The 1,054,183-nt window shown below is 35.9% G+C and overlaps 3 protein-coding genes and 1 long non-coding RNA gene across 20 annotated transcripts; 3 read left to right on the top strand and 1 right to left on the bottom strand.

Annotated features, from left to right (window-relative positions):
• Positions 1 to 1,602: 1,602 nt before the first annotated feature.
• Positions 1,603 to 187,032, top strand: AGMO (alkylglycerol monooxygenase). 2 transcript variants are annotated; one of them, XM_005518842.3, is made up of 13 exons: positions 1,603 to 1,763; positions 8,354 to 8,484; positions 21,673 to 21,824; positions 77,554 to 77,657; positions 82,812 to 82,907; positions 96,958 to 97,024; positions 98,508 to 98,573; positions 98,679 to 98,758; positions 99,660 to 99,794; positions 100,285 to 100,401; positions 107,365 to 107,447; positions 108,591 to 108,696; positions 186,321 to 187,032. In XM_005518842.3, exons 1-13 carry the CDS (start codon positions 1,635 to 1,637, stop codon positions 186,399 to 186,401), a joined length of 1,347 nt encoding a protein of 448 aa, XP_005518899.1. In that variant the 5' UTR covers positions 1,603 to 1,634; the 3' UTR covers positions 186,402 to 187,032. The 2 variants fall into 2 exon arrangements, with proteins under 2 accessions (XP_005518899.1, XP_014103912.1); XM_014248437.2 differs by lacking the exon at positions 82,812 to 82,907.
• A 58,827-nt stretch (positions 187,033 to 245,859) lies between these two features.
• Positions 245,860 to 653,220, top strand: DGKB (diacylglycerol kinase beta). 10 transcript variants are annotated; one of them, XM_088052622.1, is made up of 30 exons: positions 245,860 to 245,910; positions 245,988 to 246,074; positions 246,202 to 246,348; positions 293,572 to 293,634; positions 352,813 to 353,073; positions 383,126 to 383,202; positions 387,438 to 387,458; positions 399,257 to 399,410; positions 401,085 to 401,120; positions 402,506 to 402,646; positions 406,862 to 406,911; positions 408,218 to 408,292; positions 408,782 to 408,901; positions 418,546 to 418,663; positions 421,358 to 421,446; positions 421,527 to 421,643; positions 425,755 to 425,853; positions 433,413 to 433,445; positions 437,085 to 437,201; positions 441,723 to 441,796; positions 448,793 to 448,867; positions 456,427 to 456,512; positions 458,794 to 458,883; positions 461,319 to 461,479; positions 516,249 to 516,313; positions 572,031 to 572,121; positions 577,634 to 577,829; positions 638,879 to 638,999; positions 640,664 to 640,724; positions 650,768 to 653,220. In XM_088052622.1, exons 5-30 carry the CDS (start codon positions 353,004 to 353,006, stop codon positions 650,873 to 650,875), a joined length of 2,445 nt encoding a protein of 814 aa, XP_087908748.1. In that variant the 5' UTR covers positions 245,860 to 245,910; positions 245,988 to 246,074; positions 246,202 to 246,348; positions 293,572 to 293,634; positions 352,813 to 353,003; the 3' UTR covers positions 650,876 to 653,220. The 10 variants fall into 10 exon arrangements, with proteins under 10 accessions (XP_087908748.1, XP_087908750.1, XP_087908743.1 ...); XM_088052624.1 differs by having other exon boundaries at positions 246,234 to 246,348; XM_088052617.1 differs by lacking the exon at positions 245,860 to 245,910 and having other exon boundaries at positions 245,958 to 246,074.
• Positions 653,221 to 654,856: 1,636 nt separating this feature from the next.
• On the top strand, positions 654,857 to 770,075 carry ETV1 (ETS variant transcription factor 1). Of its 7 annotated transcripts, XM_088054446.1 has the most exons (14): positions 654,857 to 654,989; positions 655,230 to 655,292; positions 704,507 to 704,641; positions 705,444 to 705,531; positions 707,299 to 707,346; positions 717,184 to 717,237; positions 737,468 to 737,597; positions 739,163 to 739,351; positions 743,208 to 743,455; positions 755,435 to 755,501; positions 757,838 to 757,908; positions 760,888 to 761,057; positions 764,563 to 764,664; positions 767,223 to 770,075. In XM_088054446.1, exons 3-14 carry the CDS (start codon positions 704,597 to 704,599, stop codon positions 767,442 to 767,444), a joined length of 1,434 nt encoding a protein of 477 aa, XP_087910572.1. In that variant the 5' UTR covers positions 654,857 to 654,989; positions 655,230 to 655,292; positions 704,507 to 704,596; the 3' UTR covers positions 767,445 to 770,075. The 7 variants fall into 7 exon arrangements, with proteins under 7 accessions (XP_087910572.1, XP_087910580.1, XP_087910568.1 ...); XM_088054454.1 differs by lacking the exons at positions 654,857 to 654,989; positions 655,230 to 655,292 and adding an exon at positions 703,303 to 703,365; XM_088054442.1 differs by lacking the exons at positions 654,857 to 654,989; positions 655,230 to 655,292 and adding an exon at positions 703,857 to 703,987.
• A 231,380-nt stretch (positions 770,076 to 1,001,455) lies between these two features.
• Positions 1,001,456 to 1,005,850, bottom strand: LOC148185219 (uncharacterized). Its single transcript, XR_015773722.1, has 3 exons — positions 1,005,736 to 1,005,850; positions 1,005,558 to 1,005,651; positions 1,001,456 to 1,002,230 (listed from the first exon to the last, which is right to left on the bottom strand). It is a non-coding gene; the product is annotated as an uncharacterized LOC148185219 (long non-coding RNA).
• Positions 1,005,851 to 1,054,183: the final 48,333 nt, after the last annotated feature.

Consider the following 1,054,183-nt stretch of genomic DNA (forward strand, 5'->3'; position numbering starts at 1 on the left):
GACGAATACCAGCACTAGACTAAGGAAGGGCTCCTGGTGACATGGTATGGCTTAGGTGAGGGTGTTAAAGGAACTTGAATGTGAGAGTGACATCACAGAAATACTGAGGCTAATCTAAATGAACAAGCAAATATTTTCTGTCATTGCCTGCCATGAGGATCTCGTCAGAATGCTGTTGATTGGTATGATTTTGAGTAAAGTTGAAATTTTTATTCAGATTAACTCAGATTTTAGAAGCTAACACTAGAGTTTTATAAGAATTTCAGATTATCATAAATCACCAATGAAGCTGAGAAGACTAGGATGCAATTTTAAAGCATTTAAATAAATTAAATAATTTTTTTACTTACAGAATTAGTATAAACTATACATATTAGGAGGGTGTCCAAGTCTATTTCATCATCAGTGCTGTTTTACAGTACTTCTGCTTTGTTCAGGTAAAAGTAGAATATTTTATTGGTATTTCCAGTAATTTCCTGATAGCCATTCTCTACAGCATTGTAACATTATTCAAACTGAAAAATATTGTTTAAGTTGACCTACCATGCTGTTGCTTAGATGGTAACTTATTTAACACAAACATTACGAATGTGTAATATTTCAGTTTTTTTAATGTCAATTTCTTTGCATGGCACTTTTCCTAAACAAAAACTTCAGCTGAAATTGCCTGGCATGGTTCCTTTCCAAAACAAAAGGCTGATGCAAAGTAAAAGGAGTTTTTTTAAATGACTGTCAGAATTTAAATTGTGGTAAAATCTTTTACATTAGGATTTGCAGTCTATTCCTTCTGCAAAGACTGTTAGTGGAACTGCACATTTGAAATGAAGGGATTGTTGAGACATTGTGTTATTTTATTTGTGGCTAATCTATTTCATCAGAAATCTTACTATTTATACTAACACCAAATATCAAGCATGATTGACAAAGATTTGACATGCTCCTGAGCTTCAGACTGAAGGTCTTAAATGCACAAAGCCTGCCCTTACTCACATTTCTAGAAGTAATCTACAAGGACCTAGCATGTATCTCTTTTCACCATTTCTATTTTCCCAGTTTTCATTCCTTCAAAATTGAAAGCATAATAGATGGCTTCCAGAGGCTTCCTTCAATGTAGTGATGTTAACTGAAGTGATGGAGCCATGGTAAGACCTATAAAAAAATAAAAAATGAATGGTAAGAATGCTGGACTGACCCATACAGCTGAACAGGAGTCAGCGAGCACACCTTGGCTTGTTTCTCAAAACCCTTAACATTTTATTTTTATGGAACTCCAAATCTGAGCAAAAATTTCTATTTTTGTGTGGAAACCTGTCTAAAGTTGAGAAAGGGTGACTTGAGCTCTGTGGATTTTTGAGGTTCTGAGATTTTTTGAGGGCGAGAAGGGAGCTGGGGTGCGCGAGAGCTTTCTCCCAGCTTCCAGAAGTGGTCCAGGCGGTGACGACACATACAAAAAAACAGCGCCTAAACCCAAGCAAACCTGCAAAACACCACGGTGCAGGGGAACCAGAAACGGGAAGCTTTTCCCAGGGCAGCCCTTACGGCCTCGGGCCCACGGTGTGTTGAGGCGAGGCCGCGGCGGGGCGGTGCGGGGGGCGGGCGGTGCGCGCCATCCCGGCGAGCGGAGCGGCTGGGCCATGGGCGCTGAGGCGGGAGGCCCGCAGGGCACCGCGCCGGGCCAGCAGCTCCGCGCTCTCTTCTACGCGCTGCCGCCCGGAGAGAGCTCCTTCCGCACGGTGGAGGAGGTGCCCGACTACGTAGAGAAGGTGAGAGTCCCCTCCTTTCCCACCCTGGCTGCATCCCTCGCCCTCCCCTTCGCCCACCTGCGCCCGTTTTCAAAAGCCACAGGCGCCTCGCAGAAACCATGTTCGCGAAAGGGCACCTAAATTAAGATAAAACCGCCTTGCTCTCATGGGTTTTCTGCCTGTAAGCTGCCAGTGTAACTGCTGCCAGTGTAACTGTGCCCTCTCTTTTCATGTATTTAAAGGATGATTTCTCCTGGTACCAAGAGCTGGAGTTTTTAGAGAAGCACTCCAAATATCTGAGGGTTGGTGCTAATGTTACATCCAGCAGCACGGATAAGATGAACAGTGACAGCAAACTGAACTGAGGAAACAAGAAAATATGACACTGTTTCACTGTTATGGTTCTTAAGCAAAAAGGTCGCTCTATGCCCTTAAGTCAAGCTCAGTCAAAGACAGAAAAATAAAAGTTTTCTAATTAAAATAAAAAATAAAGATTGTTGAAGAGAATTTAGAACAAATATTTGTGTTGGGACACTGCTGTGTCCTAAATATCCAAGGCAAGAGTACAGAGGTCAAGGGTGAGAACTCCCTTGTCAGCAGGCAGCAGATATCCTTCCCTCCCCTCCTGCCCTGCCAGTTTATGCACTTCCAAGAAGATACCTTTGCTCCCTTCTGTCCTACCTATTGCAGGTGTCTTGATTGTCAGCTCCTTCTGAACCCAGATCGATGTCAGCTGTTCACAGAGACAGCACATAAACACTGTTTTGCCCTTGTCAAAGTAAACTCAGCCCAGCTTCAGTAAAGAGCTGCACTTTTTATGTGTGTTTTGATAATTCTGACGAGCTCCTCTGCCAGGTATACCTTGGACTGCTGCAGCTGCTGGCAGACTGCAGTGGTGGTGTCATAGGCTGTGCAGAGTGGTGCAGCTCTGTCAGCAGCTTTCTGGGAATTGTATGCAGCAGTCCCTCACTGAGGGATGTTATCAGCAAAGGTTGTCCTTTTGCATAAGGTAAGCAGAAGGCTGCTGCAAGCCCAGGCTGTGTGTGCAGTGTCTGGTCAATGGACTGCTGTCCTCAGATGTGTTTTGCAACTCAGCTATAGAGTCATGATCAAGGAAGATTGATAGTTTTGCCTAGTCAGCTGATCTTTCCCTCCAGCTCTCTCTGCTATCTCAGTTCCTTTTACTATTCCCACATTTCCAACAGTGTATCATTCATTCACTTTCTTGTCTGCAGCATACCTTAACATCCTTGGGTTTTCTTCTCCTGTATGCAGTATTTAGGTCAGAATTAGCCAAACCTGGAATTTATTTTACTAGGCACATAGTTGTAAGTCTGTGAAAGGATTCTTAATACTTTGAATAATGAAAGTGCCTACAGGCTTCTGCTGTTGTAGGGCAGTGTTATGATAAGCTTGTAAAGGAATATTTCTCACAAAAAGACCCCAAAACTAAAAGAAGGGTTTCCCATTACAGTTATGCTTTGCTTAAGTTCCTATCTTAGGTGAACTGTGCTAGATTACTCATCTGAAAGTGCATTTGTTGCTAGAATAGATCTTTTGATGTTTGTCTAGGTGGGCATATAAAAGTATTATAGTAGCATAACTGTTTTAACTCTGGCTTTGTTCTGACCTTAGGTAGAGTTCATCTGTCTTCTTCTGGGTGTGTTTATGGACAGATGGCAGCTATCTACAGTCTCTCTCCAGTTGCACTTCTTGACTGTTTAGGGAACAATTACACAGGCAGTATATCCATTGGATTCATCAGCAATAGATTTAATAGTGATCTAATGAGCCTTTCAAGGAGGTCTTGTGAGTGCTAAGTCCTTTAGCTGGTACATATACAGAAGTGGATATCTGAACCCAATTCAACACAGAACAAGAAAAAATTCTGGAGTAGAGCTGGTAACAAATGAAGGCCTAAGCTCAAATAATTCACTCTAAAAGGCAATAATGATGTGCGTGTGGAGCAAACTACTCATTACATTAGTGTCTCCTAAATAGTGTGGGATTTTTTCTTTTTTTTTCTGAGACACTGTAGTAGAATTTGCATCTCAGATACATGATCTCTTGGGTATCAGATGGATGAAAGAATTTCTAGGACGTTAGATGACATGGCTACAGCTGTGGGGATAGGCACCGTCCAACATTAGACAGGTGGCAGAACCTCTAAATCCACCGAAATATTCATGGGCTTAGCAGTCTTGCAAAATTGAGCTGGTTGGCTTACAAAATATAGGCACTTCACAGGAGTGGCACCTTTGAGCTAGAGTCATCTGTGTTGTTATATCTGGGTAGGAAGTGACTGCAGTGGGTGAAGCAGCTCTAGTTCTGGGAACAGAATAGTTAGCTTAACTTGTGCAGTGTGGTTTCTGTCTCTGGTTATATTGCTTACAATTTCAGAAGCAATGGTCCCTGCACTGTTGCTCTGTATGTTGGCAGAGCTGTTTGTAAAGACCTCAAGTCCTGCTCAAAAAAAATGAGCTGATCATCTGCTACCAGTTCCAAGTAGCAAAGCTCTGAGCAGTATCCAGGGGAAAGTCACCCTATCAACAAATACTGAAAATTGGGGAAAAAGGGGTGTGAATCTTGGATAATCATTGTAGAATTTATTTTTATAAGATTTTTTTTGTCATGTAGAATTAAAATCCCTTGATTTTTCCTTAATTCTGGGAATTATGTCAATTTTCTTTCTCCAGGACAGGACATCCTGATTTTTAAAATCTATGCTGATGCTTGAACGTTCCTTTGAAGAGCATCCTCTTTTCCTGTTTGCTATGGGTGTAAGACTAGGCTCTGCATGATCTGTTTTGTGCTTTTTTAGGGGGGGGATTTTTAAGGGGGTTTTTGTTTGGTGGGTTTTTTTTTTTTGGTGGGTTTTTTGTTTTTTTTTTATTCTCTCACAATCTATAGATGGGCAGGTGGAATGATTCTTTTTGTTCGCTGAACACAGTTTTCATGAGCCATAAATTCACTTTGTACCTTGTTATGGTCTGAAATTATCACTTGTGCTCAGTAGAGACTTCCATGAGTCATACTTCAGAAGAGAGAGTCCTGCTGAGAACCCCAAAATGAAAGCTTTAATAATCACTGTTTTCATTTTTGATTTACTCTCTTGAGAGCCTAAAGAGTAAGTTCACATTTAAACTCAATTCACATTTTAGGGTTTGCTTCTAAATAATGAGGCACAGCACCTTCATATTTAGTTTTACTTGAAAGTTATTCTTACGTTATAAGGATCTGGGACTTTAAGAAAACAAAAGCTGTTTCAAGAATTGCAATAAAACTCTGAATATATGCTGAATTTCAACGTAGAATATTATTCTTTGCAACAGTATAAAGTGGAAACTGATTTTAAATGGTCCTTTGCATTCTGTAGAGTTGGTTATGTAAAATGGAACCCTCTTACACAGTACTCAGAGTAAGGCTTGGATCAGTTTTTCAGGTAAACCACAAACTAATGCAAGTGTCCATTGAGTATTTCTGTTATTGGGTGAAGAGAAAAAACCTGGAAACAGAGAGAGAGTAAAACATTTATGGACCAGAAGATAACAAAAGAATATATCTTATGTCTCTGACCTGTGATGCCAACAGTGGCTATTAACTTCATGCCATTTTGTTTGCAGGGACAACCCTTGAAAACAGTTGTAGAGATAACCATCTTCAATGGGTTCCTTAAAGGTCTTCATTGTCCTTTTAACTAAAACAAAAACAAAACAAACAAACAAATACCCAGGAAAAAAAAAAGTACTGGTTATGCTAGTGAGACTATTTTCTCTCTTACTGTCTTCTTTTTTCCTGAATTATTTGCATTCTTCTTCTTTTTTTTTGCATTACGTCTTATTCTTACACTGTGGGCTGTTTGGGTCAGGGAATGCCTTTTCATTCTCCATGACAATAGCTGTCATAGTCACATAAATAATACATGCTAGCCTTGGTGTAGTTGATCCCATTGATCTGCTTTGGATCAAACTTAATGTTGGTGTATGAGAGATGTAGTGATTTCTTAGATAGCAAGGGGTATGCCATAAATCTTTCCTTTTACAATCTCCTTGACCGGCAGGAGGTTAAGGATGGCTGAATGTTTCGTTATCCTCTTTGCTATGATACTCTCCATTTGTGAGTCAAAAAGTGGTGCCAAATGCTTGGCTGTTTCACAGCTTCACAGTGGGAGGAAAATATTTAATGAAGTCAATAAGACAGAAGTTATAATAGTGTATAGTAAAATAAAGTCAAGTATTTCAACTGTTTCAGAGGTTGCTAGGTAAAATGAATCATCACATGGAATACAGACATTGTACATTTCCTATTAACTGTTTTCATTTCATGAATAAAGCACCTAACGATCTCTGTTCTGAGCCCATTCAATTTACTCTGCAGCTTCTGCTGTTCCATACCTTAAAACTTCTTGTAGTGTGTGCTAGAACTGCCTCTTAATATTGTCATTAAGTGTTTTGTAGTTTTTCTTATTAAACCTCTCTTTCCTCTGCTGGAGTGTACAGCTGTGATTATCAAGCTTTGTTTTGCTAAGTTAGGAATTTATTATTTGATTATATCACTTAGGAAAAGTACATTAAAGTCTTGTCTAGTTAGAAATGAAGCAGCTACAGAGAGCAAAACAAGGAGTGTTTATATTTTACTAGAATGTTTCATTGATTTCAAATGGAAGGTTTTAGGTTTTTCTTATTTTTTTATTATTCTCTTTTATAATATATTTTATTATTATATTATTTCTTATTTATTCCAAATATTGAAAGATTTACCACATTGGTTTTCTTGGGTGCTGTTTAGGCTTTATGCACAGGTCTTCCCTTGCTTTCTAGTTCTTTATATCATCAGTTGCTGCCTATCACAAACAGGCTTTTAGATGCCTAAAATGCTGTTACATAGTAAGCTAGGCACTTAAATTAAAAAGTGTCATGTTGATATTAATCTCTGTTCATCTGTTATTGTAACCTAACCCTGTGCTGCTGAAGTTTATGAACTTTCACATTTTCTAGACACTATAAATCTCTTGCTGTTTGCATGGTTTGAATCATCCAATTCTTCTTCAACTGAGCAATCTGGTCTATATCCATCTTAGTCTCTTTAGTGTCCCAGCCTAGCAGGAATTCTCAAATCGTGTCTCACTCGGCAACAAAAATGAGCACCCTCCAAAGTGCAATGGCATTTGCAGAGACAGCGTGCTTCTGTTAAAATGTTGTATGGGCAGGACCAGCCTCTCTTCTTCAGCAGTGCAGTTTGAAGGGTGCCAGGCAGTGACGCTGTAGGTGTTTGCAGGTCGTTTGAAGCAGAAGCAGCAGGAAACTTACAGGGTAAGTATGGGAGTGTGGTGCCTCCCAGAGTGGTGCAGAACTGCTCTTGCATTTCTCTTGCCCTGCAAAACATGGAATTTTATGCCTTACTATAATCAAAGAGCAGTTGTCTAAATGTCTCAAAGGTCACCTAAAAGTTTTCTACAGAGCAAGGGTGGCTGTTGAAGAAATGTTTGCATGCAGGGAGATCTGATGACTCCTTCCCATTTTCTTTGCCACTTCTAGATTTTGGTGGTGATGGCTAAAACGCTGCCACTGCCTAATTCCTTCCACACGTGAAGTGCAAGGACTGATAGGACTCCAGTGTCAGTAAAATAAATATGCTCTACCACTTACTAAAGCCTTTTTTTAGTTGCCTGAGATGATAAAAAATTGAGAACAGGTGTGACAGTCTTTGATGATGAAAAATGATGTTGTCACTAAAATGTTACCTGTCCTACCACCAGTTATAGCCACACCTTTCACTAATGGGTGCTGTTGGTGTGCATTTTCAGCTTGCCAATTGATCTGGGATAGAAGATGGACAGTGAGAATTGAATCCTAAACTGAAGCAGTGTTGTGAGAGAGAAATGTTTCAGTTTTGCTCATCATTATACTTTTCTGCAGAAAGGCAGAAAACTATTTTGCAGTCAGTACAATCCCAGAGAAAAAGGAGAACATTGTATCATTGTCACTTGGTCTGGGAGGAGAACATGGTGTATGGCCCAAACTGGAAGTGGCTGCATAATTACTGAGTTAACTGATGAAAGCACATACAGAAGAGCTGTTGTTGTCTGCAGTGAAAAGTATGGCAATAGAAATGCCAAGTAGAAAGAAACTCACTTTACTGTATCTTTCAGATAATAATGTTGGATGCCAAATTCAGTGGCTGAAAACACTCAAAAAACTTCACAGAATATCAAATCCAAACCAGATTCTGTTCTACTTTGTGGTTGGAGGAGTCCACAAATACTGGTGCTCTCACTGATTTACTTAAATATGAGGAATATATGTTTGGAAAGACTTTTTTTCTGATGTTCTTGTGTTTTGTTCTGATGTTTGAGTTAGTTGCAGAATATACAAAAGAAAACACTGTGGGAGGAGGTTACTGCAATAGATTTATGCTGGTGTTGTGGATTAAATAGTAGCCTTGGTTTTTCTGATTTTTAAGGTCCATGTGGAGCTTTATTACAGGAGTCATGGAGTAGCTACTAAAGTGCCAGCCAATCTGAAAAGCATCTCACTGCATAAAATGCTGTTGGGAAAAGTGTGTCTAATTTTATTTTGTTGTGACTTTTTTTTTTTTTTAACTGTTTTTAGAGTATTCCGTTCTTCATTACTTTTATTGGGCTGGAGTTTGCTGTCAGCTGGATTCAGAAGCGTAAGCTGCCAGGTCGGATCAATGATGGCATAAGTTCTCTTTCCTTAGGTATCCTGTCCCGACTACCAGAGTGAGTATATGAATACAATCTTGAGATGGTTTGGGTTTTAATAACTAAGAAGGAAGAAAATAGAATTATGTACTGAAGTCGTTATTGCTAATCCAAAGTGATTAAACAAGGCATCTGGACCTTTCTTTTTGCAATTAAATTTTAGTGACGTGTATAAAATCTTTCTAATCTTCAAGGCTAAATATGATTCTTACAGGGTGTTGTCCAGCTCCACACTACCAATTTATCATCAGTTATATTAATCTGCATTGGACCTTTCTGTCATCTTTTTCTGTTTCTGGGACTTCACCTAACTCAACTTTAGCTTATGTTAGACTAGTTTTAGATTCTGGGTTTTCTTTCATTATAATACAGAAAGAAGATAACAAAACCAAGAAATCAAATCTATTACTTTTGTTAGCCTTTAAAAATGAAACTGTGTGCATGTAACCAGATCAATAGAATATGCATGTGATCCAAAGTTCTTTGAACACAGTTGTAATCTTACATTTGACTTCAAAGGATTTTAATTCCTGAGAGAATTGTTGCAAACATGATCATATAATTAATTTATGCTTCAATGTAAGGGCCATAAGATTTACCTGAATTAGTTTGGTGAGCAGTTATTTTAAATAAATAGCCACTGCGGATTAACTGTGAATCCCAGTGAAAAAAAATCCAGCAAATTTTTAATATAAATTCCTCTAAGCGTTTTCCAGAAACTTTAGTTACTTGTAAGTAATACCATGTTTTAGATATGCCTTTGCATGATATGAGCTTTTAGATGATAGATTTTATTGCACCTTTTCTTCTCAAATGGGATTACGTTTCTATTCCCCATGTATGAATTTTCGGATGACCATTAAATTGCATATAATCTCTTCATTATAAGAAGAAAAGTTTTTTTTTGAGTTTGACAATATGGTGTATTTGCAAGTTTTTCAATTATTCCCCCAGTTCTTTTTCAGAATCTTCTGCAGTTTTTCAGCCTTCTTAGTGTTGATGTCTCAAGTGCACTCCATATTTCAAAAATTACTGCATCGGTGCCAAATAATGAAGTCATTTGTTCTCTATTTCTACTTGTTGTTCCTCCCTTTATATATCCCAGATCCTTTGAGCCATCTTTCATCCCTGAATACTTTTTTGGATTCTGTGGCTTACATTCCTCATTCATAGGCAATATGTTCGTATATTTGGTCACATAGAAATACATGGATTATACATTTGGTCCTCCTGAAGTAGCCTGAATCCATGAAAAGTTGTCTTTGTTACCTAGAGGTCCCTGGTTTATGTCACTGCAAATTTTACTAGAAATCTTCTCTTTCAGTCCAGGTTCTTGATCAAGTACGTTAAAAGAGTATAGCAACAGCAACAAAAAATTATCCCTTCTGGCTAGTAGAACTCATTTTGTGAAATGTGTAAATTACCTTCTTTGTTATCTATTGATTATTTGCCATTTGGTTGATTTTTTTAAGCTTTCTAATCAATACAATCTTTGACAAGCTCCATTAGGTACAAAGACAATTTGTGATTGATTATGTTAATTATCTGTAGTAAATATCCCTGATGAAATCTTTTAAAGACATGCTCCAAAACTCTTCAAATATCTGAAAATGAGAGGCATGAGCTTTCAATATGAGAAATACTCAGCTATAAAGTTATGTCTTCAAACAAAGTTACGTCTGTTATTTGAGAATTTTGTGAACTTATTTTTACAGGTAGCGTACTACCTATGTTCAAACCATTTTTAATGACTTGTGAGAATGATCTTGAAGGAGCAACATTCATCTTTTCAATATGTTTTATTAATTATTAAATATTTATCAACAGATTAGATCTGTGTGCAGCAACACACAACCCTGATAATGGATTACTGTAGTCTGCACAAAGCTAATATTGAAATAGACCAAATATCACTTCTTCAGCTTAACCCAGATTTTTTAAACTTAACAGGCTTACCTTGCTGAATATTTACCTTTATTCATCTGAAATACTCAGAACTGATTAAGTTAAACAAGGGGCCTGAGATACATGTAAAGTAAGTTTTAATGGTTTTGCAAGTCCTGTTTGCTTTATTTTGAGAATACTGAAACACTTGAGATATACTCATTCCTGGAAGAAATACTTGCTAAGAAAACTAGTGTTGTGTGTGTGGAATGCAGCTTTGCAAGTTGCTGAGTACTTTTATTATTTTGGCACTCTGTCCTTTGCTGCAGAATTTGGCTTGCCGGCTATGCAGTTTTCTTTTGCAAGATTGTTTCAGCTGAGCGAACCAAATGATCCTTAAGGACTCAAAAGTTTGCAGGGTCAGGCAGATCTCCAAGATCGATACACCTATTTATTGTTACACCAGCACAAGAAGTCTTTTCCAAGTTGCTTTTGCAGCTCTCATGACTGGAAATACCAGACCCTCCTCAGCAGTTCTTTCCAAAGAAGAGTCCCGTAACACTTTCAGCTTTTTGGCTGAATTTGAAAGAAGCAGGCAAAATACAGACTTCCTAAATTATTTAATCTCCTGTTAATATTGCAATTCTAATGGTGACTGCTTAGTGTAACACCTCTTTTATAAGTAAGAGGAGTTGTGAATAACAGACTGGCTAAAAAGGCTCTAACTGAGAAAACCAGAACACTTTACCCTTCTGTCTTGTGCTTTCATGGTGTGAAAGAACTGGGTCAGACAAAAAAAGGGGGAAAAATAGCACAGGCAAAAATCTGTTGCTAAGAGTTTCACTTCAGTCTTTCCCTTTCAGGAAGAAAAAAGGTAGGGGAAGTTGACAGAAACTGCTAAAACAATATTTCATCAGAACCCACAGCATCAGGGGAAATAGTAGTGCAAATCATTAACAGCTGAAGGTTAGATTAACACACCATTGATTGTATCCTCTCCCAGGGACTAATTTTCATTTTCTCAACTAGCAGCAATGGTTTGCCACTTCCTTAAAAAAATCTGTGGTTGGGTCTAAAATGGTGGCTTCAGTCTATTAGTTAAAATGAAGCTTCAAATGTGTCATTGCAAGAGGTCTTTACATTTAATGAAAAAATTAGGAGTCACTAACCATATTCAGCCTCTAAGTATTTTTTCCATTTCACAGTCTGTATAACAGAACTATTGCGTATCTTGAGGGCAGACTATTTATTTAGTGTTTCATACTTCAGCTTTCTGTTGAGAAAGTGCAAATCATCAATTGTTGATACTTATATGCCAAATGTTGAAAACGTAGGTGCAAGAGGAAAAGTCTAATCAGGAAAGGCAACGTTTTTGTTTTCAAGCTTATTAGACTCAACAGCTTGCAGTAAGTTGAATGGTTTGTGCATACATATCATCTGTTGTAAAATAGACCGTACATTTCTTAAATATCATTTTCTCTGCATTAATGTCTATTATGCATTCCTCTGCATGTATAAATACTAAATGTTGTATGGAATGAAAATTAATTTGGGAGAAAGCGAGAAACTTGTGTTGTTTACTCCCAGCATCTTAAATGTTGGTAAAAAAAATCTGAGAACTTTCATTATAAATAAATAAATTTTCTAGCTAACCATTGCCAAGAGACTTTAAATGCTGCTTTAAAAATATTCTCCCAAGAGAAAGTTTATTTTGGGTTTGAATATCCATTTTACAAGTATGTGCATTATTTCATATTGACCCATTTCTTCTTTTAAAGCAGCAGAACATAAATCAAATCAAAAAGTGTTTGGGGGATAACTGAGGTAGGTATGTTTTCAAACTAGTTGGGAAAGTATTTGTTTTTTTATGGTCATGCTCAATTGCCATTTTTTAGTGTTCTGTTCTGCAACACAGTCGTACAGTGTATATATATATAATGTCTGACAGTTTGGTCAGTCAAGTCTGTAATGAACTTCTCCATTTCTAAAGAGAATATTACAGTCTGTTTACATTATTTACTTTGATTTTTGAATAAGGGAAGTTGGAGTTCTCTGAATCGTTGAACATGAGAATGTAACTAGTAAATGCTTTTTGAATAGTTCATGCTATTAAGTATATTAAGATATTTACACATCAGCAATAATTAAATCGAAGGAGTACAAATCCTGTTTCTGATTTATACCAGTGTATTCAGTTTTTTACATCATCTGGATGATTAGTCTTTTTTCAGAAGCTGGATTGGAGAGACAGTTTCATGTACATTTTAGATAAGCAATTCTCCCAACTGGAGCACCTTTTGATTGACTGATACTTCTGGTTGCTCATTCCTCTCTCTGTACCTTCACCCCTCTATGACCAGCATCAGCATTAGTGTGGCCCTGTGGTTAAATAGCTTGGGAAGCAGGTCCAGCACCTTCCCATCACCTTAACCTGCATCATTTCTTATCGCGTCTGTGCACAATCTTGTGCTAGAACAAGAAATAGGGTTGGAAAAGAGCAGGCAGGGTTACCGGACAAGAAACATTCAGTGCTTTTGTAGCATTACTGTTATCTGCTTATATTAGAGTTATCTAATATATATAGATATATATATAACTCTGTATAGAGTTATATTAGAGTTATCTGCTCTAAAACATATAAAAAATTGCAATCTGAAACCAGAGGTTTTCAGTTTTTAAAAGTAACAAAATGCAGAGCTGCTTTAGAATACACTTACTTCAAGCTGGTGCAAGTAATTCACAACCTTGTGGAGCTAGGAATATCTTGACAGAAGAGAAAAATTTGCCAGCTAAGTTAACCATGTGAAGTATGTGCTGGTTTCCTGAAGTATCTCTTCATTTTATGTGACTATAGAAAATTATAATCTCAGGAATTACTGATTGCATTTCTTAAAAGAAAATTTGATACATGCAATTTCTCATAAATTATATTTTCACTTCAAGACTTATTAGGTACATTTTTTATCCACATCTGTTTGACTAAGGCTTTGGACAGATGTTTGTTTAGAGCATGGTCAGATGTGTTGCTTCTGGTCCAGCTGCCCCCTCAGATCTGCCAACATAACTGCACATTTAATTGCTCCCTAACCTGGTCCTGACAAAGTGATCTTGCTAAAAGCAGAAACAAAAGCCCCCCCAAGAACTATAAAAGAGGTGTTTAAGCTCAGCTGCATTCGTTTTGACAGAGCCAGGTCAGGGAGCAGCTATGCATGCAATTATGGTGGCAGGTCTCTGGGCTGGCAACCACCACACTTAGGGCAGTGATGAGCAGATGGGGCCAAAGTGGAAAGGTAGTCACTTAACCTGGTTTAATGGGAAGTGGAGCTGATGTTCCATGCCATACCCTTAAACCAACTGAACTGGCTACTGCACTTCTGTCTTTCTTGTACTCACTTACGTAGTCCCCTCTTTCTCTTGTGTTGGTTCAGGTGCTCATCTGATCCCAAGTGGAGTTACTTTAATTCACTGTGTGAGCAAAAAGGTATTTGCTTCAGGCAGAGAGACAAACAAATTGTCTGGGAATGGAAAAGGGGCAGCCAAGAGCTGTCAGACTTTAGGTTCCGTCTTTACAGAACCTGCAGTCATGCCTGCAGCAGCTAGTTATGGCAGTTTAAGGCACTATCAATAGATATGTCCAAAAAATAGAATTTTTAATAAGTAACAGGCCTGAAGAGACAGAATCTACTCACCCACCTAGTCTTCCTGCTCTTCAAGTAGCACTAGGTAGTTAGATACTTCACAAAAGCACCCTCCTGGCTTCACTCTCCCATATACACTGTTGATTGTTCCCACATTTTGCCAAAGGTCACAGCCCTCACAGCTCTGTCAAAGAAACAGGTTTTGAATTAACTCACTAATCTTCTGTAGGTACAGCAGTCAGAGTAAGATAAACAATTTCAGTAAGGGGGTAGTGCTGTGCAGCAGGATCTGATAGGATTTTCAGCAGGCAAGCCTGACTCTGGAAGGGAATTTTCAAAATCAGTTCAATGAAACTCATGGCTGTAACTGTCTTACCTGAATGTTTTTAGTTGAATCTAATTAGTTCATTTGTTTTGTTTCTCTGGTTTGCATTCGTGAACCAATTGGGACTAAGTAAATTAGTTACTCCTGTGTGGATTAATTTTCCTATGTCCTTACTGTATCACTTCAGTGCAGTTTTATAATTTTGGTGTAAATTGTGCTGTGTCCTCCAGTAAACCCAAATCCAGCTGTGCCCAGTAAAGATGCTCTATCCTGCCTGCTCTCTCATTCTCCTTCCCCTAATCCCTTTTTATCTGAACCCTTCCCAGTCATATCAGCAGCCTTATCTTCAGAGGTTTCAGCTGTAGAATTTTGGTACTCTGATTCCATTTGTTGGAAGCAGGCTGGAGAGCACATGTGGGCATAGCTGTTGGCAGAACACAGGAATACCAGTGAGACGGTGCTACTTTTCAGTGATGACTAAGGAAAGACCTGAGACAGAATTTGAATCTCTGGATTTTCTAGTGAAATTACACACAGGCTACCTTGCATTACAAGGAAGGATTTGGGAGAGCTTGGATATTCTCAAACTAATTGAGTGAAACAACTGGTAGTCCCTATCTAACATAATGTTTTACAGATTGCTGTATTTCACACAAACCTGTTAGGGATCCAATTACGCTTTTAGGTTGTAACCTCTTACACAGAGTGCATATTTTTCTACATCCTTAGTATTGTATCATGATCTTTTTCTGTACTGTGGGGCAGTAAGTGTCTTGGTGATTGCCCATTCTTAATGTCAATTAATGTCTTAATTTATACCTGCCATATCTTTAGAAGCAAAGAGAAGCTGTCAGGGTACATTTTCAAATATAGTTGTGTTTTTCTGTGAAGATACATACTGTGAACTGAATTTACCCTTAATGAAAATACAGTATTAAATTCAGTAGTCTCTGTAGCTCACAAAATATAGTGATTTCTCAAATCCATTAAAAGTTGTGAAGATTTTTTATTTAATGTTTTTGTATTTTGTTTAATCTAAATTGTGTCATTTTTCACACACTTTTAAAAAAAACTCTAAGAAATTGCTTCTGTATAGAGTACCCTTCTGACTGAAGGACATCTCTGCTAAACAATGAATTAATCTTAAATCAGGACTCCACTAGATGGAGCACAGGGGTAGCATTTTTAGAGCTGGTCAATCTAGTTTCTTGGGTCAACACTTAAGAAGTAAGGAAAACTGGGGAAAAATATCTCTCAATGATTTTGTAAAACAGTTTTACAGATCTGAAAAGAATAGACTTTCACCACTGTGTATCATGAACAAAAACAAACTATCTTTTAAAACAGGAGTATGACCAAAGGAGTTCAATATAAATTATCATGTGAATGTTTTTCCTTATTTCATCATTTAATGTGCCATGATGTTCCACTGAAGCTATTTCACTGTATTTTTATAGACCATAGGATCTCTTGTTATTTCCTTTGGTTTTTCTGAATCTATCTAGAACAATTTGAATTGAATGGAATATCCTTTTCTCATTACTTGTTTGTATGTGACCTTTGAGAATATTATAGGCTTGTTCCCAACTTATCTTAAACTATAATGCAAATTTGCTCATTTCATTGGAACAACCAAGTAGGACAGATCAAAATCAGACCCTCAATTGGAAAAAGGTCCTAGTCAAGCATTTGTATTAAACTCATTTGGTGATATTTGTACAAATACTGAAAAATCAGGCTCATTGCCTTGCAGGAGATGACATTGTACAATATTCCAGTCTGGTGTATCTGGAAGATACTGGAATAGAATTTACTGCTGGGCAGGTATAAATAGGTATAAAAAGAAATACAACTTCCCTTCTCATAAAAGAAGAGGAGTAAGCTACAATGCCAGAAGCTTAGTGGTACTGAAGGTTTTAGACTAGGCTTTTTAGTCTTTAAAGATACCATGTAATTAAAAGTATCTGAAGACCTTGCATAACTTCGGGGCATGATGAGTTACTATCGATTACACCAATGAAGGTAAAGGAACTTCTCATGAAAATATCTCTGTTGTATTTTTAACTGATACAATTAAAAATTTATTTGTTTATGAGCAAAGATAAACAAGTGACTTGAATAATCTAGCGAGACTGGAACCTTATAATAAGAAAGAGTGACACTGTTGCTATTTTTCTTCCAACACCTGTTGTTTCACGTTTTATTCCACCCACTACTGTAAATTAATATTAGTGTCATAAATTAGAGGATAAAAGGTGAACAGAAATAGGTTTAGTGAATAAAAGAGCAGCTCTGTCAGGCAAAATACTGTGCAATGCTGTGTATAATACAACTAGTAGGGATACCTGAGTCACCTCCCTTTTACTTAATTTTGAATTTGATATATTCTTTTGTCTTTGAGGAAAACTGGAGGTTTGTATTGTTTAGGCTGAAATGCTGGAGAAGAAAGCCATACTGAGGAAGAGGAGAGGCTTTGATTCAGCTTTTGTGTCTGGTGGGAACATTTTCTCAAAATGTAGGTGCTATTTCCTGTAATCAAGGGTTTTCCAAAGCCTGATAATAATTTCCCAGCTGTATCATTTTGGTGAATTATTTTTTAGCCTTGGGTTATTTCATGACTGGTTTTGCATATTAAGAATGGAAAAGGAGATCATATTCATCTTGATGATAGAAAACAGGGAATAGAACTCCCACAGCTCCCTCTCCCTTTTCCCTCCACCTTGTGGAAAGTTTGGCTTTGTGCTAAAGCGTGAAAAAAGCCTTGACTGCAGTGTGTCAGGCATATTTCAGCTCGATTTGTGTCAACCCTAATAAGTCAGCTGACAAGGTAATAAATTGGGTGTCTGTTCAAGACCTGGCACCTGTACAGGAAATAAAAGGGGATTTCAGTTGCAGCAGATTTGCTTTGTTTTACAAATGGATCTTTTCTCAAGGCTTCTCTACCTCCTTCCCCCTTCTTCTCTTTACTGAAATCATGTTATCAAAATGTTTATTTCAATTGTGGCTGGAGCCAGTTTTTCATCTGGAAAAGAAAGCTCTATGAGTATCCTTGGAAATGGAAATCCTTATGATTTCCATTCTGAAATAAAACCTTACTGAGCATTTAATTATTCATGTATCCTGCTGTTACATAAATGGTCTGAATAATTTAAAATTATTGAGAAACTGCCTTTGTTCAGCATTTTGAAACTTTACATTTTATAGTTTGAATCAGGCTAGGAAAACGTAATTTATTTAACCCAGGGAAACTGTATTAGTAATATCTCACTATTTTTAATGATAATATAACCTTGTGACCAGGGTGTCTTAACATGCTTCCCTCTGTGCCTGACCTCCAAAGATGCAAGTCTGTTACAGCCCTTGAGAGCAGAGCTTTTGTACGTCCAGCTGTAGGGTTGTGTTTTTAGCTCAGGGGCACTAGGTCAGTTCCCAGTGTGATGTGAGGTGGTGACTGCAGTAGTGGTGAGAGCTGAGGCAGTTTCCTTGGGCTTTTCACTTCTGGTACACAGTTATTCCTCCATGCTTGGAAAAGAGACAACAGCTCCAGTCTCTGACCCTTTTCAGTTTTGGTGACTGTCCTGGGCACCATGGAAGAAGTTTCCTAAAGAAGTGATTACAGGCTCTGTGGCTGGAGGAAGCAAAACAGGACCTTGTATTCTTTGAAATGGCAGCTGCCTTTTCTTCCAGTTGAATTTCTTCCACTGTTTTCCTCCTTCATTATCCCATAGGGATCTAGGATAAGTAGATCTTCATTTCCACATGAAGAGTTCATCTCCCAGAATTTCCTTCTTGGACTTTTTTAATTAGAGGAAGTGATAATCTGACCCAGTGGAAGGTGAAGGGGGAAATGGTTTATTAAAAACAAATATTATTGCCATTAATTAAAGTATGTACGATCTTTGGAAACAAGGAGACTAGAACTCTGAAGATCATAACAGTTGCCTAAGTGTGCTTTGCACATCATAAGAAAATTTTCAGCAGCAATGTTCAAAATCCAAGAAGATAAATCTATGTAATGTATATAATAAAGTTTTCTATACAGTCTGTCTCTTTTAGGATTTATTACTCTTTATGCAGAGGGTTGGACTAGATGACAAAGGCCTTACCTGTCCACTTCTGTCACATTTACTGTTACAACATTTAAATGAGGAAAAAGTTTTCTTACGTTCCCTTAGTATTTTCAAGAAGTGAAAAAGGAACTTGAGGAGTAGAAAAAGGGGGAATACAAACCTTTAAAACTCCAAGTGAACTTTTGAATTGCAGTTGAATGTAAGCTCTGGTCTTTCCTATCGCACTGTAAATTTAGGAAAAATACTTAGTTAAGCAACTCTTCTTTCTCCAGTAATGTCTAGTAATTTGATGGATTACTCTAAATTAATTACAGTAATCAGTAAATGTTATGTGCTGTAGAGCTGTGATTCAAGCATGAAGGAAAGAATGTACAGCAAATTGAATATATAAAAAATGTGTTTCAGGGTTAGCTCAAGGTTTACACCTTGGCCTCTGCCTGTGGAAAAGAAAAAAGGACTCGAGGGTGAAATACTGAAAGCTGATCAAAAATGGAGGAAATGTTCCAGGTCACACATCTTTGGATGTACTGCAAAGGCATTATATGTTAATAAAAGCAGAAGAATAAAGTAAGAAAACAGTACCTAATAATAACTGATGCTCTGTGTTGCAAGAGGTGTTTTAAATTTCCTGGTCATTGAAAAGATGTTAAGAAATGCCCATTTCTTTGTGTTTGAATAGTATCAGCTCCCTTCTGACCTGTTGCAAAATGGATTGAGAATTTATGCTGAACTTTACAGATTCCTCATGAGGTGAATTGCAAAAATCTGCTTGGACACATACAATCTTCTTTAAAAATATTTATAGAACACAGCTCTTATGAAAATTAAACATGTTCCAGCTGTGTATGGTCCACCTTCTGGCATAGCCAAGTTGTTTTTGAAGTGGTAGAGGCACCTGTCCTTGCTAGTCAAGAGAAATTCTTCATGGTAAAGTTGCTAAAATGAAATGAAGTTTGATGGGGTTTGTTTTGTCTTGGTTGTATTTGAGAGAAAAGCTGGCATGATTATAGTAAAGGTGGGACTGAGTTGTAGGTAGGATGTGTACCTAGCTGTGGAAAAAATATTAGTTCTTTTCTTCCTGAGAAACAACTACTTGCAGTGCTTCAGCTCTCAGGATAAAATGGTGGATGTGATACTATTATGCTTGCAGGCTCTTATTGGGAGGTTGGTTTTTTCAGATTACTTTTTCTTCATTAATAGTGAAACTAGCACCACAGAAACTCAAGGTGTTTTCTTCTTGGTTTACTCAAAACATATATGGGAAGAGATGCTAATGCCAGGAGTATAAAGGAGTATAAAAGCTCTTTGCAAAAAGATGGAGTTCAGCTATAGCATGGGGGATGGCTTGCAAGCTGAAACAACCGTGTTTGCTGAGCTTCCCTTCTTTTTCAGTGCAGCTGCCCAAAAGGACAGGGCATGGCCAGACTGTTTTCAGGGATGTTTTCCAGATGTGTGAAAAAAGTCTTTAAAGGGGAAGGAGTATATATCCTTTTTTAGTTTTCCAGATTCTAGTATTTTTCTGGCCATGCTGTCAACTATATCAAATCTAGCTGAAAAAAAAAATAGGCAAAAAAGGGAGCGTATTGAAAGAAATATCTCTTACTACTGAGAAGTGGTAGTGAGGCAAGAATGAGCAGATGTGGACAGAGATGCAGAGAATCTTTCAGCTGATATCAATGTAAAGTGAAGTTCTAGATGAAACTAAAGTGAAGCAGAGATGTTGGTATGTCCTTTGGCTGAGATTTTGCATGGTTGTAACACTTCTGTGCATTTTGTTAACCACTTCTGTTTAGGCAGTCTCTACAGTTGTGCTATCTGCAGTGTTCTTTGGAAGCTCCCTGAATTTATATCCCAGAAGTCTTTCTTCAGCTATGAATATAGTTGAAGATGAAATAAGTTTTTAAAGTCTTGCAGGACTTTGTACAAAGGTGTTGCTGATAATTCTTCCACCTCCCTCCAAAAAATAGCAGCAGCATAACATCTGAGAACTACATTTTGTGTGTGATTATCTTATTTCTTACTCTTAGGCCCTAAATTGAGGTGAATTTCACCCACTGATATATAAAAAAAGGATATTTGTGACTTTTCTGTTAATCTTTCCCCTACTTGTCTTTTTTTCTGTTTGCTGCTTTTCAGAGGCTGATGCAATTCAGTTCACCACCGTTTCAGTACATATTCAGCAACACAACAAAGAGAGTAGTAGTAGAAATAGTAGAAATAGTAGAAGGTGTGAGGAATCAGCTATAAATCCTGCTGTGGACTCGTTTCTTCTACTAGTTTCTTCTACTAGATTTCCAGTTTACATATATATTCATCTGCATCTGTGGCACCATTTTGCATCTACTTAAGCCAGTTGTCACCTGGGCCGTCCCAGTACCTACAACCTCTCACCATTCATATCTGGGTTTAATGCTTCCTGATTTGTACAAAAACTCACCCTGCAAAATCAAATTTGTTTGGAGGTAGCGCAGGGCTTCAATTGGTGAAATGAGGTGGTAGGGTGCTAAAAGGAGGGTGTGACTGGCAACCCAAATTTGTATTAATCTGAGTAGCTGTGGAGAGTTACTACAAGGTTTGGTCTGCCCATTCCAAAGCTACTTTCTTCTTCTCCTGGTCTCAGTGCTGAGCCTGTGTAAGGCCAGGGGCAGCTACTCTGTCCCTGTAGTCCAGGAACTCAGCAGTGTCTGGTGGGTTTCCTTGCCTTTGCAAGTTCATGATTTTTTCTTTCACTTTCTCGGAATCTTGCCATTTCTCTCTGCCTTCTTTTCAAAGGCACTGGTTGTTGTCTCCTCCTGCTGCATTTATCCTCTTTTAAAGTGAAGCGAGATGCTGAGCAGAGGAAACATTTCACTGCTCCAAGAAGTCCTGTCCCCTTCCACATTTTTTCTTGTAATGGAAGCAGTCAAGGTATTTTAATGTAATACATTAGTGTTTTGGCATAATTGCTGCTACACTTCAGTCACTTCGGACTTGCTAGTTAGAAAGTATGCGTTTCTTCCAGATTTGGGAAAACAGGGACACCATAATACCTGCAGAGCACAGGAGTGCTTCAGCCTTTGAGCGTACTTAATGCCAAAAGGAGGTGGAGAGTGAGTTTTAGAAACCTTAGACACTAAGCAAGGGTTCCACTGAAGTGAATAGTAGTATTACTTGACAGAGGTTGAAGAACCTGGAGAGTGGTTTTATGTGTTGTAGAAAGACTTCCAGCTGGTAAATTATAACTATATAAAAGGTTCTGAAATTAAAACTGACAGAATTACTGATAAAAATTTCTGGATCTCTATTTCAGTGTTTTATTCAGAAGTATTGAGTTAATTAGCTACATATATGTATGGAATAACTACAGACTCTTTGAACTGCCCTGGGACTCACCATGGACATGGTATTTGACGCTTCTGGGAGTGGACTTTGCATACTACTGCTTTCATCGCATGAGCCATGGTAAGACTTAACAAGATTTTTATGTCTGAACATACAAAATTAGTTATCTATTAATAAAACAAGGTATTAATTTTTGTTTCTGTACCTAATCTACTTAATCTATACTTAATCTACTCTAAGCATATAAAGCTGCTCTTCTTTCCAAGGGTTAGGAAAGACAAATTTTAAGCATGGAAAACAGTCAGTGCACCATAGAGTAAAACATGATTTTGTGAAAGGAAGGAGTATAATTTTGAAGCAGTTCAACAGAGACTGTGAAATATAAAAAAAAAAGTAAGGAAAAAAATAGTAAGTACATAAAATTTTGGGTTCAATATCCCTATATACCTGTATGAAAATACAGCAAAGTACAGATAACTATTTCAAAAGAATCTGGTGGATGTAAAAACTAGAGAGCAGTAAAAAGCAAGGTGGCCAAAATAATGGAGCCTGTGTAAATCATGTCAGCCATTTCTGTACATACATGTCTGTCTCATTATGTATTTCTGTTCTCTAGTGAAAACAAATATTAGCTCAAGCCTTTTATACCCTATCTGAAAATGCAATAACACTTTCTATCAATCTTAGCTCTGAGCCTGACCTAAAGTCTGTAGCAATGAAATAAAAATCTTTTTGCTCTCTAAGAGGCTTTGGACTGGGCTTTTCAAAGCTGAGTGCCCACAGCTCACAGAAGCTGTGGGATGTAGTAATGATACTTTATGTAATGTGCTTTCAGAAAGGGAGAATGCTTTGCTTCCAGTAGGTCAGTGCAATATATGGAAGTAGGTAAGAAAGGAGCCTGAACTGGTGCAAGGAGTGGGAGAGAGGAAAGGTCCCTCCCAGGTGGGGATGGCAGGCGGGTGTGAGAACAATGCAGGGTGGGTGTAAAGGGATAACAATGGTGGGGGGACAGGGCGGGAGGTGAGGAAGCAGGGGGAGCTGGAACAATGTGTCGAGGGGGACATCACGGCCGGGAGCCGGGAGCCCTGCGTGGGTGTGCAGAGACTGGGAATACGCTTCACAAACAATGACATTAACAGTGCTGGCAGAGCTACAGCCTCAGGCTGAGAACTGCACCAGAGCAGGAGGCTATTCCTGTGTTTTAAAATAAAAATAATTGCCTTCAAGTGTTAGAAAATCACTAGCTTGGCTGTGCTTTCTCTGGAGTCATTGGTAAAATTCTCACTGGCAGAGAAGGGAACAGGGCCATCTCTGCATTCTCTAAAGCAATGGGTATATTTCTGTTCCTGCAGCAACTTTGCATTTACTCTTTTCTGTTTTTGTTTATGATGGAATACTTTGGAGCTAATCTCAATTGGTGTTTTAAAAATAAAATACAAACCAATTCTATATGTAATGGAGTTGAAGAAACTGTAGGAAAATGCTGCTCTTCTCTTAAGAAGGTCAGTGATGAGCTATTCAATAAATATTAATTTACTCTTCTTCAGGTTACAGAAATATTGCTTGCTGTTAGATCTGTGCTACTTAACAGGGAACTGATGAAACATTGTAGAAAATCACTCTAACTGGAGATTTTAGTTTAACCAACACTCTTCTCTGGTCAAACAATGACAAAATCCCTAGCAAGGCAACACAGCTGCAAAAGTCAGCTGCATTGGAAGTTGCTGAGGAAATTCAAGGAGATAGTTTTAAAACGTCGTGAAAAATGTCTTTGCAAATTCAGAAGAAAGGGCACTGGAAAAGTTGCTTGTACAAGCAGACAAAACACACCTCTGCACTAGAAAGTGACAGGGCCTGGTGATTCAGGCTTGGATCCTACAGCAAAATTAAAAATTAATAGCACATGTATATCCCAGGAAGTTCAAGCTGTGTGGGCTAGCCCTAATTGTTTCAAACTGAAAAACTAAAATTCATATACATTTTTCAGTTGTTTCTTAGAACTTGGTATAATTCTGATACTAAGAATTATCATCATGATGTAGCTTTTCTCGGCTGCAAGCAATAATTTGGTAACTCAATCCCCTGGCATTTTTACTACCTTATTTCATGTTGTTCATGAATAACTAGATTTTTCATTCTGCTATTTCAGAAATTGTCTTGAATCACTACAGATTTTAAAGTTTCTTCTGTAGGAGAAGCCCTACTTTGCAATATAAAATTTTTACCCAGCATCTGAGGAGATATTTTTTCCTCTTCACTATATGCATGTAATAGCTATTATCCTAAACTGAAGTTATACAGCAACAAAAGGAAGTATTTTTAGGTGTGATCTCATTTTGCAAAGGATAGAGTTATTCTAAGTATGTACTTGTATTTTCCATTGTTTGCAATAGCCACTGAAAGGTTAGAAAATAAAATGTTTCACCACTTACTCCAGCATTCTTCTGGGTCTGACCCAAAGGCCATGGCAATCAACGGGTCTACTTAGACACTGCTCTTTTTCGTGGCATTTTAATGAATTTATAAATCAATGTAACTTTTCCCTTTGTTTCAGTAAAAACACCCGTTACGACTGTACTACTAAAAAAAGTATGCTGTAAAATCACAGGTTCTATTTTAAATTTTTTTTTTTAGGGAAGGATATGTGTGGGTTTGGAGGATTTTTACCAGGTATTTTAATCTAGCATATATGGATTACTCCTCAAGTTTCCTCTCCAGGTGCAGAGACCTTGTAGAGTTGGTCCTGCTAGTAAGGGAATTTGGTGGTCCCAGAGCAGCACTGAGCCCCAGCACACCTTCCCCACACCCTGGCCTCCCGGATACTCTTGTTGCAGACAAATAATAATGGCAGTAAGGAATTTGGAGGCTCTGTAAACTGATTTCTTCAGCAGCCACACCTTTTAATCACAGGGTAAATCTAGATAAATCCAGATCCATGCAAAAACACCGGGTGCGGGTGCAGAGCCCAAGTCCCTGCTGTGAGTGTCTGGTGAGCTCTGGTGTGGGGGGCTCTGCCAGACCCAGGGCCACCCCTGGCCTGAGCAGGACCCCGGCAACAGCTGTGTGCTCAACCCTGTGCTCCAGTGGGGAACAGTGGGGAGTTGTAAGGCTCTGGTGCTCTGTAAGGCAGTAGTTTTTAATTTACACTTCCTGGGAGATCACATCCTGCAGAACAGAGTGTGTTTCTGTCAGCTGGGGGAATCTCCTCTCCTCTGTCAGGCTCTGGAAGAAGCTGTCTCTTCTTAACAGCAGCTTCCAACACCTCTTCTTTTGTTCTCCTTTAACTGCTGGGGAATTTCCATTGCTTCAGCGTCCCTCCCCTCTGACAACCTGGGAGAAGCGAGTTTCCTTCAGCAGGGCCAACCTCTGCAGCAGCTGCATTGTTCTGCCTGGGCCCTGGTGGCCGGTGTCAGCCGCTCGCCCCATTGTCCGCTGGTGGCTTCCAGCCGCCCTGCGGGATACGTGACACGGTCCCTGTCAGCGAAAGGCCGAGCCAATATGAGCTGATGGTTTGAGTTACATCTGAGGTCATAAAATAGACCTTAACTGATGAGTATATCCTCAGCAGATTCCCCAGCTGCTGCATAAAATTTTGAGTTAATGGTGTGTCTCTTAATAATTCTGAATTTATTTGTAGTGGATGAGAAGTGAGCCTTCTACACCAGGTGTATTGTAGAGCAATAGATTCCAATCTTCTAGGATTCTCCCACCCCACAAGACTGACCATTTGGCTAACGCCAGCTTCTGAAAGATCAGAGGACAAAGAAAGGAACCCTAACCTAGAAAACTCATGTCAGCATTGTCCTTCAAAAGACCGTGCCTCGGACTGTGGCAAAATGTCTCAGCTGAGGATGTTGAGAAATTTTTCTTTATAAGACTTGAAATAATTGGAAGTTTTGTGAACTTTTCAACTCTTGTTTTATAGAACTTCTTTGAAAAGGGTGTTTCTCTCAGCCATGACATTGCTTCTGCCTCTTCTCCCAGTGAGCATCTTTTGTTACAGTTCCTTCAGCAGCAGAACTGAGTTCAGAAGTTTCTGGCTGCTCTTTCCTACACCCACAGCCCACTCAGTCCTGAAAAAAATATCATGCATGGAGACTGTGTGCATAAGATCACTGAAAAAAAAAACATGTTAAAAAAAACAAGGTTCTGTTGCATTTCTTTCTTAACAATTCAACTCAGTAGTCATAAGGGTCAACTTAGCCATGCAGCAGGACATAAGCCAGATGTGCTAGCTGAGGATCTATGGCATTAAGTGGAGACTTGAGAGAGAGCAGACAATTTTCTGAGTCAGTAGTGCACAGGCAGGTAACTCTTTGTTTTATAAAGAGCCAGAGTGGATAAATAGGCACAGGTAGTGCCTCAAGATTGATGCCATTAAAATTACTGGAATGTGCAACAGTAAAGCCCAGTCCTATTCTTTCTGATAATTATATATGTATTGTTTAGTAATAATAATCCTAATGTGTTACTGGATACCAGGGCAATACTGTGTTGTTGCATGAGGAGGTGTGTTTAACAGAGGAAAACACAACTCAAAGACTCAAAGTCTCTTCACCATCTATATTTGCTGATAATTTTTGGAGGGTGTATTGAAACCATATGATTGTACTGTCTTTATCTATCTGACCCAGTCCTGCCTTTGAAGTCTGCATTTTATAATTTACTTGTCTGAACTCAGTATATTAGCACGGACTTGCTATGTAGATTTTATATTAACAATTGATTATTATAGTGAGGTAATTTTTAAAGGGTTTTGGATTTATGGGAAATTTATTATAATAATATGATGTCTGACTTCTGTTAAAAGGTTTGCTTTTCAGGAAAATCTGTATTCCCCTAGAAATACAGCAAATTGCAATGCTCTTTTACATGCCAGGGTGGGGGGAGAGGGTTGGGTGGTGGTGGTATTTTTTAGGCTTATTTTTTCGTGTGGGAAAATGTCATTGTTTACCTGACCAGAAATTCAGTACCACATTGATCATTCAAAATGAAACAAATTTAATTTCATCATTAAAAGATAGACAATGTTGGGAACTGTCAAGTGACTGGATGAGGTTCTGCTCTTTTTCTTGTCACAGCTTTTGTTGATTGCAGAGGGAATTGATACACAATCATTAGGAGAAAAATATTCTCTTGTGAATTGTACAAAAAACTTTTTTTTTGCTGTTCTGTCAGTTGTTTTTTTTATTTTTTAAACAGGCTTGCAGGATATTAAAATGCTGTCCTTACTAGCCTCACAAAAATAGGAAAAGCAATAGCTGGTTGTCATATTTTCTATTCCATCTTCTGATTGATTCTAGTCTAATACCTGCAGGCAAGACAGCATTCATTGAAAATAAATACATAGTTCAGGTGATTATGGCTCATTCATTGCCATTCAAGTTGACTGTAAATAAACTACATCATTTGTTATTTCTGTATGCTTGTTTTTGTAACTTATCTTTTACCATTCTCTTACGTTTTTGCAAGAAGAGGTGCTATTTTACTACGTGTCTTTTAATTTTTTTAAGTGGACACTGAATTTGTAGAAGACCAAAGTCAATCTTAGCAAATCAAGATGTTGACATTCCTTTTCATATTAAAACGTACATCTTGTTGAGAAAGTTCACCTGAAAACTACATCAGCAGCAATGAGGCTTCCTGATATGGAATGTCTTTTATATCCCATAAAATTATAGGAGCTTGCTTGTATTGTTTCAGGTTATTATTGTTCATAACAAGTTCCTGTTGTTTGAAAGGCTGATTTCTTGTATACTGGCAAGAATAATGTCCTGATACAAGGTGAGGTTGACTTATTTAGTCTGTTAATTTTATTGTGGCATATGCAGATAGCTAAAGCCTCTTCCTATTTTACTTTACACATGGTGAGGTAATAATTGACTTTCTGAAAATTCTCTGTAACCTGAAGTGCTCAGAAGATGGAAATAAGAGGGAGTCCACTAGAGAGTTTTTGCTTAATTTTACTTTCTGACTATCCTAAAGACATTCATGGGTGAATGGATTTTCTAAGTATTTTAAACGTCAGAGATAATTGAGGATAATGGTAGTAACAAATCTGCCTATAGGTTGGATGTCAGACAAAGTGATTGGCTGTGGATTTTTGGCTCTTTCTGTCTGCTGTAGGATGTGGTCTGGAGTGAGAATACAGTGTAGTGAAGGGGAGGACATGGCTTGTTGCTGTAGGTGAGGAGTTCAACTCCATGGTCTGGGTACTACACTACACTTGCCATGATTCTTGTAGATTTCTGTAAATATCTGGTGAGAGGTTGTTTTTTTCCCTCAGGATGCTGGGGGAGACAGGCTTGACTGTTATGAATTAGACCTTGGTATTTATACAAAAGCAATATTTTTTACTTTCTATTTTTCTGATTCCAGAGACAGTGTATCTTTTAAATATAATGAAATACATGGTAATGAAAGCATGAGCTGACAATATTATGACACCATTTTTATGCCAAAATTCAGGTGGTTATTCCATTTCCTCTCAGCACTATTCATCTTCTCTCAAGCTCCCACCATGAAAAGACCTGGCAAGCTCCCCAGTACAAAATGAAAAATAAAGTATTCCTCCATTTTCCTTGTTTGTTATTATATGGTTGGGAAAGTGGCCAGCACAAGGTTAATAATATTTTTAAATATTACATATTTTTCTGCTTTGAGGATTTACATAATACATTTGCATTCTAGAGACTATATAGATATGCATTACTTAGAGGTATGGGTGTCCAGAGTGTAGAATTTCATCTTTTTTCCTACCTGCAGTGCCTGGGTTTTTCCTGAGTTCACAGATTAGGGAAAAAGCTCTAGATCTGCTTGCACAAAAGCAAGTTTGCAACATGCTTTTTTCAGTAAAACAATAGAAACTGTGGTGAAGTGGGAGAAGAAAGTTTGTTATAAATTAGCATGGGTTGGCCATTCAAAAAATTAGCTGTCTTCACACATTTGTATCCCTGGCTATTGCTGCCCTCTAGGCTGTGTTCAAATTTTAAACACAGAAAAAAAGAATCCCTTTTATTTGAGTGGAGATTGGAGTATGAAAGCATCCAATTCACTGTGCAGGGAAACAGTTCATTTGACATACTTTTTCAAGTGTGTTGCTGAAAACCAATGAAATGGTGCATAACACTTGTATTTTTTAAGGTGTTATAGAACATAAACTAAAATGTGAATTATCCAAGTTTTAAAGTTAATCTCTTTGTAGTTTGTTAGTGAGTGTGGAAGAGAAGAAGCTAGTTCTTCTGGTAACTTCTAGTACTTCTGCAATAGTTTCAATATCTTACTGAAGTTTTACCTGAAAAAAGCTTGAAGTAGTTCTCGTGCATACTGTTTGGCTTCCTAAATGTTATAGAACCATGTTCAATCAGGTGACTTCATAACTGGACGAGAGAGAAATGTATGTTTGGTAGTTCAACTACTCATTCAGGAAAAGAAGTCTTTCTTCTATGTCTATGTTCTCTACCTTTTTTTTTTTTTTGTCTTAAACTTTGAATATGAATCTTATGCTAGAAACTTGTATTTCCTATGTAAGTGAAAACCTACCTGTGAATATATATATCTGTTTCCCTTGACTTAATTTCAAGTCATTTTACTTACTTCAACTAAAGGTTAATATCTATTTCCTGAAGAAGTTGCAAAAAACCCATTTAATCTAGGTTCATTTTAAACCAAAACCAACTGTGATGATTTTAGAAATGCCATCTCAGTTTATGATAATGCAGCTCCGCACACTGTCTTTCTAGAGGACTGTGTCACCTCTGTGTTTTACCAATGTGCTGAAATCAGTAGATCGGCAGATCAGCAGTAAAAGGTACCAAATACAACTGTTTTTAATCTGTGGTGTGAAACTGTGATTGTAAGGAATTAGATTTTGAGTAAAAGCACACTCCATATAATTCATCAAACAACCAGCAGTGGTAACTATTTTTTGTCACAGTTTTAAAGTAGAAGCAGAGGCCTAGAGGAAAGAAAGGCATTGTTAAAACAACCCATTGAGGTACTTGTGCTTTCTCTGTTACAAAAAGAAGTGTTTTTCTTCTCTTGTGCTAGTAAAAATTGCCTGGTCATTATTGCCCCATTAGTCTGTATAGTTTTAGCACTATATCTGCATAGTATTGCACTATTAGTCTGTGTAGTATTAGCATGGTGAAAGAAATGAACAGAACGCTATCTCTGCACTTCAACTCTGAAGCAGCACTTTAGCTAATATGCACCGTGAAGATTCAAACAGCTCTTCTGAATTTTCTTTTCAAACTCTGCAGAATTTAGCTTTGGAGCCTCTTGACAGTCTACCTGCAGGGAAAAGTAAGGTGCTTCCTGAGGCTGGGACATGGGAGGTGGGGACAGACCTGGCTCTCCTCCTGGGGAGATGGGCCACTGTGCAAGGCTTGGAATCACACTTCTGTTCCCCAGAGAGACATGGCTAAAATATCGCATTTCTACAGTATTAGGACCAAGGACAATGAGAAATTTAGAGTGCCTTTTTAATGCAGAATGAAAGTCCATTCCATCCCCAAAAGGCAAGCTGTTCCTTTCAGGATATTACTCAGGTTTCCAGAAGTTCAATGTCTGTAATAATTTTCCTTGCTTGCTAAAAATTTAGTGAGGCCATTACCATTTAAAATACTTCATTTCACATTGCAAGATTGGCAATTAGCATTTAAAGTGTGTCTGGAGCAGACAAAACATTATTATGTCTGGGCAATGCTCTTTGCAAGCATGTTTCCTTCAATGCATCTTTATTGCCTTAATAAAGTATTTAAACTGCCAAAACTTTCTTTTTTTGAGTAGGAAGGGCAATCTTTTCTGGCTCACACTCTATCTAAATTGATAGCATGCTGGTGGAAGTTGTAACTTAATAAAAATTACCATCCAGATTTTTTTCCCTTTTTCTCTTTTTTAGTAGCTAAAATTATCAGTAAATCCTTTTCTGGTATATCTTTTTTTTTATAACCTACACTATTTCTCAATTAATTTTTCTCAAGGATCAGTAAATGTCAAACTTGATAAATTCATCAGTGCTAACTATTTTAAAAGTAAAATTAATTTTTTATTCTAAATGAAGAGATGCTAAATGGATTGTAAACATCCTGTTGCAAGAAGATACCTACAATGTTCACATGTATAAAGCTGTATGAAGGACAGGTATCCTAAATAGGAGTCACTCAGCTGTTTTATGGTCTTTATAGTTGGATTTTGTAAAGTACTTGCATTTAAGAATTAGATGATGGCTTCTGGACTACACTTTGTTTGCTGCATGGGAACAGCACATTTCTTTTTGCTACTGGGAAACAAAAATTGTGACTAATCAAATCATACTGGTTTGTATGTGTGAGTAAGTGCAAGATTTTGTGAGATCTCGGAGGAGAATTCTTGTTTCTATCTAGTTATTAATTTTCCAGAAACACTTAAGAACTTTCCTTCTGAAAAAACTGTGACCATTTTCAGCCTTTCTGATGAGGACATAACACACACTGCCTGTAAAATGGTGTGGCTCTTGCTTCAGACAGTGCAGTGCAACCTGGACATTTGATGTTGTAAAACACGGGAGAGATTTTCCTGTGCTACTTTTAAGTTCTATAAAATTAGAATAATTCCTCTCAATTTAATGAGCAAATATCGTAAACACCACTGTCATTCTAAGCATACCCTACCATTTTATTTTTGTAAGTTCAGGAGGGACAAAGCTATTGCTAAGTATGGAAAGGGAAGTGCAGACTCTCAGCCTGTACTAACACTATGGCATGTGACATGATTTTGCAAGGAGTCATTTCAGGCATCAATGATGTCATGCTCATGGCTTCCATTATCTGGAAACTGGCCTGTTAAATTGAGACAAAAAGGTAGGATTTTATTGATTTTACAGCCCAGTGGTGTAATGAAAATATATGCTTTATATGAGTGTCATATATTTTACATGCTTTTATGGTTTATTTTATTTTAAATTTTAGTCACTATTAACACATACAGATGTTGAGATCCTAAAATTTAGTAGTTATAAAAATTAAATCTTGTATTTTTTAAAATGAGGTAACCTATACTGTGTTACACAACTAAAAATAAGTTTTTCACCCCAAATTGTCTTTCAACTTAATGTACTTCTGACTGGAGAGTAAGATATTAAAAAAAATCCCCAAACAATATAACAAAGGAACTCTTCCTGTGTTGTTTGTTGGCTAGAAAGGGTGTGAAGCAGGAATGAGTGAACTTGTCAAAGCCAACACTCAAGTCTTTCCTACTATTTCCAGCTTTGCTCTTCTTCTGATGTCTTACCTGCTCATGCTAATATGACTTTTTTTATTATAAATGTTGTTTTGCTACTTAAACATGCAATTTTTTTGTGGTTGATTTAAAATTGAAAAATATATACAAAAATATTATGGAGAAATGCAGGATATTAAGTATGTAAGCTTGTTATATCATTAGCAGATTCCTTTGGACCATATGGCTAAAATGAATCTGAGTTATGAACACTTTGCAGCATTCCTGTGGGATAAATGACAATGTGTAAAGTTCATACTAAATGATAGAATTTTAAGAAGCTGTAATAGTAATTTTTGCTCTTTTGTCTTTAAATATGGGTATAATTATTACATTTGCCCCTCGTGTAAAAGCACTTCAACTTCACCAAGCAGAGTTAAGTTGGAAAGCATGAAGCTGGTTCAGAGAAATTTTTGGGAAGAAGTGCATGCACCCTCAGCTAAGCAGAAAACTTAAAAAAAACTCTTTACATAGTTTGAATTTTTCATTTCTTGTCTGCAAATTTTTGCGCAGCAGTTTCAGATTGGATCTCAGGACAGATATATGGAAACTTTAAATACAACAGTGTCTTTAAATTACTGAACAGTAAGAATAAACAAACTTTGATTCAGAAATTATTCACATTTTCCTTTGCTCAATATCTGTCTTTGGTGATAATAATTTAGTCCCTTATGGTGCTTGTTTTTCATAATTAAACTGCATATATTTTGCAATGGAGATGAGTTTCATTGTTCCCTTCTGTAAAACAGGGGAAAGGTAGCACAAGCAGATGATAAGACTTTCCTAGCACAGTGGCAGAGCAAAGGACAAACTCAGGGACTAGTTCTTAAGGCTGTTATCTTCAGTCCAAAGGCAGTGCTTCCTTTACAGTAATTGTGCAAGTTAAGTATTTTTTTAGTAAATAATACATTTCCTGGTTTTTGTCTATCTGAAGTTTAATTGGCATATATATACACACACACACATATATATAAGCCTGTTTAAAGGTGTAGGATGTTTTGCATGCATTGCAAATATGACTGTATTCTTACTTCAATTGCATATGTATGCACCCTGTGACTACAGAAGTACATAGTCACAGAATAAAAACCACAGTCAGAGGAATCCGGACTGCTTATTTTTTTACTCACTGATATCCCAGGGAAAAAGGTAAAAAGCAGTTTATAAAACCTGGACAAAAGAAGGATGTAACTTTTTTTTGTACTCCCTTGGGCTGAATCTCAGCTGAAACAACTGACAGTTTTTGGACTTACTGAAGGAAATGATGAGCGAAGATAAATATCCAGATGTTTGCTGGCCAGATGTGTAAGGTTACATTTTGGAAAGCATTAATTCTCTACCTGTGTCTCCTGAGAAGGAAGTTGTAAATAATAAACGTACTATATTTTTATTTCTACAGTTTGGAGGGAAAAACAGGGTTTCAAAGTAAAATTTTGTTTAGTCTTCAGTGTAGTGTCTTAGGAACAGTGTAGGTTGAACATGTAGATTTGCACAACATGTAATTGGGATTTTTTTAATAGCCATTATGTCTGCATGGCTAACTTAGCACCCTTTGTGCGTTGTTTTTAGTTCAGGAGAGATGCAGCTTATGGGATTGTCTTAATTTTTCAGCAGGATAGAGGTGTGTCAAGTCGGTGGAAGTTTCCTACTTTCTATTCTCACGATTCAGACATTATTTATGACAATAAAAAATTGAAAGCTTGACTTTTTCCCCTCTTTCCCCTGCCTTTACTAAGTCTCTCCCTTCCCACCTAGCATACAGATCTTTTCAAATAAATAGTTGGAAGTGGCTGCCTGCTCATACAGCAGCACAGCCCATTTCAGCCTGTGCTTGCTTGCAAACTTGGGAAGAGGAAAGAAATGTCTTGTTAAAGTCAAGTAAATAACTTAGCTGCTAGGCAGTAGGAAAAATATTGGATTTGATTTTGTATTATTCCCATATGGGTGAGATATATTTAAAATTGAAAAGGAAACCACCTCCCTTAAAACTTAAAGTGACAGATTTTCAAAAATTGGCCGCCAATTTTCACCTATAATTGTACTTAATGTGGAAGGGATTTTCCTCTGCTGATGAGGGATAAGAGGGTCTTGCCACCCTACTAGCATAAGGCGGAGGAGGCCCCTTCCAGAATGTCAAATTCGCTCTCCAGATATTTCTCCACTTCCTTGGGCTAAAGATCTCCTGAGGACTGGAAACTGCTACAGTGCATAGGAGGTGATTAACTCATTTATATGAGCTCCCCACTCCTTAGGAGCTTCAAAACAAGCACGTCAAGAGTGAAAACTTTAAAAAACAAAACAAAAAACAAGAATAAAAACCCAAACCAAGACAAAACAAACCAACAAGCCAAACAAAAAAGCCTCAAAAACTCCCACCAAAGCAAACAAGCAAACAAACAAAAACCCCAAAAATTCCCCCCCAACTTTTAACAGGGTTATTCTTTTCCTGGGCAGGCAGTGTTGCCACATGTTGCAGCTTATTCTAGCACTGCAAATTCCCTTAACATTGCCCACAATTTTAAATGCAAGCACATGAAAAGGTTTATATTTCTGTGCTTATGTAGACTTTTTTTTTTGTTCCCATTCTGCCACTATATAAACATTAGAAAATATAATAGCCATATAATTACAGTAGCCCAGTCTTTTCCTCATAACATAAAGAGCTTTCACAAATACTTGTTTTGAAGACACAGGATTTACACCTGTGTGAATACCAAATTTCTTTAGTGACTTAATAATTTCTTCTCAGTCATGTATGAGAAAAAATGGGCTCTGGAGCATGACCTGACGATTGGCAATTGCAAGAATGTCAAATAACTTGTCTCAAATTCTGTGTAATGCTCAAAACATTGCTGGAAAGTGTTACATGCTCAGGATGAGGAAAGATACTAAGAAGTGCAGAGAGATTGTGGAAGTACCACCAGATGCAATTCTTGTTGAATCTTTGCATACAAAGAGAGGAGTTCTTCAGAAGAGATAACAGGAAAGAGTGATAGAGAGTGACCATGAAGAAAAAGTGACAATAGAAGTGGCTTAATTCTGTTCCTGGGAGTTCAACCCTGGTCCTAGGATACTGCTGCTCCCCATGAAGAGAGACCAAGTTGCTAATCTCTGGGAAAAAACAAAACCAAAGATTGAGTGTGGGTGGCACTTGTGTGCTACCCCAGCCCATCACTGCAACTATGGCACCACAACTCCCGGGGGAGGCAGGGGCTCTGGACTCTTCCACCACTTTCAGCTGTGGTTTCCTCTAGAAGGTGGGGGAATAGGAGAACAGACGGACAATCTGTCATTCAGATTTGCTACTCAAACTAGTAGTTTTTCAAGTGTGTCATCATGGTTTATCTTCATGAGTGGCCAAGTCTTGCAATATCATCCCCTCTCAGAAACATTTTTTTGTGGTGTTGGCTTTGAAATAATTCTGAGAATATTTTTCCTTGGGTTTGATTTTTTGTGCCTATAGGATAGACTTTCGTTGGGGGTATTTTTGGAATGAAATAATTTTTGTAGTAGTTGTAAGTTGGTTTTTTTTTATAACTTAAAACAGTGTAAGTTGTAACAACACTGGAAGCATTAAGAAATTTTGGATTTCACAACAATTAGAAGGAGAAGCCTGGGACAGGCAAAGTGGGCTACTTTCAGATACAGTACTTAGGAAAGTACTGTATGTGCATGTGGAATATGAAAGCATTGCTGGATGGAACAGAAGGATGTGACAGAAAACAGTGGGCGTTGAGGCAGTACAGAGGAGTATACGCAGAGTAAAGATGAGTTTAGGAGAAGTGAAGAAATTTATAATGAACTGATTTATGGCTACTGTATGGCAAGGTTCAGGGATAAAGCCCTGTGTTATAGAAGCTGTTAGAAGGCTTGCTTTTAATTACAAAATTGGAGTTTGCACCAAAGATGAGTGAAAGTCCTGTTTTTATATTAGACAATAAGAAATCCCGTAGTAGCTAAGATATACTTTTGCCGTAAAGTTGGGCAGCCCTGTTTGGTCTGCTGAAAATACTCTAGTTGCTTCCCAAATAGTTACGCTTCTAAAATCTATGATTGCCAAGAAAATATAATGATTTTCCAGTGTTCAGAGCTAGCAATAGTAGTTTTTAGTGGATGAGTTGGGTAAAATTGCTCTCTACACTGTTACCTCTACGCTGTCATAAAGGAATGGCAACTAATAAAAGACCATGCTCTTATGTATATTATTATTGTGTACTTTTTACCTCTTTGGAGGGAGCTAAGGTTTTTTCATTTGCTTATGTTCAATAAAAGGCTGAATTAATATTTTTTAGTTGCGTACAGATTTATATCTATTAGTCAAGTAACACAAGCATCCCTTGAGATGTGTGCTACTGAGCATTAATGTAATTGCTGAAAAGTTTCACGCTTTTTTTTTGTTGGGAATAATATCCAGTATGTAGTGGGGTTTTGTGTGAGGTGATAGCACAATATTTTACGTATTAATCAAAATAATTCATAGAGCTTACTTCATCTTCCACTCTAGTAGGATATGGTTACTACACAAATAATTTTAGGACAGGAAGTAAGAATAATACTGTAATTAACTGAAATTGCAGGGGAACTTAGGTAGTCAGAATGTAATTATGCAATACAGAACTCAGTCAGGAAACAGGATCAACTTTCCTGTTCTTTTGAAAAATGCCAGATGATTGCTAATATTTATAAATTATTTTTACACATCAACTGAGTGATGATGCCTGTGACAGAGGAGCTGCCTTTAAAATTATGCTAAGCAGTTGGTTCCTTTCTGACTCAGTGATAAAGATGCTTCCTCCAGAAGCAGCTGTTAAATTTCCTTCTTGCAGCACAGATTTCCTTAACGATGTTACATCCAAACATCAGCCCAACCTCTATTACTTTGTCAGAATTAATTTGATTGCAGTATATCCAAAGTAAAGTCAAATTGAAAATGACTGAATAAAACTGTTTCATTTTAGAAAAAAACCCCAGAAGTGCATGTTGTGTCTATGATATGTCACACACTGACATAGGAAAGTTTAGTGTGGCAGGTACTGGTTTAATAGTGAAATGCACAGTTATCTCTAACTTTCAAAGGGTTACTAGACCCCTGCTGGCTTTGGTAGAAATTGTTTATATAACCTGTATCACTGCTGAGAGTGTTTGCCATGTGGTTCAGGAGTAGTGTAACAGAGGTAAGGTCAGGAATAAAATGTGCCAGAAGAAATAGAAAACAGGATTAGCTACTGAGTAATGACAACTAAAATACAAATGCAGGGAATGATACCTGGTTCAGGAAGAAATTCACTGTACGTGTGATTTGTTCCAAAGAGAGCTTTGGAATGCTAATTGAAACCAAAGTGTTACGGGCCCTAAGTTTGACTCAGGTAAATGCTGTATTGGCAGTGGCTTTGAATGCTAAATATTAGCACAGTCAAATGAGTGAGAGTGTAGTCCAGGGTGTAGCTATTCATTCCTGTACTTGAACCACAGCAACTTTAATTGTAGGCCTGATGTTATTCTCAAGACAATTCACCTCTGATTGTTTTGTTAACTTATTATTTATACAATTTTGTTTGCAATACGTCTAAGGATTTGAAATTTAAATCATAGACAACTATGTTAAACTTTGAGAGTTTACAGTTGTAAGCTATTTTGAGACTGCTATTTATTTTAAAGTAACAATTTTTTTCTTCTAAATTACTGTTCTATCTATAATTGAGATTAACTCCATGAATTCTTTATAATCCACAAGGGTGATGCACATTAAATGTTACTTTGTTAAAAAGGGCATGATATAATGCTGATTACAGTCTAGTATAAAATACTTATAATACTGCAATCTGATACTTGATATATTCATATATATTCATATAAACATAAAAAGAATATTATTTGCAATGCAAATTAAAATTTTTAATTCTTCACCTAATTTTACCATATTGAATAATTATTCTACAGGGTAAAATCCCAATAAGTCCTCTGCTGTCTTAATGATCTTGAGGGATTTGTTCTGCTTTTGGCATGTATATTTGGATGGAAATAAGATTTCAGCAAACAGTATTATTTACATTACAGGCCTAAGGACCAGTCTTTCTGATCAATCAGCATCCTGAGCGCAGGGTCTGAATTATGACAGTTCTGTGCCTTGCTTTAAGGAAAGGTTAAAGTGTAATTCTGCCTTTTTGGGTTCCCATACTGGTGAGCAGATCAGCAGTGAGATACAAAACGTTAATCCTTCATACTCACTAAAGTATTTCTGACATCATGAGCTTAATTTTTCAGAATTTCTTAGGGAAATAGTTGCCCAGACTGTAAAGAAAATGTTTTTACATGGAGCCTTACTTTGTTCTGACATTTATGCAAGGACACAATTCGCCATGAACCTTTTAGTCTTCCTCTTCCTTCAGAGCATAATGAAAGGAGCCTATTCATCCCAGTCTCTTGGCATTTTTGTGGAAAAATAATAGTTCAACTGCACAGGCCCACTCCTCGTCTGAAATACGAGTAAGCCCCAGTGCTGAAGCAATCTGTGCCCACTGCATATTTCTACCAGGTCATTGGACCATTGCCATTGTTAATAAGGTTGAACCCAAACCCACAAATGAAAGAAATAGATAAAAATACTTAAAAAGTACCTATTCTTATAGTATAAATATACAAAAGATCACATTAGAAAATGTATGTTGTATAACTGTTTATTGTTACATTTGGTTTTAAAACATTTACATAGACAGAAATGGCCCTCACTCATTTTGTAGTTGGGGAATTTTCCTTTGGGACCAATGGCAGGATGTTTTCTGTTAACCTCATTTATTTTATTTTAACTAGAAAAGGAAAAACTTTTTTAGCCAATTTTTTTTTTTTCCTCCTTGTAACTAGGTAATAAACTTGTATCTAAAAAAACACTTGCTAGAAAGTGCTGTTATCTGTTTAAAATTTACGGAAACGCTGCATTTTAATGGTACAATAACTAATGCTCAATTATAGAGGAATTCCTCCGGAAGAACAAGTCATGACTGCAAGTGCCAAATAAATCTAGTGGTGTGACATGGATAGTAAAATTTCATAACAATAGTAATGTGAAGGCTATGTTTTCAAAGCAGATTGTGTTGATAGTGCTACAGCTGACCTAGCCATGTTTGATTTTGTGTGTATGTGAGGCATAATATTACTAAATCATTGAGAATTGAACAGGATGACTTACTGTATATTAAGAGAAGACTCATGAAATTATATCTGGATTAAGAACTTAGAAGAAAAAATTATGTAATGGCTGTAGGATTGTATAAAAAATAAGGAAAGTCTCATGTTTCTTTCAAAAACCTGTCTTTCCTCAGATTGGTACCCTTACCTGCAGTGTTGTAACCCAAATGCATGACTATCAAAATAAAGCAAAACGCTTCTTTAATGCCTTGTAAGAAGGAAGAATATTTAAAAATTGAAGGTGAGAGATCAGTGAAGAGAACTCTTTTCAAAACAGGAATCTTACAATGTATAATTAATTTAAAAACTGAATTGCTACAGGAAGTGTCCAGGTGTAACATGTAGGAGAAGAGTTACAACTTCACTGCTACTATAAGTTGCAAGACTGCTACTATGATTAGAATTGTAGTTAGGAGGGAAATGGGGAAAATAATTGGATTCAAAATGCCCTCCATGTTCTTGCATTTTTTTCCCCTAAAAATTCTTACATCTTAAAAAGTGAAATCTGTTCTTTCCAGAGAAGATGTCTATATTTAAATGGATATATTTTTACTAGATATTAAAGAGAACAAATATTAGTTTATGCTTTTAGATAATATAAAAAGAATTTATGTTGCTGAGAAGTTTTGAATACAAACCTGCAACAAAATTTAATGCTATTATTTTATTACATGTTAAAATATTTGCTTTAAAGTTCTGAGAAAAGATATTCCATACCTCTTTTACTGTTGTGATTTAATTTTTTTCCAGAGCATCTGGTAAAAATGCAAAGCTGACTTCTGAAGGAAGTCTGTTCCTCATTTACATTATGGAAATATGATGGATTAAAGAACCAAAGTTTTCTTCCAATTTCAGATTTCCAATTAGATGAGACAGTCCTGGCAATAGAAAACATATTTTTATTAAATAAGATTAATTGTTTTTAGGAGTATAGGGGTTTTAGATGAGAGGTTTTTCATTGTTTTCATTTAAAAAGTGAATCTTTAATTTTCTAGTTGACTGAAGCAATAGTTTTTCTAGGAGCATGATTTCCAATGGTATAAATTCCATACAGGGTCCACAAAATCAGATTACTTTTTATCTTTAAGAAGCTGAAGAAATGGAGGACTGGGTAATTCACTTTACAATTCCTTATTGAATATAGGTAACATAAGGAGCATAAATAAAAATATTATCTCTGAAGTAACTAATCATTTGGTTACTGGAAGTGTAATTCCTTAGCACAGCACAGGGAATAATAACTGCAGTAATGGTTGTTTTTCGGTGTCTTGGATGTGATGATGGCATTGACATTTTAAAAGAACATGGGTAGAATTCAAAATTAGTTTATCAGAATGTATTTAATATTCAATCATAATATTAATTTAAAAATAGTAAGTAATCATTCACAAGTACCAAATCCTAGATTTTAAAATTTAAGATATCAATATTAATTATCAAGTTATGTAAGTCTGTGGAAATAGCAACATTTTGAGAGGAAGTATATACACAAAGCTGGTATTTAAGTGTATCTGTTTTAGCTGAATATGTATGTGGGTGAGTGTGTTCGCAGATTGCAGATAATGTCTGAGAGGTGGTTACATTTGTGCCACAGTGCAGTGACTCTCCACTAGTTCTGTGGGTCAAGTGAAAAACTTTTCCATTGTTCAGAGTTCCAAGCACTTTGGAAATTTGAAAATTAGGTGACCTGAAGAAATAGTACAAACACAGCTGACCTTGAGGTGGAGAAAATAAAAGGATGGCAAAGAAGGGTTGAATTTCTTAGGAAGGTGATTCTAGTTTGCTTGTCATCTTTGGACAAGGGACTGTGAACTATTGCAAAGTAAGAACTGAGGAGGGTTGTGGCTGTTGCTTGGGAGATTAGGGTGTCACTTGAGTTGGAGCCTCGTTTACATGTGTAAAAGGTCAACGGAAATGTTATCGGGGATGTGCTGAGACTCTAGCACTTCCCTGCTGGCTTGGGAGGGAGGGCCTTTACCTCACTGCCCTGTGACTTGGAATGTACTTTACATCCAGCCATAGTGGAGGAAGTATGGAAAAGTCATCTTTGCAGGAAAAAATGTTTTTGAGCCTGTGCACATTTAATAGGTGGCTATTTTTATATACTTATAACATTATAAATATATGGAATGATTTCTGTTATAAAATTTATATTATTCTATGTTTACTTGAGGCAAATGAAAACCTTAGGACACTTTGAAGGGTGAGGCCACTAGGGTAACAAAATCTACTGTTTCTTAAAAATACATCTTTAAAGTTGAGTCATACAACTGTTGAATGGCAAGCAACTTCTGATAGTCAATGTCCTGAAACTTTGAGAGCATCCCTGTGATTTTTTGTGTATATATTAGCTTCAAACGCTACTAAATGTTACAAGTATAGAGTTGCACACATGAAAATATAGCCACAGAAAATGCCTGAAGATTTTTGTAAGTAATATTCATGCTATAGTTTTGTAATGCCACTTTCAATATATTTTTGATTTCCTTAATGTTGAAACAATAATTTTATTATTTTTTTTCAATTTTGTTGGTGATATCCTCAGTATGAAGACCTCTTAAACCAGAACCTGAACTTTGCATTTGCAACTCAAAGTGAGTTGTCAGTCACACATTCAGGTCCTATCTTGGAAGTCATGGTCTTGTGAATCACTTGGCTCTACTTTTTGGTAGCATGACTTGTAAGGTGAGATAAATCAGTACACTGAGATAAGCCAGACTATGATGAAATTTTCTAATTCACTGGAATGACCCCAAGCCATGATCCTGAGTCAGTGTGAGGATTAAAAGAATATTTGTAGATCCATATTTGACCTGAGCATCAATATCTGCTGTTTTTTAAAAAAATTAAATTTAAGGGAGAGCAGTAGTACGTTCTCATGTCCTCAGGGAAGAACCTAAAGAGTACTTCTTTCCATGAGGATCTGAAGAACATTTGCTCTTAGAGAATGACTATGTTCTGTTGTAATTGCTCATGTGGAACTACCTGCTGCTCATGAAGACATCCTTTGCCTAGGTTTCTTTCTGATAGCCATGGAAAAACACCTTATTGCAAGCTCTAAACCCATGACAAAACAGGATGAGTTTGGGTTAAATTTTGCTGTCTTGGTTTGCAGTATGCAAAAGAGCTAATTGTGAATTAGCTTGGGTAATTTTACGCAACCCATGGTCACCTAGGAAGGTCTTCACACTTGGTGACATATTGCATTAAGCAGGAATGTATGCCCTCTCTGAAAGCATTCTGTGCTGGCTGCTCTTTCTCTGCCTATGGAAAAGTTTGACTGTGGATTAGGAGAGCATACCTTAAAGCAACCTCCAAAATTTATGTTGCACAGAATCATGATTAAGTATTTGGGAATGGCTTTAATTAATTAAAGCAGTTACATAATTGCTAATACTCTCTTTGTAAAGGTAAGCCGATTCAGAAATTTGTGGTTTTATAAAAGCATTTTTGTATGTGCAAAATGGGTCGAAAGAGAGAAAAATACAGTTTTGTACAGCAACTGACAGGTTCTTGCTTGATAGCAACGTGTGCATGTATTTCTGAATGAGTTTTCCAACTGCTCAGTGTTCAGGATGAGTTTATTATGAAATATTAAAGTACCATTAGTATCCTCTAAGCAAAATAACAGCTTTTGTGTGGGGTCAATGTTAATTTTACTTCTTTCCTTACTGTTAAAATTGTCCATCATGTGAAGGATTTGCTTCACTGATCTACTCTCCCACTAGCCAAAAAAAGAAAAAGCAGCACATTCTAATTTAAGACAGGTTAACCCCCATTTCTGTACACAGTAAATGGACATGGCAGGGACAGAATCTTCATTTTTCTGTCTTATTTAACTTAGGAAGCAGTAGTCTTTAGTTTAATAAAGGCCCTGTCCTCCAGCTGGATTTGTGAAAGGAAATGCTCCCACACAGAGCTGATTTGAAACTAATGCTTCTTTTATGTGAACATGTTATACTTAGATCTTACGGCACTTGATACAGTGAATACAATCTACTAGTCATCAGTATTTTATAAAAGTGAACAGTTTAGTCTGTGATGTCTCAATACTCTGTCATATTACAGACTTCTATTTATCATTTAAATAATTTGCACTGTATAGTGCTCATGGTTTCTGTACGTTTTTGCTTTCTTTGAAACTTAATTTAAATTCCTTATGCCTTTTGCAGTAAATGACCAATAAATGCTTCTTGCACATTGTTCAGTTTATAGTAAAGAATATTCCTTTCTTATTGGTAATTGCACAGCAGATTATTATGTGGTGAAAAAAAAATCCATTCTTTTCCTAAGGCAGAAACCCAAGTTCCTGTCTGTTTTGCGGATGTTAAAAATCCCTCGACACTCAAAGAAGAAGAGTGGGAGTATTAACTCTCAGGAACCCTTGGCTGAGTATTCATGAAAAGAGTCTTTTTCCTCCGAGCACAGGGGACTAAACTTGTTAGGAATGCTTACTGTGAAAGAAACACTTTATGTAATCTTAATAAATGAAATAAATTTAAGAGCATTTTCTTAAGGAGGAGGGGAGAATTGGGAAAAAGTTCAACTTTTTATTTTATTAAGAAATATACAGAGAAGGACAGATTATCTGAGGATTTGTCCAAGCTTCTAAGCATGAACTCCTTTGGAGAAAATGACTGTAAAAATATTTTTTCCCTACCTATTTTTAATATTTGATAGCTGCAGTGGAAAAAAGATGTTGTTTTTCTCTCTTTCAAATGATATATGCAATGAATAGCCAAACCACTTGCACCGTAAAGTGCATAAGAGCCTTGGAAGTAGCTTTTAACGTGGTAGCAAAAAACTAATAATTATTAGAAATGGCAGGGGTTTTTCAGTCAGGGTGACTACTCTACATGATGAAATATTAGGGACTGTCACATAAGAATAAATGGTCTTGTACTGTATTTGAGTAGAATCAGAGCCTCTAAAATCCTTTTATTAGTCCACCTTGCAGACTTTTTACGGATTTTGCAGATTTGCGATCTTTTCCTAATATGTAAGGTATAACCCCACCAGCTACAGGAGTCAAGACTTCATAAACCTGAAGCGGGTTTTGGAGGTGTGGGCTATCTCAGCTGACAGAGGCCTGGCAGGCAGCAGGAAATGGGGCTACCGTGCCTAAGGGAATTGCTGGCCATCCTTGCTAGAGCCAAGGGCTTTGTGTGCGCCGGTTGTTAAGACAAACAGGGAAAGCAAGTGCCAAGAGAGACCGCCCTGCCGAGCTGTGGATAGATGTTATTATTTTTAAGAAGAAGCCCTCTGGTGATATAACAGGGCTGACCCTGTTAGCGGAGGCTTCATAAATCTTTCTCAAGTGAAAGTTCCTGGCTGCGCAGGTTGGAGGGCAGACAAAAGAATCAAAAGAGCCAGGATGTGAAGGCTCTGTACTGTACATGTGAGCGGTGCCTATGGGACTCTGCAATAATACAACAATAGCCAAGATTGCAAGGCACAGCTTCAGTTCACTGCCTGCTTTCAACTGCTTCTAATAACAGTTTTAATTTTAGATTCCTCATGCCTTCTGCATAAAATCTTAAAACTGTAATGATTCTGTAGCATGAAGAAAAAGAATGAAGTATCATTGAAGTATCAGCTTAGAAAATTCTCTCCTTTCTCTCTTAGTACTATAGTAATAATTAAATATGGTGATTGGAATAGAAAATGCAAAAAGATAGAGTGGCTACAATGTAAATATATTTGATTCACTTTGGCTTTCCACACATTTGCTGTACTGTGATAAAAAGATATTTATATAATGTATTACCTGTCAACCTACTGGAGACCTTTTTAATCTTGTTATCATCTGTTAATAATTTGAGTTAGGTGCTTTGCAGTACAGGACCTTCTCAAAGCCGACTGAAGAAGCCTCCTTGGAGCATACTGATGACATGCCAATCTCACAGTCTTGAATGAAATCGAGAAACTTTCTCTGTGGTTTATACTTGCACCTGTTCAAACAATATATATGTCTATGGAATACACATATCCTCTCTTATTCAGTCACTACTGAAGCCATAGACCTTGGTGTTTGCCAGCTGTGTACTGGTGACCCAGAAAATGGAACAGACACTTGTAGGTCCAAAAATCACAAGACTTCAGCTGTTTGAGCTAACTGAATTTACAGTACCATTTAGGTGGGTTTGCATTGAAGCAGGTATTAGAGATAACATAATCCTTAATTCTGGGCTGTACCTGAAGCTTTTCTTCTATCCCTCTGTGTCGTTGTACATCAACAGAAATTTGCTGTGTTACCCTGAAATTCATATTTCTGGTGCAAGAAGAAAGGGAGGACAGAGGAGTGAAAGTATAATAATTAGATAAGTATGCAGGGACAGCTTGAAAGCCATTTGAATTGAAGAGTGAGACTTAAATTTTTGTATTTGGAGCTGGGACAGGAGCAAAATTTTTGCTGGTAGAGTTTATGTGCTGTAGTATTTCTAGGGCAAGTTCTCTTTATTTGCTATTTTAACATTTCAGCATTCCCCCAAGTGGAAACTTTACATGAGGTGAAACATAATGAAAGCAAATGAGGAAGTCTTGATTGGCTTTGCAATTTACTTAAAATGTTGGCAAGAGCTTTGATTAAGAGTTTAAATTCACACAGGCTTAATCACAAAGAAATTAAAATCCTGTAAAGTGGCTGCTCAGGATTCCCTCACAGAAATCAGAATTGTCAGCAAGAGCTAATTCTCTGTGTTTATATCAAGACCAAGAGAAAGGAGTGAAAAATAGAGCATAATGGGCAGTTGAAGTGTAATTAATACATGTCCATAATGTACTCACAGGAAACAGAAAAGCTACTATATGTAAGCTTTGTGAGATTAAGGCAACACTAGCCAGTGGAAGACCCAACCTGATCTGCTTGAGAGAAAGATGTATCACACTGGCAGGTGATGGCAGTTGGACTTAATGTTCCTCCACTGTAAAGCTGCCCAGACTTTATCTCCTTATGTTACTGCCTATGCTCTTTCGTTCATTAGTTCAGAGAATTCTTACTGTACATGTTGAAAAATTTTTAGTAATGTATTAGACCTAGCCAAAATCAGACTATATTTTTCTCCTTAGGACTGTGTTGTCATTATCAGTAATGGAAGTTCTACATTGCTGTGCACTGCGATTATGTAACCAAGAAAAAATTGAAAAGTAGTTAAATACATTCAGATTGGAAGGAAAAAAATGGGGAAAACAGGAAAAATTTGGTGGGAAGATTCTTTGCATTAAAGACAAGCCAGTCACATTCTTTTATGCTATCTTTTACAGCCTAGCGCACAGGAGAAATGTGATTTTTAAAGTGCAAGAGAGTATTTCAGGAAAATAACTTCATTGTTTCACAAGGATGGACTTTTTTTATGCTACTCATTGCTGGCATTTTATTATTGGGGCCTGATAGCAAAATTCACAGAGCTCTGCAGATAATATAACCCTATAAGTGTCAGTGTAGATTCCCTGACACCCCTGTCCTTTCAAGTCAGTATCAAATGGAAAAAAAAAATAAAAAAATTGTGTTTCAACTTACGGAAAATTTAGATGGGAAATAACTCCAATAAATTCACTAGGATAATGTTAATGCTGGGTTACCTAATAATTTACCTTATAAGAGTTTCATCTTTTACTGTATTTGAAGCAATTTTGTATATTTGGTAGGTATTTCAGAATCATAATTAATTTGAAATATGCCAAATATTATGATCTTAATGAGCTCTGCGCAGAAAATAGCTTATAGTAATTAGGAGAAAATCAAGGTCCTACACATTGGCATGAACGTTGCTGCCATACTGGGAGATCTTTATTTTATCCAGCTACAGGCTTCTTTTGTTATGTGGAGAGTAATCGATAAATTGTGTGCTAGTAACAACTGTTCATGTATCACATCATATTTCTGTATTTCAGGTCCCAACAAGGGTAGAAGGTCCTCATGTTTTATTATACTGAGCTGTACCTGTTCAGTTCCCAAAGCAAGGTTAGGAGGAGTTGTGTTCCAATTCACAGTAATTGCGATGGAAAAATAAAAATAAAAAATCACTTCCTTCTGCCAAAGGGGAACAAAGCAAGGCATTGAACAGAAAAATCCATTTACCCAGTGTTCTTACTTCCTCAGTGTCTGTGACCCTACTATGGAATTGCAAATTGTGCAAAATAAACTACAATCTTTTTAAGAATTCTTCAGGACTAAACAACTCAAATGATTTTCACCATCCCTTAGAAAAGTCAAAGGTGTATTTGACTATAACAGCCTAGATGCATTGACATTTGGGTCTGAAATACATAGACTAATTTAGGAGGACACCATTTTTATAGACATTAGCTCCCAGTTTATGTTGTAGGCTGTAGATACCCCATATGAGAGCATATACTGTGTGTAATTCTGCAAAATACATTGACTTTTTAAATCCTGTGAAAAACGGGCATGGCCCATTTCAAGTATATGTTCATTTAGTAAGTATTCAGAAAATACAAGGTATGTCAGGTCTTGCTTTAGCATCAAGTTTCTTGGAGTTGTCATTGTTTGTGACTAAAGTGGTGAGGTTAGAAGCAGGAACCAAAACAAATGCAGAATAAAATGGCTTTTGATATGCCTTCTATCCAACTTTTAGGTAGCCAGTCTTAGGAGTTGAAGAGACCATCTTGAGTTAATCAATGTAATTGCTAGAGATTTAAATACTGTTGCACACAAGTAATTTTTTATTAAAACTGATCTGTGAGAGTCTGCATTTAATATAAAAAGCAGGCTTTTCTGCTGGCATGGGAGTGAGAACAGCAGTGTGATCTATGATGACAGCATGTGACATGTCCAGTGTTCTAGGATCCAGTGGTTGTTTTGCTTGGCCAGTGTCACATAGCAAATTCCATAGGATTTTGTACCCCATTGACTGTGCTGGTGACAAGATCTGAAGTCACTCAGCAGACAGAAAATCAACAGCTATTCAGCATATTGCTTGCATGTGCTTGACTCTACTGTTTTCTGTAAGGTTTATTAGCTGCTTTCATTATTTTTTGTAGTAAGCATTGCATTTTCTGATCCAGAACAAGTATAGACAGCTATAAAAGGTGATTTTGTGCTTCTTTGTGTGGTTTTAACTGTGTTTAAAAGTAGAAGCGTATGACTCTTTATTGACCTGCATTGATTTTAATGAGTTTTCAACAGCTCATCTTGGGTATTTTTTTTAAAAAATTGCAATTCCAGTGTGAAATCTCCTCCCTATTGCATCTCAGTGAGTTCTTCATATTACACTGTAAAATGAGAGATTTCCTTCTTCTTCTTTATTTGCAAAAGTTGGCTTGTTCTTTGTTTCTCAGAATTTGAAAAAATTGCCCGAATACCCGTGTTTGTTTAAAATAATTTCCAGTTGTGTGTACTGGATCTTCTATGTCTGTACCTGTGAAAATGAGACAGAGAATTGGAATTGAACTCTCAGCCATTATGACCAAAATGCCATTTTGATCTGTACAGTGATTAATATGTAATGTTTTTGTATGGCCCTTGCAACTAGAATATCTCATTACTTCACAAATTATATAAAATATTTCCTCCCAAGGGATATTTTCTTTTCACAGTACCTTTTGAAAACATCAGTGTAAAAATAAAATTATGTGTATTTAAATACATCTTTCATTTCAGTATTTGTTGAAAGATAACACACTTCTAACAGACAAAACCAATTTCATTATATATCCTGCCTTTATTAGCAAATAATGTGCTCCTAGGAAACTGAGAAGCATTTTGAAATATCATTTAATGGATGATATTTTTGCTGTTACATTGATTCTTATTTTAATTTACGTGTAAAAAGCTGCTGTCAAGAGAGGCCGCATATATACTGGTTAGATCAAAGTGGCTTTTCCAGTAAGCAGTAATTAATGAGTGCCAGTTAAAATGAGGGATTTAAGTCTGCAATGACAGAGAATGTCAATTGGTTTCTAACTGTGAAAGGCCCAGGCATTGTTTTTGTGTTGCATGTTTTGGTGCCACATGTGTATTGGTAGTGAAAGGAAGATGCCTTTTCTCTTAACATCTTTACTGTCCATGGTGGGAAGCAGCAAATGAGTGCTGGGAGTTATTCTGCTCCTCCCACTCGTCCCCAGCAACAAAAGACCCACATTCATATAAAGCCATCCGTTGGCCAGCAGGTTGAGGGAGGTGTTTCTCTTCCCTCTGATGAGAACCCACCTGCATCCAGCACTGGGGCCTTCAGTACAAGAAAGTCATGGACCTGTTGGAGTAAGTCCGGAGGAGGGATACAAAGTTCATCAGAGGGCTATTGTACCTCTCCTACAAGGAAACGCTGAAAGAATTGTGCTTGTCCAGCCTGAAGAAGAGAAGGCTCTGGGGTTACTTGTTGCAGCCTTTCAGTACCTAAAAGAAGCCTACAAGAAAACTGGAGAGGAACTGTTTCCAACAACACGTAGTGATAGGACAAAATGGGGAATAGCTTCAAACTGGGAGTTTAGATTAGATATTAATAAGAAATTCTTTACTGTGAGGGATATGAGGGACTGGAACAGGTTGTGCAGAGAAGCTATGGATGCCCGATCCCTGGAAATGTCCAAGGCCAGGTTGGGTGGGGCTGTGAGTAATCTTGTCTTGTGGAAGATGTCCTTGCCCTGGTCTAGTAGAAGGAGTCCAGTGGGGTTGGAACTTTGGTGATCTTTAAGGTCCTTTCTGAGGAAAACGATTTTATAATTATATGGTTTTTTTTAACCCCACTTCCACTGACTCAGCATATGAATATTTTGTAGGAAAACCTGTATTACTCATATTTGATTTCTGTGTAAGGACCACTTGGCTATGAGTAAGCCCATACCAATATTCAAAGGAAGAAATATAGGTGCTTAGGTTGATTTGATTTTTAAGTCTGAAACTTTGTACAGATAATAAATGAGCTGGGAATGGTCACACACAAAGAAGACCATAAACAGATATGTGTTCAAGAAATTAAAAAAAACCAACAAAGCATGCCAGAGAGCAGGATACCTTGATTTTCAAGTAATCTCTCTTCCTTTGTACAAGATCTTTAGCTTCAGTTCTGTGATGAGTTTCAAGAGATGGTTCTATTATTTTTTGGTTGGTCTTTAAGCTTGCAAAATGCTAGAAATTATTAGCTCTTCTTCAATGGCAATTGAAATCTTGAGTTGGATTTTGGAGGCAGTCTGAATTCACAGTCTTATCTGGGACTGGGTAAGCTTTACAATCCAGAGATCTCTGCACCTACTCAACTGTTACTATTTGCACTGTGACCAACACCTCTTGCCAGCAAACCAGGGAAGACCAGGTCAGTCATCTGTATCCAACAGGATGGCTAAGTCCATTAAGTAGCAGCCGTTCATGTGAAGGATCCTGCTTTCCCATCCTTGTAAGGTAAATATCTGGGGACTGCAGGGAAATGATAAAACATAAAAAAAGGGTTTCAAAACTGCTTGTTTGATGTTTGCTTTCTGTTGTCTTAAGTTCAGAACACTGCCTGCCTTCTGAGTACCCACACCTTTCCCTATGGTTGTGCTGAGGGATAAAAGCACTCTCTGAACTTCATGCCTGACTTCTAGGTGTTTCTGTGCTCACTGCTTTTTGGACTGTATTTTTATAACTGGGTCCAAATGCTATCCATGCTGGGAAAAGCAGGGGTTAAAAGGAAAATGAAATAGATCGCAGAGCCAAGGATGACAGTCCACTTCTCTTGTTTTACAATCCCAGCCAGAAACTAACCCAGTGAGCTGAATTACCCTGCTGAGAGTTGTTGCGAGTGCCAGAGTGAGCAAGCGCGTGTGTGGGTGTACAGGAGGACAGAAGGGAAGAGCAGCCGAGGAGGGACTTGTGATCATCGCTTTGGTTAGAGCAAACAACCAGATGGGCTTTACCATGTTGTCTGACTTTTCCCTGGTGCTCTCTCCCCATCCCACAGAAAAAATTTCCTTTCTGTGCCTCCAGATGAAAACTGAAGCAGGACTTCCCACTTGGGAAGAATCCAGTGCAGCAGGGGTGGCACAGAGGGAATCCCTATGGAGCTGGGATTGGTAGATTTGCATTGTCCCTCTGTAGATCCTCATATTTCCATTTTTTTGGAAATATCCATATTTTTGATGGATACACACTATTGAGCACTGCCAGGGGAATTACCAGCTTCTAGCTTTCCATTGCTGCAACAGGCAAGTACTAACCCCAGGTACCACTGGCAAAGATGAAACATCCACACCTCCTTGCAGGGCTTTGGAAGGGGCAAACTGCAGAGGAAATCTGTCTTAGGCTTTTGAGAGGGACAAGTTTGTATCTGAACCAAAGCTGCTGATTAAAGAGAAGCAGCTGCCAATAGGGCTGGTAGGAAGAGGGAATGAAAATAGGGACCAGCAGGAGCTGTGGGAGAGGTGAGAGTTTTCCAGATACCCGAATGTCTTTCTGTTTTTCTACTGTTTCCCATTTTTTCTGAGATACAGTTTCAGTGGTTGCTAAACATTTTCAGGATTTTAATCTGTTTTTCAGCCTTACTTGGCCTTTTTGCATGAGAAAGTAAGGGGTAAGTTGGGTGGTTTCTTTGTTTTTTCTCTGTTGTTTTCTGTAAAAAAAAAATGTTTCAGTGGCTGTTCTGTTCCTCCATTAAAAATGTACCACTGGTGCTTTAATTCTGTGGTATTCTACCAGAGGGGAAGAGAGAGGACTTCAGAATAAAACATCCACTGATAATCGACAACTCTGACAGTATGTTTCCATTTTCTCCTGTACTTGGTATGCTGCTGCAGAGTCAGCAGTCAGTGATGTTTGACTTTTTACATTCATTAAAACTTTTGGACAAGCTGTTTTCTACTATATCAGCTACATAAAATGAGCTAAAGCTAGTTTTCTGTGCTGGTTTAAAGTCACTTGTAGCTTAAATCCACTCTGTACTAGACTGGTTGAACACCTTTTAGGAGTCTGTGTGAATCTGAAATAAAGTAACCGAGCATGATACAACAGGAAGACAGCTTGAGCTGGATAACAGGGGAGGCATGTGGGGTGTGACTACAGGGGTGTTGTCTGTGGGAAGCTGCCAGAAGCTTCTTCCATGTCTGACAGAGCCAATGCCAGCTGGCTCCAAGATGAACCCACTGCTGGCCAAGGCCAAGCCAGTCAGTGACAGTAGTCTCTGGGATAATAAATTTAAGTAGGGGAAAAAACAGGTGTGGGAGAAGCTGTTTTAAGATTTAGGTTTTTTTCACATTATCTTACTCTCATTTTGATTAATGATAAAATTAAACTAATTATTTGCCCAAGCTGAGTCTGGTTTGCCTATGACACTAACCAGTGAGTGATCTCTCCCTGTCCTTGTCTCAACCCACAAGCCTTTTGTTTTATTTTCTGTCTCCAGCTAAGGATGGGAGTGACTGTGGCTTTGGGGGGTACCTGGAATTCAGCCAGGGTCAACACAACCCACAAACAAATAACTTTAATTCTGTAGGAGGCAGAATGTTGACTTCTTGTTCTGAAATTTTAAAGAGCATAAGAAACGGCCTCTGGCCTGCTCCAGAAAACATCAGCAGATGCTGGTACCCTCATGCACTGTTACCATTGCATTTTCTAAAACTATTTCCTTCTTTACCTCGCAATGGAGCAGAAGTACTTAGTTTGTTTTCTGGATTTTTTTATTTAAAATTCTTGATGCAAGGTCAAACTTAGTGGGATGCAGAAAATAAACTCAAATAAGGCTCAGAAGATGTATAAGTAGCCATAATTATCTCACATTTCAAGTGTATCAGTGAAGTGTTAAAGAACTCTCAAATAATGGTAGGAGTTGAAAAAACTCAATCATTTAAGCACAATAAGCATTTAACTTTAGATTTCTAGAATATGCTGTTACTATGTTCATTTCCACAACATATGAGAAAAGCCTAGTCATAAACGTATAAAATGTACTTCTTGTGGCCCAGCAGGATAGAAAAAAATATATCTGTTTTTTGTTAGCAGTGTATCTACTAGCTGTTTGAAAAAATTCATAATATAAAGACACTCAGAAGGGAAATAAATATTTTATTTTATCTCTTTGTTTCTAATTTAAAGTTGAAAAGGAAAGTGAAGCTTTTTTTGTCTGTAATAAATACAGATTTCCTAGAAAGACACACGGATTCTTTTGCACTTATCTTTCAATTTTGTACTCAATAACTCTTCCAAACCACAATACATCATAAAATATTATTTACATGAAACATAATAAAAACCTTTCCTTTACAACCAGGTATTTGTTATTTCTGAGTAGTCCAAAAGCAGAGACATTAGGAAGACAGGATCTCTGGTATAGCCATTTGTAAGAATGGAAAGGTCTTCTGTTTCAAGCCTCTGCTTGCTTTAATATCTCCTGTGATACAGTCTAAAAATAATGAAGGTAGTTTGGTGCTGACTGGTGGATTTTGGAGACAGACAGAATGTTGTGATGCCCTAGAAGACATTATGAGGGTCAGTCTAGAGAAAACCTTGCAAAAATCTGTTTGAGCCATTCAAATTTGAGAAGAAAGCTGATGCTGTTTCCTTACATCAGTCAGCAGAGCTGGCCTGTGCTGTTTCATGCTACAGGTGCCCATTCAGATGATATACAGTGTCCTCTCTTCAAAGCAACATGATGTTTCAGTTTGTTCTGTTTGTACTTCCAACAAAATGATCAAGTGTTTAATTTTTAATCCAGACTGGTTTTAATCTTCCACAATTGAGATCCTGGTTATTTTTGCTAGTCCTCTAAACACCTTTAGTGTTTTGGCAAAGGAAGTTTGTACTGCACAATCTGCTGAGTAAGGAAGCTAAAGAGTACAGCTCCCTTCATTTTCCGGGGGAGCTCTGGGGTTGCATGTGTCCTCACAGCAGGGCTGGACAACTTGGCCAAAAATCCCACCACTGTGGAAAGATTCTAGGAGAACAGTCTATGAGGACAATGAAGGTTTCCTGGGAATGGCAGCACTGGGCTCAGAGTGCTTTTCTCACTGCCTAAGGTAGTAGATTGGAAAAGCCTGTCTTTCAAAGTGTCTTCCAACTGAGCTGGGGTATGAACTATTTATCTGTTTCCTGATTAGGGGAAAGGCTGCAGCAGGAGATGGAAAAAAGAGCGATTCAGGCTTTGTTCCATATGCAGAGGATTATCTGTGACTTTGGGGAGGACAGTGCCTGCCCAGCCCTTGTTTCCAGGGTGTTTCCAGCCACACCAAGTACTTTCTAGAGAAGCCCCAGGAGCACAGTATTTTGCATGAACAGGATGTATTTGTTTGCCAATATGTGGATTTGGAGACTGATCACATTGGAAAATCTTGGTCTTGACCTTGGGTTACATAGATGTAATTTGTGTATGTATCCACAGTGTCTATCTATATATTTATACACACACATTCATGTTACCTGTGTACATATAACGTGTACAGTTGTGGTGAGCTGCTGATTCAGGATAAGAAAGACAGCAACAGCATAATATCATTATTTTTTTCCTACACAAAACTTAAAATGTTGATAAAACTGCTTGATAGATTCTAGCTATAGCCAACTTAGCAAATTAAAAGTAATTTTTTCCAGTTTTTTAGGCAAGCCCATTGAATGCTGAGAAAGGAAATTGTAGCTGGCAAGTTAAAGTAGCCTGGATTGCTATTCTTTACTTCCCAACAACATACACCCACACAAACTCTGAACTCCATTGCATCCTGAATTCCTACTGGCTGCATTTCTAAAGATTGAAATTATTTCTAATAAAAGAAGTCATCAGCCAGTGTTTCCCTCTGAATTTTGAAATAAATGGTGTGACCTGCAGTTACCAGTTTCCAAAATTAATGGATGAATCATAAGAAAGCACACTTTATTCTTGTTTATAATTTGAAAATGTTGGCTCTTGTGTTTAGGAACTTACTTTTTTTTAAACTTACTTTTCATTATTCACAATTTCATTATTATAAATGTGGGAAAAGTTCCTAGTGGGAAAAGAATGCTTCAGACACACAGATCCCAAAGCCAACCCCCGCACTGCAATTTTTCTATTGCCTAACATCTGGAATGTGTAACTAGCAAACTCACCCATAAAAAAAAATTATGGTTGAGCAAGTTAAAAAGTTAGTATTTGATGAAGAGAGGCGTTAAGTTGACCCTGATAAGGACTTTTTTTTCTTTACATGAAGCCAAATCTTTTTTCTTTACATTAAGCCACATCTTTTTTCTTAAAGGAGAGAAAAAAAAAAAAAAAAGACATGCTAAGTTTTAGCCTAACACAGGAAGTTAAACGCTGTTAAAGAGAGCTCAAGCTGGCACAGGACTAACTGCACTCCACATTGTCTTGCACATATATCCAGTTTTTCTTCCTTTAAAAAATAATCTGTATGTTGCATCTGGGATAGGATTATTTTTTCAGTTTATAATTCATAGCTCATATGTAGTGAACACTGTAGTGAAGGAGTATTAGATTGGAGATTTTGATTTTATCTTCCACTAAACATAATTATGAATTTCTGTCCCAATACTTGGGGGGAGTAAAATAAGACCAAAATCAAAACACTATAACTCACCTAAAATTATTATATGTTTCAAAGTATTCTAAAATCAGCAGCATAAAAAGTAACAAGTTTAATCTATATCTATCGTTGACATAACTAAATTCATATATTTCATAGATGATTTTTTCCTTTCAGAATTTCTAGCTGGACAGTGGGGAGTTATACTTATGGAAACATCTGCAAACCTGATATATCTGAAATCCTGTTTATAGATTTTATGTGAATTGACAAAACATAGTTCATTACAAGTGTCTAAATGTGAGTTCGCATTCACGTCAGCTATGCAAGAGTGTATCAAAAGGTGACTCTAGAGTCGAATATTCACTTTTTGTGCTCTCTAACTTATTTTACTAGATAACCGAGTTTATAAACACCTAATACAGGATGACCTGAGCCTGATTCAACAATCTTACAGTCTTTGAAAAAAAAACCCAAAAAAAAACCCCACATCAAATAGATTCAATTGCCATTTACCATGGTCAAAGTTATGGATGGAAAAATGACACAAAAATACCATGAGTTAATAACCACCAAGTTTCATTTTTTCAAAGCTGATACTGCAAGTAGATATTTGATTCTTGCCAAAGGTAAACTCCGTCCTGAAGGGGCAAAGAATTGGAAGAACTGCAGGCTGACAGATCAAGTAAAATTCTTGCTGAAGAACTGTAAAACACTAGGAAATTTTCTCAGGAAGCGGTGAGTCAATAAACCCACAAAGACCTACTGCATTTTGAAACAACAGGAACTGAGGAGGCATTAATTGAAAGGTTTGCTTATATAAATATAACAATGTTGATTATAAGAAAGAGATAAATTAATGAAAAAGAAGACATGGATCAATATCAAGCCACCTTGAACACTAAGGGATACAGAGGCAAAGCTTTATAAAACTTTTTATAAAGCTTTTTAAAACTTTACTCATTCTGAAGATGAATAAATTTTTACTGATAAGTAAATTTTTACAGGTGACGTGTCCACCTGTAAAAGCTACTAAATAATCTTTCTACTAGCTACTGATGAATTTACATTAGTTATTTTGTTAAACAGTGGAAAATTCCTGACTACTACAGCTTGATGCCTAACATGTTCAGCACAAGTCTTTCAGATGTGTACAATGAAAGCATCACTCATGGAATAACCCTCAAGCAGGAGTATGCTATTCTGAGAACTTAAGTCCTCCCTCTCCCCAAGTGATCAGATCAATATGAAGACTGATTGGACCATTCTGCCTATGTGTTCACATTGCTAATCTGTAAGAGAAAACTGTAAAATATGGGTGCACATATGATTAATATATCAAAGGCACACTGAAATATGCTCATCGTCTAAAGTTCAAACCATTGGTAATTCAGTATAAAGATGTTCACAGCAAATGACTCCATTTGGGGAGGTCACAATATCTTTTTCAAAATAAGTTGAATTGCCTAGAGCCTACTAAAGAAATGAAATGTATTCTATTAACCTGTCCGCCACTTCCTTTCAATAGCTCAGTTTTCAGATTTTATTCATTTCATATAAATTCATTGATTGTCATACTTGATGTGGTTTTGGTGGTGGGGTTTTTTTTCCAGTTAGACTGCACAGAGGCAAGTAAACAATTTAACAAGGACAATATTGGCTATACAAGAAACTTGGCTAAAAAAGATGCCATTGCACCTATGGGTGTCTAAAATGATTGGATGTGAACAGAAATCTGTGAGTGGTACAAATTTCAAGTAATTTGAGTTCCAGGTACTGAGTCTGACACTAAATGTATCTGTGGTAGCTATGAGCAAGATGGTAAAATAAAGGTATTTCCCTTTTCATCAGTTTTCCTCTTTACTACTTTCAGTCAGGTTGTTGTCTTTTAGAAATCTGAAACTGGTTTGTGCTGACAAAGAGTTTGAAAGCCATTAATATTATGGGCTATGCTTACCTTCCCACTGTACTGTACAGAAGGGGTCAAACTTCTGAATCCTACAGAGGCTTGACTTTCTCAGGTCAGTATGAGCATGTGGTGTGGGGGCTGAAACATCAGCTTCACCACTTCATTATGCTTTTGCAGTATGCCCCAATAAACAGGAAGTTAAAAACCCAAAGGAATGTAAATCCTAATATATTTTGTACTGTCTATATATTTGACAGCCCTTTCCTGGCTGGTAGAAATCAGCTGGGAAATTAGGGACTGGCCTCCAAGGATGGATTAAAATGTCTAAAGAACTACCTTGTGATGTTGGATAAAAAAATCAAAGCTTGAAAATTTTGATCTATTTATTTTTAATTATGTTTTTTAAATTTAATTTTGGTGGGATTTTTAGTCTTTTATTACCTGCTATACTGCAAGTTTCCAAGTTTCTGCTGATAAGGTGATGCCAACTAATTTTCACGACGTAAAGATGTGTAAAATTTTGAAAGGAAAATTTTGCCTCACTTAGGAATAATCCCTTTGAAGAAGTTTTTGGAAAAAGCCCTCTACATAGAAAAAAATTGCTTGTCTTTTTTGCAGCAGCAACAGCTTTGCTGTAATTTAAAATTACAAAAAGACCCATAAAGCACAGTCCAACACCTGCTACTGGATTTTATTTGGAAATATAGCCATATGTTCACCATCCTTTGCTATTATTAAAAAAATATTATTATAGCAACAACCATGTTTCCTCACTTTTGGTTGATCTTGATTTTGAGTTTCAGATACACAGTGGCATTTTAGTCTTTTGGGAGTGATTTCTGTGGTGATGAAGACACTGGAAATGTTTAACATAAGTTTGTTTTTTTACAGCAAATTTTGCTTCTACAAACCTCTAATAAATACTGAACTTAATTAAGCCAGTAGAACTTTGATGCTATGAGTTGTTTTAATTTTTGGATTATTAAAAATTTATTAAAAAATAAAGATACCTATGCTTTATTTTCTAATGTGTGAGAGTAATGTAAATGTAAATTTACAGATGTAAAATTGTGCTTTTTTTGCATGCAAATCTGTTACTTACTCATAATAATTGTTTCTGTGGTTAAGAATCGGATTTCTTGGATGTAGGCACAATTTTAAACAGGGAAATATATACTTGCCATTTCCTTTGTCTATGAATTTAGTTAATTCCTGTACCTTGCAGAAAACTGTATTCAGAATTTTAACTTTAAACAATAAGAGTATTTTGATGTTTATTTTAGAATAATATGTTTCCTTCCAATTTTTCTTATAATAAAAATATAAATGCTAGTCCTAGCAGCAAAATAGTTTAATAGTGACTAATTTAAGACCTTTAAACCTTAGAGTTTTTCCACATACGCATTCCAGTCTATAGAATTTTTACACAAAAACCCCAATGTTTTAAGTGGAGGTTGGAATTTTTTTTTCATATTTAAATGTCAGAATTGATTGTGAAAATGGAACTGATGAAATCAGCAAGTTTTTGGAAAACTGTGAATGTTGGCTGTCAGTCACTCAGAGAAAGATAGTGCCTGTTTAAGGATTAACTTGTTGTCATAGTCTCTGAGAAAGAAATTTAAGGAGAAGGCAGAAAACAAAGTCCTATTTCTTTTTTCCGTCCATCTTTAAATACAACAGTAGAATCTGGACATCAGTTTGATCTCTAGATTCTAAACTGGGTTCAGTAGAGTTCTGTGAAGTTGCACTTTCAAAGCATCAATAAAAGTAGCTGTTGAATCTCCTGTGTAAGTGTAGCAAAGTGATGTCTCTAATCATATTAAGGCTGATTGAAGAACAGACCAGAATGTTACTTAACAGAATGTTGTATTCAGGTTAGAGGAGATTCAATTATTTAAGGGCAAATCCTGAAATGTCTCTTGATCTATGTGAGGAACACCTGCAAAGGGAATCAGATTTCCTTTAGAATGCTCTGTGTGCTGTGGTCTTTGTCATTAGCCAAATTAAAAGATCCTCCTGAACCCACTATGGTCTTTTTTTGCCTTGTCTTACGCAAACTTTGGTGCTGCCTTAGCTTAAATACACATTTACCTTCCAGTCTGAAGGGTCTTTTAAAACCTAAATGTTTTTATGAGTCTATGTGTGAAGTCAGGTGATTACATTCAGTTTCTGGAACAGAGGGACTGTCTCTTGTTCTTGCCTCACTTTTCTAACCACTTCAAGCCCCAGTCCCAGCTCTCTGCCATACCATTTTCCTCCTCCATTCACATCCTCTCCCCAGCATTTCCTTCCCTTTCAAGTCCAGCTGCCATCTCAGCCTGGCTGCTTTGTTTCAGGTGTGCATCAGCCCTTTCCTTGAGCTGATCATATTTACTAATCCACTGTCCTGTCAAGGAAAGAAATATTTTTATTTTTTCCTAGGGGTAAGATCCAAAAATACGGGAAATCTACAGGTAATGTTACAGCTACCTTTATGAACATCTCTGAATCATCTCATCTAGCTAATCTTCAAGAGTTTTGTAGGAAATAAATGAAAGATTTTTTACTTTCATTTTGATATACATTGCATTATATTACCTTTAATATAACAGAAAGCAAGATTAACAGAAAGCAAGATTTCAACTAAAAGTTACTAACCATAGCAAAGTCACATGTTTATGATGAAATTTCATTTTTACTGAAGAAGCATTGATACTTTTTGAAAGTGATGAATGACCATTTATTCTGTACATATAAATATATGTATAATATTAAAAATTTGAAGCCCTTATGTATGCTTTAGTATTTACAGTCAATCTGGATAATCCTGAAGAACACTGTTTATTGGAGTGATTCATGTTAGCAAGATAATACATATCTTTTACTTAATCCTGCTGTCCATGGGCAGACATGGTTGATCAGCTTGTCACCAGTATAGCTTGTTAATATGTATGTATGGACAATCAGTTTATAAGTGCTCTTTAATATTAATAATTTTAATTAATAATTTATTTAATAAATAAATAAATTTAAATTTAATTTAATAATTTTTGTTCTTGTTACATCTCCTAACAGCTTTCCTTCATGGCTCCTTCAGCAGTACTGAGGACAGACATAGCAAATATGTAGCTAATGCTTATTTATAAAGAATTTGCCCTATCCCTCTGCTTGCCCCTTGAAACTTCTCTCTTACGACTTCAACATTTCACTCAGTCAAGTCCTATAAAATTCTCTTTGTGAGAAGTATTTTTTATGAAAGAATATAGTATCATTTCCCTTGGTTTTTAGCCATTGTCTTCACAATTGCTGTGGTAGATTTGGTTGCACAGATGTTGCATTTTGAGCTGAAAATTTTTCATGGCAGTTATGAAAGGCTGCCTTAATCACAACAGGCTTCCTCAGCTGTCCCTTGGCAGTGACCTATGACATCTTTACTCCCTTACTTCTAAACCCATTTCCTAATAGAACCCAGCAGATCTTGTCTATGATAAATTGTTATTCTGGGTTGCAGCTGGAGATCTCATCATATGTGCAGAGTATTCTGGGGCTTATTCATTAATTCAAAATAGTGGCCACAGGCAAATCCCTACATGCACCCTTCAAGTTTTAGAGTTCAGTTGTGATGAAAACTGGCCTAGTAAAATTGGGTATGAGTAAATCCATTTTCACACCTCTGCCTGTAAACAGTGTGTGACTGTACTGCAGGGGGATTAGGTAATACATAGCTACATACTTAGACAGAAGTACACAGAGTATGGGATGATTATGAATGCAAAATCCTAAGTGCATGTTGCTCAGATGTCAGTTTTAATGTTTGTATAATTTTACGTTCAAATAAGCCATTGTGTTAAGAGCTCAAAATTGCAATCTCCTTTTCTGTTGTATATAGCCAACTGTCTCTTCTGTATTTTATGTGATTGTGTACTGATCTTCTGAGCTGCAGAAGTATCAAATCCATCTTGACATGCAAAGTTGATAGAGTGAATACATACGGCACAAAGGAAGATTCTTGTTCTGTGTCAGGGGCTTTATTAGTCAGTAAAAGATGGTCATAAATACTAGGTGGTGCTTTTTGACTGTGCTTTGACTACCATAAGCATTACTTGGGGTCAATTCTAAACCAGTTTCCCATGAGGATGTTGAGGTAGGGCAAAGCCACATCTAGGAAAATCAGCAGCAATGTATAAGCTGGAGCTGGTGATTTGCTCCCACAGGCCCTGGAGGTGTAATTGGGCCAAGAACATGGTTGACCCCCGGAGATCAAAACATTAGACATCATACTGAAAGGATTGGCTTATGCAGATTTTGGATAAATGTTTTAGAGGAAGTAAAAGCCATAAATTTCAGGACAGAGCAGATATATTTCTTTATAATATTCTTACTAATCTTTTCAAATACAAACAAAGATTAGTCAGTAGGTTAATTTTTCTTGTTAATACTTCCTCCAACATTTTGACATATTACAAAAAGTTCTAAGGAAAACCACTTCTCTAGTACTCTGCCATCAGCAAATTTTTTTCTATCCAGAAATACAAATTTAATGTAGTATGTTTCTGAAAGTGACAAGGAACAATCTTCTGGTATTTATAGTTGGTGATAATATTGATTTATCAGAGAATGTAGTGTAAATGTTTGTCATTTGTGGTTCACTCTTCAAGATGCAAGAAAACCCTGTTTCCACACCTGTGGATTTAGTGGTGCATGAGGTCATAAACTGCATGCTCCTTGGGTCATGAGGTTGGCAATTTATACATAAGTTCCTAATATCCATAGGACATAAGTGGTGTGAAATTTTTCTAGAGCTTTAGTCCAAGCAAGTTTTCTATGTTTCACAGGTTTTATTATATCTTGTTGCTCAAGTGTAGGACTGCAGCTCAAGAGAAGACAGCCTGTATGCAGTACGTACACACTGCTGAGGCCTCAGAACCTTGCAAGATTGGGCCCTGTCTGAGAAGCTGTTTGTCTGCTCTAGTTTGATAGAACAAATTATGGTAACAGTACTTACTGCTGAAGTAATATAAGGCAAAATACAAAAATGTTAAATATAATAGTAAATCAGATCACTTTCTGATTTTGTATTTTTAATAAAAAAATTACAGAAAAAATAATTACTTTTTATTATTAAGCTGGATTAAAATAAAAGTTTTTAAGTAATTTTAATGAAAAGAGACTGCTCAAAAATATTTAAACTTTAAAAAAATGCCAATGCTCACAGCAAAATCAGTCGCAGAATTTTTTTAAACTTACCTTTGTTTTTGGTTAGGCTCTTGAAAATGTGAGGTCTGATTTTATCTTTTCACTTGATTTCGTTACTGGAAGTGAAGAGAGTTGAATTAAATGTGAACAGGAGGTTGTAACCATGCTATTTGTTTGGTGTTTTTGACAATTCTTGAGAAATGTGCTTTCTATGCTTCCAATTTTGTTCATGTTCATCTCTTGATCTAAGAGTCAATTAAGATACTAATACACTTGAAAACATGATAGAAGAGTCATAGAAGAGACTGTGTTGGCTGGACTCTAGTATGATGGTTTTATCGTTGCTTTCATGATTCAATTTTTAAGTGTCCTGCTGAATTCAGACTGATGATGTACAAACATTCTGCTCTTCTCCACTGCATTGAAACAGGGGAGAGTAAGTAGTCTACAATAAACATCTTCATTAAATTATGCAAAGGCAGAATAGAATCTGTATAACTAAATATCTGTATATATTGTACAATAACACAATATTTAGCCAGATGATCACGCAGGGATTATTGCTGTAGCTCTCAGGAGAAACCCTCAACTATCTATCTCTACTTTGCTGCATAGTAAGTTCTTTCAGCTCAATTTTATTGCAGTAATGCTTACTTTATTGTTCTGAATGACTGAGGCTGGCATAAAGTACTGGAATATATAGCATAAATACTGAGTTGTTTCAGTTGTTCAGATACTTATACGAAGTACTATATACATGGTGCAAAACAACAACAGAAATTTTAAATCCCTGTGATTCTGAATGAACAAAAGAATAGAACACACAAATAATCACATTTCCATGTGAGGAAGTCCCAAGGTGATGACAACCTTATGATACAACTGCTCATCTGAGTGCCCTTGAAGGGAAAAAATGCTGGAATATGGTGAAGGTTTCCGATGTCTGAAGCTCTGCCTTGACACAACAGTGGGTACATGTATAAAGTAGAACAAAAACATTCTTTGTATTCAGATACCCAAAAACTTTGAAATGTGTCAAAACCCATGTATTGCCTGCCTGTTGTGTCACTTCAGGGAGAGGTGCAACTCTGAGAAACTTAGTCACGTCCTGATATGAATAATACCACTCAAGGGTTTTTTTCCTGTGCTACTGGCAAAGTCTCCTTCCTTCTACTGATTTTAGCTGTGCTCACTTCACCTGTCATTCCACTGACAGGCCAGCCTAGTATATCTAGAAGAAAATGTGCTGTGTGCTGTCACTATAAATGGTAAACAAACCAGCCAAAACCACATACCATGTGCAAATGAAAGTGTTTGCATGTCTGCAGAATCAGGATCAAGAAAATCTGTGAAGTATGTTGTTAAAGCTATTCCTGAAATATGGTCTATGATGGGACCTACAGTATATTTTGAGTTCCAAATTCTTCCTCCAGCATTCCTCTGAAATAATTACAAGGAAATGAAGCAGCAACCAATAACTAAATATCAATAGCTGTGAGATGTACCATGTTCTATGCATGCTTTAATAAAAACATATGGAGAAAAGGTATAGGTCGTTTATACATTTTTGTGGTTTCTTCTAAGACTCCTGATTGATGTGAACTGGAATTTAGCAGTTCTTCATTTGGCCTCAATGTGCCTGCACCTAGAGTGCTTGAAGAGTTTAGACTTTAATTGACCAAGATGATATTTAAAATACAAATAGATATAAATGCAGAAGGATTTCTAAAGTGTATGATGGGCACATTTTGCTTTGTCTCAATATTATTATGTATGATACCAAATTACAGTGTAGAGTGCTATTTTGGAAAAAAAAATATAGATAGGTGTGTAGTGGATTGCTCTGAAGTCTTGTCATAATACTATACGTCTTTTCACTCATTTAACTTTTTCACTAGATTATTAAGATCTTTACAGCATCAGATACATATACCCCACAACTGGTACAGTTTTGCTTTGCTAACGGTAATCTAGGTCTGCTGTCGCAGAAAGCCACACTCCATATTAGTCCAAAATAAGCTGTAGCCCACATGTAAAGATTGCTTGCATAGTTTTGAAATAAATTAATGCAAATTGGGATCTTAGAGATGTTAGGGTTTTTTTCTTGCACCTGTGAAATACCATTCTGCTTTTAAATTTATTGCCTCTGAACTGTGTCACATATTAGCTGAAGGAGAGATTTAGACATGGTTGGTGCAGTTGTAAATTAATGTGTCATGCAATCTGTGTGACTAAAGGTTAGTCACACCCATTGATTTTCCTTCAAAATTTCATCTTTTAATGCAGGAAATATGGTTTGACTTTAGATTTTGTTTGTATCTAGTAGCACTTAATCCTCTAGATTAAGTTTTTGGGGATTTGCTTGGGTTTTTTTCTTTCCTTTTTTATATGGTTTGCGATATAATTGGTGTTGTTAAAGGGAAAACTTCTTCTATTACACCTAACAGTTCTCATCTGGGTTGGCAGCATTGTAAATTATTAAATAGAATTACAGACAGTGTCACGATAAGTTTTAATGTGACAATGAAGTGAGAGCATTGATCTTATGTAATTTGAGTCAGAAAAATGTGAACAGGTAAACTATTTGTAACTTCTTACAGCTGAATAGGAACATAAGTAATATTAGTAACAGAAAAAAGGCCATCTGGTCCAGCTTGCCTGAGTTTGTTTGCCTGGTTGATCATAATCTCAAACACCTGCTTTTCTACTGAGCTCTACTTCACCAGCCCTATCTAATTCCAGAAACAAATGTATCTGTCTCTAGTACACCTTTATAAATCTTTCCTTATAACTTTGAATATTCAGACCTTATGTGGTCTTACGGCATAGAAGATCCACAAAGTCTCAGAAGATATCAGAGCTGGTAGGTTCTGTATGCTCAATAAATGCACAGAAAGAAGTGCTCCTGATCTAAGGGTTTGTAATCTAGTTTCAGAGGAAATATGTGGATGATTACAAGCCTATTGTAACAGAATTGGGTGAACATCATCTGTGTGGTGATATGATTGCCCTTGCCTGTTGCAAAATGCAGATGTTTGTTTTGCTTTTGGATTTGGAAACAGACACCTGTACCGTTTATAATCTGTACTGACATTCTGCCAAAACATTTATTATATCCAAATTTCATCAAGACAATACTGTCTTTCTTGCAATGTTGGTGGGGGAATGAGAAGAGTATTTACTGCTCTTAAACTACTGTTCTTTTTTGGCTAGTAGCAGAGGAAGTAAACAACAGGCCTGTGAAGTAAAATTTTCTTTCTATAAACTGAAACCAAAGAAATTTAGTATTCTGACCATGTCCTTTCAATTGCTTTATCAAACATCCTTCTTCTCTATGGCAGTCGTTAAATAATTGGGAATGTTATTGAAGTAGGATTAAAATTTGAACAATCGCTTAAAGTTTTGATCTGTTTCTGAAAGATCATGCCTATCTTTATATCATTCCAGTTCTTTATAAACATATGTGAATTCACTATTCTGATGTATTTCAGCAACTATCTCTAAGTTAGGTTTGCTTGTGTTTCTTCAATGTTGTCCCATCCTGTTCCCCTGCCCCCCCCTTTTTTTTTTCATTCTTCTTTTCCCCTGCTTTTCTCTTCCTGGAGGTGAAATAAAGAAAGTTCCTGTGCTATAGCCACTGTCTTAGATGTTGTGATATTGGAACCTGCCAGTCATACTGACTTGATTATCTAGGTCCCGATTCCCTGGTGTAAGATCCTAGCTGTTCCTCTGGAGTTTTGTCTAAAGAATATTCTTAGCGTGGACTGGCACAGCTGTGATCTGCTTCCCTCTGGCCACTGGTTTGCTGCCACTGAGTGTGTCTTGGCTGAGAAGTTGAAAAAAAAAAGAATTTAATCTGTTGCTGGGGTCTTCTATCAAAGACTAATTTAGTGGTGAGATGAATACGGGGTAGTCCTTTAACTTACACACTTTGAAAGCTCCCATGCTGGGTATAGAGATAATGGGCACTGGAGTGCATATAAAATATCCTATGAAATTATACATAAATACTTACTGTTCAATATGTGTTAACACACTGTAAAATTTTGTACTTACAAGTATGTTTTCCATAAAAAAATCAACACTTTTCAGATAAAGATTCTCTGTTTCCCTCTCCTCCCCTGCTAATAGTAGGTGGAGATTGGCTGTGGAGTAATAGGACTTTTTTGGTAGACTGGGGTTGAGTTTGGCTCAATCTGCCTAAAAAAGCCAACAGCATACTCATTTTGGGTCAGTTCTTTTGTCTAGCAATGGATTTTAACCAGAGATCTCAAAGCTTCTATTTTTATATTGAAAATGAAATACACTACCTTTGCCAGATAATAATCACACTATATAGAGTAGAGGAGCCTATTTTTCTTAGATAGATCTGTTTCCTATATACAATTTTAGTGGTTGAGGTAAGCCTGCAGTCTAGTATCGTGCACTTCATAGCTTTAATGCTGACTTTTGTGTGATTGGAAAGTACAGAGTACGACAGTTGTATCCTGCTTTGAGCTTTCAGTCTTAGTTTGCTCTGTAGCTTAGAACAAACAGATAAAGGATAAAAAAATAATTAATTTACAGTGGGATGTGTAAAAATGTCATAATTGATTAGCTAAAAATATTTTTTTCCATACTTGCTATTTTCTGTCTCTGAAATTCTTTAATTTCTGTTAGCTCTGGTACTAATTATCCAGCCACTAGCTATTGGCCTTTAAAGTCAGAAAATGCAACATCATTCAGGAGACATGTGGCTGCCAAACCCAGTGAGCATGTAGGAGGAGTGCCTTTACAGGTCAAGTGCTATAGCTGCTCTTTGACAAATCAGTCTGAATTAGCATCATAGGAGTCTGTTGGTATTCGTGCTCCCCCGCACCTCCAGCTTCATCTCTTAGCTGCTGGTGTTGCCAGCCATTGTTTTGCACTCCCAGACCTGCAATCTGTTTCAGTGCCTGCTGGTAGTGCAGGAGCACCTTCAGCTCTCCAAACTTATTACCAGAACTTACGGCACACATTGACATGAACTCTGTACCTGAAACTCTGCTGCATGTGGCTTCACCCGTCTTCAGTTAGTAATCATTTATCAATATTTTGGGGAAAGAGGAAATGTAATATAGAGTTACTCCTCTGACTGCTATTTGGATACTGATACGCTTCCTCTGATATTTGGAGTACAGGAGTTAGCGCTAGTTTGGGGCATGGAGCACCGACGTAAGAAACTTCCTTAAAGGCTGTTTCATGCCTATTGACTAAATGCGAGCATGCTGCCAGAACCTGTATCCCTGTGGATAACTTCAATGTTAAGACCAATATATTTGTGTAGTCCTAATTTAGGCTCATGTCAGTTCCCTGCTGAAGAGACAGGACAGGGAGTGGTGGGACACAAAACCTTGAACATTCCGGTGCTAGAGGCATCCTCTAGATAATCCCAGCTGACACACTTAGGGGTGCTCTCTACCAGATCCCAGCTTGGTGGAGTATGGAGGTAAATTTGTACCTTTCTTCTTCACATTTAAATTGAGGCTGCCTGCTTTGACAATTGACTGTGTTCTGGTCTCTCTATCTAATCTGTCTAAATGGCTTCCATGTCCTTCTTGTTAGAATAATAAATGAAAAAGGCTATTAAACTTTTAGCATGCTTAATAGTGTCCAGAGCATCCATAACAGATGCAACCATAGCTAATTTCCTGATGGACACAGAGGGTCTGTGGTCAAATATATGCTCTTAGGAATGGAAGCATAAAATAAGTACTTGACAACACTGGTCCAAATGTAGTTTGTGGAAGTCCAGGTCTCTTTTAGCATACATCATATATGCTATAAATTATGTGGATGGAACTACCACTGTTTCATAAGCACAAGATTTTCCCAATATCTCCGCAAATTTCTATAAATTTTTTGCAAATCTAGTCTGCATTTCCACATGTCTATCTTATGTTGGCTTAATAAGTGATTTAAAACACTTAGGAAGAGATGATTGGAGAGACAATTCCTAATCTTTTGTATCAGAAATTGAATGAATTGACTTATCAGTGTTAATTTTTACTGTATCTAGTTTGAAAAAAAATGACCAACCAAATAAATGAATGCAGGAATTCAGCCGAAAAGGTAAAGTATACCTGAAGGGTCCATGGATATTTCCTTTGAAAAAGTATGTTTACGCTTTTAGGTTGGAAGACTTGAAATTTATTTTTTTTCAGCCCTGTGTGTGTATTCCTTTAGTATTTTTGAATGTATTGTTCTGAGGGGCAAAAAAAAGTTAGATTAATGTGTCTGAGTTACTGTCAGTTATTGTTTTCTTCCTAATATCCTCCAGCTTTATGTTGCTTTAATGTATGCATTTTCAGAGTTTCGAACATTGTGGGAAAAGGTTTCACTGGTATCCATTCTTGCCATTAAAGTGCTTCCCTTCTGAATATCGCCTGCCAAAGTATGTGGTATCCTGCAGAGCAAGAGGATGAGGACATAGATTGCAATGAAGCCGAACAGTTTGCACTTCCTAACAGTGACACCAGACATCAATCTTTTGTAAAGACAGCCCAGAATACAGGAGAACTCTCACCCCCACTCCCCCACACAAAAAAACAAAAGGAGAATTATCTTCTCTTTTTTTTTTTTTTTCCCATTTCATTTCAGCAATTTCCTTCTAAGATCCTCCAAGATGAATATGTTCTCAAATTGCATAAGCTGACATTTCAGTGGCTGAGACTCTTTTGGGAAAAAAAAAAAAAAGAATTGAAGTAAAAATTGATTTTTAGTTTTTTGAACTAACTTTTTTTCCTTTTAAGATTTTATTTAATTTAGTCTCAGTTCTCTTTTTATCATCAGGCTAGTGAATACACTACTAATTTTGTCACTAATTTTGTCAGTTAATGTGTTTCACACATACCATAGTTTGACCTCAGTATTCAGTAACACTAAGTTATAATATACAGGTTGGCAAGTGGTCAGAACTAAAGACTGCCAATCTTGTAATTGGCCATACTGGAAGAAGCTTGAGTCAAGCCTGAAGCTTGTATATAGTGACACAGACCTATAGAAGTAATTTTGAACCAGCTTCTGGGGATCTTCTTTACACAGAAATTCGTTATAGGTTTTATTTTAATATATAAATGTAGCTTCACCAATATGGTGATTTAGAGTTGTGAAATTAATAAGCCATATTCTCATCATTATAGTGAAAGAGGTGCAGAAAGAGCAAAATGCTGCAAATACTTTCTACTTCAGTGAATTTCAGAAGTTAAAATACGGTGTGTCAGTCAGGAGGCTGTGAGGCATAAGGTGGATAAACCTTGCTATAACCAGGAGAAACCCTCACTAAAGAAAGAGTATTTGGAAAAACTTTAGGCCAGTAATGTGGGAAATGCTTGACAGGGCTTGGGACTGGGTTCACAGAGAGGATTTTATGCTATGGTCTGGTTATCCTCGAAACTGCCATGGCACTTTTTTTTTGTTTTAACACTTTTACACATAAAGAATCTGTTATGAAATCCTTAACAACTGGAAAACAGAATACCTGAATCAAGCCTTATACAAATGTGAAGGAGACGTGAAAGTGCAACAGCTGCTGCTGTCATGGTTCCCAATGGTCTGGAGACTCCTATCTTTATTATAGAGATTGTCCAGAGCTCAGGGAAACAAAGCTTTGACCAGTTGCAGAGCTGCTCCAGACAACTAGAGCACTTGAAAATTGGCTACAGGAAGGTATGAGAAGCAGGCTGGTCAAGCAACTTGTTGTAGCAGAATTTTTGTGAGAGACCTACTGTGGATGGGGAAAGACTTGGCAAATATTGCACTATTTTCAGAACTAACTTATATACACAGTACTAAAATTTCATCCCTTCTGTATTTTCCTTCATTTTTTGAATTTTTCCTATGTGTCTCTGTGGAAGTGTCCAAATCCAACAATTGCATGCTAAAATTGCTTTGGATCATTTATTTTCTGAGTACCTTTTCACACAAGGAATGCATGTTCATTTTCTGTTAGTACTATGAGTGAAGTCAGAGATTGAGTCACTGTTACTTATTTCTGAGTCTTACCTGATAAAACTTTTTCCTTTGTGGCTTTCCATGGTGTTTGTGGAAACAGACTGCTCAATTCCTGGAAACCGTATGGAAAGCTCACAGGCCATGGGTTAACTCTGTCCTAATGTAATAACTGAGATTCTTACTCTGATACATGGATATAACAATGCTGCGTGAAGTTTGACTCATGCAGCTTCATTTACAAGAGAACTGCTCCTAGTAGAAGAGACTGAATCTTTAGGTATGCTGTGGCTTTTTCTGGCCTTTCCATTGATGTACCATGCTTATGAAGATGGCAGGAAATAACACGAGGCACATATGGGTTGAGATGACCATTATTTTTGACCTGGCCAGCCTCTGCTTTCCTAACCACATGATCTCTTAAATATTTTATGGATTCAGAAGTGTATTTGAATATAATTCATAGTCCCCTGGATTCTTGCTAGATGGGGATAGGATCTGGCCTGTTGTTTATTCTGGGTAGCATGTGTAATACTTTGGCTTCTCTTGATTCTTCCCACATTTCCCCAGACCATTCTGCATCTTAAGTTTTTCAGATCTTATTGTGGATTTTTTGTGTGGGAGCAGATTTGTGTTTTCAACTGGTATGGCAGCAGATCAAGCAGGAGGTTTTGGCTTGTGCACACATTCTGGAGGCAGGTTTTGTAGAAGGTTGCTCCAATTTTTGGCTTACAAACCATGGGAGTGTATACCATGTATTACTTGATTACACGTTAGCCCACTCACTAAATATTTTGCTGACCACATAGAGTAACATAAGATGAAGGCTGAAAAACAGAGATAATCCTGAACAAAGCTCAGAAAGAGCACATCTCAAGTCACAGAAGGATGAGATTCTGAGCACCAACTGAAATTTACTAATTAAACTGCAGTACTGGGATTATATAGACCACAGGGTGTCTCTTGGTAGCATCATTTTCTTTTGATACTGGCTTTGTTACGTGCTGTATGATGCCTATCCTGGCACTACCTGGGTAGCACAGTATATATTTAGTTGCAAAAATTACCAAGGAAGACTAGATAATACTGAGGCTGAAAAGATGCTTCTGAGTTGTTCCCCTTCTCCTGACACAGCAACTTGATGAGCAATGGCTAATGTTTTAAACAGTGGTGGAACTCCTACTTCCTCAGGGCTGAGAACTGATCTGGGTCAGGTACATGCACAGATAGGTGCTTCTCAAGAAAAATGAGAAGAGAAAGGTTAAGAAAATGGTTTGAAGGTCTACAGTAAATCAAGTCTAATTTACCACTTGAACTCAGATCTCCTTACAGCCAGTCTTTTGATTTACAGATGTGATTATCTTGAGAATACAAACTGCTGAAACTCACTGTAGCCAAGGCCACAATTTAAGAAAAATGTATCTTACTAAAAAAAAAAACCCAACAAACAGAAAAAGAAAGTATACATGTTTCTTAGTGTGTGGTATATAACAGAGCCTTCTGGATAAATTCCTTGGATCTAGTCCTGTTCTCATTAAACCCACACAGCTCTGTGCTAACACTAACGTAACCGAGAAAAGAATTTTTCCTATAAGAATTATATTTCTAATAAGCAGGAATCTGCGCCTTTTGGCAAATCATCTATCCTGCAACTTTGCCTGAGCAACACTTAAACAAAAAACATAAAGCAAAATTGGATCAGAAGATTCACAAAATAAAGGCTACACCATAACAGACTGAACAGGAGAATTGCACACAGTTCATATCTAATTCTGTTGCGGAGATGATAGTTAATCTGTTAGATGTCTGGTTTTATGCAAGATGGATCCCAAATAGGATTTTTATACAGTTTTTTTAGCCAACTTTAATTTAAAAAAAAAAATAAAAAATCTGGTAATTGTCCTTTCCAGTAACAAAATTTAAGTCATACTGTGTTTCAGGGGTTGCTCATCCAATGCAAGTGTAGAATCATACAGGGAGAGATTCTATGAAAAAGCTCAGCATGAGAAAGGATTTATTCAAATACTTAAAAACCATCAATAGTACATTAAAATGGGTAGAGCTGTTGACTCCCTTGAAGAAGGAGGCTCTGCAGAGAGACCTTGTCAAATTAAACGTCTGGGCGATCACCAGCTACAAGAAGTTTAACAAAGACATGTGCCAGATTCTATACCATGACCAGAACAACCCTGGATGTACAGACAGACTGGGGAATGAGAGGCAGGAGAGAAGTGCCAAAGAAAGGGACCTGTGTGTCCTGGTCATTGTCAGGTTGAGCATGAGTCAGTGGTGCCCTGGCAGCCAGGAAGGCCAACCCTGTCCTGGGGGGACATCAGTGTGGTCAGCCGGCCAAGGGAGGGGATTGTCCCGCTCTGCTCTGAGCTGGGGCAGCCTCACCTCGAGTGCTGGGGGCAGTTTTGGGTGCCACAATATAAAAAATATATTAAACCGCTAGAGAGTGTCCAAAGGAGGGTGACAAAGATGGTGAAGTCTTGAGGGGAAACTGTATTAGGAGCAGCTAAATTGACTTGGTCTGTTCAGCCTGGAGGAGACTGAGGGGAAACCTTACTGCAGTTACAAATGCTTCATGAGGGGAAGTGGAGAAGCAAGCACTGATCTCTTCTTTTTGGTAACCAGTCATGAAGCTTCATCAGGGAAGATTTAGGTTGGATATCAGGAAAAGGTTCATTGCCCAGGGGGTGGCCAGGTACTGGAACAGACTCACCAGGAAAGTGGTCACAGCACCAGCCTGACAGAGTTCAAGAAGTGTTTCAGCATGGAGTGTTCACATGGAGTGATCCTTAGTGCTGTCCTGTGCTGGGCCACGATTAATTAATTGGACTTGGACTTGATAGTCCTTGTGGGTCCCTTCCAACTCAGCATATTCTATGTTCTATGATTCTATTAACAGATAGAAGAACAGTTAGAAGAAGGCAGAAAGTAATCAAACAGGGGTTTTTTTTTAATCAGAAAAGATAATAGTTTAGCAGTTTAGAAGGAGGAAGGAAGGAAGCAGGAAGAAGTAGGAAGGAAGAAGTACAAAAGAAGGATAACATAAATTATCTTACTTCACTTTGGAAATTCCATAAAAGAAGATAAGTGGGACTGCTGAAAAAAAGCCTGGATCCAGCTCCTTGTTAGATAGTGCTTCATTGCTGTTACAAGGCTACTAGTAACTTCCCTCAAAGCCTGGCTTCTCCAGGCCAGTTCCCTCAGCTTCTCATTTTCTTTCTTCTAATTACAGAATTTATACATTGAACTAATGCCAAAATGACAAATCTTCATTTTCTTCTGAAATAAGTTGTAGGATACACATCTCTCTGCTGCCTGGAGCTCACTGATTTTAGCAAGTACAGGTCTGAATATGAGATGATGTCACAGAGACTTAAAGAGCTAGAATGAAAACTGAGAGCCAAATCATAACCTGTCCTTCATTCAGCAATTTCTGTGTAGCACCAATTTTCCTCTGTCACTTAGCTACATGGCCTCATTTATTCTCTGTTGGGATTACGTGCTGATTCTTTAAATTGGGTGACGGATGAAAATATTGATTCCGTAGATGATAGTAGTAATATTAATAATAATAACAGTAATAAATTCATTAACTCCAGTACCAAGATGTAGTTGCCCTGTTGTTTTCCAGATGAGAATAGCTCATCAGGTCTCCATCCATTAAGAGGAAGTTGGGAAAAGCCACAACAGGAAAGGAGGCCCTTGCTGTGCTGCGTTATAACTTGTGTAACTTTCCTCACAACTACATGAAGAGGAAATGCTACCTTTATCTTCACTTAGAGGTAGTTCTTCATAATAGCAGCAGATGGAGAGGTTTTCCGAGACCCAACTGAGTCTCAGGAACTTAAAGTTGGTCCTGATGTGAGCAGGAGGTTGGACTAGAGACCTTTGGTGGTCCTCTCCTGCCTGAATTACCCTATGATTGGATGAGATTCACTCTCCTCAATCAAAAATAGGTGGTTTGTGTATAAGCATACTGAAGTTATCTATTTTTTAAATTGTATTTAATAATCACATTTGAATTTTGAAACATCAAAAATTCCATTAGAGCATTGTCTCGGTGGCTTCTCCAATTCCATCGCCTACATTTTTCCTGTGGCTTCACAGTAGGATTTAGTAATTTCACCAAATGCAGTAATACTTCCTGTTTTCTGCCTTTTATTTTTTAAAATCTGTGTTGGAATAAAAGTACATATGAGAAAGTCCATGCAAGAGAGTATTTTATAATATTATCCTTATTCAAATATTTTTTTTCATTTTCTTTCAAATTATCATCATTAGAAATGAAAAAGTGAAACCACAAGTTTTCTGTAGACACATACAATTTCATTTGTCTTGCAGGCAGTTGGTGAGCAGTCAGCTTTACTCCATGAAGATGCTTGGTCTGTTTCTTAGATTTGAGAGATGTCTTTTTGGCATTATGGTTGTAATATTTTTAATGTACTAATGCTTACAGACTGAGTTTTGGGGTGATTTATTTCACCCACTCATGTTATTCTTCTGCTTAAAATAAAAAGTTCTTGATTATCAGTTTCTTCAGATTAATTTTTAGTACAATTTTTTTCCCGATTTAGTCTGCGTATTTCTCAAAGGAATTTAACGTAGTCTGTGCCATTTGTATCATCAACTATAGGATTAAGGAGCAGGATTTCACTTACTTACCTACAACAGAAGCCAGAAATACCTGTAGCAGTTAAATTACTTGTGGAAGAATTGTTTGTTTATCTCCTTAATATTCCTGTGGTGCATTTTTGAATGATAGATCATTTAAGAGGGCTTGTAATAACTAACTAATAATAACTAAAATAACTAATAATAACTAAGAGGGCTCTGAATAACTAACGTTTTACCAATATTTGGTTACCTTATTCCATGTACTTGTTAAAGAGGCAGTTTAACTGAAAAATGAATCCTGATAAAATGCCTTTTTAGTAATTCGTTTTGAAAACCATTTGACCTTAACTACAATCAAAGTAGACTGTAAAAATCATCATAGATTCCCTTCCTTGAACTTTTCATAATGCTGAAAAATGACTGAGGGAAAGAAGAAAGATCCAGTTACTGTACCCTGTTTGCACAGCTGTACTTCATTGAGTGGAGGCTTGTGTTACACACAGTTTGTGATAGGAAGTAAATGCTTTTAAAACAACTAAGAGGACAGGTCTTTAACCTCCACCTTTTCAGATGCTTTTTTCACTCATTTAGCTTCTGTCGAGGTCTTGAGAAACATTTCAAACACAAATTATTATAGAGCACTGAAGCTCACCTGAATAATTCATTTCCCAATGTGTTTATTAGACAGAGATGCATTGAGATGAAGTTGGTTGGATGTTTTTTGGGTTTGGTTTTTTTTTTGAGAAATATCACTAATTATTCATATAGTGAGTAATACATCTTCCTTCAGGAACAAATGCATTTAAAGAGGAAAAAATTCTTAGACTCATTGTTAAGTGTTTTTTGATAGTTGCAATTAGAGATTTATATCAGCAATTTTAAGTATTTTTAAGGGCTTAGATGTAATTGAAAAATGATTTTGTGTTGTTAATTACCAAATTGTCAAAATTAATTAGATTAAAAAGTCACAGTTGCCAGTGTACAAGACTGTTACCTCCTGTTACAAGACTGTCTAGTCCCTTAAATGGTAAAGGTACCTTCAGATTCATTAAGAGGATTTTTTTGCCTTACTTTACATTGGAAGTACAAGTTAATCACCAGATCTCAACAGCTTGATGTAAACTTTGGTGAAAATACCTACAGGACTTCAGACAGCCATTATAAAATTGTTTTTTTAATGTGATTCTCAAATCTGCCAAGGGCACTTCTCTAATGTCTCTGGTGAAACAAGGTCAGTGGTAATGGGAGTGTGCCGCTAGTGGACAGCCAGTCAACTTTTAATTTCTCTAATCAGCTGAGGCTTTGTGTATACATCATCCCTCAAGATGAGACCTCAGACCTTAAATTAAGGATTATGATAAATAAACATTATTTGGGCAGCATTGACCACATACTTTTTCCTTTTTTCCTGTAATTAAGGTAATCCTTACAGCTATATATCTGATGGCCATGAGTATTTCTGTTTTAACATCACACTGGCCAGATACAGTCCAGACAGGCTACTCAGATCTGCCCTTGAGTGAGAAAATGGCTTGAAATATAATCAGGATTTTGAAGTAATCTTCATTTCAGTGAATTAGAGGTATCATGCTTTTGGAGGACCTATGCTGGTTTTGCTCTAATTCCAGCAATTTTTTTTTTTAACATTGAGCCACAGCTTTCCTTTGGCTGGGTCAAGGCTTCCCAGCAAGCATTGGTTTGTTTTTCCATTTGTCACTAGTGGGTGGGCAGTGGCTGTGTTTTGTGGTCTGTGGCACGAGTGGGTTGAAGATTCACACATTCCAGAAAAATGTAAGCATAAAAGCTGACACCTGTTGTTTGTTTAAATTTGATGCATAAGATTTTTTTGGAACATTTTGTGTCCCCTTCTAATCTTTAAATATATCAAGTGCAAGCATGAGAGCATCTTCAGTCTTTGTCCTTCTGAATCCCGCACAGAGCTCCTCCTGACTCATATTACGAGAACTCAGATGAGGCTTTCTGGCTGTTTAATTCTCATCTCACACATCCTTTTTCTCTTCCAACAATGATTTCAGTTCCTGCTACAGCCTTGCCTTACTTCAGCATGAAATTTACACTGATTTGTGTGCACTGTCAAACATGTGACACTGACAGACTGCCTACACAAACTCAGCTTTGAGCATTGGGTTTTATTATTTTATGTTAATATAAAATAGCAAAGTGTAAATTGGAGGATTAGCTGGTTCTAGTGTAAGAAAAAAAGGCCTTGGGAAACAAATATTACTTCTCTAGCACAAACCTCATTAGAAATTTTGTGTTTTGCAGAGGTTAATATACTGTGGGCTGCACACCAAGTACACCACAGTTCAGAAGACTACAACTTATTCACAGCCTTGAGACAATCTGTATTGCAGAAATACACCTCCTGGGTAAGTTGCACAAGATTTGACAAGCAAGTTAATATCAACAAAATTAAATAACGGTGAAAATAGCGTTTATTTCCCTTCAGAGAAAAAGATAATTTTTTTCAAGATGTTTGACACTGAAGGTGTAAAGATGAAAATTAAGAATCTGATAATCATAAGTTTTAAAGTATATTCACTAATGTAGTACAGCAAACATTAAAATAGCTACAAAAGTTAAAGAAGACTAAGTATATAACCCTGCATTTTTATTTTCATGACTTTTTGAGTAGATTGGAGATTTTTCATTCAGTTGTTCATGTATGAGAAAAAGAGCAGAGTATAATCCAACTATTTCAGAATATGTCTGTCTAGCTAAAAGGAGCAGGGAGAGAAATCGTAATTTAAATTTACTTTGGACATGCAAATGGATTTAATTGTCTCTGCTCATTCATGTCATATTAGTACCCTTGTAGGTAAGAGAAGTATGTTACATAGTGTTATTTCCATTAAAATTTAATTTGAATTGGTGAGCTGTGTACATATTCAGTATTTATATACAGATTTTAGAAAGTATATTTCCAAATGCATTCATACATGTAACATAATATTTAGGGTTTAATTCTGCACCGAGGGTAACTGCTGATTTCTTAAGTTGAGCCCTCATGTTCTCTTTTGACTTGTTTGGGGTTTTTTTCAATCAGATTGTAGTTTCTATGGTTATGTGTTATTCAAAATTAATAACTTTAAAATTTAATTTTGAGAATTAGAGTTCAAAAGGGATATTAAATGTATTTACATATCTAAATACATACATGTAATAATATATATTCACTAATGAGATATAATACGGGTAGTGAAGGAAACCCACAGTCCTTTGGCAACCACTCTATCCAGTCTGTGAGCATATGATTCAAAACCAAGAGAGTATGCTCACCCATGCAAGTCCAGTATAACTCCATTATCTTTGGTGAAGTGGATTTATGCTTATGTAACTGAACATGGACTTAGTTTCTAGTTCATAAGTGTGTTAAGTGCATGACCATAAATTAATTAAAGTGCTATGTTCCAGGGAAATTTTCTTTTGAAAATCATGAAGCAGTACTATTTCTTAGATCTTTTTCTGGACGTCTTCTATATAGATTCTTGTTGTTTATTTATTAAGAAAATAACCATCTGATGTTAGCAACATTATCTAGAATTTAAATTATTGTAATGAACAATAGTGGAAGGGATGTCTGTCTGTGACAGCTCTGCTTCCTCTTTAAATACTGCTGTGTTAAAGATTTAACCTTTGCCCATTTACCCATTGGGACCATATGTGCAAATGCTTAACAAAAACAATAATTCAAAAAAGACAAAAAGCCTGTGTATACATATGGATGTGCATATAACTTTGTCTGCTGGCATGATTTTGAGGATGATACCTCAGAGAGCATAAAATACTCGGAAGAGCAAGACGTCTGGCCACCTTGGATTCCGAAGACCATCCTCAGGACCACACTGGTATCACTTGGAAAATAATACATATGTGTTTAAAATTCATAGGCTTTGTGCAAAGAAAAAATAATCTAGGAATACATGGTGCTTTTGTGTGCCAGGGCTTGTTTGCCAAATATTTGATATTAGCCAAACTGTATGGTTAATGTAAATACTGTTTTGCCTCCTCCCTGAACTTTTCAGACATAGGCCAATTTTCTTTCTGCAATGCCTTACTCTGCATGCTCACAATTCTTGCTAATTCTTACAGAACTGCTATTTTTTGTACTGACAGTCTTGTCTAGAACCATGGATGGATCTGCCTTGAAGCTGAAACTCAGTGAAATCCTTAGTTAATCTCTGAGAGTGATCTGATCTTGTTCAATGTGTACTGTACTGTTCAATGAGTTTGACATCCAATTCTGTGGAGATTGTGAGAAGCTTATGGTGGATGGTGTGGGATTATGTGACTGTTCTGCTGCCAGCTCTGTTGTGCTTTAAGTTAAACATTGTAAGATAAATAAATCAACATGTTAATCTATGATTGAAAAGATATGAAATGAAAGAGAATAGAAAAACATGCTTGACAATCTGTGGTGTGAGATGTACTCCTGACTTCGGAACCAAATATGTAGTGCTTCAGTTGTTTGCATACACAGTGTTTCTGTTTCTCCATTGGCCATAGAGAAGCAAATCTACTGTGTAGATTGAGAGATACTCTTGATGTCCATTTAGTGGGAAAAAGATGTCAAAAAAAATTACATTAATTTTAAGAAGAAAACAACAAGCTAAAGCAAGATAATGCTATATAAATGAATATATAAGTGATGAAACAGTCAAGGTGCAGTTGTGAGAGAATTGCACGTACACTTTGAAAAGCTACGATTTAATGCTTTGAGTACCATTCTCAACTTTCCTCTCCGGGTAAGATTTAATTGCCAATATTAAATCCATAATAATTTGATATCTTAAGACTGTACATTTAGATAATGTGTTGAACTATGCCTTGGTATAAAAGCAGTGGAAATATCTGCATACAAGTCTGGAAAGGGAATAGGTAACAGTTTTCAGCCACTTCTTGTCTACTGAGGGGTCTGCCAGGTCTGGGATCTGTAAAAAATGGGTTTGCTTCTTTGATTTTTTTTGTTTTTATCCTTGCCTTTAACTCCTGCAGAGTCCTCACACAAGTTCCTGCCCACATGAACTTGCTGTCAGCAGCTGTCCTGCAGCCCCCAGGCCCTGCAGACCCTCTGCAGCCGCATCAGCAGGTGGCCCTAGAGACCCAGCACGGAAACTCAGCGCTCCTGCTAAACCTCAGGAGTTTCAGTGCACGCCCTTTGTGAAAGTGGTTATAAGCTTTTACATACAAATGGGAGGGAGAAAGGTAGAGATGCCCACATGGGAGAGGGGGCTATGGACCTTCCAAAGCGGCAGTGCCTTTGGCGTGAGGGCCAACAGCTGCGGTGTCGCAGCTCCAGATGCAAATGTCTCTGCAGCCCCTCTCTGGGTGCTTTTCCCATCAGCTACTGCAGCACTTTCCCAATATCTCCTGCTGAATCCACAAGTGAGAAAAAATCTGTCAGTGTGATAAAAGTTTTCCTGCAGTTTTGACCAGAAATTCCATTCTGGATCCAGGAAAGCTTTTCCTCTACAAATCTGTTAAAGTTGGTACATTGCCATGAAATCTATTGATTTGGTGAATTGGTATTTCCAGTAAAAAACTACGTTATGATTTTATTTTTTTTTTCCCCTGAGATTGCTCTTCTTATTTCAGTGGAACCACAAATAGGAAAAGTCAAATCTTGGTATGGGAGAACTTTTCATTTCTCCCTATGAATTCCACTTCTGTGAATGGTCTTAAAAATCCTTCCTGTGCAAAATAAAGCTTACATTGCAAGAAAACCCTAGGCAGTTAGTAAAGCATTCTCTTTGACAGTTTCAAATTTACCTATAGATTTATATAAAATTTCCTTCATCCCACCACTTAGCAGGGAAATCCTAGTAGTCTTGTGAAAAGTAAGTTAGGAAATAAATATGAAGATGATCCTTCTTTCCCCTTTGAGTCATCTGTAAATACCACCAAATTGCTTCTGATACTTTTAGGGAAAAAGCATATAATTTTTTAACCCTGCTTTCAATCCTGTAACCACATGAATAATCTGAAAACCATCTGGTTCGGTTTTTTGGGTTTTTTTTAATCAATTTCCTCTCCATTCCTTTTAAAAAAAATCCTGCTGTTATCATGCCATTAGACAGAAACTTAGTCCCCCTCTACTACCTTTTAATTCCTTTACTTCATGGAAAGTGGCTTCCGAGACAGAAACAGAAACACCTTATAGGTAATTTGTGGGGCAGCTGTGATCCATGAAGCCTTTAAATGTAGATTTTGAAATTCCAGCTGTCTGAGCCCTGCCAAGTGATACTGCAATGGCTTCAGGGTTTTGTCCTAGTGTTTCAGACATTGTCTGGTGTTGAAGCCAGCTGACTAAGCTGATATTGCAAGGTCCTAGTCCTCCATTGGTTTGTCACAGTGAGATATGTCTGTGGTGACTTTCTTGAGAGCATCAGTCACATCACTGGGGTGGAAGTGCAGTTGGTTCACAGCCTTAGTGTGACTTCTCATCTATTGGACAACCCTTCTGACTAAAACTGTGAGAATAGTGGTTTTACATGCTGTGTCCAGACCTACACTAAAGGAACTCCTAGTCCAGGATGCTTGTCATGGCTATTGGACTGCCTTCTTGGATGTTAAAAGATTTGGGTTTTATGAAAAGGACATTACTAATTTGGAAATGGATTTTTCTATTTTTCCTCTTCTTCACAGGGACCTCTTGTCAGCCAGACAGATATTCCCTGAGTGCTAAAGAGATTTAAAGTTTTGAAGAAAGCTCTGCTACTGTTTGGTTTAGGAAAAATCTCTGTATTTTAGAGAAGTATTAACTTTTCAATGCAGGTGATATAACACAATGTCAGGTAAAAGGGAAAAGAAAAATATAAGCCTTTTTCTGAAGAAATCAGACTGACTTTTAACATATAAAGGTCTTAGAAGTTTTATTCTAGTGCTCAGCCAGTTAAGCAATTAATTGTGAAATTCCTAGGACTTCATCTGTATCTAAGATACCAGGGTTTCCCAAGTAAGCAGTTTTCTGATACTTTTTTCATGCTAGCATTATTTTTAGGACTTAGCAATATATTGTGACTTTATGGGAGATGCCAGGAGGAAGTTAAGGTGAGAATTACAATTAACTTGGAAAGCCAAGTAAACTTCCCTACTCTCATGGTGCTTATGTTGGGAGTTTGGATGGAAAAACTATAGTGTTATAAATTCACACCTTGAATAATCTGTGATAATTCTTTCCCTTTATGGGAACCCTTAATGTCAAGGCGATGTTGCTGCCTGCTCCATATGGTACACAGTATAAGCATCTAACACCAGAATTCATGAGTTCTTAAGCTGAATTTTCTACTTGCCCAGTTTGGCTTGTGGGAAATCACTTTTGGATCAATTTATGTCTCATTTGCTATAGCACATCTAGTAGTAACATAATAATCACTATTTATGCTGTGTAATGTCTGCATTATGGATGTATTACAACAAGCAAGTATATTGTGCAGTGCTTTGAGCTCCTGATAAGTACTTCATTATATCATCATGAGTTTAGAATTATATGTCTAATGTATGTTTTCTCTCTCATTTTTCAGATGTTCAACTTGCCCATGGCTCTTTTCATTCCCCCTTCTGTGTTTGCTGTTCATTTACAGTTTAATCTGCTTTATCAGTTTTGGATACATACAGAGGTAAACCAGGTTTTTAAGCCATACCTAAACAGTTAGCCTGGAGCAGTGTCTTGGAAATCCACTAGCAGCTGATTTATTGTGTAAGAAAAATCTTCGTCTGACTTCTTTAAGGAGAAACATCTGTTCATTTTTATTCCTTTTTCTGAATATATATTGCTAAGTTTATAAGAAGCAATGAGGCCAGTTGGTCCCAATTAGATTTAGAAAAAAAAAAGTAACTGTAAGGAATCAAAACTTTTTGCCATTTTAATGTTGTATTTTCCTATCTTGCAGCTTATTAAACATTTTTGGCAGATACTGAAACTGATTTCATTTCTAAGATAAATATTTTAGGAAAAAATACCCAAAAGCCAGTACTTCTTAAAGATCATGTAGAGTTGCAACTGAAGTCAGATATTGTTTCTTTCTTAATTCAAGTAATTCTCAGATGAAAAATGCTCCGTTGTTGTCTGATGGCTGTTTGTTTATGACTACACAATTTCTGTTTTGTTAGTGCATAGACCATATTTAGTTTACATACATACATGGTTAATTGCACACTGTAATTAGCAAGAAGTTTCCCGCTCTTCTCAGGTAGTTCAAAAGCCTTTTCCCTCTTCCTTGCATTACAATAGAGGTATTTAAAGGTTCTTTATGTTATATGTCAGTAGTATATTTCTCAGTAGCCCCAGGTGGGATGTGGGGTAATTATTTCTATTACACTTACTCCTCTGTTTATTCTGCCCAGAGAGATGCCTTTTCCTCTCTAATTTCATGATGCAATATATAGAACAGTTCTTTGGGAAAGGAATTTTATTTTCTTGATATGCTATTTTAGGTGATTATGTTGTTTAAATTGCAGATTTTTCTTTTATCTTTTCTGTGTATTTCGTTAAAAAAGAATTAAAAAAATCGCTAGAAGTGGCATAAACTGAAGCAATAAACATTTAAGCTTTTTAAAATATTTTTTAAAAATTCAAGCACTTTTTGTAACTATACCAAATGGACACTAGGCCTCATATGGTAGTAGAGTTTCTTTGACCATGCTTTAGGTTCTACAAATTAGTTTTAGTGTGCTTTGCCACTAAAAGAAATTCTGATGTACCTTATCTATGTCTTCTCTGGTGTTTGAAGCCAACTCTTCCTTGGCTGAAAGGTTTCTAGCATTCTGCTGTGTAGCAGTAACATAGTGAATCGCAGCACTGGTGCCACAGTGCACGTCTAAAGTTTCTAAAGTGAACTTTAGAGGCTTATGAATTGCCTACATCCCTCTAAAGTGCTAAATCCTTCATAGGGCTTAAAAGGAATTTCCATAGCATATGTGCAATGTGCCAAGTTTAGACACTAGTCTAAACAAGAATGAATTTCAGTCTCAATGAAAAGATAAGCACTCCTTGCTATTAAATTATTGTGCTGGTAGAAAAACAATGGATCTTTTGTATTAATCCAGTTGATCCACTCATAGAACTTTGCTTACAAGGGAAGTTATTCTTAATGTTGATATTGTTGATTTTATAGCACAGCTGAAATCGGTTGAAATATGTTGAAGTCATGCTCTAAGGTCAAAAATTACGTCGAAATAGAAATAGGGTTACACCATGTATTAGCAGATTTCCTGCTCTCAAGGGCAAGGCATTGACAGAAAAAAAGTAAGGAAAGGAAGGGTAATGGTATCAGCCATTCAGGTTTACGTTACCCTATATTTTGGTGAAATTAATATGATGCTTTACCATTTTGTTGGGTTTTCTTTGCAAGAGCTATTACAATTTAACTCTTTAAAGCTATTGCTACTCTTTTTTTTCCTAACGGTCCTTTTCTGAATTTTAATGATCCTAATTATCTTATGCAAATTATATTAATATGAAAATGCTTTCTTCAGGAATCTGTTTCTGTCACTTTACTAGCATACAAAGTTTGTTCAGGGCTGTAGCCTGGGCTTCTATAACAAACAGCATCCTGTCTCAGTAAGTGCTGCTAGCCCTTGCTCTGAGAGCAGGTATTTATCATCCCCCAGCAGCACTGGCATCCTCTGGGAGCCCATGGAGGCTGCTGTTACATGTCATTAGGGGTTGAGGGGAGATACACTTCATTATTTCCATTCTACCAGTGTAATGTTAGAGTAATAGCATAGTTTGCTTCTAAAATGAAGGAGCAATTAATATTTCCACCCCCCATTTCTATTGCTTTTCATCAGTATCAATTTCCTGAGATATAGTTTAGCCCCACATTTACTAGTCAAAGATGTCTGAAAATTGTCACTTCATGATTTTTGATTGCACATCTTTCTCTTTAAGAGAAATAAAATCTAGTAAGATACAAAGGAAAAAAAAAAATCCCTTTAATAGATGGTTTTGGTGTTTTTTACATAGGACTGAAAAGGAAAGAACATGCAGAATTTATTGTTTTTATAGAAGAAAGAAAATTACTTACTATTTAAGTAATAAGAAGGAATTTAACTACATGAAAATTTGTGAGGGAAGATGTTTTGTTTTGAGAGTAATTTAAATTGAATTCAGTAATTACAAAAGAATAACCATGCTGTGCTGAAACTTTCTTTGCCATGTTTCAGCCTAGACCAAAAGTTTATAGCCAAATACAATCCCTGATATTTTCCTATACTTAAATTTTATACGTGTCCAGTGTTGTTTCAAACAATATTAAGAGATGGTTTCTGTGTTATAATTTTGACTGGTCTCATTATTTATGCCAGTTTTTGTCTGGCTTTACTACCAGCAGATCAGACATGGTCTATTTTATTTTAACTCAAGTGACTCATATATTCTTGTGACTACAGTATAATAAAGATCAAAAGCACACATTCATTCTACCTCATTTAGACTTCTGTATTTCCTACATGCTTGGTGTGCATTAGTTTTTGTCATTTTATATAGAATAGTGCAGCATTTTAAGCACTAAAAATCTTATATAAAAATTATACTATTATTGTGGTGCTGGATTCTTTTACTGTTGTTATTATTAGAATGGACTATTGATACAGGAAAGGCGTGGCTGAAATTAATCAAGTTGTGTATGCTACAATGAAAATACAACTTTGTGACTTATGTAATGCATTTGTGTTTGACTAATTTTTTTTTTTCACTGTATCCTGGATCAGTGGGCCAAGAGAAGAGATATGAGATTCAAGCCAAGTGCCAGGTCTTGCATTTTGATCACAACAATCCCATGGAGGGCTGCAGGCTGGAGGAAGAGTGGCTGGAAAGCAGCCAAGCAGAGAAGAATATGGGGGTGCTGGTTGACAGCAGCTGGACATGAGCCAGTGTGTGTGCCCAGGTGGCCATGAGGGCCAAAGGCCTGTATCAGCGATAGTGTGGCCAGCAGGATTAGTGCAATGATTGTGCCCCTGTGCTTGGCACTGATGAGGTCACACCTTGAATCTTGAGTTTAGTTCTGCACCCCTCACTACAAGACACTGAGGTGCTGAATGAAGTGTATCCAGAGAAGGATAATGGAGCTGGTGAAGAGTCTGGAGCACAAGTCTTACGAGAGTGAGCGATTGAGGGAACTGGGAGTGTTTAACCTAGAGAAGAGGAGGCTCAGGGGGGCCTTATCACTCTTCAGAACTGCCTGAAAGGAAGCTGCAGCCACGTGAGGGCCATTTTCTTCTCCAGGGCAACCAGTGGCAGAACCAGAGGAAATGGCCTCAAGCTGTGCTAGAGGAGATTCAGGTTGAACACCATGAAAAATGTATTAATTGAAAGTGTCGTTAAGCATTGGAATGGGCTTCCCAGGGAAATGGTGGCCACCATAACTGGAAATGTTCAAGACATGACTGGACATGACAGTACTATTGTTTAGTGATATGATGGTGTTTAGTCAAAGGTAGGAGTTGATGGCCTTGTAGGTCTCTTCCAACCTTAATGATTCTATGAATATTGCACCATGTACACGACAATTTAAAGTTATATCAGGATTTTTTCAAGAATTTAAAGTAAATCTCTAAGTAGCACCAAAGCACTGAAATAAACTCCTAATAATTTATTTCAATGAAGAATGAAAAAAAGAAAGATCAACCCTAAAAAAACCACCGAGGAAAACATTTGATGGTGATAGGTTAACTATTGGACTTGATGATCTTTAAGTTCTTTTCCAATCTAAATGATTCTATAGTTCTGTGATCTCAATAAATCAAGAAAAAAAAAAGAATTTTTTGTTCTGCAGTATGCTCAGGTCAATTGAATGAGTCAGATCTTCTCCTGAATAGTCTGGGAGAAATGTTTCTATGACCACATAGACCATTCTCATCTAGATCATAAGGGAAGTAAAAAAAAAAATGCTTCAGTCAAAGGGCACTAAAAAACTAATTTTTCAAAAGCCACAAAATGTTTCAGGACTGTTACTGACAGACAGAAATACTCAATTTCAGTTTATTTTCACAGGTGATTCAGAAGGTCTATGGCTTATATTAAACTATATCCTTCCATTATGCATTTATTACAACCAATAAGTTAGGTGTGTTTATAACCTGATAGACACCTGTGAAAAACAGAAATTAGTTTCTGTTGGTTTAGCTGTAATTTTTATGAGATGTCAAACTGTATTTAGAAAGTATCAACTGATCCAATCCCTGATGGTAGTAATTGCAGCAGCAGATTATTCCTTCCGTATTTGATCTTTGACATGTATTGGTTTCTGTTTAGTTTTCTAATTTAAGGAAAGAATATGACCTGCCCTTTAGCATACTCACAGAAGTCAGGTTTTTTAAGGCATCTCTTTTCACCTTATATAAGTCTTTCTACCTCATCCAGTTCTGGGAGCAGAAAAAGGTGAGCCACAACTATTAACCAGGAGTAACATGGGTGAAAACAGGTGAGGAATGGGAATAATTTTAGCAACACCTCATGCAGCCTGGAAAGAGAGGCATAAAATTGCTACAGATATATGGAAAAATCCAATTGTTTTTATCAGAAAACACCCATTAGTAAAACTGAAACTTGCTTAGGAAGTGTATGGTATTTGTCAAAAGGATATTTTTCACTTATGCACAGTATGTACTGGTATAATTTTTTGTCTTTCTTTTGCCTTTAGCTTCTGCTCAGTTTTCTTTAATTAAAAGCTTTGAAAGAGAGAAATTGGGAATTCTTCATGCATTCATGCCCTGCACAGCCCATCTGGGCATCCTGAGTTCAGGTGAGCTCTTGTGGCCCAGCCCTTAAATTCTTGCATCAATCAGATCATACCTAGAAAGATGGCTAGATTCAGGAAAAAAAAAATTGTTTTGACTTTATTTTCCTATAAGGAAATTAAACAAGTAGATTGAGGATCCAGGTAAAGTTAAGAAAAGTACATAAAAGCATACATCTTCTAAGTAGCAGTACACCTGTGATTACCATTGTATCAATAGTGAAAGCTGTTCTTGAAACTCTAGAGGACATATTTGTCTTCTTAAGCAGAAGCTATTTGAGACAAAAATCTATTGGATGGTGAAAGAATTGGATGAAAGAATCATAATTAGGACAATGTGATAAATGACAGCATGAAACAATAGATAAAGTACTCAGTTTTTAATTTCCAGGTCCCAAGAATTGAGATTGGTCTATTTCTTAGCAAATTTTATTTTTCAATTTTCCTGGACCTATTTTCTCTGCATTGTGTGCTTTAGTCTCATTTAAATAAATAAGAAAGGATTTCAGGATTAAAAAAAAATGCTACTAAGTCTTTTCATCTATTTCATGTACTTGCAGTAGTTTTTTAATCCATTTCTCAAAACTGAAAAGTAAATTTGTTCAAGAAATAAGACTTTCAATTTAAAAAGCATTTTAACAAAACTTATTTGACTATTACAAAACTTACTTGAGTGTTTTAGTGTTTGTATTGGAAAGAAGATAGTTTTATTCTTGTGGTTGATTTGTGGAGTTGAAGGAAGGTTTTGGTAAAGAGGGAAAGGATTGAGTAGTTTGTAGATAAAAAAGGAGATGCTTTGTTGGGAAGTAAAATATCTCTGCACCTGGTTTACATAGTCATATATTTATTTTTACTGGACTGTGAATATTTCCTACAGAGTCAATAAGATATGAGTAAAATTTAACGCATGAAAGTGTTTGCAAAATCACGACATACAGGTGGTATTTAATGGATCACAGTGGAAACAGTATGGTGGACTGAGCTGATTTTCTGGTCAGATAAGAGATGTCGTTTGGCTTTTGGTTTGCTGCTGGTGTTTTGGTTTGTGTTTGTTGCGGAGTTTTTTGTTGTTTTTTTTCTTAATCTAAAATATCATCAGTAAAAGGTGAAATCAGTAATAATCCAGTTTATTGAGTAGCATTGTGAAACTGCAGTATCTCTTGAATTTGATTCTAGAAGGTCACTTGGAATTCAAATACCATATGCCAAGAAAACTTTTGTTTTTCTTCATTCTAGTACATTGCTTCATTTACTGAAATAATGAATTTGTCTCCTTTAATATGGCCATGTAAGCCAAAAATAGAAACAGCTGTCTGATGTTCCCTTTCAAATTAGAAATACACACATCTGTCCCTGTCAGGTTACAAGGAATCTTAAACCTTAACCATTCAGAAGACTTTTCTAAAAGTTCAAAGTTATGAAGGTAATTAGAGGTGATTACAGGCATTCTCTTAGTCTGATGTTAGAGATTGTGTCAGTGAACATTCAACGACATGATGATTTAACTGGAATTCCTAGAAGCAGGCGACATCATCTGACAGCCTGTTGCGTACTTTCTCACTGTAACAAAGATCCAAGAAATTACTTTAAAAACAATAAGGAAAGAATTATTTTCTGATTTGCATAAAGAACCAAACTTCTATTTACAAAAGAAAATTCTTGCACCATTCCTGATAGCTGATGCTTTTATCATTCTTAAATTCATTATTTGTCTGCTGCAAACTCTCAGATCACATGCTTACTCTGGAGAGAAAGAGAACAAATTCAAAAAACACTGGGAAGATAAACATTCTTCCTTTCATGCAGACAGTGACTCTGTATGTCAAGATAGGCTATATATGCAATAGAGACATTAAAACTTAAGCATGATTCCAAGAAACAAAGAGATCTCACTGCTTCGATCCAGCCTGTCTGCCAAAATGGCTTATTAGATTTTCTGACCAACCTGTAGGATCAAAGTCTTGTCATCAGTGCACTTGCCAGAATGCAGAAAAGAGCAAAGCTGACAACACTATCATTAAACACAAATACTTGCAATAACTGTAAAGTATGTTCCAGTTTTCCATGTTTCACTTGCCCCATGAGGGGAGAAAAGTATTGTCTTTCTATATATATAAGGCATATAACTCTGCTTTTTGTTTTAAATAAAAAGAATAACAAAAGAGAGAGAAAATAAAACATACATAAGAGAGCACACTGTTCCTGTCCTGCTAAGTGTAGGCTGCTCTTGAACACAGTATAATCAGGAAAAACATAGGCTGAAGTTTGGAGTTCCTTTCTTGGCACCTAAAAGTTTAGTGTTCATTCAGAATGCCAGTGCTACACTTCAGTAGCGTCAAGATTAGCCTCCTATTTTAATTGTGTATGAACTCCTATTTTAACTGTGCATGAACTCCTATTTTAACTATGCTGTGCACCCAGTAGCTCTGAATTCAGCATGCAGTACAGGAGCCATTATCTTTTTCATTCACAAGTGGCTGTTCCATGATAATAGGGTTATGTTGGTGGTTTGTATTTGATGGGCAGCCATCCAGACAGAAGACTCCTCCCCTATCCCTGTTGAAGCTGAATCACTAGTGAGGCCAAAAATAAAAAGTTTATGGGACGAGAACATAATCAGTAAATTCAATTTGGATCCTAATAATTAAGTCCTTGAGTTTGAGTGTTGGCTTCTGTTCCTTGCACCAAAGACTTTTTGCAAAGTGACAGCTGTGACATTTTTACTTCAGCTGTGAAATGTTTACTTCAGCAACAGTGGGCCTGACTATGGCTAATCTGCCTGCAGAAACCTTGAAACTAAACATTGTACTTAAAGAATTTTATTTTGGTTGCTTCTGTCTATTATGTCCCTGGAGAATTATCAAGATAAAAGTGAAGTCAGCTGCTTAAAAATGTAACACAGTTCAGTACATTCTGCATCCTGGAAAAGTAATCTAAACAACTGATTTACCAAATACATTTAATGTTATAATGAAAGGCCACATTAATAATGTTAGAGATACTGTTCTTTGTAAAAAAACCTCTCTTTTTCCAACTTAACATATTACACGTAATGATCTTGAGTTTTTCTTATAGCTTGTACTCATTAAGAATATTTAAATTAGTTATAGCTTCAGGGCCAACAGAAAATTTGAAGGATCCTTTGTTCAAATCACAAAATATTGGCTGCTGACTATTTTTTGATCTGTTTAGAAAGGAAGATGAAGAGCCTCACTTGGCTATATTTTAGTTTATTTCAGGACTGGCATACTGATTTATGACTTTTGGGTTTTTTTTTCTGTAATTGCCAGAATGTATTTGTCAGGCTGCTGAAAAATACTGAAATTGTATAGCAATTTTTCTCCTGGAGTTTGTTTAAAATGCTTAACTTGATATATGACTGAATGTGTGACTTGCTTCATGCTCTGCTATTTGTAATGCTGTAATTAAACCAATCAATTACTGTAATTTTTTTCATTTTTAGTGGAAAATTTGATTGAAATTTCCTATATGTGCTCACCTTTCCCACAAGGCTTAATTGGACCTATAAAGAAAACAAATAGGTTGCATCCACTTGTTGAAACAGTTAAATATTCATGTAAGATGCCAATTTGATTCAAACCTTACCTCCTGGATGAGGTGTAAAACAATGAAAATTGACAACAGCCTGCCTTCAAGATAATTTATTATAGATACATTTCTTAAGTCTGCTTGTTTATTATATAAGTATACCCGAAACCAGACTGTCCATTAAAACTAGGCTTTCACCTCCCATTCCTACGATCCAGATTTATCAGAAGTTTACCCTCTATGAAACTCTTTAAGATCGCAACAGGCCTGATTCCTTTCACTTGTTTTATTTCTAAACTATAAATATTGTTTTTTCACTCCTCAGTGTGGAAATTCAGCTATATCCATTTTACATGCTTACTGGAGTAGAAAACTGCCTCATCAGATAGGAAAACAGTTGGCGGTATATAGATCAGCGTTTGCCAAGGATTTCAAAGTGTGAAACTGGCAGACGAGCACATATCCTAGGAGTTCTGCCTTTCCTCAGCTTCCCTGTAGAGATTTTACATGGCAAATCTGATCACCAGAGCCATCTGTATAAATACATGGGTGTGTTGTCCTGAATTAACACAGCAGCTCTACTGGGGAATGTAATTAAGGTCATATTTTAAAATTTCCCCAGCAGACTGTCTGAAATACAGATTTATATACCAGGAATAAGAATCTTATCTTGATTTTGATGAGGAAATGACTTGTAATATGTGTTTTACTACCAACTAGTCTAACAGAAAGCCCAAAGTTAAGTTCAGAGTGCTCCTTAGTGATGCTCCAGGGATGAATTTACCCTCTCCTGTCCTGCAGATCAGTAACACTATAATATTGAAAGTAGTGCTGTGCTACAGACAGCTTTCCTTATGCTCAAAGGAAAAAAAAATCAACCCAGAAGTTTTTATATGCGAATGGTTTTACTGTAAGGTTGCCTGCTTTGCTTGGTTGACATTCCTTCCTAACACTGACATTGAAACAGAGCTAAGTAAAGATTCATGTGGTAGTGGTGACAGGAGGAGTTGTTACACAAGATGTAAAGTTTCCCTTGGATTTCATGTCACGATTTTTTCTCATTACTTAAACAAGAACTACATTGAAGTGGTGCAGGTACCAGGCAATAAAGATTTCCCTTGGTGCTGACAAACTCTGAGACCGCAGATGGAGGTGCTTACATGCCACAAGAGATACTGCATAATGTTCTTTCCCTTTAGGCGAGGGATTGCTGTCACAAAGGAAACATCTTAATATATAGGAATGACTATTGTAGAAAAAAAAACATTTAGTTCTCATTATATTTGAAGATTTCAGCTCCAAGATGTTTTATTCAGTAATGTATGAAAAATATTTCTAATCATACCTTATTTATTATACTGGTTTTGGAGTTGCTTCAATTATTGTCAGTAATTCTGCTTTATTGTTTAGTGATACCCAAGTATAACAGAGGAAATACATTGGTTTTTAAAGAAAAGAAAGAAAGAATACATATTTTGTGGACAAAACTTTTATAACCTATAATGTATATAACCTGTATGAGATGCCTACATATTTGGTTTGCAGGTAGATTATTGAGTCTATTTGTAAGGCAAAGTCCATTGTTAGACAAGTGAAAAATTATTTTTATGGCAATGGGATGTTAAAAAATAAAGAAAACAGGAAAAGAGTTTTGTTGGAAAGTTGCAGTTCATCCATGGGTCACTGGCATGGGAGTTTAGGTGCACATGATGTGTTAATTGAGAAAGGAAAAAATGGCTGATTTAGAACAGTAGGTGTCTGTATCAGGGAAACAAACACAAATGTAAACCCCCAGTCATATTGGTCAAAATACAGATAAGGTTATTGTTGAGCAACAGTTGGGGTATTTCAACTTTTAGGAGATCAGTAGCTACTTTTCTGTATTCCCCAAATCACTTTAGGGTGGTGATTTATAGAATATTTTATGTTCATAAGCACACTTGTTTCTTTTGAGTAATATGAAGTAAGGTTTCAAGTACTGATGGTATGGTTATTGAACAATGACATTTCAACTATTTTTTTTTTATTTTTTAGAATACTTTCCAATAAAAAGGTCAGATACAAAAATTAAAGTAGCAGATTTTCTAAAATAAAAATCCCAATTACAAGCAACAAAAACTAATCTAATCTTCTTATCACATTTATTTGGTGTTCTTTAAAAAGTTTATTTTTTTTCCTGATATGTGAACATTGTGAAAGCTCTTACTCTAAGAAACCAAATTGAATACAATGATATTGTAAACTGAAAATAGTTTTCTGTCTGAATGGCTGAAACCTAGCGGTCTGTGTGCTTTAGTGACTGGTTGTAACTGCAGTGTAAGTCAGGTTACTGCTACAAGGAATGCTTATGAGCTCCTTTGAAATTGCCATTCTCCAAGGAAAATGTCTGGACATTATAAAGACACAGAAATGAGGATAGACTGACAGATGAAAAGTAGGTGGGTAGATGGAATACCCGCCACTGCCTTTCTTCTCTCTGGATATTCTTTTGAATCAGGGCTGTTGCTACACCACTTTAAATTTTGTTATGAGTCAGTTCTTACAAAATTCATTTATTTCAGTATGACTGCAGTAAGTTCCTGTCAGCTTGACATGACCATGTCAGAATCTTGTCTGGAAAAAATTGTCTTACCATCCTATCCAATTTACTTTGGTGAAAAATCTGCTTGTAGGAGTTTTGCCCCAGTTAAGATGGCAGAATATAGAAAAATTAAATAAATTTAAACAAGAGCAATGTGTTTTGCCAGGTAATTGCTGCAAAACCCTTCAAAATTCAGCTTTTTAGTGATGATATATTTCTGTTATTTGCAAACAGATATATGGTTGTATTTATAGCATTTATGCGTTTATAAATTTTTCGGCACCAAAATTTTTCCTCTGACAACAGTTGTTTATTTTTTTTTTGTTTGTTTTATTTTTGTTTTTTAGGAATGAGCTTAATATCTACAAGTAAACTTACTGATGGCAAAGGAAGTTTCTAGAAATAGCACCCTGTACTATTTTGTCTAGCTGGTGGAAAAATATTTTTATGTGTTTTAGACAAAACATTGATTTATGGGTTGCTAATGTCAACATAATAGATTTTTGCTTCATCAGGTACAGAATTCGTAGCTTCACAGTCATGTGGTTATAATTGTTATCTCAGATGACATATTCGTCAGAATGGGGCTAAAATGTCTTTGCAATGGGGGTCACCTTGAGTGAGTAATGAATCAAAGTAGGCTTGGGTATCAATCTCTAATTATGTCATGAGGAAGATATTTCAGTAGATTTTTAAATGTCATCACTCAAGAAAGACTGTTTTAAAGGATGAGAGCAGTTTTGATATCCAAAGAAAATACTTTCATTACTATTAGTCAGAAAAAAATATTTAAAGTTTTATATATAAATTTATATAAATTTTACGCTGAAGTCCTTAGAGAATCCCAAGACAAAAATTCTGTTTTTACCTTAAGGATGTACAATCTAGACTTTCAAAAGGATGAATTTTAGTTTTAAAATTTTTATTCAACCAGCTGGATATTAAGATCTGAAGGCATTCATTATGAGGACATTTTTATAATCCACCTGTAGGATAAAGGTGAAGACTGCTAATCCTTACTGATTCCCTGCTCTCCTAGTGCATACTTGGTTTATTTTTACAAAAGCTGTTTAAATACTGAGCTAAAAATATATTAAAACCAACTGGATCAAAGTTAGTTGTGGTCTATTAGATACATCAGTGCTCTCTCTGGTGCTGGGCTGCAGTTCAATTCAAAACATTTGTCTCAGATTAAATTAATTTAATGGTCACATCTCACATATCTTAAAACAGTGGGATGTTCTGCTTGAGAAAGGCAGAAAATGAAACTAGCACAAATGATGGATCGTTTCTTACCTTTAGGTGGTCTTTTCAGACTTGAACTTATTTTGAGGGAGAACTGATCCTGCTTATGTTGTCCTTGGCTTCTGAGTTAAATGAAACAAAACAAACTTGTCTTAGGATTCTATTTTTCCTGTCAAGTGTGAGCAGGATTTTGAGAAAGATGATCCAAATATTACAGTTCTCTGTACATGAATAATTTTCGTATATCTATACTCCTTTAATTACAGAAATTCTCTACTTAACCAATTAAGAAGATGTTTCTTTTGCTGTTGTTGAAGAGAAAAAATGAAAAAAAAACCCTTATTTTTTCCTTTTATTATATTTTCCTGACTCATAATAATTGAAATACATCTGAGGAATATCCCAAGTCTGCTTTTTAGATCTAAATCTACTTGCACTTGCAGAACTGTAAATTAAAGAGACATGGAACTGCCATATTTCAGGACTTTATTCTATAAACCTTAAAGGAATGAAAATCCTTTTTAGAGGAATGAACCTGCTCTCATGAGTAATGACTGCTCCTCTAAATATTTGAGGTTTTATTGACATTATTATCTTATCTCTATTATCATACTACAGATCACTCCTTTTGGCAGTATGAGTATTAAATTTACTAATTAAATTCTCTAAAAGGAAAAGAATTACAGATTCTTGGATTTGTTTCTTAAGATAAAAGCATTTTTATTTAGCGCCTTTAATGTACCCTGCTCCCTTTTAATTGCAAGACATTATGGCCATAATCTGACATGGTGAGTGGATATAATTTCAGAATATATTGTGAATAGATGTCCTTTTTGGTCATCTAGTGACTGCATCAATTTGTGACAGATGGATTTGTGTTTGGGATTAAAGAATGATTGCTGTGTTCAGGTGTCCACACACTTCTGTTGAGCTAACCAAAGCAGCAAATTTGAAGTCACTTCTGGCTTTCCTCTAATTTTGTAGTAGTTGAGAGTAGTACCTAATTTAGCAGAAGCCCTGCTGATGCGAACCTAATTTGTCAGCCTTTTCTGACAAAAAAATTGTTCTTCAACATCTCCATTGGCCTTCTCTGGACATGCTTCACCTCCTCAATGTTTTTTCTTGAAGGTGAGAGGCCCAAAACTGAACACAGTACTTAAGGTGCGGCTTCAGCAGTGCTTAGTACACTGGGACAAAAATTTCTGTCAGATTCCATCTTATTATCAGTTTATGACTGCCAATTCTCTCAAAGATTCTCAAGGAATACTGATAAAAACCATAAGAAAAATAAATTGCTTCTAGATCAAAAGAAATTAGCTTCCAGATAAAACAGAAATTTAGTTTATAATTTGTTTTTTAATATTTTTTATGAAAATTTTTTGTAAATGTAATACAGTGAAATGATTCAGAAAAAAAATATTGCACTTCTTTCTTTTTATGTAGTTCTCCAGAAGATAAACTTCCTCTCTTTAACTTTTCTTCCTTTTCATTTCCCTACTTCTTCTTGGTCTTATGCAGTATTTTCAAGTTCATTGAAACATTCGATTTTTTAAGGTTATCACCAAACTTGGGCCTCTGGAATGGGTACTTAATACTCCCAGTCATCACAGAGTTCATCATGGTAAGATAAAAGTGGAACCTTTATTCCTATTTTATTTCTCAGGGTCACTATTTGTATAGTAATAGCAATATAGTAAAATTGTACTGTAAAATCAGTTTTACAGAAAGATTTTAATTTTGACCTTTACTTCAGAAGTGGACCTTGTTCAGTTAGAAATTTCAGTTTTTTAAAAAATATATTCAGAACATATTCTTAATTTAATTTTTTTATGTTTATTATTATTAATTATTGAGAAGAAATTAAGTCTGGATAACATGAAATAATTTGAAGACTCTGGGCAAAAAAATTCAATGTTTTTAAGTATGAAGAGAGATAGAAAAATATCTCTTCCTTCCCTGACTACTCAATCGCCAACAAGCACACTTTTGCACTCAAATTCAAGCACTGTATATGTGAAAAACATGGCTAGGTTTTAGAAGAAGTTTTAAATATTTTAGTGGAATTTGATTTCACTTGTTTGAATTATTGGTAAATCTCACTTCACAGAAGTGCATGATGATTGATTTTTTATCAGTTTTCAGAGACCTTCAAGACTGTACTGCATATGTAAATGGTATTAATTACTGCACTGCGTTCTAAAAAATGTCATGAACATATCTGAGAAACAGAAGTGGATTTCACATATGTCCTTAGCTCATTCAGTCTGCAGAGATAGTAAGTTAAAAAAAAAAAAATAGGGGAATGGAAGAAAACTTTGAAACAGGCTAAAATGGAGTTACATGTACAGAAGATGTTACTAATCCTTATTGTATTCTCAGAATCACTGCATCCACAGTGGTGGTGCTGTAAGTGTGTAGTCCTTAAAATTTGCCCTACTTCTGGTAATCCTTAGGGATCCTTATTCTGCTCTTACTTGCTCAGCTGTAAGTCTGAACTAATGCTCTCATCCTGACTGGAATTTAGCGGTATCATTATGGAGCTGATCAGGAACTGTACAGTTGCTCTAGACTATCTCCACGAACTTAGGGATGTGTTTAGAAAGTTTCTTCTCTCATAACTTCGAGAGGATTACTCATATAGAAACACATTCCCTAGAAAATGAAGAAGGATCAGTTTTCCTCACACTGAAATTAATAGTGCAGGATCAGACATACAACATAGAGGACAGAGACACCTGACAGATATTAATGAGATGACTACACATATATGTAGTTAGCATACATTTTCTTAGGAATAAACTGGTGGAATAATTTTTGTTTGCTTTTTAGTTTGTCTTTAATAAATATATTTTGACCTGATTTTACGCTCCCAATTTCACAGAAATTTTGGGCATGACATATTTATATGTTTGAATCTGAATAGGAAGAGAGCAATAAGGCTATTAAGGAAAAAACAAATATATATAGAAGTATGAGGAGTGATGGGTTAGCTATCTTTTATTTTTAAATTATAAAGTAATACAAATTATGATTTTCCTTTATAATTCAGTTCCTAGTATTCTTCTTTATCCTATTACTTGTCTCATAATTTATTTTGATTATAGGTAGAAATCCTTACTGCATTGACAAAAATTATGGTGGCACACTCATTATCTGGGACAGGATATTTGGTAAGTACCAGAAAGTGTTCTCTGTCTTGTTTAGTCAGTGTGGCAAAAATACATATACTTTAGAATTTGATTGTTTATCATTCTTTTGTTTTCTTCTTCCATCAGGAACATTTGAGGCTGAAGATGCAAAAGTTATATACGGCTTAACACATCCAGTAAATTCATTTGATCCCATCATGCTGCAGGTGCCACAGTTTATATCACTGATTCTGATATCTTCAACATTCAGTCATCTTCAAAAGAAACTCCTTTCTTAGGCACGATTGAGGCCATTCTTTCATTGCTGGATGTCAAATACATTATCTACAATTTCTTTGGTATTTCATTTTGAGACAGCCATTTCTGCTCACTGCATTGAGTATATGCAGAGCTTGTAGTAATCATGAAAATATGTAACAGTAAAATTAGCAACTAATTGGAACAGTGATATATAAGGTGTTGGACTGAATGAGATGTGTTTTGCAGTGTAATACATAGTGAAGCACAGACAAAAGTATATAATAAAAAAACCCCAAACGAATTAGTGTGGTGCTTCTTAAATTTATTAGTCCAGGTTTCACTTAAGCTATGTAAAAATTCTCTGTAAAAACATGAGAAGCAGTGGAGTCCATATTTGATTTTCATGACTGTTCATCCAAGGAGGAATCTCAAAGAGAAATTTTACTGTCTGGGCTGGAAAGTGGGAGGATGTGCAATTATATCCATTTTAGTCAGATACTGAGTAATTTAGTTATTGAGAGTATGTAATTTCAAGGTCCCAGTAACCAAATCATACAGCATAAATACAGCTATACAATATACCATGAAATACTCAGGAGTGATTACAGGAGACACAGATGGAAAAACAGATTTTCCTTTGAGCAGAAGTCATTGTAATCCTCACCAAATTAACCAAGGGCTTCATATTGCTTTTGCCTATTTCAGTCAGGTTTTCTGAACTGTCTTCATCTATTTCTAATTTATTCTCTTTACAGAGTTTGAAAAATCATTTATTTGAAAACTAAAAATTAATAAAATACAATGTTTTATTAGTCTTTATTTTGCAAACAATGAAAAATTACTTACTCTTTTTTTTTTTTTTTCCAGTTACGTCCCTTGGCTCATATTTGGAACACATTTTGGGCCACACCTGGATTCTGCAATAAGCTTTCTGTCATATTCAAAGGCCCAGGCTGGGGACCAGGCAAACCTAGACTTGGCCTTCCTGAGGAAATCCCAGTGGTAAATAGAACATGCACAGGCTTTCAGTTGTGTGTAATTTACTTGGACCTCTTAATGCTACTGGATCAATGTTAAAAACTCTACACATGCTATTTTAAATTAGCAAATTAGCAGTCATAAAGCATGAGGGAAGATGAATTGGGAAAAGAAACTGAAGGAAATGAATGTTTTCGATGTGCTTTTTTTTTTCTTCTTATTTGAAGGAAAAAGTGTATTTTTTAAGTTATTTTTTCATTATTCATTTCCTGAAGAGATTTTCAAATTTTTTTTAGCGAGTACAGTAATTTCTCTTTTTTTTTTTCAGCTGTGGACATGCACAAACACACAAAGTTAAACTGTCTCAAACTAGGCAGTACATAAGTTTGACAGCAGATTATCTTTCTTCAATTATCTATCTCCCCTTTTGTGTTTGTAAGTGTAAAAACTATTAAGGAGCAACAGGCTGAAGCAAGCCACTCTTGAAGGCAAATAACCGTTTTGCTTTATACAGATCACTGGAAATGAAGTTCCCTTCAATCCACGTGTACCAGCCTATCTTAATTGCTATGCACTTGTACATTTTGCTGTAATACTGGACTTGTACACAGAACTTCTTGCTTCTGTGACTGTAAGTAATTCCTTCCTTTATGAAATAATATCTCCTGCTAACAGCAATGACCCACAACATGATTAAATATTAAAGGATTGGGCAGCGGCTCTACAGCCAACTCATATCTTTTTTGAACTATTAAAATAATAACTAGCTTCTGTAAAAATAATTAGCATAAATGGCTAAATATATAATTCCATGCTATAAAATACACATTTGATATTATTTAGTAAACAGTTTTTAATAACCATCTCAATTACTTATTTAATATAAATAATTTTCCTAGAAGATGTATGTGTCCGCTTGAGTTTTAGAACCTCATAAGGCTTGAAAATACAGAGTTTTGGTTGGTCATACTATTAGATGCCCAGGCTTTAGAAGGAAGATTGCAATGGTCTTGGAGTGCTTGCAGATGGGTAGGATAGTATCAGCATGAGTTCAGAGCTGGAGGAACACAAAGTCAGGGCAAATCTTTCTTCCAGTCTCCAACATACAACAGCATTGATAGAATCACAGCAAAGAGTGGCACATATTTATCACCACAGGTTTGCCTGATGGGATCTCCATGACTGATTCCTCTGTGGATACCTGGCAGCCTGACTGTTAGGTAGACTACAAGGCCATGTCCACCTGAAAGAAATGACACATTAGCTGCTTCTGAGGTTTCACATCCTTCCAAGCTCCCTTGTATTCTTGCTGTCTTTATAACTGTCCCTCATGTACTTAAGCTAAAATTTCATAGTTATGAAGCAGGATTTAATGCATATAATATTCCCACAAATGAGTTAAAGACCTCTCAAGACCTAGGAAAACACCACAAAACTCTATCAGTTTGATAAAATGCCCTTTGGTCTTCTTCTTAAACCCCTCCTAAGACCTCGCCCTAGTTAAACAGCAGTGTTCTTACTGTGTTTGTGTCACCCACGTTGCTGTAGGCAGGCTGTAAACATGCAAAGGGTCCCTTGGGTTCTTCAGCCTTGTCCTGGCATGCTCACCTGGCAATCTCCAACCCTTGACCAACAGTGGTCACTGTCTCCTGCCCACCTCATTGGACACTGCAGTACGTAGCATTCCTGGTATAATACAAAAACTACCTCAGGCATATTCTTTGGATTAGTATGGAGTTACTCTACATACCGTGTTTACCTCTGCAAAGGGTCACACTGCAATTCCAGGGAATTAGGAGATTACTAAATCATCTGAGGCTTAGTCTACTATAAGGACAGGAAATTAAGCCAAAGGTATGAATAAATACCTCCAAAATATACAAGTTGAACTGTATACATGATTGCCAATGTTCCTATATTGAGAAAAACCTCTGCAAGATTTTCCAGATATACTTCTGGATTCTTACATTTGCATAAGAATCAAACTCTATGTTTGAGTTTTTTTCATTTGTTTCATTCTCCTGTTGGGTATTTTTTTTTTACTCTTGCTGTTGCTTTTAGCAGCCAGAATAAAGGAATCTGATTTTTTTCAATTTTTTTTTTCTTTTGGCCTTTTTCTGGTCCTGAAAGGAAAAATGGATGATCCACATTATTTTATCTGCAGCTGTTTAAGAATAAGTAATAAAGAAAGTTTAAAAATGCACTCAAGCCCCAGTTAATCACTAAACTCTTTCAATCATGGAGGAAAGAAACATCCTGAAGATCCACCATTTATGAACTTATTGTAGAAGAGTAACTAGAAAATTCTCTGCATGAAACTGCATGGTAAAAAGGTAGTAAGGATAAGAAGGAGAGCACAGGGGCCTGGAAGCACCTCATCTCAGGACATAAACCTTCAGCGTGGGTGTAGAAAGTGCTGGTCCCAAGGCAGAGTTCCAGCATTGCTCTGCAGTACAGTGGGGAAGCTGTCATGAGAAGGAAGCGTGTGTATGAATAACTTTACTTGGCAAAAATCTTTCTTCAATATCAGTTTTCCACTACACTGAGTTATGAAATGTCTATGGATACAACTGGAACCTTCTGTCTGGCTATGAATTATGTCATAACTGTGGCATAGCTCCATAAATGGAGAAAACTAACTGTTTTCCTCATCTTTAGGTATAAGTTCCATTTCATAACAGCCATAAGACACAGCACACAGCTATTACATTTCTCAAGTGATTACAGTTGCTCGGTGTTTGGTCTCACGCCCTGTAGAAGTGTTAAATTTCTCTATCCATAAAGAGCAACCATATACCTTCTGTCTGAATGACCTACATTTAACTTACGAAAAGAGCAAAACAGGAAAGAACAAATATATATTTTCCACAGGAGAGAGCATACAGAGTTTGTTTTCTATATAGTGATCTGCACTACATCCAGCGAATAAAAATTGCTTTCTGAGCTCTGCACATCTAGATCTGATCCAAAGCTCCTTGAAGAAATGGGATTTGGATCAATCCCAGAGAGAGTGCTAGGAGTGTAAAATGTACTGCAGTACATTCAAAGCAAGTCTCATAGCTCCAGAACTTCACGTATAATATAAATCAAAGTGAAGTGCACCTTAAACACATCTTGCAGTGTCTTCTTTTATTGTTAATAGATACTATAACATTTACGGTGCTTATAATTATATGAATATGTTAGCAGTTTCAATTAGATGAAAATTAGTAAGATAGATCTCTTGAAAGTTAAGAACACAATGCATCCATTCAGTAGGGCATCACCAAGTACAGTGTATATAATATTGCTCAGAATTAACAATTTTTTTTCTAGGAATTCTAAGTTTAAATAAATTCATACAGCCAAAGATACCTAATAATAGAAAATTCATAGCATCCTATTTTCATTCCTAATTTGAATGCATCTAATCATCTGATATATGAGAGCAGGGCAACTGTTAACTTATGAAAAGTGCTGACATAATTCCTAGAAGTTCTTTTAAGCCACTGGACAAATCAGAATGAGAAAAATGCATCCATGTTATTCTTCCAAAGGAATAAAAAATCTGGTTCTTTGGAATATAAAAGTCAGTTTTGAATATTACAATGCTCTTCTAATTAAAGATTTGGAATAACATTTCCTTTGTTTAAATGATTTTTTTTTTATTACTAAAAAAACAAAATAATAATGCTGTGGCATGTTGATTACAAAGCCATGTAAACTTCTTACTAAATTCTATAATTCCTTTCCCTCCCCTTTTTTTAAGGCTCAAAGATATTTTTAAAGCTTTAAATGAAATGAAAATCCTGCAGATTTTTTTTTTCTTTTTATTGCAGCCAATAACCACATTGCAAAATTGTGGTTGACTTGTAATTGGGGGACCTGCTGTGGTCCCACATGCTTCTCTGTTTAAACAAATACTCCAGTATATAAATACTCATTTATTGTATATATACATACATGCATACTATTTTTAAGAGGAACAAGGATGCTAACACTAATGAAGGTGTAAAAGGCACATTCTTTTTGCGCTGCTGTTTGCAGTGCATGGATTTAATATATAATGTTAGTTTAGTGATATAACCTGCTGACTATTTTGTTGATTTTGGTAGAGTAATGCCTAGAAAATTGATGCCTCAGCTGCCAGCATCCACTTCATAGGGTGATACATGTTTGAAAGCAAATAAAAGAATCAAGGCAGCATATTACTATACCACTGGAACTGTAAGAGAAAGGGAAGCAAACTAAAAGTGATAAAAATTATGCTATATGGCTGGTTTTATAAAAGATATTATTCCCAGTGGCATAATGGTATATTTCACTGAAAATTTCTTGGTAATCCTTGACTCGCAGTACAAATGAGGGAGTGTTTTTGTTGTATGTGAATGTAGTGCATGTATCTGCAGTGAAGGGTAACTTACACCTTCTACCTTCATGAATCCTAGTAAGGCTTTCTGCCTCACCCTTCACCACTCCCTGATGTTTTGGGAAGTGGAAAGCTGCCACACTGTGCTCAGACATTACAGTGTCATGCTTTTGTGTGAATCTGATGATACTGCCTATTTGAAATTAACCAGGATCTGCAGGTTGTGCTTTAGACTCCTACAGTCCTTCACATTCTGGGCCACAGTGCGTATTGACCATAAGGAGCTTTACAAATAGCTAGTGTTCAAAATAGTATAGTTCAAGTAGGAGTGTGTCTGAAGAGAAATGTAAATTGGCCTGAAAAATCAAGTCTGTAAAATGTGATCATACCTGGCTCAAGTAGTTATTATTTCATATAGCATTTTAACCATTTAAAAATAAGGGCTTGTTTATGTTTGATTTTTTAAAAAAATCATAAGGTTGCTTCAGTTCTTGTGATTTACAAACAGACATTAAAATCTATTTCTATTCCTATTTTTTTCCTGGTACTCCATGTTTAAAACTGATCTGAAATGTATTAATTTCCTTTTGAGTCCTTAGTCTGTGCATTATTCTTCTGTGTTAGATAAATGCAGGAGGTAATTTTAATTCTTCTTCCTATTCTAGTAATGTAAACTACTAAGGAAATTGAATTTGTATAAAAATTTGTATAAAATAATAAATTGCTAAGAAAAAAGTTCTTGATAGAAGTTATGGGTAAAACCACCACTAAAATATGACCTGAAACTCTCTGCTTTTGGGAAGTGTTTTCATCATCCACTCAAATCTAACTCTTTATGCAGTGCCAAATGTAAATATGTAATTTAGGCTTGTAGTCTACCTAATGGCAAAAAATGGAATTCCCAAAGTGCTTAGGTTACTCCCACATTCCCTGTGTTCTCTCTCCATGACTTTCAGCAAAAACTGAGGTTAATAACAGGTTTTAAGGCACTTCAGTGAACTTAAAGGCAGGTATGAATGAATCAGCATTATTTAATCTGTTTGTGTTAGCTTTCTGCATCTGGAGTCACAAGGAAACCCAGATCCCAGGCAGCTTGGGAACACTGGAAGGGAAGAAAAGTTGGAAGTCACACAGCTCTTTAAAACTGGAAACTAGGGATAACCTTGCTCATTCATAGCATGTACTGTTGAATCTTTCCTGAAGACAGATATTAGCACTTGTGTGAAAACCATTGAAGTTTCATTCATTTTCCACAAAGTGTGATTTTAACCATATATTGTAATGTAGCACTTCCATGACTTGATGGAAATCTGCATTTGATATTTAGTTCTCTTTCCTGCCTAAGGAGATACTAAACCTTGCTTCTCAGAATAGTGCTCTACCACTGTGGGAGCATTTTTAAGGCAGTCTGCAGAATCTAGTGCATTACAGTGGGAACAAAGAAAAGTCAGACCCACCTGGCAAGAAGAAGTAGATTTTTAAAAAGGTGTAATTTTTCAGCTTAAAAGTAAGGACAGTCTTTAAGGAGAAAAGTCTTGAATTTCAATCTATGTTCCCTGGAAAACTCTTTTATTAGACAAGTAGCAATCATTGAAAAGCCTATCATAGCATTTCTAAGAAATGTATGGGTGAGTTCCTGTATGCCTGTGCCAAATCAAATTTTTCTTTGCTCACTTCTTGAATTTTTGTACAATCCAGTTTGTACAGGAAGCTGAAGTGGAAGTTGAATTCAGTATGGCTAGATGAGCAAAGTACTCCTCATTTAATTAAATTAAAATAGAGTCTGTGCCTGATTTTTACAAAAAAACTCTGTCCAAACATTTTGTCACTTCAAATTTCTCCTATTGCTAACGACGAAAAGTTTATCATAAGATCATAAGGGGGAATGTGGAAATGCAGTAGTAAGTTTGATTCTCAGCTGGTACAAATCTGTGCAACAGAGTGGCTTGACAGGTGTCACTTGTGAGAATTGTGTTCTGGCTTGTAAACTGGTGAGGCTGCTGTTTAGCCTTCTCATTGCTGGGATTGTTTTCTTTGTTCAATAACTGTTGAGGATATCTAAGTAGGTGTTTGTGATGCTTCAGTAAAACAACAGAAACCCGCCCAGACTGAGTGTATGGTTTGATGTGTTTTGCAAACATGGGCACTCTTAAGTTCACACAGCTGTAAAATTTGAGAATATCCTCCTGTGGCCTCCCATGCTCACAGATACTTACCGTAGATCTCTTTGAGGGGTTGGGGCCACAACCAAAGGAAGCTGGGCATGTCACTGAATGGGATTTATTGAAATTAGGGCAGACATTTGTGGAATTTTATTTTTCCAATGCCTGCAAATGAAGCACGAGATGCTGTTCATAAGCTATTTGGCTGCTGAAGCAAGAAAGGATTTCTATAACTCAGTCAGATCCAGTACTTTTGTGCTGTTTTGTTTTAATAAAAAAACCAAAAGCTTTTCAAAACTAATATTTGAAACAAAATCAGGGAGGGAAAAAGAAAACTGATTAAATATTTGATTTTCAAAGGCAGCTGTGTAGAATACAAAATAAATATTTAATAAATTTTAAAAATTCAGACTTTACAATCAAAATAATTTCTGTTTTTCTGAATTTTGTTTATGTCATTTTGATGTAAATTGTAAGTACAGAAGTCCTCATGCTGCGATTCATCCAAGTACTCATGCACATGTTAATGTTTAAAAGTGTTTTAAGTGTGATGGAAGTTAATGATATGAGTTAAAAAGTTTTGCTAACTTGGTTACCAAGTGTTGAGTTGTCATGAAGGGAAAACATTAATTTTGTTTCTTCTTAAATATGATCATGTCATGTGAATTGATACTATCCCAAGTACATTGGCTTTTGTGTCCAGTGGGATTCAAAGGTGGCTATCGTAAAGACCTGGTAACTTAATACAAAATTTAAAGAACAGGGCCCTTGGGATTTTTATCTAGAAATAAGTTTCTTCCCTCTTGAGTAGAGTCAAAAGGAAATCAAATAACTTTGGGAAAAAAACACATAGGACAGAAAGGGATAACATTGAACATTATTTTTGAAATAGAGCATTTGGGAAACAACTATGAAGGCTGTTACTCCAGGTATAAGTGCTATCCATAGCAGATATTTTTCTTTCTAAAATTTGAAGCAGAAAATTACTTTAAAAGGGGACACTAGCTGAGGCTACAGTTCTGTAAAAACTCCATTTCTCTCCAGAAAATTACTCTAAATGAATTTTTTGTCTGCCTTTTAACAGATGCTATCACAGGGAACAGTCCTCCTGAGAATTGGCTTTATCATTCTGTCCCTGGCATCTTTTGGACTGCTTATGGAGAACAAGTAAGAAACAAAATATGTGGGGTTTTTTATTCTTTCATTATGGATTATTTATAGCTATATGTAAATCTCAGAAATTATCTTGATAAAGAAATATAATTGCTTGGACCCACACATGGCAGTCTGTTGACTAGAAAATAACACATGACTAGCCAGCACCTAAATCCAGGATTGTTCCCATAGCAAGTAGTGAATACATCTGTATTGTCACTTGCAAAAAAGTTTTTTGATGGGTTCGTCATGTCTTCCTCTGTGCTTGCATTTATTGGGTCCACTCCTCTGGGTTTGGGACAATGGCGGGTGAGTGGGACCTGCCAGCTGTCCAAGTCTGTTCAAGGTCAGATTGTGCGAGATTATAGCATGCCATAGGTGCTACATGCAGCATGGTATATGAAGAGAACACAGTGAAGCTCAGAGTAGGCTCAAAATCATGTGAAAGATGGTGTAGACTTGAGACTAAACTTAATCAGTATGGCTTCTAGTGAAATTGGATCTTGAATACACCAGGTCAGTGAGATACATTATGAAGTAGTCCATATGGGTACTGTGGCCCTAAAGAAGAGTAATTAGCGCCCACAGTTTCTTAAAAGGAAATTGTTTGCCCTGACAGAGAAGAAATGTGGAATAGCAATTTCCTTTGAGACTGAGGTGCCAGTACTGCTTTGCACCTGCTGTTCCTAGTGTTTTCAGAAGACAATACCTTTCACTTTTAAGGAGTGAACTGTTTAATTCAGGATAGGTAAAAATCTGTCAATGTGCTAGACATTTTAATAACCTGGGGAGTTAATAAAGAGGAATTAATAAAAATTTATGGAAGCAGAACACTGAAAAGATTTTGAACTACTTATGTAGCAGTTTTCAGAATTTCGTTGGGGTAATTTTTGAGATCAAAGGGCAGTAACAAAATATACAACTCTATTTGTGTGAGTTCAAATGTATTTTGCAAGTATGGGTATTCTCACCACCAGCAAATTCATAGTTGTAAGTCCATGTAAGGTATATACCATAAAAACTTAACTATAAATTTAAGAAAGATGACTTGATGTAAGTGCAGGACATCACAAACTATTTCTATTTTCTCTTTTTCACTGAACTTAGTGAAGAGCAAAAGATTGGATATAAATCAGAATTGATTCCCTTTTCTAGGTCCAAAGCAGGAATTTTGGAAATCATCCGCTGTTTAGTCTTCATAGGTGTTTACAAACTTGGCTACTTTAGGAGTCAGTTTTCCTTCTTGGGCTATGCGTATGAGGTAAGACATTTATTTTAAAATGTCTATGTTCATTATTCTAATTTTTTTAAATCTTTTTACAAAAAAGGAATACTAAACATTTACATCTTGCTTTCTTATTTTTCATTATGCTCTTTGAATAGTGTTTTATTTTTTTCTTATCTCATAATTTTTCACTTTTTCTAATTCTTTTGTAAGAAAATTATTCAGGGTTGCTACTGGGATACCAGTTTTCCTTGAAAAGAAGTTTATGAAAGAGATCATTTACCACTTCTTGCAAAAATAATTTACTTCTGGCCACATGCTTTGAAGTGAATAATAATAATGTATTGCTGAATTTGAATTTTTTAATTCTCCTTTTATGGGAGAAGTCTGAAAATTCTTGGTGGCTGGAAGACTTAAATATGAAATGTTTTGTTCTGTATTAATACTGTGCCTCAGAAACAGACTTTTAGTCATTTGCAAGGAGTGGATACAGAACTAAATAGACCTATGATCTGATTACATGTGGTACTTGTGTCTTCTTAGCATTTGCTCTCATCCTGTTCAAGCCTTTTGCTTTTTATTATTTTGCTTTTCAGTACAGTTGGTATTTTATATCTCTTTTAATATTATCACAATAAAATAACAATAATCACTGTTAGTGTTCATATCTGAACAACATTACCAACAACACTACTACCGTTAGTTACCAGAAAGTAATGGTTATTCATAACCAACAAGGTTATGAATGGGTGTCTGGATTAATAGAACCTCATCAGAAAAGTACTCTTTGGCTTAAAATCAGAAAAAAAATTAAATAAAACAGTAGGAACTGAGACTCAAGTTCAAAATGGTTCTTTTGACTTCAAACATATGCAAAATTTATAGTGGCTTTCCCAGCTGGAAGTTTCAGGTAGTGGTCTCACTTCAGCTTTTCTAAGGGAAAAATAACTAGAAAAATGAAAAAAAAAAATCTGCTTCTGCTGTGGGTCTGAGAGGTTTTTTTGGTTTTTTTGTTTTTTTTTTTTTTTCTGCCTGGGTTGGAAAACAATAATTATTAGACAATATTTAAAGCTAGATGAATACCACTAATTGAATATTGTTTAATTTCCCCCTTACACTCTTGTTACATTGTCAAAGCTTTGGTGTGTAAACCAAATGGTTCTTGAATTCCTTTGATAAGAGTCTGCAGGAATTCAGCAGGTATTTTAAGAAGTTTACTTAAATACAATTTGAAAAATGTTTGTAAAATTTCCTGAGTAGCCTAATACAGTAGAAGGGCTTGAAGTAAGAAATTCTAAAATTTTGGAACTATTTATCTTTCCCTTGAGACATAGCTTTCAGACTTGAATTATTTGGGTATTCCAACTGAACTCTTGGAGAATTATGTCATAATATACACCCTCAATACCTGCCCTGCTGAGTTCTTTATTCATATATGAAAGTGTCTCTTACTAAGGGATGAGTAGAAGAAAAAGATTAGATTCTTATTCCTATTGTTTATAGGGAATTTTATAGCTCCCTTTTCTTTCATGAAGAAGAAAATAAAATGAAATGGTTCTTCCTCTGTTCTTTACAAGTTTCTGTCATTAAAAGAAATACTTCGTTGTCATCTTGAGTTCTTCTCTAGTCTACTTTCCTATACTTTCTTCCTTTTGCTTATTCTTTTTTCCATCATATTACAGTTTTTTCTTGTTTTTTTAAGTCCTCTGTTTGACACTGACTATTTAGTCCATTTTAATGAGACAAGACTACCTTGCTCACAATTTTTCTTTGAAAATACTGAAAAAATAGGTGTCTTTCAGATAATTTGTTCTTGGGTAGATCAGAATAAATCAGAACAAATAATGTCTCTGAGTGATGCTGATATTTCCACACTTGACATTTTATCACAAATCAACAATTTAATTTTGTGATCATAGAATCATAGAATAGTTTGGGTATGTAGTATAAAGATCCTCTAGTCCAATCCTCTGCAATTAGCAGAGACATCTTCAACTATATCAGGTTGCTCTGAGCCTCTATCAAGCTGATCTTGAAAATTTCTGGGGATGAGGCAGCTACCACCTCACTGGACAATTTGTTCTGGTGCTTCACCATCTTCACAATGAAAAATGTTTTCCTTTTTTTGTCTGGATATTTGTAATGAATTTCAAAGTGTTCCCCATTCTGAAATAAATCTAGTGGAATTTATGTTAAAAAAAATAAATCTGAGAGATTGGTGTAGATTTGTCAATTCATGTTGAAAAATCTGCAAACAATGTTTTACCTCAATATTGATGTGATCATTTTGAAACAGTAGTACCAGAAAGCATAAGAATTACATAAACAGATAGTTTCCCCAGAAGTTAGGTCTAAAAATTAACCTAAAAGCTGTTTCTCTTCATCATTCCAAGCTGTTTATCCTTCATGATATAATAACATAGGTAATCTGCCTATGTTGATTTTAAACTTTCTTTCTTCTGTTTTATTTTCACATTCTCTTGCAATTTTTAAGAGGTGTAAATTAAAACATTTATTTAATTATTTTGTTTTCCTCATCCAAAAATACTCTCTTTAACATACACCTAGATTTAGCTTTGATCTTTTTTAATCTAGTATTTCTAGTAATCGTAACTTGTAATATACTCAAAAATTTTCTCTTTGCATCTTCATCCTTATGTGTTACCTAATTAACAATTCTTTAGTAATCCAGTGTTCAAGAATGAAATCACAACATCATGTAAAAGAGTTTGTGTTTATTTTTTCCTTAAATTATGCCTTCAAGGGCATAATTACTTAAGGATGAAGTGTTTCAAGAATTTAACAAACAATTCCTTCTCAGAATGGTTGATGGTGCACATTGCAGCAGATAAGTGAAAGACTGATTTTACCAACAGTATATTCAATTTTTAGTGAAAAAGTATGTTGCTATATTCAATATGTGTGGGGGATTTTCTGCTACTTTTTCTGCTACTATGTTTCATATGTTCCTATTTCTCAAGACTGATTTAGAACCAGATAAGATTTCTAATGAACATATCCTTGCCATACCATTTGAAGGGTATTCTAACTACCAAAAATAGGTGCTTTAAACTGAAAATTACTGTGTTTAGCTCATAAGAAGACTTGACAATTATCAGAATTACTGCACTGAAAAAATATCTTCTGAAGGGAAACTAAATGGAATTGAAGAAATGTGAGAAAACTAGGGTGTCAGTGAGAGAAGGGAGAAGAAGGAGCAAGCCTTTCCCATTTTGCAATTAGATTAGGTCAGGTGGGCATGAAAAAAGCAGCTGAAGATGGCAATCTGAGCAGAAGGAGCAGTCTTGCTCCTACCTCCATCCTCTTATCCTCCTTCCTTGCTACTCTGCTACCTGACTTTGCTAGCTGGGCTGACTTACCCAGACAAATATTTTTTTTCAGGTAAGCGATGTAATTTCCTGTGGAGCAAGAAAGTTTCTTAGTGTTAAGGCTCAGGGAAAGAGGAAGTAATATGATGTTGTAGGTGTGTAAGAAAGGAAAGACTTCTGCTTTTGGTAAAGCTGCAATCTTAATAATGTTGTTTACTGTGTTCGCAGTGAAGTAGAAACCACACTGGCTCTATCGATATTTTGAAGTTGTGTATTACCAGATTTGGTTTCTTATGAAAATTATGGTTGTTTTTCTCATTTAAACATATTGTCCTCTCTGCCATTGTATTTGAATTCATTCCATGATATACTCACGGGGATCTCTCCCAGTCTCCTTTTCTTCTCCAAGAAAATAATTGGAAGCTATCATCACTACAAAAGTGACCACAGGAGGTGGAACAGTGTACATTCCTCAGCATGCATTTTCTGTTCCTTTTCCTGTATGTGTTTCATGTGGATGATTAGGTGAATGTGGAGGGGGGAGAGGGAGTGAATTTTTTTGTTGTTTCTTAGTTGGAGATTTTATGTTTTATTTGTTTGTTTAAGAAAAAAGTGGTGCTACCTAAGGAATTTTTTTTATCTTAATAAAATTATTTCTTGGGTAGAGGTCAGTGAAAACCTCAGTGACAAGGAACATATTTGACTGGTTTGAAGAGCTGGTGTGTTTCTTTTGAGAATCTGTGCTGCAACATCCTATACTAGTTAGCTTTCTTTAGGCTGATTACTTCATGCCTGCGTAATGTGATGATTGTGTGTATTACTAAAGCCAAATCATTTTCTGTCAGACTGGGCCTGGAGCCTCCTAACCACCTGGAGGTAGCAGAAAACATTGCTTGTGTGTTCAGTTATGTGACGGTTCAGCAGGCACGATATGTAAAAATAAATCTGTGATGATGGTCCACCTCTTTAAAGTGTTTCCATCCAACTGCTCTAGTTTGGCATCAGCCAGCATATTCCATGAGCTGAATTTGGTCAAACACTGGCTGTTATTTGACAGTAGTACTAATGAGGAGCAAGTAGAAATGAGAGCCATTGACATGTTGTTGGAACTCTTGTTTTAAATATTTTCACCAGCTCTCATAGTAGCTGCAACTCAGATTCTTAAACTCAGAGGCTAGGAGTGAGGAAAAGGGAAGAGGAAACAGATGTCTGTCTTGATGTGTTTATCTTTTACCTTTGTTGTAGTTAAGGCATTGGATCTGGGAGTAAATCTTTTCAATCCTGACTTCTGTATTGAAGCTTAATGAGCTGCCTGGGTATGCCACGTTGGCTGGCATGTATTAATTTACAGGTAGGAAGGACAGAAATCTAGGGCAACTTTCATGGTGGAAAAGAGAGAAAAAGGGAGGTTTTATATGTGTGTGATGTTTTAAATTAATAACTTGTTTTCTTTTCTGTTTTATGTGGGCATGTGGTACGTTAGAAATATAACCAGCTTTGGAAGATATACAGAATCTTTTGCTGCAGGGTATAATTCAGCCCTTACCTAATGAAGGTAGAAATGAGCTTTATTGTGGTCAAATTGCTTATTTACTCCTCCAGAGTATCTAAACTTGGTAGATGCAGCTGTTCCAAAAACTTTTGGAGACAGTATTCTGTACCAAATGCACTGCTTCTCTGATCCTTGATGCAATTCTGGTATTTCTTATGGCATAGGATCTAGTTGGTCTGGATAAAATATCTCTTTATTAAAGAACTTATTTACACTGTATCCTGTGTTCCACAGAAGTCCCTCTTAATGTGATGTATTATCACACTACTTATTTCTCCTTTCATCATACAAAGAGTTGCTGTTACTTCACTTGTTTCTTAGTATAATTTACCAGTGTTGGAATACTGACTTATGAGTACAGACATAAAACAAACATATACTCATAACAACTTATTTCCACATCAACGATAGTTTTCTGCTCTGTAGCATTTTTTCATGATCCCTCATTAAGATCATCTGTGCCACATTTCAAAGAGCCGCGTATCCCATATTTGGTTTCCATTAAGGTGAAAGCTCCATGCCCTGTGCTATGATTTATGACCTCAGCATTTATGCAGTCTCTGTGCCCTAACTAGATTGGCTGGTGTATTTCAAATGTACTTCAGAAATGAAGCTGGGGATGGAAGGAAACTCTGCTGCCTATGATAAAAAGCCTTGTCAACACACATGGAATTAAACAAACACACGTTGTAATCATTTTTTCTATGTTAGCTTAATTCATAAAAGTTTGCTATGCCATGCAGTGTGTCCCTGGGACTGACTGGACTGTAATATTCTTGACAACTGCCCTAAGGGGAATAATGTCCCTTGGAAAAAGTCACAGTAAAATCTGGCAGTAGATTAAGTTAGTTTCCACTTAGGTGTGACAGCAGAGTCATTACTGATTTTAGACTTAGCCAGTTTGAGAGTCGGCTTCACCACCATCAACTAAGGACTGTGATGTATAGTTCCAGATGCTCTGGCCAATTGACCGTAAAATTGCTCTGCATTTCTGGCAGAGCAGTTGAGCTGGAGCTTTTAAAATCTCCACTCCCTGAGCTCAACACCCTTCCCCCTCTGCTTAAAAGCTGCTCATTATTCTTCTTCTGCCCACTGATCTTAGCAAAAGAAAAACTTCTGGAATCAATTAGAAGTGTCTGCACTTGATGAGATTTGCACGTGAGTTCGGAATTGCGAGGCTTTGATAGCGTCAGCCAACAGCTGCAGTTTCAGGTGGTAAAATCGGGGAAGGAATTTTCCAGGGTTTATTTACAATCATAAAATAAAACAAAAATCAAGACAAGTTGGAAACCATCTAATGTGTTGTTAAAATGAAACCTGAATTGGGTTATATATTTATTTTTTCGGAAAAAAAAAAAAGGTAAACTGGCAGTTTATTATCAGGATCTTTTCAATTACCTTGCAATTACTAGGCTGTATGGAGCAGCTGTAATAAAATGCAGTCTATGGTCTGCTTGTTGGTGTTTTACCTGTGAAAGAAGCATCTGCTATTACTTTTGTCACTTTAATTGTTTGACAAGACAAGGAGGTAGTCATACATAATAGAAATCAGAAGCATGCAGTCAAAGATGAAGCAAAGGTAGTACTCAGAACATAGAAAATACATGTTCACATATACTGAATGAAATTTTGTGTTTTCTTCTGTCAACACTTGCACTCATAGATATATAGTTTATTTTTTAACCCTTCTTATCTCAAAGCAGTTAGTGATTGGCATGTAGCTGTATGCAGTGTTTGCATTTTAAAGGTAACAACCATACCAATGAGATTAATAATGTTCAGTTGTATATCTGAAGGTGTCTGCAAAAATGAAGCTCTGCTATTTCACACATCTTGTAACTGATCTGATTTGTTTTGTAAGTCAAAGCACAATTTTTCTGTAAGCCAGTAATGCTACAAACCCTGTCAAACTGCATTCTTTTCTACATCATAATAACACACAGATAATGATAGAGATCTCCATACTAGCAAATCACTTAACTGATATTAGTCCCTAGTGACAACTGACATATTCCACATGGGTAGATGTCTGTCTGTGTAACTGTAGTTGCAGTACTAGGGTGTTTGGTTGGTTGGTTGGTTTTTTTGATTGGGTTTTTTTTTTGTGGAGTTTTGTTTTTGAGTTTGGTTCTGTTGGGTTTTTTTTTTGTGGGTTTTTTTTGTTGTTTTGGTTTGTTTTTTGGTTAATGCACAGACTCATAAATTTGTTTCATATCCACTTTTTCCACAGATGTGGAAGACTCCTATTTCCTACTTTTGACAGAGCTTATTGATCACTTTAAACTCTCATAAATTTTATGTTGAAAATTGATTTAAAGATGTCATGTAAAGTATATTGCAATGTGTAAGAGTCAAAGGCAGGATAAGATGGGCCATTCATGTGTCCTGAATGAAAGACATTGGCTTAGTTGCAGAGATTCCCCTTCCTCATAGGTTGTGTGGGGAGAAACAGAAGATGCAGTCTGAGAAATGTAGCAGGTATCTCCCAGCCATGAAGAACACCCTTGATTGGAGACCCTTCCAGCATCACTTTGCATGGCCAGTATGTGTGCATTCTCTGGGCTGTCTTTAGCCCATCAATCTCACCCTGATGTGGTCAGCACAGCCTGATATGTGAAATTAGTGGACTACTTTCCAAAACTAGATAGCTTACCTCCAAAACTATTGCAACAGGCAGGTGGGAATTATCCTAAGGAGAGAAGAGTGGTATCTGTGTTCCCAAGACCACAAATACAAATGACTTAGTTTGAATTTTATCTTCAAACATGATAGGCAGAGTGATTGAATTAACTTCTAAGAGATAAAAGCTTTAATCAAACAAGCTGTTTCTGATGTGGAAAAGATCTGGGTTTGGCACATATAAGGTGACCACAAAGAACCAACCTAATATTTCAAATGTTTTGGATATATCTATCTCGTACAGTTTAAATAGAGAAGCTCCAAATATTAAAAATACATGCAGTCCACTGTTACTCAATGTTTCCATCTTGCAAGGGAAGACTCTTCCTCCCATAAATGTCCCTGCCCGCTTCTCTAACAATGAGCAGAACATGGCAGCTATGAAAACTTAACATTTCTGCAACAGAACGTTGGACACGGAGATTTGGACTGTAATTTAGCCCACTGGAGATCTAAATCACTACATTTGTGTAGGAAAGCAGAAATTAATTCAAAATGTTCTATAATGTGTTTTATTACTTTTTAAAATCATAAATGTTATATTTTGCTCAGTCTCTTTTTTTCAGAAGCTTTTTGTGAACAAAGAAAGAAAAGCACAGTAGAAGTTGAGTCTCTGTTTTCCTATTAGCAGCACCTGAAATAACCACAGAGACTGAAAACTAGTTAATGACATCTGGGCAATTGCATGCTAAATTCTAACCAGCCAGTGCCTTTGTCTAAAATGGCCAATAGATCAGTAAGATAAAATCAAGCCATTATCTGTGCTGTAATTTATTTCCTTTATTACTACCTTGTTACATCATTCCCCTGTGCAAGTTCCATTTTCTATGATGGGTAGAGTCAGAGAATAAGGGAATATAGAGAAAGTAACTGCTATATTTGATTTTATATTTGGGTATTACACAGCACAAAGAGAATGTTCTAAAATTTCCTTCTCCTGCCAATGCCAAATAAAAATTGCCTGATGAAAGAAGATTAGCAAATGCTGTGTTTAACAACTGATTACCAAATGCAGAACACACAAAACACTTTGTATGTTTAAAAGTTGGAAATAGGTGTTATGAGAAAAAAGTAAATGTAAAGCACTAGTTATCACTTGAAACCAAGGCAAAAAAATACAGCAACCCCCTATAGAGTCTGGGAGTGATCACATCTGTCCTGACAGAATTTGTTTGGTTTATCTTCATGTGGAAACCATGAAATGTTTAAATAGGTTGTTTATTTTGCTGATTGGAAGCTAATACAGTTGAAGATGCCTGGTTTCAGTTTGAACATTCTAGATTTTGCTTTATGGAGGAAGAAATGCTATATTTTGTCCTCAGCTGTTACCTGAAATCATTGCACATCTGCATATGACTATAACTCCCTAGATCTATTAATTTCTCCCCTTTTTTTCTTTGTGTAGTTTGTCTACAAAGAGTGGTCAGATACTAGGAAACAGCTAAAAGTGGTAGTGAAGCAGGATGCTAAGAAGCAGAGTCTGGCCATTAACTGCATTGTTTCGTACCTACCTCAGAGCTCTTTCCACATCCTTTTGAGACCAACCAAGTGAGTTTATAACATTCTAGGGAAGATACCTGTCATTGCACATATGTAAAAGGGCCTATCCCACTTCTGCTTGCTATGTAAGCAGTGAATAGAGTTGCCATCATCATGGCTGAATTCCTAGTCAGTTTTTTTTTTCCAGGCTTAGAAGTGAAACCTATTAGTGAAACAGTTGCTTCATTTGGAAAAGTCAGGGGGGGTTTATGTACACATATTTTTTTAAAGTTCTATGTCATTTTCAGCTGAGAACGTTCTATCACAGGATGAGAACTGTTCAGGAATATATTTCAAATGTCTTTCTGGGCTATCTCTGCTTCTAATGAAAGTGTTGCCCTAAAGTGAATCCATTCCATATATATCTTTCCGTACTATGTGCATGCATGGTAATTAGCTCCCGGGGTTATCTGAGGATTATTAAACTGCATCCTGAGACCATAAAACATGTAAAAGGCAGGAATTCATCTGTCATACTTGTGAATTGGACCTAAAAATGTGTTACCAAGATACCAACAACTGAGAAGAGCTTCTTGCTAGGAGCAACTTGCTAGAATTTGCCTTGCCTTCTGCCTAGCAGTCTAAAATGTACGGTTCAATAAAAAACCCATGGCATATGCTTTGATACATTTTAACAAGCACTGAAAAAAAGTTGTGACTTTTCTAAATAAAAGGATCCAGAGCTCCTTACTCCTTTTCTTCCCTTTTATTTTTTTATTTTTTTTGTGTGTGTGATAAATCAAAAGATGGTAAAGGAAAATTGAAGGGATTAGGGAAACCTTTTTTCTAGTTCTCTAACCAAATCAAAATAAAATAAAACTTATAAAATATTTTGAGGCCTGCAAAAATTGGAAATCACTTTTTTTACAAAATGTTAAGGGATACACAAACAGGTTAGGGGTTGGAGGTGGGTAGCTAGAATGTTTCATCCTACATGGATTGATACACTTCTATTTCACTTTATTTTGAATTTTTTTTCACCCCAGTAGTATAAAATAACGACAGTCAAATAGCAGAACAAATTATTGGCTGAAACAAAAACATCTCACTCAAACTTCTTGGTTTAAAATAAAGTAAAAAATCCTCAAATTGCTGTGAGTCCATTCATCTTGAAATAACACATTTCAAGGAAAAAAATTCTTTGTTATAGTTATCCCATCTCTACTTATAAGAGCAGAGACAGATAAGTGAGTGTTTCGTCTAAATGGCTATCTGAGGATCTTGCTGTTGAAAGTAAGAAGCTTTTCATTAACAGAGGGGAACTGGATATTTTAAAAAGCAAACACTGTCTAGTTTTAACACAGTCCTGGGTATTGGTAGAGCATTAGCACCTTGGATTCAGGTCAGCTTTTTCACACTCTGATTTTTTTTGGTCATTTTACTTTACTCAAGGGTAGCTCACTTGAAACAGATAAAGAATTCTAGAGTACTTTGATTAAGAATAGTGATAGAACCAATATTGTTATATAGCCTTAATTTTTATATAAATTGGTTCAATCACAATTTGATATTTTCAGGTCTCTTATTGGACTATTTATCAATTTAAATAATCACTAGTTTCTGCCAAGTTCTTATAAAAAGTCTCAATCCACTAAATGAATCAAATCTGCTCTTTCCAGTGAGCTCCTGACTAGTGGAGAGTTAAGAAAGAGGAAACAAGTTCTTTAGGAGTCCAGGTTTAATCTTTGGCTTTGCAAGCTCTCTCTGGCTTTCACAACTAATTAGCACCAAATGAAAATCAAAAGCATCAGATTGCAAAAGTAACAAAACATTAGCTGTGGAAGCAGTGTGCAGGCAAACCGGTCAATTTTTCCTAGACAAGCCAAACAAAATCTGCCCAGCTGATGACTGTGAATCCTCTACTGTTTTATTTTGATCTTTTTGGAGACTAAATTGCATGGTCTTCATGATTTTATTTTGCTTTGTGCAGTAATGCATCCTAATAAACTCTACACAGAAGCATATTTGAGCATACATGACAGTAATTTCAAAGAAACCGTAATAGATTCGGCAGCAGAGATTCTGCTTTTCAGATCTGTACATCTGGACAAATGTTTGCCTCTTGGCTTAGACAGTCTCTGGATTCTAAATCATCTTTGGAAAACTCTTGTTGTAAGGGAACTGTGTTGTTAGCTTAATTGCAAAGAAACAAACTAGGGTTGATACCCTTCAAAATTCTGCTGAATGTCTACCTGTTTGAAGGAAAACTCAGAAATACAGGAATTGGGCCTTTTTTCCAAAGTGTAGTCCTTCGGGAGAAGGAAGTGAAAATTTATGCCCATCAAATACATTATCAATTGGACAGATTAAAAGTATAATGGAAAGGAAGTGGCATGAGAGATGGCAGGCACAGACCCTCCCCAGTCCATGCAGGGCACATGTGGTCTAAAGGGAACCTGTAATGGTTTGGGAGAGAGGGTAAAAATGGAAAGCAGGGAGGATCTGTTCATTCTTCCAAACTCTGTTATTACTTCATTCATTAAGGATCTGAATTATTAGAAGTTTCTTCTGTGAACTCACCCCTACAATACTATAGAACTCATATTTTGCAAGGAGAGTGGGAAATGAGAGAACAACCTTGGGTTTGTATGGCATTATCTGCAATTATTAACTATCTTATTTTACATCTTTCCAGCCCAAATGCCCTGATTTCTAAAGTCTTTAGGCAAGTTCTTGCAGGCAGATTACCTCTTTTTAGTTTGCTGACAAGGTCGTGGAATCATGGTCAGATAGGCAGGCACATGCTAACCTTATTTCCTCAGTGGTCATGAGTTGTTGAGTCAGTGATTTAAGCCTAAATGTGGTGTTGGATTTTCTGTCCTGTATTACAGAGGAGACATTGCTATTGTTAATATTCATTAGCGTAAGTTTTCTTTGAAATTTTTATGAAGTTGTCAAAATTGAAAGTTCAGCTAATGTTGTATTAATGCCAGGCAAGAATGCTGTATGACTGTTCTCCAGCATCATTTCCCTATTACAGCTAATGCAGTCCATCTCACTGAAACCAAAAAGCTATTGCCAGTACACCTCTTAAATTATTCTCAAGCTGCCAGCTGTGCCATTTGTCTTTGATCCTTTCTTTCATGGTAATTGTCATACTGAAAGGTAAAACTACAATATATTCTGTACCAAGAGCCACCTTTTCATACTTCTGGAGGATATTTGTCTTCACCAGATTGCTGCAGATTTTACATACTATTAATAGTCTTCTCTATGTGCTATTGCTGCCATCAAGTGCAATTATATAATTATGCATGTGTAACTATTCATGTACAGTAATTTTTAAGTAATGCCAGCTCTCTCGCGCTCCAGCATTTTCTTACTGCTTAATTTAAAAACAACACTTAGCATTACATGAAACACATGAAACACCTCATTGTTTTATTTTAATGGGAGCTGAAAATTGAAAAATTGTGGTTGAATATGCACTTTGAAGTATGTTGCTGACCAGAAGAATAGATTGCCTTGTTAAAAGGTGAAATTTGGTAATTTAGTGGCTTGGCTTTCATGGTTTTATTTACTGTCTCTGATAAGATAATTTAAAAAACCCTGTGGATTCATCAGTGTAAACAAAGCTTTCCAGCAGGGAAAACAATTATGTGTTATTACATGCAAAGAGAATTATCTCCAAGATGTTCTTCTGACCAATGTGGTTTAAAAAAATGCTTTCTAAATATTATTTTTTTATTACTTCTGTTTCATTATGTTTAGTGAGGAAAATACTTTTCAATTGTTTATTTAGTGCTTTAGGAATCTCATTTGTGTGGTTTTGGTCTTTGGTGTATTAAGGAGATCCTGAAGCATCATGCTGTCCATTGACTCTACAGTAGTAAATCAGGATTTTAATTGACTAATGAGAGGCTGGTCTTCAAGTAGCAAAGCACTTCATCACTACTACTACTACTACTTCATCACGTTCTCTGCTTGCAATGTGCTGCTTATGAATAAATATTTCCTTTTTAAACTCTGAATTCAAGCTAGTCGGCATCCAGGCATTCTGACAGTTACACAAGTTACTGTCAAGTCCCACAACAAAGCAATGGTCCTGTTTCCAGGTATGTACAATGTAAACATGATATGAAAGGCAGCAGATGAAAATAGACAAATTTTAGACCAATAGACAAATATTACGACCAATCAGAAAGCATTTGGCTGAAAATTGAGAGTGTTCATAATGAAAGAAATCAGAAGTAGCTCAGGGAAGAGAGAGATGTGCTGAAAAGATCCTTCAAATTTTGAAAACGATCTTACTTTTGAAAAGGGAGCTAATGGAAGTATACATAGAGAGCAATCACTTATCCAAAGGGACAGTCTAAGACCTATTTATTTCAGTATCACTGTGGGTGGACATCAGACAGTAGCATCAGTTGGCAGAGAGGATTGCTACATTGGAGATATGAGAAGATAAGGGCCTGGATGAGAATTCTGGATCTGTGAATGGATAAGACTGATTATCTCTGGTATGTTAGAAAAGAATCTGTGGATGTGGATATAGGGAGTCTCAAGACAGGTGGGATTTGAAGATGACATATAAACAGTGATGATATCTAGAATTATGTGAAAAGGAGAAAAGACTTATTTGAAAATAGATGAGATAAATAATTTTAAATATATTTAACCTGAGCTAATGGTCATACCCACAACAATATTGGGACAGATGGAATTTCTGTGGGGGGTTGAGGGGGATGAGACTTGAAGAAGAGAGTGGGATCTGCACAGGGATGATAGAAATTGTGGTGGGATTAACAATATCTAGAGATGCATAGAACAAGGAAGAAGCTTGCACAACAATGATGTATTTGAGCTATAAAAGATGGCATAAAAACTTGATGTTACTAAGCCCTTCATAATGGCTTAAAATAAACTTTATTTATAAAAGATCTACAAATAGATCTTTCTGAATAAAAGGAAAAATTATAGAAATCTTTTTTATTAAATAAAACTGTTTAGATACACAACACAAAAATAGCACCTTTTATTCATGGTGGTGAAACTTCTGTTTGTGTTTTTGAATACATGAAAGTTAAATTTTTTGGAAACTGGGACCAAACATGTTCCCTGGTATGTGTCAGTAGAGTGCTTTAGCACCACAGGCTTTACTATTATCAGAAAGGATTAATCGGTGACATAGTGACTGTTCAGCCACTATGCTTCTTCTGCAGAAGCAGAAATGGATTGTAGTACTGAGAAATCAGTAAACAGTGTTTGTGACATATCAATAGCCACAAAAATTAAAGATGAGGGTACTAAATAGGATTGAAATATTTTCCATTAACTGTCCTCTCTGGTGCATGCAAAAGCATATAGATTCCTCCCTTTAATCTGTGCAAATCTTTATTAGCTCTCTTCATATGGAAAAGGGCCCTCTGAAATAAACTTTAGTATTTGAAAATATTTCCAGACGGAAGTAATTAATTCCATAGAAAATCTGAAGTAATATATGAACAACAATAAAGAAAGATTTCAGGAGAGAACTTAAAATAAGTGAGGTGCTAGTGAGACGTAAGGACACTGGAAAACTCTAAGATGGGAAGAAGTGAAGGAAAATAGAATTATGAAGTTGTGTAAAAGGATGTAATACAATGAAAGGAAGGAAAAGAGAAAGCAACATGGTTTATCAGGTAAATAAAAATTGTTACAGAAAAAAGATGATTATTATTATAATAAATGGTATAGCTATGACTTGTTTCTAGGAATCAAAAGTTAATAGCTATTCACTGAAATGTTCTCATATAGTTCTAATAGGTGAAAACGGGAGTAAAATGAAAGTTAAAATGAAATCAACACAAGTGCTTGAGAAGTCTTATAACAGCAAGTTTGATGACATTTTGAAAAAGTAGATAGCATCCTGAAGTGAGATAATCTGAGTTGTTAGGCTTTTTCTAAAAGAGAGAGAATGAAGATATATAGTCAAGTATTTGTGGTGAAAATGGTACACACTCCCTTTGAAAATATTTTCATTTTTTAACGACTTTAACACTCTGCATGATTTGGGACTATTCTGGATGATCTACCGCACCTGAGAGAATGGCTTTAAAGTTTCACTATGATTTTTTTCACTAGGATTGCTACTATTTTTTTCTGCTTTAGTTTTTTTTTTTTTATTTAATATATGCACATATTTTCAGGAGTAGAAGACATTACACACTGATGTACATTTAAATGGATTATAGAATCCAGAAGAAATTACCAGTTTCTTGAAAAGCAGTGCAGTGGGGAAAGTCTTAGATAAGTATAACATCCAGTGTGAAGCTTTTCATTGGATATTGCTATTTAAAATAGCTATAGTACATGCTTTGTGTGTGAGTGAAAAACATAACTTGGAAATGATTACAACTGACTGATCTATTTTAAGTAAAAGACATATATTGTTTAGGTGCTAGTGAGAAGTGTGAATGTTGTGATTGGCTACTGCACAGAAACTTTCAGACAGGTAGTATGTGGAGAGCAAATGAATTGCTACTGTGTAAGTTTAAAACTGTAGATGCAAAAGCTAAAATAATATTTAACTATATGTGGTATAATGAATCTTTATTGGCAACTGGCATTCACAGACTATTTGAAAGGCGGTATTGGCCAGACACAAGTTATTTGGCAGAGAGCTTGCCTAGTATATATTTGCAGAGCCTGTCTGCATAAGGATGCTGGCAGCTTTATCCTGATTTCTATTCCAGGTGACAAATTTCTGTCCAAGCATATGAGTGATCAAATATTTTCCACTGGAATCTGGGCACTGTAAAATTTCTGAAGCTGAGTAGAAAAGTTGAAGGATTTGCTTAAACTATAATAGTCTTTGCATACCAAGGTGATGGCAAAATATTTCCACTTGGACAACATCAGGGCGAACAGTGCAGAATTGAACTAAACATTTTTCTGGAATATTGATTGCATTTTGTTGCCACTTCTCCGTGGCATCTTCTCCTAACCTAGAAGCTGTGATCACTTACTCTTCAATTAATTTCTGCATGAAAATTAAACATTGGGAAGTACTAGTGCACCAAATGTCTACCAAAGCAAAGAATGCTATTCAAGCCAGATGAAAACTATACCATAATCCCATTAGCTTTTTTTTTTTTCCTGATGCAAAGCCAATTAAAAAAATAGAATAGTTTCCATTAGTTTATTTGTCTTTCCTGGAGCAATTACAATTGCTAAACTTGCCTAAACTGTATAAATGTGGAGTCTCCCCTTGTGACAGGTTGTTTAAATTTATAACTAAAGCTAGCATTTCCATCTCCAATAAAAACCAAACAGACATTTAATTATGGTGCGTGACATTTTTGACTAAAATAGAGCCAACAGATCCTGTCAGACAGCCCTCATTGTTCATGGATTTTGAACAAATTTGGGATCTGTGAATTTATAGCCAGGTTTTTCTCTACTATTGTTTAAAATAGCACACATGGAAAACACGCCATGGGTGTGTTGTAATTCAGCTTTAATGATGTAACACTTGGTTTCAGTCAATCGTTGGAGGATTGCAGTAACACTGGTTTAGTGCTTCAGACGTTGCATGTTCCGTAGCAATTATAGTCCAGCTTTCAATAATGGCTGTTGGCGGGGTATCCACTAGTGAAGTCATAGCAATTTTGAGAAAGAGCTAATAAAAATGCACCTGCCTTGTAGTGGAAAACGAGCCTTTAATATCTTTGCTTTGAAGTTGAATGAAGCCCACAGCATTAACTAAAAGATACCAGTGTTATGATGCAGTAATCCACTCCCCCAGGGGAAGTGAGGGGATTGAAATATGAAAGGCTACTATTTTCTAGTCACATATTTTTTGGTCACTATAACATCATGAAGGAAAAATGGAAATAACAAGGTGATAATAAAAACTGGAAGGGTTGATAGCTCTAAAATTAGGAATATGTAAAGCAATCCCAAGCCATAATTCAGGGATGCTATGTCTTAATTGATGCATAATGATTCAGTTGATAGTTTTAATGCAATTCCTTACTTAAATATATCCAAATCTACTTTTTGTTAATACATGGAATATTAAAACAACATTTTTGGAAAAGTTTTATTTTTTTTTTCCAGACAAATTCTCAGCTTTATATTTTGGGTCAGTTTAGCTTTTGACAAGATTTTTACTCAGCCACTGACTGTTTACAGCCATTAATAATTCTTGTTTTTTTCTGACCAAAAGATCTAGGCTGAATTCGTTTTGTCTTTTTGTTATGTTTTCTTTTATTTTCTATCCTGATATACTTCCTATGTTTTGAATTCTTCATCATTTTAGGAAGCACTAGTGGTTACCTCTTTGTGGCATATACAGTCAAGCTATGTGTCTTTCTAGGGCAGTCCATAATGCAGTAGTTATATGCAGATATAAACTTCTGTGTGGAAGATGTGTAACAAAGTATATTTTCAATAAATGGTGGGAAAAAATCCAACCTCCTTAACTGTTAATAAAATGAGAATTGGAACTTGGAGGATCCATTCCTTCTTACTGCTAAATTAGTGACTGCTTGGGCAAATGACAAAATCTTTCTTTGTGTTGGTTTAACTGAGTGGAAAATTAATCCAAGAATGCCCACATTCTAACGCATTTATTAGTTATGATTGTTCTGGTAGCAAAGAGGCTGTAGAATTACCCTGTCAAAGGGCCTTAAGCAACTAAAAGTTACAGTGTCAAAAGAAACTGGTTCCTTGCATCCTTGGTTTGATTTTTTTCTGTGCAAACCTGTCACCTATTGTGACACACTCCTCATGCAGATGGCTGTACTGTTCTTACTGTGGTGAACGCACCTAAAGAAATTTCAAGTCAGATATGTATAATTAGACCTCAGCTTAGGTTCAGAGTTGTTCAGTGTGATACATTGTGCAGCTACTTTGCAATCACTGTTGTTGAAATTAAAATCCAAACTGCAAAAAAATTGTGTGAGTATATAAAAAAATGAGCCTCCTATTGTAGTAAGAGTGGCTAAGAAATGAAAATGATTGGTGTATTCTTAGCACAATAAGATTAATCAGGAGATCATCAGAACTACTTCCATATTAATCACTAGATGTAATTTATGAAAAAACAATCTAGAACATTTTGTCAGGAATTTTTCTGCAACTTGCAGCAGCTCAGGGACTCACAGGATACAAATCCTACAGTTGGACCTCCAGTTTCAACTGTGTTAGAGGTTTCTCTTCACCAGAATTTGTACACCTTCAGGGCTGGATGTTGCCTCTCATCCTCACACTCACCAACAGTGTAGAGTCCTCAAAGGGGAGAACAGAAAGATAAAGGGCGCTTAACCCCATGCTGGTCTGATCAAACACCATTCCCTGCTAACACAGGAAGAAACATTCATCAAAGGGATATCACTTGAGAATGATCCTACAAAAACATGCACACATGCTTAACTTCACATTAATGGGACTATTTAGGTGCATGAAGTTAAGCATGTGTTTTAAATCTTTGCTGGATTGTAGTCTGTATTTCCCTTTCCACTAACCGGAGCCTTTATGCAGGGTAGTTACCTTACTGGTCTGAAATGCCAAAAATTCTCTTAACTTTGAAGAAGATTTTATGTCTGAATTCAGTTTTAGATCATCTCTAGTTGCCATAGGATTTTAATCTTGCTATGTCTGTGATTTCTATTTTTTGTTTAGGGTTAGTAGTACATTTTTAGAAATTTTGAATGACTTGTATAGACTTGCTACTTCTTCATAGCAAGCATATATATAACTGCATTTCAAATAAAAACCCCAAATAATTGCTCTTTTTTATTAAAAAAACTGGCTTCTAACTTTTCTACTAGTTTTTGCTCTTAAATGAGGCTTTAACTTTCTTGCAACACTGATATAAAAATAACTAAGGGAGTTATCTGTTTCAATGATTTTTGTTTTATCATTTTGGGAGTGAGTGAACCTGTGCTGTGATTTGAAGATTTCCTATTAAGCGTTCAATTTAGTGAAAAGAATGTAGAGACTGCTGAACCAGAGCAAAATATTTAGGCTCTGAAACACAGTGAGCTTTTAAGCAAATACAATGTTGAATCCTGGAGCTAAATTTAAATACACTTTGCAGTCAGTGCTAGTGACAAAAGTTTTGTTTTGCTGACCACATATATCAGGAAGCTGTTACACTTCCTACAAACTTTGTACTACTGTCACTACATATTTTGCTGCTGTTCTTTGCTTTGTAAAATTCAAGTGTATAATTTGCATCGCTACTCTGAAAGTAAATTGCTGTTGAGGTGCTTGACACCTGTCAGCACTGGTATTCATTTCAAGCTGTAAAACACTACTTTGAAATAAATATTGGGAAACTCATTAAATGTTGTCAGCTGTGTCATCTGTGTTAGCATAAAATAATAAAAATATTTCTGGTTTCTATTTTCTACTAAAAAAATGAGCAAAACTCATGTGAATGCTTTTCTGTACTTCAAAATTATTTTCTAGAGTTAAGTCCCCTGCTTTTTATCAATTCTACACACACACAAAGTTTTTTCCATGTGCTTCTTTAAGAAGCATGTACAGTTTCTGGTTTTATACTTAGAAAATTCAATATCCAATTAAGGGATTAAGTGGGCCAAGTCAGACAAGTACTCTGAAAGTAAAGTTCCCGTAGCCTCCCTTATTTCCAAGCTGAGACAAAAACTAAATTTAAATGAACTTAAAGGCTGCACAATGCTTAAACACCGTAGAACCTAGGTTCTGACCCTGACTAGTTTTGGATAACTCCCAGTTGTTTCAGATGAATGGAGTGCAATATCCAAGGAAATAATCTTTTATATTAGGAATTTCGCTAATTTGTTTGGTCATTTCTCCTTTATTGTTTACTATCAGGAAACCTCCCTGCCTCATGAAGCATATTTATCAATCCTATGCTTATGTGTACTATGTATAACTTCAGTGGATCTGGAATGAGAAGTGTCATAATCAAATAACCCCTACAAAAATAGTGTATTAAGACAAAGATGGCTGTAATCATACATATTAAGCAGATATTTAAGTGTATACAATTTAGTATTCATTTTTTGCAGTGTTTATAGGCTTATTTTTCAGAAGATGAAAGAGAAAATGTGAGAGAGAAAAAAAATGCTTTTGTCATTAGCTTGATGAGTCCTTCATACTTGTGGTCCTACAAACACAATTTCCCAGTCCAGATCAAAGACTCCAAAATTTTTTAATTTTCCTGAAAGGGAAGAAAATGCTACATAATAATGCCTGACAGGTAACTTGTGATCATCCCACATTTTTCTTGAACTTTCACCAACTCCAATCCTAGTGAGTTCAAACTTCTCATCTTAATTTTTGTATCTCCCATACAAATTCCCACTATTTTCCAGGCTCCTGACTGCATAGGGTTGTCTCCCATCACCTCCCATTTCATTGGGAAGGTCAATCTTGAGCCTATGCCTTATGGTTTAAATGTCTATCTTGTTGCTCTTCTCATTTGTTGATCTGATTTCTTAAGTTATTATTTACTAATGTCTCCTCCCTCAAATCCTCTCTCGGGATCTGCATATTTGAGGGCTTCGGAAAGACAGGAACCAATATGTTAGTGTTGGCCAAAAAAACCCTTTAGATGGCTGCTGGCTCAAGGTGGCACATGGTACAAGCATTCCTCACAATTGTCTGTCTTATCTGTGAGCTCTTGTTTGCCATGACAAACAAGCTCATAGGAAAAAAGGCAGATTAAGGCTTGCTTGTAACCCTTTCACCTTCTGAAACTGTGATCCTGATTTCAGCTGCAGAAGTTGACTTTGTTGAAATAGTAAAATTGCATGGCTACCCTAAATGAATTGCTGAATTACAGGTTAATAGGCACTGTTAGTGCTGTTAGTAGGTGATTTTCTGCCGAAGATACATTATTAATGTGACCTCTCTGAGGGCCCAGTCCTGGACCATGCAGCAGATGTGTTGTGGTGGCTGACAGATTGAAACCCTGAAAGCAATTACAGAGTACAGTTTGTCCTGGAAATCATGGGGGAATCCTTCAAATAGTATTAGAAAGCATTATTGTAATGGAGCCTGTGAATCTCTGTACAAGGCTAGAAATGGAAACTAGCAGCTCAGAGAGAAGTATATGGCTGAATTTATGTTGGGAGGACAGAAAAGAGTTGTAGGTAACAGCCCAGAGGCACAGACCTTTCATGCTCAGAATCATAGCCTCAAGCAGAGGTGTTAAATCAGTGTTTCCAGACTAAAAAAATTTACATCACCACTGAGACAAATTCAAGCTTCCTGATGGAGCCATCTGATGGAAGATTTGAGCAGGGAGTCAGATTATGATCATATAAATTAGACCAGATTTTCTGAAGAGGAAATAATGCAGCCTTATACACCAAGTTGTTTTTTTTAAGTGAAATGTCATGATTAAGTATATAGACACTCTGTAAGCTCCTCTGAGTTATAATTTGTAGCTACTGACACACTAAGGAAAGCAGCTTGTGTATTGAAAGTTGTGTAACTTATAGCCAATAATAAGCATTAGCAGTTTGCCAAATAAGAATTTTGCTACTTTTGGTAAAGAAGCGTGCTTGCAGTTTTGTGTACAGCTAACTTCTAGCACAGAATCATAGCCACTGAACTTGAGCCTCTTGAATCATTGCGTTTTCTTGGATCTGCTTAATAAAACCACTGCTATTTATGTGTCCAAATCAGTTTAATCTAGGCATAAGTCCATGGGAACAAAAACACCCTCTATTTTTGTATTTTCAGTCATAAATCAAATAGATTTTCAGTTATTTACTTTAGTGTTTTACATGTAAAGTGACACAAATCTCAATGTTGTAGCTTTTCTGTGTATTTTGCAGATTACACCTGGCAGTTTGACAGAAAGCTGTCCAAGTAAATGACCAGAATTAATTACTATTCAGTAGAGTAAAAATTAGGGATGTAATATACTACTTTATATTTTCTACGTTATGGTTCATTAGGTGTATAAATAAATCTTTTCAATACACTTTGGCAGTATGGAAGTAAATTGTCATTTTAAATTAAAGTCTCATTAGTAAGATAGTATACACCTTGATATCAGAAGTGCACTTATTCTTGTATTGATGCCATATTATAGAATTAACTGTCAGTGTTCTCCAGTCACCTGAATTTGGTAAAAATCAAAAAATATGAGAAGTGATTCTATTAATTTTGTATTTGAACTTTCTTGTGTCTCTTCCCATTGCTGCATACCCAAGGGAAAGAATTCCTAGGCCTAAAATTCCACTGCCTCAGGTCTTGAGAGAATTGTAGAAGATTAAGAACCCTGCCTACAAGGGAGGCTAAAGAAGGGAAAAATAGCCAGTTTACAGGCCTAGGGGGATTAGTAAGTCTTCCCATATTCTTTGGCATCCCACTGAACTGAAGTTATAGTGAGGCTATGGAGATGAAGGTCTGGTGTCTTTTTGCCTTCTGATCAAAGTGGAAAAGAGATTTTTCCCCACTTATTTTATCTCTCAAACTTGTTGCCACCATTTTCTTTTTAAGACTGGAAATTCAAAACTTTAGGTTGGTAAATTAATTTACCAACTAAAAACTAATTAGAAAGGTTTTTACACTGCTATGGTTAGGAAGGACATCCTACATATTGAAAGTAAAAATCTCTCTGTTGATGTGTGAGAATTTGCAAAATATTTCTGTAATCTGGAAGTACACTGTTTGTATCCATATTGGAAAAATAATTTAAAAAATGGTCAATTTAAAAAGGCAGAATAAGATAATTAAAGAAAAATGTTCTCATCTGAGAATTGCCATGACAGTACTGCAGTGTGCTTATTTGAAAATAAGTCATCCACTGAATGAACATAAGGGTTGGCTAAACTTCTTTAAATCTAGCTGTAAGGACAGAAAATAGGGAAGGTCAGTGGAGAGTGTATATTCAGAGGAAAAAAAACCCCACACACTTTTGGATAAAAGGAGCTACTTCCAGAAATATTTTTAAGGCTAGCCAAAATTAGGAAAGAAATATGAAAGGGTGGGGATCTGTGGAACAGGCCAGGAAAGGAAACAAGAAAAGAAAAAAGTGTCAAAAAGTTCCAAAATATAATATTTATAGTTCAACAGGAAATTAGCAATAAAGTCATGGTGCTTGTGAGTAGAGTTGAAAGAAAGTGGACACTGCAGGGCAAGCCAAGGTAATCCTTTCGGTTTCCACAAAGAGCAGAATGCAAAGGGTGATAAAGAAGTTGTGTTTCTGAATGTAAACCTGTGCTGTGTGTAGCTATAGCTATGACCCTATCTTACTTTGGCAATATAGCAGGAAAAATGGGTAAGTTGGGATATTTTACCTCTAAAAATGGGGCCTTCTTTGAAAATACCAGTCTCCATATTAATGGCATTTGGAATGTGTTGCAGCCTTGTATTAGGTCCTACGAACTGAGAACAGAAAGCAATTGTGAAAAAACATCATAGGAGTTCCTTTCATAGAACTCACGTGTAATAGTACCTCATACTCTTGTTGTCAACTGCGTGTCACTAATGGTCACCATGGTGGTTTGCTAGCGTTCTAATCTGCTGTGCTTGACTTGCACAGATAGAACTGACTAAACAAGGGACAAAATAGGAGAATGAATTTGTGTGAGGACTTTTTTGGTAAGAGAAGTAGGGAAGGGAGCAGAGAATTTAACACTTTTTCTGTAGCAAAGAAATATGGATCAACTTTCACTTGTGAATTCACTCATTCTGTCAGGCCTCTGTGTTCTTTGCCTACTAATACTGGTGTGACAGAACTGGAAGGCATAATCTTTTATTCTAGTAAAATATCACTTTCAGAAAAATCCTGTATTTATTTTATTGGTGGAAATGAATTAGCTACCTTATGAGAAATTTCAAATGCATCAGTGCCAAAAGACATAATGGCGGATGTGGTTTCAGGTCAAAAAGGAAAAAAATTACGTAGACATCTCTGAGGGATTGTTGAGTATGGTTTGTTGTAGTGGCATCTAATTTAAGGCATCAGAGTTTATTTTGGAGCTGTCCCCAAGTGATTTGTGTAAGTCTGTCTGTCATCTCCCATTAGCATGTGCTAGTTGCAAAAGGATGTGGGAAAAAACAATGGATCAAATATTAAATGAAGCTTTGATCTAAAATAAAGGAAATGCTTCCAACTACCATAGGGTCCTTCCACAAAAAAATCAAACCCTCTCTTTCCCAAAATATGTCTTTTAACCATTAGCTTATTGTCATTATTATAAACTTAGTTTTTAAAAGTATGATTTAGTACATACAAGCTTAAAGACACTTCTTTATAGATAGCCCTTTCTGTCATTTACTGTTTCATGTTGTCAGCAATATGAAGTTATTTGAATGTTGCAGCATAACATGTATTCCCTAACATTACCAGGAAACTGACACATTTTTGTATCCAAGCCTAAGACCGAATTCCAGTACATATTTAGGAACAAAATCTTGTCAGATTTTCCTCATTAAAAACTTTTCAGGGAAAATGCTGTATTTCTTTTCAGAACCTTGTTAACCTTACTGTTAACTATTTCTGTTTGAAATCTGTATTCTTAGCAATATATTCTACCTATTCAATATTCAGGAGTAGTATTAAAAAAATAAGGAGACTACATGGTGCTAAATGTATTATTTCTACTCACAATTATAGTAAAAAGCATCCATCAAGTCACTGACATCTTCCCTTTCAGTTGAAGTGTGGTGAATCATTTGTTAAAGTGCCAAGAAAAATTTAAAAAATCAAAGGTAAAGACAAGAAGGTCATTCATGGCTGTTTACTCCCCACTGAAATGAATATGAAGGAATGTTATTTGTCATGAAATTCTACTTCTGCCCATTTTTTAAAAGCAATAAATGGAGAAAACAAGAGGACTCAGACATTCATTTAGAAATGGGATTAATATCTATGTGTTCATGTATATATAAACAAAAATAAAATGCACATATATTTATTGAACACATAAAGTAATACATATGCACAAGCATTCTGTATATTAATATAATATGCAATACAATGTACAATATATGGTAGGAAACATATTAAAAAATTAATTAGTATTCACCTTCATAATGATAATCATTCATCCTTTGTCTTGCCTCTGGACTTCCTTCTGGAATACTTTGAGTTTGGTTTTTTGGTTTTTGAGTTTATTAAAAATACAGTAACAGAGGTGGGGTCACAACTTGCTACCACTTAGAGGTGCATTGATGTTTTTTGATACATTGTTTGGCACTAAAGTTGGGTTTTTTTTCACCAATATTATGATTGGGGGACCAAAATCCTTGAAAAATAGTCACTTAGCTTTAAATATTTGTTCAGGATTTTGCAAAAGAAACATCCTGATCCCTTTTGTTAAAAAATGCAAAAAGAAAAAGAAAGAAAATTGCTCAAAGTGAGCCGGAAATCATCAGCTGTTCTGCCCTATTTTTGTTCTCCAGGTAAACTAATACTGAATAATTTATGTTCAAATTTGGCCACTCTGTTTTGTCTCATGTTCAGGGTTTTTCTTGTTACTGTTCCTGTCTAATCCGTAGTTTTCTAGATGTCACTCCTTTCTTAATGAATGCCCACCAAGTGCTTATTCCACCATCCAACACTGTTATTTTTATTGTTAAGGATATATTGTTCTTGTAATGAGCTGTTCAAGAGGGAATTTTCTTAAACAGCAAAATTTCATTGCATTTTTTGATTTGGCCTTTTTGATTCACACTTCTAGGTTCCAGATTCAACTGTTAGTCCTACAGCACTGTTGTGTGCTGTAGCAATCAGCTGTAGTATGTTCAGCAAACTGGATAATTAATAAATTAAACCAGGAATTAAGTTCAACCTTTATATATTAAATTGGCTTCTTAATAGCACCCTAGTAAACAGAGTATTGAAATACTGAGAGTCTCTGAATACACTCTTAGTCATCTTTAACCAATCTGGTGACAGGTGCATAGAAGTACAGACTGAACCATGTGATTGGGTTTAGTGATGGGACATAAAAACAAACAGAACTGAGAATGGTTCAGCCAGAAATGGTAACACATAATAGCATGCTTTTGTACTGGGGAATGCACTTTACACTTCACAGATGCAAAATCTGAATAGTATTCCAATTAAAAAAAATAAATTTAAAAAAAGGTAAAAGTAATAGGAAGCCCTGAAGTGATACTTGGTGCATTGTAATTGATAGCATTTTAAAAATAATTGATTACTCCCCCCTGCTCCCCAGTCAAATTGACAAACTGTTCATTTTATGAAGTCCCTTTACAGACACATTGAGTTACAGGGAATCCACAGCTGAGGAACATGTGTTAGCTCAATGTAGCAAAGAGAAATATCTAGTTATGCAGTCTGTGCATGTTTTCATTACCAGGTTCCACAATGGATGCCTGCTTTATTGATGCAGCTTGTAGTGCACTGTTTTCATGGGAACATAAAGGAAAAAGTACTAGACTGCTTACCATCAACTGAAGCTAATATGGCATGCAAAACAAAACAATAAAAAAATCTAGTTGATGACAAAATTTGGTTTTGGCCTTGAACTTCTCACAAGAATCATGTTATAAAAACAAAAAGTTCATAGGTGTTTAAGCAGGTTTTTGTATAGAAATCGTGACTTAAACAGTTTAAGATGTGATGTTAAATTGCATTTGCATTCTTCTGCATAATGTCTGATAATTATTTTTATATCAGCTCACATCTAAGCTCTGTCAGCCTGGATTTAGAGAACTGCAGTGTTCTTTTTATTTGAACTCTAAATATCAACTTTCCATGAAACTCAGCTGTTTTGATTTTATAGGTTTGTGGTCAAGAACAGCATGGTTAATTCCTAGTAGTAGTAACTCCTGGTAGTACACTGATTTGTATTCTATGAAAAGTGCTGGTTTTCAATCTGTGATCAGGGATCACCCTTAAAAAGAAACTGGAAATTACGATTCAGAAAAAAAAATTTAAAAGCTTGATTTCTTTAAGAAATTGTTGTCTAATTGTCAGTTTAATAGAGCCCAACTTGCAAGCATAGACAGATTTAGCTATTGTACATTAGCACAAAATGCATCACTGATTTTGGTAAGGACTGTATGAGATTTATAGCTGAAAGACTTTTCAAAGAATAGTGATAAATAATAAATAACTGAGAGAAACATGAAAACTTACTACTGTCATTTCCTTTTGTATCCAAACAGCCTCCTTTTCAGACAGAAATGTGAATTTTCACATACTACCATGTTTATAGTAAATTTTATGGTAGGTACACAGATGAATATAGATATATAAAGTACTTCAGCTTTCAAATGCATATGTAACATGTAAGAAGCTTTCATTACGGAATAAGAAGCTGAGACATTGTTATTGGATGGGTCTTTTAGATTTTGAAGGTCTTTTCCTGAAGTCAACAATGACAGCCATGTAAAAGAAGCTTTTATGAGTTTGCACATATACTTAAGTGTAGTTACAGATACTGTAAGAGTGTTGTCAAGCTGCAAATGGTTTAGGAAATAGTGACAGTAATAATTCCGTGACTGCGTTCCAAAACCTTTATGTGGCTGATTGTCTTGAGATATTTTCCATAAGCCTCAGAGAGCTCAGAGTAAGGGAAGGTGAGGAGCAAGTCAAGAAATTATGCTGGTTTCCAGGGCCCTGCTGCTCCAGGGCTAGACAGTTTAGGCTGTTAAGTAGCTTTATCACAGGGGGAGTTGGCAGTTTCAGCTTTGGCTTTCTTCCTTGGCTAAAATGCACTAGGGCCACCACTGTGCACAGCAGATGAAAGGTAAGATAAGCGAAATGCAAGGAGCTTTGGGATTACCTCTAGCCTTGCACTGTTATCTGCATTAATCAAGAAATGGGTTGCTATTTTATCCAGCTGCACTCTTAATCCTTCAAGGACATCCGAACTTTATTTCAAACAGTAAGCAAAATAAGAAACATTATAAAAATAAAAAAATAAATGAGATATTTTGTCTCTTCATTACTTACTTGCCTTTAGTAAGAGCACCCACAGACCAAAAACCATCAGCTAAATGTTGCTGCTGTTTAAAATTCTTTCTGGTAATCAACTTTTTTATTTTTATTTTTTTTTTCTTCTCTGAAAAGTATTAGAAACTAAGAAAAGCCTTCAGGTACATGAAGCACAACAAGTTGCAAGGCTTGTTACTTTGGTGGAATGTTATGATATGATATGATAATAAGGCATAGTCAGTGCTATGTTGATTTGGTGCCTAAGCAAATATGCTTGAGTTTTCTCAGGGTGCTCATGGCCTTTACCCTTGTCGGCAAGCTCTCTATTTAGTGACAACTTTTTAAAAACTGCAAGAAGCATTTACTTCAGAAAAGAGTAATTTTAAAACTCTTCACATATTTCAGTTATTCCAGCAGAAATCCAACTTTTAATAAAGCCTTTGATCAGGTATTTCAAAAGGAGGTCACTGCTCAGCGAACAAGGTGCACAGCCCTTTTGTGAGCAGTGATTTTACACCAATGAATGTGTTTCTCAAGCATTTGAGTCTTCTTTACCCTTACACAAAACACAGAAACTCAACTTCTTTCTTGTTTTCCCTCCCACTTGAAATTCTCTCCAGACCCTGACTGTAGTAAACCGTGTCTTTCTCTTGTCCTCTTGGTTCTTTCCCTAACATTTCAACAGTGCCAGCAGATACTGAGGAGCTGGTCCAGTTTCACCCTTGATACAAATAATACTGATATTATAATAATAATGCTTGATACAAATAATACTAATATGATGGAGAGCCACAGGTTCATAGAAACAGGATAGGTGAGATGATGGGTTATGCTTTGAAGGGCAGAGAATACCACACAGAAGTGAGAGAGTTAGTGACAATGGACACAGAACTGTACTGCTGAAAGAATGACACGTAGAAAGCCTCTAATCCTTCTCCCTTCCCCAGTCAGGGTCAATAACACTTCCTAACAGCCCTTCTGGCAGATGGATTTGTAATCTATTACAGACACTTTGAATGGTGTTCATTCCCCAGGCAATGTATTTCAGTATTTAATTGTTCTTAAAAAATTCTAAGTCTGAATCATGCTTGCTATCTCTTGCCCCTTCTAATGTGGATATATTTTTATTCAGTTTGTTTTTCATACAATTATGTTAGTTTTTATGCTTTACACATGTATTTGTGATGGTATTTTTATACATATCTCTCTTTATAAAGAATGTGTTTGACCTTTTGTTACAGAATGTTTCCAGTGTTTACTGTACATTCTGTCTTTTCTTTGGAATCAAGAAAAATTCAAAATTTTGGGCAGTTTATTACTCTTTCTTCATAGTGATGATTTTGTTTTGCTGTGTTGGTGTGATGGGATTCTTTTTAGGACTTTTTTATATTTGGGTTTTTTAAGGTATTATGAACACTCCTTAATTCCTTTTCACCTTAGATGATTTTTCCTTAAAAACATACAACCAATTATGTAAGATCATTGAAAATTTCATTGCTGAAGTGAAATTCATTGGTTTCATTTCTTTCCTTCTTATACTAAACCTTCCAATAACTAAAAGTATTATTTCATGATCACTGGACCTTAGTTGTCAAATGATGTTTTGATGTTCTCATTGCATTACTCCGGAAAGTAGGAATAAAATACAGGGGATCATTCCTTCTTACTGTTTTTATACTTTGTCTCATGAAATCATGTTGTAGTTAAAATGTTGAAAGTTAGCTAGGTAGTGCTTAATTTTTTTCTTCCCCCTCAACAAAATGTCCTCATAGCTCATAGACATTTTTGCATTATTATCACGATTCATATTATGGATTTTGCCAGTTGCTCACAAAAAACCTCATACTCAATAAAATAAATTATTAAGCAGCTGAGATGTTGGATATGATCTTCAATAATATTAGCTTGGACTTGTCACATCTTGTCAAGTAAAACTGACTCAAAATGAAAATGCAGACTTTCATGAAGATTTGGTATCACAGTGAATATTTTTCTAGTCTCCTTGAGAAGAGGCAGTAGATTTTCATATGTTCCAAACATTGGCAGGTATTTTTTTATTATTATTTTTAGCATTATCTATAAGTTAAATATATAGAGTAGACTAAATCAAATATTATTCAAAGCAGCTTTATTAACATGTGATTTTGAACTTAATTATGAATGACATGCTATAAGCAGTAAGAACTATTTCAAATGAGAATCAATTAATTGGCATTATCAAGAAGTCTGTAAAAATAATTACTAAAGCAAAAGTCTTCAAGAGTCTGAAGCATTGCACTACCTGGAAGACAAGCAGCGGACAGTAGAAATTCTATAAACCAGGAATTTTGCCAAACCTTCTCAGGCTGAAGTCCAAATGAAATTTTTTTAACCCAGACAGATTTTCCATACTGAACCAAGGAAATTGCAGCCCAGCAGAGTCCTAGGAGCCTTTGCCTACACTTCATTGCAAGTGAATGTCTGTCTTTTTTCTTTTAATAGTGCCTGTATTAGATACCAAAAAAAATGTGTGTTAACAGGCTGACAGAAAATAAGATGTGAAAATACTGGAAATTGTGCTTGCGTAACACGATTTATGATGTGATGTGCATAATGTACAAACTGAGATTCTGGTGCTGAAAAAGTTTACATACGTTATTAACATTATGTACACGAGTAATTGCTGGAGGATAAGATTCTGTAAGTCTCACTCAAATTACTATTATTTGAACATGTTTATGACTGTGAGTCTCATCTTGCTTATCAGAAGGAATGAAAGCACAATCAGTTTCAAAGATCTGTAAAAACCACATTGCTGTTTGTTTATTATGTTCTTGTAGCCATTTGTTTTCATAATGCCAAAGCGTTTTCCTTCATTTGACAGTCTCTTCTTAGCACATGTACACATTTGAGTCCATGATTTAGACTTGCTTGTCACTGGTGTGCTTTAATTATTACACTGAAAATTCAGCATGGCTCCTAACCCAAAATTTAATCATGCTTTCAGTTTGCAGACCTAAAGTTGTCTCATAAAGCCTTCAAAATAAGGTAATTACAGTTCCTAGGTCTAGGTGACAACTAGGACATAATGCAGGAGCAGAAAGAGAAAAGAAAATGTAAAGTCTATATGCAGCATCACCTTAGTAAGTAGATCACGATGGCTGAAAGGTGTTGAGATGATAAATGGGCAAAGACTAACCTGTTCTACCATGACTGCTGGGGCAGAGGTCATTCACACCCTAATGACTTAGAGAGTGCTATCCAAATATAAAATGGGGGGAAACAAAACAATGAAAACCATTGCTAATGTGGTTGTCACCATACTGTAAGGAAAGGGAACCTAAATAACCACAGCTCTGATCACTTACTGCAATTGTTCTGGCTTTTTTTAAGTTTTTAATGTTTTTTTTATATAACATTATGGACAAAAAATGAAATTCTTTAGATGAAAACCAAATCTGATTCAGCAAACATGAGCCAGAATGGTCAGATACATAGCTGCTCCCTGTTGCAGTTATTTCTGAAATAATTATCCTGAGAAAGGACAGAGATAGAATTTTACTATGGCGCATAACTGATGAGTGATGATTGACTTAAAAAGATGATCTGCAGTTTTGATTATGAAAGGGGTACTCTGGAAGCATTCATATGCCCAAGATAACCACCAGTAAACATGAATTAAATGAAAGTTTCCTTATGTCTGGGAGGAGGTGGATGTATGAGTCTGTATATGTGTTCTTTTGAGGGCACCAAATGATGAATAGCACAGAAAAATATTTTTGTCAGAATAGTGTAATATGCTGTCCACATGCTCTTGGTAAAAAAGTGATTTCAAATACCTAAACTATGGAGACTTCTTATCCAGAATTACATTCCAATGGGTGTTGTGGATAAGGTAAAATAATTTAATTGCTACTCTTTCAAGTAGGGGCATTCATAGAGTGCAACAGAGCATCAGGAAGCAGGAGGTCGGCAAGATTCCTGCTGGGGATGCCTGTGATGGGAGGAAGTCCTTCAGAGGGTGGAACCTGATCTTGTGTCTTCTACCTATAACGACTGAAACAAAACTCAAGAGAAATTTTAAAGCTTTCTTCTTAAGTCTTTCAAGGTGAGGGAGTACTGCTGTCTGATAACAGCTGCCAGATTGTGAGTATAAAGCCAGTAGTCCTCTCCTGGTTTGATGCTGATGTGCATGGCCAAAGGTTAAACCTCATTTGGGTCCTAGTGGAAACTGATTATTAGATCAAGGTTTTTCTGCATGAAGAAGTTGCAGCCATTGATCTATGCCTGGTTCAAATCATGGTATGATTTTTATACTGTTTGAAATATGTATCTTTACAGCATGATATCAAGGCAATGTAGCTTTTGCAAATACAGTCTATTCATGGATAAGACAATAGTCTCTTACACTCTCTGACTTTTTTTTTTGTTCTGTTTTCAGAGTGGGTTTGTTGGTTTGTGGTTTTTATTTCCATTTTCTCAATTACTGTATCGCATTGTAGTGACTTGTCAGTGAATAAATTCATGGGAACACTGACACAATCTGTCTAACCCTCTTCAACTTGTGAACATCTGAGTGCTAAGTCACAGGCACTCCTTTAGTAGAAAGGAGTCACTGAGTCAATACACTCATTATTTAACTACAATCACTCATTGACTAAGCAAGTATACGGGTTTAACTGCTTTCACCAAAAAAGGCAGTTTGTCTATTTTCTCTTTCCTGAAGATCTTTTGGTGGTGCTCTGTTAATTGCTGGAGGGTCAGAAGCACTGCCCAGCTGCACAGGCTGTAGTCTTCCCTTGCACCAGCTGTGACAGGTCAATGTGAGCAGTGCCTTTCCAGCAGCTCTGCTATGTCTCATTCAGGGCAAAAACTGTTAGTTTGTGGAATTGTGTTTCTAACTTAATTCCTTGGAAGCATTTAAAACACATCTTTTCATGCCTTTGGGAAATAGAGTCTGGAGAGCTTGTTAATCTCATTACCAACAGTTTCATAATGTTTAGGATAACTCCACAGATTGGAGGAAATAAAGGCTCAAAAGTATCTGTGGCTGTGAAGAGCAAGGGGAACAGATGCTCTGTTAGACCTTCCAATTCTGCTGCTGGCTTGGTAGCTGGCAGGCTGCAGGAAACCTGTGTGTGTGTACAGTCTCACTCCTAGCACTTAGATATGGAAGTTTTTGTGAGGCTTGAGTGCATTTAAACAGGCCCTTTGTCCGTATTACAGGCAAGTCCTATGAAAAGCAGCTTCAGAGTCACTCTTGATTGTCACTGTGAGCCCTGGCAGGAACTGCATCTGCTCTCTGTGAGCAGCTCTGAGGCTCCTTGTCAGACCCACCCAGCCTGCAGGCAGTGAGCCTTTCAGGAGGCTGGAAGTGAAGATACAAAACCTGCCCTGCACCACAGACATTTTAGGCTTCAAGCACTGCAACTACTGAAATAACAGTTTTGTTAACATATTAGTTTTTACTGGATTAATGTAATTTAGCTGATGTATTGAGTAAGAGCTGTTGCCTTACCAATAGACATTGTGCATTATCTTCTTTGAGATAAATCTTTCCCTTGATTTTGTGAATTGGAAATCCCTGGAGACTGGGAGGGGGTATTCTGGAAAGATATCACTGCATGCTTGCCCTCTACTAGCATTTTTTCTTAGGTATTTGCTTTTGGCCACTGTTGTGAAGTGGATACTGAGATAAATAGCGTTTTTGATTTTACTAAGTATTTCCTTCATAATAATCTTAAGAAATGAACAAAACAAAAAGAAACCTGGCTGATTTTTTTTCCAGGTAAATTCATTCCAAAAATACAAATATTTTTATATCATTATACAGACATTGCATGTTCAGTGTGGTCTTTCATTCAGTCTACAAAAGTGCATCAGGCAATGCTACTTCATAAGAATAATCCCCCCAAAAAATCACTTTCAAGTGTTTTTTCTTCTTTTTTTTTCTAAGCTCTATATTATACTTGTCAAAGACTCTCAAATTTATTCTGGACTTGTCTCCCTTCTGAAAAGAAATTCAAAATTCCTTCATTCCTAGTGTCTAAAGGCATGCTTGAAGAAAATAAAAATTAATAAATAGAGTCATCCACTTAAAACTTCATTAGAAAACCACACATTACTGTTTTGAGATTTTTTGTTTTATTGCCAATTAATTATTATGACAGTCTGCTTTGAGTTATTCATGGCAACTTATCTAAGCTGTAGATGCACATCCTAGATAAATACGTAGATGCTGAGCTTGCTGACTGCAACCTGTATTATTAGCCCAATCTTGGCATTTGACAAACATGATTATAGTTTTTCTACAGAGATTTTGTTCAAAGGCAGGCTACCAGTTCTTGCTCAAAAGAGTATAAACTACTGAACCCAGAGAGACATGGATTGCACAGTTGATCACAGTGACCATCTGAGATCTCCCTGCCCGTGTCCCCAGCCAGTGGAGTTGGGGGTCCCATAGCTGCCTGTAAAATTCTGTAATGCTACTAATTCCAGGAACACTCGTTATTTGTACTGTTACCCTACCGTTTCACAAAGAGACAGCTCACATCTCAATTTGTGCCTATGTCAACAAGCCTGACTATTCCTTAAATGCTGTTTTTGGTGAATCATAGTCTCAAAGTACCTTGCTCTCTCTAGAGAGCTGATCAAACAAAGAGAATTTTTTTTTCTGGCCATGGACAGACCAAGTTTCACCTGGACTGAGCTTGCCTCTGTCTTCTACTCCCCTGAATTTCTCTGTTCCAGATGGTACTCCAAATGGCCAGTATTATCATGTGTACCAGAAAGCTGACAGTGTTTGTGTTACTCTTCATTGGACAGTTGTAATGCTCTCTCAGAGATGTGAAGAATTTGTAATGTAAGGAAGAGACATAAATACGTTATAAACAGAGGGATCAGAACAGAATGAAGCATTAAGATGTGCTTAGATATATTATTTAAAGTCACGGTACAGAATTGAAGCTATAACTGCCCTTCACAACTTTTTAAAAAATATCATTATTGTAGCATAGAACGCAGGATGTACAAGATGTTCTGGGACAGGACTAGAGGAGACCACAGAAACACCAAAGGACACTTGATCTATAGTATTTTTTCTCAAATAAAGGAGATTTGTGGGTTCCAGACTTCAAATGGAGCTCATAAACATGAAAGAGTTTTTCCCTTCACTTCAGTGGAGGACGGGTTTTTCTCATGGCATGCTTTTCTGATGTTTTGATATGGTAGGGAATTTTGGTGGTTGCTGTGTGTGATTTCTGTGCATGTGTCATTTCCTCAGGTTTAATGGCTTTCTTTAATGGCATACATAATTCCTTCACTTTTATATCATGTTAAGAAGACAATTTCAGTTTGACCTATGTAAGAAGCCATCATACTGGAGTACAAACTGAGCTTTATGCTGAAGGTCTTTTCTGGAACCTAAGGTTTTCTGTACACTTTTGTATACATTTGAAGTGTATACATTACAAAATACATTTTTCAATTTACTGGTGAAAGTTTCTAGTTTTCAAGTTCCTATTGCAGTATTCAAGCTACTATTTTTCATACTGATGGCTGTAGAAAATTTTATTATATATATAATTGTGAATGAAAATCATATTTTATTCATATCGTAACTGTATAGGACAGCTCTTTTCTACCATTGCTAAAATTACTATTAATGGGCTTAACAGTAGCCCATTACATGCATTTTGTTGATAAATATGCCTTGAAAGTGGTACATTTTGTTTAAATGGTGTAGGCTCATGTCAGACACACAGACATTTTAACAGATTTATTATTTATTTATGCCTACATTAACTAGAGACAACTAATAAACGAGACGACATCATCATATAAGTAGTTTTCCAGAAAACCAGTTCTAAAGTAAAAAGAGACATGATATTTATTATTCTAAATGATAACAAATGGAACATTCACTTTATTTTAATGAGTTAATACTGTCATGTGCAAACCTCCTTAGATACCTTGGATAATAAAATAGCTGTCACTTTTGCTTGTGGAATTAGATATGTGTTGATTATATAAAAATGAGTATTCTTCTGCTTCTAAATGTGAAAAGCTGACTTTTTAAAAACACTTTAACAACTTTTAGTGTTATCATAAATCTTACCAGTTCTTTAATGTTGCAGTTTTTTGGTTGCACATATTACACTAGTTCTGTGAGTCAACTTTTGTTACAGGGAAATTTGGGCCTGGGGCCAGGTAAAGCTTTGGAGGGCTTTTAAGTTTGAGAGCCTGTTTCACAGCTGGAAAGCTCCCCAAAGTGAAGTGATCCCAGAAGAATATGTTTCCCATTACCCAAATCTCTACCAAATCATGCCTTGTAGCTCTAAAATAATTAAGACTTTGGAAGCCCCAAGAGGTCTTTTTTGATCCATGAATGAAGCTACCCTAGGTTCAAATAACTAAAACCTGACTCCTTCTTAACCAATGAAACACAAAACCCCTCCATTTGTCAATGTAACATAAAGAGAATGCTCAAGAATGTCAGAGCCTTTACACTTAAATGGATTCAACCTCAGGACATTTCAAGAGTTTTGATTGCAGTTGTTGGAGATGAGACTGAGGTGTCTGTGCAAGTCCCCAGGGCAGAAAAATTAATGTTCTATAAAATATGGTGTAAAAAGACACACTGCTTTATAATGAAGTTTGAATGATGATGAAATTCATAAAATTAGGAGAAATCCTTCAAGTCTCTGGCACTGCTATTAGTAATACACTTCTTAGCAGAGTAAGAACACTGATTAATTGTAATAAGTGGGCCACTGTTATTACTGTAAGAATGAGATAGAAAATATCTTTTTGTTGGAAAAGATAGCATACCGAGGTCTTAGGAAGCTTTTCTTTATTTTAGATTCAATGATACAATGCTTTATTAGGACCTGCTTTGGGATTATGTAAAACAATGTAGTCTGTAGTCTACCTCTGATGTCTGTGACTTCAAAAAGTGGAAAATATTGCCGCATTTTGCTTGCTTAGTGATTTGTGGATAGAAAAAGAAAATGGGATATGTGTTTTGAGAGAACTGATGTCACATGATGTCTGAGAGTTCAAATGTGCTCACAAATCAGCCATCCATTTAAATTTAATAATACTCATTTGTAACTGCTGATGAAATATTAATCCCCTCAATTATGGGTACCTGCAAAATCTAAGGATATAGAGTATATTCCTTAAATTGAATGTTTTTTTTCTGAAACCAGCCTACTGACTAGAATTTCTGATGTCTAACAGGTGGTATTAATATATTACAATTCTGTGTTTTAATACAGCATAAACCCATAGTAGTTAAAGAATTCATTTAATCAGCAAAGCTGTAAGGAAATTCATCAAATACAATGGAAGTATTTGCATACCTTCCCTTTAGCATGTGCATATTTATGGTGGGACTACCTACTTCATAATGATACTGAAATAAATGAGTTTTAATAAACACGGTTAAGTTGGCCAGTGTGCCTCATTTTTGGCCAGATGAAAGTATTTCTTTATTCCACTGTTCACTGCTTAGACTCTGTTTTGCAAGAAGAGGTGGCAGCTGAGGAAGACCTTTTGTAAATACAAGTATGTTCATGTCATGCATTGCCAATGGTTCATCAACTGGCAGCAGCTCCAGACGTGCTGAATTATAGTTAGACTAATCTGGTAGCTGAAGGATTTACAACCTCAGAGACTATTTGAAGCACTTAAACTTAAGATTGTCATTAAAAATTCTTCCTCACAGTAAGAGTACTCAGACTTGAGTTTCTTTGCTCTCACAGCTATAACTAAGCAGCTTCTGCATCTTGAAGGAAGCTCAAACCTGCAAGTGCCATGACATTTTATGCCTTCCTGAGCAGGACCTAAATCAGATTTTCCCATCCCTTGGAAGTGTTCAAGGTCACTTTGAGCATCCTGATCTAGTGGAAGATGTTCCTGTCCCCTGGCATTGGGGTTGGAACTAGATGATCTCTAAGGTCCCTTCCAAACCAAACCATTCCAGATTCTACTATTTTATCTGCTGTCTGTTCTTTTTATGCAAAGTTTCATGCTGAAGTTGCATAAACAGCAATAAAAACAAGGATTAGAATTTAGAGTTCTCAAGTCAGTGGTCTGTAAAATCATGCTTGCCTTTTTTTGTTGACATTTCTCTCAGTTCTTTAGTCTTTTATTGTATTCTTGGGTATAATTTCAACAGACCTGGAACAGTGTTTTCCCTTTTTCACTAGATTTTTAGCATGGCAGTTTAAGCATGCAAAACAATGGATGTGGGTGTAAACTCCTAGGATTAAGGATAAAGTTGATGTAATCATCCTGAACAACCTCTCAAATTACTTTATAATAAATTAATTTTGGAAAGGGGTGCAATGTTGTAAAAGGCTGGTGCAAATATCAGCATCTGCCTCTCTGCCTACATTTTTAAAAGAGAGAATCTTTTCTAGGTCTTTGAGGCACCTATTATATTGGATGTCTCAATTTAGGCTTGAAAACCTCACCCTGAAGATAAACTTGTACTGTAAATGATCAGTTATGTCCAGTAGTCTTCAATTGCACTATAAATTGAAGTGCTTATTCTCTGTGGAGAAAAGGTATTTTTCTGTGAGTGCTGACTGGGGTTCTTTGGTGTCCTAATCCTCTTGGACATAATTTTAAAAATTTTTATTTCCCACGTACATTTTTAATGGATCTAACCATCAGTGTAGAGTGAGTGGAATCTGGATTACAATTTTGTAGCAGGTGTCTAAACTTTAGACATTGTACTATGGGTCCTGCCCTTGAACTTGAGACCTAGGGATGTAAAATATCATCTTGTATTTCCTGTCTTTTGAGTCATCTATCTCCATCAAACATATTCTTATAGTTGCTAGAAATGTACTGCACATTGGCTGCTGACAGGTTAGCTCTCTTTGTCCAATTGCTTCACATAGTACCAGGATTTGTACATCAGACCTGGCAGTACTGTTCTTTTGTGCTTATATTTCAATATTAAATTAGAGTGTTCCAGAAGAAATAGCTGCAATAGAATTAGACTAATTGCATTTTCTAATTTTTCTATTATTCACTTTTATAATTGCAGGCCAAATTTTCAACTGGAGTGAATTCCTTTAATAAATTCCTTTCCTTCCAGAGTTTCCGTAATAAATGATCCTTTTTCTTGAATGTGAAAAGGAATGCATTGATTTGTGCTTTGAGATTGCATGGATTAACTTTGACTTCAGCTTTTCATCGGTTGCATTGATCATGTGTAACAAAAGACCTACAGAGACAATATGTTTATAAGGACTGGATGTTAAGTGGGCTGTTTCCTGAGCTGTAGATAGCAGACATTGTCGGTAAACAGCCAGTTGTATTTTATTTTACTTTAGTGATGCCACGTGGGAAGTCTGACAGTTAAAATATCTCATGTGCTCATTTTTCTGGAACAGTATGTTATATTTATACTGATATTAGAAATATTTACACATCCAGCTGTTGGAAAATAAGAGTGTTTGATTTTTTTAAAGAAAAAAGATGAGGGGGTAGGTGGTTTCTGAATGAGAATGATTAATCATGCTCTCCATGTGATGAGTTAAGAGTACTAAATTTCTAATTTGAAAATTTATATAAATGATATAGAGTGCTAATGAATAACATTCCCAAACAGAGCTGGATTAACATTTTTGGTACTTTTTTAATCATATGGGACAATAGTATAATTATTTATTGCTTTAAAGTTTATTATTAGAAATTCTAATATGATTTTAAGCACAATATTGGTCTGTGGAGAGTCAAGGAAATGGCATATTCTTTGATTTGTTTCTAAAATAGAAATGGCTTGGTTATGAGTAAGTTTATTTAATTTTCCTCTTGCATTTCTTTCACTTCCTCCTTCATTTAGCCTTTCATACCTACCTGAACAAACATACTTTTACTTCCACAATCAATAATTCATTCTGACTTTCAACATCATTCATGCTCCTTGCATTCCTCTTTAGCAATGCACACTTGCTCACTCTTATAACAAAAAACATGCATTGTGGTTAGGCACAGAGGTCAGCACTAGTGTTGTGTCACAGGTCAAACAAGATCACTTACATTCTTTATCAGGATCATTTCTTCTCCCTGGGTGGGATATGAACTTTTCTTTTTCTCAGAGAGGAAACACCACAGATGTTCACCACTCCTCATTCAGGATTTCTGCTGCATGGTTTGCCATCATTTTTCATGTAAACTTCCAAAACAACAAGACATGAATCACCCATAACTTATCCTACTTGTTATATTCATTATTCAAACAGCAAAGTAACTGCACACTGTATTTAAATACACTTGTGATGTATGTAGAAGTTAATTCCATATTTTTTAAGTTGCATTTTAAGATGTTTACAGTAGTTACAGGAAATATTTATAAAACGCTCAAAGTTATATCTGGATTTTCATAGAGACATGAACATTTTTTTGTTGCATATGATTTCATATTCCTTAATGTAACTTGATTTAATATTATAAATACTCTTTTTAATTATTTTTCAAATCTTGTGAAAAATCATAACATTTAAATTAAATTATTCTGATTAAAAATGTTTGCAGCTTTTTGTGATGATTTTTCTCTAGGTAAACAAAGCTGTTTTGCCATTTTTTCAGCTGTAGAAATGCAGTGTTATCAGTATTTCTTATTGTTGTTGTGTTTTATTGACCCTAAAAGAAAATAGAGTATTAATTATGCTATCATCACCAAGTATTTATCTTTCGTGGAAGAATGAGGTAACATGGAAGAAATTCTCTTGGTAATCTTCCCATTCATGACTGAATTTTTTGCTAGTACGTGTCAGCAACATCCCAATTCTAGGTAATTTTACGTCATAAACATTTCCTAGAACATAATGTCATTCTTTATTCTTTTTACTCCATGCTCGCAGTTTTCTTTTTTTCAAACAAAGTTGGAATAAGAAATTTAAAAAAACCCTACCAACCAAATCCACAGGAAATCTTTTCTGAGAAATTTCATCATTTCAGATGCTTTCTTCCACTTTTTAAAAAGTGTTTGGTTTTGTTGCATTTCAAAAACAATAGGTGTTCCTAGCTCTTGTGTGCACTTGCTTCAGAAAGCAATATTTCTTACTTGTTTTGGGGCATCCATACAACTACTGAGCCTTTCTGGTTCTTTCTTGAGTGCCTGTGTGATGTAGCTCTGGCTCCACCAAAAAGTTGCACAGCACAACAGAAGCTGATCTCTAGAGAGAAATGGTGCCAAGGACCTCAGCCTACACTAAGCATATTTTACTTGGGCCTCGTCTTCAGACTGAATGCCCAGCAGGAGCTGGAGAGCATCAGGGGAGCTGCCAGAAGGCAACTCCCATTTGTGTTTCATCCCAAAGGAATCCATTTCTGACACTTCAGAGCTGCAATGTGAACCAAAGCTCAGGAAGAAGGGAGTTTTCATTTAGAATTATGATCTCAAATAAAACACTGCAATAAACATCCTTGCACCTTAGAATCTTCCTAGTCAAAATTTGGAATATATATACTGAGAACAGAGTTAATTTATTTTTTCCCTTGTTAACATCCACCTCATAGTCTCATATGCTCTATATCCAGGCTGGTTTCTCCCTTCTTGCAATCAGACAATGAGGAACTCAGTTTCCTATGCTCTTTTAAAGGCTATGTCAAGTTGAGAGGTTTGGTTTGCATTTTGAGTGAGGAGTTTATCCTTTAACTGGGTATTCCCAGAAAAAGCAAGTTAAAAAGGAGAAAGATAAGGAGCATGTGAGGCTGATTTTCCTTATGGAAAAAAATCCCATAACAATGGTACAGCTGAGCCCATGTCGAAAAATTACTGACTTATATAATAAGAATAATTAGGTAAAGTCAGTTCACTGACTTAACAGCACCACCTTATGTTATTATTGTTTGTCTTGCAGTAATATCTAGGTTTCTGTTAAGTTTCACCATTCCATCATGTTAGAACGAGTCTGTTTTCCACAGTCCTGGGTCAGGACAGAACCTCATGAGTAGGTAAGATGGAAGGGAAAAAAATTAACAAAAAAAAAAAAATCCCAATTCATTTTGGAAAACTACACAGCAGTTGTGTTCCAGTACATTGGCAAGGTGTTGGAACAGGTTAGGTGTTAGGGCAGGTGAAATGAATAGTAGCAGTCAAACAATATTTGCATGGATACATTCTGAAAGTTGCTCTTTTTGATCAATCAAAGTAATTTAGTGTATTTCTGGGGTATTCTATAGCAGAACAGCTGTCTTGCTGGAATTGTGGTTATCAACTTAGACAGAGTTAATAGATATTACCATTTAAGTGAAGTATCAACTGTTTTAATGTAACCTGTCACTTCATAAGACAGTGCAGATGAATTATCAGTGCTGTATGAATTAACTATGATGTTCACACCACCACTATATAGCATAGTTACTTCACATATATGCTTCCTGAACAAATACCTGTGTATGACTTCCTTTATTGCTTAGCATTTCTCTAACTTGACCCAAAAAGTTATAAAAGGGTCAAACTTGCCCAATAATGCCATTTTGCTTCAGCCCAAGTGTTGCACCTGAATGCCACACCTAAGTAAAAGCCATCAATTTGCATTTCAACTCCAAATCTTCCAATAATTTTTTTAATCACAAGGTTTAGGGTATATATGGATATAATTTTTCTCTAGTTTTGAAGATACAGTGGTTCATAGTATTTGTAATACTGTTTTCCTCATATAAATCAAAATTTACTGTGGAGATTTGTTAAATGATTGATGCTGGGGTAGATTGACAAATCATTTTTTGTTTGGTGAAAAATCTAAGAATTTGTTGATTTCTTTAAATAGATTAAATTAATGCAATCATTGAGTACAAATTATGAAATACACATATCTATAGGAGCAGAAGACTTGTCATCACTCTGCCCAACACTTGCATCACATTATAATACTGAAAAAGCTTGCTGCCTTATTTCCATTAATTTTGGCAACTTATTTTGGCTGTTGTATAGTCCAGTCCTTTCAGAGTTCCGGTATTTAATTTTAAAATTTATGTGCTTTGAAAAATTGTATAAGGCAAGAAATATTCTTTCAATTTTTATGCTCTAGCTCAGATTTACATTTTTAGAGCTTCCATCAGCTTTGGCAAAATGAAGATTAGCTTGATCCAACTTCTGAAGCTGGGAGCTAAGCCAAAACTCTGGTACTCAGAGATCTGCAAAAGCATGTTGCTGCTCCATTACCTGTCATTTCTGGCTCTATTTTCAAGATTTTTATACACACTTCTTATTTTCTTGTTTATATAGGGCTCATGTTTTCTTTTTCTCTGAGGCTAGATTCAGATCCTATTTTCACTTAGCATCTTTTGCACATCACTAAAGGCATTATGAAGCAGTTCCCTCAGCCTATCTCTACTACTCTGGGTATGTCAGCAAACAAGTGGTTAAGTTGGCATAACCCTGGCCATCTCCATCTCTTATTACTATTTCATCCTAATTAATAAAACAAGCCTAAGTTTTTCCGAAATGCTGATGCTTACCAGAAGTAGCCTTTGTTCCACCCCATAAGTTTTCTCAGCACCTGAGGGTTTATTCTGAATGGAAAAAAGTTTCATAAAATATGCAGATTTACAGTTGAGAATTAATAATCCAGTTATAACCAATTAAGGAAGGAATGGTCCAGTTATTCAACAGATATTATTTACTGAATCAGTATGTGTAGATTAAGTTTGTCACAGTACAGCTAACTGCTGAATATATAAATGCATTGTGAAAATAGTTTTATTCTTAAGGGAAGCCTCTTACCTGCTTGTTCCTATACTTGCTCTGCAAGCAATATTTAATTTATGAAGATACACCTTTCAAATCCAAAATTTACAGAGCTCTTATTTACAGATATGTTTTTGAGAATATCTTCTTCATGTTATATGTTACAAAGCATTTCACAAATGGCTTTGAAGAGACTGCTAGAAAGGCATTTTAACCACAGAAGAATCTGTATTATCATTTCAGGTAGAGCTTTCCACAAAGATACGGTGATACAGAGGAGGAAGTAGATTAATTTTTAAATTTTTAGCTGTCTGGGGTTTAGTTTTTGTTTACAATTGTGTGCCAAAAAAATTGTCACCTGGTGAAATTTCATCTCCAAGATAATATGTAACCTTTGGAAACTGAAGGTTATCAAGGTGTTTTAGGGGTCCTTTTGTCACACATAAAAAAAAAAGCAATATAGGGGAAGAGAATAGAAAAGTTGGCAAATGGTCTTGTGGTAATAATTGAAAAAATATCCAGAAAAAAATGAAAGTTCATTAAAAACCGCGCTGAATTAAATAGCATAAATGCATGATACTGTAATTCTCCTCTTTCAAATTAAATGGCATAAAAAGCAATGTTGCTAAGTATAAGGTATCATATTGTTCATTAAGTCAAAAAAACATGATAGAATTACTGGAAAAGTAGAATGCTATCACTTTACTTCCTGATATAAGTTAATTTTACATCAGATACTTTAGAAGTAAATTTTTTACCTCTGGAATTTTGGAAAAAATTAATATTTTCTGAGGCTTAGCATTCTGTTAATAGGATGTTCTTTGTTTGGAATGGGGGGGGGTGTTTCCCTTAGTGTCTAAATACACTTTTCTACCTTTGGAAAAAACCATAGTCCCTTTCACTTTGTTCCTCTTCCTCACATTGCTATCAATGCTCATTTTCAGGGGAAGAAAAAGGAAATTAAAGATGTGGGGTGTAGGAAACTTTTGTCGCACTTTGCAGAACAACAAGACATAAATTGAACTCAAATGACTTTGGCAATTTGTTGCAAATGTTTTCAACTAATCCTCCAAGGCTTTTCCCTTGACACCAGAAGAATTTTCCACCTCTTTTAGGTTCATTCTGTTGTCAGTGGCCTACACATGCGTGTGCTTCAGCTTGACAGGTCACAGAAAGTATAGACCAGCCATTCACCTCCAGCTGCCCCTCCACTCAACTTCCTCTGAGCAATATTGGCTTCTGCAACTAAAAACTGCTTTTTACATATAATGAAATTCACAAGTGCATTGGAGGAAATGTGATTTTTTTTTTCTGCCCCCACAATTTCAATAGCAGTTTATTCCTTTAAAAGGCAAATTGAAGAAGGGAATAACTTTGAAAGCAAACTGGAAATATAAAGACAGGAAATGAGTCTGTGACTGTATAACTGAGTTCATAAATGGGTCCTTTTTTTGGTATGAAACTGGGCTTTTAAAGTAGAAAAATCACCTACTTAACAAAACCATTCGCTGTTTCAGCACTGCAGGAGCATGAAATAAATCCATGTTTCTTTCTAATATATCATTCAGTCTATCAAACTACTTCCAAATGACCTCAGTTCTAGCACTGCAGCAGAAGGTTCCATACCTCTGCTGGGACAGTGAGCTTTTTAATATAATCCTCTGAATTTCCGTGTTCATTCAGGTTTACAAAGATGCCTATAAATCGTCCCTTAATCTGAAGATGAGGCTAGCATACTTTTTCTCAAATTACAAGCTACAGACACTCTAACTTCCCTCAGAAACCCCTTTCATTTCTTCTGTAGGGAGAATTGCTGCATTTTAATGCATTCAAACCTAGTCTTCGGTATAAGTCTCAATAGCATCTGTACATGCTCATTCTACATCAACAGTTACTCAGGATCAACAAGATTGTCCCTAGTCACTGAATTACAGTGCTGTCAAGTCAAAAAGCATTGATAGAACACCTAAATCACTTTATTAGCATGGTATTAAAAAAAAAACAACCCTTGGCAACACTGTTTAGAGCATGCATCATAGCCTTCAAATTTCCCTCTGACTCAACTCCATTTCCCAGGTAAAAAAATAAAAGTAATCAGCTGGTTTGTGTCCTCCCCTCTGCCCCCCAAGTCTGTAAGTTAAAGGCATGTACACACAAGGCTTGCATATTGTCAAACAGTTTTGTAAGGTTCAGATTTAACTGACTAAAAAGAGAATTTCTTTAAAAATTTCATAGTTTTTCTGCTTCTTGAGAAATACTTTTGTTTTCCTTTTCTGAACTTTAAGAGAAGATGTGCCAAAGTATCTTTTCCTGTGGGAACAACTTCCAATTCAGAGGTTTGAGGAGAAAGAAATATTACAAATTCTCTTTATGCTAAATGTAAAATAATCTTAAGAACTTTGGCAGATTTGGGTTATCTCAGATTGTGTTGTGCATCAGAAGATGAAAGTGCTCCATAGCTAATGTACTTTGCAAGCAAATGGAGAACAAAGGACAAAATCATTGTACACATTAGATGATTGGGGAGGATTTGTGGATATACAAAGTGTTTAAAAAAATAGATGGTGGTGAATGAGGTGGAGATGATGTCAGTGTCTTGTTGAGTCCATGCGGCTGGGGTTAGCAGCTATGATGGATGACTGGGTTCTCTGCAAGCTCTAATATTCTGCTTTCAGTGGAACCAGACATAACCAGGGAATTTTAGAAATTTTCTCCTTTTCTTTCTTTTTTTCTCTCTCCTTAGAAGCACCCCTGTGCTCTAAAAGATTACTTGATTGCTGTAGTCTAAATGTATCATGATATTACCTTAAGGTATGTGGACAGTAGTGATCAGACTTAAGATGATTGACAAAACAGAAAGAATATCCTGTATGTCAGAAATTTCCATCTTAGTCTTATTTAGCCTAATCAATTTTGTGTTTGTTTGAGGTTTTGGTTTGGTTTGGTGTTTGTGTGTGTGTGTGCTTTTTTGTTTTTTTATTTTGCAAGGAGATATGAAACAGGGAATGATAATTACATTTTCACTCTAGGCAGAGTAACAAAATACACTGCTATCTCAAATCATGATTATATACTAAAAAAGAAGCCGTAGAAAAATATTGTGTGGGTGAGAGAGTGGAGGAGGGTGCTAATGGCAGGTGTTCTTTGTATTTTTTGAAATAGTAAAGGTGTTATTCTGCTGAGTCATTCTGCTTTATAGCTCAAAATGGCTGATTTTAAAACTATTTCCTTTGACATTTATTGATGGTCAGCAAAACCTGTGAAGCTATCATATTGCTTCCTCCTTTCAATTTTATTTTTAAAGGTAATTTTGTCTGTCTGTCATGTTACAATGTGGAGGGGTTTTTTCCTTTTTTTTGGATAGGTTATATAGGAATGGTATTTTCATTATACTATGGAAGGGAACTTTGAGAAACAATTTAATTGTCTTCATTGACAGATGAATTATATTTTTTTAAGAAAAAAAGAATGGACTGGATAACATCTTAAACTTATTTAAATACAGTTCTTTTTATGCTGTTTTAGAGAAGAAAATGTCGTCTTGAGTAAAACAGAATAGACTGAAAACATCTTAAACTTATTTAAATATGATATTCTTTACTATGTCTTATGGAAAGAGTTTCTCTTTTAAATTCTGAGCCAAATTCCACCATGCTGCAGTCATACAGTTTATATTATTTTTAATATTAGTATATTGAATGCAAACTATACCATTCTACATTTTGCATTGAAAAATAATACTCTACTTACCTCGTAATTACCTAAGGGCAATTAATAGCATTTAAAATGCAAAAGTTACTGTTCATCCAGTCAGACTTGTTAAAACATACAGCTTTTGATTCATATGCAAAATCAAAGTTGATTTAAATATTTTCTTTCCACTACATGTTTGTTCATTATTTTCTTGAAATTTATTTTCAGTATGTTCTTATGCTTAATCATGCATTTTGCTGAGTTTGTTTCCTGGACAATTTTCACTTAAGTGTGTTTGAAATAAATCAGTGTAGCTTCTATCCAGAGGAGCATACATATATGGTAAGTTTTGGATGGTGGAGTAATCCTTGTAAGTAGTACTACTTTCTAAATGACTGTTTTTCACTTAAAGGAAGATCACTTAATATACTATCTTTCCACAAGATACTTCTGTCAGATATCTAAGGGTATTCAAATTCATTTATGTGCAAACTATCACTAGTAGTAATTTCAAAGTTCAATAGGGATAGATACCTACTTGACTACCTTTCATGCAACTACATCCAATTTCTTCATCATAGCAAAATTCTCCCTTTTTCCCTCTGCCATTTAACACACTCAGTTCTGCAGAAAAATTTGTCTCTGAAGCTCTGAGACACCAGAATTTCAGCATCAAAGTACAGACCAGACAAGTTCAGATACAGCTCTGTTGGTCAGGCTGCACAGAGTCTCAGACATTATTTCTCACTTATTCTGCTGGGCTATACTAACTTGTCAAGGTTCAGAACACAGTTACCTAAATACTGCATCAAGGATCATCATAAGTGAGTGCATTTTCAGCTCTCCTAATCTGGTCAGCATCAACTATGCCCATTTCTTAGGTGTATCAGTGAAGTGAGCCTAGCTACTTTTGGTGTCACTGGTTTAACCCATGAAACGTACCAAGGGTAGCAGCTGCAATGCCCTTCTCAAATCTGGCTCAGACTTAAAAGGAAGATTCAAGTTCACCATTCTTTTCTGCTGTTTGATTTTGCTCATGCTTTTATAATTAGGGCCTCCACTGCTAAGGAGAGAGCCAAGGTATCTTTTGTGGATGCTTGCATTCTAGCACTTTTGGTTGATGCTCTCAATTTTGTACCAAGATTTTCAACATTCTGTGAAGAAATTGAACTCATTTGTGTGGGCTAAATTGAGTGATCAAGCCACAAAGCTGTACTCCTTGTCTCTCTGATTCAATGGTCTTACTGAACGTACAGAAGGTGCAAAACTCTCCTCCAGTTTTAACTTTAAAATTAATAACATTTCCAAGCACTCAACATCCAAAGAAGAGGTGAAAATATGGAAGGGTAGGAAAGAATTTGTTTCACTTCTCCGTCTTTGAAAGACAGGCCTAAGCGTTCTGTTAAGTATCTTAAGTGGATCTCTCCTCCATTTGCCTGCATTTACAAACTGGGGTTTTTGATAATTTTAAAACTCTGCATTTTCTCTACAAAGCCTGCACATCTCGGGGAGAGTATCTGAAGGCATACTTGTCTTCTGGTGTTTGCCTGCAAAGGTTAGACCTTGACACGTGAAAAGTCAAAATAAGCTTTACAAGTTTCTTTGCTTGTTTTCTTATGCCCAGACCTTACAAAAATTTTTAAAGTTCTCTCAGAGACATCAGAGAAGTGTTTAGTCCCATGAATTTATGTATTTTTATCACTGAAGTATATTCTTGGCAGTACTATGCTTCTAACATCTAACTTGATTAGCAAAATTCCCCAAGCTAGCCTTAGTTCAAACCCAGATCTCTGACATAAGTCTTCTTCAGGAATGCTATTCCACACCTATTTGCCAACTTTTTCTTTCTGACCTTCCTGTTGAAGCCTTTATCCACCCTTGAGAAAGCTTGCAGGTCCCTGGGCATGCATTATCTCCCACATTCCAGGCTTTGTTGCCTCCTGTAACCAACCTGGTTCCCCACCCAGAAGTATTACGAACTCCTGGGCTTCAAGTCACATTCTCTTTCCATGTATCATTAACTTAAATTCTGTGTACATAGTTTACTCTTAGTATTCAATGTTATTCTATGATAATTTTTGTTATTATTTTCTTTAAAGTAAGAATCGTGATTATTGTGAAGCCTGATAAGGAAAAAAAAAAAATCATTCATATATTCTGGGTCTTGCTTATGATATGATGTGCTGAATGAGTCCTGGAAGAAAATACCTATGTAGAGAGAAAAGGAAAAAGATGAAATTCAATATCCTATTCTATAATTAGGCTTTCATGGTGGAATTAATGGAACAGAGGACTTTCAAACCTGTTGTGTTTCACCAACAAAAGCAAACATAAGTGAACATTTCCTTGAATCATAGGCTAATGATAAACGACTCAAGGCCATTTTCAAAACCTCCACACTGTTAATGAAGTTTGTCCCTTAGAGAAGGGAATATGACCAGCATGTCTTGAACTAGAGTGTTTTTTAACTGACTGCACATATAACTGTGAGAGCAGTGTATAGCAGAATGATATTGCTGTGGTCCTGGACATTGCAGGAATCACTTTTCAGGCCTGGGTGGGAAGTCCAAAGGTTAATAGCAAGTTGTGGTTCTTTCTGAAATTCTTAAGTGGTGAAAAATACCTACATTAAGTGTGATAACTTCGTTAGGGACAAGAAAAATCACCCTAAGTAGGTCTTTGTCCTAAAAAAAAAAAGTAATAAAAATTGATTTTTTTTCTCAAGAAATAGAAATGAGGGAGTATGACCTGGGAATATCCTGATAATCAATTCAGGCAGGAATTGGATGTTTTAGATTAGGTAACTCTTCCTGCTGAAATCTCTTGCTCCAGAGTGTCTGTTAAGCAGATGAAGAAAAATTGCTGGAACTCATTTTACTAGAAGACTTTCTTTACATTTTTTCACTTTAATTGGTTACCTCAGTACACAATAACAAGATATTGAGAATATTGTTCAGAAGCTGCAGCTTCCTGTGTTACCTCATTGAGCTGTCTCATTAAGGAGAGGATAGCGGTATGGACACGAGTCAGCTTGGGATTTCACCCATCGGAACATACTATATTTCTCAAGAGAAATGGAATTTTCTATAGTTTCCTGGTCCTTCTGGATACTCTCCTACACTCTAAATCTGTCATCTGCTTACAGTTTTGTGCGTGCTTATGTGCATCTAGCCGAATCTTAAAGAATTGCAGATGTATGTTTATTTTTGAGAAAGGCATGCCTATCATTCCTTTTTGAGTTAAATGTGCTTTCAAATATCCTTCAAATACATATTTTTCTTCATGGAAAGGCTTTTTGCTGCATGAGAGTATTTCTTCACTCAAGCTAGGTCATAGTTATAGTATTAATAATTCTTAGTTAAATAGTCTTAGAAATTTTAAGGAAAGTTCTGTATATATGAGGTGTTGAATACCCCACTATGTGGGAAGAAAATAGATCACCTTGATATACTTTTTGTTTCATACACATTCTGCTCCCTGAATGCATGCTGTTGTGGTCTACACACAGTTCTACTGTGGATGCTGTGAATGCTTTCTAGTGGAAAGCATTCTTTGATAAATTCATGATTCTGCTTTTATTGTTTATGTTTATATCATGTTGTATGTTTGTGTCATTCTGCATTTTGTTTTGTTTTCTGAGCTTCTGTCATGGCTGATTCTTAAGAATAGCACCATCAAAAAGATGCATGGGGGAGGATGAAATGAGGGAATGAAGCAGTCATGAGAAAGGAAAACTAAAACCTAAGTATATCACCTGCTTAGAATTAACCCCATTTTATCATGTTATAGAGACTTACGTGAAATTTGATGATAACATCATCATTTGGAGTTGAATGCAGTCTCTAATCCTTTTATGGTTTTAGCTTTGGCAGCAAGAATGCTCTGTAGGTATCAAGCTCTGAATTCAGAACTTACTGAAACATTAGGACTATTTTACTCAGATTCATGAAGTACAAGTGAGATGAAATTGAAAGAGGCTAATCATTAAGCCCTTCAGTCATTGAGGCAGGTTGAAGGAAGCTGAGAATTTGGCAACAAATATATTGTGGATTAGTGTAGCTTCTCCAGTATTCAACAGGTAGCTGGTATTTTGCATACATTGTCTTTGTCCTCTACACCTTTTCAAAGTCTCTCAAATCTAATTATGAATAAGAAAGAAACAAAAATAACCCAAACAAAACAAGGAAGATGTACTGTTTCTGAGATATTGTTTTCTTCTCAACCAAAACCTCTTTGCCTCAGTTCAGACACCTTCTTTCTATGGAATTTTATAGCATTTGCAGTTCTAAGCACCAGCAGCAAAGGAATGAGCATGTGTGCCTTATCCAAGGGTATTCTTACATGCACTGGTAGCTGATTGCTTTCATTCTGGTGTTTCCACTAGTAGTGGTATGATCACTCTGCTCTCTATTTCCACCACACTCAGTCTCCAGATAAAGTGGACAGAAGTTTAGTCATTTAGTGCAGAGAAGGAAACATTCACTGAGCAGAATTCCTCTGTCATTATGGCGTTCCATATGAATCACTTCTGGTATAGTTGATGCGTATTTTGATGTTATATCAGTGCTAAAATTTGATGATGAAAACTCAAATTAAGCTTTGTATTATTTTTTTTACATTTTCTACTGCATTGCATTTAATTAAGAGAAGAAATACATCCAAAATGAGTAAAAATATCACATAGAGGAAAAAATGATTTAAATTACATTTTGTCTCCAGCAGTGAATGACCTGTTAGAGAAAACGTGAAATAATTCTCTCCAAAACTGAAAAATTAAAGATTTCCATGAGTTCTGCTATTTACAGCAGTCTATATAATGTGGAAAATTGTATTGTACTTCAACTTGATTCTGAAAAGCATTCCTATCATTCCTGTTGGAGTTAAATGGTCTAATATGTATCAGGAAATCATAGAAATGTTTGGGTTGGAGTAGACTCTACAGATCCTCTAGTTCTAAACCCCCTGCCATGGGCAGGGATACCTTCCACTAGATTGGGTTACTCAGAGCCCCATCCAACCTGGTCTTGAACACTGCCAGGGATGGGGCATCCACCATTTCTTGGTGAAACTCTTTACTGAAAACCTGTTGCAGTGCCTTAGAACTTTCATAGTAAAGAATTTCTTCCCTTTATCTAATCTAAACCTACTCTCTTTCCGTTTAAAGCTATTATCCCAATCTCTATGTGGCCTTGTAAAAGCTTTGTGGTCTCTCCAGCTTTCTTGTAGGCCCCCTTTTAGGGACTGGAAGTCTTCCCAGAGCCTTCTCTTCTCCAGGCAGAACAATCCCCAGCTCAGCCTGCCAATGACTTTCGATATCCATTTGTTGAGGTGCTGAGTATAAGCTGTTAAATTTGAGTTTGTTTCCCAGCAAGTCAACAGAACGCTGTTTCAATTGACAGAAAAAGCATGACTCAATGGGAGAAAAATTCCTTTAGTAATTTAGTAGTAAACCAAATGTATTTCTAGTTAGCCTTGTGTCTGTCCTTTTATGTGTTTTTTCAGTCATTCCAGAACATGCTGTTGTGTCAGACAGATTTTATAGCAGAGCTAATCACAGTTTTAGCTTTCCATCAATTTCTAAGTGTCAGTAAAACAAAAGCACCAGGAGATTTTTGCACAAAAATATAGACAGAATTTCTGAAACAAACGTGACCCTTGATTTTTTTTCTTTCAGTAAATCCTGGTAACACACTGGGTGAGAATGTGTGCAGTATGTGATGTGAGCACATCACAGAACTGGCAGCTGGAAGCAGGGCAGCTGTAAGTCTTTGATAACACTGACTCTGGTCTGCTCTGGGACCCGCACTGACAAGCCTGGCATGATTTAGAAAGTCTTGAAAGCCAGATTCATTCAGCCCTAGAGCAGTGTATCTCTGTCTTCTTATGGGCAGGATCATGACCCCGTGTATCTGTGGTGTGAGCAGGTTGTCTTGATGTACATGCTGGTGGCCCAGCTCTACCCTGCATGATTCTTGGAAAAATAGTTTAGGAGTGCATTTGTATGCATCTGTCACTGGGAGACTATTGCTGGTTTATGCTTTATCTTATTTTATAGTCAGGATGTAGCATGGACAAGAATCTGATCAGTTTTTTAGCATTTAAAATTTTATGTTTGCACATAGCAAAGTGTACATGTGCTAAATAGAAAAGCACAGTCATTCTGATGGGTTCTTAATATGGTATTCATTTGGTGTTCTTATATTGTTTTGATTTTCCTGAATTAATGGAGTTAAGCTTTAATATCAAATTATACTAGAGATGCATTTGCAAACTACTGCCTTATTATTTAATAATGGTTAACTGATTAAATTCAGTCCCTAATCCACTTTCCGTCATTCACTAAAATTGTGAGGGAGGAAAAAATAAAATTTTGAAAAACTGAGTAGATAGAAAGTGCTATAGACCAGTTGCTGTTTTTGTACTAATGGGGTAGTGTATCACACCAAAGCAACTCATGGTGATTTTAAAGTCTGTTGGAAAAGATGATTGAAAGACATTCACACAAAACCACCAATTGCTATGGGCAACCAATTGTGCCAATCAGTGAATTATTGCATAAATTCTGGCATTGTTAGTCCTTCTTGATGAAAACCATGACCACAAAATCTGAAGTATTGGAACAGCAAAGGCCTATTGAATTAATATTTGGGGACCTATGGTAAAGAAATCACTGGCTGATATTTGCTAACTTCATGCTTTCTTAGCAGACCCCCAAGCAGCCAGCCTGTGTCATTCACCACATGAGCTCCAGGGCAGATTGTCCATTTCCTCTTTATTCCACTAAATTTTTTAAACATGAAAAAGTTTACTTAAAGCAGATCCTAATCTCTTATCAATAGAAGAAATAATTTGCTTTGATTTCAGCTTCTAGAAATAAGTATAATGTTATGATTTTCCTGTCAGCAAACACATTTCTAAAGTGGGAAATACTCTAAAACTAGGCGAGAGAGAAGATGAAATCAAGCGGAAATGCATTCCTCCCAAGAGATTGGCTAGTTTTTTCTTCTTTTCTTTTTTTCTTAAGCAGTCATTAAAATCTGTTTCTGAAATCTTAACTTTATCAGCTGCAGATAGGAGGGTGAAAATATGCGTGGAGAAATTCTTGTTTGAATTAGTTCCATTTTCCCATAACTCCAGTTAGGATGCATGATAAAATTATCAATGAAATGTCCTAATTTGATCCTTAACCAGAGGGATGTTGTCCTATGAATCATCTGTGTTTGTGGGAGGCAACACTGAAGCTAACAGAGCACGAATGGGACCCAGATGTTTTCTGAGAAGCTGGTTGCACTGCAGGCTGTGTGTATTACCTAACGTAGGCAACCATATGGAAGAAAAGGTTGGAAACATCCCATTACAAGTCATATATCATTGAGCTGACAGCAAGGATTTCAGCTTATTTTTATTTAAATCATGAAAGCAGCTGCTCAGCTGTCCAGCTCTATTAAATTTAACCCTTTTTCTGTCAAATGAATTTTGCTTTATGAAATGGCAGCCAAACAGTTTGGTGCTCTTGCAGAAATACCCAGGTTAGAGGGTGTTGTGATAACCCTTATTCTTTCCAGCAGAACAACAGTAATGATGGCAGAGTCTGCCACTGGGTGACAGTGTAGCCACTCCATACACCTGGATTTCATGAAATACCAGCAAGCCTTTTCACCTGCAAAGGAAAGGCAAATGCACTATATAAAGGGAGTACCTGGAGATTTTTTTTCCCTTCTGTTGCACACCTTTTGAATGAGTAATGCAAATTTTAGTTTTTCATACTTGTTCCCTTCCTTTTTGATTTTTTTTCTATTATAGTTGATTTTTTCTTCCCCTAATTTTCCTCCTTTTTTTTTCTTTTTTTGTTTGTATATGGTGTTCATCAAACTTCATCTCCTGTAGCCTCTCTTCTTAACTCTCGGCTTTTCCTTTTCCTGCCTCTACTCTTTATCTTTTCTACTCTCCCCTATATCGTTTTCTTTTTGTCACTAGTAAATAAGTTGCTCTGAGGGGATGTCCCTTCACTACTTCTCTGTCCCATTATATACATTGCACATTCTTTACTGTGGTTTTTTTAAAAGAATTTCCTTTTTCCGTAGTTTTGGCATTTATTTCAAAGAAACACTTAATTTATAGAAAGGCTGTTCCCATCAGTAGGAAGCAATCTTTGCCTTCCAAATCAATCCCTCACGACATGTTTCAAGCGGCTTATTGATTTGTTATTTTTTAGCACGCTTTTGCTAAAGAAAGAGGATTTAACTGAAGCCTAACAGTTGCAGTTAAGCAACAGCCATACAGTAAGTACAGACTTTAATTTCCTGTGTAGAAATCTGTAGAAGAAATAAATATAAGCAGTATCCAGCATAATACTAAACCAGATTAGTAGTTTTGGCATGCTAAAGCATGCTAAATAAAGTAAGCTCTTACTGTTTGGAGACTATATGCTTTATTGTGAGCTATGTCTACCCTGCCCACCTCCATGCCAGAGTCCTCTGTTTATCTGTCAGAGCATGGAGGTTTTTTTATTTTTCATCCTTCGTGTTTTATATTCTAGTCATAGGCCTCTAAGTCTACAGAATATTTTAAAAGGATTTCATTCACATTCGTCAATGTAAGGCTTTGGAATAATGAAATGGTGTGCTTACATTAGCATTTCTATTTGATACAAATATTTACATTGAGATTAATTCTCTTTTCCTTAAACAGAATGGCAACACAAGGAGCTTAGCAGCAATTGCTTCCAACCAGTGTTTTCACTCAGTTACTGCAAGAGATCTCCAATCCAGGCATTAAGATGCAACTTAACTCAGTAGTAGCATCCATCCCTAGTTAGCTTTGAAAAGAGGTAAGATCAGGAACTGAGGCGTTCCACTCTGAATAAGAGCAGCAAAAGGTTTTGTACCTGGCCACAGAAAGGTTCTTCATGCCCAGGTGCTGTGAAAGACAGCCAAAACACTGCCCTCTTGAAGAGGGAACTTTTGTAATAACACTCTGTCAGTAATGCCATGTGATTTCTCTAGTTCCTGAAAGTTCAGCTTTATTTTTATTAAAATGACTTTTTTTTTTCCTCTCTTTTTCTGTTTCCACTTCCATTTCTATCTCCTTAGGCTAATCTTGTGAGACACACAGCTGTACCTAGGATATTATTTTCATACTCATAACAGATGGTGTTTTCTGCCAAAACCTACCGTTCTGACTTTTCAAGATTTTCCTACTTGTTTTATCTAGTTTGCACTCACCCACTGTATATAGGGTAAGATTTGAATCTTTCTGTTTTATTTCATTACAATTATTTGCATTTGAAGCCATAATCCAACCACTAGGTGTAGTTATCCTCTGGACTCATGCTGATCCCACTTTTACAGGAGCAGTCTTTCTTTCCTGGTGCAGGAGTGTCATCTCTGTGTCAGGTACCATTTGCTCCTTTTATGAATATACCATGACTGGGATCTGTGGGAAGACTCTGATCTGCTCTGACTAGCATGTGTCTGCTTGATCAGCTAGACTTAAATTATCCTGGAATATTATATTTCTTCAGGGGATATATGGAAAAGGTTTAATTTTTTTTCTGAAAAGTTTTGCTTCTTGCAAATATATCAATTTGGAGAAAAGTTTTTTTCTTGCTATCACATATTAGTCTCACTTCGTACAAAGTTCCTGTGTTTGCATTATTTTAAAACCAGTTTTCTATCTCCTGTTGTTATAAAGTACTTCTCTTTACAGTCATTCAAAGTAGTATAATCTTATTTCCCTTCCCAAATATGATATCTTGTGGGTACCATTTGCTCTATATTTAATCAGTAGGGATTTTTTTGATTTGTCTTTTTTTTCAAAACGGTCCAAGTTCTTGACTGACTTTTTTCTAATTATTTGCCACAATTTTAGGTAGTGCAACTGAACTGGAGAATTTAATTTCTTAATTTTGCTTTTGGCTTTCAAGGAGCTGTAGTCTCATTTCCTCAGCTTCTCATATGTGGTTTCTGACTGAGCCAGTATCAGACCTTCACGATTAAGACAACTAATTTAATTGTTAGTATGTACGCTAATGTAAAACACAGTGTGGAGGGAAGTTAGGGAAGTCTGTCTCCTCTTTGCATTAATTACCAAACACCTGATTTGATTCTAGACTTTTTCCAGGCTATCTGGCACTTTCCAGGGCTGCCTCTTGTGGGGGCAGTGGGAAACCACGGCGGGAGTGGTTCTCCTCCTGCAGCACGAGAGGCTGCTTTAGGTCTTGGAATCTTAACACCGAATCTCACCCGAGGAATTCAATCTGACTTTGCTGAGAGGCCCTCCAGGTGGCAATGCAGACAAACTAACAGGTCAGAGGGACAGCTTGGAAATGCTGAACTGAGAAGATCTAAAATTTAGATTACAAAGTGATCATTTTATTTGTGTTTAATGTAAATTATTCCTCATTTGGACTGATAAGTTCACTTAAATAACAACTAGGCACAAAGCAAAAGGGATAAATTTGGTCTATGTCATTCCATTAACATTGTTAGTTATAAGATTAGAAGATTCAGATATAAATGGTAAAAAAAAATTAACACACCACATTTAAAGACATTAAATTAGTCACTTTGATTTTTATTACTGGTGCTTCATTCGCTGGAGTCATGCATATTGGTAGGCACTTATTCCTTGAGGAATGAATACAAAATATTAGTTTTTATGATTTCATATTATCTATACCAATTTTACAAAGTTAAAAATGTTTATAGTTATAACAGATGGCGATAAAACTTTTAGGTGATTTAAAAATATTAACCATCAGGAAATAAAAGACAGCTAACGTGTTTAAAACTTGAGATTTTTAGACAATGAATTTCAGTGTGTATATATATTGCAAATTATTTTTTTACCAAAAAGGTCTAACTGGTGATGTTTCATGTCCAAATTCATAACCTTTAATTTGCAAGAAAGCCAAAACCAAAGTCTTAGAAAGAAAACAAAAACTCAGCCCTATGTTACATGAAAGCTTTGAATAAGATTTTTCCCTATACTTGTTACAGAGATGTCGCAACAGCAAACAAAAATGAGAACAAGCTCCCAATGCCAACCAAAGGAATCGATTACTTAAATTACTGGTATTTTTGTGATTATGTGAAAAAGTGATTAATTTGTGCAATTAATGTCTCTATTCCTCCATTCCTTAGCATTCCAACCTGGTAAGATTGCTTCGTCAGGGGAAGGAACTTTAAAGGGGTTAATCATCTCAATGAGACCTATTGATTTGCCAGGTGGACTGAATTGTAGCTACTTGTAAATTTTTCAGAAAGAAAGGATCTTCAGGAGTTTTACGAACAATCAATATCTGATTTCTTAAAGAATATTTTTTCAACCTGATCAACTATCTCTTTGAACTGCACTACTGAGTTCTTGCATGAAAGGACCAAATACCTCAGTGGCCAGTTTGAGTTGGCCACTGAGATGGTTAATATTCATAAACGTCCACACCACTTTTCTGATTTGGAGAGACATTGCTTTGGTTTTTTTTTTTTTTTGCTAAGTTCCAAAATTTAGGATTTATAGCTGAAGTTTACTATATGCATTTCATTTGTCTTGATATATTGTACTTGTTTATGTCAATTAATTTGTTTGTATTTCACTTTCATTTGTAGTTCCATGCTCCACTGTTATTCTATCTGTGCAGAAAACCTTTAAAGGAAATGTTATTGACATACATATTTTCTTTTCTTTTCTTTTCTTTTTTTCATTCATTAATAAAAGTGCTGCTTCAGCTAAGCATTCCATAAACAAATACACACAATAAATCTTTTGAGACAGATTACCAGGCCACACAGCTATTTACAGAAACCACACAAATGCTCCAGGGGGTAATTAATTCATGCAAATAAAAATATACAAAAGTCAACTATAACGCTGTGTGATTTACAATATATTCATTCTAGAAAATTCCAAGGCACACTCTAAGCTATATTAGTCACTTCAAGAACTCTGATATGGAAAATATATTTCTATTTAGCAGTATGTTATTAGATTAGAGCAAGAACATAAAGAGAAAAGCTGGTTTATATACCCATGAATTTTAGGAACTGTAATCCCATTGTATGTGTACTTCTTTGAGTGTCACCATGGCTGCCCAGATCTTTCTGCTGGTGCTGTAGATTTTATAGATTTTGTGATTTTATTACTGACTAAAGCTTAGCACAGCACCTGAGGAGATATTTTAGCTTCTGTTGTGTTCTGTTCTGTAGGCTTTTCTTCAAAAATATTTGTGTGTCTTCTTATCACTGTAGGAACAGAACTTGTTTCAAAGTTATTCCAGTCATGTTTCTAATACCCTTATCTCATGAAACTCCTATACATTTGTGTTTCTTATTGTGGAATTGATATAGCTAATGGATTTCTGGAGTATGTGTGTGTATATAAGGCTCTCATCACTGCAGTAACTGAGAAGGATAACAATCCAAGTTCCAAACTGCTCCATCATGTTCCCTTGCATACAGGGGACTTTTAATACTTGTATTTGTCCTTTAATGCTCTAGTTAGAGAAAATTACACCCTACCTGTAAGCTCCTCATTTGCAATTCCTTCTCTGTCTGTTCAGGATTTATTTTAGTTTTGTTTTCAGTCTTTTGACGCAACCTGAGTTTTTAGTCAGTTTTCTGCTAGGCTTTCAATGGTATACCAATATAAAATAAAGGTATTGGGTTTTTTCCCCTATTTAAAGACAACGTATCACTTATGAATCAGTTTAATGATATGAATATATAAATACTTACCACAGTTTTCATTGGCTAAAATTCTTTCTGCCCTTTTTGCCCCATAATTCATTCTGATGTGTTATCACTATCTACATCTTCATAGGTTTGGTCCAATGTGAGCTGTCCAAGACAGGAACTGGTTATTTGAGGGGTAAGAGTCTCATACAGAATATGTACATTCATGTAGTTCCTACAACAAGTGTAATTCCAGGCCAGGCATTAATACACAAGCGCCAGCTTATCTTCACAAGATAAAATGATTGAAGAAGGAAGAACTAAAACCAGCAGGGGGTTATTGTTTATTTTAAGGCTGTTGATGCTGCAGTTTTTGGTGCAAGAGCAAGATGTCAAGTGTAACAATGAGAAGAAAAAATAGAAGTATCAGGGGAGTCATAACCATCTGTGTTTGAGAAGCATATTCCTTAGAAGAGAAGCAAAAATAAAGTTATGAGATTTCTACTGCTGTTCTGGGGAAGAGGCAAGAGGGCTTTATATGTTTATTTGTCATGTGTCCCAAGAGCCTAACTTTTTAACTTCTGTAAACTTAACAGGGTTTTTATATCAAGACGCAGATGTTGCTGACCTGTTAGCTTTTTGTCATCTCTTTAACATTAAGAAGATATTACTGGCTCAATATGAGTAAATAAGCTTTCCTTGTGCTGATCTTCATCTATTGGACAAGAGTTGATTCTTTCTGAATGCTGCTTCTTCCACCACATGTTGGCCCTGGCGATGGCAGATTGCACATCTTCTCTGTCCTCTGTATGGCAACCTAACATTCCTGGAATTCAGACCTATATTTGACTGAGCACTGGTAGAGTGGTTTGCCTGCTTGCTATTTCTTGAGAAATAGGAACTTAGTCCATAAAATCATAGAATCAGTTAGGTTGGAAAAAATGTCTAGGGTCATGGAGGCCAAGTGTTAATGCAGCACTGCTAAGTCCAGCACTAAACCCCATCTGTAAGCATCCACAAATCTTTTAAATACCTCCATGGATGATGGCTCCACTGCTTTCTTGGGCAGGCTGTTCCAGTGCTTAACAACGCTTTTGGTCAAGTCATTTTTCCAAATATCCAATCTAAACCTCCTCTGGCACAACTTGAGGCCATTCCTTCTTGTCTTGCTGCTTTTGGGGAGAAGAGACTGATCCCATGCCTTACTACATCCTTGTTTCAGCTGTAGAGAGCAATAAGGTCCCCCCTGAGCCTCATCTTCCTCCAGACAAAAGTAATGCCAGCTGCCTCAGCTGCTTCTCTTAGGACTTGTGCTCTAGACCCTTCACTAGCTCTCTTGCCCTTCTCTGGACTTGCTCCAGTGCCTCAATGTCTTTCGTGTAGAGAGGAACCCAAAACTGAACACAGGGTTCAAAGTGTCCTTACCAGTGCCAAGTACAGAGGGACAATCACTGCCTTGGTCCTGGTGGCCACATTGTTTCTGATGCATACCTGGATGCTATTGGCCTTCTTGGCTGCCTGGACACACTGACAGCTCATGTTCAGCCAGCTGTTGAGCAACACTCCCAGGTCCTTTTCCACTGGGTAGCTTTCCAGGCACTCTGCCCTCAGCCTGCAGTGCTTCCTGGAGTTGTTGAGACTCAGGTGCAGGATCTAGCACTTTGCTTTCTTGAAGATTCACCTCATACAGTTGGTCTCATCCCGTCAATCAAGCATGTCCAGATCCTTCTGCAGAGCCTTCATGCCTCCAAACAGATCAAACATTGCCTTTGATCTAGGTGTCATCTACAAAGTGACAGAGGGGTACACATGGTCCCCTCCCCAAATAAAGATAAAGATATGGATGAAATTGGCTGTAAGACTGAGCCCTGAGGAACACCACTTGTGACTGTCTACTAGCTGGATATAACTCCATACTCCACCATTTTCTTTTGTGACCAGTCATTCAGACAGGTGTTTTTACCAAGAAAAAAGCATGTATCTATCTAAGCCATGAGCAGACAGTTTTTCCAAGAGAATTCAGTATTTATGCCAAAGAATGTTCCCAGTCAACAAAGCTGTTAATTTCTTTCTGATTGTGTCAGCTGGAGAATCAGCATGGTTGGGTAGTGTTAAACCTATGTGTGGTTTTGCCTAGTTGCCGGTTCATAAAAAGTATTGTATTAGAATTGATGGACCAGATGAGCTCAACTGGGCTCAAGAGAGGAGAGGCTGTTCTTGGAGGCTTCTCAGGTACTGCCTTCCCAAAAGTTGTCCAGTCGTCAGATTTTTACAGGGTAGAAATCTGGAATACAATAGGATGTCTTCATACAAGGTTAGATGTGTGTTTAACAAAGATAAAATTGAGTTAATAGTATGATGCAGGCACATCAAGGATTTATAATAGGACATGATCTGCAGGAGAAGCAGAATCCAGACAGAAATAGACAAGTAATTTTGATTAATATATTGCCTAAGATTTTTGTGTAGCAGAAGACGTGAAATGTATTGAATGGAATTATTTTTGTAAATCTGAACATACCTTACGTAAACATAGCAAAGCTGTTTATGAAGATAAATCCTTTTCAACTGCTTTTTTTTTTTAATGCTAAAACACCGTAGAAAGCATGCTCAAATCCAGAGCTAGATCTTTTAGGTTCACAAGTTCTTCCTCTCCTCATCTCAGTAATAGGCTTCAGTTGTATCAATCCCACATGAGTCTTAGTGCATTTTGACAGAATAATGATAGATATATGTCTTTACCATTATTTCCTAATTCCAGATATATACGTCATATTACAAATTTTATCTCTTTTTTAATGAACCACACATTCTGCACAATTCCCTGGTTAAGGTTTTACACCATCAGAATGGAACTCTTACTTGATTTGGTTTTTAAATTATGTTTCAGTACAGTGCTTCATAAAGAGAATATGGGGTTATGGAGATAAAATCATTAATATAGGTCTAATTGGTTTTGCATATGTCTTTTTACTCTAAAATTGGTCAGCTATATTAAAGATATATAAATAAATGCTATCTCACATTTTCCAGACAATTATATTTCAGTACTGAGTATAAATTCACGTAGGAATCAACATAAAACTAACTACTTGGCAATTTTACAAAACTACAAAGAATAAATTTTTCACTTTTCAATTATTAAGTGTTCTTATGAATGTGTGTGGCAGAACAACTTAAGAAGCCCATTCAAAGCTTTTTTTGGAAATAAAATACTATCAGAAAGTGGCCTTTACCACTGTTACAGCCTTTTGGAAGATACTAGGTCCAGCTCACACTGTGTGGATGAAGAGAACATCTAGGAGTCACTCCCCATACTCCAGTTGCTCAGTATTTTAGCATGGCTCATAGCCCAATGAGCACAGTAAAGCAAATTGATCCAGTTTATTGTCTGTGGATTAGATTCAGCCCTGTAAGAGAGTCCCACAGAAAGCTGCTAGTTACAGATAGAACAATTAGATAATTGTGTGGGTTTACTTAATGAAAAACTCGTGGTTGTCTATTCAAAATACGTCTTTGTTCAGACTTGTTCGGTTCGTCTTCACTTTTGTCTCTGTCCCTAAATGCATTTACATAAAACTGTAGACTGCAATAAGCTTTTTTGAATCTATAGGTAGCTCTTTCATTTCATTTCTCTGGTTAGCAGCAGGTGGAGGTGCTTTTAAGCAACTTTTTTAACCATTTAGCTTCTCCTTTATTCAAAAATAAAGGAGCTGTTCCATGATGGTGTCATTATGATATCAGTAGTAAATTCCTTAGATAGACTAATCTTGTGGTATCTTACAGTATTTTCTTTAACAATCATATGACTCAGTGCCATATTCCAAGTTGTCTGTAGTAGCCTCTCCTCAGATTCTATTATCTGTCATCATACAGATGTGCCTATGATTATTCTATAAGATTATCTTATTGCTGAGCTATTTTACTCATTTGGACTTAATTTTTTATGATGTAATATTTGTTCTCATTGTTGAAAAAATCAGTGGATTTCTTTCAGGTTTTCATGCTTAATGCTGTATTTTTAATGTCTGTCTTCCTACAGACTTCTGTAACATTATTTTATGAGTAAGGGTTGTAAGATTAATTCTTATATCACATATATATATATATATATTTTTTTTTTTTGTCAGAGCTATGTCTACACTTCTGTAATCCTGTTTCCTTTCATTCTCTTGTTCTAATGATTATAATGATAACATGCTTTTTTCCCCATATTTCTGTATTATTCAGTATTTAATTATGCAGGCTTACACAAAATAGAAAAAAGCAGTTTGTTTTTGTAATACTGCTGAAAGAATGATATGGCTGATATGTGACTGCAAAAAGCTTCTGTTCTGAGAGAGCTTGAAGGATGTAAAAAAGGGATAATTTCAGTAAATATGAAAGGTTTCATTATGAATTAATTTAAGAGTAGAAAAAAATTAAAACAGCTAGCACAGCAAAATATTTCAAATAATTAAACTAAAACTAGATATAAACTTAACTATTACCTAGATTAATTAGTCATTGGAAAAACCTCTTTGATTCTTAATGAACAATTGAAAATGGTTTCATTCTTACATTTAAATAGGTAGTTAGGGATTGATTCTTATTGTCACAAAGGGATGCTTTATCTTGGGCAGACACCTGACACTTTTAAAGACCTCTGTCAATTAGTTTGGAGAAAAAAGGGAGTATTGCTCACTTTTTAGCTGCTAGAGTATGAGTTTCTGTTTTAAAAGTAATGGGACAAGAAATCAGAAAGGTCTTGCACTGATGCTTTTGGAAGTGCAATACATGAGTTGCGAAGCTGGAGTGAGACATGGTAGAATCAAATTCAAGTGTATTATACAGACAGCAAGATTCCCATAACACCTTTCCTTGTTTGGAGAGTTTTAGGCAAGGTGTGGCTTAGATACGATAATTCTTTTTCTGAATTCATGACTTTCTTGCTGACTTCTCATGGCTTGGTCAAGTGAAACCACTTTCTTCCTCTTGTTCTTTCCTAGAAGGATTCATACATGGTCCATCTTGCTGATGGTTTCTGTCTCTTAAGAGGGGAGCAGAAGCCTACATGGTTAAGCTATGAGATCACCACCTAGAGAAGATCTAACTTCTTATCATTATGCTTTAGAAATATTTTATCTTCCATGTTTGACTTGGCTTCACCAGCTTTAAAGCTTCTCTGGTTTGAAGTTCTCAGAGACTCAACAACAGTACCTTTGTGGAAACTATCAAGCCAAAGCTATTGCTCTGTACGGGCTAGGACAGCAGCTGGAACATTGCAATATATTTTGATCCCTGAGCAGATGTGTGTCTGGTATCTGGGTAGCAATCAAGACATAAAACCCAAAAAATTTGGGGGATTGAATGTAAGTGAAAGGTCTTGATGAGCAATTGGGTGGAGAGGGATTGCTCTGAGGAAGAGTGCTCAGTGGCTGTTCAAGCAGCCTGATGTGTCTTGAAGTGAACATCATTCAGATGTCTTGTGGAGAAAATGCCCTTTTGATTGTCTGTTGGGAAAATTAGCACTTTTATAAAGCTACTCTTTCCCAAAGCACTTTCCCAAAGATTTTGCAGACATCAGTGTTCATCTGCTCACTTCCTGTGTTGATAGACAAATGTTTTACCATTTTGTAATAAAAAAGGTGTAATAGGAGGGACAGGCACTGAATGCAGGTAGCAAACAGGTGCAGCTATGAATGAGATGGACAGAGCTGTCCCTAAAATAAGCAAATAAACTGGTGAGCTGGTAAACTGGTAAATTTAACTTCTGCTGGTTAATTGAGCAATGGCTAACCATTAAATCCAGGGGGCTTGCAGTCTTACATATGTGCTGTTCTGCTGTTTACTTACCAGATATAGCAATCTGCTATTCAGTTTCCACTTACAATTTTTTACTGTGTTCTAACTGGACTAATTAATCCCTTTTAGGAAATACTTACATAATACTTTAAAAGGTAGAACTGGAGAAAAGTGTTGAACAATGGCAGTATAAAGGTTTCAAACCAGCTATGTAGCCTGTCCAGAACAGAAACAGAGACTTCTGGAGGATCTTTGAAGGTCAATATGTGTAGGCAAAAACATTGCAGGTATGAATAATTACTAAACAATATCATAATCCTCATCCAGATGTAATTAACTTGATGAAATTTCTGAGGTAGCTGATGTAAATACAATTCTGGGTCAAATAAATTTATAATATTTGCATAAGTGTTTTCTTTGATTTCAGAGTTACACTGGGGATAACTGTGGCCCCACAATGCAAAATCAAATCCATATTGTGACAATCAGCCTATTCACTGTCTGATGGAAGAAACAAATCTTTCTATAAAATGCATAGGATATATGCACTTTATAGAGTCTCTTGAATGTCTATGTATGTATATATTTATATTCATACAGACATCCACTTTTTGAGTGATATCTTTTCAATAGTTAAAAATTCTCTGCTTTCATATCTAGGTTAATTATCCTGATCACTAAATTTCTGCTCAAAATAGGAAGATGAGGAGGACTTCCTCTTTCATAGTTTGAAATCCAGAAAAAAAATTTGGTTTTGAACACTTTTAGTGTTTAGGCATTCACTACCTGTGCTGCCAAGGTTTATTGAAAGCAGCTGGATGCCTGCCTCTGTCCTCCTTCTTTCTTGGAATTGCTGCCAGAACAGGTAGTCAGAAATGGAAAGTAAAAAAATATTTGAGCATCTGTGCTTTCTCTCTCTCTCTCTCTCTCAGGAAAACATCTGTGGCTTCCATAGGAAGCACTCATTTTTTCCCATCAGCAAAGACTTTGGATACCCTTGGGTCCAGTTTTGGCACAGCAAGCCAAGTAGGATGCAGTTTATGGCTTAAAACTTATGAGAGAAATCATTCAGACAGTCCCATCCCTGGCAAAACACTGAGAGAAATTCCCCAGGCTGCAAGCCACATATGGGTCTCTGACCTTTTATTAGCTCACCATGGGAGAGGTTAACAATTGTTCAGACTTCAGTCCTCCCTTTGACATACAAATACAGCAATACCAAATAGCCTTTCCAAGACGAGCATATTCAGGGCACAACATGCTTTTTAATTCAGGGTTCAATGTAGGGGAGGAGAAACCCCAAAACAAAAACCCAACCCAAAAACTTGGAATTAGAAAAGGATATGTTGCTATAAAACTGAAGCCTGGATTGGTATTTTTTCCAGCATTCTGCCGTTGTTCACATTACTGTGATTTGTGACTTTTTAAAACCAATATAATCATGAGACGGAAACAAATTCTCACACCATTTTTAGCTCTTCATGTGGTCAGTGCCATGACTTATGGAACTAAGATTGCTCAATAGCTGGAGCAACATAAAAAATGCTTGCAATTATCTGATTTTTAAGGATGTCTGTTGTATTTATCCAAGTACATTGTTGTTGAGATTAAAAATAAACAAAAACAGATTAATTATTATTGATATGAGGGTTGTCAGAAAAGAAAACACAGAAGGCCAAATCCATGTCTTTTTGAAATGTCTTTGTCTTCTCAGAAATTACTGTAGTAAATGAAACTATTTTGGATTTTAGTAAAAGAGAGGTTGGAAAGTAACTCTTTTTGGGGAAACAGAGTCACCTTTTTTTTTTTAACACCTAAGGAGCTACAAAGACTAGATGTCTTGCCCTGTGCTGTGTAATCTATGGCAAAGTATGCAGATTGAATAGCCCAGAATTCCAGGCTTTTACCATAACTACTTGATTACTCTTTCAGTCTTAAAGGCAAATGATTTTTACTATCCAGTCCCGTGGCTTTAGTGTAGAGTATGCTGAGTGTAAAATAGGATTGAATTAGCTCATGCTTCTGCCATCAGCCTTTGCAGCTATTGTCTGAAGAGGCAATGCAAACTGATCTCTGAGTGTAATAGTCCTGTGACTTCTCTGATGGGAAGCAGCTTCAGCCACATTCAATGCCAGAAGCTGCAGAGGGGGAGAAAGAAGCATCAGGTTCTGCTTTTCATACTTTTTCTAAGGTGACAACCACATCTGAGACTGCAATTGGTGAAGTCTTGCACAAGGTTGGTTATTGCAAAAGAAGAGTTGTTAAATCATGGTTGTCCCCTGTACTAAGCTGACATAACTTTATTGACCACTGCTGGCAATGTAGATCTGAAAAAAAGTTATTTAGAGGTGGAGAGTGCTTTTGTATTCATTGTGAATAAACAGAAATACCAGACTGGCAGAGATCCTTCACTGGAGAAAGATCAAGTACAGCCACACGATAGACATATGCCTGTCTAACCATTTACAGACCAACTTCCATACATAGATGATTCAAGTGCTTTATCATCCTTAAACCATCCATTATCTAATGAAAATTTTGGTTAGAAAAAGCTTGGCTTTTGTTTCCATTACCCTAAGCACTAGTTTACCATCTTTCCTATTTGTATTAGTCTTTTACATGTCAAAAGATTGATCTTACTCCCCCAATGTGTATTTTTGTTTTCTCAAGAATACACAGCAGAATTGCTTCAAGCTTTCCTACAGGTCCCTTTTCCTAAACCTTTCTATAATTCTTATAGTCTACTTCATGACTATATCCAGCTTATCTATGTTTTCCTTAGAGATTTCACCACCTTTCAGTAGGCTGGCTCAGTATATTAAATGCTTATTTTATATAATTAATATATAAAACATAATATAAAATAATATAATATATATTATATTATCTTCTATTAATATCTTTCACATTGATACTGACATCTTTTTGTATCAGCACTTTTAGTTTGAGACATGTTTTGTTTGTGAATGACTCTAAAACTCCATTTTTTTTCTGATGTACTCCTTAATGATTATTCCTCATAGGATATCTGTGTATTTGGTTTCTCTCTAGTGTCTCCCATCTCTACCCAATTATATGTTTTATTCAGCATCTCCAGATTTTTAAATAGCTATTATGAATCTCAGATTTTCCAGGAAAAGAGAGGCATTTGAATTTTTCTTTTGTTTTTATATTTTAGAAATGTTCTAAGTGCCTGATTTTTTCATCAAAATTCTGGTTTCTCTTTCATTTTGTGATATAATTTTTGATTCTTCCTTTCTGGGTGTTTCTTCTCCAGCTGAGTTGGACCTTCCATACAGAAGTCTCATTTGGACCATAGTCCCCTAGTTTTACTAGTAAAAAGTCACATAGATTACTTCCATGAAGTTTGGGCTTTTTTCTAACCTAATTAAACAATACAACTATATTGGCTTGACATAATAAGTAGGAATATGAATGATTTATCTCATTTGAATACATCCGTTGTTAATGTCAATAACAACTTATTTTATATAATGGAAAGATGATGAGCTTTTGGAATAAATGGGAGTTTACCCAGGTAAGAACAGAAACAACAAACCATACCACAGGAAGAATCTTGAGAGCAGGGAAGAGAGAAACCAACAGCCAGGATATCTGCTTTTCCATGTAAGGGAATGGACAGAGGGCTGGATCAACCTCAGCATATTTTTCTTCTCCTTGAACTTAAAAACTGAAAAACAGTCACAGTTTACTGCCTTTGGCCTTAAAAGAGGGCTGGCCAGCAGGATGGCTGTGTTCCATCTTTAACATGGACGTGCATCTTCAATGGCAAGTTTTTTTCCTTTGTGGTATCACTGAATATTGACTCATTCATTCAGAAATTGGTGTACTTGATTTTTTTTTTAATGCTGAGAACAGACTTCTGTGCTCTCCATTTTTCAATTAAAGGATTAATTTCTCCTTATTACATGTTTGCTTGAAGAGCAATCTTCATCTAGAATGACTTTTAGCCTTGATCTTCCCCTGCTTGTCTTGAATACTTTCCTGGTGTTTACTCACTGTACTGGAAATCCCTTCTTGTCACTCAATTGTTTTATCCCTCTCTGCACATTCTTAATCCTTTCTTTCACGTTTGCTGTTGGTCACAGTAGCCAGCTTTTCCCCAGCACGTCTTTTCAACATCTGCAGCAAAGTTTTTCCCATCAGTGATCTAATGTCTGTGGGTTATACTGAAAAGGCTGGGATTACTTTTTTAATATTTTTCCCCACATACAATGGAAAAATTTCCATTTTGGAGCTCATAGCTGACCAGTCTTCTCTCAAGAGGATATTTAGTATACCAGTGAGTAGAGATCATTTTGCAGCACCTTTGTCAGAGCTCTTTAGGCTGACAGAGTGCTCTTGGTTTTCTTCACCACCTGCCAGGGTGGTTATGCACTGCAGCTACACTGTGAAATGAAGGCATCCATATAGAAACAAAGAATATTTTATGTCTGCTAATAATGGAGAGATTGGACACTGAATTGCTTCAGTATAGTATTGTATTAAACTGAAATAAAAATGAAAGTATTGAAGAGATTGAACTGTGTCTGTAGATGCCTCTTTGGAAAATATTACACAGCCAGGTACTATCTTGTCCAAATTTTGAAATATTATGTTTTGCAAGTTTTCTTCCATGTTCAAACTTTTTTTTTTCCTGTAGCTGTAATTTTCCTGTATTTTCAAGCAAGGATTAAGGCATAAAGGAGAGCTTCCTTTTGCATTGCTCCTTTAAATGAATTTCTCCCATCTTTTAAGCAAAACTTTCTTCAAAGCAGGATTAAACAGTATGGTACTAAACATTTCTTACAGCCATGACCATAGAAAAAACATACCCTTACTCTTACATATAGGTACAGCCTTTCTCATTTAGAATACTGAATTTAAAAGAATTCAATTATTTAAGCCTAAGAGAACAATATAAATTTGATAAAATATAAGATCTGTGGAGTAATCTATCAATTAAAGTAAAATGAGCTTCATTTTTTTTTTTAATAAGGAAGATTAAACTGTTCTTTATATATAAATTAAATTATATCTTCTGAAGTGAAATGCTTCTTTGCAGATGTCTGTTTAACCCTCCAAGTTGTGTTTGAGTTAGAAATGATGCAGTGGGGTATATGCAATTATGCTACAGCTGCTGACAGGTGTAAAAGTAAATGAGATGTTTCATCTCAATGGATAGAACTCCAGTTTAAATGTTTAAAATAAACTCAACAACTTCAGCCAAACTGAGACAGGACTATCTCAAATATTTCATTTCTGCAATGAGCAACTCTTAATAAGTCTCTCAATCTCATTTGGCCTGTTAGCCTGCAACAGATTAAACTGGTACGTTTACTCGTTGATTAAGTTTTTAATTTTGTTTTACTATCAGTTTTGTTAACTTTTCTGAAAGCCTTATTTTTAATTGTGGATTTATCATATAATAATTGAGATAATTTCCATGGCTCTTGTTTCTCAAATTTGGGGTTAAATTGAGGCTGAAAAATTCATAACATCTAAAATACCAAAGGTGACATTCAGAATTAAGATCTTCTGAAACCGTTGATCTTTGAACTTGTTTTTTAGAACTGTTTTGTTAGAAACAGAACTAAAGCAGTATGAAAGAAGCTTTAAAATATTCTTGTGCTCTAGAATTGTAAATTTTGTTCACAGGTTTTATGAAACTTTTAAGCTCGGATTATGATAGATATATTCTAAACACCAATTTCTTTTTTTGCAAAAGTTGCAAAAGTATGAAACAGGCTTTGTTCAGAAGTTATTCTTAAATGTTTTTAAATGACAAAAAGGATTTTTCTCTTTAACATGGTTTTACTTTGAGGTCAACTTGAAATAGATAAACATTTTATGATGATCTAGAAATTTATAGATGGAATTAGGTAACACTGGGGAAAGTATTCTCAGATGTTTCAATAAAATATTATAAGATACATTTTGTACTGAAATGATACAGAGTTTATATACGTGTTAATCAGTATGATGTTGATAGTGTCTTCAGTTTGCATTAGCTCATCACAAGGTGAAGATTTAATAATTATTAACATATTTTGGAATTCCTATTCATATGACTGACTGGAAAGCTTCCCACTTCAGTAACTATTTTTGCCTTTTGGGGAATGAGGTAAAATCTTCCTAATCCTGGTGCTTAGGTTGTGAATTATTCCGTGACTCAAGAGAGAAGGTATTTCATAGGTAACAGTTCAATAGGATACATTTATCTACACAAGTGATTTGAGAGGTAGTGGACTGGCTTCTCCTGAGTGAAGGACATGATGCTAGATAACATGCTGCTTGCACATAAGCCATTTGAGGTCTAAATATAACTGCAATTGCACTGCCTGTGTAAAAACCCCCATGTATTTAACTGAGGAATGTGACTTGCTAGCTTGTGTGCAATGCCAGGAAAGACAGAGTCAAGCTGGTGCTGTGCTGAGATTTAGCAGCTTATGTGCTTGCTAGCTCAGGCATCTCTGCAGTGCACTTGATTTCATACTGGGGATGTGTCCAGCTGTGAAAGCAACTGAGAAATAGATATTCTTTCTCCAGATCTTTCTTTGTCTTTTCTGGGTAGGTAATATAAGCCTTTTAAAGTATTTGGGCTTTTGCAGCCTATGTTTTCATGCATTATCTAGATTTAGAGTCTCAGACCATATTTTAATAAAAGAAGGAATGTTTAAAACATTTAACAGAATAAAAAGGAGGTGTATATATCTTCCCTATTTTCTCATTATTTGTTAATAGTGAAGTATTAAACCAATGAGATATGTCATAAGAGAAGAAACCACTGTGAGTGAACTATCAATATGCTTTGAGAGTGTTGAAGATACTTGGATAAATCCTGTGTGTGCCAAAGGAGTCTTAGTCATGAGTCATAAAATAGTTTGGCTTGGAAGGGACGTCCAGAGAAAGTCTGGTTCCACCTTCCCTGCAGTGAGGAGGGACATCAGATACGCACCTTGTTCTAGGTCAGGGGCATGCTGGATCTGTGAGACCTGCTGCACCAGTAGTCTGAAGGTGTGTCATGAACCCTTGTGGAGAATTTCAAAATATCTGCTACTTTTACAGAAATCTTGAGCAAAATCTATCAAGCCACTATTAATGTAGCTGTGCCTGTTGCCTTGAATCCATAGTTCCTTCACCAAAAAAAAAGAGAAATTGGCTTCCCACTTTCATCTGCATATATTTCCAAGTATAAAGGTCATCACACAGAGGAGGAACCTTCCTGTTTCCTAGCTTCTCTTTCCATCTATTATTATTGCAACTTTTTTTGAAGTGCAGTCTTCTTGGTCTGTGCACTGTACAGGATTAGTGATTTCTGTATTTGCTTGTAATGTTATGGCATTTCTCTACCAGCCTCAGACTGCTTGTCTCCAAACATTGTACTGAGAAAGAAAATCCATGCATTTGTTATCCAAATCCTGACTTCCAGAAATAGTGAACCTTTTCCCCCACTTATGAGACATAAACTTTCTATCTCCTCTGTGTATTTCAGCAACTGCAACAGTCATCTGTAGAGAAATGAGGGGTAAAATAATGGTATTGGTGAAAAATGCGTCATTTGGGTACTTGTGAAATCTGGACTAGTTTGTTCAATCATTTTGTTGTTAATATTAGCAATTTTTCAGCATTTGTATCAGCTTATGATCTCTATCTCCAGTTGAAAAGGACAGTGACATTACCCAGACAGCCTTCTCAGACAAAGTCTAAAAATTACACTATCATTACTGTTGATGGTATGAAGTTATGTCTCGTACCCATGAAGAAGCTATGTCCAAATTTGTATATAAAGAACATAAAAAGAGTCTTAATCATGCTTGTTTTGTAACAGTTAAACTACTCTAACATCACGTTGACAATGCTCAACATCACATTGAGAGGACTAATTATTTATCATATTTGCCAGTACCAGGTCCACTTTATGATGTGAACAGCAAACCTAATGAAGTATATGGATGTGCTGATTTTCCTAGCCCTTTCCAGAGCTAAGAATACATTATCCAGCACAGAGGTGTTCAGAGAATTCAGTATAATAAGCATGCACATTCATATGATCTTGTACTCCAAAGAGTTGCAGATTGTCTCTGCAGCAAAATTTGGAGTGAATATGTATGGGCAGAATCTGAGAAATGTCAGAGAATCATTGAATGATTTAGGCTGGAAAGGATCTGAGGTGGTGTGGGTTGAGACTCTTCCCCCTCATTAAAGCAGAACTATCTTTGGACATTTGTCTACATTTTTAGACCAGTGTCTAAAGCCTTCTAATTCTATCCAGATGAAATCTGCAGGAGGAAAGGAAGACATCATGTCTAGGCATCTCAGATATACAAAGACATTACAGAAGAAAAAATGGCAGAAAACAACATTAGTGTTCAGCAACAAAGCTAATCATGCAGAAGTGGGTGCCTGAATTTAGCTAATGATTTTAAAGTACTTTACAGCCTAATAAACTTCGATTGCTCCAGTGGGAATTTCCTGTGAAGAGCAGACTCAGTCCTGCAGTCAATCCATTAGTTAAGCCATCTTTGTTCTTGTGAATAATGTTATTTGCACTTCTGCGATTCAGGGAGAGAATATGGGCTGTATAGAAATAGACTGTATGAAAGGAGGTAATGTAAATATTTGTACTCTTCAAGCAGTCTAAAGGACACTCTATAATTAATCTGTAGTTACTTGAACAGGTAAATGTAACAAGTGTTTATATTAAGGTGGCAAAAAGTTTGCATTTAACTTGGCTAAATATAGGGTTTTGAGAAATCCTGCTTTTAGATTTCTTCCATATATGTCTACTGTCCACAGCAATTTTAAGACAGAAGTGAAACTATTGTTCTTATGTCATATTGTTGGTGGGGGAAACTGTGCAGTTTAAAAAAGAAAAAGGTATAAATTCTCTCTTTTTATTTCAAAACCAGCTGAATCATGAAACCAATATGTGAATATTTTTATTGAAGGACAAATATTAATAGAAGAAGGAATGAGAATTTCTGTGAAAATAATTTAGAAAGTGAAATAAACCAAAAAGCACAAAGAAACCCTAATTTGTTAGCATGTGAGAGTGTTGAGTAGAAAATAACAAAATATCTGCACATAGGATTCAGGAAGTATGTTTTCTCAAGGGCATTAGAAAAATACTGGTCAACTATAGTTCAACTTGCCTGGTGGAATGCTCTTTTGCTGCTTCCTGCTGCCCACACTATTGTCTGCTCAGAGTTCTGGCACATACCGTCTCAGCTTTCCATTCCTGACATCACCTGATTGCACGATTCATTCAAGGGGTCAAGCCTTGTAACTCTAAAATATGTAGCAGCAATCAAAAGAAACTGAACTCCAACCTACACAGCAAGTTTCTGCTTGGTAGCCCCATACAGCTGGCTCTGTTCAGGGCAGGTCAGCATTACAACAGTACAGACAGCCAGAATTGCTGTCATGCAAGCAAGGATGTGGCCCCTTAATTTTTTATCCTGATGTTTGGGTTTTTCTTAGCCCCTCCACCTCCCTGAACCTTGCAGCATTATTGTTTCCTGAAGGAGTTATTTCTATCAAGTAGTGGCAGTCCTGACATTGATAGGCAGTGAACCAATACTTTTATAGAATTGTGATGCCAAACTAGTTTTGCAGATCGAGTGTGCAGTATATGATTTTCCATTCTGGATATAATAACTGCAATTTGAAATACTCCCCCACAAGGATTGATTGTGTGCTTTAGGAAATTCACAGTAAAGAATTTAATTAAGAAAGAAGAAATTGCATCACTTCATTTAAAAAAGGAGAAATTCACCTGAGATATTTTGTTCATTTTCAGGCTATAATAGCAATAACCATCTTTAGCTGAGGACATTTCCTGGGGCTTAATGGCCCATGGCTGTGCTTCTTCAGGTGATCATCATCATCTCCCAACAGTCATTAATCCCCTACAAATGCCCTGCACCTCAGTCATTAAATGTGCTTAAATGTGCTGCTTCTGAAAATGAAATAGTTCTATATTTAATGCATCTTCCAGGAATAGGAGTGATCTTTCTGAGGTGAGGAATGAAAGAAGTTTATTAATGTGTAAAAGAAGTAGTAATTATGACAAGTGGATAAGTTCTGTTTCTGGAGATTGCACAACAAAGTTGTTTTCCACAGTTAAGAGCATGCTATATATAAGTCATCATTTTATGTACATCACGATTTACACTCATCTCAATTGCATAACAGCCAGATCAGAAATACAGATAGTTATTTGTAGTTGGATTTCTTCTGCAGAGCATCTCAACATAGAAAAATCTAACAAAACATTGAGTGTGTGATTGCAGTACTGCTTAAAAAGACTTTCCTTTGCATAGCTGTAAAAATAAAGCTATACAGCTTTACAAGGTGTTTGTGATAATGCAAGAAAATAAAAAGAAATTAAATCTTTCCTGCCTAGAAACTCTTACAAAAAAATCCTTTGGTGAGCACTTTATGGGTCTTTTCTACAAATAGGACCATAAGTACAGTGCCAACAGCATCATCAGAGGTTTTAAACACAGTAGGAAGCCTACCCCTGCTCAAGTAGCATTAAAGCCTTCAATGAAAATAATTTGAATTCTGATGAGTTCGGCCATTCCTCCACAGAATTCATAAAAATTGAATGATAATTGGGGGATTTAAATTTTATCTTGTTTGAATTTTAATTATTCCCACATTGTGCTGTTTATCTTGTGCTACTAAGCATTCATAGCATACTCCTAACATACACGTCACATGAGGCCTGTATCTGTCCCAAAAAGATTCTGAGAGGGATCAGAGCAGACACTGCCTTCACTGAATGAAAAGTTAGTACCATTTGGGTATTATGGTAATTTATTATTTATGTTGGACATTCTGATCCCATGTACTTCAGTGAGTGACTGTGTAGATAAAGACAGAAGTAGATCTTTGGCCATGCATTATTAAATATTGAAAGTTAAATTATGTTAATGTTAAAATTAGAGCTCTCCTAGTCAGCACCTTTAGATTGCAGATTGACCTGAAAAAAGAAATATTGCAACCTGACTCAAAAATTTCTTGTCAAAATTCTGTTTCTTTTAACAAGAAAAAAAATTACATTATTAAAATATCTTTCAGGATAAACAAATTATTTTGTTTTACTCACAGAAAAAAAAAATCACTTCGGTAATCAATAACTGCCTTAATTTTGCAGTTTTCCAAGTTAGAGAAATTTTTCTATGTGAAAGACAAAGGTTTAGTTCATAAAATTTGAAATACAAAATATCACATGCACACGTGTGCATACACATTTTATCTTGCTTCATTTTGGGTTCTCAAAAGAACTATTACCCAATTTAGACTTTACTCTGAAATCTTTCCTACTTATCCTAATGCGATTCTCAGCAAATAAACTTTTGAAAACAATTTATTAGATCTCTCAATAAATTCACCAAATAAAAAAGTTACAAAGCTAGGGACAAGATAAAGAATATTGTGCTTTTAAATTGTTTCCAATCTACCTTATATCTCATTCTGTAGGTTCTATCTCATTCTGTAGCAGGTTGAGGAATAAGTACTTAAGTATTGTATTGCAGTTAGAATACTTCTTTTGCTATATATCCTGTTTAAGTTTATTCTTACCCTATCATGCAACTTACAGTGTCAGCATTCTTCAGATCATTTATCAGAATTCAACAGGAATGTCCACAGCAAAGTGTAGCAGAAAAAAGCATGTTTTGCTAAAATGAATATATCAATATACCTAGAATTCTTGCGGGTTTTTTTTTCTCAAGTTCTCTGTCTTAACTCATTCATTATGTTTACAGATCAATAAAATTAAAAAAAAAAAATTAAAAAAAAAATAACAGAAACAGGCCAACCTCATATAATGTTTCTCATTCTCATTGTAAATTCTATGTTGTAGGTCTTGTTTTCCCTCTGTGCTGCATTCTGGGGAATCCAAATTATGAAGAGGATTACTTCATTCAAAGATAAACACCACTGAAGACCAGATCTAACATCACCTTAAATATGGAAACAGCACTTTAGAATAACCTTCTAAATTCCTTGGAATTAATCAACCATGAATCACGCTGAATTGCAATCAGTTCACTTATTAAATGAGAGATCTGTGATTTTTGTATGAAGGTTTGAAAGATTCCTAAAGGGGTATATGCATTTCTATTTGATTTTTTAATGAAATATTTCATTTCTTCCCAATTTAAATCAAATATCTATTCACAGCATAGATTTTTACATTCATAGGATTGCAAATTCTTAAAAACCATGTAAAACTAATTTAATTTTGCAGTGATTTTGTTATTAATAATATGTGAAAAGTATTTTTCACAAGAGGAATAATTAAAATCATATCTGATGTAACCTGGTATAAAGTGATTGACTGTCTTCTTATTGAAGCTAAACATAAACATATGTGAATGACATTTTTTCTGTAATGATTGAATTACACCAGAATCTCCATGTCGTGGCAAATTCAGTGTTCATAACATGCAGCTACATGAGGATGTGTAGTTGATGCAAGAAAATGATTAAAAACAGCATGATAAAATAACTCGACCTACTATGAGTTGAAACATCTTCAATAAAATTGGCTGATATATGTGTTGAATAATGCAGTCATGCAGTTTAGGCTGAATTATTTACAGAATCCACCTGTGTTGCCAACTTTAGATAGTGATCAAACCAGGATTTACACGTGTGTATCCCACTGACACTCACGTGACAAAATATTTGCAAGGCTGAGCCCTTAATTTCTGGTAATTTCCTGCTGGGTGATGTCAGGGGAGATGCATGTCTTGTCTTTCAGAAGCTGTTGGAAAGATGGTGTGTACTAAGATAGGAAAATTAAATACAAATGGTAGAGGGAGTCTCCAAACAGCAGGACTGGCAAAAATACTGGATCTAGGTTGTTTTTCTTTCCTCACACTCATCCAACTTTTTTTTTTTACTCCAAGCCTTTTAGAAGTGCTGAAAGTCAAGTAGCTAAAAAATGGAGTCCATCTTGGATGCTTCAAACTAGTAATAATACTTGGATTTAAAAATGAGTTTTAAGTTTGTGTTCAGGTTTTTTACCCAATTAATTTTCCTTTAAGATGTTAATGGCAGTCTAACAGACATCTCAGATTTATACAACCTACTTTTAATTAACATGTATTTTCAGTCTCTAGCTGTAACAGGTGCCTCTGTCTATGGAATTGGATTTAAGAATAAATTTTCAGAAACATAGTAATGTTATTTATATAAAATTGTTGCAATGTCTAGTGATTTTTATCATCTTAAGTGTAAAATAGAATCATCAAAATGCTCGGATTGCAAGGTACCTTAATGATAGGTTATTTAATATATAATTTAAAAAACAACAGAATCTGATTCCAGAAGTATGAGAAAATCTACAAACTTTTTATGTGGCTCTGCAAGTTAGTACACCTATATTTTCCAAATTTGTAATGGTCATATGGTCAGTTTAATATGATATAAAAAATAATCATATTGAAAGTCAGTTTCCTTATGAAATCCTTCAAAGAAACAGGAACAGTTTGAAAATTTAACATTTTCTGCATTTGAAAACTGGCATTTTTGGAAGTGCAACAATGAAAAATTAAGTAAAATTAATTTTAAAGCTGCCCTAATGAATGTCATGTATTTATAAGAGGAAAAGAATGTGTTTTCAAGGGCAAGTATAAGATAAGTCCAATGAGGACAACCTAGTCATTAAAGCAGAGGCCAAACAAATTTCCACTTTTCCAAGGGTTTTTAGATCCCAATTTCCTGCTTCCAGGGACTTCCCATTGTGTATACGTTGTTTGAAGGCAAGGTGCAGGAGAGGAACAACATTCTTCCATTGCATACTGATCAGCAGGAGAACAGCTCCTCCAGCTGAAGGCTTGAACTGGCTCAGGATGGGTGACCAAGACTCATGTGCTTTACAGTAATATCACCCAGGTATGTATAAGCAATTCTTTGGCTACAGATGAGAGCTAGGATTTGCCATTCTTGGAGAAGAGAGTTTCGGGGACAAGCTCTTAGAAACACCTTGGCACCATTCTTTCAGTAGCTATGTGGTAGATAACTATATCCCCGTCAACTTGCTTGTGACAAATTTTTTAAAATATAAATTATTTCCTATTTTAGGCACCTAACTGGATCTAGTTTATGCTGTCTTTATATCCACTGCGAAGAGTGAAATAATCATCCCAAAGGTGTCTGGGTGGGAGTAATCAGGAGACTTTGGAGACTATTTGGCCACTGAATTGATTTATGTGCAGTTAATATATGTCATGCACTTAATTGAACTAATTTAATACAAACTGCAAACAGTGCTCATTGCTAGCACGATATTTTGATAAACCAGCCTTCTCCCCTCAGTTTTTTAATACTTCATTACTTACTTCTTTAGAATTTGACTATGTTATGTGGTTTGAACAATTGTATGCGATCAAATGAAGTAAGGTGAATTATGTGAGGACAAAAGTGACCAAAATATTGATACAGAACTTATGGATATTGTGGGAGTAACTATATTTCTTTTGGTAAACCACTCTTTCAAGTCTGTAGAAAGAAAAGCATTCTAGAGACTAACAGCCTAGCCTCACATGTCCAAGCATGGAACTTTGTAAATAACATTTGTAATTTGCACTATTGCATAAGACTTCCTTTTGGTCTTGTTGTTATTAAACTCCCTAGTGATACACCTTAGGAGAAAAATGTGGATAAACAGAACTTTTTTTTCATCCAGACTATTAAAAAGCAGTTCCCCTGCTCCTACCAGCTGTTGTAATGTCATATCCCTACACATGGCCTTTCCTGGACTATGTACACGGCAATATCAAGTTACAGAAAAACCCAGAAGTAAGCAGCTGAATCCTGTGTCACTTGAGACCTGACCCTGCACCATTCAAGTCACTGAAAAGTTGCTGCTGACCTCAGGATCAGGGCAGAGCATTCCCTGTATGAAAACAAGAATGATGCACTATTTACTGCTCAAGCTTTTGGGAGGTGCATTGATTAAAGGAACAGAGTTGTGCAATTGCTTATTCCTGAGAGTGACTAACATCATATCCTTTCTGGTAGAATCAAATCAGAGCACTCTGTTGGATAAATACTAACAGTTAAAGGTGTAACCTCTACTTATCTGATATAAAGGACTCAGGGCACCTTGTCTTGTTTTCTACAGTTTTAGATCTGTGTGATTAAGGACACCATTACTTATACCATTACCTAAAGGAGGTAGTTGATCAGATATTTTAAAGCTTTTTACAGCCAAATGTCTGTGAGCTTTCAGGAATTTATGCAGTTATAAGAAAGTAGCAAACTGCATGGCACTAAAGGTAAGAGTTGTTTGGATTTTTCTTATTTTCTCTTTAATTTGTGACACAAAAAGCTAAGTCCTATCAGTGTAGTTCATCAAGAACAATAGTAAATCTCAGCTAACACTCAAAGCCTGTTATGTAAACTATGTTGCCTTTAGCTAAAGTTTTTCTTAAAACTCTGGCTCCTGAAATTGTGTGAATAAAGAAATATTTTTGCCTGCTGAAAACAAGACCTGTGGAAAGTTCAATATCTAAAAGACGAACAAGATTTTAATCGGTAATATTTTAAAACATTTTCCCTTTTAAAACACCCTAGTGATTACATGAGGCTTGACTCATGTTTTTTAAGCACTTGGGATTGCTAATGCTGAACGGGAAAAAACTATTCTTGGTCTACCCTTTTTCCATAAAACCTCTGTTTCCAGCACAGGCAGATACAGTGCCTATGAGGGAGAGTTTTGCTGGGTTTCCTGGTTCCCTGCTGGTGTGTGACCAGCAATTCAGTTTGGAATTCAAACAAAGCAGGCCACAAGCCGGCTCTCGGAGGGGCGCTGACCCTCGGTTACTCTCAGCACACGCAGACCTCACCACCGTGTGCCCTTCCACCCCCAGCAGATAGGGCCAAGCAAACAAAGAGATGTACTGTGGACTTCCGGATTTTCTTTTCCATTGAGAAAACAAATATTAAAATGCCACATTTGAAACTCAGGTACAAAGCACAACATAAAGCAAAAATAAGATGTCTCACATGCTTGGGGAAGCACTTCCATATTAATATCAAGGCCAATGGAAAGCTTGGCTCCGTTCTTTGTCTTTTTTGCCCCACCTATGGAAAACAGCAGAAAAATGTGGAAACATTGAGTAAGAATGATCTGCTCAGTGTCCTTGTGTTTATGGTTTGGCACAGAAAAGCGATAAAAAATGAATTCTCTCCACCCCACCCCTTGCTATATTTTTACTGCTTCCTCCTTTATTCTTTCTCCCCATTTTTCTCTTTCTCGCTCTAGTGTTTATTTGTCTTTGTAAAATATTCTCTCCTTTCTTGCCTAAGATTTGTTATGTGTGGGGGTACACAGTGGTATATTCCATATCCATCAATATTTTAATTTATTGTTTTATTTTACTTTGCTTTATTTTATATTTTATTTTTTATTTTATAAATACTTACTTAAAAGTGCCTACTTTCTTTACTGTTCCTTTCAGTCAACAGACTGATATCTTCTAATATTCAAAAAAACCAGTACACTGCTCCTACATTGTTACTGTTGTATTTATTTCACTTATATTTGCCTAGTTTCTTCAAAGGATTAATATGAGATTTACATTCCAGTAACATGGCACTGTCCTTTTCCCAATTTCTGCTCCCTCGCCTGCTTCCTTGTTATTAATTCCTTGTAGTTGTTACCTTTTGTCCCTTCAGCACCATGCTTCAGCTGTCGCTGTCTCTTTGCTCCAGGAAGTACCACTACAGATCTTGTGGGTCATGTTCTAACCTGCTGATTTTAATGTGTCAGAGGCAGACAGGCCAGTAATAGCAATGTTTGATTAAAAAGAGATTAAATTGATAAAGAAGATCATGGAACATTTTAAATACTATGGAATTTACGGTGTTTTCTGCTTCTTATATTTTTTCCACAAACCTCAAATGTAAGTACTTATCAGCACATAAATTACAATTATAGATGTTTGCCAGGAAAGAAAAATATGGTAAGACAATTGAACTACAATTTTTAGATCAAAGAATAGCTTATTAACTTACTGAGTGTGATCATGTCTTTTGCTGCTGTCTGTCTGCATTGAGGTCATGAGCCTGTTATTTGAAGATAATGGCATTACTCTTTTGCCTCACGTAGCAGCATTTGTGATTTCAGATCTAACAGCCCTTTACCTTCTCTCCGCTCATGACTCATGGCTGACTCACTACCTTTAATCATTCTGAAAGCAAAGATTTTATTTTTGCTCTTCTTTTAATAACAGAGAAAAAAAAATACTTTCAGGGAAGGTAAAGTGTTATATACAGCAGCAGTGTAGGTATGTTCCAATGTACTTACTTTGTAGAACCTTAAGTACTCCCAATTTTCTATCCATGACCATAAACTAGATTTCACCATGGTGTCTAACAGAGGAAAGCCTGATGATCAGGGATTGGTGGAAGAAATGAAAGGTGAGTTTCTGAGATTCTGAGAACAAAGTCTGTCATTGAAGGTCAGATCACCTTTGGTTTTATTTTATATATTAATTATTTTATCTGAAATATAGCTGTAAGAGAATAGTAATGTCATCATGACTTCACAGCCAGTAATAAGATATATACTTGAATACATTTTTTTTCTTTGCTAACAATATTCCTATTATTCATGAGAAAATAATGTTTCAAGCCTATAGTTTATTATGGTTAATTATGCCTGGTAGTTGGACTGTAGTATGAATAAATATGTATATATGCATGTAATTATGTGTAAATAGCCTTGTTAATGAAGAACAATTATCAATGATTTGTGCTACAGGAGAATTATTCTTCAGTATTATTTTTCCCAGGTTTTCTCCTTGCAAGAAAGCCCAGTGCTAGAGTTGTGATTTAGCTAACATACTCCTGGGTATTATAGGATCATGAAAACTTGCTGTATTCTCCTAGTGGCTTCCTCCTTGCACCTCTTTATGGAAACCTCTGGTATTTTTCCAGAGGAATTAAGATGCTATGTGCAAAATAGCACATAGCTAATTTGTTCTTAAGATGCCATGTGTAAATTAACTCATCGCTGAGTATGGCTGAGAGACATCTGAGCATTGACAGAGATGGGCATTGTACCACGTCAAGCAGCCTAATCAAGGTGAGGTGACCAGTCTCCTTTCTGGAGGAAGAGCATTGGAAAATGCTTCTCCTCAGCATTTCCAGGCAGGGAAGCATAGGTGGACTTGAACAGCAAAACTTTTAGAGCAAGAAAGGAGCACAGGTTATAGCAGTCGCTGCTGGGGTGGCCAAGGGGTGTGCCCTGGCACAGGGACAGTTACAAGCTTGTCACAATTACAAGCCTATCAGGTACAGAAGTGACAAGCTCAGAGTCACTGTCATTCAAAAAGAACAGGTATGACAGAGGAGATAGTCTACAAAGAGTTCCTGTGGCCTGTTTGTGGTGATGCTTGTTGTTATTTTGCTTTCTTTGGGCTTTTCCTGTTCAGGAATTTCTCTGTTACACTGCCTTGGATAAGTGCAAAGCAAATGGGTCTTCTCTTGCATATCAGGGATTTTTTCTAACAATATTTGAATGAAGAGGATGAAGTGGTTGGCTGGTGCATTTGAGGACTTGGCATATATGCACAATACAAGTCTTTATGGTCCTGTCAGATTCTATTGCACTTCTATTGCAAGATAATGAAATTAAGCAAGATAGTCCTCTAGACTTTGTAGCTGTGATAAATGCATTCACTAAAGAGGGTAATTTAGTGTATTTCCTACTGTAATTTTCTCTTCTAGAAGGATGAATATACAGGGTTGTATACGATGATTGTGAATCACCATCAGAAGCCACTTTTTCTTAGTGGATGCTGAAGTCCAGTATTTTTAAAAAATTCTTTCTTTTGAATTTTCAGAATGAACAAAAGTTCAGGTAATATTACCTCTAGATAGTATTTCACAGACAATAAATTTATAGGCAATGTAACACACAGTAGTAGCTATGAAGTTAATTTTTGTAAGTATGTTGAAGAAATTATCAGAGGTCTTCTAGTCAGATTTTTGAGAGAAATAGTAGTGGTGACTGGTAAGTGTTAAAAAGGGTTATGAAATATTAATAAATTATATTTATATATTACATATTAATATATGTAAAATGAATTCAGCTCTTTAGGTTCAGTTGCACAGTCTGAGCTCGGTCAAATTTGCCAAAAAATGTGCACTGGGATGTTTTTGTTTTTTCTGGAAGATTTTCTGGAACTTACGGAAAATGTAGTTATGTAGTCTAAATATAATCTGTGGAAAATATTCAACTATAAGGTCCATTTTCCTGTTGAGGAGATCTCAGGGAAACAGAATTAATAGTGCCTGAGTCCTTGAGCTTGTCTGGTTAGCAGATATGCATTTAGTTTATAAAATGTAGAGATTTATGTCTGAATTGTGACAGAATAGGATATGTAGATGAAGATTTGTGTTTTCCAGAAGGTAACTGATCTCTAGTAGCTGTAGTAATTTCTGGGTACCTGCAGTCATAACCTCCATGCTTTTACTGACTACATATTTAGCAGACAGTAAGGTTAAAGAGGAGCAAAATAATAACACTACATGGCTTTGTTTTTACATTTGGTTCACCTAGGAAACAGCTTCTTAGGAGAAGTGAGCTAAAATTACATTGAAAATTATTTTTTTTTCATGGTTTCCGTTTCTTATTTGCTTGTCTGGAGAAGATATGTTAATTTTTTTAACTATGCATTAAAAGTCCTGCTAAAATTTTCAGCCTTTCAGGCTGTGATCATTGTGAACTTGACATTTTAGTTTCTTTATCTCTGTAGCAAGTATGGAACCAAAGACTCAGAGAATATGCTCAGTTGGAAGGGCTCCACAAGAATCATCAGAGCCAGCTCCTGGCCCTGCCAAGTCACACCATTTGCCCAAGGGGATTTGTCCAAATGCTTCTGGAGTTCTGTCAGGCCAGTGCTGTGACCACTTCCCTGGGGAGCCTGTTCCAGTGCCCAGCCCTGCTCTAGGCAAGGAAACTTTTTCTTATACTCAAACTAAACCTTGCCTGACAAAGCTTCAGGCCATTCCCTTGGGTCCTGTCACTGGTCACCACAGAGAAGAGATCAGTGTCTGCCTCTCGAATTTCCCTCACAAGGAAGCTGTAACTGCAATGAGGCCTCCCCTCAGTCTCCTCCAGGCTGAACAGACCAAGTGGCCTCAGCTGCTCCTCATATGGCTTCCCCTCAAGGCCCTTCACCATTGTAGGCTAGGTAAAATCCTGTACCTCCAGATGTTTGAGAAAATCTGATTATTAAAATGTTAGTAGCGTTTTTGTGTGCTATGGCAATTACTATTGGAGAATGCTGCTTTTGGCTGTGTTACACCTGGATTCTTTGAAAGGTCTCAGTGCCTTTCTTACAGCTCGTACAGGGAAGGCATACAAATGGGGAAAGCCAGCTAGGCTGAGGACCCTAGCACCACCTCCTATGAATGTGTTACCTATGGAAGATTGTTTTAAGAGTCAAGAGAGATTCTGTACAGTTTAAGCCTGCTTTCTGTCTTCCCATTTTACAGAATCTCTGGAAATGGTCATTCAAGTAAACTGCTTAGACACCATGTGTGAGTACTGGAGTCTACTTTTCCCTAATGAACTGAGTCAAACATGAAGAGAGTCTCACAGATAAATTTCCTGCTGTCAGTAGCACATCAGGGAAGATTAATAAGAGATGAAAGAATAACTCCTCCTCACAAGAAACAGCAGGTAAAAAGCAAATGGAAAAGGCACTTGCTGTGTTCCCTAAGAGCTAATTTTAGATTATATGTACTCAGGTCATGTCATTTATGGTGGGAAGAAACCTTGCAACCAGTAAAGTATGTGCTCATACTTGGTGGTCTCCAGCGTGCCCCAATGCTTATACCTTTGGACATTCCCATCATCCCAAATCAAAGCTGATCTTGGAGTAAAAAAATATTAAAATAGATAGATGAGAGAGAAGCAGTAGCTTGGTCTTATTCCTACAGTGTTTCCCTAAAAAGAGTCTGATCTTTGACTGACATAAATTGGGTAGCTGTGCTGACCTTTGTGTTTGGTTGGTTTTTCTTTTCGTCTCATTGAATTCCCTCACATCCTAAGCTCGTTAAACTGTGGCTCAGCCAAATTGTTTTAAAATATGGTTTAAAGTGCAGTAAGTGCAGTAGCATATTGTGAATTCTGGAGCTTTAGGCATAACTTTTTTGCAAAGACATTTGTATTCTAACACAAAGGTTCTCTAGACTGTAGCCGCAGAGTTCTCTCCAGCAGAACTGTTCAGGTGTCTGTGTCTTCCTATTAATGCACAGGTCTGTGTTTCTAGACAAAGCAAGAAAGCTTCCTACATAAACAGCAGGGATCTAGGCTGGACAGGTCATCCTGCAACAAATTATTCAATTCTTCTCTTTTGTCCTTCAGCTATTTCCTTGTAGAGAGACTATAAATTTTTTGGGCATATTTGTTACTCAAAATAACTTCAAACCAGAGCAAGGTTCACAAGCAAATCATGTGGAGCCACCAATATGGAAATTGTTTGCACTGACATCTTGTGGTACATTTTAGTTCAGGGATGGGTCCTGATGCAAGGACAAATTTAACAAACTTGAACCAGTGAAAATGCTTTACTTCTTGTTAAAAATGACATTCACCGTACAAGCTTGCAGAGATTTATAGAGAAAGCCGCAAGATTTTTCAAAGATGGAAAGCCTCCCATTCCCAGGTGTGCTCCCAAGAATTAGGAACTACACTATTTATTTAAAAATAAATAAATAATCTGCTTTAATTTTTGAAGTAGCTAGTTTTCCAAGGCAAGAGTGCTAGTAGACCTATCGCAACATCATATAGTAGAGGTATAGAGTTTACCTCCTCTTTCAAGCAGTATAAAAAAGAAAATGTTCAGAACAGTGAAAGATTCCAATGTTCATACAGAAGGCATGTGGGTTTTTTTTACCCAAAGACTTAAGGTTTAGGTAAAAGAACAAAGTATCTTCTTGGTCAGTACAAAAGCTTAGATTTCTGTAGTATGGGAAAATAGCTCTGAAATCATTTCACTTATAAGCTTTACTTATCCATTTCAAGCAGTGCTGTCATGTTTTGACATGTCATTCCAAAAGCAGTAGTAAAGCTTCACAGCAGACTTACTCCAGATGTGATCCAAACCAACAGGAAAAATGAGCATTGTAAAACACAGCACAGTAATGTGCAAAGTGGGCTAAAGAAAAGATAGGTCATTTTTTTGAAGTTGAATGGACAGAGAGCAAAAAATCTAACAGGAAACTGCTTATTAGCCCAAACACCCAGTAGGTTCAGTGTTACTTTCATGTTCAGTGAAACCATTAGATATTTTTGATCTAACAGTGAAGGTTTAAAGAATGAAAAGACATGCACTCTATGGCTGGCAGCTGCTCACTTCGATGTCTAGCTTAATGAGTTGTGCTCTCATGCTGGGATTTGAAGCAGTCCAGCAAGTGAGGCTTCCCTGCTGTTTCTCTTTCACTGCATTACACAACCAGCTCTCTTTTATATTTTGATAGTGACATCTATTGGAGCTTTGAAGAATAATATTTGGGGAAAAAATCCAAATATGTATTAGTAAAAGCAAAATTGTTGGACAATAAAATTTTCAGCTCAAACAAAAGCAGATATACATCTGTCATCAGAACATACAAAAGAATGAAAATACTGATTAAAAAAAAAAAAAAAAGTAGCAGCAGTTCAAATTAGATTCAGGAAGAGAAATGTGCCTTTCTCTTTTTTGATGATGGGTGAACTTAGAAACTTCCCCAACTGTCTGAAGTTTGTTTAGAACAAACCCATCAACTAAAGCTGTAACCTCAAATTGAAACAAATGCAATATTTGATTGAATTCTCTGTAGGTACACGCAAGACTTTGACATGTATTAACAGAACCAAATCTAACAGAGTGGGTATAGTAGTAGTCTGAGAGTCAGCAGAGACCTGGCAAGCCTTCCTCATGTGATATGACGTCTGATGTCTCTGCTGTCAAAGGGGCACAGTCATCCAGAGCATTTGGAATGAAATTGGCTCTGCTTTGAGTAAGCAAGCCATCTTCATGGATTCTACTGAGAATATGGCTTGCGTCTGTTTAGAGCCTACAGCAAGGGTCCTAGACTTTTCCAGAAGTGTAGGGCTGATGTCATGACTATGATGACATGACTATGACAGTTAGTAAGTGTGGGCAGTGCATTTACATTGCACTAAATTACCCAATGTGTTTACATTTTTTCAAATATGTATGCACTGTGAAACAGCTCTAGCAATCAGTCCCTGGGGTCAAGAGTAGGCAGTATTGAGTAATGCTATCTCACAAAATCTCTAGGCGAAATTAGGAGATATGAAATGTGCAAAGAGAATGTGCTGTGGCAAGTCCTCAGGACTTTTTCAGGACCTTTCCTTTCTGTTGTTCCTTATTCGCCTAAGAACTCTAAGAGTCCCTTAATGCACACTGGAGAAATGCAAATTTTCCTCAAGCCACCTCTCTTCATCCACATGGGTCATGATGATTATCTTCATATGGAAGTTTCATTTTCATTTGCTAGAATTGTGACTTTGGGGCTTCTTGTTTTCTACAAAAATATGTTAAAGAATTCCCTGTAAAAGATTCAGGAGGTTTTCTCCTTGTCTCAGATTATAGACTTTGTTAAGGTTTTATTTTGGTTTGGGATTTTTGCATATGATTTGATTTCAATTAATTCTGATTTTTAAAGAAAATTTATATTCTTAAGAAACCAAAGTTTTAAATGAGATTGTAGTTGATGTTGTTTCACATATCTTAAAATTTGGTTTTGCTTTTATTTACTCTTGTATGTCTTCCCCAGTATCAACATAGCTATATCCTATTCACTCCATTATGATGAAAAACCCACACAGCAGTCAGGGAACTAGTCAGACAGGGGACTTACTATCAAATGAAAAGGTGAAGTATGATCATAGAGTAGCAAATGTAATTGACTCAAACAAGCAAAAGTACTTGACAAACTCTCAAATTACCTTACTGTTTTCTGAACTGCTTGTTTTGAAGATTTCTATGCATAAACCCCAGAATATACCACATAAAATAATTTATAATGCAGTTACTGTTTTCGTATCAATCACAGATCCATTTCTCCTGCTGCTGAGTGAGAAATGTTCAATTTTTACAGCCACTGATATGTTCTCCATTCTTACTCAGCCTTTACAGAGCCTGAGGGAGAAATGAAATGTTAATGATGTTGTAAAGACACTTTTTATAATGAAAATATATCCAAATTAATCACACCTTTCATTTATTCAAGAGTAATTCTGTCATACTCTTTGGTAGTTTCAGATTGTCTGTAAAACAATAAAACAGGATGTAATTAAGTCGTTTAGTTAGCATATTGTGACTTTTCTGTGCAAATATCACTGCATAAAAATAATCCTGGTTTGGTAATCTGTCCATTTCACTTTTATGGACAATTTTCATGACACAGTTCAGGTGAGCAAACCTGAAGTGACCAGAGTCACTTCCCTCTGCTGAACAGTGATTGGTTGCACAAATAAATATAAGGAGTGAATACTAGAAGCATAAACTTTAATTTTCAAAACTTAAAGATAGATATTCAGGGAGAAATTTATTTAGTTTAAAGGAGTAAAACTCACTAATATCTCTGCTGGGTACTTAGCAGGTAAGATCACAAGAAACAGAGGGATAGGGATATCACAAGGGAATTTGATATATGTATCTGTATCTGTTTTCTGGTATGGCCAGGAGCTTCTAATATACCTGAGTATTCTCAACCAGACTCTGGAAAGGTATTTAGACCTCTGCTCTTCTATCATGCAATTAGGTCTGTTAAGCTCAGAAAGGCTCCAGCCCGATTTGCACAGTGCTGTGCTGATAAGCTCCTTGGAACATTGTGTACTGAGGGCACAGAACAGAGACATCCTGGCTGAGCCTGTCCTGTCTTATTAAAATCCACCTTCATCTCAGCAGTGACAGAGCACAGCTCTGTGCAGAGCCACCTGGATGCCTGCTGCATCACTTTCCCCACTGCTCAGCCTATAGGGGTGACATGCTAGTTCAGCTACATCACTAGATCCATGGTGATGCAAGCTATTAGAAAGGCACTGCTTTAAAGAAACGATCCCTCCCAATGGCACCTAAACAGCTTGCACAAAAATTAAAAAAATTATTATTAATATAAACAGAATAAAGAACATAAATATGCAGGGAAAGGTCTAAGTTTAACTAAATGAATAGTTTTGTTAAAAATATACTAGGAGTAAATTTGAAAGAATTGAAAAAAAGAACTCATCAGCAAAGAAAACTTTACCGAGGAAGCTTTACACTAGTAAAGATCGATTGAGAGCTCCAAAACACTGAGCTCAGAAGCTGTAAAAGGAATGGAAAAATAAATTCAAAAAGTATGTTTACATACCCAAATGAATGCCCTGTTTCAGTTTGAAATTAGGAAGAAGACATAAAACATGAAAGCAAAATGAGGACGATTCATGAGTTTGAATATCTAAAAAGGAAATAACTCTTGGAAACAAAATTAGGTAAGCTTAATGAGTTCAGCTTTAGGCACCCATTATTAAGTGTTCCAAAATAATGAAATAATAAGGATGCTTTCATCCCTGGAGAACAACAGATACTGCACTTTTAGATAAAAAGAGAAAAGAATTGAAGTAATTTGATGGTTATTAATCTGACCTTAGTAGAATTCAAAAGTGTTTAAGAAGTGAAGAAAAATTTAAAGCACACAGGTAAATATGAAAAATAGTAAAATGCGGCTTGGTTAACAAAAGCAAGGTCATTTCAGATTCAGTCTCTGCCATTTCTCCATGGGGTGATTGTTTTTTTTTTTTTTAGACAAGAACAGTATATTATATTATTTATCATTAATTTAACAATTATTGCCAGGTTTGAGGGAGATTGTGATAAATGCTGCAATATTAAAATACGTAAGGAAACAGACAAAATGGATGACTAAATACAAGAGGTCTTTTCACCCCCAAGAAAAGGAATATGATTGTGTTTTATAAAATCAAAAGTAGAAGGGATGCTCATTAGCTTCCTTTAATATTGAAAAATTTACTATCAAATGAAGTTATAGGATGTAAGGTTCAAAAGAAAATGGAGTGCACCTACCACATAATTAAACTGTGAACTTTACAGCAGCTTTAGAATACTGTTAATGCAAAAAATGGCTTTGGAGTTTGAAAAGGCTTGAATGTATGGAATAATTTTAAAAAAAATCATTCATGGGCAATTCAACACAAAAATCATATGCTTTCCCTAAGCAATTAGGTAAAAGGAAATTTTTGGTCTCATGCAGTTCACCTGTTCTAATTTTCGTGGATGAAGCTGATAAAAAACCCCATAGGAGTTAATATTAGACTCTTAGAGAGACTCAGTCTTGGGGTTATTATTATTTAACTTTTCTCTAATTACCTTGGCACAGAATGTTTGCGTGCAGAAATTAAAAATAGCTGATAAAGCTGAAAGATATTGGGACAGACAGGTTTAGATATAGTATAATCTTAAATAAATAGAATAACAGAAATTTAATGAACTCTAGTAATGTGAACAGCAATGTCATTCACTGAAAGGCTAATGACAAAAACCTGCTGCTAACTCAAAGCACAAGTGACTAAGTGTAATTGAGAAGGAATAACTGGGTTTGCTAGTCAATTCCAGGGGTCTCTGAAGGATTGAGAAAGGAGGTGGTGTGCAATGAGAAATTCCTTTTTAAGAGGGGAAAGGCTTAGTGTTATTTTTGCAAGATGCCAGTGACAGTCTCTCCATATTACCACAAAATTAGATACTCACCTGTGTGTGGAAGCAGATGAAAAAGGCTATTTGAAGACTGTAAAAGGAGTCATCTTCATAAGAAATAAACCAAAATCTAAGAAGCATTATTATTGCTTTTCCCAGGCTCTCTGTAAATTGCATGGTATTATGTAGATAGCTGGTATTAACAGGGAATTCCTCTTGCTCAAATTGAGGACACACTCCTGCTTTCAGACTGGCATAATCACCTGTCATGGTGAGGGAAGGAGTGGAAAGTTCTTGCCATATGCCAGCAGGTAGTCAAAACACAACTGGGGAGCACACCAGAACCTGAGAGAATGAAATGTCCATTTTCATACAACCTTTGTATCGTCAGGGATTAAACATTAAAAAACAGAAGCTGGTAAGCTAACTGTCAAGGAAGCCTTAAGATACAATGGGAAAAGTAATCATCAGTACATTTAGAATAAAGATTTGAAAGTAGATGTTTTGGAATTGCTTCCTAAAGTGGCTGGTAGGAGTAGACTGTAGTATCAGTAGTAGACTGTAGTATCCTGTCCTAAACCGAGTAATACATGCATTCTTATGGTATAAAGTGAGAGAAAGAAGTGAAGCAGACACTTCCTTTCTTGTCATCACTTGCAAACAGAAAAGCAGAACTATTCAACTAAGTAAAAACTCACTGAGACTGGGTGTTATTAAGTGCCGACACCTTGAAGGCCCAACCGTGTGGGTGAGTGACTTGATGGGGTGAGGGAAACTTCTAGAGGAGACAAACAAACCAAAAGTACTGGGGAATAAAGATTTCAGCTTTTGGGTGTCTTCCACCTCTATAGTAACTGAATCACAGATGAATCGCAGAATATTCTGAGTTAGAAGCGACCCACAAGGATTATGGAGTCCAGCTCTTGAATATGACTGGCCCACAGAGGGATTGAACCCACAATTTTGGTGTTTGCTATTAAGAAGTATTTCCATATATTTGTTATTGTATTTGAGGCATTACAGAGATTTGTATAGGAAACATTATTGCTCAATTAGACTTTCTAATGTCATCACTTGTATACATCCATATACAAACTTAAGCCTTGATATTTAACAGCAGATGTGATCAAGATAAAATATTTTTGCAGATGTTATTCGGTGCTTGCAAAGCAAAGGAGATGGGACTGACAGATGATGCACTCATCTTTACCGAGTGTGATTCCATCATCCTGACACCTAGCATGGTCTTCATTCACAAAGGTAAGTTCACATTTAAATGAGGTTTTATCTTTACTAATCAGAATTTGTGGTATTTTAACAGGTTTTATTCCACTTACATCACAGATTGTGCCCTTTATTTGTGTGGAGCAATGTTTCCTGATACAGTGTGTTTTTTATATATCCTCTGACTTGATTGATATTGATACACTTACTGTAATTCTTTCACAAACTTATCAAACTATGTTTTCTAAACTTAAATCAGAGAAACAAAGTGCTTGCTTACCAGTATGAGTCAGTGCTTTTTGGATTTTTTTTACACTGCAATTTATCCTAAATGAATTCTTTTGTTTTCTGGGAATCTTAAGTAGTACTTCATTATGTTCTCTAACTGTTCTATTTTTTGTTTAAATATTTTAGGATAACATTTTTTATTAAAATTAGAGTTCTTTTCCTTTATTTAACAAATATTTAATTAAAGAAGGAAAAGAAATTTATTTCAGTTCTTTTTAACTGAGGTAAAGCTAGCATCTTTTCCCCTTCTCTTGTTTATATTGCTGTAAGATGTGGGTCCTTTGCATTTCATTCAGTCTTTCATACTGCTAAAAACTGAACACCCTTATTTTATTCTTGTCACTGCATTTCATTTTGTTTACTACTTTGATCTCCTTCAAGATGTTGCTTGATGCTGTGTTAATCCATTGCCTTATTGCTATTACAGTATTTCACAGCTCTCCTTTGTTGCTAAGCTCCTACATAAATGAATCATATGACCTTGGCAGTTTCCCTCTGTTAACACTGCTGTTATTTTTCCTTGAAATTTTGCTCTTCAAGTTGTAACAAACAATAGGTATAACTAAGTCTCTACATGTTTGTAGATAGTTGTAGTTAATTTGGGATATTAATGGACTAGGTGGGGAAATTTGGCTATACCAAGTACATCAGGGGACCCTGCTGCCCTTAATATAGATGGTTCAGTGGGGAAGTTGTGAGGAGGAGTTTTTTTCAGTCTTCATCAGACTTTTCACAGTATAATGAAAAGGGGTGTTCCACTCTGGGGGTATGTGTTATGACAAGCTGTTATAGTTGTAATAATAAAGAAAAATTCTGTCTTTTGCAGTCTTTTTACTATATACTTAAAAAGTATTTTGGTGCTTCTTGTAATGTTTTTGGGGTTGCTTTCTTTCTGGTGTGAAGCAGGGAAAAGGATCTTTAGCTTCCTGCAGGTTTATTATGTTCCTGATTTCGTTTTTTCCATGTTTTGACCCTTTCTCTGCATCTTGCATGCTTTCTTTTCTTGATTTATTCTCAGACCTTTTTCCTTCAGCAGCCTTGAGAGAGGGCTAAAGGCCCTCTCTTTTCATTTAGTTGTTGGGATTTTGGGATTTATTTTTTTTTATTTGCCAGATGGGGTGGTTTTGCCTCCTTTTAGAAATAGGCATTTAATTTTCTTCACTATTATTCATATAACTGTTAATACAAAATTCCTATTTTCATACCTGAGGACTCTTTTCTTAAAATGTTTTTTGTAGCTTTGAAGTAGCCTCAAATCAGACATAAATTTGTAGGGAAGAAAATAGCAAAAGTCAAATGGGGCGATGGCCATCACAGTCCCTCTTCTCAGCTATCTTAGTGACTAGCAGGTCCAGAGGGCTCTCCTTCTCTTTTCCGTGTCTGTGCTGGCAGACACTCTCTCTTACTGTATTAAATGACAGTGTGTTATTTTGTCTGTGCCAATCTGTTATCTCTTTAGGACAGGTGTCATGTCTTAAAATTTAAAACCATGAATGGCAATCCAAGAGTCGCTCATAACTTTCTCTCTCTTTATATATTAATTACCTTAGTATAATTTAAGTTCCAAGTGTCTCAGTATGTGTCCTGAACATTATTTTACTGAAGTGTGTCAATTTTTATTACATTAAATGAATACTTATTTAATTTCCTATCTCACCTCTGAGCCCATTTTGTTAATGTCAGGATTATTCTTGCATAACTCTGAGTCTTGAATAGTCTGCTTATTTTAGTATCATCTGCAAATTTAATGATCTGACTTATTACAGCTTTATGTAGACCATTGAATAAAATATGAAAATCTGCTGGTATTAATCTACAAGCCTGTAAGGCTTGACTTCTCAGCAGCTGCCATTCCATTTTCTATCCAATCCCCTGTTTTTCTGGGTAGTAAATGATACCTTGATACCGCTCAAACCTGAAAGCAAACAACTGCATCAGATCGGGAGTCAACAGAACCTATCACAGTCTTACAGGAAAAGCAGATGCCCTAAAACCCCAAACCCGTCAAGGATATATACAGACTTTCAGATGTGAATGCTGGGTCACAAGTGCTTGATATTGGGAGAAAATTTTTAATAAAGATTTACTCCATCCACAACAAAGCTTTCTTAATGATAACAATGATCCATCATTTTGACTTTTCTCTGAACCCTTTTAAGACCCCAGCTTAGTCAGGACTTTTGGTTTATCTAGGCTAATAACATCTTTCATTTTTAAAAGTAACCAGATTTCTTTAACATGATTTACTCTTTCCATATCCACAATGACTCATAATTATTAAATTGTGCTTATATATTTATATCCTCTAAAATGATCAATAAACGTAACATCTCTTTCTTAAAGATCAGACTCCAAGGAATAAAACTTCCTTGATTTATCTCCAGAGATAAAATGCTAAAGGTGTTCATGGCAGGATTAGGCAAGAGACTGACAGCTCTGGAGAAAAGGTTTGAAATTTGGTGCTTCTACTAATGGAAGGGACTTCCATTATTATTGGTGTAGTAGGGAATACAGAACTTGTAGATTTGAGAGCAGAAGAGCTGGGAGTCAGCTTGGTTTGTGAGTGTACAAGCAAACTGTGAGAAGGAACTGTGTGAAGTATTTTTATGTGAAGATTAAAGATGTGTAATCGTGGGAAAATAAAATAAGACAACAGGCCTTGGAGCTGGAGGCTGGGGGGACTGTACTGGCTACCAATTTGGTGAGCAAGAGATTGAGAATCCTGAGTGTTCATGTAAATAAACTGTATTATCATGTCAAGAAAGAGGGAAGTGAAAGGTTGAACATAAGTAAATGAATATAAAGGTGTGAGATTTTTCATTCTTTCCTGAAATGTTCCCTGAAATGTATAAGCCCTAAAGTCTTAGGGCTTAAAAGCTTACCTTCATTTTTGGAGTCAATAATGAAATATTGTAAAATATGACCACTGTAGACTCGATTGTAAATCTGACTAGGTGGTGTACTAAATCATATTGTTCCTAATAGCTAGAACAGTAGTGCACAAAATCATGCATAATTTCTAAAAAATGTCATGCATTCTGGTCTGGATGTGGTGGGGCTTTTGAGGATGCTTTATTGTCTGTTTGGGGAATTTTTTAGTACTGTACTTCCACCTTTGAATTCCAAGTGTCTGTGTTATTTTCTGTTACAAATAGTACAAATCTAGAGAGCTGAAGTGTTCAGTCAAGTGACTGAGGGAAAGAAGACAACTTGGAGAGGATACTTAACAGTGATGTATTTGTAGCACACAGGCTGTGAGCAGAAAATTGCTGCCACATTATTTCTTTGTGGGAAGAGGAGGAGTAAAAAACCAACAGCAAAAATTAGCAAGTATCCATTATGTAGTCAGAGCCAGGTTCAAAACAAAAGGTTCAAAACAAAACAACAGGGATGGTCCTTCACATATGTAGCTGATCTGTAGAACTTCTAGTCAAAGGCTATGCTATGTGCTAAAAACTTGTATTAGGCACTAACAGTTAATGTCCCCTCCATGATCTTGTTGGTGTCTAAAAGAAAGGAAGAAAGTGTGTCTTGAGAGGGGATTAAAATGAAGAGGTTGGAGGCTGGTGGAAATCTGAGTTCCCTGTTCTTACATCTCCTCCTTTATCACTGACCTTTTTTCCCTCCTTAGCCAGAATAGTTTGCGTTCAGCTGCAAAAAGCCACAGCACACCTGTTTTGGCTGTGGGGAGGACAGAGATGTATTGACTTCATATATTGATCTGTTCCACTTCCTTGTTTGACATGACCTGTAAGATGTGCATTAAGGCCATGCAAGTGAGTATTTTATAGCGCTGGTGTTGGAAATTGCCAGTATTAGATGACGTTCATTAATTGTAATCTTCTAAATTCTTCTGTAGTGAGGTTGGTAAGTAAAAACCCTTTAGAGAGGGCAAAGGAACTAGAACTGCATATATTTCAAATAGTTGCAGCTGCTGTCCTTGGTTTCCCTGTAGGCCTTTCCTAGTCTTCCCCTGTACTAGTCTTTTACCTTGAGTACTGGTGTGCAGTTCTAGGCACCACAATATCAGAAGCTTATAAAGGTACTGGAGAGCATCCAAAGCAGGGCAACACAGATGGCCAAGGGTCTGGAGGGGAAGTTGTATAAGGAGGGCCTGAGGTCACTTGTTCTGATCATCCTAGAGGAGAGTCATTGCAGTTACATCTTCCTCGTGAGGGGAAGAGGAGGGACAGGCACTGATCTCTCTGGTGACAAGTGATGGGATCTGAGGGAATGGCATGAAGTTGTATCAGCGGAGGTTTAGGATGGATATTATGAAAAGGTTCTTCACCCAGGGGTTGGTTGGGCACTGGAGCAGGCTCCCCAGGGAAGCATTCACAGCACAAGCCTGACAGAGTTAAAAAAGCATTCAGACAACACACATGATGTAATTCTTGGGATTGCCCTGTACTAGACCAGAAGTTGGACTTTATGATCCTTTTGGGTCCCTTCCAGCTCAGGATTATTCTTTCACAAATGCAACTCAATAGAGTTGACATAGAAAAGGTAAAGCACAGGTAATGTTGAGGGTGATGCTAACAGTGTGATCCAGGCATTTCCCAGCCTTTTTAGGGAGTCAGTAGCTGCAGTATTTTCTTTTCAGGAACCACCACTACACCACCCACCCCTTCTTTTGTATCCTCTACCTCAGAGGAGGATGATGGCATGGGGAGAAAGTGGGAATTAAATCCCTGGTTTTTTATCTTGCACCTTGCATCTTGGGAACTTACAGTTCTGTCCAGATTTATGCCTGGTTCATGGGTGAACTTTAAGGAGAAGGTGTGGGAGAGCAATTTTACAAGGCTGGAAAACTACTGTTCAATAGCCTTTAGTCATCTGCAAGACCTCTTGCTGGCTGATATACCTTATTAACAGCAAAGGCTAGGTATTTATAGAGCCACTGTATCCAGAGATTCTTTCATGGACAAGCTGTTCATACTCTGCAGGACCACATCACTTGGCGTAGGAGGTTGAGCAATCTTTATTGAGGCAGCAGTGTGACCTCATACCCTGCTGCTAATGGAAGCAGAACAGCAATAGAAGATTAATTTTCCATTTCTTTTCCCCAAGGGTGTGAAAGTGTATCTCTTTTTAGGTGCAGTCTCAAATCAAAGAATGAGGTGGGAAAATTCAACTCTGCCTTCACGGTTCCACAATTATTAGGTAGAGAATCAATTCTATTAAGTTAGATGATACACAGATGCTTAATCTTACATTTTTATCCATACAACATTTTTAAGTCACTATGGAGGCAAAAAAAAAGTGTAAATCCTAAAGAAGAGGAGAAAAATAAGTTCTAAGATTTCATTTCTTGTACATTCACTCTTGATATTAACACCTTCTGGTTAGAAAATGCTCTATATATTTTTCATAATACTCTTTTCCAGTCTTGGGATGGACCATTGATAAAAATCATGAGCTCTGGAAAAAAGTACTGTGTAATACACTTCTTGCACTTAATTTATTCTAGACTTACTTAGTAAACTGGTTGACTATCTGTAGCTAATGAAAACAGCAGGAACAGCATAGCACATCCAAATGCAGTATTTTAAAAATGCATTGGTACAATCAAGATCTGGGTTCATAATAGCAGAAAATAGGAACTGATATTTGAGAATTATAATAGTAACACAGACCAATGAGCCATCTACTGTAGCACTCAAAAATCAGTCTATATCTGATGCTGTGGAAGCTGATAGCTTAAATTTTTACTTTGAAAAACAATAATGCAATACTAGTAATTTGTCTCATTTCACTCACGTTAGTTAATGTGCAATTGGTTTTGTGCTGGAAAAAGGATAGAAATACAGAAATTTCTAGAAAGAGTTTCTTAATGAAGAGGAGAAAAACTGTTAACTTGATACTGTTTGTTTTTCATTGAGGAGATCCAGAGATTCATTGCATTGTTTGTACACCTCTGGGGCACTACACTCATCAGCCACAGCATTGTAAGACCATAAGAGCAGCCATGCACCAAAGCCTTCAAGCTATTCAGAAAAATTCTGAAAAACTTTCTTCCAAATATCCACAGATATTTCCAAACCTCCTGAACTAACTAGAAAACAAACAGTGTTTAGTCAGAATACTGAGTATTTTCGGCTTTTGATTTACTTAGCTCTTGGGAGCTCTGAGGTAGATGTTGATTGTAATGCTCTGGAATCCCAATTCAGTATTTTTGGTGAAAGAAGTTACACAAATTTGGAGACTGTTTTGCTTATTTGATTCACTTCTTGCAAAACTGGTACAGATTTGCAAAATAAGCAATCCCAGCTATGAAGTGCCTTGTTTATATTTTTCGGGTGTTAATATAAATGGAGGGTTAGTTCCCTTGTGATGGACCTGTGAGGAATAGGTCATCATTCAAAATGACATTCTTGAAGGTTTTCATTAAAACCACTTTTCACCATTGAAGAATAATTCTCCAGTTCTTTCTCTACTTTCTCTGATAAAATTGCAAAGCAATCTTTTTGCTGATTGCTTTTAGAAATGCAGTGATTGAGGTATTTTTGGTATTTTTTTTCTTATTTTTAATCTTATTATTCTTATTAATTATACTTACTATTCTTATTTTTATACAAATTCTTTAGGTATTTTTAATAAATATTCAAAAAGGGGAATTTTTTTATCTAATTGTATGTAGAAACTGAAAATGCCAACCATCCTGGGCTCCCAATTTTCTCCATGCCTCTCACAATAAGAATTTTGTCAGGAAAAAATATTCTGCTATGAACTAGTTTGGAAGTAGTTATTGTTCTATAATGAGTGGTCATTAAATGGGGATATCTTTAACTCTCATTCCTAACATCCTCCTTATTTAATGGGAATTGCACCCCTTGGTGTAATTCCATCAGCAAAATACATGTCATTAAGGTGATGCAAAGTGTTCTAATGAAGATGAGATACTTTAGTTGGTGGGAGCAGCATATTTATAAATGTTCCTTTCCCAAGTGGAGATACTTTTCAGTGAGCATTTGACATCAACCAATTGATATAATTAGCTTAGTTTATCCCTTTAATATTGAATGTAAGTCCAGAGCTAGATATGCTATATCTGCTTTCTCCTGTCATGCAGCTTAGAGAGCACAATGACTGCAAAAAGACCATTTGCTTCAACCCAAGAAAACATTTCTTTTCAGGAAAAAAATTTAAATTATAACCTGTCTTTTGGTTGAAAGAGCGCATTTACAAAGAGGTTTTTTTTCTAGTCTAAGGTTATTGATCTGATCCCTCTTGAAACCCTGCAGACAAGTTGAAAATAAATTCCAGTGCTTCAGAAATGTCCAAAAGGATAACCAAATTTTTTGGAGGTTTTTGCTTGAAGTGTGATGATTTGTACAGGCATTGGACTTATGCAAGAGATATTTCTGTTTCAAATGATAAAAACAATAATATTGTTAGATTATATTTTATTATTTTATTTATTGTTATATTTTATTATATGTATCTATTTGCCTTTTCTTGTGTGATTGTCTTAAAATGTGCTTTATTTCCTTTAGTTAGAAAAAGTTTTTCAAGTACTTGGAATAAGTTTTTTTAGAAAGGGTAGATTAAAACACTGTCATTTGAGAAAGTTGCACAACTACAACAGATACTCTGAAATAATGGTTTAAAGTGGAACTGATAAGTTGGATATTAGGCCAACAAACAGGATGTCTGTAGTCCATCAAGGACTAAATGAGATCTATATAAAGCAACAGTGTAATTGTAAAATCAAGACAGTTAGACTGGAAAAGATCCAAAAATAACATTTGAAGATATGTCATAAACAGACCATGTGGTTCTGATAAAAGCCTAGAATAACACTGTATTTAGCACATAGGTAAAGCAGAGAAGTCAATTCTAAAGTCTTAATAGTTGCCTGATTACATCCAGTAAAAGACCAGTCAGCATGTTTCCCTGTTTATGAAATAGAGCTGTGGCTTAGATAGTTTTTATTCAAGCTGCAAGAGAGGTAGTTGCTTGTGGTGTTTGGAGCCAGTGCATAGGGCTATTCTTATCTTTGTCATGTTGTCTGTAGAAGGAACCCACCGGCTAAAGGCACAACCTTAAGTACAGCTGAACAAATATGGTCTTGGTTGGTTCACAAATAATTTTACCTCTAATTCAATCACTCTAGTGAATTGGTAGTGGTTGAATTGTTGATGTGTTTGCTGCAGACATTGGAAAAAGCAGACCCAAGAGGCAAGAAGTAACCAAAATGGAGTAATGGATCATCCTTTCCAAGAACTGCATATTCCAGGACACTGTGGCTTCATCAACAGCGTTGATAATTACTCCATTTTTAGGTATCAAACTCTGCCTCGGGAAGCATTTGGAAGCTACCAGACAAAATTTCAGATGATGTCCATGAATTACTACTTTTTTGGGCTCTGGTGTCTGATCCAGAGACTTACCTGTCTCACTGTGGTGAGGGGTGTATCTCCAGACACAATAGTTCCTCAACATGTAGTTGTCTTCAAGTGTCTTGGATCTGTCATCTTAGGCTTGCAATTACCAAAGGGCAGCTAGAAGACTGCTATATATGTTAGAAATCCAGAAAATATGGGTTTAAGATAAGAACAAACCACAAATCCTCAAAAACAAACAAAACAAAACCAAACAAAAATATCTAATCATCTGAGCTCCTGTCTGAAGTTGCAGGGAGAGAAATGGATTCTGTATTGTGTAAACAGCAGATACAGACAGAATGGAATAGTTTAGATCTATTTGAGTATTGTTTGTTCCTCAGACTTCTGAATGAAGGAGTCTGTCCTTTTAAGGAACCTTAGTAATAACTACTGTTCTGAGTGATTTGTTCTTTTATGAAAAAAACAAATCTGTAAAATGATGCATGAAATTTCTAATTTTAGAGGGTTTTTTTGCAATTTTAGGGACCATATTTGGTCCATATTACAGCTCATACAGCATTCAGGCCCTTACTGAAGAAGTGGCAAGATATCTTAACAGATGGAATTGAGGGTTTACACAAGTTGTAACTTAAGCCTCAGTTCTGACTTAAAGCATGACAAAAGCTATATCCAGTTAATTAAGTACAACAAATAATTTCTGGATTAGAATTCTGTCCAGCTACAAGCTTTGTTAGGGGTAGCTTCACATCACTCCAAGGAGAGAAGAGGCTGCTAACTGCCTTGAGAAGGAATCAAAACGGGATTCAAATGCGCAAGTATCCTTTGAATTACTATTTTTAGGGTGTGTAATCTGTATTGTAACTTCTTTAGCAAAGAGCACTCGGAAGGTCAAGATCTGTTCAGGAAGCATCAGAGCTGCAGTTCTCATGGGACAAAACACAGCAATTCTTCCAAAAATAAACCCAGTTACAAGAAGCAACATTACTACTACTACTATTATCTATTATTATAATTATTATTATTATTATTATTATTATTATTATTATTATTATCTTTCTGAGAAGTATGTTCTCTGTCTTCCAAAAGCTCAAAAAATTGTCATGGAATCCATATTCTCTCTAACTGGTTATTTAAATTTTGTTTTGTTTTTGAGGTCTGTGAAGTACAATGACTTCCCATTAACTTCATAATGTTGATATATAGCTTAAATCAAGAGCCAAGTATTTTGTGATCCCATCTACCCAAATCCCAGCACTAAGAATAATTGCAAGTATAGAACATAAATACCAGGCAAAAATCCAGATAGTTAATTTTTGTATATTAACAAAGTCTTTAGGCACTAGTGAATATGCAAATTCCCCAGGTATTCAACTTTAGCTCTTATGGGATATTTTTTTTTGGGGGGGGAGGTTAAAGTGGGTTTTTTAATGTCTGTTTAGAGAGAGAGATTTGTACAGCATGTTCTGATCCAAAGTTGAGCAGAAAGGTATCATTAATACATTTAAATTTCTTAGAAAACATTTCAGGGCTTCAGTTGGTCATTGGAAAGAAGATGGTGATCGTCCTCCTGCTAACCTAATTTCTTTTATTCTGATGGGATTGCAAAAACTAGATTAGGGGGCACTGTTGGAAACTGGAAACACTTGTCTTTCATCTAACTAATATCAGTGTTTGAAACAAGCAATTTCATCTGTTTTACCCTCATTTTAGACCAACCATGATGTTGCTGCCTGTTGGAGGAGCCTGAGGGAATAGTTATGTTACATTCAGTGAGCCACACAGATGTACCTGAGCCCCACAGTGATTTACAGCAGACTGCCTGGCAAGGTTCAATTCTGTGCCTGTCAGTGGAAGAAGGACACACCTAATTTACTCATACAGGACTTTGATTCAAAGGTTTTCAATGACATTTAACTCTCAGTGACTGCATATAAAACATTAGGTGTACCAGACAGGCCTGTTATCTTGAACCCAGAAGGCACTTTCGCATTTCTCCTCCCTGAATATTCAGCTTCCGGGATTTCCAGTGTTGCTGAGCACAGAGAAAGTGTAATCCATTTGCTTTTGATAATGCAGCATATGTGGAATATTTTTGTGTATAATAGTTTAAAAGCCAAGGGCGAACCGTTGATTTTTTTTTTTGTGGCAAAAGTTGCTTGATAAGGGAGTACTATACAACAAGAAGCTTATGTAATAGTGTCTAAAATATATACAATTATTATTTTATAAGTGGGGTATAAAAAATACTTGGCATGTCACCAGTTAGGATCTGTAGTCATTCTTGCTAAATTGAATTGAATTGGCCTAAGATTTGTCAAAGAATATGAAACAAATAATTTAGTACCAATGCAGAATTCAAAATTCAGCTGAATCTAGTGTGAAGGAAGAAAAAAAACTTCAAGTAATCTTATTCAAAAATGGCAGTCAATATTTTGTCAAGTCTAACTTTTCATTTGATTTAAAAGTTACTAATAACTACACAGTTACTAATAGCTACACACAGAGAGTAGTTCTAAAACCCATTTTATTTATTCCTAACATCTGTCTTTCTATCAAAAAAATTACACTAAAATAATTCATAGAAAGCATGTTTTTATCCCCCTTAAAGTTCATAGATTGATTACTGATCAGCCAGTTCTCAAAATAAGCAGTAATATTTCTTACTTTTAATTATAATGTATCTGTATCTCTCACAGTAGCTCTCATTAAGAACCAGCTTAAAACTTGAAAAGGTGAAAAAGAAAAAAACTCCCTTTTCTCTGCCCTTTTCCCCATATAGTGGCAATGAAAATGTTCTGAAGGAACTTCTAGAAACTCTTCCAAGAGAAGCAATTGCCAAAAGAATATTAAATGTTTGGAGGACTTTATAAAAGAGGGGTGTGTGAACACTAAACTTCGTGTTAGGGACAAATCTGACTGTATCAGAGTCTCTTTATGTAACTTAATAGCATGAGCTTGTCATAAAAACCAGTTACTCCTCAATCAAAAAAAAAGGGAAAGGAAGGTAGAGACTTCTGGCTTAGAAATCTGTGCCATCTACATTTCATCTAGTATTTTCCAGGCAAAATTGTAGCAGTGGATCACTATTCAGTGATTTAAAGCAAAAACATTTCACAATCCCAGTGGGTCATAATGTTGAAATATTAATGTCTTCTTCCTTTCTGCCTTCTCAGTTTTTTGGTTTTTTTAGTTGTATGATAAGTTAGATACAAAAGTCTTTCACATTTAGGAAAACCAAAGGATCCTGTAAGACACCTGACTAAACACAGACAATATGAATTTATTTTTTGTGGTTCACTCACAGCCATGTGAGTTAATTCATCTCTGTTTCGTCTTTGTTGCTCTGTCCCCATTTAACTCTTGACCCAGTACCAACAACCAACTTTGTATTCAAAGATGTGCCTATATCAAGAGAAACTGTGATGGAGTCTTGTAACAACTCAAGCACAAAAGCAACTAGGTGAGAAACTGTCCAGTACTTTTCTGTAGATTTTAAGAAGGAAGAGGAAGGAAGAAAAGAGCAGAGCCATGTGAAACTGATGCAGCAACCAGGGCCTGCAGCTGTGTCAACATGAAGTTGTGACTGCCAAATGTCTCTGTGCCTGCAGAGAGCAGCTCTTATTCCATCTGGGAATAAGGAGCTATTTTTCACAAACATTGCCTCCCTTTTAATAAATGAGATATACTAGGATCTCTTTTAATGGTCTAATGGACTTATAATTTGGCTGCAAAGGGTAATTTTGATCCTATTTTGAAGTCTGCTGGGGCCAATGCAGACACATTGCACATGTGAAGAAAATGTCATTTCAGAGCAATGAAGCATCTGGAGAAGACACTACTGTCATTGTACTTGTTTTATGCCTTCTCCACATATCTCATGGGTATAGAAAGTTAGCTAAAGTTAAATAACATGCAGCAAAGAAACTTCTATCAAATTTTGTACCAGGTGCCTTGCTAATACAAACATAGAATCGTTGAATAGCGTTGGAAGGGACCTTGAAAGATCACTTGGTCCAACCTGTCATAGGAAGGAGACTCTAAATGAGATGATGTAGCACCCTGTCCAATTGGACCTTGAAAACCTCCAGTGACAGGAACTCAATCACAGCCCTGAGTAGCTTCTTCTAGATATGGATTGTTCTCACTGTAAAAAAAATCTTACTTACGTCAAGATGAATTATGTGGACTTTATCTGCTGTAACAGATGAATCAAAAAGAAACTAGGCTGAATGGTCACTATTATTCTTGAGTCAGTAGAATAAAGAATGACCTAGTCATCTAGACATCCCTCCTCCTCACTCCCACAATATTTAGCAATGGATATCAGATAATTAGGGATACAAGGCACATGATGCATTCAAGTATAATTTTAGACAAATCTTTATTGAAACCACTTTACTTTCTAAGTAAAATGCTTCCCTTAAATCATCTTTCCTATCAGAAAGAGCCCTAGTAATGTGTATTTATTTCTTGAGCTGTCAGTGAAACTTTTGTTTATGGGGTTCAAGTTCCCTGAGCAAAAGATCAACCCATTGTGATATTAAGCCAATATTTAGTTAACTGTCTTGAGACAATTACTAATAGAAAGCTTCAACATACTTATTTTTATCAAACGCTTCATTAGAAGAATACCTGCCATTTTTAGTAGTTTATTGTTTGCTAACAATCTTTTCTGGTAGCAGAGCATGTGATAGCAAGTCTTGAATTCAGTTTTTGAATTCAATTTTTTGAATTATGAGTCTTCTGACTATGAATATAAAAGAACGTAAATGAGGCTCCTACTTATGGTTAAGGTGGTTGGAGTTTTATGTCTTAAATTTAGGGGAGATCTATAATGTAGTCTATGCTTCTCTACAGTCTTGTGTGGCATTTTGTGGACACTGTCTAGCCTTAATAACTTGTCAAAATAAGCTAGCATTTATGTGCTAGTGTTTTCCCCAAAAAATAAACAGACAACATTTGAAATAACTTCTGTGTGTCTTAGTGAGAACCTGGGTTTGTTTTTTTCTTTGTTTGGTTTCATTTTCTGTCATAGAAAGCTATTTGTACAATAGTATAATTGGATCAATACTAGAAATTTCTATCTTTTCATCTACCACATTCAAGCAAGGAAGGAGGCACATTCCAGGAGGCACAAATGCTCTTCTTTAATTTGGGGTGTCAATTCTTTGACTGCTTAGCAAGCAGTCCACTCATTTTCTCCTTCTCTTAGAGAGAAGATGGCAGCCCAAATACAACCACTTTGGCATAGTTTTCATCCCACTGCTGTTGTCCAGTGTTGGAGAGCCCTGATATGGCAAATATTTCCAGGATTTTTAGTGTGCTACCCAGGGAGAAATGAAAGGAGTTACACTACAGGCTGCATGTGGAGCACAAGCCCTCAGAGTAAAAGGGCAAGGTTTGAACAGTGGTTTGTAATACAAAGGCAGCTCACTTCTTATTGTTTTAGAAGTCTTCTAGTTCAGAGAATTTTACTTTGAGAATCACTGATATACTGTGTGACTGGTTTTATATCTTTCTGTGGAACTGTTTGTATGTATTTCTATGTAAAAGCTTTCTAAAATAATCTTTTAAGAAAATATACTCTTTTTTTTTATGGGCATTTTACATCAATTTAGAATGGATTGAGTATCTAGGTATAGAGAATAGAGGTTTTCTTTTTGCTGAAAACTTGGTCTTTGAATTGCAAGGGAAGGGTTTTGGAGGAAATGCTAAAATGGTTCCATCCTGAAGACCACAATGGAAATATATTTTTTAAATTATATAGATGTTTTCAAGGGTCAAAACTAGATACATTCAACTAAAGTTCAGGTTTTTCTGTCTTTAAAACAAAACAAACAAAAAGTCATCAAAAAGCAATCTTGGAAATCTTCAGCCAACAACCTCTTTCATGAGGTTCTTATTGCTTGTAAACAGATATTGATACAACTTTTTTGAAGAAGCACATACTTTAATTTTAAATAAAATGCTCTCTTCAATTTAGAAAGCATGCAACTATATTGATTCAGAATACCTAATAGCAATGAATTGGCTTTGCACAATAGTAACTCTGGAAAACTCTCAGAATTAGTGTTCTTGATTTTATCTTTCACTTGTAATATTCTGAAGTCTATTTATACATTACTGAATATTAAAACACCTAAATCAGCAAGTCAGAAATTTGGCTTTAACAATGGGCTCAATTTCCTGTGTTATATCCAGCAAAGAATTGGTAATGAAGCACAGAATGTTTCACAAATACATACATACTTCATAGGATTGTCTGTTAGTGCATGTGGAAAAGATAAAAGTATTCTGGAAGAAGTTCAAAGCAAATACCCTAGTAACTATGGAAACAAAAGCCCTTCTGCCCTGTGCTGAGAAGAAAAGAAGATTAAGTTACACTAGATGAACATCTTCTTTTTAATGCCAGTTTGGCTGAGGCAGATTTGTCCTGCAGAGCTGATGAGGCTTTGAAAGAGATAATGATGAGATATCTTCATAAAAGTCCAAATGCTTTTCTTATGACCTGGGGACAGCCTTGAAACAAGCACCTTACCACATCATTCACTCACATATGATTGAAATCAAGCTTCATTTCAGAAAAGCTCTTCCTTACATTTGGCTGGAATTCCAGATTTTGTGCCAAATACGGGAATTGGTCATTTCAGTTTTAGTACGGCTCAGGCCCTGGGCTTTTTATTAATAAATAAAGAAATAAATTTCATAGGTTCAGCATTGCAGAAATTACAACTCTGAATCAACAAATGAGAAACATGACCATCTATATTCCAGTCCTTACATAAACCTTTGGATAACATTTTATTATATTAAACATAACCTAATAATAGTTACATAAAGAGGATAATATAAGAAAGTCTTACAAAAGAGCTGGACTCATTCAGTGTGGGAATTATACGAGAATTCTGGTCCATCTTATGTTCTTCAACCATTTCACCACTCTATTACCAATGGGTAGCAAGAGTTGTACAATATTAGTAGTACAACATTATATATCCCATGTTACTCTGAGACATCTTTTTTATAAGTATTTGTTCGATATAAAAATTCAAGTTTTCCTTATAATTTTAAGTTTAATGCCTCTTCTAGGTTCAGTGATTTATCTGCTTCTCTAATACTCAGAAAAATTGTGTGTGTGGGAAACCTTGTTCACTTTTGTTTGAGTTACACAATGTCAGACTTGGGCAACTGGTAAATATTACTTGTCAAAGATCTCCTGCAAAATTTTAGGTATATTTTTAAAATTTTGCTGCTAATTCCCTGAAGACAGCTCTTGGAATGCAACTGTCCTTTCCTCTGGCTTCTCTCATTTCCTGGAAGTCTCATTCGCCCATTTGTGAATTTTTGTCATTTAGCTTAATCTTTCTTAACTTTGTGTTTTCATTAGGTTACCAACTGAAGTTTTATGTCATGAAATGGATTAATTGCTTTTGCAACTACTGCATGGAAATAATTTGAAGTAGTGAATAGGAATTTCACACTGTATTAATAGTTGTGTAAAAAGTATACCTAATGTGAACTGCAAGATATTTCTGTAGACTCATCTATACTTTATTTGAAAACTACACTAGCTTTTTTTTTAAACTTGAAATTCATTCCAAACTATGAGCATTTTCTTCCTATGCTTATGAGCTAAGTATTATTAAAAAGTTCTTTATAGGTCACATTTTATCTGCAAGTTTTATAGAGACTTTTCTGCTCTCTCTAGGATTCTTAAAAAGCCCATGAGGTTTTAAAGCTCCATGGGGATGAAAATGTCTGCAGAGAAGTGATATTACTCATTCCAAAAACCTCATCTGAAGCAGCTCAGGACACAGTTTTGCAAGAGATACCTATGCAAGTCCCATTTGCATTTTTTAAATCTGCATTATGAGTTTACAACATGCCAGCTGTAATCTTACTCATAATGAAAGGAGTTTACTGTAGGAAATATGTAACAGTAGGATTTACTTAAATTTATCAGAAAGGCTTTTAATTTACCTGGCAACAATGCCTTGCCAGGGAAAGTTCCTCAAAGCACTTCACTAAGATTTCAGTAAATAACTAATGAGACTAATTGGTTGCCATCTTTTCTGCGTGTCAAGAATAGAACTTAAGATAGCAATGAAATTGTTAGACTGCTGTATTCAAAAGTACGGTCAAAGGAATTATTGCATTCTGTTTTATTCACATGTAGTTAATTATAACTACGTGCCCCAATTATAACCAATTATAAATCAGTTATAACCCATTCCTACAAAAAACAAAGCAACGCAAAAAACCCTCCACAACCTACCTTTCTGGTCTTATTCTCTGTTCTTATGTCTCCCTACATAAAATGAGAATTGTTGCAATTACCAACCTTCTGCAGAAGCCTTGGCAATTGATAACTCAGTAGACATAATGAATTGCTTTTTCCAGTTTGGGTGCATGGCCCTAGGCAGAGATAAAGCTCTAAGATCACCCCTTCTCCTTTTCTTCTACATAATTATTTCTGCTACAGCAGCAACTTGGAGCCATAATCAAGCCTGAGATTCCTTGATGCTGCAGAGCATACAATTACAGAATAAAAAGGGTCTCTGCCTGACTGCACTGATGCACAGAGTAGTAAAAAGAGATGGGTAGACACTGATGCAGGAATGGAATGAAAAGACAAATGATATTAGACATGACAGTCAGAGGTCTCTCTGTGCACATGTTCAGGTTTTTTCACATCAGAGGTTAAGTTTTGCAGGCTGGCTTGCAGGAGAAGAGAGAAAAACCTTTTCAAACCTTTGTGGGGAGTTCTTCTCCAGCGCCTATATGTGCCAAGGCTGTGATTACACTTGCAGCTCTCCAGCAGAGCAAAGCACTTCTAGCTGTTCCAGAATCCTCAGCCATGCTGCTTTGATGGTTGGGTTCCTTAGCAAAGGGTGCTTAAAAAGCAGAGTTATTTTTAATATATTTCCTGCATTGCAGGACTTGAACAAAGAAATCTCTCAATTTACAATTTACTTTATGTTTAAAAAGCTAATGTATTACACTTTTGAACTATCCTTAAACAGTTTAGTATTATAGCACAAACAGGGTGTGTCAGCTCTGTTACACACAAGACGGTGTCAAAAGACACCAAATTTAGTCAAAACTAATTGCCAAGATGAAATTCTGCTTCCTTGTGGGTATGTCTCTGCAAGCTTTGAGATCTTCTGAATACTGTTTTGTACATAATTATTCTTCCATGCAATTTCTTAATTACAGGAGGTGAACCTCTTTAAAGATAATTAAATTTAAAAATTAGCAAAAGAGCCCCTTTTACAAAATTAAAATTATTTGAATATATAATAAGTTCACATTACTTCTTGTGAAGTTTTAAAGGCAAATGGATGGAGGAAGATGAGAAAGATTGTTTTGATTTTGCTACTGTGCTTTCAGAGAATCCACAGGGTGTCCCTGTCCATACTATGTCATGAATCTTTGCTTTAGTCTGAGTGATCTCAATTATCCAAAAATGGTGCACTAGGGAAGGCAGTGAACTGATCTTCAATATCAAAACAGAGGATAAAAATAATCTGTGCTTTTTCCAGAGCTATTTCTTGACCTTTATTTCAGCTGACTGCTTCTATCTTTGCTTAAAACCTTAGTGTCAGCTGTTCTATTTCTATGTGAAGAATCAGCCATTGAAAACCACACTTGATCTTTACACCTTTTAGAAATGTATCTAATAGTCTTCACTATTTCTTTCAAGTCATATTCTAAGCTGTAGTACAGGAAAATTCTATTCTGCAACCTGATGACATAGCTCTAACTTGGAATACATTTTCTGCACCATGTATTGTGTGTATTTTCCTTTTGCTTTTTGGGACTCTGTTATAATGATGATAATATCTGGGTGCTAGGTAGCATAGACTTCTATCCCTTTCAAATAAGTATCAATTTATGAAAGGTTTTATGTCTTTTTAACTTATTTGCCAACTAGTGAGATGTACTCTGCTGTTTTCAAATTAAACTTCATTTTATGTTCCAGTGAGGGAGTTAGCACTTAGAGTGAATGATGACAAAATCACATCAGTGAATACATTATTTCAGATGGTGTCTACCTTAATATCTCTTTTTGTTTAAGGAGATCCAAGTAAATTAGGGAAACATCCTTTAAGGTGGGTGCAAAGCTTATGGGGTAACTGTATCAAGAGTAGGGGTCAATTGTTATCTGTCCTAATGAAAAGATGTGTTCATTGAAGGTTTTTATTGATCTTTGATTCTGGTACTGTTCTGTATTTCAACAAGGACCATTAGAATAAATTATATGTTCACTGAACTGTTCAGCAGTTGCAAGTGAATAGTAGCTACAACTTTTTCAGAATATAGATTTGTAAATTCAAAGTATCTTAGTAAAATGGAGAAATAATAATAGTTGGTATTATTATTAGTAGTAATACCAGTATTATTAATACTATTGTTGAAATTCCTGAGGTTTTTTTATCTTTTAAATATATGCAAAGTTCTGTTCTTTGCAGAAATCATCAAATGTGGAAACATGGGTTGGGGAATTACTCCTAAATAGTACTAGTTCCTGAGAAAGGGATCCTGCTTACTATGAATTCTGACTGAATGTCAGAAAAAAATTGAGACTTCTGATAAAACAAACATTTTAGGAGCTGGATAAAGTAGCACATTCAGTGTAACATCTCTATTCTACCTAGTACTACAGCATTAGTAAAACCTGGAGTATTTTGTTCCTTTTTAGATATCACATTGAAGAAACTCCATTGGAAATTTTATTGAACAGAACAATGAAATTTGTTGGAAACTTTGAAAAAATTATTTTAGGTGAAAAGTTGAAAGAAATGCTTTATCAGTTTGGAGATTAAAAATCTACAGAGTGACAGAAGTCTTCCAACATCATAGTGTTATCTACAAATAGGAAAGGACCACAACATTTTCTCTCAATTCTAGTTCTGAGGAGGAATAAACAATAGGCAGCACAATGCTAAAATAAAGCAGATTGAAACAGTGTAAATAAGCATCAAATATAACTGTAAGGACAGTGAAGAATGGGAAGAACCCAGAAGTTTAACTGATAGTTTAAACCAATTGGTCAAACATACTGTGAAGGATTTACACAATAATTGGTTCTGTCATGGAACAGGAGGTTGGACTAGATAAACTTCTAGGGTGCTTTTCACTGTTTTTTTTTTTAAATTTATTTTTTTGCTTTCCTTTTTTTTTGCAAAAATAATGTGACCCTTTAGCATAAGAAAAGAGAAAAGGGTAAAGTTATGAGAAGGTAACATTTTTTTTTCATTTTAAACAGCAAATGTAGATTGAGGAAAATCTTCTTAATCAGAAGATAATTATGAAATGTGATGTAATTGAGAATTTTCAGTCTCTCCTTTTTTAATGGAAGAAAAAATGTATATACACAACTGTTGTAGTGCAGATAAAGTTTGCTCAGTGTATAAAGGCTAATTCTAATTTTTTTCCTTTGACAAAGACAAAAAGTGATTTTTTGCAGTTTGGTATTTCTACGAACATTATAATTGCAACTAAATCCAACATATAGCACCACCTGCCAAGTTCTTATATATGCTATAACAGTTTCTGACAGTTTGGTTCCAGTCTTTTTCAGCTCAAACATGTAAACCCTAAAGTAATATGAAGATATGCTAGATATACACCTTCAGTTTTTAAGAAATGGAGTAAAATGACATGGTTTCCCTACAAAAATGGAAGGATGGGTACTTACGGTAGCAATAAAGGAAGTCAGTACAGAATAATTGTTGCATGCTAAAAGCAGGTTAGCTAGCTTTCTCCAATTGCAAAATGCATTCAGAGTGTCATTGTACTATATAGGTATAATGTAAGGTTTGGTCCACATTGCTGCACAATTCTGTAAGGATCAAGTTAAGAAAAAAGTGCTTAAAATTGGAAGCTAACTAGCAGAAGAGAAAAACCCCATAGAATTATGTCAAATATGTCATTGAAAAATCACAGAAAATTCAGTGAAAAAAATTATATTGCAATGTCTTTGTCCTAAAAACATATGATACTAAGGCACTGAAAAAATAGCCTGTTCAACCAGAAGTAAAACCTGTTTTCTAACCCACAGCCTGCTCATGCAATGCTGTATTTCATCCTTTTTTCCCTAGCTGGTGATATATGGGTGTGTCAGTGAGCTAATGATGTTTTCTTAGAAGAGGCAGAAGGTTTTCTCTTTATAATGGGACATATAAATAAAACAAATTCCCCTGCAAATACTACACTAACCTTAAAATCATTACAGGATCAAAAATTATTTTCAGTTACTATTTTGACTGGACTTTAAAACATTTGTAAAAATGACCAGTTTTGTAAAAATTATCCTCTGAAGCCCAAACAGATGTAGGCAAGCCTGTACACACATGGGCAGAATCCATCCTTGTAAATCCCCAGCTGAGGTTTGTGAATGTTCAGGGGGAAACCATACATCACTTCAGCAATACTGAGGAAAAAGGGGGAAATAGACTAGCTTTAAACCAAATAGTACAAGTGATCCTTTGGTTTCTCTGGAGGGCCAAAGAAAGAGAGTGCCTTTTCCAGTTTATTTATTGACAGTAGAGCTCCCCAATGGCTTTCCCTCAACACATTCCCAGTTTGCATCTTCTACAGAAGTTTCTCACAAGCGTCTACCCCAGATGGTGGCTTTAAAAATGGGGTGGTAAGAAGTGGGGGGAAAAAATAAACTCTTGAGGAATAGTGGGCTGCTGTCCAATTTTTTTTTCTATATAGGGTCTTACTGAATTTTTTTATGCCCTTTCAGTTCCTTTGTGGCTGGAATAGTTAAATCACTTAACACTGATTTGCTGATGCTATAATATACCAAATTAGAAATCTTTGAGTTTTGTTTTTATATTGGGGATTTTAATAGCAGTTATTTCATGCTACTCTTTATTTTCTAGAGAGTTGCAGATAGAAGCTTGCAGTTCCAGTGGTTACCCTGAAGGGGGAAAAATCTCTGTGGTAAGATCACTGAGTCAGAAAACTTTCCTCAAATGGAAATAATTGCATTCAAAGAAGACATACCTGTGCTCTTAGAGAATGGGATGTGTTTTCTGTCTTGAAGCATCAAGTAGAATTTATGAAGGCAATATACAAGGGAGGGGAAACGTTAAAAGGGAAAGACTTATTTACTTTTATTTCCTTTAGAGCCTGCCTAGCTTCAGATTTCTTTGGATGGTCAATTTGCACTCAGGATAACATAGACAACCCTCAAAGGTGAAAGAGTCGAGACTCTCAAGTGTTTCTTCTCCATAATTTGACCTGATACCAACCCTATCTCTTATTCAGGAAATCAGGTCCATGTGGCTTTAGCTGAATCTGCTCCATTTCAGCAGTGAGGTCACCAAAGCAACATCTGTCCTGAACATTACATTTTCACATGCACCACCAAAGGAATTGCAAGAGATAATTTGCTAAGGTGATGCTACAGGAAAGGTAACAGTACTCTTTTAGTAATACCAGAATAGAATGAAAGAACAAGGGGATTCTAGTGTGCTAGACAGGAATTTCTTTTTTTGTTCTTGTTAATACAAAAGAAGAAACTGCCTATCATGTGGTTTAAACTGTAGAATTTGGTTGATTAGAATTTCACTTATTACAGTTATTGTTTAAAGCTGGTAAATCAAATGAAAGAAAATACAGAAATAATTTAAAGAGTCTGTTCTCATCTGATCCATAAGCTGTAAGGTAATATTTTAAAAGCGCAATCTATAATTAAAAAAAAAAATAATTATCATCTTAGTTAAACTGTTGAAGAGTTCAAGTTTCAGCCTTTGGGGTTTTTTTAAATTTTATGGTCTTTGAAGCCCCTTTTGTTGTCAATAATTCAGTTTCTTTCTCAGTCCAGGAGAAACTGAGCATTTCTCTTGAACCATTTTTATCTGCTTAATTTCAATGTATTGTGAATATAATAGTAATAGTTATTTTGGTGGGGTTCCCTTGCATGTTCTTGAGAACATATTTGCATGACTGTTCTCTGGCTTCTGGAGTATTATCAAATATCTACAGCTAATGCAAATGGCTTTTTGATAACTGGACTCTGGAACATGAGGATTTTCAGAGATCATGTTGGTAAAACTTGTACACGTAATCACAAATGATCTGACTGACACAGATATTTAATTACAAAAAATAAAAATTTTGCTGTGAAGTATTATTTTCAGTTATAAGATGGCTGAAAGTTGTCTAAAAAATTATAAAGAAAATGTTTCTAATTTTTTTATTTTCTCTGCTGATTTCTGCTTCAATTTTCAACTAATTACATGACCAGTGGTTATAAAACTGTATGGCATCAAGCCACTAAGAAAATGACTCAAAAAATTAAGGGACATTAAACAGTGAAAACCACTATGATAGTTTTCTGGTATTCTGCTCAGAGAGAAAGTATCAGAATATGTGAAATAAATATATAACAAGTAATGTCACCAAGGTAGTAATGTATGTGTTATAAGTCTCTTACTTCCTGGAAACAAGGGATTCTTTCTTTTCTCCTGTGCAGGCAATTATACTTACATCGAGCTAGAATGGTGGCACAAAAGTAGAGACAGAAATTCCAGAGCTGTCTAAAATGGTACCAAGAAATGCAATACCAAAGTTATGATGACTTTGTGTCAGAACTGTGCATGAAGGGATCAGGAGGGAACCCAGCTAAGGGCAGCAGGCTTAGGGCAGGGGTAAGGCTGCTGCTCAGGGCTCTGTGACAACAGGACAGAGTGGAGTTGGTGGCATAGTGTGGCACTTCCACCCTCTGTAACTGTATACTTTACACTGGGAATCCATCTGGACTCTTTGAGGAATGTGGAGCAAGGAAAGAAGGAGGGAGCAGAGGAGAGAATACCCATTGCTCTCCACTGGCTTGGGTACCATGTCTTGCCCAGCTCTCTGGACCACAGGTGATATTACCAGCATATACGCCTTCCTGATTATTGTCCTAACCCAGAAAGCCAGCAAACTACTCCCAAACTACGCTGTGATAATATGGATAAAATTATTAAGATGTAGTTGAATTGTAATTAAATGTGAGACAAAATTATATCAGAGACAAATTTAAAAAATCTTGATAATAATCTAATTTCCCTAGGTGTTGTTTCCTAATACATAGATGGGAAGGAGAAAAACAGTGCAGAGAAAGGATGCATGAAATGGTGGCATTGGATAGCCTATTGGATATACAAGCATCCACTATACTTGGTAGTGGAATTTCTTTCTTCCTGTTTAGTAAATATGCCCTGTAGGACAAAAAAGCTACTATTTTTCATTGAGAAATATAGGGCTGGGTTATAAATAATTAGGAGTAATAGAAAAAAGTATCTATATAAGAAATGTCTCAATAAACTTAGATGCAGCCAGAGATATATGAAGATGGCTGTGAAGTAGAGTTAAGAAGTGAATACAAAGCTGTACAAGTATTAAAGTCAGTTTTTATCTTTTTTTTCTGAGAGTTTCTTGTTTTAAAATATGTAATTGATAAATTACTATAGGGAATGGTAACTTTTAGAGAAAAATAATTACTTTGACCCGGTATTTATTGTAATAGACATCTGTACCTAGAACAGATAGTTTTATTAGCTGGGTAAGCAGTTTAACTGTTTCAAGTGCTGCATGCTCTAGAAATACAAATCAGTGATGGAGAACAGGGTGATTCAGTGCTCTATTCCATTTAAAGGTATGCAAGAACTATGAAGCCCTAAGGTACTAAGCAATAATTACTGTTTTAAGAGCAACTCAAAGACAAACAGTATCTACAGTTGTCAAATAATACAGTCCAAATTTAATGGGACTTTTGTAAGTAAAGGACTGAATGCCTAAGGGTGCCCTGTGTTTGCTTTCTTGAACAGCAGAAAACATCTGGACTTTACTTGTCTAGAATATTAGAAGAAAAAATGCTGGATGAAAGAGAAAATGAGAGACCAGAAGTTCCAGGCATGTAGCCAATTTTGTATTACAAAAATTGTGTAGCTGAGTCAAGGACTAGTATGCCTCCAGGATATTTTTCCCAACAGAGACACTGGGGAAATTAGGAAAAATTAGCCAAAGGTATGAAGTTAGACTGCAGTGTTTTTACACCTGAATGGACATTCCTTTTCAGAAGCATTATCTTGAGTGATTTTAGTCAAGTAAACCTTTGTGTAAAATAAACAGCAGTGCAAGAATTGGATGATGCAGCTCAATTCACACCTTCAATTAGTTCATTTTAACTTTACTAAATGTCCTTTTGCAGATGGGTCCAAATTTTTAATCAGTGATATCACAATGTCATGCAGGAGAGCAAAGGAGAAAAGGCAAAAAACCCAGTTCAAGTGTTCAAGGTTTAGTAGGGAACAAATAAAGACAAATAAAGTCTCTAAAGGTATTAAAAGTTTGACAATATAAGTGGGTTTCCCCACTTTATGCATTAAAAAAAAAAATATTAAAAAAATCTGAAAAATACCACATAATTATTAAGCGTATAAGGATTTATTGCCTCTCAGGACTTTAGTGCCCTTTTCTAAAGAAACTAAAGCACAATATTACAAAACAGGTCCTAAGTCATTGACTGAGGTGTGGTGTAGTCCTGTTGTTTCTTCTCCTGGAGTGTGGGACTCACATCCTTATGTCTCTTAATGACTACCCCCATTTCATATATTTCTAAGTGTCAGATTCTCTCGTCAGTAAAAATCAGTTTACAGAGCTCAATTAATTTAATTCTGAAGTGACTACAATCACTCTTTCACTGAGCATGAAAATATCAAATATGATATAATAACTCGTTTTTCAAGAAAATATATATATGTTTAGTGCTGCCTAATCTCCTTAAGCTCTGTCCTGTTTTTTTTATAGTTACTATTTATTTTAAATTATAATTTTTTACACCAGAAAAAAATAGAACATTTGTAATAGGAGACTTATAACAGTGTTTGAGTTTTGTATCTTCAAGAACATTCTATCACTTACTGTGGAAACATGAGCCAATTAGGCAAAATCCATATCTTCTTCATTTGTTTTTCATTGATTACCTCTGTTGTCAGCTGACCATAGCAGTAGGGTTCAGATCAGTTTAAACATCCAGGATTTATAATGATTTCACCTGTTAAGAATGATAATACAATGCAAGGACACTTTCCCATACATCTATCGGGATGTCTAGAAATGAGAGTGAATGGAATTAAAGTAGCTTTATGGAAATCTTTTCTGGAACCCTTTTTTTAAGGGAATTTAGAGCTGCTCAACAGCAGTTTCTCTCTGAAAACCAGTACAATCAGACAATAAATGCTGAAGTTAGTCTTGTCTCCAGCAAAAAATATACTGAAGACATCTAAAAGTAATCAGCAAAATGCCTATTCTATATGTTAAAATACCTATAAATAACCTGGTATTTTGATCTTGAGATGTTTAGGAGGACTGATTTTATTTTTTAGTTTTTAATGCTGGAAGGTAAAATTGTATTTGAAAAAAAGTAACGAAAGCAAGACAAAGATTCAAAATAAATTTACATTGACCCATGTTTGTAAAAGCTTGTTAATTATTCTTCTTTTACTGAATTTGCACTCTGGCTATGGAACATACATAATTTCTGAGACACTTAACCATTGCATTTAAATGAACAGGGGCTGAGTCATTGACTAGTAGTCCAAAACAAGATATTTGATTGAACATGTTTCTCTTCACCTGATTTTTTCTTCAGGTAGGAAACTAATGGGACCTTTACAAATCCTGTCCCAAATTTCTTAATACAAATTATTGCTGAGAAATACCATGCTTCAGTGTCTGCTTGGGGATATGTTTTTTTCAGCTTTCCTAACTCTTGCATGTGAGAGGAGATCCCTTATCTTTCCTGGCTGATGCAGTTGGAAGAGAGCTGTATTCACATTCTCCAGCTACAGAAGTTTTCTCTTTTGCCCTTTTTGTAAGGAGCTTAAGATCACATTGTTTATCTATTAATGCATTTTCTTTAATATAATCTTTATTGTATTTTCCCATGAAAGTGGTGAGCCACTCATTTTCTTTAGTGAGTAATTTAGTCATTTGTTATATACATAAATAATATTTCATAAGATGAATTCACATTACCAAAAAAAAACCCCAAAAACAAACAAACAAAAAACCACAAAAAACAAAAAAAGGAAAAAACAAAAAAAAACAAAGAAACTTTTTTCAAAATCATTAAATAGACAGTAATTTTCTAACTTGCTGTATGGTGTCAGTGCAGTCATCATCATGGAAAATGTATTGTTTGTGCTCCTTACAAACTGCTATTTAAAACTACTTTTCTCTTTTCTACATGGATTCCACTTTTATAAATTTCCCTAAATGTGTCCCTATATTCAAGCTTTTATAAATTCACATACAGAGGTCTTTTAGCAGCTTTTGGTTTTTCAGCTGGATATCAGACAGTAATAGAGCACACTTGGCTCTCAATAACCATACTTCTAGAAATTCTTTGTGTTTGTGGTTGGTTTTTTGTTTTGTTTTGTTTTGTTTGGTGTTGTTTTTTTTTAATTCTTCCATCATATTTGAAAGTTATTGTGCCTTTCACATTGCAAAAACTGATTCCAGCTCTGTAGGGAGACAAAACTGAGAGACAATGAGAAGGATGAATGCAACAAAGTGAACACACTGTCTTTATCTTCACTTGTGCTATTATAAACACTTCAGAGAAACATCCAGATATTTTTCTTAACAGATAGAGGATTCCTTGTTTTATATGTGGCTGTATCCCACCAGTCCCCACCTTGGTATTTTAGCCTAGTTCAGATAAGTGGGGGCACGATCATACCACTGCCAGATAGTAGTCCCTAGAGAAACTGAAGGGAAGATCTATTCAAATAATTGCTTTTTTGATTCAGTGGCTGGTCCAAAAATGTTGCATGGTGAAGAAGGATAAGGTTATAGTTGTAGTAGGGTATTTTTTTCAGATAGAGTGGGAATATTTGCTTTTATTGGGGTAATTTCTAATATACTTCAGAAGTTAAGAACAGTTGAGAAATAAAAGCATACTTAAGTTGAAATACTTCCTTTTGAAAATGTCAAATGAAAGAAAAATATTATTTTAAACTCACCTGCCTACTTGGCTTATTTTTTTTCCCTTTCCCTCACCATTTTTTTTCAACTTTGAATTTGTTGAAACTATACCGAAATTCAGGAAATGGATTTTCTTAGAAAAGTTATTAATTCCAACTGGTTTTGCTTATAGTGTTGGAAGCTAGTTGGCTGAATCATCCATGGATGAAATGATGAAAGTGACTTTACTTCCTTCATTATGTTGTCAAAGATATTGTAGATGGATTTAGTGACATACGTAATATCCTGTACTACAAAAATGGGTATACAGTGATGTACTCCTAAATACTCTAATTCTAACATTATCCCATTTTGCAACATGCACTTTTTTCCTACATTTGCACTCGTGTTTTATGTAGTCAAGAACAATAAGTCACTCTCTCTTATAACTATGAAATGCCTATGAGTAAGTGCTAAATGTTCAGCATTTCAGAAGGAAAATATTTTCATTGAAGCAGATGCTTCTCAGATTCTTCAGGAGCCTAAAACATTTCCTGAAAGTGTTGCTACTCCCCACAGGGTTAGTAAAAACTTCACAAAACAAATTACTTCTTTGAAATGGATATTACTACCAGTATTATTTTCTGTGCAACACAGTAAAATAAAATTACCTGCTATATGAAATGAGTAATTAGTGTACAGAAGACATTTATTTCTTCAAAGTAAATGTTCTGTTACAATCATAAAAATGGCTCTGATGTTCATTAGCTTGCTTGTGTGAACATCTGATTAATTACTTTCATCACATCAACCTTCCTACTATGGCTTTGATATTTACTAATGATTCAGGTTTTTTTAATTTCATAAGTGTCTGAGGAAGTACTAGAATATGAGACCCTATCAGTTATATTTGGAAAATTTCATTGAAATTAAACTTATTAAGTAATCATTCAGCATAATCTTACATCTTACATTCTTGTGACATGTAACTGATTGATCTCATAATGGGTACTGGATCCTTACGAGTTACAACCCATTGAAACAATTCCCACAAAGATATAATATTTAATTAACTGAAAAGTAAGTGCATTTTTTTACAGAATTAAACATGTGACATAAAGCATTTCAAAAATAAATAAATTAAAGTCAAATTATGAATTAGAGAGCCAAAACACATTATTATGTAAAAAGAAAAGGCTTAAAATATAAAAGCAATAAGGAAATAGTATAATAAGTTTTGTCACTATTCACTGTGATAGCTTTACTGAAGCTGTTGCCTGCAATATTAGCTAGTGATCCTCTATCAGACACACTGCATTAGTCACCTTTTTCAACCCCACAAAAATACTTGTAATAAACAGGTTGAAATATTAGAAACACCTCTCTTACAAACGGAAATGTTGATTTTACTGCCATCACTTGTCTTGGGTTGCAATGTAAGATGTAACCAAAACTATGTATTCTAATACCAGCTGTTAAAACTAGCTGGGGCAGTGTTTTTTATCTCTTCCACGACCCATCCTCCCTCCAGAGGGATATCTGCTGTTAGTGGGCCACTGAGTCTCACTGCATGACTGATAAAATTACATCATGCCATTGTGAGATGCTCCACCCAGGGGGAGGAGCCAAGCATTCCTACCTGGATATAATCTGAGGCTGTGGCATCACAGGCAGCCTTTCTCCAGTGGATTCCCAGAGGAAGACTGGACCCTTCCACACCACCAGACCTTCAGAGGAAAACTGCAGCCTTCTACAGAATCATTTCTTCAACAGAACCATGTCTGTCACTCCAGGAGAACTGCAGCCATCATTTAATTGACTGCTACCAGCACCCTGACCAAAAGGGTGTCAGGTTGTATTCTGACTCTCTCCATGGGTTGTTTTTTGTATTACTGCATTTTTTTTTTAATATCCTTAGTAAAGAACTGCTCTTCATATTCCCATATCTTTATCTGAAAGTCCCTTGATTTCAAGATTATAATAATTTGGAGAGAGCAGGGGGTGGTTTACATTTTTTCCATTTCAAGGGAGGTTTCTGCCTTCCTTAGCAGACGCTTGTCTTTTCAAACCGAGACATCACTGTAATTCAGTCACTAGATTCAGACTACTCCTTTCTTTTTAGACACCTTAGTTTAATGGAGAAAGGTTTCAGACCCATAAAGCCAACAGCCTTGAACTGTGAATTAAAACTGCTTTTGTATCTACTAGCATTGCATTTCTGAATATTATGATTCTGTTATATTAGAGTTCAACAATTAACAGCTTATACAGAGGCTTGAGTATAAGCTTCTGATATACCCTCAAAAACCTGTAGATATTTTCCTCCTTTCTCTTCTCTCTCCCTCCCCTCTTTCCTTTTCCTTTTCCATTTCCTTTTCCTTCTCTTTTTTCATTTTCTCTTTTCTCATTTTCTCAATGTTACTAGTAAAAGATGCTAAATTCTAACAGCAAAGGAGGAATTTTATGCCTGGACTTCTCTAGGGCCAGTGTTGATGCATTAATTACATTAATTGTAAATTGAAAATCCTAGTCCTTAACCGTCTGGGGCCTTATCCAAGGCTCACTGACGTCAATGGGAATGTTTCCACTGCCTCCATTTTGGCCCAGTTCCTAAATTTCTGTGGCAAAATATAATGCTCTGAAGTAAGCTGTCACAAAAGAAAACACGTACTGCAACTCTTCAAATCTCCAAATAGCAGAGTGTATACAGAATTCACAGTAAGAACTGTATTGTTGTTGTTCTGAGATGCTTAAGCTGAGAGAATTCTGCTGCTTTTACCTCCAGTCATGTATGTTCTGTATAGGAGAACAAATTCGCTTTAAAACTGTTCCATGATGCAGCTTCTTAGGCAATTCTAATGAGATTAACACTGAAAGGGTGATGAAATAATTCTTGTGCTTCTCAATAGTAAATTCAGTAGAAGAATTAACACAAATACTTCTCTGCTCAGTTGCCATAGAGCCATTTCACAAAAGTGAAGTGCAATTTTTCCCTCGCTGTTTCTGAGTAAAATGAGTCATGCAGTCAGAGAATTTAAGAATAACATGGATTATTAGTAGTGTAGCTTCCTGAGTACTATACTGTTCTATATAGAAATTGCTTATTGCCTTTTTTATTCACTGGAACTTTTTAACGATTCATCTGGATCTATGCTTTAAGTAACAAGGCTCCTTGCATTGATACTTGCAATCTAACACGGCTTGCCTGTTGCATCAGCAACCATTAATTAACAATAATTGTTCTGTGTTTAAAGATATAGCAGGAATACACTGAAAAGGTCATAAAAGATAATTACACCTCAGATAATATACATAATGATAGCTTGTTAATGTTTTAACATGAAGCTTACAAAAATGTAACCTGTTCAGCTCACTCTGTGACTACACTTGTATATTGTATGTATCTGGCTTTCAGGAAAGACAGAACAGATATTCATTTGGAAATGAAGCATATTGTGGTGAAAAAATTTGAGGTGAGACATTTTTGTCTGACATTATGACAGCTTTGAAAGACATGTACTAAAATTGGATCTGCCAATAAGTACAGGATTTGTCGCATTTCTTTCTACTTTGAAATTGCAGCCTTTTGGAGTCAGTGAGTAAAACATGATACCATAGTTAAGAAACTTGATATCCTCTGGGCTGGTAAAGAATAATTTAAAGAACTTCCAGCATTGTTTTATCCGCAGGAATGTTGTTTAACATAATTTAGCAGTTTGGGGAGGATAGCACCAAAAATGGGAAATGTTGCACAATGAGTTTGGGGGAAAAAAGCAAGGTTAGGCTCTAAAACTTCTGCATGATTTTGGAATCTGGCATAAGGCTCACTTTCTTTACAAATATAGACAGATGGAGTTCAAGAGCTAAACACTGCACATGATGACTTGGCATCATATTACACACAAGCTGTGACTCATGAGGTACTATGGGTAGTAATGTGAACCATTTTTATTAAAGTTAATTATTCTCCACTCACAGTATATGAAACTTTACAGTTTCAGAGCATGATTCACTCACTGCCTCGATTACGGTAAACCAAAAATGCAAGGTTTCATAAAAAGATCAATAATAGCAAATAAGGAGAGACAGTTCCCCCAAGAAAAGGTAAAATAACTCCTCAGATATTTTCTGTGAATATTTCCATTTTTTATTTTTTTTTCCATTTTAGGGAGTGGGTTTTTTGCAAGACTGTTCATTCACAGGCTGTGCAAGCTATATATAGCGATTTTACTGCTGCGATAACACCTCAGCAAACACATTTTTTTTGCACGTCTAAGCCCGTCTGGCCGATTTTAGACTACAAATAACTGCTGCAGCTGTTGGACGTGACCTGTTCATCTCCCACGCACTCTCATCTCAAAAGTGCAAACTCTTTTTCTGCAGAATTTCCCTGAGAAAAAGGCATCAGTTCATTTGAAATAGGGATCCAGTGCCCTAGAGAGGGATGTCACAGATATAGTAGAAAAGGGTTATGGTTATGGACCTTTGTTTCCATGAAATACCTCAAAATAGTATTTCATGTATCTAGTTGCTAATGGGAACAATATAAGTGCAGGTTTATAGCTTTCAGGCATGCTCCAGGAGCACTTAAGCATCTGTGGATTTAGAGTAGATCCTCACAACTGTGTTTTCAGAAATAATATGTGTCAGTGTGTTTTCATTCTGTGAGTAAGAATTTATAAGGGTCTGATAGTAGTGCAATAAAAAAAGGAAAAAACCAAATCTGAATATATAGGATACAGAAGTGCTTTTTTACATCGAGATGTTGATCCTTTTGTCAAATAAACAAACAAATACCCTTCAGAAAATAACTAAAAACAAGACTAGTTTACAGGGCAGGAATTTATTTGGGTCAATTAAATCAAAAGACGCTATGATTATCCATTTTGGTTTTTTTCACTTGTTCTTAAACTATGTGAGAAAACTAAGCTTTAAAACTAAGTCTTTTCAAATTTAAATGGAAAAGTACTTTTTAAATAATGGCTTAATGTTACTGAAAACTCATAGGCATTTAGGATGCCCTTTTGCCCTGGGAGAAGAAAAACCTGAATTCATACCAAATTCATTTTCTTTCTAACCAGCACAAGTGTATTGGCTTCTGTTTTTAAATCATGATGTAGGTGGTTACATCAAATATTATGGTCATATCCTTAAAAATAGAACTACAGGTAAATGTAAAACTTTCATTTGACAAGTAAACACTAAAATTCAAGCACAGATATAACAATTATAGATTCTGTAGATGTGAGTAATTATCTACAAATCTATAGACAATCAAATATGACAAGCCTCAAATTTTAGAGTAAAATATGCAGCATTGATGATACACTTATATTGATTTGCATTTGCAGGCTGTGTAAGTCAAACTACAGGAAAATCACTGCTGATTGTTTAAAGGCTTTTTGTTTTCAAGCTAGCTGCTAGCATACAAAATCAACTCTTGATTGCTCCTCTTGATGCTCCACTTGTATTTAATCTTTCGATGAACAGCAGTATACATGCTAAGTAATGTGGGGAAAGCACTTCAGTGTTCTGAAATGTGGGATTAAAAAAGAGTTACAGAAAACATTTGCCTGTTTTGTGGGATGACACAGTGATTTTGAAATCACAAGTCTTTTGGAGAGGATAGCAATATTTTATATGTCAATGTTGCTTTTATTCCCAAAGAGCTAAATATAAGAATATTATTTTCTCTGTAATGAGTTTTTGTCTTTCAATGAACTCAATTTATAAACAGTAATATAAGTCTTTGCTGAAAATTCTTCGTGGGTAAGATAGAAGAACCTTGAACATTTTTTTTATAATGTAGGTTGAACGAATGGAATAAAACTCAGGTGGCTTCATTTTATAATGTGAGACTCTGAAAAGGCAGTTTAAGAAGTGTCTAATTGTCTGAGTATCAGAGTCAATGCATTGGAGAGGATCTTTTGCATTTGCCTTCAAAAAAATAGCACAGATAGAATGGCAGTTTGGATATGTGATTGGAATGTCATTTGGATATAATTTTGAGTATTCCACATGAGATCCCTCTGTGGTTTTTAAACAAATCTAATTTTAAAGAAAATTTCTTCCCTCTCATAAGATTTCTTTTAAAATATAGTCTGAAGTCTTGTTTCACAATTGAATTACTGGTCAAGGTCTCAAAGGATAATGTTTTAAGAAACCTCTTTTACCTGATTGAAAACTGTTAGGTAAGCTCAGGTTTCTGTAAAACGAAGTAATTCTCATATAGGAACATTTTCCTAGTGAAATCTGAGGTTCACCTCAGGGGATAGGAGATTAATGTGAGATGAATGTAACTAGATAGATTTTAAAGAGGATTTCAAGGGTTAGTGTGAGAAGGAAAAAAAAATACTGCAATTTACAAGCAGAAGGTAAAACTGATCCAAGAATAAATTTAAAATACTCTTCTGGTGCAAATCAAGTGTTTCATGTCTTAAATGCTGGAGGATATACCATGATGGAAGTGAAAGGCTCAGTACGTCATGAGTCATCTGGGCTCCTGTCAAGAGCTTGAAGTGATGAAATGTGGCCACTGCTGAACTTTGGCACAGGAGCTTGTTTGTCACTGTCCATGGTGCTGTTGGACAGCGTCTGAACGTGTTGTCAACTGGGAGGATGGTAGTCATCACTGTTAAGAACAGCCATTCTTATTACCATTAATATGTTATGACAATAGTCTTCAAATAAATAATATATTCCCATCACAACATGTCATTCCCTTCCTTTTAAATCCTTTTGTGTCAAACATATTGCCAGACACATCTTTGATTTCTGTATATTCAAAACACTGTTTCTTTATGAAAATATCTTAAGATTTCAACTCAAATGCTTTTTAGGGTAACTATTTAACAAAAAGTTATGAATCTAATTAAATGTCTTTATTGACATTTAAAGTCTGTAATTTCCTTTAGAAAACATATTTTATCTCTCCCTGAGCAAAGAGAAGGTGAGAAGAGGTAGAACCATGGGTGTTTGGAACGGACTTAAGTACATGGAAACTGAAAAGAGGGAGTACACACAGGAGAAAGTGTAAAGATGAGAGGAAAAGGAGACAAAAGCTAAAATCAAGAGATGGCAACAGAGGAATGAAATGCTAGGAAAATAAAGAAAACAAGAAGAGTGCACTCCTCTGCCCAAGTACCAGGTTCTGCTAGTTCTAGTTTTTTCTAATGTATTTTTTCAGTAGCACCAATCTCAGTATCTCTTCACTCCCATCACCAGTCAGCACTACTCTCTGTGCCATGTTTTACTTGATACTTCTGGCCTTTTAAATTTTCTTCCTAGTCCATTCTACCATGTATTTCCTTAAGACAGGTTAACTCTTCATCAGAACTTCTTGCTATGTGACAAAGGTGGAGACATTTGCAAACAATAGACTTTCACTGAGTTTGGGCATGTTTGTTATATACACCAGTCACCATGCTCACATTGATGAAACAAATGAGAGATCATGTTCAGAAAATCCCAGAGTGAAATGGATATGTTGTCCAGAGAGCCTGGTATAGTGCTCTTGGGAATGATTTCTTGCTGCCCATCTGTTTTGTTTCCACATGGCAATTATAGCAAGTTTCTTTTGAGTGTCTGAATTCCTTCTAACTCTGCGAAAGAGACCAAACCTTTTAGCTCAGGGACTTTCTCAAATTCGATCAGATAATGAGATTTCAGTACAAGCTTGTGCTGGTTTTTCCAGCCTACAGACAAGTTCAGTTGTTCACGACTGTTGGAGATTGCTCATGTGTACATTTTTCTTTCTAAAATCTATCATTATTTCACTTTGAAATCTTGAGATATATCTTACTGATTTGATGGCTGAAAGCTAGTTTTATACCCTTTGTAATCCTCACTGTCTTATATCAATGAGCACTATCAAAACCAGCTTATTTCTTTTTCCCACAAGCCTAATTTTATGGTTTATGTCTTTTAGATGCAAATCTTGATGGCATTATGTTTTCTTTTAGGTTTTTAGAAGCAAGCAATTCAGAATGTGAAACATTTAGAGGCTTAAGGTTAGGTACATGACACATTTGTAAGATCTACTTTTCCTTTGAAACAGCTCAATTTTTATTAGATTTCAGGAAGCACTTGAAGCCATTTCAGCCCTACATAACAGCTGGATAGTACCTATAAAATCAGAAGATAAATGGAGCTGGTTCCAAATATTTCAAAATACATTTTGATATGAAATTGATCTTTCTAAAATTAAATTATTAAAATCTTGTAACCTTTCAAACATCTACAAGTACATGTAGAACAATAGCCTGTTTGAAAACCATGTATTGTTGAGAAATATATTTCCACCATTCCTTACTGGAAATCAGAGTTAAAGTCATCCCTGAAAATAACACCAGTAGTAAATTTAGGGGTTTTTTTGAATGTTCCTGTTTATTACTGATTTGAATATTTGTAAAAAATGCAAGGAAATTTATTGTTTGTAATTTGTGAGGGCAGAATATTTCAGAATTTGCAGACACTTTATGCTCCACTGAATAGTATTGCATTATATGCTGTGTAATTGTGACATGAATCAAGCCATGAAGTGTGGCAGTAATAAAAATTTGTTACTGTATTGTCCATTTTGTATTGCAGTGTTCAGTCTCAGAGGTTCTCATTATAGAAACAAAAGATCTGTTTTGCCTGCCATTTAGCCTTCCAAAATTCTGAATTTTAAAAAAAAGCTGCTAAACAATAGACAGGTTTTTTTGAGGTTAGGTAGCCCAGATGGTAGCCAGTACTGAGTTACGGCTGTTTTCTTAAGTATCAAAGTGAAGGCTGGAAGGACAAAAAGAATACTGTTTGTTAAACATTTTACAGTCTTGTGAGACATTCAAAAGACAGACACACCTAACACATTTGACATCATCAGGGGAAGTGGAAAATGTGATAAAAAAATTGTGTCTGAGAAAGTGGAGACATTGTGGTGTTTACCTTCATTCTTCACAAGAAAACATGATTTGGGAGCATTTTGTATAAATTCTAAAGAAATGCTGGATTTTGCTTTACTACTTTATTCTTAGAACAGTTACTTTTCTACAAGGACACAAAGTTAGCTGCAACTCAGCAGAATGCCTATATTATTAAGGACCAAGTTCTCACTCCTTTTTATTCCCCAGAGTTATTTGTTGATTTAGTGGAAATAATGACATTTTTTTCATTATCCAGAATTCAACCCACCCAGAGGTTATCTGTCACTCACCAAGTGATTCCAGAGGACATAACTGCAGTGTTATGTTTTGATTCTGTCTCTGACAATGAGAAGGATGGGAATGGGGTGACAAGAAAAACTGTGAAGAGCATCAAAAATGATAAAAGAATAAATATAAATGCTGTTTGAATCTGGACAAAGTAGCCTGCAGTGAGGTAGAAATCATGAGATTCCTAGTTATCATGCCTGATGAAGCTGTCCTTGCCAGCACATATAAAGGTGCTTCCAGATGAGCCAGGCATTTCAGTGTAGAGAGGAATATCACAGCAAAAGTGAATTTGATCAGCCCACACCTGGGTACCATCAGATAAGAAAAGAAGAAAAATATGGGAAGAAAAGGGAGAGGGGAAATTGCTGAAAGAAAAAAAATAGACTAGAAATCTGGCTGGGCTGTAATTTATGGCTATTCTAAAGGAACATTAGTTTTAATAATAACTGTCAGAAGCCTTTTGTGTACCTATGTAGTTCAAATCTGAAATTATAACTGAAGCTGAAGAAAAACTGAATGTGGCTTGAGTGCATGTTTCAAGAGGAAAATTTTCTCCAGTTTCTGCTGCAGTTAAGGTGCTACCTGATTTACCCCACCTTAGCTCTAGCTCCTTCACATGAAATACTTGGATTATTTTTATTCTCAGACGCTTGACAGCTCTTCTGAGAGGAAAAAAAAAAAATAAAGAAGAAAACAAATTTTCAAGTGAAACCTCTTCAACCTGAAGGCACCAGTAGTTTTACATTTAATTCAGTGTCAGATGTGAATTGATCTTTTTTATTAGTTGGTGAAAAGAGAATCAAAACTAGGGTTTTGTGCATGAAAAGAATAATTCACTGGTTCATGGAATTTACATGAAGAATTCCAGGTACTTTGGAGATTGAACATGAAAGGAGTTGAATGTAAAGTTTGATAGTGCATTATCCCATTCATATGTTCTTTTCTATGGGAATTGATAGCTGCTGACTATAAAAAACCCTTGGCTTTACATGATCTGATTGTATAACTGAAGACTTTTTGTCTTCTTTCCAGTGTATTATCCCATTTTATCCAGAGTGAAGTTGTGCTCTGCAGTGCTTTAACATTGCCTCCCATAACAGCTCATGGGCAGATACACAATTTCTGTCAGTCCTACCTTGAATTTCAGTCATAATTTTACATAATTAAGAAAGTTATGCTTTAAATGTGAATTGCTCCATGTTCAGAATTAAAGGATCAGAAAATTTTATTATTCCTCAAATATCAAGTGTTAGTGCAGGATTATGAAGATGCTTACTGCAAAGTGCCTCTTTAATTGAATGATCAATAACCTTTATTATTTATTGATTTATATTTGCATTTGTATGTTGTTTATGTATGTTAGCATTTCTGGGAAGCAATGAGAGTTTCATATATATTTTAAGGTGCAAGAGACATCTGAATTCTAGAGAGAAAGTATGCTTAACCACTTACTCGATTTACCATTTTCATACTACAAGCCCAGATGTCTGTGTTTGACAAGAAAAATGTATTCCTGCTTGGCAATAAAACACAATAGATTAATTTGGATACTTGATGGCATATTTGTTAACCTTAAAAAAAGTCTTTTTTCTAGCTGAGCAGATGTCCTGTGCATGTAGCATGAAATAAACAAGATAAATATATTTTGTCTGTTTAACTTAATCATTGTTTCTTCTGTGGAGATTAAGTTTGATTCATGCTCAGAACCAAAGGTGACCTAACCGTTCTTCAAGTATTTTCTTCTATATACCACAAAATCATTAAATCTTCAGTTTCTAGTAAAGCAAAATTGTCCAAACATAACTGGATGTAAGTGAACAACTGAAGACCTGTAAATTTGTTTCAGTCAGGAGCTAATTTCAGCCTTCTGCTACCAAAGTAACAATGTGGGGAGGAGAAAAGTACTTATGTAATAATAATAATAATAATATATTTATATAAATAATATGTTTTTATTGTCTCTCATTCCCCTGTTAGGAATCACAGTCATGAGAATGTTATCAAACTGATGATGCTTCATTAACAAAATGGAATTTTAAGAAAATCTTTAAACTCTATCTCTGCCTTATCTTCCCACTGTGAAAGGACTCAGAAGCTGGCTAATTTCCAAGAGACACTTAAGCAAAGTGTACATGAGTAAGCAACTACTGAGCAAGTAACTTCTGTACTGTGCTGCTTTGAGTGGCAGAAGTGCCCTTGTTAAAGCAGGAGACAGAAAAGGTCTGTAATGCAGAACTCTGAAATTCTTTCTGTGGTATCATATCATAGCAAACTTTACAATGCATGGGTAAATGATCAACCTAATTACATTTCTTGTATCCATCATAGAAGTCTCATTATTTCCATCTCTTCCCCCATCTGTCTCTGCCCATCTGTTTTCTCTTATGGTTGCCCTGTAAGGTCTTTGAGACTGGGGTTGTTTTTTATATCCATGTAAAATATCTAAGGGGATCCTGCTTTACAATAAGGAATTATAACCAAAGTGATACAATAAATATTTCATAACCAAACTTGCATATGTAAGAAGCTGGGCTATCAGTAAACTGTAAACGTTTGAAGACCTGAAAATGACAGATTTCAAGCAAATCAAGGGATCCTCTTTAGCATATAGAAAACTTGTGATTCTGTTTAACCTGTCTTAATCACCTCTGTATTTTTTCTTATGTCAGAAATGTACAATTCAGCACATAATTTTTCTATCTGCAAGCCTATCAGAGTCAGGATTGTCACAGAATTGTAGTATTATTGTCATCAAGCATTGCTTCAGGACACATGGAGTGCACAGAAAGCATGGAATGCCCCTTTGGGATTTCTACTGAGTCTCCTGGCTATGTCTTTTTGCAGCATTCTTGGTAGGGTGTATTTCCAAGGACATGCAGCCCTCTTTAGTTTTTTTTTTTTCATCAAGAGATGTAATTTCTACTCCTTGTCTCAGCAGATCAGGATTCTGCCTTAAGTCTAGAAGAGTTTCTCTCTCCTAATTTGTGATTATTTTGGTTTCACTGTGACACAAAGGAGTTAGATCAGTCCAAGCAACAGTCTATTTTCCCCTAGAATATTCTTATTTAAAGAAATAGTGATGTGGAATTCTTAGAGCAGCACAGATATTAGAAATAAAATACCTGTGGCATAGAATTGTTAAAAATGGTAGAAATACCAAGTTGCAACTGTGTTGATGGAGACAACAGCATGCAAGGCTATTTTTTACACATATATCTATTTTTCATAATTAAATTATTTATGTAATAAATGTAAACTGGGTATTTAGGATTAAACTATGCTCTCTTCTAGCTCATCCTTTGTTGATTTTTTTGTGTGCATATGATTTCATAAGGTTAAAAAATCTAGGTGACACATAGAATTTTTGATTTTAGGATTTGCAGCATCTGTGCCACCTGCCTCTGTATGTATGCTTATTTGTAAGTACTATAGCAACACTCCTCACTTGTCTGGTTAGAAATTCACATTTCCCCTTACATGAGTTTCACACACATTTTCTTTAAAATTTCAGTAATATAAAACGTGCCAGAGGAAAAATTTAGGGGTTCATAACAGAAGCAAGAACAATTGGAGTTGTGAATTTATAACAGAGGCAAACTTGTAGATAACTTTAAAGCCTGACTAACTGAAAACCAGATTGTGGAACAGTAAACAAGAAATTCACAGCAAAGTAATTTTTCTTAGTTTACCCTTTGGTGCAAGGTATTTATAACAAGCCAAATTACCTCACTTTTTGCTTTAAGTTGGGCATGTCCATAAGAACTCTTTTCATCCTTTCTTCAGTAATCAAAATATGTTGCATGCCCAAGCCCCTGCTCTCTAATGCTGTTGACATTTAGTGACTACTAATGGTAATTCTCTGGTTGTAGCAATTGGAAGTATTTTTTTAACTTTGTCTGAGAACAACATATCTATAATTTCTTTATTACATAGCAATTCCATGAAAACTCCATGTCAAAATGTGCTTTGTTGAACCTCTGGAAAGATCCAACATATATTTCTAATCTTCAATGTATGAGTTGTTTCTATAAGAAGCACAGGAGAGGTTTCTCTCAACTGCTTCCTCAAGTGGAGTGATGCCTTCCATGAGGTACATTAAAGCCCTGATCCCCGGGTATTACAGTATAGAACATGCCCTCTTGTATTTTCCTTTCCACTCTGGTTTTCCTCCCAGTGAAAAGCAGCATGCACTCAGCAGTGCTTCACACCCACCTTTGCTTCAATAAGCAGAGAGTACAAGGCAACAATTCAGACAGCAGGGATTCAACTCACAGGGATTCCTTGACACTTAGTACGTAGTGAGATGTTCTGCCTTTCCCACTTCTGTCTTGGAAGCCTTTAAGTGCCTTCAGTTATATAAAATTTAAAAACTACTCTAACCAAGAAAGGATTCTAGCCAGACATTGCTTCAAACATGCAACATAAAATATTTCCAGGCAGTGCCCAGAAAAAAAACAGTTGTAGCTCCTGAAGGAGACAAGAAATGATTTTGTTAGCATCTTTTAAAATTACAAGGAGCAATGTATGTATGGTATAGTCAGAAAAAAAAAAAAAAAAAATTCAATTATTTCTAGAAAATTTTAATCTGAGGGTATTTAGAGTCATAAAAGAGGATTTTATCCATTCCCAGTTTGGTATACATGAATACGGTAAATAAGTGAAAATGGGGATACAACAAAGGGACAATTTGCTGTATGTGTGGAAGTGACAGATCATTATATTGAAGAGAACTTTCTTAGTAATATAAAATAGGGGAAATAGATTAAAAATTTTTGATACACAGATTTCACCACTGTCCCCAAACTCTGATCAGAAAATATATTTATTATATATTTAAAACAAGAAAGTGACCTAATAACCTGAGATATTTCTTTGAACGGGTCACACTGTTTCAGATGGGTCTTTATAGTGCATATGGGATTCTATTTCCATGTATCATCCACCTGCTTTTCCATAAATATGTAGGAAGTAAATTATAATGGTCATATTTGATGGAGAAAAAAACAGAACAAAAACAAATGAAAAAAAATAAACCCAAATCCCCAAACCAAACAGTAGAATACCTGAGTTTTAATATAATTATAAAATATTTATGCTTTATTCCATTTATATTTTATTCCATTTTCTTCTTTATATTCCATGTAAATGCAAGATATCAAATGGTGAGCTGTACTTTTCAGAAAGAAAAATACAGCTATATTTAGGCATGTGTATTTTTTACTTAGATGCTTGTAAAGAAAACCCTCAAACATCATTTTAATTCTTCTTTAAGAAAGAGAGGCAGAACTAAAAACTATAATTTCCTACCTTTTATGTTTTTTTGCTTGCTTTAATTTTAGAATAGGAATTTTTTCCTGCCATTCTCATTCAGGCGAATTTTCTGCTTATAAATAATGGTATAGAAGTGATTAAGGATAAAATAAGCAACTTTAAATTATTCTTTCTTTATCTTGCTCTCTGGAACTCTGTGATCTGTGTAACTGCATGCTATCCTTGTTAATCATGAGGGAGGCTAACTGGAGTGACTCAAAAGGAACCAACCCTGTAATAATTAATGCAAGATTCTGAAGACATAAACTAATTGTGAATAGTTAATTTCACTTCAGTTCATGATTTGTTGATGAATAATCATGAATTATCTGGAATTAATTAGCTGATTAATGTTTATGAGTGACTATTGCCTTTGTATGTTTCATGATTTCATGTCTGCTTAGACTACTTCAGAGGAAGAAAAAAGACATGAAAATGTGAAGAGGAATGCTGAAGAAAGATGGATCACAAAGATTAGTGCTTGCTTGCAGAATGTTATTTCAGAAGTGACAAAAGGTTAGCAGTGTATCAGTTCATTTTTCTGAGGTGATTATGTGAAAAGAAATAAAAAAAGTAGGCCATAGTAGGCCATAGAATTCACAACCACAGAAAACCTCAGCTCAGTGCCCTGATTATTAATTTATTTGTACCTTTACAAATTTTAATTGAATAATCTATCATCAAAACTTTATTGAATGTATGGCAGCAATTGTAAAATTAAAAGAAAAGGTTTCAAGGATGTGAAATTGAATTTCTAGGAGACGAACTACTATTGATGTAAGGTACATCTATGTGTCATTCATATCAGGGAAATACTATTTGTTTGGAATTATACTAAACAATTCACATATTTTCATGTCATATACTTGTAAATACTTTTTAAACGTGTTTTTGAAAAATTCTGCAATTTTTTCCATCGCATAAATGTTTTCTTTAATTACATAGAAATATGTAAATCCTTTTAACAGCAGTTAAGGGCACAAAATCTTACATAGGTTTACATTTCATAGGTCATCTGGCTGCACATCCTCTAAGAAAATGGAAACAAAGTCTAATCCCCCAACAATTTAAATTATTATTTTGTGTTCTCACAAAATGTTGATTCATGAGATGAAATATTAAATCACTCTGATGAAAGCTTAAATTAACTTTAAAAGTGTTTTTCACACAAAGCCATGAGAAATTAAGTTTGATACCTCAGGATCTGCAAAAAACTGTATATTGTGTTCCTAAGCCAATGGACTCTTTCTTTCAGAAGGACAGGATAGCAGGATTAATGAAGAGCTTAATGATCTCCTGCTGCGATGATGAGTCCAGGAAGTAGCTGCTGTAAAAGGAGATTTTCTGGTACCAGCTGAGGAGCATTTGTGGAGGAGTCATGGAGGGTATTTTTGTGGGGTGGGCAGTTGACTTAGGAAGGTCATAGGGAAGAGGAAAGAGTGGTTGCTAATGTCTAATTTAGATTTTGATCTTTTCAGAGAGAGGAGGTGTATGGACTGATTCAGATTTCTTCTGAAGGCAAGCAGTGACAAGGAAGTCAGAAGTTAAGGTATCCTAGATTTCTGTATAACCAAGAGTTATCTGTAACTTCCTGCCTCACCCGAGGACACTGGGACAGAAGAGTTATTCAAAGCAGTATGCCAGAGGTGACCTAGGGCCCACTGTGTCTCCTTCAGATAGTGATATTCCCAGATATTCCTCAAACCAGGGTACAGAGTCTCCTACTGGTGGGATCATGGATTTATACCTATCTGATGGTTTTGGATGTGACCAGCAGCTGCAGATCTCAAGAAGATATGTGGTGCATCTTTTGCAAAGATCAGGTACTGTTGCTGCAGTTTAACTATGATAAATAAAAAGACCCACTGACATTAACTGAGCAGTGCAAAAGTCTTGTGGGTACTGACTCTTTTTCTGCCTGCATACCAGAGTTTGAAGAGCTTTCTCACAACTCGCAATTACTGTCTAAATTGGCAATTTTAAAATTTTATTTTTTTGGGGTGGGAGGTTAAGTTTTTTTTCCTTCTTCTAAAACATAGAGAAAAAGAAAAAAATATAATCCATTTAACTTAAATTTCAGTATATAAAGATCTGTAAAATAATTTTTAATTAATTTATAATGAAAATAATGTTGCACTAAAAATAGTTGAAACTAAATACCTAGTTGTATTTTTTTAATAAATACTTATATATATAGTATATCTTGAGCACTTATTAACTCATATTTTACTGATGTCCTAAGTTAGTTTCAAAGTTGTCTTTAAAGACAGCTGAAATTTAAAGACTTATACATATATATATATATATATATATATATATATATATATATATATATATATACTATAACCTGTAGAACATTGCTTTTGGGTTAGGTTTCTTATAGGTGAAATTAGTTCTCATTTTATAGCTAGAATTCATAGAGGTAATGAAAAATTGAGACAAATTTTGAGGTTAGAAAATGAGGACAGTAGAATCTGTGGGTAAAGGACCATCTAGTCATTTGGTAAGCTAAATATCACTTTAGGTAATTTAGTCCAGCTCAAGTTTAAGAGTCTCTGTTCCTGGCCCAGAATTTAAAGGACTTGAACACTTGAGGTTGTAGTTAGAGGCTTAGCAGTGCTTCAGAATCTTATTTGCAGTTATTTGTAAAAACTCCATCAGGTAGAATAAACTCACCAAAGTGTTTGCATTGTGTAGCTAACCCCTGGGGAAAACCCCTTTGAAGAGAGGATGGCTACAGGAGGACTAAAAGAAGGCTTAAGGAGGAGAGCTTCAAAGGAGCTTTTCTTTTCCACTGTAACAATACTTCTGAAGTAATTAAGTTATGTACTAGCAGAAAAATAGGCATAGGCTGTGAAAATTGCTTATTGCCCCGTTTGTATCTGCCTTTTTTTCTATCTTTGGCACCTTTCTTATACCTTTTCTTTATCGAATATATTTATTTCTTTTTTCCTGAGGTTGCAAACGCTGTGTCACAGACTGGTCTCTTTATAGTTGTATGCTGCAAATTTAATATGATTTGAATGATACTCTAGAGGTCAGTTCAAACACATTTGAGAAAAAAGCTGTCAAAAGTTGTTTTCTTGTCTTCCTAAAATTCAACCTTCTGGAATATTGATTTGAATACAATTATTCTTGAGTACATTTGTCACAGAAGAATTTGCTTTTCTTTTTCTTAACTAGTACCTCCTGGTAAATGGTGCATGTGTAACTGATCAGTCACCTGTCACGATTTTCCACTGTGGTTTGGGGTTTCTTCGTTAGCTTTTTTTGTTTGGTTGGTTTGGTTTTGTTGCTTTTTTGTTTTCTCTAGTCAGGGAATTGGTGTGAACTGAGTCCAAGTGGGTGGAGGTCTCAGGTGAAATGGGGGCAGTTGAAACCTTGTTGGTGCACTCAAGGCCTTGGCAAAAGGTTCAAATAAATATTTATGATAGCAATTGCAGTAACACTGAAATGCTACAAGTATCTCTCCACAGCCACTCCCTGGTCAAGGTTTCCATGTTATTTTTGGTCTGTAGTGTAGCTCCTCTACTGGTGAGAGGCTACAGAGGGAAAATGTACTGTCATGTGCTAAGCAATGTCTTTACTGAGGTAGTAGCTACAACAGCCTGAGGACACAAATATACATTTGGCTCAATATGTATAATAAGTATTTTAGCCCAGGTGTCTGTGATGTCCAGATGGCACAGGAAAAAAAAAAGGGGAAAAAAGAAATCAAACAGGGAAAAAATATAATGTAGCTTTGGATTGAAGGAACTTCCAGATATGGCTTCAACAGAACGAGATAAACATGAAAAAATGAAGGAATATACATACAGAGAGCATGTGTGAGGAGTATAGCTTGTGTAGCGCAAATATAGTTATCACAAGCAGAACAATGTTGTATCTGGGTATTTTGCTTATTTAAACTACTTAGGATTGTGAAAAGGCACAATTCTCTAGTGCAAAAATAGCATTCTAGTAATTTTCTCCTGACTTGACACTAGCATTCTCATGCCCCCAAGAATCAATAACACAATGTCCAGCAGAGAGGGAATGTTACTGAATATTATCTGTCTGAGGCTCAGACTTGTCTCTATCTCCTTTAGATAAATTAATAGCCTGTCTCATATTTCCTTCTGTAACTGCAGAGTGCAATTGGAATTCAACACAAACTTACTGTGAAGGTGCTGCTGATTGTTACAGGTTTCCAGCCTGAGGGAAAGACACTATCTTATTCAAATGAAGACCTTATCCTTGTCACCTCGTTTGCCAGCAGCTGAACTTTCTTGTGAAACAGGGAAGTGTATCCTTCTGTTAGTTTAAATTGGTACATATGTCTGCCCGCTTTTTAAAAGGAATTTCATGCTGAGAATACATGCTGAAAATGCTCATAAATTTCAGTGGCTTGCTGGGCAGGGTGAAGATGTTAAATTTAACTTATTTCAAATATTTTCAAGACTTTGGCCCTCCAAAATATTAGACAGCAGAGATAATGTAACATTAACTACTGTTAGGGCAGCTAATATTTTGTATTGTGTGGCTTCTTTATATATCTGTATAACTTCAACTTAGCAATACTTCTTGTGAAATTTAAGGATAGTTCCTCAGTGTGAGACCTACAGAATATTCCTAAGCTATCAGTGATCTTCAACGTTGTGTACATATGTAGCTAGGAATATATAATGTTGATTGTTGACTTTTTTCTGAAAGTCTCCTCCTCTGAGGAAGTGTCTTTAGTAGTGCTTAGTAGCCTGTGTTGTCACTCTTAGGGTGGAAGGCAGATATTGATGCAACACTAATGAAATTAGATGAATTCTTCTGAAACACACTAAAGTTAGTTAATTTTATAAACTGAGACTCTGTTAGGGGTCACCAAGATTTTTAATAATACATTAGAATTCTAAGTGTCTGAATTTAAATTCTACTGGAATTATATAAAATGCTTTAAAAGTACAGTCTTAAACATAGAGGTCATTATTTTCTGCAGGGATTTCTCAAAGGGGATTAAAGATTGAATCTGTTTTACTCCTTGTTTTACAAGATACTTGATCACCTGCTACTAACTGAAACTTCACTTACTTTGTAAAGGCCTGGAGAAATGCTTAATTTTAAGTGTGGTTTAGGTTTTGCTCTTGTTTGATAGGGATTTGTGACTGTTATTCCATTATTGGCATCTCCTTTTCTCTTAAGTATCCCAGGAAATTGGCTAAAAAGAAAACAAGCAGAGTATGATGACAAAGGAAGAGAAGGTGAGCTATAGGGAAAAGCAATGAGTATTTTTCCCTGTTTAAGGACTGTAAATTATTAGATGTTTGGGGGTTTTTTTATGCAGCAAATACTAGAAACACTGAATTTTCTTAAGTACATCAGTAGAAATGCTGATAACAGAAAAGAAAATGTTATCTTGTTTATTCTGGGTATATATGATAGAGAAATGCAAAAAAAAAAAGAGAAGTATATAAATAAAGTTTAGCAGGGAGCAGAAATTGTTAAAGAAACATAAAAGCGATAGTAAAGTCATATTTGAGTTGGAAATGGGGTCAACTTGTCACAAGCAAATCTGGTTTCTTAATTTTTGCTGCCAAAGTCTTTCACTAGAAAAGTTTTGGTTTGTTTTCTAAAATTATCTTCATGCCACCTCTTCAAACTCCTACTCCCTAACCCTCACTCCTGGAGTGAAATGAAATTAACCACTCTAAAGAGGAAAGTAGTGGAAAGCACAGCAAAATGACAACAGTCTTGATGAAGAAGAATCATATGGTGTGCCCAGACAGTGTTTAGCTTGATGGAAGATTACACAATAAAGCCTTTGCCCTCTAGTTTTAAACTTGCTGTTTTGATGTCAGTGTAGTGTCTGCTTTCTGGAAAGCATAAAGCACAGTTTTTTATTAGTTTGTCTTTACTGGGCTTGTTATTAGAGGCTATCATTCTGCAGCACATAAATTGCATGTGTGGCTGCAGAATAATAAAATTACTTTAATTCATTAGATTACAAATCTCTCAGAAGAAATAGCACTGGTATTTTCCAGCATCTGCAGTTCAGATAACATTTAGTTTTTACTGGTCCAACAGTACAACTTTAGCTTGAGGCTTGATTTCTGCCGGATGCACTCGGCTGATTGCACAATATAGGAAAAGTAAAAATTTTTTATCCTTCAGTATACATTACCAGTGACTCTTCTGAGAGGAAGCATAGTGCGAAGGGAGAGTTCTATTTAGCAGACATTACTGGTGCTAAGAAGAATGAAAAATAAATACTAATGTTAAATTTGGTTTACTTAAATACTTGGTTTTCAAAGCCGTGTGAAACATGCAAAGCACTTTGAGTGCCAGGGGGTCCATGAAGATGAATCTTAAAATAGACTGTAAGCAAGCAGTGTAACCACTTTATCAGTTTAAACTGGAAATAATCAAAGTTAATAAGAGATGAAGCAGGCTTTGCTTTTGTATTCCAGAGATTTGAAAGAGACTCTGTATGTCTAAATATGTACTGAATTACCTAAAAGGAGAAGAGGAGGCTATCCAAATATGCTTTATTTTTCTTCTCCCTCTACCTGAAGTACCAGCAGGAGTTAACCTGAATTTCTGTTAATGCCTTGACCTATGGACTGCGTGATACTTGTCTCTTGACTACTACGGACACTGGAAATTCTTTATAAAATTACATTAGAAAACAACAGAAAAAAAACCCATAAAAGAAGTTTTGTTTTCATTCTTTTAATAAGAAAATGTTGCTAAATACAAACATCTTTTCCTCTGGGTGTTTCTGAATGCCAAATAACTTCAGACAGACAGTTACTTAGAAAGTTTTGCTATATAAGCAGTATCCTCGTATAAGCTATTGATAATGCAGGGAAAATATCTTACTATGCTGAAGCAGAATGTTGAAATAATTAATGCTGAAAACAGTCTACTTCATCCTAGAAAGAACAGGGGATATGGAAGAATTATGATTCACCATGTGAAAACACTCAATTCTCCTTTATAAATACAATAGCTCATAGGTTCCAGGTAGTTCATTGTACAGTTGTTGCAGAATTCAAATCAATCACACAAACTGTAACTGGGTTAAATTCAATATATACAAATATATAAACAATAGATAAAATTTTCCTTCACTGTAAAACTTTGTGGCATCATGAGTTTTAATCTAATTATTTCCTTGATTATTTTCACAAAATACTGCCATTAGGCTCACCAGAAAAGAGCTTCACTCCTTGATGGTGGCCCTGGAGAATTAATTGGAAGTACCTTTTTGCAGACAAGTTAGTGTGTCATCTTTAATGTTAATTTGAAAACCCTGTGGGATGACAGAAGACCAGAATAAAATTCTGGTTGTGACGTGAGAAATTACCGTTTTTTTGTCTTCATATAATGGGCAATAAAGGCATGAGGAATCCTGGATTGCAGTACCTGGCAGCAGCTACCTTGGCCTTTGCTCAAACCAAGAGAAAGGCCTGTGACTTTCCCACATGTGTGTGTGCCATGGCTAATCACAGCTGCTTGTAACGTCAAAATACGGGGATAAGCCTTTATGAAAAATGCTCTTGCCTTCAGTGAGCGTTTATATGGCAGAATCTGAGGGGGGAGAAAAACCCCAACAATGGAATTGGCATGACAAAGCTACCTAGGTTCTCTTACTTGGCTGGTTTATCTGAGTCCTGCTGATCCTGCTTGCCAAGTGTGTGAAGGGACAATGCAAAAGGAAACATGGTTGAATTTCAGGGCTATGTGCCATCTGAGATGTGTTCCCAGCACTGTGAGCATGACCATTTTTCATCTTGTGTTGCTACTGATAGATACTCACTTCTTGTGTGCTGAAGTTTGGGACTTTGATACAGAAATACGCAAGTTTAAAATTCACAGTCATGTGTTGTATAAGCTAACTGTAGTTGCTATGGAATCCCAATGAAGAGAAAGACTGCTGACACTTCATGCTCTCCTCAGCTGCCTGTTCTTTTGTTTAATTCAGGTTTGATTGTATCCATATCCTTTGATGGAGGGAAATTACCATTAAAAAAATAATTCCCCTTGTGATGTTATCCAGCATGATTATAGAAAATTCTGATCTTAAAAAGGAAAAAGAACACATATAAAGATATTTGGGGTATTTTTTTTCAATGATAACACAGGCTAAATATGTCTTCTTTCATCAGTCGTGTAACTATTGTTAAAAAAAAATGAAAAGAACTGGCATCCTTTTTTTGTGAAGAAGGAGTACTATTTACTGGGGAAAAAATGCTACTCAAATGTAGTCATTTATTGCTTCATCTTTGGATTCACTAACATTTCCACTTATACAGTGTGGAGAATCCTATTATTTGGGCCATGTGGGATACAGGATTTGATAAACAGTTTCCACTGACTGTTGAAAGAACTCTGCTTTTTGACTGCTGTGATATTTGTCTTGGCCAACAATGATGGATACCATTACATATCTTAAATGTAATATTAGGACACAACTTCCTGTGAAGTATAAACTTCAAAGGCATCATTGATTCATATGTGCACATAGTCACGTGTTCTTTAAAATTCCCTATAATCTAAAAATTATGGTGGCTCATACACTAAAGCAATAAAGAATAAAATGGCAAGGATGTTTTCCTATGATATAGCTGTAAGGGAGTCTTGGCTCCCATAAAAATAAGAGCAGACTCTAAGATTATTTTTTTTTTCTTTCTACTGTTTCATGACCTGCCAAAGACTCAGGGTAACTCCTTACTAAAAATGATCCATCATAAAAATTAAATTTTTTCACTTGACTGGAAATCTATGTATCAAGCCCAAACCAAAGTACAGCCAGACAAATTCCTTCTCTTTTTTTTGCCTTTTGTTTCTGATGCAACCAAAATAGAATAATTTTAATGTATTAAAGTTGCTGAAATAACTGATAAATGGGTTTTTTTTTACTTACAAGAAAGGAGACAAGGGTTATATTTTTAGTCTTTAGTCATGGGAGATGAAATTTTGTGGGGTTCTTTTTTCATTTAAAATGCCTTGCTTTTTTGCCAATAAAGCTCACTTTTCTTTTAGAGTGGTTACAAAACTGTTCTTCCAAAGGCTTTCATCTCTTAAATCAGTTTCCAAATTTTCTCAATAGGCTCTATACCACCAACCAAAACAAATTGTTGTTCCTGCTGTAGCCAGTCCACCTTCACTGTTATTTGATTATAAATGTTTCAGTGGTAGTGCTGTCTAAATATTTCTCTAATTCTGTTCCTTCCCAAAGGGGAGACTCACTCTAATGCTGCAGAGGACCATTTATTAGTCTTGTTAGTATATAGGTAATGCTCTTTTCAGAGAAAGGGAACTTTCTCTGTCCTGAAAACTTAAATTCAAATTAGTCCGTATTTGGTGTTTTTTTAAGTGAAGAGTAGAAATCCATGTATTAAAAAATGCCAACACATTTTGATTTGTCTTTCCAGTTGATCAGCTGTTTTGCTTATCTGTTTCCTGATGTCAATTGGTTAATGTGTTAACAAGTAATTAACTGTGTTCTTAAACGTTTTTCATTGGTTTTGGCTATATATTTTATTCTTCATTGAAATTATCTACCTATTTCAGGACCTATCTACCTATTTGTCAGCATGGATGTATCCCCTGACTAAATAATAATTTCTTTGCAGTTCCCAAACATAAGGTTCTGTTTCCCTCTGGCTTCTTCACTTATGTTAATCCTGGAAGAAAATATATCTTTGCAGTTAATAGAGCATACATGATCCAAGAACGTTACAGGTATTTTTGTGCAATTTTCCTCAGTATTTCTTACTGGATATATTTAAATACCATTTGGAAGTCACTTATTTACAAGCTAGGTGCCCAAGCTGGAGGTTTAGGCTTCTGGTTTAGTAACCACTGTAAAAAAAAAAAAAAGAAGCTCTTTAATGCTAAAGTGCTGTAATAACATGTTCTTAATACATTCATTACTTCTCACATCCATTCCCATGAAAAAGTAGCTTTTCCCTCCATGAATACCACCATAAAGGGTGTGTGGCAGGCCTTTATCTAGGGTTTTAGGAAGGTGGCAACATGTCAGAAAATGTGAATTTATTTCTGAAACAGAAGTCTGTACATTTACAGTTTTTATGGTAATCTTCAATGATCTCTCAGCCTGCTTAAGTGACTTTCTGTGACCCTGGTTTCCTCCAGCTACTGGGACACCTATGAAGTGCAGTACTAGATATTTCTGGAACTTCCAGTACAAAGAAAGATACTAGTCAAGCTGACCAGCAGGTTCTCAACTTTCAAAAACTTTTTAGATGGCTGAATAAAGGTGTGCAGAATTACCTCTGCAAGTACTGAATATTAAGAAACTGTTCAGACAACTGCCTGCTGATTACTTTTTAAAATATATGCAAGTAATACTGCTTCATTCAAGATAGGACAGTGTAAATCTTTCTCATTGATTCTTTTTGTATGGTTGCTTTATGAGTTATTCTTTTTATTCATGGGCAGCTAATTGTATTATAGTCCCTTATGGGGCTATTTTCAAGGCACTAAAAAATATAAATAGTGTCAATTTTTGTATTGAATCTTTTATTTGCATCTCTGCACTGCAGTGTTAATAGTTTTGATTTGAGGCTAAATCCTATCCCAAAAATGACCTAACTAAAGCTGTTTTACTCTTTAAAAGAAACTTTAAACTTATTCAAGATTTATTCCATAGCAACCACAGAAATTTCATTTTTAAAAGCAAAAAAAAATATTATCTTAGCATTACCTTTAGGTTTAATATTATATTTACAGGCCCGAATACCACAATCTGGGAAGTGCTAGATGTTCTGTTTTCATTTATTTCAGAGAGAGATCAATGATGCAAGATAACATGGTGAGGATTAATCTGTCTGTTGAGAACTGTGACTATTCAGAGTAAGCCTAATGATAAGGAGAAAATAAAGCAGGTGGCTCAGTGCTTCTAATATATTCTGGCACTGAAGCCTCAAATTAAAATGCATGAAAGAAGAGACAACTATTCTTTGGCAAATTCTGTGGGGGTTTTTTTGTTACTCTATCTTCAATAATTGTTTTAGCTATTAAATTTTTAATCTTGAGTGACTACTGATGCAATTAGTATATTAAAATAGCCATGACTGACAAAATCCTCTGTTGTATTTTTAACCAAAGTGAGCAAATGTGCATATCAAACCACCTCAGTGTAGTCAATTGCCTTATTTCAATCAGAATTCAGTTAAGGAGGGTAATTTTGAGCCCAGAGGTGCAGGTGGGCAGGTGATTGTGCATGAGACTGGGGGCATAAAACCTAGAAGACCCTGGACTTTTTTTGTTCATCTGGCTCCCTTACTTGAAGATCTCTCTAGAATGTGGAAGAAAGTAGTATATGGAATAATTTGAGAACTAAAATATAAATAAACAGATTTTCCAGAGAGATTGTAGAATCTCCCTCACTGGAGATAATCAAGAACAGTTTGGATGCAGTCCTGTGCCATGTGCTCTAGGATGACCCCTTCCAGCCCTACCCATTCTGTGATGCATAATACATTAATTTCAGAAATCCAAAAATGCAATCCACCCAACTATGTTTAGCAATCTGACTTAAAGCTGAGAAAGTTCAAGGAAAAATCTTCAAAAGAAAGAAAGCCAGATCAAATAAATATAATTTAGAAACTGATGGATAGTGCCTTTTGGCCAAAGTGAGGTGTGTCCGATTCACCTAATGGGCTTCCCTGATCATTTTGGCAAAGGAAATGCTGCAGATGTAACAGCAGTCATTCTTACAGCTGAGCAAGGATTAAGCAGATTGAATAGCCTCGTAGACTGTGAACTGAAATTAAGAAAATAGATTAATTGCGGAGTAACGGAGAGAGCTGTTCTGATGACAAAAATAGGTTGCCATGTTCCTGTTACCTAAAAACAACAAAAAAATCCCCATTACCCCTCACCCTCCAAAAAAAGAAAAAAACCCACCAAACACCCCCCCCCAAAAAAAAACAACAAAAAAACAGAACAATCAAAAGGGAAAACAAAAAAGAACAACCAAAACAACAAAACAACTGCTGGAAAATTACTTTGGGTCTCCAGGAGGAGGAACATGCTTAACCATCTAGTAGAGAATAGTAGTTGCAAAAGGTCAGGTATCTCTGGAAGCTTCCCTTTTGAAACCTGTTTGCCTGAGTTCAAAGATGGAGCTATCATCTTAAAATGCAGCCAAGGAGGAAATACTTGTTGCTTTTTATGCAGTAACCCTGGATTCTGACATTCAAGAAACAAAGGCTACCCTTCTACATGTCCTTCACCTCAAGGGCCTTGAACCTAGAGATCCTGTTGCAGAAGACCTACCCAATCATGAGGTAAAGTTAGGTGAAGTTCTTTCCTTTGCTTCTGTTGAAGCTAAGAGGCAGTACAGCAATGTGTACAAATTTATTTGGCTTTATTTGGTAAAGCAGGCGATTTCCTGTCTAATCCAGTGCTCCTCACTGAACTATTATTTCAGCCAAATAGTCCTTGTGGTTTGTGATATTTGTGGGTGGTTTATTGATTATTTTTTCCTCCTCCCCTTTCCTGACTCTAAAGTAAATGGCAAAAACATTTTGCACTTCAGTGTGATCAGAAATCAAAAGTGCGTTAGAAACAAGCTTGCTTTGCCCTTTGTATTTTTAGAGAACAGAGGAATGAAAAAAATTGAAAGGTTGCTTTTATTCATAACATGTCAAAGCCTGGATAACAAAAAAACTCTAGATTGTGAAAAATATTGGTTGAAATCTCCAACTACAGGTTAGAATTCAAGACTACTGCTTGTGAAAGTCTCTATCCTCTAGCCATGTGCATTCAATATATGTATTGAGACTGTGTTTGGTGTTGTTTTGATGCAGGTTGGGATTTTTTTCTCTTACAGATACCAGAAGAAGAAAAAGGATGCGAGTTTTCATTATCATACCTTGCCATTATCAAATACTTGCCAGTAATGTAATGTCATAGACATATGATTGAGTCATGCTTGATTCATCTGAAAGGTTAGGCGAGTAAGGCTGGCTCTCCATTGGCCAGTGATGATGGAAAAGAAAATTCCATATCCAAACTTCCTTCATGGATATTCTTTTCCTAACGTGACGTCAGAATTATTTTCTTTTGCGTGAGTGTGTGTATTACACATATTTGGGTAAAAATAAGAACAATTGAAGGCACACACAACGTGAAAGACTAAAGTGGAGCTTCCCATGGCTAATTCTCATTAGCCTAACTCAGTTACAGCTCAGTATATATGTGATGTCTTTAAGCAGAATTCTCTGAGTCTTTAGGCAGAATTCTCTGTCCCCTCCTTTGATCTCTGTTGTGGATGAAAGCTAATGGTATCATTCTTACCTTTAACCCCTCGTCTGAATGCAAATAGAGGTTATCAGGTGTGTTACGCAGGTGTTGATTAAAGCTTATGAAAATATTTTGAATTTGATGTCCTGCATGGCAGTTGTTTGAGAATATGTCTCTGAGCTGCAGATGTAAGAAAATAATATTTTCTTTGGCACTCAGCCTTGGGTTGCGCTTATTCTGAGCTGAACTTTGCTTGAAATGAAAAAGGTGCCACCTCCCCAAATGACCACCAGAGACCCCCAAAGGTGCAGTGACAAGTATTACATAAGACTGCAGAAGCTTAACAATTATGCAATAGGTAAGTGGTAGCTGTATTAGATAGGCAGGTTTATGTGCGTTTCAGTGTATAAATTCACTTGCTGTTTATTCCTTGGCAAGATTGATTTATGGAAAATTTCCACCTTGCACCCTGTGCAGAAAAAAGTCTCCTTTCTATAACTGACTCTTTGTTTGTATATAGAGAGTTTCAAAATTTGTCAATTTATAATGTACCCATTGCAAACTTTTTGGACCAAAAGTGAACTTGTGAATTTCTAAGTTCTTATTTCAATGCTAGATGCTTGAGGGATTTGCTAATAAATTTTTGCATAAATTTTTGCGTGTTTGTGTAGACATATACATGAAATGTTCTGTGGGTTTTTTTTCATTTTTTGTCCCCTTTTCCTTTTTTTTATTTTTCCTTCATTGCTATAGCTTAACTTTCTTCTTTTTCTTCCTTCTTTGTATTGCTTTTCATCCTACTACCTGAACCAGTATGAATTTACAGATCTATTCAGTGTAAGTAATACTAATTTATACTGTTGGAGTCATAATATAGTCAGATATTTCTTTTGTATTTCAGTGCTGAGTATAAGTAATTTCTATCAGTTACATAATATCCTAAACAGAAACCTATTAATTTAAAAATTCTGAAGAATCCTGTACCATATTGATATTTGCACTTGTACAGCAATATGTTCAGACATCTGCACAGGCAAATGCTTCATAAACTCTAAAGTACTAAAAATATGTATATATGAAAGTGACTCACACCTAGTCAGATAAATAGGAGTCAACCACAAAAACATGAGAAAAACAAGACATACACAGAAATAGGATTTCAGGATGAAACTTACAGTATGCATTGAAATTACTTATGTGGTGAATTTAATGAGATTCAAATTTAATCCCTGTTTTGGAAATGGAACACTTTGATGACAAAGTCAGTTAAAAAAATGGTTTGAAGAGAGCACCAAACTGATAATGATTTTGGACAATCAAGAATTAACCTAAATAAAATAGCATTGAGATGTTTTCTGGTTCACTTTTAAATTCCTTTTGAAGCAACAAAGTTTTAAAGAGTTTAGAATCTGACCAAACTGTAGCAATATTTACTGAATAATTGAATAAGTGTTGGAATGCATCGGGTAGCAGCAACATTTTGTTTACCAATTCAGACATCTATTTTGGACTAAAAAAGTAATTTGAAGTACATGAAAACCTTCAAGTGCAAACTGTACAAAAGTAGAATCCTACTTTATTTATTAAATCCCCTCCACTCAACTGAATTTCTGAACTTTCCTGGAAGATGATTTGTTTTACGTATTTTAGACTATAAGGTCTAGACTATAAGTTAGACTATAAGGTCAGATCCAACAACTAGGCAAGAAAGAAAAATATGTCAGCAAGAAATTGTAACATTGAGGCTTTTATAACTAATTTAGTAAAACAGAGAAGGTTTTATTAATTATACTTTCATTTTTATAGCCTCAAAAGAGTACCAACTGTTTTTCTTCTCATTTAATTTTTCTAAAGTGAAGCAAATCATTTTGAATTGCAATTGGATAAGTTTTCTTTGCTTGTTTTCATCTTCCTATTTCCATTCACCAAAGTTCTTGCATTCAGCTTTCTCTTTCCTCTTGAGTGATTCTTGCCCTGAAATTTGATTTCAAAGAGCTGCATAAGAAAGGATGAAGTATTTGCTTTGTGAGAACAATGTTTGTCAGAAAGCCTGAGATACGCTAAAGTGCCCTTCCGTGTGACAGAAGCATTTTTCAGTGCTGGGTGACACAGCACAAAGACGTCAACAGGAGTTCTGTTGGCAGCAAAATGAATTAAGCATGGTTTCAAAAAACCCTGTCTCTTGGTTGAATTATCTCACGCATAATATAGTGAAAACTATCATTAAAGGGTGACTGTCTCTGTTCCTCCCCCTGCCCCATATCTGGAGTTTCATATTCGTTCTGTCTTTCTGTTTTCTAATGGGAGTTGAGCTCAGTGGGAGACATTAATGATTGTTAATGATAATTAACCATGAATTTCACAAACCTATTATGCATACAATCATATTAGAGTTTGTAATTTTTTGGTTTAAATCAACCCAATCAATCAATTTAGCTGCAATTAAAAGAAAAGCCTATATATATTTATGTCTTACTGTACAAACCTCAATTTCTTAGAAACCTGGCCTAAAAGTGTTTTTCTCAGGGTACTTTGATGCTAAAATTTGTGCACTATAGATGTCAGGCAACAACATGCTGCCAACAGCAAGCTGTGGACTGAGCTGTAGATAAAATGAATGAAATGAATAGAGGCCACAGTTTTAATAAAAGATCCTCAGCTACATTATTCTGCCTGCAGGCAGCTTTAGCCATTCTTCCCCTATTGACAAATTGTCTGACACTTTTCAGATATAAACTGGTTCTGCTTTGAGGTTACTGTCATACTCCTCAGGCCTGGTAAGGAGTCCAGCTGAGCGGTTTTTTTCCAATTCTGTAATACCACCCTATTTTATCAGTGCTTTTTTGGAATTAACTTACTGAAAGCAAAGATATTTCACTGCTATTGACAGCATTGCGGGGATGAGGAGGGAAAGAAAAGGGTTCAACATGCAGGTAAGGTTCTAGGACACAACCTTGGATAGAGCACAAAGGAAGGTTTCAATCCCCCCAGCTCTGTTTCTGTAACTGCTTATGAGATTTTAACACTTCAACTAGATTACCACCATGCAGCTGTGCTGAGTGTATATATACAAGCAGCTCCTAGGCTAAGCTTATTGAAAGTAGATGAAATAAATTCATTGCCCTAATTTCTCTTAAGGCTTTGAAGTCTGAGTAACTGCAGTTAAGGAATGGCTTGTCACCCTTTTCAAAAAATACATGATTTGCTTTCCACTTTTTATGGCCAGAAACAGGGTATTGAAGATTTTACCTAGGAAGCTGAGAGAGAGCCTGGAAAATCTTCAGTAGGTGATGTAGGCTTCGAACCAGCTCACTGCCAGTGCTTCAAAAGTGCAGGCAAACGAACATCATAAGTATTTTGGACACGTAGTTAATAAAATGTTGGAATTGGAGAAATCTAGTTACCACAGTCAGAAGGCAGAGAGACTGATGAAAACAGAGTGCATGATGACAGTGGAAAACAGGCATGAAGAAAAAAAGCTGACAGAAAACATTTGTAAGTTGTGCTGACATTGAGGAAAATAGGATGGGAAGGGAGCATAAACCAGGCCTTATTTTAATAAGCTCTAAGATCCTAGCTCTTTTGAATAACAGGGCTGAAAATTAGGTGTGTTGTATGACAGTTTTCAGAATTGCTATAACTGCCTTGAATAATGCTGTTACCTTTTTTGTCTATGTAGATTATCAGCATATTTTGATGTGAAGAGAATTATTTCCATAGTGTGAATTTGAATACCTCTGTGCTTCACTTGCTAATGAAAAAATGGGGAGATCTAGTGGTAATACCCAGTCTGGTCTTTGAAAAGCAAAGACTTTGTTATTCTCTGTGGGTAAGTCATTTACAAGTCCTCAAAGCAACTTAGGTGTTTCAAGCCTACACCCATAACAACTGGTTTGACTCCAAGGGTCTTTATGTAGGCTGAGATACCACTGAATTGAGTGTTTGCATTGCAATTTCTAACACACACGCGTTTCTATATATACATCACAAATAAAGCAAACAAAAATCACTAGTCATTAACAGCTGCAGATTTTCTTGTACTCAAAATAGAAGCCATTTAAGTTCATACTCTCTGACTTTGAAGCCTTATTCATGTGGGTAATTTTTGGTCTTCATGTGAATTTCTTTGAGGGTATTCAGATTTTATAATATAGAGTTTTAGCTACTTTGGTATGCAGCTAGACCCTAGTATTTCAGTTCTTAGCTGAGAAAAACTTTAATATGTCTAGGTTTTATACACTGTTTCTTGCTGTGATTTTTGAGTGATGTATAAAATATTATGACTTAGATCAAGTCTCGTGAGCCTTTGTTTTCCATTCATCTCCTCTATATTTCAGCTTTCTACACTTCTGATAGATGTCTTCTATTGTTAGCACAATTACACTGCTTTGAATGGAATATTTGTTTCAACAGAACATACAGAAGGTATTGTTTTTGAAAAAAAAAATCTGCTGTATATTTCTGAAGAATGTCAGAATTGTGCTAATTTCTGTTAACTTCATATTTATATTCCAGTATATGACCAAAAGTAACTAACTAATACCTTCTTTCAGCCTCTAGGTGATTCAATTCCCCTAATGAAAAGATTAATTTGCCATTGCTCAGTTGTTTTCTTACCACGAGATTCCAGCATAAAATAATGTAGAAGTTCAGCTGGACTAAGTGCCTCGTTTCATTAGCATATCTGGGCTAAAAATTTTACCTAAAGTGATAATTTTAAAATAAACAGATCTGAAAGCCTCACCCTAGCCTTACAGCCTGGGGGAAAAAAAAAAAGAAAAAAAGGCAGCAAGCTGTTGTAGTGGTCTAAGGTAGCAAGCACACGATTATATTAGGCAGATTAGATAGCAGTTATTTCTTTTCCCATGCTAGTATGCTCAGTTTACTGGTTCAGTAGCTGGGAGGTGTGGATAGGCTGGATGGAGCTAAGGGCTGCAAGGGCAAGGCAGGGGAAAATACTTCCTTTTGGGAGTTTACCAGTTTACATATATTTATTTTTCCAAAATAATGGGTTTTGGTAATTTCAATTATATTAATGACGGTAAGTAATTAATATGTAAGTACATTAATTTATCAGAAGAAATTATTTTGTTCAGATTCTCTTGGAGGCTGCAACAGAACACAGCTATTACTCAAACTCCTAAAGTGTGTTCTACTTTTATTTTAAGAAATCCCCTAATATTTATGAATTTGCAGTTTCCTTTAAATACATTTATGAGTTTATTGCTGTACCTTAAGCTTGTAAAACATGGATTCCTTTTAATGTATCTGGTAGCATTTATAATTCCTGCAGGGAAAATGGATTTTCCTGAAGGTTTTTATCAGGAAGAAGGGGGGAAAAAAGCTAACAGTAGCTGAACAAGCCTAGAAAGAGTTTCTGGAAGAGGGGATGAATAGGATTTAGCCTGTGCTGAACATCCTATAGAGATCTATGGCAGATAGGAAGAGAGACTCTATCAAAAGCATATTTGGCATTTCTAGGAAAGATGATAGAAATTTCTGTTAAATTGAAAATGAAAAATGTTGCAACACATTATTCTAGTTGGTCTTGAGACTAAAGATTTTGATAAATCCAGTTCCATTAGCTGTGCATTCCTGGGCAATTCTATTGCAATATCATAATACCATAGAGACACAAGTCTTTCATAGACAATGCCCATAGACATGCCATTTGTATTTTGAATAAGTCAAAAGTAGTTTTAGGTCATAGAGATCATGTTTTACATCTTTCCTTTACAGCTTCAAGATTAAACTTATAGAGCTACATGAGTGAAAATGAGAAATCTTGCAAGAAAGTAAAAAATTATATCTGTGCAATACTAATGTCTCCCATCTTTGCCATATACAAATTTTCCAGCCTAGACTTGCTTCCTCTCTGAGATTGGCTAAGACCACAACCCACTGTGGTGTGGCAACAGGCTGAGACTTTGCATCCAGAGATACACAAAGAAATGTGATAAGTAGCAAAAAATTCAAGTAGCACTGACATATAAGCACTCTTTCAGCAGGTAAGAAATATCATAGACACAATCTTCCCCACTACAGCTTTGTAAAGCACAAACAGTCAGAGCAACTGCTGTGGGATATAAATTAAGAAAGCCTCAGGGAAAAAAAAATTACCTTCACAATGTCTAAGGGATTTGATATTCTGTAGCCGACCAGCCAAATTGAAGTCTTATAAGCTACTTGATTAGGAAGAGTTTTGGTTTAAATGCTCTCTCATTTATAATTAGAGGTGTTAATTCAATGGCTAAAGGTCAGGAATTACTCACTGCTAGCACTGTATCTCAGAAGTATATCCGGGAAATGGTCATCAGCTCAAATCAGAGGTGTTAATATGTAATTAAAGGTCACTGTGGCTTTTGCTGAATAAAATTAGCTGTTCTCTAGATTAACTTTTTCTGAAGGGATGGCTGCTTAGTTGAGGCAAGTATGTCTTCACAGGAACATTCCAGTTAAGCTTCTGCTTTTTAGAGAAGCCAAAGTCTTTGATGAGACAGATTTTGTACTGCTAGGGATAGTTTCAATGTTTCTTCCATAGTTTGGGTAGAGATGAATTTAAAACAGAAAAAGTGAGTAAATTCATTGTAGTGAATGTTTCTGAGTGTGGTTGAAAGAAGATAAACTTTATATAAATCATAATTAAATGTAAACAAAGGTAAGCATGTTTATCTGAAGCTATAGCTTGTAGGTCTACTGCCAGAGTATTTCACATTGATGCTCTGTAAATTACCTTTTGTTTGTTCAATGCCCCTATTTTAACTTCTCAGTACCACAGCTGTTGAAAATACACAGAATTACCTTATCAATTGTTTCTTCTGCCTGGGCAGAAATATATGTTTGTGGAGTCTTAAGCCGATTATGTTCTTTAGACAGCTTGTTCAGGTTTCTTTGTGACTCTTTTTTGGTCTTAAAATCATTCTACAGCAAGACTTAGGCTTCTCCTAGCATGGTGCTGTCTGCAGAGAAAAGGAACTTTTCTATTTTGTTGACCAAAACATTGAGTGATGCCAAAATTCTTGTCACTATTGAATATTGTCTATAAAAATACTGAGCAGAATGAAAGTCAGAACATATCTGTAAGAAATTTGATTCAACACAGCTTTTCAGATTAAAAATGCATCTGATAATTACCAAGATTAGTTTCCCAACTAGTTATTATAATTTAAATTCATCCAGACTACATGATATATTCCTAAACACATAGATACATCTTCAAGATAGAGATCATAACCAATTTAAATACACAGTGAGCAATGGTGAGGAAAGTTCCCAGGAATCTCGATGATTAAGCACAGCTTATTAAATAGACCACTAATTGAGCTGTAGTAATTTGTTATGTGTATAGGCTACAAACCTGTCGTCTCCTGCTGTAAATGAGTTGTTTTATTATCAGTTTGATAAAGGCAGTGTAGCACATGTAGGCAGTCATAAATTGTGTTTCTGAACCTTAAGTTTACTAAGAATTTTTTGAATACTATTATGTTCTGCCCTATTTAATTTTGCTCTTATCTCCTAGTTAACAAGCATGGATGAAATCAACATTTGCAAGTTCACTCATTTTAAAGGGCACTTGCACGACAGAAATGTTTGTGTTGGTGTTGCAGCGGCACATAAACCATGTGTCTGACTTATGTGCATATAGTGAAAACTCTATTTTTCCTTCTCAAGTGTGATAGTGTCACAATCTCTGCATGAATATGCATGCTGTCATCAGAAATGTTACTTTGATATCACGAACGGTCTTCAGGGTTGACACTTGACTGCATTTTTTTCTCCTCAAAATGCTTGTCCTTCCATATACTAGTTTTGCATCTAAAAATACCCTAAATTATTAAGTTGTTCCATACATAAGAAAGCACAGAAAGATGCTTACAGTTGTTGGCTTTTATTAAACTTTCCAGGATCTTGGGGTAGCTACCTCCCGCAGGACAGAATTAGACTGTTCTGGCCATCTGCTCCATTCCGCCAGCATCCTACAGCACTCACTAGATGGCTGTGTATCCTTATGAATGCTTCCTTGTAAAGTTTCTAGAAGTAGTAGTAATCCACTCACCATTGGAGGGTTTTCAGGAGTAGTGTGCATTCCAGTATATGGCTTGCTTACTTTCCCATCTAGGTCATCTTTCTTTAACTTTGGCTAAAGTGACCCTTGAATTAAATTAGATTTTTCAGCCATAAAAAAAAACATTGATCTCTCTGTACTGAGTTTTACAATGCTTCCTCAACCAACCTCAAATATCCTCCATTAAACAAAATTGAGTATGCTGGCTTCTCAGCAGGAGTATTCTCTTTGCGTATTCATTGTTTGGAAAAGAAAAATAGCTAATTATAGCTCTTTATGCTCTAATAGTGTGGTGGTTTTATCAGTATGGGGAAGAACACAAAATGAGGCAGTCTTCAAACAAACATTTAACCTCTTGAAAGCAAACTGATAACATGAGTTTATAAGCTGCACTCTGAGACAATCCTTAGTTAAGTACCGATGTCTGGATTGTGCTCTCGCTGAGTTAGTGCAACATAATACAATTTTTAGCCCTGCTTGTTAGCTGAGCAGCTAAAGCAGTTGAAGCCTTGTCATACTCAAGAAGCCAAAAGACAAATGACTTTCATTATTGGCCATACTGGCTATTTAAAAAGCAGATACAAGATACTCCAAAATAGAAAATTGCTTCAAGTAACTAACAGTTGAAACATGACACTTCAGTTTCCTTCTAAATTTTTAAATAGTCTTTTCTTATTGTATATATCAACCTCTTTTCTTTCTTTTTTTCTGTCATAAGTTCTTCCCTGAAGTCATATATTGAAGCAATGCATTCCACTTCCAATTTTAGATAAGGGGGAATGAGCATTTCTCCTTTTAGTCCTTTTAAGCACGTATTTCTGCTCCATACAACAGTAAAATACAGCTTTCAATCTTTGTACATTTTTATGTATCTTCTGTTCTGCTTTGCCTTGTAAATATGGTAAAGTCCAAATATGCTTAGCACTCTCCTGATGTGAAAATCTTTTCCTACTTTTATTGAATAATTTTAGTCTAGATAAAATATGTTTTTTGGATATTAGTTGGAAGTTAGCCATATAAACATGTTAAACAGGGGGACTGAATATTATACCATTGACTAACACCATATTAATCTCGGTTTTATTTGCTATTCCTCATTTTACATGTTAAGATCTAGCTTGTTGTTCTTAGTAGATTACTGAGTTTTGAGTCTAAATAGCTACATTGCTTAGTGTTGTAGAGCTGTTAAAGACACTTAGCCCTGGTCCTGCATGCTTGACTTCAAAGAGGACTGGGCAATCACCAACCCTATCAAGTTCAACAGGGGAAAATGCTGGATTCTGCACTTAGCATGGGGCACCCTGGATATACAGACAGGCTGGGGAATGAGAGGGTGGAGAGCAGTGACACAGAAAGGGACCTGGGGGTCCTGGTCAATGTCAGGATGAACATGAACCAGCAGTGCCCTGGCAGCCAGGAGGGCCAGCCCTGTCCTGGGGGGCATCAGGCACAGCATCAGCAGCCAGGCAAGGAGAGGATTGTCCCCTCTGCTCGGAGCTGGGACAGCCTCACCTCGAGTGCTGGGGGAAGTTTTGGGTGCCACAATGCAAGCAAGAAATTAAACTCTTAGAGAATGTCCAAAGGAGAACAATTAAGATGGTGAAGGGCCTTGAGGGGAAGCTGTATGAGAAGCAGCTGAGGTCACTTGGTCTGTTCAGCCTGGGGGAGACTGAGGCTGTAACTGCAGTTACAACTTCCTCATGAGGGGAAGCAGAGGGACAGACACTGATATCTCATATGATGACCAGTGACAAAAACTAGGGAACAGCCTGACATTATGGCAGGAGAGTTTTAGGCTGGATATTAGGTAGAGGCTCCTCACCCAGCAGGGCGTTGGGCAATGGAACAGGCTCCCCAGGGAAGTGGTCACAGCAGCAACCTGACAGAACTCAAGAAGTATTGGACAACTCTCTCAGGCTCATGGTGTGACTCTTGGGGGTGGTCCTGTTGCCAGGCCAGGAGCTGGGTTCACTGATCCTTGAAGATCCCTTCCAACCCATCTGATTCTGTGAATATACAGTCCCAAGAGCTATTTACTATCATTCTGTCTGATTACCTAGTTAAGCTAAGGGTCTCTACAGCTCTTTGATTTTATTTGGGTTTTTTAATTGGCTGTTTGTTTTTCTGTTGGCTTATAGTGTAACTGTATAGTGATTAGATGAATTTCCTAGTGCTCATATATTTCTGCATTCTGAAACTTCTAATTAATTAGAAGGGCAAAAAAACCTGTGTCCTTGAAACAAATAGGACACCTTAGCTCTTCTAATTATATTAATATAGAGTATTAATATGTGATGACTCACTGTTATTTTATACAGCCAAAGCTTCTGTCTCTGATTTCAGCAGTGGATAGAATTACATTTCAGATGAGCCACTTTCACCACTTCATTTATATTCTACTTCCCCAACTTCCATATTGTCAGAAATATCACTTTTGTCCCTGCTAGCCACTAGCAGGCTAAAGAGCATAAAAGCTCTCTTGTGAAATGCATTGGAAGGGAGAAATCATAACATAAATTTCTTTTCATATGAACATGAATAAAACAAGCACTGGGAATGAAAGCCTTAAAAACATAAAAACAATTTAAATCCAAATGTCAGGTTTGAGTTTATTAAAATAAATAAACTTCTGCATAACATAGCAAACTAAACATCACCTGAGCTACGTGAAATCATAGGTCATCAGAAAATAAATAAGGGCCAGACTTGAAATTTGCTTCAATTTTTTTGTTAGTGTGTTCATCACAAGGAGTGTGGTTAAAGCTGGAGTTGGAAGTGAAGATGTTGTGCATGGTGCACTAGAGTATAATTGAAAGGGTTGGGTTAGAATCAGTGGTTAGAGCAGGAAAAGCAGTCAGTTGTCTGATGTGTGCATGTCCTCATACTTCAAGCTTTAATAAAACAGTAGGGAAACACCAAAGTTTCTCAAGTATGCTGCATAGAAATTTTCAGTAGGAATATAAGCTTGATTGTCACTCTGAATGCTAGCAGAGAAGACTGAACAAAAGGATCTGGCTTTCAGTCCTTCATTTAGAAGGTGGTTCTTTAGGTTACTATCCTGTCATACGCTGCTTGTCAGTTCTGCCTTTTTCCAGTTTCTCAAGCTTCCCCCACACAGCGCGTTTTGTGAGCATGAGCTGCTGTTAGGCTGATCTTTATAGTCTGAGATACCTGTCCTGAGTTCTCGTGCTGCCTTGCATGCAGACTTGGCAGTGTAGACATTGGTTCATGAGGAGAAGGAACCATCATCACAGTTAAAGAATTAGTCCCAGGCTCAAAAGCAGTTTGTCTTCATGTACTCAGTTAAGCAGGTCTTGCATTTGGTCCAGAAATGGTAAAGATAGTGAGCACTAAAGGCAGCATAGCACAAATAAAACCAGCCTAAACGTACTAAGACTGCAAGGAACCAGTGTCTGTCAGAGTTATTTTCTTGCATCCCAGCAACAAAAACCTCAGAAGCTTCATCACGTTATATCTGGATTATCATTTAAATTGAATCGCAACTGAAAATATGTTAGTTTAGAATAAATTTTTCTCTTCAGATATGGGTACTAAATTAAACATAAACAGTGGAAAAAGTCAAGTTATCCTGTTACTAAGCAGCAGCATTAGTAATGGAAACAATCTAGTGGATACACAAGAATATTTAGTCATTTTAAGAGACTTGAATAGTCAGTTTTAAACCTATAGTTACCAGCAGCAGCTGGATCTACCATACTGTAATATTCCCATAGATTGATCTTTGCCCTACAAGTTTATCTACTATCTATTTTCTCTGTAGTTATCTCTAGTCCAACATCTGTCTAGAGAACTCCCTCTTATCATGTACAAACTCAAATGTGTAGGAGAAGGTTGCATTCAAGTACAAGTAAGTTGGCTGGTGTCAGAGGCATCTGGAGCACAACACAAGGATTTGAAGACACCTGAGTATCTTCACTGAGCTTGAGGAAGAAATAATGTGTTTTAAAAACTGTGAGTCATTCATATATGTGATACAATGTTATAAAAAGAAATTTCCTGCAAGGAACAGTGTAAGTCAGGTTATATACCTAACATCTGAAAATAGTAGTGCATTAGCTGTGAATTTTAAAGAAGCTACATGGACCCCATAAGTATTTGCTATGGTGTGGTATCTTGAGCAATTTCAGGGAGATGCTGTTCAGCACCATTGTCAACTATGGTTGTGTACACTGTCATATGTGGACTATTTTGCCATGGACTAGAAAGGAATTTCTCTAAAACAAATTAATTCTGGCTGTCCTGTATATACCCTGATTGTTGAAATAAACCATGGTATGGTCAGCATTTTATTTCTTTATTGAGGTGTTTTGCAGTGAGCAAGACGACAAGAGCAACTCCACCTTTTAAAAACTGAGAATCTGCTATTATAAACACCAAGCAGCACACTGACCACAGTGTAGCACAGTGGGTTTAGAAATGTTGTGTAAGATAATAAAAACAGCTGTATTTAAGGTCTGTGGGTACATATTGATGTGCAGTATCAGTTTCCAATACTGGATGACTATAAATTCACTGGTTTCTTGGGGATCAGTGATACACAATGATATGAGATCAATGGGGAATTTTCTTTGAAACAGAACTGACTTTTACTATAATATTTTCATTTGTTTTCCTATGACATTTATTTTTGTCCAATAAGATTTCTTAACTGGACTTGTTTTGATTAATTTATTTAAGACTCATCACATTTAATAATATCAGCTTTTTTGTAAGAGGATCTTAAATGTTTTATTATGATTTCATAAAAAGTACAAGGTCGTGAAGAGGTTATGAATCAATAGAAGGTCATGAGGAAATAACTCCATGTTCTCTGTCAGCTCTTTAATTGTAGAGGTTATGAATTCTAAGAGAGCAGGTACCTTCTCTGCTCTGATTCATTATTCCATGTTGCAAAACCTATTACTTAAGTTCTTATGTATATATTTCTTAGGAAATATTCTAACTTTATTATTTGAAAATAGACAGTTTTATGTAACCAAAATATATACCCATTCACAAATGCCTGCTTGCAAAATTGGGTACAAAGCTCACTTGAGTTAAAAAAGGAAAAAGAAAACAGATCTTCACATTAAAAAGTGCATTCAAGTTCTTTTTGTGTTATAAAAAGATGTATACGATCATTCCACATTTGTTTTTTGCAAAACTGGAGTACATTAATAATCTTCAAGGGTTTTGCTGGGTCTTTGGTTTTTTTCAGATGTTGCTAATGGTTTATAATTACAGTTCTTGAATCTGTGATAAATACCTTTTTTCCAAAAGATAGTTAAGAGTATCTCAAAACAGGACTGTGATTAAATTGAGAGCAGAACGTCTGTTCTGGCACGCTTAGTTTTGTATTGAAACTTGATAATGAACTTCATTTACAATAGTGATACCTGGACTAAGTGTATGGACAGAAAGAGATGAAACAGGCCCTGTGAAGAAAACTTAGGCACTTCTGGTTTTAATGTAATAAAGATGCCACAACTATTTCTGAGCTGCTGCATTTTGTCGCTTTAGCACCTGACTTAAGTAACCAGAGTTCTAGGCTAAGTTGTAACAATTGGGTTAAAACAGTTGGGTTTTTTCCTTGCTCAGCTAGGAGGCTTGCTGTCTGATAGTTCTATGTACTCCTGAAGTAAAATTGGCTTGTATTTTCACTAATGTGATTTATTCTAAACAAGTCCATTTAGATGTTCTTGTTACAAAGAAAGTAAGTGGTTTCAGCAAGGAAGACATGCTGAAGATTTAAGTATTAAAGCATCAGTGAAAACTCAGGGAACTTATGGCTTCGGTTGTCCTGTATATTTAGGTATCTTATTATTTTCACAATTGTTCTTATTACTTTGAAGAAAAATTGTTTCTGATATCACCATGGTGTTTCAATGAGATCATTTGACTTTTAAAGCAGTCAATCAGAATAATTTCAGGTCAGTACTGAGCCTCTGTCTTGTATTGCTCTGTAAAGGAGTTGCATGTTGCATAATAATAACAATGAAGAGCTCCATGTCAGATGATAAGGAGGAGCAGCTGGTAGATGTTGTCTCTCTGTTGGCCTTCTGGATGAGTAATCAAAGAAAGGTATCAGTTTTGAAGAACAACTTGAAAAATAAGTACTAAAATATTCAAAATTTTATAATGCTATCAACAATGTTTTGCAATTTAGTAATGTTGAAAATTTTAAACAGTATTTTTTTCTCCTGTAAGTTTACTTTATAAGGAAATAAAACTTTTTTATTTTTTTGTTTTGAATCCTTAAGGTACTACTTAGACTATTTATTCATAATTTGCATGGTTAAATCAGCGTGGCTGGGATTCTACTTAAATATATGAATACTGTGGTATAAATGCACCTGACTTTTTGCCAAGTACCAACTCACAGGACAAGACTCTGATCTATTGCTCATCCATTATAATACAGTTTGGGTCAAATTTTTCAAAGCCTATGATATAATCATTTAGGGATAGTCATAAAATGCCTGAGGCAGTCAGGCCTCCCATTAACTGCTGCTGATAGCAAAAAGCCGAAGTCTTGTTTATCAGGTAGTGCAGTAATTGCATTTCAGAATAAAAGGTAGCCTTTCTGCTGAGTATAACCTTAAAATTAAATGTGGCAACCTAAGCACTGAAACTCAAATTGTTCCGTGTGTCTTTATTTAGGAACATCCTGAAAAAAAGGCTGTGGTTTGATCACTTGAGACTAGCTGTTGAAGAAGGTATTGAGAGTAGCTATTGTTCCTTCATGAACACCTATATTCTGAGTTTAAAAAGCATTTATTGCTGATGAAGTCTTTGATTACAAGTATTTGGCTAACTATAGATAGTAATAACTTTTCTCTTCTAAATCTACTACCTGAACGTTTGACTGGGTGTAGTATTCATGAATCTATACTTATTTACGACAGGATGAGCTATTTAAGAAATAATGGGTAGAGAGAGGCACCTTTGAAGGATGAGTGATCCCAGTCAACAAAGATGTTCATATGGCAGAGTGAATTTCCTTTTCAGGCTGTGTGAAGTACAGTTGAATAACCTGAACTATAGACCTAGTGTGGCTAACAATAAGTGGTAGAAAATGTATCTTGTTTCTAAAAGTTATCTCAGTTTTCTGTATTTCTCTTATTTCAATTGTGGCTTTTATTTCAAGTGTTTACAATTACAAATGCATCAAATGTTCAAGATATGGGAACATACTGGATTTACTTATTAGTAAAATGTTATTTACTTTTAGTTTAGAAACTGGAGAGATGTATTCGTTTAATTCCCACTTAAAGTGTTGAATAAAAAGGAAAAAAAAAACAGGTGGCATAGTTCAGGATTCACGCTATTGTTTGTGCGTGTTAACATCAGAAAATATTTTTTTTACAGTAATGCCACTTCAAGGAAAAAATTGAAATTGACAGCAAAGTTTATCGTTCGTTGTCTTAAAATTATTTATATTCTCAACAGAGAACACAGCAGTTAACACTAATTTGTTGCCTTAGCAGATTAGATCAGTAAGAGGTGAACCTGCAGCTTTTTCTTACTTTTAGTGAAACAAATATGGAATATACCATGTCTTGGGAACTCATATGATTGTATGTCATGTTGCTGACAGAAAATGTGAAAAGTTTCAGGGTGGTGACAAGTTGTGGGTAGAAAATGGATGCTATAATGATGTGAAGAATGATCATGCAACAGCAGGATTTTAGTGGACGTACAGTATTTTCCCAGAAAAATATACTTGAGGCTGAGAATATATCACCTTTTTCAAGGCAACCATTTTCTTCTCCTTTTGCTGTATGTATAGTACTTTATACTGTAAATAACCCTTATTTGAAAATAAATGAGTATCAAGTCAAAGAATCAGATCTAGGAGGTCTCTCTGTTATACTAACAAATAACAGAGACTTTAATTTGTAGAAAGAAATTTTGCAGTCAAACTTTTTTGTTTTGTATTCTTTTAGTATAATAATATTTCAGTTTCAGTATTTTTTTGTTTGCTTGCTTTTTTTAACCAGGCTGCTTACAACCAAAATAATTAGTGCAGTCACATTTGAATTAAAGAATAGTGCAAAAATAAACTATCTAATGAAATTTGAAGAGGAAGTAAATACAAAATACGCTCAGGAATCAATGCTGGTGTTGTCTCCAGAAAAATTGCTGTACTGATTGTCATGAAGTATATTGATGTCACTGTCACTATGACAACATTGTGACAAGAACTAGACACTCTAGGCTACCTTGTAAAAGGGATCTGTCATCTATATTTTTTTTGTATAAAAAGTAATAGAAATGAGAACCTCTCCCCCAGCACAGGGCTTCATTTAAGGTTAGATGAATTGTTACAGGCATCGGATCAAGGTATTCCTGAACAAGTGACAAGCTAGCTTTTCAAGACAGGTAAGAACAACATACTCAAATATCATATGCTTTTACTTTTCAACTAGTAAAAAGAAGGAAAAAAAAATCTCTCAAATAGAAACATTTGTATGCAGAAAACTAATGTTTTGATATATTTCTCAAAAGTATGGCATGATTTTATGTCCAAAGACATAAGAAACATTTGGAAGTAGTATGTGTGTAATCTAACTTATAAAGAGGATGGGGTGGGCATTTCCATATGTGATTCTTTCTGCTCTTTCAATTTAAAACAATCTCTCAAACTTTATGTAATTCTGGTTCTGTTATTTTAATGAAGCCACAGAATCTGTGATGTACTGCACTTTTTCTTTTATTTTTTAAATTATATTTTATCACACACTGTTGTTTATTACTATTATTATTATTATCACACACAATAGTTTATTTTCTCATTGTATATCTCTATGTGTGATCTCTAAATGTTTGTGTTTTCCCACATCAGAGGTACTACTTGGGGTCAGCATAAAAGCTTGAGAAAATTTCACTCTCTGGAAATTCTACAATATTTATTGTGTTAATCTACGTGTTACTTTTTTTGCAAGTATGTTCATCCACTTTAGTGGGTTTTTATATATTTATTTTATATTAGCTGTCTAAAACCAGCTGTTTAAAAACAAGAGATTACCAACATGATATTAACATGGAAAAACACCTTGATAAATTTTTCCCAGAGATATTTGAATTCTTGGTAATTCCTAAGTAGATCATAAATTTCTTTGGGAAGTTTTCACGTTTTCTTTGCTGATTTAACTATACAAGCCTAAGTGAGAAAATTTATGATGGACTGACTCTCTTGATCTGCAGTTAAAACAATAAGCTGGTGTTGATTTCTAAACAACATTGATACCATTTAAGACAAACATACTTATCTTAAAATGGTCATTACTTCAAAATAAAATTTTAGTCATTTATCAGATACAACATTTGGATATTAATAAGAAAAATGGTGACTTTATAAGTTTCCTTTTTACATTAATTACTACTCTGTCCTTCAATTGTTCACCAAGGGAGATTAATTTAATTGGAAAACTGGATAAACAAAAGAGTTATTATTTAGCTAATATATATTCCTGGGATATAACTAAAAATACGATGCTGAGGCAAGATTTTGTATATAGAGTTTGAAGACAGGCATATGTATTCAGGAGTTAAAAAGCAATACCATGTGAGGGGGAAAGCTATCAGATTAACAGCAGTAGTCATTACACCCTCAGTGCTTATTATACTGACATCAAAAATCAGAGTGAGTTTTATCTCCTCTAAATACAGGCTTGAAAAGTTTCTATAATGCTGTGGAGCCCAATGCACATTTTCTCAAAAAATGCCCCCCCCAAAAAAAAAACAAAACCAAAAAACCCCAAATCCATAAAAAAAACCCAAAAACCAAAACCAACCAACCAACCAACCAGAACCTTTCCTCCTCTACAGCCATCAAAATAGGGAATAGGTCATCTGCTTTTAAAATAATTGACCTGATGTCTTGAGCAAGTTAGCTTCTCTCTTCCAAGTTCATTTAGGTTTTCTCAATTGCAATATGTTAGATTACTTACTTTAAATGCATTTTAAGCGTGGGTGAAATTTCTCTTGAAAAACGCATGTTGAAGAGCTGTAAATTTTCACACCATAATTTCAGTGGAGTGCAATGGAGTCATATGAACATACACCCTTTGCATAAAGGGATCAAGTAGCAGCCAACAAAAGAGATGGTGTGTTCCTTTGGCTCTTTTTCACTCTCTACCATGTCAGATCAATTTAAAATGCCTTGTGCCTGTCTGGAAGAGAGTTATAAGAAAACTTCTCCTCTTCCCAAATGCACTTAAGGCTCAACTTTAGCTGAAAGATCTTACCCTAGTAGAATAGGAGCAGAAGATTGGTATTTGCTCTGTGGATGGATTCTAGGCACAAGTGAGGTAGACAGGGATCAGGGCATTAGACTGCAGGAGCTGGCTTTTCCCATAAAGAACCTGAGTTAAAAGCAGGCTGGATGGCAAGGCCCAGAGAGTGGTGATGAATGGTGCCACATCCGGATGGTCTCTAGTGGGCTTTCCTAGAGCTCAGTATTGGGCCCAGTCCTGTTTGATATCTTTATTGATAGTCTGGACGAGGGGATTGAGTGCAGCCTCAGTAAGTTTGTGAATGACACTGTTGGGTGGGAGTGTAAATCTGCTGAGGACAGCAAGGCTCTGCAGAGGGGTCTGGGCAGGCTGGATTGATGGGCTGAGGCTGATTGTGTGAGGTTCAAGAAGGCCAAGTGCCAGGTCCTGTGCTTGGGTCACAACAATCCCAGGCAGTCCTACAGGCTTGGGGAAGAGTGTCTGGAAAGCTTTCCAGACAGTAGTAGAAAATGGCATAGGGTTACTGGTGGACAGCCCGCTGAACATGAGCTCTGTGTTCCCAGGTGACCAAAAAGACCAATGGCAGCCTGGCTCCTATCAAAAATAGTGCAGCCAGCAGAACCAGGACACACTGTAAAGAGCATTGGTGAGGTCACATCTCAAATCCTGTGTCCAGTTCTGGGCTCTTCAAGAAAAATATTGAGGTGTTGGAGCATGTCCAGAGAAGGGCAGCAGAGCTGGTGAAGGCTCTGGAGCACAAGGCCTGTGAGGAGTGGCTGAGGAAGCTGGGGGTGTTTATCCCGGAGGAAAGGAGGATCAGGGGAGACCTTATTGCTCTCTACAGCTCCCTGAAAGGAGGCTGTAGCTAGGTGGGGGTTGTTTTCTTCTCCCAGGCAACAAGGGGCAACATATTAGTACACAGCCTCAAGCTGCACGGGGGAGGTTCAGGTTGAATATCAGGAAGAATTTCTTAATGCAAAGGATTGCTAAACATTGGAATGGGCTTCCCAGGGAAGTGGTAGAGTCACCATCCCTGGAAGTGTTAAAGAAATGACTGGATGTGGCACTTTGTGCCATGGTGTAGCTGACAAGATGGTGCTTGGTCACAGGTTGGACTCAATGATCTTAGAGGTCTTTTCCAACATAAATGATTCTATGTTTCTGTGAAGAACCATTCTGTAGCCAGCAGGGCTGGGGGTATTTTGGCAAGGGCAGAGAGAGTGTTCCCTCTGACAGGACAAGTTGCCATCTTCTATTGCTGGCTTCAGAAGTTTCCAAGTCCAATTTCCTTGGGCTGCATTCTAGGTGAAGCATGTTCCATTCCAGCTGTGTTCAAATCTTGTGTCCTTTGGACAAAAAAATTTAGTTTTGACCATGTTGTTGAAAAACCCAGAACTGGTTCTATCACCCCATGATTTTACTTCTGAGAGAGGTTAGTTTAACTCTGGTGATGCTTTGTGATATAAAGTTTGACAAATCATATATGGCTGCTACTGACAGGCAGTGGGATTGAGGCCTTACTAAAATTTAAATCCTTTTCAAAACTTGCCTCATTATCTGACCACTAAAAAGATAATTTATTAGCTTTGTCATGATCAGTATAAATGAGAAAATAATTTATTTCCTGTACAAGCATAAATTTTGATTTTTGAAAAGTAGTTATATTAGTGGAATGACTGCATTAAACAACTGTGTGGTCTCAGATTCTGTTCATGTTTTGAATTTTGTTAGAGCTTATAATATTTTCATGGCTTTGATATGGGAACCTCCAGTACTTTAGAAAAGGATAAATATTTGCAAAAAAAGTATAGAAAAGCCCAGCATTTTCAGACCCAGATTTAAGTAACTGTACCTCTCAATTTATAGTAGTGTAAGCAGTAACCTGTTTTGGAAAATATAAAGTACAAGGTGTAGTCAGCACTGACTACAGAACGCTGATATTTTATGATTTGGTTGTTTTGTATATTCTGAATGAAAAATATTTTGTAAACAAGGCAGAAAGGATTAATATTCAGATTAAGTAATATTAACTATGTGCTTTTAGAATATAACACAAATGTGAAGCTAATTCCTTCATTAGTGTTTCAAAATAAGCTGATTTTGCATTGTTTTGAATAAAATTACTCTCCATTTCCTCAATTGCATATTTTCAAGATCATATTAAGAGGTATAAATCTGTAAAACAGTATAATTCTGAACAGCACTACTGTAAGACTGGTGCCTTTTTAGTAAGCATTTTCACCTGCTGAATATACTCTAAATAGTAGTTTGTGTTTCTCTCAGAAAAGATGATTTACTGCTTTTAATCATGTAAGTGAACACACATGAGGGAATGAAGCTGATTCTGTTATTTCTTAAACTCTTCAGGGGAACATCCCTAAAAATATGCAAAACCACTAACTAGTGAGGTTTTAAGCAAGAACATCATACAGATTCTTTAGATACTGCAGCAAGCTGTGATATGCATTTTATGAAGAAATCAGTCTGAGCCTCAGTTACCTATAGGTAAAAATTGTGTATAATTAAAATAATTAAAAATACCCCAAACATAAAGTAAACAAGCAAGCAAAAACACCAATAAAAACATGCAAAGAGGAGGAACCCAAATACATGAACTGCACAAATAAAAACCTTAGTTTGTTAGTTATAAAGATGGAATAAGAACAGAAATTTTCTGTGTTTAGAATTGTGCTTCTATACAGCCAGCCACATTATTTACATGAATGGGAACTTATTCTGTGAGCCTTCTCTTTCTATGAATAGTTAATAAGTGGTGGGTTTTTTTGTATTGTGCTTTTTTTGGTGGGTTTTTTTTTTCCTTTTTAGATGTTGGTTGGTTTTGTTTGTTTCTTTGTTGTTTTTTGTTGAGGAGTTTAGAAGATTTAAACTTTCATGTCATATGTCTCGCTGATTATGAATTATGTATTTATGTATTTTGCTATTTTTATGCTTTTTGCTGCTGAGGGATTTTTTTGAATAACAGTTTTATTTGGAATTTTTTTACAGTGGCAACTTCAATTTTAAATTAATCGCATCTTGGCGTTAGCTCAGATCAATCCTCACATAACAATCATCCACAAAGGGGAAATTGCAAGTTCCCTTTCAGATTGCTTTTAATACTCTCCCATGATTGCCTCTTCAAAAATAAATGGGAAGATGATCCTCTATTTCAATTTCCCACTCAGCCCTGGAGTAGATTCTTTTAACATGGTGGATACTTCACACAAATCTGCACTTTTTCATAGAAGTAGTTGAGAAAGAAATGTCTCCACATTTCTTTTACAGATGGCAGATTTTCTTCTGGTGTTCTTATCTTCTGGAATAACTGAGTGGCTAAAAGAGAAAGTATTTTTCCTTGTGTTATTGTATTCTTTTTTGATCTGACATCTCCTCCATGATGAGACAGAGGGAAGTGAAACTGAGCATTTATAAAACATGTGCAATGTGTAATGGAAAATCTGAAAAATCAGAAATAATGGATAAATTATCTGTTGTTCTGGTTACCAACAGAGGCCTTTGTGGTACAAATGTCATATGCTTTGTGTGCTGCAGGAATACTGAGACTGTTGCTGCATGCTGGGAAGTGCACACAGGTGAGATCAGATGAAAGATCCCAGTGAACTTTGCACTTAATCAGAGTGTGAATACTCAGTATTGTTAGACAATTTTTCCTTAGAAGGGAAGAGCAGTTATTCTAGGTATTGATGGGTTAGTAATTATGGGAAAGACAGAGCAAACGGGCAATAGCTGCACTGATAAACTGCTGCTTCTCTGCTTTATACAATCCCTTCTTTTATTGCTTCTGTCTCAAAGCCTGTGGAGCTTGTGTTGTCTTGAAATGTCATTGCAAGGAATAGTTAAGGTTTGAGATAATGTTGAACACTTTTACTGTGCATCTGTTCCTCAGCCCTTTGGTGTGGTAGTGTGTGCCTGTATATAGCCCTCATCCAGAATGTGGGTCCCTTGATGGTGTATCTTGCCAGCACTGCTTGTGAAGAGTGTGAAAAAGTTTCTCGGTCAGATTTGAATAATTATTTCTGCAGCACAGTTATTTCATGGTATAAATCATATCACACACCCTCCCTAGAGAAAATATCCAGGTAACATCAGTAATACTGACAGTAGATATAAAGGCATTCATAAATAAAGTGAAGAAAACAAGTCCTTTTACTTTTTGAATAATTTCCTGATTCTTCTTGCCTCAGTGCATATAAGCAGCAGTTTTTCCCAGATATTTATGTCTCCTCCCAGTCTGAAAAATAATGATTGATGTAAGCTGTATTGCTACTGATGAATCAAAGTAAAATCTGCCACATGTACTCACTCATGACAGAGGTCATTAAGAGCCTTCCCTTAACTCAGTCCTGCCAAATGGCCTCTTGATATTATTACCTTTTTAGAGATACATACTTATTAACATTACTTAAATCCACTATTCATCCCACTTTAAAAAATGTTGAGATTAATATAATTTTTAAGTAATAACAATGAAGAATGTGTTTTTAAGTAGATTGTGTTTTGAAAATCTCTGATAACTTAAAATTTATATGGTGTCTTAGGAGTTTAAAGCACTGTGTAAGTACTAATTAGTTTTTCCCTTCTAGCTTGTAGCTAAACAATACACTAATTTTATGATATGGAAGAGTAGGAGAGCAAAAATTAATAATGTAGTGAAACATTCCAGATAAGATTTTAGGAAATGTGTTCCCAAAGCTGTCACCAGCCATACAGGATGCACTGATTTTTAGATTACAATATTGACTATAGTCTTGCTGTAAAAGAATTAAAGCAGAAATAGTATAAAATATTTAGCATTCCTACTAGAAATTTTTAGTTGTAGGGGTACACTTATAATGTATTCTGTGTTATGAGCTATGTGGATTGTTTATTTATGTTGTTTGGTTTTTTTAAGGATTTTTTTAAGGATTATTGAAATACTATCATTTCAATGGTTTAATCAATGACATAATTTGATAATAAATAAATAATAAGAATGACTGTATTTGGTGTACTGTCTTTCAGGGTTTCTTTCCAAGTAGATAAAAACCCCTTTGGATGGTCGAATTGTTCTAAATGTGAGTTAAATTCCTGATTGATGTAATGAATAAATTTTTAGGGATTCCTGTTTAAATATGAGCTTGCTAGCGAGGTAGGCTGCTAGATCTTTTTCCATGTTCAGTCAAATTTATCTTTATCAATTTCTGTGAATTGTTAAGGAGACTTTATAATTTTAGCTGCATACAATTTTTTCATCTGTGAAAATATTTTCACAGAGTTGTTGCAGAAATAAGCCATAATTAAACTGACTTTCTTTTCAAAGGAAAGCTTCTTTCCCCTTGGACCTCCTTTTTTTTTTTTCTTTTTCTTTTTTTTTTTTTTGGGTTTTGGTTTTGTTTGTTTGGGTTTTTTTCTGAAATTTTACTACATAGGGTACATTTCCACTGCACTGCATTTCAGCTTGGTTGTCTAAAACAAAGAATCTGGAAATTACTGACCAGTATATAAGTAAATTATTAATTTATGTCATTGCTAACAGCAGACTCATTGTGAACACATTTTATTTGCTTTCTGTATTAAAAATACTTTATCAGGAGCTAGGAGTATCCAAACTCTGAACAGCAATAGATGCCCCAGTTTGTGATCCATCAGGTTGCAATATGCCCTGCCCATGCTCCAGCCTTTCTCTCTCATAGGAAAACATTACTACAGTCTTTCCCACCCATATCACAGCTACATGGTGGGAGCTCTTGTAAGTCCCTTAACTATCTATATACATATTTTCTATAATTTTTACAGTTTATATATACATTTAAAAATAATGTTATAATACATTCAGTTATCTTACACATTTAAGTACATTAATTTAATGTTAGTATATTTTAAGTGTCATGTTAAATAAACACCTTAATTCTTAATGCAGGTGTCTAGGAATTACGTGCTCAATGTTTCCAGTTTTTCCTCTGTTTAGTTACAGTTGGTGAATGAAAGTACTGAGAAGAGTTAACCTTTGCCATTTTTCCTTAAGACTTGCATTATGTCATGTTAAAAGGAACAGACTGTTCCTTTTAACTAAATAATTGACAGAATGGCATTGTTTTAATCCTGTATATAATCTGTGGGCAAAAAAAGCTATATAATGTAGTGAAGACTTTACTTGAAACCGGTAAATACTGGTAACTTCTGATCTGGTTTGGCATCCCTCCTGCTTCCCATGGGCATCGCTGCTGGAAAGTTTCCCAATCCTCTGAGCTGGTATCACACAGAGTAGTCTCCTTGGAGAGCTGACCTTTGTTAAGGAAGCCTCCAGACATTGCAGATGTTGGCTGTGTTGCCCTCAAATGCTGCCTGGCTGAAGAAAGGGCTGTAGCAGCTCCAGTGACTGCTGCAGTGAAGTGGCTTTGCGGCTCTTAATGGGTGCACGTCCAGAACTTCTTCCAAGCAGACCTTTGCAAAAGTAAGGATCTTGGCAATTACAAGATTATGGGATTACAGCACTCTCTCTGTCTTGCTGTCTTTTGTCAACATTATTTCATGAAATTTCAGTGAAATCCAAAAATAAATTTGTAGGAAAACCTGTTTTGACATGGGAGTTTTGACTGGAGTATGACTTACCTGAATTGACAGGTGTCTTTCAGAGGGTTCTGAGCTTCCCTCTTCTGCTGCAAAAGCAGAGAGAATAAAAGTGGGTTGAATGTGTATTAATGTGGAATGTAATACATTCTTTGTGACAGGTGAATGTCAATGTTTAGAGATTAAATAAAATTCTAAAAATTGCATGAAGGGATGCAGCTGGATTAAGTAAATTAATTAGGGAAAAACCTCTAATAATAAATAAATAAATATAAATAAATAATAATAAAATAAATTAAATAATAAATTAAATAAATAATAAATAAATAATAAATTAATTTATTAATAAATTAATAAATAAAGTACTTTTCACCTTTGAAAAAGAAAAATACACTGCAAAAGCACCAGATAAATAATCTTGACATCAAATTGAAAGGCTTTAAAGTATCTCAAAAATATGATGTAAGTCAATAAAAACTTGATGGGAGTTTAAAACTAGAAATTATTCTCATATATGCATGACTAAATATCCTTTCAGTTAGAAAATGGAAAACTAAATCTTGTAAAGGTTTGCGCTACCATGACATAGTCAATATATCTTCTCTAAAACTTCTCTAAAACTGTATACAATTTTTAATTGTGCTGTTTCTTTTGGCAAGTTCTTGCTCACAAGAAATTGATAAGCCTCAAAATGTGTTGGTAAGAGGAAAATAAAAGGGTAAAAGTAGTATCAAATGGAAGAGCATAAAAGAAAAAAGGTAAAAATATCACTCAGAAATACACTTATACAGATATTTGAGAATTTTGAGGTTGCATTGACCCTGATATAAAAAAAGGAATTTTATGGTTTTATTACACTTAAAGAAATCTTTCTTTTTCTACAGAAATTATGGTGATAAAGGAATGTTGGAAGAATCTTTGAAATTTAATTAATTGGCAGAATATAGTTTAAATATGGACTATAAAATCTGTGAAATACATAGAGCCTTTAATTTGATGAATTCTGATTGTAAAGCATATGCACAAAATTACAATAGCTTGACATGATACATGGGCTTTTGTTTTTGAAACATAGGGTCTTAAAGACAATGATAAAACCACATTTTTAAAATGTCAGCCATCTACAAAGAAAAGTAAAATAAATCTGATTGATATTCATTAGATTGTATTTTAACAGTGGCCGAAGTTTTGAGGGGGGTTTTTGGTTCATAAAATTTACAAAGGGAAGAGCAGGTTTGCTTTATTTTATTTTGATTTAGGAGGTTATATTGATAAAATAGCCATTGAGATGAAAATTAGTAGTACAAATAAACCTAAAAACCCCCTTTCAATTCAGAGAAAGAAAAACATACAACATCCTCCTTCACAGTTGATTTTGGAATATCTTCAGGTGTTGCTGTCTGCCAGCATGAATAGTTAACATCTTGACAGCTTAAACCATGAAGCACAGAAAAATAAAAGTAAGCAAAACTTGAGTGAACTTGAGGAAACATTGTTTACCATAGGCACTGTTGTCAGATCCAGTCAGTTGTTTCCCCTCATGTTTTGCATTTATATTAATTTCATTATGACAGAATATGTGGATTGATGTTAACAGCTTAGATTTTGCAGTGTGTTCAGTTTGTAAACCTTGCTGATGCTCTAGATTTGATGGCTAGAAGCTCCACCAGTATGCAACCTGGATATAATAGTAAATGTGCAGCAGTTCAAAATGTAAGAAAATAAACACAAACCACTCCCTGCCCCCAAGTTTTAAGCACAGTTAAGTGTGAATATATGTGGTAATTATCAGTGCATCTAGTGGTTGCAATGGAATTAACAATATTTGAATACTTATTTTTGGTGGCACTGTGATCCAGTTCCAAGCAAGGAAAAAGTGGACTTTTGCACAGAGTAGGGTGGCACTGTGGGAAGACTGCCTTGAGCCTAAATGGTTTTTAGAGTTTTCTTTTAGGAAAGTTAGTTCTCTTAATGCTAAGCTGCTGTGAAAGATTGAAGTTAAACCCTCCTTTTGTATTTTCTTAGCTGAATGTTGTAAAGTAACTTCACCAAGGCCAGACCATACTGGGTATATTTCTAAGGGGCTTAACTGCATAGTGTTTAGATCCTAAACAGCTTTAGGCTGATTCTGATGGAGATAAAAAGCTTTAAAAAGGCAGTAATATGACTTGAAGTGCTTAGGGACATAACCGTCCTACATCAAGGTGCAATGGACACAACTGAAATAGCAGAAATTCTGTTTAAGATTCTTTCCTCTGAGGGTTGTCAAACACTGGTATGGCTTAACGAGGGAGTTTGTGGCATCTCCATCTTCAGAGATAGCCAAAATCCCACTGGACACAGCCTTCAGTAACCTATCATAGCTTCATCAATCCTGTTTCAACAAGATGTTGGGCTAGATGATCTCCAGGGGTGCCTCCTTGTCTCAGCTACCCTGCACTTCTGGATTTTGTGTTGTGTTATGCTCCTAGAGTAGATAAATTTAACCCCGTATAGAGGAAAGAGGAAGAAACACTTTCTGACAAGAATTTCAGATCTCACACAGTGCAATGAAAGTTGTCATTAAAGGTGAATCAATCACATACATACTTGAGACATTTTAATCAAGGTATTTCTTCAGAGAGAAATTGTGTAAATTAGAAAAGAGAAAAAAGGTACAAGAAGAAAGACCATAGAACCTTAGTAATATTTAGAGGTAAATTTAAATGTTCTATTGTTTTTCAAGGCATAGAGGTCATGAAACCTTTTTCTTTTTAACATTTAATCCAAAACATTATCTATAGAAGTTTTGTACAGGATTTCAATTAAAAAAAACTTCTAGAAAGATACTGAAAATTTATCCTCAAAAACTATACAGGATGCAGTAACATTATTTTGGGAGAGTGTTCATTTCCAGAATAGCTATTGTTGAAGAATTGGAACAAGTTCAATATTTTTATAGCACATTCATACATAGGCCAGGTAAATATACAGGATTCTTGAATAGTCCCTTAGGTTTTAGGGTTTTTTTTTTTACAAACAGAGCAAACAATAGAGAGAGATTTTCAATAGTGTTTGTGCATCTGTAGCTTTAACAAGTGAATTATTTCATTAAACACAAAGAGCTGTGAAAAACAATCTGAAATTAGATTCACTATTTGTCATTGCATAGAACTGCAATCCACTTTTCTCCAAATATTGATGAGAGAAAATTAAAGGGCTCTAAATCTAAATACTGTGTGTTAGCCACAGTAATATGCAGCTCTATAGTCCTGTACTCCATGAGCATCTGAGGGATAAAATGGTATAATAAATGAATAGGAATTTCTCTCCTCTACAAACATGTTTTATGCTATTCTCAGGCAGCAATTAATAGTTTTCCCTGAAGATGTATGTGACTTTTTAAAGTTATACACTTATGTGGATGCATGTGTACTGCAAATAAACAAAGATGACTTCAGTGTCTCTGACATACAGAGCAGTCTGGGTGTAGTCAGCACTAAATAGATACTGTAAAGTGAAAAATGTTTCTGTTCTTTTAGATTAAAATATGTTATTTAACAGGAAAAATTAAGATTTGGAGTCTAAGTCTATGTAATTTAAGGTGTCTGTTGCTGATTGCATTGTGGTAAAACCAGATATTTTTCTGGTTGTGCATTTTGGTATAGTGCATAATTCTCTGAATCAAAGGAAGAATTCCCTGAAAAAATGTTAAGCATTCCAAAGAAATATCCCTTAAAAGTGAAAAAAAAATCTAAATCAGTCTTGCAGCAGAGAAAATCTTTACATTAAATTTTTTTATTCTGGAAGCTAAATGAGTGCTCAAAATAATTTGGCTGTTTATAACAGCTATGTGTCCCTGTAAGTATAGGCAGAGTCCAGCGAAGATAAACTTGCCTTTTCCCACATCTTGTCACCAACTGGGCTGATGGACAGCCTCTGAGCACACTCTCTGCAGTGTTGACACTGCTGGCACTGGAAAATTAGACTCCTGGTCACTACAAGGAGAATCAGAGGGAAAAGTTTTAAATTTTACTGGTTTTATGGAGAGGAAGAAATGTTCAAAACAAGTGTAGCATTATGATTTTTGCAATCAGACTATTTTCTTCAGCTGGCTTTGGGCCTCAGAATACAGAAACAGTTGATCTCTGTAACATCTTACTTTATGCTTTAAGAGCTTTAATCTTCCTGCTGATACTGTATATTTTATCCTCATGTTAACTTCAGTGTGAGAAATACTAATGGTTGAAATATGTGAGGCAAAAGAGATTAGAAAACTGGAGAGACAGCAAAAAGAGGAATGAAGCACTGGCAAACAGCTCAAAGGCCCAAAAAAGAGCATCAGAGCACCTTGGTTTTAATGTCAGATTCTCTGTCTTAGACTATGCTCTCCCAGTGAGAAATCTTTATATTTTTATTCAAGATGTATACCTTGTAAAAGAAAAGGCTGATTTGTATGTTCTGAATAGCACAAACAGCAAGTTATATAGTGAATTCCTTTTAAAATTTTACAGGTATAAAACCACTTCATTCAAAGTGAAAAAATAAGGCCCTCGTATAATAGAAAAGTCAATTTTTGATGATGGCTGTCACTGCAGTTGCTTTTCGGGGTTGACAGGTCTGAGAGACATTGTATTCTGTCTGCAACCTTGTCAGACAAAACCACTGAAAGGGAGGAAAACACTATCAAAGGAATACTAATGTTTTCTTTGCCTACATGAAGTTCTCGTTTCCTTAATAGTTGTGAAATTGTGTGGCAGTTTGCTATTCAGTGTCCAGTAGCAATCATATCACCAACTACATATTTCTCTCTTCTTATCTAACTGAAGGATGTTAGACTTTTTTTAAAATTGATTGATTGTGATTGATAGCATCAAAAATATCTTCACAGATGCTTTTGATAGCTTCCAAAGCTGCTTCTGCTTTTGTGTCAAAATGTTATCTCAAAGAGCTAACAAAAATTCATTTGGTAGCGTCTCCTAGTTAAAAATGTTTTGACGTTCTTGTAGAAAAAATGGGTTGAATGTTAGCTGTTTATTAACTTCACCAAAGATTGGTAGACATGAGAAACAATATTTCAGTCCTGAAGAACCTTAATTGAGGTGTTCAATTGTGGTATTTAATTGCTTCACCTTTCAAAAGCTGATATTTTGAGAATTATACGTTCTTGATGCATTTCTTTATTTATCCTCGCTTTTGAGAAAGATTTTTCTTTTTAGTTATTACACAAGCTGTTCTTCCCAGTGTTTTTTACAGTATTATGTAGACTATTTTCTATCATCACTGTAACTAGAGTGTTTGTAGAGAAACACAAAATTAGAGGAAGAAGGAAAATAAATTATGTGTCAATACCACACTAACTTTGGCTCCCATTATTTTGGAAACTTCTGCACATCCATTTTATGAAGTATGTTTATACAGCTGTGTGTATTGTTTGTTAAGTACCAGTGAAGGCTAGAAACTTGACAAGGTGAAAAATGAATGCCAGTTTTGTCTTGTCTGACAAACAGTGGAGTCAGATTGGTTGTTGAGTGCAATTATAGAAGCATTCTTTCTACATGGCTTCTTTCTTTCTGTCAAAATTATAGAGGCTTTTAACAGGAGTTTGACTGAGAGTATTGTGTGAAATATGGATGAACTGTGTCATCCCATGGTATCGATCTAATATGTAAATGAGATTTCAAGAGAGAGCAGTGGAGAAGACTCCAATGAGTTGTCTCTCATTAGAAATTTTGGATTAATTGGTTCTCTGATTATTATTTTGACAGTTATTCTTAACTAAAATTACAGCAGTGACTGGAAAAAAGAATTACTGTGGCTTTGATAGCTGCTAAAATATATATTTATATATAAGCATTTACTCACACTGAGTATATTTTTAAATTAAACTAAAGGACATATTAGTATTCTAATTTATTTATATCTTTAATTAATGATAATGGGTTATGGAAAGCTATTTCAGTGTATTTACTATCATATCACTTATAATTACAGAAACAATTTTCTATAAATAATTGCATAGTATATGACTCATTAGATTAATCCTGCTGTATAGGTACTTTACACTACTGTAAGGAAATTTTTTGATTACAGGTAGTCAGCTGGAATTCAGAAAAAATAACTTGATATGCTTGTTTCTCATGTTATATTAACCATTGCTGAAGATTTCAGGGCACAGACAGACCTAAATACTACATAGAGTTCTATGATATGTCTTGTTTTTAAACCTGAACTGCTTACAAATGCAATAAAAAGTTTATTTATTGCTTAAAACCAGAGTAGAATCATTTAATATAACTTTTTTTTTTTAACTGAAACTATTTTCATATGTAGTTGCTAATACTTTCCTTATAATGTTAAGTTCAGTATCAGGCTTAAACTCTTAAGTTCCTGACTTCTGTAAGCATTTGTAGGATATAATGTTGTTATAGCTAAGGTCATATGTCTTGATGAATATTTGAAATGAATAGTTGCAGAGGCAGTTTTAATGACTGAGTTCCCTTCCCTTCCCTTCCCTTCCCTTCCCTTCCCTTCCCTTCCCTTCCCTTCCCTTCCCTTCCCTTCCCTTCCCTTCCCTTCCCTTCCCTTCCCTTCCCTTCCCTTCCCTTCCCTTCCCTTCCCTTCCCTTCCCTTCCCTTCCCTTCCCTTCCCTTCCCTTCCCTTCCCTTCCCTTCCCTTCCCTCCCCCTCCCCTCCCCTCCCCTCCCCCCCCCTCCCCCCCCCTCCCTCCCCCCCCCCCCCCTCCCCCCCCCCCCCCCCCCTCCCCTCCCCTCCCCCCCTCCCCTCCCCTCCCTCCCCTCCCCCCCCTCCCCTCCCCTCCCCTCCCCTCCCCTCCCCTCCCCTCCCCTCCCCTCCCCTCCCCTCCCCTCCCCTCCCCTCCCCTCCCCTCCCCTCCCCTCCCCTCCCCTCCCCTCCCCTCCCCTCCCCTCCCCTCCCCCTCTCCTCCCCTCCCCTCCCCTCCCCTCCCCTCCCCTCCCCTCCCCTCCCCTCCCCTCCTCATGGTTTATATCACCTTAAGAATTTAGGAGTTTATAACATGCTACCATAGCCTCCCCTGTACTCAGACAAAAATGCAGCCCATGAGGACAACCCAGGTGATTGAGCCTCTGCCATTGCTTATCTCTTGCAACTAACTGAGGAAGAAGGTTAGCAGACAGATTTTGAAGATGCTTATCAACAATATAAACTTACATGTGGTAATGTAGTTTATTTCAAATGCATTAAATGCTATTCCAGTGCATATGAATTTAAAAGACTGAACAAATAGGTTAAATAAGAAGTTTGGAATGTGAGGAAAATGACAAATGAGTGAGCTTCACATCATGTAGTCAAGTGATAAAAACAATTTCTAATAGTTAGAGTGGTTCTAATTCTAATAGATAGGTTTTCTTGTGCCAGTATGAAAGCCTTTTTCATAGGTTTGTAATAACAAATTAAAGGGTTACAAATTTTCCAAAGGATATTTTGTTCAAAATTTATGTACACAGGTGAGAACGTGAGCGGTTTCACTCATGTCACAGGAATTCCTCACACAAACATGTTCCACTTGGTGAAAAATGTTGTTTTTCAGTCTTTGAGTGAGAAACCAGGTTGATTTAGTGAATTGTATGCATCAATTCTTGGCAATTTGATGATGGTAATATAAATTCCTCTAGACTGTAATTAGCTTCTGATAGTGTAGAATAGTGTGGAGATCAAAATCCATATTTTTCCTTTTCCACAGAGTCTTGATTCATGTAAGTATTCCAACACAAGAAATTTCCAAGATGGTTTTGAAATCATACCATGATAGGACAGAATTCATATCCTAGCCGTTCCACTCTTAAAATTTGAAAATCACAAGTTTATTGAAAAATATTTTACATTTGTTATATTGTTGCATTTCTTAAGAGACCAGGGCTAGAATCCCAGTGTCATTAACACCTACAATACCTGCTTTTATATCTCCTGTGTGCTATCATTCCTGCCAAGCAGGCAGTGCTGGAAATCATAATGCTGTCCTGCTATCAGGTGGCAAGATCTTGGTTCAGCAAACCAATAAATGTATTCTTTATTTGGAAATGACACCACTGAATTATGAGAGATGAAGACTAAATTGCTAAAATAGAAAATAATATATACACATTTAACTCTGAACTGAGAACAGAAGCATGTTTTCCTTGTCACATCGCAGTTATAGCTTAGTGAGGCTCTTGTAAAGAAGCTTATGCCATGACTTAATAGTTTTATACAGCTAACCCTTTTCCACCTAAAATTTAGAGATAGCTGGCACTATCTAATCCTTAGAGTGATTTAATTCAATATATGGGGTGAGTCTTAGGCACTCTTTTAAAGACACCTATTTTTGCTATAAAAGGGCTATAGCTGTGAGCCCATTGAATATGGTGGTAATTTCAATAATATGGTGAAATGTAAGAGGGACTGAATTTCAAAACCAATTCTCTGTGTGTGAAATAGTGGTGATTTATTTGCAATCACAGACATGGAAACCTGCACTCAGTTTTGGGGTAGGAGAGAGATATCAAATCTTCCCACTTTTTTATTTTAAGACAGATATAATACTAATTTAAAGAACTATGTTGAAGATTAGGAATATAATGGAGAAGAACTATTAAAGGTAACTTTTTGTTTTGGAGGAGATTGTCATTCTGAGGTACAGAATACCTCATTCTATACTTTGGCTAGGCAATTAAAAACAGGTCCTGTAGTATAATTTATCTTTTGAAGCCTTGGAAAGAATCCAGAACCAAAATCAGCTCACTTCTGTTTCAGTGGATGCTAGATCCAAGGATGGAAAGGTTTTCAGAGTTTTTGCTGCCAGTTGGAATTAGGTTATGCAAAAGTTTATGCTTTCTGGATTTCTTTGTTCTACTGCATAACCTGGCTTCATTTTCATTCACATGGAATTCAGATTGACTGTATACCTGGACTTACAGCTTCATGTAGTCATGTACATCTTGCACTTCATTTCTTGTCTGTGATGCTTTTTTTTTTTTTTCCTAGATTAGTTGTAAATTAGGGCAGGAATTTGCTATTATAATTGGTTGATTCTGAAATTGCAGAATTTACTTTTTTCTCCCTCCCTCCCTTGGTCCCCCAGATATTATCCAAAGTCGAGCTTGTTATTTAAACAACTAGTTTGAAAAATTATGTTGTCTATGTACAAAGATAAAAAAGTACATACAGTGCAAAAAACTTTTTGGATTTTTTTTCCCACATTTTCTATTTTTTCAGAATATTTAAGTACGGTGGCTGTATTTACCAACTATGAGAGGTTGCTCATACTAATGGTGACTCACTTAGCATTTTGCTGAGTCTCTGTGATTAGCAAAATACAATAACAGTACAAAATTACTGTAATTTGGGACTTGGATCTATGACACGACTCCATTTTTCTGTTTGCTTTTCTTTGGGGCTGAAAAGGTTAGATTTCTATAAATAGGACATGATTCAATAATCTCTAGAATTGTCTTTCTCTTGCTTTTGAGAGTCTCTGACATTTTCTTTTGATGATACCTGGTTCAATGGCTTCAGAGAAGTACAATTGTGCTGGAAGGAAATGGTACCCAGACTTACTTCGGCTTCATTTTCCTTTTCCTGTTAATACTTGTAAATTTTTTTATATCATCATTTCCAAGAGGCAGTTCCAAACGTTATATTGTTGCTGGGGTTGGGGGGCAACATTACATATGATCATGCCATACTCTACAACGTGGAAAATGGCATGTTCCATTGTGAAGCCTGTGCTTATGACAAGGGACAGGCAGTAAAGATGCTGATAAATTCTCTGAAGTATGTTCCTAGTTCCCATGTGTACCACCATATTAAATACCAATCCATTTTGACCAATACAGACAGTTTGGCAGAAAGATGCTCACACTTGGTAAACTTTTAAATCCATGTTTAGGCATGAAAGTTCTAGTGAAAGAATTTTTAGTGATTTTGAACCTTGGCAGCTGCTTTTGGCTTGGAGATAATTTTTAGTTTTTCACTGTTGCTGGAATCATTAATGATGGTAAATGGCAGTGAGTGGGTTGTATGAATTGTAACTTCTTAGAAGTAAAAAAAAAAGAAATATGAGAATTTGATCGTGACTTGGAATCACTGCAATCTTATTTGCCTATTCTAAAAATAACTGTTGCCATGAATAAATGAAAGATTTTACCATGTTAACATCTGGGCAGAAAGTCAGGAGGTGCTGTTTCTTCAGTTCATTTACATACAGAAGAATAATTTTCATTGTAAACACTGTAATGATTAAGAGAAATTTAATGAATGGATAAGTAAAGGTCAGCTATTAGAGTATGCTAATCTCTCACATTAGAAATATCTCATATTCCAGGTAATTCTCCATCCTGGAATGGCTTGAGGGCAAAATGTCATGGAAGGCCAAAGTTAGGTTATTTCAAGAAGAGTGGATTTTTAGATAGAACCCCAAGAAAATGTTATCCCTCTTGATTTCACTATTTTTTGTGTAGGAAGACCTGTACAATCAGTGTCATTCAGAAAGTAACTGAAACAGGGATATCTCTTATCCTTCATCTGAGTTCTTTTACAGGACTTGTACCTGAGATTCTTTTTTATGAACCAGTGTCCTTTGCTGTGTGTACTTTGAATAAAATATTCCATGAGAATATCAAATGCTACTGGAAAATGGCACTTCCTTAAAATAATCATCAGTGTCAGTTCTTCTGCTTTAGAAAACAACTTCTTCCACTCCAGTGATACATTAAATGTCTGGTATGTGCTGGCTTATGATGCCTTCCCTATATTTATCTACTTCTGAGGCTATTTGGCAAAAATCTTATTTGTATCTAATTAATTAATAACAATTAAAAATTAAATGTGTCTAAAGTCTGGTATGAAAGCTGAAGAGGAATTTCCCATATCTTTGTAAATAACTGTCAAAAAGACCTGTTTGTCTCATATCTTCTTTTTTAATTTCAGTCTGGATCTCAAGAAAAGAGCAGAAAAAAACCTGTTTCTTCACCACGAGAAGAGCCAGAAAAGGTGACCTTTTTTGTCATTCTTAGAATGTATAAAATTAATTTTAACATCACCATGCCTCATCCTGACAACAAGTTTAGAAGATTAAAGCAGTACTTCACAGAATGTATCACTAATTTTCTTTTTTTCATTAAATAAGCATGAATAATAGAATTTGCAGCAATGCCTCACTGTAGCAGGTGATACGTGTTTATTTTTATAAAAATGCAAATATACTGAAATATAATATTTTAACCAGAGTGGTTATTTAAGGTAAATAATGAAATTATATTTCCCTAATTAAGAAATGACAGCAGTTAAGTGCTTTGGAAAGATTTCTGTCTCTCAGTGCATTTTCTACTAGACAAGAAGCTCTTGTTTCTGAATTATTTTTTCTCTTCCTTTTTTTAGGTAGAATCAGAAAGTAATGAAATTTCTGATTTACCACCACCATTAAAATCAACAGGAGCTTTTTAGAATCTAAGTCACTTCCTCAACTTCCTTTCCAATTAATATGATTATCATTAAAATTGAATTCAGACATTTCCATGCTGAGTTGGGCTTTACTACTAGACTCATTCCATTAAAAGCTCTACATTTGTCTAAAGGTAACTGACATTATTTTTACAGTATTATGTATGCTTTGGTGTTTTCTGGTTTTAAGAACAGTGTATTTGCTCCACAATTTTTTATCACCTTCTGACTGAATCCATAACTCCATAGGGAGCAAGAAGTAAGGAAAAGACTTCATAGTCATACAAACATGGATGGTGTAATCAATTTCAAATTATGACTATAATGGCTCCCAAATCAACTGGAGTGAAATAGCAGCTTTGTCCCATGTCAGTGCTTATAACTACTAACTGGAACATGTCTTCCCTTACTCACTACACATGATAATACACATAACTGATAGACTGAACTATAGGCTGCCTCACATTCCACAGCAGAGGCTCTACATCAAAAATCACCAATTTTTAAGTGTGTTATTTTTTCTGATTTCATTGCCCAAGCAGGATGAAGTGGAAATAAGTATATAACTTAGATAGTGAGGACTAAATGATATTTTAATAATAGTAATGATAGGGATGCAAGGAACTTTCATTTGTTCTAATTATTTCAACAGCTCTTTAGATGATGCATAAAAAATAACTGATCTTCTAGAAATTTTCTGAAAACTTACTGATTTTTTTGTTTCTTATTATTTTTGCCAGTGAATATAATTTCTGGTCAGTCAGGTCCCAAAGACTGCAAATATGAATATCTATCTTTCACAAATGTATTTGATAGACTTGTGAAAATAGGCACAGTGATAACTGCAAAAAATATTGGTGAGCATTGCATAGAATAATTACTGCATGTGTCCTACATTGATTCTGCTTACAAATGTTACAATAGTATGTCGTTTTTGATTCCTCTTCAAAGTTCATTACTCTCTCTGAATCTTCAAATGCAGCTATTTATTCCCCATCTTTTAGATGACCCAGATCTTCGTAAGCTATATTATACAAAGGTTAATAGAAAAGGAAAACTATTGTTTCTATGAATCCATAAATATTAACAATTTATGGGGTCTGTGTGAGTTAGCTATACAATACAAATAGCATTAGAAATGCATATTATGGATGCAGATCCTCATTTGGGAAAATACAGAAAAAAACCCCACCTTCCTAACAAAATTGGAAAGTAACTTCCATTATTCAAATGTGTTTTTCATTTATAGCTTTATTTGGTACAGAACTCCCTGGGGTGCTTCATACTTAATCAAAAACTGTAATCTTTGTGGTCAACTGTTTTATAGGTACTGTTCAACACCTTCAGTTTAGTTTGTATACTTCTCCTACGTGAAGAAACAGCAGTGCTTTAACTTTTAAAGCAATTGGCACAGAACATTGCAAAGACTACCTGCTTTCAAATTGTGAAAGCATGTATTTGCCTCACTGTGAGGCAAATACTACTTCTAATTTTTCAAGCAGTCCAAAAGGCAAGATGATGTCCTTTATTTTTTCCCATTAAAAAATTCTGACGTAGCTATTTCATGCAGCACTTTATCTAAACAGGCTGCTTTGACCGTGGCAATTGTTGAGATTGAATGCACTCATGTCAAATAAGATTAGTCAACATTTCCTATATCAAATGACTCTGCATATAAAGTACAATATTCTTGACTCTTAGTGTCCCTATGGTACATTACCCTCTTTAAATCTAATGCATAGTCAGTTGTTCCTCCTCTTGTATTTTCCCAACTGGAGATTATTCCTATGTGTTATACTTTGTACTTTATTGAACTGAATCTTTTTCTTGCTCTTTTTTTTAATTTACTTTTTTATTTTAGATTACTTTTTCAATTTGTCAAGGTTACTTTCAATTCAAATCCTATTCAGTAAAGTGCTTGCAGATGCTTTCAGCTTAGTATTGTCTGCAAATTTAATAAATGTACTCTCTATTCCATCATCCAGATCCTTAATGAAAATATTGAATAATACTGGATCCAGGACAGACCCTGTGAAATCCCACTCAGTATTTCCTTCCAGCTTGACAGGCAGTAACTGCTCTAATTATAGCTTCACACTCATGGTGCACTGCAGTTACAGTAGTATAATCCAGATTATTTAATTCTTAGTTTATTTATGAATATGGTACATAAAACTGGCAAATGCATTAAGCCAATTAATGTGTATTATATCTACCCCTTCCATCTATCAGTAAGGCCTGTTCACTGTGAGGAAGTAGATGACAGAAGTTTTCTCTTGCCAAGTGGATATCTGCTCTAGATTGTCTGTAGTCTTTACCCAAAGACAGCTATTCCATCATTTCTGTGAGAATTGGAATTAGGCTGATTGCTGTTCTCTGGATCCTTCTATTCTATTTTTTCAAATTTAAGCACAGCTGTTTACATCTTTTGATCCTGCTGTCCTCTGTTTTCTCAGAGGAAAGATGAAATGCTAACCTTATTTCAGTTCATTCCTGAATTGGTTCCAGTAGCCTGTAACTTGCTAATTACTCAGCTGAGCCGTCCCTTTTGAATGAAATCTGAAACAAAAAATTCCAGTAGTAAGTTGGTAGCTTCCCTTTCTTCCTAATCAGGCTTTGAAAAATTCTTATTATAATGTATACTTTCTACAAAGGAGTTCTCAGTATGCATCCTAATGTTTAACTGTAAAATCTCTCCCTTTTTTTTGTTTGTTTTGCTAATTCATTCATTATTTTTCAGCTACTTTTGCAATTCCTTGTTATAAGTTTTTCCCTTTACAATCATGACTGATTTATTGTCACCAACCACATTATCACCTTACTACTGAGACTTTTATGAAAATGCTCAACAGTATCTCTGTGGATTTCTGCTGGCAACCTCTCTATGACTTTTTAGAATAGTGTCTCCACACATTTGGGTTATTCCTCAGTTCTCAGTTTTACTTGTATGAATTATTTCTCATTCTTTACAAAACTTGAGTTTTTGACTATATTTTATTTACCCAACCCCACCCCACCTCTTAATATTAGGAGATTTTTAAATTGTTCATACTATTCATGTTGTTCTTTCATGTGATTATCTTTAATGACCGGAGGGCTGGAGCACCTCTCCTATGACTACAGCCTGGGGGAGTTTGGGTTTTTCAGCCTGGAGAAGGTTCCAGGAAGACCTTGGAACAGGCCTCACAGTAACTGAAAGAGTACTCTCCTGAGAGAGGGATTTCAAAAGGGCATGTAGCAACAGAACAAGGGGGAATGGCCTTGAGATGAGGGAAAGTAGGTTTAGATCAGATGTTGATTAGATATTAGAAAGAAATTCTTTTCTGTGAGGGTGGTGAGGCATGGGATCAGGAGGAATTTTGCCCAGAGTTGTGAATGTCTCATCCCTGGCAGTGTTCAAGGCCAGGTTGGGTGGGGCTTTAAGCAACCTGGTCTAGTGAAAGGTGTCCCTGCCCATGGTAGAGGACTTGGAACTAAATGATCTTTAAGGTCCTTTCCAACTAAAACCATTCTATGGTTGCATGATTCCCAAGATATCTTTAAGAAGCTTCTAAGATTTCTGTCCTCTTTTACTAAAATAAAAATTAGTATTCTATTTTAGTTATGTGCCCACAAGTTCTGAGTAGAGCAGTGGTTGTGTTACAAATAAAAGACTTCAGGTTCAGGGTTATCTGACTGTGAAGTACTTAAGGCATTCCTGGCACAGCCTCATTAGGACCATGGAGCATAGCTTTATGGTACCCCATAAAACACACAGGAAGAATATGCACTAAGAATTTACCTAAATCTGTTCTTGGTCTAGAAGATGACAAAACCTGCATGAAATTTAGTGGGAATAAAATAAAATAATTTTTGAGTGCCGAAGTATGTATTAACAAATTCATTTACAAATTATATTTTGTTTTCATCAGTCAGAGAACAGGAAATACAGTTTAATTTAAGAGCTCTTATCTTCAGCCACTAAGTGACAGATCTTGATTAAAACAACTTGCAGTAAATTTGAAAATGTTACTGTCTCTACAAAATATATCAAGGAGTGGGAAAAAACAAAAAAAACCCACCTCTTTGAGGCTAAGTTTAGAGCTTGTGAAAGTACAGTGGAATGGCATTTTCTTAAACATTAGACACTGTTCTTCAGATTTAAGAGCAAAATAGTCCAAGAAAATCTCAAGAGAGATTTCACTGGCATATGATACAGCAATTTCTGATGGAACAAAAAATTCATGTTGAAAGAGTATATGATGTAATTAATTATTGGAAGGCTAAGAAATATTTCAATTTTACAGTAGTTTACCTAATCAAGTTTAATCAGAAAGGGATCCTTCCCTTTTTTTTTCCCAGAAAAGGGAAGGATCTGAAATTGTATATGATACCTTACTCATCCAAAGGCAACCTTTCCTTTTGAAAGTTGGGATAAATGGAGCCTGAATTTTTTAGGCAAAATCTATGAAGCAAGACTTTTGGTTTAATAAAAAGATGGATTTTTGAACTTGCACGATTAGAAGCGTTAAATTGCTCTTCAGTTGGAAGCTGTTTTATCTTAACTTCAGCCTCAGGAGGAGTAAATTAGTGTACTTGGATGTTGCTGGAGGCAGTGGTTTCTTCACAGATGGTCAACTGCTACTTTCTTTTCCTTTATTTTTCTTTTGATTCGAAGAAATCTAGCTGCAACCATTTTTAAGGCACAAGATAACTATGAAATAAATGATTGTAGATAAAATTCTCTACTTTGATCTTAGCTTTTTTATTTATAAAAGTATTCAGAATTTTTTTTTTTTTCTAAAACAGTTATAAAAAAACATTAGAAGCCTCTTACATTTTCTAGCTCTGACACATAGTTTTATATGATGTTTGGCATCAGACAAAAACTGTCATCCTAAGCCTTTTAGGAAGTCTGAAGTAGTTCAGGAATTGTTAAAATGAGTAGACTTTTAACATCTGATTTAACAAGTTAAAATCAATCACAGAAGTAGTTGTCAGAATAAATAATTTCAAAGATGCATGAAAAAATCATCTCTGATGTTCTCAGATGAAATTTTGGAAAACATGTTTGCTACCCAAGCTGCTTTCAGCTAAGTAATGAGTCACCCGTGAAAATAAAACTACAATTACTTTGGCAGATTCCTCATTTACAAAAGCCTTATAGTAATGCCAAAATCTTTTCCATTGCTCTCAAGTTCAACTTTAGCTATAGAAATGATGTGAAATGATATCCATCAAAATTCTTTCAAGCAGAACATACACTCTGAGCAGTAATGCATGCAATCTAATTGTTTTTCAATAAATATGGTTACAAAAAATTTTACTTCTGTTGATAAAGCTGCCTTCACTGAAGATAGTATATTCTTATTCATTTCCACATATTCAAGTTTTTAAAATAACTTTAAGTTTCAAAATATGTCCAAAAAAGTGCTGTGCAGAACAATGTCATGTAGGCTACCATTAGGAAAATGCAAATATGTCAGTGTCACCCCTGTTCTTGTAGCAAAATTCATCATAAACCTACAGGGATTTCTTTTACATTACTTTTTTTTTTTTTTTTTTTAATCTATCTTTCTCTGGAGTTGAAGATTGATCTTAAGGGGCGGTTTATAAATTTCTTTGGCTATATATTTAATGTTTACATTTTAAAAGCTTTCTTGGGTATGGTAGCATCAGCTGCAAAAGCAAGGAAAAGCAAATCTTTAGTGGCAAGACCCTCATTTAAAATTTAATTACAGTTAGTGTTAGTGCAACCTAGCTTAACAAGTTCATGCAAACTAGTTTCCAATTCTCATTTTTAGAGGTTGTTTCCAGGCTACTATTTGATAATATTCATGGAAAATATGCAAGAACACAGACTCCATGTTTGTATAAAATTAAAATTAAGATTCTTAACATATCTCTGAATTTATTTATGATAATTTGTACATCCCAACTATTCACAAGATAGACTTGACTAGTGCAAAAAATGCTTCTATCCCTTCACTTGGGAATGCACCGAATCTCTTTCTCAGCCCTTGATACTGCTGTTTGCACCCCAAAAGTGAGCCATACAGAGACCATCTTCCAATGCCTCTGGAACCGCTTGCTCTGATTCCCAAGGGCTCTGGTTTTATACCTTGGCATATGCAGCTTTGGAGCATGAGGCTTTGCCTGTCTACAGTGGGAAACTGAAAACCTCTGGATTTTCCTTCTGGGGAAATTTTTTTTTTTCAGCCTTTTATCATTTTTCCATTTTCCAGCACTGCATAGTCATTTGAGATAAACAACATCAACAAATCTATTGCAATGCAACATTAATAAGTATGTTATTTTTATCAGACATGTGGTGATTTCATGTTTGCTAAATAGCAGCTGTTGTATTTAGTTCTGGGCCATAAAAAAAAAATGAAACCTAGCTTCTGAAGCCAATAGTTATGTATGGGGAACTAGTATTGTAGCCAGTATTGTGGTGTTTGTCCTCCAAATAGAAATCAAATAGCACCATCAAAAAATCTATTTACAGACAAGTGTATATTCTAAGTGTTCTTTTCTTATTTTATACTGTCAATTTTTGTATTCCTTTTTAAGCTGCAAACTACAGTCCCAGAAGGCTTTTAGCATCTAGAAGGTCTGTCCTTAAATGGGTTATGCTGAGCTTAAATGGGTTACACTAAAGAGAGATTTCTACAACTATGAATCAAAATTTAAAAGACTGAGGAGCTAAATATAGGCCAGCTTCTTTTAGCATGTATAATATTAGTAATTGGATTTTGAATGCATTATTTACACTTCATCCAGAAATTAGGTGGTTGGCAATTATGCATGTGCAGGTTTTTCCAGTTGCAGGTTTATTGCATTATGTGTATATAGGTACATTCAAACAGATTCTGCCCAGCCTCAGCTCAACTTTGCCTCAATTATTCTTCCAATTGAAACTCTGAGGAGTTTGAGGCAAGGTTGAGAGGGAATGTGGAAGGAAGATAAGGAATAAATTAAGGGTGGAAGGTAAATCTTGAACTGATACTACTTTCATTACCCTGAGGCTTATTTATTCTCCAGAGATCAGATCCTACAAATCTTGTTGAAAGTGTATTTTCATAGGAGCTTGTTTTATGGAACAAAAGTAGAATCCTAACTTTTTTGTTGTGTGTGTCCATGTCCCCTTACCCTTTTCAACACTTTTGGTATTTTAATTTCTAATCTGTCATCAATTTATTAAGCATATTAGTTTAATTTTAAGAATAAATTAAGAAGTAACTTCTTTGAACCTGTGTGTAATAGGAAAAAAAACATCTTCTGAAATAACAACATAGCAGAAAGTGTTTTACTCCATTATGCAACAATTCACTTAAGAATAACTTATCATACAGACTTCTGCTCAAGAAATTTATCCTGCCACCTACTTCACCATATGGTGCTTTAGGGGTGCTAAGTCACAGTAGATGTATCTGTAAGCATTTGTGATAGTGCTGAACACGTGCCTAAATGAGTGAAGAAGCAGAACCTGTACATGCATAGCACACATAATTTGAGCACTACTTTCTTTTGGAATGTATTTGCTGTAGTAGGGCTTTAAACATTTTATACATTCTCCAACACCATGTTCTAATATAATTATTGTTCTGAGATTCAGACTGCCCTTTTTGCAACCCAAGGTTGGATTTTCTTTGTTGTTGAAAAATATATTAACTTTCTATTTTAAGTACCCTGGAAGAAAATATTTCATGCCTTTTTTTGAGATGCTGTTATCTCTCATCTCATTGATCTTGCAAATTTACAGCTGGGGATAAACACAATTATAATGGTAGAATAGGATATTATTTCACTACTTCAAAGTTACACATGTATGGGTTTTTATTTTAACTAATTAAAAAAAACCCAACCTGTGAACAACAAAGAACAGTAATTTATAAAAGCTGTAACTAATGTCTGCAATTTCTAATGGTTGACAACCTTCTCTTCTGCCCTGTAAGCAAATATTCCTCTTTGTTCAAAGTACTAGGAAAACAAGACAAAGAGAAATAATACTATTCCGTGCCACACAGAACATCAGTTTACATTCTTTTTATTTAATATGGTTAGGTATTTTTCCTGCAAAAAGCAGTATTTATTATTTACCATTTCAATAGCCATTGTCAAGACTGTAACTGCAAAGCCACAGTTCTAGCCTGACACAAAGGGTATAATAAGCTACTTTTTTTTTTTGGCTGTGAGAATTATGAAAGGGTTTGCTAATAAGAGGGTTTTCCATGCACAAGCCTGAATTTTCTCAATTCCAAAGAATATTACTATGTTTAGTAAAAATGTAATCTTTTTTTTGCTCTTGACCTTTTATTTTTTTTATTGTCAAGATATAGTTCTTTAGTACTACCAATAATATAATCCTAAAATTGCTCTACATGGTAGTTTTTAAATGTCAGTGCAGATACCAAGAGTATGTATTTTTTTATGTCAATGTTATTCATGTTGTGCATTGAAGTCAGGTAATTTTTCATTCCACTGACATCCTGAAACATTTTGTAAAACAAATCTGTTAAATGCTTATTAGTAGCATTTAAAACGATGAAGAGTTACAGATTGTCCTTATAAGAGCAACCTTTATTAGCTTCCACTTTAACAAAACCTGGTCTTTAGGTCAGCTGTGTGCTTTTGACCGAGTCACTTGACCTAAGAAGTGTAAAGTGGAAGGAAATAAATTGTATGTGAATCATTAGGAAATAAGTTTTAGTAACATCAGTAAAACAGACTTACCACAACAGAAATATAACCTCTTTCTGATATTGACATTCTTTTTTCTGTTTCAGTTAGCTATTTAAACAAAGCTTTGCACTCTTGCAGCAAGTTCACTTTCAGAGAATAAACTTTCTCACTGGGCAGAAAAACTGTGTACATTTAGTTAAAATGAACTTTCCAGAAACATTTGAATGAATGGGGAGATTCTGAGCCAGCTTCTAGCAAAAGGCTGATCCACTGCCCCATGTGAAATCTCAGTATTGTTTTGATTAAAGCTTGAATGGAAAACTGCTGATCTGAGGTAGTACACGTTATTGAAGATGAAGACAAAGCCATTTTCAGCTCTGTGCACTGCAAAAGTGTTAGAATAAAAAAAAATTGTACCCCATTCCTTGGGGTACAATATGTGTTCAGGCATACATGAATAATGTTTCTACCAAATTTATTTGCAAGTATGCCTGATTTGCAAAGACTGAGTTTAGCAGGAATATTAAATGATATGTGAGATAGCATTAGTGAAACTGTAATTTCTGACTTTTCTACTGCCTGTTTTTGCTTCTACACTCTTCCACTGTATACCAACTGGTTTAGTTTACTGCAACTTCACAGAACTTCAGTTTGCTGTACTTTACACATTTCTGTCTTTTTTAGAATCAGCCAAGAGTACTAGTTAGATCAATCTTGGTTACAACAAAGCAAGGCTGATTTATTTTCTTTCTTATAACTATCCCCAAAAATGCAGACTTGAAAAGCAAAATTACTTGGTTGATAAAAAACACTGTAATTCAGTGATGCAGACACCTTGATTTCAATGGAACCACAGTATTACTAAAAGTAGGATTTTTTTTAAAAGGTTACAGTTGCTTTACTGTTATTCAGTGTTATACTTCATGTGTAAATGCATTTCAAATCTTTTCACTTTCCAATTAATGGAACTGAACCCAAAAACAAGGACAAGTTTTGGAACTTATTGCACACCTGTCAGGTAATCAAATTGTTCTGTTCTCCTCCTGATCCACATTTGTAAATGAATATAAGATATGCAGAGCCACAGGTGGTAAGCACTTTTGGAATAAACAGTAGCCCCTGATAGTATTCTTGCTGCTCAGTGCTCTTGTTCAAACAACCATTTTAAATCAGAACCCATGGTAAATCAAGTACTTCATAAAAGAACAAAATTGATACTTCTCTTCATAAGACTATTTATTTTTAGTTTACATTTTTATGGGAATATACTTTCTTTTTATTTTTTTTAATATAATAAATTTATACCAACTTATTCCCTCACTGATGCTGCTCCAGAAGGAGGAAAGCTGTTGTCTCTATACTGCTGTGTAGGAGCCAGCTTCTGACGAGGCTATAAAGGGTACATTTTCTGCCAACTCAAAATACTTTCTGGAAAATTCTTTATAGCATCTGTGAAACAATGAAGTATTTTTTAAGGCCTTATGAGAGTCTCATGGTTCAGCCCATACCATAGGCCCTTCAAGCTTGTCCCACCTGACTGTGATGGATCATGCCTGCTGCTCTTGGGGTTCACCTAAGGGCAGAGGAGATCAGAAATTATCCTACAAGGGCCCTGTTGCCTGTCCCAAAGGTATTGGCCTCAATAGCTGCTCTGAAGTCAGACCAGACTGATGAGTGTAAGAAAAATGTGAACATGAAATACCAACTCTGTGAGACACCAAAGCATCAGAACCCAGGTGAGATCTCTCAAGTCAGAGAATTGCAGAGGACTGTGTAGCCATGTCATCTAAAAAACACATTTGTTTGCCAGAGCTGGTCTGGCAAAAGTACCATTGTCCTGGTACAGATCTTTAAGCTGGAAGTTTAGCAGTGTTTCCACGGAGACAGAACAACCCCATTGATTTAAAAGGAACTGCTACTGATATGCAAAAAAGAAGAGCTAATTACAGGGAGGTCAAGGCTGCATACTCTATTTTAATTAAGTGAACTCTGAATATTATTTTAAAAATGTGAGTCAAATTGTCCTTTAAAATAAGCAAAAAATAAGAAATCTTATTTTCCTCTATCTTAAGCACTATTTTAAAAAGTGCTCAGTGACAGCAGCAAAATTCAGCTGGCAGATTGTGACACTGGAACGGAAATGTCCATACATGGGTGTCTGCACACCCCGTGTAGCTGATCATCCATTTGGTGCAGCCGAGACAGATCCAGCCCTGACAGCTCAGTTCCACCTGGACACTCCAACTGGGGCTGCTGAGCATCTCTAGGTTCTATAAAGTGCATTGATTGTATTTTCACTGCCAGTAATGGACAGCCAGTCATCTTAAACTGTGAGCTAATACTTGAAGAACCCTTAGGGTTTATGTTATAAGCTTGTTGTGGGTTTCTAAACCTGCTTTTTATGATACTGTGGGGCATGAGCAAACCTGCTTTCCAGCTTCAGTGCCAGATCCAGAAATTACTATAGATATTCAAGAATTTGAGATAAATTAGTATTAGAAAGAAGGAGATTTTTTTTTCACTAATTTCTGGTGTAGTGGGCTGATGATGCATTTAAACTTTTAAATGATCTTTAAAGACCATGTCTATCTGGAGAAGCATTTCTTTTTAAATTCATTAGGTTTTTTGTTCTGCTTTTGTTACTGGTTTAAAAAAAGGGGTCTTTTTGCAATAATTCTATATGTCTATAAATTATTATGACAGAATAACATTAATACTATTGTGTGTTCATGAGCTTTCCCTTAATTTGGTGTGCAGTGGTGATGTTCTGTATTTTATTTAATTTTTTTTGGGATGAACAATACACTTTAAAAAGAGAAAAACATCTGCTCAGACTTTTAGGAGTAAACAGGTATGTTTTGAACAGGAGGTACTTCTTGAACAGTGTACAATTATCTTAATGCCTCTAAGTAATGTAACTTCACAGACTACAGCAGTTTAATTGGATAAATTTGAATGTATCCATATATATTATGTATATTTTAATACATAAAAAGCACAATATTTATTCTCAATCTCCAATGAAAATATACAGAAATTGAATGAAATCCATAAAAGATATTAAAAGAATCCTTCAGTAAGTATCTCCCTGTTTTAAAACAGGTTAAAAATAATAAAAACCTATAATGACTGGTATTGAGAAGAATGTTAACTACTAGCAATGCAGGAAGTTTCTTTAAGATCAGGCTGTACGTACAATTAAGTAGGAGAACTTTGTATCTCACAGGTGTTTGCCTGTTTCTGCTCATACCATGTGTAGCACTTCTGATGTATGAATCATTTGGCATAACAGACAATTTATATATAGACAAGCACATTTAAAATCAATGTCTGAAATTACTTTTTGATTAAGGTGGACGTTGTTTCCCATAGCTACAAACTATTTTTTATTTTTAATTAATAAAAAATAAAGCTGGACTTGAATTTGTTTTTCAAGACTGAGGACTGATTTTTGCAAGATAAAAATTATTTTGACACAGCTATCATGGGATAGCAAGGTAGCAGTGAAGATGGTTATGGAATGTCCTGTGATGTAATCATCTAATATACAATATTATAGTACTTCATGTTCACTTCCCCAAAGCAATATTATTGCTTGAATTCTGAGCAGCCTTACAGTAAGTCCATTACAAATCTTTCATTAGAAATTTCTAGTTAAACCTCTGCATTGTGCTTAACATTCTTCTGTGTTGCTTACAACTAAAATCCTAGTTTTTAGGACAACACCTAGGACAACAAAAGAGAGCATCCTTAACAAGATTCAAGGAAGAAGGGGTCTGTTACTCTATTTAAGTATGCTTCACTTCATCCTTGGTTTTGAGCGATGATTGGCTTAATGCAAAAAATCTACTTATTACTTTTGAGCTATACTGAAACAGATATGGTTTCTAATTATAAAAATTAGGGCAAAATATAAATATTTAAGGCAGCTTGCTACAAAACAAAATTCAAAAAACCCAAACAAACTGTAAATAAACAAAAAATCTTACATTGTTTTTGACCAGTTTGTTCAATTAACTCTTCGCAATTATCCTGTGGAAGGAAATTTCACTATAATCTAATGGAGATTTAGTTAATAGGTATAGATGGAAAGCCAATTAAGTATTTTAAAAACTGATTAATAATTGAGTCTTTAATGCTCACCATTTTCAGTGTTTCTGCATTTATAAAGAGAAAGCCAGAAAAATCTTAGAGACCAGCCTCTCTGGCTTCTGTGGAGGTATACACATTCAAAAGACTGATTTTTAGTTTTTTAACTGCTATTTCCAAAATATCTCTCAGTTGTCTCACTAAAATATCATGGGGACAGCCTACAGGGAATTTTACTGCATCTATACCAGGTGCTATACAAAAAGAAGCAGTTCTACCTGATTCACATCTAGACAAGAGAAATGAGTGGAAAAGTAGACCTCAAGTAAAAAGAAAGGAATCTTGGAGGTATCCTGCTAGTCAGCATCAGACCTATCAAAGGAGAAAGTGTCTCTTGATTCTTACTGTAATATTGTGAGTTTTAGGTAAAAAAATCTTTGTGATTCTTAATAAAAACTAATAACTAGTTTAGTTAAAGAAGCACACTGAAAGATTCAATTTGTTTTGCAACATATCTATTTTTCATTTTCATGCAGCAGCTGATTTGTTCCATGGGATCTGAGTATCTACATTCCTTTGATCAACTTGGAGTATCTGGGAAAAGAAACAAATATTCCATGGCTGTGCAGTATGAATCAGTGTCCATTGTGCTTTTCCAAGGATATTTTTTTTCAACAGAAATCATTTGGTTATCTGCTGTGCAGACCAACTATTTCCACATACTAGCTCCGTAAAGTAAAAAAAATCAACAACCAACCAACCAAAAACGCCTCTTTTATTGCACAGCACCAAATTTGCAAGTGGAGAGAGATCTATAAAATATGCTATAAATTCAGGGTAGTCTTTGCCCAGATATAATCTCTTTTACAAAGTGCAAATTTCAGAAAGGGATGGCTATTACATGTACAAAAATCTCAACATTTAAGTAAGACTATTCTTTAAACTTCTTTTCTTATGCTTTTCTCTTAGCTGGGTTGGTAGAATACAATTTCCCTTAGCTATCTGATCTATCTATTGCAAGGGAAAGCTGCTGCTGTTTCTGTTACTATGTTTTCTTTGCTTTTGAAAATACATCAATTAAAGGAAGCCTCAATATAAAACTAAGCATTGAAATATTTTTTTCTGCATTAAAAGTATTAAGCACATCTACTTCTTTTCTGCAACATGTTCAGTCCCACTCTTGCTTATATAGTATATTGCCAAGGCCATAGCTTTGGTTTTGATGCTATGGTTCCAGTCCAAATATCAATTGAAGTGATTGAGACTCTACTTTTTATACAGTAGGTACTGGATTATGCTTCAGTAGCCCAGTGGGGAATTAGAAAAGCAATTACTTTTATTAAGAAGCTTAATTCAATGAACCTTTTCAACGAACTTAATCTCAATTGACAATTCATGCCATTAAAAAGTAATGCAGTACTACAGCATCAGCAAACCAAGGTGTTGCTTCTTTGCAAGGGATTTTACAATGATTGCTAATGATTTGGTTCTTTTTTGTGAATTATGTAATTTTCTTGAATTTTTGATCTATTTAATCAGTTCAGCTGGGAAAATTGGGAAGTTTCTAACTGTAGCATCACTTACTGTTTCCTAGGACTGACAATTATTCTGAATGCCTTTTAGTAAGAAGGTGTTTTTCAAATACATTTTTCATAGGAATTAATATTAAACACTTCTTTTTCAGGTGCATCATTTTTATGCAGATGTAGCGTCTATGATTTTGACAAGTTACTATAGTTTACTTTTCAGAACTGTTTATCTCAGGATCACTAAAATCTTGCTGTCTGCTTCCTGAAAACTGTGTATCATCACTTTTTTAGTTGTTTTGCTGCATTTAATGCCAAATATTACAAAAATAGCATAACTTCTTTATGGGCTTTACAGATATTTAAAGCAAATATCTAAGCCATTGTTATATTTTTTTCTAGTTGAGATGTGATTGGTAGGAAAAAGGATTACAGACTGAGAGCATGAGAGCATTATAATGTGGGGAATTTCTCTTTGTTCCTATCTTCCATATATATATATATATATATATGTGTGTGTGTGTGTGTATTTTACTTTATTTATAGCTCATTAAACAAACTTTCTATTTTTCTTTTGTTTCCAGAACATTTTTCTCTTTTCTCTTTCTTTGTCATTATTTAATTTCCTAAAATTATTGAAAGTAAGCATGAGTTAACATCTGGAAATGTCCAAGGTCAGGCTGGATGGGGCTTTGAGCAACTTGACCTGGTGGAAGATGTCCCTGCCCATGGCAAGGGGTTGGAAACAGTTGATCTTAAAGGTCCCTTCCAACCCAAGTCATTCTCTTATCTATATTTTTACCTGTATGCATCCATCAGTTTTCCTCTGACCTCTTTATTTAAGGTTGTCTTTCTACTCTTTGCATATAGTTCATTGGTTTAATTGTTTTTTTTCCTTAAAGCAAGAATAAAGTACACTTATATAATAGTAACTAACAAAGATCTCTTAATTTTCTCATCTCATCTCATCTGTACCCTCTAATGGTGGAAAAAGAAAATCCCACTACCATTTTTATGCATATTCACTAATATGGACTAATTCCTCCCAGTGTATCCTGAATGGTGTAATTTAATAACTTCTAATTGACTACAGTTATGATATCTAATTAAAAAATTAAAAATAATATGATGTGAAAGATTTAAACCTGTGATTGAGGTATTTTCATTTGCTGTGGTTTTCAGTCTAGTCAAAGCTCAACATTTTGTCCTAAATGCAGAGCACATTTTCCTTAGAAAGGAGAGAAGCAGCTCTTGTGTACTTTAGCTTCTGATAAAATTTGCAAATTTGGCCATTCTGGGAATAGACTGATCCCTCACACTGAGGAAGTAGCTCTGTTATTTAAGAAGTAGCTTTGAGCAATTAGTGGCTGTATCCGCATACTAAAATTGTTTTTCTGAAAAAATTTCTATTTAAAGTGGAAATGTGTCATTGCATGGCCAACTTTGCCACAAGTCCTTAGTGGTATCTTGAAAAACCTGCAAAGATCTGAGTCTCTGGAAGGGGCTGTACTGTAACTGTGCAGCATCATACTGGATCCTTACAGGGACGGTGTTTGTACAGCATAAGTCTCACAAATTCTTCTCTCCTGTCTCTTTTCAAGTGCTCCATGCCAAGTATTACCTCTCTTAGTGCTTTCAGCCTCAAAAACACCTTGCACTGGCTCTTTGTAAATTGCAATCCTTATTCTTTTGTGGAAGTGGCTGAAATTGTCCCTGCTTCCCACTGTGTGCGAGTCAGCTGACAGACCAAACAGAATAGGTAACTGCTTTACTTATGCTGAAAACTTTTTCCCAGACAAGTTGCTAAACTGTCTTACTAAACTGTCTTAACTGCTTAGCCACTGGCTTTCATAAAGTTTACAAGATTTATCATTCCAGAGATTTCTGCCTCTCCTAGGAAAATAGTACGAAGAAGCATGGATGCATTTGTAACAGCATCAGCTATTTTAAGCATTTCTACAAAATCAAATGGGCATTAGTTAAAATGCTGTTATGCCATAGAATTATAGAAAGGTAAGGGGTTAGAGGAGACCTTAAAGACTTTCTAATTCCAAGCCCCTCTGCTTTAAGCAGGGACACCTCTCACAAAGCCAGATTGCTCAAAGCACCATCCAACCTGGCCTTGAACACGGCCAGGATTGGGACATCCATAAGCTCTCTGGGAAACCTGTTCCAGTGCCTTATCACCCTCACATTAACAAATATCTTCCTAATATCTAATCTAAATTTCCCCTCTTTCAGTTTTTACCCCTTACTCCTTGTCCCATCACTGCAGTTCCTGACTAGAAGTTCTTCTGTGTCTTCCCTCTAGGCACCATTAGGATTCTGGAAAGTTTGATATGAAGTCTCTGTGCAATCTTCTCCATGCTGAACAGTCCTAACTTTCTCAGCCAGAAATATGTCTTAGTTTTCTAGCAGTAAAATCAGTTTTGCATTAAATATTCTGTCATCTTTGTTAAAAGCTGAAAGTTGTTTTTAAAAGCAGAGTACCATTTGGATAAGACCTGAATGTACAGTCATCTCTAAAAATAAATTGAGTTGTAGCTTTATAATGACCATCACAGAATTAAAAACCAAACCAAAACCAACAAAGCAAATACAATAAAACAGGAGACTGTTGAACTTTGACAGTTGCAAGCTGTGTGTCTATTTTGTGAAGGTGGTGAGGAACTGAAGAAGTCCCTATGCATGTCTTACTCCAGAACGCCATCCCTCATAGCAATTCTGATGGTTGCAGCACTATTTGGAATTGCTGAACAAGATTATATCTCTCTTTCCCCTCCACCAGTCCTACTTCCCTCGGTATCCATGTCAGGTGAAGCCTCCTAGAGAAGAATCAGGGATCAATCAATAAAGAGTAGAAGGGGTGCATAATGTCTGAAATTCCAACTCACAAGTGCTAAAACACTGCACCAAGAATAACTGTATGCAGGTGGATGACTATTCATGCCTATGCAAATGCACAATATCAAGGAGATAGTTTCCAGATAATAAGCCTGAATATATTATGATAGAAATTAGCAACATTTTCAGGATCAGGATTGGATTTTGTTCTGAAAGGGGCTGTGCATGTTTATTCATATTAGCAGACAGACAGAAGTAATTCCATTCAAGACAGTTTTGAAAATAAGAGCTAATCAAAGTGTTTGTTATACATTGAAACAGACTCAGCACAGTGAAGCGATTAAAACTAAAATATTATAAAAACTGTTAAAGCAATTAAAGAAAACAGAAGCAGCATTAAATTAGTTGGTATACCCAGAATCTGAGTGAAAAAAAAATTAGCCTAAAAAGTTAAACTAAGGAAGTAGCAAATGCATGCTTTGTATTTGTTGTTTGGTTTCCTGATTTTGGTTTTATTTAGCTTTTAGAAGCAAATATTTCCTATGTCACACAGCTATTAGGTTGTAGTTCATATAAGCCAGGTGAATATACATGGTTCCATGGATTCATTTTGTGTTAGATATCAAACCAAATTTGCTACTCTATTGTGCTGGCAGTGTATAAGAATGCACATCAGAGAAACTCCTTGCTACAGATAATTTCAGTCTAAAGAAGTAAAACACATATAAGTAGTTAAAAGGCTTCCTGTAAAATAGTATTAGGTTATCTAGGCAAACACTTAAAACTAAGTTCCAAGTATGTGGTTCTTGCATCTTGCACTTTAATGCTAAATTCAGTGTGTCTCTTGTTCTTTAAAACTTGGAAACTTGGTGTTGCACAAATTCAAATATCCAGAATGGCTCTAGTCTTCATGATTGAGACATCATGGTGGTTTATGGAAAAGTTGAGCTAGAGTCAAAAGCAAATTTAAAGATAGTAATTTAAACAATTTTTTGTAATAGGCATTTCAAGGCATCTCCAACAGGTATTCATATCATCTTAAAAGTGTCACCATTTCTGTTTTAAAATTTGTCAGGAGAATGAGAAAGTGACAACATCAAAATTAGAAGTTGTTTCAAACATTTTCTGAAGGAGTTCAAAGTCCTCTCCTCCACCGTGCCAGAATTTTAACATTCAATCTGGTCTTGGTGGAATTCGTTACTTCTTTTGATTTAAAGAAATTTTATTGTATCAAAATTCAGTTCAAAACATGGTTTTATAGACCCTCTAGGTGGGAAAACATCTTAGAATCCAGAAGAAGCAGAAGGTGGAATAAAGTTCTTGGCCCTCAGTAGGAGTATCTGTACAGTCCCATTCCTGTGTTTTGTCCAATTAATCTTTTCTGTATTAGTTGGCATTCACAGGTAGTGAGGATGATAAATTATCTTTCTGTGAAGGAATATTTGCAGATCTGTGAGCCTTCAGGAAGAGAAGTCTGAACTAGGCCACTCAGGTCATGTACTTAACCACTGGGCAACCTTGGGCAATCTGCTCTTGGTGATGCTGATTGAGCCAGGAGGGTTGGAATAGATGACCTCCAGAGCTCCCTTCCAACCCCAACCACTCTGAAGTTCTTCTACGTTTTTGGAACATTACCTCTTTGACTTTTGGCTTTGTTTCTGAGTGAAAAATCAATTTTCCTGTGGTTTGTACAGAACTTGACTGAGTATTTACAGTGGGAATGATTGAAATCTGTATTATATTTAGTCTCCTGAAGGGGATATGAAAGAAAATGGCCCACTGGTGGCCTAGGCATTGATCTGTTAAGTATCAACAAAAATAAGAAATTTTGGACATCTTTGAAAGTAGAACTTTAGTTACATGTTTGTTTTTTTTTTTCTTTCTGAACAAAATCTAAATACTTGAGGTTTGTTGTGTTATAGGAAGGTTTAAAAACTTGTAGTTTTGAATAACAGTGCTGATTTTACATGCATAGATCTTGGACATCAACTTCAAATAATGGACCAACAGCAGAACCAAATTATCTAAGCTCACCACTGATTGCTTTATTCATAGGATCCTGCTACTCTCAAAAACCAGTTCCCTTGTTTTTGTCCTATTTATGTGGTGTAAATCCAGAATAAACTATGTTTATATCTGTGACAGTACAATTAGAAGAGAACTTAGCTTTTAACTTCTTATAAAACAAAATACAAAGGCAAAATCGCATTGATACATTTCTAAAATATTCCCCGGAAGCTGTATGTGAATCTGTTCTTAGGAAAGTGAGTGGAATGAGTTTTTTGTTATATACATGTTCAAAACACTAAAAGGCACGAGCATCTTAAGAATAGTAGAAAGTATTAAGAATAGAAATTTTATTAACTTTTAACAAAAAAAATACATAAAACCGAGTTACTTGAAGTATCTGCAGTGTAACACTGATTTGTGTATCACCTTTAAACGCTTTATAATATAGCAGTGAGCAAAGACGGCAGCATCAATTACATATAAGTAAAATGTATGCTTCTTTAGGGATCTACTTTATTTTAGATATAACAAAATATCCTTTATTACATTGCTATAAAATGTTTTTGAACTGATTTAAATAGATCCCTGACATTTCAGCAAAACAAAACTCAGATGAAGAAAAAGGACAGTCCTAAATTCCACCAAAAACTATATAAGAATCTGAGATTTAAGGGCTATATATAGAGCAGGTGCTAACTAGCCCTACTTGCCACTGTTTTCTCTTCTGTTCCTGATTGCCTTGAATCCACTAGAAGTTTCTTTTTGAAGACTGCAGGTGGCTTCCTTGTTACTAACTTGAAGAAAAAGTATTCTTAATTTTTTTTCATTGTTCAGCCCACCTTTTCTGCTTTCCTTATTTAAATTTCACTGATACAAGCCATTTTTTTGGAGATGTTCTTCCAAATTCATTCCATCAGCCCTCTGGAAAACCTTTCTTTTAAAGTAATTAAATGTAATTAGTTCTCTCTTCTTACTATTTTTTCTCAATGTCCTTTAAGAGATAATTTTTTTAACTGTTTCAAATTTATTTCAGCTTTTAGGTTCTGTTCATTTTCAGCCATAATAATACACATACCTCTTGAATACGTAGAATAATAGTACCGAAACCCTAAGTCTTGGTGCTGATTGTGTTGTTAATTATTCTCACCAGTCAGGTACACTCCTGATAATATAGTTTGATATACAACTCTAGCTTACTAACCCAATATATCTCCTGTCTGTTGTTTTTCCAAAAAATTTTTCTTTTGAACACACTTAATGAAAATGCAAATGAAGTAGGGTTAATTAGCTAGGTCTAACTAGTTAGAAATGCAAGTTTTGACTTCTTTTAGTTCACTTGATGGTTTTATGACAAGTTATGCTCAAACATTATGAATGACAGGCATATGTGTACTTTTTAATTTCAACCCTACTTTAAAATAATTTCTTATAATTCTTTCTCTGATGCTGAATTTTTGTAGGGTGCTTTATCAAGCTAAGGAAAATTGTAATACCATTAGTTTGCTATATGTTCCTTTTCCTTTCTGCTCTTTCCTTATGCTGCATCAACCAGGGGAATGTAGCCATTTTCTTTTATGGTTTACACGAAATGCTTTCCATTTTCATGGAAATTTCTAGATTAAATTAAACCCATTTTTCTCTTCATTATTGTTTCATTAGTCCTTTAGTCAGCTATGTCTGTAATAATACTTGTTTAATTATAATCCACATAAGTTCTATGCTGCCTCTCTGGCAGACATACATTCTGTTCTACGATACTTCTGTCATTTCATGAATCTAGAAGAGTAGCTGTGCTAACTTCTGTTTTTCTTATCAGAAAGAATGCAGGGAAATTATTCTTATAAATTTCTTCTGCAAATTTATTTTTTTAAGACATGACATCCCACTGTAGGCCTTTCATAAATCTACCTGTACAAAGCACATATGCATGCATGATATTTGATTTAACCAACATGAGCAAAGCAAAATTTAGAAGAAATTTGGAAGGCAGAAGAAGAAAGACACTACATTCAGGAGTCCCTCAATATCTTTAATTTTGTATTTTAGTGACAGGAATGATCTCTGCACTAGATGATAACCATGAATGAACTAAAATAGTCTAAATTGAATAATTTTGTCCATCAGTTCTTTTAATACTTACAGAGAATATATTATGCTTCAATTGTTCTTGAACTAAGTTTAAACTATAACAGAAAGCCTTCCTGTAACAATTACATTGGTCATTGCATAGTAAATAGGGATTCTGCAATATGTGTTAAAATTCAACAAATGCTTAAGGACATGTTCTATCTTTTCACACAGTTAAGACAGTTCAGTAAACATACATATGGTAATTAATCTTAAAACCATAATTTAAAATTAAATGCATATTTGAGATATATAAATAAATATATATCTTCTTTTTTTTTTCATGTCTGCTAGCCATATGCTTCTTTTTTTATATCCTGCATATATATAGAATGAAATGTAGTGGAAAAAATACGCATATTACTCTTACAATGTTACATCCAGAAACAGACAGTAAGCACATTTTGCCCCTTACCTCTTGCCCCAGTTAGGTACTATAATATTTGTATAGAGCTTAGTAGTTTTTATATTTTAGAGTTTCAGAATGAGTGAGCTGTTAGACATCTACTTCTTAAGTAATCTTTAACTAAATAATATCTTTTCAGACTGAGCAAACACCTCTCATTTAGTATGGCTAAGGGCTCATTCCTGCATCCTGTTGAAATAAGTGGTATCTTTCATGCAGATTTTAGGAGCTTGTCAACCCATTTCCCTGCCATATCTCTGAAAATCCTCTCACTGACCTAAGGTTGCCCAATGTCCCTCTTGGAAACAGGAACAATGGGGTGGGGGGAACCCTGCGTATGTATAGAGAAGATAAAGACGAGAATAAGTTATAAGGAAGAAAAGCTTTAAATTCACTGAAAGATACTCTACTGCCTTTGTCTTTATGTCTTTTGTATTTGTCATTTCTTCCTTTAAAGCACTACAGGTAATATTATGAAACCAGAACAAAGACCATTAGTAATATGAGCATTGCTACACCTATATGACAATCTGTATAACCACTGGATCATCTAGGATTGTCCAGCCTGGAAAGGAAGGATCTGGGGACACCTAACCAGTAGCCCATGGAGTTAAATGCATGAGAAGTCTAACAGGAAGGAAGTGATTTGCTCTTCACAGTTATGCATGGTGGGAAAACAGGGTTATGGGCATAAGTGGAAATGAGACGGTCAGACTTGATATATGGAAAAATGACTTCACCATGAGGATGCTCCAGCACTAGTCAGGTTGTCCACTGAAGTTATGCTGTCTCCATCTTTTGAATAAAACCCCTTAGTCTGATCTCAGATTTGACCCAAACTAGAGATGTCCTGAGAGTCTTTTTGGCCAGAATTATCCTATGATCCTATGATGTGTGATCTATAAAATACTGGTTGGAGTGGGCTAACAACACCCCTTGTTATTGCCCAGGATGGCACTGACTTTCTTTTCTGCCAGGACTCAATGCTGTCACTGTCTGACAGAACTCCCAGGGCTTTTTCAACAGAGTTGGTCCCATCACCAAGGGTTTTTATTTCCCTAGTGCAGGGCTTTGCATTTCCTAAGGTTCCTGCCAGACCTTTCCTCCGGCATGTCCAGGTCCCTCTGGATGGCAGTCCTACACTTGGCAGGGGTTAATTAGTCCTCTCACCTGCAGACTTTAAGAACAAGTACTCCTGTGTGTCCTTCACACCACTGATAAAGATGTTAAGGACATATCCTCTATCCTTAAAGATGTAAAGATGTATTCCTGGGAAATGACCCTTACTGGCATTTAGATAGAATACAGCCCATTAATCACTACCCTCTTAGCCCAACCAGTTGCACAGGTATCTAGTTTCCACCAATCCAGTCTGATATGTCCAACTTGGACAGGAAAATGTTGTGGGAATAAGCATAGAAAATCTTGCAAAAGCCAAGATAAGTACCATCCACTGGTATTTCCATTTTTCACTCATCCATATATTGTTTGCTCATCACAGAGAACAGTCAAATAGATCAGGCTAGATTTATCCTTAGTAAATTCATGTAGGTTGTTCCCACACATCCTGCTGCCCTTCATATTACTCAGAATGTATTCCAAGAGGAGTCAGCCTATGATTCTCCAAAGACAGAAGCAAGACTGACTGATCTGTAGCACTTGGATCAAACAAATAATCTTGTGTGCTGGTGTTAATTCCACGGGTCTGAATTTAGATGCTTTCAGTCTTAAATCTTAATTGCATTAATGAAAGAATAGCTAAAGATTCTGTTAGAGAATCTGGTATACTGGATAGCAAGCCCAGAAAAATAGTACAGGAGATTTATGTAATTTCCTCTAGTTTGTCAACAGTCCTTGATTTTCTCCAGTACCAATGTATGCTCTGTGGCATATTTTCTTTTAGTAACCCTGAATTTTACACACACACACACACACACACACACACACACAAAAGCACGCACACATATATGTATTGAATATCAGTAATGTGAATGATAGTAGACCTACAAATGCCTCTGGGTATTTTGGGTATTTCACAAGAATAAATAAGTATATAGGTCAAGTGGACAATACATACTATTCTATGTATTGTACATTGTTACACTACAATAATTAATGTAAAGTGGTATCAGCTTGTGTCCCTATTACTGATTGCTTGTGAATTTGCTGTTTCTGGGAGGGAGCAGTGTAGTTTACTTCATATTGACTTTTTTTGATGAAAACACACAAAGTATAGAATTACTGTGAAAAAAGTTTGGGTTTTTTTTCACTTAATTCCATTTTCTCCACAAACCCCTTCATATAGTGTAAAAATGTTCTAAAGTAGATTAATCAAATTTTGAGGAGATTATTTTTTTCTTTTACAAATTTGGTGGGCTACATTTGTTTCTTAAAACCATTCTGAGAAATATTTTCTTTATATATAGCTTGCTGTTACCTCAGCTGATTTCATATGGAGTCGGGCTACTTTTCAATACTTTGTACATGTGAGATTGTACAGTAATACCACTACTGAAATCAGATTTGTAAGACTGAACCCTGTTTCTTCAAAACTACTAATATACTATAACTGCAGATGACTGGTGTTGTTGCAATATATTAAAAGCAAATAAAACACATTGGAAACTGAGAATTATTTTCTGTTAGGATTCTTGAGTTAGGTGCTTTATTCTTTCATAAATCATATAAAAATGTAAGGCTCCAAGTTCATTATAGTTTTATTAAATGAGCAACCTAAAGTCATGCTTAGCAACAAAATTCATTTAAATATCCAAACACAGATCTAAGTATATAGTATAATAAATTTAATATTTAAAATTCTGGCTGTGGCTTCTAGACATCTGTTATTTTCTTTGCTGTGAAGGAGCGAGCTGTTAACAGACAAACATATTTTATATATTTTTTCTTTGCATATTTTAATCTGCTTATGGTAGAAGATTGATTAAGGAGGGGAGGACAGGAGCACATACAGTTTGGGCAGCATCCTGACTCTGGAACAGGATGATGGAGCTTTGTATTGAAACCAGAACAAAGATGCTTATGTGAAAGTGCTATGCACAAATGCTGCCACTGAGCTCTGTGCTGAGGAAGCTCTTAGCCATAAGCCATAATCCATCTATCCCCATCCTCCACCTATTCTCAAAACAGCACATAATACAGCAATGTTTCTAAAACTAGGCATGTGGATAGCAATCTCCTAAGTATTTTCCAGTAAAAAAGAAGAATCTTAATGTTAGAATCCTTCAGTTTGACATCTTTTACATTGATCTTTCACAGCTCAGCTGTGCTGAGTTGGCCTTCACCTGTGTGAGGGTTGTTGCTTTCCTAAGCACATGAAATGCTTAATGAAGGGGTTAATTTTTCTTCCTGTGTCGTAAAACCTCCAAATTTTTCTCTGGAGTTTTAAAGCTGCAAGTGTCAATGGAGTTGTCATTCCAAACTATAAATGAACTTGTGGGACCTTTTCCATTTTAATAGCAACTGAAGCTGGACTGTTCTAATACACAGAAGAAGAGAACAGTAAAGGCCTAAGTTAAGTGCATGAATAGAAGTTCTGCACAACATAAAAAAATGTATTTTTAGTTGTGATCATATTTTTTGCAGCAATTTTTATATTATATATGACCACATATAACTGAGAGTGCTTCAAAGCAATTTTTAAGGCGATATGGTGATTCAAAACCAGCCCTCTGCCCCATACCACGAGATGTAACATTTTATTGCTAGGCCTATAAAAATTTTGTGTTGTACTGGAATGATTTATCACAATTGTGAGTAACTACTCAATGTATTTCAGTGTTTTGATCCATATTTAGTAACTTGAGGCTCAAATATACTGGGACTGAATTCCTACCCTGGGAGAAAAAGAATCTCATGAAATCAGTGTCTTAAAGGGAAAGCAATAGATTAGACACAGGGAACTAGACACAAGTACTTAGCACATACTACTGTGAAGCTGGCATTTGGAAGGATATTTATGAAGATGACTACTGGATGTGAATTTAAAGGTTAATATGTATGATGCTATGCCTCTGAAGAACATATTTTTCCAAAGTTACAGAAAAGTTGTTGTTTCTTTTGGTTTTGTGAGAATATGAAAAGAATGGAATGAATTATTTTGAATACAATGCGAGTTCATTTAAGACAATCAAAACTATATCAACATGAAATTTTAGTTATGAATGCCTCTGTATTACTGAGTATATGGCATAAATATGTACTTATTCCATTATATAGCATAAAATTGCATTTCAGTTGTACGCTGGAAGCTCATCTAAATTTTCAAACTCTTTTGTTAAACAAAAAGTTGGAGTGTCAATGAGTTTTGGAAATGTGCTAATTCAAAACACTTAAATATCTTTTATGGTGTTGTGGAGAAGCTAATTTATAGACAGCAGGTAGCATTTATGCTGAGGAAACCACGTTCAGTGCACTAGGTGAATTAAGGGATTCTCCTTTAAGAAACCTCTCTATAAACAAAATCAGGCTGGCATGGTTTTCATAGTTCCTAAAATAAAGAGGATTCCAAGAATTTCTAGCATTTGTGTCTTAGGAAAATGAAACCCTTTAAATGCACATTTTAGAAAGGAAGAATGGACACATGTACAAATGAAACAAAAAAATGCTGGCAAATGTTTTTTATTCTCAAACATCAATGGATTTATTATATAAAATTATTAGCAACATGCTAAATCTCATCTATATTGCTTAAAACACACTTCAAAGCTGAAGTCTTTTAGAGCCATATATCAACAAAGTGAATATAAATGGAAATTAATGTAACCTTAATTAGACATAAAATCAGGTTCCCAGATGAAGTTCTGAGGCTTATCTGACCACTCAAGACTTGGTGAAGATGGAAGTTGGTAGTGCATAGAAATCTCTCATTAAACACACTGAGAACCTGTCAGTGAAAGTTTGATCAGCTACCCAGTTCTGTGTCTTGCTAAATGGTAGGCACTGGCACAAAGACATTAATTTCCATGCCATTGCTACTCCGGTCCCTCGTTTTTTCTTTCTGAGTAGATCTGCAAATTCTTACAGGCCCTAGCTGGGTTGTTGCTGCCCTCGGAGAGGTTCCGGAACAGGTGCTGGAGGAAAGCGGGGGCCCAGAGCAGCGTTCCGCGGAGCGAGGTTCGCGGAGGTCCCTCGGCCGGATGGCTCCTGGGCAGCCGGGCACGGCGGGCTGCTGCTGAAGCGGCTGAGGGGCGCCGAGCCGGGCACTGGCCCGGCCTTTCCGGGGGACAGCGGCCGCCGAGGACCGGACAGTGCCGTGGCAGGGAGGGTGTAGCCTCTCCCAGCTTCTTGAGCCGCGGACTCCGGCGGCGCAGTGCCCGCGCACCTGCGTGGGAGCCGCTCCGCGGCCGCCGCCTTTTCCCGGCGCCCCGCGGCAGCGCCCGGCCGGGCAGGTAGGCGCGGGGCGGGCGGGGCTCGGCCCCTCCGTGCCCCGCGGCTGCGCGGGTGCGCCCGCTGCCACAGCCCCGCTACCTCGCAGCGGGCGGCAGGGAGGGCGGCCGGCAGCCCCGGGCGGTCGTCACCGGCGGGGAGACCCTGTAAACTTTGGGTAAGTGTTGCGCGGGCTTAGCGCCTCTCGGCGCGGGGCAGCGGCTGGAGAAGGGGTAGCGGAGCTTTGCGGAGCTCCGCGCGGCTCTTGCCGCACCGCCGCCCCAGCGCGGTGCGGGCGCGGAGTCGGGGGGAGGCACCCGGGGGATGCGGGCGCTGGACAACAGGTACCGCAGCTGCGCGGGGGCGGGAGGGGCTGCGGAGGGGGTGTCTCCGTGTGCGTGAGCGATAGCGTGTGTGTGTCTCTGTGTGTCTGTGTCGCTGCTCCCCTCCCCCCTGCCGCCCGGCCGGGAAGGGGGTGGGAGATGTGCTGGCGCACCGCCGCTTAAAACCGCGCCGCCCGGAGGCGCCTGCCCGTTCCCGAGAAGAGGGCGGCTGCGGGAGCCGCGCTGTGCCGCGGAGAGCGGCGAGAAGCGGGGCCGAGGGCGGCGGTGACCCCGCGGGGCCGGGCCGGGCGCGCTGGGCTGCGGCAGCCGGCGGCGGGGCGGGGCGGGGGGCTGGCGGCGGTGTCCCCGCCGCCGCTGGCGGTGGCCCGGCTGGATGGCCGGCCCCGCGGCTGCCCAGGGCGCCGGGCTCTCTCGCATCCCGGGGCCGAGCGTTCCCTCCGCCCGCATCGCACTGCAGTAAGTTGGCGAGTCGCTGGGCGGCCGGAGCGCTGGGAGCCGCGGAACCGGGGGGGCCGTGATGCGCGGCGGCGTGTCTGGGCGCAGCGGAGGGGCTAAGCAGAAAGTTGTAGCTAGCCGTGCTGTGTTGAATTGGTCACGACGCGTCGCTTTGATTTCTAGTTACGGCCAATTTGCCTCGTTGACCTGTATCACTTTGCTCAACCCCAGTCAGTGTCCTGATGCTGCCCCTGGTAGCCGGGTTCAAAACGCTGAAGTGCTGAGGCATCCAGTGTAGATGCGAACACAGCGAGGACGCAGGAAACAAAAGATGCAGCTGCAAACTTAGGTTTTACGGGCTGGTCTTCTTAAACTTTACGTGTTGATGTTACAAGCTCATTCTTGTGCTTTGGGTTTGTTTTGTTTTGGGGTTTTTTGTTTGTTTGTTTATGTTTGTTTGTTTTGTGGCCCAGTGTTGTTCTGATTCTTCTTTAAGAACACTTATTTGTCAGAAGTGAATGTAATTACATCTTTAATTCTGAGTGTCCTGTTTTGGAGATGGATTAAAGGTTTTCTCATCAGATTACCATACTGTAGGTATTGTTTTTCCATAGCTAAACAAGCAGACTGTAGGATCTTCAGTTCTTCATTGTTTGACTGTTTATTCTACAAATTTAGGTAGAACTTTATTAATTTTCAAAAGCAGTTTTATCTGGTTAATGTAAGTTTAGAAAAAAAGATGGAAAACTTATAAAACTCTATTGTAAAATAAAAGACGCAGTGCAACAGGATGGGGAAAACTAGTAATTGTGGCAGGAGACATAATCTTTTAAGTTTTTATAAAAGCTACTTGACATTTCCTACTTCCATTTAGTTTAAATGACCTAATGTAGCAAGGTAATAGTTTTCCTTTACACTTGAATGGTATGATGCACATATTTAGAAAGTCATTATGCATCCGGGAAAAAAAAAAAAATCCATACCAAGAACCTAATATGCATTCCCAAATGACTGGACTTGTGCTGTGCTTTATGGATAACATGACAGGAAATAAGTCCCTTGTTTCTCCCCAAAGTGGTAATCCGGTATTGCTCAGAGCCTGAAATGTCTATCTGGTACAGAAGGAAAACAAGCATCAAGAAACATGGGACATCACAAAGCAGCACTTTCCTCCAGGGGCTTCTCTTGTCTCTCGTTCATTTGTCAAGGTAGAAGGACTTTGTTGTTTATCATGGCAGGGAAGGCCTGGAACAATTATTCAACAGTCTGAAATGTTTGTGGAGTGATATGTTTTATGCTGTGGATTTGAAATATTTGGGTCCAATTGTGTTAATCTAATTTAGGGGCCTGCAAACATCAGAAGTTACTGTTCTTAGGCAGGTTTCTGAAAGCCCCCTTTCTTACATTTTTTGAGGAAGAAGTATATATGAATTGTTATGTACTAGCTGAAATCATCTTTTTTAAACACCTGTAGGTGTCTTGAACAGCATTCAGTAGCAATGCATGAATGAACAGATATTTTTTATGAGTTCATGCAGTATGAAAGCAATAAAGTTAATTGTTCAAAAGAGCACTAGATAATAGGTTTTTACTTACAAGGAGGATCTGCACTGTTTCTGGTCTGGTCATTCAGGTGTCTATAGGATGGGTCTAGGTACCTCTTGCCTATGGAAAGAGATCACTGGAACAGAAATAAAGAGAATAAGAGAGTTGTAGGAAAGCTGTTGAAGCAGCATTTTAGTAAAGCAGAGTGTAAATAGCACATTTGGGAGTAAAATAATAGGTTAATACTGGAAAACTTCAGTCAGCTGACTGGATAGCTGGACTGGGCTTCTTTTGTTTTGTGTGTGCATGTCAGCAGCACTGAGTTCTTGTGAATGGCACATATAGAATGAAAGATAATAGCTTGAAGTCATGCTTTAGATTTAATGTAATAAAAACTGACAGCATATAGCATAGATTCATGGAATATCTCAAGTTTTAAGTGATTCATAAAGATCATTGAGTCCAACTCCCTGCTCCTCACAGGACTACCTGAAACTAAACTGTGTGACTAAGAGTATCGTCCAGATTCTCCTTGAGTATAGATAATATATGATGTTTCATTCTCTTTGAATTGTTATGACCTTTATTAGATCATAGGTAAATTAAGCCTTCTGCATACAATTTTAACAAGTCTTTTTAAGGCCTCGATGGAAAGTGGATGATGAAACATTTTAATTTGTATCTGGAATTACGAACGAGTGGTGACAATTAGAGGGGAGTGGGTTACAGAAACAATTGGTCTTGTTTTGTGGTTTGGTGTGCTGGATCAAGAGAATTTCAGCCAGACTTCTACCTGTGGATGGAGAAGGTACTTGTGAAAGACATTTATGTTTATTTTAAAGTTACAATGAAGTTCTCCCAGTCAAATCTGGGAGACTTCAGTACTATGCAGTGCTGTGGAAGAAAAGGATTCTGGCCTCCTGAAAGCTCCCTACAGCTTCTTGCTATCATGTAAAGTTTGCAACCTGCTTCAGGAGTTCCCAGCTGAGCTTTGTTTTACTGTTTAAAGTGAAAAAGATACCAAGAATATGGACTACACCTTCTGGGTGTAATTCCCAATTTTTTTTACACTTGCGTAGATGAGGTTCCAAGTATTATTTGGAAGGAATTACATAGCATTTCACAGCCAGTTTAATCAGTAGAAGCTGGTATAAAGGTTAAAGCAAATCATTTTGTGACAAAAAATTCCACATAAAGGATCTCTTGACCTTCAGTTGTGAGTTCCTTCAGTCAGTTTATTGTTTCCTGTGGCACTTCCAAAATAATTAGTAACAGTAATAGAAGACTTATGGCAATTACTTGTCCATAATTTTAGTTTTTCATAACCATACTTTATTAATAATTTTCTCTTCAGGCACTACTTTTATAGCTAAACCAGCAAATTGACAGTACTGGAAAGCTGAAGAAGTGACATGCTGGGTCTCACCGAGAAGGATTTGATGTTCGTGCTTATTTTTAATGCCTTGCCTAAAAGAGTGAAAAAAAGTTAAAAATTTGGGCTTTGAAACTGATATCTTGATTTTGTCAACCTGACCTAGTTTTCAGTACACTAACAATGCTCTTGCTATGGATAGAAATGATCTGATGCAGGTGAAGTATTTAGGCTAATTTAGGAAATTGAGAAGTAAATATTTATTTATTTAGTTGGAATTGAGATGAGTAACTGTCCCCAAACACCCTGTAAAACAGCTTTATGCAATGTAGAACACATTTTCTTTTTTAATTGTTTCTGAAGAAAATAAAAGACTTCTCTGAATAATGTTTGCAGCAGTTTAGCCCTGAAGGGATATAGTTAGTTTGCCACAAATTTAAAAGCTTAGCAAATGTAAGTATTTGGAGATTGTTTAATTATTTCTTACCCCTGAATACAAGTTTGGAATCTAAGTGTACAATTCTGACACTATTGTTTTGCCCTAAACTATTTTTTAAAAAGTAAATAAAACAAAGACAAACAGAGTTGTAGACATGTTTGTTAGTTCAGTATTGCTATTTAGACTTCCAATTCTGGGGACTAGTTAGCTTTTTATTTTTAGATGTTTGTTTACTATAGAAAATCATGACTAAAATGACCTCTAGATACTTCTTTCTTCTCTGTTAGGGATTTTAGGAATGACTTTTTTTTATGGTGGCAGAAATATTCAGTTAATACAAATTCCATGAATTATTTAATTATCTTTAGGTTGATTTTTCAGCCCTGTTTTGATTACTTGGTTTGAAATCGTTAAGGTATCTCTTTCGTTAAACATTCAATGAGATGTTTAGTGCTCAGTAGTTGTAATAAGAAACTCACTCTCTAGTCCTTGCAGTAGTAACAATCTCAACAGAGGTGTGATGAAAGTTTTCATGGAAATTTATGTTGTGAGCCTTCTGTTGTGGCATGGTGCTTTGCCTTTTGGGTTGCCTTTTGGATATTGCTTATGAAGCATTCTGATGTATTGTTGGTTTAGTCAGGGAATGGGGAAAACTCATATGGTTAATAGAAATGTCTTTCTTTTCTCCTTTGTCTTTTAAAGTATACAGTGTAAAGTAAAAGCAATGAGTCAAATTTATTCTCTTTGGTCTAAATATTTCCCCAGATGGACACTTCTGATTTATACACTGGTTTGAGTTTGGAAATTACCTGAAATCAATGCTGAATGCTCTTGAAGTATGTGTGGCTTTTCCAAGACAAATTTGTATGTTTGTGGTCTTGGAGAGCTAATTTTAGGTGAAATAGAGGAATTGCAAATAGTAAGGCAGCTGTATCAGCCTAGGAGAAAACCTCAGGTGGTGTGAAATCAGCAAAATTTGCTGTCTTGTCTTCTGAAAGGCAAAGTAGTGTTTTCTTCTAAATCTAGATTATAGAGATTATGGCCTAGACATAGACTATGAACCACTGTGTCCCGAGACTCAAGGGTTTGCTGCTGGTTTTGCCTCTTTAATTGTGTGTGAATTTTCTCCTGTTTCCTGCATGAATTTGTGAATTAATCAAGTGAATGGGAAGCAATATTATGCCAGAAATATGTTTTAAGAACAGGAAGAAGGAAAAAAGAGAATGAAGAAAAAAAAAAAGAGATAACATTTATAGCCAAAAAATTGATACTGAAGTAGATGAAAAGTGAAAGATATGATTACAAGCAGGAATGAATTAAGCAAGCAAAAGGAAATATAATGGCTACCTTTTTTCTTCTTTTTCAATTATTTTTTTCTTTTTAATCTTCAATGAAAACCTTTTAATAAATTTAAAAGAATTCTGTGAAAAGGTTTTAGGTTTAGATATGTAAAACTCGATTTAATCTCCTTTCTGTAACCGTAGTGCTGCTTTTGTACACCCCTAGAATATTTTACTCAATGTCTTTACTTTGTCTGTTTCTTTAGATTTTGATAACTTGGTCATAATGTATAAATAAAGTTTTAAAAATGTTGAAAGTATACAATAATCTATTCTGCCTTCTATTCAATATCTAAGTACCATCTGGTTGCCTTCTGTCTCTGCTGTTATTACTAATGGAAAGTCAAAAGCACCTGCTGGGGGAAATTTTAATTTTAAGATGAGCATCCTTTATAGGTCAGTTGAAGCACATTCTGGATGTATCCAGGTCTCTCAAATCATTATAAAGGGTGCCTGGCTGGTGTGACTTGTTCACAGTTTAAAATCTAATTTTAAGACATCCGTCTTTGTGTGAGATAAATTATACCCTTGGATATTTTCTCAGATAGGAAGGTAAGGAAGACTTGAACTCTTAAGTATTGAGTCTTCTCCATGAATTACTGAATATAAACACTAAGTGAAATAGCCTTAAAACAGTAGTTCATTTGAATGGGCCATGTACCAGAAGTTAAATATCAAAGGATCTATTTTTAAACATATCTAAATAAACAAGTAGTCTGGAGCATTTCTATTTTTCTTCATGACCCAAAAACATGACTATGGTATGTTTTTACCAAAAAGTCTGTCTTAATTCGTTATTGATATAAAATATTCCAGCAATGCTTTTTAATGAAAAATAAAATTACAGGCTTTTCTAAAAATTCTGGATTTACTTTGAAACTCTTAATCCTTAGGCATTTAGGTTTACTTTGTTCTGCATGTCATACACATTGAAAAACTACTGCATCTGTGGTGAGGTTTATCTTTATATGCTGTTGTAAATTTAAAATTGTGTAGTACTGTAGGTGCTTCTGCTCAGGAAGTACAGTGGGTCATTTTGTTTGTTTTTTACTTTAAAAGCACTCATGCAGATGTTTGTGTTTAAACAGTCTGACAACTTCCATGTCAAAGAATTCAAACCTTCTAAACATCTCATACAACAGAAATATAAAAATTTACACTGCCCTTTGTTAGACTTAGTGATGTTGATGCAACTTACTTCACAAAAGTAGAATGGCTGGAGGAATCCTGGGAAACCTCCCAGCTTTGAATATTAGATGTTCTTAATAACAGTATAGTACTCTGATAAGAATTTTCTTTTACTTCCTCTTTAAAATTAAAATGCCAAGTAGTTATTTTGTTTTCCTCACATTGTAGAATACCATGTTCAGTTATGAAATGTTTTGCTTTTGTAAATTCAAAACAGTTACTCCTAGAAAAGCTTTATGTTCTGTCTCAGACTGTTTCCTATAAATATTCACCCAGAAATTACAAAACCAGCTTATTTGAGCATTCAATATATTTTTCCACCCTGTATTGCACACCATTGTACACCAGGGTGGTGATTTTTACATATCTCTGTTGGTGTTGAGAAAAAGAGTCATGATGAAGATCCAGTACTTATATCAAATTACCTGTTCTGTGAACAAGTTCTTCAAGACTCTTTGAAAGATTTTTGTGTGTTCTTATTTAGGTGTGATGAGCTGATGAAGTCAGGGTCGGTCTATCTGTCAATGACAGAAGAATTTGTATAATCTTTCAGGTACAGTTTTCTAGCTAACGAGAGCATATCCAGTCGTATTTCAGTGCAGTTTAACAACCAGGTAGCTATAAAGGAACCTAATAAGAATATATGGGCTACAGAAAAGATCTTGTACTTTTAAGAGTGCTCCTTCAGGGTTTAGGCCATATTCCCTCTGACCTCAGTTCAGGGCACATGCCTGATAATTGTGGTCACTCCATGAAGCTTTTTCATTTTGGATCTTACATTAGTGACTCAAAATGCTGTCCATCTAAACGAAGAGATGACCCTTTCAGTATCCTAGTACGATGATATATTGAGACAGTGAGTTCTGCATGATTAGTCCAGGACCCTAACTAAAATGATAAGAACTCCTATGGGGGTGGAGTAATGCTTTCATCATCTAGAAACCTTGAAAGCTTCTGTAATTCATCCATAATTCATCTGCCATCTTAAGGTAAAATTAAATAAAAGCATTATTTTCAAAATACAAAGTAAACTACTGTGGAATGTGGACTTTTAATGACAGCAGTTGTAGAACTGAGACATTCTTGCTTTGTTTATTTGTACTAAAATCAGGTCAAAATCTATGTATCCTGACAAGTTACAACTGCTTAGATTTGTTATTCCGTGAAGCTCCGGTTTGTCTTGCGTTATTTACATTCTTGGCCGGTTTTCACTGGAAAGCATCACCAGCAGAAAAGGTTTTCCAATTCTTGTACGTATTTCTTGTCATGTTCTGCAGTTTTCATTCAGATTCAAATGCTTCATCCCTTCCCCATGTCGAGTTCTTTAATTTATTCGGGAAAAGTTTCATTACTCCTCCCCTTGTCTCGTTTGCTGCTCTTATTCTTTGGAAATGCAAATATGTATTTGACAGAGCAGGTGCCATCTCTTTTAAGCTGAGAGCAAATTATTAACCCATGAAGGAATAAAATGCTATTCCTCTCCAGGGAACATGATCTACATATCCCAATATGAGATCTTGTTTCTGAGCCTTGTGTTTTCATATCAACATGTATGTTGTTAACTATGCTTCACAGTAGCAAATGATTATGAATCACATGTGTAGATCATTATTGCATGTCAATATCAAAATTTTTTTTCATCCAGTTCTATGTTTGAGGGACATGCAGACAGTGTACAGAGGTGCATTGAACCAGTCTGTCTGCTTTCTTTATATAACCTAAATGTCTCAAACACTTGAAACCACTGTCTTCTACAGCCATTTAAATGTTTTAGGGATATGCCAGAAACAGTGTGGTTGTTTAAAGGAAAGTTCATTGTGAAAAGCACAAAGTTCAGAGAGATTTTAAACTGTTAAAAAATACAGCACCTGAAGGCAGAACAGCTGTGGTAATGATTTTCAACCTGTGGGTGTTGAAGAAGAGAAGATAATACTGAGTCTTACCTTGTCTTCAACAATGTTGTCATTGATTCTTCAGATTTAACACTTGCTCCACTGAGTATTTCTTGATTTAAGATAGCCTAATAGAATGGAAGAAGAGGAGGGAAGGAAAGAAATTTCATGACAGCATAACCTTTCTGGCTTAATACTTTAAAAGCCTTATACTATTTAATATCTTAAAATGGTTGTAAATAGCATGATGAAGACCTTACATATGGTCATTAAGTTTATCATGGAGAAGAATCTTGTGTATTGTAGGCGAATTCTTTTGAAGAGTTGATAATGCAGATTACATTCCTCTATATAGTTGGAGTTGGAGTCTGTAAATGACAGGAAGCATAATTAAAAGTAAATGGAATGTATTAATTGGTTATTATCTAGATCTTTTTGAAAACTATATATTTCCAGTAAAATATTTTGTTTGTATGCCCCTTCTTGTGAAAGTATGTGTTGTATATGTAGCAAGTGAACATCCACACTACAGAGTGTGGTAAACATTGTAGCATTTATACTTTTTTCCAGAGACAAATAATTATTATTAATGAGTTTGTCTGGTTTTTGTGTGTTTTGTTTTTTGGTTTTTTTTTTTTTTTTTTGGTGGGGTTGTATTTTTTGGGTGGGTTTTTTTTTTGTTTTTCTGGGGAAGTCAAATCTGCACATTGTACTAAAAATTCAGTGTGGCTTTTTTATGTCCTTACCAAGTCACTATTAGTGGGGCAGGTGAATGGGGTAGTTCTTCATCCTTCTTAAAAGCATAAGGACAGCTTTACTGGATGAGTGTCTGTCTGGACTAGTATGATGTCTCCTAACAGTGATTATGAAGAAAAGAATAGAAGAATAAGCTGAGGATGTCCAGAGTGTTCCTTCAGGTTCTAACACTCTGTATACATTTATATTTTAAAGACGTCTGAGATAGGCCAGTTTAATTTTGAAGATGGAAGAATTCTAGTGTACTCTCACTTTTTATGTTCCATCTTTTTTGTCCTCTTTTTCCAGTTCTACTGTTATCAGATTTGCAAGTCTGAAAAAACCCTTCATTATTCAGAATCCAAATATACCAGGGATCTGTCTATACAAAGAAATAATTTTTTTTTTATTCTGAATTTTTTTTTCTGAATACTTTCTCTTTTGAATGCTGTCAAGCACTGAGCTGATCTTTTCTGATTATAATTCCAATTTTTTGCTACGTTTCTGAGTGGTAGCTCATCAGTGATGAGCTCACTGGTCATCACTTTAAGTGCATTGCTACTTTTTTTTTAATGTACATTACTTTAGATTTATCAATGCTGAGTTATATAAATCTGTTCCAGTGGGAAGTGGAGGACAGCATTAGCAAGCAAGAGAAAGGACAATCAGACTATTAAAGGATTTAGGACCTATATCATACCTAAATTAAGTTTCTACTCTCTAAATCCTTTCCTGTATCTATCCTTAAAAACATTTTGGTGTCTGTGTTAAATATTTCATTGGTATGGATGTAATAACAGCTAGAATAATGACTTACTAATCCATTGGAAAAGGGTTGTTTTTCTTTGTGAATAATATATAGTGAACTTAAAATTTTTTAAAAGATACCCTATGCAACAATATCATGTGTCACACCTATTACATAAATTTAGTAATTTAAAGAATTAAAACCAAAAATATTTTAAAAATATTTTTGAAATGTTTACTTTTTTTGCTTTTCTGTGTTTTCCAATCTTCTAATCTTAACCTAGTACAACATATTCTGCTGCCTAGCACATCAATACTTGGACTTTGTTAATTTAGAATATGGATGTGTTTATAAAAGTATTTGTGTATATATAAATATGTGTATATGTAAGTATATATATAACTTCTGTATAAATTTCTATTGACTACTTGCTGAATATGTTTAGCAAATATTTATTGCAGTTGTGAAAATGATTAAATTTATAGCAGTCAGAATCTGTCTGACAGTTTAGTTACTTACAGGAATTGCACTTTGAAGTGGTAGTTAGAGAAACAGTTCCTACCCAAGTGACTGACCCTGGCTGGGGTCACATTAGATCTGAAGTCCAGTACATGACGAATGTTTTCATTTCAATCATATTCCCAACAGAAGCCAGCTCTGTAACTAGGACTGTCTGTGTATGCATTACTACTAAATATTTGGCCTTATATTGCAATATTTCTGTTATTATTTTTAAAAAAATCAACGTCTCCATGGTCATCCTCTTTTCATATAGCAGTGGGAACATGGAATTGATCACATGGATCATGGTGCCTAGTCATTTATAACCTCAGGAAATATGTCATTAGGTGCCTCGTGCAGATTGGGGTTCACTGAGCCTCGATTTTACACACCTTTACCAGAAGCCACAGAATGTCCCTATGTTATGTTAAAACATAACCTGAGATTTATAATACCAGACTAAGTCATTAAAACAAAAATGTTACAAGAAGAGAGGACTAAATAGACAGATAATTTTAGTTTAGAATAAAATCTAATAGTGTATCTGTCTGCCTTCTGTGCTCATCTGTGAAGATATTTAAGCAAAGCTGTTACTGTCATAATTTTTTAAGGTCTCGTATTCCAAATATTGAAGAAGGTGTAAACAGCATTACATCTCAATTTTGAAGTGTGACTGTTCACACTGGGAGGCTGTTTCCAAGGATTGTACTTCTGTGAATTTGATGAGCACACTTAATTGAAAACAATATATTTCCCATAAATTATCCTGTATGGACTACTCATCATTATTTATAATGCTTGTAAATACAAAATGCTTATAAAGTATGTAGCTTGGAATTACATCATTTTTTTAATCCTTTTAGTAAAAGTTACAGTTCTGTGACATGTTACATGAATCTAAGATAAATATTGTCTGGTATTTTATGCTCTGAACTAATGAGATAGACCTGTGCCCCTTGCTAGGTGTACAGTAGAAGAATTTACATTACAAAGAAATCAAAGCAATTTTAGCTCAGGAAGATAGGTCTTTAGTAAAAACTATTGAAAAGTTTCTGGACTAGTAAAATTAATGAATACTGAATGCTGTCAAATGACTGTATTAGTCTGTGGATCTGAATGTAAGAGGGTGAATATGGTAAAGCAAGGCAGTGGTAAATGAGGAAGGCTGATGCTATCAGACTCCTGTTCCCACTCCTTTTAAAGTTTACTTATTCTAAGTGTATTGAGATATGAGCAATGTTTCTTAAACTTCAAAGTTTTGATGAAAAAATGTTGTATAGTTTAAAATCAATGCATCATAATTCTTACTCTTGAGGTGTGGCCTCTGGTGTTACGAGTTTATTTTCTGTGTATTTGTGTCATTGCTCTTGTAGCAGATGCATGGAAAGCATATGCAGATAACTTCTAACCCCCTCATACTTTGAGGGAGTTGTATTATACCATGATGAATTCCTGCCTCTGGAGCTTGAACTTTTAACTTATTTTTTCTATTTGTCTTGACCATGCTATATTGAAACTGTTTACAAATCTGTTTTCTAGAAGTAGGTAAAATATATACATTAATTCTTAGAGAATTAAAATTTCAGTCATCAGTCTCAGATACAGTCCTCTCTCCTAGAGCACTGTTGTTTCTGTGTATTGCTCTACATTGTTAATTAGCTGTGCATTATGTGATAGGTTTTTTTTTTTGGTTGTATAGATGCTATGGTAGTAAGAGTCTTAGAAATATGAAATCATACCAATATAATCTAGAGAATTCTTTAGTTACAGTATATATTTCTCACTCCCCATGAAAATACTTAGACATATATAGAACTAGGTCTGTAAAATAAAAATGTTAATCTCTGCATGTAAGCCTTTTCCTACACTGTAGAATCATAGTCAATGAAATGTGCATCAGATGAGCTCAGCTCACAGTTATTTCCCTTATTGTCCATTCTTTTTTGTAATATTTTATAAGAAATACTTGTTACATTTCCTCAAACAGATCACCAAAAGAGCAGCTGAAGAAAGTTGTAACTATGGTTGACTTATATTCCATTTTACATCCCCTGACTGCCCCTGGAGCCCTGGTTTTTACATCTCTGCTGCTGCTTCCTTCATTTCCATGTCCTTGAGCTGTTCCTGCTGTTCTTTTTCACTGGATGTTGATAATGCACTCGGGGGATTAGGAGCTGTGAAAGTGAGACCTGCTTGACCTCACCTCAAATGGTGATAAGGCACAGCTAGTGGTGACTATGGTGGAGGTAACTACAGAGAGAAACTGAATTTCTACTCTACAAGTCAGCTATTTTGGTTTTTTTGGTTTTTTTTGTGGTTTTGTTTTTTGTTTTTGTTTTATTTCTGTTTGGTTTTGATGAGGTTGGTTTATTTGGCTGTGAGTGTGTATGTCTCGAGATTGGGGGAAACTGGCATGTCTAGGAAATTAAGGGGGGAAAAGAGAAAGCATCACAGTATGCTTTATTTATTTATTTATTATATTTAATTATTTATGTAAAGAATGTTTGCCTTGCAGAGTAGGTGAGAGCTTTCCCCCCTGCCCCACTCTTCTGGAATAGAATTCCAGTAAAACTTGAGGATGCTTTCATGTGTTTGACTTAGTTGTGTGTTTTTTCAATTTCTATATCTACTTTGATTAGTATGGACCTGATAGAGGATAGGGAGTTTGCTGGTATCTCTCTACTAGTGGGTAGTCACTGCTCAGATTGTCTTATGCACAGTCACACTTGATTTACTTTTTCTTTCAGTGTGGATTGGCTGTATTTCCATTTCAAAATATTTACTTTTCTACTTGGGATGATTACAGCAGTTAGTGATATATGAAGAGTCATTCTTCTTTTCTGTTTACTGAGTGCTGTGGCTAAAATTTAGCAGTGTGCAGAAGTGAGCGGCTCCTAGGCAAAGATGCTTTGAGCTGAATGAGTCTTTGCTTTTCAAATGAGGGCATGGACTGTATTATTTGTACATATTGCACTCTGAGGATTGCTTCTTTAGACACCCAGAGTGCTACTGCTGAGGATGGTTGTGAGAAGATAACAGATACTGACTGCCAGAGCAAAGCAGAAGTAACAGTTGGTAGGAACAACCAGGCACAAGCAAATATAATCTGTCATTTCTCTCCACCTTTTTTTTCGTGTGTGTATGTGTGAGAGAGATGTTTACAACCGTTTTCTTGATAGGTTAAAACACAGTGATAAATGGTTGTGTGTTTGAGAGATACTCTGGAAATGCCATTGGGTTTTTCTGTTAACCTGAATGGAACCGTAGAGATCACACCTTGCTCAGGCAGAGAATAAAAACTACATCTGCTGATGGGTCCTCATGAATCTCAAGAATTCGAGAATGGGAGGTGGAAGATTGAAGAACATCACATTCCTTCCCTAGGGTGAAAGGGGCCAGGACTGCTCACAGTCTGTGTGCCAGGCAATGTGCTGTGGCTTTGGAATGAGTAGGGCAAGGAATCTTTGAGGGCATGGCCCCTAGTGAATTCCAGAGCCCAAGAGGAACAAACACATTCTTTTGGTGAGTGAGCAACATCCAGTTAGAGAGGTGTGAAGTGGTGCTCAGCAGAAAGGAGCACACTGGGATCAAGGATAAATTGGAGGCTCTCATGTCTGGAAGGTGTCAAGGGCATAAAAGGTTCTTTGGTAAGGGAAAGAAAGATGTGTCTTCATGTTGATGTTGCAATTACTATGATTTCATATCAAGTTGTTAGAAATTTTTTATAATGTTTTTCTTTTTCTTTTTTTTTTTTTTTTATTGCTAGGATTCCAGTTTGGGCCTATTTTGACAGGCATATCATCTGCATGACTAAAGCCATTCTAAATATGAAAAAGAAATGCTGCCTTACATCATTCATATTCAAACAGACCCAAACCAGACCAGTCCCAAAGCCAGATCACCCATGTGAAGTGATATTGCAAAGCCAGTGACATTCTTTTTGTGTGCTGTGTGGGGGGGTGGGAGTTAGATTCAACATACATCTTGTGTATTTTAAAATTACTATTTGTATCTGTAAAATTTGACTAACAAATACTAATAATCTAAGAATATTGGCTGTTGCTATTTATTATTAGGAATTATTAGGTAACAGCCATTTAATGAAGTTCATAGGAACTTTTGTTCTGTTTGTAAATCAGACATGAGATAACATGAAGCTGTACTGATGCAGAACATTATTGTTCTTTTGAAAGGGGTTTCAGACTTAACCAGGGAATTTCTGGGCATTTTCCTCTGTGTATCTGTTATAAAGTAACAGCTCTGGTGCGCTGTAAATAAGGATAGTATGCTTCTTTATAGTAAGTATTTGTTTATACAATCAGAAATCTGAACTTTTTGCATACTTCGGTGTTTTACAGTGATCTCATTTTCAAAAGTAACCAAAGATGGAAGGCCGTGGTGTTCAGCATTAAAATTTATAGTTGCTCTCTGTGTCAGAGAAATAGTCTTAAAAGAGAGTAGACAATAACAAGACATGACTATATTTTTTCTTTATGTTCTTATAGAGCAGGTGAAGTGCATTTAAGGTATTTGTCATGATGAAGTTTGTTCACAGTGTTGACACAGGCTGAAAGAACTGTCCCACTCTTTCTCCCAGTCCATGGGCCTTTGTGTGGCTGTGTCATCTGCACTGTTTGCAGTGCATCTTCTGTGGGGACTGAGATGGCACAGTCAAATGTGAGAGTAGTACTAGACTGACAGATCACCACTTCTGGCCACTCCAGGACTGTGGCTCCATGGCTGCTTACTTTTGTGACATGAGTGATGCTGTTGGCTGCTCTGCTGCTGCCACAGCAGCACAGGGTGCTACTGATGGGGGTGTGAGTGGGAGGGAAGGGAGCCAGCAGGACTCATCTCCTGGGAAGGCTGGGACTCCCCATGCAACCCCTGCATCTGCAGCCATGGAGCTCTTTCCCGTATGTTACAGTCAGGCCATGAACCTCACCCATTTAGGAATAGATGAATATTAAGAGCTTAACTTAGTGGAAGTGTTACAGCTCTCTAAATTTTTCAGAATGTTTTTCATGAAAAGTATTTAAGCTAGGTAAAGAAAGTACTTTGGGACATGTTGTTCCATTTATTTTTTAAGACTATCCTCTGTAGAAATCATTGGAGAGTTTTTAGAACAGATGGCATGATGTGGGCCATTGTAGTGCAATTTTCTTTGGAAAATTCTGTGTCCCAGGGCAAGTTTACCACAAATGGAGCAATCGTGATGTCCCACAAAAGAGAAGACATGTGTTTTTGCAACATTTGATAGATCTGAAAAGTATGCATAACTCTGCCAACTCTGCCAAGCAAGCAAGTCTATTTTCAGTAAAATATTTTGGGGCTTTTGGAGTATTTTGAAAATGATAGTATGGTAACTACTCTGGCTATTCAGGAATACTTATTACAACCAAAATTTTAAACATCAATAAGTAGAGTATTATTTGAATTTATGACTGTCAAGAAGACATGTTTGATCTTTCTCCCCTTGAATTTTTGGCAGAAAAAGAATGTTCATTTTTTTGTTAATGCTGTTTACTGATACATTTTATTTCATATGTATGGATTTTAAGGACATAAAGCAAAGGAATACTGCATAGATAACAAAATAGAAATAATGTAGAGTAATCTTTTTGGTTCACAAATAATCAGTGGATTTATCTAGTCTATTGTCTGTGCTAACTTGGACTTGGTAATTAAGCAACACTGTTGTAAGAGGTCTGCTTTTGTTTTTAATACTTGTTAAAAAGGCTAGATATATTTTGTGAATAATAAAAGTAGAGATGAAATATGCAAAAGAGCATGAAATATTACTTATTTTTGTCAAAATATTCTGAGGTATCTATGTAGAAATATTTGTGCTCATGATTTCACCTGTATTATAGGTAGGTTTCTAAAATACTAGCAATGACAGGATAACAGTTATTTTCAATAAACTTATCTTGAATAAAAATGAAAATAGGAAACATAAACATATGATGTACATATATTTACAACAAGGTATTTTACAATGGATTTTTTAGGTATGCTAAATCAATGTTTTTAATTCTTCTAAGATGCCAAAAGAAATAACTTTCTTATTTTAGTTGTGCCAATTTAAGAAATGTAAGCTAAATCTAGTGATGCAGTTTGTGCCTGGGAACCTTGAGAACTGGAAACTGCTAGCAAACATTAGACATCTTTAATAATCTCTTGAATAATCATTTGTTTTGTGTATCTAAGGAGGCAAAAATCTAAAAAAGACTAAATGCACTGAGTACTTCTAGGCTTCTAAAAGCAGAGGATTTGGCATTCTGCAGTTTTGTATTCCAACCAGCATCAGCTTTTTCATAATTTCTGTTTGCTCTTCTTCAGGTACATACCTGTTCTTCCCTCACAGGGAAAGACAGCAGAGCAGTTGAGATTCAAAACAAAGTGGTCTGTTTTTGGTTTTGGCACATTGTTCAGAATCTCCATCTTCCTTGTTTTTTAGGGTGCTTTTACTGGGACAAACGAGTGGATACATTAGGAGTGTTTCTGGTCCTTGGGGTGTAGGCTTAGCCCTGGGTACCTCCCCAGCACCATTTTGTATAGAGCTTGATTGTGCTGAGGAAAAGGGATGGAGCTGCTGGAACTGGATGGGAGCTGTGACATTTTCTAACCAGGTTCCCAGCATGAGTGACTGCAAAACCGGGACTCTGAAGTAAACCACAGTATAAACCTTAAGTAATCTAAAAAGAGCCCCAGATTCCTATGATGTTGTTATTGTTGTGTATATGTAGTTAAATCTGTAAATGACATGGTTTCATCAAAAATTCATGTGTTAATTAATGGTGTATTAACTAAAGCTAGCTGTACATGAGATACAGGGAATTCTAATTAAAATTCTGAAGCTTGCTTAGTGAGATAACCATGATAGTTTTTACAGTCTACAGCTCTATTTTAAGTTATTAAATAAATTTTTTTATGGATTTAGACTTAAATTTCCCAATTCCAACTTTATATGATAGACAAAGATAAAGCTGTTAAATACAACTGATTTATTGACCTGCATAAACTAGCATGGTTTGTGTTTAAATATATTCATTTAAAAATTTCAGTTCAGTTCCTGACTTTTCTACACATGCTTTCTGTGTGATAGCAAGGAAATTATTTAAAAACAAATGCTTCAGTGTGTGAAATGACTTTGAAATGCAATAAGTAATGCCAGCTGAGATCTAGTTACTTATTAAAATTCACCACTAGGTCTGTATTAATTTTTAGGAATTCCAGTTCTTCACTTCCTTTCTGTAAATTGGAATATTTCTCCTTTTTTTTATTTTCTAGTCCTTGTACTTAGAAGAATGCTGGTCTGTACCGTTGTCCGGTCTGTGGTATGGTCACCAAATCATACAATGGTTTGGGTTGGAAAGGACACTATAGGTCATGTAGTTTCAAACCCCCAGCCCCACAACCATTGTTAAGGACACCTTCCACCAGACCAAGTTGCTCAAAGCCCCATCCAACCTGACCCTGAATGTTTCTGGGAATGAGGCATCCATCACCACTCTGGGCAACATGTTCCAGTGCTTTACCATTGACATGTATAAAATTTCTTCCTAGTATCTAACCTAACCCCACCCTCTGTCAGTTTAAAGCTCCCCTTGTCCTATCGCTGCCTGCACTTGTAAAAAGTCATCTTTCTTGTAGGACCCCTTTAGTTACTGGAATGCTGCTGCATGTTTTCCCTGGAGCCTTCCTCAGCCAACAGCCCCAACTTTCTCTGTCTCCGTGGGAGAGGGACTCCAGCCCTCTGGTCATCTTTGTGTCCCTTCTCTGGACTCTGTCCAGTAGGTCCATGTCCATGTTTGGGGCTTCAGAATAGGATGCGACACTCCAGGTGGGCTCTCACCAGAGTGGAGCAGAGGGGCAGAATCCTGTCCTTTGCCCTGCTGGCCATGTTGCTTTGGATGCAGCTCAGGATACAGTTGGATTTCTGGGTTGCAGGTGCACATTCTTGGGTCATGTACTGCTTGTGCTCGAAAAATCCCAAGTCTTTCTCCCCACGGCTTCTCTCAACCCATTCTCCACCCAGCCTTTATTTGTGCTTGGAACAGCCCTGATCTAGGTTTGGGACCACTTAGTACTTGGTCTTGTTGAACTTGATGAGATTTGCATGGACTTGACTCATAAGCCTTTCAAAGTGCCCCTGGATATCATTCCTCCCCTTCAGTGAGTAAATCTTATCTCAGTTTCTGCTTTTATAGTACAAGCACATAACTACTAATTATGTTGTTGTTATTACTTGACATTTTTCATCTGTTCCATTGGTTTAGCCAGGTTATAAAGAATAAGCAGAAAAATTAAGTGTATTTAGGCACTAGATGTCAGAGTGCAGACACTCTAGTTTGGGTCAGAAAAGAAATAGATTCCCCAGGCTGCATAATTTCACTTGTCCAGTTCATTAGTTCATTTTAACTCTGGGGTTCCTGCCTGTGCAGTCTAAGCAGCTAAGTGTAAACAATAGCACCTCAAATTCTGAATCACATATTTGGATGGATGCACATCACCTGAGAGTGGATCACCTTTCTCAGTGGTGAATTTTATTTATTTGCTTTTTCTTCTTGTGGATAATAGTAATTTTTTCTTGGGGAAAACACCACATGTTACTGGCAGGCCTCAAATGAGAAAACAGAGGGGCTGTCTTGATTTACTGCAAACATAAGCAAAACCTCTTAATTATGAAAATTATTGGGGTACAACAAAATCAGTTCTGTGAATTTCCATTGGAACATACTAGTAAGTTTGTTAAGTTTTTCTTATATTTTTGAGAAAGAAGGTTTTATGAGGCTTTAGATGATCTTTGGAAAAGGTTCCCAGAAGATAAGACTTTTGTTTCATGAGGAAGTGTAACTTTATCATTTAAAATACAGCCTTTGGAAAAAGAACTTCTTATGGAATGGTTTTAAATAACAGATTTAAATAGAGTCATTTTTATCTCTTTTTAATGACATGAGCTATTCCAAAATGGGATATTAGTAAACTGAGTGATTTACAGATTACATAGGTGATATGTTGTGATATAAAGAAGGTACAAGTAGAGAAAACTCTTTTAGGCTTATTTCACATGTAGAAGGATTCAACTGTGCATATTTTAATACTGGGCATGTGAAAGGAATGACTCATAAATAACAAATCACTTAGTAAAGTTGAACAGATATTCTTTACTGTGAGGGTGGTGAGGCACTGGAACTGGTGAGGCTATGAGGGCTGCCCAGAAAAGTTGTACATACCCCATCCCTGGAAGTGTTCAAGAGCAGGTTGGATGGGGCTCTGTGAAAACTGGTCTAGTGAAAGGTGTCCTGCCCTTGGCAGGGGAATTGGAACTAGATGATCTTTAAGGCCCCTTCCAACCCAAACCATTATATGACTCTATGATTTCTATGAACATAACTGTCTTTAAAATTCACACATTCTCTGATTGATGAAAGTGAGTTTTACATGGGTGTCTCCTGGGAAGAGTGTTATATAAGTAAATCCTCTGCCTGTTGGTAAGAGTAGACAACACAAGGAAAATCTCTTTGTTTGAAAACTTCTATTAATCAAATCAGAAAAGTAGAAAAGAGAATAATTCTTAACCCCCAAAAATATGCTTTTTAAAAAGTTGTTTTCATATTCCTGTCTTGCAAGATTTCAATGGAATTCAAGCTCTGTAATATAAATATTTTATATGCAGCCTTCTCATAAAGCATCTAGACCTTTTGTACAAGTAGATGGAAATACTATTACAGTAGTTGCTAAGTATAAACTGAACTGTATAAAGCAAATATAGGGTAAAAAGCTTGAAAACGAATGAAAGATGAAATGTGATTTAACAAGCTTATGCCTATTCATAACTCACAAGTTTTTTCTTCATAGTTTCTCTTTAGTAATAGAAAGCTGAGAATAAATATTGTAGGTAATTTTGCCATATTCAGGGTCGTGTTGAAGTTCTGCAGGACCAACTTTTAGACTCTAGTATTTGTCAGTGTAAACCAAATTTTAAACAGTTCTGTTTGAGACAGCTTTGCTTCAGTGAGTAGACCTTCAGTTGGCTTAAGGTAATTATACAGGTGTGATCTAAAAGTTAAGTTTTAGGATCATAAAGTTTGAAGCAGAGGAAACAACTGAGAAGGACTTGAGCATCTGACTTGCAATGCATCAATTGTGCGGTGTGTTCATCCCAGTGTTTTGGTGGAGAAGCCAACAAAACCAACAGCAGGGATTGCAGATTGAAGGCAGAAAGGCTTCTCTATAGATATGACATAGTGCACTAGGTACAGGTTTGGAATTGTTCACAGTTAGTGCTGCTTCTATTCAAGTTAAGAATATGAATTCCTGGAGGTAGTACATCTCTAGTTAGTATTGCCAGGAATGGTAGTGCTCCTACCTGATACTTCTGTCTCCGTAGGAATAGAGTCCAGGAGATTTAATCATATAATTGTTCCTCATATAGAAGCACAAATGTAGTGTTATCCTGTTGCCATCTATTTTATTACACTTTTTTCTTTGTCATTGAAAAGGAATTCTTCAACAATTTAAGCATGGAAGCAACAATGAATCCTTGAGTTTCTTTTTGTGTTTGTATATTTATTCTACTTTCCTCACTTTATTACTGTCTTTGATTTCTGGCTCTTCATTAGTTATCATATTCTGCTATATAAGCCATTTTGATGTAAGGCATAAAAATATATTAAAAACAGATTAAATGTTTCATTTCTCAGTAGATGTGTTTATTTTGAAAGGAAATGAAAGGAAATGTATAAAACATGGTTTATGTTTTGCTTTGTAAAACTGTGGTATGCACAAAAAAAGATTAATATTTTAAGTGATAGTATTTATGATTCAGAAGTGAACATATAGATGATTTTAATTTTATGGCAAATATAGCAATAACAAAAAAAGGCTGACCTGCACTGTAAAAGTGTTCCAATATGAAGGTTATTTGGTAATCGTTTGGCTCTTGGACTACAATTTGTGGATAGGATTTAAACTCCCTTGGGCAGAATTGGGTGGGTCTCCAGAGGAATTGCAGAGGATGAGGAAACACAAGCATCAACATTCAGCAAAGTCAGGGAAAATGGTTTCAAATTTCAAGCTGAAGTCTTACTAAGCAGGTTGAGATTTTTTCATCCAACAACTGCACTTTTAAAAGTGAGTAGCTTGCTGGAGTGAAATGGTACTTCCCATATGTTTATCCTGTCTCTCTTCTCAGGTCTAGTTGGGCATGGCTTATTACTGTATCTAAGCAGGTTGTTCCCAAGTTTGTCAGTCCTATAGGCAAAAGGAAGTGGAATGTGGCAAAATCGGGTGTTTGTCCTCACAGGGCTGTGAAGAGAGGTTATGCTGTTGCCCTCAAGATGTCAGGAGGGACGAAGTCCCACCAGTGTCTCTTCAGCATATATTTAGAAGTCTATAGATAAAAGAAGCAAAACTCAAATCAAATCCTGAAGGGGTATGTGTGTGCATTCCAGACCTGCAACAGTATACCAGCTACCCATTTCTCTGAAACCTTATAATAATGTAGCATAAGTTGATCTTACTCTTTACTTAGTTTGAAGTTTCCTGCATGTTTTCTTAGACTTGAGCAACTGTTTTTTTCTGAAAGCTTCATGTGTTAGAAAATATTCCTTTCTGCCAGTCCCACTCTTCTCCTGTCTGTAGAGAATCATACCTGCGGTAGCAATAATTTCAGTGTCAAGGACTACTGTGTGAAAACATAAGCTAAATCTTTGGAGAATTAATTGCAACATTTAATGAGAGAAAATAATTAGATAGAATTCCAGAGGAAAACATGGTAGAATAAGATAACAGAAACGCGGAGATTCTCCCAAGAGAAAAAATATATTTAACATGCAAGCATAATATAAGCTAGCTCAGACAAAGGATTCCCCAGGGTTAAAGGAGACAGGATCAACTTTTTTTTTTTTCTTCTTCCTTTTGAGATGGGAAGAACACTGAGAAACTCAAATTAACAAAAGTAAACATACTGAGAACTGAACACCATGGTAAAAGGACACAAACTTGAATTGTATAAAACTGTAATTATGTACCTTTGTCAGTTAAAAGTGAAATCAAATACCAATTTTAATTTGTTAAAAATTCCATGGGAACGATGTCACTTCTTAGCTACAAAGGATTCTGAAGTAAGTCGTGTACTGGAGTCAGTAGGTGAAAGACATAAATTTCTCTGTTGTCTTCTGATATTGCTCTGAAAAAAACATCAGCGTAGTTAACCAAGAAGAGGTAGGGTTTTCCTATCTGAAAGATAGTGAAATGTCTTAAAAGTATTTAAGTTTTTAAGTCTGTCTGGGTGGGATGGACAGAGAGACAAACAAATGGAGGACCCTCAGTCAGAAAATGCACTTCTCTGCCGTCTCTGACCAGATCTCTAGAGCGTAGTTCTGCAAATGCCAATTCTCTGTCTCAGTTAACTCAATGGCAGTACATGAACAGCAGGAAAATCATTAAGGGTACAGAAAGAGATAAGAGACTGAAGGTGTGTTTATGCTGCAGAAGGATGTGATGCCAAGCTGCCTTTAAGTAATGGTTTTGGGTATTGAGAGCTGTGGACCTGTGACAGCCTGGACTTCTGAATCCCTTGGATATGTGCACAGGAGGTCAGGCAGAGGTGCAGAGCCTACTCTGATGCTTTTGGTGCTGAGCTTGGATTTTTCCTTCTGCTTTTGTTTCAATAAAACTGCCTCACTCATGCTCTACTTGTGCATCCGCATCTCTAGTGTCAGTATGGACATGTCACCAGAGCAAATTCTAGGAACATGCAAAAGGCAATGCTCACTGATCCTTCACAAAGCTAGAAGTTATTGTCTTGTTAGAGCTGAATTTGAACGGGTCAGGAATTTTCTGTGTGAATAGGGAGCTGTACTTTGAGATGCTGTTGCCACAACATAGTTACTTCAGATGCAGATAGGCATTCTTGTCGGCAAGGGGCCACCTTACTTTGATAACCCATTCGGTATCTCACGATCATTGAACTTTTTAATAGTAAAGCTAATGAAGAAATACAAAACCATTTGTAGTTGTCTAGAAGGCTCCATACTATCTCAGTGGAGAGTGACAGTGCCAGCTATTCATATCCCAGGACTGCAGTACTTTCATCAACTTCTCCCTACAGCCCTTTCCATAGGGGGAAAAATAAAAATTCCACATAATGGAATACAACCTAGCATGATCTTCTCCTATGAAATCTTTTAACCTGTCTGTCAACCTGATCTTTATTCTCTATACAGATTTCCTATTGATTAAACCAGGTTTGTATTTTCACAAGTTTTTTATGAGGAATTCCATTGCCCTGTTCCCAGTTTGTTTTAAAATTACGCAAAGCGTTTGAATGAGGACAGCAGTTAACAAATCTTTTCCTCTAGCACTGTGGAACATTTTTGTCACAAGACTAAAGAACATCTCTTCAAAGGCTTATTTCCAAGCATGAAGGAGGAATTTCTGCCCCAGGAAATTATGGATCATCAGAATTCTTCCTCAGTTGTAAATTACACTTTTCAGCTTTGCTCTCCTGTAATGTAATCACCCCTAGAGCACCTAAATATGGAGAGATTAATTAAATCCAACAATTAAACAAAAAATCCCTGTAGTTTACTGCCAACAAAAGTTAATTGTTAGGCAGAATTTAGAGGTTGCTCCATGAGAGAGAAATGAAAGTAAAGAGGAAGAGCATGTGGGAGATAATAGCCAAAGACCTTAACCTCTGTTGATACGGGCTGGAATACTTGTGCTGCTGGTTGTGGGGAGGTCTGTGTAGAGCTCATATCCAGGGAGGCACTTCTGGAGCTGCCTTTCCTGGGGAGGATGGCAGATGCATAATTTGGAAGGCAGAGGCTGTCCTCAGTGTGTTTAATCCATGATGCTCTAGATTTTGGAGGAGTTTTGGTGGATATATAGAAGTAGTGGTGGGTGATGTTTGGGAGTTGTTTGAGAGACTGATTCATCCTCTCATCAGAGTGATTTATCTAGTGGACAACCTAATGTGCTGTGTTCCACAGAATTTATTATAGATTACGTAGATATACCTATAAAATCCAGTTCTTTCTGTTCCAGATTGCTTTTCTTTATTTATTAAAGAATATAAATTTTAGCTTTAGTGATTCAGCTTTTTGTATTCAAATAGTATATTTTTTTAAATTTACCAATTTCAAAATACTACCAGCTGTCTAGAAATTTTTTTATCTGACCAGTTTATTTTCTACTTCTGTTGGGTCAATTTTTCTCTCTCTCTCTTTTTTTTTTCTCCTCCTAGTTTTAATATGTTTATAATTAGTCACTTATAAAATCAAAATATTATTCACTGTGATCATTTAGTCATAAGTAAAATTATTTCAAATTTTAGTTGCCCTATGGAATAATTTTCTTGCTTGGTCATTTATGTAAAACACTAAGAAGAATGAGTAATTCCTTGACTTTTCTTTTCCAATTTTCACTTTTCAAATATGTTTTTGTAAAATTGTTACTGAGATATTTTTAATATTGGGAACAATTCCATGACTCTCACTTGGAGGAAATTTTTGAATTATGTACTACTTCTCTCATAAGCATAAAATAAATTCCAGTCTTATTTTTTTTATTTTTTAAAATTTATTTAGTTTTATTTTAGCTGTATTATTTAAAGAAAGAAAAAAAGCCTTTATATACTTTTGATGAACCATCAAAGATAAGTTGTGATATTTCCTTGTCCCAGATTCTCCTCAGGTTTCATTTATTTCAATATTCCTTATAATGAAAATAACACCGAGAAATTTGAATATAGTTCCTTTATAGTTCTACTTACTTGGTAGGTAATTCATGTAATAACCTGGAAATAGCAAGCCTAGCAGTTATAAAATTTACGATCAATCAGAAGTTTCTTTTAACAAATTCATATGCTGAAGTTAATGTACATGGAGAATGTCCTGGTTTTGGATAGGAGAGGGTTATTTTTAAACTAAATAGCTGGTACAGAGCTGTGTTTTGGATTTACTATGAGAATTATGCTGATAACAGAGTGTTTAGTTGTTGCTAAGTAGTGCTTACCCTAAGTCAAGGACTTTTCAGTTTCCCATGCTCTGCCAGTGAGGAGCTGCACAAGGAGCAGGGAGGGGCATAACCAGGGCAGCTGGCCAGAGGGATATTCCATATCATGGAATGTCATGCTGAGGGTATAAATTGGGAGAATTGGCTGATTGCTGCTCAGGAGAGGCCAGTTGCTTCTCAGGTGAGCAATTGTATTGTGCATCACTTGTTTCTCTTGGGTTTTATTCCACAATCTTCTTTTGATATCTCCCTTTTTTTTTAAGCAGTATTATTCTTAACAACTTTGCTTCCATTATTCAACTGCTCTTAAATCAATCCTAACTGTACTCGGTGATGTTGTTGTCTTGCATTCTGATGGGATTTTATCAGCACTCAGTTTTTGTTGCTAATATTTTTCCCTGTCACAAACTATAGTATTGGTGAAATGTTTTCACAAAGATTCACGTTTTCTGCTTAGCATGCCACAATAGGGTTTGTGTTGTATGTCCTCTTGGTGTTTACTGATATATTCCACATAAATAATTCAAGAAAGTGAGTAATTGCTTCTCTGAGGAATACAGTCCATATCTTTTTTATTAAAATTAAAATGGATGTTTTTACATGTCCCAGACCAGTACACTTGGGAATAAAGTAGTCAGTAAAACAAGTGTGCTTCTGAGTGGTGCTGTTCACTTCTTTAAAGGGAGAGATTTTCAGCTTGATACAGAAACTGTCACTGATTTCAGTATGTCTGTGTTTATAGTTCATATTTCAGAATTGTATTCATTTAGATCAGTAAGCATCCTCTACTAAATTGAAGGAAAAAAGTGTACTACTAAAAATACTCTATACTAAATACAGTGCAAAATAAGGGATGTTATGTAAGATATGCAATTTATGTAGGAAAAAGCTGTTGTGTTTTGTTATGTGGCTTAATTTTTTTTCATTCATGCCATTAATCCAGCAGCAATTATAATTACATTACTTATGTATTAGAAAGTAAAGAAACCAGAATGGTGATTAGCAGATATTTTGATTGTGTTTGTTGCCTGTCAGACTCTTCATACTAAACTTTAAACCATGCAAATTTGGAGTATTTCTGACATTAGAAACATTGTTCTCTACAAAGTGTAAAATTAATTGCAGGAACACCTACATGTGTCTTGTATACCTGTATATTAATGCCTGCATTTCCAGACAAGAAATCAATGATTGTTAGAATGTTTTGGATTTTTTTGAAGAACAGAGAGAAGTTTCAGGCGCACACGTAAGCATGTGTTATCTGACATGTAAAAATTCTCCTTTGGAAATCCATGGTGTCACCCACACTGAAAATCACAGGATCTAGCTAAGGATGGTGAAAGCTTAGGGCCCCACTGAAGGAAATACCAAATCCATTCTGTACAGAAAAGTTCTTGATAGGCATAATTGCTGCAGCTTCCGTAGCAATTAAGGTATAAAATATTCTGTATTATTTATTCCTATTGTTCAGGCAAAAATCATTAATTAGTTCTGTTGTGGAAAACTGTAGTTTCTATGGAAGGAAACTTGCTACATCTTTATCCTCTGCCCCGTTTATGGAGTAACTGGCAGTTGGTGAAATGTTTGTGAAATGGACATTATGGAAGGAATATGGTGGAAAGCAAAAATTGCTGAACAAGTCCAATAGCCAGTTTCTAGGCTGTTCTAAATTCTCCTGTTATGGCAAACAGAAATGAGAAGTCCCTAAAGGCATGCTTAAGATGAGTGTTGTGCTTTCAGACATGGCAGTGAGGTTGGACCTCAAAAGAAGCTCCTCTGCCTTCCAGGTACTTGTGTTGGATTGGTTGAGAAATTGGATGTGTCTCCATGGGCCAAAGTTCAAAGGTGAAATTGGTGTTCTTGATCAGTTTTGTGGGAATGATGTAATTTATTTTGCCCTGAATATTCTCCAAAAACTCATCTTTCCTTGCAGTGAGGACTGTGTGAGGTGGAATGAGATGGAGTTGTGAGGTTGGCATATAGGGAATTTGTCTCTATGGTTTTTTTTCTCCATCATATATTAATTTTTCTTTTCTCGGCCAGGCTTCTGTAGAGCAGCTGAGGATTTTGGTGGCATGGAGTATTCCTGGAAATCTAAGTTTGTTAGCAATGTTGGCTGAATTTGATTTGTATAGTTTTTAACAAAGCTTTGCTTCCTAGTTTGGGTATGTGGCCTGGTAGGAATCCTGAGAGAACACTTAATAAACTTTCAAATCCAGAAAGAAAAACATGTTATAAAAAGGAGAGTGGAATTCTAAGACTTATTATAGTCAGTGGCTATAGGAGGAAGAATTTTTTTCTAATTCTTTTTGTGATTAAATGAATGGTTTATTAATGTAATGTTTCTAGTTTCTTTTATTTGTAAGGCCTGCTTTGTGTCTGGCTGAAAGGGCTGTGAATCTTGCCTAAGTGTATATTAACAAAATGTATGCACGGATCTGTGTTGCCCAGAATAGGTCAAACTCTCTTAGAGGATTTCTGGAAAGTTCCTTTCCTGAAATTGTATGTATTGTAACTGTATGCTGTCTTGTATTCTTCAGAGTAATTTATCTCTGCATGGACAGGTCAGATCACAGTGTGTGATCTGTTTAGAGCTGGTGATCTTTATTTTGCCTACCAGCAACATTTTATTATTGTTGTAGTTCAAGATTCTTCTTTTTTCCTATGTGATAGTATTATCTTTGGTACTACTTTCCTCTTCATATACTTATCCACAGGTTTCTCACTGCATACCCTTCCTGGAGTACTTTATGAGGACTAAAATAAAGTGTAAAGAAGTGAATTTATATTAAACACTTCTGCAAACGATAATACAAATGAGCTAATATTTTTCTTTTACAGAAATTAGGATATTTGCGTGGTATATAGGTGATCTTCCAGTGTATACCTTAACAAGTAACACAAATATGCATTGATGATTTTTGTCATCAGCATCTGTATACTGTGTTTGTTTTCTTATAACCACGATATTATCTACATAAAATGGGAAAATGTCACTGTAAAAGGTTTAACTGTGGAAAACGAAGCGATGCAGGGATCTTTTCTTGTTTAGTACTCTGATGCAGCAGAACCTAACAGGAAACTGAAAAAAGGAAGTACCTAGAAGGTTCCTTTAGGTGAAATCTTTCCCATTATGTGTCTATGTATTTCTGCATCACATAAACTGAGGTGGAGTCAGGACCTGGTAAATTAAATCCACTTTATCTCACACAGGCTTCCCTTTCAAAGGACAGAACTTGCATTTGGGAGTTGTCCAGAATAAAAACATAACCTCAGATTCAGTTGTATGTTCCATGATAGCTGCTATCATAAGCACAAACTGCATCTTCTTTCCTCCGAGGTGCCGTGCCCATATGACATTTTTTCCATTGCTGCCATCTCATTCAGGACATGTATGTTTTGTTACAACTCTGGTGCTAGGCTGTAGAGCCTGGGAGTCTGGTAAAAGGGAAAGGATATCAGAGTTGGTCATTTAGGTCTGTGTTCCCTGCTGATGAACTGTGTGTGCAGCAAACTTAGTAGACAGTGGTCAGCTAAAGGCATTGCATATGAACAGATTGATCAGAGTGGACAGCATCGTTACCTTGCTAGCTTTAGTAATTCTAATGGTAAGCTGTTTATCACAAATACACATATTAAATAATCTAGATAATCTATTTACAGTATTCAGCAGTGTTAACTTTTATAGGCAATGAAGCTAATGTAGTTAAAGATGATGCAAATAGCAAAACTGGGTGAAATAGTGGTAGAAAATTCTGGTTATGATAAATCAGTTAATGCAAATACAATTTAAAATATCAATAAAATCTAATCACTTGCCAAGATTATAAAAGAATATATACCTACTTGAAGGTATAAAACTGTCTTCAATGCAATCTAATCAACTGACAGAAATGAAACATCTCTAATTTGATTAAAATGACCCAATTGACTAGTTGTTTTTTCTTGAGATGAATAAAATATTGACGTTCACAAGACAGAATGATAACTTTTCTTACTAAATAGTAAATTAGCTCTTGTGGTTGCTGACCTTTTCTTTCCAAGGCACTGACATTGATTCACAGAGTTTTGAGGGCTGATGTGGCTTGTTCTTGGCCAATATCATTCACATTAATGCTACATTTTTCATCCCAATCTCCATGCTCCTGTTTTTGTTATTTTTTTCAATTTTATTATATAACCCTGAAACTAGAGCCTTCTGATTGTTTAGAATGTTGTTTATTTTCCTTTTTGCTTGTTAGAATATTGTTCATTTTTATTTTTTTTCTTTTTTTAAAGGAGAAAGGGTGAGATGTTGCCCTGAAAATTAAGCGTTCTGATAATGTTTTCACAATTTTAGTTAATTTCCTGTGAAAGTCCTGTAAACATAAATTGTTTATCACATTCCTTCTAAGAAATGTCTTTTGATGGATGTTTCACATGACCAGTTTGCTTGGGAAGGTGGTAACTTAGTTATCCAATCCCTGGTCATTGTTGAGAATCTATAAATACTGGAGTCAGAGAATAAAGGGGTAGGGTTTTGTTCTGACACTGAGAGTGGTTGTGTGAATCGTTTTGTGTCCTTTAGCAACAGTATTATACAATTATATTGTATGTTCAATCAGATTCTAGCTCTTCCAACTCATGATAGTTTTTTCCCTAAGAGAGGAAATGAAGAGCAGAGCAATCTCTTCTGTTATAAATTTTTAAAAGGCAGGACAGTTGATCCTGTACTTAGCCAAACTTACTTGTTCATAGTGTAGTCCATGTATTCAGATCATTTACAAGGAAGGGTCTGAGAGCAATGGAAGCTCTGGGACTAAGGTGTCTTACTTAGTGTCTGCATGAATTTCTTTGTTCAGTGATGATACTTGTATATGTAAAACAGGAAGAGGGGGGTGGAAGGTGTTGCCTGATTGGGTTAATGTGGGTTTTTTTAATATGCTTTTGTTCCTAGTAATTTTTTAGTTTTTCCTTTCTTTCTCCCCATTACTCCTTTTTCTATTCCTTCATGGTGCCAACATCTCCCTCCTTAGGACTCATTCCATTGCTGTGTTAGTCTCTTTTGGTCTGAATATTTTGTTTGCCTTTTTGTAATTTAACCCTTATAAATGATACATTGCTAGATAGGAAGAGATTGCACTTACAGTCTAAAATTAGCTTTCTAGTCTAAACTGGTCTTCTAGGCAACCTCTGTAATCAATAAAAGATAAATACCACAGGAGGCAATTCATCACATTTTAAGCTTATGTTGAAACTGGAAGGATTAATTGCTGCCTGGGCCACCTGTCTCTTTGTGATGATTAAAGGGAGCGCCTGAGATGACAATCTCAAATGAAGAACCTGACTCTCAGAAGGCTAAAATTAGATGAAAAGTAGCCTACCTGTTGTTCCAGGAGTGGTGTTGGTAATGCATTGCTTTTCTGCAGGACAGAGGGTCTGTCCTAGAGATAGAAACTGCATAAAATTGGAATGAGAAGGCACCCACAGTTTGAATTTCTTTTTTTGTTTTCCTGAACTGATTTGTGATGGTACCAACAGTTATATTTGATTTTCATTAGTGAGCAGCAATGTTATGATGAAATCAAACCCCTACTATTTTGTTATAATAGTTAATAATTGTATAGCTCTTATGTGAACTTCTCAGCAAACTGCAAAGCTTAATTTTTGGCATGGAGAGTTAGAAGCTTCATAGCATTTCTGACAAGGCCATGAAGTGCTGTGTAACAGCATAATTGGGTATAAATCCAGTTACAGAAATTAAATTTTAAAATCGTAAGGAACTAAATTTACTGATAAGATAGTATCTACTATTTCAGTGGTTGTTATTAAATTTGGAACATCTCCATAAAGTGTGTCCAGATACATTTGATCATAAACAGTTGATAACTTTCAGTGAAAGCTGCATATAAGCATTTAGAATTTTGAAAAAGAAACTTGGAATTACATATAAAATTATTTACAGACGAGTACAGTACGGAAGTGTTTTGAGCAAAACTGCATATGAAAAAATATTTATTAGTTACAAGTATTCCCATAGGAAAACTGGTATATTCTGGTATTTAATATTTTGTATTTTATTCCAGTATATTGGGTATTCATTCTGGTATTTAAAATTTGTTCTTTTAACAGTGCTGTAACTCACCACTGAACAAACGCATTTGGATCAGTTCATAGCATCAAAAACTTCATCCACACAGACTGATGCCATCTGGGCACTCTCCAGACACTGTGAACTGAAGTTAAAAATCTTTATGGAGCTCATAACACCTGGATCAAAAGGAATATTCTTCTGATATACAAAGAGGACCCTTACTGCCAGTATGACGAGCCAGGAAAAGTGGGTTAACCTTAGCCCTGGAGAGTTCTCTCAGCTTCAGAAATATGCAGAATGTAAGTAATTTTTAAAATAATTAACTTTATGGCTAAATAAAAATTGAGAGTATTTTGAATGTAGAAAATCATTGTGTTATTGACACTATCACAGCTTAGAAAGAACGCATACAGGTTTTATACTGATGATTCATTGCTTTGAGACCTTTGTGAAGAAAACTCTGTATTTCACATTTTTTGTATGGATAATCTTGTTTGTTTTAAATTACATCACCAAATAAATAGGAGACATAATAGAGAGGTTTAAAAAAAAAAATCACTTTTGAAAATATTTACTGCTTCCTGGGAAAATACTTTCAAGTTTTATTCCTTTATTTTTTCAATATCTGAATTTGAGGATTTCTAATAGATAGAAAGTTATGTGTTTGTTTTGGGTTTTTTTCCTGTGCATTCTTGTAACTTAAGCTTCTGTGCAGTGTTTGCCAGAACATTTGCCTTCCTTGTGGGGAAATAAAGGCATTTAAGATATTTCTTTACTTTCGGCTTCCCTTTGCTCCTCCAGTACTTATTGCACAATCCATAGTTCAGAGCCATTGTTTTAGTAGAGCTGCTGGTGTCAGGGAAATTGCTTGAATATCTTTGTGTTCAGGTCTGTCTGTGTACATTAAAGGATATGTTGTTTTTCAAGCTTCCTCTGCTCCTCTGTAATGAAAGGATGTTTTTTGGAAATGTGAAATACGACATGTTTTTGTGTAAATAGTTCTATTTCTGACACAATTAGAAAAAAAATGTTAATTGTATATAATGATTTGCATGTATAATGCCAAGGGAATAAACCCCTGGTATGGACCTTAATTTGAATTTCTGGACTGTCCAATTTAATTTATCTAAATGACTGAATAACAGTGTCTTTGTGTGATCTAAGACTTTAAAATGCAATTGAAAAAATAATTGGAACCAATATTTTTGATTTTGATATTTTTTTAATGCAACATGGCAAGATACAAAAAATTGTGACAACAGATATCTTTACTCATTGCTAAATAATAATTAGGTTATGTGGAAATTTGTAAAGTATGAATATATAATGGCTTTACTATTTCATTGTCTTTGTTGAATTTGGAAAGGTAATGAACTGAAAATCACCAAATTTCATGTAGTGACCTTATAGAGTTGATTTACTTAAAAGAATAAAAATGATATTAATAAAAAAACCTTAAACAACAAAAATCCTCTGTTAAAAAAATATGCATTTCTCATTTTTCTCCAGCATGGAGCTTGAAGTACCAGTAGTTCTCCTGCAGGATGGAAGGCTGATCCGGGTGTCACAGGGCGACACTGTGGGGAGGTTTGACTTTGTGGCAAGTGTCTGCCAACAAGTGATGGTGATGAGCACCCAGCTGTGCCTTGTGCTAAGGAGTGGGTTTCACTGCAGGACTTTGGAATTAGTAGGGAATTCATAGAGAGGCCATTTGTTTTACATTCACCCTCTGATATGCAGGCTTGTCATTTGCTCTGCCTTTCAGTTTGGTGTAGAGACTTTACTTCATCTTACCTAAATTGCAGCATTATTTTAACTATGGAAGTTTTTAACTTTCTGGATTTTAAAAAATACAGTATTTATAAATTCTGTTTTAGTTTGAATCAAGCTGTAGTACTAGAACAAAGAGTATAGTCTGCCAGAAACCCGTCTGCCTTGGATCATATTCTTAGCGGCTGATAGTCACTTCTGCCTAATAAGATCACTGGAAATCAATATTACTTTTTATACAGCTGTGGTGGGTTGATTGTGGCAGGATGCCAGTTGCTCACCAAACTATTCTGTCACTCCTCACTCTCTTCCCATGTTCTGGGGTGGGGTACCTTCCATGGGAGACAGTCCTCCACAAACTTCTCCAGTGTGGGCCTTTCCCCAGGGTGTTGATAACAGGTACCTTTATCTGGTGAATGGGAAGAAGGGATGTGCTGAGCTGCCTTGTGCCAGAACCAGCAGGAAGTTCTTAAGTACAGGGGGGCTTAGATTTCTGCTTTTCTTTGTAGCCTAAGTAAATTTTGTTAAGAAAGTTTGCTCATCCATTTTAGGCACTTCATGTGTCTATTCATGCAGAAAGTACTTTCTTTAAAATGCATTTTCTGGTGTTTTGCATATTGATTTTCTGATTGGGAGGAAACTTCCTTGTGCAGTTCCCTTCTGATGCTGAATCAGTTCTGCTGCATAGCAGACAGGGCACACTTGGAGGAGTGAGGGATTTGGGTTTGAGCCTTTTGGGGGTGAAGCTGAGTCTGAAACCATCTCCCTGATCTTTCCCCTATCTGGAAAGCAAGCCTGTCTCACTCACCTCTACCTGTTTTATGAAGAGGACTTGATGCTAAACTTCACTGAAATCAGTCACACCTGCAAGTGTGACTCTAACGAGTTTCCAAGAAGAACTGAGGAATGGATCCACACAAGTTGTAAGAGACAGATTAATTGCCTCTTCTTATCTTTACACTGAAATAGGACTCAGGTGGCACCTAGATGAGCTGCTTCTCTTGGCATCAATTGACTTCCGTCATGCAAAGAAAATCTCAACCTATATTTAGATACAGACTGCACAGATAATAAGTACATCCAGAGTTGAGTCATATGTGCATATATAACTCATACAAGCGTGGACATCATAGATCCAGCTGTCTTAGTCTTAGAGCATAAATTCCCTTTTTAGTTACCAAAGTAAGTGTGTTGATCTTTCACTGTATAAATCCCTTTAAACTACTCCTGTGGATTCTAGTGCTCTGAGAAGGAAATGTGCTTTTCACTTTCTGACTGAAATACACTTTGCTCTAGTTCAGTGTAGTTCTTCTTCTTATTAATCTTCTGTAAGCTTGATGATAGTCTGTCTACTCTGGCAACTGCTGTTAAGCAAGGTCTGCTCCTAGCTCTGTGTGCAGGTACTGTCCTTGTTATCACTTTGAGAAGTTCCTACCACATCTTTTCTGCCTATTTTCGTCTTCATACAGTTATAGTGCTTTATCCAACTGTATTGTTTGGTGAACCCAAACCCTGAATGCAGAATTGCTTTCTTGAATATGTAATAGCTTTTCTCAAATTTATGGAAATTGAACAGCAAAAGAGAACAAGTTCTCCGCCACTCATTCCTAATCACAAAATATTTCCCTCTAAGAAACACTCAGAACTTCATAGTAAGTGAGTATCTTCCTGTAAATTAAACCAAGGAGTATATGTAATTTTTTCTTACAGGATTATTTTTGAGCCCATGTCAAGGCAATTTTATGCTTTCAACGTAGGACCCTTCTTTGTCTGCCTCCCATATTAAATAATTTGGGGCTTCAATGAATTTTTTGGAACAGTTTAAATATTACTTAACAAAAAAAGTATTTCTAAAGTCCAGAGAGTATATTACCTAATACTTGGCACTTTGCAGTTAATATGCATATGTGTGGTTTTGGAAGAATAATTATTTCCAAAGGCAGTTAGTTCCTCTATGTCCTTCTTCCCAGTCAAATTAAAAACCTCCTCTCTCCTCTTGTTCTGAAGATAGAACAGTAGAACATATTTTGCATTGCATTTTTGCCTTAAGTTGCCTCAGAAGAATAGGTGAAAAGAAAACAAAACTGGGCTAACCGGTGTGGTTATTATATAATAGTGATAATAATGACAACAACAATAATGTAGCCCACACTAAATCCTGAAGATTCTAGGGAAATAAATGCACTTGAGAGAAAGATTATTTTTTTTTTTTCTCCTTTAGATTTCATAATCATTGCTGGCTATGGGAAAGAAAGATTAAAAGACGTAGGGATTTTTCTGCATAAAACTGTCATTGCATAGAGTAAGATACATACAGGACATTTCAGGCAGAAACAGCTGCTTCTAAACTATATAGTACCAGATATGTATTTATTTATAAGTTGTATGGGGAGCATCTGAGGGAGCTGGGGTTGTTCAGCCCGGAGGAAAGGAGGCCAAGGGGTGACCTTATCACTCTCTTCAGCTTCCTGAAAGCAGATTGTAGTTAGGTAGGTGTTGTCCTTTCTCCCAGGCAACCAGCAATAGGACAAAAGCTGTCAGTTGGCAGGACAAAAGCTTAAAATCTCAAGCTGCATCAGGGTAGGTTCAGGTTGGACATCAGATTTTCCTCCTGGGAAGGGTTGTTAAACATTGGAGCAGGCTGCCCAGGGCAGTAGTGGAATCACCACAGCTGGAAGTGTTCAGTGGTCTGGTTAACAAGGTGGGACTTGATGACCTAGACATCTTTTTCAACCTAAATGATTCTGTGATTCACTGCAATGTGCCATTCTGTACTACTCCAAACAGGAGCCTGAATTGTAAGGGCATTAGAAGCAATATAAATAGCTTCATTGTGATTATTATCTGTATGGGAAATTGGATTAGTTTGGACAGGGTTTTTTTTTTAATCCTTTTTATTAAATTAATTTTGTATCTCCTTTTTATTAAACAAAGTTTTATGGCTGTTGTAGTCAAAATTATATGTTAAAAGGAGCTTAGAGGATCCCGCTCCAAAAGCAAGTGGGGAAATATTGAAGGGGTTTGAAGCAGTTAAGACTATTTAATGAGTCAGCTAAGCATTAAAAAAGAAATAAAAAAAAGGAAGCTCTTCCCTCAGTAGGTGGAGAAAAAGACCTCTGAGCTCTGGCAGCATGTGCACTCTGGGGAAATAGCTTGGTTTTGTGTTGTCCTTTTGAGTTTGTCAACAAAACGTGCCCTGAGGAAAAAGCCTGGAAAAAAAAAAAAACTTTCTTGCAAAATTTTTGGCAGTGATTTTTTCCCAGGCTGGCTGAGGAAAACTTGGGCAGACTGTCACAGACTGAAGATAGAAATAGACGTTGGAGTGCTACTGAAATGACTGTGAGAACAGAAACAGCATCAGCAGCTGCATCATCTTTTGATGTAGCATCAATAGCTACTGCAAGAACTAGACAGTGAAACAACTTTTTAGGGGAGCAGGAAGAAGGAATTTGTGAAAAAGATCACTGAAGAAAAACGGGAAGGTCAGCAAAAGTTTTCGTTCAAAATTAACTTGTTGGATTAACTGAGTGGGTTTGGCTCTGTGGTCCTCACAGAGGGAAATATTATCTTTTACAATGCATATAAATGATCACCTGCAGGGAGCTTCATATATGTGGCAGCTGGTCACCAACAGCTCTGGGCCATTACACAGTCCCTCAGAGGATACCCCAGGCTTCTAGTGCCACATGGAATTGTGCTAACTCTAGTGAGGGAATGAACCTCATCAAATACAGTTTGACAAAAACAGCTATTTTTGATGGTGTAGAAAGTGAAAAGAGAATGTCACTGCTGATTACTGAAATTAGTTTTATTTCAAGTATTGGATTTTAGGATTATAGTGCTTCTGCTACTGTTACTAAAGATGGAGGCGACTAGGTTCTCAAAAAGTTTTGACGGAATCTGTTAGACTGGCTGAGACGTGGAGTCTGCCAGCTCTGCCTGTACAATGTCCCATGCACTTGGGAGAACTTCATGGAGAGGAGTAATGGGTCTAGTGAGGGATCCAGCCTTTACAAGGCCTGTTGGGGGTAAAGTGGCTAGAAAAAGAGACCAGTTGATAATTTGTAGATTCTTCTGTACTTGATGATAATCTGTAGAATCCTTATCCTAAATTGGTGATTGGGAACTAAAAATTTAAGTAGGAGAAAATGGGAGTGCAGGAAGCTACTCACTCAGTGGTTTGGTAGGGCACTTTAGTTCTCCTGAGAGGTGAACTGTGAACTATGCATATTGATATAACACTGTAATTTTTTTGTTCAGATCTGTGAATTTAAATCCTTTGTGCACATTTCTGTATTGCACCAATTTGGAGAAAATAGGTTAGTAGTGTTACATATTATTTACTTAGGCTCTAGTCAGATATACCCTTAAAAAGCCCTGGACTCTGTCCAAAAGAAGGCTGTTACATACAGTCTTCACTACCTAAGACTGAAATCCAGAATAGAAGATACAAAGTTGTGAATTTTTTTTATTTAACCAGTCATAGTTGAGACTTGACCTCTGAATATCATACCTTAGATAAAGTTGTTGTAGGAGATTGGAAGCTGGGCAGCAGTATCTTCTTCAGAAATATTGGTGGATTTCTTTCCTTTCTCTGATGAGAGTTTGTTCCTGTGATAGGTCTTAAAGAGAATGTAAAATAGAAATGATGAGTTGAGCATTTATGAAGGAAAAAAAGCTGATAAACATGCCATAATACAATATGATCTGGATCTTTGAGGTGGGCGTTCTAATGAGATAATGTTACTGCCATGATAAATGCCTAGTGGTCACTAGAAGTTTTGTTTTTAACCAAACATAAGCTCATCAATTCTCCAGTTAGCCTGTCAATGGTAAACAGTATCATATTGACTGTCCACAGTTGTGAGTAAGGAGGAACCTTTTTATATCTGTCAGGTGGAACACTCGTGTATGCAGAGCTTGTTTCCCACTTCCATGACCATACTAAAGAAGAGCATCCAGTTTCTTTCAGGTATATGCTGTTTAGGGAAAGGAAAAAATGTTTAGGGAAAGAAAAAACTATTTAGGGAAAGAAATTATGTAGAAGAGTTCTGAACTAATTGCTTTGGTTAAAGGGACTATGAAATTAATCAGGAGTTTCCTTATTTTGTGACAAAGGCAGATGCACTTTGAGTATGTTTTTGTCCCTCTCAGGCTGCTATATATTCTATTTTGAAACATTCTTTCAGGAAATACTGACTTTCATAGAACTTTAAATGGTACATAGTGACAGCACAAAGTAGTCACATTGAGTGACTTGGAGTATCTTATTACAGTATTATGTTCATGTCTTAGCTAATTACAGGGATCCTCTCCTGTCTTTTAACTGCAAGGAACTTCTTATGTCAGCAGCAGGGAGGCATGTTTTAAGAGCAGAAAATAGTGAATTTATAATTGTTACTATCAGCTGATAAAATTAGAACAAATCTCTTGTTTATAAATCCTCCAGAATCATAGGATTGTAAAGGCTGGGAAAGACTCTCTTCCTCTGCAGAACAGAAGATGCTTTTGGACTATCTTATGTGTTCAAGAGTTTCAGTTAAAGGGATTATAGTCAGCAGAATTCAAAATAAGTGTCACTTCTGCATGCTGTTGGCTGGAGACTGGTAACAAGAGATCATATATCATAACATGAAGAGACTTAGTTAATTTAGTAAAAGCAGAGAAGACTGTAGGCTGTTAGAGTAAACCTGTAATTCAAAGTTTTTGAAAATGATGACAGATTGGTCCAGAGTTGGATCAGCTCAATGAGCACCAGATGTTTTTAGCATCAGTTTCCTTCCTAAAGAGCTGCCTCTTGTTCCTGAATAATTGATTGGTAGAGTCAAAATTATGATGGCTTCAAAAATTGTAACTTTCTTTTAGGGATAATGAAGGTATTAGGAAGCAAATGGTCTCAGCTGTGCTAGTGCTAACACACTTGATTTGTCTATTTTAGGAGAGCTAGTGGAAGTGTCAAAGTTGTGCACCTATTTAGGTCTCATATGGAGAAAATGTTAAAGGAATTGAAGAAGGAAAAAAATTGATTCAGGCTGTTTGATAAGTACCAAGTTGCATTGATCCCAGAATCCAGAGAGAAAATACTGTTACAAAAGGCCATCATTATTACAAACACATCATTTGCCATGGAGGGGCACTGGAAAGGTTTTCTGTGTGATGAATAGAACAGTCCCATCATCAAAAGCATTTGGTGGTCTCACTACAAGATGGTAATTTATGTGTGACCTTCTTGGGCGTTGGCTTCTTCATCTGGGAGAGTGGGGAAGAGACAGCAATTGCAACACTTGCAGAAGACTGTAAGGCTTGCTCAGTCTTTCTGAGCAGTGAAACAAAGTAGTTCAATACATACTAGTTCAGTACAGATGTTGAATTTGTTGTGCTGAGACTGGAAACTGTTAGGCCCTTATTTTCAGGAAAATAATTTTCTAATTATGCTACTAAGTTTCCAGTGTTTCTGCTGAGGGCACAGTGGCTGTTTAGTACCTGGGGAAGATTCAGTTAGTCAGAATCTAGCGCTGCCAATAGGATCAGGACCTATGTTAACTCTTAGACATACCGATTATTATCTAATGGTTCTTAAACAATACAGTTGTAATAGAAAGGATTTATGAGAAAGTCTTCTGGGTAAAAGTTAATGACTTTGCATTTCCATTTTCAAGGATATTGTTGCAAGAAGCAAGTGTAAAGAGTTCTTGCAAAGTCCAGAACAGAAACACTTGTTAACAGAATCACAGAATGGGTGAATGAGGCTGAACAGGACCAGATCCCTTAGTCTTTTCTAGTAAGAGGTGTTTTCAGTTTTCTGTGGCTGAGGGTTTGGTGATGTGTGGTAGCTAGTACCTGGTCTTTGAGTTCTGAAAGGCAAATGGTGTCATGTCACCTTGCTCTTTATTTCCTTGGTGAAAAATAATGACATTTTCTAGAATCAAAGCTGCACATTTTCTAGAATCAAAGCTGCATAGGTACATGGTGCCAGTCAGTAATACCTGGTGTTGCAGCATCAGCTGTTACTGGCCTTGTACATATATTGTGTCTATTACAGATCTGACATCTGGTCATCAAATTACTACATTTACTATGCACTGTAAAATATGTAAACATTGATTATGCCTTTGTTATATTTCCTGTGTTTCAGTGTATCTTCCATATTTCTTTCCCTTTATTGTTTGATTGTTTCTATGGACATTTGCATGTAAACAGTGAGAAGCTTTTGTTTCTTATGGGTTCATCTGTTTCTGTTGCTTATTCTTATTATAAAGATCTGGGAGATAATTCAATTGGTTGCTGTGGAAATGAGCCTGATGTCACAAACAGAGAGTTACAGTTCACCAAGCCTTTAAGAAACAAAATGAAGGGAGAATGGGCTAATTGGAGAGCCATGTGACTGTAGCAGAATCTCAGCTCTTATTAAAAGCATGTATTTTTAGTCACTGTGTTTCTATAGAAGAGCTGGAAAGTGTAATTCAAATGGTGACAATCGATGACTCATCAGGCAAACTGAAAAAAACATAGCTCTGAGAGAAAGGATGGTCCCACTTTGCCTTTATCAGATTCACACTCAATAATCCAGTAGCCCATGGTAGGTCCCTTAAGCCCAAAAAAGCTTCATATGCTTGAAGAGAGAAGGGGAAAGCTGCTTGTCTAATTCATCCACTGAAAAAGTATGCTTTGCTAGTAGCTTTACCACTTACGCTCTTCTGCCTCTCCTGGGTTTCTGAAGGAAAGGAGTGCCAAAGCTGCCTGCCTTGCTCCTCTTGAGAACAGAAAATATGTTTGTCTTGACGGCTCAAATCGAGAGTCAGAGGTGTCTGTTTGAAAAAGGGGGGAATTAGGGCTGTCTGATAGTGTCAGGCAGGTTTCCTCCATCTGCCATTAATTGGGGTGAAGGGCCCTGGATTGCCTTCCTCTGCCTTCCTGTTGTTTTCTACCAGTTAAAAGAAGCAAAAATTTAAAATGTGCCCATAATTACATATGTTTTCATTGTGTTTTTAGGCACTAAAAATAAATTGCTTTTTGTGTGTCTCTGAAAGATTTTTAGTGGATGCTATGCAGTGTCACTGCATAGTTTTGTTGGCTGCACTGCAAAATTGAATGGCTTTTTGAGGACATTACAGATTGCTAAATTTGTCTTTAGAACTGTCCAGATTTTGTGTGGGTCATAATTTTATTAAAACTAGTACAGAATATGGACAAAAGAATTTGTGATCAAGTTGCAATATAATATGCTTTTGTATTAATTCTGAAAATAGAAATGCTTGATTTTACTTTAAACATAAAAATTACAAATTGTTTTTGTTATTGCGGATGACTCTGCCTTGGAACAGAAGTTGTACTTGAGAGACTAGAGAGATCCCTTCCAACCCTGACAATTCTGTGATTCTGATATTGAGACTCTCGAATTAATTGTAGCAGTAATAACAGAGATAAAGAGTTTGTTTTGAAGAATGTATTTCCTAGAATTAAGTGGCCTAGTAATAGATGTTTTCATTCATGAAGGCATACTGAAGAGCTTTAAAATGCTTTGTTAACTATTGTTTCTTTGTTGTTTGTTCTGGTTTTGTTTGTTGTTTGTGGTTTGCTTTTTTTTTGTTTTTAAGTAGAGTGCCGTTTCTGCTTTTAATATGTTCTTTATGTTTGAAATTCACTACAGAGATGGGACAAACTCTAATATCCTTACCTGTATCAACATAAACGCTTTGGCAATCCTTGTAACTGTATATTGTTTAAGCACCTAGAGACAGTAGTAGTTGAATGGAAAGAAACAGTGAAAATTTTATAGATGTCTATGAGATGAGGATGGGAAGACAGTTTATGTACTAAGTATATGCCTGAATTCTTTGTTGAAAAGTGGCACTTCAGTACTGGATAAGCTTTAAGAGTTTAATAAATTGCTGAAATTATATTAGAGATGTGAAGAAAATGAGTGAGTGGCAAGAGTTCCTGGGATAAAAATATTAAAGTTCTGAAAGGGAAAAATTATTTTAAAATGTAAAAAAGGAGACAAAAACAAAGCAAAACAAATGGCTTCAATAAAGTTGGAGTGTACCGAGTTTTGGTAGACCAAAATTCATGTATCTGTGCCATTCTAACTACCCATAGGTAGTGCTGTTAGTGATGTTAGAAAGAGAAGAACAGATGTTAGAAATAGCTTATTAGGACAAAATCAAAGTCCACTTTTAGAGAAACACAACAACAGACAGAAGCGAAAATAGAACTCGGTACCTAAAACTGAATGTTTGGAAATTTTGATTTACATTTTCTGTTTATGAAAGGTAATAACACTACTTGAAAAAACATAATCATGAAATTGAGAGAAATTACCTACAGCAGAAGGAAAAGAATTCACATCGAACCATGGTGGCTAGCCAAAGTTTATTTTGTAAAAATGATTTAAAGTACTTTGTGTTAGCTATTTTGTCTTCTACAGAAGACCCACTAGAAGTTTTTGAATATAAATTCTTTCTTATTAAAATCTGTGAAGATATATACAAGCACTATTATTTTTGATTTGAAAGCTTGAGTACTTACTTAGCTAATTTGGGTGAGAGTGAATCCAAGCAAGTACTCAAACTGGAATTTGAAAAAAGTCACTTACAGTCCCTTTAGAGGTGCTCTTATTCTGGAATAAATCAGAAATGCCTGTTCATTCAGTTGGTTTTTTTTAGTAGATAAGATGTTAGTTAATTAGGAACTATCTACTACTTAGAGGAGTAATGACCTGTTTCATTTACTTTTAAGTATAGAACCATATTTTTATATTTAGTTTCATACACAATGAACATTGTCATATTGCTTGTCAAGTCTAGGCTCACTGTTTTATCTATGGTCTAACATGTGATACCTTCAAAGAAGACCACGCTGTTAAAGATACATGACATTATGATATAAATTTAAATGATCTGTACTTTGAGCTCTGGGAGTTTAAGGGATTCACAGAAAGAATGTCAATTAAGTTGTCGCAAATGGTACAAAAGCACGTTCTGAAGTGTTTCCCAGTGTATGTGCTTAAATCACAGCATGCACTGCAGTTTTTCTGGATTAGTTTCAGGAAGCAAGAATCATAGTAGCTGTTCCTTCTAATAGCAATCTCTAGGTGTAATGGCTGTGTACAAGGACTACTAAACTGCTCTTCAAACCACTCTTCAAGGCAGACTAAGATAAATTCTTTGTAGCCCTGCGTAGATATTACAGCTTAGTTATTCGGTGTTATATTTTTAAAAATATGCTGAGTAAGTTTGTATTGAATCCTGGAGTTTTCCTACCAGTAACACATTTCAGAAAAACTTGATTTTCTTTTCCACCCCCACCCCCCCCCGCCTTTCTTTTTCATCCCTACTTTGTTATCTATCCATACAGCCCATGTAGCATGTTTGGCTAGCAACACCTTCTCAACCCCCTAAACAAAACAAAGGAAAAATATACAAACAAATCCAGTCATTTTTACAGCTTAGCATCCTGTCCCTGGGAGACATGCATCTCTAAAGTTTTGTGAGTGTTTCAGGCACAAATATGTAATTCTTTATTTAAGGTCTATCTGGACACAAAAAGAAAATCTAAATCTTACATAATTGTGCAGAGTGGGTTATAGTAACATCTCCATTTAGTTATTAAATGGAGATTGAGTTATTTGCCATAAATATGGTCTCTTCACTACAAAAAGCCTTTGGCTTGAAGCTGAGTCAGACCTCACTAAGTGTTGTGTTGTATCTAGTGAATAAAAAGTGTAAACTGCTCTGGATAACTCGGGTTAATGAATAAGGAATGCATCATGTCACTGCATTTTTGTTGTGTTAAATTTTCCTGTTGTACTTCAGGTTTTATCCTGGAAATTGTTATTTAAGGTAAAGAAATGTCATTGTTTTCTTAGATAGGAAATTCGCATCTTACATGTTCAGCAAGTTGCTCTGTCCCAAGCTGTAAGAGTTTGTCACGTCCTGTTTTTCACCCCAGGAGTTACCATACCCAGACATGTGCAAGACCTTTTTTCATATGGGTTTGTTCTTCACGCTGCCGTGGATAGAAAAGTTGTGCTCTCTTGCTGCTGTCTGCTACACAAACAGTGCCCAAGAGCAGTATGTGCAGTGTTCAGGGGTGGTGGTTGAGGCAGATTGTTAGGGTTTTGTACTTTGATTAATCCTGTATATAGCAGCAGGTGAATTTTTCTAAGTTCTTCTCTTATTCAGACCACTAATACATAACTATGAACTTGTCTCTGATAGCATTCTAGTATTTTTCTACCAAACCTCTTACAGACCTCATACTTATGCAACTAACTATTTAAAAAAAAAAAAGGATAATAATAAAAAATCCCCATATACCACAGTTGTCAAATAGATTTAGTTTGAAAGAATTGATCATCTGCTTTGTTTTAAAGATTGTGAAGCATCTCTGGGGGTTTGATTTCTGCATTGTTTTACTAAATGTCTATGTTTAACTGTGCGGTCTTTCTCAGAAGCACTCTCTGAATGCCCTTTTTTTTGTTTTATGAAGTGGATTCTACCTCATATGTTTTCTCCATTCATGAAAGGGGTGAAACTGTTTCCTATTCCATCCATCTGTTTCATTTTTTCACAATAATTACTGGTTTATATTGACTAAACAGGTGGAAGAAATAGGAAACAGTTTCATCCCTTTCACAAAAGGAGAATAAAGTCTATTATCATAGCAGATGTTTATTTCCACTGTGGGTTTATTTTTGTAATAATTTCTTAGTATTCATTACTACACTGGATAGCAGTCTTGTCCTAATCTTTTGTGAACACCTGACAGGAGAGATTCCCACATTTATTGATAGACTTTCAGTATAATGTAAATAGTAGTCTTCCATATAATTCAGAAAAAGCTGTTTTGCATACATAGTGTGGAGCTGTGTTTGGTTTTCCCCTCTATTTCACATATTTAGTCTTAGATAAAAGTCCAGTAGCTTATGTTGCGCAACTTTGGTGACTGATGAGCTTTGTAAAAGTTGCCAGAATTTGGCCAGCCTTTGGCAAATGACCATGAGTAGATAGCTTTGGAGCTTGCTATCAGAAATGAGATTTTTCAAACTGCTTTTTTGGTTGGCATTCAGTTGCATTTTGAAATTTTATGCATTAATGCTGTTGAACTAGTAACTCAGTCATTTCAGGGGAATGTAGAATGTTTTCCTCTTGCAGGTCTGGAAATTCAAATGGTGTCTTAAAACTTGTAAGCAATTTTTAGGAGCCTGCTTTTTGAGTTTTGAAAAAACTGAGAAAATCAATATTAAATCTGCCTGACCACAAAAATTACATTTTGTTTTAACAATGTTATTTGTGCGGTTTATGCATCACTGTTTTCTAAGAAATTAATCCATTATTAGCATTTCTTATGAAAAGACCTTTCCATTTAATTTCATCAGGCTTTGTCTGTTTTTATCCATAGTGAGAATATAGTAGATTTTAAAAATTACATTAAACCTTTGCCTTAAAAGGTGATGCAGATCAAGTATAAACATGGTGAGAATGAACAGGGAGGTAGATATGGTCTTTTTTTAAGTGATTTGAATAAATAATAAATATTATACATTATTTTTATTGTGAGTACACAGCTGGCAGAACTAAAGGATAATTAGTTAGGGGGAACTGGTGGAAAATGTGGCAATTAACATCAGAGAAATTTTGGATAAAATCAAAAATAAAAAGGAAAGAAATCTTAATGGTAAGCAAGGTAGTATGCATGAAATAATCAAGAGTTTATATGAGGGTTGAAATAAAGACAGAACCTTCAGAACCAGGAGGAAAGCAAGGTGAGAATAAAGAAGTATGCAGTATTTCTCCAGTGGAAGAATTCCATTGGTTTTTCAGAAAAGTTGGGATGTTAAAATTAAATACAGTTTTTGTTTTGTTTTGTTTTAAATTTTTTTTTTTTGTTTTGTTTTTCTGTATTCGGTTTATCTGCCAAATTGTATGCAGGCTTTTAAAAAGCTTGAATTCTGGCTGTTCCCTTTAAAATTGGACAGAAGTCAGTTCCTGATCTTTGTGAAGTGCTCAATGCCTTTACAGGACACACAGCAGGCTGAATGAGAAGCCTTCCTTCTAATTTTCCAGCTTTTAAATGGCTGCAATTAGCTCCGTATGATACATATTGTTGTCTTAGTGACTGAAAGTTTCCAAGGAATGACTTTAATTCTGATAGCAGGAACATGGTGTATTTTCTGAGTGCAGCACAGGCAGCCCCCTTGCTTTGCTGAGCTTTTGGGAAGCCTGCAGGCAGCAGTCAGCCTCTCAGCAGCAGTCAGCAGCTGGCCTCCTGCCCTTTTTGGATGGGTGTCCCCATTCCCACCCCCTTCCCTCACAGGGTTCATGTCCTTCCTTCTGGACCCTCTTGAAGCAGCGCCACGTCCAGTGCCACACAAGCAGCTCTCAGCTTCTGCTCAAGGCCGTCCTTAAAATGCTGTTTGGCAAGGGAATGAATGCTCTTGGGTGGAACTGAGGACCTGTGTAGAGCTGGAAGGGGCTCTGTGTGTGCTCCTGTGCTGGGGATACTGACTTGGACCATCTGACAAGAATAAAAGCCTGTTACGTTTGGGAGTTTCCCAGAGAAGCAACATGCTTTGTGTTGTACTTTGCAGTGTAGTGTAAAGATTCCTAAACTAGAAATGAGCAGTAAAGTGGTACAGCAGCACAGCTGGAGTCTATTTTCAGTTTATTTCAGGAGCTCTAGAATTCCTCCATTGCCTGATTCAAGCTAATCAGAGTCTCTTTATATAATAGTGCCATTTGTAGGCACACAGAAGAACACATTTTTTTGAAACAAAACACTGCGGTGTTCCTTTTGAATCATTTGGATGCTTACAGAATTGAATATTTCAGTATTTTATTTGGGGGGGAAAAAAAAATGAAGGAAAGTTAAATGTAGTTGTCAAAGAATATGTCCTGGGCCGCATCAAAAGCATGACCAGCAGGTTAAGGGAGGTGATGCTGCTCCTCTTGTGGGACCCCATCTACAGTGCTGCATCCAGCTCTGGGGTCCCCTGCAGAGGAGGAACATTGACCTGCTGGAAGGAGTCTAAAGGAGGAGCCACCAAGTTGTTTAGAGGGATGGATCACCTCTACTTTGAGGAAAGGCTGAAGGAATTTGGTTTGTTCCTGGGAAAGGTTTGGGGGTGACCTAATCACAGTGTTCCAGTACCTGAAGGGAGCCTACAGAAAGGTGAAGAGAGTCTTTTTGCAAGAGTGTGTAGTGACAGGACCAGGGGGAATGGCATCAAATTTGAAAGAGTTTAGAATTAGATATTAGAATGAAATTATTTGTTAGGGGGCTAGTGAGGCACTGGAACAAGTTACCTAGAGAAGTTGCGGATGCCCAATCCCAGAAAGTGATCGAGACCATGTTGGATGGAGCTCTGAGCAATCTGATCTAGTTAAAGGTGCCCCTTACCCACAGCAGTGTGGTAACTAGAGGATCTTTAAGGTCCCTTCCAAAACAGGCCGTTCTTGGATTCTGTGACTGTTAATATCAGGCTTATTGGAATATGTTATCTACTAAAGCATTTGTTGTTCTTTTCAACAAAGGAAATTTCAACTAAAAATTTATCATTTTGATGGGAAAAAAGCAGATAGTTTGCACAGCTTTATGTTAAATGTAACATTTAATACATATGGAGAGATTTCTGTGTTCTCTTGGAATTTTGGTTTGGGCAACCAGATTTCTGAAGACACCCTCAACAATATTTATTCTTTGTCTAAACCAAGTTATTCTTATGATAGCCATTTTATTTGTATTCATGTCTGTGTCTTGGGTGTTGGGATTTTTTTTCAGATTTGGAATTTGTTAAGAGACACAGAAAGGGGAGGATAAATCATAGATTATTTTAGATGACTTCTCTGAGTATAACCTCTTCTTTGCTATTTGTGAGTGACACTAAAATTGAAATATTCTGACAAGGGTCTGGCATGTTTCTTAATGGTGCAGAGGATTGTGTGTCACTACTTTCAGGAGACTGGGTCTTTATTTCATAACTTATCTTGAAGCCATGATCTCATACATATTGAAACTTAATAAGCCATTTCTTTTCTGAGATTTTTTTAGTGCACAGTCTGAGATAAGCTTTATTTCACTGATGGTACACGCTGTTTGGAAATCATTAGAACAAAACCAGGTCTCTACGCTGTGAGAAACTTGATCATAAATGTAGTGACAGTTTTCTTATATATCTAGTTACATATCACATCCAAGATTAAAAAATTACCTTGTAAGAAAATCTGCTTTGTAAGAGAACGAAGAAAATATGGGGCTGCAGAAGGAGTGGAAGAGGCCAGCTTGGATCATCCATAGACACCAAGTAAAAATTACATCTCCTATAATAACTGTTAATTGTGTTTGTTAGGGAATCCTGTTACCTGCTAAAGAGCATTCAGTGAATTCTGGTTTTACAGCTGTTTTGTTTGTCTATACAGTGGTGTTTAAAACATATAATAGGCTCTAATAAAGTGTGATACCATTGCTTAAGAAAAGCTGCCATACTCCCTATGGGCGTTAAGAGTTTATCTTTCCTTAGGGTGAAACGTCTTAAAACTTTTTGTAAGTTCTTATCTACTGTTTATTGCACCTGCTGCATGCTTGGCAAGCTCCAGTCTTCCAGTCTTCCAAAGTCTCTTTAACAAGAGGAGATTCCTTGGGTTAACATGTTCTAGAACAGTCTTTTTACAACATGATTTTTCAAATACTTTCCTTTGTTTAATTCTGGAACAGTATATAAAAGAGGAAAGGGAAAGCCTATCTTCAGAAGCAAAGGAAAAATCTAAATTGTTTCCTGTTCCATCCTTTGACAAAGTTCTGAAATCAAGTTTTGTTTTCCTTTGCATTCTCAGAGGTCTTTCACTGTATCAACCAACTTTCCTTTTTCTCATTTTCCTCACCCAAAACCATGTCTGTTAAGCCTGATCTCCGCAAGCAGGTGAGTCAGAAAGTTCACCGATGGTTTACTCTTCCATCTACCTGAAATGTAACTCCTATGGAATTTGAATGTAGCTCACTCACACCTAGTCTGTTCCCCAGGTTTTCAAGTGTGAATTATTTCACAAACTATTTCATTAATGTATTACTACTTTAAATACTTTTAATTATCAGGCATATGGAACATTCAGAGTGCTCAGCTGCGAGTTAATGATGAATACAGAAGTTTGGGAAAAGTTAGGGTCTGTTTGTGGCTGTAATTTCCTATTTCTGAATGTTCTAATATTAACTTTGGTGTTTTAGGGCTTTTCTCCTCATGTAAAGAGTATTGGATGGAATATATTTATTCTGAAATGGAAGTCCTTTTAGATCATGGGAAATTTAAGGTCTCTGGAAACTCAGAAAATTGTGAGATCTTACTTTTAGATTTTTCTGTTTAAGATACATTAGTTACAATTATTTTGAAAAAAGTGTGAAGGAACAGAAGAGAGATGTGAAGTAAGGGAAGATCAGAAGATTGAACTTTTCTTCCTTCTCTTTTGTTTTGCTATTTTTGAATGTTTTTCTGCCTTTTCCTGTCTTCTCCCTGTTTTTTATTGTTTTCGCTTGTTCCTTTTATCCTTTTTCATTATTGCCTCCTTATCCTTCTCATATCTTTTCTGCTTACTGTTGCTGTAATTATATCTGTATCTTACATGCTCTGGAGAGTATCGCTGTTAATCTGCCTAACTGAACTATATAAAATTAAATAAACAAACATGTCCAGTGTGATCATACTGAGGTAGAACTGGACGGATTAGGAAATAAATTTGAATTCTGGGTCCTGGGAATGTTGATAGCTCATTGCTATTATGCTGTCTTTTGTCCATGGCAACATTAAGTTGATGAATACCAGTGTCATGATACTGGTGTTTTGCTACTAGGTTAGATAATTTAATGTTGTTACAATATCTGTATTTTAGGGCTACACATTCATAAAACATTTAATACATATATGTTAAGGTCATGTTAAGCTTACAATAAATAGACATTTATCCTTTTCTTCTAAATATACATTGAGCTTAGTTTAGCAGTGTATCTCTGTAGTTTGAACCATAGGTGACAGAAAAGATACTTTACTGAATTGATTTATCTTATTTCTATTTTTTTCCCCCTAAAATGTGGAATAAAATTATGGATTGACAAGGCAGATGTTATTTGTTGTGAAAGTTACTCGTTGTCAGGATTTATGGCAGGAATGATTTAAGGAAGGACCCACTCAAAGATGGGGAACAACACATTTGTTATTTGGAAACAGAGTTTGTTGAGGAAATTTGTTGTAAACTTTCCAGAAATTGCTAAGAGATGTTGTGACTATAATGGTAGGTAAATGGCAAAATTACTCTATAAAATTTAGTGATTTGATCAGTATGGTACTCAAAACAAGCTGTCCATAGTGGGTGCTTGCCTCTAAGGAGGCCATGGAATAAATGGAATTAATTGATACAATCTATGCTCTTTGAAATGTTTCTCTATGTATCATGTAATTTTATAATAGACCTTTCATTGGGCTACAGGTTTCTATAGAGGAGGAGGAGGATACTAAGTTGGATGATACAAGTAAACATACGTAAAATTAACTCAGGGTATGCTGACATTGCAGTCAAATTGTAAATCTGTCTTACACCACTTTAAAAGAACTGGCTTAATTTAGCTACTTCTTATACCTCAGAAAATATACTGTATTTTTGATACAGGAACTGGTTCCTGCAAACTATTAGTTAAATATCCAAAGAAATCCATAGATCACTACTTGATGGATATAAAAAACCCTTGTGAGTGTTAGTGTTTTGGAAATATTAGGAATGAACCCCAAGCTAATGCAACTTAATTCTGAAAGATTTGTTGTTGTTTAAACAGTCCTTTATCTTATTTGTCACAGTTCTTGGCATTCTTGTGGCCAAGCAGCCCTGTTACCCCGTATGAGTTCAGATTTCATAGAACTCTATTTTACCCATCTTTCTGTTAAATTATATGCTTTTATAGTATAAGATACATTTTTCACAGTTTATTTGATGTAGATTTATTTAATGATGTCATCACGTGTATCTGTCATGTACACTTAGTGACTAAACTTTTGTAATAAGTAGGAGTCACTTGGCTTCCATCCTTTTCACACCATGCTTTCGTAATTACATCTTAGCTCATTCAAACAATCACAGAATAGTTAAGGTTGGAAGGAACATCTGAAGATTGCCCTAGTCCAATCCCCCTGCCAAGGCAGTTACCTACATATTCACACAGGATATTTATCCAACAGTTCATCATTATTGTTTGAAGGCAAAAATCAGTCTAGATCTGTAGTACTTCTCATTTCTTTCCCTTTCCCTGTCTTCAGATTCCCTATGACTTAGATTTACTGAAAACAATCCATTTTGTATTTCCCTGAAGTCAAGCGAAGTGAACCTTTCAAAGGCCAGGGGATAAGCTATGGAACGGGACATTAGTTTTAAAACATAGAAATCTGTGTATTACTGTATGTGTCACACAAAAACTCGTAATTGGTGTTAGCACACAAAAGAGCAGGCATAAGCTCGGAGAAAAATGAAGTAAATGTGAGAAAATAAAAATGAAGAGCAGATTGATGGGATAAAACCATAGAAAACAGATCACAGGATAATTTTAGGATTGAAGCTATTTCTGAATACTTGAACAGTGATGGCTAAGAATTTATGTGTTCTTGTTCGCTTGTTTTATTACGTGAATAGGGAATTGTAGGAAGTGATAAGAGAATAAGAAAGCAAGCTTAAGAGAGCAAATGGGCTTTGGCTTCTAAGCCTGTGGAGGACAAGTAACCCAAGTGTATTAAACTGCTTAAATTAAATAGTCAAGAAGATATTGTTTAGGATGATTAGCGATCTCTATAAGCTTTCTCATGGGAGCTATTTATCTGAATAATGTTATTACCTTGCCAAGTAAATTTCTGTGAAAATGCAGTCTTCCTTAGAGTGTCTCTCCCTGATACTCTGACAGAAAATGTCATTTGATAAAGTCACAGATATTCCTGGTAGTAGGGTTTAATGCTGCCTTTTTCAATGTACTATGTTACAAGGTTTATTCTTGCTTGCCATCTCCTTAAAATGCTGAAATGACAAAGAATTACCCTGTTCCAGCTTTCATATTAAATTGGAAAGGCAGAAGATGAAATCTCTTTGTACTAAAGCAGATACAAAATTCAGGTTTAATGTTTTTATAGAGAAAGGGAAAGGATTTGAGATGCATCAAGCAAGGATCAATAGAAAACAGATCTCCAGGAGTGTGAACTGATCTTAAGGGCTTTCCTTTCCTTGATGTTTTTGCATGATACCTCTTTTCTGTACACTCTATATCTCAAGTATTATCTGTTATGGTCCATATTATCCATAAAGACACATAATAAATTAGTGAGATAAAGCAGTAATCTCTCTATCTGAAGAATATATTTAATGATGAAAAAAAAATAAAATTATATAGCAATGCACTAAAAATGCTGTATAACTATATCAAATTTGAAAACAGCTGGTTTAGATGGAAACAGGATTTTTTAAAATCTGAAAGTCCATATCTAGAAGATTTATGGAGGTAGTACTTGAAACATTTATTTCTCGGAGCAATGACCATAAAGCAGATTTCCCAGGATAGATTTAAAATGATTGTTAAGATAAATGAGCATATATTAATATTTAATATATGAAAATATAATATAAATACTGAGTTGCTTTGCTGTAGTAATGAAAATAGGAAATCTCAAAAAACTTCCTAGCATACACTTAAGATACAATTGTAGTCTTTTACCAGTTTATTTCATTAAATTTCAAGTTACAGCAATTAGGAGAACAGTATTATCCCAGAAGTTAGGTCTTCAACTGGAAATGACTTTTTTTTTTACTCATCAGTCTGTAACATATTTTCTTTGACTTTTATATTTTAATTCTATCTATTTAGCAGTAAACTTTTTCAGTAGCCTTATAAGGTAGCTGAATGCGTAAATACCACAGTGGAAACAATCTCTGCATCATACCATGCCGTTGTAATTGAGCAATGGTTGGGAGGCTGTGACTTGTAGGCAGATGTCTGCTGGCAGCCCATTCCTGTGGACAACAAAGCTGTTACTTTTTCAGTGATTAACTTTAAACTTTCTATAATATTAATGTTTCCACAGGCTCAACATGTCTAATATTATAAGTACTCAAAGATTGATTCCAAAATATATATAGCAAGATTGCTAGCCAAAATGGTGATAAATGAGAACTGTTGTTGCAGTGTCAACACTTTCAACACACACAAACATAAAATTACTCTACAAAGGAAATAGAAATTGGACAAACTTTATATAAGCAATAATGATTTTTTTAAAAAATATATATTTTGGTCAGGATTATTGAGTCATGAACCTTCAGGCATTTCCTTATTATGTAAACTGGAGCACAATTTAAAAAAATACTAAATACTTGCCTCAGGAGGCTTATGCTATCCAAAGATGTGTGGAATGTAAAGGAGACATGTTCTGTGTCATTTCCCCAGATTGTATATGGTCACCTTATGGTGAATTTTTATAGAGATTTGATGGATTAGATCAGGTTGTATCTTGCTGGTTGCAAAAACTCATCTGAATTCACCAAACTGTGCACGGTATATTATGTCTATGTGTTTATTTATATATAAACTAAAATGCAAGGGCTTGGCAACATTGTATGTGTGTATACAGGGTCTATATATCTGGATTATATGAAGTCTCCACATGCAAAAGGCAATAGAGAATTTTGTACATGCCCACATACCAGTGGCAGTACTGCGCTGCTTGATAGATTTTCTGATAGTTTTGATTGCCACTAAATGTTGAAAAGCTTTTGATAGCATTGTCAAGGCTTGTTTTGCTGAGCCCTAGGGAGAGCAGGCTCTAGTGATCTCTTTAACTGCTCTTCCTCACTGCACCAAGCGTGAGATCACTACGAACAAAAGCTTAGGAATAGTATTTAGGACAGAAAAAGGGCAATCCAGTTTATACTGTTATATAGTCACAGCAAATTCAGGAGCCCTCATCATTTGTAGTACAAGATCCAGATTCATGTGTACTTGTGTTGCTGATTCTCTCAGTTTTATGGCCTAGGTATGTATTTGGTTTTAAAGGCTTTGCTCCCAAGAGAAATTATAATAGAGGATCATGATTTTGTGATGTCAAGAATCATCAGTGTATAATCATTTAAAACTTTGTAAGAGGAAGGGTAAAATGAACTTGGTACTTCGGAAACAAGAAACATGATAAAGCAAAATGGGGAAAAAATTTGTGCTCAAGAAGAAGGAAGAAAATAATTTCAAGAACTGATGTAAGGAAGAATGGAAGAACCAGATGTAGCTTTGAAATTTTGTCTTGCAATATATTGCATTCAATAATTTTTGAAACCATAATTGAAGTTAAGGTTAAAAAATAGGTTATGACTTCAAAGTATACCAATATAAAAATTCAGAGAATCACAGAATCAATAAGGTTGGAAAAGACCTCCAAGATCATCAAATCCAACCTTTGACTGAATGCCACCATGCCCATTAAAACATACCATGACAAAACAATGAAGTGACCATGTCACTTTTTTTGGACACTTGAAGGGATGGTCACTCCTCCACTTCCCTGAAGAGCCTGTTACAATGCTTCGCCACAGTTTTTCCTTCTAGAAAACTCAACCTCTCCTGGTGCAACTTGAGGCTGTTTCCCCTTGTTCTTTTGCTGGTTGCCTGGGAGAAGACCCCAGCCCTCATCTGGCGACAGCCTCTTATCAGGGGTTGGTGAGGAGTGGTAGGGTCTCCCCTGAGCCTTCTTTCCTCTGGGCTGAACAACCCTAGTACCCTGAGATGCTCCTTGAAGGTAGGACTTGTGGCAGACCCTTCCCCAGCTCCATTGCCTTTCTCTGGACACACTCTAGCATCTCTATATCCTTATTCTTGTGAACACAGGATTTGAGGTGTGGCATTTTGGGGAAAACAGAAATAAGTCAATTTTTTGACTTATTTTTTTGACTTATTTGACATATTTTTTAAAATGTATATTTCAAAACCTGTAGAAATGTCCTCAAATTTACAATGCTATTTCCCTGTTCCCACTTAAAATCAGAAATACCTGCTAAGTTTCTAACCAAGCTGATTTGACTCTTCACTACTAGTTAGTGCTTAGATTTAGTGTTTGGAGTGAAATACGTTGTCAACAGCCTTCCTTCCTTAATTTAATAGACAGCTGTTTCATCATCATTCTAACTGGAAAACTTTTGATCTGGGAGCTTCTATCAGGTGATATGACCATCAAAAATACAAAGGAAATGAGAACAGGGAAATGAGAAAAGGTTTGTGTGAGTTTTCAAACACAGTTATGATGATGGGATCTGAGGACTGGAGAAGCTCCCAAGACTTCTTCTCCTTCCTGGTCTCAGTGCAAGGTATTTTTTAACAGACTGACAGCCTCTTACTTGCCCTGACCCCAGGGAGATGCCCTGTGCCTTGCTCTGGGGCTGCCCAATGCCAGCTGTGGTGATGAGACAGACCTTGGTGATCACAACCTTGGGGTCCTGGTCCCGCAGAACCCAAATACTCATAGCAGCCTGATATCATGAGCCTTCCTCTCAGAGATGCACTCTGAGGAGCTTTCAGACTGTTGAAGACATAATTTTCAGAATATCAGGAAATAAAGGAGTCCAAAGGACACTGAGAAAGTTATCTGGCATAATTTTTAAATATAAAAATCCAATGCATTCTTTTTCTTATTTAAGAGTTTTTAAGTACACTCAGGACTTGGGTGCAGTTCTGCTCAAGTTCTGAAGTCTGTTTTTATCATATACTTATTTCTTCCTTTGAAAGCTCATCCCACTAGCAGACTAAAATTAAGCCTTCCCAACTCCCTGTTGTTTGCCGTATACTTTTCACTTGAACATCTGCTTAGGAAAGAGGGATTTGGTGGACAATTTTTTATTAATGTGGACTAAAGATGTGTTGGCACATGCAGTCAATATTGCTTTTTTTCACAAAGTCCTTGTCTAAGTATAATTTTGTTCATAGCAAATAGGGTAAAACGAATCTGTCTTGCTCTTTGTGTTGCAACCATAGTCATTGATGAAAGAAAACCTCAAAATAAACCAAGCAGGGAGGATGGGTGGAAGAGGCATCTCCTGCTTTGGGTGTCAGGAGGAGGTTTTCCTCTGCAGCAGGAGCTACCTACCTCTCTCTTATTCTACCTTCTCCATTCCTTTTTACAGAAGTCACTTGCCATTGTATTTATTTAGGCAGCATCATCCAATTCTGAGTGATTTTCTAAGAATAATTTTTCCTAATTGTCATAGAATTCAATGAAAATGTAGTTTGGAGAGTGGAGTTCAATTCTTCTCCTTATGAAATGTAACCCAAACCATAGGTAGCAGCAGGTTTGGAGAGTTCCAAGTGGAACTTGGAGAGACCAGTGGACAGTGATTGCCTTCTCTTCTTAGCCACTCTTTGCAAGGCTCCAATAGGTTTTAAATTCTCATTAAAAGAAAGTCAAAATCAAGTGTTTATCCTATTAAAGGTTTTAAATGTTTGTTTCCTTTGTGAAATTTGCATCAAAAGACCACTTATGAACCAAAACCGAGGTGTGACCTATATCGAAAGCTTCGGCAGTGAGCCGAATACATTTATGTCCATACATGTTGCCAGCAGGGGACATGTAAGCCACATCCTTCTGTGAGCTCTGTAACAACCATCGGGCATCTCTTACCGACGTGACATGCTGCAGGCCTGAATAATGCTTGATGAGCCATGTCCTTACTGAAACAACCTTTTTGTAAAAAGGTGAACAGTTCTTACTCGATAGTGCTGCATACAGATTTGTTCGCAGGCTTGGGTGTTTTAATATACTGGAATTTCTAGACCAGTAAAGCTTTAGCAGAGTTATAGCTCGAGTAAAAACATTGTCCAGTTCTCTGTATAAAATGAACTAGGCAAAAAGAAATAAAAGTTGTGCATATAAATTTAGGTACACACACATTACTGTGTTGCTGCATCCACAAAAGTCCATAGAATGAGAACCTTGTATAAAAATGGTAATGCTGACTGATTCCTGTATTTCTCTCAGTGCTGCTCTTCAGTTTATCTGTCAAGAAGAGTTTTGAGTTTGAGCTAGGCTTTGTTTACATGCAGAAAATTTTATATCTATGGTTGGACCTTTTGCTTTTCTAATTCATAATAAGAGGTATAGAAAACATCTGTGAAGCTTTTATATTTTGTATGCCTGTGATGTGTTTCATATTGTATAAAGTTTACAAAAGGCATTTATGAGATAGAAAGTGGCTATTACTCTACATGTTATTGTAGGTGTTAAAATTAGTTATGGCCCAATAAATATGCAAGTTGTTATGACTTTCTGTTGAGAATTATAATTCAGAATGATTTTTTTTTTCTAATGTTTATTTCCTTTTAAGTTGAAAAATGTTTCTGTGTACATAGCATGTGAGTTTACATATGTTGTCTTACAAGTTTTCTTAAGGAAAAAATATTTGAAGAATTTTTCTGTGAGAATGAGGAGAAAATATATAAAAAGTGTGTGATCTGGGCAAGTTTTCCTTCTGTTTTTTGTTTTCTGATTGTAGGAGAAAAGGAACACAAAATTCCAGTCTCAAATGAGTGCTCAATTTTCTTCATTTGAAGTTGAGTCACTTCAAAAAATGAATAATAATTTTTAATGTGGGCTAAACCTCAAACGGTTTTGAATTTAGTATGTAAATTTGTCTTCAGTTATAAAAAGTATCTTTGTCAGGGCTGAAAGATAGTTAAGAAAAAAATCAGACACTTTGATACTTTTGCTTTTATGTATGCAGGTTTCATATTTCTAATGTCATTATTTTAATTATTTTGCCTTTATTCTAAAACAATACAACATTATCCCTAGTCACATCTTTATAGTTTCGGAACCTTAATTGAAAACAGAATTTCTGCAACATGGTGTAGAATGCAGCCACTTTTCTCCCAAGTACTTGTAACAGCTTTTTAGTTAGCAGTCTACCACACCATGTCTTGCCTCTTTATTCTGCCCCAAACTCACTGGGGTGTGAGGTAGGAAATGACATCTCACCTAATCCAAGGCAGACTCTGAATCCTGGGCCACAGTTTCCTTTTTTCTCCTTCCACCCACTTGACTAAATGCAAATTGTGACAGAGGATGGGTTGAACAATAGGAGTTGAAATCAATTCAGGCAGGGGAGAGAATTGAAGGTCTTCTGTGTTATGACTGAATAACCAAAGCACTGCCCTAGTGGGTAATAAAAATAACAAAATTGTAAAAGCAAAGAAAAAGATCTCATGAAACAAACATATTTCAAGCTACATTAAATTTGTACTGTGCCAGCTATAACTTCGCAGATAACATGGGATTTAAGCACTATCATGACAGGCTACATACTATATATACACACATATTTTAAAACTATCTCTCTTGAGGAGAGCTTGGAATTCAGAGAGTTAGACAAAGAAGGAATTTGTCCTTGATTTTAAAAACAGCTAAGAGTATTCCAAGAGAGTTTAAAACCATATTTGTGTTTTAACATGAGTTGTACTTAGGAATTTTCTGCAATTGCTCTGAAGTGCTAAGATGCGAAGGCCTGCAGAACATCTCGGAACATTTAGGAAACAGAGAATATACAGGTTCTGTTGATGTTTGTGTTTACACCAGCATTTTGCAGTGACTATTCAGATAATTTAGATCAGACAAAACCATAAAGAAATCCATTCCACTGTTTTTACCTCCTATTTATTTGCTATTTTTAGAAAAAAAACAGTGTAAAAAATTCTAGTTACTTTTCTGTATATTTTCTGGATTTTTTTTTTGTTTATTTTTTGACAAAAAACATGTATGTGACTCTTTTTTAAGTAGAGTTGATAACATTCTATTAAAGTTTCTATTCCATACAGCTTTCTAGGACAGTTTTTTTGGTGGTTTTCTGGTTTTTTTAATGTGATTCCTGAAAAAGAGTAGAAAACGTTCCTGTTATTCATATCCCTTTAGGACAACTTATTGAAGCTGGAACATGTTCCCAATATTAGTTTGCCTACTTGAGGCTGAGGAAGAAGAATTAATTTTTTTCTGAGGGTTGTCAGTACTGTTAAGGAGTATGCAGGCAGAAGATGGTGTGTTGGAATTCTTCTTAAAATATCAATATAATTTTGAACATTTTGAAAGATCTCTATTCTAGCTTGGATACTGTCACATGAACTGAAAAAAATGATTGAATGGCTGTGAACAAAAGATTGTAAAAAATGATTCTACCTTGGCTGTAGTACTCAAAATAATTACAGCTCCTGACCTGAATGTGGAAATATTTTGAAAAGTTTTGCTGGACAGCTAAAGCAGAATTTATATCTGCAGACTTTTATTTTCTTGACCGTAACTTCAAACATGAAGGTGATGCTTTTTTGATGTGACTGTTTTAAACTCATGTATGAAAAAGGTGAATGTTTATATTGTTGTTGCAACAGAGCATATTTTCTGTCTTGATACTTGACTAAGAAAAGTGTGAAAAAAATGGAAAGCAAGGATTTAATTTAATTTCAATAACTAACATAACAAGTTTTGCTTTTAATAACAGTTGCATAGGCATAATACTGATTTAAAGATGAATAGACTATCTAGCAAAATGTGAGATGCAACCATAGTCATTGCTGAAAGAAAACCTCAAGACATTGTTTTAAAACCTCTAGAAAGCAGTCCATTTCTATTACATTTATTTATTTTTAAATTGGATAATAAAAGATATGTGAGGAGACCTTGCTGTCTTTCTATTTGATGTACGTTTAAACTCTCCTCCAAAGTTCAGAAAAATCCTTTTTTAGGATGAGGCTCAATCACCTCTGTCATATATCTGCTCATCTCATACTGCTGCTTTTGTAGTTATTGACATCATTATCATAAGATGCAATGATTTTTATATACAACCATGTATATGAAAACTGACAAACATATTAGAATAATAGAAACCAAATAAAAATAATTTTTTTGTCAGTCATCAATTTGCGCGCTTGCCCTGGTCAGTTAGTATCTAACTGACCAGATTCTAATTACAGCTGATAGTAAAATTTGTTGTTAAAATTTATATTTATTTATTTATTTATTCTTTTTAGTGTTTTTGTGAATTTTTGGTGTAATTCAAATGATACAGCAATAAGATTATAGATTATTTTATCTATATGATTTATTAATAAATTTTGCATTGACTGCCCATGAGACCTGCTAAACTCCATTGCTTATAGTTGACATTAACATTGAAATACTTCCAATTGGTGAAAATAAGCAATTTTATTGAGGCCACACATAGTCTCAGGTATTTTTATTTAAGAAATTTTGTTAAATGAAAAATATTGGGGAAAGCCATTCTTATTACTATGTAAACTGTGTCTGAAAGTGGGAGGGAAACACCTCCTCCAATACCTCTTAAAACTGAATTTTAGTGTTGTAGCCTGTTTATAGCTGCTATGAACTAGTTACAGAGCTGTTACATAACTATTGTTCAAATCCTTGGCTGCTGTGTATTCTCCTTTCAGGTCATGCATAGTTTGCTAACTTCACGTTTTAGAGTCAGGTTTAAGATGCTGGATTACTCTAAAGTCTTAAGAACTATAATAATGCTGTATTTTGTTGATTAATTAGTAAAAGTCATATTAGGTCCTAATGTTTATAATATTAAGTGCCAAAATAATTGCTCTAGAGAGAGGCCTGTTCTTCCTTCACTCTGCTTCTCTACTTTCCTTCCAGGTTTTGTTGTAGAAATAAAATTACAGATGCAAAGTTCACCTATTCTCTTATTCACTGCAGTGGTCCTCATTATTAGTTTGTGGTGGTGTGGCCATTATACACATTTGACCATTGTGCACTCAACTACTGCATTTTAAAGAAACAAATGAATTACAGTTATTTTTCTTGTATTGCTGAGATATTTAATGTAGAGAAGGTGGTTATGTGCATGGTGAGTTCTAAGTGAATCTGAGTTCAAGTTAATGGCAACCGACTGGAATAATTGCTTTGTTATTCTGCACATTGTTAAATTGGCAAAATTATATCTGTGATTCTGAACTGCAGGTATTTGCACAATTCTGTTAGACAAAAGTTACTGGGGAGGATAGTTTCTAGAATACGTGAGAGTACCTGCAAAAATTGAGGTTTTGAGAGCAGCATTTGTTTTCTGTGATGTGACCACTGAAGAGTTTTTTTCTGGAAGGTTCTCAGTTATCTTGATACTGTCCAGCTCCTCTATCCTCTGGCAGCTCTGCCAAAGGAGATTTTGTAGTGCTGGTGGAAATGATCATGTTTTGTGGTTGACTCAAGGACAAGAAAAGTGATTTGAAATAATCTTAAAAAAAACTCCTTCAGAAATATGCTATTTAATAGTTAACGATTCGATCAAAGAGTGTTTCTGAGCATTTTGTGTTTACTTGCTGGTTTTTACAGTACTTGTTAAGAAGGTAAAGTATGTTCTCATTTTCTTTGTGCCCACAGCCCTCATACAGCTACAGAAAATTACTAATGTGCATTTTGAAAGGCTATTAGCAATTTTGATCGTTGCTTTTTTTAATTACAGTTCATATTATGTAAATCAGTGTTCTGTATTTTCAATTTCTCTCTCTTCATTTTTTATCCAGATTCCACCAAGAAAATTAAGGATGTCTTAGAAGAATTCCATGGCAGTGGTGTGTTAGCAAAGTATAATCCCGAAGGGGTAATTTTTCTTGTTTCTTAATGATCAGAAATGTTGTGGACAATTTGAAAATTCTGTAGCCATTCTAAATATTTGAAATAGAAGATTATTTTTAAATCAGTTGTTTGGGGTATTTGAAAGCATTTGGGAAGAAAAAAAACAGGATGCCGTATGATTTGGAATAGCCCTATAGTCAGTTATCCCAACTGTGCCCCTTCCCAAATCTTCAGCTGCCTCGCTTCTGGGCTGGTGAGAAAAGGCCTTCTCTGTTTCAGTAACTAAAATATGCCTCTGTTATCAACATTGTTTTCAGCACAAATCCAAACCATAGCTCTATGCAAGCTACTGCGAAGGAGATTAACTCTATCCAGCCAAAACCGGCTCACTGGTCCCCTTCTCCTTTCCCTCCCACCCCCAAAATAAAAACAAAATACCCAAAACACCTCCACGACCCTTATGATAAGATTAATATGGTTTTCAAGTCTCTAAAGATTGGAAATGTTAAGCATAATTTCAAAAGTTGTAAAAGTGGATTGAGATTTCTTCTTAAATTCTGTTTAATTTCAGTTGTGTTGTTTCTGGTAGTGGGATTTTCTGATGTTATGAAACAAATAATTCAGCTGAAAAAAAGCCATGTATGCACATTGTCACTACAGATTCACCACTAGACAAAGTATTCTGATTTGGCTGGAAGAAAAAGCCAGATTGTTTTCTTTTCTTATCCGCAATTGAAATTTGCATTTGCTTAGCACATCCTAATGGTGTGATTCAGAATGTAGCTAAATAAAACCCTTCTTTCAGTAATGTTTCTAATAGTAATATTTCTGACTGTGCTCACATTATGTGAAACTCAGGAGAGAAACGTGCACTAATCATTATGAAAATTACTTGATCTTACATTTCAGGATGTAAAATGCAAAAAATTACTGAGAACATATAGCAATAATATAATTCTTGTCAACTAATGAGTAATAGTGTATTTAGTATTGAAAAATCACTTGATGCTTTGAATTTGGACAGGCATAATGCTAGTCATTTTAGTCAGTTTCTGAGGAAAAAATTAATAATTCAATGAAATAGTGTGAGTTGATCCTGTAAAAGATCATCTTATGTACTTAACTAGAAGTCTAGTTATTCATAGAATATAAACGGATGGGAGTGCTGTGATCATCCACAGGTTGTAGGACCTCCCTTACCAGCTTTTTGTTAGAATATAGACATACTTTTTGCTTTGTTTTATTTTTTAGAAAAAATGTGAACTGGTAAATTGTCTTAATCTATTATATGTTTTCTCTTCTAATTCTTCACATATTTTCAGTCATCATACAACATGTTCAGTTTTGTGAAGTGTACCCTATTAAAGTAAAAAATAACTGTGCATTTTATGCGTATTTAAGTAATATGTTGCTTTGTAAGTAAAATATTTTCAAATTGTCTGTTGTATATAAACGTGATTGCCTAAAGTGGTGTGATTAGTCTTTTTTAACAAAGTCATTCTTCCGGTTTGGGGCTACATGGAAGTTGAGTCATGGCAAGATGGGTACCCAGGAAAACTGCTCTGACTGAAGCCAGGTGAATTGGCAAATTCTGTGCAAAGCTGGAATTAATAAGCACAGTTGGTCTTGACACGAGTCTGGGACTCTGCATGGTGTCTCCCTGTTCTTCATTTCACAGCTGTTCATTTGCAGAATTCTACCATTGTGTTGAAACATCCAGAGCAGCAGAGTACCCAGGGCAGGGAGCAGGACAGGAGGAGGGTAGGGGGAGGAGGAATTCAAGACAGAATGATGTGATATCTGTGATGACTTCAATGTCTTCAGCAGGAATCAAGCTATTCACTGCTCCTGGGTCAGTACTGGACCAAGGCTAACCCTGACAGCTTTTGTACTTTGCTACTTAGCACTTAGACTTCAGGAAGTGCAACATAAAGAAAACATAGGTAGCAACAAAGCTACTTTGGATCTAGTAAAATTTATTAGCTCAAGGTTCATGCTGTAAGCTGCTGAACTGGAAGCAAAGTGGCTGAAATTTCCTCTGGCACTGAGTGAATATTCTATTCTGACAAGCAAACTGCCTTTGCACAGGTGTGTCTGTATTTTTGGCATGCATTCAGCCTGCTGTATGGATAAACTCTTTACAGAATGATTTGCAAGTTGATTCTATGTGGTTGGATGAGGAGTCTCTGGATTGGGTGTAAGTAATTATTGTCTGTAAATGAGATGACAAAAATTAACTGATCCAGCTGGCATCAATCTTAGTGCAGCTATTTGTTTCCATATATTCTGGACAGCACTTCTGTTTTGTTGTTTTGTTTTGTAGAGAATACCACCATATTTTCATTTTACCTCTCTCTTTCCTAGATCATTATTTATGAACACTCCAAATGGTTTAAGTCTTACTCTACCAAAAGGTGATGCCAGCTTTTTACCAATAAACATGGGCACTGACATATGGCAAATTCAGTAGTGATATGTTTACTTACATATTTAAAGGGCTCAGGAGTTTATTCCACTCCATTGGTTCTACAATGCAGTTTTTTATCACAGGCTGATCTAATGGAATGCAAATAGCAAAACAAAAGCTATTGGTCTTCAAAACTTGCTACCTGAAATAATCTGGGGGTTTTTTTACACAATTTTATATCTTGTTGAATGAGTGGATTTTGGGATTAGGGGAAATGGTGTATATAGTTATCAGAAGGTTAGCTATTATAGGGAGGTTATTTAGGGATCTTTTGCTCTCTGCTTTCAATGTAAGGAAGATACATAAAATTTCTACAGATGCTACTGAACCTCTTTCATGTTCTTCTCTAAGTCAATATCAAAGAAGTAATTATGAATGAATTTTATACATGTATAAGACACACAGATAGTCTAAGACCAGCCTCTTGGAAAGCTGCAATTGATAAATACTCTGTTCATAATTTGAGATCTATTTATATTAATTAATTTCATCCATTTATCTTTGAGGGGAGCACTTAATAGGTTGGCAAGAATTAGGAAAGCAGATAGGGCTAAAGATAAAAGTATCTAAATGGGCAGTAAGTACACAGCATTGTGTGCTTGCAGTCCTAGTGTTGTCTTCCTTTTTCAGTGCCTCTTAATTTTTTGTTTACAGGGGAGTCCATTGGCTTTCTTGGCCACCTGGGCACTGCTGGCCCATGTTCAACTGGCTGTCAACCAGCATCCCCAGCTTCTTTTCTGCTGGGCAGCTTTCCACACAATTTTCTGCCAACCTGAGGAGCTGCCTGGGCTCACTGTGACCCAAGTGCAGGACCTGGCACTTGGCCTTGTTGAGCCCTCATGTCACTGACCTTAGCCCACTGATCCAGTCTGTCCAGTTCCCTATGCAGAGCCTTCCTACCCTCAAGTAGGAAGTCAAAGCTCTTGCCCAACAGGGCATCAATTCAGACTGACTAAGGCGCAAGTCATATCTTCATCCAGATCATTGATAAAGATACTATACAGGACTTGGTGAGTCCTGGGAAACACCACTTCTGATTTTCTACTAACTGGATATAACTCCACTGACCACCACCCCATAGGCCCAGCCACCTGACCACTTTATTACCCAGCAAAGGGGGCACCTGTCCAAGCCATGAGCACACAGTTTCTCCAGGAGAATGCAATGTTGAAGTCTGTACTAAAAGACCGTAGAGGTCTTTTCCAACCTTAATGATAATGATTCTACAGAAGTCCAGGTAGACAATACCCTTATCTACCAAGCAGGACCTTGCCATAGAAGGAGTTCAGGTGTCAAGGACCCAAGGAGTCACGCAGGATCTGAGTTTATGAAACTCTTGCAAGCATGTCCTGGTCCCCTGGTGCTCCTGTATGTGCCATGTAGTGGCACTGAGGATCATCTCCATGACCTTCCTGTTTGGATTTTAGAATATTCAGTTCTGATAACTGAATTCAGTTTCATTTTCAGCTCTTCTTGGTAACAATTTTTTATGCTTTTTTAAAGTACATACGGAAGAAAGACTAACATTATATTTATTTATCTTTCTTATCTGTCATTGCATGTTTAGAAATAAATTGCTTGCACTGTCTAATAAAGACTAGAAAGTTGACTTAGAACCATTTTCTTGATTTATGTGCTAGTGCAAGAAAATGGGATAGTCCATCTTGTCTTAAACCTTCTCATCTAAATCACTAACCTTTCACTAAAAATATTTCTGTTATAAAAACAGAGCTTGAGTGTTATGACACTGCACTAATGTATGTATGTTCTTTCTTTCCTTGCATGTGTTACAGAAACAAGATATACTTAATCAAGTAAGTAATGTTATTTTTTTTTTCTTTCTTTATGCATAGGTACAGTGTATTTTATTTTGTAGGCTTCCATTGAGATGTACTTATTAATAAATACTGCATGTGGCTATTCTTTCAGATAATAGAGTCATATTTAAATCTAAAACCAGAATGCATTCCTTTTCTGCTGGCAGAATTTTTCACTGAGTGAATTTCATTTTTGTCATTCACAGTACATTATTTTACTAACATTAATTGAGTTGAATATGAGAAATAAGTTAAGAGCAAGTAATTGACTTGTTCCATACTTGTCACAGAAATTTCTCTTTACTGTGAGATATTATAATTGTCTGTATTACTCTGAAATGATAAGAACGCATCTCAGGAAAAAAAATACTGATTTCTATAACCATATAATACCATTCATATGTAGCAGGCTTAAAATTGCAGATTTAATAATTTGAATAAGGCTTATGCTGTGCTTTAAGCGATTGTGACTTCACAGCAATTGCAAGAGAAATGGTTAAAACGCCGATTATCAACCCAGGAAGCTACACCTGAGAAGCTTCAGCAGCCTAACACCAGGTATAAAAGTAAAATGGGAAAAAAAAGGAAAGAAAGAAGGACTAATAAAATTGACTCATCTTTTAAGTGACCTAGTTATTCGTCCTTCGTAACACAAAGGTGTTAAAAAGCTCCAGCTCTGCTGTTCTGAGAAGAGGCAGCCAGAACATGAGAACAATGAGAAAGTCAAGAGAATGAAAAGATCAGTTTTGTAGAACCACTCACTTTCTGGGGTCAGAGGCCAGCTGAGCTTTTGGAGATGTGTTAGTAAGAGCAGAACTCCCCATTCACAGCAGGACTTTCTTCAGGTGACCAATGTTATTTCTTTATTCTTTTAATAAGCTAACAGAGTGACTTCAGAGGGTCCTGAAAGAGAAGGCTTCAACATTAAAGCAGTGTGTCTGTGACTGATCTTGAGCATAATCTCATCAGCATTTAGCTAATTACTTTGTTAAATGAATAGGCAAATAATAATAGAGTCAACAAACTAAATGAAATTTGGGAATTAATATCACACTGGAAAAGCCTGATGATGTGATGGACTGTGGTAAATGGAATGAGATGCATGTGTGCAGAGTAGAGTGTAGTATACCCTAGTCCAACTGGCATTGTCAGATAAATGGACATGTATGTGGTTGATCACCAGAAGAATGCAAAGTATCATTGTGGTTTAGTCATGAAGAAGAGAAGGATGTTATTGGGATGTTGTAATCGTGTTCCTGTGGTCATGGCAGCCTGGAAAGAAGACAAAACTTCTAAAAAGAGGTAGTGTCTTAGGCCCATTGGCCTAAGTGGAAAAGTAGTTAAAATTTCAAGCACACAGGAATATGGTTTGAAAGGATATTTTGTGTTCTTTGCCTCAGCTATGTTCTTTGATGTGACAGAAGATACTAAATTACTGTAAAGACCTTGCCTTATTATAATATATTAAGTGAAGTATTTTTACTACAGATAGGAAGATTTCATTTTCTATAAAAAAAGTACTGCAGAAGTCACATCTTTCTACTTTTGTCCAAATGATGGGATGAAATAAATGCAAATTGGAACTAATTTACAGAAGGTTAGTAGGATGTGCAGAATTATAGCATATATAATGTAGGAGAAGCCTGTCCCTCACATGTAAGAAGCTTAAGTTGTATCTTTCTAGCTAGAAAAGAAAATAATGTAACATCTTGTGTGTATCACCAGCAATAAACTCTAGGTTTCAGACACTGGGTACTCTGTTTTTCTGGCTCCATGGGCAAAATTTCTAGGAAAAGCTTTCTGCATACCTAGAGAGTTAGGAAGCCTGCCAGGCAGAGATGTTGGCAATCTGGCTCTGAGCCTGCTTTCTGTGGAGCATGTTGAGGGCATTGAGGTGTAAAATATTTCAGATAGTCAATTTATGCTGCAAAACTGTTCTGTTTAGAAAATTTTTTTAATTATCTTTACTGGTCTCTCTTATCTCCTTTTGTCAGTCTGTGCTACCAGTGCTAATTTCCCTCTTTGATATCCTCCTTTCCTTTTGATACACTTTCTCTGCCCTAAGAATTTATTTTTATCCCTTTTTTCCTTTACATTGTTCTATTGCACAATCCCTTATGTTTAAACTTTATAAGCCTATTACCACTTTCATTTACATGTCACATGTTAAAAAAGACTTAAAGAGCTTTAGACAGACTTAATTAATTATGATGGAGGGGTGTTTCATTATGAAGAACAGTATGTTACATTTTGTGATTTTTATTGTGATGGCTTCAGCTATGCTTGATTCACCTGCATGGTGGAATCTAGATAATGTTTATGAAACTGCATATCAAAACAAAATATAGCAAAAATACCTCCAGTCATAATTTATTGCAGGGATTAATCAGCAAATGGAAATGTTTTGAAGTCTTCTTGTGAAGAAGAGATATCGATATATACAAATGTATACCTGTATAATTAAGTAGATGCCACTGATCATATCCTTTTAATTCTTTCTAAGCTATACTTTTAAATACTGGTGAGGAGAAAGTCAAACTTACGTCAATTAGTATAGCTCCAGTTCTAGTAAAATCTGTACATTTACTTAGTATAAAGCGGATGTAACTTGTTGGTGAATGAAATGGGACACTTTAAACCTTTTTCTATTGCTGTATGTAATTATTCCAAGTGAAGGTTGCAGTTAAGCTGTGTTAAATCTCAGCAAACTATTCATTCATGAAGTGAAAGTCTGTTCACTGAAACTTCAAAGAGAGAGGGATGAACAGATAACTTTTTGTTACTAAAAGTATCATAGCAAGTATTTTTATAAAGTGTAGCTGAAATAACCTCCACAAAAATTTGCAATTCACAGACAGGGTCATTAAATACAGCAAAATATTATTGCCATAGACCATGCATAGAAAAATGATTTTTCTTAATTTTAAGCACATTATGGACATGTTTGTCCGTGAGTAGGTTTTTACACAATCTGCATGTGCAGATAAATTGTTTGTTTCAACCAGAACTTTTTGTCATAACTGACATTTTTCAGGGATTCATTAATTCTGCTATTTTATTTGGCTTTTGTTTGAACCATGCCACCTACCCCATTTTTCCTGGCCAATTCTTTTGGGACAGAATGCAAACTATTTACTTGTCGCTTTGTTTGATATGTAATAATTCCAAGTAGAGTTTGAATGATAATCTCCTAAAAGAGCCTTCTAAAAGTATGTGATTTACCACTCTCCTTAAAAAAAACCCTTAATTTTATATAGTAAATGTAGCATATTTAGTAGAAGTATTAAATGCAAGTACTTTTTTTTGTAGTACTTCAGGATATACAAACTTAGGCACATATAGAATTATGTATTGAGGAAAACCTGCTGATAAAAAAAAATGTTTGATTTTTTTTTTTACCTGCATGTAAGATTGGGATGAGACTGCAGTAGCTGCTGAATGCATTCCAGACTTATTTTGGTAATTAGTATCAATTTATTTTAATAACATGAGAATGTTATGCTTAAAAAATCTAATTATTGCATAAAAATGGAGTTTTCCCATTTCCATTTGAGATATTTTGTTGAGCTTACTTCTTTGAAGAACTGGGGGAAAATTTTGGCAATAACTTATGTCTATGTATTGGTAATATCCAAATATTATTTGTCCATATGGAGTTTTTGATAGAAGCAGCTTGTGAGAGCATGTGGATTTTTAATATTTTTTTTAAACAGTCGTATCTGTAGATATTAATTTGAATGCTGATATAGATAAGAAATAGTTTTAATTTGGTTACTAGCATTTTCAGAATTACTTACGTAAAAACTGTATTAAATGGAATAATTAGATCAAAAAATGCTAAGGACTGAATTTAAACCAAATTTTGCCTTGTGCCTAAAGCCAGTCTTCATGAGTAATTCCAAATTTGATTTGAGTTTCTGCCCTATGAACATTTAAAATACATTTTAAACACCAAGAATTTATTAATTCTCATGCGATTCATATTAGTTTGTTAATCCTCTCTGTATAGTCTCTCCACTTTTTTCCACATCTTTTGGCAGTGCCAGGTTTTGAAATGTAATAGTCAATGAATCTTCAAGACTAACTTTTGTGGGAATGCTTTAGCACTGGTATTCACAGGTAATCACTTAATTGTCACTAATGCACTCACATTAGTGTTTGCCATTGTTGTCATAGAACAACGTGTGAATCAAGGTCCCATAATATCTACTCTTATTCAAAAGTTCATTTTTCACATATTGGGTAGTTTAAAAAGAAATCAGTTAAAGGAACTTGCCCAACCCCAAAAACAACCCGGAGCAATTAGTGTGAGTAGATGAAAGCTGATTATATTTTTGACACCATTTGGAGATGAGACAACATAATTTAAAAAGTAATTAATTGAAAATTACATTTCAACATAATTTTCTTCCATTATCTGTGAAATATTCTTTCTAATAAATGAAAACCATATGCAATGGAAGTCTCTTGAAATGAATGATATTTCTGTCTTTTTTCTTTTCTCTATTGCATTTTGTTTTTCTCTATTGCATTTTGTTTTTCAGGATGCTGAAAATAGTGGCTTTTGTTGAAATATTTGGTACAAATCTAAAAGAAGAAAAGACCAAAGAGAATGTGGTGTTTTAAAAGAATTTATGGGTGGAGATTAATTTCAAACACTAGATCATTTCTTGTTCCTTTTTATGTGGCCGGTGTGGTGGGGAGGAATAAAAGGAGTATTATTTTACCCCTCCCTGCCTTGCTCGATCCACAATGACAACCCTTTTTCAAGAGACTATTATTTTTTGTTGTCTTGTGAGGAGAAAGAGAGTGATACAGCTTCTCTCCCTTCGTTTGGCATATCACCCAGAAGAACTAGTTGTATTTACACCAGCTAGGAAAATATAGGAGAGAGTTAGACCTCTTATATTGCAGTTGTTAGGATAGATCTTGAGTCAAAAGCTTGCATTTTCTTAATAAATTATTGGTTCTCTTCAAAAGTGTTAGTATGGTAGGAGTTAGAATATTATGCAGAGAAGTTAAAAAACTTCTATATAAAAAGATGGAAAAATTTTCTTGTATGTATCCTATTTTTCACTGAGAAACCATGTTTTCTGTATTCTCAGTATTGGAATATTTTTGACGTCTGTATCATGTAGAGTTCTGTGTGTTTGCACAACATATATATATAAATGCATAAATCTTCAAAATATGCATATTTGGATTTTTCTTGATCTTGCGTATCTGTGTTTACTATCAGTAAAGCAGAAGAGTAGAGTTATAAAATTGAACAGCTTAACTGCTCTAAGAAAGGACAAAGTCAAATCCATACAGTGTTTGTAGATGGAGTTCAGCCTTTTCCTCTCCATTATACAAGGTGTTATGAGCCATTTTGCTTCTTGGGACAGAATCAGGCATTTTAAGGCACCTCCATAGCCTGTTGTAGCAATAGTCAGGAGATAAAGATGTGGTTTTAGCTGAGTGTTGGCCTATATATGTCTGATACAAAACCAGAAGAAACTTGAAACTGTCTGTTATTTTGCCAAGCAAAATCATAACTGCTACTTGGAAACCAGTCCTTCAGTTCCTGTTCTTCCTGAGACTGAGTCTCACTCTGTGAAGTAGCACTAAATTAGTGTAATGTACTTATCAACGAGCGCCTGAGATGAAACAGAACTCTTACCATAGTAATTGGAGAATCTTTAAAGCATATTAAGCATAGACTGATGCACATTTCTTTTTCCTTGGTGTCCCTCATATTCTGCTTCTCTGGGATTCAAAAGAAACTGAAGTGTGGGAAGCAAGAGCTTTGCTTTATGCCATTGGTGTGGAGTAGAAAGAGAAGTAAGATACATGCATTCTTTAGTGATGTTAGTAATGTAAAAAGCATCTTATCACATATCTATGATACGCATTGGATACATTGCAAAGAAATCTACATATGATCATGATACTATGAAAGATAGTGGTTGCTTTAATGTCAGGTTTGTAGTATTTTTTGCAGTAATAGGAGCATACAACTCCAGACTACTTTTAAAATAGGAATAAAGTGACATTTTTAGTGCATCTAAAAACCCCAAACTATCTTTAATGGTTTTATTTCTTCATAGTTGTGAATTCTTTAGTCAAAGTAATCAGTGTCATCCTGGAAACCGTCTTGAAATAATGTGTCTTGAATAAACTGTCTTGAAATATCCTGAAAAATTTATTTGATCAGTTGCCAGGTCTTTAATTTCTTTGTGACTTCCACTTCTTTAAAGTTAAGATTCTTTATAATTTTTTTTCTAGTTCAGTGATTGCCATTTGCTCAAATGTGTCTTTTTATGTGCTATTGTTACTCTTTCATATGATTTTGTGTGGTATCTTACAAAGGACAAAGTAGTGTTCAGATTCAGGAAAAATATTACCAGCTATTAGTTTGGGCAGGAAGATGTCTGGTTCCAAGACCCCTGCCATGGGCATAGACACGTTCTACTAGACCAGGTTGCTCAGAGCCCTTGAAAACTGCCAGGGACAGGGCATCCACAACTTGGCCCAGATATTACCTCCTCACATATTCAGTCTGTACACAAATGGCATTGACTTTCTCTCTCCCTATCCAGACTTCTATTTTAAGAAAAATTAGTGCTATATGTTATAACTTTTGCAGTTGTCACTTTTTATCCATGTAGCTAGTGTTGCTTTAGTTTTCTATATTCATATTTTAAAAAAATGTATAAGGCATAACAGAGTTCTGTGATAAAATTTTATTGTATTATATTATTCTAAGAACAGTATATATATATATATGTATGTATGTATATACATATATATATATATACACACACACATAGAGTCATACTGAGCCCAGTTCCTTGTTTGCTTTCAGAAAAGATGAAAATTGTTTCATGGTTTACACATTTTATTTGCTAAAAATAATTTTAAAGTTAAATTTATGCAGTGTTGCCCATGTCTTATGTTCCTTCTCATTTTCTTTTTTCCAAGATAAATACATAATTTTTAGGGTTTTGTGTCTTAATTTCAGGTATTTGGAAATATTGATAAAATCTATAAGTGGGAACTAACTACTTCTAAAAATACAATAAAATCAATTTTAAATGAATTTTATGGTTTTAAATTAGCTGAAACTCTGTGGTGGTTTTGAATGTGTACTTCTCTGGAGTTACACCAAAATTTTTCATTACCAAATGAAATTTTATTACCCAGTAATACAGAAGTCTTACTTTGTGAAATTTCTTTTTGCAAAACATAAGAAAAGGAGCTCCAATAAACTTGGTGAATCAATTCGACGTATAAAAATAGAAATTCAGTTTTATATGATTAGTGTAAAACCCTTTATTTTTCTGTGACCTACAGGCAAGGATTTTGGTACCCTTTATATTAGAGTCAAAGCTAAAACTGCACTGATTTTTTTCTTTTATACTCAAAAGATTTAGGCCAAATTATTTGAATGTTCTTTCATGTTTTTCTGATTCAACTGTGTCCTATTTTATCTCTGCTATGTTGAAAATTTTCCTGAAATCCCTAAACTTGTGATCATAATCTCCCTATGCCCTGATATAGTCTCTTGTGAAATGGAGTGAATTAATTAATGTGCAAGGCTAATTGTTGTCAGTTTGGTACATCCTCTCACGCTCTCATCCTCTCACTTGTGAAACGTCATGGAAAATGCTTTCTGAAATGCTAAATCCTTCCTTCTCAGGTTCATTTAAATTCAGCTGGAGCTTCTGGAAGGCAAGCAGCTGTTGAAAATTAAGCAATTACCCTGCATGCTTAAGAAAACCAGATCCACCATTATGGTTTATATATTATTCTGATGTTATTGATCTGAACCGTTTAATTAATATTTGAGAATTCATTAGCATAAATAAATTATCTTCAAACCATACCAAAATGCTCTGAACTTTTCATCTGCGAAATTCTGATAATGATAGTGAGATTTAAAAGGAAGATCAAGTGTGATACATGTTAAGGTGGAAAATTATTGTTCCCTGCTTTCCTTCTTTTTTGTCTTTTTGCTTACCAAAACATTGTGCAATACATTTGAAGAAGCTGGGGTTGTGGGGGAAAATGCTGGTAATTAAAGGAAGGGTATTTACTAGCTGAATCATTTCCCTGTTTCAGAAGGGTAAAGTTCCATGAGGAAAGATTGTCTATAGTTGCAGAATAGAGAAATGACTATAAAATTATGTGTTGTTTTCTCTGTTGTGAAAGTAGTTTTAAATTAAGCTGAGCAAATGTTTTGCATCTTTATGTGCTCTGTTCTAAATGAACCATACTCAATATTTAAACCTCTGCTTGGTGAGAGTGCTCTTAACACCTACAGAGGTGTCTTCTACAGTGCTCCGCTCAGGGTTACTTTTAAGAAATTCTTCCATTTTTCTATAGTCATGTAGTGAGTAATGTATATTACAATGAGAGATGATAGCAAAGACACTGAAAGCAATTTAAAAGTGAGCCATGGTTTTGAAAGATCATTCTTTTTCATTGGGAAGCTTGATGGATGGTCCAAACTACTCCTAGGTCTGCTGTAGACTAGCTTAGTTCTCTTATTTACCATATATACATTTATTAAATAAATAAATATCCAGAAATGACAATACCATTTTATAGCTCAGTTCTAATAGGATAATCTACACCAATTATGTTAGGTCCTCTAGAATGTTTTCCAGCTATGCAATATTAGAATCCCATATTTTGATGTTTTAGGCAAGGCCTAATCACGGGCCTTTACACAGAGCTCTCCCTTAAGCAGGATTGGTTTTATACATTCTTTGCATACAACATGTGATTTTGCACCTGCATTTTTGACCATTCTAAACATTTCTGATGTGTGTTCAAGTAATTTGCCAGCTCCTGACTACCTTCCATTATAATTTGAAAGCTTTTGAATGTGCAACATCTGAACTCTGGTTGTATGAATATTGCTGCTTCCCTGGGGGAATACAGGTTGCAGAGCATGTTAGAACAGAGAATAAAGCACTTTCAGCTGAGGAAATCTGACTGTAAAACAGTCTTTACAACAACTACACACTTTCTTTTGTCCTTTGCTGAGCCACCCTCATTGCTGGAAGTCAGGATATCAAATACAGTAAATGGATATGGCAGCCAAGTCATGTTACTTTTGTTTCTCTTGTCTTTTCTAGCAGTTTGGAAGATGTGTTGAGGATATTGGCTTAACTGATAGTCTGACCATGTTTACAAAATACTGAAAGTTTTGAACATGTTTGAGAGAGTGTCTTCAGGAAGAAAGAAGTACACAATTTCAAACTTATTTATTTATCCATTTCTCTACACATGTATAATTCTGAACCCTTTAAGTGAAAAAAAAAGAGTAGCATTAGTAGCTGCTGGCAGCTTGGAGAATCAGTGTCTCTCAGGAAGCAGTTTAAAAATCTGAGATGGTTCTAAACTCAGGGAATATTTTTTCAATACATACATAAGATCCGTAGACAAGGTTAATAAAGAAAAGATTAATGTAATGGAAAGATATTTATGTAGCCATCCATAAACCTTAATTTAAATGGGATTATAATTTTAGTTTCCATTTTCAGTTAGCTGGGTTTTTTTGTGTATATGATTTAGTGAGATAGCTAAGACACATTTCATTAATGCACAATTTAACAAAACAATTTCACATTGTTAAAGTCAGTTGATTTAGTGATTAATGTATTTGTTATGCTTGCAGGTAAAAAAATATGTTTATATAGTGTATATTAGCATAAATAATTACTGATTTACTGGAATGCTGATACAAATCCTTTTGCTGTTGTGATTCATAGTTTATAAACAGTGAATTAAATGTCAGTGGCTTTATTAGAGAGAAAAAAATGTAAAGTTTATAGCATGAATGAAACAGTGTATGATTTGCCAAAGTAAAAGAGTGTGGCTGAGACTGGGTGATGAGATAGTGAGTCCATGTCCAAGATGTTTATTTCCATTTTACACCCATTTTGAGCATTGTGAGCAATTTTTTTTCAGTCTCTGCTATTTTTGTCTTCAAGAGGTGAGAGTTTTATTGGTTTCCCTGCATTTCATTCTCAAATGAGATGTTCTGTTTTAGAAGCTCAGCAGATATTCCTCTCACCAATCTTGCATTCCTAAAAATTATGACTTGAACAAGAGTAGTCAGATTTTGCAGTTTGTGTTGTTGGTCCCTCATAAAGATGATACACATTTAAAACATTATCCTTTGGTAGTTAGGTCTTGATCTTAATGAGAAACACCTTATTTAATGTGCTCATAAAATTTCAGAATCTCATAAATGCATTAAAAAAGTCAAAGAAGTCAGGGGAAGAGCAGTGTCTGCTCCTAAGTCTTAAAATTATATTAAAATAATAGCAAAAGTTATTTATACCGTGACTCAGATTCCAAATTCACTGATGTCTTTGAAAATTCAGTTTCTGTTTTTTTTTTTTTTTTCTGGCATGGTTTCAAGCTGATTCTTGATATTCTTGATAGTCTTTTCCCTCTTTCCATATTCACTATGATGAACTAAAGGAGTTGCATTAGACTTTTCTGTGGAGAAATGGAGTATTCCTGAAGCATAGAGGAATTCCTCAAAGTCAGTTTTGTGGTGTCATGTGGATTTATCCCATAATTATTTAATGATGATAAGTTGCTGTTGTGTTTGATCTGTAAAGAAAGTTATACTATGTTTTATCAGATTAATAATTGATAAGCTGCTTTAAAATCACAAATGCAATGATAAATATGCAGTTGTGTCAATATGTTTCAGGATACCTTTATCTTCATCCTCTATTAGCAGAATAAAATGGGATCATTATGCTTTGCATTGCTGTTATCCCATTGCAGCCTACACCTTCCTTGAGGGGGAGGTGATGGTATCTCCCTGGTGACCAGCAATAGGACAAGCAGAAGTAGAATGAGATTGCATCAGGGGGAGTTCAGATCAGACATCAGGAAAAGGCTTTTCAGTGGGAGACCGGTTGGTCAGTGGAAGAGGCACATCTTGGTTATGGCACCAAGCCTATCAGAGGTCAAGGAGCATCTGGATGTTGCTCTTAATCATATGGTTTAGTTTCAGGTAGTCCTGTGAGGAGCAGGAAGTTGAACTCAATGATCTTTATGTATACCTTCCAACTTGAGATAATCTGTGATTAATTTTATTATCTAAAAAGGACAATGCTGTTTGAACAGAAAAAATCATCGTAGGAGTTATATAAGTCAGATCTTCCCTTGCTCACAAAAGCAAAACCAAATTCAGCTAAATGACAAATGTTTTGGATCAACAACATTTTGTTTTTTTGTCTCTAAGTCATGCTGCATGTCTGAGCATTCTCATTTGACTCTTTGAACCTGTTTGAGACAGAGTGATTAGTAAGTCTTTGACAAACACCAGGAAAGCATGTTGCCAAGTAGGAAAAGACAGGAGGCCTTCAATTCCTTGAATTAGGCATCCAAAAATCCCCTGCTTTTTGTTTGCCTAATTATAGGAAAAGCTAAGACATGCTAAGTACATCCCTAGGAGCTCTGTAGGTGCCTTTGGATGCTAATCAAGAAATTTGAGAGCATGGAACTTGATTTCAGGGTCCTGATATAAGTGCTCTGAATTTACTCTGGGCTGTTTCACACAGTGCTCTGAAGTATTATAGCAATAGTGTGAATTTTAAAAAAAATATTGAATTCACTGATCACTTTCAAGAATATGTGTGCCATTCTATATCTTCAGAAATTAGTATATTCAAATAGAGTCCAAAGCTTTTGTCAACAGAATATTATTTGATGAATTAGTGTGAATTTTTTTACAAAACATTCAAAAATTTTTATTTTTTTTTTCTTCCCCTTCATTGCAGACAATAGATTTAGAGGGTTTCAAGTTGTTCATGAAGACTTTCCTGGAGGCAGAGTTACCAGATGATTTCATTGAACACCTTTTTACATCATTTAGGAACAAAATCTCTCACTGCAGCCCGTTAATAAAAAACAAACCACAGCACCTTTCTGGAGGTAAGTAATAAAATCAGTAATATAAGAGCTAAAGGTTCCCTCACCTTGCTGTTTTACTTCTAATAGCTGTAAATATATGGAATTCTTAACTGCATGTTGAGGGATTTTTGTTCTGGTGTTTGTGAAATTAGAGAAACTAATTCAACCATAATAGGAAATACTGCGAAAAGGAATGGAAGTTAAATGGTTTTGTCTTTTTAGTTTGATGTCTTGAGAAGGCTGACCTAGAACAGAGGCTAGACAAATGGGGAGTACAAGAGCCTGGCCAGGGCTATACCCAAGATGGATCTAAAAATGGTCACAAAATGGACAATAGGTCACGAAGTCTCACATTTTTATAAGTTTTGGTCCATCTGTATATCAGGGTTAATTGTCCAATTACAGTTCCAGGTTATGAAGTCCCAGCCTTTTTGTTTCCTCTCCTCAGTCCACTGTTTTTATGGTTTTGGGCCTGAATCTTGTAACTATTGTCCTTGGTATCAAGCTAGAAAAGGAATTGTTTTGTCTACCTACTCTGTGAAGAGAGCTCACTGACATTTAATATGAAGCTCAAAGCTATACACCTAGGGAAAAACATGAAAGCTAAAACTTAAGGCATCAAATTCACAATAATGATGCAGCTGAGACACCAAGTGGACATTCTTTGTCATGTTAATGCTGATCAGATTGCTATGGTTACATGATCTTGTTGCCTGCTCCTGTATAAACACTTAAAAACCTTCAAGCTTCATGCAGGAGGCTCCTCCTGGTGCTCAAACGTTTCTGTGCCAGTTGCTGCTGTTTCTTTTAATAGTCTAGGTATACTTCTAGTGTTGTTACTAATTCTACGTAATTAGCAGCTACTGATATTTTAAATGTTGGGTGAGTGTATATCACTAAAAGTGATTTTGATTTCAGAGGGCACAGCTAAATTTTGCCCTGTATAGGCTGTACTCAGCTTTTTTCACTTTCACTATAGTTCTCTTTGATATATTTTATTCCTATGTGTGGTAAAATTACAATAATGATAATTATTATAACATCATTATTAAGGATGGTGCTGTTATTACTGTTGTTGTTTAAACTATATGTTAAGTTTCTTACTTTAATGTTGCCTCCTAAATTTTTTTCTCCTACACTAACTTTTTCAAGTTTGTAATGAGTTTTTATCTTTTTCTGTTACTAAGGACTTTAGAAATAATATAATGTAATACCAGTTTAGGAAACTTCCATATGTTTTTAGCATAATACCAGAAGGACTGTTTGATAAATTGTTATATCCAAAACATGTTCAGAAAGGCAATTCAGTTCATATCATGCAAGAATTGTTTGGGCTTGAAAATATACTGGGTTTGTATTGTAATTCAATTTCATGGTTTAAACTAAATGTTGCATCTTTTGTAACTTTTAAAGGGAAAAACTGTGTATTGGTACATTTTGATATGCAAATGGAGACTATGGAAACACTTGTTTTTTGGTATCTTAAATTTTAATTTTTAAATATTACCAGTAGTGAAAGTGTACTGGAAAATTATTTTGTCAGAAATATTTGACATTTTTCTGGAAAATGGAAGTGTGAGAGCTAGAGAAAATGACAATGAAAGTAGCAGGGCTCATCAGTCTGTCAGGTATGTGCTTGTTTTACACTTAGTTTCTTTTGGTCCACTCATGTCTGTTTATAAACTGTATTTTCAGGTAAGGTGTCTGAAGAGAGATGGAAACAGATGCCAGGTAAGCATCAGGACTGGAAGTCATGTGTAAGTCAGAACATTCCAGCCAACCCTTCCCACCTCTGATTAAGAACTGATAATTTAACCTGTACCTTACAGCTGATGATAGGTTAAAAGATTGTAAAATTTGTATTTCTTTTCATTTGGATTTCAGCACTATTTATTTTTGAGAAGGGTTATCCCAGGTTTTATAATCCATTTTATTCTGTGAATATGATTTATATAAGACTGGAATATGAACTATTTGTGTAATTTGTGAGATTAAAGCTAGAATTTAACTAAATAAAATAATATAATGTCATCATTTTAATGACATTTAACTGACATGCAAGCTTATGAAATAGAACATTGACTTATTAAATATTTTTGTTCATTTAATAGTTACTTTTAGTCTTTATTATTTGCCTGAAACCATGAAAATTAAATTCATTCCAAGATACATTTTTGCATGCCAACTTGCTCTTTTTTACCTTATTTTATTGTTCTAACATGTGCATCTCATGACATGTAGGCATATCTTTTAAAATGTAGGCTTTTGAAGATGTATCCAGATTGCAATGATGTTTTTCAAGCAAAATTTAGGGGGAGAAGGACAACCCTCAGTCAGTGAGAAATGTAACAAACTTGTAAAGAAAGTTTTCTTAATCCTTTTTCTGTGTTCTGCTGTCCTTCCTATTTTTCCCCATTTTGGTCCTGCAGATTGCAGCAATACCATCAGGACTGGTCATAGTGGTGTTGTACTGAAACAAAAGTTTGTCTATTTTGAAACTTTAATTCCAAGTGGTACACTGGAGCTGCTATTAATCACAATGTCTGAACAGTTATTATGACTATTATTTAAATTCCACATTTATCTTCTCACTAGTCTGTCACTGAGACTTTTGTATTTTAAGTATGTGCTGCACTGACACACATCTGGCTGTGTTTTTGGGATAACGGTACACTTGAGTATTGGAAGACTTTTTGTCAATGCTAAAGCATCTTCAGTTAGTGTAGTTGCTGTCAATCTATAAATGACATGAAGCTTCTACGAGCATAAGGAAGTGGATTCAGAGTTGGGCAGGGAATTGTTTTTAATACTTAGCATCTAATATGGTAGAACAAAAATATTCACCAGATTGTTTTGTAGTCAGATGAAATCAGATGAGCACAAATTAATAAAAGGTTATGCCATTCCCATAATTGGATGGGGTTTTTCTTTGGATAGTTTATTTTAATTCTACCTTTGCTGGATAAATCATGAGCATGAATTGTTTAAAACTTTATATTTAAATTAAGAAGTAGTCTGAGAGTCACATAAAACAAAGATGAATGCATGCAAGGGTTGTTTTTATTCTCTGCTTATAGTGTGTGTTCAGACTAACAAAGGCTATGGGTTATTTCCAGGTCTGAGACTTAACAAGGGTACCTCTACATCCAGACCTCCTACTCCTGCAAACTCACATTTACCAGATATGATACAGCTAAAGGATATTGTTTGCTATTTGTCACTGCTAGAAAGAGGAAGACCTGAAGACAAGCTAGAATGTACGTTCTTCTTTAATTTTAAATATTTGTTTCCATAAGTCATCAAATATTCTGTTTGGGAATTTAAGAATCGGTTTTGAGCAGGTGGATTATAAAAATATGGCTCTAGGTGACCCTTATTGCAGAAATTATTTTTTATTCTTGCTAATGATGAGATTTTAAACTAAATTTGGTCTGTCTAGCATTTGCTAAAACGGAGAGTAAGGATTTTACATTCTGTAGTTACAGTAATCCTCTCTGCAGTGTTATCTCTTGATTAGTATCAGATCTGAGTATACTTAGAGATTTATATGTGGGGTGAATAACCTGCATTAAACATCCTAATTTAAACAAAGAATAGTTGCTAATATAGGCTGTGGGCTCTACACTATAACTGAATACTGAAAAGCCAAGAATGATTCAAGTCTGCATCACTATTGGGAAGAAGTTTTTGACACAGGAGGTTAGAAATTACTTGTTTGGTTGTTTTTTTGTTTTTAATTCAGGGCCTGGGTCATTAAAGTGCAACACCACTAACTATTAGAACAAAATAAAATAAAAAAAACCCTGTGAATTTGATTTATAAATTGGAGAAGAAAAGGAGAAGAAAACCTGTTTCCTTATTGTGGAACTTTAGAAGCCACTTTTTCTTGTGGCTAAACAGCACTTCTTTATGTGGCTAAACAGTTAGACCAGTCATAAAGTCCTTATTGAGATGCAGTGTACTTCATTATAAATAACTGGTCTGTTTATAAAAGATCGGTGAGATCAGGCTCTCATATGGAAAGTAAATATTCAGTATGATAAGATGTGCAAACAGTAGGCTGCTTCTTCCAGAATAAGAAATTCATTACAAAGTTACATGTTGCTGGAGTATCTTGATGTTTTGTCACCTGGAGTTGCTGCAGGGTCACAGCAAATCCCCCAAATTTGGTAATACTGTTCTGGTATCATATGATTAAAATGGGAATGCTCATTCAGAGCACAGGCACAGAAAAACTGAGGTCCAAGGACTGAATGTAACTTGGAGTGTAATAACTGCTGCATGGTAGCAAGTTATGTAAGCCTTACCAGAGCTCTGAGGAGCTCGATGCACAAACCGTGGCATGAAACGGAGATCAGTTGGCTCCCCTGGTGTCAGGAGTTGGTACAATGGAAAGGAGGGGAGACAGGAGCAGATGATAATTATGTTATGGGCATTTTCCATTAACTTCCTGCAATAGGAGCTGCATGGGCAAAATATTGTGTTCTATATGATTTAGGAGCGAGAGAGCGTTATCCTAATATGTGTATGGTACTTAAATATTTTGTATATTACAAGTCAGTTGCATTTATTGCGTATAATTCTTGGCATGATTGTTTTATAGGTTTATTTTAAATATACGACATATTTTTGCTTTTTAGTATCTAAATTTCAGCTTATACTGCACCATTATATGCAGACTTTTCTGTTGATTTCAGCTGAATTCTCATTATAAATTAATGGTATAATTTAACTCTTTTTTCTGTATTTTGAAAGCAGTAGGTCCTATGGCTGTAATGTAACTTACAAGTTTGTAGCAATGAAGGGGAAAAAATGGCTTGTTCTGGAGTTGCCAACTTTAATATTAATACCAATTTCAAGTAGTGATTTTAATTTTTTTCTAGATGAGAAAAATTGGGAAAAATTAATCATAGCTGACTGTTTGGAAAGTTAATTTAGGACAAGCAGAATGTGAAAGTGGTGCTTTCAATTAAAATTTGATGTAGGCTGAAGGATAAAGTACACTAAGAGAAAACAATGTTTCATCTTTGGATCTATATGATCTACAGATTTTCATAGATTTATAAATATTCCAGAACCTATTAAGAACGTAGATGTCTTGCATAGTGTGAACCTCTCCTGTTTGGCATGCTCGGCATATCTATTCATAATCTATGTATGACCTGAATATAAAGAAAATCCCAAGCATTCCTCACAGACATACATTGAGAAAACCTAAGCAATCTTTTTAAAGTTAAATTGCCATCTAGAAATAGAAATTGAATGCCCAGTCAGCGTAATTAGGTAAGGGGATTGGAGAAGAAAAAGAAAATTTGAATTGGGCGCTGTAGTTTGCATCAGAACTGCCTTGTGGTTGTTTTCATCATTTTGCTCTTTTGTTTGTTTTTTTCTCCTACACTGTGTAAATCAAGAGCATGAAAACTTAGCAGTGTATGAATAGAAAAGAGAATGCATTCCACGCCAGTAGCATAGTTTTCAGAATCTAGCCAAGAGCACAGATTGAGCCTTTTTGCTAGCCTATACATATGTAACTGGAAAGACTTTGTTTCTACAAAGGTAAAACAGTTATAATTATGCTAATTTCTGGTTTTAAATTACTTATTAGAACTACTGATTCATGTTGAAGGAAAAAAAAAGTTAACACTCCTGCTCTGGAGTATGTAAAGGTCATGGAGATGCTAAAACTTGCTGTAAAACATTCTCTCAGCTAGTGTCTAAGAATCACAGAGGAGGAGGAAGGAGAGCCAAATTATTTTAACTTTATCATTGAGTGATTCAGTGATTCATCCCTGTGGAAAATATGAATGCCTAATGGTACCTTTGCCAGACAATATTATCTATAAAGCTCTAAGAAGCTTTGGGGGAAGGCATACTAGCTGGGGCAGTACCAATCTCTGGCTTTTGGCATTAACTTGTTTTTTGCTGAAACATTTTTGCTGTTGTAACTCTAGGGGAAGAAGGATATTTGTATAGGTTTTCCTAACCTGTAACTAATGAATTGTGGGCCTTTGTGGCGTGAAATAGTGTACTATGGTAAATATCATCAATCTTGTATTACAGCTCTTAAGAGCAGTGCAAGGTAGTGGCAAATATTACTGAAGTGGTAGAGAGGTAGGTATAGTGCTTACCTTTTTTCCACACAGTTAGATTGTCAGCTCATTCCCAAGATGGAGGATGTAAGTTAAACAAGTTAATGCATATAAAAGTTAATATGTTTTACTGTAAATCCAAAAATGACTGAATTCTTTCTTAGCTTTACTCCCTAATTGCTAAGAATTTAATCTCACTTCTCATTAGATTGTTTCCTGAAAATTATGGTAAGCTTTGTGTGTGAAATTGATTGGACTGTAACAGCATCTGCTATGGATCCAGTGTGGTAGCATTCCTTAGTGTTAAATAGCTCATATGTTACGTTTCCAGAGACATCTGATTAGACTACAAGTTACTTTTGTTTTGCTGTTGTTAAAGGCATTACATTGTCCTGGAACCACCTCTACATGGACTGACTTGTTCATCCCTAAAAAACAGGCATGGGGTAAAAAAAAAATTGCGCTTTTGAAGACCACGGTGGGTATTTGGATTTCGGAGCTCTGACAAACTGTCTCTGAAAGTAGGGACAAAGAGTATTTTTAGTCTTCTGGATTTCCTTTTTGGTCTTCTGACAGTATTCCTATGAAAGCTTTATGCTTTGCTGCTTCCAAATATACTGGTAATGGTGCATGTACCCCTTCTTTTGGCTGGAATCAAGTCATGATACAATCTTGAAAATATATTTTTTTTCTGGATATTGTCCAAATGGACCTTTTTGTCTGGGTAGTTCCCCAGAATGCTGAGAATACATTTTGAAGTTGATGAAGCAAGTACGGTCCTGGAAGAAGTCATGCTGGCAGTTTGTGATGAATGTTTATTGTTGGATTTGGATGATTAGATATTTAAAATATTAATCCTGTGTTTCCTTTAGTTGGTCAGAAACTAGTTTCTAAAGCAGTATCACTATTGAAAAGTGATAGCTGCAGCCAAGGGAGTAGCATTGTCATTTAAGCAGGCTTATCAATGATTGTGACCAGTTGTGTGTTATCCTACATTTGGTGAGATCACAGAGAAGGGCCTTTTGGTAGTTCTCACCATGAAGACAGATCATCTCTAGAGGGAAGCAAAATCAAGTTCACAGAACAAATTAGCTGTTAGGGTGATGGTGTGGAAAAGGTGCAGTTGCACTCTCTGGCTAGTATGTCTCATTGGGGGCACTGTGGCAGGGTAGTTGCTGCGTGAACCTCTCACATAACGCAGCTTATTTGGTGGGTCTGCAGCTAGTCTGATCATTGAACAAAAATGTTAATATTTGTCCTTTCTTTGAAACTCAGGGTTAGTTGTTTTGTGTCTTGGTTTGGAGTTGGTTTTTTTTTATGAAAAAGAGATGTATTTATTGTGTTTTCTAACCGAGTTTCCATCTCTCTTTGTTTTCTCTTCAGTTATGTTTCGCTTGTATGATACAGATGGGAATGGATACCTGGATAGTTCGGTAATGTTCTTTATGTATTGCATTGTAAGAGTATGTCAACATGGCAAAACCATACAAAGCTACATTAATTCAAATCAAGTTTATTTTTATCTTGAATTATTAGAAGCAGTATAAAATATAGTCAATAAAAATGCATTCATTTGCTTGAGCTTTCCCATAAGAAATGCTGCTTCTACAACTGTTTAAATTTTCAGTTGCTGACATTGCTGTCATGGAGTCCTGTTCTATAGTCTTCTGATTTTAAATGATATTACTGTAGGGTACACATTAATATGACTACAATAATTCTAGTATGCTTCTGGGAGATGTGTATGAAAGCACCATTTGTAAAGATTTCATTAAAAAGGGTAAGTGTGAGAGTCACACAGTGGATTTATGTGGAGAGATGTCATAACTTCTATGCTATTATTAAGTATGGAGGAGCAATATTAAGGACAATGTTTTGAGGAGTAGTCCAACCAAAAGAAGAAGAAAAGAAGTTTGAAGAAAAGTTGGCAATATGGAAATAATTTTAAAAGATGTAACTATTTTTTTCTGATCGCTAACTGAAGTGTTTTATTTAGCAGAGTTTTTTTGGTTTTTTCCACCTTCTTTTTGTATTTTCTGGAAGCAAGACAGCATAGAATGGATTGGTAAGGAAGAGGAGGTGATTCCCATAAATTGCAGAAAAATAGGGAAGTGAAATTATATATAGGTATAAAGTAAATACGACACCATAATTTTAGTCAATACCAAGTTGGCTTAGATGCCTGGATACAAATGAGAATTTAGAATGGCTCTAGATAAGCATTTGAGCATGTTTATGAAGCAAAAGTGTATATATAAGTATACAAAAGCCCCAGTGATACGTGATCAAGGGAAATTGCAGTACTGTAGTCGTAAGAAAATAAATCTGTAGTAGTTTACAGAATCCACTTTATGCCTTATTTCTACTAGAAAGTTGTGATTTATACAATTATGTCCAAAATATAATTTGTTAGAATAATAGAATTTAAAGATGATTACATAATCTTATCCCAGGGTGGAAATCAGATCATGAAACATGGGTGCTTGAAAGATAACTAGGAAGGAAGAATCTGTGACTGCTTTCAATTACTTTGATTGTGTGGCTTTATAGTCCATGCAGGATGTTTTGCTAGTAAGCAGGTTCACTTGAGAATACAGCTTCCAGTGTAAAGTACATTTCATCAGGCATGTTGATGAAATAGTGTCACTGAATGCAATATGGTTGAATTATTAGTTACTTGCAGTAGAATTTTTCTTTATAACCTTGCATTAAATGTAATACTTTTTCATTCATCTCTAGGAGCTGGAAAATATCATTGCTCAAATGATGCATGTTGCAGAATACCTTGAATGGGATATTACTGAATTAAGTCCAGTAAGTATCCATTTATCACAATTTTTTAATGTTTCTAGAGACAGCTGTCGTAATTTTGTGATACTTCATATCCACGTGGCATTCCATAGGTAAGGTAGAAATAAGGATAGCCTGTATTCCATTATGGCACTGTGAATTAGCACTTTAACCAGTATTTTGCTGTTTAAATCTGATCTATGAAATATTCAATAATTTTAATAATTAACTTCTGTAACATAACTAGTTTGTCTCTGAAAATTTCTTAAGAGTGAATACACAAAGGACACAAGTTGGTTTGGGACCTTTAGGTGTTAATAAAATGTAAATAGGAGTATGACACTTCATTTTCTGAACTGTCCTTATTCATTTGACTACAGCTACCATGCAAGTAATATTTTTCTTATTTTTTTTTATGAGAGAATTGGAGAACTACACATGTCCTAACAACTTGCTGTGTTAGAATATAGTAATAATAAATTAGAACTGAAAAGATATTTCATTAACCTGTAGATTCTTCATGAAATGATGGAAGAAATTGACTATGATCATGATGGCACTGTTTCCCTAGAAGAGTGGATCCAAGGAGGAATGACAACAATCCCACTCTTGGTTCTTCTTGGGTTAGAAAATGTAAGTTTTAAATAGTAGCATCAAGTTTCTGCTTGCATGTTGACTGTGGCCTTCAGGTTAGTTTTTCTGTGGTCTGTATAAAGAATGGCTTTGCTTTACTCCACTTTACTGGGACTGAATGATGTGCAGAAAATTAAAGTCTGTCTAAAACATCACAGGTACACTGGCAAGTTTGACTTTTTGACTTGGCAGTTTGGCTCTGGAGCTGGAAGCTGTAAAAAGCAGAATTATTTTCCCTGCTAACATGTTAATTCCAACCTGCAGTATTACCTGTTAAGTGTGTCTTACTGCCCATGTGTATGTTGCAGCTGGCTTGGAGTAGTGTCTAAGCTTCTCAGCATGCTACTGGGTTGTGTGGTGTAACTGTACTGAGTCACAGAACAGTCTAGGTTGGAAAGAACTTCTGGGGGATCTTCTGTTTCAGTCCCTAATTAAAGGCAGCATCACAGATTGAATTATGCAGTCAAACCTGGGTAATTTGAGTGAGGTGCTTTCTACCAGTTCTGTGGGAAAACTTTCCCCATGTTAATTGTTTTCAAGGGAAAGAGTTTTGTTCATATGTGCAGATGGAATTTCTTCTGCAGCAATTGCTGCTGGCTCTTGTCCTGTCATGATACATCTCTGTGCAGATCTGTCCCTGTAACGACATTAGTAAAGTATAGTAAAAAGCAGTATCAAGGGGAGCACTTACATCAATGGATAAAGTACTGTGAAAGATGAGCTTATGTTCTCTACATTTATAACCTCACGTTAAAGGTAATACAGATGTAATATGATCAATTTTGTACCAGTTCAACACAGCTGTTTTAAGATTGGCATGTTGTCAGTGCCACCTGCTGTCCTGTATTTGAGCTAATTTTGAACTCATCTATTAAAGCATAGGTTTCAAATGCTTTTTTGCTATTTGAAAGAAAGCCTTTTAATCTCTTTTCAATTTCTTTTCTTAAGTAATTTTCACATATTGAACATAATAAGTAATATTTGTTTTCCCCATTTAGTGAAATCTAGACTGCTGTAGTTGCTGCATGCTATTTTATTTGTGCAAAGAAAGCTCAGATTGGTACTTTTTGCAGGGAAATAAGTAACAAACAAATTTATTGAACAGAAGATATATAAGTCTTGAAAAATCTAATTAATTAAATTACAAGTAAAATACCTGAATTGAAGGTAGCTTTCAATATGTCTGCATCACTGTAGTAGTAATTCCCTAATTCTGTATGTGAAATGGAAAAAGAAAAATGTTAAATTACTGTCATCAGACAAAAGATCTTTGTCAGGCTGAATTCCATTATTTTCACAGTATTACTCTAAACAAAGGCAATCAAATGCAAGTAAGCAGTATAGCAGATAACTGATAGTGGTTTTCAGTGCAGATTTTTCTTTTATGACAGGTAGTCTAGGTGTTTTGGGAGTATCTTTCAAGATCTACATTTAATTCTTTTTAAATTTGAAACTCTTAAATTATGACATAAATTAATGCAGATCATTCTATGGAGTTTATTTTCATATTAAAGCAAAAGCTGTTAGAAAGAAGCTATATTATCAAACATTTTATCCTTTTGAGTATTTTTACTAGTTATTAGATATTTATCTTGCTGCGCATTTTAGTATGAAAATACTAAAAAATACATAGTGATCAAAATTCTACAGTCTCTTATCAGCATGTGTCAGTGTTTCTGTCATCAAGAGTATTCCTAGTATCTGATGCATTTAACAGACATAAATGTACAGTCATGGAATAAATATTATAATAGCAGGCAAAATGCCTTCATTATCAATAAGCATAGTTTATGTCCAGTCCATTACCTACATATGAGGTGATTTGCTAGTAATTTACTAATGATTCAGTAGGACAAGATGCTGCCCTTTAAAAGGGCTCCTATTTTCATTTTTATGTTTGAAACTGCTTAATTTTTTAAACCATCACTTAAACCATCATTAAAAATATATAGGTAAAGAAAATTTTTAAAAAATTTTTCATTAAACCAGCAAAAATATACTACTTCCATTTGTACATAGTTCAAATAAAATCTTATTTTACGAGATTGAAAAGTTAAATCAATAAGGAAGCTCTAATGCCTGTCTGTTGTTTAGTGTAAACTCATAGCATGATTTTGATGGTTTTGCTGTATCTAATGTATTATCCAAACCCTTAATTTCTGTGCATCAATCCCATTAGTGGGATGCTTTTACTTCTTTTTGCATGCCATTGTGAGATTTTGCAAACCTAGCTCCCCAGGACTGTGCTTTCTGGGTGTCTCTCTCTCTCTCTCCTTTTAGTTATGGTAATGAAAAATAAGAATCTTTTGGACTTACTAATAAAATAATAAAGTGCTAATATTTTAAGGTTTTCCTCAAGCTGATTAGTCTGTGAAAATCAGGGGCATAATCTACTGGATTATGCTGCTTAGATACATTAGATATGTAAAATTATTTTTCAAGCATTCTTGATAGGTTTTAAATCAGAGGGAAAAAAAACCAACAAAACTGCCCCTCTGCCCCCCCTCCAAACCAAAAGCAAAACCACAAAAAACCCGAAACAAAACTCAAAAACAAGGAACCCACCAATCAAACTGTCCTGTCACCTTCTTCTAAGTGTCGGTTCTGTACTGAACTCAGCAATGACAAAATTTTAAATCCAAGAGATCAAATTCAGAGCTTGTCTAGTATGATAGTGACGAAGAATTGTCACTATAGTTTATTTAAATAAATTATGATACAAATGAAATATTTAATTTGTTTTGAGTTGGGGTTCATTAACACTGTAATGTATGTAACTGTTATATAGAGCTTGTATGAAGAATAGAAGATTTTCAGCTGGTCTAATTTGATACACTAATATCAGTGAAGCTATGATAATTTACTTCAGCTGCCAAGTTTTAATAATACTTTCAGAATTCAGCTACATTGTTTGTACTTAATCCTTAGTTTCCTGTAATATCTATATAGAAAGATCAGATATCATGTAAAAGTCCTGTATTATATTTAAAGCCTTTCAGTTTTTATTACATACTGTATTAGGTGATTTAGTCAGACTAATTTAAAAAGAAGGAGCATTCAAGTGAAGCATGGAACTATATTATTTAAAAATAAAAGAATAAACAGGTCAGTGTTCTATGAGCAGTGGGGTTGATATAGCCTAACCTGTCACAGGTTTGTGGCCTTTGCCCTCTGACTTCATCAGTAATCCCCTTCTGAGAGAGACAAGAGTTAGGCTGCAACTACAAGCATTTGCCAGCCACCTGTTACCAAGTCAGAGAAGTAACAAGGAAATCTGCCAGATTTCCTTTTTGCTCTATCTCTCCCTCTCTCTCTCCCTCCTCCCCATGCCCCACCCCCCGACTTTTTCCTAGACTTTTATGAAATTTCTAGTGCCCTTCAAATTTATTTGAGATTACTAAACTAATTTAAAAGTTGCTGGTACAGTTTAGAGTCATGAAGATAATAGGACAAAGAGCATAAAAAAGTCTAATTTCCCTCGGAAATCAACCTTAATATCCACTTCGTTTTATTTTGCTGGGCTTTATGTTTTGTTTCCTCCTAAGATTTGATTTTGGAGTCGTTGTGTAGGTAGACTTTAGAAATACAGAGTTCTATCTCTGAGAACATTCCAGGGTAGAAATTACATATTTGATTTTTTGGTGCTTTTGAAGGCAGTTGATACTCCAAACAAATAATTTGGATACAAGATAAGAAATTTAAATAAGAATTTAATTTTTTTCTTTTTTCTGGAGGGCTTCTGAGATAGACACAATGTAATGTACTGTTTGGCAATTTGTTTTAGAATAAATGATCTTGGAATTATAGGTACTATATATATGTATATACGTATATGTGTATATGTATACATGTATAACCCATTTGTAATTGGGTGACTACCCTGTTTCCAATTAGCAGTGTCTAAATGCATTCTATATGAAATCTACTGAAACCTTTGTTAAGACAAAGTAATTCTTGCTCTGATGTTCCAATTTCATGGATTTATTTTTTCTAGAAATTCTCTCATTTAAAGTGGGGATTTTGTGAAAAAAATGTTAACTATGTAGGAGATTGTTACTTATGTGGTTTAATTTTTGGTAATAAATGTAGGAGATAGTTTTTTGCACAGTGTCACACTTCAGTCTGGCGTTTTCACAGTCCTCAACAACTTTCCAAATTTATTTTTACATCTTAAGGCAATAGTTAGATCTCCCACCCAAACACAAATTGGACAAAGACATCCTTGCAGTACTCCTGGTTCTTTTGGGAACTGGTCTATTGCACATCAGTGACCTCTAGGCTATTTATTCTACTTCTCTACAGTAGAAACCTTTGAAGTTTCTGACCTTTTTATTTGCTTCTGCATTAGTTTAAATAGATTAACATTGTAAGAGAGGGTGGAGAGTTAACTCTTTGATTCTCCTAGCATCACTTAAAATTTATTTTGGTATCTGTGCACAAAAGGCTTCTCAGTGATGGGTTTTGTCAGCCATAAGCATTGTACTCTCCTCTTTGGTAGGTGTTGTACAATATTGTTCCACTATGAGTTGATAGAAACACTTGAATTCTCTTTTAAAGTAACTGCATGCCAGTTATTTGGTCTCACTTTTCCTGTAACAGATGATTGCTATCACCTCTGTTAGTGATTGCACAAAAAGGAAGTATAAACTGCAAGTTCATAAGTGAGTGTTTAAAGAAATCCTGTATTTTAGGGAAGTATTTTATTCTCTCTCCACTGGCCACTAGGTGTCACGATTGCACTGTACCTGGTACTGTACAGTTGCTGAATAGCTGCCTTAAGGTGAGAGAGTTTAAAACCAGTAAATGCTTCATAAAGTCATCAATAATTTGAAATAAAGCAAATATGCCTTTCTTTTAAATTGTAACTTTCAACCCAGTTCACCTTTTAAGTCAAGGTAAATTTTGGTGGAACAAACATTTGTGTTGAATTGAGACTGTGTTTCAATTAAATAGTAAGCATATACTCGTAAAATTTTATTTTGGATCAAAGTAAAGCAGTAAATATGCAATTGTACTCAAATAATAAAAGAAAACAAAACTTTTAAGCTCTTTAGATTAAACGTGGGATGGAATGTTTCAGTGGGAGTCCACACTTGGGAATAGTGTTTTTTATTGTCTATATTACATTATTGTTGCCTTATCTTTTGAGCTGTATGCTAAGATAAGAGACTTGCCAACGTGCACAAGTATGGAGTGGGATGTGTTATACCATGAGTAATCCCTTCAGGCCGAAGCTTGAAATGACTGCTCAACACCTGGGCAGCTTCATAGACTTCGATTCCTTTTGTTCAGCGAGGAAGAAGGGCAGTCAGGCCTTTCATTGTCCTGAGCGATGTTTCTGTAAGTCCTTTCTGAAGCGAGAGTTTTCTGGAAGGCCGAAGTCCCGACGCACTATGCGCTATTTCCACCCGTGCAGAGGGCAAACTGGAGCCCTGAGCTGTAGCTCGCTCCCTTTGTGCCGGCTGGGTCCCGGCTGGAAGCAGGCTCCCGGTAAGGGGTGAGGGGAGCTGTTGTGCCGGCTGGGTCCCGGCTGGAAGCAGGCTCCCGGTAAGGGGTGAGGGGAGCTGTTTTGCCGGCCTGGCTGGCGGCGGGGCCCGCAGAGGGCGCGGTGTCCTCGCTGAGGGAGGCTGCGCTGGCGGGAGCCGAGGCCCCGCCGCTCGTCCCTGCCGGGCCGCGCTGCGCTGGCTCCGCTGCCCTGCGGGAGCTTCTCCTCGCTACAGTCCCGCTTTCCCTTTCGTCTCCAGGCTGGAAAAAGCCCAGGAAAAAGTCAGGAGTAACTAACCTCTCCTGTGTGTAAGGTGTAAAATAAATGGTGTTTCAGGCAGGTATACAGATTTACCATTATTTACAGTTTAATTTCTGCAGCATCAAAGTCTCTGCAGATGACAGATGGTTACAGATTTTGGACAGGGAAGCTCCACACTGTGGCTCTTTATGAAGCTTTTTAAAACCATTTAATTTTACCTCTTCTGCTCCCTTTTCTGTTTCTGGATGAGTGTGTGGATGAAGGCTGTGGAAGATTTCTGTTTTGTGTTGATTTTTCAAACACATGCACACAGAATATCTCAGAAATTAGAAGCGAGGAGCCCTCCAGAAGAGTATGTCCACTGAGTCAGGTTACTCCCTCTCCACTTGACCAAGAATTATATATACCAAATATACAAACGTATACCCCTTTCTTCCCAAAGCAAATTGAATAAAACAAAACATCATATGAATTCTTTGCTGAGAGACAACCAAAGGAGTATAGAATCTAACTACATTTGTTTTAAACTATGTTTGCTGCACAGTTTAATGGAAACTCTTCTCATCTTCCCATTGACTGAACAATACCTAAAAATCAGTAATAAAATTGTCTTGAACAAGTCAAGTAAATATTTTTAAAATAAATGGAATCAAGATAATCAGTGAAAGAATAACAGCTGCTCCATAATGTCCTTCTCACTTGGATGCTTGTTACTGACTCTTCTCATAGAAAAAATGTGAATATTCTGGTATTTTAGACACTCTGTAGCTATTTTAAGAGAGCATGTTTGCTGGGATGAAAATTTATCAGTGATTTCATTACCTTTTTAAAGTCTCAAAATCTTGAAGATCTCTTTGTCTACCTTGTACACAAATATCTGAAAAGCTGCTGTAAGTTAATGTTAAACCAGGTTAGGGACGTGTAGCTAAAGTCTGTGATAGCATAAAATTTTCCACTAGTTTTAAGGCTGGCTCTTTTATGGTTGACTTGCTTTTAAAGGTCAGGTAGTTTTGGCAATCAAATCCATGGTAGCAGGGTCAGGACCATGAATTAAGAGAACCGTTGTTAACAAAATAAATGTTGCTATTGTCATTATGTTTTAAAGTCTGGGTATGACATATGGAGGCTTGATTTTTCAGTGATGTGTATAATGAAGTGAGGAAGAGATTTTTACTGTACCTGCCCTACTTTGAGATCTTCTTAATGTCTATTTGTTTTTAAACTCTTTCTCAGGATATGGAAGGAAAATGAGTTAATGTCAGTAAATGCACTGATGTGTCAGAATTGTGGATTTTATTCATACTTAAAGACTTGTATTGAGGTGGCTTTGTTTCATATTATGTCTTTTTTTTTCTCTTGGCAGTGTTTTAAAAAGTTATGTGCATGCATAATCATATGCAGCACTTTATTGCTTATTTTTGGCAGTGCACAGGAGCAAAAATTTAATTTGCTCTTTTCCAAAAGTGCATTGTGTTTATGTAATGGATTTGCATCAGTTGCAGTCTGTAACACAGCTAAGTGTTTTAATTGGCAGAACACCCACATCAAGACTTGTTTGTTTTTCTGATAAGGAAAATGCCAGCTAAGTTAGACCATATGTTCTGTTCAAATAAGAAGCGACATATTCACATATAATGGTCATTCTTTAAAAATAAAATAAAAATGAAAAAGTAATACAAAATTAATGTGGAAGAGAAGCAAGTTTATAAATAAGTTTCAATATCTGATAATTTTCATAGACAGCAAATATTTTGCTAAGAAAAGCTGGTCAGCTCACATTTTAAGTGCTTGTGGTTTATGACTGTCTATGTTGATGACCTGAGTGATGGTAAAATTTAAGTGTACGTTGTTTGCTGTTTTTTTTTTTTTCTCAGAAGGGTTTACATGGTCTTTGTTGTCTAGTGAATAATTGCCTACTTTGAGAAGGCTTGAAATTCACATACTATATTGTAGTTTAACAATACTTCAAAAATGTGTGGAATATGGTAGTAACATGGGAAGAAAAATAGAAGTTAGGAGAGCTCTGTTTAATGGAATACATCCTCTTCAGCTGCCAGTCATGAAGGAGCTTGACAGGCTTCTAGTGCTTCACAGCTGCAGAATCTATTTCTGCTTCTTCAGGGGAAATTGGAAAACTTCCACACTCTTTGCCAGCCTGAGAATCCCACATTAGGCATCTGCTGTGCTTTTGCTGCAGAAAGGGGACCCTGACATTGCCCAGCTGTCAGAGATGGCATTTGAACTCCTGCTGATAATATTGGGGGAGCTATTACTTATGCTCTGATCCTGATATCTTACTAGAGAACAAAAAAATAAATTAATGGACTTCAGGTTTTTTTTGTTTCTAGGTAACTTGGAGAAGATATTCAAAGTTGGATCCTGGCTTAAACCCGGCTTTGAGCCAAACATTCTTAATTTCATAGAGGGCTAATTTTGCTTCAGGATTTTTCTTTTTGCCCACAAGGATGACAAAGTCTTCATTGTATTTGTCTTGTATTAACTTCTAGCTCCTAGAACAGAGCAATACTGATTTTTAAGGACGTTACAGTATATGCTAATATAGGACAAACCTAATTTTCTATTGAAATTTATGCTCACCAGGGTACATTGACTAATCTCATCAGTGAAAACCATTGTACTATTGAGAATCTAGTCAGGAATATTGTGTATACGTGATGACAAGTAATAGTAGCTTGATGTGAGAAATCAGAAACTGGGTAAGAACCAGCTGTTGATGTGGTTTCTGAGAAACAGAGATTGGTGTGACTTCTTTACCTATATGGCAATTTCTTTTTAGCAATGACGTGATCAAGAAGACTATAGAGTTTCAACAATACACAAGGAAGCAGCTGATGAACATTAACTGCCTGTGTTCCATTGGATATTATTTGGCAAAATATAAATATGTACTTATTTTAAAAATCTTGTGATACGACATTAGGTTCATCTAGTTTTTTAGAATCAAAACCTCTGATGATTTTAGAAAGAAAAAGTCTGTTTGCCAGTATTGCCAAGAAGCCAGGAATTTAGAGAATTAGTTTAACACCTATACCAACTGCACATAATTTTGTAAACCTTTAAAGCAGAGGCCTCAGAATGATTCCATTAAGAAGGAAGAAGATAATCATCCAACAAAAAGCTTAGTTTCATAAAAATAAATGATTTTATAATATTTTAGAGATTCATGTAAATTACAGTGGCCCATAACTAGTAAGTGCCAGTGAGTTGATGAGTTTATTCATGAAAGATTTGAGTGTAGTGCAACAGCTGACTGAAAAATTTGGCCTTAAATGTAAGGAATTGCATTTTTGGAGAGGAGGTTGAAGATGTAAATCTCACACTTAAATGCATGGGTTTTGATAGATAATTAGCGGTATAGATTAACTTCATTTAAGGCTGGAAATAGTTACTGTGATGTGGTAAGTTTTCCTGTTTCACATATATTGATATATGTAACCAATTCTGACAGTCATTAAGAATATCTGTGTGGTTTTAGAAATCCCTCTCTGTTCTTGGTTTTGGGGAGTTTTATCTTCTGACCTGCAGCACCATTATTTTTAGGATTATTCCATAAAGAAATAATATTTTTAATACTAGCTGTAATTTAATATCAGCCTAGATACATTGATATCATTGTGTTGCGGTGGTGACAGCAGCCTGGTGGATTTTTCTGAGTTGTTTTTGAAACACATGGATGTCCATGAGCTTCTGAGGAATTATTTTATTATATCGTTGCCTGTGTATTTAGAATGATCATGCTGTGATCTGGTGCAAAGTTTTAAATGAAGTAACAGCTTGTCTTTTATATTCTTGAGTCAATCTCCAATTTTTATTGGCACTTACATATTTCACTGTTTATTTTATTAAGTGAAATCTGTTTCTCTTATGTCCTGTGCAGAATGTGAAAGATGATGGGCAGCATGTATGGAGATTGAAACACTTCAACAAGCCTGCCTACTGTAATCTTTGTTTGAACATGCTGATCGGAGTAGGCAAGCAAGGTCTCTGCTGTTCTTGTGAGTATAAGCATTTCAGCGTCCATTTGCTTACATGTCTTTTGCTAGAAATGTTGTTCTTGCTGCATAGCAAAGAACTAGTGGCTTCCCCTTAAAAAACCATTGCCACCACAGTAGTGTCTTCCCCTCTTCTCTGCTTGAGTGACCATGGGTTCTTTTTTTAATTTTTTGGGATATTTGGCTTTAAAATATGTTGTTTGAGGGAGTTTTCCATTTCAAAGGGGTATCACTGTTAGTTCCCTTTGTAGTCTATCACTCTTTTTTTTCTTTACTGCTACTGCTTTTTTATTTTTATTAGAGAGTATCAGGCTTAAGTTTTAATTTTACACTTAATTTTACACTTTTGTTACTCCTCTTTTGTTTTTATTAATACTTGTACCATAGGTATCAACTTGAGAAACATCTAAGTTCCATGTTTTTTGATTCAAATTTTGCACAGAAGTATTGTTTTCTTAATTCTGAAGGTGAAAATCCCTGAAATCAAGTTTCTGTAATGGTTCTAAAGTTTTGTATAGTTACTTGTTTTGTAGTTTTAAATTTCAATTCACGTGTTAACTGATTATAGATTTTATGAAAAGGAACACAGAAAAGCTGCTGCATCTAATTTTACCTTCCTTATGCTATTAGATGCAGTTACTACCCTTCAATTCCCTTAGCTGTATCTATGCATTTCCTGATAATGGGTTAATCAAGGTGTTTGACCACCTAATGTATCTCTTGAGAAACCAAGGCTTGCTCCATTTGAAAGTTTCAAAAAATGATGATCCATATCTTTCTTTTGTGGTGTGTTCCAGTGATTAATTTTTTTTAACACTTATTTGAATATGTCATGTAGATGGTTCCAGTGATTGATTCATGTTATGCCCTACTCCATTAGATTAATGAGATCTTTAGTAAACAACTGTTTTCTTCTCATAATGGTACCAAGTCACCTTTAATTTTTCTTTTTGGTAAAATAGTCGGATTCTTAGTGTAACTGACTTCCACCATTTTTGGTATGAAAGATAGCCCCTCATAGCTGATAAGGATCTTTCTACATGTACAGTTCTATTGATTTAATTTGAGATTAGTCTGAATGAATGAGGGTTTTGAATTGACCATTTCTCTTTTCTGGGGGCCATAGGCCTCTCTGAAATATAATTTGGATGTAAATACTTGTATGCATTTTCACATCATATAATTTCATTCACCATACTATGAAATGGGAAAGATACATTTATTAAAATTAAAAAAAATAGAAATTGTTTGAGATTAATAAATGCTGATGACAGTAACTGGAATATATATGTAAAATACTGATTTGACTATTAGATCTTGAAATTTTACATTCTGTAATATTTTTTTTTTTTGTCAGACTGATATTGTGAAAAAATAAGACCCATGTATGTTGGAAGGAGAGTTCTATTGAGCAAATAATGATTACCTTCAATACTTATCAGAAATGGGTAGACCAGTTATATAAACTGTCCCAAAAAGACCAGCTTTGCAGGACCTGAATTTTTTTTCTTCTGCAGTGTGTCTTTTGAGAATGTATTTATTGTTGTGCTTGGCATTTATGAGAACAATGGTCTCAGAGTATCTGAAGAACATGTTCCTTTCAATTACTTCATGCAGCAAGAGGCATGAGTCTACTTGCAAAACTATTCCACTATTTCCTTATTTAGCTAAGCTTTTTCTCCAGTATATTTTCAAAGCATTGCTATAGATTTCATTATTTGCATTTTAGATTGTGTGGGAGGAAAAAAAAAAAAGGGGGGAAACCACAGGGGTCCTCACCATCCCTCCATGGTCCAATCAACAATGTTACTCCCTGCAGTTTGTCTGATTAATGGCTGTGCCTCCCACTGGGTTTGTGTAATAGGTGCAAGCAAGGTGTTTAGAAGTACTTTGTGCTTAATTGCTCTCGAGGTCAAAAGCCTGAGACATATACCATGCCGGGAGAAATTCATTCTCAGTTTTTATTAGTTGACTCTACTGAATGCAGCATAAGCTGTAGCATTATTTCCTCATCTTGGCACAGTTGTATCATTGAAGTCAGGAGAGGTTTGCGTTGTACCCTGTATTGTATGTTTCCCAAATGCAGCTAGCATGATCTTTACAGACTTGGTCAGCAATAGCAGCTACCTAAAGCTGGAGTTGGAGGACTTAGGGAAAAAAAAAGGCCTCTCAGGAGTTGGTATTTTGTAAAACAAGAGTCAAAGTTATGGTGATTACATGGAATGCATGACAACAGTTTCTATTCAAGAATGGACTAATCAGCCATTTCTGATTTATAAATCAGTGGTAGAAACAACATAAATTCATTGGCTTTTATTTTTGTGCTTGCCAGCTGCTCTCAAGCCTATAGTTTGTAAAATACACGTTTCTTCCTCTGAGCAAATGACATAAACCATTTGACAGTCACCAATTTGTCTTTAATATTTTTGTCATTTGGGAATTATTGTGAAAAAATTTAGTGAGGTCTGATTTAATTAAGCAGTTCCTGTTATGCAATGATAGTGTATTCTTGGATTTCTCACTTGCATAATATTTCCTGTTCTAATTTGCCTTTTGTATTCCATGGAAAAAGCAGTCTAGTTTGAGTTTTCATTGACTGATTGGATTGATTATTTAGCTGGTAATATTATTTGTTTCATAGAAATGTAGTGAGAAACATCATTGCCTCAACATCTAATAACGTGTCTTTTTTTTTAGTTTGCAAGTATACAGTCCATGAACGCTGTGTCTCCAGAGCTCCTGCATCTTGCATCAAAACATATGTGAAGTCTAAAAAGAATACTGATGTAAGTTTGAGGTACCACTAACTTTGCCATGTGGCTGTTCATTTAGTAACTCTATGTATATTCACATTTTTATTTTGCAGGTAATGCACCATTTTTGGGTAGAAGGAAACTGTCCAACGAAATGTGATAAGTGTCACAAAACTATAAAGTGTTACCAAGGCTTGACTGGACTTCATTGTGTTTGGTGTCAGATTACAGTGAGTATACTATTGTAATACATTCCACACAGGTTCCAGAGATAAAAATCATTGAATGTCTTTCTGTAGCCTCATAATCTGAAATGTCTCATTCAGTTTAGTCATCAGCAATGGCTAGTGTGTGTTCAAGGAATGGTATATGCAGAGTATGCTTAGGACTTGTTAATTGTGGCAAGAAAATATACTCATTTTATGTCATGAAATGCTTATTTCAATATGTCATGAAGCAAATTTGCTTCATGACAATATCCATATGAAAATAATATGTGCCACTAAAGAACAGAATTCCCAATCTACACTACAGAAAGATTACAAAAGAGTTTTCAGTACCACGAAAAAACAAGGTCACTGTGACACTAGGTCTAATTGGTGGTATGCTGACAGGCAAATGAATTTGAGGACGTTTTATAGGATACACTGATTCCAAGTGTCTGGGAATAATAGCAGAGACAAGTTGATAATATACTAATCTGTGCACCAAGTCAAATATATACAACTTTTGTGCGCTCCTTATTCAGCAGGAACCAGTAACTGGAACTAATGACATTCAGGGAACACTGCCCTTATAAGTGAGATCTTCATGCTAGAAGGAGCAATGCCAGTATTTCTGTTTCTAGCCAGGGCAGGATTTAAATCTAAATGGGGAGAGATTTCATCCTTCTTTGTGTGTATTTGCTGGTTTTGCTGATACTATTATTATTATTGTTACGGAACAGCAGTTGTTTGTTCAGTGCTTTAAATAATAATACAAGACTGAGGCATTAGTGAATGTTTGTTTTAAACATATAAGTTTGGATGTTTTATGACATATTTTCTTAACACAAGAATACAAATTATGAAACATCGTCAAAGAAAATAGATCCAGGATGCTTTCAGTGATAAGCTGTTATGATTACTTAAAAAACAATATTTTAGAAGAAAGCAAATATGTGGTCCAGATTGCTGTCAAAATTTGGATAATTTATGTAAAGAGTAAAACACCCAATCCAAAATGTTCTGCATGTAGATAATTAAACTTAGGCAATGGCTATATGTGTGTAGCAAGAAAAATAAGGGTGTACTGCTGTAGATACAGAAGTGTTTACACCTGTGTAATATGTGTATATCATTCAAGAAATATAGATTATGTAACGTATATTGACTTTTAAAGTAAAAGAAAGATTGCAGATTCTGTCTTTCTACAGTATAAATTATTTTCCCATTAGTTCATGTGGGCCTGGACCAGATTTGTACTCTTTTTTTTTACTCCTTGAAGTTGTACATCAAGATTCAGAGAGTTTTCGTAAGAACTGTTATTCACTGAAGAAGTTCTGAGAAATTATTTGTAACTTAAATCACTCTAAATGTTAAATTCTTGTGAAAATATCTTGGGTGCTTTTGTGCTTATTGAAATGTCTAAATAGCTGTCAAAGTTCCAATTAAAAATGGGTGTGTGTTTTTTCACAGATGAAATTGAAAATGTTGGCACTAGGGTTTACAGTCTTTCGATTTATTTCCATCAGTAATTTAAAGCGTTTTTTAAAAGCAATTGCGTATTTTCAAATAAATTTAATAATATTTTGTTTCTTTTTATAGATTCAGATATGAATTAGACACAACTGAAGAATGAGTATTTTTAAATACTGCAAATTATATTTCAAACTCCTATTCACTTGCAATTCTCTTCATTTGATATATTCTATTTCAATGTTTTAATTTTCTACTAGTAACACCTTAATTACAGAAAAAAAAATTCTAACAGATGCATGATTTTTGAATGGATATTCTGAGATTATATAATTATCATCACATCCTTAATGTGTTTTTCAACTCGTTGTACTGCACATTTACAACTTATAATCAAAGGGGATGCTCTTTATTACAGAACTAATTCTGAGCCTCTTTCATGCATTTTAAATATATCTGTACTTACAACTGAATAAGGTCACTTCTGATGTCAAATAATTGACTCAAGTCCCAAAACTTAGAGGTGTTTCTCACTAAGGAGGCTTGCTATACTGACTTTTCAGCCAAATCCATGATCCCTCCTCCATATAATTTGTAGTTCTCCACCATGGTCATGTAAATTTTTTTCCCCCTCAACTTCTCTCCAGCAAATACACTTCTTCCTGCTTTGCAGGTTGTGAGGGAGGTCATATTCTCCCTCACAGAGATAGGTTTACAGTAAGGGAATTTTGGGGAAATATATTTAAAACCTGCTAAAATGCAGGGTTTTTTGAGAGGCATGCATATTATTTTATTTATTTGTATCAAAGTGTTATTTTCATCAAACCTACCTTTCTTCTACCTTTTCTGTTAGTTGCAATATGCCAATTCTGTTGTCAGAGATCAGCAGAGACTAATAAGAAGATTAAGCTATTTTTTAATAGATAAGTTTGCATGCCACTGAGTAGCAAAGCTGCTAATTACCACTGAATGTGTGAAGATACTTTTATTTGATGTAACATGGCCTGGTGTGTATTAATTATGGTACAAGTAGCCTTACCACTGAGGCAGAGAATTAGCATGACAAATAATTTAGATTACAAGGCTACCAAAATACCCTCACAATAAGGCTTTAATACTCAGAGTAAATCGAAACTCTTTAGACTTTTATTTTCTGTTGCTAAGTAACTGCCTTAAAAGGTAACTTTACAGATTAAATTAATATGGACAAGGCTAATAGTAGGTGCCATTCAGTTCAAAATTCAGAAATGTCATGTCAAAATTAACTGTACCAGATAATTTTATGAAGACCATATTGCCAGTAAAATTTATATACATCAGCAATTGGGATGATTGTATTGTAATTTCGAGAGTTCACGTGAGTTAAACCATTTAAAGGAAAATGAGTCAGTCATTGAAAAAACGTAATTAAGAGATGCAGGCATTGAACTAAAGGTTTTGTAACAGCTTCTGAACCTGTTGAACTAATGCTGTATGCTACCTGTTATACTAGATAAATCACTTGTTAATAAGATTTTTACCTCACAACTTCTGATATTTATTAGCCTGATTATATTTCCTTATTGTAAATATACGTATCCTTTCTAAAACATCTATCTTTATGGGAAATGGATGCTATCTGAAACATTCATGAATTTTGTTAAATTTATACGAGATAAAAATGCAGAATAATTTAGGTTGGAAAAGACCTTTATGAGCATCGTCTAGAAAAAGAAACTTTCACAAAAATTTACAATATTAATTTTATTTTGTTCTATCTCTAATGATATTGTGAAGTTTACCAATTAAATGTGAATGCTTTCCATGATCCAAGCACACAACTCTTCCTTTGTACTGTGTGGCTGAATATTTAGTCATTTGAAATGAGTTAAACTCTAAATTATGAACAAGAACTCTTGATTGCTAATGCAAAATATTTCATCATTTATCATTACTTGTTACCGTTTTATGTTCCTGGTACATGCACATTTATCCATTCAGCCTCTGTAACAAAATGGGAGTCAGCCAATGCTCTTCCACTCAGCAGACCTGAGGATATTCTTTTCATGTTTTCACAGTAGAACTGTTGTCATTGCTTTCAAGAAAACTTGATGAATTCTAAGCATAAATTAGAAAAAGGAGAGCAATTCCAGTTCCCCATCAGTCAATGGAAATCTGAAAACTGATACAATCAGGACCAAAATTTACCCAATGGAGGATATTCCTGTGTTCTTCTTTTGTATTTGAATCTGTAGTGCCTATCAGCTTCAGAAAGGAAGCAGAGTTACACCAAGAGTGCCAAAAGCTGCCTTGAATTACTCACTGGTAGTGTAGAACAGAAGTTCCTGGCTCAGTGCAGGAAGCTCTCTCCTGAACTGCCGCTTGTGGTCACCAGTCACAGTATGCTGATGTTACTGTACTGCTGTGCAGCACTCTTATTTTGTGTGCTGATCCACATATACACTTTCCAAATTGGAAAATACTTTCAGCTATCATTCTTCACTTCCATATAAATCTGTTAGTTTTGTCTGTCTGGGGGGCTTTCCACTGCAGTGTGTTTCATTTTCTTTCCAGTACTTTTGCAATGTTTAAGTTAATGAAACTCACCCCATTCTAGGATGCCCATTTTCTTATGCTATAATAGTAAAATTTCTAAGTTAAATTTTCATTTTCTTTCTTCATGTAGTTGCATAACAAGTGTGCTTCACATCTGAAACCTGAATGTGACTGTGGACCTTTGAAGGACCATATTTTACCACCCACATCAATCTGCCCAGTGGTATTGGTGAGTTGTCTGTATGTTAATTTTTAAAATGCTGCTGGGACTGACTGCCAGGTATTTGCTAAATTCACCAGGACTATGTGAACCTGAAACACAATGTGAAATCCTGGCTGATGGGTTTGTAGGCATAAGTGTGTTTTACTCTCTGCATATTGCATTTTCCTTCATGTGAGAACAAACTTTCTGTAGGGCTTATTATAACTGAAGCTGACTCAGGTTTTATCACTTATTCAGACTGTACTTACCAGAAACTGTATAGGCAGAACACTTCTACATTTTACATCTTTTATAGATCCAACTTCCCAGAATAATGAAGTTATTCTTATGGGCAGTTTTTGCTTGGGATGCATATTGTATATCTGCAATGCTGAGGTCTCTGATCTAAGCCGGAGGTTACCTAGAATGATGACACTGGTCTTGCAGTAAGCTATGCATCAACATTATGGTATATTTTATTCTGCAGTCGTGGACAGTAAATTTCTCTGTCCACAAAAACAATAACTCAATTCAATGAAAATAAAAATGCATGCTGTGTGTAGGTTGTATAGAAAAGAGCTGACCATTTTATCATTAAAAAGAGCTTGAGAATTAACTTATGTATTCACATATTAAATTGGATATTTTATGCTGATGAAAGTCATAGCATCATCATGTTCATAAGAGAACAGATGAGTGGTCTGCTTTAAATGTATTTCATAGTAAGTGTAAGAAATGCTTGGACTTAAGAAAGTGTAATTTATTGAGGGGAGGTAAAAAAATAAAATATGCATCCTAATCTTAAACCAGTTGCTGATCACTAGGAATAATATACGTGTCTATTGTAAATTACTTGTTTTCTAATGAATCCGTTTGGCTGTTTGTTTATAAATCTGTTAAGGTACAGATGTTAGACTTTGTCCCTCTACATGTGTACAGTGGGATTATTCCATTGCTCTCAATGAAACAATACAATGGAAACCTGCCTTTAATATTTATTAAATATTTAAATATTTTTTTAGTCATAAAAGTGGCTTTGTAGTTTATCTCTATGATATTTTGGTATTATCTGGACATGTTCTGATTAATAGTTATAAAGTATTATTTTAAATTTGTTGGATGATTATATTCTGTATTACCTTATTTAATTTTCAGGATTTGAGGTCACACGTTAAAAGTCTGGATCTGGAAATCACGATTCTGTTATTGGGCTATTGTTTTCATTTTAATGTTATTTATCATTTGCCATTGGTATAAATGGAATGAATCGTCAGCATGAAATTTTATCTTCAGTTATATTGGCATAACTGCATTTTCCTTTCAGGAGAGAAAGAGGAATAGAGGAATTAAGATTTTTATCCCACAATTGGAATTTAGTTAAGTTGTTTAGAGGATATGTAGAAGCACTCTAGAGTTAAATCACCCCTGAATAGGTTTGTTTTATCTCCAGATTTTCAAGGCATAAGCAGAAATAAATATGTTTTCCTGTTTTGGAATCATGTTACTACCAGTGCAACACAAGACATGTATTTCAGCACAATTTATATTGCTGGGAATTGAAAATATATTTTACTGTGATTTAATGGGGACTTTATAATCTTGTAGTATATTTGTTCATCTAGTAGTTTCTTCCAAAAATGCACTAAAATCCTGAGTTTAATTATGTTACAAATACTACCTCACTGACCTAGCTAATAATAACTTCTTCTAAAAGTGATTGGTTATAGTGTACATATAATTTGTGTTAGTAATTTTTTAATTAGTGTCTCCCATTTCCTGTTATGGGGATTCCTTTTGAGAAACATACTTCAATGTATGTGAGACTCAGTAATAACAGCAGTAAATATATAAAACTAGTGAATATATTCTTGTGAAAACTGTCTAACCATGCAATAGGAAGTGTGACTATTAATAAAAACTATGTGTTCAGACATCCAAATCTGACAGTGGAAGGGTCCTTCACCCAGGTCACACATTTAGCTTCAGTGATCACCTGAACATTAATAGTCTTGCAATGCTGTGTATATGTGGAAGGTAAATAAAAGCGGATAACCATAATGCTTGCTGTGCCAGGCATATCCTTGAGTATTTTGAGGTGTCAGAGAAGAATGGATTTTCTTCTCCCATAAAATATAACGAAAATAGCAAGATGAAAAATCTTGTATCTTTAATCTCCTGAAAATGTTGGCCCTCCCTTCCACCTGTAACTTTGTAAGCTCAGATTTCTTCTAGAAGACTGCAGTATTCATCTCAGAACAAGATGCCTTCTCCTAGGTTTTCCTTCAAGAGTACAGGGTAAATCCCTTCTCATCTCTTTTTTGTAGAGCTAGCAACATTAATATTTTTGCCTTTTTCATCCACCATTTCTTATGTCTCATTTCTTCAGTTCTTGTGAACTCCAGCCTCAACAATTTCTACAGAGTTAAAGGACTTATTCATACATTGGATTTCACAGAACTGTGTATTACCAGTGTTACTAAAACAGTCTCTCAGCTGAGTGACTTTTAGTTGCTGGAGGGAGAACCAAAATGCCTCATCATGTGAAAGTTAGATGGCTGGTTTATGTTAAATAAGGGTCCTCCCATCTTCAAAACTGTGCAAAATAGATCTTGTCAAATGTTAAATATGATAAGCTACATTGTCAGTTGAAAAAAATTCAGTTGGGAAACTCCTGTAGTTGATAATGTGTACATCATGAAAACATCACATATCTGTGTAGACTCAATGTCTTAAAAAGATTTTTCCTGTCTCACTGCATCAATTTTAAATGTTTTAGTAAAATGTAGTCTGTCAACTTTTAGTCCTTTTTACTTTCCTGTTTATGCTGTATGAGGCTTGTTGCGTGGTGAAGTTTTTTGTTCAAGTTAAATGAGTTTTGTTATAAACTGTGTGCAGATCTCAAGTGATAGTCTTTTAATAGATGTCAGATACACTTTAATGTTACTCTCTTTTATTTCAGTAACATTTTAATTAATTCATACTGATTGAATAAATGTACATTGAGACTTGTTTCCTAATGAGGGCACATTTAGAGGAAAGGTTTTGCATCATTCTGATATCCTGTGGGTAATTATATTCTAATTATATGGTGGGGGGGAAAAAGTCTATAACTCAGTACAGATATTGTTCATTGGACCCAATTAATTACATGCACATAATGAAAGTTCATGATAAGGTTGACTGGCAGTGAGTTTAAAAATCTTTAACTCAATTGAATCCTAGCCTACCAGGAGTACAGAATTAGATCATAACCAGGTTTAAAACTGGGTATTGGAATGAGATGAGTGAGTAGTGAAGAAAACAAGATTGGTCTCTGCTTACGAGACAGTTTCCCTCACCCTGTCCCTTTATAAGGCAGAAAAGAAAAAATGCTAGCATACATTTTGTCTTCATTTCATGCCTTCCTTTACTTGCCCCATTTACTGATAAATATATAGGATGTTCTAATTTTTATTTATGTCTGTAGAAAAATAATTAGATTCTCAATTTCCCACCAAAATAGATACAGCCCTGGGTAGTGAAAAACCAACCAATAAAAGCTTACTATTTAATAAATAATAATGTGTATTCATTTTATGGTGCATGATGATTTTGAGTCTTCTGTTGTATATGTGATTTTTACAATTAATTTCTTTCACTTAATTTCTAGCATTATTTTTTAAAATCATAATTAAAACTGTTAGTTGTGGAATAAAAATAAAATTAAAGAACAAATTGTAAAACATAAGGTACCTTGCTAGCAATATGAGCATTACTATATGGCAATTATCCCTATCCCCATAGTAACCACATAATTTCAAAGGTGGGCTCTGGTATAATATTGAAGGTAAGAAATAAAAAAAGAAAAATTAAAACTGGGTATATATCTTTGTGTTTTGATATCCAACTTCATTGTTTTATATTCTGTGAAAAATGGGTCATCATGATAAAAAGTCTGAAACAATTTCCATTTTGTTTCTTTTCTCTTGTGAATGAATTTGACTTTTGTTTTGGGTAGTAAAGATGTTATACCATTTTAGGACAAAGTTATCTAAGCATAAATGCAGTGTATGTCAATATGGAATATGTATACAGATATAAATGGATGTATACAAAATATATGCAAGTTTTATACATCATAGTGTACATTTGTTTATATACACTAATATAAAATACCATCATATGTCAAGTTCAATTGACCTCTTATTTTAAAATATAGATGGTTATATAGTTTGGAAGAGAAAACAGATATATCTGATTCTTTTGGTATTTTATTGTACAAAACCATAAATGTTCAAAAATCTTTTGTTTATGCCTAGTTCTATTTAGGCTTGTAGAACAATATACATGGCAGATTACAAATGTTTGAGATAGGAAATGTGCCTTATTCAGCTGAACAATATGCATTTTGATCTATAGCTTCAAACTTTTGCAATATATATAATGTAAATGTAGCAAGTATATTGACATTCTGGCAAAAAGTAATACAGAATTAAAGTTGAAAATACTGTTTAAGAATTTTCTTTCACTGTCAGTATTTAGACTAGATAGAATAGCTGTTGGCTGTGTTGGAATTGCAACATAGTTCAATAGATATTTTTTCCATGTCTCGTAATATGTTTTACTAGTACTATTTTCCTGTGAGGTACGTAGACGTTATTCACATAGGAAAGCAGAGCTGTAGAGAGAGAGAGAGAAAGGGAATTAGCAGTGCCTGGTTGAAGAATGAGCTTTCTTAATCCCCTTTCCAGTTATTAATCCTAAAATAATTCTTCTGTTTTTATAATAGTAGAGATCAGTTTTAGCTCAGTTGAATCCAAGCTCACCATGGAGCACAGAAAGTCAGTGCAGTGTGTAAGCATTTTATGAGCAACTCAATCCTTTGAAGTTGAGTACTAGCCTTATCATGAGTTTCTGAAGAAACATACTGTAAAAAAAAAGTTATTTGAATATATATGCTTGGGGGAGGGGAGTTGAATTTAGATCTGGTTGTTGAATAATAAGTAATGACATAGCAACTGAAAGAGATTTAAAAAACAAAACAAACCACTTTTTCCCTTTTCAATTGTGTTTCATATTACAGCTTGAGTTCTCTGAGAATCTAAATCAGACTTGAAATATAATGGTGTCCTTATCTACACTAAGAGCTTTTTCATTTCTTTGAAGTCAGAAGGAAATTAATAATTGCCCTGGAGGAAAATGTATCTTCCTAACTAATTAGCTGTTCGACAAACACAGTTCAATGTTAAAATAATAAGATGCTGATAAACTGAAATGGCAGCCATTCAATCATTTTAAGTTATATCTAGTTGCCTGCCCACAGCTCATCACTACTGTCTACATTTATTCTTTCCATCCTCTCCCACTGGAGTTTCAGATGATTTTATTTTCACAATTCTTTTCCAACACTTTTGTCTTTCTTGGACAGTGTATATAATCAGCTGCTATAGCTCAAGTTGGAGTTGCAAATACAGTTGAAAGTCTTGGACCATATTTTGATGCATATATTGAATGGGTACAAGATGTAAGGCAAGTTGTCTACAGAAAACTGAATGAACAAAGGCCAACATGCCAAATGAGAAAGATTTGATTGTGATTTGGTGTGTAATTCTTTATCTTTTTATTTAGACAAGCTAAAAAAGGACTGCAAAGTATATTTATAAAGTTACCACATAATGATTCTTTGTTCAGAAGAAGGAACAATCAGCAGTTTTAGAAGTTATTCTTAAATACATTTACTCCATTCCAGCCTTGTCTTGTTGCATGCATTTTGGCTACCAGCATTATGAGTGGCAAAATGCTATCTTCTCAATAGTGTAATGTGATTTTTCCTTTTTTTTTTTTTTTTATTCCTTAGAAGCAAATGCTTTTCTCAAGACAGCTCTCAAATTAATTAGAAGCCTTAACTTTCCTTTATAGTATGGGCATGTGCAGCTCACTGGAAGGTATTTTTGCTGAGAATTGGTTAATAATCTTGTCCACAGGATGACTTTTAGCTTCTGCCTAGGGATTAAGAGCTGGGTATTGTACTACAGCTCTAAGAGCTTTCAAGACAGCATGATGTGGTGTTCTAATATAGGCTCTTTTGATTAGCATGTACACAGAGCTGGAAATGTGGAGAAGTTGTAAAATGAATTTTCAAAATGTTTGAATCACAGTTACTTGGGTAAGTAGTGATGCTGATAGTGATCAGATAGTGATATCTAATAGATACTACAGATAGATTGCCCACCATGGTTTTGGCATAGTGGTGATGTGTGGTTTTTTTTATCTTTCAGGATTTTTGAATCTTTAATTCTCTTTGGTTATTGAATAATTACGGACAGAAATTTCATGGAATGGGAATTTTATAAGCAGGCTCTTGAATGCTATATTGGTTTACAAAATTACAGTCTAGGAGTACCTAATACTATTAATAATCTATTATTATTGTCATGTTTTTAAAGATTCCCATGTCATTAAACAAAATAGCTCTGAGGAATCATGGAGCAACTTCCCTTAAAGTTCCTTAAAAAGAGCCCCAAAGCATCAGTTTGGTATTCAAGTCACGTATTTAAATTTCCATGGCCTTCATCTTGCAGACATTTGAGGATATCTCTATGTGGTATTCCATACATTCTGTCTGATCTTATATGAAGTTTTGGAGTTCTAGAATAAGATGTTTTTGAATAACTATTTTAGTTCATGCATAATAAATTAAAAAATATTTTTCTCTTGTTATGCAACCCCATGCCCAAATAGGGTATATGTTTCATCCAAAAATACATATAATAGAAGAAGTAATTATCATACAGATAATTTCAGTTTTAATTCAGTAATTTCAAGTTTTAAGCTGCCACCTGACAAACTGTATAATGGTATTAAGCATTTATTAATGAGTTTTTAATCATGTATAATGTATAAGTACATTGTTGTTTCATGTTATGAAATACATTGATTTAAATAATCTTGTGTAGGAAATAATCCAGAAAAAATACATTTGCAGTTATTGATTAAAAGGCAAGGTGAGAAAAAGCACATGTTGCTGTTATTTGCCCTGAATTCTGTATCAGCAGTTAAAGAGGCAGCTTTTAGTAAGCCTTAATAATTATGCATCTGTTTTTACCCTAACAGCTATGATAGAGTATGGTATTTCTAAATGTTAGTGTTTCATGTAAAGTGAAAGATTCTACCTCTGTATAAAGAAAGAATTTAAGTAGTTTTTGAGGATTAGTGATATTCAGCTTGTTAATTGTAGCAGAAGACGGCTTTTTAAACAAGTTTCCTTGATTTGGATGAGAATTCAAAGACTTGGAAAATAAAATCAAAATAGCTCTCCAGGTATCAAGTATCACTTTCTGCTATTCAAAAGAATGAAGTCCTCATGTTTTCTAATATTCTTAGCTATTGTAATAGTGTTAAAATGGTCCCACACATACTTTCCAGAGTGTAAATTATGTAATAGGACAGCTAAAACATTGGGAAAGTCCACTTGTGCAAAAGTGTAACAAAGTACTGTGCATGTTGTTAAGTATGCCTGCTGCAGGGTACCTTGTGAACACTCTGTCCATGCCCTTTGCCATCCCAGCTGTTTGGTACTGCAGCCTAACATTCTCTTTTTCCAACAGACGCTTCCCACTTTAGGAGGTTTGCTCCCTGAGGTGCGTAGCGGGAGGCATCCATGAATGCTCGAGTACTAACAGTTCATTATATTGTACATGCTATGAAGTGCATTTTGGGGCTGAACCGAAAATATAGAGATGATATTCTGGGTTATTATTTGGAAAGTCCTGTCTCATTTGTAAATTATTTTCTGATTTGGAATGTGGAAAAGATGCAATTGAATAATTGTCACCTTTCAGTGGTCTCTCCGGAGCAGTCCTGAGTGGTAGAAGCTCCAGCTAATGAATATTGACTCCAATTCCTTGGGAATTCAAGGGGGAAAATAAGACATGAGAAGGGCAAAAAGGGGTGGGGAAAAAAAAATTGTTGTGATAAGTACTATTTTAGAAGATATGTGCACCAGCACATACCAGAAGAACAAAAAGCTTCATTCTTTGAGCCATCAAAATGTACAATAGCATCTAAATTGCTGTATTTGGTATCTCTGTCAACCTCATGCATGTTCACTAAAAAAAAAAATGGTTCACAGATACATCGATCATTTTGTACGCTTTATTTAGCAAGGTATTAAAAATAACACAACTCTTACAGAAATATTTTTAAATTGAAAGATAAATTTTTGCATTTCATAAAACCATTTTTTCAATGCATGTCAAATTTTTCTTAACTATATTAGAATTTTTTGGCTTTTATCCATTCTTATCGTCTTCAATTTTTATCTACTTTAAAAATTAAATTGCTTATTCCTTGACACTCTCTGATATCTTAGTAATGTTTCAGTTCCCAAAACAAAGGTATGCTACGTCAGGCACAACTGGTATTTCATACATTAAAGAAAGGGTCTGTACAAGAATTTTTAATTTTTTTTTTTAAATGAAGTGATAAATCTTCTTGTGTTCCATTAAGAGATTTATTCATTAGAATTACGATACAATTCATCACATTATGTCATAGAAACTAAGTCAAATCCTCACTAGTGTGACACATACCTAAAAATTATAGGATATATAACTCTAGGAAATCTAGAATCTCTTGTCAACTTCTTCAGAAATGTTTAAAAGAGCACTGTTGATAGACATGGTGACATGTATTGTGGTGATATATGAGATGGGCGATATGAAATACTTTATTTGTACTTTCTTCAAAAATCAGCAGTGAAGAAAGAGTTTCAATGTTAATGAGGTATAATGAGGTATCTGTCTTTGATCATATTATTAACACTCTAGACAATTCTGTGTCGTGAATATTCTTTTTCCTTTATGTTACCTGAGATAAATAACCTAATCTTGTATTGTCTTTGTGAATCAAGCTATGGTTTTGCTTATGGGACCGGAAATAGAAACCGGGGAAGGAATGGTAATGCAGCAGTCATAGGACTGCTATGACATAGTCAAGGCCAACTGAGGGTATTTACTGCTATTTGTATCATGCTGCTATTTGTATCACCCCAGTATCCAAAACTTTGCGTACTTGTTACTGCATTTTGCTTGAGTCATTAATAACAGTTTGGGCATGGGTCTCAGCATGATACATACAAGAAGATTTTTAGTGCCAGACTTTATAAAGGCTTCCTTTGAACTTTTTTTTTAACCTCTCTAAATGCATAAACCCAGTGTGCTTAGTCTGTTACTTTCTGCTAAATTTTTCTTTGAATTATCACAAATGTTCCTTTAGCTTGAGATTTTCCTAGACCTTTCAAAATTTGCTCTCCATCTCTGATTTTTGCTCGATACCACAATTTTTACTAGCTTTTTCTCTGCTTTACTGACATCTGATTTGATTTTTGAAGATATTGCGGTATTCATGATCCAGATTTGGCCACAATGTAAAATCCTACTGAACAGGGTATGCTTTCTTTTTATAAAAGGTAGTGACTTTTAAGGGTAATTATTCACAAAGTTGTTTAAAACCTCAGAGCAACTTCTTAAATTTGTAATGAAGCGTGAAGCTTCCTTCATAAGGAAGTATCTTATTGCTGCCCTTGGGACTAACCAATCCATTGTGCAAATGTTTTGTGTTAGTTCAAATATTTCATTCTCTTTGGGTGCTTCATCCTGGTTCTACTTTCTGAAAAAAATCATCAAATAAGTATGTGCAGAGCTGGTGATTTCTTAGGCAGTGATACATATAGTGTTTTTGTTTCTGAGGTTAAGGTTAAGGTGAATATCTCTAGTTGCTTCTACTGTTCTCTCTTTAAAGCAATAGTATTGCAGTCTAGTCTTGGATCTTGTCTTGGACCACCCAAGTTACTCAAAGCATCCAGGAACTCTGTTAACTAACCTCTTGGGAATCTCACTGCATACAGACAGTAGTGTAGACTCCCCTGTTGCTTTCTTCTTCCCAGTGGCGTAGGTGTGTCCATGCCTTATACAAAATGTGGTCAGATTGTCACCCCTCCCCCAAGCACTTGGCTACCCAAGGTAGTCTAGGATGACCTGGACCACTCTTTTCATCAGATCTAGATTAGAGACTCTGTCAGACTCAGTTAAAGAAACTGACAATGGTATAAAAACACTCAGGGTCCACATTTGTGTTAGAAGGTACTGCATTAAGCTGAGGGTTCCTCCCTTCCTGACAGAATGTGTGTCAGTGCTGCTTACCAGTAAAAACTGCTTCTGAAAGAGTTTCCTGGATTAATTGCTCCTAGGATCCCTAAGGCTTTATTGGAGGTAGCACGGAGATAGGCCTGGTCTGGAATGTAAATGGTAACATTTAATGAACTTGTCACTGCATGCAGTTGCAGGGGGTGCAACAATGTCCTTCATGCTCGTTTTCTAGTGCAGCAGCTTTGTGCCAGCCCATTCCCTTGACTAGTTTAAAGCCTCCTTGCGCTTGTGAAGTGGAGGGAAGCGGCTCGGGTGCAATTGGGATTGGAGACACTGATTCTATTTGATAAACATCTGCTGTCTTAATTTATGGTGCATTTTTTGGACAACCTAAAAGGACATGCTGGGTGCAGTTTATAAATAGGATAAATAAGATACAAAGAATGAGAATACTTTTTTCCATGCAGAGTTCTCTGAAATGGCATGGTAACAGTTGAAAATATGATTGTAACAAAAGAATTCTGAGTTTTTCTCTTTCAAATAACCATCTCATTGTACTATGTATCAGTATCAAAAGTTGCCAACAGCTTAGAATCTGATGTAGATTCTGGTTTCCTTCTATTATAAAATACATGTTTTATAAAAAGCTACTCAGCTAATTGATAATGGTACATTTAGACCAGGTATGTTTTGTCAAATTGGTAAAGTACTTTGAAGCATCCAACCTTTGCTAGCAGTCAGGATAAAATTTTGAAAATTACTGATCTCTTATCAATATGCTTACTAAACAATCAAGTATGATTGGCTTTCAAGTTTCAGAATTGCATCCTGGTAATGTCAGATTATCTTCTCACATCATTGCATTAATTTGTGTTGTGACTGCACACTTTTCATCCATCTATTGCCTAGGCATTATGGAATGTCCAGACACATGGATAGATGTTATGTGAAGTGGCCAGACATTGTGTATTAACTTGACTGAGATCTCATTTTCATTAAAGCAGAGCCTGACATTACTTGCTAGTCAAAAAAAGAAAAAACAACTTTGTGGAGATACAGTCTCAGTTACAGTTGTACAGCATTATATATAATGTGTTAAAATGTTCCCTTTTCTCCTTTCCTCTTTTCAAGGAAAGACAAGCAACAGTGAAAAAAGAAAAGAGCTGCCCTCAGCAAATGAACAAACTGGGAGAACGGAACAAAATGCAAAGAGCAAATTCTGTCACTGTAGATGGACAAGGCCTTCAGGTGTGATTATTGTTATTTTAATATTAAGCAGATAATTTTAGGTATGAAGAGTGAGATATGTTTAAAGTGAAATATACATTCACTCTTGTAATATTTCACTTTTACATATTTTAAAAGGCAATAAGTAAATTCTTCCATTGTTTCAGGAATCCTGTGATACACATCTGTTTTTCATGTCATTGTCAGGATTTCCTAAAACATTAAGGGGGAGGAAGGACTAGCTCTAAAACACTTCTGTCATGGGGTGAAGCTGAACTAGTTTATTTTGGTATGTGTCATGCAATGTTGAGTAAATTTACATTATTAATCTAAGTCTGTCCTGATAACTATTAACTATTCTCATTTGGACCTGTTAATGGATGGAGTAAACTTCAAGGGTGCTATTTGTCCAGGTATTTCTAAGTAGGGTATTTGGTATCTCAGCATTAACAGTGGTGAGAAGCAACGTGTTTTCATTACTAACAATAGCTATAATAAAAATGGAAGCTTTTCTGCTTGAAGAAAAACTCATGTGTGTGATGAACTAATGTTATTTAAGGGTGGTGACTTAGAGATATGCCTGAACTGCTGACTTCTTTCCCTTGAGGTATGGGTACTTTTGAGTGAAATCAATGTCCATATGCAGGATTCTGCTGCTTTATTTCCTCAGGAGTTAAATTATCATCATGATAATCACAATGTGATAATCATTTAATATACATAATTGTCTCTTCTCTTTATCTTTTGATATGTTGCAATTTGGCTTCAGTAAAAATATTCCATTACCATATATCAATTATATTATGCCTCATAATTATTTCATCTTGTGTCAGGATAGGAATGCTTATTGTATTGTTTTGTCTTTTAGATTAGTCAAACATTCTTGTTATGGCAACCCAAAGAAGGGAAAAATAATCCAAACAAAACCTGAAACAGAAACCCTAAAACCTATCCAGTCACTTGGCTGCTCCAATAATGGTATAGTTGGATATTAGAGCAATCATTATAATTGCTTTCAAGAATCTCTTCCTGTACTTACCATTTTCACAGGCTTCACTGCTATCCAGATCATCTGTGACGAAACATGAAGAAAAAAATACTAGAGTCATAATTGAAAGACGGCTCAAGTTCTGTCTAATCAGTCGCAGTGTGATTAATAAGTTTGTGCTAAAGGAAACACAGTGTTTTCTAACTTTTGGGTGATACCCACATAATTCCAGTGTGACAAAGTAGTCTAGATAGAGGAGCATCTTTGGCATCTCCTTTTGGTTGCAGCACCATGTATCAGTATGAATTTCGTGTTTACTCCAAGCATAAGATTACTTATGCTTGTAGTTTATTTTCAGCTATTTTTTGTCTCTATTTCCCACTCATGTGATACCATGCCTAGGATATAATAATTGGTCTACTCAAAACATCAGCTTTTAGCACCATTGACTCTTCAACACAAAACTTTAAATTATTGTATGTTCTGCTTTCAGGTCATAAGATTTCCCCTAAGTTTTTTAGTGCGATCCAAAACTTGTGTTTTATCTTCTCTTCCCAAGATGAATCGAAAGCCTGGGTTTCATCCTTGTTTTTCTTTATTGCTGGTAGAGATGGAGAAAAAGGGAGTGGGGACAAAGATGGTAGAATTATTTTTGAATATATTTGAGATGTTTTTTGAAATGCTTGGTGTTCTGTAATGACACATTTGTAATACAGTGCATGGCACAGTACTGGTAATCATTATGATAACATTAGAAATAATTCTGCAGTTATGGCGCTAATTTGCTGATTATACTGTGGTCTTTGTTTTTCACAGATAGCTTAAATTGGTTTTGAGTAGCAGGAATTCATCTTAGCATCAAATATTTAATTTTTGATAGGCATTAAAAGTGATGACTTGTTTTGAATGTAATTATTGTGAAGGCTGAGTGGACCTTGAAGGCTGTCCTACTGAAAGGATGGGATCAATGAGAATGTTAGGGCTTTTTTTCCTCACAGATTGTGTAGTTTTTTAACTATTCTCACAAAGATGTAAGATGCTATAAATATAACTGGTAATTAATGTTAGTATTTTGCCCAAAGATGGTCTGGAGAAAACATTCTGTATCCGATCAAAGTATATTATCCTAATTCTCCCATATCTGGCATGCTAGTCTGTTTCTAATACTTTGATGCTGCTGGCATGGTCTCATTTTAACAAGATCTTCAGTAAGCAAGGGTTTTATTTTGGAAAACTTAATCAGTATGTTAATTGCATTTGTTTATGATTTAAGCTCCAAGGTAACAAAGCAAAGATTTTCATACTACTGCTGTTAGACCTCTGTTTTCAGTATGGGAGAAAGTATGTATAAGTGCTTCACCACCTTTTTCTCTTTACTTTAAGTCACTTGTCCTATAACATCATGAAGATTGCCTTTAAATTGTGCTAGATTAGGGCTTGAAAATGTTGACTAATTTAGTCTAAATCTTTAGTTGCATTTCATTATACAAAAATACCGTATGTTATCTGGAAAATTAATTTGGAAAAGCTGTAAAAATTTAATTAAAGTTTATTTTGGAACTGAGTGGGATACAGGCTAGTTATTAGATTTTTTTTTTTTTTTGATGATCAAAACCCTTCTACTTTAAACAATGTCATTGAGTGTTGAAATAAAAGATTTGAAATAGAAAAGTCCATCACTTAGCTTTTGTTGAGAAAAAGATCAAGCCCAAACCTTCCTTCCATCAGACAGAGTGAGCAGATAACTTAGTGGCAGTGGAGGTCTGCACGACTTAAAGACAATTAATCATAGTTATGCACATTCATCTTGCTTCTTTCTAGCTAACCAGCATAATGATCAGGATTATTATTTCTAATTAGAGGAAGTAATAGATCATGTATAACCTTAGGATGAGTCTCATTAATTAACCTGCGTCCTAAGGGATTTCAGTAGGTATTCCATCTCTGTCACAATGAGCACCATTGGTTTACACTTAGTTCACAGGAATAAACATCATGGGAATTGGCTAAATAACTAAAATTGATTAAAACAGTAGGTAAAAATTAAATATATGACAAACGTCACTGTATTGTGCAATTTGATATATGTTTCAACATACAGCACTTTACTGCTCCAGGTGATTCTGAGTTGGTTTTTATGCTAAGCTTAATACCACTGAATTTGTGGATTTTTCCATTATTTTTGTATATATTAGAACAGATTTAATTATATTTTTCTGTGAAATGGTTAATAGAGTTGACACACCAGTGCTTAACATTTCCTTCTAAAAGAAGAGTGCTTTTAGATGTTTGTAGGATTATACGCATATTTCTGTAGTATGCCTGTAAAACTCTAGCTGTGATGCTTCTCAGGTTCTGCCTTAAGTTATACTTTATGAATCTTCAAATTTTGTTATTTCAGGAATTCTGAATAAGGATTTTGAGCAAGGCCTTTCGGTGTATCATTTTGAAACACAGATTGTCCAAGCTTCATCTCTGAAGTTTTTGGTGCATGACTTCGGAGATACTGATTTTGAACTCTTAATATACTTTCAAACATTATGGAATTGATAAATGTCTCAAAGTGATACTTCTAAATTTGAATAGTCTAGCTTCATGGTTTAAAGACCCGTATTAGAGATCATCTGATATAATTTTTTCATGTTCCAGTCTTTGGAGTAAAGGCAACAAACACACATATCTCAAGAGTATCTGAAAATACAGACTAACCTTACTAATTAGAATGGAGGTGTTAGTTTGTAAAGCTAAATAATAATGTGACTCTGTGAAACTTTCCATACACGAAAGAGTTAAAATAAAAAGGTAGAAGTAATTGTTTCCTTCCTTCTTCTCAACATTCTTTTCTTCAGACTTGCCTTTCTTCCTTATGGTTTCTTCTCTACCTTCTGAGGTTTTTCAGCTTTCTCAGGTGCTTAAAGGAATTCCTTAATGTTATGGTTGCCATGTGTTAAAAAGCATGTGATTTCATATTATATTAAATATTGCAGGTAATCATTGCCATAATTTTAAAAAAATCTGTTAAATTCAGTGTTCCATATAGCTATAGTTGACCTTCATAGTATATAATGTAGTGTCACTTCTTTCTCCAAAATAAAATTTCTTTTAAGCTTTTTCCTTCTTTCCTTTCTTTCCTTCCTTTCCTTTTAAGTAATTTCCTTCTGAAATTACTGTTAGGGTAATGAATGTATTATTTGCATTTAAAGTTTTCTTCTCAACTGGTGGAGATATATATATATAGAGAGAGATATAGATATATACATGCACACATATATATCTATATAGAGAGAGATGGGTTATATATTTGAATATTTCAGTGGCATTATTGGTTAAAATGGCAACACAGCTGTAAAACAGACAGCATTAAAAGAGAAGTCACTTGCATTTTCTGGCAAATTAATGAAGTGAGGATTATTGCAAATTATGGTATTGCTTCCAGCTGGATTACATAGCATAACATAGAGTTTGAATTAAGCTTTTTGTTTTCTGTCTACTATAGGAAAAAATGAATGCAACACACAGCATTAATGAGTGGCTGTGTTATTCCCTTCTTTTAGATCACTCCAGTTCCAGGCACTCATCCACTTTTAGTTTTTGTCAATCCTAAAAGTGGTGGGAAACAAGGAGAAAGGTAAGGGTTTTTTTCTTTTTTCTTTTTTTTTTTTTTCTCTCTTTCTTGATTCTGGTGTGTGAAATGTTTAAAAATGAATTTTAGAAGTTGTATATGAGAAAAAAATCCAAAATTTTATATATTGTTATTCCTCACAGTTGAACGTGCTATATCTCTGTTCCTATAAATTCTCCAGTTAAAAACAAGAGTTAGTTCTGTAGAATAGTTTTGATTCAAATGAAAAATCAAAACAGTAGCTTTGTTCAATGCATGGGTTTGTGTGATTTGCATGAAGATGTGAGTTGCCATATCTTGTATTAAAACTATAAAGTTCTAACAGTTTTCTTTTTATCTATGTAATGATTGTACAGGCAGGCCAGTAGTTTAAATAGAAGCAGTATTCCATTTTCTAATGTAGGATATGTTTTTTTAAGACTTTGCAGTAGAGGCTCTGAAACCTCTTCATAAGATTTCCTTCAAAGTAACCTTTTGTTTTCTCTTTATAGGAAACATTCTAAAAATCCAGTTGAATTATTAGAGTCCAATCACACAAACTTAAAGACATACTGATTTTTCGTATGTCAGTACTTACATTGATTTAAATTAAAAATGTCTGAGTTTATTAGTCTAAGTGTTAATGTATCAGAGGCCTGATAAAGTAGAGGTAAGGAGCATTCTCCTCCTACTCGGGCAGGAATGCTGAATTGGTTGCCCCCTGAACAGACTTTTCAGAGCATTTTTCAGGATTCCAAACACTAACAATATGGCCATTTTTGATCATCCCATAAACACCTATACTTTTATAGCCTAGTTCAACATATCAGGTCTGGAACTTAAAGTCTTGAAAAAGATTATGGTCTTTTGGCCAGGATACAGCTGGAGGTGATACCTGTGGATACTGGTGATACAGGTAATGAGAAGCAAAAAAGGAGGGATATGCGGTGTGATACTAGAGCCTGGAACCAAGCAAGTAAACTACAACGGGTCAGCTTTCCCTACCTCCTCCAGCCTGGCTCCCTTAGATCACATCTTCCTGTGCCCCTTTCGAAAGTAAACTGTCAAAAAGGACAAAATCCTGCAGAGTAGTTGTTAGGGTAATTCTTAGATCTAAGGATCTGTATTTGAAGGACTTTGAGAGAATTTGAGAGCTGATTGTGTAATCCCTGGGCTGGGGATACTAGATATCAGCCAGGTGTGTCAAAAGCAGTTAATGATCTAAAAGATTAACTCTAAACTGTTTCAAGAACATGCCTTTGCAGTTGGAACAAAACAGTGTGAGCCATCCTGAGTTTTCATGTTCCAGCCACAATAGCAGTGTGAGGCAGCCCTGGTCTGCTGTGCAGTCTGGGGTCTTGTGGGAGGTAATCTGCACTGGCACTCAGCTTGACTTCTTACAGTACCCATATGAAGTGAGTAGATCAGAGATCCAGTCTGCAATTATGTAGGTGAGAGGCAGGTTAGAGAGCTGCACTTAGACAGTTAGTTATAGCCTAGAAACAATTTAATGAAATGCTGTTTCACAGCATTCAGTTCCCAGCTCATAATTGGTCTCAAGTGTTACTATCTGAATGGGCTTAATGCATCAGGGATGTCATTTAATGTTAGATATTCTCCAGGGTAAAAGCAAGTTTAAAATCTGATCGCCATCTCAAGCTTCTATTCCCTTTCGTGTATTACAGTTTAACACTTCCCAGTTTATGTCAATGAAACTGTTACTGAGGCCAAACAGATCACAGGAATTATTTGAATTTTAAAAATGGATGCCCTATACACACTTCATTCACTTAGCACCATTATCCACAAGTGTCATTACAGAATTAAGTGTATAGCATGAGGGCAGGCACCAGCAGCTGAGTAGAGTGAATTGTAAGAACCTCTTAAATTGGCTTTGATACCACACACACACAAAATGTTAAATTGCATGCTAATGTATCAAGGTCACACTCAATATTTCTGTTTTAAGAGAAGCACATCAAGAGGTCAACTGCATGGTCATGTAAATGTATCTCAGGTCATTCACCATTAGGAGATAATATCTCACATTTAGATCCAAAGCCAGATCTCTGTTTATTGAGAAGGTGTTTGCACTCCATTTTTCAGGTGTTAATGTTTCATATCAATGCCAGTAGCAAAAATACAAAATAAGGATGTTAAGAGTGCATCTTAGTTTGAATCTTCAATCTAAGTGGTGAAAATATTCTCAGGGGAAATGTTACTGAACTTTTTTCAGATTTCCTGGGTTTTATCTGCTTTACAGTCAGTAACCAGAAAGAGATTCCCATATATTCCCTACCCTCCAATTTTGTGGCAGTTATATGTTGTGGAAAGTAAAATCACAGGACATTTCAAGACATAAGTTACTTTGCAAAATGCACAGTTATGGTGATTCACAGATTTCTTCACAGTTGGAAGGGACCCACAAGGATCATTGAGTCCAACTTTCAAGTAAATGGCATTCAAGTCATGCTTTTTTGTTAGAGCAGTTTTGTAATCTGGTCAGGTGCTGATGGGGGTGCGACTAGAGGATACACTGTAACAAATGTAAGATTTCCCCAGCAGTGAGAGTAAGAAAAGGAAAGCAAAACAAACCCACAACTTTCTAATTATTGTAGATCAGAATTTCATTATCTTGATTCATTCAGATTAAGAAAATCTTCTACTAAAGATCCTCAGTCTTTACTATTCCTCAGTCTTTACTTAGGATTCTCTGTATTTGAGAGGTCACGATGAATAAAAATAAATTTGTAATTGACTTTCATTGAACACGGAAAGGTTATTGCAGATTGTCAAGACTCCAGTGTTCCCCAGACAAGGTTTTATGCCTTACCATATGGTAACCCAGCCCGTTTCATTGCCTTTATTCTTGAAGAGAGTTCATACATCCAACTGAAAACCAGTTGAATAAATGCACGCCCAAGTAATAGTCTTTTCCTTTGTATGTTGTAATTTTTTTCAGATTTCTCAAATGCAGAAGCAAAGAACTGAGGATCACTTAAATGTAAAAGAAACTTGTTTCTTCAGTTTTAGTTTTTAAATATTCAAACAGAGGGTTGATGGGAAACAAATGAATATGTAGAAAAAGTGCATTCTGAACACAAAAATGTGTTCTCTACAACCATATCTTATAGATACATTTTTAAACTTTCATTACATTACAAATTCAGCTTTTCAGAATGTGTAGTGATAAATATTTTCTTCCTGAGTAGGTTTCTATTGTAAAGACCAATGCTATGACTTTCAGATATAATTGCAAAATAAAGAATTATGACAATAGCCCCATTATATTTTCTTCTCGATTAGGAGGTTAATAATTGCCCATCATGTAAAACTCAAGTGTATTTACAGTTATTTGGACTTGAATGATTTTTTAATAGATAATGCATATGTTTATAATAGAATAAAAATATGTTTATAATTTAATAATTTTTATTAAGAAGAAAGTAGAAAAATAGAATTAAAGTTGATGAATTTAAGGATTTCACACACTAGAAATGGATTTTAACTGAGCATGAGACTGAATAGGAGTTTATCAAACCCAGACAAGTGAATTCCTCAGGCTATATCATACCTTAACGTATTTTTCAGTGGTTGTGCATGAAATGGGTAGGTGCAGTTAATTTCATCCAAAAAAAACGCAGAACATCCATTTCATTCTAGGGCTATTGGTTTGGGATGTCTGCATTTATGATCTGACTGATCAAGGGAACAGTTTTCAATAATCTGTGAATAGAAAGTGTATATATATACATAGTAGATCATTCACAAAATAGTTTCTTTCAACAGAAAGAATACACAAAAAGCATGTAGTGCTTCTAAAGCTGTTGTTAAGGGTAATGTTTCTCACATAAGAGTCCTTCTAAATCATGCTGTTGTTTTGCCATACTCATTACTTTGATTTCCACTTCCCCATTTTCCAGTTTATTTGCTTGACCAGAGGGTGAGTTTACACAATTGTTTCCTTGACAAATGTGCTGGTGGATGTGCTGGAGATCAGCTTCCGTACACTGACGTTTCCTGCTGACTCCACATTCAGTGTCTGTGCAATACAGGTGGATGATATTTTTAACCTTTGCTGTTTTCAAATAACTTGGGTTCATAGTAGCTCTTCCCTCCTCCCTTCTGAACTAATCTACCTTTCTGAGCTTTCATTTAGCATTGAAACAAAATGTAAAAGCAATTTCAAATGATCTTTTTCAAATATTGTATGTCTGGGAGAGCAGGTAACTCTTATTTTTTATTTTGGAGAAGAATTCTTGGCTTTTTCCTTGTGTGACATCAGGGTTAAATTAAGCCCATATTAACCACATCTTTAATAACCCCTAGAGGACTGAAAATGTGTCTCCCAGTTGTGGTAGGAGAAATTGCCAGCTTTTGCCAGCTTTTTCCACAGTGTAGTCAACTTTATTGCCAGTTTTGAATTGCCAGCTAGTTTCTGGCCATTCATTTTCTCACGTCTTCAGAAGACAGCTTAATCTAACTCAGCCCAAAGTGCACTCTAAAATATTTCCTTCAGCAGCTGAGCTGTTTAAAGACGATGGCCACTTCTGTCGTAATTTTCTGGCTCCTCGATTATGTTAGCAGAATATTCTGAGGTTTATATGAGATCATGGGCATGATTAAAATACAAAGAAAAATGACAATGAAGAAAGTTTTCTGTGTATTTGTGTTTTAAATTGAATCTTTTTAGTTTTGCAGATCACAGAATAATCCCAAAAGTATTTACAGAAGCACAGCTGTTTGTTGACAAGTAGCAATTTCATAAACTGGCTTCATTCATGAAATTGCATTTCATCACAGAAATGTGTTTTGGGGCATTTCCCACCACACCACCTCATGGCCTTGTCAGCACAAATCTCCAGTCACAAGGAAACCACATCCAGTTCCCTCCTCACATGTGGAAGCAAGGCATTCAGAACCACGTCAGAGTCACTGTTTGGTATTGTAGATATAAAATGGAACGTTGAATTACTGTCCATTTCCTTGGCTTCCGCATGTCACCCTGTTAGGTCTGGGTACTGCTTAGTGTGAAGGAAACATGTATAAACAGTTTCTAACTTTTTTTTTTGAGAATGTATGAATAGAAATGAGCCACCGATTTATGAATTTCACACAGACTAGAATACATAAGCGTGTTTAATAACTTAAAGCTTGATGTGCCATTTGCTGTGAGTCATTTTGGAGTGATTAGCAGGTACTGATGTTCAACTGATAGCCATGAGTGGTATGCACTGAGTCAAGTACGACTCAGTGTCATCTCTTCATTATTGCAGTCAGACTTCTGGGTTCTGAGTAGAAAAACCTAGACTCCTCTTTATTAGGAAGTCTTTTATAACATTTCACTGTTACCTGACAAAGCACTGTGAGTGTAGGTAGTGGCTAGTTTGTTTTGTAGTGCCAGACTTTAAGAAAATAACACTTAGACCTTTGTGACTTCATAAAAATACTGTTCATGAGCTTGCCATGTTCAGCTACACAAATTAGCATCACCTTTGACCAGATTAAATTCCACACATCTCTTAGAAGCAAATCACACATTCTAACTAGAAGACTCCTTTTACATTTGTAAAATAGGAATATGTATATTGTGTTGTAAATCCATTGCCAAAAGTCTGATTTAATCATTGTCGCAGCCGTCAACAATGATATGTGCATACTTGTGAAATGAAACTAGTAATTTCATACTGACTTTTTCTGTCAGGAATGGCAACAGGAATATATTGTGTGAGTGTGCTTGAATAAAATGCTTTATGAAGCTGCTATCACTAAATAATTGAGAAGTTAAGAAAATATTCCAATTTGGCAATTTTACAGATAATTATGAATTTGTTTGTATTCAGTATTTTTACACACTTGCTCTCCAGCTACCCTGATAAATTATACATTTCTGTTAAAAAAAAAAAAAAAATCCCTGAATGCAGGATAGATTGTGTCTAGACAATTTTATTGTTCTGTATTTGAAAACATGGACATTTTAACCTAGAGTTCAGCTCCTATTAGGCTTCTGTTTTATTTAAGAGATTATAAAGAAAAGAAGAAATATTTCAGTAGAAAAAGAAATGCTTTTGTAAGAACATTAAAATATTAATTACCTTAAAGACAGAAACATTAAAACCAAGAAGCATGGGTTTATAATTTAAACTATCGCCATGGATGTCAGATGTATTTATTTATTCTCAGCCCCAGCTCTTTTGTGTGCTTTCTTGTTTCTGTGTGAGAAACTAATCACTACTAGCATTCCAGTCAGTGTAGGAAATTACAATTCTAATATTTGTTATGAAGAAATAAAATCTCTGTTCTACTTTTAGGACAAGTAAACTCAAATTTCTAAATTTACACTTTTGAAGAAATAATTGCTGAGGGTAGGAGAGCACATAGGCTCTCGTGGGATAGGGAAGTGCTTGTCATGCTGTATCAATAAATTGCTTCCTGTTATTCAGGTAATTTTAAAATAAGGGTAATTTAGTAAAACAATGCTTCAAATCTTTTTCATTTTCTTCCCATTCAAATCTAATTCCAAGGAAATGTAGTTGACCACAGGTTTTCTTTATCAGAACGTTTTTCAGCCTATGCAAACATTTTTGGTGGGTGGCAAAGCCAATTAGCTTTTGCAATTAATTATACTTGTAATTCTGTGTTTGCAAAAAATTTCAGGAAGAAATCTCTCCTTTGCCATGGAGTTACTTTAATACAAATCAATATGCTTTCCAAAATGCTTTCTTGATTCAGCTTTTCTTGTGTAATTATAGTTCTTTATCGTATTTTGTTTCTGTCTATACACAGCATTTTAATTGTAAATAGCTTGTAGTACTTCTGTTTCAACTTTATACCCCCACAATACACTCTAGGTATGAATTATAATTGCTGTGTTCAAGTATTTGATTTTTTTGTATAAGTGAGATCCTGCAGTTCAAATAATTAAAGTATGTTCTAACTTCTTTAATTCTTTTATTTGAAAGGTTTAAAAAAATTCCAAACATGTAAGTAAATATTTTCTCCTTGTCTCTTTTACCTTTTCAGAATATATAGAAAATTTCAGTACCTTTTAAATCCTCGTCAAGTTTATAGTCTTTCTGGAAATGGACCAATGCCAGGGTAAGTTTACAGTTAATATTATTACCAGGAACTCATTTAATAAAATCCTGTATGATCAAATGAACAGACTGAAGTACATATAGCATGTTTGGAATGTATAAACACTGCAGTTCTCTGAATGGTTGCAGAAATGTTTAGGTATTGTTTGTTTATCTGTACAAGTAAAGCTATGTCTCATAAAGCTATTGCTGAAAACCATGCATTATTGGATATGAACTGGGGGATAAACTTAATCCTATTTGCAGCTTCCATTTCTGCAACCCAAGTTCTTGGGGGTTGCTTGTATAAAAGTATTCAGTATATCAGCGGCCTCAAAGACTGACCAGCAAGACATGCATTTCTTTTACATAAACACATATGTGCACATGCAAAGGTGTCTGTAATGTACTGGTGACTGCATGCTTCTTATCAGTTACGTAATCTTGAAAATGCAGTGGTTGGAAAATGACTGGCCAGGCTAGATTGTGCTGGCAGGGGCTTTTAATGTGGACTGAAGTGCTTGATGAGCTGGCTGGTATTGCAGTCCCTAGCTTAGTGTGCTTCCTCTGTGATTCTTCTTAATTAGCATTCATGTGAAGACAGGAGAATTGCAGAGTATCAAACACCAACCTTAACCACCTGATATTGTCTCCTTTATGACGGTGCTTTGGTAGAAGAAAAGTAGACAGAGCAGCACTAAATATCTGCTCTCTATGTTATTTTGTATGTACTGGGTGCTATTTACTTATATCACTGATACATGAAATTTTACATCAGTGAGAAGAGTTGCAGAAGGATATTAGAAGGTATACGTTCACTGACATTAAGTTTACATTGTTGTTTGAATACTTTTTTTTTAATCTTTACTTTTTTTTTTTGTTTAGACCTTGAGATGTGTGTAGCATTGATTGAAAGTGAAAAGCATATTGGGCTCAATCCTTTTAGAAGTTAAGATATTGTGCACTGCAGTGTGGCTAATGTTAACCTGCTGAATGGTGCAAAACCAGCCCAAAAAATGGAGATAATGACATGCATGATTTCTTTCATGCCTATACTCATCTTGTATCTGAATGCTAGTGCTGTTTTTATTATTTGAATGAAGTCTGTTGATTTTATGCTATTCTTGACACATATGGAAAATTTAAGTACTCTTAGTTCAAAGAATAAGTAGACTGGAAGGGTTAACTGAGACAAAGCTAGTAACAAATATGATTTTACTTACTGTATAATAAAAATGTCATGCTAGAAATTTAGAGGATGATTTTTTAACAAAAAAAATGTTTTTGTTCATAATCATCCTATTTCTTCAAAATTAAAAAAAAAATCTGGCTGCATTTCTGTCTAAGTGACTTAGTTTTCATTAATCATGCTATGTAGAGGAAAATGCATTTTAAGATAGAGGCACAAGAGGGCAGTGTTAAGTTCAAGCTGAAACCCTGCGCGGAAGCAATTTAAACATTAGTCTTTTGAACCAGGACAGTGTTTTTAGAAAATGTTTTCAATTTTTCTTTCTATTCTTTCTAAAAATTGAAGTAGTTTTAGTTCAGAGTCACTTTGAAGAAAATTCTAATTAATTTTCAAACTGGCAGTGCTTGTTTTCGAATATTTTTTATTCATTTCACAGATATGAATAATCCTAAATTTCAAGTTTGTCTCCTGCCATCACTTCTTGCCGCTGACAATACTTTGTAGGCTGCATATAATTTGGCCCATTAATTGAGAAGTTGAATAAACTCCGGTATTTCACTTACCAGTACTTGTTTTCTGCAAGGGCTGAGTTGCCTAATAAAACCTGCCCATTCGTCCATCTGTCCACTCCTTCATCCATCTATGTAATGCCAGTTATACTGGATTGTCAATCCAAATTTTATGTTTATTTAATGTTCTCATCCTACATGTGAAATTTAGATCAAAATGGAAAAGATTTGGGTACTGTGCAGCACAGAGAAAAGCAGAAATGTATTTCTTCATCCCAGTAAGTTATTTAGTAGAAAGGGGATAAGCATAATGTATATTTATTTTAAAGCATTTAATATTACTGTAGTACATTTTAGTTGAGCCTATTTTGAGAGGTTTTTTTTCTTTCAAGTACTATTTTCTGCTATGTTTACTCAATCTAGAAAATGTTTCTAGTATTAGCTAAGAATTTGTATTTTTTGTTAGAGCCAACCTGTCTGCTTTAACCCATAAGTTAATGTTTTTAATTTTTGATGATATTTTTCTCATGGGCCGCTGTCATCAAGCAAGAAGGTAACATTCACAGGTTTTGTAACTTAACTTCCAAACATCTGTGGCTGACATGAATTGATATTTCCAGTTCATTTTTGTCAAAAATCTAAGCATCCCCTTTTCAATGGCAGAGAGAAGGAAAAGAGAACTACGAGACTAAGAAAATCGTAAATTTTAGGGGGGGCTGAAACTGCTGGTTTGGATTTTTTTAATGGTCAGCAGCTCAAATGCTATGTCTACTGCTCTACCTCTTTAGTGGGATAACCATGTTCTTGCAGAGAAATGTATTGGAATAAAGACTCCAAAATAACAACAACCACAACAACAAAAAAACCAAGAAAAAAACACTAAACCAAAACACAATTTCCCAAAACCATAAAAAAGCCTCACCTTTCTATGTACCATTTATTCTATATTTTTCTGTAACTATGCTGGCATATAGCAGGACAACAGGAAAATATTTTGAGCAAATTGACAGTGAGTTTTAGTATCGTAACCTCAGTGTACAATTACTGAAGTGGATGTGTTGCCTACTTTCATAATAGATGGGATGGTACATGAAGAAGTTAAGGAACAACAGCAATTTCTTGCAGCTTCTTTGCTAGGGTTTTTGAAGCAGTTTATGTTAAGACATGTGATGTGCATAGTCTGTATAAAATATAAAATATGTACATGATGCAAATAAACCTCATGGCAGCGACTCTTTCACTGATTCCTTTCCAGCAACGGAGACCCGCAGCGAGGCCTGAAAATCAAGAAGCTCTAAGCCAAAGGGCAGCAGTACACTTTAAACATGGGTATAATAATTAATGGTTTAGACATTCTTTAATTGGCAGTGGAGGGATACAAGTGAGCTGGAAAAATCTTGTAAGCTCTGCAGCTGAACAGAGGCATAAAAGGTACACTCCACGGTTACAGACTGCCACAGTTAACACAGTGACGTGAAAATTGCTGGGCTGATGCATTGTGTAATTTGTGCCTAGCACCTGTGTTTTTTTGCCATGAAAAGAGTTTCCCTGTTTGGTTGTTATATCTCTATAGGAGTCTTCTACTTCTGACAACAACTGTTATTGTGGATTTAATGATCTTGAAGAATCTGAAATTCAGTTATTGTTCACCTCACAGAGAGGTAAATAATAGCAGGATGAATAGCAGTCGAGCCACAGAGCCGCAGGACTCTGTAGAGAGGTCAGCGTTTCACAAAGTCTTTGTCCCTCTGAAAAGGCCTCTGTTCCCTAAAGTTCTATTATTTAAAATGTCTAATTTATGGTATTTTTATACTCTATTATAGAAATTATATCCACAAAAGTTGTATTTCTTTGTAGCTTCCATAAGCATTTAATTTGGAGAGCATCTATTTTTTAAATTTTAGCTGCAAGTTTGCCTCAACAGGCCTTTCTGCATCTTAAATTCTGCCCACTCAAAAGATGCCCAGGGCAGCAAAGCTGAACCCCTACAACTTACACTGTAATTTATCTGGGACTCTATAGCACCTGGGCTTTTTTACCTTCACAAAACAATAGGCCTGTTTTGAAAATTACGCTATTTTCCTTAATTATTTGAATTGATTGCTAGAGCATTTCTTTGCTGTTGGACATTTGGAATACCCAGAGTATTCTAGGAAGGTATATACACCAAGAATACTTTTAGAAGATAATAACTGCATAGTGATTTTCTTCGGAACAAAATGTTGAATTTGGTTCATATTTTCTTGGAAGAATTACATTTTTGCCAAAGAATGGCAAAGCCAGCAGTGGTGAGTTGGTTGTACTGTAATGATTAAAATTCGTTTTGTACACCATAAATCAGTAGTACTTAGAATTCACCAAGTCTTCACATATGAGACTTAAATCTTGAATTTAGAGATATATTTTAAGCAGCTGTTTAACAATATTTTTGCTTTTATGACATCTGTAGTGTTGACACCTGAAACCTATCCTGAGATCCACTAGTGGATTATTCTTTTGAGCTGTAGACAGTCTTAAGTTTTGCTTCCACTGTGAGTGAAGAATGCTGAAGGATATCATGCGTTGCTGCTATGCCACCTTGTGTGGCTGAGTACCTGAAGTTCTGCATAATGCACTGCTTTTGGGTATAAGAGCAAATGTCATATGCAGGGAACTAAATGGAAAATACTGCAATTTATGTGTTCATTAATATGAGTAAAACTTCAGTTTACTCTAATAAATTAAGTTAAATAAATTAAATACTTTAGGTATATCTCTAAATTGTTCTATAAGAATGTGTATATGTTTGCTACCTGTGCATAAATCAATTAACTGCATGATTCAAAATCAAATAGTTACATCCTCTAGCATTTGTATTTTATTCATAAATAGATCCCCTGCATTCCTATGGATTTGGTGAGATGATTATGAAAAACTGAGTTAGAGTAATATAGGTAGCTGAAACAGTTGCCCTCTTTCAGGTGGAAATTACTGACTTATCAGCAGAAATTCAATAACTGCATTTGAATCCTTGTTTCTGGCAAAATAAAATTAGGCTGGTGTCAATTACTTTAACTGTTTCAATTTTTTTCCAAGAAAACAGGATAAATTTTCTATTCTGGTCTTTTAACTCTGGCTGACATTGCACAAAATCTTGAAAATTACTTTGTTTTTTTTTTTTTCAGTTTCATTTAAACCACTTTTACTAAGTTCTTCTCCAGCAGTTTTTTTTTTAATTCTTTTCAAACCGTGTGAAAAATGGTGAATAAAAAGTAGCAGGTGCTATTAAAACACTAATTGAGTGCCGTTTTCTTGGTAAGGAATATTGACTTTCTCCCAAAAAGTCTATAAAGGAATGTGTCAAATTCTTTCTTTACAATTGTAACACTTACTGAGTCTGAATGAAACCTTATAAAACAGAAAACTGTCTTCCCTTCCCAACTCCTAATGTAGGCTGCACATTCTAATTCAATGAATAAGATTTATTTACATATATAATTATATAACTATATTTAATTTTATAAATTAATTTGATTTTATAAATATTTATATCTGCTATAGTATATTTATATACACTGCATTTATATATGCAAATATACACTGTAACATGCATTATTTTTATGTATTTTGTGTGTTAGATTTTTATATAATGTCTGTATAATTTTTTATATTTAAGTCTACAAAAAAGAAAAAGTTATGTGTATTTAATGCTGTACTTTGCTTGGAAAATGCACTGTCTGTGAATATAAAAAGCTCCAAGGGAAATACAAGTGAAGCTTATTGAAAATGTTTTTGACAATATGGTTTTGGCAGATTTTTCAGTCCCCCACTTTTTTTAAAGTTACACTTTTTTGATGAAGATTAACTATACAGTCAAAACAAAAAGATTGCTTGATACCCATATGGTGAAAAAAAAGCATGTTTATTAAAAGAGACAGAGGTTTAGGTCTATATTCTTGCAGTCTGGAGCAATGCTAAAATCATCCCTGTGTTTTTGGTTGTTTTGGTTGGTTGGTTCTTTTCAGACTTTCTTTCCTGTATCTGCTACCTGAGGTAGAAATGTTTAAATCCTTAGAAGTCAGTAGCCTGCCATCACCTCTGGGTTATAATTTAAATTAAGCTGAAATACTCTAGGTATAGGAAGCAATGTAATTACACCTGGTAACTCTCTGCTGACCCAACACATGGGCTAGAAGTGGGAATGCTGGTGGCAGGAGGCGTTTGCCTCTGTGCCAGGCCTCAAGAAGGGATGGACATGCACACCTGTGGGCCAGGGCACATCTCAGTGCCTGCCCTTGCAGTGCTGTGAGGTGACTTCCAGCAGAGGATCTTGCAGCATGGACGCTTATTACAGATGTGTTCCCACGTGTACCTGGCTGGATTTGGCACATGGCATTTTGGGATCACAGGAGATCCTACAGCACTTCTCCTGCAGATGTGTGAAGTAGAACATAAAAGGGGTGAGAAGAGTAAGGCAGCCTTTAATATATAGGGCAAGTAAGCATGCTTCAGGCATTATATTTGCACTTGAAATTGCTTAAGAGCTCTTCTGAGCAGAGAAAATTACAGGTAGTGGGACATGTGATAGGCTTAATTCTATGCCACTTGGCTAAAATTGAAATTCTGGTCAAAAACTAATAGCACAAGAAGTTGTCCTGTCATCTCCTACATATTACGTAACTCCTTTGGTCATTGTGTTTTTCATTTCCTTCTCCCATTCTTGCTTTCTTACTATGTAATTTTTCATATGCTCTTGATTTCATCAAGAGGTCCGAAAGAATTTTAAAACTTTCTAAGGACAGAAACTACATTCTCCCTGCAGCATTACAATTTCATATGGGAAACAGTTGGAATGAAACAGCTGTAAGCAATTGTCTATATTTATTTGTATTATTTGTATTCCAGAATTTGCGTAAAATATGTTAGTTGTGCATTTATTAGGAGATTGCAAACTGGATATCAGATCTGGTCTCTAGAACATAGGATATCTATTAAACTATCTGTAACACTAATGAATACAATATGAACATACACATACATACCTAGTAATAAAACAAAATTAATGGAACTTTTTTGTCTAGTGACAATTTATGTGTTAGAACTGACTGATTTCAGCATGTGTCAAAAGCTATCCTGAACTGATGCCTTTAAATTAAAATTATGCCTTAAATTAAACGCCTAAATTAAAAATGCCTTAAATTAAAATACTGCACCTTAGTGTTGCTTTAATATATTCTCACTTTCCAGCATTATGGAACATTGATATAGAATGAAGTGGATGAGGAGGTGGTGATACTCACTTGATGGATATGGAAGCAGAAATAGCCAGGCAAATATTGCCAAAGATATTTTATTTTTAAAATACAGTTTTTAGAACGATGGAATGAGGACCTTCAATCTGATGCTTTCTCTTTTTTCACTAAACCGTGATGCAAAGTTGTTTTTACCAACCACAGAATGTTCAGCTTAATATGTACCAGTTCTACCCGAAACAGGAAGTTTTCCTATAGATAAATGTTATGGCTAATACATTTAGACAACATAGACTTTTCTGTCTTCAGAGACTACCTCTCCGTTTGCAACTAAGTGAACAGAGTTTTGTGATGATCGTTTCAAACAAGTTTTGAAGTCAAAGGTTGGACTTTCCATCAGGTCCAAACTTTTTCTGCTGTTAGTGTACCATAATAACTATTCAACTATTAATTTTACTTGAAATTTTTCAGATAATAATACTGATAATAATAATGTTTGATTTTATTTGTCTAAAAAATGAATGCATAAGCAGAAATGATTTTTATTTTCAGTGATCATTTGCTATTAAATAAAATGTCTTTAGCCATAACATGTTTACATAATGCACAATTATACTGATCATAATTAGGTATCTTCATTTACTTTTTTTAGGTTAAATTTTTTCCGAGATGTTGCTGAGTTCAGAGTACTAGCATGTGGTGGAGATGGAACTGTGGGCTGGATTTTGGATTGCATAGGTAATCTATATCCTTTGCAGGGTTTTGCTTGCCTCATGGGTTTCATTTTAATGGTCTTCCTTATATACCAATGCATGTATAGAGCTTGTGAACAACAGCTTGTTCATTTAAATTTTTGAAATGTGTTAGTTTGGGACATGCTTATTTTTAAGGGTACTCAAATTGCAAATGTTATTTAAAATCTGTAGACAAGTTCAGTGTTTCTGGATTTCCCGAAAGAGAGAAATTTGAATTAATGTATTTTAATTTCAGTTCAAAGTATTTTCCCCAATTTAATCAAATCTAACTTTCTAATTTTAAGACAATTTAATTTAGCTGACTTGCTTTTTTTAGTTACCAAATTTTTGTTTATACTATATTATACCATAATAAAGATAATGTATTGAGATATAATTTAGTTTTGGAGTTCTTTTGGTCAGCTGTCTGCAAAATTCTCTATAAAAATCATAAGGAAGGCCCAGAAGTCAAGTTATTATAGACTTAAAAGACTTACTCTTCTCAAAGATTATTAAGGAGAATGTCTTCCACATCACATGATCATTTATTTGGTGTTAGCTGCAGAGAAAAACATTGGGCATGTGTTACAATGGAAATTAGGAAGTGGATCAGGAGAGGTCAACAAACTCAACTGAAGATTTAACGGAAGTGTTTAAAATGTGTGCTATGTGGGGGACCAGAAAAACCTTTAAAAGTTGACTGAAAAGTAGACTTGATGTAATGAAGGAATGATAGCAAAGGAATATTTTTAATCTTGGTTGGAAAAAAGTCTTTTTGCAAATCTAAGGTACTGCAGGTGACTCTCAAATAGCTTTCACAGTCATAAATTAATTTACATAAACATCAAGTGCATTGCCTAAACATGGAAGAAAAAAAGTTTTGCAGCTCTTAATTGTGTAATCACCTTTTTCATGAGGTCTAAAATGTCATACAGTTATTTTCTCTTTCAGTAACATACTATGTTCTGCAGCATTTTTTGTGTTATGGAACTGAAATTACTTGGGGGACCATCCATTCCATCCTTTTTCACAGGTGCAGAAAATATATTTTCAATGCTGCCTTTTACAGAGCAAAAGCACTTCAGCGTATAAAGTGTAAGGGTACACCTGTTTCTAAACACTTTCTAATTTGGTCTTCCCTGATCTCTTGATATACAAAGAGCTTTAGCTGAGAGCACTGCAAGAGAAAAGAAAATTAAAAAAAGAAAGAAAAAATAAAAGGAAAAAAAATAAATCTCATCAGTTTGAAACTTTAAAACTTTTTTTTTTAATTACTCTATTAAATATTACATTCGCTGGAAGATTTCCATTAAACAGGTTATGTGAATGTTAAATCTTTCTAAAATATTGATAAATATTGATTTCTCTGCTACATTCATTGTATAGATAAACTCCTGCTGATTTTTGCTGATAATTGTGCATATTTCTATAAACAAAATATCTGTTTGATTAAGTATAACTTTTAAACTAGGCATGCTATTCATTCACATTAAATGGGAAATTTGACAAATTATATATTTGAAATGTATGTTCCAGCTTTCAGAAAAGCTGTATTTCTTGACAAGAGTATTCTCATTGGATTTTGAAAAGATCCTTGAGCTTACGATGCTACAAAAATACCAGTAAAGACTGAAAAGATGCTATAAACTCATTCATTTCAAAACATAGTTTAATAAATACAAAATTGCTACTTAAGGACTTTGATCAGACAGGTCAGTGCTCCCTTTGAATAGCAGGTTTACTTTCAGATGGGCAAACCCATCTAAGGTCTTGTGTTAGTTCCAGTGACTTCTTGGTAGTGGTGCTTAGGTGTAGACACAACTCCAGGTGAATACACAGTTTAATACAGATTTGGTCACCCAGGTGAAAAAGTAGAAGGGTCACCTCATTATTCATGCCCTTAACTATTACTCTCCTGTATTCACAGCTGGGAATGGCAGATCTGAGAACTAGAGTGAGATCTTGGAAAGATCTTGAGTATCATTGTTTATGAATGTTTGTCATATCTATGATTTACCTAGTCCTTATGATAACAAAGGAATCAATTAGGATTACAAAATACTTATGATAATAAATGAGTAAATTAGGATTAAGGATTGAATATCAAGTGGAGAAGGGGCTACAAAATGTACTGACTTGGTAAAATGCTCATTGCGGAGCACGCATCATAATTTCATATACAAAACAAGTCTTTCACTGAAAAAACAAACTAACACAGTTATATAATACCATGCAGTTAGATAATTTTTGTTCCTTAGTTGTGTTTTTTCCTTCTTTATTCACAGAGAAAGCAAACTTGATTAAGCATCCTCCTGTTGCTATCCTGCCTCTTGGGACTGGCAATGATTTAGCAAGGTGTCTGAGATGGGGAGGAGGTAAACAGAAATGAAAATGCCTTTTGTTGTGGAATTAAAAGAAAAAAAACCTTTTGCATCAACATCTGCATTTAGATTTGTTTTCATAAAGAGCCATTACCTTTTCTATTTTTTGAATGATCTGTTTGTAATTGTATAGATATATAAGATATTACAGGTTGCAATCACGCTTCATACCTTGTTTTTAGCTTCTGCTGACACCAAAAACATTCCAAGGTTTAATAAGAATAGCGTATAGCTGTTTGATTAGCTTTTTACCATCTGTATTGCATTTATCAATACCTTGTAAAGGGAGCGGTCTTAAATGGGTTTTAATTGGGGCTGTTCTGAAAGGGTTACCAAAACATCTAATAATGGGTTAGGAATGGTTTAATAATTTTTAAATATATTAAATGAAAAACGTGTTTCAGCCTTTGATTAGTTCCTCTGATCCACTCCCTTTCTGTTTTGCTACAGAGGATTCCAGACAATAAGTACTGTGGTACTATTTATCAGAAAATGAGAAGGCAAAGAATGCTGAAAGAAGAATATTTAGAAAATCAAACCTTAAATACCCTTTGCATCCTTTCCTGGATGTACAGAGACTTACTCTCAACTCCTCCAAAAAACTCCATTTAGAATCTGTATTACAGGATAACTTGAAGGAGACACAAGGAAGAAAATCTTAGACAAGATTCAGTCTGTGGTGAAAGCACCTCAGTTTATGGGCTCATAGCCAGGTCTAGTTCAGATCTTGGTTGTTTCAGTTGAGATGTTTTGTATTTAGAACTTGGTTGTTTTGTTTGGAACTTCTCAGACTTTGCAGAGGTCTTATCTTCTTCTGTCTGATCAGTTTCCTTTCTAGATGTCTTTGTTGTTTGTTGCCAGATAGTCTAGCAAATTCTCAGTAGTTTTCATGCTGTAGCACTTTGTTAACCATGATGTTCTGTCAAATCATTTGAGAACATCCTTTATTTTCTCTGTTACAACTGTTGATTGTTTACATTCTCATAGTCCAAGGGGAAAAAAGGAAAACAAGTGAGACAAAATATATTCAAATCAGCTTTACTTAACTTTCTGAATTGTTCATAGAGACATAGAATAACTGAAAGAGGTCATAGGAAGTCACTAGTCCAGTCTGCTGTTCTAAGTAGGGTCAATTATGAGAATGCTTAATTACAGTAGCTGGGACCTATCCCTACCTTCACTTTTATTCGTGTTCTGTATCTTAAGTGATTCCATTTGGACTAAAGTAGAAAAAACAATAGGGAAATATTCTGGGTTTCATCATTCTTTGCCCAATTGCTTTGTGGTAAACAATACCATAATACAGATTTTCTGGAACTTCCATAGATGGGAAAGGAGACAGGGATTCCAGAAACTAAATTGCTGGTGAGTGATCTCAAGGTCTCAGAGAAGTGGAATTGTGCATGCTGCTGTCATGTCGTGGTTAGCAGTAACTAGCAAAAGTGTGCTAGGCAGCCATAAACAAATACATCAGCAATGGGTTTTGAGCAAGGAGCTTTTGAGAGGCTTGCCCTGCTAAAGCTGTTCGTAACACCAGCAGTACATCTTAGCTATCTGTTACAAAGTCATTTGTTCTGAATAATATTCAGAGCTGATAATGTCACTTAGTACAACCCCCACAATTTTTCTCCATGCACACATGTGTATGTTGTATATACTCATGAGTGCATTAACAAGTTTTCTACTCAATTTAGTGGATTACATGCGAGTGCTTATTTGCAGCTAAGAGTAAATTCTCTCTACAAAGCAGGATGAGGCTAATGAAGTTGTTGAAATAAGCAGAAATGTTACTTTTGCTGATAAAGCTATCAGCTGTGAATTTGTAATTTTGTGATTTTTATGCTAAACCAGATTGAAACAATCCATGAATATTCGTAGATAGCTTTTAACCTTTCAGTGTCTTGTCAGGCAAAAGAGCAGTATGTCTCTATTCCATAAATTTTGAAATCAAAGGAATTTAAATATTAAGGTTCATTTTTCATCAAGAACATTTTGCAAAGTATAAACTTAGCTTTATGGATCATTTGAAAAATTCAAGAGATTGGCAAATTTTGAAGATCTAATTGTTTTCTTCATCACAAATTTGATGTCCACTGAAATCTGCAGAATTATTCTAAATTTACATGCTTAATTGGCTTTGTATTTGTACTCCTTTTAATGACAAGTGCTGGAAAATTGTCAATACTTTGAGCACAATCCTGCTTTTATGGTCTTATATGCATTGCTTTCATTTTTCCAGTCACAGACTCATAGAATATTTTGGGTTGGAAGGGATCTTTAAAGGTTAGTTAACTAGTCCAGCCCTCCCTGCAATGAGCAAGGGCATCTTCAATTAGATGAAGAGCCCAGTCCAACCATATAGAAAGAGGAAGAAAATGTAATGAAACTTTATTATGCTTGATTAAATAACTGGTTTTATGTTTTGCTAGGGTATGAAGGTGAGAATTTGATGAAGATCTTAAAAGACATTGAGAATAGCTCAGAGATTTTACTGGACAGGTGGAAATTTGAAGTAATACCCAATGATAAAGATGAGAAAGGAGACCCAGTGCCTTACAACATCATCAATAACTACTTTTCTATTGGCGTGGTAAGACTTACGCTTATCCTTAAGTGATTTTCTTTTTCTCTTTTGAATAAATATTTGCATCACATGCCTTCAAATGAAGAACTGTTGGCTAAGGATCATTTATAATGTTGTTTTGCTAGTGAAATGAATACATAGGTGACTAACAGCAATTTGCATAAATTTACTTTCTCACATTCAAACCTGAATTATTTTTCAGGACCTTCTACCTTCCCATTTATAAAGAAGATATTTGTGTTGTTCTTAATGGTTTATGAGCAGCTATAATGCTAAATTTATGTTGTCATTTTGAAGGTCCTATAAAAATATAAAGGAAAAACTAATCACTTAATAAGAACTCTTAAGTAACATTTTCCATTAGTATTCACGTAGTCAAAACAATTTAAAGGAACAGTTGCATTCTTTATTTCTTCAGGGCAGTTTTAAATAATAAAACAATAATACAAAAAATAAAAGCTCCACATGTATCTTCTTGGTTCTGCCTTGTAGGGAAGTGAAATTCACTTCCCTACAAGAGAAGTTTGAATGAATTCAGGAGTTTGAATGAATTTGGAGGAAAAGGGGTTGAAGCAGCTCTTCATATCTGAGGAGCTGAATCTCTGGTTTGTACTTCTGTGTGGTTTTCTCTGTATTGTCTTATCTCTTTACTAGCTTCTTAATATTAGCAGAATTTCTTTATTCTTATTTGATTTGTGATTTGTTGTTAATTTCTGATCCTATTCTGAAGAACCATTACTTCATACTTCATTTGGGTTTTTCCTAGGTGTTTCTTCCTGCCTACATGCAGAAACTTACATTTGATTGAATTACACTGTCTTTTAATTTTTACTGTTTCTCCAAGGCACTGTGAAAACTAACGGTGACCTACAACATATTGCACGTTGCCTTATAGATTCCTGCCAAATAATAAGCACAGTCTCTAATGCAACATGAATAGAACTTGCTGTATGAACTTTGTAGTGGTGTGGCAGAAATTGTACTTAGTAACAAACAATCTATATGTATGTTTAGAGAGGAGAGAAAAGTAAAACTGAATATAATTGTGCTTCACATGAGTCTCTTGATGTTTTAGGACCATAATTCAGGTTGGAAGGGATTGCAGGAAGTCACTAGCTCTAAACAGGGTCAACTGTGACAACAGATCACATTGCTCAGGGCATTATCCATTTAGATTTTAAAACCATCCAAGGATGGCACAACCTCTTTGGGCAACCCATTGTGGTGCTTGACTGTCCTTATGATGAAAGTGGTTTTTTCCTACATCCTGTCTGAATCTCTCATTTCAACAAAATTTATCTGTCTCACATCCTCCTGTCATATGTGCCACTGTGAATAGTCTGATTTTGTCTTCTTTATACCTCCTCATAGGTACTTGCAGTATGTATTGGACCTCTCTGGAGCTGCCCTCTTACCTGTGAATCAGCTTATCTAGTCAGTCTTTTGTTCTAAATCTCTCCAGCAATGAAGACCATAATATCCCAAGCTAGATACAAGAATTGAGGTAGCCAGTGTTTAAAGTCTTGCTGAAGTTGAGCATGACATCCCTTGCTCTCTTCTCATCTACAAATCTAGTTGTTTTACTGTAGGTACCAAACAGAAGGCAATTTACCCATTGGAAGGAGAATGGTACACTAAGTTGAAAGGAATGTGGGAGACAGTAGCATATGTATGTGAAAGGTTTGATTAGTATGTTCAAGACTTTTTTTTCTATGGCAGTCTCAAAGCTCTGATATGTACATAAGGACTATACTATGTCTAAGTGCAGAGAAAAAGATAAGAAACCAGCTGAGATGTGTGTGTAACAAACTGTGAATGCATATAGGTAATGTTCAACCTGATGGAAACACAAAGCACGGAGGTACCATAAAAAAAGTGGATACCAAGCCATGTGTCAGTTTCAAAGAAGGAGCTAGAAAACATCTCAGAGCAATGTAGAATAAGATAAAGATCTTTCAATTGCTCACATACATCATTCTGTCAGGATGGCAAGATACCAGGAGAGAAGTTCCATCTGCTTCCTAATAATACTGGAGTCACTGATACAAGCTAAATATCCAAGAAAAACGTGCATTAAAGTAGTCAAATAATATTTGCTTTAAAAAACAAATATACCACCACCCGAAGGAAAACAAAACCAAAAAACGTCTTCAAAACTATAGTAGGGTCATCTGAAAATGAAAGCTTGTCTTGGATAGTCACAGATTTGGGGAGCTGGACAAACATAGCTGGAAGTATTAGAGGACAAATTAAGAGTCATGACAGAAACGGGAGATATCAGGCCAACTGTCTGACAGTGGCAAGTTCAATTACTGAGGTACGTTAGAGAAAATAAAAGTTATTTTCCCCATAATCTACTCAAACAGCTGTAATAGTCATACATTCATGCACTAGGTTGATACAATCCCAGTGATCATCAAAGATAGACTTCAGTAACGTCAGTATTGTTTTGTTATCGCAGACTGTATTCTTGGGGTTGCATTTCTGCAGTTCCTGCAGTACTGGAATTTCATTCCCTTGTCACTTCATTTAGCCAACTTGCTGTTGTTATAATCAGAGGGGGTGTGTGTGTGTCTAGTATTTCATTGGACATATTATTTGTCATGGTTAACCTTTCTCCTGTGGATAAAACAGTTTAACTTCCACTGCTTTCTTCAAGCACGCAGCTGCTTGCCATTAATGGAGCCAACATGTATATGTGGACAGGTGCTTCAGATAAGCCTATGTAACACACCTGGTTTATTTTTTCATAGATTTTTTTTGTATCTGTATCTCAAGCCTTTATAAAAACCCAAAAAGCCAATATTTCCCTAATCTAATGCTATCTTAGAGCATGGAAATATTTTCACAAAATCAGTAATAATTCTTCAATTCAATGCTTGAAGTTACCCCCACAAAAAAGCATCAAAAAACACCCAAGCAAATAAAATAATCCTCTAAATTAGACTAAATTGCCGTATACTCATGACTCTATGCATTACACAAAGAAGAGAAAAAAAGTGGAAAAAGGTACCCTAAAAAATAAATCATATCTTTGCAAACAGTTCTTCTCATGTCTACTCTCAGATCTTGCCTGGATTGAGCCATTTTCTTCAGTGATGCAGTCAAAGAAAAGCATAAATGCACAACGTTAATTATGAAACAGATTGGCCTATATTCTATTCACAATAAATGTACTCAATTCAAGTATACACAAAACCAGATAAACATTGAAGATGGTGAAATAATTATGTGCTGACTGAGTCCTGAGCAGCAGCCATGGAAGATGAGTGACCAGACAGTGAGGCAAGCTCTCACATAAAACCAAAACAGGTTTGTTTAACATTGTGTCCTTGAGAAGGACTTCCATGTGCGCTGTTAGGAAACTCCATAATGGCATGGTCAAAAATTCTATATAGTGCTAAGCTGCGAAGAAAGAGTTCTTTTAAGCTTAGGGATAATTAGCTTAGTTGTCAAGCAATATTGTATTGTTGATACTAATAACAGAAAAGGGAGTGACTGTCAAAGTTGTTTATCTTTTATTGGGAAGTTTTTAAGGAATGTCAAATATGTAGGGAAGTTACCTTGCTTATTTTTAGCGCTTCTCAGATGATTGTCTCAAAGTGAGACAAAATGGGTATTTTGATAATGGAAGGAATGCCTCAATAAATGTTCCATTTTGATTAAACATTAGAAACCTTGACTTCCCCTAAATGCTTTGTTGAAAAGAGCATGTGGAAGGGGGAAGACATCTTACATACTTATGGGTAGGAATGTGTGAGAGAGTACAGTATCTTTGCTTTCTGTGCTTTCTCTTCCAGGTGGATATTAAAAAGAAATGATGAAATCATGCAAAAACTATAATGAAGTTCTTTTAAAAAATATGTCATTACTATTTGGTAGCTCACCATTAATAGTTCTTATTCCTAAAGATAGATGAGTTTTTCAGAGGTTCCTCCTTGATTGGAACAAATAGCTGTAGGCTAACCCAAAGGCATAGTTGTAGTCACCTGAGAACCAACATTGCTGGACCCTGATTTTTCACATTTTTATGTAAACTACTTGAAAATAGTAAATGAAAAACAATTATTGGACTCAGATAATGGCTTACCTCAAAAAAGGTAATAATTTTTAAACCGAACAACTCATCTATTTTCCATTGACTTTCCTGTTAGTTACTAATAGCTCTTTTTATTGTTTTCCATTTTATGGGTAATAATGCTGAAAGAAATTATGAATAGATGTTAGGATGTGAGTCCTAAAGCGGGTTTTCCAGAAGCAAGCATAATTTTGAATTTACTGTTCTGCCACTGAATTAGCTTAGAGTTTAGACTTCTTGGAGCCAAAATTAGGTCAACAGGAATCAGTACTGAAGATCTTTAACTGTAAACATTTGTTTTTTCTGTTTTCTTTCTTTTTTTTTTCTTTTTACCTTTTACATAAGTCATAAATTTATCTGCTGTTAATAGGAGATAAAATGTTATTAATGCTGTTTAACTATCTTGATTTTTTGTAACTGCATAGGCTGTTTTTGTAACTGCAGAGCATATGTTGCTAAGCCCCTTGCAGTTCTGTAATTAGACTGTTGGAGTATCATAAACTTAACTTGCAAACATCTGCATTGTCTTCAAGTACAAGTTTGTGCAGAAAGAAGTATTACTGAGCTAGATTTTGAGGAAAATTATGTTATATGAAGTATGGCACAGTGCAACCTTCACTATATTAAAACAGTGAATACCATTCTAAAATGAAAGCAATTCTCACTGGTGTTTGGGCAGTATTCAAGGTAAGAATAAACCAAATGATGTGGTACTTACTGGTATTTACAGAAGGCAGTTTTAAAGATTATATTAGCAATCATTTTATATCCTTATGTTCAACTAGAAATGTCCTGTATAAGTGACTGATCAGGCAAGTCTCTGATTTTTATCTCTATTTTCTTCTTCTTGGTCCAGATTCTATTAAAACTTTGAACTTATGTTTTTGACCAAGTTATATAACTGCTACATATGTAAAGAACAAACAAATTCCCTCTGTTCACACTTAAGTGATTGCCTAGTGTTCTGGCTAGAAGGACTGCAAGGATAGCTGTCCCTTAGGAAACCAGGGCAGAGTCCCTTAGAGGCTTATATTCTTCGTAGATCCAGAAGATCTGGAGATTGCTTCTCCCTTGTCTCCACTGATTGCCTGAATGCATGCTTTAGGGTAAGCCTACTTCAGATCTTTGCTGTTGGTGCTCTTTAGTCTGTACACCGTAAAGAGTCAGCAGAATAAAGTTCTTCGGGAAGCTTAAAGCTACAGCTGATCTTATCCAGATTATTTAATTGACACGAGGTACTTAGGATATGGAAAACATATTATCTGTACTTACTGATACAGGATTTAAATAGGAATCTTCCAGCCTCCCTTCAGCTGGAATTTTGAATACATGTGCAAACACATACACAAGAACATATTGGAGGGAAAAAAATGCTCTAGGACAGCAATTAAGACAGTAACCTGGAAGAGAACTGGGATATCCAGATTCCTGTTCCATCTGTTGTTTTTGTCCATTTGATTAACTTGCACATGGAAATTCAGAAACTTCCATTACTCTGAGTGACTTCTTTTCTAAAATCAATAGGTAAAAAAATTAATGCTAAAACAGAACTTACAGAAGTAGAACATCTCGGTCTTTCATCCAGTCTTTACAAGCTGTGGTAATTGATTTCATTGCAACATGATGGTATTCTCACTTGGATGGTCTACAACAAAATATTTTTTGCAAGTGTTTTTAGTTAAGGCAGTAGAGATAGCTGAATGTGCCTGGAAATGTTCTGTAAGTTCTTTGAGAAACAAGTCAGTATTATATGCTGGATTAATAAAAATATAGCGTTTATCACTTAGAGGGGATTCATACTAGATCATTAATACTAGTAAGTAATACTACAATCAGGATATATTCTCTGAAGAATTATTATCATGAAGTAGTAAAGGTCTACGACAAAGACAAGTGTACTTTTATGACACCTAATATCTTACTATCCAAATGCACTATCAAATAGATATTTGGGGGCTCATGATTTAATATTCTTCAACCTTAACCAGTCACTAAGAGCCTCTTATTCTGCCAGCAGGGAAAAATATGACTTCTTAATTCTCATAATCATAAATTTGAACTTGTTATGAATCTGCTTCCCCATCACTGTACTATTAAGTCATCAACCTACACTTCTATTATACCTTCTTAATTTTATTTTTTTTTGCAAGACTGGAAAAAAAAAAGTAAGAAAAATCTTACATAGAAGCCATATTTTTGATTTTCTTGAGAAAGGACTTTAGCATCAACAGAAACTCTGACTACCAGAATTTTTAGTCTCAAATACTAGAGTCTTAGGTACAGTCATTCCTCTAACTGACTATGGGATCCCATAATCTTTTATTTTTTATGTTATTTTATTATAGATGTTATTTTAGATTAAATTTATTACTACAAAAAAAAAAAAGAGGTGTTTATTATTGTATATAATATTTACAGCTGTGAATTAATTTAAATTCTACAATTCTACACTGGTCCCATATTTTGAAATTTTAAAGCCTCAGTGTTTTGCTGTTCATGGTGGTAAATAGGATTTTTTTTCTGCATAGGAAAATATCCTACGGACGTTTGCTGATTCAGTACAGAACTTAAGTGCATGCACATCTTAACACTGATGCAACGTGACATTTAAGTACGTATTTAAACTTTGGTGATCTAATGAAGCAGTTAAATACTTGGGTAATTTTTTTAAGCATTTTTTGTGTTTTCATTAATATGACACAAATGGACATGTTGAATTCTGGGCATTTGGTGTAAACTGATTAATTATTCAAGTGGGATTTTTAGGTATGCATAACCAAAAATTATGTTTATTGGTTTGCTGAACTAATATGAACATAAACACATGCCTAAGTGATTTTGTGAATCCTAATCATAACTTTGAATGTGCTAATGGGATGCTCTGATATATTGCATTATTTCTGTGCCAAGGAGGAAAGGAACACTTCATAGTAAACAGTATTATTGCATTGTAATCCAAAACACTTTTTTTTTCCTGCAAAAAGGGTTAAGAAAATGAACAGTTCATCCATGTGTGAATCCAGATGTAATATTAAAAGATCCATATTGATACTGGGCTTCTCATAGTCTCAGTCACGTAGCCAAACCTGTAAAAGTGGTTGCTATATCTTTGGGGAGAACTCTTCTTTCTTTCAGAAGGAGCATGTTCAGAACACTTTAATCCCAGATTTGAAATAGTGTTATATTGAGGAATCATTGATTGTTCAATTGTATCATCTTGTTATTTTCCTCGCATTGCTAGTTTTTGCAAATTAGTTATTCTTACATGTTTTATTGCTTGCATCGTTGAATCTTCTTTACTCTTTTCAGCTATATTGCTGAAATACTGAAATTCTTCTGAAGAATTTTTTGGATATAATGTATGGCACATATGATGATGTAGGGTTTATTGTTGCAGGTGGTTATTTTTTTCATGTGGCAGAAAGCCACAAGCATATACTGCATGCCACGGAAACCTGGATCTGTAGAATAATTCATAAATAAGAAGCGATAGGAGGCTCTTTGCCGGTTTCCTCTCACTAATGCACTACAATATTTCCCTGGACATGGAGAATGCAAATTCCATAACTAAGATATACTTAGTCTTAGAGTCGTATCTATACTGCAACACTGCTGGTGATGTTTCCTGTTAGGTAGTTTCTTTCTGCCAGTGTGGATTTAGTTTACCTTCTAAATCCCTTTTGCCATCATATTATTCTACCATTCATAATGTATATTGGGGCACCCTAGCACTAGAGTTGTACTGCACTGCTTGGGATGTGGGAGGTACTTTTGTGCAGAGAACTAGAGTTTTGTAAAGTTTTGTTCTACTGTGTAATGAGTCTTACTGCTACAAAGGAAAGATGATTTCCTGGGGTACCTTTTTTTTATTTCTTGGAAGTGTAAAGAAATTCAAAGAATTTAGATTGTTCTTCCTATTTGGTTGGCCATTTATTTATTTTTTTTTTTTTTTAATGCTAAAGTGTAAATTTATGCCAGCATGTGCTGTAACTTTCTGGAAACATTTGCATGTATCAAATAAGTTTATTAAGTCTGATATGTGTAATTTCCTTTACAGTGCAGTAAGAATACCTGGGTTTGTGCTGAATTCACTGTGGGTTTTGTCAGGTTCAGTTAAAATACAGTTCTGTGGGCTATATTTAAAGTAGCAAGTAATTTTGCTCAGTAGGAGTGTAGCAATTGATGCTGAGTCCCTTCTGTCTGCAAAACATGTAGTTTGGGAGTCTTAATTCAAACTGGATATAGTCTGTTCCCCTGCTATGAGCTGTGCTAAACATGCTTGTCCTAAAGTGACCTAAATGACTGGTCATTGGTTTAGCCTGTGTGTCCTCATAACATGGAAGGGGCACGCTGGCCACACTAAATATGTTCTCTTTCAAAGATGTCTGGCTGACGTGCCCCAGTCTTTGCTTCAAAGAGAATCACAGGAAGTAGGAATGATTTGCTAAAAAATTGCTTCTCTACAGTTTTGCAGTGAACCTGGAAAAGTCAAATAGGAGTACGGTGTGTCTAAATTTTACTTGCCATCCTCCCCTTCTCGTTTCCCATGTAGAGTTTTTTCTTCTGTCATTTTAGATATTTGAGACTCATGTAACTTTTCATGGTGTGGTGAGAATAAGGCTGAACACCTCGAACTATGAACAGCGCCCTTGTTTTAGATTTATGAGTATCTCACATACTTGCTAGTACTTATTACCCATTCCTCTCATAAAAATTACTCTTCTGGCATGGAATCAAAAGCTAGAAAGTGACTTGTTTCCCTTAGTCAGTAAAAACTTAGAGAAAAATCATAGGGAGGGTCTTCGGCAGTTACCTATATCCTTCTCTTTAATTTATATGGGATTTGTAAAATAGAGCAATTTCTAGAATTGATAAGATGTTAAATTTCATCTCTGTCAAATTTGGGAAAGCTAGGTATTAAATAAAGTACACTGAGGCATAACCTTACTAAGTAGGTACTACAAAAGATGGGGGTTTTTTGGGAAGAAATGCAGTAAAATGAAACTTGCAAGTCCTCTGGTGTTTTGTCATTGCATACCCTAGCTATTAGAGATTTTGAGTCTCATTCCGGCACTTTGCTGGGGGTTTTTTGTTGCTTTTGTTATTTTTGGGGTTTGGTGTGTTTGTTTTCATAAAGGAAGGGTCTGCAGAGCAGCCTCATCAACAGCTATGGTTACAAGTGACAGTTATAAATGAGAGTATATACCTAAAGACATAATTAATCTGCAGTGAGATTGGAACAGTTCCTTAGCTAAATGCAACTAAATCAGCTACACAGTGTGTAATTAACTTAGAACTATATTAGTCCTACTATAATATTATTCATTATATATGTAAGTTATTATTTTCTCCATATGAAATTTGTAATATACTAAGTAATGATTAAGAGTTCATTAAAGTATTTTGTTCATATTATCATAATATAATTGTGATGTATGTTCATCTTATTAATGCTGTTATTCCTACTTGTTCTTAAAAGAAATGTCAAGGATGTCAGGAAAATATGATGGATTTTTTTCACACACACTAAGAAGCATCTGTATTCAAATGACATTGAAGTTTTAGTCCTTGTCTAGGTTTTTTAATTCTGCTTGTTAGTGATGACAGGAATGTATCAAGGAAAGGTAGAAGCCAACACGACTTTATGTTGAAGTCAGGAGTAAGGTGAATAAGCTTTAAAGTTGGTTATAAGACTAATTCAGAGCTTAAAGTAGGAAGAAGTACTGAGGAAATGGCTTGAATTAAAAAGGGAAAGATTTTTAAGAAATGTGAGGGTAGCTATGGAAGTAAGTTGAATCTGGGAAAGTTTTATGAGATATGCAGGCTGTACAGAACATAAGGTGGGCTGTGTGTACACTGATACCTTCACCTGCCTAAGGTGCAAGACATATGTCTCTGTGTACACATGAAGAAGTATGTGAAAAATAGCTCAGATTTAAATTGTAATCATTCTGTTTTCTGGTGAGAGTTAATCCTGGTATATGTAAACAAGTTTATGTAAATTTGTTGCTTTACCTACTTCTCCCTGACAACATCATTTACCTTTTTGCCATGCCATTAAAGATCCTGTCTCAGAACTTTACTTTCACAGGTCTGCCAGATCCCTACTGAGTCTTTTCAGACTGCGTGTGTGTAGCTGAGAGGGACCAAAGAAGTCATAATCATGCTGACTCAAGTGCCCACTGAGGACATGGAGTACAGTTATTTCTGAGAATACAGTATAAAACCCAATCTATTACAGGTAACCAAGAGGGAGATCCAATTTGTAGGCATTTTAGATCAACTTAAATTTATAGATATTTAATTATATGCATTTAAGAAATAAATTCTTAATTAATTTCTTAGAATTATTTATTGATTAGGAAGTTAGGAGTATGGCCATTGGAAATTTTTTTCCTCTGTCTTATAATTCTGATTGTCTTACTTTAAAAAAACAGTCCACCTGTTGATTACATGCAAAATTGCTGTTAGCACTAGGAAATCTATCTGAGATACTGATCCTTTGGATGCATAATGAAAAGGATATTATGCTATTTCAGTGTGTTTTATGTAGTCATAACCGTTGTGTTCTTGATGCTATGAGGTAGAAGATCAGTCAAAAAGGTAAGAAAGGCATTTTGGACATGGACAGAGGGATAAAGAGAATAAATAGTCAAACATAGAAATCTTAGATTTAAGGTGGGCATCTCTACAGATTTAAAGGAGGAGTTTGATGTGTGAATTGGATGTTAAATAGGCACAGGGAATTGTTACTTTGTCATCCACCATAAAATCATTTGTATGGTATATAACTGCAGTCAGTTTTGAGACCAATAGAGATAAAGATTCTTCTTTAAGATATTAGCAAATGCTGTTTAGGAAGCAGTTTACAGTTTGGGGAGACTTGCATACACACACACATATATATATATATGTATGAGAAGATCTTATGTCCCAAAATATGTTAAAATAGCTATAGTATATAATTTAAAATATTTGCACTATTGAATTTATGGTATAGGTTATCCAGGGGGGAAATATATAAAAATCTCAGAGACCTAAAGTTGTCTGTCATTTAGCATTATATACATATCTAGAGAGTTGATAGCATAGTTGATATTTCTGTGATACAAGAATATTCTTTATATCTTCAGATCTGCATGCTTTCTACATTTTGATGGCAAAGTCCCAAAAGAAACATGATTTAACTAAACTGAAAGTGGGTGGATTTAGCCAAGAAACACTTAGTCTTGTGTTACCATCTGAACCAGGTGGAACAAGAAGCAAATTACCGAACATAAGTTATTCCATGTCCTTACTGGAACAATTTGTACCAAAGAGCCTCTACAGACACAGCACATTAGGAACTCTATTCAGTATTTGTGATTTTACAGTTTCTTCACTTAAACTGGAACTCCAAGGGTATAACATAGCATATTCTTTATTTCTGTGACAATCCCAAGATTACTTAAGCTTAAAAAATGCCAAAGAATGGGTCGAAGTTGTTGCTCTTACACTGTCATTTTATGTTACTGGTGATATCACCAAGACTTAATGGACTGATGTGGCACTCAGGAGTAAGAGCTTTCCCGAGCATCCTGCTAAGCAGTCTCACCAATGATTGCCACCCAGATCCCTGGAGGTACATGGACATCAGAGTGTGCTGTGGTACAGTGTGCACCTACTTGCAGCTGCACCTTACTTTAGCAGCACCATGCCACATGCACACTCTTCAATAGCTGTGTAGACAGAGCACCTTTCCAGGGCAGCTTGTGGGACCATCCTGGTAATGAGGTTTCTGTCTGGAGGCTGTCCTTGGCATTGCATTTAGTACTGCTGCAATGGAAGGACTGTTCATGCAGCCATTGCAGTCCCTACACCACCAAAGGAAGGGCTCCTCAGCTGCTGAATTGTCTTGGGTGTTCACATATGCTCTCCTCACTTTTCTGCTCCAGCTTTTCACGTTTCCCTTTTCACTGTGCTCTGTAGCTCCTGATGTTATACTTTATAACTTGTGTTGCACCAGGGTAGGTTTAGATTGGATATTGGGAAAACTTTCTTCACTGTGTTAAGGTGAAGGCATTGGAACAGGCTGCCCAGGGAAGTGGTGGAATCACCATGCCTGGAAGTGTTGAAAAAATGTGTCGTTGTTACACTTTCAGGGACATGATTTAGGAGTGAATGTGGACTTGATGATATTAGAGGTCTTTTCCAACTTAGATGATTCTATGATACTAGGGAAGCATCAGAATTGGCACCAGTCACTTCAGAGCTGCTCATGATATTTGCCATTCACAGTTTCTGTCTAGAGCTGTTATCTTAAAATTTCTTCACCATGTTTGTCTCATATTTTTTTAAAAAAAATTAATCTGCATTGCATGTTACTGCATTACTTCTTTCTTAGAAGTACCCTTGCATTCAAACCGATCAGGTAATCCAGAATGGTAAAGGAAATAAATAGCACAAGTCTTGGTATCTGGAGAATAAATTGGGATTTTCTGGACTGTTATGCAGCTAGTACTTAGAAATTGCAAGATAAACAGATTATATGGATCCAGCCTTGCCAATCTTGGCCAAATGGAGAAGAAACACCTCCAAACACACAGGCTGGGAATCCAATTCTGATGCATATAGGGCTTCTCTAAATTACTGTGACATTTTGAATCCCATAGAGAATGGCAGGAAAAAGATCTGCTGCCTTACATTTGTAAAATCCCATAGTTGGTGACTAAAATTTCTCTTGCCAGTCTTCCCACTTGGGGAAACTCCATCTCAAAGGGGGTGATGTCAGCTGTTCACTGATGTGTCTCCTTTTTTGAAAATATTGCCTGTAACCCAACACATGAAACTGATTTTTCACCTACCTGAAGTATCAAACCACATTCCCTTCTGCTAGGATTACATGGAAGGAAGCATCCCTACTTTTGAAACAGCACTGGCTGAAGAATCTTCAGGGAAGTGAATATACCCTGTCATAAGCATTGATGCTGGGATAGAAGTTGGGTAATAATGGAAGTGCCTTTGCACTCTGGATTTCTACTTGCCTCTCTTGATTTCAGTGAGAGTTTCAGTATGGTGGTGATATTTATTTTGTTCTGCACTGAGTATGTTATGAAACTTGAGAGAAAGAAAAGCTATGCCAGTGTTTAAAAAAAATGCTGTGTTAAGCCAAAAAGAATCACTGTGGCAGGAGAGTTCTGTGATAGTTCTTCAGGAGGATAAATATGAGTTCAAATACTGTTTTTTTGCTTTCTTAGCAAAATAACTCTGAAAAAAAAAATTAAAATGGGAGTCTAATAAGAAAAAAAGTAATTTTCTGTGATCATTTTTGAACTTATTAATAAGCACAGCCTTAGTTAAATGACATTTTCCTTCTTAGGAGTGTTATTGACATTTTGATATGAGACAGACCTTTAATGAGATCTCAATCAAAGGTAATATTTATATAATGATACATGAATTCATAAATGCTAGTCAAATAAAAATGCTGTAGCCTATTTTGGCCTTCACCTTATGAAAATCTGTACAGGTCATAAGATGAAAAAGCTCAGTGAATGATGACTAATACTCTCTCACCTGACTGTCTAATTATTTCTGGCTAATTGTGTGAGTTAATGTTTGAAGCTGAATCTTGCAATATAACTTTATCCATCACCCAGAGAAAATGCATGGAAAAAGACTGAAATTTTCTCCCTTGCTCAACATATGGTCTCCTTAATATGTGAGTTTATGGTGTTTTCTGTTCCCATATAATAAAGGTAACATTTATGTGAACTGTATGTTAACTACCAAAGAAATGTGCAGACAAGTAGATAGATCCTTAAAATTCCTGGTTTATACCTTTGTTTTTTCTATTGTTTTTGTTAAAATGCTTTGTTTAGTAGCTAAAATCATAGTCTCTTATGTTTTGCTGTAGCTCCAGAGGGCAAAAGCCTATGACAAAATCAAGTTGCCCAAAGTCCATCCAACTTGGCCTTGAACACTTCCAGGGACAGGGTGTTCATGGGGCATCCCATAACTAAATTTGTGTGTTTTGAAACTACACTATTAAGCACTGATAAAGTAGTGATGCTATTTCTTGTACTGTTGTTCATCTGCAAGTCATCTGTTCTGTGGATTATCCATTACATGGGTAGAGATGTACATAGTGCTGCCTGAGCCCAGAATCAGAGCAGCTCCTCCATGTAGTGCTGTTCCGTGTGTGCATACCAGATCGGGTCAGACGTAGCTTGGGATGCTGGCTTACAGCAACAGACTTATTTTCTTCGTTGCACCATTTTTTTTTCTTTCATGTGTTTATAGCTTAACTGACATAATGCTTAATGTGGTTCTTTCTTAATTTATGTCCAGATACTTGGAAGTGCATTGTAATTACAAATTTTGATCTGAAGCTTAAGTTATTTTGTTACATAATGTACAGCTATATAATCTTTTTGCTTTCACAATGTCTTCAAAACCTGAAGAAAATAAATTCCTTAAATTATTTCTTGATGAACAAAGAAGGAATATTTTATTTGGTATTTCTAATTTTCTAGGTTATAAAGCTTTTGGAGGTGAAATGAAGAGATAGTAAATGAGTTATGGTTGTATTTTTAAAATACTCTTTTCAGTCTTATTGTTAGTCAGTCTAGCTTTATCTGTGTGATTGAGAGAGGCTACCAGTGGCTCAAGAGGAAATTTTCATTTTCAGGAATTCTGAAAAGCTCTGGGCCAATTCTGTCTAGTCAGATTTATCTATCTAATTTTAATATTTAATTCTGAAAATTTGTAATTTCATTATACTGCTGCCAAATTATTTTCATCTTGTTGTGTATTTTTTTTCCGCAGGGTTTGTGTTCAATTTTTTGTTTCTGGTTTTGTTTTTTTTTGGTTGGGGTTTTTTGTGGTGTTGGTTGGTCTGTGGTTTTTTTGGGTTTGGTTTTTTTGTTTTTTTTTGTTTGTTTGTTTGTTTATTGTTTTGGGTTTGTTTGGTTTTGGGGGTTTTTTTGGTTGATTTGTTTTGGGTTTTTGGTCTTTTATTTTCCAGAATTTCAGGGGAAAATATATGTCCATGCCAGAAAAGTACATGGACAGCAAATACTCATGAGGATCAATATTTCTGAATTGTCAGATCAGATGTAAAATGGAACTTACAGTGTAAAGCAGCATTTAATCTTTGTGTGCACAATAGTTGATATCAGATTTGCCTATATGGCACCAACATGTTTTTATGCAAACAAAATGTTAGAAAGTCATGGAGCTAATGAAATTAAAAGACAATTCCTGTACTTTCTTGTTGCCACATTATACCTGCATTTCATAACAAATTGTCAAAATTTTAAGTAACTACCTCACCTCATTTCATTTTGTAACCCCAGAAGTAAGTACACTTGTTATCACTTGATTTGCAACTACATTCATGTTACTAGTTATCCCTTAAAAATGGCTCTCATGAATAATGAAAATAAATCCCCTTTCTGCTCCCATAGCAAGAGGTTTTAAGTGCTACCACCTGGCATCTTAGCAAAAGATCATAATAACCATGTTTTCTTACAATAGTTCATTGAGAGGGTACATGGCAAGAATGAACAAATTTCCACTCTTAGAGCCAAATGGGAAGCTCAGTCTCTACTCAGGCAAAAATCAATAGCAGCTTTGCCAGACCAAGATATAGGTGGCTGTTCTTAGAACTATGGTTCATAAAATCTTTCTTTTCTCTTAACTATTTCTGTTCTTGTTTGCTCACTGGGAAGTTTAAAGTCAATCTGCTCTTCTTTCCCCAATGTGTTTGGCCTTCTTTTCTACTTCCCTCATGTATCTGTTTACTTATATCTTCATTTGTATTCAGACGTTCACTCTTTTTCCATCTTTAAGGTTGATTCATTTATCCTGTGATGCCCATTTATTACAACCTCATCTTCACCACTCTGTCTTTTTAACTCTGTTACTTATCTGTGTGATAGGAATTGTTCCCGCTTAACAAAATCAGTTTCTAATTCCATTTAGCTAAGTAGGTTCAACTGCTTTGTGTGGACATTGAAGCAGTTTAAAAGTGGCTAAAACAGTTTTGGCTTAACCCAATTAAACTAAATCAATTTTGACCACTCTTTAACCACTTTGAAAGCAACCACACAAATGAGTGCATCAATTTTGTCTAAATTAATTTAGATAAATCAGCAGATTTCACATCTGTAATCCCTTAGTATCTCTTTTCAAATTCTTTCTCACCAGATCACAGAGTTCCACACATTTTCTTTTTGATCCTGTACTCTAATTTCTAGACCAGGCTGATTCTGGAATACCACTGAAAATTGTTTCAGATTATCAGACTGCAAAATACAAAATTTTAGAACAGAAATAATGGTTTCAGACAAACTCATTGCACAACCTTGTGATTAATTTAGGGTACAGAATATATTCTTGGAGATCAAATTCACTATCATTGATTAGTGTACATTTCAACCTGTCAGAAAGGTTAGCAGAGTTTCTCAGGTACCAAATATTGGACATTGCAAGGGCAAATCTCAGGAATAAATTATTTAACAAGCATGTTACCTGGATCAACCTCAGTCTTTCTTCTCATTTCTAGGTGATAATAGCTAATCTCATTAACCAGTCTTAGGAGTTTCTGTTTTAACCCTTTCAGATAGCTAGGAATGAAGCTTACAGGACTTACAGGTAGAAGATTTCATACTACAGAGCAGCAACACAGAAGCACTAATTTTCCATGTTTAATAATCACTTAAATATAAGTTATTACTAGAAGGACAGATATGATTCTTGCATTTCTTCTGAGGGGAAGACTGAGTAAACATAACATGCTTTGGATGCAGTCTTGGTAAATTTGTGCAGCTGTGACATCCATATTTCAGAAAGGCTGTTGAAAGATTCAAGGAAGTTCAGAAAAGTGTGACAAGAGTGGTTCAGAAGGTTTAAGAGCTTTATTGCAAAAGACAGTGAAGAGACAACTTGATCAGTCTAAATGTACCTTAATGGGAAGAAAATACATGGTAGTCAGCAGTCTGTTAAGATAGTGAAATTCCTCAAGATATAAGCTGAAACTTGACAAATCAAGGTTGGACATGAGCCACTGAAACTTAAAACCAAAGGAAATTAGTTAGGGCCATAATAATCTGCTTACTTTCATCACTTGAATTTTCAGTTCAGGATGGTACCATTTCTGGAAAAAAAATACATAGCTTAGGAAGACATAGTGTTTATTTAGGAATGAAAATGTTCAATGTTATTTGCTATTTAGACAGGAATCGTAATAAGTTCTACATATGCAGGGCATCCTTGGTCAGTGGGACCTTTCCCACATATTGCAATTATACCAGGAATTCAAATTCCAAAGGAAAGAAGGAGAAGTACCAGTACACAGGGAGGGTGTTGCTGTTTTTGCTGGAGTTAGTCCTTCCCAATCCAGCTTTCCAGAGCTCCTCTTGACTTCTCGCTTCCTCTGCCTGTCTACAGTCATTTGCTGCTGTAATATACATAATGCTGTACTGCTGCACATGTATAGAAGAAGAAATTTCAAATGACAAGAGTAAATATATAAATGAAAATAAACATAATTTTTTGAAAGCAACAGAATAGCAAAGTAATGCAAAGGGCATAAAAAAAAAGATTTAAGCATATCAGTATAAAAGAGATATAATAGTATGATTATAGTGTCTGAATTGTCACAGTACATGGTAGTGTCACAGTACTTATTAAGCAAGCTTTTATTTGATATGTAATACTGTGGACTTTTTATCTGCCTACTATGAGAAAGAATTTTTTATGTAAAGGAAAGTGTGTGGAAAAGTAGTGGGCAAATTTCCCATTTCTTGCAAAGCTAAAATAGATAGCAGTTTGATGTTTAACAAGCTGGCCTGGTTGATTTGAACCATATTACATATTTCTTCATAGAGAGGTTCATAATGTTCCCAACGTATTGTCAACGCAAATACTTCACTTAAAAAACATTCTGTTCTTTAAATGTCTTCCTTCATCACATCATCTCAGTCAATCTCCTCAGCCTTTACTCCCTCTTCTGTTTAAAATCTCAAAAAGTGATTGCAGTTGGTATGTGCCATATGAGGCTTCACTGAAGCTATTTAAAAGCTACTGAATTTAAAAGACCCAATTGATTCATATGACAATTTAGAAGTGGGGTTAATGGCAAGAATAATTTTGTAGCTCACGGATAAAAAATAATTGACAATGATGCAGAAAAAAAGCATGTACATATGTGAAGTACAGTTGAAAAGCCACATAGAATAATTATAAGGTCTTCCTCACCCTTGACTGACTGCTTAAACTGTATGGATCTGTATCATTTTGTGTACCATTTCTTTTTAACTATATTTGAAGTTAAACAGCATGTATGGTGTCTTTTTTCTGTCAAAAGGAGTGACAGCTTCTATAATTCCCTTGTTTCACAGAATATAAATATTCCAATGGGTGTTTTGATGGCTACAGTCATTGAGTTTTAACATGTATATTTATTAGTTGCCTTGTTCTGATAATTTATGGTCAGCTGCCAAGAACAACTAAGCCTTGCAGTTAAAGATGTTTTTTCAAGTTAGACTAAAAAAATGAGGTTTCTAAATCTAAAACATGTAAAATAACACTAAACTCTTGTATTTGGGTGATAGAAGAAAACTGGGAAATTAATAATTAATTCCCCAAATGGTGACTTTTTGGAAGCCCCTGTCTGCCATTAATTTGCATAAAATTTCATATGCAGACTGCAAACAGTTATGAAAGTGCTCCTGAGGAATCTCTAGCTCCAGAATATGTTACATAGCTTTGCTGGTCAGGTCAAGCTAGAAGACTGCATTCTGGGCCTTATATTCTTCTTGAAAATATATAGACATTTACTACTGGTGGGTGGAATATAAAGCCCCTCTAGATGGCTACAAAAATCTGTGTTTTCTGCTAACTTGGATATATATAAACATATATATTGAACAGCTAACCAGTTACAAACACCAGGTGGATATAGGAGTCTTATCTTTCCATTCTTGATTTAGCTCTCAGCAGCAGGAGCAAAAATTGTTATTGTTAGTTGAAGTACTTAACAGCTACAGGACTCCAAGGTCAAATGGGCAGCTAGTGTCTCAAATGGATGCATGGTAATTGCAATGAAAAAATAAAAGCAGACTACTTGCAGTGAGGCTCTTTGTAATTCAGTCACTATATAAAGATGTCTCATGTAGTGCATATTTAGTGAAATGGTTAATGGGGTTAATGGTTAATAGCCCTTTTATTCCCAGCACTGTGCCCAAAGCAGTACATATCTTAACCTTTCTGGTATTCAGAAAATTTAATATCACAAACATTTTGCTATGAAGGCACAGTCTTCATATGTGTAGAAGCTGATGATGAAGTTGTACCTTAGTTTGTTGTGGTTTAGAACAGAAATGAAAGTTTATCTTTTCTTAGATAAAGACATAGTATCTTTATCACATGTGCCAAAAATTGCATCATTATGCAGTATTATTTATACCATATGTAGGCTAAAGGACTGGAATGTCTTCAGCTTACGACCCCAAATTGACTCAGAGTCAATATGTTCCTCTCCAGATTGTTTTTCAGCCAGTTGGTTGAAACCTTATGTTCTGCTTTATGCAGTCATTACCATTCTTGAAAGTGAATGGCCCAAAAGTATGATAGAAATGAGAACCAGTGTTTGTTCTCTAAGTATGGGTCAAACTCCAGCCCCTCTGGAAGCTGGCATTTTTATGCCACAAGGGTTGAAATAGCTTATAATTTCATCATGAAATTTGCCAGTGGATTTGCACTGTTGAACCCTTTATAGGCTACTGCTTGCAAACACATTCCTTTGAGGCTCATACAGAACTTCCTTTGGTTTGTAAGGGTTTTTCACAATACTTTGTTTGAGCCAGATTGTATGTATTTTGTTAAAAGGAAAAACAAAACCCGTATTAACACAGTTCTGCTTTCTGTGGTCTACCTATATTTAGCTCTTGCAAAGCCAGCCAGATGAAGTCATTATTTCCTAGAAAATAAGCCAGGGGAACTTGCTTTCCACACAGACTTTTTAATGAACTAAAGGCTTGTCCTTTTACCTGGCCAAAGTTCTTTTAACTGTGCTTTTAAATTCTCAGTGACATAAGATATCTTATATACTGACTGGATTAAAGAGCCCCACTGGAAGTAAAACTATACATTTTTTTAATTACCATTACCATTGGCAGGTGCCTGCCAATAAGAATTATGGCATTTAATAATTAGTAGTCACTACCAAGGCATAAATCACTACCACAGTCCTCAGTCAGTGGTTTTTCTCTCGATACAGGAATTTGACTGTGAAATTTTGAGACCCATGATCAAGGTCTTACTGATTTCATAGGTCTCATAAAAACACAGAATCCTTGAAGAATTATATGTCTAAATTCCAGTTGTTCTGGTCATCAGTCTCTGCTGAATAAACCCCTACAGGTAATTCTAGTTGTTGGTGCTATTTTAACATTAATTCGTGGGTTTTCCATGCTGCATTACAAAATAAATCCACCAAAATTCTGAGACTGTTTTATTCCTGCACTGGATCAAGTTTGAAGTGAGAATTTGGCAAGCATCTAAGTAGAGTACAGCACTGCCTGAATGAAGTACATCCAAGTATGAAAGGGTACTAGCCAGCACTGTCAGAATGCCATCTAGACATTAATTTCGCACATAAAGGGTTTACTAGCACTTTGCATGTAAGTTGTGTAACTTGTGACCAGCTGCTTCCGTGCGCAGTGCGTAACTGATGGGAACATATGGCTTTAATTAAGTAGCCTATTCTAGCTGATTTTTAGGCATCTATCCACATGGCATACAATATTTGTTGAATCCAAATCAAGTTTCACAGCTGTCTCTCAAGATAAACTGATTGACTGACATGAGCTGCTTTTAAGCATTGTCAGGTTAGTTCCCATAACCTCAGGAGATTCAGATAATGGGGAAAAAAAAGGCTCAGCCACATGCATGAAAGCTCATATGACTAGACTTTATATATAGACCTCATATATATATATATGTATATGTATATGTATAAATACATAAAAATGTATTTATGTTTAACATTTCAGACTAGCCTTAATGGATTTCTGTAGCTACTGATGCTGGAATACAACAACTCAGAGCCAAATGATCAAGAAATCTCTACATTTTTCTGATTTGGCTGGATCACGTACAGTGGTTTGACACCAACTTGAACTTTAGTAGTAAGGACATGCATAGCAATTGAGAAGTAGAAAAGGATAATAATCAAAGTGCAGAACTGGTGCCTCACTGGTTCACTTCAGTGTAGAACTGGTGGGTATTTGTTGGTATTAGGAAGAAAAGTAAAAAAGACAGCCACCAATGCAACACAACCCTTGTTGTGTTAAATAAGCATTTGTTGATTTATTAAGTGCACTGAATATCAGCTGAGTGAATCTACGTATGATTAACTGTGATCATGGAGTTTATTTCTTGATGTAAAGGGGAGAATATAAAAAATAAGGTTATGAAATATAAAGGAATATTCATCCATTTTATGAAATTGAAAGTGTATTCTCAATAGTTTTTGAGCAATTCATGCTGAAAGAGACGACAGATAATCACAGCTGATCTCATGTTATACACTGCCCATATGTTTTCCTAAAAGTTTCATGTATAAAATTAGAAGTTTTGTATTTTCTTGGCATGATTGTGTTACACCTTTTGTACCTGAGCTGCATCTCTAGGTTTATTTCAAGAGGTTGTGTTTTGTTACACAAGAGGTAGAAAGGGAAACATGGGCTAAAAAAGATTATGAAAATAATTTTAGAGACCATGAAATTCTTCTTGGGTAAATTAGGTACTTGGAAAACTGATTGAATTGTATAATGAATTCTGATTTACTGATTTTCTATAGTATAGTGGTGATGGCAAGAGCCCAAAACTGACAAGTGCTGTGAGGGAAGGGTGAGAGCACTCTAAATGCCAAGTTTGGAACTCTGTAATTAATAAGCTGTCTCTGGTCTCTATGAAGATTAAACTAAATATTGTGAATTTGAGATGTATTAGCAATGATAACTTTACAGTCCATGATTTATACATCTGTGGTAGACCTGTGCTCTGTGACTTGGAACACTTGAAAATACTGTACTGAACTGGAATGTTATTTAAGCCAGAAGAAATAGTCAGAGGATGCAAGTGAAATATACCTTTCTTGACACATCTACATTGAATAGTAATATAAGCCAGACTGAGAGGAAAATGGGTATGTGACTCTTAAACAAAGAAATAATGAAGCTAAAGGTAACCAGTAAACCCCTCAAGGCTTACTCATTCATGGGGATTAGGGGTGGAATAGTTTCTTTAGCCAGACAAGAAGGTATAGCAGTGGGGAAAGATCTTTATTACTAAAAATAGTCTTGAAATGTGTTTTATTGTTATTTATTATGTTATATTTCATACTTGAAAGACTTCTGAATTTTAAATCAAGAACTTGCTCCTTTTTTGCTAGAATACTCTTTAATATTTAAACTTATATAGTATATAGTGTGAACTGTGATGTAAATAAATATCAAATGCCAGATTTATTCAGAGCTTTGGATAAATCCAAAGGAAGTGATGTTTTAGATAAAGCTTTTCATGCCTCCAATTCAGGACACTCATGACAAGAACTGACCTTTTATTCTGTATTTGTATAGCTCTTCTTTGTCCTTGGGATCATAACCACAATTCTTAAATGCTGTGTTAATACAAATAATAAATAACTGTGGCCTGGCACAGGGCAACAGGAAGAACCTCTGGGAGGCAATCACAGTATTTTTGGCTGCTGAAGGCAGAATTTTTGTAGGGCAAGTCACCTGCTTGCTTCACACCAATATTTCTAACCAAATAGAGCTAATCTTTTAGAATTAATCTCTATGCAGTGAGGTTCAGGAGCCTGGGGACTCTAGAGTGTCCATATCAAACTGCTTTGCTCTGGGTTTTTCATTTGGAACAATATGTACCTGAAAAATTAATGGTTCTGTCATTTAGCAGCTGGGCCATGGCTGTTTGGAAACCATGGCAGCAAGATACGACGATATCAATGAGAAGTCTGTGTATGAGGCTGACACTAATAATGGTTAGTAAACTGAAGACAGTTGTTTTAAAGAGATTGAAATCTGAATATTAAAAGTAGTTGCAATCTATGATCAGGGATGCTGAATTACTGAATTTGACTTGGTAACTGAGCTCTGGCTAGTTTCAAGGGGAAATGATAAGAAATTTACACCAGTGTTTCAGAAAATCAAATTTAAAAATCAGTGTGATGATAGAAGAAAGAATTCGTTGTTTTAGTCTAAACCTGGCCTACAAGAATCAGCAAGGAATTTTAGTGCTGACTTCCTCTACATAGCAAAGAATAAAGTAAAAGGGTGACAACACAAAACTCATTTTAAACTTGCCTTTCCCTCCAAGTTTCTTCTACACTGCCAATTACTGAGAAGCCTCCTCTACCTGTTCTTGGTTTGGCTATGCTCTCTCTCCAGTTCCAGTTTTCCACAGCTCAAGAAGTAGAAGCTATGTTTCACTAAAGAAAGGTGTATTACCTACCAGTGTATGATAGCAAGGTTTGGGGTTTGGTTTAGTTTGTTTTTGTTTTTCCTTTTTATTTTACCCAGTTACCTTTTCTTGTTGGTTTGATTTATGAAACTGTGTTTTCCATCCCCCAGAGAACAAGAAGAAAATACTGTCCCGTAGGGTCTGCACTTGACTGTGAGCTGAGTCTAAGGTACTCTTGTTTGCACTCTCAGGAGGTGCATTTCTGTTGGTAGCGCTGCTGGTGTGAGCGGGGAGCCTGCTCCCCTCCCCGCTCTTCCATGCTGCTTCAGCTGCAGATCACTTCAGCTTCACCTATACGGATCGTCATGTTCACTTGTGTATGTAACTTCCTCTATTTGACATATTTGTACCTTCTAGATTGCATTTTTTCAGTGGGATGACGTCAGCTTGAGAATAATCATACGCGTGAGAGAATAAAACTGCAGGGGCATCTCTCCATTTACTGGCGATATTTTTAACAGACTGGGACTGAACCAGATGAAGCCAGTTTTGTGTCATGGTTATGGAGAAGGCTTCAAATTCAAGCCAGCCTCTAGTTTTCCTCCTGAAATTCACAAACATTAGTATTAAAGAGTCTTATTCCAGTATTTCAGAGATTTAGTGATAGGAGGCTAAAATACAAACAGTCAGATTGGGTGAGTAGAGATGAAGCTGAGCAAAATGTAGCAGAGTGATGAATAAAAAAAAAACAGGAAAATTTAGGACACTGCTCAGTGTACCAAGTCCCCCTGTGAGACAAGGAGTCTAATACTTATTAAACGCTGTAGTGCACTTTAGCCCTATTAAAGTCAGAGTGTTCCTGTAGACTTTAATAAGAATCCACACAGAGCCTTTGAGATTTTAGGTAAAAGGATTGGTCAAAAAATCCATTAGTGCTCCCATTACCATTATTATTGTTTTATTAAAAAATAAAAATAAAAAAAATCAAACAGAAACAACACCATTTAGTAAACACATCCGAGGTAGTATTTTGACTACTTACAGACTCATTTATATTTCTGGTGGTTTCCTGTGGCAGTGAAATCCTGATAGAGGAGGCAGAGGGGAAAACCAAATAGCATAAAGATTTAAAGGAAGCAGCAATAACAAATTGTATCAGTATTTCAGGAGATTCTATATCTCTTTTTAGCAATAATACTACCAAAGTTTATTTTACAGTCTTGATTATTTGTTTGTATGTACAAAATCACTTTCCTGAATTCTTACCATTAAGTATGTTAATTTAAGGCTATCTAGACCAAAATGTGTTTGTTTATTCAGTGCAGTCTCAGGATTAAACCTCTGTTTTCTAAGATGAGTTCAAAATCATTCATTTCAAGCATGTTTAAGAAAAAAATGTGCAAATGTATTATAAGAGATGTAGATTGTATACTTAATTCATGTCAAAATCAGATTTTCACTAAAATGAAGATTTATTTTTGTTATGGTTGTAGGGATAAAAGTACTATTCACTTGATGTGTAGGGGAATTTTGTCATTAGTTCCACCAGTATTAAATGCTGTATATTCAAGAAACCAAATATAGAGAGCAAGGTAGCTTCAAACTTAGTACACTTTAAGCACTTGTGTAGTAAAAAGATACGGCAAAATCATTAGAAAATTCTTTTGAGAGATTTTTCAAATGTTACATTACTGTTTTGGCTTCGTTGGGGTTTTTTGTTTGTTTTGTTTTTTGTTTGTTTGTTTTGGGATTTTTTTGATGTTGTTTCTTTCTTTTTGTTTGGTTTGGGCTTTTTCGTTAAGGTTTGCAAGCATATATTTTGGAGTGAAAGAATTCTTCTGTAAATACATACCTGACACATACCTAATATGCATAAAGATTTTTTTCACTACAGTAGCTTCACAATTGCTTTATAGTTACTAAAATGTATGAATACTTCATTCATACGTTCAGAGTACTTTTTATCACTGTGTAGGTTTTACAATCTATCATTTTGCTTCAGAAATCAAAGAATTGTGTCCTTAAAGTTGTCCGTATGATAAAGTAAACTGCAAAGTGTTTGTATCTTTTGTAAGTCTAATAATTAAAAATAGAAACCTAAGTAGAGGAAATTTCTTTGTAGAGATCAGAAAAATTGATCAAGTTACCAATTGGACAGGAATATTTTTAGTAACAGCAGCACCTTCTCAACAGCACCTTATACCATACTACTGATGATAGCCTGGAGTAGAGGAGTGAACAGCTTTTCTCCAGGAGGTGTGAGGAAAGCATTGCAGTAAGATAATTATTAAAAGGATCGCCGTTCTGAATCTGTTACTCAGATATTTTTAGGATAGTCTTCATTATAAAAAGAATGCAGATAAACAAGAATTTATGTTTGTAATAACTTTTCCTTTAATCAGTAGCCCTATACCTATTTTAATCTAAGTCACACAGATTGAAATTACAGAACTGGAGGTTTGTTTTTATCTTCTAGATAAGGTAGCCATCGATTTGTTTATAGCTTGGAGGGAAAATCTGTAATATGCAGAGCTAAAGTTAATTTTATTTTTGTCATTTCGTGCAATACTTTTTCAGTGACATGTAAAGATGCTTCCTCTATATGTTGTCTCGTGTTTCTTCCCTTTTGCAATTGCCTTAAAGCACTCTACTTAACGTATTCTAAATTTTTAAATTTCTTCATTCATTGTATCTTACAATGCATTAGTTAGCAAAAAAGAAAACTGTCAACATGCTGTATATGAAGTTGTCCTAAGCTGGATGTTATGAATTCAGTTTTGCCTGGTCGTTATTTCTTTTTGTTATATCTTTATTCCCTGATGTATTCATCAGAAATGAGACTCCATTGATAATATTTGTAACATCTGCTGATGTAAGTTTTCATAACTTCTGCTGAAGAGGCTTTCAGGAAGATACATGAATTCTGGGCTCATTAGCACTGTTGAACCCTGGGGAGCATTCTTCTGTGTGTGCTGTGTCTCCGTGAGCATAGCTGCAAGAAATAAGGCTTTGTCCCTATTTACTTATTTTCAAATTCAGTGTAGAGCCCTCTCTCATACAGCTGAAGGGTCAGGTGGGAGTGAAAGTAAAGGAGTGAAATAAATTGCAGAGAAGTGCAGTTTCCTTGTAACAGGTAAATTTTGAAACCTTAGTCTACTATGAGTCAGTGACTGAATTACTAGAGCAGGAAGTCTAAATTAATGTTTCTCTCTGCCTTGCTGGCTGTGGGGTTTTTTTAGCAGGTTAATCATCCTTTTTCAATCTACAAATTTTGTTTTACTTGTATTCTTCATCCTAGTGCTTTTAAATATATATATATTTTAATTGATTAAGAGGCTAAATTGGCAATACTAATCTAGTAGGTTAGAGTGCAAACACATATGCTGAGTATAGAAAAGCCTTTAGTAGCTTTTAAGATTGATTAGTTAAAATAAATAACTATTCTGTGATGTCCAGTAGCCAGAGAAGGTTTAACTACACAGCATTTTACTGTGGATAATTCATATGATTTAGCATTTAATAAATTGAACTTTTAGTCATGTTTAAAAGAGAAGCAAGAGTAATTTGTATGCATTGGCTACTGATTGTAAATTATAAATCTGTGGGATTGAGTTCAAATTTGTAATTGGTGGAAAAAAATCAGTAATTAACTGGGAGTACAGAAACGATTTTCTATCAAAGCTGTCTTCCACAGAGAATTCTTCTAAAGCTGTTCATGATTATAAGGGTTATGATACATGGAAACACTATAATTTGTAAATAAATGTCAACATGGTATAATCTGGTTATAAAATGCTTTTGGAAATTAGAATGTTCCGATTGGATAAAATAGTTGAATACATAACTATCTGCTTAGAGCTGCATACATCAGGTTCCACAAGGCAAGGATGCCTTGAGGACCAGGGTAGATGTGAGTTGTAGACAGTAGGAGCAAAGCAAAAAAAGTTAGTACTTTCATGCCCTGTAGTTGTAGTCTGAAGGATGCCTACAGAAGCATAAAATTCATAGTGATGTAGTGCCATATGCCTGCAGTTCTTTGGTTCTTTGGGACAGTTATACTTGCTATCATTATTCCTGATTTTTCAGTTGAAGTTTATGTTTAATATCAGTTTACTCATCTGTTCTAAATATTTTGTGAGGTGTTTAGCACTTAAGAAAAGTGGGGGGGGATGTATTGGGGTTTTTTGGATTTTTCTGTAAATTCTTTATAATTCACGCTCCTTTTCAGCAGATGACATATGAATTAAACCTTTACTTTTGTAAATCAGCTGCTTAAAAAGTTAGCAGATTAAAGATACAAGACAGCAAATATGCAGTCCACTTCCTTATTTCACTCATGCCTTCATTTCTTACAGTGGGCAAATAAATTGGCATCTAAATTAAAAGTTATACTATTAAAATTCTATATAAATTTGCTTATAGAGACTCCTCAGACTGGTGTCATTTGGTGTTTTTTTTACTTTTTTGGGTTTTTTTTCCTTTGGGGGAATGGGTAGATGGTGGAAAGAAAGATTGATGATCCAGCTCAGATAGAAAGTCTATATCAATATTTGATTTTTCACAGGTCTACTAGAAGAGTTTAGCCATGACTGGAGACTTAGTGTTGAATGAAAAGTAATCTATGTCCCTGGGGGCTGAATGAGCACTGCTTTCTATTAAGTATTATTATTCTAACCTTATTGATCTGAATTTTTTCATCTGCTTCAGATTTTAAAAGAGAAAGAAAACATTATGGTAAAAACAAACCTTTTCTTGTATTATCAAGCTTTTAAGAAATTTAGCTACATATCTTTTTTCCTCCTCTTTGAATTTCATATTTCTGTCTTCATTACTGTGAATTTTATAGAAATATCATTATAGATAGAGATGGATGTAATTACTGAAAATGTAGAAGTGTTGACAGGGTATCTTTTAGTTGTATTGGTTTGCATGAGGTCAGGTATCAGAATCTGGTTGGTTTGCAGTGGGCAAATGAAAAAAACAACATTAAACTGTAATGAAAATTACAACTTTAGCAACTGGTTTCTTTATGAAAACAGGAATGTAGGAGGATTCCATTTCTTTATAGTCCTATGTTGTGCTGCATTACAGTTTTGACTGAAGATGAATTGCTAGTAAATCTGTAAAATAATAACTCACATATCTAAATGTTCCAAGGACTGTAAGAATTTCAACTCATCTTCATTTCTTTTCCTTTTACTTGAAAAGTATAAAATAAAGCCTTACTGAAACGCTGTGTGCAGATATATTGGTATTATGGTAAATTTATTTTTACAGAAAAATAAAAGTGCTAAGAATGAGCATCTTCATGAAGATGCCATGTTTATTTGAACAGTAGATGAAGAACCAAATTATTAATGTAAGTCAGTAGCAATTTCTTTTAAATTCAGTAGCACTGCACAGCTAGGCAAGGTGACTTTCAACAAATGTTTATAATCTCTACTCAGCCACATGAAATTTGACTCAGTGCTAGAAACAGACCTACAAAATCAAAAATGTCATAAATGGTGGAAAGCAAATGAACCTTCCCTCAGTGTTCTTGTTTTGTTGGTCCTTCTCCATAATTTTTCACTCTTGTATTTCTGCATGGTGTTCCTAAAGGCTGGATTGACTGCCTTGACTATATCTCATCACTCTGAGAAACCTGGGTGCAGGGGGAGAGCTTGAGGACACAGCAGGAACAAGTGAGTATTTGGGAGCAGAGAGTATCAGAGAAGCAAAAGACAGTTTCTTTTTAAAAAAAAAAAAAAAAAACCAACAAAAAAGTGCAAGTATAGGATGTCACAATACCTAGGAAAGACATCTTGCTTAAGACATCTTGCTTTTGTCATCTTATTTTTGACATGTCAAAAATAGCAGGTGATAAACTACAGATACATTTCAGATTAAAATTATGCACATATCTGGCAAGGATTTGTAGCTTGTTTTCTCCTTACCTGAATCTACCCATGCTGCATCACCTTCAGCTACATACATCAGGGAACTATACATCATTTAAATCAATCTTTGGACCACTTCAAATTTCCTAAACTAATTTATCCTTCTCTTCACATTCTTATGCAGGAGATAAACATATGGGCTTTTATTCCTGAAGCCTCCAAACATATTTTTTAAAGCAGAGTTGCAATCTAGTGTGGGCAAGTATTCACTGAATAAATGGGATTTACACTGTTGTTTATTTATAGGCTTTTATATTACTCTCTTTGCAGTAGAAATGGTTGCAAATTAATGTAATTTCACAGTGAGGTTTAATATAAGAAAATTGTATTCCCATTTTACAGTAGCCAGAGCCTGAGAACAAGAATTTAAAAGTACCTAAATCTCTAGGAAATCATGTTCTATAGTGAATTTGTTTGAAGAAACACAGGTAACATTACGTGATGGTCTAGACAAACTTTTTTTTATTTAGTTGTTATGTTGGATTCCTGCAGAAGTAATTTGTATTTAAGGTTATGTATCTAATTGTACTGTCTCTAGAGAGTGCTGTTCTGCTAGGGACTTCTAGAAACATGGAAGGCAGATGTACCAATCTGTGTCAGTCTTCCTCAGTTCAAAGAGTGACTTGAAATTAATTTTTTTTCTTTCTCTGCTTGTATTTGGATTTTTAGCAAGACTGTTGTATGAGCATGACAAGATGGGATTAGAAGGAGAATTGATTTACAATGTATTAAGATGGTCTTATTTTGCTACTGTCAGTTTTGTTGGGCATGAAATTCATGGACAAAATATTTAGTTCCAGATTTTTTTTGAGTGGTTTGTTTGGTTTTTTGTTGTGGTTTTTGTTTTTTTATTATTATTATTTTTATTAAAGGGATGAAATGCAATGCATCTTCTGTGATTTTTCAAAGAAGCTGAAAGAAAGAGTTACAAGTCTTAAAATCATTTTTTTCAGGGTCACATGCACTGGAAAATGTATATATCACTTGTGAACTTTTACAAATCTAGTTCTTTGTATAGGAACTCTGTGGGAGGAAAAAAGCCCTCCTTTAAAATAAATAAATTAAACAATGTTGAGTCAATTGATAGGATATTTTACATTTTTGTAGACAAAACAAAGAACTCAAAGTTGTATTACTTCCCACTGTAACCAATCAATTAAAGAAAGAAAGTCCTTGTAGGGAATCCAGCATAATAAGTAATAACTCTTATACCTGAAGTGAATGAGAAAAATTAACTTTTACTTTTAATTAAATATCATGCCAAAAGGTATTCAAGCCATTCTGACATATGTAGAAGATAGAATAATAAAGTACAGACCCAGTCTTAATCACTCTGCATTATTAAACATTCATATACTGTCATTAACAGTACCTGTTATAATCCATGTCATTTTGTGCCTTGCAAGTGAAGCACTCATCTCCTTTCAAATACTAATCACAAAAGCAGATGCTTAAGGTACTTGAATAACCCTTTTATAGCCATGCTTTGCACATGTGTCTTCAAAGTGAGTCTGAGCAGTGTCAGTGAAGAATATTATAAAAACCATATTATGTCTGGTTGTGGTGTGGAGGAGGTCTCCATTTATATTTTAGGCTGATTCAAATAATAGATTCCAATTTGGATCCATCTCACAAGCACATTTTGCCTAGTATTTGCCAAGGTCCCTAGAAAAGCATGATTTACAGTCCTGCAAGATACTCTTTTATTGAATTATTTTTATTTTTTTAATCACTTGAAAATTGAGGTTGTAATGTTCTGTCACATTTTCCATCAGTAAACTGGAGTTGATACACTGCTTTCTTGGTGTGAACCAAACAGTAAATGTTGTAAAATTTCCCAGCTGGCATAAATAAAAGAGATCGCTTTGTAAGAGAGATGAGATGATGTCCTGCTCTTCAGACTACATAAACCTTATTGTCTGTATGTAGGGATTCTAACAGAATAGTATTTTTTCTTACCTTTCCCTCTGTGATGTTAAATCATTTAACATTGTCCTATTATACCTCTTCGAGGTATGTCGTTGTCCCCTTGTAAGATTCGGTTAGATTCGGAACAGAAAGAGTGTGCAGTTAAATCCAAATCTGGGCAATTTGAAATACTGATGTTAATGTGGTCTCAATCATTATGCCTCTACTTAAATCTCCTACTGTAATTTTTAAGGATTGTGGAAGATAAATGGTTTTCATTTTTTTATGTATTTATTCATTTTACTATCCTCCATTGCTGTCTTAACACAGTCATGCTTAAGAACAGAAATTACATGTGTAAATACTAAGATACAGGAAAAGACTTCTGAAGTTCACTGTATTAGCAAAATAGAAAATGGAGAACATTATTTTTCATTTATGTCGTAATGGTAGTAGATTTATGCATACTAATACCAGACAAATCGTAATAACACGAGCTAAGTCATTTTGAGGCAGAAGTGTATGAATTACATTTTCAGTTGACAGTTTCTCTGTAAGTGACTTGAGCAAGGTCACAAAGACACACTAGTACTTTCTAGCTCCTGCAATGTGCTAAATGGCTGTAAAACACCCTGCCCTTCACTGTAAGCACATCATAGATTTCAGCATAGAAATTTATGATCCACTTCTTGTAGAAGCTATGCTTTAGTTTTAAGACTTGGTATGAATGTGGCTTTGCCCAGTGCCATACTGAAATGTGGAGGTTAGAAAGGTTCCTTACTATTGGAGGAAGACTTTTTTTTTTCTTGGGTTTTCATTTCCAGTTCCTTATATTTTTATCCCCATTTAGATTCACCACTGGAAAAGAATAGTGCCATACATCATTCTCTACCTGTGGATACGCTTAAGAGATACTGTGAGAAACAACTCCTGCACTTCTTTTTTGTCCTCAGCCATCTTTGCAGCTTCATTAATTTTAGATGCGGTCCCAATGAAATAAAATGTACCGTGAGCATGTTGTAGATCTATGTCAGCATCAGGCTGATTCCTAAAAGAAGTAAAAGACGTGTGAAGTTCCCCATAATCTACGAAAATCAGTAGCTGGTATAGGAGAGAGGCTGCTTTTGAAAGAAAAGCAGACAGAATTCAGCTGTCAGTCTAATCCATCATGCATTTAGTTTTGAAAGCTAGAAGATGGCACAGTTTCTTGTCCATCAAAGTTGTCTTGGGAGTTATAGATATGTAAGTATAACAGGCTGGTATGTAAACATAACAGACAGACATACCAGTGAAAAAAGTGTCTTTGCGCGTTCTGCTGCTTGTAAAACACTTTCTTAATATTCAGTCATCCTCACCATTTTTAATCCATTTTGTTGAGTACCTCACTGGCATAATAATCTATGATAAACAGTGCTTTTGATTTTCATTTTAGTGTGTTTAACCTTCTAGCTCTTGCCATCTTGAGTAATGGCTGTTTAAGTTCTTTCTTGACATCTTCATAGTTCCTGTTCTTCACCATCTGATCTCCAAAATGTCTGTGTCTTTTTGAATAGTCCTAACATTTTGGCCAAAATTTTTGGTCTTTTTCTTCAGATAAAATAAGCTGTTATTTGGAGGTTTCTTGTGGGTCCTTTCATTCTGAATTTTTTTCTTTCCCATTTTAATTGATGCTGTTGTTTGCAGCTCTTCCTTGGTTAGCCTGAAAGATGGATGGATGTCATTCATTAATCTGGTTCTTCAGTATCCTCCTACATAGAATAAACATTCCATTGTCATCTCATGTTGTCAAATCCGTCATGGCTTCTATGTCTATATAGGGCAAGTTTAAGAGAAATGGGCCTTCTTTTGGATTCCTGAGCCATTTACACTATCTGCTGTTGTTACAGCAGCCCTAGACAAACAGGAAATGTGAACAGCTTTTACGTGCCCAGCTATGCTAAGTATTATACAGGGCGGATGGATGCCGTCACCAAATATTTATCCCTCTGCTTAACATGCAACAACCCTGTTATCTGCATGTATATGTAATTTATTCTCCTTTGTGTATCTGATCATTTTAACAATGTAGGCAGTATTTGTGGTTTTGATGCCACTTACTGAGCCAAACCTTTTTTTCAAGATAGAATGTGAAGAAGAGGTTTAAAAAACCATATATTTATCATTTACTAAAAACTACTTGAAACTTTCAGCTCTTGGGGCAAAAATATGTTTTGCTCATGTAAACTTCATCTCTACTAGCCTATTTTACATGTAGCTGTACTGCTAGATCCTTCTGAGATTTGACAGGTTCTCTCTGTAAGGTTGAAATGTTCAATATGTTCAAGACATACTGCAAAAGCAAAGAGCTAAAGCAAAGAGCTATTTTAGCAGCTTTGTTTCAGATTACACGTTCCTTTTTTCCCCCTGGAATTTTTTTTTCCATTTCAAGCAAACTGCTCTCTTTTGGTCAGTTCCTTGTACAAGTCTAATAATAAGCAACTGCTAAAGGTAACACAGCTTTTCCTCCTCAAATATTCCTACAATTCTCTGTGATTCCTTACATATAAATCTTGATAATCTGGAATCTGTAGTATGTTTATAGTCCATTTCCTGAACCTACTGAAATCTGTAGTAGGCCTTTTGTTGTTCTTTGTTTTGTTTCAAAGGCGCCAAATTTGTCTTCTTACCTGCCAGATTATTTGGCATATGCAAAAGGCATCCATCAAGACATGTCTTAAAAGTCTTCAAAGACTACAGTTGATAGTCTTTTGTGCATTCTATTGAGCACTGGTAGGTACATTATTGAATCAGCCCAGATTATCTGCAGAGAATCCACTTTTCTGTACCAGGGAATTTGTAAGGATGGATCTTTTAGTAAAACTACTTAAATTGCAGCTGGCAACATTTTCTCTAAATATTGATACTATTACATGGTAGGTGAGCAAAAAAATCTTGGACAATTGGATTGATGCTAATATAGAATCAAATATTGTTGTTTGAAAATAAAATTTAGTATGTATCATAGGATTAAAGAGTATTAGGCATCATATTTTAAAAAATAAGTGAGCATGGTTTGTTTTTTTTTCAGATGGTCAATTCTACTTACAGAACTGAGTCTCACTTGTGGGGTTTTTTCCCCCCTACATTTAGAAAGATAAAAAATGATAAATAAAATAGCAAGGTAATGTTTATGTTGCATGGAAGTACGTTTACTAGCAGGGAGGATTTTTAAAAAAAGCAGAATTTAATGTCACAGTTTTCATTTGGAACTTGAAATTGCAGGTGTTTGTATCAAAATCTTGATTGTAGAATTTCAGTTCCTCCTGACAGAGGACAGAAACATTGCCATTGTAATATTCGTGTACAATTAACAAACTGAGCTCTATGCTAAACATACATAATTAGAATCTGTGGAGATTTAAGGACGAGAACCAATCACTGAAATGACATGTAAAATCATTTCATGTAACTAATGGTCACAAAGGTAACTTAATCTTTCTTGGGCAGTTTGTAAGCAGAAAATTAATTAATTCTGTTGGATAAAAATAGCTGGTTAATAATTATTAGCTGCAGTAAAGGACTGAGGAATTTAAGTGAAATTTGCCTAGGTTAAATCATTGCTTTGGATCTTCAGACATGAGGTACACTGTTTCTTAAAATTCCAGGCAAACTTGAATTAGAGCTGTTTCGTAGTTCCATAATTGTGGAAGGATAAGGTTTGTAAAGCTCCAGATACAGTTGACTGTTGCTAGCCATGGGGGTGTTCATGATGCTTTGGGTAAGCCCTGTGAACCTCTGCAGCAGAAAAACATATTGTTCTTTTATTTTTCGGGGCAGTTATATAATCTGGGAACAAGAAAAAGGAGGAGGATGTTGATACAATCTATGTGCAGTTTTGCAGCACAGGCATTCCCCTACTTTAATTCCTTTACCCAAAGCTAATTCTCTGCTCCTCAGATCAAGATCTTTACTGCACACTATTACCACAGCAGCAAGCAACAAGTAAAAAGCGTCTGGGAAACTGAAGCCTGTTTTCATCATTGTGCTTTTTTCTTGTTTTTTTCTTTTTTTTTTTTTTAAAAAAAAAAGTTGTTAAATGAAGCAACAATAAAATGAACAGAAGAGTTCTGAAACTCAACTATCTGTAATTTTCATCTCCAGGAACATCTTTTTATTTCAGGGATAATTTAGTACAAAGCTGGATTATTGAATTGACAATTCTCTATATATAAACATGAGCTTTTAAGATCAGGATGGACAACTGTTTAGACCTTCATGGCTGGGAATCATGCCATTACTACCCACAGCCGATGCACATACGTGGCTATTTGGCTGTGTACCTCATACCATCTGCTCAAATGGCATTTTGCCTGCTCACAAATTGGTTAGACCTGTGCCAAGAGCAATTGCTCTAGATGGTTACACTGCAAAACACTGCAAGTAGTTCCTATTTTGTATGAAGCCTCTCTCTTTTGGATACCACTTCAGCACTTCATTACATCCTGTGGACATACCTGTATACTGCAGTGATTAGAAACAGAAAAAGATCTCGTGCTCATCCTAACTCTTTTTACTGCTGAAGCTACCTTTTCTGAACCCTCAGAAGGCAAAACAAAGTACATGTCAATTGAGTTGAATGTTACTCCTCCTTTTCCATCTGAAAAATATTAATTCATTACAAGTTGGCAAGAGCTAATCAAAAGCTCACAGAAGTTAATAGGAATATTTGCAACTGATGTAAGTATCAAGTTGTAAATTATATTTATGTTTGCTTGCTAGTGGATCAAGGCAAGTCATCTGACATTGGCTACTTGTGGTCAGCAGGTTGATTTGTGGAATAAGTTTCTGACAGGAGTAACAGGTTACAGGATTAAATTCAGCTGAGATATACAGTAACTAAAAGTTATCACCAAGTGACATTTATACAACCTATAGAATAATTCTGCTGAGCCCTCTCTATTGAATAGATATCCATGTTATACAATTGGCACATTTGTTGACAGCCTCAACTGTGAGCCATGGAAGTGAACTTATTGCTTGCCAGCAGAAGCAGCTCCTGTAGGTAAAAGCCAAAGGATATTGGCAAGGAAACCTAAGCTCAGTGGATAAATATAGGACTTTATGTAAAAAATGCTGTCATCCTGCCAGTTTTCATAGCCACTAAAATAATTTTAACATCAAAACTAAAATAATATTTTTGTTTCTAACAGGACGTACAATGTAGAATTCAGAGTATGTGTAAGTGTAAAGCAATTATTTGCCTGTTTGTCTTTGAGTATAATTAACTGTATGAGTATTGGTTTTTTTTCTTCTGTGGACTTCTCCCTGTGCATGAATGTCACTGCTTGGTTTGAGCATGCTTAGTTGAATCAGGATGATATCATTTACGTGGGTGAGTTTCCATATATTGGTTAGTGGGAGATATGATATTTTGCTGATCATAATCTGGAAATGCTGCCAAAGCCCTTCATCTTACTTTCGCATAAGTAATACTGACTAGGTTTTGATTCCTGGAGAAAACCCAATGGGCAAGAGCTGGGTAAACCTCAAAAAGGAAAGCAAAGAGATGAAAAGTCAGAACTGTTTGGAGTGCAGGATGTAGTTTGCTTGTAATTTGGGTGGGTATTTTCTTGTTTGCACAAACCAATATAAAGATCAGAGGAAGATAAGATAAAGTCCTTACATAAAAGAACTTTCAAGGTACTTTTAAGTTCATTACAAATTTTATATTATGCAGTTCCTGTGTTGTGAGATGATGCATAAAGCTGACGACCAGAATCCTAACCACCTGAATATCTGTAAAAAAACTTCTTTTCTCATTAATTTAAAAGAGGCTGTTGTTTGGCTGCTGTTATTTTGTGCAGAAATTTTCACTTGGAGAGCAGTTGATATTTGTTGCCATGATTCAAACCATTTGGTTCCATTACTAATAACAGCTGAAATGTTGTCTAAGGACTTTATCAGTTTTGAAGAATGTTGAGAATGCTTTAGAAGGTCACATGCACACTACATTGACACAACCTTTTATTCCACTTTAGTATGTCAAGCAAGAAGCATTGCATGTTCCATGTTCTAAAAAGGGTTAATAATTCAAATTTTGTTCAGTAAAAACATGACAAAAACTGTAGAGGTGAAAAAGTAACAATTTTGTAAGAGTTGACACATTTGGTACTTTCCCATTTATCTGTAGGAAAGATGGTTAATACTGAAATCTGTTGTGTTCACACTGAAGCTTTGTGGTGGTACAGCCATCCTCCCAGCTTGCAGTGGCTGCACTGTGATCCCAGAATACGCCACAGAGCTGGCATGACACACCTGTATTCTGCAGCAGTACCATTAGTCAAAAAAAACCAGTATTTTACATCTACTTGTTTCTTCATAGCAGAAAATTGTCATCTTGTGGGAATGGTGGAACTTCACTCTTTCATGTGGCATAAACATGCTAGCAATTTGATGGGCAAAGTAAAAGCTGGTAAATTCTCTCAGGTCTAGTGTGCACTGCATTCTAAGTTGAAAATTGGACATAGCTGAATACTGAGTGACCCTTCAGCTGAGGCATTCTGAAGTAACTTGAATAGCACTATTCTTCAAAAATCCCTGAAACATTGGGAACTGATTTGTTTTACTTCCATGCAAATGAATGGGAATTTTCCTTTCACTTCTCTGGGAGTAGGGTTGAACATTTCTTGAGTTGACCAGCACAGAGTAACATTTATAAGCGGAAAAAGGAGAGATTTTTTTTTCAGCTCCAACAAGTTAATTTTTAAAAGGCACTTTGCTGTAACCATGTAAACCTATGTAACCCTACAGTTTGTTAACACTGAACTTTAATGAGTCCTGATAAGAAGCCAGTTAGTGGATATCCATTTAGCTACTGATCTGAACTCCAGCTGATTGTCCTAGCAGCTGTGTGACTTCATTACCATTAGAAAGGCATACAGCCAAGCCAGCTGGAATCCAAAGAGGCTACTCAATTCACATAGCATGTCAGTTTTTTTGGTTTACGTATCAGAATTACAAATGACCAAAAAAAACCAACTAAACAAAATAAACAAAAAAAAAACTACAAAAAAGATTCTTTAAGATAGAGTGTAAGTCAAAGTTTAAAAGCATTATTATACAGAGTGGAGGCTATTTTGTCATAGAGATGATGAGGTTTTTTCATGCCATATTTTAGCTGTTTATATCACTTTAATGAAAACTATACAGAACATTTGCACTTTTGGGTATAAACACACATCTATCCTATAATTCCTCACTTCTTAGTTAAGAAAACATTTTGTTGTCTTTTGTACCAATGTTTTGAAAACACATTATTAGCTTCTGTAATTGTTAGCAGCGATTGAAGTTTGCAGCACTTGGACAATGCAGGTTTGTGAAAAAACACCCAAAAGCTGTTGTAATTATTAGTATTTGGCTGCTAGAGACAGTATCACTAAGGAATGGTTCTACTGCTGGCTGTGGATATTTTTTAAAAAGCATAGAATGGTACAAAAATCTTAACATCAGCTTGTACATACAGAACACAATAATCTGCTACTAAAAAAAAAAAAATAGAAGAAAAAACCCAAAAAATGCAAGGGAAGCAAATTGTAGTTTACAAGAAGGAATGAAGGAAGACCTATGAAACTACAGAACTGCTTTTAGATAGGTGCAGGCTCACTTGAGTACTTGCGTGCAATTTTGGGCCCCATGATTTAAGAAGATTGTTTGGGCGCTTACATGCATCCAGAGAACAGCAAAGCTGGTGCAAGGGCTCGAAGACATGTCCTGTGAAGATCAGCTAAGGACACTGCCTTAGTCTAGGTTTGTGAAAAAGAGACTAAGAGACATCATTCCTTCCTCTCTATTGCTTCTTGATGGAGAGGAAGTGGAGAGAAAGGTGCCCATCTCCTCTCTGGTGTCCCATGATTGGATGCATGGAAGTGGTGAAAAGCTGAGTCACAGGAGTGTTAAATTGAACATGAGGAAACATTTGTTTAAGGAAAGAGCGGTCAAACCCTGGAACAGGCTTCCTAGAGAGAGAGATGGTTGAATCCTTATGCTTGTCAGTGTTTAAGAGGAATTTGGACAAGGCCCATAGTAACATGCTTCAACTTTTAGTCAGACCTGAAGAGTTCAGGCAGTTGGTCTAAGAGACTATTGCAGGTGCCTTCCAACTGTTCAGTTCTATTCTGTTCTAAATGGTCCCAGGAACTATTTTCCTAAGCTTGTGTCTAAAGCAAACTTATTAATGAATCTATTATATTCAAGCAAATGAAGAGGAAATAATTATATGATTGGAACTTAGGGAAGTATCCCTGTGGAACCAGAAAGACTCATCTTGTTAGTCAAGAAATGTTATTCCTACTTAATATTTAAATTCTTTTTCCATGTACTGCGAAAGTAATCCATGCAAAATGGACCAGAAGGATTTTCTGAATTAATTCCTTTATTGTTTATTGCCATATCAGTCTGCTCTGTTCCTTGCATGATTCCATCAGAACAGTTACATAGGCTAAATTCCATTGGTATAGGAGACAGGTGATGGGGCCTATGAAATCGTGAGTTAGAAGGAGAGGGTTGGTGGTCAGTTCGTTTGCTCTTTCTTCCAGTATAAAAACTGACAGGCACCAAATGAAGCTACTAAATTCCATTTTCAAGGCAAAGAAAGGGAAGTATTTCTCTATACAGCATGTAATTAAACTGCAGAACTCTAAAGATGCTTGAAGTTCATTGGATCAAGAGACCATGAAATTCGTGGAAGGGACATTTGGTAAGAACTATTCAGCAGAGACCTCTGGCTCTCAGAGAATATTTCAGTGCAGAAGGATCCTCTGGAGATCCTTAGACAAACATCCTACTTGTAGCAAGTCTGATCAGATCCCTTTCCTTAGAGACTTCTCTAATTGAAGCTTGAACACCTCCAAGAATGGAGATCCCACAACCTGTCTGGGCAGTGTTTGACTTTCATCCTATCCTCTGCACCTTACAAGAGTCCATCTATCTTTTCTGCATCAGGTAGCTGTAGACAGCAGTAAAATCTCCTGTCACCCGCTTTCTGTGAGGCTGAACAAGCTGCTTCAGATTCTGCTCAAGTGGTGCTTCAGCCCCTGAGCAGCCTGCTGTCCCTCTGTTGACTATATTATGGTATCACAGAATCCCAGGATTGGTCAGATTGGAAGGGAGAATAGTGGGCCATCTGGTCCAACCCACAGTAAATGGCACAAGATTGTGTCCAGACAGCTTTGAGTACCTCCTGTGAAGGAGACTCTGCACCCTCCTGTTTTAGTGCACCTCCACCCGCCTGTCTGTTTCAGTGCAAGGTGACAGTAAAGAAGTTTACCTTCACAGTAAAGTTCTTTCTCATATTCGGGTGGAACTTCCTGTGCATCAGTTTCTACCCATTGGCTCTTGTCCTGTTGCTTGGCACCATGAGGAAGAGCATGAATCCATCATCTTGACACCTTCCCTTCAGATATTTACAGATACGGTCTGTCCATGTCCATGTCTTTTTAGTATTGGGATGCCCAAGACCAAAGAGTGCTCCAAGTGTAGTATCCCAAGCAGTGAACAGAGAGGAAGGGTCGCTGCTGTGTGCATGGGTGGTGGATACAGTCTTTCTGATGGAGCACAGGATTCTGTTTGCTTTCTTTGTTGTAAGTGCACACTGGTGACTCATGTTCACATTCACAAGGACCACTGTGTCCTTTTCTGCAGATCTGATTGACACTCAGCGCCAGCTTTTGTGGTAGCCTTATTCCATACAGATGCAAGTCTTTGCATTTGCTTTTGTTCAGGAGTTTTCTATCAGCCTGGTTTTATTAGCAGAAAGAAATTTTGGGGGCCTGAGAGAGTATACTAGGTAAATACCACTTCACGCTTTCCTTTCTAAATTTTGCACTAAGAATCCACTTTTAAGCCCAGGAGAAAGAAGGACACTGGACTATGTGAAGTTACTGTATAAGCTCTGCTAACATTCCCTAAAGAATAGGTGCAAGTACCTCCTTGCAGGCCTCTGGCTGCCAAGCCAGTGGAGGAACTTTCCTGAATGCTCCAGTGAAGAGGACACAGCGGTATGGCCAGATATATCTGAATCATAAAACATGGGATTTTGAGCCAAATTTCGAAGTAACTGATTATATAGAGGTTTGGGTATAGATTTAGGTTTTTGGATTCTACTCCATGTCTAAGTCTCTAAAAGCTAGGTATTGTGAATTCTTTATGTCATTTAAGTGCCTCAAAGAAAACAATATTTGTGCTTTTTAGATAATCTTATAATTTCCTTTGGAGTCTGAGAAATTTCAGTATTTTTAAATTTGTTTCCTTGAGACAGATATAAATACATAGATATACATGTTTTTGGATTTTTTATTTTTTTTTTTTTTTTTGTTTAATATACACTACAGGAGTAGTTGAGGAGTAGAAGAAAGATTTCCAGGTCCTGAAATAAATGTCTTCTCTCGTCATACAAAAACAATATGACCAACGAACTAAAACCCCAAACAAACAAAAAAACCTCCCACCCAACCCCCCAAAAATATAAAATATTACAGCAGGTCAGTTGTGCAGTTCAACCTAAACCACATTTTTAGAAAACTTGATTTCCAAAAGGTTTTATTGAGATAAATTTAAATATTCTATTCCATTTAAAGAGTCCATTCATTGTCAAAACTTTGATTTGGGCATTAGCTGTGAATGTACTTAAATAATTAAATTATTACTTTGTCAATAGCAGTGTTTTTAAATTCATGGAAATTTGTTGTCTAGAAGAAAAATTTGAGAAACAGACTTTTGGTCAAATGCCAGAAGAAAAGCACTTTTCAAAATACCATTGGTATGACAAAAGTAGCCCTCCTCCAGTAACTCATGTCTATTCTGTGCTAGTACATTGACCATCACAGGAATGAAATCATCTTTATCATTGAAGGGTTAAGTTTTAAGTATATGACTGCATCCACAAAAGGAGAAAAAAGGGACATCCAGGAAACTCTGAAATCTTACTTTTGCACCAAACAAAATGATTGCATAGTTGTTTAGAAGTTTGTACAGTAGATATGTTTAAAGGCACCTATTGTTTCATCCATGCCAATTGTAATTAAAAACAAGACTTTCATGTAAATATTCTAAATAAACATAATTTTTTTGTATTCTGATTTTTTGCCTGCATATTATGCTTCCCAAGTTGATTGATATTAGATTTTACAAACAATTTGTTTATCGTAGACAGTTGTTTTTAAAGGTGAAATTAGAAAAATGCAGTTTCAAATTCAGAGAAAAAAAGGAAGGCATTAGGTTAAATATTAATTTGAATGTCTACAATAATGGGTACATATGCTATTTAAGGAAGTCATTATTCCACTGTGCAGTCAACAAGAGTATTGATTAGAATTAATTCACTACAGAAAGTCTCCAATCATTTTTAACATAAGTTTTTCCTCTTTAACAGTACCCTGAAGCTTGTCTTTTTCGTGGTCAATTTAGCAACAAATTTGCAATTAATCATTTGTTGATTGCAATGAATGGTCTGTCGATAATATGCAGCTTACATTGCTAAAAGGCTTATACAGAGCTTTATTGTTTTCCTTTTGTCTTGGGAACACTTTGTCTAGCTGTGTTTCCTAGAATGGATTTTGAATAGATATTTTGAAGTAACTCATGCCAGTTTTAAAGAGACACCACGGACTGCTTTGAGAGTATTAATCAAGATATGCCCTAACTTTTCTCTGGCATTACAATATTTGGACATCTGTTCTGACTCCTTACATGTGAAGTAGGACACATTGGCATAAATGAAGGGTTTCATTATCTTAAATGTCATAACATTTGTTTGAATTATTTTGTGTAGATTTTAAATGCTGAAATTGTAATCTTGGTTTTTTATAGATTTCTTTGTCCTTTCAAAAGACTATAAAAATTGAAGCCTTAAAAAATTCCATCCATAACTCTGAAAACATAATTTACAATTCATGCAATAACACTGAAATTGATGTAGGAGATACTTTAATAATTTCGAGCAGTGTAAGTATTTTTACTAAAAGAAATCTAAGGGAAAAAATGCTTTTATTCCAGAAACAGAATTGTTGTCACAAGTAATGTATGCATAAAGGCCATTATGAAATGCCTCTTTGAGGAGCGTTGACACAGATTAATTTATTTGGGAAGTAATGGCAGTTTGAATGGCAATTTTCATTTTATCAGAAGGAAACTGGGATTAGCTCAGTTTCTTAGAGCATGGTGCTAATAATGCCAAGGTTGTTGGTTCTATTCCCATATGGGTCATTCACTTAAGAGCTGGACTTGATGATCCTTGTGGGTCCCTTCCAATTCAGAATAGTCTGTGACTATGATTCTGAAACCTCTGTTACATCCATCGTCCTTAAAACAGTGTCTCAGTAGTATATTTCTTCTGGCTAGGAAGTGGCTTTGAATACAATGTCCATAACTGAAACTAAAAGAAAGATTAATTCTGGTTCCAGGCTTTTGCAAATGTTTGGAAATACTTTGTTTGCACTGATCTTTTAAATTGCATATGTTTTTTATAGGTTTTGATTGTTCATTAGCAAAAAAATGCCCAGCAGTAAAAGTAGGATTTAACTGATTTGCATTGCCCTTATTAATGCTATTATTATACAAAATAGTTGCAAACATTAAGATAATCTTACTCTGAGATAATATCTGCTGATGTCATATGGATGTGATATTTATGCTTGAGTAAAAGTTAATATTAACATTTGTCTTGGCTAACATTGTAAGGATTACTTATTACGAACATCAGCAAGACAAGTGTCTGCTTACTGTGCAGCAAATTTGGGAATTCTAGCTTGTCATTTAGTATTGATTACATTATTTAAGTAGTTGAGCAAAGCAGCACTTTACAAACAGGTGCTCTTTGATTTGCAAATTTATAAAAATCTAGGAGCAGCTTCCAGTCTACTGCATTGTTGTTTTTTAAGGTAGAAAACTGAAAGGTGATTTGACTGTGCTTTCATTGAGACCAAAGATTTTTTTTACATCTTTCTCATGAAGTAAATTGATTTATTGTCAAAAGACGATGGGGTTCTCCATCTCCAAACTATATTTATAGCATAACTGTCTGGCTCAGAGTTTGGAGAAACTGCCCCTTTCATGTTGTTTGCAGTGAAAATTTGTGGACCTAACTTTGACTGTATGCTTTAGTTGTCTCCTGAACTTAGTCTGTTCATCCTGCACTGCACTGCAGGTGTCTGCACTCTTAGTTTGATCACTTGGGGAGTAACTTCGTACAGTAGATCATTAATTTGGGGAATTGTACCCTAGTATTTAGTGTAAACAACTTAGCCTTCTAGAAAACCTCGTGTGTTGGAAATCCTTAGTAAATGGGTCTTATGCAAAGAGTTTTTATGCAGATATAGAATCCTCCCAAACAATTTGAGGCTGAGAATAGGATACTGGTATAATATATTCAAAGCTACCATGAAAACCCTAAGTTGCTAAACAACCATGACGCACTGAGTCTGTCCAGATGGTTAGGAAAAAAGCATTATGCAAGTGCACTCTTGGGAGGGGGTAGTTTTTTGCTAGAAAAATTTAAGGAATTTCTCAGTTTCACTACACTACTCTAGACTTTTTCACTAGTCTTCTGCAAATTTGGATCCTCAGGATGTGAAAAGGCAGTAAAATAATTTCTTTGACCCTCTGTGAAGGATTAATTCAGCACATTGAAAGAAATTTGCACATTTTTATTTCTCTTTATTTCTTGGGTTCAAAATTCTGCACATGCTAAATCCTAGAAAAGAGCTTTAGTGCAGTTTCCTGGATTTCTGACCCAGTACAGAACAGTATTTTTCATTTTGCTATAGGATTGCTTAATAATGAAAGTTTTACGTAAACCAAGAGTGAAATACATAATGGGTAGTTTCTAAAGTAGCTGGGAGTTTTCCCCTTTTCAGTGGAAACCATTTTTAACTCCCATGTTGATTTTGTTAAAAAAAAGTTTGCGGTTCTCAATTAGTAGTGTCTTTATACAATAAATAACAAGTTTTTTCTTGTCCCTAAATATCAATATTCTGATAATAACCTGTAATTTATTCCCTTTATTGCACATGATAGAACTTCTCTATGGAGTAAATAAATATATTTAACCTCAAAGCCTTTTAATGTCCAGAGCCTACAAAAATAGTTACTGCATAACCTTTGTATGTCGTGCTCTGGGTAGATCGTCACTGTAAAATATTTTGCATATCTAAATTATTTATTCAAAGCATCTATAGAAAAAGCTTGATTTGTTTTGGAAGGAAAATATGTGTGAATTAATTTTGTAAAATTTGAATTCATCTTCCACAAACACATATTTGTATTTGGACATATTTTAACACCTTTCCATATATCCAAATATTAAGTCCAGAAAAGGCTTTTCATTCTCTAGGCTGTAGCATGTTCAGGTTTGGTTTGTTTTAATACAGGTTTCTATTATTTATAGAGAATAGTATTTTGAATCCCTAAAAGCTCAGTAAAATGGCATCTAGTTCAATTTTTTGGTCTATTTCATGTTTTAGATAGCTGTTACTGCAAAACATGGACTTTATTTAGCTTGAAAGCAACTGATATCAAGCACTGTTCATATGAACTAATTATATTAAGTCATTGCATTGACATATTTCAGAGAATATTAACTCCTTGTTTTTCATGAAAATATTGACCTATAGCATGTGATTGGGTTTTGCACTTTAAAATAAAATAATCTGACTACTTACACTGTGTATGAAAGTATGCATTCAGCTTTTACGTTAAAAATTTGATTAACAGTAGCAGTAAAACCAGTATATGATCAAGATGATCTCCTAGGGTGTAATCTCTTCCATCTAATATTGTCATGAACAATTTAATTTAATTTTATTTCTGCAGTACCTTTTCAGAGAAACCACTCTAGTGGGAGTAAACTTGGCATGAGTAGCTCATGTGAATCTAACTCTTTCTTGGAGGCTTCTTAGTTATTCAGTTATTTTCAGACTTACTGTTAAATAGGCTTGTCTCAGTTTGATATATAACTCTTCTGCCATTTAGGTATTGTTGCCTTCCCACAGCTCCCTCACACTTTGCCAGGTCCTTGGGGTTTGAACTGGATCTCAGGTGCTTCATGGTACAAGGAGGTGGCTTGTGTTGGTAGAGGAGAGAGGATGGAGTGAGCTTGAAGGAACCTCCACAAAGGCAGGAATTATAAACCTTATACATCTTTTGCAAGAAAATAGAGAAGGATTCAGAAAATATTTTGATTGATGCCACTCAAGTGCAAATGCAGATATTAAAGTTAAGAAAGTTGCATCTGGACCTTTGAGACAGAACTAACAGGCTGTATGAAAGATATAAGGGAGAGGATCTTAAAAAGTTTGTCGTAAATCAGCAGAGAGAGAGAGTGAATGTCTGTAGATAAATAATCCAACATCTAGCCCTAATTTATGAGTATGTTAGGGGTTTTTTATAAATTAATATTTGTTTGTCCAATAGGAAAGATAATAAATAATATTGTAATGCAAAAATTTAAATTTCAAATAGAAAACATAATGAATGAGAAAAACAGTGACCTTTTTCAATTAAGAGAAAAATATTCTTTCAGAGTGTAAATCAATGAGAGATGTTTTAGTGGTTTGCATATTTCTTATAAAAATAAATACCTGCTATGGAAACAAATGAATAGCATAAATATGTATTAAAATTATAAGACTCTGTTGCCAAGGCTTTGACTAACAAGTTATGGGAAGTTGCTAGGGAGAAGTCAGGTGAACATTTATTATTTGATCCCTATCAAGAAAATGAGTGTATAAAATGGGTGGTGATACAAGATTTGGCTTGAACCCCATTGAGGATTTCAGAGGACTGCTCAAACTGTTGCATTTCAGGCATACCTTCATAAAAGTTAAGAAGCTAGGTGTGCTCAGGTTCTTGTATGATTAATAACAAAAGATCTTGAAATAACAATTCAGAGCAGAAATATGTCAATATGCCTTTTGGGAGAATCTTTCCAAAGAGCTTTCTTCTAACTCTTAAGCATACTGGGAGGATAGGGAAATCACCCTGAAAATTTAGGAACCTAAATTAAGGGCCTACATTCAGAGCCTGAGAATACTACTGTAGTGCAAACTTCATCAGTATTCAGAATAAAAATACAGAGATTTATGTTTGTTTGGGGGTTTTGGGGGGTGTTTTGGGGTTTTTTTTTATTATGAGAGTGTTTAAAAATCAGAGTATAATTTTTCAAGACACTACACAAGCAGTTTTCTATATCCCAAATTTGCTTTTTTCTCTAAGTTCTAATGTGATGACGCCACTTAGTATTTTATCAAAGAAATGCTTAGTAATTGAGCAAATTACTCACTTTTCTCTCCTAAGAACTGCAGAAGTGCTGGGCATGAAAGTTTATGCGTTTGTTTCAAGCTAGACAGGCTTTTAATATAAACTTTGTTTCTGTGCTTTTTATTGAAGACACCTGTGAGTCATTTCTGTGTTTCTCTGAAGAACATCTAAAGCAACAGGCAATTGCATTGCATAGTGTTTGTCTATATTGAGTTTCAGCCTGTGTCCTTGATTGTGTTCTGCTCAAGCTCATTTTGCAGGATAATTTGGGGCTATTTCAACATTGTTCTCAATCAGCAGTTATCAGAAATGCTACTAAAGGTTTACCACAGAGATCTTTTTAATATACAAGATATTTAATACACTGTCTATATGGCCATGTTGGCTAATTGCCATGTGATTACTTTTCTCCTTCTCTTTTTAGTGACCACATAAACACTTAGCATGGACCTAGAAGAACCCTTCTCTAGTTACAGTAAATTTAGGGTGACCAAATATAAAGAAGGGAAGATGTAGCACTGTGTATCCTCAGCAGAGATCATCTTACGTGTCCTCTGCATTGCATTGAGTCATGGGGCACATTACACATCTGGTCTGATAATGGCTTGTCTTACCTCCCAGTCTCTCACTTGATTAATGACTTAAAAATTTAGGTACATAGGATTGTATTGTCTGTTTCTAAAACCCAAAATAGTTCCTCAAATAAAGTCCTTCAGATACTGGTACAAAGGCTTATCTTATGGAACTGGTCCCTACACAGCTGGAACATGTGGTCACCCTGTGTAAACTGATCAATAGTAAGTACCAAGAAGTCAATGGCTGAATGTGCCCACAATTTGTAGAGTTATACACAGGCAAAACATAAGGATGGCTGAGCTTTTTTGCACAGTAACTTTTTTTCTGCAAAATGGACTCCATTTTGTGTCTGTGTAGAATCGTTAGAAACTCAATTCTGACTTCAAATAAAAAGGGAGATTAAATATGCTTACCTTTGAAAGCCTGTTTCAAATTTTTTGTCACCATTTCCAGATATAGCATCCTCTGGTCTTTTGTCTATCATTTATAAATACTGTGGTTCTGATGTTCTGTCCTGGGTTTTGGGATCTTGCCTGTTTAAATGAGTATTAAAGTATAAACTGTCACTTGACTTATCAAGCTGAAATATATTTAAACTTGACCATCAGAGTATATCACAGAAAAAATAAACAGCATTATTTTCATAGTTCTGTGTTCTTCTCAAAAAGTCAGGAACACAAATTTCTCAGATTTTTGTTCTCATATTTTTTTCTTAAGGAAGTGAATTATTGGTATCTTTTAGTGAAGCTGTTTTAAGAAGTGCTTGTAGTCCCTTCTTGCTGTGGCATTTTCAAACTACTGTCTTTCTCATCTATACAGGCCCAAAGTATCAGTAGAAACAAAAACAATTATAATACCTAATGTTTCACCAAAAACTAATGTATTAATAAATATTTTTTAAAAATTCCTTTCCCTCTCAGGTTAATTACTGTAATTTAATCAAAAACCTGGGAGTCAAATGTGAACTGACAGCTTGATTGAAACAAGGCAGAACCTTAAGCTTCTTGACTGCTTTTTTCTAGACTTGGTCATTAAATGGTTCAATTTTTTTATCTGAGATTGTTATTATGGGGTGGGAGATACTGAAATGAAGGGTGTACCTCTGGTTTTTGTATTTTATATATATGTACAGAAAGTAGAATGCAGAATAGTGAGGATGTTTGTTTTTTCTAGAAAATAATTTCTAGAAAATAATTATCTAGAAATTAATTTTAAGCCACCACAGCAAATTTTCTTAATTTATTTTCAGTGATATTTTTTGTACATCTGTACTATACCACATTAATAACTGATGGGAGCTAACTGGTTGTTCAGGTTAGATTTGCATTCTGATCCAAAGATTACAGGTTGCTGAATTATCCCTTAAGCTTCCTAGCCTTGTGGATCCATTAAGCCTTAATTAAAGAAGCATCTTAGGAGAAAAAAAAAAAAAATCAGATCGTTTGTATCCAGAGAAGATGCCCACTGGTCATTTGTTTGTTCACCAGCATAAAAATTATTATTTAATGAAAATTTTAATCACAGCAAACTTATAGACAGACATATATTAAATGCATTAATCTTTCTTTAAGGTTATTCACAATGTATAAGGTTACTCCTCTGAAAAGACTGCTTCAGATTGCTTTCCGGTAATGCTAATACCCATTAAAAAGATGAATATATATGTGTGTAAGTCAATCATAAGGTATTAAAGAGGTGTAGCAACTTAAGCTTCTTTTCTTCTTGGCAGGTCACTTTGAGAAATGTCCTAGTTCAATTAAAATATTTTTTCCATTTCCTAGGAGTAGATTCAGATATGCTCTGTCTGTTCTCTATCTTATCTTCACTGTCAGGATTTAAAACAAACCTGAGTGAGGTATAAGGATAGCCCAGCTGCTTCAGAGCCTGAACAGGTTCAAATGTAGGGGTGCATATATATGTGTGTCAGCATGTTCATCACATGTATGTCCTGGTTGAATACTTGTGTGACGTAAACGGACGTTTTTTGAGAGTCTGTACAATTTTGTAGAATTTAAAATGGGATAACCTGCATTTTCTGTTCTTCAAATACTCATTCTTTCATCTCATTTCTAAATGCTACAGTAGTGAGTAGAAACCATCTATACAGGAAAGGCATACACAAAAGCACAGTGTGTCAGTTTCTTTCAGGTTAGATTGGTATTATGAATTTAGTTAAGAAAAATTATCATGTAGGCTATTGTCATATGACATGTGAATGACTAAAGATATTGTATATCTTAAAAAAGAAATGCAGAATTTTAGAATGGTACTGTACAATTCAAGTATTCATATAATAGTCTCAGAAACAAAAAATTGCCTAATTGGTTGCTTAGTTCTGCTGTAGATGTTCTGTATTCAGCACTACTTTTTGCCCAACATTGATTCTGATGCAAAACTGCTCCTGGGGAAAAAACGTTAATTCTTGGATGGTTTGGTGAAAAGTATTACAATTCGAGGTATAAAATGAGCTCTGTGACTGAAATGTGGATGAAGGGAAAGGTGATAGTTTCATATTAGAGCAATGCCATAAGACCTTCCTCCTCCTTTCATCTTGCAACAGGCTTGACAACATTGTTTCTCCTCCGATTATTATTATTAATAATAAATTTTTTGCCATTTTTAGGTATGTTTGCATTTACTTAAGGTGTAAAATTGGAAAATATTTAGATTCAGATATAGTAATGCTGGAAAATTGTATTTCAGGCCAGAGTGAAAATCAGTTTACTAATAAAAATTAATATGTAAATCCCAGAAATTGTATTAATTCTAGACCAGTGTCTGACTGTCAAATGATTGTTCTTTAAGAATCCTGTTCTTTTTGCTGGATAATATAAGGAAGCATGAGAGTTTGCTTTACTGAATCCTGGGATTTCTCTTTCACATCAGTTTTATAGTAAAATACAAAAAAAATTTCTCGTGTTTTCCTAGCCATTCACAATATCAGGTACCAGGAAAGGTCAGCATATTTTGCAAATTATATTTTGTTTACCATACCATTACTCTGTTTCTGTGTAGTTAATTAGGTGATTTTAGTATAGCTTTTGACACAAAAAATTAATAACTTCTCCATTGGTCCAACAACAGTTGTATGTCTAAACAAGTTGGGCTGCATGCCCCTACTTGAAATATGTGAATAAAGTCTGCTGAAATCACTCATGTTACAAATGTAGCCAAAAAACTCAAGAGTGAAGTTCTTTTTGCTCTCCTCAGCCAGGAAACTTCTAATGGTTGTTCCTCAGGATTCAGGGATGGCATCTGATAATTCCAGCAGCTCTTAGGAGACACTACTTATATTCCTACTAATTGTCAAGTTCCTGTTACTTTCAGTTCTTCCCATTGCTTTTAATTTACTTACACCAGTTGATATGCTACTGTCTTAACAAGTACAAGAATACAGACATTTGGAAAACAGAAAACTCAGTGTAGTTTCTTGAGTGGGAGTTTTTTTTAATTCACTCCTGATTTTTTTCTCTCTTATCTTTTTTTTCCTTTAAAGCAGAGGATTGTTGTCCTAATGCATGGCCAGCATGGGCTGGTTTCAGCTTTTCTTCCAGTGAGGAGTTATGGTTGAGAAGAGGTCCCTGTGCTAGGGAATCCAAGGACTCTGCTTTGGATTCAGTTGAGGGTCTGAAAGAATAGTTGGACAGAATAAGCTGAAGGAACCCTTAGCAGCTCCCCTGTTTTGAGCTTATCTGTGTGTAGTTACTTTTCTGTTTTACAGTTTCCATGAATAAAAGTGTCTCTTCAGCAGTTTTTTTTAGTGAAATTGACCTGTGTGCCTGTCTTGTGCTGTGCCTGTCAAAATTAGTTGGACATAATAAGTTTTTTACCTCTCTGTTCATTAAGTCAGTTGATTCATTTTGGAGTCAGAAATTGTTCAGGGAGGGGAAAATTTTGATCAAATCAACCTTGCATGGAAACAACTGCCTGTTTGCCATCTGCAGTGGGCATTGATCCCTAGCTTGTTTGTGCCTTGCATTTGTTACGCATGAGTAAGCACATTAGCCTTTTCATTTCATTCATTAGACAGTTAGTCCTTGATTAGTGTTTCCTAGTTTCTGTCAAAAATGCTGCTACTCTTTTATTCATTTTGTCTTGGGTCTGTCTTACGCTTCAGTGTGTAGAAAATGAAGAGTTAACTACAACAATAGTCCTTTCATTTCTTTTTCATATGAAACTGGCTAACAAATATACTTTTCTAATGCCGGCGCATCTAATGTGGGATAAAGTATGAATGATGGGTCTTTCTAAAGTTAACAGAGTTATTATTTTAGTTCAGCTAGCAGGCATTGTTTAGAAGTGTGGTGTCTCAGGGTTTACTGTCAGCTTTATTTCATCCGTCTCCAAGAACTGTGGGATCACCTGGATACTTGTGGATATTTGCCTTATAAAATTGCACATAAAAATAAATTTAAATTAAAAATGAGTGCAGTTTGAGAATATAGCACTGAAAGTTTCAGATGACAGTTTGGATGACAGGACAGAACAATAAGTCATTTTTTGACTAACACCATTCACTTGGGAATTTTGCTGTCATTTCCTTGCAGAACAGTGAAATGTTGAATGGCAATTCCATTCTTAAACATAATAGAAAAATACATGAATAATTAAGTGATGTGCATGAAGCAGCAAACTATAGGCATCTTTAGAAACTATATGACAAGATCATTTAAAAAACTGAGTACCTTGATGGAGTTCACACATTTCATGTTGCTACGAGCTGATTTAATTTGATCAGGGGTCACAAGTTTTTCCCAAAAAATTCTATACCATGTTACATCCTTATTAGATAGTGTGTGTAAAATTTTATTAATTATGTACTGCTTTTTATTCATAGTTGTAAAAATTTATTTATATGTTAGCAATCTATCTGAACAATTTTACCTTTGGATTTAGTGGTACTAAAGTTTAACATTTATCTTTTCAAAGGACCCATAAGTTAGCAAACCAAACTTTGAAGGCTGGACCAGTCAGTTCTCTGGTGTATGCCCTGCTTAACATTCTAGTAAAAAAACCCTTTTTTAAACATAAAGTGTCAAAGCCATGGTTTATATTAGTAGGTACCTTTATATCTCCTTTAAATTCTTGCTTGTGATTTAGATTAACACTGATTTGTTTAAATAAAAATTATTTTGATCAAAAGTTTTAGTCATGTTTGAAATCATTAATAAATGGTTTAAGTATTTAATTTGGGAGCTGTCCCTGCAAATTCTAGTTCCCATTGTTTGAAAATAATTGAAACATATTGAAAATACGTTTCTAGATAGAGGCTTATTACTGAATTTAATATTTCTCTCAAATTTTTAGCTTTATAGTTCCATAATCTTTTAAGTTGGTAAATAATAGGTGGGTAAGTTCATATATATGATAGTTGGTTATAGTGACAATTTTATTTGTAATTTTTCTCAAGTGTTATTTGCATGGAAACTAGAATTCATTTAAATTTCTTACTAAATGAACTAACTCCTATATTTATATTCATATATATCCAGAATTTTAAGACATAATTACAAAGACATTATCCAAATGGATTACTGTGTTTACTATCCACTGCAAGACTCAAGAGTTTGTAGATTACATACTCTCAAAATTATTTTTATACATACATTGAGAAATGAAAGATTAATACCCAGTTTGTAAAGTTCTAACAATGAGTGTGAGAAATAAAAATTATATGGTCTGGATTGAATAAAAAAAGAACTCTTCATACCTCCAAAGGAGACAGAAAAAATGCTTTGAAGACTGATTCTAGCACATCAGTTCCAAATATTCTGCTTTCTACTCCCACCAGCACAATGGGTTGATTCTCTTCTAAATTCTCTTCTAAATGCTCTCATAAATATTTCAAACAGCTATTTAGTTTCAAATACATGTTGTTTGATATTAACATAATTTACTTAATTTTAAAATATTTTTTAAAAAAATTTAATTTAAAAATATATTAAGCACTATTTCCCCACATGATTTCATATCCTAACAGACAGCAAATTGGGACTCTTCTAGCAAATATTTCTATTTTCTACCCAGTTTCAGAGAAAGCTATTGAATACCATATGAAAATATCAACTTGTATGTGTATAAAATAACTTTGCTGAATCTGCCACTCACTTTTACTAAAGAAATGGATTTCAAATAGTTTATTTGATATTTCTACAAGAGAGAACTGTATCAATGGTCTTACAGTAAACCTTCACCATATCTGGGTATTACTCGCTGTGTAAAATTTGAAGACACTTTCACTACACAAAACTATCATGCTTGATTTGTAAAAAGAATGGAGACTTCAAAAGGAATAATAAATGATTAAATTCAGGTACATCCCTTTCTGGGAACAATGTACCTGTAAGCTTTCTATGTGATAATGTAGTAATGTAATAATAATTTTCTTGTTGAAAATGACAGTTCACAAAACACCCTACAAATGATACGCATTGGATACAAGTTGGGTCTTCTGTTCTGCAATTTTTTTGTGTCACAATAGATTCATGGTGCTTTTTTTTTTTTGTTCTGTTAGGATGCTTCAATTGCCCACAGATTCCATATCATGAGAGAAAAACATCCAGAGAAGTTCAACAGTAGGTAAGAATCTAAAAATATGTGCATATAAAAGTATTTTTCCATATTATTATGATATGTTCTGTGAGGATTTAAGTTTCACACGTCCTTTAAAATATTGATTCTTATAAAGGAGAGGAAATCGGTTCATTTTCTATTAAGCATATGCTTCCAGACCGCTTGTAGAGTAACTTTTTGATATCTGGTATTTCAGCTGAAATGAATAGCATTATAAATAAACTCTTCTCACAGGTGAAATGTTTGTCTTGTAAGGCTAGCATGGACAAGATGATGCATTGTTTTTGTGAGGATCCCTGAATTGACACTTTGCCATTAGGCACTGAAGAACACTCCTCAGACAGCTGCAGATGGTGATCCTTATGTTTCATTCCCACATTCACACTGGTACATTGACAGGGCACTCTTCCATATATACTCTTAGTAAAGGCAAGTGAATGCCATTTTACATAGAACTGCTTTTATCATTAAACAACTTTGTTTCTATAAAAAAAGTCAGGAATGAGACTTTGCATCTGTTTCTTTTGTTGCTTTCTGAATCTTTAGCGCTGTTGCAGAGCTTCTCTGGAGATTAAAAATGCATTACATTTACTGTAAATTCAATATCTGGTTTGTTGAGTAGATAACATTCATAATGCAATGTTTATGTTTGTTTCTTCTTATTTAGGTAATTTAGCAAGTTGTGGTGGGTAAAAGCAACATTTCAGAAACTTTAATTAACATTTAAAGACACATGGGGAGAGAAAAGTAAGATACAACCTTATTTGGAATAAACAGAGAATGTCTAGAAATAATTATTAACACAAATGTTTTGTCACTGTGAGCCTGACCATAGACTGTTCCCTTTTGCATGATGGTGACCTGGACAGTCTTCTGTAGATGCCAATCTTCATAAACCTTACGACGATAAAATATGCTGTTTGTGTTCTCATCTAAGAGCTGTACAGAATGATGTTTAAATACGTTTCAATATTATCTTGCTTACTATTTTTTTTTTTTGTTGAAAGTATATCTTTTATATGTAATAGTCAGAATGGGGGCCTTTTTTTCTCACTCAATCTGCTTAGCATCTATACAATGGCATACTGTGAACCCAAGTTTATATTTCTGTTTAAGTCTCATAGTACATATTTGTTTTCTATGATCTCCTTTTCCTAGCTCTGATGCTTCTCATTCTGAAGGAATTATACTGTGATAAGATCTGAACTCAGTCCATATCCCAATGTACTGCACCCTACCAGCAGGACTAGAGATATTGGACTTTTAGCAAACTGTGATATTCTAGGCCCTGAAGATGAAGATAGTTTATCAGTGGTCTTTCTGCATATTTTCAGCGGTCTGCAATTATAATTTATAAAAAGCTTGGCTAATAACATGAGTTTCAGATCAGATTTCATGTCACAATAAATCATATGTCATTAATAACATCTGCTAGCAGACTCACCTTGAAATTCATCTATATTTTAAGGAACCTGATATTTCTAACATTATCTTAAGGAAATTAGTTACAAAAATATATAGTCCCAGTCCCTACGTACTTTAGTACTGTGATATTGAAAGAACTTGAAAAAAGTGATGATTCTCTAGATATATAAAGATTATTCAGAAAGGTTATGCCTTTCTAAAAAACAGTATAAAGACTTGAGCAAAGTATAATAGAAACTGATTTTTAAAATGTGTTTTGTGTAGTGAGAAAAAAGAGGGGTTTTCTATTTTTGTTCAATAGAATTTTCCAGATGATGTTAGTTCAAAAGTACTGTTTTTCATCACCACTTATTTGCGTGTTGAAATAAGTCCATAACATGTTGCAGCAGCATTTTCCTTGAGGGTATGAAAAGAAACCCCTTTTTTAGTTGTCTGCTAAGCCCCAAATCTCAATTCACCAGAATGTAGAATTTTCTATGCAATCTAAATTATTTAGGCTCAGCAAGTCCAACTCAAGTCTGATTCATAGTGGGCTCCATAGTTAACAGCACCTGCTCCTTTGAAAACCCTACATTACTCATTTGAAAATCCTACACTGTCATATGGGCATATCTCTTTGTGATTTAAAAAAAAATTATTCTTTTTTGCTTTTATGTTAGTTTCCTCTTTCCTAATTTTCCAACATTTTAACTTTCACAGCTACCATTCAGAGCAGGTCCTTGCAGTGAGGTTGTACTCTGAAAAAAGAACATGCAAAAACTCTCCTTATTGAAGAGAAACTTTAAGTTTTATATTGTGTGCAGAGGTCTTTTGAAATACACAGGTGTTGTATTTGTTTCAGTGAAGTAAAGTTCGGAGCTAGAGAATCTTTTTACATTAAGTCCTGGTAATGATTCTCAAATTCCTAAGGATATTCATTGCCACTCTGATCCCAAGGTACTTGTGTAAATAGAGCATACTAATAGGAAAACTCCTGACACATTCTACTTGTGTAGAAGCAAAATCTTCTTGTACTTGTTTATCTTCTCAAAATGAAGATGAGAGAATATTGCAAGACTTAGAAAGGCTTTTTTAAATGACTACCAGCCAAATGTTGTGGAATTCTTTGGAACTAGGTCACTAGTTCTTGGGTTGTGCCATATTTTGAAAACCGTGTCATATTTTGAAATTTCACAGTATTCACAGATTTTGGACACAAACCCTTAGTATTACTGACTTGCTAAAAATTAAAAGAAATAAATTTAGGTTTAGATTTCTAAATTGTCTAGAGATAGTTAGACATTGGAAAAACTAAGTTTAAGAATGTATAAGTAATCATTAAAATTCACTAAAAATCCATATTATTGTTTCATTTGCAATGAAGCACCTGGTTGAGTTTCTTAAGAAATTGAAATCAAGTTCCTTTGTGAAAAGGGTCTTCTGTGTTTAGAAGCTTAATTTTCAATGTAAAAATACCTTATACATGCCTTAATATCTTGAAAACGTTATACTTTTCTTATACGTTATACGTAAGCTGTGATATGGAATGGCTCCATATAGTTTTTCAAATAAGGCTCAGCATAAATGTCTATCAGTAATCTTGAAATACACTTACTTGTTCCTACACCCAGGTCTGGAAGAGAAGAATTCTGGTGATGGTCAAATATTAAAGAATAGAAGTGAGAACACAGTAGTAACATCCTGAGCTCTGTCAAAAGAATGAATCCTAATATGCCATTTTAATTATATCTTTTGATCATTAGCACACTTTATCAGAAACCAGGACTGGCATTGCATTAAGATTTATCTGTGTTCATGAACCCCAAAATCTCAGCTCACATTGTCCCATTAGCCACTCTTAAGGTCTGAAGTGCTCACAATCTTGCACTGGAAAAATCTGTTTGCTTCCCAGCATCTTCTGCTTTAGGAGTAGGGTCAAATTTTCCGATGTAAGTGTGGAAGGGCTGAGTTAGTGCCAGTGGGGATAAAACTTGCAAAAGGCAGTATTTCAAGTAAAAGTATCATTAAACTAGGACATTCTGTTGAAATAATGATTCAGTTAGGCCAAAATGCCCTACAGGGAGATCTGTGTAAACATCATAGGCTCGATGCTGGGAATAACAGATGTATGAGTTATGTGACTGGAATATACACAAAGAAACAAAGAATACTTTCAACAAACAAATAATTCAAGTTGATGTTAGCTTTTCTAAAATCATATTCTGTTCAATTAGGCATACTAATTTGACTCTTTGGCATCCCGTAGCATAAAATATATTTTTTAGTCTCAGTAAACTAAAGTAGGATTTATAAATTACATTTACAGTCTTAAGTATATTGTCTTTGAAGTTTCCAAACATCAATCCATTTCCATCTTATTATGAAGAAAACCTAAAGCTGAAAACATTCCTAGTAATTTCATTTACATCCTATTCCTGACAATATGCTTTTGAGATTCCCTCTCAACTCATTTAATTTTGCTTTTATTGTGTGCTGATATCTATATATTTAATCTCTAAAAAACTCTTTTAAGTAATTGAAAGTACTGATTTACCTTGTGCAAATGTTCTCCAGGTGAATAAGGAAAGTAAGAAAAGGTAGGAGAAATGGCAGATCAGTGAATCTTTAGCAGGTTATCCTGGGTGTCTTGACTTGGGTACTGCACTATACAATGTAGTTACAGCATCATATCTTTAGTAACATAAAAAAAAAAAAGGAAAAAAATCCTGCCATGCATACAGTGTTACTGTCTTCAAGAGCTTTATTGTAAGGGATGGCTAGTCCTGCCTGGCAGAAAAAAAAGCTGGAACAGAATTCTTCTTCTTGAATACTGGAGTTAAAGGCAAGTTCAAGTTTTGTGAGTGAAAATGAAAAGAAATCAGCTTAGGAGCAAAATGAGTTATGATGGGGTGAATTGAATGGTCTACTCTCAGATGTACTCAGGCTTTATTTTAAAGTTGATTTATTTTAGCTTAGAATCAAAGAGTCAAAATGTTTCATTTCGGATAGAGCAAAACTATTTTGATACTTTCATTATTCTTCCAGTTTTTCAGTTTGGGTGATGGGAGTCTCATGGATTGAATCAAAACCACATCTTTTCAGTGAATATACTAAGCATCAACACAAAATTCCTAATTTTAATTGCAGATATTTCAACCTCTCCTTCAACCTGTCCTCTTTTTCTGGTTGTGACTGATATGAAAATGTTCAAAAAGAAGTCACTGGCCCCATGGAGAGACCAGATTGCAGACATCTGTTACCTGTCCCATTGAACCCACAGGTTTCTTTTCAAAAAAGGATAAGGCTCCAGGGAGCAGTACCTCTGAACTCAGGCAGCATTACTGCAATTGTAGTCGTCAGAAACAAAGCAAGGTGAAAATATTTATGACAGTGCACAAAGTATTTTGCCACAGGCAAGATACGGCTCATAGTTAGACAACATACTCTGCCTAGCTCTTGGTTATAATCGAAATCATAGCAGTCAGAATCAGAGAGAAATCACAGCGGTTTGCATCTGCAGTATCTGCACCTCTCTCTGAAACAAGATTTCATGTTTTTATCATTTCTGTAGAAAGTGGTAATGGGCTAGGGCCCTCTGCTTGAGAGACTTCTTACTCTCTTTAACATTTCTCCACAGCAGCTGTCTGGGAGGCTGGTGTGGTTGGGGAACCTGAGGTTCAGGCTCATGAAGGCTAGAGGCTGTGTGATGTATAAAATGTATGTTAAACACAGGGATCCCTATGTCCTGGGCATCCCCTGGGATTTCAAAGTACATCTCTGAAAGCAGTGTGCTGTATCAGACCATAAGCAGAGCAGTTAATTTATATTTATATTCTCAGGATCTGCAGCTATCAAATTCAATACTGCAGGACTAAGCTGGGTTTAGTCTTTGCCACTGACACTTTCATTTGAGGGGATTGGCATTCTGCACCTTTAAAAACAAATGGCTAACATATATATTCTCACTATTGACAAGATATGGAAATGTTTTCTTTTTGTTCTTTAAAGAAATCTCTATGTTTTTAAGATATGTAGTGATACCCAGCTTTTAAAAAAATAGTTTCTTTAGAAATTGTTAAGTAAAGTGTGTCAGGGTTAATGTTAAAGGGTAAAAAACATTGCATTTCTAGGAGACGGGGCTGTTTATGGTGCAGAATCATAGTGAGGGATTGGTCCAGCATGCATCGTGGAAATAACAAACTGTTGATTCACAAAAGGTCTATCCATGTGCTACAGCCCAAGGTCAATAAAATCTAATTTTCTTCAACTTGTGTCAGGCTGGTTAAGGAATTTATTGCAGATGATGTTTCCTTACTTAGAGCAGGTCACTGAACCTTTTCTATGTATTGAAGTGCCTAGTGGATGTTTTACACATTCCTTAATTAATTAAAACTACTGCTTTTATTAAAATACGTTAAAGGCAAATGTAACTCTATAGGAATTAATTCTTGGTCTCTTTGACAGTATAGTCACACCATTTGAAATAACAATGAATAACACAGTGATAGAAAAGGATATATAATTTCTTTAAATTGTTGTCAATTCAGATGTGAGAGGAGATACATAGATATGAAAAACTGTAACAAAACTGCTAAATTACTGCTTGCTATTTGTTCTGTGTTGATGAAGTATGGTAAAGAATATCTATACCAATCAATAGGGTTATTTTTCTTGTTTTTTCACGAACACGCTAAACAAAGAACTTAGTAAAAAAATTAGGTTTTATCAAATACTGTTGTTTTTTTTTTTGAGAGAGAGCTTATAATCAGAACTAATGAACACTAACATGGATTTGCAGCTTCAAACTTCATTTTGAATGAATTAATTTTCAAATCTCAAATGTAAATGGCAAATCTTTACATAAGTTTGTTGTGGCTATAATTCATGTTTACAACAGATGCTGGGTTTTATAAACAGTTAAGCAGCAGCCCTTTCTAATATATGTCACAACCCGACAAAACTTTCTTTCAAAATCCAGTCAAGATTGCTAAGTGGCCAAATGCACTTACATATAATATGATTGACAATATCCAATCCATTAAAAGAAATGAAATGACTTGTTAAGGGATAATTTTTACACTTCCTATTTATTAAACATAAACACATTACTCTTTAGTACAAAGAAATTAAAATTTAATCAGAACAATGAAAACCTTTACTCTGAACTGCGGATGCTTTATAGTGCTTTTTTTTTTTCATCCTTTAAATCCAGTAATTAAGCTCCTACTACAGTTCCCATAGATAATGAGGAGAACCCAAATACTCACAAGAAATTTACCTCACAAGAAATTGGGTCCTAGATTTGCTTCAGATCCTGAATCTTGTGACTAATATACTCGAGGTGCCAACTCTATACTACACAATCACAAATTGGTTTCTATCATGTTAGACAAGCTTAGGTAATTGGAAAGAAAATCTTGAAGAATTTAGCCAGTCCTCCTGAATGTTTAAAATTCATTTTTTAATAGATTACTTGAAAAGTAATGCTTTCAGCCACTGCCAGTTCCTGATTAAGTAACCAGAGTTCTTATCTTTGTTAATTGTATAACTGAAGCAATTTTAATTACTTAATGTATCAAATAAAGAACCTGTGTCAACATCCACATCATTTCAGATAACATTTTCCATTTGCCTCCATATCCCATTTGAATGTAGTTTGCATGGCTCATGTCTATGTATTTTCATTTAAGTAATCTGTTTTCTGATCTGATCCCAAGTGCCTTATTTTTACTGCAATAGGTTTCATAGCCCTTTCTAAGAAGCTAGAGATATAAGCAAAGCTAAAGATATTTCCAAATTTATAGTATGAAGTAAAGTATAATTTTTGTATCTTGAAAAATAAGATCAATCAAGCAGATCTCTCTCAGTTAAAGTTCTTACTCTCTTCCAATTTATATCTTAGTTTTATTAACATAGGATGTATTTTTCCAAATAAAATATTTTGAAAATATTTGTTTTAAATATCATAGAGCAATTCATGTAATGCATTTCTATGAAAATTTAATGATAGATGCAGCTGTACAATTGTGCCTTTGATATAACTGCATTGTTGCTAACATTGCCTTCAGAATAATTTTAGAGTTTGGTTTTACTTGTAAAATAATACCGACTGCTGCTTCTTTTTATTTCACCTGATAATGACACAAGTATATAATCAAAATTAAGAGGTATTTGTCTTAGTATTGAAGATGTCTTTAGCATTGATATAACCAACCTTATATTTTCTATTCTTTCATATTTGTGTTTTCTTTTGATTTTTTTTTATTTTGTGTTATGCAATGATAGTCAAAATATTTTTTTTTCAGTATCTTTGTCTATGTATGTACACGTTCGTGAAACAAGTTTTTAAATACATTTCTAGAAAAAGGCACAAAACAAAAAAATGTCACCAGAGAAATGTATTGGCTGACTTTGTGATCTAAAGGGAATGGTTATTGCTTTTTCTGATTTTTGACACTACTGCTATTGAAGCCAAATATATCTAAGAGATAAAAGTGGTTTAAAGTTCTGCTGTGTCTTTTCCTCATGATACTTCATAGTCTGCCTAACAGAAGTTTTGATGTGTTTTGGGAATACTATTTTGGTCATTTCTGCCTATGAGACTAAGTCATATAATTTTTTCTGTTTTTGCCATTCCTAAGACAGGCTTCCTCACTTTAGGATATTTCTGTGTGCTGTCATGGCACTGAATGAATTCCTGTCTGGCTTCTCTTACAATTCTATTGCTGAACGATTGGCAACTATTGATCTACATCTGCTTCTGAAGCAGAAGATTAATGGATGGTCATTTTCTCTCTCACCATTGACACTAGGATCCTGCTCTCAACTTTCCCCTTTGTCACTCAGCGAAATCGTGGGAATTTAAAAAATTTTGCCAGATTGCTATAACAAAAATAGTTATTGTTCAATTAGCCTTCTATTTGCCCTTTGTATGTATATTATTTGTCTTGAGTGCTGTCTAATGTTCAGCTCTGGTTTGGGTAAAAGGGTACAGATCAACCAGGCATGTGACAGATTGTTGGCTAAGGGATCACTATAGCCCTGCCTCTCCCAGCTCAAAATATCCAGGAACTTCCTCATACACTTTATGGGGAAACTGCCAAGACAGGATACAAGATGGGAAAAGAAGCATGTGGGGAACAGTGTCATTTTGGTATTGTTTCTCAAAACTTTAAAGATCAAGAGTTACAGAATTCTGAATTCATTACTAACCAGGGATTGTGAAAATGAGCTTGGTGTTTCTGCTGTGTTTGCATGCCATGGCATAAAATTGACCACAGTAGGAAGAGGAGAAAAGTGTTGGACATAAAAACTGTTATCTAGTAGTTACTTGGAACTTATTAAGATTGGAAAGTTTTCAGTTAAATCCAGTTTCAATCCCTGTAAGTCAGCTGAGTTATGGCAAAAATTAATAGTGTTCCTTAGGTTAATAAATTAATATTAATTTTAAAAATAATATTGAACTTAGGTTATTATTTTTCCTGATGAACTAAAATTCAGGATCAGAGTATCATTTGAATCCACGTGACATAGGTAGATGTGGTAAAAGCTACCTAGGATTTTAATTTAATAGTAAGAGGAAGAAGTTGTTCGTTTTGCCACTTTTTCTTTTTTTTGTTCAAATTAGACTTAGGAAACAGCTGCAAGTAATATGGTTTCCTGATTCTTGAGAACCTTTCAGTTACACTATTTTTAATAAAGATTTGTCCATATGAGGGACAGCAAGGTCTGTTAACCTTTCTTGCAGCATGCTATTTCTGAGCCAATTATGAAGATGTCTAAAGGCATCGAATGCTCTTTGGAACAGTAACTTGTGATTTGGGAGTATAATGGCCGACTGGAGAACTTTCTCTGTGGTTAGCATGTCTGTGCTCACAGTATATAAAAAAACAAGGGCAGAATTGATTTTTTTTTTTAAGAGCTAAAATTCTTCTTGGATTTTTTCTTTCAGTTATGGTGATATATTAATAACTATAGTAACAGCAGAAGTAGCAGAAGCTTCCTAAGTGTTTTGGATTTTGATAGTAGAGCCTTGAAGGCTGTGTTAAGTTGTCAATCTAGGGTTTTTATCAAGATTTTGTTGATGTTCAAAGAAAGAAAAAAGTGTTAATCAAAGAAATATGTTTTTCTTGCTGATACGGGGCAGCTGACTATTCACACTGAACGAAATCTTCAATATGTTTAGCTGCTTTTGATTTCTTAGAGAATTGTAATGTAAATCTTCACTGAAAGTGATTTGGGAACATAAATTTAATTGTTAAGTTGTTCTGGGCTTTTCAAATGAAACCTGAGTGGATTGACCTAAGTAAATATGACTTATTCAAAAAACCTTGCAGCAGGAGAGCTGCACAGCAGCCAGGACACTGCTGCCATGGGGCTGTTTTTACACTGGCATCGTAGTGAGGGCAGTCAGCCAGGCAGAGGGAGTTGGGGTTAAAGTCCCCCTTCTGACAAGGAATAATCAGATACACTTTCTTAGAAGGTGTTTTAGTGACTAAACCACAAAATAGGAGCAGGACTACAAGGCAAATTCAAATTCCATAGTTCACAACTACAGCAGAAACACAAAAAAACATAAACAGGTGAAAATTGGACTCTGTCATGAGGTTGCCAGGTGAAGAGAGTTTTGTATTATTTAAAGTCTGGTGAAATTCTGAGTTTTTACTATAATGCTTAAATTACTGAAAATATATATCCACTACTTTAGTCACACAAGAAGAATAAGTATCATGGAACCTGGATATCTCTGCAGCACAGGTGATGGTTTATGTGTTGTATACTAGAATCTGCATGCCAGAATGAGACATTCCTAACTGCTTTTGTTAAATCTAGAATAGGAGAGCAGCAGCAGGAGACAATAAGCTGTGAATTGCCAACTCTTTGTATAACAAAGGGCATGAAGACCTGTAGTGGACACTGGGAGCTACAGCAGTAGACAGAGATTCAGGAGAAAGAGATTTACAGATGCTTGGACTGTGATGGTATAAAAGCCCAGGGCTCCTTTGTTGGGGGTCCCTCTTCGGAGGCACCAGCTTGAGTTGTCTCTGTTACTGCACTATGAATAAATTGCATTATAGAGCGAGACATCCGAGTGTCTGCTGTGGGAAACCTAGAGCTGAACTGCTGAGGAACTGCTGCTGGTCTGACCACGTGTGTGTGGGGTGTGGAGAGAAGTAGGCACCTGCCAGCTTGCTGGATCTGCCCTCTCTGAAGGGGCCTCGGTGCCAGCAGTGACAGTATCTGGTGTTGGGAATGTGACTGCCAGAGAGTCTCACGAATGGCCAGACTGGGCAGTTTGCTTAACAACCTACAATGCCTGATGACACTGAAATTATAGAATGAGGGAATATAGGCATGGTGCAGAACAGTCCCTGTCAGAAAGACATATGAGACACAGCAAACACTGCCAAAGACAGAACTACAGTGCTACAGGTACAGAAACAAGATGCCTGTCAGGCATCTTCACTAATACTGACAGTTTCCCAAAATGATTCTTGGACAGTCACACCTGACCTGTATAATGAGCTACTTCTAAGCTGGATGGCACTGCAAGGTCTGCATGAAGCACAAGACCTGATGTTCTCCTGATGTTTAGGGTAGATTTAAACTACTAAAGGCAATACCAATATGGCTGTTTTGCTTTTGTACTTCCAGAGCCATCTGAGTTGGCACTAGCTCTGCCATTCTGGAAGCATGCTCCACTACAAAATGGAGATGTGGCAGAAGTACTGGATAAAATGTATGCACTGGTTGAGTACACTGGATCACAAGCTAGCGTTCCTTAGTCTCCTATATTATACCAGCTTCTTAGTCCTTACAAAATGTATTTTATCTGTCTCAAGTGAAGGAAGTCTTTGAGATTAAATTTTAACTTAGAAATTTGTTCTTGCTATAAAGCACACTCATCTTTTCCTTCTTCTCACGTCTTAGGACTTTTCTTGTTTCTCTTTCTGATTTGACTCCTTTTTTCTTTGCCTTTCTTGACTTAACTTTGTTCCTTCACCTTATAAAATAATCAAGGGTACAGATTTCAACAAAACTATACTCTTGGTTAAGAAGGATTTCAATTTTTATTATAAAGCTAAATTAAGAGCCACTTAATGCTCATGGTTTAGTATTTTAATAAAAAGGGAAAGGAAGAAGCTGAAAGAGCAAGAGGAAAGTGCTTTTCAGCCATGTCTCTTACTTGAAGTCTTAAATGTTGCTTTGTTTTGTGTATTTATTAGTTTTTCTCTGAGACCTGTATAGTAAGTATACTGTGTATCTTCTTCATAACACTTTCATTCTCTGTGAAATAAAGTATAAAGCTGCATGTGGTGTATGCTTCTACCAGAAAACTTTGACAATGCAAATTGAAATAAATAAACCATAAGTATGGCCATTTAATGCTCTGATCTAGTAGCGCACTAAAACCTGTAGCTTGGAAAAGGATATATTCTGTTTCTGTGCCAAGATTTTGATGCACAGTGAGAAGTCTGTGAGAGCTTCTGGAGGTGCAGTCCCTTTTGAAAGCATATTGAGAAGTGATTTTCATCATGGAAGCATGAAGCAAAATACCAATGCCACTGCAGACTAATTGCTATCCAGTTTTTCTAGAATTAATTACTTTTATAGGTTTTTATTTGAAAGCACTCTGACATACCTAATTCTGAATGTTATCTTGTTCTGTTGTCCAAGAGTTTAGATATGGAAATAAGCACAGACCTGTTGCCTGGCAATGCCAGACTGTATCACTGAAAACCTGATCTGAGCTTTTATAATTTTCACCTTTTGTCACAAGACATGCTTTTGATCTTTATAGTTGTAAGCTAAAAAATGCAGAGAGATAGAGTTTACTATAAAAACAATGACTTCAGAGCTTGTTTCATTAACTGAGGTACTGTCTTGTACATTAAAATTAAGTAACGTCTAATATTTCAGACAGATTATCTTATTTTACAGACTACTGGTAATGTCCCATATATAATATCACAGAATATTGAACAATTTTTATACCTGGGTATATCTTACCCTTGAGCCACAGGAGGTGAATTTTTAATCAGATAATACTTAAAGATAATCAGTATCTTTATAGTTCCTGGAACCATAATTTAAGGAATTCTAGATTGCCCATGACAGCAAAGTATCATGCTTTCTGGAAGGAGGAAAAAAGTACGTAATTAGTAAAGCTTCCTCGGAGACAGTGCTGAGCAGGAAGTAGTTTCCCTGATGTGAAAAAAATGAGAGCCTTCCTTCATGACAGAAATGGAGCTTTGCCTCTCTTGGAGCTGCTGCTACACTGAGAGCTGCAGTGCTCGCTTGAAATAAGACAGTCCCAGCTGTAACCCCTGATTAAGATTCACCTTCTCCCTCTGTGCTGCTTAAGTAAAGTACAAATTGCCTTGTGCCAGGCAGCTCGGGGTTTTGTTTCTCTGTTTGTTGAATGGTGAATGTTTATTTAAAGGATGCAGAGCACCTGAACAGTATAGGCTCCTCTGAGGCACTTGGAGGATGATTATGCTGTCCTGCTACCAGGGTGACAACTCCAGCAGGTGACAATGAAAACTGTGGCTAGAATTGCAAAGGTAAGAGCAGTTGCCTGAGATGCTGGTTATTAATTTGTGCCTTTAATGCAAATACAGTATACACAAATTGTGTCTCCTAAGTCCTGGGTGATGTACATTGACTCACCACAGTTAATAAAGGGTAGCTAAGTATGCATTTGTATGTAGCTTTAAGCTGATATTCCATCTGTTAGCTAACAACTCTTTCTAGATGAAAATTCCATTAAAATTGGCTTCATTATATGTGGGGTTTTTTTTTGGTTTCACTGCATAATACAGCCTAATCAAAGATAGCTAAAAATAATCCAGGTTAGCTCCACATGGAAGCCATAATATTATCCTGAGAGGGGAAAAAAACCCAAAGGTAACATCCTGCACTATATTTTTTTATTGCAATGACCAATGGAAGAAAGTCATCCCAGTAGGATTTCTTCATACAGGGCAGACAATATGACCCTGTATTGGTTTACAAGATGAATTCCTCTATGTGTTTACAAGCTGTGACATTCTGCAACTACTTTACAGAAAATCTTTGAAGATATGGAGGTCAAATTTCAGTCTTAGGTAGAATTATACTTCAAATAATGATGTATTAAGTATTTCTGTCAAGATTTTTAGGGTTTTTTTGCATAGGTCAGTCTAAAGATTTATTCTAGGGACATATTTGGTAGCACTTCAAGTTATGTTTGGCTTGGTTTTGTCTTCTAGGTTGCAATATAGAATATTAATTTTTAGTTTTACAGAAAAAGAGCTAGACATAGAGAGATGTTAGCTTTGTCCCACAGCTTATGATGAAGATCAAAAAGAAGAAAAATGCATTATCTACTTTGGGTTTAATGTACACTTTCTACATTGAAAACTAGTGAAAATAGTTTAAATGTTTGCCAAGATATAGTTCATATTAATAAAAAATGCACATGGAATAAATTTGTTTCTTACCATTTTAGAAACAGTTGATACCCTCATTTGTACTTCATAATCCACCACAGTGAAGGCTTAATAGACCATTAAAGAAACGGTGGGAAGTTAATTTTAATATGTAATGGTGTGAGGGGTTTTATTTTTTCCTTAATACAATGAAGCTTCTAACAATTTTATTTGCGAAGAAGATGATTATTTAATAAAGTGACAAACTGTCCCACTGATAGGATACATTAATTTTCTTCTAAAGCTGTTCCTTCTTCTCCATAAGAAGGTGATAATTAGGTTTGCAGATTAGAATAACATAATCAGACCACTTGTGTGGATGCTTGTTAAAATATATTTTCCTCTTCATATAAGCCTCATAATAATTAAAAACTGTTTAAAAAGAGGACCATTCTTTTTCGGTATGGACTTTTTAAATGAGTCCTAATAATATATCAAGTTATTCTTAAGCTAATTCAACTTTTTAAAAGGTTAATGTTTGAAAAAGAGTATGGGAAGTGATTAACTGGTGAGTCTAAGTATTAGCATTAGGTTTTGCAGGAACACCTACAGTATAAAACAGCGCTCATTCATATCCTGATTTAATTTCTTCCACTGTCACTCCTGATTGTTCCGTTTAATCTTTCTTAAGTCACATAAAATTATCTTGTATGTGTAAATTAACAATCGTTTTCTAATTTCACTGCAAACTTTAAGCACTGTCAGTGAAAAAAAAAATATATACTGGCAGTGATTAATTCTCTATTTTAAGCAAAACTAAATGCAGTTGCTATTGAGATAGAGCACACACACAGTGTTTTTTTTGGTGATTCTAGGCTCCAATAAAAGCAGTGGAGAAACAGCAATGAATGTGAAATGAGTGGTTCACATCTAAACAATCAGGTCTTGTGTCTGTCACATTGAATCAGTGTAATATTCACTGACCTTACCTTTTAAAACATCGAAGCCAATTTCCTTTGCTTAGGATTCGTGTAGTATTCAGTACTTCTTAAAACTAACTTCCTGGTCTAAACCCAAGATGGAAAGTGTACAGCATAAGATCATTTAAAGTGTCTTTAAGTGTTCTAATTCCTGCACTTTTAATAAGATTAAGCTTTTTGTCTATAGTTCAGTGAAGTCTTATTCTAGAGAAGAGGTGAAAGTATATTTTTTTGTGTTTTGTTTTTGCATTTTCCAGCAATCTTGAAATTAATCTTACACTAAAGAATAAACATTTTCTCAGTATTTCATCAGTGTTCAAGCTTTCAAGGTCCAAGATGTTTCATTATAGAAGTTATGAGCAGTGGGTTGATAAAGGAGGGCTGATTTAAACATTAAAAACCCAGCATGTCCTGGCTAGAAATCACTTCAAGTTCAAACAGCTGAATGCAGAAAAAAGTGTTACATTAACAAGTGTTCTCTGAGTTATTAAATATTGCAATCATCTAATTTGTACATACATTCCAGTAAGCCTTACTTTGTGTGCACAGTTCCATATGTATATTTGATATACTGGCCTAATCAACTTCAGGTTGTTGTGAGAACATGTTTTATGGACAAGTAAAAAGTAATCAGGTTCTTTTTATTACCATTATGAAAGAAGTGAAAGAATATTTTTTGTAGTGTGCTAAATATACATACAGAAAAGGACAAATATTCAGTCATTTATAAAAATGGATGCAATACTGACTGATTTAACAGCAGTAGATTAATATTATAGACTCAGTCATGAAGGGACTTATAAAATATATTTTTAATATTATTAAGTTTGGTTTTTTTAATCATTGTTGGATATTAACAAAATTTTCTTATCATGTAAAGTTAATCATATGACATAGATTAACCAGTGCTCTTACCCAGAAATTGATCAACAACAGCTCTATAAGCCCGTAGGCCAACAATTTAAAAACAATTGACCCTACTTCTCCCTTTCTAAATAGATGATTCACAACAATCATTGTGATAAATAGCTACTTTGAATGACATTTTACATAACAATTCTAGATGTTTTTGGAGCAAGACATGCTCATAAGGCATTGAGGAAAAAATTGAATTTTAAAAAATGTCTCAGAACTTCCTAAGTCTTCAAGGTAGCAGTTATTAGCTATAATTCCTTTGTCTTACATTGTGGGAAAAGGTGATGTAGGTGGGGTGTTCTGAGGATATGTTTTCATCCTTGGTTTTGAGAATGGATAGCCTGGTGAGGTGAATAGCAAACTTTTCTCTTAGGACTTTTGACTTTTATAGGTAAGCAAACAGCCTAAAGACAGCAGGATTCTCATGTCAAATCCTCTGCAATGGATTCTTAACACCAGGCCACCTGTAAAATGCCATAACAGAAATGTTAATGAAGAAGCATGATGGTCTCTCATCAGTTTGCAGGCTAAAAGCCTTTCTATATATGGCAAGTTTTCCACAGTTTCAAAGAAGGACCTATAGGTGCCAGTAAGTGTAGAAATCCTGGTACAGCTTTGTGTTCTGGCCTTCCTTATTTAGGAAATATTGCTGTGTTGAAAGTAGATGGTTTATAGACACCCAGCTTCAACTCCAAATTAAAAGAAATAATGCTTACAGATCCATGATGTCCTGCCTGATTTCTAGTTTTAATGTCTTAAGAGGCCTGCCTTTGTCTTTAAAATAATTTGTGCTTAAACACCCTAGAAATCATTGGAAAATTAAGGAAGAGAATTTAAATTTCAATTATATCTACATCATTAGCTTTATGTGTGTTTATAATTGCTCTCTCAGAGTCCATGAATATATAAGAGCTCAGATTAAGCCTTTAAGGATAATGAAACAGGTATGTAAAGATATATAAAGGTTTTCCAGGGTGCCTGAGACCAAACTGATATCCCCTGGAATTCAGCCCAAGGCATGGACTGTCAAAGGGTACGTCATCCTTTTTATGTATGCTAGAAATATATACAATAGCTGAAAATGTGATATAATTTGAGGAAAGATTTTTTGATGCAGAAATATGTAGTGACCTGTGTCCCTTTCCCCCTTTGCAAGAAAGTTATTAATCTTACTAATTATCGCAGTGTTTATTGATTACATTACTAACCCAAGTCTTCATATAGGAGCAGGGGGCAAGCAGACTGGGCTTTCCTAAATGGAAAGATATTGAACATTAGCAGAATTACTGTGGGACATTAAATGTTAAAAATGTCTTTGGGAGAAATAAAGGTTAGAAAGTTTAGCAGGTCATCACGCTCTTTTTCTTATTACTCAGATTTTTAAAGCATTCAAGTGTTAACCTTTTGAAAAGGAGAGGGGAGGAAAAAAGGAGAGGACAGATGATTGGGAGATACTTAATTATCTGTTTCTTTAAAGAAGTTGTAGTCAGGTCCAACCTCATTCAGCTGCCAACACTTGCATAAAGCTGCTGGAGAGAGCTCCTGTGAATACCCTGCAAGGCTCTAATTTGAGATAAAATAATGCATCTAACTATACTGTTATCAATAATTGATAGGCACTTACGAATGTAATTCATTGAAATCTCACCTCTGGCCCAACCTCTGCCACTCCAGGAAGAAAGAGACATAGCAGTTTTCTTTCTGGTTTTATCCAAGTCATTGTGTGAGCTTTATAGGGGATTTAAGCAGTAAATTGTACACAATAAACATATAGAAGAAGCCTGGCATGAAGTAGAGCCTTTTAATAACTGTGTCTGCATTTTTTTGTTTCCTTTTACCCCTCTTTAAAAAAAATATGAAAAAATACCACTTTGTTTGGTTCCCCACTAAGAGTAAGCTTTTCTTTGAATGTCATCCATTTTCTAGAATTTTTAAAAATTGAAAAGCTTTGCCCTTTTGACCTGCTAATACATCTCAGTCACAGTTCACTGCAAAGCTGTGACAACATACACAGTGATAACAAGGCAGGCTGTTACATCCCCATTTTTTTAATCTTGACTATATCAGCATTACTGTGACACAACTCATCAGGTTTGGTATAATGTAATTAATTTACGAGATTCCACGTAATTAAACTAGTCACCTGTGAATATATCCAAAGGGATCTTTCAGTGCTGTTAATCTGGGTATTTCATTCTATTTTTGTGTATATCAGATTATTTAATCTGCATATTATTGGATGAGTACCTACAATATTATTTCTAGTTTAAGCATGCTTCCTCTCTTTTGTAGAGGCCAATAAATGAGGTGATACACTCCATGTGGTACTACCCCATACCACATTCTCCTACTTCAGTTCTGTTAGAGTCTAGAGCCCCAAAAAGGAGAGTAAGTGAATGTGGTTCTCTTTGACAAAAGCCTAAGTATGAACAAGACATGAGATCATGCACATGATGTGATGTTTGCTCTTTTCAAGAGTGCATGAAGCTCAGAGGGAACAAGACTGTGGATAGTGGGTTAGCTGGCTGCAGTCCCTAATCAGAAATCTTTTTGAGTTTCTGTCACCCTAGGACAGTCACGTAGGTTCAAAAGCCGCTTGAATTTAACTGTTCTATTTTCTAGTAATTTAAAGTTATATGATCTAAATTTTTAATTTTACTGATGAAAAATCAGTTTGCCTTGATGCAGTATGCCCTAATTTGAAAAAGAAAAAAAAAAATTGCATTAAGTGTTTTTCCATTGAAACAAAGTAAGCCTTTATGTACTCACTTGCAAAAAAAAACCCTCCTAGAAAAAAATGCAAGAAATACAGGCTTGGCTACAGGTTTAACTAAAAAGGTACAAAATTACCTGTGAGTGAAATTAAGGCAGGGTCTCTGCAATGCATTGGTGCACATTCTATTGAACAGCCACTACTTGATCAGATGTTAACTAGGACACTTTATCTGTTGCTGTCTCTAGAATAAGGGAAAGGGTTCTGTCTTCATCACATCCTGTTTGTTCAGGTCTTGTTTTTAAGAGTTCTCTGACACCCAGAAATCATTAATTTTTATATTCAATGAAAATTCATTTTATATCCAATTTTTAAAATTGTATTATGGTAAGAAGATTTGAACATTTTGTTTTTTTCCATTTCCCTAGTTAATGCTAAATATTGAAGGTAATTATTACAACTTTGTGTGCATTTTTCATTTGATTCAGCAGGAATAACCTTGATAAAATGCTCAGTTTTGCGAAGGTGCCCTTTCATGTTGCAAATTAACACAATTACGTTAGTTGAAAACATATTTTGGAGATATGCAATCAAAATAATAAACTAGTTAAATAAAGCTTGCATGTGCAATCAGATTTGGTAAATAAAAAAATATTTCCTAATAAGAAATTTGACAAGTTTTGCTTAGTGCAATTTTTAATTCAGGTTGTACATAGTTTTAATTTTATGCCATTGTAAAAGTGAGTTCTTCTTTGGTTTTCATAGCACAGTAGGAGATAAACAGACAACAATCCAGAAATGGTGCAAACTACATGTCTGGAGAGGAAAAACAACAATGCATAATACCAGGTCTTTCTCCTTACTCACACTACACAGAATAATTATGTGGGACAGCAGGATGGGGGGATTGAGTGAGAGCACTCAGCAAACAGCAAATGCAGAGGATCAACTTCTTCCTTCACAATCCCTAGTCTGAAATGCAGAGTAAATGTTTCTTAGGGGGGGAAAAAGCACATATTTATTGCAATTAATCCTACAGCAGTTCATCTTCAGACGATGCTAAAGCAATCAAAGACTCTTCCTAGTGGCTCCCAGGCAGTCACAGGGAGAAGAACATCCCTTTAAATTTGAACACTGTGTAGTGGTGATGCCACTGCTCTGCTTTATATATGGGGGTCAATTTGTTCCTTTATGCCTTGCAGAGTCATAAAGGAATTTTGAAAATATAATGAATTATATTTGTCATGAATTTCCCAGCAAAAATTTTAAGCTGTACAACAAGATCCATGTAAATACAGTGAATATTCTGTTGTAGGACCTGCTTTGAGGGGTAGTTTTTTCCTTCTTTTAGTTTTTCTATTTTTTAAGTATGGTACTTTGTGACTTGAGTTTTGAGTGTGGTTTTTTAACTACTGTTATTGACCATCTCTACCCCATTTACGTTAAATGGCAGTTTGGAATATGCACTATTTTGGTGTCAGAAAAATCCATCATCTGGATGAAAGATTGCTGATCTTTCCTAATAACATTATTAACAGAATTTATTACTTATTTGACTACAGAAAGCTAATTTCTTGTAAATATAAAGTAGGAATCCTAATGAAACCACTGAAGCTGCAGTGTGAGCTTTGATACTGAAAGTGACAGGAGAGAGTTGATCGTGAGTCAGAAGGAATGTGCATCTTGCAAACTTCGACAGAGAATGTGAGTTGAGTACATTATAGAATAACAAGAGCTTGTGTTTTTATGGAAATAGTGTCTGAGTAAGAATGTAGGATTTCCTGTCTCACTAACCTATGTTGGTTAGGGATCTGCTTTGTTTGATTATCCCAGATATACGCATTCTCATTAAGTATCCATCCAGAGGTTTATTGTGGATAGAAGAGTCAAATCTATTAGCTTTCAATTTCTTTTTACTCAAGTAACAAAAACATATTTTTAATAAAATAGACAGAAAGAATAACCTGAGGGAGCAGTTCAAACCCTCCTGACTTAGAATTGCCACTCCACAGAATGATGTAGCATTTAAGCAAATGGATGGAAGATACAGATGAAGAGCTATTAAACATTATAGTCTGGTTGCACCTTCTAGTACAAAAAGTAGAGATCTAAAAATCTAAAAGTAGAGTAAAATCTAGAAGGGAAGTTTTGCCCTGTATTTTTCTTGTCTGTGAAGATAAGAACTGAAGTAAGCATCTGGGACACCAAATTGAATTTTTTTTGCTGTCAAAGGTAATGATGCAATAAAATGACTCAAAAATATCCATGGATCATCAGATTCCCAGAACCCTTACATAGTTGTCTACCTGCTACCAGAAATTAATGACCAATAATGATACACCCAAAATCATACTGTGTAAGGGAAAGAATAGAGATGTGATCACAGATACCAGCAGCCCTACATACCAGCAATACAAGGAGTTAAACAAAAAAACATAACAAAAATCTGAGGATAAAAAAATCAAAACCCTTCCAAGTGAACCCAGGAGGCAGATGCTGGTCTAAGGTAGTAAGAAAATCTCAGCTGGTGTAGAGTAAAATTTCCCATATTAGCAACTGCCTTGATTATGTGAACAAGAGTGGTCCTTCAGGTAACTTAGTGGTATCTGCAGTGCTGGCAAATACTTAATCTTATTTATTTATTTATTTATTTATTTCTTTATTTATTTATTTATGGCCAACCATAGTTTAAAGATAAAGAGAAGAAGCAGCTCTTCATCTGAGAAGGGTTACAAGTGTATCAAGAAGACAAAACAATTCTCATAAAAGAAGAAACCTTTCTTTGTTACAAACATACCTTAAAAATACCATGCATATATCACAGATTACTGTATTTTAAAAGTAAGTTTTTAGTTTTTAATGTAGTCAAATCAAGGTTCCATCTGTCCTGTTACTTTGAATTTATGCAGATGTTTCACTCATATGTTAGAAGTTGAGTTTTCTTGAAGAAATTTGAAGTAGTCTTTTAATGAAGTTGTTTATTTTGTTAAGTGATGACATACTCAAAACTGAAGGTAGTGGAAAACCTTTCATGATAAAAGAAAGGCAATGTGTTTTTATTAAAAGCTATTTACAAACAGAACTATAAATGAATTTAATTTCTCATAATATTGTCCGTTTAAATTTTCTAGAATCTAAACTTGCTTAATGATAGAACATCACCTGTGGTTTCTGAATTTGTAGAAGATTTTGCCATGTGTTTTATGGTATACAGTTAACTTGCCTGAACTAGATGGCTTTTCATATTTGATCACATGTTCATAAACCTAGCTTCTTTCATGCTGTTTCAATATCCAAGTATCCTTTCCCAACCTCCGGTGCTGCTTACAGCACCTGCCTACTGCAACTGAAAACCTAAATGTTTATCCTTCGTTTTTTAAATAATGCCTCCTTACATGTAATTTGACTGAAAGCCAGGTTTATCCGTTAAAGACGCACAGAAGTATTTGTGAAACCGTTTCGATAAATGCATTATTATAAAAGAAAAATTAAAAAAAAAAAAGAAAATTATAAGATGTTTTGATATATGTTTCTGACATTTCCTCTGTTACAGTCAATCAACGCTATTGATTTTGATGGAGTAATGCTTTCTTAAGTGAAGATATTATTTTCCTGTAATTAATTTCTGACTATTTTGACTGTCAGATGGAGCATAGACTCTTTTCCAGTAGCCCAGGAATATTTTTTTTTATTTTCTATCAAGATATATCAGCTATAGCCTTTACAAACTGGCAAATGTCAAGGTGCTGCAAAATATAACATTTGTAAATAATACATCTGATGTGCATTTCTTCATCCCTTGGGCAGACTAGACATATATTGTATTCCATTTCTGAAAAGTAACTTACAGTTCTATTTTATTAACAGTTGCCCATCCATACTTGAACAAAATACTAACACACTGTTCCATGAGCAGCCAGACTAATGAAGACTGATTTCCTACAGATGTATGTCCTGTGACCCTTAGTGTCCTTGCTGTGGCAATCCCATTTTCACATATGGTCTTAGTTCCACATGCTGCTCTGTGCTCTGTGTTTGCGATTAACCAATCAGTATTTGCTGATTTCTGGGCTTTGTTACAAATGGAAAAAGTGCCAGACCCTTTCTTTAAACTGCAATTAACTTGTTTGTGTACAGGCCATGTATCAATGAAAGAAGTACTTAATTCTTTAAGGGCTCATCAACTACTTGGTGTTTGGTAATTTTGACTGTTCTTCCTTGTCCCCACTCCCTAGTATAAATCATTTGTAGCCTTATACAGTCAGATTCAAGTAAAATTTTGAATTTGATTGATCCACAGTATTGCATCCAATTTAGACATATTGTATGTGATAAAACTGTAAGGTCTTAGAGTAATTGACTCTTGAACATAATGGGTTATAATGCTGTCATTAAATGACTGATTGGTTGTTCTATGCTATTGCAAAGAAATCCTGTGGAAAAGAACGTCTGGAAAGTGCAGATGTTCATCCATCACAACTGGGGGTAGATTTGTTTCTTTTGATGTGTAATTGCAACTGATAATTGTATAGAAAAAAAACCAGGATGTTAATGTTTCAGATCTCTTTCTCTTAAAGTGCATGATGTCTATCCTAATGTTGTCTTGTCTCTGACTCCTAACATTATCCCTCTCACTGAGCTACTTTGTAGTGCATGCCCACACGGGAGTGTCCATTTTCAGTATTACTTAATTTTATTGCACATGCTCCCCATCATCTCACTTATTAAGGTTCTGCTGGCTCTGCTTTCCTCTCAGCACAGCCTAGGATGCAGCTCTTTGTGTTCCTTTCTAGAAACTGGCATCTGAAAATGCCCTCAGGATAACCTTAGGATGGAAAGAGCACAAAGGTTATTTCCAAAGCCCCTACAAGAAGTTTTTTGTGTTACACCAATTAAGTTAATCTATAAATTTTGTTAGGTTTTAATATGTCATTTAAAGGAATAAACTTCATCAAGGTATCATTCAACTAGTGTGGGTCATAAGTAATAAAAAACATGGTCAAGCAACATTTCCTCCATCTTAAAGTTTTGTTCATTTTCTTGTTAAGACCTTATTTGTGCCTGTGCCTACAGTCCGTCATGTCTCTAGAGACACACATCAGTGAGTGAACTGGGTGTTCCTTGGAGTGCTTCCTTGCTTCCAAGCACACCTTGGGAACCTTTCACACGGGCGTGTGAGCGTGTCTCTGTAGCCTGCATTTCACCTGAAGTACCTTCTTAATGTGGGAGCACTTAAAACTTTTATAAAATAAATAGATCCATGGGTACATTAAAAAGGAAATAACATTGCCTGAAAGAGAAGGAAGAAATAATACTAACATCCTATGATATAAAATAGAATTTTCTCAATTTGATTTGGTTTAGTTCTAATTTAATTTACTAACCGTTTTATAAGACACTATCTTACGACATAACTCTTTTCCCCCTAAATATGTTTAATGTCCTGACTGAAAGATTTCAGTGATTTCCTAAGTTATTCCTTGTTTCCTTTGACATTTGTCATCATAAGGAATTTGTATTCTTTTATCCTTTGATCAAAGGATATCCTTTGATGCTGCAGATCATCAACTACTTTGATAGAACCAAACTGAATAAATTGTGTGGCTGCTCTGAAAAATTTCTGTTTCAGTGATATTAGTTTTATGCTGTATAAGTGATCTATAGAAATGTATGTCAATTATACATATACACACATATATATAGATATATAAGATTATTAGTACGTGCACTGATGCAGTGAGAGAATTTTAAATTCTATTTCATACTTTGAAGATTCAAATATTCACAGGTTGCAGAAAAGTTCTGATGACGGTGATAGCAATTGCAAAAAAAGTTTGTTTGGGTTGTACTTCCTGTAATCTATTCTGTAATATTTTGTTCTCCTCATTATATGTATACTCCTTTATATAATGTTTTCTTTTAATACAATCGAGTAGATAGGTTTGGATAGAATCTGCTTATCAAACTAAGAATCCTGTGTAGTTTTACAATATTCTCTGTTCTCCTTTCCTGCAACACGGAATGTTTCGAATCACCTTTCAAATTTTCAAGAGAGCGTCACCAAAATTGGATAGATTCCATTCTGAGAAACATTATGAATAATAGTAATTCAACAGAATAGACACATCAGACACTGTACATCAGGGTTGTACAATAGTAAAACTATAATGGTTTTCTGTGTGAAGTTTCACAGTTGTGATTAGACCTAATCAATCTGTTTTAAGCAGCCATAATAATTTCAGATTCCCGTTAAAGAGGCATTTTACAGTGTATCCAAAACAGAAAAAAACCTATAGAAAAAGGCTTTTTCAAAATTGTAAGAAGTTTTTGCATTTGTAGAGAATGAATTAGGCCCATTTTCTTTGCTGTTGACAAAGTACATTCCTTTTAATCTAGTCATTATAGGGAAAGTCAGCAAAGCAAGGGAGGAAATACAGAGAGATTATAGGAAATGACTGTTTAAAATACATCTGCAAATGAGTAATGCTGGGCTTGTGTTGTAATACACCATCAATTTTCCTTGTATTGTATGCACCAGATATGCTACACTGTTGCTTTTGTGTTTCTTTTAAGTCTTATAGGTGATGCTGTATTACCAAATATCTCAGCATTATATAAACAGAATTCAAGGCATGTGTTTTGGACATGATTTAACAAGCAATGTACCAGCTTTTTGGTGCTGTGTATGTTTACTTCATCACTGTTTAGAGCCCAAGCTCATTGTTACTGTGGTGAAAATATGTCTTGCTAATTCAATCAAATTAAGGGTTTAGTTAAGAATTAATAATGATGTAATATGTAGAAATAGTTGCTTAATTTTTGATCTGTTAGGTATTAATGATGTTGCCAAATGTCAAAATTAGATAATCTCTAATCTTTTTTTTCTATAGGCACTCATGCAGTAATGCAATGAGGGGTTAGTATTCTTACAGATGATTTTATGCAATTGTCATTGAAAATACTGACCTATTTTTAACAATGGGTTTGTCCTGTTCTGTTGGATTTTTTTCACAAAATAACAAATCAATTAATACCATTTAAAAATTCTTTGCCTCTCAGAACCCATTTAAAAATCAATTTTTAAGCTTTAAGTTGTTCATTCCTGCATATGTATTTAAAACTCAAATACAAATACATATTTTTCATTATAAAATTTTGTAACAAATTTAATTCCTAACCTAACTTTTAATGACAAGTTTAAATGTAGAATATATTTTGAAAAGCTAAGAATAAGAATTTATTGATAAAGGAAAGGCAGACTGTAGGGTAGCTGGAAAAATAATATTACTGTAAGAGTGATAGATCTAGCTGCTGAAACTCTAGGAAACAGAATATAGAGTTCCAGGACAAAATGCCAAATAGCTGGGAAGACTGACTATTTTTAAATAAAAACAATGTTCACTCTGGAGTCCAAAACTACTTCTTTTAAAGCTAGAAATAAACATATGTTATTTTTTCCATTGTAAAACTTCATTTTTATGGGTTTATAATAGAGTCATAAAAAGTCATTCTTTACTGAAACTTGACATCATAAAAGGCTAGGAAAGTCCTCTGGGTAAGTAATAAATAGATTAAAGGATGATGGAAAGGTATGTTTTCAGTACAAGCATACAAAACACACAAAATCTTACTCTGTTGTCCATTTGACGTGTACCCTTTAATCATAGGTCAAAGCTAAGCAGAATTTCTCCTTTTAGAAGTGTACTTCTGGATTCAATAGATACTTTTCCAATTACATCCAAAGTCAAGAGAGAAAATTCATGGGGTATGAAACATGGCTCCATCAGCAGAGGAAGCCTGGAGCTCCTAAGACCTGTCCCAAACTTAATCAGTTCTAGGCCAAACTGTTGGCCCAATGCATCTTCAGGCCTTTCTTGTTTCTTTCACTTATTGCTTCCTTCCTAGTTCCAGCTCATTAGAAGTCATAGTCGTATGAATTCCATTAAAATCTAGAGTCTTAATATCTGCATTTCTATTTTAAACTCAATAATAATACATATTCATAGCAGCAAAGCCTCGTGTCCTAGTTGAGAAAATTTATAGTGATAAGCTTTGTTATGTACCAAATGGTGGCATAAGCACACTCCATGGACTATCAATATTAAAACAAATTATTTCTCTTTGTTTTTATTCTGGATGCAAAAGTGAAAAATCATTTCAAGTATTTGTGAATTCTTTTAGGAAATCACAGGCTATTTTTACATGAACTGTTTTCCTTAGGTGTCATTTTGCAGTCACTGAAGTAACTACCAAATAATTTAATTAAATTTAGACATAAGTAAGCCAAGTAAATTGTTACAGAAGTCCTGGAGGCCATAGTGTGAAATATTTTTTTTGTTTTAGACTAGTTGACAAACTACTTGGATCATAAATGGAGACAAATCACTTAGAACTGAAAAGTGCTAAAGCACTTCTGAAGTTTTTTGATTTGAAGCATCACTAATGTGAACAAAACCAGTAATATATGGAATTAGGTGCTTATCTGTCTCCTGATTTGAAAATGGTTAACCTGAGTATTGTTAGTCTCAAAGTCCAGTGTCTGGAAACCTGCATGTGGAGAAGGCAAGTAATTCTATTATACTCAGCTCCATTGTGATGTCTCTTTTTTTCTCCTTCCCCACCCCCCACCCCCCCCCCCCACCCCCTCTTTGGATGTAATTATTCCTTATCTTTATTCACCATTTTAAAGTATAAAATTTTGAACATTATTACTCTGAATTTTTATACATATATTTACTTACTGTTTCTTATTAACTTCCATGTATATTGTTAATGGTCCACAACCTTTTAAAGGATATTCTGGGATTAAGGCATATTAAAATTTGTTGCATGAAACAGACCCTGGTACTTTCAGACTTCATTTTATGATCTTTTTGTTTTTGCTGCCTAATCTAATTGTGACTATATGCTATGGACTGATCTGATATTCACGGTATATTTTCAAAAAATAAGGCTCCTTCAGTACTTAATACAAGAATTTCTTCTAATGTGAATCAGGTATGATCATTAGGTAAAGACTGGAAATGTAAACAACTGTGTGATACAAAAATATTGTTTAATCTCATACATAGCTTGTCAAGCAGTTTCACTATGGAAAGACTTGTTGAGGTTAACTTTTGGATGATGGTAAGTAAGACTATCAGCTGCAGACAGACTGGGTTGACATTATGTACATTTGAAATGCTAGCCCAAGAGATATGAAGGAAAATACATATTTGGCAGAATGATGACACAGGATGATTTAACTTAATAGCGAAACACTAATAAGATGAAGTTCATACCAGAATCACAATGTGGCTTTTCCTTTCTATAACTGCATCTTGAGTTAGTAATGTAGCAAAATGATAATGACCTGGAGTAGGGGATCAAGGGCACCCTCAGTCACTCTGCAGACAATACTGAGTTGGGTGGGAGTGTTGTTCTGCTGAGGGCAGGAAGGCTCTGCAGAGGGGTCTGGACAGGCTGGATCGATGGGCTGAGGTCAATTGTATGAGATTCAACAAGGCCAAGTGCTGGGTCCTGTGCTTGGGACACAGCAACCTCATTCAATGCTACAGGAATAGGGAAAAGTGGCTGAAAAGCTGCCCAGTGGAAAAAGGCCTGGGGATTTTGGATGACTGCCAGCTGAACATCAGCTGTCAGGGTGCCCTGGTGGCCAAGAAGGCCAATGGCATCCTGGCCTGTATCAGCAATAGTGTGGCCAGCAGGACCGGGGCAGTGATTATCCCTGGTACTCAGCTCTGGTGAAGGGCACACCTTGAGTGCTGTCTCTACTTTTGGGCCACTCCATGAAAGACACTGGGGTGCTGGAGCATGTCCAGAGAAGGGCAGTGAAGTTGGTGAAGGGCCTGGAACACAGCGCTTATGGCTGAGGGAGCTGGGATTGCTTAGACTGGAGAAAAGGAGGCTCAGAAGGAACCTCATTGCTTTCTAAAACTACCTGTAAAGAGGTTGTAACACAGTTGGGGTCAGTTTCTTCTCTCAAATTGCAAGGCAAACGACAACAGGAAATGGCTTCAAGATGCGCCAGGGAAGGTTTAGACTGGATTAGGAAAAATTTCTTCATGGAAAGGGGTATCAAAATACTGGAACAAGCTGCCCAGCCAGCTGGGGGAGTCCCCATCCCTGGAAGTATTTAAAAGATGTAGTGGGCTTGGCTGTGCTGGGTTAACAACTGGACTCAACAAATTTAAAGTTCTTTTTCAATCTAAATGGTTCTATGAAGACAGACATTGCAAAATGAGAAATAAAAATTAGGTTGGAGAAATATTTCATAAAATAATTGTTTCTTAAGCAGAGTTACATGATGTTTTTCCCATAGTAATGCCAGTTCCCAGTTTGGCATAACGTAATGTAACTCTTTAATAACAAAGATAATTAAAATTGCCAGAAGAAAAACAGATAAATGTGAAAGATAACAAGATGAAGTATGGAAATAGCCCAGTAGTTAGTACAATACAATATAATGAAGCAGCATTTGTTCATGTTGTTATTCACAACTTCAAATACTAATTTAATTTCTTTTTTTCGAAAGGTACCAAGTTTCCGACTTCAAAAAATAGTGGGAGAAGTCATCATTTGTGTCTGCCAAAGAGGAAAATTGAAGCTAAAGATAAAATAGATAGATTCATGCTATCTACTCTAGTACATTTGTCTCAATGCTTAAGTGTACAATGCCCAGTAACTCATGTGATGTGGTCTCCACCCTTCTAAAATCAGTGTGTCTAAGATCTGTTTAAACAGATTTTAGTTAAGTATAAAAAGGTCTCAGTAAAATCCATGACACTTACTGAAACATCCAGCAAAACAAAATAATTAGTCCCCTGTATACATTTGGCTCTGGATCATTTACCTTGCTAGAATATACTCTGTTTTGGATGGGATGGTAGAATGGACAATTAAGGGAAAAAAGTAGGAAAAGCTCCAGAATATTTTCATAAGCAAAGTCTTAAACTAAATGCCTAAGTATTCAGAAATGTAACTGAAGAATAATTAAGCATTTGCTCTCTTTCTCTTTTAGTGCTAACCTTCCTATGTAATTTGCTTTTAGTTAGACCATAGTGTTTCATTTTATATCTTTCATACATGAGAGAATCAGAAATAAAAAATCTATTAAGCAAGCTTCAACATGTCCATTTGATGGTTTATTATTATAACATTAATTTCTTCAGAAAAGATACAGATTAGCTTATCCTCACTTAGTGAAGAAACCAGTTAATGCAGTGCCAGATCAGGGTTTTTATAAAAAGCCAAAGGCAGGCAATATTATTTGCATTTAATGAAACAGTGATTTTTTGTAATGTAGCTGACTAAGGGAAGGAAAGATCTTATGCCTATAAAAATCTCATCAGGTGATGGCTTTAACAGCATCTCAGTATCCTTGTCACCCAAAGCTGTCGTAAACAAACTATTGATGAGACAATGATAATAATTAACACGGTGTTAATGTAACATATATGCTCACAGCTATTTTTCAGCTATAGTGAGCTGAATGAATGCCAGGCAGTGCATGCAGCATAACATCATAGCTTACTTCTGTTTTTATTTGCTGTGTAGCTGTTGGGTCTCTCCTTATTTTCATCTACAGATCCTTGGTGTAAGTCTTCACTGTAATCTGATGGTGCTTTTTTCCCTCTAAGAAGCAATACATCAAACCATAACATTTAGGAATATCTAATGGCGCAGAATCTCACAAAATTTCAAAAGCTGACTGGTGTTTGAAGCTGTTTCAACAAGTCAAAATTCTCTTCTTTATTCTGAATTTTTAACAATAGATCATTGCTAGTGAATATTAACCTTATATACAAAATAATAATTTTCCTGGTAAAACTTGTGCTAAAAAGGAACAAAAATAATTTTGAGGTTAGGTATAGCAAAAGTCCTCAGAACTAACTTCCTTCCTTCCTTCCTTCCTTCCTTCCTGCCTTCCTGCCTTCCTGCCTTCCTGCCTTCCTGCCTTCCTGCCTTCCTGCCTTCCTTCCTTCCGCCACTTCCTTCCGCCACTTCCTTCCGCCACTTCCGCCACTTCCGCCACTTCCGCCACTTCCTTCCGCCACTTCCTTCCACCGCTTCCTTCCACCGCTTCCTTCCTTCCGCCGCTTCCTTCCTTCCGCCACTTCCTTCCTTCCGCCACTTCCTTCCTTCCGCCACTGCCTTCCTTCCTTCCGCCACTTCCGCCACTTCCTTCCTTCCGCCACTTCCGCCACTTCCTTCCTTCCACCACTTCCTTCCGCCACTTCCTTCCTTCCGCCACTTCCTTCCTTCCGCCACTTCCTTCCGCCACTTCCTTCCTTCCGCCACTTCCTTCCTTCCGCCACTTCCTTCCTTCCGCCACTTCCGCCACTTCCGCCACTTCCGCCACTTCCTTCCTTCCGCCACTTCCTTCCTTCCGCCACTTCCTTCCTTCCGCCACTTCCTTCCTTCCGCCACTTCCTTCCTTCCTTCCGCCACTTCCTTCCTTCCTTCCGCCACTTCCTTCCTTCCTTCCGCCACTTCCTTCCTTCCTTCCGCCACTTCCTTCCTTCCTTCCGCCACTTCCTTCCTTCCTTCCGCCACTTCCTTCCTTCCTTCCGCCACTTCCTTCCTTCCGCCACTTCCTTCCTTCCTTCCGCCATTTCCTTCCTTCCGCCACTTCCTTCCACCACTTCCTTCCTTCCTTCCGCCACTTCCCTCCCTCCCTCCCTTCCCTCCCTTCCTTTCCTTCCTTCCCACCTTCCTCCTATCCATCCCTCCCATCATTTTTGGCTAAAATGCTGGGTTCTTTGGCTGATGTCTGAGATCTGTTCCCTCTCTGGGATGTTTGGCATTGATGTTAAAAAACTGTAGCTTGTTTTTCATGGATAATTTAGGCAAATAATGAAACACATTCCACCGTGTTCCTAGACATGAGGCACAGAAAACTAATATTGGTTTTTGTCTTGACTGGCTATGTCTGTACCTAATCTCGGATCGTAAAAGGAAATACCACCTCTTCACTTTGTTTTTATCAAAGTAGTACCTGACTGACATTCTATCCTTGCAGGTGTGGCTTGGATCTGTCCAGATGCCATATCTTAAGTTCTTTTCTAATCTTCCTCTGCCTCCTTCACCTCAGGTTCCTAAATCTCTTCTCTAAATAACACGTTCCATTAGACAATCTTCTGCAACCATATAAAATAAGAGGAGAAATAAACGTGAAGTAAACACAAATTGGAGGAGAGTGCTCTCCTCTAAAGTACCACAATATATTATTTTCATCCTTAGTCCTCAGTGTTCTTCCCTTTTTTTTCATAAGAACCTTGACCTGCTCATTGTAAAAGCTCCCTAAGCAAATAAGAAGTCTTACCCAAGGACTTTACAAGACTGTCCTTGAGTTAAAAGTGACTCCTAGAACACAGGCTTTTTGATTATGGTATTGCCAAATAGTATTAATTTTTTCGTTTAAAATGTTGGTATATTTGAATATTTCTGATCTCAATCCTAAATTCCTTATCAGAAAAGCTTACTTTCAGTTTCAAATGTGAAGGTTTTGTCTTTTTGTGGTAGTAAAATTTTAATGTTATCGTTGGAATGCTCCCATAGGCAAAATAGTGAAGGACAAATATAAAACACCCAAAGGTTGTTTTTTTTCCCTAATCTCATTCTTTTTGAGCCCCAGTGCATGATTTTTTTTTTAATATTAAAGTTGGCAGTACTGCTGTTGCAAATTGGAATACACCATTAAATAAGAAATAATAATATTGGTAGTCTTTCAAAAATCTTTTATCCTTCCAGAGAACAGAAGCCTCTTATCTGATCAATAATGTGGAAAAAAACCAAACTCTACATTTCCATTAAATGTAAGGCATTTCTGATTCATAGACCATTTTTTTGTTTTGCGTTTCTGCCACATTCATGTCTTGTTCCATGACAGAGGTTTCGCTTTGCTGTAGGAATAAGAATGACAAGAAAAATGTTCCCATAAAAATTAGAATTTTTTTGCTGTTGTGACCATTTAGCATTTCAACTTTGGAAAATGTGTTCTTAAAATTATGCTGATAAATAACTTTAAATGAGCCTAGTTGAGGGCTTGGAGTACCTGGAGTACCTGATCTCTGTAAGACAGCTCTCCAAAGTCACTGCATTTCTTTGGAAGATATATACCTAGGTAGTTAGGAAAGGGTTTCCAGCCTGTGGGATGTAGAGTGTGGCTGAGTAGTGCTCCAATTTGAGAGGGACTTCAAACTTTCTGGTATGATTTGAGGATGTAACAACAGACTAAGTGATGTGTCAGACAACCCTGATGTGTGCAGAGCTTTACCATGCAGCTCTAGGGAACTGATGTGCACTAGCTGTGCTAGTTTGCCGTCTTAGACTATACTGTGTACACACTGGACTCTGCAGAGCACAGATCATGCCATGGGCTAGGCTGTTCTGTGTCCTGTACACATTCTTCTACTACTCTGTGCTCCTGTAAGTTTATCAACCTCAACCCTTCTGAAAAGGCATCTGGGTGAGCTATGTGTGGGTCCAGAAACAGGAAACAGCCACAGCTTTTCCTTGAGCTGTCCCACAGATGTCTTTGTGCAACAATCTGAAAACAAGGCAGGTCTGGGCTTGAGTTTGGCATTGAGCTCACATGCAAGAGATGCTACTGATACAAGCACAGACTGTAGTACAGTTAGAAGTCACTTAGATCTTAGGAACATATGGCAGTTTGATTGATGTAAGTTACATCAATTCATTTTTAACATTATATCTTCTGTAATTTTGTATAATTAATTTAAACTGATTATTTTGCACTTCAAGAAGACATCAAAGAATAGTAGGTGACTTCAGAGTTCTAGTTCACAAAGATTTAAATTGAGAAGTTATGTCATCTTTCTGTTTTTAAGTTTGCTTAAAGTATCATTTGTGCAGAGATTTAACACCAGAAAGAATGATGCATGAATTTCAAATTAACATTATCTCTGGTAGAAAGCCAAAAGAGGCTATGTATTTGCCAGAAAATAACTTTTTATATTTATTTAGATATATAGTGCAAAATCATTACATACTTTCAGGTTTCTTGCTAATGATAGAGGGATATTTCTGTGTGTCCTAGGTTCCTCTTGTGCTCAGTCTATAATGAGTGATTTTTTAATTTTTTTTTTTTTTTTTAACTTAACATTAAAGTGTATTTTGTTTGCCTGTTTTCTTTGGGTTTTTAAAGCAATTTTAAGACCTTGAGAGAGATTTAGAAAGTAATTTCCCTAAGGAGACACTTTGCAACATTAGAACTTCATAAAGTGGCAAACAAACTGCAGATGCATTTTTTAAGGAAGGTTCTCAGAAATTATCTGACATGCATAATTACCGAAGAGCCAAAAGAAAATTGAATCTGTGGAAAAATACAACACTCTAATAGACTTAAAAATAAGAGCTGATGAATAACATTCCACAAGTGATTTGACAACTTACAGTGTTTGGACTTCTCAGTATTGTACCCCACGTTTGTCCCTGTGCTTTTACAGGCACAAACTGCTGCTCCAGGTGAGGAGGCTGGTGGAGAATATGCCAGGTAGCCCCTCCATATCTTGAAAATGGAGGCTTTTATAGATTGTTCGTACTGGCACTACAGCACTATCCAACTTCAACTTGCAAACAAAGATATCTACTATATATGAATGCACAAGCAAGCATTAATGCTGATAGAAACCACTAGATCTATATCTCTCTTTGCTGACATGTGAGCTTGAAACAATATGACATAGTCCTCCCTCAGCCTAAACAGCTCACTGAGCTTGACAAGGACTCTAATAGAAGACAAGCAGTTCTGCATCGTAAGGTTTTTGATGGAAAACATAAAAGTACTGCTCTGTCCAACCACTCTCTGAACATGCTAGGAAAATGACAGATTGTCAAAATTAAGTGCCATGTTCTTCACATGAAAACAAAGCAAACGTGATGAAAGCTTTTAGTGATAGGCACAGGTTTAGTTTAGGCTATTTTTCCAGAGTCTTGCAACTATACATTAATGATACTTTCTTCAAACAGCTGTTTGTGTGTAAAGAAAGAAGATGATTTTGGTAGGCTGAAGTTCGACAGGTTCTTTCAAAATATGCTTTTCTTTTCTTTAAACCCTGCAGAGTAAATAGCTATGCTAAAGAAATGGCTGTAAAATCCAGGCTGAATTAAGACACATATATTAAAAGAGCAAGCTATGGATGTTGACTTTTGAAGCCCTTTGATTGTGCCAGTAACTGAAACATAATTTAAATCTTGTGGCTGTGAGAAAAAGTTTGAAAGCATGGCCTAGCATAAGCAATACTATTTCTCTCTTTGTCTTTTGGCAGCTTGAAACAATTACTTGAAGAAATGTGAATTACCCTATTTTCACTTTGCAAACTAAAAACAATGAGAAAGGAAAACTGCATACATTGTGATACAGGCATATGAATTTTCCAAGTTCTCCATTTTTCTACTCTTTATTATAAAATTGATTTTGTTTTATAAATAATTTTTGTTCTTCTCATTCTTCTTTCCAGACTTATCTTTCATATTTTTATTTCTGCTTTATGGCATACTTAATATTAAATATTATAAATTGTTATCTCTGTTTCTAATCTTTAAGTTAAGATTTAAATAATATGTCTTTGTTAAAAGGTAATCAAGCTTTTGAAAATTTTTGCATCCCATAAGGCATTTTTAGTAAAATCCATGCCTTGCCTTAGTTGTCAGTGAAGCTGCCAGGTTTTATTGACATACTAATAATCTGGATTGGGAAAATTTGCAATGAGTACGTCCTTTTAGATGAATGCTGCTCACCCTTGAGATGTGTGGTTACGTAACTTAGACATTTAGGGACTGTAACTCAAAGGTAACAGCAGCAGCAAGACAGAAGTCTGGCTCTCATATTAAAAACCCAGAGGTTTGTGTGCCTATGTTGGAAAAGGAACAATAGGTCACATTACTGTTTTTGCATACTGCTCTTAATCCAGATGTTTACTTTTCCTGCTCTAAAGGTTGTTTGTCTCCTGCTCTTTGTATTGATGCTTGATTATATCTTATCTGAATCTTTTGTTGCAGCTAATCCAAGTTAGATGATAGTGAGAACTGCAAATATTTTGCCATTATAATCATCATCATAAATCATAGGGCATAAGATCTGCCTTGTGTTTAGAGGAATCAGCTTTTTTATTGACTGTCTTCCATAATTAATAGCACTTTACTTTGTAAATCAAATTAGCCCATTTTTCTATAAAGATTTAGTGTGAGATCATTTTTTAGAACATTAAATGACCTTGACAAAAACAGGGGATCAATAACATGTTGATTAGCAGATTGTTTTCTGTAATGTTGGATGGTTTTTGTGTTGTTAGTTTTTCCTGCTATACGACCTGTAGAGGTTGAAGGTCACTGATACCTCCTGGTAATTCTGTTTTCCCTAAGTAGCTGATTCTACTCTTGTCTAATATGGATGGACTCTCCTAGGCATGTGTGTAGATTTTTAGATTTACACATGGCCTTGCTGTCTTGATTCCCAATTCTGCTTATAGTGACAGAGCTGTTAAACATGCTGAAGTTCAGGTCTCTCCCGTGTCTGTGCCCAGATCCTAGGGTCAGCTACGAGGCAGCCAGTTTGTTCAGATTTTTTGCAGTCTGGCCTTGAAAATCTGGGAGGATGGAGACTGAACATTGGTAGGCAAACTATTCTTATGCCTTTGGCTGTCAGTTGAAGAGCCTGGATCAGTTCTGTGGGCACCAGAAGGCTCTTATTTCTTTCCCTGCCTCTTCTCCAGGCTGAACCAAGCCCAGCATCCTCTATATCTCTTCACAAAGGACAAATGCACCAGCCCCAGCCACCTTGGTGGCCTCTGCTGGACACCCTGAACTTCTTGTCCTTTGATGGTAGGTCTACCTGTGCTCTGTTCTTCACCAGTGAGGTTACTTGGATTCTTTCCTCTCATTGCTCCTCACCAGCTTTTTATGTTTACTTTGATTAGCCTTTATTCAGGTAACATAAAACAGAAATCCTCTTGCCATGGCTACTCAAACTTTTGACACATAGTGTCCCAGGGGGAGTATGAGGCCAGGACACTGCACTGAATTCAGCAGAGGCCTTAATGCCAAAGGAAAGTCGTATTCCCAGCTACGAAAACTTCTTTAGTCACTTGAAACCAAAAGCCTCCCACATGACCTGCACAAGCGCCTTATTCCAAGGCCATGTCATGTAATTGAGAAATTCTTTCAAAAGAGCAATGTTAGCAAATGAGGAAGTCTCTCAAGTTCAACAGCATGCTTCCAAGTGCTGAATATCACAAGAGAGTTGCAGTTTAGGTGCTTTTGTCCTGTTTTCCCCCCATGTTAAATCACCTCTCACGGCTACATCTCCTTCGGTGCTTTATGGCTGTCAGGATGCAGTGTGCAGCTCTAGCCAGCCCCCTAGGAGCACACTGCTGGTCTCATAGAATAAATGCTATTCTCTCAAATTCTCTATGTGCAGCAAAGAAAAACAGGTACATTTTGAAGTGGGGCTACCTGTGAGTCTTTGCACTAGGAAAAGTCTGTTTATGTCCACTTTTAAACAATTTCCATCAGGGTGATTTGTTGTTACTGCTTCTGATAACTTTTAACTTTCATAATGCGCCTGTTCTATTGATGCCATGTTGCTTTATGTCTATTGGTGAGAGTCCTGCTTTTCTCTTTTATCTGTAACACAAAATTTCCACTCATATATTGATCAACTGAAAATGGTGATCAGCTCCAAACATTCAATTCTTTACTTAAACTTTTAGCTATGGGTCACTTTGGGTACCTTGTTACACCTCATGAGCAAAGTTTTGAAAAGATGTTGCATTGTGGAGTCCTTGAATTTGGGTAAAACATTCTACTGTAGACCTGAATGACTGCAGGAGCAGATAAGTGAAGAAACAAAAGAATGTTTATACTGAGGTAGTTTTCTTGACATTTAAGAATAACCAAATTGATTTATTTTTTTTAATTTTCTCCCTGGATAAAACCAAAGGGAAAAAAGAGTTTTACAGATGTACATTATGCAAAGGAAAGAAGAATGCTAAAGTCAGATTCAAGAGTGCATTATGCTAATTCCATGAAAGATCAAGACTGAAACCCTGACTTCATTGAAACTGGCGCAAATTTGATTTTTTGAATTAGCAGGGTCAGATTTCGTTCTAGATACAAGACGCTAGGGTGTAAGTTTCCTTACTAGCCATTAGGATACGAAAGTATAAAAAATGCCAAAAATAATTATCAAATTACGCAGGTTGTGTAGAGGATTTAGTTCCTGCACAAAACTTGCATTAAACAGGAGTGAGATAAGGATACAGAACTGAACACAGAATACACTAAATCAAAGAGATATCTTAAAGGTTTTAATTTCTTTAACAGGATTTAGGTTTCAGCACCTTGTATTGTACTAGGAGATTAAAAGTATATTGACTGGAAGGAGTCTGTAATATGCTATGTGAAAGACAAAATTAGTTTTATTTTGTTTCTAGTTTTTTCTTATAGGTGTGTTATTCAATACAAGTCTACACAAGCTAATTCATAGAAATAATTGCTATTATATCTATTTTTATGTCCTGTTTATACAGACTTGAGTTATTTCTTATAGTGGAACATAATGTCTCTGTCGGAGAGCTGGAAGAAAACATTGAAAGCAAAGGTTTTATCCTATAAAAATTAGAAGAGTGTTAACTAATACTGGAGAAATGTCAACAGTTGTGTGGGTAAATTGTTTTAAAAATAGATAGATGGAGGGTCAGATATCTGGAAAACACAGAGGTAGATCATGTGGAGAATGATGAACTTTTATTTTAGAGAACAATGACTTAGCAAAGTACTAGACGGTCATGCCAGATAATGAGCTGAACAGGAACTTTTGAGAGTGATTCTGTGGCTTGAAGATGAGATAAGGGCTTTGGTTTTATGAACAGGTGAGATGTAGGAAGGTTATTCTTTAAAATTAATGTGGTGTTCTTAAGAATAATACTGTTTTATGCAATCCTAATGCCCAGTCTTTAAAAGGAATATTGAAAATTGCAAAGATTTCTGAAAAAGCTGCAAAAATTTTTAAGGAAAGAAATTGTCAAAAAGACACAAAACATTTGGATACTAGTCATTCATCATAAAAAGGAGTTTAAATTGTGAGATGACCATAGCAAATATCTGCATGATATCTTAGTCAATTAAAAATTGCAGAGGGTTGTTTGTTTTAGCAGATGAAGGTATTTGAAGGCACAGAAGCTGCAAGTAGGTAAATTTGATCTAGGAATGAAGAGCACAAATGCTTATCACTCATCATAATGACCTGGTGAAAGAGTTGTCTCACAAGTTAATGCCATTACAGTTCCATGATTACAAACATAACGAGGGGAACAGAATCCCACAGTAACAATTCCAAGAACAAACAAATAAATCCTCCTAGAATATCAATTGCATCACTTGGGGATAATGTGAACCCCCAATTCCTATGAAAAACTAGAGGAGATACTTATTTTTGATTTGTGACTTGAATACTGAAAGAGTAAGAACAACATTTGTGAAGAATTTTGGAAGGACAGCTTCTGGGATGCTTTTTCAGGCAGTCTATTCTATGGCTTTGATCTCTTTGACTTGTCTTTCCACCAGAGCTTTTTCTCTGCCAAAGATTAGTGACATTCAGAAGACCTTAAAGCTCCATTTTTAGAGTCTATAAGCATTATTTCACACAATATTAACAGATATTTTCAAAGTAACGTGTACTTAGGAACTTAAGTTCTATTGATTTGCATTATAGTGCTGTGTAGAGTGGTCTATAAACTTCACCAAACCAAGTGAATTGCTTTACATCAGAGCAGAGTTGTCCCCAGAGCTGGGGAACTCTGGGTGCTCTCCAGCTGTCACCTGGTGGTTATGCCAGTACCCAACAGCTGCTCACTGAAAACCAAAGCTGCATCTTGGGGAATTTCCAATGTCATAAAATTCCATTTGTCCTGTATAGCATTGCTGTTTGTACTTTACCTCTGAATTTAGAAGATCCATTTTAAGGATGAGTTCCTTAATCTTATTTAGGACTCTGTCAGCTCTCCTTTTGATTTGAAGACTGTCACCCACCTAAATGTGGTTGAAGTCCAGATAGCCAATTCTGAAAGAAAGAAAGCATGGTTGCTTATTATAGAAGCTGTTGCTCTTCAAACCCCTTGCCTGAATAGAGCTGTAGTCCCCAACCTTTCTGTGTTTCATTCTTCATAATAATTCCTGAATTAGAGAAAAAAACTTGTGGCAGTTGTGGCTGTGATTTTTATGAATATTCCTGTAACCCCTCTGAGGGCTGAGTATGAGGCTGTGGATAAAATACAGCACATTCCCCAGCAGACAACACTCTTCATGTGTGTAATTTACAGTATGGAACTAGTCATAGCAACTAATAAGTAGCAAGTAGTTTTTTAATGCTCAGATCATCTGCAGAATAGTTGCTAGTTGGTATTTCTTCTAATGATCCGTGTAAAAGCTGTAAAATTAATGCTTTATTTGTAATGCTGTGATGGAATGTATATGTTTATCAAATAAAATGAGTGCACACAGTAAAACAGAGTGCTCAGATCAGAGGCTGTAACTCTTTCTGGCTGAGAGCAGAGTGTGGGTCCTGTGATGTGAGAGTGGAACCTTTTAAAACTTCAGTGTTTAAAAATGAGAGATTTCTTGTGCACTTCTAGGTGGAGGGAGTGGAAATCCTTTTAGTCCAGAAAACATCTGGTAGCTCAAGAATGATAAAAAAGTACTGATTGGTTCTGACAGCTGCCTGCTTTGTAGTGGTATTTAACCAGAAATATCTGAAACAGATTGGTATGAATAATGAAAGAATGTGTGATGTATGACACAAATAAACTTTACCACAATTTAACTCATTAACAAAGAAACAATGTTACATAAGGAAAAATCCTTATTTACTGTTTAACTCATTTGTGATATTTCATTTTTAATAACCTGACAACAAATAAGGTTTTTATAATAATTTTCTCCATCAGTATTGCAAGTATTTCATTGTGAAATAGGTTGAATGGGATGTCATTGTCCTTTAACAAGTGCTGCTGATGGATGTGGTCCATTTAAATGTACAACAGAGAGCTGAACTAGATAATGAACTTATTATTACTCTCTGAGGATTACAGGTTAGTCCCAAAGGAGTGCAGTAAGCTAGAGAAAATCCATATCTACTGGCTAAACAATAGCCAGAGGGCTGACTGGAGATATTGATTTACTTTCTAGGCCATTTAGACCTTAATGGTGGAGAAAAGCTGAAGTGCTGTTTACTTTTCTGCCAGAATCGACCAAACAACCAGTCCATTTTTTAAAGACTTTTGATTGATTTCGCTTAGAGGAATTAGAGGTGATTTATTTTTAAGCTGAAAGCAACTCGTAAATATCTCCCACTACACAGGTTCCATGAGAGTAAATGTTAAGTGGAAATGCTTACTGAGAAATACTTTGCTGCAAATCAATGTGAGCAGGTAATACTCCTTGATAGGAGCAGTCAGGTGTTGGACACCTTTCTCAAGCCTCTGGTTGTGCTATTTGAGACACAGAATTTTGAAAAGACTGAACTTTTGTGAAGGGGTATGCATCTGATTGCTTGGCTGAATTTGTGCCAGCTGTACCCTGCTGACTTAGAAAAGGGCCATGGCTCTGGCAGTGTAAGTGGTGCTCAAGGTCAGTAGTGAGCAGCTTTAATATTTGATGGATGAAAACAGTAATTTATCATGTGACAATTGCCCATGATACTTCATACTCACAGCAAATGAGCTCTAGCTCTAAGAGACAGCTCAGAGAAAAAGCAAGTTAGGATGCTGGAATTAAGTATTTTCAAAATTAGGCAAGCTTAAAGAAATGCTCCTGAGAAATACTTCCACATGGAGAGACACACCTAAAGAAAATAATTATATTAATTTTATTTCCTAGAGATAAACTGTCTGGAAAAAGTCGTAGGTTTATACAAATGTCTGTCAGGTCTTTTAGGGCTGTAAATGTAAAAAATACATTGCCAAAATAATTTTTTGGAATATTCTCATGAAACTTGCAATAGCAAAGTTGGTATGTTGATAGTACTCCTGTTTAGAGATAAAGCAACAATTTTACATTAATTCCCAACACATAATCTATACTAAGGAAAATTGTGCAGGAACATTTTTTTGAAGTCCACTTCCAAAGATAAGACCTTTCCTTAGAAAGCATTGCTTGGTACTGCTTGAACATAATAGTCTCTGTTTATTGGAAACAGAACTGTTTTAACTAAATGGGCTTGGCTTTTTCCCTCCTTCCCATTCCATTCTCTGAAGGGAGTTACACTTGGTTAATAAGCTGCTTATATCATAACACAGAAATATGTACCTGTTACTTGAAAACTGGAATTACAGTCAGTCAGCTCTAGGGATCTCACAAAAATGTGGAAATATGCATCTTTAAAATCTGGAAGTTGCATTTCAAATCCTACATGTGTTTTATGCCACCTCTCCTACCAGCTAAGTCCTTAACTCTATGCTGAGACGTTTGACTCAGCCTTTACACCATGCTACACAGCTAAAAACTGATAGGAAGAAAGAATATTCAAGTATCTTCCCATTCTCTGGTGATACCCATCAACAACAGAAAAATCACATTACTGTGAGGTAGATATCATTAGGACTTTGCAAAAAGATAGTAATTTTTACTGCCTCTTCGTGCTTGTGAACTGATGCTCAGGAGCAATGGAAAAGCTAGGAATTTCAGTGTATGCTACATCCTAGTTCTGCAATATACATGAAAATGAAAAATGGTGGATTAATGTGTGTTCTCTGTTAAAAAACCGAAAAAGTTTGATAGAACTTATTTTTTATTTTGTGTTTTGCAGTTGGCACACTAAGCTTTAGTATAAGAATTTAGTACATGCTTTTGTGAAATTCCAAGCAGAAAATTTTACAGACTGCTTCATACATGGTTTCTTTAAGCTTCTTTGTTTGTTAAGATTTGAAAAAATTCACTTGCCCTTTACTTTTCTTCAGCCTTAAAAAGTTTATGGCAGAATACATTTTGCAGACCTGTTTTAGATGCTAGGCTTTTAGGCTTTAATACACTGTTAACATTTGTTTTTTTGAAGGAAAGACAAGCCTGCAAGCTAATTTCTGTGACTTTATACAATGTCAGTGGAACCTGCGTTACCTACAGTACTTCTGTAACTACAGCAAAGTGTGATACAGCATTTTATGTGCTGATAATTTGAAACTCGTTATTGAGCATTCACAGTTCAAAAAAAAGCTGGTGTGCATGTATATTAACAAAAGCTGTGCAGCTGATGTTTTCTGTGAACGTGATTTAAAAAAAATGAAGTGATTAAAAAAATATGCCTGTTTAATAATAAGCTTTTCTGTTTATTATGTCGTTGGGAGTTGATTTTTGTTGTTACTTTTTAAATTAAATCTATTGAATGATTGAGCTGGGACAAGTTATAGATTAGATATATTTTGACTTTCATATAAGAGTTGGTGGATCAGGCTTAGCTGGTTAGCTAGAAAAGTATTATCTCACCTAAAATTATGAAATTTTACACTGAAATAGAGTCCAAATGACACAAATTTGAAGAAATCAGATCAGTGCCTCCAAATGACAGTATTGTCGTTCACCATGTTCAATTTCCTTATCAAGTTTAAGTCCTAAAGTATTACTGAATTTAAAGCACAGAATGATTACTTCCATTTATTTCAGGAGCTGAAAAACAGTGAGTAAGGATAAGGTTCAAAGAAATCTAAATCTGGGAGGTTTTTGTTGGGTTTAGGTTTTTTTTCTTGCTTTGCAAGTGAAGTGCATTAGGAAAGAAAACAACAGCTGGTAGCATGGAGCTGTGTGAGATTTTAAAAAGCTGGGGTGAAGTAATGATTAGAAATGCAATATGGAGCTGTAGTGTAAAAAGTAAAATCAAAGGCACTGAACTAGACTAAATATAATTTAGGCAGAAGCTCAGGTCTAATTACTAGGCTTAAGAGCTTAGAGTTATCACCCATAAAGGTTGATTCCTCACCAATTCTCTGGCTGCAGAAAAGAATCCTAGTAGACACTGGTGCTAAATTTATGATTCCTGTAGCATATGATTGTAAAAAATTAGAAAGGCAGATAGATATCTGAAAGTAATCTTTGCGTATATTCCTGTCAAAAGGGTCTGTATAGACTTCTTCAAAGTGAAGTGTATATAATCACAAGGACATTCCATGAAAGGCACATAAGGAAACATTTACAGTTTGCATATATTTTGAATTTTAATGGAGCACAGGATTAAAGAATAAATGCTGTTACTACAGCTATCTAATAAGTGAAATGATTATATGGTGGGTATTTAAATGTTATTTGCTGATAATCCAACAGAGTTTTTGGAGGAATGATCCTTGGTCACACAGCTTTGTACAGAGGTCCAAAACCACTATACTCTTTTAGCTTTACTCTCTGCCTGGCAACCTGCCTTGTCCTTTAAGGTGCTGTTCAATGTAGAAAGTTTTCTAAATTTTTGTTGTGAAGGATAAGATGGTAAGTAATTATAGTAGTAGAATTTATTATTTATACAGCTACCGTGTGCATTTTCAATGCTAAGTCCTGATTTCTACTAAGTAAAGACCTTCTGTCACACTAAAAATGCATTCTGAAGTCTCTGCACATTTACAGAACAGCATTTTTAACCACAGCTGATGACTTCGTTCAGTCTTAAGGGAAAAAAGTTGCCTAAAAATATAGACTCACAAATATAGCATTAATCATAATATTTTCAGGTTTTCAAAAAATCAGTGGCCTTTTAAAAGCAAAACTCATCCCATCCTACTCTGCAAAATGGAAAGTAATGTACAGTTGTTTAATAGCAATGAACTTTTATTTCACAAAGAGAATGAAGTTTCTCGCACGTGTTTCACCTGCCTGTTTTCTCCTGAATGATCTGCACCTGAGATCCAGCAGCTGTGCTGTAACCCTTCTGTAGGAAAGCAGGTAGCGGAGTGTCCATGCATTTCCCCAGGAGAAATACAGGTTATATGCCTATTCTAAAATTCCTTGAAGGTGAGAATGGACATCTTATGTTACCTTTTAAATTGAATGTGCTACAGGGAACATGGGTGGGCTGGGTTCAAATCTTGGACTCTTCTGTGGTGAGTTACTATAACCCATAGGTGTAAGAGTGCTTAGAGGCATTTTCCTACCTAAGTACTTGCAAGGAGACGTTTTGGAAATTCTCTTTTAGCAAGTAAAGTGAGAAATAATGAGACTTCTTTTATATTGAAGGGCTTGGGAGGGCAGTCTTCTATCTAGGTTAAGTGTTTTGAAACAAGATAGGTTTTCAGTTTGAGAGCAGAGAGCTTAATCTAGGACTCCAAAGTGTCTACCCACATATGAACTAGATGTCAGTGCTCTCAGTACAGTCAGTGGACAACCACTTGTTTCTCTCAATGAAGCCTGGAGAGAAATTCTTCTTACTTAGGCCTGGTAAATCACACCTTCAGTTTCATTGAGTAGATGTCTTTTGTCTTGGAGGGAAATACAGTGTCTTCCTACTTCACAGGCACACAAATGCATTTATATGCTGAAGTGTGGTGTTGAACGAAATGCCAAGGAAGCCTCCTTCTTAGAAGTGGTGTTCTCATAGAGGTGGAATCAGGAGACAATGACGCCTAAAATGGGTGAAGCTTCCTAAACTCATAAACCAGCTTGTCAATATAAAATTTAATTTTAAACTCCTCTGAGTCCCAGTCAGAGATGCAGAATCTGACCTGCAAAGGTTAAAACCTGTTAGGTTTAAATATTTCTGGAGGTATAAAAAGGACAAAGATTTAGTCAAAGATCTTCTACAAAGTATTTTTCTGTTTTTCCTGTGTTTGCTGTGTGGTCACAGAAGAGATGTGCATTGTTTTCCTTTGATGCATTACTTCTTATTTCTTCTTTTCTTTTTTTTTTTATTTCTTTTCACCTAATCTCATTGTGTCCTACTTGGCAAGGGTATAAAGCATGGTGTTTGAAGTACTTTATGGTAATGGAAGGATGTTTTTGGCAAGAATCAAATAGAAAGTATTGAGATACTTCAGTTTTTCAGTGAGTTAAAGTATGGGCTAGAGAAAAAGATTATTTAATTAGACACCAGCCCCTGCTTTACAGGGAAAGAAAACTGGTTTATATGATTGTTAGTTTGCTAGTTTTCAAAAACAAAGTTGCAGTTTTGCATGTGAAGCAGCCAATGAGGAGTTCCTCTTTCAAACCTGTCCCTGAACCTCTGAAATATCTCACAAGTACCACTTAGTGTACCGAGTGTCATGTCTGTTTTTACATGTCCCTATTAGTGGGTGAGGGAAAGGAATGTTTTTATTCCTCTGATGTAATGAAAAGATAGAATGTGGAGATCTGTGTCCTTGCTCTGAGATAGTAGGTCTATTCTAATGAATACAGAGAGGGCTTTTTTGGTTTGTTTTTTTTTTGCTTTTTTGGTTTTTTTTTAATGAGCTTTGTTTGTTCTCTAGTACAACCAAGGCTGTTAAATGTGAAATTGTTCATAGACTTTATTTTTGCTCATGATAAAAAACCTCTTGAGATCGATGAGTCATTGGTGCTTCAGCATCTGCTCCCAAGACTGGGGAATTTGAGAAAGAAACTGAGGAGAAATATAAGCATAAAAATAAGTAAAACGTTAAGAGCAGAAATTTTCATGATGGTGAATGGATGTGAAGGATTTAATAAGTGTAACAGAAATGTTTATTTAGGGGAGCAAAATTACAGATTAAATCACAGCTATAGTGAAGACATTTTATAAGTGAATATTTTGAAATTTAACTATTTTTTTTGGCTTATCAATAAGTTTGTTAAAACAATATATTCAAAAACAAGCATCAGAAATCCGTATTTAAAACAGATACTATTATAACAGACCAGAAACAGTTCTCCCTCTTTCATGGAGAAATACCATGTAAACTATGTCAGTCAGGTATCACGATTTTTTGTAATAGCTAGGTTTCATAACAGTTGCTGTAGGTTAAACTCCAGTAATTAGTCTCAGTTGAGCAAGCCACTTTTCTGTAACTCAGGAGAAAATCTTGTGTTTTTTCCTCATGAACATCTTGTTGCACACTGCCACATAGCAACCTGAGGCACAGCTCCAAAGTTCCTCCTGCATTATAGCACCTAGCACATGCTCCAAAGATCTTAAAATTTTTAGGGTATGTTGTTTATATTTACATATGGGAATTTTTACTTGTATTTTAGGATAAAATTTTCCTCCATATAGGTGTTAGTAGTAGGCTCTCTGCTGGCGTCTATAGTGTAAGGAGAACATGCAAGAAAGGCATCATAATAAAACAAGGACAGGTTTCATAGTACATATGATTCTGGCTTGTGGATGTGATTATCAGCCTGGTGTTGCTCTTGTGTTGTTTTTTCCTGTGGTAGCCCTAGCAGAGTGAGCACCTCCATTCTGTCTACTATTTCTCTCAGAAACCTGAACAAATTGTATTCTTATCTGTAGTTCAACAAAATCAGGAAACAGAACACAGACCTCAAGTGAATTCATTGCACCTTTTGACTGCAAATGTATGGAAAACATGATATTTGGGAATATCACTACGTGTCCGGAGTGTGTGAATTGACTGGTATTCATAGGTGAACTGTCTGTACAAATATTTCAATCCAAATGGATAGCTGGAGCCTGAGATAAGAAGTGGTTTCCTCTCTCCCCCCACCATTAATCCCCCTGGGAAGATGAAAGTTTAATTCAGCTATTTGTAAACCTAAGACTTTGTCACTGAGAACTAATCCCTGTTTGTAAAATTAGAATTATTTTGGTTTTTTCTCTGTGCATCACTTTAAATTTATCCACATTAAATGTCATCAACAATTTTATACTCCAGTCACTAAGTACTGCAAGGCCCTTCTGCAGCTTTTCATGACTCGTGTTTACTACTGAAAATGGTCAGAGCAAGGTGTCCAGGAGGGGTTTCTTGGCCAGATGTGAGAGCACAGCTGAAGGCAGGATGAGAACTGAATAGATGAGCAGGGAGGATGAAAATTACAGCTGGAATGAGCTACAGAGAGTTTTGAGAAAATTGGGCAAAGAGCTGGAAAAAGGGGGACAGGCAGGTGGGCAGTGGAGATTGCAGCCCAACTGCATGGACAACTGTGAGCTACAGTGCAGAACTGTTATAAAGCATGACAGAGAATGGAGACAAATTCAGCTTTGCAGTAGAACTGATAAATGTCAGGGAAAATGATCTCACAGTATTATTCAGTGGTATAAGTACTTCTGGGGTAGCTTTTCAACCATGGGTGGTATCATGATATGTGAAAATGTTATTTATTGTGTAAAATTGGAACCGGTCTATGAGGAATTTAGCTTTTCTGCAGTTATCTGTATGGCCTCTGCTTATGCTCTGTGGCATAGGAGATTAACACTTAGATTTGCCACAAGTACAGTTGGTAATGGAAAAAGGAAAAAATTGACAAAGATGTCTCTATTAAAATCATGCAAGTCATACATAAATCTCTTATGGATGTGCAACTCCACTGGCTATTTCCTTACCTTTGCGTATGATTCATTATAAAGAAGAACAGGAATTATATGATTGTTAAGACAGAAGTAGAAAGAAAAGAACATTAGAAAAAGTCATACATTCTTATTAATATATATTATGTGCTGCAATGAAATCATTTTTACCTAAGTATAAAATTACCTAGATAATAGATTTATGAACTGTAAGAAAAGATGGAAAATATGTTGTCTGTTGAAAACTACTGTGAGAGACCTGGTAAAAATATTCTTTTTATTGAATTGTAGAAAACATTGAAATATTTTTTAGCAACTGAAGTTTTATTTATTTTATTGAGTATATACAGTATAGAGTATTTAATTAGATAATATCCAATGTATACACATATTTCTATCACCAGAAATACAAAGTACAATCTCTATGACATATAATACGATGTAAATTTTTATGTCACAGAATCACAGAATTAATTTGTTTGGAAAATACCCCTGAGATCATCAGATGATCGAGTCCAACCTATGACCAAACACCACCATGTTAACTAGGGCATGGTACAAAATGCCATGTCCAGTCATTCCTTAAACACCTCCAGGGAGGGTGAGCACCACTTACCTTGGCAGACTTTTCCGATATCTAATCACCCATTCTGTGAAGAAATTCTCCCTGAAGTCTAGCAGTTTGAGACAGGTCCTCTTGTCCTGTTACTTTTTCCCTGGGAAGGGACACTGACATGTCCTTCACCCCCCACCCCCTACCCGGTTACACCCTCCTTTCAGGGACTTGTAGAGGGTCATAAGGTCTCCCCTGAGCATCCTTTGCTCCAGGCTAAACACCCCCAGCTCCCTGAGCTGCTCCTCTCAGAACTTGTGCTGCAAATCCTTCACCAGCTTAGTTGCCTTTCCCGGGACTTGCTCCAGCACCTCAATGTCTTTCCTGAATTGAGGGGCCCAGAAATGGATGCAGCATTTGAGGTGCAGCCTCACCAGTGCCACGTACAGTGGAAGAATTTAATCCCTGGTCCTGCTGTCCACACTGTTCCTGATACAGGCCAGGACGCCTCTGCCTTGGCCATCTGGGCACACTGCATTCAGCAGCTGCATTCAGCTGCATTTGTTCAGCAGCTGTCAACCAGAAGCCCCAGGTCCTTTTCTGCTGGATCATTTTCTGGCTGTTCTGCCCCCGGACTGTAGTGCTGCATGGGATTGTTGCGGTCAAAGTACAGGACCTGGCTCTTGGTCTTGTTAAACTTTACACTGTTGGTCTTGGCCCATTGATCCAGTCTGTCCAGGTCCCTCAGTAGAGTCTTCCTGCCCTCCAGCAGATCAGAACACCAACCCAAATTGGTGCTGTCTGCAGATTTGCTCATGGTACTCTCAAGCCCTTCACCCAAATTAAGAAAGATAGTAGGGAGGACTGGCCCCAACACTGATCCCTGGGGAACATCACTAATGATGGGATATTGACTGAATGTGGCACCACTCGTCATCAATCTCTGGGCCCTGCTATTCACTCAGGCCAGAGAAGAGTGTGTCTGGCAGTTGCTCTTGAATGTATGTCTTGCAGGCAGGGACTCATTTAGCCAAAAGCACCAACTTGAGACACACCTTAGTAAGCTTATTTTTCCCAAAGAGATTTCTTTTCCCCATACGTTGGGAATCACTTGCATTTTGCTTTATGGTGTAAGTGTCCATAAATTGAATTAAAGTCATGAATGTTTTGGTTTGGAAGGGACCTTTATAGATCAACTAATTCTGACCCCCCCTGCCATGGGCAGGGCTACCTTCCACTAGACTAGGTTGCCCCATCCAGCCTGGCCTTGAATACTTCCAGGAATGGGGCATCTACAGCTTCTCTGTGCAACCTGTTCTAGTGTCTCACCACCCTCATCATAAAAGAATTCTTCTTGATGTCTAATCTGAATGTAGTGTTTTTCAATTTGATGGAATTATAACTAATAATAAACCTTCCACAGCTAGTTTATTCCCAGCTGTATACTACATGGAGTTTTATAATATCCTCCGTGGTGTCTGGTAATACGCAATGTCACTGCCGGAATATTGGAAGATATGTTCAGCTTTTTTGCCCATCATGATTTTTTCTGTACTCCTAGTTTCATTTTTAGACCTTATTATCTGTATTGTCAAACTCAAGAAATATGTGTTTTTATTTAGGTCTCTCTTCTCTTCTGTATTTTATCGTCATACCTTTTTCAGTACTGCAGAACTTCAATGCATTTTGAAATTAAGTTCCTATCTTTTCCTCATTATTCTTTCTATTTTCTGATGATGACCTCCTCCTTTTTCACATATACTCGTCAACCCTTTTTTTCCTCCTTTGTACTGCCCAGAGTTTCTCTTCTCTGGAAATATACCTCAATTTCAGCACACTTTTCTGGTATTTTTGGTTCCCTGCAGAGGTGGTTCTACACATTATTCCACATTTGCTTGGAATAAAAGAGTGAACAAGGGAGAAAAGGGAGGTAAAGAGACCTGTTCCTTTTAAATACATAGCATGAATTTGTCTCTGAGCACCTTCCAGACTTGTGGTGGATGAGATGATAAGCATCTACTCTTTATGGTTTCTTTGCTACTTTTTTTTTTTCTTGCCATAGAATTTTCTTTTTTAAATTCATTACATTCTGTACATTGTTGTTCATGAATGCTGCTCTTAAAATGGGAGCTTTATGTTGAAAATTCTATAAGTTTATGATATAGATTGAGATCAACTCTTGACACTTACTGACAAAAAGCCTGTACTTTTGCAACAAAGTTGGAATAGTCTTTAAAAAAGTATTTTCCGAAAGCAGTGCTAAGAGATTATATTTCAGGGAAGAATACTTTCTGGAGGAATTAAAGTTGTACTTGTCCATGAGCAGACATTCTTACACAGATTTGCATTAGAGATTGCTTCCTGGCAGTGGGCTTTTCAAGGAATTTACCTTGGAAGAATGAAGAATTCTAGTACTTTTCTGGGTAAAAAACTTCTAGTATAGATTAAAGAATAACTGGAGACAAAAATCTGTTGTTTCTCTGACAAGGAATATGGAAAATAAAGCCTTCCCATAGTCTTTTTCCAAGTGGTCATAATATGGTTAAAATCTGTATTTATTTTCATGCAGATGGCTAGAGGCATATTCTTGATGCAAGGCCATTCTCCTGCTAGATTTTAAATCTCTGTTCGGAAAGTGTAGCTGTATTAAAACAATTCAAACTGTATGTTGTCAAACACTCTTAATATAAGCAAATATACATGTCTTTAATCCAGTCGTTTTCAAAAATGGTCAAAGTATTTAAGCTGACATTTAACAAAAATAACAGAAATTTTCTGATGTAGAAATTTAAACTGAAGTCATTGAAGCTTGCCACTGCATAATTAAAGTGTAAATAAATAAACAGTAAATATAAGAAGTGTAAATAGGATGAAATGAAAGTGTGACAAACTTGCAAATGTAGCAATACGCTCTTGCCCTGAGTGAAGACTGTAAATGCAGAATAAGAATTTGTTACTTAAGTTAAAGGTAGTCCTTTTTTTGTGACCTTTTATTAGCAGCCCATAACCGGTGTATTGTTAGGCATGTTCTGACAGTGTTCATACTGCAATGAAGCATAGATGCTCCTCAGGTGTTGAATAAAGTATTTACTATTTCCATTTTTAAATACAGGACAATTTTTCAATGACATGCCTTGTAATTGCTTAATCAGAAAGGTTATATAAAATAGTTTTAGCAGTAGGGGGGTTTCTGATTAACTGATAATGGAGCAAACCCATATCACAGACTATTTTGATTATTTTGCCTTGATTACCAAATATTAGTCTGAACTTTTCCAAGAAACATATCTAAGTTTGAGTCTGATATTTATCCACAGTATAGAAATGCTGTAAGATATGGCAGTATTAGCCCTTTTATAATGATGCAACCTGCCCCTGAAGGTGAGAGTAACAGGTTCTTGTTAACAGATCCCTTGGGGCAGATTAGAGTGAAATGACACAGAATGACCCATGTTTATGCATACATAGATATCACCACCCATGATGAGATTTGATTGTTGCTTTGTTGATGTGATGGTCACAGTCTTGATCTGTCAGGGGTGAGGAAGCCCCTGAAACATATAGTTCAGTGGGTTGATATATGTTCAGTTTCAGGTAGAAACACCCAGCTACCTCCCCTGGGGTGGGAGTTTACACTGTCTATCGAAACACTGTGGATCATGTTCAGTCCCCTGATGGAAGGCCCCAGAAATGAGTCTGGGGGAACTTTGGGGATCTTTGATGGTTTATGACATCTTCTAAGACATTACAGCTCCTTCTCACATCCGCTTGGTTTAGCCATTATTCCCCATCAGAAGGGACGAATGCCTTGAGACCTGTGTCTGAATGTCCTGGTACTTCCCCATGAGCAGAGTTTTATGCCTGAGCAAGTTATGTAACGGAGGACATTGGCATGATAAAAAGCATTATCCCATATAGCAAGATCTGCTTCTTACCAGCCTCTTCCCTTGGCTCAAACCCCAGCTTGTTGCTAAGGTCAGGTTTGTTGTGCTCCTCCCCTAGTGCTCATCCCCTCTGCACCTGGGCTGTTCTTAGGTTTTGCCATCACACACCCAAAACCTCTCCTCTTCCCCTTCAATTGGGGGATGCAAACCTCAGCAAAGCACCTGCTGCTTTTGCAAATGGCCAATTGTATGAGTCATTAACCATTAACATTTCAGTCTCTCACAACTGTTGTGCAAATTAATTTCATCCCTGTTAAAGAAGATTGTTCCACTTACCAGAAAACTGAGCAATACTTGAAAATGTGGAACATTACTGGCATAAAAAGTGTTTAGGTTCTTGAAGTACAGTTTTGTTTTGTCGTTCTTACACACCTATAGGCTGCATATTTTGACAGACTGTAACACAATAGCAAGATAGGTGAGCCTTTAATCATGATTGATGTTTCCTTTATATTGTAAAGTTTTTAACAGTTTAGTTCAAAGCATGAAAAAAAAACCAAACCCTTTTCTGTAGAATAATCCATTCCCTTTCCTGTACCAACAAAACCAGTGTTAAAAAGAAGGAACAGACTTCAAACTTATTTTTGGTCATATCTTATAAAAAGCTGAGAGAAATCTAAATGATTTTCTCTGGGAGAGAGAGAAAATATACATGAAAGCAGCCTTTGATTCAGTTTCTTACAGTTCTAATGTGGCAAAATTGTCATTAAATATGTATTTGTTTAATAATCTAAAATTTACTTACATTGTAGAAGAAACTAGAATGGCCAAGAGAGTAGTTCATTAATCTTCTGTTTGCTGCTGTATTGGTAAGCAGATGAGCTTTACCTCTGAAACAGGAATGCAGGTGGAAGATATGAACTAGGTGTTGGGTTTTCTATTATTAGAGAAATTGTAATATTTACTAGAATAATAAGGCTTGTCTTGCTTTTGAAGATTTCAGTATAATTTCTCTGGAGTTCTTTATTTACCTCCATTAGTATCTTTTAAAGTTGTAATACAATCCTCTGTTCAATAAAAGATATAGTGCATGATAGAATAGTATACATTATATTTAAATTTCAAGAAATCAAAACCTCACCTGAAATATTTACTTAATCTTGTGTTACAAGATTTAGATTTATAGATCTAAATTTTCTAGTAATCTTTGAGTGCATTGATAATGCTGGGGTTTGTGGCTGACCCCAAAATACCTGAATTTGACACACTATGTTCTGAATTACTCAAAAATATATATCTATTTTAACTTCATGTAAATCAAAGAGTTTGTTTTGTGGAGTACTAATAAGTGAGTCAATTTAAAGCAGTCTTTTAAATAAAGAAAAATAAAAGAAAGGAAAGGCTATCAAAAGAGAAGACACAAAGGCTTTTTTTTTTAATAATAGGATCAAAATAAATTACAAACTATTTTTAGGAATACTTACATCAAGGTTTTGTTGGTCTTTTTGTTTTGCTGAGGTTTTTTGTTTGTTTGGGGGTTTTCTTGGAAATTTTGTGAGTTTTCTTGTTTGTGGGTTTTAGTTTGGCATGGGGCTTTTTTGTTTTGGGGGTCTTTGTTGGGTTTTTGTTTGTTTTGTTTTTGGTGGGTTTTTTGTTTGTTTGTTTGTTTTTTGGTTTGGTTTTTTTATTTAATTGATCATCCGTGTGTAGAAAGGAGTGGGAAAATACCTGCACCCAGATTTTCCAAAGGCACCCAATGGAAATTCAGGGCTTAGTTCACATTTCTTTGTAAACAAAAGGTTTCTAAATTTCTTCATATTCATTGACATAAATAGAGCAATTGATCCCAGGTGAGTGTGGCAGTGTGCAGGTATAGAAGGAACATATGTCAGATCACTTCCATGCATAGACTCGAGAAATCTGACCTGAACTGGGCCTAAACCCTTCCGGTTGTTAAAGTTGCTTTGAGAATATGCCATTTATCTGAGAGCAGGTTCTCAAAAATAGTTTCCAAATATTTTCAGATTTTCTGTGTAAAACCTTTGGAAATTCCTGTAAATTTTTTCATTGGAGGTGTGTCTTTTCCTTATTAGTCTTCTCTTCCCAACTCTGTATAGGCTGCCAGGTTGGACGTCTTTACACCCCGCTGATGCTACACCAGGAATTGCTGGCTCTTATACAAACAAGTTTCTGGAAATGGCCAGTACTGCAATACCTCTTCCTACTTTGTGATTTTAAGAGTCATTAAGTAGATTTTAAAAACAATTAAGTGGTCTTTTATATTTAATTTGAAATAATTAAAAGTAGGATTTGTACTTTCGGCATGTTTTAAAGTAATCTACGTTTATGTTTCATTCTTTTCTACTTCTAGCTCATACAGATTCTGTTGTTTTCATGTTAGAAGCACAATGTGCTGTGCCTGTGTCAGAGAACAGTTTATACAAGTGGAGAAACTATGTTCATATCTGATTTCTAAGTGGAAATAATGAATTTAATTCAGTGTCTTTTGTTGTGGTTGTTTAGCTTTTTTTTTTTTTGTTACAGAATAATAATTACTCATGGGAGTTCACAAAGAGTACATACGCTTATTCAAAATGGTGCTGTTGGTGTTCTGATTGTATTTAACAGTATGCAATAAATCTGGTAAAACAGAAGTGCAGTCTTTATGTATTTAAAAAGAAAAAAGTGTAAATTCTGCCTGCTGTCATGATAAACTAAGCAATTTACTGGCGTTTAATCCAGTTTTATTTTCCTGTGGAACCTGTTAATGAACTTCATGATGCAGGTCTCATTGCCCATTTAAAATATGTCTATGACTGAATTACCTGGTAATACAGCTCTCCTACTGCAAAATATCTAAAGATTGTTAGATCTGGAATTTTTATTTTCTTCTAGTATCTCATCTGTCATCAGCTACAGTAGGCATATGCCTTTACTTTTAACCAGCTTAAGGCAAGCTACATTTTTGTCTTGGCTCTTCATGATGGGATTGCCCTGCTTGCACATTCTACTACTCTGCAGGATAAAGATGTTAACTGTGAATCAGAAATCATATAGAAAGCGTAAAACATGAAATAAAATCGATACATTTTCTGAGGCATGTCACTGGTTAAGTGACAAAAATATTCTGATAGTCACTGAAAAAGAAAAGTCAAAGGTACATTTGAACCTGTCAGTTCAACACATTCCTGTTATCCCTTTAGGGGATATCATACAACTTGACACCAACATTTAAGCTTTGAAAATTATGAGCTCATCTATTTCAAATGGGATGTCACATGTTCCCAAGCCTTTGCCATTACTTATAGTGGAAGACAGGATGATCACTTTTGTCACATATTGATAGTGAATAAGATCTTTCTTTTTTTCTTTTCTTTTTTTTTTCTTGTTTCAGAATGAAGAACAAATTTTGGTATTTTGAATTTGGCACTTCGGAAACTTTCTCAGCCACCTGTAAGAAGCTGCATGAATCTGTAGAAATAGAAGTAAGAAATTAATTGTTGCCTTTATCCTTGAAATGTCACTAGTTTGGCTGAAATGCAGGGAACGAGGGTGCAGAGTGCCTGAATCCAACAAGGCAAAGCAGTGCACATCCTTTCGACCCTATATTCCAAAATATTATTTTTATCATGTCTATTTGTAGTGTAGCCCTGCACACTGGAACAAAGTTCAGTTTGATGATTAGTGAAGTCTTAATACAGTAGACAAGGTCAAAAGGTGAAGTATAACATTAGAAATCAATAGGGAGTGTGGCTAGGTCAGATGGAAAAATGAAAGACTGTTGGAGGGAGTGAGAGCTGCTGCAGGATTAAAATAAAAAAAAAAATAATCTTATTATTTCTAGGTCCCAAGGTTTTATAACCTTTAAAACTCAATTCCCTAAAACTGTACTTACTTTCCTGAATAAAGGTTAAAGAATATATATATTTTTTGAATTATTCCCCTTCATTAAATAGCTTTGCTCTCTGCACATGGGGTCATCTTTCCATTATACATTGAACATTAACTAAAAAGACACAGGATACTTACAGAAAAAATAGGAATTTAAAATGATGTGCCATTGCCACTTTGATGGCTGCTAGAATAAGTGGCTAAATTACATAAACTGTTTGGGCATCTGATGTTTATGAATAAGTACATGAAAAATGAGAAATGAGTGAAGATACAAACCTGAGAATTTAGGTTAAATAATGAAATCATTTCTCAAGAGGATTATGGTGCTTTTCCTTTCCAGTAGTAATGAGAAACCGCATATGTCAATGGAGTATTTGTATAGTAGCATGAGGCACTCAGAGGGGTCTGGTGGGAGCTGTGAGAGTCCAGTCAAAGCCTCCTAAAGGGTGAAGTCTGAAATGATCTCTCTGAAAGGACCATGCACCTGGTAGCAGAACAGCAGCAAAGAATACTGAGACTGAAACTGTAAGACCAGCCATGCCACACTTGCCTGTTAGTGAAAGTCTGCTTCTCACATGTTAGACTAAAATGTAATAAAAATAAAATAAAACTCCACCAAAAGCCTTAGGGGGGAAAAAAGTGTATCACCCTTGCTTCCCAAGAGAGTGCTTATCACACGAGTTTAAGGAAAAGTAGCATGAAAAATATTTTATTAGTTACTGGAAGAAATGCTTACCTGGTTTGATTAGATTTTAATAAAGTGCAAGTTAAATGTACCTTTTGATTAAATACAAATTGAAGAGCAGGCTTTCCCAATAAAATACTGATATCTAGAGAAAGTCATACATATCCTGATACATACTAAGATGTGAACTTTAACCATAAAATTTTAACCATAGAAAGGGTAATTAAATGTTAACATCTCAAAGCAAACAATAGGTATAGAAGTTTGTGGTGCTGTTGCTATCAGTTGTGTAATTATTACCTATTCATGTCATTAACTATTATTACCAATAAAGTGTTACATTGCCAGGATGAGGCACGTTTGTTAATACTCACTTCATCTATCCTGGTCATTACCATTAGTCATACAATTAGGAACAAATAGCTTTGTTTCCAGAGTTTACAAGAACTGTTAGGAGATGGTTATTTGCATATTTATTTACAATGAGTAAATTAAAATGCTTGCTTGTATCTAATGTTTCTTGTTTGAACATTATCAGCATTTTAGTCTGATTTTTAACCTGATGCCCCATGGGGACGTCATTGTAAATGGGAGGTTGATGCATGAGACCACATTTCACTCCAAATAAAATGCACAAAGGATGTGTTTGCTCTGCAGCCAAATTTTGAATGAACAAAGCCCGAGAAGATTAAGGATCTGTATCTCTGAACAGTGAGACGGTGATCAAATGTTCTCTGGGCAAATATTTGTTTAGCCTTGTATTGGATTTCTAACCTACTTAAGCTTGGTTTTTCTGACATACATTCTTGAGTCATGTTCTGTATGTTTTCTTCTGTGTGAGTGTGAGATGCAGAACAAAGTTGGACACAATTCTTATGTTATCAAGAATAAGATGCATTTTTGTTTTCAAAATGGGATGCAAGAAGTTGAGGAGAGGTTCTAAAGGGAAAGAAACCAAAATTAAACAAACAAAAACTAAGACAAAATTAAGTATTTCTTTCAATAATAATGTGTCAGTAAACAAGGCTGAAGATTTTACAGTTTAGATAACTTGCAGTTTATTTCCACTTCAGAAAAAGAAAGATACATGAAAGATACTAATGAGAATAGTTATAGATGTGGTGTAAGTAGGGGTGGCAGGTACCATACCTGAGTGTTGCAAAAGCATAGTGGGAGCAGTGTAAGCCTTCTGTACCAGCTGGTGTTAATGGGTAAGGGAAATGGAGTTTAAAACATTCCTGTACACTTGTCTGATATTGTCCTTGGTTTCACAGAAAACCCTTAATACCAGCTCTTTTCAGGCATAGATAAATATTTTCTCAGCAGAGAGATGATCTGAAAATAATTTATATAATAAATAAAGTATAAACAATAATACCCAAGAAGTGGATGGCCAGGAAAGAAGGCAAAAAAGATTTAGAAGAGCTAGTGTTTATTTCTTGTCTATTTTAAACCACATTTTAAAAACGTGTTTTTTTTAAACAGCATCATTACATTATTTGTAATAAAAAGAAGAAAGAAAAGGAGCAGAACACATGTATTTTTTTGTAGCATATGAATGTGTTAGAACTATGCAGAGCTACCTGTAGGGCAAACTTTTTGTCTGTGTACGAACAAAAGAAATGCTCCTTTCCTAATTCAGAAAGTTGCTCATCACTGGGGGACTCTGAGGCCTCGCCACATAATTGTCTTAGTGTACTACCTGCTGTGCTCAATATTGAGTGAAAATGGAAGCTAGACCCCGCACCATCCTATTTCACAATTCTTCTTTTATTTAAATAATTCCAGTCAGTTTGGGGGACGCCAAACCTTTATAAATTAACAGCAGGGAAATACCAAAGGTGTCAGATTGCATATTTATCATCTTTCTCGTGTAATACTTAAATATGTATTAAGAAGTGACTGACATAAATTAGGCAGATTTCAGAAGCCACAGGCCGTGGCTTGTAGAGGACCCCCTTCTGCTTGACATTTCATCCTTGTCAAAGATCAAATTATTTTAATTTAGGCTGCAAATTATAAGAAATGAAGACTTCTTTGTGGGAATTCCCTGTGGTAATCTGACTTTTGTTGTTACTGCTGCTTGTCAGTGTGCAAAAGATATAATATGCATGCAAATAAGGTTAAAAAATATGTACTATCTAATTATCCAGCCAGTACATTCCACTTGAAGACAGTGGGAGGCCTGACACACAGTATGTGTTTGATTCATTGAGGCCTGCAGGGTATTTACACAAGATTACTTTTAATTATGAAATTAATATCTGTTTATCTAGAATGTATAGCAGTAAGTGAGCATACACATGAGCAGAATTTTTAGCAAAATAAATCATCTTAGTATTTAATACATATAAAATATCGAGGAAAACCACAAATTTGCTTCCAAAAATGACAGTGAAAACCTAGGCCTTTGTTCTTGTAAGAAAAATATTATTAAAAAGTTACACTTTCAATTACAGTAGTTGCAACAATTGCCAATTCACTTTCAGATACGCCTTTTGACTTTAAAGGTTTCCCTGTATGAATATAATCCATGGGTTTAAAATTTGATTCTTGAAGAGCAAGTATGAAATGGAAATCTTAGTGTTGAAATTGTTCTCTCTCCTGATGTATGCTCTTCTTAGAAGAATTAAGGTGTATGTGCATTATAATACAGTTCTGTTTTATAATCTCAGAAAGTTTCAGAATAAACAATTATTCACAGTTATTCTTGTGTTGTACTTGGCTTTTCTTCAAAGCTCTGCTAAAAGGTTTAGGCAGAGAGGAAGAAGTGCTAGTGACCCACAGAACAGCAAGCTGCAAGATGTCAGTGGACTATTACTGAGGCATGCTTAATTATTTTTCCAGTTTTCTCCCTTATTGTGTATTGGAATTGCAAAATAATACACTTAATCAAATGGATGACTGGATCCTCTACAAACTTGCAGAACATTGCAGGAGCAGGATCAAATATTTTGAAAATATGCTGCTCTACACTGTGGTTCGTATGACTTGTCAGGATATTAATGTACACTATCTGTGCTGTGAGGAATGAAGCTAATCCATCTCTAGCCAAGGTGCAAGTACATGAATCCTGGGCAACTCTGGCTGGTTCAGTGAACTGATGAGTAGAGCTGGATGCTTTGCCTTCCACCTGTAGGTTCCACTGTAGTAATAGGAAGTTGCAATTTATTTTCTCCTGTGGAGGGCTCTTCAGTATTTTGCTACATTTTATATAAGAACTCCGTAAAGTTGGTAGAGAGGAGGACTTAGCTTGAGTAAAATTATAGCCAGTGAAGGCTAGGTGTATGCTATCAAGCTAGGTTTATCTCATCCAGTGTATCTCAGGTGAACTGTACTTGTGAATGCTGGGGTTCAACCACCTGAGAAAATGCTGCAGTTTGTCTTTGGGCAGGCTGATGTGTTAAAATGCCTGAGCCATTTTGCAGAAGTTAAAAATTTAGTCCCCTTAAAAGATATAATTGGAAGTCAGATTTAGCAAAGAAATGTACTTGTATAAAATGTCTTAATGTCCAGGTTTGCTGTAGGAAGCATGAGATACACACACTAGTGACACAAGATGGGTATAATTCCATCACTGAAGAGACTACCCACAGACTAAGATTACTTCTGTGTGTCCAGTTAGTCTTGGGAAGGTCTGAGATCACTGACACCTCTTTAGCTCCACATCCTATGTTTTCCCTTAGCAATGATGCATATTTCAGAGAACTGGTTGGTGAAAGTTCTGGGCTAAGAATTGCTGCAGCCACAGCAGGAATTATTGTACCCTCTTCTACTACTTTTACTTCTGGCTAGGAGCTACTAGTCAGCCAAAGCCCTATGCTGATACTCTTGTTGTGCCTTTGGATTGAAACAAATACCTGTGTGGTGTTCTGTGCTCCTGGGGCTTGCTTAGACCCTTTTCCAGAAGTCTGTGTATTCTCTGCCTGCAGGGACTTGGTATTCCATTTGTTGTGGAGGGGACTCAGTTGCAAGAGTGACAAGTATCATTGCAAAATCATAAGGCAGAAAATTTAGCTGGAAAAAGCAACAAAAGCTCCAGTTATTGATACAGAAATTTTGGTAGTATAAATGTTTTTCTGCTAATTGCTGTAGTGAAGCTAGAAATATATTTCACTTGGGTCAGTGAACAAGATAACAAGACACTACCAAATGGCCCCCCACTTAGGCAATCAAAAGCTGAATAGCAATCATATTTTACATTCTGAATGATGATCTGTTCTTATCTCATATCTCCTTTTCAGATAAGTATATCTCTTAGGTGTAAACATTGAATAAACTATTAGCAGTGTTAAGAATGATAAATTGCTGGAAAAAAAATATCTGAGAAGAAGAACATTCAGATTTTTCTTTCTGTCTTACTACTTTCTCTCCCTTTTCCTTTTTTTTTTTTTTTCTTTCCCTTCCTTTCTAATCAGTGTGATGGAATTCAGCTGGACTTAATCAATATCTCTCTGGAAGGAATTGCCATTCTAAACATCCCAAGCATGCACGGTGGATCGAATCTTTGGGGAGAAACAAAGAAAAGACGTAGCCACCGTCGGACAGAAAAGAAGAGGTCGGATAAAAGAACCACTGTTACAGATGCCAAGGAATTGAAGTTTGTATGCCAAGGTAAGCTTACAGATTGATATAGGCTATCTGGCTCCTTAATGTCAACTCGGTTATATAATTGACCTTGTCGAGAGAAAGAATAGACAGTTCTTAGATATTTCCTTTACTGTGCATTTAGCTTTTCTGATGGGAAGCACTGCCACAAGGGCACAAACAAAGATGTACTGCCAACTGCAGTCTCTGTACTTGCAAACCTGCCTCAGATATTACCTGTTAATCACACCATGTGGCACTGTTTGCTATTGGGACATTCAGTCTAGAAGTAGTTGGAGATTCTGGAGTTGGAAAGTGCTTCCTGAGTATTTATAACGTTTCTTAATGTCATTGTGCATAAAACTCAGAGATAATTGTGCAGTGTTTCTAAAAAGCTTTGGCTAGAGGTGTGGGAAATTACTTCAGAGTAAAAAGAGCAAGCTCTCTATGCATTTTATGTTATTATGTTTATAATGCTGTATGAATCCTTGAATACATATGCTGTAGTTGGCTTGCACAGGCACGATCATTTCTTTCTGGGCTCATGTACCTACCTGGTGATTAGATGCACTTACTCAATAAATTTTATTACTAAACATAACCCTTGACAAAACCAATAATAAATAATAATTGCTCTTTTTCTCTGAGTCTGAATACTATGCATTGTAACACTTGTCTACACGTCACAAGTCTGAGTGATTATAAGCCGTCACTGTTTTCACACCAAAGGAATGAGGAGACCAGACTTTGAAAATGGTTTGGGATTTGTTTGTTTTTATCTGTTTATCCTAGGAAAGGATTCTCTTTTGCTTCAGAGTATCTTCTTGCTTCTCCTTCTTATTCAGACTTTATAAAGATCAGAACTTCAACTGTCTTATGGTGTTAGGATCCTTCTACTAGTTTTGAATTTTTATTTTTACATTTCATCAGAAGTAATTTTTAATTCACTAGTTATAACATAGTTCATTATTATGTGTTGTAGTTTTAATTCAGCTAAATTATCTGGATGACAAAAGTTTAGCAATAAAGTAGTTTTTTATGGCTTAGAGACTGCAATAGGTACTAGCTCAGTTTCTGTGAGCTCTAACAATTTGACATAGGTTCTGAGAATCTCAGTGTGACTTACCAATACACCCTGTCAGCCTAAGTCTCACCAGGCACTAAGCTTCTGCCTACACTACAGTTCTGTATTATGTCCTGGTGTTCAAGGGATGGAGGCTGCTGGGTAAAGGGCTCACCAAATTTTTCCTTTTGTTTTGTTCCTAAACACAGGGAGATAGGACATTTATCCTTTTGATAGTAGTGAAACAAACGTTTCACTTTAACTTCTTTAATCACTGAAATTATGTGCATCTTTGATACATATGTAACAGTGATTTCAAATCTACTGACTATAACTGATGTGTTAGAAAGGTATTGCTACACTCAATTTCCATTTTCCTGGACAGGATAAAGTAAAACTACATTAAAAATATTAAAGACTGAACAGAACTTCCCATGTTATCTGTTGAAGTGTTCATAATGCAGACATTAAGCACCTTGCTTTAGAAAAACTGTTCTTACTACTTACTTTCTAATCACTTTATCTGCACTGTGAATGGAAGTAGCTTCATCCAAAAGGAAATTTTAAAGAGATTGACTTCTCAATATCCAAAACTAGATCACCTCTCACATCACTGAGTACATGGATAGTATTATTGTTTGCATCTTCAATACCATTCCAGTGCTGAGCAGAAGTACCCTTCTTGGATTTCAGAGTGGTCCGTGTTTATTTTGTTCCAGTTTGCAACACTGAGCAGTCTTGAGCATGCAGAGTGGATTCCTTTTCAAGGTGTGGGGGATGTGGGGGTGGGAGGTACATGCTCTGAGTGCAGGTGCGTGTTTAGTCCATGAAACCATGTCAAAAAAAACTCCAAAATGAAGGTAGTGTGAACATTTCAGAACCAATTGATTAGCTTTAGGGTCCACTCCTATTTTATGCTGCAAGGAACAATAACTTAATTCCGCTAGCTAAGATAGGTTCTTAGGCTGAGTGTGCTTCTTCTTCAAGTCAGAATTCAAGATTATTGCTGAATAATGGAATTCAATCAATTTTATGTCTAGGCTTCTCAAATAGTTTTGAGAACTCTGAATCTACTCACTGGGGAAATAACTGACTCTCACTTGAAAGCTTTATGATATTTTCTCTAGCTGATTATTTTCTTAGGCATTATATACTTTTGGCACATTGTACCTTTTAGTTTGAGGAAAATATTTTGCAAACTATTAATACCTGGTGCAGAGATAGGTATTACTGTATTGAGAACCATGATAAATACATACCTGCTTGTTAACTTCTGTTTATTAACTTATTCTGAATAAACATCCTTGTAGTTATTTTTATGTCCAAGTAAAACATCTAATCACTTAACAGCTAAGCACTGCACTTCCTAGGAGACAGCAATCAATCCTCATATTTTCCTATGGATACATACACACACACACACACACACACACACATATATATATATATGTATATAGATTTTGGTGTTGAATTTTGTTTGTTTTTTATAAATCTTTATGGATCTCCTGAGTAGCACACACATTCAGTTTTAGAGTTTTTCAATTGCAGTACAACTGTGGGTTTTCCAGCTGTGTATCAATCTGTATTCGTGTCTCTGCTTTGCTGGTTTTATTCTTCACCATAAATATATGAATTGAAGGTTAGTACTCTGACCCCTTAGGTGGGGTATTTGCATGGGCTGTTGGAAGCTGTCTCCTTGCTCTGGGTAGTTTGTTGCCCCCAAGCACATTGAACAGTCCCAAGGAGGACTTCTCAAACTGCTTGAGAAACCTCTATGAGGTCCTGCTGCTGTCTTCTCGTGCTCTGGTGTACAAACCATGTATGTGCAACATGATCATCACTGCAGGAAAAAGGGTCAAATTTCTGCCAAATCTTTTTTCTTTCTTAGGTATCTGTACCATGCAGGGGAAGTATATTTCTCTAAGCCCACTCCCCTCTTTCTTTTCTTTCCTATTTAGCGTTGCCACCTGTTAATGTAAAAAGGCTTGTATTTTCTTTGCCCTTCCCATTATCTTTCTCTGCACACTCAATGGCCAGACCACAATTTGCACTTTAGGTAATCAAATGGATGTCTGCTTAGAAAACAATCTGATTACGTGCATGTAGTCTGAAAAACAATATATTGAAATTGAGTGGTTTAAAATGTGCATTATTTAAATACATTCCCTGCTTATCTTATTAGGGGTTTGTACATGTATACTAAAGAGAAACATTTGGCAGTCATTACATATAGGTATGTGTGCCTGTGTGTTGCATTTCTGTCTAACTAATAACATTTTAATATAAAACACGTATGAAAATACATTTGTCTGATTAGCTTATAACTAATTGGAAAAAAACAACCCCAAACATATTTAGCTGAAGTGTACTAAGTATTATCATAATCCTTGTTAGTGGAGTAAATACTACAGATTTCATTTCAGCTCCTGTGCAAAAGTAGAGAGGGTCTTCCATCATATATTATTAGGGTAAAAGTCAGATTTTTTTTTATGATTTCATTTCATTTTAATTTCTAATTTATCAGTACAATTTCTATTGTAAAATGTCAATGCATTTGGAAAAAATATAACTACAAATTTATGTGACAATTTGTGAAAGTAGACGACTTAGTGTTTTGACATTATGAATCTCACACTTGCAATGTTTCCATTTGTTGTTTTATTTTAAATCTTCTAGTATGTACATATCTGTGATACATCTATCCACAGTCCATTTACAGATTTTATATGGTACTGTGAACTATCCTTGAACATTATTTATATAGGACTTCTTTTTGGATATTCACAGATATTGATAAATGTCAGTACTTTGAAAGGATTAACATACTGCATAGAAACAAAGCTCTGAGTTGAGAAACATAAATGCAAATCAGTGCGCTGCTTGGTTGCAAATCCCGTCTAAAACAAGTTAAATCATGATAACATGCTGTACATGAAAAATATATACCCCTTATGTTAGAAACAGTTTTCTTTGTCGCAGAAATTCTAAATAAAGTTTTCAAACCTTTAGTGACAAAAAGGATTTTTTTTTTTTTTTTTTTTTTTTTTAAATCTCTCCAGTAAACTTTTTGCTAAATGAAATTTCCCCCGGGGTGGAAGTTGTTATGCTTTGATTTGCTTTCACTGCTGAAGTTAAGTTAAAGGCCTATTCTGAAATGGGATCTCTTTTAAAGTCTCATCAAAGATTTGATGGCATACGTAACTTGCTTTTGCACGAGGGGTTCCACTCACCTCTCTGGACTCATGCTTGAAGACAATATCTATGAACTGTTAACAGGTGAAACCTTTAGACTATCAATATTTCAGTGAAATACTTATTTCAGATTTGTTTTGTACATCACCAGGCACTGATACTTAACCAAGACCTTACCAAGTTGATCTGTGCAGCTTGTTAAGAGCTGCAGTGAGCTGTCACTCCACAGACTACTAGATAAATTCAATGTGCATTCATATCACAGCACCTAGGCATAAACCAAGCTTACCAATATGATTCAATAACCCTGTGTGGAAATCTCTTAATAACTGCATTATGACTTTCTGAATGGAAATGCAGCAGCTTTGGAGATGGAATAATGTGTATGCAGACAGTTCACTGCAGTTAAAAGCAGTTCAAGACATGCAGAGACTGTGAAGGCCTTAAAACACTTCAAAATATCCGTAAATATTAAGAGAATAGAAAATGCCTTTCTTATTAGGTGTCAAATTTCACTCTACAGGGAGAGAGAAGCTTCCCTATAGATAGGGGATTCCTGACATCCTCCCTAAACAGCTTATAACTTTGTGAGCTAGCTGTCTAATTTAATTTATGGAGGTCTTTCATAACCTGTACTCTGGCTAGGTGACCTTTCCTTGTTAAAAAAGTTGAAACTATATACTATATATACAGTCTGTGTAATATATACATTAAATATACCCAGTGTATATTCATTATTGATGGACTTTGTGTTATTTTTGACATGGTGAGGTATGTATAGAAAACTCTGTATAGTAATATTTTTATTAAATGTTACTGACAATGTCATGGCTACATAAGGTAATAGCCCTTACTTTGTATCTTGTTTAGACAGCTTTTTACAACAAAGACATCAACACCTTACCACAGACAAAAAAAAAAGGCTTATTAGAGCTATTTCATAGCTAGTCTATGTTAAGACATTCAACTTTTAACATTAGTCTAAACATTAGAAAAAAACTCTAAATTTATTCAGACAGTATTTTTTTTTTCTTGTCCATGCATGTTCCACATCTATTCTGAAACTTTAAAGGGCACATATTTCTGTGTAGAAATTTTTGTTACTATTTTGGGAGTGTGTGTTGTTTACAGTAAATGAGATAATTGTGAGGGCTGTTCAAGTTAGTGTGGCATTAACTTCACTGTCTAAAATATCAACCCTGTTGCCAGTAGATAGAGTCACTTCAGGAAAATTATTTATCCTGCATCCAAATAAATACCTAATGTAGGCAGAATAAAATGCTTATTGGAGGTGACTCCCTTTCCAGTTAAGTAGAACCTAAGGAGTAGGTTGGGTTAGACACCTCCCCTTCTGCCAACTAGATGGTGAGATGAATTTCTGTATGTTCTGCTCGTGGTGATAGTTCAGCAAATACTTGAACAGTCCTTGGAGCAGGAATGGGAATTGGGCACCACTGCCAGATAGGACTTGTTGAACTGAACCGTGCTTGCTTCCATAGATGTGGTGCTGGTGTAAAAACCAAAGGATGTAAGATATAAACATCACAGTTTTCCCATAGTAACAAATTTCTTTGTGGTAGAGCTGTAATTTTCCTAACTCAAAACTTGGATTTTGGCTGATTGTCTAAGGGAAGGGTTGATACTCAGATTTTTTTGTCTCATATTAGCTAATGAAGATTCTGTGGCCTTGGCTCCTCATTTTTGCTTCATGCTCATATTTACTGGAATGACATATTCAAATATCAAAAAGGGCTAAATGGCATTTTGTCCTAACTGTTTAGTTAAATTGTGCATAGCACCATTAATTTGTAAGATCTGTGTTCAAACATTTACTTTAAAGTAAAGCTTTTAAAGATAGTACATATTTCCTAATATGAGAATGTGGGCTGGAATGCTATGATTTTATTGTGCTATTGAAAAGGAGTTTTCCTGTCTTCTGTTCCACCCCCACTACCCCCTATGCCCCCATTCCCAGAAGTAAAGTTTAGTTTCATTTTCTTACTCTCTCTTTTCTTTAAAAGAGGCTGTGTTCAGTCCAAGCCTTATTCATACAAGTATCATCATCAGTGTGCAGGATGGAGCCCATAATTCATAACACAGTTTTAATCTTTCAGAAATATAAATACAATGTCTTTTGGCTGTGAAACATGGAGTTTGTTGTTATTAGAAATTAATAGGACCTTAAAAATGGCTTGATAGTCTGATTTGGTTTTATATTTATCAAGCATGTGTATATGTTTCTGTGCAATATAGATCATAGTAGAAAAACAATTTCCTTTTATTTACAAGGCAGTTGAGATTGTCATTGTATTATACTTTTTGTGCACGGAATGTTCATTTTCTTTCAAACGTTATTCATCGAAAGAGGATAATTATGGTGTATTTCACAGTCTGCCAGAAGGAAAATGTATCTTTGAAAAGTTTCATTTCCCTTAAGTTGCTCATTTTCTATAGGAAGACAGAGCTATTAAGTAACATACCCATGACAAAGATTGATTAAAATGGCATAAAGGACTATCTTATCTCTAAGTACAGGGCTTTACATGTATAACTCCTGTGACATTAAATGCAGTAGGTGAAATTAGCTATTGTATAAAAAAAATTCACAGTAAATTGGTTCCTACAGAGAAAAAGGTGAGGGTGGAGGGGATGGCATGTTAAGTAGCAACAAGAAGTAGGAAGTTACTTATTGTTTTAGCATACACCTATAATGTAGCATCCAAATAATCACACCAAGTTCTCTGCAATTACTGAATTATTCTGCTGGGGCTCACTCTGGCTGCTAGAGTGGAAATACCACCTTGCTGATGCGCATTCTCGTATTGGGCCAGCTTCTTAGAGCAGCTCAGACTCCTCTGCAGCGTTCAAGATGGATTTAGCCCAGCTCTGTCTGCCCTGGGACAAAGGGTATGCCCTAATGTGCCCCTTGTGCAGGGCCTGTGGCGCAGAGCTCAGCACAGGTATCTGCAGGTGTCTGCAGGCTCATATGACCTGTTCCCAGTATTCCCAGTGCTTAACTTGGTTTGCTGGGAGCCCTTGGTAAGCCTTGCACCTCATTAACACAGGTAAATGAACACTTACCTGCACGACAGCCATTAGTTAAGACATAAATAATAAGGGATATGAATGCAATATCCAGATATTTTGTTGAAGTTTTTTTTCCCTACCCACTTAATAACACATAACATTTTTTTGTTGCAGCAAAAAACTGATCAGCTCACCCAGGCTTTTTTCTTTTTTTTCTCCTTTTCTTTATAATTGTTTTTCCATTTCTAGTACTGAAGGCAGTGGTTATCCTGCTATTTATCTCAGTAAAGACTTGACTGATTTGAAAATACACCCTGCAGGATGTGAAGCTCTGTAACTATCTCATTTGTATATGACAGAAGTATAAATTTGCTTTTCCTGAACTCTTTCTTTGGGTCTTTCCTCCATGTTGATCTTGCTCTGACTGTATTTTTGCTACCATGTTTCAAGTACCATGTCATATCTCAAATATAGATATTTGTATAAGAGCATTAGCACAAGGCAAAACTTTTGCTCCATTTGAGTGTAATAACACTGAAATGACCAGATTTATATGAAGGAAAAGAAAGTACCATAACTTAGGGCAGAATTTCACATTTTTCTGTATATTAGAATGAGGCTGGAAATAATTAGCAAGTCTCAGATTAAAGCTACTGCTACTAGTAGGAGTGCATGTGTGGGTATTTTAAAAAAGATATGTTTGAGTGACACTTTGAGGTTTGTAATAGTGTAAATATGTGCCTTTTTCTCAAATTCACCAAGAATTCCATTGAAACAAGTGAATTAATTTCTTAACTTCCTCACTGAATATATTTTCTACATTGTATATTGATTTAGGTACACATATGCTTTTTTTTACATTCTCGTTCTCTTTTCGGGCTTAATTTTTATTTTCTCCTGCTGTATAGTGGCAGGAATAACAATTATTGCAGAAGTGAAATGGAACAGAAAGTAGCCCCATCTTAGTTATAAAATAACTGTATCCTAGTATGGTACTTTGATACAGAGTTTTTCTGTAATTAAATTGAAAACATCTGTTACTATCTCAACATATATTTTGAGTTTCATATCAGTTTAAAAATTAATGTATTTCTCTGCTTCTGAAGTTTTCAGTTATAAATTACTTGTAAATGTTAGTTTTCTTCTGAAAGCTTACAAAAAGTCAGCAATTAACCAACTACAACAGGTGTTTCCTTTCTTGGGGGAAGGAATGCATATGATTATTGTAATTTAGATTCCTGTGTGAGTTAAGGAATTGGCCTGTTATTAGAAAACATTGCAAGCACATGGAAAACGTTTAAAATTAAGTAGAAAGGTTGCATGAATTTCAGACTGACATAGGCTTAACCCCTTCAGTCTCTTTTTACATGTGAATGATACTTGAATAGTTGCATTTATGGCTTAGATTTATAGTAAGAAATTTTTGATGCCAAAGGTGTGTTTTTGTATGGTGACCTTTGTATGAAAAGCTTCAATAACAATTTTGCAGTATTCAATTTGTGTAATGGCAGACAAGCATTCCCTAGGAATACTGATAACATATTACTCAGATTGTTTGCTCATTTAACCCTGCCCCAGGTGCCGGAATCTTTAGATTAAAGATAGAGAAATAAAAATAGAATAGCCTAGCAGATCATTTTTGGCTGCTGTAACACATAATCATATCCTCTGATCCATTCTAGTTTTCTATTACTTGTTAATAGAAAATTTCAAGTTCCTTGAGTGTCTGCAAAAGGTGTCAGATTGACAGCAATTTAATTTTGAGTAACAACAGGAGAGAGCTTCAGTTAATGCACACATTAGTATTACTGGTAAAAAAAATATGTAAAACATTATAAAAATATTGATGATATTAAGAACCTGATAAGACCTCAGGTTGTGTGTATATATATTTGCATTACTTACTAGAGGTAGAAGTAGAATTTACAAGAGGATATTAGTGTTTAGGGTGTCAAAGACAATAAGGCAAAAATGTGAGATTCTGTTTGTTACATTAACAAGACTGAATTTTTTCTCTTAGTGGTGGGGTTTTTCCTTCGCTCTGCAATGGCTTGTATTAACCAAAGCAAATAGAAGTAGCTATAAATACATACTGGAATCATGCAAGTATTTTACTAGTGTCTAATTATCCTGCAAGGAATAGGGCTTTGGGTGGGGTTTTCCATACTTGCTGTTAAAATCAATTTAAAGATTTCTTCTTTCCCCTTCTTTCTCCATTTGTTTTATTGCACCTGTAGTCAGCTAGAAAATATGCTATTAGCAGAATATTATGTAGGAAAAGCACCAACAAAAGGAGCTGTTTGATAGTAGCATTGTTTCAGTGACATGTTGTGGAGACCAAGTGTGAATGTGTAGATTTTGTGCACTTGTGCTGATGATAGTAAAATTAGAGGAGAGGAGGTTTGGTCAAACAGTGTCATCTCCGTGACCTGCTCGATTTTTTACCTGCTGCCTTTAAATCATAACCTCCCTCCTGACACTGTTGAGCATTGCCAGTAAACCACTAGGTTGTTTATAAGAGCACATTGTAAAATAGTTTGTGTTGGAAAGTATGAGCTGCCCGACAAATTAATGGCATTGTGAGGTGCTGCCTGCTGGGGTGAAAATAAATCGTAAGAAAATACGGGGAGACAGGTAATGGGCACTAGCCATGCTGCACAACACTTCTCAAACTGCTGCTGAGTGTGTGCCAATAGATATGGCAATAACTGTCAACAAGATTTACACTACTTTCACATTTACACAGTGAGAGTAGAAAGGTTGAAAGAGTTCTATAATTTTATTTAAAGTTTAGCGCCAACTATTTCTGTACCTACTATTTCCAGGCAACAGGGTTACAAACACACTGCTTATCTTTCATATGTGTCAGTGGGAGGGTTTTTATTACCATCAAAAGTCCTTGAAATCTGACATCAGAAAAATAGCAGTGAAGCAGAGGTATATACTTAATTGCAAAATCCAAGTAGGTAAAAATTTCACCACTTACTGTATATGTTGTGATTTCTGATAGCACTAAATTGTGCTACCTATCTATAGCCCCAGTGGGTGGCTCCTGCAGGTAATACATTTTCTGGCTGTGATTCTTTTCCTGATATTGAGTAGGCACAGCTTAAAGTCCCCATGTTGGCTCTGTTGTCCCCTTGGCATTGCATTCCATGCTGTAGAAATCTGCATGAGGCTAATTGAACAATTTTAAAGGTCCACTGTGCGGGGCTCAGGAGTTGTCCCGTCGTCCTCATTACCAGTATTCAGACACGTCTTTACACTTAAAATAACTTTCAATAATTGTTACCACTGTAGAAATGGTAAAATTAGGAGCTTGAGCTGAATTTTCTTTCTGTGGTTTTCACATCCTCAGTGGAACTTGTAAATACTTTCTCTGTGTGCTACTATATAATGAAAGCTCTAGATACTAGTTGAATAACTTTGTCTTCCCAGAAGGGCTGGCTTTCAGGGGATTCAGCTGCCAACCAGTTAGAAACCTTTTTTCAAAATATGGACTAGAGCAGTGATGGATTTACAATAGATTACTGATGATATTTGTGTAATTTTTTGTTTGTTTTTTCTCTTTTTTGTGTGTCTGTTATAGTCAGGAAAAAAAGTTATATCCTTACAAAAACCCCAGTAGTTTCAGAATCCAGTAAATAATGTGAGGCTGAACAAACCATTCCTTGTATTATTTTTTATCAACTGTATGAGCAAATTGGCAGTTAGTGATTATTATTTATTTTTTCTGTGGTAACACCCAAAGGTCCTGGACACTAGGTGCTTTATAAACACAGATCAAATGGACATTTCCTGCTTGAAGAATCAGAGGCCCAAAGATAATTTAGGATGGAAGAGACCTCCAAAGGTCATCTAGACCAACCCTCTCTGCTCAAAGCAGGTCTAATTGGATCAGGTTGCTCGGGGGCTTGTCTAGACCTTACACTCTAAAAAAATCTAAGAATTTATGATCTAAAGTTCATTTGCTAAAACCTAAGGGCTTGGTTGCTGAATGCAAGGTTAAGAAGTCCAATTTCATACTGCATGTATGTGGCAGTCAGTATGTAATTAGTTTTATTTTCATCTGTCTTATTCACTCAGGCTTAGCTGACCCTGTAGTCCTATCGTAGAGGTTTGTAGTTCAGTCTTAGAAACAACAGTTCTCTACTGGAGACTTCCTTTTTGGAAAAGCCACCCATGGGCAAAATGAGCACTGTCAAGTGAAAACACCGAGGAGCTCTCACCCCTACTGGGAAAGAGTACACTGGAATTGATCCTCTTGTTTTTTCTGACCAGTGTTTCCTGCTTTTTCCTCTAAAGTTTGTAAATGATCCTTTTTGGCTGCTTCAGGTGGAGTCCCAGTATGTTCATCTCTTCCTTAGAGACCTAGAGACCTGCTTAACCCATTGATGGTCCATAAGGAGGCACATGTTGAATTGTAAGTTTGTGTTGAAAATCAGAGGCAATAGCACTAGGAGGCTCCTAGCATCTTCTACAAAGCCCCCCCTTCATTTACCTGGACTCTAGGTACAGTTTGGGATATAATTTCCCTTCTAAAATATTTCGTTTCTCCTTACTGACCTCCTACTTCATAATTCGATTTCAACTCTGTTTTCTTATGAAAAATTAGTTGAAAATTTAGGACCTCTGGATCCCAAATGGCAAACAGACCTATAGAAATAATGGCAAAAAGCTTTATAGAGTGCAAGTGGCCTCATATTTACATGACCTTCTACAGATAGTAAAACATTTTTCATAGGTGGCCATTTTCTATAGACTGTCTGGAAAAAAATTATTCATGACTCGAGTTTTTGTATTTATTCAGTTAAAAATATTCTTTTCCAGTTTGGGGATGTTTAGAACCATTACCTAAGAACAGATAAAATGGATAATTAAGTCTTTAGAGCTTGAAAAAGTTATGCTAGTAAGAAACAATCAGCAATTTTTGTTATAACATCGGAAATAATATTAAGATGTAGACACTTTGAGAATTACTGAGCAAGACGTAATCAGAAGACATTTAAAACATCAGAAAATAATTGCTGTATAATTAATTGGGGTGATGGAGTTGATTAATCTAGCTCTGTCTGAAGTAATTTATTAAACTATCATTTTCTACAGGTAAAAATCTTTATGGTTAGTTTCATATATACAGACAATACTTTTCAGCTATAAAATTGCCAAAATATATAGGGATAGTTATTTACGTATCCACTCATGAGGAGATACATATTTGCTTTTTAATATTTTCATCCTCTGGAGCCTTTTCTATAGTGAGACAGACTTACTTCAGATATCACTGTGATGATGTCACTCTGTTTATTTATAGATGTATCCAGGTTAATAAAACTCTGTCTGATGAGCACCAAGCTCTTAACTGGGTGTAAATGCTAACAAAGACAACATACTCTTCAATTACTTTGCAATAACCTGTATTTTAAAGTAAACATCAGAGCAGTATTAACATAAAAAGCAAAAGAAAAAATTCTGCATTTCAGACACCAACTGGAGGGAAGAAATTGTGATATGTGGCTGCAATATGTATGTTTTTCAAATTTCCAGTGTAGTAATTTCCTGCTTATATTGTACCAAAAGAATTGTTTTAATATAAAGAATGAAGAGGTCACTTTGATCAGACCTCTATGAAATAATTTCTCCTTCTTGAAGGAAAGAACACTGAACTTAAATTCTAATATTGCTTGTTGTGATAATAATTTCAAAACATATGTATTTAGAGTATTCAAAATGAAGATCATCTGCTCATTTTTATGTTGAGTGGTGACCCCTACTAAAGCATTTAATTGTGCTATAGGATTGTCTCTAAGTTACGATTTCTGTATATGTGAAAAGTTCAATAAAAATGAACAAACAAAAAAGATTGCAGTACAGCATATAAAAATTCCAATTTTTTATCCCAGCTAGAAAAACTGTTATATCCCTTTCATTTTATTTACCTCATACTTTAAATTGTCCCTATGGAAAAGAGAATGCAGATGGATGACTGACAAGGCTTTCTCACCTGGGCATCTCTCTTTGGCCACACTGTATCTCCTTGGGAAAGGAGTCTAAAGCAGCTTCTATTGACCTTCTATTTTTGAGCTGCGGAGGCTGGTGGCCAAGATCTGTGTGATGAACAGAATGTCTCTTTTCAGACATGTTCTTGCTACCTCAGACAGAATCTGTCTGAGTATGAACATTTGACATCATCTATCTAACTGCACTGGTACAGTTACAATTTTTTTTATCACTTCTTACTCATGAGTTCATGAAGTATTGTCTGCTTTGTTAAATTATTTTAACATGTGTCTTGTGTTCTATGTTGAATTATGAAGTAGTCATATGCCAGAAAGTTCATGGAAATTTGTTGTCAGTAGCAGAAAAGACAGAGATGAGAAGGGCTTTGACCATATTATCTAGGTAAGGTTTCATTTCATTTTGTATAGAAGAGGTTTTGTGGGTGAGATGGCAATCCTTTGTTTGAATGATTAAAGGTAATATAAAAGTTCACATTACTTTGATTCAGCCAGAGTCACAAGATAGCACTGATATAAAATTATTACTATATTTATGATTTTTTTTTTTGCCTTTTTGTAGATCACATTTCTGAGTATGACTCTTTTTATTATTGAACAAATAGAGGAAGACCTATTTTATAAAACTAATGAGGAAACTAGTATGCCTAACAGCATATTATCTATTTATAACTTCCTCCAAAACCGTGTTAAGACTACCTCTACCAAATTGGTAATGTCTGTTTAGTGCCTTAGCATTCAGAAGTTATTTCTTTACAGGCTAAGTAGAAGATTTTATAAAATCTATTTTGAATAGCTTGAAAAATGTGTCGAATAGTATGTCTTGTCAAAATCTGAAAAAATCCCCAAATTATCAGACATTTCTTGAGGGTAATATCAAGGCTTTGGGTGGCTTTGAGAGACAGGTAGTTAAAGAAAATTTCTCTTGCCAGCTGGATCATGGAAAAAGATTTGTTCTGCTGTGGAAATGAAAGGACTGTGTTAAAACAAAAGCTAATAGGAGAGAAGATGGCCTTTTAGCTTTAAAAGTAGAGGAACTACTTGCAAGAACTTGAAAGAGAGAGTGACATTGTGACCAGTGAATTCAAAAATCACTAGATTCCTTTCATTGTACATGCATTAAATATCTTTTGGTCTAGGCCACATGTTTGATTTTCCTTTTTTTTTTTTTTTTTTTTTTTTTAAGGGATTTGGGGCTCTTCTTAACATATGGTCCATCATTATAGGAATGTGACAGATCTATGAAGTTTATGACAAGTCTTGTCAATGTGAGCTGCTAGATAATTGACAAAATGTTGCTAGATAATTGAAAAAGAAAAATCCATTTAACTAACATGTATTACTTGTACAGCATGGTAGATGACACTGTTACATATCTAGCAACAAGAAATGGCAGAACATGTGAAGTGGCATAGCTGGGTTAATTTTGGCAGGGAAGTCTGATCAGTGTGTATTTCTTCCCCTTAATAGAAGATGGTTCGTACTGCATGTTGAGACCCCAAAAAGGCGTTACATACAGCCCAGACGTTGTTGTGCTGGCTTTCCATGATGATAGTGCTGCTGTAGGATTTATGCTATAAAGTCTGTTTACAATGGCTCTGGTTTCAGTGTAATCTTGAAGGCTGCCCTAATCTGAAAAGTTAATTAACCCAGTAAACAAAGCAAATCTCTTAATTCAGTGTTATGAGGCATATGGGTGTTTGTTGTGCATCAGCTGAACATTTCCCAAGTATTTAGTAAACACCTGTGCAATCACAGGATACTTACTAATGAGTATAGTAGCCTATCCTTATGTGTCTAGCGACTTTTGAATGTAAACGTTGGTTCCCAGTGGTCTTTATTAATGCAGTCTTCTTAGTAATTTAGACTTTGTGAATTAAACCAACTGCATCTAGAGATCACCCAACTTCTTATGGCAGTGGCTACTTTTTCTCTTCTTTGACTTCCCTGACCTCCCACAGCAGCTGTTCTTACAATGCTTATCATCCAGTTTAGTGTGCTACTGTAAAACAAGCTTGCTTTTTAAAAACAAATCTGTTAATTTAGTACTCTCCTTTTAAATGAGTAAATTTTAAATTTGGAGAGGAAGTTAAGAAAAATAAGTTATTTTAAAGCAATTGTTTACTTTTTTATGGTATTTATGTATCCCCATTTTACCCCCCCATAAGACAATACTTTCGAATTGGCACAAATTCAGCACACTGAGAATTGGTACATGAATACAGAACTGCATAGCTAATAGTTTCATTTAGAGGACCACACACAGTTGCTGCACATGTGAGGGAAAAAAGCTGACAGATGTCCACATCCCCTGGTTCTAAGAATAATAATAACCCTCCAACCTAACAGACTAAGCAGGAAAGGCTCTCAGAGCACCGTCACCTTTTCCCCTTCACCCCATGTACATTCCTGCAACTTCTTACCTTATTTTTCCTAGTTCAGAGATAGAAGTTATGTATCTGAATAGCATATAATAAATCCCCTTATGAGAGGAGATTAATTCGTGCTTCTTTATTATACAAAAATAGTATCGCTTTCCCCTACAATAATAAAACCTTGAAAGCCACCTCAGTCTCCTGCAGGAAAGAATAAAAAAATGAGAATTCTTTCACACCATAAGGAAGAGTGATGTGATGGTTCAGTAGTATCTGGAATTAGTAGATGAAGCACTTGCTGTCCCACTTCCCTGCTTCACAGAAAGCCTAATTTATTTTGCCCCACATGTAGTCTACATCAAGTTTTCATATTCTTTAGAAAAGCTTGGGTTTCGATAAGGAGAGTCTACTTTTTGGCTCTTTCAGGCACAGAATATTACGTGATGTAAACTTGACGACTAAAAAAAATAGAAAAATAATAAAAAATTCTATTTCTTTGGACAAAAAATAATCTCATGGGCATGGGATATTGCACATAAGTTCTAACTGTCTGAGACTAGTGGCACTATCAGTTTTTGCCACTCGTTACAGGGGAGAATAGCAAAAGCAGGGTTTAGGTATTTGTAAGAGAGACAATACATTATTTACTTCTAAAATTTCATAAACTCGAGAGTCAGAAATACTGTTGTCATTTGAAAGTTAGGAGCATCTAAAAACCGTGTGCTTTCACCTGAGGTGTTCCTTCAATTTTTCCCTGACATACTGAGTAGGTTTTGAAATACGCGTCACTGCATGAGATACTCAGGAAGAAATGTTTGTATAGGAAGAGTCATGGTCTTTTAATTACAGACTCTGTTTACACTAATATCACAGCCATCAGCAACTGCATCCATGCAGTGTCAGCAGTAATTAGCACCGAATATATAGGCCTCTACTCAGGAAGAATTGCTGAATGTATGATTTAACAGCCCTGGAAGTGCTCCTACATTATCCCACACAATAGCATTTTTAGTATAAACTAAAAATGCCTAAAAAGGATTTGCTGTTAAAGTACAGATCCCAGCTTACTCTGCACTAACCTCTCCAAGAAGACAAGACCAGAGTAAGTAGAAGACATAAGGTGAAGAACATGAACAGTATAATGCAGGAGAAATCTCATATGAGATGAAAATTTTGGTCCCGGTCCTATTGCCTTTCATGCAGTTGTGACTGCAGCTCTGCTTGTTACGGAGCCAGTCCCGTGTTAAGGCACTGATAAGAGTGCTTCAGTGGACTCACTTCTGACTTGCAGTGCAGCCTCAGTTAATGTAATGGAGGCTTAAACCCTCTATGTTTCAGTATATTGCAAATTGAGTATCACAAGTTACTTGGACTAACTTGGTTACACAGATTTATGCAAGCCTGTTCTTCAAAAGAGTATTTTTCCCCTGCAGTGCTAAACACATCTCTGCAACATTTGTTTACTAGGTCACTGGTATTCAAATCTGAGTTTCTTCTTAAACCAAATTCCTCCATCTTCTTAATAGCATGCAGAACATAGTCCCAAAACCACAGGGAGGGTAAATTCATTTTTATTTTTAAATAATGGAGCCTTTATGCATTCTGAAATGAAAGTCTGTCTTCAAATAGAGGTTTCTCCTCTTCCCTCAGTCATGGGGTTTTGGGTGCAGAAAGCTCACTGAAAGATGGGTGAAAATTGTAAATAATTTAGAAAAAATACCATACATTGTAGAATCTCCTGCTCCTTGCTGAATTTGTTTTGGCATGCAGAGACACTAATGCACCTGTGGAGAGAATGTTCTCTGTAATGGATGACATCTGGTTTGAAGACAAAAGTGGAATGTCAGTAGACATTGTTAAGGGAATGACAGTAGTAAGAGCCAATCCTGCTGGTAACTGCAAAGAGGTCTCTGAACAACTGTTTGAAAACGCACACAGCTTCCTCAGAAAATTCAGCAGATATATATATATATATAAAATATCTGCAAACTGCTTACAGACAATGCTTTAAAAAACCCCAAACCCTCTTTTTTTTTTGTTAGAAAGATCTACTCAAAGTTTCTAAGATGTTTTAGAAGCAGTCTTAAAACAGACTTTTATTTCCAATAGTGTGTGGAACAACAGTACAGCTGTTTATTTGGGCAAAATTCTGCTGTATATATTATTTCTTCTTAAGACGGACATAAACGTCCTTGAGATTTTTAATATGTTTTGAAATTATCTTTTGTTCTGTTCTAAATTAAGTTTAGCCACAATTAGTCTAAATAATTGTTCAGCCTTTTGTAGTCTTCATAATTTCTTGGATTACTGACTACTTTATGATTAAACACGTGCACAATCTCCTTAAAATTAGTTTGGTAATGAACTTTGAATCAAGATCAAGATACATTTGAGAATTTGACCCAAAATTAGGATACAATTTGAGTTTAATGCTTAACTGTTATGAAAATTCTTCAAATTATTAGCTGTCAGCTTCTCAGAAGTCATCCCTTCTTTGCACAGAAGTGGATCCTAAAGCTTTAAAATGGAACATTCTCTGTATATGTATACTTAAATGTGTATGAATCAAAATGATAAATAAATGACTGAGGAAATAAAAAGTAAATAGATTTATTTCTGCTTCTAAAGATCCTACATAAAAGGAATAGCTCCTAATTTGCACTGATGGTATGCCTTATTACTGCGTGCCTTATTTTTAGAAATAAATCCAAACCCCATTCATTTCCATTCATTTTTATAGAGAATGCCATGTAGTTCTTTCAGAAAGCAAGTAGAAAATACCTAGAATTCATTGTTACATGTGATTTACAGTTCTTTCCTACTACCTGCCTTCAAGAACAAGCAAAGGTCTCTTCCTAATTATGCTTCATATTCTGAGTAAGACCTAGGTAAATAAAAACAAAAAAAAAAAAAAGTAACAATGGAAACAAAAGAAGGTGTGTAGACTTTTTTAATTGCACAGTTGTCTAGGTCTTGCAAACCTTGACAGAAATTACTTGTGATGTTCAGAACTGATCACCAGTTTACCTTTCAGCAGTAGCTGTGCCAGAGCTGTCTGCCTAACCAGGGCATGGTTCCTTTTGTGCTCTGAGGTAGGCATTTGAAGCAGATCAGATGAATCAGACTGTAGTCATGTCTGTTATTCATACAGTCATGGTCATGAATAACTGAAGTTAATTATTCACACGAATATGGCCTTCAGAAATATTTTCTAAGTGTAGTTGATGAAAAAAAGATGTCCCAATTGCCTGCTCACCAATGCAGCTGTGACAGGACAGTCTAAAAGGGGCATAAGGTAAACCTGAAGGGCTTTTCTGTGGTAATCCTTCTTCCTACTGTCTAATGGTTTCCTTAATGTGTCAATATTTCATTTACATTCGTGTGACCATGCTCTGACAGGAATGCCAATAAAGCCTCCAGATGCTAAGATCGTTCTGAGTTATTTCTGTGTGTGGGAGTCAATATGATGCAAACCAGGTGAGAGACTTGGTTGAATAAAGCCATGACAGATGCAGAGTTTTCCAGCAGCTGTCCCAGAAATTTCTGCCCTCACAGCTGTACCCACCCCTACACTGAGGACAGGCCTCAGGGAGCAGGTGGGGACCAAAGCAGCAGTAGCTGGGGTAGTCAGACCGAGGTGGAACATGAGCTCACGCCTTCACTCTTCTGGGGATCGATATGCTGCAGAGCCCCTTGGTAATGACTCAGAGGTTTTGATGGCTCTGTTTTTAAAGATGTGTTTCTCCTGCCGAAAGATCAAGAGAATCTCTTCTGTTTCCAAAAGCAGGGAATCTCTGTGATCCTTTGTAGAGAATTTTCTTTTTGTAATAGAAAAAGGCAAGTGTCTCCAAGGTCTATTTGGTCAAAGTCGCTGTGATTTTTCTTCCTACAGGTATGGATATATAGATGTAGCAATGCTAATATGATTTGGGAAAAGAAATGTGTTTTAGGCCTAATTGTGGTCATGAGAAAAGCATTTTGTGAAGGTGGAAGTTTGAGTTTCTTACTCTCTTGTCTACAGCAGTGTCAATATATAATTTGTGCAAAGTAGCATGTTAAATATTTAAAAAAATAGGACCAATATACTTGTGAAGCATTCTACATCTCAAATGAGTTCAAGTAGAAGTAACATTAAATAAGTGACTATTTTTTCAGTGGAGATGCATTTTCAAATATGACTAATAGCAGGACAATAAAATATTTGGAAGTTTATTTGTCTGCATCTGGAAGGCTATACTCACTTATTCAAGAGGCCGACAGCCCTCAAATATTTGGAGTAGGGGAAACTGGGGAGGGAAAGAGGTTGCATTTGAGTGCTAGCAAATTGAATCATTCTACAGCCTTCGTTCTTTTGTCCTCTTATTAAGTGAAAAAGTATAAAACATAATAACCAGCTACAGAAGGCAGATCCTACATGAAATTATTTATGCTATTCATAACTTTTTTAGCAACAGGCAGCTTTCCAACACAGTGATTTACAGGTGCTTTTCAAGAAACGTAATCAAAGTATTATCTCTTCTTTTGAATAAGACTGTTGGAGCAAACAATGTTTTCTTTAGTTCACCTATTTTTGTCTGAGTTCCAGGAAACTTAGATGCCAGATATATAACTACACATCTTGTATTTTAAGGAATAAGAATATTTTAAGGTTTAGAAACTTCCATTTCTTTAGCAACTAACATGTGATATTAATGGTCAAATTTCAGACTATTAATGAGACTCCTAATATCAGTCAGGAAATTAGATATTAATAATGGACCTGAATCTAACCCAGTGAAATACTCCAGAGCTTTGGAAGTATTCACTTTCTGACCTGAATAGAAAAATACCAGCTTATGTCCCCATGAAAGCAATCCAGCTAAGCCACTTAAGTACAGAGCAACCTGCACATGGTATCCTAATATTTCAGGTGTACCCCAATGTAAATTCTTTCCACATCTGACTTAACTTTCCAGATGTTTTCAGACCAGTGTGTCTGAGAGTAAGGGCAAGTGGAAAGTACTCTTTCTGTGCAAAACATATACTTGAGAACCACCTAAAATTAACTGATAACTGAAACAGTACCATATATACTGTTAGTTTTGTGTATTTTATTAATCATGGAAGATATTTATAGACTAAAACAAAAAATTCTGTTTTTCTGAAAGCCTTGTGAATGAACTTTTGTATCCAAGTTTTTGAACTGCAAGCTTCTCCATTGTTTTATATCAAGGGCCACAGCTCATTCTTTTCATGATAGCATCTCATTTTTATTAGCTTACAAAGACTCCAGTGCATAAAACATATGCAATAGTAGTAGCTATAAAATATACTGGAAATAACTATTCCCAGTAATTGAATACATTGTCATTAAGTACCAAAACAAGTCTTAAGAAAACTCTTTTCCTACAGGCTATACTTCCACCAGTCTCTAAGCTGATCATATAAAGCAGCTTTCTTTCACATATTAACAATTTAAAGTAAAAACAATTATCATTTTTGTCTGCTATTGTTGATTAAATGATAGATCCTTAATTATAAGGATATAAAAACTGTGTTCCTTCTCCAGAATAAAATGAAAGGTGGAGAAAATGTATTCATTTGAATAATGAGTGGAAGGATTGAGAGTGAAGGACTCCATCTAAACCCAAGTGTAATACATGGGTTTTATATGGCCCCATGCACTCCTAGGGCTTTTTTCTGAAGGTAAGTATAGCATGATTATAAGAACTAGTAAAATTCAGGTTGCACTTTGACAGAATCAGTCATGTTTCATACTCTCAGATGAAAAACTTCTGTCACAAAGCGCTGCTCTCCCTTGCCATTCAAATTAATTCATAAGACACTGCTGATCTATTTACCTCTTTAATCTGTATTGCATGCTGTACCTCCATATCAGTCTGATTTAACTGCCTCAGGTTCTGCAGTAACCAGAATGATTCTCTGTATATTGAGAAAGTCTAAATAATTCACACAATTGTAGCCCTGAGTCTTGTTTGATTTCTCTTACATACATAACATTCAGTGATCTAGAGGTGGTGATGTTTCCTTGTTTTTGTTGGAGTACTGCTCGGGAATCTTCTTTCCTTTTCATCTCTAGACTGTATTTTCCATCTGATTTAATATAGTGGAATATCTTACAGATATTGGGGACTGGGGAAGAGGTGGGGAGGAAGCACTGAAGAATGTGTAGAAGATAAATTTCAGGAAATTTAGAAAACAAGCCCCCTTCTCCCCTAAAGAAGACCTGCATCTTTTATCCATTCACCAAACATTGAGAGATTCTTTCCTAATTTTTGTATCCAGTCTTCTAGTTATGTAAAGAATTTTTTTAGGAATGCGATGTGGTTTTTTTGGGTATCTGGAAGGAACTTGCCTTAATAGCAATCAGTTTGGCTTTTCTACTGTCCTTATTTCAGTATCAAATGTGTAGTGAAGTGAATAGATAAAATGTTTATATTTTTTCTGTGTTTGATTTTAGGTCAGTTTATTGGTTACCCCAGCTTGCCAGTGATACAGTGTAGAAAAAAGCTATAAAGATCATTAGGGATGTGAGTTTTTGATAGATATTGTGCCCCCTGGAGAAAGCTTAAGTCTTCAAAATAACAGATTTCAGGTCCTTAGTGTTTAGTTTCGTTGCTCAGTTGTTGGTTTGGTTGGGGTTTTTTATTTTGTTTTGGGGGGTTTTGTTTGGGTATTACTGTTGTTCTTATTCTTTATTTTTGCTGGCACTAGCTTCACCTTTGTGTTATGCAGAAAATGAGAAACGTTTAGGGATTGATTCTGCATTGACCTGTGGACATTTGAATGAGAATCTACCCAGTTCTGTAAGTGTTATGGTGTGCTTTGTTATGTGGAAATTACTTAAAACATGAATCTGTTTGATTTAAGAATTCCAAGAACTTTCAGTTTGCACATTGTCTGAGAAATGCTTTCATTAGGCTGGGTAGACCAGGATCACCAGTGAGAAGAACTATAAAATGCACCATCTACCCATTTGAGTTTTCTCAATGAAAAAGGTGCACATTCATGAAACAGAAAAACACACTCTGACCACATGAGGAAATGACCAGAACAAACATTTATTCCTATTTGTAAGTGCCCAGCCCTGGCTTTGAGTAGTGTTTTGTGGCCATGGTAGTACAGGTGAGAAATAACCACAATTAGTCTTCTTTCAAAACCTCAGTATAAAGAATATTGAACATTGTTCACCTGAGGGTAGAATTAAGAGGTGACTGTTACGTAAAACATTAGATTGCTGATATCTTTGCAGGTGGTTTCTAGGAACAAGGGCATTTCCACTGCCTAACTTAGGTACTTGTCTTAGGCTGCTGTGCACTGCTTATTGCCTCCTGCTGGGAATTACTTTTTGGAAAAGGTGATTGCAGAGACGCTTATCTCCTCATTTAGGCACTTTGTTTAGGTGTGTAACTGTCAGGTGGCTTTTCATATCTGCCCACAGCTCCTATTTGGCTGTTCTGGTGCATCTCCATGGTTTGATATATAATGCTAGCAGAAGTATAAAGGCATTTGAGTTGTGGACTAGATATGCAGATAATATTTTCTTAATACTTCTTCCTTTGTAATCTTTTTTTTTTTTTTTTTAAACAACTATTTTATTCAGTTATTTTAAAATTAAACAGCCTCCTACTGAAAAAATAGGTTCCTTTGTCCTACACCTGACCCTGCAACAGTAAGGAAGAAACCCCCCTCCATGTAGTAGGATTCTTCCGTACCTTTTAGTGTTACTTTCCTTCCTAAAAAAAATAGATATATATATTAAACAGTAAATCAGCTCTGGAAGAAGGAAAAAGATGTATGAAAATACTTAATGAAAGCTAATCACTGTATACTTTATAGGTATAAAGGAAGCCTTAATCAAAACCCTGCTAGGTGATAGTTTGTATAACAAAAATTAAGTGTTTCAATAATACCAGGCTATTATATTGGTTGTGTTTACAATGTGGTATTACTAAAATAAACCAAGAACTCCATGTCCCCTCTTAGGTGAGCTGCAAGCTCACTGCTTTTTGTGGTGGATAAGGTGTTAAGTGTAAGCAGGGTATTATAAACTGAAGTCAGATTTTATGAGCCCCTACCAACATGAGGATTGACAATACATACATTGACAAATGAAGTGCCCTTCATTTAAGGAATAGGAAAATTCTAAAATGGCTTTGAAATTTGTAATATCTGAAAACATCAGCCTAGTTCAGATTCCATGTTTCTGTTTGCCCTTTGACTGATCATTAGATTAGTTTAACTTTGAACCTACAAACATAAAACAGTAGCTAAGTAACATGTTACACTTCTTCTGTAGCAAAGTTATGATTAAAGACTCTTCACCTGGGAAAATTCAAATCTTCACCATAAACATAATGGTACTTCAAAAGGGAACTAATGATATAGTTTATGAATTTTAATTTCTGTTTTAAAAGTCAGCAAATGCACTTTCTATAAATGTAAACCATCTGTTGGCACCTTCTAAAAGACTAGAATTCAGTTCACCCGAGTATGAATTATTTATTTAGGATTTTTTCCCTAAGTAAACTCTAGGTTTTCTTTTTTTTTTTTTTTCCTCTCTCTTCCATAATAAACCATGTTTCTCTGTTATGTGAAGTTTCAAAATCAATACATTCATAATGGTAACATATACAATGTGAAATGTTTTTTCATTAGGATTGCATCATAAAGGTAGTAGAGAATAGTTTCTGTGGAGGCATAGTTTGTAGCACATTAGATTAAAGCGCTTTTAATATGTATTTTTAGATTCAAGTAGCATGATTGTCAGGTAAAGAGTAAGGCAATGGTGGAGTTGTTATTGTAGGTGTATCACAATTCCTTGGAGAGGTATGTTGCTTTCATAAATCTCTACAAGGTAAATGAGAGGATGTATCTGTGTAGATTTGATGATTAATTTAACAAGAGCTGAAGTAAAATTGTAGGAATACACTTCCAATAAGCATCTCTATTGAGAGGTATGTTTATGACTCTAGAAATTCAGCACAAAGTGCAGCTCCAGATCCTAAAGAAGCTGTGGCTGGCTCTTGCTAGTTTTATGACACTTCCATCTCACATGGTTTATTTATTTATTTATTTTCTGGCAGCTGTTCTTGATGAGATATATTTGGACACTCGGGAGAGGAAGCAGAAACAGATGATCTATCTTGTTGCACTTTGCTAATTAGAACAATTCCCAGTGACCTCCATCTGCATAGTTTCAATTTTGCCTTTGAATTGTGAATCAACAAACATTTTCTCTATTTGATATCCCACTGTTCCTTGATGCTCTGAACAAATAGTATGTTAGCCTTATCTTTCTTTTCTTTACCTAAAAGAACCTGTTTGCTAGGAATTGACATTTATTGCAAAGCAACTTGTGGGGACTTGTTTGGCAGTACCAATGATCACACCATCGAACATTAGCCAGTTTTATCACAGCACGATGGGTTCTAATGGGCAATCATTTAACTGTTTTAAAACCCATCCTTATTACACATCTTATTTCCATTAGAGCTTTGTACCTGTCATTCAGTGGCCTGTCACACTCAGTCTCCAACCATTTCCTGTCTTTACTAAAGTCAGTCTCTCTACTGCTCATATTTTTTTGTTCTTTTACTAGATTAATGTGGAGCATTTACTATCCCATAGATGTTTCTGTCACTGCTGTCAATTGCAGCATGCAAAGGGATGAGGGATTTTGCTGAAAACATAGATCAGTAAAAATTCATTTTGGACTGGAAATGTGTGCTGCTTCATGACCAGCGTTCAAAAATCTATGTGTCCCTTAGCTGTGGTATCTTCATAAATTCTCTTCAAATTAATGCCAGGAGTTGTCTTCTCATTTCTTACCTGTTTTGTATTTGTATAAAAGTTGAATTGATGTCGCTCTATTGGGAACGGTGAGAAGAACGACACAGACTCTCTCGTGGAGTTGAACTGGAGAATTTCTCCCAGTTTATTACCTCAGATCTTTTTTATAGACCGATACGTGAAAGTACAGAAAAGTAAAACTCTTATTGGTTAGTGAACTAACACATCACCATCATTGGTCAGTGGGGTTCACCACCCCTCGACCTTCTCTTGCAAGAAAACAAGGAACAGACAAACAGCACCTGCAAGGCTGTTTTCTATCTCTGAGCATTGTTTTAATTCCTCCTTATGAATTCCCAGGCCACTTTCCCAGGCAAGACTGAGAAAGTTATGTGGCCTGCAATTTCCACAGGCACTGTGCTCCCTACTTCACAGTTAGCATCCATAAATTAAGGTGTGATGAGCAGTACATTTTACTGATTGCTTATTTTCTAATAGGGTGTGATGAGTTTTCTATGTCTGTGTTGTGATTTCAGGATCACTTAGGGGAAGCTTGGGAAGTGAGAACTCGTAAGTATTTAAGCACTTTGAGACTCATACAGAGTGACCATCTGGGATTACCCATTTCTCTCATTTGTTGGAGAGAGGACCTGGAGTAACTAACTGTTACGTGTCATTCAGGTGTTAAATGCCTAAGAGAAACTGAAATGAAAGTGTACTGCTTTTTCCCACCTGCCCCCTCTCCATCCCCCCTACTTCAACAGGTTTTATTCCCTGAAATTCTGTATATATTTTTACATAATTACTCTGAGCTGTTGTTTTCTACATTCTTAAAGTACTTAGAAAATTATTTTTTCCAACCACATACATTTGTTAAAGTAAAAGCCAGTGTGATAACATTTCAATTTCAAGCCAGATTCAACCCTATGTAGATCTTGATGGGGTTAAATAGTTGGGTGTGACCATAGCTTTAAGAACACTCCCCTGTTGTAGTATTTTCAATTTATTTTCACTGGATTTGCACAGGTATTAAACTCCTAACTACTTGTATCAGTTTCTCAGGTGTAAGACCTCATCAATTAGTTAATGTAATTTAAATGTTAAATAAGCTTTGTAGTTAGAGATCCATTATTGTCATAAAACCTGAAAATACATTTAAATATGTATTATGAAAATTATTTAAATAATATTTTCTGTTTAAAAATCAATTTAATAATTTTTATTCTCTTAAAGTGTTTTTATAATGTTGAAATCTATTTATGGTATCTATAATGCAGTTTTTAAAAACTCAAAACAAAGAATTGATTATATTTATTATTTATATGATTTATATTTATATTGATTTGATTTGCCAGAATCAAGTGTTTCAATGTTACGAAAGCAAAATATTTCTATTTGTTTGGAACACATTTTATAAGAATTTTAAGAAAAATTCAGTATTTTCAGTTTTTATCCCGAAAACACTAGAAACATTCTTGCCTGCGTATTGTAATTATAAGTTGACTACTAGATTTACAGTCTCTTCTCATTTTGGATTTGGACCCAAAACAGGTAAAATTTGCATTTCTTTTAGATGACATTTATGTGGTTTTTATCTTTACTAACGTGCTTTGAGACCACATATGTACAGCAGAGCCATCTTTTAGATCAAATAAATGAGAGAATTACCCAAATTCTCTTATTTTAATTGGTAAGAGTATTTTTACTTATTTCAGTACAATTGTTCAGTGAGTAATAAAGACAAGCCAGCCAGCTCAGGAACTAAGTAGCTTTTCTTCAATACATTTTCTTTGTTATTTCCTTTTCCTGCCCCTTCCTCTGCAGGAGAAACAAAGTTGGTGGGGAAAGAGATTTGCAGTTTGAATTTTAAGGAACCATTCCATATCATAAATATAGCAACCACTGAAACAAAATTGAGTATAACCCTCCGCACGGCTGCGTGGTCTCCGTGCAGTTCATCATTTAGGTGGGACGAGAGCTGCCCCGCCCCACCGAATGCGAGCCTGCTCTCCTGAGATAGCGACAGAGCTCTGTGCGCCGGCGTTGGTACATATTTGTCAGAATAACACATGCCTTCTGCCTTCACCTCTCTGCTTGCCCAGAGATGCTGCTGGCTGATGCCAAGGGCTGGGGGCCAGCAGAGCCGCGGCTGCCTTGGGGGAACCGGGGAGTGTTTTCTCATGAGAGCTCTGCACACAGTGGCATCTGCTATTACCCTAATCGAGTTCCTACATAAACATAAAGTCAGAGGCAGCTTCCCAGTGCTATAGGCATTTAACTTAAACATTTATCGTTACACTATAGCAACTGTGCGAGGCCAACATCTCTCAGTCTAGTTGGCTCAGTGGCTTGTTTTGTAACACTCTCAGAGCTGCCAGCTCTCAAGACATTTGGTGTTTTTCTTCAGTCCCCAAATCATGGAATCATGTGACACAGCAAGAATATCTTTCATTTTATTAAAAAAAAAAAAAAAAAAAAAAAAAGGCAGGGGGTGGAACAAAACAACAAAAAAAGCCCTGAAACATGAAATATTTTTAACCTTTCAAGCACAAAGAAATGCTTGGAAATACTTCTCTCATCAGGACCTAAACCTGAATAAAAGGACTCTTCTTCCAAGCTGTATGTTTGTGTTTTCAAGAAAGTCTCATTTTGAGGGGGCAGACAGATGATTTCTTGAATAACTGAGGATGTATGTTCTGGACTGGAAATACATTAGGTGTTATTGGGATGGAGCCAGAAGAGTTTTTCTTTTTCTTCTGCTTATTGAAGAGCTTTCATATCTTTGGGTATGAGGTCTCCTTAAAATTTACTGTCACTGACATTTCTATTGAATTTAGATGGTCTAACTTCATATTCAAATATTGTTATTATTGATTTGGGAAGTCATAGTAGGAGTAGTTATATTTTAGGTATTAGCACTCTTCTGAGGTCAACAATTACATTTTATGGAGAGTAGTTTTTCTCCATTCTGTTAGTGATGTAAGTTATGAATAGTCATAAGTTATTTCTTAACAGTTTATTTCACATTTTAAGACATCGGTGTGTTTGGAGTTCTGGTGAAAGCCTGGCTTACATTGCCTAGGATGAAAGCTTGGTAGGTCTCTACCTATTTTGAAAAAAATAACCCATGCCTAAACAGAAACCTTGGATGCTGCAAATTTGAACCTTGGTCTTATGAGGACAGAATCCAACTCCTCAAATGTAGTCAGACATAGCAGACAGTAATCTTTACTGTGGAGGGATCAGCAAATAGCCTGAATTCTCTCTTTTCTAATGCAGTCTAGAGACCATTGCAGCAAAAGAACCATTTCTTATAGTTGTTTTGGCTCAGAAGATTTATTTAGCCTAATATCCAGATCTAGATTGCTTGGTAATTTGCAGGAATATAATTTTGTTGAAGATGAAGTCAAAATTTGTATCCACAAGAGACTAGTAATAGTGAAGGAAAATTATGTCTGCCTGCAGGCAGGTCATTGACTGAATTAAACAAAATCTATTTAGTTTCTTACATTCTTCAGTTCAGTTACTCTGAGCTGAAGAATGTAGATTTACCTCACACTTGGACTACCATGGAAACGTATATGGAAATGTACAAGTTACAGACATTCATTAATCCATTGCAATTTGTTATATTTTTTCTGTGTAGTTATTTTACAGCTGTTGTTAGTACAATACTGTTCCACACGGTATATTATTTTTTATTCTCTTTCTTTACTTTTGATATTGCTCTTGAAGAAGAGCATTTGATACTTTCTCAAATATATGCTTATGATTTCTCATCCCTTGTAAGTTTTGTGTGTGTGATGCTATGTGGTCGTTTTGTCAGACAATTAGCAAGCTTATTTTTCCTTTAACATTTTCTGAGACTAGAGAAGTGGCTTATGCAATAGGATGTTCAGTTTAATAAATAAATATATCCACACCCAGTTCCAAAACATTTTTTTTTCTAAGAGCATTTTAGCCCAATAGTGGTTATTTTTTAGATGAAAAGCAGGAGAATAACTGCTATATAATCAAACTATGATGCTTACTCCTTGATCCAGTTCTTCTTTCTCTGATTACCTATGCTGACTGCCTAACAGAAATGGCAAGAATTCCCAGAAGATAAGTGTCAGTACCTGAAAGGAGTTTACTTCCTTACATCAGGAAAATTATGGTTGCCTTATATGTCTTGAGTTGCAAAATCTATTCCCCCTGAAACTGTAATCACAGCTCAATTAATACTAATATTTATCTTATTTGAATTTGTTTCAGAATCCTTCTTTACTTACTCCTCTGGTAGCATTTTCTGCTGTAGGTTCAAAATTTTATTTCATAAATTTATTTCATAAGGAATCTGGTGCTTTTTAAAATATTTTGATTTTGTCTTCTTTTAGTTATCTTTGAATGTTTCCATTTTCTTGCATTATAAAACAGTGTATCAGCCTAGTTAGGAAGTTCTTCATTTGAAGGAAAAGCTAAGATGAGAACTGATGATGATAGAGAAAGTAGGACAAAATTATGCTGATGTTCATATGAAAAAGATTTACAGTGGAGAGGCTAAAGCATCTCTTTTGAGCTTAGTGATATTTACATAAACTTCCCTAAAATAATCTTTTTACATAAAAGATTGCAGGTAAAAAAGGACAGTATCTGTAAGGTGATGCTCAAAAAATGTGTTGTCCTCCTTTTTGGAGGATCTCTGATTTGTTGCCTTTATAGAGAAAAGCCAGATAGCCTGTAAGGGTTTTTATATTCCTTGACATCAGAAATCTGTTATGAATTCTATGTCTTGGATCCCAGGCCTTTCTCATTTATCATGCTTTTGAGCCTAAAACTTTCTGGCTAACAGTTTTAAACATTACTTTTCTCTGTCATCAGCAATAACCTTGCCTAAACTGAAAAAGCTTGGGGTTCAAGCTCAACTTTATTCTTGGCTTGATTGCTTATATAAGTTTAAAAGAACTCCACAAGTTGAAAACAGAATCTACAAAGATTATGTGAAAAGTTTGCAGTGGCTGCTGCACCATTTACACTGTAGATGAATAATAGACTAGTATGCAAACAGATGCAAACCAAAGATGAATGCAAAATGAATGAGGACAAGCAAACATAATAAAAGATGGGAAAATAAGAATTGGGAATATTAAATCGTTTTTCTGAGGAAATACTGTGCCAGTGACATGGCAAAACTCTCTTCACTGTGGTGTAATCAGAATTTTAGAAGGACCTTTCTGCTTTGTGCATATATTTGAAAAAAAAAATAAATATATATATATATATAAAATTTACATATGAATCTACATAAGCAATTACTGAACTTTCTTGGTGAGGGTTGGGTTCAAAATTAGCCATTTATGAGATACGTCGTCCTAGGTTATTACTAGACCAAACAATGTTCTGCTTTGTGAACTCTGATGAATAAAAATATTTTCTTCAGAAAAAGAAAAATACCTCACAAGAATCATGTCTGTAGTCAAAGTAAAAACCGTTACCTTATGTTTTAATAACTAAAACATTGCTTAATTCAAATTTAGTACCATCACCAAAACATGAAGGAAAACAAAGGGAAGACACAGAAAGAGAAGGCAGGCAAAGGAAAAAGTACTTACACATAAAATGTGCAGAAAAATAACTCTCTGGCATTGAAGAACTGAGGTGTGTGCTATTTCTATCATGCTAGTTTTGTAATGTCGAATTTAAACAAACCAAGGGCTCCCTTGGAAATGTTTTGAGTTCCATAGGATTCAGGCGAGTTTAAGCAGTTGACCTGCATACCATTCTGTGACTGTCTCAGGCAGAGGGGATTGAAAGTCATGCTAACCCCTAAAACAAGGAGCAAGAGGAAATATCTTGCTTTAAGTCATTTCAGTGTAAGGAAAATGTGGTTTGAATTGCTCAGACTTTTAAGCCTTATGTTGTTTCTGTCAGCTAAAGACTTCCAGGCAGTGAAAGTTCATCTAAGTAGGCACAAAGCATGACTGAAGAAATATTCTCTCATCAAAAGATACACTATTATGTTGTGTATCTGTTCTTCATAATCTTCATCTTCTCTCCACTCTACAGAAATCTGTACTGTGCTAATTCTGGAATAGTAAGGTCTAGAAGCTGATTGATAAATCTACCCTCTCCAATATAATATTCAGCTATTTTTATAATAAAGTATAATACTTAATAAATGTGTATTTCTCTTTTACTTACTCACAGTAGATTTTTCACAATGTTAAGAAATAAACTTTTTATTAAGGAATTGTGCCCTGATGGGCATGTTGAGACTTGAACAATTAAAATCCCATTTTAATGATCCCATACTGTCATCATTAGAATTGGATAAGCATGGCAGCATTTGCTGTAGTGTTTCCACATATGTACATTTCAGACTGAAAAGTGCAGTGCACAGTCATTCAGGGCCATCACTAAAATTAATTGACTCAGCATATTTGACACCTTAACAATTTTGACACCAAGTTTTTGTAAAATTAGCATCAGTGTAAATTTAATGGGACTGACACTATAAAAGAAAAATAAAACAGGCAGTCTAGAAACATTTCTGTGCAATTTAGGCACATCTCTCATGTTTACTGTCATAAAATTTTATGGCTGCATAGAGAAGTCAAATTATCTACAGGAAGCTAAAAATTAATAAATACCTCTTTAAGTATGCAAGAATAGATTAGGTCTTTTCAGGAGAGGTGAAAGCAGCATTAGACAAAGGAATCTACACTCGCACATATTCAATTCTGTTCCAGTTTAACCAGTGGAGATTTTGCTGTAGCATGAAGTAGGTGCTAAACCAGAACTACAATCTAAATAAATACTTCAGTCATTCAGTTTTATCTAGTTATGGACCTTCTTACGTTTTATAAGAATACAAAAAGGCAAGATGTCTGTGAAGGGTGAAGGTGTGTGTCAGTGCTGGATTGGACTGTCCAGTGCTTCCAGATGGCACAGGGAGAGCAGCAGGAGAACACATGTAGTCAGCTGGTCACAGAAAACCTATAGGTCTTCTGACCTCTCCTTTAGTCTCTGTATGAGCTGGGAGAAAATCTTCTGTGATGTGTCCTATTGCACCATTTACATGTGCTTTCAAAGAGGTTATACACACTTTTGAGAACTTATGGCATAAATATGACATGTTTGCCTTTCAGTTTACCATTCATGGTAACAGATTCCTGCACAGGATGGCGTGAGATACACAGGGTTTTGTAGCATTTTCAAAAAACATTATCTCAGACCATTTCTACTTGGCAGATGACCAAAAGTCATTTTCATTAAACCTGTTTTGTTTCCTGTGTTTCAGTGGGATAGTTCTGGCTGTATGCAAGTTTGCATGAACACAGTATGGACTTACATAAACAGAAATGCAAGGACATAATTGTTACTGTGGCTGCTTAATTCAACATTAGGATTCATAAAAATCTTTCCTACTCTTTGAATATGAAACTTGCCCACTCAAGGAGTGGGTGCTGCAATAACCAGGCTCTCAATTGCTGGTGGGTATCCCTTGGTGCCTCTTTGAAGTTCTCCATCTGATGGCATCTTTGCAACAATCTCTCTGCCTTTTCCTTCAATTTGCCTGGTCATTCTATGATATCATAGCATATTGCTTGCTACTTGCATGACACAACCCCATGAATCTTCACAAATTTTCTCAAGGATTTTGGACCACACTGTCTTTGGGATCACTGTTTTCTCCACAACAAAAATTAGTAGAATTTCTCTTGATATCTGACTTAATTTAGTCTAGGTGCATGATTCCTGTGTGATCGTATAAACCCTCAGATTGACAGAGCATAGATAATCTCAGCCTTGTGCTGTCTTCAGGTTTGACATTTAAACCCTGGAGATTGACAGAACTTGGATAAACTAAGCAGGCTAATACTAAATCTTTTCTCAGGCATGATGATTTTTGTTATCTTGGGTCTGTGCATTAATACAATGACTGAATCACCAATTTTGGTAATTTTCTTCAGCTTTCTTAATGGGACAGTATAGAAGTTTTTGAACACACATCCTGCTTCCCATTCCAGTTAGAGCATGCTGCCAATTCAGAGGCATTAGAAGGGAGCACTGGGACTCCAGCTACCCAGCTGTTTTTTACAGGGGTGAGTTTAGTGCTTTATTTCCTAATTACTGATCAGCAGGTATGTGTTCTCTTTCAGTCAGTGGCTTTCCTTTGAGTATTTTTCTTAAGCACAAAAAGTATCTCTTGTGATTACAAACAAAGTACAAAATCCGAATCAGAAATTCCCCTGGTGTCTTATGCTTTCTTAATATTTTCTGGTAATTGTAACAACTTTTCTTGTTATGGAAATTATACAGCTCTTTTACAGTGGCATAAATATTCTGAAACATTGTGGAATGAAACAGGAAAGCAAAGTACTGTCACAATATGGACTGTGCAGAGACAGACAAGGGATACTATATTCAGAATTTGGCTTCATGATCTGACTTAGAGAATTTTTCTACTTGAAAGAAAAAAAGGTTTGCATTCTCAAGTTTTTAATATATTTCATAAACCGTTCCCCCAGTGTGAGAAAACAAATGGCAAATGGGTCTGTTCTTAGTAGCTAAATACTTAGTCTTTCCTGGACACACCTTTTGACAGTATGATTAGTCTTGTGCAATGAAAAGAGAAATTTGCACTAAGACACATATCCAGTGTCTGGAAAGAGCCTGGTTCAACCTTCTTTGTGCCCTCCTTTCCAGTATTTGTACACATTGACAAGAGCCCGTGGTGCCGTCTCTTTACCAGGCCAGAGGGTCTCGGCTCTCTCATCCTTTCCTCGTAGGAGAGATGTTCCAGTAGCTTAATCACCTGGATGGCCCTGCACTGGATCCTCTCCAATGTGCTCATGTCTCTCTTGCACTGAGGAGCCCAGAACTGGACCCAGCACTCCAGGCACAGCCTCACCAGTGCTGAGTACAGGGGAAGGGTCACCTCTCTGCATCTTCTGGCATTATTTTGCCTAGTGGAATCCAGGATACCACTGGCCATCTTTGCAGCAAGGCCATGCTCCTGGCTCATATTTAACCTGGAGTCCATCAGGATTCCCAGGTGCTTTTCTGACAAGCTGCTTCCAGCTTCGTGGGCCCCACGTGTGTTGGTGCCTGGGGCAGTTCCTTCCCAAGGGCAGGATTATGTGCTTTGCCCTGATGAGTATCATGAGGTAATTTCACAGCTCCTTCACCATGGTTTATGAAGACTTCTCAGCATCTTAACAAAAGGTTCGTGTTCTCTCATGGGATTCTCTCATGGTGTGTCTAACAAAGGGACTTTGTGTGGCTACAGACCTGTAAAGAATTCTACGTAGGCTACCCTAAAAATGATACCTAGAAAGTAGGGAGATGTAAATAGCCTGGTGTTACAGTATTTACAAAGTAAAACTATTGGCCTGGAAGTGGCATAAGGACTTTTTCTGGAGGCTTTGTCTAAGGTACTAGTTAATATCAGGAAGTGAGATTAAGTGATACCCCAAAGTGTGGCCATAAATTTCTCCTCTAACATGACAGAGTCAACATCCTTGGCTATAATTGTGGCTGTAAATTGAACAGGGAAAAGCATCAAGTCCTGGCACATGCTTATTACCAAGACTACTGCCTGATGGAAACTAACTTTCCATGTTAACATCTGGGTGCAGGCCAGGGACTGTTCCCAATAGGCAGCACTGACAAAGCTATACTGTTATCTGAGAAGAGAGATTTGACTGTATGGGAGGAAGCCATTCTGTGCCAGTTAGCCCCGGGGCCAGAAAACCTGACCTTGTTTAGTTTAGCATTACAGACAGAATACTTTGACTGGAAGGCAAGCGGAGGGTAAGACAAAATGCAGAGAACACAGTTGATCTGTGGGTATAGCAGGAGGCATCATACTGTGTGTTCTCAACAGAAGGGTTGAGATCTACATGTGCAGATTATAATTATTCTCAGATGATTTAGTAATGCACAGATCCAGTCCTTATGATCAGTTAAACATGGCCTCAGATCCTAGAGAACATTTCTTTAAAAGATCCTTGCTTAGTTTAGAAAGCCTGAGAACATGAGGATGGCTTCCGGTTCCTTAAAGCAGAAGGGGATCATCTGTTTTGTATGTACGTGGGGAACAGAACAACAAGTAAGGGGCTTAAATTCTCTCAAGAAATTCAGCTAGACTAGAAAATCTTTATAATGGTAATGAGAGCAAGAAATTAGAATAGGCTTCTCAGGGAGGTGAGGGAGGATTTGTTGCTGTGAGAATGGCTGAGTGACATAGGGGCTCCTGCAAGTCTGAGGGTCTTTTTGTCTGTGGGTCTTTACAGACATCTGTAGTGGTAATTTTTAAGATCTGTTGTAAAAATGTTTGTTGCAAGGAAGCATCAAATTCCTCCTGTTGCTGTTGTTGCTTGAAATCTGCATCTTAACAGTGCAATGCCTGCTTCCTAAGGTACACTTCTGTAGGCTGAGGAGCCTCCATCCAGTACCTCACCATCCAGAAGTGGTGTGAGGACAAATCTAATTTTACACCTAGAGAGTTTATCCAAGCTGCTCTTTATGCCATGCATCCACAGAGCTCCACTTTAGGTCCTGAGCTTTTCAACATCTATATAAATGACTTGGATGTGGGACTGGAAGGGATACTAAGCAAGTTCACAGACAATACAAAACTAGGATGACCATAGAGGGCAGGGAGGCCCTGAAGAGAGACCTCAGCAATTACAGGGCTTGGTAATCACCAGCCTTATAAAATTTAACAAGTGAAAGTGCTGGATTCTGCACCTGTCTTGGGGCAACCCTGGCTGTGCCACTGACTGGGAATGAGATTCTGGAAAGCAGCACTGTGGAAAGAGATCTGGGAGTCCTGGTCAGTGGTGAGTTGAACGTGAGTCAGCGGTGCCCTGGCAGCCAGGAGGGCCCCGGTGTCCTGCGGGGCATCAGGCACAGCATCACCAACTGGGCAAGGGAGGGGATTGTCTGCTCTGCTCTGAGCTGGGGCAGCCTCACCTCCAGTGTTGGGGGCAGTTTTGGGTGCCACAATATAAAAAAAGAGATTAAACTGCTAGAGAGTGTCCAAAGGAAGGCAATGAAGATGGTGAAGGGCCTTGAGGGGAAGCTGTACGAGGAGGGCCTGAGGTCACTTGGTCTGTTCAGCCTGGAGGAGACTGAAGGGAGACCTCATTGCAGTTACAACTTCCTCATGAGGAGAACATGAGGGGTAGGCACTGGTTTCTTCACTGTGGTGACCAGTGACAGGACCCAAGGGAATGGCCTGAAATTGTGTCAGGGAATGTTTAGGTTGGATATTGGAATAAGGTTCTTCATCCAGATGCTTTTTGGGCTCTGGAACAGGCTCCACAGAGAAGTGATCGCTGCACCAAACCTGACAGAGTCCAAGAAGTGTTTAGGCAATACTCTTGGATACATTGTGTGACTCTTGGGGATATCTTCTACTCCTGAGGGCTAAGAGTTGGACTTTGGGTCCTTCCAACTCAGTTATTCTATGATGCTGTGATTTCTTTAATGGAGATAGTCTCTCTTAATTCTGCTTTACTTCCTTCAAGTTGAAGCCCTGTGTAAGAGTGGCAAATGCATTGACAAGGGCAGAGAAGAGGAGCAAACAAAATTTGTGTCACTTGTTTTCTATATTTACACATTTCCTGCTCTAATCCAATTATAATTTTTGCCACTGTGGATCGCTGATGTATCCTGGTTTTCGAGAGTTATTTTCTGTTTTCTTTAGGAAGTCACAATTCTCATTCAGAGGGCAGGACCTCTCAGGGTAGGCATTAACTATTATAATATCTGTGTATTTCTACAAAGTCGTTTGTTTTATCGATCATAGCCCAAAAGCAGTTTCCAGAATGTTTATATTAGATTTAGTGTCTTTCCATATTAGAGATTTCAATTTATACTAAAAAATAATGAGATTAAAAATTCACTATCATAACAGGCAGGTTCCAATCACTTCTACAACAATCTGCAGTATTAAAATGATAATAGCTGCATTTTGTAAATTAGTTGTGCTCATGGGGCAGGGGAGAGTGGGTGACTTTGCCAGATCTCTAGATCAACAACTTTGCCTTTGTCCTTCAATGTTGTTAGCCTCCTCATTTGCTTCCCTTAAATTGAGGAAATAATCAATAATACCAGCTGCAGCTGTTTCTGTCCCTTTGTCTGCCAGCCAATCAGTGTCAATTGCAAAATCAAAATCACAAAGAAGCCTGCAGTCATGGAATTAGTGAAGCCCAGAGACTTATGACATAATACAGTCTCTAAGCTTTTAAAACTAGAAATTCTGCAATGAGAGCTAGGTAAGTCCTTTTACCTCTCTGCCTTCTTTCTCCCTTCATGCAAATACACCTAGAGAAACACACATACTCACATCAACATGTTTTTGCTCTAGCAGACTAATATACATAATATATGAAAGTTTGTTTGGGTGGGATTTTTTTTGTTTTATTGTTTCTTATTTCTTTCATTTCTTACAACTTCAAAAAAGATGTCTGTGGTTGTAGCTGATGTTTAAAGGGGAAACATTTGGCTGTTGGACTTCCAAATGAAAACTTCCAAAGCAGAGTCTCATGACAGGATTTGTATGCTAGACTGTTCAAGAGTGAAGTCACTGTAACTTAAACTGTAAATGCATACACATATACTTATCCCCCTGTTCTGGTTAGACACAAATAATTTTAGGTGCCAAGTTCTATACCCTCGGTAGTAAATACACTAACCTGGGAACACTTACTTGCTTTTAACTGAACCTTCAACTCAATTTTTGAGACTCAAGGTTTTTTTCTTCCTAGTGTTGTGCTGCTCACCTGAAGTTGAAACACTATACTTACAAGCATAGTCATAAAAAGGACTACTTCCTGGTTGTAATACTAAAAGGTAATTCAGGAACAGGTCCACAGAACCTGTGGAAGTGGCAAAGAGTAAGCTTGGATTCCCTAGCTGTTAAGGTGTGCTTAAGTTAAGCAAACTGAAGAAGTAAATTGATGGCTTATGTCTTCATTAAAATAGTTTCATGAGAGGGAATGTGCTCTTCCCCTGTGTGCTCAATATAAATTTTCTTTCATTACATTTGTCTCTAAAAGCAATTCAGTCTGAATTTTGCCTTCTAAAACTAAAAATTTGATCCATAATTAGGATAGTATTTTAAAGAACACATCAATAGCATTCCGAAATCCAAGAAATCCAAATAGCATGTCTATTGTTCCTTGACCAGAGCTCACAGAACAGCTTTTCTGGTCATTTATTACATGCTTCTCTGACAGACAGAGCAGTGAAATCTGTGCTAAAGTAGCCTCTCTGAATGAATTCCTTTCTCCTGGCAGTGCTCTGTAACTGTATTCGGGAAACTCAGATCTGCACCAGGTGGGAAGCCATGAATCCCACCAGTGCCTGTACAAAGTTAAACCACGTGAACTCTGGTATTTTCTGAATTTTTATTGAGAAGATAGATATTTGTTCGTAAATACAGAGATAGAAGATGAAATGGCAATATTCAGCTTTTCTTGAAAATTATTTTCAGACATCTGGAAGTGAAAATAGAGTGACTTTTTTTCCCATGTAGATCTAAAAGTGTTCACAACTGTTATTGCCAACGACTGTTGCAATACATTTTTAAACTGTGAGTTTATTTTTGACTGATATTGTTCATATTGAGTTTTAGTGGTTTATTCTTTGCTGAAATCTTTGCTTGTTCTTACTGCAGCATAGTTTCATATGTTAGAAGCAATCTAAAATCTGATACTATGTGAAGGTCTGTGATTTTATTCACCAATGATTCAGTTAATTTTTATTCAATTATTGAAGTCAGAAATCCTCAATATAAGGCCAAATAGTATTGAATGTTAGTGTTGTGTGAAAAATGACTTAGGAAAAATGTATCTAAGTAGCTACTGTTTTGTTTGTTTTTTTAAATTTAAATTGTGTTCTCTTAATATAAATAAATTTTCCGGAAAAGATCTCTTTATTTGGGGGCATAAGAGGAGTGAAAATATCGTTATAAATTAATGATTATAAAATAATCTATTGATAAGTTTATAGAAGTTACAATACTATATAATGAGAGCTAGAGAATTAAGGGAAATATTTGAAGTATTAAGTTTCAATAAATGTCAAGAAGAAAATTATTCATAACATTTTCAGAAAATGTGAACTACAAAAATATTTTTGTGTAGCAAAGGTATAAATACAAGCAGTGTGAATCCTGTGAAATAGAAAAATCATGTAATCTAGAAATTTGAGGGTTACTTTCACTTGCATGGTAATGAGTAAGCTCTTTTAGCCTTTTTTATATTATTCCTTGAGAAACATCATTACACTATCTAATGAATTTATTGTAGGTGGAATTTAACATGGCACTCTATTATAGTATTACAGGTACCTTACTCCTGCTGAGTCCATGGACTGTAGTTCTTATCAGCAAAGTGCTATATGTGGGGATAGTCCTAGAGAGCAACAGAGATGCTCTCATCATTGTCAGAGTGCTTTGCTATATCATTTTCCTGTTACTTTGTCTGTTGCAGTACTAAGAAACAGGTTCTTTTCCTGTTTCCAGACTGAAAATGTGTCTTTTCCTTGAGTATAATCTTTATGTTACAGGTCTTTAACACTTTATCACTCTTTTGGAATTTGACTAATGTTGAAGATTTTAAAGTGGTTAAGATAACAACATGCCATATGTCATTCTTATTGTTCAGAGGGGATTTTTTTGTTTGTTAAGTTAAATGCATCTAATTTGTGCAGACATTTCAAAAAGTGATACCACAACAATGGATGTTTCATCTTTTTAGATTGGATAGCATAGAAACTAAAATAATTGTAACCACTGTGGAGCAAATGCTCATTTCCAGACTACATGTGACCCAACTGAAGTTTGGTTAGTTGAGTTAGCAAAGCAATAGCTGAGTTAAATCTGAGCCAGATCCCTCTTTTAATGTATACAAATCCTTTACCTAGTGTAGCCAAAATTCTGGAAACCTAAGGTCTTTTAATCCCCATAACATTTGTCAAACAACCCCTTGTAAGTTTGATTTTTCCCTGGGGGAGAAGGGGAGGAGGGAAGCACTCACATATATATGCACAATCTAATTCTACAATTGCAAATGCAAGCTTACTTAAGCAAATCAGGAAGGGAGATCTGGCATGTTGATTATTTTAATTGAATTGTTTCCCCAGATCAGTCAAGTGATCAGAGCTTGTTTATTTCTTTTTCTCAAATGGTTTTCTTTATGCAGGAAAAGTATGAGTATTTATGCTTTTACGTCTTCTCTGCCCCTCTTTTACATTTCTTTGGGGAAAAATTTTCTCCAGTTCTTTCCCCTGTGAAACTATATACTGCAAAAGCTTCCTTTGACCAGGTTGCCATCCCTATAAAATGTCTGTTCTCCAAAAGGAGAAGACTGTACACTGCAGCTTGGAATACATTGCTGTGGGTCTTAGTGATTTTATTATTTGTTTGTTTGTTTATTACAGGTATTTTATACATGGATTTACATGTGTTTTATTTGTCTTAACGCACAATGCAGATCAATTTGGGGAGAGAAGAATTTGATCCTGTCATAGCTTGTACTGAGATGGAACTTCAGTTCTTATTGGGCCCAAAGCACAGTATCAGAAAACAGTACATACATAGGAGCAGCATAAAACTTGTCATTTCTATGTTACTACTTAGAAAATGCATTAAAAATGGTTTGCTTCCTACTACCATTAAATACTGTTTTCCAGCAGGATTCCTTGTGTCCCTTGGATCAATATGATTTATTGTGTTCATTCAGTATTTGCTGAAGGTGTGGGCTTGTTTCCAGCTTGAGATGCAGTGTTCCTTCAGATCAGTAGACTATTATACTGTTAGAGAACAATTCAATGTTTTCATCACTCTACCAAAAGTTCATAATCTAGCTACAGAATTGAAATTCCTTAGGCCAAAACATGACCTTCAGGAGCTTCAAGGACAAATGACATATTGTAAATCACATCTTATTGCTCAATTTGTAAAAATGTAAACTTCGGTAATTTAATTGCATTTAATTTAAGAACAGTTTAATTTTCAAGATAAATTTTGACTTAAAAAAATTTAGGCATAACACTTCACTGTGCATCATGGCAGCTGGTAAGATCAGCAGGAGAAAATAGTCCAATCAGTTCTGTGGAATCAATTTTAATATCAAAATATTAGTATTAATGAATAGATGGGATCCCATTAATCTAAATACAGCTTAACCAGTGATTGAAGTGCCTGAAATCCATCAAAACCATAGAGAAAGGTCCAGTACTTTTGATTTCTAGTGAAGTGTAAACCTTGCAGGCAATGAAATGCTCAGTTGCCTGACACTAGCTTGCTGCTTGGTTGGATACTGATAACAGCTGTGACTTCTAGCATTAGTCTGGGGAGATGGAAGTGTAATTCCTAGCTCAAGCTTTGTTGTGACTCAGTTCAGACAGGGAGATACCCAAGTGCCATACTACTCAGGAGCACAGATAACTTTCACTATGGACTGCTAGTTAGAGGCCTCAGCCAGGGAAGATGTACTCCACTCTCACATGCTGAATCCATGTTTCCTGTTTCCAGGAATACTTTTTCTTGCTTTCCTCATAATCCTGTGAAAATGTTTTTACACATTGATGGTCCTCTGACGTGCTGTGAAAACTGCTAGGCACTCCTCTGTATGGCTTAAACCCTAAGGGTATCTGACTGCTGGGAGCTAAGCTGTCAGTACTGCTGCTGTGGCTATAATTCTTTCCTAATAAAAGACAGCCTTGGTCCCTCACTTCCCACTTTGTAATATGGTTAAAGGATCAGGTCCTAAGTGGAAGGGAGTGTTTGATGCTTGCTTCTTCCCTACACAGACAATGAAGAGGGACTCAAGGGAGGTAAGTCTCTCTCTTGATGAGACAGGGAACTTGGGTGTGTGTCTACAGAAGGGTTGGATACGCTGAGCTGCTTCCTCCTTCAGTGTCCTCTGAACAGAGCTGCTGGCACTTAGATGCGGTGGATTGCAACCTGTGATGATAATGAATAAACCAGTAAAAAATTAAAATATACTGCATTTTAAAAGGAGATATTGTGACATTAAGAGAATCATCATGCCAGTATCTAGTAAGCAGTGTTGGTAAGAGGTGGCAGGACATGGAAGATGGCATAGAATGAGTGATACGATAATAAAGACATAACAGATGGTAGTTCTGGTACTAGGAGTACCAGCATGGTTCTCCATAAACTGAGAGAATGAAGGAATTATGAAATAAGAAAAAAAGGAAAAGACTGCTAAATATAAATTATGGATTTTGCTAATGAAAGATACTTGGCCAGAAAATACTTACACTTTCCATAAGAATTGAAAGGTGATGATACAGGATATCTGAGCTAACTAAAACCAAAGGTGATGTATGCTTTACCATAGGAGCTGGTCATTGGCATTAAGCGTCTGGGTTGGGAGAAGTTGGTTTTTCATTCTGAATATTTTCAGCCTGTTTTTTGCTGGGTAAATTATGGCTGTGGTTGCATACCTGGTACTTAAGAAAGTATTGGTACTCTTTGGTTTTTTTCCCTTGAGAGTAACTTGTGGGCATGAAAGGAGAATGGAACAGGAGAGTGAGTGCTTCAGATCCCTTCATTTGTTGATAAATGTGGCTGTACCTGCTAAACAGGAATAATAATTTTTCTCTGTTAGATGGAATAACCAGGTATCTGCATACATTTAGTATGTTCTGGTACTCACGAAGAAGCCTGCAGTTTTTTGGAAATACTCATTATGATTTGTTTTGAGGGGTTTGCAGGGATTTTTTTCCTTCTCCTTCCTCACTCTGTCTTTGGGTTTGTCTTCTTTTTTAATATGTAAACATAGAGATAAGTGAGTTAACACTTAATGAAAATAATTTAGAATGATTGCTATTGAAATAAGAGAATACCTAAAGACCCCTAAAAATATATACATAAATCAGCAGGGACAGATGATGTTCAGTGAAGGGTTCTTAAATAACTGTCAGAATAGATTATGGATCCACTTGCCATAGTTCTGACAAGGCATTAGAACAGGTGATGTACCAGGGGTCTGAAGAAGAGCAAATGGTTTGCCAATTAGTTGTAAACTGGCAGATTGGACCACCTGGTCCAGCTGTATCTGAAATGTACTTCCCATAAAGTTTTCCTCCCAGATCTTTATTCCTGGGCTACTGGGTTCACAGTTTGCAGCAAAGAAAAATAACTGAAGGTTTTTATTTAACACAGAAAAGGAAAGAGTGCACAAACAAAAACAAGCCCCACAAGCCTGATTTGGTCTTTAAACCTGGTTGTATAGTTGCTATTTGTGAAGCTTGCTCTTTTCAGGTATTTTTCTTTCTCATTTTCAAAGGATCTTTTTATACCTTTTCTAACTTATTTGTGAGCCTCAGCTGTGCTTTCAGCACAGAATCAATTTGGAGATTTAAAAATATAAATGTTTGAAAGGATACTAATATCAAGCTTTTGGCTATCACCCAAAAGTAAAAAACCTAAATGCCTTCAATTTTTAAATTAATAGTATGGAAAGCATTATTATTATTGTCAATTTTCAAATTTTTAATTTATTTCCACAAGGAAATGTTAACACACATTATTTCAGGTTTTAAGCTGGAATATCTTTCTTACACCAAAAGTGAATTTAGGTTGTAACAGTCACAATTTGGTTAAAATTGAGAAACATAGTTAGATAAGAAATATTATGAGATATTTATTGTTAAAATTTAGTGCACATTACAGTTAAGTGTCTGTCTAGTAATTCTTAGAGGTTTGCTCCCCATGATTAAGACTGTTCTGTATACTTCTAAAACATATACTTAGTTTGGTATAGAGAAAAATTGTGTTGGGATGAAAAAAAAATTGTATCAAGCCAAACACAATCTGTAGAGTCATCAACTTTTGTTGCAAGGTATGAAAATAAAAATTTAATATTGGTCTGACATCCTTTTATCTCTATTCAAGTATGTATTTTCAAGTGAAAGATAAATGAAAATGTCTATCTGTGAAAGCCAAAAAATATTGTGATGAACAACCAAATGGACTTTATTTTATCATCATCCGTACAAGAAACTATATGGAGAAGTATATAAACATCACTTTATATGAGCGCTGATGGAATATAGGGGGAATTTTTATTTCTGATTTTTTAATTGCAAAAGTTGCCATTTTGCATGCTTTCTGTATGGCAAAAAGCCATTAAAAAAAAACAGCCTGGATGTCTGAGCAGCTGATGTTTGTAGCAAGAGGAAGAGCAAGGACAGGCTTAATTCTGCAACCAGTGTTCATATCGAGTAACATCTGTTCATGTGAATAGTCCTATTGAGCTGCAGGCACACTCACCAGCTCAGAGAAAAGCCATGCTACTGTGTACATGTGGTTTTATGATGGTCAGCCTAGAAGGAGATCGTTGCCATTGTTCAAATGAGCAAGAGCTAGCTTGAAAAAAGATGTAAAGCCTAGATGCCCAATTAATAACTGAGTTTCAGGGCTTTCCGTTTCACTGTGAATTTCCTTCATAATTGTCCTCATTCATGCCTATTAAAACCCCCGTGAATGGAAAAATAGTTGTGAACAGTAAGCTGACATTTGAAAGAGGGCTGAGTGACTGACCTGAAGAGAGGAACACTTCTCAAGTTAGCCAAGGAGAGCACAAAGTGAATCATCAGTCCGGGCTGGGGTGGAATTCGTGCTGCGCTGGGAGGCAGCAGTGCTCAGTGATGGGCCCTGGTACACACGCTCTCTTTGCCAGGCCTCCCCTGGGAGTCAGCACTGCAATGCAAAGTGGGTAGTTTACATCTTAATCTCATAGATTAATAGTAGCAATTATTTCTTGTTTTTTTTAATTGTCTCCTCCTGCTTATTATTTATGTATATTCCAGTACCTCCTAAGGAGCCTAATCAGATACTGGAGTTACAGGGAACAAACACAAAAAAAAACACCAGGCCGTGCCCTGGAGAGCTCACAACATGCTCAGTGGGTTTTTTTGTTGGTGATCATGACTGATCACTGATTTCACATGTTAAACCACGGTATGAAAAATTGTGTGAGAACATATATAAATTAAGGTTTTCCCATTCCCACAAGATCCAGAAGAATCCAGCCATATAGCAGCCCTAAATAGTTGGGTACAATTGGATCAGGGTTGTAAATGAGATATGGTGGCTTTCTTACATAGCAGTTATATGAAATTCAAAACCCCTGACTTTTCTCTTTGTGTCTTTGTCACTCTGTGATTAATATATAGATAAAAATAAAATGAAAGTGTTTAAGCAATAATTTCTTACACAACTCATCTGATACTGCATCCGTTTAGGAAGTTAAGATACCAAACACATGGTGGTTAATTTATTCCCGCAGAACTGGCAGGATCTGGAGTAGATCCCAAATAAAGATCTATACTTCACATTATTAGCAGTAGTCATGACTCCTATAATACAACATCAAAATGTGGTCCTAGTTTGTGACATACAAAAAGCAAAATAGGCAGTCTGTCTTAGCTTTTACAGCTGAAATACTGCAACAGGAAAATCTGTGTAGTGGGGGTTCAGCAAAATGTATTCCCCGCTTGATCTTACTTAAACCTTTAAACAAGTTTTTCCAATTAAAAGATTAAAAATTTAATTGAAAGAAAAATAAGGTAGTAGGATTAGATGAACAAAAACTTATATAAAAGGTTTCTTGTAGATGCATGTGGAAAATTCTTTAAATTTACTCTGTTTTTATGTTTTATGTACACTAAACATAAAAAGTAAGTTAAAAGAACAATAGAGGCAACAGAGTTAGAACCCAAAATATATAAAGGGCCAATATTCAGACAGTCTAACCTTAATTCAGTCCTTTTGTGAAGGTCATAGTTTTCATATAGTGTTGTACATTTTATTTTCCATGGTAAGTGCCATGAACTTCAGTGTGTGTGCTGTGCTTTGATGATATAAAGAACTGTTTAAGCACTGGGAATTAGCATTGGCAATGTCATATTCTAGGATATTTTGGAAGAAAACATAGGATGGAGAAAAAATATCTCAAAACTTAGCCATTAACTCTGTTGTCCCTCACTGCTTTCCTTTTATCTTCGTCTTTGTTATTGTTTGTTTTTCATGCTATAGCCAAAAGAACATTGATTAATTTCATTTCATTCTGAGAGGATACTTTTCCCTTTATTCAATAGATTTAGGACCAGGTCCAGTTCTCATTATATCTGAATATGGGTTGAGTCAAACTTTTGTTGAACTTTCTCTATGCTCGCTATTGAGAGAACACTTGTTTTTAGAGTTTGGTTTTGTTTGATTTTTTTCCTTGCATAAATCAGGATGAGGAATCTTGGGGTTTTTTTCATATGTTAACTGTATAAGGATGTTTCTGCTTTTGCTTGTTTGTGTATCTGCTGAATTTAACAATATGTTTCTATTAATTAAAATAGAGTACCTGGAATGTTCAGTTGGTATTAGGTTTTGCAACAGCTTGGGGATTTTTACAAATTGAAAAATAAATCAAATAAAAATAACACAAGTCCCTGATTTTTAAGCTCAGATTGACTTGGCAGTTCCCTTTATATTAATTGTATACATACCAGTTTCCTGCAAGTAGTCAAAACACTAATGTTTTTACTTGTACTTTTAAAGCCTTTTTACATTAAGATTGCCAGAATTTACAAGAAGCTGATAACTGCCATACTGTTACAGATGTTTCAGCTTCTGCAGTAAGAACTGAAATGAGATTTTCAAAAACATATTTATTTTTAGCATTTTGTAATTCTAGTTACCATTACTGAGTAAAGGCTGCGAGAAATTAGATACCTTAAAAATAGCAAATGTCAGCTTTTACAGTTATTAAATAAAGTTTTTGTTCATGTGGATTGATGGCACAATTACAGTATGTTTAACCCAACTCCTGAAATATGATTAACATAAGCTGATATTGTAGTTAAATATTTAGGCGACACGTATGACTTTTTTTTCTCCTGGATTCCTGATTTTGTTGTCATTTTCTGTAAATGTCACAGTTTGTATCACATGTACCTATAAACCTGGATGAACTCACTTTTCCTTTAATTTCGCCTATTCATACAGGGGAGGATTAAAATTATGCTAAATTTTTCATAAGTCTAATATCAATAAATGAATATTTAATGAAAGACAAAGCAGGCATACGGAATAAACTGGTTTCAACAGCTGTGAACATGTTTTCATTTAGTGCATGCCATACTTACCTAGGATTCTTGACTCAAAGAAATTAGATTTGTTTTGAAAAAGAACTATGAGTGCTAACACTTTAAACAGAAGTCTTTTTTTCTATATAATCCATCAGTTGCAAGATCTTCTTTCACAACCCCTAAAGCATTGTTCCTTTTCATTTTAGTCAGCCAAAGCAGCTGGGTCTTTATAGCTGCAGAATGTTTGCTCATGACCAACTGCTGTTTTGTACACGGCTTTTCATCACTAACAAATATTTTATTTTTCACTGTTACTCCACGCTTGTCGTAGCTTGTCGAGGAGCAGAGTAGTAACATATATCAAATTAATCAATGACTTCTCTGTCTCTTCTGACCTGATTCCTCCCATGGTGTATGCCTAGGGAGGTGTACACTCTGAAGAAGATAGCCCCCAGACTAGCAAAAGGGTCTGTGTGGACGCAGAAATACATCTGTAAGTGCTATTTTGACTTTGTCCCCTGCCCCTCTGTTACCACTGTCCACCCCGCAGTGGGCAGGGAGGCTGGGGAGGTAGTTTTAGCTTGCCAGAGGAGGCCCTAAAAACTAGGCTCTTTCCCTTTGCTGAGATGGCAGTTGCAGCTTTATTTCTTGGGATCTTTCAGAGTCAAGTTGCAGGGGGGAAAGAGGAAGAGGTATGGAGGGGTGCCCCTTTTTCAAGGCAGGGGAAAGGGGTGTGGGGGAATTTACACAACCAATAAGGGGAATGGGGGAGAACAAGATAAGGGAAAGAACTTACAAGTCTACATTTTCGGGGGTACATTCTTTGGGTCATACCATTTTTCCTAACTGCCTTACAACATGTAAGACTCCAGCAATAGGATGATCTCTTCAGTCCTTAAAACATTTGTGGTAGTAGATTGAAAGTAATTCGCTGGCCAAAATTATTCTGAAGACATTTTGAAGTGTGATTGAGATATCTTAAGGCAGTGACATCTGATCCACTTTTGAAATGGCTCCTGCATACCCACAGCCATTTGGTTTATTATAAGTTAACCACATCAGCCATATGGCTTTTAATCTGCTGCTGCAGATCCATCAGGACCCTCAGGCTGTGACCTCATCCTCAGGGCAATGATTCTGATGAGTCTGTGGTGTTACCCTTGTCTAACAGTAGTAGCAATAATAATGATAATAATGTATACAAGGAATACAAATCAAACATATGGACATATGCATCTGATACTTTGTGACTGTGGAAGCTCATCAGGCTCATGACAGTCTAACACTAAACACGAGGCTGCTTGGGAACTGCAGGTCCTCCAGGCAGACACAAAGTCACAGCACAGCATCAGAGCTCAGAAAGGCAATAAAGTGAGTTTTGCTAATGTATAATAGTACTTATTTATGAAAGATATTTTAAAGCAACCGTCCAATTATTTCATTTATTTAGAATTGCAACATGCTTTTGCCAGATGGTGTTTCATATCAGGTCAAAAAATAATGAAGGAATTTGGCATTGGAACTGAAGTAACAAGAAAAGATGAGTGACTAGGGATTGCAAATTTGTTATAGCTTTTCATTTTGGGGGGTTTTATTCCCATCAAGCTTTTGTAATTTTTTTTGCATCTGTTCCCTGTGGGTTTATTTGTATTTATTGCATTTTTGTCACACCTTATTAGAAGTTAGGAAAGATAATTTACAATGTGGTGAAACAAAGTCCCAATTCCCAGGGAAGTGTAGACTTAAATAATTTGTCCTTTCCTTTTTTAGATTATTTATTATACATCTTCAAGGGGTTTTAATGATGGCTGGGGATGGAAGGAGGTGATTTGAAATTGCCAGGAGAAAGAAACAGTTTTTTGAAGAGATTCCTTCAAAGCTCGTTATGTCCTGTTTTACTATTGCTGATGTTTTGTTCCTGTCTTGAGTGGGAATGCAGGGCTTGTTATGCTGGACAAATAAAACATGCAGAGCCGTGGTTCAGACTTATTAGCAGTGCACCAACATGAGTAGATTCTTCTTTGAACACAAGCACCATTCTTTTTTTTTTTTTCCTTTTCCTCACTCACCCTTCCCCTTTACAATCCATTCTTGGGAACAGTTTCAAATTTTGTTGGTGTCATGGTAATGATGAATGGGCCATTGATTTCCACCTGAACTAACATTACCACTGGTAGCTTTTATAGGTTTTCAGTTTTTAACAACAATTGATTCCTGAAATCTTTGCCTAATTAAGAAATAAAAGATTGAGCCTGAGCCACTTAATACAGTAGGTCATGGTCTCAATGGACTCTGTTGGAATTTCAAATATTTCAAGGATTATCAGATCTGGACTTTAATGAATACATCACAAGTAACTAGTTTTTCATTTCCTACCAATCATTTCAATCTACTGTCTCATTTGTTCATTTTAAGTCTTCTACCAAGTATTATCAATATTTCTATGAATCGGGTATGTCACTTGAAATAAAAATTTTCATACTATTTTGAGGATTGACTTTAAAAGGTGACTTTACATGAAAATCTGGAATTTCCCAGAAGAATGGACATCAAGATGTGAAGTCGCAATCCAGCTTTAGTATTTTAGAGAGGAAAAGATTTTTCTTCAGGCATTTTTTGATAAAGTTTGAATAGTTTAAAGATACAGTTTTTCCTTTAATGGTTATTTCTTTCCTGGGGAAAAATGCTCATTTTCCTCAACCATACATTTGGAAATTACTAGTGACTCTGGTGTTATGCTTCTATGAAAAGCGAGGCCAAAATTTAAAAAAAAAAAAAAAAAGAAAAATCTGTGGCTGAGATCCAGAAACTGGAGGACTGAAACCTGTCTTTTGCTAAGCTAGAATCTAAAGCCAGATGTATAATACAAATACTCTAGTGGAATATGGAAGGGAAAAAAGAGATAATCTCATATGTACAGATGCTAACAGTCAAAATCACTCAAGCTGTACTGAAATGTCCTTTGCACCTGGCACTGGAGGTGCTACCCATGCCAGTTCAGTTCCCCAACACAGATGTTCTTGTTGAACCACTTCTTATATGTAACATTTAGGTTTCTGTTTAGCTCGGCATAGCACACATAAATACTGTACTCCAAAGGCCACCCATTTATTAGTGCACCTGCACCTTCTGCTCTCTTTAATTCCCTCAGTATATTGCATTCCCCTTGTGCTGCTGATCCTAGTGCAAAGTAATGTTATGGAAAAGAAACTGAAGATAACATCACAATGCATGAATTATAATAATGTGTGATTGCTTTTGAAAAATACTTTTCATCGTATTATACATGTAAGGCTGACTTTTCAGATGCTGGAAATATGTAAATGTGAACTTGCTTGCTGTACACAACCTTATTTATATTGCTTTATAATTAGTATTCTGAAAGCATGTACCATACAGTAGTTACCATAGCAATAGGTCTGTATAAACAGAGCACCTCACAGTCATGCTTGAAACATGCATGTGGTCCTTTGGATATTACTTTGGATATTAATTTGGATATTTGGATATTATTATTCATGTTCAAATGGTTTGCTGGGCAGACACCATTAAGGTCCTTTAAAAATTTGTCTCAGAGACAATGCTGATCTCCTTATCTAATTCTCATGTACTTTCTCTTATCCTTCATCATGCAGAGAAAAAGTAAGAGTGAAAAAAGACAATCAATGAAAATAATTTTGTTAGTTTTATAGGTCTTCTGTTTTGCATTACAGTCCTTGAAAATAGATTTTTCTTACCATGTCTAATCCCTCTAAAGAGAAATTCAGTAAGGCTCCACATTTCAGGGTAACTTTTCAGCACAGGATTGTGGGAGGAGTTAGCTCTGGGCAAGGATTTGTGTATTTCTCAGATATGTGAAACATCATGTGTGGTGCTACAACTGAATAGTGTGTGCTCAGACCATTTTTTAAGGAAACATTGTGGCTTTCCTTTTGTGGCAGAATAAAGTAAAAAAAAAAAAAAAAGTAAAAAAAAATTGTAACCAAATCCAAATTTGCTTATAAGTAGCATTTTCTTCTTCAGAATGAAATAAAAGTTTATTTTTTTTTCTGTGAGATACTGTTCAGGATCACTAAAAATAACTTGTGTCTTGCTTCTGTGATACTTGTAGCTGATTTTGGTCTTTTTGTCCTTGAGAAGAAATTTGGAACTCTTCTGATCATGGTTATGGAAATACCTTTTTCTTTCTATGTGGGTTGTAAATAACTGTTGAGAAAAGATATTGAAAAATAGCTTTTTGTCAGTCATTAATACTTAAGATATTGAAAGGTACAATAAGAAATTTATTTTTGCTTTCTTTTTGCTCCTTTGAATTGTCATTCCAGGTAAAGCACATCAAAGACATTTTCTTGCAGCTCTGTTAGAGGTAACTTTCCATTTGCTTTCTCCAATGGCAGGTTTCAGTGTATCCCAGATATGTCTTCTTGTAAACCAATAGCAGTATAAAAAATACTGGATATTTAGCAATGTGTGGAGTTCAGATAGGAAAAAAAATAATGGCAGTTCTCTGTATGTAACTATATTAGCTAGCAGAGACTAGATCCTACAATGACAACTAATAAGAACAGAACAGATGCAAGGAAATGCCCTGGGAAAATCTGCTCACATACTTGCAGCTTAGTCCTGGAGCTGTCAGGAAAACTTGTTGCCCATCATAGAATAAGTAGAGGGTGTATCACTTCTTCAGGCCTTAAGCTCTGCAAAGAAGCCAACACACAGTAATTCTGAGCAGTAGATTTAGCAGAACTCCTAAGCTGTCCAAGTGTGCTAACTTTGTCTCCCAAAATTCGTCTTGGTGGCAAGAGAGAAAAATATGCTTCTCCAGAAAACCAGACCTCTTAAAACTCTTTCTCTAAATCCTTGTCAGGAGAAAACTAAGCCTTCAATTCTCAATATATATATCTTCAAATCTCCATATATAACTTCTTGACACCAGCAGAGTTCCTCTCAAGATACCATCCTCTCATCTGCTTCTTCTGTTACTCCTTTGTCAGGCTTATCAGCCCATTGGGAATGTCCTGGAGATTGTAGGACACCTTGGACAGCACCAAATACAGTGGGAAACTAAATCAGAGCTTCTTTAGCTTTGTAGACTGCAGGAAGTTTAGGAAGATTGTGATTGACAAAAGTGTTACAAATGCCTGCCCCAGGCTTCAGTGGGTTCAACTTCAATTGTCCAATGCTTCTTCTGTACAAAGAGAGGGTCTGAACAGTGTTATTGAAACTGCAATCCGAATTGTAGTCTTTATTTAATTAAAATAAATCAACTACTGAGAGAGGGCAAAGAAACTTAGGAGGCAAACCCACCATCAAAAAGTTGGAGTCTCTCACAGACTATATTGATGCCTTCACTGCTCTTATTTCCTTCCTCTTAGTACCTATCCAAACAACCACCTTGGATATCTTTACCGTGTTGAAGGCTCTTCCTCAGGTGCAGTCGAGATATGTAACTTTAAATGCTTTAAAGCAGGCATTTTACCCTAACATTAATGATGAGACAGCTCGTTGATATTCAGAATACTTTCCTGAGTTAGGTTCTTGGTTAATAAGTAATGCTGTTTGTCAAACTGGTATCCACTCTGCATAGTGTGATCTCCAAACATCATGGAATACTACAGCAGTAGTATGGTATAGGAAGAAAATGGAATTTGTTCTCATTAAGAGCAAGAGAAATGAAGATCATCTTTGGGGCTTTCTGAACTCCTGGACCAAAGTCACTACCACCTTAATCAAAAGGAGTTTTAATACTCACGTAAATAGAATGAACATTTCTTTGTGGCAGTTGACTTAAAAACCCTTTGGTGGATAAATATATAAAAGTGGATAAATATAGGGATAATGCTGTTAACATTACTACCCTGCAGAAATGGAACATTTATCCCCTCTTAGTGCTACTTCTCCTAGAAGTGTACAAATCAAAGCTGGTTTTCATTGATCAGATTTCTACATTTCCATAAATATTACTGTGTTTTTCTTTTCTAGTCTGTGGCATTTTTATAGGCTAATCAAATATCCAATATTACCAGGAGCCATTTAAAGTGAATGCCAGAACTACTAAGGAGTAATTTGAGAATTAGATCTATTTTTGTTAGTTGAAATTATCTTGACTTGCTCATATTGTGTCGTACCTGATGCTCAGCAATATGATAGTACCAATACAGATAGGAAGATATCGGGTTTGAAGTTCTTAAATATCTGTTAAAAGTGGTGAGCCGTCCAAGCACATTAAAATTCCATTTTCCCCATACAAGTGTTTGCTGCAGATGACCCCCACTGATCTTAAATATATTTCTGTATCTGTAACTGAATAGAGGTTTTCCGAACAGCGTGTTCTAATGGTACTCTGGCCTTTAGCCAACAAGGCACTGAATAAGGCTATTTTTAAAATACAGAAACTGGGAACAGCTGCAGCAATCAAATTTGATAAAAACAGAGAGGAACTTTGCTGCTTTTTTTTTTTTTTTTTTTTTATGGTTTGTCCAAGTTTAGACTCCTTTCATAGAACAGCTTTTGTTCTCTTGGATGAAGGGGGTATAAGAGTAACACAGTGAAATCTTTTTGAACAAATAACTTTTAAAAGAATACAGATTAAAATAATGGGGAGCTTTTTGGTGCGGCAACATGTTCAGTGCAATTGTACTTTAAACTACTAAAAAAATAAATCCATTTAAAAAAGAATACATTTTTTCTGCCAACCTTTACCATAAAAGACTTATACATAATGATCTCCCAAACTGGAAGATGAGATCCCTTGTTTCAAATTTTTAACATTTGAACACTGGTTTTTGGGAGAAGTTTCTGAGTGAAAGTGATTTTATTTGAATGCTCTGGGGTGGGTTGTTTTTGGGTTTTGGTTGTTGGGGTTTTTTTCCTTCTTTAACCATTATTGAGAAGAGTTTCTATGAACTCTTCTCTCCTTCCCCCTACTAAGCTGGGGGAAAAAAAAGTTCACATAAGGAAAAGTTTTACAAAGGCCTTCTGTGCATGTTAAAAGGTTTCACAAAATATTTAATTATAGGGACTGATTCTTCCTTGTTTGTCCTTCTGGTTTTTGGGGAAAAAGTCGTTATTCTGTGATTAATGAGAATTGGGAGATGATTGTGTACACAGAAAAAAAATCCATTACACAGCAGTGGGCTGAGCTGTGTCTGTTAAATGATTCCATCTGAGGATACAGCCTCTGTGCCAGGCTGATGCAAGATAAGATACTGGGTGAAATCTGAGTTCCACTGAAATCAGTAAGAATTATGCCACTAAATTCAGCAGAGAGAGGATTTTATTGATTGCATTTATTTTAAGTGACAAAACTAGCACTTTTGCATCTTATCCCATTATCCCATTAGGGCTATGAAGTACACCATCAATTCTGATGGTGGAGCAAAATTCTACTGAATTTCCCACATATGCTTAAATATAGATAATATATATCATTTGTGCATGTCCACAGAGGTATAAAATGTGTTTGCATTTTTGTGTGGTTTTATGTACATAAAATATCTGCCTAATTTATTGTCACCATATCTGAGTGTCTCTCCAGGGTGAGAATTAGACAAGTGATATATCTTCCTTCACACTAAGAGGAAAGTTTAGCTTGTTTTGTTTTGTTTTAATACTAGGAAAACAAAATATGAAGACAAGACTAAAAGCTAGAGAATCAATACTGGCGTGAAATAGATGTATAGATCCACCTGAGATTTTAATTTCACAAGCAAACTCAGGAACACAAAATATTCAAAACTGGGTTGCATACCATAGATATAGGACTTGATATATATCCTTGAAGTCAGCATTAGGTGGGAGAACAGACTTTTGATAACAGAATATTAAAATTCAGGATTTGCTGATTTATTTCCTGTCTCTGCTCCAAACTTCTCATGTGATCTTGGCCAGGTCAGTTTTGAAAACTCTTGTGCTTAACTTTATGTGATGGAAATAATATTATGACTCTTGTGGATGTACACACAATATATTCAGCTGAATATGAGAACAAATATTTTCTAGGACCTAAACATGTCTGTGTACAATTTTCACTTTGTAAAATGGACATAATATTATTTTTCCCCAATGCTTTGTCTGTTTTATTTGTCTATAAATTCTTGGATAGGAGAGCTGTCTTATGTGTATGTCTGCAAATCAGTAACAAAACAGAGCATTGACATCATCTGGGCCTTGAGATATAACTCTGATACAAACAATTATAAATGTTGAGGCAAATGTTACTCCAGGTAGCTTCTCTAATGGAAGACATAACAAAATCCAGGATGTACAGATTGCACAGAATTTACTGGTTTTTTATAAACAAGAATTTAGAAAGAGGTGTTCATTTGAAATCAGGAAAATATTATGACAGTAAACACATTTCTAGCATTTTTTTTAAAAAGTCCCTATCACTGCATATGGAAGCAACCTCACATTCCTGCATAATGGGTAACTGGAGATTTAATACATGCTGTGTTCTAGGAAGATACTGAAGCATTCATGTGGTGCAGAGCACTGAGCTTGGGAGTTTTTCAAGGATCCTCTGGCATCATACCAGCTTTCAAATTCTTATCCAGTATTTTAACTGGAACCAGAAATTTCCAGGATGATGATTACTAGGGTTTGATTACATTTAGTAAGCTATGGAGCCCCTTCTCTTCGAAGACAAACTGCTGCCAGAGACAGATTTACCACTGACCAACAGTGTTTTTATGCAAATGTGCCTGAGTGAGTGCAGTAACCCCAAGTTATAATAGAGTCATTCAATCTCTTGCCAGGACAGCAATATTTATATATTGCAAAGATAAATTGGATATCAAAACCAGTTCCATTACAGAGGGAAAGTTCTCTATGTAAATCAGTTTTTCTAATCATACCATGTTTCTTCCCACCCACCCCCAACCCCATTTTGTTTTCCTTTATCTTCATAGATGAATTCCAAATGTGTTTTTCTCTTGTGTGTTCACCCTGAATATCGAAGCATTCAGCTAATGCCAAGATAACAGATAATGTAAACTCATTACAAAACTTTAAAGTCTCCGAGTGTGTTTCTTCATGCCTTGGGAAGGGCTATAAAGGGCTTATAGTCACATACAATGTTTTGTCTGCCACTTGGCAAGTTTCTGTTTGAACTTCTCTTCTTCTGCTGCCTTATGGGAAGAAATGGGCAGTCAGCTCCCTAGTGACTTTATCTCCCCATCAGGAATGAGTGCAAGGGGTCAGATGCCCCTCTGCATGCTAGTCACCATCTGCTGACAGCAGTGCTCCCCTGGGAGAGCTGGCTTTGTTTTCCGACAGGGCTAATATGAGGAGACACGTGAAGTACTTTGGTTTGTGGAAGAGACGGGGGAGACATGGGGCTGTGAAAACATTCCCACACACTCTAATGGTTCATTCACATAGAAAACAAGCGAGAGCCTTCAGCTCTTTCAGAGAGCTCAGAGTGGAGCAAACGGACTGGGGAACCCCAAGGCACCAGTCGGAAAACACTTTCCTAATGGACCAATACCCAGATACTCTCTGTGATAACTTACCTATGAGACCCCGGCTCTTCTTTAGGCAACTAAATAAACTGGTTAGAAAGAAATCCTCAGTATCTAATAGCTGCTTTTGTTCACTGTTAGCTGTGAAATTCTTCTTGAAAATCTAACCTTTAGTTTCCTAAACTTTATAAAACTAGTTATAATAGGTGAAACATGCATTGGAGAATTTTATCATTACAATCATCAATTACTTCTCTTTAGAATAAAATCTGTAGGATACAGAAAAAACACAAGGAAAAAATACCTCCCTAAAAAGAGAAACATATTTTGCTTTACAGTTGGTGAAGACACAGATGCACAATATTAGAATATAATCAGAGGATCAGAAAGAGTGACTTTCACAATGAGGTCTCAAACACAAAAGGGATACATGTCATAGAAAAGTCCACACTATAAACTGTTTTAAGTGAAAAATGATGTTTCGTGAGCAGCAGCATTCATTATTCTCCACTACAGTTTATAAGATGTATAAGAAGTCAACAAGAATAGTGATATTAGATCAACCCACAAGTTTGTGTAGCTTGTTATCTGAACTCTAACACCAACCTGTATTAGAAATAAAGCCTAAGATAGCAAACTTACAGTGATTCTTTTCTGCTAAGATATCCTACCCAATATGTATCATTTTTGATTTAAGTAATTTCAGTCTAGTGTGGCCTCATGGCATAACAAAATATTGTGTAACCAGGATTTCCTGCTTATCAATAAGTACTGTGAAACTCCTTGGCTCTTGCGTTTGAGAAATACTGAATTACATTACTGTCTTCACCTACTCCATTGCACTTATTTTCTCATCTTTCCTCCATTCATCTCCTTACTTCCTGAAGGCTACCAGTCTAATTTATTTTCATTCAGAAGTTGCTTCATATTTGTTACCACATTTGTTCATCTGTCATTTCCAGTTATTTTTCCTCCTCTGCATTGCTGAGTGAGCTGGAACTACAAATTCCCTACTTTATGGATGTACCAATTGCAATATTTGATGACAATAAATTGAGCATTGAGCTGATATTTTCATAGAACTCCCCACAGTAACTCCAAAATGTTCATTCCAGCACGACATTATCAATTGTAGTCCAGCAAAATGAGCATATTCACATGGAGAGACATAGACCATATTTATTTCCAAATGTTATGTTATATATATGTATGTGTGTGTGTGTGTGTATGTATACGTATATAGTGAGTGAGAGCTCTTTCTCCTCATGGACATTGTTACATATATTAAACTTTCTGCCTTCATAAAGCCCCATTACTCAGTACTGGTTTGGTTTTTTTTTTTTTATTTGGGTTTTATTTCTCCTTTGTTGAATCTTCAGTAGTCACCGTCTACTTCTGTTTGCAGATTATTTTGGGATATATGGTGAGCAGTACAGAGGCCTGCACCAATCTTTCTGAAAAATCAGTGATAAGCTTCCACCAGAATGAAGAATGACTTACCCTTTCCTACCTTTTAATTTAATAGAAGATCAGGTCTCCTTTAACAGAGCTTACTTAGTCTTTTTCAAAGTCTTTGGAGGACACCTTTCGCAAAGAAATATCATCCTGTTGTCGATGTCTTGACCCTTTATATTCAACCAGTGTACCTATAGCCATGTAACATCATTGAAGAGTGGGACTAAAATAGGCACGCTCCCTTTTCCACTTTTCACTTGAGTTCTTATCAAAGTCAATATATCTCAAGGATTTGTTGAAATGGATATGACTATGCAAAAGCATCAAGTCAAATATATCAGCAAGGGCAGGAGTGTGAACTAATGCAGTCAATAATTGCATGTTACATTTGCTTTAGTTTTTACTGCTTCTGAAGGAAAGTTATGTCTAATTTAAGCTTGATTCTAAAAATATTCATATTTGGCCTAAAATAACTCCACTTTGGGAATGTGCCACTGCAAATGTGAAGTTTTTGAAAGGGTTTCACTTTTTTGGTAGATGAGAGTATTGTTCCATCTTCCAGTGTTTAATATACCACATTTTTTGAGAAGTGTGGCATAGATCAAAGGGCAGGATTTGGCCCTTAATTACCTGCTGCTACTGGCAGTAATCTCACAACTGTTGAAAAATTATGGATCAATTATATATCCCTGAAAATGTCACTGTTCTGAATATTGCACATATTGCCTGAGCTGTATGAAATAAAAATCTGTTCTTAATTATTCTTCCATTTAAAAAGTTATAATTTTCTAATAGCCCAGTGATTAGGAATTTGATGTTTTCTTTGGCTAAACATTTTATTGACTTGGTACGTCTATGAAGTTCTGTGTGCTTTTATAATATATAAATTTTTGAAAATGAGTAGTGCTTTCCCAGTTAAGTCTCTACCAACTACATGGCTACCAACAAAAGCAGCATTTGTTTAAATCTCACTTAAGTGTTAGTTACTTATGGGAAGCATTTTAAGAAAAAAAAAAAATGCAATGGAAAGCCAGACATAAAGAATTGGGTTTACGTGTTTTACATAGATGTGAGCTATAAAATTGTATAGTTAGACTTCATCATTTTAATCTTTTGACCATCTTATTGTTTTCCCTTAATGGGCAAGAATTTGGGGGTTTTTTAACTATTAATATTATATGGAACTGATTTTGCTGTGATGAGAAAATGAATAAAGCAGAAAATATTAAGAAAGCATAAGAAAAATGAAGACTCTGGATAGTATCAGATTTTCTGCTGGAAGCAGAATAATCCAGATCATAAATCCTATTTGCTTTTAATATTTTTTTCCCTCACTGCAGTACTTCTTTCAGTTAATTACCTTCATTGAAAGCTAAAAAAAGTGAACAGAAAAGACTCCCATTGAAAATTTAGAATAGCCTCATAGATATGATTGTTAGCATGAAATTTTACCTTCATTACAGGTTGAGGGGTTTAAAATGTACAGAGTAATGTGGTCTCTTTTCTTTGGTTTTTTCAGTGTGATGATAGACTAACATTTTAGCTCAGTGCTTTGCTTCACTGCATAATGTACCTTTTGGAAACATTGATGTTAACAACCAATTTATAAAACACACATATTATACAGCTAGAAAAGAAATGTTTCTCTTTCTTGTCCATTTGGTCTTGGCAACATGTATTTACACATGAGAATATAAAACATTCCATGCAAAACACTCTCGTTGATTCTGGATAATATTTCATTACCTTGCTTGGTTGCTTCTCAAAGCAGACTGCTTATTACTGTTTAGGTTTCTGTTTGCACCTGAAATTCTAGACATTCTAGAATTTTCCCTTACTCCTTGAAGTCAAGTAAACTAATATTTATTTAAATATTTTTTGAAATTTAATGCCCAAGTAGTTTAGTCAAAAAGAAGTCTGAAACAAAAAATATATAACTGAGTGCAAACAAGGATGACAAAGTTGGAAGGCTAGGTGGATAGTTAAGGTGTTTTTCTTCCTTTTTGCATTGCATCCGTGTAGTAATTAAAACACTGATCCAATGTAAAGAAAAATAACATCTCATAACAGTAGTGCATGCACATAAAAACTGAATTAGAGCTGTACACGTTGTCTGGAAAGTATAGAAGAGGATCCAATAAGGTCTGGAGCACTGATCTTTACAGATTTAAAATCTGATCTTTACAGATTTTGCAGATTTTACATATCTGTTGAAAAAATAAAAAGCATAAATTTCTGCTTGTAAATATTTAATTCTTTGTGTGTCAGGTAACCAGAATTAAGGAATCTCTTCCATTTTCTCATACAATGAAATTATTTCTTTAGTCTTCATGTATTAAAATAAATCATGGATATAATTATTCTATTTCAGAATAATTTTCAGAATAATTTTAGTAAAATTGTGTGACAGCAGGGCTCAGCTGGGTTCAACTTAAAGCTGTAATTCTCCTTAGTAATAATCAATTTTTCCAGTTCTGTTCTCCACATCTTATCAGCTTGTCTTCTGATGGTTCTTGTTGGTCAAAACGACTGCTTTCAAAAGCTGTCGAGACAAAATGTGGATTTTTTTTAACTTTTTCAGATCTAAGTGACCAGCTTATGGAAGTGGTTGGTCTGGAAGGAGCCATGGAGATGGGACAGATATATACAGGTCTGAAAAGTGCTGGAAGACGCCTTGCCCAGTGCTCATCTGTTGTCATCAGGTATCAGCAGCTTTAATTTACACTGCACTGTTGTTATTATTTCTTGTGAAAATACCATTTTTTTATATGAAATGAAGTTATTCCATACATATTCTATGCCCATACATCTTCCTTTCTTTCAATGTGTCAAAAACCTAAAAAGAGGGTGTTTACATTCAATCTTCATATGTTGTATTCAAGTGCTGTTTTGTCCTATGAAGAAGTATTGTCAAGCATTTGTAGCAGAAGGAATAAGGCATGAACATCTTGGGGTTTATTGTTGACATACACTCCATGCAATTTCAAGCCAAAAGTAATTTAGCATTACTTTGTCACATTTTAACCCATTTATAATGCATGCCACACCAGGGAATAGTAGCGTGTAATTAGTAATTGTAAAGCACTTTTTGATCTGTGGAAGTCAAAGTGCTCTGGTTTTAATTTATTTGTTATTTACTGAATTCTGACAAGCCACTATTATTAAATCTGTTGGTATGTGTGAGCCAATGATGGTGGAGTACTCTAATTTCATTGTGTTTTATCATTTCTAAGATAAGGATGTTCACAACAGAGCAAACTTCGATTAGAACACAAGGAAAAAGTAATTATTCTATGGATTAAATAAGGACTGAAAAAGAATTTACTCTCTCTCTTTTTCAGTGAGGAATTCCTCAGGAAGAATTTTCCAAAATTTATTAAACCCATAAAACTCTAGAATTATAAGCCTGAAACAGAAGAGCAACAATAAAAAAATAAGTAGGAACCCTTCCCAAACTATAAAGTCAGAGCTTATTAAACATTCCCTTCCTCCATTTATGGCTGTAGGTGACAGTGGATAATTCCATGAAATGTTAGTTGTTTTCAAAAAGTGTCCAAACCAGAATTTCCATTGACCAGCATGAATCACTGATTTTTTCCATTATTATTAGATTTATCCACTTCACATTATTTCTCACGGTCTCATATGCAAACTATTTTGATGCAGCAATACAGGGCTGGAAAAGAACAAAAATGTGGTACATTTTTTTTTTTTCCTGTTCTCATTTTTCTGTTTTTCTCAATGTGGAATCCAGAACTAGAGAGGGAATATTGTTTGTATCTTTCTGTTGACATCAGCGCCCCTTTGCTAACAATTTAAATATATAACACGGTATGTTAAACATTCTGAATATAGTGCAAACTTCAGTCTCTGTGACTGTTCTGTCTAACTCAGAGTAATAAACAGTGATTCTAGTAAGTGGTGATGATAGACCTAAAATTTATTTCTTGTTTCCTTTATAGTAGTATAATATATATACTATATACTAGTACAATCTAAATTATAAAAAAATCGCACAAATTTGTTTGCCTTTTCTGTGAATAAGGTTTGTTCCTGAAGTTATTTTGTCATTCATTTATTATTTCACAAATTACATTCTCTTCTTCCACTGAAAGAGTAGTGTATTACTACTAGCAAGATACATGAATATTTGCCATGTTTTTGCTTTGTGTGTTGAAAATCAGACTAAGCCTTCTAAGTTGACTGTGTTACGTTTGTAAGCATATTGAGTCATACTGGAAATGTCATAGGAGTTTAGGGGTAAATCAGGGTTATATGTATGCCATCACATATATGCCTATTTAATAAATACATTTATCAATTCTTCTAGTTTCTTTTCCTTATATTATGAAATTTGTACCTTTAGGACCAGCAAGTCTCTGCCTATGCAGATAGATGGAGAGCCTTGGATGCAAACTCCTTGCACGGTAACTGCAACTGATTATTTTTCATTCTCTTCTTTTTCAATGATAGAAATACTTCTCTATTGTTTAGAAGACAACCGTTTTCATCAGTATTAACTAAATTTACTTAAATAACATCTTCACAAACTGTTTTTATATACTTCAGTACCTCCTGTATTTTTAATTTATCATTCCACATTCAAACACAGGTTAGAATGGAATAAAAAGACATCTCTTTCAGAAGTTTGGAAAATACTTGAAGAGTGCAGTCTCAGTATCCCTTTACCCAATATGATTATTTATTTATGATGATGTATCAGATTTAGAGTCTCTATTACTGAGGAAAATTTAGTCACTGTTTTGATGCTAAAATGTATAAAGTAGCTAATATTAGTTTTAAAAATTTAGGAAGATTTTCTATTGTGTTTCTGAGAATCTATATCAACAAAGTTTTAATTAGAGCTGTAATCCTAACTGTACTGATTGAATTATATAATAGGACTAAATTTTTTTTAAGTCCTTACAGTTTAAGGGGTAAATAAAGGAAATTAATTAGTTTATCATTTCAGTACCTACACATATGAAGTGAGGGCAGGGAAACATCTATCTGCATAGGTTAGGATAACCTAGAATAGGAGCTTTCTCAGGGAAGGTTCTTTGAGTGACTCTTTAGAGACAATGCAAAGGTGTATCTGTAAGAATTCTTGAATTTCATCTCTCTCTAATAAATCAGAGAGGCTAACCAAGCATTCAGAGAGGAAGGTAAAGAACTCCAAGTTCTTTATTGTCCTGTGCAGCCTTAGTAACATGTTTTTATATACAGTTCTACTAATTTTGGTTCCCTAAAGAAGACGTGTGCTTTTAAGTAGATAAATTGTTGTAGCCTTGCAGCTTGTAAGTATGACAAAATAGTATCGTGACAATGAAGAAATCCCACTACAAATGGGAGTAATTTTCAAAAAAAAAAGTTGCTAGGTTCCTTTCATGAGATTTGTGTCTCTGGTAGAATTAAAAGTTACACAAAAAATAAACAGGGCAATGTTCAGTAAGGTGCTAATAGGTGTGCAACTGATAATATATGGGTTAGGATGACGGAAGACGGTTGTGGTAATTCATGTTTACAAGATACACTGTAGTGTACAGCTGAAGGGTGTGAAGTGTGCTGCATTCTTATTCTCCAGGGAAGTGCTCAGATTCTGCAATGTGAGGAGAACCATATGAGCACATACTATGTGAAAGCAGAACAGTGGGGTTTTTATGAGATTTGTTGCAGAAAGCCTTTTGGAGTTAAGAGATATTATTATCTTTACCTCTTCTACAACAATGGCTCAGTGCAGAGCACCAATACTGAACCCAGCAGTTACTTGTTCCGGAAAAAGACATGTAATTTTTCAGTTGCCAGATTACAGAAGAGAACTTATGGAAGGTTGCTGGCAATAACATGTGCTTTTTTTTAGTTCTCATGCCTGCTCTGTGCAGAATCCCTGCTATCTGATTGATAATGCTAGCAGAAGCTGCCTGTGCAATTGAGAACAAACCTGGAAAAAGAGACAGTTCTTACATTTCAATTACTGCCCTGAGGAAACAGTAAATTACTCCTGATAATTACTGCTGTCCAGTTTTAAAAGGGAGAGAAATGGCATATACTTTTCTGAGGAACCTATTCTTCTTGCTATACCATTGTTAAGAGAATATATTTGGTGCTGTGTAAGAAAACTGTGCTGTTGAATGTACTTGTTTCCCCTGAGGAAAAAATACATGAAGTATTTGCTATACTGATGCACTTCTATGAATTTAGATATATAATTATTCTATTTGTTTGTTTTATTAATTTTTGAGGGTTTTTTTTTCTGCTGAGGAACTTAAGTATTTATTGCAAAGCTCCTTGCCTCACTGTAAATGTACCATACCCTGTTTTCTATATTTTACAAAATAAAAAACACGTATGGTCCAACCTCTTTCCTCCCCACTAATTCTAACTACAGAAGAGTTTTTCTTGAAGTTCTCTGCAAAGTAGCTAGGAATTCTTCTAATAACTTTCTTAGATAATGACATAGGTGGATATTAGCTTTCTCTCAACCAAAGACCAAGATTTGATTTCTGATTTTGTCCTTGACAGCAGTCTTCGTTTAGAAGCCAAAGCGTACTTGATCACGTAAATACCAGGGTGATATCTGTCATGTGTATCCAAACCAGAGTCTACACAAAACTCCCAGAAAACCAAAATAATTCTTTAGGCTTAGTCAGCTATGTAATCAGTCATTTGAGCCAGCAAAGGCTCAAATTTCAGCAAACTAATAAATATGCCAATATAAAAATCATGAGGTTTTTTTTTTTAGAGAAAAAAACTGCCACTTTCTCCCAAAATGAAAGGAAATTAATGACACATTTTTAAATTAAAAAAAATAATAATGAATTATTATGGCCAAATGTCATCATGGCCAGTTAAGGAACTCCATAAGTTTAGTTCCCTAGGACACATGTGATAATTTGGCTTTCCTTTTATTTTGCCTCCTAGGAGGTTTCTTTCTCTAGTCCTTACAAGAAATTAAGTCCTGTATATAAAGATTCTGCTGTTCCTGCATCGTGCAGAAGTATGGGGAGACATCCCTAGGCTACCTCTTTTCTCATTAGGATGCTGAGCACTTATTAGTTTACTAGCTATGTTGTTTGAAGGAAAAAAGCTACAGTTGTGTTTGGATATACCATCTCGCTAGTTTTAGGAGAGAGAGGTCTGCACCTTGTTAGGTTGCACACATCAGTGAGATACAGCAGCTGAGCCTCAGGTTTTTGATTCTTTGGTGTTCCAGCCAGAATGCTATTGTTAAAAAAAAACCAAAAACCCACAACCATCTTTCCCCCTTCAGCTTTCTTTTATGAAGTTGAAATAATACACTTTATTTTTGGTATCTTAGGAACTTCAGTGTCATCTAAGTTCAGTAGTTTTAAGAACTGACCTATAAATACTACAAAGATTAAGTGAGAAAGAAATATATAGAATTGGCAGGTATTGAATCAACTCTTGCCCAGGTTGCAAGTACTTCAGCTCAAAAATACTTTTCTGCATTGCTTCAGGTTTTGATACAAATGAGAATATTTTCCAAATGATTTTTCAAGAAATTAAGTTCAGCCTGATGAAAATTCTCCTGCTTTTCTGTTATGCTTATTCAGGAAAACAAGTTCAGCCTCAAATCCCTGTTATGTATAGGATGCAGCCTGCACATGCAGGCTTGGAAATTTACTTCCTGTTGAAGGAATCAACATGTTTCTCTTTGCTGCTTCTCCTTCCTGACTGGAAAAAAAGTTTCACACAAATAGTATCAGTTGCTGACCATGTCCTGTCTCATGCATATGGAGGCCATGTTCCTCCAAAATGATACTGTCAGCTCTGAGAAAGTATTGTGGAATGTGGTAGATAATGCAGTGATTCTCCAGAAGCTGTGATCTGTGATTTTTCTTTCCTGTGATCAATTTTAGCAGTAAACAAATAGTTGTGTGTTTCTTTTAAAATCTTGTATGATACGTTGCTTATGCACCTATCGCCCCCAGATGAGAGCAGGTATGCACTCCTGTAGGTTCTGTGCCTAGTGAAAAATGTGTGTGGCTTGGTATAAAACTCTGTCATCCAGAATTACAGTGTGTTGAACACCTGCAGAATGCAGCCTCTAACGAAGTCACCCTGCTCTGGTATAATAAGATGAAGCATCTGAGGATCAAACTGTATTGTTTTCAGTTTTTTTTCTTTATAGAAGACTCTTTGGGAGAAGGAAAGATGATAATGTTAATATTATGTTAAACATCTCGTCTGATTAGCTGAAGAGGAAATTCTATCAGAGCTCTCCCAGACAAATATAGCAACATGAAAGATATCTATGGTTTCACCTGATCTCCAAACAGGTCATTAATAGTAATGAAACTTCAAAGACTCTCAAGTTAATTCAATAAACTTCTAGCTTCAGCCATCAGGGTTTTTTTTTAAGAAAAGTAATCTTTCAATTTAGCAACATAAATTATTAGCAATGTTTTGAAAAAATCTATAACAACGTTCCATCTTAATTAGAAATAACTGCAATTTCAGTTCTTTCATCTATTCCTGACTGGCTTGGCATGATATCTGAAAGAGTGTCAAGCTTCTAGAAACACTACATTAAAAGTAGAAGACAGAAATGTCTATAGAAAATGCAAGAATATTGCTTAAATAAAGAAACAAAAATAAAAACCCATAGTCAGAGCTCACCTAATGGATTGTCAGAAACATAGTTTCACAGATATGAGACACAGTATTTTTAGAATTGTTTACTGATTGTTTACTATTACTTGGAGTAAGTAATGGAATAATGTTACTTAGAATTAGTATTTCAAAATATTATAATTTGAATGCACCTTAAAAATATGTTTTGAATGAGTGGTTTCTCTCTGTTTTTTTCTTTAATCCCTAGAGATGTGATGAGCCAGGGCACAGAGATCCTACTGTCCTGTAGTTAAGTCTGGAGAGAAACAAGAACTTAAACCAAACCAAGCTTTTATTAATAATCGCTGTGTGCCAGAGCTAGGTGATAAAACTAAAAGAGAGTTACAGATTTGCTTTTATACAGATCCATTGTCTTCAATACCTCCCACATCATATGAAGCAGTTGCAGCTGTATTCTAGACTCTGGAAAGTATCTTCTTTCCATGCCTTTGGCTGTAGGAGTATTTTCTTATCAGTTGTTTATAATGAGAGAATTTAAACTACTGCATCTGCCACTTTAGAGCAAATAGCAACTGGGTCCTAGATATGGTGGCTAATTTCAATAGAATATTAGCCAATTACTGCATAGTTAACCCAAAACTGAAATCACTCACTAGATAAGACTTCTGATGTTACATGAAAATTCTGCACTTTTTTCCCTTCTGAGCAGCAGTGTGCATGTACTTCTGTTCCAAGGCCAGATTGATTTATTGAATTTTTAACATCTTATTTTGCAGCTGGGCATTATTTTTTGTGGTCACAGGTACACTGCACTTTAATGATTTTTGTTTATGTATGCATATTTTTTTCTTAATTTCATAACAGTAGTTTTTGTAATTGACAAAGCAATTTACTGCATGTGTGCTTTCTGCACCCCAGACAAATACTCTAACATGTAGTGCACTTTTCTTTCCAGTTCAGATTGTTAAGAAAAGAATTAGTTGTGACTAATTGCCAATTAATTTGCAGTGGTTTTAGGGAGGAGGGGGAAAAACAATTGCACCTACTAATTAAAATTTAAAATATTCCGAAGTGTCATCTTTAGGTATCTGTGGAATACATAATTTCCATTTTAGTTCTGCACTGGATCTGTAACAACCCTGAGCTGACAGCTCTATTAATTTAAAACCTCAGTGATACCTATTAGTACAAAACATGAAAAAAATGCCATTAATCATTTATTTTAATTTTGCAGCTCTGTCATTTTCTCAGTATGTTTAAAAATTATGATGACACCGTAACGTTTTCCAATCTACCTGTGTGAAGGGGAAACGGATCACACTACTTAGGAGAGAGACTAGAGTATATTATTAGAGCTTAATTAATGCCAAACTGATTAGATTTGATTGCACTTTGCACAATGATATTGTTTAGAACTTTATTTAAGATGTGTTGCACAATGCTTTTAAAACAACTAGTCTAGATCTAAGAGATTTTGCCCAAAATGCCACATGATGCAAGTCACAGGTTAATTTTGCTCAGCAGTGCCTACATTCTGTCACTCTGATTCATAACATGATACCCCATACACTCTTGATCACTTAAGGAAGATAGAAGTATTTGGCACTCCTGTGATACAGAGGTGTTGCATCCCTCCATTTCCTGTAAGAGGAACAGCATTTGGGCATCTAGACTGTGAGAAAACCCTCATACCCTCAAAACAGCCAACATCTAAATCCTGCTGAGAACATGTAAAGAAGTGACCACAAACTAAACCGTCCAGCTGGATAAGTCTAATGTTTTTTTATGGCAGCTTTTTCCCCCTCTGTCTTCAAAATACAGTGATATATTCTTTAACTTTAATTAAAATATAAGCAGAGCTGATTAGCTCTGTTACCAGTTTTCTATTGTCAGTTAGCACAGTACTTTAGAACCTGTATTTATAGCAGCATGTCTTCTGAAATAGAAAATAGTAAATGTTTAGGCATTCTGTGAAGTCAGGATCAGGGAGGTGACCAGCACATACTGCAGAAAAAGGAACATGAAAGCAAAACTGACTGACCTAAAAGATACTGTTATCATGCTAAAATTAATGATGCTCACTGCATTTCATTTAGTAGATACATTGTATTAATGCGGCTTCCAGGCATTTTGAAACTCTGACCTGCTCCTAAAATGAATAAATGACTGGTTTACGCATTTTTATGTATTTTTAGGATCAAAAATTCATGGTTCTTCTTTATCAAAAAATTTTCTTTTGACATACATTGAGATATAATCATCTCTTCCTTCAAGAATTAGTCTCTTTCAATTTGACCTAGTATTCCTTGCCACGAATACAGTCACTGGAGATGCTTTCTAATACTAGAAAGGTGATTTCAAAATTGCAAATGCAGTGTTTTTCTGCTAGATAAATATTTACTGGCTATAAAAACTCCCATGGGATAAAAGCTTGGCTTCAATTAGTGAATAAGTGTCATTGGCTTCATCACCTTAAGTTTAGCCTAGAATGTTGGGGATCAGGCTTACAACAAAATCCCTGGTATCTTAGTAGTTCAGGTGGCTATGTACTTGCCCCCAAGGTGGAATTCTGTTGTTTCCTGATTTTATCTATTTTTAAATATAAATTTATGCCAAGTACATAAAATATTTTTTTATATTGTTTTTAGTTGGTTGGGGTTTGGTTTTTTTTGTTTGTTTGGTTTGGTTTTTTTTGTTTTGGCTTGGTTTTTTTTCTTTATATTGGCTTAGGGGAGGGGGATTGTTGTTTTGGGGATTTTTTATTTTTTTCATTTGGTTGGTTGGGATTTTTTTGGGTGGTTTTTGTTTGATTTTTTATTTCTTTTGTTTTTCTTCCAGCAGCAATATAGGCACTAAATTTATGTGTAAAATATTTTCTGTATTACCCTCAAGTTATTACATATTTTCAATAAACTAAGTGATCTCAAAAATTGTTTTCCAGAACTACATAGTAATTTCTGTGAGTGTCTATCATCAATTCCTAAAAATACATTAGGTTAGGATTTTAGCTTTCTGGATTTTTGTCTGTGCAATCTCTTTTTCTCATGTGCATGTGTGTATGTGATTCACAGGTAAATCTAGGAAACATTAAAAATTTAAAATAAGGGTCTTATTTAAAACTTTTATAATTGTGTTTCTGCTAAAAAAGACATGAAGATGATTGCTGAATGGAAGAGAAACTGAATGGTAAACGTCAGTCTTTAGACACTCCCTGTGCACACACACGAAATCTCTATAGAGCTGTAATAGGAATTTTTAACTTAACAAAGTCCCAGTTGCTCCTCATTCTCTCTCTTGCTCTCTCTCTCTTTTTGTCCTCCCATAGAGCACTTCCAATGTTCAGCCCTACTCTGACCTACAACACTATTTCTTTGTCTGAGATCCTCAGTGCTTATTCCCATCTCGAAGTGTGCACTGTTGCTTGTCACCCAAACTCCCAGCTCCAACTCTGGCAGTGCTGCCAGTAGGAGAGCAGAAGCAGAAGTGAGAGACCAGGGCAGAAATGAGCTGCCTGAGTCTTGAGAAAGATAAAATCAGCCTTCTTCTGCCAAAATACTGCAATGGTTCAGAAACATACTCATCTCTTTTCATCAGCCAAAAATAAGATCTTTCAATTGATTTTTTTTTTTTTTTTTTTTTAGGTTAGGAAAGTAAGGAATTGATGAGTTATCATTGTTAACCAATGCAATGTTAACAGACACTACCATGACTAAGTAAAAAATATACTTTAAATTTACACTTTATTGTAGTGTTTTCAGAATGTAAAATATATTTTCCACTATTGAAATTGTGCCTATTTATAACAGTTGAAAATATGTCTTGGAGAAAGGCATATGGGACTCATCCCCATGCATGGTAGTGGTTAATCATGTTCAAGCATCTTAGCTGATCTCAGCTGATGGGAGGCAACATACTGAAGAGGTCGTGGTCTCTGAAACAGATGGCTCAAGCCAAGAAAGAACATTTCAAATGATAAACATTTACTCAGAATGTAATTGCATTCATCCTGAGCAGCACTGAACAGCCCCAACCCGACACACAATCTGTACAGGGTCTCAGGATTACCTCACCTCTTCATACTAAAGCCATCTTTTGAGCTTTGCTCTTTTATTCACTTTAAGATAGAATTACTATATTTTACCTCAGAAAGGAAACTTAAAGGCATTCCTACTGCCACATCATGGCCAAATCTTGCAATAATCCAAACCACTTATGACTTGAAAAATTCACTCACACTAGCTGAAGGTTACTTCATGTCATGATCCTCCTGATCAGGTTGATATCATCCCTGCTCCTGATCCCCAAAATATGTCTTATAAAGCATGTGAAAGTTACAAAAATAGACAATTTTCCAGGACCGGATCATCAGCTGGTACTGACATCAATGGAATAATGCCAGTTTACTTCAGCTACAGATCTGGCTTCCAAAGTGATGCCTGAAGCTGAAGTTATTGTGAGAAAATATATTGGTGCCAGTCTTTGAAAGCCAGTTATTATCCATGTGAAAGTAATCTTCATTGCCAAGAGCCCCCCCCATATGCTATATTCAATAGTAACGAAGAGTGTTGACAAAAAGAGGTCCCACATGAAATTTGAAGTTAATGAACTGAGGTGGCATGAAAATGAGCGTTTAGAGAATAAAGGCTCTAATAGAGTTAAACCAAGACACACACTCAGTGGAGATTTTATGTTTCTGTCTTCTTACATTGTAAAGTAAATTTTCACCCCAAGAAATGTCCTGATCTATATTTTAATGAGCCTCTCCATGTGACATACATTTTTTGTTTCATTTACTACTAGTGAATGACAAGTGAAGGATATTCATTTTAACTTGAAAATGTCAGGTATGCACTTTAAGAGATATATTTTTCCAGTTTTAATGAGGTGGTGTTTCTTTTTGAAAGAAATACCCATCTCTGATGTGGGTACTATGCAGGTGACAACTGATATTTAATAAGTGATGGTTCTTGTATTAGTCGTAGTTCACTAAAGAAAATGTCTCGGATTGCTTTTGAAAAACTCCTAACGTCACTAGCCCAAAGGCAAGATGTGACCTTTTTATTACATAATGAGAATCATTTATTATCTTACAATGTATCTTAAAGTCACAGACAAAATGCCACTTTGATAATTGCTTTCAATTAGCTTTGAGCATAGCATACATTCATAAAATGTCTTCTCTAATTTAGACTCGAATTAGAGAAAATTGCAGACATAATCTACTTTAAGGTTGTCTCATTTAAGGTGATTCGTAGTTCTATATCAAAGAAATCAAAACGGGTGGCTTTGGAGCAGTATTACAAAGTGTTTTAAATAGTCTTTTCAATATTTGAGTCTATTCTATTAACAATTAATTAACAAATTAGAATGCCAGTTCATCTTTTTTGGACCTTTTCTTGTGTATTAACTTTACACTTTTGTTCAACATGGCTGTTTAAGTGCTGTCCTATGGTAAAAGAATACAGCTTGATTAGATGTATAAATAAAGCATGTAAAGACATAGCTTATATCTTAATAATAGGCAACAGCTTGGTCTGTCAGCATGTATGTTCTTTCCAACTTTTAAATTCTTCCTCAACAGCAAGCAATAAATCTCACACTCAAAAATGAAGATTGAATATTGGCATGTGTTTTATTGCATGTGATTTTTTATTTTTTTTGTGTTTAATTTATGTTACTTGTGGAAAAACAATTACACATAGATTGGTCTACTGCATATGGAACATCATTCATAAAGAAACAGAGGTATTTTCCTTTCATCTTAGATTAAATGATGCAGGTCTGGAAGTCATATATAAAGATAAATCAAGCATCTCAGATAGTTGGAACTGAACTAGCTCAAGGGATAACTCTGTTTTTCTTCTTTCTTCCCCAGATAAAAATCACTCACAAGAACCAAGCCCCCATGCTGATGGGACCACCTCCAAAAACTGGTCTTTTCTCTTCTATCATCAAAAGAACAAGGAACCACAGCAAGGAATAAGCCTATGTAGTTTAGTTAAAAAAAAAAACAAAAACAAACAAAAAAACAAACCACAATTAGCTTTGTTGGGCTTTGGAATATTTATGCTGGAAATCTTTCAAGAATTTTAGAATATCTTCTATTTGCAAAATCTTGGATTTTGGTTTAACCGTTCTGTAGCTGAGCTGATGTAAAACTATGCTACTAGAAAAAAATGTTGTCACAGTTTTGTAGGCATTTTGCATGGTGAAAGCAGATGTTTACATACAGTGAAACAGCATATTTTTTGTTGCATGCGTTACCATGTACTAATCTATGGTCTAATTCTGCCATGGAATATGGGAAAAGAATGTCATGGGTAATTTGATTTTCTCTCTTTTCCTCTTCAGCTTTTTCTACTACAATTAACATATGCCAAAAGTTCATTACTATCTCCTCAATCAAATATCTTTGATTGAATAGTCAATCTGACCTGTTTCAGTGTAAAATCATTGCAGGTCTCATTCACCTGTATTTTTAGTTTATCATTTCTTTCTACCCTGAGAATATTTTTATTCAACTAAGTATTAAAATCTAGTAACTTATTCTGATAACTCCTATGTACATGAGTAACTGTACCTGCTGAAAACATCTAACAATATGCACAGTATTCAAATGATCATGGTTGTTCTTGTGTAGGTTTTTGTTCAGATTACAAGTTGATGAAAGTTGGAGCAAAAATGGAGACTAAGAAGATCATGCTGAGTGAAGATAATAATACTTGCAAACTAGCCATCATTGTTTGTTGAAACCCTAGAATTATTTTCATGAGCAATACATCTCTGTAACGTGGCAAACTTTAAATCATTCTGCACATTGACCAATAGCATAGTGCATATGCACACAAATAACCAAAGCTCATGCCTAATTAAAGTGCATTTCCCACCAAAGATTTAGTGAAGGATGCTTCAGAGAAGTGGGTTAATGCATAATTAATCAAACTCACTGGAGTAGACTCACTTCTGAAAATTTACAGTTCTTTTGATTGCATTGTCAGTGTCCAGACAAATGGGGTTAGGGAAAAACATTAAATTAATTTCAAGTAAATACTCACTTTTCATTTGCTCCATGAGTTGATTGACATAGTAACATATGCTAAATATTGAAACATAGATATGAACTCTAAATATTGGAAACTTAAACTTATATTTTTTGTCATAACAATTTATAAATTTATGCCATCCATAATTACTCATCCCCTAAGTTAATCTCTGAAGGAAATGATGAACTGTTGTCTAATACCCTTTTGTAGTCTGCTATCTGGAATCCAAAATTTCTTGTCATAAATTTTGGTGAGGCAGTTGCTCAGGTTTTAACTTTCTTAGCTCTCTGAGAGACTTCCTAAGAGCTTAGAAAACACAATACAGGGGTTTGTCAGAGGTTTGCACAGCACTGTCTAATGTTGAAAGGAAGTCCAAGAATGGCAAGTTTTTTAGTCTTGCATATTAACAATCTCAAAACTTTTTGTGCAGTCTTAACACTGTTCTTTGTTCAGAGTGAGCTGCTTCTCAGCTCTGCATGTCTTAAGTTCTCAGAGATTTCATAAAAAAACAAGAAAAAAGTAAAACTTTGCTTGAAATGCATGATTTCCCATTTTTATCCAGACTTCAAAATGTTAATTATTGATTAAATCTATTTTTATATTGATTCATTCATCCATTTTAAAAATAATACTTCATCATGCTGTAGTGCACGGTACTGTGCATGTATTTAAAGTTAATATCATTTATTTGTTCCTCAGTATAAGAATTCAACAGAGTCCTAATTTATATAATAGACACTAAAATAAAAGTCAGTATATAGTTGGTAAGGATTATGTCTTTGAAATATACAGTCTATGTTCTGTAAACATTAGGAGGTAAATTCCAATTAATGTTTTGTTCAGCATTAGGTAGAAAAATATGAAGGTGATTATTCGCTAAAATTAAGATCTTGTAATTCACCATTCTTGGGTCCAGTGGTGTTGACATTTACAGTTACCATAGGAGTAAACTAGTATTTTTCCTGTGCACTGCAACCACACACACACACAGAAGCATTTGATGCACTGAACTACAAACATGTGTAAGTACAGAGCAAAGGTTATTTGCAAAAAGAAGGAATTTGCTGATATAATATTACGTAAAGTGTATATTGGTTTTATGAAATTATGGTTACAGGTGATAAATATTTTCACATAACTTGACATAGGATTTTCTACCAATGCTCTCAACTTTTTGTGGCGAAAATGTGTTTAAGAACAATATATAATGTGTTCTCTATGATTATATCATGAACATTGTAACTCTGAAAACAAATAAAATTATAAATAAGCTATTACTTAATAATGTATGCAATTTTACATGTGTCAGTCTGTGATAGCAAGTTGGTCACAACACTTTTTTATGTAAAGAGGGATAGATGAGTCCCTGCCTTTAGAATTACATACAGTTCTGAATAGACATAAAAAGTAAATCAGATCAGTTGGTTGGCATATATAAATTCTCACTGTAATAAAATACAGCAGAGCAGCCATTATACTGAGTTAACAGTTCTCATAGCAGAGATTGCCTTTCTATTAATCTTGGTTTGGGTTTTTTTAGCATGGCCTCTAATAATTTAAAACTATTCTCAGGTTGAAAGTATTGATGGTGAAGAGAAAATCTTAGAGTACATAGAACATAGTATGAAAAGAAAATGGATAATTTAATGAGAGAGAATTTCAAAAGGGAAGATTCTTCAGTATGCACAGGACTAATATGAAATGATTCATTGGTGTAAGAAGTGAAACAAAGAATATATGTATATATCTACATGCAGGTGAAATAGATGCACTGTTCTTAGCTTCACTGAAGAGGGTATCTAAACCTACTCTTCACAATGAAGCATTCCTAAAGGCTTCATTAGTGACATTTGCAATGTAAATGACAATTAAAATATATAGGTATTAAATGTGACACTAGATTTGCAAATCTCTGATCGTTGACTGTCAACTGGGCAATGTGCTGACAAAAGAACATGATGTCTCAGTAAAACACTCCATCTTCTGATAGTGGTCAGTCTTTCACGTGAATTCCTGTTAAAAAGAAGTGGAAGAAGTATTTATTGCAGACACAAATAGAAAATTACTGTTTCCAGTACTTGTAAGATATTTGTATGCAAATCATCACAATAGTCTAAATCTAGGTGTAAGACCTCGATTTAGGCTTGTTGGTATGCCTATGTGTATGTTCATGGCAGACCATCTAGCCTGCTGGTACACTCAGGACTCTGATAAGACAGGAAATACTTAGTTTCTGAAACAGGACTAGACTTTCTACTACATTTGCTCACTCTTATCTTAATCTTCTCTAGGATTGCATGTACATCACAACAATGACTAGCTAATATCCAAAATTATTTAAAGCAAATAAAGTTACAGATTTCAACAAGTTTCAGAATATCAGTGTAAGAAGGAATCCAGACAGCTGTGGTAAGAAAGGCAGAAAAATTAATTTTGTATTTTTCTAAATATTTAGGTTACTATTTGTTTGCCAAGATTAAAGTATTTTAGTGATTATTAGTGATTTAGGGTGCTAGTGGTACTCTACAAGTTACTGCCTTCAACCCCAACTGGCTTCTGGGGTTTGTAACTTTGAGGCAGACCATAGCAAGACCAAGACTTTCTGGGAAGCAGACCCTTCCAAGAGGTGGTCTCCCTTACCTCTCTGTAGAAGTGACTGGGAAAATGGCTATAAAATTGAAGAAAAGAGATCAGGAAGAATTATCTCTAGACAAGGAAGTAGGAGAAGATCACAGAACTCTTCTATGGAAGGAGAAAACAGATGCTCCAAGTGAAGCGTGATGCAGTGGCATCCACAAAAATGGTTGTGGGACCTGGGAAGCCAGATGAAGGCACTCAGGGCTAATGAGCAGCAATGAGCTAGATAAATGGGTTAATTACATTTATCTGGAGAGCTCTTCTATTCAAGGGTGAAGGAGTAAAGCAGGATTTCTTTGTTTTGGAAGCAGAAAGGCACAGAGAAATTTGGGCTGAAATAGACAATATAACTGAGCCTTTCACGGGAAGAGAGAAGTACTTGCAAGCAAAGGGGAGCTGAAGGATTGTCAAAAGAAGGTAAAGGACTTTCCAGAACTTTATCTATTTCTTTCATAACCTGAAGAAAAAAAATGAAGAAAATTCACCTTTGCAAAACAGCAGTTTGCCAGGCTACTAAATGGTTAGCCTGAAAATAAATAAATAAATTTAGAAAGCTGAGGTGGGCCAGAGGAGCACAGCTCAATGTTTTATGCAAGAGCGGTGAAGAACGTGTCGGCCTGTTGTCAGCTAATTGCTGCTTGTCTCCATCTCCATCAGGTCTGAAAGCATTCTGTTTTCTCTCTGTCCATAAGGAAGGAAACTTCTTGTGGTCCTGCTGAGGTGAGTAAAAGCCTTACTGTAGCCCTGGCTGGAAAATGAATAAAACATGGGCGAGACCTGGAAGCTGTTAATGAGAAATAAAGTAATAGCTTAAAATCTGTGGCATGTGAGGCTCTTGAGGGTGTGCTGTGCAGCAGCAACAAATGAGGTAGAAACTGTCCTCATGTCTGTCAGGGTTTGCTGATGTCTGCCCAGCCTGCACTTGTGCCCTGGGGACCCTGATGGCTCTTATTCCTCCTTTTTGTTCACACTATGAATTTTCAGTTAATTTTGAAGTAAGGGGGGGTTGCCCTCTTCTGTTTTGTGTGTGTGTGTGTGTATGGAGGTTTTCCATTATCAAGTTCTCTTAACTTTACAAATACCTATGAAGATGAGAAGCTCCTCTATGACCATTGACTTCAATTATATGAAACTGCCTTACAGCTTGAAGCTATAAACAGGCAACAATACTTCTAGGCATCTAGAGTCTAGGTATGGTGATAATCAGAGCCTGCCTTCTTTCCTTTCTGATTCATGATTCAAAGAGGCTCCCTGAGAAGCACCTCAGGGCTCCCTTTAAATGTGACTCATAAAAAGAGTAAGTGATAATCATCAGGCTTTGTTATTTATAGAAACAGGGTAGCTGTGTTGATGGTAAAGAAGCAGCTTCATGAGAGGTGCCCATTCTAATAAACATGGGAAATAATTTACTGGATCTGAGTGATAAAGAAATACTTTGAAGTTTTTGGGTCAATTTTTATTCTAGTGTTGATATGAAAATACTTAGCTGCTGATAGACCTCTTTGAAATAAACTTTTGGTTGGCTGTTTTTTACCTAGGGTAAAATTTGCATTAATAAGCTGCTTTTTTTGGACAGGAAAGTGAACACTTACTCTTTTGGTGAAAACCATCTTTATGAGCCAAGTTGTGCCAGCTAATAAGATAATTGTCGATCTTCAGGGCTGTCAATCTATTTACATTAAGTATACAAAAAAAAGCTCAGCCAGCCAAACCACATTATAACAATTCTTCTTTGGACTATTTGTACCTGCAGAGAGAGACTGATGATAGCTTTGTTCCTTGATGAGGTGATCATTGCAAATGAGCATTGTCTCTGTAACTTCTGCCCAGCCATGAGCCACTGTTGCAAAGGATGTGGTGTAGGGTTTTTCAGTGTGGTGTTTTCTTTTGTTGGATTTTTTAGTAAATATAAATGCATTCTAAACCTCTCTTTTTATCCCAGAATGATAATAATTCAGACTTTGATTCAGACAGATATAAAATATGTTTCTCATACACATATGTAAGGCAATCAAATGCAGGAAGAGCTATTCCATCTAAATTGAACTTCCATACATTTCAATTCAGTCCTATTATTAAAGGAAAAAAGATAGAACTTGTTAATTTAGGTAACTTGAGAAAATTTGGGGGGGAGGTGGAAGTGTGGGTGTATGGGGCTTATCTTCTAGTAGTATGACCTTGTTACAACAAAATATACATAAAGATTAAGGAACTTTTACCTCCGTGATATCAATCACTGTTTTCTTTGACTATAATCTGAATACTGATGGGGTGGGTTTTTTTGTTGTTTTGTTGTGTTGTTTGGGATTTTTTCTGGAAAACTAGCTAAATCTTTCTTTTACTGTTTCAATACAAATAGTTTACAAGAAACTTTGAAAGATTTGGTCCAACTGCCTGATTTACAAAGTCTAAGCTTGGACTGAGATGCAAATTCAGGCCTTCATACTTCGGCAGTAGTGCTGGTCAAAAATTCCTTAACCTCTGTTTCATCAAAATTCATTAAATTGTGTGGATGATCCTACTGTCCCTAATCAATAAATTTTTTCAGTGGATTCCCATTTCAGAGCAAAATAAGACTTTTTAAATGTCAAAATATTTTGTCCTTGAATGTCAAAAGGAAATGTAAGGTTTTGTTTGATTCATTATTTCTGGTTCATTAATGTAGTGATTAGCATTGTAGTGTAACTGACTTTTCACTTTAAAAAGCAAAATGTGAATAAAATGACACTATTTTTAATTCACTTCAAACATAATTCTAGTATTTCCTTTAAGAAAGATTTTTAATTCTTGTATTTATTCAAGATCCTGCAATAAACTTTCAAGCTTTGTGCCTTTACAGTTTACAGTGGAGTAAAAGGCTGCTCATCAAATTCTAGTATTTTTTCAAAATACTTGCATTTTTGGTATTCCAATAGGTACACATCTCCTAAGTGTTGCATTTTTTATTGTTTCTCTTTTTTTCAGATTAATTTATAAGTACAAGTGTACCTGGTCGCTGAACAATGAAGGGAAGTTACATTATTAAGTTATTGTAATTACTATAAAATAAATGAATCACAGAAGAATATTTTAGAGTAGGCATTGTAAAACAATTATTATATAAACAATAAAACAGTAACAAGTTACTGACAAGGATGATAAAATGCTTGTTTTTATTGTACGGTACAGAAGACACTGTAACTTAATTGAAAATAATCATTCAATCACATTGATACGGCATATATGTGTCACTGTAATTCGCAGTCTTTCTGGTGAATTATCAGCTACTGCTGTGTGATGGATACTCTGTGAACTCTTTTTAAGTCAGAGTTGCCCAAAACATGTACACTGTCTGAAGTTTTGCTAGCTTCTTTCAGGTCACTGTACTTTTATCACTAAGTACTGTCTACCAGATGTCTAACACAATTGATACTATGTTCAAATTCTTGCTGTGACAATCATCAGTTTTACTTTTATGATCTTGGAACACCAGGTTAGTGGACTTGCATGAGGTTAATGGAGATTTTAGAAAATGTTACATTTCTTTGGCACAAGATAAGGTTCCCTTCTGATGGGAGTCCTGTCACCTTTTAAGATATAACAACTTTCTCTGTCAAAGAGTTGAGATATTAGTCTGTGCAACATGATTTACAGTTTTTCCATGGCTTGCCTGATGAATCTAAGGCAAAAATATAAATCTTATGGCAGATGCCAATCGTTTCCTTTTGGTATGCATTTAGAAATACGTATTACCGTGAGAGCTAGTGAAAGCATTCAGATATAACCAGAAAAGCTGTGCTGACAACAGAGAGCACTGCTCCATTTCTGGAGTCAGGCTCAGGCAGAATTTTGAATGTCCAGAAAAGGGTTAAACTCCCTTTATTCGTTTCTAGGGTGACTTCTGTCTAAAAATGCAAGCGTACAAGTAGGTATTAAATACGTCTGTAACTTGCTGCTGTGAATGCTCATACGTCTGCACAATATTTCTGCTGTTTTCTTATCTCAGATATAGCATGAATGGTAATTTTTAACTATGCTTCCTCCACAAAGTACAGTGAAATAGCACAGCATAAAAGCAGATTTTAATAAGTGCAATTAAAAAATGTGTTAAGGAACCCAAGGTACTTTCTCATCCAACATCACAGGACATTAAAGGGATTTGCAGGGAAAGAAAAAAAAAAAATCACAAAATGCCAATTCCACCTATTCTCAGTAAAAGTTTCCAACACAGAGGAATTCTAGCCAAATTGCAATGTCATTGATTGCTTCATTCGAACTTGTTCACAAATTAATTTAGATAGTTCCTACAATATGATCCTTACCAGCCACAATTGCATAAGGGGGGATTGAGACTATGGGCGGATCTGGTTCCCCTTACACCCGTGCCATGCTATTTCTGCTACACCAGTGGGGATCCCTTGAGAGCATTTCAAGTCCTAGTGTAGAATGTGATATTAAGTCATAGTTTTGGAGACTTTGATTGAAATATAGCCTTGGTTGAGACAATTTAAACTTAAGGATGTGGATGTGGAGTTCCAACTCCACTGAAGTCCTTGAAAGCCTGGGTTTTATCCCTGCCGTCTTGTGGTAGGGCTAGGAACATCTTTCCTGCCCCGGCTAAAATGTCTGCAAAGAAGTTCAAGTAAGAGATTGAGCAGTTATGTGCATTCACACATCTGTAAAAACCTACTGAATGGTTGCACCTTTGAAGTTTCCCCATACCATTAGCCACAAAATGAGGTCACCAGGTCTCTTCCTTTCAGCAGAGTGCTCATGTTTTCCTTTCTCACTCTTCTGTGTCCTTAGCAATCCTGTATTTCCGTCTCCAAAAGCATTAGCTTCAACATGCTGTATTAGAATATGTTTTCATCTACACAGTTCTGTAGGTTGGTGGTTTGTCACTAGGCTGAGAAATGGAAATTTTTAATTTCTCAGGTTAAGGAACGAATCAGACTCTGGTTTTCTAGCAAACACTTCAGTGCTGCAAGTGATGTTTTAAGAGAGTCCTGCTCAGTTAAAGACCTGTCTTAAACTCCACCCTCCGAATCTCAAAGGCATGAGAATTTTCAAGCTCCAACTAGGTGGAGTTCACACATCACTGTTTTATTTTGCATCTGCCAATTCACATGTAAATTTTATGGATTCTGTGTCTAACTGTGCCTCTTCTCACTATTCAGAGCCTTAAAAATATACCCTTAATGTTTGAATCACCCTGCTGGGGTAATGTAACACCGAACTTGAGTATGAATGAATACATAGTTGCTTTGAACACAGCTTTTTAGGACTTCAGCAGAATATTGACTTGGTAACAGATTCTGTGCTGTTGCCTTAAGAGGCCCTGACACAGCGCTGCAAAAACCAGGTCTATGTACAGCATAACACAACCCACTCCTAATTATTTCTGCCTAAAGTAGCTGCTGCTGTTGGATTTCTTGTCTTTCATGCTTAAAACAGCAGTGACGCAGTAGTGAGTCAGGCCTTTGCCAGTGCTTCAACTGCCAGGGCTAGGTGCTATATAAAAACATTTAATTTTTTTTTTTTTCTAAAAGCTGACATGTGTGTAAACCTTGATTAGGATGTCACAGGTCTAAGGTATGCAAATGGTGTACAAAGAGTACATCTTCAACCTCCTACATTTACATACTGCTTTTTGTTTGCAGTATCAGCTAATGTCTGTGTACTCTGACTTCTGTTTTGTAATTTTTTTGGCACCCACTGCACACCTTCAAGCTTGCTCTGTCTTATGTATAAAACCAATCTCATAGCTCATTTTTTCAGTGTTATTAACATGTTAATCACAGTTAGTATAAAGCAGCATATTAAAACATCAAATAGAAACATTTTGTGGCAGTTTCATTTATAACTAAAAAAGATGGAATTTTCTAAAAACCCAGTCTTATTCCTTAAAAAACTGTTGCATGTAGAGCTATAAAAATATTTTAAGTTAATTCATTGCTCTAATCTAGTGGCAAAGAAAGGCTGAGAATGCTTATTTGAAGCAATAATTTGTCATGTGACAATACATAGAGAAGATACCAGATTCTTGTCCTAATTTATTTGATTTTGATTATTTCTGAGTCTCATTCAGATATTGCCATGCATGCCATTAAGCTGGACTGCTGCTTAGCAGTTCTTTGACTTCTGGGTCATCACTGTTGTATCTTAATCTTCAGTCATAAAATAGTAACTGTTTGTCTTAATTCTCCTAAGTCTTTGAAGTTTTTGTTTGTTTTCCCATCACTTTGTTTTTCATATACTAGTTTGCTTACTTTGCTTCTTTCATACACTTCTAATTAGAAGTACTTGTTACAGCCCTTGTAAATTTTCTTTGCTATTCAGATCCATTCAGAGTTCACCTCTAAAGGATTCCTGGTCTGTCAGTTTGAAATCTTATCTTCTGTCAGGAACCATTCTCAGAATGTTTTCTTCCCTGACACCCTGCCCCCACTTCCCTTTCTTTCTGGTTACATTAGGCACAGATTATTTATTTGTCTTTTCTTATGAGGCCCTCTTGTCTACATTGACAAAAAGTATTTTTATGTCTATGCCTAAAAACATTTAATGTTGAAATCTCTCATTTCATAAAATCTCTTTGATAGAAAGGAAAATGCTTATTCATATGAACTACATCCAGTCAAGCCATGGCAATATTCTTTAGCCAGTAGTTTTATATTTTAAAGCAAATATTTTGGCAATTTTAGCATATTTAGTACACAATCAAATTTCTTATGGAAATGTCTACAAAGCTACTCCATTATCTTCCTTCAAATCCTTCCTTCAACTATGTACAAAAAGACCATGTTGTAACTACTACCACAGAAATCAGAACCTATTGTCTTTTATATTCTTAAGTGTCTGTACATAACAGCTTTTAAATTGCAGGCTTGCTTTTAGGGATGGGGGGAAGGGAACTCCATGTTCTGTGGTGTTAGATCATCTAGCACAATAGGAGTTCTGCTCTACTACTACATCATTTAAATGTTAGGCCAACGGAGATCTATCTATGTAATTTCATGTTGGCAGATGGATTTATAGCCCACTGATGATTCCATTGCATGTCCCATCTGTACATGATCTGCAGGAAACATGAACCCAGTGAGAGGATTTACTGTCACAGTTTTAGCTTACTGTTCTGATACTTTTGTCATTCATTCTCTCTTCTGTTGGTCAAAACCAACAATCACCATATAACTGGGTTGTATGGAAATTTCACTTCTTCCCACTGCATTCTCCCCACAAATAGAAGAATCTATAAAATCTTTGCTTCACAAGGGCCCTGTTGGTGTGCTTCTTTAAAATCCCAAATGCCCCCTTGCCTACAAAAAAGAAAAAAATGAAGGTGTGGTGGACACATGTAATTCCAGATCCAGCAACATTGGAGACTTTTTAGGAAGATGCTGAATAGAGCAAGTTTGCACACTTCTTTTCTCTCCTGCATACCCCAGAGAAGCTGGCCTTGTGAATTTTTTAACATTTAATTGATTTGCCAGTGATCCAGGATCAGAAAGATGCAAAAAAACTTAGTCTGGATTTTGACCTGTGTTTTCAGCTAAAAGACCCTAACTGTGATAAGGGCATGCAAGGTTAGAGCTTAAAGGCTAAATCTGACTACCTGAGGTCACAAAGAGAGATTCCTGGCCTAAAGTGCCTCCCTAGGTGGGGTGGCACTGTAGTGAGGGAATGGATCACATCCTCCTCTCTCAATATGTTTTATTTATTTTATCTGCTATCTATCTTCTGTGACTTTGTTTCATTTCCATTCCTCCAGTGAGAAGCTGCATTGCTGGGGCTCATTCCATAACTTTAGTGGGGGAAGTTGCAATAATAAAGACGTATATATATTAAAAATGAAGAGAAATAACAAAATGCGGAGTTTGTCATAACTTCCAGTAAGCTACTCCAGTTTTGTTGCCCCTACCTGTTATTTCCCCTTGGTGTTCACCCAGGCAAGATGTTTTCAGGGATAAAAGAGAGAAAGTAAGATTACTCGGAGTCAGGGGAAATTAATGTGTTATTTGCAACAGAGGTGAAGTACAGTGCATTGTATAGAAGGCAGCTTTAATTAAAACCTCTGTTTCAGAAATAGAATAAGTAGGTTGAAGTCCAGGTGAAAGAAAGGAGGGGGGGAAAAAAAGTTGCATTGTCTTTCATTTTCCTGTTTTAGAGGCTGCCTACAAGCTGAGGGCACTCCCTGTGGCAGGCTATGCCTGGTTTGTCACAGGCTCTGCCGGCAGGTGAGGGAACTCACTGGCCTCAGCCTGCTGGGTCAGCTGCCTTTTCAGTAGCCTGGGTTCTGCAGCCTTCCCAGTCTCTGTTATGAAGCAAACACTGTCTTAAATCTACATCATACTGGTGACCCCACCCCCTCTCTAATGGGGCTCACTGGCCAGACTAAGTTTTTAATAAAACTTAGGAAAAGTATTTAAGTGTAGTTAAAAGGTTGCTCCTGATATTTTGTGCCGCCTCGGACGAATATTTTCAGTCAGTTTCCATCACTGTCTTTAGCTGCATGCCTTGCTTTGTTTTCCTGTACAGCTAATTCTTCTAGATCTTCAGACCTTCTTAACATAGGAACTAAAATGTCAATGAACTTACTGTATAGTATTTTTTTACGATATATTTTCTGTCAGGGAAATGGATATGGTTCACCTTCCACCCATTTGCTGACCAGGTAGTATGCACAGAGAAAACTGAGTACTAAAAGGATTCAATATTTTACTTCTCCCAAGATTCCCAAGATATATTTCTTTTATTTGTTACAGTCCGTTCCCTGAATGAAAATATAGAGGAAATATCTCTATTGCTGTTTTGTGCATTTCCCTTGCAGAAACGCCAATATTTGGACTGGAATCTAATTTATTGTAATGCAATTTCACAACAATCAGCTGAATTGTTCTAGGTTTTACATGATATTAGAACCCAGCCTGGAAGGTTGGTTAAAGTAAGATGAGGATAAGAGTTGTTCTGGAAATTATTTCAGGCTGACTCATCTGGTTTGACTCTACAGCCACCAATGTGTTTTACAGATGTAAGAAGAAATTCCAGATTCTGCTAGCTGTACTGACAGTGGTGTTCTTACTGCCTTGAGTGGTCCTCCCTTCCAGCAGCAGTATGAATTGCAAAGTTTGGCTCCCGTCCCCAGGAGAACCTACCTATTTTGGAAGAGATCTTTAATTCAGCAAACCTGTCTGTAAGAGGCGAAACTTTCTCAGCTCCTTAGAGAATTATTTATCAGTCATGTTCAAAGTGCTTTAGTAAAGCAAAGAAAGCAAAGTGGTGTTAAATGTGAGACTTCCATTTTTAAAATAGATAACTAGCTCTTACACAAAGTTTTTCATTCTGTATGTTAGACAAGAAAAATACAAATGAAACTTTAAAAAAAAAAAAATTTATTTGCATTACAGTTATAAAATTGTTTGCTTTTTACCCTACAAAATGAACTTTTGGGAGGGCTCTCAAATTCTCATTGAGAGCTTGCTTAGCTCTGACTCAGTTCATGTTGGGTGATGTTGTGGTCTCACCACTACTGTTTGAAGTTTTCAGTTTATTCCAAAGGGGGACTTCTTATTAATGTACACGGGGTGCAAGCTTATTTAAGGTTTGCTTGAGGAAGAGATTCAAGAGCTCGACTGAAGATTTTGAAAACTGACTTAGAGTTTACTGAAAGGGCATTATCAAGACAACTCTTTTCAATGAACAGAATGAAGCCTGAAAAACCCACAAGTCAAGACTGGTTTTGTCAATTAAACACCTATTTCACCACAGGCAGCTATGACTCAGGACCTAACCTGAGGTGTGTGACTTTGCTTGTTCTTTTACTCCCCGAGAGCATTTGTTCACTTACTGCCATGCAGATAATGCATTGCATTTCACAGCACAGCAAGTTTAATCAGGACATGTCATCATTAATTTGTACCGATATGCACTGATGGACAGGGTTTTCCAGGAGCATGACTAGCTGTTTATCAAACGATCATCAGTTCTGGAGAAGAAATGGTGCAATCCCCCTGTTGTTTTACAGCATCTGCTTTATCATCTGCTCACAGGAGTACCTTTTTTCCCCACTCTTTCTCTGGGTTTCCCTTTGTAGCTGTCACTTGTAGACAGCTTCATTTATTTCTGCTGCTTTCTAATTCCTTTAGGAGAGATGTCTAAAAGATGCGCTTGATTTATTGAAACATGTTGTATAACTGAAATGGTTAATGATGGCAAGACAAGACTAAATACCACAATCTGCATTTGATTTCTGAGGCTTTCCTGTTATTTACAAAGTGTCTCTTTGAGTACCATAAATAATTTACAGTTCAAAGTGAATAATTCTAAGTGCTAAAAAGCCAAATTCACATTTATTTCATTTGCTAATGTTTTCACAATATAACACAAAGCATAAAACCCCCCTCTCACTGCTCTGTAGTTTAACAAAAGAGCTGTTAGATTAGCACAGAAACTCCAAAGGACTCTTATAACAGCAGGTTAAGGAGAAGTATCATTCTTCAGTCTCGTAGTCCCTACTATGGTAAAATTCGAACTCCAAACACAGAGAATTTTACCTGACAAAAGACATCAAGATTAAGCTTTTAGCATGCAAAACTTACCTCACAGGTACGTGGGGGTTTTTTTATTGCTTTAAAGATGTTAACAGTGGGAATGACTCTGAAAGCTAATCCTACAGAATGATTTAATTTTATTTGGATGTATTGTGACTTGTCTGTAATTGGTAGAAGTAGTGCACATGACTTACAAAATTAATTCATAATCACAAACACTAGAAGAAAAATAAAGATTTACAGAAATCAAAATATTTGTCACTGATATGCACTTGTGCACATCAAATTTAAACAATTCTTTCTATTTTTGTTACTGTCATGTAGTCTAAGCCAAGTTAAAGGAATTTGTAGAAGCATTTGCTAGTTGAACACTTAGAGTATTTTATCCAAAACATATAAGTCCTTATTTTATAAGTCCTAGCTCTTTTTGAAGCTAAACATCCCAAATGCTACTGCCAAGACAAAAAAAAAAAGGAAAAAGAAAAAAGCAGCCATTGTTGTTGGCACAAAAAAAAGCAAAAGCTTAACTAGAACAAGAAAAGCTTTATTTTTTGAAAATTGAACTTAATATCTGTATAATGATTATCACATTGCAAGATAAGTGACTTCACTAAAAGATTTGCTGAAGGAGACCAGGTCCTGTCTCTCATTTTCTGGAAAAAGATAAATATAGGTTCTGTCTCACATTTGCAGACCGAACAAATCACTCTAGGGGACATCTCATTTAAGGTGAAATAAAGAATGAGCTGTATCTGAAAACAGTATCCAATATTTGAAATATTACATAATTTTAATATTATGGTATCAAATATTGACCAAAAAAAATCAAATATCTGCAGAATTCTTGTAAAGAGAGGGAAGATGTTAAGCATCTCTCTGTATTCAGTTTATTCCAACAAAATAGTCTTAGAACTATCAGCACTGACTTATGAAAAACTTGGCCTATCAGACATATTTATTGTCTGTCATTATTTATGCACCAGCTTTTCTGAATGATCGATGTTTCCTTTGCCTACCAAAACTGATATAAAGGATTGCTACACTCGCAGTTAAAATAAGTCTCTAATGTTTAATATTGCCAAATGACAACACAGTAGTGTAAAGAGTGAAGAGAAAAACAACCACTGCCCAGAAGGAATTTTAGGAAAATAGATACTAACTCATCAGATTGACATTTCGGTGCTGGGGACAGGTTCATAGTTGAGGTAAATAGGAGTATTTGTCTCGGAGTCAGTGGAGTTGATTTATTACCAGCTGAAAGACCAGTGCTAGACCAACAAAGTCCCAGCCCTGTGAAAGGACATGTGCTATTCTCGGTGAATACCAATGGGGTGGGCCTTTTGAATGGGCCTGAGTGGATGTTTTGTACGTCTATGTGATTTGGCAAGGGGTTCATTTTCTGAAGCCTGAAACGATTTACAGATTTGGAGGAAGAATTCAACCAGATGAAGGGAAAGGGGAAAAAAAAAAAGAGAAAAAGAGGCCAAGATTTTTGGTAAATAAAACCATAGGGGTGGGTGTCTGTGCTACTTCTGATAAGTGAGAAGGGTACTTCCACTGCAAGCACCAGCCTAAAAATATGTCTGCATTAAGGGGATTGTGCCCTCACTCTCCAGTTTTTAAGATGTCTCTCTATTGTGGTACCTGGTATACTTTGAATGTACTTTGGAGCAAGCCTAGAGTGTATTTTGGGAAAGAATGAGTAGATAGACTTTTTCATGAGGAATACCTGCCTCAGGATAAGGACTTGGATTTCTCTCTGATTTGATGGGTATCAGTGAATTTGAATTTGACAGCTAAAGAAATGAGAGATTTTGTGGCAGGCTAAGAAGGTGCTTTGTACCAAGCTTCCAACTTGAACTCTCAGGACCCTCTATTTCTTCCAGAACTGTCAAGGAAGAGTGCAGAGATATGCAGGAGAGGAGCAAACAGACTGTGATGCACTGGACACTTAGGTTGCAAGGGCTCAGCCTGAGCTAAAGTATTCTGGTGCACAGAATGAGATTCTTAAGTGTTATATTTCATGTAGCTGTTGATACATAGTTTTCTTACAACCGTTTCTTACATTGTCCTTCATGATACCTTAGTTTACCTTAGAAACCACAGCTGTGAAGTGGGCTATTGCTTGTGAAACACTTACTTCAGCTTTTTTTAATGAGTTGTTTGTCAGCATTTCACAAGAGACTTGCAGATTATTGAATCTATTCTAGTTGACACCATTTAGCAAAAGAATAATCTTTTATGAAATATAAAGGTATAACTATATATATATAAGCATATTTATGAACCGGAGACTGCTATGAATGTAGTACTTATAAATTAAATGTAACAGCTAATTAAGAGGTGCAGTTTCAATGAAGTATGGATTTGGTCTTTAAATCTGAAGTTTCCTCCATTTAAAATAATCATTATTGTATTGATATAGCCTTAATAACTAGCATGCAAAGCAAAAGAGAGAGGGACAGTGTAAAATGCTAGAAATCCTTGAGCTGTATATTCAAACTGAAATGTAGTTACAACTGCAGGCAGCTTTAATGATAATGTTAATCGTGTCCCCTCCCCCAACCCTCCAGCCTCCTCATCTCTGCTAACATTCAAATCCACTATTTCTTCTGGATTTCATTTGGCAGTCACATCCCACTCAATATGAAGGCGTGTAAAAGAGAAAAATCAGTCTGCTAGCATACTATATTGAACCCAATTTCTTACTCATCTCATGGCACTAAGACTTCTTTTATCTGCAGGAATGCCAACTGATAGAGCAAGTGACAGATGAAGCAGTCACTTGCAACAGTTTGGCTACAGAATTAGGGATACTTTTCATCCCCATTGTGAAATGCCCTTTGGTACTGGCAAAAAACTCCAACAAACCAACTCAAAAACAACAACAACAAAAAAAACAAGAGCTTGAAAAATCAGCGACATTTTCGAAGGCTTCCAAATTAATTAGCATCCAGATCTCACATTCCTTTGTACCATTGCAAGAGAACTCCACATTTATTTTTCCTAAATAGACAAATTGTTGAAAGCCACCAGTTACTGACCTGTTAAAGAGAGAAGTGTCCTTACTTTCTGAAGGGCTAGGGTTACTCTTATTAAGTTTTCTAGTTCAACAACATGCAGAATGCTATGGGAATTCTACTGCAGCATAGGGAAGACATACAATTTTTTAAAAAGGTAGTAGCACTGTATTTCAATCTCATCCTGTCTTAAATACTATTATTTTTATTAAAAAGGTTTCCTACTTAACATTTAGGGTTTCTGATCCTCTCAAAAAAAGAATTTCTTACAGCTGAACTTTCAGGCAAACTTCCATTTTCATTTTTATTGTATTTCATTTAATCTTATTAGTAATTAGACCTTGTGAATTCTTTTGAAATATTCTTGTACAAAAACACAAATTAGAATCACAAAAACATTTGGATATATAACTCTCAAGATCATCAGGTCTTAGCCTCTTGCATAAAAGTCTTGCAGGACTAATGTCTCTGAGGTTAGACAAAGGCCTTGTCCAGTTGAGTTTTGAATTATGTCCAAGGGTAGAGATTCTAGTTTCTCTGCTACAGTGTCTGACCACCTTTCTGGTGAAGATCTCTTCCTAGTGTCTAACTGGAAATTCCCTTCCTGCAAAATACGTGTATTGCCTGTTCTCTTCTCCACCGGTTAAACTGGTCAATCTGCAAGTGACCCAGATCTGCCCTTCCTGAAAACAGGTGTGACATCTGACTGTCTCCATTCCTCAGAGTTCCCACTCATGCTAGTCTATTCAGTGACTGAAGACGTGTGTCTCAGTGAAACTTGCTGGCTTCCCTCAGCTGCCTCTGAAGATCAGTCTGGTTCCATAGATCTGCATGTTAAATTTGCTTTGAGTCCTCTATGCTTCATATTAACACAAGTATAATACATGTCCCAGTGTTGTTCCCCAGCATTAGGGGCCGAACTGAAAGAAGCCTTTACAAGTTGCAGCAAAGCAAAGCAGATTATCGTGTTCCTCATCCTTTTCTTGTCTTCTGTCATTAAGTTCTCTGTCCCATTCAGCAATGGGTCTACACTTACTCTTCTGAGATAATAATAACTTCTTAACTGCTTCTTTTGTACTTCCTGACAGCTGAGCTTTGGCTTTAATAATTTTACAACTGAATGCCCAAGAAATATTTTTGGGTAGCTGAGCATTACTTTCAATTTCTGTACAATTCTTTTTAGCATTTGAGCTCATGCAGAAGTTTCCTATTCAGGCAAGCAGGCTTCCTGTGCTTGACCTTTTGGCACATTGGAATGGAAAATTTTTGTTCTTCTTCTGTTGTTGAAGGTCAACCAGCTCACCTGGCCTCCTTCAAGTCAGTTGCTCATGTGATTCTGCCTACAAGTTTTACTTGACTATTTGACTTCCTCATGTCTCTCAGGATTTTAAACTCTGTCTTCTACTCAATTCTGCCAAGGTTATCCTTAACTGCTGCATTCCCAACCAGTTATTTCTTATTTCTGAATAATAGCTATGCCAAGACGGTATTACCCTCCCTACATCTCCATTGTTTGTCAAAAAAATTTTCCCAGATGTTCTCCATAAATTTTGTGTATTTCTGTTCTGTGGTTTCCCTACTCCAGCAGATATCAGTATGATTCAACTTCTCCTTGACAAACAAGGCCTGCAGCTACAAGCCTTCTTCCAGGTTTTTCAAGAAGGCTTTGTCCATTTCATATCAAGGGGTATGTCATCCATCCCTTGCAGCCCTCCAGCCGTGGTGTCACCTTCTGTCATGTCAAATTGGGCTTGTGAATGTTGTCACATATTATGACTATGTACATAACTTTTTGTCACTGAAATGTAGAGCACAAATTCTTGTGCTGTTTGTCTGCATTTGTCACCTTCTCTGAAAAATTGCTTACTCAGATTGGGGGCTTGCTTTAAACAGTCTCTGAATTCACATGCTTAAAACTTTAACCTGAAGTGCAGGTTAAAGCACAGTTTTTCTGTGGTATGCATGCCCTGAGTTTGTAGTATAATGCAGACTAAATTATAGTATGGAATCTTTAGTTCTCTGCCAAAAGGACCTACACATAACTAATGTGAGGCCAGGGAATAATACAACGGTGTCTCATCTTGGAGGATCACTAGGTGCCCCAGCGAGCACGGTACAATGACAATATATAGACCAAGACATGGCATTGCAGTTGGGTTCTTGCTCCAGCTTAGCCTGTACTATCTGAGGTTCCTGTCAACAGATTCTGCTGTACAGGTAAAGCTTTTGTATTTTACATATGTGTGTATGGCCATATAAGTAGGGCTACGTCGTATCTTGAAAAATAATACCCTCTCTTACATCATAACAACATAAGTTGTGCAGACATTGTTTTGACTTACTGAAATTTATTCTCTATCTCCACAATGAAAGAAAATTAATTACTTTAGGTTATCTTTCACAAAATGAGAGAAAATGTTTGTTCTGTCTTGAAGGAGCAAAAAGACTTTCATACACCCATGTACATCAGAATAACTGAACTTTGAAGAAACCAGAAAATGGTCGTTTAATAATAGTGCATTTGTTTTCCTCTTACCTACTCTGTTGCTCAAAGATTTCACCTAAAAGTTGTTAAATATCTTTAAAAATACCTGAGTGATCTGGTGTAGCAAAAAGGCAAAGTTACTCAATTACATCACATAGACCAGCAGTGGTCTAAGAGCAGAAGCTGATTGCAAATCTTATGACTGCAAGATTCACTTGTGAGCCTCTAAACATACATACAGAACTTGTTTATGTGGTGTGTATAATATATGTGTATATATATTGGAGCCATATATTCCATATATTGGAACTCAGGGTTCTTGGACTCATAAAAGGAAAGTCCTTATATGACTGTATTCTTGTCACTTGCCTACACTGAAGTGGAAAATTCTGGTTCTTTTTGAGCCAACTCAGCTCTTTGGGAATTGTCTTTTCTCTTAAATACTTCAAATAAAATGCTAGATATTTCCTCAACTCACTAAAATTAGTTCAATCTGGTTTACAGCAAAAGAGACAGTAGCTTGGTAGATGATTTAAACAGATGACAAGTACGTGAATGATTTCTTTAAAGACAATGGATTGATCACCATTGTGACAGCAGAAAATGTCTCTAGGGTTTTTCTGTAATGGGGTTCTTTTTTTTAGAAAAATTTCATGACCCATATTTTTGTAAGTGATCAGAAGGTACTCAACTACTACAGACAAAATAGTAATAATTCTTTCTTCCCCTTCTGTGGAGGAAATAGCTCAATTAGCTATTTTTATTTCCCTGCTCATATGTATGAGAGTAGTTACCATCCATGCAAAAGTTAAGTCCACTCAAGCGAGTCTCATGAATTTTATCATCATTAAATGGTGTCCCTTTAACAATGCCTTGAAAAAGTTTTCAGTGTCTAGGATTTGTGGATTGGTGGGTTGTTGCTCCAGTTAATTTTATTTCCAGTTTTACAGATCCTGAGCACATTGATTGGAAAGGAATTTCCTTGCATTTCAACCAAAATTTAAAAATCCCTTTTTTTAGTCCTTCTCACTTTCATCTGCATGGTTTAGTTACTCAGGATGAATAGGAACATGCATTATCCCACTGAACAAAGGAACTATTTTTCATTAAAGCAGATCAAATGGGGTTCATAGACACACATAGAAAAGTGGGTTCCATTCAACTAACATCAGTCAAATGAAGCTGGGACCTTGGATGATTATACGTTAATAAACAACTGCAGAATTCTGAATGCAAGTTTATAATTAGACTATTTTTAACTGAAATGCATGTTGATTCAATCAAAAATTCAGGCAAATTTTGGAGTATATAACAAAGGGGTGATTTATTTTTCTGAAACCTGAAGGAAAAAATGGTGAGAAAACTAGAAGAAAAGCCCCACAGAAGGTGCACAAGAGACATTAGGGGAAATTTCTGACTAATTTGAAAGCTTACATCTTTAAAAAATTAAACAAGTGATTTACCAGAGCAATAAGGCAAAAATCAAAGAGAAAATTGTGGCTTAGATTTTGTAAGGATAGCAACAAACTACTCAACTGTTCTTGGTCTCATTTCTGTAGCTGCTTGTCTGGCATACTGTCTGGAACCCTTTAATTCAGAAACATCTGGCAATAAAACTTAGAGATTACCTTTCATGTTTTCATCACTTTCAGTCTCTGAGAACTCTGCTTCCTTGTCTTTCAAAAAATAAATATAAGGCTTTTTGAAAATTTTTCATAAGTTCATGGAATTGGATTTCACTTTTGTGTAACAATACAGATATTTAATCACTGCAAATGAGTTCCAGGTGCTGGAATCTTCACTCCTCAGGCTAAGAATATCTTTCTGAAATAATTGTACCTCAGTAATTTTGTTCCTATATAAAAATGTTCACTTCATCTCTCACCCCCAATTGATTTGTGGTAGTATTTAACTATTTTTATTTTTTTCATCAAAGATGCCTCTCTTCTTCATACAAAGATATATTAGTTGATTATGGGACCAGAAAAATAAGTTATGTTTTGTGTTTCTTTAAAATATTATTTAATCTTGCTGATTAATATATGAAGCCTTACAGATTCAAAGGAGTTGCAGTGATTTGAGAATATAAATCTTGAAAAATTGGACAGAGAATAAATATCTATTTTTCAATGAGGAAAAAAATCTTCCTGGGGATTTCTGGGTGGTATTTGACCCATATGTATCTCTTAAAATATAACAGTTTTATAAAATAAAAGTAGTATAATTTTAGAAGTGGTTGAGGGTCTCTATGTTCTCCAATTTTTTAATTGAACCTTACACTAAATAAAAACATCCTTAGAATTATCTGCTACTTCTTCCATCCATTTTATTCCAGAATGAGCTGCAGATTACTCCCTTTCTCAATCAAATTTTCAAGAAATATATTTATTTGTTTGTTTATTATATGACTCAGTATTGTTTCTGCTTTGAATTTTAGCAGTTTTCTTTGGTCACTGGGTGAGAGCTTTTATTTTCACTCAAGCAGCTGTCTACTGTACACTGCTGTATCCTGCATGCTACACAGACACACATCCTATAAAGGAGCAGTGCTCCAAGAGAATTGATGGACTTCTGGCATAGAATAGACTGTGGGATTTGATTCTCTTCAGTATAAGCGGGTTTTGGTTGTTGCTTGTTTTTTTTATTAATTTCTTTTCTTGATACAAGTTGCATTTTGACCAGCATCTAAAGTCATAACGAATTATACAAGCTGCAACCCATCATTTTTCTTCCAACTCCCTCAGTCAATGAAGGAAAACATTACATCACCCCTTTGTACAAGCAGATTTCTCTCTGATGTACTTGTCCCACTACTCAAGGCAGTGAGATGTGAAGTGAGAGTCTTTTCTTTACTTCCTTTGTCCCTTTCACGTCTTTTTGTCATTGGAGGTACAAATGGAATGCTGCTGAGAGAGGGGACTACTATTTCCCTGGATAACCTAAAAAGGCAGTGATGATTTCCCTCTCTGGAATAAATAGTCAGTGGTCGTGTCCTCCCTTGCATTTGTTACTAGCCAATAAGAATCTGGGAAGGATAGGAAAAGCACCTGTGAAAACAAATAACTTGGGGTTTGCCCTGGGCTTCTGTCAGCTCTGGAGCAAAAATAGGAGTACTCCATTAGCAAGCACAAGAGAAGCCTTTCTTCTCTTTACTGTTTATTCCTTCAGATCCACGTGTACTCATTTACTTTGGGAGGGGGGTGTGCAGCATGTGTGAGGGTTTTTTGTGGGGGAGATAAGAATCATAAAGGCAGCTTTTCTACCAGTGAATAATTAGTAGTTTGCCTGGTCACACCCTGGGCTCGGGGAGAGGACAGGCTCCAGTGCTGGTGGGAGCAGCACTGGTGGCTGTGATAAGACACAGATATGCTCAAACAGGTAGTGTTTACTAACCTATTTTCTGGCATTCCAGCAGAATTAACTTATCTGTTCAAATTACATGACATTGTGAGCAGAAAATAAATTTGCATTAGATTTCTCTGTTGCTTGGTTGGGTTTTTAATACATCAAAGATCATAAGTGCTTCAAATATTTTGTTAATCAATCTAATCTAACATCTATTATTGAATTTTTGGTTTCCTAATCTGACCTCCATTCTTTCTCATATTTTTCCTTTAACACATTTAACACACAATAAAAACATATTTTCACTCATCTCTGTCTTAATTTAGAACACAGTGTACTTTCGATCTTGATTTGTTCTTTTCCTAGATGTAGAAAAATGAGAACATTACAAAAAAGAAGAGAGAACATTTTGTGCTCTTTTTTTCTTTCTGGTTAGGTTTTTGTTTTGGTTTGGTTTTTGTTTGGGTTTTTTGGGTGGCTTTTTGTTGTTTTGGTTTTTTAGTTGGATTTTTGTGGAGTGTTTTGGGCTTTTTTTTGGTTGGTTAGTTTGGGAGTTTTTGTTTTGCTGTTGTGGGGGGTTGGTTTTTTTTCTTATCTGCCTGTAACTGGCATTTTTTTGTTCTCATGACTTCATAATTTGTAATAGCATTTGTTTTCGATCATCTTCTGTGTATGCATTTAGGGATTGTGGAAAGCAACAAACTAGACCAACCTGTGAAAGCAAAAGTTTCTGATAATCCATAAAGCAGATACTCATAGGCAGTAACAGAAATTCTCATTCATTTGCAAACCCTTTAAGACTTAATTTTTGGAGTATTTTTAAGGTTTTCTCTTGATATCTTGCTTGTGGACATCACATACAGAAATAATGGCTGTTATTACTGAGGCAAACTACGGTAGTTGACTCGTATTTATAACAGAGTCTTACCTGTGAAAAGGAATTCAGATTTTAGTTGTTTTTTTTTCCTAACAGCCTACTGATCTAAGTTCATCTGGTTTAAATTCACTCAGCAACTCAGGAAAAGATCATTGATTATTGGCCCTTTAAAAATTCCCTGGTGTGCTAATTCCAATAGACAGTTTCCACCTTGACATTTTTTTGCATTCAAGAAACTGTTTTTAATCCAAATACTGTATTGCTGACAGACTAGGTGCTTTGTGGGGTTGGGGTTTTTATAGTTATTTTAACTTTTAAATTTTTTTCTGGGTTTTACTAGAGAAAGAGAGAAATGTCTACATTAGTTTGTTGCACTCTAATATATGCAAGGTATTAATAGAGCAACCAATAGGTCTCAGAAAAGAAAACAGTAAGAAATTGTAACAGAAGGCAGCCAGCAGCTTTAACCTGGACTTAATGATGGATAATAAGTTGATGACAACAGTGATAACAGAATTTAAGTATTTTACCTTTAAGTGAAATTAGAATGAAATACCAATTAATCTTGTTTTAAAACCCTTATTGTTAATTTGTTTTGCAATCCAAGTAAACCTCTCAAATTTCTTTATTATGCATTACATTGTGGTACCCAACTAAATGATTTGTCTACAAATAGGAAATAAAAGTCTTATGATCATCATTTAGTTTTCAGTTTGAGGGCATATCCTCTTGGTTAAAAAAAGCATATGGAATTTATGGAGTTATATATCAACTTTGAATTAAACCATTCAGAAATTTACACATCTTAATGATAATTTCTGATACCTCTTCTCAGCATTTTTTAGTAGATTCTGCTATATTAAAATTTATCCTTTTTTTAGAGCTTTTATAAGAACACACTGGGTACTTAAACTTCTAAAGCAGCTTTGTACAATGTATGAATGCTCTTTTACAACTCAGCAGGTCTATCACATATGTTTATTTACCCCAAATGTACCAATTCATTTAATTGGTAGAGACTGATGGACTGCTTTACTGTTTTTATCACTTTTCAGTGGCATCAACTGTCTTCCTTCCTGCTTTCTACATCAATAGAATAATAAATCAAGTTAAATTTTTACTTCCCTTTCTTAATGACAATGATAACCAAGGAGGACTTTGGGTTCCTGTCTGACTCTGTGACATCTATTTTTGTTTGAGTCAAGTACATAGCATTTGTGTGCAAAATGCTATGTAGGAATGAACTTCTTACTGAAAACATCAGATTCCTTAGGTTTCAGACTTTAAATATAGATTCTCTAAATTTAGGGTGAGATTTGTCATCCTTCTGAGAACAATAACCTTTCTAAGACTGTAGCTCCTACTTTGTAGATCAGAAGGAAGAAAAATCTCCCAAACTATAGCTTTTCTATTTAATGTGGTCAAATCTTAATTATCCCGAATACACTGAGTTAAGCATTTCATGTAGCCACTGGAAAGATAAACGTTTTTACCTAGGGATGAGTTGGATCTAGTTGGTTCCTTGTTCTGAAACAAGCATAATTTCTATGTGAACAAGGCAGTTTCACAATGTGCAGACTTAGTATTTTCTTCTGTGCATTAAGTTCACCTCTACAATTAAATTGGTGGACTGCACAGATGAAACTCACATACTCTTTGTGTGTATGTCACACAGTACTAAGATCTTTTGTGGTCTTCAGGACTTCTACCAGCACAACTAATATTTCTGAGAGCAGAAGTTTATGATGTGATTGTATCTTTTACTGGTCTCCTTAGTGTGAGAGCATGCTCTTGGAGAGCACAGGGGACTTTAATACCTGCTGTAGTGGGTCACCCCATGTTAAGGAAAGTACAACAGCACTGGTGTGGTTGAGGGTGCAAGTTCCCTGGACATACACACACAAGTCTGTGTGTATCTCAGCACAGTAAGCACCCTTTTCACACAGTTCAGTTCCACTTCTTACGTCAGTGCGTCTGTTGCAAGAGTTGGTTAAATATAATACATAGAGCAGCTGAAGAAACTGTTCCTTAAAGCAGAATGTCTCTTGCATTGTTTGTCTGTGGAGATATTTGGAGAAGAGCTTGTGTTGCGAGCAATGCAGGGAAAGAGAAATTTCTTTTTGAAAAGGAAAATATGTTTTCCTGACATTTCAGGAACGTTTAACTAGATAGATGCCAATGAAAGTTCCAGGCACAAGATTTCTAGCAGAACTGTGATATTGTCAACAAAATTATTTGCATAACAAAACTATTTTTTAAAAATAAGATGTTCTGATTATAAAAGTGCCACAAAAATGTCACTTTTATTCCTACAGTGCAAGAAAACAATGGACCCAGAAACTTCATGTATATAACAGAGTCTGCTCTAAAGGTTTTGACGACATTTGGCAAATTTCATTCCCAGAGCAGGCACAATAATTATTGGTACTACGGTTCAAGCTGTTGTTCTTGGGTACAAACCTACCACTCATAGCTGACTACTAATGTCAAGCACCACATTATTATTTCCAGAGAACACATAATAATGTGATAAAAATTAAACTTTTAAAGTAACAAAAAAACCCGACAAAATTCATGAATAAAATAAAATTATGCTCTCTTACTAGATGAAGAATAGAATTTAAAAATATATTTTATTTGTTCCTTGATATTATTGTAAGTACTTGTCCTCAGTGACTGGGACTGTCTCAGATCTAGCCTCTGTATAATAAGCTAAAAAAACCAGCTTGAAAATAAGTGAGTAGAGAAAAATTTGGTAATTATTTTATGTGATATCTGTAACTGTTGATGAAATTGTTGACCTAAAACTAAACTAAATACCTCTATGTAAATATTCCATTTTAGAAGTATTGGTTTCACCTAACATTTCAGATGTTTATGCATCTAAACATTTAAATAAGTTCTATAGGAAGTTTAGACTTAAAAAAAGAATACCTACCTCAAAAAAGAATACAGGAATTATGTGTGCTTGTCTACACACAACACTTTTTTTAATGTTTTTAATAATTCACAATATTTTTGTGAGGTTGAGCACTATTCAGCAGTGGGATGCCTGTACAGGACTGGAGGCTAATAGAGCTTACCTAGTAGCAATTAGAAGACCTCGCTTAAACCCAGCCTTTTAACTTACTTGCCATCAGACAGAGACATACTTCAACTCCAATTTTATGAATTCCGCATATGTTTCGATTATTATTACCTAATCATCAGCATTTGATACCTAAAAATAGTAATAGAAATTGTTCATACCCCAGAAATTCCTGCTGTATGAAACTTCTGTTTCACAAAGATTTATGGGGTTTTTTCTGCTTTATCTTGTAAACCTTACCACTTGTATGCGCACTACTTGTGTAAGGTTTATTTTGTCAAGTTAGAAATTCAGCAACAAGCTAGCATGATTACTTTTTTATTTAATGTTTTTTTTCTGTTCAAAGATAAATATTTTCTCCTTGAACTTCCTTTCTTCACTGTGTACAGAAGAGAAACTCAGGTACCTTTTTGTTCATATGAGTTTTATTGCCTGTACTGTTATTTTGTCTGTATTTCATGATCTTTGAGCTTTCAACCTTTACCCTGTTGCAAATCAAGTTTCCGCTAGCACAAGCAGCTCCTGAAGCAGCCACTTTGGCTATAGTCAACCTACCTGGGTTTCCTGAGGATGTTCACCCTGTGGTTTCACAGATTCTGAAACAGGAAGCAATTTAGCGCGTTCTATTCACTGGAAGGGTCAAATGCCCTCTGCTTAGAAAAAGACAACTGACCTAACAAGCATTACCAGGTGGAAATAACTTCTTGTGTTTGCTGTTCAGTTACTTTATTGTCTTTCTTACATAGTTAAACATGTTGTCTTTTTTCTTCTGGTGCTTTACATTTTTCACAGCACTACTCCATTCAACAGATATATTACATAAACACAGTGGAAATTTTTATTTAATATCTATAAACAATTTACACTTAACTATGTATGGACAGATCTGCATAAAGCAGTAATTCTCTCATTCTCTGCACATTGGGGAAAAGAAGCTGTGCAAATTAGGTGTGCAATTCCATTTGACAAGCTTAGGACTCATAATCTTGAAGTTACTCTTTAACCTATATGAATGATGACAAGATACTTAACTTTGAAAATAAGAACAGTTCTTTCAAAGCTATTTTTTTCTTTATTACTGCTGTGGGACTGAATACAAAGATTGAGGGTTTTTCCAGAAACACAAAAGATTGAAGATTGAATTTTTCCAGTACATTTTCCCTCTTCTAGATGCAGGAACAGGACTTGGAGAGGTTTGTAACTATTGCTTCATCACTATATTTTCAGTGAATAAATACTGCTCATCGATAAAACCTCAGGCAGACGGTCAATAATGGTTGAATATTAGGTAAGGCTACAATGAATGTCTGGATAAATTTATAGGTTGAAGGAAAAGACAACAGAAAACTCTGAAGGCTAAAGAGAATATTTAAACATTCTGTAGGAATTAGAGCCAAGTTGTTCACTGGATAGCAGGTATCTTCTTACCCCTTTGGGAAACCTAAGAGTTATGTGGGATTTTATTATTGGAAATGCTAAAGAACAGTTATGTCAGCAGCATTATCTTGTCCTAAAGAGTCTTAGTTCTATATATAATTTTATTTAGTCTCATTGAAAAGCAAAGTAGATTTTTGTTTGCTAGACATTCATAATGAGTAATATCTTGTACCAGAGGAACTTTTCTTTAAAACTTCCAAATGTTACACATGGTACCATAGAACTAGATACATGTGCCAAGCCATGCTTTAACAGATTATGAACCTGGTAAATATAAATGTAGAGTAACAACAGAAGTCATCCTCTGAGGGGGTTTCAGGTCACATAGAACCCCTTTTTTCTATTTCTGTGGTTTGGATTGAATTTTTTTTCCTTTAATTGTAGTACTGGACATATTTTATTTTTTTTTTTTGGTGACACTTAACAGGCATATTATCTATTTCTTTGAAGACCTGAGTGCAAGTTAGACAACTAAAGAAAAAAAAAAAAATCTGAACTTAACATATTTGAAAATCTAGGCAAGAAAGAGAATTCTTCATTTGTCCCCCTGTGTTATAAGGTCACACTTGAGAGTTTTATTATCACACTGGATTTTTCTCCCTCTCCTTATGGGTTCACAACCATTTAATTTGTCTGCCAAGTCTATTGGAGAATCTTTATTTATCCTCTGTCTGTGATAGGTACCAAATGTAACATTGCTAGAGCTCATTTATATTTTTCCTGGCAAGTTAGAAGCATAACAAATCTACTGCAGTCTTTCAATCCACCTCTGAAATGTTTTCAGAAACTTCTCATTGCTCTCCTGTTTTGACTTCCTTTGCAACCAGTTCTGGACAGCAGAATATGAATTAGTGTTCTTTTGTGCCTGAGCAGCCTCCTTGACTGCTGCTCTTTGCAGTTCCTTCAGGAAGGTGTGAATGGCTTGTGTAAGAGTGTTTTCAAGTGTAGAAAGGTCCTGGAGGTTGCTTGTACATCAGCACTAAGATAAAATATTAATTTAGGTCCTGTAAAATGTATAACTCAAACACGTGTTGTAGGTGTCTTTATAATTATTTAGTTCATTAAAAATTATTGTGATACTTGACTCATAGGCACAGGATCCCTAAGATACAAGATACCATTCCTGAGAATAGTGGGAAAAAAAGATATAAACTTACCTTTTTTTTTTTATAGGAAAGGAGTGTGTTAAATCTGAACATTCCCTGAACCTACATAATTAGAATACTCATATAAATTAGTCATTAACTATTGATGTCTTAACAGATATATAGAAATGGAGCCCTATTCATTACCATTTTCTGCTTACATAATACTTAAGGTACTTATGGAGTCTCTTGGCAGTGGGAAAGCCTAGAGAGAAAGATAGAAGATAGAAGATAACTGTTGTGTTAAAAGGAAGGTATTTCCAATATTTGGAAAGGGCCATTGAAGAATATGGTGAGGTGGCTTTTTTGTTTTGCAGATCATTATCAATGATTATTGATAAGGTTTTTCTGTACATCCTTTTTACGTGGGCCTAGAGGCTATTCAGTGAAAGATATTCATGTTCATTTTCTTGAATATGAGGGATTATTTTTCAAAGATAGAAGAAGAGTTATCTACCCTAAAGACTAGTCTAGGAAACACAGAAATGGCCATATTCCAGCACATAAAAGGCAGAGCCAAGGTGGAGTTGGAGATGAACTTAGCAAGGGATGCAAAGAATAACAAGAAGTGCTTCTACAGGTATGTCAGCCAGGAAGGGAAGGTTAAAGAAAGCAGTACCCCTCTAATAAGCAAGGCTTGGCAGACCTGTAGCAAATGAGAATGAGATGCTCAGCAGTGTTTTTACCTCAGTCTTCTATGGCAGCTTCTCTTTCCACACCTCTTTAGTGGATAGACTGCAAGATGGGGACAGGGGGAAAATGAAGAGGGACCTTGAAAAACTTGGTAGGGGAGTCCAAGGTAACCAAATGAAATTCAACAAAGCCAAGAGCAAGGGCCAATCCCCAGTATCAGCACAGTCTGGGGGATGAATAGATGAAGAGCAGCCCTGCCAAGAAGGTCTTGAGGGTGCTGGTGGATGAGAGGCTGGCCATGAGCTGGCAGCACGTGCTCACATCCTAGAGAGCCAAATGTTTCCTGGACTGCATCAAAAGCAGTGTGGCCAACAGGGCAAGGGAGGGCATTCTGCCCCTCTGCTTCAGTCTCATGACAACCCAGCCAGAGAGCTGTGTCCAGCTGTGGGGTCCACAGCTCAGGAAGGACATTGACCTGTAGGAGCAGGCCCAGAAGAGTGCTACAAAGCTGATTAGAGGGAAGGAGAACTTCTCCAAAGAGGAGAGAATTGGACTGTTCAGCCCGGACAAGAGAAGGTTCCAAGAGAGACCTTATTGAAGCCTTTCAGTACTTGAAGAAGGCCTAGAAGATAGCTGCTGAGGGACTTTTTTGCAATAGCATATATTAATAGGACAAGAAATAATGGTTTTAAATGATTTAGGGTAGGCTTGGATTAGATACTTAGAAGAAATTCTTTTGTATGAGAGTGAGGAGGCACTGGAACAGGTTGATCAGAAAAGTTGTGGAAACATTCAGGGCCAGGCCTGGATAGAGATTCGAGCAATCTGGTCTAGAGGAAGTTGTTCCTTGGAGCAAGATTATCTTTAAGATCCCCTCCAAATCAGACCACTCAGTGATTCTATTATAAAAATTATTAATTTGCTAGAGGTATCCTTTCAGAGTCTGTCCACAAAATGATGTTGTTTGCTTGACAAAAGAAGTTATTTTGTTTGTCATTTATCTTTCTCTCCTTTTTCTTCCTTCCCCCTGCTTTGTGTTGTTGAAAGGTAGCAATATATTACACAATTTTCTGGTGTAATGATGGTACTCTGAATCAATAAATGAATCCTCATGTTGCACAAAGGATACTGAGCAATTTTATTTCATAATAGGATGCAGAAAGTGACCATACTTTGCATTTCCTGCCCTTGCAGTGGTTTTTGGCTTTCAAAGCTCCATCAATATAAAGAAAGTAAGAGTCAAGTGAGATACAAGAAGTAGTGAAGAGACATGAAACTAACGATAAGGTAGGAAGCAGACAGATCTATACCAAAGTTCAGGTTACAGTCATACCTCTGTCTCCATGTATGTTGTCACACCACCCCCAAATTCTGCATATTGAAGAAGCTATTAACATCTGAGAGACAGGTGGTTTATCTGAAGAAAAGACCTCCATTGAGCAATTAAATGCATTACCACATTGCATTTAATTAACTAGCAAAACACCCTGAAGTAAAATAGAATTAAAGCCTAATTCTAAGGCTTCCTTAAGCTAAGGAAGGTGAAGAGTTTCAGACTTAATTTGCCAAACGGTATTTCACTATTTCAAAGGTAATGTGAAGTTCTTACATAAAATCAGTTATGGACAACTTGGTCTTTTATATTGTAAAGTTCTTGAATGTGTCTATGCCTTTAGCAGAATTTCTTTTCTTTTGACAAGTAAATTGACATAATTTGCAAAAATTTTGTACAGCAACTCCATGTTGGCTGAGACTAATTATGTAAAATACCCTGGGAGCAACAAACAGACTCAGTGATTTGATCTCTAGTTGGACGGGTGAGATAAGTTGTGAAGTTCTTGCTCTTTCTTTACTCTTGGAAAATCCTAACAAAGATGTAGGAAGCTGCTTTGGAGTGCAGAAGGATGTTTTTACTTACCTTCTGTCTTCAGGTATTTCTTTTTGTGTGTGTGTGTAGTACGTATCACAATCTATCACTCAGTTTCTATTACAGAAGCAAAACACTGCCTCTTTTTGGAATTAAGTCAGCACCAGCTGTATGTTCATAACTGACAGGACACATTGAAAAGACAGAGTTTCCATACTGAACTTCTCCATTTCTGTTTACATAGACTGTTACCAGCCCATATAAATATACCAGATATTTACATTTTAAGCATAAAATGGGTCTAAAATGTTGTCTTTTTAATTTCTTTTATAGTAGCCAAATGATATGTAAACTTTTTCCATTGACATCATAATGGCTGAGAACTCAAAGGGTGTGTAGTGATAGGAATATTTACAGTATGAATTCAAGTTTTATTTTTTTTTAAATAGATTACAAATGCAACTACCTCTGATTCCTTTCCATTATAACATCTCAAATATTGTCTTCTCAAAAAGAACACACCTCCTATCTGTGTACTACTTTATTTTAAATCCCATGTGCAACTATTGCTGATCTTCATTTGAATGTAGGGAGCTATAAATACCTATATGTGGAAAAAAGCTACTGTCATTACACCTGATTTTGAACTTCCATTTCTGCAGTTAGGTGATGCTTGCACAAACAATAAGATAATATGGTGTAAGTGTAAAATTGTTAGGTGAGTTGGCATTTCCCTTCATGGAAGAACTTATGATTGTATAACTACAGTGTTCTTTCATTATTATTCTCAAAACCTGACTATAGAATATTGATCTTAATATTGGAATTAGTACTATTTTATATTTCTATCTGTGGTATCTTCACTCACATTCTAGCCAGTTGCCTTTAATCTGTGGGACAGAGGATGAGTTGTGTGCAAAGATGAAATATTTGAGGTAGTTTATTACAGAAAGCAGAAAATTCTGAAGAAATGTTAGGGCTTCTGTACATAAAATCTTAATGCCCAGAGAGAGAGGTGTCTTCACAAGGCAAGAAGTAATGTGATTAGTTTGACCATCAAGAACAACAATCTTGCTATAGGGGACAGTTAAGAAGTGGAGTAATTTGCCTAGGGAGACTGTGGATTCTCTGTTGCTGGAGGTTTTTAGAAGATTGTTAGGTAAATATTTTGGGTATGGGGTTTTTGCCACTTGTTACTTGGAACACAGGATGGACTAGACAGCCTCCTGAGGTGTGTTCCAGCCCTTTTTTCGGTTTCTTCTATAAAGGTTCCAGGACACAGACTACATGAAAATCATTACTAAAAATCTATTAAAGCAATTACAATCACTTTACCCAGCAAACCATCTCTTTTAATTTTTTTCAGAGATGGTTTGGTTTATTGTTGCCTGATAGGTTTTATTAAATTGATCCTTGTCATTTATCATTCACCATCTGGTCTTTCCTAAGTGTTTATATATTGATTCCTTTGTTACTTAAATCTGACCGGGTAAGAAAAGGAAGCAGTCATCTTCTGTTCAGAGAAAACAAGAAAAGTTAACCAACACCTGTAGCATGGTCCCTGCAATTCTTACTGTGTTTTTATGTTGATAAATCTACCAGCATTTTCAGTAGTCTAGTCAGTGCTGCTTTGCTGTCCTGAGTGATCCCTCAAGTCTCACCCTACGGCAGCCTCGTGCCATGCAGTTGGCATTAGATACCCTTGAGAGGATTTACATCACCTCCACCACCCCTGGGAGGAAGTGCTTTCTTTAAGCTGTACTTGAGGCCCTTACAATATCACAAGTTTTAGTCCTTCTCAGATGGACATATGTCACACAGACATTTGTTCTCTCCAGCATTATTATGAAAGTCTTGAACCCAGAAGTATTATATTGTAGAGTAACCCCATGAAAACTGGAAAGGAAAAAAAAAGACAACAGTTTTTCTCAGCTACCTACAAGAACTTGAAAATAGAAGAAAGATCTCAACTGAAATCAGCTTTAGATTTTATAAACCATTCATGCAAAAAACATTTCTTAAAAATTTTTCATACCATCAGATATTTATACATGGAGGCTGTGATAAGCATTTTACACTAAAAATGGTCAAAGCAATTTCTGTTCTGGAAAAGAAAACATTAATTTAAAAGACAATAGAACAAAAACTTAAGAGAATTTTAAAACTTTTTTTATTTTGGCATTCTTTATTATTCTTGTCTCTTACAGGCTGTGTATCCATTCTCTAAGACTGACATTTTCAGTCCTGAAACATAGAGTTAAGTGTTTCTCCAACTACAAAATCAGATGTGTACTAAGTTTTTGCCTGAGCTAGGCATTCCTTGTATCATATGTTAACAGTAGCAGTATATAATTGAACTAATAATATTTGCATTAGCAATAAAATTTCAGTAGTTGAGATTTTATTTTTGCAAGATGGGGGAACTTTAGAAGCCCTTATTTCCATAGGACAATAAAGTACCTGAAAACTGAGCTGATCCTGTTACAGATCCTGAAAAGAATTAAAGAAATTCTTGTGGATTTGTCATATACAGTTAGTGAGTCCTATTTCCTTAAACAGGCATTTTGCAGGTGTTTGATTGTTCTAATACAACATGACCTTCTAGGAAAACTTTTTCTTCTGAATTGAATGACTGAAAGTTCAAATGTTAACAAATAAAGGAGCTTTGCTTTAAAAATTACTGTGGCATGTTTCTTACCATTAATTACTATTATCTATTCAGAAATCCACTCCATTCCATTTACTTGTGTGCCACAACATTGCATATTTTCTGAAGGCTTTCCTTTGGAATAACTGATGTAAAGCAGGAAAAGGGGAATATTGAGAGCAGACACATTGAAATTTGCAATGAAGTGTATTGACATGGTATAAGGTGTAGTGATACTAGTTTTCAACATGGAGACACACTTGGGATAAGAATATATAGGTTTACAGCAGCTGTGCTTTTTTCATGATACCACATTATCGTTGCAATGGAACTGCATTCTCTTTCTTCTGCATATCCACAACAATTTACTACGGCCATGTCCAGTGAAACAGAGGGTCATAAGGCTTTGAAGCCAGTTTGAGGAAGTGCATCTTGACATGATCAAACCCTTCTGGTGCCTCAGACCCTGAGATTAGCTGAAGATTTCTCAAAGTTGCCTGACATCCCTTCATTTTAGCCCTATTGTTCAGGGGAACAGCAGTAAATTTGACTCTTAAAAACACTTCTGTCACAGTGTGCATCTTCACAGTGAAACAGTAAGAACCTTCTTGTTGTGACTGGTTTATATGAATTGTTAAGAATTGCTGGAAGAATGTTAATGATATGACACAAGCCAAGATAGCTGAATATTCAAAACTAATGCTTATGCTCTCCTCTCTGGCTTATGTTTCTTTTCTAGATTTTATGGGTAAGGGACCAAATCACACTTAATCACGGTGTGAGACTTAAATAGGTAACCTTTTATGCCAAATTGCTAACCTACTGTTAATGTTAAATATTTCCAGGGAAATATACCTTCCATTCCAACTAAGGTTAAAACAAGCATCTCCCCACCTTCATCTACATAATATCACAAATTCAAAATTCACTTCTGGAGCCAACTTTTACTCTAATTATTTCACATTGTTTTATGTTTGATATTAGGGTAAATTCCTATATATATAACAATAATATATAATATTATTGTTATATATAATAATATATTATAAATAATATAATATTACATATAGTATCTATAATATCTAAATATCTAAATATATATATATAAAATTATAATATAATTCCTATATATAAGGGTGCAAAAAAGTGGGATTTAATGTGATTATACCCTTCTGAAATTAACACAATTATTTCCACAAAGTTAATGCAGATTTACATAGAGATATAAAGGACAGATGAAATAAACAACGTGGTTACTTAAAGTAACTGTAGGTAGATTTGTTGCCAAAGTTGAAGATTCCTACTTCCCTGCTCTGTTTGTCTAGAGGAAGTCAATAGAATAGGCATAATCTTTCTTTCTTCTCTTGAAGTTACCTGTCAATTTAGGTATAGGTAAATGTGTTGAATTGAATGAATAGAGCAGCTGAACAGTGACTGCAACAAAGCTTAATTTGTCCATCAACTATGTTTTTCTGCCAAAGTAGCAATGTGCAACCAGTTCAGTAAGCCTTCTTAAGGCTAAAACAAACTACAGTAGTCTGAAGTGTACCATCTTTCATGTATTTGAAGGCCCCTGTTGTCTACAGTGCACTGAATTGCACTATTTTTTGAGCACTGTACTCTTTTAGAGATTTATATTTGATATAGATGGGGATTAGATTGTTTCCACAAACAAAATATCAAAATTTTCCACTTGTCTGTGTATTTAGTGGCTACAATGAAATTTTATTTATCCAAAAATGGACACTATTTCGGTATGCAATATCTATACATGGAAGTAAACTATTTGCTTCATGTGCATTATTATGCAATTATTTTTAAGATGAAGAGGTGATTTAATGCTGAAGGTGAGAGGAGTTACACTTTCTCAAGTGTTACACAATGACCTTTTTTCAAAGTCCTCTTAAGTCATCACTAGAGAGTTGATGATGCTCTTACAAAACACTCAATTATTGATTTTTAAGCACTTTTAAGATTCTTGAGATGAAGCTTATATGCTTGTACAGTTTAGAGGATGCACCACAACTTATGCTTTGAAAAAGATGCCAGATATTTATGGTTGTATGTCACACATGAACTCCCAAGGAAGTACTCTTCTAGTTGAAGAGCAGTCAAATCAAAAGAATAGAAGAAAAGTGAAAAGCTTTAGCAATAATTAACAGTACCTAAAAATGTGAGTATTTAAAACATGATAGACATAACATGAAGTAAAAATGCTACATTTCCTTCCATGTAATTTATTTCTTAAAATATTTCTCAAAATCCTTAGAAATTTTGGTGGAAGATTCCTGAAACTCATCCATGGAGACAAATGTCAAAACAGAAGATGGTGTTTAGCCTGTGGCATACTGTGAATTACTTTCATTGTTATTGTTTTACTGGGGCAGGGATTTTTTTAGTTTTTTGGGGTTTTTTGGGGTTTTTTTGGTTTTTTTTCCTTAGGGAACTTGGTATACAGCACTTCTACTGTATAATGAGGTTTTTGTGTGGAAGTCTTTATGAAGTAGTGGCATTTTTATATGCTTGAACCAATGTGGATTAAATTTCCCAAACAGGGAATACAATCTCATTCGCATGAATCGATAATACCATTTTCTTTCAAATTGTAGACATTTATTATGAGATTTGTATTTGTCTTTAGACTTCTAAATATGTTGGTAATGCAAAGCCCCTGTTGATTTCAATATGACTTGGGAGTTAGTTGTCCATCTTTAGGCATTTTTATATCTGTCAAAATTATAGTTTTAACTCTGAATAGGTTTTTTCCTTTCAAAAACATAAGGATTAAATCAATTTGTCAATGAATTGTAAGAATGCATGCTCTAAACAAAACATTTTTTTTTCACAAGTATGTATATAAATAAATTTCTCAAATAATTTACAAGTACTTCTGAACTTCATTTTCAAACTAAAATTCAGAGACTATAGGCATAAAAACTTAAATTCATTTATGTGTTTTGTGATGAAACTTCAAAAATCCACCATTTATGTACCACTATATGAGGTATACTTACTGAGGTGTAAGTACTGATTGTACTTACGATTTTCAATTTATTTTTGTACTAGCTTTCAATGTTTTACTAATTTTCTATTTCTTTGTTAACAATCTGGCCCCTAAAAGAATTTTAAATAGAGTTAGCTGTAGTTTTTGATCACAGAAACTATAATCTGGTTTGGTTAGAACCTCATAGACAGGACTGAAATGGAATCATTTACTCAGGAATTTTTCTTTTATGAATAATGAGAATTTTAAAATTATGCTGATTGTTCTGCAGATTACTAAAAAACACTATTAATGGACTAAATTTAGGTTTATTATTATTATTATTACTAAATATGCTACTTCTCTTACAAAATCTTTGAAGTCACAATTGTCAGTTTTCATCAATTAATTATTCTAATGTTTTCTAGATATCTTCATGCATAATTATTTTCACATTGCATCTTTTTGGTAGAGGATGGTTTACACAATCTATGCAGGTTGAGTAACAGGTGAATAGCAAGGATAACTCAGGGACGGATAATGTGATTTCACATGTACAGACAGAATGATCCATTTCATGTCCATATGTCTCAAAAACTGGATTTTTCTTCAGAGATTTCAGAGGAAAAACCAACCATAAGTGTGATTTTGTGACTGAGAAATTTCCATCACAGGTTCTAATCTGTCTTGTTTCTCTGTAGCCTCTATTTTACAGTCTATTAACAGCCGTGGTAGTTTTGACTCTCGTGTGCTTTGGCATGATTGCTGGATACTGGGCAGGGAAACCTTCCAGATGAAAGGAGAAGTTTGTCCTTTCCCATAAGCAAGTCACCAGGCATAATTATAATATTAAGGTTGGCAAAGCCTTCTGGGGTTCAGCATAGAGTAACTGAGGTTCTCATTTAAATAATATTGCTTATTCCAGACATCCCCATGTTTAAAAATGTAAATATTTTCATTTTCAAAGAAGAGAAATGAAAAGCACTCACTTCAATGAAAAGTTGCAGGAAGTTAGCCTTAAGATATTGGCAAAATTGGAATGACATTGTGCAGATAAATAAGACCATTTTGTCAGATTCCATTTTACAGCTGCCTGTGCTGTAAAAAAAAATTGTTCAACTGCTTAAGAATATTACTTTCTAAAAAAATAGAACATACTGAAGCCTTTTCCCAGGTTCCTCTATTGAAAAAAAAAAAAACAGACCAAAAAAAAACCAGTATAGAAAACAAAACAAAACCCACAAAACCCCCTAAATGTCTGTGTGGTGCTACCAAGAGTAGATATCTGTTCTTATGGTTGAACATGGCTGTGGTATTGAAGGGCAGAGGGAGGTATACTACATAGCACCCTAATTGTTATTGTATTGTGCAACAAGGACAGTGTGTAATTCTGAATAGCATTACTGAGCAAGAGTGACTTTCTTATAATCCTCCTACTTTCATGTCATCTGTCCCAGTAAATCACTCTCTAATGTGTATTAGAGATCCAAGAATTGAGTCTTGTTGAATCTGTGTGGTGTAGTCATTCAGCACCTACAGAAATGAGGAGCTGGCTGAAGTGAGGATTATAACTTAAAAAAAGTGGATGCTTGTTAAAATTCTCTATTATGCTCTATTGGCATTTCAAAAAAGAGAATGGATGGATTAAAAATGTGTGCTGATTGCTATACAGCTGGGACTTTTTAACAAAATGGCTGCATACTTGTGGTACTCCAAAGTACTAAACTATGTTCTCAGAGGCACTTAAACTGTGAATCTATGAAAACTCTTACTTGCAGGGATGAAGTCCCAACTTCTGTCCCTCAGTGTGCTGGATTATGTTCCTTGTGTGGGTGATGTTTCTGGGAACCATGGAAAAGTTCTGGAGTCTGGTTTGATATGGTCAAGAAGAATACAATGCACTCTGCTGCTTTTTGTCTCTTTGTTTCTTCACACACATTCTGTTCAGCTGCCATAAAGCAAAATACAACATATTGCATAAAACCCTCACAAATATTTGGATTGCATTCTCTTTTCACTTTAAGGGCTCTGTTTACTCAAAATACTAGATAAGGTGGGTGAACTGGAACATACAGTTAACACAGTTTACCAAGCCAAATCGAGCCCAACTCTAAATACAGCCATTGCTACCATCCCATCTGTACTGTGTGCTGTGTCATTTGAGATTTAACAAAATTCACTTTGATTTAAAATGTGAGGTAAAGTTTTTCCTGACATCTCCATCAACATTTTGCAAAATTTTCAATTATATTCTTATGTGAGTCTTACATAAAATTTCAAACTGTGAAAATGTAAATTACCTGCTATTTTTCCTATGCCCATTTCTTCTGTCTAGTGTTGATGTGATGATTTTACTTTTTACAGCACATGCTTTTTGTTTTTCCCATCTCTCTGGGGGGAAAAATGGTGACTCCTGTAAATGAGACCTCCCAGGTGATATTCTACACCTCCCTTTCCCCCTGTTCTTCCTCTTCCCAGTTTCAGTGAACATAAAGGTTGTAGATAATGTAAAGGTTTGCCTTCTGTTGTTTGGTACAAAACTAAATAACAGTATGTGCTTTCCAAGTCCCATAAAAAGACCTCTAGACCCCACTAGTATTACTTACTCCAGACATTACCCAGAACAGCATTTCAGTTATCATACCAGACAATATTCCTGAGCTCATTCTGCATAATTGCCATCCCTGTGGAAATTTTTGTCAGAACAAGAAAAATGAGTTAGGCTAATTAGACTGGTATCAATAAATAAATTTTGTGTCAATTTTGAATTGACAAGGTAAGTTTTCATTTGGAATTAGTGAAATGTGGTCTGCTCCAAGTGTGACTCACAAAATTTGACCTAGATTCTAAGCCTTTTTTTCCTTAAATTCTTAATTTCTTAAAAATTTCCTAAACTGTATTTCTTATGAATATATATATATATATATATGTATGTATATAAAGAAAACTGAGACCATCCACCCATGTCATGTTGAAAATCTGCTGATGACTCTGATGACTATTGAGTGAATTGATCAGCTCTTGCAGTTTTCCAGATCTTATCTTCAGGGTTGCTAGATGTTGCTTGTTTGATATTTAACACTTATGATAGATCTCTCTTTTACAATAATGGTTACTATTTGACTATTAGAACGCCCTGCTATTAATAAGTAGAATGTGACACTATCATCATTAGTCTAAGTAAACAAGAAAGCTTTTTTCTTCCTTCTTGGTATTCATTAATTTATCAAAAAAGTGATAAAGAGGATGAATGTGATTTTGTATTCATGATGAGGTGAGTTATGTTTAGTGTTTCATCCTAATGTGATGTGTAGTATTTTCACAAGAGTTGCTTCTGGAGATGTTGGTACAGATAAGAGAGGTCTTCTGAACATGCTCCTGTTATATTACACTATTAAGCATTCAGAACAGCAGATGATATCCATATGGAAAGCAAGAAAAATATAAAAATGCTGTAATCAGACAGAAAAAAGAAATTGTGTTTAGTGGTCTTGCAAAAGCACCACTATAGTTGGCAAGAGTACATTTCATGTTGACAGTCTTTGCTCAGAAGCCCAAGCCTAAATGCTCATCAAGAGTCAACTGCACTCTTCCCATAGGCATGTTCCTCTTGGAAAAGCTGAGAGATGTTTGTCAGCCAGTACTGGCAGCACAGATTTCTCTGCTATATTAAACCTAATATAAACTGCTACTTTTTAAAGGCACAGTGTGGGCACTTTGAGTTGCCTTTCCAGCATTTCCCTGAAGTGCTCAGTTCCCTACAAGATGATGTGTTTTCTTTTGTTTGGGGTTTTTTAAAGACAATGCCACATGTATTTGGTCTTTCTTAGCTCTGTTTAGGGACATGCTCATGGTTCCAGGAGAAAACTCTGAATTTAAGCTCTGATAAGGGCTTTCTAAATGAGTTTCAAAATCTGATAGGCTGCACAACCCACTAAATCACATTTAGCTGACAGCATCACATGCAATAAAAGAACTATTGCTAGAAACAGCCACAGGATAAATTAGAAACCCTTAGAAGTTATAGTAAGCTATCTATAATAGTCTTTACATACTACACTGTTGCAGCAAAGTGAAATGGAAAGACTACCGAAGAACCTGATCTAGTTAATGCAGAAACTATTTCTGTATTATCAGGTGCCTTCTGAAGAATTCAAGCCAGGTGGTATAGGGTGAAATCACATCCCTTTGCTAAAGGTATTGAAGGAATTTTATAGGCACTGACTCTTTTTTTTTTTTTTGTAACCTGTGTTCTAAAAAATAAATCTGTGCAGCCTACAGTTGCTCTTTCCTAATTTAAGGATGGCAGTTAAAACAATTAGAGAAACACTACTTCAATTATCCTTTGTAACTGTACTATTTACTACTAGAAATTAGGCCAGCACCCCTGACATTGGGCATCTCTAGGAGGTAATACCTATTTTGGAAAAATAATTGTTAATTACATTTTCTTTAGTTTTTCAAGGTTTAGTTTGCTACCTTTTTACATATGCTGGTGTGGGTGTAGTATTAAACTAGAATATATATATGTATTTTATGGACATCCATATTTTTTACTATGTGATTCAGCCAAAATACTTGAATATTTTCTCTTTTTACCATTGTAATTTGTTTATGGTATTTTTAAGTAATTTGACTGAGTTGCATTATGCACAGCTGTAACAATTCCCTTAGTGCTTGTTTTTGAGCACTGCCCAAGAATATTCTGTCAAACTAACCAATATATGTCATGTACATCTCTTTAACTATCCTAAAGGTAGAGCTATGAGTGGAAAATTTATCTTTTGAGTGTTTTTAGGTCTGGCTATGTGCATAGGTGCTTGTTTATGTATATTACTGCTTCTTTTCATCTACGTCATCTATGTATACCAAAGATGTCATGTTTATGGTCATGACATGGACTTCTCAGGGAGGCAAAGGGAATTTTCATCCAGTACCTTTTAGCTTTTGAAATTAATATTTTGACACCCTTTTACGATACCTTAAGGGTAAAGGGTAAGGGTAAAGAATGGCATCCAGCCCAGACTATAAGGCAACAAAACTATTATATCAACTTAGAAGTCCTCTTTGGATTGTTTTTCTTTGACTTGTAGTAAAGTGCCAGCCATCAAATCTTGGTACATTTCTTGTGCAATTAATTGGATTTACACAATTAAATATCGTAATCAGAGTTGGTAAAACAGATTGTCATTAGAAGAAAGCAAGCAAAAAACTCTTTAACTCAAGTATATTTTAATTTTTATCTTCCTTATCTGAAGGGGAAAAAAAATCACAGTGACTCAGGGGACTGTGCTTAGTAAATCTGAGCTTTCCTTTGTAAAATGAGAGTAGAAAACATCTTTCTTCTTTAGGCTATCATCAAAAGCATAGAGATGATAATATAAAGATTCAACATCCTGAATAAAGTACCAGATTGCAGAGATTGTAATCTTAGATATAAGAAGCCTTTTATTATTTGGGTTTTTCTGAGAAAAATCTACAATCTGGGGAATTTTATGTCAATCTGAGCTTCTGTTCTTATCTGCACTGGATTCTAAGTGAATGAGAAGCTTTTTTTATTTTTTTTTTAAATGTATTCTGGCCCTGTTCACAATGGGTTTCCAACATTTCCTGTCAGAGCATGATTTTTCAGGAATTTCATTAATCTCCATTTCAAACTGTAGTACAGGCCTCTAAATTTAAAAAGAAAAATAAGCATAGCATTTAACACTGAAAGAGACATAAACTTAGAATTATAATAAATAAAAACCTAAACTAAAACTGCAAAAAATAAAGATGAACCCAAACTAAAACTGGAAAAAGGAATGTCAGTCAAGCCTATTATGTTCAAAAGCCAAATATTATTTCTTTATTTTAAATCTTAGGTTAATGGTATAATGTAATTAAATACTCTATGTCCTATCAAACATAAACTGTAGCTTTTAGGGTTTTTTATTTTCTTAGAGATGTTTATTTCTTGTCCTTCCCTCTTTCTCAAGCTAGATATGAGTTTGAAACAGAAGCAAATAAATGTCAATTCCTTTGGTCTTTGTTCTGTCATTCCATTGCTGAAATTCTGCCCAACTGAAAATTTCCATTCAGACTGACTGGCATTTGTTTAACTGGTGGTTGTTGTTGTTATTATTATTTTAACACTCCTTTGCAAAAATCCTGGACTTTGTGCAATCCTTGCTGTGCCTATGCATGACATTTTAAAAGCATCTTCTGTGGATCTTTTTTCACAGTAGTACGTTTTTTCCTGAAGACGCTCTGACCCCCACCGAAAAACCCTTCAGTTGTTTTTAAGCTTTGGTCTGTGATGTTACCAAACTTGTATGTGGAGTAGGTACCACCCAATTTAATACTATGCTAACCTAAGAAATACAGAGACCAAATAAAAAGTTACGAAAAGTAAAGAGTAAATAAGATCAGTGGGAGATTTTTCAGCATCCCATCTCCTCCTTTAAGACAAAATAGGATGTTGTACAGACTTTGTCTTCAAAATCTCTGCTCTACATTATACTTTTTATGATCAGAATTAATAGGCAGAATAATATGCACATGGAAATAGATGGAGCAGAATGGCTTATGAGGCTTTCTTATGTAAAAAGTATTTTTCAAATTTACAGTAACTTTTTTCAGCCTGCAGTGTGTTAGAAAGGAAGATAAGACTACAGAATGTCACTATGCTACAAGAATCCTTCTTGCTCTTTGGGACAGTACAAGTGCTGTTTGCTTATTAAGGAAGCAGACAGTTCTTAGAAGATGTCTTATTTTAGTTATAAAACCGATTTTTTAATATGCATTAATAGAAAGTGACTGGATAATTCTTCTACTGGTTCTACAGTCCTGAAAAGCCTAACATTGCGTTAATTCATAGCGATATATTCCAGAGGGCAAGAGCTCAGCAGCTTCCTTTAACCTGCAATCATTTTACCTTGCTTGCTTCCCTATGGTGGACCTGTAGCAGTAACAGCAGCAGTTGCAGGTGGAATTAAAGCATATTTGTCCTATTTGGCCCTTGTCACATATATCAGGGCTTGAATTCCATCTCCTGCTTTCAGTTCCATTCTTGTTTGATTGATTGAATGAATGTGGGACATTTTAAAATATTTATTCTTCAAAATAGGAAAAAGAAAACTTTATGACAAAATGAAATAAAACCCAGTAACTTAATGTCTTATTAAAACATAATACTTTCAAAAATGAAAATCCTAACATTCAAAGATTGCATGTTCTTCCCTTCTCCCCTCTTTTTCAAATACTGAAAACTAATGAATTGCAAAATTGTGAATAATGGTAACCTTGCGCACTCTATGTGGAAGAAGCCTCTAACATCACAGCAGAGTTTGGTGACCCAATATAGTTAGGTCAAAGAAGAAATGAAGTCCTGGAATATTACTGAAATCCTCCCAGCATGCAATGTTTGTCTCTATTATTGATCCTTGGTATACTCTCAAGAGCCCTAATTTTCCTTTTTTGAAAAACAGGTGTAATTATTCTTTCCTGTCTTGTGAACAGGTTTTGGGAGGTGCAAATACAAGTTTTTAAGCGCATTAAATTCACTGAATGAAAAAATCACTTCCTGCTTCTAAATGTACTGTGTTTTGTAATTCTAAGGGTTCAAATGATATCTCCTTTGTGGCATTTTGTATTTCTGTGAAGACTTGCACAATTTGTCTGCTGGGACTCTGATCTATAGTTGCTGAACATCCTATTACACCTATACATATGATTTTAGTCTCCAGTTTTTGTTTATTTTTTTTCCTACCTTGCATTTTCTTCCAGAGAAGAATTTACTTATCACATGACTCAACATAGCTGTTTAGTCCTTAATCTACTACTTGCAAACATTGGTTTTACCCAGTCACTGTCTACTTACAGTTTTCTTGTATCTGAACTTCATTTTCTCTTTTGGCATCTTTGCCTGCGTGTGCCATGCAATGCTATCAAGGACTAGCTCCTTGTCTGTATTGCTATCCCCTCCCAGTTTCCATGCTCTCCTCAAACACCTTTTATAGATGCACCCCATCTTTGGCTCTTTGCAATACAGTTCAGCTTGAGTGTGAGATTGGTTGCTCTAGGTAGCTCTCTAATAGCTGTAATAGCCTTAAAACCATTAATGACAGCCTGCAGTGCCCCACATTTTCATCTTACTTCTTGGTTTGGATGGGAAAAGTTCTCTTGGAAAGCTCAAGAACCTCATATATTGTGTTCTTTCAAATGCTGCTTTAAAACTTCTAATTTAAAATACATCTGCTAGGCACAGATAGAAGTGACACATGGCTACTGTCTATTTTCTTACCTCTGCCTCTCAAGAGTACTGGGTTTGGGTGAAAGGGAGAGCACATTTTCATTTCTGTTTTGATGAACAAACACCTCTGCTCTCTAGGGCAGAGACCACCATCTTTATTCAGCACCTTCACAGGTACAACAAAGCCCTGCTACAAAGGTTGGCATTCTCAGCAACTAAAAATAGAGATCATATTAAATATGGCAAAAGTGAGAACATAATGCATATGATCTCATTCTCTTCACGGAAGTTAACATAGTCAGTTTCTCCTATGTTATCTACTCTATAACAAAATATATGTCCTACTGCAAATGGTCACAAAAAAATTAATTCTTCACCTGAACACCAATGGCAACACGTGCATGCTTCAGCCTCTTAAATAGCAAAGTCACTTGCTAATTAACTGGAGACAGGGGCAGGGTTTGCCTCTGAAACAACATTTACAATGTGCTTTTCAGTTAAGGTCTTGATTTATTTCGGTCCTTTTATCATCTTTACTAGGTCTTTGCTACTTAAAAAAACCTAAGAAATACTATTCTCTGTCTTTTAATTTTACTTCTATTAATAACCAACACCTGCTTTTCAGTATCTTGTCATTTTATGTGAATGGAGCTGTGTTTAGATTTTGTCCCTTTTCCTCGACCCTTGAGTTGCTTGTCTTGGAATACTCATGTGTTGTATGCAGGCACTGGGGCTTAAGGATGGTACACAGGTGGAAATGGATGGCTAGGTCCTAATGCTTATATATGTTCATAATTTCAAATGTACATATCTATGATATAATATCAATGTAGTTGTTGCCTACTTATAGTAATAATTTTGATTATTGCTGTAACTACTAAAATTCATAAATGTACTATTGTTGAGAGAGGTCGTATTTTTAAAAAACCCGGTTGGTACAGTTGTTAAAAAAAAGGAAATAGGCTTAAGGCCCTTCTTTGACTCCACAAGCTTGTTTGGTTTGTCATGATAACCACTCATTTAATAAATGGCATTGCTTTTTCCTACAGACCCCTTGCTGCTGTGTTAATATCTGTGCTCAAGCTCTGAGCATGTCCAATAGTGATTTGGAGTGAGAGTCTGTAATTCTGAAAGGGCACGTTGTATCATCTTTGTGTCTTTTGGGTTTCAGGAGGGCTTAAAGGATGACCAAAACCATTTAATGTGCACTGAACAACTTCTAAACAAGAGATTTTCCAGCAAACTTAGTAAACACAATCTTTAAGCATTTCTCTTCCTGTTCCTTGCTTCATGTTTGCCTTAGACTATAACTGCATCAGGAGATTTGAGGTTTTCTACAATCTCTATGAACTATAGTGGGGCAGAAATCTCACATAAAATATGTGAAGGATTCTGAAGTGTTTGCACCATTCTCTCTTGGTATCTGTACAGGAGGACATGCAAATTAAAGCCATCTGTGAGATTATGCACAAATTCTTTTACTGTCCTGATATTCAATTGACTTCTAGGCTACTTCATTATCACTTTATCATGGCTGGCCATTTCATTAATTTAATTGCAAGGAGAGAAACCTGGAAACTCCACTGACCCTGCAAGAACCTATTGCAATTTACATTTACATGTTTTAACTTGGTTTGTTATTCCAGTGATTCATACATTGCTATACTAGGTTCTGGACTAGTATAATTTTTCTTTTTATTTTCTCAGTTGGTAAGAAAATGAGTAGTATTGTGATGGGATTAAGATGATTTATATAACTCAGTCAAAAAATCATTTCAGTGGTTCTTTAGTATTTTGCACTAGAGGACTGCCTGATGCTTTGGTTGTATTGGCACAGAGAGCTGAGAATTCATCCTGATCATTGATTCAGAGTTATAGATTATTCACTCCTGTTGTGTAGTAATTTCAATTTAATTAATTGAAATTCATACATATGAGTAGCATTTTTACTCCTCAATGGTTCAGAAGGAGCTAGATTAGGACAATCCAAGGAGCTAGATGCAGCCAGTATCTCCACAATCGATAGTAATAGACTCTTATTGTCAACAGTACTTCTCAAGTTAAGAACTCAATGCTCAGTATCTCACTTTAGAGGCACGAAAACCCCAGTGAGGTGACAGAGGTTGCCTTTGTAGGAACTACCCAGAAGACCACTAGGAGATCCAGAACAATACTGGGGTTACCCTGCTCGAGCAACTGGGCCAGTGCTCTAAATGAATTGCCAAGCCTTCTCCTTATGCTTTTATACTTTGAAGTCTTGGTTATGATGAAGGCTAAAAATATTATTAAACTTAACTTTCATCTTTCATAGAATCATGGAATGGTTTGGCTTGGACTAGGCCTTAAAGGTTATCTAGTTCCAACCTCCCTGCATAGACAGGGACACCTTCCACCAGACCAGGTTACTCAGAGTTCTGTCCAACCTGGGATTGGACACTTCCAGGGATAGGATATCCATCACATCTCTGCAAAACTTGTTCTAGTGTCTCATCACCCTCACAGTAAACAATTTCTTATTATAATCTAATCTAAAGCAGCCCTCTTTCAGTTTAAAACTCTTCCTACCTTGTTCTGTCACTGTATGCCCTTGTAAAAACTCTCCCTCCATTTCTCTCGTAGGCCTCTTTATGTGCTGAACAGTGCTATAAGGTCTCTCTCCCTGGAGCCTTCTCTACTTCAGGAGGAACAACCCCAAGTCTCTGTCTGTCCTCATATGACAGGTTCTCCAATCCTATGATCTATTTAGTGGCCCACACCAAGTCTACATCTTTTTTATTTTGGGGGCCTCAGAGCTGGATGCAGTATTCCAGGTGAGGTCTCCCAAGAAGAGAGCAGAGGGGAAGAATCTCCTTTGAGTTCTGGTAACACCACTTCCCGGAGCCCAGGATATGGTTGGCACACATTGCAACAAGATTTGTCTGGACTTTTAATTTTTTGCACTCTTTGTGAAATATTTTAATTTTAGTTTTGCACGTAGCATAGTTTTCTAGTACATGAATGTTTTCAGAAAATTGTCCTGCATTGCATTATCAGGTAAATGGATATTGAAATGCAGTTGGTTATGGAGGTCTCTAGGTTTGTAATACTAGGTCTAAATGACAAGGACATATGCAATGTGCTGTTAATTCATACAGTCAAACTGTGATTACTCTGTTGTTTTCTTTCCTTTTTTCATTGGAGATATTTGTTAGCATGTACTTTTAGTTGCACATCTCACAGTCTCACAAATAGAATCACCATTTTTTTTTGCTTCCTACTGGTACGTTCCTTTTTCCTGATTTAAGGTTTAGTCCTTGATGCTGCATTTGGAACAAAGGTGTTATATAATGTTGGGCAAGTATCTACCCCATTAATTTATCTTTTTTTTTTTTTTCTTTTTAATTTTGCTGTTATGTGCTTTTTTGTTATATGACACTAACATCACAATAAAATAAGCACTGTTAAACTTCTTAGAGTCAGCGCCAAGAGGTTAAAACGTGGTCAAGGGTTAATTTACCAGACAGAAATCTCATTAGGTTTTCATGGATTTGCTGTAGTCAGTCATATATGTAGTTGTTATTTTAATGAGTCTTCTATAGACAATGTTTTAAAAGTTGCTGCTCAACAGTTTGGATGGAGGGCATCCTTTTCATTGCCTGTCAGGCCCATCAGTGACATCAAAGTTTACTGGGGGAATGCCTGGAAGGAATGGATAAAACAAATCAATTTCAAAAAACTAGTAAGTTTTTTTAACTTAGTTTTGAAATGTACCTGCATATTATGCTCCAATTGTGACTATCCTTTTTCTGAAGGATTTTCTTTCGTACAAGCATAATTTTATGAAGGTGTCCAAAAGGTTTGTTTTTTCATCATAAAGTATTTTTGAGCATATTTCTCTGTCTTGTTATCAAGCAATTTTTTTTTTTTTAATATTGAACTTAGATTTTATCATATGGACTATGATGGTTTATTTTTGATTTGAAAATGTGCTTAAACTCTTCTTACATTTCCAGAAGAAAACAGTATTTATTGAATCTTCTCTTTGCTCTGTCTGGATTTACTTTCATTTTGTACATTACAGCAAGTATTTTTAGCTCCACAGTGTGTCAAATTGAACAGAAAATATGTACTTAATTGTCCTCTTTCAAATAAATGTGTGAAGTATATATTGCCACTAGGAAATGGAAATAATATATAATTTTCAATATTTAGTAAAACTTTATAGTGTATTTGAACATGTCTGTAAAAGAGAACTAGTATCTTATTTCTAAAGCAGTGTTATTAGAAAAGTTGAATTTAAAATAATTTCTTAAAATAAATTCAACACTTTTTTGGATATTTTCAATTTGGTAAAAAACTTTCATCTTTTCAACTAAAATTGGAAATTATTTAAGTGAATTTTTCAGTTTCTAAAAGGATTACTTAAAAAGAAAATATATTTAATGTAGGGTACTATTAACGGTAGTTATGTTTTAACTACTCTGAGTAGTTAAAACATAAAAACTTTACTAGAAAACTGAAAAGTTGTAAGAATTTTGAACAGACATGTAAAATTACAAAGTAATTACTATGCCTTCACCAGATAACATATGAGACAGTTATGACTGATTATAACCCAAAATTGCAATTCAGCACACAGAACTAAAGCATCTTCCTCTTAATAGTTAATGAAGTTTTTCTGAGTGCCACTGAGAACGGTGGATGAACAAAGATGAGGATAAAGAGGGCTTCAAAACAGCTTCACTCTTCTCCCTAGCATGTATAACAGGGCCAGAGAGGGAGGAAGAGGGGAAAAGATGTGTGGCATGAGGAGGAATAGCAAGCAGTACAGTGCTTCTCCTGCCAGGATGCATTTATTGCACAGCTTCCCTTGGAGTTACAGCCCAGCCGAGACCACAAAGAGCTCGGCTGTTTGCTGAGTGTCAACCTCCTACGGCTCAGTAAAGCAGGATGCCAAACCTGTGTGCATGGAGTGGGGGTGGTGGTGTGTGCTGGAAGGTGGCCACAGTGCTATGCCAGACTTTATAAGGTGCAGGTTGTGATGTAAGGAAGTGCAAGGTGGGACACAGCTGTGTGAATTTCATAGGCAATACCTAAAACGTGATGGCTCTGAGGTAACTTTGGAAACTTGGCTTGATGTTGGTTTAATTACCTTGGCTGACTGACACACCAACAATTTTTAGTGCACTGTTTAAAGACAAGAAAATCCATTATTGAACAATATGTGGTAAAGCTTTGGGAGCTGTTTGATGAGTGTCTCAAGATATCCATCCAGTGGGATGGGGTGGTCAGCTGGAGAAAGAAGCTTCATCAGCTCTGCTCATCCAGGGGTTAAATTGCCACTTGCTTCCCAGGGTCATATGTGTAGCCACGGCCTTCCCATAAGCTGAGCAGCTGCTCCAGTCTGAGTATGGATATAAATAAGAAAATGATGGCCTCCTTAGAGAAACTGTGAATGCCCCATCCCTGGCACCGTTCAAGGCTGGATGTGGCTTTGACCAATCTGGTGTCATGAGAGCTGCCCATGGTGGGGGGTAGAATTACCAATTATTTCATCACAAAGGTGGCTTACAGGAACAGCAACTGAGAGACTTGATCAAGAACAGAAATTATCATAGGTTTTTACATTTAGAATAACATTAGTCTCTTGGAAGGCCGTGTGGGAAGGACAGGAGTGGAGGAAAAACATGGTGCTTCCCTCTTCCTCAGCAGGACTGGACCAGTGAGTATGTGTAGTGAGATCAGAAAGGAGGACAATCAAAGTGTTGTGGCAGACAGTAATATGTTCTCCAGAATAGAGGGTAATGAAACAATTATAGTTTTTGAAACAAAGTAGTACAGAAGAAGTAACCTGGATATTGTTAAAACCACCACAGGGAAATTATGCAAAAGCATGTTTCTTTAGTTGGCTTTACACCGTTAGTTATAAAGTGAGCCCTCAGAAAGGGCTGAGTGAGAAGTTGGACTTGCTGGCTTTGGGGCTTTACTTGGTAAATGCTGAACTACATCAGATCATAGAAACCTGAAACTTTGTATCTCACAGTGAGACAGCATCATGAATACCTAAATTTACACCTGATTGCCATGATACCTGGAATTTACTGCCCAAAGAGAGGTCAAATATAGCTGTTATGAAGCCACACAATCTGCTTTGGTGCATCTTTGCAGTTTGAAAAGGCAAGAGTTTTTGGACACAGCCTTCCAACAGCCACTCTTTCCAAAGAAGAGAAAGTTTGCTTTCTTAGAGGAGTCCTCAGAGCTCCTGAACTTAGTAGGTCCTGGCACCACTACACCAGAAATTCCCCTAGATTTGGTGTATGGGTGCTGCCAAGTTCTGTCAAAAAAACTTAGAAATTATGTCATCCTCGCAGAAATAAAAATTGCTTTCTATGATTCAACGAGAAAAAAAAAAAAAAAAGAAAAGAACAAAAACACCTACCCCAAAACCGCAAACCAAAAACTCCCAACAAAACACCCAAACCTAGAACAACCATGAGCCCTGGGATGCCGCCAGCTCCGGACAAAAGGGTACGAAGTGTCTCTCGCCGCCCTCACCTCCGAGCGCCCGCGGCGCTTTGCGGGGCAGCTCTGCCACCAGAAAGGGCGCGCGTGTGCGTGGGTGGGTGTGCGTGGGTGTGTGCGTGGGTGGGTGGGTGTGGGTGTGTGTGTGGGGGGGGGTGTGTGTGTGTGTTTTGCTTCGCGGAGTCAGGGAGGCGAAACTTTTACTTTAAATCAATTTCTTTTTTTTTTTTTTTTTGTGAATGGAAGGGGCTGCCTTGCCGCCCGCGGGGGGCGTAGGGGACGCGTCGTGCCCGCGGCAGGATCCCGGGGTGCCGCCGGGCGCCCGAGTGCCGCCGCGCTCGGCCGGCTCGGGGCAGCGGCGGGCGTCGCCCCCCCCCGGGCCGGGGCCGGGGGCGGGCGGGCGCGCGGCGATCCGGCGATCCGGCGGGGGGCGCGGGGAGCCAATGGGCGGCGGGGATCCGCCGGCGCGGCTCGGGGGCCCCTGGAGGAGGAGGAGAGGAAAAACCACGGGATTGAGCTCTGTCAGTGGCGCTCGCGGCTTCCAAGGGGGAAGTGCCGGGGAATAATTAATGTTTTTATTAAATTTGGAGGGAATTTTTTGCAGCCGATCGCCGCGCGTGGCCTTCAGGTGGGTCTTCCCCCGCAACTTTGCCCGGCGCCCCGCGGGATTGCGCGGCGGCGGTGGGGCTGCGGGAGCGATCCTGTGGGAGAAGGTGGCTGGTGCGCGGGGCGGGGGGGCCGTGTTGTGTGTCTGTGTGCGTGTGTGTGTGAGCGCTGAGTGCGCGGCCGCCGCCGCCGTGCCGTGAGGTGCGCGGCCAGCCCCGCGTTCGCCATTACGAGTTGGCCACACGCTTGCGAGAGCCGGGGCTGCCGCCGGCGCGGATCGCCCGCGGGCGCGGCGCGCAGTGTAAATAAAGCCCTGCCTCCCGCCCCGCTGGCTGCCGCCGCCGCGGAGTGCTTCTGCTCCGCGCTTTGCTGGCAGGAGCGTGTAACCCAGGTGAAGGCAGAGAAGGGAGGGTTGTTTTTATGAATGGGACTCTTTGAGGTTAATTAGGTATGCAAATGCAAGCAGTTCATTCATGCTGCCTTTTTTTTTTTTTTTTTTTTTTTTTTTTAAATCTAAAAGCCATCTTGTATTCCCCTCTAGGCTGATTGGAGTCCAGATCCCGAGGAAATCTCCAGATCAAATGCCCAGTAAATAAAAACACTGAGCTAAGACTCGTGGAAGAGCTGCAGAATGGATGGATTTTATGACCAGCAAGTGCCTTACATGGTCACCAATGTGAGTGATCAGTTCAAAGTTGGTGTTTATAAACTTGACTTCGACTTATTTCTGTGGGGGAGTTTTACAGACACAGTCTCTGCTTTGTTACGGCTGTAGGGGCAACTCTTCATCTGGGAGCTTTGCTTGCAAGATGAGCCTATCTTCTTAGTTATTGCAATAAAGCATCGTGTTCTTTTAAAGACAGTTTTGGGATGATTAAAAAATCATGCACATGATTAGCGGATGAGGGAGGCGAGAGCAGCAGCAGCTGCATTCAAAGTTTCTGGCTGCGTTTGCCTGCAACGTTCAAAAGAATGAAGTTGAGGCAAACATTAACCTTTTTTTTTCCTCTCCTTTTTTTTTTTTTTTTTTTTCTTTTTCTTTCAGGACTTTGCAAACAATTTTATAAGTAACACAGGGAAACAAAGCAGTCTATTAAAATTTCCTATCTGGGTTCTCCTGCATAGCTTGTGCTATGGGGATTTATGGGCTATTGTGTAGGTTTGTATACTTTAGATGCTAAAAATATGATGGTATTGTATTGCTGCTTGAGCACGTTATATATGTATTGTACAAATAGATGTCTACGTAGATAGATAAAAATGTATTGCATTTAGACATAGGAATCTTTTAGAGCATGTTAGGTGCTCAGCAATATCTTTCGTTAGAAATTGAAGGCTTGCAAGAAGTCCCTGTTTGAAAATGTAAAGAATTTGTGCCAACTTTGCATATTCTTGATTAAATAAAAAAAAGCCCAAAACAAACCCAACCAAATTTCAAACCTGAGATTTTTAAAGTAACTGATCTTTCCTGTTTATAGAATCCGCGTGGGAGAAACTGTAATGAGAGACCGACAAATGTCAGGAAAAGAAAATTCATTAACAGAGACCTGGCTCATGATTCAGAAGGTGAGGGCTTGTTGTTCCACCCCCCCCCCACCCCCTCCCCCCGCTTCTCCCTTTTTTACTAATGCAGAGAAGCTTTTTGAGAGCTCTTTATTTATTTATTTTGGAGATAAATATAGCTAGATCAATCTGAATAAACAAGACAAGAAAACTACATTTACTAATGCAAAACAAACTGGCAAAAGCAATAAATTTATAAAGTTGAAAGTCTTTCCTTGACTTACCCTGTTGCATTTTGTGCACATGTGGCACACGGATGTCATGCACTGAGGCCAAGCCTTTGCAGCATCTGACACAAGTCATGGCACCTGGCTTTTTCACCACCAGGCCTCTTCAGATTTAGGGCATTCTTCATCCTTCCCATCTTTTAATGTCCTTTTCCCTGGTGTGTCTTCACTGCTGGTAGCAGGAGTGAGAGAATGTGGGTGTGGAGATTTGATTTTTACCAGCTTGACTGTATAGTCAGACTTCTGGTGCCTGCTGGCCTGTTTCTCTTGTTGTATAACACAACAATTATAACCCTGTATTAACACAGGGTTAAAAATCCAGGGAATTTTGATTAAGGGAGCCTAGAGGGAAGAAAGTTTTGGAGGGCCAAAGGTTTGTAACTTGCTCCCATCAGTAGCCATCAGGATTGTAGCTTGAGAACTGTAGGCTGATAATAAGTGTTAACACTTCTTTAGGTTACAAGGTCTGTATTATGCTGTGTCTACAGCCCTGAAAGTACATAAGACATACAGGAAGATACGTAGAGGCCTATAACTTACCCCTGTGTAAATCTTATCAGGGTAAAAGCACATTGACACACTTCAAAATCCATACTTATCTGGAAAAGTAGATTGAAAAGAAAGCAACTTTCTGATTTTCAGTTAAATCATTTCCCAATGTGCTTGTGGGGTATCAGTCCACAGGCTAAATGAATAGCCTCTGTCATTTAAGTATATGTAAATAACTATCTGTCAGCATTCATAAAAGAGGAAGTCTCTCTCAAAATACAGTAAATTAAAAATAAACCATTTCTTAGTTCAAATATCCTACTTAGTCTTAGCAAAGAGAATTTTCGTATCTGAATTTCTGCGGCTTGCAAGTAAGCTGAATGTTGCTTTGGTTTACACCTATTATAAGTAACTTATTTCAGTGAATTGCAAAAGATTAGCTGCTGCAAAATTCTGTCCATGAGGAAGGTAGTTTTAGCTTTTAAGTAGCACAGTGAGCATAGAGGAAATAGTGGTGATTCTCATGTCATACAAAGTAAAACATAAGGGGAAGTACAAAAGATTTCCCATTTCTCTTTGCTATTGCAGCATCTCAGGTCGTGGCTTCAGAATTTTTATATGATAGTTATGACCCTACTATTAAAAATATTCAGTTATTGCTCAGGCAGAGCTGTGTAAGTCCAAGCAAGCTTTATCTGGGCTAGATTTTACAGGTGGAGGCCTGAATTGTGTAAGAATAGTTCACCTGTAAGAAAAACTATAATTTTTAACTTTTCTATGTGTTGCTGAATGAGCCTTTTATACCACAGAGCTCTGTTAAGATTCTGGTTATTATTTCAAGAGCTGAAAATACAGTAAGTGCTTGGGTTTTTATTAATAGTTTGAGAAAAATCAGTAACTGATGCCTGAGAATGCCTGCTTTTTCTCTACATTTGACTGCCAAAACAGAATGAGTGTATATTGTTCTTAAGGAAAAATATATTTTTAAACATATTTTAATCTTGTTCAGAGATTAAAGGTGTGAGTCTTTTATCCATGTCTTTATCTTTTTCAGAACTCTTTCAAGATCTGAGCCAATTACAGGAGACATGGCTTGCAGAAGGTAAGAGAAAAAACTGCTTGTAAAAAGAGGAAAAACAACTCTGGAGACGAAAAAAAAAGTCCTGAACTTGCTGTCTTAATGTTCAGCCCAATTAATTGAGCTCTAAAAGAGCCACCTCATGTGTCATGCATACATTAGAGCCTCTGATGAGTTTGTCTTTGGGGACTCTAGGGCTGCTCTACCCAGTGTCATCACAAATTACCAGGAGAAATTGCTTCCAGCTCACAATCACATCTGCTTTTGGCAAGAACTAATGCACCAAGACTTCAAGTTCTAAGCCTCTGTTCAGATTTTAATTGCAATTGATCAGGTTTATATTATTGTACCTCGAGAGACTACATACAGCCAGAACTGGGCTTGCTGTTTCCTTTTCAGCAGCACATATAATTATTTGGTGTTCTGGTGGAGTACTTTTCTGATGGCAGAAATTAGTTTCTCTGGGTTCATCGGGACGGGATGCTTCAAGATTTAAGTGCAAGTGTCTTCTTTCCACCTTGTTCACAACACAGAACATTAGGTGTGTATGAAACTAGTACTTTTTCTTTCTTTTCCTTTTTTTTTGTTTTTCCCCCCCCGAGAAACCTTTTAATATTTTGCATGTTATTTTTGTCTTTGTATTTGTAGTCATGAGATTCTGTACCGGGTGATTAAGAAACTGTTTTACAGATGCATGTTCTTTTAAGTATTTCAAATAATCTTGCAGAGCACATTCTAGTGAAGAGACAAGGTTTAAGAACAATAATGTGCAAAGCTGAATTTTCAGTAGTTGTTGAGAGATTAGTTTAACAGTAACAAAAATGTGATGCTGCATTAGGAGAACTTTAACAAGTTACAAGGTACCTTTTTGCTTGTTCAAGACTATTTGTTTTCAGCAATATTTTCTGATTTTTATTTTGTTTGATATTTGCAGTACTGTTTATTTGAAGCATAAAGATTTTTGTGCAATATCTGTTCTTAATATTTCTGGTCAATTTTTTATGTAAACTTCTGCATCTGAAATAGACATAAATTTGATGCAAGTTGAAATAATCTATCCAGATTCATCCTGATTTAAGTGAATGTGAGTATTCACATATGTTTAATTTTTTTTCCTGTACAGGACTATGCGCAGCTGTTTATAAAAGAGATGTAAAAGAGATATTCTGGGTTTTTTTGGGTATATTTGGGTTGTTTTGTTTTGGTTTTTTTTCTTTTGTTTTGTGTGTGTATGTGTGTGGTTTTTTTTGTTTTTGTTTAAAAGGAGGGATGTTGGGGTGAAATGCTTGATGTTGGTGTTCATAGAAAGGGAAATATTGCTGATGAGTACTTGCTTATGCCCTGATTCTATTTTAACAGCTTTTTGTGTAATTTCTTTACCTGTAAGTAAGTTGTGAGGTATTGTTTATTTTGATGACATTATTATTCTGCTAGTATTAGTTTTAGTATGGGGTTATTCTGTGTACAATCACAAACCCCTCCTGAAATTAATGGAACAGGGAATATATTTTTATGAACTAATAAAATTCTTCCCTAATAATTGCAAATAGGATGTCCTGTACTAAGATAATTTTTGTAGTATAATGGTCAGATGCAACTGTAGCTGTCTCCATGTCTTAATTTTCCTAGGGAACTCTTTACATTGTATCATCTCATTCATGTTAGCAAATCAGAAACATGTTAAAATGCTACTTGAAAGATACTATTGTTTAATTTAGAGGTTAACTTTCAGTTTGATTTTTTTTCACTGGCATGGATGGTTTTGTTTCTGAAAAACAATTAAATTTCTTTGATCTTAAGTCAGAAAAAATATAGGCAGATTCATAATGCATGTGGAGATAATAATGGAAGTTTGAAAAATAATGCAGAATTTAGAACTAATATGATCATTTCCATAGGTACATTTATTAATGTAATGGCAATTTTTATTCTGAAGGCACTGCTTATTTTAGACTAGAAGCACTTGTTTGAGAGCTTTTTTACCTCTTTATAAGAGTGTATTTCACTGAAAAAAATTAGGTAGATTTTGAGAGAGAAGGTGTCTAGTCCTATGTCAGGTCAAATTACCTTTATAAAGGCAGATAAAATAATCTGGGAAATATCTAAAAATTTAAAAAAAAAAAAGTGTTGTTTGTTGTTTTTTTTTTTTACCTAGCAGAAAGTAATAAAGCTAAATAATGCTATTTTTCCACAGTATACTGCAACTAAATATTACAGGTTTTTCAGTGTTCTAGAAGTACTTTAAGAAATCTCTGTTTCGGGCCATGCCATGGATGGAACTGTTTCATGAAACACAAACTGCACAGCTTTTCTTAAGGCTAAACTAAAATTGAAATAAAAAGTTACGATGACAACTTCAAGTATTGAGCTATTAGCTAGACCCCAAAGTTTTATGAAAAAAACCCACCCTTAACAACTTCTGTTAGTCTTTATAATGTGCTAGTGTTTGAGGACATTGTAGCTCTGCTCAAGTGTCTATATGGATGAGCTTAGCCAGGAAACAGATTTTGAAATCAGACTTGTTTACCCATTGCTAGATGTGTCCATTTATGTTCTTCTGGACCTTGCTAGGCTAGAAGTCTGCCAATTTGGCAGCATCAGTACTGTTTACATATTTCTTTTCATAATGCTTTGGAGCCAGGGAAATGACCATGAAATTTTGACCCTTTTTAAGAAAAGCAGTGGCAGCTGACCAGGTTTCTCCCACTAGTTCAGATCCCCACTGGGGAGTAACCAGGTCAAAAATCTACTTAGTAGTTAGGAGAAGAAAGTGAGTTGCATTTTATGACACACAAAAATAATGCTTGTCGATTTCTTTTCTTTGTTTTGCTTTTCCTGAAGCTGTCCTTACTGCATTATATACTTTAGCCTGAGGATTTTTACAGTTAGTGTCACCTGTGACAAGTTGGTGGTAAACAAGTAAAGAGAAAAGAAATGTATTCTTTTCCTCTTGGAAATGGTGGGAGGTTCACTTGTATTAAAGTATTAATCCAAATGTAAACAATTCAGTAACCTCTTTAATATTTTATTACAACATAATTAACAAGCTGAATACTACTTACAGAGAGCTCACAGATGTATTCCACTAGCTGCATAGTAGATTTTTATGGAAATGAGTTTTGCTTCTTACTCTGTGTTGTATTATATATGTAGGAAAGACTCTAAATTATTTTGATGTAGAAATTAATCTGAAAAAGGTTGCTATGTGTCAATTGTTATGCAAGACAGAAGATAGAGTATAACAGTTATCTCATGTTAGAAATTGAAAATGGGAACCCTTTAATAATTTTTTTCAGTGTTCAGCCTTGAAATAGTTAAAGTTGCCTAGTGCTAAGCAAGACAAATATTATTTGGATTTTATCTTTTATATTTAAATAACTCAGTGGCAACATTTTGACATGATAATACTATAAAATTACTTTATTGATTCAATGTTTTTGGAATCAGATTGGTTCTTTCAGGTAGCAATTGTTTGGTGACTTGAAAAAAGTGGTTAAAATATTAATTTAATGTTACCTTGTCATGGTACCTCTTCCTACTTATTGTGCAACAAAATGAAGAGAGAACAAATTGTTAGTGAGTGAGTGCCTCCTTTCTATGGTGAAAACATTTGGTTTTGGGGAATACTAGGGAAACAAAAAACTCAGATTTGAAAGAAAATATTATTTAGATACTAATTTCTCCTACAGCTTGTTCAAGATAAATAAAAGGAATCCCAAGCGAAGACAAATAATAAATTTATGCACTAGATCTGGTTCTTAGAGCGATAGATATTAATTCTCAGATGGTAATATACTAAAAAATAAAATGTAACTTTTTTGTGTGATTTGAAGAACATACAGAAAGATTAAGTACACAGAAAGTGGTTTGAAATAACAGCTACAGGTAACGGGTTTGTGCCTCTACTGCAGCTCAGCTATATTGAGTGGTTGGCTTCTTCAGGCTACTGGTATTCAGAAGCCCCCTCTTAGTGTCTGAGAGTAAGTAATTTCTCTCAAATAATTATTGCCCAACTTTGGAATGAACTTAAGGAAATAAGTTTTTTCCCCTGTGTTCTCCTAATGTGAAGGTCCCACCAGTGTTGCAGTGATGTCTAAGCGAGTGTTGACTTGTAGTTTATTTCTTGAATGAGGAGGTGTGAAAGGAAATAGTTTCTAGGTCTTGAAGGATTGCTTTTAATAAGAGAGAGTACTGGATCTTCAAATATTAGTCCAGTTAGAGTGGCTTTGTTTAATCTAATTAGCATTTTTCTGCCAAAAAGTTGTAAAATTTAGCCAGTGTAAGGCAGATGGTATATAGCTACATTCAAGAATTATCCACATTTTTAAAGGAGTAATAAGAGTCAAGAAATAGTAATTTAATACCTTTATGACTGAAGCCTGCCTGACAGGAACAAACATTCTTAAAAGCAGTGAAAACACTTTCAGTTGTTGCATAGAGAATACTTTTTTTAATTTATTTTTTTTTGTGGACTCTAGTGATTTGATAGATTTGATTTTGCTAATACTCACAGCTCATGATCATAAATATCTGCACAAAAAAAGAGAGGAGTTAGGCAAAATGGGAGGAAAAGGAATGTTATTAAAAAAAACCCTGAAATAAAAAAAACACCGAAAATGTGCAAGTCTGAAAGTCAGTGCAGTAATAAACATCTTCATGTTTCTCTTGTTTTCTAGAAAAGTAAATAATTTTACTAAAAATCATAATTTTCAGAAGCATAGTGGGGTTTGCTAACCGTGAGGCACATAGCAAAATATTAAATGTAAGTACCCCTTTTAAAACTAACCTTTTTTCTCATTTTTAGTATAGCAGCAAATGAAGAACAGATTCTGCAAACCCATCTTCGTATTCCTTGGGATTATTCATATAAGGAAGAATTTTGAGATCTGGAGCTAGTTTTGAAGTGCATTTAAGTTTATTAGTCAGAGCATCTCACATTATGTAAAAAGGGTTTGGGGTTGTTTTGACAGCAAATCCAGTGCTTTTGGGAAATAATATTTTTTACTGTCTTGAAATTTATCACTGTTTTGCCTTCCCAGTGTTTCTTTGTTAGAAACAGTTGTTCCCGTGGAAAAAGAACAGCCACCAGCCAACACTACCCCCCCACCCCAGTTCTTGCAGGAATACTTACAATTTAGCCAGTCTTTCAGATACTCAGAAGTGACAATGAATCAAAGAAAACTCAATAGATCCATTACTGTTGAGGCCCGAAGTCTTATTTTAGCTGAGGCCAAAATACTACTGCTCATATAGGATTTCCTGTCAATTTCAATTTCTTTTGCCACTTTGAATAAATGATGGATATTTTAAAACTAATTGCTCTTAGCTCTAAAAGTGAAGCATGAGGTCAGAGCACACAGTACCGCAGGAAGTAGTCTGCTACCCAAAATAAAGTTTTAAGTGAAGCATTTTCAGCTTCTTGTTTTTCTGGACAGTTTCCATTTTTTTTTTTTTTTTTTAACAGGAACACCTTTCTCTGGAGTGCAGCTGAGCTTTTGGGAGCAGTTTGTTAGTGGGAGAAGGAAGAGTTAAGTTTAAGCCCTTTATAGTTTGCTTTACTTTTAATTTATTAAATAACGTTCCTTAGCAGGTCTGTGCTGCATCTTGAGACAAAGCAGTGAAATCACTGTGTTTATGCCTAAAGTTCAAGTTTACTTTGCTGTAGCTTTCTGGAAGGGTGTGACATGAAAAGCTTGTGGTTGGGGCCACATGGTTCATGCTGGACTGTGTTTTTGTGAATGGAGGCAGAACTCCAGTTCTGACTGCTTGTCTTGAGGAATTGCTTCGGAGATCAGCTGTCTCATTCACTGGCAGAAAGAATGACTCATACATCTTCTGCCTTGTTTGGCTCCAGGTCATTGTTACAGTGGATAGAGCTGGTTTTAATTAAATATTAACTCCTTTTGTCCTGGATACTTGTTAATGGGGACTTTTTTGTTTACTCAAAATGAAAGCAAGCTAACAGGCCCAAGTTCTAAACTCTTTTTTCCCTCCAAATTGTTTTCCCTTTGCAAAATGAGCCATCAGTTCAGCCTTTCAAAGAGTGTTTAAAGCTCTAAAACTACAAACAAATATTAAGTATTTTTGTGCTGTGAATGTTTGCATAGCTCAGTAGGTAGTGAAACTGTAAAACTTAAACTGATAACATCTTCAAGATCATCATTAATGTTTCTGCATGCTTTCCAAATCCTCTTGAGACATTATAGCTACAGTCAGAAGGAAAAAAAAAACAACTTTTGGTAATATTCTAGGCTGAGCTGGATAGTATATGCTGCAGATGTTGTCTGCTTCAGGAGTCTGAGACTTGATGGCTCTGAATGTGGAATGAACTAATGTAGCTGCTTCTGCTATAAGCAGTAAAAGCCACGTGCTTAATATCCTTCAGAACCTTTTATTAGTCTTTTGGAATATACTTGCTTTCTCAAACCCTCCTAATTAAGTAGCTCAAGGAAATGTTCTCATTCAGATGGGTGATCATTTCAGATATCTTTTTTCAATTTCTCCCTGAATGGCAAAGTTAAAAAAAAAAAGTTTTGGTGATTTATGCATTGTGTCTTGTGTATATTAACAGAAGCTTTTATGGCAGCCTTGCTAAGTTGCAGTATTTGTGAATAAAAGCGGAAATGAATGGCCTATGTATATAAATGTGTAGACAGCTGTGACACTGCAAGTTACATTTTCCTTTCAGACATTCATGTTGAAGTGTCTTTACCTGCCTATTTAATTTGCTGCAAAATCTACCTGTAATTATCCAAAATCCAGGTACAAAAGCCCTCTTCTGCTTGAGCAGTGGGATGATGTATCCCAGTGATACAGCATCTCACAACGAGATGCTGGTGGAAGGAGTCTCTGTAAGATGATGCATTTCAGCAGTATCATCATGTGCAAGTTTCAGCTCTGCTTGTTTAAGAATAATATCAGATTCAGTGAATTCATGTCTACCAGTTAGCAGGTTCTTTTAATTTCTCGTATAGGCTTCTGGGCTCCTTTCTAAGGTACTGATGCTACTAAATTTACATTCCAGTTGGAAATGCATGGAAATGCATTCTAGTTTGAATGTTTTGGATGCTGTTATTTGTTTTGTTTATATTTGGCATGGTTTTAAACACTTCTTAACTTGCTGCATTCCTTTTTCTACAGAGGCTTTTAAGGCTATGTTAATATTGCATTTAAAGTAAATTTTGACAGCATGTTCTCCACCTCTTTCTAGAGTACCGATTAAGTGATGTGCTCCGTCTCTATTAAATATGCCTTCATAAATTTTGGGGATCCATGAATGAAGTACATTATTCTTGTTTACTCCATAAACGAGAGCAAATCAGGGGTAATGACAGTAATGTAGTGGTTTCCATGACAGTTCAACCAGATATATATTTTTTTTTTTTCTTACTCTATGGCTGGGGGAAACAAAAGGACCTTACTTACTGATGTATACATAAATCTCTACAACAGATTTCTTTCAGGACTAAGTCAAATTAAACTTATAAAACCAGAACGAAGCACCGGTGAAGCTGTCCAGTGCACAGAGCATGCTCTCTGGAAAGTTATATGATATTTCTGTCCCTGTTTTGCAACCACTAAATGTAGCCTCTTTATTTAAACAGAATGGGTTTTGTTTTCTTTGAGACTTTTAAAGACATCCTAGATTCACAAACATATATATATGTATCTACATATGCATGTATATATAAAATGCAGGTGCATGTTAAAAGAATTAATTCTGCTAGCCTCCTTGCTACATTTGAAAAATGTGTGGGATGTGTCTTCTGTAAACAAGAAGTTACTTGATTCAATTACTTTAAATCTGAATGTACTCACAGATGCTTCACAAACAACTGGAAATATAAGAAAACTTAGGAACTGATTTTTAAGTAGAAGACCTTGATTTCCTAATCAGATTTTTCTGTGACAGTCAAATAGTCGGCATTTTTGTAAGGAAAATGCCAAACATCCACGTGTAGTCAATTGCATGAAATGTCAGAAATTGCAGAGTGTTAGTGTTGGCCTCATCCTGTCCCTGAGTTCATTCTTGGTAAAACTTCTGTGGTTTCTCTGGAAGAAAGAGAAATTGAATGCATCAAAATAGTCAGAATATTTCAGTTGGTAGTGTTTTATACCGCTTCAAACTTCGAGGAACCAGTATGTCCTCAGAGGTACTGGTTTATTCTAAAAGGATGGATTAGTGTCAGCTTTGATTTTGTTTGGTATTTTTTTAATTAGAAACCCAAACAAGAGAGTAACAGTAGCTATGCTTTTATTTTCAAAATAAGGCTAATTATTCAGTGTATTTATCTTACAATTATTTTCAAATCTGTATTTGTGCATTTCCAAGGTATTTTTTTTTAAGGGGCATTTGCTGCAATATGACAGTAGGATTTTAAATTTATTTTAAAACCCAGAGCAAATAAATTTTCAGTATTATGAGCCTGATTCTGAACTCTTTACCCAGGAAAAAACCTTCCAGTTAAGTCATTAGAAATATTTCCTGAGTAAAGGAGTGGAGATCTTGTCCATGAAGAGCACTGTAGTGCACATTCAAAATAATTGTGAGTAATTTTAATTAAGTACATATCTTTAATTCAAAAAAATTATATTAAAACTAGCAGAAATTGCACATATATAATAGGGAATATGCACTTCCTATACTAGAAAGTGTTCTGAAGGGCATTAAAGTTACATTTTATCATTTAAAATATTTGAGAACATTTGATAGTCACAGTTTCGATAAATGAATTTATAAGCAGCATTTACCTTTCAAATATTGTTGGGTAACCAAATCATGGCAGATGTTAACTTTTAATTAAGATCATATGAATTATTTGCTTGTCTTTGGACAAGAACTGTGGAAAATGTTTTTAAATTGTAATTTTATGCAGCTTTGCTGTGGTGATTCCCGTTAGTATGTATGTTGAGGAAAAGATGACAAAGTTAAGAGAAGATAAGCTGGATCTCGCTTGCGATGTACCAGAAACAGTCATGCTCTGAGGATGCCATTTCTCTGTGTAATGTTCTGCAGTTATTTAAATGTATTCATCTATAATAAACATTAAGTGCTATTTCAGCTTAAATGGTTTAAATGAGTTTACCACACAGTTTGAGAGATGGCTAATGTCTTAGATATACAACGAAAAGGAACTGCGGTACAAGGGGAGCAAAATTATCTATCAGCAGACCATGAAATGATTGTATTTAATAGCTCAGGTTTGTGATGGAAGTTTCCTCAAAGCAAAGATGATCTTGCACAAGGCAAGTGGATATTAATCAGAATTTTTACTTTAAGTAAATGTTTTTCGGTGTCTGAAATGTTGTCATTGAACGAGGAATTCTGTGGTCTGGTAAAATAGTTCTTTTTGAATATTTAAAACAGTATCAGAAAATCCCTACTGTGCTGGCTGACTGCCATGAACAATTGGAATCACTTTTAAGTAAGCCGAAGGTGTGGTAGTTTCAGGTTAAAGAAGCATTAGTGTTAATCAACGGGATTTGGTTTTATGCGGGCTTTATGTGCAGTTCTTTTGAAAATGAGCACTAACGAGTTTTACCAGTGGCGTGGTAGGTCCAGACCCTGGTACAGGGAGTGAGGGAGGGCCAGTGAGCCCCCACATCCTCCCATTCCCCATTGCTCTGTGCCGGGGCTTCTGTGGACTCACGCTGCACCACGCAGCTTCACCCCAGGGTTTATCTGATATTAAAATGATGCGCTTGCCTGATTTTCATACTCAACAATGAAGAAACAAAAAATCATAATTTTAAACTTGACTGTACTTTGAATTAAGCACAAGAGTCTTTATTTATGCTTTAATGGCTTATTTTAATTCTTGTTTCTTGTTTTTTGTTTGTTTTTTGTTTTCCTTTCTTCAGCTCAGGTACCTGACAATGATGAGCAGTTTGTGCCAGACTATCAGGCTGAAAGTTGTAAGTATACTACAAATCATCACTTTCTTAAAATATATATATTTGTATATTTATATCTGTGTCTTCATTTTGTCATCTCTGGTCATGTGATATCTCCCTTTGTTGGTCAGTGACATCAGTGTGATGAGTAGATAAAGCAAGTGGCATTTTGATGTGCAGCCAAAAGAGCTTGTTTGGGCTGAAGGTATAACCTTTAGCAGGGGGCCCTTTCCTGTCATTTCCACCCTCAGCCCCAGGGAAGCATGGAAAAACTTAGGCTGTGGAGGTGGAAGGAGTTTCTTTGTCTGTAGAGTGAGCAGAGGAGCTTTTTAGCCAGTACAGATTAGATATTGTGGGACATAGGATACATCTCTGCTGAGCAGAGATCCGGCTGCTCAACATGTTTTGTGTATGAATAAAGAAATAAAATTCTCCACATAATCAATCAAATAAAGCTGAAGCATTTTTAAGTGGTCTTAGCATGTGACATTTTCTTGCTTAAACAATATTTTCCTTTGAGTTAATTGGTGGAAAGAGAAGTTATGTTAAGCTGGGTGCTTTGCATTGTTTTCTATTTACTTAACAAGATCCTAAACTTATTTTTATCAGCCTGTACCTTTCAAGTCTTGCCTTTACCTATTAAAATGCTCCTATTCTGTTAAATGCTGGCTCTGTTTTGCTGTACCTGCTGTTCTGTGGTATTGGGTGATTGCAAGGGCATAGCCTGAGAAACATCTGACAGTCACAGACTTCTTGGAGCTTCTTTTTGCAGTTTTCTTCTTCATGGCCTCTTCCCCATCATCAGAGGTCTCTTCTAAACAGTGTCAGCTGATTGCAGCAGAGCACATGCTAGCTTTTCCATTTTGCTAAATAACTTAAAGAGTTTATCCTATTGGAGTGAATTACTGCGGTTCACTAAACCAGATAGCTGTTAAACACGGCATTCATGTACTGAAATACTTAAATTAATATAGAGAGATTAGGAAGAATTGCATTAAAATAGTCTTTAACCCAAAAAACAAATTCACACTTGCTGAATTTTCCTATAAATCTTTTAGATTATTTTTTCCAGTTATTAGGAAGCTGTTTTAAGAAGAATTTATTGAGACTATTCATAACAGCATTTAGTGAGACAAAAAAAACCCTACACTTATGCTAACCAGCAATCATGGTCACTTTTAAACTTTGAAAACTGCCTTTTATAACAGAAGTTTGTTTTTTTTACCTTCGAAGTCTTCAAAAATTTTTTTTTTAAATTAAATTATAATATGAAAGACAAAACAATCTACAAATTGGAAATCAGATATGTTACTTTACATATGGATCTGTGTCCAAATATAGTCATTCATGCATATACCTTTGTGTAAGAGTACAAAGTTCAACTGGGGCTTCTATTAACCCACAATTATCGTTACACAACAAGTCAATGATTCTTGGAAAATAATTTGTGGACTGTGAATGAAAAGCCCCATTGAAGCTGGCCACTGCTTTTGGTGATAAAGAAATTCTCCTAATATGGCTATTTTATTAATGCTGTTATATTTCAAAGTTCCTTAGCCACAGCTTACACAGTATTATCAAAGGAACATTTATTTCTTAATTTCAGTTGGCTTCTTTATCTTAAGTAAAGGTCAGGAGAGCTTCCTGGAGAGTTACTCTGGCAAAGGTTATGGAGTTTCAGACATATACTTGGATGTAATGTATGTAGCTGTGGGCTCTGCAAAACAGGAACGGAGATCAACATAACCAAAGCCATGGGGAAATTACTACTGCAGAAGTAACACAATTGTGACTGTTTTCTCTAGGATCCAAGCCTGCCTTCAAACTCCATTATAATGACTTGCTCTATGTAGTCTACAGTGCAGTACTGAGTCTGTTACTGGCAGCAGTCTGGCAGAAGCACTTGACTTATTTTTTTAAAAATCTACTTAAATTTATTTTATTCTGTTTATTTTAATAATTTTTTTATTTTTTTTTAACATGGGAGAGAATTGACAAGATTTTATAGATTTAGTGTTTAATACATATAATTGAGCCTTTAGTGTTTAATACATTTAACTGAGCCAAAAATGAGGAAGGACAGAAGTGTAAACCAAGAAGGGGGTTGCAGCAACTTTAGTTCAAAGGCATCTAAACTGAACTGTGCTTTGCTACAAAAATTTCATTTATGGAGCTGTTTATAGATAGGGATGTGTATGTGATGTGCAAATTGTGTAAAGAAAACTGAAGTGTTTCAGTGAAACAGTTACAATCTGCAATCCAGGTACAAAAAATAATGTCATTTTATTTCTAGCTTCATTGCTTGAGAAAGGGGCTTTAAAGCCGAGACAGATGTGTGCTGTTAAATTGAAAATTGTGATGTTAAATTGAAACATTTAAAAGAGACTTAATAAGCTTCAGTAACAGTGGTAGTTCTGGAACGATGTGGTTAAAATTTTCTTGCCTAGAAATCACCAGCTTGGTGATTTGAAGAAGTCAGCTCTTGAAGCAAGATGTGGAAGGTAGTGGAGGAACTGATACTGCCAACATCATGTGCTGTGTCCTAGCACTGAGCAGGATTAAATGTCCCTTAAAGTGCTCTGGATTTTGCATTTATTTTCTGTAATAATGATTTTAACTAGTGAAACTGCACTGGTATTAGTAACTAGGGGAAACATTTAGTTTAGATTAGATATACAGTCCACTTTATCCACACAGGGATTTAACTTCAAAGCTAGCTTGGGACCATGAATATTTCAATTATGAGTTGCTATTAAACTTCAATCAGTTTTTGAAAAGCAAACATAATATGTGTATTTATAGTTAGGTGTGGGCTTTAGATATTATGAGTGAAATCAACAGCTAGCATAACTGCATGTGGTATTATTGACGTTATTGGAATTACGCATATTTCTGTTAGCTAAGGATCCAGCACGTCAAGCTTTAAGCTTGAGTTTACCTGTTTAAAAGTAAAATGTATTTTGTTACTCCTTTATGTCTTCTGGAAAGATGCACTTCCTACCATAAGAATCTTAGTAATGCCTGCACTTTCAAACCTTACTTTTTTGTCGCCAAAGTCTTCTCTTCCCTTTTTATTAAATATTTTTTAACTTGGCATATCTGTCACAAAGAACCTTTTTGTAATTTTGTTTAGAGTGAGTGGAATTTAGAGTAGATAACAACTAGCTTGTTTGGCTGAAATTTGAAAAACAAAACAGTTTGTTTTCTCGTACCTTCCTGCTTTCTGTGAGCACTGAAATTCTTGAGTTCTAAGAGACAAAAATGTGTAAATTTTCAAATTCAAAAATATTGAATTGCATATTAAATAGGGTAATTTTCTTACTTTTTAATTTCCATTCTTGCAAAAAATAAACATTCCACAGAAGGAGTGAGGAATCACTTCTACAGGCTTTTACTTAAAAATTCTGGTTTAAGCAGGTTGGTTTTGTCTCTTTTTGAATCTCCTTCTACAATGCAGTTCATTTGTTTGATGAGCATTCAGGTAACTTCCTAATGACTGTTCTTTAAAAATGACATGAAAAGTTGTGTAAAACAAAGACGTAAAAAATCTGTTTCCTCTAAATAGATGAATATTTTGGGTTTTTTTTTTAATCAGCATTCTGTATGTGACACTTTTTTCTAATTCTTATCCAATTCATAAGACCTCATTAAGCTGGTTTTCCCTCCATATAAAGTCAATATTCACATTTGGAAAAGGGTGACCTGTGTTAACTTCCTCAGATAAGGTTTCCTATTGTTTCAAGTCCATTTTCATATACTGAGGAGGAGCCAGCTCCTGAACTGGTTGCAATCAGTGGCAAGGCTTTCAGATACTGTAGAACAGCAAGGACTTTCCACTCCAGAAGCAAAAATGAATAAAGTGTTCAGTTTGCTCGAAGTCAATAGCTGTTGAGGTGAAGATTACTTGCTCCCATTGTTTGGATGGTTTCTGTGACAGACACAAGAGGAAGTAGGTAGGATTTGCTGATGTTTACAAGATGTAGTTGGCAAAGAAAACTTGGTATTGTCAACAAAACACTGAATTGTAATGCGACCTTGGTACAGTTGGTTATAAATGGGGATTACTCTGCACCAAAATAGATTGCCTGGTGTCTTAATCATATTTTGTTGTTTTGGTTTTTTTTAATAATATGTATTTGCATGGATCTACTTTTTCAGAGTTTTCTTTTAATTTTTTTTTTCTTTTGCCCTGAAATGTCAGTTACATATTTAAAATTAATGATAAATTCTAGATTTTGGCTTTTATTTCTTATGGAGTTAATGAGGATTTGTCTTGTGCTTCACCCTCTTGATCAGTTTCCTTCTCATTTATTTTGTTCCTGTATTGTTTCCGAGATCATCACAGCTTTAACTTAACACTGCCAAGGGGTAAATGTTAGTGTTAGACCACATCTGTTGACAGTAAATGGGAAGGGCTGGCTGTAAAAAATCCATGCTTCTCCATGTCTGATTAAACTTTAAGATAGGAAAAATACTTTTTTTAGTAGTGATTTTGTAACTGATCTTTCATGACCTTTATTCTTTGTCTTACCTCTTTTTTTATTCTTCCAGGTTTAGTAAAGGGGCGCTTTCAATGTAGATGCCAGGAATCTTAAATTATTCAGGGATGTGCTTTTTAGATGCTCTAGCTTCAGTCTTTAAAAGCCTGTTAAAGAGAGATTCTTTACATAGGCTTCAGGTAGCTGCATTCTTCTGTCATTTTAACTAATGGTGTAGGATATTCCAAATGCAGTTTAAATGAGGAAAAGCTTTAATATTTATTTATATATTTGCAGCATAGAAAATAATGAGGTTTTTTTGCATTACCAGATAAAAACTATCTCATTTGTTTTATTTTCTTTCTCTTTCTTTCTGTGAATTAAATTTCAGTAGTGAATTTCAGAATCAGAAGAGCATTTTTTGCTTGCTTTAGTATAGCAAGAGAAATTGATAGAGGTTAATTTTCCCTTACTTTGACATGTTTTGGGGAAGAAACCCTACACAATTAAAGTAGAAAACACAAGAATACTACGAGTTCTGACAGGTCAAAATGAGGCATATTTACTGGAATTGGTTTTGGTTTTGATGCAGAATAGTTTAATTTTGCAGCTTCCAGAAAAGATTTTAGTGGACTAAAAAAAATGTAATTTTTTTTAATGTGATGATTCACTTCATAGGCAGCTGGTAGTCATGTCTTGGTAGTGCACAATGTTCTAGAAATTGCAGTTGGTAGTGTTTTGGTTGTCTGAGTGTGGCAAGTTGCACACACTAGCATCTTTTCAGGTGGTTTTTTTGAGTGTTTTGGTTTTTGGGTTTTTTTAAATTTTACTTTGCCTTTATTTATAGTCTCTGGAAAAACCTTTTCTTTGAGTGTAGCTCTGCAAGTGCGGTGCTACAGCAGGCAGTCTGACGAATATCCTGCAAGGTGGTGCTACTTACTCCTGGTGCTGAGCCCTGGTAGGGCTTTCTGCTGCAGCTGTGTTTTGTTTCTTGCCACTTGTCTTGAAACTACTTCCTTCCATAGGTCAGATGTTGTCAAATACAGAGACATTTGCTTACTTCTTTTAGTGCATGCCCGACTGTGATGGATTCTCTCTTAAGGGCTGTGAGAGTCAGGGCTCTGTGGTTTGTTCCTGCCTTTAGCTTTGCATGACCTTGGGCATGTTGCTTAACATCTTTGTTTCTGGTTTGAAGTAGGTACAGAAATGCATGTATCACTGCTGTGAGATACACAGCTTTCTTAATGATCACTTATCTGGAGATCTCAAAAGCATTTTACAAAGACAGTCCAGTGCAATTGCTGTTGTAAGAGCCGGAGAGGTCAGACTGAGGAGTCGATGCTGACCACCTTATCTCCCTTCATAGTCGCCTTAGATAGCCTTGCTTCTTTCATTGTATCCCTGAGCACTTGTTTCCTTTGTTTATCGCAGGACTGAAACTGTTACCACCTGTCAACTTTGTTTTTCCTTTTCCTTTTTTTTTTTTTTTTTTTAAATTCACATTCAAAAGAAATTAGAATTTGGTGTCTTTCAGAAAACTCATTTTGTGGCTCATTGATGTGCATTAGCCTGTGCTAATAAGGGGTGGTTTTTTATTTCTTTTTCCTCTGGAAGATTTTTGGAAATATTTAAATATACTGTGTAGTTGTGACCGTAATTGCAAGATTTCATTCTTGAAAAAGTTTTACCATGAGGGAGAGTTTCAACCGTAATGCCTTTAACTTGTGATCTTAATCGTGGAGAATTTGTGGTCTTGCTTTGATTTTAATAAGCAGTTTCTGTTTATTTGCTTTTCTGCTTTTATTTTTATACTAAATTTCCTGCTTTGAAGGTGCAGAGATTTAAGATTCTCCTGAATTGCAGTAGTGATGGGGTCTCACAGATTATGTAAATACTGGTGGTGGCAGGAGCACTGAGACAAATTAGAAGACCCCATCAAGAACATAGCTTTTGATTTTTAAAAGTTCTAAAGCGGAAACTTTCTTTCAGAGTGCCCAGCAGGCTGTGATGTGATGTGTTAGCAATTTTATTGCTAATGGAAAGGTACCTCTGGGCATCTGCAGAGAGAGCAGACACCTTGTGCAGACTGGTTTAACTGCACAGGACCAATCTGAACCTGATGGTCTCCAGCAGTGTGGGGCATGGGGGAGCCCAGGCAGCTGGACAGAGCTCTTCTTGTGGGGTTTTGTGTCCCTGTCCCCCCACTGCCCTTCCACCACCATGTCCCTGTTCAGCCAAGCTGAGTTAGTTTCCTTTCCTTAGAGCCCCATCCTTGTTTGCTGCTTTATTGCAGATTAAAGGCTTGGGTTGCATGTGAAGGTTATCAGCTAATGAATAAACTTCAGTCATCCTGTCCTGTGATAAATCTGTCTCCCAGATCAAAGATGAAGCATGTAGACCTTTTTTCTTTCAAATGGTAATTTCTTAAGGTTGTTAGATCACTTCCTAAGGTCTGTTTACATGAAAACAAAAACATTAAACATATTTTATTCAAAATGTTGAATTCTCAGTTTTGAAAAAACCCTATTTCCTCTCTGAGGAAGCCTCTCCTCCTTCCTTCTGTGACGGTCTCATCTGTGAAAATACAAGCGATCCTCACATTGTAACTTGTGGTCACGGCAGTATTTTCTTAACACTACTGTAATTTCTGTTTTAAACCAGATAGTTCAGAATTTCTTCAGGAGTATGTAGATGTATTACAACATTTTTTCAGTTCCAGTTGTGTTAAAGTGTGCATAAATTTCTTTTAGCTGTATTTTCACACCAAAACCAAATAAGGCAGACTGAAGGGTCTTTGTGGTTCTATTTTGATACAAAACACTTATTCTCCTAAAACTCCTTTCTATGCTGTGTTTTCACATAATGAATTTTGTATTTCTAGAGCAGTATAAATACTGATTTGAAAATCTGTAAGCTCTGGAATGGTGTAAAATAAGGAGCAGTCTGCAAGCTGAGTCCATCCACTTCTATATGTTACATATGTTACTTTATGTAAAATGTATTTGTGGTCTGTATAATATTTTTAATCTTTTTATTTCTGCTTGCTGCCTCAGCAACTGGAGATAGAAATCAGGCTCTTCTACAGAGTGCTGTGAAGTTTTCAAGGGATATAGCAGTTAAAAAAAGGAGGAGAGAGTGAAACTCCTCGAGACATCAGTTAAGCACCGAGGAGTCTGTGACATATTTGTGTCATGCAGGACAGAGTAGCCCTCTGTAAGCATAGAGGAAAAATAGCCCTCGTTTCAAGTTCTAAGTCCTTTTTTTGGTGCTGTGCATTTCAGTACTAGGAAGTAATTACAGTGAAGCCATAAACTGATAAATATGCACAAATGATTATATTTATTAATTCTTTTAAATTTTAGAGGTCATCAGTGTTTTTTAGGAATGGTCTAAACTTAGTTTAAACTTGTTAATGAAAAACTAATTATTTTATCAAGACATGTGCTTGTCTTTTCCCTGAGAAGGATTTCTTTCTTTTCCTTTCACTTATTCTTCATTCTCTTTGTCTTCAAGACATTACTCTTAACAGTTCCTGGATTCTAGTATGACCTTGATGAGGTGAATGGAGCAGTGAACTGTCTTGGTAAAGGATATCTTTATTCTTACATATATATTTCTTCTGTATGCTGAGGATTATGCATGTTAGAAAAGAGTGAATCATTAGCAGCTTTATTTCTGGTTGTCTTTTTTCCTGTGGCTGTTTATGAACTTATTCAGCAAATGTGGTTGCCAGTAAGTTAATGTAGTGAAATATTTTCTAGCAGTGACATTTACTGCCGAATCCTGCAGTCATTGAATACGAAGGTTACTGACTGGCCAGGTTTTTGTCTTTGAATTTATATATTATGAGTCGTCATCAAGGACATTTGAAAAATTACATGTGCAAAAGCAATTCCCAGTCTTGCTAATTTGATCCTCTTTGCTCAAAGGTTGTTTCCTTTTTGCTTATAATGTATACCTAGAAAAGATAAACAGTTTTATTCTTTTTTAATACTCTGTCTTCATGCTGAAACTGAATGCAATGTTTCCTTACTAACCATCTGTTAATAAAATTTCACATGACCAAAGCAGTAAGAAAAATGGAAACAACAGGGACTTTTTAAAGTGTCAGTGTTCTATAAAGACAGAAAGTTTCAAGCATTTGGGATTAGAATTTGGGAGCTGGATAAGGAACATATATAGTCAGTGTGTGTGTGTATATATATGCATACAGGAAATACAACATGCTATTGCCAGTCTTATTGATTGTATGCACATATAAAATAATCATAAAACTTTAGGAATGCTTGGCTTCAGAAAACATCAGCAAGCAATTTAAATTAAGCAAGTGTGTTGGTAATGTACATTCAGTTCTGAGCCTCATATACATTAGGAGTACTTTAAGTAGCAGCAGAAGCCTTAAATATCTGTGCTCAGAACTAGCACCTGGTTGCAGGTGGTCAAACTTCCACTGGCTCCAGAAAGAGCACTTTGCTTGGAGTCTTTGAAAATCGGCCTACTTAAATACAGTCTTGACTTTATGTTCCCAGACGTAACCACTTCTGACAATGGCTTCTTTGTTTCCCTGTTGAATCAGTGATAAAAATTGTGAGCTGAATTTTACTGTTGACTTATTTCAATGGCCCGCGCCTTTTCCGCTGGAGACTGCAGGTTTTGCACCAGTTTTTGGTAGTGAACTAGAGAATTAGATTTCAGCCTTGCTTGAATGGTCTGTAAAAAGGATCTGTTACAGTTGTTACTGGTGAGCATTTGTGAAAATTGAACACTGAAGCATGCAGGACACATGTATTTAGAGTGGTGACAGTCTCTTTCTCCACACAAAGTAAACAAGCATCCCATTAGCTGCCCTGAGTTAGTGTATATTTGTTTTATGAATATATACTTATTATTAAAGGCAAAATTGAATTAAAAATAATCTCAAAATGCAGTTTTGTTCTTTTTTAGTGCCTGTCAATGAGAGCTGCTAAAATAAAAACAAATTGTAAATAATCTTATAAATTAGTTGGTTAATTCTTGCTAGAGAGGACTCAGTGTGGAGTCCAATTCATTATTTATTGTTTTTTCTTGCTTTTGCATATACTTGAGCAACTATCTGACAGGCATGATTATCCTTAAGGATAATCTTTTATTAGGATGTTCTTTTATTATGAGGATATTCCTGGTTTTATAGGGACACAAAGTGACACACTGGTTATGGGTCTCTGAGGGTAGGCTCCCAAGGCTGAGCTACTTCAAACTGGAATTAACCTTCTGACACTGGTTGTTTGGATTATGGCAGAACCAGCAATTAAATCCAGTTTCTTTCACATTTTGTCCAGCAGCAAGAACAAGATCAGTGGCCCTCTCACTTATAGATGGCTGTTAGGTCTTTGCATGAATACAACGAAAGAGAACAACAAAGATAATAATTATATTGATGTAACTTGAAACTTTTCCGTAAGAGGGGAAATGAGGCAGAAACATTTCCTGTTTGTTTTCTGCTGTGGGCATCTTTCCTAAATATCAAATTGATGATACCTTTAAAACAATAAATAGAAAATACAAAATGGTTAATTTTAGAGTTTATTGTTATGTTTGGGAAAAATGTTTGTTACAGTTTCCAGTTTTCATTTCATTTCTTCATAATTCTGTTTCTAAAAAAAACTATTTAAATCCAGACCTGAAACTGTCAAACAGCAGAGTTACCAGTGGAAAGTGTGTGTGTGTATATATGTGTAAAATGTGGGATATTATTGGATATTTTAGTAATGGAAGTTACTCAGTGCTTAGCCATTACCTCTCACAATTTAAATTAAATTTTGAAAATTGCTGCAAATGGAAATCCTGTCTGTAGAAAAGCATACAGACCCTGATATAGTGGCCAGCCCTTCTCTGTGCATTTAACTTTATTGATAATTCCCAGGTAGGAATATAATTTAAGTTTTCTCCCAGGCTTGATTTTACATTAAGAACTTCCTCTTTAGCAGAAGCTTTAAAGGTGAATTGCCTTTTTTTGCACCAAGCCTTTGGAGCCAGATACATTATCAGTAACTGTGGGAACAAATGCCCCTGATCTCCTCCCAGGATTTTAACAAAGCAAATGCAGGTGAAGAGCAGCCCCGTTTCTCTGTGCGGTCAGCAAGGTTGCAGATCCAGAACAAAAGGATTAAAAATTCTTTGGATTTTTTTTTTTTCCCTTGCCTGTAATCATCCTCAGCTATCCACGTGTTTTAGTTCAATTGCTACAGAGCCCAGCTGGTTTAATTTTATTAGGTTACCACTTCCTTCTCCAGAGAGCCCTAAGCCTCTGTTTATTTTGGGGGCAGGGAGAGCTCTTCGTCCTGCCTTACCTGCTCTCCTCAGACATCAAAGTGAGCCAGTTCACTCCTCCTAGCTTAATCCTTCCCCTCTCCCTCCCACCCATGTTCTGCAAATTTCCCTGTATTCTTCTGTTATCCAGTGCCCGTGGTATTTGTCAGCAGGTTCACTTTTGCCCTGGAGAGGTACCTGCTAGGAGGCAGAGACCCTCTGGCAGCACTTTCCACTTGACTGCCTGCAGCTGTGAGTCTCCTACAGCTGGACAGGTAAATCGTCTGGAAAGGAAGGAGAGCACTGCAGGAAGGGGACATAAATTGGAATAAAACAGTGCCTCTGACAGCATTTCTGTGGGATTGCTTCTTTTGGAGTCTACAAAAGTGTGTTGATAACTGCAGCTCCTGCTGCCTGAAAATACCTTCTAGACAATTCTTAATGGGAAGGTGGAAATCTTTTTAGGATAGAGGCAAAGAGGGGTCAACTCACCAAAATTGTGCCAAAATGTTCCATGCTTGGGGGCAGAAGAGTAGAGACAGTCTTCTAATACTGTGTGGCAGTTCAGCCAGGTAGCAGCTGCCCAACTATGCTGTCAGTTTATGACAAAGGACCTATAGTGCCTTACCTAGATATTTACTGGAAACCTCTAGAAAAGTTTGCCTTGGAATTGCTCTACCTTTGCATTTAGTGAGTAGGTTAACTTTTATTGGTATTTACTGAAAGTTACTCCCCCTACACCCCAGTCAAGTGGCTTACCCTTTGAGTGGGCTTTTTAATTTTTGTTACACTGAATATACTATGCAATTTTTGACTGACATGGTCCTTTTAAATGAGAAGCCAAGTGGCTACAAATATTTGAATTATCTCAGTGGTCCCTTCAGCACTTCCAGTGTCAGAAGGCTGCAGGTGTATCCTCAGTAACTAATGAGCATTTCAGAAATTGCAACTGCACAGACAAGAAAATCAGGGTATCTTGCACTAAAAGTGAGGATTTATAGCAGTGAACCAATTATTAAGCTGAATGGGTACAACCTCTAATATTGTGCTTCCTCTCCCACACTAACTGGGAACCCCTCCATCTCTCAGGGGAGGCTGCATCTGTCATGGCAAGGGGGTCTTGGGTTAGCTGCCCAGAAATTGCTATACTAGCAAAATTTTTTAGTGCCTTAGCTCACAAGCTTTAGAAAACAACATTCCAGTTAAAGAATCAATGCTTATTTTCTTTTGTGAAGAAGCTACTAGAAGAATTTCTTTGCTGAACAGGGACAGGACCATCATGTTAAATGTCCTGCAAGTAAATTGAATATGCCTGCATTTAGTGATGTTATTGTTGGTACCTCTTCCCTGTGTATAAATGCCCTCATATAAACCCGCCTGATGCATACTGATGCAAACTTGGTGCGCTGTAGGTACAGTGAACTCTTCTCTGTTTTCCATTTCAACACTTTTTTTGGCCTCAGGTTCTAATCTCAAAGACTTCATGTTAATGCAGATCATAGCCAGGATGGGGAAGATTATGTTGAATATATAGAAGTAATATGATCTAGAGATGAACAGGTGATTCAATTAATTTAAAATTGAGTTCTATCAATGCATTTTTTTGTCTTTTAGTCATTAATCTGTAATGCTTTTTGCTTAAAAAATAGGAAAGAAAAACCTCTCACTCCAAGGCAAGATCAAGTTATTTTAGCAAACAATGCTGGCTAAGATGGTTGCATTACTCTAGATCTTAATGTCCAGAATTTCCCAATATCATTTGTAGGAAAATGAGCTGTTATTTTCCATCTTGCAGCTCCTTGGTAGTAAACAAAAATAAATTCCAGCTTTTGCTGCAGTTCACTTTCACCTGCTTGCTACTTTTTCCGAAGTCAAATTCAAAATCAATATTTTTTTCTATTCTCATACCATGTCATCTGAGAACAGTCCATGTAGGCTTTGAGGAAAAAATCCCACAATTGTAGGCTTTTATTCTTTACCTTCCCCCTTATCCTTTCCACCCCATAAGGACTGTAAAGACTATACTATTGCGTAGCATTCATGCGATTCAAGTAGACCATTGATTGACATGCACAGTATTGTAAGCTTTAGTCTGGAAGAGAAAATAAGCAATTTGCTTCATTTTGCAGCATGAGTTCTAACTGTTATTAAAGTGCATTTGTAGTTGCATATTTTCCAGTAAAGGTGACAGATTACTTCAAAGCTGGTATTTTCTTTTTGTTAAACAAGGTTCTCAAATAGATCCATCTTGCCCACGTATTCTATTCTTGCCAGTTGGCTTTGAAAGCTGGTGCTTGGGCTCATCGTTCAGAACTAGCTTCCAAAAAATGAGGTCCCATGCTGTTTCTATCTTTTGAGCTAGTAGGGGCTGGAAGGATCTGATCTGAAGCCAAGGCGAAGACTGAATTGATGGAATCATATATAACATCTTTGCCAAGTACTGCCCAGTCATGAAGTCCCACTTTCTGGGAAAGAGCACTGAGACAAGGGATGGCAGAGCATTCTCTGTGTTAGGGACTGTCCAGAGATTTCCTTTTCTGAATTTAGAGTCACGCCACTACATAAGAAAGAACTAGCATTTTATTGAACGCTTTTTCACACTTTTACGAGTTGTTACTTTCTTCTGCATGTTGCTTACCCATTTTCTCCCCAGTTTCACATATTCATTTGAGGAGGAAAAGTCTTTTTGCTCTTTATTACAGTATTACACATATTTTGACCATATGTAATGTATCATTGCAGAGGCATGCTTGCACATTCAGAATGCTTACTTTCATTTGACTCAGCGTGAGCACACAAATACCCAAACACACATGCAGACTGTTTCAGGTGAACGGTCACTACTTGATGAGTCTAGATGGAGCCCAGTTGTCTTTAGGTCTAAGTTCTGGACCTTGAAGGAGTTCTAGCTTTCTAGATGGAACTGTAAAATGGAGAATAATATCAAGATCATGTATTTCTTCAAGATACTTGACAGAAATGCATAGATTCATTCCATCCCCACCCTTTCTTCCCTTGCTAGCAGCTTTCATTTGTAAGGTAGTGAAAGTTCAGGTCTCTTGTGTATGTTCAGCTTTTCTAGAAACTGCCAGGATAGACTCTGAAACCACAGTGATGATACATATCAGTGTGTCAGATATCCAATTTGTCACCAGCTTCTTCCAATATCTGGCAGAGAGCAGGACCTAAATGAAATCCAGTTGACTGGAGCTCAGCTAAGATCTGATAGAGGTGACTTTGATAGATAAATGGTTGAAGAACCTGGTGGAGTCTGAGTAGATGTAATCTGTTCAGCCACTTTTAAATCAGTCCACATCCTTCAAGTCTTGCTCGTTTCTGTAGCTGTTGTAGTGGTCAGAAACAAAACAGTTTTTTGCAGGAGATCATGTCGGGTGAGAACAACCGGAGATCTTGCCTCAGACATCCATGCTTGCAGTCACTTCTGTCTTCAGCTGTAGCAGTCTTATGTATTTACAGGCTTTTAATTCAAAATCATTTGGAACAGTGAAATACTTCATTACCAGCCTTTACTGTCCCAGGGCTCTTCATCTGTCGCCTCTCCTACCTGATGTTTTTATTTCAGGTTTTGTTAGTATATGAGGCAGCGTACCACATCCAGCTGCAACACAATTCTCCTCAGTATGAATGAATGGTCAGCTATGTCAAGCACCTCCTTCTGATGACTCCTATGCGTCTCAAAGTTACCAGTAAAACTTCTCATCAAAATATACAGTACAATGAAATTGAAAGAGCACCCTGCTTTGGCATCCTGATGTCTTTAATCTGATGCTTATTAAATTATTGTTGAAATTTAGAGTGCAGCTGTCTACAAATGTCTAAAGCTCAAATCATAATGATCTAGAAATAAATAATCAATAAATGCCTTCCAGAATGCAGAAGGCTATTGTTTTATGAGTTAAATGCATATTCTTGAAACCTGTTTGGAATATATATATATATATATATATATATATATATATATATATATATATATATAAAGCCTGGCATTCCCACCTAGAAAGCTATAGAGAAAGTATTTAGTTTCATAGCTTATTGCATCAGATATGCAAATACCTATACTGAATATATGATTCAAATGTTAAGGTGACCGTTGCAAAAATAAGGCATTTCAGGACTAGTGAACCCACAGTGTTGTGCTTGGATTTTTAAAAAATGTTTTCTGATAAGAGCACTTAGGTCTTTACTGTCACCTAAGACATAACTAGCATTTTACGCTCTTTGAGAAACCCTTCAGTTAACTGTTTTAAAGGAGTTTTTTGGGTTTTTTTTGACTAATGCCTACCTGTTGTACTTACAGCATAAATAATTTGTTTGAATCATCAGGTGAGTGCTGTTAAGTTACAGTGAGCTAGGAAAATTGCAAACCCACGGATTAGGGTCCCTGTCCTTAAGTGTATTTCAGTTTGCATTTTGATAGCAGTTTAGAAATGTTATCGCCTGTTTTGTCACAGACATAATTCACATCTTTCTTCAGGCACTGTAAACAAGAGAAATGGTTTAATGGCTCCATAAAAGGCACTCTGTGCTGATAGCTGAGATTAGACCCTTTAGTAATGGATTTTTGTGTGTTGGGGGAAGGGGAGGGCTTGGCAGAGGTAAATGTACTGGAAAAGAATCTTGGAGAGACTCTGATGTATCTGAAGTGCCTGCTGCATTGCTGTATGTATTGAGAGATAGATTGAAAGTGTGTCAGTGTTGGCCTTATCAGTACAGGGGCCTTTTTTTCTTGCATTTGAAATTTCACCAAGTTTTATCCTGGGTCACCTCAGTCAGTCTAGTACCTGGAGTTGCAGTGCTAGTAGTTTAAGCATTTTTACATCTTCTGTCTTTTCATCTTGCTGTTGAGTAAAGTCCCCTATATTTAAGCGTGTTCAAGAAATCTCTCAAAACTTACATTGCATGTTATCAATTTTGCCTCAATTGATGATAAAAATTAGTGAGTGTATTTACAGAATTGTGTTTAGAGAATGGTTTGAGAGCATAAATTTGAAAAGCATCTCAGAAACAGCATGTTTAGGCCATGACTTACTGTTACTTCCTTTTCAGGTACTCAAAGTCCTCAAACATAATACATGTGAATGTAGTATTACTTAGGAGACATCAGAGTTCACTATAAAATGATTTTATACCATATAGTAAATGCTCTTGACCCACAAGTATGGGATTGGACATTTTTGTCTCTTTGGTCAGTGGAGTCAACATTGCCTGATGTTAGCCAGTGCCACTGAATTACCTGTTATATTTCATGGCTTTTAAAAGTATGTTTAAAACCATTCTTCCTCAGAAATAAGATTTTATCATGTGTTCTGGGCAGGAATCTGGAGTTTGAAAATTAAAATATTACTTTTTGTTCAAAGGAGAAATGACTTGCCATTTCATATAACATGTTCCTCATTTCTTCTTCATCTGGAATAATCTCTTTAATTGAAAAATATTTTAAGCCATTGCTTAATGCAGTGCATTTCAGGGCTTTCTCAAAAGAAGTAGATTCAGTTCTGTCTGCATACAGAGGTGGTACACTTCCTGTTTCTCAGACTAGAAAGCGTACATATCAAGCTCCTCTGAGACAAACCAATTCCTCCTTTGATTTCAGAGTTCTTAATAAAGTTGTTCTTCATTTGAGTGATGTGGTTCTTCATTCTTTGGGTGTTATGAACAAAATGTTCAGAGATTAGGCTGTTGACAGATAGCAAAGGAGAACAGCACTTCTGAAGGATGGATGGCAGGTTTCACCCTGTGTTTTTACATGTTACATGTGAATTTACTTTGTGATGAAATCATTATTGCTTTGTATAAAATCTAGGTCTGTACAACAGCACATTATGTATAAGATGCAAGCCCTTTTACTCTGCAGATATAAATAGATGTATTTATGCACAGAGAATATGCATACAGTAATGTATTATACCTTCATCAATTTGCTACAGATGGTAGCAGTCCTTCTGCTTGCTTAAGCCAATGTGTGTTGGCTTTGGAGATGCTCCAGACAGGGTCTGTGGGGCAAGGGTCTGTTTCTAATACTGATAAGCCTGACTTTGCACGGTGTTGAGATGAGGTGTTGATGCCATCCATCTAAATACGCGTTGTAAGATTGTTTGCCTTTCAAGTTCAGAGGCAGTTATCTGTAAGTAATCACTTGGGATGAAATCATGGCCCTTGGTCACTTTTTAAAAAGATCATTATTAAGGCAGAGAGCCCCTTACTTTAATAGGGTTGAGACTCTTGTTCTGGGGTTAAGTAAAATAAATTTACCATCAGGAAAAAAGAAGTGGTGAGGAGCTGGTTGTTTAAAATGTCATTTTGTTAATTTGAATGTGTTGGTAGCTGGTATGCTGCACTAAAATTAGATTGTATAAATAAGCAACCCTGTTCTCCTCAAAAGAAAGAGGATTGAGAACATAATATAAAATTCAGTTTAGCAAAAGAGTGTATGTTTAAATTCTCTTTTAATAGATGCATTATAGAATGAGTGTCGCACTAAAATCAGAAGTGATGTGTGGAGGGTTTCAGTGATGATACAAAAACTGCTTTGAATGTTTGAAATTTTATTGTTAAAATAAGTCTGTCTTCTTCAGCCACACTTAAGATACGGTCTGAAAGGGCAAGTAGCCTTTAAGAAAGCCCCCCAAAAATGCAGTAAGTATTTTTATCAGCCTATCTTTTTTCCTTTCTACCTCTAAAAGTGTACACTTAAGGAGGTATAGATAAAGCTTAGCATGGTGACTGTGTCAGGGGAGTGCCTGAGGAAGGCTTTAAATTTTACAGCTACATTATCTTTCTGGCTGTAGTTAAGATAAAGATCGAATATAAAATCACTTTGGTCTGTAATGCTTTCTCTAAATGAAGTGACGGTGTTAACCTACTTGATTTGATACACTTTACCCTAGCTTATAAAACTGGGAGGAAGGTGAGGTAAACTTTAATTAAAACTACGGCACAGATGCCTTCTAGCACTGTGCCCTGTACCTTACTAGGACTGTACAGTAAGCAAAATAAAATGTACCTCACAGTTGAGGCAGCAGGCTGGAGCCGTGTTCAGTGAAAGTAATTTAATTAGTGTTGATCATGACTCCAGATGATGGTGATTTGATAAGGAATAATTTAGTACTTAACAGCCTTTTACATGCACCAACTCCATGTGGGAAGGTAAAGCAAATTGCACAAAATGAATGTGCTGCTTTCACTTGTGCCTGTGCCAGTGAGCTGGAAAACTGCCTGTTAGCAGACGTTCAGGCTCTCAGCACTGTGATGAAATACCCAGCCAGTTCTCCTCACAGGGCTGTAGTGTGGGAGTCTCTGTACTCCCGTTATTTAAAAATAAATAAGGGAAGTAATTTTTCATAACAGATTAACTCCAAGGAAGTAGCAAAGTAAAAATAAAAAAAAAATAAATAGAGCAGCATGTGGCCTTTGTGCAAATATGTGATACTGGCTTTAAAAAAGAGTCTTGTTGCTGTTGTGTTTTAATTTTTTGATTCAAGTTAAGGAGATTGCCTACCTTAGTGTACTGGAGCCAGTGTCTGAGTTGCAGGGCCCATCATATGCAATAAATGTGTGGCATGAATTATTTAAACAAGATATACAAAGGAGAGTCAGCAGTAAAAGTTCACTAGAAACATCCTGAAACAAACTACTGGATCTCAGCCTGCTTAGCGATTACTTTGGAAAGCTGAGTGGGTTGCATTTTGCCATATTATTAAATCTGAGAATTGCTTTTCAAGAAGTCCATGTTGGCTTCTTTTTAGTGCAACTCCAGACAGTTTTATTCAGGAAGAATTCTTTTCTTCTTGTGATGTTCACATTTTCCATCTCTGTTTCCTAAGCTGTTGTGCTGTGCTTATGCATTTCTATATGTTTTATTGTCCGCTTCTCCTTTCTAATCTTTCCCCGTAACTGACTATTATTCACCAAATATAATAGCTGAATAGCAGTTTTCTGCTAACTCTTGTGAGTTTTGTGAAAATACGTGGCAAAATAGAATAGTGTTACATTGCAGATGACTCAACTGAAAGGCAGTAGTAGAAGCTTTCATGTAACAGGGTACGAGAGGATCTGTTTGTGAAAGAGTTCTGTGTACGTTGCCCAACCATGAGAAAATCCATGGCAAAAGGCTGGAATCCAGACCTTACTCACAGATGCCAGAGTTTAGTGGTTCTGATGCTCACTTCTTAGACAGCATTTCATTTATCTCCCCAATGAACACTGGCATGTGTATGCAGATGCATTAGTATCAGAAAATATGTTGTCTGTAACAAATAGTCTTTTCCAAGTTCAGGTGCAAGAGAAGGGGTAAGATGCTACTTCATGGTATATAAAGAGAGCCTGACTTTTTTGCTGACATTCCCTAACAGGAACTGCTGCATGTATGTGGATTTTTACGGAAATACAAGTGTCTGCATCAGGCTGGGAAGTGATGTTCATACTGTGCTGTTTTGGTGGCAACATCAAAAATCAGTGATAAGATCATGTCTGAATTCTAGGCATCTCAGAGTTCAGAAACGCATTAACAACCTCATTTTATTTAAAATTTGACAGGTGTGCTTTCAAGCTGTTACATACCTGTCTTTTAGTCATTTGTCTTCCTAGCCAGTTACTTAGGTTTGGCAATGCCAGGTGAACTTTGTATTTTCTTCTGCTTTAATTTTGGTTAAGATCGGATATGAAATAAGGAAAGTTGTCTGGCGTAAACGAATTTGCTGATTAACCTTGCCTTTACTTTTGGCCTTTCTCTTAATACAGGCCAACTTGTGCTTCTAATTAATTCTGCATTTCTGTCACACCCCCTCTGGATTTTTTTTTTAGCTTTTAAAAAGTATGACCTTTTTTTTTTGGTGTGTGTGCCTATATCACATTTACTATTGAATTTGGTCAGACCAGGATTTTATCTTGTTTATTTTTAAGAAAAAATACTTAAGCAATTTCTTCTGAATTTTTTTTAGATGTTATTTATAATTAAAACTGCATATAATCATCCAGTTTAAAGGGTTCAGCTGCAAGTTTTCAAGCATTTTTGGGGCAAAAACATTAATGATCATATAGTTGAGGCTGAGATATCTCAAATTTATTTTGGAGTCGTTTGTGTGGCACTCTTTGAAGTGGACTACTATTGCATTTGTAGCTAAAAGCTACCTCTGATATTACTTAGAAACATTTGGTGCCTCTGACAACATTTAAAGTAGTTAAGCCAAATATAAGTGGGCTGTTATTTTCCTGCTAATGAGATGGGATGCTGGCCATCATTCTATTAAACAATAGAAGTGATAATAGCCAATGTGAAGGATCTCTGGTGTCTATTTTTCAGTCGACACTCAAAGAAATATTTGAAATGTTTATTTCCTATATTGTTTTTATTATTACAATGGTTTAATTAATTATGTGTTTAATTAGCAGTGTTGAGCTTACTTGGGGAAGCTAATTGTTGATATTGTACTTGGGTTTTAATTGCATTCTCCTTCTCTTTCCAGTGGCTTTTCATGGTCTCCCTGTGAAAATCAAGAAGGAACCCCATAGCCCATGTTCAGAACTTGGCTCTGCTTGCAGTCAAGAGCAACCATTCAAGTTCAGTTATGGGGAAAAGTGCCTGTACAATGTCAGGTAAAGCAATTAGGAGCATGTTTGCAGTGAGAACTGCTAGTTTAAATGAAGACTGACTAAAGAGTAATAAAACCATAATAGAGATCTTATAAAAGTTACCTCTTCAGCAGATAACAGACTGATGAGATAATGCATTTAGCTGATGAATACTGATGGATTTGTTTACAGTTGTATCAAACACTTACATAAGAGTTTTAAAGCAGTGTTTTTCATCAAAATGCACATCCTCCATTCCTCCTCCATGGGAGCTAGCCAGAGTTTAAAAACCCAGGGTACAAGCATGAAATAGAAGGAAGGAATATCTTGTTTTTCTGTGGGCTGTGTTGAAAGTACTTTCAAAATGCATTATGCACATTAGGAAAGAGAGATCTGTGTAACAGGCAAGGGATAGGCAGGTCTGAGCAACACATTAGGTATTTGACAAATTGTGCAGATGTTGTATGTGTATATTCCTGGGTGATTACCTTGTAAAACAGTGTTTCATCAGTCCCTGCATCTTTGATTGTTACTCAAAAGCAAGTTGTGTTCTTTTATAGGCATAGATAATAAAAGCTTTATTTATTTGTGGTGGTGGAGGGGCTTGATACCTCTTCATTCCTTATTGACTTTCTTTTGGTTGCATTTACGTGCCACTCCTTCCTTCAGTGTCAGCAGTGAAGAATTTCTTATTGACGTTTCAGTCTATTTTAGAATCTTTCATCTAGCTTTGATTCTCATTAATGTATTACGAAAACTGTTAGCACTTAAAGCATTATAACATTTAACTTTTTGGATATGAATGGGGGGAAAAAAATGGAAGAGACTGGCACCTTTGCCAGTTATAAGGAGTGGTTTTGGTTTCAAAAATCAAATTAATCCATTGATGGATTCGATGGGTGCTAAGGGACCTGATATAGGAAACTATGCAAGCTTGTGCTTACTATGTTCCTAATGTCTGCATTTCTCCTGGTAAGAAACAGCGATGATCAAAGTGTTGTCAAGTCTTTTCCTGATTTGAGACACCCTTGAAAATAGCATCTATGTATTTGTAGGACCAGTAGTTTATTTTTGAGAGAGAGAGGGGTAAAAAGACCTATCAGGAGAGGCTGCTGACATCCTAGTATGGGTAGCTAAGCCAGCATACCATTGTTTTTCTGGGTCAGATCCCTTCCCTCTGGCTGTATTGTTTTACTGTCTCACTTTGTGGTTTGTGCAAAAGAAAAAGAGCCTTGACAGGCACTGTCAGCTCTTTGTGCTCTAGTCCAGGTGCTTCTGCTTTTATGTATTTTGTATACGTCCTGTTAGAATGTGACTGTAAGATCGAGTCCTTTAAAAATACATTTCTGTGCCTGAGAGAAGAAAATGCTGCACTGAATCACTTGCCTCTAACATGACTTCTTCATTGCTCTTCTTAATGTAAAGCTGAGAATTCTTCTGCCCCAAACTGGTTCGTAAGTTAACTATAATCAAAAGCTTCTAAATGGGGCACTTGTGATTTTTTTCTGGATGTAGATATTATGGTTTTGGTTTTTCTTCTTTCTTTGGAAAAAATAACCTGCCTTACTTTTCCCTTGCCTTACTAATAGTGCCTATGATCAGAAACCACAAGTGGGAATGAGGCCCTCCAACCCACCAACGCCATCCAGCACTCCCGTGTCACCGCTGCACCATGCCTCCCCAAACTCCGCTCAGACTCCTAAACCTGACCGGGTTTTCCCTACCCACCTTCCTCCATCCCAGTCCATTCAAGACAACAGCTTCCCTATGGATCACAGGTAAAACACAAAACATGTGAAGGACCCATGCAGAAGGTGCTTAGGTTGTGGCTACCACTCTCTTATATAGGGTACTACTGGCTTCCTGCCCACAACAATTCCCTTTTATGGTTGGTGCACTAGTGTCTGAGTTCACATTGGCAGTGACAGAATTTAAATTACATGTTGGTTTGGTCTTGTGAGAGTGATTACAGTATGCTGGATAATCTCAACTAGGCTCCCTTTCCCACGAAAAGTTGGACCTGATGGTCTTTCAAGGTCTCTTCTAACCTGGACTACTCTATAGTTTTGTTATTCACTTGAGGCTAGACAGCTCTTTGAGGTGATGAAGTCACTAGCAAACATGTTCCTAACTATAAATATCTGGCCTCTCGCTAAGCAGTTCACCTATCTAAGGGATAAGTGGCCATGCTTCAGAATTCCGTGCTCCTGCTTTGGAATATTCTTTAGAAGGGTGGATCACTTTTCCAAGCCCTTTCGTAATATAGCATTTCCAAAAAAGATGCCAACATAAACCGTGATTAAATAACATTAGTCTGAGTAAAAGCCACAAGAGTTAGAGACTAGAATTTATGCTTAAACTGTCCTTAAGTCACCCTGTTCTGTTTTGATATGTTAGAAATCCCCAGGCTACTACCTTTCTTAGCTTAGTTTTGCAACAGATATGCTCAGTGGATTTCCCTGTTTTTTCAGTCCAAACACTTGTTTGTGGAATTCTATTTACCCTAACCTTTATTGCATGAACCTGTTTTTGTATGATGAGTTTTGATTGCCCTTGAACATTTAAAATTCCAATGGTGTGTAAAGAGATATATGTTCAGAAACTTGTTTTACCTCTTAACTTTTATCAAATTTAGAAAGACCTGAAAAGAAAAACAGTTGTTGGGAGTGTGATGTGCATGCTTCTGCTCTAATAAGGGCTCTTATCTCCAGGGATTTGTGCAGATGACTTCTGAAGGAGGTTACTAATGTTAATATTGCTGTTTTGTGCTCTGCTGAGATAGCTTTAAATACCACCGAGGTTCTTTACAAGCCCTTCTGGCCACCAAGAAACACTGAATGCACCTTTAAATACCACCAAGGTTCTTTACAAGCCCTTCTGGCCACCAAGAAACACTGAATCGCACCTTCACCTGCCATAGTCCCCATCCTCTTCCCAGCCGTGGACTGTGGTCTAACCACAAAGGCCCCCAGTGAAGCCAGGCAGGGGTTTAGATTACAGCATGACAGATAAATGTGTATCTGTACGTGCACCAAAGTCGAGCTGCCAGGAGACTGAAATCTGCAGAAGCTAAGTGGCTTACGTGAAGAGAACAGTAGTAAGATTTTTCAGACAAAAAAATCTTTTGTTATAAAGCAACTTGTAAAAAGAGCACTGTATGTCAGCCCTAATTTGAGTATTTATAGACATTTGCATCTATCCTAGTGTAATTTCTGTACCCATAACTCTTGCTCTGTGTAAGCTTTGTAGATTCTTTACGTGATTTCTCCTCCCTCACTCAAAGATGGGGATCTTTGATTTTCATGTTCTTTAGGGCATTTTGCACTAATGCTTCCCTTATATTACAGAACATCGTGTGTTCTAGTAGAGTCCAAAATAGCTGACTCAAGGGGAAAATATATATATATGTGTGTATATATATATACATATGTATGTATGTATAGATATATTTTTTTTACATTTTTCAAGAAAGGTGGAATTATAGTGGAAGATAATAAGATATTTTCCCCCATTTTCTTGTTTATTTTGAGTCCAGTGTATGAAGCAAACATGTACTTCATATTTTTGTGAAATTCAAATTTTCCTGACTTACAAGGTGAGCTACTACTACAATGAGTGTATTCAGAAAATGTAATTTAAACAAATTACCTGCCTTTGTGAGTTCTTATATGAGTCTATAACTCAAGCCATAATTATTTTGGAACGTGCATTGGTGGCATAGGGATAGCATTAGTATCTAGTACATACAGCCCATACATCTTCATACAGGGCATGAGTATGTGAACGATAAGTGGTCCTAACAAGTACCAACAGGAAACAAATCCACTTGTATAAACAAATGGCTTGATTCCATACAAAGCTTCCAGTACAACAAGTATTATTAACTTCCTTTGAGTCTTTGTGAGTGAGCCTGTTTCTTATTTTATCTTCAAGTTGCAATTTTCTGATTCACTCCTTGACAGTTCTTAATGATAATTTCTGCTTCTTTTTTTGGCTAATGAAAAAAGGAAAAAAAGGAAATGAATGCAGTGTCAGTCAGCCTAACTGTTTCATAATACATTTGAGTTTCTAAGTTTATTTTCTGCAGGTGTAGGTGGAATTGCAAAACCCAATGTTATAGCGCAGTACTCTTTCTGCTGCAAAAAATTATAGTATTTACAGCAGCTTTAGAAAAATTCATTTTGTCCCCACTACTGCATTGTAATAGTTTCTATCTCTGTAGTTTCCACAGTATTTATAATTAAGCTGTTATAGTAAATATTTGTCAGAACAAGTTACACCGTATTATGACAGATGGTAGTAGAGTTTAAATTGTTTTAGAGACATGTACTACCTGTGATTTGATATTCAAGGATTCTACTGTTTGTGCAATCAAACCCCTGCATTGTGCTTCTCAACAATTTTCTCCAAAAGAAAGTGTTTTGTGCGTGAACCAAAGTTGGTTCAGATCCAAAGTACAGGAAATTCAGGAATGATTCATTTTTTCGTGTGTGACAGTAAGAAGCTTCCAAAGAAAGGCACAAGTTACTTTTCTTTTTTTTTAGATGTGTCTTGTTTATAACAAGTGATAACAGGACTAGTAAGCAGTTTTTTGCAATAACATTTCATCTGCTGTTGGTTTATGTGACACAGTATTACTGCTGTGGTGGTTACTACTGTGGTAATCTGCAGGAGATAACAGGAAGACGTCACACAGTTCATCAGGGCCCAGTGGGAAAATAGCATCCTGGTACTCTTCTGTATGTTCTGAACCTGCAGATGTCCAAGTAATTACATTCAGGGCTTTTAGTTCAGGTAGATAGGTTTTATGGAAGAAAAAGCAAGCATAGGTTCTTGAGAGTAGCATTGCATGTAAATCAAGATAATTTAAAACTAAATTCTCTTATTTTATGCCTACTGAAGAGCATTTGGGCATAGCAAATGGCACTGTGGCTTGCACAGATTACAACTTTCATGTAGAAAAGACTAAGGGGAAAAGTTAAGGTAGGACGGTAATTAATCATCGCAGCAAAAATTTGTACCCTCTCCTTTTACTGGGGTGCTGACATTCCCTTCCCGTTACAGTTGGAATGCAGTGACATCCTTGTGAGTCGATTTCTCATGATATCACCCCCAAGAGGACAGAACACTGGACTTTTACCCTGGAATGTTTCCAAATGTTAAAGCAGACAATATTCTATTCAAAATGTGTTTATTGTGGTCAGAATGGTTTCCGTGTATCAGTAAGATGGGTAAGAGTAAATTAGAGCATGAGCAAGATGAGCAAGTTGCTAACATTTGTGAAAGAGCTGAGAACTACCTATGCCTCCTTCATGTCACTGTGGTAGAATGTCAGTCTTTCTACTGCTTTGAAGCTGGTGCGTTTCTGTGTCTTCTGTTGAGGGAAGATATTGATAGCAAGGAGGATTTGGTGGGGACAGGTCTTAGAGCTGGTATTAATAGGTGGGATTTTCATTTGTTTGCTTGCTGCTGCTGTACAATGACAGTGATCCTGATGGGAGCACTTGGAATGATCATAAGCAAATTGTTTGTTATTGAGAAAGTGATACAGCCACTAATAATGCATTCTGAAGATCTTTGAGAAATGGAATGTAGCTCAAGTCCTTTACATGACCTCTCTAATTTGTGTTCTAGATTTCGCCGCCAGCTCTCTGAACCTTGCAATTCTTTCCCACCTTTGCCTGCAATGCCAAGGGAAGGACGTCCAATTTATCAGCGCCAGATGTCTGAACCAAACATTCCTTTCCCGCCTCAAGGTTTTAAGCAGGAGTACCACGATCCAGTTTATGAACACAACGCTATGGTTGGAAGTGCAGCCAGTCAAAATTTCCCCCCTCCTCTGATGATTAAACAGGAACCTAGGGATTTTGCATATGATTCAGGTAGGTAAGATTCTCCTTTAGTTCTGCATAGCAAAGGAATATATGAGTCCAAGTCAGTGCTATTGATATTTTGATCCTATGAAATGAAACTCGTTCTCTGGACACTTACATCTCACAAATTATGTCTGAGACAGCTTACAAAGTATTAAGATTACTTCATTAGACAGTGTGACTCGTGCCACCATTTCTTGCTCTTTAAAGGGTTTCGTTTTCTAGAAATCTCTGATCAGAAATGTTTAAGAAGTCAAGGAAGAAAGTAACGGGTGCAAATTTGCTTTGTTAAGAGGGGACTTATTCTGTACTGTCTCATCTATGACCTCTGAATTTGTGTGCTCCATTTTATGAGTTCTTCCATCTGTCTGCCAGAAATAGAGGACTTCTTCTCCTCTTGCTTGCATTACTTTAAATCAGGAGTAACTCCACTGAAGTGGGGTTTATACAGCTATAAAACTGATGAGGGAGAAGAATTGGCCAAATTGGTGTCAGCTTCTCAGTTTGTGCATACTGCTGTGTTTTGTGGAGGTACATAATCTGAGATGCCAGGTTGCTGATGTAGAGAATACGCTGTTGCTATTAATAATGTTTGTTATGATTGTGCTTATGGGGCAACTGGAATGGAACCTTATTGCTCTACAGACAGTACAAAACAGAGGAGATGGTGGCAGAGTTTGCTCTCAATAGCTTCTGATCAAAATAGAAAAGATAAGGAATAGAAAGGATAGAAAAATAAATCAAGGGAGTAACATTGTAAATGTTGGACAAAATTTCAACGTAATATTTGTATTATACTGGGGGAAAGAATGAGAGAATTAAGAAGTTAAAAAAGAAATTTAGTAATGAATACCAAGTAACAAGGTGAAGGAAGCTACAATGAAGAAAGCTGGAAAGGTAGTATGGAAAGAAGCTGAGATTAAAAGACAAGGCGTGCTCTAGGTGGGGTTAAACCATTGATTAGTATGAAGCCAAGATAATGCAATCAAAATGTTTTTCAGTTTTAGTGTGATTTCTGCAGCTCTGCAGTGTCTGCCTCGGTTCTGCTTTGTGTATGCCACACTGTTGAAAGTGAGGGATGTGTTCAGCATGTCCCAGCTATGCTTCTGGAGGAGGGTACCTTGCTTTCGTACGCATCCGTGCTGACTTGGGCAGGGGGAATGGATGGCTCTGTCTGACTTCAGTCTGACTCCCCCTTCTTGGTGCTGCTGTACTCCCAGGGCTTTCCTTCTGATTCAGTCTCTGGCTAGATGCTTTTGCAGTTTATATTCCATTTATATTCCATTTATATATGACAGCTGAGTTGAAGTGTCCTTTGAAATTTTAGCTCATGACAAACTATCTTGCAATTTGATATAGCGTAGAACTGTTTTTTTTATTTTCTTTCTCTAGATAATGCTGTCTATTTGGTGGGCTATTTTGTGGTTTCGTTAATATAAAGTCCTTGTTATAGAGTTGATCTCAATGTTAGAATGGAGGAATTTGGAAAGTAGAGCTGCTTTTTCTTTTTTTTTTTTCTTAACAAGCAAAGAGCCAATCCCTAGGAAAATTCGAGTTAGCCCTTAACAGGGAGGGGACTAGGGGTGAAATATTTCTCCAAGTTGAAATATAAGACAAAATGAAAATGAAATCAAATTACAAGGATCAGATCCAGAGCTCAGCCCTTTTTTTGATGAAGGTTCTGAGATCTGTGGCTTTGTGGAGTTGTGTATCCCTAGTCCTAGAGCATATGGGAGAGACTGTGTAGGTCATGTGGCAGTGGATAATAAATGGAGAACTGCAGCTTCAGGAACTGCCAGTCCCTTGCAACCTTCACAAGCACTGTTATTCATCCTGCTAAATTAAAGGTCAAAAAAGGCCCTTTTGTAAATATGCATTTTATTTGGCTCAGAAGTGGGATCTCCTTACTGCATACTGAGTTGGCTGCTAACATTCATCTTTCTTTGGAATGCTCTGTATGGATGGAAGCAGGAAATTTTATTCTGAAATGAAGATGTACAAACTTGTATCCAGTCCTGTCATGCCTATTTATTTTGTGCCAGCAAGAACAACATTCCACTTTATAATAATGATCTTCAAGCAGAATTGTTGCTTCTTTTGTAGATGAATGATTAGTTTTAAAAAATGTAATAGCTGTGTAACCAGTGGTCATGAAAAATTAATCTGTTGGTATCAGGAAGTACTTTTATTGGCCTCAGAATCACTGCATTTAAGTTGACACATCTGTACACTCCATAAATTGCAGTCAACGACTGTGGTCTGTTGATATTTTGTCTTGTTACCATCTGTTCTCTAGAAACCATCATTTTCCATCCTTGCTAAGAGTACATTAAATAACCCCTTAGGAAACATAATGTATTTGTCACTGAATCATTGATTTCATTTTTCACCTATGGATGTTCAGGGAAGGAGAAATGCCAGACTACAAAGTCTTTTTTTTTTCATTGTATTTTATTGCAGCTCAGATAAGAATATAGAAACATATTTAAAAAGTTCATTGTAATGCACTGAGATGTTCCTTTTGGGATGTTTTTGAAAGAGGCTCATAAAAGTTCATCACTGTTGTGCACTATTCTTTTATACTTTGTGGGAAGCTGATGAATGAAAAGCATTATTATAGAATGATTACAACTCTATTAAAACATGACATTAATTATGACATGGGAAATGGCAGATCAATTAGTTGTAATTGTAATTGCAGGTATGCAATTTCTACTGCAGAATAGAGATAATGGAGATGTTTGAGATAATGGAAAAAGAAAAATGTCAACAGAGTAGAGGCTCTTCCTTATCCATCCATGCTTCTAGAAGTCACAGTGCATCATATATGTTCAATCAGACATTTTCTGCCATGGATTTTTTTTTTTTCATCAGATGTATTTAGTACTTTATGGTACATCTAGCAACTTTAGTTACAGAAGTGCAGCCAGGGACATACAGAGCTTTGGGACTTTGCATAGTTAATGAATATACTCCAAAAGGCTTCCTTAGACCTTTGTTTACAAGGCCTAATTGTGGATATTCCTGTACAGTTAGCACTTAGAGAACTGAATGATGTATTCAGGTACTTAAACAAAAAGGTCAAACTTGATATGGCTCGTCTCTTCTGTGTTTTATTTTTGAGCATGATCTTCACAGGCTTAACCCTTCCTACATGATGCAGTGTATTTGCAAATATGCTAAGGTATGACTCTAGCTGTGTGTGTATTAATAAAGGCTAAAAATCAAGTGTTATTAAAAATCAAAATGACATCTTAAATTATTAAGTTTAAATCTTATATTTGGTTTTGCCCAATTGAAATTGTTTTTTTTGGTTGCGAAATTTTTGTGACCATATCTTTGGAAACTGAAATTTGTCACAGAGGGATAATGGAGATGAATAGAGAAGGAACTGTTGCTTGCATATACTAGTTACTGATTGCCAGGAATTTTTCTGTTGAAATTTAGATAGATTCAGTACTTCCTGAATGTGTTACAGGCATTAGCAGGGCTGTTCTCACAGTTTCATTTCAGGGTAGCCTCACAATTAATACACTTGAATGAACCTTAGAAAATTTGGATTCTCTCCCTGTCACTTCTGAGACACTAGTCACATCACTTAAAGAATGAACTCTCCAGACAGAATTATTAGCCTCCATGTCTTTCTTTCTGAGTTGCTCATCCCTTTAATTCCTGAAGTCTCACAAGCAAATACCTTGTGTTGGCAAGTGAGAATGGATGGTGAACTGCCCCTCTGCTAAGAGAAATGAGCACAAGCTGAGAGGCAAATCAGATATATAAACCTGGTTTTTTTGGATACCCGATTAGAACCGGGTGATTTTTAAAAGAACATTATGTGCTGCAAACGTTCAGATCCTAGCTGCTAGGGAGTTTGTATTTCTAGATGAAGAATAACGGGAACATCTGATAAGGGTCTCAGTATAGGCAGTATAAAAATTCATAATACTGGAAATCTGGCAGAAGCAATGTGGCTACTTTGAGAAAACTTGTTGGAGCTGGAATGGGCTTTACTGGGGCCTAAAGTTGACCATTCAGCTGTATTTTCTTTCCTTGAAAACTTCTGCTTCAGTACATAGACAACTTCCAGCCCCTGTGACAAATGGAGCAGGGGCTCCGTGTCCTAAGCTGTTTGCAGCATGGCTTTCCTTCCACAAAGAGCTTTGACCTGTGCCCTCATGACAATAGTGCCGAAGCAAAAGGCTGTATCATACTTACAGCAAAGGATTTGTATAAAGTTTGTGCAGGAAGTTGTTAATTATGACACTTATAAACCTCCTAAGTTTGCTCTTACAGGTATAGAATGTTGGTAGCATTCTGCCATCCATGTTATAAATGTCTTTACTTAATGATGGGAAAAAGACTAAAATGCAAGAGTCCTCTCAAATACCTGATGAGGTGTTTTTTTGAAAAGCATGTACTGACATGGGTGTTAATATGAAAAAAGACCCCCTAGTGCTGCATTCTTCCCTAGGTGTCAATGTATTCTTGAATTTGGGGGTTTGCAGAAGAAAGTGTAAGAGAAAGTGTTGAATTGAAATTTCAAGGGGAAAAAAATATTTTTTCAGGTTATATTTATTTGCAGGTTGATTTCCACCCCCCCTCCCCATTTCCTTATTAAACAGTTGGTTATTCTATTGTACCTCTGAAGGCAAAATTTAGATATTTGGAGATGCTAGTGTGGAGAGAAAAAGTCAGTTGGAGAGAGTTCTGGTTTGCTTCTTTCCAGGATATTCTCTAGTATATTGGTCAGTGCAACATTTAAAGTGATACAAGTCATGGTGCTTCCACTGCTGTTTTTGATTATGTTGGCTAATTTTTGTACAGTGCTCTGAAAATATAAAGTTCTGTGTGAGTGCTAAGAATTGTTACTAGTGTTTCTCCTCTGGGAGATTATTTCACAGACAAAGAGACTTCAAAGTTAAGAAATATTTATTGATCATAAGCCTAAATTTTCTCTTTGATCCATTGCATTCCCTTGCTCATAGGGTTTACCTCTTTATAAACAATTTATTGGTATTAATGTTCCACCTCTAAATCACTGTAGATGGATTGTGTGTATGCTCTACATTGAGATCTTATATCTTGCTTCAAAAGTCTTCCAGCTGCTTAGTCTTTTCCTCAAATTCTTTCCAAGTTTCCTTTCTCTTTTTTCTTATCCCCCCCTCCCCCCCCCCGTTTTTTTAATCAGGTTGCAAATACTTGCAGTTTTTTGAATGCATTTTTATAAAATGCTCTGTGAAACAGAACTGACTTTATCCTGTTCCTGGTTATGGTGCTTTGGTATATACATCTCAAAACTGCATCTTTTTATGGCCTTAAAGAAATCTTTATACACAGAAGTACAATTGTTCTCAATGATAATCCAGATGGCATGAAGGCAGGAGGGGACAAGGGACAGGGTTTTGTTCTTGAGTTAGGAGGTTTAAGAGCTCTCCCCTCCTCAATTTTGGTTTTGCAGTTTTCCCTGTGGTTTAAAATATTTTACCCTTGTGTTTTGGGAACTTGGATTTGCTGTGTTGCTTCAGTGGATGAGTATGAATTTTGTTCAATAGTTAAGCTGCACTGGACTCTTACTTGCTCTTAAAACACAAATCTGCTGTCAGACTGTATGGCAGCAGAAAATAAGAGCATCTGATATGGAAACTTGGGAAATCTGGACTTCAGAAGATTGCTGTGAAAGGCAGAAATTTAACTTTTCACTTGCTTTGTCAGTCTAGCTGATTTCCCCTATTCACTATTTTTGTCTGAAATAAATCTATAGCTAGAAATTATTTTGTCATCTTATCTTTATGAACAAAGGAAAACCTGAATACCAAGTTACTGTGAGTATATAGGCAGGAGATCGTATTTTTGTTTTCAAGGCAGACAATACGATCTGAAAAATTGTCCTGCAGTCCCTGTTTTTCAAAGAAATGGATAAATATCCTCTAAATCTACAGTTACAGTAAGTGGCACTGGCTAATGATTTGATTTGAGGATTGAGAGCGCAGTCTGGATTTACTCTTTGTGCATTAAGGCAGGTCAAATGGACACAGGCTGCATTTTAAATCAGTAATGGAAGGCTGAAGCCTGCCTTAAACCAATCACATCATCCTTGCCCAAGACCAATTGATCCCAAGAGACTGAGCCCTGTGAGTACAGCTTTTATATGAATGGACTCTGTGCAGCCTGAAGTTTCATTCATAAAATGGATGCTGAAGGGAAAAAAAAAAAAAAAAAAGCAGCCAACTCACACACGCCAAACCCTGGAATGTCCATTTATGCAGAGCTGAAGGGTGTAGTGTTCCCTCAGCTGCTGCTTTTGCCAGTTGCCTTAAAGTAATGATTAATGCTGCTTGGCCCTGCCTGCCTGCAACCTGACACCATTTATGGCCTTGGTGTGTTTCTAATGTATAGTGAATGAGAAGGCTACATTCTCAAATCAGAAACATAAACAGGAACTGGCTGGTCTGAATTCCATTCAAATATGTCACTTCAGCCGTGCAGTGTTTGTCCAACTTCGATTTTACAGGCAGGGAATGGGGCGGGGGAGAAAAAGCAACACAGACATTTTTGCAGTAAGATTACCAACAAAAGGAGAGAGGGAGAGAGAAAATACTGCTGTCTTTTGTTGAACTCAAAGGAGAGCAATGTTTAAGATACATTTTACAGTTACTGAGGTTAATAAAAGCAAATACATGATTTTAAAGTATGCTCAAAAGATCAGCTCCATGTGGAATTTCAATTCAGAGCTGAATGTATGAGCCTTTGTTTTCCTGTTCTGCTGTACAAAAAGTTACACATCGCCTAGACAGGCTGTTGACATCTGGTCTCACAAAATGCATTAGATGTTGTCATAGATCTAAAAAACAAAGTTGTGGAAAGGAAGATGTTTGCTTAAGGTTTTTTCTGTATGTTTGTAATATTTCTGCTTAGACATGAACCAGTGGGGCCAAACCTAATTCTCTGACAAGTTTTTGTAAGTGAGGTGTAAGAAATTAAACTTCAACAATTTTAATTATCTATTTTTAGAAGGAAATGTATGTGTATCTATAAGTGCACATACCTGTGAGTTTGTTTTTTTTCCCCTGGATTCCTGTCACAAAGGCTGGTGACAGAGAAAATGGATACAACCTTCCATTCTGTATGTTTTCTCTCTGTATTCATAATAATTTGGGAAAAGATTGCTTAATTTTTAAATTTATTTTAGGGAATTTTTATCTGTTTTTGCTCATTTAATTTCAGTGCATCTAAATTTTTTTCATGCTGAATCTGCTACTGAAAAAATAATGCTGACTTTTGTATTGCCAGGACTTTACCAATTTTTGTGACTCTGTTCATTACATAGCTTGTAGAGGATAAAGCTTTTAAAGGTGGTTGAACTAAGCCTCGATCCACAAGCATTTGAGTGGTGAAATATGCTCAAGCAATTCCTGTATAAGGAGTTTGTAATTAGTTCTAGTATTTCTACCTGAATATCTCCCTTTGGGTAGATATGAGTTTGAATCTGAATGTATTCTGCAGGTTTAAAAAACCGAAAGAATTTTTACTTCTCCCAGCAAAACACAAATCATGCATTTTTCTTAGTTTTCTTAGTTAGTGCTACCTGAGCTATTTGTTGTGATCTTGTTTGAAGAACTCCCTTTCTTACCTATAAAGGTCCTGTTTTCTGGTGATTTCATTATTATCTTCACCCTTGAGCTGGTCAGAACTTCTCAATGATGTTGTAAACAGCTGCTTTCAGCCAGGAGGCTGAATGTGTTTCAGTGGTGGATGAAGTGCTCCTTTCTAAACAGTTTGTCTGTGCTCTTGGAAATCCATGAACAGAAAAGTTATTTGCAGTGATATTGTGACGTTTTAAGTTTAATGCCAAAAGTATGATGTGTTCTAGTTTGAACAATTTATTTTTAAAAGGCTACTTTTGTCTCTGCACTTGGTAAAAATCTCTCCCAGTACAGCAACCACCTGCTCACATAGTAGAGAAGTGCTTGTACTGTGCAAGGGGAACTCTGAAAGGCACCAAAGGGGATGGCTGGTGCATTCACAGGGTCACGCTGTCACCTGGGAGAGACACCAGGTTTGTCCCAGCTACATGAGGGACTTGTGCATGCCCTTCTCTACCCAGTAGCACAAAGGATGAGAATCTGCATGTGCTGCATTTCTCATCTATGGGAAGACAAAGTGGCACATTTAAGTCTACCTGTATAGACACACAAACTCTCAATTACTGAAATAGGGGCCAAAATTCACATAATTACTTTTTAGACCAAAAGGAGAATTTAGAAGGACGTGGCATAAGTGAAATTGCAAGATTGCCAGTGAAGCCCCTTCAAAGTTTTGGGGAACAGCTCCTTTTGGAACAGTTCCTTATGGAATCTGCTTCTAATATGATTTACTTGGTAATTAAGTGTAAGTGGAAAAGTGGGCAGAAAAACAATAGGAAGGTTTCAGTCTTATTATCATCACTTTGTCTTAAACCTGTAGGGAAGTAGGCATGTCTCACTAGGAGCTGAGTGTTTGGTGAATTTGAGTGACTTGGTAACAGGCTCCCCGACTACGGCAGCTGCCTGCTGGTGCACCACAGCATTCACCTGAGCTTTCACAAGGAGGGTGAGGCCAGGCAGGCAGTTCCCTTCTTCTCCCACCCTGTTTCAGATGGCCTGTGTCTTCTAAGGCTCCATCTCCACGTCTCCCTCTGCACATGGACGCGTGCAATGCAATGCCTCGGTATCACACTGTGCTTTGTCACAGGCACAAGGGGTGTGCCCTGGGCCTCCAGATCTTCAGCTGATAATGATAAAGTGAAATGAAAAGTAATTCAGAGTGTAAAGCAACAACCAGCCCTTTAGTTAGGGAAGCTGTGTAAGGTTAGAAACAGAAATGGCTGAAGAATAAGTCCTGGTTCAGTTTGCTAGTTCCTGCTTTGCTCTCCTTCATTCAGAAGAAGACAGTCAGTCGCTTCATACCATAGAATAATCTTGTCATTTCATCCCTTTGCCTGCAGAAGCTCCATCTTCCCTGTGTCTATCCTGGTTAGGGACACAGACTGAAATTATTTTTTTTTCTCTGTGGGGTAGGATTGTGGGAATGAAATCTCATCCTTATCTTTGAAAAAAAATCAGAAGAGAGGATTTAAGGTTTCTTTACCTGCTCTGAGTTATACAGGGCTGAGACAACCTAACCCTTTAAATTCTGACATGATAATTAGTATGAACTATCTTACCAAGGGACCACTCAGGTGTCTTACTTGATAATGAAACTTAGAATCTGTGCCTGCTAAGTTCAGTAGCAGATTTTTCTTGTCCTGAGAAAGTCTGTTTGGGCTTTTTCTGCTTGGATGTATTTTAATGAAGGCATAGCAGAGCTTATTCCCATTATTTTTCTCTGTGATGATCCTGGATGAGAGGGCATTTTTGCAGCATCTAGATTATGTGAACTTTTTAAAACAGCACCTATTGCGAAAAGAATGGCTTCATGGTCTATGATATAAGACCATATTCATTGTTTTAAGATGACTGCTATGCTTCTAAGAGGAGCAATGAAGAATGACCCCTAAGTATTCCAAACTGATAATAAAAGATAATAAATTTTTTTACATTTCCATATTTTTAGCTAGTTTGTTTTGTTTTGTTTCTTTTTAAAGAGGTTCTGCTGTTCTTGAGCTGATGTAACCTTATGATGTGAATTAATTCATTAACAGTCTGATATAAGCTTGTTGTGTGTTTAAATCCAGGGACACTTTCCTTCAAAGACTAAAACTTGCAAAAAGATGATAACTCAGTCATCTCAAACACTTGGATCTTGCCCTAGAAGTATTTCATGCCTGCTTCTGTCTTATTTGTTGTCTTGAAACAATGGTTTAAGGAGAAGAAAACATATAATTGCTCTGTAATTTCTACACTAAAATGTTTCCTTTTGAAGTAGCTCCGCTTAGCATATAAAAATACTTCTGGGTCTTAGTCAAGCATTTAGTACAATTTAAAACTGCAATACTAAATTTCATTGGTTGGACTTTTTATTAGATAAGGTAGAAATGAAAGCAGCAGGCAATTTAATTAGCAGTAATTTTTCTGGGCAAGTCATTACTTTGATGAACTTCAGAGCAATGTTTATGGCTCCTAATTAACCATGTTAGTCATTTGATTGAATAATCACTTTGGAAATGTTTCTACAATTTGATTAGAGTCTGACCCACTCTGATAGTCATAAATTAACTGATAGCACTTTAGGATAACAAGACTCTAGTTACTTTACGAGAAATAAACTCTTCCTTGCTGTATTTTTTTGGTCCTCTCTGGACTGTTTAAGCACAAGCTAACCAGAAGATTAAGTAATGTTGGTACAAACAATGCTTGCCTTAAAGAGACTCCAGATGTTAATTATAATTGACTTAGGAGCATGGGAGATGAAACCTCGACTTGGCTAAGAAGACAACTTTGTGGATGCATGCATAATTCTTTATTCAGTATACTCTGCTCTATCACTTTTTGAGAGTGGAGTTCATGAGTCAAAAAGGGCTTCGCTGCCAAACTAGAGAAGTTTTACCTAAAATAGAAAATAGCATCTGTTTCAGTTCTACAGCTTCCTCTTTTTTACGTAGATTTTTCCATTCTCCTTAGAATTCAATGTACTTAGTAACAAGAATGATTCCTTGCAGGTGAAGCACTGCTTGTAGCCTTGACTTCTAGTCTGCAGAGCTATACTTGACTCGGGTGATCACTGAGTCACTGACTTCTGTGGCTGCTCAGAATAGCTGCCTGAGACATTAGAGATTCTCTAGGCCTGAGGAGGCAGGCACTGAGCGTTTTATCGAGGGAGGAGGTAATGAAGAGTTTGGCACAGATGTGCAAGAGTGACTGTTAGTGGAAACTTATTATTACTGCCCTCTGTTTCACTTGTTTGTGAAGTCAGTGTAAAACCTCATTTTCTTATCCTGCCAAATCTTTGATACTCATCACTAGTCAGTGAACAGTGAAATTTGGAATCACAGTCTGAAAGAGTTTGTAGGCAGTGTTGGAAAAATAATGTCTGCTCTTTCGACCTCTGTTTGCATCTCTTAAAGAGTTACAAGTTACTGGTAACAGATTGCAATAGCTTAGGGTAGGAGTTCATCGCAAGATCAAATAGACTTTGTTAAGCAAGACTTTTGATATCCAAGAAGTAGGTTAAACATGGTCTAGAAGGGCAAACATTTACAGTGTGTTTCTGTTTGCAAGTCCCTATGCACAGGATGTGGCTACTTGGGGACAGTGCAAGACATGGGGAAGAAATAGAAAGACATTTAAAGAATATGTTTTTCATTAGTTCTATTTGGCTTTTCTCATTCTTTCTTCAGATTTGAGTGTAGAGGCGGAGAATGGCAAATATCAGTATTACTTAGAATACGCACAGTATTTTTTGAAAGGTGTTGTTTTTGTTTTAAACTCATACAAGTGGAGACTGATATAGAAAGACCTAAATTTCTAGATAAAATGCTTAGCAATTGCAGAAAATTTCACTAATCCTTCAAGTTCTTAACCAGAGTTTAAAAAGCATTATCCTACTCCAAATTCACTTTGACATTCCTCATGCAAATGTAGAGTTTATACGTGTCCAGTGTGACTGGCAGTCTTTTCAGGGCAATTGATTAAAAACTTCGGGTTGAATTAGTTACAAAGATAGATATATAAGCACAGGGCTTAAAATATTCATGGTCACCAGTGTGGATTTTTTTGTGAATGGTCCAAAGTGTAATTGCCATGGGAATCAGCTTTTAGCAAAGTTGATTATAAAAGGTTTGGAGTTCAAGTACCTATCGTAGATAGGATCTGTGAGCCTCACATGACTTTCTCCTTGGCCATGTGTGGTGTGTGCTGCTCTGAAATGCTGACTGTGTGTTGACAGGTTCCCTCTCACTGTAACTTGCATCCTTTTCTGTTGCTCTTCTGCTTGTAGCCTGTCCCACTGATAACCTGCACACTTTTAATTCCAGACAGTCTTTTGACATGCATTGTCATCTTCTCCTTTCAGAAGTGCCTAGCTGCCATTCCATTTACATGAGGCAAGAAGGCTTCCTGGCTCACCCAAACAGAACAGAAGTTAAGTTTTCTATTATGTATCACTTTTGTATGAGAGAAATGTAAAAAAATTTAAAAGCCTGGGAATATTTGGGGTTCACTTGGTTTAATTCTGCTGCTGGGAAGACTTGCATCATCTTCCCTTTTCAGTGTTGAATTTCTGATGCACTGAATTTTTTGTAGTTTCGTTTAGTGCCACGGGTTAATCAGGATAGAAGCAATTATATTATGAACTAAACTCATTCTGCTTTTCAAGACCTCTAGCACTTGAAAGGAAGATACCCTTAAAAATTTGTCTGTTTCACCCATTATGCTCAAGTGGTATTTTCCAGGCTGTTAACATAACAAGCTCAGTTAACTGTGTTAAGTAATCAGTTTTATACTTTAAATTGAGTAAAGGTTTTGGGTTATTCCTTTTGTTATTATTTTTGCAATGTTTCGATGCACTTTATGCCCAAATTGAGATGTACCAACATTCCCAATGATTTCAGTAGGACAGAGCTTTACATAGTTGTCAAAATTAATAATTCTTGGTGAAAGCACTTTATATGCACTGAAAATAAGAAGTCCAACAGAATTAAGATGACTGAAAGAGAGGTTATAGCCTCCACTGTCCTGTTTTAGTTTATCTGTCTTAATTATTTTCTGCTTGTTTGTTTAGAGCTTATTTGTTTTTGTTCCAATGGGCAAATTTTGGAAATGGGGAATCTGGTTTTGAGATTGGTAAGAATTCAGATAGATGTGTGAATCAAAGTCTTCCAGGAAGACTTCATTTGCTAGTGTAAAGACAGAATCAGAAAGATAACACATCTGGCTAAAATCCGGTCTGCTTCTGGGCTGAAAGAAAGACAGGAAAAAAAAAAAAAAGGTAGTGTTTAAGGTGAAACAGGAGATGGAAATTTCTAAGTCTTGTTATATGAAATTATATGGAGTACAGAAACTTGATAAGGGAGGTGAGAGACATCAGAAAAAAAATAAACAAACTGCAGGGATAAGGGCAAAAGATTTTGAGTTTTAATCACAGCACAGATAGGGGAAAACCCATCTGAGCTGTGTTATGCTGTTATAAGGAGTTGGAGGTGGTAAAATTTCCATGAATGACGTAAAAAAAGCAGTGCTGTTTGCTAAACATTTATTTTCTGTATTTGGAAATCAGTCAACATAATTTTACAGAGGTCATGTCAAATCTGATTCTTGCTGAAAGTAAAAGTTTGATTGTAAAGATAGATTGTATCGTATAGTTAGACATTTTATGGCATTCAATTTGCCTCTGCATTGCACTCTGATTAAGAAGTTAGCACAATGTAATATCAATAAAGTACACATTAAATACATTAAGACCTGGCCAACTGACAGATCTAAAAGAGGCTGTCACCAGCCAATCATCTCTGAATGGACTACAGTTCTGTAGGAATTCATATCAGGAGTGTTGCTATTCAATATTTTCAGTAAAGATATGGAACAAAGTTAATAGATAACTTTATGGCACAAAGATAGAGCAGTAAATAGCGGGCAGGACAGGGCAGTCACACAAAACAGTTGGAATGGTTTGATTATCTGGGCACATTAAACAAAATGTTTTTTTAATACATGAATGTAGACCAGGCCTGTGGAACCGGGAAACAATATATTGGAAAAACGGATTTTGAGATGGGCCTCCTCTCAGATTCACAGTGGGAAACCAGCCCAACCAAATACTGTAACCTTAAAAAAACCTTCTGTAATACTTAGTCAAAAGGAGGGTCAGAGGTGGGCAGGAGAGGAGGAGATATTTTGTCTCACTCAGTAGCACTGGTGAGACTGATATGCAGTACAGTTCTGGTTAAGGAAAATATGAGCATAATAGGAAATGGTTGGAATGTGTACAGAAAGGTGAGCTAGAAAGACTGCTGAGTTGTAGAGAGTGTCTTTTAATGACAAAATAAAATTTTACAAAATGATCTCACTTGGAAGGAACATCAAGAGCAGTGTGTGAGGGTGACTTGTGTGGGTGTGAGGAGGAAATACTGAGTGCTACTTCTTTAGTCTTGCAGGGAGAAGACCTGCAGGAACTAATGGTTAAATGTCAAAGCCATGCTAGTTCAAACAGGAAATGAGCAAACATTTTGTAATAAATCATAGAGAAAAATGGGTGCTTTTTCATTTTAGCAGGTGGAGATTAACAGTCTTTTGGGAATGCATATGTTAATTAAACACCCTTGTACTTAGGCCAAAATGTTGGGTCTGGGCAGTGTGTAAAGGATGTGGGATATTAATCTGATTCCTGTATAACTTAGTGTTCCCTCTGGCATTAAGCCTGTGATCTCGTTTTTCTCCATGCATCTTTTATATAAACACCTCTCTCTTTTTGACTTACAGGCTGTATGTATGAAAAGGGACCTAGGCAGTTTTATGATGACACTTGCGTTGTTCCAGAGAAGTTTGATGGTATGTATGACACATCTCTCTTTTTCCTGTGTAGAGATGAAAAAGAAAGAGATGAGGGACTTTTCTCTGTTGCTGATCAAAAAAGCCCAGTAACATTCCAATTTAGGATTCCTTAACACACCATTTGTGGTGCGCCCAACCAAAGCTGACCTTTGTCTCTTGAAACCAAAGTCTCCTCTTCAATAGGATGTCACTCGACTTTTGCCAGCGAAAGATGCTGCATCCAGACTTGTGGCTGAGGAGCTCAGTTCCTGTACTGTTGAGAAGTAATAAGAGGATTTCCATTGCACTGATGATCACATACTGTTTGAGATTTAATGGAAGCTGTACTTATAATTAACAAAACAGTGGAGAAAGCAGCAGCTTTGGTTTTACTGAGGATTAAGCCTCTTGTCTTGCTGTCTACAAAGTGATGAATAGTGGGAAGTGAGTATGTAGGGCATTTTTGTGTTTATCCGATGTATTTGCGCTAGGTTGAATGTACTAGTGGCTTATTTTTCAGTGGGATTGATAACAAATCAATGCTCTGTTCACAGCACTACCAATTACAGTAGAGTTTTTTAAAAGAGAAATTCTGAGGTCAATTAAAATGAATGGCCCAAATTATCCTCAGTTACTCTGATGTAAAAGCAGTTTTCTGGTGTAACTCAGTTGATTTCAGATTTATTTCATTATAAGCAAAGTAGATGGACCCTGTATTTCTTGCCAGTGACTGTTAGCCTGCAACTTTGGGAAGAAATTTAGAGATCAATTTCTTAAATTTGCTAGAATAGCATTATGTTAGTGTGTGCATACTAGTGTAGTGTTAGTGTAGCTTTTGTTTTAGTGTGTGTATGTCCAGCTTTATTGCAGGAAAGATTAGATATTTCCTGAAAAAACCTGTCAACAAATCTCTGACTACAGTTAAAAGTAGGGCTGGAGAATTGGTGTTTTTCTCCTACTTTATGTATCATTTTATCACTTATGAATTACAAAACTATTGCATGTTTAGCATTTGCTGAAGATCTGGAGACTCTTAAATTAAAGTAACCCAGAGAACTGTACATTCTTCAGAGTATGACATGTATTTTTATGTTGGTAAGAAATAGATAAAGAATTTTAGACAATATTAGACCTAGATGAAGATTGCTTAATCCAGTATTGCATTGTCATTGCATTGACACAGTCAGAGAAAGAGTGATTTATTGAAAGTCTGCTTTATACCCTGGCTTTGTAATGTGAGCTAGTTTGGGGTTTTTTAATTATTTTTTTTTAAAGCACATAGTGTCAGGTAATTTTTGTTCCCACAAGACTGTGGATCTGATCTGAGTATCAGTGTCAGATTTATATGTGCATTTATGAAAATGGGATCAGACCCTGTACAACAAGAAGTTAAAACTCATTAATAGTAGCATTTGTCTATGTCTTCCTTGAAAATCCTTTTGGTTTTATTCAGGAAAGGGAATGAAAATGAAAAATAAATACAGTAAAAGAAATAAACGTTGGGATATATTTTTGTGCCTGCAAAGCAAGCAGTCTGCTGCTAGTTTCTATGACTGCGCATTGAGAGAACACCTTGTACTCTAGAAGATTGATCTCATGATGCAAATAGGTGTGTTTATACTTGCAGCATGATGGTTTGAGGGAAAAATAACAGATGTGTCATCATATTCTGGACAGTAAAGAAAAAGTTAGATAAGCCCAGGACTAGTCTTGATGTTTCAGAAGTAGATTCTCAGCTGCTTCATTTGAAATCAAAGATCAGCACAAGGAAAGAATTTGATCCTGTGTAATATTGCACTTGCTATTTGCACATTGCTCAGCTATCATTACAAGAAAAAAACCCGTCCTTGAAAAAGGAGGACTTTCAGGACTGGAACTTGAACCTCACATAAACCAAAAAGCCTTGTGTTGATTTATTTGTTTTCCACGGCTATTGAGTCAATTTTCTTTCCTGATTACAAAAGGAAGTGATCCATTTTTAATATTATTATTCTGACTTTCACTACACAGAGCCATTCTGTAATGGCTGTCAGAGCATCTTAATGTTGTGGTTGACTGTAAATTGCTGACTTTCCTTGTTAAACAGGTCACACTGTTTATTGGAGGCTTTTGCTGTTCTGATAGTTGAAGCAAGGAATTTTACCAGTGTATCTAGGATTGCAGTCCTCGTGTGGAGGAAAAAAATACTGTCTGCTTCAGCATCAGACCTTTCAGCTGTTGTTGTTTGCATGAGTTGTTCAGTATAGTATGATTTAAAACCAACAAAGACAGTATGGATGTAGCAGGTTGGTTTTCTCATTGGCAATTTGTAGAACAGCTAGTAGAATGTTATTGATATTTTTAAAAGGTTTTTCTAGACTTAAAATTTTAGAAAAATCAGCTTATTGCTTTTCAGAGGGAATGCTAATTTAATATGTAGATATGAGTAAAAGTAATTTCTGCTCATATGCAAGTTCAGTATGCCACAGAGGAACTCGCATATCTGCAGGATTTACATACCTATACATAAAACACATGCTGTTTGAGTCCAAGTCAAATACTTTGTCAAATTTTCCTTAGAAGCATTTGCATGCAAGAGAAGTTTCACTCAATAGGGTTTTGCAGCTTTATGAAGCCTACATTACTTTACCAAAACTGGGACCTTTGCAAAGAACACAGTTCTTCACATATCAGTGCTTCAAAAATAGTTCATGCTCTTTCAGAGAGATATTACAAATTAGGGATATTGCAAAATGGTTTACAAGAGATTTGCGTTTATCAAAACTACATGGGGAGAGGCTTAGTGAGACTTCCATAAAACATGAATGAATTGAAGTGTTTTTTAGTATATTAATATGTTATTGTAAGTTGCCAGCAAACAAGGGAATGTTGCATTTGAAGGTGGCTCATTCTTCCCTGTTTTGTTACCCCTAATGATTGCTTTGCCTGCTTATCTGACAAACGGAGCGATGGTGTTCCATGGCACTGCTCCTCTAACGCTGTTGTGGTTGTGTGCAGGCGATGTCAAACAGGAGCCAGGCATGTATCGCGAAGGACCCACGTATCAACGGCGAGGCTCGCTTCAGCTCTGGCAGTTCTTGGTAGCTCTTCTTGATGACCCATCAAACTCTCACTTCATAGCATGGACTGGCCGAGGCATGGAGTTCAAGCTGATTGAGCCAGAGGAGGTGAGTTAGAGAGCATGGCCTCACATCCACTGCCCCATCCTGCAAATTTAACTGTGCTCCTTTGGACTTTGGCATTATTTTCCGTCAGTATTTGGCATCAGTAGTGCTTTAGAAGGGTGATAGAAAGGACTGTCAAGGGAAGTGCTTCAATTAGGACAGAAGTATGGTTAAGCATAGATTTGACTTCTAATCTCACAGAATAATAAAAATTTTGTAAGTACTTGAGTTAGTAAATAGTTTGCATTAATTGTGGAGTCCACATTTTTCAGAATCACTTAATGGATGGAACTGTATTCCAGAATCCTTTGAAAACTTGTCCCTTACTAGTCTTTCAGCACCAAATATTAGATTCATTAGATTGAATCATTAGATTGTTTAATACAGGCTTAGATCGTAGGCTTGCAAATGCTCATGCACATGCATGGCTCTTCTGAACCATGAAGGACTCATGGGGTAGATAAAATTACTTATATTCATGAACATTTGCTGAAGCGTGGCTTAGTTCACTTGTGTGATAAACAGGAATAAATTGAATGTTTTATTACATAAACTGTTTTGGACTAGGTAATGTTATGTAACCTAGCCTGCATTCTAAACTATCATGGAAACTGTTGGAAGATCAGTTGTACGTGAATTTTGTTGTAAAATTGATGTGGAGGATTTTATTAGGGTTGTCAAAAGGCAGTCTCATTCTGCTTTACTTTGTTGCCCCTTGAATAAGGTTTTCTAATAGAGGAGATCACAGCAAATTTTCTGACAGGATCCCCTCTGAGTTAGAGCTGAGTGGGAAGGCTCGGGGGTGTATGGCTGCTTCTGCATTCCTATTTCTAGTGTTTGTCATCCATCTACTGGCATTAGCAGTCTGAAAGCTTTCTTGCATGCTACTTACATGTCTGCTAACAGCTCCGTGGAGATGCAGGAGTCCTGGTGTCAGGGCTGATGTCCCTTTCCTTCCCGACATGGTCTGTCTGAGGAGCAGGTTGCTGCAAGGTGCTGACTCTCCTTTGTCTGAGCATCCCCTGCTCCAGCAATTGTCACCATGGCAGCTCCTGGCATTGTGTATCTGAGGATTTGAACTCAGAACAGTTTTAGTCAATATGATACTGAAACTTTGCTGGCAAGTTCTGCTGCAGCCTTAGCAGACTACATGGATTCCTTAGTTGTGTAACCTGTCCCGGAACAGAGCAAAATCTTTGGAAAGTATTTTGTTTGGTTTTGGTGAATGATGTACATGATTCCCCTCCCTCTGCCCTAGTCTCATGTTTTTTACTTTTTGTACTTTTGTCTTGTCTTTAAGGTTTGTCCAATTTTTTTCAAGATTGGAGAGTTTTATTGAGAAATGGTTTCCAGCAGATGGTGCAAAAACTTTATAGATTTTATTAACTAGGGAAAGTAACAAAACCCTAAGGTTTCCTTATTGTGTAATTCCCCGAAGAACTGGGTATTCTAAATTAACTTAGATCATCTGCGTGTCTGGCTATGTAGAAGTTGCTTTGTGTTTTTGAGCAGCATTTCATCCAAGATCTGGAGGAGGCTTGAAACTTGCCTCATTCTGTGTGTTCCTAGGAATACAAAGGAGTCTAAGTTCCTTTCATATGAATGTCATGAATCTGACAGAAACAGTCAATTAAAATAAGAATAGCCTACGGGAAGTTGCACAATTCTGTTGGTTGCCAAGTGTAAATTGAAGGGAAATCAAAGAGCTTGTTGGTTCTGCTGTGGCAGGTTAGGATGTCAGTGACATGACCTTTCCATCCATTCCTTACTGGAGGTGTATGCCCTCATAGAAAAATTGACAACAAAAATGAATATGTATCAGCTCCTGGAGTGCCGTAGTTCATTCAGAAAGTAACCGTGAACTATGGAGCCTGAGAATTGGGCATAGGTCCACTTATGCAGACTTGTCACAGGGACAGCAACCTTCAGCAGGAAGGTAGGGTAGAAGGGCAGAAGCCTGAATCCCTTCCACAAAGCAGGACTAGGTAAATGCAATGAGTTCAGAGATGGGAACTGCACCTGAGTGCTTGTTTAGGAGTGTCAAAATACCACACAATGTCACATGTTCTTCACCATTACTTGTTATTTATCTTTGTTGTGTTTTTATTTATTTTGCAAGCCTGTTATGCTGGGGACTTTTAGGACTCCAATTAATGCAGAAAAAAACCTTGGAAGAAATAAAAAAGGAGTGATGTGGTCATGTGTTACAAAAATGAATAGGTGAATCAAAGTTAGACATCTAGGCCAAATCTGCAGCTGGAATAAATTTATGTGATTGGAGGTGTTTTTCAGTGCAGCTAAAGTGTAGCTGAAGTTATCAGAGCTGTGATAATTTACATAAGCCTGAAAAGTTGAACCACTGAAAGGAAATAATGCTTTCAAAAGAAATTTTAGAAATTACTGTCCAGGTGGACACTGAAATCACAGATTTTGCTCAATGCTGCATGTTGTCATGGCTTGCATCAAAAAGCCCCAGACACCCATGGGAAGTTTTGCAGAGCAGTCTGCAGAGAGGCTGCTTGGCTACTCTGTCCTTTTTCCAGAGCTATATGCACATGCACCTCTCAATCATTTTTATAAAAAGTACTTTAAAGAGTTCATCAGCTATGCCTTTTTTTCCCTCTGGTGATATTATAGTCATTTTTACAGACAGTAATTGAAATGTCACCAATAGCCGATTAAATTTCGGGTGAGGAATAAGGAGTTAAGCTCTTTAAACAAAGGGTCGCTTTGTCCAAAACTATCTTTAGCAGTAAAACAGGAAGCATAAAGTCAAGTAGAAAACATAAGTCAGAGCAGAAGGCATATTGTTCTCTATGGAATAGTTTCATGAGTTACTTGCAATTCACTTTTTATTGTTATTTTTAAGGGAGATTGTATTACTGAAACCATGAAATTTCTGTTCCATTCTTCATACCACCATATAGTTCTTTCAAGTGATTATTCTGCCTCCTCAGATAATTTATTTTTTTTGCTGAAGTAATGTTTAAGACTGGGAGTTGTCTTTTCACTTATATGTCCTAATAATCACAACATTGCTGTCATTCCAAGTATGGTCTGTATTAGTTCATGAACTGTGTATGCATATGTGTTTGAAATAACGTAGTTTTTTTTTCAGACAGCAAGGAAAAGACAGGCATGGTACAATTATCCATAGTATAAAACTGAAGAAAGGTTTTGTGAATTTTTTCTGGTGGAACTTGCTAAATATTTTTTGTCCGTCATTGCTTTGTATGGCTTTATTTCTTCACTGGTTTTCTTTATTAAAAAGCAAAGGAAAACCCTAACCCTCTACCACATTGTCCAGTGAGTCTGTTTCAATTTTAATGATGATGTACATCAAATTAAAATTCATAGTAGTACATGGGAAGTTCAGGTCATGGCAACCCTTTCCTATTTGTTGCACCTGCAGGGTTTTCCCTCCTGCATCCCTAGATAAAGTATCTAATGATAAGATCTGCTTGTTAAATGCATTTAACAAATCATTGCTAATCCATTTTTGTGGCAGGTGGCACGTCGCTGGGGGATTCAGAAAAACAGGCCAGCTATGAACTATGATAAACTTAGCCGGTCGCTTCGCTACTATTATGAAAAGGGAATCATGCAAAAGGTGAGTAGCTGATTTTGTACTACATTTCACCAGAGTCTTGCATGTTAATACATAGGTCAGTTTACAAGGAGTGCTTGTAATTGCGTGGCTTGTAGGTAGTTTTTTGTAGGTAGGTAGTTTTTTCATCTGTTTAGGCAAACACTAAGCTTTTGGATCTAATAGGTCCAGCACATGCATTAAGATTTTTTTTTTTCTATGTAAAAAATGTCTGCGGTTTTAGTTCGCACAATGCATTTCATGATTATAAGGAAAGAAGTAACATTCAAAAATATCCAAAAGAGCTTCCTGGCAGCTGGGAAAGGCAAACGGTAGAGTACAGTCTGATTAATGTTTTGCAGATCTGAATTAGCTGCCCAGTGCTTGGGTACTTTAGTAAGTGCAAGATAGGGGAGAATAATTATGCCTATTAACATACCAAGTACTTTAATTTTTTTACCAGTAGTGTCATAGTAATACTGATTTTGAGTGGAATTTAACATTTATAATAGACTGAATTAGGAGAAATATTTAACAATAATTTACATATTACGGGGTAGTCTAGCTGACAGTATTCAATCCATCCTCCTACTGTGGCTTGCTGGTTTTTAAATCTTGCTGTGTAGTACTATGTACTACGGAGAAATCAATAGGAGAAACCAGTCTGCTATATCTACAAAACTGCTAGGTGAGATCAAAGATCATAATAAACACCTTAGACTCCAAAACTTATTCCATGTCTTTTCACATTGGTCTTGTGACCAGTGACGATGAACATGTTTAAACTAGTCATATGCCAATTCCATGAGTGGAAACAGTGCTCTCAGCTCGAGTTACTGGGCAGCTCTTCCAGTAGGTTTTGTGAAGTCTTACAAGCTCTCTTTCTTAGATTATGGGATTGTTGTAGTGCACTCCTTTTTCACTACCAGTAGTCAATTGGACAACAGTTTGGGCTAGTATTGACTTACAGTTCTTCAGTAGCTCAGCACCTCATTCCTTTTTGTGTGTCATGTAACTACACTGTGTCTTTGTCAAGTGGATTGGAAACTGGGTCCGATCAGGGAGAAGCAGAAGCACTCAGTTTCGCTGACTGGTGCTTCCGGCAGAGGAGTTCCTTGTTGCAGGTTACAGCTCAGCTGCATAGGCAACTGTGCTGCCAGAACACTTCAAAGGCAGCAGAGAAAAAAACCCCAAAAAACTAGCAGAGTGAAGCAAGTTGGAAAAGTGGGGATAGAAATACCAGAAGGCTGATAATGTGGCCCCAACCCACACATCCATTTAACATGGAAAGTTTACAAGTACTTTTGACAGATAGCTTGTTACATCCTAAACTACTACTTTATTATCTACAAGAATGTTTAACACACGTTTTGAAAGCCAGCTTGTATGCTTATTTTTCTGACAGAGCAATGTTTCAGGTTTGTCCTGGGATCACTCTATCTGGCCAGTTCGTGTATGTTAAAAACTAATGGGGGTTTCTTTAAGGCAAAGTTTTTATGCATATTTTCCTTATTTAATTTTTAAATCAACAATGATAGCAGGCTGTGCAAAAGCTTGATTTCTGAATGCAACCTCTATCCTATCAAACTTGCTGACATTAATTTGATTTTAAAAATTCTGCTGCAGATACAGTCCCTACTAAATTCTGTTTTTAGAATAAATAAGCTGAAAGTTTAAGGAGGTGCTTCAAACTATTTTGCACCTATAAGTAGAGAGTTGTTAAGTTTGCAACACTTTTTCTGTCTTCACTCATTCACTTCATTGCTATGGTAGCTAGAGTTGCAATAAGCAGACAATATGATTTTTATTTTAAAATAATTGTAATAAATTGTGAGCATGCAATGTAATGCATATTTCTAAGCACAGTTTTTTAAATAGAAGACACTGTATTGACTTTTGTTTGTTGTTTGTAATAAGACAGCACTTCTGTGTTGTTTTTATCATCCTCTAGCTTTTAGGAAATTGAAGCATAGACATACATTTAAGGCTCCATCTGATTAAGTGAAAACTTTAGGATCTTTGGACAAATTGCCCCTCCATAAGCAAATCCAAATATCCCAGCTTTGCATGAGCAATTGCTAAGTACATATTAGCCTACGCATTTGCTTACGCTGTCCCTGTACAATCAGCACGCACTATAACTAAAGTGCTTTTATACGTAAGTATGAATCAATCTGTGTAAAGTGAAACCCAGATCTCTGTCGTGCAACATGATTCTTTTTTCCACTTTGCACACAGAGTGTGTAATTTTATTTTGCCACTGTTGTGACAATTTGTTTACATTTTCCAATAAGAACAGTTCCATTTGTAGTTAACTATAGGAAATGATCGCAAACAAATACTTAGAGGTAGAATACTTAGTTCATCTTCCAACAGGATGTTACGTGTGGCAAAATCAAGAGCATTTTGCACAGTCTGCTTTAGCAGGTCCCACTTGTCTTTGCTAGGTCATTGCTTTACCAGTACTACTGTCACATTATTAATTGTGTAACAAGGGCGAGTTCTTTACAAGACTGTTGAACTTGGAGTTGCAAAACATGAGGCCTTATGCTGCACCTTTTTTCCCCTTTTGTTGTCCTAAGGTGGCTGGAGAAAGATACGTCTACAAGTTTGTTTGTGACCCTGAAGCGCTTTTCTCCATGGCTTTTCCCGACAACCAGCGCCCCTTACTGAAGACTGACATGGAGCGCCACATCAATGAGGAGGACACTGTGCCTCTGTCCCACTTTGATGAGAGCATGGTCTACATGCAGGACGGAGGCTGCTGCAACACTCACCCCTATAACGAAGGCTATGTCTATTAACAACAGTGATACTGAAGGGGTGTTTCCCCCTCCCTTAAGCTTCTCCTCTTTCCCAAGACCCAGAGGAAAGCTGAATTGACTTCAGTTTGTTTTTTAAATAGTACACTAAAAGGGGCTTTTCCTGTTGCATTACTCCTATGGTCTGCCATGGACAGCGCACTTTATTTGAAAGGGGAGGGTTGGAACCTAAACGTTATTCTGTGTAAAGGAGGAAAAGGGTGGCTTTGCTTTTTACTTAAGTTTGGGACGGGAACATACAGTTTTAAGTAAAAAAAAAAAAAGCTATATCATGTCTGTTTTGTTTCATATCAGCATAAGATATTGTACATTTTCTCTGGGTATCCGTAGTACAGTTAATTCTCATTGTGCAAAATAACCACTTTTGATGATGATATCAGCACAGCATGCCTAGGGCATTTGTTTCTTGCCATTCTTAATTGTCTTTCTGCAGTTATAAAAGAGAAGCAAAGCATATACTACAGCATTTAATTTAGAAGCTTCCAGTGGCAGAACTTGTTCCTTGCCTCTGAGAACATCCAAATAGTTTTTCTAATTTCTTTTTTATTTTATTATTTTTTTGGGGTATGATCGCAAAAAAAAAATTAAAAAATCCTATTTAATGACAGACTGGCCATAAGTACAGTGACCAAGCAGCGAAATCCCTGACTTCAGACTGCAAGCTGCATGCTGTATCTGGTGCCACATTGCTATACATATATATACATATATACATATGGCCCATGCTATGGCGTTGATTTTTCAAGATCCATTTGAGGGTAGTAATGACATGGAGTAGGCTTTCTGATGATCATGTCAGCATTAAATACAGGATCATGATCAGGAGGGAGAAAACATTTTGTATCCTTCCATTTCCTTTGGTACATAAATAAGTTATTTAATCAATAGGAATTAACTGTACTAAGTCACATATCTAATTATGCTGTTTAGACACAGCAAGCACTCCTTGAGAAAAATATCCAATACACTAAATAGGTACTTTAGTAATTTTTAGACACAGTACCCATTAATATGCATTTAAGCCTTTTACTGCTGTGTTATGTTGATAACATATATAAATACTAGATAATGCTAATGCTTCTGCTGCTGTCTTTTTCTGTAATATTCTCTTTGATGCTGAATTTACTATGACCATTTATAAGCAATGCTGTAACTACAGGTAGCATTTCAGGACAAAATAGATGACTTGAACCATTTATTGCTTAGAAAATAGCTTACGCCATAGCTGTGCTATAAGCAGCTTTTATGCGCATCCACAAATGACTAGTAAGCTTCAGCTTGCTAAGGAAAGCTCTGCAGAACCTTTTGTAGTTTTCGGTGGAACAGAGATGAACTGTTAAAGAATACCATGAAGTTGCTGTATGACGTTGTAGTGCTGGCACTGGTGTTACCAATCAACTTGTTTTGGACACTAAATGTAAATGTGATCGGATATGCTCGGAAGACAATTTAAATTTTGAGGGTTTTTTTTGGTTGTTTTGTTATTTTTTTCAAATTGTTTTATTTTTTTGAGAGGGGTTACCTTGAACACAAACCACACCTGCTATTCTGTATGTAAAACAAAAACAAAAAGTGGCAAAACCCCAAAAATTTAAAATATTTATGAGCACCTTTTTCGAAATACAACAATTCATAGTTTGAAGGGATGGAAAGGGAGGTAAGAATTGGATTTCATTTTTTGCCCAGTGAAATTTAAATACTTGTTATATGAAGTACCTCATTTTCCTAGATTGGCAAGAAGTGGGAGAAAAATAAATACATAACCATGAAAAAACAAGAATAATTTTCATCATAATGGATGGATTTCAAAGAGAGTCCTAGGCGGTGTGTTAATCTTCCATCCTTTGTCAGTTAAGACACTGCTTAAGTTATGAATATTTTAATACACAATTAATCAAAAATAAAGAAGTAGTGGTCACTAGAAACCACAGTTGCATAGAAAGCATTTGGGCAGGTATTTAATTTAACCAGATCCATGAGACAACATATTTTATGACATATGCCTTAATATGCCACCTAATTCTGTCATCCATAGGTCTCAATGGCACTTAAATACTTGGTGATCAACTGAGAAAAATAAGTCTAAAATTGCAGAACTAGCAAAAAGGAAAGGGAAAATGTTGAGTAATATTGTTTAAAAAAATTGTGGTTTCCACTGAAATAAGGTTCAAATGAAACATGCTTTGATGAAAAGTCCTTGGATTGGTTTTGGTTCTTTAATGTCAGCACAGAGCGCCTCTTGCCTGTGGCAGGATGTGGGTATTTGGGAAAGGGGTTGGACAAAAAAAAAAGGAAAAAAAAAGTTTTAAAAATTGCATCGAATGTGTAATATTTAAGAAGAAAAAAAAAATATATATATATCTGTATATGGTAGTGACTCACTGAACAAAACAAGCAGTCAGACCAACATTACATGATATCTCAGCAGAAGACAAAAAGTCTTTCACTGAACTGATTAACCCTTTTTAAAATGTACCTAAGAGGTTTATTTAAAGTCTATTTTTATTCCAATTTTTTGTTTGTTTGGGGTTGGGGATTTTTTGTTTTTTGTTTTTTTGTTTTTGTTTGGGGGTTTTCAGGTAGAATAATAAATCTGGCAGCTGATTTCTGCAAGATTGTTGTGTATTGGATTCCTAACCATTTGGATTGAAGAGGCCCCTGCAGAAAGATTATTCTTTTGGGAGAGGAGAGGAAGGTCTGTCCCCAGTGCCTAGAATGGTTTTCTTCCAAGTGTAACAAAATGGACAAGAAAAGGAAAAAAAAAAAAAGGGAAAAAAAAGAATGTGGAAAAAAAAAAAGGTGAGGAGTCTATAGAATTCATGTGTATGTATATATGAGTTATAGCTAAGAGTTAGATTACCAAAGCATTGTATTTGACTGAAAAAAAAGGGAGGAGGTTGGTCTTTGCATATTTTCCTACTAACAACACTTACACATTTCCAGAGGGCATTTTAATACCCTGCTGGATTTGAGTGTGGGATGTTTGGGGCTGGGGTAATGGGGCTGGGTTTTCATTTGGTTGGTTTGGGGGTATTTTAGTTTTGATTTCAAGCTGTACCACAAGTGGAGGGAATATGCAGCTTTCACCTGTTTTTAGTAGGAGCTGTAATAGAATGAGTTTGTCTCTGTTTGCTGGTCTGTCTCTGTGCTGGGCAGAGCAGTGGGGCAGACAGGGTAGAGCTGCTTTGAAGCAAAGTCGGGAGGCATCAAAGGATGACCCAGCACTCTGGAGCAGCTGAAGGGGCTCAGGTTTCATGCGCTATCACGGATCACTTGCACCAATAGCTGAATACAGGTGAAGTTAGTGAAGGACTTGGCAGATTCCCTCAGAATCCATTTGAGAGAATTAAGATTACAAGTTTAGGGCAATGGGACAGATTTTTCTTCAGGGATACATCTTCCATGGCAAAGAGCCTGCCCCTTTTTAACTTTCTTACACATCAGCGACAGGGCAAACCTTAACATTACATTCACTGAAAAAGCAAATTTCATCTGCTTCTCAGACAAAATCTGCTTGCTGTACTGATAGTGGTCTGGTGAGGTTACTGGGGGAAGCTGGGATTAATTTCTCCAGAAATTCCCTGCAAAGAGCCCTTTGCTCAGAATCTTTCCATCTTTGGGATTCTCTGCTACATGGGACTATTCCCCAGGGACAAATGCTTAGAGTTTTATTGCCGTTGACATCTGACTGGTTTGGGCTTCAAGTCCATCTTCACAGGACAATATCATCTATAAAATATTTTTGCCTTCTTTGTGGTTTTTTTGTTTGGTTGGTTTTTAATAGCAGGAAACAGATCAATGTGTACAAAAGGTATTATGAGGAAATCTTTGAGTTGTTAATGGCTCTACTTTCTCCCCTGAAAAGCATTATCTTCAGTTCATGTATTACAGGTAATAGCACCCATAAACAGTCCTATTCAGTGCTCACATTAATAGTACTGAGGACTTTTCTAGTATCCTTCAAAGATTTTTTTGGGAGTCTTAATTAATATGGTATTTTATACTCTAAGAATCTTCACTTAGTAATATTCCACTAATATAGGAGCCTAAGATCTAGCAGTAGCAACCTAGGAAATTAATTTCTCTGATTTCTGCTTATCTGAGGGTTTTTCTGTTGTGTGTTTGAGTTTTCTATCTGTTTTGTTTTGGGTTTTTTTGCTGGTTTTGTTGGTTTGGTTTAAGATCAGAGGCTAGTCTGCTTGGAAAGAAGGTAATGTCTGAGAGCAGTTCCCTCTGCCTCAGAAACCCCAATTCAAAGTCCACTGCTTTTTTGCTAAGACACCAGGCTGAGAACTAGAGCATCTGCAATACAGCACTGAGCCCTGCCCTTCCTGTGCTCTTACAGAAGAGGGACCTACAGTGTCTTTTGTTTCTTCTGCTACGAGAGCAGTAATCTCTGGCAGAGCAGCAAGATGGAAAGCTAGGGGCATTTTAAAACTGCAGAATTACCTAGATCTGTCTGAGACTCCAAAATGCATCAGCCAAGTGCTGTCCCTTACCTTCCAGTTTTCATGACTGTGTAGGTATCTTCTGGAGGTTGAAATAATGGTTTCCTCCCCAAACACCAATTTAATTTCTGTGGGAAGGAAATATCTGTGCCATCTTCTTATGTAATAGTCTGAAAATGTGTTTGAAGTGTCTTGTTGACATTTTCCCAAATAACTTTTTTTTGTGTGAAAATGCCACAGCACATATCACCAAAAGAGAGGGTGAATAAAATCCAAGAAGTAATCCACACATCAGGTTCTCCAAAGCTATAGTAGTATTTACTCTAGCAATGTATCCTGTCTTTAATACTGCTGAATTGTCCTTATTACACAGTTTCATTGGACTGACCTCAAAACTACTCGGTGTACCTTGAAATTTGAACATTTTAAATGAGCTTTTAAATGAGTTACAGGAAGATACCCCTGAGGCAGGGTTACAATCAAGCATTTGGATCTGGTAAGCCATAACTGTGTCTTTGTCTTTGCTCTTTCAAAGCTCTTTGGGCACGTATGCCCATATAAATGTCTTTTAGTTGTGTGGTAGAGAGGTAATTACAGCCACTGGCTGGATTTGGGGGGTGAGGTGGTTTAGTAGTTTTTGAGTATCTATGACTGGCTTTGTTTCAGAAGGAATGCCTATATGTATTACTTTTCACAGTTAGTTTCCAAGTAACCAGGTAGAGAATTGGTGTCCAAAATAGCATTTTTGCTGTGTAATTTACAGTAGAGGCTATGGTATTTCCTTGCTGCTGCCCTAAAAAGGAAAGACTTGAGGAGATTTTACCATTTTCTTTTCCCCTCCCTTCAGTGATAGGACCCAGCTGATCTCTCTGAAGATAGATTAAGCCAGTTCTTCACTCACCCATGATATTTTAGTGAACAGTCTGCTCATCAGTACAGTGGCACTTTGTAGAGGCTTGGGTACAGTGTTGAGTATTTTAGATGTACTGCAAAGGACTTTCTCTGGTGGTTTTCAGTCAAAATCTTGCATGGGCAGTGGCATATGGCTACACCGCCTAAATAGAGAGAGATTTTTTACCAGTTCCTCAGAGCTTGAGACATTTGCTGAAATCTGCAGCTTAGGCTGCTTCCTGGCCAGCCAGAGTGAGTCTGCCCTGGAAGATCTGGCGAGGAGCTCTGTGTGTATGTAGAAGACCAGAGAGAGCACAGTCCCAGCTTGAGTGCTTGAGTGAGGAAGCCCAGAGATGTGAAAAAGTCTGTCGGGGCAATCTGGCTCTACCAAGTAGCTATTCCAGAGCTGATTAGTACAGGAAGAAGGAGGTTATATGACCGGTACAGTAAATCACAAAGATAATTATTTGAACGACATGCTGCAGGAGAATCATAAGAAATGATGGAAAGTAATAAACCCTGTAAACAGCAGTGATTTTTTTAAGACCCCGGTGCTTGTGGGAGTGCTTCAGGAAAAGGAAGAGAGAAAGTAAAACACAGAAAGGGATGATAATATTAGATGAGAACAACAAGAGTCAAACCATGAACTGCATTAGGGGACTTGGAAGATTGCAGTGTTTTAGATAAAAGGAAGGGACTAAGATAAGTGCAGAGTCAGTACACTGAGATAAGAGCAAGAGAGAAAAGGTAATTGGCGGCAGTGCACTTTGTGGTCAGTGGGCCAAATGTGTTAGGCTCAGAGCTGCACTGGGGATGTGTTTGGCCCCGGTAACATATCCCCAAGGACAGGAATATGAGTTCTGACTTTGGAGTGATTGTTGATTATTTAGTAAAACCTTCTGCACAGTGTTTGGTAGTTATTAAATGAGCAAACAAGATACTGGAATATGCAGAGTGTTTGGGGCTGTTTTTCATCCCACTGTACTATAAAAAATCCAAAAAACCCCACAAACACAAAAGAAGAAGAATACCTTTCAGGATAATTGGGCAGATTGTGAGTTGGTATAACTCAGCTTGGTTTCCTTGAAATCAGTAATGTAGCTTTATGTTAACAGAGACTATAGCCTGTGTTTGGTAATGTGTTTTCCTGAGTAGCATAGTATATACACAGGACTTTTTCACTTGTTGCATTATCCAGAAAGATATACAAATGATCAAGACATGGGACATACCATGAGACCAATAATAAAACATGGAATTAAACAAAAGTACATGTCTTCTAAATTCTACTGATGTAGAAAAGTCATTCTGCTTTTGTATGAAGCTCTCTGATGGAGCTCTATACACACCTCTAATCCTTGCAATTAACTTTTTTGATCAGTTCTGGCAGGCTCTGTGTACTGGAGTCTCTGTTCCTGGTGGCTCAGCACTAGTCTCTACAAAGATATCTGGGATCTGTGGGGTCAGGCTGCCTGCCCAGCTTGTCACAAAGACCATGTGACCATTTACAAGTCTCAAAGAGTGCACTAAGCTCCCAGCCATTCTCTGTATTAGCAAAAATCAGTTATATTGCAGATTCAGCCAGGAAGGCTAGACCTATAAAGGAATGTACCTTTGGCTACAGATGACTTGGGTATACCTGGACATGAGTATTTGAAATGAAGGCACAAATTTCTATTGGTACAAGGTAGTTCTGTGTAGAGCATTTTGTTTGGGTTCTCTGACTGAACTGAAAAGGAGGTAACACAGCTCACTTAAGTAGTTTGGATGTTTTACACTAAATTGTAAAAGGCCTGTGCATACTTACGAAGCTGCTGACATTGAGGTTGGAGTTATTTTTAAAGGCAGAAGAGAAATATTGCTTAATTTATGTTTACCTGGGAACTGTATATCTCTGAACAAAGAAAAAATGAAAAAAAAATCAAGAATAAAATTTGACCAATTAGCGAGTAATACTCGTTTTATATCCTTACCACTACCATCTAACATTTTACCATAATATTTGCTCTCTGCAGGACATTTTTGCCTATAGGAAGCTAAGGCTATATAGTAACATAAAGGATTGAAGTAGAACTAAGGAGTTATAACCCCCAAAAGTAAGGAGAGAGAGGAAAACACACTAATAAACTCTTTCCGTTCTCATATTGCCTCTAAATTTATCAATTCCATATTCCATAATGCTCCAAGTTCCAGCCTCAACAGATAACATTAAGCAGTACATATCATAATTTCATCAGACTTGGACTCTTCCTTAAAACCTTAGGTGACTTCATGCATTTATATCAATTTTTATCAACAGAGCAGTGCATCTGACTCTCTGAAAGCAGGTGTGGATCCAAGACCAGATTTCTCTTGACAAGAAGGTTTGGATTTTGATGGGATGCTTATGACACAGACGGCAAGAGACCCAAATCTCTCATGTAAAATAATACAAAAACTCTGGAAATACTGTGTATGTGATGTCTTCAGTTAGTAATATTTTTGGAAGACTACAGGAGGTTTTATTTGGTTGATTTGTGTTACTTGGGGGTGACCATGTGCATAAACTATAACGGGAAGTCAGTATTTCTGAAAATTTATATAAGAGGATTTAGCCAGAGAAGTGTGACCTGCTGACTCATTGTCCCAAAATGGTATCAGTCTAAAATATCATTGCGAGTGTGAGCTGAATTCTCATACAAACCCTAAATGGGACAGACAGCAGCTCCATACATTAGGAGGACAGTCTGTCGTAGCTGTATCCAGTAGAAAAGAGCAAGGAAAAAATCCTAAAACCATTAATCATAAAGAAAGAAGATTAAAACTTTCACTCTTGGTGCAAACTGGCAACTGCAAGCTGTAAATTGTAATTAATGAGAAACAAAATTTAGCTTAGAATGGCTTGCTAAGAGACCTTTGATTCTGGGCAGCAGATGAGCTCAGCTTCTATTGGACTGCACACCTGGGACATGTAAGTAACTCAAGCCGATGAATTTCTGCACTACATGAAATGGTCTCAAATTTGCTTATAAAAAAGTCCATCTGGAATCTTCAATGAGTCATGCTAAAGAAATCATCATCACATAAGAAAGTGCACCTCTATACTGATAAGAGAAAAAAAATTTGAATCAGTTCATGGATGGTAACATTACTGTTAAAGAAAAGGCCCTTAGAAGGGTCTATATACATAGCAAAAATGGATACCAAGAAAAGAAAGCCTCTCCAATATCTCAGGTTTTAAATGTTTAGACAGGAATAGGGTACCTTCCTTTTCCCATGACCCTGCTTTTGAAGGAAAAATAAGCTTCCCCTTCAAATTCAATAACAATCAATACTCCTAATCTTTTCCTTTATTGTCGTTGAAAGGTAAAATTCAGATTTAAAGCTAAAACCTGTAACCCACTCTACTGAATGCAGTTGTTGCTATGTCGTAATTAAAGAATAATCATAGAGCAATATGGTATAGGGTTTTTATTGACAGGCATATGAAGGAGTTGTATTACTGTGCCTGAACTGCTTGTTACTTCCATGCTGTTTGTTTCTGGAGACAGAAGTGCATTTTACAGCTTTCCCCCTGACCAAATATAAAAGGCTTTTATTGCAACAATCCCAAGCATTCTTTTTCCCTGGAACCTCATATGCTAAAAAAAAAAAAGAAAAAAAAAAAAAAAAAAAAAGAGAAAGAGAAAACTATTCTTCAAGTGCTTAGAAAATTTTAAATAGTGGCACAGGTTTCTTTTCTGCTTGTAAAGTTAATGACTGTGATGGAAAGTCTGAAGTCCTGAGGTCAAAATAGAACATCTTAGAGAAGTAGTACAGATGTTTTAGCTAATATTTGTGCGCTTGCACACATACTCCAACTGCTTCTTTCAACAAAAGTAGTCAATTATTCCAGACTTTTATAAGGTAGAAACTGGTGGCTCCCATTTTTCCTAAACTTCAGATTTTGTGAGAAAAGAAGGAAAATTTTATCTGAAAAGAAAGGAAGATTAAGTTTTCCAGATTGGTGGAATGCGAGATTGCCCAACGGAGCAGAAAAAAGGAAGTTAAAAATGAATGGATAATTACAGTTGACATATAGCTTTGTGATTTACTACATGGATACTATTCATGTACATAGACTCTATAGGCACTTTATATAATAGCCATGTAATTAACGTATACATTATTAATATATAAGTGCTTCTATTAAGAAATGTCATTAATGATTCTGCCATCCTGAAGCTGTAAGATACAAGTTAGTGTGAGCCCCATAAAGCATTTATTCTGGTCTGTCAGAATTAAGACAAAAAAGCTGCACTAAATTCTTACCAGTATATAAAATCTTCTAATAAAATTCTGTGAAAGTTGCCAGTCTCATTGCCCTGGAAAGGAAGAACACAGAACAATTTTTGGTGAAATGGTCAGAAAAGATATCGAAGTGGATCGAGGAGGTCTTAAAATACACTCAGGCCTTGAAATATACTCAGTTTTCTAGGAAAATACTATAGAAAGGATATATACTTATATAGAAAGGATAAATACTTATAATTATTCAAATTTTAGAAATAAAAAACTTTTTGTTTTTCCTTTGTTCAGTTTCAAAACAACTGTGGAAATTAGAAAGGGACTGAGCACTTTGGAGAGGAAGAACATTTAACAGATTCCCATTACTGGTATAAGACAATCCATTTATTTTTTCACAAGTTTCTGCGTAACAATAGAAAAATGTTCACCTTTCCCTGAAAACAGAATGTCTTCACAAGATTTAAAAAAAAGAAAAATAATTAGAGAGTAAAAAGTTAAGTATAATAATTACATCTGGCAGCAGAGTTTAGGGTTGCAAATATAACCAACTCTGTCAAAATAAGTTAGAGAGAAGAATATTTAGTCACAATGTTTTAATGTACACAATTCAGGTGTTTTCTCCGAGTCTGCCTTGAAGTCTGCAGATTTTATGTCCCTCTGCCTTTTTTATACCTCTAAGTGATGTATGGTTTCCTGAATGCACGAACATCTCTGCACAGGTGAAACTCTGAACTGTGAAGGGACAGAGTTCAAAGGCCAAACATGATCAGAAGCATCAGTCTTTGTCAACATTTTCTGGCAGCAGAGCTCCACTCAATGATTTGGTAAGTTCTCCAGCGTTTCCAGTAGTTCTATAATTTTTTCTGTACAGTTTAGTTAAAACAAGAGCTCAGAAGTCTATTGAATTCAATAGGACTGGGCCCAAGATTTCCCTAGTCCACCTCATTTTCATATGGATGAAGCTAATTTTGTATGCCTTATTGGATTTTTTTGTGTTTGCCTGCTATGAGAGGACTGATTCATTCTGCCTCTGCCCCTTCTTTATACATTTATTCTTGTGTAGAGGGTGTGAATTGAGCAAGGTCAAACCAATCAGCACAAATGCAAATGAAGATTAAAAAGTAAAGAACTGGGCTCTGGTATCCAGTTGTTTTCTATCTTCCCATGCAAATCCAAGAGTTTTTCTTCCTCTGTTTTTTAGCAGTAAAAGACTATTACCTGTTTTTGTTCTGTATCTCTCTCAGAATTAGAACACTGCGATCTGCTTTTTAACCTCTTCAGATGAGAAAAATCCTTTTTTCTTTTTATCCTACATATTTCCACTTGCTTAGGTTCTCCTTTTGTGTTTCACACTCCTTCATTGTGAAAATCCCATTCTCAGGAAACTAAGGCAGACATAATGACATACTCAGGCAGGTTAACATATTTTACTGAGAGTATTGTGGCAGGAAAAACATTATAAAAGGCAGGTATGTGGAATATTTTGTCTAAGAGTATGAACTATTCTAGCATTGTCCACTAAAATAAGACCACTGTAAGTCTCCAGAAGGATATTATGCAGTATTAAATAAATCTTCCTACCTGAAGCATGAACAGAAAAAATTTCAAACATGAAGAAAGCATTACACATCTCTGCCTTGTCCCTGTTTCTGTTTTTGAGGTGACCATCCTCATCCTGTAATGGGATGATGTTATTTTTACACTGCCTATTGCCATCAATACATTTGAAAAAACTCTTTTTATTGTTCTTCACATTTCTGGCCAGCTTGAACTCCAGCTGAGCTTTGGCCACACAAATTTTCTCCCTAGAACAAAAAGCAGCACCTCTCCATTCTTCCCATGTCACTTAACCTTTCTACCACTGGGCATACACCTTCCATTTTTTGCCCTATTTCCAAGAGAAGATCCCTGTTCGGCCAAGCCAGCCTTTTGCCTCACCTGCTTGATGTCTGACACTTGGGAATTGCCTGCTGCTGTGCCCTGAGGAGGTGGTGTTTAAAACATGGCCAATGCTGATGGATTCCCAGCAGCTTTGAAAAACAAGGGCCAATCCCTGATTTCTGCAGGAGTGCTGCCAGGACAGGCATCTCCTGCTAACCAGTACCCATAGTGGCAGCTCCACTCAACTGAAAAGTATGGAATAAAGTTGGACATTTTGGAGGCTCTGTAATCTCAATAATAGAAAAGATCAATCAAAGTGCTTGTATGCCAGCTACACTCTTACTTACTTACTACTTACTTAGTAGGAGATTTTTCTGTCCTCTTTCAATTCCATCTATGCCCAAGGTATTTTATACTGTCAAAGGAATGATGGAACAATGCTGAAAAACTAATTTTTGCTACTATTTCCTCACTCACAAACCAGCATCTGTCTCATTTGCATGTTCTTTATTCATCAAGGAGGATGGTTCTTTGTTTTTCACTGTTACTTTTAATAAATTAACGAAGTAGCTAATAATAACAGGGGCTAAAAATCTATTCTGCCATCCATCCAAATCACAGTGACCTTTCTTTGAACATGAGATATCAAAAGTACATAATGAGCATGACTCATATGAGACCTCAAAATTTGTTTGCTTTTGTGCCTAATGCCAGATCTTAAACTCTGTTCTCCCAAGGCTGAAAGGCTAATGTACTAATTCACAATGTCATGCAGCTGCCTATTTGGTTGAGTTTTCTGTTCTTCTCACAGAAGGTTAATTTCCATAAAAGGGATTTTGATTTGACTGGGCTTGTTTGGACAAGATTTTATGGGATTTGGTTTCAGTCGTGATGTTTGATGTCTCATTACATAAAGAAATGCAGCACAAGAGTAGAAAATACTGTTGAATTTTTCACTGCACAAGCCTTTATTTTTGTACTGAATGTGTGTGCATGTTGTCCTGGGCTGGTGGAATACATTGCTGTATCTAACAGTTAGCAGCATTATGTTAAGCCAGAGCTCCTTATCACTCTGTTTTCTGGGGTGCTTATTTTCAAGGGATATGTTTCAGAAGATAAAACTGATTGAACTAGGTGATAGGCAGTAGAAACAAAATAGTTCCACTTATCAGGCCATGAGTTCCTAGTGATCTGGAGAAAATATTTGGCAGCCAGAAAGTCATTGCAGAAATCCTAGGATTTTTACAGCCATGTGTTAGGAGTGTGACAAATGCACAGCAGCCCAAATGAGACAAGGCAAAGTTAAAGCAGTTGGTAGATGTGCATCTGATCAAGGCATAGAGCTCTTGAAGAAGTTAGTTTCCACCAATTGCCTTGTAACTAGAGCTAATACCATTGATTAATAATAGAAGGAAGGTGAAAGAACCTGTAGATTGTCATGACTCAGATTCCCTTTGTGTTCTGACCTCTCCAGCATGCAAGAATCAAAATGTAGAGCAAAAATTTCCATTGAGAACCAGTAATATAACTAAAGTAGAGGAAAGAAAAGTCTCAAGGCAGTAAACAAATTCATCTTCTTTAACTCTAGTGGGTGAAATTTAAGTTGAGATCAGTCTTGTACAACCTTGCTGAATTTAAGGCCATCTTCACAGGGGTAACTGATGGCAGCATTTGCCCCTGCAACTCATTTAGAAATATATCTTCATTTGGCACAATCCAGCAGAGATGAAATGCAGCAGCACTTTGTGAGCTCTGCTGAGCAAAAAGGTTTAAAGCAGCTGACAAGCACCATAAGATATTGTTGTACCAGTTTGTATTGATTGTGCTGGAGGGCACCTCCTTCTGGAAGAGGATTGATTTTTGTGTGTTTTCACAAAGAGATTTTAATAGTCTTTGTACTTGCTGTCATGTTGCAAAGGCCCACAAGCAAGGAATGCCTGATACCACAGCTTTAAATGATTGGCCATCCAGCTTGCAATAAGCATCAATTAATACTGTATAAAAACATCTCCAATGCACTTATACCAAAACCCAATTTTTATAAGCTATAAGGTCAAATTTCTGCTGTAGCAAAGAAATCAGCTTCATCCAGGAATTAAATTAGCTCAGCTTCAAAGAGTGATTAAGAGAAAGAGTGCTCAGCTTCTGATTCTTTGTTAAGAAGGTCAGACTTTTTCTTAAACTCATGAAAACGTGAAAGCTGTTAATTGCAATCATTTGAGTCATTGAATAGAAAATTGTTCCTAGAGTTTTTTCTTTTGTTACTTCACTCAGAAATTTAATGCCTCTATAATTTCCCGAGGTAAAAATTCACAGCAAAGGAATGACTAGCAAGTTAACTTTTTTGATTTGGACAGAAAACCCACAGAAAAGAGTGTAGGGTTTTTGTTTCTAGGTTTTTTGTGCCGTATATGTAGGCTAGGTCAAATGAGTACAATACTACTAAAGCTTCAGCATAGATCATTGATAATGCTATCAATACAACAGAACTTCTCCATTTGGAAAACTTATGGAGAATTTAACAGGGCTGAAACCAGAAATGGAACACAGAATATTATGTGTAGATTTAAAAAAACATCTTTCCAGTGCTGTGATAACTATCGTAGCTTTCAACAAGTGTGTCAGAAAAAATTTATTCTCATCTCTTGAGCTTTTCCATAAGATGAGGAAAACCTTTATAAATCCATGTCCAGTCTGCCATCAGATGCCAGCTCTGCTGGGATGCATCTGTTCTAGCAGAACTGAGGCACTGGTTGTTGTAGGTGCTCCAAAGAGCAAGTGGTTAATTTGTGGTTTCTCCTGACCACAGAAGGTGATGCCCCCTTGCTGAGCCAGTAGTGACTTCTGGAATTGCTTGGCTGCTGCAGGTGCTTAAAAACATAGGTGAATGTGGCCTTTGGGGACACAGTGGTGGACTTGGCAGTGCTTGGTTAATAGTTGTGCTTTACAATGTTAGAGGTCTTTTTCAACCAGAACAATTCTTTGAATTCTTTGAATGTCCTCATGTCATATTCACTTCTTCCATCCCTCCTGCAGGTATAATTCTCTCTTCAAGTCTCTTACTATGGATATTGAGGAGAAACTGAGGTTTTTCCACAATGCCAACAAGTAGAGCTATCTTTGCTTTCTGATTTGGCTTTTAGAAACATCACTGACAATGCCCATGCTTAAATTAGTTGCCCAAAATCAGTGAAAATATTCTCTGCTACTTTGGTTTTGTTTTATCTTAGTGCTCACAAAAGTCTTCTGAATTTTCAGGAGATTGTATGTGAGTTGCAACCACTATAATGCAAATTACAGATTAAGCCCAAATCAACATGGAGATAAATATAATTAGTAGGACTATTTCCACCAACACCTATGGTAGGTTGATCTGAGTTAATAAGGTTTCTGAATAAAACTTTTCCATATATTCACGCAGTATTTTGTGAAACGGGGTCTGGAATCTGTTTTTTTTATTACTGCTGCTCTAAAAATAGCAGTGATGTAATGTATTTTGCAAATACTGAGCTTCACTGTGGAACCTAGAGTTGTAGCTTCTAACTTTTTCTAGTTTGTAACTGCAATTTGTTACAACTCTACCTGCATATTTGGACAAAGCAAGCTCCAATGTTTGGGTGCTGGGAAAAGTAAAGAGCAAAGAAATGAGGTGATGGAAAATGTTGGATGGTTCTTAGGAAATAAAAACAGTTTCTATTCAAAATATGTAAAGAAAGCCTTCATTTAGTAGCTCATTTTTCTGGAACATAGAAGATGTGAGAGTGGACAGAAAAACGTGTCTTCATTTTAACGAAATATGAATATGGAATATTTCAAGATAAATCATGCTCTGGTTTTTCAGAACCATCAAAACTATTTTTTGGGGAACAAATATGCAAACAAAGGAAAGATTGCATCTTTTGTACAGTACTGATCCGAAATATAGAGAAAAGAGTAGAGAAAATGTGGAAGACAGAAAAAGAGAGGATGAGTAACATGACTTTGTGAATCAGCAAGTATTGGCAGTGTTCCTTAAACTCTTAACCAGCTGGGAAAAGTTGGCTCTGACTGTAAGCTTAGATACAGAATATTTATATTCTTCAGTATAAAAGAATAGGAAAGAAAATATATTAACTAATTGTTTGTAGATGAAGATAATTATACCATTAACTAATATACATTTAAAATACTTTCTATGTTATATGTTTTATATTATATATTTTACATCTTGCGTGCAGGGGACAGCTGCTGTTGCCTTCAAAACTGTGAATCTTAATTTCTAATGTAAGATGGTAATAGGTCTTCCATTATAGTGTAGCTTTCATCTTCAGCAGCCTTTTTGGGTGGAATGGAAGGATCAATTCATTAGTAAGAGACTAGATAAACAGTAGAAGGGTCTTGAAATGACAAGGTTTTTCCCGTGCAAACCCAGCAGATCATTCTGCCTCACAGTTAATTTTAAAAGACTGTTGTGGTTTTTTTGTGTGTTTGTGTGTGTGTCCATGTGTGTGACACAACCTAAGAAGTTTTTAAAAGGAAAGTGTTATGTGAAAGTATTTGGGAATAAAAGCAACAAGACCCAAGGCACTTAAAAGAATGGATCTTAAAAGGCAGCTCAAGATGTTCAGGGATCAACTGCACAATTCTGTCATTCAAGGAGTATAGAAGCCTGATCACAGATGCTTGTAAATATAATTTATTAGTGACAGAAAAATACTGTACATGCATCATCTCACTCAGCTCTCTACTATGTGACTGTTTCATACAATATTCATTGTACTGTTTTAAAAATATCACTATTTAACTTCCAAGTCTGCCTTTAAAAACAATGTTGAGTAACTGAGATAATATTCTTATGCAAATATGATGCTTTATTCTTAGAATTAGCATGGAATAGATAATGATGCTTTATTCTTAGAATTATCATGGAATAGATAATGAGAGAAAGGTAATGAGTTGTGATTATATAGTTGATACTGAATAGACTTTAACAGCTACAGTTGCATGTGTGAGATAGATGTCAAATATTTTCTTATGCAGTCATCAAACATTTCATGTGATATTCTACATAGTCAAAGAAATTCCTAGCTATTTCTTTCTAGTCCCTCTGCACCATTAGAGATACAGCTGCATTCTGCTTTTAGGACCTTGCAAAGACCTCTGTGTGTATCAGCAGATATATTTCTCAGACAAGGGAGGTAGAGTGATGATAATTACAGGTCAACTACCTGTGAAAAGATGAGGAAGGAATGAACCCAAGGGCTCCATTCTTAACCCAGAAACATGAGCATGTATGATGAGTTTGCTGTGTCCCTTGTCAATTTAACTCCTTCCACTGCACAATGTTCTCAACGATGAGGTGTGTTTTCATATATAACAGTGGAATTAGTTTCTAGATTATATGTTTTCACCTGAAATGAAAGATTTCAGGATTTCAGGTAGGTGACTTTTCTTTAATGTTTATCAGCGGAAAGTATGCTTAAAATTTGCTGTCAAATGTCTGTCACATGCACTAGAGAAAATGAACAAACCTCAGTGTTATGTGTCCAGAGACCTGTCTGTTCATTCAGATCTTTACCTGACCTACTTTACAAGGATGGTCACTGTCTTCATGTTTTTGTGCTCAACTTCTCCATCCTCAAAATGGGAGTAATTGCACCGATTTGATATCCCCAAATATTAATGTTAGGCATAAACATTGTTTATGAAAAATTGAAATGAAAAATTTTTCATTGAAATGAAAAATTATTCATGCAACCTGCTACAAAGACTGGGGTATTTCAGGAATGGCAACAGAGGAGGTTGAGAGAAGAACACTTGAGCATTCCAGAAGTACTGAAAACTCAATAACTTTTATTAAGCTGCTGACTGATTTTTTGGAGTGTGTCTGCTGACATCCATAGTACATGCACACATACATAACCACATGGGAAAATTAGAGGGTAAGGGATGAACAGCAAAACGTGTGTACTTCTCTAGGCATTACTAAGTGAGAAGGAAAGTGAAAAGGAAATTAAGTGGAGGGAAAGTAAAGAAAATGAGGAAAGAATCATTCTGTGTCTAGAGCCATATGAATAATTAGGTTTGTTGGAGAAGGGATAGAGATTAGCGGGAATATTTAGAAAAGACTTAGAATGGAGAGAAGAGAACTGGAGAGTCATAAATGAAAAAGAGGCAGATGCATCTGAATGAGGACTCTGTATTATTAAGTCCCTCCTGAACAATCTGGCCTTGAAGATTGTTCACAGAAGTACTTACCTACTGTAGGAGGATGTGATCTGGTCATGAAAAAGCAGATGAGGTTCTAGACTGGATAAAGGATGTTATGACCATCAGACACTGAAACCCATCAGAGCCATTGGTACTTTATGCTATGTTGATTATATACTTCCCTAAGGACTTGTAACTATAATGAATGCACAGAAAGGAATAGTCAGGGCCCATTTTATCAAGAGTGTTCCCAGGACTGGAGAGTTTGTTATGCGTCACAAGATTTAGATGAGCACAGTAGTTACAGGAAAAGGAAATATTATTAGTACCTATAAATACTTTCAGTGGTTCTAGGCAGCAGCTACTGCCTCACAAGGCTCCTTGGTTCCCCTTGGTTCCTAGCTCAGATCACATGTAACCCATCCTGTTAAGGATGTTGATGCAATAAGTGACATTTCTAGGTGGTCCATCCGCCACCCTTCTGTGGAATTGAAAAAAGGGCCATAATATGACTCATTTAATGTTAGGAGGCTTTTATTGCCACAAATTTTACTAAAAGTTTCCATATGTGCAGTACATTTATTTGTACAAAAGCTAAATAGGGAGTAGGAAAGCATTGGTTTTGGTAGAGGATTGCTGCAATTGTACATCTTGTACAGTATTTCAGGGGAGTCAGTCATGCTGGAATCCAGTCTCTAAAACACTGCTGAAAGCAACTTGAGAGGAAAATCTGATCAAATTATAGGAGTTCAAATAGTATTTTTAAAAGGGAATTGAGATTCTAAAAGTTATTAGAAGTTATTTTTAGCTAAATGGGATGGATTTGATCTCAAAAGTATGTATTTGGAAAGCAAAAAAGCCAGCAATATTAGCCTACTGGTTTATTATACTTTGAATAACTGCAGAACATTCTTGGAAAAAAAGAAGAGGTTATGTTTAAATGGACCATAGGAACTAATTTGTAACTGAAACACTGATGATATTTTTATGCTTATTAGCTTCTAGCATTTAGGAAGGAGATTAAGCTTCCTACAGAACCCATAAACATTTAGTTTGTTGTAACTACAGATTTTAATGGTTGGAAAACAGGCTCATCCATCTGTTGGAGACCAGCAAAACAAATACCTTGAGTCACCTGAATAAACTGCTTTCTCTGTACACATAGTTCTAAATAAGCATGACATGATCTGATAATACTGATAATTTTTTAGACAGGATGTCAAATTTAGGGTAAATGATGCTAAAAAATATTGTAAAATGGTCCCTAGCCTCTGTCAGCGCAATAAAATGATCACAGCAGGTTTTTTTCTCATCAAAGCAGATGGCTTTAATGATTTTTCAAGCCATGCTTAATTCATCTGCAAACAACAGAGATTGGTTTCCAAATGTGTACTGAAAGAGAGAGATGTTACTGTTCATAAATGCTCTGCAAGTTTGTTTTGCCCCATCATTAGTGGCAAATGGTGTTTACTTAAGGTAAATTATTTTTTGTGAACTGCCTTGGAGTTAGTGTTGCAGTTGCAATAAATTACCTGTAAAATGAAATGAGCATCACCTAGTTAATGTGGCTAGTGCAATAGACCTGATGGAATATACAAAATTATCTATTTCTTTTGAATTAGAATTGCAATCTAGAAATGACTGCCTTCTTTTCCAAATACTTGTTTGCTTGTTTTGTAATATAAAACTGAATGTTTTTGGTTTTTTTTCATAATTTTCTATTGTCAGTTTGTTATTGTTGTCATGTTGTACTTTAACACCAAGTACAGAAAAACACAAAAACACATGGCCAATTCACATATGGGTTCATATTTTAAAAATATCTTTGGTTTTGTATTGTGTCAGTAGTCAGAGAACAACTGAAGAACTAGTCTGTATAAGATATCTTACAGGAAGGGAAACTTTAAAATACACTGACTAAATAAAAACAATGATTCCAGCTTCTTTATGTCTTCAGAGGAGAAAATTCAGTTATTCCTAAGATTATATCATTCCTCCATTTACTTAGTGACTGAACTATAACTGGAGAAAAAAAGTTTGTGTTTAATGGATGTACTTCTGAACACTGAAACTTATGTCTGCAGAGGCTTCCTCGCATTAAAAACCTTGGTTTTATCAATAAAATATTGTTGCTCCAGGCCATAAGGAAATGGAAAATTTTGTTTATTTCTATAGATATATACCAAAACTCTAAAAAAAAGTTTTCTAGAGCAGGCATTTATCACTTATGGATGTGAGTAATGTACAACATTTAGGCCATAGAAGACTTGTTTTCTTTCTAAACTGATCTTAGTTGAAGTTAAAATATGTCTTATGATTTATGATTGATGGCTTGCCAGCTAAACCATTTAAAATGTAGCAAGAATAGACAAAGGTGTTGGGATGACACTGACTATAATAAATACCATGAGATATGTGTTAAGAAAACTGTGAAATTAGATATTGAAGGGCATTGATGCTTGGGGTTGTAGATGTTCTTGATTTCAAGCTGGAATTATAAACAAAAGTTGTATACTAAATAATTTCGAAGAAAGTTAGATGCAAGTGGTATTCCTGATATGAGGATTGTGTGTTTCTCCGTAATCTAGACCTTCATACTCAAGCTTCATAAAATATTGAAACATGTATGCAATTAATATGAACTGTTAACTTCCTTTCTGTCATATTCTGTGCTCTTCCCCATCACTCCAAACTGAAAGTGTTGTAAAAAGCCACGCTCCCAACATTGCTCAGGTCAGACAGGGAAGTTTAGGCCTGTGCCCCTACAGAGAGTTTGGGTATGTAAAACAGTGTTAAGCAGAGGTGTGAACACCTGACTAAATCAATATCTCCACAAAAAAAAGGATTGGTTGACCACTCTCATTTCAGACTTTCAGATTTTTCAGTCCTGCTAAGTTCAGTGGTAAGAGACACACAGGGTTTATGTGTCAATATAAAATTTTCATTAAGCAGACAATAGAAAACATATCTTCTAAATAATCTTCTTGTTTCACAGTTAGAAAGAATATTTTTAAATCATCCTCATTTTAAAACCTTGCTTATACAACATTATTCATGCTGTCAGTTGTCTGGGAGGAAGATAGTAAGCCCCTACATGCAAAGTTGTGACATTTTTGAGTCATAGCAATTAGTTCAGTTATCTAAGGCAATACAAACAGAAGTGAGAAAGAATGGTCCAGAACACGAATAATCTTCAACATGTCTTTCAATTCAGAAGGGGGGTCAAGGTTAGAAACATTGCATTCAAGATGTCAGAGACAGTGTTAGAAAGCATAATTCAGCAGTGACGTTCATGCCTAGTGCCAGGAAAGCAGCTGGCATCCTACAAGAAATACACTTGAATAGAACATAGTTCAAGACATTCAAGACCTTTCTGAGAAGTGAAAACCTAGATGAAAATACAGCCTCAGAGTATAAATGGAGGATCTGTCTAGCACTATGTTGTTGACATTCTGTTAAAAAAAAAAAAGAAATAACCCACAACAAAACCCACAGTTGGAAGGTGGGAGGAGGGGATTGTATCCTGCTAAACTGTGAGTTTCAGTAATAAGGCTTCACTAAGAAAAGTGCAGCATAACTAAATTTAACATACATTCTAGAAGAGCAATCAAATCATATAGCCAGAGCTTCAGTGAATAATTCATGTGAAACCTGATGAGATAAAAGGACTGACATGAGAGAACACCATAAATAACATACTGTAAAAAGACTGAAGACCAAAGATCTAGGCTTTCATCAGCAGATATAAGGCAACACTCTCCTTTGGAAATTCTGGTCGTTCTTCACTCAATCTAGTCAACTTGCATTTTCACAGTTTTTAGCTGGGAAACTGACAGGAGACAAATTTCCAAGCAGCCAAATTTAGTATTGCTAACTTGCTACTAAACTCTAATCTTTGCCAATTCCTTTATTTTCTCAAATTGACATTTTGCTGAACAGGATAATAAATACAGGACCTTGTTGCCATTTTCAGTGGGTGTAAACACCAGAGAGATCTCTCCTATTCAGTCTATAATCCACACAACACCTTTCACCACTTCTTGTATTTGGCGTAGAATCAATGCCTCCTTGTCTGAGTCACACTGCTTTTCTTCATCTGATCTTCTAGGTTAGAGCAGAGAGATGTAAAGCACACACTGAAACGTTGAAAATCACTTTTCTGGAAAAAATGAACTTTTTTTGAATATGTCTCTGCTGCAAAAGATTAGGGTAAGTGAAGCTGCACTGTAAAAATAGTCCACTACTGAAATTGACTTAGTAGCAGTGGTGTAAGTTCTGCATTGTCCATCTCTTCCCTTCCATAGCTATGTTGTTGTTACCTGGGCTTTTTTGGCTGTGGTGACTAAGACAGCATGTTTTTCAAGTTTATTTTTTTTTCTGACCTTTGCAAGAACACCTGGGTGATCTTTGTCAGCATCTGCCAAACTGCAGCAGCAGCAATCTGCTTTATTGCTTCTGATAAAAAGGGACACCCATGCTAGTGTATTTTACCCCAAAGTCAAGCTGAAGAAGGCTGTAAAATTTCTTTACATTCTAGATGTGTTATGGTGTGGTATGAATGCTTGACAAGGTGCAAACCACTTTCCTCCTCAAGTATTTGCCTTAGTCAATGTAATTCTAACTACACATTGGGATGGGATGCAGGTATAGCCCCTTTTTCCTTTGTAAACAATTTCTGATATACAGGGAATAATAAAGTGTCTGTGACTTCAACAGGTTCTTTTGATGTAAATAATCGGACCAAGATGTGTGGTGGCCCACTGAGTGAGCTTTCATTGATGGGAAAGAGTCAGCTAGAGACCACAGTGAATTGCAAATTATGCAGGTGCAATATATACGTTGGGTTTAAAGTTAAATATGCTTTACTCTGCCTTACTACACCAAAGCCAAGATGCCCAGCACTTTGTAAACTCAAAGGGCTTATAGTATTTAAACTAGATCTAGTCATATTATTTTCAATTAACATGTTTATTCTGTTCAAAAATGCTTATTCCCCACACACACACACAAAAAAAAGGCAGAAAAAGAAACAAAACTACTTCTATCATTAGGGTATGATAATTTATAATCTCTTAGCAATTTATTTTGTTAACCTAAATCAAATTACTTTATTTTTAGAAAAAAATCAATATTAAACAGTACTTTTCTGGCTTAGCATGCTGTGAACAATTGTTCAAGTAACTCAATTTTACATGGCCTGGGTTAGACATTGCCTCGTTCATATTGTAAAGGAGAATTCCACTTATCACAGCATCTTTGGAAATCCAGAAAGGATGGAACAATATCACATGGCTCTGTAGGACATATTCAAACCAGATTCACAGTTTCATAGAAGGAAAAATGTCTTCCAGCTTCCATTCTAGTTAGTATAATAAAATTGTTTGATGCTGAAATGACCAGAAGCAAATTTCTTTGCCTTTTAGTACCATGATTCTTTTTTTGCACTATACTGTGAGTAGTTCTGTTTCAAGCTGTCACCCCAATTTGAAATCATAATAAATATTGACATATTTATAGGCTATCACCTCTAAAGCATGTCCCCACTCCTACCTAGGTCTCAAAAACTTTTCTTCCTGGTCTATTAGAGCTATAGCATATTAGTAAACATTTTCTAAACAAGCGAAACAGCCTCCCACAGCCCATTTGGATTGCTGTGGTGGGCCAGTGCTTAGTTCACTGCAATGCAGTGGTAAGCCACAATGTCTCACAAGATATTGGACTTTCTGGAATGCAAAGCTGGCATTTGTCATTTTAGTCTCCTGTACATTGCACTGAACATTTAGGCATTTGTACATTGCAATGAACAGCTCTGCCTGCCCTAAGGAGAAGGGCCAGAAACTAACCCTGGTTAATCACTGGATTCATTTTTCTGGCAGTTCTCTCAGCTGATACTTCTTTTCTTAATCTATGAAGTTATTTCACAGGTTTCTATTTATAATGCATTTAATGTCCCCTACTGGTGGTTTATTCATGGAGTATAGCGGTACAAAAATATGTATTAGAAGCAGACGATATTAGTCCTAGATGTACTTGTTGTCTGAATTTTATTGAGCAATTGTTTCTCTTGCCTGCAGGCACTGATTCATTACAACACAATCCAAAAAACAACCTTGGATTTCAAATAAGTAACTGAGGTCAGAAATTTGGCACAAAGCTCTTCAACCAATAGTGGAGGAAATTACTTTATTACAGAGTTAGGCTGATATTTTCAGAGGCAAGAATAACTCCCATTAACATTGTTGGCAATCACACAGCCTAATCCCAAGCACGTAACTTAGAAAACTTCCCCCTGTGTGGACAAGTGTTCTCAATGAGTTTCTAAATTTATAGAAGCCTCAAAAGCCCATGGTCTCTACGTTTTGTTGTCAGAGTCTGCAGTCAATTCCCAAAGGTAGGACTCCAGTGTAGCAACAAGCTGCATTTTTATTAGGCCAACATTCAGCAAAATAACATTGTTTATATTATACATTCTTATTTTTACACATAATTTTCATGATTCTGTTTTTGCTCTATTCCCAATAGATGTCTGAAGTAACATTGCTCTAATCTCTACTGACTAAGAAAACATGCAGTAGATTAGGCAGTGGTAATGGTTACCAAGTGTGGGGCCCCTGCTGTTGAACTCAAATGACAAGCTCATCATGAGCTGTTTCTGATGTTCAGCTGTTTTACTTCAATATCCTCCAAGAAGCAAAGTTGGCAAGGTCTCTACTCTGAGAACAAAGTGACAACATAAGAAAAGTCAAGGCCCAGATCACAATTTACACAGCCCTAAAGATTCCAGGAAAATGACTTCTTTGTTAGCATGATCTGTTTTTAACTTCCAAGGATGGCATGAAAATGACTTTTATAATAACAACAACATCAGCAAGAAGTTGCCATGACCTATAAGCTTGTATTATAATATCCATTCTCTATAGTTCAACAGTCTTGTTGAAAAAAAGTTGAAAAGTTCAACTTTTGTTCTTGAGTAACATAAAATTGCAAAAGCTGTTAATGTGGCAGAAAGAGAAGAAGGTGGAACAATAATCTAACATCTGGATATACCCTGAAGAAGTTCCCATTTCTCAAAGAGATGAGGTATTGATTTATCTTTTTTGGTATTGCGATTTTATTTGGATAAAATTCAGAGCCTCATGCTCCTCACCTTCACAGAGACAGGACTTTCAAGCTGTCTGTAGAGAAATATTGAGTCAGGGAAACTAACAACTCCTTTGCATTTCCCATCTTTTGGTTTTGAGGCATGTCTGCATGCATTCATAGCTATATTAGGTATATTTCAGAGGCTCCTGAAACATTGGTCTGCTTGTTGCTGGCTGCCAATCTTTATATTCAATTACCAGGAAGAAATCTTCCTGGGAGGGAAAATGTTGAAGCGCAACAGTAACATTTGCAAAATGCATGAATAAATAAATAGGATGCAAAGAAGACTCTTCCAAAATTCTGTTGGTCCTAGTCCTGGTTCAACCAACAGAGACTATGTATGTGATCCTTGAATGATGGATATGCCAGTATCTAGCAATGTGATTCCACTCATTTGCATTTTAGTATGAGGATCAACATGAAGACGAGATTACCAGGAGTGCTTAGGATTCCAACTTGCTCCAAGAAGGAAGAGGGTGCTGCTCTCAGAGTCCTTTGGTGGACTGATAAAACTGCTCCTGAAGCTGTGTGTCCTCTGTTTGGTTGATGTTTTGGGAAGGAAGAAGTGATGGTTACAATGAGCTGATGAAACCTGACAGGAGCAGACAGTATGGACAAGAGAGGCAATCTGGACAGTGACATGTAGCAGGGGTGGGGACCTACAGAGCTCAACCCAGCCTTTGAATGACAGTAGTGGTGTGTGATTACTGTTGTCTGGGTTTGGCCAAGATAACAGAAAGACTATTTGGTCTTGATAGAGTGAAAGACAAATATTTGGAGTGAGATAATATTTGACTGAGAAAGACAAATAGGGTGTGGATGATGAGTTACGTATGAAAGAAGATAGGAAATCTCTGGAAGTCATGCAGGACAGGTGGGTAGGCCAAGGACAGTGAACAAAAAAGCAGTCAACAGCTGACAGGATGGAGAAGATAAAGTAGTAGAAGGAAAGAGTGCAAGTGGAAGTCCTTATAGGTAAAGGAATATGAAAATTCAGGAGTTTCCAGTATTTTGAATGACATTGGGGAAAAAAACGTAATAATGACAGAGAAAGAAGGCATTGTTGTGGTTGATCAAGCTATTTGTCCTGTAAATTGTCTAATAAGCAGACAGACAAGAGTCCAATAATGCTTTTTACTTTTTGTTTGTTTGCTTGTTTGGTCTTTGGGGGATTTATAGTTTTTTGTTCCCAGAGAAGCCATTTTGAGAAGAATTTTAACTTTTCTATTCCAAAAAATATAATTTTTTGAAGACTCAGAAATACAGGTCTGGTTCTTGATCATGCTTACTTTTAGATATGTTGTTCAAGAGAGGAAGTAAGATTTTTAGATTAAGAGAACCAGATGCTATTTCTTAATAAAACTTCTGGAATCCTGTCACTGTAAATTCTTCATTATTTTGATTGTACAGAGTACAAGCATTTGTATCTGTACAAGGTACTTTAAGAAACAACTGTATAACCAAAGAAAGTCAGTTCTCCAGCACCAAGGTTAGATTAATTATTTGTTATATATCTGTGGCAAGAAAGAACCACTACAGTTTATTGGTGGCTTTCACCTTATTGTCAATGTACAGCGTGGATTTTTAAAAAGTGGAATCTATTAACCCTGTGCTTCCAAGTTACTATGTGTACAAGGAAAGGTGATGCAGAATGACCAGTCTGGGCTTTATATGTAGCCTTGCTTGTTACAAATTCCCAGCTTCATCCTGAAAAGCCCAGTCCTTTCTTTATTCATGTCAAAGCTGATATGTGCAAATTTCTTTGCAGTGGTAATAAATACATACCTGATAAAAGGGGGAAAAGTAAATTAATTTCTTCTGAAAGCTGAGCTTGGTTATGAGCAGTTCAGGCTTAAACAGCAATCATCTAAATTCTGTTTTTTTAGGAAGTTGATTCAAGACCCGTGACTCAATCCTTAAGATTTAATACTGTCTACCTAGGTTTTCAATGATGCTAGTTAAAGAGTGTGTACTGATTCATAAGACATCCCAATAGAATGCCTATAGAGCTCAGATGTACAGCTGGAATGAAACAAGATGCTATGAGCACCACATTTGGAAATAAACAGATAAGTATCAGAGTCTGGACAATATTCACATAATCAGAGTGTTTGAGGTTGGAATGGACCTACGGAGGTAATTTGGCTCAAACCCCCCACTCAAGTGGGACCCCTGGAGCCAGTTGCCCAGGACTGTGTTAAGACAGCTTTTGAATATGTTCAAGAATGAACACTTGAGTTTCTAGAAGTGCTCCTCCCTTTCCCTTTGTATCTGTTACTGAAGGAGCAGGCTGTACACCAACATGCGCAATGTGTCACTAAAAACTTGCAAGTGGACTCAAGAGCTTTGGTGTGGGCATGTATTTGCCCCATCCCTCAGAGTATTATTTTACAGTGGTGTACAATCAGCCGAAGTCACAGCTCTGCCTCTCTTTCCCAGCCTTTCTAAAGAAAATTATCTTCTGCTGACTCAGCTCCATGAACTAGCTCAATGCCAAATCACAGAAACACCAGCATGGGTGAGAAGGAGGGATTGAAGCTGTATGGCCAGGGGAGAGATGAGGAAAAGACAGTATTATTGTAGTTTGTGTTTGAGTATGACTTAACAGTCACAAATGACATAAGGTGGAGAATTGAAAAAAAACTTCAAAAACATGGAGTACAGTTTATTCCCCTCATTGGTGAAGAGCTGATTCCTCTCTCAATCTACAAAGTGCCTCTGTCATCTAAGTGAAAAAAATATTAAGATATCTTTACTGGATTTTAAAAACAGTCAATTGTAGTTACAGAGTAGGGTAAAACACAGTATAAATAACAATGGTAATCATACTGATAGCTAGATATTTTCTCTTCAAACCTACTGTCTTCTTTGGTTAACACCCTTAGTTTTTGTAGTAAGAGGTTAAGTATTTTTCTTCAAATACCATGGACAAATTAAAGCTAAAGTATCTTTTCTCATTCTGTGTCATGCTCAGCTAGAAGAGTCAAACTGAGTTGTTGCAGTGACTTCTGAAGTAACAAATTATGTTACTAATGTGAGCAAATATTGTAAGAATATAAAAATTGATTAGATTGAAGAGTTTATTGAATTTTGGATTTCAGCTGCTTTGGATTTTACCAGGAGAAATTTAGCTATCTCTTCCTTAATGCCAGGCATATTCCAAATTTTTTTCCTGCCTGTTATTTCTTTATAGAAATATCATTATTCTAACCACATCACTTTTCAATGTAGAGCCTTACATGGGCAGTGATTTGTGAAGGATTACTTGCAAAGCTTACACTACAATTGCCTGAAGTGGAGAAAAAAAAAAAAAGGAAGAAGAAGAAAATAAAGCTTACAGTAAGGTAATGTATACTGGTAATATCAAATTGATTCTACATGCAGAATTTCAAGCCTGCCATGTTTGCAAAACATATTGTTTCCATTTCTATATGTCAAAGAACAGTAATCCATCTGCAAATAAGGATTTACTTCAAGCTGTCTTGAATATCAAGATTTCAGAAAAAAACCCGATAACTAAAATTTGTAACTTCTATTGTTATTATTATGCTTAGGGGGTAAAGAGGCCATTTGAAACCTATGAAATTTCTTATTACGATTAGCATACCGATAGCACAACAGTGTTTGCACCCCCTGTATTAGATACTTTATAAATCCTGAGGCTTAAACATCAAAGCTGTTGTTCACTGTGTGCCTGACCAAAGGGACTGAGTACCACCTTGTTCATAAAAAGAAAGCAGGTAGTCTAGCTAAATTAATCTCTCTAGCTACACCACTGTAATCCTCACAGATACAGCCTCACTGCAGTGAACTGAAACTGGCAGCACATCAGTGGTGCTCAGTTCCCTGTTGCACTGCTCTAGCTGGAGCAAAAACATCACTTTATGCATCATTCCTATAAATATAGGGTCTGTTAGAAATGTTAAAGATGTGTATGCAGTAAAGCTGGCACATGCCACTGGAAAGCATATGTGTACAGGCAATCAGGTGGTTTCAAAAGTGAATGCCATAGGAGGAGTGAAAGATTTGGTCTTATCATCTGTGCAGCACAGTGAATCACTGATGCAGTGAATGATGTGCTCTTTTCAGCTCCTTGTCTTCTGTGATGTTTCACTGTCTTTAAGACTGATGTAACTTCTGTCCATCAGGTAATGCAATGTACTGAATTAATTTCACACACATTTTTTCCCCTGTGGGACAATCAGGGTTTTTTTAATTTTGTTTTTTTAAAATTAAAAATGAAATTTTTTTAAATTTGATTTTGCACTTCTTCTTACCAGTATCTAGCCATCATAAGTCTTAGGCAGATCTATCTTAAGCCTCCATAAACAAAATTAATATTTATCTCCCTCCTTGGTTGTGCCAAAGATGAGGAGCAGGGACTTTATAAGACTCAGGACTCTCTTACTGGAAGGGTTAAACGTGAAAACTAACAAGGTAGGCTCTAAACTTTCTAAGTGACAAGACTGGCTTTCTTGAGACTCAGCATAAGCCAAAGAGACAGTGTGGTCATGCTCTAGTTTTCTGCTGTATATTTATGCCTAGATCTGATTTTCTTTATGGTATCAGAGCTCTGTAACAATTGCTGACCTGCTAATCATCTTGATCAGATCCTCAAGGGCCACCTCACTTTTAAACCATTGAACATTAGATACCCAGATGCAAGCTGGACACATAAATAGGATTGAGGACTGAGTGAATGCTTTCTTTGCTGTGTACCCTCCGCTGGTGCTCCTTTTGAGGTGATCCTTGACTTTCCTTACTTTCTTCACTGTGGTAAAGGCTTCAGCCATGAATTTAGCTTCAATATTTGCATATTTCAAACAGACAGCCGGGTAGTATTTTAGTGCAAGGCTTGTTCTGATGAGCTTCAAATTGATCATAAAGAAGTTTTCCTATTGACTTAACTTAGATTTAGGTCAGGCCTAGATGCTGGGATGGGATACATATTTTAAGGATACAGAGTTATGCAAATTTCTGTATATGAGTAATGAGAAAGTAGGGGTTGATCATTTCAGATAGTTACCTGCCTCTTATGAGTGAAGTGTAAGGTGCTGTGTGTTCTGAATGGTGCTGTCCTGGGTACCTGAAAATGCCATCTGGTCTAGGCAGTGTTTCTAGTTTCTGAATACATGTATAAGAAGGTACATCAGGGTAACACCCAACTTGAAATTGTATCATTTGACATCAGGGCATGCGTCCAAGGCAAAACCTCACAGCTTTCATCTGAAAGATTTAAAGATGGCAAGTGTTTTGAAGGCCCCTCAATATAGAGCTTAATCCCCCTTGTTGGTATCACATAGGCTAGGCATGTAACAATTTGTGAACTCTGGATTTCCTTAAAGGCGTAGCCCAGGCTTAAGACCCGGCATAGAAAGTCAGGGCAAAGGGAGGGATGAAAGGGTAGCAACTGAAGAGAGGCAGGTAACTAATACCTGTAATTCTTTACAGCCATTAGACCCCCTGAAATTTGGAAAGAACTTTTAAATATTTCTAAAGCTGTTGCAAGCAGGAATTTGTTGCAGTGAAATGGAAGCAAACAACCAAATCAAATAACTCTCTTGCTTCTAAGAATTCAGATCTTCCTTGACAGGTCTGAACTTTTGACAACCTAAGTATTAAAGTTTCTCATTTGGGATTACATGATCCTTTTCCAAAGAATAGACTTGAGACTGAAAAAAAGAAGAAAATAAAGAAATAAAAACAACCCCCAAAACAGAAAATAAAAGGAGAAAGAAGAAAGCAAAATAAGTCTCAAGAATCTATGTGTCTTTCTTCTATTATGTCTCTCTTTACCTCTCTCCTTCTCTCTGCTTTCTTGCTCCACCACTTGACTATATCATACTGTGTTGCTGGTTGCTGAGGTGCTGCTTCACCTTCTGCAATGTTGCTTGATCTTTGATTTCCTGTGAAGCACAATGAATCTTACATTAGAGTGTGCAGAGTCAGGTGGTGCACCATCTGTTCCCAAGCTCTGAAAACACTGAGTAACAGAGAGCAACAGAAAGCAACAGCTACACCAGTTTAATCAGAATATTCATATTCACACAGTAACAAAAAACCAGATGACTCTTTTTTCAGTCAGAAAAAAGCATTTAGTTTTCTAAGTTACCTATTAAAGCTAACATGTTGGGCTGGTTTTCTTTCATTTTGTTAAAATATGCTTAATACTCATTAATATGGCTCAGTCATAAAATATGTTAACCAATTCATACTGCTTAAGTGATTTGATGTTATGGAGACCATGTGACAGGGACTGCAAGTAGCGTTAATTTAACTGTATTTAAGAACATCTGTGCAGGCCAAAAACTGTTGGAAAACTATGGTACTAACATCGTGAGGAGCAGGTAATGCAGAGGATTGGAAATTCCCTAGCCACCAACATATGATAAAACTGTTTTCTTTTAGTGTGCACTAACATTCTGTTGAGAAAGCTCTATGTATCCATGACTTAGCCTTAGAAATCTCTCTGCTACCCTACTAAATATTGTTTATGAATCATAGGCTACAACTATTTTAATTATATGTTTTCTTCACTGTGGTTTAATCAGACAAAAGAGAAATACCTTGAGTGCCTTAGAACATGCTCACTGGTTGAGAGTAAATCAGCTACAGTCAAAGTTGCTAACAAAAATTTCTCTAATTCTTCAAGGTTCCTCTCCATATTAATGCTAGAACTGCTTAAGTCAGTTTCACAGGAGTCAAAAATTGCTTTAACTACTTTGCTAAACATTGTGCTTATTATAGAAGAAACTAGAAGGAAGATTTATCGCATTTTTAGAAACCATTTAAAAAGCTTCATTGATCTTCCTGCACTTTAACTTTCTGACACTCTTGTTTTGAAGCACTATATTACAAGAAGAATATAAATGTTCAAAAATAAAATTGCTTCTGCCAAAAAATGAGGGAGTCAGGGAAGAAAGAAACACTGTTTTGTTTAGCACTGGTACCTCAGTTCTCTCTCTAATGTCTTCCATCTCTCAATATACAGCACTGAAAATAAATTGTCTCATGGGTAGGGTTGCCTGTTCCTAATTGTGCTCATGATTTGTTGAATGATCTTGAGAATTTGCTATGTGCTATAGTTCATCCAGACATGAGTAGAGACATTGTTGATTGTATATACAATGATTTTGTATATGCAGGATCTTTGACTCTGAAATGTTCACATATTTTACAACCACCCAATTATCTTACTCCATAACTTCCATTAACTGGCAACCACATATAGTGTTGTATAATCATATAATACAAAATGTGTTCTAAAATTTGTATTATTTTACATATGTGCATATATGTGCATGTGCTATATGGATTATATAGAATGTGTGTAAATGTAGCTGTACAGATAGACAAATATACAACCTCCTATGATATGCAATCAGGTTACTGCATGGTTGTAAAACATTTGAAGATATCTGCATCAAAGATACTGTACTAACACGAAGTGAAAAAAACTCTCCTAGCTTAAAAAAATGCTGAGCCAGTCACTGTTGCAAACAGGGCAATGGGGGAAAAAAAGATAACTCAAAAAGCTGACACAAGCATATTCTGTGTCTAGGCAAATGTTGGTAGCAAAACTGATTTTGCATTGTCTGGGTTTGGAATGGCTAATGTTGAAATCAAGCTGCTAGTCTGCAGAGGAGCTAAGACTTTTGGCAGATAGGAATAAGCACAGCATATGCAAGTAAAATGCAGGACAAAAAAAGACCCCAAATCCAGTTAAATTAGAGATAACTTCTGGTTTTCAGCCTGGGCAGTGCTCAGTGGCCAGCTGGCTCAGCCCTACACTTCATGGCTAATCGGGATGATCAATTAAAATATTTCTCATTGCTTAATGTGCAAGTATGTCCTAGATCAATGAGGCTTAGAAGTCCTATAATCAGATGTCCTAAGCTTTTAACCTTTAATAATTGAGCTGTAAGAGATGGCTTCCTCATTCCCCTTTTAGCCTTCAAGAACACGTGTCAGTTTATTCTTTGCTTGTTAATTGTTCATTTGAATGTAAGAGTCTGACCCTGCGTTTGCTGACTTAGACAACAATATTTCCATTGAACTCAATGGATTTGTCTGCACTGTTGCTGCCTGGAGGTTGGTCATCTCTGAACCAATATAAACACATGGGTGTTGTATATGCTGGAAACAAGCAAACAGCCAGCCAGAGATAAACTCTTAGCAGGACAATAGATTTGCTGCTTCTGCAGCCTGTGCAGCAACGTTTGTGAATATAAAGCACTATGTAGATGATACTGAGTTACCTCTAAAGAAGGAATTAGGATCAGCCCAGCTGCAATACTCAAATGGTTTTCCAGCATTGGAACAGGCTGTCCAGGAAAGTGGCTGAGTCACCAGCCCTGGAGGTATTTAAAAGATGTGTAGATGTGGCACTTGAGGATATGGTTTAGTGATGGACTTGGCAGTGTTGGGTTAGTAGATTCGAGGAACTCAGAGGTCTTTTCCAACCTAAATGATTCTGTTAATCTATCTGCAAATTTCATCCTGGCTAATTTATTTTGCTCTGAAAAGTAAATGTGGAATGTCTATCTAATTTGAATCTCCTACAGCTATATCATAACTTTGAAAGTTTTACAGGAGTAAATTTAAAGAACTCTAAAGAAGCAAGGAAAAACTGCCTCTGATCTAAAAACAGGCTACTGAGGCAGAGTTTGGTCTATTAACTTGGCAGAGTTTGGTCCATGCTCCCACTGGAGGTCTGTGTCAGAACTAGAAATCAGAAGCAAATTTTGCTGTATCAAGATGGTTGGAGCCTTAATCCTGTTCTTCTTATGGCAAAGTATCTTTGTTGTGGGTTAATAAATGGACATCAACACCACGCCCCAAGCTCCCCAGTCACACATTTGAGCCTGTTAGTTCACCAACTAACATTCATCCCATTCAGCTGGGACCAAGTTCTGGACTGAGCCTCCTTGTACTCTTTTTAGATATGAGTTGGATTTCCTGAATAACATAGTGATGACTAGAAGAGGTACTGTTTTCCAAAAGCTAGTCTCCCAAATGATCAGTTTAAGGTTAACTGACCTGATTATTACATTTTTCTCTCAAATTGAGAGTATAGGGTGTGTGTGAATCTGTAAGGGCAAATGGTAGTCCTGAAGGTAGAAAAGAGGTTATTCTTAAGTTCCCTCAAGGTGCTGCAGGATGTCAGCTTCTGTTCAGGAATACTGGGATTTTGTATCCTGTTGTCCTGGGGTGACTTTATGATACTGGTATCCCCAATCGTCTGGTTTATGTTATATATTAAGTTCTGCACCTTTAAGACTGGCTTTGAGAGCAAGAGAGGGGGAAGAAGAAGCGCGCAGTTTGTGTTAAGGAAAAACATCACTCCCACACATCCCGCTCCTGGACTGTGGTGTCTGCAGCACGAACAGACAGCGGGACAGAGCTTCTCTCTGGCTTTTAGTTAGTTCTAGCTAGCTGAGGCAGAGGAGTTCCCTGGACCTTTGTTTGTTTTTTTCCCAATTTTCTTGGATCTGTGCAAGCCTGCTCTGGACTGAACACCCAGCCAAACCCCGGGAGCTCACGCCTGTGGCCCACCGGGGCCTGGGCCTCAGCACTTTCCAGCGCCGGAGGGACTGATAAGAACCTGAGCGAGCCGAGCTACACCACATGAAAAGGACTTTTCTTCCTAGACTTGCCATCCCATCGAACAGCAAGAGGTTTTATTATTTAATATTACTCAATTTCTGTTAAACAAACAGCTTTTTCCACTTCTCTCTAAGGAATTTTTTTTCTTTCCCCGGACCAGTTAGTGGGGAGGGGCATTTCCCTGGGGAAATCCCCATTTGGAGTTTTCCTTCCTAATTTGCCCTAAACTAAGACACCTGTCAGCAATTGGGGTTGTATCATGTCAGCTATGGACTGATCTGAACTCTGGTGCAGATGTGTCTGGGGTGGGACTATGTACGAAGGTAATGGCCAGGGTAATGGCATTGAAGGCAGCAGTGATTACATTCTCTGGGAAGAACATGGACAGAGTAAGGAGGGGCAGAAGGGATGGTGAGATTGGACTGATGCATGTATCTCCTTGGATTTAAAACTTTAACCATATAATCTCTTTCTCTGTTGATTTTTAAAATTTCATAATGTACTGCAATAGATGCTTAAATTAAAATTAATGCTGACCCATTGACTTGAATAGGTGATGACTGAATTTCAGGAGCTGAATTTGCCTATGTTCACATTTCCTTCAATTACAATGACAGCAGTTTTAATTTAAAATAATTTTATCTGGTACATATTTATCTTTCTGCTGCCAGCTAAGATCTCCACGGAGAACCTGAAAGATTGTGACATAATTAGTAGAGACAATTTCCAAAATGCCAGAAGTGAGTAAAGTTGCAGGCAATCCCCTCTTGAACTTACCTGCCAATATTTTTTCTAAAATGTGTTATGATTCCTATTTGTTTAATATTTATGAAAAACCAGAAAGTACTTTCCAGTAGATGTGTTCTGCATTAATCACATTTTCACTATTATACCTGTTTATGACTTCATTTATTAATTATCATGAGTTAATAATATAAATAATGTTTACATTTATTAATTCTTAATTATATTAATGCATTTAAGACAATTTATTAAAGAAAGTGGAAGTGAAATATTTTGATGCCCAACTGCTTCTTAGATTTACTGTATAAACTTGCAATAATAGATGCAACTTGAAATTATCCCACAGATGAAAAACTATCATGTAACAGATTTCAGAAGGCTGCCTGACACAAAATTCTAGCAATCTCTATCATCATGGACCGGGCTCTAAACCCCAGCTGAGATTTCACCAAACTGGACACGTTCTGTCTGAAATGTCAATATGTTATTGAATCACAGGTAAATGTATATTTTGATATATATTGTATTTGATTCAGCCTATGGCAATGATCAATCCTGTTCAATAAGAGATTTCTGAATGCAGCAATTAATTTCAGGATCTGTGCACTAATAACTACTTTAATGCAAACATAGGCTGACAACCAGCTTCTCAGTGACAAGAATGGTAGAAACAATTTTACTCTTTTTGGCCATATTAAGTCAAAAGTCCGATATCACCCTCATATTTTGAAAGGTATAATCATATAAATTGTTCATTCTACTATAAATTACCCCTTAAAAATTTTAACCTCATTTTGTGCTCTACCACATATGCTTAAGGAGAATAGCACATCTAGATTCAAGCTCAGTTGTGAATATGTATCAAAGGTTTTATACACAGTTGACAAAAAACCTTATTTGTCAAGATATATTTCCTTTATCCAAAGCTAATAACTAGTTTCATTTGCATCAGCTGCAGACAGTATGTACGAAGCTGACACTGAGATTTTGCCTTTTTTGACTGAAATGAGGCAGGTGAAGGAAAAGAGGAAAAAAACCCCAACAGCTGATTTTAGAAAATTCTAATTGGATGGTGTTCATTTTGCTGAAGAAAATTCTTGCTCCATTTTAACGCAGTAGATCTTCCTTTTTGACGTGCCATATCAGCTTCTGAGAAGACACAGCATGTCTTGAGATTGTTACTGAAGTATAAAAACCATAATACTGCTTTATTGGGGGTTGAGTTAGAGCAGCAACGTGCAATATGTTGTCAATGCCTAGTAACCCCTCAGCTATGTCTATTCTTATGCCTTCACACATGGGTGGTAGATTACCCACAAGCAAAAATCCTCCTGTATGAGGTAACATGCCTTGATGTTTTAGGTGCCTATAGGTAAACTGAACCTGAAGCTTAACCTAGTCTGATTATATTTAGTGCTTATTTTACTTGAATAGTAAATGTGGGATTTTCCCCCTACCCAAACATGAAAATATATGGATGTCTATTGGCCTTCTGTGTTAGTGATGTTTGAAAAATAAATAATTTTCACTGTATTTGTTGGATTTTTTTCAAAGGTTTAGGAATGCGTACTAGCACTCGCAGCCCTTCTAGTAATAAGAATACTGCTGGATTTAAAAGAAGAAAAGGACAAAAGTATTTTTTTATCATTTGATAAATGTTACAAAAATGTTTTAGATCAAGGTAAATCTGGTAATTGTGTAACATAAACATTTTGTTGAACATTAGTGTAATTTGGAGTTAAAAGAGAGACTCTCTTTTCCTCTGCTGCTACCAGCAGCTGAACTGAATATAAAGTAGTTTTGTAGGGAAATGACAGACCCTTTACATTTAGGACACATGGAATAACAAAAGGAAAAATATTGAAAAAACTCTTCAACTTGACAGCAGTTCTGTAAAGTTGTCCACTGTTTTTCAGGAATACTGACATTACTTAGGTTTTCTTGCAAGTTGGAGGACAAAAGAGTCCTATATATTTCTGTGTATATGAGAATTTTGCTCAATATAAACCAGACATAATGTAGGACTTAAAAGCATTTTTTGCTAGATTTTGTGTGGTCAGTAAAACAGGTTGTTTGGAAGTTAAATCGTTTATTCAGCTCTTGACATCTCTGTACACGATGACCACCACCACCACAAGAAAACACCCTTCCTCTCAAACACAGGTAAATACCATTTTTCTACTTGTCCTCCTGTGGCATGCTGTACCTTACAGATCTGCAAGAAAGTACATTTTTATATGAAAAACTATCCACAGGTTACAACAGATGTTAGGATGGAAGTTGCCTAAGGAATTTGTATCATGGGGTACAAAGCTACCAAGAATCATAGAAAGGTCAATGCACACCAAAAGTTAATAGTGTCTGAGAAAACAGAGCTGGATTTTTAAGTAGTGTATTATTACAGGTCAATACTCCCTAAATTCATGAGCTTTTAACATCTCCACTTGTGCTGCTTTACTCTGCCCAATGATGTATCTTTTGTTCTTTGTAGATTATCTTTAATTGGAAAATTGTTTAATAAATCCTCACATTTTATCTCATCAAAGGCAGACATAGCGTGTGTAAATATTCATTACCACTTCATGTTTAAAACCACTTTGATAAATTAACTTCATAACCTTTAGAGAACAGGAAGAGACAGGAAGCCTGGATGTAACTGAGACAGTGCATAAAAAAATGGAATAAAAAAAAGTAACTCAACAAAGTAATTTGAAAATGTGTTTAGATAGATTTTGATTGTCTCTATTAGTCAAAAGGAGATTCACATGAGCTCTCTTAGAGTAGAAGATGAATTATCTTCTTGAGCTGCCAATCTCACTATTCTGTCTATAGATGTAGTTTCAGCCACGGGCTTAATATAACTTTAAGGTTGCTATGAATCTAAATCTTGTGGATATTTAATAACTACAAACAATATAGTACTGTAGAATGTCTTAGTCCAAGTTCTACAACGGTCTGGTCTCATGTAAAATGCTGTTACAATAATTTCTTTACCTTCTTTCTTCAATCTGTTAAAGGATCAAAGTTTTCCTTTTTCTGTATCTTTTCCCACATTTGTTATGGAAGTTCTGAATTGCTTGACTTCACCATTAGATTTCTCCAGACCCTGTCTCCACTCTTGATACCCCTCCTATTCACACCTGAGTGAATTCACTATTCACTAGTTTTATCTTCAGTCACCTCTGAACTTCCTCTCCCCTGCTCTCCATCCTGAGGAGAAGCTTCCTGTTACTGTATACACAGCTACTTTATCATCCTCTTTTCATTCCCTCCTTAAAACCCTCTTCTTTGGGACCATAAATTTTAGTGAACAGCTGACAGCAATTATGATGTGAATGTCCTTTGACCCCTATCAATCTTAGTGACCAATACCATCTCATTTTTTCCCTTGTACTTCCCCATATGTCTGTATCTGTTCCCTATTATCATACTTCTGGTACATCTCCATAATACTTATTGAGCTATCTGCAGAATAGAAAGAAAATACCTGAAATGCCTTTAAATGAAATGACTTTATCATGAGTAGTAGTCTCCTGTACAGTATAGAAGTTTCCTTAAATTGTAATCTTGCTGAAGCAGAGCCTGCTTTTTTGGCAGGAGTAGCATCATTTCATCTTGTAAATAAGTCTCCTAAGTACCAGGGCAATGCAAATAATTACCAATAGTGCCAACAAAAATATCCTGTAACCAGACAAGCTGATTAGCAGCTGAAGCAAAAGCAGAGGTCGTCTGCATGAAGTGTTAAGAAACAAGCAAGTAAAATATCCTATATCATTTTGTACCATCCCTCTTCAAGGTTTGCTTGTGCTAACGCTTAACAGCATATGCACATCATGCAATTTCTTCTGCTTTAATTAGAGATCTGTGAGGAGTGAATTCTCTAGAGATAAAACTTCTGCTTATCCTATCCACTAATTATCTGCTTTTCCTTTGAAAAAAATATTTGATATTAGAATCTACTGTTCTTGAGTAGGAAAAGAAGTTACTGTGACCTTTTGACGTGACATAATGCATTGTGAATGAATTTAGAGAATATGATGAAATGCAGTTAGATCGGTCTTTGCAGGAGTTAATATACAGCACATAAAAAGAATTATATCAAGAATCTTGAGAGATTGCTACTTTTTTTGCATTTTTTCCCACAATACTACTGGGTGAATCAGGTTTGACTGTTGTTATAGGAAATATATTTAGAGGAGTTCTTGCTGGAGTAGGACAGTTGGACAATAGTGCTGGAGTAGGACAGTTGGACAATAGTGCTGTAGCATACATTGTCCTTGTGAGGAAGGTAAAAAATATTGGCAGCACAAATCATGGCCAGTCACCACTTCCTAGCTGCAGTCAGACCTGGCTGTTCAGTGCTGGCCCCAGAAACTGTGATGGCTTTTCTGCCAGCCTCACACTGCTCAGGGGAGCAGGAGGAAGGAGACACCCCTTGGTCTTGGTGGCTGGAGCAGCTCCTGGAGCTGCTAATTTGATGCCCCCTCAGGCTGAAGGGAGCAGGGTCCCCCTTCACTCTCCTCAGGGAGTGCCTCTAAGCACCGAGCTATTACATGTGGCTCCTCCTTCAGATTTATTTTTGAAATGAAACAATGAATTCTGCACAAAGAGCAATTGCTTCCTTTAGGAGAGCATTTGGGACTGAGAGTCCCAAGTGGAAAAGGAGAGTCTGTCTAGTCTGTCTACTCACAGCTCAGATCAGAAAATCAAAATTCCAGAGGAGAGAGAAGGGATTGCAGACATGATTGACATTTCCTATTAGCTAGACATAGGAGATTCACAGCTCCTTAGGAAGCTTCCCTTCACTATAGGATTTTGTTAAGGATATGTGTTGCTGGTGCCTAATTTTTCTTGTAAATGGCTCTGAGAGGTTGGGTATCTAGCTCTGTTCTTGGGACTCCAGCTGAGGGGTTAGAAGTGCCTGACATAAGCAATAGTGGGAATAGCTGCAAGAGACTCATGCCCTGGGTCGTACTCTCCATCTTCACTTTGATTTATTAATTACCTTGGATCTGATAAATTATGACTCTTTTCAAAGGGCTCAGGAAGAGGACATTAAGATACAGGGAAATTTTAACTTTGTTATTAGACAATGTCAGGTTGCTCTCACCCTGATGACTGAACTCTATATGGCAGCCATTGACTTCATATATTTTTGACCTCTCATTAATGCACAGCACTTTTGTAAACCAGGCAGAGTACCACAATTATAATTTCATATGTAAGAAATCACCAACCAGAGGCCTTACACCTTTTAGGTGTTTTAGGTCAGTTTGACTTCTTGGACTTCAGAAGTGTTACTCCTAACACATACTGATCAGATGAGATCTAAAACAGGGCCACAATACTGCAGATTGTTAAGTGTACTACCTTCTCCTCTTTGTATTCCAGTCTTTACAATAATGTTAATGTATTTATGAGGAAGACTGAAAATTTAGTGTAAAAGTGCTGGATAATGAATGCTTTCCTTTAGATAAAGTATATATATTTAAAACAAAACAGACCTGGTCACTTGAATAAATTCCACAAAACTTTCACAGAAGTAGGAGGATTTACTACAAATTCCCAGTGGATTTTCATTCCTCACTCTTTCCATATAAATGATCTTGGGCTTGGAAGCTAGATTTGCTTTTGCCCGCACTGGGAACCTGGCTGGTTTTTTAGAAGCTCCCAGAAGCCAGAGAGTTTTCAGGGATGCTAGCACTGGCATCACTGGCACATACAGAAATCCTAGCTCCCAGTGAATGGGGACAGTTAATGACATTCGTACAGACACAGCTACTTTGTCTGATAAAACATAGATACCCAAGAGTGGGAGTCGGAGAGTCTACTTTCCATCAGTGCCTAACTTTGATGGCCAGAATGAAAGCAGATAAGTGGGACAGCAAATCTTTATCTTATTGATTAAGGATGCTGGCACAGTGTATGTGAGATCTGGGTTTTGATCTGTGTTCCCTGAACTATTTATGCCTCGTTACATTCAATGGTCTAGGTGAATAACAAACAAAGGGAAAAACGAGACCAGACTGTGAGAAAAGGCCCTTGACTTCTGGGCAGATAGGCACAAAGAACCACTGCTGTCTTGCAGGGACAGACTGCAGCTACTGAAAGACAGCCTGCCCCCAGCAAGGTAGCACAGCTGCTGAGGTGTCTTCTGTGCCGAATGGAGTCTTCCTTCTGGAGATGAAGATTTACACCTGAACATGTCAAAGGCTTCCAAGGGATTTGAAACACAATTCCACTGACTTATAGGCATGACTGTTAGCAAAAAGATAGGCTGTGTTATGACGAATTAACAGATGTCTCAGAAATTTTGTATTAACCAGATGGGCAATCCTGAGGGCTGCTGTAACTCAGTTGGTCATGGTCTTTTGTTCTTGGAAGCTTCAGAAATAAAACTTTGAGCCATAGTCTTTCATCTAGGTCTTGGTTTCTTACTGAGTTTGCATAAGGCCCTGCCTTGTAAACCAGCCACCTTGTAAACCAAACTCTGTAAACAAATCTGCCTTTCTTCAGAAAGGACACAGGAAGCTGGGCATCATAGAATCGTAGAACTGTTTGGGTTGGAAGGAACCTTAAAGATCATCTGATTCCAACCCCACTGCCATGAGCAGGGACACCTTTCACTGGACCAGGTTGCTTAGAGCCCTGTCTAAGCCTGGCCTTAAACACTTCTAGGGATGGGCTGTCAACAACTTGTCTGGACAACTTATTCTGGTGCCTCATTACACTCAAAGGAAAGAATTATTTCCTGATATCCAATCTAAATCTGCTCCCTTTCAGTGTAGAGCATGCACATGTGCTCTGGCTCACTCTCCTAGGGTAAGTGGATCCCCTTCTTAGCCAGTGAGATGCCTGTATTTTATTTGTCACTGTGGCTTTGAGTATTGCTTGTTCAGCCTGAGAGTACCTCCACATTTCAGGTGGAGTCTAGAAAGCTAAGCTCTGAAATAACATTTTGTCATTCTGCTGGGAGAGGTGTAATGACAGGTTTAGGTGAACTTACCTTCTCTCCTTTACCTGCTGTTTAATCCAGATTGCCTTAAGCTACATAAAGATATCTCTGTATCAGTCAGCCGTGTTTGCAGCACACTGTGCTTAATTGTGGAATTCTCCACAGATTTAATTAATTCATACAGGGCAGATAAGATGTATCACAAATGACTATTTTTTGTAATAATATTTCTTATTTAAAAATTCAAATTTTCCTTTTTTTGATGCTACTCTTACAAAAAAAAAAACTCTTGGAAAAATAATTTGAACTTTCAGAAGCAGAAAAATGTAAAAAAGGCATGACAGACAAAAAAATGTTGATTCTTTGATATACTTGTTTATAAAACCTGTAATGTAGAAAATTAACTCTAATGCAGCCAAAACCCAGCACAAGCATCATGTCACTTATCCCATTACTTAGCTCATTAGTGGTCAGAGGGAATAGAGCTAAATATCTTTTTCTCTTTCTCTGAGGCAGTCATTCATGGGTGCCTGTTCATGCACAATGTGATAGCCCTGGGGTCACATACTACAGAACCTAGTATGACAATGCCATGTGCTTAACTGAAGGTTGGATGATATTACCTTTAATGAGAAAATAAAAAAAAAAGGAAATTAACCAGGGACACAAATATTCTAATTAACTTAATAATTTATTTATGAAGTTTACTATGTTTTCTGGTAATGCATTCTACTATTCTGTCACTTTCCCAGCTGTTTTAAATCTTTGGAGGAGTGGCTACCAGAAAGGATGTCCAGTTCAGGGGAAGGATGATGGGTAGATAATTCCCACAGAAAATTAAGCATGTTGACTGTTATGCTGCTTAATGTAAGAAGCTGATTTACATGTTCCTTAAGCAGATGTGCAAGAGATATGGTACAACTTAGTTTAATACATGAAGTAGTAATAACTGTTTTGTCTGTGAGATAAAGAAAATCCCTTTATCATTGCAAAAATATCAAGTTTTACACTCACTTAAAAATGGTTTTATTAGCTTTCTTTTGGTCACCAATGACAGCAGAAAAGGCCTGATTCATTCAATCATGGAGTTCTTTGCAAAATAATAAAATAAAATCATGAACAGAAAACTGATGCAAGGATGAATCTGTCTTTCTGGTTATGGAGAATGTACCATGGTCATGGTCATATTTGAGAATCAACCTTCAGAAGCTTCAGGTTCCTTGCGGTTATTCTGTAAAATAAGTTCTGTTGCACAATGGCCTTCTAGGTGGCCATTTCTAGTGGTTTTCAAAGTGTTTTACGAAAGGGTATTTAATATATTACTGTTACTCTTTTCATTTCAGCAAGATATTTTCCTCCACAATCTTGTTGAGGGCACTAAAGAGAGACTGTCATTCTCCCATTTTTTCCAGGTTCTGCCCTAATTTGTAAGAGGAAGGTCCAGCCATATGAATTTATCTTCCTCTTCTCTCTCGGCACAGAGATGTATGTCACTGTCCCAAGAAGACATGGTAGAACCAGTCATCTCTTTCTCTACCGGCTTATTGTAAGTAACAAAACAATTATTTGCAAGGGCATAGGAAGATATTAAAGAAAAGAGAAGAAAACAGGTTGTGTATTGAACCAGTGCAGATACTTTAAAAAATATAATTGAAATTATAGTTTTATTATTTAGAAGTTAATTAAAGTTCAGTCATTTTTTCAAAGACTGGGAACAAGTCATTGATATGATACAATGTAGTGGTACCTCTACTTCTACTTTTTGTTTTTAAATGATGAAACAATTAGTGCATTGTTAGCACTACTAAACCTATAAGTTCCAGAAGGAGCTCTTCACCTGTTTAAAGTCTGAAATACAAAGACTGAAGTAAATGATATAGTGAAAGCTTTTTGTTTTCACTTTGTTAATCTGCTCATTGCCTAATTAATACACAAAAAGAATTATCTTCTCAGCTTCCCAAGGAACGATTTGATGTTTCAGTTTTGCAGTATGGTTTGAATAATTTGTTAGTTATTTTAATTAGTGATTTTGTTAGTTTTACAAGATCATCTAGCATGGGTTAGCATTCTAATTATTATGTGGTGGTATACAATATATTATTAGTTTACTGTATCAAATTATATCACTATATATGATTACAAATTATATGTACATTTATATATGTAATATTCTTATAAACAATAGTTGTAGTTGGAATGTTGATTTCCTTTTATAATCATTTCTTGAGTTTTTTAATATAATTAGTTCCCTGCAATTGAATGCAGGCATAATGTACTCAGACTTCTTGTCCTTCCCTGTGAATCCTTATGCAGATTTTATTGTCAAGTTGTTGGACCATAGTGATGAAAAAGTGTAGGTGTTAACGGTGATTAGTTTCTATGCTTTCTTCTTTTCATTCTTATGAGAAATGTGGGAGGCCACATAGGAACTGTGTTTCCATTGTTCTAAGTAGACACAGTCGGATGAGTAGCAGACGTAGATAGCCAGCTGGATATGAGCCAGCCGTGTGTCCAGGTGGCCAAGAAGGCTAATGGCATCTTGGCCTGTATCAAGGACAGTGTGGCCAGCACACTGGACTAGGACAAAGGAAGTGATTGTGCCTCTGTTCTCGGCACTGGTGAGACCGCATCTCAAGTTCTGTGATCGGTTTTGAGTGTCTTACTTCAGAAAGGACAGTGAGGTGTTTCAGTGTGTCCAGAGAAAGGCAATGGAGCTGGTGAAGGGTCTAGAAAACGTCTTGTGTGAGGAGGGACCAAGGGAGCTGGGGTTATTTAGTCTGGAGAAAATGAGGCTCAAGGGTGACCTGATTGTTTGTTCTCTACAACTTTGTGAAAGGAGGTTGTAGCTAGGTGGGGATTGGTCTCTTCTGCCATATCTCAAGTGAAAGGATGAGAGGAAATGTGACACCAGGGGAAGTAAAGATTAGATTTTAGAAAGAGTATTCTCTGAGAGAGTGGTTGGACACTGGAATAAGTTGCCCAGAAAGGTGCTGGAGTCTCTGTGTCTGGAAGACATCAAGATGTGTCTGGATGGGGCTCTTAGAGATATTGTTTAGGGGTGATTATAGCAGTGCCAGGTTGAAGGTTGGACTAGATGACCTTTACGATCTCTTCCAAACATTGATGATTCTGAGACTCTGAGCCCTATCTAGCTATTATTGTTAACTTGAAGATATAGTGGAAATTTTCGAAATTAAGATGAGAACAACCTAGGTAATCTGCTGAACCTTCATGGCTAGCTTTGAGATCAGTGTCATGGAAGTTTGGTAGTTTTTTGATAATACACGGATAAGGACTGATTTACCTATGTAGGCTGTAATTGGCATACTGTTATAAAACCTGATTATTGTTGGCTTTAATCAAGAATATACTTCTTCCCAATCTAAAATATTTTGATAATTTTCATTAGCACAGCTTCCTCCAGGGAACAGATTCAAGGAGTTCAGATATTGGAAGTGGACTTCAGCCTTTTTTTTTTATTTCAGCTGATGAGGCTAATGATTATTTTTAATAATTCAAATAATTTCAAGTGAGGTAAAGTTTGAAATTTAACTCTGGCTCTTCCAAGTCAATTGCTTACTTATTTATTATAGTCAGTCTCTCTTTTTCTCAGGAACTAGTTGGGTAGTGAAAAAGTTTCATAATTATTCTTCCTGATGGCATATAAAGCAAATTCTAAAATATCATTTAGCTATTATAAATTTGGTGAAAAATAGGTGGTTTTGTTCACTGTGCAGAAAAAACAGTCTCTTCAGTATGTCTACTTAAAATTGATGACGACAGGCATATCTATTCAGTGTGGACTAAACTGTCTGCATTTCCAATAAGAGTGACATTTAGAAGCACAAACAGAATATTCAGTGTCATAAGAAAGAAATTTGATGAATTGCAGTGCATCTTGTGATGTAGTTCCAAATGCATAGGGCCAAAGTACATTAATAAGTCTGAGTGGTCATCATCTCTCTAGAGAAACAGATGCTCCTGGCTTGCTCTTAGTATATGCCTTGTGCTAGAGAAGCCATTGAAAGACAATGATAGTCTTATTTCCTACCAGATTTTACACTAAAAGAGGTTGTCATAAGACAATTCAGTATAAATACCCTGAGCCTCTATACTACTTGTGATGAATTTCTACAATTTTGGTAGAAGATAGTGAAAAAAGCATGTCTACTGTTATCAGTAACTTTCTAAATGTGATTGAAAAAAGGAGCTTGAACAAGTCCATTCTGTTATGTCAGCAAGGTGGCTTTTTTCATTACTGAATCAAAATTAGACTCTATTGGTTCCAGGATGGGAAAGGCCCTTCAAGGGCTCCATTGCAAATTTTCATGCCAAATACTCTAGTGCTCTTAGGGATCTATTGAGCTCAAATTATATGCTGGCTTCTATGGATCTGGCTTTTGTACCTAGATGAGCCATTCAGCAGGGGTACCAAACAGGGCAAAAATACATCTTTGTTGAAACAAGAAGGTGTCTCCCTGGCTGGGCTCTCTGTGTGCATGTATGCATACATGCATTCTGCCATCTCTCAGTGATCCAGCAACCAGAGAACTGCAGCAGAAATGCTGATTCCAAATAGCTACAGAGAACGTGACTTTATTTTGAAAAAATGAATCTTCTCCTTCAGCTAGTTTAATGATGGTATAGTCCTTTAACCATTGACACAGAAGCTCAGCACAGACACTCATTCCCACATACTTGGATGGGAGGCTGACCTATTGTACTCAAACGTGATGCACATACTGATTCTCAGCATGCCAACACTCATGACCATCTGCTAGGGTGGCACTGTGCCCACCACAAAGGTGGGACACCATTCTCAAGAGGCCTAGGTGCCAATTGCCTATAGATTGAAAAGGAGATTTTAGACAATATAAAAAGTGACACTTTCTTTGTGGTTGTTCTTCCTGATGCCACAAACTAGCTCAAATATTGTTTGCCTGTGTCAGGCAAAATTTTGCTAATTCCGCCAGATAGTGTGTATCACCAGAAATATGGTCTTTGAAATGATTCACAGACAAAATTCCAGACAGGAAAAAAATCTTAAAAATGTTGCTAGGCAGAGTCAGAAACCATAAGATAGAAACTCCCCCAAAGTTGTGCTGAAAACACAGAAGCTATGCAACAAGCATCTGGAGGAGTGGGGGGGACCTGACACACCCACTGCTGGGACATGGAGCTTCATGCAGCTGTGTCTCTCCCTTCTCAGCGCTCCTTGCTTTATTTTGGAAAACGCAGTTTCTTTCAAATCAAAGTGGTTGCACACAAAGCTCAATATGCAATCAGTCAGATTTTCAAAAAGATTCTGTGTGTACCAAAACAAATGTCATATTCCTCTCCAGGGGAAATTAAAAAGAACACGGATGGGGGAGGAATAGGATTCTCAGATCCTTTAAGCTTGTTTCACCTTTTTCTTTTGGCTTAGTCAGCTTTTAAGGATAGAAAATTTCAGTTTACTAAAATTTTTGGTCATTGAAAGTACTCTGAATCTTTCTAGAAGCAAACACTGTGCTCTTATACTGATGCCTGGATATTGATAAATCTGTATCAGAAATAACCTTCTGTGAAAAACATGTGGATGATGGTAGTGGAAAATTATGCAGGTTAAGGCCCTGCTGGAGGCATCACAACTGAACATGTTAAGGGTCACTGGAGAAGAAAAATTAGGGAAGTCAGCACTTGTAAAAGTGAGGAGAGGAAGAGTTAGACAAATCTTGTTGCTGAGCTTGATCTATTTAACAAATCCACTATTCTTCAAGTCACCATCCAGATCATTGCCTTATCCATTTCAGTGTTATTGGATTTAAGTCCCCAAAGCATGTCAGGTGTATTTGACTACTCAGTCAGTCACTGCTGAGAGAACAGTGACATCCCACAGAGAGCCAGTGATTTTGAAGGGGTATGCGCTGCTTTGCAATGGATTTTTGTCAAATGTGTTATACTTTTCATTATGAAACCAAGAAATGTTGTGATTCTTCATGGCTGAACATTCTAAGTTAGGATTTAGTTTGCACACAGACACATACATGTCTGTACATATTTATTTTACAGTAGGCAATGCAAGAAAAAAAAAAGCTTGTTTCTATGGTACAGCTTTTTGAATAAATGCTGAAAAGTTTGCATATTTTTTGTTTGAATATCCTTAAAACTTCAGTACCTTAAACCTTCACTCAAACCTATGCTAAGACATGAAAGCAGAGCCCCAAATGGCTAGTGTGTTAAGCTATACTGGTTACAGCTTCAGTAAAGTTGTATTTCCCTTATTTCCATGGTGTAGGAAAGGAGAATATGTCTCACATCTATGCTAGCAGGGAAAAATTATGAAAGTATTTTGTATCTTGATGGGAACCTAAATCTGTTTAAAAAGTTGCCAAAACGAGTGTAGATTTTTTTCAATCTCTGTTCTAGTCTTTCCATTTTCTGATTTTGAAACTTATTAGATGTTTATGGAATGTGATCAGACATTAACACACTATTGATAAGGAGTTAACAGGATGAAGTGGTTTGTGTTTTACAAAGGTAGTTCTAATATCCCCTTCTGGCCAGCAAACTTTATGAATTTGGTTTTCTCTGTGTGCTGCTTTTGTATTAATTGGTATTTGGTGAGGAGGGAAGAAGCCACCCATGGAAATTATTTTTCTAGGAGGGAGATGCTGAGAGCTTCCTCTATGCTTAGCAAAAACCAATAGCTGGCTAGCTCTGAGAACTGACAACCTATTAAACCATTAGAAACTGGATCTGCCTCTGTGTAATGCACATTTTAAAGACAGGCAAGCCCAGAAAAGCTGTCTCTGGCTTCTGGCTTTGAAGAGGTAACTGGACCTGCTCTGCTGCAGCCCGTGCGGCCTGGTGGACCCCAGCGGTGGCCAGGCGGGGGACGGGAGGCCATGGGGCCATGGCTGCGAACATCTCACTCACACTAAGCCCTGCCTCCCCTGCCGGGGGATCTGCTGGGCCCCAGGAGCAGCTCTGGGCCAGGCCAGGCCCCCTCTGCTATGGTCCATGCGGTCCCAGCAGCTGCTGGGCAGAGGGAGAAATCCATCACTGTGACTGCTGTGGCCACTGCCCAGCAGAAACCACCATGACCATCTGCAGGCCTGGTGAGATATTAGCTCTTTCAGTGCACAGATGAGACCTGCAGACCTTGATCCCCACCTCGGGTGAGAGAAAAGCACAGAATGAGGACACGTAGAAGACAAAATGAAGACACCAAGGTCAGTAAAGAAGAAGCTGAGTCCCAGATGGAAGGAGAATGAGGAAATGCCCTAGTACTGGGGCTGAAAGTTCTTGTGGTAAGGCCATGGAGATGGACTATGATTCACTGGAATATTCCCTTTAATTCATGGGAAAGTATGGGGGATGGAGTGCTCAAACTTAGACATGAGCAGAGGCATCTATAATGAAGCAAAACAGATGTTGAAGTCATTGTGTTCCCATGAGAAGCTTGAACAGAGAGGGAGACATGAGAGTGATGAAGACTCTTTGACCCCAGGGAAAGAAGAAGAAGACCTCTGTTCCCAGGGATGATCACAGAGATAGATGAAGAAGACCTTTGCTTTCTAACATCTCATTCTTAAAATAATACCCCATAAGTTCACATGGCCCATTAACTCAGCTGTGGGAAGGCTGTGAAAATGGGAGGATCTTCATGATTGCAGATTTTTTCCCCAGACAGCTGCTATTTGTGGAAATTAAAGACCACGACAGAACTGCTTCTGGTGGAGAAGTCTCAATGACATAGCAAGAGAAAACTCCTCTCCCTACAAGAATCAATGAAAGACTATTGTAGAGGTGGTAACTGATTGAAAATCACAGGTTTTGTTTCTATATTTTTAGTTGGGAAAGGAAAGAAGTCGGGTAAGAGGACGAAAAGTGAATCTGAAGGTTTCATTCTGATTCTTTTTATTCTGTTAGTTCTGTTAATAAAGTTCTCTTTATATCTTTTAAGAATTTAGTCTGCTTTTCCCTCCTCCTAATTCATATCTCACAGCAGGAAATGAGTAAATAATTCTAGTAGGTGCGCTGGCAATTTTAGCCAGTGCAAAATCCATTACATTTGGTGCATTGAACAGGAAACTCATATTAGCAAATCTAAACCACTACACTCTGAAAGGTTTTTGGTCTCCTCAGGACATTATAAAATAAAATAACTGAAATCAGAAACATGATTGAAAAGAAGCTGCTTACATCTCATTTCTGTTTCTGTACTATATCTTGACTGTAGCATGATCAAGAGATGGAAAATTATCTACACATTAAGCATGTATGCTTAACTAATTTTACAAATAACTTTGAGGTTATATTTGTTATGTCTGGATTATATATAATGAATGGTTTTCTTTTCCTCTCTTTCTTCCTCTTTGTTTTCCTGCAAAGCAGAACCCGTGCAACTGGCCTACACTCCCAATCAATGGTGTCTGCACAATTAACTACTAGAAAAGAGCCAAGCCTGCTAGGTAGCTGACAGCTGCTTGAATTTAGGCTGACACCTTTAAACAGGAATAGAGATAGCAAACGTAGCTGATGCTGGGATGCCTCCATGGGGAATACAGTAGATTAGCTAGCTCAGGATATAGCTTCTGTTGCATAAATACAAACTACTGAGCATTTTATGGACCTGATCTTTTGCAGCACCAGGCTGGCAGCATCTCCAGATCGTGCTGAATGTTCAGGCAAAGTGAAGATAGCTTTGTTGTACATAAAATTTCCTTAACATTTTGTGGATCAGGTCAATTATCTTTTAAGTCCATTCTAGGGAGCTAATAGAATAGTCTTTCACATGTTTAATTACACGAAGAAAGGAAGAAAAACAGACAATGGACAGAAAGAGCATAAGAATTGATTCATTGTCTGACCACAGTGAAGTAGAACGGCAGGACTGAAATGAAGAGCAGTTTTTCACGACAGGATGAGCTCCAGAAAGTACTCAGACATTAGCATGAAATAATTTAATTTTGAATAAGTCTTCCTCCTTTCCATTCTCTCTTTACTCTTCCTAGCCCCTTAGTTCAGGAAAGTGCTCTCAAGCTGAAACTTCAAGTATAAATGAAGATGGTGCTAGGTGTATATTTTCATTTTACAGATCTTTTCAGCACCTAATAAGGGATGTAGTGACGGGCATTAAAGACAACACATTTCCACCTAAAAGGACTAGCCCAAGTCACTGTGTTGTCATTTTAACCTTTTTCATAATCCATTCAAATTAATCTTCTCAGGAGTTAACTACAATTTCCTAGTTTATGAATGATGAGTTAGGAGCTGGAACATGATTATTTATCTTACAACTGTGCATAACATATCCTACCAAGGATACAATGATTTATTTGATACAGGAGAAGGAGTGTTTGCTGTGAGGGTTTTATACTCTAAGGAAACATGATATGCAAAAAATAGAGAAAAAGAAATATCGGCATTCCTGTCTGAGAGAATGGAAGGAGATTTTAAGCATTCAGCACATAGTCATGCAAAAATATATGGCAGCTGTAGGATTTAAACTAGATCTCCTGACTTTCCATCCAATCCCTCTCTATAATTATTCATTTAATCTGAAAAGCATGCCAGCAGAAAAGTCTTGTGCTGCATCTGGTAGTAGACAGGATAGAGAACTTTGTACAAGAAGGTTCCTTATCACTACTGGCATGCAACATGGTTTCAGCAGCACTGTGTTCTGAATTTTCTTTAAAATTCCTTTAAAATAAAAGAATGGCAACCATTACTAACTGACAATAATTTTTCACTGTGTTAGGATTCAAAGGTTGAATATATCAACCTTTAAATCCTTATTTGCACGAGGGATTGTTTGGCTTGCCTTTTGGGGTTTTTTTTGCCTTTTTTTTTCCCTATGGTAAGAGTCCATAGGAGAATAACTCAAAAAAAATTGGTGCTCCAGGCTATAACAAAAATATGTATTGTTGTCTTCCTAGATGTTCTTGGCCTTGACCAGCTGTGTTAGTCCTTACAAATTTTTACCACAAAATAGTCTTGAATTTATACTGATTACACTGCCTTTGTTTTGGACACACAAAACAGAGAGGTTTATAATAAATATTGAATAATATTGTTCTAACCAGAACAGCTGCTCCAAATAATTCATTCTTTATTTAACCAATATGCATAATTTTTTCAGACAGCTTTCTCTTCTGAAAACTTTAATATCCATATTTAAATGCATTTTTCTTAAATCCATAGTAAATGGAAGTAGTATATACAATCACATATCATTTTTGGTTTGTATGCAAATACTTAGAAAGAGCTAAAATGTTGTTTTGATGAGTAATAGAAATGAGGCATGTATAGAGGATGAAGTTACTTACTGTGTATGTGGCTGGATCATTTATTTGCTTTCTTACATAGTCACATCTACCTTTGTTGTTTCTAGGTCCTTTTCACCTTTCTCTTTTTGTTGGATTGCAGTCCTGCCCTGTTTTCCCTGCACTTGGATACTCCTAGGCTAGAGGATGAAGATATCTTTTAAAGTATCTGACACTGGTGTTTGGAATAGTTGGTACACTTCTCTCTTACCCAGGGAAGAGACAAGATATTGATAATTTTGATGTTGCTGTCTTTGACATAAGTATCCAACACAGAGCCCTGGGTCAGTGCTGCTGATTTGGAATCCAGTAACATACTCAAAGACAGAGAAAGAGATGCCAAGGACTGTTTTGTTACCACTTTGCAATGTCAGCTAGAGATGATTATTCTTCACTCCCCTTTTTCTACTGTGAAGACACGGTTCAAATGGCTGCTACTATTCTTTCTTGCATTTCAGTGATAGATAAACAGTGTTACACCTCATTTATTGAGCAGCTCAATGTGTTTCACAAAGGAAAGGTAAAAATCCAGACTGAGTTTTGTGTCTACAGTCTACAACATGTAAGAAGAAAGTTCTCTGTGTACAGGGATTGGATGAAGTTAGTGTATAAGGCCCTGTTCTCAGGCTTTTAAAAAAAATGCCTGAGGCATTCCTTGAATGCCTTGAATCCTTTTTGGGCTTGAAGAAACAAATTCTATAATGCTGAATGTCATGGTGCTATGATTACATCACTCTCATTTTGGGTAACATAAAGCCATCCCTTCTCCACACTGTGAGGTTCTACCTGTACACTATAAGATACATAGTTTACAAAAAATGATCACTTTTCTGCTTATTGTGCTCTAAACCAACTCCACTTTTGCTTTCAGGGAAATTTTCCAATCAACCAAATCAACTTCCAATGCTCTATATTTGAAAACAAGAGAATATTTTTAGAAGATGCCATTTTTTATAAACTGAAAAATATGTATCACAAAAAGATGTGAAGGGGCAAAAATATCTGTGGAAAAACCCGATTATTGAAATCATAACATAGTGTTTTAAAGCAGTAAACCTGAAGATGTTGATAAAACAAAAAAGAAAAATGTGAACAGGAAGACTAAATGGAAACCGGTGATGAGGAAATCAGTGTAGGACTTGAGAAAGCTGTTCTCAGATTCCTGCTCTGCTACTGAGAGCTGACACAGCACTAGGCACATTCACTGCCTTTCTGCCATCAGTATAGTAGCATGAGACAAGGCAAGAGCACTTCCCAGCCTCACAGGAGCATTGTTTGGGTAAATTAATGAAAGACTCTGGGAAGTTCAGGTGTCATGGTGATGGGGAATGAATAGAAGGAGGGAGAGGGGATGAAAGAGAGAATCCTAATGGCCATATATTCCAAATAAGTAACTGAAGAGCTCTTTTTCTCCTGCTTCTTGAATACATTATCCCAGAGGCATGACCACCATTGGTGATGGGCTCAGCCTCTGCCAATAATGGGTCTGTCTTAGAAGTGGCTGGCTCAGTTAGACATGAGGAAAGCTTCTACCAGCTTGTCACAGAAGCCACTCCCTGTAGCCTCCCCACTGCCAAACATTGCCATGCAAACCTCTTGCATATGCAGACCAACTCCTGCAGCTGTGACTTGGGATGGTATGACTGGAGGGCAGGAAATATAGGAAAAATAATGTTGATAGGGGATGTGGGGACAACCTCCAGGCACTGTGGCATTGGGTGGGAGGTGCAAAAATTAATAGACATGGTGCTGAAAATAGGATTTGGATAGATACTCAGACCATGTTGCTCCTTATTTGTTCTTACTGCAAAATTCAGACCCACATTCCAATTTTTGCTTTGGGAATTATTATGGCTAGCTCTGAGATAATTACCAAAGTGAAAATAATAATGATTATCATTGCCGTCTATTGTCAAGAAGAAAGACATCTTCCTTCAATGCCCTCATGCCCATTAATTTCAACCTATAGCAGCAATGTTTTGTGAAGGTAGTAGTGTTGCAAAGTGCAATGCACTAGCTCTTTTCTAGAAGCTCTTTCTGAGACCTCAAGCAGCTTTCTGGCCTGTTGAATGCTGCTTCTTCACTTTCACCCTGTGAGGCTGGTTGTGGCTGCAGGGTGCTTAGCCCCCGCTCAGCTTGTACACAGTGCTCTTTCCTGACCTGGATTGTTTGCTGAAGGACCAGCCACATTTACTGGTGCCATCATGCTGAGAAAAGCACAGGAAATGTTTCATCTCTATTCTCAGCATCAGTAAAGGGGAGGGCAGACTGGTGGAGGAGGAGGAGAGGAGAGTCGGTAGCCAAAGGGGACAAGGGTCTTTGCCCTTCATCCATGAACTGGTTTGTGTTGGAGCTGTAGATCAGTAGGGGTATAGAAGATTTGAAGGCTGTATGGAGCATTCTGCTTCTGTAGCCATGTGGAGACACTTGAATTAATTTTTAGATGAAGGAAACTGAGCATGGGGTATTCAAAGGTCATGGTTTCCCAGGTCGGATTTCTAAAGGTTTGCATCCAAATATATTCTAAGTAAAGAAAGTAGAGGCTTTACACCTTGAGTCACTGTTTTGTGCAAAAATTATGGTAGAAACACATGCCTTAAAATATCACAGGGAATAAATTTCCCTGTTATGTCCTGGGAGAAAAAAAAGCCTATGCTTTCTTTCTTGCACATATTTACAAAACAGAGATTTCTAACTTTTTTGTATTTAAGAGTCTTTAAAACTTATGAATCAAACCAAAACCATAGAAAACCTGCTTTTTGGATGTTTGAAAATAGCAATAATACCTAAATATAAAATTGCATGATGATTTCCAATGAATAGCATATTCTATATTTTATGCCTCTTACAAACACTGGAAGTGTGTCTATATTTATCTTTCAAAACAATAGTTAGGTTAAGGAAGAAAAACTGCTTTTTGGAAAATTTTTAATTTTTGTCTGATTTTAGTTTAATGCTCCAAACTTTCCATGATGAATTTGGACCTTGGACTCACTGAAAGTGAATGGAACCTTTTCTTTGGTATCTACAAGAAAGTCTTGTTATTCCTTTTGTTTTGTGTCTGAATCTAAAATATGATTTTGCACAGTCTTTTTGTCAGACTTCCCCAGTTTTCTATCTAAACTGATCTGTGCATTCACAGTGAATCTTCATTAAAGATCAAGCCAAGCAGTCTTTAAAAAGTACAGGGCTTCAATGATAGACAGATGGTGGCTTTCATGATGTCAGGAAGTGTCAAATATTATGGTTGGCTGCAGAATGATGGCTACTTTCCAAACAGATTGAGAAACAGACAGAAAGAGCAAGAACACCATTTGTTGTATTTAGATACATTGTGAACAGAAGGAACTAAGACAGAGCATACTTTTACACATCTTTTTTCCACTCCTTGTGAAAACAGTTTAGGATTTGTTACGTTATATTAGCCCTATCATTATGCAAAAACATGTGAAAGCCAGAAATGCTGAGATAGATATATATATAAATAGATAGATAGATATAGATATGGATGTATTGATATATATATGTTTCTATTATGACTTTCTGTGTATTTGCAGTTCTGATATTTTTTTTTAATATTATAAGCAGATAGAGACCTGACATTTCACTTAATGAATTTATTTATTTATCAATTTATTTTAGGAACAAATCTTTGCTATTCATATAACTTGCAAAAATATTATGGTGTTATGGTATTATTATTATTATTATTATTATTATCATCATCATTATTATCATCATTATCATTATCATTATTGTTATTAACCTGTATATTCTGAACCCCTGTTTGGGATAGTGCTCATTAAAGTTACATTAAAGTTTACATTTAGATAATTGCTTTGGTGTTGAATAGGGGTAAGGGTTGTTAAATATTTGTGTTGATGCTTCTGAAGCTGGGGCCATTTTGGTTCTTCAGAATGGGACAGTATTAAAACGTAATATGTGTCAACAACTAAATAGCAACTTTTTAATAAAAATACTGAAAGACAAAGGCCATGAATTGGTCTGTGCCTGGGTGAGTGGCTTAAGCTGCACAGAGCCTGAATGACATCAAGTCAAAGATTGCTCCTGTCTGAGGGACAGGACAGATTTTGTGCCTAAGAACTAATTAAGAACTACAGTTTTTACTTGAGTATTTTTTTGGCCTGTGGAATTGTGTGAAGGATGCTGAAATGCATACCCTTAGTGCATAGCTATATATCGTGGGAGTCTGCATCAGGTCAGCATTTTGGTAGAGCAAACTGAATGCTTTTGATGACTGTAATTTTGAAAAGTATGTGTTCTACATGGGCTTTATGTTACGGCACAGTTACTGGAGAGTCGGTCTGCTCTTGTGGTTGTAAAGCAGAGTGGTCAAGTTTACCTTGGCTCATTTAAAATCTTGGTTATGCTGATCTGTCAGATGGTGAAGCAATGGCTGCTTTAAAGATAAAGCAAGGAGCTGGCCTTGGTCAGGAGGTGTAAATGGGGAGAGAAGGCCTGTACGAAAGAGACATCTGAGAAGCTGGGAACTAAGACAGCTGCCCTGTGTGTGCTCATGCTTATTTTACTTATTTATGAGCTTTTCCATGATGCCATTCACTCACTCCCTTCCTCCCCAGTTCTCTCACAGAAAATCTGTTTCTCTAAATTATCAAAATACTTAGAAAATGCATGCTTATACATATAATAATTAAACCCCTGTAAAAATAAATGAACACATCTTGGAATATTCTTTTATTCTTTTTGCTTTCTCTCCATTCAAAAGTGGACTAGCTGAATCTCTGGAACCTTCACATGAAAATAATTTTACACGTCCAAATTATAACAACATTTGCAAACAGCATAGCAATTATGGTCCACAAGGAACCTTCTTAACCAGAATCCTGTTGGTCTATGGAAAGAAAACAAAAAACTGTAGATTGGAGCTTATTCCTGGTTTGTTAAATAGTGTTTTTTGATTAATGGTGCAAAATGGAGTGATCAGATTTTTCTGCTTTTGCCAAATTTGCTGTATGATTCAGCATTCCCCTCTTTGAACACTGGAAATATTTATTTTTATCTTTTTGTTACTTTGGTATTTTTCTGTCTTTTTTAAGGATGTTTTAAGGACTGATGGCCTTTTTTATCTAATTAATTTTTTTTGTAAATAAACAAAAGTGGTATGAATAATACAAAAAAATGTTCACAAGTAATCATTAAAGTTCTTAAATGAATTCTCTTTAACCAGTCACACAGAGTCCATTCAAAGTTGTTTCTTGCTGAAAGAAAAATCAATTGAGATTTACTTTAAGCAGAAAGATGTATTAAAAGCAATAATTCAAATTTCGTTTCCCATGAGCATTTATGGAAGTCTGATTTTGAGAAGGAACACACAACTGTGTGCACAGGAAATAGTGTTCCTCACACTACCTCAGCCAGAGAGAACAGTGTGACCTGATTTACCAATCCTAAATAAATGATGCAGCTCGAATTTCAAATATTGGTAATCTGTTTGCAAGGTAATATTTGTTGAGTATGTTTAAACAAAAAAATCATGATCTAGTGATGGATATTCTAGAAGAAAAAGAGGATAATTTAGTTGAAGAAATTGCAGGCAGTGAATTAGTCACTCAATGTTACTGGCAAATAGTAAACGAGTGGCACCAAGGTTTCAAGTCAAACACTTAACAAAGAAAGCAACTAATAGCATCTTCCTTTTTCATCTGAAGTACTGTAAAGAAGAGGGCTAGTCCTTCTGCCAAATTGCTTTCGCAGAAATGTGACTTCCGCCTTCGTTATTTTTACTCAAATTGCCTTAATTAAGAAACTAACTCCAGCCCTTTGATCTTTTTTTCCGACTGGATGTGTCCAGGTTCATCCTTATGGACTTGCTGATTTTCTGCTGGATTCAGATCAGAAGTCACAGTCTGCTGCAGAATATTCCTTCAAATGACACATGTCTAGGGGAAAAAATCCTTTTGATTTGATATTTGCTTAATATTTTTAAGAAATGTAAAAGTTATGAAACAACCCTCCATGTTGAGAAATATGATCTATCCCAAGCTTCTTCCATTATACTGCAGAATTACACTGCATGGAGCTGAATAGTAATTTCAAACTCTCCTTTTTGTTTGTTTGTTTGTTTGTTTGTTTTGGTGGGTTGTGGAGGTGATGGTGGTAGTTTGGTTTTTTGGGAAGTTTGTTCAGGGTTTTTTGTTTGTATTTTTGTTTGTGGTTTGTTTTTTTTCAGTCTTCCATACCTGAGAGTTCTTGTGTAGAGCTCTTCTTTCTGGAGCCCAAAACTCCTTCTTAGGCAGAATTCTACTATGAACTGATGAATTTTTCCTTTTAATCCTTTGCTTAGTGAGATTTCAGATTGTTCTCTTGGTTTCAAAGGGTTAGTAATGGAATGATTTACATATGACACCCATTCCAGATAAGTACAGTACCATGATAATTGTTAATACAAATAGAGTTTTTTTGCCTGGAGAAGTACCCTGATGTTTGGGTTAGGAATTGGAACACAGTTGATAGGGATGGCTTTGGCTCCAGCTGAAGTGAATCTAGCCACTTTCTGAAGGTAGAGCTTCCTATGGGTACTTTATTAGCTTGCTTGAGTTTTGTCCTTTTTCCAGGGCATGTGGATTCTCATCCTGTCTTCTTTGTTACATTCCATACCTGGAATAGTCTCTTTTCTATGAGCAGGAGGTAAAGGGAATGAAAGATATTTCATATCTGGAAGTCTTTGCAAGCTGTACATTCAGTTCCCATCCTGTCACTTGGCTGGGTGGTGTGTGCCTCCATCCATCCTCTGGAACACATGGAGCAGGCTGTGTGTGTAAATGTGGGATATCCTCTGGTTACATAACCTGTCACGGTTACTTTCAAGACAAAGTGGGGCTCAGGGTTTAAAAAAGGGTCTTCATTTTATGACCAGAAAGCCTAAGTATCCTATGGTTTATCACCAGAAGGCCACTAGGAGCCGGTTCTGGAAGCATGTTGATATCTAAATAAATTAGTTTTCTTTTGGACCCTTTGTGTTCTCCTGTATATCAGCAAGGTCCTCTAATCCCGTAGCACCCAAAATGACTATACATAGAATAGCATCACAGAACAGGCTTAGGTAGACTTGGAATCTCGTGCTCGGGCCACTCTTGTATTTCCAGAAACACTGAGTTGAGTCGTTCTGTGAAGGTTGCTCCATGGACTACAGAAAAGTACTCCCACCTTAGGCCTCTTCTTGTCCTGTTGTTGTGTAGAAAAAATTGTATTGCTTTAAGGCAGTAGAAATATATTCAACAACAACAACAACAACAACAACAAAAATTAAAATTGCCTTGTAATGTAGCCAGGAACGGGAAGGGGGAAAAATAGTTACAATAAATTAGCAAATTTTTATATTTCATAGGATATTTAATTTTTAATTGATTTTTTTATAATTCCTATATCACTCTTTTTGGTAATGGGCTACACAAATAGAGAATAGCAGTAGATAACTTTTGTAAGTTTCTTGGACACTGTCTTGTATATTATTTAGACAAGACATCATCATTTATTTCATTACTGGAGAACAGTTGTAAAACTGAGTGATAAGCACACTGAGAAAATTATTGTCAGATTTTGTGAAGATACATAAATATTTGATTCCTCAAATGTCTGCTTTAGTTTCAGATGCATTCAGTGTTTTCATTAATAGGCTGGATAAAGGACTGGAGCATACAGTTGGCCTTTGCTCATGGCACCATGTGCAACAGTGACTTTATTGGGGTACAGGGTTACAAACAAAAGCAACCTTGACAAATGGAGAAGCAGCTTGGAGAAGCAAAACATAAGAAATTAATTAAAACCAACTACAAAATGTTGCCCTTGGGCAAAAATAATCAACTGTGCAAAGAGAGGATGAGAACCTTGTTCAGTAACAGTTCTGAAAAATATCTGGGAACAGCACACTCAGCATTAGTCAACAATATCCTTCATTTGAAAAAGGGAAAGACTACACCAGGCTGTATGTTGAGTTGTCCCTGGTATGCAGAATAAGTGAAGTGAATTGTCCACCATGGCTGGAACTGACAGAACTTCAGTTTTATCCATGTGCAGTAGCATTAGTATAGATAGGAGGTCCAAACCAGTCCAGACAAGCTGGTTAGAATTTGAAAAATAAAAGAATGAAAAGATGCAGTTCTTTGGTCTAGGAAGGTATGGGGAGAAAGAGATCATGGCAAAAATTTTCACACTGATTCATGGAAGAAAGTAGTTCATCCTTAGGGAAAAAAATAATTTATCCTTAGGGAGGATTGGACAAGTAGTAGGTTTAAACTTCAATAAGAAATACTTAGTTTATACAGGTTTTCCAGGTGTCCAGTAAGGATGATAAATCCACACAAGTTTCCTGGGGATGTGGTGGTGGTAGCAGATTAATTGTCACACTTCGTGAATGTTGTGAATGTATGAGTGCTTTTTGTCCAAGGGAGTGGGATGCAGTCTGTGATCTCCTGAGATCCACTTAGATCCTGCTTATTGCTGGGTTGTGATTGGTCTCTTGACTCAGCCTGAACATACCAAAACATAACTGAATGATGCAAAATGTTGTTAAAAGGACTATCTGTATAACAGATATTCAAGGTTGCTCATTTTCATATTATCTAATTACAAAGAAAAGAACTGATTAAACAAATTCTCAGACTTTCAGTATATGCTTTCCTTTCTGAGAGCTTATTTCCTTGAAGCTATCAAGTTTGTGCAAAATCAAAATAAAATATAAATAAATGGTTCTCCATGAAGATGGTGCCATTCTTTATGGAACTGCATCAGTGATAGGTCAAATTTATATTGCTCTGCAGCATGATTTTAATATCATTCTGGCCTGGTTTAGGCATAATCAAGTCTTCTGTTGAAAGAGCTCTTATAAGGAGCAATTAAACATTAGTACTTTAGCTAAACCCATATTAAATTATGCCTTGGAATTTAAGTATCTGGGAATCATCTTAAATCTCAGCTTGAATTTTAGGCTGTATTGTATCTGCAATTTATATTGAGGTATAAGACAATCTGTTTCCATCTTGATTTAGTATTTATAGCTTAAAATGTTATTTTATTATTAAGTGTTCTATGTAACTGTTAGTAAGACCACTAATAGATTAAGGTACTATTATTTATGATTACAGCTTCTGCTTTTCAACAAGAAAAGAAGCTGAATATCCAGCAAGTGAATTTTAACATGCTTTTTGAAAGTCTTGTAATAAATCAAAGCTAGCTGGGTACCCTTCAGCAGCCATGAGTGGCAATTCCAGCCCTTCCAGTGAATACTTATAACACAGTGGAAGCAAAGGACTTTGAACTGCTGTAACACTAAGGGCTCAACAGAACAGCTCTGTAGGGCAGGAGCTGGAGAATAGTACCTGGAAAAGATTTAATTTCAGTTATCTCACCTTCCCTTTGCTGTGGACTGAGGACTAGCACTGGGCATTCTCATGGACAAGCTGATACGTGATGCTGAGCCATTTTAACCAGATTGTGACAGTATGAACAACAGGTGGGAGTTCCACTCACTCCAAAAGAATCCTTGCCATAGCAAGTCGTCAAGGATATACAGTTTAGATTTACACTGGGATGAAAGAGTAACAAATGGTATCTTGTATCTTGATCAAGGTAAATCACCCTTAAATATTATATTTAAAATCTTTGAAGCTTAGGAATAGCACTACATATGTGACAATAAGATTGTTTTTAGATTTATTTTAACATTAAATATGTCCATTGTTTATGTTTTAAATTTACATTCAGTTTATGCCAGTATTTTGATCACTGATGGTAGCTTACAGTTTAGTATCCCCATCAGCACAGAGATGTCTCAAAGCATTAGGGAAATAAATGCTTCAGATCCAAAGGACTAAGGAAAAATAATTAATTTTGTTTATGTCATAGGAAAGACAGGTCCTCTGCATAAATCTCATATTCAATATGTTGTCTTCATTTGGGCCAAACTGGTTGAGTATGAACTGCATCATTTCTTCTCACTTGCCATGTAAGAAAGACAATGTAATGGCTTGACAAAGATTAAACAGAGTTACAGTTTCTGTACCATACATCTGCCTTTTTAATATAATCAATAGAGATTATATAACATGATATTGCCTAAAGATCAGTTCTCTGGTTTTTAAGAGCTGATTTCTTCATACTGCCTGTCTGTTCTGCAAATTCTTTTGTGTTTTAATATGGGAGACCTCCCCTTCTTCCAGTTTTGAGAAACAAAACAGAAATAGGGAAAATATACTTGTCTCTGTGTGTTTCTACATTATATAAGTACTGATGTCATAATATCTAGTTACATTTTCGAAATTTTGAAACTAAGTTGTAAATAAAAACTATTCAGTTCTACTTTAGCAAGCTGTGTGAGGACCATTGATGGTTTGAGCCTTGCCTAAAGACTGACACATTTAAGCCCATGAAATCTGTCCAACATACCTAAAATTAGTTTTTAGAAGACTGGATGGAAACTGTGGTCTTAATTTTTCTAAGCACATATGCTTGTTAATAAAGCATATTGTATATGCTGTATACATTTATATATATATACATACCTTATTGTATAATCAATTGGCCTAAAAAGCAAGTGCGATAATTATCAGATGACATCCTAAACATATGTATTAAGACTTTCTGACTTGGCAATGTTTAATATCATCTTCCCAGTCATTTGGAAGTTTATGCTAGCATCTAATAAAACTCTCTCAGAAGACAGTGTTAACTTAATTTTGAGAAGTGGTGCAACCAGGCCTATGACTAGTATATCATTCAAGGAGAAAGCTCAGAATTCAATTCAACAGAGGTGTCTGTATTCAAGTTTAGAGTAGAAAAGACTCTGTCTGTTAGAGACTGTCTCTTGCCTGAATATAGTCAGTATGTTTTCTAGTATTGGAGCCATGATAAGTCACCAAAGTAACCATTGTTCTAGAGGCTATTCTAGTTCTGTTGTTTGAAATTATTAATTTCCTAGCCTATATACTCTGTTTTAGCTTTTCTTTCTGAGTGTCATCCTATTTCTCTTAAATCTATTAATTCTGATCTTTTACATTTTCAGTTAAGACACCTCAGCATTGTATCTACCTAGGGGCATGAGATTGAGAACTGGGGGAAGAAAGTAAATCTTCCTGGTGAATTTCCTATTAGAAAAGCAGGAGAGAAACATAATTACTGCAGTCCTATCCAAGCTTAGCACTGCCACAAAACACCAAAGTTGGCATTTAGCTGAAATGCTCCTCTGTAGAGTTTCTTTGCTTTACTTTAATTCATAGCTGAGAGCTTAGCCTGTAGCAACCTGAGCCATAGTTAATGAAAATTGAAAAGTTACATTATATACTGTCCTTCAGGGTAAAAAAATTAAAACATCAACTTTATCTACAAAGACCGTTTCATTCCAGCTGCTGCATTTAGGGAGAGAAATGTACGCAAGGCATATACATTATCCAAGTGTCTCTGTCCCCAAAGGATGGATGAAAGGATGTTTTCTGGGCATGAATCTCTAAGTTTTTTAGAAGAATTATGATAATTTTTTGTTTATAGTAGACTACATCATAAGGAAGGTTTTATATGCAGTGTACAGACTGAGTGATGAAGTCATTCAAGAATTCTACCAGAAAGGCATAGATGGATGGAGTCTATTATTGAAGCAGTGCCTTACATGAGTAAAATAAAAAAGGATAATGTAAAGTAAACAATTTCTCCCTATGGGAGCCATCCTTGTCTTTTTTCAAGAAATAAGGTACCATGAGTCTGGTTCCTCACTACATCAGATGTAGCAGATACAGCAATAAACAGTAGTCCAGGAGTGAATTGTAACTTTCTGAAACGCTTCCATTTACAGAATAATCCTACATGGTTGGTCACTGATCAGCTACTCTTGATGCCACAAGGATAAATTCCGACATACTAATGGGAGACAATGTACAGCTGAGCTACTCCAATGTGAGTTTTTCCCTTCTTCCTTGCCTCTTCAAGCAAACATTCCACCCACAGTTTTGTGAATACAAAGTGGCAGCAGTAGCATTTGTTCAGTACCTCTTAAGGTGTGTACAAAAGACCCATTATAGTCTGTGTGCAGCTTCTGGGAGTCCTTAACCACCAAAACTCCTCAGTGTCCCACCCATAATTCCTACCAGAAAATCTCAAGCTTAAGTGCACAGTCTCTGGTACATATATAAAGCAATGAGAGGGAGTTTAATGACTTGGAAAATAAAGTACATTAAGTGTTTTTATTATTTCTAGTATTATTGTATATCACAGATCAATTTTTCTTTGCTGTGTGAAATGTGGCTATTATGCCAGGGCTCCAACGGTTGCTTTGCTGGCACCTCAGTTCAGCAGGAAGGACTCTGGCCTGCACAGTATAATAGATTTCCAGAGCCAGCTTCTTGCAACATAATATTTATACTACAGTAAGTGCTTTTTAGTCTGTTTTTTCTTTTCTTTTTTCCCCTCCAATGCACCTTCAAAGAGTAGCAAGCAATTCCCTGGGAACAACCTCTACTGTTTCATGTTCTCCTGGATATCTTGATCAAAGTGCAATTTACCTTGAATAGCAAGTAAACATTTCTTTATAAATCTGTAGTCTTTTAGCATGAGTTTCAGAAAACATAACATTATAAGAAAACAAATTTTAAAATGCTAATAAATAAACTGTATATGCATCCTTAAGAATCCCTATGACAGACGCTGACTGCAAGATGGGGAGATTTGGTGTTCACATCAATGAACTATCTTTTATATCTTTTTAGTGGTACAGCACATCACCTTTCCCAGAGTGCCTTATCCCATACCAGTTATACTTCCGTGGAACTGAGTTTTAGGCTATATTTATAGATTGGTGTATACTAAGTGAAAACCTAGGTTGATCAATATTGAGCCAGGTGTTTGCAGAAGAGATACCCCATTCTTGGTTCACGTATACAAATAAGCTGCACATATTGTATGAAACTGTTCTTGACTGTTTTTCTCTACATCTCCCATACTCAAAGGCTATTTTGCCTGTAGGAGAGCAACTCTAAAAAATGTTACTGCTAGAACTACAAAAAATACATTGAATTCCAGATGTGCACTGTGAACGCATTTCAAGAAATTGCTGATACCTGCTGCATTGCCAGCTTTCTGTAGGAACCCACCATGACATAGCATTAACAAAGACAGGCCTGATTATGAATTATGCTGTATGAATTATGCTGCTGGGGTAAGAGCAATCTTTTCGTCTTCTCATTTTCAGGGATTTGTGTCCTACCTTGTGTCTGCTCTCTTTTCATACTTCAGCCAAGATATCTTCCCATAAAAAAGTAAGATGCATTTAGGATTTATCCCCTTGCAGTCAGATTTATAAAACAAAATAAAACTCAACAAATATGGACACATAAGACATACTCAATTCCCATTAACATTTATCACATATAGTCAAGGTGGTCTTATGATTAAGGAAATGACCTAGTACTTGAGAGACCTACATTTAAATTCTATCGATAATTCCGTATTTATTTGTGCTGCAGAAAAACACTTAAACATGTGCAACAAATTAAGGACAAGCTTAAGTGGTTTTTGAGTCCCAGACTATAGACCTTGGGCAAACCACTTTGTCTTTTGGAGTCAGAATGTGGAATCTTTTATTCAGCTTGCTGAGCAGTTTCATGCACAACAACTGTCATTGATTTTAATACGATTAGTCATGATAGTAACCACTTGCCAAGCTGAGGTTAGTACCTCAGCTCTTATTCTGAAGAAGGGGGTAATTAAATTTCCATGCCTTCCAGAAGTATTAGTGTATTACACACTAGGTAATTTAGGTAAATTTAAAAATCTTACTCTTTGAAACTGTTTTTCACCAAGTTTGTGCATACATGCTTTTGCTCAAATACAGCATTTCTTTGTCTTTTACTTTATTTTATTGAAAAGTTGTGTAAAAAAAGTGCATATTCATCCTTAAGAAAATTGAAGTGTAATGAGAAATGATTCTATAAATAATTTCAGAGGAATATACTCATGCTGATTAATATGGCATTTTCAGAGAAAAAAATCCCTGCCTGTCATCCTTTAATACTACCAAGTCAATATGCTTTATATGTAATCTATATCAGAGCAAAGCTTGGAAGAAGGTTTTTAAATGCAAAATAAATAGACTGCATTAGTATAATATTTTGGGTTTTGCCTTGTATCTCTTTTATCTATTATTATTTTTTAAAATAACTACCAATAGTACTGAACTTACTGTGATTTTCAAGATAAGCTATTCTGAGATCCTTCATGTTCCATAAACCAGGGTATGTTCTTGATTAGGCAATCACTGAAAGGGGAAACTCAGAGGGCAATTGCACTTACATGTCAAAAGACTATTTATTAAGAGAAGAAAAGGAAATGTTGGAATCTGAATCAAAGGAGTTTAACATCACTTGGCCTAACCTTACATATCACAGTAGAAATCAATAGAAAAAGATAATAATTAGCAAAGAAGCATGGATTTATGTAGAGAGATATAGACATACATACATATACATATGTACATGCACTCACAGATGTATATATCACATTTGAGTTTCATCTTCCACTATTTTAATCTCAAAATCAATGGGGAATGTTTGATTGCAGATTTGCCTTTCAAATCCACCACAAATTCCTTCAGTACATTAAAAATAAAGGCTTTTTTCTCCCTCTACTATTTTTGGTGCCCCACAGAAAGGAGTAGAGTCAGTCATTAGTCTAATTAGGTGCTTTGGTCAAACACAGTAAGCACTTGAGTGAACCTGAACAATTATGCCATAGCAGGGCTGGGACTTCGAAGGACAGAAATACTATGATTGCGTAGAAAGTGTCAATTGTCATGGATATGTTTTTGTAGTAACCAAATTATTCTTGTGAACTTGACCCATTCCACTAATCTTTTAAAAATGTTGATCGTGAGGCTTGTAATGAAATTTGTTCCACTATGTGCAATCATGTGCAGTCCTTCAGCTCAAGTCAGCCAGGCTAGTGGGCTCCTTTGTCAGGCTGAGCTCCTCCTCTCTATTAACCTCCCAAACAGTGCCTAGCTCAGCTTTACAGCTTCTAATTATATTTGTTCCACTCTGCGCAATTAGGCTCACTCTGTGCACCCAGTCCACTGGCTCTCACATAGGACTCCAGAATGCTGCAAGTCACAGATATTTATTAGAAAGTTATGAAAATCATGGAATCCCAAACTGCCCTGATGATTATGAGACAATGTCAGACCTTGGTAACACAGTACTTAGCTCCACAGCATTCAGCAGTGAGGGATTTTGAGTGCAGAGAGAGAAAAAAATTACCAAGGGGATATGTATGTGTAGAGAAGAGGCTATGAGAGAAGGTAATAGGAGCCATGGCTGTCCCTGTGTGTCACTATTCCTCTTTTGCATTGTGTGGAGAAAGAAGACTTCATTAGACTCAGCTGACTTTCACAAACACTTCTTATTATATGCCCTGCCTCCCCTTATTTGAAATAAATAAGAGAGAGCATATTTAGATATCTAGAACATTCAGTATAGAAATTGCTTTTGGAGATCATGAAAGAAGCTTATTTTTTAACCGTGTTGATATGGGGCCAAATCAATTTCCAAGGATATGATGCTAAGAAAAGATGAGATATGCAGTCACCTTATCTCTGTGTATCTGCCTGTGGTCTCCCGCTGCCCTTAAAATTAATTAAATTTTAGTACAGTAATACAGATCTCAACCCTGGTTAAAATATTTCTTTTCAGGAAAGGAGAGGAGACTAGAGTCTAGGATTTGTCTAGGCAAAACCACAGCCAAACTAATCCTAAATATATATATATATATATATATATAAATAAATTTAAAATTCGTCATTAACCTGGTGTAACTAGGAAGCCTCCAGGAAACTGCATTTCCACAGAAAATTTCTCTGCAAATGCAAATGTTATGTTATGAAAACTTTCCAGGCAAAACTCATGCAGGCTATCCGGTGTCTTCAGTCTAGCTGTAACTGCTTATGCCATGATTGATTTTTCCATGTTCTACTATTGAAATTTCACCTAATGAAGTAGATAAAATATAAAATAGCATGTATTTATATAAAACACTGGCAGTACCTGTAAGAATTGTAAGCAAGTTTAGCCACTCAGTATTGTCCTTTCTTCATTTCACTGATTAAAAACATCATTACTCAGATCCCCTTTCAATTTAAGAAGAATTTAGTTTATTCAGAGGGAATAAGGCAATATTTTTCTACATATAGGTCATAATCTTCTCCTTTCAGCAACAGGTTGTGAAAGTCAGTGTTCTTGGCACTGCAACAGTCAAACCTCTGAGATGGCACTCAGTGGTCATTTCTCCTTGTTCATTCTGACAAGAGTTTGGCTCTGTCATCTTTGTATCCATCCATACCACCAAAAAGGTGGCCATAAAATATCTGTTTTCAAATTGCTTCTGAAAAGTAAGAATTAGCTAGACAATAGTTTTTTACTTAATCACTGAGAAAACACATGAAACTCAGACCTTACAAGTCAACATGAAAATCCACTGAAAAAAGCATGAAGTATTTACCTCTTCTGATGCCACTTTTGTTCAGAAAACATTCCCGATGGCAACAAATCAGATTTCAGTACAGCAGCTCTGGCAGAAGTAATGACCTTTCACCAAAGCATACACTTTTAGTATTAGAAATAGTAAGTCTTGTGGGGGCTAACTCATAAGCTTTTTTGGTGTACCCTGGAGAATGAACTTCTGTGCATGCATCATCATTCTGTTGTCAGACAATTTTCAGAGCCAGTGACATGACACCATTGAAGTCTAAGCCGGAAAGAAAGCTTAGAACACATTTTTTCAGTTTTATCAAGGTTCTCCAATACTTAATGGTGCAGGCTGTAACCATACAAATCTGTTCACTAAACTAAACTAAACTAAAAAATTATGAACTGTCTTAAAATTGCAGAGAGAAATCACAAGGCCATATTCATGGCAGCAGAAGAGGAGACACATTACCATGCTTTGTAGGTAGGACAGTCATAAACCATTACTTTCTTTGGGTAAAAATCTTGGTTCCATCTTTTTCCTTTCAAAGAACAATTTAAAAGGCAATAGTTTTCAAAATCTTGTGATGACATTAATTTTTGAAATAAAATCTCTCTCTGGATACATTTAAGTCTTTTAGGTAATGCACAGGAAATATCCAGGAGGCTGAAATTTAAAAATTCACAGGAACGCTACTGTACTGAGGGGCCTTATATATGCATCTTATCAACTGTTAGAATAATTTCAGTTTGAATCCCTTCCAGGGTCAGAAAATTTTGCTATTCCTGGATTTATTTCTGTGGTGCTAGTGCGATATCTGTGCCTAACTTTTTTTTTGAGTGCCATGGGAATCTGTCCCACTCAACTGAAAGGAAATGTGATGAGTGCAGCCCTTCAGACACCCACTCATGCCTATAGATGAGGCAGTTGGAAGTGGGATAAATTTTTCCTAGACAAGAACAAAGAAACGTAGTCTGAACTGATGGGAAATAGTCAGGATAGTAATAAGATTTTATAACTTCTCACCTGAAAGCCAATAACTGCCCCTGCTCATACTTTGCACTCACCATTGGCAAGATCTACTTTCATGTATTAGGAGAGTGGCACTGATGGATGGAAGTCTCTTCTTGATGCTTTTTTTTTTTTTCTTTCAAACAGAGCCTTCCTTATCATATTCCTTCTTAGTTTCTCTTGTGCCTTCTTTAATTTGGAATACAAATTTCTAATGCCATTTTTAATGGCATTTCTTGTCACTTTTGATGCCTGTGCCCACAGATGTCTGCTGTGCTGATGACAGCTGCCTGCCATTAATTTCATTGTTCTTACACCTTAAAACCAGTGTTCTTACCTTATATCCTCTGTCAATTCTGGTCCTTATTTACTACTTTCCTGTTTCTGTACTTGCACTGTGTGCAGCTTTGTCTTAAGTATTTTAGTCACAAATTTACCACATAATTTAGTCATCCACTATGAAACACAAAAAAAAGCCAAATTAGATCATAAACATTTCTGTTACAGTTATTTTAATGACTGCATATCAAGATAAAATGTTTGATGGAAATGGTCTGGAAAGTAGTGACTTCTTGAGAAGAGCTGGAGAATGCTTTTGTTTGCATTGGTGAATGAGCATTTTGAAGTGCCTCTGGGAAAACCATTTTTGAACAGAAAAATTTGGGTAAGAATAATGAAATTCCCCAGTGACTGAGGACATCTTGCATTCCTTCCTGAAAGTGCCAGTATGAGTGGAAAGAGAGAGGAATGCTGCCAGACAAAACTAGAAAAGGCTGTATATTGGATTTTTCATTATGTTTTTTTTACAGCTGTTACCAGGTGATGCTGTTCATATGTTATTTCATAATGAATAAATAAGACATATGCTATTTTCAAATGTGTATATAAATATAGTATAATATTTTGATGTTTAGGAATCAACTGTAATAATAAGTGCAGCATCTTCAATATGTCTTTCAGTTACCACATTAATAATTTGTGTGGAGTAAACAAAAACATTGGTTGTCTCTCAAGATTTCAGTCAATGAGAAATTTTTCAGTATTTTAAGTGTTTTTTGGTTCTTTACAACCAATTTTGCAACCAAGCTTAACTGTATTTGTATAGATAGAAATAAGAAATGAGAAGAAATGAGCCCTTTCAGAAGCAAATTTGCCTAAATTATTTTAGGCTAGAATTTAAAAAAATATTGAAACCACCTAAATGTATCATTATGAGAGGCAGTCCTGCCTTGTTTTCAGTTTTTTAACATCCTCTTTATCATGTTGCTGCATGTAACTGTGGATTACATCAGGGAACTGATCCAGAGAGATATAAGAAATATAAGAACATAAGAAGTTTCATTCACTAGTTCTAGAAAATTATGCATTGTGGTAGCTAATTATTTTCTGAGAGTTCTTGATCCAGTAGTTCTTATCTTTTATTTAAAAATTAAACATATTTCTAGACCTCACGATTGCACAGGAAAACCTAAAAAAGTGTTCTGAGTTCATATGAGTTTATCAGATTCCTGAAGTTCCTGAAAAGGAAGAAAGCAGATTTTATTTTTTCTGAATTTCAAAAGTTTCTTTATAAATTAAGATTTGTTATACTGAAGAAAAATTCATATTACTTTTGGTTTTAACCTTTAGAATATAGAAACCTTAATGCAGTAGTAGGCAAAGGCATTTTTTAAGGCTGAAGGAACACAGAAGGAGAATCATAGGATCATCTAAAAATTTAGGTTATAGGGAGATTTTGGAGGCCATCTGGTCTAGCCTTCTGCTTGGATCAGGGTTAATCTCAAACTGGATCATGTCACCCAGGGACCTGTCCAACCAAGTTTTGAAAAATCTCCAAGGACAGTTTCCCACAGTTCTTGAACAACCTGTTCCCGGGTTTTTCAGTTCCCTTTGTGCGTTGTTTTTTCCCTTAATTTCTATTCTAATTTTCTTTCTGTAAATTGTGACTGTGACTTCTTTCCTTTCACTGTGCACCTATGTGGAGCATCTGTTTTTATTTTCTGTAACTGCCCTCGAGGCAAACAGATACCCTCCCAGCCTTCAGACCCGGTTTCCTCAGTTTTTACAAGCACGTCAAGTACTCCAGCCATCTCCAAATCATGGTTTCCCTCCTCTGGACTCTGCAGCTTCTAAGTATCTCTTTTGCATCAGTAAACCCAAACCTGGACTACGGACAAACCTGCACTAGGACTGAGCAGGGGGGGATTATCACCTCCCTGGAGCTGCTGACCTCGCTCTGGTTCCTGCAGCTGTCTGCAGTGAGCCTTCCTCCCTGCAGGGAGCTCGGCTGCCTCATAGAGTGTTGTCTGCCACAACCCACAGGGCTGCTAGGGTTAAACTCACAGACACACCAGATGAAACCCTGGAAAAACAGGTGAATGGCAGTTTTACTTATGCACAATTAAATTAATTTAACTCAAAAAGCACTGAACTTTGTTTCTAGCTTTTTAGGACGAATATTAGAATCTGATAAAAGAGATCCCTATTTGTCTTGGCTAAGATGGTAAAATGCTTCTGGTATCAGAGTAGCTTTGCCAGGTCAGAATCTGACATGATATGCTGAATAACAAAGAGGCAAAAAAAAGTGATACATTATATATTAGAAAACATATACTGGAAACCATTATTCTATGCTTGGAAAGCTTTGGGCATTTTTTAAAACGATGACTATCTCTGCTGTTTTCAAAGATGATTTAAACCAAAGTTTAGTTGCAAGCTGTAACTTGAGACTGTTGTGAGTTATACCACTGTTTTATTATTCTTAATAGCATCAAGTCCATCCAGAGATATTTCATCCTGCAATTTTCTTCTGATATGAAAATGCATAATGTTAATCTTTGTAATACTTTATAAACTGACCATAAACCAATGTTTATGGTCAGTTAATCATTGTATTACTTTGCTTTAGGTAATTTAGTACATTACCATAATGTAACAATCTACTTAATATAAATTTTAAAGTGAGCACAGAGCAAGTTGCAGGGCATTAATATATTATGTTTTCTAACCAGAAACTCAGAAACAGAGCTAAAGTTTAGATGCAGATCAGATATTTATTGCTTCGAGTGACTTAGTGTTTTGCCTAAGTAATGTTGTGATTTTATGAAAGTCACTACATTATTTTTTTCATTACAGTGTCCCTTACAGTTCATTTAGAAGTCCCAACAGAATTGGAGCAACTGTTGCAATAATCATGACAAAGAACATCACCTGAAGAAACCTTCTAGAGCATCAGTCTGGATACACTGTAGGATACTGTTTTCACCAGCACTGAGACATGTCAAATCCCACTGAATCCAGAGGAGATCTAAAAGCTGTCATTAGTGGGCGTTCAAATGAAAGGCGTTTGATGCAAAAAAAGGATGATGCAAAAGTAATAACAACCTTTGCTTTTGGAATTTAATTAATCTAATTAATGATTTTTAAAACATTCTGTATATTGTGACATGGCAAGTTAAATATAATGAAAATTGGTGGGGCTCACCACTAGTAACTTCCATAAACTTATAAGAGAAAGCTATGCTCCTTAAAGGACAGCTGAAACAAAGGTGGATTCCAGCCAAACCCAAAGGAACCTTCTACAGTCCAAAAAAAAAGTCCTCCTAACATCACTTAAGAATTTTAATGGTAGAGACAGTTATTTTTCATTTGGTATGGCACCATTAAAGCTCTGCATACATACAGAGACGGCTGTCTCCCTCCCTGAGAGAAGAAAAATATTGCGAGAAGAGCACAGAGAAGCAGACATGAGAAACAGTAAATTAATAAGATTAAGAATTTACAGATCTAAATAATCTGGGTTAGATTACTACTATGATTAGCGATTGGAAAAAACCACTTTGTGAATATTTTCTATTCTCAGGCACCAAATTTTAGTTAAGTGCTCTGCTTTAAAGAAAGGATTGTATTATATCTATCTCAAGAATGCTCTTCCTTCTTTATGTAGTCAATTAAAACTAGTATTTTTTTTGTTGTTAATGGCTTCTATAATTTGCCCTATACATAATCTGACAGATAGTGTGCTCACAAGTCTGCATTTCAGCTTGAGGTATCTTCATCACATTTCACAGTGATGGAAGTAATTTGTTCATCTGAAAAGCTAAGACTCTGCTGAAGCTCAAACTGTTTGCAATAAAAGAGAAAGACATGGCAAGAAATTGATCCAATCTCTGACTATTACATGGAAGGAATGAGCTATATGTATCTGGCTTAATTGTTGAAGGTGTGGTACAACCAAAATAATCATACTTAATTATGAAGGATAATGCAGTGCTATCAACTTAGTTGTTCAAAGAAACACCTATACTACACATAGAAATCAACCAATTTTTACAGAAATAATTACAGTTGGGTCTTGCCTGCTCTTTAGCCCCGAACAAAGCCAAGTATATTTTTGCATTGCCTTTAAGTAAACGAAGAGGCAAATTGTGGCTCAAAGAGACAATGAATCTCCTGGCTCTCCCTTTCAGTGCCTGAGTTCTTACATGCTGGTGCAACTAGGTCATACAGTGCAAGATTCCCTATCGTGGTTATTCTTTTTATTTGCCTCTTACAGCTCCCCTGGGTGTTAGCAATAAAGGAAAGTTTTATTCCTTTTTTCTCCCTCCTATCCTGCATAGCCATGCAAACTGGGTCACAGTTTGGACCATAATTTGCAACACATCTGTGGATCCTTGCAACACTTTATAATCTACATATGTTCAGTGTGCCTAGAACTGTATGAACTTTGCAAGCATTTTATTTGGGTGTAGGGAGAGAGAAAAGATAGTCCTTTTGTTTTTTAAAATCCTGTAAGAGAATAAAAACCAAAAATGGTTTAATTATAATCATATTTACTACATTTGTGTCACTGAATAGCAACATCAACAGGGCTGAGATAATCAGTATGATTTCAGGTTTTATTATAATGAGATTACATTAAAGTTTAAACTCTGCTCTGATTTTCCAGATTTGTTATATTTTATCCTGTTATTTAAATTATTTTGTAATACGTTTTGCTATGAGTTACTATGTCTCCAGAGTTTCAGGTTTAAGGGTAGTTTTCTTCAGAAAGTTTTCATGATTTGATTTTATTCATATGAAATAATGTATCTTTCTTGACTGCTTATAATGACAGTTTTGTCAGACATTTCGTTTTATGTATATCAGAGTCTTTAAAACAATTATTTAAAGTAGATTAATAAAAAGTATGTTAAAAAATTAAATGCCTACATGGGAAATATTTATTGTAGGCTAGGAACTGCTTTATAGTTCTTATTTTTTCTTTACAACAGTACATTTCTTCCCCCTCTGACCCTTGTAAGGCATATTACTAAATGACAAAAAAGGAAAGATTTTGTGAGATTTCTAAACAGAAGTGCAATTGGAATGGGACATAAGCCCTAACTTGAAATACAATTTTACATAGAGTCCAGTCATTTAAAGAGTGGTAGTAGAAAGATTTAGAATATGTTCACATAATCCAGTGCTTTCAAAACCTTGGACAAAAAGAGTATGTTAAATGCACATTATTGTTCTTCTGCCTCTTCCTCTCACACATTCATATCAACATTACTGAGGACATTGTTAGTCTTTAGCTGACAGCACTTGTACCAATAGGACTTTTTTTTCAGGAGGATCTGATTCCCTTCCTAGATTAATTGACCCATTTTACTGCTGCTTCTGAGCTTCTGGGTTTCCTCATAGTGGCTGTGAAGCCACTGCTTACTTATCTTTAATCCCTGGTGTGATGATTTGGGGTCTACCAACAGAAGAACTTACTGAGAGCTGAGAGAGGACTTATCTGTTAAGTTTTGTGAGGAGTGAAAATTTATCCCACAGACTCATGGCAACAAATTTTCTATTGATCAGGGCCAGATAAAATCCCACATGCCTGTGTAGCTTAACTAGAGAGCATGGAAATGGAATTGGTTGAAAAAATATTTTTAAATGAAACAGATATAATTTGTTTAGAAATATTACAATTCCTCATGGGAGATGGAGATTTAATTTTTGGTTTAAAAATAAATACCCAAGTTTTGCATCAAAAGAACAGTTTAGACAAAGTGTTAGAGACTCAACACTAGAGTGAACCAGGTTTAATCCAATTCACTGTGGTAAACAACAAAATACTACAAAATATTTGCATTATTCTTGAGAAGTCTGTGAAAGGCATTCTTGGAGACTCAGCATCAGTCTCCATTCAGAGAAAGTGGCCTAACCCTGCCATCCCCAGAACTGAGCAAAGGGCAAGCTCTCCCCTGCATCCTGCACTTGCTGCTGTGCTCTAGAAACAAAGCCTGCCTTAAATAGTCTGAGCTCAAGGCAGTCTGATGGCACGTGCATTTTTACATAGAATTATTGGCAATTAAAAGGAAACATTTTTACTACAAAAGGAAGCTCAAGACTGGAGACCTTGTCTGTCTGCTACATGTAGCTCAATAACTGATTACGTAAAAAAATTAATAAGAATTTGATAGAATATTTTATATTGGCTTCAGATTCATTATTAAAAAAAGAAATTAATCCAGAATCCTTAGAAGTAGAAGATACATTAAATAAACAATAAATACATGTTCTTTTCTCTGGAACATCCTATATTTATGTGATAAGAATTTTTTCATCTCTTTTTGTAAATATTTTTACTGATACAGGATTCTCCCCACCATCCTGCCCTCACAAAAACTCTAGGTAGTTATCTAGCTATCATCTATGTATCTATGCATTTCTGCTCCTTAAACATTTGATAAAACAAACTGTATTCCTTCTCCAAAACATACTGGTGGAGCAGCAGTTCTTCCCTAGGAAATGAGAGCACTGACTGTGGGATAATAATTTATTTTTCTGTTTCTGATACCTCTCCCTTAAATTCAACACTGAGCCATGCCACACGTGCTTTGTGCTTGATTCTATATGTTTCTTTTTGCATTTGTTCCAAGAGTTTCAGCTGAGCTTTCTGTTCTTGGTACCCTTGTTTGTGGGTAAAAATTTCAGCTGTAACAATAATGCCTTTTCCAAAACCAGGGTTTACAGAAACAAGGGTGAATTGTTCAAAACACTCAGATAAAAATTTAACATCAGCTCATCTTGGAAAAGGCACTTAACATTTTTAAAGAGTTGCAAAGGGCTGAGGTTTTTGCCATCCAGAGGAAATTTTTTTCCCAATGCATTGGAGTGTGAAGCCAGAAAAAAAAATTTGTAGATACTCAGTAGCAATTTGCCAGAGTTTGGCAGCAAAATTATTCTAATTTTCCAGTCACACTGATCCTTCCAAATTTTGTGTGGCAGACAGTTTGCACACCACCACAAAGCTGAGGCATTTTGTTACCCTAAAATATATTACTTATTTTAAAACAATATCGCTAGAGACACATGACATTTTACAAGAGGCAGAAATAACAACAACAACACCAGCAAAATTAAGATAATTCTTTTTTTTTCCCCTTCTTCTTCCAGCACATCCCTTAATGACAGTGATTGAATCCATGGTACAATCCTACTGTGGTCAACTGCATAAAGGAATTTGAATGTACATAACTATATTTTTGGATCCTGGGAGGAGGATGAAGAGAATAAAACCAGTAATGTACTTCTAAATAAAAGAAGCAGCTCTATTGGAAGAATATTTCTCTTGTTCAATTGGCAAGGTAAACCCTTCCCACTTTAATACAGAAATGTCTAAGTCCACCTTCTACATAAGGCAATGAAAATAGACTCAATTTAGTAAAAAGAGAATTTGTCTTACTGAATTTCATAACTGCTACATATGTGTCTGTGTGTTTGTAAATACAATTTCTCAGTGTCCAAGAATTAAATCCTTACCTCATAATGGTAATAATAATAATAATAATAATAATAATAATAATAATAATAATAGTGGTATCCTTACATTCTATGGAAAATAAAGATGGTCTATTACTTTCCTTAGGCACTGGTAAGGGAGTGTGCACAGGTCACAGTATGCAAGCTATTAAGATTGAAGGCATCTGCACAAACAGCCTTGACTGCTTTTTAAAGGCTAAGCTGCACAATTTGTCTTTCATTAAGAGCTGTTGTGCAGTTTTGTGATTTGTAGCCAGCTCAACTGAGCTTCCAGAGTGTGTACTTCTATTTTGAGATCTTGTCAATAAACAAATAAGACATATGCTTCAGTGAGTCATCTGAGCAGAGCAGACTATCACAAGAATCAGTTGACCTGCACTTCCTTCCTGCTACTGAATTGTTCTCTACCTTTTCTTGTTAGCACAAAGTGTGTCCCTGTACACAGCACAAAACAGAGAAGCCAGGGATGGGAAGACAAGGTCTCTTTCATCCATATGGGTTTATTTGTGTTCTGCTGGCACCGTTATAGTCATACAGTAACCAACATAAATTTTTAGTTTTATTATCACCTCTAAAAAGAGACAGAAATGTGAAAATTGAAGCCAGAAGGTTTGTATCACAGGATTAATTAGGCAGGGCCAAGTGGAGTCACACTCCTCCTGGCAGTGAGTGCCTCAAGAAGGTGCCTGCCTTCAATTATGGAGAGCACAAAGCAATTAAAAACCCTGTTTCTTTTTCCTGGGGTGTTACTTGTTGAGAAATCTTTTTTCTTTTTTTTTTTTTTTTTTCTTTTTAATTCTCTGGAGATCTGAACTGGTTTGAGGTGTAATCTGCTAGGGTAGATATTCATGAAAAATTGATTTAGCTGAAACCTAAGTGCAATAGGTTTAAAATAAACCTGAAAGGAATGAACAGTGTGTTTCTTGGCTGAAATTTTATTGGCCATTTTTTAATACACACACACATGCACAGAGGACCAGATAATTAAGAACCCAGACATTATGGATCTCCAGGAAAGAATTTTGGCACTGGGACACATGAATCAAATCAGCCAGCCACTCTACACATTTCCTTAAGCCATACAGCACTCTTGATTAACCTTTTCCTCAGCACTTTATACAGATATATGAAAGTTTCTGAATGGCAGGGTTGTGTGTACGTGTCAGTTTTAAATATATGTTTCAGGCAGCCATATTCCAGAGTCCATTGGAAATTAGTACTCTGTTTCACCTGTGCCTGGTTTACAGGATAGCTTTTCTCTGGATTTATGAGCCTCTTTTCTCTCCTGGTGTTACCAAGAGCTTTACCACCATCGCTGACTCTGACCCTTTGTACTGGGACTCGACATCTGATTTTGTGCAGCTGGACCTGCACATTAATGCTTTTGCCACATTTCTTTCAAACACCAAGCTAACTCCTTTCTCTCCTGTTATTTCCCATGACAGATAAATAATTCAAAATATGATATAAAGTATGGTATGTATCTGGTTTGAATAGTGCTCTATCAAGATGTGTTTCAGCTATAGCAATGACCTCATACTTCCTGTTGAGTAGAGAGAAGCAAAAGGATATTTAAATCAATAGAATAAGGGAGCCATAGCAGTGGATATTGCAGTGCATGTGAGTTTTCTTCACAGGTATTATGTGACAAAAAATGTATGATAGGACATTAAAAGAATGCAAATAATGACCATCAGTTTATTTTTTCTTCTAACATTGGAATGCCTATATTCCCAGGCTTCCTCATTAATGTTGCCTAAGAAATAATTACGTTTTTGAACAAAAAAAGTAGTGGGTAATAGAGATTTTTTTTTCTCCCATTGTGCACTTTAATTTTATTATTCCCTAGTTTAAATATAACTCACAGAAGAATGAGAAAAGTCTTTATAAAGGTCATTAAATAAATGCTGCTGGAACAAATCTTTAAACAGGATCATCACTGAAATGGGAAGTTATGCATATGGAAAGCTTTTACTTGTAGTACAGATTAAACAGTTGGCAAAATAAAGCTTTAAATTGCCAGACATTATGTGTCACTAAAAATCAATTCTGACAGATTTTATTGAGGCTTTTACCCATATTATTGCTGCTATATTTTTTTTTCAGTTAAAAAAAAAGAGGAAGAGGATTGACTTTTTCATTACAGGTCAGCCCATTTGGCAAAGGCCATCCTGTCACATGGCACACTTTTATACCCATTTTGATTTAGTGTGCATAGTATGTTTATCAGTGGTGAATGTCAAGATGACAATAGTTTCACATTTCTGAGCCATTGCCAGAAGAACTCTGACACATTCTCCTATGATTATTTCAAGATATTTTTAAAAAGTTTCAGCAATTATATACACATTAAAAAAACCAGTGCAAATACATTTTTCTTTCTTTTCCAAAGTTATTTTTCATTTGGTTCATGAACCTTAAATAACTATTTCTTAAAATTAACTGGCAACTAGGCTATAGCAGAGCAATATTCATTCACTCTATTTAATGTCTTGTCACAGGTATAAAACTGTAAATTTAGTGCCAGTGGATTTTGGAGTTAGGCCACTATATTATCTAGATATTGTTTTTTCCAGAAAGTCACGTATATTTGTACATACAAAGTCCAGTATTTTTGTAAAAACTCTTCCATTTTCACATCATTTAGGGGGGTTACTGATGCAATTTACTTAAAGAGATATTTAGACATACATATTCACACACACCAGGACAGTCTCAAGAGAATTATATAAAATAATACATTGTGTTCAGATTGAAAATATGATCCTATGAACTGTCTTTCATACTGCAAAGAGTAGACAGGTTTCAGTTGAAACACTTTTAGAAATAATTAGGAAAGGTTGTTACATTCTTAGTGCAGCTACCTTGGACCCTGCTGCCACACGATGCGTCTAAGGCCAGAAGGTTTGAGGTCTACAGAAAGACTGAGAGTCATACTGTTAGCAAAAAGATTTCTAATAGTCTGAAAAAACACCAAAGAATCAACAGCTTTACAAGTGTTTTAGGATATTAACCAGCAAATAACAAGCTGAAAAATAGGCTGTGGTTCCTCTCTCGGTAACTTTATTCACCACTGCAGGTGGGTCAAGAGTGAGCTGAATATGGTGTGTTTCAACCACCAACATTGAAACTTGTCTTTATAAAGTGTCTCTGTACTGGGAACTGAGGCTTCATTGTGTGTAAAAGATCAGTCCTGCTGGCTTTAAGAAATAAGAAACACATTTTTAGGCATCCTGCTTACTTTTGATTATCTTCTCTCCTTAAGTTTTCTTTATCTAGTCTTCAAGTTCAAAATGCTCATTTGGTTAAGAAAGCAACTAAGGATAAGGGTAAAATTGTTAAACTTCTGACTTTGCTTTGTGTCTCTGGGCAAAGGCAAAGGGCTGAAGTCTCAAGTAAACAAATATGTTGCCAATCTTCCTGTGAAGTCTCATACTAAAGAGATAATAAGAAAAATAATTAGGGACAACAACTTAATAACATAAACCAAACAAAAAGCAAAACATTTTGGAACTCAGTTCCCATTTAATTGAGGGTTCATACTTCTGCACTATGATTTTTTCTGGATATTAAGAATATACAGATGCTCTCCCTACACATTGCACAGACCATAGGAACCACCAGATTGCAGACTGACAGGTTGGGCCTTGCTGTGCTGGTGTAAAGCATTGACCTGAACCCTCCTGTGAGCTGAACTCCTCTGTGGGAATCTCTTAGAGGAGCAGGGGCATTGCTTGAACCCCCTTACTGCTCCTTCCTGAGAGGCCCATACTCCTCCAATATTACATATGTGTGTGTGTGTGTGTGTGTGTTTTATGCTTCATATTGCACTATACACATTATATATCTACAATATGTGCATTTATCTACCTAAAGGGAAAAATATTTTTCTTCTGAATGACATTAATAAAATCAGGGTTCATATAGTGATTTGAATCATTTACAGATAGATGAACTTTATATAGATCTGTTGTGAGACAGATTTTTTTTAGAAATGTTTTTTGTAGGTAGTGACAAGAGTAGCATCAGATTTAGCAGCTGCTGTTTCAAGTAGCAGCTCTACATGTGGTTATTGGGGAAAAAGAGATAGAAGGAGTAGAAGTTTGTGTGAGTCTGTTCAACAGGAGATTCTCCTAGGTTCCTTTATTACAAATATTGATAAACACTAATTGTAATCCTTAATATTAAAAGAAAGAAGCAAAGTTGAGAACAGAGACGTTCAACTGGAATTTTGTAGAGATGTATGGAAGGCAAAACTTCACAGTATTTTGCCCAAAGCAATTTTTTTTATGAAGTAATTTATGTACCCCTTGTCATTTTAGGGGCTATTTTAGAATAAAAATTATTGTATTTGTATTTTTCCTATTTCTTAATTTCAGTACATAATTTTTAATATAATTCAATTTAATATAATTATTTTTTGACAATAAAATTCAGTCTTGACTTGGGGTATCTATTATATGAATTAAAGGTCATTATGAACTTGGAATTCTCCTGTTTGTGTGTTTCTGCCTTTTTCTTTTTTTTTTTCCCAGAAAGGAAAAACAGCACTGTGAGCACATAAAGAGCAGGTTTTAAAAGAGTTTACACTAAGATTTACACAGAGTCACCTAAGAAGTTATTAAATAAATAATACACCAGATTAGAAAATTTATTTCTAAAATAAGGGCAATTCCAGTAAATATTATCCTATTTCAGAAACATTTCTATTGAGAAAATTAGATATGACATGTCTGCCCATCAGAGGGGTGGAGAGAGTCACCCTTAGTCCGTCAGTACAAGCAAAGGAAAATACAAGGATTATTCAATTCTTTGATGGATAGGCAGGACATTTTTCAGAGTCACATCATATAATTTGTCAATCATCCACTTGTAGGACTGACTTATTATTTTAAACTAAATGTAAAACGCTGACATATCTTTGTATCTGTAGAGTCCAATCTGAGTACGTGTTTCTTCCATCACCTACTCCAAGGATCATTTAGCACTCAGAGGTGTTCACCTGTTTCAGCCATAGCTCATGATGTTAAGTGGTGACTAACACCACATTTTAACTGTCCATTATCTGTTACCACCAATTTAAATTCTGGGAAAAGTTGCCTTATAAATGAACATCCTCCTTTAGCTTTTATATAAAATACTGCTACTCTAATAATAATGCAAGTCCATCATCTTTAATAAATTAAACAGGATCTTCATCCTCCTTTAATAGCAATACAGGAAATCTAAAACTTATTCTTAAGCCCTTAAATTTAGGGGAACACTAAAGTAGATGCAAATTCTCAAACATAATAGTATTTCTGGTCAGCTACATAGAAAATTTCACTAAATGGCCAAGGTAGGAGACCACAGTTTCTAACTAGGTCCAAATAGGTCAACACTAGCTAATAAATTTTGATCGACTGGTTGTTCTTTGGTGGGGAATGAACAAAATTAAGGGCCATGAAAAAGAGATATACAATAAACTAAAACTGCAGCATTGGTTTATTCTCATATAGAGTCTGTGTGATGGATTAAAAAATAATAACAACATTCTCCAAGGTTCTCATCAGAAAAATCAATTTGACTGAGACACAAGGTTTTGTTATTACTATTTTTAAGCAAAAGCCTTATTGACAGGAATTTTTTTTTATAAGAAAATACCATATAAAATTATACTCCACAAATAAATATCACAAAGTGAAGGTAAATATTGTATTACATATCCTTCTCAAAAGGCAATTGTGAAATCTAGTCATGACACACAGAAAATATCCATATTTTCTAGTTTCCCCCATTAAAATTTTTTTACAGAAACTTTTTATTGCATTTGCTGTATAAATAAAAAGAAATACCAACTTCCAAGAGACAATAGTACTTGAAACTCATCTGATACATAGATTTCTAATTTTCATGATTTTTAAAAAGCAAAAAACACATACAAAAATCTCACCCCAAAACACAGTAATTCTAAGTTTTGTAGATCTTCTAGGACAGAGCCACCATTTCCAGTGGACAGAAAATTAGTTCTTTATTAAAGACTAATACATTGGTATGTTTTCTTGCAGCTATGAAAGTATAGTTATTATGAAACCATTCCTAAAATAATTAATGGGGAAAAGAAGCAATCTTAGAAATTATTTCCACAAGCTGATTTGGTGGAATGTGAAATAATTATATTTTTTGGGGAAAAGATAATTACTTTCTTGAAGTAAATAAAAGTATTACTACTGATTTGGAAAGGACAGAACTTTGAAATATTTTTATATGAATTAAATCACATGTACACATTTAGATATCAAAGAAAATGGAGAGAATGCAAACGTATTTATGGGAGTTTCAAATGCAAAAACACTCTGCCTCAAAGGCACGGTAAATGTTTCCATCCCTTATGCATTACTGAGATTTATGATTTCTAAGGCTGATACCTTGGAAATCCATGTAAACAGAACAGATTCAACTAATATGTACCTACAGCCTGAATGTACAAAAAGAAGTGTGTTTTCCCTTTTTGCTATATGTGTCATCTACAATTGCAATAGTGTGCTATAGTCATTGTAAACTGTGCTCACAAAGTTGGGACATTGCTGTTTGATGCCATCTTTTTATAATGGCATCACTGCAGTTTACAAGTATTTCAGATTTGTGTCTTACCTGATGTGATGCACAGAGATTTTGTCAGGGAGTTTTGTTTCTTTTTCTTCAGCTGACTCTTGACAAGGCTGAGCAATCTGCCTGGAGAAGTGTCAGCTTCAACCAGATTTTTCCCACTGTGGCAATATTTGTATTTTCCTTGGAGCACACTTGAAGCCTGGCTGTCCTTTCTATCCCACTGCCTGGAAAGGTACTAGTTCTGCTTCAGGAAAAGATCACAGGACACGGGACAGAAGCCAGCTCTAGCCCTTTCTCTTTTGACAGTTCTACCCTTACTTTCAGTGTGAATTGGAGGTTTCTGCTCAGCAAACTCCTCTCCCGTCTTGTGGCAATTTTGCTGATTTGAGGTGGACAAAAGAGTCAGGATCCCTTTTACAATGCTGCACAGTGGAGGAATTACAGGGTAAGGAGCAACAGGTGTCCACAGTACTGCAATAGTGACATGCTTGACTTTAAGCACGGCAATAATGTCAGTTATTTACAAATAAGTGAATAATAGGAATGGACATTAGTGTTGTTTACGAGTTACAGAGAAGGAGCTATTTTATTTGTGTTGTGTAATAGTTCTGCTTTATTTCAGAGGTTTGTTTTCTTTTCATGACATTTCATCACTTCTCATTTCCCCCAAATTAGATTGTAAACCGAAGTATTCATTTTTTATTCCAGTCTCACAAAAAGAAAAAAAAAAAAGAGAGCAACAAAACCCCTGTAAAATAAACATTGCTGGTATCTACATGATGCATAGATTTCAATATACAGTTTATGCTTTTCAGTACATAGTTGTCATGCATTGTTAGAAATAAGCTCAGTAATGCTGACAACAGAAAAAGAATATTCTTTAATATGTAAACAACTAAAGCTGGATATAAAGTGTTTGAAAATAATTATAATTGTTTTTAAAATAAAACCTAATTCCTTAGTTTTCATTCACAATAGGAAAAACTAAGGAAATACAAAGTAGTAGAAGATGAAACATAATCTTCTGAAGTGCTGGCATGTTTTCATCATTGGTTGTTAAGACTTCAACTCAGATCATGTTTCTAGTTTAGCTAAAAAGTCACTGTTACACCTTAATCCATGTCACATAAGATTATTCTCCTGTATGACACAGATGTCACTGAAGGCTTCCAGAATATGTGAGATTACTTTCTCTAGACAATTAACAAGATTTCTGTCTTACCCTCTGTGACAGTTACAGAAGTACTGAACTTATCAGAGGCAGAATAACATAAACCTTCATTTCATATGAGCATGTGTAATAATTTTATCAGGATGCTCTCAAACAGGAATCTTTTTCCCTTCTTTTCACTTGAACAGTTTCTCTTAGAATAGTTTAATGTCAATGCTTACATCAAGCAGACCAGAATAAACACCAGCATTCAACAGTAAATCAGAGAAATAAAACAAACAAACAAAAATAAAACAAAACTAAAAAAGTTAAAGTCCGCAACAAATGGAATCACATATTTCAGAATATTTCCTATTTTGAAGACCACTTGCACTGGAATATAGCTTAAATGTCTCAGTCTGCCATAACACAGTTTGAAATTTCAGCAAAAAACTTGGGAAAAGTGACAGCAAAGGCACAGGAATACTGAGATGTAAAATGAATAACAAATATATAACTTTTGCAAAAAACTCCCCAATATAGTCTGAACCACGTGTGGTATTCTCTGAACTAATTAACCCTACCTTAGTATCTTGCACACTGTAAGTACAATGTTACCTGTAGGAATGTTAGGTTCAAAGTTATGATTCAGGAACTTAAAACATGGATGTTTAAAGAGAAATAGTAACTACTTTTAGCTGAGAAAACTCTCTTCTGGAGCACTCTGCTGATTAACAAAGCTGTCTGTGAAATTCATGATGCCACCAGAAGATCAGAACAGAAGAGGATAAAATGTCCATTCAGAGATTAAAAAATTGATTTTGCTGGCTAAAAAATCTGTTCTACACTGAATAAATGTATTGTGAAATTCATTAGAACTGACTTATATTCTGCAAGCACAGTATTTTTTTTTAAATTAGTATTTAATTTTAATTGCACACCAGAATAACTCCTTGTGAATGTATATAAGCAGGCTTGTGGAAAGTTGAGAGGGACACTAAAGATCAAAACTTCCCTAAGAGATAGTGCTGTTGTTATTCATGGGGTTTTTCTGAGTCCTATAAAAAGTCCTCAAAACCTTGGAGGATATTAGAAGCATCTGCCCTCTATCCTCCTTTTAAACTACTGTGGCTGAGACAGTGATTAGAGATGGACAAAAATGTTCTTTTGCTTGTAATACAAAGCACTTGCTTTGCTGGCTCATTTGTTCCCCATAATTGATTTGCATCTTGTCAGTAGGTGCTATAAATATGTCTCTTGGAAAAGATCAAAAGGCTACTCAGTGATAAAATCTAGCACAATTATGGTAGTTTCTTGTCTTCCTTGCAAAACCTTAATGCTGAAATCAGCTCTTTAAGTTCTAGAAGAAGTTTGGGAGCCACTCAAAGATAATTCTTAAAAACAAAAATAAAATAAAATCAGAACAGTCTGCTGTCAATAATATTGATAAGAACTGCACCTGAAATTATAACTTGTTTTCTTAGGCCCTAAGTCATATACACCATTATTGCTTGAGATCTGAATTGTATTTTTTTTATTCAGCCAACTTATGTGTTGTAACAGATCTTGAAATGGTGCTGGAAAGTCTAGAAACAGCACAGTGGAGACAACATTATTTTATTCATTCTGACACCATTTCCTATTGTACACTCCAACCCAGCCTACCACGAGCAGGGCCCTGCATCCAAGAGGACCAATTGTATCCTGTTATCCCAAGACATCCCTTGTCCCAGTCATCGATGGGTGGGACTCGTATTTTGCTCCTTCCCAGTTAAAGAGAAACCACTCACTGCTGACAGAAATCCAGTGCCAAGAGAGGAGCCTAGGCAGACCTACGGCTCTGAAAATTAATAGACATGGGTTTTTTTGTAACAAATGTTATTTCAGAACCGCAACCAAACTACAAAACCCTCTAAGTCTACAACTCTTCTGGCACTGCACTGCTCTTCGTGTGTTTTTGGCTTTTGGAGCCAATTGTTTGCCATGCTCTCCTAGTGACATACACAAAATCTGGGTTTGTGGGTTTTTTTCTGTATGGTGGAAATAACAGAAGGCTCTCAATCCTTAAATATGTCCTCTTGTAAACTAGCTATATTATTGGTTCCAATAAAAGCCTAAAGAGAAGTTACTTTCAAACCATACAAAAGAACCTCAATTTAAAGTAGTGCAAAACTTTGAGAAGAGGTCTATGTATATGAAAATGGGGAAAGCTTGAACAAAAATTGCAAGTTCCTGCTTGGAGTCCTGAGTGATTTTGGCTGAATGACTGAGTAAATGGAAACATTGCTGCATTCACTGTTTTAGTGCACAAGGACTAGTTCAGAGACTAGTTTAAATGTCATCACTAAGCTCAGGATAAGATAAATTATTCCACCTAGAAGGATCATAAGAAGGTCCAGGTGACCCAGTGTCCCTAAGGTTTGTTTGGAGTGCTTATTTTCCTGGGCTAGTAGTGCAACACCATGTAGTCTTTTAGAAAATGGGTGAAAAAATGAATACAAACTTAGCAATATTTTGTAAGGCTCAAGATATGTCCTAAATGCAAAATAAAAATGAGGCATTATTACTGTTAAAGAAATAAAGGTACTCATCTGTAGGGATCTCCAAGAACTTTCATAATAAAATGGCAGTAAAATGAGCTAACTCTCGAGCACAATGGCTCATTCTTGGTTACAAACATGAGGAGTTTTATGTGAATAAATCTGCAAGAATTTTAATGACAGTGTCTGTTCTGGAGAATAGGATTTTTAAATTTTATTTGATCAGTGTCGGACAGTATAAAACATCAGAACTATTATTTTCTATTAACAGTATCTGGCATTGGCATAAGCAGTCTACTTTGCCAATGGGTTGAGTGAATAAAGAAGTAAGAATAAGAGAAAAAAGTTTGTCAAACTTAGTAAAAACTCTATAATCTTTGTACAAAAGGCCTCACTTTCTTGTACCTTTTTGTCTGAAAATATTTTATAAAACCAAAATCCTGTTGATATTTTTCAGCTAAAAAAAATAATAAAATCTCACACATGTAAGAGTTTGAATGTCTGGCTCATCACAATTTTAATTGTAAATCCCAGGAAATGCAGAATATGAAAATTAAATTAGGAAGTGCTCAATGGATTGCAGAGTAGTAAATTTTATTAAATTTCTTTACAAAATAACATTTGGAAAATAATTCAATAAAAAGCTGTATGTGCCTTACTAAGAAACAATGAAAAAGGTTCAAGCAGTTTTTAATATATCTAGAATATTTTTTTGCAATGCCTGTGGTCCTAGGCAAACTGTGGCTCAAGCAAATGTGAATAGATCAAAATATAAGTACCGTTAATCTCATACATAATTTATGTATAGATTAGTAAAGATATATTTTATGACAAACAACAGCATGATTCTTTAAAGGTATTTTATATATACACTCTTCATAAAGATATAGCAAATTGTTAACCATTCTTGGAGAGTTGCAATCTACTGTTTGTCACAGACAACACATTTAATTTCAAGTTTTAAAAAAATGTAGTTTTCACCATATAGATATGTGCAGTATTCTTAGTAGAAATCATAAACTGCTGTCCATATTCTGCTGTAAAAATCCCCATTTTATGACACAAGCAAAACATTAGGTTTATATGTGCTTTTTTTCATATCAATGTACACAGCTTTCCACACCAAAAACATCTATTTTTCAGTATTCAGGTTGGTTGGAGAGGCAAATCAGAGATCTTCTCTTATTTTGGCTTCTGTAGCAGTATTATGAATGAGGTATGATAAGAAAGAGAGCTATAAAAATACATATTTGCATGTAATTTGGAACAACTGTGCCATGTTAGATCTTATTGCTGAAATATATAGAACTTGTGCTATTTGGACTGAGGATGAAGATTTCTGGTTTGACATAAAGACAATATTAAACCTGAGTTTAATCATGCTGGTCTGATCAATATTGCAGTATCATCTTTCCTGTTGCAGTTTAATGAAAGACAATGACATCGATATATCAATCTTCCTTTCAGGATAGTTATCATTCTATAGGGCTGTTGCTCAGAGCAAGACCTCCAAATCCTCCTATCCCAAAAATCTCCTCCACTACCAATCTCTGGCAGTATTTTCCTGAGTCATCTTGTCATGCAAGCCTACTGAGTGAACAGCATAACTAATTCAGACAAGAATTTTCCACCAGGTGAAAAGAAAATTCCAGTGTTAAGTAGCAAAATCCCACTTTTTTCCTACAGAACACTGTTCAGTACAAACCATTCAGAGTCCTTCAGCTTTTTTTCATGAAACAGCTGGAACACTGCTTAGATTGATCCACTTGATTCACTTAATTAGTATGACTAATAATATTAATATCAGAGAGTTGCCCAATAGTACATTATTTGTAACACTGTCAGTGAGTACACCCAGTTCGTGAGAGGTCTGAAAAAAAACTAGTAAATCATGTAAAATCTTTTTTTAAGTCCCCTGACATAGCCAAGAACAAGAATAACATGTGAGGCATCTTGCAGATCTCATCATCATGAACTCAGAGCAATAGTTCTGAGGACATTGATGTCATCAGCTCAGGAGAGTGTCTCACACAGAGGACTCACTCCTCACTGTCCTAGTGTTTTACTTAATAGCCTGGATGCTTCTCTTTAATACAGAAGGTTGCCTTACATTCCTGAGGATCAGCAGATAGTGAGGGAGGGCTTTTATTTCATGCCTCATTTCTTCCAATATCCTTGGAATGACTTACCTCACTCACATTCTCCTGGCAGTTGTGGAAAAAGAAGAGAGTTGCAAATGAATTGTTATTTCCTGTATGTGTGTATACAGGTGTAAACATCAAAGCACAAGGGATGAAGAAAGAATTTTTAGCAACAAATATTTCAGTGATGAAAATGGTTACCTTAGCAGCCCTCAGTCCACACTGGTGGGGTGGCCAAATGCCTGTCAATTAGCTGAGGGGGAGTTTTAGTCAGTAATAATATTATTCAAAGAAAAATACTATTGATTTAATTAGGGTTAATTGGTGGCTCATCAAGGAAGAGGACTGCCTGCCTTTCATGCTCCAGAAAGGCCAACATGCAGCTCCTGTGTGAGACACAGCTGAATTGCTTACACGTCACTCAATCAAAATCTATATGGCATTTAACATCTAAGCACCAAATGTTTTGAATAGAAGGTCCTCTTGTTCAAATGGGGGACATATGCACTAATCACATTTCTACTGTGGGAACTAGAGGAGTTTTACAATGAAATCAGTTGCCTGCCTGCCAGGTAAGTGTGCTTTGCCCTAAGAGAGTCATATGGTAAATCCTAAATACTTGGAATTGAGTTTTGTTCAGTTTTCACGTTTTATTTTAAGAATATTACCTGGAAACCAAGTAGAAGATAAAGCCAGCCAGAAAGAAGGTAATAAGTTAAATTAATCTATAAATTTCTGTAAAATAAAATGTAATATTAATCGGTAAATAAACAATATAGGCACTGAATAGTTTCACAATGAATTTAAATTTAGAAGCTCACATCTTTTTAAAATAACTTTCAATCTCATTCTGTTGCCCCCTTCAGCAGTCCTTCCCAGCTTTCCATTATGAACAGTGAATAGTGGACCTGAAACAACATCTTTTGCACAGCAAATACTGCTTCAGTTCCTAGACTCCTCCATTGTTAAAGGGGTAGAGGTTCCTTCAAAGGTGTCACTCCTGGCAAGGGTTTTTGGTCAACTCAGCTCATTCAAGAAAGTGACAAACATCATAAAATGGCAAAAAGATGTTATGCCTACTGGATCTGACATCCCTTGTGCTGCTAAGAGGTTGGATATGGTAACTGACTTTGCCTTTTTTTTTTTTTCAGGCAGATGTAAGTTCACTAAATACATACAAAGACAAGCAGATTTGAGCCAGTTTTGTACATGAAACTGGAAAGCTGCAATTCTTAGGAGGTCACTCTTATGCATGTTACACTTGTATGTATTGTATAATAACATTCCACTAATGTTCAGTCCACAAGATTGGCAGGGCAAAAGGCAAGGGAGGTAGAATAAAACTCATTTTCCTACAGCAGTGTTGTGTGATACATATAAAGCTATGATGTGGAACTTCAGCCTTTTGGTTTTGACTAAAAATTCACAACTACCCTTAGAGAAAAACCTGTAAGGAAAAAAGTTTTAGAAGCAAGCAGGCAAAAAAAAGGCAGAAAAAATGCACAACAGAACAAGCCCTATTTTTTCTTTGTCTCTTCTTCAGTATTTTGCTTCCTTTTGTATTCTCTGTTGAAGCCAGAATCAACTATGCAGTATTTATAGTGATGTTACTCTCCTGATAAAGTATTGCACAGGCTGTGGCAACAATCTAGGGCTCAGCAGGGAAGCTGTGAGACTGCTATTTTTGTAATGTTTAAAATTATACTAAATTAATAAAAATAAAATCTCCTGCTGGGCTTCCAGTTTTAAATAGCACATTGTGGTGTAAATTATCAGAGCATCAGGGTTCTGCTAATTTAGTACATATTATAACACTGAAGACATTAAAAGATCATAGCATTTTTCATTTTAAAAACAACACTGTGAACTGGCTGAATAAATTCAATTGTTTATACTAAGAATGGCTAATATATGCTCAGTTGGATAGAGGGAAATGGGAAAACTTCATATCATAACTTTTAGGGGTTTGAAGGTATAATTGGTTAGAACTCTGTCAGAGAGGATTCTGCCTGTTCCCCAGATTATGACAGTCTAACTTACTAAATTATCACCTTCTAAAATTAGAATGGTACTTAAAAATAATACTTATTTTTAAATGTACTTAATTTTGTATTAAAGCAAAATGACAAATTTCCTAATTAAAAAAACAAGATTGCTTTATAATAAGAGAATTGCCATTGTTTCATACCTGTACAGAAATCTTCTGCAAAGCAGTGCTGAAAATCCTTCCATAAAGCACATATTAGGTTAGATAGTCATCAAGCATACACCTTTTGAAATCACCCAGAAAGCACCCACCAGCTTAACTTATAGAGAAGGCATGAGCTGAAAGCATTTTGTCAGATGTTGGGCAGCACAAAGTATTAATGTGTGTGCAAGACCAAGACCTAAGCAGAGTAAAAGAGAAAGGTGATGACACGTGTATCCAGAGAAATGATGTTAAAAATACAAATGTCCTCTTGACAGGAAGCCTACATATTGGCTCCTTAGATATTTTCCTCCTACTACTAGAAAACTCTAGTGGCCATTCATGCCTGGTAGAAAAGGATCAGAGTAATGGCAAGAAAAATGTGCCACTGGAAACCAAACTCTGTGATACACTTTGGAAAAGTTAGGCAGGTTGACAACACTATTAGTGCTTTGCAAGTACTCTACTGCTGCCACCAGCGGGTGGAGCAATGCCCAGAATAATGGCAACAGTACATTTGTGGGGAAAATTTAAGCAAGACAATGGGCTGAGACATCTCTTCCTCACACCAGTTTTTTCCTCAGTCTGCTTTTAAAATGCTAGAAGCTGTGTTTGAAAGCATGGAAGACTTATGACTACTGCTAGCCTTTGTGTTTGCTCATGGCAGACTATTTATTTTGAAAAGTACTGCTTGTTAAGTAAATAAAAGACAATATAATTTTGGCAATTACTATGTTTACAGGGAGCTGGAACAAGGTGAAAGTCACTGGCATTCTTGTTGAGCTAGCTGATAAAATGTGACCTGAAATAATGTGTTACTAGTGAAGTCATGCAAAAAATCCCTAGACCCAGTACACTGAGACCATGTCCTCATTGTGAACAGAGCAATATTCATACTGTGCTGTGGCAGTCTAAGATGTGTGAATCATAAAATACTGAACAAGCAAGTAAAAGCAAGATAACTGCAGCTTCTTGGGATGACTTTTGGACAAGAGTTTATCAAAACTTGCATGCAAAGCAGCTCACTTCTTCTAGAAACCTCAAGTCTGAAAAATCAGCATCTTTAAAGACCCATGAGGTACTGCTTTGCTGGCTCACTTCGATTTTCATAAAGGGGAAGTTGATTTAGAACACCATTAAATTCAATAGAAAATCATAAAACTGAATTCAGTGTTGCTGTTGTAATGCAGCAAAGACAATGACCAAGATACTTAATTTTATTTTTTTTTATCAGAAACTGACAATTTTTCAAAACTCATATTTTTAGTACAAACTGTATGATTGAATAAAAGCTTGGATGATGGGAACTGATTGATTAGCAACACGTCCATTTCCACCAATCTTGTTGCATCTCAGAAGTCCACTTGGCACTTGGGAGAGGAGCAATTGAATTTTTGATTTTCAAAATTATTCAAAATTATTTGAATTTGGGTTTTCAATGTTAAATGTCAGTATAATGATCATTGTCTACACTGGATTCAGAAGTATGAATGTTAATCTTGAGTACATGAAAGAGCTCAACCAGATTTTCATTTCTTACTAGGCTTCCAAATCAAACTTTTCTTTGTGATGCCAGATCCTGATTTACTAGCCAATATCAATGACAAAGTCAGAAAATCATATGAAAAATTGAGTTTAGAAGCTTCACGACTGTGAAGAGATTTCTTTTGCTACCACTCAGCAGTTCTGTGCTTCCCTCCTCACTGCTCGAGTGGGAATGACACATTTACCCCCTTCCCCAGATGACTTCAGAGAGGCTGAGGAGTTTTAGTCCATAAGATATGTCAGGAATAGAGTCTGTAAAGGTTACCTCTGCAGTAGTATGAACACTGGGAGAAAGCCATGACTGAGGCCAGCTTTGGTCCTTGCTCTCTGGAGCAGGGAGACTGTCAAGGGCAGACTCCCCAGTTGGGAACTCACTCTGCAAGCCATACCATGCCAGTATTGTGCCAGCTGCTGATTATTAATTCATGTGATAAATACAGTGCTAATCTGAACTTATACCCTGCCTTTGTGCAATTTGTTAGTACAGTAAACTTAGAAAAGAGAAGCAGGCAAAAAAGACTCAGGGAAAAGGACACAAAGATCCATAAAGCTAGTTAGAGCTATATCCTCTTGACTTATATATTATTTTTCTCAGGTTTCTGTTGATCTTCTCTGAAGTCCTATTATATTGAGCCTCTTGCAGAAAAATCCATGTCTAAATAAGTGGCCATGCAAATTTATCTGGCTTTATTATTAAGAAAGTAGTATTCAGTATTAACAAAAAAGTAATATTTAGACAGTGTTTGTTAGACTTTGGGTACAGGTGAAATATAAGTATTTCCCCTATGAACAAACAGAAGAACAGGTTTTTGTATTTTTTTTCAATCACAAATGCTCAAATACTCCCAGTCTTGGTGGGGAAAATGCATAGATACATGGAGGAGGCAACTTACAGCTTATCTGACACACTGGAATAACCTGTGTGAAGATATATTTGTATCTCTATGGAATCTAACACGGTTCTTAAAAGGCTTTTACCTCAGATGCGTACCACAAAGCTTAGTGTTGGAGGCTTCTGTTCACCTCACAGACTGGTGGTCTCAGTTTTGACCATTATTCTGAAACACTTTTTATTCTCATTTCCAACCTTTTTTCCTCCCTGTTTCATTCCTTTTGCTGGCATATATTCATATGGATTTTTTTTTAACTGTTATTAATTACAGATGATGTTTCTTCTTCACACTTGACCACAAAACCAGACTGAAATGGACATTTATTGAATGGAGGTGCGATGTAGAGTACTACCAGTTCATGTGCTGCTCAGGCAGGTTTTGAGACCTTCCTTCCCTCTCTACTGATCCATAATTTATTAAGTTCAGTGGCTCTGTCAAAAAACTGAAACTATAGCTCAGCTGCACTAATTGCCACATCATTAAAACTGATTCGTTCTCCCTTGATGCAACCTAACCAAGGAATAACATGACAAACAAAGAAATCTTACCCTAAGACCATCAAATAGTTACAATTCTTACAAGAGTACTCTTTCAAAAACTAAATAAACACAAAATTATGAACAACAGCAGAGAACATTAGCATGTCCCAGGATTGTGACTATGCCCACTTATTTAAATGATGATGAAGATACTGGGAAGAATAAGAAGGTGGTCCAAATTTATTATTTAGAGAATTTTTTCCAAGACACCAGATTTGTTGCAAGGAGTTTGAGATCAGAAGAAAGGTACTACGTAAACAGATAAGATTCTGGATAGCCCATTGTCCTGGAGAAAAGGAGGAACAAGGTTTCAAAATGTATTTCCAGATGCTATGTTGAATCACAATCTCCATGGAGATAGACTCACATGAGACATTTGTGTGTCTGAAATGAAGTACAGAAAAACAGTTCATTTCTTTTGCAAAGTGAATAAGAGACAGCTCATTTGTCAGGAACAAGCACAAGGCTCATAAGATTATTGCTGCTGTGACACTAGAAGCAAAACACTATCTAATAGAGCACAGGTAGTAAAATGCTGTGGAAATTTGAGCCCAACTAAGTCCTCTAGAACCCATTTGTAAAAGTCAGATGTTTGTAGAGTTCTGTCCAAGCCCCAGATGAACCAAAATTTTTCAGACATGGTGATAAAAATGAGTATTTTCTTTCTATATAGGCATATACAAGGGGAAAATGTCTACTTTTCACCCAACTTTCAAAAACAGGAAAGAGATGAAACAAATTGCAAAAATTAAAGATTAAATCAGAATTCAATGTAAATCAGAATTCAATTTAAATAACAAAACTCGAGTGAAGTGACATCATATTTTTGTCTTCTGTCCATGGGGGTTCAAATCCACAAAAGCAAAAGTAGGAAGCACAAGTACTGCAGAAGCAGAAATAATATTCAACTGGGTTATTAATATAATAATTTACAATACTCTGCTGATAGAATATAGCCACAAAATAAATGTTTTCACCATTTGTTAGAAATGCATATCCATGAACTAAAAGAAAAATCTGAGACTGTAAGATATATGGATAAGAAATAACTCATAGAATATTTTGATTATCACAGTCCTAACCAATTTTCTAGTCAGCATAAAAGAAGGAACAATATTCCATTAGTAAAAAGGTCATAGGTAAACTAACAAAGTTATCTTAAGGATAAATCTCAAATTATATATATGTATATATATATATTTACATATAGTACTTCCTATCTTAAAATACTAGTGTGCAGACCCATACTGCTATTTTGATAATCTTGCATGACTCCTAATATGACTACAATCTTCTTCAGTGATTTTCTCAGATATGACTACAATCTTCCTCAGTGAAATGCCTTCTCATTTTTTTTCTTATGACTTTTAAAGATAACTTTAAATAAAGTCAATACATTTAAACATTTTTTTGTGTCTCTTTATATTACTGTCTTTGGCCACAATACTGAAAGCCTTCATTGCTCCAATTGTTTACTCCTGCCCAATTTGCAGTCCCTCACAATCACTTCCATGAAGAAGGGTATGTTTCTCTTCTTTCCTTTGGGCTTATATCCTTAGCCAGCATCTACTTTTACCAATTGCTTATCTCTACTTCCAAGCTATTTTATTTGATAAAGAAAATTACTTTGAATAAATAATGTATTCAAGTTCAGCCCTCTTGTTGTAGATTATCCATAAGGAAGGCAATTACAGCTTTGTCTAATTTATTTGATTTTGAAAGTATTTACTAATTTTGTGTGAGAAATTTTCACCCTATGGCCCAGTCAGGAAAGAAACTTGTTGATATTTTGAATTAAGTCTGGTGCTGATGGCCTGAAGCCAAATGTAGGAAAGTGAACCAAAAGTAAAGTAAAATTCTGTTTCATTTAAGCTAATGGGAAGACTAAATTTTGGAAACCAAATTTGTATTTTTTGTCCTCTCCACAAAGAGTGAAGAATCCATATTACTTTGTTAGGGTATGTAACGTGATCATAAAAACATGATAATTAAATAAAGCTGAGCACCCATTTCAACTCTTATATAACACTGAATAAAAAGAGAAAAAAGGCATATGAATTTAAAAAATTAATTCAAAATAATTACTGTATTAAAATTTTATTTTCTTCCTGGTGTAGCCTCATTAAGAAATGGTATTGGTTCTAGAGTTAGAACTCTGAGTTGGAGCTCAAGACTTTTCTCTTATGGTGAGATACCTAGAGAAGAACAAAAAACATGTTCAAATATCTATATTTTCTGTTAATGTAAAGTAGAGTACTCTTTGGGGTTTTTTTTGGGTTTTGTTTTGGTTTTAGTGTTTGGGTTTTTGTTGCTTTTTTTTCTTCCTTTTGTTGTTTTGTTGGTTTTTTTTTCTTTTTCAAGTCATTGAAAACTTGGGATTTCTAGAAAAAGCAGAAATAGTAAAAGCTTTATAAAGAAATCTCTGCCAAAATCTTTTTTTATTACTTTATTACAAAGTCCTCTGTAGCTTTGTTTCTGTCAACTTGGTGGCCTTTCGAATTTGCTACACACTGCACAGTAGCCTCTGATCACCAGGAACTCATTGTTTCTGCCATCTCTGAAGGCAGAACTGTTTCATCTTTGATTCTCTCAGTGGTTTACAACTCTGGTCCTGAGCTGTGAACCCTGTCTCTGTGCTGGGACTCTGTCCTGCCTGCCACATCCTCTAATCCAGAAATTTCCATCCTGAGAAGACCCAGTTACTCCCAGGGACAGGAAAACTGTCTCCACCTAGCACACTATGTCTTTTTGTTCCTCCCCATGACTTTGACTCAGCTTGCTTTACTTTTCCCAGAGACCACTCTGATGATGCCCTGGATTTGCTTCATCTAATTCTTTCATAGCTTCCTGCTAAGCTTTTCTGAGAGGTGCTGGAGCTATAAACTTAGCTGCCAAAGCACAGAGAAGCTTCCAGGCACTGAAGGAGGTGAAATTGCTGTAATTCTTCTTTCAGAACACTAGGATAGGGAAAAGGTAGATAAATGTCTAGAAAAGGAAAAAGCCAAAATCATAGTCCTTTCACAGGAAAGACTAGCTAACACCCAGACATTTACAGAAGTGCAAGACAAGCATAGTTACATTAATTTTGAATTATAGACAGGAAAATAAAGTCAATCAGATACTGAAATGTTAGACTTGACTTTCAACAGCACACAGTCCGGAGCAAGATACCATTTTTCTCCTGTAATAGATAGCTCTCTCAAAACAAGGAAGAAGCTTTTTATGCTCCTATTAAAACTTTCAGAGAGGTATAGTTACTAGCATTCAAGTCAAGTTACTAGTGTGTTGGAATACACCTAGACCAAATAAGACTTAGTTAACAGATGCATATCCATAAAGTCCAAAATACTCTTAGTCACGTGTCATTTGAGACTAAACAAAAGATCCTGCAGGTTACCCTTTTCTAAAAGCAGATTTCACAGTGTGGCTTGCATTCCTGCTCTGTGTGCCAGACTTGATGGTCTCTGAGGGAATGCAAATATATAAAGATGAGCCATATTTGCACCAAAAGAGATAATTAAAGAGAGGAAGGAAATTAAAAAAGAGAAAAATACACTGCAAATTTCAGAAATCTACCTAATAGTGGAATAAGTGGATTGAGGGATAAATGGTCTCCCAAGAGACAGAACAGAAAGGCTATCTGCTTGGATTAGTACTAAATAGAATGAACAAAACACTAGAAATTACATTGCAAGGAATAATATTGCACTGCCAGGGGAATAGTCGGGATAATTTAATAGTACTGTTTATCTCCAACCCCCCAAAACTGCAGGAGGTAGTACCATGACCAACACCTTTTTATTCTCTCAGTTTGTCACTCCTCTACTCTCAAACTCTCTCAAGCAAGAGCTGCTTCTGATATGATAAGAGTATGTGTCCAGCCTGAATGGAAGTGAAAAGAACAGTCCATGAAGTATTTTGGGAGAAGTACATGCTCACCATCCTCAAGACTTACAGCAGGTCTAGTATTTCAGCAGGTACGACTTTTCCAGCAGATGTGACTGTTCTAGTGGGGTGTCTGTATTTTCCTCCTTTGCCATTCAATACCTTGAAGAGGTATAGGACAGGGTTACAGAAGCTTTTGTTGTTTTGATGCACCTGTTCTGACTGCTCATCAGACAGCAGTGATAGTCCTAGAAAAGCTGCTGACAAAGAGAATGTAGGAGACTCACATTTATGGGTTTTGTTTCTGTTTTTCAAGGGAGCACTCCCCTTTGGAAACAGCCTGATGACAGCAGGCCAGAGGGGTGACATACGTGTGAACATATGTCACTGCCCCCCGTGGTAATGTACATGCAAACATATGGCATTGCCCTCCTGGTGCATATTAGCTGTCAACAGACACAGGAAGGACCTTGCCCTGGTTATGTTTTTTATCATCCATATGGTTTTCTATTGCTCCTGATAGCAGATAAATTACAACTACCTCCAAAATCTCTGTCTAATAATAGTTTGTGTTTATTCCAAATATAGATGCTTACTCTCTCTCTTTGGTACTTCCACAGAATTCATTGAGAACCAAGCAACATTTTTTCATTGCATTGCAGGACTCTGGTGATTTGAAAACACAGGGGAAAAAAAAAAAAGAGAAGAGTCAGCACACACACAGCCAAGGAGATGAATATCTGGAAGTAAACATTGACCCCTGTGACTTGGAAGGGACTCAGCCTCATGGGAAGGAAAAGCCTCCCTGTCACATTGCATACACACCACTGTGGTCAACAGAGAAAATCAGGATAGTGCCCAATATGAGGAGACAATGCTTCCATAGAGAGTTTTACAAAATGTCATGATTCTATGAAAAACTGAGCTGGAAGGCAAGTTAACTCAATTAGTATATGGATTCATATCTTTATAAAGAGAAAGTAATCTGCTAGACATTTTGTAGTGAAAGCTCAACTGGCAAAAGCAGTTTTTCAGTATGTCTAGATGATGCTGAAGTTAATACTTTTAGTATTTAGTATTTTAGTAATACCAGTAACATGAACTGTGAAGACAAGGAATCCACAGCAGCTAGCAGTGCTGCTGCATTAGTTTACTACCTTGTTGTCTGTTCCAGACATAATACCAAACCTCTAGGTAGCCACTTCAATTGGTTCAATAATCAGTCCCTAAAATGGTCCAAACCACAAAGTGTACAAAATGAGTATTTGTTTGAAAGCACCACTGTAAGTAACAACCCCAAGTCTGAGAGACAGGAAAATCACACAGCTGTCCTGCCCCCATAAAGTCAACCTCCTTGTCTGTTCCCTTTCACACCCCAATATCTTAGTCACGCTGCACGTGTGGCACCTGCCATTTGTTTGTTGTGCATCCAAGAATATGTTGCTTGGTTTAGTATTTCTGTTGAGAAAGAAGACATAAGCCCTAAAACAAGCAACTTTATTCTTGATACTCAGGTCTTAGTATGTTGAAACTCAGGTCTAAATATCTGAATGCATAGTCAGACATCTGATCTGTCCTCTCTTGTTTGACTGACAGAAGAACATCTGACCTGTAAGATTGGTAGTGGCTCAGATCAAGTTTGCAGAAGTACAAAAGAGAAAGGGCAACAGATCACAATACTTTTTTATATATATTAAAAAAAAAGTTGTGGGCTTGTGGTACTTCAATTCAGCTTAGATGATCTTGTGACACTGAGAAAAGTCTTCTAACATTGCATGTCAGTAAAATACATTTGAATAGGTTACGCAGAATCTCTCAAAACCGTTTTTGATGGAGTGTAGGTAACAGGATTGGCATGAAAAAAATCAGTCTGGCAAAGTACTCTGTGCTATCAAGAATCATAACGTGAGTTCTTAGGATGATTTGGAAAGCATTTTAGTGGATCACAACTAGTGTAATTATTTTTATCTGGATTTAGTATAGTAATTGCAAAGAATCAAAATTCCTTGTATACAAAATTCAGTTGTATACAATAGCAAATGCTACATGGAGATAAATATTTCTCACTTTCAGTAGTTACTGAAATGATTTGGTGGAGTCAATGACTGTTCCAAACTAACTACATTTGTAATAGTGTAGGAATATTATAAAAATTGACAAAGAACAAAAATTTAGAGTGCATTGATGGGGTTGTCTTTATCTTTCAGGTGGAGAGAGCTTTATGACAGGAAACAACAATAGGTTAACGTAAACAGCTTATTTTGCCTACCTTCATATTTCAACACAGTAGTTCAATATAACCACATTTCTCCAAAGACTCATACTCTGTTATTGAAAGGTAATGGTGGGAACCAACTTAAGAACATGTAAAAAGCAAGATTTTTTAATCAATGAGAAGCTATTAATTTAACCAAGCCTTCCTGTAATAATATTGAGACAGACTGTCTGCCTGTTTTTACATTATAGCTAGCTTTGCAATCTGTACAGAATCTAATGAGGTGTGTACTTTTTGTGAATATATTGATTGAGAGTGGTCCTTAGGAATCTAATGCTGCCAAAAACTTGGTATCACTCTATGATTCCTGCAGGATTCTTTGCTTTCTGGAACAACCAAGTTGCTATTTTGGTAGGAGTTGTTGATTCTTGCCACTCACTACACAGAACCCGTTTAGTTTATCTTCACTAGATCACATTAAGCTCAGACCTAAGTTCAGACTTGATGTGATCCAATGGATCAGTGATCTGACAGACCCCCATGTTAAACCACACTGGTGCATCACTTGACAGGTTCATTAAAGTAATTGTGCACATGTGGCTCTGCAGCAGCAGGATTCCTCGAGTTCCCAAATAACCTCAGCCAATAATCTAAGCAGTTCTTGACCTGACATAGTTGGAATTTACTAAAAATTCAAGGCAAAAATTTGAGGCAGACAATCAATTTCTTTAAGACTTACAGAAACTAAATGTATCTTCTTAATCTAAAAACATGCCTTAGTTTAAGCATCTTTATCTCACTTTGTATATCTCACATGATGTATCACTCCTGATTTCAGCAGAATCATCCATAGCTGAAATCCAACAAAGAATTATGGTTTTTTATCAACTGTGGCTTTATCAAAGTCAGATTTTATTAAAAATTGTTATTAGATTAGAAGACATACAAAAGAGAATCTATGGCTAAATATACTCAAATCATTGAAAAGTTACGAAGCTTTTTGTTTGCTGATTTCTTCAACTTAGTTTTATAGTTATTTGATATATTCTTTCTACTGACTTTTTGCAGTATCTGAGCATCTTCTATTAGTGCATTAAGCAACATAACTAATGTCTGAAACATGATACATACTCTGGAAAAATTTCACTTTGTGTATGGAAAAACAAAACAAATGTACTGGCATGTGGGAGAAGTAGAATTAGTGATACTTTAATGTTGAACACAGTGTTGAACTGGCTGGAAAACAGATATTCTGTGTTTTTTGAAAATGTCAAGGTTTCACAACTTGTGCTTATCCCACATTAGAAAAAAGATGGGAAAAAGAGAGAAAAAACACTTTGTGGGTAAGACAGTTTTGCACATTCCCTTAGAAGAGGGAGATGAGGATGAAATGATGTCCCTGATCATTGGGGGGATTAAATAACCTTTAAAAGTCCCTTTCAACCCAAACTATTCTTTGTGAATGATTCCTTGACTTCAGTTCCATGAATATTCTGTATAACACTTACCAAAGCCACCAGAGGTTTTGTTTTGCAGTGTACAAGCATCATTCCCAGCAGTTTGTTGCTTCCTACATTCTAGTCTGAGAAATGGGCTCAGGGAAACCATGATGGAATTGGGACAACCTGCCCTGTGGTCAGTCTGCTCCAGAGGAGTTCATCTCCCTTTCCTTGTGCCACCAACACAGAAAAAAACCACAGAAAAAACCACAGAAAACACCAACACAGAAAAAAGGAAAGAGCTCAATATATTTAGAAAGGTCATGTGTTATACAGTCTAAAGATGGATCACATGTTAAATACTGGAACATTTTCATAAGTGTTATAGATTAGTAAGGGCACATCGTTCTCTTGGTTGTCTGGTGCATTTCAATAACTTTTGTCCTACTCACCAGCTAGCTAGCTGAAATAAAATACAGAATAACTATAGTCTGATGCTTATATTTTCTAACGAAAATTTTCACTATAAAGTAGTGTTTAGTCTGGGAATATTTTTTTTTTTTTGCCAGAAATAAAAGAAAAGCTTTGAATTTCTAGTGAAAATAAATTTTAAAATATATAGAAAAAATAAAATACAAAAGAAATTAAAAGAAATACTAAAATATTATGTCATTCCACATCCAAAGTGGAGCTAATGTTGATATATATAAAATATAATTTTTAAAACAAGTCATTAATCAAAAATGTTTGAGAAATTTGGTGTAGTGCAGTCTTTTACTGTATCCCTTTAGTTAAAGTGAAAAACAAAACCCAAACTAAAGCAGGATTTCAGTAATCACAATAGAAATAGATACCAAGTAAAAATACAGAAATCATAACCTAGGATAGTGTCTCATGGGGAAAGGAGACCTAAGGTGACTGGATATGGATATGTACCCACTAGCTAACAGTTTATGACAAATGAAACATATTTAAGTAGTCTAATTCTCTTTTTGATTTAATAGGATCCAATAAATGGAAACTGTATGGCCAGAATAATGAAAAGAGCACAAAATTTATCTCATTCTGTTGCGTCCTCTCTGTGTTCTTTTGTCCTTTGATTGCACTGGTGGATAATATTATTTTGTTCCCAAGGAAATATGTCCCTTTGATTAGGTTGCAGATATTCTCTCATTTGTCACTGTTCTATCAAGCTATGCCATGTAACAGCAGGAACCCTTGATTATTTAATTGCTTGTAAGAACTCATTAAATCTTACTATCAATCATTGGACATATGGCAAATATCACCCAATGGCATGAGAGGTTTTAACAGTGATCTGTCACTGGGGCATACCCTTTCTCTAGTAGTATAGGCCCTTTGTTTAGTTCTCTGATCATAATAATTTTTAATTAATATTGATTTGTAAAAGAGTGTTCATGCAGTGGCCTTAATCTATGGGTACAAGGATAATCTTCTAACAGGAGCATTTGTAATTTCATATAAATATCCAGGAACCCCATCTAAGAGAGTTTAACCTTTCTAAAATGTTTTTAGATCATGTTAGTCTGATGATAACCTAATTTAGTCTTCAAAGTGGATATGGTTCATTAAGAAAAACATATAAAAACAAGTCACACCATAGGTTTTGCATCAACACCTTGATGGGATCCTATGAGCTGTCTCTGATGATATAAATGCAAAAGACATTTTTCAAAATAGAGAATATAAGCTATAGCTAATAGTAGTAATGACCTGTGCAGCTACTTGTCTTGTCTATAACAGAAATTGAGCCAAATACTGTTTCATTTCATCACAGATCCTAAAGGTTTAGATATATATTTACATAGATGGATAGACCAAAAGCAACAAAATAATTTGATTATCACAAGAAGTCCTGCCTGGGATGTATAGATTGTAACATGAGAAAAATTTCAATTCAACATTTTTTGCAATCAAAACTTTATCAACAGCTAATTTTACCTGAGGAGGTTCAAAATTAAGTCATGCTCTAAAACTAAACAAACTTTGAAATATGAAAGTTCACAGCAGTTGACAATGAAACTAGTCCATTTTTGCAATCATGAAAAGAATGATATTTGGCCATTTTCTTCTTATGACTACTCTTTTACTCTACTGGACCCACAACCTCTTACATACTTTGTTCTTAGTATTACTTGGAAGTTGCAGGAAGCAAAAGAGAAAAGTCCAACCACAAAACACTTCTTTGATGATTATATTTAACAAAAAACTTGCTTTCATATTTCTTATTCTTGATATGCTGCTATTTGGAGATAAAACCAGGGTATCTAAGCTACTACTTTGTAATAACTTTGTCAAAAATCCCCTTTATTTTGAAAATTTTGAGTGTATAAGAATAATTGATAGAGAAAAGTGGAAACTGGAAGATTTCCATCTCTGAGTCAGGCTTCTATTCACACATGCTACCTGTGACACACCACGCTCTTTATCTGAGGTGCAGCTGCCTTTGTAAGATAACACATACTTCTCGCCAGACCAATAGTTTAGGTTTGGGAAGGGTGGCTTAAGTTCTAAAATTCGTATGCTCTTGGAACTAATTTTTGGATATGGATCACAGCTGGTGTCAATGCCAATTTGTTTTGTGGTTTTGGTTCAGTGGTTGAGATCTATAAAAGAAGTAGAGATTTGAGTGTATAGAAATAGTAAAGAGCCAGACACCTTGCTTTAATACAGAGTGAAAGGACAGCTGTGAGAAGTAAGAGCATTAGAATCTTATTTATTACCTGAGATATGTATCTGTACTTTTAGATATGGAAATTATTAAAAAGAGAGGCAGAAAAAGAAAAAAAAAATTTTGAGGCTGGGTTTTTCTATGTGTTAGTATCTCAGGTTACATTTTGTTTTCTGGACTTCTGCCTCTACATATTTCTGTGTATTCATCCCTGTTCTGTTAATAGCAGTATTGTACCAGGCATCTATAATATGTCTTATTTTATGTTGTGTAATGATCATATCATAGCTTTTTTTAAAAAAATAATCTGCTTTATGCTTTCCTGAGGACTTATGTTGACGCCCACATTTTGAAATAATTATATTGATTTAAAAATCTATAATAATTATTTTTAAACTTAGTTTCTCAATCTTTGGTTCTTTTCCAAAGTGGATTCACCTACATCTAAATAGCTGCATGCATACATACAGCCTTGAGGACAGATTATTCAGGTGTTTTTTGTTCTCTGATAAAGTGAAATCTAATTCATTCCTGTAGAGGAAGAACTCAATCCTGTAACAAGAGGAAAATCTTCATGATAGATATTCAGCTACAACTATTATGTACTTAACATTATTAGAGCAGTATAAGGGATGTAAAAGAGTAATTTTCCTTTCCTGGAAAACACTATAAGACTGCCTTGAGATTCCTCTAAGCAGTGCTGCCTATGAAAAACTATCCCAAGGAGCACAGCAGATACCATGGCTCATGAGAGAGCTGTTTGGGAAATTTTTTGATACGTACAATTTAATTATTATTTTGTTTTGTAGTTTACATAAACTTGATACAGTAGATAAATAACAAATTTCAGTCATTTTATAAGCATTTAGTTACTGGGTTTGGTCCTGAGTCCTCATTTTTTTCCAGGTTGTGACATTGATGGAATCCTTTTGTGCTTTTTACTTCTCTTTTCCTAAAGCTTAATAATTATAAAATGATAATAATATGGTGAGACAATAAAAAAGTTTTGTATTCTGTTTGAAATTTTGAACAGACTCGTTGGCATTTTAGCTGAGAGTTCAGTTATTTCATTTATTGTACAGAAATGGGTCCATCTGACTTACTTCTCTGGAAGAGTGATAAAGACCTCTTTTGCCAACTGGCTTGGGACCATGCAAGTGAAGTACTTCATTAACCATTCAGAGATACTGGAAACACCTTATTTTCCCAATAAACAGTTTAAACTTAAGGACTTCACAGACAGCCTGTTAACAAGAACTACAATACATTACAGTAACTTCATTACTTCCAAGGTAGGCTGGAGTGCCATTCCAGGAGTAATGAATGAGGCTTTAAGGTATCAGGCAGATGCCCTAAAGACAGTGAGATTATGCCATGAAATACAGATAGTCTTCCAGGAAGCAAATGAATAAGCTTTGCTAAGGGAGCATAGAATAAAACCCATTAAAACCCATTAAAGGAACCCAAACTGTAGACAGAAGGTAAGGAAGGATTGATTTTTTGTAGCTGTAAAGGCAATAGAATATCTATTTATTAATTAAAAATACATTTTATGTATTGTGATGTGATAAATTGTTGACTGTTTAGGTGAATTACCTCAGAAATGCACCTAAGGCTATTAACATTGATAAATTATGCACTACTACTTTCTAAATTTCTGAAAGTCTTCAGAAGTATGCTCAACTTTATTTTCAGTTTTAAGCAGCAGTTTTGTGTAATCATATTCGACATTTAACTACTGCCACTAAAAGCTTCCTAGCCAGAAAAAAAGCCAAGCTTTCACAAACAGTTTTAACTCTCTTATTTTTCCCTGTTTTCCAGTTAAATATACATACATATGAAATATAAAGTGTTCTATTTTGACAGAATCTGATGAAAAGAAGTAACATACTCTTAGCTATATATTCTCTTGGCATAATATTTCCTATAACTGGGGAATGCTAAAACAAGTAACCTCAACCTGAAAGAAATGTTTGAAATGTGAAAATGACATTTTTTTGGTATAAATAAACACAAAGAGAAAACTGAAAGTGCATCTGTGTAAATAAATCTATATATTCTCACACACTAAAGTTCTGAGAAAATACATCAATCTCTGGGGTTTTTTTCTTCTAGGATACTAAGTCAGCTATAGGAAAAAAAAATAAATATTTTTCATAAATGTTCTGCGTGTGAACATACAACATTTTAGGTTCAAGATCTATATTTTGTCTATATATATATATATATAATGTCTGTATTCTGATATAGACATGTATTCTGTGTACTTACTAAAGAGTTTATATCTAAAAATGAGGCATCTATCCAATACCAATTTAGAAAATTCAACTTTATATTTCTCATCTTCTATAAATTTGAATGTGTGATTATGGGTATATGTGAATGTGCATGTGTGTGTGTGTGTCTGTCTTGAAAAACAGGCCTTTTTTGTCACTCAGATTCTGGTGATGGGGGGAGAATAATACCTTTATCTCACTATAATTTCTAAAGGCATTTAAAGGGTTCATGGTTTCAAATCAAAGAGCTATTCATAAGTTCCAATAAAATGCAATCCATCACAATTTTAGATGAGCAGAAGCTTTCAGCTTGTGCATATTTTGTCAGGAAGGCAATTTAAAGCTTATAAACACAAATCACTTCTTTGGGTTTTGACCACAAAACATTTACACATTACTGACCTACCACCTACAATATCTCAGTACAAAGCCAAGAAGTAGAGAAGGCAGGACCAGGAAGCAAGGACCTGGAGACAGCATTTTATGTTAGAGTAGAACAGAAGTTGGGGCCTCAATTCAGGAATTCTCAAAAGATTGAGAGTGAAAAAGATGTTGTTTCCCTATGCTTACATCCCTTACCAGATGTATAGGACATAATAATTAAAATAGTTGTTTGGATGACAGACATATCTGAAGCAGGTTTATATATCCAGGAAGAAGGACTCTGAAATAATTTATTTGCTCTTTTTTTCCCCCATGTATTTGATGGTTATGCTCATGAAGTAACATGTACATTGACCAGATGCACAATCGTTGTGGTACCATAGCATCTCTGATCAGTAACTCATTTGGCTCAGTCTCTTAAAGAACCTTTGATGCATAAGGGTGAATCACTCTTAGAAAAAATTGTGAAGAAATATTATTCATTCTATTTTACTGGAGGAGAACTGAAGCTCAGTGATGCTCTACTGTTTACCCAAGGTTACAATCATTTAAGTGGCTTACTCAAAGAGCTGGAATCAACCAGTCCTGTCCTAGTCTGTCTTAATGTGAAAACATTAATTTTTTTTCGTTTTTCCTGTTGTGGGAATCTTGAAAGTACAATTCAGATTCATCTTCCTAGGGAACCAGTATTCATAGACCCATGAATCATAAAATAATCTTTGTTGTATGGGAGATCTGTAGGTTATCATCTCCAACCATCTGCCCAAATCAAGACTTACTCAGAAGCTAGACCAGATTCAATAGAGCATAGTCCAGTCAAATTTTGAAAGCTTTGTTAAAAGCCCACAGACTTTCTTGACAGCCTCACCATTCTCATTGTGAGGAATTTTTTCCTTAAGTCCCCTTGTAAGGACTCATGATGCAACTTTTTATCATTGTCCTTTGTCTTTTCATTCTGATTCTTCTTAATTCTCCTTCAGCTTGCTGCCACCAGAATCCTGGTGTCCTTCTCTGCAGAGCTGCTTTCCAGACAGCTGGACCCCAACTCACACAAAGGCAAAAACAGAACTTCCCTCTAAAAAAAGATATAATCATTGAAATTTTAGGAGAAAGAAGCTCTTCAATACCATCAGAACATGGCAATGCAGTCTGACAGTTGCTAAATATCCTGTGTTTCCCATTAAGATTAAGGAGAATTTCAGGCCTCAAACCTTTAGCTCTTAAAAAGAAACCAAGTGAATTATGGTAAAAAAAATCACTTTGCAAGAGAAAAGTGGAGAACTTGCTACTCTTTGGAACACACACTGATATATTCTTTTGCAGCAACATTGTTTCATTCCAAATAATCACAAGTCAGCAAAAGACTTTACTGTTATCTTTCACTTGATTCTGTTACAATGTCCCTGAGATTTAACTCCCACACTGTATCTTTATCCCTTTCCTAATGTTAAACTGTTATCCTCTCTCTCCCTTTTTCTTCTTTGATTTTTAATTATTTTTTAAATTTTTATTTTAGGTCCATGTACTTTCAGCATTTCAAAAGGCTGCATATTTATTCTGGAACTGTTACCTGCTACTGCGTTGTTTGCCTGCTTGAATCATGGTCCAACATGAATATTTTGTGTTATAAAGCATAATAAGGAGCCAACTAAAAATCAGCAGGAATGGTTATTCTAAAATCTTTTTCTCATTTGATGCTAGTAGATTGTTTCCAAAATTCACATCTACTTTTCTGTGCACAAACTGCGTATAAAAATGGTGGTGGCAGTTGTATTGTTTATAAAGCATATACAACTCAAACTTGTCTTAATCTAATTTACATTTTAAAATGTTTGCTGTTTCAATTTAATTTGTTCTGCTCCTGCCATGGATAAGTGGGAGAACAATGTTTAAAATAATAATTCTTTCCTCTTTCAGGTAGCCAAACATAGAATAGTTCAGAGTAGGTTGGGAGAAGAAAGAAAATAGGTCTGGATTCACTTTGGTTAAAGTAGTGTCACATACAGAATCAATATATGCACAGTAGGAGCTTTGGAACAAGCACACATGTCCTGATAAATAAAGGAAAGAAAGTAGTCACAGAAACTCAAGCTACTTCTAAGCGCAGAACGTAGCTGCAGAGGGAGGAGATGAAGAGACAGAGCCACTACTGCTGGAACAGAGACTTGTTGCCATGGGAGCAGGGCTAAGGAAAGCTGGTACCCTGGAGGCAGTGACTGGGGACAAGAACAAAAAGGAGAGGGATAAGAACTTGGAACACTGCACATACAGGGAACAGACTCACGCACACATTCCCCTGTACTTTAGGAAGCCCAGGCTGCCTTATTTCCAGCCCACGTAATCACAAGCATGATGGGGCCAAGGCCAGAAAGGCAAAATTTTGCAAGGAGAATATCAAGTAGCTGTTACAGAAGTAGTTTGCTTTTTCTGACCAGTCTGAAATTTGTAGTTCTCTCTTCCCTTTGAGCTCATTTTAAAACACACATGGTATTGACATACAAGGTGAATATCCATGCTCACAGTCTCATAGCTTCTGGATCACTAAGGAAAAAACAAAGGCATTTATCCACAGAAACAGAAGACTCACAGTTTCTTCCCCTAGCAAGTCATATATTTTCTCATAGGAGTGCAGTGACAATTCTAATAGTATGAGGGTTTGGCTTATACAGAAACATAATTTTTAAAAACCTTGCTAAATATTTCTACTGACATTTTTCAGTAAAATATAGCACAAAAATTCAAGCAATATTCTCATGTCATGGGACATTACCATGCTCCAACAGGGATAAAATTGTTATAGAATTTAACTATGGTATTTTTAGTTTTGAAGTAAGTAACTTTAAATTAGGTTGCCATTTCCTGTCTAAAAATCATATATTGAAATTTACCATTTTCCCAAACTGCAGGCATTTTATATGGAAAAGATCAGCAAAGAAGATTTTCTTCTTTGTGTTTTTCAGGCACAGAGGGTAAAGATGTTTGTTTGTTTGTTTTGCATGCTTACATATCAAATTTTAAACCCTCTGCCCTGTGGTTTACCTGCATGATTTTGTTCTCCAAACCCCTCACTTTGTAACATTTTTTTGAAAGTGTATAGTAATAAAAACAAGCAGGAGTTGTCAGTGCAGCAAAAAAATAAAACTGCCTGTTATATGCAAAGTACGTCTTTAATGATGTTTAAAAAGGAGCTAAACATCTCTATGGGAATTCTTAAAACACTTATCTCTTAGGCCCTTATTTAGTTTTGCAAGTCTTTGTTGTTTAACAAGCTGAAGAAATGGGTCATCTAATGTTATATTAATCAGTAAATTAATATTTTAATTTGATTTTCTTTATAGTTGAGATGCTTGCGGCATCTCCAGTGTTTTCTCTCTCTGTACACTGATGTTAAGCAGTATCATTATCATACTGTACCTTGGGGTTGTGAGATAACAGGGTCCAGTGATAGCTCTATTCTTAGGAGAGTGGGAGGTTTATGATGACACTTGTACATTTTAAATGGCACATGGAGGCTCTCGTGCAATGAAATGTCTTACAGCTGAGTCATAGGCTTTTCTATGTTGGGCTTTTCAGTTCATATACTTGAAATCACAAACTTTCATGTCTGAGCGGGTGATACATTTGCCAATTTTTTGATAAGATTTTTGCAGTGTGCTGGAGTAAAAATTTCAATGATTTGGTTTTTCGTAACTAGTACTATTTTGAAAATTTTTGATAAGTTACAAGAGATATGACTATCAATAGATGAAAAGGAGAGAAAATGAAAATTAACAATTTTTATTTGGAGCTTAATTTCCCGCTAAATCAATTTTTTTCCAATATGCAGTCAGTCAAACAATAAGTCAAATAAAACTTGTTGGCAGAAGGAGACACAAACTTTTAACATTATCAGCTCTAATTACCCTTCTGAAATGTGCTTGGAAATTTAGAATTTTGATTAGATCGCACAAGACTGTCCTGCCCCTTGTTCATCTTCACAAGAGCTGACATTTCTCCTTTTTGGTCCCTGATGCATGACCTTTAAACAGGTCAAAATAGTGCTAAGATGGAAATGGTTCACAGGTTACTGTTAGGTGAGTACAAAGGAAGAAACAGTCTTTGTTCCTTTTACCTCCTTAGTCACAATCTAACCTTCTCACCTTCTCCTTTCCCCCCCGACTCCATAATTGAGGATATTTACTACACCAAAGATCCCACGCCTAGTTCAGGCCCCCTCCCTCAGTTACAAATACACAAATCACACGTCCCAGTGTGTGCTCTCTCTGGTCCAATGGTAAGTTACATGTCTGAGCGAAAATATATGCTTGGTGATACCCTCACATACCAAGGTCAAAGCAAATCACATTCACACATTCCATATCACACTTGGTTTACTGGCCATACTTCAGCAGAAGCATCATAACCATATATGACTCTGAAACAGCCAATACTTTATTGTTTCTTCAGCTTCACTGGCTTTGTAACATAGTCATTCACAAAAATGCATCCAAATGCAGGTTCTACTTGTGCTCGCAATTGGGCAAGCGCAAAATTGGCTCAGGAGGAATGTAGGCACAGCGCCAGTTTCCTTCTCTTCCTCTTTTTTTTTCAAAAAAAATTTTCTTTTTCTATTTTGTTTTTTTTTAAAAAAATAATTTATTAATGTGAAATGACATTTTAAGCACTGCATAGCATAGGATTCTGGGTTTGGGGACTGAGTCATGTCTGGCAACCCTTACTCTCAGTCAGAAGCATTTTTTCCTGTCTCAGAATAGTGGTACCAGCTTTTCAAAAGATAAATCTGCCTGGATTGAGTCAGCCTCGAGGCCAGAAATGTTGTGTGGGCTGTTGGCTGGATGACTGCACCAGAATGTTTTGAAGTTAAAATAAATGGAAGAATTTAAATGAACGTGCTTATTATTTTAGCATAATAATAGAGTTAATAGATAATCTTACACTATGAGATCCATGAAAATTTTTGTGGTGGATCATTGACAACTTGAGGGAATATTCACATTACTTTTGATTGGTACTAGTTTTCTGTGAGGAAAGTACTCACTCATTTTTAACAAAAGCCTATAAATAGAATGACAAATGCCGGAATTAGTTTTGAATTAGAATGAAGTTCTGAGTCTTATTCAATGTCAAAATCCTTTTCAATTCAAGAGTAGGCTTACCTCAGTTTTAATATGAAGGACTTTTCTAAAAGTATGAAACTTCAGAGGTGTTTGGCTTCGTTGTGAACATTTCACACATCTCTAGCTATCCTGTTGTTAAAGTCAGCACTTGCCAGTGTCAACAGAATGAGCTCGTTACACACCACTGTTCAGGGACAGGTTTGACGCCCTGTACAATTTTGAATTCTCATTTTTTGCAGCCTTCTCACAAAACAAACAATATCTGTCTTTGAAAAGAGTTTCTTCAGCTCCAGAAGCAGAAAGGCAATGGACTGCATGAGCAGGAACAGCAGAGGTGTCTTAAAAAGATGGGTGCTCCAGAAGTGAGCATTCATTGAAAAAAGAGACAATCTGCTTAAAGTAAACCAAGCAAACTAAGGGCTCTGGCTACTCTCCCATTTTTACAACACATACGAAAAAACGATTTAGGGAAAGTTTCTTCCTTTATAAACTTAAAAAATAGATTGAAACTCCAATTCTTCTGTCCCAAAAGCACAGCAATATTTTCTCTCTCTATTGATTATCAGTCCACTTCGGTTGAAAACAGTCCTGACTAAGATCAAAATCGCTTTGAAAAGATGACTTTAAACCTGATAAAGTACCAACACCACTGCACTATGCTATCAGATGGGTATTTTTGGAAAATGAAAGTAAATCAATATTAATAATATAAACCAGAAATTGATTGATTTTGCCATTAAAATATGTAATGGTGAAAGAGCCCATATCTAATTATTTCTGTTAAAGTCTGTAAGTAACATATTAATTAAACTGGATACATGAAAATATTTGAAGACATTTGTAAGACTTACATGGGTCAACCAATTTTTAAAAGCAAAAGTTCTGCCATTAATAAGATGCTGAAAGATCAGAGATGTTAAGCAATAAGGATGAAAGTCACACAAAAGGATGACTATGAGAAATTTGAAAAAAAAAAAGAATTTGCAGTCTCCATCATTCTCTGTCTCTTAGAGTCTAATAAGTTAACTTGTACTGACTGGTAAGAGAGGCAATAAAAACTGATAATTCTTTAAATGACACTAATTCCAGGATGTATGCAAAGCCTCACCAAAGCCTTAGCATCTATCAAGGTCGTATTAAATAACTCAAGATAGTGGATTAATATTGTGTAACCATCTCCAGAAATACTAAACCATCCATTCCAACATCCTTACTAGCATTGATCATGAACCATTGAATCAGTACTTTATGCTCATTTCCTTTCATTTGCTTTATTTTACACTGGGGAATATTTGCATTTGTACTACATTCCTGTTTCACATCAAACACACTCTAAAATTCCTACCTGCCTTAACTCAATAGTAACTTTGGTAGCCAGTTATTGTCTTTAGCTATGCCCACACCCCACTCAATCCAACAGAGAGAACTGAAATAGCAAAAAAAAGGGAAAAAATTAAAAGGAAAATAAAGATCCAAAAGGATCAGTGTTCTGATAACAAAACCAACATAGTAATAACAAATTGGTAAATTTGGAAATTAACATCTAATCTATGTCAATAAAGCTCTAGTAATGGCTTAAAAAAAAAAAGTTAACAAAAGCACCACCAACAAAATGAGAAATTAGAAAGCACATTAAGGCAATCAGTAAATCATTTTGAAAAAGAATCAAAATCACTATACAGAACTGAAAACCACTAAGTCAATCCTTATTGTCAAGCCTAATGTGATCCAGTGTACTGTAGTGAGGGAATAGGAAGGAAGTGTCTACACCACATGTTGAATTAAAGGGAATCAACCAGCCATTTACTTTCATTTATTTAGTAACCTTCATGATGAGATCATCAAATATATCGTCTCCTCAGGAATCATAGAAGGCTGGTATCTTGCTGCTCTATCCCAGACTTTCCAACCTGATTTTTCCATCAGACTACTTGACCACTTGATCTTTTTAGGGGAAAGTTGTTTTTGCTTCCTACCAGAAAAAAAACTTACTGAGATATTATGCTAACAGATTAATTTTAAGTCACTCTGAAGGATTCACTAATGGAATTCTGAAGATTACAGTATTATATTCTTAAGGAGTAGTGCTCACAACAGGCTATGTTAACTGAGACCAATAGGAAATAATAGACTGTAAATGGTAAGTACAAGGAAAAAATGTTTCCTGCTCCACAAAAGCACAATCAAACAAGAAAAACATATTGATGGCAACACTTTACCTGTAAATCTAGAGATCGCTGTATTAAACAGAGAGGACTTCTCTTGTCTCTTGTTTTAGTAGGCAAGATACCTGCTGTTGTCAAGTTGTTGTCAAAAGTGGTTCAGATGAACTGTGCTCCTGTTTTTCCTATCTCACTTCCATGATGGGAACCTGAAAGAACCTTCCTGTAGATCTTTGTTCTGTAGAACACCCAGAGGGAGGTGAAAAGGATGGCACAATGGGTAACACCTGTGTGTCCAAAGGCAGTTAGTATAACCAAAAAATCCAGAGAACACAAGCATTTGAGTGACTCCATGGGTCACAAGTCATTGGCTTACAGGATCCCTTATCCACCCTCCTATCTATAAATGACTTGTTAAATTTGCAAGAGCATGCAGAAATCCTTTCTTTGGTCACTGTAGCCCCTTAATACAGCTCTCTGTCTAGGCAATACTGCCTCATCCTTGCTAGTTCTGAATTAATTTGAGTATTGCTATAGAGCTTCGTTATGAGACATATTTATATTTTGAATGCAACAAATGATGTGAGTACTTTTAGTTTTGGAGTTTTCTTCACCTACTTCAAATCTGCTGGAGTCCATATGTATTTAAAAGCCTACAATTTTTTCCCGACTGTAAAAGCTGGTCCAATAGTAGCTACTACCACAAATCTTGACTCAACTATATCAATACATTGTGGTAGGACTATTATTACAGAGACAGTTTCCCTCCTTGGATGTACACACAGTGTAAAAGTAAATCTGCACTTCATGTTACTTCTAATACTCATACTCCCACATAGTTTGAGATTACATATTCATTGAAATATGAAAGAGATACCTCATGCACAGGATTTCTCTTTTAAGGAGTGTGGTTGAACTATTTCTTTTCTTAGGGTTGAACTGGTTCACTTCTGGCTTCCATTATAACAGCAATAAAGCCTCAAATGGAAGTTATAGATTATAAAAACAATATACTACTGGAAATAATAATAAATATTATGATAATAATACCATAATACTTAAAAATGCACTGTAAAATTATTGAAAGGTTGCACCAAACAATCTGAAAAAGAAGGAAAACACAGGTTTAATTTTGTGTTGTTTCTTGGAATAATTCCAGTAGTTTATTTTTCTCTCTTGAATAGCTTCTGCACAATTTATTATAGTTCTTGGTAGTAGTGCTGATTGTATATCTCAACAGAGTTGAATTTGGAAAAATAAACTGTATATAATTTCAATCTTTTATCAAAGAAAGTCAAAATATTATTCTTTTAAGTGTAAAATTTCCAATTAGTAATAGCTGAGGCATACATTAACTAAAACAGTACATTACTTTTTTCTGTTCCAATTTGTCTGGTAAAGATTTTGAATCCCTATGAATTTATTTCTTGTTTTCACTGTATATATAAACAGTATATGTACCAAATTTCAGTAAATGGGGAGATTTGCTGACAATTTACTTCAACAATTCACAATTTTTAAGCCATAACTGCTTGTTAAATCATGTGGGTTTGCTTTTGCTCTTTAAACAGATTCATATTTTTTTTAAATGTGGAAATAACAAATAATGCTTAGCCAGTAAAAATAAAAAATATTACTACCCTTTAGATGATTTCTGATTCCCTTCTTCTTCTCATATTCATGCAACAAAAGCTGTTTGAGTAAACATTCAAAAATACTAAAATGGAAGGGCATAGGCAGGCAGGAAGAATGGCTTTTCAATTGGTTACTTAAAAGTCATCCATTAGGTGTCAGCTGCTTACATTTCCAAACATTATATCCCACAATAATGAATAAAAGACTTCCTAATAAAAGGAAGGCTTTTTAGTATGAACATTATGAGTGCCTACTCAAGACTAAGGTTAATTTTGTGCCTTGCATGAGCACTTTGGCTTGCAGATAGAGAGTTTGATTTAGGAATGGGTCACACTCCACAGACATGAAATATCCATCTGTTGTGTGAACAGTTATACTCTAGAGTGAATGGAATTTCTCAGATCAGAAGAAAGTAACTGAGCATTTTGTGATACCTGATCTCTCCCTCACCTGTGGAAACCTATTGAAGCAGCTCTACTTATAAGACATTTGTCAGAATGTTAATTGGAAAAATGACTTCATTGTGTGAGTCATACAGTCACCTCTGTGGACCTCATCAGGTTTAAATGAGCAGACTGAAGGCCAGAGCAATCATTCTGAGCACAGCCATATGTTGGTGAAGAAACTCTCCCAGAAACAGGCTCATGGCCAACTATGGGTTCTTACAAATGACTGGATGGAAGATGGGGGTCTTGGTGGCAGGAAACACACTGGAAACACTGACATATGTAGCATGTTTCCTTTCACAGCAAAGGACAATTTAAAAAAAAACCTTTTTAAAATAGCAGATTCACTAGCTTGTAGGTTTTTAAATAGCTTGCAGTTTTTGAGTTGGGACAATGATATTTTTAGGTGGCTGTAGAACATGCTTGCATGTAGCTGTGGGGTTCTTTGCAGAATACTCCATAGCTCTGGTTAGGAACACAAAACTTTTTGGTGGGAAATGATGTCATTCCAGCCTGACTTCAAAAATTAGCGAGGACAATCAAAATGAACTATTGGTTGAGTCTGTGACTTACTGTGAGAATATAAGCTAAATTTGTGGAGCTGCTTTTTACCTGCATTTGAGAATTAGGTAAATCTGGATGAGAGCTTTAGTAAAAAAATGAAAAGAACTCTGTCCCTCACAGCAACTAAGAAATCATCTCCAGCAGCAGAAGTAGTACAAAGAGAGTGACATATTCTACCATTCATTTAATATTTTTAACCTGAAAGATTCTGCTATTAGGCAGAAGTGCTGAGAAAAACATTATTGGAAGATATCTCATAGTAAGAAATCTCATCAGAACAAGTGAATGGAAGGAACATGGGATCTTCTTATGTCATCTAAACATAATTTAAATTTGCAATGAGGCTCTTAAGGTGACTTGCAAAGCTTAATTAGCAAACAGGGAAATAAACTGTGTACTTTTCCAGAGGATAACAGTAAGTAACATAGTCACTAATATCTATTGAATAACCTCCCCCAAAATGAAATTATTGAAATACAAGACTTCTATGATTACAGAAATGTTTTACCTCAAATATATCTATTTTGAAGCTATAGATTAAGGCACTTCAGGGGGTGTGAAATTCTCAATAGTCTGACCTTTATGAAATTTATGTCAACTACTCATATATGTCTGAACTTCTGAAAAGTACGCATTTTGCTTTTCTCAGATACTGTGCACAGAGTCCTTTTTCTATCCGACCTCAAAATAAACAAGAATAAAGAAAACATTTTTAAAAATTGACAGCTCACTACAACTAAGCAGAAATAAAACAAAAAGCTTTTAAAAATCAACCAAATACCAAAAAGAAGACTGAAAATCTTGACATTGTCATCATCACTTGAGAAAGTGAATTGTATCTATGCAACTCCACCTTCCCACATGATGAAAGATAAATCTAAGACATGGCCTTGAGGTATCAAGCCCTCCAAAATTCTGCCCATGCAAGTTATGTTCTTCCAATGGGTATATTTTTATTACACTTAGTGTCATAATTGGAAACACAGAGATGAATAGCATTTCACAAAAATGGCCATAAAATCTTATGCTACCATACTAAAAGCAACCAAGTCACAACTAGTTTGTAGCAAAACAAGGGGATAAAAACTAGGAATTGAAACATATTGGCCATTGTGAAAGCTCTCACATCCAACAAACATGTGGTCCTTTTCCCTTTACCCAAGAGAAGGAAAATATGCCCCTACAGCACAGAACTTAGTTTATAACACATGCAGTAACCTGGGTATCTTCATAAGAACACCTAAAATTTAGAGGTTCCTACCCTGGATTCATTAATAGATCTGGGATTCACATGGTTCACCTAGTCTTTATTTTACTGAAGTTCTATTCAGAAATTTTAAGCATCTATCAATTTGCTTATCACTTTTAAGGATATTTCTTATTCCTGTGGTTGGATATAATGTAGATACTGCTATGTCACCAATATGACTAATCATTATTACTGAGACAGGTACACCTTTCTAGTCATATTTATCTTTAAAGAAGTATCACGACCAGATCTTCAAAACATAAAGTTGTCATCTGAAAATCATTTCTTCCTTTCTTTGAAGTCCCTTTGCATTTAGAGGTGCTGTCTACGGAATATAATCTGGCATGCACAGCTGCTTTCACTCTCAATGTTTCCAATTTTGAGCTTTTTCTAGAAAGCCAACCAAGGAACAAACAGCAATGAAGTTTATGTGAACCAATTATTCTCTGTGTCAACACTACAACGTTATGGTTGTATAATTCACTTAACCACAGCCTATGCAATCCTTGTGGATAAACAAACTCTTTGGTATGCCCACAAATTCCTTGTTCTTCCTCCCAGTGTCTAACTTCCTGTCCATCCTGAAATTACTAACTCCCAGAGCAATGTCTCCTTCTTTGAAAATAATAAAACTATCTGCCAATTGTTGTTATCATATAAAAAATTAATTTTTCATAATCACATTAAAGAAAAATGTAAATATCTGCATGGTAAAATTCTGCTATTATTAACTAAGTACTTTGATTTAAAAACAGCTGTGTCTTCTCTAGAAATTAATATCCATATTTAATTTTAATATTTAACAATTCCTTTCAGTAATCAGTAGAATTCATAGAAAAAACTTGCTTGATTGTCTACACACAATTGATTACTGGTATAGCTTGTAGCTTATCTAGTTCCATAAAATGGAGCTGTGGCTTGAGCATTTTAAAACACAGGTTCATATATGTTCAATATTTTGTTCAGTTACACTATTTGCCAATATTTCCTTTTTGTACACTATTTGTACATATTTCCAATATGTACAATAATACATTCCAACTGCCTTTTCATAAAGCCATCTTTCTCATTTATCTTTTTTATCTGCTTGGCAAGAAATATCCACGATGATGACTCTTTTCCTAACTTTTTATTATTATCAGACAGGATGAAAAGCAGCAACAAACACCTGCTTCTCTGAGGTACAGCATAAAGTTATTTGTTCCTCAGCCTGTGCCACAGATAACAATCCAGAAGGTACTATTCAGTTTATTGATTAGACTACTGTTAAGTTTGCGTGTTTCTGAATAGCATCTGCTCAGTGCACTGCCTCTGTACTTCCAGCTGTCTATACTACCAAAACTCCATTCCAGTTTGAACACTCTGTTCAAAGCTCATGAACTAAATGAAAGCTTCCATTCCATGGAGCAGTAAGACTTCCCACAATATGGTTCAACTGTTAGAGACCAGCCTTTGCAAATATTTGGGCAAGTCTTGCACTGAATCAGATACAGAGAGCAATACACATACGTGAGAGTGAACTCTTGTCTCTGGTTGGAGGTTTTATCCAGCCTGATCGCCATTTCTACCAAATATAAACAAATAAGGAAGTGAAATGTAAGAAAATAGAAAGACAAGCATCATTGAGAAAATTAAACAGGTCTTTCTGAATTGCTTATTTTTTCATATACCATATGCTATTTTAATTAATTACTAGTTATGCTGTTAAATTAACTGGAAATATATCATTACACCTTAATAACCCTATTGTAAGTGCAAAGTACATCCTTAACTGGGGACTTACAAAAGATGTTTCCATAATGCAATACCGACATGAAGTTATAGACTTCTTGTGTATTTCAAGTGTCCATAACATTTATAAATGTCTGCAAGTTAAGAACTGATAAAATAAGACTTTGATAAATAAAATGCAATTCTTCTTCAATGCTTCACAGATCATACTATATGCTAAATACAGTTCTTCTGCATATAACCTTGGCCACATGCTTTCAAGCTTAAAAGAGTTTTCCCCACTCAATAACTATTTTGAGTCTGGTAGTGCAACCTACTTCACTAATGGTGAATTTCTTCCAGGCACACAAATATTACCACTAGTAATTGATGTATATTTTTTCCTCTTCTTTGTCTGCCTGCTGCCTACAGCAGAGCCATACAACACACATGCAAATTAATCTGCAGGACATAATCCCAGTCCCTCAATTTACCTACTTTAACATCAGGAAAGCAAGAAGTTCAGTACTGAAAGCCCCATAGCTCTAGGGCTTACAGAGAATTGCCACAAAACATATTTTTCTAATTGTATTGTTTAACAGTTATTTTGGACTATTTTTTAGTCAGATTTAATCACATAATAGTAGTTGTATTTACATATCAATATAGATTTCAAAACTTTTGGAAAAGACTTGCTGTACCTACTAAAAAGTGTTTTACAACATTCCCTTTCTCTATTTTATTGTTTCCACGTTACAGAAGTGCACCAAATCCATATCCATTTCCTTTGCTGGTGTCAGCTGGTGCACATCCAGGCCTGCGGTGGAGGCGGTTTGGTCTCCTTCCCTAAATGGCTGCTAAAACTTGCTGCTTGCAGCTCCTCTCCCCACAGCTCACTACTTTACCCAGCTGCTGTGCTCTTCCTGAGGGCTGCAGTGGCAATTCCCAGCTCTGGGCATATCTTCTCAGCCAAGCCAAGCCAGCACCCAAGCCTGGGCGCCCATCTTCATCCCCCCAACAAAAGCCATCAGTATTTCTTTGGCAGAGCAAGGCTTGGCGAGCTCTGAGCTCTGGAGCTTCAGCACGGGGCTGGGGCTGGACTTATCAGGCTGAGAAATTCCACTGAAACCAAGGGGATTTCTTCTGTCAAGAGGAAAGCATGCAGAAGGGCCATCAGGATTGGGTTCTTACGTACTACTCATGAGTGGAAGAAAGAAAATGAAAATCTTTTCAATGAGCCTGTTTGCTTTGTAATATAAAACTATGTAATGAAAGAACATTCACATCATTGTAATTTTCTAATGCTTTATACTTCAGTCATATTTTTCATAGCAGTTTCTCAGATTTATCCATTTCAATTTTTTATGTTATTTCTTTTTTTTGTTGTTGTTGCCTGTTTATTATTGGCATATATTTTTAGTATTTTTCCCCTAGATTTTTTTTTTAATTGACAGGATTTCATCTCTGTTTGTTAAAGAGAACCAGCTGTTTTCTTCAAAGATAATTTTCTGAAGCTGTTGTGTGCCATAATTACACTGCAATTACACAGCAATATCCATAAAAGCAGATGAGGATTCTATGTGTCCTTCTGACTCATTAGAAGTTGCAAAAATGATGGATGCAGTCTTTCCTAGCTTGACTATTGCCCTCTGTTGGTAAACCCAAGTCCTGTCCTATCAAGAAAGAACTAAGGCAAGGAATAACACAACCTTTGAAAGGAGATCAATTTCAGTTCTGGTAATGGGAACACTGAGATAATGCTGAAGCTGGGAAATATTTTCTAGGTGCATTTTTTGGAGAGCATTACAAGTGATCTTTTTAATCTTTGTAATAAATCAGTATTATATACATTTTTCACACTTTCTGACAAATTATTTCTTTTCTCATATAGTCACAATTATTCTCTTTGCAGTTCAGTCTCACATTCACGCAATTTCCTTACAAAATCCTTCAAACAATTTTTTGTTTTGAAAAATACAGACAAATTCTATTCAGTTTTGTTTGTTCAGATGTTCCAACATGAATTAGTTGAAAGAAGTAAAAATATGCTCATATGGCTTTGGAATACCTTAGATCTTTATGTTCTGACTGTGGAGAAGAAAAAAAATCAGAGAGATGCTATTTTAACCCAAATCAAAGCAGACCAAACCAAATTCCTTCTGAAACAACAGACCAAAACTATTTTCATTCGGGAATTAGCTCTCAAATATTTCAGATGACAAAAAAGAGCAATTAGGATGGGAAGGGTAAGATTTGGATGGTGAGATTTTGGGGAGGTGTGGGGGGAAGAGGGATTACTTATTTCTTTTTGCATTAAATATTGAGTCAGGTGAGCTATTTAGTTTTGTTCATTCATTTCTGGTTAGGGTTTAGCATTGTCACTTCTGAAGATCCTTCATGATGAGCCTAAGCTAAGGTGAAAGGGCAGTGGGCTACTGGCACTGATTTTCAATGGACTTTTGTGCACTCCTGTCAGAGCAGCCACCGAAGTCTTGATTTGCAAAAGATTGCAGCTAGGGCAGAACCACAGAAAACAAATTAATTTCATTAAAATCCTGCAAAGTTTAATGAGAGCTGAAAATCAGGAGAGACCTATCAACACATGTATTTCTCCTGGCTCTGCTAGATCCTGATACAATTTCAAAACATTTACTTTTGTATGGGCAATAGGGAGTATTCTGGTTTTGTAGTCAACTGCTCAACTAAAGCATACAAGGTGATTATTAGTCCTCTAGTGACTTTCAGCAAACAGACCATGTTTAAACAGCAGAGTTAAACAAAACTCAGTTTAGGGAGTCTATTATGGAAAAAAATGGCATTGAGAAATGAACAGGTTTTATTTTCAGTTGTCTTTCTAACTCTCATATCATCTATAAAGTATATCTCAGCTTGCAGAATTTTTAGATGCTCATAATTCAAGTGTTTCCTTTAATGCCAGACAAGGACAAGATTTTGTTAGGGCTAACACAAGGACAGGAATAAATTTTCTAATGTTCGCATTTTTTCAGTACTGATAGCTAAGGCAACTTGAGTGAAGCTTCATAGGTCAGTGTTAACAAGTGCAGTGTTAACAAGTTAAACAAGTGCTTCTTGTTTAGCATCACTGACTTGACTGAAAATTATTCTATATTGTCTTTTCCATCTCTTTTCAGCAACAATTCATTAATATATCCAAGACATTTTCTCCATGAAATTAGACTTGCACACTGAGACACTGTGAATGTAATAAAAACCTACACCGGGGAAAATGCAAATATACAAAGACACGATTTGAAAAATGAGGGACCAGCTGTCTGTCTACTGCAAATGTGTTATCAATTTTGAGTTTCTGTGTAGGACAGTAGTTCTTTCAATAAATAAAACAATTGCATAATTGCAAGACTTCCAGCTTTTCCTCCATCCAGTGATTGCTGACTGAACTATGTTGATTAGCTTTCAGTACAAGGCTTGACAGTGGCTCTGCAATCATTCTGCACAGCTCATACCGAGCATATTTTAATTTGTTACGAGAAATACCTGCTGGAGTGTATTATCTGAAGTCACAGCTTTTAGTCTGCTGGTCTTGTAGAAGACACCACTTTTTATGTCAAGCATATATTTTCCACAGTTCCTTTGTGTTTTTCTTTCACTATCACTTTTCATTCAATATTTAGAAAGCTTTAACTCAATTATTTACAGCAATATGACAAAAAAATCCTCCACAATTACCCCTGTTTTGTTAAACTGTAAAACAGTACATTTAGAAATTCTGTCAAATCTCTAGTAATGAAAGTCAACTCTTTCCCAGCTTGGTTTATACATTTTTGCTACTATATGTACTTAAAATAGCAATAGGTAGGAAATTAGAATTCAGCTACCAAAGAAAACTTTTTAAAGATTGCAGAGACCACAAGCACAAAACCCACAAAAAATTCATGTTTTTGTATATAAGACAAATTATGCAGCAGTTAAAGCTCATACTTTTCACTTTTCTCCATGTGTACAGAATCTCTACATTTTTGAGGCATAAAATTCTGATGTTGAAATTGTGACTGCATGAACTGCATAGAATTTAAATTTGATTTTTATCTATCTAAATTAATTTAAATTTAGAGAGGAAAGAGGTAGACCCTAAAGTCCAATTAATCATCAGTGTCTTAAAATGATGATGTTATAGTTTGATGCAATCATTAAAATAAAAAAAAACCTGAACTGTGTTTACCGGCTTCTAAATTTTCCTAAATGCTCACTTTATTTGTGTTGTCAAATCAAAGATTGCATATGTCTCACTGCAGGAAATACAAGAAAAACTGACTGGGAGATAAATACTCTGGTTATAGCATGGAGGAATTGCAAAGGTCTTTGCTTTAGGCACATCAGGACACACTGCTCTGCTGTAAATATAATGGATATCGGGGGATGAAAATTTAGGCTCACTGCCACAGTAGGGGATAGGTCTTTTTCGTCCTTTTGTGGTTGTTATGAGATTAATACACAAGCAGTGCCATGTTTTTGGAAAAATATGTTTTTTAACCCCTTTTGGAAGATTGTTTTAGTGGGACTGGCAATGGTACTTTCAGAGGTACAACAATCTGGATGCCATTCAACAGTTCAAGCTCTTCTCTTTTAAATATTTCACTTTTCTCTTGGAAAGCATATAACTCATATAAAATCTTTCATTAAACTCTGCTGTCAGATTATTTGTGGTTTATTTTTGAACTTCCATACTTGTGTTATGTACTCAATGATGTGATATGTATGTACAGTACATTTCTCACAAACACTATTAGCTTCACTATTTGTGATTTAGGATTAAGATTTGTCTTTCAAATCCACAGTTTCTGTCAACTGCAATCATTTTCTTCTTGCCTTTACACATAAGATCAATGCTCTTGGAGTTCAAGTTTCTGCGACTGTCATCCTGAAGTTGATGGTATTTCTGGTTCTTTATTGCCTTCTGACATATCAGTACACTTAAATACAATTTTTCTCCAGTGCCTGAGGCTGAGTTGAATGAAGTGGTCCTTCAGTCGCATTCTGTCATCTGTGTGTTGACCACGACCTTCATGGTTTATTTATGATTAGGAGGTTACGTCTTTCCTTACTCCAGCAATGGTATTTTAGCAAAGTTCTTTATAAATTTCTTAGTTCTGCAAATACCTTGCAATTTTTCAGGCTTGCTTTCTGCAATATTCTTCAATAAATAATAGGAAGTTAACCTGCACTTTTAGAAAAACTTTCCTATATATATTTCCAGTGCCAGCTAAGATTGTCTCTAACATTGTCTGTTGTCCTGCAGAGCTGGACAAATAATGAATGACCTTTGCCATCTCTGGATTGTACCACTGTGAGTTGTTAGATGACATTTTACGGAGAACTAATGATCTGGTAAGGAATCTGCTTCATTATGTATCATCTACCTGGGAGTGAATATGTCTGGTAGACACTGAAAATAATTAAGCATGAACAGTTTATGGCAGGATGAGACCTTTAGGAGCTTTGAATATCAACAGTTGATAAAATATGAACTAGACATCATTAGTGTTTCAGACTATGTATAGTGTTAATTGCATTTGGAACTTCAGTTGGGATCATTGCTACTGTTTAAACTTACATTATAAATTGAGGAATGATACTTCTCTGTGCAAAGCACCTCAGTGAAATTAATGACATTATGCATGTCAGTAAACACCAGAAGATGACCTTACTTTCTCACTTTTCAGAACAGTTCTACCAATATCAGAGAAAAAGGATATAGGTCTTGCATCAATAAAGTTTGGGTAGATTCACCAAAGCTACCATCTAGCTGAAAATTACTTGTTAACACAAATAAATGAGTCTCTTCTCATACGTACATTTTCACAGAGACATGTGGATTAGGAAGAAAATCTATTGCAAATTCTACGTTGCTGTACTAGAAACAGTGATTTCCTCCCACATACTTTTTATATTGTTTATAAATCTGGTGGATCATCTCTTTCTTAAAATCACTTAAACTTTCTTAAATTTCACTGCCCTTAGGAAGCTAACGCTAGTACCCAGATCTCCACCAACGCATTTTTCACATGCAGGGTTTGTTGCGCCAATATCTTTTACGTCATGCTTCTTGTGAATTCTCTGGATTTCCTTCAGACCCTCCACCAGCCTTGCTGCCCTTCTCTGGACATGATTGAGCATCTCAAAGTGCTTCCTAAATTGGGGGGATCCAGAAGTGGACACAGTACTCAAGGTGCAGCCTAACCAGTGCTGAGTATGTGCTTTAGAGGTGCTGCTCATAGTTTTAAACACTTTGCTGAAGACTTTAGCATACATTTTGCTATTATGCAAGGACTAGCATTCATAATCATAAAGTCAAGACCTTTGAGCAATTTTCAGAAGAGGCTTCTTTAAGGCATGGCTACACATTGAGACCCTTGTCTTGCCTTTAACTTACCAAAGCATATAAATCCATTATTTTACTCTAATATAGAAAGTACTACTAAATGATATTAAGCACTTTTTTAAAGGAAAAAAAAAAAAAGCATGGCCATATTTTTAAATTAAGTCAGAAAAACGAAAGTTGCAATTGAAAATGCCATGTAGAAGAAACATACCATCACCCCCATTGTCAATTTTGGAAAGAATATTTGGACTCTTTCTTTTGTTGTAAATTATCTTCACCTGCTTTTCCTCCTTTTTCCTCTTCTACAGCTCACCAGTAAGCAGAAGAATCACTTCCAATCCTGATACACAATTTTTGTGTATGTGAACACAGTTTTCTGAACATGAAGGCCATGACTTCTTTTGATTCTTTGAGAACCAGCTTCCTCACAACATAGGTGCTCTTACAAGAATCTCAGGCACAAAAATTTACCCCAGCTCATAGGTTTTACACGACATCTGAATAAACTCACCACTGGTCAAGTGTCTGGAATTAATATTAAGAAAGATCTGTTTATTTGATGGATGTGATTAGTAATTCTGACTTAAGCTCTTGGATTGTACACACTGCAGATATTAAAAAAAAACCAAAACCAACCCACACAACAACCCAACAAAAATGCAGAATCAGTTGATATTGACACATTAATCACAGACACATGGAAATGTCAGGACACAAGTCCAGTAATGAGTGTCATAGTCCAAAGTACAAAATCACAGCTAATTTGTCAAACTGTTAACACACATAACATTTACCCTTCTATTTAAAAATCTGCATTATTCAAAAGGTTTAAGGGAAAAGAAGCCAATAATACTTGATGATTCATTAGTTTGAGAGGCATACATGCTCTTGTTAAGACAATTAAGGCTTTGGTCACAAATCCTTTGGTTTTATTGATTTGGCAGAAATCATAACCCTGGCTCATTTTATACTTAACACTGAAGAGCTCTGAACAAGGGGAAGATAGGTTAAGCAATTATTCTGTGATATTTGCATTGAACTGATCCTGCAGTTTAAAAACACCGATCATTGACCAAATGCTCTATTATGATGTAATGTGGCTACAGCAAGTGCCATTCATCCTGCACAAAAGGCAAATAGAAGGCTTCTGTATAGTACAGTGAAAATTTGATAGGATTAAATGTCAAATAATTTTTTGCAATCTCCTCAGAGAAAAGCCTTATATGTACAGATACTCTGATATATTATCTATCTAAATATTACCCTTTCATAGACAGAACTGATACTTACAGAGGGTGCAGCTTTGCTTTCTTTCTGAACACCCTTTCAAATATACTGTTAGAATCTGCCTTGCAATCAGTAGATTTTACTTATGAAAGAGTTCTATATTTTTACTTCTTTAAGCCCTCTGCTCTGTTTTGGATACATGAAAACCTTTTATTGGAGATGTTCCACTCAGAAGATTTCAGAACCATCATGGACAGTTCTCTATAAGCATCAGCTCAAAGTCCCACAGATGCCGAAAAGAAAAACCAACAATAAAATTCTGGGCATTATTAAGAATATAACTGAGGATGAACATAAAATATAATGTTGTCACTGTCAGTTGCATGCAGCACTCTTCTGCAGGACATATCAGAGTCAGAAGAAGCAAGAGAATAAATAAAATTACTAAGAGCATGGTGCAGCTGTCTTGAAAGAGACAGAATAACTACCGAGACGTAGGGTTACCTGCTGAAATTCATTTCAACTTGGATTAAAACAAGAAAGTTATGCAAAGAGTATTGATGGTGTAACTTCCTGCCAAAGACAGAGTTGGAGGAAACAACATGTCTAAGAAGAGATTAAACACAAAAATGGACAACCAGATCCAAAAGCAGATACTAAGGGAGATTGGTGGGGATGCACCCTCTATTGTCCTTCATCTGTTCATTGTGGATGTTAGGACAGGAAACCACAGTTAGTGACCAGGCTTGAGGCCTTCTTCTATTGCAAGAGCTAGACAGGGAGCAAGATGGACTTACAGATGAGTTCTGTTCAAAAAACATGATTAGTTAAGCTGTTTTACAAGTAAGGCAGTGAATGTATTACTGACATGAATAGTCTTTCTAATTATGGAAATTTTATCTAGGTGTGTATGTATATAAATATATACATATATATATATGTGTTTTCTGTTCAAAAATCATATATACACTTCAGGAATAAAGAGGAGTTTAAGCCATGCATAAGCAAACTGACGATATTTTGGCTTTTTTCTACCATTAAAATGATAAATAAATTAATGAATAGTGAAATATATATAAAAATATATTGCAAACAATATAATGCATCATCTTTTTCAACTTATATTGTCTTCAATATTGATTTTCCATCTTTTATATTCACAATATGTTAAATATGACTGTCAATCTAAAATGCTTAAAACAAACATCATGGAATATTTCAGGATGTTTATCAGAAACTCATAATTTCAATTTTTTGCTCTAGAAGTCTTCTTTTAAGGTTATATTCATAGCACCAAAAAATACAATAGTGCTGTCAAATCAAGAAAATCTGAATGTTCAAATATTTTTAAAAAATTAAAATTCTTTTTATTTGTAGAAAATATTTGGATAAAAGCAGAAAACAATATTCAAAACAAAGATGCTGTTCAAAACAAGTAAACATTTTCATTGTATCCTCCAATTTATTTGTCATGGATTATGAAACTAGTTCTAAACTTCTTGTGTTAAAAGAGTTCTGAATAAAAGAAACTGGCATCATTCAAAATGTTTGTCATTAGAGGTAGGCCCCTCTTAATTTTACTTCACAACTAAAAATACTCATCTCACAAGTTAGGATCTTTACTAACTGAAGAACTAAACTTCCATTTTACCTAAAATTTCCTATACTATTCAGCTTCAACATTTTAAAACAGTAACATATGGTAAGCAGTGTGTCAGAAAAAGGGGATACTGAAAAATTTAAAACATAAAATTTAAATAAAAAGGCCTCTCTTCTTCATTACATTACAGTGTAATTTCACTGCAAATCTATCTCAATTTGAACTTACTTAATTCTTGCTGCAGGATGCACCAATCCTTTGATGCCCTCAAATAATCCTAGTTTGTGAGACTAGCTGGAACCCTCACAGAAATGTCCACAGAAAGTCTTGACTTAGTAATTAGCCTAATGTTTGATGTGTTGGCATCTCATGAGATGTCACAGTGATGAGTAATAGGTTCACACTAACCCGCAGCTTCATTCATGTTCTGCAAGAAAATACAAAACTGTGTGCTTGTAAGGTTCACAGATAAGAATAATTTGTGATCATGCCCAATATCACAGAAGTTTTATCAAATTTAGATACCTTTTAGAGAAGTAATTTAAAACTAAATATTAGAGAGACTGGCAGTATTTTTATCATAGTACTAATCAAGCTGAATATTGTGTTTGAGTTTTCACTCATGTGATCAAGTTTTCTTCTAAACACAGATCTTGCAGAAATAGTTTTACAGGCATCAGCTGATGGGTGACAAACTGGTGAGCAATCAGGAAATGTGCCTGCAGCTGAAAGCGTTAGTCCTCATGGCTGATGGTACTTTGGGATTTATTTTTCCTATGCTGCAGAAGGATGAAACCACAAAGATTCTGAACTTTCCCATACATAAAGCATGTGCAGAAAGCCTGAAATCCCAGCTTCTCCCCTCTGTCACTCCCTCAGCAAGACAAAATCACTAAAACCACTTAGAATCAAGAGCCTCTCCATCTTCTGAGAGATTTCCATTACAAATTTTTCTGGTGATAGTACTCAGGCCACTACTGGTCTTTCAAATGTTACATGAAACATGAAATCACTTGGCTGGAGAACAGGTTGTCCTCTAGGCCTCATATCCATAACAACAGGTGCAACTGAGAGAGTCCCAGAATAACCATCACTTTGTTTTAAAAAAAAGTCACTTTGCTTTAGGAATCCACAAACACAGGTTCTAACTTGTGTTAGACTTGGTCAGTGCAAGAACTTATTGTATTTATATACATGTTGTTCTCATTGACTACTAATATACAGCTGCCAGAAAGACAGAAACTTCTAATATCAGCAAGATTTTGCAGATCACAATTTTTAGAAACTTCATCTGGCTTTTGAAACCAGCTGTAAACACACTACTATAAGAAGAGATATATAAAACCCAAAAAACCCATGTCTGATATAATTTACAGCAAGAATAAAGCAGAAATATTTGGCAAAATCAGGAAAAAGTATTATGTGAATAGAAATTATAGATCAACATAAGCAGGTAATATGCACAGAAAAGGCATTTGGGGAGTTACTTTTGATGAAGGGGGTTGTGTGCACTTTGGAGGAAGCAGCACCACTCGTTAAAATGTACACTTTAGGTTAGTCTTTTTAGGAGTTAATAGGGAATTAATCATCTGTACACCAGGGGAGAGTGGTTCGATCAATACTGAAACTATAACCTTCACTGAGGCAACGTATCTAATAAGTACATCTTGAATAAAATTCCTTCATGCACTGACTCATTTTTCTTAAAACACGAAACCAATAAGCATTAGAATCCTTTTGGAGTGAGGGTGATCTCAGCAACACTTCTGACTGGTCTAACCAAAGTGTACCCATCTATACATCCACAGATAGGCAATAAGCACATCTAATACATTATTAACAGAGAGTAAAAATAATAATGGATCAAGAATTAAACTTTCATGAGCAATATGAAGGTCTGGTGTTGTGGCTATAAAAGAAAAAAACAAACCCAAACCCCATATTTATCTAAATTAACACAGAAAGTTAGAGATTTCCTTCTCAAGCAAATACCTAGGGTGAAAAAAATCAGTAGACATTTGAAGATTTTTCACTGTGAGAGTAAATGCAGTAAAGAGTGCTGAACAGTTATGATTTTTACAGAATTATATTAATTGAAGCATTCTAAGAAAAGCATTAGATCTAAAAAGTGCGATAAGCCCAAAGATCTCTTTTGATTCATTCTACCTTTTGCATTTTTCTTTTATTCTTAATGGCTGAACAGGGCGTCAAGGTGGATTAAAAGACTGGCAGGAAAAAACACTCTATATTTAGTGTATCCAGATGAACTTTACAAATGTATAGGTAATTGTTCCCCATGTTATCTATCCAGTAGTCAGAGGATTTAACTTATTGATTTACTTACTGTGGGGCCTGCAACTTACTCTAATAAACATTTTGATACACCTCTTATGTTATGTAATGAGCAGGGGAAAAGAGAGAAGTATAAAGGTTGAAAGTTAGATGTTTGAAAATCAGAAATCCAATAAAGCTGTGAGGTTTTTAAGCAAGTCCCCTATTTTCACACCTTTGCAGAACTATTACAGCTAATGCAGATTGCTTTGGTGGGACTGATGTAGTACAGGCAGCTCTGAATTTGCTCTGTATTTTTTAAAGGAATAAGTAGAAGAACAAAGATAAGCAAGAAGTAATGCTTCTGCTAATTCAAGAAAAGCATTTGGTATTTTGTTTTATTGTATCAGTGATTCGGTTTAGAAATACTGCTTTTGGTACATTTTATTACAAAGCTCACTACTTTTGTCAGACCTCTGGCGCCAACCATCAGCCAACTATTTCCAAGGGCTTACCAAGAAATCCATTGCTGGGAATAATGACTTTGGCACAACTGTGGTTCTTGTTTCTGTCTGATCACCCTGTGTCTTGAGCAAGGACAGGCAAATTGCTATTTTGACAGCAAAAAAGCAGAATTTGAGGCCTGTGTCTTAAATGAAACAATGAAAATGTTGGTTGAACTGAATAATAAATTGTGGTGATTTATCTGCTTCTATATTAACAGCTAAGACAAGGCAGGAAAATAGTGTAGAGCGGACGAACAATGATAGGAATCACTATGACTTTCTGAAAAAGAAAGCTGTTTATAGTCATAGTCAGTGCCTTCAGAGAATGGAGACAAAGACTTTGCCCTCACTCCACCTCAGGCAACTCAGATTTACTATACAAATCAAAAGAGTTTTATGCCAGAGAAAATAATATCCAGAGAATGTGTGAGGAAGGGGGGAAAAAAAAGTACTATTGTGGTTTAAAGAAGATATCCTTTTACCAAAGTAAAATGGATAAAAGTGGACTTGAAATCCAAATTTTTGAGTCACAGTTTACCATTTCAGAGAAATGCAGGTATCAGAACCATATTACTTCAATGTCTTATTTTATTGAAATTCTTATTACATAGTTTTCAAACAATATGCTGTTTGGGAAAGGGGTGAACAGAGATTTTAAAAAGACACTCACAGAATATGTAAAACATAAGATGACTACTTCAAGCATCCTAGAAGAACTCCTTGGGTGGGTGATTTCTCTTATGAGACAAATGCCGCTAGGCAATTTGTGCTCCAGTTCTTCAAACATTTATGTTCATGATTTAAACATTTATATTCATCCCTCTGCAGTAGTTGTTAAATGTCCAGTTGACCCAAACCGCTTTCTTTAACGCGCTCTTGAGAAGGAGCATGGCTCAGTGCACAGGTGGGAGATACCCAGACAGCAAGACAAGTCAGCTGCAACTCATGAGCAATTCAGATCAGTTTTAATCATGGAATAGTTTGGGACTAGCAGGGACATCTTCACCTACTTCAGGTTGTTCAGAGTACTGTCCAACCTGATCCTGGATGTTTCCAGGCATGAAGCATCTACCACCTGGGAAATATGTTCCAGTATTTTGCATCCCTCATTGTAAAAAAAATTTTTCCTTATAACTAATCTAAGTCCTGTAGCTATGTTAAAGAGGTCATGCTGCAATAACAGATGCTGCTTAAACTGATCAACCAGGAAGAAAAGGGCACTCACATTGGTTCTTTCAGGGAAACAGATACATGCCGTGGCTCACAGGCCTAGGAAAAGCAGGGCTTTCTATGGTAAGGACAGCTGAATTGAGCCATGTTAATTTATTATGTAAGGAAGAAAAGTAGAAAGTAAAAAATTAAATGGAGAGAAAAAAATAAAGCAGTGGCCAAAATTATTTTTAAATATTTGAGCTAAAACTAGTAATAAAGTAGAAAACTAAATGTCAGAAGATGATTATCCTGACAGTACCCCATCTAGTAGGGTTTTCAAAACCATGATTAACTTCAGTGTCTTGTATTGTGAAGAGCTTGGCTTGTGAGTTGAGGTTAATAAGTGCAGTAAGAGTTGCAATGCCCTAACTGCTCCTGTTTTCTCAGCAAACAGATGATAAAGAGTAATTATCATTCACTGATAACTGAGCGTCTCTCTTTTTAGATCTTGTATTCTCCATAAACTGATTTTGTACTTTGAATAGAATTTTCAAAAAATCAGTCTGTCAACATAATATGGTCTTCTTATCGCAATACTTTAGCTTGTAAACAACTTTTCTACTTTTTCCCTATTTTAGATTGACTGAATTATGTAAGTAATGTCACATTTATGATTAACAGTGAGCTATTTACCCAGGGACTTAACCTCTGTTGGAAAGCTACAGACACTTAAAATTCAAAATCACTTTTGGAAAGCTACAGAAACTCCTATGTCTTTTAAAAGTGGGACTGAAGTAATTTATCAACTGTAATACAATGAAGGCAAGAAAAAAACCCAAAATAATATCACCTGTAAGCCATTATTTCAGTGTTTACTGAACAGGTATAATTCAGTATCTAGAAACAGAAAATCCTGATATCTGGGGATTGAATTTCATTTTGACCTTATCAAGGGCAAATGTCACTCAGAAGTTTGAAGAATGCAACAGGAGGAGAGAATGAAGATTTTCAATAACTGCCAGCAGCATGTGCACTACAGGAGGATCAGGGTCCTGACCAAGTGTTCACTGTATATTCAATTCTCAGCAGTTTTGAGAATACTTAGACCATGTTTCTCTCCTCCACTTGAGGAATGAACTAAATGCCCTCTACTCCTTTAGAAGGGTAAGAATGTGGAAAAATATATTCATTTACACTCAAAAAGTGTACTTTTTCTTTCTTTTTTTCATCCACAAGTTCAAAAACTTCTCTTTCTTTCAATTGCCTTTTTAAACCTTTAAAGCTTGGCAAAGAGATCAATGCACTTAAAAAAAACCACTAAAATGTTAAATCTGCTGTTTCAAAGAGGGCCATTTTGATTCTGATTAGAATTTTTTTAAATGCAAGTCCAGAAGCTGTGAAAAATTAGTCAACATTATTCACTGGCAGAAAGCAGTTGGAGAACCCTCATTCTCAGCATCACAACCTTCTTAATTTATTTCAATCATGATATTTAATAAGACATCTCAAAACATCTGCGTGAAACTTGCCCTCCTCATTTTGCAAAATCTGCATGCCTGAATACATAGTAGCCATGCATTAAACACGATCAAAAGGCTGTTCCAAAGATGTATGCTTTCACCAAGAAAATATTAGGGAGGAATAAAAGTACATTCCCCACCCACTCCAAATCTCCCCTCAATAAAGGGCTAGCATTTAATCTCAGTTTACCCTTGGATCTGAATATTCCTAAGCAGTGCAGTTCCACAGAAGAGTTCCTTCGAACACAGTCTGATTACAGTAACGATCTCCTTTATTGTAAAACAGTCCTCTGCTCACTGAGATTTAACCCTGTGTTTGCCAGCTATTCCACTGTCTGATGACCTATGAGCCAGCCTGTTCACCTTGTAGGTGTTCTCTTTCCTTCCTCCCTTTCTCCCTCCCAAAGCTGTGCTACTGTGAAGAATGAAAGGAACAGTGATACCAAACACTAATTTATGGGGGATAATTTTTCTGCCTTTTATCCAATGACAAGATGATGTGAAAGACTGAAATACAACTTTGGCAATGGGCTCAATGCTTCTTTAAGCCAAATTCCCTGACTACTGGGTTATAGAAGCAGATATATTTTTAGTCCATTTCTATGGCCTAATACATCATTGATTACCTTCTGCAGAGAAGGTATTTGAGCATATGATCTAATCTCTAGGATTTTCTCTAAAAAAGAATGGCATCAACATGTTACCTCTGTAAAAGAAAGGTATGAGCTTTATTTACTTCATTATTTTCAAGAGCAAAGTACAGATAGTCCCTTTCAAGGAAAGGTTTCTGATGCTTCTGATCCTTAGTTATCATTGCCTTAGAAAGCCAGAATTTGACATGCAACACTGTCAAACTGCCATACAACCTTAATCCTAATGCCCCCACTCCCTATCCCTCTACTGCACTCCTCTTCCCCCCACAAATATATGGGGCCCCAGGCAGCAAATTCCTTATTCTTAGGGCCAGGTGGCCATAAATTTGGCATTGCTGTAGCTGGTGCAGCTCATGTCTCATTCACATTGTAGGGTGACATGGCAGTAACAGTCAGGTATAAACTGACACACAAATATGCGTAAGACTTCTGAAAAGGTTTCCATGGCTCACCTTTACTCAGTTCACCCATCTTCAGCCATCTCTGTTCAGGCTTACAGGTGATATTCCAGAACCATGTAAATCCTGAGATTAAGAAGCAGCAGTTTCTGTCTTTGTCCATTATTACTGCATTATTTTACAGTATAAAAATCAGAGCCTGGCTTTATTAGATTCTCTCCTTAGCCTCTCACCCCTCTTTCGGAGTGGGAATGAGAGAGGAAAAGACAGTAATTAAAAAAACAAACCCTAGAAATCAAAAGTGTAAGATTTCCCACTGTTAACTTCATGAATTTAGATTTTGCCAAGTTGAAAAATACATATTGAAACACAGCCAACATTTATAATCTTAACTCTTGTTCTAACTGAATTTTGCTTTGAGGTTCTAACTGCAGGTATTTGGGGATTTTTCCCTCACCAGTTTAAGACTGCATGCTTGTTGCATCAGACCAACTTTACTGAGCTTCTGAGTGCCATTACACACACACACACACACAAAAATACAGTGTCACCTCATAAAACACTTCCAAGCTTCATCATCTGAGTAAAGATATGACAAGGCTGTTTATCAGTAGGTAATAAGACAGATAATTTAACTGTACAAGCTCTAATTGGTCTAATTCACTAACTGACCTCTCACCACTTGATTCACTAGTACAATTGAGCTCTGATAAAGCCTTTAATTGTAAATTGCACACAGCTGTGAGCTGCTTCTCACGCTGGCACAAAAACACTATCATCGACTGTTTCATCTCTGCGACCTGCTAATTTGGAGCATATGTAACTGTTTTTAATGCTGAAGGCTTGACATACCACAAACAGCAGATGTTGCAGCTGCCCCTGAGACGCTTTATTTAATTCAATTACGTCTTTTGGAGATATGTAAAAAAGCTAAGCGAGATGAGAGAGGGCAGGAGAATGTTAAAAATGGAGCCCCTGGTTGAGGCCCAGGTGGCTCGATAGGCAAATGATTGGGTGAATGTCTAAATGATCTTTTTAATTGAGTAGACTGACGGCTAATCAGGGTCATGAAGTGTTATCACACTGATGAGCTGAGTGGAGCCCTGGGCTGCTCTGCAATTAATGCTGCTTTTGTGAAAGGAGAAAAAAGGAAGATAATGTATACCATCTGGCAATTGTTTATGATAAAAGCAGCAGTTTGCTACAAATTCAAGTTAAATGCTATTCATAACATTATTTCTTCTGCTGCTGTGGAGGGCAAGGACATAGAGCCCAGGCCTTTGTCTGACTTTCTCATTCTCTTTCAACAAGCAAAATATTCATTTGCTTCCACGTGTGTTATTATTAATTACTTGCCTGCTTGCTAATGTATGGCCCAAATGATGCTCTCTTTGAAATGCCATGAATAAGTCCAGCAATTTAGATTTTGGATGTTTCATGCCAAAGCATCCAATGAGATAAAAACTAAGCTAAGGTCTCAACTTGTAGCTAAAAGCCAGAGAAAACAAGTTAGTTGTTTTGTCAGTGGTGGGTACACATCTTCCCCTGCCCCCTACCCCCTTCCCCTGCCCTGTTTCATCTTAAGGAGATTGAATCTTTGAAAGACACACTTAAAGGTTCAGAAAAAAAGCATGGTTTTGATAAGGAGGGACAAACTGGAGTTGATGAGCATCTATGTGAAGGAGTTTCACTAGGCCTAAAATGTTTGTCCTTACAAAAGAAAAAAATAATTCACCAGCAAGTCAGGGGTGTTTTGGGGACTCGGTTTCCACCAAGGTACGGAGAGGTAGACAGGTACTGGGGATAGCATAACACTAAGCTAAAAGCTGCCATCCCTGTAGGTAGAATATTATTCTACTGCTAGGTAGAAGGACATGAAAAGTGGGAAAAAAAATAATCCTGCCAATTCTTCTTAGGTTTTAAACCAGTCGTGAGCTGGAAATAACACTGCTGGGGCCCTCCTTAAAGAGGATACCCAGCAGTCAAGTTAGGGGAAAATTTAACAATATATAGTGTCACTTCTGACAAGAAGATGAAGGCTTGGCTTAAAACTTAAATATTAAGAGCTTATTTATTGCTTACAGATTAGTTCTGAAAATCAGGTCGTTCCAATTCCTGGCTGTGTCACGAATATATCGCACATCCCTAACAAGTCACTTAACTTGTATGTGCTTTGTCTAACAGAGAATCTAACCCAGTATTTTTTAAACCAACACTCAAGTCAAAGTTGATCCAAATTAACAAATATCTATTTTGACTCCTTCTTAAAACTTAAAAGGCTAGAAACAGAGACTGTCCCTCTGCCAGAAAAGTTGGAAAGAACTGGAATTTGTAAAGTTTCTTTAATTCTAGGGGTGCTGGAAGCATGTTTTATGTATAAGTTCTTTTATTGTGTTTTATACCTTTTTACCTTGTGACATTGTGTATATCTTCAAAGCAAGATAGTGCTAGACAGTACTCCAGTAAAAGGAGGAATAGCCTCAAAAGCAAAGCATTAGCCTCAAGCTTAGATCTCAAGATTTTTTGTCTTGACCTCTTGTTAGTTTTTTAGTTCTATGGACTACAGAAGAATGCACCATTACCTGTGATCATGTGATATTTTCTGTCCTTACTAACCACTGTGTACTGAGGATGAAATATTAGTGATGTTTACAGAGACCATGTGTTTGCAACGGAGAGGAGAGGACTGGTATCATGGTGCAGTCCCTAGCACAGATGAGCCATGTTGGTCCAGCAGCAGGCTGACACAGCCACACTGCTTTGAGATTCTGCTTAGTCCATGCTGCTTTCTATGTGCTATGCTCCACTCTACCTGTAGATATGCAGAAGACCTCCCTGAGCCATCCATTAAACTCCAAATTATAAATTTGAGTTGATATGGTTCTACAATACCTCCTGAAATAAAGGCACATCAAATGTTGATCTGTCCCCAGGCTCAGCTCATGGATTTAAATATCCTAATGATGAATAGTGGGTCAGTGCTTACTGATCAGAAATCTTTGCCTCGTTAAACAGGTACATACTGTCTTGGAAAAGAAAATATTTCTGTTTCAAGAAACAAGTGTATTCTGAGAAAAACATTCTTAAGAAAATTCCCACCTGTATCTCGTCAACAACCAGGCTACTGTATCATCATGGTAGTGAGAGATACAAAAGGGTTCTTTTGCTGCACAACTGAGGGAGAATGCTACCCTATTTTATGTTTTAATAAGGGCAGGAAAAAAAACACTAAGGAAAAATGCCGTGATAAGAGTACATTGTGAGTTGTGCTGGGAAGAAGTGCCTGCTGAGGGTGTTTTGAATATACAGGAAGTTATCAGATACTGTAGCAGGCAACAGCTCTTGCTAAGACTATGGAGTTAGAAATGTTGCTACTAACACCATGCTTTAGAAGACAGCTTAAAATAATACCCAGGATAGTCTTTTTGGCACTTTGAAATCATGGCATTAAGCTCTGAATTATGGATGAATGCTGTTTATTTTAGTTTAATAAAGGTATCCCACTCTTTCTCTCAGACTAGTATTAGACACAATAAAAAAGAAACATTCTTTCCAAGATTTAATATGCTATTTGAGTTCTCTTCTGTGATCACAGTTTCCTATTCTTTCTGATTTTTTAGCTACAGACTAATGTAAAATCTTCACACATAAAAAAGAATTTGTAGTGACACTTCTTATTTCTGGAACAGTTTAGGACTCCTATATTTTATATACTTATAATGAGACAGCATATGAATTCTATTGTTTTAATTTCATTATGGTGTAACAGAATTTTTTTCAGGATGACTGAGACTACATGAATAACTGAACTTTCATTTTGATGACTGGACCTAAAAACAATATAATTTTTAGTGAAATAGGTAATTAGTTTCAGCTCAAAAAAAGAAAGAAAACAAAGTAACTCTACGTTGGCAGTCTGAGAAATCCTCTGGAAGTGTAAACCTGAATTAAAGGCCCTGAATCCAGGAATATTTGAATACTTTGTAGGACTGCTCCAACAGAAGAGATTAAGGGAGAACTATCTAAAAATATACTCTCCCAAATATTTGGTTCACAGTCCTATCTCCATGCAAATAAAGAGAAGGAAGAAATCCTCCTTCCTTCATCTCAGCTCTATGACAAATATTTGGACTATTGGACTCTAAGAACTTTTATCATAAAAAAAAAATAATGTACTTCCTCTTACTAGGAACAATATGACATTGTTATCTTAAAAGTGAGCTTAAGACATTGTTCTGCCATATAGACTCACTTTTGCCATGCTACAAGTATGTCTCTTGGAGAGGAGTGCAAAAATCTCATTGGGCAATTGAATCACTACACATTTTATCAATAAAATTAAGAATAGAGATTTACCTGATATTAGCATTTCATTGAAACATCAATAACCATTCAAGTAGCTCCTAAACTCCTTTCTTGGAAGGAAAGTACCTTAAACTTTTATGAAAATCATAGGTTGGCACAATGACTTACAGACTCTGAAGTAAAATGGATCTGAAAAATAGTTCTGCTTTACCTTCAGTTCAGAATTCAATATAAAGTCCATTCTCCTCCTTCCACAGAATTCCCCTACTTTACATATGGCTGGGGGAGAGACTAGGCTATAATGTAAAACTCATATTTTATGAACACATTTTATGTGTTCATAAAATCCACTGTTGCTGCCCAAGGACAGGAGAAAAAAAAAAATCTTCTGGGAAGTATCGTTCTTTCAGTTCCAGTGTTGCCAACAGCCACATGATCTTCCTGAGCAGTGGTTTAGGCAGAATTTGAATCCTAAAACTACTCCTGCATTAGGCTATAGGCAGTGTCAGAGCATTACAAGAGCAAGGCATTTCAACTCCATCATAATTTTACCCAGGGGACTGAATTCCAGAGGCACAGCAATACATGTGTGAAAACCTGCTAAATGCAATATCTTCCCTAGATAAAAGCACAGGCAGAGAAAACATATTGAAGGCTTACACTGCTATTCCTCTGAACATAATAAGATTTTTGTTATGTTTTCTTCCAAATTTACCTAGAAATGCGAGCATTCAGTAAGAACAGTTATGCTAAATGATGAGGAAATCTTTATGCAAAGTTTTTATTCATCTAACTTCTGTGAATAGTATTTTGGAAATGCCTCTGTCACTCTGCTTAGTGTAAGCACCTAACTTTAGCCTACCCTAGGCTTCTAACCAGGACATTATTCAGAACAACTACATTAGATTGCATGAATATTTCCCATGGGGTCAAAATCCAAATGACAACTTTAAAAAACGTTGGTTGCTAAGATTGCATGTTCATCAAATGAATTTAAATTAGGTGGAGTAAGGAATATTATGCTTTGGAATGCAGTGTACAATCCTAAAATAAATCCATGAATGAAAATATCCAAACGCAAACACAGGTTGATATAACTCAGAACATCCTAATTGCTCTTGGAGTGCCATAAAGTACATATAAACTGTGTCATCCTGACAAAAACCACCCCTGGATCCTGGAGTTTTCTACCGAGTTTGTTTTAAGTTTATGCTAAAATAAAAAGGAACTGTTTTCAAGGGCACAACAGACAGTTAGATGTCTAACTCCAGGCAAAGTCAACACCTGAGACAGTATATTATACTAAAATCTTGGAAAGATTTCCAAAGCCTCTAAAAAGAGATAGGCAGAATTCAACCACTGATAGCTAAGTGCAGTTTTGTAACCCGTGTAAGACAATTCAAGATTGTTCTTCTGCCAAAAAGGCTATTCCTGACTTCCCACCACCTCATGACCACATATTTTATTGTATCTTTCTTGAACTGGAATGAAGAAAAGCCCAAAGTTTTTACCTTTTTTTTTTTATTTTTTTATTTTTAGGATAATTTTTCACTTTGAGGTAAAGAGAAGAATAAGTATGTTGAGGAAGGCAGGAGCATTGTAACATTAAAATACTCATAAAGTTGAAGACAACAAACAGAAGGTGCAAAGTGATAGCTTACATTTAGAGATCAAAATTCCTAAGCCTCTTCAGCCTAGTTAGCTCTTCAGAGGTACTGTTAAGTATATGTTAGATATACAAATCAGATACTAAGCAAATATAACATCTATTAGATATACTTGAAGCTTTCTAGCTATTTTAAGACAATACAGACACAGCTATGTAAATACTTGGAATTTAATCCTTAGAAATCCATGTTCTCAACATAGACATATGGCATTTGCTAAAATTTAAAGCAAATGTGTTTTCCAAGTCACTTAGACCCAAACCAACAGAGGAAAACAAAAAACGCACCCCACAGTTCTTAAAAATTATCCTTTAGATTTTTTAACCTATTCTGCAAGGCATGGCAACACTCAGATTATTACCTTGCAAGGCATCTCTCTCACAATAATACAAATTAAGTTGAAAAGTATGTCCTCATTATTTTCAAAACAAGCATATTAATTTTCATTTCAAACTGTCCTAAATTTTCTTTCCATAATAATTTTAAAGGCATATTTCAAAGGGAAAAAAATCCAAAGAAACGTAAAAAAAATAATGTTTTTTTAACTCCAAACAATATTTTTTCTCCCCCACACTTCTCATTCAGAACTTCGAGTTCATCAGAGCAAAAGCAAAATCTTTTCCCACAAAACTTCAGCCTAAGGACTTAGGCATAGAATAGAGTACTTCAAACAATGAACCACAGTTCAGGGATAGACTGAGGAAATGAGGACTGTTCAGCCCAGAGAGCAGAAGGTTGCACGGAGACCTCAAAGCCACCTCCCAGTATCTGAAAGGGAAGCCAGAAAAGGACTCTTCTCCAGGAACTCTAGTGACAGGACAAGGAGTAATGGGTACAAACTGAAAGAGGGAAAATGTAGGTATTTAGGAAAATTTCACAGAAATTTATATTAATAATTTAGCTATTAGGAAGAAATTCTTTATTGTGAGGGTCCTGAGGCACTAGGAAAGGTTTCCCAGAGAAGTTGTGGATGCTCCAACCCCAGCAGTCTTCAAAGCCAGGCTGGATAAGGCCATGAGCAGCCTGGTCTAGTGGGAGGTGTCCCTGCCCATGGCAGGGGGCACTGGGACTAGATGACCTTTAAGGTGCCTTAGCATTCTAAAAATCTATAATTCTATGGTTCTTAAAGGGTAACCAAATTTTATGGATTTTTTCTTAATAAAATAAATGGTTACAAGTCTTCCTTCCCTGAAGAAAGTGTGTTTAAAAGGACTGCTGTTCCAAGTGCCTCTGTTCTGCCTAATTTTAAACCTAAAACTCCTTTTCATATTCCTTAGATGAAGCTCAGATAAAGATAACTTTCTTATAACTTACTAGACAGCCTGGGAAATTTTTATTAATAATGACTAGGAATTAAATTTTAATGTAAAAACCATTACAGGTTATATATATTTATATAGTGTATAAATAGAGGGTATTCACTGCTAACAAAATTGCCATGTAGCTCTTATAAGCAACTTACATTTTCAGAAAGAAGTGGGAAGAAAGCAAAAAAAGCCTTGTTTCTGGTTTCTTGTGGTGTACAAGATCCCCAGTGATATCCGTTCTCTTTCCAGGAAGGCAGACATTGGATTACAGCAACAGAGCAGTATCAACCCAATCTGATACTCCTTGAAAAATGAGTATAATAAGGATCTCTGGGAATACAGTTTTCATGATTCACTTCCAGAAGGGACACTGCTGGAGATTACACAAGGTGAGGTTCAGCAGCATCCACTGTGTGTACATCAGTATTTGCAGGGGGGGAATCAAGCCCAGAGCCTGGTCTTGTACTGTGGTATTTCTTGGCCAGAAAAATACCCACACTCACATATGGATTTGTTTCCAGACCACAGAAGTTTAAATAACATTTAAGAAATACTTTGAACGAAAACAAGTGAACTTCTAATGATAAACAACTTCTGTGAGACTCTCTATATTTATACTACTCAGTTCCATGCAGAGCTAACAACAAAGGGCTTGAGCAGTCTGCAGTGTTCCACGTCTACCACCCTGTAAAGGTCACAGTGGGAGCCCAGCTTTGCTCTGTGCCTCCACCAACAACTGAGCAAGGTTTTGGCTGGCCTCCCTCCCTCTGTCCTTAGTCATCCTGCAGTCTGGGGATGCATGATCTGGATGGCAAAAGAGTGAGCTCATGCTACTGAACCCTCCTTATGATGCAGCTCTTATGCCTAATTCATCAGGCACCTTGGAGAGCCATCAACTCATCAACAGCCACATGGTGAGTGTCTTAGCTCAAGACTGGTGTATGCTCTCTTTTGGTGCACCACTGTGGTTAAAGAGACTGAGAAGATAAGTATATATTGATAGGTGAAATGTTACCAACACTTCTCCTTACTTACTCACTGCTTACTGGACTCTTTTCCCAATATTAACAAAATTAAAGCAAAATGAAGTGAAAACAAAAAAAATAAACAAAAACAACAAAGAGGAGATTTGAAATAATTCCATGTCCTGAGTAGAATATTTTAGAAAAAAATATTATATATATATATATATATGTATTTTTTTGCAGTGCATTTAAGACGAGAGATATCCCGAACCCTTTCTTACTTTCTGAAATGTTTCGAGTACACTATCATTGTGATTGCATATGCAGATATCCAGTGCCTTCTACCCATCCTATTCATCTTTTTACCCAGTACTTACCTGTTTGCTGTCTGCTATGGGTTCCTTTGTAAAGAGACTCTCACTATCAGCAACAGTCTGAGGGTGCTGCCACATGCAGGTACACATGTGCACATAACACAGAGAGCAAATTTTCTCTCAGTTCTCCTTCTGGCTTCTCTCCTTACTGGCTTTACACCTTGCACAGCACTATTGTATAGTAGCCCTTGAAACTTCATATTCAGTTCTGGAGATTTAAACTCTTCATTTGATGATGCAGTCTCTTTCCTCTCAGAAATAGAAAACTTTAGTAAGTGTTCATTGGAAAAATAAAACATGTTAAAGCACAAATGGGCAATCTAATCTGACTGGGAATGAAAATTATCTCTGCTTAGAAACAGAAATTAAAATTATGCCAGTTGTATATCTTGCAGATTCTCCAATGATTCTTTGAACTACAGTTGGAAACTTTGGATTTACATTTGGCTTTTGCAATTCAACAAAAGTCTTATTAAAAATAAAATAAAAAGTGAACAAAACCAGACCAAAATTCATAAAATAATATCTCTGTCCTGAAAAAATAAAGAACACTCCCCAGCCCTCAAAAATGCAACATCAACTTTACCTGCATGAATTGCATTTGGTGTTTGATTCTTTACTTTTTCTTGAAATGGTCATATTCCTTAGTAGATTAATATATTCTTTGTTGCTGTTGTGGCTTTCTAGTACAGTATGACCACGGCTTTTCTGGGGAGAAACTTAAGGATGCAGGCTTCTGTCAGGGTGCAGAGCAACCTCTGATGTTCATACTTTAGCTGTAAAGCACTGATGGACAAGGGAAGGGTCGAGGTCAAAAATACTCCTACTTTGCTGTCCCTCCTCAGCAGGAAAATGGATTTGTAAAGTGCTTATCCTCAGATGGACAGGATATTTTGAACTTGCCAGTCCTGATTGGGTATGTAAAGTAGTTATACATAACCATTTAGATGTATGTGTGATTTATGACTTCCTATGTGAAAATATTTTAACACCTTTCTGGAAGTGCAATAATTTCAACTTTTCAGTTTGCTAAAGCACCCAAAGACCAACCTTACAGAGAATTAGATCCCACCGCTGAGTCATGATCCAACTTGGGTTTCTAAAGATGAATGACATGAACAGGGATGTTCACTGTCCTTACAGAACTTCACTCAGGCTACTTTAGGGTCTTGGTATCCAACCTGACCAGCCTATTTTTTGAACAGTGCCTGACTTTCACTGTGTCTGAAATCTACTGGGGAGGCATGAAGATTTAATTGGTAGCTTTGCAAAGTTTCCCTGAAGTCAAAGGAAAGAGACCCTCTGGTTAGCTCTGGATGTCTGCAATTAAAAACAAAAATACATACACATAGTCCTTTGAAAACTGAAGATTCATCATCCAGTTTCCATTTTGAAGGGGTTTGGATTTGGGGCAATAAAAACCCAAGTGGTTTTCAAACCACTATGTGTAAAAAATTAAATAGCTGGATTCTGACAGATTTTAATTGAAACCCTTCTTTATTGTTCAGCAGGACCTAGTAACTTCTGATCTGTAAAAATTTTGTTTGCTGTCTTTGTTTGTTTTACTGCAAAGTTTACATTGTGCTGTGTTGTCTGTAGATTAAAGGCCTTGATCATAACTATAAATACAGGAATCTTCAGGAAGGTGTTTCTGAAGAAGTACAAAAATATAAGGGCCTAAAAAGAAAATACTTTACTAGGTTTATATCTCATAGGCTTCTCTCAATATTGTCTTTAAAACTGAAATAACTTCATATAAATTTATCTGAAGAACATCCAAGCAGAAGCACAACTGTTTGCAAAAGCTGAGGAAAAGCATTTAAGTCTACTTGGCATCATTTCAGTTCTTTATAAATCTATTACACAAAAAAAATCTTAGCTCCAGGGAGCTAAGCTATTGTACCTGAACTGGAAGGTCTGACCCAGATATGGATTGTACCTATTATGTAGAGACCATCAATTGACAAACATTTGAAAGTGTTCAGAGTACCAACACAAATAATATAAAAAAAAAAAAAATTGACACAAAAACATATCATGAAACACCTGAGATACAATAAAGAAGCTAGTGCTTGTTCATTGTGAACAGACATTTTCAAGTGTTTTACAGTTTTTATTTTGTTTTGTAGCAAGTTCAGTAGAATTAGAAAAACTCAGAAAACATCTGGCTTTCAGAAAAATGCTTCTCTTAAAGAAAATCTAAAAAGTTACGCAATGATTCTGGGCATGTGATCTGGGTATTTGAGTACCCACAGCACTCATGGGAATCTGGGGGAGAGGAACAGAATTTCTTTACTCTCTTTAAGTTGTAAGTGATTCAGCTTGAGTAGGTTTCAGACAATGGTGCCCAGCAAAAACCAGACCTACAGGAAAATTGGACAGACTGTCAAGGAGATCTTAGAGATGTGGACTGAGGAGGAAGAAACAATGTTTTCTTCTTTGACAATCAGATTTGGAAAATGGAGTTCAACCTCCAAGTGGAGTTGATGGATGTTTTCTTTTTGCATGTGTAAACCAGAAGCTCACATCATTGTCAGAATCCACATGCTCTGAACCCATGCCAAAATAAACCAGGTGATCTGCTTCATACATGAACCTATTGTTAGTGCTGAAGTTCTTGTGCCTACTTTGACCTTTGTGCATCAGCCTTGGTCATACTAAAATGAAACTTTCTTCTTAATTTCTTCCAATTCAGGATGGAGCTAAATGAATCAGAGGAGTTTTTTCATTGATTTGTGTAGGATTGTGTTCAACATCTAAAACACCCTAGACTTTTTGTCGTGGTGTATAAAGCAACTTAAGGTAAAAAAATACCCCTTCTTGATGATATTAGAGTCATTCTTAAAAATAATAGAAGAAAATTAAATTTCAGGAGCAAAATAACTCTGAATTTTCCCCTGTGTAGCATCCTTGGCTGCAGTCTAGAGCAGAGCAAGAGCTGTGTGCTTTCTATGTGAGTAAAATATCAAGCACTACAAATGTTCAGCTTAGAACTGTCAAGCCACACATAAAATATTGATACCTCACATTGGCAGGGTTAATATAGTGTTATTTTAATTGCAAACACACTGTGGGTGATTAGTCAAACTTGGTGTGTCTTGAATTCCAAGATAAAAATGCCTTCTGGCTGGACCTCCTATGCAATTAGCACTATGACCCTCATGTGCTCTTCTCTGTTATTAATATGATTGGTCTAATATTAGTATTAGACATCATTCATTAACCTGTTGTGAACCATCTTAAAAACCATCTCTGAATAATAGACTACATTCCTTTTTCTAAATCCATTTACAAGTAAGGAAAGTGAAAAGGATGAAGATGAGCTCCATTACATTGACTGGTATAGTGTTAAGCAATATGTACTGTATGAAACTATGAAAGAGCAAATTAAATAACAGGGCATATCTGACTTATTAGTAATGGATGATCAGGTGCTCATTCTCTTGAATTTCCACCCTGTTCAGAAGATGAATGCACACGCCAGAACAGAAATATGTTAACTGACCCTGTCTGCATAAACTAATGCACATCTGGAAGTTCACTGTTTTGCCAGCTTCCTTTATGCTCTATTTATTTTTCCCCTTCCCTTCCCTTCCCTTCCCTTCCCTTCCCTTCCCTTCCCTTCCCTTCCCTTCCCTTCCCTTCCCTTCCCTTCCCTTCCCTTCCCTTCCCTTCCCTTCCCTTCCCTTCCCTTCCCTTCCCTTCCCTTCCCTTCCCTTCCCTTCCCTTCCCGCACCTTCCCGCACCTTCCCTTCCCGCACCTTCCCTTCCCGCACCTTCCCTTCCCGCACCTTCCCGCACCTTCCCGCACCTTCCCGCACCTTCCCTTCCCGCACCTTCCCGCACCTTCCCGCACCTTCCCGCACCTTCCCTTCCCGCACCTTCCCTTCCCGCACCTTCCCTTCCCGCACCTTCCCTTCCCTTCCCGCACCTTCCCTTCCCGCACCTTCCCTTCCCTTCCCGCACCTTCCCTTCCCGCACCTTCCCTTCCCTTCCCTTCCCGCACCTTCCCTTCCCCTCCCCTTCCCCTTCCCCTTCCCTTCACATTATTTAAAAAATGGAATAAAAAAATTAAAAAACAGAAATCAAGTATTCCACTGGCTACAATGGCATTATATATTTTACATCAGCTGAGGAAAAAAGCCCAGTAAAAGAACATTATCTACAATAAGCAAGACTGGATTGCTAACAGGAAATGATTATACATTAGAAAGGTTTCCTGTATCACTATTTTACTTCATAGCACTCTGAACTGAGTATTGCTGTTTTGTTCCTATGTGAAAGCTTGGCCATTTCAACTTTATTTCCCATCTCATATGCCTGGTCCTGTCAGTGTTCCTGGCTTATGATGTGTGAGACACCCCTTCTCTGTTCTGCAGACAAGGTCACACCTGTGGCAAGATGTCTGCCTGAGAAGGCTGTGGAGATTTACTTAATCTGATGGGTAAGGCAAGCCCCATCACAGAGAAAAGTATTCAAAGCACTGCAAGAAGCAGAGAGGGTAAGATGAAGGATGATGCCTGGTTTCTGCACTTCACTAGGAAGTTTCACACCTGGTTTTGCAAAACTCCACATGGTCCCTTCTGCTTGATGGGCAAGGGGTCAGCTGTGCTCTCTCTGCTGGTGTGGTCACTAGTAGGGCCTGGGACCTTACTGCCCTGCAAATGTGTGAGGTGTAGGCATGACAGAAGCAGAAGGATTCTCTTAGAGGTCCAGCTCATAATACCTGAGACTTGGCAGGATGTACAAGTGAAATAACCTCCCTTAAAGGAAGTCAGTGTCCATGTTTCACACCCTTTATTTGTTTGGAGTTGGATTCTGAGGACGAGTCCCCATTAACATAGGACTGATTTTTGTATGTTTATAATAGGATTAAGCCTTCTTCAGTGAGTATATAATTATTCTCAATATTCCTATTGGAAGGGATAAGGGATTTGCTGACTTTTCTCTCTGATGTCTAGCATGCATTTTGTTAAGATATCATCTTTTAAATCAAACTCCTGAATTAATTGAAGAAGAGTAGTTCAGTGATTGCTTTTGACAAGTGGGCATGAAATACTTGTTAAATAGCTGTGTGTTGTTATCAAATGAGTATTGTGCTGTTTTCACAGAGATATCCAGGGCCTCTTAGAAAGTCATACCTAATGCTTAAATTAAACATTGAATCATATGACTTCAGCAGAAGTCAGCTACTAATAACATAATTCTTACTGATCTGCTAACAACCTGGAGATCAGTTCAATTGTTAGGAATTCTAGCAATACCAAAATTACCACTATGTTGAATTATTAATGGTTTGTATCAAAGAATGAGCTTAAATTGCTTTGGTCTTGTGTAAAAATTCCTCTGATCTTTGGCAATCATTATTTATTTACAGCTCCCATACGTTCTCCCTCTTTCACAAAGAAATAGGGTTTCTTGAGTATGGCCAGGAGGCACTGAATTTTTATATGTAGTACTGTCTCTCAGTTAGAAAGACAGGGAAGAACTGCTGGATTGAAGGTTCAGCAGCCAGCTTTTCCGTGTGAAAAGCAGGTTATCTAAACATTTTCTTCCCCTGAGAGAGATATTCATAATATTTATTCTAAAATACAAATATTAGGGCTCTTTGCTACATGTGAATTATCCTTAGGTATAGTAAATACAGTTCAGGTTAAAATAAAATCAGGGCATAGCAACAGCTAGTGTTTACATTTATAAAAAGTACATGTGGAGATTATTGCAGGAAACTGTTCCTGAATTTATTAAAAAGCCTCTTTTTTAGTTAGATAAAGAACATTTTAACATTTGGACTTGAACCCAAGTTGGCTTAACTGTATAATGTGGCTTCTATAGAGTATCTCTCTGTTTAATGTGGACATCTCCTAAATTGGTTCATTTTGAAGAAGGCAGATTAATACCAAATGTCCTGATTTATAAATTACACAGGACTGGATATTTAATTTTTTTTCTTTAAATTCAGCTTCGATCTATCAACTAGCGTCTTGACAATCCTTTAGAGTCAAAGAGAGATAGGATCACCCATTTGTCACTATTACTTGTCTGTGTCAGACATATAATTACTTGAAGCATCTGGTCAGATACAATGAAAATGGAACAGAGAAGTAAAGGACATATTTGAGATACCATTGCAGTTTGTACTTAAAACTGCAACACAATATCAAATTGTGCATGACACTGCTTTAAAGAGAAAGACAAATACAGAACAATCCCCTAAATTTTTGGTTTTGAAAATAATTGAAGTCATTTGTTGCTTTGAACGGATGTTCTTCTGTTGATAATCTGTTAACGTTCACAACATATATGTAGAATTGATTTTCCTCAGAAACAGGATATAGCAAACATTCCAAGTAAAATGCCTTTCAAATTTTCATACAGCAGTTCTCAGTTCTTTCAGCTTTTATTTAAAATTGCTTCTACATAAGCAAATTAAAGGAATATGGTTTTATTTGCTATTCCTTTTACTCTCTAGATATCAAACTGGGTGCGAGTGGACTATAAATCCTCAAATCATGCTTACTAGTTTTATAAGGTTTAACTGAAGATGCACTCAGATTGTTAACAGGGTTTGATCGTTCCAGCACCATGAAAAGGAGAAACATTAGGAGGCTCACTAGCTACTTAGTTAGTGTATGTTACCATCAGACCAGAGCAATATAAATCAGCATCCTTTTCCTAAAATGCTTATTCCTACATTAAAGTTCTACTTCCCCTCTATGGTAGATATTCCTACTGATTTCCACACTCACACAGGAGGGCTGGTCTTAATTACAACCTCTATAGCAATGTCCCTGGCCTGCTTATTCCTACTCTATAGAACTCTTTGGGAATAGATATCAAATATGAACACACTCTTTGCTCTCTCTCTGAAGCAATCTTGCCTATGATAAGTCAGGCCTGAAAGGGTTCACCTGGTTCTTGGAGCAGAAATCCACTTCTCCAAATATATGTTCCACTGAATCACCAAATCCTGGCACGGACATACAGGAAAGGCACATCATTAACTGCAAAAGGCACTGCCTGCTGATAACTCCAGATAACCCATAGGATGCATCTCTATAACCCACTCTAACAGTGAAGTTCTTTCCAAATGCTCAGTGCTAACCCAGTGTTATTACAACCGAAATAGCAAGCAATTAAATTTCCATTGCAAAGAAAATATGAACAAAGCTGAACACTCTTGTAAAAAACCACACCGTTCAGATGGGGAAAGCAGCTTTGAATAGCTGAGAACTCTGTCAAATCAACATCAGTTCACTCATCAGACCACTCCAAGGTACTTCTCTTTGCAATAACATAATGCATTTCAATTTCTGTCACTATCAGTTTTCCATGCTTAGAAAAACAATGCTGCATGATTACTTTATCGCTCTACATACAGTGATTTTTCCCTCAAACTGTCCCAAATAAAATCTAGCAACATTAAATGTATACAATAGCAAAATTAAAATGAAGTACTATACAGAAAGTAAACAGCAAGGGTGTAGGGAGATTACATCTAAAAACATCTCCTCTAAGTTAAAGACAACAGAAAGTTAAGAGTGAAAACTCAAGGTTAGAATGAAAGCACTTTTGAAATGTTTTCTGCAATGGTTATTGCACTGTTCTACCATTCTCAGTTGCAAACTCTCATGCAGTTCCCTATATTAAAGTTGCTATATATATATATTTAAATCCTTTTGTTCATATATGCAAGAGGTAAAAAGTTGGTTTTTTTTAAAACCCTTACAAGAGAATGACCTTCATAAAGGCAGCTCCCTCAGATGCTTAAAGAAAATAGAACACCTCTGTCTATTTATTAAAATATGCAGATAAGTTCAGGGATTTTTTTTCCCCTTGCTCCCAAGAAATACAATTTTTAATATATGCTGTTATATGCTTCCATGCAAAGAAGCATATTTTATTTTACAATATGCAAATACGCTGCATTTATCAAAAGCAATCCTCATCAAGTTTTCTTTCTTTTGAGAAAATTAAAACATATATTTTGCAGCTAACTGTGCAATATTATTGCATCTAATATGATTTTACCTGAGGGAAACCAATGAATACAAGTTTAGGTGAAAGACTTTGAAAAATGGCCCCTCTCATATTTAGTACACCACTTTGTTTAACAATTGAGGAAAATACTCTTTTTAACTGAGAATGAAATCAAATCTTCTCTGTCCCTTCAATTAGGGTAATCCTGCTCACAGTTTTTAATTAAACAGCCCATACATTTGAGGTATTGGATCAATTTAATACATGATGAAATATTAGTAATCTGGAAATCACTGCAATACACAAAAACCCCACTAAATGGCATTATGGGAAAGGTAATCATGACGCAACTCTCCACTCACCCCAAAAATGTTATCATCTTTTACAGTTCCTCAGGCATTACTTGTACAATCAATCTCTTGTAGGATGCTTTGCATTTGGATGGTGGTGAAGTGTAGTGGACTGCCATTTCTATCTGAAGTAAAAATTGTCATCCTTTCTGAATCACAGAGATAATTTTTATCATTGTTTTACATGCATACATCAATATTTGACTATAAAATAACATATTCATACTGCCATACAAGAGATTATGCGAAATTAGTCAAGTACCCATGATAGCAAAGGAACTGGCATGCAGATTATGGTGAGGAAATACTTATATTCTTAAATCTTGGTTCTGTGATATTATTAATTAATCTCACATTAATTAATCTCAATTAATTAATTAATTAATTAATCACTGTCTTTAGAGCGATAAAGTAATCATACAGCATTGCTTTTCTAATTAATTAATTAATTATTAATTTCTGCCAAGCTGAGAACAAATATTTCCAAACTGGTTCACAATATGTGCTTTAGTCTGACCTCAATTATGACCAATTTATGCCAGGCTAATTGTGGTAAGACTTTGCATTACATCTTTTTTAACCTTACTCTTTGCGGTTATCCTTTAAGGTTATCTTTGCATCATGGTGGATTTGCCATCACCATATTACTGTCATCCCATTTTGCTGAAATCAGATTAATTATAAATACAGTCTTTTAGTCTTAGAATTTTTCTCTGGAGTGTAGGAATCGAAAGTGGTTTTATTATTTTTCCTTATACTGGCCTAAGTATGAATATATTAACAACATAGAAAGCTGAGTCCTGGATGCTCACCAAACACAAAGAAGTCTTACTTTTCCCCCAGATGTCTTTTCTCCAGTGATTTTTTTTGTGCTTTAGTTCATAAGTTCACAGGAGTGCTCTTGGACACCATCAAATAGAGATTCAGTAGTCACTTGTTATTTCTGATATGTAATGGTCTCAATACAGAATAAGAGTATCAAATGACTTCTGCATTAGAAGACTGACAACTGTCAGAATTTATCAAAGACCTATTACAGGCATGGATGTTCTCAAAGTCTGCTGCATATGGTCTTATAAACCTTTCCTGCTATTGTAATTTCTGTGGAAAAGTTTTATTCATCCATTAAATTAAATGAGCAGGAAGGAAGTTCAAAAAACCAGTCTATAACAGGACTTGTAAAATTAATAAGAAATTCCAGGAACCAAAACAAAATGATAAAAACAACCTAAGTAAAAAAAAAAAAAAAAAAAAAGAATTAATCCAAGCTTTTGATCATTCTTCAGCCATCCCTCTTGGGACTTGGCTTTACCAACACATCTCTCCAGAAGTTACACTGCAAGGCAATATAGAAATACATTTATGATGACAAAGTAAATTATTCAATAAAGAAATTCAGGTTTCAGTAATGCCTTTTTTCCTCCTAAATTTATGTAGCAGTATATATTTGCACATTGCTATTTATCTGTCTAGTGAGGTTTTTTAGTATATGAGTGCCTCCTAATGAAAAAATAACCAAAATCACACCAGGGTGATGGTATATATTTCCTTCTACTTAACAGTTGATGTAATCTTCTCTTCTTTTCCCTCTTTCTGCATCCACCCAACAATTCTTTCTTTCACTCTCTTTCTAAATAAATTCTCTTACACATTCTTCTTACCCACTTAGTCTTCATTTTAGCTACTTTCCAGGGAAATGTAAAAAAGAAACCAGAAATATAATTTTTCTTTCCTTTTAAAACCAGTCATTTTCATGATGGTATAAATTTCATATACTGATAGGCTTCTTAGACTGTTGCTGCCCTCTTCACAACTTAGACTTTGCATTTTACTGAAATAGATTAAAATTCAGCAGTTCAAATGGAAACCAGAATCTAAAGATCATAGCACCCAAAAATGGAGAAGAATCAATTTAAAACTAGAGACTTGTCTCTTTTTTGGCAAGGTTTAAAATAATAATGCAAAGATTTGTTTGAGAAAAATAATAATAAGTATTTTCTTTATTTTGTTATTATTTCAGAAAAAAAATAATTCTTTTACTCCTCCTTAAATTCCAAGTTTCTGGTCCTTGTTTTTTATTTCCCAGGAGAAAGGGAGCGGTGACATCTTCTTTTTCTTACCTGTTTCTCATTAGCAAGTACAGATGCCTAAATCAAAAATGCAAAGGAAATAAAATTTCTTTTAGCAAAAAATGTTTTACTTAAAATATGGCATACATTTTATTTGGAAATCAAAGAATGACTAATCTTACTTCTTGTGATTTATTGTTAATAAAAGTTCAGAGGTTTTTCCCAGTTTCTCCACTGAATAAATAAACATTACATTGCAGAAATGAGCCTTAAAAGTCTTCTGGGTTCAGAAATGGTTTACTGCTAAGACTTACAGTGCAAGATAATGATTTATTTTTTTTTAATTTCAGCTCTTACCAGGTTTTAAAGCAGACATACTCTTATTGAGAAGATCTCTTATTGAGACAGGTGATAACTAAAGACATTTTGGTTTCTTGACTCAGTAAATAAGCTGAAGTCGAAAAAACGTTATTTTAAAAATCCATCTTATTTTTCAACAGTGTTTTAATTGGAGATAGAGTGGTGGTAATCCAGGCTGAAGTTCATCCTCCAAAAAATTGATTAGTTCAAGCAATCCGTCCAAAAGTTATGTAATTTCATTTGCTATAACTACCATGCAGAATTGTAACTTGCCCTTGTTTTCTACAGAAGACATTAAAGAATGTTCTGCCTTTTTGGGTGTCAAGGCATATATGTAATCTATACATTCAATTACTGACTTTTTTTTTCTACTTACCTCTTGTTTCCCAAGATCAGATGTTCCTTTTTAAGATCTTGAGGAACTATTAATACAAAAGCAATGTCCTCCTTTCTCTTATTTTTCTGTTTCAATATTTTAGAAAAAATAAATCAAAACACAGTCATGCTGTTACTGTTAAGTAATTCCTTAACCTGCAAAGAGATAAGAAATCCACTTGTTTAAAATAGTCATAGTCTCTGCAAAAATCAACTGGAGCCATTAGAAGAGCCAACCAATTGAGAAAATCAGGAAGCAGAACTTGTAAGAAAATCTTTGCATACTAATTATTTGACCTATATTATATATATTATCTAACAAGAATTTCATTCCATCTATCACATTATTCTAAACTATGTAGTCAAAAGGTTTACAGCCCAAGAAACACACCTTTAATTCTGAAACTTCTATTGTTTTCATTTTCCATTTTGTATGAATTCACATCCCAAAATGCACTATTGACTTAAAAGGAATGCTTACAATATTGAATGGCAGATAAGAAAAAAAAAAGTATGTGAGAATGTGGAGAGATGTGAGATATTTATTTGTGTTTGTAGTGCTGTGTGGGAATGCTCGGTTCTATCTTGCTTCTTCTACGGCTTTAAAAGAGCAAAAGGAACATTTAAGTGTGAAAAACATTAATGACAATAGCACATAATAATCATGCATGTACTTTTGGGTGGTTTTTACAACAGCACCATACTACATTCTTATCAGGGAATGGCCTAGGTGGCTGTTAATTTTTTTTTAATTTTTTGAAATTTATTTTTCTAGCCTTAATTTTATTCTTATATGAGCTTTTGAAGACCACATTAGTTTGAAATTAAAGTATATGTTGTTGAGTGACAAAGAAATAACACATAAATGCACAGGATTAGCCTCTGTGTAAAATAGTTTTGCAGCTTATCCAAAAGATTTCCTCACTGATATGTTCCCTGCACTGCGGGGAAGCAGATACCTGACACACTTTGGGCTTTTTAAACATTTTATTATGATGTTGCCATTAATTTAGACACATTCCTTATTGATTGGCAGCATTGCTTGTGATGGAGAGTGTAATTCCTGCACTGTTAGATTCTGGGAAACTTCCATTTACCTCAGCAGAGCAGTACAGAACATTGACGCAGCTACGTGGTAGCTGGCAGAGTTCATCTAGAAGGTCTGGAGGAAAATCACTACTTGGAATCATATTTTCTTATCTACCAATATGTAGCAAAAGACCAGAATCTCAAACATATGATCATGACATAACTTAGTTTAGGTAGATAAAAAGACAAAGACATTTTAGATACGTTGTTTACTCAGAAAAGGTCATTCACTGACAAGAATTAACTTTGCTAATAAGAATTAAAGAGTTTTATTTTTTAATATAAATATTTGGCTAATAGATATAAAAGGTATTTATTTTCTCTTCAGTTGGCTTTCTTTCCTAGGATTAGTATAGCATGACAGATGGCTGATGTCATCTTTACTTGGAAGAACTCAGCTGGCAATAATAGCATGGTACATTTCTGGGGATTTGTGGTACTGTATGTCATGGAATCATTTTCAACCAAAAAGAGTCCAAAAGGGAATTCCCAGAAGTAAATATCTGCCTATGATATCCTACTGTGTCTTGTTGATGCATCACAAACAGAAGGAAGCATAGAGTCTTTATAAACTCCATAAATATTTACAATATTGCTGAAAATACATTGGAAATGCTACAGATTGCAAATGGTATGGGCCCCCTTGGCACTGTAACTTTGATTTTGCTGTTGAGTGAGAATAACAAAAACTGGTGATTTATATATATCAGAATCTGCTATGTATATATTTGAAGTTCAGTGATTTTTGTCACATTTGACATTCATGTGTAATAGAGTGAAAGCATTAATATTAGTAGAATGTAGATACGCTGGTTGATTGTTTTTCATTTTGCTAATGATTGCTGTGATGAGTAGAATAATGTCAGGGTCGGAGGGTTAAAGTTAATGAGAGCTTTCCATTGCACCATTGATTAATGGTGGATATTGTCACAAGAGATTTTCAGATTCTTCCCATAAAAAATAATAAAGGTAAAAATGATGCCAATTTAAACAGTTTTACTTTGACTACCTACCAAAATGTTTCTAAACCTGTCATAATGACATGTAGGCCTGAGAGAAACTGTGAGAAATTATATAAAAATATTTGAATTGTATCAGATGCTTGTAAATCTCATGCTTTTTAAATCCACACTTTATCTATCTAGGTTAAACTGTAACAGATTTTAAATTCCTCTCCTAAATGCACGCTGAAGAGTATACTTTCTAAAGGCAGAATAATAGAATATATTGTAGCATATGTTTGCATATTAGAATATGATTCTTTCAATAGCTGAAATTTCAATTTTAATACACAAGATTTAAATATGTTGCCTCCAGTTGATATCTATTCCCTACACTTTCAGTGGAAGACTTTTTCTTCTTCACTCTCACTAAATCAACAGACTTTACTGACTGGATTTCAAAGACAGGGCTAACTTCCATAAAGCTCTTCCTGCAGAACAGAGATACAAATGCAAGAAAGCAGACCAATGTCCATAAGAAACTGAGAAAATATTTTTGACAATTATTTTCCACTCCAGTACTTTTCTCTGTCACAATGAGAGAGAAAAGAGTGACTGCAAGGTAATGAAAAAAAGCATCTTAACAAACAAGACCAACCCACCCTCAGGCCCAAAATCTAACATTACTTTCAAAAGTGGCATCTTGTCAAATGAAATATGTTTTTTTTAAAATTTCTACTAAGAGCTTTCCAAAATATATACTTTTTTAGCAAATATCATGTCAGAGGTAGTATATGAGAGAATATAACGACTTAAGACAAATGTCTCTTTTTGTCATATTAACCTATCTTTATATACCTAAGAAATACACAAATAAAATATGACCATGACATTTATATGAGTATTTTTGTTCCTTTTCCATTTTTTTATTAGGAAATAAAATGGCTGCATGTACCATGGTTAAAAGACGTTAAATCTTGATCCATCACCTGAACATTATGGACAATGAATGATAATTGACCTATGGTACCCATTAGTACCAACGCAGGTTTTACCCACTGTATGAACAAATTTGGAAAAGGCTGGCCTTATAATAAAGCAGGATAAAGCTGTTGTGTTCCACTGTAGCTATATTGATGGTGCACTGAAGAGACCCATCATACACTGCAACATGGAAAATTGTAGGCTGGTAGGATTTTTAATGCTTTTCTTTTGTAGTACAGTGTACTTCTTTCCTAAGTGTGATTAAATAATCATAAGAACTCCTCTAAGGGCTAATCTGCGTTATTTCCCAGATTTTCACCTTGGGGACATATTGTCCCTTGTCACTGAAACCTCAGGGACAGAAGGGTACGCTACAGGGTGGCACAGCAGGAAGCTGAGATACTGATGAAACAGTGTTCAGTTAATGAAGGCATGGCCCATGGCTTCTGCTGGTATGCCATATGTTTGAAGAAATGCTAATGACTACAATTCAAACACCTTTTTCATCTTAACTATATGTAAATGCGTTTATAAATGCTCTCTTATAAATATACTATCACATTTTTAAAAGCTAAGTGCTAATGTTGCTTTCAACATCTATAATACACAATAATTAAAACTTTAGCAATTCTGTTTAATTATACCTTATGGGAAACTGTACAGTAATTTATAGAAATTAAGCAGAAAAACAAAGATCAACAGAAATAAAACAGCAGTCTAAGAACTGAATAATAAATCATTTAGATCATTATTTTGCAAAAACAAGAGCATTTTGAATAGACAACTTAGGGCCCAGTTTTCAAACAGCTGAAATTAGCAAGGGGAAGATCAGTTTAAAAACGAATGACATTCTATTAAAAAACTCCTTCAGCAAGTTGAACCAATTGTGACTTTTTTTTTTGTGCAGTTGGATCATTTAACAAAACTCAAAAACTTGAACTACCAATTTAAGATCAAAAACTGGGGAGATCTTAATTGGGCCGTGGCTTTTTTCTCTTTGCTTTACCTTTGTGAAAACCCTGTAACACCGCAGGTGATCATTAGCCACAAATGGCATTTTGCAGTGAATCATCTTCTCCCCACGTGGCCAAAACAACATCTCCATTGCAACAGCAGAAGTGGCATTCAGGAAGAGCAGTTGGTGACCAGGTTAGCCTACATGTGACACTACTATTTTTGCTGCAAGACAGGACACCCTGTTGCAGTCAGAACTGCTCCAAAGAAACTCCCTCAAGATCCAGGTTAAAGCATGGTGGTATTGCTAATCTAGGACTCTACTACTCTTTTTTTTTTTCCCCTCTTAACATAACTGACTCACTCATAATACAAATTTCACCTAATACCTACTACAGAACTTATGAAGAAGGGCTAAATATTTTTAAATCTCAGACAAAGTCTACTGAAATTACATCTCGCACCAGAACAGCCATGAAACTTAACCACCAGTTAACTCAACTTTCATTCAAAAATCCAGTCCAAGCGAGAAGGAAACTAAAATATAAAATGTGGCAGCTGCCTAAGGACAGTTCTTTAGGACACTATGAATATTAAGGTAACACACCTGTATCAAGCTACTTTTACTGATTCCTTTCTTTCATTTGATCCCTAAGAATTAGGACAGAAGGAATTACATGAATGAGTATTACTTGTCCAGTTTCAGACACATGTGCTACACTTTCAATGTAAGACTTTTTCTGCTTCACTCTCACCAAAAAGTGACACAAATTCGACCTTAACAATGAAGAGGGGAACTGGAAAAGTGTTCTATTTTGTGATCATCTTACTTAATAATTAGGTAATTCTTTGAGAAAAATAATTTCTGACTAACCTTATATTGGACAGCACTCTGTGGGAACCCAAACCATTCTTGTGTGTGTAGTTTACAGAAACATTGGAATCTATTTTACAGTGAAGGCAATGAATGTTTTAAATTTGATTAGAGAGAATGTGAAAGTACACTGCACAGAGGAAGATATCTTGAAGGTAAAACAAAATAAATAGAAAATCATGGTTTCTCAATATCTTAATGGAAGGTCCTCCAGGCTGGGTAAACAACCTCTATCAACTCTGCCATCTCTTCAAGCAGAATTCATCTTCGTCTGCCTCAGCCAAAAGCAGCTTTCTACCCTGTGTGCCCTCTTCAGCCAGGCAAGACTGACAGTCAGGGTCAAGAATTCTGCCCTGCATATTTGACACATAGGCTCTGAATGTCTCGTTTTTTAACCATTAGCACAGAGTGCTCTGTTGAGGTGTCACTCTCTCCTGGGAGGCTGGTGAGGCATGAGCCTTTTGTTGGACTTTCATACAGAAGAAAATTTCACACTCTGACTGAACATTATTTTTTATTGACAAAAATGTAAAATATGGAGGACTATGGAGGTAATGGGTAATGGACTAGAGCGTGTTTAGCAAGTCAGTTCCAGCTTGGAAAGTAGAGAATTATTTTTGCACTTAGCACTTGCTTGCTGACCTTGGTGAAGAATATGAGTAAAATGATTTTAGGTACCTTCAATTACCACAGTTAACACAAACTCCAGCTTAAAAAAGAAAGAAAAAAGGAAAAGGTGTTCTTTTATTCCCATTTCACACATAAGAATATAAGGTAGAAAAAGTAAATGTTCTGGAAAGTAGAGGTGATCGGCCCTTTGACAGGGATTAGGAAACTTTCAAGAGCTGATACCCTCAGGTTCAGGGCCAGTAGATATTTAAATATAAAATATGGCATTAATGTAGGGTTTTCTGTTGGTTTTTTTTGCTTTTGTGTTTTTTTGCTTTTTTTAAAAAATCAAATTAATATATAATTTATGTAGGCTACAGAAATTCAAAAAGAGAATAGCAGCGACAGAGAAAGACTTCTGGAATGCAGTTCTAATTAATGGTATTGTGTCACTCCTACAAAACACAGAAACAGTTTTGAGGGAAAAGGCTTGAAACCAGATCTACTTTACAAGCTGGTGCTCAGCTACAGAGTTAAAACCGTTTCTTCCCTTTCTTTCATGCTCAGAAAATCTTCAATTGTCTTCTGCAGAACATTTGAGCTTTAAGAGTAATATTTGAAAGCACTCTGAAGAAGATCCAAGTTAAGAATACCAGCCTAGGACCTGGGTAAGCTGAACTTGGAAGCCTTGGGCCAGTCCTCTGTTCACAATTTAATTAACTATTCACTTGAGAATTACACATACATGGGGCAGCTCTGCTCTTCCTTCTTGTTGCATTTTTACAGGCCTAAGTGAGCACATATCAGGTACCTTGAAATAGGCTTTAAATTATTTATATGAGGGAAATCTGAGCCTCAGAAGAAGTCATGAAGCTCTGTAGACTTTGGTGATTTGTCCTGTCCACTCATTAATTCCTCATCTGCAGGCAGCCTCACACATCTTACATCCTATTTCAATTTCTGGGGTGTCTCACTCCTGCTGTACCCTGTGGAAGGAACCTGACTGCCTAACCAGGGATTCTGCCATGGGGAGGAAAATTTGGCTTTATACTTATTTGTAGAGAGGGGAAAACTGAAAAGCTGTACTCCTTACTACAACAGAGTGATCCTAGGAATACCTGTAGGATCCTCAGTCAAGCATCTGGATATTATTAAATAATTCCTTTCTGTTTGTTTTGGAAAAGTAGGCTATTCACCAGAGTATTATTACTTTGTCTCACCAAGAAATTGATTATGTGTTCCTTCCCTCCCTCACTTACAGACCATTCCTTTTCAGTTCCTCTAATGGTATGCCTTGAATTTTCAATGCTTTTTGGACCTATCTATATGTCTTCATTTGTTTCCTCACTAGACTTTCAGAAACCTAACAAAGGTCCTTTTGAACAATGGTGGCTAATAAATCTATTGACTGACAACCAAATCAGATGGGCAATACAATCCCTGGCAAAGATAACTGCATAAAAAATCCACCAAACTGGTGAGAGCTTCTCAATTTGATCAATATGGTTAAAGATATGTGCAGGCTTACATCTTTGCACAATCAGTGTAGCTAAACCAACTGTTTATATTTCAGAAAAAGTATTAAGAGAATTTATGAAATCTAGAATTTAATTTTAAAATTGGCCTTTCAGAAAAACATTTCACCACATAGAATCAAAATAAAATTTGAAGGTTCTTACAAAACTTCTTTGGTGAGGGGAATGCATTTAAAGTTCAATAGAAATAAGTTTCAAGACTTCAGTTCTTGGGTATAAATTATATCATAGTTACCAGTGAACCTCAAAATGAAAAATAATTTTGAAACCAACAGCAACATTATATTCCAATAAATGTAGAGAAAGCTGTTAGTCTATTGAAATGTTTTGTTTCAAATTAGAAAACACCTTTCAAGCAAATTTAATCAAAATTGATACTTTCCTTTAACAAGTTCAATTTTGTCAAAATCCTGTTTCCTGACAGCTGCAGTTATAACTTATATTTAGAAGCTTCCAAAACATTTTAATTTTGAGGTTATTATACAGATACTTCCAGTGCTAAAAGAGAATATTGTAAACACTGAAGGCTTAGAATAGCCTTTTCAAAGCAGGATCAAAAGCTTTAAAATGTTGCACATGGATACGGCTAGGGAATTATTTCAAGAGACAAAAAACATTTGGAGAATGTTTGGAAAACATTGCTTTCCATAAATCTATACAAAGAACTGAAGACTCAAGCTTTTGCTAAGGAAAAATATCGTATCACATCCTCCTGATTATTTCATTGTGATGTATTTTGTCTGTTTACTCCCACCTAGCATATGAGACATGAACTCTGGACAGAAGTGAGCAGATTTCAGTAAGGGAGCCTGGTGCCTGCTGAACACCCTTTTTTGCACCAGAAGAGTTGCCAAAAGAGGAAAGAACGTGAAAGATATGGAGCAAAAGCAATCCTGATAGCAAGAAATAAATAAGCTAGGACTTCTTTATCTCTAGCTTCCATTTTACTTTATTTTTTAATGGAGAAGAAAGACAGCCTATTTTTAAGGGCATATTCATGCCACCCTTCCTTGGAGTAGTAGAACACATAGTACCTGTCATTGCTAAGGCACAGTTCATTTCACTAAAGGTATCCAGAAAGCTAATTATCTCCTGAGAACTTGCTATAATTTTAAGGTTATGCAAAAGATGTTAACTAATCACACAGCTCCCAGATATTTGTAACACGCAGTGTGACTCTGAGGTTGCATTTAAATGAGAGACAGGCATGACTACTGATGTGTTGTTTGTTAGTGCTGCACAGCAAGCAAAATGCTACATTACACAGTGCCAAATTCACAATACTTCATCGGTTATGCTTCAGAGATAACAGAAAGCATACAACACTTAATCAGTGTTCAGTGTTCCACAGGCTATATTAAATAATAATAATAATAATAAACTGAGAAGTACTCCAGGAAAAAGATAGACTACAAAATTAATTACAAATTGCAAATATGGTGCAATGCAAATGAATGCAAATAAGAAAAGCAAAATGTTTGTTTTTTTACCAAATACTGACCTGATCTGGGAAGCTCAGGCTTCCTGATAAATTAAAAGTCACAGGTTAGGCCTTAAATTATCTGTATTGGCTAAAAATTACACAAATTTGAGGAAGTTTAAATAAGAAACATAAAACTCATAACATATACTCAATTTAGAACTGCTACTTTTTAATGTATACTGAAACCAAAACTGCTGCAGACAAGAATCAGACTTTTGCCTATTTTCAGAAGTGGGTGGACAAAGAAAATAGAGGTTTTTGAATCTGAATAGTGTTGACTTCTTTGGAAATAATGCTATTGAGTGGGTTTTTTTCCCCTGTGAATAGCTGTAAATACAATCATCTAGTTATTTTATAACAAAGCCTGACTTTCAAAAGTTGTAATTTAATGCAATCAATCAATAGCAAACATGAAACTATACATATGTCTCATATATATATATATGTACATCTGTATCTATAATATATAGACAATAACAAATAATTAGAAAATATTATTATACCTCTCATAAAAGAGTTAACATTTATGCCTTGTTATTCATAATTTGAACAAAATTGCAATAGGTAAGTATGATAGATAACTGTTATCTCTAAACATCTGACATGTGAATTATTTAATTAATTCCCATTTCATGCTACAACACTAAGCATATTGAAGTAGGACCATACATATTTCAATAGGTGCATGTTTTAAATTTAGGGCTATGTCTTCATCAGACTAAATTAGAGACTAGATAATTAATATTTAACTTCTGTTAAAGCATCTTAAAATGTATTGTCTTAACCACCACCTTTCTTTTAAGACAGCCACGTGAATATCTATTTGTAAATTTCCCTCTTAGTTTTCAAGCAAATGAAACATGAATACAACTTCAGAGGACACATAAATGGCAAAAATCAAAAGAGTCTAGGGTTTAGCAACCCAGAGAAAGCATGTTGCAGAATTTATATCCTTCTGATCAAAGTTGAGGGGAAAAAGAGGGAACCTCAGATGAACTAGAAAATTCTACAGAGGTTTATATACAGGGCATGCCTTAAAACTGATGTGGATTTTCAGTTTAAGCTTAGTGCAAAGGAAAAAAAAAAGGCAAAAAACATTCCTTGAAGCTGTGGTATGTGCCATAGAAATCGAATCTTGCTTTGAAGCAAGAAACAGCTGTTACTCAGAAATATGGAAATAATTTACCATAAGAAGCAAAGATGTGAAGAAAATAGATTCTAATCTGGTTCATAATATTATTGAATTATTATTTTAAATGTCAGAAAAACAAAATAAATGAGCAAAACTGCAAGCTATCAGAGATAAATGCTGACACTATGGGAAAAAAACATTAGAAGATTAACTAGAAGGCCAGAGTGAAGAGTCTCAGGTGTTCAATGAAATCTGCCTTCCAGCTCAGAGGGAGTCTGGTTTAAAGTAGAGAAAAGAAAGTCACAGACATGAAGAATGAAAAAGCTGTTTACACTCAAATATAAAACTACAGATCAGAAATGCTGAAGAGCCTAAAAAGTCTGGAACCAAAACCGGAATCCCATAATTAGCTATTCCTATTTAGGAATTGTGCCTACTTAACCCAGATTTCTAATCTGTCTTTGAAAAGTGAACTGGAGAAGTTCAGGTAGCCAAAATAAAAAGAATGAGCTAATCAGTCACTTATATTTCATTATGGACAAGAAGCATATCCCATCCCAGGAGAAGTACTTTAAGTTTCAGTGTCTTAGACACTAGAGGAAAAAAAAAAAAAAAAAAGAAATAAAGACTTAATGGCAATATTCTTGCCAGCACTATTACTCAGTTGGAAAAAGTCATTTGGGGGAATAATTAACTTTAAACCCGCCTCTCCCCAAAACAGAGATTTTCAGTATGTTATTTAAAGTCTACAGGCCAAATTGTCTATCAATTAACTCTGACTTCAGAGAATCAGCAAAAATGCAGCTGCAAACAGTAGAGTTTTGCTAGGATTAAAATGTCTTTTCAACTCTGTCATTTTGAAAAAGCCTAGCCTTTCAAGGTCCCATTCTTGAGAAAAGGCAACGATTAGCTGCATTTACACTACTAGCCATTCTACGCTACTTTGATGCTTAAGTAATTGATAAAACTTATCTTACATCATTGAGATTCAACTGAATAGTTTGTTATTAACTAATAGTTAATAATTAGGAGTTATTAACTAATAGTTAAATAAATACATGAATAAGGGCCCATATATGCATACAATAGATTTTTACACATTTTTATTCTAATGACTTCACAATCCATTTTCTTTTACATATGAGAAGCCTTTCAGTTCAAGAGAAAAAAATACTAAACAAACCAAAACAGCAATACTTGCTTAATATTTCTGTTTCTAAGTAACCCTGTAATTTTTGCTCCCACAAAACTTTTTCCAGACCATTTTCAGAAGTCTAATCTAGTTCATCACACCATGTCTGAGCCTTCCTATATCATACATAATTTGCCTGAAAACCTTTGGTTTATGATGTCTTCAATTCTGAATTATATCCTTTTATTTGTGTGCTCCTTTTGATATTTCATCTCAGCTCTCTGTATACATTAAAATAACAGCCAATACACATATGAATTTGTATGCCATACTAAAATGAGTATAGAAGGTGTAGTAAAACAGAGATTAAAAATGTATGTGCAAGAGATGAGATTGGAAAGGTTCAGTGTGTGAAAGATGCTCAGAATTTTGGATGATTAGCTAAATTTTATTCTGAAAACACTTAGATCTCATTTTCAGAATTAGCTGAAGCTCAGCAAGACCCCTAATGGTATTATCATTTCCTAATTCCCTCAAAAAATTTAGAACTGTGTTAAAATTAAACTGTGGGTGGCGGTGAACTGTGGGTTCAAATGTGCAATTTTCATTTGGGATGTCTACAGAAATTTAATTAGATGATCACACTAGTGATCACTCAAAGGCTTAACTGGTACCTTATGAAGTAAAGCTGATGTCCACTAAGAAACTGTTAAAATAGGGAAAGGAAGCTTAAAATGGCAAAAAAACCTGAGCAACTGACTGACAAAGGGTATCCACAATTGTTAGATTCCTGAAAATAATGGTAGGGACTAATAAGGAGCATCAAGAAAAAAACATATGACAAGGTTGAGTGACATTCCACATTTGGGTGGCTAAAGAACAAAGATGTAAGGAAAACAAAGTCATTGCCTGGAGTGCAAAGATCCTGTCAACACAAAAACAAGTTAAACAAACAATTTTATTCTTTTAATTCATATTGAAGACTGTGTCACTGTGATGTAACTGAACTCTTTAAAATCAAATCAATCAATCTCTGTAGCACTTTGTGGAAGAGCAAGAAGCAGAAAATAGAAACCTGACAGCCCAATGTACCTTTGCCCTGATGTTAACTTGTCAACACTTATAAACCCAGAAGGAGAAACCAGACAATAGACAATATATAAATTATTCTTAACAGCATTGCCAGCTGTTGTCCTTTTCCTCTCAATGCATGCAAAACTCACTGGCTTAATTTCATTATTATTATTTGTTATTGCTGTTGTTATTATTATTTTTATTATCATTATTATTATTATTATCATTACTACCACTGCTACTATAACTACCTTTTAAAAATATCTCCCTATCTTAATCTTTGAGAGATGGATAAAACTGCTGTAAATCCTAAACAAAAACAACTACTGTTTTGAATCTTCCATTCTGACAACAGCAGGTAAACAAAAATTTTCTCATTAGCAAAAATGTCTGGAAATGGAAGCAAAATTCCACTCTGCTGGGTCCCAGAGCTTCCCAGAAATGTGATTACATAGAAATGTACATCCCGTGCTTGAAATGACACTTCAAGCCTTCTGGACTATGGAAACTTCAGAAGACCCTCAAAACCAAAGATGAACCACTCCACACTATTCAAGGCAGGAGCAATGCTGATTACAGCTCTGCTTCAGAAGTGATGTCCTTCCCAGGCACTGCTCATTGGAAGAGACAGGAAACAAATTAATTTGTTTTTTGTTTCCTTTTTAGAACTCATCAAACACTGAACAACAAATGTAAAAAGTTCCCTTATTTTGATAAAACAATTTTTTTCCGTAACCCTTGATGAATTCTGCTGTGTTGAAAAGTCAGGAGTTAACTGGGAAACCCCACAAGCACTGCTTGGCCTGCCAGAGTATGAACGAAGGATGGAGCTGAGGGTCTTATGCTCCCACAGGTCTTCCAACATTGTTGGATTACTAGGCTGAAGCCTAAAAAGCAAGAAAGTTGATCAATTCCCAAAGGAGACTAGGGCTTTTCAAATTTTCCAGGACCTTGCAAGTCCTCTGGGAGCTCAGTAAAACCTGAAACATTTGCTTGATTTCTCTCCCTGAAGGATTGCAGTTGTGGGTGTGAAGGTTTGGGGATTTTCCACTGCCTTGTGGCTTTGTTTTCATTTTGGCAAGCTGCTGCTATGAGTGAAAGGTTTACAGTTTGGCCAGTGATATATGTAAAGGGGTCTTTTTCTGAACCTCAGAAAAAAACATTATTAATTAGACTATTATAGTTTTATAGGTGAAAAGGGCTAAAGCAATTGAAGGAGAGAGAATCTAGGCATGTTAAAGAGCAGTCTCACTTGGAAGCAGGACCAGCATTTTACAATGTCTAAACAATTTGTTGAGGAGGCTGGTGAAAACTGTGAAAAGAGACAAATTTGGAAGGATAATTAGAGAGGATCAAGATGAAATACTAGCTGTCAGGAAGCAGAAAGTATTTTAAACTAGTGCTAGCAGATGCTTCAAGTATTACTCTGCACAGACAAGAGGAAAATGTGTGTGGAGATAAACCCAACTTATGAGAACAAGAAAGGGATAGAGTGATAGGGAATATAAAACACACTGATTATTGATGCAGTTCTTTTCTTCTCTCTTTGCAGAAGACAGAAATGAAAGCTGTATGAGTCTTTGCAGGTAAAAGGTTATGTAATTATCCAAACATACCTCAATTCCTGGTCTAGGAAATGCACTGAGTGTCTAATCTAGGAACTGTCATCTGGTTTTCAGGAGGAGGACAATGAATTTCCTTAGTGGTAGTTAGTTTTTTAGTGACTTTTTCCCCCTCTGCACCCTGTACCTTTCAATTAAATCCCAGGCAGTGTTAAGAAAATGAAACAGCAGTCATTCAATGGTTAGAAATAGTATTCTTGCCTTTATCTACACACACTGAATGGGCCAAAATATATGATAAAGGCTCTTGCATCAACATAGGCATTGTGCTGTTCTCATAGCGTGGGACAAACAGAAGGCAGCACGAGCTGCTGCACAGCAGAGATGGGCCAAACCAGGTGGATCTGAGGTCACACACAGCAGACAGCTTTGCTGTCTGGAACTGCCACTATTTCAGTCTCCAACTCACCATTTTCTGTAATGCACATATAATGCTTCTGTCTCTTTCATTCTTTCAGAGGTAAGAGGTTATCTAAAAGAATATTTGGGGGAAAATAGCAAACATGAACACCTGCATTCCAAATGGTCACAATATTCTGTACGGTAATATTGGTGAATTCCTTTTATTGCTTACTTCCAAACAATAGGAAGCAATCCTGTAGGAAATATTTGACAGAACAATGAAGAAAACAAATACACAAAAATTCTCGACATAGAATCAGGCAAATTAAAAGATGCAAATGTATGTAATTCATTTTCCAGGGCAAAACATTTCTGTATGATGTCTGATATAATTAAGACTGTGAAAATTTGAAGATCTTTTATATACTTTATACACTTTACACATTTTCAGCTAATCAGAACTGTTTCTTTATTGGCTATTTTTTGTGAGTGCTGAATAGCAGTCCCTTTTTGTAGCTTTTTTTCCCTACAGCAACTACTGAAGCCTTCATTTACACTGCACAAATTATCCTTAGCAGCAGGTAGGAAGCAATCAGCAAGGTGTAGCTGGCAATAGGTCTATTTTCATTACAAGATGGAGAGAACCAGGGGACATGACATTTGTCCAACATAGTCAGGGAGGACTCTATTAGGAAAATCAGCTCTGGAGAATTGTAGTCTTGCTGAGGAGAAATTGAAAGGGAGAATGTGGGAAAGAGGGTGGTTGTTTTGTTTGGTTTTTTCTTACTTCTTCTCATTAAGGTAAGAAAAAGACAGAAGTAAGAAATAATTCAAATCCTTTAAAAACTTCCTACAGTGCCATAAAATGCATATAATTCTGCTCTTGAGTATGCTGAGCATTTCAGAATACGTCTGTGAAATGATTTCACAGTGACTCATTAGTGGAACTGTTAGCAACAAATTTGGAGGAGGAGAGCATGAAGATTTTGGAGATAAAAGAGAGTCACAGATAATGCAGTTTATCATACTGGATAAATTTTTCAAACAATAGTAGAATAAAAGAGAGGTGGAAAGGAAATGGGCAAAATCATAATGACTTACCTTTACATACCTAATTGAGATACTCAAATTGAGAAACCATATATCCCAGAGTGTCCCTTGAAGGTGATTGCTGTCCCCCAAAGTTCTTAATTATCTTTTGAAGGTGACTATTGAACTACAGTGGCAGGAATTTTCCCCATTATATGTTATTATTTCTGGTTTCAGTTCTCCTTTGAGTAATCTCTGTTGCCTCCCTTCAGTAAGCAGGAATGTTGTATGCTTTTAAGTATTTACTGAATGTTTTACAAGGAAATATTTTTTCTAGAACTGTAAATACAAAGAACTCCTCTAAGCAAATGAATGCCCAGAAGGCTGTATTTTCTTTCCTTTTTAAATAATACATTTACTTGCTACTGGCCTTGGAACTGAACTTCCTCCTTTACCATAACATAGGAATAAACGTATCTTGTTAAGTTCCAGGGTAATAATTATTTTTTTTCATACATAGTCAAGGAAAATTCCTAATATAGTGAAAACTGTAAACTTGAATAGAAGCTACAGTCTTTATCTAAAATTATTAAATATAGAAGCATGTTGATAAATTCTTACATAAGTATACCTTAAATGCAATCTTCTTAAGGACATTAATATTTACATTTGTTTACCTGAATAAAATCCCTAGAATACAGATGAAATGATGCCTTTGTCAGAGGTGGTGAAATGAAATATCACACTTCTTGCTCCAGAAGTCTGTAGCACAGCAGGACATTGAACACTTCTCTTCTGAGTCCTAGGTTAGCACTTGAACCACAGGAGAAACCCACCTCCATCTTCAGGGGCTATACCTGTAAATGAAAATGGAAAGGAAAACATACTAGTCCTCATCTCTTCACTCACCTTTTACCTCTCAGAACCTGAGGAAAAGGACACCATCAAGCTTTCTCAAGGAAATTGTCTCTTGTGATTTTTTTTTGTGGTATATAGAATCCCTGATCTTTCCTAAGTGCCTAACAGTTAACTGAGACATAGCAAGCAAATGAACATTGGATGGCTAAGTTAAGTTGTAGCAAAATAATTTTTCTAAGGCTTTTAATCTAATTTTAAAGCCTAAAGGCAAGGAAATTTAATGGCTAGATCTTAAACAAATGCATAAAATATTAACATCACTTCAGAAAACTCAAATGGAGTACTTCTCCCCACAGAAGACACAGTATACCTACATACTCCATGGAGTAAGAGACATGGAGAATTTTATAAGCCTGAGTGGAGGCAGAGGGAAGAAAACAGAGAAGACTAGAGCCAATACCTATCTCATCTTCATGGAAAATCTCCAAGTTGCCCTGAAGTGTTGGCCTGAAATGATGGTTCCTGATTTTAGAAAACTATTCTCAGATAACCATTTTTTGTTGTTTGGTATTGGATAGCACACCTTGTAGAGGGTGAATACTCTTTAAGCTCTTTCAAATGCCCTCTACCAACTGCACATTGCAAAAATTCATGCTTTTCAGTATTGGACAATTAAAACTCAAAAAATGAAACAGGCCTCAGTCTCACTGTCTCCATGTGAATTATGAACTTGAGAGAACTCTAGTTTCACCTCTTTTTAGTTGCTCGTTTATGCATATATTTTCCTTTAATTTTCCTGCATCACAATTAACCTCCCTGCCTAAGGCTTGGCATGGTATTCTTAAGAACAACCAAGTATCACTCACCTCACTTTGCAAAGAAGCTTAAACAAGGTTGGTGCACTATTAACCCTTGATCCGCAGTTTGCTCATACCTCCAGACTGTACTCTCTCTTTATGTCTCTATAGAGATGCTTCATCAGCACAAAATTGTTACACAATAAAGCTCCTTGCTATAAATATACACCAAAACATTCCTTCACATGTTCCTCTAAAAACAGTTGGTATTTCACTGGCTAGATTTGTTAAATCTAGACATCTCAATCAAAATCCTTGAAAATAATGATATTAAGTGTGGTTGTTTTTAAATTAGGTGGCTTTCAAAATTGCTGCAGTCATAGACAAAGATTATGTTAGGAAATTTCAGCAGTTTCATTCACTGAAGAATGTTTGCTCTGATCTGGAGTCTCCAACCCAACCTCAAATACTCATTAATGCAGGGTAGGTGTTCTCTTTTGTGCTCTCTTTGTCACACAAAACAAGGAACATGTAAGAAAAGAGTGTAAAGAAAAAACATTTTGAGCTGAACACTGAACTTTTCAGTTAATTCTTTTCTTGTAGTACAGTACTAGCTTAATTTTATGAAATAAATTAATTGCAGAAAACATAGCTACAGCTAAACCTCTTAAATTTCTATTTAACTTCCAGGACAAAATTTTTTTCTCACTCCTTGCCAACTGACTCAGGTTAAAAGCTTCTTTATACACTTGATGAAGCAAATTTAACTCTTTTCTATCATATTTGTTGTGATGTACATCTCTGCTGCATTACAATATGCCCTTTATTGTGCCAGTTTAAATATCACCCATACAGGAAAGGCAGTGAAATTCTCTCAGCAAATTTTTTTTCTGAAATCATGCAGTGTTGGAACAAAATCAAAGCAGCAAACAAACCCATCCTGCTCCTCTCCAGCTTTCTAAAACTTTCTCAAGTTCTGGGATATGGGAGAGAAATGCAATTAAAACAATTCTCTAAGTGCTTTATTTGCCACCTGCCATTCATTGAATACCTGCTGATAAAAGTGAGTTTTTTTACTTGCAGATTTATCCTGATAGACTGGAATTATGAAAGTTCACGAGTGCTCCAGGAGCCACATGAGGATAAATATAGATTCAATCAAATCAAATCAAGTTTGGCAATAAAGATGTAAGAAGTGAATTACTTTCAGCTTGCCCCAAGTTGTTTAACTGAACCAGGACAGTTTATGAAGGTAGTTTTATTTAAAAAATGTAGAAAACCTTGTACTATTCAATTCTTCTGTTACTCTGTTAGCTATACAATTCACATGCTACAATTTATTTAATTTTGAAAATTACAATTTTCAAAAGGTATTTTATCCAAAACTTATCATATTTTCAGAGGTGCTTATGTAATATTACTTTAATTAAACCTTTTAAGTGTAACTTTTATGTTATAATATACTTGTAACATAAATGAATATTAACTAGTCCTATCCTTATACCAATATACTCATGGGTCAATTTCAGTGAAGGTGTTTGTCTATATTAGTGTTTTATATTAGAGCTTCCCTGCACTTCTGAGGTGAATGTCCCAGCTGCTCCTCTTTACTTTGATGTGAGATCTGCTTGTGAAGAATCAGTTGGTACAATAGTGAGGTGATCTGAATGTGCAAACCCAAGGTAGCTGGGAATGCAAGACTTAAGTCCAGCTGTAAATGTTAGCACCAGTAATTAAATTTTGCATCAATATTTTCTTTCTTTTTACATATATCTTTTTCCTCCTTGCTGTTTACCTCTTAATGTAACTAAAGAAAAAAATTATGCTCTCAAAATGTGAGCATTTGTCTTTCAATTAGAGAGCTTTTATAACTAATTCTCACACTTTTTATTAAAATGCACCTCATTCTACTGATTAAAGATGTTGGATGAGCTGTTATCTGCAGCATAGTTCTATGTCATAAATCCATGTGATCAGATAGGGTAGACCAGCAATGTTCTGCTGAAGTTTGTATAACTAACAGAGACTCTTCATCTGACCTTATATGATAGATCACAGAATTGATTCAAATTCAGAAGTCAAAAACATAACGTAAGTTTGACAATGTAATGTAGACACAGCATCAAAGTTTAATTATATCAAAAAAAAAGGCAATTCAATTTCAGTAGTCAATTTTCATTTCTATTAGAACTAGCTTCTTGCAGATTTGTGAGAGGAAAGCTAAAACTACAAACATCATCTGTAGCACAGTAAGGTGCATGAAGCAGAAATTTTGTGTGTACACTTATGAAACCACAGTGTCCTCTTGGTGTACACAGGCCCCCATTGTCTTTTGAGGATATTAAACACAGGCATCATGTGTAGACAGTCATACTGACTCTGATTTTATTTTGAAGTTCACCTGAACACTTTCCAATTTTCAGAACAAAGACCCAAGACTTTGTGAAAATAGTGACAAGAGGTTCTTAGCACCATTGACAAACTGGGATGGTTTGTGAAAAAGCCAGAATTAGCCAAGTTTATAAAGGGATTTATTTTATATTACTGTCTTTATGAACCAATTTAGTCAGATTATAATGTCAGCATTTACAATACCAATAAAAATAGAGGTTTATGTTACAACAATGGGCAGAGTTTCATTTTAGTAAATCAGGGAGGTGTGGCATTTTCATTTCAGCAACTCATTCTAAAAACAAGGTCACTATAAAATCACTCTTTGAACAGACAGAAGGGAGGCAAATCTAAAATGACCCTTTAAGGATTTTAACTGGCATGTGGTAAAGACATAGATTCTCAAGTACAGTAATTTTGAGTGAAACTGAAAAGTTGCAATTTCTCTAGTTAAATGCTTCAGGTCTGTGATTGGCTCAGTTTCTTAATCTTCCATAATGGATGTTAAACAATGATTAAACAGAGACAGAATTATTGTTAATCCACTAATATGATGCTAATTGTTTTTACATGGACCATGCCAAGGATGTTAAATTTAAAAAAAAACAAAAACAAAAACAAAAACAAGAAAGCAAAATAATTAATGCTAAAAGTTTCTTTTAAACTAAAAAAACTCCACCAAACCTATGTAAAAAGTTGGTGGCTTTTTCCCTCTAATGAAATGAGCTCTTTACATATAAATTATATTGTAATAACAGAGCTCCCTGGTGGAAAAGAGTTCCTTCTCCTGCTGGCAAAAATTAAGATAATCACAGATGGCTAATGATCAAAAATACTGACTGACAGCTCTGAAGTACAAGGCATAGATAATATTCTCAAAGCTACAGTTTATTTATACTCAGAACTGGCTTTAGGCACCCACAAAATATGCATTTGTGATGTCCTATTATAATGGAGATCTTTTAGCCACCAATTCCTGTTGCCAAGGTTTTTCCTTAAGACTAAACTGATCTCCATGATTTTTTCACTAAAGTATTTGTGTTTCAGTGTACCAGTTATTTGAAACAATCTATAACTAGCTGAATTTTCTTAAACATGTAGATTATTATTTTTAGCAGCATTATAATTAAAATGTACATTTAGAGTTCTTAGAAATACTGTATTATACTTCTGGGTTTATATACTTCAGATATCAGTGAGGGCAAAGAAATGGTACTGAAACTCATTAGTTTCTTGTATTTGAATGATGGTGTACAAAGTGTCTGGATTTTTTGGTAGCATTCAAAAACCTCATATATCTATAATATAATATATAATATAATCTAAAAGGAGATTGATCTTGCTCCCACTTATGTTAGATGAAATGTTTACCTGATTCAGCCAGGAGGTGGATGAGCTTATAGGTAATTCTAATTTTCTCAAATGTTTCTTATTTATCACTTTATGGCTCCATTAAAAAGGAGCTAAACATTTTGTAGAGTAGAAACATATCTTTAATTTCACAGCACTGACTGTGTTTTAGGCTTGTGATTGTTATAACCCTTCAGTACACATCCAACATGTACCATCAAATGTTTTCTAATAGAATGTCTTCCCTATTGAAATGTAATTTCTAGCTCGTGTAATGTAGATGAAAACCTGGAAAGATTTTGCAGACCTATTTAAAAGGCTTGCTAATAAGAATGCCGGTTTTAAATACCCCCAAAAATATTACCAGCTGTGTATTAGCAACATTTCCCATTAAATACTGTGTAGTAATGGATATCTGTAAATGTTTCTACTCCTTTATCCATTTAACTTTCAGGTACATATTAAGAAGATGGCACAAAAAAGGGTGAAGTTCATTCAATTTTGCTACTGATTTTAACTTCAGCAACCAGGAAGGAGGGAGAGAGGGAGAGAGAGAGATGCTACTTATGGAAAAGCTACACAGAACTACACATTACTTGACACCAGAGAATGCAGTAGGAAATTTTCAAAATCCAAAACTATAGGAAAACCTATAGTCAGAATTTGCACTTGCTTAGACTATGCAGTTCATCTTCACAAGCAGCATAAACAAGGCTTCATTAATCACAGAGCTCCTGGAAATACTTGCATAATAAACCTTTTGATTTTCAACTAAGCATGAGTTTTGGACACAGGCTAACAATTTTTGTCTGACAGCAATAACCTTCCTGGTGTGTTGCACAGTCTCAGACTTTAATATAGGTTCACATTCTTTTCACTCAAGTGTCTGGCTGGGCCACTGCTACATGAGCTGGAGGCTCTGGGTGTAAGGAGCACTCATATATCAATGCAGCTCCTGGTATGCCAGAACAGTGTAAATTTTGCAGGCATGTAGCTGGAGTAATAAGTAATACAAACTTTTCCCCATCCAGACCATATTTTTGTAGCTATGCTGAGCTTCATCCCAACTGAAATGATTTCAGCAAGTTATTTCATCTAAACACTTGTAATTTGTAAGTCTGCGACTTACTAGCATTCTAGCAACAAATGTACCAAAAAATTACTTCTTAGGATAAAACTTGGTATACAGTGTTACATTAACAACTTAAAAAGTCATATCAAAAAAAGAGAAAGTGAGTGAGAGATTATTTTTTATTATTATTATTATTATTAATGAAAAGGGTGTTAGGAGCTACAGGGGCTTCACAAACCAGCACTTTTTAAGAGCATGTATTCATTCTATCTCTTTTGAAACCCAGTTACAGCTAAGTGAACTATCACAACTAAACTATTTCACTGAACTGAACAACAATAAACCAAAACGAATAGAAGTACTAAAAGCATGCCTGAGGCAACAGAAACTTTGGTGTTAATTTCCATCTCTTTCAAGTGCATTTGATGAATGATGTGACAAAAGAATCCTAATTAAAGTTGAAATCCTGAATACTAAATAAATTAGAAGTGCCACTACATTCATCTTCTACAATGATAATACTGCTACTTCTACTCCTTCTCTGTGCCCCTTTGCCTACATCTGTGGCAGTAACTCGGCAAAGGGCACTGCCAGCACAGATGGGGAAATGGATACTCTTCCCCAAATAGAGAGATAATAGGACAGGCTGCTTTGTTTCCCTTCACTGCCTTCAATTTACACAAAGAAAGCCTACCAGGAGCCTTCAAAGTATTTTTAGGTATGTATTTTTTCTCTCAAATAATTTAAAACTTGACAAGTGATGCTACACTATCTGGTCTTTAGTAGCCCTAGAAAACTTGCTGTGTTTATGGCCATTAAATTTTTATTTCTTTTATTACTGGAGAATCATTAAGTATATATATACTTGGAGTAATATATAATCCTAATGGGTTGGAAAGCAACACTGAAGGGATGAAATTCTATGGCTTGTGTCACACAAGCCAGGCAAGACAATCATAAATGACCTTAAAATCTATTAATCTTTCAAGGACCTGCCCCATTCAATAAGCATACTGGAACATGAATTATGACTCCCGAGAGACATCCTTTCCCTGCTCCCCTTTTGTTCCAGGGAGCAACTCTGAAATACTTCAGGAGAAGTTTATATCCCCAGTGTGTCCAAGCAGTAGGCTTGTCTTTTTCCGTTCTCTTTCCACTCCTTAGAGAAAGAGGGCTGTCAAGGGAGGAGGCCCTTCTATTCCCACCACAACTACACTCAAAATCTGCCAATGCAAACAAAGTGTCTTGTCTCTTCAGTGTCTCCAAATCCCATTTGTGCTAAGGCCTGTGACAAGAGAAGGCCTAAAAGGCTGTAGTTAATCAGGAACTCAAAGGGAGCTATGTAGTCCAATCTTTCAACCCTGTCAGTAACTAATACTGCCTGCCATTTTAGAAAAAAAATGTAAACACATAATAAACATGTAATGATACATCTCCAAATTTTCCTCCTAGCCCAAAGCAGTTTACAGAAAATCCTGAGTTCATACATTCGTATTTAATGTCTCACAATGTACTGCACATGCACAGAACACACATAACTTGACGGACACGGTTAAACATTTCAACACTGCAAATGCATTAGGTCACACAACACCAAGCGTCTTCTTTAATCTTCTTAGTGATATCACACTTCTTGGCTCCTTGTAAACAAAGTACTTTTCTTTGTATTTTCTAAATTACAAAAAATTCCCCCACTTTAATTTGAGGTTTTAAACAAGTTTTCAGATTTGTTGTATGAATTTTTTTTTTTTTTAGAGGAAATGAAGGAATTATCTTAATGAAAATGGTAGATTGTTTGTTTATATCTGATAGATTTTAAGACCTGGTTTTACACCTAATCTAGCTCATGGCATTTTAATGGACTAGATATTTTAAAAACTAATGTGAATGAAAATGCAGCTTGTATATAATTTCCAGAATTCTTGTCAATATGTGAACTTTGCAGCCCTAATTTTCACCTATGAATTTTGGACTGACGTTTTAGAAAAGATATTTCTTGATCTTAACTGTAATAGGGATCATTTCAGTCATCAGAGTGGATGGTTGTGCTAATTATTCTGTATAAGTAAATATATATATAGGTTTAATAAATTGCCTAAATAGGGGAGACATGTTGAGGTACATATTGTGTGATATTTTTTATTGAAGTGCCTATCTTGCAGATGAAGAACTGAATATTTGCAGTACCAGCTTTTGAATTTTAACTTTGCATTCCACTACTAACAGTAAAATATTTAATTTCCAATATAACTCAAGGTAAAGAAAATTTTCAACCCACCTTTAAAAATGCACAGGATAACTATTATCTTATTAATTCCCCCTCACACAAACACCCTGTGATATAAGTATGCAGCCTGGATTTTCTTCTATGCTTAGAAACCCCAGTCTGACAGGTAAATATGAGACTTCCAATTTTTCCAGGGTTTTTGAATGACTTGAATGTATGTCTTAGGGTGCTGGTCAAGGATAAAGAGGACAAGTGAGAGATATTTGAAAAATAAACAGTTGGAACTTGAGAGCTTAGTAATTGACATGTCTGCTTTCTTTTTCTCTAACAAAAAGGAAGCAAGACAGACTTCTCTAAGCTAAGGCAAGAAATTAACTTGGAAATTTAGCTTGCCTCTTATCATGTGTGTCGCTACAGAGTTTAACAAAGTCACTGCAAGCTTTCTTTTCTTAGGGATAGACTAGATTGTATTTGGTCTTCACCATCACTTTGACATCATTATCACTGACCTTGATCCTTTCTGCCACTGTCTGCTGTGATCCCTGGGGATTAACTGCTCAAAGGTTATTGACTTACATATGTGTATAGGAGTTGTCATCTCTGGATTCTTAATAATTGATTGTCAAAGCACTTTTGCACCATGCACCTTGCTTTTTATGGCAGAACAAGCGCCCTTTCTTAGCTCAATGTTCAGCTACTCTTCTTGGGGGTATGTGAGTGTCAACTGGCATGATAAAGCATAAAAATACAAGCTTGTCAGTAATGACCTACTTGGTAGCCATCAGAACACCTGGCTTAAAAGTCAGAGAAAGCTTTTCAAATTCTTGTGCTGTTCTTTTGTGGTGTTTTTTGGATTTATTTTTTTCCCCTGGGTTGGCACGGCACTGCACTGGAGCTCCGGCTAGCTCTAGCTCTACGGTTGTCTTTTGCAGTCTGATGCAGTCAAGTGCCAAGAGTGGGGAATCACTGCGGATTAGGCTTTTCCCTCAGTGGAACCTCCAGAGTCTTGGGCCGCCCCAAACTCTGTGGTGCACGGCATCAGGGGTGGAGGCAAGAAAGTAGAGGAGTCTCTCTTAGACTGAAGTTCCCAGCAATGGTTTTATTAGGCCGGGGAAAATGCTGGAAGGGGTCAGGCCCGAGACAACCCCAAACACGGCCATGCAGGGAGTTAAGTACAGCCCAACCTCCAGGGGCGGGTACAAACCATGGACCAATGGGGAATCTCGAGGGGAGGAGTAAGGGGAGGGGATCACAGATTCAGGGCCAATAGGAATACACGGAGGGAGGGAGCAAGATACACTAACCAGTGGGGCCCCGAGGGACAAATGATTGACACAGAATGGTCTGGAGGAAGGGGTGGGGTTTGCAATGATGGATAGGGAGTAGGGGCAGGCCTAAGGTGACTGGCAGGGAACATTCCGGAACATAACATAACTGACAACTGGGGCCAAACCAATACAATCAATAGGGGGAAACAATAACACACCAACAAGCTTTAACAAACCTTTAACAAAATTAAATAAATGAACTACAACACTGGGTCTACTGAAAAATGCAGCAGAACCCATTGTCATTAAGAGAAGTCTAGATTTGACTGAGGTAATCAAAGGAAAGTATCTCCTTCAGGAACTAGAGAAGGAAAAGTTATTCTTTTCAATCTTTCTGAACATGCAAATGATCTGAAACGAGCTGTATAAGTTCTAGTGGGCCAAAAAAAAAATTAAATCATTTAAAAATGGAAATTTATGTCTGGTCTGAGATTTTTGTGTCTTATGAACATATAAGTTACAAGGGTTTTTATTTAACTTTGTGTATTAAAAACTTTTGTTAATTTTGAAGGTTAAAAAGTTTTGTCACACTGGCAGTTTTGATAAAAATTCAGCCAAAATTATGGTTAGGTTTGTTGGCTGGGTTTGGGACTTTTTTTTTTTTTTTTAATACTTTTAAACTGTCCTGTCTTCAGTGGTTTTATTGAAGGATTGTTCATGCTAGTGAAGATGAAATGACATTAAACTAGTGGCCTTGTAAGTTGATCAAGCTTACAAAACAAGGTTAACTGAATACAATAATATGTTAAATTTGTTGTACTCACCAAAAGGGTAAGAACTGGTTTCTTAACTCAAGTGGTTTTTTCAGGAGGCTTAGTCTCAGAGACACAGAGGAACATCCTTTTGTTACCAGACAATGTTTTCTGGAGCTATAGAATGCTACTGTCACCATAAGATATATCTGTAATGTATTGAACACAGTAAACTGTTCCTGTTGTGTAATGTTTCCCTATCTCTCTAAAGGCTTAGAACATCTTTTATCACAACAGGGGGAAATTTGGATCTTTTATCAACTAGTTCAAAAAAGCATTCAATTTAAATAATGTGTCTGGAACTGTAGTCTATGGAGATAATCAGTAGCTTATTAACCTTAATCATAACAACACATTATCACTATTTGGTTTCATGTTGACTAATTTGCAGAACAACGGGGAAGAGCACACTCAGCACATAAGACTGTTCCTAGTTCTTGGCACTGCATAAATACAGTGACCCTCACTTGAAATGTCAGAGACTTAAGAAAAAGCTGTATCATATGATGAAGAAAGAGAGTCGGGGAAAAGAGGATCATGTAATCAGAGAGTTAGTTAAAAAGTAAACACTTGTTAAACCTCTGGACAAAGTGAGACCATCATCAAACAGGTACCAAGAGTACAGAATAAAGGTCAGTTACCTTTTATCATGTTTGTGTAGCTTCAGTTAAACTAACAAGCAGCAGCATGTGCTTAGGGTCATAGTTAAACACTTTTGCCTTGATAAATGAGCTGTGTATTAGGTGCTTCCCTTTCAAGAGCATGGCCATATTGGAACTCTGATGTACAAAAAAAAAAGACATCAGAAAATGAAGCAATTTACCTTGGGGCAAAAATCAGTCATTTCACTTGGTAGAAAGAAATAGTAACATGTCAAATAATAAAATAATAAAAAGTCAAAACAACTAAAATGAAGCAGAAAAAACTCAAAAATAAAACAGAACACTTCAATTTTGGGGAGTGAAATTGCAGAATTTTTTGTTTCCAGATTTCTCAAAATCACCAAATACGCTTTGTGTTGAACTATTTCGGTGTTAAAGATACATTTCCTCATAACTGCACACTTCTTGTGAAAATTCTTGCTCTTGATCCTGATGATTTTATTATTTCATATGAACGACATATAAACTTACTGCTGAGGAAGAAATACAGCCATAAGATTTAGATGTCCCCATCCTCCAAGGAGAGACACCTTAAAAGACCATACTATATAATATGGTGTATAGACCATGGTATATAACAGTTTCACTGACTTCATTCAAAAAAAGGAATTTTTAGGGGTATTAATTTCTTAGATACTGTAAGATTACAATATTTGCAGTGGAGAAAAAAAATGCTAGAATTGCAATATACATCTCATACACTGCAACAAAATATATGCAAGAAGTTCTAAGTTCTGTATTATAAAAATAACTTCCCAAAAATTGTTAACAAAAAAAAATTAAGTGGCAACACCCCAAAATTCAACAGAATCAGTTCTACTACATTAAACTAGAAGAAATGTGAAAACCTTCTGCCTTTTCACTGAATTGTGCTATGCCACTGTACCTCTTTAAATGTACACTGCTGCTTAATAATTACTTTGTCGCAGCACAGCAATGGTGTCCTTTCATGATTTGCACTTCATAGAAAAATGTGAATGAGTAAACTTCAGTTGGCCAGAGCATTCACAAAGAGGAAGATTGTACTACAGGTGAAACTTTTCAATGGTCATAGAATCAGAGAACGGGTGAGGTTCAAATGGACCATAAAGATCACAAATTCCAACCTTCCTGCCATGGGCAGGAACATATTCCACCAGACCAGGTTGCTCAAAGTCCCATGTAGCTCAGATTTGAGCAGTTCCAGGGATGGCTATTCACCACTTCTCTGGGCAACCTGTTCTGGTGCTTCAGCATCCTCATAAGTGAAGAATTTCTTCCTCGTGTCTAATCTAAACCAGCCCTCCTTAAATTTAAAGCCATTATCTCTTGTCCAATAAGTAAATGTAACAAATACCTCCCCAGCTTTCTTGTAGATCCCCTTTAGGCACTGGAAGGTGCCAGACCATTCTCTTCACCAGATTGAACAACTCCAGCTCTCTCAGCCTGTCTTCATAGGAGAGGTGCTTCAGTCCTCTCATCATCTTGATGGTCCTCCTCTGGATTCACTTCAACAGATCTGCATCCATACGTAGGTGCCCCATAACTGGACAATGTTTGGTTGGACCTGTTTCCATAAGAGCATGGTAGCAATATGTTTATGCTTTGATAAAAGTTCAAACACTGTTTACTCTAAATCACAGTGGGAGTGGCATTGCAGCAATGAATGTTAAAGGGTCATCAAGCTTTTTTTTGTAGATCAGTTTGTAAAGTTGAGATATAACATAGACCAACTCTTCTTCAAGTGTCATACAGAAACAACAAGTCATAATGTATTCAAAAGTTTCTAAAAAAATTACAAGATGCACTTGTTCTTCCTTCAGAACAAATTTGTTTTAGTTTCATTCTCTATTTTTCTTATGAAGAACCAGAATAGTAAAACACACAAAAAAGTCTCAAAATATCAAATCGGTTTGAAACTCTGTAGGCCATGTTTTGATATTAGAAGAGTTGAAATTACAATGGAGAGCATTTCACAAGAATTTATTTGGCACAGGACATAATAATTTTCTAATGCATTTTTTAACAAAGAAGGAAGTAAAATAGGATGAGAGGTAAGCATATAGCAAAACTAAGTACAGTGACTAAGTCTGATGAAGAAGGTGGAATCTGAAAATGCTTTCAACTATGAAGTTGAAATGAAGCCTCAGCCAGCCATTCTTGACCAAAATCATAATAATGAGGTTTGGGAGAGACTGGGAATGAATTCAGCAAGACTTTATTATTTCAGTGATACAGATTCACAGTGCTGTAAATGAAATTATTGCCTTTTTGTGTCATAAATGGTGCAGCTAATAAAGGCTCTAAATCCCAAAACTTCTCCACATTTTTCTGCTTGCTGCATAGCTCTATGACTAACAGAATGACTGTGCTTTTTTCCAACATGTCATTGCCCTAGACCTCAATTTTGCAGTAAAGTATCTTGATAAAGATCTGCAGCCATTTGGGTTCTAAATCAGGAAAATCAGTTCTAGACAGTAAAAAAGCCAGTAAATACACACAGGCCATGGCATGGCATTGAGAGAGTATACTATATGTGAAAGGAGAGTGATTCCACAAAAAAATTCAAGCTTATTCCATATAAACAAGCTTGGAGATCTGGGATGCTGGAAGCAAATATCTGTGTACATATACATATTTTTTTCCTCAAAATATGTATATATTTAATTTATATTGTTTATAAACAATCAAAGAACCACTTCTAAAACTGTATCCTCATTTCACAGCAATGATTAAATTTATAAATTATTTTGTAAAACTGGGGCTTACAAATTCAAGAGTTGTAATTTTACTGAAAAGAGGTCTGCTGAGAGGAGATTCCACTGTTGGTGTAAATATGCTGGTCTGCTCTGAAATAATGCAGAAGATGCATCTGATTTTTGTATTACTCTTAGTAAATATTGCCCATAAAATTCAATGAGAGAGACTATATTGAGACTTCACCTTAGTGGCAAATAGTAAATATAAAAACTGGAATTAATTTTCTGTGTGTTACTTGGTATCTCATGATAAACTATGGAAACACTTCAGTGTGAAAACAAAAGCTGATCTCTTCTCTTATCCTGTAGTTTAGCCCTTAATCACACATTTTTCTTATACAGCTGAGCAATATCAGGTCACAACATAAGATGCAACTTGTCTTCACTAAATAAAGAGCTAATATTTTTATTCAGTATTTATGTTGATATTTTACGCATCATGCACACTGCTAAGTAGTCAGGAGATCAAATGCACTTTGGCTTAGTTTCCATGAAAAAATTAGAAGGTGTTAATTTTATTACCACTCTGGCAATACATTTGAAACCATATTAATGAGTATTAATGTCATATCCTTAGCCAAAAGAATTCCTGAAGTCAGAGTGCTGTTTCATCTGCTTTAAGCTTTAGTAATAAGGAGCTGAATATGTATTTTGATAAGTATTTTATATCTTGTTAGCCAAAGTTGGATACAATTGAAAAATCTCCTACTGTGTACACAGAAATTATGCTGTATTTTGGTAAAACTATAAGGCTCATGAAAAAAGTGACTAAATTCCAACAGAAATCAAAAATATCCAGACAAACACAGAAATATTATTCAGCTGAAGAATTTTCGAGTTGTCAAGATAAACATTCTTGAGTTTTCATGTGGTTTATTTTAAGAAGTTCCAACCAGTTTGGATAATTATTACACAGAAATCACTATGAAACTATTTAGGTTTCCTTTAACAAAATATTTCACATTTTTTCCTTGCAATTTTTTCAGTCTCCTAAGAGACTGAATTCATCAAAGAATTAGACAAGAAATAGAAGTTTCTGTTTTAGAAAACAGAATAACAGCTAGACAACAAAAAACAGATGCCAATTATTTGCCAGTGTCTGAGGTAGAACAAAACATTTCATGACATTTACTTTGCCTTAGCAAGGCTGCTGTAGATGTCAGTCAGCAGGTTCAGAAAAGAGAGTCCATATGATCTAGGATTGAACAAAAATTCTTACACGTTGGTAAAGATGACAAGATGAAAAATACATGGTACTTTTTATAGAGTCAGCTATAATAGCATGATCTGGAGTAATACTCTCTTACACTGTAAGATCAGAGTTGCTTAATAAATTAACTGAAAACAAAATTTGCACTTCTTGGACTTAAAAGCCACAAAATAGGATTTATTTTGTCACACATTGAACAGGAAAGAATTCAAGCTGTGCAATAGAAAATAAAATCTTCTCTCAGCACATTAGCTATTTTCACTTGCCCTGAGCATGCATATGTAAAATTTGTAAAATTAGGTGCCATTCAAGGAATACAGAAGTTACTGCTATGCTGCTTACTGGTAACCCATAAAATCATCATAGTATATATTAATGATAACAAGTCAGGCCAGCAGTAAATAATTCTGTTAATCCAGGAGCTAGGATGACAGTCAAAACTTTCAGTTTGGATCTGTACCATTTTTTTATGTAGCAAACACCATAATTAGATGGTTACACTGAAAAAATATGCTATGCTGTTTGTAGTTTACATATTATATCAACATGAACTGTACAAATAAAATTCTGTCTGGAGATAGAAATTGTACGCCTCTGAGGAAACTATGTCTGCATCATTCTTCCAGCCAGATCTTTCTTGTACCAGTTAAATCTTAGATTAAAGGCCAAGAATGTCCACCCAAACAAGTGCCATGAAGAACTACACTGGCAGTGGAAGTTAATGCAGCTGAATGGTTACTTTTTGTGCAGGGCTATACAACACAAAAATGCATGAGAATCCACAAGGGAAAAAAATGCCGAATTTGTTTACAACTGGTCTTTAAAATAATTACAGAACATATAATCATTTCATATGGGAACATCTGCTACCTGCAATATCAGTAATATCTCATGTTCTTCCCTAACTGAAGGGCTCAGTGTAGCAGTGCAACCAGTGGAGGTCCAAGCATGTTTAGTGATGGGGAAGCAGTTGCAGGTGACATACCAACAGTATCCTTCACATCAGTCCTCCTGGCCTGACTCAAGAAAGAGATGTCTGTAAAAGCCTTTATAAGCACATTGTTTGTGTCTTCAGTTCAGCTGGTACTTTTGGAGTCTTTCATTACCGTGGGCCTACCATCACTCTGTCAGTGATACCACTAACAGCCTTGCTCCATTTGCATTTTCTTTACATTCCTCCCCTTGAAATACTGATAACTTTAATGACATCAACCACCTTTCTAAGAGAGTGACAGATTATAAGAATAAATCACCAAGTCTCATTCAAAAAATTGATAGCACAAAATTCTGGCATTCACATAAATACAAAACATAAATACTTACTGTTTTGGTGGCTGTGCTTCTGACAGATTAAATGGAGATATGTGCCTGTGAGATTTTAACATGTTTTTTTCAGGGTCAGTACATATTATGAAATGATAACAACACAGAGAACAAAATAGGTGAACAATGTAGCTCCAGGATAATGTGACTGCAGCACAGGGCTGAAATTCTGTTAGCAGCTGTTTCACATAGTAAAAATTTTCTGCAGTTTTAATTCACTATTTAATTTTTGTACATGGTTACTGAAGTTTGCAAAATATACTTACTTTCTGGAGTTTTTTTCTTTGAGTGTACCTGCTTTCCCATAATAATAATAATAATTATAATTTTCACAGGCATTGTCATTAATATTTTCTGGAAATGGAATTTATAAACTCAATAATATTGACTTTTCTGGCAAAAAAGCTCACCTCAGCATATGAAGCATGTTGAGCTATGACTTTACTTAGAACAGAACTTTTTGTTAGAAAGATAAAGGTGGATTTTCTATCAGTCAGGGATTTCCACTATAAAGAATCAACCTTCACTTAGCACATTTCTTTCAAATTAAGCAAGGAGTAAGCAAAACTAACTCATCCTCCCCAGATGATGAGCCAGCATGTTGAGGAAGTGGGGCTGAGAGGTGGCAAATGACTTAATGATGTCATGGGGAACATACTGCTGTGGCCCAATAGTACATCTTTTACTTCTGTGAATAGTTCCATTGATTTCAGGTGGACAGTCCTGCAGGATTACAGCACTGATTCATAAATGTTTCAAAACAAGGCCAAAGCCCATATTTTAAGTCTCAAAGACAGGGTAGTTTCTATCTAACCAAATAGATCAGGACCTCTACTTGCTCATTAGCTGAGGACCTCTGCCCTTCTTATTAGGCCCAATTTTCTCAGACGAATTGTCAGATGGAATCTGCTGCAAGTGTACACAGGAAAAATTCCATGTCATTAATGGAACAGGTGTTTAATGATTTTGGATGCATCAAGTTTACCTAGCTTCTTAAAAGATCTCTTCTCATGTATAACTGTGGCTGCAACACCAGGGATCATTTTCTGAAAAGGCTGGCACTTCCCAATCTATCAAACCATCAGCTTTACATGCTTGCCTGTGAATTTATTTTAAATAATAGATTTTAAAATCCTAAATTTAAGGAACTAAACAGTGTTTAGGATCCCCATTGCTAGCACTTATGAGGTAGTACTTCAGCCTCCACTGAAATCAGTAGGAACTTTAACTATGTAAGGCCGCAAAGAACTTAGGATTCATTAAGTGTAATATGAAAATTTCACATAAGAAAGGTTATATTAACTTTAGAAGTTTTATTTTAAATAAAAGTTCATGAGTCAAAAATGTTTTAAATTGTGGGTATCTACAATAAACTTTTTTTTTGTCTATACAAGTATGAACAGATGCAAAATCAAGCTTTTATTACTGTGAAAACCATGGATTTGGCTGAAGTTACTCAAAACAGACTGGACATTGGACTTTAGCACAATTTATTCCCTGTTTTTATCCCAGCCACTTTATTTGCCACAGTGGATTAAAAGTGAAAGAGTTTAGCAGAATGAACATGTCAAGTTACATGGCACCCTTCCAGAAGGGAACGGGAAGATGAAAGAAAGGCTCCTACACCAGGATGGGAAAGACTTATTTTGAAAAAAACTTCTGCATGAAAACCCAGATAAAAAGAATAAGAGATTTTCTAAGCAAAATTAGGTCAACTGCATTTTAAACAGTAAATCTCTACTCAAAGAAGAATGAAGAGTTGTCACGTTTCTGTTACAGCTACTAATCTCTAATTTTATTCAGGCTTTTGTATTAGTGTGAAGGATCTTTGCTGTCGAGAGCAAGTGGATCCATATTAAGAATCCCAGAAAACTTAGACCAAAAGTTTGGTCTAAGTTTTCTTAAACCAAAGGTCTAACTTTCTCATTTTGATGGAGAATTTTTGCACTCTAATATTCTGTCAAGTTCAATTTATAATTAATTCAGAATAATATTAAACAAGTGCTCTCTGTGCAAGGAAATTTTGCCTGTGAGTTGAGAAACAATCTTTTTAACAGTACACCATCCAGGTACAGATAGAAGTCCTGAAGGAAGCTATTAAGGTTGCATACCAGTGAAGAGCAATGCACACCCATCTACCAGCAGCTTCTTGCAAAGCCTTGATTCTTAACACAAGCTGCTAATGATCTGTTAGCCAAGTGACTTTGGCCATGAGTAATTGAGGTATCCCAGCTGTTCTCTGATACACCAGATTGCCTATGGGGGCAGCCAGAGATGGCAAGTATTTCAGCCATTGTAGCTGAAATCATCGATAATTGCTTGCCAGCAACTAAACAGTTGATCCAAGAAAGCACTTTAGTGGATTTCTAATAGGGGTTAGCCTCCATAGAAGCTAGATAAAATTTAGGCAATTTAGGACTTTAAACACTTTCCACAATAATGTCAAGCTCTAACATGAAAGAGAGATAAAACAGCACTGTAAATCTATGTTTAAATACCTTAAATCTCTATCTCTGCACCAGGCCAGATGACAAAGTAGGTGGGAATCTAGTGCACTCGGTGGTAGATATATTCTCAGGCATCAGGTTATACTGTGACGCATCTTCTCAGACCTCACAGTGAAAGAATTGTTTTAATAGTAAGACAACCATCTATTTTGCTCATAATGCATCTCTTTGTTTAATAAACTTAACGTGACTATATGGCCCCACTATGTAGGACTGGACAATCTTTTCTCCTTTCAAAAATGTTTGGTCTGGATACTTGACTTCTGCCTTTGATTTTCTAGTGGAGGGTCTGGATAAAGAACTCTTTCAGATAGCTGGAGTCTATAGGTGAAATAGTTGATATGGGATAGTATAAAATTTCTTCATTCTTTTTCTTTGAGCTTCCCAACATCACCAGTGGTGAAGGAATTGGGAATATCTGAGTAAAGTAATTAAGAATCAGTATTATGAAGTGTTTTAAGACCCTTTGCCACCCACAAGCAGTTCTGCATAGATGCCATCTCCCATTGCAATTCTAGCTCATCAGGATTGGGAACCCCCTGCAGAAAAAGAAATGCATCTGCAAGAGGCAGCTACACTATAGATTCTGAACCTTAATAGGCATGAGAAGGTCAAGATTAATGACCTTCACATTTAGAAGATCCAGCAAAGTGGTGGCAACTAAATCCCACATATTCTCACACATCAGCTCCTCTGAGCCTAATTTAGTAGAAACTGTGAGAGTGTATATCTAAATTTTCAGTGTGGAAAAATATTGCCCTAGGTTGACCCCATCTGACTTTGGGAAGGTCTGGGCACAGCAAGACACTTTTGTGGGAGGCAGCCCCAAAGCTGAGCGGACAATGAAGCAGAAGCTGCCAGTTCCCACATGGATTTTGGGTGTTATTTCTCCCTTCAAAGGTAACATACTGCCTCAAAGAAGCTCCCACAAAGTTCTGAATGCAGATACTGGCCTTTTTATGAAGCCTAGACCCTTGTTACACTGGCATATTGAATTGTCTGATAGCAGGAGTTGTTTCTTCCCGGCAAATCAAGAACTTGCCTCTGTGAAAGGCAGTAGTTTCCAGCCTTCCTCACCCTGCCATGAAGGCAGCACTGAAGTCACAGGGCAACCTGTGACAGGCAGAGGACCACCTTCTGTATGAACTCAGTGGAAGCAGAGATCTTTCCTGTTTAAAAACTGTATTCAACTTGCCTCCTCACAGAGCAAAGGGCTGCTTTGAAACCATTCTCTTACATTGTCATTACTGTTGGGTTTTTTTTTTCCTTGCTTATAGAGATACAGGAGACAGGTTTCTAGTGCTGATACTAATTACATCAGTGTGAAAAAGATTCCTACTCACAGCAAAGTGCTTTTGAATATGGAAAAAATAAAATCTATTTTTTGTCGAATGCAGATGGTCAGCTCATGTTGTTCCTTTTCATCCTGATCATTAACATCCTCACCCAAAGAAGAAGATTCTTAGTCCAGTTTTCATACTGATCATAGCCATCCTCACTGAAATTTTCCTTTAGAGAACTAAGGATTCTATTCTTTCCTTTCTTATTTTTCCAGATCTCAAAACTAAATTTTGTTTCACCAAATGTATTGAGCTATGGTTTGGCAGCTGCAATATTTTTGATTTTAGGACTCATTAAATTAAAGAAAGTTTATATTTCATATTTATTTTTCTAAATCAATTTTTCTCCTTCCTTTATTATACAAGAACACATTTGCCCTGAATTTTCCTTTGTCAGACAAAATATCAGTGCTTAAAATTGTAGGCCAAACACAAGTTTTCACTCACTATCTTGTGAATTAGTGTAGAAAAGCAGCACCTCCTCTGCCTGTCATGGTGCTTGATCTCTGGTTGAAATATGAAACCTTTTCCAGAATATCTCCTAACAAGAGGTCAGCATCATCTCTCTGGCATCTTCCATGAGCAGGAAGTTCCATGTGAAGGTGGAGAAAAAAGAAGCCTCAACTGGAAGGAATAACTCTGAACAATCCCATTTGTTGGGGGGATTCATTTTTCCACCATTACTATTAGTGTTTGCCAGTTTGAGGGCTGGAGGGAATGGAGCATTTGCTCCCTCATCCCTTCTAGTATGGCACTGAACAGACTTTTATTTTAACTATGGCACTGATATTAAGAAACAAGTTGAGAGATCCCTTTTGTCATTTCCCCTTGATGCCAGTGTTTTATTTATAGTTGTCTTCTATGCCAGTGTTTTATTTATGGTATTAAATATATAAAGAGATTATAATGCAGCAAAAAAGGCTGTTGTGGAAAAACAGATGCTGTTTTGTCCAAGAGCCATGCTTATAAGCAAGGCCACCTGGCTTTACACACACTGACTTTGAACCTCATACAGAACAGAGACCTTTCATTTTCATTATTCAATCAGCTATTTTATCTGTGTCCTACAGTGCTGCATAAAATACAGGACGTTTCTTTCTAAGAATTAACATGAATCAAATCTTATCTTTTAGGAGAAAAGAGTGTTCTGAGTTCTGTTTTGAAATCAGACCCGTGAATATTTTTGCTGCCTGGAAGTATATTAGTATCAAACAGAGCATTTATCCCACAAGTTATTATGTAACCATTGTAAATAATATATAAATATTTCAACTTTATCTTTAGCACTACTTTTAGTACCGAACTCATTTTGTTAGCGCTTTTTTTTGGAAATGTTAGTAAATCAATCCCTGCCGTCTCTTCAAGGCAGTCAGCCCCTCCTAGTGGCTACTCCTGACCTGCAGCGAAACTCTCCAGGTTTTCCTGCGATTTGTCCTTGGTCTTCGCTGAGCAGGGCAGTGAAGGTGGAGCTGTGAATTACTTTTCCTTCTTAAAATATAGAAGGGAACAGGGAAATCTTTTGTCATTTAAAGTTATTGATGGAAAAAATAAAGTGACACAAATGTTTGTGTTATTCCTTGCATTAAATCTTGTCCTACTTTTCATAGCCTGAATACTATGAGTCATACAAATGTGAGCTGTAAGAGTCTATATTGCTCGATTACTCATATTCCTCCCTCTGCTACATCAATACTTTTTGAAGTGTTTTGTAAGCTGAGCAGTAAAAGCCAAACTATTCCATAGACCGAAGGCTGAAAGCCTAAAAAAAAAAAAATGCTTGTGGTAATATCCTTCCTTTTTACATCTTTCCTTCCCTCAATTTCAGCAGTGCTGCTCACACAAGTAGTTATGCACGTGTTTGTATGCTTGTTGGAAAGGGTCTCTGTCACTCAGCCAGGAACACATTTCTGACAATCTGCCTGGTTTTCCTTCCTCAGTTTTACTGCCTAACTGGTTATTTCTGCCATGACATTTCACCTGTGGAAACTGCCCAGGGATGCATTAGAACAGCACCCCATGTTGTCACCTAGAGTTGTGACTTTCCCTTTCCTGCATATGAACACTATCAAAAAACACAGAAAAAAGGAGCAAAGTCTTTCTTTCTCTCTCCCATCCTCTCTCCACTTGTATCTTCATTATAGACTTGGTGAATGTGAAAAAAAGTTTAACTGCTGACTGTAGGTTATCAATGCAATAGAAAAACAGCTCACACAGCAATATTAATGTTATAAATTCAATACCTATGTATTGAATTTATAACATAGGACCTCATTTTTGCACACAAAACTTAGTTGTCCCTTGATATCTAAACTTCTTTCTGAGAAAAAGTTTAAAACCATTTGAGGAAAAAACATAGGAAGTTTGAGTAAAATCCACTGGGAGCAAGCTATCAGCTGCATGTCAGGGTGTTATCCACCCAGTTTTCATCAAAGGGCAGGACATCTACTGCCTTTCCTCAAGTTACTGCATGTCATCAACAACTTCCAGATTTTAAGTCTTTATATTAAGGCAGTCCTCCCAGTCAGCCAGTAAAGCTGTGTTTCTGGTGGCCATCTAAAAGTACCAGCAAAAGTCCCAATTTTCAGAAGTATGTGTTTATTGCTTTGTGAGGATAAGGCACCATGCCAGGCACCTACAGAGAGAGCCAACCCAAATCAATAGCTGGGATCTTAGCAGGAGGTTAAGAACCCATGCACAGCACAGCAAGCAGACAAGACAAGCTTCATTTCTGATATAAATACACAATGCACCGAAGAAAGCCTACAGGCATTGAATCTTTTAGGATCAGTATAATTAGCTTACTGAACTACTTTGATATTGAAAGATACAGCCTTGTGCCAAAGCACATAGGCAACAACTAGCAAGAAAATTTCTGCCTCTGGCTCCTGAGAGGGAGAAAATTTTAGGTATTGTGTTTAATATCAATAAAATAACATAGTAAAGGCTTTCTGAACACTCTACTTAGGATTTTAGGGAAAAAATGGGGGGTATCTTGTGGCCTGAGGCAGGTTGCTATAGTTCTTAAGTCCATGTAGATTCATGGTTTCCTCCATAACAATCTAGATGTTTACATGGACTGGGTTTTTACTGTTAAATAAATTTCCAAGACTGGGATTTTAATTTGTGTTGTACATATGAAAGTCATCTGACCAATAAATCTTTCTGTAGTTGACTGCTGAAGATGGCTTCAAGCCAATGCTGAAGAATGTTCACCTAAAAGCAACCCCTTCATGTTTCTGTAACAGCTTACTTTTGATTGAAGAATTATTATTAGTTATTATATTGGTGCTTTAATCTAAACTGAGATCAGGAACTTACTACACTAGATGTTACCTATAAAACCACTAAGGAACAGTCATTAAAAATATTAGTTTGTAACTCACATAGGCAAGACAGATTCAAATAAAATACCTCCCACTTCCTATCAGAAACTGAGGTTCAGAAAACAAGTTGAATGAAAATCTATATTTTTTCTTTAGCAAAAAATTTTCCATTATGGGTTATTGATTCTATTTCTAGAGATAATTGAAACAAGGAAAACTTGCATTATTCAATGTTTTAAGATTATAAAATATGAAAGAAGTTTATTCAGTGTTTTAAAAATCATGTTTTGAATGAAAATATGAAATTTTGTAGTTTCCCACAACATTGACAACCTGCCTGAATTTTGACTCAGGATTATCAAATCAAGCAACACTAATGTCATTGAGGAAAAATAATTGAACAAACATATTCAAGCTTTAAAAAGATACAGAACATATTAAGACCATGTATATGGATAATTCTAGAAATTGGATGCAGAGACAATTAGCTTCTTAAACTACTGAAAATTCTTAATTTCACTGTGGCCTCTTAAGCCAGATTTTGGTCCCACCCTTCCTGGATTATTCAGCTTTTATTTGCTGGAAAAATAAAATAAAATAAAATAATTTTAAAAACCTAATAAAGAACAAACTAAGAAGAATAAATTCTGTAGCTGTCAGGAAAGCCTATAATATATTCTACTCTATCCTGGAATCAGAACTATTTCTAAGACAGCAAAACTACAACTGACTCAGAACCTAAAGCTACCCAAATTCAATAGAAATTCTTTCAGTGAGTCTAATGGGCTTTGGGTCATGGCCTCATGCATTAAACTAATTTATACAGAAAAAAAATCTATTTCCTTTTACTTTCAATTAATCAGGGAGCTGGATATGACCTATTGGTGGAATGGTAAATAATAGAGAGAACAGGTCAGTTGTACAGAGTGACTTGGATCGCTTGCAGAGGTCAGTTCAGATCTAAACGTTAGTTTTATTTCAGCCAAGTGCAAGCACTTCTATCTAGAAACAAGGACTATTTGTAAGATGAGAAAAGCTATTGTAAAGAGCAATGTCTCTTTCTCCAGATTGGTAAAAAATGACTATAATTGTAGATGAACAGTTGAACCTGATTTCCTTCAGTGAGCTAACATGGCCCTCAATTGATTTGCAAGCAAAGGAACACTATAAAAGTGTATATATGTATGTATAATGTATATACATACATATAATGTATATACATATATATGTATATATATGTATGTATAATGGCACCACTACTGGAATTCTGTGCCCAGAATTAATATCTGTAATTCTAAATGTATACCAAGGAATTGGAAAGGGTTCTGGAAAGATGTAATGATGCAGTCTTCAAAATATACCTCACTGTGTGAAAGGCAGAAAAAACACAGCCTGTTAGGTTGATTTGACAAATGACCTGGAGATAGCATGCTCATTATATGTAAAATAATATTTCTGATAATCAGGAAGAGTTTCATCTGACAGGAAAAGCTATAACAATCAAAATTAATCCAAACAAAATTTAACTAGAAAAAAAGGAAGGATTTGAAACACTAAAGAGAACTAAGTTTCAGAAAAAAAAATATTACAATTAGCCAGAATTGTATCATACACATGAAATTATTTTTGTCATCCTCTGTTACCTCAAAAGATTGTGGTTGGTTTATTAAGTTAATAGATGACATTCTTTGATTTGTAGTATGTTGGCCTTGATATGTGAGCCAGAGACACAAAGGAACAAGTTGTGCTATGAGCTGAGAGGGAATTAATGGTTTGGAAGCTAGTGCGTATGGGGTCTTATATGTAGTGGTTATTTCCCCTGAGGAGTAAAACTCATAGATAACCTGGTACATTGGCAGTAGGTACTATCTAGAAATAAGGAGCTGATTTGACCTGAGTCCATTCAAGACATATGAGTATCTTTGTGTTTGGCAGAGATTGTTATGTACTTTATTTCAGTGGAGTGGTTGACGTACAGGTTTTGGATTATTCTGTTGGCCATTAAACCTCTGAAAGTAGGCTATGGTTAATAAGGGTATGTCACCTACATTTCAATGGGTATTGTACATGTTTTGAATGTATTGCCTGGGGTAATATAATGGGGATAGATATGTTAAGGCTAAAGATGATTATAGATGGCTACAAAGTCTTTTCAATTAAAAATCTATGAGTTTACAACATGAGAAAAATGAGTCCATGATACTTTGCTGAACCACATGTGGAATCTTTTCCAGGTTGAGTTTTGTAGATGGCTTATCTGCCTGAGATCATATTGTTAATTATGTCATTTGGTTTGGAATTCATCATGGATATTACAATCTCTTATGTGTGAAGCTTTGTATATGCAATGTCACTAAAGAATGCCAGACCTTATTCTTTAGTTGCAGATGCATCCCACCTCGAGTCCTTCCAGCTTGAGCAGCCAGGTGGTAAGACACTAATAGAGATGCAGCAGATGCAGAGGACTGAGCATTTGTGTGAAGAAAGTTGCTCTGCTTTCACAGGAAGCCAAAGGTTTATTAGGTGTGAACTAGAATGACAGAATTAATGATTCACTTGGGCACCAAGTAGATAAGGATCCCAGCAGGAGCTTGTGCCTAGAGGAACCTCACAAGGTCTATGCCCTGGGAGAGCAACCAACACAATACAGAAACAAAGTCACCCCAGGGGACCACTGGATAGGTGTTCACCTGTCCACAGCAATCATGCACCAAACTACAATAAATCCTGCTCTGAACACTTAGTGCAGCAGGCATGCTGCTCCATGTCTGGCAGATAGTGGGGGAGACCATTCCCCACCACAAGACTTATCACAGTGCAGTTATAGCTGCTGGTATTTGCCACTGACACTGGAATTTTTGGCATTAGGGTGATGTAGGGGGACCATCAGCATTTTCATATGCCTAAAATACAGCCACTGCTGTGCTGCCAAGTGCACAGACCAAACATCTCAGCAGGGGAAGGGCAACTACAAGCAGTCACCAGCACTAGTAGAACAGTTATACATTTATTTTGGCTGGTAGGGATATCAAACCCAGCTAGTAAATGAGAGTTGTAGTTATTACCACCATAGTCAGACATCTTTGTTCTGCTTTACTGATCTTTTTCATAGTAATCACGATGAATCAGACTGTGATGAGCAAATAAATAGCTAAAACCACTAAACACATAAGGAAATCTAAAGGGCACTTAATAAAACTCCTTGATTTGCTATTTCAACTTTTAATACACTCTATCATAATTAATTTTGATGATCTTAAGCTAAATTAAAAGCAACGGGTAGCACTGCATGGAAGGAAAAGTATAAGGGCACCTTAATGGAGCCACCCAATATAGTGCCCTGTAGGCAACCATAACTTAATTTAAAAGCACACTTGATATGCAGAAATACACCCAAGTAAAATGGCAGGTGATTATCCAAACAGAATAAGAAGTAGCTGTTGTATCTACCCTCAGCCACAGTAAATTTGTATGAACATGGTGCTTTTCATTAAGCAATCAATAATATATTTTATTAGTTCCAGAACACTGCATACAATCCACTAGAAGCAATCTCACTCCACAGTTTTGAGTGTGAATGCCACAATTAAACCAAGAAAAGATAAATTAGTTTTTCTGAAATCTGGGGGTTTTTGAGTTGTAAAAGTCCAATTACAAATTAGCAAGCTGTGAATAATCAGATTTAAAAAAAAAAAAAAAAAGAAAACCAACAAAAAAACAGCATCAAAGCTGCATGAGCTTTACTTGCAAAATCCTCAAAGATTTATGAAGTTAAATAATAATTGGTGACAAATGAGACCACTGATGATAGCTAATGGAATCATGGTTTTTCACCTGTAGTTTTGGATGTAATACCTGGGCTTTTGAGAGCACCACAATTTTTCTGCAAAACAGAGGCTTGAAATATGCATAAATGAAACAGGTTTCTACTAGTCCTGGGTTCTAACAAAAAATACACCTGCTTTTGAAAACATCTGATCTCCCATTCTCCTTGTATGTAGTGAACTAGATTTCAAAATGAGTTCATCCACCTGCCCCCATTAAGGGGGGAGATATAAACTCTTAAAAAATATTATGTCATTATAGCACTAGAGAGTCTTGAAAATCAAGGTTTAGATGCTGAGGATTTCTAGAAATCTTCTTGGCTTCTTGTTGGCATTCTAATATTAACTAGCACATATATGTTAATTTGGATAAGATGCATCTCTTCATCGTGTCTGTAATTCAATCTTGACATCGTCATTTTTAAGTTCAAAGAAGATAATTTTGTATTTCCCTCTCCTTTTAGCATGTGAGAATGCAAAAATCAAGTACAGTGAATTTTTCATTCAGTTGAAAACTCTCAGTAAAGTGAATGACCCTTTAAAAAAATGTTAGGAAGCCAGGACACTCAGAATATCAGAAGCACATTTCAATCTGGTTGCATCGGAAATACTCAAGAGCAAGAGTGAATAGTGAGGAATGTATTTTCAGGCTTAGAGAGCACCTGTATTCTCGAGGACAAGATGAAATTGTTAGAAAATCAACCCAATAAAGTGAAAGCACAAAATAAAAAAATTGTGACCCAAGGACTTCACAGGCTATACATTAAGCCCTGTTTAATGCTGTTCAGACAAAACCCTACACACACACTTACTAAGATACAGATATTCAGAGACTTGATTAATTTAAGAAGTAAATTACAGAAGATTTAGAACTATAAAAACACAGAAAACCTCCAGTATGGAGCAATCATGAGCAAAAGAAAGAATGGCCCTCAGAATATTTTTCAAAGATTTAGAAGACTCAGGTTTAAAACCTTATTCATTCATAAGTTCAACAAATTACTTAAGGTACAGAACCTACTGGTTAATAAGAGAATACTGTTAAACTCATTTTTCTCCCACAGCTATGATACAAACTGTTCACTATGTCCATCTTCAGACCAACTACCTCCTAAAATCTTCTTGAAAATTATCTGGGAAAATATTAGATGATAAAGTTGAAATCTGTGCCAAGGAAAACACTAATAATAGTTAAACTTTCTGTGTATTGCCTAAGCCTGTATCTCTATTTAATATACTGATGCACTTAAATCCATTGCAAATCTGTGAAAAATGCAAGAAAGAGCAGTCTCCATTGTGCAGTACTCTAGTGTTATGGGAAAGAATGTTCTGTGAAAACAGTAAATCCTTTCTGTAAAATAATGAAAATAATTAATGATGTAGCTATGCACCCCTGAAGTTAAGAACTTCTTTTAGATTATGCTTTTCCATTCAGAGATTCTACCTTTAAATCATTCAGCCAATTTGTATGACATTGTCAGTACAGATGGGCAGAGGTGAACCTGATGTTGATACCTGTGCATTGTACTCCAAAGCATGGAATTCTGCCTTTCTATAGTGCATAGTCAATCCCAGGCTGGTAGTGTTTGTTCTCCTTGACAAAAACACTGTTCAAACACATACAATGTCACACTAGATCAGCCAATGCCTTCATAAGCTTGTCTTCAACCTAGGGTTTTCTTCAAGAATTACAAAACAAATCTCATTCACTAGGACTGTGAGGAGCTCAATCTCCCTGGAAGTTTACCACAGAAAGATTTTTGTACAAGCATTTTAGGACCAACTTCTTGAATGTGATCCTTGTGTCATAATATTTAGCAGAAATTAAAAAGCAGAAAGCAGTCAAAAATGGCACTTCTGAGAAAAACATGATGGTCACTTGATTTAGAAATTAAACATCTGTAATTACACTGAGAGTTATTAGGACTTACACTAATGTAATGATTAAGTAAATTGTCTTACCTCTAATCCACAAAGTTCTACCAGTATAGAATAAAGATATGGTTGTGTGAAATTGTTCGAACACTGCTGTTTTTACCACTAGTTTTCTCTGCAAACTTAGCTGATATTGCAGACAGAATCCATGGAGAGCAAATTATCCTCTATTTCAAAGATACTAGCTTCAAAATGAAGTTCATTTTCTTGCATAAATAGGATGCAATATAAACAGAGGTTCTTAGACAACTCAACATCGAGACTGAAAAATACTTTCAATCTGTGCTAGTTAGCAGCAAACAACATTATGTTTCCCCAAATGGCTATACTAAACATTTAACAAAAAAAAGTCTACATTTAGAAGCCGTAATTTGACTGGTTTCAGTTGCAAAGCCTTCTGATTACTACTATTAAAAAACTTACTATGATTCATGCCCATTTCTGAAGAAAAAAGCTGTCTGGGAACAAAAACCCACAACAATAACTTGTATATTTTTCATTAAATTATGTTTTTTATATGGTTTTGGAGGATTTTAAATGCTTTTTAAATAGATAGTATTTTTAATTTCATTTTTATTGCCACTGTGAAAGCCATTATTTCTGTTTAACCAGTAAAATGAGGGGAAAAAGAAGAAAAATAAAATCAGGGTTAAATCATGAATGAAAAAGGTTGGAAATGAAAGGATCTTTATTAAATAAATATTTTTAGGAATACTTTTCAGTAAGAAAATAATTCTAAATGAGTGATTCTGCAGTTATAAAGAAAATGAATTTTAAAAAAAGTCATGTAAAATTTTGGAAGAAAATTACTTTCTTGCAAATTTCTGTGGGAAAAAAAAAAGAAAAAAATTTTAAAAAAAATCACAAATACCTCCTTTTCTTGCCCTACTCCTACCCCAAAGTGGAACAAAACAAAAAGGCAACAGTACATAGATGTCAAAAGTTATTATTTTTTCACTTTCTTTATTTACTTCTTTTTTCCTTGCATGCAAAAGAAAAGCTTTGGGCTGGGGGAATACCATATCTAATACATGTGTACAAAAATTCCAAGAAAACAGCTTAGAAAGGAACCATCTCAATCTCTCCATTTACACAGTACATTTACCTTTGTGAAGCTCATAAATTATGTTAACTCCATCTGCCATTTTCAAATTAGGTCTAGTATGTATAATAGCATATTTCAAAATACTTTATTCAAGAGCTGGTTCGTTCTCTGTGGACCTGTTAGAGAGACAATGTTGAAATTTTCAAACTTTAGCTAGTCCATAAATAGAGATATGGAAAAAAAACCCAATTAGTTTTATGACAGTGTTAGACTTAATCTGTCTTCTCATATTGTTGTGTTTCTGGGATTATTATTCTACATATGTACATATATGTATGTATATATACATATACATATACGTAATGTTCCTTCCAGTTCAACAGCTGCTTAACAAAAGATTCATGATGAGAAGTACTCTAGGTGTCACTTCTCAGGTAGTTAACAGGGTATTAATATTAAATTTTATATACCTATTATCAAATTATCAGCCCTTATAAAAAGGAAAACGAAGTATGGATTATGTTCCTTGGCAATATGAAGAGTTCAGGAAATGAAAAGTGTTTCGATCATATATAAAATATGGAGTATTGTTAGTGCAGAAGCCCTGTATCCACTTCAGTGACCCATTTACTGCTTATTCTTTCATTGTTTTAAAGGCATTATGAATTAGAGCTCTGTAGTTTCAATAGCATCAAACACATGAAATAGAACCCGTGTGCCTCAGTTAACCTTAAACAAGTATCTGAAAGCAAGAGAGACAGATTTAATGGATGTGATGTCATTACACTATATCATATATGCCAGAAAGAAAGAACAGAATATAATAGAATATCAGGGCAACATAGGAAAGCCATTTTTTAGCTATTTAAAGCTTCAGAAAAATGAGCCAAACCTGTGAGGAAGAGGTGAAGTGCATGTAGTAATGCATCCTAAAATATCAAGACACTTAAGTTTTTCCATCCTCTTTAGCACTTTGTATTCAAAATCTGATGCTGTGCCAACAATCCCCAGAAAAAGTACTTTTAACTCTTGCTGCAACCTGATACTGTTTTTAAGTTCACAATGAAATCTTCATTTATTCCACTGCATTGTTCCGCTCCCCTTTCTAACTGGCTTCAATAGAAATAGGCCTTCATTTGCACCAATATTTGCACATTTTTTTCCAGTGTCAACAGTCCCTTCCTGACCTTTTGGAAATTACTATGGCCCTAGGTTTAACTCAAACTGTAAATGACTGTGTGATTCATATGGACTGCCTTCATAAGTTCTATGAAGCCACAGAGAGACTTTCATTGATTTCAATGAGAGATAACTAGAAAAAGCTGGGGGTGCATGAACTTTTGACTGGACACTCTTCCAGTCAAAAGTGATTTTTTTTCCCTTTCTTGATCTCATTCTTAAGCATACAGATTCAAAATCATTAAGTGTTGGAGTCCAGCATATAGTATCAGGGACATGCTCTTTGGTAGAGAAGTGTACATGTTATCAAGTTTTAATTTCTTTACCTTCTTCATGAAAATAAGACAGACTGATAAATTCCTCTGAGCAGATAAAATAATCAAGTCTGACATCTAAAAAGTCTTGTCAGTGTTTAAGCAGAGCACCCAGGAAAAGCTGTCTTTTGAGAACAGGAGCAGAAACTTTGAAAGCAGAAAGTGAGGAAAGAGGTCTGAAAACTCTTCTAAGGCCACTGAAAAGAATTCTTTCCTTTTGCCTGATGAATCCACCTTTGCTATCATTGCCATTTCCATTATCGAATGATCTCCTTTCTGAAAAGGGATAACTAGTTATTGATTCAAATGTCAGCAGCTTAAATGCTATTAGCCAGGAGCAGCACCAAAAAGGAAGGCCACTGCATCAACAATATTGTACACTCACTCTGCAGGACTGCATCTCCTTCTGTTCTGTTTAGGCAAGTTTATGGCTCAGCATAACTGTGGATCTTATAACCATTCATATATATATCCTCACAAAATCCCTGCTATTCCTCTTACACTTATTTTAGAAGCAGGCAGTACATGTCTAGGGCACAGACTGCACTGGAGCATAGAATTCCCTGAGCTAGCTATTTCTATCACATTAGGACCATGAGCAGCAGTGTAGCCACAGCATTTTGGAGGTTGGTGCAGGTCAGTACTCCAAAAGATATTTCAAGTGCTTGCATTAACCCCTGAAAAGCTAATTCAAATGTATCATCAGCTGCCTGACAAAATCACAATGGATCTAGAAATTAACTGAAGCCTCCAAGTCAAATGATTTGTCAGGTATTTCATGCTGAGATTAGTTTAAAATGCCCACACAGAGATTGTTATGGATTATGCCTTTCTGTCCTAGGGCTAGCTGATCATGTGAAGCCTGGACAGAAAAGTAGGCACCAAGGCAGCTGTAAGAACATACACAGGATCCCCTCTAAACAGCTAAGAGTGAAATATCACAAAGCAATATAAGTATCTAACAAGTGAGCAGGTTGATTACGAGAAAAAACAGTAACAAATATCCTTTGTGCACGAGGCTCTGGGGGTTGCTGAGAATTAGCCCTTATTTTTTTAGTCTCCAGGAGATTTCTAAATCTCGAAATAGCAATCTGAATTCCTTAGACATTCACACACACAATCCAGAGCTTGAGCTCTCTGCAAATCTCCTGTTTCATCTCTAATTCAAAAGATCACTTCCTGGAAGCTCTGAAGGGAAAACAGTGAGGCATTTCTTTCTTTTCCTCTTTGAACCACCACCTATGCATTGCACCAGTGAGAGGCCTAGTTAGTCTAGACCTAATTTCCTGAGAAAAAAAGTATATTCTTTACCAGAAAGAACTGATCTACACTTTCTTTAGCCCTGACAAAATAAGACAATAAGAACTAGCAGATTTATGTTTCAAAAAAAAATTAGAGTGTTTCTGTTAGAACAAAATTGTTTTTCTTATATAACAATGAAAAGGGTTAAAGGTAAAAATTTCTCTTCTTTTTTTGTCACTTATTCCATCTCCTGAATAAGGGCTTCTTTTGAGCTCCTGAGCACAAAAGTGCATCTGGAAAATGTCAACTAATGCATTTCAAAGTTATTATGTGAAAATAAAACCACTGAACATATTTTTTTATGAACCCTTCCAAGAAAATTCACTTCCGAGACCTGGCTTGAGAATGAGCAGGAGATATTTTTCAGCCCAAAATAATTTTATGAGAAAGGTTTAAACGTTTGGAAAATATGTTGGAACTATAATTTATCCCTTAACCAACAGCCTCAGTGATGGATTACATGACCAATAGAGTAAATCTGTGTGTATACACACATACACACATCATTTCTTTTGTTTACCTTTGGATCAAAAATAGAACGTTACAGCATTTGTTTTATCATTTTCGATCCCCCTGCGGCATTGTGACATTTGGTACATTTATTTTTCCTGTTAAGAGATGATTCCTTAATTGTTGGAAGCAGGTGGAGGAAATATTTAGCAGAATGTTTACACTGTGACAACTATATATCGGGGAGGGAAAGGGGGAATGTGTTTGAACATGCACAGAAAGCCAGGAGTTGATTACATTTCTTTCTTCTGCACAGTCCAATATATAAGGTGAAAAAATGTCATTCCACAGTGAAGCTAACAACAATGTACAGATTTCAAAGGGGTCACAGGCCTATTTTCATTAACTTTGGTTCAGCAGCTAAGTCAAGCATGAGTACTTGCAAATATGGGCAGCCTTCTTACCACCCAGCTTTAAACACTAAGCTTGATGTTCTTCCTCATAGTTTTCCACAGAAAAAGGTAAATTCCTTCAAAATTTATTTTGGTGGACCATAAGTGAAAGTTCTCCTTGCATCCTCTCTCCCTGCTTCCGTTTACTCCTTACCCGTGTAAGTCAGGAAACTTAAAATAAAGATCCTTGTGCATGAAGAGCAGGATATGCTAACTTAAGTTCAGCAAGGAAAACATGGGAATATCAACTTGTGTTCTGTTAGTGAGGTTAAAAGGATGTGGTAGAATACTTAAACTCATGGGTCTCAGCCACACAGCTATGGCTGAATCCAGACCTATTCTCTTTAATTCTGTAACGAAGGTTTATGACCACTTTTTCTGCCTTTTTAGCAGACAGAACCTCTCTGTGTTTGCAAAACAAACTCCTAGGGAATGTTTTGGGATGACAGTGGAAAGAGACTTATTTCTATCTTGCTTCTCCAAGACAGCCCTCATCTACTAACAGTTTTCAGCAGACCCCAATTTCTTGGGGAAACTCCAGATTTTAATCCACTTGGTTCAAGACAGAGCTCTAAATGCCCTATCAGTTTTCCTGAGCTATTCTAATTCACATGGTAGTGAATGGAGAACAGCTTTCCTGAGGCTCAGATCAGTATTCTGGCCACTGGATATTAAATATATATACATTTGATACTAGGATCAAAGAATATTTAAATATCTATTTAGGAACTTTAACATCTTTCATATGAGAGAATGCCATATAAATGGGTGAATACAGCAAAACACACAGGATACTTCTCTCACTATAAGGAAGAATTTGGGTTTCAAACTTCTGGGAAAATTAGTTTAATCTCCCTGGACTGTTAGGTAAAAGGGCAACATTATTTCCACCAGTAATGCATCATATCTCTAACTATGTTTTTCTCTTTTGTCATCCTAATACAAATATCATGGTTAGCACAACATGAAATAATTTAGTTTCTGGCTTGAATGAGCAAAACCAGAGATGCTTTTATTTGATCTGAACTAGTTAGGATTTTTTTTGCTGGTTTATTCAGGCACAAAATAGTTTGAGTATTCAGCCTATTTGCTACTTACACAAACTCCTTGTTTGAATAATCATTAGGAACAGGAACTTTGTCCAGCAAGATGGGTAGCAAGTAGATGGTTCATTAGGTAATGTTGTTTTTGGGGCATATACATGTACAAGGATGTCAAGAGACATTGCTTAGGCACCCACATGAAGTCAGTTCATGTTATCAATTATGAATAATGAAATTTGCTACTTTTCAAACTCCATTCAAAGTTTTTTTACCATTACTATTACCAGGACCATATTTTTTCTATAGTACTTTGCTTGTGTTTACCACTGAGATGATTTGCAACAGAAGTTACTGTTAAACAGAAGTAAAGCTGGTGCAATCTCTCCCAGAATAATTTCAATTTTTCTAAATCAAAATATATCAGTAACAATATATTATTACTAATTTAGTCCATTCAATGATATAGGGTTTTTTGTGACAAATATTTTTGTGCTAGAAATATAGAGATCATTTTAACTAAAATCCAGAGAGCTTCACGTCACCCGTATTTAATAAGTAATCATTTTGAAGTTATCTAGTTCTTAACAGTGTCCACCAGAACGCTACAGATCTCCCTGTTCCACAAAATCTCTGTATTGTATCAGTTATTAAAATACTACATGCTGTGTTTTGAAATTTCATTTAACAAAATGACGCAGTTAAGTCACAGTGTCATGGAGGCTGGGAGCAACAAGGACACACAGGACAAGGGGGAGTGGCTTCAAGCACAGAGAGTAGCTTAGATTTGAGAATAGTAAGAAACTCTTCACTAAGAAGATAGCGAGGTACTGGAACATGTTGCTCAGAGAAGTTGTGAATGCCTCATCCCTGGAACTGTTCCAGGCCAGGAAGGATGGGGCTTTAGTGTCACTTCCAACACAAACCATTCTATGAGTCTATAAAGACAAGACCAAGCTGAGAAACCTGGATCCTGTCCATAGCTTTGCCCCTTGACAGCTCTGTGATTTTGGATTACTCTGCTTTGTTCTTTGTTTTTAAGCAGATAAAAGTAAGTATTATTTGGAAGGCCAAAGTCCACTGGGAAGGTACAGACTTCTGCTGGAGACAAGAGCAGAGTGTTTAGTACAGTGGGGCTCTGATCTCATTTGATTCCTTTACACAAGATAGTACTACAAATAAATCATAATAATAATATTCTTATTTGCAGTTGAGATTAAACCTAAAGTTACCTTATTGGAGTGTCATCCTAGTTCCTGTGATATTTGTCTGAAACTTTCTTCTTACAGTATAACAAATGTGCTTCAACTCTATTGGTCAGCTTCTTCCTCTAATGCAGACAGCTTAATGGATTTTTCTTAAGCCCAGTACAGCTTGTTTCTGAGTATTAATTTCAACTTCAGGTTATTGTACAAATTATGTCCTAGCTGGAAATTGAACCACGTTGACCACTGAAAAAGAAGAGCCTAATATATGACCTGTACTAGACAAATTTGCCCAGCCAGCAAAGTACAGTTGGATTGATTTTCACTCTGTCATAATGAGATATTTTGTTAGACAATTTCTCCACCCAGTGGCTGCAAATGTTCATGGGAACAAGGATATGATCTCCAGTATGATACTGAAGAAATGCTGGAGATCAAAATCTTGTATATATAACTCAGTTGATTCAAAGGAAGACAGACAAAAGGATGTTTCTTTCATTTGGACCTAAGAAATCTGTATAACACAGTGATCGGGTCATATAAGACAAAATAATAGACTAAAGGAATACAGTGGATGTAATTGTTTTACCCCTCCCTTCTAAAGCCTGAAAACTTACAGTAACATACTCTAAATTATCCACATTTTAAAATAATTTATCAATATGGGTTCAGAACTGTGGGAAGTATTTTGTTAGCTCATTTGCTTTCAGCACAGAATTGCAAGTCAAGAATTCCATTTCCAAACTGCCATCAACAATATGAAGTTTTCCTGAGTTTATTGTTATACACAATGGAATTAAGCACTTCAGAAAAATTTCTTTACATTTATAAAATGTACAGACTCAAATGCAAACAAGTGGTCATCTGTTAGATACGTGTCTTTTCACTATAGTGCACAGGTGTCCCTCAGATTTAAGACCATGTCACTTAGTTATGCCCAGATAAATTTGGGAAGCAGCATTAGATGGGAAGACATCTAATTTTTTGAGAAGAGATGCCTGACACAAGGAAAGGATGCGGTATTTTGCCTGATTTTTATCCACATCTTGTCTCAAATGTAAAAATCACTTGGGCTGAATTTCAGCCAGGGCTAGACAGCTTTCCATATAACAAAGTTTGACAGCCTTCCTATCTCCCACAGCAATAAGACCAGAAACCCTTTGCTGTATTTCTTCTTTAAACTAACAGCAGCAGCAGTGAAATCTATTTCTGCCTCTGTGTTTTTGACAGAAAACGACTTCAAAAATTAAAAAGATAAATTAAAAAAATAAATCAACACCATGTATTTATGTAATATGAGCTTGACCATAGCTCATTTCCTTCTTACTAGAGATCACAGAATCACAGAATCATTTAGGTTGGAAAAGACCTCCAATAGCATCAAGTCCAACTTTTGACCAATCACCACTTTGTCAACCAGACCATAACACATAGTGCTTTTCCCAGCTCATGCTTTTCCTTTCTCTCCCAACAGTTTACATGTTTTGAATTTGGCTTTGCCTCTTTTTCTGATATTTGTTGTTTCTTTTCAGTCAGTTTTATATCTAGTCAGAGAGTATATTCTTTAATGAATTTGAAAATTTCTGTATTTTAATATGTAAATCCCTGTTTATTGATGATGACTTTTTTTGCCAATTAAAAACTCCAAAGCCCAACAATGTTGGGGTTTTTTTCTGTTTTATTCGCTTTTCAGATCTAAAAAACACAGGCTGAACAAGTAAACAATAAAACCCAGAACACATCCACACACCTCTTCCCCCAATTCTCACAGCACCCTGTTAGATGCCACTCTGCTGTTCTCCGTCAGAGAATTGCACTTTAGCTTTGAAAACAAGATGTAGCTTTTTCACTTGAGATGGGAAAAGTCGCTACACATATATTCATGCCATATTAAATAAGTTATAATAAGTTATTATAATATTAATAATTAAATAAGTTATTCATGCATGAAGTAAGTAAGACAGGAGAGAAAATTAAAGTTTACATTTGGGATTTTGTCCTGTGAGTTTGATAAATAAGTACAGCAAACTATAACTTAGGAGGAAATATTTAAAAACAATGTATTATCAAAATACAGATGCTTTGCTATATTGTTTTATTGTGTTATATTGTTATTTTCCTTGCAAGGTTCTCATGTTTTATAAGATTAATCTTTTAGGCAAAAAAAAAAAAAATCTTTGTTTTATTTTTTGTGCACTGTTCACCCAGTCATATAAATATTTGTGCTATTAGGCAACCAACATTTATGACATTCCAGTTCACTTGAAAAAGCAAACTTGAATTTTAACGTTTTTTCCTATTAAACAGTGTCATGTTTTTCCAAAATTTTTTGTAAATGTAGTTTGGATAGTTATTATCATTATGATTTAAAATGAAAATAAATATTTTTTCATTAAGCACTTGGGAATGTGTAATAAAAATGTGGAGTCTAAATGTCTTTTTGATAAATAAAAGACTAAGGATGGATGGAGCGAGTGAGGATGAAGGGAATAATTGAAGGTTTAGTTGTCTCTAAAAATTATAAAGATCAGACATTTTAGATAAGGCAACTAGCATTTAGTTTTGTGTGAAGAATCATCCTACTCTGCTACTTGTTTATTTGTAATTTTTTAATGAGAAAATATGGAGAGGAATCACAGAGTAGAGATTTTAAATGTAAGGGAGATTTCTGTGCAAAAGTAATCTTACTTCAAATCTCCTTTTCATTTTTTTACTAGAATCAAAATCGTGATTAATTTCATGCAAGTTTAAAATCTCACAACTCATGGGGAAAAAGGGCAGAATTAACTTGAAGCTGGAGTAGCTTTGCCCATATTAAGCCCACTCAGCAGCAGGCTCACACTGGGTTCCCATGCAGGGTGGGCTTAACTTTTGGGAGAACCAGCTCCACTCCCGCAGGATCCCTTCCCTGCTCAGCGGCCCCTGGACACGGATCCTGTAATTCCCCACGCAGGGAAAGGCACAGATTTCTCCAAACTGTGAGCCGACCTCCCCACCTAGTGGCAATGCTGTGGAAGGGTTCAGGACAGCGCTTGGAATTAAATCCCTGGGTTAAATTGATACGAAGCACAAATGCTCAGAATAATGCTGCTCTGGAATTAGGGTCACATAATTGCACACTTCAGCACAGGTAACCCCTCCAAAAAAGTACCACATTTCAATGAAATCAGAGTTTGTATATTGTCTGGCCCTTGTCTATCCTTCATGTCTTTGACAGGTACTAATAGCTCATATTTATTCCCTACAAAAATCAACAAAGCTACTTGACATTCACTTGTATTCCCTAATTTAACTCCATGTGACAGAGTAATTTCAATTTACCTGTGCAAAAGAATGGGGTCATAATGCCTAACAATGTTTTGCAGTGACCAACACCAAAGGTATCATATTTTTATGAAACACTTATTCAAAGACACAACCACCTCATTATAGAGAAAATACTCTAAACCCTGTATCCCACATTAATTAAACTGGAGTCAGATTTGGTGCATCACACTGATATTTGGCCTTATCACTAAGTCCAGTAACCTCTACCCACCAAGAACTTCTGTAATACTAATATACATTTTTTTATTTATCTTGCATAGCTGGTTAGCTGAGAAAAAACTTAATGACCTGAAATTCATATTTTCATCTTCCCTGCTGCTTAAACACTAAGAATCACTGCCCAGATTATCACTGATCATGACACAGATGAACCTCATATAAAAGAAGCCTCGCACTTAGGATTCTAAACAAATAAATCTAGGATGATTTCCTGATATTTTAGTTGTGTTCAAGCCTAAATTTAAAGGAAATATGTGTTCAAGCCTAAATTTAAAGGAAATAATAAATTTTCCCTAAGTTCCAAAGGTTTCTATCCATCTCACTAATGTGTATACTTCATTTTCTATTCTTGTTTTCTTGATTGATTGTTGCTGCTTCACTGGAGTTGTCTAGCTGCCTCTACAAATGCCTTGTATCTTCTACAGGGCTGACTTTGGATAGTGTGAACCACAGGCATGTGCTCTGCAATCTTCTTTTCCAAAACTGGTTTGTAGTGATACAGAACTCAATAATTTCATAATAGTTTTAAATTGACCTCTCCTGCTTTTGCAAGAGGGAGCAGCCAAAACAATGGCTCAACAGATATGCTAAAAGTTATCAGGTTCCAGAACATTTACTAAATAGGAGAAAGAAAAACATTGACAGTGAAAAGAATCACTTCTCTGTAATATTTTATTATTTGGAATTTCAGACATGCATCATTCCTTTCTTTGAATGGATCTTCAAATATATTCCTGCAGAGATTTTTCTATTAATACCTGCATTTTATTGTGACTATCAAAGGAAAGTCCTTATTCTCATGATTATGTGGTATGCAGGGTTAACAGAAAAGCCTGAAATCCGCAAGAACAAGAGGATATCTATCCTGAAAATAGAACATCAGAAAAAAAAAAATCTTCAATGAAAGTGGACATTCCAGGGTTGGGTTTTTTAGTCCATTTTTGTTTACTGACTGAGCTTTTAAAAAGCTTTTTTGAGATGTTTCAACAGTTCTGTGTTCATCTACCTTTGACCAGTAATGCTGACAACCTCCTGGTGTCAGTATGGCTCTACTGCAATTTGACTCCCTTTGCAAAGCCCTGAATAGAGATAAAAAACTCCATCTTTGAGTATGACAGCTAAATACACTGGTTAGGGGGATGTCAGTTTGCTAGAGGAGCTACTTAGCAGCATAAATCAGATTATTTCCTTACACACTGATCCTTTGCAAAAGTTCTTATTCTAGCAGCACTGTACTATTGCCACAGTTCTGCTTATGAAGGAGATACCTTGATAATATTGTCTGTACAACATAACCGGTACTAGGCATGCAATTATTCTAGAAAAAATATGTTATTTGCCACTGTATTTATTTCATTTACTGTACAAAAATGAGAACAGCAGTAAAACAAACCCACCCCAAGCCAGCTATGACTGTTCATGTTCCTTCACCTCAGAGCTTATTAGTCAAAAGCAGCAGCAACTGAATCAAGATATCCTGAGGTAACGCTTTTCTTTCACTTGAACAGAAGCAACATCCATTAAATTATGAGTCTCACTCACCAGTCACTTCCTAAACTGCAATCATTTATGCCCAAACATCAATCCAGAAGCACAGAGAAGACAGGAGGGCATGGCAGCTTTTGCTTATGTGTACAAAAGCTGACTTTAATTTTCCTATAATCTGCCACATAACCAGATTTCTACTTAACCTGTTAGCAAGGAAATATGCCGGAGTGTTCTCTCTTCTGTTTTTTTATCTTGTCCCCTCTCTCTTGTAAAATGATAGACAGAGTTTCTCCCTCTCTTTACAGCAAATTAGGAAGCAAATGAAAGAGAATTGGCAGGTTGTTCTTGCACATTAATTGGAAGGGGTGAGAATAAATATTGCTATGTGAAAAAAGACATAGATTTAAGGAAAGTAGAGAGGAATACTGAATCCTGAAATTATTCTAATAATTGAGAGAAAGAATAGAAGTTCTCTTCCTTGAAACCCTGAAGCCACCCTCAATACAGATCTCCCACCAGCTTTCCCAGGCCTGTTTTGTCCTTTATCCTCCAAAGTATTGCCATACCAAACTTAACAACAATACTGAGACACATTAAATACATTTTGGGACAGCCAATTGGAATGGAACATCTTGTGCTTCTGTTTCATTGACATAAATTAATTTTGAGATCAAAATTATTGTTACAAGTGCTGTACTGGTTTCAGCTGGAGTAGGGTTAAATTCTCAGACATTCCATACAATAGATCAGACTGTAAAGAACTTTAAGCTCCTTTTAAGATAGCAGCATAGCAGACAAGGCTTAGTCAAACTTCTGTGGTAATGAGTCTACTATTTCTGGATATTAACAAGTCCCTCTTTCTCATACTGCAGCACTACACCATGAATGTGACAACACAAGTACTTTCTGAAGTGTTTCTACACTGCTTTCCATGAAACAATGTTTTAAAATCCTCTTTGCATTACTCTCAGAATCTACTTATCCAAATTCCATAGCAATAAAGTTTTAATCCTGAATAACAACTCCTAGGACGATGGCTGTTTCATGAAGAAGAAGAGTAGATAGCACTGGGAAAAGTAAGATGTCTTTTGGCTTTAAAACAAGCTTAGGACCACTTTAAATACTGCAAAGAGATAATGTGTTTGCTCTAAGGAGCACTGTGTACAAATAAGTCTTCTAAGTTTAGTTGTACCTCAATACTTTTAACCATCATACCTGTAGAATGATTTACATTTATTCCTAAGCATGTTATAGAGAACATGCTTAGTATGGAGAACAGTTCTGGGTTGGTTTCTTAGTTTTATTACCAGGAAAACAGATGACACTTTGGCATTTAACAAGCTAGCCAGGGACTTTTGTTGGTATAACATATTGATGGCTTTATCACAAGGATTTTGATATACTAAGACAAACTTCTGTGACAAAATACTGTTTCTGATAGATCAATTTTCCAAAGTGACTTTAATAATAGCTTTAGCAATACATTTATGCAGCAGGAGATTGTTAGACTATCAGAAGATACAGAGTTTGGAATTATTTTTTTTCCCTTCTACGAAGTAAAATTATAGTAGATGGTTCACTGAAGCATTAATATTGTCTCAGAAGCCACACAGAAATCTTGAATAAAACTATAGAATAATTAGTACTTCCAAGAGGAAGATGATGAAAGTTTCATGAAGGTATAGTCACAGCTGAGTATGTTCATTTGGACTTCAAAACAAGTCAAATGTTTGTTCATCTCAAGTAATCCTACATGATTATATGGAATTTTTATTCCTACATAACTCAGTTAATCTGCTGGGATTTCTGTCAAAACTGCTGAAGTAGATGTTACATAAAACATACCTTATATAGTAAAGTTCATGCTCACAAGTATAATGAAACTGAAGGAAAAACACTGCATTGCCTATGGTTAAGTGACAAGTGGCCGGTATGAGAGAAGTGATTTAAAATGCCAGAAACTGGAAAAAGTATTGCTAAGAACAGTGGGATAGACATAATTGAGGTTGGAAGGAATATAGGCCTCTCTTGTTTTTAAATTGAGATCATAGAAAATCAGCTCTTTTGACATTTTTGTAATATGAATTATATTTTCTCTCTCACATTCACTATATAACTATGCTTCTAGTTCTGCAAGTTCATCCATAATTCTTGGACTGCTTTTTTAGTTTGCCTAAGGTACCACATTGTCATTACATATAAACAGAAATTCAAAGCTAATCAAAGTGAAATCTATTTTTCATTTCCAACCTAAAAAATTTTTCAATCTAATGGTCTACCCATCATTCAGCTGGAACCTCCATATTTTAATAGTCAAGATTTATGCTGATTTTTAAAATGAGTAATCTAAGAAATTCTGAACCTAGCTTGTGCAACCTCTCTCTCCATCAGCCTTTAAATTCTTCTAAATGAAATAGAGATTTTCAGAGATTCTGCCACAACCATCCAAGCAGCAGGGTCACCTTTAGAATATTGTGCTGCCACCTCACATTTGTCACTTCAATCATTCCCACTGTGAAAACCTGTTTTATGATACCCTTTAAGTTCATCAGTAGAAATACCAGTCTCAGTAGATATAGTCTTTAGTGCAGTTTCACTCCAATCATCTCTTGCTCCTAGCTCTCAGAAAAGCCAATTTTCTTATGTGGAGTCCATTGATAGGGATAAAATCTATAGATGTTTGGGAATCAAAAGTGTTTCATCCACATTCATGTAATGGTTTATGTTAACAAAATGGTTCACTGTCCCTACTGGATCCCTGGACCTGAGAGCTGATCTATCTCATGTGTGTTAGCCTGGATAGAATAAATATATCCAAAGAATACAGAGAGAAAATGCATTTATATTAACAGAAGCTTTGTCTACAGAGATCTTTAAAAAAATCAATTTCCTATTTAACTTTTTAAATTTTTTTTCTTTGTTTTAGCTAATCTTAATATTTAGCTTTGTATGGTTCTTCTAAGGAAGAAGTCCCATGTGAGACTTTAAACAGCTACTATAATTTCTAGAGAGTTTGGGATAAACTAGCATGCTTGTTGTAAAGTCCTTTATTTCCTTTGAGGAAAATACCAAAAAAAAATAATATATATATATAAGAAAATTTGCTAAATAGAAGAAGATTCAAATATTATGAAGGTATTCTCTGGTGTCAATGACTTGGTGTGGCCTCTGGACTCCAGTGACAATTCACTGCTGGAGGGACAGAACAGCACAGCCATGCTCATAAATAACAAATCTGCATTAATGTCAAGGTTGCTTTGACCCTCACTCAGCACTACTGTCTGTCACAAGATGCTGTTTTGACTAGCTAACCTAGACCCTATGGTTAAAGAGAGAAACCATGAACCCTCCCCTCCTTAAAAGGAGGTTTTTTTAAAAAAAATCAAGAAACAGTGTGAGAATAAAGACACCATCATGTCAAGCATAGATCTCATGCATCAGCTGTTCCTCATTTTTCTTCTTAAACTGGAAAGGTTTATCACCTGGTTCCTAATTCCAGCTTGATGGTAGTCATCCACAGTTGAGTGGGATAAGAGCCCAGGGAGCTGAATGGTCCAAGAGATTGCAGAGGAATTAACCTTTTCAAACCAAAAATAGAGTGAGTCATGGCAGAGGAGAATTTAAAAGATAGAAAAATGGAGTAGTTTGTTCTGATACTTCTTTAAATGTTATTTCCAGCACACTACTTTTGGTCTATTTGGTTCAAGTTCCATGCTCCCCTTAGCTATTTGAAGCAGTTCCATCCATGGACTATACTAATATAGTAGTACATTACTTTGAACAAACTCTGCTTTTTGTCTTGAACTTTTGCTGTGTTGCATAAGCAACTTCTTCAAAAACAGACTAATCTGGACTTCTCCTGGATTGGATATTAGGAGCACAGACCCAAGGCATAAAGATGAGAAGCCTCCATGTGAGCCTACAGACCTACCAATCCTGTTTATAATTACACTTGGGCCTGATGCAATTCCCAACAACCTCACCAGACTGAGGATGATTTATGAATCTTCAAGAATGCCACTGTTCTCTGAAGTATGTTTCAGAAAGCCCAGACATTTTTATTTTTGGGTATTTTGTTCAGAGTAAAAATGTCTTTAATAATTTTTAAAAGGGGTATTTCCAGATTTAAAAGTTGAGGGCTATGAAGATAATACCTAAGTGCATTTTTATTCTTCCTATGATGTTCCCATTTTAAGCATCAAAGCTGTAATGTAGCTGAAGGAAAAGTACACGCTACAGTAAAAATATTGGCTCTCAAAATGTGCAGTAGCTCTTCCCTCTCCTCTGTAGACAGGCTTGCTATAAATAAAACATCTTTTGCCACTGCAGCATTTCTTCCACTGTAAAGAACATTCACATGAAATTTTTACTGCATCTTGGATAGTGTAAAGCTCTGGCATAGTGTTCCAAATGAGTAATTCCATTATAATTAATCCACGAGGGATGTGCTTACTCCAGAACTGCTGGCCTTTTGATCTCAAAGAATATAACACCATTGTACTATGGATGCCTCAAAGGCTACAGTGTTTAAATACTACAGACCTTATGTCTACTGCCTCTTTAAAATCTAAGGATTTGAAAGGTCAGGATTGCAAAGTATTGGAATACATAAAAATAACCTAAATACTACCTAATAGTAAAGGGAATTTTATAATTGTGTGCTAAAAATACGTACATGTGGGAATATATGAACTGATTTCAGGTTTTATTATTTAAATCAAGACATATTAAATATTTTGTAAAAATATGCATGTCCTTTTTGCAACCATGAGAAAATGTTTTATTTGAAGAAGAACACAGAAAACTGGAGTTATTGATTTGACAATATATTTGTCTTCTTACAAGTGTGGCTAATAGGTCCTTTAGAAATCTGGCCATAAAGCATATTACAGCAAATAGAACCACTGCTTTGAAGGCAGATTGCTCTGAAGTTCAAGATTAGTAGAATGCAAATTGTCCAGGTTGACTTAACTGTTTTAAATTGCTGAAATACTTTAGAATTCTAACAGGTGACAAAAGAAAAAAAAAAATCTCTACGGGCTGCTGTGTTAGTATTGGGGGTGTTTGTTTGCATTGTATCTTTCTGAAAAAAAGATGAGGCAAGTAAAATCCAAAGTCAATACTTGCAATAAAATGAGAGATACTAAGTAACACAGTACTTAAAAGTTTCCTAGCCTCCAAGTTTTTCAAAAGTGTATGCACGGATTTAGCTTTTGAATCTGTTTTGTTCTTTAGGGGATTTCTGGACTTTATTATTTTATTTATTTATTTTGGTGGTTGTTAATGATTATGTTGAAGGAAACAAATGTTACAAGTCTCTAGCATCTGTACGCTCTTAAACACTAATACACTATTGAACACTAATGCACTATTAGTGATGCCTTCTAGTTTTGATATACTGATATACTTCATCATACTTTCTAAGACAAATAAACTGCAGTAAACTGATACTATTTAAGTAAACAGGAATATCAGAAGGTAACAATATCTCTAATTTTAAAAATTGTATTTTACCCCTTTTATTGAGAGTCAGATGTAACTATTATCAAAGCTTTTGATTTCTTGAGAGAAAAAAATTATTTTATGGCCCCCACTTGGAGGAAAACATGAAAAATGTTTTATCTGCCAAAGGCAAATGAACAGCGACAAGAAGAGATCTTCTGCCTCCCCCTTTAGCCTTGAAACACTGGACAGTTTTTGAAATCTGGTGGGAGAAGCATCACTGAGGGGACACACTTAAAATCTGTCATGAGGTATTTGGCCTCCCTGAGCTGAGGCATGGATTGCTCTGTATACCATATGTGCCTTTTTCCATACTGCCTGTATCTGCTTTCCCTGATTGCTCTTGCCCATATGCTGAAGACATACATCACACTTGGCACAGCAAAAGCAATTAAATGCTTGGTATTCCCTTTGCCTCAGGTTTGGTAGTTTGGTGCCAAGGGTTTGACTTGCACCCCACCTCTGCTCAACTATCTTCCAAGAGTGCTCTCAGTAGTTTAAAATTCAATCTGTCTTGAATTATTCATGCTCAGTGCATCAGTGACTGCTATATAATTCACCAGCCTCGTCAAACAAGAGCGGTAGGGAAAGGAGGTCAGCCTCACATACAACTTCACGTGCTCCGTACTCTGGAGCACAGGGGGAGCACACACCTTAGGACAGTACAGCACAAACTGCTGTTTGCATCCAGAGAATAGGATGAGGTACTCTTGCTCCTCAACTGAAAGATCTCTGTTTGTCTATGCAGTGTCCCAGAAGGGCCAGTCTGCTACAAATGGTATTGGACTGACAGTCTATCATAAGAAACATCTTTTCAGCTAAAAAAGAAACAAATATACTCCCTTGAGAGACAGAGTACATGCAGCAGGACTGCAAATATCTCCCTTTTGGTCTGCCCATTTGTCACTATACTAGATTGTAGACATTGTCTCCAACATTCAAGCAGCTTCAACTCCCAGCACATTAGTTCTTGATGAAATTAGAGAAACCAGTAAAGTTTACTGTGTAATTATCTAATTAAGCAGGCACCTTTAGAGCAAAAGGGCCTTTCAGATAACTCAAATACAAAAGTTTAATGAATACAAGCTCTCTCTGGTACCTCAAACTTTCCCCCTGCCCCCCACCCCCTCAAATGAGTATATTATTGTAAGAGATTTACAAGTCCTTCCAAAATGAGGTTTGCAGTTGAACTGTGGGCATAATTTTATCTGCCGCTATAAAAAACTCCAGTCTTACACAATGCAGTACCTGCACCTTTAAGATTCATTTATTATAAAAGAATGCCTTGTAATGCTTCCAGTAAAAGAAGCAGGATGTAAAATTCTTCCTAAAGCACTTACTCTGGTACGATACTCAAAATAAATAGTAAAGACATGGCCAGGGAGTGAAAAAGATCCAAATTTCGCTAATGAGTTCTGTTTTCTGGTTACTCTTTATTAGGGGTAACTACAAATTCAACAGGAGAACAAAAAACTAAGCATCCTGCTAGAAGTATGTAACAACCCCTTCTTCACCTTGTTAAGCCTATAGCAGACAGACCACAGGTAATTTGCCTGCATCCCTACTATATTTCACAAAATTAATTTATTCTCTGGTTTGAGTCTTGAATTATGTAAGCCTTCCTAGTAGTTTACCTCAAAACCAGACATAGCTGACATTTTCCTCCCAGAAGAACAAAGTTGTTATTTTATCAGTGCCAACTGTATTCACTGGCTTAGAAAAGCAAAGGCATTGTTGGGTCGTGAGGTCTCAGAAACAAAAATGCGGGGCAGCTTGTGATATCAGCACAAGCCTGAAGAAACATGCGTCTGGATGTGCTGATGTAAGCAGTTTGCTATTAGCAACTAGGACACCAATTTAAGAGATCTTCAGCAAACCTTACTTGTCCTCCTCCCTGCTCCTCTCTCAGGTGTTGCTGAGCCTGTCTTGTACTCAATCCTTCCATTCAGTGCTTCAGGGCACACGATTTTCCATCAGATTCCTGATTTCTCCATTGCCAAGGTGACTGATGAGACATTCTTGATTCTTCCTTCCACTTTTTACTCCCTGCTAAGATGTTTTCTGCCCTCTCAACAGCCAGCTTGTAATCTATAATTCCTGTTTCCTTCCTGTCTGCATTTTGAAAGTTTTCCTACAGACATTCTGACATTAGAATGATTTCTCTAACAAAATTTGTTCTCTTTGTCCTTATGCTACCCTCTCAGCTAAAGAACTTGACTACTCCCATTTACACTGAATCTGCAGTTTCAGTAGGAGACATATTCTCCCACCTAAACTCTCTCCCAGTTATGGTATTTTTAGCTCTGCCACAAATCTCTTAAGTTTTTGTCAAAAGAAATATGTTCCTTTGTAAGGTTCCTTTGTCATTATTCTTTCCTTCTCACAGAAAAAAATATTTTTTTTAAATATATTATTTCATCTTTTGTTTCTAATTCTATCTCTTCCAAGTTTCATTATGCTCACAGATTGTTTCTTACATCACAATCTTTTTGTACTTTGTTCTAATTCTAAGCAGAAATAAAAAAACCTACAAAACTTCTGGGCAATAAAGGATCCTCTCCTGACATCTTTAATCTTTCATCCATGTATTCCAAACTCAAAAGAATGCATCATCTCTAGTGATGATAGAAAATAAGCCTTATATGACACAACCAGCATTCACAGGCACTCTTCTGCCAAGAAGGACAGTGATGTGAAAACTCCTAAGGGAGTAGCAGAGTTGGATAAGATGGGACATTTATTTATTTACATGGGTTTGAAGGACCTGTTAATTAAATTACAGTTCCTTTTTACTCACTCCTGTATATGATTTGTAATATTTAAAGGCACATCTGTTCTATAACAGGTCAACTTCTCCAGCTTAGCAGTTTTATCACTCTGACACTTATTTCCATATTTCGGTTCCATAATCACAGGATATATGTGAATTTTTCAGAAGAAACCTCTAGTTAATACAATGCAAAGTGATGTGAATGTGTAACTAAGAGTACATGCAGAGAAATCATACACTGCAACCTGACATAAAGTACCATTTGAATGAACATAACGAATAAACTTATGGCTTGCAGCTGGCAAATGAAAATACATACTTGAAAAAATCCCACATCTGTCCTTTTAATATGAGTATATCATCTTTTTAAAAATCATAGGTGACACCTTTAAGAGATTTAACTGGTGATTTAATTTCTAGATTGACTATAGTAAATCAGATAAGGCTAAGAGGAGGCCAGCTCCTCAAGCCCGTTATTTCAATATTAATGTCATTGGCAGGGTTAATTAAAACAAAATTTTTGTCTTAAATAAACAGAGCTATGAAAATTACTTTCATACCCTTTCTTGTGTTATCAGTCTCTAATTTAAGACCAGAGGTGGGGAAGAGAAAATCAATTGTTATGAAGCTGCAATTTGTGATGATGTATTACATTTTAAAGGTACTTAGACATACTCTTCACTGAAGAAAAGCAATATTTAAACTCACTCACTTTGCAGGAAGGTGCTACACAGCAAGAGGAGTCAAAGCTGTATATTCCAAGATTCATTTCTGTGTTTTCTTCATACATTGTCTTAATAATGTTTTCTCTTCTCAAAGGTATGTTTTGGCACTAAAAAGTGTTTTTAAAACAGTGTTAGCAGAATATCCTGGGTATATCAAGCAAAGTCAGAAGGAAGGACTAGGAAAAAAATGAACCAACCCTGCTTTAAAGAAAAGCTTATCTTCATAACACTAAAATACTTCATTAATTTATTCAGGTGTCATCATGCATTTCACACCAAAAATTACTTTTTTTTTCTAGACTAAGCCAGACTAGTCTAACATTTTCAAGACATTTCCTTTTCTTTTTATGTAGCTATGCTATATTATGGATGGACTGCCTCATTTTTAATAAACGTGGCACAAGAAATGTCAAATTGCTTTTAATTTCATGCAACATAACACTGAAAACCCATTGATATGGCTTATATACATATTAAGGCCCACAACCCTGATTAGTTTCCTGAAGAACTTTTTTCCCAGCACAATGTAATTCCAGTCTGTAACAGACACACTTCTTTATTAAACAAACCTCTCACCTTCTCATTTTTCCTACAGCATTTCCACTTGTCCTTGTCTTCTCATGTACTCCACTCCACACCCAAGACAGTTACATTATTGGTGTCCTCTTCTAATACTTTTAAAGCAGTGACTTGGCATTTGTCCAGCTAAATGAACAGCAAGTTTCAGTCAAAATCTTGATGTCAGGTCCAGACATGTAAGCTAGTTGGATCATATTCCCCAAGAGAACTGACAGCACAAATCTTTACATGGCATATATTTTTGAAAAGCAAGGAAAGGTCTTACTATCTTCACTGTGGAAAAGTAAAATTCAAACTTACTTGCATTAAGTTTTTGCAGCACACCAGTAGCTGAGACTGTATCCTCCATGCAATTATACTAATTTCCTCATCTTATTTATAAATAAAGCATATTAAAATCACATATAATAGAAGACTTTATATTAGTGGATTTAAAATTAACTATTTTAGAAAAAAATATTTTTAAAAAACATTGATAAAAGTCATTACAGAGTTTTAAGAATTTGAGAGTGTTTAGAATATTAAGGGACAAAAGTGACATGACATTTTATTAACTGAAAAACTGCCAAGAGAAATAGTTGTTTGAACAATCATGGCAAATTTTTTTTTATTCATTTTGGCAAGATTCACTAACAATGAAGCAAAAAAGCAGATTCCTAAATAGAATTTTATGCCACCATTTAAAAATTCCTGTTTATGGATATGACTGAAGAATCCTGTAAACACAGTCATGATTTCTGATTGGATTGTACATTTTTCACATAATTAAATAGTAGAAGTCTATACAATGTTTACAGAGATACATTAAAAATGCAAACTCTTCTCGAATATACTGTTCTCCTATAGATATCCCAACTATAAGCATGTAGACACGATCTCTTCCATAGGTTCAGAGTGAGAAGGGGTAAGAGAAAATATCTGTTGACTCCTTCAGTGCAGTGCCTCTAGGAACCTCTTTGGAAGAGGGATCTAAAAGTCCTTTGTGAGACAGACTGCTCCCATATCAGACCACCTGTTCCAACACAGTCAGGGCCTTACTGGTTGACACAACTGTGATCAGCTGCACCACTTCACTCTGGTTGCATTACTAACCTTGCTACTGAGGGGATCGGGTTCTGTACCACCAGTTAGCAAATGCTTCACACACAAGATCCTTTGGGGCATGAGAAGATTGGTTAAGGGTAGATGAGCTCCACCGTTAAGTCTGTGTATTTGTTCTTCCTTTTACTAGGACACACATGACTGTTCTGAGCACAACTGTTCCATTAGGGTAATTGCATAGCTAGCCAATACCACTGATCACTGATCAATATCACTGCTTAAGCATGGGATGAAGGCCAGATTACCCTAAAATGCAGGCAACCAGCTCTTACACATTGCAAACCTTCCTGTCTCTGCTGACTGTTGAATTCTTGCATTTCTGTAAAATCCATCTTACTTTCTGACTTGTGCTTTGCATTCAAAAACTGACCACAGCAAAAATCAATGCCAGCCTATTAGAGGCTGAATCTGAAATTACTTAGGAACTGTCACAGAAAAGAAAAAAGTCTTCTTAGGCAACTGCTTGTCATTGAAAATCATCACAGGCACAAGGTTCTTCCTTTCATTTAAGCACTGGAGCTATATTATGCAATATCTTCTGATTCTCAAAATGTCAGCAATACATTTGGACCCATATTCACTCTCAGTCAATAGAAAAAAGAGACTAGAATTTTCTGCAGCAATATTTTGTTCACTGATCTTAGAAACATTCACATACAATGAACATGGTTTCAGCTGCCAATATACTGTTTTTTTCTAAGAAAAAAAGAAAAGTTTCGGAAAAGTTAATATAAAGTATGAAAAAATTAAATTATAAAAATCTGTGGGCAGATTTAATATGGTTCCTCAATGGTCTTTGTTCCCAAGTATTACACTAAATAGAGAAGAATTTCTCAGTGGGTTGTGCAGAAGAGTTCAGCCTTTTAAATTAGACAAAATGCATAATTCAGTGCTGGGATATTATAAACACATATATTTGCACAACATGTATTGTGCATAATAGTTAACTTATTTATTATGCATAATAGTTAACTTACACATGCAAACCCCATTCAGGTCTATTTATGTGCACTGATCCTTATTGTGGAAGCAATGAAGAAAGTATCAACATACTTATATGAATTGTGTTTCTGAAATTGAGGAGTATGAAGGAGATTAAAATAAATCCCCTGATTAGCAGAAATAATAAAAACAGGCAGAATTTCAAATGTGCATCTCTGGACGCTGTGAATGCCAAGAGATAGGTGTAAAATTAAAATACCATAAGGTTAATAGAAGAGGCAGGTTACTACACAGTATGACTGAGAACAAAATCCTAATTTACTTGCATGATACTTATTGATAGAGGAGCTTATCTACTGTCACTTGGTATGAAGAAGGTCTGGTGTTCGGGTTTATCAGAAATCATGTGATGGATTTTACAAGGACAGATTTTTATTCTCACTGAATATAATACAGTTATCAGAGGCATTTTATGTTCATTAGTATCAATTTTTTTCAATGTTTTGGATGTGATGACGGCCACAGCAATTGGAAGTCCCTTTCCACAACTGCCAGTATCCACTGACAAATCTTCTAAATCACAGCACTTTGTTGTTATCCTGGCATTTATATTACCAGCCTGTCTTTAGAGGGGTTTGATTTTGTCTGAGAAACCACAGAGCAGTCTATTTTTTGAGAGTAAGGGGACATGTAATAATCCACATGGAAAAAAAATGAAAAGCATTCTTGGTTTGCGCCCACAATTATATATACATGTAATATGACTAATGTCTAGTAATTCAAATATTGTACCTATTTCAAAGACTCTTGTGACAGCACGTAGAAAGTGATAGAAAGTGATATAGTCATCTTTTTCCTTCCCATCTTAAGCACAATTTCCATTTGAAGTAATCAAAGCAAAGCATGTTTTATAAGACATGGATCATGTTCTTACAGCCATTTTTCTCACATCATTTACATTTACTATCTATGAGTCCTTGATAAACAGGAATAAAAAATGTCTAAGAGGCAGACACTTATCTTTTACCTATTTTTTAAAGATATCTATTATTCTCCAATAAAATTAAAATAATGATGAATGCTCCTCTCCCTGAAGCCTTCCTATGATCTCTGCCAAATACAGTGCAAAATGCTGGCTGATGGTCATCCCTCTGGCACTGGCAATATTCTTCCAGCAGGAAACCAACCAAAGTATTTTCAAACTCTTTTAAAACTCTGACATACATACTTTGCAAAAGAACACAAACTTCCATTAATAAATCACAAGACATACCAGTTAAAAAACACCATGGATGTGGAAAACCATTACAGGTCTGCAGGAATTACAGCTCAGGTTTGTACATTGGAGAAGGAGTTCTGTCACTCCACCCTTGCTCACAATGGTAACGGGGTCAAAGGGCAAAAGCCAATGAATACTGAGGGAAAAAAAATTATCTGGAGGTGGAGGTGTCACTTCTTTTAGTATGAACTAAGTGAATAAAAATTAAGGCTCTTTAATGTAAGCATATTTGTTCAAATTAGGAATACAACAGCATGGGTCAGTGAAACCATGCCTCAAACTGACCAGAGATGAGAATGGATGGAAGGCAGGAGACACAGAGTCAGGGTCATGCATGGATCTTCAAAAGCATGTCATATTTTCTCCCAAGCATTTTAAGTAATCCCTTCTCCCTATTCACATTCAGACTGCTACAACCATCATGTTTGCCTTCAAGCTCTTTTCAGTTCAACACTGTGTATATCATATTTACTTCAAGCACTGCTGCTAATTGTTATATTTATTATGATGCTTTGAATTAATGCTTTCACCTCCACATCATGTTAAGCAGCCCTTCACAACCACAAACCAGTAATTAACATAGACACAAAGAGAACACACTGGTAACACAGCTTTTCTGAGTTGTCCCTGAAAGACAGATGTGCAGCAAACCAATTTCACTTTGAAATAAAGTGATCAGGTAGATTTCAGAGGAATTCATACAATTAAAAATAAAAAGTAAATCTCAATGAGATATTAATAGAAATTTCTACACCTAAAATAAGTTGTGAACTGACGCAGGATGATAAATTTCATTCTCTATTAAATTATTTCTATTAAACATTCCTGAAAGGCTGTGAACCCTTCCACAGTGTTTTCATTCTTTACTCAGTTCAATATAGAATGCTAAAAACAGAGGAAGTCTTCTGATACATTCTATATGACTTGTAAAGGAGAGGAAAAAATATGCCTCATGAGAGTCAGGGGCTTATTGACTGTATAAATAATGTTGTGACTGCATTATTTTCTGGATGTAAACCAAGTCTCTTGCCTCTCCCAGTTTAATCCTTTCCCAGCTGAAATCACTATGGGGCAACAACATGAAAAGAAAATATTTCTTACTGAAAATGTGAAAATGTATGAACAAAAAGAATACCAAAACAAATCCAGACCAAAGCAAAGCAAACCCCCCTCCTTCCCCTGAGGGATACAATAGTATTTAGGAAGTTGTAGGTAAAAGTATGAACTATTGGGTAGAAAATAATATTCTGGAGATGAGAAGTTTCTGGTGAGACCTTATTGCAGCCTTCCAGTACTTGAAGGGAGCATACAAGAGACCTGGAAAGGGATATTTTACAAGAGCATTCAGTGATAGGATAAAGGAAATGGCTTTAAACTGAAAGAGGGTAGATTTAGATTAGACATTAGGAAGAAATTCTATACAGTGAGGGTGGTGAGGCACTGGAACAGACCCTGACCAGAGAAGTTGTGGATGCCCCATCCCTAGAAGTGTTCTAGAGCAGGTTGGATTGAGGTTTTGGGCAACCTGGTCTAGTGGAAGGTGTCCCTGACCATGGTGGGTAGCTTGGAATACAATGGTCTTTAAGGTCCATTCCAACCCCAACCATTCTATGATTCAGAAGTTGCCTAAGAGGTTGAATATACTTGTTGATCCCATTGAAAACTAAACCCTTTTTCCTGGTTAAGAGTTACTGTTCAGTCCTACTACACACAATTGCTTGAACCAATGCATGGAGAGCAGCTACATCATGCACCCACGACAGCCCTCTAAGTAAGGCTTACAATATTTTTTCTGCTGTAACTTGTGGTGAAACCACATGCTAAACTATAGAAAAGCATCTTGTGGTCTGAGACAGCCTCCTTTACTCTTATGAAATACAAACAGGCTGGTTCTGCCGCTGCTGGAAATTGGTTATGCTGCATTAAAATCTTACAATTCTTCTATTTATTTTTTGTTTGTGCCTTTTTATTAGGCTGTCCCAGAGCACTTTAGGAGTCAAACCTGTAAATGTCTCTTATTCTAAAATAAACAGCACTCAGCATGACACAAATGACATTTTGTGAGGCTCCAGGAGGGAGTAAAGTAGCGCTGCCACAGAGTTCCCTCTTCCTCTCTAAATGTCATTACTCTGTTTGATATACTAACATAAATCACTTATCCAGTTGGACAGCACAGCAGGTCACTCTAGAAGGGATTTCAGATAATGAAATATGTTTCACACACATAAACACAAAATACAATGCAATGCCAAATGGTTCCTAATGCTTTACTTACTCAGCACTCCCTTTGCCAGGTTTATTGTTCATGTACATAATAAACTTGATTGCATGCTGCAGTAGCCTTGTTTATTGGTTCAACCACTCAAATTCATTCCATGTTCATTTTGGTGTTCATCATTTTTCTGTCCACATGTTGTACAGGATCCAAACAGTTGAAACAATATTGTGTGCACACTCGGTGGAGTACATATGAGGAATATACTGAGGTTATTTTCCTGTACCTGTTAAGGGCAGAACAAAAAGATCTCAAAGAGTATTAAACATGCAGCCCAGTAGTTTTCTGTGAGATTTAGGAGTTCTATTCAATCTTTTATCAGATAAATCAGAGATACAGAAACATCTATGGATACACATATGCATCAATGAATCAATACCATTCAAATACAGGTCAACTGTATCAATCTCTTTTGTCACACAAACTGTCAGAATCCAGAAATGACAGACAAAAAAACAGTTTCCACCATTAACATTCACTGGCAACATTAAAAAAAAAGAAAAGAACAAACAACAAAAATCAAAAGCCAACACCCCTAAATAGTTCAACAGAAAAAGCATGTGATGTGTTATTCACTGGCCTATGTGGCTGTCATTTTATTCACTTTTATTTTAAAATCCCTTGTTTTTATTCACTAGGCAGTATAATGAGAAAGAAAATATAGTGAAACATTTTCAGTAAGTTTTAGAGGAAAAGGAAATAGAGAGTCATCTGAATAAATAATAAAACTAGATACTTCATTCCCTCTTCTCTGAGAAAAAGAAGTATGGTAGATTTTCTAATCTCTTGTTGCATCCAGCAAGCTTTTATTCTATATTATCAGGTCAAAGGACTTCCTCCCTCATGGAAGAAGTGTTCCAAAACATCTGCAAGGGAATAACCTTGGCACCTACTTAGTCACCTCAAAATTACACATTTCATGATGACTACCAAAGATTTGGTGGCAAAGCAGTTAGTATGACATTATTGCTTAAGACATCATCTGTAACTCTCTTCTACATTCCTGACTTTTTTGGTTCTGTTTTTGTATTCATTCTAGGCTTGCACAGGGAAGATGAATAGTTCTAGGACACCACTTCTTACTGAATGCATTGTTGTATTTTGGAGACCAAACCCTGACTTGCCTTTTACTGCTATCACAATTATGTTCTATGAACACTGTCACTTCTGCCAGGGAAAAAAACCTAAATGTGCAAAGCAGTTGGCATTATTTTTTTTCTTTAAATTTCTTTGAAGCTAGGAATCAAAAGCACATCATCTGACAAGATGAATATATTTGTGAAGTATTAGTAAATTAAACCAAATGCTTAATGTATGTGTTATTAATTTAATTTTATAGTTGGGCAAGTGCAACCAGAAAAGGCATAAGAATTGCATGCTAAGAATTATAAAGCTGGCAGCTACCATATGGTTGTAAGGATGGGTGCAATTCCATAAGCAAATGTATGGTCTTAGGCTGCTTTCTCTATCCCAGGCATTCTCTCTCCTCCTATCTCTTCTGCTATTTTCAGCACATTTAAACATACTATTTGCCATCTTTAACTTCTGGCCATCTCCTCACATTACAGGATAAAATGAAATAGCTGCAATTGAGTTGCTTCCAGAATGAGGATCTGCAAAGATTTACTGGGACTGCCCTACACTTAAATTCATTTTGCATGATGAGAGGCAGATTTAACACTTCTAGTATAGAAGCATGTCCTACAGTGCTAAAGTCATCATACTGCTTTTGGTACACAGCATCTCAGTGTGAAGTGGCATTGTGTAAGCTCTCAGACATCAGTAAGGCTCTGGTATTGGCTGCTTGTGTTATGAGGTAAGATAATGGCTTATTAAAAACACTGTTTGCAGTAGAGTGCAACACTGGGACATCATAAAAGTATTACGGAGAAAAGAGTGAAAGATGCCCTCCCCTCTCTGGAAAAAAAATATAGAAAAAGGAATTCTGGTGAAATATTGATAGCACACTTAGCACATTCTACTCTATAGTCTTCTGCTTTCAGCATGTAAATTTAAAAAATACTGCAGCGTTTATCTGTGAAGCAAATTTTTTAGGCACTATAGTTACAAAGCACTTGATATCTTCATATATTTTTAATCAATCCATATAAATATCTTTGTTGCACTCTGAATTAGTAAACTCTTTGGAATATTTGCAGTACTGTAAATCCTTAAGGTCTTATTTAATTGTCTAACTGATCAATATATTTACTTTATGGTTACATAAAATCACCCTGGCCAGCTTTTATGGCCAAGAATTTATGTTCATGGCAACCATTATTTCCATGTCTTGGCCCCATTGTTTTTAAAATAAATTTACGTGCTTAGACCCTTACTAACATTAACTTTAGACACCTAATTTTTCCCTCTTTTCCAGTACTAGAGTGCTTTTAGCTACTTGATGCATTTATTTTTTTCCTAATGATGATTTTGCATTATTTGTATTTCTGTTCTGACCTGTTCACTACAGGACAGATTTCATTTATGTGATTTCAGATAACTCACCTTCCAGGTTGAAGGTGGCATTTTCCAAGGATACTAATCACACGCAATTTTAATGGCAACTTTTAAAGGTAGCATTTACCACACTACTTTCACCATTGCTAATTTTTGCTACAGAGAAATTACTGTCTTCTCCTAACCAACTTGAAGAATTGACACCTGGGAAACAGAGTAGCAGTGCTATTGTAACACTTTCTACCTTGTAACTAATGCAGAAAAAAAAGGGCTTCTCTTATGTTTATTTAGGAAACCTGAAAGTTCAGATAAAACACAGCAACTACCAGGAACATAGATTATTTTCTGTATTGTGTGTAATGATTGGAATAGTTTTCCTTTAACTAATGAAAAAATTCATAGTATTCAGAAAGCCATTCACCCCACATTACTTGCTTTACAAGATTTTCATTCCTCTTATCATGCAACGTATCTAAAGATGCTGGCAGATGGAGAAAAGTAATGGGTAGACAAAAGCCACAAGTAATATATATATCTGTTGAAAATTCTACCTTGCTGAGAAGAGTTAAATATCTATCAACTGTTTAAGAAAGAACTTTGTGACTTCTGCTTTTTGTAATCTCTTTCCCATCTTTCTCACCCAAACACACTGTACTTGTTTCCTGCACATGCACTGGCTGCAGCAATCTTCCTTACAAGGGCTTTATATAGAACCTTCCAAAAATCTTTGGTATTGCTATCTTTTACATAAAAACAACAGAGGGCTAAATTGTTTAAGCTGTCATTTCTTCCATCTCCTATAAATCAATTCTTGTTTTCATGCCAAGGGGAACGTTGACATTTCCGTTGGTACACCAGTATTGACTCTTATTGCTGAATGTCTATCACAATTCTTTTACTATTGAGGTGAAATATTTGAAAATTGCTATAAGCTTTTTCTTTTATACTATGAGATGGGGAAGACCTCAAATTGTGCTGCGAGCTTCCTGCACTGAGTTTTCTCTCCTGCTAATCCTTGTCCAATTCCTAAGTGATAAAGTGGGATCAGATTTTCAATGTGCAAGGATATAAATGGGGATTTACACAATAATAAAGGCAAGAATGTGAAAATAAGGTCAGGTCAGCATGTGATGTGGGATTAAACAAGGGTTGATAGATATGTAAATTCTCAGCAAGGGTTACACACATGGTTTCACCTGAATTCAGTTAGGTGTTCATTTGCTAAATGCAATCTCCAACTTGTACCAGAGATGGCATCACAATTCAAAGGCAGGAAGTCACTCATCAAGCTTTAAGAGGAAGAGGGCATATTAAACAGAGAAAATTCACTTTCTGGTTCTCACAGCATGACAACATGTATTGTGGAGATTTTCAGAGTACAGACTGATACTCTGACAAAGAGCTGGCAAATAAAATATTTTGCATCTCTTTGAAAATTGATAGGATGATTGAGACTAACCTGGTGGATACCACACTCTAATTGCTGAAATAGGAAACCTGCTCAATTCTAATGGTTGCTGTTGACCCATGTCTTAATTTCAGACCCTCAGACTTCATTTCAGTGGCGTGGAATCCCAGAGCTGGTTCTATAGCTTGAAATTTGCATTGCATAAACAGAATACAGAAGCTCAAACACTCATCTTCAGTTACATCTCCAAAATGTCAATATCTGCAGTGATTAAGTGAGTAGAGCATGAAGCTCTGGCATTGTTGCATGTTTTTATGTGGGTTAAATCCATAATTAGAAGTGCAACTAGCTCCTATCTGAAAACCACCAAAACAGCGCCAATCTCTAGATGAGCCCATAAAGATCAGCATTTCATAAGAAACTGCATTAATTTAAGGTAATTTCTATTTGAATTAAGTTTAAAATTTAGTAGCCTTAAATTACAGTGTCATTATTATCTCTTGCTGCTGAATCAAAGTACGTCTAGTCAGACACTAATATCTGGATTCTGTTATTTTACCAGCAATAACAATAAGATATTGTTTTCTCTGTAGTTTGTTAATCACCAATATGAAAACAGTGTTCATTTATTTTACAGAAGATAATTGTCTTTGAAAACCACAAGTCAACCAGAGTATGATAGCTGTGTCTTCAAGATACTCCTTCCCACTTAGAAGGAACCATTTCATAAACCAGCACAGTTTGGACCTCGGGTCACCTTTTTGGAATACACCTGTGGAAGTAATGCTCCAAGATGTTAAAATGTCTTAAATTTAAGCTGGCAAAGATGGGTCCCCACTGAAGTCATAATTGCCAAAGAAACCATTTTCAACCAAATATTTTAGCGCAAAAATGTGTAATTAATTGTAAGAACTATAAACAAAGATTCATTCCATCTCCCTTAAGTTCAGCTTGAAGTGGAATGATCATCAGAGATGGCAGCCAAAAAACATACTCAGGTTAATTCATCTGATGGATCTTGGAAAAGCACTGTATCAAGTACTAAATGAGCACTCTTTTCAATGTGCCACTTAGAGAAATACCTTTTTTGTCCTAGCTTAAGTTTTACACCAGGCAGTCTTTAATGACTACATGTAAGTCTTAAGCTTGTCTATTACCTGTATATGTGTGTGTATATATATTAAAAATTGATCAAAATATGCAACTCTTTCCTGACAGATCTCACCAAACAAAGGACATAAGGAATTTAATCTAAATTATTTTATTTAGCAAATTGGAAAAACATTGTTGTAAATTGAGAAACTTTTTTTAAGAACTGGAATTTAATGAAACTAAGGAAACTAAATGATCAACCACATTATTAATTCAATTAACTGTGTTTTTATGTGTACAGATACTCTAGATGTCATCAGTCATGCACAGAATGTAGAATCTTAAACAGGACAGCAAAGTGTATCTGTGGCAGGCTACTGCAGCAAGAGAGTATCTACCACAAGTTAAGTCATTAGTGTTGAATATATCTTAATTATTACTTCCACTGTATAGTGAGACCTGTATTTTGTCATTCTAGTCTTACAAACATAGGGTAGTATTTTATATTTTGGAATCTGATATTTAAAAACATTAGTCATATAGAAGTGTTAGTGCTGTCTCCAAACTGTTCTCAGTGTCTGCTATGCTATTGATGAGTGTAAAAGCCAAGACAAAACTATATAAGATAGAAATATTAATATTTTGACACTATTAATATTAAAATAACATGCAGATAATGATTTTATTAGCAAATAAGAAAGTTAAGATGTCCTAACTTCAAGAGGCTGAAAGTGCTATATAAAATTTCTAGGTTTTCATGTACAAATTAAGTAGAGCTGATAATATAAATGAAAGGATTGTTTCTTTCATATTGAAGCAATTATAATTTATTTAATTTTGCCCCTTCTATATTCTTCTCATTGTGAATTCAATGCTAACTAATACTTTTTGCTTTCTAAACCAACACATTTTGGAACTATGAAAATTTACAGCTGAGAATAATTACACAGATTTATTGAATAAATAGTTATACAGAGTTATTGAACTGCACTACAGCAGACTATAGGTCTCACAGAAAAGGACTATGCAAAAAGAGCCTGCTTGAATCTTGCTTTAGCAAAGGCCTCAGGTATACATTTTATTATAATTCTGTTGTCAGCTCCCACGAACTTCAAGGTGATGAACATGCACTCAACTGCTTTGGTGCACAATTGTAGGATTCAGGTTCTTGAAATAAAGCACGTGTTTTCAGGCCATATATAACATGAATTATGGTTTACCTTAGGATGTCTGACTGCAAATTATGGGAGTTCAGAAGAAACTCAGTGAGCTGTGCAGCTGATGGCAGGGCAGAAAAGGTAACTTGGCCAAGTTTTGCAGTGTAAATTGTTCCAACTCGAGTCCAAGAAATTAAAATACCCGAGTGCTTCTTTGCTTGGACTGAAACTCCCTAGGTTGCTGCAACTGTTCCTACACATGCTGCACAAACTGTCCGTGTCTGAACAGGTTGATAGCAGCAGTCCTTCTTAAGCCTTATTGAATCCAGGAGCTCAGGAAAACAGTGCTGAAGTCTTGCAAAAGTCTCAATCAAAAGTCCTTCAAAGGCTTCCGTTTCAACGCAATTTCAGGGGGTTCCTTTCTGAGGCTAACAAGCTGTTCACACTGATGTAAAAGGTTTTTTGTCTGCTCCTTTAAAGGAATTAGTGGCAAAACCTGAAACAGAGAGGTTCCTCTGTAAATTCATGCAGCCTTTCAGACCTCTTGGGGATGAGACTTTGGCATCTGATGAGAGAAACTCAGCTGTGTCAGAGGAACACCTGCATATGCTCATGAGCATAACCACAGGTGTCTGCAAGCATGTGCAGCATCTTGGGATCTAAGTGACAGCTCAGAGTGGTTCCAGACCCTTAGTTTTCTTTTTTTGTGAGATAGGTGGCATTACAAGACTAAATAGTGTAATAAAAATTCTACCATTGATACTAGCATCTATTGAAAAATTTCTATCTTTATTATTTACTAAAGTTTAGAATAATAAGATCAATAAACAGAATTTGGACTTCAATATCCAGGCATGTATTCACATAGGCAAAATACAACTTGTGGGCAGTTACATTGTCTTTTCACTACAGCACAATTTTTTTTTTGTTTTAGCACAAATTTTCTGTGTTTTAAGAACCAGAGATTTTGAAAAAAATACTATCACATTAAAATTTATTATAAAAGCCTCATTATAAGAAATTTAAAATTTCTTATAAAAAATCCTCATCAATTTATGTATATAAATGAACACTCAAGATCAGGACAATAACTGTATTTTTCCTAACTTTTCTACAAAGTTTGTATGCATATGCTACTGTGAGTCTACGTGTTTCCCTCCTTCTTACTTCATCTAACAGGCCATCCTCCAAAATTTCCCTGTTGCCATGTTAGCTCATACTGATTTTCGATATGGCTAGCAAAACTTCAAAGTCTACTTATAACTGCCTATATAACTTGTAAGTGCCCATATAGACACATGGACTTCCTTGAAATTTTTCCATATGACCAAAGAAAAATTTCAATTTATTTTTGTGTTTTAACCTATTCATAGAATTGAGTTAATCAGAAATGCTTATGCTAAGACTTAGATCCATTTTTTAACTGATGACTTGTTAATATACATATATATGGCCAGCTGGTAAAATATAATCAAAATATTTTCAAAGAAAAGCACTCTTCTCTGAAGAAAAGTTACAATATCTCATATGCCATATTTCCAAAAACAGTGAATATCCTACAATTAAGAGTTATGAGAGAAAATTTAACTGTTTAATTCAAGAAATTACTATCAAGCTATCTATCTTTCTCATTTATAACAGTCTTTGTTAGCCTTTCATGTAATTAATCTTTCCCACACAATATGTGCTTTCAATTTATATTCCTCACTAGATACAATTACATTATCCCCAAGAAACAGGAAGCCTTCAAATTAAAAACATGCACAGGATGAAAACATAACCCACATCAAATATTCTCCTAGAGTTCAGAAACCCTAAAAAGTCCAATAAAACTCAATTGTTTCTTGTTCTTGGTCAGCCATGGATAGCTCCTGTATTCTACTCAATCTGCTGGTTACTTTGCTCATTATAGCCTACTTTCCATGTCCTTGGTCTCTAGTTCATACAGTCGAATTTGCATTTTGGCACAGCTTCACAGAGGAACTTAGGAGCTGTGGTTAAGTCTGCCCATTATTTTTTTTTTTTTTTTTTTTTTTGCTCTTGGAAGCACGTCGTTTGTCTTTCAGCTATCCTGAATAGCCTGAGGTAAAAGACACCTCAAAAGAGGATGAAAACTAGTCACCCTGCAGAGAGAGTCAACAGCAAGCTGTGCAGATGGGCTGACACCTTCCGGGCTGAATGCATTCTTAAGTCTTTTTGTGAAGTCACCTTGGCACACCCACCCAGCCTAGTAGGGAGTGCTTAGTGACAATCAGGAGATTCTACATTGTGACAGGTAAACAGACATCTGGATTTTCAAGTAGGTTTCATATGTTCTTATTACAAAAATGATCATAACCACTGCATGCATGTCCTCTAGTATGTAAACTATGAACATACCACCAAACTATGCCTTCTCTCCTTCTCCTAGCAAAATAAATGGATAAGCATTTCATCTATGAATTTCAGAAATGTAGAGCTCAAGAGTTTTCTTATTCTTCCAATTTCCTAAGCAAGTTCTAAGCTCATTATGTCTGTAGCTAGTGTGTGATATGACAGTGATGGCATTCTCTCTCCTTTGGAAGCACTCATCTAGCACTGAAATCTGATCTTGTATCAGATTTCAAATTCTGCAGTACTGAAAGGATATGTGTAGGGACATAAAGGAAACTGGTAACAAAAGAGGAAAACTTTAATACAATTGCAAAATAAAAACTTTGCACCTCCCCTGCATATCATAACACCCAGAGTGGAAATTTGTAGTGTAGAGAATGGTGGAGGGGAAAGTTGTGCCAGCTGGAATGCTTACCCAATATCAGTGGATGCTTTCTGGGTTTCTAATGGAGTCATAAGTCTTTAATAGTTTATAGAAATGTCCACACACAATTTTATTCTTGTTAGATAATTAAAACCAGCTACACACTTAATATTTTCATTTAGACTGCAGTGTAATCTTGAGCCAAATGCATCATGGTGTAGCTTCACTCATTTCATTTAATTACACCAAACCTAAAGCTGGCCTTTTATAATTGTTTCCTGACAAGAGTTTTAGAAGACTAAACTATGAAGTAATATTTATAAAGATCACTGCAAGTGCAGACTCAAAATTACTGCATTGAGTTCAAAGCTAGAGGTCTCTGGTTGAGTAATCAAATCTCTTTGTTCCAAGCATAATTGTTTGAGTCTGACTCACTTTGTCCTATTTAAAGGCTAACTGAAGACTTTCAATATTGAGGTTACTTCAATAAGCTAGTATCACCTTTTCCATTTAGCAAGCAGAGAATGATACTACACTTCATTTGCAATTTGTAGTACTAGAAAGTATTTTGCTAGATGTTAAAAGTTGTCTTTAATTTCACAATTCAAATACTCACACATATTTTTCTTTTCAGAAAAAATATGTCTTTGTATTACTTTATTCATTCTCTGCATCTTTAAAGATAGACACAAGAGCCATCACCCTTTCCCCAGCTTCTATGAAGGACCAAGTGCAAGCAATGAAGAACCTGAGAGCTCCTCTATGTTTTGGGGACCCACACCATTAGTACATACAACTAGTTAAGCTTAAACCATACTTAAAAAGGTGAATGAAATAGGTCAGGCTATAAAAAAAACAAAACATCAGTATATGCACTTAGCCACCTGTTTCCTTGCTCAGTTTCCTCTATTAATAAAAATTTTAAAAATAGTCCAAGAACAGAGAAGGCTAGCAGAGGTGTATCAAAATCACCACAGTAACACAGCTGCTTCAGCCTCAGATTAGGCAGCCAAATGATAAAAAATGGACACAAAAGCAAACCAAACAGTATGCATTATTAGAAAATGAATAGATAATGAAACAAACCATTGAGCCACAGTACAAAATTTGCACTGTAAGAGCATCTTGGAAAATGCAGGTCTGGTCTCCCTCTCAAAAAGATCCACAGAAGGCAATGACCCTTATCAAAGATATGAAATGGCATTAGAATGAGGAATAACTAAGCTTATTAGAGGTATTCCGCTTGGAAAACAAAAACCCTTACCTCTTTGTCTATGTCCTCCTACATTTAATTCTAGAAAACACTTTTTTGACAGTGCCTGTGATGGGAATGTACTACCTAGGTATTTTTCTTTTTTATATGCTTTGCTCATTCCTACAGTGCAGCTGATATAACTCCATTTTGTGCTCCTCCTCTCTCTACAAGTACTGACTCTGGCTTCTCAAGCGTGTTCTGACTCTTGCATTCTGTGGTTGCAGCTACTTTGCTGAGGCAGCTGCAAGCAAGATTAAAGACAGGTCTTACAGCACAGCTGAATCACATTGCAGATGACTGACACTCTAGAAATGAAGCAGTTTTAGTGCTGAAAATTCCCAGCTTGGTTTGAATAATACACATATTTGACAATAATTTTTTTGTCAAGATTTCCTGAGTCATATGAGTGTGAGTTCACTATGTCATAGTGCAGAAAAGTCAACCCACTGAAGCACTGCTGACCATTTCTACATTCAGTGGCTTCTGAGACTGGAGTCTTTGCCACAATGCTTCTTAGTAGCTGCCCCTCTTTGATGCCCTGAAAACGTACCACAAAGCAATTATTGTAGTTTAACCCTCGTCAGCCACCAAGCCCCAGTGAGCTTGCTCACTGCTCCCCAGTGAGAGGGGGGAGACAATCAGAAGGGTAAAAATGAGAAAACTCTTTTGTTGAGGTAAAGACAGTTTAACACAGGAAACAAAAACCACATGCACAAACAAAATAAAAACAGAATTCATTCACCACTTTCCATGCCATCCCCAGGAATCTGAGGCATAGCCCTATACTAACTACTGTGAAGAAAATTAATTCTATTCTAGCCAAAAGCATCACAGCAGTGATAGTGGCCACTCCAGGAGTCATGTGAAGATTGTCCATTTAGATACAATTTGTTCATCACATTCATCTTATGTGCTCAGTATCACCAAGTGGCACCACTGTCCAGTGCCTTCGAGATTGAAAGGTACACAAGGCCACAGCATTCTCATAATATGTTTAGAATTCCTCCTGTGCAAATGATGGCAAAAGCTCAATTAAATAAAAAAAAATAAAGAAATCTTTTTTTCTTAGACTTTGGAGAATTGTCTCTGCAATAAACTACGAGCAAAGACTATGAAACAGGCTGAGCTGTAACATCAAAACTCCCAACACTTTTTCCTGATACCCACCCCCTGTCACACAGATTGCAACAGTTTCAGAAAAGCTGTGGAAAGAATTAAATTGCTTGGGCGGGCTTTGCCTTCTAAATGTAGAATAAAGAGTTTCACTGGTTAGGCGCTGAAAAAGTGCTTCGAAATTGCAAACACTCATCAGCTTTCAGCACAAGAAAAGCTTTAAAGGTACAGTAGTCATTTTAATAGTATCTCAAGTATCCTTTTCTGATTCCAGAGGGCAACAGTGGAGAAGGGAGCATTCATTTTTCGTTAGTAGATCATACATCTGAGACAGGTGGAGTGACATGAGGGCCAGCTGTGCTCCCCAGATGCATAATTGCAGACACCCTGAGGAGCATTTACCTACTTTCCAGATGCTCACTCTTTTTTTTTATGGAACAAAAAACTTGACCACTCTATCATTAGTCCCCTTTATGCTTTATAACTGAGTAAGTCAAACTGTACAGTTGGTGATTTAGAAAAAACAAACAAACAAACAAAAAGAGTAATGAGGTCAAGGAAGTCAGCAGGAAAGAGATAATATCAAAATGAGACACAAACCTTCAGGCCAATTATCTAAGGCCTGATCTTGATAATGCTAACTTCAGCAGCTCTTCCTTCTGGGTAGACAAACACTCCCAGCTGGGTTGCCCTTGTTCAAAGTCATTAAGGATCAAGCTACTATTTTCAGAAAATATCCTGAATCTAGAAGGCCATTGACCTCAGCATTTCTCTGTGGAAGAAAAAAAGATTATTGACGTAAAATCTTTCCTACAAACTTCAGTTAGGAGAAAGATTATGGCTGCAGGAGGGCACTACAAAGATGAAATTTTGATATATATTATATACACCAGTTTGAGATAGCTTCTCTGTGGAGGTTTCCCAAGGCACATAGAGAGTGCAGAGAAGGTGAAAAAGGTGGTCATTGATGTCATTCATGTACTTGTATTGCAGGAGTGCTGACTATATGCTTGTAGCATTCACCAGCCACTACCAAAAACCAACATGATAGGAGGGCAACTGGATGGGGAGACTTTAGGACTCTGAGGTAGTTAGTCTACCCCCTCTCAAACCTCACAGATAGTGAGTTTTATGCCACAGAATCCTGATTCCTATTTCCCCATCAACAAACCAGTCCTTTCTGTCTCCCTGTCATCACACATACCATCCCCAGCTGGTCTGGCATGCCATAGTCAAGAGAGTAAGGGAGAAGATGGGATGCAACAGTAGTGCTGTGGCATATTTCAGCTGGTAGGGCACATTTGCTTGTTACAGGCTGGCACTTTGGCCTCTGCCCTGTACGTCTTCATTCACACACTCTGATATGCTATCACTTTAGGCAGATACTTCGAGGATCTGCAAATACCGTTAGCAACATTCTCTTTCAGAGCCTCTTCTATATCTTCTGCCACTGCTGTTCTGTCACTCCCAGTGCAATCTGACAAGCTGCAGACAGCAGCCGTGAACATTAGATAGTTCTTGCAAACTCACAGGGAAATGATACTGAAGAACTGATAAAAATTTTGAGTTGTTTTAACACTTAATTCCATGCAGCATTTAAGCTGCTCTGGAGACCTGAGGAGGGTGACATGACCACTGAAAAGGACTTGTAGAATGTGAACTTCCTCTGTAAGTCATCTGAGCAGCAGGATGCAGCCCAGGGTTACAACAAGTAATCACACAGGTCTCTCTGCACATGGCTAGACCACTGCTCCACTGAGATTTTCACCTTTTTCTATATATGTGGAATTGTTCTTTTTGGATGGGAAAGTGAAGAAGTACTGATATCTTGCTATGTAACATAGTCAAATATATATAATTTGCAGTCTGACAGTAAAACCATGGAACTGCATAAAGTTTATGCAGGCTGGGTTTTTTTCAGTTTGTTTATTTCTTTCCTTCTTTCTCAGACACAAAGATGATGCACAGTAGAAAGATGAACCAAACACTTGTTTGAATAATTAAACACGTGAACGTAAAACTAACCCTAATCACATTTCAAAAAAATTGTGAAAAGTTTCCTTCAAGGGAATGATGTCCCAGTCACAGATTCCTTCAAGGGACAGAGATTCCAATCCTGCATCTAATCTAAGTTGCACAGTGAGGACATATACGTTGCAGTGAGAACATATAAACTATGTCTTTATGATATTATAATTATTTGCCATTAAGATTATTACAGAATTATAGAATAATTTGTGTTGGAAGGGATCCTGAAAGGTCATCTTGTTCTGTGGATGCTGAAAGCAGGTAGGGAGCACAGTGCCTGTGTGAAACTAGTTCTCACCCTGGCCTGAGAAATCATAAGGAGGAATCCAAACAGTCCTTGGAGAAAGACAACAACCTCTGCAGGTATTATTTAGATCCTTGTTATTTACTTGCAAGGAGCAGTCAAAGGGTGTAGTACCCAATTGACCAATGATGGTGACGTGTTGGTTTAATGACCAATGAGAGTTTTACCTCTCAGACCTTCTCAGACCTGTCTATAAAAGAAGATCTGGAATAATAAAACTTTCTCTCTTGGGCAACCCAGCTAAGAGAGTCTGTGTTGTACTTTGCCGTTCCTAATATAGTGTGACATTATTCAACCTCCCAGCAGTGAGCAGGGGCAACTTCAACTCCATCAGGTTGCTCAGAGCCCCATCCAATCTGAATCTTTCCAGGGATGGGGCGCTGCCACCTCTATGGGAAACCTGTTCAGTGTTTAATTCTGCCTTCTTTAGTTTAAAGCCATTCCCCCCTGTCCTACTACAAAAGGCTCTGCTAAGAAGGTTGCCCCCTTCTTTCGTATAGGAGCCATTTAAATACTGAAAAGCTGCAGTAAGGTCACCCCAGAGTCTTTTCTACAGGCTGAACAACTGCAACTCTTTCAGTCTTTCTTCATAGGAGACATGTTCCAGTCCTTAGATAGCTTTTGTGGCACTCTCCTGGACCCACTGCATCAGGTCCCTGTCCTTCCTATGCTGGGACCCCAGAGCTGGATGCAGCACTGCAGGTGGGGCCTCACCAGGGCAGAGCAGAGGGGCAGAATCCCCTCCCTCACCCTGCTGGCCTCCCTCACTCTGCTTCGGCTGCAGTCCTGGATATGTTTGGCCTTTGGGGCCTGAGTGCACATGGCTGGGTCATGTCCTGGCTCTGATCACCAAGACCCCCAGGTCCTTCTCAGAAGGGCTGCTCTCAATCCTTTCATTGTCCAGCCTGTATTGATACTGGGAGTTGTTAAACTTCATGAGGTTTCCATGGGCCCCCTTAAGCTTGTTCAGGTCCCTCTGGATGGCATCCAGTCCCTCAGATGTGTCAATAAATACATTTTGAAAAAAAATTATGTCACCAGACAATAATAGAGAGGAACAAATGCCTGAATTGAGCAGCAATAAATAGTGAAATGTTTAGGTAAGAGGCTCTAACATCATGATGCAAAACTGTGACATCCAATAAGAGATTGCTCTCCATAAAAGATCCATATGCTAAAATCAACCCTTTAGATTGCATATATACTTCACAGTAAATGCTCAGAAAGCTTTGTGGAATGAGAAACAATAAATAGAATCAGTTATTTGGCTTTTCTAGAATTACTGATATGTTGTTAAAGGTGATACACAGTCTTCAAAGCTTCTGACAGTGAAGAAGAAGCATTTACCATTATGCTGGCAATTGCTTTTTGAGAAAATATGTGATGGTCTATATGTGTCTCTGAAAAGCACATTAAGCTGATATCAAAGTAATTCTTCCAAGTATTAATGCTGAATATCATCGATACTGATGAATATCAAGGTCTTAGTTTTTACTCTGCTTTTATATGTGCAGAGGAGTAGAAAATCAATCAAGAATGTCAGTCAGATTTTAATCACTTTAATAATTAAGTAAAGGCATTGTCCCAGCTCTCTGATACACTATTCATAAGTACACGCTGCACTTCTGTTAAGAAAGATGGTAACTCTGGTAGATCATTTACATTTGACTGGTATTTCCCAAGGGAAAAAGCTCTTGGCAGAGAAGAGAAATCAAAATTTAGAACTTATATGAAAAAGTAGTAGTAGCAGAATAAACACAATTTTTTATAGTACTGGTTGCAAGTACCATGGAAAGATGGCATTTAAGTTCTTTTTTAATGAAAAAAATGTAAAAGTCAGTGACAAGGAATAAACTGCAACAATTTTGACTTAACTTCAAAGTTTTGCATTTGAGAACCATATGGCTCATTGCCCTAAATCTGACATGAGCATCATTGAGAGTTCTATGAATGATTTTATAGTATCATATAGCCACATTCCTGCAACAAGCCCATACAGATGGATTCCCAGCATAGACAGCCTTAGATATGTCACTGGCACTCTATGTGGTCATCTACCTGTATAGGAATCATTGCAGAACCAGGATCTCCACACTTGAAAACCGCCATTAGATAGCACAGGTTGGTAATATGCATTTCTTTCTCAAAAAACAAGTCTGAAAAGGTAACACTATGAATGAGACACTATCATGCAGAGACTTAATTACCTGAATACTTGATTTACTGTGTCATTTGCCCCTTCAGGATCCTGGGACTTCATCAACACTGTACCTCAGAAATCAGACAGGAAAAATGGTGGGTCTTTGTCTTGCTGAAAAACAGGCACCCAGAGTTTGTCATGTAAAAGAGATGATATGGAGCTTATCTAATTTTTGAGGGAGTTACACTCACATTAATCTTTCTATAATGACTCTTATCTACAGGAAACTGCATGAAGTATTCCTAGAATATAAAATAAGGAGACTACTTCAAAAGACACACAGTAATTCTGTGGGTAAGAAATATAGATTATGATCTCCATCAAATAAAATTATTCAGGATGACATTTGCAAGATAACTTGAGAGAACACTTTTTAACAAGATGCACTCACAATTTTTGACAAGATGTACTTATTAATGACTGTTTATTACAATAAATACAAGATATTTAGAAAAAAATGGGTCATATTTATTAAATGTAGATGGAGTTTCAAACATTATAAGTAGCCTAAAATCTATTTGATCATGTTTTAAAATTTTGAAATCACATTTCCTAAGTTTCGGGTTCACTTTTTCTCCAATGTATCTAAACTCCAAAATGAAAGAACAAATCATAACAACCTAGATAGAGGCCAGTCCTGAAACTGATGTATCAGATAGACTGATTTCAGTTGGTGAAAGTATTCAAATATGCAACTATGGCACCTTTCATAGCTTCATCATAGTCCAGATTTGAGCAAGAGTTTGGACTGAAGTGTTTAGTGCAGCCTAGTATTTTGCTTTGAATACCCGGTGGACTTCAAAATCATCTCTTGAAATAGTTTCCTAAAATTATTACCAGGCTTTTTACAGAAGAGAAAAACATTTCTAAAAGGAAAAACATTTTACTGAGGACAATCCTTGGAATGAAACAATATGGTAAGCAGAAACAGTACAAATAGAAATAGTAAAAATTGGAGCCAAGAAATGCACAGCTAGTGAAGGGTTGAGCTCATTCACCTGGTGCACAATCTACGAAGTTTTAACTCCCCATTCCCAAATGAGACAGGCTGTCTTGGGTGTCTTCAGAATGGCTGGTCAACATCTTTGTTTTCAGGATTTATAAAGATGTATCAAACCTGCATATACTTCTTTACCTAGTGAAATAGCATCCATTATTTAGTGCCAAAACTTTAGCAGCTGAGAATCAAGAGGGCAAGACGTGCTGTATGTCAACTACAACCTGAGTTCTCTGTCTGAAGAGAAGTGTTTCGCAAGCAGAGTAGACACATTATTCAAAGGCAGCTCTGCTGTAACTAATATACATCTCAGAGAAAAGTGGTCTGTACATGATTCCCATACTATTCCTCTTGGACTGTCAAAACTAGTCATATTTCCAGTTACTGTGAAAAATACCATTGTTTTAGTGATTTCACTTTAAACCTAGACCCACAGCCACTGACAAGCAGTGACTAAATTAGTGCTAATAAAGGAAGTTCAAGGACACTCAGTATAAACAATCATGCTGTAAGTTTAGAGATGGCCTATAGGGACCAGATTTCAGGAATGTTGTCTGTAAATGTGGAGTAGCTGATACAGCTCCTCATGCCATTGAGTGTGATGTGTCCACATCTCTGACCTGCACAAGAGCAACCCAGGGACAGAGGGCGTGAGCACCCACCAGAGGATGACCACAACAAACCAGCCTTGTTTACCAGCAATCTGGGTTGTGAGGTAAGTGAAAAGGCCAATAAGAAGCAGATCCTTTGAGATGGGATAATGCCTTTTTGATTAGGCCCAGGTGTTAAACTGCCCCTCTTTCCCCAGGAGGGGAGATATCGAAACAGTCACGCGTAATCCTCAAAGTGCTAATCCCTTCCCATAAGGCAAAACTGGCACAACTACACAGGTGTGAGAAGCAGCTGTCATGTCTTTGATGGTCGTGAACCATCAAAGACCCCACCCCCAGACACCCCCAGACTGACTTCTGGGGCCTTCCACCAGTGGACTAATGCATAAGCCATAGTGTTGCGTGAGTGTAAAACTCCCCCACAGGGGAGCTACCTGAGCATTCCCAGCTCATCCTAAATATTGACTCACTGAACTCACTGTTTCAAGCTCTCTGCCCACTCCCAATGGATGAAGACTGCAAACATTGACATCTATATTGCAACAATCAAGTTTGTCTCTGGATTCACAGCTGGTGGTATCTTTCCTCTACTCTCATCCTCACTTTCTCTTTCTTTTTTTTTCCTTATATATTTTCTTAAGTGATATAGAATAACCAAAATGGTTACATGCCTCCTTTCCATCGCAACCAAATTGTTCTAAAATAAACCTGCCACATATATGTGTATGCATATATATATATATACACACATATACACTGGTCATTCAGCAGCATTTTACTCTAATCTGTCCCAAGGGATCTATTGACAAAAACCTCAGTTACAACACCTCAGTGGTAGGTCATAACAACTTTCAGGGTGTGTCTTGAGTTTTACACATTTTAAGGGAAAAAAGGATGATAACATTCAGCTGTGAAAGGAATCTTTCCCTTTGTCACTGACACAGAAGGTAAGCCATATGGCATCAAACCTCATCCGTGTAATTCCTAGCAAATCTTAAAACCCTTATTTGGATCAATACAAAGTATTCATTAAGAGTACTTTGGCCAAATTTTTGAACTAGACCAGATGTTTACAAACTTACACATCAGTACAGGTTTACTTCTCTTACACTTTCTGGACTCCTATTCTAATATGGCAAATTTGAAAATATTTACTAGAAAATGAAACCTATTGCACTAGCGAGCCCATGGTAAATACTGATTTTTAGCAACATGAGTTAGGTTTTTTCACTTTTTCTTTCCCAGTATCAGCAATGTTGGTTCTCAGGCCCAAGGCTATATAAAGGGAGCACTGAGTTTGGAGAAAATGTAGGACAAGAAAATAGTAAGTCCAGTCATGTCTGCTGACATATTTCTCAGTCCTAGTGAAACCATCGTACAGGATTTCTCTATGGCTCCCAAGCCAGCAGTCCCATCTGGCATTCTGACATTGATGGGCCAACCCAGTGAATGGAAATTAATTAGTACTGAGCCTATTATAGAAAAAGCACATTGTTCCTGAAGAAAATGTGGCATGATATGAGGGTTGTGGGGTTGGAAGATGCCTTTGCAGTATTATCTTGAAGGGCATATTACCTGTGGATTTTCACAGAGTAGAGTTGCAGTGCGACCACTGGGACACAAATTACTGAATTATGATGTTTCTTTGTTCTCTCTCTAGAATATTACCATATATTCTGTTCTTAATTTTCAGCAATATATTTATCATACCAGTTAAATAGTATTCTCTCTGTCTTCTTACTGGTATGTTCATAGAAATCAATTTTCAGACACCATATTCAAAGATATTGTTTACTTCAGTGGATGGACAGCAGTCAAGACAAAAAATATTATTTGGAAAGAAAATAAACCAGTGATGGATATAATATTAGAACTGCTGAGTGCATCTGGGAATTTTGTAGAAGCAAAGGTGCCCAGGCACTCTTCAGAGTTCAATGTCTGCCAGCAAAGTGCCTTTCGAAGAAAAAGATAATGAAACCCCCTAAAAAATCTCACTTGATTTTTGAGAGAGTGCATAGTGGAAAAAAATATATGGAATCATTGAGCAGTGCCTACCACTATTATCAAGAGAAACAATTGACAAGACTTTTTATCTGACAACACGAACCTCACCACATGTCAGGGCATACTGCTCCATTCCCAATGAGATTAAGTTACTCTCTAAATTATTTAAAACCATATGATGAAATTCACAGCAAAAATGTTAGAAGATACATTCATTTGAGAAGACTAAAACTGCTATCTTGAGTAACTTCATAAATAAGATTATGTGAGTTATTTTCTTCCATTAAAAAACATACATTTTTTAACCATCTGGTGAAGATCAACTGTAAATACGAGGATAATCTGCTTGGTCAAATCCATTAAGCTTGAACACATCCTTAGGGGGCTATTGATTATCTCTTAGCCTCTCTTTCGAAGCAGATCATTAAATTTGTTACTTGGGAAATGTGTCCCACTTAACACATTGGCCTCATAGAGGCTTTTGGGCACCCTAAAGTTATTCAATTAGAACCAGTTAACACAAACAGGCTTTTAAAGAAAAAAATATATAGGATTATGTGGTCATTCTAATTCTATTACTTTAGTTTCCTCATAAGAAAGATATATTATCACAATCTTAGCAAAACTCCATTGATAAAACATTTTCTTCTGAAAAAAACACATAAAAATAAATTGTGCTGGCTCACCTAGAATTAAAGCCTGAGAAATCAATATTTCTGTGTTTTATGTATGTTGTAGCCTGATAGCCATTTTTCTTTAATGCTATTGAAGTCTGAAAGGGTTTTTAACTATTAGACCAGAGAAACAAGCCTCTATTTTCTGATACTGCCCAAGGAACCTGATTTCCTTCAGATTCAATATGTTAATATGCAAAACACCATAACATAGAATATTATTAAAAGAAAATTAATTTAAATTAAATAGGTTATTGTTGCCCATGGCCTCTACCTGTGAACATGACTCAAGTTCACTTAATTTTATGTTGATACAACTCAGTGTGTTTTCAGAGTATCCAGGTTATTTCTTTACCCATAAACCTACAATCAAACTCCTAACCTTTCCTGCACAGGTTTCCATCCAAGAGTGTGCTGTCAACAGTGTAAAAGGCCTTTGAATTTAATAGCTGTATGGATACAGAGTTTATACAAAATTCAGAGTGGCACACTTCATGCTGGCTGGGGATAAAAAAAGTGGGGAATGGGGGAAAAGAATGGAAGTGATGAAAAAATCATTAGCTACCATGTTAATGCTTATTAACCACCCACTTTGCTGCTGATCATCTTAGATGTACAAAAAGCTTCCAAACCACAAGACTTTTTTTTTTTGAAGACCACAATGCCTTTATCCAAAATTATTTTCTTTCTTTATTAGGACAGACTCTCATGAATTACACAATGCAGTTTCCATTTAATCATCAAGACTATTTCTCAGGTGACAAAGAGCTGAGTACTTTTGAGTTCCAGGGTTTTAAAAGAGCAGATTATCCCTGCATGAAATTGAAAGAGCATATATAATAAATAAAGAATAAGAGGCTTTCAAAACCATACATTTCCACTTCAGAAAAATAGCAATATTGCAATTCTAACCTCAGGTTCTGTTTATGCAAACACTATCTAAAGAACAACTGCATGGAGATTAGAAAAGCTACAGATATAAGCTTTACTATAACTCTTACAGGAAATTTTTTTGAACTTGTTTCCATTTAGGCAGAAGGACTCATGAGATATTTTCAGGTTTTCTAGAGGGGGTTTTCTTCTTCCTGCCATGCACTTCACTGGACATCATTGTAGATCAAGCTCTTTCAATCCTAACATTTATTTAATTAATTTATTCTCTGAGTTTTATTTATGTGGCTCAGTTGTAGGTATCATCTCCCACTTCAACACAATCCCAAACCTATCAATGTAAAGCCCTGTGTCACAACTTGCGTAGGACATAGGCCAAATCCATGTCAATTGGTTGAAAATTAAATATTGCTTTCACTTCTTTCTCTTAAAGTTCATTGTTATTGGTCATTTTCTCATATAAAACTATCTTCATTATTTTAGTTGATACGAAGGTGAATCACTAGAAAAAAAAGGAAATGCAGAGTTTTAATGGCTTGATGGCTCCAAAATCAATCTCCAAATTATGAGAAATTATGCCACTTTTATCCTCTTAAAGTTTCATGTGCATCTTGATGTTCAAAGACATGTAAGCAAATAAATTTTTTTCATGAGTAAGGGCAAGTAAGTAATACTACTATTTAAATTTTTAATTTATTCTTTGATTTGCCACAAAAAGTAGGTCAGTAAAAACCTATCACATATGGCTGATTTTCCTTCTTAACATAATATGCTTTCTAAATACTTGGTTAAAAGATGTTTTGATTGTTAAACTGCAGTAAAACTGTGAGGCTTGATAGAAAGTCACCAACCAAACTTGTGAATAAATACAAAAATAGTTAGGAAATGTTTCTCTATTTGCATAAGCCTCAAAGAAAAACATTCCATAACTAGTGGTATGATTCGGACTAGAAAACAAAAGGAGAGAAGTTTTAAATTAAAAATTATAATTCAGAATGGTGAGACACCACCACATTTCACTTAGATGGAATAAATGGACACTATGGAAAGCTTTAAATTCTCTAAATATGTAAAACAGTTGAGAAACCATAGAGTATCATAAACTGCTGAGTCCAACTGGCTGAGATGTACAATTCAGTAGACAGAAAAAGAAGAATGTTATGGTTTTGAACAGAATTAAGTGCATGCTGATTTGAAAAGTACAAAAAGGCTCTTTAACAACAACAAAAAAAACAAAACAAAACAAAACAAAAAAAAACCAACAAAAACAACCAAACCCAGAGAACTCCACAAATAAAGCTTCTCTATGCTACTGATAGCTAATTTAATTGCTAGCTTTTCACCATCTATTGCATAAATATGCAGCTATAGTGGCAGAGTGTTTACCTCTCAAATTATTGCACAAATATCAGCATTTTGCTGAATTTTATTTCAACAATATATAGTGCCTCAAAATGATGCCCAGAAAATAGAAATGCTAACAACTATATCACAAGAGCAAAGAAAGAGAATCTGCAAATCTAGCTGAGAAATTTTTAATTGGTTTTGCTTAATACACCATATGTTCCTTAAAGGGTAACCACAGTGTCCTGGCTTGAATTATAAAATGGTATTTGTAAACTACAGCACAATGGGGCATTGTTGTATTCTTCTCCTAAAGCATTGTGCATTAATACAATTGGAAAATATTTTTAGACACTTTGTGCATGCAAAATTTTCTGTGACATGTATACTGTACAAGAACTTTAGTTTTAGACTTGACTTCTAATATAAAAGCTTCAGTATTACCATTGGATAATACTAGATTCATTACTAGTCTGCCAGTGCTAGATTCATTTTCCAGTTCTTTTACTTTGTAGGACTTCAAATAGCCTAGGTACCTCATAGGTAGCATGGAAGTGCCACTTATTCCCTCTTCTCGATAAATTAATATAAGGTCCTAAATCTTCTGTCTTCTGCACTGAGTTATGTTCCATTAGTTCCATGTTTAACATTTACTTTTTAAAATGTCACAATGCACTTCTTGCAGTTAAAACTCTTTGGCCTAGTCACACACCAAAAGGTCAGTGTTTAATCTATCAGTCTGAGACAGTGTGAGACTTATGGTCTCTTTGCTAAGTATAAACAGTCCCTGGCAGGCCAGGATGGCATGGACACAGCATCTGAGGAGGGATCTAAGGGGGATGAAACCAGGCCTTGCAAAGAACACGGGAACAATTTACGTGAGGAAAGCACAGAAGTGGGGAAAAGGACACTTTTTCCTTTTCCCTGGGCATTTTGAAGTGCTTTGTGGCCTAGTGCAGTGCTGATCAAAGATACCCAAATAAGCAATACATTCAGTGCATCATTCCACATAGTTCTGTGATGCACAGAGAAAGGGTTACCGCAAACATTTCCGCATGGCATGTTATGATGCTGGATCATACCAGCTCAGCAGATATAATATAATGTAGGCAGCTAAAATATGAAGCTTTATGTAGACATATCATTAAATTTTCACTATAGAAGAAAACTGGTTCCTTGTAATACATCCAAGACACTACATAAAAAAAAGGTTATGGAGCAAGTGGGACCATCAGGACCCTCTCACATCAAGAGTTCTCTTAGCAGCCTGCTTTCCTGCATTGCACTGGCCTGTGTCAACAAGATTTCCCTCTGGACAAAGCCCAGGCACAGCTGAGCCTGCATATACTAAAGACAGTTCCCAGTAGTCAGTACAGAAGAAGAAAGACCAAGTGCCAGCTCACTCTCTTTGGGTAATCCTCCAGCAACACTCCAATAGGATTTAATACCTTAAACATCCCGATATGCCTGCATGCCACATCCCACAGCACACGGCATATATTCTGAGTTTCAGAGTCTGCACATTGTTTCATGCTACTAACATGTTGGAATGACCCACTCCACCCAAATGGACACACCATTGTGCAGGGAATGCTTTATTAGAAGCACAGAAATAGTGCCAGATACCAGTGTTCAGTAATTATTTGTTCTTTTATGTGATATCATTTATAAGTACAACATGTGTATGCATAGGTCAGCTGGACCATCTTTTACAGTCCTTTGTGAGGTCACTCACAGGCTCAAAATAAGGAAATTACTAAGAGGCTTTTGAAAATTGCTTAAGAATTATAGAAAACTCTTTTGCCACTGTACAAATAGTTCTCCATCCTCTCTCTGATCTTTTGCAGGCATACATATTTCACTATCAGAAAAAGAAAATTATCTCTAAATATTTTCAAAATAATTTTATCATGAAACATGACAGAAAGTATGGTACACAGGAATGTCTTTGCTTTGATGGGATTGAACAGCTGTAGGACTGTGTACAGCTGTATGCTGTTAATGCTAAGGAATTTAAAATGGTTCAGCAAACTTTTGCTTCAGAATATGCACTGTGGCATGCAACAGATCAGGGCCTCACATAGGGTAGAAGAAAACAGGGTAAATCTTATATCTATGAGCATCCCAGAAACCAAGTATATTCCACCATATGGGTTTCAGTCAACAGCATGACAGAAGTGACAGCACATCGTGGCACCCTCCTTGTAAAGCTGTAGTCAGTGGTAATGAAAATGCCTGATATCAGGTATTGTAATTTACAGGATTATAGTTCATCAACCCTACTACTAGACAAAAGTCACTGATGGTATGATACTTGACACTAATTCTGATAGCTTAGTACTGGTTTTAACAATTAAAGGCATATAATGATTGAATGAGGTCACTAGCTGTGTATGCAAGCTGACAGAACATCCTCTTTGTAAGAGTGTTTTTGTGGGTCCTCACAGGACTGCTCATGTCATCTTGGTTAAGGAGAAAATCCTGGGTAAAGCTAGAGAAGAAGTGAGACCATGACTGTAAAATATCAGTTTCATTTCCAGATCACTTACAGAGGATAGAGATGACAAATTTAAACCTCTAGCTTTCCATACACTAGGAGAGTGCTTTATATTTTATATTCCTCCATAATGGGGTTCTCTCTCTGACTCCTGTTTGTATCCACTATATTTTCCATAAATAATGTCAAAAGACATTTCCTTCATTATCAAATCCTAACAACATACAGTCACTACCTCAAATCTTTCCTGTAAAACGAATCTAATGTTAAGCACAACACAGATCATGAATATTTGAGAGCTTACAAACATTTGTGGAGCGGCAGTGCTGCCATCCACACAATATGTTTCTCATTTCCGGAGCCTGAGGCTGAGCTTATTGTTTTCAGCAGGTTTCACTGAAGACTTTTGTCCTCCTGCTGATGCCCAGGCCCTGAGCTCAGAGTCTCTAGTTTGAACCAAATATTGCAAGAGGACTTAATATAAGTTTTGTATTAAACCAGTAACATGCTAGTTTTTAATGGAATGGATGGTACAGTACTGGAATGGTCTGCTCGGGGAGGTGGTAGAGTCACCATCCCTGGGTGTTTTTAATAAAAGATTTCATGTGGGACTCAGTGCCATGGTTTAGTTGAGGTGTTAGGGGATGGACTGGACTCAATGATCTTAAAGGTCTCTTCCAACCTAGTGATTCACTGATTCTATGAATTCATTTGGCATATAATGTTGTGAGATGCCTCAGGGAGGCACAGAGCTAGTTTCAGATAAGCATTGTGAAAGGAGAAGCATGGCTATTAGCAATGTGTGTGAATTTTGACCTCCTGTGTTGGAAGATGGACATATGAGTCCTGGATGAAGTTGTCCCACCCCAAACCCCTTGTGAAGGGCTGCCCAGGAGTTCTGATTGGGTTTGAGTCCCTGGGGGGTTTGTCCCTTGTTGTGTTTCTAGTGGTCCCTGACCCTGAACTCCACCCTCAAAGGTGGAGACCCTCAAGAGTTCTGTCCCTCAAAAACCCCTGCTGTGCCTCTGTTCAGGGCTCTCTGTTCTGGACCTGAGTTTGTTCTCATGCTGAATAAATGGTTTCATGAAAGGGAGCCCGTCTCATTGGTGTTCCATGCTGGTCCCCAGAACCCTGCGGCTTCCCTGGACGTGATCCTGAGGTTGTGGACTACAACAATATACTAGAAAGACATTCAAATAATTGAATGGATAAAATCTGCTATCATCTTCTATCATAATTCAACCAAGCCACTGAGAAACCTCTGAATATTTTGAATTTAGTATGACACTACCAAATTTCTAATATCCTAAAGCCAAACCAAAAAAATATCAGTCCATTCAGAGAAACAGACTGTCAAATTTAAGTGTCAAATAGACTAATAACAACTTTTCTATAAATTCAGCACACCTGTTAATTACAAAATAAACCAATTGCCAATATTTGTCTGATTCTTTTTAAAGCCAAAATTCAGACTCATTGCAGATTCTGACTCCCTACTTGCTAAAAGTGTAACCTCTTAATACATAACAGTATTACCTGACTCTATCACCAGAATGGCTGAACAGTCCCTTTCATGACCAAGGTGACCTTGCCAGCAGCCTGTTTATAGAGGCAGGTGGTAGCTACAAACTCCCAAGGCCTGCCTCTCCCTTCCACATTTTGTGGCTGGAAGCATTTTGGACTTGATAACACTCCTCTCTCAGGTTTGATATTAACAAGGTTATATTAAAAATTTTCTGCTACATCCACACAGTCCACATTTTTTAATGACCTCCTCAATATTCAGCAAATGAGTAAAATCAGAATCTCTGAAAGGCAGAAATGGATCACAGTGAACATGCACACCTAGCTTATGCTTTTTAAAATATAACTTATTGAAACATTATCTGAAATAATTAGATGTGCTTGTAGCCACACCAACACTGTCATGAGAATAGCTACAGTGCTGTGACTGGGCATCAATTAGAAGCAATTTGTTGTGTTTTGACATGTCATAAACTCACTTAATAGGAAGCTAAATAGCTCACAAAGCTTAGCATACCTGTAGATGATTCAACTGTTTGTGGTCACAGCAACGTACCTTTTTTTTTCTGAGACAATGCCTTCTAGGCACTTCACTTACACACCCTTTGGAATGCTTTGATCTCCCTTTTGGTATGTTTTCATTCCCCCAAATCTTGAAGGAGCATGAACCCAATTTCCAAAATGAAAATGTAAAATGTTTTGGAATTGCTTTAATTTATTTTCTCCAAGATCTAACAGGTGGACATTCAAAACATATTCAACCATGGAAGACTTGAAGCTGACCAACTGAAAGACCTCGGGAATGGAGTAAAGGACTTCATAGTTATTTATTCCTACAAGTTTCATGAAGAAATAGAGATGGTATCAATCCAGACAATCAAAAACAACAATGGAAGAGGCAGAAATTGCATCATAATTTTCTATTTGCAAGCAAAATACAACAGAGAACCATAATTAAATAGGAAAGTTTCTTGGCAGTTATTCTCAGTCTGACAGAGTCTATCTGTAATGAAAACAATTTCATTTCAACCTTCTTGTGCAGAATTCTTGCTGCTGTATCGACTTTCTAAGAGTTCTGTAGATGGACAGTATCTATTTAACCCTAAGAAAATTGCAGAGCAGAGAATGACCACCTTTGTTTTTCCAATATTCTATTCTCATCCATATTTGCTTTTCCTTAGCATCTGAAATACTAAAAAAGGAACAATTCTGTAGCTGCCCATCCCATTGCTATCCTCTATTTTAAGGACATCAGTAAAGAATCCAGTGTAATTTGCTACAGCAAGCCCCTTGAGCAATCCAGTTACTTCTTGTATCACTTTCCTATGCTATTTTTAAAAGCATTATGTCAAGAAATCAGGAAAAGGGTAGCAGTTTTCTCCAAGGTAAACCTTAGCTAACATTACAGAAGTCTATCCTCAGAAAAAATGGTAAGACTAACATTTGTCAAGCAGAAACTAGATCTGTACTAGTAAATTGAACACAACCTGGGCATGTGCTCAAGATTCTAATAGGTCATTGCTCATGTGATTAAACTTTTGGAACAGCCTTTGGCATGATTATGATTCTCAACTACACTTTTCCAAACAATGCCCAGATGGCATTTCTAGGACACACTTCTCTGGAATAGTCCCTGAATATTATGCCACCAGGGGTCACACCTGCACACTCTCATGCCAGCTCCCCACCAACACAGAAGACATGGCATTGTGATATTTAAAAATGTCTTCTGAGATCTCGCTTTTTTCAAGAATGTGTTTTTACATCTCCTTCTATGGGTCTGCTCTATGACCTCAGAAACTCCTGACAAGCTTTACCTGAACCAGATGAGCGTTGAAGGGTCCCTTTACCAGTTGGGTGGCAAAGCATCCCTGACCATACCAGGCACTATTGTATGATTCAGTGGGAACAACAATGACTATAACAGGAACTTCAGCCTCCTGGCCAAGGTGGCAAAAGAACAGCCTTGGAACATTCCCAACTGCATTGTAGCCCAAGAGGAACATTATCATTATTGCTGGGGTTTTTGAAATGATTGCCAGATGTTTTGAAAACTCCAGGAGCTAACAAAATGGGATATTTCCAGGATGAAAATTTTGCGGATCTATAAAGCCAATTGTCTTGCAACCTTCTAAAGGGTCATCCTAAGGTAGGCCCCTTGGAGCTCTCCTGGACCACAGCAGGCTGCATAAGCAAGCAACTCTTTCTAAGTAGGGAGCCTCTTGGAACTCATGAACTGTCAAGTTTTCAATATTCAACAGACTGTGGTTGATGATGAAGCCAATGCTGATAGGCCCCTATACACATAGTCCTCAAGGTGTAACCCACGCCTGTTGAGAAAAGCTGAGAGATTTTATGCACTTCCATGAACCTGAGGGAAATTCTGATGTACATGGATAGAGATGGAGAAATTTATAGAGATAAATACATCTCATGGGTGTATGCATGAGAATTGATTATGATATCACTGTTATTATAAAATTATAATTAAGCCAGTGTCATAATTTTAGTAAATACTATTGAAGCCTTGTGAGAATAATAAATTAGTCAATTATTAAATTCTGCTAAAACCCTATCTTTTGTATCTGTATCCTTTTTATCTTTACTTTTTGGATCCCTGGTCTCTGTGTAACTATTCTAAACTGATTCTGATTTTCCCATATATGCTTCATGTATGTAATAAATATGTAGAGTGAACTTAGCCATCAAACTCTGTTAAAGCTGCACTTTCACAAATTCATATTAAAACTTGCTTTTGGCCAATACTTCTGATAGTAATCCTTCAAGCAGCCTAATCATTCATTCATGACAAAGATGACTTCACTCAGACAGTGATGACCAAGATGACTCACCCAGGAAAAAGGTGTGGGGGGAGATGAGAGAAGGATCTAACCCTGACTTAATCATCTCCACTACCTATACTGAGCTTATATTGAGCCACTACCACACACAGGGGGAAAAATATAAAAGTTAAAGCTACCTTACTCTGAGCATGAGATACAGACAAAGGATCCAAGTTCCTTTCCATCCTCTGCAGAAGGACCCCCAAGAGAAATGGAAATATTAACATTTTTATATGAGCTGCACTCAATTGATTTCTGAAGAAAGGGGGTGGTGTAGGAAGAACAGACTTCAGACACCATCCCAGTACACACAACTCACAGATCTTTTTAGTCCATTAGTCTTAGCTCTTTTTAGAGCAGCCGGTATCTTCAAAAAGTCACAGTTCTGCACACTCTGGAGGGAGAATATGGCCACAGCCCTCTGATACACTTCACAGAAAGACAGAAAGAAAGGAAGTGAGAGAAACAGCATAAGCACATCCCAGGAGTTACAGAAGACAGCAGGCATTGTACCACAAGCTTCAAGGAATAACTGAATGGAACAGAGTGGCTGTGGGAAAGCCAGAGGCACTCTCTCAAGATATGGCCTCTCTATATCCACAAGCCATGGTAACACATAGTGGGTCTGAACCACTCCATAAACAAGTACAGTGAATATTTTTATAAGATTCATCACAAAGAAACATTCATCACCTAGCTAAACATAAACATTTTCTTTATTTTCCATTCTTTCATTCTATAATTACCTTTTCTTGGTCTCACTTTTGATCATCCTTTCACCACATTTTCTCTGCAGTGATGAATATCAACAAAGCAATCCAATTTCCTTACAATCATATTTCCAAGTAAATCTCAAGGGGATCAAATTCTTTTAGTCTTCTGTATTGTTGAGTGCAGCAGCAGTCTCTATTTGTATAATGCCACAAGGTAGATGGCCTTTTTCCAAATCACCCCATATGTATTTGACAAATAATGAGGACATTCTTCACATGCCGTGAAAAGTAAGGACTAAGCATATCAAGTACAACTTTGCATTTATTTTACAGACTAAAATGATTTACCCTTCACTCTTATAGGTTCTCATCTGTTTTCTATAAATAGAATTTTATGCTACTGCTCAGAACATTTGGGTTGTAACCTAGGACAAAAATTGTTACTGGAATGCTATCTAATCAGTAGTGCTATTTATACAGTGGTCTGTACTTACTCAATGCAAAGAATAGCAAACAAAGAAGAAAAAGCAGCCCAGAAAAATGCTCAGTATAAAATTATATATGACTTTATAGAAGTTACTGATAGGATACAAGTCTGATAGTCAACTGTTACTGATAGTCAACAAAGCGATAATTTATGCTAATGGAAAATAAACCCCACTGATACTAAAAAAAACATGAAGTTTCTGTCAACCATATCTAATGTTTATAAGTGTGTCCAATAATTTTCCTCACACAGAACAAGATAGAACTATCATGGTCTCCTGAAGTACAATGTGTAGCTATTTCCAGTAACAGGAATCATGCTACAAAAGGCAGATGTTGAATAAGACGTGAAAATCTGGCCGTGGTTCTTGCCTTGGATAGAAGCTGAATTGCAGTGTAATTGGCTGTGGTTTCTAGAAAATATGCCAGATTTTAGACTATAATATTGTTATGCCCTCCCCAGAACAGATTCAGGTCAGATTTGAAGGGAAAAGAATTGTACAGATGCACAGCAGCTCAATATCATACGGCAACATATGGCATCCCAGTGTAATGATCTTTATTCTGGACTGGCCCTCACTTTCTGAACTGAATTTCACCAGAAACAACAGAAGCACATTAGTGAAGGACAAATTACTTATCCAAATAAAAAAACTGAAGTCAGAGGCAGACCAAAAAGGTTTATGAAATCTTCTCGGATTAACTGAATTGTTAACTAAATGGTTTCTAGAAAAATATTTTTAAGATTTTTGTCCTGAAACATATTTCAACTAATATTTATAGAAATTTAAAGAAAATAATCAAAACTAAAATGAACTCAAAGAAAAATTTATTTTCCAGTCTAAGTAACAGAAAATATTTCCTACACCTATCTCCTCATCTATCCTCTCTTAGACATTATGATAAAAATTGTACCCTATAGTGCCTGTTTCCCTCTGCTGACTAAATAAAAAGCTCAGACATTTTTACCTCTATTTTTCAAAATTAATTTCTCTCTCTGACTCAACACCAGAGATAATTTACAAAAAATAAAAACAAACAATGAAAAAAGATGCAAACACACTAGTTAAGTGTAAGTAAGTAGTTTACATAGCCTTTTCTTGATGTCCAAATTATTAGTGAGGTTTTAGGCTTTTTCTGTTTAGGTTTCCAAGAACATTTCTCAGTAGACCTATAGACACCTATATAGAAAACAGAAGCACACCAATAAAATATTCCTCAGTAAGGATTTACAGGCCTCTAGTATGGTGGTATCTAACATACCACAGAAAGAAAACTGATGTGTTAGAAAAAAGGAAAAGTCATATCAAAACACAATGAAATATACAATACAGTTCAAAAAGCAGCATTTTGAATATGATTAGCTCCAAGTATTGAGGTAAAATTGGAATAAGCTTTGAAAGTCTGATTGCACTGTGAATTTGTTTCAATATGCGCATGAGGCGAATAAATGAATTTTAGAGTCAATGTACTACTAAAAATAGAGTGTCAGAATGTGAGTGTAGGCACTCAGTAGTATTTGAAATACAAACACATTACTATGGAAAATCGACCTAGTTCAATAAATCAAGCACAAAAATTGCTACTCTGGTGCTGCATCAAATCTCCAATCTCTTGTAAAATATAAATAAAATGAATGAGAAAACAAAAACCAAAAACAACTACAACAAAAAACATCCCCAAACCAACCAACAAACCAACAACAAAAAACAAAAAACAAGGAAGAGATAATCTTCCACAGGACACGGAGTGTCCTGTTCTGTATCCATTATTTGCAGTAAATCCAGGGATATATTCTGAAAGTCTCTCACATGTTGAATGGCAGCTGTAGAGCTCCCAAATGACCTTTATGTATTACTGCACTACTCTGTGAATGAACAGAGTAATATCATCCCCTGGACTCAGGGGGAAGGCAACAAAGTTCTTTGAGAACACATTCATATGAGTACAGTATCTGCTTATTTCCTGAAACACACTTCCAAAGCATCAAATTTCTATGTTTGATAGATATAGATAGGGCTGAGAAATTCTGACAAAACCTGAGCTTGTTGCAAATGACCTGAGAGTCTTATGAAAAATCCAACACCAATCACTGCACAAAAGCTTCACATGGGCTCAAAGAACAGAGAAAAAAATCTTATGGAGAATACCTATACCATGAACCTTTTCCCTTAGTTCCCTGGAATGCATCTTGGATTCTTTACATCTTTTAAATTCCTCTGTCAGACAAGCAAACTAGAGGCCTAAAGTTAAACAGCATGGATTCTCTTCCTCCTCATCTGCTACAAATACCACTGGCTCATTTTTTTCTAGCCAGGATTATCTAACATTTAAGAAGTCGCAAAAACTATAAGAAATGTGTAGCATACATTTTTACATATTATGTATATTAAACATCACAACCTGCAACATTTGAAAACCTCATGGCAGAAATAATGGTGGAATTCTACAACACCATGGATCAGTTCAGGGTACAAGAGTTCATTCTGTCATATGTCAGCTCCCTGTATATAGCCACATTAACCTATCATCAAACTTAAACCAACATATACTGTTTGTTTTTTTACTATATTAGCTCCACAGTAACAGTCAGACCAAAGCTTGACTTTGTCCATCCCAGTTTCAAGCCTAGGTAAAGCAAAACAAGACTGTTCGCATCTGTGCACACCTTATCTGGGGCTTGTATTATATTTTAATAGATAAAAAATAATTGATTTTTTATCTCTGACACTCTTCATATGCATACAATATCACTCAAGATGAATAACCCAGATAGTGTTTTATATTAACCTCTTCAAGGAAATTATATTTGTCATAGTTTTTACATCTATATTTTTGTCCAGAAACATTGCCAGATTTAAATAATAATAATGAAAAAATGAAAAGGATAAAATCCTTGGCTGAAGGAGAAAGAAATTTAAAGTTAATGGCCCTTTAAAAATTAGTGGTGTTTTTCTTACCAAACCTAGGGAAAAAAATATTTCAATAATGTTTGTGGCTGAATTACCTGGGTTTGATTTTCTCTTTGCCAGTGTTTTCTTCATATTTCTCCAGTGCATAAAAATATTTTACAGCTGCTGGTGTATCTCTGTGTTTGTGTGTGCACATATACTATGATTTTATGTATGTAATTTTGTACATTTTTGTGTAGTCAACTTCCTTACAACTGTAAAAAATTGTAACAAATTTTCTTACAGTTACAATCAAATATACTATGATTTCTAAAGTTGCTCAGCATCAGGAGTTGCCTTCAGGGCATCTTATGAATTGGCACTGACTTTAGAGTGAATTATGTGCAATTTACAGCAGCACCCAGAAAAAGAAAAATTCTTTAAGAATGTTTAAGCACTTGGAAAGAAAGAACGGAAGGATTAAGGTTAACTGACGCTTTCTCCTCAGTGCCTGGATAGGAGGTGGGAAATGGCTAGCACAGGCAAAAGGTGTTTGATGTGGTACCTTGCAACAGGCCATTCACAGCAATCAGAAATACTATTTGAATGGAAATTCTTGCTCAGTTTCACCTACACGTCTTATTTTATGTATTTATTTTAATAGATGTATACTGTGATCTGCGCACTGGATTGTAGCATTCAGATTCAGAGTGCAGGATATGGCTGCAAATAAATTGCTACTGACTGTACTTCAGCTTTCAGAACAAGGACAGCAAAAACTAAAGCTCCTGACCCTGGCAAACCTCGAGTAAGATATTAAGTCATTACCAGACTTCATGCTCTTTTCTTATTTTTAATAGGGGGAACCCAAATGTGTTCCCTCATACCCTTTGCCCTTCTTCATGTCAGAGAAGAACCATATAAAATGAAGCATTTCAAGGTAAATTCTTCATGTAGCAAATGTCATATATGGGAAAATTTAATCCAAACATGCACTTTCTCATGTAAGAGTAGAAGCAGCAGAATACAGCATATTTTAAAAGGAAAATTGCAAGTAAATAATATACAGGCAAAGCTCAACCTACATCTGCAGTCATCCAAAGAAAAAAATTACTCCCACACAGTTGTGTATCATGGAGTCTTCCATTAGAAGATTGTATACTGAACAACAAATCAAATTAAGCTTGAATATAAATGATAGCTCATAATGTCAGAAAGAGCAGTGGAAAGTTCTGATATGTATGAATCAGTCATCTTCCTTCATGTGGAAGTCAATTTACAGTACAAAAGTTTGTTTCAGATCTGTAGTTCAAGTTTCAAGGGGAAAAGATTGTCACTTGCTTGCAAATTTGAAAAGCTATTTGCTTTTCTTGGCAATATAAGTTAGAGAAAGACATGCTGGCTGTCTCAAATCACCTTCCTGCATGTGCCCCAGCAGAGATTCTAAGAGAATCTGTTCCATGACCTTCCCAGGAACAGAGGTGAGGCTGACAGGTCAGAAGTTCCTAGGTTCCTACCCTTTTGAAAGATGGTACAAATTTTTCCTTTTAGCAGACTCCTGGGACCTCACGTGACTGCCATGACATTTCAAATATCATGGAGTGGCTTGGTAACTAAGCTCCAAAATAAATGCAGGCTGTGCAGGTAAGATAGAGTAGGCATTTATTCTCAAGCTTGGTATGCATCTCTAAATCAAAAAATCCTCCTATGGGATTAATGGAAATATAATCCTAAAACACTTGGTTATGATATCCAATGTGAGTCTGCTATACATTGGTTTTGATATATACAAGCTTTAAAACTATTTCAGAGAGCAATTAGGTCCTTCTTTTGCCTTTCCAGCTTTTGTCTCTCTCCCTATACTCATTCCACCATGCATGAGGACAGAAAGCCTTATTATTTTTCTTATTTTAAAGCACCAATAATTTTTATGAAATGCACATACTCCTCAAATTTTTACATTTGTTTCTTACCATTATAATGTCAGAGGAGCAAGTTCCACTTCAAATCTTAGGTCAAAAATTAAGAACACTATCACAGTCTAAGATGAGGAGATTTAATGACTCCATTCCTTCAGGAGATAAGACTGATTTTTCACTGAATTTCTATAATGTTCCTGAGGTACCTAAAATCCAAAGGCAAAGGCAACAAGGAACCTTTATGCATATGTGTGTTTATATATATATACATATATTCACAGTAAAATTACACAAAGCAAAATGAAGACCTTTCTTTCTAATGTCTCAGAGATTTGGTTATTCCAGAATGTTGAACAATTTGAGTGAATTTGCTATTTAGTCCTACTGTGGGATTTGGAGGAAGGTGAGATATTAATATCTTATATAGTTCAAATCTAACACTGTTTAAGTAGGACAACTCACCTCTCTCCCCACATTAATTCCCCCCGCATTGAAAATTTTCAAGTCTCTGTTTCTGCCTCACATGTTGTAAACAGGGAGAGCTATTAAAGGGACATTGACACTATATATAGTTCATCCCCTGGTTTTGAGAGGGAGAAATCTCTTAACTCATGATTTGCAAGTGAAGAAATGAACTGAACAGCAAACCTTGGGTGTTCCTGCTAATTATTGTCCTTAAAAGAATTTTTGTTGTAGAATATCTGACAAAGGTTTCAGAGGCTTGGAATCAATTCATCTTTTGGCTATAAAGCCAAGCTTAGAGCCATAGGACAACTTTTCCTATTCACTGCTGACAGGCCTAGAATAAAGCTACAAGAGACACTGAGAAGATGCAGAGATGCTGCATCTCATAATACAGTACATAATACAGTAACCTCAGTACTTAATAGATCTATATAGTATGCATATTTTTTCTAAAACAACTTCAGTTCTTCAATATCAGAAAAAACTCCAGAGTGATGGAGATGCACATAAGTGATAAAAAATGTTACAGAATTATCTCATAAGTTCATGAAGTTCTGAGTTTTGAATAAATTGCAAGTTTTGCTCAGTTTACTTCCTTAAAATCATCTAAGTGAAGAATATATCTCTAGGTGGCTTCTGTGAAATGTAATTATAACTTCCATACCCAGTTGAAGCAATGGCCAACCATCCTTTGCAAGTAATGGTACTTTGCAAGTATGATACTGCTGGAAAGGATTACTGAATGTGACTGCTGATTGTGCACTGAGAGTTTGCCTTTTCTGGTTAAGTAAAACTTTTAGATCTTTTAACACAAGATTTTTTTTTTTTTTAACTTGTGCAGAGGCAAAACCAACCTAAATTCAGGAAAGATAATTTTAATTAGAAAGGTACATTCCGGACTGCAACCAGTGCAAAGAAAGAATTCTGTATCATCATCTTGCTACACATATAAAATGTGTTCCTTCAGAAACAACATGGAATGGCTTTATTTCAACATTTACTAAACACCAAATCTCATGGACTTGTCAAGATGCATTTTATTCTCAATGATACATAAATTCTAGAGAGGGAATGGAGGTGTTTTACATTGGATTACAGTGCATGAAGTGGTAGAGTGAGAAATTTAATGCTGCAGTTTGCTTTCTTTTTTTATAAGCTGTATAACCCTTGTTTCCAAATCAGCTCTCTAAATTCAAGATTTAAAGTCTTTTAGAAAACACTCAATGAGACACAGATATCTGAGGTCAAGGGCCAGATTTTTGCCATTCAGAATTTCTGTTTTTTCTCATGTATACCTTGTGAATACTGCTTATATTAAAACTGTATTCAGCCTTGCATTAAAAGCTTCCATATAGGTTAAGTGATGCAAATATTACCATTTGTACCTGATAACAAACAACAGTGATCCCTGATAATTTCACAAACCCTTCCAAGGCTTTTTATAAACATTTGTTCTTCAGACACATTTTTTTACATTCTTAACTTCTCAAAATGGAGCCACTCTTCCTAGGGTATTCTGAAAATATTATAGTTTTTGACATTAGGAAGTGAGGGGCAGAAGAAAATTTGCTGAAAATTTTTATCTGTGACATGAGTATTTGGTGCCAGATCCACTTAGGATCATCAATTATATTTTCCACCAGTGTAATGCACAGATGAGAATGTAAATTATTTTTCAGCAGGTAATTGTGAGTCACATCACAATTGTACTGTCACTTTGAACTATGAGAAAAGTGCAAGTTTTTTTGAAGAACTGCTTTCTATATTTTAGTGTAGAGGTCAATGTACAGCTTCAAAAGAAAGGAATAAAGTTCACTGAGAGGTTTGAATAAGAACATAATTATATGGAAGTTTATCTGTCAATTAACTAAATCTACATAGATATCTGGAACTTGATGAAATAAGACAAACACTTCAGAAGATTCAAGAAGTAGAACTATCTGCTACTTACTAAGGGTGAGAACAGGTCATGTAATTTATGAATTAAATAGTTTTTGGATGCATAACACTGCAAGGTATTTCTCTCTGCAGGAGCTAAAGAAAGAGATTGACTCCTATCTTTTGAATAGGTGTAGGCTTCTCATGTCCTTTTGTCACATCCATTTTTATCACAAATGTAGGTTGATTATAAAAATTAAAGAAAAGTAGGAAATTATTAAAGAACTCCTTCCATCCTGAAATTGGCAAATCTGAGACTGCTGAAATTTTCTGACAATATCTAGGAAAATCCCAGCCTAGAGTAAGTCACTACATTAACTTCAGTGAAGCTTCTTTTTCCATACTGCTTTATTCAGGCCAGGAGTTCAATAGCTCCTAACATCAACTCTTTTCCTCAATGCTGCTGAGTAGCTCTCAGGCAAATTTTATTCTGGACTTGACCAGAAATTGTATTTTTGATGTGAGACAGCTTTTCAGGCGATTACTGGAACTACCACATTTAAATGAAAATTCAAAGTGGAATTGATTTTTGGCAAAAATATTCGCAATGCAATGTAATGGGCATAGGACCAGATGCAAGGAATATAACATGTCTGCTGTTTCACAGGAGCTACCAGATCTTTCTTTTTTCCTGCTGTCTCTGTGTCACTGCACTTCTGCCATCTGTTCCAGTCAATTGTGCAAAGACTACACCAGCATGTTCAGTTACTATGTTCTTTTTCACTTTTTGAAATAAACTGCAATCACCTATAAAATGTGAAAATGTCAGAAGTCCTCATCTTTCCTTCTCTTACAGACATCAGATTAGACCATTGACCAGAACACAATTCAGGCATTATCAGAAGTGCACTTCCCCCAAATCCTCTCAGGCATAACTCGCATGTTTTACATCAGATTTCTTAGCCACCATCTGGTAGCAAAGCTCACTGCAACTCTCAGTTGCAGTCCTCCTCTTATCCCAGATGATTTCCCTTACCTCATATCCCCCTCCACTTTTTCACCCATCCACAGCTCTAACTGGCAGCTCTATGACACTACTTTGTACCATCAGGCTTCTCCCAGCCTTTGCTCGTGCTAAGCAGACAGGAATGTGGATGCTTTTGCATGCTCTAACAAATCTGCCTCTTCGGTCTGGCTTTGGATATGATTCCCCTCTACCTTTTTCCTCAGCACATTTATTTTATCTGATATTTTTGAGTCACAGGAGTGATGGAGCTGCACAAGAAGAGCAAACAATTGATGCCTACTACTAAATACTAATGCTCTGAAATAGTTTTAGTCAACAATGCAAGTAATTTCCATAGTTCTTGAGAGTTCTGAATCATCTGTATCTATTAGTTGTTGTCACAGCTAAAGTAAAAAAGATATTGGAAATTCCTGGTAATTTTTACAGTGCCATTTACTCTCAATATAGAAAAGCCAGAGAGCAAGTTTGAATTCAAGTGATTGATAAAGAGATCTTATTCAAGAAATGTTGTGTGGAAAAGTCTGTGAATTTGTTCGCAATAAAAACTTTGACATTCGTATATTATCTAAGGAGAGTTATTTGCTTCCCAGGGACCCCCTGCAGAGGAATATCACTTTTTACCATTCTGCTTTTCTTTGCAGAAGGAAACCACATTGCAGTGAAAAAGCTAGTTATGCATACAGAGAAGAAAGATTGTTTTTCAGAGCCTGCCTGCTAAGCAATAATGAATTTTCTCCAATAATCTCATTCTGGGCCAACTAAATACTAACAAGAAAGCTATTAATTTTTTTAGGATATTTGATATTACTTTGGAATTTGTTTTCTTTATCAAATCTATTGGAGTGTAAAGATTAATGCAATTTTGTTTTTAATGTATAAATGCTACAATTCTTATCCAGGTTATTGTACTAATATTACAGTATGATAACATCCTTCTCTTCTATCTTAGCTTTTTCAGGTTTTTCTCATAGAATCCTTTAAAAATTTATCTCCAAATTCTTCTAATTTAGGTTAATGCAAATTACTTCTTCATTGGCTCTCCTCCCTTATTTATCTTGATCTTCAAACACACAGGCTCTTTCAAGAGTTAGTCCTCTTTAACTATTTCAGGAATGTGATTCTAAAACTCCACTTCTTTCCATTTTGTCTGTCAGTGATGACAGTTTCAACTGCCTATTTTCTTCCTCCAGAATTATCTCAAGTCTTGCATGCAATCTGTACATGCAAAAATCCCAAACAAAGGAAAACAACATACATACTCCAATTAATGAAGTCTTAAACTCCGCTAAAATTATCCTTTCCTGGGATGATAGAAATTATTTTTAGATGTTAGAAAAATTAACTGTTTCATAATGACTAGACAGCAAAGAACTTAGCTGTTGCCTTGAATGTTAATATAAGCACTCTTTGCATGTGATGTACTGCTGAAGCTTCAGATTCTGCAACAGATACTGCCTTATGATACCATTCCTCTTATTGGGCACAGCTGAAGCCTTTGCTGTTAAAAAAAAGCATCATTATATTTTATACCTACAGTGCTGTGCTGCATTTATTCTTTTTTGATTGTGAGAATAAAATCAGCATGACAAAACTGATCATCAAAAAAAAAATTTACTTCTTTCCAAATTACAGTGAGATTTTAAAATCCATCGATCAAAAATTAAACTGGCAGAGAAATCACAGAAGTGCAGGTTATGCAAGAATTGAAAATATATTGTGATACATTTAATGGCAGCATTATGACTACTCTAGGGGTTTTCTCCTGTGTGTTGTTCAAATCCCTCTGATCTCCCTGAGCCTGAAATTATGGTTCTTAATGAGAATCCGACAGCACTGCTATAATGGGGGTACTATTCAGAGATCTGGCTCCATCTATTTTGGAATATAAAATGTATTACATAAATTCAGGACATGTAAAATGAGGTATTTTTATTTTAATTTTTCTTTGGTTATAATTTATTCTCAATCCTAGAGCAATTTGATATTGTCTTTAAAGGTACATTTCTAACAAGATAATTTGAAATTTCAGCACATATTCTGTGTGAAACCAGAACACTGTACTTTTCTAGTTACAGCATTATATTGAAGACTGATTACGGAAAGGAGAAATGCACAGTGTGGCCAAAAGCAAAAAATAAAGCAAAAAAACCCCAAACAAACACACACATAAAAAAAACCCACAACAAAATAAAACTCTCTGACTGCAATAAACTGTTTTCAGTTTTCAAAGTAAGTATTGGTGTAAAAGTTCCTGTGGGTTTTTTGTGTCTCATTCAGAAAAATATGATGCAATTTCTGCAAATCTAATCAGTTGTTAGATGTATTTCTACCATCAGCAATTTCTCACCAGTTCAGTAGCCTGCATCCAGCATGGAGCTAAGCCAGGCTACTTCAAAGATGCAGAATTTGCTGCAATAGTTATTTGGAGTATTATTCATTTGGGCACTCCTAGGTATTATGTAATCCAAGATGAAATTCCCTGCCTAAGGTTGTAGCAAATTCTTTGCTGTTTTCACAAAGTCAAACAAACATTTCTGAGGCACTGCTTGTGCTTACATTAAAAAAAAACCAAAATAATGAAGATTTCTCCTGAGCTGAGCCATCATTCTTGTAATCAACTTCCCTTCGGTTACATCCAAAGTAGACTTACATTTTAACATTTTAACAAGATTTAGTTTGTTCTTATGTTGTCATGAGACATACCAGGTTCAGACTGGAAAGTGGATGGACTCGAAATCTGTTTGGATTTCTGTGTCTCTGATAGTCTAACCTTTCCCCAGCCAAAACTTTTTCCAGGTATAGTTTGAGGATTTGGATCATTTTGTAGAGATTTCAATATATCTTCATGGTTACAAAAGGGCCAAATCCGAGGACAGGTATCTTCCTAACAAATTGTCAGCTTCCCTCACAAAGTCACAGCCACTGAGTAAGCCTGAGGAGCAGAGATCAGTGTGCAGTTTAATGTGTTCTGGCAGATTGAATTTACTGAGAATCCACAGTAGTTCCTGCCTTTCCTGGATGCTACTTCTGACCCACTGCTCACCAAACCAGCAGGAGATAGTTCTCAAGAGATCAGAGATGAATGTTTAAGGTTCATGCTGCAAGATTCCCTGGTATTTAAAGGCAGTACCTTTAAGATATATCCCTTATCTAAAAATACATTCCTTAGAGAGATGTTCCCTAGATAGGATTATGGTTTCCCTAGCAGCAGATTAGAAAATTTATGAATTTCGCCTTCTACATGAAATTCAGATAACACTCCCCATTCACATTTTTTCAGACATCTGCCCTGTTGATCATACAGTCCCAGTGGCACAAGGACAAGCAGAAGTAGGAGAAGTTTAAACACTCAAAATTTAGGCAATATACAGTTTATCCATACCTCACTGCCAAGATCTTTTAGATTCCTTCCAACCCAAATCATTCTATGATTCTACAGTTTTATCTACCTTTTCATTTAACATGTTGTACTGTTAAGAACTTTATTCCAGTAGGAAGAGAATAATTATCTCTGTCTATAACAGCAATTTAATGTTCTAAATTCTTCCCAAGAAGCAAAAAAGTCTCAGGATCATAAGCATGATATTGTTGATCTGAGTCAGAGACAAATTAGGCAGGTTGCGTTAGTCAAGCAACCTTAGATATGAGCTTTCTCAATTATGGCATGAGCATTTCCGTGCAGTTACCTGACACATTTATGCCACATAAGCAGCCCTGTTAAGGGTTGATTGTGTTCCATTAGGCAGTCCAAATACCAGCAATAAAAGGAGATACATTAGCCAGAGAGTTTGCTGAGACAAACCTTGTGGGCTGTGGTCAGAAGGTGCTGCACACACTACCCATCTGTGACGCATCTGGGATGTCCTAACAATGACATTGTCCTTGAGTAGCTGTGGCCATCACTGCCTGGTACACTATTATCAGAGTTGCTGTTTTCTGAGACATGTAATATATCTTTTCAAAGTCTGGCATTTGAAAAATATCCATGTGAGGCCCTCAGAGAAAGAAACTGGCTTCATCTGAGTAATATATATATAAATATGATATTATAATAGGCTCTACTTGAAGTGATACCAGACTTCATGCTTGGAAAACTCTTAACAGATAGTACAAAACATATATACTCATGCCCCTGCTGCTATTACTACTACCATCATTATTATTTCAGTGTTTTCCCCTCAGCAGCTTGATTTATGATAAAACTACAACAGAAATAGCAGAATATGATAAAGAAAACCAATCCCTGGTCCCAACAGGAAACATTACCACCTTGCCACAACCAAATTGCACAAGTCTGTCTTTGCCAGCATATGGTAGCAACTTCCACATTGATTATTAACAGTCATGTCTAGAATGTCATTTCCCTCTAGAATTGGATGCTGCCTGTATTGGAGCACCAATAGACACAGACAAAGACCACATAGAAAGGGTCTTGCTTTCCACTGAACCATAGGAAAGAAAGGTGGCACTGTGTTCAAGTCCATTAAGCAAGCACTTTGTTAATTTTCACAGCAGATGTATCTTTACATGCTAAATTAGGTGCTGCAGTGTTTAACATTACCTAATCCATACACATTCTCAGAGACAGTTAACAGAGAACAAATTAATTATTTAATATTTGCTATTTCTTCCCAAAACCTATGAATGTGCAGAAAGCTAAATATTAGACTCCGTTACAGTAAGAGGTACAGAAATTCAGAAAAGCTCATGAAGAAGATTACAACCAAATCTTCCTAAAGCAAACTGCTTTCACTCAGAAGAAAACACCTGACTTGAATTATACTAATATTATATTAAATAAGAATAAGTGACAATAACACTTTTCATCAGTAGAACCCAGAATCTGTTTCAAAGGAGATAGGATCATTAATGGTCATATTGATTGAAGTCAACGAGATTCCCTTTACGCATCCAGTAGGCCAGGGTACAAGTCAAGAACAGAGTTCAACTCTACTGGGATGCAGTCCAATGACTCCATCATTAATAAAGCCACCTTGGTTTTCTGTTAGCAAAATTAATTTTAAATTCCCAAACCTAACTTCCTTTCACTGAGGATCCGGGAAACACATGTAGTGTACATAAATGCACTAATTTATGTTTAGAGACAACAAAAATGGTCTCATCATATCTGATTTTACAAATGAAAGCTTTTTTGTAAAAATAATTCATCTTTATGTGATGTCATACTGCACTAATAATACTCTCCATAGTGACTTAACCAGTTTCTGATCTCCTCAGCTATTCAAGCTATTCAAAATAATAAAATCTAGGATATATTGCAGATATGAGAAATCAGTCTGTTCTCTTCAAAACATGTGAAAGCCACTTAGAAGCAGACAGAATGTTCCATATGATGGGGAAATAATTTCTACCAGGTGGAAAATTTGCTTAAATCACTGAAGTTAGTATTCCAGACACATTTACATGACTTTAGCCTAAAACATGATCTGCAGTAGGGCATGGATCTTTCTGTTCATCAATACTTCTATGTCTTCTTTATTAAAATTTGACTTAGTGTGTATTTTAAATGAAGGGTAGGTATGATATTAGTTGTGCAAGTGAGGGACATCAAAACTTTACATAAACTACCACAGAATGAAGCCCTGTGTAAATATCAAACCCGTTCCTGTGACCTCCTGAGACACTATAATGAACATTTGAGCCAGGATTTTAAACTACTCATCAAAAATTGTGTAATGTTCAAGGGTGTGCCTATGGCACTGTACAGTCTGCTTCTGTTCTGAGCTTTCAAAAATGTTTGCACAGCTCTTATCTGATCAATACCTCTTCCTTGCAGAGCCATGCTAGCAGGTCACTTTTCTCTTGTAGACTATTTCATAGCATCTGTAACACAGATAACTTTTCTCCTGAGCTTCCCTCTCCCTTCCTAAGGCTTCCATCTGTTCTTAAAAATTCTTAGACCTTGTGTTTAAAAGTGATTTCTTTTGGAACAGCAACCAAAGCTGTTTCCTCATAGCCATCCTTCCCCTAATATTGCCAGATATGACAAAAATGTTCCATTCAGTTGCACAATATTTTAATTAGCTTATTAAGGTCTGAGTCTCAGACCTCTACAATGCTATTTCATCTGATTCCTAAATTTCAGTCTTGGTCCTTTCAAGCAATAACATTTAAAAATATATTTTGCCTTTTTAACACTCACTGTACTCAATTCTCCTCTTCCACATATTTTTGTTTGGTTTTATTGTATTAGTTTGTATTTTCTTGTTATCAATATAAACTCATAGTCTTCTACAGAATCTGTAGGATTATATGAAGAGGGAAGAAAAATTTAAAATCCATAAAGAAAAAATACATACAGAAAATTTTTAATTTTTTATCACAACTAAAAATACTTCATTTTCCAGCTAATTTTTTTTTCTGTTGATCCATATTTTCAGGCTGAAATTACCAAGTACAGATCAAAATGCTTGCAGCAAGAAATTTTACAAATATGAACTTTTCCTTTCATTTGGAGTGAAAATCAAAAAAGGAATCTAAGTGTTAAGAATTTTCCATAGGTCAGAAATTTCATTTTCCAGGCTTTTATCTCATTGGATGTGTTTAAGCTATCTTTTAGAGCCATTAGAAGTTTATTTGATTTGTTAAAATACTTGAAAGTGGGCTTTTTTCCTACCACTTATGCAGAAGAAACCACTTTGCTTATTTAAATATCTGTTCTTTTTAATGGTATTTGTTGGGGTCTGCCTGGAAATGAGCAATTCCCCCATTTGAAGGTAAATGCATTAAAGGATCTGGGCTTAGAAAGGGGTTGCAAGGGAATTACAATTTATTTTATTTGATTAGTGAAACCTCAATGACGAAGTTTTATACTATTTCCTGAAAGCTTTTACAACTGAAGCCCTCCAGCTGAGGGAAAGAAGGACAATTCAGCAGAGGTACAATTCTTACAGATGGTGGAAATGATAAGGCTGATTTGAAAACCTTAAGATTAAAGTAAGCGAAATAGACTAAGGAGGGCAAAGAACCAAAAAAAGCTTCTCAAACAGCTCCTATAATTTGCAGAACACTGTATTCTTTACCTCCAACTTGGCCCACAATCACATGCATTTGACAGTGACATCAACATCATCAAGGAATGCTAATTTGGAGACACTGGATGCTACTGTCCAGGCCTGAAAGACATCCTCAGAAGCTGCTCGGGAAACATAGCAAGGATACTAATGTAAAGAGCAACATGCCAGGCAATCTAAAAATAAATAAAGTAGAAAAAATAAAACATCTCTTGAAAGGCAGCACAAGGGTATCAGATTTAGTGAACAACTGTACCAGTCAGACAACAATTCCAGGAAAGCATGGTTCAAACTCAATTTCCTATTATGCAAGAACAGGTGCAATTATAAATAAACAGTACTTTTCCCCATAACGATTAATACACTTGTTTTTCTATCATAAAGCCAAATAAACCCATTTTTAGTGCAGTACATAGGTACTACTTTATGGTGCTAATAAAATTGCAGTTTCCTTTTAAGAACACAAATGTAAGGCACAAGAGATGCAAATTTCCCTGATTTATCAAAAATAGTTTGAGATACAAGAGTTGAGGAAAATCAAGTATTTTTTTCACAGCTTTTAATGGCAGTGATGTCTTGTGTATGCAGCTGGCTGAATAATGAGCTATACTTATGAATAATTACACTATCATTGATTTGGGTTTTGGGGTTTTTGCAGCAGCAGCCGCCCAAATTCTCTTCCTCTAATGATTTCTAATTCAGCTTTAAATAGAAAAAGGAATGTGAACTATTTTCCAGATGGAATGTGAGGATATTTTTATGGATTAGTGATGAAAGGACCCAAAATGTCTCAACATATGTTTGTAGGACAGATGCTCTTACCCTGTGAGAAACTGAAAAATGGCTTGAGAAAATAGTGAATTTTTGTCCAGACGGAAACACTCATGCAAATTATAAATTTCCCTATTCTTCCCTCCAAAGCAATTCAAGGCAATTTACTCCTGGAAAAAACCAGTGCATTTATGCCTGAAAGTACCTCAATGCGGATGTGCAGGTAGTTTCTGCAATAGCTTAACTGTACTAACTTTTTTGCTGCTTGGTTCTTTATCCTACAGTTAACACTGATGCCTAAAGATTTTTAGCTTTTTTACATATTTTTAGTTTCGTAAATTTTTGATATATACAGCTGTACGTTTTCTAGCACCTTCTCAATTTAGAACAGTAGTTCCCTTTCTCACATATTCTGTTTAGCCTTACTTTCAAGGAAAAGCATTTCTAACAAGGACATCCTGTTTTGCACCAGCACCTGGGAGACAAAACAAGATATAGGGCAAGAACCCTTGGAGGGACTCCAAGGGGCAGGCCCAAGGGAGGATTACCAGGGCAACAGGTCTCCTATTGAATGTACCTGCTTGATATAATGGTTGAAATAATAAACTTCTAAAAATTGTGACAATTCCACAATGTGTAAGTGTATAGGCATTATCTGTGCACCTGAAAACTTTCGTTAAAAGACTGCTCTTTATGTTATCAGTTCTAGTATTCTTCATATATCTCTGGATCGTGTTAACCATTAAAGCCAATGCCATAAAACACCCATTGTATATAAGGGATATAGCACAGATCTGTGCTTTACAGTTTGTCTTATTCTAAGTTGAGCAGAAACAAAAATATTCTCATTTCACTTCTCATATTCTTGTAATTTAATTCTCATGTCTACATTTTAGAAAATTATTATAAAGAAAACATCAGCACATCCTTTCAGCTTCTTCTTGGTCTGAAGTGGGATCTTAGCTGAGGTGCAGCCCAAATTATCTGTGCCTAGTTTTGCATATCCAAACTAATTTCCTGGCACCCACGATAGTGAGTGAAAGGTAGTGATAACTAGAGCACACAGATAAGTCCACGCTAAATTCAAACAGCCTTCAAATGGAATGACACAGGGGTGTTCTCATACCCTTCACAGCATTTCTAGCCCTGGTAGCATGATTCAGAAATGTTTAAGCTGCTAACTTAAACCTCATAGGACTTATTAAGATTCAGCTTTATGCTGTGCAATACCACATTAAGTGGATTTTTGGTCCTGGAAAATGTAGCCCCTTCTTTGAAGGACTAAATTAGTAAGGCTGTCTCAACTTAACCTGTCTCTGCCTGGAGCCAGCATGGCTTTTTCTGCTCTTACAAACAATCTCTACCTCATTTAAGCAGTTCATGGATAATGGAGATTATATGGTATATGCTGTCATATATTAGATGAGTGTTTCTAGAGGCTAAAAGAATTTGGACTATGTGGGTTTTTATATAACCTAGGAAATTTTGTCAAATGTCATTTTACTGTTCTGGGATTCAAGTGGATGACAAGTCTGTTTCTTTCATGTTCTTACAATTGAAAAAGTAAAGCACTTAGTAAAATGTATTACATTTAGCTGTTTTTTCAGAGTGACTGAATTCCTCTACTTCACAGTTCCTTACATAAAAGTCCTTTGCTTTACCTGTCTCTCTTTGGGACTCAGTGTCTCATGTGTATGCAAAACCTTTTGTCTTGTAGGATACTGCACAGAAGACACATTTCTCCATTCTTATATTTTAGTACACTCAGAATGCTGAGAAGCACTGAAAGGAAAAGATTACAAATTTATACTAGACTTAACAATGTTGTTTCTTTCAGCAACAATATGTTTCTAATACTGAATAATAAACGTTTATATTTAAATGGTTTGTGATCTCAAGTCGTCAGTTAGGTATGCAGTCACAAGGCTACCTGAAGTACCTGGGCAGTGCACACATATGTTTTCCTCTGAATTCTGGTCATTTATTCCTTTGCCAGTTCTTCCTTGTGCTGAAAACAAAGTCTGAAAATTTATACCTAACAACAGAAACTGACCTTGCTCCGGCTTTCTGTGACCTTCCTTTTCAGTATGAAAACAAACATCAAACAAATATTTCAGACTCTTTTTTTCTCCAAAAGATCATTTGGTTTGCCTGGCCAAAATTATTTATATAACAAGCCTTTGTGTATATGATAGTAACTTATTTTCTTTGGAATGAAGATATGAAAAAGTATTTTTAAAAAGAGCCAAGGTTAAGATCTTATTTAAGTAAATATTGAACACATTCCTAAGAATAGACCTTCAGACCTGGAACAAGTTCAAGAACAGTTACCTAACAGTCTAAAGAAAAAATAACTTGAAGTTTTGATTTTGCAAGAAATATGTCAAGAGGCAGATTGGACCTTAATCATAAGTGTTTTAGGTTTAGTGTTTTCTGGTGAAGGGAGAAAGTTATGCAGTGAAGAATACTCAGCAGAAGTCAAAATCAGAAGTGATATCTGTTAGAGAGATGCTCTTATTTGGTTGTTTCTATAAACAAACAAACAAACAAAAAAGTAGTCAAAGAGGAGCTCAAATGAAAATAATTGTTCAGTGAAGAGACAAAGCAACATCAAATCTTGAGATTCTGAGTGGAATGCAGAGACCACAGTTCTAAAGAATGCAAGAGAGGTTTTGTATTAGAATTCTTTTGCTCTTTACTTTCAGACAAATGCAAGCCTTGAACAAAACTTCATTGCTGTCTGAAAGATCTGAGCAGCCTTTTGAATGCTAGGCAGATTACTGGACTCATATTCCAGTTTCACAGTCTAATTCTGTCTTTAAATAGATTGAGGCAAACTTAATATACACATGCACACCTGTGTAAAACTGTATGCTCATTCATGAGAACAAAGTATACTTCCACAAAACCAAAGTATTTTGCATGTTTTGCATTTCTCCATTCTATTTTTCCCCACCTGAACCTTTCTCCAACTTTTTTTTTTTTTTTCGCCTCCCTTAACGCCAAAGACTCTTCAATTTCCTCTGTATCAAGTACACACAGTCAACAAGATCTAGCCAGCACTAAGCGTTATCTGCTGAATACTATGAAGGGCATGTACTGGCACTATTCAGCATACAAATCCAAAGACATCTCACCCAATATGCCTGTTTATAAGTGTCCATCTATTGGCCAAAGAATTTACATAGTTAGTACTAAGATTACTTCTACTGCACATGGAAACCTTTATTCCAGCCACAACCAAAATGGAATACCTGAAGCGAAAAATACAGTCAAGCTCTCACTACTCTTTAGTCAGTACTGCTACTACTCAGCTGTAGTCCATGCTGCTCTTTCTGTCATTATCAGAGAGAAAAAACTGAGACAGAGCTCAGACAGACTGCACAGATTGAGTTTTTCATCATGTTCCAAGCCAGTAAAGAAATGCTTTCCAAGCTTCTGGAAGAAATGGGGAGCTACCTTTCCACAGCCTTTTCTACAGATTAGTTTTTCAGCCTCCTCACCAGTCTCCTCTGTGCCTGATTGCCTGACTCAAGGGATGCGAGTTCTGCAAAGCAAAACATCTCTTTAAACATAGTTGTGGCTGGAGTGAATATTATAGCTTCCCTGAAAAAAACTTTCTTTAATCACAGGAAGAGGTTGGCCTGCTTGTCTCCACAGTCATTAGGCTCTACTGGAGTGGGATAAGAGGCATTCAAATTGAGTGAGTGCACAGTTATCTGGGATGCCCTCAACCAGCATGATAAACAAGTGCTCTAAACATGATTTTTTTCTGGAACAAGAAAAGCACATGACTATTATGATACTCCTAGGAACAACATAGCAGCAACAGAACAAAGAGATCCTGGGAGCAGAAAAGGTCTCTTCAGTATTTTAGGTGGCAAAAGCAAGTACATTCATTTGTGGTTTGTTTAATTCAAAAATATATAATAGCAAAAGCCTTGATTTGTGTGTTTCATGATCTTGAAATAAAACTGATTCATTAGTGTGATTTGAAATTGAAGACAGAAAATCTGGTAAACAAACACACACTTTTATCAAGTGTGTTGTAATATCAAGCAAGCAAGAAGTCCTCTACCACTTCATTGCTCATAAAGAGGGTCCCAAGATCAGACCTAAACCAAATACTTCTCTTGCAGTTTCCTGTAATCCAAATCAGAGCACAGAACTAAAAATGCATGTATATAATGTAAAAATTACTCTCTTCTTACATGAGGCCTAGAATCCTTGAAGTGTTTTATTGCAGATGTGTATGTCTGTAGATCATGAATGAATTCAATAAATTCAGCTGTCAATTATTCTCTTACTATTTTTTAACACACTTTGAAGAGCAGCCCAGATAGTCTCTTGAAAGTCTGCCAATGCAATGTCATTTCTTTGTAAAGTAGTTTTGTAAAAGCACAGTGCTGGTGGACCTAAATCTAAATTATGAGGTTGAACATCCATCTGGTCCAATTACTCTTGGACTGCTGTTGTTTTCCAAAGCCCCAGAAATATTCAAGCACACTTGCAGATTTGGTATCTCTCATCCCCAAAACTCTAGGTCTGAGTGGGGCGAATACATCCCACTGTAAGAAAATAACAGGTTCAAGACCACCTGATGAAACTGGGCATCGGTCTATGCACCTGATGACTGGCATCCCAAGGTCCTAAAGGAACTGGTTGATTGTTGCCAAGTCACTCTCCATCATATTTGAAAAGTCATGGCAGTCAGGTGAGGTTCCCCTTTCCCAGGAAAAGGGGAAACAATCTCTCAATAAGGCCAAGTGCAAAGTCTTGCAGCTGGGTCAGGGCAATCTCAGACAAGAGAACAGACTGGGAGAACGACTGAATGAGAACAGCCCTGGGGAGAAGGGGTTCTGATGGACAAAAATGTGGACATGAACCAATAGCATGCATTCACAGCCAGAATGCCAGCCTCATCTTGGACTGCATCAAAAGCAGTGAAGTCAAAAGGCTGATGGCAATTCTGCCCTTCTACTCTGTCCTTGTGAAAGCTCACCTGGAGGGCTGCATCCAGCTGTGGGGTCCCCAACATAAAAAAGGTGTGTATTTATTGGAGTGAGTCTAGAGGTGAGTGGATGAGAGGGATGGAGCACCTTTGCTATGGGGATAGGCTGAGAGAATTGGGGTTCCTCAACCTCAGAAGAGAAGGCTCCTGGAAGACCTTGTTGAGGCCTTTTAGTACTTAAATGGCACTTACAAGTGAGGAAAAGAATAAGGATGATTTACACAGAAGTGTTGTAATAGAACAAGGGGAAAAGGTTTTAAATTAAAAAAGGAGAAATTTTGGTGCATGACAACATGGTCAGGCACAGAAACAGGATGCCCAGAAAAGCTGTGGATGTGCTGTCCCTGGAAGTGCTCAAGGACAGGTTGGATGGGGATTTAAGCAACTTGGTCTAGTTGATGGTGTCTTTGCAATGGCAGGGGAAGTGAAACTAGATGATCTTTAAGGTCACTTCCAACTCAAACCATTCTATGACTCAGTGAGTTGCACATTCTTAGTCTGCTGACTGACTGAGGCAATGTCCTATTAATTAACCGTATCTTTTCCATCCAATTCAGTAACTTCAATCAGACCACATGCAACATGACCAGTCTACTTCATGTGGATGCTGTTTAAAAATACATTGTCTTCATGTGGATGCTGCCTAAAGCATCATGGCACAGCAAAAGACAAGATGCTCTAAGCAGGAAAGAAAAGGGGAGAAGAAAGAAGGTTGAGTAAAATTTATGGAAAAATCTCAGAATAATAATAATATAATCCCTTGATAAATGGTAATTGCAAAGACTTGAAGAAAAGGGTTTGGTATAAATAAATTAGATTAAACCATATAAATATTCTCTAGTGAACCAAAACCACCTACTCTCTGATGACACTGTACCAATAGAATGTCTCTGAGGACACTACTTGAACATACTGTTAGTATTTTCTTTGCTAAAGAAGTTAGATCCAGCTGTGTTCCTTTCCTTCCATATATTCAGAAAGGCTGGATGCCCAACTGGGTTAATTACTATGGCAATGCTGATGTCAAAAGAGCTAGGTGAACTACTCATTTCCTATACAAATTGAAGACAGAATGAGAGGAGCACCTCCTTATTCCCAAATTCAGAAACACAAGCTTTGAAAGCATGTGTTCTCTAAAGGTACATTATACACTCCACTCAGACTAAATTATCTAAAATTCTAGCATAACTACTACTACTTTTTTTTTTTACTCAGAAAACTGAAAGAAAATTTGTAAGCTTGCTTACAACTAGTTACTACAAAACACTAGCTGCTTTCGTATGGCACTGAGACACATAAACACATTTTATACATGCAACAGCATTTACTATGGTAATAATAAAACATGAAATTCAATTTATTATGCAAACGTAATTCTGCGATTTAATTCCTGTGCAAATTCTGTGATTAATTATTATATATATTATGCATAAATTAAATAACACATAACCCCAAATTTTAATATAAGACATTTCTTTTGGAATATCAGACATTTAAAGTTAGTAAACAGGGTAATAAGGAAAACTGGCTCTGTATTAAAACAAAGATGTTTTCTAACATGACCATAAGTTATTTCAGGAGCCTGTTTCATTTATTGTGTAGGTGAACTGTATTTATCTGGGCAGCTATCCAATAATTTGTGTACACTTTGTTTTGGAAGGTTTGTTTATAGCCCACTATTCAAACACTTTCGTGAACTCAGAGGTACCAATTTCAGTGAAGATTTTCCATTGTTACAATGGGATTACATCACAAGGAAGATAAAAGGATATTATACCCATAAAATTAATAACAAATATTCTTATCAGCAACTGTGTTCAAAAGCACTAGTACTTAGGATAATTCAGGATTCCCACTGTAACATGTCTGAAGCTTGATTTTGCAGAGAAGAGAATGTATTTTGTGATCTGTATAATGAAAATCCTAACAAACTAAGCAAAGTGAAATTCATTTCCTTGCTTCAAAGCAAAGCAGCATAATTTCACAACAAATCAGTATTTTAAAAGAAAATTGGCCAAAAGCCTGTTAGCAAACCGAAGTTAATCACATTTGCTTTTTTCTGAAATAGAAAAGTAGCAAAGCACATTTTAAACCTCAAGACTGTCTATGCTTTAATTGAATAAAAGAGCTTCTTGCATCAGAAAATGCCAAAAATGCTTTAAATGTAGGAATTGCACAGTTCTAAATATGGGTATGTGTGCTGTTTATAATGATGGAAAATATCCAGGTACACTTTGGATTAAGCATTAGAGCAGTTTAGAGTGCATTTATGATAATCCACTGAGAAAAAATTGGTTTCCCACTGGAATGAGAAATAAATGCCCACAGCCTTTTACTTGAGGAACAATGCATCAGTCTGTGTTATATTTAGGTTAAATATATCCCAGAAATATCTATAGTCACAAGAAGCAAGTCAGCTGATAGAAGTTTTGTCTTTTTTTCCAGTCATGGGAGTATAAAGTAACATTTCTGAAACAGAAACTTTAGCGCTAGATATGCTATAAGAAAATAAAAGGAAATGTTAGCAGGATTCTAGTCCCTTGTAGGAGTAAACAATACTTGAGATTTTTATCAGAATACTTCAGTGAGCACTCCATTTCATACAGCTCTTTATACTATCAGTTAATGTATTAACACTAACATTTAAACTATTTCTTTTCAAAGGTGAGCCAGGTTCTTCTGCATTCTTTCTTACATTCAGAGTTATAACTGCTCTCTCCAAAAGAAAGAGAACTTCACTTTTTGTTTGGTAACGGCTCTCAAGACATAATAACCATAAAACAAATTAAATGGATAATGAAGAAGAGAATAAAATTGGTGAATTTGATATTCTTTGAATGGAAAACATAGTGATTGAGCAAGGGTGTTAATTTGACTTCAAAACTGTTTATTAAGGATGTAAAAATTCCATAAAGATTTCACCACTATCACAATTCAGATTTAAAATATGTGTGTTTTGTGACAGACATTATTCTTGTCAAACTCCCATTTTTTTAAATTCCAGCCTAAACTTCTGTTTGTTTTTCTTTCTTTTTTTAAAAACTGGAGTTACATTTTTTTCTCCTCTTGTATTTCTGCAAATTTTTGTGTAGACAGGACTTCTATATTTCATGGTTTTTCAGTGAAACAAAAAAATGCTACAATGTTTCAGACTTTCTGGTTTTTGACGAATTATTTTACAGTTTTTCAAACTATTCTGGTATAATACTATAATTTCTACCTCTGGCAGAAGTTCATTTTAAAATTGAGAATGTCAGGTGGTGTATGAGATCCTGGCTCCTTCAAACATTCAAACATTCTAGCAAGGTATGTTTATTTTATAGTTTCCTATCACAGGAACTTTAGGAAACCATCTACACAGATACTTTCCTTTCTATAGCTTGAATCTCCTTAAGTGAAATTGGTGATTTGAAGGATAGTTTTGCTTTGATTCTTTAAAAAATTACAGATAGCTGGTGACAGCTACTTATAAGCTCACACACTACAATCATGCTGTGCTGAATTTCAAGCATCTGACCTATCATTTGAGAGAAATTATAGAGAGTGCTGCCTCTAACCCCCAGTTTATAAAGTGTATTGATTTCATGCATTCAGGAATTATGGAATTAAGAAAAATGATCTTCAGGGGGATATTAATTCAAACATAATCAAGAGTTTTGCTTTTATCTGTGGGCTTCATAGCTTTAACAGTTTAATAGGTTTCTGAAAATTTCTGTCTAAATAAAAAATATTCAGTATTACCTAGGTAGATATTGATTGAGAACTAAAGCTCAGCTAGCCAGATAACTCAGGGTCTAATCTTCTCCTTAGGAATAATACAACAGCAGTTATTCACTAGATTCGTGGAATATCTAGCAAAAAACTAAGGCAGTATTGTTTCATTCAGACTGTGAACTCACTCTTTTATTGATTCACAAACCTTTTTTTAATTTTCAACTGCTCTAACATGTGGCAAGTGTGTGTACCAGAATTTACTCAGAGAGTGCCTGGTCTCTTATAATTCCCCACAACTTCTGTGTGTGTCCAGTGTGAAGAATCAACAGATTTCATTCAGCAAGAATACTGCAAAGAAAGCAACAACACTGGGTGAATCCCACACATGCACAAAGCTGTGGTTTAGGATTCAGAAGTTGTGTTTCTAATCAGTGAACATTTTCAAATCTATTTTTATATAGATAGGAATATAGAATTATATGGAGAAAGGATAGAGAATTTTACAAAAAAAATACTGTCTTTTTTTTTTCTTTCTTGGCAGAGTAACAAAATGGGAAGCTTTGATCCTTTGTAGAGGTCTTAGCATAGTAAACCACTGGAGCACAGCTCAAGATCATCAGCAAAATGCAGAAAATTAACTCCACTGAGCATTCTTCCTCACAGAATTAAACTCTAACTAGGTACACCATCAGGAGAAGTGCATCTTACTGTTCTATTGATACAGGGTGAAATAGAGTTCATGGGATTTGAACTGCAATTTGATACTAATCAGAACAGAATCAGCTATCATACAGACCATGCAATTTAGACTTTTAGGTATTAAATTTAATTGCAAGATTAAAGACTATGTCCACTATTTTCTTGTATTTTTCTGTGGAAAAATATGATGAAATTGCCACAAACATTCTGTGCAAATATAAGGGACATTATCCCTTGAAATGGCACAGGTAGAGGGAAGATACAAATCAATTTTTGGGTGGATCAGTTTGCACCCCAGAAAAAAATTATTACTCAGATTATAGGAAAACAAATTCATGTTTCCCTTTTTAGACATGTAAAATAAGAAGGACTTGAAGTGGTTTAACTTAGTACTTAGTTATGATGGTAAAAAATACATACTTTAAAAAAAAACAAGATGACATCTGTATGGGGGATAAAGTCATGGAAACTTGATGCAACTCCTAGGTTCTATAAAAATAAATGGAATATTAACATAGCTAAGTATTTATGATAGATGACTATTAAGAACAGTGGTGTAACGTTCTAGTATATTTGTTTTTTTCACAAATACTTTCAGAATGAAGACCCTGCATTGAGATAGAAGTCTTCTTGACAGTCATTTTAATGTCTAATGTTTCATAATATAACCACATAACACACAATCCAATACATAACGTAACCACAGTAAGAACAAATGTTGTCATCATCCTTCTGAAATTCCTTTATGTTTAGTCTTTTTCATTTACCGGATTCTCAAAGTAACTTCACTTGAAAATTTAAGTCTCCTTGTTGAACTATTTTGTACCTGTTGCTGATTTTCACTTTTAATGAGAATATTAATGCTCCTAGGATCTTATTATTGAGGATGTCAGCTACTTTCAGCAGAAGATGGCTCAAAAGCTGGCCAGTAGCTCAGCACGACTCCTCATTCCGTCAACTCCTCTGTTCCCCAGGGTGTATGTTGGAGAGCTGTTGGAGGCAATATGGAATCACTGAATGACTGGGCTGCAAGAGACCTTCAAGATCATCGAGTCTAACCCATGCCTTAACACCTCAGCTGGACCATGGCACCAAGGGCTACATCCAGGCCTTTTTTAAACATGCAGAGATGGTGACTCTGCCATCTTCCCGGGCAAACCATTCTAATACTTTATCATCCTTTCTGTAAAAAAACTTTTTCCTAATATCTGACCTATATTTCCCTTGGTGCAGATTAAGACTGTGGCCTCTCATTCTGTCAGTTGCTGCCTGGAAAAAGAGACCGAACCCCACCTCTCAGAAAGTTGTAGAGAGTGATAAAGTCACTTCTGAGTCTTCTTTTCTCCAGGCTAAACACCCCAGCTCCCTCAGCCGTTCCTCACAGGGTTTGTGTTCCAAACCCCTCACTGGCCTCGTTGCCTCCTCTGGACGCGCTCAAGTGTCTCAATGTCCTTCCTGAACTGAGGGCCCAGAACTGGACACAGCACTCCGGGTGTGGCCTCACCAGTGCCCAGTACAGGGGGAGAATGACCTCCCTGCTCCTGCTAGCCACACCACTCCTGACACAGGCCAGGAGCCATTGGCCTTCTTGGCCACCAGGGCACAGGGCTGGCTCAGGTTCAGCTGGCTGTCACCAGCACCCCCTGGTCCCTTTCTGCAGGGGCACTGTCCAGCCACACCATCCCCAACCTGTAACATTGCAGGGGGTTACTGTGGCTAAAATGCAGGATTTGGTACTTGGACATATTAAATGTCATCTTATTGAACTCTGCCCATCCATCCAACCATTCCAGGTCTCTCTGCAGAGCCCTCCTCCCTTCCAACAGATCAACACACACTCCCAGCTTGGTGTCATCTGCAAATTTAGTAATGAAGGTCTCAATTCCCTCATCCATGTCATCAATAAAAATATTGAACAGGACTGGCTCCAGCACAGACCCCTGAGGAACATCACTGGTGACTGGCCCCCAGCTGGATGCAGCCCCACTCACCACCACTCTCTGGGCCCGGCCATCCAGCCAGTTCCTGGCCCAGAAGAGGAGTAGATAAAATGCAATTCATATCAGCTGCCTACCTAGATGCAAGGCTGATATCTGGAGTGAAAAGAGTAGGTGTTTTGTGACCCCAGGATACATTAACAATATTCAACACTACAGAAACCTCCCTTTAGAAAACAGGCCTTGGCTCTTCCATATGCAGAAATTCCTTGTACTATATAAATTCACATGATGACTTATTTCACACCAATGCACACTGAAGTTCACTGCTTGGACATTAACATGTTTGGAAATACATACATGCAAGTGTTCATCTGGATGGATGGCTGGATGGTTGGATGGATGGTTAAGGAGTGAGAAAGAGAAAGACAGATGGTGTTTTTATATAAACACAGACCCTTACACTTGCACCTCTCTCAGACATACTTTGAATTCTTCCTACAGGAATTCAGCATTTAAGATGGTTTGGGATTCTGAATAAGATTTTATGTATACCCAGAATAATAGTTCACCTGTTCAGAATTATTTTTCTTCTGCTATAAATCTGATCTCATTCACACCCACATTTGAGAAGACTTCCTACGTAACTGGTAAGAAAAAATGTTTTAATATATCTCTAGGTGCTGTGTGTTGCTATCTCTTACTGTTTTGAATAATGCAAATGCTACTGATCTGGACTTTGTAACATTTTATTCATATGGTTTTCCACTCACGGAATTTATATATATAGTAGCTAATTTATAGAGTTATGCAAATTTTTGGGGTTTATATCTAATTTCATGTGATTGTGCAAGAGAAACTCTTAATGCCCAAATGAATTCC

Source organism: Pseudopodoces humilis, chromosome 1 (assembly GCF_049639895.1).
Source record: "Pseudopodoces humilis isolate 2021_Gansu_Grassland_sample_001 chromosome 1, ASM4963989v1, whole genome shotgun sequence".
Classification (NCBI taxonomy): domain Eukaryota; kingdom Metazoa; phylum Chordata; class Aves; order Passeriformes; family Paridae; genus Pseudopodoces; species Pseudopodoces humilis.

Coding starts and splice junctions, on each gene's coding strand:
- DGKB (XM_088052622.1), top strand. CDS start 353,004: ATGACGAGCCAGGAAAAGTGGGTTAACCTTAGCCCTGGAGAGTTCTCT. Junction 421,447..421,526: donor AGTCTAAAAAGAATACTGAT/GTAAGTTTGAGG, acceptor TTTATTTTGCAG/GTAATGCACCATTTTTGGGT. Junction 639,000..640,663: donor TGCTCATCTGTTGTCATCAG/GTATCAGCAGCT, acceptor TTGTACCTTTAG/GACCAGCAAGTCTCTGCCTA.
- AGMO (XM_005518842.3), top strand. CDS start 1,635: ATGGGCGCTGAGGCGGGAGGCCCGCAGGGCACCGCGCCGGGCCAGCAG. Junction 1,764..8,353: donor TGCCCGACTACGTAGAGAAG/GTGAGAGTCCCC, acceptor AACTGTTTTTAG/AGTATTCCGTTCTTCATTAC. Junction 100,402..107,364: donor AACTTCTTGCTTCTGTGACT/GTAAGTAATTCC, acceptor GCCTTTTAACAG/ATGCTATCACAGGGAACAGT.
- ETV1 (XM_088054446.1), top strand. CDS start 704,597: ATGGATGGATTTTATGACCAGCAAGTGCCTTACATGGTCACCAAT. Junction 705,532..707,298: donor CCTGGCTCATGATTCAGAAG/GTGAGGGCTTGT, acceptor TATCTTTTTCAG/AACTCTTTCAAGATCTGAGC. Junction 717,238..737,467: donor AGACTATCAGGCTGAAAGTT/GTAAGTATACTA, acceptor TTCTCTTTCCAG/TGGCTTTTCATGGTCTCCCT.